Source organism: Ambystoma mexicanum, chromosome 2q, assembly GCF_040938575.1.
Source record: "Ambystoma mexicanum isolate Mex_15411 chromosome 2q, UKY_AmexF1_1, whole genome shotgun sequence".
NCBI lineage: Eukaryota > Metazoa > Chordata > Amphibia > Caudata > Ambystomatidae > Ambystoma > Ambystoma mexicanum.
Window position 1 is genome coordinate 1,040,079,943 of NC_090924.1, and position 1,153,433 is coordinate 1,041,233,375.

At 46.6% G+C, this 1,153,433-nt stretch overlaps 1 protein-coding gene across 1 annotated transcript; it reads right to left on the minus strand.

Annotated features, from left to right (window-relative positions):
• Positions 1-92,057: 92,057 nt before the first annotated feature.
• Positions 92,058-810,323, minus strand: FAM171A1 (family with sequence similarity 171 member A1). Its single transcript, XM_069648403.1, has 8 exons — positions 809,962-810,323; positions 544,155-544,382; positions 502,293-502,385; positions 384,357-384,515; positions 345,920-346,096; positions 203,158-203,274; positions 172,463-172,577; positions 92,058-94,303 (listed from the first exon to the last, which is right to left on the minus strand). Exons 1-8 carry the CDS (start codon positions 810,077-810,079, stop codon positions 92,698-92,700), a joined length of 2,613 nt encoding a protein of 870 aa, XP_069504504.1. The 5' UTR covers positions 810,080-810,323; the 3' UTR covers positions 92,058-92,697.
• Positions 810,324-1,153,433: the final 343,110 nt, after the last annotated feature.

Below are 1,153,433 nucleotides of genomic sequence, written 5' to 3' on the forward strand. Positions count from 1 at the left end.
TTTGTCTACTTGTGTTACTCCGTCTGTACAATTGTAAAATTATTTAGCATTTTCTTCGTTGCCTCTCCGCACGTGCAATCTTCATTTTGCTCCTGATAAGTTGCATTCTTAATTACTTCGTTATCAGGTTCTATAAGGTCTATATTATTACTTCATTTATATCTCTTCTTTGTGCGTCACCTCTACTTCATGTGACGTCACCAGTTCTTTCATCCATTTTCACACTTCTTCCGGAAGTTCCTTCAGAAGGTCATCATTTCTCAGTGGATACATATAGGGTTTTCTCAATGGATAACTTGTTTCAAGGACTTTTCGCGGAACTGGCATTCTCACTGGCATTACACATGTCGCAATCTCTCGTTGCCAATAAATAGACAAAATAGGGGCAGAACTTCCAGTAGAGGTACTTGGCTCCTCCTATGCAGTCTGTTGGACCTACACCTGTGTGTCAGTCTCGACATTGTCACATTTGGCTGTGGTGGGACAGAAGTAAATTTCCCAGTTATCGTGAGATTCCCAGCAATCGGCTATCTTATTTACAGCTCTGTATGAGGGAAGAGCAGTTTCTAAAGTGCCTCTTTTCAATAGATGTTTTCAGAGGAACGTTTCAGTATCTAACAGTGTCTGAAGAGGAGCTGGAGGCGAGCAGAACCTTGAGAGAAATTTTGTGCAAAGTTGGTCCAAGGAATGGAGCAAAGTATGCATCAACCTAGAGAGAAAAGGTTCTTCGAAGGGTAAAAACACACAACATAAATATGGAGAATTATGAATATCTCTTAAACAATTGCAAACAAATCTGAGAGGCGATCTAATGAGAAGTAGGCCAAATCTTTGTGGGATGGTGTCCGACCAGAAAGGTCTAAACTCACATTCTCTCATCTGCTTAACCAGAGGAGAAAACCATTTACCCATCAGTCGGGTAACGTCAACGACAGTTCAAAACCAAAATAGCAGACTCGACTGTCGTCATAGGCTGATGCATAGGACTTTACTCTGGCAAGGCACAGTGACCAAAACAGGACTAAAGAATCTTCTGTGTGGGGTGCATTCCATAGAAAGTAGCTCCCCTTGGTCTTTCACAGTAGACACTCTCCAAATACTTATTTTAAACTTGAGACCACATAACTTTGAAAATCAAGGTATGTAATGAATGTAATCAATCCAAAAGATGAGCAATAGGTTATGAGAAATAGAAAGCCAAAAAACATTGGCATTCTTAAATTGTGAAGAGATTTTTCCAGCTCTATAATTTGTGAGTCTCTTAATGTTTCAAAGGTCATAAGAGAAGGTATGGATGAAATCAGGTGGATCCAAGTGATTCTATCAATTTTGTTTTTTGCTAAACCCCATTTGAACGATGAACTTTTTTTATAAGTTAATTTGACTGCATATATACATATGGGAGGGTACACATCCTGCATCCCCTCATATGCCCCCAAATTTACTATTACCCTAACCGACCGCTGCACATATATATGCAGTGAAATGTTTTCCATCAATCAAATCACTTTTGGCAAAAAAGGCTGTGCAGTAAAACTATACCCATCAGTTAGCAAATAAATCCAACGCATATTTGCTCTTACAAAAAGCTCGATTGTTTTTCTGTCAAAGGTAAGTTACATTACACCACAACCTCTAGAAGCTTTGGCAGTAGGAATTCTGTTCCAATAGCCTTTTGGTGACGTGACCCTTAATAGGTAGAACAAAAACGCAAATAAAGGGCCTTTTTAGAATCATGTGCACATTTCCTGTGGGTTAGAAGTGATGTGGCATCATGGTCTGCAAGAGGCGTGGGAGTCGGCTGAATCCAGCTGTGAAGAAGTGAGCAAGAGGAGCATGGAGAATGAAGAAAAGGCCTAGCTGGTGTCTGGCACAGAGCCGCTGAGCAAGTAGAGTAAGGCAATATCCTCTGCAGAAGCCAGGGCCCATGAGACCGATATAGAAGCAGAGGAGTGGCACCAGATACTGGCACCCAGCAGGGATGCCAGAGGGTGTCCTTTTTTAAAAACATTTATTGATTTATCAACCACAATATAACCACAGACTTTGTACATGTCATGTCAATATGCAACCGATTGTGTCCATGTATCCCCCCTATTGCCCCACCCATGCCCCAGCCTATTCCACCACCCTTATTCTACCCCACCACCTCAAGTTGTACCACCCAAATATCTTCGCTAATCTACCGATTTTAACGTGGCATTTGTTCCTTTATGAGACTGTGAGCTCCAAGGCCATCAATTCCTGCACCATATATTTCCATGATTTTAAGTGCGCATTTTCTTCTTCCTGGCCACAGCATGCTGCCTCTTGCCACACTAAGGTTTTCTGCCAGCGTTAATTTTTGTAGGGCCCTTCACAAATGGTGTATCTCCGGCACTCTGTGCGCTTTCTAACCCATAGCTATCCTACGTTACACTAAAATATATGCCAAGTCCTTCAATTTACTAGCATGTCTTGCCTGCTTCAGTCATGGGAAAATGCCTAGCATGCAGGCTGTGGGGATCTCACGTCTATCGTTATATCAGCCTTGGCTGAAGTCTGGGCTCTCTCTTCTCAATGCTGTTGGATCTTGCTTCCAGAGGGTGTACTTCGAAGACATTTTGAGGAAAGATCAACACAGTGGCCTTTCCAAATGACACAAAAGCCAATGATCTGATATGATATGTTAATTATAACGCGCTTAACTCCCAGAGGTTTCTAAGTATGGACAAGGATTCGAACCTGTGTTGTTCCGTGTCGTCTTGCTTCCCAGGCAAGCATGTTGCAGCAAAGCTATCCTCCCGTGATCCCAATCTCACGAGGGAGGCTCTGCACATAAATGTGAACCCTCTGCCCATGAATCCGAGCTCTCAGAGCTCACACCCAGCCAACAAGTTTCATTTTCCTCCTATTTCGGACCCTCAGCTGAGATCTTTGGGGTGTGGTGGGTGAAAGCACTATGCTGAATTGCTCTTCCAATTCTATCTCAGGATCGCAACAAAGTCCTTCTCAAAACATGTTCACACCCTTGGGGGTGAAGAGATGGTGTTACCCCAAGCAAATGTATCCCCATCCCAATCCACGAAGAAAGAAATTGTCCTGGGAGACTTCCTTTTTGGCTGACCAGAATCGCACAAGTCCTCCTATAAGACAATTCTGGACAAGCCCCCAACCCGTTGCCTACAAAAATAGAAATTCAGAAAAGTTTAGAGGTCCCTCAGACAAGCATATCTCCTCGCCTTGTTATCTTCACCACAATCTTGTACTTTGTTCCCTTTCGCCTTTTAGGGCCATTCATATATTGCACTCAATACCCTGAAAGATCACTACAAGAAATCGACTTTATTGGCAAAAAATAATAAAGCTTTAGAAAATGCCAGATTTTATCTCGGCCAAGTGAATATGGATGCAGTGTTGCCAGTATAGGATTTCAAGATGTGGTAATATCTTTCCAGTATACTGCTCTATTAGATGCAAAACATACATCAATATTAATGCCTAACGCTCTGAGAATGACAATGGGATCCAGAACTGACAAAGAAACGGAATTATCAAGTATGGAGAAACGTTTTTAGACCATTGCAGACCTTTAGGTCTTAATACCTAAAGGTAAAGAGGTGTAGTTTAGACACTTGGCAAGGCAAATGACAACTGAGCCGGACGGTAACAGTGATTGCTAGCAAATGATCAGTGAAGTTGTGAATTCCATGAGCAGGAATAACCTAGCCAATCTTATCAGCCAAAAAAGGTTGGCGTGGGGCCATAAATGGCTTTATGTACAGGGCAAAGAACATTGGGCCCTATTCTAGAAATTACAGGAAGCCAGTGACCTTGATGCAAAGCAGGTGAGCTGCTCACGGGATCCCACATTGTATGAAAAGCTGGCAGCCACATTCTAGACTCTAGGTTTATAGAGAGCATACCTGCGGTGACAAACTGTTGCAATAATGAAGCCTTGAAGAAATGAATGCATTGATAAGATGTGCATTGGTGAAGACATTTTCAAAAATCCTTTTAAAAATGCTCCAACTGAAAGAACCGAGACTGGGCCACAGAGGAGATCTGTGAATTTAACCTAAGATGAAGCAATAAGTTACTTACCAGTAAATCCTGTTCGCCAGCCTTGATATCTTTCATAGATTCACATGCTGCCGAATATTCCCAGTCCAGTCGTGAGGCTGGGAATCCTCTAACAATAAGCAGTTTCACAGAAATACAAGTAACTGCTTTCACATTAATGTTTTTTTGGGTCATTTACCACTCGGGCAATAGGCATTGCTTCACTTAGCCCCAACCCTGGAGGCTATCTTCAGATTTGCCACCTGCAACATAGGCAGGTGGGTTGCATGCTTATCTATTAAAGATTCCAATGCTGGAGAACAGGAGTTACAGGTAAGTAACTTATTCCTTCTTCAGCATTTGATATTGCATAGATATATGTACTGTTGAACAGATTACAAAGCAGAAAATTTCATTTAAAACTTGTAAGGTATGCGTAGTGTCCTTGAGATAAGCCGGTATCTCTGGTAACAAATGTGTAATACCTGAATCAATGTATTCTGCAAGGCCTTCCATAGCCCCTCCTTGCCCACTCATAATTGGGTGAACTGTTGGTAAGTGTAGAAAAGGTTTATGCACCTTGGGCAAGAAGTACAAGGTAGGCATCAATGGTCTGTGATTGATGAGAAATAATTTCTCATCATCAGTGAGAAGTCCTTAATTATGCCAATAAAGTATCAATGATTGCAGTTCCTTGACTGTTTGCGCAATGGGATTGCGGTCTAATTTCTGATAGCAATCTGGTGCGGAAAGATGTTCGTAAGCCATAGTAATGTAGTCCAATTTATTGAGAATCACAATATTTCCACCCTTAGCCGCCTCCTTTATGATAATGTAACTATCTTCTGACAAGTCCCGAAGTGCTATGCGTTCTGATTTAGTTAGATTGCTCTTTTTACTAATGAAACTTTTATATTGCTCATCAATGTGCTTATGTATTTCATTGGTGATAGATCTATAGAAAATTTCAATGGCATTATCTCCAGTAGGTGGCAGCATAAATTTAGATCGATTTTTGTGTTCGATAATATCCATATTTCATTGGAGAACACCCAACTCACTTTGAATATCACTCAAGGTTTGACTGTTGTCTCCTGCTAGATTAGCAAGTAAATGGATGTTTTCAATCTCCTGAATACTTCTGCTGCTAATTGGTGGTAAGCTTAAAGGGGTTTTGAAAAAGGCTGGTCTATTGTGAAATAATTTTTGGAGTTTCCTTGTAAACATCAATCTGAACTTCAATCATATCTGATGTGACACTCGGGGCAAAGGAGAGACCACAGTTCAGGACGGACAGTTGTTGCTTGGAAAGATATTTGTCAGATAACTTAATAACTAAGTTTTGAATTGGTTTGTTCTTGGAATTTTTAAGACTTGATCTTGTGAATCTTTGTTTGTATCGTTGGCGTCCCCTCTGGCTTGCTCCTCTTCCATCATAGTATGAGATGCAATCACAGGATTATGCACCCTTTGTTGGTCTCAGTCAATATGAACTAATAAAAGTTTTTATCTTTTTTTGTTTCTCCTCCCCCTTTCCCTCCGATGTGCCTATGATTTTCAAATTGGCTGTGTGACATTCCAAAAAGGTTAAACGTATGATTATGCCATTATTTGTCTTTGATGCTATAGCAATATTCACACGCCCTGATGACGACCCTAGAGGGTTGAAACACGTGTTGGCGACTCGCTATGCTATGTCAAACTGTGATTTGTTACATACAACATGTGGCAACTTGCCATGCTATGATAAACTAATAATAAAGTGAGAATTCATGTAAATTGTCCTTGTTACACTAAACTGAGTACCAAGTATACTAATGTGGTTAATTATCACAGGTGTAAACAGCTTAGTTTTTCTAATCAACGGCCCAATCTATTAACTCAGAGTTGGCCTCAATCTCTAACAATAATAAACCTAGCCTTTTGGTGCTTTTTTGACACAACAGTTTTACCGTATTTGTGTAGTGAGCGCGGTATGTGAGGACATCTATCTATACAGTCATTTTGTTACAGGTGACGGTGAGAAGTCACCTATCCTTCCTCATTTATGCAGCACACTTCATTGCACTGGTTGTTCATTTATACTTCTGGGTGGTTTGCGCACACCCAGTATAAGGTTTTCTCACACACTGGTTCTATAACACTTTAACACTACTGCCAATCAGTACTCACATTTTTGAAAACATATCCCCTAAGTAGCCCACATACCACAGTCAATAAGTTTGGCAACATTGGTGTATTATGCTGCGGTGGTTGTGGCCAGGGCCTAGAGTCTTGGGTGCATGGCCGAAGACCTGTGCACAAGCCTTCGGCCATGCACACAAGACTCTAGGCCCTGGCCACAACCACCGCAGCATAATACACTCATAGAAACAAACACCTACCAAATGACCACAACCCAAAAACATAACATATACACCTCAAAACCTATCCACTTCAATTAACATTCTAAAATAATAATTACAAACAACGCACAAACACTTCAATACATACCCTCTTCACCCAATGCTCCACTAAAGACCCAAAACCAACATCATAGTAAAGTTAAAAAGCTAGTAGTGCGCCCAGTGTTTAGTATGTCCACGGATAACCGCGGTGACCGCGGACACCGCAAACACATCAAGGCCTTCTCCCACCTAAACAAATACAGCATTTGATCCATCTCTTACACCCCCACCCTCTCCAAGAACTCCTACACACTCCCCAAACTTTGATTAATTCTCACCTCCACCCCGCGCTAACCGCGGATCCAATATGGCAGGTAGTATTATTAGGGGGGAGGTTGGTGGGGCGTATGGAGAAAAGGGGACTATGGACTAAGAGTACGTTAGTCACTTGGGTGTGTAACTTATAATTACTCTTATGTCCCGTCCCCTTTCCTCCATACTGTATGGGTGATTACAACTGATTGTAGCCCCAGGGTGGAGAGGAGACCCTCCTTAAGCAAATAGGTTCCTGATTACTGCCTGTCTGAAACCCACATCGGATCTAGAGCCGGCATCCAAACAGTAATGCTTGCAGAAAGCCGAGGGAGAGGCCCAAGTGGCCGACTTGCTTATGACTTGCCAAGTGACATGTCGCAGGAATGCAATGGCCGTTGCCTTGGCCCTGACTGCGTGGGCATTCTTGTTGGCTGGGAGCGGCTTGTGGAGGCCCTCGTACGCTTCCTTAATGGCAGAGACCATCCAGCGGGATATGGAGGCCTTAGAGGCCTGATAGCCTGGCCTCGAGTATTGGAAAGTGACAGAGCGTTCGACTTGCGGAAGCCTCTGTTCCTGTCCAAGTAGAATTTTAGGGCACACCTGACATCCAGGCAGTGCAGCACTCTGTGCTTCGTCCTTGGGATCAGGAAAGAACATAGGAAGGACTATTTCTTTATTCAAGTGAAATGCAGATGGAACCTTGGGCAGAAATGCCAGGTGCGTCCGTATGACTACCTTGTCCTTGTGAAAGGTGGTATATGGTTCAGAGGCAACCAGCGCTTGGATCTTGCTGACTCTGCGAGCCGAGGTAAGACCGACTAGTAAGGCCGTCTTGATGGTGACCAGCCTAATGTCCACTGACGCCATTGGCTCAAATGGTTTGTGCGCCAGGGCGCCAAAGACTATGTTAAGGTCCCAAACAGAGTGCGGTCTCTTGACGGGTGGGTAGAGCCTAGTGAGACCAGTGAAATATTTCTTGATGATAGGGTTGAAGGAGGAAAATATGCCTCCCTTAGAGTTCCTGTAAGCCCCAATGGCTGCAAGGTATGTACGGCAGGTGTCCACCTGTATGCTCGAATGAGCAAAGCGCACCGAAAAGGAGAGCACGTTGTCCAAATTGCAGGCCAAGGGGTCAATTTCCTTGGAGTCTGCCCAGTGGCAGAATCTGGTCCATTTGCTTTTGTACTGGGTCCTGGTGGCTTTGCTCCTGGCGCCCTGTATGATCTCCAGATTTGCCCGTCAGAGGCTAAGGTGCCGAAACATTACCTGCTCAGGTACCACGCTGTGAGGGCTAGTTTCCCTGGCGCGGGGTGGATGATTCTGCCCCCCTGCTATGCCAGATGATGTGCTGGGCCTGTCAGAAGGTGTTCTAGGGGCACCTCCGAGAGGCTGAGTAGTTCCAAAAACCATGGCCTGGCCGGCCACCATGAGGCTATCATAATGAGGAGTCGGTGAGACTTCTTGTTCTTGCAAATTACCCTGTGGATCAGGGGAGTGGGCGGAAAGGCGTAGGCCACCATGCCAGTCCACTGCAAGTGAAATGCGTCACCCAGAGAGCCGGGGCCCTGACCCTGCTAGGTTGCGAACTGGGGACACTTCTTGTTGTGCCAGGTGGCAAAGAGATCCACTTAGGGATGACCTGACCTGTTGAAGATCTCCTGAATAACGAGGTGGTTTAGCTGCCACTCGTAATTGTCCGCTCTCAGCCTGCTGAGCCTGTCCGCCTCCAGGTTGGATTCCCCCGGGAGGTTGACTGCCGAGAGGTAAATGTCGTTTTCCAAGGCCCATTCCTACATGCTGATCACCAGCCTGCACAGAGGATGGGATCTGGTGCCTCCCTGCTTGTTGACTTAGTACATGCTGGTCGAATTGTCTGTCTGGATGTGGACAACCTTTCCCTTGAGAAGTGGTAGCAATGCTCTCAGCGCTAGCCAGATGGTGTTCAGCTCCAAACAATTGATGTGGTATACCTGCTCCTGTCGAGTCCAGGTGTTGTGGACTGAGAGCTCGTCCAGGGTGGCTCATCAGCCCTCGCAAGCCCTTTTGGTCGCCCTGCAGAGAGGGCGACCAAAAGGGCTTACCCATCCGTAGGATGCAGTCCATGAACCACCAAGCTAGGTCCGGGTGGAAAGATGGAGGAACGCTGATCATCTCGGATTGCGAGTCCCGCTCCTGATTCCATGAGGCCGCAAAGTGCAGTTGAATCCTTCTCATCCTTGGTCTCATGCGCGGCACGGCTAACAGGACCACCGCCAGTAGACCCAGGAGATGTTGATACCACCATGCCGAGGTCCCCTGACGAAGTGGCCCTCTTGATGGCCGAGATTTTGTCTTCCTCTCAGAGTACGTGTCCCAAATGAGTCCCAGGAACGTCAGAGTCTGCGTAGGGTGCAGCTGTGACTTCTTGAGGTTGAACGAGAAGCCCAGATCATGCAGTATGTCCATAAGGGCATGGGGAGAGTGGCAAACCGCTTTCGGACATGTAGCCCTGACGATCCAGTCATTGAGGTATGGGTAGATGAGGAGGGCCGTCACAGCGTTCATGAGTCTGGTAAAGACCCTGGGGGCCGAGTTGAGGCCAAATGGAAGGACTTTGTATTGGAAATGGTAGCCCATGATCCTGAACCGTAGGAAAGAACAAATGGGGCTGCCACGTCGGGACATGTAGGTACACGTCCTTCAGTTCAAGGGAGCACATCCAGGCTCCAGTGTCCAATGTCTCCGCTATAAAAGTTGGCGTAACCATCTTGAATCTTTGCAGGGGTAGGGAGAGGTTGAGGGTGGAAAGGTCCAGCACAACTCTCTGGCCCGCCTGGTTCTTCTTCTGAATGGCAAAAATCCTGGAGTAGAAGCCAAAGCCTCGCAGGGAGGCTGGGACTTCCTCCACTGCCTGGCTCTATATGAGTGACCGGATCTCCGCCAAAAGAGTTGCTGTCCCAACCTGTGGGAGTGGAGGGGAGGAGGAAGGAGAGGCTGTGATAGGAAGGCGGTACCCCGTGGATACTACAGAGAGGATCTAGGGGTCTGCAAAATTCTGGTGCCAGAATTGTGCCTGGAGAGCAAGCCTGCCCCCCACTGGAGACACCTGGACCCGAAGGTGCGTGTCATGCCTTCTTTCCCTCGAAGGCTAATGCTGAGGAGGGGGACTGGAAAAAGCCCTTACCCCCACCCCCTTTTGGTTGTTTGCGCCAGTTCTGAGACGGCGAGCAGTCCGGCTGCCTGGATCTGCGTTCCTGCAAGCCACGGAACCCTCCATATATACGACCCTTTTCCGAGCGCTGCTCAGTTTGGGTGTACGATTTGGGCGTGGTCTTTGTAAGCATGGATAAAGACTTCGCCGTTTGTGAGCTGCTCTTCTTGTCCAGCTCTTCATCCATAGAGGAGTGGAAGAGGTACCCCCACTCGAACGGCAGATCTAGAATGTGGTCCTGGACATCCGGGTTGAATTTGGTTGCCCAGAGCCAGGCTGTTCTCCTCATGTCCGTGGCAATGCAGATGGCACAGCATGAGGTATCAATACGAGCCAATGTGGATTCCATGAGGTCATGTGCCACGAGGTTGGCTTCCGCTAGCCCCAGCTTAAAGCGCGATTGGCATTGGGTGGAGAGTTCCGGGAGGAAGTGTTACGCTCACCTGGTCTCTGCGGAGGCGTTGGGGCATGGTTGCAGCCCTCCCAGGGGGTGAGGTTGCTCGGGTCCGACTTCACCCTCTGTGCTTATGTGGTGACTGGTGGTAATAGGTGATGCTGCTCAGGACTGCTCCTGCGTGGAGAATAGGGGGCGCGAGTATGCCAGTTTGTGCATCTGATCCCCTTCCAGAACCCTTCTCCCAAACCGTGGTACCTGTGGGATGCGCTGTCCCTGCAAAGCTCACCTGTTGATTAGTTTTGTCAAGCACTCTGTCCTGCTGCTTCTGGCAGGGGCACTTGTATGATCTGGACTGAGTTCCTTCACTGGTCCCTTGCACGTGGTAGACCAGTTCTGCTGCGACTAAGCCACTATACTTTAGGTAATTGTTCCTGTTTGCCTTTGTCTTTCCTCGTCTGTTTTTGTTGTATTGTAAAATTCTTTGTCTTGTATTGCTGTCCATTCCACTTTTGATGTTTGCTCTTTTGCTTTCTTCCCTTTCAGGTGATGTTGCCGGCCCGGCAGAAGCTGCCAGAGGGAATGAGTAACAAAGCTGCAGCTGGTAAATTGTTATCTAGGGGGCACGCAGGGTTCAAATGTGGCGATGCCCTAGGACGGATGTTCTAACCTTGTCTTTCTTCTTCTTCACAGGGTCTGAGTTTGTGTATGTGGAGTGCAGTGCTGCGGCGTCGGGATCAAGATCACTGGATGTCAGAAGATGAGTCTGCAGATGAAGCGATGATGCACCAGTTTCCTGGAGGTGAGTATGCAGGAGAATGCCTGGTTTCAAAGGTAAGTAAACTGGTCCAAGCGGCGGTGAGCGTCACGTTGCACGTGAGTGCACAGTAATGCGAAGCACCGCCCTTAAGGATGGAGCAGCTTATATAGCTGAGCTTCTGAAGCCACGCCCACCAGGTTCAGTCTGCCTGCCACACCTGATGAGTCAGCACATGAAGACCAGGCCTAGGGAGCCACACCCGATGAGTCAGCACATGAGGATCTTCTCTGGAATAACTGCTTTCAGCTCCTGGAAAGTTCTTGTAAAATAAAAGCACTCCTACACTGAAATAAAGTAAAAGCACTCCTGCAATGAAATAAAGTGTTCCTGCTCACATCTCTATATGAGCCTGGCACTAAAGGCGCCAGGACTGAGTCCAGCCAGGGCCCCTGTATTTATGGGTCCCAAAGGGACATAAGTGAGTCAAGTCACCCATTGCCCCCATCACTTGATGGTGTGGTTGTTATGTTCTGGAGCCTGTGGCCATGACAGGAAGTCCGCAATTTCCCACCAAGACCGTTGGTTGGCGGCAGCCAGCATGGCAGCTGCGTTGGCTTGACGCAGGTGCAAGGAGGCCTTGGAGTAGATCTTCTTGCCATACGCCTCCAAGATCTTCTCCTCCGTGCCTAGCAGCGTCGCAGAGGAGGAGGCTGAGGACGACTGAGGCTTGGAGTATAGTGATGCTGCAGCGATCGCCGAGGAGTGTGGCTGAGGATGGGTCAAGATCAAGAGTGTATCCCCCTCCATCTGCCTTTACTTGGCGTCCAGGCGTCAGTTGATCGGCTGGACCGAGTGGGGCTTGAGCCAACCCTTCTTAACCGGGGAAGACTACATCGGTTTGCAGTGGAATCCCTGTGTTGGCAGAGGGGCATCTTGTGAGGACTTCAGCCAGAACCCCCTCTGCCGGCTGTTCGACCTCGGGTTAGGGGAGGCCCAGGTACTCTGCGAGGCCAGCAAGATGTTCATGGATGGCCCTGGCTCAGGATGGCATGTCCTGATCCTCCTTGTCCGTATCCTGCAGATCTGGAGGATCTTGTGGAGGAGGAAGAGTAGATGGCGCCAGAGGCTGGGGTACAGGGACCGCAGCCGGAGGCTGAGGAGGTTGTGGAGTTGGCTGTGGAGTTGGAGGAGGCAGCTGCACTGGGGCCAGGGGCCCAATGGAGGCGTCTGTGGTGCCTTTAGCATGGCGGGAAGGACTTCCCTGACTGTGTCCTTGATGATACCCCACATTTGAGGAAACCTCATGCTGCCGAGAAACTTCTCGAAGAGCACCTCCTCACTGGCCAAAGAGGTGGCAGGGGGTACGGATGGGGCAGCGGGGGCTGCTGGAGCCGCTGCGTACCCTGTCCATATGGACGCAAAGGAAAGTTGCCCTGCGCAAATGAATGGCAGACTGTATGCCATGTACCTGGTTTAGGCCAGTCCCACCTCGACACTCATTCTTTGCCGAATTCATGGAATGGCGTCAGACGGGTGCCCCTTACTGACGCGGTGGCCATTTTATCGAGGTGCCTGCAACGTGTTGCTCAGCCTGCTGGGCCCAGCCTCATCCAAGACTCTTGCGTGTGGATCACGAGGCCTACCCTGCTCCTCGGGCCAGTACGTATGACACCCTTGACCCGGGGGTCGGTAAAGCTGCATTTAGGCGCCCCATCGGAGGTATTGCCGGTGTTAGGGCAAGGCCCCTTGGCCATTGTGCCAGTAAAAGGACGTAATCCCTCTGGTGTAGACCCGGTACAAGAACCTTCCGGTCCCTCAACACTGCACCCGGGAGGATCCGAGGACCCCTCAACCCGAAGGCCGTTAGCTGTAGCAGCCTCGGTGCACGTGCCGGTAGAAGGACCTGGACGATCCCTCCCACGCGGGAGTGTGTCTGGGAAGGAGTCTCCTTGCGGGGTGTGCTGGAAAATATCAGCCCTACCTTGGGCCTGGTGTGATGCTTCACAAAGTTCTTGAGATCCTCCTGAGGCAACCTCTGGAAGAGCACCCTCCACCTGGCCAATCTGTTCTTCAGCACCTTCGAGGACAGCGAGTCACACGCCGAACATGATTGCCAGCCGTGGTCGGAGCCAAGACAACGTAGGCAGAGGGCGTGGGGGTCTAAAGTTGGGAAGAGCCTGTTGCAGGATGGACACCTGCTGAACCCTGTAGAAGTCGACGTGCGCCGGGGAGGAGTGTGACGCCTGAGGACCGAGTACCTGGATGATAGATAAAACAAAAAAGACAAAGAAGTATCAGCGCGTGGAATTACCTGGCCGAAGCCAAACCCAGGAGCGCTGATGAATTTGGCCCGTTCCCGTTGACGCAGAAAAGGGTCCCGAGGTGTGGTGCTGGAGGGCAGAGTCACGGCAGCGCATGCTCCCTGAGTCGCGCGCCAGCGTGCCTCTAAATTTAAAGGGGAAGAAGGTTTTTTCTGGTGAAAAGGTTCTGTCTCCCGTCCCTTGGAAGGGACGCCCATACAGTATGGAGAAAAGGGGACAGGACGTAAGAGTAACAGGTATGATTCCCAAATGGGACAGTGGCGATTTCTCCGCACCTGGTGGATGGATCAGGCCAGTTTCACTGCAGCAAGCTTCAGGGGCACAAATGCAGTGCACCTGCAAAGTTCGTCACCACAGCTGGGAGACACAGTAACCGCGTATGCTCCGGTTCTGGCGCACTCATCTCAATTCAGACCTAGGAACACCAAGTGTAAAAAATTTGGTGTGAGATGCCGTGAATACAGAACTAGCGATGGACCAAGTTTCGAGGACCTCCTCGAAATGGCGGCGGTATCGGGGCAAAGGGTCTGCGTAAGCTGGTCAGCCCACTGATTGGCCCAGGGACACTTCCGAGAAGGCAGGTTTTGATGAAGGTGCCGAGAATAGTTGGTCCCACTATTCAAAGGAGTCGAAGCGTCTTCGCAGACCTTCTAGGATGACCAGATGCAGAGGGGTCCCACTGGATGACAAGCTCCTGGTGCCAAACCTTCCAGCGGGTCACCAGTGGTTCCTCGACTCAGCTTCTTAGTTTCAGGATACTTGGATCCAATCCTTCGTTAAGTGAGAACTCCAGAAATTGACATGGTATGGGTGTTTGTGGCCTTCTCTTATCCAGAATCTCCTTCGCGCCAAAATGAGGAGGACCCAATGGGAGATCTGCTCACATACAAGCATACCATATGTGGACCAATCATGGACCACGGTGGTCCCAGGCATTCACAGCACTCCAGACTCTCTGGCACCCTGGATGTGTATTGGAACCAGACGTTCCAGCCCACATCCTGGAGGCACACACACAAGGCATGCAGAAGCCCGCGAAAGCTTGGCGTTTTGCAGGCGAATGCATGCCCAAATAAGGACTGACCCAGGTCAGATCGACCTGGGGATGGTGAAGGGACAAAATGGCCAAAGGACAGGACAAAGAACCTCGTGGAATGGCCGTTTTGGAGCCAGGCCACATATTCGTGCCAAACGCAGTAATCACGGTTTACCTGGCAGGAAAGGGTTAAAAATATATGAAATAATAAGCTGCAACCAGCCCTGTCCAAAGCACATCTGCACTTCTCCTAAGAAATCCTTAGAAAGTATCTAGGGCTTTTGGAAATTACTAATAGACCCAAGTGTACTGTACTGGAAGTTACATTGTACACTTGTTACACTCCAGGGGGCTCTGGTGTCTGTGAAGGCTTCAAAGCCCCAGAAGGTGGAGCCTGACAGCATTGGAGGGGGGGCAGCAAATTTGTCCGGTTTTGGGCCCAAGCCCATAGGCAGGAAGCCGAGATCTCCTGCGGGAGCACTGCTGCTCACAGAAGACGCAGTGGGGCCTGTCAGCACTGAGGTCGAGGACATCTGCACCACAGGAGCCATCGGCACTAAAGCCGCCGGCACCTTGGCAAAGATGTGAAGCATCTTGTGGTGAAGGTTCTTCCATTCCTCCAGAGAGGCGGATTGGGTCAGAAAAGGTACCTGAGACGCCATTTTGGGGGGGCGGGGGCATTCCCTGGAGCAGTGTCTCTTCTTAAACAAAGGTGGTGGTCAGTGAAAGGATCTGCTCAGTGAACAGAATCTCTTGCAATGCTTTTCTTTTTTTTCTACTTTTCCTTTTTATTTATTGGGTATTTAAAATGTGCCTATACAACAAAAGGTGTTTCAAGGCGCAAAAACATCTTGTGCAGTGGTGATCTTTCCTTGGGTCGACGTTCGGCATTGTGCTACCTCGAACGGGATGACAACTTCACCTTTAGTTTAGAGGGCGTGAGCGAAAACTTAAGCCCCGCTTTCTCAGAGGGCCATAGGGTGCATGGACCGGCAGGACCTGCAGTCCTGGGTATCATGGTCCTCGCCCAAGCAGTAGAGACAAATCCTGTGTGGATCTGATCCCAACATCTGTCGGCCGTATCACTCGCAAGCCTTCAAACCCAAAGCCTGCGAGACAAAGACTTATAAAAAAACAAAAAAAAAACAAAATCACCACAAATGAAAAGCGAAGGTCTTTTTAGAATGGGAAACAGAGGCGTTAGGCGGAGCCGACGCAGAGCCATGTTGCGCACATAGTGGCGGAAATGTTTCCAAATAACAACTGTGCTGCCGATAGGATATAGCTGAGGAATGTGTGGTCGGTTCAAGAACAAGACAGGAGCATACAGACGTCAGAAAAATAATGTGGTTGCAATTAGGACTTCAGAAACAAAAACATACCTTTCAAATCCTTAACCCATTTTAAATAAATCTGTGAAGAAACTTCGTTAGATAACGTACACGGGAGGGGTGGTGGCACAATATTGTTACCTTGTCAGATACATTTATAAGTGTGTAGTTCAGTTTGTGTCCAGTGTACATGTCAGGCTAGAACAAGCTGCAGTTTCCTGTGTCTCCATTCTAGAAGTGGGGACATTCCAACTATGGCGATTAGGAGGAAGGTGAGAGGTTGTGGTGAAGTTTGCACTCGGTCCCTTCATCCCCTACTAACGCACTCTCCTCACCTGAGCTGCTGGAGTTGCCGGTCTCTTGTAGGCGTCGCCGTGCAAGGTAGTCTCTCCCCTTTTTTAGATGAACATGCTTGTCACGGAGGGAAGCCACATTGACCGCTGGAAAAACAACTGTCCCGGGACTTCCCTTCCAGAATCAAGCCAGAATAAGGAAAAAACCCAAATTGGGATAAAACCCTTGGCGGAGTGTATACTCTTTTCCAATCCTAATGACAAGGTGGACCGCTGGCTGGAGGGCAATGTTGAAGATGCAGGTAGCCAAGTAAAAAGTTCAACAGAGCGGATGCGAAGGAGTCGCAGTACTGTAGGAAGTCGATATCACCTTGCAAGTGGAGACGAGGCGATTCAAAGGTGGATGCTGAATCCAAGGCGGGCCGAACAGGAGGAGGTAGAAGGTAAGTTGGGTGCACAGACCCGGAGGAAACAGAAGGAAAATGGGGGAAGAAGATAAGAGAGAGAAAGAGAAAGAAGCGGTGTGCGAAGTAACAAAGCCACCAAGAGAGTGGAAACTGAAGCGAACCGCTCAGGGCAGCGGTCGGGAAAAATAAGGAGAAGGTGGGCTTCGTATGAAAAACGAACACAGGAACACAAAGAACCTCTGACCAAACCGAAGTGGGAAGGCAGAAGTTGGGAGCAAGGAAACCTGGAACAGGAAACATCCAAGAGCGGTTGCAACGCAACGTCCAGCCGGGGGGAGGAGGATTAAATACTCCCAGCGGCGCTGCGCTACGTCAATGGAGCCGCAAGCAATAACACAGAGAAGGGACTAAAACACCCTACCTCTGCGTCGCCAACTCCAACGCGGAAGTATCCGCCAATCTCGGCTACTGCCATGGCGGCGGATGACAGTATGTCCCTCCCTGGGCCGCACCCACCCAGGATTCCCCGGGTGCAGGCGGTGGAATTTGGCAAGTAACCGAGGGGCATGTACTTGGGAAGCCGGTTCCCAAGAGTCCTCCGACTCCGGGTAACCCTTCCACGACAGGAGGTATTCCAACCGGCCTTGGTAAAACCTAGAATCCCTGATAGCAGAGACTTCGTACTCCTCCAGGTTAGATACAGGAGTATGGCGGGAGAGAGTCCTGTGATATGAGTCAGGATAGTAAGGTTTGAGAAGAGAGGAATGGAAAACAGGGTGAATGTGTTTAAGAGAGAGGGTGAGCTGGAGGCGATAGGCCATGGGATTGACTTTCAAGAGAATGGGGAAAGGACCCAGAAAACGAGGAGATAGCTTAGAAGGCTGTGTCCACCTAGGTAGGAACCTTGTAGATAACCACACCTTGCCACCTGGCTTCCAGGCAGGGCATTCTTTGAGATGTCTGTCGGCTCCACTCTTATTCTGTTTTCTACTGTCTTCCAAGCTTTGCAATGCGGTGGTTTGAGCCTCTTGAATACTTCTCAAAACTTCCTCTGCGACTGGGGAGTTGGAAAAACTGGGTAACTCTGGTAATAGAAATCGCGGGTGAACCCCGAAGGTACAGTAAAATGGAGAAACACCACTGGCGGAGTGCTTGGAGTTATTATAAGAGAACTCTGCGGTATGGAGTAAAGAGACCCAGTTGTCTTGATTTTGAGCGATGAAACACCTTAAGTATTGTTCAAGAGTACCGTTGAGTCGTTCAGTCTGACCATTTGATTGCGGGTGGAAACCTGAAGAAAGGGCTCTTTCAACCCCCAATCTGGCACACAAGGCTATCCAGAATTTGGAGACGTACTGACTTCCTCGATCTAAGATTAAATTATCGGGTAGACCATGAAGTTTGAAAATGTCTCGGGCAAAGATCTCCGCCATCTTAGTTGCTGTAGGGAGTCCTGCAAGAGGGGAGAAATGAGCCAACTTGGAAAAAGTGTCCACTGTCACCATGATACAAGTACATGATTCAGATTCAGGAAGGTCCACTATGAAGTCTGTGGAGATGAGCCCCCATGGGCGAGTCGGCGTCTCCACCTGAGTGAGCAATCGTAGGGGTTTGCCCGATGCATACTTGGCTCTGGCACAAATCGGACAAGTCCCCACGTACTCAAACACTTCCTTTCTCATATTTGGCCAGAGAAAAGACCTCGAGATGAGTTCTAGGGTATTGTCTCCGCCTCTGTGACCCGCCATACGTGAATCATGACACCAATCTAGGATCCTTCTGCGTAGCGGACCTTCTGGAATATACCACTTCTTATAGAAAACTCAGCCGTCTTTTACTTGATAGGGAGAGTTAGGATGAAAGGAGAGTTGTGGTAATTCGTGCACAACCGCAGTTTTTACTTCTTGAAGAAAGGAACCTACAATAGCCAGGATCTGATTTCTGTGGAACAAGGGCTCAGCTTTGATCGATGGTTTTTCTTTGTGAGAGTCCTTGCGGGACAAGGCGTCAGCCAGCCGATTGAGTGACCCAGGGATATATGTGATCTGGAAATCGTACTGTGAAAAAAGGTAGGCCCACCTTGCCTGTCTGGAGTTTGAACATTCCATCTCCTGTAAGTCCTTTAGGTTCTTGTGATCCGTACGGATTAGGAATTGATGTTGGGCACCAATGAGGAGCTGCCGCCATTCCTCACAGGCCAATTTCATGGCAAGCAACTCTTTTTCAAGAACTGAATAGTTAAGTTGACTGGGAGAAAGTGTTTTAGACAGGTAGGCAACTGGATGTTCCACTCCTTGAATGGTCTGAAGCAACACGGCCCCGATGGCGTTGGCCAATGCGTCCGTTTCCAAGATGAATGGTAGCATCTGATCTGGATGCTGCAGAATTGGGGCCGAGCAGAAAAGGCTCTTTAGATGACAGAAGCTCTTCTCTGCGTCTGTGGACCATAAAAACGGAAAGGCTTCTTTCTTGAGCAGTCGAGTAATGGGGGAACACTACCTCTGAAAAATTCGGGATGAACCTCCTGTAATAATGTGAGAGCCCCAGGAACCTCTGTACCTCCCGGACCGAGGTAGGAGGCGGCTAGTTGAGAATAGCGTGGACCTTGTCTTGATCCATGGCGATCCCTTCTTCTGAAAGAACATATCCTAGGTATTGCACAGAAGGCACAGCGAATTTGCATTTTTTGGCCTTGACCAGTAAATTGTTCTTTTGAAGGCGGTCCAACACCTGCTTAACCTGTTCAATGTGTTCCTTCATGTTCGTAGAAAAACCAAAATATTGTCAAGATAAATGATGACTGACATAGAAAGTATGTCTGAAAACATTCTGTCCATAAATCTCTGGAATACAGCTGGTGCATTTACCAGTCCGAACGGCATTACCTTGTACTTATATAAGCCAAAAGGGGTGTGAAGTGCAGTTTTCCACTCGTCTCCCTTGGTAATCCGAAGTAGATGCTATGCATTCCGAAGATCGAGTTTAGTAGCTACCCTGGCTCCTTGTACAGCCTCAATTATGTCCGTGATCAAGGGCATCGGATACCGATCCCGAACAGTAACTCTGTTTAAACCTCTGTAATCTATGCAGGGTCTAAGCTCGGTGGTGCCTCTCTTGATGAAAAATAGAGGAGCTCCTGCGGGTGACTTTGAAGGTTGAATGAGACCATTCTCCAGATTGGCATCTAAATACTTCCGAAGGACCTGCTTCTCTGTCTGCCTGAGGGAGAACATCCTTCCGAACGGAACCAGGGCATTGGATTCCAGGTCGATGGTACAGTCCTCTGGCCGATGAGGTGGCAATTTGGCATGAAGGCATTCCTGAAACACCTCAGAAAAACCTAAACAGAAGCTAGGTAGTGCATGAACTCCAACGTGGTTGTTTGAAAAAATTCTTACCGGCTGCAGATATCCCTGACCTTCCAGTGGGAAGCAATTGGTTGCACAAGACGGAAAACTGAAGCTCAGTTGATTCTCGATCCAGTTTATCCGTGGATTATGTCTGTGAAGCCATGTGATGCCCAAAATGATAGGGAAATGGGCAGCCCTGATGATGTCGAAAGTAAGGACCTCCATGTGTTGATTTATCGTCAGAGAGAGTTCTTCTGTGGTATGGGTAATGGGACCAAAAGACAATGGCGACCCATCCACTCCTTCAACCTTCTTGCCTTCTTTCCGGCCTATCCGGCAGAGACCCACCTTGTCTGCCCAGAGGGTATCAACAAAGTTACCCGCCGCTCCGCAATCGAGGAGAGCTAGGGTCTTCAACTGTCTGCCCTCAAGGTCGAGATGTACTGGAATCACTATGAGTCTGGAAACATCTTTGGACTCTGGAGCGGAAACAGAAAGAGAGACATAGGGACAATGAGAAAGGCTTGGAGACCCCCGGTCACTTGTCCCTACCGGCACCGAGGGTGTCCGTTTCCCGACCTTTTGGCTGGCAGTTCCGTGCAGTCCTTAAGAAGGTGTTGGTCTGAACTACAGTATGCACATAATCCCTTTTCTCGTCTTCAACGTCTTTCAGCAGCGGATAGAGGTGCTCTGGTGGCGCCAATCTGCGTTGGTTCATCGGAAGGAGTAGCAGTGGAGCGACCAGGGGAAGTGTGTGATAAGGGGTCCGGAGTATAATCAGAGCCTCTTTGTTTGCAGCGCTCCGTCCTCCTCTCTGGGAGACGATACTCTATGTGAAGAGCAGCAGCAAGCAGATCCGAAAAGGTGGGTGAACGAGGGGATCTGGCCAGTTCATCTTTGATCTCCTCCTTCAATCCCCTCCTAAAAATGGCGTATTGTGCTGTTTCGGGCCATCCTGCTCCGGCTGCCAATGTCTTGAAAGAGGAGATATATGACAATACGTCCAGAGAGCCTTGTTTCACATCCAGCAAATCTTCACAGGCGGTAAAGGACAACTCTGGGCGTTGAAAAGTTTGCTTAAGTAGGTTTTGGAACCCCGCAAAATCCTGAAGAATGGCATTACCACTGGTCACCAATGGAGTAGCCCAGGACAGTCCATTCCCAGTCATATTCGAGATTAGGAATCCCACCCTGGCTTGGTCAGTGGCGAAGGAACGAGGCCTAAAAGTGAAATAAACCATGCATGCTTCTAAAAACTCCTTCACCTTCTTAGGAGAGCCGTCAAATTTCCCGGAGGAAAGCGCCATTGGTGGTAATTCCAGGGGGGCAGGCTCCCTTGCGGACACCATCTGAGTAAGGCATTTTCTATCTTCACTACTTGTAATTCCTGGGACATTGCTTGGAAAGCCTTCCACAACTCTTGAACCTCCTCCTCAGTGGACATCTTTAAACTTTTTGGGCTTTGCAATCTGTGGTGAAGTTTGCACTCTGGTACCTTCCTCCCCTACTAACACACTCTCCTCACCTGAGCTGCTGGAGTCGTCAGTCTCTTGTAGACGTCACCGTGCAAGGTAGTCTCTCTCCTTTTTTAGATGAACATGCTTGTCACGGAGGGAAACCACAGTGACTGCTGGAAAAACAGCTGTCCCGTGACTTCGCTTCCGGAATCAAGCCGGAATAAGGGAAAAACCCAAATCAGGAAAAAACCCCTGGTGGAGTGTATACTCTTTTCCAATCCTGATGACAAGGCAGACCGCTGGCTGGAGGGCTATGTTGAAGATGCAGGTAGCCAAGTAGAAAGTTCAACAGAGTGGATGTGAAGGAGTCTCAGTACTGTAGGAAGTCGATACCACCTTGCAAGTGGAGACAAGGCGATTCAAAGGTGGATGCGGAAACCAAGGCGGGCCGAACAGGAGGAGGTAGAAGGTAAGTTGGGTGCACGGACCCCGAGGAAACAGAAGGAAAATGGGAGGAGGAAGATAAGAGAGAGAAAGAGAAAGAAGCGGTGTCTGAAGGAACAAAGCCACCAAGAGAGTGGAAACTGAAGCGAACCACTCAGGGCAGCGGTCGGGAAGAATAAGGAGAAGGTGGGCTTCGTATGAAATACGAACACAGGAGCACAAGGAACTGTTATGAAGATGAGGCGGACACAGGTAAGTTAGATATGTGGATTTATTTAGGTTAATAAATCAGAAAAGAAGACCACACATCTCATGGGCTCCCTTCCCTTCAGCTCTCTCCTCCTACTGTCCTATTTAGAACCAAACAAGAAACCTGCATCAACATTCCATTACATCATAATGTATTCCCTCCTCACTAGAGAGATCTCCTCTACAAAGGAGGTCCACTACAACAGGAACCTCTGACCGAACTGAAGTGGTATGGCAGAAGTTGGGAGCGAGGAAACCCAGAACAGGAAACATCCAAGAGGGGTTGCAATGCAACGTCTAGCCGGGGGAGGAGGATTAAATACTCCCAGTGGCGCTGCGCTACGTCAATGGAGCCGCAATCAATAACACAGAGAAGGGACTAAAACACCCTACCTCTGCGTCGCCAACTCCAACGTGGAAGTATCCGCCAATCTTGGCTACTGCCGTGGCGGCGGATGACAGGTGTGGAGAGCTTCTCCTGGGGCCCCAGTTACGACGTGCCTGAGCGGTTTCGATCATTAAATCTTGAACCCAGACAACGGGTCCTTTAAGACGAGGTAACCGTATCTCAGCTGGATGGGGATGCAGATCTTACTCGAACATCAATAATCAGACCGACTCAAGAAGTTGCCAAAGTCAAAGCTGTTTTAATAATAAGTCCTTTCAAACAGGGAGGACAATGGACATCAACGGACAGAGACTTATCTCTCACTCGAGAACGTAATGTATTTAATTAAAAAAAAAACATTTATAGTATAAACTCCAGGTGCTGGGGGGGGTTTGGCCTGGTCATGCCTCCCCACCCAAGAAGCCCAACATCCATCATCACTCCTGCGGTCTGCCATTCAATTAATACCTTTGAACTTGGCCTTGCAGAGGCTCACTGCACCCGAGAATAAAAAGGAGTGAAGTATGGTCTTAACTTCTGGTCTCGGTGTAGCTCGCCCCAAAGTTTATTCACATCCGACCATGTGACTGGAGACCAAATTTTCAAGCGGTTTGTTGTATTTTAATACCATTAAATGAAGAAATCATGGCAGCCTCAATGGTTTTCCTTACACCTCAGACAAGAGCTGAGCCTGCTTCCCACGTTTTTGTATCCTCGAGTACATGGCAAGGCTCTCGGCAGCCCGACTCTTCACTAGGCCAGGAAAGCCTTTCTCGAATCTTCCTACGCCATCAGCTATTATTCTGCTGCGCCACACTTTCAACCCTTTCATTCACAGGGTCCAAGTTTGCTAAAGTGCGTTGTGGAACATCCAGATTCCATATATTCCTATGTGTGTATATTGGCGCATCGCTGCAATCTATTCACTACATAGCCAGCCTTATGATTATTTTGTCTACTTGTGTTACTCCGTCTGTACAATTATAAAATTATTTAGCATTTTCTCCGATGCCTCTCCGCATGTGCAATTTTCATTTTGCTCCCGATATGTTGCATTCTTAATTACTTCGTTATCAGGTTCTATAAGGTCTATATTCTTACTTCATTTATCTCTTCTTTGTGCGTCACCTCTACTTCATGTGACGTCACCAGTTCTTTCATCTATTTTCACACTTCTTCCGGAAGTTCCTTCAGAAGGTCATAATTTCTCAGTGGATACATATAGGGTTTTCTCAATGGATAACTTGTTTCAAGGACTTTTCGCGGAACTGGCATTCTCACTGGAATTACACATGTCACAATCTCTGGTTGCCAATATATAGACAAAATAGGGACAGAACTTCCAGTAGAGGTACTTGGCTCCTCCTATGCAATCTGTTGGACCTACACCTGTGTGTCAGTCTCGTCATTGTCACATTTGGCTGTGGTGGGACAGAAGTAAATTTCCCAGTTCTCGTGAGATTCCCAGCAATCGGCTATCTTATTTACAGCTCTGTATAAGGGAAGAGCAGTTTCTAAAGTGCCTCTTTTCAATAGATGTTTTCAGAGGAACGTTTCAGTATCTAACAGTGTCTGAAGAGGAGCTGGAGGCGAGCAGAACCTTGAGAGAAATTTTGTGCAAAGTTGGTCCAAGGAATGGAGCAAAGTATGCATCAACCTAGTGTCGGGGGGAAATTCTCCCGGGGTCGGCTGGGCCGTCCGTGGACCTCTGGGCTGGGAGGCCCCAACTCCTCCCGAGTATCCCAAAAATGAGTATGAGACACACGCACAAGAAGCAAGGTGTTTCTGCTGTTTATTGAACAACGGCAGGGATGGGTCTAGGATCGTACGCGTCCGTCCTGACTCTCGAAATTCGTGGGGCTCGCAGGCCCCTTTTGCTTCAGTATGACGCGCTACTTGCGTCACCTGGGAAAGTTAGCAAAAAACATATTGCCACTCTGGATTGGTTCCTCGAGTGGTAGGGTTGGTATAGCATACGTATAGAGAACGTTGTTAGTGGTTAAGGGTCAGTCAGGTTTTATACTTGGGTTGTCCCTTCTATTAGATATATAAAAATTGTTACACGAAGACCCCTGATGATTGGCTAATGTTAATGGCGTCAGTGATGAGTGCCCCATGTTCTGATTGGGCCACTCGCGAGCCCCCCAGCCAGGGACCATCGTTGTTTCCCAGCTCGCGGTGTACCTGTCATTTGCAACAATATGTAACTATGTGTTTATGCAGACAATGCGTGGATTTGCTCATATGCTTGAGAGCAGACTATTCCCACCGCTGTAGGTGTCCATTGGGTCATTTCATTGTTGCAGCCTGTGTCTCAAACGTGGGACCCAGGCGACTTCTCCCTCCTGGGTCTGGCACCCTGTCAGGTTCGGCTTGGTCATGTGAGGAGAGACCGTGGTTGAGTCAGAATTCTGCACATTTAAAGTTGTATTTGCCTCTGCGTGTCTGGCTTAGTTTGCAGGTGTGACCTTGGCTTCGGCTTGTGGCATGCGAGTTGCAACATTGCCGTCTTTGCTGTCAGTTCTCGCTGGGCTCATTCTGCAGGGTCAGCAATTGTACTCTAGTTCGTTCAATGTTCGTGGAGGCTCTTGTTTGCGGCCTACTTCTGCCTGGTGCATAGGTGGGGATGTTTGATGCACAGCACTTTAAGTTATGGTATCATATTGCTTCATATCCAGTATCATGTCTTCGTTGCATTTTTCATCACAATGCATAGGTTAGGAGAAGAGTCAGCAAGCATTTTAGATGAGTGCTTTGTGCGTCTTGCGTTTCTGCATTTTGAAAAACCTATGTGAAAAATAATAAAGATGTGCGTCAGTGGGTGTGTCCGTCACCTACGTCATAGCACTGAATATGTTCTTCGTGTGGATTGGTGTGGGAGTGTCCAGTGTGCATGGTTGCACGGGTGTTCTAACCGTTGGCTAGGTCGTCATGGCATCTCTAACGATGTGTTAATTTACTGTTGAATGGTTCAGTCGAGTTCATCCATGCCGCAGGTGTCGGCTTGAGCAGGGCAGGCTGGTGGGCAGGCTGGTGGGCACATCCGTATGTTCCTGTACCAGGGTATTTGGTCGTCTGGTAGATAGGCAAATTCATCTCGTGGCGGGTGTCTGGGTCACGATCCTCTAGGCCAGGGGCACGAGGGGATTGGGGGGCGGTGAGTCTTTTGTCCCATTCTCCCTCTTCAGTCTCCCCTCTGGTCGACTTGTCGACCACAAACATATCTTTTTCCTTATCTCCTCTTACTCTCCATATTTTAGTTACTCCTCCCAGGTGTCCATAGTGGTTGACATGGTCTTCAAATGACCAATACATATACACACAGCTTCCTCCAGGTGTGCAGTATACCCATTTCCCGATGTAGCTCCTCGGGTTTCTTGGGTTTTCGAGCTTCACGGATGGCGGGTCCAGGTGGTTGGTGATGATCTGTTTGCACAGTTTTTCTCTTTCTTTTATTATTGTGTCTGTGTGCTGGCCATCATCAGTCGGCATCAAGGGGTGCATACCAACCATTTCGATCATTTTGTCTGTGGTGCATGCTTTCCGGGCCTTCCAAAACCCTATTATGATCAGTGCAGCTCCAGCCAGTATTATACATCCAACTATGATCTTCAGTCCGTCCGACAGCCATGATGGCATCCATGACCATAACATTGAAAACCAGCTGTCATCCTTCTTCACTCCTTTACTTTCTTCCATCATTTTGGAGTGCACCTGGGCCAGTTGTGATACTGCTTCGGTGAGTGTACCATTGTCAGCATCGTTAGCAGGAATAAATGTGCAGCATGATTGTCCTATCTTTGTGCAAACTCCTCCTTCCATTGCTGTAAGGAGATCTAATACGTATCTGTTCTGTAGTGCTACCATCCTCACCGCTCGCAGTTCCTCTTTTATTGCGTTGAATCCATTTACTGTAGAATTAATTGTCATCATCAGCTCCCATCGGGTTATCTGGAGCCATTTTGCGTTTGCGTAAGTTTGTAGTCCCGGATGTATTATTGACGAGAAAAACATTGCTGCTCTGCTGAATGGTCTGTGTTCTGGTGGGATTGAAGTGAGTGCTGTTTCCGACCTTCCCCATAGGTAAGTTCCTGTCAGTGGTTCTCCTTGTCTCTTTTTTCTATTCAGAACATTATTGTTGTTGTTGTTTTCGTTCTCTGACCCCTTCTGAGGTTGTCCAGATCTCTTCTTCCTCTTGTTTCCTTCATCCATTTTAGGGAAGTTCGCCATGTTCACATGTTTCTGGGGCACCACTAGTGATGGTACATTAATGTGTACCATTGTGCATATACCGTTCCACAGAGGGGGCAGTGTGTGGTATGCCTTGTTTCCGCAGGCCCAGTAGTGGTCCATTAAAACTGCTGTTCCTGCTCCCCCCTCAGGTAACTCTATCACGCTGGCACAGTTGGTGTTGTATCCCACGTCCACTTCTCTATGTTGGTAGCATAGCTTAGGTGCAGACAGCGGCAGTATGCTCATTGGGTCTTTATCCTTCTCCATCCACGTCAGCATGGGTACGTACTTGCCCCAAATCGTCCAACATCTGTCATTGTGTTCATCAATAGTTGTAATATTTTCTCTTGTTACCATGTTGCTGCCAATCACTCCTATGTCCCATTTGTTGTCCATGTACACCTTCCCTGTTATTGTTACCAGTGGTCTTTCCCAACATCCTTGTGTACCAGGAACTTCAGTGGCGTACCAGTCACATGGTAGGTATTGTAGTGTTACTTTCTTCGTTTCTCCCTTTTCAGGACCACTTGTCATGTATCTGAATGCTTCAGCATGCAAACTGCTCTTGTGGTAACTCAAATAAGTCTTAAGGAAGTTGTTTTCGCATGGATTCATCTATTTCTGTGGCAATGAATGTTCTAGAAGCACTCATGGCGTATGGGATCAATGAGCATACATAGCAGCTGTCTTCTGTTGTCTGCTTACCTATTTGGGTCATGTGCTGGTACCACATGTTGTTCGAGACGTGTGCTGAATCTGTTATGTAATTATCAATGCCTTTATTATCTGAGTGTGCACTGCGTTTAACTCTATCTCCTTTGTGTGGAGGTTTGCTAGTACCACCTGATGTAACACCTGTTGCAGCTGTGGGTGGGGGTACATTAGGTTTTGGTGCAGCCAACATATTGATAGCATAACTTTTCTGCCATACAGAGTCAGCCAAAAAACCAGTGATCATCAAAACCCCTATCATCTTTATTACAAAAGCTAGTCTCACCGGCATTTGCTCTTACCTTGCTGCAGTCCGGCAGCTTATTCTTGCAACGTTAAAGTTGCCCGCCTGAAAATTCTCAATACGCTTGTTATTATTGTTAGTTGTTGTTATCAAGCCCTCCAATTAGGTAGTCGTTCAGTGCCCAGGTGAAGAGCTGTTCCCACGCCAATCTAAGTGATCTATCTCTTAGGGCAGGTAAGTGTTGGTGAAGATAGGGCATTGATTGTTCTATGGCCAAGATAAATGCGGTGTAGTAAACACGTATCCTCCTTTTTAGGTACTTTGGCCTTTTTATGTGATATACAAATTGGTGTGATAGGGCTTCAGGGTAGTTATCGTCTGAGGGTAGCATCTACTCCTGGGCAATGTACGCTGTTAGTTATCTATTTTCTTAGCAATACAATAATACACAGTACCTCCATGTGTGAGAAAGAAAAAGAAAACATACAAGTGTTTACATGTGTATATGTGCAAAACAATGTCCTTCAATTGGGAGGTGGCTGTAGTGGGTAGGGGGTTTGTGGGCAGGGGTTTTGGGGCTCAACTGGCGGAAGTCTCTTTACTCTTTGATCGTGTGACCATGGGGTGGGCGGTATGGGAATTACCAGTTTCTATTTCAGTAGTTGTCTCTGGGGATTCTGGGGGGTGGCAGGGTATGGAGACACTGAGGTCGTCAGCTGTGGTAGACGTCTCTTTCTCCGTGGGTGACGCTGTCGCTGTTCTTCCAATGGCCCTGTCGGTGACGCTAGGGCAGGTCTGGAGCTTGCAGATCTTCACGTCGTGTAGGTGATTCCAAGCACGATTATCCTGCAACTTTACTGCTCTCGTGGATACCTCCTCTACCAGGTGGGGACCAGAGAAGTGTGGGCTGTTCCACTTTTGATTTGCGGAGTAGCACGTGGTCACCTTTAGCAATTTTGCACAGTTTTTCCTTTTCCAATTCTTTGTCCGCGTCTTCTTGTTGATAACTCTTAGACCCGCCCCGCGTGCGCTCGAGCTGTTGACACAAACACTACACTAGTAATCAAAGAAGACACATATTGGTACATTTCATCACCAAGAACAGTTGCAGTGTTTTCATAGTCTGTGAGTGCTCTTGATGTTGGCGTTAGAGGAAGGCGCATTTGACGTCCGGTCACCACCTCGTGAGGAGTGAGGTGGTGGTCGGAGCCTGGTCTATTCCTCAGCTCAAATAGAGCTAGCGGAAAGCAATACAACCAACTCTTCTTTGTTGTTTGCTGTATCTTTGCAATTGCTTCCTTCAGTAGGCCATTCAGGCGTTCGTATATACCGTTGGCCTGTGGGTGATATGCACATGCAAATTTATGCTTGATGTTCAGTAAGGATGTGATGTGCTGGAACATTTCATTAGCGAAATGCGGGCCGTTATCCGACCGCAGTACCTCGCACACTCCCCACCTGGGGAAAACCTCCCTCACTAGAAATTTAGCTGCTCTGAATGCATCTGGATGTGAGCAGGGTCCTGCCTCAATCCACCTGGAGAATGGGCATACCACTACAATCATATACCTATTTCCTTGACATACGTTGATCATATCAACATAATCAATATGGATGTGCAGGAATGGTCCCTCTGGCCGGGGTATAGTATCTTTTATCACTTGCAGCGTGTGACCGGCCGTAAACTGTTGACATGTGAGACAGTTGCTGATAAAATTTGTCACATGGGAATTTAACTCGGGGCATAACCAATCTTCCCTAATTCGTGCTGCAATAACTTCCTTGCCTGTATGAGCTGGGTGGTGGAGTTGGCTCAGGGCGGTGTTCAATAGTGCCAATGGCATTATCATCTTTCCAGTGTTACCCTGATGCCATAGTGCGTCAGTTGGCGACATAGTACATCCTCTTTTTACCCATATTTCTTTTTCTGCCATTGGTGCAGCCGCTTGTAACTCCATTATCTGTGTGGCTGGGAGATGGGTGTACCCTTCTCTCATCAACATCTCTTTAGCTATCCCCCTCCCTCTCTCTGACTCTGGGGGGTTCCATATCTCACCAAAATATGCAGCATACTTCGCATGTGCGTCTGCTGCTGCATTTCCTTTTGAGATATGATCTTCTCCATTAGTGTGTGCGATACATTTGACCAAAGCTAGTTCTTGGGGATCATTTATTACTTCAATTGACTCAGCTAATAAGAGAGCATGTTGCACTGGGGTGCCGTCAGCTCTCCTAAACCCTCTTCTCCTCCATGTTGTCAATCCTGAGTGGACAGTAGACGTGACATATGCGCTATCAGAATATATAGTTACTCTTTTGTCAAAGCTTTCCTTCAACGCCAAGATCAGTGCAACCAATTCTGCTGCTTGAGCAGAGTAATGTTGTGGTAATTGTACACATTTCACCGCCACACACACCAATTCCTCTGTCATTTTTACAACTGCTGCCCCAGTTCTCCTTATCCCATCACTCTGGTCTATTGTTGATGATCCATCAATAAGCAAGAGCTCTCCTCCATTTAGCGCATCCTCTTCAACTTTTCTAGTACATGAGTACATCTCAGTAGTCTGCGTACAATCATGAGCATAGTCGCCTTCCTCAATAACTTCCGCTATAAACCTTGCAGGATTAACTGTGCTGCATCTAACAATGGATAATTCTGGTCTAGATAAGATGATCTCATAACCTGACGCCCTCTGCGTGGTTAGTGTGGACTTGTTCAATATTGCAAATGGCGCATGTTCCACAAATAGTGTGGTTGGGCACCCCATTGCAATAGATGATGATTTCTCTACTGCGAAGACAGCTGCGGCGAGACCTTGTTCGCAAGGAAAATGACCTAACATAACAGGATCCAAGTGACCGCTGTAAAATGCTACTGGTTTGTACCCCATGCTTGTTTTTTGAGCCAACACTGCTTTCATTACTGCTGAGTCGCAATGTGAAAATATAAAGAATTGTCATTCATAATCTGGGGTGGCCAGTACTGGAGCAGTTGATATTGCGTCTTTCAGTTCATCAAAGGCCTCTTTCATTTCCATTGTCCACCCCAATCTTTTCTCCCCTTTGTTAGCTTCTCTCAATGCTTCAAGTAGGGGTCCTGTGTATGAGCTGTAATCAAATACCCATGCTCTACAGTAGTTGCACAATCCCAGGAACTGCTGCAGCTCCCTCACTGTTTGTGGCAATGGCGTTTTTGATGTAGCCTGTGCTCTTTGTGGTGCAATCTTTCTTCCGTGTTGGGATATCAGCTGACCAATGTATAATACCTGTTCCTGACAGTACTGTAACTTTTCTTTGTCTACCTTGTAACCCTTTTCAGCCAATATTGTCAGCATCTTCAATGAGTCCTCCCTGCATCTTTTTTCGATTATGCTGCAAATTATTATGTCGTCAACATATTGCAACACTGTGCTTCCCAATTCAATGTTTCCCAAGTCCATCTGTATTACTCTGTTGAAAATTGAGGGTGACTCGCAGTACCCTTGTGGCAATCTGGTGCGTTTCCATTTTGTGTTTCTGTACGTGAAGCTTGTTAGATCTTGTGAATCTGGATGCAGGGGTATTGAGAAAAAGGCATTTTTGAGGTCAATCACTGTAAATCGTGATGCTTCTGCTGGAATTCCACACAATATTGTGGCCGGGTTTGCTGCTATGGGGTATTCCGCTTCCACTATGTTGTTCAAGGGCCTGAGGTCCTGGATGAAACGCCAAGACCCTCCTTTAGCTTTCGTACTGGATATACGGCTGTGTTACATGGTGATTCTGATGGTACCAATATGCCATTATTTATAAGGGCCGTTATTGTTTCATATATGCCCTCATCTGCCTCTTTTGATAGTGGGTATTGTTTCACTCGAGGGAGTATTGCACCTTTTTTCAATTTTATTCTTACTCCCCCGATACTTTTTATACACCCCACGCCATAGGGACTAGTAGTCCACAATGATGTTGGAACTTTTGCCATATCCTCCTCAAAAAAGGGAACTGGGGTAGATGTGGGTGCTTCAAGTGCCATTGCAATTTTCTGTGCTACTTGTTTGTATGTCACTCTTAGCCATATATCTACACTCATAAATACCATTTCACTCTCTTCCTTTTCTTCTGAAAAGAGCTCCTCGTCTGACACCTGGGTGAGCCTGCATCCCTCAGCTAGGGCTATCACTGCCCTCCATGCTCTTCCCATGCTCTTCCTTCCCTGTCTTGGGCATGTACTGCGATATAATCAGCAGTTGCTATAATGCTCTCCATGCTCACTGAAATCACCTTTCCTTCTAGTTCATTGGCTGGTGTTTCTGGTCTAAACAAATAGGCTGTTGGCCTCCTCCAGATCTTTCCTTCTATTCCTGGCATCCATGCAAATGCCATGTCTGTTCCGTACTGGAACAGTTCGCCATCTACTGGCTCAGCCCTAATCACTGTCTGTCCAGAGTATGCTTGCATAATTTGCCGTGCAGTGAGCATGTTTATTCCAGGAGTGGAACAAATTATGCCGTCCTCCGTGAAGGAGATTGTCATATTCAACCTGCTCATTATGTCTCGCCCAAGTATGTTTACTGGTGAGTCCCTTGAATATAAAAGCGGGACGGACATGTCATAATCCCCTATAGATAAGGGGATGTTATCAGTAAAGGGAACCAACCCCCTAGCCCCAGAGAATCCTTGGGTGTTCATGGCCTCACCTGACATCTTAAATTTACCTTCCCTTATGCAAGACCGGTGTCGACAAGGAATGATAATTTTTTGTCACCTATCATTACCTCTATGCGTGGTTCCTCCGCATGCGTGGTTCCTCCGCACTATTAGTTGTTACCAACAGGATGGGACACACCAAGGCCGTCTGTGGGCTGTCCTATTGTGGGTATAATGATTGACCACTTCCTGTGTAAGGGTTGTGTCCCAGGACCGTCACCCTTCCCAGTTGTGTTTGCTGTAGCTGTGAATTGGTAGAGGTTACTTTATGGTCTTGAATTTGAGCGGGTTGCTGTACTTGCTGCACTTGAGGTTGTTGTGTCATCGCTACCTGTTGTTGTGGTGGTGAATATGTCTGTGGCTGTTGTTGTGTTGCTAGTTGTTGCTGCACATTTCCCGGTTGCAGTGCCTGCTGTTGTTGGTGGCCCTGCTGTTCCCTTGTAGGCCCTTGTTGTCCCTGTTCTCCCCATGCTGGTGTGCCGGGTCTCATCCTACATGTGCGTGACATGTGTCCTAGTAATCCACAAATCCAACATACCGGTGGTTCTCTGGTCTGCCATGGAAAACTCCCTGAATTGTCCTGGTATACTGGTTGCCCAGTGGGGTAGAAACCTCTGAATCCTCCCCCTTGCTGTTGTGTGTTATAGCCGTATCCCCTCCGCCTCATCATTCCTCCCCTTCCCCTGTTATAATTATAATATCCAGCTCCTGGTGTTGAGTATCCTCCTCCCATGTTAGTCGTGTATGGTGGGAGTGGTGGCAGCTGTTGTGCTACAATCTGTGGTGCTTGTATGTGGGATGGATCTTGTGCAGCCACTACTTGCGTGGGGTTTTGTGTCATTGTTGTAGGTGTAGTTATTAGTGCACCTTCCATCGTGTATTTAGTACGTTTTTTCTGTACCAGTTTAGCCTCTTCCGCTTTTCTATCCTCTTCCTTTTGTTTCATCTTTTCTTGCCCTGTCCTACAATGATGTACTATCGTCAGCTGCATTTCTGGCCATGCTTTTGCTTCCATCCCCACTACTTTCTTCAATTGTTTCTGCACTGCTTCTGGGAGCCCTTGTATTAGTATATGATAGAATATTGCTGGTGTTTTGTCCCATTGTTCTCTAGTTTCCATACGCCACTTCTCTTGAATTTCCTGGATATAATCAACAGGATCTTCGTTCTCACGCATCTTGCGAGAAGTAATCGCTCCTATGTCTGATGTGTCTAGTTATTGTGCCCTTAATGCTTGCCATAATGCATGTCTACAGTTTGCGAATGGCGCCCCGTCGTGTGATGTGTTTGTTATTGTGACCCCGGGGAAGCCTGCCCTCTTCCAGATGTCATCTGCTGCATCCCCTAATATTGATATTAGGAGGCCCTTTACATCTCCTACTGCCAGTTTTTGTCCTGCGGTGTGTTTTTCCATTTCATATATCCATTTCCCCGCACCTCCACTTAATGATGGGAGCCTGCACTTTATATTTTCCTTGTCTGCATGCTTCCAAGGGACGTATTGTGGTCTAACCCCTCCCTTCTCCAAAAGTGGCATTAGGTTGTGTCCTGTCTGACCCCCTGGGTTCCCCAGAGTCGAGTCCGTGTATCCCTCCTCTTCTTCCGTGTCGTCTACATCATCTGTTGTGTCCATATTTCCCCTGCTCGTAACTGTTTCTCCTCCATCTCTTCCCCTTCTTTTATCATTTCCTTTATTTAATGTGGGCGTGTGTATTCATTCTTCCTGCCTGCGTCCAGGGAGGTCTCTAAGCCTGCCTGCATAGGGTGTGTGTTCGTGAGGTGCGGGTGTAGCTGGGCATGTTGCACGGGATGAGTGTGGGGTGGTGAAGCATGTTGGACGGGATGATGAGGGAGTAGCTGCACGTGTCTGCCTTCCCGCCATTCCTTGCTCTTCCCCCTCACTTCCCCCCAGTTCTTCCTTTCTTCTGCAGGCCCATGGTGATTCCCTGTTTGTCCGGGGTGATGTACAATTTATCTAAGCTTTCCCTTTCCCTACTTCTTCCTTCCTTCTCCATTCCTTCTTCTTCCTCACTACAAAAGTCATCCAGTAGCGACAACCCCCAATCTGTCTTTTTCCCCCTAATCGTTACTGTTTTTAAGTCTATTAAGTCCGTTCCTCCCTGTTCTTCTTTACCAATTGTTCCCCTTTGTGCTGATGTTGTTGCTACTTCTGTGTCTCTGCGTACATATCTCCTTAATTCACTCTCCCCTCTCCTATCTTCTCTTTCCCCTTCTTTTTTCTCCGCTATCTCTCCACCTATTTCCTCTCTTTTCTTTATTAATTCCTCCATTACTTCACTACTCATCTTTTCCAATATCCTTTCCTCTTCTCTCTTCCTTTCCCATCTCTCTCTTTCCCGCTCTAATATGCTTTCTATCATCCTCCCTTCTTCGTATTTCTTGGTCGTTTCTGATAGTATTTTCCTCTTCCATATTTCCATTTCTTTTTCTTTCTCTTCTTTCTCTCTTTTCTTGTCGCGTGGTGCTGCTCGGGATACTCTTTCTGCTACTGCCTTTACCCTCTCAGCTTCTCTCTTTCGCTCCTCAGTTCGTTCCCTCATTTTTTCCAACTCATTCTTACTTTCTTTACTTTCCCGTGCTCTCTCTCTTTCCTCCCTCTCAAGCTGCTTGATCAGGGCATTTTGCTCATTCCTTAATTCTGCTAATCGTTCCTCCAAAATCTCTTCCTTTTTTCGTGACAACTCTTCCTCCTTTCTTTTCCCCCCTTCTCCTTTCATCTAGCTCTTTCTCTCATTATCCTCGTCCATTTTCCTTACTACCTCCTTCTCTTCTCCTGTTAATGAACCTCGTAATTTTAATAATACCTGCGCAGCTACCCACTCATGTATTATTGCTGCGATTTGTTCTTTGCTAGTCCTCCCCTCCCCTGCGGGCACCTTCGTATAAGTTGGCCCCGCCGTACTTGTCTGCTCCCCTCCCGTGTGGCCACCTGTAGCTGTATATGATGGTGGGCTGTATGCCGGGTTCGAGTACCCCTCAGCCGCCCTTAATTGTTCTCTCACTATTTCTCGTAGTTCCGTTAAAGGATATAACCCCCTTCCTCTTTTTTCACTACCTTCGCTAGGGGCATGTCGTCGCTCTGTTCCTTTTTTATTTCTTTTTCATTTAGGTTGCTACTTTTTTCTCCTCCCTCTTGTCCGTTCCCCGTGCACTGTGTGCCTCCACTCTCTTTTTCCCCATTCTCTTCTTCCTTCCTTTGTTTCCCCCACAGCGAACATTCCGTTTGGTCCTGGACGGGACCCCTTGAACATTCTCCATAAGTTGAACACCTCCACGTGGTGTGTCAATTTCTTCCCCTTGTATGTGTTATGCAGATGGGTTAATAGTGAGTGTTGGGTATATGGGTCGAAACTGCCATTAGGCGGCCATGGTGTCGTCATTTTGTTGTCCGTCCCCTGTGTCCATTCTATGCTGTATTTGATCAGTTTCTCCCTATGGGGTGACAGTGTTTTACATATGTGCTGTAGCGGGGTAGTGAGGGTGTTCCCCCACCCTCCCGAACCTGTCCCGTATGACATAGTAGCACTAGTTTGTTATCCTCTCTCTGTATGGTAGCGGTTATCTTGCTAATAATGAACGCTATACAATTTCAGATCTTTTACCTGGCCCCGTAATTTTGGGGACTTGCGATTGTCCGCTAAAAGAAAATAGTAAAATATAGCATTTGCATTTATATATTCTTTACTGTCTTTTCTTCCTTCACCGAACACCGTTACGGCCCCCTATGGCCGAGGCGCACGTAGCCCTGTGCGTGCCCTGTGTGACGTTCTTATACAGCCGTCCCACTTTATTTCACCCCTCCTTCTCCCTCTTCACTTGTCGTGGCCGGCGTTCTCAGTGTGCGGCCACGTCCCTCTCTTCACCTTGCCCCAATCTAATCTATTGCTGTTTATCTCCATCTCCACTCCCTTACCATTATTCTCTTCCCCACCATTCTCCAAAAAATGCCTTGTGTTCGAGATATCCTATGAAAGCCCTACTGGTGACGTCACCAACCTCTTCCAAAACTACCGGTAAGTTCTTTACATGTTTTTAAAAGTTTGAAATAAGTTTGCAATCTACCCCCGTTAACCCCACAGCTGTCCTCTTGTCACGCCTGGAACAAGGTAATCAACAATATAATCAGACAGCGCACTCTGCGTCGCCTCGCCTGTGATACGCCCCTCGACAGGAGGGCTTAACCAGCCAATTATCTTCCGTATTAGGCAACCAGGTAGCTACCGCCTACAGGGAAACGTCATCTATCTATCGAGTTTTCTGCTCGATCAATAGGGATCCTCATCTACTCATTGATCAATAATCACCAAATCGTAGGAAACCGCACACACACGCCCTTACAGGTGGTCGCGACCTAGGCCAATCAGTGTCTACGAGCAGCCGCACGTGATGTTTTCGTGCTCCGGCCCCTTCTTTTTCGTAACGGACTGCTCTCGCACTTGTCCAGCTACCATTCACTTCACCATCAACACTAATTTATCAAACCTTCGCCGCGCACCTGTGTAACACCTCCCACCTCCCATATTCTATTCCTCCCCCTCCCTCACAATTTCACATTGCTTGTTGGGCGTGGCATACTCACCAAGTTCTCTTGATGCGGGGCCGCTCGACTGCGTGCACCCCTCCAAGCGGCTCGCCACCTCCCCTCGTCTGGACCACGTCTGGACACTCGCCAACCGCAGGCGGGATACTTCTCAACCGGCTCCCGAAGGCCAATATCCGGATTGCGCTGTCCGGTCTTCTCGCAGTTCCGCAATGGTCCTGTAGTCCTCAAAAGGGGGCAGCGGCAGAGGGGGCCGCGCCGCCGGGCCTCCTCGCAATGAGAGCACTCGGAAAAAATAAAAGATTTTAAAAAGATCTCAGCAGTGCATCCAACTTGTCGGGGGGAAATTCTCCCGAGGTCGGCTGGGCCGTCCGCAGACCTCCGGGCTGGGAGGCCCCAACTCCTCCCGAGTATCCTAAAAATGAGTATGAGACACACGCACAAGAAGCAAGGTGTTTCTGCTGTTTATTGAACAACGGCAGGGATGGGTCTAGGTTCGTACGCGTCCGTCTTGACTCTCGAAATTCGTGGGGCTCGCAGGCCCCTTTTGCTTCAGTATGACGCGCTACTTGCGTCACCTGGGAAAGTTAGCAAAAAACCTATTGCCACTTTGGATTGGTTCCTCGAGTGGTAGGGTTAGTATAGCATATGTATAGAGAACGTTGTTAGTGTTAACCAGGTGGTATACTTGGGTTGTCCCTTCTATTAGATACATACAAATTGTTACACAAAGACCCCTGATGATTGGCTAATGTTAATGGCGTCAGTGATGAGTGCCGCATGTTCTCATTGGCCCACTCGCGAGCCCCCCAGCCTGGGACCATCGTTGTTCCCAGCTCACGGTGTACCTGTCATTTGCAACAATATGTAACTATGTGTTTATGCAGACAACGCGTGGATTTGCTCATATGCTTGAGAGCAGACTATTCCCACCGCTGTAGGTGTCCATTGGGTCATTTCATTGTTGCAGCCTGTGTCTCAAACGTGAGACCCTGGCGACTTCTCCCTCCTGGGTCTGGCACCCTGTCAGGTTCGGCTTGGTCACATGAGGAGAGACCGTGGTTGAGGCAGAATTCTGCACATTTAAAGTTGTATTTGCCTCTGCGTGCCTGGCTTAGTTTGCAGGTATGACCTTGGCTTCGGCTTGTGGCATGCGAGTTGCAACATTGCCCCCTTGGCTGTCAGTTCTCGCTGGGCTCCTTCTGCAGGGTCAGCAATTGTACTCTTGTTCGTTCAATGTTCGTGGAGGCTCTTGTTTGCGGCCTACTTCTGCCTGGTGCATAGGTGGGGATGTTTGATGCACGGCACTTTAAGTTACGGTATCATATTGCTTCATATCCAGTATCATGTCTTTGTTGCATTTTTCATCACAATGCATGGGTTAGGAGAAGCGTCAGCAAGCATTTTAGATGAGTGCTTTGTGCATCTTGCGTTTCTGCATTTTGAAAAACCTATGTGAAAAATAATAAAGATGTGCGTCAGTGGGTCATAGCACTGAATATGTTCTTCGTGTGGGAGTGTCCAGTGTGCATGGTTAGACGGGTGTTCTAACCGTTGGCTAGGTCGTCATGGCATCTCTAACAATGTGTTAATTTACTGTTGAATGGTTCAGTCGAGTTCATCCATGCCGCAGGTGTCGGCTTGAGCAGGGCAGGCTGGTGGGCACATCCGTATGTTCCTGTACCAGGGTATTTGGTCGTCTGGTAGATAGGCAAATTCATCTCGTGGCGGGCGTCTGGGTCGCGATCCTCTAGGCCAGGGGCGCGAGGGGATTGGGGGGGTCTTTTGTCCCATTCTCCCACTTCACTAGAGAGAAAAGGTTCTTCGAAGGGTAAAAACACACAACATAAATATGGAGCATTATGAATATCTCTTAAACAATTGCAAACAAATCTGAGAGGCGATCTAATGAGAAGTAGGCCAAATCTTTGTGGGATGGTGTCCGACCAGAAAGGTCTAAACTCACATTCTCTCATCTGCTTAACCAGAGGAGAAAACCATTTACCCATCAGTCGGGTAACGTCAACGACAGTTCAAAACCAAAATAGCAGACTTGACTGTCGTCATAGGCTGATGCATAGGACTTTACTCTGGTAAGGCACAGTGACCAAAACAGGACTAAAGAATCTTCTGTGTGGGGAGAATTCCAAAGAAAGTAGCTCCCCTTGGTCTTTCACAGTAGACACTATTCAAATACTTATTTTAAACTTGAGACCACATACCTTTGAAAATCAAGGTATGTAAGCAATCCAAAAGATGAGCAATAGGTTATGAGAAATAGAAAGCCAAAAAACATTGGCATTCTTAAATTGTGAAGAGATTTTTCCAGCTCTATAATTTGTGAGTCTCTTAATGTTTCCAAGGTCATAAGAGAAGGTATAGATGAAATCAGTTGGATCCAAGTGATTCTATCAATTTAGTTTTTTGCTAAACCCCATTTGAACGATGAACTTTTTTTATAAGTTAATTTGACTGCATATATACATATGGGAGGGTACACGTCCTGCATCCCTTCATATGCCCCCCAAATTTACTATTACCCTAACCGACCGCTGCACATATATATGCAGTGAAATGTTTTCCATCAATCAAATCACTTTTGGCAAAAAAGGCTGTGCAGTAAAACTATACCCATCAGTTAGCAAATAAATCTAACGCATATTTGCTCTTACAAAAAGCTCGATTGTTTTTCTATCAAAGGTAAGTTACATTACACCACAACCTCTAGAAGCTTTGGCAGTAGGAATTCTGTTCCAATAGCCTTTTGGTGACGTGACCCTTACTAGGTACAACAAAAACGCAAATAAAGGGCCTTTTTAGAATCATGTGCAAATTTCCTGTGGGTTAGAAGTGATGTGGCATCATGGTCTGCAAGAGGCCTGGGCGTCGGCTGAATCCAGCTGTGAAGACGTGAGCAAGAGGAGCATGGAGAATGAAGAAAAGGCCTAGCTGGTGTCTGGCACAGAGCCGCTGAGCAAGTAGAGTAAGGCAATATCCTCTGCAGAAGCCAGGGCCCATGAGACCTATATAGAAGCAGAGGAGTGGCACCAGATACTGGCACCCAGCAGGGATGCCAGAGGGTGTCCTTTTTTAAAAACATTTATTGATTTATTAACCACAATATAACCACAGACTTTGTACATGTCATGTCAATATGCAACCGATTGTGTCCATGTATCCCCCCTATTGCCCCACCCATGCCCCAGCCTATTCCACCACCCTTATTCTACCCCACCACCTCAAGTTGTACCACCCAAATATCTTCGCTAATCTACCGATTTTAACGTGGCATTTGTTCCTTTATGAGACTGTGAGCTCCAAGGCCATCAATTCCTGCACCATATATTTCCATGATTCTAAGTGCGCATTTTCTTCTTCCTGGCCACAGCATGCTGCCTCTTGCCACACTAAGGTTTTCTGCCAGCGTTAATTTTTGTAGGGCCCTTCACAAATGGTGTATCTCCGGCACTCTGTGCGCTTTCTAACCCATAGCTATCCTACGTTACACTAAAATATATGCCAAGTCCTTCAATTTACTAGCATGTCTTGCCTGCTTCAGTCACGGGAAAATGCCTAGCATGCAGGCTGTGGGGATCTCACGTCTATCGTTATATCAGCCTTGGCTGAAGTCTGGGCTCTCTCTTCTCAATGCTGTTGGATCTTGCTTCCAGAGGGTGTACTTGGAAGACATTGTGAGGAAAGATCAACAGTGTGGCCTTTCCAAATGACACAAAAGCCAATGATCTAATATGATATGTTAATTATAACGCGCTTAACTCCCAGAGGTTTCTAATTATGGACCAGGATTCGAACCTGTGTTGCTCCGTGTCGTCTTGCTTCCCAGGCAAGCACGTTGCAGCAGAGCTATCCTCCCGTGATCCCAATCTCACGAGGGAGGCTCTGCACATAAATGTGAACCCTCTGCCCATGAATCCGAGCTCTCAGAGCTCACACCCAGCCAACAAGTTTCATTTTCCTCCTATTTCGGACCCTCAACTGAGATCTTTGGGGTGTGGTGGGTGAAAGCACTATGCTGAATTGCTCTTCCAATTCTATCTCAGGATCGCAACAAAGTCCTTCTCAAAACATGTTCACACCCTTAGGGGTGAAGAGATGGTGTTACACCCAGCAAATGTATCCCCATCCCAATCCACGAAGAAAGAAATGGTCCTGGGAGACTTCCTTTTTGGCTGACCAGAATCGCACAAGTCCTCCTAGAAGACAATTCTGGACAAGCCCCCAACCCGTTGCCTACAAAAATAGAAATTCAGAAAAGTTTAGTGCTCCCTCAGACAAGCATATCTCCTCGCCTTGTACTCTTCACCACAATCTTGTACTTTGTTCCCTTCCCCTTTTAGGGCCATTCATATATTGCACTCAATACCCTGAAAGATCACTACAAGAAATCGACTTTATTGGCAAAAAATAATAAAGCTTTAGAAAATGCCAGATTTTATCTCGGCCAAGTGAATATGGATGCAGTGTTGCCAGTATAGGATTTCAAGATGTGGTAATATCTTTCCAGTATACTGCTCTATTAGATGCAAAACATACATCAATATTAATGCCTAACGCTCTGAGAATGACAATGGGATCCAGAACTGACAAAGAAACGGAATTATCAAGTATGGAGAAACGTTTTTAGACCATTGCAGACCTTTAGGTCTTAATACCTAAAGGTAAAGAGGTGTAGTTTATACACTTGGCAAGGCAAATGACAACTGAGCCGGACGGTAACCAATGATTGCTAGAAAATGATCAGTGAAGTTGTGAATTCCATGAGCAGGAATAACCTAGGCAATCTTATCAGCCAAAAAAGGTTGGCGTGGGGCCATACATGGCTTTATGTACAGGGCAAAGAACATTGGACCCTATTCTAGAAATTACAGGAAGCCAGTGACCTTGATGCAAAGCAGGTGAGCTGCTCACGGGGTCCCACATTGCATGAAAAGCTGGCAGCCACATTCTAGACTCTAGGTTTATAGAGAGCATACCTGGGGTGACAAACTGTTGCAATAATGAAGCCTTGAAGAAATTAATGCATTGATAAGATGTGCATTGAAGACATTTTCAAAAATCGTTTTAAAAATGCTCCAACTGAAAGAACGGAGACTGGGCCACAGAGGAGATCTGTGAATTTAACCTAAGATGAAGCAATAAGTTACTTACCAGTAAATCCTGTTCGCCAGCCTTGATATCTTTCATAGATTCACATGCTGCTGAATATTCCCAGTAGTGAGACTGGGAATCCTGTAACAATAAGCAGTTTCACAGAAATACAAGTAACTGCTTTCACATTAATGTTGTTTTGGGTCATTTACCACTCAGGCAATAGGCATTGCCTCACTTAGCTCCAACCCTGGAGGCTATCTTCAGATTTGCCACCTGCAACTTATGCAGGTGTGTTGCATGCTGATCTATTAAAGATTCCAATGCTGGAGAACAGGAGTTACAGGTAAGTAACTTATTCCTTCTTCAGCATTTGATATTGCATAGATATACGTACTGTTGAACAGATTACAAAGCAGTAAAATGCATCAATCTGCACATACACGTACACAGGGAGGAGGAAGATGGCTTGCTTTAGGCAAGCGGCTCCAAAGGACTGCTTGACCAACCCAGGACTCTTCCGCAGAGTTCTTGTCAATGCAATTAATGTCGGTGAAGGTATGTGGAGACCTCCATGTAGCCTTCTTGCAGATGTCAGACAGTGGTACTCCTGCAAGGAGAATGGTGGTAGACAAGATTACTCTCGTGTATGGGCATAATTTTAGGGGGGACAAAAGTGTTTGTCCCCCCCACCCCAACTTTTGTGGCACACCATTTTGTACCACTCATTTGGCAGGGGTCCCTTTCATAAAGATGTCCTGTCTCTCCCACCCCTCCCCCCAACATTTTCAGCAAAGTTACTCCACTGCTCTCGTGGACTGTGCACAAGGCCGGCCAGGATATAGCCCGTCAGCAAGTTGATGGCAGAAAGGGATACCAGCAGAGAGCCATCTGGGAATTGAAGCTTTAGAAAGGCAGTCACCAGCAGTAGTAGGCCCAAAGGCAACAAACAGTTGTGATTATACCCGAAAATACTTGGAACGATCAATGTAGAATTTGAGCACCCACAAGACTTTTGGGGAGTGAAGAGAGCACTCCGCAGGTGTCGGAGAGCTGAAAATGGGCACAGCCAACGTCTTGAGGTGAAAAGAGATTGACCCTTTAGGAATAAAGTCAGGATTGGTCCCTAGGAGGACATTGTATTTGTGGAAAGTGAGGTAAAATGGCTGCGAGGAGAGCATCTGAATATTACCAAATTTTCTGGCCGAGTTGATAGCCACCAAACATGATATATGCTGGCCTAATGCAATGCTCGAATGGGGACCCCATCAATCTGAGGGGAGAGACAGACAGTTCCCTAATAGGGGCAGGTTTGCGGATAGGTGGAAGGTCAGTCTGAAAACACAGCAAAGGCACACCAGATAGGCATGCGAAGTGGTAATTGGCAGTGAAATGAACTTTGATGAAAGGATGTGTTGCAGCTGGAAATGGTATACCGTTGTTTCATAGGCAGCCATTTTTACGACTACCTTTTGTACGTGGACACTATTACAAAAAAAGCCATTGACATTGGGGGGTTGGGTGGGAAAGGGCAGATAAGGGGTTGAGGGGTCAGAAATAGTTAAAATAGGTGGGGGAGGAGGGCCTGGGGGGAAAAAAACGTTTTTTTGGTAATAGTGTCCACATAAAAAAGGCAGTCGTAAAAATGTCTGTCCGCGAAATGACATGGAAATAAAGTGCATCCGCCCTGTGACCGGAACACCAGGTGGTGAACCTCTTCCATTTCTTGTTGTGACCGGGGATGGCTAAGGAGCCAGAGGCTTGGCCAGGACATCCCTGCAGATCAGGGACATGTCGATATCGTAGAATTCTAGGGACATAGGAGCTAGGATGGGTCATGGTGGAATACCTCACCAGTGTCTCTGGAAAGCAGTTTGTGCACTGGCGGAAGCCTTGTAAGTGGGTTTGAGGAGGGCACTAGACATTCCGAGAACCAGAACTGCCTTGGCCACGCTAACACCCCAAGGATCAGTCTGCACAGATGTTTCACTGTGTGGAGGACATTTGGGATGAGTGGAAACTGCGGAAAGGCATATAGGAACCTGCTGTTAAACTAAAATGTGAAGGCATCTCCAAGGCTGGATCGTTGAGGGAACCTGCTGGCGGAAGAGTGGCACTTGGAGTTGTCTGTAAACTGATTGATGTCCGACCGTACCTATGTACTGAAGAGAACTTTAACTTGGCTTTACAGAAGCTCCCATTCATGGCAGGAGAGGAGTTATAATTGTTCTTTTATAAACACGCATAATACCAGAGTTCTAAGCGCGATTCAAACCTGTGTTGTGCTGCGTTGTCTTGCTTCCAAACAAACATGTTGCCCCTGAGCTATCCCCCCTCACTGCTGAAGGACTGTCCTACTGAGTTGTGTATGCCTGGAAAGTGAAATGAGAAACAGAATATGCCTGGGACTTGTAGGATGAGACCAGAGGCCTGGTGCCGGTTCGATGTGCAGGGAATGGCGGTTGTGTGGTCTGTGAACACATTTACCACTGTCCCATGCAGGTGGAGCAGGTAAGACCGAAGGGCCAACAATAATGCACATTGCTGTAAAACATGAATATGTAGAGACTGACATGAGATTGTGAAAGGAGCCCCACCGGTAAGGATGGTGTCCTTGCACCAAGGTAGAGTATTGTAAAAAGTACTGGTTAGAAGTAGCTGGTCGTCCAAATGTCCAAAGACCGGATTCCAATGGACAGCTAGGAATTCTTGCAGGGAGGGCAAGTTGAGACTGCAATTGCTGATGACTAGAATGCGTGAGGACAATTTCAAAAAGGGACTATCCTTCATACCAGGGAAACCCGTTTGAGAGAGCACTTGCACCTGGGACAGCATTGTGTCGACTGTCGGTTGAAGGGATTGAAGTTGTGGTGTCTGGGTGTGCCCCTAGAAACATTAGCTGAGATGGAATTGCAGATTTCTTGTAGAAACTGGTTAGACTTCCAAGACCCTTGTGTGCTGTAGGCCCTGTTCGAGGTGTTTATGTTATTTCATCAACAGCTATTTCTGCGACTTTTTTATGAAAATCTTTTGCTGAAAAATCCCATTGAAAAATGTATTTTACATTTTTTTTAGGTGGGGGGTTCCTAAAGTTGATCTCATGAAATCAGGAACGTGCTGCGGCTGGGGCAAGGCATCTCGTAAACATCCTTGTGGTGGACTTAAAACCAAAGTGGAAGACCTTGAATTGAAAGTGGTAGCTTCCTACCACGAAATGCAGGAACTTTTTATGGCAGTGGGGAATGGAAACCGCCATCCTCCATATCCATGGACAAGAGAAAAATGCCCCTTGGCAAGCTGGACAGGATTGTTTTTATTTTTGTAGGGCAACTATCATGAGCGGTGGAATTTGTTAAAGGTATCTTAGATACAGTAAGGCTTTCCACCCACCTAAATTTTATGGTACCAGGAAACAGCATGGGTCTCGAGAACAAGAGGCCCACTCTATAGTTCTGTATTGTTCGGAATAAACAAGTGCCTGCTGACCCTAACGGTACTATCCTGCCTATGCCAGCCACCGATGGTGCCCCTGTCACTCCCCTAGTTACTTCTATACAGACCACCACCCTCAAGTGTGACCTAATGAATGCCCGATCAGTTCCAGCACACGCCTTGCACATCCATGACTTAATCCTCAAAAACACTGACCGCCTTATAATTAATCTCCCCATCTCTGACCACGCTCACAACCTAGGCATTCACTTTGACTCCTCTCTCACCTTTTCCACATCATCTCTCTCTCACCTCTCATGCCTGTCGCTTCCACCTCTTTAATAATTGCAAAGTCCGCCCCTCTCTGACTTTCCATGCTACTAAACTCTTAATCTCCTCCCTGGTCTTCTCTTGCCTCTCCTACTGCTCCTCCTTACTCTTTGGACTTCCTACTTCTCATCTTGCCCCCCTTAAATCCATCTACCACTCTACCGTCCGCACCCTCTGTCTCCTCTCCTCTCCTCCCGTGACTCCATCTCTGCTTCCCTTTCCTCCCTTGGCTGGCTTCCCTTTCACTCCCAACTTAAATTTCAATTTCTCTGCCTAGTCTTTAAATCTCTCCACGGTCTTGCCCCCCCTTATCTCTCCTCCCTCCTCTCTTTCTACACTCCCACCCGCTCCCTTTGCTCTGCTGACCACTTTCTTCTCACTGTTCCTCCTTCCCCTTGTGCCACATCCTGTTTCCGCTCCTTTCATCTTCTAGCCGCCCCCAACTCTGGAACTCCTTACCTCTCTCTCTGCTCTATTTCTACCTTTTCCTCATTCTGCACTTCCCTCAAATCTCTCCTTCTCCATTCCCTGCCATGAAACCCCTCCCCCTTCTTGCCCCCCTCCCATCTTGGCTTATCTCATTGATCATCTCCATCCCCCTCCCCCTGACCCCGCAATCTCACCCTTCACCCCATCCATTTTCCCTCCTCCTCTTCCCCTCCCTCTCAGTTCTACTGCACTTCTCTCCTTCTCCCCTTCAGTTTAATTGCTCTACTTACTGTTTTGTTGGTCTGATTCTCAATTGTAAATTGCTTCTACTGTTACTGTTATAATGTTAATTGTCATACGTATCCTGTTAAAATGTGCAACGATTTGGTGTAAAGCGCTATATAAACTAAAATACAAATACAATAATTACAGAAACTTGGTTGAACGATACCTCAGGTCCTGCCCCCTCTCTGGCCATCCCGGACGGATACACCATCTACAGGCAAGACCGCCCCATTCTTAGGGGTGGGGGAGGAGCCCTCATCGCCAAAGAGAACCTCGCTATCAGGAGGATTGAAGGTGAACTTGGCCACAGCTGTGACTACCTTCCTCTCAAAATCAATCTCTCCCCCAAACTAACCTTGGCTCTACACATTATCGACCCCCAGGTCCGATCACCGAATTCCATGACTCCCTCATCCAAGCTCTTTCAGGCAATCTAAAAAAAACTCCAAAGTCTTACTCACGGTGACCTTAACTTAGGCCTCAACGATCCCAATGACGCTCACGCTGCCTCTCTGAATAAAGCCCTTTCCACTCTAGGGTTCTCACAAACCATCTCCAATCCTACCCACATTAAAGGACACTCTTTAGACTGGGTCACCCACCACAACTGCTCAGTACAAATTACTGAAAACTCACCCGTCCCATGGTCGGACCACCACTACATCCAATTTGACCTAAACACCTCTAAAGGGCCCACCAAGCCCACCATCCCTCTTCCCGCAGCTCTTGCAAGAAGCTCCCGCCAACTAACAGTAGAAAGGATCACGCCTCTCCTTGAGGTTCCTGCTCTCCAGGCCCCGTTCTCGAAGGACCCTGACCCTCTTGCTAGCGCTTTCAAACTGGCAATCACCCAGGCAGTTGCTGCCATCGCTCCCCTCACTCTCAGAAAAGAGAAGAAAGCAAAGCACACAAACGCATGGTTCTCCCAAAAGCTTCTCGAGCTTCGTGCCAAGAAGCGAGCTGCCCTCTCAGCCTAGAAAAATAAACCCAATGATGCTACTAAATCTGCCTTTAAGACCAGCTCTAAAGGCTACAAATCAGCCATTATCCTTGCCAAAGCAAACTCCTTCAACACCAGGATTGCCAACGCTAAATCTAGATGAAAGATGAAAAATGGTGCAACGACATCCAATCCACCATGCTTAATAAATTAAACACCCTGCAAACCAAAATCCGGGCACACCAAAAAGCCTTGACCCTCTTAATTGCCAACCAGAATAATAACATAAGCAAAGAGACTACAATCAACTCCTCCCCGCTATTCGACTTCAAAGACATCACTGAATCGGAGGTCAGCGCGCTCCTAGAAACCATCAAACCCCACAATTGCAAGGGCGACGTATGCCCTGCTCAGCTCGTCAAAGACTCTGGCCCTACCCTTGCCCCCTTTCTGACGGCTTTTTTAAATGCATCCTTTCAGTCTGGCCATGTTCCGACTGATCTTAAGGAAGCCCGGGTTCCCCCGCTCCATAAAAAACCCTCCCTTGAACCATCAGTACCAGGGAACTACAGGCCCATTACCACTGTCCCATTTCTACTGAAAATACTGGACAAAGCAGCTTACCTCCAAGTCCACTAATTCCTCGAAGACAAGCACCTTTTGGGCCTTCGGCAGTCTGGATTTAGACCACGACACAGGACTGAAACGGCTCTCCGCGGCTTGAAAAATCAAATGGACAACATTTGAGATGCTGGCAAACCAGCACTCCTGTTGCCCCTTGATCTATCAGCTGCATTCGACCTCGTGGATCATTACACTCTATGCCACCATCTTTCAATAGCAGCCAACTCCCCCCGAAACGCAACCCGCCCCCTCCCCCACCCCAAGGATGCGCATGGATCACCTCATTCCTACAGGAAAGGGCTATGAAAGTCTTCTCCGACTCAGCACGTGCCTCTACTAGACACATCAAATGTGGGTTGCCCCAGGACTCCTGCATAGCGCCTACCCTCTATAACCTGTTCACCCGGCTTCTCTTCAATCTTTGAGGCCTTGGGCATCTCATACACCAATTATGCTGATGACACCCAAGTGCTCATCCTGCTTACAGGTGATTAGGACTCGGACAGGAACACCCTCAACTCCATTTACTGCACTAGCCAAGCCTGGATGGCAGAAAACTGGTTATGCCTTAATAGTGATAAGAACAAGATCCTGCTAATTGGGTCACCGACCATTCTGGGCATCCTCGACAAACAATACTATTCCTTTACCATCGACAATATACCCATTGCTGTGTCCCAATCAGTCAAGACCCTAGGAGTCTCTCGACTCTAATCTCACTATGGACAGGAAAGTCAATGCTATAGCCTCGTCTTCGGCATACAACTCCAAATTGATTAACGCAGCAAGACCCTTCTTATCCTCACAAAATGGCCTCACCATCGCCAGGGCCATGATAGGATCTAGATTGGATTATTGCAATGCTCTCCTTGGTGGGACATCCAGCAAAAACATCGCTAAGCTCCAACTCGCTCAAAACAACATCCTTAGGGCAGGCACAGGATTCTCCAAGAAGGACCACATTTCTGACATTAGAAGGCAGGTCCACTGGCTGCCCGTCAGGCAGAGAATCATCTTTAAAATCCTCTCCCTCACGCATAAATGCCTCCATTACCTGGCTCCTCCATACCTTGCCCAAAGAATATCCCGGTCTACCTCCTCTAGGCCTTCTAGAACTGCCTACACCAACCAGATTTCTATCCCCAACACCTGCAGAGTACGCGCAGGTGGAACCAGCTTCCCAGCTATAGCAGCCTCACACTGGAATGCCTTACCCACGCACCTTAGGGGGGTTGACTCTCACTTAGTTTTCCGTAAAGCCATCAAAACTAGGCTGTTTGTTTGACCTACTTATTTTGATTTCTGCTCGCAGGTCAACGGCACATGTAACCCAGCACCTATATGTAACTAAGTACCTCATGTTTTCTATGTAACAATCCTGCCTACGTACACTTTCATGTAATAGTGCCTCAATGCCTTTGGGCTGCAGGGCCCTCTACAAATGTAAAAAATAAAATAAATAGTTCTCTCGGACAGGAGCAATAGCACCCCTAGTGGACACAAATATACAGGTTTGTGCTGGCTTTCCAGCAGGGACGGTTGTTGGCGGCCTTAGTACAAGTTTGAGGGTGTGGCCATCGAAATCAAATGGTAACCTATAAGGCTATGTCAAGCAAATTAATGGGCATGAGGGTACCCCAGAATAAACATGCACAAACAAAACCTCACTGTCCAAATATAGAAAAAAAAACTCCAGATAAAAAAAACCTTGCAATTTGTTTTGAAAAGGAATGTATTATAGATAATATAGTTTAAAAAGTGCCCTTTGGTTTAATGTATATTACATTTCAAAAACCTTTTTTGCAAGATTGTTAATTGGAAAGTTTTTCTTTTAGATGCATATATCTCTTTTGCACTGTATACATAAGTAGGGGCATATTTAGACAGTGAGGGTCCATGATCAATGTGTGTGCTGTTATTTGTTTCCATTGATTTTGGAATGAAGACAGGCACCCTCCCACTGGGGCAATGAAACAGAAGGAATGCACTGGGTGGCAGTCAAACATGCTTGTTGGATTGGCCCTTGGGTTGAAAGATGGCGCAGTATCTATGAGCACCTGCGTACAAAGCCCCCTTTATGACTGGGAGCGGTATTCTCTGCAAGATCTTGAGAAGCGGTGCTGCTTGGACCAAAAGGGACACTTTTTTTGTAGAGTGCCAAGGGACCTGGCCGCCTTGTAGTCTAGGCTTCCCACACGTGAATTTCTCATGGAGGAGTCCCCTTATAAATAAGGTTGTTTATGGATGAGGCTGCAGTGAATGAGGACTCTCTAAACAGGGTATTTTAACTAAGAGGCTCCTTGCAGCAAAGACCTTTCATCTATGAGGCCTCTTGCCCATTAAGTCACCAAGCACAAGATGGCTTCTTATCGAATCCCTGACAGAGAATGCTTTGTCCTGACTAGACCACTCACAGACTAGGTCTCTCATAGAATAGGCAGTTCATTGGTTAAGCAGTGCGATGAATCATGGGAATTCGTCCCTTCTGCGCAAGGAAGAGGCCCCCACGTGAGGCTAGGGAGGCCAGTCTGCTCTAGGGGTAGAGGCAAGCGGGACCTCACTGGGAGAGACTCACGCTTTGGGGATAAAGACTCCTGTTCTCAGGAGGAACTCCTGAGTGCACCCATCAAGATGACACCAGTATATCTTCTTGATGACAAAACTGCCGAAGAACAAGTTAAAATGTGTTACTGCCAATCTGACATAGGAAATATCCTTTTACACTCCTATCCTACTGGGGAAAAGAAGAGGCTCTATGGAGACAAAGAACCAGGTAGAGAAATAAGAAATGGCTTCTTACGCAGAGGAAACCCTGCAGTTACATCATCACAGCGAGGGGAGGACCATGCGGAATTGAGAGCCCACGAGATTCAAAAAGAGACATGTGCTGGCTACCAACCACTGAGGCAAGACATGCAGCTTTCTACAGGCATGCAGAGCCCGGAGCTGAAAAACATGCTACAGTCGGTAGCAAGGATGTAGCAGGGAAGAAAGCAGATCCAGAGAGTCCTGAGGAGACGAGAGAGGGACACAGAGTGGTGGGGTGACCACAGGTGGTTTGTGGTGTAACAAAGGTCGAAATAACTATGCCGAGACCGTTCGCATACAGCGAACTCAGGACGCGTGGAAGCCTGAGATAGCAGATCGTCAACCAGGAAGAACCGAGGAAAGAAGCTGGCGGTGAGACGAGAGATGCCAGAAAGCGAGAAAAGGAAACCAGCTCTGAATCTGTGAATAACCCAATGTCGTTTACCACCAACACTGAAGGTAAAGGGGATAACAGGAGACCCAGGGAAGGGAATGCAAGTCATTACTAGACTGCTCCTACTTGTCACAGTCCCAAGAGTAAAAATATAAGAGTGAATGGGAGTCATTACTGAAATACTCAAACAAGTCCTAGCAAAGAGACCCAAGATGCAGTAAGTGAAACAAAGTCATTATTATAAAGCTCCTACTCATCACAGTCAATAGAGAGAGAAAATACAATACAAATGTATTGGAAATTATCAAACATTGTGAGAAAACCCCAGGAAAGCTCCGAATGAGAGACTCAAGGGAAATAAACTGTTCAAGAATGTAAGAAATAGAAAAGAGCGCAAAAATAATTGTTGGGAAAACAACTCAGGCAAAGAGAAGGATCACTCGCTATAAGGTAAATCAGAGAAGCAACTCAAAGTCAAGACCACATTAAATGAACTGGTAAAAGATTACTAGAGCCTACCTCAATATCCATTGAAGAGTGGCCAAAAGACAAGCCTGGTCTTCCCTCTCTATTTTTTCACACCAGTAGGACTCCTGGCATGTCCGCCTTCGCCCGTGTGCGTGTCTCTCTGTGTGGGTGTGTCTCTCCGTGTGTCCCTCGATTTCTCTTTCTCCTTCATGTGCCCCTAGGTGCACTCTCACTGGCCCTCACGTTTCTCAATGGACGCCGCTCTCTGGGTTCCTTTCTCTTTTGTCCTCCCTCTCTCAGCCCTCGGTCCCTAACAACCCCTTTCTCCCGCTTCCTCTCCAACCCTTCCCTTCAAGTCCCTGCTCCCATGTGCATCCAAGGGGACTCCTCGGGCCCACGGGTTCCATGCCACTTGGTGTACCTAGCTGGCGTGCCTGTTATCAATGCCCTGCCTTGTGCCAGCATCCCAGTGCAGGCAATCACCTGTGTTCAGTGTGTCCGATTTATCCCGTTGGCAAGGAGTCTACTCCTCTTCCTTTAATACATCTGTTCCTGGTTTCTACAAAAACTTGTGCCTTCATTGTGTTGCAGCCTGCCTGTTAATGCCAGTGGGAATGGCCCAGTCCGTCTGCGCACACCCCCCACTGCATACTTGCTAACATTCTGTGACCAAAAAGATGTAGGATTGTTCAAGTTTCAAAAATAATACTTAGCATAACAATGACATCACAGGAAATTACAAGACATACATTGTTGGCACCACTGTAGCGTTCTAAAATGCAATACCCATCAAACAGCACAATATAGAAAGATGCTCAAATGTTTAAAATGCATCATTGTGAATGTTAAGTTAACACCAAATTCAATTACCTAACTTCACAGAAAATAATCACACAGAGCTGGTAGGCAACGTTTGGCACTGCTCTGTAGGAGCAGACGGCGCAATACATATGTATTACTGCAGTGCAGGTTGAACACTGAACAACATGTGGATTGATACCCTCCTCAGTCTGATAGGCAGATAATGTGCGATGGTGGTACGCTCTGCCACTTGCCTTCACTGGTGGTTCACCTAAGACCTGTCCCGGCAAGAGTGCAGGGCAGAGTCATGTAACTGTCAGGTCAGTGGATTGATCTGAGCCCATCACTCACATTCATCACTTACCCACCCACCGCACAGACAGATTAATTTCCTTAATGTCACTTGAATTACCTGCCACTGTAAAAAGCAGTACGATCTGTCACCCAAATCTGTAGGCGGTAGGACTGCTTAAAAAGCAGTAACCTACTGCCTAAATCAGTAGGGTGGCAAGTATGCCACTGGTTCCGTTGACTCCCTGGTCCAAAACTGTGGGCCTGTCTGGGGTGTCCCCTCATGGCCTCCCCCATTTTGGCCTGCCTCCCACTTCGTTTTCTGGTGCCTGTGCCTCGGATCCAGAAACCGGTCTAGGTCCCTGATCACCCAAATAGCACCTTAATGTCTGCACCTTCTTCGAGTAAACACACCCCTGTTCTGCAGCCTGCACTCCTCTCCTCTGTTCTTGTTTTCCTCTTTTACAATCTAGAGACCAGTCCCAGAGAAGAGGAGTTCCTGTCGTGATAGCTGCCTGCTGTACCTGTGCGTGGCTGCCGGACCAAGTACTAAGGTAAGAACTGAAGTATCAGTCATGCACACTGACATGGCCAGCTTGTGGGGAGGGCTCCTAGTCTCTGGTGGTGGTAGCACTGATGGTAGGTCAGTATCCATCCAGTCAACCCAGGTCCCACTCCCACAGTGGCAAGGCGCAGGTGCTTTGCCACTGTTGGAGGAGGATCTGCACACCTACACAACATCACACAATTGTACTGTTAAATTGTAGGGTGTACCTTTCCAGATAATCTATCCAACTAGTCCTAGCCTCCAGTTCAATGCCCAATTTCATCTGGTGTTCAGTTGTAACCCTGAACGTTCCCTCAGGTGAGGCGAGTCACCTTCCCCTTAACAAACTCACCTTCTGTAGGCCCATACTGGAAGGTGAACAAGGGTAGCTGTGGCTCATTGCTCACCTTATGGACTAGTCCACCAAGAGCCTCATTTTAGAGCGCACTCAATGTCGCTTAATTCAGTTTACTACTGTGCCTGAATTAGAGTACAAAGAGTGGTGATGTGGCATCTTAAAAGTACGTCCTTCTGTAGATAACTTTGTGGAGTGTGCCCTGATATCCTTCAGTTTGCTTATCTGTAGCCATCACCCAGGGGTGAGGTGGCATCTTGATGGTAAGTCCACCTGTAGATACCACTCTGGAGTATACACTTGGCAACCTTCATTTTGCTTGTCTGGGCGGCTGGCGTCCTCACCACATCAAAGCGCCTAATTCAGTTGACTAGTACCAGAGCCACCTATTCTGTGCCAACCTCATCTCCTAGAAACTCACTAGGAGGGAATAAGTCTAGGAGGGGGCCCAAACTCGCCCACAAACCCATTTATATTGTGTCCATATCCTGGTCATGAGAGCCAATTTCTTTAGGGCCAACAGAGTGGGCCTCTAGAGATGGTCTTTGCCTCGAACGATTTTGCGTGGAGTGCCAGACCTGCCGGAATCAGAGTAGTTTTCCAGGGACACCTGGTAATTGTACTGAACACTCCTTTTGGAAGTGGACCAGTAGCTTGGCATTACTGTGCCCCCTGTCCTGCAACTGCTCATCATCCATCCTCTTCGCTAGTTGAGTACCTGCAAGTGTGCATCTGTGAATGCCTGTGAGCGATTGCGAGTGTCCTAGAGTAACCCTGGATGACAGACTTGAACAGTAGGGACTCAGTGGTGCGGACCTATGCCCTGTAGTGATTTAGTGGTTGTCAAAATATCTTAGTTTGCATACAACATCTTTTTGCCTATCAGAATGGGAAAGCCAGGGAGTGAGCCATTCCCCTGTGGCACTCATGGCTATAGTGCATGGGCCAGATATTGGATGCCAGTATGGCATAAACAGACCAAGTGTCAAAACCTACTGGTTTGGGCTCTAGATGGCTCCTTTGATAGGTTTAACCTAGCTGCAGTGCGTGAGGTTCTTAAAAAGGAAAAGGGCAACTCAGCAGTTAGGCAGTGGGAGTCCTACACATTGTGGTCCCTGCAGTGTGTGTCTGTGGCAAGGAAGAAGTGGCTGGAACAACAAGTGACCCTAGAGAGGAAGCTAGAACAGCCTAATCTAGAGAATACAAGACATGACCCCAGTTATGGGTGTTGTGAGAAACCAGAGGGTGTCTCACTCGCTAGTCCCTCGGGATCTCTCAGGTGGCCAGGGCATGAGCAGTGCTTTTGGATCCAGAGAGTGGGGGTGGACCAGCATGGAAGGATCACCTGGGTGAGGGCACTTCGGGGAGTGGGGCTGAGACAAACGATGGTGAGGGAACAAGTTACTTACCTGTAACTGTTGTTCTCCAGCATGGGTCTGGCATGTATTCACATGCTCATGAATATTCCCCGTCAGGCCGGGAATCCTCGGTATAGAAAAAAATCCATATCAGTTTCGTTTCTGATCTGTCTTTCTTAGTAGTAACCAATCACTGGTCTCTGGGTCATACTGCCCCCAGCCAATGACTGCCCTCTCCCTAAGCCCCGCCTCCGGCAGCCATCCTCAGATTTGGTACCACGTAAAGCGGCAGTATGACCAAGTGAAGAGCCACAGAGGGGTAGGCGGGAGGGTTCGCATGTGAATCCATGCCAGACCCATGCTGGAGAACAACAGTTACAGGTAAGTAACTTGTTCCTTCTCCAGCATGGGGTCTGGCATGGATTCACATGCTCATGAATAAGAGAATACATAGCAGTACACGCATGCACAACCACGGGAGGTGGCAACAGGCTCAACATTAAGCAATACAACAACTCAACATTAAGCAACTCTTACCTCCTCACCAGGCTCACCTTAGGCGAACAGGTTGCGCAGCACTGCTTGGCCGACCCTGGACTCTTCCCTCTAGTTCCGATCGACGCAGTAGAATCTTGTGAAGGTGTGCGTCGACCTCCATGTCGCAGCCCTGCAGATGTCCAGCAGGGCACACCAGACAGGGACGCCGTGGTAGTAGCGATCGCTCTGGTCGAATGGGCTCTCGGACAGCCGGGCAGCTGTCAGTTTGCCAACCGGTGACAGTGCATGATGCAGCCGGAGAGCCATCTGGAAATGGAAGTCTTCGAGAGAGAGCCTTCCCTTGATTCACAGTCCCAAAGTTCACAAACAGTTGCGTCGTCTTCCGAAAACTCTTTGTGCGGTCCACGTAGAACTTCAGCACTCTAGCTACATCCAGCGAGTGCAAAGTCCTCTCAGCCGGCGAGAAAGGCGACGGGAAGAAAACTGGCAACACCAAGGGCTCGTTGAGGTGGAAGTCCGATGGCACCTTGGGCATAAAGGATGGGTGTGTCCTCAGCACCACCCTCGTGTCATGAAAAGTCAAGTATGGAGGCTTGCAAGATAGGGCCTGGATCTCTCCCACTCGTCGTGCAGAGGTGATGGCCACGAGGAAAGCTGTCTTCCACAACAGGAACTTCAAAGGCGCCGAATGCAAAGGCTCGAATGGGGCCCCCATGAGCTTGGTCAGCACCACATTAAGCTCAAACGCCGGGGCAGGAGCCTTCACCGGCAGGAATGATCGGAATAGTCCCTTCATGAATTCTTTCACCAGGTGATGAGACCACAAGGACGCCCGTCCCGTCGTCCTGGTATATTGGGAGATTGCAGCCAGATGTATTTTGATGGAGGCGTGAGCCAGTCCAGCTTTGGCCAGCAACAGTAGGTACGGCAGTACTTGAGGGGCCGTAATCCGCAGAGGGTTAATCTTCTGTGCACGGCACCAGACAGAGAACCTCTTCCATTTATGTCCGTAGCACTTGAGAGTTGAGGACGCCCTGGCCTTTGCAAGAACCTCTCTGCAGTCGGCCGGGATGTCATACCCTCCAAACTCTAGTGCTGCAGGAGCCAGGCCTGCAAGTTCAGCGACTCCGGGTTGTGGTGAAGAATGGCACCTCCTTCTCTGGGGAGAAGGTCTGCGTCCGTCGGCAGCTTGACTGGTGGGGACGTTGACAAGTCCAAAAGGTCCGGGAACCAGATCTGCCTCGGCCACGCCGGTGCGACGAGGATCATCCTGCACCGGGACCTCTTGAGCTGTTTGATGAGCTGGAGCAGCAACGGCAGCGGAGGGAACGCATAAAGAAATAGGCCGTCCCAGGGGAATGAGAAAGCATCGCCCAAGCTCCTCGGCTGGGGGAACCTGCTGGCGAACCTCCGGGACTTGGAATTCGTCGCATCGTGAAGAGATCGATTTGGGGTTTGCCCCATCATTGGAAGAGTTGATCCACTTGATCCCGGCGTAGTTCCCACTAGTGGCACGAGCGCAGCTCCCTGCTGAGTGAGTCGGCAATCGTGTTTTTTATTCCTGCCAGATGAAGAGGCACCAGAAACATCCCTTGGGTGACGGCCCTATGCCACATATCCTGGGCTTCCTTGGAGAGGGCCGGGGACCTGGTTCCGCCCTGCTTCCGGATGTAGAACAACGTGGTGGTGTTGTCGGTGAAGATCCTCACCACCTTGCCCTTGAGGGACGGAAGAAAGGACCTGAGGGCCCAGAACACCGCGCGGCGCTCCAAGATGTTGATGTGGAGAGACTTCTCCTCCGCGAGCCAAAGGCCTCTCGCGTGAATATCTCCGGAGTGTGCTCCCCAACCTTCCAGGGAGGCGTCTGGCATCACCGTCACCTGGTGAGCTGGGGTCTGAAAGTCTGTGCCCGCCGACAGATGGGCGCGGGTACTCCACCCCGGATCGCCTGACGGAACGTCTCGTTGAGAGGGATCCTGTGCTCGAAGCTTCCCGTCGACTGGATCCAGCGGACGTCGAGGAACTCCTGTAAGGGTCTCATCCGAAGCCTGCAAAGGCGCACCAGATAAATGCAGGAGGACATCATCCCGAGGAGGGACTTGATAGATCTTACCCTGGCCATGTCCGTGGCCAGCAGACGCTGCACCTTGTCCAGAATGGTCCTGGTCCTTTCCTCCGACGGCGAGGCCAGCCGCGCCACTGTGTCGAGCTTGGCTCCCAGAAACAGGGCGACTTGCGACGGAACCAGGTGGGATTTTGGAAAGTTGATGGAGAATCCCAGGTCTGTGAGCAGCTGGATGGTCTTCGCAGTGTGCTCCACGGCGAGCTCCCTTGTCCTTGCCCGGATGAGCCAGTCGTCCAGGTAGGGGTAGACCTGGGCGCAGCCGCGCCGCCACCGGTGCGAGGCACTTGGTGAACACCCTGGGTGCCGACTTCAATCCGAACGGGAGGGCCTTGAACTGGTAGTGCCGTCCTTGGACCACGAACCTGAGGAACTTTCGGTGTCTTTTTAGAATGGGGATGTGGAAGTACGCATCCTCCAAGTCCAACGACGACAGGAAATCGCCCTCCTCCAGCTGTCCCAGAACACGCTGGAGGGTGACCATACGGAACTTCTGTGCCTTGATGTACTTGTTCAGTCATCGTAGGTCCAGGGTGGGGCGCCATACTCCTGTCTTCTTTTTATGAGGAAGTACCTTGAGTGAACTCCGGAGCCCCGAAGCCTCTTTGGGACGAGCTCGATGGCACCCTTCTTGAGCATCGCCCCTACTTCCAACAGTAGTTGAGGGATGTGATTTTCCTTCCTGGCCACGGGTGGAACGCGAGGGCACTTCTTCTGAAACTCGAGGGCATGCCCTTGGTCCAGGGCGTCCAGCACCCAACGGTCGGTGGAGCCACACGCTGACGAACCTCGCCAGCCGGCCTCCCACCGGGGTGCTTCGGCGGGGGCCCAACCCCACGGTCGGTTCAATCTTGTTTGGAGGCCGCCTTGCTTCCTTGACCTCCTTGTCGACGACGGGCACCACCTGACTTGCCGCGTCCCATGTAGGCTTCCTGGGACGAAGATCTTGCCGCTTGGCGGTAAGTGGAGGAGCCACTGCCGGATCCCTTGGAGGCACGTTGTCTGCCTCCGGAGCTCTGGAAGGACGGCCGTAGTTGTTGGAGCACTCCCAGTGCCCGGGCAGTCTCTGTCTGTCTTGATGGCCTGAAGGGACTCATCAACCGCCTTCCCAAACAGGTTGTTCCTGTCGAAGGGCATGTCCAAAACCTTGGTTTGTACGTCCTGGCGGAAATCCGTGGCCTTGAGCCATCCTCGTCTCAAGCAAACGCCGTTGCCCAACTGACGGAAACCGGTGTCGGCAATGTCCGTTGCCACCGTGATGGCGTGGGCTGAAGCAATCTCCCCCTCCTGTAGGATTTCAAGGGCCTCAGCCTTTTTGGCATCCGGAAAGAAGTCTAACAGAGGGGCGATTTTGAACCACAACTCCCTGTCGTAACGGGCTACGATAGCCAGGGCGTTGGCCGCTTTGATAGTCGTCGCTGCGGATGAGATGATCCGTCGTCCCATCGTGTCCAACTTCCTGCCCTCGCCGTCTGGCGGGGAAGTTGATGTTAAGGCCGATGCCCCCCCAGCTTTCTTCTTTGCCGCCGCCGAGACGACCGAATCCGGGGTAGGTTGTGCCCGAAGGCACAAGGGGGCAGCGTCGGGGACCCGGTACTTCTCGTACCAGTCCCTCTTTGCCGGCGCCATGGCAGGGTTCTTGAGGAGGGTGAGCCCCTCATCCCAGATGTCATCAAGAAGCGGTACGGCGAGGACCGTCTTCCTTTTAGCCTCGCGCCATTGGTATAGGAACCCTTCTTTCTTTTCTTCTGGGCAGAGCTGGAAAAGCTCAGATGCCCTGGAAATCATGGCATGAAAGGATCCAATCTCGTCGGGCGGGGACGCCCGAGCAGGGGGGCGACGGGGGACACGTCCCGTCATCGCCACCGTCGTCATCTGTACCTGTCGTAGCCGTGTCCGTGCCTGTATCATCCCCGTGGGTAGTAGACCGGGGAGAAGGCAGAGCACGCCGCAGAGGTGGGAGAGGTGGCGTAGGATGCGTTGTCCTCCTCTTATGCGGTGGACTCTCCGAAGGTCCTGGCTCCGGTTCTCACGTCGGGTCTGGCTCAGGTACCTCCGTCTGGGGAAGGGGCAACCTTGTCCTTATCTCCGAGCATAAGGACTGAATCGCTGACAAAATGGCCGCCGAGGTGTCCTGCGGCGCCGGAAACGACAGGCGCGAGGGCTCTTGAGGAGCCTTGTCGGCGACACCGTCGCCCGTGTCGTCGCCCTCGTCGGGATCCCTCCCAATGGGCTGGGCCTCTTCCACGACTTCGATGAACTCTTCTTCAGAGGTCGTGTCCGTATCCACGATGGCCACCAGCCCCTCCCTCACCTTTTCCAACGAGGACTTCGTGGGGGTCTTCTCAATGGGTCTGAAAGACTCCCTCCGTGGTGGCAGGGAGACTCTGGGTCCTGAGGGCGCCTCCACTAGTGTAGCCTCCACAGGCAGAGCCAGGGCCACGGCGACATCCTCAATCGAGGTCTTGGCAGGGTGAATTAAGGCCATCGTCACCTTCTGGACGCCTGGGGCCTTCACCTTGGGGGGAGGGTCTGAGCCTCGCTCCCCCTCTGCCGGAATCTTCAAGATCGACCGGAGCCTCACCAGAAGCTTCGCCGGGTTCTCGGACTTCCTCTTACCCGAGCCAGAGCGTTGGCTCGTGGTTGATGGCGCCGGGGAGGATGCGCCCTGCCTGGAAGCCAAGGAGCCCAACTGTTCAGCGCTCCCGGTGCCCGCGGACTCACGGTGCTTAGCCTTTTGTTGGGCCCCCATCGCCGGGGCACCCTCACAGGACTTAGAAGACCGCTCGGACTTCTTCTTCTCGCCCGACGGGCTCTTCCCTTCCAGCCAGTTGGCGAGACGGAGGTGGCGATCCTTCATGGTCCGCTCCGACATGTTCTCACAAAATGCACAGTCCTTCTCCTTGTGCGTCTTGTCCTCATGGAGACAGTAGAGGCATAACGAATGCTCGTCCTCCTTGAAAACATTCTGAAGCTGGCATCCAGGGCAGGTCTTGAACAGCTTCCTGGGCGTCGAGCTTCCTTTCTCCTGGGCCATATCTGGGGTAGGCCTCGGAACTTCTGGAATCCTCCAAAAGCGTAACTCGACGAAATCTTCACCCTTGAGGGGCGCAGAAAACTCCGAAACGGATCCCCGTTGATCGGATGTAGAAACGGTGGAGCTTGAGGCTCTATTTAACCGAAAAATGAGAAAAATCTCCTGAAAAAGCGCGAAAACGCAGCAAAAGCTCGAGAGCTACAGCACGAGGACTCCCAACACTTGAACGTGAGGTAAAAATCTGAGGATGGCTGCCGGAGGCGGGGCTTGGGGAGAGGGCAGTCATTGGCTGGGGGCAGTATGACCCAGAGACCAGTGATTGGTTACTACTAAGAAAGACAGATCAGAAACGAAACTGATACTGATTTTTTTCTATACCGAGGATTCCCGGCCTGACGACGGGGAATATTCATGAGCATGTGAATCCATGCCAGACCCCATGCTGGAGAAACACAGTATTCCCCCCTTTTTTGTTCATCTACCCCCATCCTATTTTGTAGGTTTTTCTGTAGTTCCAAACCACCCCCCCTTCTACACAAACACTGGGCTGAGGAAGAGGGTAACCAGACTAACTCTCTCATCATACTTGACATGTCCCATTAATTGGATAAGTCAAAGTCAGGCACTTTACACTAAGTGCATACATCTGATAACAGTTAGCTTTCCTCACACGAATAACACCTAAAGACATACTCTTAGCAAGGCGGAACACAATGAAGGCACACTTACTGGAGCAGAGCAACGTACCAAGGGATGAGAGCAGCAGGCCCAAAATGCCAAGGGTTCCCTACTGAATTTTACCTCCTGATTGGCCGCCGGCAGGCGAAGCCGGCCCACTCATCCCAAGGCCCACGATTGGAAGGCTGCTTCCTGTTCCTTGCCTGTTGCTTGCCGACGCTGCCGTCTGCCAGTCCCCCTGGCCCACACAGGTCAACACCAGCACGGAAGAGTATCCCAGGATCATTCACCGCTGCCACACAGGCCAGGAGACCAACGGGTAAGCCAATCACTAGCCATCAGCATACTGCGCACGCCCAGGTCACTATGCCGGCTTACTGCCTCCCCATATACTAAACCTTTCATCCTGGTCGCCGCCCCTCTCAACATACTGCCGCTGGCCTAAGAGCCGAGCACACCAGCAGCGCACCAGCACCCCATGTCACATGAGCGACCCGACCACTACCATAACCTGCCTGGCATCACTACGTGGATCACCCCCAGGGCATGGCCACACAGCTCACAGCAGCTGCCTATCCCTAAACCCTCACGTGACATTTGCACTTGAACCCGCCACGATCCGCTGCACGCTACCCACGGCTGCACACAGATGTTTCAGTGCTGCCTGATGTTCTCAATGTTATCAGATGCTCTTGACTGTACCTACATATGATCAATCTGAATGTCTTAGCAAAGCACAGGATCTACCGCAACTGACGCATTGAATGCCACCCACTGCTGCGCCTTGCACCTTGCTCACTCAGCGGTCGATCACTCAATTGTTGCGATCTACTTGCACACTGTATTTTGCCTTATTGCTAGAATCTCGAATCTAGGTAGGCTGCATTACCTGCTACTACCTGCTATCTACTTGCACACTGTATTCTGCCTTATTGCTAGAATCCGAATCTACGTAGCCGGCCACTACTGTTACTATCTACCTGCACATTGCATTTTACCCCATAAATGATTTCCTAATCTAGACTACAAGATGTTCCTCCCAGGTATTTACTCAATACTGCTGAGAATTATTCTCCACAGTATCAACTCTGCATGCCTGCCTAGCTCTGCCCTCAGCACGGTCACCCTAGGCACCACCTCACCCCTCCCCATAGAGCCTAACGCCACAATCATGCTTCCTCAATTCTCCCCTCCATGCCTTTCTGAAAGGCTTACCAGACTACGGTTCAGACTACCCAAATAACATGAGCCCAGAGCCAGGGAATCCACCCAATCCAAACTAACAAACCGATTCACTACCATTAGCACCTGCGCCAACCTCACGCTGAAGAAACTCAAACCCAACCCACTCAATACCATGCCCACCAAAAACAAAGCTCAACACAGCGACCATCCCCACCCCCATCAAAGCCACCGCCCCATCCATAAAAGGTGCCCTCATTAACGCACGCTCCATAATTGCCCATGCCACAGACATTGCAGACATCATACTATCGGAGGACTTAGATTTTCTAGCTATGCAGCCGCAGGCCCAGCCCTCTCGCTAGCCATTCCCAATGATTACACCATCATCCGAGCGGATAGAACTGAATCCATAGGCGGAGGCCTGGCCGTCATTGCCAAAACTCTCCTTAACATCAGACTCGACTCCGCTACACACCTCCCATCATGTGAATCACTCACAGCTAAACTGCCCACTGCTAACTCCCAAACGATATTCATTAACCTACTCTATAGACCGCCTGGACCCCTAGGATCTTTCGAGGAAGACCTCAGTGGCATCCTCACCGACAAAGTGAAAAACTCCTCACAATGCCTCCTCCTAGGAGATTTCAACCTAGGCTACAAAGACCCCAAAGACCACCAGGCCACCCTCATTAACAACACCCTCTCTGAACTAGGCTTCACACAAAAAGTATCCGGCCCCACCCATAACAAAGGGAGAAACCTTGACTGGGTAGCGGACTACAACTGCGCAGCATCTATCACTAACTCTCCTCAATCTTGGTCAGACCATCATCTCCTCTCCTTCTCCCCCGAAGCTTCAAGCCCCATCACTAACATGGTGTAGCCGGAGCCATCCCCACGAGAAGCAAGAAAAATATCTCAGTGGAAAAACTGATCCCTCTTATCCTCCCAACGCTTAACCAACTCCCTGCTTCCAACCCCTACGACCTCGTAGAAGGCTATAACAATACCATGCGCACAGCCTTAGACGCCATTGCACCTCTAAAATTAAGAAAATGCAAACCATAAAAGCACCTCAACCAATGGTTCTCCAGCCATCTTAAAGCGCTTTGATTGGAAAAACGTAAATTGGAAACCGTCTCCCACAGACTACAACAAGTCAATGCTCAATAAAACAACATGCAATTACAAAAAAGAAATCATAGCTGCCATAGCTGCCAAACAAGAATCCTATAACCAGAGAATTGCACAATCCAACTCCAGTACCAAAGAGCTGTTTACAATCATCAAAGAACTGGAAACACTGGTGCTAATTCCAGATACCTCTGTGAAGGACAAACAATGGTGCACTAGTGTCCAAAATGCACTAAACAACAAAGTCACAGGACTTCAAACTAAAATTAAAAACAAAAAAAGACTCCCTTACCAAACACACCAACCCCACCAACACCTTCCCGAGCCCCTCACCCCCACATCTAACATTGCTCGCTTCAGCTTCTCCAAAGTCGCTACTCTCGAAGTGGAAAAAATCATTCTCAGTCTTAAACCATCCAACTGTAAGGGCAACCTCTGCCGCCCACAAATCATTAAAGACACGGCAAGAGACCGCTTGCCTTTCATCACCAGACTCATCAACGCCTCCTCCTCTTCAGGAACAGTCCCCAGTAACCTCAAAGAATCTTGGGTACTCCCTCTCCTTAAAAAACCCTCCCTTGACCCATCCATTCCCACCAACTACAGACCCATCACCACCGTCCCATTCCTGCTCAAGATACTAGACAAAACAGCATATCAACAAATCCAAAAATACCTTGAAACAAACCACCTTCTAGGTATTCGACAATCGGGCTTCAGACCCCAACATGGGACTGAAACGGCCCTCATTGATCTGAAAGCCCAAATTGACACCCTCAGAGACAACAGGAAAACTTGCATTACTACTTTTACTAGACCTCTCCGCGGCATTTGATCTAGTTGACCACAAAATCCTATGTAATCATTTAGACTCAGCTGCCCACTTCTCCCAAGAAGCCATCGGCTGGATCTAGCCATTCCTCAGCAACAGATCCATGCGTGTCTTCACCTCTGCCGCCGCCAACCCCATCCCGATCACATGCAGAGTCCCACAGGGCTCCTGCGTTTCCCCTCCCCTGTACAACGTGTTCACGAAGCCCCCGTTTGATGATCTAGATGGCCTGGGTATCACCTACACCTACTACGCGGATGATACACAGATCCTCATCCCGCTGACGGGAGATTACAACCAGGATTTGGCCTTGGTGAACAAGGTGTACCTCATCATTCAGGCATGGATGGCTTCGCACAGTCTATGCCTGAATGATGACAAAACAGAACTCATCATCCTTGGCTCCACCACAAACCTAACCAAACTAGACCACAATTACACCAACTTCATCATAGACGGGAACCCGATCAAGGTTGCCAAAGAAGTGAAAACTTTAGGAATATACATCGACTCATCTCTAACCTTCCACAAACAGGTCAGCTCTATGGCATCCTCCATGGTTTACACATGTAATCTTATAAGAGCAGCCAAACCCTTCCTATCACCCAAAAGCTGCATTACACTAGCCAGAGCCCTTGTATTATTTAAACTGGACTACTGTAATGCCCTCTACGTAGGAGCCAGCAAGCAAGTCACCAATAAAATTCAGACGTTACAAAACAACGCTCTCAGAGCAGCGCTCAGCATCCGCAGGAGAGAACACATCTCCAACATTAGGAAATCCCATAATTGCCTCAACACCTATGACAAAATCTTGCTTAAAATAGCCTCTCTAACTCACAAATACCTGAACAACGCTGTCCCAGGCTACCTAGTAGACAGAATCTGCAAATACACCCCCAACAGACTTACCAGAACCTCCAACGCAAACCTGCTCATAGTTCCCAGGTTCAAACGCACCAAAATGGGTGGCAACAGCTTCCAGGTGAAAGCATCCCAACACTGGAACACCCCAAACCTACACACACTTTAGACGTAACTATATACAGTGGCTAAAGAACAAGGACCACTAATACCTCTAACCCACCACACTGCTGCAGTCCATGTACAGTATGTTTATTTGTACATTTGTAAATATCTGCCTTTTGTAAACATGCAACTCTTTCCGCCATTGTCATACTGTAATACTGCAATTTGTAACCAAGCTTTGAATAACCATGCTGCTCATGCGCCCTCATACCCTCGGGTCTGGTGCGCAATACAAATGAATAAACTAAACTACTGGAGGTTGTTGCCTCTGACACACTGCGAAAGACACTTGGAGAAGGTCAAATCCCACAAGTGAAGATTGCATTGTGTTTCAAGGACGTCAGCGACCCTCCCAGGTGAACGGCAGCGTTGGGGAGGTGAGGCCAAGACTGTGGTTCTAACCTTGACTCGTTAATGGGAAATAGAAAAACAAGAAAGAAGCCCACAGACCCGGTGAGTTGGCAAGTGACCTGAGGGACCGGTGTGTGTTAAAGCGAATGGCACAGCAACATTATATCACAAGTGAAGGCTGCATGCGTGTGGATGAATGAAAGGTGAAGAAAGGCAGACCCGTGAATGAACTTTGAAGTAAAAGGCAGCTGTGAGATCAGCAATACTAAGTAATGGAGTGGCCCGGTGAAAGGAAGTAGCCCATTCGAAAGTCTCAGGAAAAGGTACATTGTTTGAAGCTATAAAACAAACAGAGCAAAAGTGAATTAAGCGAGAGTAAACGTGAACTATGAGTCGAAGTGGTCTGTAAAAAGAGCCACGGACATTCGAAAGTCTTCGACATCCAAAAGGGGTCCGAGCACAATTGAGGGAGACCCGAAGTACAATAAGCTTGAGGAAGGCAAGTTTGTGTTGAACTGTGACAGGAGAGGTCTGAGCCCGGCAGAGGGGGACCTTTGTGAACTTTACTTTGGAACACAATATTGAAAGTCTAGAAAGACTTTAACATGGAAGGCCAGGTGGTCCTCAAACCACAGTTTGCAACTGCTTAGAGTGTCAGAAACTGAGCCAGAGTGTGTCATCCTGCCTACAAGGACAGACTTAGTCCGTGAAGTTTAACATGAGGAGGAGCACTGGTTCAACTGCCTTTATTCTTTTGAACACTGATTTTTCTCTAGCATACATTTCTCCTTTTTACACTTTTTGTACAAGAGATAGGGCAGGGATTAGGTTTCTGTTAGCATAGGCCATTTTGTATTGACAGACACCACTACAACTGCTTTGTTTTTCATTTGATGGCCGAGACTACTTCCATCTTAGTTATAGGGCAACATAGGAGTTTCTCCGACCCCCAACATTTTCAAGAAAGGTTTTACTAATTGTATCCATTGTGTCAGTGTCGTACTTGCGATACCATGCCTTCCTCTACAGTGTACCCAGTCGTCTGTTCCCAGTGTTGCCTCCAGTGATCTCTTCTGCCGCAGAGGAAGTCCTAGATTTGTCTGCGCTTGCTCCCCCAGCCATCTATTCTGCTCCCTTCCCAGTTCCTGTCCCTTAGGTACACTCCCCTGAGGCATAAGCCCCTGTACTGTCACCCTATGGGGGCCAGTAAGGGGAGTCTAGAGGACAACATACATTTAGCGGAGGAGGAAATAGAGGAATCATTAACTACACCCAGAAGCTCCCTCTGAACCCCCAGTACTGGGGCTATCAGAACCCCCAGTACATGCCACAGCCTGTCCAGGACAGTATCCACCCCAGGTCGGTAACCATCCCAGTTGTGCCCCCTCATGCATCAGAACCAGTGCACCTATTGTAAAGAATGGGGCCATTGGAAGTACAACTGCCCTCAGAGGATTAAGCATCACCAGAACAAGGGCACAGCCCAGTCTGCCCAGACCAAATCGCAGCTCCCTGAAACATGCCTGCCTGGTCCCTTTCATCTCCCCGCTCAGCCTAGAACCCCGGATCACAATGCCGGTTCTGGCCCAGAACCCCAGCCTGGACAACTCCAGGCCAGACCCCAGACCATTGCCTCTCATCTGCCAGCCAATCGTAAAAAACAGCCAGGGTGCCTCTTATGGCAGTGCCTTGCAACCCTGGCCCCAGCAGCCAGGCCAGAGTCCCTTCTAGTTCCCTCAACCTTGGCGGGAACTGGATCCAGACTATGTACCCCTGGCACCCCAACTCCTCGCCCTAGCCCTCCCCTTCCCATCTGGTGGCCCCCATGTGACAGCACAGGTAGGTAACAAGTATGCCAGGATGCTGCTGGATAAAGGAGCCACCTGCAGCAGACACAGGTTGGGGGAGTTCCCAGATGCCCCAGTGTCTGGCCGGACTGTCACCACTGTAGGAATATAGGACATCCCATCTAAGGTGCCTGTATCATTGTGGTGCACTGTGTCCTCTGGCCCACTATAGTACTCCACTTGACCCAGTTGCTGCTGCCCTAACCTGTTGGCTGCGTGCTGTTGAGTTTTGTGTCCCTGGCCCATTCTCCCCAGTTCTCCTCTACAAATTCCTGCATCAAAAATGACCCCATTGCGCCACACACTTCAGGATACCCTAGGGACAAAATAGAACACAGAGAGAAAGGAAGAATGGGGAGATACAAGCTGGCAAAAGTGTGCACACAGACAGGACTAAGTTGGCCAGATGCATTGCCCCTTACCCTTATGTCCATGAGAGGTATGCCTAGTCGCTTTGGTGGACTCTCTTTTGAGAGTATGATGGCAAGAACAATGCCTTTGCCCACTGCAGCTCCTCCCTCTGTGAACAGGTTGCTTTTGGCACTGACTTATTCAGTTCTGGCATATTTCAAACATCTTCAGTCATGAGAGATCTACCGCCAGGTCAGCGAGGGACAACCTGTGGCAGGACTGCGAAGATTACATTTAGTGCACGAGTGAGAGCTAGGGCACTGCACCCCCCCCTCGAGCATGGACTATTTTTCAAATCTGCCCTCAACCCCACTCAGAAACCGTGGTGGCATGGGAACAGTCTATCAGATATTTTCTTGTACCGTGGTTCCTTGAACTGTGATTTTATTGGACCTTATTATGGCAGTGAACATTTAGTATTTTTTTTATAGGTTTTGAATATTTTTAGGCATTTTCATCTTTAATATTTTTCTTGTATTTTAATAATTTTGATAGTTAATATTTTACATTATACATTTTTTCTCTTAATTTTGGATTTTGAATATTCATTTTAGCATTTTCAATATTTTAATCTATAGGAATTTAAATTTGTAATGTTTTATAGGATTGTTTTTTTCTCTTTTCTTAAATTTTGGCTTTCGTTTCAAGCTTCATCTCTTTTGAAAGCGAACATTTAAAATGTTTCCTTTGCATTTGTGAGTTGGGATATTCACAGTATTATATATTTGGATTTCGACCAGCATTGAAGAAGATTTAAGTTTTTGAATGTCACCTAGTATCTCAATGTGACCATCATACGGCTTCCAGCATACCAGTCTTGCCTTTCATCTTTCATTATTGCACTATGCCATTGTCCTATTTATGTACCAGCATTGAGTTCTTTCCAGCTTGCTGCTTTCTTGTGAGATCTTCTCGTCTGCTTCCCCAGGTCTTGAAGGACAGCGAAACACTGACTTCTCTGCACACGCTCTGCTCCAACCGGTTGGTCTTTCGCCCTGCGAGTCCCCAAAGCTAATCCGTAATGTCTGCCATCAGTCAGTTAATCACGCTTGCTCTGCTCCTCCCTCCTACGTTAACAGACTACCAAGAGAACGCTTTTATCCAACTCTACCATTTGGCGTCCTGCAAACTCAAATCAATTGCTGGGTCTGGGCCCATATGCCTCCCCATCAGGGCGCAGAGGTCCCGCTCCAAACCGTACCTGCCAGCATCTTTGAACTATTCCTCCGCCATCCCGGGAAGCCAAGTGTACACCTGGAAAAAGCAGCTCTAATGATACAGTACAAGGACACCTTCCATGTGTGCTTCAAGTGGCAAAGAAGACAGGGCAGAAGATGTGGGCACCATCACCAGATGCCAGTCCATGGTGCTCCGGTCGCACGATTGCCCTTAGGTATGCAGCAAACTGGAAGTCGTCTCCCAGCGAGACCACCTTCTACCTTACCTTTCCTGCTGATTATTAAAGATACCCTTGCTGAGTGCCAGCCAACAGACACCTGGTTAGCACCTCAAAAACTCTACTAGATCTGGTCACCAAGAAAGATATCATGGCAAGGTCTGAAATGCCCGTGACCTCCAAAAAGCCCATGACCTAATGAGCACCTACACTCCTTTGATGGAAACACAGCTGTATGGCACACATTAATACACCATGTCGGGTGTCATGAGAGTAGGTTGGGCTAAATATCAGCTGCAAGCAATTCTGGAAGAGGTGGAAAATGAAACTGCTGTGTCTCTGAACATTGACCATCGGGCAGAGGGAGTTGAGAAAACTGGCTCTCAAAAACCACAACATGATATTGGCTTCCCATGGTGGAGTTAGCACACTTATTGGATTAGAGCAGTGTGTATGAGTTGCAGACTCCTCTGATTAAATCTTTCACCATGCCGCTCACATCACTTCCTTGGGGTCAGCCCCAAGGATACAGCCAAAGACTTTCTGAATGAAATTAAACACTGGTTCAGCTCCTACGGGTAAAACTGCTTTCATATTTCCTGTATGCTGCGGGGGGGGGGGGTTGCTTGCACCTATTGTCATCTGCAAACTACTCTGGTGCCTCATATCAAACCCCTGTACTCTACTTGACCATGGGGATTATCCCCCCCCTCACATCTTGGAATCCAGACTCAAACCAATAATTTTCTGGATTGAGGCGTGACACTGGTCACCAGCCCAATTGATGTGGACCTTTCAGGGACCAGAGGGGGGCTGTGCAACTCACTGTAGTGACTAACAAACTCCTAGTCCCTTACCTCCATACTGTATAGGCGTCCCTCGCTACGGACGGGAAACAGAACATTTTTCACCAGAAAAAATTGTCTTCCCCTTTAAATTTAGATGCGTGTGGGGGCGCAGACCTGGGAGCATGTGTCTTCCTGACGCCGCCCACCGGTGCCACTCCTCAGTCACCTTTAACGCATCAACAATATTATGATTGCCTCATGACACTGAGATGTTAAGTGGGAGGATGGTGGGACGTATGGCAGAAAGGGGACTATGGACTAGGAGTACGTTACTATAGTGAGTAACTTATAATTACTCCTACATCCCGTCCCCTTTCCTCCATACTGTATGGGCGATTACAACTGAATGCAGCCCTGGAGAAAAGAGGTGTCCCTCAAAAAAACAAGTTCTTCAAAACTGCCTAGCTAAGTGCTGCATCCAACCTAGCGCTGGCATCTATGCGGTAATGTTTGCAAAAGGCTGTCTTTGGAAAGCCACAGCTGTGGCCTTGGCTCTGATGGCGTGGGAGTGCATGTTTGCAGGCAAAGGCTTGTGCAGCCCCTCATATGCCTCCTTGATGGCCATCACCATCCACCCTGCTATGGAAGCCTTGGAGCCTTAACAGCCTGGTTTTGACATGCCAAAAGTGATGAAGGCACCCGATTTACGGGAGCTCTTCGTCCGGTCCAGATAAAACTCGGAGCACGCCTGACCTCCAGACAGTGCAACACCTTCTGTGCCTCGTCCTTAGGATCTGCAAAGAAGGTTGGGAGTACTATCTTCTCGTTAAGGTGAAAGGAGGACACAACCTTGGGGAGAAAGGCAGGATGCGCCCTAAGCACCAAATTGTCCTGGTAAAATGTAAGATAGGGCTCTGAAGCCACCAGCGCATCAATTTCGCTAATCTGGCATGCCGATACAAGGCCAACCTGTAGGGCCGTCTTAATGGTAATAAGCTTGATGTCTGCAGACGCTATGGGTATGAAGAGTTTGTTGTCCAGTGCACCCAGTACCAAGTTGAGGTCTCAGTCCGGGTGTGGGCATTTGACAGGCGGATATAATCTGGTCAGACCAGCCAAGTGCCTCTTAACCACCGGATTGAGGGCTGAGATGTCTTTATCACCGAAGTTCTTGTAGGCACCTATGGCCGCCAGATATGTACGGCAGGTGTCCACCTGCACACCTGAGTGAACCAGATGCGCAAAGAAAGATAACACATCGTCCAGCGAGCATGTCAGTGGATCAATCTTGTTTGTTTTGGCCCAGTGACAGAACCTGGTCCACTTGCTCATGTATTGACTCCCGATTGTGTCGGTTCTAGCCCCCTTTATGATAGCAAGGTTGTCCTGAGATAAGTGTAGATGCTTCAAGGTAACCTGTTCAGGAACCAAGCTGCCAGGCCTAACTTCTGCAGAGTGGGGTGAACCACTGTGCCCCCTTACTCAACCAGCAAGTGGGCTGGACCCAACGGGAGGTATACCAGGGGCTGATCCGTCAATCGGGGAAGTTCCGAGAACCAAGGTCTTGTCAGCCACCATGGCGCTATCCAGGTGAGTCCAAGATGCCGACTCCCTGACCTCGCAGATGACCCTGTGAATCAGCAGAGTGGGGTGAAAAGTGTATGTCGTTCCACGGAATCTGCAATGCGTCCCCCAGAGATCCCCTACCTTGCCCCCCCCAACCAGGAAGCAAACTGGTGGCATCTCCTGTTGCTCATGGTGGTGAATAGGTCTACATGAGGATGGCTCCACCTCTTGAAGATCCCCCCTCAAGACCTCTTCGTTCAACTGCACTCGTAGTTGTCGATCCCCAGCCTGCTGAGCCTGTCCGCTTCCAGGTTCGATTTCACCGGAAGGTGGACGGCTGACAATTAAAATGCGTTCGCCAGTGCCCACCCCCCAATGTCGATGGAGGGCCTGCAGAACAGAGGGGACCTGGTACCTCCCTGCTTCTCGATGTAATACATGCAAGTGGAGAGGTCGGTTTGGATGCAGACCGATTTGGTGTTGATCATGGGGAGGAACCCTTTGAGAGCAAGCCAGATGTCCATCAGCTCGAGCCAGTTGATGTGTTCCAGATGTTTCTGCCCTGACCATACTCCATGGCCACTGTGGATTTCCAGTGTAGCCCTCCCATCCCTCTAGGGACGAGTCTGTGGTAATGGTCATCTCCGTAACAGGCTGCCTGAACAGCCTGCCCATTAACAGGTTGGTCTCTGCACTCCACCACACCAGGTCCTGGGGGAGGTGCTGAGTTATGCGGACTAGAGCTGCCTGGGAGCCTGTCTCCTGATTCCAAGAGGCTGAGAAATGTCGCTGCAGCCTCCTCATTCTGAGTCATGTGTGGGACTGCCAGGAGAAAAGCCGCCATTATTCAGAGCAGATGCTGGTACCACCATGCTGAGGTCACTGGTCTGCTGAGAAAATGCCTCCTGGCTTTCCCGATTGCAGTGATCTTGTCTGCTGGATGGAAGATCCTCTCTGCCCAAGTATCCCAAATTAGCCCCAGGAATGTTAAGGACTGTGCGGGGAGTAACAGCGACTTCCTGAAGTTAATAGAGAACTCCATATCGTATAGCATGTGCATTAGTGCTGAAGTCGTGTGCTGTAATGCCACGGGCGAATCCGCTTGTACGAGCTAATCGTCGAGGTATGAATAAAGGTGGTGGCCCTCCGCCAAGCGCAGGGTGGCTACCGCACTCTGAACTCATTAACCTTGTGAAGATCCTTGGAGCCGATTTGAGGCCAAAGGGAGGACCTTGTACTGAAAATGAAAGCCCATGATCCTAAACCTCAGGAGCGATGGGGCTCCCAAATGGGGATGTGCAGGTAAGCATCATTAAGGTCCAGGGAGAACATCCAGTCTCCCACCACACAGTGTTTCCGTAATAAGAGCCCAAGTAACCATATTTAAATTTTGAAGGGCTAGGGAAAGGTTCAAGGTAGAAAGGTCCAGTACGCCTCTTAGGCCAGCCTGTCTTTTTTATGAATGGTGAATATTCGGCAATAGAAGCCCATGCCTATTTGCGAAGCTGGGACCTTCTCTACCGCCTGACTAGTGATGAGCGAGCGGATTTCCGCCAATAGATTTGCTGTCCCAATCTGCGGGAGTGGTGGGGAGGAAAGAGGAAGTGGAGGAATTGGCAGGCGGAAGCACGTGGAAAACAGGATCCATGGGTCCACGAACCTTGCCTGCCAGAAATGGAAGTGAAGGGCAGGCATGCCTCTCACTGGAGACATGTGGCTCTAGATGACATTGTCACAACTTCTTACCTTCCGAGGCTGAAGCCTGGGATGGGGACTGGAAAACCCCTTTGTTGGTGGATTTGTGCTGCTTGCACCTGTGCTGGCCAGGAGACTGGTCGGGCTGTCTTGCGCACCACTCCTGAACACCACCGAAGGTACGGGCTCTGTCAGAGCATTGGTCACTCTGGCTATAGGCCTTGGATGCAGACTTTGGCAGGATTGACAAGGACTTAGCTGTCAGAGCTATTTTTCTTTTTGTCAAGTTCCTGATACGAGGAACAAGCACTCCCCACCCCCCCTCCCTTCAAATGGCAGGCCTAGAATGCACTTTTTGCACATCAGGGTTAAATTTGGTCGCCTTGAGCAAAGCAGTCATCCTCGTTTCTGTGGCGATACAAATCGCTCTACCTGTGGCGTTGATGTTAGCGACTGTGGATTCCATGGCTTGGGCCACGATTTTGACCTCTGCCAATTCGGCCCTGAAGCGTGCCGGACTATGCGCGGGGAGCTCTGGGATGAAATCTGCAATCTCCCGCCACACCTTTTGATTCACTGCGGCCAGCATAGCGTCAGCATTGGCCTGGCGCAGTTGGAGATTAGAGTAAATCTTTTTGCCGTAGGATTCCAACAGCTTTTCCTCCTTCCTTAGGAGTGCTGAGGTGGGTGCAGATGATGAAGACTGGCTTGGAGTAAAAGGAGGCCGCAGCTATAACCAATGAATGCGGTTCAGGGTGTACCTCCAGAATGAGGGAGTACCCCTCTGCCTACATATACTTGGCATTGAGGCATTTATTGGTAGGCTGCATGGAGTTCAGCTTCGCCCATCCCTTCTTGGCCAGGGCTTCTATGTCCTTTTGCAGAGGGATGCCAGTTCTTGTGGCAGGGCGAATGGTCAGCACATCGGCCAGAAACCCCCGCTTCAGGTTGCTCAACTTTTTGCTGTGGAATACCGAGGTATTCTGCTACACCCGCCAGCCTCTTGTGGAAGGCCTTAGCTGATTAGGAAGTATCCTGGTCCTCGTCCGCGTCGCCTGCTGTTTCCTGCAGGTTGGGAGCTGTCAGAGAAATGCTGGGTGCGGGCAGCTGTGGCGTGCTGACTGGCAGTTCTGGAGCTGGTGCGGAGGCTACCGTAACTAGTGTGAGTGCAGGGACCAAGCGCTGAACTGGGGCCATGGTCTGGACCACAGTCGGAGCCTGGAGTGGTGCCGGATATTTCATGAAGGTAATGAACATTTCGAGGAGCCCATCATCGCATGCAGGGGTAGGGCCTGGGGGTGTAGGAGCCGGGCACTGTGGCTGCTGATGTCTTGGCAGGCCCTGCCAAATCGTACTGGGAGCTGCGTACTGCCCCTGTGAAGGTGTTGTCAGGTAGAAAGTGGACCAGGTGACTGGAGTGGTCCAGTCCCACGTGGGTTGCCATACCTGCTCTCCAGAACGAGGTGGCTCCGGGCAAGCCGAAAAGCAAAAGCTCAGACCTTCTTTGCACCTCAGGGAGCAACCTGGGAAGCTGAGTGCCTTCGGCCATGACACTGGTAGTGCTGCATATAGGCGTGCTCTCAGGCACGAGCCTGGTAGTAGAGCAAAGCCCCTTCGGGATGTCTCCAATAGCAGAGCCTGCGGCCCCTCAGCAGTGGAACCGGTAGGATCTTGCAACCCCTCGGGTGGTAGCTCTGAGAGCCTTGGTCTCTTTGCTGGTCTTAGGACCTGGAACGACCCTCCCACTTGGGTGCTTCCATGGCGCAGGAGAACAGGGAACAGACCTTGGTCCTGGTCTTCCTCCTCGCGTAATTCTTGATGTCCTACGGAGTTGATCTCTCGGATAACCCCCTCCACCTGACCAAGCGATTCTTGACAGCTCATGGGGTCAACACGTCATACACAGAACAGCCATCCCCAGCCGTGGTCGGGGCCAAGGCCCATGAGACAGAGCGTGTGGGGATCCGATATGGGGAATGAACCCTTGCAGGCCGGACACCTGCTGAAACCTGCCGTCATTGACATGCCCCGGGGAGGAGCGTGGCACCAGAGGATAGAATCTTCTCTGACAATTGCTAGGAGAGAAAACAAATAGAGAAAAAAACAGAAAGCCTTTTCGGGTAAGAGCTTGGAATTACAAGGCCGGAGGCCTAACCCAGGAGTGCTGGTGAAGAGGTCCATTCCGTCAACACGGAAAAGAGGACTGAGGAGTGGTGCCGGTGGGCGAAGTCAGGGGACCACATGCTCCCAGGGCCACACATCCCACACGCATCTAATTTTAAAGGGGAAGACAATTATTTCTGGTGAAAAGGGTTCCGTTTCCCGTCCCTAGTGAGGGACGCCTATACAGTATGGAGGAAAGGGTACAAGACGTAGGAGTAATGGCAGTATCCATATGTCACTTGTTTACTGTGGGTTTTCATTTTACCAATGTATTGCATGACTTTCATGTTTCCCAAATGTATTTTCCACCTTCTATGGCATATGACTGTATATTCACTGTTTATGCTAGCTGTTTATTTCTGTCAAGTGCAGCGTCCCCAACATTGCCTGATCACTATATTTTGTACCATCATAATCCTGATAGTTGCTTGTTTCTGGCACAATGGACATTGTTCACTTGGAGACTCCACTCCCAGGCAACCAGCCTACAGCCAGGATCAAAGGGATCACATTCCTCCCAAATGCCTGACCAACTCCCCTGTCGGAAAACCTGTTCAGCAGCCTCCATGAGCCAGAAACCGGCCCTAGTGTAATTTGCCGTCTTGGTCTGAATCTTTAATCAGCTTCCCTGAGACCTTCCTCCACTACCCAGTGACAGTTGGCCTGCCCTCTACAAGTTACAAAGCTAGCTCCTGCTGGGAATCTACATTCCCCACCCAACAATTAGCACGTCCATTGGCCCCAACTGCCTTGCACTGTATAATTTCATCTCCCTATACCCTACAATTAACATACCCTCTCGGGTAAAACTGCCAAATCACACAGAATACCTGAAAGTGGGTGTCCCACTCTGCATCCCATCTCCCCTAGAAACAACCATGGCAACACTTGCCTGGGTGAAAGAGGTGGCGGAGCGACAAAACATATCCTGGCAAAACCCAAACACTTGTTGGGGTGAAAGGCTGGCCCTGCAGTGGGTGGTCAACAGCCTGATCTAAGCCTGACGAGACAAGACTGGTGACTCAGTCACTCTCCTCTCGTTGGCTCCTGGCAGTGGTGTGCTGACAGGGGCCTGGGGGCAGGAGAGCCCAGGAGGCCCCTTCCACAGGTAGCCTCGTCTTCCCTTGTTATTTTATTTTCCACCATTGGGGCTCCTGGCCTGCCTGCCTTCTCCCCTCTGGTGTGTCTCTGTGTGCATGTCCCTCTCTCTGTGCATGTCTCTCGCTGTGTCCCTCTTCTCCCTTGTGTGACCCTGTGTGCGCTCTCTAACTGGGCTCTCTCTCTCTCACTTCCTTTCTCTTTTGTCCTCCCTCTCTCAGCCCTCCGTCTCTACCAACCCCTTATCCCATTTCCTCTCCAACCACTCCCTTCAGGTCCCTGCTCCCCTGTGCATCCAAGGGTACTCCCCTGGCCCACGGGTTCCATGCCAGTGGGTGTGCCTAGCTAGTGTGTGTCATCAATGCCCTGCTTGTGCCCGCATCCTAGTGCGTTACATTTGTCCTGCTGGCAATAAGTTTAATCCTCTAACTGAAATAAATTTGTTCCTGGTTTCTCAAGGACTTTGGTGCCTTTGTAAGTGACTTCAATCCAGCACTCCAACTAAGTCAATGCTTAGGATGGGATGCCCAATGGAAGCCCTTATTTATATATGTTTATGTCAAAGTTCTTTCAATCTGGATGATGAACCCTTATATAACACCCCTCTCTTTGGATCTCCCCGACCTCACTGAGCCAAGAAGTAGGTTTGTTTTGCAAATTAAAAGGTTTATTTGAAGAATTGAACAATATAGATATATCACACGTCTATTAATAAAATAATATCTGAATAGCACACTTATGAATATGGACCGTAATCAACAATGGGTAATATTACAAAATTAACAATCTCTTTAATCACTTAGGAGTAGGAATAGGAAGGATACTGTAGCAGAGAATACTTTATATGGATTCAAGGAAACACAAGATGGAAAGAATGCAACACAGAAATAAACTTGACATGATTTCAGCAAAAGATAATATGATCACTTTTTCCTTTGTGACTACTCACTCCCCCCACTATGCAGTATGAAGAGATGGAAATGAGGGCACACAGGTTTCAAGAATACAATCAATAATGTAGTTCAATCCCAGTTCCCCCAGCAAGATTAGAGAAAACAGGTATGATTTTAAACAGGCAAAAATACTTTTGAATGTGATTGCAATGAATGGGAAAATATGCCAAAATGATTTTAATTCACTTAATGTGATTCAGGATAAGTGAGAATTACTTTGGATTGGCACAGGTCAACACTAGCAATGATTCATGAATGATTATCAGATGGAAAACGAAATTCCGCAATTGTAAACAAGAAACCGTTATTTTGACAGAAAAATGAAATTGAGCTAAATGGCAATTCGCTGCAATTTTTCCATGTGCGTGAATCGCGATTACGGAAAAACTATAAGGAATTGGAATGTCAAGATTTCAAAATGACAGATCGTGCTTTACAGAATTGGAATCAACAGGATGGACACAAGATTCTATAATGCAGTTCTGGACAAGTGAAATGGTTGGAATAAGATTACTTTAGACTAAGAGATCACTATGCACAGTTCTAGACTAGATACTCATTCCTAGGCTTGGGAATGGAAGGGGCCCCGTCAAGATCTGGTCAAGGGTTTGGCTTCACTTGCCACCGGACAAGTGAACTCTGGGTTCTGCTCTCAGCACTGCACAGCGGTCTGGACGGCCTCTTATACTGGATCTGACGGGCTCTGGAGACAGCACTGCTTTCTGGGTCTGGATCTTGGTTCTAGCACAGGGTTCTTAGCGAGAAGCAAAACAGCTCAGCCCGGCTGTTGGATTTTGAGATACCCCCGGGAAGTTTAGGGGTTAGAATCAGGTTGCAAAAGATTCTGAGGCCTGCTGAAAAGAGTTCAGCTTTTGGGATTGGGCCTTTCTGCTTCAAAGTTCTGGAGTCTGGATTCTAAGTTCTGGTCTCTGGATCTAGTCTGGATCTGGTCTGGCAGGGAGCTTCGCAGGAATCACTTGAAGAGTGGAAAAGATGTGTGTCCTATCTGGATCTCAGCAGTCCCTATTTATGTATTTCCAAAGGGGGTGGGGAGGCTGATTCTACAATGCCCAACCCTCTAAGGATTTGATAGGTTAGAGAATTTCCTGTCCCCTGATTTGAGACAGGAGAAGTGTGTCATATGTGTCAGAGTGATGCTGTGTTTTATGGCTTAACTGAATTCCTTCCCCTTTGCTTTTTCATAGAAATTCTATTTTTCCCAAAAAACATATTTCCCAGATACACAAGTTGTTCATAATACATATACACATCACAGATTAATTAAGGCATGTCTCTGTTCAAGTCCCATGTTCCTACGAGCTTGGGTTCATAAATGACCACTTATTTGCGCTTTTTGTGGGTTTCCCAATATTGGTTCTGCACCAAATTTTACACAGGCATACACACTCCATCTGAGCATAACTCTAATTTCTTATGTTCATAGCAAAAACACTGCAGCTGCAATATTAATACATTCCGAGGTTTGGTCTCAGAACATCGCACGAGGTTCAGCTTAGTCTTACATCGTGAGGGAAATTTTTATTTTCACTCAAAATTTTACATTTTTGTCCGTTCGGTACACTTTGCTATGAGCATTTTTATAAAACATATATTTGCTTTCAATTCAAATCAGTGGTTTGTCTCTGCCTCCAGGGTCCGGGCTGACTCAGAGGTCACATGGCCTGTCCTCCTGCCAGGAGTTGTCAGTTACACCCAAATCTAGCATATTCTATTCAGTTGAAAGACTATTGTCCCTTTCTCCTGCCAGCAGAGAAAATCCCCTCCCCATTTGATTAACATGTCCATGCGACCTCCTCCCTTTTGGTGGGAAGGCCCAAGGTGTGAACATAGTTCCTTGTAAAAATAAAATACATTTATGCATTTAATATAAGCAACATATCTTTAAATCCAGTCTTTTTCCACATTAAATGTGTGGCACTCTATATGGCATTTGGATGGAATTATCCTCTTTGGCATATTTAACTTCTGAAACACCAGTTCTGTCAGAATTATAAATCGCCAGCACCTGACAGAGGCGAGGAACGGTACTACACCCATTTTGACAGCTGTCTTTCCATCAGTATCTTTAAAAGGGGATTTTGCTCTGAAAGCATATGATTCTTGCTGATATTGTATTGATGTGGATTCTTGCAGTAGAGTAATGTGGGACACCCAACAAGAAGGTTGGATCTTTTTGGTGGTTTTGTGAGCCATGAGTTCTACAAATTTGACAGCAAATAAAAATTGATTTTTGAAACTGCTCTGTATTCCTTGGCAGTGATTTTGCTCTGTGAGCAGCCAAAGGATGGGTTTTGGCAGTGGTCTCCTGTGTTACCACTGACATAGGCAAAAGTAGATGGTGGCCTATTTTTCAGGTTTTCACTGCACATTTTCTGGTGATTTCTGGCGAGCAGCATGCTTTCTGGCGGCCATTATGATGTTTCTGCTGCCAGCAATGCACAGTGATGTTGTAGGGCTTGGATGAGTGGGTTGATACATCCCACACCTTCATTGTGTTCCCACTTTTCAGTGCAACCTGCCCGTTATTGCTAGAGGGGGGACCCAGTCTGTCTGCATAAACAACGTACACCCCCAGAGTCTGTTGGCTCCCTGGTCCAAAACTGTGGCCCTGTCTGGTGTCTCGCTCACAGCCTCCCCCATTTTGGCCTGCCCCCTACTTCCACACTACTCGCCACAGTCCTGAGAGTAAAGATGTAAGACTGAATGGGAGTCATGACTGGAATACTCATACATGTCATAGTAAAGAGACCAAAAATGCAGTAGGAAAAACAAAGTAATTATTATAAAGCTCCCACTCCTCAGTCAGGAAAGAAAAAATACAAGTGTTACGCTCACCTGGATTCCACAGGGGCGAACGAAGCTGGACTGATGCGGTCTCCACCAGTGTGATTCGTAGCAAAGTGATGATCGACTGCACTTGCCCACTCAGTTCCGTCTGCCTGGCATGCAGGAATATTTTCCTAAAAGCAGTAAAGGGATTAGCCACCCGTGGTAGAGAGGTTACACGAACACTATTTTCCCTGAAAACTTCCAGTATTCCCCTTCATAAAGTCTCATCTTATTGTTTGGAAGGATGAACTCTCCATCCTGCGTGGAGTGCAGGTGCGCGTAGAAGTTCAGTTACTTCACTGATCCGAAGGTATTTGGCAGAGTTCCAGACAACAATGACTCCGAGGTAAGTAGTGTGTAAACCGAATGTATAGTTATTAGAGTTCAAATGTCTTAATTCACTCTTGCTCCTTTCATACCTTTTCCCTTGCAGCGTGATCCAAGGAGTGAGTTCGCCTCGATGGATGAAGGTAGCACTTAGGTAAGAGTCAGTTTGTACCAAGCACTGTCTAGCAAGTAATATTGTTCCAAATGTAATTAACCAATAGTTCTCTCTCTTCTTTGCACGTGCAGCGCCTTACCGAAAATGTCTCAAGTAGGATGGTTACCAGCGCTGCCTCGAGCGGTAAAATTCCGAGTAAGTATCTTACGGTAAGTAAAAGAATGTCTTTGGCGGAACCCCGCTCCCCTTTTGTTTGTTCTTGTCTTTTCAGATGCTGATGTTTCGGGCGGCAATTCAACGGGTGCTGCGCCGGGTCGTGGAGATGCTCCAAAGACAGGTGAGTATGGTGTGGCGCTGCAGCTGGCAATGCGGCACGGTTTATTTTAATGTCTTTTTCCTTTATCCACAGGTGTGGCTGCTCCAGGAAAAGATGACCAAATGGAAATCTCCTTGTTCTAACCTTCTCCTCTTCTTTCCTTTTCTCTAGGATCGGCTCCGGACACAAGACGGGTGTGGCTGTAGACTGGATGCTGGACTGCAGACACGGTGAGCGTTACGCTGCGAAGATGCAGAATAACGCGAAGCGTGTGCTGAGCTTCAGGCATGGTTTAAATAGCATCAAAAAAGTAGTTCCCAGGTAAGAAGTTCCAGTACCACACCCAAGCAGCAAAATAGTTCCTAAAGGAAAGTAGTCCCTTCATGGCCTCATGATGGCCTGTACATGAGTTCTTTGCAGGATGACCTGCATAGTTTAAAGTTTGCAATATGAGCCTGGCGCCTACGGTGCCAGGACTGAACCCATATAGCCCCTAGGCGGGGTTTTGGGAATTGCTGTGTCTTCTTGGGTGCCTGTTCCCTGGACAGATGGACCTGTTCTGGATGTCTGGGGCATGCATTGTGACAGCACTCACTCCCCCCCGCCAACCCCCCCCAGTCTCCTTCCTAAGGCTGTTCTCCTCACTGGTCCCTGTTTGTCTGGGAAATTCTGGTGGAACCATTTCACCAATCGAGGTGCATGAATATTGTCACTTGGTTCCCATGACCTTTCTTGTGGACCATAACCTTTCCAGTCAACCAGATAAAGTCTTGATTTCACTATTTCTGAGTCCAAAATATTATTTACTTCAAATTCTGGTACCCCGTCTATTAGGATGGGGTTAGTTGGTTTAGTTAGCCTTGTACCTGGTTGTACTGGCTTTAGAAGTGAAACATGAAAGACTGGGTAAATTTGCATATTTGACTGTAACTCCAATTTGACGGCCACAGGAATAATAATGGCTTTCATTGTGTAAGGTCCCAAATACTTGGGGTTGAAGGTTCGAGCCGCCTTTAAAGATATGTGTCTTGAAGCCAGCCAAACTTGGTCTATCTGATATTTCGTAGCTTTGCTTCTATGTTGATCTGCGGTTTTCTTGTATCTCGCTTTAGCCTGTTTCAAATGTTCAGTTGCCTTTTTAAAAGCTTGTGTAATAGTGGTGTGTAGATGGTTCACGACGGGCATCTCTAAATGTTGGGGCGAATCGAGTTCAGAGGTTCGAGATTGTCGCCCATATATAGTATAAAATGGGCTTTGTCCTGTTCCTGAGTGAAATGAGTTATTGTATGCATATTGGATATCCACAAAATGTCTTTCCAATTGCCTTCGGTTTGGTGTAACATGCACCGTAGGTATTGCTCTAGTGTCTGATTGGTCCTCTCAGTTTGACCATCGGTTTGAGGATGGTGGCTAGTTGATAGTCTGACATCGATTAGGGCCAATTGACAGCATTTCCTCCAAAACTGAGAAATGAACTGACTTCCCTGGTCGGAAACCAATACGGAGGGGAATCCATGTATTCGGACGATATGTTCTAGAAATTCCTTGGCCAAGGTCGAGGCTGAAGGTAGACCCTTTAATGGAATGAAATGAGCCATTTTGGAAAAAAGATCCACTATAACTAGGATGGTGTTATACCCATTACATGGGGGAAGGTCAGTAATAAAGTCAAGGGATAAGGTATGCCAAGGCGTAGGCGGAATGTCCAAAGGTTGCAATAGGCCTGCTGGTTTCCTTTTCTGGGTCTTATTTTGGGCGCAAATACCGCAAGACAGTTACAAATGACTCAATGTCTTTCCGCCAAGTAGGCCACCAGAATTGTGTCTTTTGATCTTGGCCTCGGTTTTAGCGATCCCAGGATGCCCTTCTATCAAAGACTCATGGTAATTGGAGATAACATGTTATTGTAATTCTTTATTTGGTAGGTAAAGACGTCCTTGATAGTATGGTAGGTGATCAGTGACGGAATAATCTTTGCCTTTGTTCAACCAGCTTTGTAAGGCTGCAGGGTCGAAAAGCTGTTGAATCTTTTTATGGATGTCGTCCAGAGTCTATAGAGTGGTTATACCAAGAATTCTTCTCTCCGAAATTATGGGTACTGGTTCTGGATTTGAATATGCTTCTCCCATTCCAGTACGAGATAAGGCATCTGCTTTGCCATTTCGACAATCACAAAATCATATTCTGCAAAGAATAAGGCCCATCTAAGTCGGTGTGACGATTGAGCCTTGGCTGTCTTCAAATATTGTAAGTTCCTGTGATCCGTGATTACGGTGATGGTGTGTCGAGCTCCGAGAAGATAATGCCGCCAGGCTTTGAACACCGACTTGATGGCCAGTAGTTCCTTGTCGGTAACTGCATAGTTTAACTCTGATGCTGAAAATCTCCGTGACCAGAACGCCACCGGGTGAAGTTGACCAGTTTCAGGATTCTTTTGGGAAAGGACAGCTCCCATAGCTAAGCTGGATGCATCAGTTTCAACCACATACGGAAGTTCTGGACGTGGGTGCTTTAAAACAGAAGCTGAAGTAAATTTCTGTTTTAGGTCTTGGAAGGCCTTTTCAGCTTCTTCTGTCCACTGGAAGCTTTTATTTTTCCGCAAAAGAGCCGTGATGGGGTGTACAAAATGTGAATAATCAGGAATGAATCTGCAGTAAAAGTTCGCAAATCCAAGCATACTCTGTACCCCTTTTATCGAGGTAGGTGAGGGCCACTTGAGGATTGCATCCACCTTTCGTGAATCCATTCGAACTCCATTTGGGGTCAGGATAAATCCAAGGAATTCAACTTCCGAAGTATGAAAAAGGCACTTTTCCAATTTTGCATTTAATTTATGCTGGCATAGTTTTTCTAGTACAGCACGAAATGCTTTACATGGTCTGATTCAGATGAAGAGTATACCAAGATGTCGTCTACGTATACAACACAGACGCCCGAGTTCGCGAAGGACATCGTTCATAAAATACTGGAAGGCTGCCGGTGCGTTGCAAAGCCTGAAAGGTATCACCTGGTATTCAAACAAACCGTATTTGGTATGGAAGGCAGTCTTCCATTCGTCGCCTTTTTCACTCGTACCAGATGATACGCCCCTCAGAGGTCCAACTTAGTGTAGATAAGAGCATCCTTTACCTGGTCCAGTAGTTCTGGGATCAGGGGCAACAGGTATCGGTTTTTTACTGTTATTTGGTTTAATGCACAATAGTCAATACAAGTCCTAAGGTCACCTTCCTTTTTAGGGGCGAAGAATAAAGACGATGCTGCCAGAGACTTGGACGGGCGAATGAAGCCATTAGCGAGGTATTGATCCAAATATTGCCGTAAATGAAGATTTTCGGGTTCAGTGAGGGCGTAGATTCTGCTGCATGGAATTTGAGCACCGGGTAGGAGGTCGATCTGGCAATCTCATGATCTGTGGGGTGGTAACGTGTTTGCTTGGTCTTTCTGGAAAACATCCTGAAATTCCTGGTATTCCTGGGGTAACTGAGTTATCAGATTTGTGACCGTAGCCAGTCTTTTGATCAAAGTTCTTTCAGGGTAACAAGTGTGTGCACAATCCGAGGTCACTCTTTTCTCGCCAGTCAATACAAGGATTATGAATTTTCAACCATGGCATTCCCTGAATTATTTGGAACTGTGGGGCCTGATTGAGTCAAACACAATGCTCTCTCGATGCCCATCTTGACCCAACAGTGTCATCGCCATAGCTGAATGAGTTACTGGACCGGAAGCCATTTCGGTCCCATTGACGGTGGTGATTACATCAGTTGTGGGTTTTTTGCAAAGAGGCAGGTTCATCCTTGTAGCCAATTCTTGATCCATGTAGTTTCCTATAGCTCTGCTATCTATGTATGCTCTCACTACGTGCATACAAAATGGTTGCCTTTGAGCTATAAGGACCATTGGTATAATTAGGTGCAAGGTCTGAGTGTCCTTCATGCTCGGCAAGCGGACCTCTATGCTTGTCGGGCGTGGTCGTTTCCTAGCTCTGATTCCATCTTGATTTTGTCGGCGATTCCTACCACCTTCTTAAATGGTTTCACTGGGCAATCCCGTAAAAAATACCCAGAGGTTCCACAATACAAACACAATTGTAACTGCCGCCTCTTGTCCCTTTCTTTTTGAGTCAAAGGTCCTTTAACCCCCACCCCCAATTTGCATGGGTTCAGATACATCAGTTCCTTTGGGGGTGACGTTGTCCTTAGGTCTTACCAATACTCGATTCTCAAATCTAGCCCGATCAGCCTTCCGATTCTGAAGTCTGTGTTCCAACTGGACAACCAGGTCTATGTATTCAGCACAATCGTGAGGTGGGTTCACTAATTGTGCCAAAACGTCTTTTAGTTCACCTCTTAGCCCACGATGAAATAGCGTAATCTGCTTGACCTCTGGCCATCGGGTTTCTACCAACTTATTGAAGGTTGCGATGTAGGTTAGCAGATCCTGGTTACCCTGACGCAAGGACAAAAGTTCATTATCCAAAGCTTGGCCTTGGGAATGTCGGGCAAATAGTCTTTCCATGCTTAGTTGAAAACCCTGAAAATCCTGAAGAAGAGGGTCATCCTGGTTGACTAGTGGAATAGACCAATCGGCTTCACTGCCGCTGAGATACGATAGCACAAAGGCTACCTTTGCTTGATCATTCGGAAAGGCTCCAGGTCCACATAAAAAATGCAGGCGGCACTGGTTCATAAACACGGCGAACCTTTTTGGGTCCCCCGCAAAGCTTTCTGGTGGTGCTAAAGGAACTGTCCCTGGTAAAATTACTTGCACTGGATTACTTGATTGAGCTTGGGCAGAAGCTCCCGAGTCCAGGTAAAGGTGTGTGCCCAGCTTGAGCTTGAAGTAATTGTGGCAAAAGAACGTACGGATGATCTCGCCAGGCAATCAGTTCTCTCCTGAGAGCATTAGTCTCTTGACGGGTGGAATGCACTTCAGCCCTTAGTTCTCCCAGTAGTTGGGCTAATTGGTCAGTCTCTGAGGTCTCTATAACGCCCGGGTGGAGATTTGTAGTAAGGCTTCGCGTTCTGTTATGCTCACCTGGATTCCAGAGGGGCGTCGAACGAAGCTGGACTGCTGCGGTCTCAACCAGAGTGACACGTAGCGAAGTGATGATCGACTGCACTTGCCCACTCAGTTTCTTCTGCCTGGCCCGCAGGAATATTTTCCTGAAAGCAGTAAAGGGGATTAGTCACCCGTGGTAGAGAGGTTACACAAACTATTTTCCCTGAAAACTTCCCGTATTCCCCTTAATAAAGTCTCACTTTATTGTTTGGAAGGATGAACTCTCCATCCTGCGTGGAGTGCAGGGGCACGTAGAAGTTCAGTTACTTCACTGATCCGAAGGTATTTGGCAGAGTTCCAGACAACAATGACTCCGAGGTAAGTAGTGTGTAAACCTAATGTATAGTTCTTTTAGAGTTCAAATGTCTGTTAATTCACTCTTGCTCCTTTCATACCTTTTCCCTTGCAGCGTGATCCAAGGAGTGAGTTTGCCTCGATGGATGAAGGTAGTGCTTAGGTAAGAGTCATTTTGTACCAAGCACTGTCTAGCAAATAATATTGTTCCAAATGTAATTAACCAATAGTTCTCTCTCTTCTTTGCAGGTGTGGCGCCTTGCCGAAAATGTCTCACGTAGGATGGTGACCACCGCTGCCTCGAGCGGTAAAATTCTGAGTAAGTATCTTGCAGTAAGTAAAAGAATGTCTTTGGCGGAACCCTGCTCACCTTTTGTTTGTTCTTGTCTTTTCAGATGCTGATGTTTCGGGTGGCGATTCAACGGGTGCTGCGCCGGGTCGTGGAGATGCTCCGAAGACAGGCGAGTATGGCGCGGTGCTGCCGCTGACAATGCGACGCAATTTATTTTAATGTCTTTTTTCTTTATCCACAGGTGCGGCTGCTCCAAGAAAAGATGACCAAATGGAAATCTCCTTGTTCTAACCTTCTCTTCTTCTTTTCTTTTCTCTAGGATCGGCTCCGGACACAAGACGGGTGTGGCTGTAGACTGGATGCTGGACTGCAGACACGGTGAGCATTACGCTGCCAAGATGCAGAATAACGCGAAGCATGTGCTGCTCTTCAGGCGTGGTTTAAATAGCATCAAAAAAGTAATTCCCAGGTAAGACGTTCCAGTACCACACCCAAGGAGCAAAATAGTTCCTAAAGGAAAGTAGTCCCTTCATGGCCTCATGATGGCCTGTACATGAGTTCTTTGCAGGATGACCTGCATAGTTTAAAGTTGGCAATATGAGCCTGGCGCCTACGGCGCCAGGACTGAACCCATATAGCCCCTAGGCAGGGTTTTGGGAATTCCTGCGTCTTCTTGGGTGCCAGTTCCCTGGACAGATGGACCTGTTCCAGATGTCTGGGGGCAGGCATTGTGACAACAAGACACATGTATTGGAAATATTAAACTTTGTGAGAAAACCCCAGAAAGCTCAGAATGAAAGACTCAAGGGAAAGGAACTGTTCACGTATGTAAGAAATATCCTAGAGTGGAAAAATAATTGTTTGATCCTTCTCTCGTTCCCTGGGTTGTTTTTCAATCACTAAGAAAAATCGGAGAAGCAACCCAAAGTCAAGATCACATTAAATGAACTGTATGAACTGGTGAAATATTACTAGAGACTATCTAAAGATCATCCATTGAACAGTGGCCAAAAGACAAGCCATGAAACTCCAGAAGGAAGGCCTTCTCCCATCTTTAAGTCGTTAAGAATAGTGGTAGAGTCCGATATGTTAGAGTTAGACAGTGGACGGTTCTTCATTTACAGACATTCACTGACTGACTAGCACATTAGTTAGTTTGGTTAGGTAGGGAAGCCTTATAAAATATGGAAAGATGGGCCTTAACTATATTCTTTAATAAAATCATGAGTCAAATCTCTAATCAGAGTTGTCTCCTTCTGACCTACCCCAACCATCAAGGACGAAACCCCTCACAAAGTTGTTAAAGACAGGTTTGTCATAGAATAGGCCTCCCACCGAATAGGGTTTTTGTGGAGTCTTGTAGACAAAAGCCTCACATTGGAAGCTGTCTTGGAGAAGCATGTAGTAGATCGGACAATTGATGGATGAGCCCGGGTTAGACGAAGCCTCTCAGATGAGGCTCACCCATATAGTAGGCTACTTAATGACTAGGCCCATTTCTAGAGTAAGTCAACTCATTGATGAGGTTCCTTTGTAGAAATGGCTTCCTCGTTGATGAGACTGTCAGACAAGCCTGACGTAGCGTAGGTCCCCTCAGAGTTTGCTCCCTCGTAGAGTAGGATTCTTTGTAGAGGAACCGGTCAGACAAGGCTCTCTCACACACTAGACATCTTGTACACTAGTTTCTCACATGGAAAAGTCAGATGAGTCCCTTCCATAGACTAGACTGGACTGGTAGTGCCTTTGACAGAGTCCTGCACTTTTACAATCTTCTCTTGACTTTTCTGGTTCTGTTCTAACCTACTTAAAATCCTATCAGACCATTCCTATTCTCCTGGCCTGCTACCATCTCTTCTGCTTCATGGGGTCCCCAACTTCTGTTTTTGAACCGTTACTGTTATCTCTGTATACTATTGCCTTATCAGAACATATCTCTTCCTATGACTTGTTGTGTCACTTGTATGCCCTATGTCACTAAACTGCATTTTGATGCTATAGGCAAGGGCTCACTATGACTGCAAAGTGCTTCTCTTACAGCTTGTATCAGTAAGGCAATGTCAACAAGCCGTGGTGATAATCTACTTTAACTGCACACCACCACACACCTCTGAGCATCGGCATGCACACCTGCCCTTTCACCAAATGAAATTGCTCTTCAATTTGAAAGTGTGGGTCAAAAAAGAAACCATGTCCAACACATTTCCACGCCCTCCCACTTAAAGGCACTGAACACAGAGGATGAGAGGGTATTTCCGTCCAAAACAGCTGCGAGACACGTTAGGAAGGTAAGCAAGGCTTCCATTTCTAACAAGCACCATAGCATAACAATTTTCAATCAATACTAGCACCCATCTACCTTTTTCTATTGGTTACGGAGAACACTCCCTTAGAGGCCAAACATCCCACCATGGTCAGAGTGATTACACCACCCCCACCCGCTTATTCTGCATCCATTGATCTAGAACACACTTATTCCTAAGAAATAAGATTGACTCCAATGTTGCTCAGTTGGACTTCTCCCTTGACAGGATGGCCTGTATCTTACTGATCTAAAACAGTCAAAAGCTAAATGTAGCATTTTTGGGGCAAGATGCCTGCCTATGTTCCATCTGTATGAAACCAATTAACACAAAATATAGAAACTGCCCATGTACATGTTAAAAACTTTTAACCAGTACATACTCTTGTGCTGCTCAGCAGGCATTTGTGTCATGTGCACAATGTTCCTGTGCAGGGGAAAGGACATGTCTGCTGCACAATACACACATACATTACTGGTGACTTTCCTTTGCAGATGCCCATTTGCACCTGGCACAGCACAAAAGCATGCATCTGTTTGCACTGGCCAGCTTTAGACCTTCCGCAGTACAATTCAGATTTTATTCCCTGGACAACCCTCCATGTTCTTGTCTCTGTTGGCTAATTGATTTGTTTAAAGCAATCATGTTTATTTCGCAATGCATTGGTTTGACTAGCCGATCATTTATTTTAAAAATATTTGTATTGTAGCAGTTTCACTATCTGAGGGCATTCTCCTAAGGGAAGCATTATGCTTTGCAAATGTGCCAAAACCAGCACACTGTCGTTGATTTTTTTTTATTAGCATTTGATTTAAACAAAAAAAAGCAAACCTTTTAGCTTATCTGATCGTCAAAAGAATAAGAAAAACACAGATTAAAACAATACAAGAAACAAAGAAAGAAATAACAAAAACTGGGAATGAACAAGAACAAAAAGTAAGAAGTGGCCATTTGCTCCAACATTGTACGATATTTCTCATATCACCAGTGGTGAGGCCCTGTTTTTGTTGATTTCAGAGGGGCTGTTTAAAAAAAATCAGAATAGGCTTATGCAATTCAAACCTTGGTTCTGAACTCAGTTCATTAGGTTTTACATTGAGAATGGGCACAAAGTCCTTGGCAGAAGCCAAAAACGCTGACAAGAACTTTCTGCAGAGCATGGTAGTTCAACCAATAGCGGGCAATATCCAATATTGTGGATATCCAGTGAGAATATTGGTGGGGAGGACAAATAGCATCCCAACGTTTAGATCTTTATACATTAAAGTCTAGGTTTTGGATCCCAGCATCAGTCTGTAAGGAGTGATACTTTCAATCACTGAAAATAGTCCAGAGTCTCTAACTAAAACAAAGCCATTCATTGATCTTTAACCTGTAACTCTTAACCAATCTAAAAAGCAAACATGCATTTCTTGTTTTTTCATCCTGATACTTTCAAAGTGCTGGCAGTGAGATTGTCTCAACGATCACCAAGTCACAGTGCAAATGCGCCCGCACCACTGCTGCTTGCACAAAACATCCTGGCCTTTCCCCAGTTATCCCCTTGGACCTTTCCTTCGATCATGAGTACATAGATTTTAGCTGTGCGTCTTACCTGCAGGATCCATTCGCTGACTTTGCAACTCCTTCACTTGTATGGCAGAGTGTTCTTGGTGAGAGGACTCTTGGGCTGCACTTTTAGTAGCATATGCAAAAGTGTTATGGGTCAATGCCTAAATCTTGTGGTTTTCATGTTTTACATTTTCTATCTCAACAATCTCCGTTCTGGTCATGCAGATGTCGAAAGCGGCATTGCTTAAGTACCCATGTCAGCTGTACAGGTACCAATAAGGCTCCAGCAACCCGTTTGATCAATTGGATATATAGAAAGAAGAATCTAAATGTGTACACTGACAAATTACAACAGGCCCACAGAGAATCAGAACTTATTTGCCGTCAAACCATTTGCATAAGCAAATCCTTGTGGTGCTGGATACCGCTGGTGGTAGGGAGATCTAAAAAGACCTATGCCTGCAGAGGGAATTGCCACAAAGGCAGCATTCATATGGTGGGGGTGAAAGAAAAAGACATTTGCATAAAGTAGGTGTGGGAAGAAAAAAGTGTAAACTTCTTGTGGAGGAGAGATTTTCTTGGGCACCTTTTGACCAAAACATCTCCTAGGATGTCGAGCTGTATTCTCTACACGATGGATGAGGAATAACATTTTGCACATTGGCAAATGTGCATTACCTGCAGACCCCTAAAGACTAATGTATCAAGGCATCACTTGTTTCCCCACAAGCAAAAGAAAACTAAGCATCAGGTTTGTAAAGACTGCACAGAAAAGCCAGTCTGCCATTTGTGGATGGTAAACATTTATTTTCGGATTTAACAGCTTCAGTGCGCGCGCCGATACCAGAGTCAAAAAAGCATGAGCCAAGCGCAAATGTTGCCAGTAAATCAGCAGTTTATACAAATAATCATAAAATCTTAATGCTCGATTATTTTCTTAGTGGCAAGGAGCATCGAAAAAGGGTCCTAGCCTACATTTGGGGGGTGATGGTGGGGGAGCCTGTATTATATACAGTATACATTCCACTGGAAAGAAAGGAAATACATAAGCACATGTTGCATTCAAACAAATATGAGAAATGAAAGATCAAAAAGAAAAGAAAAATGGGCAGGGTCTGTTGTAAATGCAAAAAAAGGCACTTTGATCTGATGGAACAAGATTAGTTGAATTAACTAATGACAAAATTAGGTTTGGTTTTCATATAAAGGCTTTAATACCAAGAACTGCTGCGCACAGCCTTCTTGTAGAAATACATTAAAACAATGTGCTTGGGAAAAAAAAGCAAGTTATAATCAAAGAAAATGTGTACAACCAAATTGTAGAAAATAAAAAAAGCATTGTCTAAGCAAAATAGTACTTAGTGTAAAAGCAGCAATGCATAGCCTTTGAGATCATGTGTACCTTCCAGGTGCCCCGAGTCACACTTATGTTTAATGCAGCTTTCCAGTAAACATTGCGATACAAGTGGTTTCAGAATTATAAGTTAAGTTCATTGTCCACAACAAAGGGTGAATGAGGTCAAAAATCTGCCAATCAACTTTCACATCGTCAACATTCGGAGGCCATTTGAAAATGACTGGCTCAACAATCGTGTCCTATCTATCTGCCCCAATCTCACAGTAAACAACCATAAAAAAACATTTTATGAGGTGGTTTATTCCTTTTTGTGTTTTAAGGAGCCCACTGCAATGCATTCAAGTTACTTTTCTTTATACGCGCCCACCATATTCTTCCCATAGACGCAGCAGCTCTCCGCAAACACCAAAGCACTTTCATAATAAAAATATTTGGCAATTCTATACTTCGCTGTTCAGTGGGTTTGCAACAGTTCATTTCATATTGAAAGCCAACAGGGGTCTTTCTTCTCGTTTTTGCCATGGACTTTTTTTGTTCTCACCCTGCTCTTCTGTACTTTCATCCAAATTTGACGTTTCATGTTCAGGAGTCGTTATTGGCTCTGGTGAGGTTTCCACAGTTCTTTTAATGGGCTCTTCCTGCAGACTTGGTAGTTGACTGCCATTTCGCCTTGCAGCTGCATCAAAGAATGACCGTAGGCTATTATCTTCGGGGCTACAGACTGGTGGTGTGCCAGAGTCACTACCGCTTTGGTCCAAGTCGTCCAGATACACGAGCTGTGTGTAAGCCGTGCTGTCTGAAAGATTCTGCTCTTTCTGCTGGTGGGCCTGTAATGCTGATTGAAGCTTTGATTGGTGATGCTGAAACAGTGATAATTTCTCTCCTCTCCCTTTCCGTGTAGATTTTGGTTCATTCATATCCACACCAGAATCCAAACTTGCATCATTACTTCCATTTTTACCTGCCCTCTGCAGATCAATATATGAATGTCTAATGTGTGCGTTTGACCTTCCATCTAGAGACACAAACCATGCTCGCGGATGTGGCATTGGCTTTCCACCCGCCAACTCCATTAGAGCCTTTTCAGTTAGCAGCTGAACGTCGCCGTTCATCTGAGCCAGAGCAGCATCGTTTAGGGATGCAGGGATGGACATGGACTCAGACATTGATACATTCGGTGGACTCCATTCCATTCCGTCTGTGTCATGCAAATCCTGTTGAGATATTGTTTGTGGAGGAATCGTTTGCGGGGGATGTGGAAGAAGTTGGGCCTGAGAATTGGAAAGTTCAGCCTGAAGTCTTTCAATTTCAAACTGCTGGTCACCTGGGGTGACTAACTGTTGGCTGACATATTGATGTTCCGATAACTTCATGTAATGCGCTGGAATAACCAGTGTTGGCAACACATTCCTGTAAACACTGTCATTAACTTGATCAACCGAATTGTAGCAGATCAACTGACCTGGTCGGGGAAAAGCAGTTGGTCTTTCAAGATGATCGACTGATCTTGACATTATACATTCAGTGGTTCTACGGTCTATGGTTTGCTCTTTTTCGGGAGCAGAAGGCGTGAGGTGAATTTGTTCCTGAACACTTGCTTTACTTCCTGTGACAATGTGGTTCACAGATGCCTGAACCTCTTTGTCTTGTTTTTCCAACAAGGGGCGATGGCACATAACAGAGTTATAGCTTCTCCTGTAATCCTGTTTAATGTGTGGCTCATATCCTTCGGATGTTTCCATTGGTTTTCTGCATTGCAAAGGATACATTTCCACCGATTTATGATAGTCTTTTCTTAAGGTACTGCCAGGTGTTACATTATCAAAAGAGAATCTACTCTTGTCCTCCTGATGTGAAAGCAGTTCCTCCCTCGAACTGAAATCCCTGGAGGTGTTATAAGAGGGCTTCAGCATGGGAGTACGTAGGTCTGCTTCACAACTCGAAGACACCATTTCCATATGGACAGCACTAATTAAATTGAGGTGAGACATGGAGGTTGCCTGGTCCTTTTTAGAGTTGTCCAGCGCCGTCAAAAGAGGAGGTTTCCTATGATGCTGACGAGGTTTTAAACACCTCCTCCTAAAAAAGAAAGAAGAAATGTCAGTGTTCTATGCATTGCATGTATGAAAGGTTAACATTTAAAAATATTAACTATAAAGGAAATATTCTCGTTTCATCATTTATTTTGAGTCCAAACACAGATACAGCCCCATTAAAGACATCTAAACGGGAAGCCCAACTCTATCGAAAGAGTGCTTGGACATGGTGAAAGTAGGCTAGGTAACCTAAACCTACACTATGAAACCAAAAACATGGTCAGTTTGGGTCTCCCCTTTCTCAAGATCCTGAAGACCATTTCATCATTTCATTGTTTCATCCCTAGAGAGAAGATACCACATGTCAAAAAACGCCTTTTTTTGCAGGGGGCAACACAACAGGACTACTGGAGAGAGGAACCTGCCACGCCAAATGTACCTCAGACACTGGTGCATATTCTTTATAAACCTCCACAATTGTATACATCAAGAACCACTATCATGTTGGAGATCCTGCCTCGACACACAGAACTCAGTGATAACTTTTAAAAAAAACCTTGTTGCATGTTATGTTCTCCTGGCAGAGTTCAGGGGATGGCAAGTTGCAATCTAGTCAAGAGGATTCAAACCAAATATAGCTCTAATTTAGACCCCTCCTTTCATCTTTACATAACTCACCAATTACAAACTTATGAAGAAAGCTGTACACTTACAATACTCATTGTCCAGGTTTAGCCCAAGAATGTTCCAGGAGTAATTTTTTTATTAGGTTTATGAAAACCCTTATAAATGTGGGGCCACTTCGTGTCCCGAGTTAGGGCATAAAATGCAACCTATTTATGAAAAGCAGTAACTATTCATGTTTACATGAATACATATTTGTTTTAAACATGAGAGATGTGTTTAGCATTGTAAAACAAAGTTGTATTTTTAAACTGTAAAATGTAAATGTGATGCATTCAGATCTGTTCATGGCACTGGAAATAATTGTAAAATGTATGTCGTCTTCCCTTCCTCTACAAATCGAACTACGGTCTCTGTCAAGATGTCCAAAGTAAAAGTCTTCCGTCCTATGTCCAAAACCCTACACTGACCCTCACACGCTAACCATATCGAAGTGCAAAAGGGCTTAATGTTCTTTAGCTGGCATTTGCAGCTGTAATTTACAAGTTAAACTAAGTTCCAAAAGGGTTTCAACCAAAAACAACCAAAAGTTTCAGGATCATTGGAAGGGGATTCCCTACCCTCAAGTCTTAATTCTTTCCGGGTTCGTAGTCTCATAATCGGTAATATGGTGTTCGCCTCCTCGCAGCCTTTCCACCACTTTCAAATATAATGTAAAGATTTTTTTATCAAGAGATTGACTTTCTTCTCCTTACAATCTCTTAATTTCAGGGACTTTTTTTTCTCTTCCCCAGGGTTTCACAAGGCTTCTTTACTTTCTCCTCTTACTTACTTTCAGCACAGTGGTTTACAAGTTAAACCCAAAATACCAAGAAAGTATTTCCATCCTCTTGGTAGTTCAACTACTTTTAAATAATTGGAAATGGGTTGCTTTGTGACAAGATTACCCTCCTCTCTTGGTAGAAACGGGTTCTCTCTCCAAGTTGACAACAAAACAAAGACCAAGAAGTTACTCCTTCCCCGCTTGGTCTTTTCAATCCTTCATTAGACTTGCTTACTTTCCTTGTTTGTATTCAGCCCAGTTCAGGGGTGAATCTCCCTACTCAATCAAAAGGTGTATTTTGGGTGTGGGTTCCACACTTATTCAGGGTGCCTGGTATACTTCCTGCCAGGACTTTGCCAATGTTGTAACACTCTCATATGTTCATATTCCTTTCCAATTGAGTATTGGGCCTTTGCCTGCCTTTCACAACCTCACATGCTTGTCAGATTACCCCAGCTCCCCTGCTCTGGTTCTCCCAGGCTTGCCAATTACTTTCAATTGGCATGCGTTGTATGGCTTGAGGCGCACCAGCGCCCCAATCTTCCTGTGTGGAATCTCTGGGCACTCCTAGCTGCTTCAGCGTTCTCTGCTGTCTGCGCGCTGTCCAGCGTAGCAGCTTCGTCTTCTGGCCAGCATCACGTAGGCTCCCTGGTCCTCGCACTGCAGCAGTTCTCCCAGTAGAACAGCTCTTGCTCCTTACTTCTGCGCAGCAGACCTCCAGTCTCGTAGCCTCCTCTTCTGACACTGCCACAACCTCGCCTGCTCTCCGGTCTGCTTGGCGTCCCTATGGTTTTCCAACCGGCCTTTGGTATGGTGCCTCCCCATCTTCCTGGCTTGTTGGGTGTTTTAAAGTCCCAAGGATTGATCAGCTGTTCGGAACTTGCCTGCACAGTGTGGTTCATGGCGGGCGTGATCTTCATTACTCGGGCCTTCTTCATCGTCCCAGTAGACCCATAGGAACAAGTATGTGCATCTATGGTTTTTCACAGGAAGTTCCATATCACAATATGTCATGCATAGCTGGGAAGGCACTGACTAGTGACTGTTATCCCTCATAAGGGGCCCGGGGGCTATGACAGGTCTTCTAGTGAGCCATCTTCATTCTTCATTCCACCAAGGTTGGTCTCCCCTCATGTGGTTCTCCAGCAGATAGCCAGCCCCAGGGTTGGAGTAAGGTAACCTCTGCTCTTCCCTGGCCACATGGGGAAGACCCTACCCGGGGACTAGTGACGACTCGGCAGATTCGTCACAGTTCCCGATTGCAGTGTTTCCAACGGTCTTACATTACCTGCTCACTGCAATCGTTGCTGGTATTTATAAAAGCACTGTGTTCATGAAAACATTTAAACAAACCCCATTTTCTTATACTTCCCTTATACGCTATTATTGAAATGGCATTCCATGGTATGTCCCCTAGAAGGGAGGACACCTGCGATTTCGGAGGTAAAATATTTGTATCCTTCAGCTGTAATCCCTCCGAGGACAGCAATATTGGGCGAGCCCACTGTGTGGGTTGAGCAGAGCAAGCATGCACTTTGTGAGAGTGATTCAGAGGTGAACTTTATTCGAGTAGGACTGCATTCATGATCAGTTCTTATCCCATAAGAAGGCCTGCTCTAGGCCTCCTTTCGCCCTCTAAGAGACCCAGTGATCCCCTACTGCCAGGGCACTTTCAGTGTAATCTGCCGATCCCTGGGAGATAGAACAGAGAAGAATGAGAAGGGTGTGATCTTGTGCCCAACCTATATGTTGCGAACGCTGGTGAAGATAGCCGTGCAGCCATGTGTTGAGAGATTGGTCCCACTGCCGCCTCTGTCCATGCAGCACCCTTGTGGAAAAAAACATAACCAAGGACTATCCTTGCCCCTGCTAAGCTCAAGAAAAACAGAGGCGAAATCCACACTTGCATCAGTTCCCTGCAGCACTTCTGCACTCGATGGGAAGCTCTGCAAAATGACTGCCTTGCCTCCATATGCTCCAAGTATCGTTGGTGTTAGAGGCTCCAGCCCCAAAGTAAAGCTTACTGGGATTATTTGCTCCCCCTCACGTTGTACTCTGGTGGCGCCTACATACAGGTAAAGACTGCATTTTGACTCAAAGCACCCATCATTAGAAGAGGGAGTACCACACATTAAGCCGTTCTTAGGAGCTCCACCCTTGTGAGGTATCATTAATAAAAGTTGCTTCCTGCACAAAGAAAGTAGTCCTGTTCCTCACGTTGCAGCAGTCAACTGCAACAGAGACTCATTATGCCGATGAGTGAGGAGGGTGGCCACAAATCGCCACTACAGATGACATGCATTCTGGTGTTGTGTTCGTATTAGAAGGAAAAAAAGTGCCAGCGTGTGCCAGGGCCAATTAGTAAGAGCGTCACAACCATCACAAGAGACGGAAATATATTTACACTATATTCAAGGTCCTGCCATTAATCTCTCTACACCAGGCCCCTCATTTCATTTGCCTGCTGTTTCCCTCAGAGTGAGGGGGGAGAAGAAGGCTAATGAAAAAAGCAAAGGAAAGCGGAATCTAATAACCAGAGACCTTGTGGGCCTCAGGGTATGGTTCATTGCTCCATATGAGCGGAAGCGAGGGGGCTTCATGTGAGTTACTCTTCAACAGTAAAGACTCCGGCTGCCCTCACAGGCACCAGGTCTGGAGCCCATAAGTCCATTGTATGAGGGGCACAGCAGTGTAAATAAAGCAGGGCGTATTCAGTGCCAGCCCAGCTCCAACAAATTCTTTGGTCTCCTCCATTCAGAGATGAGAATCCGGTTTTAGCGGGCACGTGTAAAGAAGCAGCCAAAGCCACACAGCAGGGAGCTGGTGCTCCTTCACATTTACTACAGAGACCCATGAAGGGAACAGGAAGCCAGTCATTCCAAAGCTTTAACCTGAGCTTTGCCCTCAGCACACAAACCCAAGCGGAAAGAAGACAGTGGACATTCCTAGCAGACCTCAGCAAGTCCTTAGCCTCTAAGAATTCAAGCCAGACCTTGCTGTACCTGCAAAACCTGTATTTTAGGGGCATCACTATTTGGACAGTAACATTCTGGCACAGAAGTTCAATCTACTCCAGACTTTTTCTTTAATTTCCACAAAGTTGAAGCTGCTCCCAGCAGTTTCAAGCCATAGGAAGAAAGATGAGCCAGTGTAGCACCACCAGTCGTCATCTGCTGGAAGCAGTCACCAGCAGACCAACTCGAGCCTGCTTATATTTCAGATCTCTTTAAATGCATTCATTTTTGGCTAGGCAATGCATTTTGTAAAGCACAGCATGAGAAAGGGCTCTAGAGACCGCCATTTATATTAGAGAAGATTACAAGAGATGACGTTTGGGGGGTCGGCATTTAAGACATATGCGCACACTGTTGCACCCACCTCATCTTTATTTTATGTAGGGAAGAACAACATTGACGTGGATTATGGGACTGTCTTGAAGAAACCATTCTGCTAAGGCGTTTATTGGTCTGTTAATTTAGGTTGACATTTTAAAATTTCCATTTTCAATCCAAAATCTTGTACGATATATTTTACATGAATTTCCCCACCATTGGGGCTATCATTTATGATGTATACAATTACCATGTGGGGTGTTTTGTTTCTAAAAACTGCATTAGGAGCAGTTTATTGCAGTGTCCTCCTGGATTGCAACTGGATAATCTACAAGTGGTCTTATGTCCTCCTTTGGCTCCACCCCGGCTCACTGTACTGAATGAACTGCGTCGCCCACCTCCTGTTCACTCAAAGGTTGCCTTATCCCTTCCCATAATAAAGGTCAGTTATAGCACCACACCCGAACACGAAAAAGGGTTACATAACATCATGCTCTGCTGCCATATTCATGGTCTCCTGGTACTATAGGATCTGAAATGGGGTTGCGGGGAATGAGGTTAGTTAGTAAGAACAGAGAAAATACAAGACAGCTTTGCTGTTGTACTGATGTGTCCAGGTCAGAAGAGCCCACAAGCCGAGGGATATGTGCCAGGGTAATTTATGTAAAGGGCACTTGCAGTATACTTATCCCGCAGGGAGCGATGTGTAGCAACAATGCATTAGTTGGGAATGTTAAACAGATATGAGAGAGATGTTTAAATCTGACGTTTTTAGGGTGTTCAATTGCTGTGTGTGAGTAGATTAGTCAGCGTTTGCTCATAAGGCCACCACTACTATGAAAAGGTCAGTGGGGAACATCCAGAAACATGCCTCTGTAGCAGAAATACCCACAACAGATCAGAACAGGAACCCCTAACAGAGAGGAATAGTAGCTCAGAGTCCTCTTTAGGTCCCAATATGAATCTTTTGCCTGGTCTGAAATGGACGAGGCAATGGGGAAAAAATAGGACTATGGATCTTCTGAGACAGGTGGAAGTAAAACAGTTTTGGGAAGGAAGGATGGCCTCATACTCAAAGCCACTTTTTCTTTTGAGTTGATAAAATAAGGAGGCTACAGAGTCTAGAGCGTATTCACCCATTGTGCTGAAGTGCTGGCAACCAGGAAATTCACCTTAAAAGTGGTCAACATCAAAAGGGGACTAGGAAGAGCATAGGTGGGACAGGCCATGAGGATATACGTTAGAACCCGCGAAATAGGTTAAAAGGTACAAACAGAGTGACCTCAAGGTAAAAGGTCCACTTTATTTTGCTAAAATAAGCAGTGTCTTACAAGCTAAGTATAGAAAGATCAGAGAGGGAAGGCATGACATGCACCGACTAGAGGCCCCAAGACTTGGAATGTATGAATTCAAAGGCGCCAATGGCGCCAGCAACGAAAACATAAGAACAAGGTCCAAATCCCACATAGGAACAAAAAAAGAAAAAAGGCATGGTAGAAATTGGTCAGTCAACCCATTGAAATATCGCATAACAGTGGGGATTGTAAAGGAGCCCATTTTGGGAGCACCTTAATGACTGAAATAGCAAAGTGCCCCTTCACAGTGCTACCCTGACGGCCCTTTTTCTCAAGTTTTTGGCACAAAAGTTTGCTGCATGTCTAGCAGCCTTGTAAGCACCCAGGCGAAAGGTCCTGAGGTCCTCATCCAGAGGTGCCTCCTGGGTACATCCCAGGCACGAGCCACGCAATTAGTGTCAACACTAGCTTGTCAGATTTGTCCGGCTACCTTCTTGCAGTCATTCACCAGATCAGCAAAAAACATGCTCATCCCCAGGGTACAATTATCTGAAGACTCCTTCACCAAAGTACACAATGTATAGGAGCATTTTACCCCAGGCATTTTCCTGTCTGGGGTAAAGCGGAAATTATTGCAGCATTCAGACTGGTAGTGGAAGCCTGAACAACCAAGCTCTCATCAATAGGGTGTGTGCCGTTTGTATTTCTAAGCTAAGACCTCATCCAAGATCGGAGTCCAGCAGACTTAAGCCATTTCAGGCAGGGTGCGAAACTGCAGCAATAGCGGGGGGGATTCCATAGAAAGGCCCGGCTCCAACTGATCAGTGAGGTTATGCTGCACTTTGGCGAGTAAGGATGCAGAGATCTTGAGAATGTACTGCTTTTGCAATGGTTCTTGGGAAGTATTCGAACTTCCCAAGAACCATTTATGGTAAGCCTGAATTTTCTTTATTACAAAAGTGTCCTGCCTGCTGCCTTCATGAAGGTCAGAAGCAAAGCTGACGAAACCGTCATCTTGGTAAAGGAGTTCCTGCGAGAAGTCACCAATTTTTCCATTCCCCAAGCAACAAGTCCAAAGGGTAACTGATGACCTTCCTCATTGAAGATCTACCCAAATTTGGAGAAAAACTCCAATCTGAGGACTGCAAAGGTCAAGGTCTCCTGTGCCATTAAACCGGTGCTGAAGCGTTCCGCACCAGTGCTACCACACCGGACGGCAGAGCAGCACAGTGCTGGTGTAGAGAAGCCTCAAATCAGAGGACTGGGTCGAGCTCACAGGCTGGCAGTGAAGGTGCAGTGGACCTTTACGTCACGACTGGAGTGAGGCCAAGCCGCCTGCATCAGGGCCTTGGTAAAAATGTCTACATTTTGTTGAATTCCTCCCACTGCTCCCGACTGGAGAAGCTGGAGGGGAATAGTACCAGAGCAGGTGGTGATGTTCTAGAGTCAGACTGCCTGGCCCATGAATGGCATTGAAACTTCTTAGGCTTTTTCCAAGTGTGGTGACTGGAAGTGTCTTTACTAGGCGAGCAGGATCTCCCTGGTCTTTATTCTTCTAGTCTTTGTCCGACTCACAGGGCAGAGACTCCTCCAGCTGCTTTGCCTTTTCAGCTGGCTGAGGCTTATTCATGGATGCCGAAGTCGTCAATGACTTGCATGGTATTTTCCCACTTATGAAGAGCAGAGCACATCTTTGTGTGCCCTCTATTTTTTTTAGTGCACCCTAAAGCCCATGGGCATCAGCGCACAAAACCAAAGCATCAAAAAAGGCATGGGAATACCAGGTGCATAATCGGGAGGAGCACAAAGCATAGATTCCGCACAGAGTGTATGGGTCAGCATCTAAATCGGAAACCTAATTTAACCTAATGATCTAAGAGTGGATTGAAAGGTCAGTAGCCTCATTTTTAGGTGTCCTGGTCAAGCAGACACCAAACAGCACTTGTGTGGGTCTGAAACACTCATGGCTTTTTGCAGTCTTTGAAGTCTGTGGTCTGCGGGGGCAAGGGGAAGACTGGATGCAGGTCAAAGAGGAACCGCCTGCAAAACGGTTGCCTTCTAAAAAAAAAATAATTAAAAAGCAGCATGACATGTGCCCAGAAAAAAAAGAACTGCTTTTTTTGGGGTGCGGGGAGGGAGCAGGAGGCTGCATATATACCACCCATATTGTGACATATGGATTCATGGACCCCGGCGAAGCAGAGTGGAGCATAAGTTGACCTGAAGTGCATCCCTTGTAAGGTGAAACACGTCCTGAAGAAGCCTGACTGATGCCTGGAGGATATTTCTTAGATGAGGAATCTTTGGAAGAAATCTATTAGAAATAAAGTGATCAGAAATACAATTGCTAGCGTTTCACCAGCCTGGCTGCCGTTTCAGCCCTTTTAGAAGCACCACAACCTTGATGCATGGCTCATGGACCACAAACTTGCAAACCATGCAAGGAAGAAAAGAAAATCAGGAGGATGGGAGGAGGAGGGTTGGGAGGGTTTTAGAAGTAGGGAGGAGTGAGTTGGTTGCTGGCAATCAGGAAAAGGTTCAACATGAAAGTAGTGTCTGTTAAGTTAGGGCAACCAAGCTGTGGATGGTAGGAGCTTAGCTGCAAGCATAAACATAGCTGAAAAGCTGCATAAAATGTCATTATTACTTTTGTGGCCATAGCCTATCACTGTAATGTGAACCAAGAAATAAAATCTGACGGTGACCAAAGCACTGACCCACAATATTCTTGAAAGAACCGCTCCCCTAATACCCTGTACTTAGTTGGTAGCGCTTCCAAAAATGCAGATTTAGTTGCAATGCCAGTCGAAGGATTTTTGTTGTCATAGGAAAAGTGACTATCCCATGGCTCGAGAGCCATAATTTAGGGGTTTAGCCACTCTGCGGCGTCCTATATGGAACCCTAGCATTACCTTCGAAGCATGCCTCGCTGGTCGCCCAATTGGCTGCCTTGAACATTACATGGATGCAGACTTTCTTCTAGAAAAGAGATTGAAGCTTCCTTGACCCTGTTGAAATCGGCGAAAGGATTCTTCTTAAGGAAAGCTACTTGGAAGCAGTAACTTGTTTTATTTTGTTCACTTCTACAGCCTGTGACATGAAAGGTTAGCCCAGCTTGTGGATAAGCAATAGAATTAAATCTGCTTGCACAAGAGTGGCTGATCAGTCTGGTTCATGAACGTAGTGATGGAAACGCACCCCAATATCAATACCGCTGGAAGCATCCACTTGAGCAGCATCACCAGCTGTGCCACAGTAACGTCGTCCATAAAATCATTACCCACTGCAAACAGAACATATTCGGACATGGCTACCATGTCTCTAGAAACAAACCCACCGTGCTTCTCCTTGCAGCCACCCGTCCAGCAGGCTCATGTAGCCAGTCCACTGCACTTTAGTCTGAGCGTTAAGGGTACCAAACACTGCTTCCTTCTTTTGGCAGGTGTACCCCTAATTTCCGCCTCAGATTTCATCATCAAACGACTGGCCTAAATCGTTGAAATCTACTTTATACACCGACGATGCAAACATTGGCTTTCACTACGAGTGATTTCATGTGCGCCTGCTTTAGTTCAAAGAGGTCGCACAAGTCAGACTGGCACATTGGAATTTTAGTTATTTTAACATTATTTCTTGTACTGAATAAAGAAGGGATCTTACTGCCTCTTTTAGAAACATGTGCGATACCATGCATCTCCTTTTTTCACAACAGGCAACCCCAGTTTCTTGTAGCACTGCGTGACACAGTTGCTGTGTACTATAGTGCTGTGTGCAAGAATTCTCAGGCTTGCTGTTACAGATACTGGATTCTCTCTAGTCTGATATATGCTACACCCTGATGAACCGCCTGAAGGTGCTTTCGCTACTTGGCAGGACAAGTGTGAAGGCCAATAGTATGGTTGAAAGCGCATATTCCACTTCTTAATCGGGAGTGGGAAGAGTCGAGCCAACTGCTAGTCCTTTTGATCTCGCAATATTTAAATAAACTGTCTTGTTGCGCCACTCATCCCCATAAACCTTCAATTAGAGTTGAAATTCTATGCCAGTAAAGGGTGTTTACAATTGTAAGTAGGTTGGGGAAGGAGTAAGTTGCTTAACCGTAATTCCTGTCCTCTTCTCCCACATTGGTATCTTTCATAGATTCACATGCTGTGAATATTCCCTGGCGTCATGCTGAGAATCCTTGGTTACCTTATGTTTGCATTGACTAAAGCAAAGAATGTTATATTGTGTAGGCTGACACCCTTTTTATGGGTGCTTTTGGTCCCACCCAATGCGACATTGAGTAGTTCGATCCTCCTCTTCAACTTCTCCTCAGATTCTGACCCATCATGCTGCCCAGATCCGGAAGGCTTTTACCTTATAGGGGAGGAAGGAGGGTGCATGTGAATCTATGAAAGGTACCACTGCTGGAGAACAGGAGTTACAGGTAAGCAACTTACTCCTTCAGCATTGCAACTAGATTCACATGGTGTGAATAGACTTCATAGTAGTGCGTTGGTGGTTGCAAGGTAAAATGCCGACCTCACTGAAAAAGGCACTGCAGGACAGCTCTACCTGTTTGAATGCCCGCTCTGTGCTGTCTTTTCAGGCAGTAGTGCCTTGTAAACTTATGTGGCACTGACCAAGTAGCTGCTTGGCAAAGGTCTGATGGAGAAACCCACCCACAATGCCACTGTGGCCTTCGTGGAATGAGCATGGGGCAGAGCAGCTAACTGTTTTCCTGCTGACACATGGCAGAAGGATATTACCAAAGAAATCCACCTGGAAATGCCCTGCTTGGACAGAGCTTTGCCCTTGTTAGTAGGACCATACCCCTGGACAGTTGCGTTGAGTTCCTAAAGGACTTTGTCCTGTCAATGTAATATTGAATGCGCCCTTTACATCCAGAGAGTGTAGAGCTACAGACCGGTAAAGCAATGGTTTCATTCTTATGAAAGTATATTGGAACCTTGGGAATGAAACGTGGATTGGTCATTAGCAGAAATGTATCTTTCCAAAACCGCAGATACAGCTCGTTTTTGCTAGAACCTGCATTTCCGACACTCTTCTAGCCTACGTGATAGCCACCAAGAATGCCACCTGCCACAAAAGGTATTTGAGCTGGGTTGCGGCTACCGGCTCAAAAGGTTTTTTGATGAGACTCGCCAAGATTATTGAGGCGCCAGTCTGGTGGAGTTTCCTTTGTTGGTGGAAAAGTTCTGAACAGTCCTTTGAGGAAGTGTTTAACATGTTGCTATATAAAACTGCATGCTTTTTCTCTTTCTAGTGTATCTTGAGATTGCTAACAGGTGGACTCGCATGGAGGCATGAGCTAGACCTTGTTTAGATAGGTAGAGTACATACTATAAGCGAGGCACGGTATCACAAGTATGACATTGACGCACAGGTTACACGTTTCAAAACCTTTATTAGATTCTTGGGGTTTGGAAACTCCTACATTGCCCTATAGCTTTGATGGCAGTTGTCTCTACCATCAAATAATAAAGAAAACAGTTCTAGACAGTCTATGTCAAATGAAAAAGGCCTATACAAAGAAAACCTAATGCCTGCCTCATCTCTTATACAAAATGTGTGTAAAAGGGAATGTGTTTTCAAAGGAAAGTCAGTGTTCTAACAAAGGATCAATATGGCTGAGTGAGCTCTCCTCCCCACGTTGGACAGCATGGAGCAAGGTGGTCCCCATAAACAGGATGACACACACTGGCTCAAGTTATAAACAAAAGGCAGTTCAAAACGTGGGTCGAGGCCCGCTTGGCCTTCCACGTTAAAGTCTCTTATTCCAGCTATCCCAAAGTTCTTCCACAGTTCAACAAAAGTTCACATAGGTCTCCCTCCATCAGGCTCAGACCTCTCAAAGCATGTTCACGTAGGCCTCCCTTAGTCGGGCTCAGACCTTTCAACCAAAAAGTACTCGATTCAACGTAGATCTCCCTCAACTGGGCTCAGACCTCGTAACTACAGCACTTGCAGGGGTTCCCTTCCCCAAACTTCATTCACATTCTTCAATCAACCTTCAGGCCATCAAAGTACATCTTCACACAATTAACAGACAAAACCCAACATTCTGCTACACATCAAGAGTTCCAACACAGAAAAAAGGAAACCGTCGAGCGAGAGCCCGGCCCTTTTCAAGATAACGCCAGCACTAAGGGCCCAACCACATTGTGCCCCCAAACTCCTTCCCAAAGGTGTAAGATTCTCACCAGTTAGGGGAGCATTTCCCATGGATTGCCGGCCATCAAGACCAGTGCAGTGGTATGGGCTGATTAGAATCCCACTCTTGTGCAACCGGCCACCCCCCGCCCTTTGTCTCAGGACCCGTTCAGCCACTCTCCAGTCCCAAGAAGACAGTTCGACAATGTCATAGGGGTTCTGGCCTTTGCTTGGGAATCTACGACATCCCGCCATGGCTTCCCTGGAAACAAAGTCACAACCTCCTGTCATTCGCAACCAATGCAGGCTTTTATTTAGCAAGGCATCCCTTGGTTCTGATTTGTTTGCCTCTAGGTTGGATACCCCGTGGAGGTAGATTGTGGCACATCGGTGCACTCCTTGGCTTTGGCCTTGCACCCGCCCCTTCTTCGCCATGTGCCTTGGCCCCTGGTTGCGCCTAGGCTAGTACGTTTTATATCCGCCGGGCTTGATTCATGACTCCCCCCAATGGGATGGGCTTTGGCTTGGATTTAAACACCCCTTTGGACTCCCCGATCTTGATGATACTTTCACAGGGGCTTTGATGTTAGCAGGGCTTTGTTTCCCAAGATCTGAATTGCAGTGATCAAAGTTCCATTAGTAAGCCTTGTGCTCAGAGGCACCTGTGCATTGGTTATTTCCATGGGTGGTTAAGAGGCCCCTTGACAGCAATGGGGATGGCCCGGGGCTCCCACTCCCCCTGCAGCATTGCTCCTCCCCTCCCCAGAGCCTCTACCAGGGCTGCAAGCATTTTCTTGATTATTACCAACTCAGCAAGTGCTTGATTGCACTTGCGCCCTCTGGTTGAGCAGTCATCTTTGGGGAATGGTTCAGTGGCTATCCCAACACCATGATTAGTTGCATGCCAGGGGCGGTTAGGGGCACTGAATGGGGTTAGGCGAAGAAAAGAACTGGCACCTGAGCAAGTAGACAGAAGCTCACTTCAGGCACTGATGGAGGAGCCAGAGAAGGTTTTAGCAACCATGGAATCAGTGATCCCTCTGCCCACTTCCTCTTCATAGGGGCGTTGGAGGCGAGGAGTTGATAAGTAAGCAATGCCCAGGTCAATTGCTAGCATGAAAGCAGGGTCCAAGCTAGGAATTACAGAGATTGAGCTTGAGCCCATGCAGTGGCTTGAGGGTGCAGTTGAAATAACATGCTCCTTTGCGAGTGACGGTGACTTCCTTAACACAGGATATGGGGGTTCAGGTAACTGGTGCTCCAAGATGGTAGCTGGGGGCACGTGGGGCTGAGTGGGGTCAGTAAAGGTTGGGGGAGTGACAATCAAGCTGCCCTGGTTGTCAACCTTTTCTGTATCTATAGCGCTGCATATGGTGTTCCCTCCGGGCATTGTCATATTTCTTATGATGCCTAGGTTATCTTGCGTCGAGTCGGTACAGACCTCCCCAGGGCACGTAACAAACAAGCCCTCTAGGTTGCAGTACTTTGCTCGGCAAGCAACTGTTGCATATTCTATGGACGCCCCACCATAGGCCCCTCCACTGACATCCTTGGTCCCCCCTGGAAACAGATGGATTTCATCGATCAGAAGGTGCACCTCCCCCGTGTGATCGGTTAACTTCTTGGGGGATAGCGAGGGTGGTCGGTTTGCCATCCCTGGGGCAGGATCACCAGCTGTGGTTTGGGGTGTGCCTCTGTGTTCCGCAGCCTTCTTATGGTCAACATCCTGTGCTGGGACTTGGGGCAGGGGAACTTTGTGTGCGTTGAGTTGGATGCAGAAGAGAAGCGGGGGGAAAGGGGAGATCAGTGAGGTCTCCATGTGCTGGGTTTGAGGGGGACGTTTGGGGGTCGTGGCCCAACAATGCCCCTCCAAGCCCCTCCACGACCTCTTCCTCCTCCTCCTGCAGCAAGCTTCCACCCCAGTCCCATCTTACTTCCTCCCAGAGTCTTTGCTCCCTCTTCGGACCAGGGTCCTCACTTGTCCTCAGCTTACCTCCACTATCCTGTGCCACACACTTGTGGCGCCAAACACTGTGCCCTTGCCCTGCCACCGGCTTCACCGCTGCAAGGTCTGTGCTGGTGTTAAGGATCCCAGGGGGAATGGCCAAAAACCAGCAGGCAGCAAGGAAAGACCCAGGAGGGGTCACAGGGCTGCCAAACATTGTGTCCTTGTCCCTTCCCGAAACTTATTTAATGTTTCCGTTCTCCCTCAGTCGAGCTTGGACCTTTCAATAATGTCTAAGACTTTCAAATGTGCGAGGCCTTTACCATAGACCTCCGCAGGACCACTTCGACTTCCACTTCAGCTCTCCCTTAATGTTATTTGCTGCAATGTCTCTTGGTATTGGTAGTTCTACACCATAATCAGAAAAGTTCAAAAGAAATATTCCTCTTAACTTCCCCTTTCGTCGGGGTTGATCTTGACCATTGCACATTTCAAAGTTGATTCACTTTGCCGCCTTATTAAAAACGTTTCGTGGAGACTTTCGAGTGGGCCATTTCTTTTTGTCGGACCAATCCGCTATTCTGTATCACTGGCTTCACAGTTATCAGTAACTTAAAATAGTTCATTATTGGTTTGCTTTCTTTCGCGTCTCATCAGCATGTGCGCAACCTTCAATCACGTGATACACTGTTGTAGCTTCAATCTTTCCTTGACACAAACCGGCCTTTCATGTCTTGCACTAACTCACCAGTTGTGTGCATTCCTTTCTTGTTTCTGCAGCTTTGATTCACGAGTCACGGTGGATACCACAGGCTAGGCCTTGCCTCCCAACTGGATCGTTCACCTGGAAGGGTTGCTGGCGTCCTTGAGACAATGCAGGCTTCTTGTCTGCGATTTGGCTTTCTCCGTGTCTCCATCACAGTTTCCCAAAGGCAACTACCTCCTGCAGGGAACTTCAGGATTTCTCTACCCTTCGCTCTAGTCCCTCGATTGGTTGTCCTGCTCCAGTGGGTTCGCCTTCACCCACGAAGACCCGCCCCTTTTTGTGTCTCCATGTTCCTCCTCTTATCCGTGTGGAGGGAGCGAATGGATATCAGATGTATGTGATTATGGTCAAGTGCCTGACTTTCCATGACCTGATAAACAGGACATGTCCAATGAGATATGTACATGTTAGCTTCTTTACTTTCAGTCACCCTCTTCCTCGGCCCAGTGTTTGTGTACAAAGGGGGGTGGGGTGAATAGCTGGGACATTGGAAAATCCTATTAAATAGGATGGGGTATGGGGACGGGAAAGGGCCGGGGATACCGCATCTCACTGTCTGTTTCCTCACCCTCACTCCTTGAAGATCCCCGACCTAGGTGATCCTCCCGCAATGATCCACCCCCAGGGTCTGGACCCAAAAGGGGATGGCAGTGGCAGTGCCCTGGCCGAGAGAGTGAGAGAGTGTGAGTGTGAGTGAGAGTGTGAGAGAGAGTGAGAGAGAGAGATCGATCCCTGGGGACTAGCAAGTGAGACACCCTTTGGTTTCTCACAATATGTAAGCAGCTGCACCTCGAGTGGCTGGACCCCTGTTTCGCACACCATGCACAGAACCTTTTCCTTTTGAGCACATACGATTAGTGGCAGGAGCCCCAGCCGTGATCGAATCTCTTTGCAGTCTTCAGGAATTGCTAGTCTGCTGAACTCTGCAAAATCAGTAGCCATGCCGTCAACTTCAGTGACTGTGGGTCGTGATGCATGATTTCCCTGTGGTCTTGCAATATGATGTCCAGTTGATTGAGCAGCCTTATAGGTTGATCCGCCAATTTGTGAAGCAGGTCCGAGTACCACATTTGGTGTGGACAGTTCGTGTGACCAAGATTACTCGGCATGGATGTGCCCAGATCATTTGTATTGTCCGACGTATGACGGGGATTGGAGAAAGCGTGTAGGCAAACCAGTTCGCCCATGAGATGGAGAACGCGTACCCTATTGACCATAGTTGCGGGGTTCTTCTGGTAAAATCGTATGCACTTTTTGTTGTGGTTGGTGGTGAAAAGGTCTACAGATGGGTGACCCCCATTTCCAAAACAGCAGCTGGAGTTGGCGGTCATTGAGCTCCCCCTTGTGACAATGAGTGGCTTGCCTGCTTTTATGGATTCCTGGGAGATGGAGTACTATAGAGAAATTCCATATGAGATTGCCCAGTGCCAAACCAGTTGTGCCTCTAAGGATAGAGTTGGTAATCTCGTGCCCCTCTGCTTTCTGAGGTAACACATTATTCTAGTATTGTCCGTCAGGATCCTAACTGTGTCTCTCTTCAGTACCGGCAGGAAGGATTTTAGCGCCCTTCTCACTGTCCTCCATTCGGCTCTTCGGCTGACCAGAGTCCCCCGACATGGATCTGGTCGACAAAGGCCCTCCCAGCCCAACATGGACGCATCGACGATGAGCGTTTTGTGGTGCAGTGGTTCCTGAAAGGAGTTGCCTTTTAGGATGTTGGCCCACCACTGGCAGTTGTGGGCCCGTTTGGTAGACCTGTATCTTGTGTCCCTATGTTCCTGAAACCTGGGGCCAATTGGCAGTGATGAATTCCTGTAGGGGCCTCATGTGGAGTCTGAAATTGGATATTAGCGGTATTGCATGATGCCATGGTTCCTAGTAGATGCATACAGTCGCGCACTGTCCGCCATTTCCCTCTGTTTGAAGGTGGGGATTAGAGATGAATATGCTTGCTTTATCTGCCAACGGTCTCACTCTCGGCTCTCCTGTCAAAACTTCTGCTCCAAGAAAAAACAACTTCTTGGATGGCTGCAGTAAGGGTTTCTTGCAGTTTATTGAGAAGCCAAGGTCTTGGAGACACTGCACTGTCTGCAAAGTGGATTCTTGAGCCCTGGCCATCGATGGTGCCCTCAGAAAGACAGTCAAAATAGCGATAGACGTGGCGGCCCTCCCTTCGCAGGCCTGCGTCTATTGGTCCAATACACTTCGTAAACGTTTGAGTTGCTGATTTGAGGCCGAACGGCACTCTAAATTGGTAATGGGCACCTTGCACCACGAAATGGAGATACTTTGTGATTTGGGTGAATTTGTATATGGAAGTATGCGTCCTGGAGGACTAGAGATGCCAGAAAAACACGAGGCTGCTCCTCTTATCACCTGCTGTAGTGTTACCATGGTAAGCTTCTGTTTCTTTACGAACTTGTTCAGCGTGCGCAAATCCAAATGGGGGTGCCGTTTAGTTTTCACACAACAAAGTATCGGGAACAGACACCCTTGTCCGCTGTATCGCCTTTGTACCTTCCCTATGGCCTTTGATAACTTATGTTTTACCTCTTGTAGTACTACATTTACATGCACAGATGTGTGATGACTAATTTTGGGAGGGGACGCTGTTGATGGGGGCGCTCTAAAATCCTGCACATGTCCAAGGGTTATTGCCTCCAGTACCCATTTGTCTGATGGTACGTGCCACCAGTTTTGAACATACTTTCACATGTTTCCCCCAACCTGCTTTTTTCTTGGGGTGTAGCCACTGTTGCTCCTTCCACTGTCACCCTCTCTGGGAGCTTGGGGCCTCTTTATGCCTCTGCATCTGAATGAAGTCTTTTGACCTTAGATATCCTTGGTAGGCTATCCTGTAACTCTGAGTAATATTTGGTGTATGATCTACCTCCTCTAGCGGAGGTGGAGGATCCTGCTCTTCCTGAGGCTCTCCTGAAGGGTTAAAAGGACCTCCTGCCTTGCATTGATGTGAGGAAGTGCACTATATCAGAGTCTGCCTTTAATCGCCTTGAAGGCATCTATTTTAGGTCCAAAGAGGTTATCTCCTTCTAAAGGCATGTCCACCAATTTGTGATGCACTTCTGGCCTAAAATCTGTGCATCCGAGCACCCTGGTGTAACACCACGCCATTGCCGATCTGTTTAAAACCGGTCTCTGTCATGTCTATAGCGATGTTAATGCTGTGATTCGATGCCTCCTCCCCTTCCTTCGTCCCTGTGATCCCAGCAGTAAGCTGGGCCTTGATGGTGACCAGGACCATGAGGCTGCAGACAGACTTAAAGCTACTTCTAGATTTTGACCTTGTTCCGGTGGAAGTGGGCGATTGAAGTCACTGTGTGCTCTCTAGGGATGCTTTTTTGGTGGAACATGTGCCTGCCCCTGGTGTGATTGAGGTAAGGCAGCATCCAGTTGTGCAATGACCCAATAACCCTCTGTAGGGATGACAGGACCTGCAGAGGCAGCAGCGCTTGTGGGTTTGTTAGCAGGGCTCTAATTTCCACCCGAGGTTGCTGTGTACCCAGACCTGGTTGAGGTGCTCCGACGGGGAATCCTGTACCTAGGAGGCTGGGTTCTGGCCTTGAGTGACGTGCCCAGTCAGGGTGCTCTTGTCCTAGTTGACCCCCATGAGGGGTCAAAGAGAGGAAGGTTTCTCCCTGTGGTAGGAAGTAGTCTTAGAGACATCAACCTTCGCTGTGGCTCCTGCATAATATGGAGTCTTCAGAGTATGAGAACTGTACTGTGGCGGTTCCACCTGTTGTGCCTCAAAGTCTGTATCTATCTCATGTTGCAAGATATCCTCCAGGATGAACTCAGAGTAGGTAATGGGAGAGACAGGTGAAGTATTCACCTGCAGGTGCCCTGCATCCTGTTGATTGCCCTCTGCGGGATGCTTTTCATGTTGTTGAATGGAGTGATTTCCCCTTTCTTGCATTGTTTGAGGAGTTGATTTACCTGGGGTAGTAGTCTCGGGCCTCCGGAGTGCTTTTGACCGTGGGCAGTGCTTGTTTGTCCATCAGGGAACTGGCAACGACTTGTGCTTAGTTGGTGGCTTGGGTGCATCCACCGTAGACTGAGGTCTGAAAATCTGAGGTGTGGACTTACTTGCCAGCGTGATTGTAATCTGCCGTTTATCAGACTTGCACCTCGACGGGTTTGATATTGTTGTCAACTGTGGTTTACTTGACGAGGTCGTTGGCAAATGCTGTGTACTAGACGATGGGACTGTTTGATACTGGTGTGTTGTAGGGACCCTTGAAAGTGGTTTTGTCTTGTGGCTTTCACTTAACGACTGGGTCGTCGATGGAGGTTTTGCCTTGTGTTTACTCAACGACAGGGTAGTAGTCACTTGGTTTGCCATTGGCGACCCTGTTGAGGGCTTACCCATCTTACTCTTATGTTTGCTCATCGATCTTTTCGATGACTATGGGCTTTTCTTAAAGTGTTGCCCGTTTGCCCAACAACGATGCAAGCCTTTGAGGCATCAAGGGTCCAGTTTCCCTCAACAAGGCCTCCTGCACCAACAGCTCGTGGCTGTGCTTCTCGTGGTGCTTATATTTTGTATGCAGCCTATCTTCTGATATCGCTCTTTCCTTAGAGAGTGGTCTGGGAATGGCCATACTCCTGGTTGACTGACTCAGAGGGGTAATTTCCCTCATTGAGCCAACAGACAAGGCGCCAAATTCTGTCTTCAAGGGTCTTTGAGCTAAAGCCCTTGCAAATGTCAGTGTTCTACCGTGTGGTTAGGGTACAAGTAGTAGCACAGTTGGTATGCCAGTCTCCCTCGAAGAACTTTTTTAGGCCACAGGTGAAGAAACTATCCATCTTATTTAACAAACTCCAACCTTTTTCCACTGTAATTATTTTCTCAGAGGAGAAATCTCCAGGACTCCCATCAGCGTGACACGCAGTTAGAATCTGAGGCGAGGGTGAGTAGGAGGGTCCAAGTACTCGATGTCCCATTGGTTGGGACCAAAAGCACCCATAAAGTAGGCAACAGCCTACACAATATAATATTCTTACCTTTAGGCAGTGCAAACGTAAGGTAACCGAGGATTCCTAGCCTTACACTGGGGAATATTCACAACATGTGCATCTATGAATGATCCAATGCTGGAGAACAGGGGCTCTGTCTCCTGCTCTTTCCCAAAAGAAAAGTACTTACGCCTTAATAGATGAAGGCTGTTATACGCATTGCATGTATAAAAAATTCACAATATGTTTGGGAGGATCTACCACCTTTCTCAAGTGGCATTGTGCAATATTTCAATAGATTCAGGCACAGTGCACACCAATCTTCCAGCTTTCTTTGGAGACATTAAAACGTCCACAAAGGACCATATTCACAGCACTTAAGGTGAAGAGGACCTGTTGCTGGTTACACTACTTCTGCAAGTATCGAAAGTACTTGTAATACAAGTACCAAACAGAAGGAGCGGAGGAACGCAAGGTGACCATCCATCATATATCTCGCTTTCTTTACCAGCTACACTTGCTCCTTCTCAAGAGCAGTTTCCAGTTCAACTAATTACAAATGGTGTCTTCCTTAAACCAGGCCTGAAGTCTCTGCCAAGCACCACATTCCTGGGGAGACAGCGTTGGTCTCTGGCTCTTTCCAGCATTTCCTGATAGGTACAGGAAGGTTTATTTCAGCATGGACCCCCCCACAGGCTGCAGAATGAGCTACAGGAAACTCAGAGTAAAAACAGGCACTCATTCAATTCAGAAAAGACTTAAAGAACCCCTTAGAAAAACCCTCATCTAGTTTAATGATATGAAAGGCTGATATGGAGTAGAGCTGAAGGAATCAATTTCGGGGATTTGGATATATTTCGTGGTGGGCGAGTTATTTTGTTTAAAGTGCCTTCCTGTATTAGTTTCATTGGGTTCAAAAGGATCTATTTAATGAAAGCTAAGGTTGAACGGTGGTCTGATTCACTACCGCGCAATTTGTGCTGTAAAAGAATTTCCAATAAATATACTCCCATCTATGAGACAGATCGGGCCTGCCACGAGGGCCTAAATGATTCACTTTAATTGGCTCTATAGAGCACAGAGTGTTGACTCTTGTAATGTTTACCTTCAAGTTATTTTAAGAAGAAAACATCCAGTTTAGTTTCTCGTGGTTATTAAAACTCAGCACGTCTTTACTCAAATCCAGTTTAAGGCCCGAGGATACTTTATGAATCTCTTGTTCCCTTGAGAGTAGCATTCACTGGGCTCTGCATATCTAACCAAGACATCAGCAAACATGCTTAACTTCTTCTCTGCTCTGGTATAGTACTGTATTGTTAAATGTACAATAGTTGCGTCAAATGAACTTTCAAACATGCCTTCCCGCATACATTTCTTTCAAGGAGGGCTATTTTTGCCTGAATAAGGATTTGGAAGGAAAGTGCCATAATCTAATACATATGAAGAAAAACAGTCAAAGGAAATGGGTGCAACAAAAGCAAATTGCACAAGTTTCTTAGACAAGGTAAAGTCAGTTTCTTTCCAGAAATCAGGAAAATAATTTTCATTTTAGAAGTTTAAGGTCAAGGGGATGCACAAAGCAAAATATATGCCTCATACAAACTGCAGTAGATGCCAATGAAAACAGGACATGGTAGAAAATACATCAATGGAAGAACGGGCATGGTTTCAAGTAATAGAGAATAAAGGTGATGTAACGTAAAGTGGTCTTGTATAGCCCACGTCTGCCATTTTGTCAGTCTCGCTGGAGGGGATATTTAGTGAGATAAATTGAAAGGAAAGTACAAATCCAGAAGGATTCTGTTTGCAAGTCTATCACCAGGGTAAATTACTTTAAAACAAAGGATTAGTGGCTTTGCATCAAAAGTTCACTATTTCCTCCCTCCAGGGGGAATGACTGGATCACTGGTTTGATCTTCCTTGTACACTCAACCACCAGGTGAATGTCTCCCTCCTCCTGATGTCTGGCTCTCAGTGCCCCCACTGCCCCCATACACAAATCCAGGGGAATGTTACCTTCCCCCATGTCTTCTCATATACTCTGCTCGGTGTGGGTCCAGACCCGTATCACACTCCCTTTAGTAATTTGTTTTGGCAGACCTGGCTCTCCCCCTGCCAGGTGCTGCGCCAAAGATTATGACTAGTGATACTCTCCTTCTCAAGTTGTGGGTCCCAGACCCTGCTCTCTTATCTGTATCTTACTACCGGTAGACCCGGTTTACTCTCCTGACAGGTACTATTGTTTAGAGTATTCCTCTGTGTAATATATCGGCCCAGACCCTTGGTTTGCGGTTTCTCTTGTCCCTTTTGCGACCCAGACAGCCCATGTACCTTCTAGATCTCTGTTTCTCATTCAGCTGTCTCTGGCACTTCAAACATCCTTGCTAGCTTCTCTCGCTCTCCTGCTGCTTCCACAGCACCTGCGGCGGCTTCGCAGCATTTCATTCTGAGTGGGCTGCACGTCTCTCCAAGACTGCACACTCTGGCTGCTTCCTGCCTCAGGACTCCTGTTTCCCTAACTCTCCAGTCAGACTGCCTCGGTTTCCCTTCTCGCGTCCCAGACAGCAACCTCCATTTCCAAACTGGACGCGAGAAGGGAAACCGAGGCAGTCTGACTGGAGAGTTAGGGAAACAGGAGTCCTGAGGCAGGAAGCAGCAAGCTCGTGGTTCCTCCTGGGAGGGTCTGGCCACAAGTCAAGTCCTTCCTAGTCTTTATTTGGAATTGGTGATGGCATCTAGACCGCTCATTCAGGTTCCAATGGGGATTCGGTATGGCTTCGCACCACCTCCTCATCTCAGTACCGCTTACTGAAGTCATGGTCCAGTCATCAGGGCTCTTCCTCGTCTCAGTGACTGCTGCCTCATCAACCTCACACACATACATGGAAGAGTAACAGAGGTGTGTGACATGGGACAAGCTGGTGTGAAGGCGTTGGGTGGAGGTCTGGAATATAAAGGCTAAGAGGGAGATAGTTATAAGGTCAGAATACAGAGTTATCCCAAGATGTTCTCCCAGATCCACAGAGGGGGAGTCTCCCCATGAGATCCTCCCGATGAGTACCACCCCCAGGGGAACTATTGGGTAGCAACCTCACCTCCCCGGCCTCATGGCAAGGGTCTCCCTCTCGTGGAGACGTGCCCACATCTTGGGATTCGTCACAGCAGATAATTGCCAAGAAACCTTAGGTGTGTGTTTGAGACCAAGATAGATTAACTGAAGTCAGTGCTGGGAGGACTGAATTAGCTACTGGTGTGGATGTGTGTCCTAGGACTAGAGAGCCAAGATGGTGTTGCTCCATTTGTATAATGTAGATTGTGGGCAGCTTACTGTTGTGCGTGACTGTTGAGAGTAGTGTCCGAATGAGAGGAGACAGTGGTTACGCTAGACGGGGTGATGGAATGGCTAGGTGAGGGAACTGTTGAGTTCAGGATATTTGGTCTGGAGTTTGAGAATTTTGCATAGACTATTCGGATAAGTTCTTGGAAAATGATCATAATGGGTCTTCCCGTGCACTTAGGACGAGCAATCACGTCCTTAGCACTTATGGGGTTAAAGGGCATAGGGAGACACAGGGGTCTGCTCTCCTGTACTCCTTGGTTGATGCATTATGTGCGGTCCCATTGCAGGATTTATGAATATAGTTGGTACAGAAGTACACGGGGCGACAGCCCTAAAAGAGACCCATCTCCAGTAGTCCTTTGCAGATCAATTGTAGTTTTGTAGCATGTTTGTATAAATAGGCAGATAAGGTTCTCTTTGGCAGATATTGCTTCGACTGGACATTGTTTTGAGGTTTTGTGTATTGGTCTCGTGTTGGCGTCAGTTGATTAGCAATGTTATGGAATTAATGAAGGTCAGGTGGTCTTCATCTGTAGCAACACTGAAGAATGCTAGCTGGAAGGCAGTGAAAGAATAAAAAAAATAGCATTTCTCTGGGCAACCGTATAGACCATTGTCTTTGAGCCTGCCATGCCATTACAGAAGGGAGAGAAATACAACATTCCACTATGGCTTTGTCCCACAAAAAACAGGCAGTAGAGCCCAAACTACTAGATCACATTCCTTCAGCACAAGACCACCAGCAACCTCAGACAGGTTTCTAAATTATTGGGCCTACTTTTCCAGTGGTTTATAATACTGCCACTATTTAGTCTTTTCGCCACTGCTACACATTTACAGTGGTAGGTCTGTGTTCAGCTTGGTTTTCTATAGTGGTACAACCTGCTAGTCACCATTTATTCTCATTTATGTATAGAAATCTCCAATTTTGATTCACAATGCAGTGTTTTCATTTAAAACTCTCAGTTCACCTATTCTAGAAAGGTATCTTGACTCACTGGTGTTCAAAGGGGGGTGAGGGGGTCGTGGTCCATCTTGGTCCAGTATGTGGACGACATTATTGGCATCTCCCTTATTGAAAGCCTGCCAACAGGATTCGCTTCATCTATTGCCAAGACTTACTTTGAAAGGAGAACACCCATTAAGAAAAGCTTTAATTATTTATCATGATTTCTTCACTTGGGGGAGACCTTGCTAAAGTCCTCATCAACATGATTTTACAGGTACCTAGAATGAAAACTTGAAAGCAAATGATGATTCCTTGAGATGGCCGGTTACTTCCACCAATTAGTCTTGGGCTATGGTTCAACTGTGAAACCCAATCAAAATCTCACCCTTGATTCAGTCTCTGAACCTTGCTCTGGTCATTTGAAGCTGAAGAGGCATTTGTTAAAATCGAGCAGGAATTACCAAAAGCTTCATCACAGTCCTAGACATTATTTTGTGATTAATTTGAAGGTGTTGCCAAAGGTGCATCAGCTAAAATACATGGTGACGATCGACCCACTGCATATTACACAAAGCACTAGATCCAGTGGCTGCAGGGTTACTTTTAGTTTACAAGCTGTGGCAGCCACTGCATTGTTAGTTCAAAAAGCCAATCCTTTAGTTCAGGTACACCTATTCAGCGTTTTGGTGCTGCATGCGGTTTTAGAATTTCTCCTGAAGGAGAAAAACCAGCATATCTCAAATTGATGATTAACCAAATATGAGAAACTGCTCATTTTGGAAGATAATGCAACATCCAGTGCCTTCAAATGAGGCACCCCCTGATTGTCTGGTGGTTGAGACCTTCAATACTCCTAAAGTGGATTTAAAAGCCATGCCTTTGCATAACCCAGCGAGGATGCCTTGTTGAGTCTGGTTTCTGTGATAAGGGCAGAGTTTTGATGGGTCATGCTTTATGTACACTGCATGAGGTCCTGGGGCATATCAGTTGCCCGATTGAAAATCTGCGCAAGTTGCTGAACTGGTTGCACTCCCCCATTCTTGCGTTTCGGCTAAAGGTAAAACTTTTTTCCATAATGAAGTACCAATTCACGAAAAACCAAAGATCCTTTGGACCCCTTAATGTATCCTTCCTTTTGTGGACAGTGTGTGATCTGGTTTTGGCAATTAAGAATTCATCATGGTCCACCAGAGATTGAATAACATATTGGGAGGATGGAATCGCATGGCCATTGATGCTTTGAAAGATGGTATCAGGACTGACACACATTAAGCAAATAATTCTTATGTGGTTTTGTTACATGTGCACATTTCAAGACTGACAAATTAATTTGTGAATTATCCTTATGTAACATGTTGCTCAAATGTCAGTCATTAAGTTGTTTGTTTTCACAATGATGGTACATATAAAGATTAAACAACATTATTAAATTAAATACATTTGTGGAGCTGAGCATGGTTGACCCATCCTAAGGTTAGGAGAGCTTCGAGTGTTAACTGGTCAGTATACATAAGGTTTGTTCACCTTCATCTGCTCATTACTATTTCTTTTTTAATTGTTATGTTTTGGATTCATTGTACTGCAAATTTGGTGTGCATTCCACCTAGTATTAGATGTGTATGTTATTGATATTTGCAGTCCTACTGAAAGTGAATTGTATATATTTCAATTAGCTAAATGTGTATTTACCAGTTTGGTAAAAACTGAGAAGGCATTGAAAGTCTAGGAGAATATTATTTCGGATGTCTTTCGAAGAGTTCTGAGCTAGAACTGAGCTATTTGCCCAGAACATTTTAAAGTGTGAGACTTCTAAGACTGCTCTCAAAGACGGGATGTTGGTTGTGGAATAATTTAAGTTGAAAACAAGGAAACATGAGAATGTTTGAATGCATTGTTTTATAAAGTGAAAAGAATAGAAAATGGTCAAATAAATGTATTAGAGCAACACTAGGCCATATATGTCTACACTGGCATAGTTTAGAAGAGCGCACCTTGAATTTATAGGGTTGCTTATAGGTGTACTTCCATTCTGGCAAGCAGAAACAAGACTATTTTAGCTGCCACGCAAAGCTTAGTTCTGGTAACAGTGCTCAAGCCGCTTCATTTACAGTGCAGCACAGGCTGGCTCCACTTCAAAAGGTCTGACAAGAGCTGTAGATTCAGTTATAACAAGAATACAGCTGCACTGATAACATTCAGAAGGGTTTTGGGGCGGGTTTCAAGAGATACTTGAATATGTGGAGACCATGTAGATAATTGGGAAACCTAACGTACCTCCTTAAATCAAGGACATACATTGCTAAAGTGTTTGCTGCATACTATAGGCTCCAATGTATCATGAAACCTATATAAAGAGGGAAAAAGGAGGTATTCGGGAATTGCGACATCTGTTTGAAGCCGTCTCATGTGGGTGTGTTCCTGCGTCATTCTTCTATTCTGCAGTTATTAAAGGTTTACCAAACAAACCTCATTCACAACTGAAGCAGTCTTGAGTATTTTCTCTGCACCAGTTGATACTATTCAGCCACAACCACTAGAGGTTGAAGGGAACTATACAAACCCACATCACTTACATTACAACTATTGATAACTGATCAGTGTTTTCCCCAGCTTGGGACTGGACGGATGCCATTCCCCTACATTTCCTCCATTGCTGTTTCTTTGGTATATTTTTGTCCCGCCTCAGTTTTGGTAGAAGATTTGCGAGGGTCATTTTCATAGGCATATGGACAATAACAGGGCTATAACGTGCACTAATTAAGATATGCATTTGTCTATGCCAATGGTATTCAAACTTGTTTATGCTGAGCCCCCTTGAGCAACAATATTTTTGCTGAGCCTCCCGCCCCCTAAAAGTAAACATGTTGTTGCTGCCCCCGTACTCCTCCCCCCCTGATGCCATATCTGCTTATTTCTCTATTAAAAGCAGTCACCATACTTCCGTTTTGAATGGACTTGGATCACCCCACCAAGATATCCATTGGGGCCAGCCCACGGTTTGGAGATCGCTGGTATGCCAAATACGTTTCTTCGATGCCTCACTGATTTATTGCAAAAAAAATTGAACAATGCCCCCCTCCCCCAAACCCCTATCCCATTGAGTTAATACAATATAGAAAAAAAAACACTAAATGGGAATAGTCATTTTAAAAAGGCATGTAATACCATGAATAACCAGACCTCAAACGTAACTGGACATTCACCTGGCAGCATCACTCCCTTTCAACAGACCATTAACTCACTCCTTGTACTGTTACCTCACTGTACTGTTTTCCGCCTTTATTTCAGCTTAATGTTAACTGCCACCAGCTGGAGAATGTCCCTGCCATCCATGAAGAGCTCTTGAGTACGTGCCTTCCTGTCTTACCCTTCGCCGCTTTACAGTGGACGTCTTACACGAATTGTGGCAAGTTGACGAATTATGTCTTCACAAGGTCAATAAACTCTTACTAATATACATATTTTTAAACGAGGCGGATGTACTCCAAAAAGTTGAAAATGTGTGTGAGGCCAGGCCCATTCTCCAAGCAAATTTGAATATGGAGAAGTGATCCCTATAATTAAAGCTTCTTGACATGATGGGCCGTTGCTTCCCCACCAGAGCATGGTGTGCTCCCTTTTGTGACGTGCTCTTCCAGTTATTTAGCTCCCATTTATTCTGTTAGCCATTTCTCCAGGCACAAATCCACATTATGCTGTTCACAAGGCCAACGACCACAATGTTATTTTACATGCATCGCCAGTTGGCATGGGCTGCCCTGCTGACGTAGAGTACTGGACTTTGCAGTCATGTTCTGGTCCTCTCATCAGGAGAGCCGTCAGTCTACCTTGCAACACCAACATCCTTCACTCTGCATCAGCCCTGGGCATTTGCCTTTGGCAACTGACCCCAGAAGGAATACTTTAACCAATTCTAAATTAATGTTTGCTCTCTGGGTGGCTTGGGGGTTCTTCAACAGCTTTCAAGAACTTTGCCACCAATCCTTGGACTCGAATAACTCAAAGCATTCTCACCCTCCCAGCAGCCATGCCTGTCCTTTGTAATTTATCCATATGGCTCATGTACACCACAGTCCTACCAGTGCATGCCCTTTTCAAATGTGCCCAGCACACTCCATCTTGGTTTTCTGGCAGCCTATCTAGACCATTTTGCACTAGAGCACTGTCAGCTCACCCATACACCTGCCTAGTTAGGGCTTGCTATTCAGGTGTCAAAATAGAGACTACTGCTCTGCCACACAAATCTATGTGCCCTAAACACTGGGACAGTCAATCTGAACGGGCACTACCTCTTGCCTGCGTTCTCTGGAAGTAACCTAGAAGGCAAAATGTTGGCTGGCTGCCAAAGGCCACTTGCAGCTGACAAAACCCATGACTGCCTTCCAACGCCACCAGACACAGCCCCTTCCCGTTTAAGGTCTTGCATGGACGGGTATTCAATCAAGCCCTTATGAGCAGTCTGCGGCCCAGCATCACTCAGCCACAGCCACATTCCATGTGCCCCAGTCTCCAAACGCGCCATTTCTACACACATAGGATTTATGATGCCAGTTTCCTTCTACTGAAGCACACTATCACATAAGCACAGCTTCTCCTGTGGAACAAATAAGAATCTGCTGCACATCCAGAGACAAACGGACACACACTGGGTCAAGCAGATTATTTTTATTTTGGGCTCATGCAGTGGGGTGGTGCATTTTGAAGAATCCGATCAAATGGCTCTGCACCATGTCACACATCAGGGAGCCTAGTAATTGGTTCAGTGGACTCTTCAGATGTCCACCTCACCCACAATGCATGTACTATGAGGACCAAGGGGCATCGTCATTCTTTCTGTGCCTCCTGGATACAAAATCAAGGATATGGGCTCTGGAAAGGGGGTGTGGCCAAATTGTACTGGGTGTGTTCTAAAGGAGGGGCAGGTGAGTTAGACATAGTCAAGACAAATGTTTGGGAGAGCCCAAATGACCAAACCAACATGGAAAGGTCTTCTACTTGTTTTTGGGAAAATATAAATCGTACAAGAAATAGAAAGGTACAAAAACACCTTTATCAACAGTTGTCCTGTATTCAAAAATGCCTATAACTCACATATAAATCAGAATTAGATTTTATTAAGATTTACAAGATAAAAACTCTCATCACATGAGAACAAATACAAAATTGATCATAAAAACCCTGCAAACACATACAAATAGGACAATGACACAATACAGATTTCTTTTTTTTTTTTTAAACTTTTATTTTTGGCGGCAGAAGGTTACATGGTACAAACAGCAAGGCCTCAAGCATGGGCACACGTTACAAGGTGGAACAATACATAAAGCATAGTACAATGGTAACAGTAATGTCAGGCATAGGTCACATGATATCACAATACAGATTTCTAATGATAGAAGGTGTGAATGTTAAACTACATCCATTATTTAAAAGGAGCCTCAGAGTTCTGTCCCGAGGTTCAGATCTCACAAAGATCTCTACAAAAAACATTTCATTTTTAATTTTTCACTTTTGGACCTGGTATCACTCCAGATGACATGTTTCAGTCCTCTCTCATGCACTGGGACTTTCATCAGGAGTGGTCATTTCAATATTAGAGTCATAAAGCACTATTAAAAGATCTTTCATTGAAGTATCAATCAACTGTACCAGGATCTAACTGTTTCAAAAGTGTGAAATGTATGCACATACAATCGTCATATAACCTAGCCCCCACTTGACAAAATCCATTCAAACTTTAGGAAAACATCTATATCTAGATCTATAATCTTTTTGCAAACCTTTGTGTAGATTTGTCAAATGGCACCACATTTATAAGCCTTTACAATATTTTTGGACTCCCCCCCCCCCGCCCCCTCTAATTTTGCTCCCTCATGACAGAATCCCACCAAACTTAGCAAAAACATGTATATCTTGATCTATTATCAGTTTCCCAAATTAAGTGTAGATTTGTCAAATGGCACCTCATTTATAAGCCTTCACATTATTTTGGGACCCCCCCTCTAATGTTGCCCCCTCATGACAGAATCCCACCAAACTTTGCATACTCACTCAGAATCGGCTCAGAAATATACATGCAAAATTTCATGGCGCCAAAGTTATAAGCCATCCAAGAACTGTATTTCACCAACCCTGTAATGCTGAGCTGTCCGAACTTTTCAGGACTGTCCACGAACATCCGAACTGTTCGTGGACTTTTGCAGCAAAAATACCAGTTTTTTTGCTTCTTGCAGCCATATCCCATCCCCATCTCATCTTCCCTCACCTCCCCAGAGATTATTTGATAAGTTTGACAAGTGCAATGTTGTGTTTTTTTATATGTTTTTCCTGCGATGTCCGCGGACAGCGGCGAAGTCCTCGAATCCAAGATGGCAGGCGTTTCCAAAAATCTGACGCACGTCACGCTCTTCACCATCCAATCAGCGAACACGTTGCATGTCTGCGGACATGACGAAAGCCGGTTAACCAATCGGTGTCCTGTCCGCGGAATGACCAGGGAAGTGTGTCCGCAGAGTGGACATGGATATTACTAATTTTTTGTGACCTACTATTTGGTCATTTTAAAAAAGAAACTACTGGATGGATTTTCGCCAAATTTACAAAAGCACGCCTTCGGGACCAAGCCGCTGCTCCTGCCGCAAAGTTGGTGAAAATCCGTCCAGCGGTTTGGGCTGTAGGCATCAGCAAAGATTTTTCTCCATTCAGTCTATGGGGAAAAAAAGACATTTTAGGCACCCCCCTATAACTTTGCCCCCCCCCCCCCCCCCCGGACCAAACCTCACCAAACTTTGCAAAATTCGGAGTGGGCCATATACTTTATTTGTAAAGTTTGGTAAGGATTCATCCAGGGAGATCGCAGTTATAAGCCGCCCAAAAAGTGCTCTTCCTATGGGATTAGCAACTTAACCATAACTACACAGCCACTACCATGGCTGTGTAATATATATATATATATATATAAATAATATTCAGGGAACTCCGGTCTTGTAATTTAATTCAGCCTGTTTGTTAGATCACTTGTACACAACTTCCACATATTCTAAGAATTCATTAGCTCGCTCTATTGTCCCAGTCCATATCACGATCACATCGTCGATGTATCGTGCCCAAGACTGGACATGTTGTTCAAATGTTGTTCAAATGGATGGGGGTTGACACCAATTATGGGGTATTACCCTTGTGGGGCTTGCACCATATGCAAATTAACTTAGAAAACCAACAAAGTAGATGTCGGACTAGCTAAGCCATGGCAGCAGAAACAAATGACTAATTGCAACTCAGAATACGTGATTTATATGATTATGTGCCCATGTAACCGCCAGTACATAGGCAAGACGAATATAAAGGTCAAGACACGCATACTGGAACACAAAAGCTGTCTAAAGAATAAGGTTCTCGCAGCCCCCATGGTGAAACAATTCACTGAAGCACAACACGGGTATGAGGATTTCCAATGGACAGTTTTACTTATGATACTAGGTAATAACCATAATATCAAAAGTAAGATATTACTTGAAAAAGAACAGACTAATTCTTTAGGCCCAAAGTGACTCTGAAGGTCTAAATGAATCAATTGAGTGGTTAAAGATATGAGAGCCATCTAAGTTACAATAACAAGGGATAGTCTGCAATCGAGACCCAGTGTGGATTCTTTATATGGAGCAAGAATCTCCTGATGGGTCGGGCATGTCACCTCATGTAGATATACCCTTCTCTACATCGGTTCATTATTTGAACTCTACACTCAGTCAACAGAACGTGAGTAATGTGGTGTTTACCGCTTTATGTAACACAACACTAAAAATGACTAATTATGGTTCATTGCTAATGGGTTCGATTCCAAGATGGCGAAATATTGCGGGTCTTTCGCTGCGTTTCCTCTAGTGTTTGTTATACACTAAAAAAGGACTAAATATGGTCCCTTGTTAATGGTTTTGATGTGTCAAAGATGGCAAAATATCGCAGGTCTTTCGCTGTGTTTTTCGCAGCATTTTCCATTTTTTCCAGTGTTTGTCATCCAGACACAGACCCTTGTATGAGAGACTGGATTCGGGTCGTGGAAACTCTGATCTAGAGGAAGATAAGCCCTTGATCTGCGTATAACGCAAGTGCTACACTGACTAAGGGAAGGGGATGCCCACCTATTTGTCTATAGTGACGCCCTCCTAAATACATTTGATAATTCAGAGGGAAAGGTCCGCGCTGTAATAGACCATGGGGCGTTTATTAAGAATATGTGGAGGTTGTATAGAATACAAGTGATCTAACAAACAGGCTGAATGAAATTACAAGACCGGAGTTCCCTGGATAATATATAAAATCTTTTTCAAAATCCCTCCTTAAAGACCGGCACAGAGTACAGCAGGATAGGAACATCTATAGGGGGCCAGTAATTACAAGATGAGGTTATGAAATTAATGCCCGCTGTAGAAATGGATGCTGCTAGTGAAAATATGTTTTTTTAAAAAAAGTATGAAGAGTAATTTGTGCCTCTTTTTTTGGACATGCTATAGACAGTGGACCGACAGCAGCCTACCTTCATCCATATCGGCTTTGCCATAGCAAGAAGCATGGTTTTTTTCCACCATAGCGATACCATTCGAGTCCACCATGACGACGGGCGGCCTCCATTTGCTTTTTTAACGGTTTTCCTCAGAAAAGGTAAGCTGCAGAATTCTGTGGCAATGTGCATTTTAACACTTTAAAGTGGTCAGGAGAGAAGATTAATAAGAGATATGTCCATCTAGAAATGCAATGCGCGAATAGGTGAGAGATACATCTAGTTCTTAATAAAAATGAGGACAACAGACCGAGGATGGAGAAAATAAATACCTATCCATTCCAGTATGATAAAGTCTAATATGTGAACACAGATGCTTTGAGAGAAATAGACTTACGGTTCCCTTGTTTTATAATTTGTGTTACTAGGATTCAGTGGAAGAATTTATATCCTCCGACTGATCCACCCATTTTGTGGACAATCCTTTCTGCAAGGGACCGACTTCACAAGGGAACTAAGGTAACTTATTAACCTAAAGTTTACCCGACACCTTTATTTTGTCCAAAAAGAATATGTACAACTGAGTTTATTCTTTTTTCTTTCGCTTTTATCAACAGTTAGATCCCGACACAGTTGATTGATACTTCAATAAAAGATCTTTTAATATTTCATGACTAAAATTGAAATGACCACTCCTGATGGAAGTCCCAGTACATGAGAGAACTGAAACATATTGAGTCCAATTTGGAGCGAAACCAGGTCCAAAAGTGAAAAATTAAAAATTAAACATTTTTTGTAGAGATCTTTGTGAGGTCTGAACCTCAATAGAAAGGACAGAACCCTGAGGCTCCTTTTAATAATGGATGTAGTTTAACATTCACACCTTCTATTATTAGAAATCTCTATTGTGTCATTGTTATATTTGTATATGTTTGTAGAGTTTTTATGACTTAGACATAGGCCACCAGCACCAAACAAACCATACATGAGAAGCTGGAAACATGTACTTTGGGCCAACCAGCCTGGTTTCAGGTGGTCCTTTCAGCCACTCTGCATATTGCAAAACACGTCCCCAGGTTCTTTCCAAAGGAACTGCTGTCTAAATAAATCCCTTTCTGCCTCTCGAAATAAACACTTCAATCAGTGAGTAAATCACCTGCATTTTGGAAATAAATGACCGAGTGAGCTTATTGGTTGGTTCTGAAGCGTCCATTTAGGGTTTCAGCTCTGCTGCCGCCTTTCTCTGATAATCGGTAACTATGAACCCCCTGCAAGGAAGGGCTAATAGTATGCAGGTATTACTACGGGCCACAGCCGTCCCCAAATAGGTTGTGTAACTGCAAATACAGACCTCAAATTGTTACATTATCCCCGACATCTTCAGCCAGCCTGGAGGTTGAAATCCCTCAGGAGAGCCCTCATGGGAAAGGGGGAAAAGGACAAATAGCATCAGTGTAAACTACGTGGTGGTTTTCATAAAATCAAACAGCATTTTGGGAATAGAAGTACACATGCATATGTGTATGTAACAGCTGCCTCCTTGTACCATGCTGGGCCCTATAGACTGGATAGGTCATCTCTGCACCAGCACCCCCCCTGGCATATCCTTTACAAAGAACACTGTGGACATTCAAATTGCCTTTTCACCCCTAAATTCTCACCCAGATTGTTGCATTTGCTCGATTCTTGCATATCCTCTGCCCTTTCGACAGGGGTGGGCTTTTGTTCAGTTTTTCCACTCATTTTCTTGCAGATAGTGTGTTTAAAGTATATATATATTTTCATAGAAGCTTGACTGACATTCCCTTTATTTTGAGCTGCAATACTTTTCGGTTAGGGTCCCTACTGAATCACATTCTCACCCCTCTTAAGAGTATAGCCCTCCCTCGACCCACATTATCTCAAAAGGTGAAGGATGTATATTCTCTGAACTGTGCCCGTTTTACCTTTAGGATTGTGTTGGCTCTTGGTTTGTAGATGTTTGAGGGCTGAATGGGCCCTTTAACCTATGCTCATCCTTGTACTCCTGCAGGGAATTAGTCCGAATCGGTCACTTCGTTAATTTTAATGGCACATAAGAAATGCTTGTGAACTCCCTCCGATTTTCTGGTCCAGGCGAGTACACACCTATTCCCCCTCCCCCCCCCCCCCGTGAGCAGCTGGTAAGGAAGGGGCGCTGATCAATCTGCAATGTAAACTACATCAGGACAGAAGATGTGGCAAAAACGTAAATTCTGGATGTCATAAGGTACAGTACATGGGCTGGAGAGAGGGAGGTTGGGGGTGTGGGGGAGAATGTTTAGCTCTTTCCGGCACTTATATTAAAAAAGCACAGATTTATACAAGACATTCCTCATTGTACAGCCGGCCACTTTTCCCACTTGCTGTTTGCCCCATTAATAATGTGGATAAAGAATAACCCTTCTGCACAAACCACCACCCTCAATGGCAGGGTCCTAATCACCCCTTCCCCTGCGCGCCCCCATTCCTGCCCGTTTTCCCCATTACATGTTATTTTAAATAACATTGGCTGCTGCAGTCTGCCCTAAACGTCAGTTGAGGTCTTAGCGTGCCAGTGCTGGTCTATGTACAACAGTTCATATATAGTACTGTACCCTTCCAAATCTGGAGTCTGCCACTCTTGCAATCTTGAGTCCGCCTGCACAACTCCTGCTCTGCCGCAGGTGGCTGCTGCAGCCTCATTAGCATGTCTTTCAGGAGCATGGCATGGCTCTCACAAGAACCCAATTTTCCTCTGGTAGTGCCAATATCATCGATGGGGCTAAAACAGCCCAGATTTCCTCTCTAGCTGTGCATTTTTCCTTTATCATTCAAGGGGCGTTGGAACCAAGCAGGTGAGTCTTCAGTTTGCCTCTGCCCAGGTCCCGCGCACCTGTGCGTAGCCTCCTAGGAGCCGTACACTGCTTCACATCGGACACAGTGTCTGGGCTCCACATAAATCTCTCCACTGCAACGTTCTCCACATCTTGCCGCATTGAGGGTAGAGACCTTGCAGGCACCATGGTGGTTTGGGCGCACTGGAGGAAATGGGATCTTCACTGCCCGCCCAGTCTGCCCCAAAGGTAGACAAACTTACCCAGCAGGCCATGTGGCCTAGGACTTGTGTCCACTGGTCCGCGCCGCTCATCCTGGACGCTCACTCATGCATTCCTGGGGCTTTGAACTTCACCGGGTTGCTTGTTCTGGCCATCTGGTGGGCTGTATGGGCCTCAGGCCATGCACCTCTTCCTGGGGCGCTCCATGCACACAACCCTTGGAATGGGCTCATATTTCACCCAGGCTCCTCCCGACCTGCAGCCCAAATCAGCAGTATACTCGGATCGCCAGAGCCCTGGGGGTGAGGGCCACAACCTGCAGGGAGCACTTACTTACTTACTAGGTTTTTACCTTTTCCAATGGCCCTCGTTTTCAACTCCCAGCTTGGAATCTCTCCCAAGGTAAGTCCAATGTCCCTGGAAGGAGAGTCCTGCCCATTGCCATCAGTCTAAAGGCTTTGTGTGCCTCATGCTGGGGAACATTTAGTACAGTCAGGTAATTCTAGTAAACACAATAATAATGGTTTCAAACCTTCACTGTCTTTTTTCCTTGCATCCCTTAATATCCCACTACCTACGCCTATCCATGGCCCCACACCTGAAAGGGCGCCATTTGGCGCAGAGTCACACTCGCTTACACTTATTGCAATCAACGTTGCATCGCTAGTTAGAAAACAAAGTAGTTCTTGTCGTGTGAGGTTATTAAATCCTCGATGATTGGATTGGAGCCAATAGAGATATTATGCGGGTCATCAATGGTTTAGGTTCATGCAGACCAGCTATGCAGCAAGTTATTACCAATTTGTAATTATGGTTTTCGGCTTTCCATCTCTCCTTACTTTACCTTTCTACATTCAGTTTGATTATTCGGGCATGTTTTTGAAGACGGCCAACAATAGGTGTCCAGCTCTTATGCACACGTGCATTTGCACCGTGTTTCTTGGAGGACAACATGTTTCAAGTCCTGTCCATAACGTTTCCCAGCTTCAGACATAAAAGGATATGGATACATTGTGCGTTTGGCTGCTTTCCCTTTACAATTTGTCAATTGCCTCATTTCGATTGGCGATTGCCCACACGCTTCACTCTGAGCTATATTGGAGTACCTATACCTCTGCAAGGATCTCATCAGTTTTACAGTTTAATTTTACAGTTGTAGACCTGTGTCTGCAAATATTTGCAGCTTTTTTCAATACTGAAGACATTACTTTTTTTTAGTGCTGTATGAGGAACAAGGAGAGCAAAACGCCGGCCTGTTTCCTCAAAATAAAGACTTTTCCACCTCCTTTTGCCGATTTTTAAATTGATTAACCTTACCGAATGTCCACTAGATGGCAATATTATCACAACCTGACCGGCCTTGCAATTTCAATGAGCGGTGAAAAAACAAAACAAATCCGTTTTATCTGAACTATTTGCTATACTGCCACTGCCACTTCCCGGCGTTTTTGTATATACTGACAAGACTGGAATAAACACTCATGAACGGGAAAGATAAAACGTTACTCCTCAGTAAATGGAACAGGTAAGTAGCTTAGGACGGATTTTTCTCCACAAGTTACCAGTTTAGGGAACGCTTCTTTGAAGAGTCCGGCCTTCAGCACCTTTCTGAACCTTTTCCATCGTGCTTTAGGCTTTTGATTTTTTTGTTACAAGAGATTCTTAAGCCTGGAAGTGTTTTTGTGCTGGGGAGTGGCATGCGGGCGACAGGTATCATGGATGACATGACAGGAAAGGCAGTAATGTGAGTTACAAGAATGAGGAGACTGAAACCAGGATGTGAGGTGGAAAATCTTTGCCCACAAGCTTTATTTTAGTACCAACCATGGTGCAAAAGAAAAACCAACCATAACATCACATAAGAAGGATAACAATAATTATATTTTGGGGACAGAGGGATTAGGTGAGCGTGGGGCCCTAATCCCAAAGCCCGCTCGAGGTTGTTCCCCACCGCCATTCATATGAAAGCTTGTGACAATTGTTTGGCCACAGTGTGTGAGTAGGGATGTAACGGTATACCGTTAAAGATACCGCGAACCACCCAATTGAACAATAATAACCGTCACATTGTTCATACCGGTATACCGTGTATACCGTTAAGTGTGCTTTTCAATCTGATTTGGAAAGCTGCAGTAAGCAAGTGCTGCGCAGTCTTGGTCTTGCACTGTTGGATGTGCCATCTGCCAAGTAGTTTCAGTTGGAGCAGTTTTTAATGCCATTCCATAAACTGCACGTGCCTGACACAAAATCAATATGTTAGCAATAGGAAGAATAAATACAGTGCCAAGAAGGAAAAGGGTTTACTTTGGGTTGGCGGCTTTGGGGTTTATATATTTATAATGTATGTTTGCTAAACGTATGACAATGGGGGATGTCCCTGGTTCTATCATTGAATTAACATATGATAAGTCACACTGCGAAATTCACTCATCTCTATGGGTATTCCCTGCTGCCATACCAAAGGGTGACATGTTCTCGATTATTGAACACCTTTTGGCCCACAAGTAAACTAAAGGCTGTAAAGTAAAGAGAGCATGTGTGTGCGAGTATGCGCACAAGTTTATACTACCATCAGCCTCCATTGATCTGGGGCATGCATGTTATAAATATGGCAACATGTTCATTTTCACCAGTAGCCAGTGGGGGAGCTAAAAGCCTAAATGACCACTTAAGAAAAGCTATTAAGTTTGCTTTGCCAGTCGCAGCAGGGCTCTCCCCTTCCTCCTCTCCACACATGTTTGTGTTTGGTGGAAGCAAGGGGTGGCATTTCAGTGAAAAGTATGTTGAAAAGCCCAATTCTGACTCTGGGTGCCAGGTTTTGTTTGCGATGATAAATCTGACAATTTATGACCTTTTAGAAAATATTTGTTAAGATTGGTTAACTCCACCTGCTATACCGCGATAACCATGATATACCGTCATTTTGCAAGAAGGTTATCGTACCGTCATAAAACGAATACCGTGACACCCCTATGTGTGAGCTGTGACTTATTCATAATTTGCTTGTCTTCTGGAGCAGGTTCTACCTGCTTTCTCTTGTCCTTTCCATGTGAGGTGGGGAGGTGTGCGCTTATGTGCCTTTCATTGATGACCAACCTGACCAGGTTTAGCACTTGCGCCCTCGCATGCTCACAGGGTGATTTTCACTGAAGTTATGGCTCTTGATCCACTTTTTTTGACAAAACAACCCCCCGTTGTGAAACCTTTCACTTGATACTCCTCGGGCTGGGTTCTTAAAGCCAATTGATGTTTTGGTCATGTATTTCGCAGTTTTCCATGGATGGAGGCGTTTTAGCCTCTTGGTGTAATCTTTGTAGATGAATTTGCCATTTTCTATTTACATGACCCACTTGAGTTTTTGAAGCCCCCACGCTCCATTTGTAGGGTAATTATTTCTCCGGGGGTGGGTTTTAAGAGCCTTACTAGGTTTTTGCCCTGCTCCCGATCCACTTGTGTTGTGAGACCCCCTCAGAGCTTTAGGTTGCTCGTTTTTCAGCCGGGTGGGTTAAAAGAGCCTTACTAGGATTTTCCCTGCTCCCGATCCACTTGTGTTGTGAGACCCTTCAGCGCTTGTGTGGTACTATTTTGCCGCTGGGGTGGGTTCTAAAGGCTTTACTGGGAACCTCCCCTGTCCATGATCCACTTGTGTACCCGAGTGCACTTGTCTTGGATATGAAATGCAAGGGGAGGCGGGGGGGGGGGGTTCCGAGGCCTTATTAGGAACTTACCCTGCTCCTGATCCACTTGCATGTGAGACCCTCTTATGAATGCATGGAGGTGGATACTTGAGGCTTACTAGTAAATGTTTCTACTCAAGGTCCTCCCTCCCTCCTTTTCTGTTTTGTAAGACCCCTAGAGCTCTAACCTGTATTGATTTTATCTGAAATGGGTTCCTGGAGACTTGAAGAGGATCCTTCTCTTTCGTGATCCGCTTTTGTTGGTGTATTCTGAGCGCCTGGGTCTTACATAACTATATTTGTATAGATAAATCAAATAATCGTCAGAAAAAAACCTGATATATTTTAAAGCCCTTCTTGGGAGTTCAATTTTATTTTTATTTATAAAGTGAGGCATTTTAGCATCCCCTTGTATTTGTGTATGTTCCAAAGTCTACGTGGTCCCCGCTACTGGAGTTTTTTACAGCTATTTGCAGGGTGGGAGGTAGATATTTTTTAATCCTGCAGCTGTCCCGCTGCCGTCAGATGGCGGGGAGAAAGAATGAGAGGGGCCACCTTGCCCCAGTCAGATAAAGGCGAACTTCAAAGGTCCCCGGTCCGCATCCGCTAGGATGGGAAGGGGGGACCCTTGAAGTTGGAGCCAGGTGACATGGGGCAGGGACTACCTGTTGTCACCTGCCCCCTCACCTCGCTTTCCTGCACAGGAGACACACAGTCTGGGTCCCCTTTGTCTCGGGGACCTAGCTGCCCGCCCCCACCATGTGCATGCTAACAGGGGCAGTACCTGAAAGGTGCTGCACCACCGGACCTCGCACAAACCTCCCACCTCCCAGCCTACGGCCCCAGGCCTCCCATCCAGGGGACCTGGGTGTATAAGCCTGGAAGTGTTTTTGTGCTTGGGAGTGGCATGCGGGTGAAAGGTATCATGGATGACATGACAGGAAAGGCAGTAATGACAGTTACAGGAATTAGGAGACTGAAACCAGGATGTGAGGTGGAAAAACTTTGGCCACAAGCTTTATTTTAGTACCAGCCCTGGTGCTAAAGAAAAACCAACCATAACATCACATAAGAAGGATAACAATAATATATTTTAGGGACAGAGGGATCAGGTGAGCGGGGGGCCCTAATCACAAATAGGGCCTGCTCGAGGTTGATCCCCCCCGCCGCCGCACTGAGGGGATGCTGACCGGCGTCCCCCAGGTCCCGCCAAAATAGGAGTTATCTATTAAGTACAGCCCCTGGCCACCAGGGTCCAGAAAATTGGAAGGGTGGGGGGAGAGGGGTAGACTATTAGATCAAGTCTTTGCTGATGCATCTTTTGTAAGACCCTGATTTCCAATCCCCAATGCCCTTTATGGCTTTCTTTTGCAACCCCCCCCCCCATCAAGGTTGAAGTGGCTGCTCCTATCCTGAAGGAGTGGGATGCAAACTCAGTAGGATTCCACCCTATAGCAATTATAGTTTTGAGGACAGACCCATTTTTGCGTGTGAACAATTGCCCCCCCCCCACTCCGGCCGGGGCGCTTGCTCATGAAGGCCCTAGTGGTGCAGATGAGGCAATATTCTGTTTCCTCAATGCAGTAAAGGTTGATCCTCCTTTTTCTAAGTTGGTCAGTTTTGGATCTACAGAGTTTCACTGCCATGGAGACTTTCCCCAAGTGGATGTCGCCTACATCCAGCCCTTCCTCTGAACCTGTGATTTTGGAGGCTATCTGGTTGATCCTGAAAGCCCCAAAGTAGTTGAGTGTGAAGGTTGCTCTAAATAGGGAGGTCTCGTAGGAATTGTTGCATACTGCAGGGAGGGTGTCTAGCAGAATTTTTAATTTAGCAAAGTTGAGGGGGCGCCTGGTGTCTGTCTTGACCCCTTCCATTTTGGACCAACCCTTGAGAGCATATCTGGTTAGTGCACCGTGGGTGGGGTCGGGAGCCCCCGCTAATCTAGTGTAATATGAGTGCTGCTAGATGGGATGAAGCCCATGCCTTCTTTTTGCTTTGTTTGAAAGCCCACTCCATAAAGTCATTGACATGGCTCTCCTGTATATCCCGGATGTTGGTGACTTTTGTGACGTTTCCAAAATCCGTCAAGCACTTACTGTACATTTTGGCAGTTTTCTGCGCCAGTGCCTTTTTGGCCAATTCCCCTAGGACACCTTTTGGCTCACCTGTTGGAGTGTGGTACCGGGAAAGGCAACCCCCCCTTGCCCGAGCCCAGAGGGGGGGGTGTGGGGTCGAGCTGGCAGAGGGCATCTCAAGGGAGAGCTGTGACTGGCTGGCTGGCACGGGCTGACCTGGTTATTTCCATGATGGCCCAAACCTCTTCTGGAACTGCTGTCCTCATGGCCTCTGCCTGTGGGTTTAGTGCCCTGAAACTGGAGAACTGAAAACAGGACAGAGCGTCAGCGGCCTTGTCATCTTTGCCTGCAATGTGCCGCCCAATTATTACGATGTTATTTTTCAGGGTGACTTTTGTCATTTCAACACTTTTAGCACCAGAGGGCAGGCGGCAGTGCCCTTGTTTAAAATGTGTACAACAGCCATGTTGTCTGACCATGTGACCAGTTCTGTGTTGGCCAACAAGTCCCCCCATAAATAGAGTGCCAGCCAGATGGGGAAAATCTCTAGCCGTGTGATGTTCCTGGTCCAGCCCCTCTTCTGCCAGCAGGGAGGCCAGTGGCCAGCGCACCACTTGTTCTCAAAACATACCCCAAAGCCTCTGCTGCCAGCCGCATCTGTGAACAGGCACCTTTTGTCTGCCCCATTCATGGGTTTGCGCCATATCACTTGGCTCTTGAACTTGTTAAGAAATGATTCCCACATGGCCAGGTCTTGTGTTATTTCCTTGCCCAATCTGATGTGGTGGTGTGGCTTAGTAACCCCCCCTCCTTTTTAGTTCCAGGCTCCTGTGGAAGACCCAGCCTTGGGGCATGATTCTGGTAGCAAAATTGAGCTTCCCAGCAAGGGACTGTATTTCCCGCAGCGTTGCCTTGTCCCTGCCTGCCATCAACCTTATTGTCTTTAGAAGGTCCTCTATTTTGTCTCTGGGTAGGCGGCATTCCCCCTTGGAAGAGTCAATCTCTTCCTAGGAATGACAGGGTGGTGGTGGGTCCTACTGTCTTCTCAGGCTCCAGTGGAACCCCTAATGCCTGCATGGTTTCACTGAACATTTTGATGGATGAGCTGCATAGGTTAGACCCAGTTGGGCCAGTGAAGAAGAAATCGTCCAGATAGTGTACCATTCTGGCTCTAGGCATGGCTGTTGGAGTGTCCATTGTAGGAAATAACTGAACTGCTCAATGTAGGCACACGCTATGGCACAGCCAATGGGGAGCCATTTATCAAAGTAGAATTTGTTGTCAAAATAGAAGCACAGCCACTGGTAGGTGCACTTGTGCATGGGCAGCAGCCTGAAAGGTGACTTAATGTCGGCTTTTGCCATGAGAGGGTGTCTACCTGACAGTTTTACTAGGTCACCCGCGTCCTGCATGCAGCTGTAAGACGGCAGCTTCAGTGGCAGGGATGCCATCATTGAAAGAGCTACCGGGTGGGTGTGATAAATGGTGGATCATCCTAAACTCCCCCTGCTCTTTTTTGGGCACAATGCCCAGAGGGGAGCATAAAAACTCAGTGAAGGGAGGGTGTTGGAAGGGACCCTCAATCCTCCCTAGGTTTAGCTCTTTACCAATGTTCTCTCTTATTACGCTGGCTAGGGATGAGGCAGAGTTTATGTTTTTGGGTATGGTGGGAGATCCCTAGACCTTGAATAGGATCTGAAAGCCATCTTTGAAGCCCTGACCCAAGAATTTTCTAGCTCATGGGTCAGGGTAGCTAACATTTTTAGCAGTTGGTCAATATTTATTGGTGAGGCCCCCATTTTATAACTAGTGCATGTTTTTGACCACTGTGACTTTTGGGCTGGGCCTGGAGGGAGAGGCTTTTGTGCAGTTGTTGCTGCTGTGGTCACCATTGCAAGTACTGCATTGGTGCTTGTATCTGCACTCAGTGCCTCTGTTGCATGACCCTCTGTTGAAATACCAGGTCCCCAGGGTGCTCCCTTTGCCCTCCTCCCCGGTGCTGCGGTTGCCAGACTGCCCTTGATTTTTCCCCCCTGGGGGCGGTCTTCGAAAGGGGGGTTTGTTTTTGTTAACATTTGTACTGTCTTGTTGAGGCCTGAGCTGGTTATGCTGCCTAGATCTACACCTTCTGTTATACGGATGCTCTTGGTCTTTGCTGCCCTGAGCGCTCCTGGCTGAGTTTTCTTTTAATACATGGAAAATATACAGTTTAGGGTATTCCTCCTCCCAGCCCAGATCAGGGAATCTCTACATCTCCTTCCTGAACTCTCTATCATAGTTCAGCCATGACGGTTACCCCCCTCCCCCCAAAGGTATTGTGAACCTCCAAAATCCTGTGGTGGTAGGCAATCAGTGCAGTGCCCTCTTCTCTGAATTTTTCTAGAATGATTGTTGACAAGATTTGAAAAGAAGCCTCTCAGTTCTGAATATTCTTTTCCAGTGTGGGCCTCTTTGCTCTCTTTTTTCTTCCTCTTTCTTATCCCTTTTGGAAATGCCAAAACCTATTTCTTCATATTCCAATAGGCAAAACATATCAATGAATTGCTTTTTCCAAATCTTTCTCTTAATTTTCCGCTCTATGTGCCATGCAATAGTCTTTTAGGCTTCTATTAACACTTTTGCCGGCTGTTCGCCTCCCATATTTAGTCATGTGTGGGCTTGGAGACACTACATCACTGCTAGGCCCAACCCATGCTTGAAGGTGGCCTCGGTCATTCTCGACCCCCGGTTCAGATTCTGTGTCTGTGCTGTCACTCTCGCTGATGGCGCTGCTCGAGTCATCCCTGTGTCTTCTTTTTCCCAGAACCCGCTCCCTCATGCCATTTTAAAAATTGTTCTAGCATTGACTCCAAATCATTGCTTTTAACAGTACCTGATTTTGCTTTTCTTTTGGTGCCTGGGTGGGTGTCTGAAGAGGCGGGCATGCTGCGGACATCAAGGCGCTGCTTCTTCCTGGTCGACTGCTCCTTTTCTGCTGGTTCATCATCGCCGTCGATCTCATCTTCCATGCGGCTGCGTCATCCTCGTTGATGGAAGTGGGTGCAAGCTCTGCCATTCTTTCCTGCACCACGTCCATGCCATGGACTGCTTCTTGACCCATTCAAGGAGTAGGGTTTCATTCAGGGATAAGCCGTTGGCCATCTCTTGCCTGTTTGGCTCTCTGCGTGCTGGTTTGTAGTGGTCCGTCCTTGTGTTGCCCACTTGGTGTGTTGTGCGCTCAAGCATGCTCACTTCTGACCAATGCTGCCAGGGGTATAGCACTACAATATGATGGAAGGTGCCTTTCTTCTTCTTTAATGCAACTGCATCAAGTTAAAATTATAGCTCTGTGTCCTCCTAATTCCAACACTTGCGCTTCTCCCCGCCTTTTAAATGCCTGCTGCCAGTGCCGTAGTTTGAGACAAGCACAGCCCGTAAACTACACAGTGGGCCTGCTCAGCGGTGGAGTGGCCTACGTGCAGGAGTGTTTAAGGCTGTACGCTCCCTTCAGATATGTTTGCGTATTGCACCACCCTTCCTGGAGAAAAGATGCTGGATTTCTGCTGTGCAGACTTCGTTCAGTACAATCGTGCACTGCGGGATGCTCCGTGTCATGAAAATGTTTTTTCGCACTGTCGGGTTCTCCCCCTCTCGCGGATGCTCTGTGTCCTGTTTCCAAATAGGAGCCTTTTTCTTTTTTTCACCCCTATCCGTGGGTTTGCCTGCTTTCCTTTGCTTGTGCAGTGTCACCGCGGCTGGTAGGCGTTCAGTAGTGCTGGATGGGCTGGGGAAAAGTCTGCCCTACTGCTCGCATTACAGTATGTAGATCGATTGCCAGCCAGGGAAGCTGCCTCTGATGTGGTCCACTCCCTATTTGTGAGCGCTTGTGCCCTCGGATAACCTTGCACTGGGCACCCGTAAATCACACGAGACGTGGCCCTCCTGTGATCCTTGATTCCGGCTTTGCTGAAGTAAAGAATGCCAGCTGATCGGACACCGCACGGTTGATTTCTTCACCTGTCGCCTTTTGCAGCTTTTACCGGTGTGCCGCCTGGTCACTAGAGACCTGCCTGCCAAACTTTGCTATAGCTGTAAGTCCCCCGATCCCCTCCATCAGCAATGCGCTTGTCTGGCTTGTTGAGGTCTGCAGGGCTGGGGAGACCCACGTACCGAACGGACCCTTCGATGCTGGCAATATGTCAAAGACAACTTTTATTCCAGCTGCCAGGAAAACATCTGCTGATCCTCTACAATCCGGGCTCCGGGTCATCAATCCTGCAGCTGTCCTGCTGCTGTCGGAGATGGCGGGGGGGGGGGGAGAAGAATGAGAGGGGCCACCTTGCCCCCGTCAGATAAAGGCAAAATTCTGAAGTTCAAAGGTCCCCGCTCTGCATCCGCCAGGATGGGAAGGGGGACCCTTGAAGTTGGAGCGAGGCGACAGGGGGCAGGGACTACCTGTTGTCACCTGCCCCCCCTCACATCGCTTTCCTGCACCGGCGCCACGCAGTCTGGGTCCCCTTTGTCTCTGGGACCCAGCTGCCCGCCCCCACCATGTGCATGCTTAGTGGGGCAGCATGTGAAAGGTGCTGCCCCACCGTATCTCGCACAAGCCTCCCACATTACGTCCGGGGGGGGAGGGGCCCGGGTGTAGAAGTTTGGATGAGACTACATTTCCGGGGGAAGGTGATCTGGGGGCAGTGCCTGCAGGTAGCTTGGAGCTTTGGCTCAGAATGCCTCCTGCGTGGTGTCCATCACGATAATTGCAGCCACAAGGATCCAATACAGAGTTTTGTTTTTGATACATGGAAATGGCAGTAAATAACCCCATCACCCTGGTCCTTGGCTCGAGTTCTGATTTGCAACAGCACATGAAGTGGGGCCGTCTTTAGAAACCAGCACAATGGCACTGCTCACTCCCAAAGCTGCCATCCATCCGGATTTAGAGATTTTATTTTTTGGAGCAGTGTCTGGTTATCCGGATTTTCTCTCCCATGATTCAGTTTCACGACTCAGAAGCCAGGGGTATAGCAGCAGAAGTGGCCCATGGGATGTTCGTGCATGTGCATCTATCCCAGCTTGCCAGGCTGTCAATTGCATTAAAAAAAATATTTTCATTAAAGCTTTTCAGTAACAACTTTACATGAACTGAGACCACAAAATGAAGGGCGTCCCGAAACACACAGAAATTCACATATATGAAACCCTAATATAGCAAATAGGCCTCCCCCTGAATGCCCTCTCTACAATTTTCAGGCCCCTTATAAAGGAAATATTTTGCAAACCATACAGTAGGGTGTATCCTCCCCCGATTAAAGACCTTTTTTATTTAATATGATTTAGTTTACATATAAACTTCATTTCATAGATATAATACATTTCTTCAGTTCCTTTTTTAGGTACTAAAATGTGCTTCTCACTCAAGTTAACAAAATAACAGCTTATATCAGTTTCCATTTCCAAGTTCCTGTTGGCTGTAACAGAGTTCGTAATCTTCTCCCAGAATTTTATGATATATATCAACCTTTTGTCTTGACCCGACAGTGTTTGGGCCCGTCTCATTTCAGAGCTAAAAGTTTCATTTGAGGTACTAAAGTATGACCTGCATAGAGCTCTTTCTTCTTGAAATTCTGGACTTATAACATGATGGAGGATCTCTATAGTTCCTAGAGTTTTGCAGAACTTACAATATTGAGTTGTATTCTCTTGCTGCTAGATGATGGTCAGTCTACCTCTCGTAGGCAGGACATTAAGTTGCAATTTCATAAATAAGGATCTTATTCTATTGTCTGGAAAACACGTCAGGTATGCAGGTAGTTGGTTGACAGCTCTTGTTTCTATGTCACAGGACAGATTTTCCTTTTAAGTTGCTTTCTCTTCACAGGTGTTTATCCAGTCATTCTGCAATAAATTTCTCTTTGCGTACTGTGGGTGGTTTATTAGCCTTTACTACCCCTTATCAGACCCAAACAAAGCTAGGGAGGAGGATGAAGCAAACAAGGCTAATACACAGCACTTAATGAAAATGGACCATGGGGCCAAGTTAATCTTCATGTGTAAGATTCAAACTCTTGATGCAAAGTGCTAATGCTAGAGCTTTTTATTTTATTTTGATGGCCCATATGCATTCCAAAGCCATGCCCAGACAGTAGGTGTCAACAAAAATTTGGATCATTTGTGAAAGAAAAGGTCAACTGTGTATTTATAGAAATCTACATATGTGCCTGCACATTTGAAAGGAAAACCTTTTTTGCAAAACTGCACATTTTGTTTACACACTAGAGGTACCACCCGGCGTTGCACGGGTCTGTAGCTGACATGCACGTGGGGGTCTCCTATAGCCTGGTGTAAGTTTTATTCGGTCATAACTTTCCATTATTGAAGAATCTCAAAAATCAGCAATCTGCCGGAATAGCCTATACTGACAGCACAGGGCCGGACAACGCTCCACCCCTGTGCAGGGTGAAAGGGTGAGGTTGGTCAGATTTCACTGTCGCCAGTACACCCCAGAGTGGTATGCCGACCTTGTGCCCCAACTCCCTATTTTTGAATAATAAGTCGCAAAATCGGCAACCTCCCGAAATTGCCTGTACTGATAACACCGGGCCGGACGCCGCTCTGTTCAGGGTGGGGTTGGTAACATTTCACTATCCTGAGTACCCCCCAGACTGGTATGCCGACCTTGGGCCAGAATTTCAGATCTACATACACACACATACATACATTTTTTTATTAATACAACCAGCAGACCTCAGACACCTAAAGTTGTTGCAGTGGCATATGTGAATAGGGTATCCAGGCCTGTTTCCTGTTTTGCATTCTCGCACTATAAAAATGTTAAGATAACACAACACGACATTGTGGAAGACTCAAAGGTCTGACTAAAGCAGAGCCATTTGCATGCTTTGGGTCCTTAAACACAAGCCTAGGATTTGCATAAATACATCAAAAAGAGAAGAAAAGGAAACACCATTTATGGGAGCCACCAGTTGTTTCAAAAGAAAAGCCAAACCTCTCCCACCAAAAAGCACCCAAATGTTCCTCCCTCTGGCCAATATAGAATATTTCAACCTCAGGAAGAATATGGCACCTCTTAATGAAAGTAAACAGCAATTTGCCCTGTGACAGAGTGACGCAAGTTATGAGGGGTTGTGTCCCTTGCCTTTGAAGACCCAGTGCCTTGGCCTATAACAGAGCAACCATTTCATCTTGAAATCAACCAAACAGCCGAGGAAGGCAAGTCTGGAGATGTGTGTGTGATGTTTTGCTATGTCCCTGCACTAAACTAGATTATGTCCAGCCCTGTTTTGAAGTGCTACACTACGTTATGCTAGGCTACACCATGTCATGTTTATTTAACCTGTGGAAACATTTGAAATATCTTGCTGTGCTGGGATCAAAGTGTTATTTTTCCAAAGCTAAATGCAGGTGAACTACAATCTACATGAGGTTGTGGTAGTGGGAAGAATATGATGCCAGTTTCCGTTTATACCAGCTGGTTATGTCAGGTTATATTACACAGTGGTTTCATTACAATGTTTCGCTTTAAATGTCTAATTTTCAAGCGCTTTTGAAGCCACCACAAGACACCAGGTAGAAACCCCCTAAACATGCCAAAAAAAATCCCAGAATGTAGACCTGGAATTCCAATCTTTTAAATAGGCAATATACCCTTGTTTGAGAAGGCTAGTCAAAGATAGGATTATGTAAATTTACTCCCATAAGCACCCAGTCTCAGCCCGAGGGGATTCCTACCTCACACACCAATATAACCATTACCTTACAGGCCTCTAAGGGGACTGGTTAGCCTCCAGGAAAGCCGTGCTGGGCTTCTGCTAGCAAGAAGCCGTGGTCGAAACCCCACCCTCAGTTAAATGAGCCCATATTTCCTTCCAGGTTTCCCATATATAGAAGCTGGCTGTTTGTGGCTGTTCGGGATTATGTAGAAGGGCTTCACATGTCGCGATATCTTGGGCATAGTTTTCTAAATATCTTGGCTCACCATGAAACTGGAAGGCTCAAAGTCCGGCCATAAGTACTTTGCACAAAAGCCTAGGGTTTTGGCAACCAGGACATACTTGTGGAAACCAAAACAAATCTGAGATTTTTGCTCACTTTTCAGGGAGCTTTTGCAAACTTGGCCAATTCGGATTTCTGACATACATTGATGGTAATATCATCAAAGTCTCAAATGAGGTTAAAACCCTTGGCTTCTACCTGGACTCTTCGCTCACCTTGTCGAAACAAGTAAATGCAACCTCATCAGCAACAGCATACACATGTAAACGTATTAATGCTTGCAGACCATTCCTGTCTCAGGACAGCTGCATCGCCCTGGCTAGAGCTCTCATCCTGACTCGTCTTGATTACTGCAACGTCCTATATGCCGGGAACAAGAATCACAACATTAGATAGCTTCAGGTTTTGCAAAACAATGCCATGAAAGCTGCTCTCAATATCCCTAGAACTACATGCATCTCCTCATTTAGGCAAAATTTCCACTGGCTACCAGTACAAGGATGTATCGCGTTCAAAACCCTGACTGACTCACAAATGCCTCCACCAGTCGGCCCCATTATACTTATCAGACAAAATCTCTAAACCGGATCGAGAGAGACCTACAAGAACAGCTTACATGCATTTCCTGGCCACGCCGAGATGCAACCTTCAGAAAGCTGGCGGCAACAGCTTCCCCACAATAGCGAGTAAACAATGGAACTCCTTGCCAATCAAACTTACGGCCCAAGACTCCCTCTTGACCTTCTGGAAACAACTAACACACATCTCTTCACCCAATGTCTGAATGTATGAATAAATAAACCACCCACATGATCTATGTATATATTGCTCTGTTTTAAGTACCATTGGGGATGACCCCAATCAACCATTTAAAAACCTATGTAATTAATGTAAACAATATTGCAAATGTAAATGAGCAACTTACTGTGTACATACGCAACCATGTTAACTGTTGTAAACCTACTATGTAAGAAAAACGCCCAGATTCGTCAGGGTTAGGCGCGCTATATAAAATAAATAAATAAAGCGCAACCCACTGAGACTCAGGCCTGCCCACTTGCACTATGCCTTTGTTAGCCATCCCTTTTCAAATCTTATTCTCCATCGAACTCAATGGCAAGCACACGGCTACAGAGCTGACAAGGCATGGCAGGCATGTTGCCTAATGGGGGGGCGTGAACTGCTTAAGACTTATTACAGAGATCACCATGGAAACTGCCTTCCTTCTACATTCTCAGCCGACTTCGTAGCATTTAGCGATTGGAAGCATTACACAGATATGTCTATGGGGCTGCAGGAATCAAAACCTATGAGTGTTCAGATAGTGGTTCATAAGAATGTCATAGCACAACAGTAGCATGTCTAGCACCAGCATCCAGCACAAGGCATGTAAAGTAACCCAGGTGGATTCCTTTAACGTCACCTCAATAGGAAAGTGATTTTGAGAAGCTATTGATAAAGCCTTAGCCACACAGTCAAACTCCATGAGATTGGAGGAAATCCTGACATGGAGTAACATAGAATAGTAGGGCACTAACCAGGTGTTAGGGCTACATATGCAAGATCAGCAGAGGCATGAAACACTGCAGTCAGAAAAAAGCAATTCAGATGCCGTTTCTTCCTTCAATTAAGCATTAACATTTCAATCAGAAAGTCTTAGTTGATTGAAAAGTCAGTTGGACTCATGGACGACATGAGCATCTCACTCCCAAGCATGTATCATGGCCACGAAGGACCCACGATTCCATTTAATCACTACAACATCAATAGGAGCCATGGGTAGAAATGAATTTAAATTGTGTTTCTTCAGTGTTTTTGATCAACACAGGATCCTGCAGATCTCAGGGACGAGCATGAAGTAGCTGTGAGAAACCGGACTCTCACCCGCTAGTCCTCGGCGATCTGTCGTCCAGGTGACAAGGACACGGCCATCGCTATTGGATCCATTTCGTGGGGGTGGACCAGTGGGGGAGGATCACCTGGGCGAGGGGTCTTCAGGGAGTGGAAGTGGGACACCGAGGGTAGAGACGCAGTATACCTTTCCTTGTAACAACTTTTCCCCATCTTGCCCTGTAGGATATTTAGAATCTCTACCAACCAACCAACCAGTCCCCCTTTTCCCACATGAACACTTTTACACTAACAGACAACGGACCAACACCAGAGCCATTTACCTGACATGTCCCAACACACGGGTCAGGCAGAGTCAGGCAATTGACAATCACGCACACCTGACAGTCGTTTACCTTCCCCACAAGGATAAAAGGCAAAGCACGAAAGCACACGTCGAGCAAGGCCGACCGCACAAGAGACAGCTACACCAAACCAGCAGTTTAAACAGAGGAGGAAGGCAGTGAGACCTGGATGGACGAAGAAGGGGGAGTTGCCAATGCCCTTTTCAACTCAGACCCGCAAAGCTTCCGAAAGAAAAGAACAAGTTACTCTCTTTCCTGGTAATGTTCTTTCAATGGGATGGTCCGACGATGTATTCCATATCTATGACAGTAATCACCACAGCTGTGCTGCTTTGGAAAATCTTTCGGCGTCTGCGTCCTGCGTCGATTAGCCGTCCTCAAGGACCTCCTCCGAAGGCCGACATCACCAGATGTTATAAGTAGGACGCATGACGCCCGTAGCCTCCGTTGTAGTTTTTTCCCAGAACGTGTGGCACCATTCTTCTGCCAGTCTGACCACACAAAGCCTTGCGCAAACGTACGCTGCAATCGCATAAGAAATTCTGTAGCGGGGAAGGCAGGGAGGGAGCGATATGGAATACGTCGTCGGACCATCCCATCGAAAGAACATTACCAGGTAAGAGTAACTTATTCTTCGAGGGGATTGGGTCCTCCAACGTATTCCATATCTATGACAGACTCCCAAAGCAGTACCAATGCAAGGAGGTGGGAAAAGAATTTAGAATACAGAAATTTAGAATGCCCAATCAAATTGCAGAGCAAAGGACCGCCTTGCCAAAGGCCAGATCCTGCCCACGGATGGAATCAAGGGAGTAGTGACGTACAAAAGTATGCACCGAAGCCCCGGTGGCTGCATCACAGACGTTACGAATAGGAACACCCCTCTGTGGGGCAGTAGAGGCAGCCATACCCCTGGTAGAATCGGCCTGCAAGCCGACCAGTGGGTCCTTGCCCACCAAGCGGTAACACTCAGAAAGAGCCAGAATAATGCAGCGAGACGAAGTTTGTTTTGTCACAGCTTGTCCCAACCGCTTTCCAGCGTAACCAATGAAGAGTAGATCGTCCACTCTGACCCGGGACATGCGTGAAATCTAAAAGCTTAACGCTCTCCTAGGATCCTCTCCTCTTCCTTACCAGGATGGGGAGGAGGATAAAACGCCGGAAGAGCAACCATCTGTCCTAAATGAAATTCCGACACCACCTTCGAAAGAAAGGAAGAACGAACTCGAAGGACAACCCTGTCCTTATGAAACACAGTGAAGGATGGCTGAACTGAAAGTGCCTGTAACTCACGCAGTCTGCGGAAGTGACCGCAACCAAAAATACAGTTTTAAGAGTTAACAGTCTCAAGGGGCATGAATGCAAAGGCTCAAACGGAGCACCCATAAGAAACTTGATAACAAGGTTCAAATCCCAAACGGGCACCTGGAAAGGTGATGGAGGAAATACATTAGTGAGCCCTTTCAGAAACTGGGAAAGTAAAGGAATTTTAAAATAGGAACACTCTTTAGACGAGCGGTTAAATATGGACAACGGCACCAGGTAACCTTTAATGGTACCCACTTGAAGGCCCCTGTGGGCCAAAGAAAGCACAAAAGACAGAACCATGGGAATGTCACATGCAAAAGGATCCACATTCTTAACCCTGCACCAGTCGCAGAATTTACGCCAATGGCAACGGTACAGGGACTTGGTTGCGGGCTGTCTGGCCGAGAGCAACACCTCCATCACGTCTTCAGGGAGGTCCCAATCCCTATACCTCAACCTTTCAGAAACCAAGCGTGAAGGTTGAGGGATCAGACCTCTGGATGGAGAACCTGACCCCCCCGCCTCCCGTGAGAGCATATCATCTTGGTAGGGAAGACGACGTGGAGGACAGATGGACAAGTCGAGAAGGTCCGGGTACCTCCGGGCCCACGCCAGAGCAAGGAGCAAGGAACCGAACCTCCGTAACCTCCACAGTACTTGTGGGATGACGGGGACTGGAGGAAACGCGTACAGCAGTGGGAATGACCACTCCACCATGAATGCATCTCCTAAGGCTCCTTTTGGAGGAAACTCCCACGAGCAGAACCTCTTGCACTTCCGGTTGACACTGGAAGCGTAGAGATCCACTTGATGGGTCCCCCAAAGGGCAAAGAGCTCCAGGAGAATCTCCTGAGCCAACTCCCACTTGTGAGAGATCACGCTCTGCCTGCTCAGAGCGTCCGCCGTCTCGTTTTCGTCTGCGGCCAGATGAAATGCCAAGATCGAAAATTCCTGCTGGATTGCTCAGAACCAGAGCTGCATCGTCTCCCTGCACAGAGGAAGTGACTCTGCCCCCCCTTTTTGTTGAGGTAGTGCATGGCCACCTTGTTGTCCGTAAGGATCAGAACATTCTTTCTTCGCACAGTCGGCAAAAAAAGCCTTCAGGGCTAGCCTGACGGCCCTCAGCTCCAACAGATTGATATGGAGTCTGGACGTCGACGGAGACCTATGACCGCTGACTGTCAACTCGTTGGCATGAGCTCCCCATCCCGTGAGGGATGCGTCCATCACGATCGTCACCTCAGGCCAGGGCAGCCAAAATGGAGCCCCCCTCTTCAGATTGCCTTCGTCGGCCCACCACAGAGGGTCCTGGGCGACCGAGGACGGCACCTGAACAAGGTCCGACATCCTGCCTGAGGACTGAGACCACTGGAGCTTGATTGCCCATTGCAAAGATCTCTGCAAAGATCTCATCCGCAACCTGGCCTCTGGCACCAGAAGAATGCAGGATGCCATGAGGCCGCCTAGCAGTCTCAAGAACTCGAATGCTGGGAGACTCTGGGCAAGTTGAAACTTGTGCACCATCTGCTGAATGTGATGAGCCCTCACCTGGGGAGGAAAACACTGCCCCAGGGACGTGTCGAGCACTGCTCAGATGTACTGGAGCCTCTGAGTTGATGTCAAATGGGACTTCTTTAAGTGGAGGGAAAAGCCCAGCTTGTGGAGGGGAGTGGCAGGTGACTGACAGATGATCCAGGACTTGCTCAGGAGAGCACGCCCTGATCAACCAATCTTCCGGGTAGGGGTAGACGTGAATCCCCCTTTCCTGAGGTGCACTGCCATCACTACCATGAGCTTGGTGAAGACCCTCGGGGCGGAGGTCAATCCGAACGGCAGGACCCAAAACTGAAAGTGTGAGTCGCCAACTGCGAACCTCTGCTTTGGATGTATCGGCACATGAAAATAAGCGTCCTTGAGGTCGAGAGACACCAACCAGTCCTGAAGTTGAAGGGCCTGGAGGACTTGAGAGAGAGAGTAACCATCTTGAACTTGTCCTTCCTGAGGAGTTTGTTCAACCCGCGCAAGTCCATGATGGGTCTCAATCCCCCGTCCTTCTTGGAAATCAAAAAATAAGGGGAATACCATCCCTTGTTCCTCTCCCCTATATGGCCACTCTGCAAGATGCTGCGCCAGCCTTCCCCCAGCCGGCGAACCATGGGACATGGCCTCATGACTGAGCTGAAGTGGCTGCGGCGTAGCCTGAGGGCAAGGAGACAACAGCCCGAGCGGCCTTGGAACCTCGAGTACCTTGTTTTCCACCTCTGGCACTCCTACGTTGGCCCCTTTGACTAGCAGCTCCTTTCGCTTTACCAAAGGATGAGTAATAACGAAAGGGCCCTCCCCTCCATTGCTGTCCCCTAGGACGAAAAGGCAGAGGTTGGCGAGCTGCTGCATTCCCAACGACTGTGCTGCAGCTTTTGAGGTCTGCAACCTCTCAAGGCTCTTGTCAGCCTTGCTGCCAAAAAGATGGACACCATCAAATGGCATGTTGAGGAGCCGGGCCTGCACATCAGGAGCAAACCCCGACTCCCGCAACCACGCAAACCTACATATCACGGTGCTCGCCGCCATGGACCGGCTGACGCAATCTGCCATGTCCAAACCCGAATGAACGGCCTCGCACATGGCATCCTTGCCATCCTGAACCATGGCAAGGAAACCATCCCGTTCTTCCCCTTAGGGAATATGTTCAGCCGCCAAGGAAACAGTTCCAGAGAGTGTGCGTGAAACGTGACAAGGCACATACAGAGTTTGCCGCCTGAAGCGCCATACCCCCTGCAGAAAAAACGTTCTTCGCCCAGCCGTCAAAACGCTTGTCGTCCCTATCAGGAGGGATGGTAGGGTACGATGCCTGCACCACCAAACTCTCCGGAGTAGGGTGCTTGGACAAGTAGCAGGGGTCACTACTGGCTGGGTGGTATTTTCGCGGCAAAGACTTGCCCACTGCCGGGAGACTCTCCGGAGCAGTCCAAGCCGCCACCCTTCTTTGCAGAGCCATATGGAATGGCAGTACCGAGTCAGTGGGTGGACCTTGATCGAGGATATCCGTAAGGTCATCCTGCACAAAATTAACTGGGGGCGCCGACCACCCCAAGTAGTTGGTGACCCTCGACATAAGGCGCCGGTAAGATGAGACAGCATGGGTGCCAGGCTCAAGCCTACAGAACTCCACCTCCGGAGAGGTGTCCAGACCATTGGCGCCATACAGTGACTGATGCAAGTCCTTATTAGGCAGAAACCACTCTTGGCAGGAGAAAAAAACAAACTCCAGACATCCAGCAAAGCTGCTGGGGGACTCACTAGGTTAGGAAATTCAGCCTAAAGAGAGAATTTTCCCTAACAGTCCTCAATCTGGCTATGACCAGAAAGAATCTCATCTGGTACCGTGTCCAGAACCAACCCATCATCAGAACCCTCATCCAACTCGGAAATATAATCCATAGGCTGGAAAGTGGCCATCGAACAGGGGAGAAAGACATGCTTTGCCTTGGCCAGAGCCTTTCGAGGGGGTTCCCCCATGCCCCGGGGTACATGACACCACAGCCTCTAAAGGCGTTGAGCGAACCGGCATCGACCTTGAGTGAATGAATAGACGTCGACGCCGAGCGACACAGGCCTCAAGGGCGGAGCCCCGAGCATGTCCTTCGACAGCCTGTGCGCCGATGGCGTTGTCGACGACTTCCTCGGGGGCAGAGCCTCGAGAGAGTCCATCGACGACCTCGGCGCCGACGTCTTCTTCGAAGACTTCACACGTGCACACAGGCTCGAGCGCGTCGAGGACCGGGACCTTGAATGGGCATGACTGGAACAATTCCCATTGTCCGAGCGGGACCTCTCCCGTGAATCGGTGCTGACCACCTGAGCCCGAAGGCGTACGAGCAGTGTTCCAGTATGGTCACGACCAGCCCCTCTCAGAGGCGCGGACGGACCAACATTGCCTTCCCGAAGGAAGCCCACTCCTACGGAGAGGATCGCTTGGTGGGATCAGAAACCCGCCGACGGGCAGAGTCCTTGGAAGAGGACGGGGAAGGCGACTGATGACGGCGCTTCTGGGAGAGCCTCGAAGAGGCAGAGGAGCGGCGGGACCCACTCCGGGACCGAGACCGCCTAGACTCATGACTACGATGCGGAGAGTCGCTGCTCGAATCGTCTGTCAAAAGCCCAGGGGACCTTGCCTTCCGGGGCATGGACACCTTACAGACCTACAGCTTCTTCTTACATTCCCACAAGGCCTTGGACGTAAGCGACTGGCAGTCGACACAAACATCCGTGTCGTGGGCCTCCCCAAGGCACCAGAGGCAGGCGTCGTGCAAATCCGTCACTGACATCCTGAACCTGCAGTCCCCACACTTCTTGAAGCCTGGACGCGGGGTGGAAGCTTCACGAAGAATATACTTCACAATACGAACAGGTTCGAAGAACCGAGAAAGAACAGCAAAGAGTCTAGGCGCGCCGAGATCGCCGAAGCGAACACGTTCACAGAAAAAACGGAACTGAGGCTACGGGCGTCATGCATCCTACTTATAACATCTGGTGACGTCGGCCGTCTGAGGAGGTCCTCCAGGACGGCATATCGATGTCATCGACGCAGAAAGATTTTCCGAAGCAGCACAGCTATGGTGTTTACGGTCATAGATATGGAATACGTCGGAGGACCCAATCCCCTCGAAGTCATAAGACTGGGAGTTACAGCTGGCGTGCGAAGTAGCAGACAATGGTACACGGCGGCCTCCTGCTTTAATAACGCAGGCGGAGAGGCAAGCTGGCTAGCTTGGCACTATCTTTGACTCCAGAGATCAAAGAAGCCAGCAGTTTCAGCACAGAAGTTGAGTCTGAGGAACCTGATGGCAAATCAAACTGTGTTGAGCACAAGATGCAACTAGCAGCACTTTGAATGCAAGGAATTTGCAAAATACAGGAATCGTGGTTATGTTTGAAGTTTAAAGAAAGCACAGTTGAGGTCCAAGTGCAGAGGGGTCCAGTTCCACGTGGGCACTCAAAAGACTGTGACTGGGACCCGTTATGAAACTACGAGACCCAGAAGGCCCATAGGAAAGGGTGGCCTAAGGTGTCAGAGTGGTCCTACAAGAGTTACGTCAAATCCTGTGTAAAATCGAAAGTCTCTGACCCGTTACCAGTGGGAAAGTTTGGGGAAGGGAACCCCGTTTTCCAATATGATTGTGAACTGTGAAATAGGGCAAGTGTGAACCCGACAGAAGGATGACTCAAGAAAGCTAGGAGAAGGAAAACCCTGCTTTCTAACGAAACTGAGCAATACATGAACTGTGTTAGGAATACATGGAGTGTGTTGAAGAAAGGCTGTAGTGAACCCGATGGAGGGTGGCCCATTTTTGGAAGGAGGATCTGAGCCTGGCAGAGGGTGATCCTAGGGGCGAAGTGCAGTTGCCCAAGGTGCAAGATCACCGAGAGAAGTTTTGTTTGTCATTATTACTTTGAATCAGCAAGCCTTCACATGCTAGAGACTTTTGCAGGAAAGAGACTTAGCCTCTGAAGGATTAGGTCCTGGCGCCTGCAGGTGAGTGTGATCTGGCCCCAGCCCCCTGGCCTTGCTAGTAATGCCCATTTTTGCTGTTTTAGTCCCCCCCATCGCCTTTGTGCACCGTGGGTCCTCGCTTCCTCCCCGCAGCCAGCTGGGCCATTTGTTGGAAAAATACGATCCCCAGCCCCCATGTGCCGTAGCACCCCAGAAACCACGTCCTGGCCTCGAATCTCCCTCCTGTCTCCCAGCACGTCCTCCCCCTCCAATTGGCCGATTCATCTGGTCTTAACTGACCCTCCCAAGGCAGTCCTAGGCCCGGCAGCTCCTGCGGCTAAGGGCCCCAAGCAAAGAGCGGGTCTTACTTTGGCGGCACCAAGACGTGCCTGCAGGTGTCCACAGGGGAAGCCAATGAAGTCAGACACCAACAAAACTGTTAGTGTGGCATGGGTGGGGTGTAGAGCAATCACTCCACCCCAGAAAGCTCCAGCCACTCTTCCTTACCTTTCGATAATGTAGACTTCCATAGACTTCTACCATGCATACTTAAGAGAGATTTGTGACTACCAGCCCAAATCTATTCATGGCTGGACTGTAAATGTTGCATTGCATAACACACATTTACTTGCCCATGTTGACTAGGGCAGCAACTGGGAAGATTGGCCGGTGTCACATCTAGAGGGAAATGTGAATGTAAGCATGTGCCACACTTAGATGGAATGCTCACCTTTAGTCTGCGTCACATCTAGATAGGATATTGAAGATTAGCAATTGCCACACTCAGATGTAATGGTGTAATGATAGCAAGCGCCACACCTAGACATAATTGCAATGACACCATGCTAATTAACCGATCCACTAACTTCTTAATCCCTCTGGATACACCTCTCAAACTCTAACCAAACACAACCACAAACCTACAGCACAGCAATCCACACAAACGTCACTACAATGCAACAACAAGACAAACCACAGAGACTCGCACAACAGCACACAATGACTACCGACCGTAATACACCACAAGCCCAGCCAACGGACCCACCGGGCTGAGGCTGCCACCAACAGCACATCACTGCTCTCTTGCACTTTTCCACCTTACTCCCACTAACTCACCGCCCTTCCCTTTTTCAGAGCCGCCAGAGGGCCAGGGGACCACTGCGGCGGTGATAGTGCGTGGTACAAATATCTTTTAACATTAACATTGTTGAACTGGAACTGTGGGCCTAGTGCTGACGAGGCCAAGGAGTTTGCTCTGCTCGAGGGTCCCGCCTTGTCCTGTGCTTCAAACATGGGGAAGGGAGACCCAGCCATGCCATCCTGACTTATCATTTTGTGAAAACTTCTTTCTTTTCTAGTGAACATTAGCCCACTCTTTTTGTAATTTAGTAGTAAGGATAATCATTTGATGCTTGTAGCTTGCTCCTATCTTAGATTTAGGTTCAGATTAGGCATTTATCTCACCCATCATAAAGTTCAATAAACACCCTTGAACTGTGATCACTTGTATCTGTCTTTACTGTTGCCACCATGAGTTCCTTACATAGCCCATCAAAACCTCTTCTTTACCACTTTCTTCTGAAATGTTAAACGTCACTGGACACCATTAGCGGTCACATGAAGGTCAAAAGATTATCCATTGACAAGGACCTTGCGGTCCGTCTCTTCCTCCTGTCCATTTAATTCTTATATGACTCAGTGATCCTAGGTCAGGATCCCAGGAATCAGACTCAGAAGTTCACTGATGGAGGGAAGGTATTAAGAACCCAACCCCTCTGCTGAGACATCTTGCCAATGAAAGATCAGTAAGGGGGCCTGCCACTGACCAGTTCAGGAGACTCGAGTCCAGAGACTGTTAACAGAGTGATGGTCAGGAGGATCCTGCCTACAGTTCTGCAGTGGCACGTGTGGATCACCTCAATATTAAGGGATTTGGAGGGAAGGGAATATGCCTCCTAAGAAGAGCAGCAATTGCTCATTTATTTGAATTTATAAAGTACTTGCACCAAAGGGCCCATTTAAAGTTAGAAAAAGCACTAACGGGGATATACAAGAAAAATGCAAACATGAGGCCGAGCCCATGGAGGATCGGCCTCTCCACATCCCTAATGCAAACCTGCTTTAGTGCATCAACATCAACTGATAAGCAGCCCATCATCGAAAGGGTTCTCACATTCCACAAGCTTAATGAAATCTGCTCAGGCCGTCACACTATCATTTGTATTTCTGACAGGTAAGTGGCAAATAGAATACTGCCTTTGCTGCACACACAGACATATTCCATGGTCGATCAGAAGAGGGGCCAGAAGTCCATCTAGCCCCGGTTGTCCTTTAAAAACGTGGCCTTCGTTTTGTCACTGAAAAGAGAAGACTTCTGAACCACGAAGAGAAGGGCCTTTAATGCAATGACATTATTTCTGAGCTCCGGAATGTGCATCTGACCATATGCCCTTTAGGGAACACGTCATGCAATCAATGGTGACCCAAGAAATGCCTTCCAAACCAGAGTTTTGAGGCGTCTGATATCAGAACACCTTTGCATGTCAGTGATGGGAAGGAGCCCCGACTATCCTGGTTTCTGATCACCGGATGTGGTTGGCCTTGATCAGGTGGAAAAGAACCACACTATTAGGAGTCTAATTATGGAAAACCAAACCTGGACCATACAAAGCCAAGCCTTGAGCAGCATCGCCAGCAGCGCTACTTGAAAGCAGGAATCCATGAAACCAGTGACCCCCAGCACCATGAACCGTGCTAAATGGGATATACAAGGATTTAAAAATATCTACAGCTTGTTGTCAATGTTTTTCCTTTTTTACTACATGTTGGGTCTTCAAGCTCGATTTTTTCTCATTGTTTGACATAGGATTTCTGTTGTGTCATTTGCATTTTTTTTAAATGCAATTGGTTTGCCTAGGAGGGATGCTAGGTTATTTGTTTCAGTAAAGGTTCCATCCCTCCTTTCCGATTGGAAGACTGGTCCATAGTGCACAAGGAAATGACAGGAGAACGTTGTGCACAGCAAAAATGAGAAATTAATTTGAATGAACGGGTTCACATATATTACCACACATACCAGGCCAACACCCTCATTCTCATCACCTTTGCATACCTTCACTTCACCTTCCACACACCTTAGCTTTATCTCACCCCTGTTGTTTTTTCGGTATTTGTTATTTACAGAGCACTTTCGCCAAAGCACTTAAAAGTACATTTACAATGGTGCAGAATTACATGAAAAATGGCAAGTAAACAGGGGGGAGTGAAAGTGGCTCTTAAGACGGGTACGAAAGATATGAAAAGAAGCATTGGAATGGATGGTAGGACGAAAAGCATTGCAGTGTTTAAAGGCCAGAAGAGGAAGAAGAGGAAAGCTTAGGGACAGAAGGAAGGTACTGAGTTTGAAATTGAAGAGGACGTGGAGGGGAATAGAAAGACAAGTGGACAGATACGATGCTCAAAGGCCACGAGTACATTATAAAATATACAAAGTGATGGAGGAGACAGGAATCAAAAGGGAGCAGAGATGCAGATGTGAGATGAGTTGGTTTATCGAATTAAACCAGTCCAAGAATAAGTTGAGATTGCTGACAAGTAGCAAAAAAACAGAATTAAAAAATAGTTGGCCCCAACAATGTTTTTTTTTTTTTTCTGGGGTTATAATGGGCCTCATTAAGGGTCTGGCGGGAACCATGCTGGCGATACCGGCAGGTTGCTGTCAGACCCATAAATATTGACTGGCAGCCAACTTCCCAGTAACACTGGGGGATTACAATCTGGGTGTACCGGAGTTATGCGCTGGCAAATTGTAAATCCCCATTCCCATAGAGTAATATCGGACTCTATGGGAATGGGAACCACGGAAGCACCGGCACCGTTGTTAACAGTGCTGGTGCTTCTGTGAAAACTCTGCGGGTGGGTGTCGTCCCGGCACAGTTATAGTGTGCAGGTCCGTAAACAACGGAGCCAGTAAGTTTACTGGCACCGTTGTTTCCAAACTGGAACACTTATGAGGCCCAATGACTTGGAACTGGTATGGAGTATTGCATGTTCTTTTTGGAATTGAAAAAGGAGCACCAGCAGAGGCGATCCCGGGACACTAGCCCTACTTACTAGTCTATGTGGAGATGAGTCAATGTCCTCATAGTTACAGACTTATAAGTACATTTTTGGTATCTTATTGATCAAAATGCATATTTGAGTATTCTTGACACCCAAGTGGGAACCCCCCCCAGTAATGTTACAAGACATTCTGTATACTTAGGGCTAGTTTCGTCCTCCATTTCCAACAAACCTGCTGCCACGTTTTTGTAACTCTATCCCTAATACTTTACATGTGTTATTCAAAGCATTTAAAATTAAATAACCATGGAGACCAGGTGGGCGACGTGAGACTATAAAATACAGCAAAAGTTAAGAACTAAAGTTAAGTGTCTGGACTGACTCAAATTAAATATTTTACAGTTTCACTTGCTTATTCCAATTAAATAAGATTAGCAAATGATATGTACCTGAGAGGTGGGTTCAGGTGTTGGTCTAATATGAGATCTTTCAAGACCTCTTGGCCCACCAAGCATCTTTCCAGGTGATAGTGGTTGAACAGCATATGCAAAGTCGAGGCTTTACAGGTGTCTATGAAGTTGAGTGTTTGCCAGCACTGCAGTTTTTTCTGCGTACTGTGAGTTTAGAAATCAAAACTAGACACAAATTTGTCACGTTATTTGTTAAAGACTTTTGAAATGCCTCTCTGACTCTGCTATAGAGGAAGTTCCCTATTTAAAACCAAAAACTAAGGATTTGTCCGTCAGAAATCCAAACCGTACTTGCATCCAAATGTCCTATCCTGACCCTCACACTACAAACCAAATAATAAAATTGAGAAGGGAAATGTCTTGAACATGGTCTTTGCAACAAGTGTTCATAAATGAAAATAGAAAATAAAAAGTTCTCCAAGGTAACAGAACCTTGGGTCCAGAGGGTGGTTCCCTTCCCCTGGATCCTTCAATGGTATGTCTCTCGTAACCAGGACTAATGTCTGGCAGAGGGACTCCCAGGACCCCATTGTTAATTTGCATATCCTTCAATGGTATGGCAAAGTTTCTTCCTCTAACAGTTCTTTGCATCTTTCTTGGTCCACAACAATCCAGTTAGGTGCGAAGGTGCTTAGCCTCGTAATTCCTGCTTTTAAAAAGTTCCTTCTTTGTTGGGCAAACATTGCCATTTCTCTGGACTTCCTGTACGTTTGCAATTGCCTGGTATACTCCCCTACCAGGACTTATGCACTTGAAACTGCCTGGTTTACTCGCCTACCAGAACTTCTTACTGTCATACATATAACAGTTTTTCTTTACATACAAAATTGCATATCTCTTCCTGGATTAGGTATATCTAGTGGTTTCAGTTTTCCCCATATCTGCAATTTATGCACTCATATTGTTGGGGTTTGTGTTTGTACTCTGCCTTTTTTACTCGCAAACAATCTTCTTATTGTCCGTCTCTGCGGCTTTACAATGTTCAAGTAGTATTTGGCGTGGTCGCCAAAATGCCCCGAGGTCCCCACTTTGCTTGGGCTGGCTCACTGGCTCTGTGTGAGGTCTTCAGTCCTGATCGTCCTATCTCAGCGCTTCCCACTCCTGACTGCATGGACGTCTCTTCCGCTTCTCGCCTGCTTTCCTTCTGGTCCCGGTAACGTGAAGGCTGTTTCTTCCAGCTGTCGAATGCCCAAGAAGCCTCTCATGGTTCCTGGCGTCTCGGCAGCACATCCTGCTTGCGCAACGTTACTTTACCTTTCTGATTCTATTCTTTTCAACTCTTGTAAAGTGCTAACTCGCCCGCAGGCCTCAGAGTGCTGACAAAAAACATAGAACAGACAAGACGGTAATCATAGCATTACAGATGAGTCAAAAAGCCAGTAGATCCAAGCAGGGTCGGACTGGGACAAGAAATAGGCCCGGTCAACCAAAAACAAGTGGGCCACCCCCAACTCAAAAAAGTGGCCCACCCCTCGCCTCACCCCAAAGTGGCACCCCGGGAAGCGATGAAACATGACCTTTCACCCCTTGACAACACAGGAAGTGGCATCAAATAGCATTGTTCTTAAGTACACTAAATCACTGTGAATCCAAGCAGTCAGGCCAAATGATATGTTCTTGTATAGCACTTACGCTTAAGCTCTTTTTTTATAAAACAAATATGCATACAATATTACCCAACTTGTGTTGGTACTCATCGACCTAAGAAGGAAAGGCTTTTTGAAAAAAAAAATATGTCTTGAATTTTTTTCTTCTTCCAAACTGACCCAGCCATGGGCAGAAACCGGCCCCCACTCCCCAGGGACGATTTCGGCCCAGCCATGTGCCGAAAGGCCAAGGGGCCAATCCGACCCAAGATTCCAGTATGACTGTCGGGGCAAAACAATCTATGAGCCTGATGGCGAGCCTCTTGGCTTCACCATACCGACTCGTGCCTCCAGCTTCCACACGCCTCTAAGGCGGATTCAACATCTCCTCCTGAAGAGCTGCTGCTGAAGGGCACAACCCTCTCACTCCAGCAAAGTCCTTCAGACTGCTTTCCAAAAACTTCAATAGGCTTTACCCCACTTAGACAAAGGCACTTTCTGGTGTTTCTCCCTTAGGGAGAGAGACTGTAGTCTATTCTGGATTGTGGCACTCTGCTGATGCCCAGGGAAACCCCTTCATCCTGGATGGGGCAGACTGGCTTCCTTGACACCTCTAGTGCTTTCCAGCCCCCCACAGGTACTTGGAAGGCAAGGGTTCCCCTTTTCTTCTCTTGGCACAGCAGTATACAGACCTTCGTTCTTCAACACATGATTGCCGCAGCCAGGTCCTCCAGGGACCACTCACGCTTCCTCAGTCTTTCCTCCTTTTTATATTGGCTCTGGCCAATAGGATTTAGGGAAGGACTAGACTGCTGACAGTGGGAAGAGATCATTACTCCTCACCTCTTACTCATCCCAGAGCTGTGGGGATTGTGGGAATAGCAGTCCCTTTTTTTTAGAATACTGTATACATGTATGCAATAGGTTTTAAAGGTAAACTAGATTTGGAAGAGGAGTATGTGGAACTAGAAAAAGTGTCTTTCATAATTTTCCAAGGCCAGTTACTCTCCAAGGGTGAAAGTGGGAAGACACAACAATGGGCCATTAGATTGTTGCAAATGGGGGATTTATCCTGAAAGCGGAAAGATGGATACTGCGTCTCCTGAAGTCAGGATATCTCCTTGCAGGTTGTCTTCCCCCCTGTGATCCTCCCTCATACAGCCGCGCCTCAGGGTCAGGATCAGGCAGCAGCTGCAAGGCCACATAGAAGGTCACCATCAAGAAAACAGTGAGGAGTCTATCAGATTCATGACAGTACCCTCTCACTGCTGCTGCATAGCAGTACTCAACTCAGTATACAAGCCATCAGATTTAGAAAATGAATGCCCTGGGGCGTGGCTTGGAGGCCAACAGTGATGGCGAATCTGCTGTTGGGCTCCGCGAGCAAGGAAAGAACGGTGGACTTACATGGCCCACTCCCGGCGACTTCGATCCGAGTAAGGACGTGGGATTGATGCTAGAGTGTCCCTACCAAAGTGCAGGTTTTAATTTCCTGCATCACGCAGGTGAACTCCTTGCTGCTACACAGGCTAAACCCGAGATGAGGCCCTGGCGTGGGGAGGAAACTCTCTAGAGCTCCGACGCGAGTCCAGTGGCAGTGATCACACCTGAGCTGAAGAGGCATCAGAGCGAGACAAGCACCCGAAGGCTCCCGAGGTGAATCTTGGAGGAGCAGCGTATGTGCACCAGCGGCAGACAGATGCCCATTGGATGGGTCCCTTCGGGAGGGAGCCGATAAACTGCAAGTAAAGGGCAGCAATCTTAGATACACGCACAGGGATTGGCCATCTTTGAACTACCTCCAGTGATCCAGAACTGTTTGGCTGCATGCCAGCGGGGCGCACAACATAGAACTTCCAATGTGGTTAACATGGACCTTAAGGTGGTTTTAGATCACATCTAAGCATTAATGGTGCCAGGACGGTGGAGGCAGAGTTGTCGGGTGTGCAGGGGCTCCACCTTCAAAGTCTGCCAGGAGGTTTTTTCAGGATTATAGGGTTGTTCGGGCATTAAGATCCCCCTGATGTAGTAGAGTTCACAGGTTTTTACCACGTTGTGCTCTGGTAATCCCAAACATGGCTACGGAGAAATCAGAGAGGAAAGAAAGTCATGGACCCCAATTTTTTTGCAACGTGCACAGCATCAGGAAAACCTGCTCCATCCACTCAGGAAGTGTCCAGACCCTCATTCTCCTCGAGGGACCCAGTAATGGCAGCTTTAGGACGCATCGAGAAAACAATGGTGGTCATTACGACCCTGGCAGTAGCCGTGCCAGCAAATACTGGCACAGCTGCCGCCGGAGTCATGAAGTTTCCAGCGCCCAGGAATGGGCAATTACCAGGGTATTACAGCCCCGGCAGACCCAGTAATTGCCCATTCTCGGGCGTCAGAAAATATTACTCACCATTCCCATTCCCATTTGAGTCCAAGCGGGTGCCGTTCCGCCCGCCAGGTCAGACCTGGTGGGCTGAAAGGCACCCGCTCGCAGACCTCGTAGTTTGCCAGTCCGGTAACAATGGTGTTGGTAGCTTATCAGCACCGGACCGGCAAACTTGTACTGAGGCCCAATGTCTCGCAAGGAGGGCAAGTTTGATAAGTTGAACACGAATGTGGCACAACTGGAGTCCAGGACTTCCACCCTAGAGCTACAAACCACACTACAAACCACAATTGGACCAGCAGTGTGCTCGAATAGTCCAGAAGGTGGACCGTCTGGGAAAGGAGATGAAGCAGTGGTCTAGGGCCTTAGGGCCGCCATGGAACGACGGCTTGAGTACCTAAAAAATGTGACCAGAGCCAAGCAGATCAGAGTTTTTGACCTCCCAGTGAGCAGGAGGAGATGATCCAATATGTCGTGGACGCTTCCAGAGATACTGACCCTTGAGATTCAGGAAGACCCGCTCCATATAGAAAAGTGTGATAGGATCAAAAGTGGAACCAATGATAAACAGAGAGACCCCTAGGTGGGCACAACTCTTATAATTAAAGTTTCGGATTCCGGGAATGAAGAAAGAATCCTGAAGGCTGCAAACAAAGTGTTCCCTCGAATAACTAACATAAAATACAGTTCTTCACTGATCTGGCACAAGCAACTGAAAAAAGGAGGATGGACTTTAACTTAAGAAATCCTTGCTTGCACGTGGGGTGAAGGAAGGGTTACTGCGGGTGGCCAAGCTTGAGTAACTTGGAAAGAGTACATTTTATGGGATGTGCACAGAGCGGAGGAGTTATTGAAATCGATCCTTGCAGAGGCTGAAGTGGATAGGTACAAGGGATGACCATATGGGGGAATAGTGCAGTTCAGAGGGTACATATTTTAGAAAGATGCCAAAGGAGCTATGCTTTAAGTGCATAGGTTATGGGGCTTGTATGCAATTTAGAATACTGTGGGTTTGGGTCGCTGGAGTGGAACGAGGGGATGCCTTACTAGCCCACGGGTGGTTTACAGATATCCGCATGGGGGAACCAGCTACGGCACTCTGTGCAAAGAGGATGGGGAGATTGAACAGAGTGGAAGGGTGGCTTTAGGTGCCAGAGAATGCCCTCCGGTGGGATGACGTTGAAGTTTGTGATCTAGAGGCGCAACCAGTCACCCACCCACTTAAATAACGAGGACTACCAGCGGAGACCTAACCACCACTGATGTTTGTGTACTATGGGGGGTGCAAACTATACTGGGTTTTCACACATTGGGGACTCTGCTCTTACTACTGTTTAAACATTATAATGCAATAAACATATTGGAAGATTAAAAAAAAAAAAAAAAGAACATTAATGCCCCTTCTTGGCTCACTTATAAGCTTCAAAACAGATGGGATGCAGGATGTATGTCCTTGGTTTTATCTGAATAGCAGCTCCAGCACCTTTTCATGTTTAAGTTAAGTGTGTCCGTTTTGCTATGTTAACGTACTCTGGTAGATTCCTATCTTGGTTGTTATGGTACTCCAAGACCACCTCCATGGGGCAGGAGGGGGTGGAAAGAGTATTTGTTCATAAGAGTAACTTTCTGTATGAATTTGGATTTACTGTTTGGACGGCTAAAAGGCCTGAATCTCACTGAACCTATGTGCCTGCCACAAGGAAAGGGTGTTTTCCACATGGCCCTCTCAAATCTGTAGAATGCAAAGTACAAATGTAGCCAACATGACTATGCTGAGCACAATCAATTAATTCCCCAGCCGGTACTGGAAGCTTTACTGCAGGGAGGTTATGGTGTAAACCCCACAAGACCACCTTCACAAGCAGATCAGGAAATCTTTTTTCCAGAGTCCTTTTCTATGGACATTTCCACCACGTGAACCTTTATCAACATAGGTAGTCTCCCTCAAGGCCAAATGGAGGATTTATGGCGGGACATCTTGCCGCAAGCATGTAACTCATTTTAGATTTGCACCGCTATAGCAAATGTAGAAATGTACATAATGTTGGTGCAGCCAAATTGAGTGCTAAAACACATTCACTTCTGAGCAAGGTTAAGCTGACCGTATTCTAGGACCCGAGGAACCATGTTACATAAGTATAAAAATGTCACCCACGTCAGGGCTCTCAGGAACATCTTGCATGTTGAAGCCTTCGACTTCTGAAGGCCACATGCCACAAGCAGTAACTGAAAACCTGCAAATAAACATGCTTTCCAAGAACACTGAAAACTCTTCCCGCATGGATCCCTTCTGAGGGAACGTCTAGGCGAATTCCAGGCATTTGTCAGTGTTCATCACAGTATCTTAAATGCTGGAATAACCAATCCAATGCTACTTTCTCAAGTTACTACTCATGTATTTCTGCAAGTATCCTGTTGCGGTGGCAGGTCTGAAAGCTCTACAAACATGGTAAATGTTCCACAAACACAATCATCCAATGGTTGGCAGCCCAAGTCTACAACTCTTGTGCTTCTCTTGTGAGGGTGAACAACCTTGTCCCCTTTCTCCGTTTATGTTGTACATGGTGGTGATGCGGTCTGTACAGCCCAATACATTTTTACTTTTGATCTGTGGCAAGTTGTATTGTTCTCATTTCAACCATGCCAAAGTTTGGTCTCGTTTCCTCTGATATTTTACTGTACCTGGTAGCATGAACCCATTACAAGTGGTGTTCATCTTCATGTAGCATTATCTTTGGTTTGCACAGACAGAATTAGACTGATGCAGGATGACATCAGGCCTAATGGCAACTTCAAATGTCTGACAGACTACCCCCCTTTTGGGGTGGGACCAAGATTGATTTGCATATGGTATTTTTCCCTTTTATAATGGCTTTGCAGGCGAAGAACGATGGTCTGGAAGGTTGCCTAGAGAAATGCCAGAGTTGAAGATTAATTTTAAACCTTCCAGCCATCACCTTTGTTTTGCTGGATTGAAAGAGGACCAACATCTAGCAAATGCTGCTGATCTCGGAATCTAATGGTTATACATTGTTTACATACCAAGCATCATTCCCACAACTTTAATGCAGTTTTAACCCAAACAGTAGAACCTTGATTTGCCAATGATCATCTCCCACCAAGAACCAGAGACCTGAGTTGCAGAACTAGAAGCATCCTGCAGGCACACAGAGCAGAGAGAATCTACTGCTTACAACTTTGGTATATAAAGGAAGAAAGGTTTCGAAGAACCACATCGCACATATGAATTTAAGATCACTTATTACCCCATCTGACAAATCTCATCATAAAAGCAGGCTCCCATATTACAAGTTTAACTTCAATCCAAGACTTACTGACAAATCTTAAAAGCGCCAACAGAAAGAATAATATTTACATATCCTACATTATTGGGCTTATAATTACGGGGATACAAGTGGGCGAGATCATCAAAACCCAATTTGACATGTCTTTTGGAGGGAAACACTCTGATTTTCTAATTGGATGCAGCACTGTAGAGCAAGGCAAAATTAGTGCCCAAAATGGATGCCTTGAGGATCAGCCACATCTCCCATAAACTAAAACATGGCAACTCAATAATGCAACAATACCCACTCTGGCAGGCCTCATCTGCTAGTAATGGCAGGAGTCCCAAGTTATAGGGCAGAGTAAAAAGGGCAGTCCTACCGGCCCATGTAGCAGTTAGTGACATGTGAGGTCCACTGGAGAGGGTATTATTGCCATTAGCACCCTGGGGCCCACCCTCTTCACTGCACTACCATACAAAATGAGCATCATGGAAAAAAAGGGGCATTAACAGTTGTCCTGCCTCAATTTTTCTGGTGGCCATGCTCACGCAAGGGAAGTGGCAGGCTAAAGAAGAGCATTAAAGGTAAGTAGGGTATCAATGGTGGATTGGCGGTCTGATTGGCAGGAAGGGGCGACAGGGAACAGCAGGAAAATAGAGAAAGGGTAGCGTGGAGGGAGAGTAAATGGTGACAGTGATGTGACTAGCCCTCCGCTCACTTTGAACATGGGCGAAGATGGTGAGATTCAGCCCATGTCTTGAGTGAACGGATCGGCTGAGGCACCATCTCTGGGTGCAACAGGCAATTTGATGTCCAACCTGAATATAACTCCCGATTTAATTCTATGATTCTTCTGCCAAATGCCTTTGATCGAATTCCATTGAAAGATGCCCCACCTCATGCCTTCAATGAAAGATCCTTTGTACCCACTGCCGTATAAGACGTCTAACTTGAACATAGTGTTGTGGGTCAGAAGCAGGATAAACAATGGTCTTCCATTTCAAGGGTTTTATTTTAGGGCTTTCCCTGTCTAACACAAAGTAACTAGGGTGCTAGTCAGTCATCCAGTCCAAAAGGAAGACCTGTCCTATGTCCAAATCTAATCTACTCTTTCCCGACCACTATTCAGAAAATAACTAAGGCAAAGGAGAATGACTTCTCCTGTGTTTTGATTCTCATGAAAGTCACTTTAGTAGTTGATTCACAGGTAGGTCTTGGCAACTACTTTCACTAGTTCATACAGTTCAGAAATGGGACTACAGTTTTTCTAAAAATGTCCTCGACACTGTGCTTTTCCCTTCCAAGGTTCCTTCTCCCCATTTCTTGGTTTTCTATGTTCATTGATCTTTCTCGACTTAATGTCCACTCTCTTCCCTGGCTGGGCCAGTTAAAGCTTCGAACAGGTTTCTTACTTTGCTTCCACTCTTCTCTATTACTGGGGCGCGTAGGGAGATTATAGTAATGATTCTTGTTAGGGAGAATTCTCATTTCTGTGCCAATTCCCTTCAACCTTAGAGACCCCCAGCGCTTTTGCTGGATTTAAGACTTTTTAATTTTAACCCTGGAGTGAGGGAGACCTTTTTCTCCCTCTCTCACGTGTTTGGTCATGATTTGGATTATGTGTTTTCCTGTTTTTGGAGTCTGACTAACTATAGGCATCTGCTTTTTGTTTGGCAACACAGCACCTTCAGAGCCAGGTCACAGAGCAATCCTTTTAGATTTCTCATTAGGGTTAAATACCTTTTCTTGTGTGAACTACATTTCCCAGGAATAGTAAAGTGAAAATGGCTACTTCCCTTTTCTCTTTATAGGTCCAGCACACACCAGCTTATGTAGAAGACTGGGGGGGGGGGTTACCTAGTAGCCCCTTATCCTACATTCTCATGTAACATTTTTATGTTACCCTCACTACTTTAAATGGCTGGTGGCAGCGGTTAAATTTTTCCTACCATTGTGCTTTTCTACCGGAGGCTGAACCCTCAGCTGCAGTACAGCACCCATGGGTGACCATTTTGTCAAAATTGCTCCAGTCTTTTTTTCTTGCCATTTTCGGTTTGTGAGGTCTTTCATAGGTTTTACTCTGTGTGCTGAGACAGATTTGAGCCCTTTGTTCGTCTTGCCTTTGACGGCTTCAGCCCTGAAGCCGGGCCCTGGCTCCAGTGTGTCTAGAAGGACAGGATGTGAGGGAGGGTCCCTAAACTCCCCTGTCCTTTGTCTCTAAGAATCCCTGGATACAACCAGTCTTGATTGGTTGGCTAGCTGTCCTTTCAGGACAGCCTCCCTGCTGTGTGATTGACAGCCAAGGCTGTGCATGAATGGGAGAAACCCGCTTAAAAGGCCAGGGTTTTGGGACTGCAGGCAGAGTCGACCACTGGGAGAAACACCCGACGAAGAAACCATGAACAAAACTTGCTGCAACATCCTGGACCTTTGAATTACCCTTGAAGCCCTGCTGCTGTGCTGTACTCCTTTTTCACCTCAACAGAGAATCTCCAGATGAAACGACTTCTCCCCTTGGGTTAGTGAGATCAACTAGCCCCGAGACTAACTCCACTGGACCACCATCCTTGACTTTGTGCCTCTTCATTGCTTCGGAAGCCTAATGCCAGGGGTCGAGTGTCTGTAGTCGAGTGCAAGGCCTGCCGTGGGACAAATCAGGCTAGAAGCAGGAGACTCCTAAGGACCCTCCAGAAGCAGGACCTCCAGGTCCATTGTTCCACCAACAGAGTGCAGGACCGAGGGAGAAAAGAGTCCAACCGGTGTCCAAGATCCTTAACGGTGCTGTTTGCTAAGTGCGGAAACCGCAAAGTGCCGCTGAACCGAAGAGTCCGTAGCTGCCGAGAACATCCCAAGTACCACGCAGGAGCTCTACAGATTCCCTCCTTGTCCCCATGACTGAGGCTCAGGGACGAGGGTCTGCACCACTGTAGCAAGACAGAATCCAGCTGGACCACTCTTCTTCAAACCAGAGGTACTGTTTAGGCTTGGGGTACTTACCTTAGTACCTTTCAGCAGCGCTCTTCTGATTTGGGAATTGCATTGGCTTACTTTTTCAAGTTGATTTCAACTCTCTTCTCACAGGCTTAACAGCTCATGTCCCTACAAGCGATTTTTCTAAAAGACTCTCTAACTTTGTGCAAGACTTTGATCTAAGAAGTACATCGGATCCATAGACTGTGTCCCAAATGACTTTTTACTGTCCTGGCTCAGACTCTCCTAGTCCACTGACTTTGATACAGTGTGACCCTCATAGTAGCTTGTTGTAGACTGACTGCTGGGAAAAGCTTATCTAGATTTCAATGGAAGATTTAGTTGTCCTCACATATACTGAGAAACTGTCTAACGTTTTTCCTTCCCTAACCTTTCCTTTCTGCAACCTCAGAATCTGCAAAGTTTACTAGTCTGATATATAAATGCCATTACGGTCCTTGTGATTTAAGTCTCCTCAGGGTGTACAAATTATGTAAGAAGCATATCCAAAGATTATCCACCAACTTTTATTGATTCTGAAAAGTAATTTTAAAGTATATTTACATTGTTACAACAAATTTCCTTTTTAAAGAAAGCTTATTTAAAAATATATGTTAAATAAATAACTATTTATAACTGAAAACTTGAGTTTAAGTGTTACTTGGCTACTTGTATTTACGGATTTCATTTATACAGCTCTACAGCTCACATTTACCCCTCTTGAGATAGGCCTGGCTGCTCAGTCACACTACCAACTTGTGTAGTACAGACCTATTCCAAAAGGTGGGTTACCACAAGCAGATAAGTTATGTTAATGTTAAAGGATATTTGTACCGTGCACTATCACCAACGGAGTGGTCCCCTGGCGGCTATGAAAGAAAAGGGGTGGTGGTTTAGTGGGAATGAGCTGGAAAAGTGTAAGATAGCAGTGATGTGCTGTTGGCAGCCTTAGCCAGGTGGTTCTGTTGGCTGGGCTTGCAGTGTTTTTCGTCGGTAGTCGTCGTGTGCTGTTGTGCAAGTCTATGTGAAGTTTGTTTTGTTGTTGCAGTGTAGTGAAGTTTGTGCGGTTTGCTGCGTTTAAGGCTTGTGGTTGTGTTTGGTTCGGGTTTGAGAGGTGTATGCAGAAGAGTGAGATTGTTAATGGGTTGGTCATTGATTCATGATTGCATGTTTGGTCTAGGCTTGGCAGGAGATTTGTATATCAATCATTGAATAACATTTCTATCTAGATGCGACGCAGGCTACGTTGAGGATTCTATTTAAGTGCGGCATATGCTAACATTTACAATTCTAACTAGATGTGGCGCATGCCAAGCTTAGGAGTTCCCTCTATGTGTACATATGCTAACATTTACAATTCTATCTAGATGTGACGCAGGCTACGTTGAGGATTCTATTTAAGTGCGGCATATGCTAACATTTACAATTTTATCTAGATGTGGCGGATTCTAAGCTTAGGAGGTCCCTATATGTGTGCATATGCTAACATTTACCATTTTATCTAGATGCGACGCAGGCCAAGGATTATTACATCTGTGAAAGGGGACATAAGCTTATCTTGACCGTTCTCTATAGGTTAGTTAACATTGGCTTTCCGGACCTAACACCGATATATAAAGTGCTATACAAAAGCCAGGTTCACACAGTGGGCCTGCATCAATTCTTACCTAACAATTCTCACTTGGGTTCCACTCTTCACTCATTGGGACGAGTATTATTGTTCCAGTAAGGATCATCACCGACTTCCACTCTTCAGTCTTACTGAGATGAGTATGCTCCATATTATGCTCCTTATATTCGCTATCCCTCTCTGGTCTCCCACTGTCCCCGTTGCCTCTTCACTGGGCCTGTCTGCAGAACGGGAAACTCTTGTCATGGTGTCATGCTGTCAGGTTTGCTTCGCTCTTCGCTCCTCTCTCTGCACCCATATTGCGATGCAGGAGGGTCTGTGGTCTCAGCGTTGTTGCTGGACTGGAGAGAGCACTGCATCACGGTCACACCACCACTCACTGTTCGGGTTCCCTTTCCCCAGATTCTCTGGCTTGTAGCTGTTCTCGCGCCACTCAGCTGTCTTCCCAGTCTGCACGCTGCACTTCTCTACTTCCCTCAGCTTTTGCAGGAACATGGATCAAACTCCATGGCATCCCTTCCTTCTAGAGCTCCTCCTTCTCTTATTAAGATGTGCAGCTGTGCCTTCCACAGTGGAGCATCAGAGTCCCTTTTCTCTGTTGCTAGTGTTCTGCCTCCCTCTAGCACTCTTCTCAGTATTGGCAATATAAGTTTCTTCATAGTTCCCTACTGGTGTTATATCACAATAACAACCAGTAGCTTGTTCTTCTTGGTTTCTTTGTATTGCAGCTGTAAATGGTGGGTTGCGAGTGACTTAGGAGTTCCTCTTTGAAGCGGGAGTCCTTGTCAACAAGGAAGGAGGTCTTTCCCAGTAAGGTCCTGCTTGCTTCTACCTCTAGGAAGGATATCGCATAGCAGGCTCACCTACCTAAGCTCACAAGGAAAGGCTGCCTGCTGGGGAGAACTGACTGAATCCTGCTATTCGTCACATTAGGCACAGAGGGAAACATCCGAATTTGATCCTGACAGAGGAAAACATGCCAGAATTCAAATCATCGAATATTTTCTTACATTGTAGATACAGTAATACCCCTGAACTATGACAATGGGGGAGCAGGAGCGTGTAGTTATGGAAAGGCACACCCAAGGCTTTGCTATGGTTGTATTTGTAAAATTCAGTCACAGTTACACTGGGAGATTTGCCAATGTGCTTTCCAGGATAGTCTCAAGAGCCTGCAGAACGTAAGTAAACACAAAGGTACACCACACCATTGCAATGGGGCAGTGAAGACTGTTACAAGGGTCATCAGACGGGACTTCGTACACCTTTCCACCTTCCAAGTGATGTTCTTATGTAATGAACGAAGTGGAAAGTTTTTACTGCTAGAGCTGTACTGCTGTAACTCCTCAGCAATATTTTAGACTGCTATACTGGAGAGATGACCAAATATACTGCAAAAAATGGTACATTAGGCAGCTACAGCTCTTTCGCATTCACAAGCACCTTTATAACCTGGAATGGTTTCCTGCACATCTATAAGACCAATTCTTTCAGTCTCTATAGTCCCAGAATCAGATGAAAGAACAGATTTGTTGACACCTGGCCATCAATCACTGTGCCTTGTAGTGTACAGTATGCCATCCACCATTCTGGAGGGGAGGCAATATACCAAAACGTGAACATACGTCTATCCAAAGTCTTTGCTTCCAGCAGATACTAATATCTTACTCAAACTTCAAATACACCAGTCAGGGCAAGATACCTGGTAGTTCAAGATTGAAGCATTCACTTACAAGAAATCTTGAATGAAAGATGAGTTACTATCAAATATGCCTGCCGAAGTGAAGTGCCAACAATTAAGCGAGGGCGTTATTTTTGTCAAAGGACCTTGAAAGGCACCTATTGCAAGATTGAGTTAAATGGGCACAGCAGGAATTGGATTTCATAAAAAATGGGAGGATAGCATGATAGATGGGTAAATTTGCATTTCATGGGATACACTTTAAGTTAGTATTTGGTGTATTGGCCCTGTATTATTTTGTATACTCACTCTGAATACACTTTAAGAGTATGTCCCTTAATCATGTAGTGTGATGTATGCTGAAATGCTGTACCCCTAAAAAGAACAGAAGTGATCTTTCAAGAAACGTCTTGAAACAAGAATCTGATGGCGATTTAGGTTTTGTTGTAAAGAATGATAGATACATGCTTTTCTGATGTATGCTCAGATTTACAATCAGTGTTGGGTTTGGATCATGACCAGCACTACTGTACTTGAGGAAGACTGTTGAACAATGAATCCATGGATTAAAAACTTATGAATGGAAGTTATTCAGAGGCTGTGCACACACACTCCCCCAAACCCCATTCTACATGACCACCTGCACATTAGTGGTCTCTTGGGTCACCTTTTGCGGCACAGCTTTACTAAAGAATGACATAATAAAGTGGTTTAACTGCATGACATATCTGGTGGTGAAAGACCGGGAAATGGCAAATCACTACATGAGATGGCAGTTTAATAAACAAAAAAAATGTGTTCACAGCTTCAGACAGAATTATATATAATTGAAGGACTTTATTATATTTTAAAAGGAACTTTTGGTTATCATTTGTTAATACTGATAACAGCGGAACACCAAATGTTCCCTGTCCTCCTCAAATCTAGGATGATTCTCAATGTTTAAGGTGACCCGGTGCTTTGGAATGGATTCAAATACATGCAAGAAACGGTTTTTATTTATGAAACTAGAAGAGCTTTGGTTGAAGTTGGATCTGACAATGACTGCATGGTAACTGGGCAGTATTTGATTTAACAATAAGGTACAGATTAGGTGGTGTAGTGGCCTGCATCGGAGAGAAGAACCAGTACTCTATAGGAGGGATTACTTAGAAACGACACCACATGCCAGCCAGAGAAATCCCAGGTACACAGCTTAATGTGCCTTTTATCACTGCTGCACTCTGATCCATGAGGTGTCACATGGAGAGAATAAAAAACGGCAACCTTTAAATAAAATGCAAACCTATGGCAGTGAAGAATTGTAGGGATTCGTGAAATGTGTTTGCTTTCTTTGTCAATACACTAAAAGAAGTGCAGGAAACTTAAATCCAAGAAGCATGTATATGATGTGATGTGATTGAGACCTGCAGACCGTGGGGGCCAAACTCGGACATACCGCAGTTTGCTAGGGCTGAACACTAGATTCAGAATTTTCACCGAACCTGCAACATGTTCTTGTCTGCCAATTATTTCTTGCAAGAGCAACCCATTGTTTACAACATTACTGGGTACATTACTACATAGCAAAATGAAAAAATGTGAGCTCCACTACAAAACGGAGACACTGTACCATGCAATGTTGGAACTTACCGGCAGTAATACAACAGAAGGCACAGCAAAACCAAGAGTATGAAGGCCATTCCTCCCAATATCGCCAAAAGGAACATGGTGTGGTAAGAAGCAATGTCCTGGGTCAACACGGGACCTAGAAGAGCCAAAGGATGGGTTACATGACCTGGTTGCTTTCACACACCTCTTGGGAGCCAACATGCTCAACTTGAAACTTTTTTAAAGCTTAAACATGGGACCTAGAGTTAGTATATTATATACACGGTGAGGTGGGAAAATGCATACCTTTCCATCGCTGCTTTAAGGCCACTGAAATATAAAATTCACATTCATCTCTCCTCTTCCCCCCTCTACACTTTGAAGCAAACTCATGACCACGAAGGCGCTATACCAGTAAATGCACCTTAATCGATGGTCATTAACACATACAGGAATTTTTGCTAAGTTTCCCATTATAAAAAACACGATACATCACTTATTAGTAGCTCTGAAATGGTACAAACCTCAGCAGGCACAAACACAAGCCTGGCTCTACCAAATCAATGCCACTGAAGGCACTTAAGGATTGTACGATTCCAGTTATAGCAGGAGACCTGGACCTTAAAGCTGGGGAACGAGGGATGGAATAGCTGATGAATCTTTTTGGACGAAGGTTAAGTTACTTTGACTCTTCCCACCTCTCTCCTATTGTTGTCTTTAAGGAACAAGTTATGAAGCACAAAAGACTGGAAGTTGCTAATAGCGGTGGCTAAAAGTGGACTTCAAGTGTGCACATTTACAACAGCTTGACAAAATTAAGCTTCCATACCAAAGCTTGATCCCAAAGAAAAATGTCCCTGTGCACAATAGCCCAAATGGCTAATCTCCAACACCTAGGATAGGCAAAACGCTTCAAGCAAGTGTTCTTAGCTCTTATGGAATGAGCCTTACTTAAACCTCTACTGGAAAGAGAGCATGTGGATCTTGCAACCATGAGATGTGATTGGAGATCCAGAATATAATGGCACAGATGCAGGCTTGCGGCTCCAGCATGCAGGGAGCTGTGACATACCTCTGGCGCAGCCAATTTACAATCTCAAACGCTTGCAACCCAAAGGTAAGGCAAACTAGAAAAAGGACGGAATTGCTGAAGTTTACTAGGCGTTCTCATAGACGAGAAGAGATTTTCCATTGGATGAAACAGCAGTGACCTGGAAATTGTGTTGAAATTCCAAAAGAATTAAAAAAAAATAAAAAAAAGAAGAAAAAAATATACAAATCAAAAACAGAAAAAGGATCATATGATGGTTCGGTATTTAGTGCCGTTATAAGCAAACTGTGTAGCGGCAATAAAGGACTTGCATCTATTTAGCACGGCATTGGTGAAGAGCGATTATATTTCCTCACACAATTGATGCGGTTTCTGCATTTGCAAAGGTCTGAAATCTTTGCTTACTCGAGATGATTTGTAAGGCGATGAGATACGTGTCTTAAGAAAATATTGAAGTACCCAATAATTAAAGACTAACTAAGCCTACTTTTTTAAAAAAGGTTTTTATTATTTTGAAAACAAAGAATACAAACCAAACTTGCAGCATTATTTACAACAGACTCGTGAACATCAATTAACGCACATTACTGCTCCCCAAATCCCTCCCCCCTCAAGAGCTTGTTTGCGTTTCTCGTTCTGTATCTGCTGCGTGTGGCCGGGTATCGCTTCCTTCCGAAGCTGCAGAATCCATTATTGTGCCAAACAGTCCTGTTATTAACACTCTCCAAGCCATCAGGTTACCCACTTCTTCCCCGCACTTGCTACATGCCTCCTGCCACACTACCGTTTCAGCCTCCGCCCATTTTTGCAAATCCCGCCACCATACCTCAACCCGTGGCTTGTGGCACTGCTTCCAGCCCATGGCAATCCTTTTAGCAAGCACATATGCCAGGTCCCTCAGTTTCCCATGTTTAGTATTCCGTGGTCTGGGAAATCCTCCCAATAGGCAGGCCCAGGCCGTATCTATGTTGAGCGTGACCCCTTTATCCGCTAGTTTTCATGCCACTTCCCCCCAAAAAGCTTCAATCACTGTGCAAGACCAGAACATGTGTGTCATATCAGCATCTTCATCGCATTTTGGGCATGCTTGTCTTCCTGCGTTTACAAACTTAGATATTCTCTTCGGGGTCATATAGGCTCTATGCGTTATGTATAACTGTATCTGCTGCAATCTGGCGTTTCTGGACACCTTCTTGTGGTATCCCATAGCATGTTCCCACATCCCATCGGTCATCAGTGCCCCCACCTCCGCTTCCCAGTCCAGCCTCAAATGAGTCAAATCCTTCCCAACGTGTGCGTCTCGTACAATCTAGAGATCTCGTGCCCTCCTTCTAATATGTCATATATTGTTCCCATTAGGACGTCTGGCTCCTCCGCCAGTACAGTCTGGCCAGGTTTTACGAATAATCTGCACTAGCCTAAGATACGCGACATATTGGCCTCTGTGCAAACCTGCCTCTTCTCCCAGTTCATCGAAATCTTTAATGATCCCCTCTTACCATACATCTCCCAATGTGACCAGCCCGACCGATTCCCAATAGGTCCTAATTATCATTCTGAGTTGGTTGTCTCCCCCAGCTAAGGCGACTAGCGGTACCTGTGGGGAACACGGGTACGGGTTCTCCATCAGTCGGCATACTCTGCGCCACATCTTCCACCCAAGCAACATCATACCCGGGCGTTCTTTCATTTCAAGTCTAGGCACCCAGATAATCTCCTTTAGGTAAAACAGGGTGCAGTCCTGCCAAAACAGCCTGAATTCAGGAGTTACCTCATCAGAAAGCCATTTGGTTACATATTGCAACTGACTAGCTACATAATAGGCCTCAAAATTTGGCAGCTTAATGCCCCCTCGATCATGGAAGTTCTGCAGCTTCCATAGTGCCACTCTATTGCGAGTGCCATGCCATAGGAAGTCTCTGCACATGCTATTCAGTTTGACAAAAAACGTTTTGGGTATCAAGTATGGTATATTACTGAAGAAATGTAACAGCCTGGGCAGGACCACCATTTTGAGCATCGCCCCCCGTCCCATCATCGTCAGAGGCAACTTCTCCCAAAACTTCATACTTGTTCGGATTTTTCCCACAGCCACCTCGGTGTTATGCAAGTGTTCCCCCTCTACCGTATGATACACATCTATTCCGAGGTAGCGGAAGGAATCAACCGCCCAAGGTACGTACAACACTGGCAACCGCTCCAGAGGGGCTCCTATGTAGCTCCCCAATGGGAACATGCTCGATTTTTGGGGGTTCACCGCTATGCCGGACAGTTCTGCATACCTTTCCATAACCTCTAGAATATACTGAAGATTTTCCTCCGGATAGTTCAAGTATAGTAGTGAATCGTCAGCATACAAGGATATTAGGTGTTTCTCTACCCCTACCTCAATACCAACCATGTCATATTGTTGTCTGAGGTACACTGCTAGGGGCTCCAGGGCTAGAATGTATAACATCAGGGACCAGGGGCACCGTTGTCTGGTGCCTCTACTGAGTTGCCATCTCTCAGATATCACCGATCCTGTGCGCACCCTGGCCAGTGGTTCACTGTATAGTAATTTTGCCCACCTAACATAACCCGGCCCCATCCCGTATTCTTCCAGGGCCTCCAGCAGCCATGGCCACCTCACTGAATCAAAAGCTTTGACTGCATCTAGGGACACCACCGCCATTTCCCCCTCGCTCCTGTTTCCCTCTTCAATCACCCGGTGGAGTCGTCGATGGTTGTGGGTTATATTTCTGTTGGGGACATAACCTGTCTGGTCCGGGTGTATCAGTTTGCAAATAACTCTACGCAGCCTATTGGCCAGGACGGCTGTCAATATCTTGCTATCCTGGTTCAACATTGACAACGGCCTATAGGAGCCGCAGCTATGCCCTGGCTTGTTGGGCTTAGGCAGCGGCACAATTAAAGCTTCTCTAAGCGATTCCGGCAGCCGGCCCATCTCAAAATACTCATTGAGCATCTCTAGCATAGGGGGGAGTACTTCCTCTCTATATGTTTTATAAAACTCTCCAGGGAATCCGTCCGCGCCCGGTGTCTTACGGGTGGGCAGCCGTTTCACCACCTCCTCCAATTCCTCTAAGGTAATCGGTGCATCCAGCTCCTCCCTTTCTTCAGCACTAATCTTAGGTAATTCCATGTCTTTTAGAGTTTCTCTAATCTCCTCTCGATTGTCCCCTCTTCTGTCCTCATATAATGTCCTATAATAGTCCAGGAATGCCTCGTTGACTCCCTCTTGGGTGTCAACCACCTCCCCGTCTTCTCTAGTTATTGTCCAAATCAGGGGCCTGGGGGTTTCGCTCTTATATAACCACGCCAACAAGCGGCCAGTTTTATCCCCTCCTGCATGTTGCCTCTCGACATACTTCTTATAGTTAAGGTTGCAGAGCCTTTCCCAAAGCTCTGCACTCCTCTGCTGTAACTCGAGTACAAGTTCCGCATTCCCTCCCGCCCTGTTGCTTTCCCGCTCCAGTTTCTCTTCCGCTTCCTCTAGTTCCGTTAGGACCCCACCCTGTAGGCCTTTTGATTTAGCAATAGCAGCACCCCGCAATACTACCTTAAAGGCTTCCCAGAGTGTGCACGCTGAGTCTACGCTGCCTGTGTTTACCTCAAAGTACTGTGTGATCGCATCCATGATATCTTCCCTGAAGACCGGGTCCCGGAGCGCCGCCGCCCCCGGATATGTCGGTATCCACACCCTGGGGCGGCAGCATTGCCAACTCAGAACCAGAGGCGAGTGGTCTGACAGGACCCTGGCTCTATAGTCTATTTGGGTGGTCTATCACCACATCTGGCGTGGCAAAAAAGTAATCAAGTCTCGTGTGCAGTTGCTGCGGAGCTGAGTAATGCGAGTACTGTGTTTCATTAGGGTGTTTCAGCCTCCAAACATCTGCAATACCCTGGCCGCTGGGGTGGGCCTATCAATCTTCCCATCAGATCTGTCTGACTTTGGATTGAGCACGCAGTTGAAATCCCCTCCCCAGATAACCGCTCCTCCCATACACGTTGGGGGCATACGTATTTATAACGCACACTTCTCTATTCTCTACCAAAGCCTTCAATATGACCAACCTCCCCTCCGTGTCCACCACTTCTTGTGTAAGTTGGAGCGGAACGTGCGGTGCCACCCAGACCAGCACTCCTCTAGCGTAGGCAGAGTACGGAGAGCCTACTACAGTACCTCTCCACTTCTTCCCCACCAGTTCCAATTTTTGCCGGGTCAAATGTGTTTCCTGCAACAACGCAATATCAATCTTCTGTCTTTTCAAGTACATCATGACTTTGTTTCTCTTTAAGTAACTGTTAAGTCCCCTGACATTCCATGTTACGATCTTAAGGTCCCCCATGGCTCATGAGTGTCTTCTTGCCTTCCGTGTAGCGAGTCCCCCTTGCCCACATGAAACAGATACAGCTCTCCATCTTTACTTGTAGCTTCTTGTACCAGCTCAAACTATCCATAACTATATACACAGCAAATTCCCAACTTCCCTCCCCTCCCTCCACCCGTCCCTTCCCCAACTGCTGCCCAGCTCCGTTCTCGGAACTCAGGCACCCCCACATCTAGCCCTGCAAGCACCAAATAATGCACAGAGCTCAGTAGGGTGAAGTCGCCCTAACGGCCACTTAACTAAAATTGTTGTGGGGTAAAGAGATCTGCTCTGTAAGGCTCCCATTATTTCAATAATAATTACAGTGCTCATAACATCTAGTGCAATAGTCTGACCTGCTCTACTGAAGGCTGCGCAAATGACTATATTCAAGTCCCACGGGTCCGTGCCGCGCCACCTTGTGGCACCTTCCTCATGCATTACTTATCTCTTCCGTGCTCTCTCTCCATCCGAACTTCTGACTCCTGGGGACATCCCTGCGCATCGAGCCATCCCATGGCATCCTCCTGGGTCTCAAAAAACAAAGTTTTGTGTTTATGTAGGACTTTCAATTTTGCCGGATACAGTAACATATATTTGTGGCCCGCCTCTCTCAATCTCCGCTTTACCGTCCCAAAGTTCATGCAGCTACGCTGCACAGACAGGGTATAGTCCGGGTAGGCCGTATGTTTGCCGCTCCTCGTGTAATCGTTCCTCCCTTGCAAAAGTGTTCCAATATCCGGTAATTAAGAATTTTGGCTATCACCGGCCTAGGCGGGTTTCCCGGCGGCGGCCTCCTTCCTAGAACTCTATGTGCCCTTTCCACCGCAAATCCTTGAGATAGGGCTCCTCCGGGTATCTCTTGCAGTAGCATGGACTCAATAAATTCTGTGGGATCTTGGCCCTCCAATCCCTCCGGCAGGCCCACAATGCGGATGTTGTTTCGTCGGGCGCGTCCTTCCGCCTCCTCCACTCTGCTCTCCAAGTTGCCCACTCTTTGTATGCAATTCGGCCTTATGGGAGGCACAATCTGCGGTATTCGGGCTAACTTCCTTCTCAAGGGACTCCGTGCGCTCCGCCAAGGGCCTGACGTCCTGTCGGAGTAGATTAACATCCTCCTGCACCTCTCCGACCTTGAGGTCCAGTGCCGTTTTCAGTTCAGTGACAGCTAGTTCGAGTGACCCAGAGGACCTGTATTTTGCACAAATGACAAATGCGCACCCAGTACGCCTCTTACGCTCGGTCACTGTGCGGCCTGCTCCTTCCTTTGTTCCAGACATTGGTCTGCCATTTTGTGTCATCTTTTGTCTCTGCCGCCATTCTTCCTACACCATCCAGAAGTTCACCAAGCATGGCCCAATCATTCACACACCGACATGTGTATTTTCAGCGGTCGTCGGCTCATCGTTGCGCACTTTCGCCCGGATCATTTCAGGATCTCGGGAGCTCCTCCGGATCACGTCCTCCTACATGGCCCTCGTAGACACGCCCCCTAACCAAGCCTACTTGACTTTCATGAGGACCAATGTTCCCAACATCCTGATGTCCATTGTCCTCTGTTGGACATTAGTCAGTCTTTGCAAGTTTAATCAATTGAGAAATGAGTCCAGGGACGTTCACAGAATTCTTTCAGTAGTAGGCTGTGACCCCTATTTATAATACAATCATCAATTACAAAGCTAACACAGTTCTATAAAATGGAAGGTCTACAACAAAACTCGAGCAATAGTTCTTCTGTAGAATTCCCAACTGTTGTAAAGGTCAAACTGGTTGAAGTGACGCATCCTGGTGCTACTGTGGTCACAAATGGCACAGGAGTCAACCCAAATCTCAGACAGTTCAAAGGATTTTATTGAAATATCAATGGGCCTTATCGCTGTCCCCCTCTCTCATCTCCAAGCACTGCCTCCCTAGCCCAGACATCCATAGGCCCAGGTTCGATTATAGCTATTGTTTATCCCTCAGTATGCAAATCCCTGAATGAGCCATGATGCTAACCTAAAGATCCATGTCCTAATCTCATTAAACTCCCTCGTGGACTTACTAACTTTCTCTACTCTACCCAGTGGTTAGTGTTCTATATGCATAGACCAGGTGCAACTTGCAGATGCCCTGCTCATGCCAGGCTTCTTTCACGATCACGCTTCTCCTTGTGATGTCTTCACCTCTTCTTCAACTCCAACCACTTCTACTCACTCCTCCCTCCATGTTCCTCCGTTTGGGCCTTCCGTGGAATAGCATTGGCAGTTCGGGAGGCTTAAAGCTCTAGTTCATGCCTGGGGGCTTTGTTCCTTATGCTCCAAAAGTAGGTTACATTGTGGGTGGTGGGGGTAGCATTTGTATCTCTTGCATTTGTTCCTGGTGGTCTAAGGGTTTTAGCAGTGGCTAAGCACTGTGCATCTTCCCGGTTGTATAGGTGCTGGTGGTGCTGCAGTTCCCTTTGATGCCAAATGGTAGTATCCTGGGTTGATGGCTACTGGTGGTGGCGTCCTGGCCTGCTGGTCGTTGATGTATGATGCTGGATCACTGCTCTCAATCGGATGCTTCTTGCAGATTTCTCTTTGGGTTGGGATGTCACTAGAAGAAATAAACAAAACTGACAAGCATCTTGTCGAGGAGGTATGGCATAAGACAACAGTGGCCTGCTCAGAAAGACTGGCAATGGGGAGGGCAGGAGTTGGGGCACTCAGCTGCCTCCATCCAACTCAAGGGTATGATTTGCTCTGGATTTCTCCCCGATTACAATGCCAGATGACTTGCTTTGTCACACAGCTGATGTCAAAAGTGCTGGAGCGATTCAAACCTATAGTGCCACACTCCAAGCCACAAAAAGGTCTACCTTCAAAATCACAAGACAGCAAAGTAGTGCTCACCCCAAAATGTGTGTTGAGCTACAGAACACAGGTTTGATTCTTGGCATGGTCCATTAATGCATCCACTCTTCCGAGTGTAAACATGGTGTACCATTAAATTGGGAATTCATACTACTACCTGTAGTGCCTCGAATTGGGATCATCATGTGATAAAATGCTATATAAAAGCTACATTTTCTTTTTATGTTGGGCTACCGATTACTTTACCACTAACTCTTTCAGGCATTTGATCTAAACCCAAATCGATGCACACATTTGCATCCAACTTGTTTGAGAAGACTTCCAGGCCGGAAGCATGCTTTCCCTTGTCTGATGAAAATTCATCCAGTCCCCCGCCCACCTCTCCCCCCCCCACCACCAATATCTGGCCCAAAAGTGCTAATAACCACTTGGAAGTATCTGGGCCCATAAAGCCAATTGCAGGGTGCTAGCTGGCCAGATGGTGTTCACTGACCTGTTCACGGCTCCGAAAAGGGCCAGTGAGCCCACACATTGTGCCTCGGGCTAGTAGTAACCGCTGTTAGGGAGATTTATCAATGTTCTGCTTAATCCCTCTCCTAGTGAGACCCAAGCAAGTTTTGCTGGACTAGCAGACCTTTTTCTTACTCTCCTGAATGAGGGGAGCCTTTTCCCCTCATTCATTCTCATATGCTCTGACTTTTGGAACTGTGTTCATTTTGTTTAACCTCATACTATGGAGTCTTGCTTTCCTCCATATCTCTATAAGGCATCTATGTTATATTTTTGCAGCACACAGGACCCTATGTGCAGTGTTGCTGGGAACCCTTTGGGTTCTCCTTTGAGATTCTGTGACTATCCTTTAAAACTACTGTGCTTGAGGATAGAGGTATACTTTGTATCCTTCCCCAGACAAATTTGAGAGATTAGCACACACCACTTTTTGTGGAGTGCTAAGGGGATACCTAGTATCCCCCCTTCTCTCTGCGCCTGTAACCTTTTGGTCTCAGTGACAACATTATAAGTTACTCACTGTAGTGACCAACGTACTCCTAGTCCATAGTCCGCTTTCCTCCATACTGTATGGGCGTCCATCGCAAGGGCGTGAGATGGAACCTTTTTAACCAGAAACATCTTCCTCTTTAAATTTAGATGCGTTCAGTGGCACGCCACTGGGAGCATGCACTCCCCTAACGGCGGCCACCAGCGCCACTCCTCAGTCCCCTTTGACGCGTCAACAATATTAGCATTGCCTAATGACACCAGTACTATTGGGGGGGGGATAGTGGGACGTATGGGGGAAAGGGAACTATAGACGAGGAGTAAGTTAGTCACTACAGTGAGTAACTTCCAATTACCCCTACGACTGGTCCCTTTTCCTCCATACTATATGGGCGATTACAACTGAATGTAGCCCCAGGATGGAGAGTTGGCCCTCTTAAGAAAACAAGTTCCTTGACACTGCCTGGCCAAATGCCACGTCCGACCTGGTGTTGGCATCCAAGCAGTATTACTTACAGAAGGCAGAGGGCGTAGCCCATGTAGACGCTTTGCTGATAACCTGCCACGAGATGTGTCTTTGGAAAGCTACCACTGTGGCCTTGGCTCTGATGGCATGGGCATGCATGTTTGCTGGCAATGGCTTGTGCTGCCCCTGATATGCCTCCTTGATGGCCATAACCATCCACCTTGCTATGGAAGCCTTGGAGGCTTGACAGCCTGGTTTTGATCCCCAAAGGTGATGAAGAGGGTGTCCGATTTACGGAAACTCTTGGTTCTGTCCAGGTAAAATCTTAGCGCACGTCTGACATCCAGACAGTGAAATAGCCTAAGCCTCATCTTTAGGGTCCGCAAAGAAAGTCGGTAGTACTATCTCCTCATTCAGGTGAAAAGATGAAACGACCTTAGGTAGGAATGCAGGGTGTGTTCTGAGCACCACCATGTATTTGTGAAATGTAGTATATGGCTCTGATGCAACCAAGGCCTGGATTTCACCGATTCAGTATGGCAAGTTAAGGCCCACTAGCAGGGACGTCTTGAAAGTAACTAGCCTGATGTCCGCGGACGCCATGGCCTCGAATGGTGTATGCACCAGGGTGCCCAGCACCAGATTAAGGTGCCAAACCGGGTGTGGTTTCTTGATAGGTGGATACAGCCAAGTGCCTCTTAACCACCGGATTCGAGGATGAAAAGACCTCCTCGCCAGAGTTCTTGTAGGCCCCAATGGCTGGCAGATATGAGCGGTATGTGTCTACCTGCACCCCTGAGTGGGCGAGGTGTGCTGAGAAGGATAGAACGTCGAGCAAGTCAATGGGTCAATTTCCTCCGATTCTGCCCAATGACAGAACCTGGTCCCTTTGCTTTTGTACTGGCTCCTGGTAGCGTTGCTACTAGTCCTAGGGTAACCTGTTCAGGAACCACAGTGCAAGGGATAACTTCTGCAGAGCGGGGTGAACCAATGTGCACCCTTGCTGGTAGAGTAGGTAAGCAGGGCCCACCGGGAAGTGTACCGGGGGCTGATACGACAGTCTGACGTTCCAAGAACCAGGGTCTTGCGGGCCACCATGGTGCTATCAGGATGAGCCGAAGGCTCAGCGACTCCCTGACCCTGCAGATGACCCTGTGGACCCGGGTAGAGGGGGGGCAGGGGCGAGGAAGCATACTCGTTCATGTTGTACCACATGATCTGCATCACGTCATCTAACAAACCCCTGCCTTGCCCCAGCCATGAGGCAAACTGGGGGCATCTCTTGTTGGTGCTGGTGGCGAAGAGGTCCACCTGCGGATGACCCCACCTGGTGAAGATCCCCTGAAGGACCTCCCCGTTCAACTGCCATTCGTAGTTGTCCGAGCCCAGCCTGGCCGCCTCTAGGTTGGACTCCCCAGGCAGGTGGATTGCAGATAAGTGAATGTTGTTTACCAGAGCTCACTCACAAATGTCGATCAACAGTCTGCAGAGGAGTCACCCTGTTTGCTGATGAAATAACATGCAGGTGGAGCAGTCTGAATGAGAACAGACTTGCCCGTGATCATGGGGAGGAAGGCTTTGAGGGCAAGCCAGATAGCCATCTTCTCGAGCCAGTTTATGTGCTCCAGCTGCTCCTCATGTGACCATACTCCATGGACACTGTGGCTGTCCAGGTAGGCCCCCCACATCCCTCTAGGGATGAGTCTGGCGTAATGGTGACCCGAGGTGCTGGCTGCCAGAAGGGTATGCCTATCCGCAGGTTGAGATCTGTACTCGACCAGACTAGATCCTGGTGGAGAGGTTGTGGTATGCTGACTTGCTCTGCACGAGATCCCTTCTCCTGATGCCAGGACGCTGAGAATTGCAGCTGCAGCCTCCTCATTCTGAGCCTCGTATGTGTTCCGAGTAGGGCTGCCACTGCGTTCATTAGCCTTGTAAAGGCCCTGGGGGCCGAATTGAGTCCAAAGGGTAGAACCCTGTATTGAAAGTGAAAACCCATGATCCTGAATTTCAGGAAGAACTGATGGGTTCCCAGATTGGGACGTTTAAGGAGGCATCCTTCAGATCCAGTGAGCACATCCAGTCTCCCACACACAATGTCTCCGCTATGAAGGCTGCGGTAACCATCTTGAACGTTTGGAGGGGGAGGGAAAGGTTTAAGGAGGAAAGGTCCAACACAACTCTCAGGCCAGCCTGGTTCTTTTTGTGTATGGAGAACATTTTTGAAGAGAAACCCAGGCCCCACTGCAAGGCTGGGACTTCCTCCACTGTGTGGCTTGCTGAGAACGAATTTCTACCAGCAGAGCTGCTGTACCAATCTGCGGGAGCGGAGGAGAGGAAGGAGGAGGAATCAGGAGCCAGAAGCCTGTGGATACCACAAAGAGGATCCACGGTCTGTGAACTTTGTCTGGCAGAAGCCCCTCTGATAGGAGTGTGACTTGGAGTATAGTGATGCTGCCACTATCGCCAAGGAGTGTGCTGACAATAGGAGGGGGTCCCCTTCTGTTTGCCTGTACTTCGCATCAAGATGCCTGTTGGTAGGCTTGGTAGAGTGGCATGAGCCAGCCTTTTTTTGGCTAATGCTTCGACATCTTTTGAAGTGGAAATCCAGTTCTAGTAGGAGGACGTAGCGCAGCTGCAGCCAGTACCCCGGCCTCCGGTTGTTTCACCTGTGGCTGCGGGATGCCTAGGTACTCAGCCAGGCCCACCAGTCTCTCATGAAATACTTTGGCTGATGATGGGGTGTCAGGGTCTTTCTCCTCTCTGTGTCCAATGTTGTGTCCTGCAGAGCCGGAGGAGTGCTGGGCGCAGGCAGCTGTGGCACGCTGATCATCAGTGCCAGGGGCTGCCGTGATTGGTACTGGCATGGGAGACAGGGGCTGAGCTGGAGGGTGGGGAGCATTTCCCTGATTACGTCCCAGAGGATGGTACCCATCTGTGGTGATCTCATGAGAGCGAGGAACTTCTTGAAAAACCTGTCTTCACAAGTAGGAGGTGTGCCCAATGGGATCGGCATAGGGGTAGGGCCCTGAGGCTGCTGTGTCCTGGGTGTGCCCTGTCTCGCTAAATTGGGCGATATGTACCTGCCCTGCCAAGTGGAGGGATAGGGTGTGGACCAGGTGACAGGCGTTGTCCAATCCTACCTGTAAGCACACTCCCCTGCCTGATCTCCGAAGGGAAAGGGTGCCTGGTGAGCCACCATTTTGTTTGGCTCAGCAGCCATTTTGTTTAGCTTTGTGCCACGTGCCTGTGTCATGGTACTTGCTGAGCTGAGTCCGGCCTTCCCTGGTATGCCGTGTGGCAGTGGCTGAGACCTTCCCTGCACCTCAGGTCGAGGCCTGGTAGGCAGAGTGCCCTTGGCCATGGTGCCAGTAGTGCTGTATGTATGCGCCCCCTCAGACATGGGTCTGGTACTAGGGTGTAGCCCCTCGGTTTGGGACCCGGTAATAAAGCGTTGTGGCCCCTCAGCGAAAGCAACGGTAGGATCGCGCGACCCATGGGCCGGTAGGCTGGAGCAGCCTCAGTATTGCTGCTGATTTTAGGACTCGAGAGGTCCCTCCTGCTTGGGCACCTCCCAGGGAAGAAGTCATCCTTGCGGGTGCAGTGGAGAACAGGGCACTTACCTTGGGCTTGGTCTTCCATTTCACAAATGCATTAAGGTCCTCTGGAGGCAATCCGCCGAAGAGCTTCCGCCAGCTGGATAGTCTATTCTTGAGCACGCGCAGAGTCAAGGCATCACACGTGGTACAACCATCCCAGCCGTGGTCTGGGCCAAGGCACCGGAGGCAGAGGGGATAGGGTTTGGACATTGGGAAGTGACTGCTGAAGCCCGCCGTTGTCCAAATGAGCCAGGGAGGAGCGTGGCGCCAGAGTACAGAGCAGTACCGTACAATTGGAATAGAAAAAGACAACAAGAATACTTCTCTGGGGAAGAGCTTCTGGGAAGTAGGCCTAACCCAACAGTGCTGGTGAAAGCTGTGCGTTCTCGTTGACACACAAATGACTGGGGAGTGGTGCTGGTCGGAAGAGTCAGGAGAGCGCATGCTCCCAGGGCCACACTCCTCAGGCATCTAAATTTAAAGGGGAAGATGATTTTTCTGGTGAAAAAGGTTCCGTCTCCCGTCCCTACACAGGGACGCCCGTACAGTATGGAAGAAAGGGCACGGGACTTAGGAGTACATATCGTTATGGCTGGTGGCAGTGAATGTATTCTACCAACTTTGGTGATTTTTGTTTCCTGCAGATTATATTCACAGCCTCTGTTATGCACCAAAGGGGCACGTGTATATATATTTTTTTCATACAATTTTTATTAACCTTTTCAGTATAACATTACAAATTCACTCAGCTAGCTTTTGAATGGGGTTAAATATTATATTAGCCGGTCAAGTGGCACAGCGAGTAGAGCGCTCGCTTTGACATCAGTGCAGAGCCCGTCGAAGCAGGTTTGAACCCCGGCAGGGCCAAACTCAGCCTTTCATCCTTCCAAGGTCGATAAATGAACACCACACACCGTGGGTAATAATAAGCAGCGCTCAGATACCTGAGGGTTCGTAGCGCTATATAAATGCGAAATTATTTTTATTATTATATTGCCCCTTCCCTGACTGGCCCCTGCAGCACCCACTGTCATATTTGGGTGTATCTGTATCTTTCCTCCTCCCCGACTCCAAAGTCCTTTTTGCATTGAATAAAAGCTTCACTTCCGGCCCCTTCCAACATATCCCGGAGTCTGAGACAACCCCCTTCCTGCCACCTGTTAAATCCCTTCCTGCTCATCCCTGGGGAAAATGGAGAATTGTCGAATAGTGGAGTACATGACGAGGGGTACGTAGTAAATTGTGCTCGCTTTGCCAACATGTCCCATGCCTCTCCCACCACTGAGAGTATGACACCATTATACATATTTACCGGTCTGTCTCCTTTCGGTTTCCACAACACCTCGGCTAAGTTCCCTCCCACTACCGCCTCTTCTATCCCCCTCCATAGTTTCTCTCGGTCATCCCACAGCCAGTCCCTAATCATTCTCATCTGTGCCGCCTGGTAATATACTCGGAAGTCCGGTCTTTCCATTCCCCCCCCCATTTCTAGGCATCATGACTCGCTTTGCTAACCTCAGCTTTTTCTGGTTCCACACAAATCTCCCAAAGCACTTCTGAAGGGCACGAAAGAGGGATGGGGGAACCTGTATCAGGAGGGTCAGGAAACAGTACAGCACTTCAGGGAGAACTGCCATTTTGAGCACATTGATTCCGTCCATCTAATTCTCTCCAAAAGAGGTGGCTGCGTAGAGCGTCTCCATTTTATTAGTAAGGTTGACCCCCAGATATTTTAGAGATTTCTCCACCCAACTGTATGGTAAAAGTTTTCAGAGGTCTTGCTCCCGGGGAAAGAGGGTTGTCAGGTTCAGTATCTTCGATTTGTGGGGGTTTATTTTAAGCCCGGCTACTTCCTCAAAACTTTCATCTCCCCTTCCAGGGCATCCAGGGATTTTTCCGGGTTTTGTAGGGTTAGCAACAGGTCGTCTGCAAAAGCAGCAATTTTGTGTTCCCCTCTCTCCGAACATAGTTCCCTGTATATCCTTATTGGCCCTCACTACTTCCAGTAGCGGTTCCATGTGGATGGCACATAACGAAAAGTGGCGATAAGGGACACCCCTGTTTCGTTCCCCTTTGGACTCGGATAGTGGCTGAGAACTGCCCATTTATTGCCAGGCTTAGCGATGGATTTTGATAGTTGGCCTTGACTTTAGACAAAAACCATTTCCCCAAAACCCATCTTCTGCACGGTTAGAAAAAGGAACCGCCATTCCACCCTGTCAAAAGCCTTTTCGGCATCAAGTGTAATGAGGAGGGAGAGCGTGCCCCTTTTCCCAACTTTTTTAATGAGGCGAGTTATTCTTTTAGTATTATCGTTCATCTGTCTGCCCTTAATAAATCCTGGCTGGTCCATGATATGGGGCGAGTACTGGTTTGGTAAGACTTGTGTAGATCTTAGCATCTACATTTATCAGGGTGATCGCTGGTTGAACGCGTCCCACCGCATCTGTATAGAAGTGTCATTTTCCCCATTGTCCCAGAGGAACTCCCCAATTCCGTCTCCCATCTCCCTCAGTGTACTATCCTTATAGTGGTAGGATGGGTAGGGCCATTTCCACATTCCCGGGGGTTCTCCTTTGCTTGCTAGTTTCAGTGTAATGGGCATATGGTCAGAGATGGATATAGCTCTCACCTCCATATCCATGACCCGTCCGAGTAAGACCCAGTTCTCAACCCCATATTTTTTGCCGACTAGTGTCTTGGGTTTTCTTGCCCCCTTTTGACAGGGGGGGGGGGCAGGGTCTCTCCCCTTGATTTGGACATCTTGTGTACCAGGTGCACACTGCTTTTCAGGAAATCCAATCTGCCTATGGTGCAAGTCCACTCTTGCCTCTCCAACTTTGTCCCTTGGAAAGAACATCTTGAATGCTCAAGCAGGCGTATAGGCTCAATGCGGAAGGGCTAGCGTCCCCCTTGTGCTGTTGGTCCACCTCTGCCCCGCTCAAGATTGCTGTGATCGCGCAGGCAGTCCCACTGCACTCTTTCTGCTTGTTGCTCTTTCAGCGCTCAGCCAGTGTCCTGTTAATTTCCCTTATGTGTCAGGGGTAAGGGGGAGGCGGAATTGCAAACTGTCCGAGCACTTGCCTAGGAATATTATTCTGTCCCCCGGCAGGTCCTCCGTGCAGTGATCCTGAGCCTCCTATTGCCACCGGGGAGTTTGCTCCGCCTGCTGGTCTCCAAATCTTCCCTCGCTGCCCGTCCCTAGTTAGGGACCCGGGCTTTCCTCTGTGCCTTCGTTTTGCACTCTCGCAGCTGCGGCCTCTCCTTACCTGCCTCGCTCTTCCACCTCCAAACGTCAATTTCTTCGGGAGGAGAGGCAACTGCTTCCTACGGCAGCCCTCCGCACTCTAGCAGTAATTTAGTTATTGTGGTCCCTCAATGGTCACGCTGGGGTCCGTCATGCTTGGGGCTGCTCTTCCCCATGGTGCAGGTTCTTTCCTCCACTGAGCCCTAACTGGGACACATCTTCTCCAGTGGCTGCACGCCGGGGGTCCGACCACTGGAACAGAAGATCCAAATCTGAAGACGACCAGAGACACCTGCAGACCCTTCCAGTAGCCGTGAAGCGGCCACTGATGTCCTTAACCCCTTTTTCTTATCGGCAGAGGAGCTCCGAAGAGGACGACTTCTTCCCTTTGGCTGGCAGGACCAACCAGCCCTTAGACAAACTGGACATCGAGCCATCCGTTGAGGTGCTGTACCTTCCAGGACTGCAAACCGCAGATAGCAGGGGACCTCCGTTACATTTGCAGTGCAACATCTTGGAGTGAACAAATCTTCCCAGAACTTTGATGAGCTCTGGTTGGACTGCCAAAGGCGCAATCCCACTCATCCAAGTCCCCTCACCAGAGTGCAGGACTGCAGAATCATGGAGGATCAGCCATGCGGTAACCGTCACTGTTGGAGCTGATAAAAAGGTGTCAAACCTGCAGACGGACGTGTGAGACCAAAGAAATCCTTGCTGAGGGGTCCTTTCTCATGACTGCTGCTGCGACATCCCATTCAGAGTCCTTTCTTTCATCACCAGACCGAGGAATTACAAGACCGGTCCGTCTTTGCTACACAGGAAAGAATGCTGCTGCATTTTCTTCAAACAATATAAAGGTACTGTGGGACACAAGGGAGGACTTAAGCCAAATAGTCACTCCAGTGTGACTGAAGTGTGTTACTATGTTTAGGTGATGTGAGGAACCTGGGGGCGTCCTCACTTCTCAACCCCTCCCCCCCCCAATCTCCTCCTCTACGGTGGCCAGGGAAAGGCCATCGCTCTTGGATCCTGACCCCGGTGGATATGAGAGGGAAGATCACCTGGCTGGAGGAAACATGTCCTTTTCATTGTTGTTATTGTTAAGTAAGTCTAAAAGCACAGCACGTCCTTATGCCTCAGGGTACAAGACAGAAGAAATTCAGAAACAAATACCCAGGAGGGCAGCAGAGTTTATTCAGTAATCTAGCCATTAGAATAAAAGATAATAAGGGTTTTAATTGCCTTATTACAATTCAAGGATGAAGCATTATGAACTGAAGTGGGAATAGTATTCCACAAGGTGGGAGCACAGATCGAGAAGCTACTACCCCCAAAGTTTTTCGAAGTTGATAGTGCGAAGTTGAAATTGCATCCCGCGACCTCCCGACCAGTTTCTTTATCCCTGGCTGCACTGCATCCATTCATTACAGCATTCCTGAAAGAAACGTGGAATTCTGTGTATTTTTGCAAAAACGAGTGGCTACCGCCATTGCCTGCCACGAGGACCCAACACACTCCATCATGTCTGCTCCAGCCTCCTGCACCTTCCCTGCTGGTGCCACTTAGCCTGAAAGCTCCAGGATTGGCTGCCAGCCTGCTTAACCAGCCAATCTGCAGCGCCGGTAGATGAGTGCCGGCCCACGGACAAAGGCACACAAAATAAGGCACTGACTGAGCTGACTGAGCTGACCGAGCGTGCCGCGCTGCGGGCTGCCACAGGTCATAGCTCGTTGGTAGTGCAGCGGACTACCCGTCTCTCCCTGCACTGCTGCTAATACGGTGAGACACCCCGCTGCCCACCATAACAGCATAGATTACCCAACCAGGAACCCCCTAGCTTTACCGCAATGCACTCTACAAATATGCTGCCTACAAGCATACTCGCACCGCCCCACCTACCTCCAGTAACACACATATCTAGCGTGAGGTAAGGATGGCTTCATACAGCCAACTCACACATGTTCCTAAACGTTACAGTGTATGTGCTAGCCTACACCCCTTGCTCTATTACAGTATTGTTACTTTAATGTAGGCTACGGCCATATCCATGCTATATATCTACCTAACCACTGCTGCCTACGCCTAGCCATTGCAGCCTCTACCCAGCCACTGCTACCTCTGCCCAGCCACTGCGGCCTCTGCCCAGCCACTGCGGCCTCTGCCCAGCCACTGCGGCCTCTGCCCAGCCACTGTTGCTTATGCCTAGCCACTGTTGCTTATGCCTAGCCACTGTTGCTTATGCCTAGCCACTGTTGCTTATGCCTAGCCACTGTTGCCTCTACCTACACATTGCTGCATATGCCTAGCCATTGCGCTAGCTACTAGCCCACCTTCGCTTGCCCATTTTGGTAAAATTGCATTTAGATTGCTTGTATATGCCCACTAGTTACTAGCCATTGCTTACCTACTCTGTCCCACCTCGGCAAACCTGCATTTAGGTTGCCTGCTATCAAACACTGCTCACCTATCTTCGCCTGCACCATCAAAGCTGTATTTAGGCTACCAGCTCTCCAAGCCACCTGCACTAACTAGCTCATTACAGTTCTAATCAGAACTATCCTCCATCTGACCACCCTTCACAACTTGAATTTATCCCAGCAAAAGAACCAACTACCTCACGGTAGTGTACCCCAGGAGCAAGCCAATATGGCCACTAAACCCTGCAGCCTCCAACAGCGAAACCTAAAGTTACGCACCAGACTCCCAAGAATGTATGACCCTCTATCTAAGGCCCAACCCACGTCAAACCACATTAGGCACACTTTGCAGACCACCAACACTCCACCACTCACACACAACATAGGGCAACACAGACTACAACTCAACAGTCAAATCTTTAAAGAATCCACCTCGCCCCAAAATGCCAACACAAAGTCCAGCCGCCCTCTGCCCCACCCACCCTACCTGGTATAAAAGGCGCCTTAATAAACTCCCGTTCTATGGTAGCCCATGCAACTGAAATAGCTGACATAATCCAAAATGAGAACTTAGATCTCCTGGCCATCACAGAATCCTGGCTTCACCCTGCAGCAGGACCAGCCATTATGCTAGCCATCCCTGACACATACACCCTTATACGCATGGATCGCACCACGTCTACAGGTGGCGGCCTTGCTAGAATTGTCAAGAACAATTTAGCCCTAAGACTCTCCTCACACCATAATACCAACTCCTGTGAAGCCCTCACAGCTAAACTTACCATTGCCAACAATCAAACTATCACTATACACCAGATATACCGACCACCAGGCCCCATAGGCTCTTTCGAGGAAGACCCCATGAACTTACTATCTAACAACCTAAAAAACTCCACTCAATGTCTCATCCTAGGCGATTTCAACCTTGGATTCAATGACTCACATGACCCCAACGCCCTACAAATCAACAGCACTCTTGTGGAATTAGGATTCACCCAAAAGATCACAGATCCCACCCACATCAAAGGCAGGTCCCTCGATTGGATTGCCGAACATAACTGCCCAATCACTATCACTTCTATAATGCCTCAGATATGGACCGACCACCACTTGTTATCCTTTACCCTAGAAGCCACCACACCCATGAACAATAGTATCCTAGCTCCTACCGCACCGACCAGAAATAAAAAAAAATCATCACCCCGGAAAATCTTATCGCCCTCATTCTCCCCACCTTAAACTCCATCTCAGACCAGTCCGACCCAGCCTCTATGGTAGAAAAGTACAATGAAGTGACGCTCGCCTCTCTGGACACTATCGCACCATTGAAAATTAGGAAAAGCAAACCCTGCCAACACCTTAATACCTGGTTCACACCCCTATTGAAAGACCTCAGACAAAAGAAACACCTCAGTGACAAAACTTGGAGATCAGACCCCTCAGACATCAATAAAAACAACCTGAAGAAACTAGCTACCCTCTACAAAAAAGAAATCCTCCTTGCGAAACAAACTTCCTACAACACCCGTATCACCCAAGCCAAATCCAACACTAAAGAATTGTGCGCCATTCTAAAGGAAGTAGAATCCCCTATCCAAGCGCCCGACTCCTGCCTCAAGGATAAGAACTGGTGCACAGGCATACAGAATGCCCTTGCCAATAAGATAACGCTTCAGGCAAAGATTAACAACAAAAAAGCATCTATAATTGGCCCTAATATTGTCAACGCAGGCCCCCATTCCAAGGTTACCACAAACTCATTACCAACTCTGAAATCCACCCCTTCTCCTCCAACACTAGACATCCCTCCCTTCTACTGTCGCAAAGTATCCACTAAAGAAGTCGAGAAAGTCATCCTCACTCTCAAACCCTCCAACTGCCAGGGCGACCCATGTCCAGCCCAAATCATAAAAGACGCCGCCCGTGAACCCTCACCCTTCATTACTAAACTTATAAACGCTTCTTTCACATCAGGTACCATACCTAGCAATCTGAAACAATCCTGGGTCCTCCCTCTCCTCAAAAAGCAAACCTTGGACCCCTCCATCCCAACTAACTACCGCCCTATAACCACTGTGCCGTTCGTGCAGAAAATCCTAGACAAAGTAGCGTACTCACAAATTCAACACCATCTGGAACTAAACCATCTCCTAGAAGTTCGACGGTCCGGCTTCAGACCACAGCATGGGACTGAGACTGCACTCCTAGACCTTAAGGTCCAAATAGACACACTAAGAGGTAAAGGTACGACCTCACTCCTACTACTCCTCGACCTTTCTGCCGCATTTGACCTGGTAGACCATGCAATACTTTGCAATCACCTGGTCACGGCAGCCTGCTTCTCCCATGAAGCAGTTGCATGGATCCAGTCCTTCTTAGACAACAGGACAATGCGAGTCTTCTCTCCTATAGCAGCTGCAGACCCTGCACCCATTTCTTGCGGCGTACCCCAAGGATCATGTGTATCTCCTACCCTCTACAATATCTTCACAAAGCCCCTTTTCGATGATCTAGACTATCTAGGTGTCACCTATACTAACTATGCAGATGATACACAGATCCTCATCCCGTTGACGGGAGATTATGACAAGGATTTGGCCTTTGTGAACAGAATCAACCTCATCATCCAGGCATGGATGGCCTCCCACGGTCTACGCCTGAATGATGACAAAACTGAACTCCTCATTCTAGGCACCTCCTCCAACATCAAAAAACTAGGTCCCAACTATGACTCCTTCATAATTGACAACACCACCATTACGGTGGCCAAAGTAGTTAAAACCGTGGGCTTCTATATAGACTCCACGCTCACCTTTGGTAAACAAGTGAGTGCCATGGTCTCAGCCACCTCCTACACCTGCAAGTTAATCAGAGCAGCCAAGCCCTTCCTCTCTCCCAATAACTGCGTCACACTAGCAAGAGCATTAATCCTGTCGAAACTAGACTACTGCAACGCTCTCTATGTAGGTAGCAATAAATACATCAGCGCCAAAATACAGACTCTTCAAAATAATGCCCGTAGAGCCGCCCTAAACTTCCCTAAAAATGCCCATATTTCAGTCCTCAGGAGATCTACCAACTGGCTCTCCACTAAAGATAAAATCCTCCTTAAAACAGCATCCCTTACACACAAATGCCTTAACCAAGCAGCCCCACAATACCTCAGACAGATGCACCAGACAAGCAGCCTCTCGCCCCTTAAGGAAAGCCAACTCCAACCTTTTACTAGTACCCAGATTCAAACTCACTAAATCTGGTGGGAGCAGCTTCGCTGTTAAAGCAGCACAATATTGGAACTCCCTTCCCCCGGCTCTAAGGGAAGATCTCCCCTACAGGCAATTCAGATCCAATCTGATTCAACGGCTAAAAGCTCATGATGCCTAACTTCACCCTAATGTCATCTGGGATCTCATGTATATTTTGTATATTTGCCCTGTTTTATTTATATGTTACACCTGTATTCTTGTAAACATATTGTATATATTTCTGTGATTCCCTGACATCACTTGTCTAGAGCATTGTAACCGCAGCTGTACCAATATGCCTAATCTTCAACCTGTAACCTAAGCTGAACAACCCTCTTGCTGCCTTCGCGCCCGAATACCCCTGGGTCTGGTGCGCTATATAAATAATAAAACAAACAAACATAGTGTGACTGTGCAGCCAGGGCTATCTCAAGAGGGGTAAATGTGAGCTGTACAAATGAAATTCGTAAATGCAAGTGTAAATGTGAGCTGTACAAATGAAATTCGTAAATGCAAGTGTCACTTCTACTCAAGGTTTCATTTATAAATAGTTATTTAACATCCATTTTTAAATAAACTTTTTTTTAAAAGGCAATTCGTTGTAACAATGTAAATGGACTGTAAAACTACTTTTCAGAATCAAAACAAGTTAGTGGATAATCTTTGGCTATGCTTCTTGCAAAATTCCTACACTCTGAGATGACTTCAATCACAAGGACAGTAACGTCATTTATATAGCACACTAGTAAACAGATTCTGAGGTTGTAAGAAGGAAATGTCAAAGAAAATAAAAAGTTTAGAATCGTTTCTCTGCAAATGTGATGACAACTAAATATTCCAATTAAATCTAGACAAGCCTTTCGCAGCAGTAACAGTATACAACAAGCTACAACCTCTGAGGGCCAAACAGTATTAAAGTCAATGGACTGGGAGTGTCTTTAGGGAGCTAGGACAGCCAACTAGGTTTGATTCGTTTCTCGCCCTTTTACTTTCTGTATCTATCTTTTCCGACTGTGTTTGTACGGGTCATCCTGTCTCCTATCACAGCCGCGCTCGCTCGCGGTTCTTGCTCTGCTCGTTATCCTTTCTCCGGTTCCGCTCTACCTTCCGTACGTACTTTTTTCCCCCCACGCGGGCTATTTATCGCTTCCCGCAACACTTGCCTTTTCCCCTTCTTTTCTCTGTCTTACCTTCCATCTGTCTGGAGTCCCGGCACTGAATAATCTTCCGCCTTGGCTAGAAATCTTCAGTATCCCACTTTCCCTTCCGGAAAGAATGTTCCACTAACAAAGGGGTTGATTCTTTGTTTACTGCCTTCCTGCTTGAACTAGCCAGTCCATTTCTTAAGGAGTACCTGGACATTTCCTATCTCCAAGTTCCACTGGTCCTTCAGCCTCTGAGAATATTTTCCTCTGGGAATTACCAGATCAAGGATAGCTCACAACCCGGACTACGAGAGGTATTTTCTGCCATTTGGCTTTTTCCTCTCTAAAGGCACTCTCGGGACGGGGTCCTCTGTCCACCTTATCTATTAAGGCGCCAGAGTGGCTTCAATCCGAGGGAGACTGTATCTCTTCAGGAAAAAAAACAAAGAGACCGGAAAAAGAAGGGATGCCTGCAGGACAGTTCTTCTGAAGACGCAGATGAGAAGGAGGGTGAGATTGAATTAAGTGACACTCAAGAAGTGAAAGACATTTGACACAGAGTCCTAAGACCAGCAAAAGAGCTGGGGGTCTCCAAGTTTGAATGAAATTTGCACAGAAATTAGAATTCTCCCTAGCTAAGAAATGCTCATGAGGGCCCAGGTTGCAAACTGCCCTAATGGCTACATTTTTACAGTTTGAAGTGATTTGATATTTGTTTTTGACATACCAGCCAAGAGGCTGTTACAGTAGTCAAAGTGTGAATTGACAAGGGTTGTAGCAATAGGAGCGATTTTCACAAGACAGCTAAGGCCTCATTTGTTGAAGTAGTTCATTTACATATGTGCATGATGCTTTTACTAGTGTGACATGCTGTTTCATAGTCAAACCAGAGTCAAGAATGACACCCAGAGTTTTGACAGATGTGCCGACAGAAATAGCACAACAGCAATAGTGAAGTGACTTGATTGTCAAGTTTACTAATCCTTTGTCTATAGCCTACAATCTGTAGTTCCGTTTTGCTATTGTTTAATGTCAAAGAATTGGCAAGTATCCAATTCTGAATCATAGCAAAGATGTTGACAAATGCAAGATCAGAAATTATAATCTCCTGAAAGCTCAAGAAAAAGCAGAGTATCTTTAGCATAATTAGTAAAGACGATACCAGCATTGTCAAGCATGTCAAATAGAGGAAGAGTATAATGAACCCTGTCTCCCTCAAACCTTTGTAGGCTATTGTCAGGCCTTTCCCTGTTCCCTTAAAACATTCCCCAAGAAACACCAGTTCGACAGTGAGATGAGGAAGAGAGCAACTAGAAAGACACATCCTCATTTTGTTCATACAGACACATCACCCTCAGCTGTGTACTGGGACGAGGAGGACGACAGCATGAGTAAGGCAGGACTACCATTCTAATGGTGAGAGGTGTAGTCTTTTCTGGACTCATCATAGTGGTGGGAACTATAAAAGCCGACAGCCTTTTGGAAATAGAATCAGCTGTGAAAGCTGGGCTACAGATTGCTGTGTGCAAGCAGACCTCTCCGGATCGGCGGTGTGGTAAGTGGAGTGCTCTAGACCCATTCAAAGATGCAGAGTTTATGCAGTGGGAAGCGAAGCTGAGGAACTCTGGAAGCCGGAGGCAGTGCGCAAGAGGGAGACCAGCACGACCGAGCGAAGCGGTCGTAAGCAGTCAAGAAGTGGTATGGGTTACAGGTGGAGCATCACTGGGTGAGCAGAGCCACATAAAGTCGCAGGGAGAAAGTGAGGTACTGCATGGGGAAAGTCAGAACCTGTGGCGGCCGTGGACCTTGGAGAAGAGCTATAAGATCCAACTGGTGAGTGAACCAAGAAGGGGAATACCGGGCTGGCAGGCGCATATAAAAAGCAGGCAATGAACATTGATTTAAAAAGAAGCAAAAGGCAATAGGAGTACTTTTGAACACTGAACAAAGGGAAAGCAAATATAAGTACCTTTGAACATTCAACAGAGCGGATGCAAGTTTGAGCTTTCTTGAACATTGAGCAGAGTGAAAAAGTTTGGGAATCTGCCCGATACAGGAACTGTGCATTATATGAGAAATATCAAAAACAAGCATTGGTAACAGCCAAGAATTCAAGGAACTGTATATCACGAGGAAACAAGCATTGGCAAAAGCCAGGAGAATGCAAGAAAGTGACAAAGCATATTGGCCAAAAAAGCGACTACAGTGTGACACAGTTGAACGAATCAAGTATCACTGTCCAGTTGAAGCAGTGGCATAGAGTTGATGGAAAAGCAGTCAAGAAGTGGTATGGGTTACATGACCTGTAATGGGTGGACCGTGTGGTCTGACAACTGCGCCTAGACAGAGTGCACCCCCGTATGGAAAAGCCACTGAAGTCACCTATAACAAAGCTTGTGTTTTACAACAACCTCTTATGTGGTTTTGAATCCAAGCAACTGAACTGCTTATGTGAACTAGTGAAAAGTGACAATACCTTAAGAGCTGGGAAGTGCCCCAGAGAATTATGCGGTTTTTAAAAGCTGGAAGATTTGAACTCTTGTAGAAGGGAACTCCTGTGCCTTTTGAACTATTTGGTACTTGCGGAAGGGAAGCCGATTGCAAGCCCAGAGCTGGGAGAAGCTCTGAACTTTACTTTGAACACTGTTTATTTTGTTGCTGACATCTATATACATTGTATACAGTTAGACGTATGGGCCAGTTTAGGTTTTGGACACAGACTTTTGCTTTGGACTTCTTGACGCAGACTATCCTTATTTTATTTATGTAGGGAGATCCTACCTTAGTATGGGGCACATTAGGCCTTATCAAACCCTACATTTTGAGTTAATGGAACCTTGTGGACCAAACTTGAACCTGTTGTCTGTGTCTGCTTCATGATGCCTTCACAGTGTCCACCCATACCTCTTGCCAAGGCTTAACAGTGTGTGCTCTTCTAGGGGGGAGTCCTTTGCAGGGTCCCTGTAACGTGTGTTATCTTGCTAAGGCATTTTAATTTAAGTGACTAAACTTGACCTCTTCTGCTGCTGCAGAAGACTTTTGCTCCACTCCTACACTGACTGATAAACTCTTATATAGTTGGGGGTTTGACTGCCAAAGCATTAAAAGACCTGTTAATTGTTGATAAGAAGTGAATTACTGCTAAACGTGTTGAATAACCCTCTTGTTCCTTCCTACAGACTTTGAGTGACTTTAGTAAATGAATGAAACTGTCATTTCTCTGTAACAAATGCTGGTGCGTGCCACTGCTATTTAAACATTAGAACTGTCATTTTCTGTAACTAAGTGCGGGTAACTACTATTGAAGAAGTCACCTATGAAAAGTATTGTTAATTCCTGTGTGTGTTGGTTACTCTAAATAAGTATGTACCTACCTTGCCTTGTGTGTATACGAGTATCTATATGTTAATATAACTTTCAGTGTGTAAGTTTCTTTGGGATATTGCCTGGGTTATATTGCCTGGGTTCATTGTACTGAACTACAACTCACATCCTCCTCTTAAGAGAAGCTTTGCTGCTCTGCCATTCTACCAATCCTTTGGATAGTACCTGTATAACAAGGGATAGTTTTATAGAGTCTGCCATCCGGGTAGACTTTAAGAAAACTCCCCTAACAACCGAGGATCTGCCAGTGCCACTGGGGTGCCTGAAGTATGGCCAAAGTACATGGTTTAGGCCATGTCCACGGAGAATTTCGGGTGGGAGACCTGGTCTTTAGGGCTAGTTCTAGCCTGGACACATAGCGAGTGATGGTATTGTTGCTATGCCAAAGGATACATCTAGTGGCCCGGGTGTTGGCTGCATGTCCAGTGGGCACATCTGGTGGCACAGGGCATGTTTGAAGGCCTTGCCCAGTGGGTAAGATCCATGGGTAGGAGGTGCATGGAGTACGGCTGTATACCATGCCTAAGGCAAAGCAGCCAGTTTGGTCCACTGGGCATATGGGAACACATGGAGGAGCCCAGGGCATGGCCTGGCCATTGGATGCAATGGTCAGATTGGATGTGCACTCATGGCCTGCAGGACATGCCCAATGCCCACAGTGCCCATGCCATAGACAACCACACTGGCTATGGCGGATCTGTGTGCTATGTGACAAACCTAGGGAAGGTGTCCTTTCTTCCCAAAGGGGAGCCCCTCTGTGGCTAGGGTGGTGAGCCCACTCTGCAACACCCTCCCCTGGGGTTGTGGCAAGTAGGACCTCACTGGGAGAGACTCCCCCCCTTTGTGTTTTCAAGTCAAGTAGAGCCGTCTCAGTGTCGTGGCCTGGTCTGAAACCGGATTGTCTTAATCCCAAAAGATAATTCCTGCAAAGAGAATTGCAAAAGTCAATCCCAGAGAGTATCAATGCTCTTGCCAAAGTGATAGAGTTTTCCGTGGAGAGAAATGGGCGGCTGGCTCTGGTGGCTGAGGTAGCAACATCACTGACCTGTCCATTTAGTGTGAGTGAAGAGTCAATGTAGACCCCTAGTGTTTTTATTTCGTTAGCCACCGGGATGGTTTTGCCATCAATGATGAAGGAGTTTGCAGAGTCTTGTTTTGTTTCCGATAAGGATAAGCTCAGTCTCATCATTGAGGCACAATTCGTTGAGTGCCATCCAGGCTTGGATTGCAAGGTAGATTGTTAATTTTTTTTTTAAAGAGTCGGTGTCATAACATCGAGTGTTGGGTATGAGTATTTGGGTATCATCCGCATAATTTGTATACGAGATACCCATTTTATCAAGTTTGTCACACAGGAGCTTAGTGAATGCATTATAGAGTGGGTGAGACACACGAAACTTGCGGTAAGCCGCAGGTTACCGGGACAGGGTGAGCTGCTGTGGTGTCCGAGAAGACCCTCATGGTCCAGTTAGATGGAAATTATTTGATCCATTTGATGGAGTCTGGGGAGAATTGGGCTGCAGTCTCAAGATGTTGGCATAGGATATCATGATTGACCAAATTGAATGCTGCAGAGAGATCTAACAGCAGAAGAATGCAGAGTTCTCTGTTACCTTTATATTGGTCCATTTGTGTTTTCAAGTCAAGTAGAGCCGTTTCAGTGTCGTGGCCTGGTCTGAAACCGGATTGTCTTAATCCCAAAAGATAATCGTCTTCTAAGTGTTTTTGGATCAGCAGATATGCTGCACGATCGAGTAAGAAGGGAACTGTAGTGATGGGGTGAAAGTTGGTCGGAGTATTAGGCTCTAAAGTGTTTTTTTTTTAGCAAAGATAGGACCCAAGCTGTTTTTACGTCATTAGGGACTATGTTAGAGGCAAATGAGTTATTCAGGAGGCCGGTGACAAAAAGGTGCAAGTTCTACCGTGCAGTCTTTTACCAAGGTTGCAGGACAGATATCACCTTTGCATCTAGAAGGTCTTAGACTTTCAATGATGTTGATCGTATCTAAAGTTGTGAGTAGAGACCATGTAAATGTGGTTACCTTGACGGTATCTGGTGGCGATTGTGCAATAGGAGTGGTTAGGTTAAGTTTGGATTTTTTTGGTTCTATTTTACATTGTAGTAATGAGATTTTGACGGCCAGGGCGTTCTGAATATTGGAGCTCCATTGTTCATCTTTGACCGTATGATCTGGGTTAGGAAGCCGGTGATTCTATCTCACGGAGGATAGTGAATAACTCTCGTATTAGATTGGATATTCTCTGATTATAAACTTCACTTTTAGATTTGATGATTTAATTCTTGTAGTTGTTAGCTAGCGTTTGGAACAGGATTCCATTTTATTGAGATGGAAATTTGATCCAATTGTTTTCGGCAGATCTTTTTAGTGCCCGAAGAGCTTTGAGTTCAGGGGTGAACCATGGATTGATGTGTGCTGGAGTTTTGATCTTTTTGCTTTTTAATGGGGCTGGATAGGTCCACTGGGCATATGCCAGCAGCCATATCCACTTGCCAGGCAGGTGGGGATATGGTCTTCAGCCATGTCCCCGGCCCTGCTAAACCACCTGATGTGTCTAATGAGCCTGGTCTGTGACCTTGATCAGTGGCCACAGACTTCAGGTGATGGCTGCTGCTGTGGTCATTGGCTATGGCCAATGGCCATATTTCCTGGGTCCATGCCCTAGGCCGTGGGGTCTGGGCTTCTACAGTACCACAAGATAAAATTCTTCAAAGCTTGCCAGCCAGCTTATAAGGCTAATTTGTTGCTTTGGGGATATGGTGTACCCTTGTGAGAACCCCTTCACAAAGTTGGATTTTGATACGGAAGATGATTTTGTTAAAATACCAACAAAGAATTATACATATTAAAATAAAAGCTGAAAGGATTTGTCTGGGCCACAAAGTGATTTTGCATATCGCTCCAGTGAAAAATAGTTTAATTGGTTTGGAGCTTGCGAAAATTATCAAAATGGTCATCCTTGCGAAGGAGACTTAAATTTTAGGTAGCATACATTATTACATGACAAGAATGATATTTGTGACTCCTGATTACATTTTGAAGTGAGAGTATATTCAAAGGTTTGCAGTACAATCATTGTTTAGGAGTAAATAAAAGCACATTTCCACCAAGGAGGCCATCTTTTTTTTAGGAGAGTAAAAATATATTATCTCTAAACTCAGATTTTATTTTCTAATCCATACTTATTTGCACCTCGTAATTCATGCACATTGAAAGATGCATTTCTACCATGTCTGTGGAGCTGTGTGGATGGAAGCAAGGTGCAGGCTTTTATGTGTCCACATTGTTTCCCATTTTCTGATGAGAGTATTTTTACTCCTCCTTTGTTGGAAGTATTTTCCCCCATTTTATTGGGAGTAATAGTGGCTGGTACACTTATTTATAGGGCTGTGTGTAGTGCAATTGACTGATTAGATTGTTTTACGTTTGACATTTCCAAAGTTTGTAGAGTGTTTACAAGCAAAAACCTTGCATTTTTAAGAGACTTAAAAAATAATGCATGCACTTACTGGTGCAACATTTTGAAACGGAAGCCTGCAGATTTGTGGTGGGTGGAGGGCGTGTGGCTAGGGTATTCGATTAAGTAAATCTTTCACTGTATGTGCCTTGTAGCATCACAGGATTCATGTACCATTACCAATTAAATTAAAAGAAATAAACGCGTGGGGAGAAGCTGCCACTGAAAAGGTTTTTCTGAAGATGGAATTCGGCAACTGATGTGGTTTGCAAGCCCTAGATGGGAAGGCACATTTAAGGTGAATTGTGCCCGATTTGTTGGTAAGTGAAGGGCACACACACACAAGTCAGCAATACAGTCTCAGTCCTGTTACATGTTTTTTGGTGATGGCCCATAACTTTTTCCCCATGAAAATATATACACAGTCACACACCATGTGCACCACAATAGAAACAATGCTAGCATATGCTGATAGTTCTCAAAATTCAAATGTGACTGACCTGGGTTGGAAGGAGACATGGCAGCAACCCAGTATCCCAGCTGTGGTGCGATGTAGGTCCAGGTGAGCTGGTTGCCTTCTTGTTGAATAAGACCTAAGCTACTCTTCAGCCATGTTCCTGTTAAAGACAAAAACACAAGGGCACGTTAGATGTGCTCCGACGAAAAAAGCTTCATAGTTATCATCCAAAGAACTGAGAAAGGTCAGAAGATTTAAGACTGCCTCCTCCTAATTGCTATTTGTTGGCCACAAGTTCTGGACTTCATATATTCTCAGCGCAACAGCACTCTCAAGTGAGTAGAGTAACCAACATAGAATTGTGTTTACATTTCGTCTAACTTCAAAGAACTTCAGTTAATAGAACACAAAGGTTTTGGTTATTTGAATGATATTTTCTTCTCTTTGTTTGGAGAGATTTTTTTCACCCTCCTGATGAACCACCGAATTCAGGTGGGGAAACACGTGTTGAGGATCACCAATGCGTATGAGAATCAAACATGAGGAAATATAATAAATTGTTGAAGAATTCAAAATAAACTCCACAAATTGATGCAAATTATGGATTCCTTTCTTCTTTTTTGTGATCTATTTTCTTGAATACTGGGCAGCCTCAATATTTTGTGGATCCAGTTGCTCCAAGGCTGTAATGACTGCAAAACCCTATACAAAGGCCTAAAACGTTGGCATTGCCAAATGCAGGTTTTGTAAAGGCACAGTTAGGCTGGAAATGACTGAAGTGATAGCTGCATGGAACAATTGTGATACACGCTTGTGTATTATATGCATTTATATTCGTGCACGGATGCCTCTGCAGGGGCCCATAGGCACGCCGCCAGTGGTTATGACGGATTCAAAACTCTCAGTCCACCCTTTGTTTCAGTCCTTAGTGGCATGGACATGCCAGAGAAGGATTCGGAGGTCACTGTGCCCACCCACGCCAAAAAAAACATTTGATGCTGCATGAGTATCTGGAAAAAACGGATGTGACATGGAAGTTTAGGCTGTGCTGCTCTTCTGAGGAAGGACCAGGATGATACTAGGGGGTTCCCCTTTCTGTAATGGCATAAACAATCAAAGCCGAAGGTCAGGAGTACTGCACCAGCAATTGCCATTTATGATTCATTCCATGGACACCACCCCTTACGTTTTGACTGCTTGAAGAATGGGAACAGTCCATCTGGTGGAAAGGTTGTGCTTTCACACCCTAGAAATATTTGTCACTGGGTCAGCTAGTGGAAGGCAGAATCCTGGCATGTGGCTGCTGCGGGTATTAGCCTGGTAGGCAACCTGAGGAAAACAATCCACTATACTGTTCCTTACAAAATATTATTTTTCATGAAAGGCTATTGGTGAACAAATACTGCACTTCAACGCAAGAAACTGCATAAATATATTAAAAATAAATCAAAAGAAGATATTGCATGAGAAGGTTTACACAGTTTTTCATTACAGGCCTATTTATCCAGTTGCTAAGCAACACGCAGTCCTATGTCATGAGATCATAAATGTTCACCCGTCCCACTCCCCCAGCATTTGTTTAATGGCCCCGTGCCGGTCTGACACATGTGAATGTTGTCAGCTTTTGCCAACAATGTTGGGCCATATGGTGTTTACCCTATTCCTCGATAGCAAAGTTACGAAAATAGGAATTTATTTATGTCATCACCAAAAGGGAGTGAAACACAAGTGATCAGCTTTTAATGCAAGAACTTTTGAAGACTCGGCTTACTTGCTGCACTTAAAACAGCTGCATTAACGGGCTGCTGGAGCCATCCATTTTACAACAGCTGGAGTGCGCACAGAGAGGACGATGTGACTGGTAGAGAGCAGCTGGCCGGCGCAGGGTTCTTTCTAGTAGAACACACACACACATCTATGTGTGCCCCAGACTCGCGCTAAAGCCAACATGTCTTTTGAAAGAAAGGTTAGTTTGCAAATTAAGAGCCTTCTCACAGACTCAGTCTAACACATCAAGTTATATGGCAAAGCAGGAGGAGCCCTAGGTATCCCGATGACTTAGCATAAGGCGTCTGAAATATTGATCAATGCAAGTTACTCTCCCTGGGGGACAGCTGGACTGGCGATCGCAGAGTAGAAGGGAACATTTCTCCACAATATTCTAAAGTAGTAGAGTGGCTGCTTTATCCAGATTATTTAAAAGAAATGAGACATTTGTGATGGGCCGGTAGCTGGAACAGATATTCAGGTCAAGGGTTGACTTTCTCAGACCAGGGTTAACACACGCTTTCTTGAGGTCATTTGGAATACATTAAACCCCTAAATGAGGTGCTTATAAGGACCATGATGGTTTCAATTGCACATTCTTTGAAGATAGTGGAAGAGTATGGGTTGTTTGGACCGGTCTGAGGGTTCGAACTAGCCATAATAGACTTGGTCTATAGTAAAAAAAAAAATATATAAACAATATTTTTTTTTTTAAAAAGACAGTAGAAAATCTGCACTGAAACAGGGCAGATATGGGCTAAGAGGCACACTGTTCCGTTTCCTTCAGAACGAGTTAGGCGTTGTTAGCAGTGAGACGGCGGGGCAATAATACTTCACTGGATTGGATTTATTTTTTCATGAAAAAAAGATTGGATAGTTGACACCAAGCATGCAAGGGGTCCCTTCTGTTTAAAAAGAAGCACGGTTTATTCAGTAAATGTACATTGTCCAGCAACATTTTGGTAGTGTTGGAGTTCAATTCAATTTGGGAGTCATAAAAAAAAAAACAAACATTGGCTCTAAAGCTCGTTTGCTGTATTGGGTTTCCTCCACTCTTTACTTTCTGATCTCCCGCTAGAGCAAAGGAAGCTTACCATCTGTTCCCTAAAGTATTGGGTTTAAAATACGCTTTCTACATATGTGTAACCTCATCAACATTACTTAAGAGCATATTGTAAATAAAAACAGTCATTTCTGTGGCGAAATCCACCTCGTTAGTCAGCAAAATTGATTAGATCGGGATCGAGATGGAAAAATTAGATGCGCATCAAGATGAAAAGATGTCCGTTTCTGCTTACTTCTGTAGGAGGTAAAAATCTTGTCCTGTCTTTCCACTGAGACAATAAGAACCAGTACTTTAAAAGGTTTTGCCGCATGACCCGACCAAACAACTAAGAAAGATGGGGTCAGAGTAAAACATTCCATGCGATGACTGTAAGGGCGCAGAAGTAATGGGCGGACACAAAGGTGGCATGCTTTTGGCTATAGACGTATTATTAAAAGGAAAATCCTAGCAATCCCTATTACTAAGAGCGTCTTCCCTGCCTCAACTAATAAACTAAGGCTAGTCAGAATGTCCAGCAAACCATACATTTTGTGTCAAACCTACTTCTAGCCCTAACACTTCTAGTCAACTAAGGAGAATATATCTGGAGGGTCAGAAGGAGGTTTTCCTCCTTCTGGCTGGAGATCTGGCCAGTTTTTAACACAGTTTACCAGAGAAAAGGGCTCCCGTTTCCCTGGCTTTCTTTCACTGTTTGCAACAAGCATAGTGGATGACTGTCTCCCCTTGGTTTCTTCTTTCTTCTGTACAAAAGTCTTAATGTTCACAACTATCGAAGGGAATGGCTCCCTTATTCTGGTTGATTCTTCAATTCCACAATTATGCTGAAGTAGTATTTGTTTTCTCTTGCTTCTTCACTTTCTTTGTTGATGGGTTACCTGGGAGGCTTCACTGCCATGTATTGAAATGAACAACAACTTCTGTTTGTTCCATCTGGTAGACTCTCCTGCCAGGTGCTGTGATGATTGCGAGCACTCATGATGCTTTGGTACTGTTTTATGGGTGAGTCCAAGACTCGCCTATTCCACTGTTTCGGGTGGTCTACCTGGTGTACTCTCCTTTCCGCTACTGTGACCAAGATGAGAAATCTTGACTTGTGGTTGCAGGACCCAGACTCACATAGCCAGTCTTCATTTGTATTCCATCTGGTATACTCTCCTGTCAGATACTGTGACGATCACTCTTGATGTCTCTGCAGTCCAATACTGTCCTTGACCTGGGTTCCCAGACCCAATATATGGAGCTTTCTCCGTTTGCCCACTTTTATCCCACTGGGTTGGGCCCTCTGCATCTACCCTGCCGCCTGTGTACCTTTTACTCTGGTCTGCAGTGTTGCCGGGGCTCTTCGGATGCCAGACGCCAGCTGTGTGGTTTCCTCCTCGTGTTTCACCTGCCTTTGGCAGCTCCGCAGTGGCAGCATTGATTATGGTGGCTGAACTTCTGCTTCCCGCTCACTGTCTATGTCCTCCTGGCTCATTGGGATTTTGTTCCTCGGCTTCCCCTTTATGTCGGTTTGACACCGGACTATCTCTGGACTCGCTTTCCCTTCTTGCGACGTCCTGGTCTGTTCTTTTCCAGATTCCTTGAACTTTGCATTTCGTCCAGGGAGGGCGGTTCGGCAAAGCTAGTCCATCCTTTCCTTTTAAAAGAACCCATTGCGATTAATTGTCCAAATTGACTAGACGGAGCATGTTCCTCATCACTCTGTGCATCTTCCTCGTTGCAGTATCCTCACTGCCATAATTCACTGAGGTACTGATGTTCTTCCTAGTCTCAGATTTTTTCAATAGGATTTGCATGGGTAGTTCCTACTCTTCCTCGTACCAATACTTGTTAAGGAGGTGGAAGTATCTACCTTACACTGGTACATGGTAGTGTAGGGGGCTACAGGATCTTCTATGGGGTAAGAGGGTGAGGGAGATTGTGAAGGAGCAAGTAAATATTGCATTCTTCCTAGTGTGTCGTCCCTTGTCCCATAAGGGTTTTGTGATCCTCCCACGGTACACCCCCCCCCCCCAGGGGGATCATTGGACTGTGGCTGCAGCACCATGGCCCCAGCCCCATGAGAAGGCCCCCCCCCCCTCCATGAGAGAAGGGACGACATCCAAGGATTTGTCACATGACCCATTCTAGAATGAGTCCCTTGTTGAGTAGGATACATTTGCCCAAAAGAAAAATCATGATTCATGAGGAAGTGTTTCACATATATTTGTAAACAGTCGTTAAAAATTAACATCGAAATCTCCTAAAATTACAAGGAAACTGGTAGCTTTCATGAAGGGAAGGATAGTTTCTAAAACATAACAAGAAACATGTTAAATTGTGGGGGCAGTAACTAACAAGAAGCTGAAGGGAACTGCAACTATGTTTAGTACATTTGTCACTTAAAATGTGCAGTAGGGTATGGAGGCAAGTGTGATGGTATTAATATTGTTGAAGGCATTTTATCCACATGTGTGATGCTGGAAATGCATTGGAGGGACAGGGCCTCCCTGTCCTTGTTCTGTAGTCCAGTTTTCATTAGTGTTCTGTATTGTTTTCTGCACAGGAGTCCATGTGGGACTCTTGGCAGTGCAGCTCTTCCTGTTTTTTTGGTTTGGGGTACAGATCCATGGGATACCCTTATGGCACCCATGGGTGGGGGGGGTACAACCCTGTGCCCCTAGTGTATGTTTTTGGGCACCTGTGTGTGGCCCACAGAGCAGGTTATGGGCTGGTGGCAGCTCCATGCTGAATCTGACACGTGCTCGGAGTAGCCTCCATTTTGGGATACCCAGGCCCTGGCATTGGAATCAGTTGATTCCCGATAGGCAACAAGATGGCCCCTGTGGCCTCTTGCTTTCTATTGCCTGTTACGTTGTTTTCCCAAAGACCTGGGAAGCCCTAACTGGCTGTTGGGTGGAAGTTCCATATATGGTATTGTAGCGAAGTCCAGGCCAGGCTGGCTGGAGCCTTCCCAGTGACTGTATGTTGTGGTTACACCCTGTGGGTGGGACCTGGGTGAATGGAGTGTGTGACCAATATGCACTTCTTGTTGTGGAGGTCTGGTTTCTGGTATGAAACACACTGACTGAGCCAGCCCTGCCCAAAACTGGTATGAATGCAGTGTGTAGTGTTGAATGACTGGGTACTTGCCCCAATACACATTCCTTGTTGTGAGTGTCTGAGAGGCAGAAGAATGGCCTGAATGCATTGTATGCCTGATTGGCTGACTGACTGCTGAATGCCCTTCTGAGAGATTGGTTGTCTGAGTGTGACTCAGCAGAATGAATGGGAGATCAACTAGTATATCTGGGGGCCTCTCACTGCTAGAAATCGTTCAGAAGCTGAAGTCGAAATTGACGCTTGATCTTGAAACCGAGCCCAAAGAAGAAGGTTGACTGCTGTTACCTTCACTGCAATCTGAAAGCCGCTGTGCCGTCGAGACTGATCCAAGAGAAGACCTGGTTAGGCGCCCTCTTCCCGAGCTCCGAAGGACCATCGAGCACCGCTAACCTTGCCGAAGCTCCCTGAAAGTCAGACCCCCAACAGGCTGTCGAGGAGAACGGAGAGAAGCACCGGACATTCCGTCCACCATCAACCAGGGTTTGCAGGTTTGCTACAACCGCTGGAGGCCCGTCAAAGCAGTGTTGCCCAGAAGGGGGGACCGCTTGACGCCGTGCCATTGACGATTGGAGCCACAATTCCCTTGATTAAGACATTTTTGATTCCTAGACGTGCTCGTCCGCACCGCCGACCGCCTTATCCTGCCAGAGAAGGCCAGTCTATCGGCGTGCCGAGGAGCATCTGCCGTTGGGTTTCCCACCACCCAACGACTGTAGAGACGCCGGATTACTAGACGCCCTTGCTGGGCTCCAGTTCTTCACAAACTCTTTGCGGTCCTGAACTATCGACATCGAGGTGCCCCGCACGCCTCTTCCTTGCAGGGCATCTTCAACTTGCTGTTGCTGAGCACCGTTGGGACCGAAGCTGCCGCCTCGACGCGGAGCTCACTTTCTTCGAGGGACCTCGATGATCCGTGGCTCCTGCTTTAAAGGGAACCTCTCAAGAAGGATCCGTCGACGACTCATTGTCGAACTCTGCTATTCCAGGTACATTGGGGTGGTAGAAACATTGTGGAAGGATGGAAGGAAATAAGACTCATTTAACAATATATGGACTGGGCATGTGGTATATCTTTATTTTACAGGTTGCACAGGTGAGGGTGGAGGGGGGGATCTCCACAAAGAACTGTCTAGTGGTAGGGGCCAGTATTCTGCCAATTGTTCTAACCAACTGCTTTCCTCCTATGTCTATTGTGGTTACCTTTATTCATTGATTTGTTTGACTTTTAACCAGAGTACAGTTGATGCACTTGAATGAAATCTGATAATTGTGGTACCACTTAGAACTGTATATATAAGTTAGTTATTGTGATTCTGTATATAACCATGAACCTTAACTATATAAAGACTGTTTTCAGTAATACAGTGTGTGGCCATTCCTTTGTGGGTGCTTGGGGACTACACTGTACTTAAGAACCAGCCCGCATCACCTCCAGAGAAGCTAGGCCTTGATTGCTCGTCCATTGCTACCGTAATAGAGAATCTTGGCTGCGGTCCTCTGTGCCTCTCCTCTACCATATAGAGAGCAGGAGTACAGACACCCCCCTCTCCAGTCTTTACACAAGGCCACTCCACTACCTTTTTATTTAGATCGAGATTGAGATCTGAAGATCATAATCAATATATTTTACCTGAGCTAGTACATTTAGTCTAATGTTTAGGTTTGCTTTTGAACTCCTAGGACAATTACTTTGGACACTGTTAGAGAAGTTACTACCGTTAATTCCATCCACATCGGTAGTTAAACATTTTTCCTGTCCAGTTTTTTCACAGTATCTGAAATCAAATTTACAGCTGAAATAGGAGTTCAACCTTTGCCACGATACAAACTCACGCCACGACAAGAGCCCAGTTTTCTTTGTGTGCATATGTCTTTGTATCCAGTCGCAGACAGACCTTAACAGAAACAAACAGCACACCTCTCCACAATTGGCAGTAGACAGAAACTTAACTGACCCTGAAGAAAGTTCTAACCAAGCTGAGCGCATGTTGCTACTGGCGTCACGCGTACAGCATTGGTTGTGGAACGGTTAGAACACTGCCATCTAAATGAAGAGCAGTTTGGAGCGCTGGGTTTGATACCACCTAATCCAACACCAGTTTGAATTTGGTTTTTTAAAATCTTATTTGTTTTTTTGTACCAGTTGACAAATGGAACAAAAACAATGTCATCGCAATACGGCCCATAGCTTATGAACTCTTGAAACAGGGATTTGTCACGTGGCTTTGCCGCCGAGGGGAATCTCTAATATACCAGGCTTACTCTCATCAGCAATCAAGTCTCTGTAGGTGCTGAGCTCCTTAACAGATTGTTTTTTTAGTTCCCTCTCCACAAACAGATCGAGCCTCAAGGGGCGTGTGACTGGCACTCCCCCAGGCCAATTACTCTTACCACTGGGCATTTAATTACTACTGGGCCGGGACAATCCTGGGACAAATAATGTTGTACAGTAGTTTTCATGTGAATTTTGGGTGAGTTACTGTGAAGTCATGTCCACTCCCGTATAACTTGCTTAGTACATTATGTGGGGGAGCAACAAGAACATTTTAATTTGTCAAACTCTTCAAGTACCCCTCCAGCTGCACTATTAAATTGGTTTAATCACTCACCAACTGCCATGTTTAACAGTGCCTTAACTGCATTTGTCCGATGTTGTAGTGTGCATGTCTTGACCGCAGATACGCTTCACCTTCTACTGCCCACTTCCATATTCCTCGCTTCTGAAGCATTTACTGTTTAGCATTTGTGAGACATTACGGACAGTTTTTTTACAGTCCAACTAAGGATATCATAAAACCATGCAACTTAGGCAATACAGAACCTCCAACTCTTAGTATATGAATGTACCACCTGAGATGGGGTAGCATGTACAGAGCAGCCAAGATTATCTCAGAGAGGGAGAGAGGGATGTAGGTCAGTACAAAGAAATTGTAGCATACATATGGTTAAAGAAACACCGATACACAAAGCATTGTCAGAGAAACATATATACACACACAATAGCTATGATGTACAAACCAAGGAAGAACTGTATTTAGAGGAGCATTACGCACGTCAAGATTAGTCAAACCTAATGGTTAAGTGTTCAGGATAGTAATAAGACAAAGTTAGTTACTTTGAGATTACAATAAATAATTCAAGGTTAGTAGACCCTATTGGTCAGATCATACAGTGTTCTTCAATTTAAAGAATCACTTAATAAAGCAACCCTGCTACAAGTCTATCTTGCAACACATGTAACTTTCCTCTTTCCTGAATGAACAGTTACACCACCAATATAACTTTTAAGAACACAGTTCAGAGCTAGTAAAGTAACTAATACTTTCTGGGGGGGCCTTAAGCTACTCAATGAAAGTAGGACAACTCGATAACTATTTTAGAATGCACCAAGCCGTTCTGGGAAAGCAAAACCCAATTAGAGTTTAAGAAAGGCACAATGTATATACAGGTAAGTAATCAACCTATTGGTACATAACTAACCACTACTTAATAGCTAGTTCTACACAGTATACTGTTCAGAAGTGCATAATACAGTTTCTAAGGTAAGTAAGAATGTAAGAACATTATGGCTATTTTATAACTGCTCTTAAGCTCTTTAGGGAAGGCATAACCCAAGTGTACACTTTAAGACACAATGGGCCTCATTATGAGTCCGGCGGTAACCGCAGCGGTAAAACCGCCTGGTTACCGCTGGACTTGTATTACCATTCCGCCTCCGTGACTGCCGGTATTACCAGGGCATTACAGCCCCGGTGTCCCGGGAGTCACGGAGGCGGAATGGTTTTAATCCCCATTCCCATTGAGTCCTATAGGACTCAATGGGAATGGGGAAGTGGAAACACTGGCACCATCTTGTAATGGTGCTGGTGTTTCGACGTACGCCTGCAGGCAGGACTCGGGATCGGGCGGTCCGAAATTAACAGTGGCGGCGGATTTACTGCCACTGTTAATTCCAGCCCGCCCGACCTGTAATGAGGCCCAATGTATTTCAAGGTAAGTAAGGCACCTATTATACTTTTCAGAATGGCAGGCAGCAATTCAAAGGTAAGTAAGAACTAATTCTTTTTAAAGGGGCTAAAAGCAACTCAAAGACAATTATTAACTCCAATACTGGTTTAGAAATTCCCTACAGCAGACAAGGGAGAGCAAAACCTAATGATACACTTTAAGAATGACAATATGTTGTAAGGTAGGTAAACCTTATTAGTAAGTTTTTACGCTCGTTCACGTAAGAAATGATAAAACAGTACCAACACCTATTACTTTTCTCAAAGGGGGGGGGAGGAACACCATTCAAAGTAAGTAAAATTAATACTTTTTACAGTATGCAACTACAAAGGTAAGTATAAACTTTATGATATGGCATTTGTAATGCGCCTATACACAAGTATTTCAAGGAGAGACAAGGCAAGGAAGGGGGAAGACAGACAGCGATCTTATTGGCCAAGGGACATTGTGATCGCGCAAGTGCAGGGGAGGGTGAAAAGTGCCAGGGGAAAAGGGGAGGGGGCAGTGCTGTACATGGGATCAAAACAATACCAATTAGTGCGGCCAGCAGGTAGCAGGTGCAAGGTTAATTGCAGACAGCAGTTGCCCAAAAGTGCAGGTAAATGGACTGTAGGGTTACAAATACAGACCCAAGGGCACGGGTTGCCCTGAGGCAGTGCAGGTGTGCAACTGGGAGGATAGGAACCTGGGCCTGAAATCAGAGGGTAGCCAGATGACCAGTGCAGTATCAGACAGGAAATCAGAAGGCAAAAGGCAGAGAGAACGCAGAAGCAGAGTAAGGTCTTGAGGTGCTTCCAGAACTGGAAATGGCTGTTCCAGAGTGAAGCCCCAGCCGAAGATAGATCTACCACCAACTCGTTGCTGACCATGAGGGAGGTGGAAGACCGACGAGCTCGAGTAGGAAGGTATTTACGAAGAGAGAGTTGGAGGTTTTGAGCACCCTGGCCCCAACTGGGAGCCAATGCAACTATTTCAGTGCTGGAGAGATGCGATCCCTGGACTTGGGGCCAAAGAAAAGTCTTGCAGTCTGTTCTGGATGAGTTGCAGAGAGGAGAAGCAGGCATATTTAGAAGGAGGCTGCTGCAGTAGTCCAGCCTAGAGAGAACCAGAGCTCTATAGACAGTGAGCTTCTGGGGGAAGGAGAGGAAAGGAAGAACACCTCTGAGGAGGTGCAGCTGGTAGTTTGACTTCTTATAGAAGTCAGATGTGAGGAGAAAACAGTGGCGAGTGTGGGGTCGAAGAACCTCAAGGTTCGTAGCCTCACAGGTGGGAGCAGGAAGAGGACCAAGGGAGGCCAGCCAGAGTGTGACAGGAAAGGAGGGTGCAGGTGTGCCGATGAGGAGAATCGGCAACACTTTGTAACATCTTCTATTACAGAGATACAGTTACCATACTAACTTCTTTATCAATCAAGTACTTTTCACACTTATTTTCCATACAGAAGCCTTCTTTTGAAGTTCTTCCCACGTCTGTAGCAGGAGTTTTCTCAGAGGCAGAAGAGGGACCCCAGTGGTCTGGGATCCAGCTGTAGGAAGGTCCGGATAGGGTTCAGTTGCAGGAAAGTCAGAGTTCCAGAGGATCTCTCTCAGACAAGTAAGTATTCACTTTAGAGTTAGTTGAAGGTGTTCAGGGACTTCACAGAAGGCTCTCTATGTGCATTCCAGCATTAGGCCTGAGAGCATGATCTGGGCAAACTTCCAATGCCACGAATCACCCACTCAGCGTAAGCGGATTCACACAGACCTAAGGTAAGTTACGTATTACCCAAGCCAACAGTACCTTAGGAGACAAGAAGAGCTTTTGGGTGGATGCCTTCAGGATGCAGCAGCAGAGGATTTGGTCCTTGGGTTCTTGGACTGGAGACTGAAGAAATTGACACTGAAGAAAAACTGGTAGCAGTCATCAATGGGGGAGGCTTCCACCAAAAGGTTTCTTCTCAGATTCTCACGGCTCTGTGGATCTGGCACCTTTTTACAGAGCCAGATGAACAAATATCACTGGTTGGATTTTCTTTTGCTCTCCCAGTCCAGCACTGTGAGGGGAATTCAGGGATTCAAATCGCATCTCTGGAGGTCCAGCAGGAGTCCACCAAAGATTCAGATGAAATCGTACTTCCGGTAGACCATGCACTGCACACTGGCTCGAGGTCCCTGGGTATTTGTGTTTTGCAACCCAACAAGGTCACAGCAAATCAACGGATTTGTAAGTCTTCTCATGACTAGTGGATCACACTAGCTTCTGGGTAGGAGTCATCGCATTTTGCAATCCCAGGTCGCTTGGAAGGGTCACATCAGGCTCCAATTACACAGCACTCTCTCCGGTCGCTGGAAACGGTTACAGCCGCCATTTCTTCATCTTCAGATTTGGTTCCAGTGGTCGACTTGCCAGCAGCTTCCAGGATTAAAGTATTCATCAGGAACTACAGCACAACTTCGGTAAACTTTACAGAAAGGGGCGCCCTGACTCTCTAATCAGGACAGCCAGCCCCCGTTGGAAACTGGTTCCTTTCAGGCATGGTGAAAGACAAAGGGCTGCAGAATTTTATGACTCCTTCCCTCGCTTCCTGCCTTTTCATACACTCTGAAGCCTCTGCAGGGAATACAAAGAATTCCCGCCGAAGATAAAACTTCAACAATGTCTTTCCCACCTAGGAAGACAGAAAAGTAACAAGAAGCAAATCAGATATGGTGAAAAAAGAAGGAGCCCGCCATTCTACCAGAATGGTGGCCCTCCTGTGCATTACAGCAGCTGATTTGACAGTTTGCAAATAACAATGACTAAAAGTCACTGTCAGCACCCATTCAAGTAAACATTACCCCTCGGGAAGAGCAATTCAGCCAATTACATTAAAGGGAAATTAAAAGGAAGCCACTGCATTTAATATGCTGTGTGCTGCCATGGTACTTAACAGTCGGACCAAAGTAATAGGAAATTATAACTCCAATCATACAGTATGGCGAGGCATAAAAAGGTCACCCATAAAAAGAGTAAAAGACTAGGTGAGAGGGGAAAGATTCCCCTTCACATAGGTCCAAGCCAAACGTTCTGGGGTTGACACAGGTCAGGAAGATTATTCACATTCATGAAAATCCTCCCTAACAGAACCGGCTTACCAAGCAAAGTGGTTTCAGCAGGTACAATTAGCAACATTAGACAGATGATCGCACTCTGAACTGTGTGAGAAGTGTAGAAGTAGCATGCACAGCAAAAACTGCTCAAATGTATCATAGCAGGTCTTCTGCAAATATATGATGTGCGACTGTGTATTCTTAAGACATATAGGCTGAGAACCTGTGAACATTATGCAGAAACATTGCTGCTTGTGAATATCGTGAAATGTCTGAACCACCACCTCTATTGAACAGCATGTGTGCTCGTCTGTATAAAAGCTTGGAGAACCCAGGAAGAGGGTTTGCTGTGCCGAGTCTCGCTCAGTCATTGGGTTGCTGTTTGTTCTGGGTTTTGTTTGGCTTTGCTGACTGCTATTAAAGACGTTTGCTATCAACCTGAAGGAGTCTGTGGCCGTTTTTTCATCCATACACGCCAGCAGCAGTCTGCTCCTAAGCCCCGGTGGCAAGGTCTGCATCAAGTCCCGCTGACAACCCATATGTCTTAAGTGCTCCAGCCTGACATCCTGGTGCATGCTGACCGCTACTGGATGGTCCCAGCCAACAGCACTGCATCCAGCTCGCCTGACCCCCAGGCTACTGAAAAACAGCCCAACTGGATCAGTCCATACCCCTGCCCTACTAGTGCCATTTCAAACCAGTTACCTCAGACAATTCTCAAGCAAATGACAAAAGCAGACTCCACTTCTCCCCACTGCACCTGTGCATAGGCAAGACCTCCACCTGCAGAGCCAGTTCAAATGCCATCAGGCAACCGAGGCTCCGGAGGGAACCACCCAGATCCATGTCCCCCTCCTTGCGCACCACCCTCATTGCTTGCCTCCACTAGATCTCTACACCCAGCATCAAGAAGGTACACGCTGCGGTCCTGCAGAGGGTTTCCACAAGGCTAGTGATCTAGAGAGGAGTGCCTGAATGTACACATAGCTAAACCGGTCCACTGGACAACGATGCACCTCCAAGACATGGCAGTGCATTGTCAGAATTGCTGCTGCATAAACCACCATGCCAGTTCCTGTTGGATGTGGACCCTATTGGTATCATCTCTTGGCAATTCTTTTTGTCCGGATGACCACTGTGTGTTTATGGCGGTGGTACTATGGGTATTTCTAGCTGATTTATTGTAGACTGCCGTGACATAGCCTCAAACTTTGTTGAACTGCTTGAACAATCTTCTTTGGATGCATCCCAGACTATAATGAATGAGATTATTGGCACATTAAAACTTGCACCCCAGTCTTGAGCTGCAGATAATTGTGCCCTGAAATGAAAAGTCTTGAGCTGCTCAACACAAACCTTTCTTCGCCATATGAACTGAACTTGCGTCTCCTCCATGAACTTTGACATTGAAAAAACAAACAATACTACTCAGTATACCAGGCTCTGGTTCTGGGCACACACAATTGCCAGTTTCTTGACCACTTTTTGTTGTTGGCTCACTGGCTTGTCTCCGACTCGCGGATTGTTGTTTTTAGAAACACCCATCATGAGCAGGATGTCCCTCTGCTCACCCTTGTGTCCACAGTGAGAACACACCTTCACATTGGCTGGCAGTATTCATATATTTTTAATGCATCATATTGCTGTGTTTGTGCGCATCTTCCACACAACCTGTCCTCTAGGTTCCCTAGAGCACGCATTCCTTTTAACTGGGGAGATTCTACCCGGATCTCAAGTTGGTTACCAGATCCCGAGGCCCCAGACCATGTAGTGGTTCTCATTACCAGATGGGGTTTACTGGTCCTCCAGGTTTTCCCACCCCAAGGCAGGAGGGAGATCAGCAGCACTTCCTTTCCTCTCAGGCTACTGGCCTATGTTTCAACAAGCAGGGTGCACTATTCATTGGGAGACAGCAAGTGTCAACATTACCTTTCGACCAATTCTAGTGTAATCATCAATGTTATGCTTACCTTTGCCCAAGATTCCCATTTTGCCAAATCCCGGAAAGCCACATGCTGCAGAATCTAGTTTCATTGTGGAGATGAGCTTATCCGTGGCTGCCAATCAACTGGGGGGTGGGGAGGGGGGGGTTGCTACATGGGCTATTATCTGCCTGCCATTCAGGTACACCCATGCCTCACCGGAGCACGCACTACCGGCCGAGAAGGATTAAAAGGTATGGGTTACCTCATAACAGCCTTTAAACCAAACCGAGACAAGTTGATCCAGTTGTTTCGGCTGATTGAGGGCATTGAAAATGCCATTGTTGCATCCCTGACCATGCTTATGGTGATCCATAGATGGCTCCTTCACTGCGCTCATGCCCACTGTCGTAAAGCATCTTGAATGACACAAATACTGCATTTGAATACCACAGAAGAGGTATGCTATTATGATTTGCAAAATTGTCATGTTTGCTCCTCTAGGAATGTGGTTGATGAGACTGGAGCTAAGATCTCATAGGAGGGGATTGTTAGGTATCCCTCCAGCTGCACTACTTAATAGAATTAGTAACTCACCAACTGCCATGTTTAACAGTGCCTTAATGCCATTACTTAATTTATCCTATGTTGTAGTGTGCCTTTCTTAACTGTCGATATGCTTCACCTTCTACGGCATGAGGTTGCCCACTTCCTTAGTCCTCGCTTCTGATGTATTTTCCATTTGCATATCAAGGTGTGTTTTAGAGAACAGCCTGACCAGGCAATGTGACTTCCAGGGGCGTTGCTGGAGGGGGGGGGGACTTAGGGGCTATAGCCCCTGATCTTTTGGTTGTAGCCCCGGATAGAATCTCAGGAGCTACAGCCAAAAGACTAGCTAGCCCCCAGTCCCAACAGTTCCGACATCAGCGTAGCCCCGGGTCTTTTCCAGGCCTAGCAACTCCCCTGGTGACTTCCGCAGGTAGAATTAGCAAGATTAGGCAGATCATCTCACTTTCTACCGTTTGAGAACCGTGGAAGTAGCATGCATAGCCGAAACTGCTCAAATGTATCGTACAATGTCTCATGCCAATATCAAGCTTGTACTCTTCCCGGAGCGAGAATGTTGTGTATGCCTAAAACGTATATGCTGAGAAACTGAACATTAAACAGAAACATGGTTGCTTGTGAATATCATGCAATGTCTGAACCACCCCTTCTATTGAACAAAATGTGTGCTCTTCTGTATAAAAGCTCGGCGCAACCTCGGCGGGGCCTGCTGCTCAGAGTGTCGCTCAGTCGTTGGGTTGCTGTTGGTCCTGCGTTTAGCAGGCTTTGCTGACAACTAATAAAAACATTCAAGAATCCGAAGAGTCTGTGGCTGGTTTTTCCACGAGGATTACAATGCGATTGATTTACTTAGTGCTGCAAAGCATGGTTTGTATGAGCAGATTTTAACTTCGTGTAGAGTACCCAATACTACCTCTGCTCTGGCCGCTAACAAGGAATTGGCACCTTTTCACATGGGCTGTTTTGGTCTAACCAGGATGAAAAATGTTTTAATAGACCAGTGGTTGAAATGTACGAAAAGAAATAGTGGAACTATGTTCCCTACTGGCCTGCCCCCGGCCCCCAGAAACCCCATCACCATGCCCCCTGCCACACACAATACAAACCTCTCAAACACATGCACCTGCAGTTTAAGGAAATCTTCAGTGCAAGTTTCAACTTCTTCCTACACTTATTTTAAAACAAAACCATTACGGAACCATTGGTATAGAATCAGTAAAACTTAATTTTAAAGGAAGTAGAGGAGCACCGTTCCCGCCCACTTCGACAACTGCAAAAGACCCATTATGCGGGTATCAAGCGTTGCTGTCAGACGGTACACTCAATTAAACTGCACAGTTTTAAATGACTTGTTCAAACGTAGTGCTCCATTTGAAGGACCCTGTTGTGAAGAAAATCATGTAGTTGTATGTTGTGCTTTGCAATTTAGCTACTTCACCGGTTGTACCAGCCATGCCCTAAAATCAACGGGCCAGAAATTAGCACCAAGCTGAGGGAGACTTATTGCAGTGGGCATTTTCAGTATTCGGTTACAGAATTCTTGCAATGGAGCATATCACTCTTAGGATGTTCCTCAAGCAGTCTGCCATCGACCATCGCACAAGTTAAAAGGTGCACGCACAGAAGAGTGCAAACAAGCATGAGGGCAAGTAAGTGTGACTGTATATTGTAGTGGGGGGTGTTTTACAGCATGCTCTGGACGAGCCCATACACTAGCAATCTCCATTTACTATCCTTTTAGCACTTGTGGGAGATAGTCCACTCTGATTAAGAATGATGGCTAGCAAACTCTGACCCTGCTTAAACCTCTGCTGTCCTCTAATCATGGGATGAAGTTATGGACAGAGCCATCTACTATGCCCTGTAGGCTCTCAGTTGGCAATGGTGGCTGGTGGGTGTGTCGGGAGGGGTGGCTGCGTTTATGTGAATGTTTCTACAGTAAACACACATACAGCCTGGGTCTAGGAGTTCTGACTTTATAATGGGAAAATTGTAGTCTTGGAGGTAGGTAGAAAAGCAATCTTGAATTTTGTGCAGTGTTTACGTGGAAACTGTGTATGAATTGTCCGGTAATGGTGCGTTTCAATCACTTTTTAGGCTGGTGAACTATGATACGAACAAAAAAATGTGTGCTGCACATTACACAATGGATGTAGACGGGTGTGGACTTGGACGAGACGCTGTTGACTGACAAAACATTTGCTACACTTGCAACCTATGTCTTGCCGGATCGTTTCTGAAGCCATGGCACCTGTGAAACCACAGCCGAAGCACCAAGTCAAAGTCCATGTCTGGAGGGGCATCTCCAAGAATGGCCAAAGCCCCATTGGCATCATTGAGGGCATAATTATCAGATACTTTAAATGAAAGCATTGGGACTTCAATAATATGTATTTGCTTTGTTTCTGGACCATGTCATTGCTTGGCTTGCAGCAATCAGGCTCTCTAAGCGCTGCAGGCAGTGTCCCTAGATTGACATTGTGAAAGAGCGGAGTCAATTGCAGCTTTCTCAGTTCTTGCCCAGTAAAGATTCTAGAGTAAGCTTCTTAACCCTCCACATTTCATCAAGCAGAACATTCAGTTTATTAAATCAAAGCACTGTACAATGAGTATAAAATGCCTTAATAGTAACAGGCACCGGAATAAGGAAAGGGATCTATTTTAATCCCCAATTGCCCTCTCAAAAGTAAAGTGGAGTGAGAAAAAGGCTCTCGCCGGTACTTCATAATCAATACATTTAAATGATATAGCCTGGGGAAGGTCAGGGCCACGAAGCTGGAAAAGCTTCCCAGCCTACTACATTTCTCCAGTTCATCAACCCATATTATAGGGACAAGGAGTTTTCATTAGCATTTTATTGGGTTTACTCCACGCTTAACTGAACCAATGGTGTTCCATACACCACTATTTCAGGCCCTCTAACCGATTCAGTCAGCAATGTACAAATAAAAGACGTCACTATGGGACTTTAGAAGACACGCCAACACTTGTAGATTGGGTATTGGTAACTTTGCATTCTGGGACATCCCTGCAAGATGTACGGGGCAAAATACCTGCTCAAGGAAGAGTAATACAAAGGAGGGCTTGGCGTGTTCACACGTTTATTGGCTCTTCTGTAAGGAGGTAAGTGCGTGCGAGTGCGTATAGCCGTTTCTGTCCAGAGCAAACCCCCCCAAGAGGTACATCTTCTAGCTCTGCAGCATGTTTTCAAGTACCATGAAAAAAGCTTATATGTCCTACCATTGGTTGGTTTACTAGCTTCAAAAGGACTACTCAAACCCTTTATTTTCACAGCATAGTTAAATTGGAGTCACTCTCCATACAATTCATTCTTGTTGCCAACTTGCACTACCTCTTCCAATAGGATCTGCAGCTGGCCTGCCTCAAGGCCATCTGGGTCTTTTGCGATAGTCCCTATAGACTGAGGATGCTGTGAGGGGAGGGCGCGGGGGAGGCCACTCAACATTCTCACTTGCTACTGGTCGGCACAGCATCTGTGAAAAACGGCTGTGCCAACAGATGCCCTACAGTGTGTCTGCAATGTAGATTTTGGATTCATAACAGAGCAGGTTATTGTGCTAAAAGGAATTGTTATTGCAGGTTGGGAGCAAGGGAGAACACAATCATCTTATATGTAAAAGTGATTGTCACAAGCTGTAACATAACAGCTGCACAAAATCGGACATACTTTGCAGCGCTGGGTACTGCATGAGAAAGCAAGGGTGCGTGTGAAGTGCAATTCACACCGAGCATGAGGAAACAAAATTCCCAAAATTTCGGCAGTATGTGGACAGACATGCAATCAAGCAAAGTTTCACTGCAGTCAGCGAAGCAGGCTAGCACCACAGGAGCAAACCTACTTGCCTGCAATAACTAACACGAGGGAGGCAAAAGGCTGGAGAACAGGTTACATTCTGGTATAAGAGGTTTGCAGGACTCTCAAAGGAAGGTCTCAGGATTAAAACGGGACATTTGTCATGCCACCAATATGGGTCTTTTGAAAAACAAATACAAACACTGCATGTGACTCAAAATATTATATAAACAAGCATTGGCAATGCCAACAGTTTGAGCTTTTGTGTAGGCACGGAAAAGGCAGGCACTGTCGCAGTGTTATTAACTAGCCACTGAAGGTAGCAGGTGAAAAAGGGTGCATGTGCCTGGGCATTTAATTTCAGTGCCTAGCAAATGGCTTAAAGACTTATACACAAGACAAAACGGTTGGCTTTGCCGATGCTGGTTTTTAAAAGGATTTCAGTACAGCACACAGTGCTTATAAATGGAGTGGCTGAAGGCACACCTGGTTGAGACACATTTAAAAGCCTTCATTTTGAACTTGACAGACACACCCCAATCGACAAAGGCCAAACATGTCTGATGAATGGCACAGCATAGTAAACGTAGACATAGACCCCCATACAATTGTACTTCTCTGCAACCAAGAATCGCCCATAGCATAGTGGATCCTTAAACCCCACCCACCAATGGGTCTTGTTGCTCATCGATCTCCTTTAGTTCCGACCGGGACAAGTATACCCGCAACGGGATCCAAATGTCCTTGGGTCTGCTAGACGGGGTTACCATGGCAATAAAGGACTCTTTTCTCTCATTGTATATATCAAATCTCAGCGACTGTGGACGTTGGGGTTAATTGCGACGCTGTCGTAGGATACATTTTTTAGCCACATTACAGGTGATGTTAATTAAGAGTGTCCAGGTAACTATCGACACTTTTCCAATATCCCCCAACAAATATTTAATAGGAGATATATTAAGCGGAACATCCATAATATCACTTAACATCCCGAATTGGGCGACAGGGGGGCAGTCCCAGAACACATGCATGAAGTTTGCCAGAGACAACCCACACTTCACATATGAATCACACACCCCAGGAGAAAACTTAGCGATTTTAGTCGGGGTATAATGTAGTTGATTGAGCACATTTAACTGTATTAGATGATATCCGGCTTTCATAGACACCTCTTTGGTTAAAAGGCAGCATCTATTCGACTACATGTCAGACAACTCAATTCCCAGATCCTGTTCGCATTTCAAGCGTGTCTCATTTTTAGTGGTTTGATTCACTTGGGCTGGCTTATATAGTTTGGAGACCATATGCCTACTGTCCGCCCAGAGACTATCACCTCGAAGCATGCATGGGTTTCCGGTTCTTGCGGAAACAATGGCCATAGCCGCTGAGTGTCCGCCCTCATACGGAAGTACTGTAATTTCTTTGTAAAGTTATCGGCCCTTTTATTGGTGGATTCGATTGTCACAAACCGTTATTCAGGGAATAAGTCTCCAAGCTTCAATGGCCCTTTCTCATCCCAGGAGTTACGCACTTCACTGTCTCATGAGGGGGGGGGGGGGGGGGGGAGAGAAGACCAGGGAAAATCCATAATGGGGCCCCTCTGTTATAAAGCACGGTAAGACCTAATCTACGAAATAGCCCTGACCACGCGTTGAGCGTGGGGCGCACTGGACCGAAAGTACAGGTGTCGACATACCGGCCACTAAAAATTACAGATTGCAAACTCATGGGTGACTCCCCATTTCTTTCCATCAACAGATGAACCACCCTAGACATCACATTGCACCAATGCCCTGCAAATTGTGCCTGCACCACCAGGTAGTATAACTCAAAACCTGGTATGGCCTGACCCCCACGCTCTTAAGGCTCCACCAGCTTTTCCCATCTGATCCTCATCACCCCAGCACCACACAGGAACTCCAAAGCAAAGGACCTCAGAATTGTGAAAAAGACCCTCACAGGCCATATTGGAACATTACAGCAAAAATATGATAATTTGGAAAGCACAATCATTTTCAGGAATGAGAGCCGTCTGTACTTCGAGATAGGGAGTCCAGCGAAGACCTTCAATTTCATGACAAGCTGTGGTAACTATCCTGCATGATTGTCCGAATAGAGAGATTGCTGCGTTCTAGAAACCTTAAATCCAAGACATGTAAATTGATAGGGGCCCCATCTGAACCCTAACAGATCAGGAGGTGGGGGCGTGGCATCCTTAAGAGGACACAGTCAAACTTAGTCCTATTCAACCTACAGCAGTATCCTGCAAACTCGTTCACAGATCACTCACATCCAACAGAGTATAGTCATCATACAATGAAATCACTTGAGGTGGCCCAGCTAGTCGGATACCCCAGTGGCCATGCATCTCCCTAATGAGTACCAATCTTGCGCAGAATCGTCAGAGAAATAAGTTTGGCATAGGATCTTTATTTGGACCAACCGAAGTCTGGTGGACATATTAACTGCCCTGATCGCCTCTTGTGAATCCATCCACTATTAATTTTCTTGCTGTCAGAGATCCTGTTCCCATTTAGCCTGAGCACCACCAATCTTGTCGGATGTGAAATTATTAATGGTTTGATAAAGTATAGTGATAGCCTTTCTGTTGATACGCCCGGTCAGCAAATTGACCTTTAGTGGTGTGTGTTCTGGGATATTTATGCCCCCCCCATCCAATTGACTGTATTACACATGCATGCGACTAAGGGATGTGTTTCAATCTTTGGTGACCACACCATGCCTTTCTCATACGTCTGGAAAGGATACCATCTCATTAATTTCCCACAATAATGTCCCTCACCTTGGTGATCCCTCAGTCGATCTGGCATGTTTGCCCAGTTTGTGTACCTCCAGTATGGTCAAATTTTCCGAAATCGGTGTTACCTCGGTAATCAATCCCATGTAGCCCAGTCACCTCGGATATGGCTTCTATGAACCTGTGTGCTGCCGGTGTTCGTGTCTGGTCACCTGGGCTCACATACAGTACCTCTAGCAGAGATTTGTCTCCCATTGCTGCGATCTCCAGCTTTGTCTGTCCCAAGTCAGTGCCCCCAAGCACCCATTTCATGGCTACGACCAGTTGACTTGCCGAGTAGTATTTGTGTATGCCTGGGACACCCAATCCACCTTCCAATACTGAATGGGTTAAAAACTCGAGTGCACTGCCAAGGATACCCAGTACCCGCAATATGGAATTTATTCTGGAAAAGGTAGCCCTAGGCACTTTAACCGGGGTGTTATGTCAAATGTGCAGAAGCCTAGGGAGAGTAATCATTTTCAAGAAGTTGGTTCTTCCAACCATGGTCAAGGGGTGTGAAGCCCAGTGTTTGGCATCATCCTGCAACCTGGTCAAGGACGGGTCCAAATTGTTGTCCACGTGTAACTTAACCCCTAGATAGAGAAACGCCCTACGTCTATATGCAATGGGCAGCTCTCGGGGATCGCCCCTGCTCCTCCCTGAACCGGGTCAAACACCAAATTTCCCCAGCTAATCCTGAATCCACTATGCACCCCGACTCCTGTATTGCTTCCATTACTGTGGGGCCGGTCCTCTTCGATTCCCCCAAAAAGATAAACAGGTCATACAAAATATAGGGAGATGCATTCCTCCCACCCTCCCGGCAAAAACAAACCCCGTCTGGAGTGGGTCTGTCCTTATGATTTCTGCCAGTGGTGCAATTGCTAACAGGAATAACGACGGGGATAAGAGGCACCCCTGTCTCATACCCAGTTGGAGAGAGAAACTTGCCAATGTAAATCTGTTACCTCTAACCATAGCACAGGGTGCAAATACAACAACTGAACCCACTCTGTAAAATTGTCCCAAAAGCTGACCTTGGGTATTGCTGCCCACAAGAACTCCCACCTGACAGCGAGGGCCAAAATAACATGTGAGCCCGCCAGCTCCTGTACCTTGGCAATTGCATTTTTTGTACCCTTCTGATAGTCATCCGTGTGGCCCTCCCAGGGACAAACACATTGGTCCCACCTGATCACTCTACCCATCACTCTAAGCAGCCTGTTGGCTAGTATTTTTGCTCATATTGTTTGTTTTACTGTTCAACAGAGAGATTGGCCGATACGATGAACACCGTTCTTGCGGCTTCCACTTCTTCTGGCCAACCACTGGTCTTTGGGCACTTGTCCCTACTTTCCCTAAACATCTCTAGCATCGGTTAGGCGATCTGCTCATTCAGCCTCTTTCAACATTCAAGCAGGAACCCATTTGGCCCTGGGGTCTTTCCAGGTTGTAATTGTCAGATTGCTGATTGCACCTCCTCAATAGAGATTTCCTGGTCTAAGCCCTCCCTCTCCACCTCCGTTTGACTGGGCAGGGTCCCCGCCCCCTCAAGGAATGCTCCGATCTCCACTACTTCCTACCTTTCCTAACCCATCCATTTACCATATTGGCCCTGGTAATATCCTTCAAATTCTGCCATCATCTGCTGACCCGTTTTCACTCCCCACCATCAGCTGGTTCTATATCTTTTATCCATCTTGATCCCATCTCGCGTCTCTCTAGCCATGCCAACAACCTCCTAGCCTTGTCGCCCAGCTCGTATACTCTAGCTTTACTTGCCCTGTGTGCCTCCTGGACTTCATCCATTACCACTTTCTTTGAACTGGAGTGTAGCCTGTAGGTACACTATGGGATTGTGCCGTCTTATCTCTGCCGTATAGTTCCCTCCTTTTCCTTGATGGCCCCCTCTAATTCTGTTAATAATGCACCTCTATTTTTCCTTTCCGGTATGTCGCAAACTCCGGCATAGCCTGCACCCTCGGGACTGTTTTGTAAGCCTCCCCCAGGGTAACTTTCTCCACAGGGCCCTCTCATTCAGCGCGAAGAAATCTCAAAATGTCTTGAATTGTATCAGCCTTTGTGATTGGCTTGTGTCACTAGGGTTTTGGATTAGGCTCTTTCGTCGGTTTCTTCAAAAAAGATCTTTACATTTGTAGTAATGAGTCCCTTCGCATTGGCCAATTACTGAATTTGGGTCACCTGGTCTTTGTGGGTATGTTGCATTCCACATCTTCCAGATGTTCTCCTGTTGCCTCTTTACCTGACCTCACGGCCGCTTTGCCCCCTCTTCACTCTTGAGGTAAGCTCTACTATCATCACCTGTTTAATCAGCGAACGCTCCAACAAACGGCAAGCGTCGGGTTTAACATCACTGTTCAGTGTCCAAATGATTCTTAGTATTATGTTTTCTGCTGGGCATTTGGGTTTTAAACACTCCGGATAGTGGGGTTTTGGACACCCAAGATGCAATGATATTGCGCCTTGGTGGGTGTGGCGACTCCTTCCACTCTGGGAGGCATAGTGGCGAATGGCCAGACCAACGCAGTCCCATACAATGGGTGATCTAGAAGAATCCGATCCTATAATCCTGGCGAGGTATGAAGAACACTTGGCTCCCCTTTGAACAGACACCACCAGTGACATGTGTTTGGTTAGCTCGTCCAGATTTAAGACAGAGCTAATGAAAAATAGTACTGTCTCGCCTCAAACTGAATATTACCTTACTCGTTTCTATGCATCTGTTGGAAGGAAAACGTGTGATTTTACAATTGAACTGCATTCATGTATATTCATTGCACCAGAACAACATCAACATAATGCAGAATTTGGGTAAAACATTGTACCCAGGCATAGAATTAACTTTCATAATATGCCCAGCGCAGTAGAGAGGAAAGCTTGCAACAAATGCTGCTCTCAACACTGATGTAGGGGATAAGACAAACCTTTGTCAGTTGGGGCATTGTGCCTTCAGAACCCACTGAAGAACATTATCTTGGTTCCATATGACCGATCTTTGGTGGGCCCATAAAAGTAAATGGAGCCCGAGACCAGAATAGGCGACACTCCTGTATGGAAGAACCAAATCTTGGCTAGAGAATACTTTCAATGTCAACTTCGATGGTGGTATCACAAGTACCAGCATCAACAAGGAGACCCATGACATGTGGGTGAGGGCTTGTTTCCTGGTCTCAGTTGCTATAAAGGGCCAGCATGAGGGTTGGTGATATGAGCTGTGTGCAGACCTCCTGGAACTGTGAACAGAAAAGGCATTTCCTGCATGATGGTTCACAGGAGCAAGCCATGTCTTCATTACAGACATCACAAACATGGCAAATATTTTCATAAGACAAACCTGTACTGCATCATCGGCAACATTATAAAGGAGCATTTGTATGTTGCACCAGTGGCAAGCGATGTTGGAAGGACCAGATCAAGCAAGGGATTCCTCACCAGCACAGCGATGGGTGTACCAAACCTTCTGGAGGGGATCTGAGGTTGGGCACTTTTAGTGCAAGCGAATCAGAGGTACAAAAAACACTTTACACAACTTGCCACATTGGATACCCAGGAGAATTTTGATGGTGAATCGCATAGGACAAGTTATACATGGTCATGTACCATTGTGAAAAGAGGCTAGAGGTGGCACTGCTTTGCCAATAAGACAATTTTATTAGCTCTCCTGGTTCTTAATTATTTGTCAGCCGTCATTTGAACTTTGCCTTTTTTATAGACCATGCTCAGTGCAATCGCAACATATACACTGTATGAAAGCTCCAAGAGGAACAGTTGCAATTATATTATCAAGAACCAGATAGTTTGTACCTTGAATTCTAGTTTTGGGGTTTCTGTGCCTGTAAAATGCCACGCAAAAAGGACAGGAGAATGTGACAATGTTTCTGAATAGACTCCACTTTTGGTGTGTTCTGTTATTAATGAGCCAGTTCAGCACGTCCAAGTCCAGTACAGATCTTCAAAGGAAATTTCTCCATGATCAGATGGAACATTTCAGGCTGGACTACCCCCTTTGGCTTGGCAGGCTGAAAAACGATAGCCTGGAGGATTGCTCAGAGCTGTGCCCATGGTTAAGATTAACTCTAAAACTTCCAGCCTTCACCTTTTGGTTTTGCTTATCCCCTCCCCTCAGCCTCTCCCACCGACCCCCCTGCCAAGTACGACGGGTATGCCCAGGCATGGGTTGCGTGCCTAGTGATCCATGCTACTCCTCACTGATGACACCTAATGAGATAGAAACATGTCTGGGGATGCTTGGGGTCTCGTGCAGAAGGGATGTGATCTAGCAGTTCAGGCTGGCCTACCCCTTTTGTAGGTGGACACATCCCGATTTGCACATGGTCTTTGCCCTTTTGTAATGGCTTGGCAGGCTGAAAAACAATGGGCTGTAGGGTGGTTAAGATCAACTATAAACCTTCCAGTCATCACCTTTTGGTTTTGCAGATGGAACCTATGGTCTGGCAGAAATATTGTACTAAGGCTTGCTTTTGACGAATCCTGCCTTCCCCAGGAGGCCCACCTCATTTTTAGCAGTGCCACCACGGCTCCCCATCTCTTGCAGCCCTATCCAGTAGCACTCTAGTGCCCAGGAGACTACTACAATCCGATTTCGGGGACACAACAAAAATCGAGAATCCAGTTTGTGCTAATCAGAGGACATATCAATCAAGCCCAAAGTTCCAGAAAGCAAGCTTTCCCGGTCAATGTACAGCTCTGCTGGCCTTCAATCGGGCACTTATCAACTGAGCCCAGCAGGTATCAATTAGGTTTGTTGTCGCCAGCTAAACTGGACGGCTAGAGGAAAGAAAAGGGACTAGGGCCATTATGAAGTGCACAAAAATGGCTCTACCAGCACTGGCCTCTAACTGCAGGTTGTGGAAAGGGATATTCCTTGCATACTATACGATCCATGGCTGATGCCCGCCGAGGGAAAGCAAGTTAATTAATAGGAAGGCCCAAGAGTCATTGGACAGACGGGTGAAGGGCACTGCTGCCAAGTCAGTTATTAGGAGCTCGATTTTATCATGGAACAAATTTAATATGAAACCAATGTGTTTGAGAACCTCCAAAAAAGACCAACTAAATAAACCCAATGAGAATGTGAAAAGTAAAATTAAAACTATGTGGCAATTTTGCAACAACAAAAAGGTGATAATGCAAGGGACAATCGCAAAAAAGGAACAAACAAAAAGGATGCTGCTTGCACCCAAAACTGCAATGATACAACCAAAACATACCCATCACAACTGGTCCAAATTTGAAAAATTCCTTTTACAAAATATTAAGAGTAAATCAAGGTAGCCAGAAAAGTCCAAAGGCTGATGCATCTCCTCTAATGGACTTTGAGGACAAGTTGGATTGATTTATCTAAGATAATGGGTCTGGATTTGCTACGTTCCACAAAGGCTTCCATCTGGCTGAATCAGAAGGTAAATCCTAATGGGAGGACACATTTCTGGCCACTGGGGTTCCTGGGTGGAGTGAGAGGGCTCGGAAACCTGGTGGGGGATGGTGAATGGATTGCTTTGATAAGGCTGAAGACTAAATATAATCTCGAATGGTATCTGAATAGAGACTTCTTTAGATTGAAGAAGGTGTTGGGCGGTGCTCACTCTATTGGGTAGGATGATCTAGGTGATACCATTATACAATTGGCCCGACAGGAACATTTGGCCTCTACAGTTTATAATCTCTTGCTGGGGGCTAGAAAAGGGAATTCTGTGTGAATAGAGAAGTGTTCTCAGAATCTTATGTGAGAGGATATGCAGAAACATATTTTGCATGACTCTTAATAGTGCTGAGCATGCAAGACAGATTACATTTTTAAATAGAACATTCTGGACGTCTGTGAGGATGTTTGAATCGAATATGTTTGACTGAAGTTTGTGCTAAGGATGTAGGCACATTGAAGGGACGTTGCAACACATGATTTGGGATTGTGCCAGGGTGATAACATTCTGGAGTGAGATGTGCACATTGCTCAATCGTGTGCTGCGACTGTACGCAGCATTTGATTTTGATACTTGGGGATGAAATTCTCACAGACTAGTTATACAGTCCAGCCATTTCGCATTATTTCGGAATATCTGTTATTGCAGGATTGTGCTACAATCTAAAGTTATCTGACCTGGTAAAGTCCTTGGAAAATCATAGACAATGTATATAGAAAAACCAGCAGTACCATGGTTGGATTCCACAAGCCCATGACAAACGTTAAAAAGTATGAAGTGGGTATTCCACGGGACATGGCAGTAAACATAGATTCCCCAATTACCCAGGAAGTGGTCATACAGCCATTTCAAAGGATGAAATCAGGTACGGTGCCTGGTAGTGACAGATTCTCAATTAGATTTGTATAAAATGTATAGATCTACTCTGGCCGCTTATTTGGTAAGAGCATTTAATGCAATATTAATGGGAGATGCTTTGCCCGACAATGATGGAGGCCATCATAGTGGCCATCCACAAAGAGGGGAAGATCCGACACCCTGTTCCTCCTATAGTCCAATCTCCCTCCTGAATAATGACAAAGATTTTTGCACAAATCCTGGGCAGTAGACCAAGGGGCTACTTCCTTCTCTTGTTCATGGGGACCAGGTTGATTAATTCGGGGGATACAGGGCTCCAACAATATTAGGCAGACAATTGATTTAATGCATCACAGTAAAGATTCAGATCTGGATGCATGTCTGGTTGCAATGTATTCAGACAAGGCCGTTGATAGGATGGCGTGGCCTTGCATGAAGGTGGAGGAAAAAATGACGTTTAGGGTCATCTTCCGAAAATGGGTCATGGCCCTGTATGGAGCTCAAGTTAATGGCGCATTGACGGACCTCTTTAGGCTGTCGAGAGATACTAGACAGGGGTGTCCTCTCTCGCTGCTGCTATACACAGGCTATACACAATGGAGCCGTTAGCCATATCAATTAGATCAAATCAGTTAATTACAGGCATCCTCTGTGGCGAGGTTGTGCTCAAGTTGTCCCTCTTCGCAAATGACAGACAGGGCTATCTTACCAATGTAGGCTACTCTCTCCCGGAATTGTCGCAGATCGGGCCACTTTGTGGGGTTAAAAATGAATGTAGGCATGTCATCTATAATGCTCATAAGAGATGGTACGTCTAACCTGGATTCTATATGCATCTACATGGGAATGTGGGTGGAAAGGCAGAGTATAAAATACCTAGGAGTTTACTTGACATGGGATCTCAGCACTGGGGAAAGCAAACTATGACCCTTTGATGGAAAGAATTAAGGAGGAATTTAGACACTGGGAACCGCTGATACTTGCTTGGTACGTTTGTATGAATTCCATAAAGATGAATGTACTCCGCCCCTGCCTTCTATACTTATACACTGGGCCCCTGACTAAACTCTTGGATAGGTATAGGTATTTTAGTGATTTGAACAGCGTCTTGAGTAGATATATTTGGCAGAATATGAAACCCAGAGTGAACAAGGCTACCCTCACTCTCTCAGGGATCAGGGGGGATTTGGCCTACCTGACTTGTATCTGTATTATAGGTCCTCCCAATTATGAGTTATGCTGAAACATATGAGGGAGGATATGAAGACCTACTGCACCCATCTTGAGGATTTGGAAGCCCACCCACTGAAAGTAAGAGACCTCTTTGGGCTTCACGTAAAGTAATTCCCCGAAAACTTAGGGAATATCACATTTTGGAGCTGCCGGGGGGGGTGGGGGGGTCGCAATAAATGAGGAGCAGTAATCGCATTGGGCTGCCTGGAAAAACAATAGTGCAAATAGACTTCTCCTCTTGGCCCTCCGCCAATGGCGTCGGTTTTGGGGCCTCTGATCTTCCCCACCAATGGTTGATGTGCTCCCAACAGTGATCAGACAGGGGTCTCGAAAGAGTGGGCCAGCTCTTCAAAGTGGGTATTTTGGGGGATTTGAGGAAGTACGCGAGACACTGCGGTTTCCATCTTCAATTACCTCCGGATCAAGTAATTATACATGGATCAGAGATGCAGAGACTTCCAGGTGTCCCAGAGCCAAACAACCCCTCACAGGCGAACTGTGTTCCCAGACTTTGACGTCACTACTTCTTGGCGTCAGAGGAGGGGGGAGCGGAAAAACCTCTGCTGCTTCCTCCTGTTGTTGCTGCGCCACCTGTCAGGCTTCCGTGTACCCTGGTCTTGGAACCCCTTGAAGCCAGAGAAAAGTGGGGCTTGAATTCAGTCCAGCCCTGGGACTGAGGGAAAGATTTCTGTACTGGTTTTGTCAGGATGTCCTGGGACTTGGCGGTTTGAGTGGAGGTTCTCTTCTTTGTCAACTTGTCATCGATTGACTAATGAAAAAGGTCCTCACCCTCAACGGGCAGATGCAGGATCCGTTCCTCCATGTCAGATCAAAATTTAGTAGCGTGCATCCACGCTGTTCTTCTCATCTCGACCCCAAGGCACAGCCCTCTGCTGGCTGTGTCGATGTGTGAGATCGAAGATTCCATGAGGTCCTACGTAACCCATCCGCCAGACCGGCCTTAAAGGACGCTTCTTGTCCGAACGGAGGTCGGGCAGAAATTCCCAAGCTCCCACCACAGCTTCTGGTTAGCCGTAGCCAAGAGGGCGTCTGCGTTGGCTTGCCCCAGATGCAGTCCTGAGATGGAATAACAGCGCTTTCACAAAGACTCAAGGACTTTGTCCTCCTTGGAGAGACAACTGGAGGTGGCTCCCATGGAGGAAGACAATGGTTTAGAATACAAGGAGGCCGCAGCCACTACTGAAGAATGAGGGTGCGAGGCAAGGAGGATTGACTCCCCGTCCACTGGCCTAGACTTGCTGTCCAACTTCTTGCTCATCTGGGTGTTGGCCCTGGGCTTCTCCCAGACCTTTTGTGTCACCTGCGAAACATCCTTCTGGAGAGGGATACCAGACCGGATCATGGCGAATTTCTCGAAAGACCTCCGCTAGCACACAAACTCCTGGGGGGCTTCCTCGGGCAGAGGGACCGCCAAGAACTCGGCCAGGCCCTGAAGGCGGTCATGAAAGGCCTTAACGGATGCCAAGGGTTCATTGTCCTGGGCGTCATCGCCCCCACCCCCTTTTCACAGACCGAGGGGGAATACGCACCCTGGGACCCCCCCCTATGTCTCAGCCACAGACAGGTCCAACAGCTGTTGAGGGGGAGGCATTGATGGTAGAGGAGGAGGCGGAGTGACCTGAACAACCGATAGGGCCTGGACTAGGGGAGGGAACCACACAGGGACCAGCAGTGCTGGAGGAACAGGAGGAGTACCCAGGAGAGGGGGGGCGGGGCAGAGCCACCTGCGGAATGACCTTCACTAGGTCCTTCAGGTGCCCCTTCATCTGAGGGGAACGCATAAGGAAGAGGAAGCGGTCCTCACAAGTGGCTGGGTTGCTAGGGCCCTGGCCCACTGAGGCGCAGGGCCTCCGCTCCTGGTCAAAGCGCAGAGGCACCTGGTGCGTGTAGCTGTAAGGCTGTGATGGGTAGATGCATCCCTGAGGGGGCCAGAGGCTGGCACCATACGATCCGCTGCGCTTCCAGAGGGAAGCAGACTGGGATCATCATGCAAAGCTAATTCGATGGGCAAAAGAACTGGCTGGCCCTGAGCCGGATTAAAGATTGTTGCCGACTTGGCAGGCTCTGACACAGGCCTCTCCGCCATTTCGAAGCCTTGCACCATGCCCTAGGCAGAAGGGCACAGATGCCCTGAGACAAGAGAGGCCTTACACACGGGAGGATACAGCTTGGGTCTTGCACCGAAGCAGAGGAGTTGCCCTCTGAGATCACTCTGGTAGGCCCCGAGCCCTCAGCCGGATGGCCGGTAGTCGTAACACCCTGACTCACGACCTCAGCACCTGTGCCGGTAGCAGTGCTAGATCAAGCAGAGGACAGAGGTGGCACTTAACGATCCCTTACCCCCTGGGGTACAATAAGAAGACAAACTTGGTTGTCCTTTGGAGGACAGCCTGGAAGCGCTCCCGAGCCCCTCAGCTTGGGAGCCGGTTGCCAGGACGACCTCAAGTTTGTCCCCCGAGCACCCAGAAGTGACCCAAGGCCCCTCAGTTTGTGAGCCAGTAGCCTTAGAGGCCTCTGGCTCTCTGGCCTGTCTGAACCAGAATTTGAGGATCCTTCATCCGTGGGAACCCCGCGGAAGAAATCGCTGCGCTGAACAGAGGGCCTACCTTGTCTTTACGAGAGGTCCTGGAGACAAAGTCCTTAAGGTAGGGAGAAGGAGAAGTGTGGAAGATCTCCCTCCACTGTGACAACCGATTCTTTAATGCCCTGTGACAGAGTATTGCAAGCCGAACATGCCTCCCAGTGGTGGTCAGGCCCTAAACACTCACAACAGAGTGCCAGGAACAAGCTGTCGCATGAGGCCTACATCGTAAATCTTCCTGGGGCCGACATGCACTAGGGGAGGCGAGGCACTGGAAGGAAGTTAAGTAAGATTGAAAAAACAATACAGGGAGCAAGCGGAAAGGCAGAATTCTCTGTGCTGGCTGCCAGGTCCGACACCAACCTTTCGGAAAAAGGGACTGAGGATTCCCACGCCCAAGGCCGCACCCCTGTGTTCTATACAAAGTGTATAGGGGGAGCTCAATTTTTCACTGCCTAAGGTTCCAGTACCGCCCCCATAGGCGTGGGAGCAACCCATGGGACCAGGTTCCACTACTCACCGTTTGTTGTGGGTCCCAGATGCAGTATGGGTAGGATCCCCTTACAACACTAGGGATGGATTATTCTTTTGCTACCGCTGTTCCCCTTTTATATTTCACATCTTAACTTATCTTAAAACCTGCAAGGACTTTAGGGGAAGCCCAGCCCAGGGGGAGGGAATGAACGACTATAAAAGCTGTAGGGTGATGACAGGGTGGTAGAGTTTGGAATAGTGAGTAGTGGAATGAGCAGGCGTGCAGAGGGAGGTGGAGGGCAGGAGACGATGGAGGAGGCAAAGGTGTGAGGAGGTGAAGGTGAGGAAGGAGAAGCAGGAGAGGTTGGATGAGGAAGGTGAGAGGATGAGCTGAAGCCAGAGGGGTTGGAGAAAATCAAAGTGCAGGAGTAAGGGAAGAAGTGAGAGAATTTGGAAGGGTTGAGAATCGATGAGGAAGTTGCGTTTAAGAGCATGGAAGGAAAAGCTGGTTAAAGGAGGGGAAGGAATGAGTAGGAGAGAACAAAACCAAGAAAGTGCCAGAGGCAACACAAGCTTACATGTTGGCTGGGAATAGGAGATGAACGAATATGTGGAGAAAGATCGAGAAGGATAGTGGAGGGTTTGGGGGAAAGAGTTCTAGGGCCAGGTGCCAGGCTTCGTGATCGGCCCCACACAGTGCATTATATCAACTAGGGGGCAAGGCAGATTAGTGGGCCAGTGATAGGTTCACGATACCTAGACAGGGAGGTAAACCCAGCTGTGACACGCACCTATAGAACCTTCAGGCTAGCCTTGCCTTTTTGGAGAAGCTACTGGCTTCTGGACAGACATTCACTACAAGAGAAGTGGCTCAAATAAGTCCAGTGTTCTCCCATCAGTGTCCTACAGGAGAGGCCACAGATATCACTGAGAACTGTTACTGAAGACAGTGATGCCGGGAGAAGCCCAGAGAGATCATTCAAGGACTCTTTTCTTGGAATAAGACACATTTTTGGACAGTCTGAGCCCGTTTGAGTTGCTTAATTGTGTACATAATGCCAAATAAATACTTTTGAATGGAAAAGCTTAGGAAAAAAGAACACCAGACGAGTTGCAATGTTGACCAGCAGTCAAATGATGAGCAATAACAGCAGGCAAGGGATTAGCAAGATGGAGTGGTGTGTCTATTTATCCACAACAATGTGGGTGGCAGGTCGTTTGCTCAACCCATACTTTTCGCCCCTATAACTGCTCAGCCCCTATTCTTTCCTATGAGCAGCTGCATATCGGTTGCCTCCAGGTGATCAACATATTAAACTACTCACCCTTCCTCTCTAATACTAATACATGCATCTTCTTTTTTGCCCTTTTACCACTCCCCAAATATCCTACCTGTGCTCTACCTTTCAGGGGGGTGCCCCCTAAACCCTACTTTCCTACCCCATATTGTTCCCACAATACTTCCCTCCCTCCACCCCCTGTGTTGCACCACTCCTTCCTAACCCTGATCCATATTAACCTGTTAGACCCCTTCGAATTCCCTCTACCCTTCACCCCACCTCAAATGAATGTTTGCATCTCTGTTCGTCAATAAATACTGCCAGTGTTACCCCTATCCTCTCCCACAGCACTAGCACCATTGCCCCACCCCACTATACATGCACACACTCCGCCATGCAATCCCTCACCCAACCCCTTCTCACCTTGCAGGTATGGGTCCCTGCTCATCACTAAAATGTGGCCCTGTCCAAACAATGGACAACTTAAAGGTTCAACCACAAGCATTCCCTGCAATGAGCAACTGGTGCCCCCCACCCCCAAGAGACCCGGTACCCAATATTGCACCGTAGGAATTACCAATAATGACAATGAGGCATGGTTAATAATACTGCTGAGCAGATAGGGGCAAGTTAGAAATAATTAAAGCAGGCAGGGGATCAGCACTTTAATTTATGCAGTTTTATCAAAAAATACCATTAGAATGGATTATCCATGATAATTTGTAGCTGGATTACCAATAATGACAAGAGACCGCAAAGGAATTGTATAATTAATTTCTCCAACCCATCCTCATACCTGGTCACTCAAAGTACCCCACCCTCTCCTCAAAGGTATTCCCATCCTCCTTCAGACAAACATGCATATGTCCATGCTCAATTCACCAAAACACCCACATGGACATTCGGACTCAATAAAAGGGGAGCATAATGGTAAAGATGGAAGAGGGATAGAAGGGGTCTAGTGTAGAAGTTGCCAAAATGGTGGACTAAGATGAGGGTGACTGAGTAGCAGACCCTGGATGATTTGGATTCTAATCCTAGCTGTTGACCAAAAATTCGGTGACTATACTTTCCCTGTACTTAAGTTCCCTTATCTGGCAAATTCGGTTGAAAAATAAGTGAGCTCCAGTATAATGGGCTTCATTGGATAGGGGGCAGTTGCATTTTAGCAGCAAAGTTGCCCGTTTCAGAACCAGAATATCCAAGTTGTAATTTAGGCTTCTTCATTTGGACAAAATGGTTTGGCCTTGAGCAGGACAGAACACCATTATAAAGAACAATATTACACTAAAGGCTGGTGATGACCAGTATAGCCTAGTGGCTAAATAAGACCTTGGAGCCGGAACGTCTGCATTAAAATCATGTTCATCATATTTTTTGTAGTAATTGTTATGCACAGGCTGTTACTTGCAAACTATGTGGATTGCTTTTACCCCGATTTAACAAATGTGATTACTGATCTGTTAAATGTCAGTTTGCATTTAGCCTTTGGTAATTTTAATAGCTGGGTCTTGGCACACAATTCGCCCCCATTTATTAACATGCTGCAATCTCAAAATCGATGCGGTTCAAAAATGAGACAGTAGCCCATCATGGGGGTTTAGGGTCACTTGACATCTCCATTTGTGTGAACTAATGCCACAGATTCTATTATAGGTTTCTCAAGTTTCCAAAATTGTGTGACCATCAGCAAATAGGTTCTCATCTTCTTTGGCTTTCTAATCTTACAAATGTGGTAATGTTTATAAGTAAATTGGACAGTAGTATAAAGTGCAATATCAAATATAATACAAAGTCAAGCAGAGCCAACAGAGGTGCTTTAATGAAGTTATTACATCTGTGAAGACACACAAGCAGTACTGTAGATACTAGCTGTGTTCAAACAATTTCAGGTGCAATGGGTTCAAGTGGACTGGACACCAGTCCCATAATGAAATATCAAACGTTGAAAAAAAAAAAAATTCACCGAACCCTGTACTCTATAGTCAAAAAGTGAATTGTCACGTTATTTCTTTCAATTATACTTTAAAACTTATTAAAATTCAACATGATGCATTGTTAATCTTCTTTAACATACTTTCAATGACATTCTCTTTCCTCAACCATCTTCAGGAGGAAATCGCACTAAAGAGACCACACATTATTTCAAACTTCATGTAAAATGATTTATATCTTTCGAAAAACCCATTTAAAATTACCCTAAGGAGTCACCCTTATGATTATGTCCCCCCCATCAAACACGGTTTCATAATCGCTGCATTCTTAACTTGCACACTTACTGAATCAACTACCTGTTCATCACAGAGTATAATAAATTCAAAATCCGGCATCTACGTCTGGTTAAAGCGGGTTCACAAAAATGTCTATACTACCATGCAATTTCTTTGGTTCATGCTCCCATACTAAGTCAACATCATCCTACTTTTGTTTCTTAAAGAAAGGACTGTTGTCTGCCTTATATTTCTTTCTCTTTCAGGTACCCCATACCCTTGTAACATGATCGCAGTACTTCATCTTTGTCCATTAAAACATATTGATAATCTTTTTTCTGGTTTCTGGAGCTGAAGGAAACTGTTGGTCACCACGTAGTCCTTTGGTTTCAATAATGACCATTACCTTTGGAACACCACTGGGACGTACACCCTTTCAAACATCATTACTGACAAGTTTCCACCATTATATTGCCAATTCCTTTTTCACTTCAGAATGACCTTAGTTACCCAAAAGATTTACCATTTCATTCACTGGTAATACTTCTTACAGTGTCGTAGTTATTCCTTCTTAAGCATAGTTATTACACAGCAAAAATATCTTTTTTTAAATGCTTTGAAAATTGGCCTCAAAATGAACTTTTCAGAAAGCCCATTTTTTGCAGGTGACCAATAGAATTGACTTTTGGCATTGGACAGGAAATGCAGATCCATTATATGCAAAACGAGATTACTTATTTACAGCAATTGCATCATGTCCACCAATGATCGATGTTATTAACCTGGAACGGCATGATAAATACGGATCCATTCTATAAAACAAGATTAGTTTGGCCTTATCCAGTGAATGAAAATAACCCAACTGTAAAATATGGATGGGATTAGACCGCTATTGCATAATATGGTTGAGTAGAGACTATTCTCATGTAATTCGTACTCTCCTTGTACATGCGAAGGTTGGCTTTTATAAAAGCCCAACAAAGTAAATTATTTTAAAAAAATCAAAAAGCAACATGTAAAATGTAATCAGTGATAATTTAAACGAAGACCAGCCACCTTTTATTCATGGTGATGCATCTGAATAAGTGACAAATAATGGCCAACTAGAAACGAAAGACTATTCCGAAACACTACTGGGCGAGGGCACAATTGGCAACGTCCGGGGTCAGAAGGTCCTGGGTTGAAGGCAAGGGACCAGGTCACCTGCAGTCAACACGTACCTGAGAAGGCGGATGCCACAATCCAATATGCAAACGTGTCCCTCCACGGCTCCTGCCTCTAAAAGTCTGGAGTTCACAATTGCATCTGGTAAAGCACCAGATTCTCTCGTATGTATGCAGTAATGGTACCAGTAATGGAGAGACGTCCATCGGAGGAGGAATAAGATGGACGGTGCACTGTTTGTGTGCAGTTTATGTTCCAAAGTGATTGGTTGCCCACCCAAAGAGTTTCTACAGGACCACAAACATCAAGCTAGGCAGAATGGCTGAAAGCCACATCCCAAACCCGGCTCTTAACCCTCTCAATATTTCTCTGGTGATAGACCACCTGGGCAGACACTGCCAGGTCGATATGACCCGCAGAAATAACACGCATCCTCATTTATACCCACTATATGTGGTAATACGGGAAAGACATTTTTTGTGGACAAATGCTCACGTAAGCATCACTTTGTAAAATGAGCAGCAGCCTAAACAAAGATAGATGCGAAGGAACCAAGTAAAGGGTACGCGAGACAGACCTTTTCTAATTTGATGGTGGTGATTGCAGTGATGCGAGGGGTGAAAAGTCAGACAATAGTCTTGCTGACTCAGGTTGGCCAGGCAAATAAGAAATGGGGGGCAATGTACTGGAGGTAGGACTGGGACAGTGAACCAGCCATGGAACGTGGGAGTTTCATGGGCAAACACTTCCACGTTACGAATGCGGATTGGTTGTCTGTGCCACCTGGGGAGTTGGTGCCATTATGGCCAAGCCAAGGGTTTAAATGCAAATAAGCAGATTCCCTGGCACAGTTCCATCAAAAGCTACTGGTGAGTAAGGAGCATAATCTTCCCACGCTTCTCAGAGGACAGCAAGCTCTTATGGAAGTACCTTGTCGCTGGAACAGAGTTCCTGCATGTAGGGAGAATGTTCTTCTCTTGTTATGGTTTTCCCACATGTCAGTCATTAACTTTTACATGGAGGCAGGCACCCTCGCCCCTTCCTCTCCCCTTCCCTTCCCTTCCCTTCCCTTCAGTATCATGGTGTAGATTGATTGGTCAGTAGTTACTCTGAATGCACTACGATACTGCATGCTGTGCGAGTTTACAATAGAATCTAAAAGTCAAGAAAGAGGTTTAAGGATGCTTAATATTAACAAATGGACCACAAGTACACTGTCATACAGTAGCCTTGAAAGAAACTCTAAATTAATGGAGGCATGTAGTGGTGGGGGGAAGTCATTTTAGCACTGCGCAATAGCTTACTCGGGCCACATTTAGAATCCTGTGTGCTTCTACTGAGGCGATATGCCCCGAGTTGGCACGCACACATGGTGGGCCTGCCACCTCAGGGCATATCGCCTCATTAGGTGTCTCGTTCTCCGAGAGAAAATACTATACCAACATGGCCACCAGGGAATTTGAAGGCGGGGCTTCATACGGAGCCCCTCTTCCATTTCCAATGGCGGCCACACAGGGAAAGGAGCTGCAGCAGCAGTTTCCCCGCCGCCACAATCGGTAAGTGGGATGGGGGTAGGGAGAGGGGGAAGATGGCCACCAAGTATTTTCTATTAGTAAGGGCTAAAAAGCAATCATTGAAATTGTTTATGGTTAGGAATAGGAAACGGCTCTTTTGCCTCCCTTGTGTTACCCAACATTTCCAAATGCTCAATGAAAATGCACTTGACCTTTGCAATTAGAATGAACGCTTCCAGGACGGATATGTTACACATATACTTACTCTCACACTAGGGCCCACGTTTCTTCATTATTAAATAATATAACAAATGCTTTGCCCGTAAAGTCTAAACTGAGGACTTTGCCAAGTGCATTTCAAGTAGACCAACTTCTTGCAATTAAAAAAAAAACAAACAACAAAAACAGAAGGACAGTCATATTTGGCTCTGTATCCGGAGGTAAAGACCAAACATGGTAAATTGGCAAGTGTCAAAACCCATGAATCGTTAAATTAATCCATTAAGTGCTTTGACAGATCCTTGGATGTCGTCCCTTCTCCCACATGGGAGAACCCTTTGCATGTGGCCAGGGAGGTGTGGCCACAGTCCAATAGTGGCCATGGGGGTGGTGCATCGTGGGAGGATTACATCGGGAGTTATGACCATTATGGGACGAGGGGCGACCACAGGAGGCACGCGGTATACCCCAACTCCTGTGCCACCTCCCCCATCCCTTACCCTACACAGTGTCCCATAATTCCCTCCACTTCCATTCATTGTGTAAGGTTGACACCTCCATCTCCTCAACAAGTCATTGGTTATAACGCGCTTAATACCCAGAGGTTTCTAAGCGCAGACCTGGTGATCGAACCTGTGTTGCTCTGTGTCATCTTGCTTCCAAGACGAGCGTGTTGCCCCTGAGCTATCCTCCAGAGAGGAGAAGTACTGGGACGAGGAAGAGTAGGGACTATCCAAGTGGAGGCCATGTACAAAACACCAAGACGAAGAAGAGTACGTTTGATTCCAGGGAAACTAGTCAAGTCAATACTGTAACAAGGAAGAGGCATGGAGTACTGAGGAGCACCCCACTGAACCACAGTGAGCAGACCAGACAATCTGGGATAGTTAACTTTGACTATCTGATAAAAAGCGAAGGAGGACATTCTAAGACGCTCAATCCTCCCTGGAGGAACCGCGAGAGAAAGTGCTACACACAGAAGAGAAGGAAGGGAAGGAGTCTGAGACGCTGAAGGAAATACCAGAAGATACAGAGCCGGTTCCCTGTGAGAAAAGGGGGGTTAAAGGGGGGGGGAACAGCAAGCAGGCGGAAGGAGACAGGCAGTCCAGAAGCTGGAATAGCGATATCGCTACACGCAAGAAGATTGGTGCTGCAGAACCCGCACAGCCCAATTCGAGGTCCCGAGAGAAGCACACGTCCAGTGGCTGGTGTGAGAAACCTGAAGATGTCTCACCTGCTGGTCACCGGAGATCTGTCGTCCAGGTAGCCAGGACATGGCCATCGCTATTGGATCCAATTCCTGGGGGTTGAACAGTAGGGGAGGATCACCTGGGCAAGGGGTCTTTGGGGAGTGGAAGTGGGACACTGAGGTTTGAGACGCGGTATCCCCTTCCCTATAACACCTTTTCCCCGTTAGGATATTTAGATTCTCTATCTCCCCACCCCCCTTTCCCAAACAAACACTGACAGTGTAACAGAGAAAAGACCAACACCAGAGTCACATGGGTCAAGCAGAATCAGGCAACTGACGACAACCGCACACACCATAAGGCCCTTTCACTTCCCCACAGGGATAAAAGGCAAAGCACGAAAGCACACTTCAAGCAAGGCCGGACGCACGAGGAGACAGCTACAGCAAACCGGCAGTTTAAACACAAGGAAAGAGGTGAAACCTGGAAGGACGACTAAGGGGGAGTTACCCTAACCCTTTTCAACTCAGACCTACGAAGCCTCCGAAAGGGGAATCATAAGACCGTGAGTTGCAGCTGGCATGCGAAGCAGCAGACAACAATGGTACACTGGGGCCTCCCGCATTGATAACGCAGGCGGAGAGGCAAGCTGGCTACCATGGTACTATCCTTAACTCCAGAGATCAAAGAATCCAACAGGTTTAGCACAGCCGCTGAGTCGAAGGAACCTGATAGCAGGTCGAACTGTGTGGAGCCCAAGGTTGCAAGTAGCAACAATTATGAACGTGAGGAATTTGCAAGACCAAGAACTTGAGTGTATATTTTGAACTTTAAAGAAAGCACAGTTGAAGTCCAGGTGCAGAGGGGTCTGGCGCCATTTAGGTGCTCATTCGAAAGGTTCTGACTGGGACCGGTTTTGAAACTTCAAGAACCAGAAGGCCCTAGGAGAGCGTGGCATGAGGGTTCAGAGTGGTCCTATGAGGGGTACACCAAATCCCTTATACAATCAACTCTCTGACCCATTGCCAAACTAAAGCTAGGGGAAGAGAACCTCGCTTTCCAATAAGGTTGTGAACTGTGGCAAGTGTGATCTAGACAGAAAGACGGGAGAAGGAAAACCTTGCTTTCTGATGAAAATTTGTAATACATTAACTGTGTTAAAGAAAGGCCGTAGGGAACCCAACGGAGGGATGCCCACACTGCGAGAGGGATCCGAACCCGACAGAGGGAGATCCTGGGGCGAAGAGCAATCGCCCAAGGTGCTAGATCACAGAGATAACTTTTTGTTTGTCATTGTTAAACACCATAGTCCTTTTAAGGCAAGAGACTTTTGCAAGAGGGAGACTTAGCCCAAGAAGGTTTCTGATATTGTTGAACTGAACTGTTAACCTCGTGCTGACGAGGCCAAGGAGTGTGTTGTGCTCCAGAGTCCCGCCTTTTCCTGTGCTTCAAACGTGGTGAAAGGACACCCAGCCATACCATCATCACTTATTTGGTGAAAACCTCTTTCTTTTCTGGTGAACATTTTCCCACACTCTTTGGAACTTAGTGGTAAGGACTGGCAATAGGTTTTTTAGTATAGGCCCTTTTTTATTTGACAAGACACCACTAATTCTGCCTTATTTGATGGTCGTAGCTTGCTCTCATCTTAGATTCAGGTTTAGATGCAACGTTTATCTCATCCATTATAAAGTGTAAGACGCCCTTGAACTGTGATCACTTGGGTCTGTCTTTACTGTTGCTACCGTGAGTTCCTTACACTGGCTACAGGCACTTGAGAGGAGCCCTCACACATGGCAAAACAAGTTATGTGAGTGGGCAGAAAGGTGCCAGGGACCCGAGGAAGTGGTGACAAGCAGAAAGGGAAGAGAGCAGCCTCAAGAAAAGGGTTGAAGGCCCAAAAGGCAATAGAGAAAAAACGTTTGCAACCAGTGAAACAGTTAGTGAGACTTGGCAGGAGAGTGAACTAAGTATACTAGGGTAGAAAGGGGCAGGAAACCATTATCCCGATCAGTGTTGTGGACATTAATCTTCATAGTCACAATACCTGGAAGAAGGGTGAACCAAAGAAGAAAGCAAGGGGAAGGAAACCATTACCCCTGCCAAGGTTATGTGGACACTTTTTTCATAATCGCAGTACCTGGAAGAAAAGTGAGCAAGTGTGCTGTTAGAAGCTGCAAAGAAACCAGGGGAAGATGAGCATTCTCCCTGATGTGTGGACATTTTGAAAAGCCAACAGAAAGGAGATACTATCTGGGCAGTTTGAGGCAGAACCTTTTAAGGCAAGGTTGTGGATCCACTGGAATTTTGTTTTTGCACCACTTGGAACTTGGTTTTAAGTACTGGAAAGGGACTAGGAGTCGCATACTCCGAAGATGATTCCCCCTGCCACCCATTTACTTTAGGTTGAGTTAAAGTGTGAGGGTTAGAAAAAGTTTTTCGACACGACAGTGGACTTTTTCTTTGGACATCCTGACAGACTCCTTGGATTGTTTTGAGGCAGAGAAACCCCTCTTAGTATTAGGGTCAGACAGGCATTCCCCAACCCTAGCAATAAGCAAGATATGCTATGATAAGTCATTTATAACGTGTACACCCTTAAAGTGCATGATAGGCAGCGAGGCTTTATCTTTCAGCCAATCATGAAAGGCATTGGTCCTTGCCACCTATAATGGACGAATCACCGAATAACAGTACAAGCGCTTGAAAGATCACCAAAGTCCCAACAGTAGATGCATGGAGATGCATGCCCCACAGGCTCTAGTTCATGGGTGCACAACATACGGCCCGCGGGCCAGTTGCGGCCCGCCATGCTCTTTTGTCCGGCCCGCGAGGCACAAAGACTTTCCTAATGGAGGGCGGCCCGCGCGGCCGCCCTCCATTAGGAAAGTCTTTGTTGTCTTCAGGGCCGGACAAAACACTGGCCCTCATTGGCTCAGCAAACACACGCATCACGTCGCTCCTACGAGCCACGTAATGCGTGTGTGCTGCACCAATAGAGGGCCAGCACTACGGCTGGCGTGGACCATAAGGCTTGATGCCGGTAGGCATTTCAGCCTTGGACCACGCCAGCCGTAGTACGAGTCCAGCGTTCCTGCTTACCTGCCGCTTACCTGCCTGCCTTCCAGCACGTCTCCGGTAAGTGGTCTGTTTGTGTTTGTGTGTCGGGCCTGTTTTGCTTTGTTTGTGTGTGTATGTTGCGGGGGGGGGTGTCGGATGTGTGTCGGATGTTTGGATCTGAATGTATTTTGTGTGTATGTTGAGATGCGGGGGTGGGGGGTGTCGGATGTGTGTCGGATGTTTGGATCTGAATGTATTTTGTGTGTATGTTGAGATGCGGGGGTGGGGGGGTGTTGGATGTGTGTCGGATGTTTGGATCTGAATGTATTTTGTGTGTATGTTGAGATGTGGGGGTGAGGGGGTGTTGGATGTGTGTCGGATGTTTGGATCTGAATGTATTTTATGTGTATGTTGAGATGCAGGGGTGGGGAGGGTGTTGGATGTGTGTCGGATGTTTGGATTTGAATGTATTTTGTGTGTATGTTGAGATGCGGGGGTGGGGGGGTGTTGGATGTGTGTGGGGGGTGGGGGTTTGGGTCTGTATGGGTGCATGTTTGAGAGTGCGCTGAGTTGGGGGTGGGGGGTTCGGGTCTGTATGGGTGCATGTTTGAGAGTGTGCGGAGTTGGGGTGGGGGTTCGGCTCTGGTTGGGTGCGTGTGTGTGTGTGCTGATTTGGGGGGTGGGGGTGTGGAGTTGGGGGTGGGGGGTTCGGGTCTTTATGGGTGCATGTTTGAGAGTGTGCTGAGTTGGGGGTGGGGGGTTCGGGTCTGTATGGGTGCATGTTTGAGAGTGTGCCGAGTTGGGGGGTGGGGGTTCGGGTCTGGTTGGGTGCGTGTGTGTGCTGATTTGGGGGTGGGGGTTTGGAGTTGGGGGGGTTCGGGTCTGTATGGGTGCATGTTTGAGAGTGTGCTGAGTTGGGGGTGAGGGGGCCATGGAGCATAGTGTTTGGTTGGGGGTGAGGGACATGGGGCATAATGTTTGGTTGGATGTGAGGGGGCCATGGGGCATAGTGTTTGGTTGGGGGTGAGGGACATGGGGCATAGTGTTTGGTTGGGGGTGAGGGTGCCATGGGGCATAATGTTTGGTTGGGGGTGAGGGGGCCATGGGGCATAATGTTTGGTTGGGGGTGAGGGACATGGGGCATAGTGTTTGGTTGGGGGTGAGGGGGCCATGGGGCATAGTGTTTGGTTGGGGGTGAGGGGGCCATGGAGCATAGTGTTTGGTTGGGGGTGAGGGACATGGGGCATGTTTGGTTGGGGGTGAGGGGGCCATGGGGCATAGTGTTTGGTTGGGGGTGAGGGGGCCATGGGGCATAGTGTTTGGTTGGGGGTGAGGGGGCCATGGGGCATAATGTTTGGTTGGGGGTGAGGGGGCCATGGAGCATAGTGTTTGGTTGGGGGTGAGGGACATGGGGATAATGTTTGGTTGGGGGTGAGGGGGCCATGGGGCATAGTGTTTGGTTGGGGGTGAGGGGGCCATGGGGCATAATGTTTGGTTGGGGGTGAGGGGGCCATGGGGCATAGTGTTTGGTTGGGGGTGAGGGGGCCAAGGGGCATAGTGTTTGGTTGGGGGTGAGGGACATGGGGCATAGTGTTGCACTCCAAGAGTGAACCCAATAATAAAGCTAAAAAAGGCACAGTTGGGAGATGTTCATCTTTGGCTTTTTGAGGAAACCTGACTCAATGAAGGCCATACTCCTCTTGGGCAACCCAAATAGCAAACTGTAGCAGTCCAAAATGACGGCATGTCCAATCTAGGGTCAATAAAATATATATAAGTTAACTAAACATGCGAGATACAATAACTAAATAGAAATAAATTATAACAATGGAAAATGTGTAGTACAAAATGTAAGTTTCAAATGCAAATAAAAATCGTTACCCCTCAAAAACATTATTTTTCCATGTGTTTAGTAGAAATTGGGTGTTTAAAAAGCCTCCTGCCACGCCCCGCCTACAGCCCCGCCCACATTTACTTTTCGGCCCACTATAGCCCTCATGTAAGGTACTTTCGGCCCTCTGTCAAAATCAGTTGTGCACCCCTGCTCTAGGTCTTCAATTTGCAGACTGGTCGCTGGACTGACAGCTCTTGGCACATGGTGTCAGCTATGGATGGTGGATGGCAATGCAGCCATCTTGGTCCTCTTAGACGCCTGTGACCTTTTCTACGTTGGGCCAGCATGCTGCCTCTCTGGGCAGTAGGTGAGACACTAAATTTGCTGAAAGGCATTCGGACATGGATGTCAGAACAGCAATAGCAGGCTCACACTTTTCAAAGAGAATACACGTGTGTGGTCACATAGGACGCTCACTTAGCCAGTGATTTTTAATATTCACAATGCTCCTTTTTCGTGATCTGCCAGTTCAAATACAGTCCTATCCTGACAAAAGCTTCTGGCTACGGTGGTCTCCCTTGACATCAATTTCAAAATTACAGACTGTCAAAACGCTGGAACCTCCAGTGGGGCTAGCGAAGAGAAGGGCTCATGGCTGAAGCAAGAAAACCCTTCACGTTTTTCGAGTGCCACGTTTTTAGCGCTAGGAAACTTCGAAGAGTGGCAGTGGCTTTTAAAAACTAGCAGATCCTCCTCTGGGAAAGAACCGCGATACTGGTTGCACAGAGCCTTGAACAGCTGTGAAAAGAGCAAACCAACTTCAACTTGGCAACATCTGACAATTTACGCATTTTTTAGAGAAAGGTCCACATAGGTTTAAATATTAATGCATGCAACAATCAATTGACTGACTTACTGGGCTCAGAAAGCTTAAAAGCTTTTCTTTCTTCCTATAAGACAGAGAAACCCACACATTCCCTTGGAGCGCCCACACTGCCAACACCATTATGAAATGGATCTTTGTTCACTGGGGAACGCACACTACACTTTACACGGACTCCATTCTGAACAACAAGGTCATGTCATCCGCAAGATGGGGCAGTACGTAGAATGTCAAAGGAATGGAGGCTGCAACAAAACTGAGCAACACTGCCAGGGCACTCTGCCATTGAAAAAGGGCAGGTCTACTGGGCACTTGAAAGAAGCAGCAGCTTTTCATTTGATGCAGCAGAATATTGCTCCAAGATCAATTAGCCCTCTATCTAAGACACACTGATGAATGAGAGGTTCAAGTGTCTTAGGAACTGAGGGGTTCGGGGGAGTAATAGTCTTACATTTGTATTTGGTGCACACTTTCATCTAAAAAGGAGGCCCCCAACATGTAATCCCCCATGTACTGCCAGCCAATGGTGCAACAGTTGAAGATTAGTATAAAACAAAGCGAAGTTGCTTTACAGCACACCAGAACAGAAAGGAATCACGAAACACCAGGAGTGTGTTCTTACTGCATAATATCTGGACAATCGCGCTGGGCAGTCACTTCCAGCAACAACAACGGCAATGTGAGGCCATGGCGGTACTGTACTGTCCAATAAGAATCTGCAACCCGGATAGGCATGCACCAGTTTTAACGGTTTCACACAAAAATCCGGTTGGGGCAATTATCAGTGCTTTCCATGCCAATCCTACCGAACTGGTCAAGTTACCAAATGGACAGGTCACCAATTTCTTGTGTTCTTGCTCGTCCTACTTGCATAGACTTGCATAATAGCCTAGCAGTTAAGGGGTTAATGGTAGTAAAGACTCTCGGGGCATGAGGGGCTTCACGCTGCTACCAGGATGGATGGTGGTCAGGAAAAAGGCAACGACAAAGGTCCCCTTGTTACATTTAGCTTTACAGATTTCTTTTAACGTGCTTTCACCTACCATGTCTTGGGGGGCTGGTAGGAACTCGCACACTTCACCCCGGAAACATGCGGCCTGCACAAAGTACTTAGACAGCAGGAGCATAAGCACACAATAGTAACTACAACAGTCGGACACATCTGCGTGACGGAAGTATTACTACATGGGTCCAGGGGAGTTGCTAGGTCTGGAAAAGACCCGGGGCTAAGCTGATGTCGGAACTGTTGGGACTGGGGGCTAGATAGCCTTTTGGCTGTAGCTTCTGAGATTCTATCAGGGGCTACAACCAAAAGATCAGGGGCTATAGCCCCCTTAGCCCCCCCCAGCAGCGCCCCTGCATGGGTCTGCAGGCTATACATTCATAACTTCTGCAAAGAGGCCGCAAATCTATGAGTGGCTTGAAACTCATTAAGGACCTCAATAATATACTCTGGGCTCAGCATCAAGCAGGACTCCAGAACAGAAAGATAAAACGGCAGGGCTGGACCCCGAAAGGTCCTGTAAAGCACTAGTAATGACCCAGTCAGAATTGGTGGGGATTTGAGCGCTCGATGTGCCAGGGGAAAAGGCTGTGAAGAGACTGAAACCGTGAACACAAATAGTACAATGGCACACGGTAACGCCAATTATCTGGGGAGACCATTTACAGAACTGGGGATTTACCATGAATGGCAGAGTGAGGGGCGATTGTCCGGGTCAGCACACAACACTCGAATGGGACAAGAGCTACCTTTCAGTAGCTTTATTTGACTCAGAATCTGTTGACACTGGTGAAAAGTTTGAAAAAACACTGAATACAGTGATCATAGTACTCTGAAATTGGTCATGGAGATTGAAAGTGGAACCCCAACAAAAGATGAAATTGGGGATCTTAACATAAATAAATAGTGGGGTTAACAGAGTAAGTTGGTCAGATGGTAATCTACGGAAAGTACACAAATGTCTCATGGATCCTAGGTCAGTTGACTTGGATCTCTTTGGTAGTTTGTCAGTGGATGAAATGGAGAGATGGTTGAAGGAAGTGATAGCTGTGAAGGAAATACCAAAATGCACACATATGAGTTCAGATAAAACAGTGTCAAGGTACCACTTCGATAAAGATATCCGAAATGCTAAGAGGTAAATACGCAACATTAAATCTGGTATACTTAAGACTAATATGCCAGGTAGGGCAAACAAGGTAATAAAAAAAAGTATCAGAGGTGAATAAGATGGTGGTACCTATCCCATAAGAAAGCTCAATGGCAGCAGTTGGTAGAGTTAGCTAATGCGAGAAACTACAAAAGAAATGTAGAATTTGTTGAACAAAAAAAAAAGAACAAAGCAGATTTGGTAGTAAATCCCATTGGTTCTACACATTAGAATGAGCATTTAACAAAGAAGTTTGTTAACCCGACAGGTATTATAATCGAAAAAGAGGATATAGACAAAAAGATATTAAAACAAAAAAATTCAAAAGCCCTTGGGCCAAATGGGCTAGCTAATGCAGATTAAAGAAAGATCCTGCGCGTTGGGCCTCTATCCTAGTGCTACTATTTAGTAAGTGATCAGTAATTTGGAACTATACCGGCCTGGTGGAGAAAAGCACTCTTAATCCTGGTCTTTAAAAATTATAATGGTAGAAGGCGCCAGATAGCCGACCAAGATGGCCGCGTTTCTGGGAGCTCCTGCGCGGCCCTGAATGAATCTTGGCAAATCCTGAGTGTTCCAGAGGTCTACCGCTCCAATACAGCAATCATTTCCACTGTCGGAGCCATGACCAGAGTAAAAGTGGAAAAAGAACTGAAATCGGAGTCCCTAACTCCGCAAATCCGGTCCTGTAAGACGAGCAATGCCCAGCCACCATTAGCAAGCCCAGCGGTTTTCCATCAGACAGCCTGGATATAGCAGCCAGTCCCCACGCTAGAAGGCAGCAGTGCGCCGAACCACACCAGCTGGATTGGCCCTTGTCAGCGGTGGCTAAGCGGCAATCGGACCAGCCTCTGCGCAAGAGACCTAGCGGCAGAGGAAGAAGAAATCAATTCCGGGCCGAGCGGGACTCCTGCGCTGTGGGGCCTGGTGGGCCTACTGACTGGAGTCCTCTGCGACCGAGACTGCCCAGCGACCTTACTCGATAATAGCGGCCATTGGGAGGGCCTAGCCGAGCCCGGAACCAGGAGCAGAAGTTTCGGAGCAACCCGGGAGCCTTCGGGGGGAACCTGAGACGGGACGGCGCCTTGATCCGGGTGCCGGAACACTGGTCCTCTGTCCACGAGGGGGCCCTCCCGGCCCTAACCGAAGGCACTCTCCTCAACAAACCACGCCAAGGCTGTTGGATCGGACGCCGCGGCCCCGCCACGACAGGCCCGGCCGGGCGACCCCAAGATTCGGCGGAGCACCTCCGGTGACGAAGACCACAAACCTACATGACTGGGCAGGTACACTGCTTACACATATATGTGACCCGTACATAGCAGCGTTACTCCGCGACTACTCCACGTGATAGAATCCTGTGTCCACTCACAGACAGGCTGCTGGTTTACGAAAACAAACACCACAGCTAAGGTCCTACAGCACAACTACTGAGACTGCATCTGAAGCATCTAGCTCCATGGAAGCACTAGAGCACTATAGAACACAGAGTACCGGCACTATAACCCGGCATAAATCACCACAAAAGCACTGCCTGTCTGGAGCGTCGCCTTTCAGCCAAGAGCAAACGCCACACAAAGCGCAAACACCTATTCCCCCACACATTATCAAGCGCTTCAAATGCCGCTAAATAACACTAATTAACGAAACAGAATGGGAAAGGTGGACAAATCGCAGAGGAAACTAAACTTTGAAGCCGGATCGGCCCCCGAAATGCCCAGGCTAAATGAAAAACCAGAGCCCATGACAGAAGAGAAACCGTGAGGAGGCTAGTTCCCATCCCACAGATATCAGAACTCCTTGACCTGAAAGCTGGCATAGGGAACCTTAACAACAAGATGGATGGCCTCTCCTCCAAAGTGGACATACTACAACACCGACTGGATAGCCACACTGAACGCCTGAATGAGGTGGAGCAATGAGTGTCCAATCTCGATGATGGCACGCCGGCCCTAACAGCCAGAGTGGCAACGCTGGAGACCCAAATGAAAGGCAAAAGAACATCAGACTTGTCGGAGTGAGAGACCATCAGATACAAATGAAAATGAAAATGGAAGACTTTGTGGATAAGATGTGTACGAATCTCTTTGAGACGGAAGCCCTGCCACACCTGTTTGCCATCGAGAGAGCCCACAGAATCCCGTCAACTAAACCCATTCTGGGGGTGCCCCCCCCCCGTCCAATCATTGCAAAACTACTCAATTACAAAGACCGCAACACAATACTCTGACTCGCAAGAGAAAAAGGCGAGCTGCATCACGACGGAGACAAGGAACAAGTTACTTACCTGTAACTGTTGTTCTCCAGCATGGGTCCGGCATGGATTCACATGCTCATGAATATTCCCAGCCGTCAGGCTGGGAATCCTCAGGAAAGAAAAAAATCAGTTTCAGTTTCGTTTCTGAACTGTCTTTCTTCCTAATAACCAATCACTGGTATCTGGGTCATACTCCCCCCAGCCAATGACTGCCCTCTACCTAAGCCCCTCCTCTGGCAGCCATCCTCAGATTTGGTAGCATGTAAAGTGGCAGTAGGACCAAGTGAAGAGCCGCAGAGGGGTAGGAGGGAGGGTTTGCATGTGAATCCATGCCAGACCCATGCAGGAGAACAACAGTTACAGGTAAGCAACTTGTTCCTTCTCCAGCATGGGGTCTGGCATGGATTCACATGCTCATGAATATAAGAATGCATAGCAGTACACACATGCACAACCACGGGAGGTGGCAAGGCTCAACATTAAGCATTTCATCAACTCAACATTAAGCATCTCTTACCTCCTCACCAGGCCCACCTTCAGAGGAAGAGGTTGCGCAGCACTGCCTGGCCGACTCTGGACTCCTCCCTGGAATCCCAGTCGACACAGTAGAATCTCATGAAGGTGTGCATCGACCTCCACGTAGCAGCCCTGCAGATGTCCAGCAGGGGCACACCAGATAGGAACGCCGTGGTAGCAGCGATCGCTCTGGTCGAATGGGCTCTCGGACGGCCGGGCAACGGTCGGTGTGCCAACCGGTGACAGTGCATGATGCAGCCGGAGAGCCATCTGGAAATGGAAGCCTTTGAGAGGGCCTTCCCTTGGTTCACAGGTCCAAAGTTCACAAACAGCTGTGAGGTCTTCCGAAAACTCTTTGTGCGGTCCAGCGCGAGTGCAGAGTCCTTTTGGAAAGTGACGAAGGCGACAGGAAGAAAACAGATAACACAAAGGGCTCGTTGAGATGGAAGTCTGATGGCACCTTGGGCATGGAGCAGGGGTGCGTCCTCAGCACCACCCTCGACTCGTGGAAAGTCAGGTATGGAGGCTCGCAGGAGAGGGCCTGGATCTCTCCAACTCGTCGTGCGGAGGCGATGGCCACAAGAAACACGGTTTTCCACGACAGGAACTTCAACGGTGCCAAATGCAGAGGCTCAAATGGCGGGCCCATGAGCCTGGTCAGCACCACGATGAGCTTCCACGCCAGGGCCGGAGCCTTCACCGGTGGAAAAGATCAGAACATTCCCTTCATGAACTCCTTCACCAGGCGATGGGACCACAGGGATGAGCGTCCCAAAGTTCTGGTGTTGCGGGAGATAGCCGCCAGATGGATCTTTATGGAGGCATGGGCCAGCCCCGCCTTGGCCAGCGTAATCTGCAGAGGGTTAATCTTCTGTGCTCGGCACCAGACTGAAAACCTCTTTCATTTGTGTCCGTAGCACGAGAGTTGAGGGCACCCTGGCCTTTGCAAGCACCTCCTTGCAGTCCGCCGGGATATCGTACTCTCCAAACTCTAGTGCTGCAGGAGCCAGGCCTGCAAGTTCCGTGCCCCCGGGTCGTGGTGGAGAATGGCGCCTCCTGGAGAGGAGATCCGCGTCCATCGGCAGTTTGACTGGGTGGGGGGGGGGGGAACGCTGACATGTCCAGAAGGTCCGGGAACCAGATCTGTCTCAGCCACACCGGTGCAACGAGGATCATCCTGCACCGGGACCGTCAGAGTTGGTTGACGAGTCGCAGCAGCCAACAGCGGGAACGCATAGAGAAACAGGCCATCCCAGGGGAATGAGAAGGCATCGCCCATGCTCCCCAGATGGGGAAACCTGCTGGCGAACCTCCGGCACTTGGCGTTCGTCGCTGTCGCAAATAAGTCGATCTGGGGATTGCCCCATCGTTGGAATAGCAGATCCACATGATCCTGCCGCAGCTCCCACTCGTGGCACGAGCGCAGCTCCCTGCTGAGTGAGTCAGCAATGGTGTTCTTTATTCCTGCCAGGTGGAAGGGTACCAGAAACATCCCTTGAGCGATGGCCCAGTGTCACAGATCCTGGATAGGGCTGGGGATCTGGTGCCTCCCTGCTTCCGGATGTAGAACATCATGGTTGTGTTGTCGGTGAAGATCCTCACCACCTTGCCCTTGAGGGACGGGAGGAACGACCTAAGGGCCCAGAACACAACTCTGAGCTCCAGGACTTTTATGTGTAGTGACCTCTCCTCTGGGAGCCAAAGGCCTCTTGCGTGGAGATCTCCGGTGTGCACGCCCCATCCCTCCAGGGAGGCATCCATCGTCACAGTCTCCTGATGTGCCGGGGTCTGGAAGTCCATACCCGCCGCGAGATGCGCGTGGTTGCCCCACCACTGGATCGCTTGGCGGAAGGTCTCGTTGAGCGAGATCCTGTCTTCGAAGCTGCCCGCCGCTTGAATCCAACGGCGTCGAGGAACTCTTGCAGTGGACGCATCCGCAGCCTGCACAGGTGTATGAGGTAGATGCACGAGGACATCACGCCGAGAAGGGACTTGATGGACCTCACCCTGGCCACGTCCATGGTCGACAGCCGTTGCACCTTGCCCAGGATGACCTTCGTCCTTTCCTCCGACGGCGAGGCCAACCGTGCCACTGTGTTGAGCCTGGCTCCCACGAACAGTGCGACGGGACCAGGTGGGATTTCACGAAGTTGATGGAGAATCCCAGATCCATGAGCAGCTGGAAGTTCTTCACTATGTGCTCGACGGCGAGTTCTCTTACCCTTCCCTTCCGAAAGGGTGGCCATCGCTGCTGTAAAACTCCCAAGGTCCGTGCCGTCTCCGTGTCGGCCTTGATGGCTTGCAGTGACTCGTCCACTATCTTGCCTAACAGGTTGTTTCCGTCGAAAGGCATGTCCAAAACTCTGGTCTGCACGTCCTGGCAGCAATCAAGTGCCTTGAGCCAACCACGCCGGCGAAGTCAAACACTGTTGCCCATCTGGCGGAAGCCAGTGTCAGCAATGTCCGTGGCCACCGTTATGGTGTGGTTCGACGCCACCTCGCCTTCCTGCAGGATCTCCAGGGCCTCAGCCCTCTTGTTGTCCAGGAAGAAGTCCAGCAGAGGAGCGATTTTAAACCACCGCTCCCTGTCGTAGTGGGCCACAACTGCGAGGGCGTTGGCCGCTTTAATCGTCGTCGCCGATGACGAGATGACCCGTCGTTCAATAGCGTCCAATTTCTTCCCTTTGCCATCCGGCGGTGAGGTCGAAGTTGAAGCAGTCGCCCCCACCGCTTTCTTCTTGGCAGCCGCCGAGACGACCAAATCTGTGGTCGGCTGTGCCCTAAGGCACATGGGGGCTGAATCCGGGACCCGGTACTTCTTCTCGTAATGGTCTCTTGGCAGGGGTCGTGGATGGGTTCTTCAGGAGCTCCAGCCCCTCATCCCAGATGTCATCAAGTAACGGGACCGAGAGGACCGTCTTCCTCTTGGCCTCACGCCGTTAATGGAGGAAACCTTCCTACTGTTCTACGAGGCAGAGCTGGAAGAGCTTGGATACCCTGGTGATCATGGCATGGAAGGAGCCAATTTCGTCAGGCGGAGAGGACCAAGGAGGTGGTGATGGGAGACCCATCCAGTCGTCACCACCGTCGTCATCCGTCCCCGTCGTGGCCGTCCCTGTCCCCGTGTCATCCCTCGGGGAAGGAGAAGGCTGTGAGGGACGCACCGGCTGGAAGGGCGGTGGGGATGAGTTCTCCTCTGCTTGCTTGGAGGACTTCCCGACAGTCCAGACTCCGCTGGGTCATCCGTTGGGGGTATGGGCAACCTTGTCCTCATCTCTGTACACAAGGCCTGGATCGCCATCAAGATTGCTCCCGAGTTGTCCTGTGGTCCAGGTACCGGTTGCGACAGTTGGGGAGTGGAATCCTCCGCTTCCACGGGAACCTCGTCGGCGCCACCGTCGCTTTCTTCGTCCGCCTCGTCGGGATCCCTCCCGTGGGACTGGACTTCCTCGAACCTCTTGTCCAGGATCTTCACGACTTCAGCCAGCTCCTCTTCAGAGGCTGTATCTGTGTCCGTGATGGCCACCGCCACCCCCCTCTTTTTCCACCGTTGGCTCGTGGTTGATGGCGTCGGTGAAAGTGCGCCCTGCCTGGCAGCAGAGGAGCCCGACCGTTCGGCGCTCGCGGTGCCCGGAGACTCGCGGTGCTTTGCCTTATGTTGGGCCGCCGGAGCGCCCTCAAAGGTCTTAGAAGACCGCTCGGACCTCTTCTTCTCACCTGCTGCTGGGCTCTTACCCTCCAGCCAGTTGGTGAGGTGGATACGCCGATCCTTCATGGTCCGCTCCGACATGTTCTGGCAAAACGCACAGTCCTTCTCCACATGCGTTTTGTCTTCATGAAAGCAGTAGAGGCATCTGGAATACTCGTCCTCCTTGAAGACATTCTGCAATCCGCATCCAGGGCAACTCCTGAACAGCTTGGATCCAGGCGTCGTGCTCCCTTTGTCCTGGGCCATGTGCGGGGTAGGCCTCAAAGACCTTCTGGAATCCTCCAAGAAGTGGAACTCGACGACAACTTTGCCCTTGAAGGGCGTAGAAAATTCCGACACGGGTCCACGTTGATCAGAAGTAGAAACTTGAGGTTCGATTGACTGAAAAAATGAGATGAAACTCTTTGGGAAAAAAAAGAAAAAAAAAAAAAAAATTCGCAAAACACAGTAAAAGCTCGAGAGCTATTGCACGAGGACTCCCAACACTTGAACGTGCGGTAAAAATCTGAGGATGGCTGCCAGAGGAGGGGTTTAGGTAGAGGGCAGTCATTGGCTGGGGGCAGTATGACCCAGAGACCAGTGATTGGTTATTAGGAAGAAAGACAGTTCAGAAACAATGCTGAAACTGATTTTTTCTTTACCGAGGATTCCCAGCCTGATGACAGGGAATATTCATGAGCATGTGAATCCATGCCAGACCCCATGCTGGAGAAGGTACATTTTTATCCACACTTCTCCCCCGTGGTTCAAGCACAAAGGAAATCCTTTACAGGCATTAAACAAAGACTCAGGGAGAACCAAATCACCTACTCAATGCTCTTCCCTGCACGGCTTAGAATACAACACGGAGGGAGAACCCATTTCTTTCAAACACCAGAAGAAACGACCGTGTATCTGGACCAGGCAGGATGCAGTACGTCAAACCCTGGCCACGTGCTCAGAGGGAAAGAAACCAGAGAAACCCACCATAGCCAAACAAAGCCAACTGAAGAACAACCCATAAGCAGCGGTGGTCTCACTGGAACGTAACTCTGGGGTTACAAACCCCAGGGCCGCGCGCTTGGGAAGCTCTTAGCACCCCTTACACAGCAAAGTTAATTTTTTCCAGTTGAATGTTTAAGGGAGGGAAATCGAAGAACAAGCAAGTTGGGGGGGGTGCTCATGTGTTGGGAAGAGGTTTTCTACTAAAGTTAATAGTCACCTAGTCGAAAGAGGCCAGTTGCCTCCTACATGCACCGACTACAGTCAGTCCGCCCCACCCCCGACACAGCCTTGGACCGTACCACAGAAGCCCTCTCCCAAAGACCAGGCCTTCCTACAAAACACCCGAAGAGGGCACAAACTAGACAACACAGGCAAGAGGTCAGCCACAAGCTGAGCGAACAAACGCAAACGAAACATACAAAATTTAAGATGGCTACAAGGAACATTAAGGGCGGCAATCAACAAGCTAAAATGAGAACAATAATTCAACACCTCCGACGCCATTAAATAGACGTTGCCTTTATCCAAGAAACTCACTTGAGCCCCACCTCAGAAAACCACTGGGCCAAGGAATGGGGCTGCCATAGATACTTTGCATCTTTCTCTACCTACGACAGGGGCGTGGCGATCCAGATCAGTAAATCACACTTCAGACTCAGATACGGAAGGTAGATCTGTGCTAGTTCACGGAGTACTCAATGAAGAAGAGGTACTCAGTGAATTCATACGGCCCAAATATAGATGGCGCTAACAATTTTAACTGGGTGACAACCCACCTGGAAACTGGGCGACGACCCACAATCATTTGGGGAAGAGACCTCAACACCCCCCTTGACCCGGTCCAGGATAAATCACACAACAGGCTCCCATGCTCCAAAGCTAGTCAACAAATCACAGAAATAGGCAGAGTGTTTGACCTCACAGACATCTGGAGACGCAAACACCCAGACACCCAAGAATACACCTATTTCTCCTGGGTACACAAAACTAGCTCGAGGCTAGACTACCTTTTTGTGTCAAATGAATCTCGCCTACAGTGGGGGGGAAATGTCAAATCCTTCCCAGGTCCCTATCAGACCATTCAGCTGTGACTCTAGAATGCATCGCGCCTCAGGCAACTAACAGGCCACATTGGAGATTTAAACCCCGAGCTCTCCAAGACCAAGTTTTTGCAGATGAACTCCTCCAAGAACTAAATCACTTCATTCAGACTCATCAAAGGTCAGTGTCCTCAGCAGGGACACTCTGGGATACCCTAACGTGCTACGTCAGGGGTATCTGCTTGACCAAAGAAAATGCAATCCTGAAATGAATAAGGAGAGAATTGGATGCAAGTGAATCACGCCTTAAAGAACTGGAGGGATCCCTCACAGCCACGGACAACCCACTAGTACTCGCAAAGACTAAAAGGGAATTAGAAACATTCAGAAGTGCAGCCGAGAGAGAGAATCAAAATTTCTGGCTAATCACCACAAGATCCGTCAATATGGGGAGGGGCAAAAACCCAGAACACTACTGGCTCGGCTCATAACTGCAGATAGGAAACCTACAATGGTGGAGTCAGTCAAAGGACAACAGCACACACGTCTTCACAGCCAAAGACATTGTTGAATCATTCCGCCGATATTACCAAATGTCATACTGCTCAGACTACACTGCTGACACTACAGGACTAACGCAATACCTAAATACAATTGAACTATACTGGGCAGATGCCGAACTTTGAGAACCACTCAATGCACCCATCACCACAGCAGAGATCCTCGAGGCGATCAAGGAGCTACCAAACACGAAAGCACCAGGTCCTGATGGACTGACGGGCGAGTTCTACAAGCACTTCACGGACCTACTCGCTCCAATACTCCTACAAATGCACGAGGAAGCCCTGGATAACAATCAGCTGCCACCCACGCTCTACATGGCTTCCATAATCCTGCTCCATAAACCCAATAAACCCAAGGACGACTGTGCATCGTACAGACCAATTTCTCTAATAAACCTGGACAACAAAATTCTGGCAAAAATACTGACCAGGAGACTTCTTCCCCTGATGCCAGCCCTAGTCCTAGCAGATCAGGCAGGATTTATCCTGGGAAGAAACACATCCTTTGGCATTCGTAGAATGTTCGGTGTAATGGAAGCTCTTGACCCAACCTGCCAAGCTGCGGCAGTACTTCTTGATGCTGAGAAAGCATTTGACTCGGTAGAATGGCCCTTCCTATACACAATCCTCAAACGCATGGGCCTGGGCAAACGCTTCATACAACTAATCTCTATACTATACAAACATCCCACGTCCAACATTGTCCTCGGGGCCAACCACTCCATGAAGATATATTTGCAAAGGGGAACGCGACAAGGCTGCCCACTGTCCGCATTACTATTCGCTCTGGTAATGGAACCTCTTGCCTCAGACCTCAGGCTAAATCATCTTCACAGAGGCCTGATCCTAGCTCCCCACAACATGATCATATCATTGTACGCTGATGATATAGCACTATTTCTCAGCGACCCCAACAAGAACTTTAACCCAGTGAGGAGGGCAGTTTTGACATTCAGACACTTCTCAGGATTAAAGATCAATAGCTCTAAATCAGAACTTTTTCCACTAACAACCTCAACTAAGGAGTTCATGGATGACTACGGGTTCCGGTGGCAACACACAAGAGTCAGGTACCTGGGTATCTTCATGTCGAGATCCAGCGAAGACATACTACGAGACAAGTATGAGAGAGTCGTTAACATTCAAAACAAAATCAACAGATGGAGATCACTCCCACTTACTCTCTGGGGCAGAGTCTCACTGCTTAAGATGGTCATCTTACCCAAACTACTATCCCTCTTTACGAACATCCCTCTGGTAACTAACCAAAAGGTTCCTCCAACGACTCAAGAGCATGATACTCTACCTCATCTGGGCAGGGAAAGTGGCAAGAGTAGCATACAGCACACTAACCCTCCCAGTGAGACAATGAGGTTTGGCCTTAACAGACATGGAGCGCTACTACTGGCTGCTCAAGCTCAATATCTCAGTCACTGGTATACCAAACATTTTATCAGACCACATGTCCAAATTGAAAGATCCCTGGCAGTCCCTCATCTACTACGAGCCATTATTTTTGGCGATTTTCCAACACCTCGAACAGCAATGAACGTGGTATATGCAACATACTCCATCTGGAAAAAGTTGGCCCTGAAAAATGGAATTCAAGTTAGATACTTCCCCATACCTTCCAGTAAAATTCATCCCAGGTATCCACGTCACTGGAGAAAAAATCTTTCACCAATGGGCGGAAAAGTTGCAAATTCATACAATGAACGATCTATTCCCAGAGGGAACATTTCTTTCACTGCAACAAGCAAATGACATGGGTGGCAACAACGCACTAGAAGTCTTCATCTACTTCGACTACGACGCACACTTCAGACCTACATCCCCACGTTCCCTCTGCAACCTCCAGTCTGGCCTCTGCTAGACAGCATGATAAAAGCTCAAGGGGAAGGACACTTAATAACCACCATCTACAGGTCCCTATTTCCAGAATGCGATCCACCAAATCCAAATGCGAAAAAGAGGTGGGAAGAGACACTAAACACCTCGATCACATTGGAAGATTGGACCTATATATTAAACCTCACACAAAAAGTAGCAATCAACACAAAATTCAAACAAACACACTTTAATTATCTATATCAAATATACCTCACTCTGGCAAAACTGCACGCACAGCGAGACACGATTCCTGCAGAATGTAACAGGTGCGGACATCCAGAGGCTGACTTTCTTCATTTGGCCTGGAAATGTCCCACAGTGGCCATATTCTGGGAGGCAGTGCTAGATATAACGTCTGCAATAATGGACACTGAGCTACTCCCCGTTCCAAAACTGACAATGCAGGGACTAACTAGGAAGATCCCGAGCACATCCCGTAAATTAACAGATCTTCTATTAATCCTGGCACAAAGACGTGTGGCCTGCAGCTGGGGTAGAGGACCACCACCAAATTTTCACCGCTGGCTCAAAGACATTACATACTGTTAAGACGTGCAGACTAGCTTTATTAAGACTTTACCACTGCACGCACGCCCTCCTGACATTTGGGGACCTTCCATAACATACTTGTTATTTACATCCGACACTCTGAACTCACCAACCTTGTCTCAGAACGAGAGTCAAGAACCTGCACCCACTTAGAGCTCCACCTTACCAGAGGAGCTAAAAAAATAAGAAAAACACCTCGGAGGGAAAGGATTCGACCTGACAAGATCCATGTTTGAACTGCATATGTATTGGTTTCGGGCCGGGAGGGTGGGCTTTTTTTGATTGTTATAAGAAAACCAATAAAGAAAGTTTTTTTTAAAAAAATGGTAATGGTACCGACCCAGCTAACTACAGATTTCTTTCGTTACTTGATGTTACTGGGACAAACTGTTTGCTTCTTTTGTGTTGGATGAGATTAAAAAATGGGTAGACTCTGCAGATTTTGGATAGCTTTCAAACAGGCTTCAGACCAGGTTCAGGGGTAAACCACAATCTAAGGCTAATGGACAAACAGATAACCAGGGCCAAGAAAAAAGGTAACCCAAGTCTATATACTACCCTGATAAGACTTCTACGCAGCATTTGGCACCGTAGACTGGAGGAAATTCTGGGAAAAAATGTTTAATTATCGGAATGTCCAGGCCAGATATTGAAGGCTGTCAGATGTCTGCGTGAGAACACGAGAGTCAGGGTGAGACTGGATTGCAGGGATGTTACCACGGATTCTATCACCATAAATAAGAGTGAAACAAAGGTGCCACCAATACTATTTAATATCCATCTGTCTAACCTCCCTCGAAAATGAGAAATTAACAACTGCTCCCCTAAACTTTTGTCCACCAAAGTCTGCTGTCTTATGTACGCAGGCGACGTAGTGATTTTCGAACAAACACTGGGAGGGGTGAAAAGATTAGTGAAGGGCCTGTTTGAATATGTAAAACAATCATTTGGTGGTTAATTTGGTGAAGACCAAGATGATGCACTTTAATGCAAAGAAATTTACCAATTTAGAATTTGTTGTCGGTGGAAATTAGATAGATTCTGTGACAATATAACTATCTGGGCCTTGCATTGAATCTCAAAGGTAACTATACAGGAATAGTGTAAGCAAAAAGGAGGGCCGTCATCCTAGCATCTCTTATTTACACATTTGTGCTGGAATTATCTGATTTTAGCCGTGTGGGTATCATAACACTGTATAAACAATGTTTCTGTGCTGTAATGTTATACCGCTTAGAGACACTGATCATGCAGGACCTTAAGTGGCTTAAAGTCATAGAGGGTAGGTTTTGGCGCAGGATGCTTGGTATGGCTCAGAGAATGCCAGTTGAGCTACTCCGATTGGAGTGAGGATTGATGTAATTACCTGCAATGGCACTTAAACGGAGGTGGCTATTTTACATTGGAGCTGACCTAACCTAAACGGCCTCTACTTCAAATACTGGGCCAATCATACGCTAATGATGCGACTGACGGCTATTACTGTTACGTGAGACCTTTAAACAGTTAGACTGGTGCCCTGATTGGGAACTCGGCTATTTAGAATTAAAGAAGCAATTTGTGCAGAATGTGGTAAAATGATTGGGCCAATAATTACTATCATATGGCCATGTTGAAGCTCAATAATCTAATTGCTGAGGTGTCTTATACATTTCACAACCCTGAGCATTATCTACTCCTTTGCCCCGATCCTAGCCTCTGAAGATTCATCTTGAGCATGTACATAAATAAGACTCAGTACTTCTGGTTAAAGGGTCCTGAATTGGGAATCCCTGCCTCAGAGAGAATGTGCCAGATTTGTAAAGCAAGTACAATGATGGACACGTCCTAACATAGTGCAGCGTAAACTAACCTCTCTATATGAAACATCTGGGAAGGTTTGTAGGGAGCTATGACAGCATACAAAATTATGCATTCTGGGCTTATTGTTTTAACAGTGAAAAGATGCCACCGTATATCACTTTGTATAATGTTTGGAAGCATATAGAGCCTCTACTAATAACTGGGACATAGAATGTATTTTAGAATGGGTCTCTGTATGTCCGTAGGTATTATTTTATATATTGTAGTGAATTTGTAGTTTATGTCCTGACGTGTCCCTGCACACTGTGGTACGTTGGTAGCACCATTGGCAAACTCAAGCAACGGATTATTCAGCATATGAGCCATCAAGAGCTTTGACCCATTTTATCCTATATCTGTACACTTCTATGAGAAACACAATAGCATACTAGAAGGTTTTACGTTTTTTGCCATACACACCATAGAGACAAACTGCAAAGGGGGAAACAGAGCTTGAGCTGCGTCAAATGGAGACAAAATATATCCTAGATCTGGAAACAAAGAAACCAAGAGGACATAACCTAGATTAAGAACGTTATACTTTTCTGGGCACATGACATTAGGATGCGAGCAATCGGAAATGAAAGACCTAATGCTCTTAATGTTTCTAGCATTTTTGATCCCACTATTTGTCTTGTCAAAATAGTTTTTCTTGTTTGTAAATCTTTCGCTTATTTTTCTTTTTATCATTGTTCGTTTTTAATATTTGAGTGCTGCTCCAATTGATTGTTTCAATAATAACATTTTGTAATATTGAATGTTCGAGGGACTTTCCATTAAGTCCACCAGGAAAAGTTAGCTTCAAGCATTCCTTCCTTACAACTATGTGCCAATTGGGAGTATTGTTGGATAGCACTCTGACAGCTTTGGTTCCATGCATTCCATCTAGGTATGATGCATTTTAGATTTTGGACTGTCTAATTTTTACTGTGGTTTATGTTTTTATCTGCATTTATCCCCCAGACCAAATCAGTAGCATACGCACAAAGCACTTTTTCGAATTCAGAGTGGCGCAGGCATGCTATTCTGCAGCTCGTTTATTCTCAGCCCTTTTTGGTTGCATGTATAAAAACCTATGTACTAAGCAACCAAACCAGGGGATTTAACCGTAAGCACCGTGGACTTTATTTGTGAATTTGCACACGATTGGGCTTACTGGATTTATATTTACATTCATTCAGTCCATGATGCAATTCTGTGCACACTTACTGGTCTTACGTAACTAATTTATTGCACTTTTCCCTTTAGACCCTTTATCTACTCCAAGGCATAGTGCACTTTAAATTGCAGATTTGCACACTTAGTGCTAACCAATCTCGCATACTTTTTGCAGAAGTAGCTTTTATCAGTATCAGGCTTGAAGCAAAAATTTGAGTATTGTTCAATTTGAGCTAAGTTGGACAACGAGCATGGACTTGCCAAAACAACATACGGCCAAACGTAACTCTCAGCACAATGCACTTAACCATTGATTAGAATTGAATCCTAATGTGGCCAGTCATATTACATTGCATCTGTGCCATCACTCTACTGCATGTTTTATAACAAAATGGTTCCATAATTTTAAAGCACTATGCACTTTATACAGTTAAGTTGCACACTTAATGCTATATTTCCACTTCCAATCCATGCCCCATTTCCCTTCCTAAGCAACTTTTAGTCAGCAATCCCGTGTCCTTCAAAGTCAATAAAATCGGATTTGTAGCACATACTTACAAAATGTTTACAAATGGCCGAATGCTCTAACAAAAGCCCGGCTCAGACAGACTTCATGGGAGAAAGCCATCTGTGGGCCAGCATCAAGCAGTGTTTATGGGCAGATTGGTTTAGTGTTTAGCCATCCATATAGAATTATATCAATTTAATAATATTAACCTAGCTTGTTTTATTGAACAAGTCATCCAGCCTGCCTGGTTCCCACCACAGTCGAAGTGCTCCAACTTGTTCATGTCCTCAACAGGGTCCACTGCTGTGACACCACTGGCCAGGCTCAGCTCAAGGCAAGTGTTTCAACTTGTTGAGCTGGGCTTATGCTGTTCATGCGGGATCTGCTGCAAGCGGACCAGTGTAGAGTGGTCTTCCCACATGCAATGCCACCACCATAGACCGAGACAAGTGGCAGCAGCGGACAGTCATCACTGAGTCGTCCTTCCCACTCCATGCTTCTTGCCTGCGCCAGCGACTTTCTGCTACCTCCAACTCAAAGCAAACCCCTCTTCAGAGACAGTGTCACATCTTAACACAGCTGCGTGCTGATGAGGACACTGCACACGCCAAGACAAAATATTGCATGCTGTGTGGCGTGCTAGCTGCCTGCCCAGGTGCCACATCGCCCAGGGCCATGTAGGATCAATATAAGTGTGATTGTTCATCAATGTGGTGAGGGTTAACAGAGCGTGATGCCATGGCCCAAAGGTAACGCGTTGGAATCTTTTGGGGTGACAGTCTACTGAGGCTGGGGTTAGAGGGAGGGAGCAAGGCTGGGAGAAGGATCATATTTAATGGATACCTTGGTCCTAATAAACTGAATCATGTGGAAAAACAGAAGGTTCATTTCTTTGGGTAGTTTGACAGATCGGTGGCTTTGAGACCGGCAGTCACAGTTTGAATTCCAGGCAGGGAGCACCTCTGCCATTCATCCTCCCAAGGGAGGTCAAATGAGCGCCATTGAAATGGGTAATTACACCGAGTACATTACTAAAAAGGGCGAAGAAGGGCTCATTAGTCGAACGAGCCCTTATCGCAGCCGCTCAACCATGTAATGTTCCAGGGCACACAGAGCAAACATGCAAAGAAGGTCCGCCATTGTGCAAACACTTTGCATAATTGTGCTTAGCGTTTTACTAATTTTGAATAGTTTATCAGCTCGCTCTACATGTTCAAGTCCAAGTTCTGAAATCGTTTTTTATGGTGAATCAGTAATCTCATGCACACAGGGATTTTGTTGCTTAATTTGGTTATTGGATTGCACTATGGAGAACCATGCAGATGCATTTTAATCCACATACTTTGCGAGTTACCTTTCAATAATTTTACCCACATGGATTTTCTTATGGACTATTTCCAGAGTGCACCATGCTGCTTTGGCCCCATACATTTAGGACAACGTGATATGTATGCTGCAAGGGTTTTTTCATCTCAACAATAAGTCCTTGAATCATAATAATGCGGAAAGTCTTCAAAGACCACGTTAGGTTATTGGTATTCACAGCAGGCACTGTTGCCATTTATGTGGCGCTGGGGGCACTGGCGGATCTGAAGAGGAGGGAGGTGGGTTAGGTTGGTGGGGCGGGAGTAAATGCAAGCTAGCTTTGCTTCCATGTTGCCTGATGTTTGGAAGCACCTTGATTTTGGGCGTAGGATACAAATAACTGATATCTAGATTACATCCCGAGTGTGTGCGGAGTGGTGGGGCCTACACGTGGAGTGAGCTTGAGCTCGGATTTTGTTTACCATTTCTGCCAATTCTTTTTCATATCAAACTTTTGTAGCAGGAAAAACAATTTGGGACTGACTGGGGTACCTAGGTTACTTTGCTAGCGCCTCTAAATGAGCAAAGATCTGTGATCCAGGGTAAATCACCTTTTTTTCTGTGATATAGTGCTTAAAACAGTGACCATTAAGGGCTATAAAATTAGGGCACACAATATGCACTTGCCTTTGGCTAGTGCTAATGGACTCGGCAAATAAACAATGCTGTGCTGTGTGTATGGTAGAATGTAGGTTATTTATGGCTGGGTAGTAGCTTGCAACTTGAAATGTTTGCCCCGGATAAAGATTTACAAACAGGACTTCACTTTTTTTGTTCTGACGTGGTTCAGCCTAGCTGAAAATGGCCAACTCCTCACTCAATCGTTTGCTCACATACTTAAACAGCAATATTTTCGTACATTATATAGTCTAAGAATTGTAATACATTTGCCATAGTAAAACAAAAATATGTCGTTTAATGATGTTTTTGTAAATAGTGTAAAATGTAAAAGTTTGGAAAAACTACATTTTCTTTTTAATAAAAAAAACAAAAAAATAACAAACAGCTCAGATTTAATCAACAGGTTTACATTTAAACATAAAATGGTCCCTAGAGGAATCAATTAACTGTGAAGTTAATAACCAAAGCTTCACTAAATGGTAGAGTACATTAATGTCATTACCTAACATGCAGTGTGTCCCAAATATCAGCACAATTAGCAAAATCAAAATTGAAATTGCCATAGGTCTACAAGCTCTTCCTGCGTAGGTTGTCAAAGCTTTCACACTGGGTGAGTAGGTTGCTTAGTGCTTTCCAGTATATGAGAACTGCAAAGTCTGAAAAAGCGTACACTTCTGGGTATACCAGGTCCAGCACCACTTGCTTCCCTGGAATTCTACTTTTACATAAGCCTACAGATATTTTTTTTGGGAAATGACAACAAATAGGAAGGAGTAGATGTGCGTTTTAATTCGATAAGGGGCAAATACAGTGCTGTTCACTTTGGTAGCTAAATCGACCAGAACAAGTGTCCTGGATAGAATTCTTCACACAGTTCTTAGAGAAGTGTGATCCAGATATTAACAATGCTGATCAATAACACTGCCTCTCATGTGTGAAAGTAAAGGCACTGCCCACTAACAGTCCACGATTACAGGGAGGAATCCAGGGCTGCCAAGCATTTGTGATAGTTGAGACCTCTTATAGCTAGCCTAGCACTGACCCTACACAGATTACATGCAGAGAGAATAGATTCCACAGGAGAACTTACTGGAAGCCTGAATAAAGGTTTTAGTGATTTACTTTCAAGTACAGATAATTTTCGACTAAATTTAAGAGCCCCAACGGCGGCCCCATAGGTGAGGATGGGGACAGATGTGGCTTTACAAAAGTTCAGTATCGAGAAAAAAGACTCGCCACTATGTTTGCATGCAAAGGCTCAGAGTGCCCAAAGATGTTTCTCAACTGCAAGCTTGATAATTTTGAGTCGTGGGATCTATGTCAATTGGTTACTAATAGTAAAATGAAGTTTTTATGAAATAAAAAGAACCAGTTATAATTATAATGCCCAAGTATTAAAATGCAAAACAATATGATCATTTCATCTCTATGTGAACCCCTTTTTTCCTTTTGACAAGGGGTGGAAACATGGTCTGGGTTTTTTTGGTCTTGATTTGGAGACCATAGACTTTGGCGTACTTGCTGAGTAAGCATAGTTGTTCCTGTAACCCCTTTGGTGTGCCGTCTGATAGAACAGGTCATCGGCAGAGCCTAGCCAATTGATGGGGGAGTGGCCAAGCTAAGGAGGGAAGACAGCTGGCGAAGAAAACTTGAGGGGTAGATCAGACAGATGCAGGTTAAAAAGGGCGAGAGCAAGAATGCAACCCTGCTTAACACCTTCGTAAATCGGAATACACTCTGACCTATCCCCTGCCTTTTCAGCTGGACACAAACTCTTGGAGAGTTATGCAGAGCCACAATCATTCATAACAGACCCAATGGAACGTTTCACCCAATGGGTTTGCACCAACAGAGCCCTCTCTGGACTATGTCAAAGCAGAACTGAAGTCCACGAATGGCAGGCTGATTACATGCGGTTATTCCATGCCTGCTGATAGTCACCAAAGCACGAATGTTGTCCAGCGTGTTGGAGCACTTCCTGAACCCGGTTTGGTTAATGGGGATAACATTATTGGCATTAATTCAAGTGTTCAGAGCAAGTTTTGCAATCTCAGCACTGGGGAAACTGAATGTGCATGGACCAGGGTTCCAAACTCTGAACAGGCCCCAAAGGTGAGGCCAACAGGCAGTGTGTAAGGGGTGCCATTTGGTCCATGACCAGCACCGTAGATACTCGGGAAGCATATTTGAGGCACAGTAATTCACTTGTCAGTGACCAGCTCTCAGTTTCATTTTTGGACTTGTGTTAGTTGAGCACAGCACATGCTGCAATCAACTGCAGTATACTTGCTTGTTCCCAGTGACCAAGAATTTTAAACCCGACTGTGGACCCAAACTCATATTGTGCTGCTCACTGAATCCCAAAATATGAATGCGCTCTACTCTTCGGGAACGCCAAATAGTGCATGATGGACTGCAGTAGAGAAAGTGAGGCAGTATAATGTTAAAGGCATTTATATAGCGCACTGTCACCAACAGAATTGGTCCAGAGGCGCTCAGGCGGATCTGTAACAAATGGGGTTGGGGGGGGTGTTACGTTAGTCGGGTGAAGAGGGAGAAGGAGAGTGAGAAGAGTGGTCTGCTGTTGGTGGCTTCAGTTCGATTTTCACCATGCGCTGAGCTTTGGTGTAGACATCGGATCGGAGCGAGACCTTGAGGTGAAGTCGGTGCAGTTTGCTGGGCAAGAGATGGTAGTGTGAATTCCCTTGTACGTTGGGTAAGCAGAGGATTTGAGGATGGGTTAGTATGGCGTGTGCCCTGGTTGTTAGCATTCCAGTTTAGATAGGTGGCGTAACTGTGGGTATTCCTAGTAGCTGGTTACGATTCTCCTTCATCTATCCGTTAGGTTAATAGGTCATGGTGCGTTGCGGTGTTCCTGGATGTGTAGTTTGGTTTTGGGTCGAGGTTTGCTATGGTTGGTCTTTTTCCTTCTGGTGATGGTGCTGTGGTTTGGCTGGCTCCTATGTTGCTGCTGTCTGTATTGACGGTGGTCTGCTGGGTTTGGTCCGACTGTCAGGATATTATTGTTAGTCGTCTACGGTCTTGCATCATGGTTTAGTTGCGTGTATGGTCATTAGTGTCGTCTTGTTGTGGCTAGCTCTAAGTTTGTGATGTGATATTTAATAGATTGTCTTCATTGGCTTCTGTATCCAGTTGGTCGGTTGTTCGAGTCCACAGTTGGTGTTTAACACTCCCCATTGTTTCTGGTGTGTGTGTGCCTATTTGAGCGTTCATATGATTATTCCATGAAGAGCCAAGATTTGAGTAGTTTCCTGAATAGTAGGTGGATCCTTATGTTGCGTATGGTCTTTGGCAGGCGGTTCCAGATTTTTGGTGCGAGGTGAGAGAAAGAGGATCCTCCACCTTTTCTCTTGTTGTAAGGTTTTGGTTCCAGACGGATGGCATGGCTTGATCCGAGGGTTCTGGTTGGGTGATGTAGCTGTAGTTTGTGTCTCAAAAATTTTGCGCCTTGGTTTTGGGTTGCTATGTGCGTGATGCACATTAATTTGATTTTGATTCGTTGTTTTATTGGTAGCTAGTGTAACGCTTTTAGCGCCGGAGTGACGTGCTCTCCGGGGTATTTTGAGGAGCAGCCTGGCTGCCGCATTTTGCATGCATTGTAGCTTTTTTAGGAGTTGTTCTGGCATACCCAGTTATATGCTGTTGGCGTAATCAACTCTGGATATGATGAGCGATGATGGTTAGTGTTCTGTTAGCAAATGATAGTACTGGTAGGATCCTTTTTGCCGCACGCAGTAAGAAGAAGCATTTGGTTCTAGGGCGAGTTTGTCGTCCATCAGGACTCCTAGGTTTTTTTTACGATTGTTGAAGGGGATGGGGTTGTACAGAGTTCCCTTGGCCAGGAGGTGTAGTGGTTGTCTTCTCAATTTTTTGTGATGATCATTAATTTTGTTTTGCCCGGGTTGAGTTTGAGGTAGTTGGAGTTCATCCAATTGAATACATCACAAAAGCAGTTTTCCAGTGTTGTGTTTTCTTCTCGAATGTCTAGTATTTTGAATACTATTTGTGTATTGTCGGCTTAGTTGTAGCAGGTGAGGCCGTGTCCTTTGATGATTTTGATCAGCAGAGAGGTAGCTATTGAATAAAAGCGGGGAGAAGGATGATCCTTGTGGTACGCCACATGTGGATTCTCTCTTGTTTGATTTAAAGGGTTTCATCCATACAGTTTGTTCTGTTTGTTAGAAAGGATTTGATCCATAGTAGGGCGTTGCCCGTTATTCCTATTCCTTCTAGTCTTGTGATGAGGATGTCGTGGTTAACTGTCGAATGCTGCTGAGAGGTCCAGAAGTATCAAGGCTGTACTGTTGTCTGCGTTTGTTTTTAGGTCGTCCCTTATTGAGAGGAGAGCCGATTCCGTTCCTCTCATTGGCCTGATACCAACTTGTGCCTGGTCTAGTAGGCAATGTTTTTCTATGAAATCTTGGGTTGTTTTGTATATGTAAGTTTCAAGCAGTTTAGCCGTGTATGGGATGTTGGAGATGGGTCTGTAGTTGGAAAGGTCCTCTATTTTTCCAGTTGAGTCTTTCAGTAGCGGTCTAATGGATGCTGATTGAAGGACTGTGGCACTTTCCCTGTTGAGATAGAGAGATTGAAGAGATTTCTGTGGTATTCCATGGGTGCTCCTTGTGCGAGGATAGATTTGTATATGTCCGATGGGCAGGGGTCCTCGGTGGAGCCTGTTTTGTTGCTTTGATTCTCCACTTGTATTTCTGGGAAGTTTCAGAGTTTGTTCAGGGGTTCCTCTTGAGGGTCTGCGGGATCCGTCGTTCGATCACATGGTATGTTTTGTATGGATTGTTGGATGGTGATGATTTTGTTTTTGAAGTGATCTGCTAGGTCATTGCATAATGTCCTCGATGGTGTTGGCGTGTTGCAGCCTGGTGCATTTTTTATGTGGTTTATGATTTTGAAGAGTTCTTTTTGGGTGTTTGGAGCAGTGAAGATTCGGTTGTCGTAGTATTTCCTTTTTGCTTTTTGTATTTCCTTTTTGTAGGAAATATGTTGTTGAAGTTGGAGTTTATTGCCTGCGTCATTTGTTGTCCTCCATTCTAGTTCTAGTTTTCGGTTTCTTTTTTTCATGTCGTTCAGTAGCAGTGTGAACCATTTAGCCGTTGCTCTTAAGTGACGGGGTAAAAGGTTTTTCTATTGCGATTTTGTCAATCGTTGATGTGATCCAAGTGTGGAGCAGGGCATTTTTTTTTGTCTAGGTCGACTTCTTCCATGATTGCTGCTTGTGGTTTGCTGCCTTCCAGGTCTTCAATTAAGCTGGTATTTTGTTGGTTCGCCAGTTTATTTTCAGGCTGGTTGGTAGTTTGTCTTGTTGCTTGTTTTTAGGGGCGGTTATTGTGATTATGAAGGGTATGATGAGGTCGTCACTCCAGATTATTTGGATTGGGGGTGCTGTGGTGATGAGTTATTTATTGGCGAAAATTGTGTCAAGTGTGTGACCAGCCGAGTTGGTTGCTCCTTTGACCAATTGTTGTAGATTCATTGCTGCTAGTTGACTGGTTAGTGATTTTTGTGTGGTTGCGGTTTCTTTGTCGAACCAGATATTGAAGTCTCCAAGGACGATCAGGTGATTGTGTTTGATGGCTAGGGTTGTGATTGCTTCCGTGAAGGTATCCACGAAGTTTGCATCGTATGTTGGTGGTCTGTAGATTATGAATTTCAGGTTAGTTTTGGGGTTTACTGACAGTCGTATGATTAGGGATTCACATTTGTCGACGTTTAATGGGTCTTCCTGTTTGATCGCCAGGTGTTCCTTGTGGACGATTGCCAGTCCTCCACCTCTTTTGGGTTTTCTGTTTGTTTGGATTCGTTTGAAGTTGGCAGTCAGGCAGTTGTTGAGGGTGATCTTGTAATTATCAGTATAACCATTCTGCAGGTGACCAGCATGCATGCCATCTCTGATGCCCAAGCTTCACACTGCTGATGCCTTCAGTCAGGCCTTCTGTGGTACTGCTCAAACATGATAATCATGTTAATGTTAAAGGTATTTGTACCGCGCACCGTCACCAACGGAATTGGTCCCCAGGCGCTCAGGCAGATCTGTAAATGATAAAGGTGGGATGGGTTAGTGAGGTGAAGAAGGGAGTAGGATAGTGAGAAGAGTGGTGTTCTGTTGGCAGCTTCAACTCAGTATACACCGGGTGCTGAACTTTGGTGCGGGCATCGGATCGGAGTCAGTCCGTGTGTGCTGCTCCGGCTTATGTGCTGTTGCAGTGTTGTGAAGTGCGTGCGGCTTGTTGTGCGAGAGATGGTTGTGTGAGTTTATTGAGTGAGATAAGTATGCAGAGTTTGAGCTTATATTGGTTAGTGGGTTACCTGACCTTTACCATGCTAACATTCACAGTTCTGTCTGAGTGTGGCACTTGCTGGCCTTCACACTCCCATCTAGACGCGGCGCAGGCCAGTGCCTAGGACTCCATCCAGGTGTGGTCATGCCAACATTTGCACTTTTATCTATATGCGGCACAGGCTGGAGTTTAGAGATCCGTCCAGGTGTGGGCATGCTAACATTCACAACTCCATCCGAACGCCACGCAGGCTGATGTTCACAACTCTAAGTGTTGCACATGCTAGCATTCAGGTTTTTTCTCGGCACGGGCATGTTATCCTTCAGTCAATCCTATCCATATGTGACGCAGGCCAACGTCTATGTAGGTGCGTCTGCCGGTCTGGATATACGAGTGAGAGAGTCACTTGAGGGCTTTCGGCTGGGTCTAGGTATGTGGTCAGTCTCTGCAGCCTTCCTGTGTGGCTATTTTCCATGATGTCTTATGCTCTGTCGAGTGGTTGTCCAATTTGAGAGTGGCCGAGGTTGGAGTTATTTCCATCATTGTTTTAATGTCTGGGCATTCTAGTGCGTCTCCGTTGTGGTTACGCTTTGAAGAGCCATGATTTGAGGAGTTTCCTGAATGCTAGGTGGTTTGTTGTATTCCGTATATTCTTAGGTAGGTCATTCCAGGTTTTGGGTGCCTGGTGAGAGAAAGACGATCCTCTGAGTTTTTTTCTGTTGTAGGGTTTTGGTTCCAGGCGTATGTCGGTGCTTGATCTTAGTGTTCTTGTCGGTTGATGTAGGCATAGTTTGTTGCTTAGGAACTCTGCGTCTTGTTTGTGTATTGCTCTGTGCGTGATGCACATGGCCTTGAACTTCATTCGTCGTTTCAGTGGTAGCCAGCGTAGTGTCTTTAGCACGGGTGTGATGTGTTCTCTTCTGGGTAGCTTGAGGAGGAGTCTGGCTGCTGCATTTTGTATGCGTTGCAGTTTTTTTTAGAAGTCGTTCGGGCAAGCCCAGGTATAGGCTATTGGCATGGTCTACTCTGGACATGATCAGAGCAATGATGGTAAGTGTTTTGTTGGCGAACGACAGGAACGGTAGGATCCTTTTTGCTGCTCGCAGGAGGAAGAAACATTTCTTGATTACCGAGTTTACTTGTGGCTCCAGAGTGAGCTTGTTATCCATCAGGACCCCTAGGTTTTTTACAGTTGATGATGGTTCTGGTGTGGTGCCGAGCTCTTTTGGCCAGGGGATGTAGTTGATGTCTCCTCCCTTTTTTGAGACAATCATCATCTCTGTTGTGCCTGGGTTGATTTTGAGATGGTTGAGATTCATCCAGTTGAATGTGTCAGGAAGGCAATTCTCTAGTGCGTTTCCTTCTCGGGTGTCCTGTATGTTGAAGATTATTTGAGTATCGTCGGCGTAGTTGTAGCATGTGAGGCCGTGTTTTTTGATGAGTTTGATTAATAGATACATGTAGATGTTGAATAGAATCGGGGAGAAGGATGATCCGTGTGGTACTCCGCACGTGGAGTCTCTGGGTTTGGATTTACAAGGTTTCAGCCATATTGTTTCTGTTCTGTTTGTTAGGAAGGATTTGATCCATAGTAGGGCAGTGTCTGTTATCCCTAGTCCTTCTAGTCTCTTTATGGGGATGGCGTGGTTGACAGTGTCGAAGGCTTCAGACAGATTAAGGAGAATCAGGGCGGTGCTGTTGTCTGAGTCTGCATTTGTTTTTAGGTCGTCCCATATTGAGAGGAGAGCCGATTCTGTTCCTCTCATAGGTCTGAAGCCAACTTGTGCCTGGTCTAGTAGGCAATGCTCTTCTATGAATTCTTGGGTTATTTGGTAGACGTACGTTTCTAGCAGTTTGGCTATGTTGGAGATGGGTCTGTAGTTGGATAAGTCCTCTACGTTTCCTGTTGTGTCTGAGTAGCGGCTTGATGTAAGCCGATTTGAAGGCCTGCTGTACTTTACCTGTTGAGATTGAGAGATTGAGGAGGTTCCTTTGGTATTCCATGGGGGTTTCTTGTTTGAGAATTGTTTTGTATATCTCCGGGGGACAAAGGTCTTCAGGAGAGCCCGATTTGTTGCTTTGGTTTACCAGTTTGACGAAAGCCTCAACTGATATTTCTGGGAAGTTTCGTAGCTTGTTTGCGTGTTCCTCGTCTGTGTCGGTGGGGTTTGAGCTGTGACCGCTTGGTCTGTTTTGTATGGTGTGTTGGATGGAGGTTATTTTGTTTTTGAAGTGGTCTCCGAGGTCCTCGCAAAGTTGTGTCGATGGGATTGGCGTGTTGTTGCAGGCCGGTGGGTTTTTTATTTCGTTTATGATTTTGAATAGTTCTTTTTGAGCGTTTGGTGCTCTGATAGATTCGGTTTTCGTAATGTTTCCTCTTTGCTTTTTGGATTTCCTTTTTATATGCGCGGATCTGTTGTAGGAATTTCAATTTGTTTGCGCTGGTGTTGTTGGTCCTCCATTCAGATTCTAGTTTTCGGTTTTTCCTTTTCATGGCGTTGAGTGGTGGGGTGAACCATTTTGCTATAGTTTTCTTGCGTGATGGGGTGAAGGACTTTTCTTTGGCGATGTCGTTAAGGGTAGTTGCGATCCAGGTATGAAGTAGGGCAACTTTTTTGTCTAGGTCTGCTTCTTCCATGGTTGATGCTTGTGGCTGGCTGAGTTCTAGGAGCTCGGTTAGGTTGGAGTTTATGGTTCTCCAATTTCTTTTCCTCATGATGGGTTGTTTTTCTTGTTGCTTTTTTGTTGGAGCGGCCGTTGTGATCATGAATGGAATAATGAGGTGGTCGCTCCAAAGTATTTGAATTGGGGGTCCCAGGGTGATGAGATCCTTGTTGGCGAAGATTGCGCCAAGTGTGTGCCCTGCTGAGTGGGTTGCTCCTTTGACTAGTTGTTGTAGGTTCATGGCTGCTAGTTGGGCGGTTAGGGATTTTTGTGTAGTTGTGGTTTCTTCGTCGAACCAGATGTCGAAATCTCTGAGGATGATCAGATGATTGTAGTTGATGGCTAGGGTAGTGATTTCTTCCGTGAAAGCGTCTATGAAAGTTGCATCGCAGGTTGGTGGTCTGTATATCAGTATGAATTTCAGGTTGGTTTTGGGGTTTACTGAAAGTCGTATTAAGGATTCGCATTTATCGATGTTTAGTGGATCTTCCATTTTGATGGCCAGTTGTTCCTTGTGGATGATCGCTAGCCCCAACCCCCCTCTTTTGGATTTTCTGTTTGTTTGGATGCATTTGAAGTCTTCAGGCAGGCAGTTGAGGGTGATCTTGTAGTTGTCGTCTAGCCATGTTTCTGTTACGAATAGGATGTCTATGCCTCCTTCTGACAGGAGGTCGTATATTTCCGTTGCGTCTTTGGACATTGACCTTGCGTTTATTAGGTTACAGTGGATTCTCTGGTGCGATTTTGTTTTGAGGTCATTTGTTGTTTGAGTTTGTAATTGTCTGTTCGTGAAGTTTCCGCATTGATGTCGGTAGGATGAAGCTACTCGGCTGAAGATCAGCAGTGGTTTCTTCATTCGGTCGGATTGTTGGGTGGGAGGTGGCGTTGTTGGTTATTGGTACTTCGCTGTATTGTGCGGGATTTAGTGGGAATCAATGTTGCCCCTCTGTTCTTCTAATGTAAGGGGTAATGGGGTCGGAGCCCTCCCACTCTCTTGTTGAGTGCCCCCCATCTTTTTTCCGCGTGTATCAGGAAATTCTTTGCATGCTTCGAGGTTTCCCTGTTGGGGTGTCAGTGTACCGTGGTTGTTGCGAGGTAAGGTGTGAGGTATAAGGATTTTTCTCTTGTGGATTTAGGGCTGTTTCTTGTGTGTTCGCGCCTCTTTGTGCACGATCTTGTTCTCTTTCTCTGCGTCCCTTTCTGGTACGGGCCTCTTTCCAGTCTAGGTGCAGGCAGAGTATGGTAGTTGGTCCTCTATGCTGTGCTGTGCAGTCGCAGTGACCTCGGTTTTCCTTCTCTGGATACACTGGGGTGTACTCTGGTTCAGTGTTGCTTTCTGTCGGTGGGTAGGGTGTGTTTCTTAAGGGTGCACTGTCGGGGGGTTTAGGGTGTTAACAGTCTGCTGGTATGGGATTTAATTGAGTTAGGTGGTGGTGGGTTTCCGGGATTGGTAGAGTACTGAACTAAGCGCAGTTAGATTATTGTATAGTATAGTGGGTGAGAGTCCCATCAGTGCAATCTAAGCATCACAAAGTGCTGTTCGGAGACAAGGCCCCTGCTGAGTCAGAGACCTGCACAGTGGGAGAGACGCCCACCGGCGCAACCTAGACCCCACACAGTGCAGCTTGGAGACGGAGCCCTCGCTAAACCCGAGAGACCCGCGCAGTGGGAGAGAGGCCCATCAGTGCAATATAAACATCCCCACTCAGCAATTTGGGGAGAGAGCCCCTGCTAAAGTAGAGACCTGTATAGTGGGAGAGAGGCCCACCAGTGCAACCTAAACATCACACAATGCAATTTGGAGACAGAACCCCTGCTAAACTCTAGAGACCTGCGCAGTGGGAGAGAGGCCCACCAGTGCAATCTAAAGATCCTACACAGCAGTTTGGGGAGGGAGCCCCCGCTAAACGAGAGACCTGCACAGTGGGAGAGAGGCCCATCAGTGCAGCCTAAACATCACACAATGCAATCTGGAGACAGAACCCCCGCTAAACCCGAGAGGCCCGCCCAGTGGGAGAGAGGCCCATCAGTGCAATCTAAACATCCTACACAGCAATTTGGGGGGAGAGCCCCTGCTAAATTTGAGAGACCTTTATAGCGGGAGGGAGGCTTATCAGTGCAATCTGAACATCATATTATGCAGTTTGGGGATGGAGCCCCTGCTAAATTTGAGAGATCTGTATAGTGGGAGAGAGGCCTATCAGTGCAACCTAAACATCATACAATGCAATTAGGAGACAGGACCCCTGCTAAATTTGAGAGACCCACAGAGTGGGAGAGAGGCCTATCAGTGCAATCTAAACATCATATAGTGCAGTTTGGGCTGTAATAAACATTAGGCATTTGACAGGCACTGCTATCATATACCCAGGTACTTGCCCATTTTGCAGCTGCTACCATCAACAGTCAGTTATTACTACTATGACAGTGCCTGGCAAATGCCTTTCCCATGTCTACACAAATCTAAAAACTATGGGCGTTGCCAATGCTTGTTTTTATAGTGTTTGAGCAAGTCCTCTCCACACACTTTTGTGGAGGATTCGGTCGAACACAATGCAAACAATGCATGATGCTGTGGCAGGGAGGGTTATCTTGTTGTCCTGTGCTCTTTCTGCTACAGGCAGTATTTTAATAAAACACCAACAGCCTCCCAGAGCTACCCCCAAATAAATTAATATTTCCAAACGGTGTGCTGCACCAACTAACCAGAATTACCTACCGATATGGGCCAAATATTTTGTGGTTGTATGCTACTTTTAACTGTCTGGGATGATTTCTTGTCCCAGTCCAAACCTGCTCACAGGGGAGTCCGCTTTTGTTACAACTACCAACAGGGCTCAAGTTGAGGGTACGATTCAGTGGATGTGTCCGCCGTGGGACTTGAGGCCAGCGACTGCTGTGACTTAAGCCCCTCCTCGGCTTGTGGGAAAGACACGTGTGATGTGGCACATGGGACACATGTCATCAGGCTAATAAAAGGGCCAAGTGGCTTCCCGCTTGCCAGTCTTTCACCACCATGACCCTTGCCTCATGTGTCCTATTTGGCGCGGCATCAGCGCGGGGCATCGGGCCCGCCCTGCAGATCCCTCCACCAGGGCCTGTTAAAACCAGGCCCCTTTAAAATTGGCAACGAGGATGGGATCAAGCACCCCACCAATCCCAAAGAAAAGGGCCTAGACCTGCCCTTGCCATGCTGCCAGCATGGCCAAGCTTGCTCCTGAAGGAGCTAGAGCGCGACATACGGGACTCAGTCTGTCCCTCCGACATGAAGCGGGTCAACAGCGTTAATTAAGCTGTGGCGTACAGGGCAATAAAGGCCAATATGGTGGCCACAACGAGGGGCCCAGCCGGACACTACCATGCGACTGGTGTGGCTAAGTGTCAACAGCGTTGATGAAGCTGTAGCGTGCAGGACGCAAAAGGCCAAGATGGTGGCCACAATGAGGGGCGTGGCCTCCCCGCAGCTCCAACACGTAAATAGGATCCACCGGCCTCCCCAGCCCCACACAGATCATGCCGAGGAGGCCGGCAGGTGCCCACGAGGCCTGCCATCAGCCCACTGCCAGAGGACAGCTGGGCTCCACAGATGAGTTCCTGAACTCTTGCATGCCACTTAAAGTAATCCCCCACCTGGGGCGACGGAAAGAGGTGTGTATTCTGCTGCATTGGCTTGAATGTGTCCTACCTGGGGGAGAGTAAATTGAAGCAGCACCCGCAGCAATAGACGAAGAAAGAGGCCGGCGCAGAGGACATCCCGGGACACCGCCGGGAGCATTGCAATGGCTCCGGCCCTCAGTTGGGAGGGTGCCCGTGCAGCCAAGCAGGGCAGAGGCCACACCAGTGGAAGAGGCTACCCGACCAGAAAGAGCGCAGCAGGTTTATTTATTTGTAATGCGCCAGAAATCTGCGGGCATCAGGGCGTAACAAAAACATAAGTGCTACAAAACCCAAAAGGACAGGACAAGGAGACCCAGGAAGGTAAGTATGGGATGTGGGTGTTCACTTAAATAGGAAGGTTTTCAGGGCTTTTCTGAAAGGATTGAGATCTGGCAGAAGTCTGAGTGTTGGTGGTAGAGCATTCCAAAACGAGGTTGCTTTAACAAGGAAGGATCTGGCGAGGCTCATTGAGGGTGTTACTTTCGGACCCCGAGTTAGGCCTAGGGAGGAGGATCAGAGACTTCTGGTCAGTTCATACGAAGGTAGCAGGGTTTTCAGGTAGTCCGGGAGTGTGCTGTAAAGGCAGTGATGGACCAGGGTTCCCATTTTAAAGAGGATACATTTCTGAACGGGCAACCAATGGCGTTCTCTCCTGCGGTCAGAGACTTAGAATCTACTGGAAACGTTTTTGACAATGCGAACAGCGTCATTTTGAATAGTCTGACATGTCTAGAGAATTGTTTAGGAGGCCCCACCTAGCAAATCGTTACAGTAGTCCAGTCTGGTAGCTCGGGCAATGGTGACAGTTCCTTTCGGTGATATAGGGGCGGATGGATCTAAGAAGCCGTAGGTAATAGTTGCAGGTTTGATTAAAGGTATATTACTTGAGCATCTGAGATGAGAGATGCCTCAATATGGACCCCTTGTGTTTTTACTTTTTTTGGATTTCAATTTTGTTGTCTTGTATGTAGAAACTGCTGTATTGTGGCCGAGTTTGTCACGGGCCTGATGGGAGCCAAATATCAGAAAACCTGCCTTGCTATCATTCAGACACAGCCAGTCTTCAGACATCCAGCCTTCAATAAGGCAATAGATGGTAGACAAGCTAAGAGTCCTTTACATGGTCACCACTGAGCTCGATGACCAATTGGGTGTACAGAGCAACCTATGTAAAGATTGAATAATATGGGTGAGATGGAAGCAGCTTGAGGCACCACAGTTAATTAGCGAGGAGGGGAGAATGCATGTCCTCATTGAATTTTAGACTCTCGATTTGAGAGGAAGGACTGTACCCAATCCACTGCTTCCTTGGAGCATGTTACGCTCACCTGGTATCCCGGGGGACGCCACCCAGCCCTGGTTGGATGATTTGCACTCTCGAACCCTCTCCCGGTCCCTTGTTAAGGCCTCTGGTTACAGATGGGTCTGCAATATAGGGGAGCTGGATTCACAACCACGTTGTCTTTGTTTTCCCACTCCCTTGGCCTCAACTCCTTCCTCCCCCTTGGGCCTTCTCCTCACCTTAATATTGCAAAAGGTGGATTCTCTGTCCTGCTCCTCGTAGCAGGGGCGCGTAGATGTGGGGGGCGAGCAGCGACCAAGTTACTTCACTGGTGCAAGCCCCCCTGTGGGAATCCAGGCCTGCTGCGACTCCGTAGGTTTGCTGCTTTACAGTCTTTATATGCAGTTCTTATGTTCCTCTTAGTTCGAAGAATAATGTCTTGCTTCTTTCCTTTTAGGTATGGAAAGGTATTTTGGTGTTGTCATGCAGTTTGAAGATGAGCATGGGCCGGTAGGGGAAAGCGCGGTGTGCGCGATGCTGTCCGGTGAGTAATGCGCAATGCGCTGTTTCGCCTTTTATATTGCTAACCTGTGTCTTTTCTCTCCTTGCAGGTTGCGATGTTCCTCGCCGAGCGCCGTAATGTTCCAGCAATGACATTGACCAGGAGATGACTACCCAGGTAAGAATTGTGTGGCTTTCTTCATTCGGGAGGAAACGTGAGTAAACGCTTACTAATGCTGTCTTTCTTTCTCCTCTTTCCATGTTATGGTATTCCAGGATGCATGCGGTGCCGGATGATGGAGTTCGTACCTTCAGGTGAGTGGAAGTGAAGTCAGCGATGGATTGAAGACAGGATACTGTTCCAGGTAAATTGCGTAGTGTTCTTTCTCTCTCTGCAGGTCCTTGGTTTCAGGTAAGCTGGCATCAAAGAACTGGACACAGTGAGCGTTACGCTGCCCACAGAAGAATAACGCAAAGCATGTCCTGCTGTTTGGGTTTGCTTTAAATAGTCTCAGGTAAAGTAGTCCAGGTAAAATAGTCCCAGGCCTGCCACACCCAAAGTAGTCCAGGTAAAGTAGTCCCAGGTCTGCCACACCCAAAAGACTAGACAGATCATAGCTCAGTTCCTTGTAACTGAGCTATGTGTGTGCCTCCATGTTGGCTGTCCCCCCCCCCAAGTTAAATAGTCCCAAGTAAATAGTCCCATTCTAATGTCTTCATGATGGTTATGAGCCTGGCGCCAAAGGCGCTACGACTGACTCCAAGAGAGTCTTGGATGACATTTTAAGGCCTTTGACCGGGCCCTAACTGAAAGGCAGATTTGCCAGTGAGGAACAGGGGCAAGGGTCATGACAGCACTCCCCCCAAGGCCCCTCTCACAGTGGCCCTTCTGCCTGGTCCTGGTTTGGCTGGGTAATTCTGATGGAACTTTTTAATTAAGCGAGGTGCATGGATGTATTCACTAGGTTCCCATGATCTGTCTTGAGGGCTGTATCCCTTCCAATCAACTAAGTAGTATAGTTTGGATCTGGTGTATTTTGAGTCTAGGATTTCCTTGACTTCAAACTCTGGTTCTCCGTCAACGAATACTGGTTTTGGTGGTGTTGTAACTAGAGTACCGGGTTATACCGGTTTCAGGAGTGATACGTGAAACACAGGATGAATCTGCATAGTGTGTGGTAGGGCTGATTTAACTGCCACTGGATTTATTATGGATTCAATAGAATAAGGTCCCAGATATCGGGGGACGAAAGATCTGAGTCCCTTTTATGGGCACATATTTTGATGCTAAACAGACCTTGTCTCCAATTTGATAGTCACGGCTTTACTACTATGTTGGTCAGTGAATTTCTTTTGTCTGTTCTTGGCTTGGAGTAAATGTTCTGCTGCTTCTTTGAAGGCCTGGGAAATAGTCGTATCTAGGGTTTTAACCGCTGGCATTTCCAAAGGGGTTGGGAGATCCAATACTGAAGTACGGGTATGTCTACCATATATAGTGTAGAAAGGTGTTTGTTCAGTGCTGGTGTGTAATGAATTATTGTAGGCCTATTCAGCTATCCATAACAAGTCCTTCCAATTTCTTTCCACTTGATGTAACATGCAACGTAAGTATTGCTAGAGGGTTTGGTTTGTTCTTTCTGTTTGGCCATCTGTTTGAGGATGGGGACTGGTAGATAGTCGAATGTCAATTTGGGCCATTGAACAGCATTTCCTCCAGAAGTTGGATATGAACCGACTACCTCGATCTGAGATCAAGACCAATGGAAAGCCATGGAGCCGTACAATTTCCTCCAGGAATACTTTTGCTAAATTGGATGCATTTGGTGTGGTTTTAAGGCCTTTGACCTGGCCCTAACTGGAAGGCAGTTTTGCCAGTGAGGGCCAGGGGCAAGGGTCATGACAAGCATTGGCTACAATCTTTCAAAAAACAGTAGGAGACGCTTGTGGTCTACGAGGTCGAAAGCCGTGGATAGATCTAATAGGATCAGCATCCCGGCTTTCTCTTTATCCATGATTTTTAGCAAGTGAGATTAGAGGTCCACAAGTGCTGTCTCTGTACTGAACAATGCGTTGAAGCCTGACTGTCGATCGTGAAGGATGTTATTCAATTTGAAGAAAGCTTGCAGCTGGAAGGTAGCTAACTCGTCCAATATTTTAAGGAGAAATTGGCAGTTAGCGATTGGTCTCGGGTTACTCTGGTCCCCAATGTCGATATTAGTTTTCTTTTGGAATAAGAGTAACTGTAACTTTCTTCATTGCATTAGGGACTTGGTTGTCTCGAAAGGAGGCATTTACAAATTGGGGAAGAAATGGGGCAAATAGATCTTTGTGCTCCAGAATTAGTTTGGGGGGCAAGATGTTGCGTGCATGGAGCATAGCATTTTAAGCATGTCTTGGGGAGAAATTTGAGAGAAGGTAAATTAAGGGTGCTTAATTCTCTTTTTTTCGTAGTTGACATTTTCCAGTGTGGGGAGGTATGACACTGGGCCAATGTTTTTATTCTTTGCGTTGATAATTTACAATCAAGTTTTGAGGGTAGGAAAGGGGTCCGAGATACTTTAGGTTTTTCCAGAAGCTTCAAAATTTCAGAAAGCTTTCCTGTGGAATTTGAGGACTGCTGAATTTGGGCGTTAAAATTCTTTTTGGCATCTATGATTAGAAGTTTGTGCATTTTGGCCAAATCTTTGCACGCTGTTTTAGGTGCATTGGAGGGATGTTTCATAATTTTTATTCAAGGGCACGTTTTATTTTTAATTTCACCTACTTCTGGGGTAAACCAGTTTGAGTGGCCTGGATTGTCCGTAAGTAATTTAGTTTTGATGGCCCGTGAGGTCTAGCATCTCGGTAAAGGTGTTGGAAAAAGAGGATGCCATATTGGAGGAGGCAACTTGGACTTGAGACTCCTGGCACACTTGGAGGTCGGGACAGTGAATCTTTTTGAAGTTCCTACCTCCGACTGATTTCATTAGGTCTTTTTGCTTGTGTAGAGGGATCTAAAAATTGAATGGTAAAATTCATGATCTAATGATCTGACCATATACATGGAGTGGTCTGAATACTATTAGTCTTAAACTTCCTTGTCACAATCCAGTCTAATATGCGTTTGTTTGCCGTGGTCGGGTCCACATTTATAACTTCATGCTCGATAAATAGAAGGGCAGATTCTAGTTCTATTGCTTCATTGTCAAGGTTGTTTCCTCTCCAGCGATTCGGGCTGCCAAAGAAAAGGGCGGCAGAGTTTGGGCTGGTGAGATTGTTTAATAATTTAAGGATTTCCTCATTAAATTCTGGCATTGGGTTAGGTGGTCAGTAAATTAGCACAATATTGATGCTATCGGGGTCATTTTTACATGGAGAATTTCACAGCCTGTACATGTGGTTGAGGCTGAAAATACATTTTGCTCAGATTTGGCAATAATAGCCATACCTCCACCGTAGCCATCGGTGCAGTTAGCATTGAAGAAGGAAAAACCTTTTGGGGGGGAGGGGGAGGGAACGGCTAGGTCAATTGATGGGCCTCTTGCATCTCGGATACATGTTTCTGTTATACACAGAATATCCAGGTTATTACCCGGGATTAAGTCATGCAGATTTTGGGCGTGTTTATTTAGTGATAATGTATTCAACAACGCAACTTTTAGATTCTTATTCCTTTCAAGGGGTAAAGAGGTTTTAGAATCCCTTGCAAGATTTGTATATCTATTAGCAGAGCTAATGGGAGCAGGGCTCTGTAGCGTCAGGGTGTCGGGTTGGAGAATGTATCTTAGTGTTGGGAACTGGAATGTTGTCCTTAACACAAGGAGTGGCCGGTGAACATGTCACTTCAAGTAACCCGGGCACAGTGTCAGAAGCGCTTTGTAGAATAAATGAGGGATTTATTCCCATGTTTTGTTGGGTTGAAGGTATATGGATTAGTTCAGTTGTGGAATTCAGGGTAGGTGGGAGAGGGGACTTTGAAAGACTGTCGAGTTTGGTTAGATTCAGTTTGTTTATAAGAGCCAACTGATTAACTTGTAAAGTGGCAACCGATGGTGGTTCTCTAGCTGGGTAACCCACATTGCTATGAAATGTCTTTGTTGAAGGAGAGTCTTCTAGTAATAGCAAAAGGAGATGATCTCTTTTGTACTTATAGAACAGAAGCTTCACGCCTAGATGCTGAGCATGATGACCAGCCAAGGCCAGCTTGGCGCAGAAGCGCCGGCGCTGAAGCGTGTGACGTCTCCATGTGTGCCCCAGGGAGACCTGGGAAATTAAGTCCAGCACGCAGCAATTGTCTCCAGTATCGAATAAACTTAACGAGAGTGCTTTTTCTCTCTACAGGATGTTACAAACTAAATTGTGCTGCTTGTAAGCTGCTCGAAAAGCCTATCCCACTACTAAGGTTACAGGACGGTAATCTCTCACCATCACAATCACGCTATGCATACAAACACGCTCAGCATACAAGCAAAGTGACAGCTGGGCAGGAGGATAGTTAAAGAAAAAGCGGTTTCCACTGCCGCCTTGGGTATAAGAGCTCCTGTGTCTGCGTCTTTGAGTGCTCCCGCGGAGGGGGGGGGGGGAAGATGCGGCCTTCGCCACCTAATCACATCAACATGAAACCTCCTGCCTGGGGAGTCTCCGGACCACTGCTGCAGTGGCCTTAAGGACAGGCCCACACAATGGTGAAATAAAGCTCCTGCATCCACGGCCACCAGTGGGTTCCATGTAATAATGTCCCAGTGCAAAAGTCGTCAGGTTCTGGCGACTTTCCTGGCTATCAAAATGCTTTCCCCAAATATTCTAGGAGGGGCATAATTATATATTATTTCCTTCAGGCCTAGAATATTTGGGTTAAGTGTTCTATAGCCTGGAGGGTGCTTCATTAATGTATTTTTTTAAAGTCGCCAACCTGACGACTTTATTCATGGGGACATTATTACCCAATACCCACCAGTGGTCCCGGACCTCACCAGGCAAGCACCTGCACGTGATTGCAGCTTCACCGGAAGTGCTCATGCGGCCGGGGTCTGCACTAGAGCTGCAGGGGATCAGGAACAACCACACCCTGTCTGGCAGCCCTGGGACAAGGGATGACAGCTGTCAGCCTCACCAGCTACGGACACTCACCACCAGCATCCACGCAGCAGATGTGGCCCCTGGTGTCCCAGGTGCAGCTATTCCAGCCAACCACCAATGACCATGAAGTAATACAGTTGCACGTTTGTGTCACTGTCGTGCTGGCCCAGTATTCCCAAGAGCTAATGGGAAATTATGTGTGCAAGTGTTAAGCTGCGATCCTGCAATTACCCCAACTGCTTAAAGATGATAATGCGCGTTTGATAGGAGCCCGCATGTTAGCAAGGTGCTTAAAGTGGACACAGTAAATTGTCATTGCACTTCTAATGCTTGTATTCTTCCCTGTGCGTGAAAGTCTGTTTTAGGAGTGTCTACACCTTGCTAATGAACATTACGGGCTGACTGTAAAGACTAGCAGTCTGGGATGTATGTCATTTTATTGTGTTGTCATTCATGTATCACCGTTTTACTTTATACCCCTGCCATGGGATGTCCCCTTGTGGGAAAGTCACGTGTGATGTGACATGTGGGAGGCGTGTCATCGGGCTTCTTCCCGCTCGGCAGTCTTTCACCACCAGGACTCCTGTGTCCCATTTGGCACGGAGCCAGCGCTGCGCATCGGGCAGTGGGTCTGTCCTGTAGAGCCCTCCACCACCAGTACCTGGGACCACCGGGCCCTTTAACAGCGACCAAGAAAGGTTTACAGGCTAGGATGTTCCCTTTAACTAAATGGAAGGGATAGGGGTCGTTGGTCTGCCTCGAAAAGTTCCCAAAACCGGATCCAAATACAGATCGCCAATACAGAAACCTACAAACTAGAACACAAGAACGTTAATCAAAACTAGTGTAAACGGTCTTGCATTACGATTATGACTGGCTGGGGAAATTTCGATACATTCTTGGGTTTAAAAGTGCCTTTTTCGGAACGGCAAAAGCTCATTTGTCCTGTGTACTTCCTTCTTTTTCGCAAAAGGCAATTGAATGCAGTTTGCGTATTTCACACCGACAGGTCCACTTCCTTTGAGGTCACCTTGCATTTGCTAACCAACGCCACTTTTTTTCCTTTTATGAACGTGTGCCCGGTCTACTAAAGAGGGACAAACGGGTGAAAGCGCCAAGGACCAAAGTTCACAAGGTGGTGCTTGAAACATTAATTTCAAGAGCCAATAGATCTGGAGCACAGCGAGAAAGCGATATCCAGCTGAGTAATAATATCTAAGCAATGGGCGAATTGCAAAAGCTTTTCAAAAATACCAAGAAAAGACTGAGATTGCGCCGGTTACAGAATGTTCTATGCAACGTCACTTATAACGCACATGTACACAAGCGTTTGTAGGCGGAACAAGACAAGGAAGGGAAGATTTTACTAGGCCGTGTGTCATTCACATCGCGCAAGTGCAGAGGCAAGGGCGGGGAAGAGGAGCAAAGGAACTCTTAAGTGCTGCGAGGGAGGTGGCTCATGAGTGCAGAATGCATGGTTTCACCGGGTTCTTAGGACTATGCAAAAAGAAAATGTTAGGTTTTACTTTAAGTAGCTGTCTGAGGCTTTTGAGTTTTGCAACTTGTGTTTGGCCACAGTTTAAACAGTGTGCATCCATTTTGGCACATTGCAGTGCATAAAGTCCCGCTGCAGCAGTGACCCTGGGCGACTAAACAGTGGACTCAGGCCTGTATTAGTTCGTCATGGGCCAGGCAGTTATTTTTCACTGCCGAGGCTTATCCAATGAGATTGTGGAGGAAGAAGTTAAACCAAGGCGACACCACGACGGGAGACTTCGCAGATACAAATGAAAGATGCGTTTGAGGCTGGAGCTGCTGCAGAGTGAACCACCGATGGCCATTTCGTAATGTAGGCATCTGGAAAACAGATGCTGTCCAATCCTGGGAGAGGAGCAGCTCAAAATCAGCATGCCTTTTTTATTTGCATTTTTTAGTATGTAGAAACAGTACAGCATCCAGATAACCAACAATCCTAAGAAAAGGTTTCCATTAACGGCCGCCACCCGGCTCTGACTCTGCCCCCCTCCCTAGTTTCCCATAACAGAAATTGTGAACTTCTTTCAGCAATCAAACACCGAGGCAATGTTACAAGCAAAGCAATGTGCACAGCGAGTACTGCCCCAATCTACATCCCTACAATGACCACCATCCCACTCCAGACGTCGAGGCGTCTACCGCCAGCTCCAGATTAGACCCATTAAAAACTCACAAATGCAGTGCAACCCTCACCTCGAAAGCCAATCTCCAGGATTGCCTCGCTTCCTCCCTCCCCCTGCAAATACTAGGAAGGCCACGGGTTCTATATCCTTGTCATAGCATACGAGAAACTCGTTCCAGGCAGTCAGGAAAATGCTGTTCAAGGACCAGAGGCTTAAAAGTGAAAAGAAAGTGACCAACTTTCCCCATTTTATGCAGTCAGTCCTCTACCCTCAAAGATGAAAGGCTTACCAGACTTCCAATGGCACAGGATGAGCCTTTCAACTATTGAGCGGCAATTCAACACCTCCAGCACCTTACGTTTTCAGGAAGTAAGCAACCAGCCCACTGCTGATTACAGAAAAGCGGCATTTCTGTGTACTGCCTAAATCATGAGCTGTCAGCAGGTACATTCCTTCACCAATATCCTGCCAGCCAGGCTGATGTTTACAATGGAAAAAAAGATGGTGTGAAGGTAGTCTCCACCAGGGTGGCCACACTTCCTTGTCCTTCAGTCTGGCTTGTACAGGCACAGGCAGTTGTCGACCAATAAAGTTGAAGACAGATTTCTCTGCTGCCATATGCAGTCCTCTGTATCGTCAGGAAGTCTTCTCCATGTGTCCACTGAAATGCCCAAACCTAATGGCACACTCCTTGACTGCACTTTCCAGCAGGTGATCTTTATCCAGCTGCAATTTCCAGTAGGCAGGTGAACAAGTCATCCTGATGGAGACCCAGTCAATCACCAATGTCAACGCCGTCTGGGCCTACCCCAGGCAAAGTCATGAACCTGAGCCTGTGGAGCTGAGGGCATGTTTAAGCTGCACTCCTCTCAGCTTGCTGGAATTCTTCAGCACACCAACTGTATGGTTGTCACACCGACAACAGTTGAACCATACAAGCCATTCTAGTCTTCCATCAATCCCAAGGAACGGCTTATGCCATTTTGATGCGCTTTTGGACTTTAACAAGAAATCTTTGTTTGATGGCCTCAGCCTTCGTGTTATTGCCTAGCACGAGCTTGCCAGGGTGAAGATAATCCTTGGCCATCAAGAACCGTTACTTGATTCTTGGTGATGTGAACCCAAGGAGGCATACGCATCAACGGTTTGCCAAGCTAGGGACCCATGTGAGCAATCACAAAACTGACTTCATACGGACGGATCATGGATGCCGGGTCTCTCTTTAGAAGGACGCAAAAGCAATTAAAATCCAGAGAAATCCTTGCCAAGGTTACACTGTTTGCAATGAAGGGCAGCAGTGTAACTAAAGTGAGCCAAACAATTACCGCCTTCAAAGACCACACTCTCAAAACTCCTCCCATCTACTCTCGTTCACAGTTCAAGGAGTTTTTAAATAATAGGTAAGCTGCAACTAGAGAAGTTACAATCTACATGGACAGATCACTACGGAGTAAACACTCACAGGACAGAATAACAAAGTATTATTAATTGAGCCTTTATCACCTGTACTAAAACAACTATTTACCTACTGCTAGGCACTCTGGCTGAAATTTAAAAAAAAAAAAAAAAAAAAAAAAGACGCAAGAGGCAAATTTCAGACCTTGGAGCATACACACTGAACGAATATGTCTTTGAAGACCATTATTTACAGAGTCACTAAACAGAATGAAAAAGCCTGGGGTGTAGCCTATAAAAGACATTACAGGATTCAAATGTAAAGGGGCAATTATCTGAGAAAAGGTCACGAAAGAGATCCAGTGAAGGATGTTCAATCTGCAGCACATGGAATGTATACATTTCTGACATTGCCGGTCCAGGAGGCTTAACAACCAGGCTGTTGATGCAAAAGTGACTTCACTGAATCACGCTTGCCACCCTAGACCTCACAGCCTTAAGATTAAGTCGGTGGTGATCATTGGGCTAAAAAAATACCAATTAATAATCTCAGCTATTATTTGCTTGGACCATTGATGCTCTAAGAAGGGATACAGGCAAATTAAACCATCAAGAGGCAATCAGGGAGAGGGGAAACAATGTGTGCTGTACAATGAGGCAAGTCAGAATCAGGAGATGAACAAGGACGCATGATTTGCCCAAGTGTTATTCTCTCTTCACAGCCAAAAGAATCGTTACCTAAACATGTGACACTAATTGCTATTCGATACAGCATGTCAAAAAGGGGGCCGTCCGGGTGTCAAAATGGCTAAACATGAATTAAATCCTCTGTCCAGAATCCTATTCTAACCTAGTTTCTCTCCCTGCTACTCAAAAAGAAATAACATAAAAACAACCAAGATGTACGTGTTGGCATTGCCTACTGAAAAGGATGGCTGCTGGCTTCCGACATCCCTGTGTCGCTTTACCATAGGCCCTTGCCTAGGTTCACAGTCCCAAGCATATATGTGTACTGCTGGAGTGCTGCACTGGCGCCCATCCAGATCGCTATTTGCTTTGTCCCACCTTGCCTCCTAATTTGGGGTCTCTTATGAGTCTCCCCACTCTCCAGCTCCCTTCCTCACTCTGGGGTTTGTTCCTTCTTTGCCACTGTGGGACTCTGTTCTCTCTTCCCACTCTGTGGCTTCTCAGTCACTCTCCCCAATCTGGGACTTGTCTCAGTCTCTCTCCTCTGTTCTCACTGTACACCGGAGATGGACTCCTCTCCCAACTCCGGGGCATTCCTCTTTCCCTCTCTCCCCACTCTGGGGCTTCTCAGTACTCCAACTACCCTGGGGGTTCTCTGTTCCTTCCCTGTTCCAGTGCTGGTCTGTATTTCTCCCCACTCTAGGATTTCTCCATCTCTCCCAGCTCTGGGGCTGGTCTCCGATTCTCTCCCCACCCTGAGGCTTCTCCGTCCTTTTCCCACTCTCGGGATTATTTCTGTCTTGTGTGCTGCCCGCCTCCTATTCGTGAGAGCCGCTGTGTTCCTGCTTGTGATGGGAGGTGTTCTTGGGGAGGGTTGTGCAGTCTGTTTGGCATTCCTCGCTCTGCAGAACCCCTTACTTGACTTGTCAAGTGAACTTTGCATTGGCCGACGGCTTATATTTCCCAGTCTCTCCTGAAGACTGGTGGGAGGTTTCTTTTCTGGGCCCTCTGAGCTTCTCTACTCTTGCTGTAGTACCAAGCATTTTGTGTTGCCCGTCCGCAATGCCTAACTGCACCCGCAAAGGGCACACTACACCCTGGAACACCTCTGGTGTCCTCTCTCCTGCCGGCCAAGCCACCTGTGTGTCCTGCGACATACTTAAACTCTGCGGGCTGCTTTGATACATTCGCCTGATTGATTCCTCTAACGAAGTTGCTTCCAAGAGGCTGTTCTTTACGCCTTTCTGCTGTTTTCCACAAGGAACGAGTAATGTTTGGGTCAGAAGCAAAGCGAGCCATTAAAAAGGTCCTAGGGTATCATACAACTTAGCTTCTACATACCCGGTAAAGGTGTTAGTGCCTGGGGGGGGTTTGTGACTTAAGTCCCTCTCTGTGGGTTTCTGTCCCATCAAGGGGCAGTCACCGCCAGAAGGATTCAGTTTACCCTGATTGAACTCTGTGGTGGGTGTTAAGCATAGCAGGGTCACCTCACTATTCCCAAAGAGGGTGGCATTCCTTGGGGAGAAGCGTCGAACTCCTTGGAATCGTCATACCAAACAATGAAGATTTGACTAGTTGTTGATGATGGCCATGTATGTGCAGTTAAAATTTCATTATGAGCATACCATAGGGCTGCGATTCAAAAAAGAGCTTAACCTAACTGATAAAAACTGCATTCGAGAAATTTAAAACGTACATTTTAGTGGCCAATTTGCCTATAAGTAATCGGGATGTGTAGATTTAAAAATGTGCATCCACTAGGTCATGCAAATTATCCTAGGTTTCTTCAAGAGGGAGAATGATAGAAATAAGTGAAAATATTAATCTAATGGCCGATTAGATTATTACGTGACATTTGCAAAGTGTTAATCTGCCACAGTGAGGGCTGTGCATCACTGTTGAGGTCTCGTACTTGGAATGGGGAAAACAGAATTTCTAGAAATATTAAAATGTACCCAAGAATAATATGGTCTGTACACGCCACTGTTTACGGACACTTCTGAGCAGCTTTTCCTAAATATGCAGGTGAATAGGGGAGTCAAGATTGAGAGAGCAACTGGGCACATGTGGAGCAGGCAATTCGAGGACTAAAACGAGGTTGCAAGGGAAGGATAATGTCATACTAAAACTGGGATTCACAAGTGCTCCATCTCTTATGGCAATTCACTAGCCTTTACTTCACATGCACTTGCAATCGAAAGACGTTCAATAATTGGAGCTTGCTATGGTTTTGATTAAATAAATCTTTCAGACATTGTCAGCAGTAGCAAAGATATATCAGATATGGGTGCTTCCCAAGTTATCAGGGGACCAGTTTCAAGTCAGGAAGATACAGAACCAACAGGATATATAATGGGAAACAGGTAACCATTCCCTTTACATCAAACACATGTATGGTGCACTCTATGCCTCATTTACTTTCAGAATTTTCTTATACCAAAATATTAAAAAATATAAATGTATTCATTTTTATACATTTTTTTAAAATTATATGGAACATGGTCCGTAGTTTTTAACCATAGTACAACACACATTCATTTGTTCTAGCTTCATTCAGACAGACAGTGACCCTCTAAAAATGGTGTGCCGAGGGGTTAGTATGATGTGACTGACTTGTGACACCATATTTTCAAAACAGTTTTGACATGTAACATGAAGGTTTGAGCTGGGAACATTATTCAGAAGCCCTTCTTAGAAGGGGAAAAGGCTGTTCACTATAGCCTTGTGCTTGTCGACATGTGTTTAGGCTACCTTATGCCATGATACGTTTTTCCCCCAAACGTTCTTGTTAAATGATTGTACGGGCCTTCTTCAGGACAGTAAAATTATCTCAAGTGCAAATCACTCAGATGGACCCCCAACTATGAGGAACAAAAGCTCTTTTTCTCTCGATGCTTGTGATGCCTGGCAGGCGTTAAGAGTACATTTCTTCTACAGGCACACCAGACAATTACTTTGTAGCATATTGCTTAAAAAAAGGGGGAAGCAGAAGTCTAATTACTTTGGTGCCTTTTCTTAGGCTCCAAATTTACTTTTGGTATTCTTCCTATATCATCTTGTTCACTCCGCCTAGGTCACTTATAAAAGGCGAACAGAGAAAAAACACTTGTTACTTAGGCAGAGTGAATATTTTGGTATAAGAGATTCTCTGTTGTGACCAAATGCTGAAAGTAAATGAGGCATAGAGCGGTGTCGCCATAAATGTGTGTGATGTAAAGGGAGGGGTAACCAGTTTCCAATTATATATCCTACCAGTAACAAAGAGACAACATTGGATAATTATTCACACATACAAAGTAACCTTTCAACAGTCAAATAGTTTTTCACATATTAAAATACTTGTTCGAATCAAAAGGCTGTGTAACCACATTGTAAATGCCAATGACTGACTTGATCTTAGGAGCAATCAATCCTGCGATTTGGAAAGAATGCAGAGGTCATGATCTGGCGTAACAAGTACACAGTAATATCAACCTAATGTGTGTTCAATAAAAGGATGTTGATTGGTTTATTTTCAGATGTTTTACGTGCCAGTCGGGTTGAAGAAAATGCACGCCGAATAATCTGAAAACGTGCTCGTGTGAGTAGAGAATGCTATCCTCCAAGCTAATTGGTGGTTAGGAAGATCATTTATGGGAGGAGGCTTCTGGTATAAATATCCCAGAAGATCCCCATCGCCGTTATTTTACAGGAATCTATCTCCAAGGCACACCTGCTCATCAGTAAAGGCAAGTAACATTTTCAGACAGCTAAGAAACAGTGCCCCAATAAAATGGATGTAGCCATCAGAAAATCAAAAATGGAAAAAAAAATGTTTTTAAAATAAATAAATATTTAAAAAATTTCAGGCCATTTGTTGGATTGGGACTCACTTGAATCTGCTTTTGGGGTCAGTCCCACATTACCAGGTGGCAAGGCGGAGGGCTACAATTATAGATGTTTCCCTAAAAGGAGGGCAGCACGATGGGTTCCCAGCAAAGCAGAATCCAATTAACTCCCAACACCTGAGTGTGACTTCTGGTGGGTTGACAAGCCTAACCGTTTACTTCCCAGTTGGTACCAGCAAATTGTTCATAGCTTTTTCTTGTTCTTCTATAGATCTGGGGTTGGGGCACTTGCGTTGATGGTTGGTGTGTCAAAGTGGCCCACACTGTCGAACTATTCAAATAGGTCCAACCCAACTAAACCAGCTTTGCATCTTGCACATACACACAAACCTACCTGCAGAATCCTTTAACCTGCACCCTTTGTGCATCTGGCAAGGTACTCTGCAATGTTTCTAAAAGTAATGTTTGCTGGCTAAAAGGCCATGAGTGGTGAAGGTGCTCTTCAGGACATGGCACCGGTTTGGCAGCTGCGCCTCTTACATCAGTAAACAATTAGAGCAATTTAGGAGGAACTTCAGTAGAATACCAGGGCTATTGATTTCTGCATCCGTCAATCAGGTAAAAAGAAATCACTACAGATACATTAGATCTTTTGGGCATTTAAAAGCCAGGGGAACAACAAACCGCTGATCAATTTACCACTCAGCAGCTGGGAAAACTGGACCTCCATTTACTGTACGAAACATTTATTATTAGAACAGTTTTACACCGTTTTGATTCCCTGAGTTGCAATGAGTCGATTACACCGACTATTTGCCATGAATCATTAACTTTATGACGCAGGCTATATCAGGTAAACCCATAATGTAAGACATCAGTGCGAGAAGGCGATTACAGCAGCACGCTGACGAAGTATTGAATACATAAGCCATTAAAGCAGCCTGCAGTTTTCTCTGGTGGGTCTTTCCCAAAGAGATCAGCGCACATTCAGAAAAGTATTTCTGCTAATGAGGATGCTCAGCTAATGTTTTAAGTATCCCCTGCGGAATTAAAACTTGACTTAAAAACAATTAGAAGGGTGGCGGGAGGCCAATGAGTTTCCAATAATCAATCAATGTACCCAATGCAACAAAAATCCAAGTTCGGCAACTATTTAAGACCACAGACCCCCCGACGAGAACCTAGATAAATGAGGAGGGTTGTGTGTAATTTGAACATAAGTCTTTGTAAACAAGCCTGAGGTTAATCTACTTCTGTGTTGCAAGGTAGAGTAGATATCTGCAAGGCCGTTTATATGTAGAGGGTTTGCTCACAATGCATTTAAGTTGAGGGGGAAATAAAGTTCTGCAGGAGGCGAGTCACACGCGTTTCTTCCATCTCATGTCTAAATGGCAAGCTAACACATGAGACCATAATAAATACCTTACATTAGAAATGAAGCGAGAGACTTGTACATGCTGATGAACAAAGAATACACAACTCGATAAACAAAGACGCAGGAGGAGGCAACTGAAAATGAAATTATGCTTAAAGCACCCATGTCTCCATAGGATTAGCACCCAATACCTTTGAGAATTTGAGAACTGCGGGAGGTCAATAAGGTAATATGCAATGCCACTAAAACAGTTCTACTATTATATTTCTGTTATAATGCCAATGCTCGGTCAAACAGCCCTGAGATCTTCACCATACTGGGGGAACCTAAAGGGCCCCTCAACCCTCCCCGCCACCATCACTAAAGATGAGACATGGTGCACTAATATTCAAAACGCCATGCTCACTAAAAGTGACACCCTTCACAAAAAAATAAGAAATTGACCTCAAGCCATCAAGGCTTAAATCCCCTCAGCAATCTTAGGGTACCACTACATGCTGCAACCCATCAAGACCTTCCTATGTTCCGCCTTCGAGGCTGAAGTCAAAATCATCCTAAAGGCTCTGAAACCTGCAAGATGCAAAGGGGACATATGCCCAGCGGCCCTCATTAAGGAGTTCTCTGAGGAACTGGCACCCTTCATTGCCTCCTTTATCAACAACTCCTTTTCCACCAGCATGCTCCCCACTTTCCTCAAGGAAGCCTGGGTACTCTCACTCATTAAACACCCTCACTGAACTCCACGGTCCCAAACTACCACTGCCCAATCACAACAGACCCTTTCTTACTGAAATTCTTGGACAGAGTAGCCTATATGCAAATTCAGCATTACCTGGAAGCTAACCACATCTTGGATATGCACCAGTCGACATTTTACCCTGGCCACAGCACTGAATCAGCACTGCTCTTTCAACACTGAGGGTATTCAGATCCCAGTCTCAGCCGCAGTGAAGACACTAGGAATTTAAATGGATTCTACCCTTACGCACTACAAAACTGATCAGTGCATCCAGACCTTTCTTATCCCTGGAGAGCTGCCTTACCTGCCCGAGCTATCAGGTCAAGGCTAGCCTATTGCAACACTCTTTGCAGGCACCTCTGAGCACAACATCTGAACATCTGGAAGATGCAGGTTATTCAGAATAGTGCATTGTGCAAACATCTCAACATCCCTAAACAAGATCATCATATCACTGCAGCTAAAAGAAAGGCCCACTGGCTCCCCATTCGCGAACGGATTTTAGGTTAAAACTCTTTCAATCATGCACAGATGTGGCGCCCCCCCCCACCTCTCACAAAAAATCTTGAAAGCATACTCCTCCAGACCCACTAAATGGCCCTATGCTCAGAGTCTCATCCAACCCAAATTTAAACAGACTAAAGCAGGAGGCGAGGCTTGAGGCTCCAGACTATTGCTGCCAAACAATGGAACCTCCGCCCACCGGCCTTGCGAGTTGAGCAATCATACTGGACCTTCCAGAGATTACTAAAAAACTTTGCTGTTTGCATAAATGTCAAACCTGTAATTGCCTTTTATACTGCCTTTCTGTACATGCTTTGAGTGCAACTGGTTACGCAACAGCACTTTGATGCCCTTGGGTTTAGTGCGCATTATAAATGAAATGAATAAATATTTTCCCATCAAGCTCAACAGGCACACTTTATTAAAAAAAAAAAAAAAGAATATCAGAAACACTTTACTAAAAACACAATGTGCCTTATTGAGATAAAAGATACCCAACAATCTTACACCTAAAGAAGTTTACATAACTGACCATTATATTATAGAGAAATCCCAGAAGGGATGCAGAGCTAAACACATGATGGCAGCGTAGGAAATGAGACATTCTGGAATGTCTGGAGACAGGGTAGTGCCAATAATTGGTGTTGTGCTCGAGTAGGCGCTATCCCTAATCTTGCAGTTATTAACGATTTTTGAATGTATCCCCAATGTCAAACTATTCAAGAATTCAAAGCCTGTGGCTCCCTTAAAATCAATCCAACCCTGATGGGGATTCACTGCAGGTCTGAATCTGGAGCGTTATGTTCCACTCAGATAAACTGAACCACCCTGCCAAGCAGGTCTCCACGCTCTTTAGCAGAGGTCATTACTCCAGTCTTACAAAAAAGTTTCATGAAGGAGGAGTCCATAATTACACCATGTCGGCATGATGGATCATAACTGTCCAACCTACCAGTGCAATTGTTTGCATAGAGCTTTAGAAGACTTCTGGTGCCTATTATCTTCATGGTAGCCCTCATCTGGAAACACTTCGAATGGGTCTTTAGCCTTTTAGTGAACCGGCCTTTGTAACTGTAATCCTCATCAATGATGTACAGCGGGCAAACTAATTCCTATGTGACCCAACATTCTACTTGCTGACTGCATTAGCTTTTAACAGTTCTTCAGGTTTGTGGACATTGGATAAAATCACTGTAAGGACATGCTCCTTTGTGTAATCGTCCTCTCCCTTTACTGCTGGTTTGAAATTCTACCCAGTGACCCCTTGTGACGATTCACAGGATCTCATCACTTCTCCCCTATGAAGCTAGGGAGGTGAGCCCACTATGCAACATTGCCCCTAGGTGTGGTGGAAAGCGAGGCTTCACAGGGAGAGACTCCTCTCTTGGGGATAAGGACTTCAGTTCTGTCCAAGTACTTCCTATAATCTCTGAGGAGATAACCGGAACATCAAATAACCAAAACCTTTGCTCCAAACTAGTCATCATTTGCTACTGAAATATTATCAATATGCCAACCTTCAACTACCACTCATACTGTGAAGATTAAGAGAACCATGAAGAGTAATCAGTGGTTGGCAGCCAACCACAGAGACAAAGGAACAGAGAACTAGGCATAACAAATATACCCTGGAAAGAAACAAAGGACTGCACCCTGGGGAGGGCCCAACGCTTCCTCATAAAAACCAAGAAATGACCAATGAAAGATGTTATCTTCAGAGACCAGGAAGTTCAAATCGAGGCATAGAAAGAAGTAGGACGCAGATCGGTCTGCTGTCGGACAGGCACTCTGGACCTGAAGTAGAAAGAAGCACTGAGGAGACTGGATCTTGACTTGGGTGCTGGAAGAAGACCTAGAAGCAGTGGCATGACCCAGAGTGGGTGGACCACATGGTCCTCCTATGATTCTGAGACCGTACCAGGAAGTAGAATAGTGTTTCAAAGAGGGGGTAAGTGCTGGAGGGTCGCCCAGGGGGAAGTGCCCGAGTGCCAATTGCAGTGGCAACAGATAAGTGCCAAGGCAGTGACACCCTGATGAGAGGGGGGTCCACTGCCAATCCATTAAGTGCACACCTGAGACAACATCATGCCAGTGTGGGCCCGAAGGCAAGTGCAAGGGGGCAGGTGGTAGATGCTGTTGGCGAATGGGCAGAAGGCCAGGAAAAACTGGGACTCTTAAGGGACCTGGCCGTCAATCTCTGACTGTGGAATTAGCACGGGAGGGAAAGAGGGAGGGAGGGAGAGAAGAGGGAAGGAGGGAGAGAAGAGGAAAGTCTTGGGATGCTTGCAGAACTTGAGGAGATCCGGCTCAAGACAGAGGGAGAGGGATAGGGCGGCTGTTCCGAAGGAGGGAGCCAGCCGAGGAAAGATCTGCCACCAGCTCTCTGCTTAGAGAAGCGTTTGACCAGCAGAGTTGGAGCCGGAGTATTTAGTGAGAGCGAGTTGCAGCTAGCGTGGTCCCTAGCCCCAGACAGCCTATGGAGGATGCAGAGGGATTTGAATTTGATCATTGCAGCAACTTTGTGCCAGTGGAGAGATTTTAGGGCCGAGAGATACGGTCCCTGGGCATTGAAATGCCAGTCTAGCTACATAACACTTATGCTCGTTTTATCAGATGCCCAATACACAATGTCATGCCACAGTCAGAAATGGCTGCCTTAAAATGCCAGCCTAGCTATATAACACTTATGCTTGCTTTATCATCCATGCCCAGTAAACAAAATTCCATGCCTGCCCTCTGGTGTGCCAGCACCTCACACTCAGATATAATCACATTAATTATGAATGTGATTATGTGCGAAAAGAAAAGAGTGATTAATTTAGACGTGTTGCAAGTCAGTGGATATATACCATCACGGCTATTCCCAAGTAGAATGATCAGTGGGTCTAAGGGTAGGGTCACCTCAAGCATTGACTTAATATGTGAAAGGGCCTCTTCCCAGAACTCTTGAGCCATGGAGCAGAGCCACCACATGTGGTAGTAGGATCCCAGTTTTAACTGGGAAACACACACATGCCATCATAAATCTTTGTGAAACCATCATTTACATTAATGGCTAACTTGTCCCAAACCTCCCAATACATTCTGCCTTCTCCTTCCAACACACCCTTACCTGGCTTATCTGACTCAACTTGCATGGCGAGCACTTTCATATGGCCCCCTCTCAGCTCATTCCCCTTGCCCCATCACACCATCATGAGTCCCAATACTCAGTCCACTACTCAATTTTCTAACCCCTACAACCTCTTTGATGTGACAAATGATCCGCAAATTTAATTCTGTACCATGACACCACCTTAGCAAACGAGTGGCATTTAAAATCACCCAATCTGCAAGACACCTTGTCCAATCATTTGGATTCAAATATTGACTTTAATGGCATATGATCTATTCTCAAGAAACTCTGCAACCTATACAAATGCAAAAATGTTTCAGCTGCCCATTGACACGCCAACACCTCTTCTCCTGCACTGAATACCTCTTTCCTGAACCTTTTAACACATGTGACAGAGGCACAATTATCTCTTCACCATCGCCAGATCTGTAGGTCAAAGCTGCTCCCCATTCTACATGTACCCCAAATCTAGCACTCACCACAATCACCAACTTCCTTTTTGTATCGTCCCGGAGCTCTCGACTCGTCAATCTCTTCCTTTATGATTTTGTACTTGTGTGGAAGCAGCCATACCCACATCCATGAGGTCTGGATGGTGAGGGAGTCCACCAGAGAAAACTGGTAAGTGGGGCGGTGGTGGATTAGGAATCACAGTGGAGGGTGGTGGTGGTGGTACCATGCCCGACGTTGGTTAAAAGAATCAGCGTACACTGGATATCTTATGTAGAAGTACTGGTCCAAACAAACTTTTTTGACTACAGTCAACTAAGCACTAATCTCTGGAAGGAATGACAAGGGACCTTTGTAAAAATGCAGTACATCAATACAATAACAGCCAACTGACAGGAAAATGGCAATGCAAAACATTAGGACCGATGGGATTCATTCCCTCCCCTTAAGTAAAGGGGGCCTAATCGAAAAAAAGGGTTCATGTACTATATATGTATGAATTGTGGAAATGCATTTGATGTGGATACATTTGAGACGCTACCCGACCTACGTGATGATGACAAAGTATCTGAAGTCATGAATGAGTTGGAAGTGGCTTTGATGAAATTGGATATACACTTCAACTCAAAGACGAGCAACATTTTAGAGCGCTATAATTTTGTGACATAAGTACAGGAAAGTAACAAGTCAATTGAGGAATATGGTTCTGCATTTAGACACACAATTGGCATATTACTTCTGAGTGCGCTTGAACATCCCCTGGGCATCAAGAATCAGGCTCTGGCATGGCTTTCCTCCATCCTCTTGGACCGACCTACCCAGGTTGAATTTGGGTCCTTTCTCTCCTTCCTCTCCTCCATCACAACCGCTACATGTGGTTTTCCTCAGGGATCTATTCTCTCGGCCTGGTTCTTCAATGTCTACCTGGCTCCCTTGGCCCGACTGATCTTTCCTTTTCCTCTAACTTTCTGTGTTATGTGGAAGACATGCAGCTCTCTTTCAGGCTACCCTCGGCCTCCTCCTCCTCACTCATCCCAGACTATCTTTCCGCTATTCAGGCATGGTGCGGCTCTAATGGAAAATTGGTTTGCATTCGATTACTTGCCTGCGGTCCCATGGGAGTGCTCCAGTCTTCCTGTGTCCTCCGACACCCACCGGCTCTTTGCGCCTCCTCAGCGGCAGTTCCTGCTACTCCTGCTCACCTCTTCCCTCGGGCAGCAGACCGCATATGCTCTGCTCACTCGCCGGGCACTTCCTCACACACGCCAACTTCCCAGTTCCTCGCAAAGAATGAAGACCACGTTCTTTCTGCTTTCAGCTCTTTTCTACAGCTCAGCTGTTTGGCGGCCTTCCATGTTGAAGGTTCCCGGTCCTGCGAACGCCACGTGACCCGTTCTCCCCAGGTACTGCAGGTCTTCTGGGACCGTTACCGGTCCTCAGCTTTCCTAGTCTGGCTACAACCCAGCGGTTCTGATCCTCCCACATGGTTGCCTCTCCTTCCTTTATACACCTGAGCTTTATTAAGGGGCCTCAGGTGTTTGTTGATTTGCCTGGCTATAATGAACCCAATTAATGGGACATGCCTCACCTTCAGTACTGCATGTTCTTACACCTCTTAGTCTAAGTACTATAGTGGTGTTTGTAAAAGGAAGTGTGCATTGCTCCTAGTTACCTCATCCTCCTCAGTACTTGATGGGCATTTACAGGGAGAAATAGGGCAGGAGTGGACATAGCCCATGCAGACGGAGGGAAGGAAGAGTGAGACTGTTAGGGAAGAGGGGATACCATGTCTTGCCATCCAGTACCATTTCCTAAAGCCCCAAGGACCCCCCACCCAGGTGATCCTCCTTTGCTTGTCCACCCCCAGGGTTGGGATCCAAAAGCATTGGCGCTTCCCTGGCCACCGAGCAGAATCACCCTGGGGAATAGCTGTGAGAGTGTCTTCTGGTTTCTCAGTCGGCTCTAAACATTAATTCTTTCATCACAGGTGGATGCATGTACACGTTGACCAGCATGATGAGCTCTGCACCTAGCTTTCTCATGAGCATACCTTCCCTTGTATGCCTTTTTTGGAGGACAACGCCTTGCAACACTTTTGTATAGGCACGTTATGAATGCCATATCATATAACGTTAACCATGGGAGATTATTCCTAGTCCGAAAAGCTATCCACAAGGGCCCATTCACAAAACTGGCACGGCACACCAGTTTATAGGGGGGGATCTGCTAATAAAAGTGCAGATATCTCCCACCAGTCTCCTGCAAGATGACTATATTGAGACCCATTTAATATATTGGGACACCGCCCCTCTTAACCTGAACACAGAATTGACATTCCAGGATAGCCATTTTAATACTCCCCCATCCATCCTCCCACCCCACTCCCCCATTATTGTGCCTACAATTTGCTCACCTATAGAAAATGTCTCAGTCCTCCTTGTCACTTTACCCCATCAGTGATTGACCCGTATGGTGACAGTCTTTAGAATCAGAGATATACCTTTTAACTAACCAAACAGCCCCTTCATTTGCCCCACCTCCCCCAAATCCCTCCCTGCATACTTCCTGGGTCAAGAAGAATCAGTTTCCCTCCCAACTCTCTTAAGAAAGAAATACAATCACTTTACTAACTATCTCAATACTGCTCCTAGCTCCTCTCCCTTATGTAGGAACTCTGCATGGTCCCCATGTTGAACCCTCACCATTTAGGTCTGTAAGGGAGTTTTTCCTTCCAATCAATGCATCTCCACAAGTCTACCACATTCTGTCCCGAATGACTACTGCATTGTTTGGTTTCCCTCCCGTCCCGTGACTTTTTCCAACCCAATGCTTCCACAGTTCTTCGATCGTCTCCAGTCACCAGCCCACCTGCCCCATAACCAATACCAGACTTTCCTTGTGTACCAACATCCAAGCCCTGCCTGCATGTAAAATCTTTAGCTGATCCTGAAAGAGCATCACATATTTGATTTCCCGTTTTTCAGTTCTGCCTTGACTGCTTGGAAGGTATAACGCTGCTTTTGCACCTCTTTGGTGAAGTCTGGAATTAGGAGCACTCTGGAACCTTTGGCCAACAAAACTCAAAGCCTCATGGCTTTTAGAAGAATAGTATCTCTGTACCTAAAGCTAAACAAATGGGGCAATCCTGACTCTAGGTGGGGATCCTGGCAGCAAAGACCTTGCTGGGACCTGGTGCGCTATTTCCACAGTAAACGTCAAGAGTCCTTTCTCATTCACCTGATTAACCTCCTTTAAAATGTTATAGAAGAAGCACTTTACAATTTGCTGGGGGGGTGTCTCTGTATCCTCTGCCCTGTATTCCAGTCGATCCATAGCCTGTCGTAGGTGCATCATCTGGTTTTCCAAGATGCTCCGAGTCCTTCAACGCTGAGATGCACTCTTCTGCTGCTGAGGTTCTGTCTGATTTAGCAAAAGGTTGGGCCCCACCACTTCGGTCTTGCCTTCCAGGAATTGCCTCATACGCTTCAGCTCCACGACATGGGTTGGCGTCAATTCACTCACTTGATGCCGCTTGCAAGGCTTGCGATTCTCTCAGCATACCACACAGCAACCCTCGGGAACTGCAACTTGGTGCCTTCCAAGACTTGGCCACCACTGTGTAATTTTTTGTCCTGCTGGCCTGCACAGATTTCTTGATCTTGCTCCATGTCACCACCTGCAGAAATAATAGCAGGAAATACTCAGGAATTACAGAGCTCCACCAACTGGATTCGGTCTCTGCCACTATAAAGCCACACACATGCCTGCAGGATTTCTCGATATACGTGATCTGTGTCCAAATTAGGCTCCTCACAAGCCACCCCCAGAGGAGGGAGAGGGACCTATTGGACAGGCACTAGCCCTGCAAGTTCAAACCTGCCAAATGATTGGCTGCTAGGTCTTATGACAGTCAAACGGGTCTTAAGCTTGTCCACTGTTTAGGGTCCTCCACTCCCATATGCCACACAGCACCAGTTACTCTTCACAAGGCCTTTCTCCCCTTTTCCACAAGGCATCAGTGTAAACACTAGTTGCAGGAAACAGGCTGCCGAGTCCTCCTTCCTGCCTCCAAAGCCACTTCACCCTCTGTTCCCTTCATCTCAGGGCCACTCTCATCTGGGACTCTACAGCAGCCTGCCACCATCTGCACTCACACCCCCATGCTGACCCACACTCTCGATCCAGGCCGTACCAGGGGTATCACCCCTTTGTAGGCCACAAAAGCCCAGGCCTTCTGTTGGCACAGGCCCACCTCAAGTCTAGCACACAGCAAGGATCACCCCCACAGCCACTCATTGGGGGTGGTGGAGCATGGCTCAGTCCATTTTGGGGAACCTCTCCTGAATGGGTCGGTCCTTGCAGGGTTTTTTCCAGTATGACCGTTCTGTTTCAGGAATTGTTCCCAAGAGCAGCTCAATCTCTAAATCGGCACCTACAGGCTCAACCCGCTCTGCGCAGGATATCTGGATTCTCGTCGTCGAGAGGGCGTGGCTAGCAGCCATGAAGTAGGTCAACTCCTGTGACCACTCCCGCCTGATCATACCCACAGAAAAGAATCCGCTGCATACATTTTGCTTCCAATTGCAGGGGGATCCGAAATACATCCCTCAGGATGGCTCCAAGGAAACACCAGCAGAGCGGCTTGAAAACTTCGTAGGTCACCAGCCAGTCACGAACCAAGATGGCGACAGGAACCGTAGAAAGCTGGTAACCGAGGCCGGACGGCTGTGAGGACTATGTCTGGCATCAGAATACAGCGAGGTTGGTGGACAGTGGAGGAGTCACCAAGTGAAGAAGCAGAGGGGCGGACACAGGGGTAAGTGCGTCGTGCCTGTGCTAACAAGCTGAGACAGTGAAGGACAGGCTGAGGTGAGCGCCCGCCGACGACCACCCGAAATAGGTCGTGGATGCCCCCTGCCCCCCCTCCCCCGAGCACAGCAGACAGGGACTTGCAACCCCTCTCAAGAGTCCATCTAAGCACCCCAGAGAAGACAGCGGCATGGGTTGGGGAACTTGAGCCACGCAGTGAAACATGCGAGTCAGACTCACCTGTGGGTAGACCCCAATGCAGGTTAACTAGGGATCCGAAAACTGCTACTTGCTTGCCTTCATATGAAGTGGCACCCTAATGCTAAGGGCGTGCAGATTCCTGTTCAGGGCCCGGACTGGCGAAAAAATAAAGCACCAAGCTGTTAAAAGGATTCCGGGAGATCATCAGCAACAGTTGCCCCCACCACACCTCAACTGCTCAGCACGTGAAACGTTCGCAAGAAACCCATGACGCCTGCGGGATAACATTCCAATACCACCTGGATACCCTTTGGCAGTGCACTGGGCTAACACTTATGGCTTACTACTGGGTGCTTAGATGGACTGGATGCCTCCTAGATCAGTCAAATTGAAGGCCAATCAAACGACACTCGATAGTTACGCCAGAACAGGCACCTGCGGTTGTAATGGCGTTGTTGCAGGTGAAGAAAGGATACGCTGTGGGGATGCACAATCAAGTGATGCAGGTTATAGCAGACTTAAGTCACATTAAGAACACAAATAGAAACAGTCACGATAGATGTCAGACTATTGCACCAGGACATCAGGAACCTAGCTGAACCCACCACGAGTTTGAAAAGTCAAATGAAAGAACACTGCAGAGCTCCAGGAAACACACACCAATGTTCAGATCCTGCAACAGAAGGTTAGCTTATTGGAAAATAGGGTGGAAGACGCCAAAGGTAGGGCCACCTAAACAATGTCCACATTTGGTGCCTTCCGGAGGGGGGAGAAAGCACAGACCCCACCATATACGTGGAAAACCTGTTTCTACAAGAAATCGGGCCTGGAAATCTTACACAAGGCTTAATAATCGAAAGAGCACACAGGGCACCCCAAAGAGCTCCCCCTAAACCGATAATTGCAAAGGTCCTGAACTATAGGGAGAGAGAAAAAATCCTATCCTACTCCAGACAGGGTGGTATACTGCGGAGAGTTTTGGCAGACCTGGCGGTCTACCCAGACTACACCTTCCAGATGCAGAAGAACCAAGCACAATTCTCTGCGGCTAAAGCAAGGCTCAGGACAGCTGGCCTGAAATATATGCTGATCTACCTGGCATGTCTAAAGGTCCTATACAAAAACAGGGCCCTATTTGTTGACCTTCTGCAAGAAGAACAGACGTGGATGGACAGAGAAGATTGCGTTCCTGCAGAGAAGACGAATTAGACGATCAAGCTAAGCACAAGTGAATCATGGTATAGATGGAGAACAAATTATAACCGATGAGCTCCTTACAATTATACCTGTATTACTTAATCAGGACCAGAGCGCCAGAAGGGAACCCCAGGATAAGTGGTTCCTTACAAGGCAGACAGCTCCTCCAGAAAGTAGTCCTCCTCGCTTTTCCCCTATACCACATGGCAGGACTCATGTTTGGATAATCATCTTCATGAGAGGAGACCAGCCCCCCCAACTCCCATGTCCTCAGTTTTGTTTTCTGCTGCACTTGTTTTTACACCCACCTGCTGTGCACAAGGCTCACGTACGTATACTGGAGTCAGATGCGAGAAGCGGACATGCCCGAGCATGGGTAACAATGTTGGGCGATTGTCTTTAGTTTGGGGAGTTGGGGAAGCTAACTGGGGTTGTGTTTTGCCTGCACTCGCAATTGCGTGGAACTATGGTACTGTAACTTTGGATAGATCACTGACCTGGGGGGGCGACCTAACAGACCACAGGCGTGTGGCCTCTTCCTACTAGACAAAGGGTCATGGCTAGTGCCATAACTGTACTTACCTGGAATGTCAGAGGCAATTATGTAAAGAGAAACAGCGCTTACTCATATCTGAGAAGATATAATATAGATAATGCTTTGTTGCAAGAGACACACTGAAAAGCAAACACTGTTGGCGAGTAACTCTGCCTATGCCCGAGGGGTCCCGATTTGGATAGCGCCCACGGTACCGTTTAATGTCACCCATATTAAAACTGACAATGAGAGCTGGATGGTGTTGGTACAGGGTCTTCTAGAACAAGTGAATACATGCTTTATCAAGATGTATACTCTCAATTATAATACTGCCACGTTCTTCCAGACACTATACCCAAGGCTTAACCCCTATATTAATAGTAACATCATATGGGGGGAGGGGTGACATTAATTTAATCCAATACTGGACAGATCAGACACCAAATTCCATAAACCAGCCCCACCTGCTAGGTCTTTGCAGAAGCTCCTGTCATTTGATTTGATATATATCAGAGGGCACTCCATCCGGACTCCAGACATTTCTTGCATTTGCACTTCTCAGCACCACATGCAGTACACACTAGGATAGATTACTTTTTCGTTGGCCATGATTTGGCTCATCACATCACACTTTCAGAGTACAAAGGAAGGGTCCTATCAGATCATGCCCGCTCTGTCTGCAATGGCAGTATGTGCCTCCTTCTGCTCCAATAGCCACGTGGAGGCTTAGAAGTGAATCCTTGCACGATATCCCCTTTCAAGACCACATCAAAGATAGCATCACTAACTATTTTACACATGACACAAGCAATGCACCCACTGCAGGAACTTCCTGGGAGGCTCTCAAAGTGGTTATCAGGGGAGGCACCATAGCCAAGTCTGGCAGTGTTCAGGCAACAGTTAGTAGAGAATTATCCTCAGCGGAGGAACAATTACGGAAATTGGAGCAGACCCAAGTGGGTTAAACTGGCAGTGATGGAAAGGCAGAGGAGCTGAGAAAGAAATGTGTGGAATGTTGGGAGCGGTTGGGCAAACAATTATTCCAAGCATATTGAGAGGCAGCATACAGAGGGGGATAAGACAGGCAGGTTGCTGGAATGGCTATATAAATAAAAAAAAAAAAAAAGAAGAAGAAGAACGGCGTGGCCCTATCCACTCGATACATATGCAGCAGGGGTACCTGTGCCATACCCAAGTGGGAATCAATGCGGCTTTCCAGGAATTTTATCAGTCCCTCTATCAGGAGGGGCCCCAAACATCATAGGCTCATATAGAGGAAGTGCTAGAAGAGCTACACCTCCCTAACTTAATTCAAGAGGCATTTGACAGCTTGGAAGCATCCATTACGCTAGAAGAAATACAATGTATGAAAAGAGCTGTGCTGACAGGCAAGACTCTAGGCTCGGATGGTCGCCCTGGCGAGTTTTATAAAGAGTATGCAACGGAGCTGGCACCGCATTTACTTAATGCCTTCACTGACTCTTCCGATGAACCTTCACAGCTTGAGGGAATCAATTATACCCCTCCTCAAACACCACAAATCACAAACTGAGTTTAGTTCATATAGGCCCCTTTCAATGCTTTAACAGGACCATAAGATATTAACTGCTACGTTAGCAAACGGGTTGAATAGGGTGATCCACGTTCTGGTACATTCCGATCAAACAGAATATCTACCAGGTAGAAGCATGGATTGGAATCTGCGGCAGCTGCACCACGTGATAGATAGCACCGCGCCCTACGAGACCCCTGGCACCATAGCCACGCCGGATGCTTTAAAGGTTGATCAATTCCATGCAATCGGACTGGCTTTATGCAACACTGCGCAGGTTCTGCTTCAGGCAGGTATACATTAAATAGATATGACTGGTTTATATTCAACCAGTCGTAACAGTTAATACAGCTAGACACATCTCGGAAGAATGGGAGCTAGAGAAAGGTACCAGGCAGGGTTGCCCGCTGTCTCCATTGCTTTACATCATAGCCATGGAATCAATTGCGCAGTGCTTAAGGACAGAATACATTGCGGCCGGCAAAGTCCTTGATGGTGCAAGTCATTTGATATTGATGTACGCCGACGATACGTTGCTATATATTCAGAACCTGGAATTACAATCAGTACAGATAAATCAGCCGTGTTTCCGTTAGCAGGACTATTCAAGAAAAGGTAAAATAGGCTGCCAGTCCTTTCATTACATTGGCGGGTGACCACATTTAGATACTTAAGGGTCAACGTATACCATGACCCGGGATCAGAGCACATTAATAACATGCTGAACGCTCTGGAAGGCATCAGGAACTCCATGAGGTTCTGGACTATTACCCCTCTCGTTAATGAGGAGAGCAGCTTTGTTGAAAATTGTGGTCCTGCCTAGGTTACTGTATTACTTTATAAATATCCCGTTCTACAAACCCTTCAAGTCACTAGACAGCATCTGTAGGGGATTTTTGTGGCAAAATGGCAGGAGCAGGATAGTGTTTTCTTATCTATATTTAGACCTTATGAGGAAGGCAGAATCAGGGTCCCAAAGAGTTATATTACATTGCTGGGCAACTACAATTTGTGGTGGACTGGTTAGCAGACGACCCTACACCGGACACGCAAAGGCTTCAACCCACCGAGTCACGCTTTTGTCTGAAGGAATCGTTATGGATTAAGAGACAGCGAGACAACCAAAGCCTGCACCTGGTGTCGATGGTGGCGAGACTATGGGACAGGGTGCTCACAGTGATGGGGCCCTCTGATCTGTTCTCAGTACAGACCCCCTTGATCTCGTTAGTATCTTCCACCACTTAGGTGAGATTGGGGATACGCTCATATTGGGAACCCTACGGGGTTGCTACAATAGGAGACCTACTCCACAATAACACATTTATACCCTTTCAAGAGTTAGCTGAACACACAGGCTTGCATAGACGCCAATATTAGTAACAATGAACTATAAAGAGGGAGATCATACGAAGATTGCTCGCGTATGGCAAAATAATGGACAGGCACTCAATTGTAGACACCCTGTATGACATCTCGAAGGGGCACACACCATATATCGGATATACAGCTTCCTGCCGACTAGTGGCCCCCCCAATGCCTTGGCGGTAAGATGCAACTGGGAGGAAGATCTGGGTGCCCCTTTTATAGATACACATTGGATGGAGGTACTGGGATACCATAAGAGTTTAACGGAATGCTAGATTGCAACTGATACAGCTGTTAGTAACACATAGCGCATACATGACACCCTTGAGAATCTCGCGGTTCCCAGGCACTTCAGCACAAGGTTGCCCTAGGTGCAAAGCCACAGATGCCGGGATGATAAATATGTTTTGGGCATGGCTTGTGGTTAGAAAATACTGGAAAGAGTTGGCAGTCAGAATTAACAGGGGAGGACTGGAGTTGGACATACTGTCACCTGGGGCATGCTTGCTAGGCTGTTTTCCACGCCCCAAATTCAAAAGGTACATGCACAAGATGAAGGATTTGGTGTTTATACTGGCCAAACCCAGAATTGCAATGGCATGGAAATCCCCCAAAGGTCCTGATGTTGAAGACTGGTGGCGGGATCTGAAAAAGTGGGCGCTGGCCGAAACAGCGGCTTGGAGAGGGGTGGTGCGTTTGAGTCCATTAGACGCCAGTGAAGATATCATGGCATGGGATGCCCCGATACAGACTGTTTGCACCGGTAGCCACTGAAACTGGTGAGGCGGATACGCCCCTATAGCTGTCAGAGGCAATCCAAGCCAACAAAGACGAGCAGTGCGCTGGTGCTTTAGGCAACATGGGGGTGGGAGTTGGGAGAGTGTGGGAGGGGCAGTTGCGGGATGAGTTCACATGGAGTTATGACAGGACAATTGTTGAAATTGTGTTTGGCTGTAAATGTGGTACGTTTATCTCATGTGTAAGTGAAAAATATAGATCTTGATTCTCGTCGGACACCTGGAGATTGACGCAGAGCTCCATAGATTCACCATTTTATTGCTCAACCCTCACCATGCCCCCATTTTTCATGCACTTTCACAATTGCAAGGTTTTGCTCATCTTTTCGTTGAGCCCTTAGTCCCACTATCGGATCTCAGAAGTGCTAGAGACACATTAAAAGGTGACCTACACCTTATACAGATTTTCACATATTGCCATTTTATGAAGTCTTCAAACGGCCCCCATTGTTTACTAGAGGTCAACTCCAGGCTTGGATTGTCTGCAGGCCCAATTGGAACATCCTTTGGTTGCCCTAGTCCCATAGGCTTAAGTAAGGCTCCTTTAGAACAGACTACAAACATTGAATGAAGGCAGCGATAATACTAGTGCTATTCTAAGCAGATTATTGCAATGTGTGTGACCAGGTGGTCCAAAAAAACTGCTGCAAGACTACGCCTTTATTTACCCTTGATAAATGAGTTTGCTACTGAACTGTTTCAGAGGGCTGATGTTGGGCTCCAGTCCAACCCTACTCAAGCGACTTGTCCAAGATGCATTTATAACTTGTCAGGTGCCATATAGATCCCAGATCTCATGTGGATGGCAATATATATTTTGGATACTTGGATTTACCAGAACTGTATACAAATCAGGTGCATCTCTAAACCTGAAGCATGGCAGTCCTACGGCTACTATGATAGGAGGAGGGGTGGGCACTACACTGTTTTTATCCCATGGTCATCAAATTCAATGATTGCTTGTGCTGTAAATTCAATGCTTTTGCCTGGAGCTGCCAGTCCAAGTTGGTCCCGTTGCACATGGACCAAACAATAGTATAAAGAAACAAAAGCAAGGTGGCTACACCTTATTAGAACTGGCACTTCTCAGTTAGCCCCCTATATACGGTTGCTGCAGGTTTCAAATGTCAATATCGCAAAAAACTATATTCAAAAATAAAAGTAAGTTCAAAACTGGATGATTTGTAACTGGATATGTTTTAATCACATTCCTGTTATTCTTCTTGAAGTGACGTTATCTTGAACAGTCTAAATTGAGTTTTCATCTCGAGTTGCGAATAATATACTAATGCCAATGCATTTCGGATAATCCTTCATCAGGGCAGTATAAGGCAATATTTAGTTCCATGTGGTTTTCATTGCATTAAAGTCATACAATTCTACATTGTTGCCAGATTTACAAACAGTATCAAATATGTTAAACCAGTAAAAAAAAAAAAACATACCATTTTTAGTGTGGACATAATCCGTGCGCGCCATGCCAGAAAGAAAACAAACGTGTTTTAGTTAGCCTACAAAATGATGAGTAAAGTCTGCATTGCAAAGCTACGTCTGAATTCAGGTCTTACCTGATTGCCTGCTAATTTCTTTGTAGGTGCGTGTACGAGCGCATACAAAGAATTGCCTTTAGGGAAAGAAAAGGACTTTAGCAAGTCTTTTAGTGTGATTTCTATCCTTACACAGATTTATCATCTTGCCATCTCTTATCGTGTGTCTGCTCACAGTCGCTGCTAGAGCCGAGTGAGCCGCTGAGACGCGCGCAGGCTTCGTTTTGCTTTTATGGGTCTCCATGGAAACGGTGCGAGGTGTCGTGGTCCAGCTGGAGCACGTACGCCTCACGCCCCACACCTGGGTGTGCGCCCAGGGGTGGGGATGTCTCCATGGAGACCCAGAGTCTTGCAACGCTTAGTCGCGGATTGTAACGCTTGTATAGTTAGAATGTAAAAAACTTTTCTTGTGGATTTAGTAACCTTCTTTATGAAATATAACAAATGGGGTATTTCAAAATCTAGCCTCAAAGATAGGTCGAGACAATCTCACGGACATTTTCAGACTGCTACCAAGCTTATGTGATTGGACTGATGCGTTTCAATAATAAAGCAGCACTTATTAATCCCCCCACTGTTATTTGATACTATGAGGGTGGCGAGTTCCATGTTATACGCAGATCCCATATTGTAGTACGGTTATGTGTTAAAGTGCAAACAACGCTAAGCAATTGCTGTTACTAGACTATTGTGAAAAGCAAGAAGTAAATTTTGTCGGAGTCAATAGAACAAGCCCCTAGAGGAGGGTGCCATGTCCCCAAGTACAAAAGTGAAGATAATTAGGGCTGAAAACATCATAGGTGCATAATGTACTATTTTTGAAAAAATAGAGTGAGCATAATTTCATTTTTCGGAGTACAACAAGTGAACATTTTTCAGACCACTAATTTTACAGAAAGCACATATAATTGATTTCTTCATTAAGCCCCTTTGGTGTCAAGGAGCTAAGTCGATCGATCCAGAAAGTTTCCCTTTGGTCCATCTTTTTCTGGAAATTTTCGTGCGGATCTCTTTTCTCTACCACCTCCAAGATAAACTGAATTTGAGCCAGGTTGTCTTTTCTAGCATGCCAATGCTTGGCCACTGCTGAATTCAGATTGTTAGTTCTTATGCAGGATCTGGGTTCGTTCCATCTGTTTTTGGCCACCCTGAGAGTTTGGCCCACATAATATAGACCACACGGGCATTTTATAGAATATATTACATTGTGGGAGTCGCACGTAGCAAAGCTTAAGTCTAATCGTCTCTCCAGTGTGTGGATGTTTCACTGATTCGCCTTTCATTATTTATCCACAGTTGCTACAATTAAGGCAGGGGTAGGTGCCCATGCGTTGTGTGGTTTTCTTCTTGATTGCTGGTTTAGTTTTAACAAGCTTGTCTTTTAAGTTTTGAGTCCGCTGAAATGCAAATGTTGGGACCTCTTTAAACAAACGTTCAACACAGTGGTCCCATTGTAATGTGTTCCAGTGTTTCTTAATGATAGATTTGATTAGATTACTCTGTCGAGAGTATTTAGACACAAATACAAGTGGAAGGGCATCATCTTGTTTAATCTTCACTTTTAACAGCGCTTCCCTGCTCTGAGAAGCTACTCGTGATTTGGCTGCGGTTACTTCTTCGTCTGAGTATCCTCGGTCGAGAAACTTTTTACTCATTTCTTTGACTGCAATATCATAGTCCACTGGGTCACTGACCAATCTCTTTACCCGAAGCATTTGACTGTATGGGAGATTTTTGATGAGGCTTGGCTTGTGAAAACTTAGACGTTGGAGTAGGTAATTCCGATCTGTAGGTTTGCGAAAGATAGTGGTATGATAGCCTGTGTTGGTTATGTTAATCTGTACATCCAAAAAGTGGATACTTTCCCTGGAATACTCATGTGTGAATTGGAATTCTTGCATCTTTAATGTTGAGGTATTCAAAGAATACTACTAGTCCCTCCTCGGTACCTTTCCATATTCCAAAAATGTCGTCGATAAATCTGATCCATACACTTAACTTTTGTTGCCATTGTTGGTTTTGCAGTATGTGTTCCGTCTCAAATCTGTGCATGAATGAATTCGCATAGGATGGAGCCATTGTGGCCCCCATGGCCGTACCAGCTACTTGGAGGTAATATCTGTCTTTATATAGAAAGAAAGAATTGTTACTTATGAATTCAAGTAAGACCATAATGAATTCTTTTTGCGCTGGTATCTCTTCCGCTTGTAGCAGAATCCATTCCACAGCCTCGCTTCCTAGGTCATGTGGGATCGAGGTATAAAGACTTTTGACATCTACGGCGAAACAGATGTTTTGTGAGTCAACTGGTTTTGAGTTGAGAAGTTGTAGGAAGTGAGTCGAATCCTTAATGTATGTGTTTGTCTTTTGAATGAGAGGTTGTAAGAAGTATTCAACGTATTTGCCAAGGGGTTCCAATATACTGTTTGTCCCTGCTACGATAGGTCTCCCTGGGGGTTTAACTGGATCTTTATGGACCTTCGGAAGCGTGTAAAAGTGTGGTATCCGAGGGTATGGATTGGTTAAATATTTCTTTGTGTGATGATTAATCCACTCCAATTCTTCAGCTTTATCAAGTGGTACTCCCAGATTATCTTGGATGTTGGATCCTTTGTTAATCGTGAATAGGTGTTTATGTCACTCAATTGTCTTTCACATTCTTCTTCATAGTCTGTGGTATCTAACAGTACTAGGCCTCCTCCTTTATTTGCAGACCTTATGGTGATAGATGTATCTCCATATAGATCTCGTATCAATTTAAATTCTTGTGGCTTCATAACGGCTACTAACAGCTGTCAAACAGACAGGAGGTTTACTACATCATTGGCCCCGTCTTCTCTATATTTAAACAATTTAAATAAGATAAACCTTCCAGTTGCAGAATTACTGAATCTTTTTTGGACCAGGACTTTTCTTAAAAACAAATCTATTATTTATTCATCTCAAAATTCAGAGACCACGGACAGCAAAAGTCAGACACGTGCTAAATACTGGCCAGGGCGGCTTTGAGACTTAATTTTCTGACTATTTCATTCCATTCTGCCGCCATGTGCAAGACATAATATTTTACAATGAGGAATTTAGCTGCAAATTTTAAAGCTGTGCGATTCCAAATATACAGATACTCACACTTAGATATAGGGTTCATAGGTCTACCACAAAGATAGCTCAGCAGGTTGAGTTTTGGTGCTGCGATCTGTGACCTGCAGGTGGCAGGTTTAAATCCAGCCAGGGTCAACTCAGCCTTTCAGCCTTCCAAGGTCTATAAAGGAGTACCAACTTCAGTTGGGTGATACTGTATGTTATGTTAAAGGTATTTGTACCATGCACCGTCACCACCGAAAGTGGTGCCCAGGCACTCTGGCAGATCTGAAAGAGGAAAGGTGGGCTTAGTAGGGTGTAGCAGGAGTAGGATAGCGAGAACTGCGATGTCTCGTTGGCAGCTCCAGTTCGGCTTTCCCCATGCGCTGAGCTCGAGTGCGGTTATCGGATCGGTGAGAGTTCCCATCTGCTGTTGAAGACGGGTTATGTGTTTGTCTGTTGTAGCGGTGTGGTGAAGTACGTGCTGATTGCTGTGCAGAGAAGTGTATGGGGAAAGTTGAGATTTTCTAGTTTTGGATTAGTCTTTTTTTAATAGATTTTTTAAATATCTCAATCTTTGCGTTTGTTCTTTGTACCACATCTGCATTTATCCTGCGAGTTTGCTATTGCAGTTTGTTTCATTGGAAGGTATGACGGGGTGGCAGTTTTCCTTCGTGTTACTTTATTAATTTGCGTACCTGGTTGAAGCATGCATGCTCCCCTACTCTGGTGTTGGGATGTAAAGATTGCAGGATTCAGCTCCCTTTCTGCCCTTTTCCGTGTTGGTGGTCTTTACCTGCCCATGATTCCTCTGTAGACTTGCGGTATGTGAGTATTCTGTACTCCCTCTGCCCTCAATGTCCCTCCTTGCCCATTCTGAAGCGAGACCCTAGTCTAGGTTTCCGCTTTGGCAAAAAGGTATCTGTCATTGGTATCCTCCCCCCCCAGCCTTGTGGATAGGGGAGATATAGGTATGAAGTTAGCAACAGTGGGTTGTCTCTCTGGGGTTCTTGTTTCCCAGTGTGTATGTGCTTTCTAGGTGGTGTGTCTCATGGTACAATCGAATGTCTAATTTATAAAAAAGGACTCAAAATGGCAAATGGAAGGGTGTCCTCGGTCAGGAAGCATCACAATCAATACGTTTAATAATTCTATTAATTTGAGTAACAGAATCATAAACCATAACTAGTGTACGTTCTGTCATTATACAACACATGGTATTGCAATCCGGTCTAAGATAAATCCGGTAAAAATATTTAATCAAAAATAGACGGTATTTATCTTTAAGATACCTGTAGTTGACATTTAGCACTTTGACACTTAGCACTTTAACACTTTTTTGATGATAATCAGCACTTTATAGATGTTCAGAGGACAATATACATGTTCCATTGAGAAAACAAGGAAAAGATGTGTACAGGTTGCCTTTAAAATTTCATCATAGTGTTTCACGCTGTGGTAGTTCCTTTGCACCCTAAAAGAATATACATACAAATCTATTTTTGATCAAATATTTTTACCAGATTGATCTTAGACCGTATTGTTTTTAGCAATAGCATGTGTTGTATAAATGAAAGAATGTACACTGGTTATGTTTTATGATTCTATGTTACTTAAATAAAATTATGACACGTATTGATTGTTATACTTCCGAGCACACCCTTCCCTTTACCACTGCAAATCCTTTTTTTATAAATTAGACATTCGATTGTACAGTGAGACACATCCCCCAGTGTTTGTTTCTATTTGATTCCCCTTGTCCACGATGAAGGGGATACCCATCCTTTCAGTTTAATAGTGTATGTGCTTTCTAGTCATTTCCTTCTTGTTCTGGGTTAAAGAGCCAGGTTTTGAGTAGCTGTCTGAATTTAAGATGATCTGTTGTGTTACATACGTTTCTTGGTAGCTCATTCCAGGTGTTTGGTGCCAGGTGAGAGAATGATGATCCTACAAATGTTCTTTTGTTGTACGATTTTGCTTCTAGGCTGATGTCGTTGCTTGATCCGAGTTGTCTTGTTGGGTGGTGGATGGTTATTTTCTCTCTAAGGAACTCTGCTCCTTGACCATGGACTGCGTTATGCATTATGCACATTGATTTGAACTTTATTTGTTGCTTTATTGGTAGCCAGATTAGCATTTTCAGTGCAGGTGTAATGTGTTCTCTTCATGGTAGTTTGAACATATGTAAATATGATCTATGTAAAGCACTGTATAAATGCTGCATCATTATCCCTAACAGTGCTTTCAACAGGCACACAATTGAGCATTATTGCCTGCAGCTAGGAGAAATACAGGGTCCTTAATCATAAGCTGATATCAGCTGATAAGGAGGGCATCTGGGCTCATAAGAGCCTGTACTGCCGAGCAGCTGTGTGAATGAATATTAGAACCTTGGTCGTGTGCTCCTTACCTCTGTTGATGGCAGCGGTAACAGTGCCACAGTAAGGCACCATGGAGCAACTGGCAGCATCTGTGCCGCAGAGAGATGCCGAGGGCGCTGACCAGCAGCAGGTGGCCAGAACCGCAGGGTGTGCTGATGCTGCACCAGTGCAGCAAGAGTGTGGAGCTCAGGACGCCACACCAAGGGAGAGGGTGGGCGGTGCATCAGCAGGATTCCAAGCGGACACACAATCCTCCCATTGAGTGGAGTGAGGAGTGCCAGCGCCAGCATAACCGCTGTGGTGAGGCAGTGACACCAATGCAACAGTCTGGAGCAATACGGCGTTCCAGCAGACTGTGTGCTGAAGCCCGTGCTTAAAACCACTAGCCCACCGGGGATCCACTCCAATTAAGAAAGGCCTCATTAATGTATACCCCACCACTTGCCTACCAGGAATGGTATTATTAAATGAAGGCCTGCAGAAAGGCAAAATGGACCAGCAGTTCCCTATTGGCTAAGCTCCGCTGCGAGCCACCAACAAAATGGCAGCGAAGAAAACAGCTGATCCGCACCCCCGTGCGGGATCAGTGCACCGAAGAAGCCAGCCTCTCCACGAGGCTCGGAATGACTAGAAAATGGCCACCGCCATCCCCATGGCAACCCCCAAGCACAACTCTGCTTTGCTGCACCATTGGCCCCCACACCTCAGCAGGCCCTCCCCCTCCTGCTTTAAATGGAGGGGAGGCGCGCCACGAGGTGAAGCCGCAGAGCGAAGGCCGTGAGGAAAGGCCTATTTCGCTCTTAGCAGCTCTTCGCTGCTCGACGTTGCGGACGGAAGGTAAGCCCGCTCTCCGCCTGTATGCTTGCATGTCCCACAGCGCTACCGCAAGAAATCAGCGCTTGCGTGCGCGCACCCCTAAGCTCATCACCCATGCTTACTGTCGGGACCCTCTGCGAGGCTACTACGTTCCCGCTGCACCACCACGCTCGTACCCCTAACGGCTTCGCAGGTGCACCCTCAACGCACCTGCGCACACGCCCCGTTGAGCCGAGTGCAAGCCCCCCATATCACCCGATATCTCCGGCAACCACTACGATAAAACCGTATTCTTCCATAAGGCTCCCCCTTCTGCCCACCTCGGCATGCGTCCTCCCCTGCTGCAACAGATATGCAATGGCACGGTCCCGCCCACCAGTATAATCACTGCACTGAACAATGCTGCTACTGCACCCAGCATGCGGCCAGGAATGCCTGGCCCACTCATGAGCCAAGACTTCATGCTAAACAGGACACCAACTCTGATGCCATCAGTGCTGCTACCCTGCCCCATTGACTCTATGCTACCTAATGTGTTGTTGCCTTGCTCCGCTGATGCCATGCCTATGCTACCTACTGTCATGTTGCCTTGCTCCACTGCTAGCACCACTACTAAAAAGGGACCCTATCCAAGCCCTAGCCCCATATGCCCACAGCTCCCGTTAACACTACTCCCCAGTCACCAGCCCTGCCTAACCACATCCCCTGCACTGCTTCAAGCACACCCCAAGCCCACTTGAAGTGTGCCCTCATCAACTCCAGGTCTCTACCCGCACACGCTTTGGATGTTCATGACCTAATTAGCAACAATAACCTTGACCACCTATTCCTCAGTGAAACTTGGTTAAACGACACATCTGGACCCCGCCCTTGCCCTAGCTATTCCCGCTGGCTACATTATCCACAGACGCGACCGCTCCTCACACAGAAGTGGGGGGTAGCCGTCATTGCCAAAGACTCACTCTCCATCAGGACAATCCAAAAGGACCTCGATCAGAACTCAGACTACCTTCTACTCAAACGTAAGCGCTCCCACAACTGCACCATCACCATTCACCTCATTTATCGACCTCCTGGCCCCTCTAGTGACTTTAAAGAAGCCCTCACACACTTTCTCTCTGATAACCTCAAAATAAACCTCTAAACTCCTGCTCTTAGGGGACCTCAACTTAGGACTGAATGACCCCAAAGACACACATGCCTCAGCCATCAAAGCCTTGGCCACTCTTTGATTCTCGCAAACCATCTCTAGCCCTACCCACACAAAGGGCCGTATCCTAGATTGGGTTTCACAGCACAACTGCCCTCTCAGCCCCCCGCTGATCTCGCCACTACCCTGGTCTGATCACCGCTGCATCTCCTTCAATATTATCACCTCCAAGGACCCTCAACCACCCTCCATCCCCCTTCCAGCTGTACTTTCACGCAGCTCTAAACTCCTCACCCACGTCAACCTAGCTCCTCATCTCAAGGTACCCGCCTTGTGACCTCCCTTCTCTAACATCCCTGAAGTTCTCGCTAACAACTTCAAAAGGACTACATCCCAGGCCGTTGACCGGGTAAGCACCTCTCTCCCTCAAAAAAAAACAAAAAAAAACAAGCACTGTAATGCCCGGTTCACCCAAGACCTCTTACATATGCGTGCACAAAAAAGAGCTGCCCTCACTACCTGGGTCAATAACCCGACAGTAGTTACCAGAACCATCTTTAAAACAATCTCTAAGCTCTACAAAATGGCCATCTCCAACGCCAAAGCCACATCTTACAATACCAGAATTACCAATGCTAAATCTGGTAGCTGCGAAATCTTTACTATTTTCAGGGAACTAGGGACCCCTTCTGCCCCACCCTCACCAAATGTGAAGGACGAATCTTGGTGCAACTCCATCCAATCTGCCATCCTACAGGCCAAAATCATTGCCCACCAAAAGGAGATCACCAGTTCTGAAAAATCCCATGCCAACTCATCCCCGTCATTCAACTTCAGAGATATGAGTGAAACAGAGGCCATCTCACGCCCCCAAACCATCAAACCCTCCAACTGTAAAGGTGATGTCTGCCCACCACAAGTCATCAAGGACTGTGCCCCATCCCTAGCCCCCATCATCACGGCATTCATTAATGCCTCTTTTCGTACCGGCTCCGTCCCGCAGTGACTAAAGGAAGTGTGGGTTTGTCCGCTCCTCAAGAAGCCTTCATTTGACCCTGCTTGCCCAGGCAACTATAGGCCCATTACCACTGTACCATTTCTACTGACAATACTGGATAAAGCAGCCTACCTGCAAATTCAGAAGTTCCCAGAGGACAAACACATCCTTGGACTCAGACAATCAGGGTTCAGGACGCGTCATGGGACCGAAACGGCTCTCCTTGACTTCAAAAACCAAATCGATGAACTCCGAGACGCCGGCAAACCCGTGCTCCTTCTGCTCCTCGACCTGTCAGCCACCTTTGACTTGTTCAATCACAAAACCCTATGCCAACACTTATCCTCTGTTGCTAACTTCTCAGACAAGGCTTGCAAATGGATTGACTCTTTTCTTAAAGATAGAGCTATGAAGGTCTTTTCCGACTCCGCCTGCGCCGACCCAAGTACTATCAAATGCGGGGTTCCGCATTGGTCCTGCACAGCCCCCACCCTCTACAACCTCTTCACGAGGCCCTCGTTTCAAATCTTGGACTCCCTGGGTATCTCATACACAAACTACGCAGATGACAGAATACCCTGAACTCCGTCTACTCAACAATCCAATTCTGGATGGCAGAAAACTGGCTATGCCTCAACAGTGAGAAGACCGAGCTTCTGCTGGTGGGTTCGCCCTCCACCCTGCGTAAACTGGGCAGTGAATACTGCTCATTCACCATTGACAACATTCCCATCTCCATCTCACCCTCCATCAAAACTCTAGGGGTCTTCATAGAACCTGACGTGACCATGAACAGGCAGACCAACGCCATAGCCTCCACGTCAGCCTACCACTCAAATTTCCTTTCGCAACAAAATTGCCCAACCATCGCCAGGGCCATCATAGTATCAAGGATCGACTACTGCAATGCCCTATTCATAGGCACCTCTGCCAAAAATGTTGCCAAACTCCAAGTTGTTCAAAACAACGTGCTCAGAGCCGCCACGGGTCTCTCGTGTAAAGAACACATTTCATAACTCAGGAGACAGGTCCGCTGGCTCCCAGTTAAGCAAAGGATCACTTTCTAAGCCCTAGCTCTGACTCACAAGTGTCTCCACGACCTCGCTCCTCCTTATCTTGCACAAAGAATCACCAAACCCTCTACCTACAAACCATCCAGATCTCAGTACTCTTAACCTGCTATCTATCCCTAGAACTTGCAAATCCCGTGCAGGCGGCTCTAATTTCCCTTCAGTCGCACCCACCCTGTGGAATGCCCTCCCTCCACACCTCACGCTCATTGACTCTCACTCAGCATTTCGCAAAGCAATCAAAACAAACCCCTTTGTCTGATGTACTCTGTAAAGTAACATACTGTACTACTCTGTAAAGTAACATTCTATGCTCTAATGTACTCTGTTAAGTAACATAACATACTATATTCTAAAAATGTGTGACCCTGTAAAATTAACAAGTTATTTCATGGGCGGCTTCATTGTAACCCTCAAGCAAGCCTCCTTTAGCCTTCTTACAGCGCCTCGAAGCCCGTGGGCTGCTAGTGCGCTCTACAAATCCAAATAAATAAACAATACATTACCGATGTTCAAAATGCGGCTGGCCCACGTGAGAAAAGTCTGGAAAGTGGTGGCCAGCAACTATGGGTTTAGGTGGGGGGTGCGGTGCCCCCACACCTCCCAGCCTGAACGGCAGGCTGCCACCTCGACTGAGTGATAGGCAGGAGTGCCCGGGGCATCCTCTCTGATCAGGCAGCATGTGTATGTCCCCAGAGGACGGGAGGGCCATCCGGTCCTGCCCATGGCTGCATGGGCACATGTAGATGCATGCAGGACAGGTAAGTATTTTTATTCTTTAATGTATATGCACGCACGCATGGATTGTATGTATTTTGGTGTTGTTTGTGTGTTGGATGTGTGTCAGCCCCACCCCTAAATGTAGGGGCCCCGCATTGGGCATCACATTCTTTTTGCTTTACCCTGGATGGACAGTAAATGTTCATCATGGGTAAAGCAAAGGTACGTTTTATTTCGTGGATGGACAGGCCTATATTGAATGTAGGCCAGTCCGTCCATGCAATACCACTTAGCTTTGTTTCACCCATGATGTACAGTTGCTGTACATCAAGGGTAAAGCAAACATAATTTGGCTACATCCAGAGCCGGACTGGGGCATAGGCGCCCTAGGGCATGATAGCCATTGCCACGCCAGCATGAAGGAGCCTTTAAAAAGCTTGGTGCAGGGCAACTTTTCTATTAAAAAAGGTGCCGCTTCAATGCCATCTTGGGGGAGCCTTTCAATGGCATCCCCGAGTTGGTGTGGTGGAGGCAACCTATTGAAATCAAAAGTGCCCTGCTCTCATGCTAGCACTGGGCGCTCCAGCACAGGAGCGGGGAGCTTTTCATTTGAATAGTGCACTGCTGTCACACCAGCATGGGGCAGCCTTTGAAAGGCTCCCCCAAGCTGGCATGGCTGAGGCACCCTATTTAAGTGAAAAGCTCCTCGCTCCGGTGTTGGAGAGGGGAGCTTTTCACTGAAATAGGACACTGCTGCCCAAAAATAAAATACTCTGGGTTCCCCCTTCTCCTTGGGCGAGGGAGAGGGAGAGGGTTGGGCCATGGGTCGTGGCCAAACCTGGCATTTTGCATAAAAGCAAAAAGAATTTTGGGAACCTAAATTTCTTATGTTCCCAAAATGCTCTTTGCGTTTATGCAAAAGGCATGCTCTAAATTTAAAACCGCCCACAATATTACATTTGAAACAGGTCTGTGATAGTGATTCAACAAGAAATCCTTTTGAGCGAGTAATGGAAGTTGGACTCTGCTGTTTTCATTGGTCATAATACTCGGCCCTAACAAAAACATTTATGTAAATTGCAAGACATGCTTAACAATTTGGACATCTGCTAAACAGGATGCGAGGTTGGCTGTTTGTGCATTTCGTCTCGTGCCAAATCTTCTGAAGCAGATCTGGGAGTTTCCTAGGTCAGCCCTGGTCCTCAGGACAGAAAAGCTTCCTGAGCTGGCGCCCCAAGCTTTTCTTTTAAATAGTGCGCCTCCCCGAGCTGGCATGTTGGCAGAGCCAGCATCAATTGTTTTTTTTTTAAGCGTTGCTGGATGACAGTTTTGAAAGCGCATCATTATAGAGATAGGGTATTGATATCGCCTGTGCAGTCCTCCGACAATAGGTTTGCTGCTGCTGCCATGTTAATGAAGGTTTAAATGTAAATATGAAACTATGTCTGTTCCACAATTGGATACGCTGCTTATTGGTCCAAATTGAACATCTGGAACATGATAGTTCCCAATAAACCATGAGTACATTCAACCAAATTAAAAATCTGGAGCATGATAGTTCACAATAGACAGTTAATACAATCCAGCAAATTCAGGTCAGACTTGAGTTGATTAGGTCATTTCTTTAAATGGATGCTTGTTCGATAAAAGAGTAGCGTGCTATGTTCAATGAAAGAGTGATGTGCCAACACGTGTTTCGACCTAAACAGGTCCTTTTCAAGGCCACACTACTCAAAACAAATCATATTCATTGTTTTCATACAACATACAGGTGAGAGGATTAAGCGATACAGTGAGAACATACAGAAAAGTAAGGTATACATTACCAATGTACATTATGTGTGTAGATAAAAACACCAGCATGTTGTCAGCATCAAATAGATTGAGAGAATAAAATGAAAAGTAAAAATAAAAAACAAAGGAAAAAAGAAAATAAGAAGACTTCAGCTCAAATCAATATCAACTGTACCGTTTGGGATATTACTTCAGAACTAATTTCCCCTTTTTAAAGTTAGAATTACTCCTTTACAGTTAATACCACCACCCAGATCACGGTGTCAAAAGCGGCAGCACCTTCCACCAAATCCAGTGGGTCAAATGCATGTGCATCAACGAGATCTCTCATAAATCAAAACATGAATATGCTCACACCATTGTGGGAAAATAGATTCCAAATCCCATCAAAACCGTGATACAATACCACCATATACAAGCGGAGTAATTACCCAAAGCTTAGTCTCTCTGATCACAGTCCGTTGACCATGACGACTCAAGGTTATTACACTGTGCGATTTCTTCGCAAAATATCAAAGTGAGAAATCACCTAGTAAATATAAAAGGTTAATTAATCACAAGTTGTGAAATGGCTTAATAGCACTATATCAAGTGCCAAACCATTTATATGTATAAGTAGCATTACCTGCACACCAGTCCAGTACCAATACGGTTTGCAAGAGCGTTCATGATTTCTGTAAAAACTCGCCTTCAGTTGCAATGCCTAATATGAAAAATATTTGTATATGTCGTCAAAAGCTGCAACAGGAGACTATCGTTGCATAAAAACAATTAAATGTATCACTTACAAGAATAATCTGCCGTCCGTGCCTGTCCGTTCTGTTACAAAGCGTCCAAACGCAGAAATATCCGTGCATCAAGGGTAAAGCAAACATGCTGTCACTGGCCTAGATCCAATGTTGGCCTGTGTAGCCAGCGTTTTTTTCTGTGGAACGGCATTTTATTTTCTGGGTGGGAGTCCTTACATGGTAATAACATATTACCGCAGCATACATGGACATGTATGGCACAGCCAACATGAAAAGTATATGCTAGCCAGTCAATCAAAAACACTATTTCGGCAAAAAGCCATAGAAGTTCAAGAAAATGCACAAGTTCAAATTGCACTTTCCCCATAGCACCTTAAGAGAACATGAGGCAGTAAAAGGTACATAAATACATATTGCACTTTCCCCATAGCCACATGACACAAAAAGTAAAACACATACATGAATAATAATCAAGGCTACAAGAACCAACTAAAGTGCAAAGATATCCGCGTCTAAAACAATGTAGTCAATTTAAATAGGGTCACCACGATCACAAACTATCAGTTAGTATGGTTGGCCGATAAGCAGCAAACTCTAGGATAAAGTGTAAATAACAAAGTTAGCGACCTTACTTACAATGTTCAAAAAAATCAACAATCCGAACCCACATAACTTCCTGGTACAATGTTTTGGCTTGCGATCAGGTTAGTTGAAGAGAAATATAAATATATGGGGTTAAAACCATAAAAACAGTAAAACAATTTAAAATCTAACAAGAATAAAACAATAGCAGGGGCTCATTAAAAGGCACAGTTACATCAAATTGCAACCATACCACTACAATTTTGTGACCTTGGCTCTGTATAACCATGCTCGATGAATGAATTTGCTCACACAACACACTATGTTAGCATCTATTTATTTGATAAACAAAATAGCCTGATTGGCATAGCGGATGTTGGCAGCATTGTGATCTCAAGCCCCTGTAACCGCTGCAAAACAGTCGAAAGTGTAGCACTGTTCCTGCACACAAACCACAGACTGTGCATGTACTATCAGCTTGTGGCGCCCATCGGCTAGTAAAGCTAGCTATGTTAATGATGCTAAACTTCATCTTTAGATGGATGGCGTGCTAGGGCTGGTTGGATCACATCCAAACCTCTCATAACTAGGTTCCGCTTTGCCTCGTGGGTAACGCCTGGCCTGAATGTAGCAACTTGCAGGCATCCACTAGCTTACTTGTCGAAAGATCAAGGGCTGCTCTTTTGACCACAAAGGCACAAGATGTATTGATGTTGGGTTAATCCATGTTCAGGTCATGTCAAGTTTTCCTCACATGCACCAGCCATGGCAATGATCCCACCCCTTCCAAACTTAAATTGTGGGCAAGCAATTCCCTGTATTTAAAAAGGCTAGACGACCCCCTAAGTCTAACCCAGTATAATGCTGGTCTGATACTCCGCTCATCTCCAATTGGTCACAGATCAAGTTGAATATGGATCAGGGCATTCGACAACCTGAGAGCAGCTTAAATCGCTGTTTAAGGAGCTGGTTTATAGCTACTGCAAGTTTATCGTGGCTTCCATAGCCCTATATATCGGCTCAATAAAAGGCTGCATCATTTCCTTGGACCCTGTGTAATTCAAGAGCTGGTGCAATTGCTCCTCTCCAATGGTTATTAAAAAAACGTCTCCATAGCCCTGCTGTATTCGACAAAATTAGTACAAGATTTATCCACTTGTTACACCCAATGGCCATTGTCTGCGAATGGTACACCCAAATAATCACAGAACTTTACTTGCTGAGTATTGTCATTCATTTTTAGAGAGAGCGAGAGAGCGAGACCTAGTGCCACATACTTCCCAAAAGTCTGGTTAACCCTGAAGAAACCCAAGGAAACCCGCCTGACAGTATGTAGGGTTTGTATCCACTCATTCTTCATGCCAACTGTGCCCAGTACAACCACTGGTGAGACAAGGATTACACTTCAAGAAAATGTGTACCATTAAATTTGATGTATACATTTTACCTTAACTTTCACTGAAATGTGTATATAAGAGTAGAACAGGCTATTTCAGCATCACTCAGTAGCTATCCCTGGAATTGACATCCACCTCATAGCCACTGAACAATGCATTGTGGGTATACAAAGTAACCCACAAGCATGCTTTTGGTTTTGCTCCACAAAAATGATCTAATAGGGCAGCACTATTTTATATGTTATGCCTGGTTGCCATTGTTTTTTCGAAGTAAATTACTTCCAAGTACTTTACTTCGCTGCAATTACTTCAAACTACTTTGTGGGGAAGTAATTATGTAGATGTATTGAAGGGTTAGAGAGTTTAAGGGGGTGGGAAGGGATCTTAGTGAGGGAGTAGGAGGGGTAAGGGTGGAGCGACAACCCCCAAAAAGATTTGAAAAAGAAAAATCGAATTACAAAGTAAATTACCACAAAGTCACTGAATTTGTTAGAATGACATAGAACCTTTTATACACATCTTAATCAAGCAAAGAAAATGATCGAGGGATACAATGCATTAAATAGCCTTCAAAAAAGACAGTTTATCTACATATTCTTCAAATGGTTAAAATGATACCAACGTGCCCTTAAACAGCCAGATATAAGGAGAGAAACATATATATTCCTTTGTAAAACAAGTAAAATGTATGGACATTAGAGAACAGTTGTCTCTATGCTTTTAGGGTGTGCAGACAGCATGCACTGCTGGCAAACAGATCGAAGTACTGAGGTTAGCCATCCTGTTTCCTGTGTGCCTGGCAAAAACCTCACAAACTAGGTGAAGACCCATTAACCCCAGCAGATGTAGGATAATGACTTGGCAGGGAAAGAACAGAAAAAGAGCAACCATGGCCGCACAAGAAGAGTTCACAGCTTGGGGGAAGCAGTGCAGCAAGTAAGAACTTGAATCTCTACCTTTTAATCAAGGAACCGATTGGAAAAACAAAAGACCCGAGACTGAGGTGATAGGAGAAAGAAATCCAGTGTATGTGTCCTTCAAATGTATGTGGCAGTGAGTTGGAAGTAAGTGTGAAGAATGAGTGGAAGGGAGAGCCAAGAAGTAAGCCAGTAAAATGATCTGGAGCACTTATAACAAGGAAGAGAATTTTCTGAGGAAACTCTGCATGTCGGGATACAGAGTTCAAAGTGCCAGATCAAACTAGGAAATTATTCTGTTGGAAATCCTAATTGCTGTGTGGAAATGGCAGCTTCCATGTTCCTTTTTATTTTTCAATATAGTACATGACTTTTAATGATCCCACTGTATTCAATGTATTGCATGACTTCGTTTTAGTATTGGGGTGTGGGGTGTGTGCTGTGTGTTGCTCCAAGAACCAGTTTTACCTGTTGCTCAGCTGAAGCTTGGAACCCCCTTCAACTCTTCCTCCGACTTGCACCACCATATCATTTCCACCTCCCCTTTGTCTTGGCATGAAGCCTCTCTGAGCCCTGCAAAACAAGTTTCACTTGTCGTTTACATAATGGGTGGGGAGGGGCTCTGGCAAGTCACTTGTCACTACCTTGTAATTACCCTGCCCTCTACCAAGTCACCAAGCTAGCTCCTAACCTCTTGCACCCTTTCTGGGAAACTCCCACATTCCCTAGTGCTGCAATTAACCTCCCCTCTGGCTCCCAACTACCCTGCACTCTAAGTTCAACTCCACAGACCTGGGAATCATACAGAATACCTGTAAATGTGTGCCCAGCCCTGCATCCCATCTCCCCTGGAAACAACCCAAAACCTGTCGCTGGAAACAGCCAAACAAACCAATTGCACTTGTGTTCCTGGGTGAGGGGCTGGGGAGGGAGGTCTGTGCTCTGCACTCCGAGGTGGTGTGCTCATGACGGTGGGGGCTGAAGAGCTCAGGAGGCACCTTCCACAGGGACCCTCGTCTTCCCACTTCATCCTTCCAGTCCTTTCCTCCTCAACCTGCTCTATTGTTCCACTAGTAGGGCTCATGGCCCATCTGCCTTTGCCCTGCGCCCATCTCCCTCTCACTGTGTCTTTGCGACAGTCTCCCTTTCCCAGTGCCTCTGCACCAGTCGCCCTCTCCCTGTGTCTCTGCGGCTGCCCCCCCCCTCACTGTGTCCATCTGTGTCTCTCTGTGCCTCCCTCTGCTCTCTCGCTGTCTCCCTCTTTCTCTCCATCTCACCGTCTCTAGCATCTTTCTTCTCCGACTCCCTCTTCAGCCCTTCCCCTTCTGCCTTGAGCTCCCCCCACCCCCGGCACCCAGAGGTACTCCCCGGGTTCCATGCCAATGGGTGTGCCTAGCTAGTCCAGTTTGTCCAATTTATTCTGGTGGCGATGCGTTTACTCCTCTTCCTGTAATAAATATGTTCCTGGTTTCTACAAAGTGTTTGGTGCCTTCATTGTGTTCCCGCTTTAGTGTGGCCTGCATGTTATTACCAGAGGGGTTGGGGCCCAATCCGTCTGCGTACACAAGGCACCCCCACCAGATCTCTTGACTCCCTGGCCCAAAACTGTGTGGGAGACCCCAGTCAGAGACAGACTCCCCCATTTAGGCCTGCTTCCAACTTCCACACTTGGATGCGGTGCGCAGATTCCTAAAGCAAACCTGAGGGCTAAAACAAATGTCGGACAGAAACTTTAACCCAGGTTGCAGGAATGAAAATAAAATGTTGGCATTAGAGATATTGCACGCTGGAAAAGCAGACCAGGCTCGCACAGCGAGACACTGAGTAACTGTTGGGATACAGATTCTGGAATCCCAACCAAATCTGTACATGCCAATCCTTTACTAAAAAAGGATTCTCTGCCCTAAGGAATGACCAAGTCATTTATTTACCGCAATTCCCTCACACATCAGAAATCCCTGGACGCAAAACACAGAATTAAGTGAACCTGAACCCTATGTGGGGGTATTTGAGTTTTTGGTGGAGGGAGGTAAACTTTTCCCCTTTCACATACTCCACTAAGGATTCTCTAGTAATCCTTCTGGATGCCTACAGTATATTTAAAGGAATGATGAAAGCCTTTATTTAACAGCTGAAACACTTGTGTATAGGCGCGTTACAAATGCCATATCATATATCATACAGAGCAAGGGCAGGGATCTTCAGCAATTAGCTCTTCAGATGCTTTGTGCCACAACTCCCATCAGCCCTAGCAATCATATTCCATTGCGAGAGATCATAGGAGGTATAGTTCAAAACATCTGGGATGCAACAGGTTGAAGGGCCCTCCTCTGCCCCATGGGTATTACCGTGGTAATGTTGAGAAACGAACATACTATAAATTAACTTCTGAGCTTTAACAAAACCAAAGGTCGGAGCAGAACTCCGATACTAGTGAAAAATAATGGTTCTTAGTTATTTAAATGTTCAAGCTGGGCTTGTGTCTCAGTTGAATAAGAATGTTGCAGACCTGGCCTCACTGAACAGCCAGGCCTTTAGCACCGCAAGAACCAAGGGACTAAGTTGCGAGGATGACCTGACAGCTCTGCCAGGCTGATCGCTGATAAATTGAGGTATGATGTGTTCAGGAGAAATAGGTTTAAGGCCATCTTCCATTGGATTTCATAGAGGGCAAGACCTTGCTATTGTCATCTTTAGATTGATTGGACTCTTAAATGGTACTGCTGTATGCGTCTAAAGGTGATACATGCACACAGATTACACGAAGTTGAAACATTTGTGAAAATCTTAGCTGAGGAGATGAAATGAAAAAAGTTCACATTCTGAATTTAACAGTTTAGTACTAGGGGTACATCAGTACAGTTACATCCTCAAGACTGATTAGCATATAAGGACCGTTTTTAATGATTACAAGTGAATGGGAACAACTGGTGGGTGGTCCTGCTACTATACATGCATTTGCACATTATGCCTTTTCAATGATTGGGTTCTGGTGTTATTGATTCAGATTTGTATTGCTGCTATATGCATTCCCACTTTATCATATTCAGTTTATTAGCTTGGGTGTGTTTTAAGTCACAATTTTGTGGATATCTTACAATGGTTTGTTTTTGTTTATTCAACATCCTAATCACAACACAGTGTTGCCATGGTCTGTGACCCTTAGCCATGACTGGACCAGTTTTCAGGATTACATGGAGAGTTCATGCAAAGAACCGAGTATAAGGATGTCTGCCTGTATAGCACACATATAGCTATTGTGTTGTGATCATGGTGAAAGTAAAAGGACTTCAGCTTTTTTAAATTGATGTTTGCCCACAATTAATTTGTGTGAACAAGCACTGTGAAAGTGCAAAATGCGTTACCCTGCCTGCCTTTTTGATAAGTGTCATCTTTAATAAACGTCATTTCAACTTGACATTTGGGAAATGGTTTTTTTTGTGTCCTTGGCTTGCGGTCACTGCCCTATAGTTAAGGTGAGATGGAATCTCGAAAAAATGAATTACTAATAACATTTGACTCGTGCGACGGATTCAGCAGAGAGTTTGAAGTCAATTAGGGACATACTGCCGCTTTCCCACTGACTGCAACGTTTGGTATAGAGTCGTTAATAACGTTATTAAAAACATGTTTTTAAGAAAAAACAAACCCAAAAAAAACCAAAAAAAACAAAACAAAAAACAAAAACAAAGTTGCAGCCTAGTTCCCATTCATTTTCCCATAGACAAGAAAGGTCAATGTTTGCCGGACCGCACAGCCAAAACCACTCTGCAGATTGGGACCAGGTCGAAATAACTTTGGCACGAAGTGTGAGGCGTTTGTGGTTTGGCATTATTCCTTCCAGTAGTTTTTAAAATATTTGATGGTGAAATGAGAGCCCCTTTCTCCAAAATAGATGGCTATATCTCGGGTAAAAGAAATTGCCAAAACCGGGTGTTTTTAGAAATGAAACCGCTGCCATCTTTGTTTTTGCATGATGTGAGATAGCCGCAGATATAGCCGAGGGTATCGGAAAATGAAACTCTGGAGAAAAGGCATTTGAAGGTCCAAAAACCTTTGCAAATTTCATCGGTTTAAAGGTCGGTGTGGGGGAGAGTGGGGGTAAGAGGACACCAAGTGAAATTTGGGAGTTGGAAGGGATCTAAGGACTGAGTTTGCAACACAAAGATTGTCTTGTAGCCTCAGCTATAGTCCGAATAGCCACATATAGCTGCCATTTCAAAGCAAACTTAATCTCGGAAACAGAATGTGTTGTGGGGGTGGGAGGGTTGAGGAGGCCATCATGGGTGTATGGGGAGTAGGCACAGAGGAGTGCGACACTTGAAGAAACCATTTTACTTCTGGCAGTGTTTCCAATATTTGCAGCTTTAATATGACTACAGGCATCCAAGGGTATCTGTAGTACTGTACCCGCAGCTAGAAAAAAGAAAATCATATTGATATTTGTACAGCTACAGTGACGCTGCGGGTGAAAAATCACCAACACCCTCAGGCCATATAATAATATAATATTGCCTAATATATGAGTCCAAGTTACAAGACCACTTAGAGAAACATGGCGGAGGGGGGCCAGCCCCTTCCTCGCTTTGAATCTAAGCAGGGTCGGTCCCGGATACTGCATGGATTTATGTATTGAGTATTTGTAAGGTGCCTATACAGCAAATGGTGTTTCCAGGTGCAACAATGCAAAAGGGAATGACGGGGACATGGGGGGAAAAACAATAACAGTCCTACTTGGCCTTGTGACATTTTGGATTTTTGCACGCGCAGTAACAAGAAGTGTGCGGGGGGAGGCCAGTCAGGGCGGAGGAAATAGGATAGGGAGTGGGGGAAGAACAGGAGGGAGGGGAGGTCTGAAGGGCTAGGCAAGTGCTAAGGGGAGGCCAGGGGTGAGGGTTTGTAAACTAAGTGCGAGGACGGGGTGTACCAGACTCAATAGGCTAGTCAAGGAAGGGTGCCAGATGGCAAGTGCTGCTTATTGGGGTTGCTGGGGTAGACTGGTTGAGGAGGGCCTGGTGTCCTGTAAGATTCATAAAGGGACCAGGCAACCAGTCGGACAGGCAGGGGAACATTAGCAGGGGAGGGGGAGAGGGAAGGAAAAGGAGGGTCTAGAAAAGCTTCCGGAACTTAAGGAGATTCAGCTCAAGTCAGAGCGGGGCAGGGAGGCCATTCCAGAGGGAGACTCCTGCTGATGAAAGATCTACTCTCACTCTTTGCTTGGAAAAAGGTCTGATCTGAAGAGAGCTGGAGCTAGAAGACCGAATGGCTCCAGCAGGGAAATATTTAGGGAGAGATAGTTAGATGTAGCAAGGTCCCAGGCCCCAGAAAGCCTTGTGGATGAAGCAGAGGGTTTTGAATTTGATCCTTGAAGCCACCGGGAGCCAGTCGAGATATTGAAGGGCCGGAGAGATGTGATCCCTCGGCTTGAGGACAAGGACAAGTCTCGCAGTCCTATTTTGAATTAGTTGAACCGGGTAGAGGGAGGAAAGAGACAGATTGAGGAAGAGGTTGTTGCAGTAGTCCAGCCTGGAGAGAATCAGACCCCTGGAGACATTGAGTTTCTGGGGGAGAATGTCTCTGAGGAGGTGAAGCTGAAAGTGGGCCTTCTTGGCAAGGTGAGCGATGTGAGGTGAGAAGGAGAGAAGATTTGAAGGTTTTTAGCCTCACTCGAGGGTGACAGGAGGGGACCCATGGAGGGCGGCAGAGTGAAGGCGGGAATGAGGGGGCAGGAGTCCCAATCAGAAGGATTTCAGTCTTGTTGGCGTTAAGTCAAAGATAGTTAGCAGCACACCATGCCTGGATAGCAGTCAGACAATCGGGAATGAGAGAGGAAGGAGATGAGGTAGAGGAGAGAAGCTTAAAAGGAGATCTGTGTGTCATCAGCTTAACACTGGAAGTGAGGCGAGAAGGTTGGGACCAAGTGGGCAAGAGGGGCAAGAGGGGCAAATGTTAAAAAGCCACGGCGAGAGATAGACCGTGAGGGGCACTGCAGGTAGAGAGTGAGGTGGAGGAGAGGAAAGGGCCCAGTTGAACATGGGAGGGTCGATCAGATAGGAAGGAGATCAACCAATCCAGTGCCCGGTCTGTGACGCCAAGGGTATCACAAAGCCGCTTTATGAGGGTGGCATGATTGACCGCGTGGAAGGCAGAGGACAGATCGAGGAGAACGGAAGGAGAGTTGGAGTCGAGGTTTGAGAGCAAGTCATCACAGTTGTTCCGAAGAGCAGTTTACATGCCTTTGGCTTCTATGAACCCAGACTTGTAGTTTTGGAGACAACCAACAGATTCAGTGTGGTGGATTAGTTGGGAGATGGCCAAATTCCCCAGAGTTTGCCCAGGAAGGGGGTAGTGGAGACAGGGCGATCGTTAGCTGGGCAGGAAGGCCAGCCGGTGGCTTTTTACGAGAGGGTGCACACGGGAGTGCTTGAGGGGTAGTCGGAAGGAGCCAGTGGCAAAGGAGTGGTTGCAGCACTCAGCCAAGGAAGGAGGGAGTGAGGCAATGTTGCCCTTGATAGTTCTGGAGGAGCAGGGAAACACCTGTTTGGAGGAAACTTTCATAAAGCAGACTAACAGAGACCTCATCCGGTGCAATAGGTGAGAAGGAGGAGAGTAGAAGGGAAGGAGATAGGGGGCCAAGGAAGGCCTGAGAGCAAGTGGGGGAGGTGGGAGTGGAGTAGAGGAGAGTGAGGACAGGATGTCTTGGGTTTGGGTTCTAAAATAGGAGGCCAATGCCATGCAGAGGGCCTGCAATAGAATAGAAGAGAAGTGGCGACTGCAGTAGGATTGTAAAGTAGAGGATGTGCTAGAAGACTGCCACTTTTGTTCCGCATCGCTGCACTTGCGTTTCAGAGGGGCTAGGTCAGAATCAAACTAGCTATTACACTTGCAAGCAGACTTCATGGTGATCCACACGGCAGGGGCGAGGGTGTTGGAGATGGAGAGGTGAAGGGTAGCAAGGGCTAAGTCAGTGTGAGTCAGCAGGGGTGGGACAGGAAACGAAAGTGGCACAAAAACAGAAACGGACACTCGCTTCATCGGTCGAATGACGGAGGAGACTGGCAGTGCGGGCAGAGGCTTAGCTGGGGAGCCCAGGAGCTCCATGTGAGAGAAGAGCACCAATGTCTTTGAGCGATGGGTTGCTAGTGTTTTAAAATATAGGGTGGCCATGCCCACTGGCCATGGCAGGTAGTCTGTGATATTGGCATTTTAGAATAGTTCATAACAATGAGTACATTGTTTAAAACAGTAAACAGCTACTCGTGCGTCATATCACTACTTGTGAAACTTTCCTATGTAGTACTTTGGTAAAAGATGGTATCTGAATTATAAATAGTACACTGCTTAGAATGTTCCCGTTTGTGCCAAGCTTAAGACATGTTAACTATAATATAATCTTGGGCCATTAGCATTATTATTATTATTATTTTTTTTTTTAATTGTGCCCGTCTATGTGGAAGTGAATTTCACTTGACAATGTCCCAGCCAAGGGACGGCACGCATGGTGTAAGGAGTTCCTGCTCCAAAACGTTGTTCAGTAAATACAGGTTTAGTTTCCATTTGGATGCACTAGTATTTTGCAATAAATCACATTTGAATCATGTGCTAGATCGAGGGCTCTCAATTTATTTTCATACTATCCTCTCTTTACCTTGAATCACTCCAGAGGCATGGCTTGGTGGGGTGGGCGGTCTTTGCAGAAACATTGTCTGATTTAGTAGTAGCAGGCTTCTTAGCCACCCAGGAGGCACCCACTAAATGATGTATAATCTTTGATGTCCTGGTTTTAGTCTTAGCAGTGCATGGAGGTGCACGAGTTATGGTTGCTTATCTTACCATAACTGGCAAATTTCTGGGGTTTTTCAGTTTTAATTGTAACCATAACGTCCCTTTAACAAAGTTTTTTCTGTGAATTTCAAAGATTTTTTTGAGTGAAAATGTTTCATGATTTTACATCACTGTATACAAGTTATTAATAATTCCCCAACATATATGAAAGAAGTGTAAACCTCCTTTAACAAACATACGGATGTGTGTCATTATCAGCAGCGCATGCTGGGGATTCAAGTCCTAGTCATGGTGGGGATGCAAGTCATGGTTGAATTGCCTATGGCATGAGGCTCGACCATGACCCCCACCAAACCAGCCCTGTTATCCACGGCACCTACCCTGCATCCTAGTTCAGTGTACACTATACCCTTATAAAGTGACCAATGGGCAGTTTCCACAATCCATGGGGCATGGGCTTCGGCCATGCCACATTTCACAATAGGCAAATCAGAGTAGACATTTGTCCTTGCCGAGGGCCAGGCCCACTGTCCAGGCACCAAAGTTACATCACTATTTTTTGTCACTTTCAAAAAAGTAACAGGACAGATTTGCAAAATCATGCTTTCAGGTCCTTGCTGATGCTCCTCGCGCAGGCTTGCTGCAATCCCATCCAGCATGTCAGGCTGCAGCCGCACGCAGAAGTTGTTTTCCCCATGTAAACTGGTCTTCAGTCTTTTCCCATTAATCTAATAGAAAAAGACCGATTTATAAAGACCGCTCTGACCGCACAGAGCAGTATTTCTAAATCAAACTGTTAATCCCCTTCCACACACAAGTCTGTGCAGGAGCTGACCGGCACGTCAGGACCAGGAAGAGTCGTCGTGGAAGAACAGGCAAGTGCTTGTGTGCGTGTGAGTGTTTGTGTACGTCTGTGTTTGTGTGTTTAGATGGGGAGGGAGGCGGGGAGAGGTGAGGAAGGGAGACCAGGGGGTGAAGACCCCCTGTTTCTAATAGTCCTCCCGCCAGCTAGGGTGGGGGGCAGAGGGTTGTGATATCACCGCTTTTTGCAGGCCACCAAAATCGCCCCAAAAAAAAAAATTACATTTTGAAGGTGTCCAACAAAAGGCAGAAATATGACACAAAACCTTTAAACCTAGGGCTTTGGCCATGCTGCACGCCCCAATAAGTACATTTCTCCTTTCTCAGGGCCAGGCCCATTGCCCAGGCACCAAAGTTATATCGCAATTTTTTGTACTTCTAAACACACTTTAGAAAAAATAAAAAAAAGGACATATTTGCATGATGATGCTCCTTGCAAATGTGTGCTGCAATCGTGTCCAGCACTTCGGGTTGTAGCCACAAGCAGAATTTTGTTCCCATTCAAACTTGTACCGATTTCGAAAAACGTTACCACATGGCTCAGTCACCAAAAGGTATATCACTATTTTTTGTACCTACATTATGGCACTTTTATAAAAAATAAAAATAATAAAAAAAAAACACAGAACCATGCTTTTGGGTCCTTGCACGGGTTTGCTGCAAATCCATCTGTTTATTTTTGTGTCAAAATGTACGTACAAAGAAATACAACTTGACTAAATTCATTCAGAGGGTTTGGTTTTAGAAGGAGCCCAGGGGGTGAGTGCAGAGGACTATTAGGCACCAAGTTGCACAAAACACGCTCATACCTCACAATTTATATGCAAAACACATGCAATAGCAAACTTTAAATATTCGAATAAAGATAATAAGATTTTCCACGCATTTCTCTACACTTTGTAATGTGATTTTGAGCTGGTGTAGAGGAATGAATGTACTGCGGTGATCGGCATAACTCTACGTGGTGCCACAGAGATCAACATATTAATATGCTGTACAAAGATGTCCAATTTATTTGGATATATTGTCCCGGTTTTATAATGCGGCACACTCCAGCCAGGGACTCATTCCCAGATAATGAATGTGGCGCGCAATAAAAACGCATATTTTTATTATACTACGGATTCTTTCTGAGTAGGCCTCCAACCCGTCCCGCACCCAACCATTACAAACACCCTGTGTCACATTGGACTAAGAATGAGGCCGGTGTGTATCAATAAGATATTTATTAATTTATGGTTTAATGAAAAAGAAAAATTAAAACAATTTTACAACAGCCCCCAATGTCGTGGCAACACAAATGCAACGATTCCTACTAAACATTTAGGTGAAGATATCCTATCACAGTTCACACAGCTCTTTAATGGCAAAACAGGAAAAAGAAAGTTTTTTATTTAAGTGATAGCACCAAGGTTTAGTACTCCCCCCTGCAGCACTCGCCGCCAAAAAATCTGCTAACTTAATTCCTTTGAATGGAAGGCAGTGGCAAGGAGTAAGGATAGAGAGAGAAAACTCTGATTTGGAATAAAGCCCACCACCCCAAGATGGGAAGCTAGAAAAGAAAATGAAAACCCATTTGATTATTACTCGCACACTACTCAGAGCTGCTAAGGGACAGAATAAAAGGACATTTGGTGGAAGAGAGGAAGAAAGTGAGAAAGGCAAATCGCTTAGCTAACAAAACTAAAGATAAAAAGGATTTGGAAACAGCAAGAAGTAAAAAAATCCTACAAAAATTGGTTAGGATCCTACAAAGCTGGTCTTTACCAAGCAGATGCAGAACAAATGTTAAGATTGCTAAACGGATGCAAATCGAGAGAATTTTGGTCAATCATAAAGGGCCTAACAACCGGCTCAACTAACGTACTGCATAATTATGTGGGCGAAGAGAAATGGACAGAACATTTCATAACATACTTCAAAAATCCCAATAAATAAGCCCAATCAAATCACAAGCTAAGCGAACTACAGTGGGATCTGCTGTGCGATATAACAACTATCGTAACGAAAATCCGAAAACTGAACAGTTCGAGGGCCCCAGGGCCGGAGGGTTTAGCAAAGGCTCACTTGAAACAGTCACCAGCAGAATGGGCGGTTTTCATCCATGCAGTAATTAAGAACATTATTCGAACGAAAACACTTCCTTTGACTTGGAAGAAAGCCATTGTAGTTCCAATATATAAGAATGGCCCAAGGGAATATCCAAAAAAAACCCTATATTTATGAAGTCACGTAAACCAACATGATTTACAATTTGAAAAAAACACCCTTTTCCGAGACAGACCAATAACGTTATTAGACGTCATCGGAAAACGATATGGCTCTATCGGTTCCATGTGTAAATTAATTAAATACAATTGCTGCAGAAATGGCCGTGAACATAAAATATTGCGGCAAAAAGGCTGCGATTTTGCTGCCGCAATCCATGTAAAGGATGCGGGGGGGGATCCCCCGCAACCCCCAGACCCATTATACCATTTAGGGGTAGCGGGGGACACCCCCACAAACCCTGCTCCTCTTAAATAGTGTAATGGGGCATACCTTTAATGGGTTAAACCACAGCATTTTTCCCGGGATTTTTTGTTCAGTCAACACTTTTGCCGCAATTGTATCATTGCATACCGCTCTATCCTACTACATTGCTTTCAAAATTGGGCAAACGATAAGAACATCACAGACCCATTTCAGTCAGGTTTTGTTAAGAACGCCGGGACTTGGCCCAACATATTCCTGATTAACATCCTAAAAGGCAAAACAAAGGAAGGCGGACCACAAATTTATATGGCTTCGTGGACCTGATCCAAGGTTTCGAACAGGTCAACCGTGAGCTGTTGTGGAAATAATTGGAGGCCAAAGACTGTCTCAGAAACATCTTAGAACAAATCCAGGCGTTACACACTGAAACATCAACCTCAGTCATTTTGAACCACCAAGGAACTCTCTCAAGACCCATTCAGATATCAAGACGGGTTAAACAGGGTTGCCCGTTGGCCCCCACCCTGTTTACCTCTATATCTTTGGGACTTTAAAGATACAGAGAATTCAGTGAGATCTATTCCGCCGAGCCTGGGTGGCATTTCAATATCACGTTTATTATACGCAGATGATCTAATTCTTCTAGATCAAACACCAATAGGTCTGCAACGGCAGTTGGACAATCTGAGGTTCATCGGAAACAACAACTTGGAAATGAATACGACAAAAACAAAGATAATGTCTTTCCAAAGAGCTGCTAAGACAAATGTCAACTTCACGTGGCATCTGGAGGGTGTAGAAATCCAGACAGTGTTGGAATTCAAATATTTGGGAGTTCTTATGAGCAATAATCCCACTGAAGTAAATATGCACAAAAAGCTTATGGGACAAAGTCAAAAAATTGACAACTCAATCAGACAATTGAAAGGAAATTTGTCGATATTCAATGATGCCAATTCTCCAATGCTATCAGACGAAGGTGATTCCCTCCTTGACCTATGGAGCTGAGGCTTTCTTGAACCTACCAGAGGGTCTGTGGCAGAAACTTGAAAGCCAATTCTGGAGACATCTTTTGAATCTACCATCATCAACACCTATGACCCTAATCAGAAGAGAATTGTGTATTCTGTTGCTGCAGGCTATGGTTGATAGAAATTGACTGATGCTTTTCAGAAAAATAATTCTCCCAGAGAGTCGGAATATCTTCAATATTATTAAGAAAGCATTGTATGATCCAAATTCTAAGGTATTGAAAGTTTGGCTACAGAAAAACAACTATTTACTGGATGAAATAGGATCCTCGGAAGAAGGACTTAAAAACAACCCGACAAAAGTGGCAACAAAAATGGAAACTCTGGACTGGATAAAAACACAGGAGAAAGCAGGAGGATACATGTCTGCATCACACAACATCAGTAAGCAGAACATTGAATGATAAGACCATATCTGAAGAGATTCCCGAGTAAACGATCTCGACATACATTCTAGAGAGCCCATTTTAACATCTTGATGACAAATGAGATAAGAGCAATTGGAGGAATATCCAATATCCTGCCGCTTCTGTGAGATGCCAGAACAAAAAGAAACACTCAGACATCTTTTGAACTGTAAGGGCCTCATGAAAGAAAGAACTACTCATATGACTCATCTGTTTGAGGACCATCAAATCTATGAAGTGGAATCGCTAAATGGAGGGAGAGAGGACAAGAAAGGCTATCGCAGTGACTCAATTTTTACAGCACATTGATCTCTCAAAAACATTAGTGGATGTAAGAGCCACAATCATTAACGACTGTTCAGGACTGTGAAGGGTTCTTCCTAATGTTTTACCTAAACATATTCAAGTTTCTACACCCATCTGTTCAAACTTCTGCTAACTTCTCAGTTCTTTCCTTCTTATTCTTTTTGCCTTCTACTTTGATCTGGCTGGAGTATGGAGGACGTGCGTGTCTTTTTTTTTGGGGGAGGGGGAACAACTGTAAAAAAATACGCAAACATTTTGAATTAAAAAAAAGAAAAGGACATTTGTGTTGCTACACTTGAGAAGATAGATTTTATAGGATACTAATCAGCACACTAGGACAACGTGGAAAGAAAAAACAGCAAACGCAAAAGGAAACGTTACACAGGATTTGCAATGACAGGCAGCTATGGAAAGGGTATTGTTCATAATCGGAAAATCGGTTTACAAGGCAGAGGCACATAACAGGTAAGATTCTAGCAAAAGGGACTGCTCTCAATGGGACTACAGTTTGGGTTTTATAATAGGATAAATGAAAATTAGGAGTTTGTGGGGTAATGCACACAATAAATGGGTACATTCGTTTTTCCGTTACACAGAGACCAATTCTTTTGCGGCAATACTTTAATGACTATAATTATTAAAAACACTCGACAAGATTGTCGATTTCAAATGGCAACAATTTTGAACGTGAATTTCAATGGGGAATTAATTGATTTTACTTCAAAATAATGCAAAGGATTTATAGAGGCAACATAGATGTATCAAAAGAATATGCTTACATACACAGGCTAACAGATTCTTCTATGGAAAGGTGAATGAATTATACTGGCAATTTATGACTTTCAATGGGATTTGCAATGGGGTTATCTGCTGCCTACAAAGGAAGCCTTGGTTTGGGATTCTTGAAAGCCAGTTGGATCTCAGGAAACTCTGGACTGCTAGGCAAGGGGTCTGGTCTCTGCACTCTCCTTGGTATGGTTCAGCTACCTCGTCTCTGTCCTTCTCCTGTCCCCCCCCGGATTCTTGTGTCCGTCTCCTCAACCTAGTAGAGTACCCCCCTTATATACCCAAAATGACACTCACTTTACAATCTAGGGGGAGTATTCTATGATTACCCCTATCCTCTGATAGGACAATCTACCATTCCTCTCCCCGCCCCCCTGGCATCATTGGTTCAAGGGGAGGGAGCACCATCTCTCAGTTTGCCATTTATTACAGTTCTTTGTTTCTCAGGTAAACTTTTTAGCAAAACTGAGTTATGTTTCCCAACTTCAGATGTATACTAGCCACCGCCATAGGAAATAGATATGCAGTTTCAGTTAGTCATAGGGAATTAGGTAAGCCGATCGCCAACTCTGTGCAAGGTAGCATGACCCTTAGGCACATGTTTGTCCTTTTCATAAAAAATATATAACAGTTACAACTCTGCAAATGATTAAGCATGTTCATAATCTCATTTTCCATCTTTCCATTAAATCTCATGCTTATACCCTTTTTAAAATCAGTGAAACTAGTTTTTAATGGACATTTCAGTCCACAAAGTCCTACGTACATACACTTAGGTTCTAAACCACTGCCTGGAAATCGCACAGAAAAATAGCAGAAAACAAAATTACTACTTATTCTGAGTACTGCGAAAAATGCCTAAAATGAATCAATACTTTAATGTCAATTTGGAGTATCTGTAACATATGGGAGGGCGGTGCTTCATCCCCCACAGCCAACTGTCTTCCGCTGGCTCAGCCGGTGACCAAAGATTTTTATTACACCCTTTGAAGTTTGTCCGTGGTAGTGGGTGCAGGAGGAACTCGCACATCCTGGTCAAACTCTAGCCACACTTGTTTTCTTTGCCCTACCTGAGCCCCTTGCCTTAAAGCCTGGCAGAGCAGAGAATTAGAACGCCCTTAGTCGCATCATATGTCATTGCAGAATAGTTCACTTTTAGGTGCGACTTCCAGTGGGATGTAAGGCTTTCAATTGAGAAGTTTCCTGCCCGAGTTCAAAAAAACATTTTTTTCTGGTATTCTGAGCCTCTTCCAAAGTGATTTAAGTCTTGTGGGGGAAAACAATGTACATGGCTTTAGTCAAAACCCCACCCACAACATATTTCCCTGAAACAATCTGTGCAAGCAAAGCTATCCTTTCACAGTGGCTTTTAAAAATAATTTCTTTATTTCACATGTGTGCAAGCCATATTTCATCTAACGTTTGAAATGCTGTTTTGTAGGTCATGGGATTCTTTAATTTGTCCTTTTTGAGTGAGTTTGCATCTGTTGTTGGTCCATTGACACAGAGGGGTAGGGCCCCCTGCACAGGGTTGATTTGACTATGAATAAAAGAAAAAGTCAAGCCGTATTTTTCATTTGCAGTGTTTTAGAGCGCTGCTGTTCACATGAAAGGGAAAATAAAAGCTGTGTCGGGTTGCAATGTTGAATTCCTTGCACCTCATGTGAATTTAAAGACAAGGCCGTTTTTGCATGTAGTGCATAACATTTTGGTCGTTCAGAGGAAACACCAGCAACGCAGGGCTGTTTTTTAACACAATGCATAACTTCTTGTTATTCAGATGAAAGAAAAGTGAACGCAGGGACATTCTTGGTGAAATGGTCAAATGCCACCCATGTGCCAGGGAAAGCAAAGCACAGCTGTTTTTGGTGGCAAGGTTTAATGCAGATTTTCAGGTGACAGGGATTTCTGTTTAGGGCCTGTAAATATATATAACGATCTAGAATGCCCTTGTAAAGAGGATGCATTTTACAATGTAAGATGGGCAAGGCAGTCGCAGAAAGACATGCTTTAAGAGAGTTATGAAAGTGCATAAGAGGCATTCCCCTTCCAATTAGCACCTTGTGTCTCTATTGCTTGCCAAAAACAAAAAAGTAATACCAAAATATTTAATTATACGGCCGTAGAAAAACATGGACTTCTAAAAAATAAAAAAAATGTTTAATCAATCGCTGTTTTGAACGCCAGTCTTTACTGCTGGACTGGGCGGAGCATACAATGATTACTTATGGGTATTCAGGACGAACATAAACGCCCTTAGCACTTAAGGGGCAAGGTTCTGACCAAAGCATAAACTGCAGCAGATCCCAAACATGAGCAGTCATGGAGCTCAATACCTCGAGTATCTCTAGCATGTAAATGCATGGGTTTACATCAAGGATACGGGAGCGCCTGCACCTTACGGTTTTATTGGGCCTTCTTGCACCAAAAAAACCCCATTCCGACATTTACTTTTCATTAAATAAAAACTGGGCAAAATACATAGCACTGAGAAGAACAACAAAAAAAGTACCAAATTTTTGGTCGAATCGCCAGGCAGGAACATGAGCATTGTGCTTCAGGTTGCTGTTTGTGGGCAGAGGCACTGTCACGTGAATGGGGCCGTTCACCTGGACTTCAGTTCCATCGCTGTTCAGCAAATGCACACTCACTGCAGTCACAGGAGTCAGGTCATATCTGGTGTTGTTTCCTACAGGGCAAAAACAAACGTTACAACAGAACAGTTACGGAGGAGACAAAATGCTGCACAAAAGTGGCAAGGACACTAGCATCCCTGGTGACTGAACACATGTTAAATAGACAATCAAATCAGAACCAGGCCTATCCAAATCATAGGTGGTTAGCATCGCTTCCAGCCAGTGACCAGGAATACAAATGATTTTTCCGCAAATACACGCAAAAACGTGCTTCAAGGTGCCGCAGGAGTTTTCAACCTCGCCACATCCTCCTCAAGAAAAATGCCCTACGGAGCCTGAACTAGCGCCGCCCGAGCCCCTATGTTGCATTCCCATATTGTTTATAAACAGTTTCTAAGTTGAAAAGCAATGGCCCTGCAAGTTCAGTCAGACTAAAGTAACAAATACAGATTAAGGTCGGTCAAAAGCTCAGAAGGGAAGGTCTGGCCAAGCATTTATACATTTACTAAAGAATGGATTTTCCAGACAGCATAATGCGGGGTCAGCAAGGCTAATCTAAATTTGAGAAGGTGTGTGCCATTTTCCGATAGATTGGAGGCTCATCAGAGAGCTCAATAGAGTGTAAATTGGCAAGCTGTAGGTCGATTGGACTTGCATCGTAAATCCTGCAAAACAAGTAGTGGAGGGAAGTGACATCACATGCGATGGTGGTCCAGGATCAAAACCTGCGAATCCCTTCCCATGCTTAGTTAGTCTTAAAATCAACTTTCGGAGTGATAAAACACAATCCAGGGAGCAATGGAGACGTGAAGGTACTGGTGCCTGAAAGACCATCAAGAGTGATGAAGTGGAGAAGATCCTCATTAAGGGCCTGATTCACAGGAGCATTTTACATTGGCGCAATTCCATAGGAAAATTTTCTGTGAATCAGGCACGAAGACTCTTGCCACTGTGGACATAAGCAAACTCATGTATGTTAACTTGCATTTGTATAGCAGTTCCTGCCATAGGTTATGGCGTCTAAGAGCTTTGCCTGTCAGAGGCAAACGAGGAGTATGACAGAACATTCAGTAGTGGTGGGGAGGAGCAAAGTCGGGTTGATAGTTGGGATGAGGGCAGGGGTAGATAAGATGTTGGGGAAGGACCGAGAACGAAAATGTGGCAGAGCTATGTGCACAATTGGACCACATTTATGGTGGGACTCAAACTGTACTCTGTAGGGTGCCAGTGCCGAAAGGAGAGAGCTGGAGAAAGGAGTCAGCCAAACGAGCAGGTATGTCTGGAATTTACTCACTGCTTAATAAACCTGGGCATGTTGAAACCAGGTCCAAGAAAACAGATGGTAAAATCCTTCTACTAGCTTCCCTTTTCAACATTTTCAGAGGGGTGGTATGTCAGATGTTTGCTACGTTTGCAAAAACTCCCTGAAAAAGCAAACAAAACACCTCAAACATTTTTGGATTTCCTCATTTGTCATGGTTACCACAAATATTTTTATATACTTGACCAAAACTCTAGGCTTGTGCTTCTGGGCAGAGTGCAAAATGACACAAAGACCGCCTTTGGCTCAGCAGTGGTCAGGCTTGTGAGCCTTCCAAAGTGTCATGATGAGCCAAGCCATGTTGAAACCATGCCCAAGAAACACAGCGTGTAAATCCTACTATGTCCTCCCCTCAGCCAAGGCTAGGTTCTTATGAATGGGAAAGCTGGAAGGGATTAAGTGCACATTTAAAAATAGAATGGGATTTAGACCATGCTTCCCTGGGAGCAAAAGTCCTCCTTCTGGCCTTCATGGAGTTTCGAGTCCTGGTAGGACCTCTATTAGAACGGTTACAGTTGTGTTGAGGCCGGAATTCTCTTAGGCAGAGGCAGGATGCTTATGGCAGTTAACATAGTCCAACCTTTATCTAGCCTTCTCACCCTGGGGGCAGTTACGGTGTCATGTTGATAGATGGCATGATATAATGTTAGGTCAAAACAGGAGGGTAGGGTCTAGTTGACAGATTCAATTTTCAGGTTTACCTCCTGTCCTTTTTTTGGTTGTTTAGGGGATTGCTACCTGCTGCCTTATGGCTGCTTCAAGGTGCTTGGACATTAGACATTTAAAGCAAACCTAATGAAACCTCAACATAATATAACACGACCGTACCAGAGAGTATAAAAGGAAACCAGACATTATATCCTTCCACTGTGAGACAGGCATGGTATCAATTCAACAGTTGAACCTATATTCAGTATCAGGATTGTGCAAAGCCTAACTTGCCCTATAACTATGGTGGGGATTTCCCTACATAAATGCAGTGCCTGAAAGTCCAAATCAAAATTCTGTGTGTCAAAACCTATGCTTGCCCTCATATCTAGAAATAAACAGGGTGTAGGGTTCTTCTTAGTGAATAGAAATAGTGCTCAAAAGTAAAGTCTTGGCTTAAAGTTCTTCTTGGACTCTCTATACCAGGTTTTAAACAGTTCCAATAGTTGTTTGCCTTGTAAAGGTTCTGCCAGTTCTTGAAGTACCCTTCCCCAAGTTCAACATATCACAGTTCACACAAAAGGTCTTGGGATTCCCATTCCTAAGACAGCTTTTCTGTGTTCCTTCGATTCTCAGGGTTCCCTTCCCCAAGTTTTAACCGCAGCACCAAGTTCTATTGTTCAATACAAGAAAACAATAGGTCCACTTGACCCACCTTCAGGCTTGCTTTAGTGTTTAATTCACAGTTCTAAGTGGTTCTTTAACAATATTCTTTGCTTGTCACCATTTAGGGCTTCCTGGTCTAAAACCAGTTGTCGGTCGACACTGTCCACCCATCGCAGGTCGCGCAACTGGGAAACCTCTGCTCCTCGACATACTTTGCGATGCCCTATCTTCACAGTGGGGAACTCCCTGGTCTAGGCACAGTTATCAGACCATACAGTCCACTGGTTACAGGTCATGCAACCATAAGTTCCCCCTTGGCCATGGTTGACTCTTTCACAGGCTCTTTTGCTTCGAGTTCCTAAAATCTCACATTTATGTTCTCTTTGGTTAGTGTAAGACTTTTCTGCATCATTCTTTTGTTTCACCATAGACTTCTATTTCTTTCCCACATTGGTTATTTTCAAACTCGGGTGTTCAATTTTTCATCTGCTTTCCTTTTGCTCATAGTGCTTCTTATACAGTCTGACATGCACTATGTCTGGTTAACATCAAATGTTTACTCTGTATTCCATATGCCTTGGCTTTTTTCAAATAGCACTTCTCACTCAGTTTGGTATTCAGTATAGTTCCTGTTTACTTTGATTCGTGGACCGTTACTTGCCTGCTGTTCCCTGGCAGCGGTCCGGTCTTCCAACACTTACCAGGCTCTTCGCGTCTCCCTGCTGCGGTCCTCACTGCTCCCGCTTTCCTTCTCTGCAGCCAGGAAGCAGACCGCCTCTGCTAAGCTTACTCGCCAGGCACTTCTCTGCACATGCCGGCACTCTGAAAGGACGCAGAAAAGGCCCCTCGTGCTTCACAGCTGAAGCAGCTACAGCTACCCACCTTTGGTTTCGAGGGCTCCCGGTTCTGCAACCACCATGCGACTCTCTCAGTCTCTGTCCAGCAGGTCCTCCGGAATCTTGGCCAGCATTCAGACCTCCTGGTCTCATTACAACATGCTGGCTCCACACTCTCTGCTGGTGTGGGCCACCTCCCTTTATACACCTCAGCCCTATTAAGGGGCCCCAGGTGTGAGTCGTTGGCTTGTCTTGCCTGACGAGGATGAACCCAATCAATGGGACTTGCCGGACTATGATGAACCCAATCAATGGGACATACCTGGCCGTCAGTATTGCATACCTTCATACCCCTCTTCATCATACCAATTCTAAAGTGGTGTTTGTAATAGGAAGTGTGCATTACTCCAACTTGCTTCTTCCTCTTCTCAGTACTTGGTGCATACTCACATGAATGGGAGTAGCCCATAAAGGCTGAGGGAATGGAGGGTAAGTCAGACGTGGGAAATGGGGGATACCATGTCTTGCCATCCGTCCGTCTCTCCCCAATCCTCAAGGATCCTACACTCGGGTGATCCCAGGGTCAGGATCCAAAAGCGATGGCCCTTCCCTGGCCACCTGAGAAGGTGGTCCCTCGGGAGTGGTTGTGAGAGAGTGCCTTCCGGTTTCTCACACCACTCACTAAAATAAGTGAATAAGTTCACACAAAAGCAAGTTAAAAAAGCAGTTAACACTCAGGTAGATTCTAGTTTGCTTGCACTTAGATTTGGGACATGAACACAGATCCCAAAAGACCAAGACATTACACATCAGGTTACTACATTTGAAAAACATTTCAATGCGTAGCAGAACATGTGTAGTGTACCAAACCTAACCCAACAATAAAATAACTCTACCATGAAAAAATAATCACAGAACAAGCTGTGTAAAAATAGCAGAACTAAAACATTACACAAGGGAATGAAATCAGCAGATTTTGCAGCCTTGATTATTGTAGTCCATTATCCCCCCTCCCCCGGCATGTATAGTGATCATGCACCCGTAACTAAGTAATACACGGATATCCTTATAGACTTCTTAACCAAGAAGGATGCTCACAATGCAGCCTATAATCTGTTTTCGACCTCATTCCGACTTGAGCAGCAGCCTTCCAAGCAACCTAGAAACCACTGTCTTCAGCTTGGTAAAGAGCACCATATGCTCTTCGACTTCCGATGTTATTCACAAAAAACAATGAAAAACAATGTGTAAAGTGTATTACTAGTTCCATGTCCGTTTAACATTAGCACCCTGTGAAGGTGGGCGGCTACCAAATCGGGGAGCTCGGGACGAGGGCTGAATTCACAGGCATTAGCACAGTTTGTCCACAGCCTGTGTGCAGCACCACCAACACCCACATTCCCCAACTCCCCATCCCCTTCAGTATAGCTCACATGCAGGGGCTAAGGCCTCTTTAGATAAAAATAAAAAATAAAGAGAAACAGGCCTTATGCAGCAGGTCCTGAATTCAGCTCTGCACATTTGTATTCCCAATAACTTTGATTTCTTATTTTCAAAAAGTGTGCTTTAGTGGTGGTAAACAACTATCATCCTATATACATTTCTGCAATATTCAAACAGATCCACATATGCCTCCATCCTTAATGGACTTAACACCTTGGCTGTTAATGATTGAGCAAGGATTTGGACTTGGCAGTAATAAAGAGAACCGTTAAAAGAAATGTTTTTGCCATCGATAGCTTCACAGAGTGGATGGAGGGTGGCATGTGGCAACACCAGGTGGATGAGGACTTTTAGAGTAGGAGACACCCACTGTGACTGGTGTTCAGGAGAGCACAGGCCACATTGACCCAAGTAGACATGCTTTGGTGGTGGTAAAAACTTGTGTAAGGATGTAGTAGCATAGGTGAACAGTGGTGAGTTAATGGAATATCAAGGGTAGCTTAATATTTCAGTTACTAATTTATGTACGCTCTTTTTCTTTATCGCTCTTTTACTCCGAAACCATTTGTGGAGTGGCTTTTGGTTTGTGTTGTCTTAATTTATTTTTTTGCTTGATGTTGTGTATAATGATTGCTAAACATGTGTGCACTTCTATCTCCCATGGAATCTGAATGTATCTAATCTATGTATGGTATATCATTGTGTCACCATATGACTATGCAATTGGTATTGTAGCCCTGAAGAGGACCTGTGTTGGAGGTCGAAACACGTGTTGGCAACTAATGAAAGAATATATACCAAAATTGGAATCAGTCCGATTGTACTGTACTTTATATGGAACAAAGGTACTAATTTTAGTATGTGGCGCAAGTGGTCTGGAGTTTGTTGTAGCTTTCCAATTTAGGGACATTGGGTTAGGGGTCACATTTCTAAACTAGTACCGGCCCCCCTTCATACCTGGAAGTACGAGAGGGCTGTCATTTGTTAAGAGGTAGCTCAGTGGAGGACTTACCCACTCTCTGAATAATATGTTAATGTAAGCATTGATCTCTAATGTTATTCGAATCAATCCTCAAGTGCTTTATGATTACATGTAAGATGGATACCATTCAAATAACTTTTACTCAACGATAAGTATGTTAAAAAGTGTTTCCAAGGTGCATTTTCTTCTGACCAATTACCAAACACGCCATGAGGGACAAATCATAAATCTTTTGTTATCAACAAATACCCACACATGAAGCCCGATGACAAGGGGTGACAGACCCGACTATTATTTGCTAACAATTGAAAAGTTTGTTCAAAACAAAAAACACAAGAGAATGCTAAGGTGTAATGCACGTCGTGTACAAGCATCTCTGGAATAAACATGCAGAATACAGGCCATCTTTCTGCAGAATGCCGGTCAACGGCTTCCCAATGAAAAGACTGATACCCTCCAGGATCTGAAAGTGTTTATATTGGAAGCTGGATTTAAAGGACGGGGAGTGGTCGGAGGGGCTCTCCCCTCTGAAATCTAGACAATAAATGTTGGCCTGCCCAACATTACAGCTCCTTGGACTAGATTTGAAGGCAGCAAAAAGCTTGCGTGGGTAAATTTGGGGAGGACATCCAAACTCCATTCAAAACTACAGACCCTCTTTGACATGGCTACAATGACTATGGTGCAGCCGTTGGTCATGATGCCATCAGAACAGTTTAAAAATACATCCGAATGCATGGGAGTTATTTTGGACGTGCAATGCCATGCCAGCTATCTAAACAAAAATCACAGCTATACACATCAGTGCTTTGTACATAAAACCTTTTGTTCAACGTATTGTTGGCTGTCTTCCTCTGGGTGGATATGTTATGATAAACGTATTTGTACCGCATACCATCACCAACGGAACTGGTCCCCAGGCACTCAGGCGGATATGCAAGCCAGAAGGCGAGGTGTGTTTGTAAGGAGAAGGAGTAGGAAAGTGAGACGGATGGTGTCCTTTTGGCAGCTTCAGTTCGGTATACACCGTGCACTGTGCTTTGGTGCGAGTATCGGATCAATGTCAATCCTCGTGTGCTGTTGGTGCGGCTTATGTGTTCATTGTATATTGGTGTGGTGAAGTGTGTGTGACTTGCAGTGAGAGAGGTGGTTGTGTGAGTTTTCTGTGATTTAAGTATGCAGAAAGGTTGAGCTTTTTTGTTAGTGGGTTATGTGGCTCGCAGCTGACCTTCGGGGTATGGCTAAATGCCTAGATTGAGAATCTATGGTGGAGGAGCCCAGGTCTCCCAATACACTACATTCCACCATACAACCGACAAAGATGTAGGCCACACCCAAGTTTGAGCGTCCTGCAAAGTTGTGGAGAGACCCAGGTTTCATAATACACTATGTTTCACCATATAGTAGACAAAGATGGAAGCTATACCTAGATTTGCCTACCAATTGCCTACATTTCCATTAAACGTGAGAAAGCATGATAGTAGTTGTATCCTCTTAGCATGATTTTGTAATAATACAATCTGCGTAGAGGCATTTTGTTAGCCTTCACATTGAAAAACTACTAGCCGTTTCCGTACCTGTGATTTAATGGTCTTTCAATGCACCTATAATGCCAAACATGCACTGTTGGCAAACCATAGTTATAAACCCAATTCTTTCATTTCACTCACTGTATGGCATTTCTGAAACTGTTTCGCTCTGGTTCTTAGGAAAGGTGTCTATTGGCCTTATGCTATAGGATTGTCAAGTAAAGAAGCGCATTCAGCCTATTTGACATATTTTACACCAGTATTTCCTAAGCAGTGTTTGTTGGAACATATGGTTTTGTTTATAGGATGGTCAAGTTGCAGCATGTGCTCTACCAGCTGGAGGGATGAAGGGGATTTCCTTTCAACCCTCAACCTGTAGTATGCTTTCTTCCAAATCCCCATTTATCGCAAGCACCAGACGTTCCTGCGCTTTGTTGAGGGAAGACCTTACCAGTTCAAGGCTCTACCGTTCAGCCTAAAATCATCTCCAAGAGTATTCACCAAGTGCTTGGCTGTGGTGGCAGCACACCTTTGTCTCACGGGAATCTAATCTATTCCTACCTGCACGATTGGCTGCGTCGGTCTCACGCGTTGTCAGTCATCACATTGCGGAGACCATCCAGACATTGGCTTCTCTGGGGTTTTCGATAAACTATGCGAAATCCTCCATAGTGCCATCTCAGAACCCACTATTCCTGCGATCCCGTCTCAACACATTACTGTGTCGAACGACTCCATCAGAAGACCGGATATAGGCCATCCTAGCAAAGGTCCAATGGCTTTCGGCAGTTCACATTGCAACAGTACACTCCATCAATTCCCTGCTGGGGATGATGTCCTCGTGCATCCCTCTGGCGCCCTTTTGGAGACTACAAATGAGACCCCTTCAGGAGTTTCTGGATGCCAGATGGAAACAAGTCACAGGCAAGAAGGACCAACCTCACTCTGTACTTCTGGCAAGCCCTACATTGGCGGTTCGTAAGCCCTCTTTCCCACAGCGCTCCCTTTTCCCACCATGCTCATCAGGCAACACTCACAACCAATGCCTCTGGAAGGTTGGGGCAGCGACACACGCCAGCTGTACGCCAGGGGCCACTGGCTCCTGGATGAAAAGGAGTTGCATATCAAGGTTCTAGAATTGCAGGGAGTCTTCTGGGCCCTGAAGTCTTTCAAACCTCAGCAGGGAAAGGTGGTCCTGGTCTTTACGGACAACACAACCACTATGTTATACATTAGGAAGCAGGGCGGGACTTGATGGCCCATTCTCTCGGGAGTTGCAGAACCTGTGGCACTGGCCGATTTCTCAGCAGATGTTCCTCGTTCTTTTTCCCCTGGCAGGTGTTCACAACAGCATTGCAGACTCTCTCACGTGCTGTCATGAGTGGGAACTCTAGGCAGACCAAGGTCTCTCTCTCTTCAGGAAGTGGGGTCATCCTCATATCGACCTTTTTGCCACATCAGCCAACTCCATATGCCAGAGGTTTGCCAGCAGGTATCCCCAAGCCAAGAGCCCAGGAGAAGCCTTCTCATTCCCTTTGGCAGGCCTGTTCCTGTACACATTCCCGTCAATTCCCTTGGTGCTACGTGTGATCAATACACACAGACCATTCCGCTGCAGGATGATGCTCATTGCACCGGCATGGCCTAGGCAGATCTGGAATCCAGACTGGCTCTGTCTGTCAGTGGCTCCAGCCGTCAAACTGACTCCTCTTCCAGACCGCCGCTCCAGAGAAGGAGGGTTGTTAGGCAAGAATTGAATGGATATGTAGGATCAAATAGTTATCCAAAGTAACATGCACACAGACATGCATGCAAAAGTAGTGACTAACCTATTCTTAGTCCATAGTGCCCTTTCCTCCATACTGCATGGGCATCCCTTCCAAGGGACGGGATACAGAACCTTTTTCACCAGAAAAAAACTTCTTCCCCTTTAAATTTAGGGGCACGTGGGTGTGCGGCCCAGGGAGCATGCGCTGCCCTGACTGCGCCCTCTTGCGCCACACCTCAGTCCCCATTGATGCGTCAACAATAGAATTAACATTGCCTAATGACACTAGTATTAGGAGGGGGAGGCTGGTGGGACGTATGGAGGAAAGGGAACTATGGACTAAGAGTACGTTAGTCACTATGGTGAGTAACTTCTAATTACTCTTACGTCCCGTCCCCTTTCCTCCATACTGCATGGGCAATTGCAACTGAATGTAGCCCCAGGGGGGAGAGGAGACCCTAGGTTCCTGAGAGCCACCTGTCCGAAAGCCGCATGAGATCTAGAGCCGGCATCCAAACAATAATGCTTGCAGGAAGCCGAGGGAGTGGCCCTGCTTATGACTTGCCAAGGGACATGACGCTGGAATGCGATGGCCGTTGCCTTGGCCCTGACTGCGTGGGCATGCATGTTGGCCGGCAGCGGCTTGTGCTGGCTCTCGTACGCTTCTTTGATGGCGGAGACCATCCAGCGGGATATGGAGGCCTTGGAAGCCTGATAGTCACCTTCGGAGGCTCAAGACCAGGCTAACGGGGCATCCAATTTGCATAAGCCCTTGGTCCTGTCTAAGTAGAACTTCAGGGCATGCCTGACATCCAGGCATTGCAGCACTCTCTGTGCTTCGTCCTTAGGATCGGCAAAGAACGTGGGAAGGACCATTTCCTTGTTCAAGTGGAAAGGAGACGGCACCTTGGGCAGAAATGCTGGGTGTGTCAGCAGGAGTACTTTGTCTCTATGAAAGGTAGTATATGGTTCCGAGGTGACCAGCGCCTGGATTTCGTGGACTCTACGAGCCGAGGTGAGGCCGTCCAGTAAGGCAGTCTTGATGGTGACCAGCCTGATGTCCGCATGCGCCATTGGGTCAAACGGTTTGTGCGCCAGGGCGTCCCAATACTATGTTAAGGTCCCACGTGGGGTGGTGCCTCTTGATGGGTGGATAGAGCCTTGCGAGCCCTGTTAAATGTTTGACGAAAGGATTGGAGGAGGAGAATATCCCCTCTTCCGAGTTCCTGTAAGCCCTGATGGCTGCAAGGTATGTACGACAGGTGTCCACCTGGACCCCCGAGTGGGCAAGGTGCGCCGAGAAGGAGAGCACGTCGTCCAAAGTACATGCCAGCGGGAGGTGGGGGAAATCGATTCCCTTAGAGTCTGCCAAGTGGCAGAACCTGGTCCATTTGCTTTTATACTGGGCCCTGGTAGCCTTGCTCCTTGCACACTGTAGGATTTCCAGATTAGCCTGGGAGAGGCAGAGGTGCTGCAGCGTTACCTGCTCAGGTACCACGCTGTGAGGGCTAGTTTGAGGAGCTGGGTGGGTGACCCTGCCCCTCTACTGAGCCAGAATATGAGCTGGGCCTGTCGGGAGGTGAATCGGAGGCATCTCAGAGAGGCTGAGCAGCCCCGGAAACCATGGCCTGGCCAACATGGAGCTATTAGAATGATGTTGAGTTGGCGAGACTCCTTGATCTTGCAAATCACTGTGAATCAGCGGTGTGGGAAGGCGTACGCCTTCATGCCGTTCCACTGAAGCCGAAATGCGTCTCCCAAGGAGCCAGGGCCCAGTCCCTGCCAGGAGGCAAGCTGAGGGCACCTGTGCCAGGTGGCAAAGAGATCCACCTGGGGATGACCCCACCTGGTGAAGATCTCCTTAACAAGGTTGTTTAGCTGCCACTCTTAATTGTCCACTCCCAACCTGCTGAGTCTGTCCGCCTCCAGGTTGGATTCCCCCGGGAGGTGGACTGCCATGAGGTGGATGTTTTCCAGGGCCCATTCCCATATGTGGATTGCCAGTCTGCACAGTGGAGGGGATCTGGTGCCTCCCTGCTTGTTGACGTAGTACATGCTGGTCGAGTTATCTGTCTGGATGAGGACAACCTTGCCCATGAGAAGTGGTAGGAATGCTCCAAGCGCTAGCCAGATGGCGTTCAGCTCCAACCAATCCATGTGGTATTCCTGCTCCTGTCGAATCCAGGTGCTGTGGACCGAGAGATCGTCCAGGGTGGCTCCCCAGCCCTCGAGCGAGGAGTCTGGTGATGGTAGCCAGCGGGGAGGGCGACCAAAAGGGCTTGTCCGTCCGTAGGTTGCAGTCCCTTGACCACCATGTTAGGTCCGGGTGGAAAGATGGAGGAACGTTGATCATCTCAGATTGAGAGCCCTGCTCCTGATTCCATGAGGCCGAGAAGTGCAGTTGAATCCTCCTCATCCTCAATCTCGTGTGTGGAACGGCTAATAGGACCGCCGCCAAGAGACCCAGGAGATGCTGGTACCACCATTCCGAGGTCACCTCTCTGCTGAGGAAGTGGGTGGAGGCTCTCTTGATGGCCAAGATCTTGTCTTCCGACGGAAATACCTTCTTGGAGCAAGTGTCCCAGATGAGGCCCAAGATATCAGTCTGTGTGGGCTGCAGCTACGACTTCTTGAGATTGAGCGAGAAGCCCAGATCGTGCAGTGGGTTCATAAGGGCATGGAAAGAGTGGTGAACCGCTTCCGCAGCTGTAGCCCGACGAGCTAGTCGTCGAGGTATGGGTATATGTGGAGGCCCTGCCCTCTGAAGAGGGCAGCCACAGTATTCATGAGCCTCCTAAAGATCCAGGGGACCGAATTGAGGCCAAAAGGAAGGACCTTGTACTGAAAAAGGTAGCTCATGATCCTGAACCATAAGAAAGAACAATGGGGCTGCCAAATCGGGACGTGTAGGTCCGCGTCCTTCAAATCCAGGGAGCACATCCAGTCTCCCTTGCACAATGTCTGCTATAAAAGTTGGCATAACCATCTTGAATTTCTGAAGGGGTAAGGAGAGGTTGAGGGTGGAAAGGTCCAGCACAACTCTCAGGCCCGCCTGGTTCTTCTGAATGGCGAAAATCCTGGAGTAAAAGCCCAAGCCTCGCTGGGAGGCTGGAACTTCCTCCACTGTCTGGCTCTCTAGGAGCAACCGGATCTCTGCCAGAAGAGTTGCTGTCCCAACTTGAGGTAGTGGAGGGGAGGAGGGAGGAGAGGCTGGGATAGGGAGGAGATACCCCATGGAGACTACGAAAAGGATTGAGGGGTCCGTGAAATTCTGATGCCAGAAATGTGCATGAGAGCAAGCCAGCCCTCCACTGGAGACACGAGGACCCGAAGGGGCGTGTCATGCCTTCTTTCCCTCAAAGGCTGTTTCGGAGGATGGGGACTGGAAAAAGCCTTTACTCCCCCCTCCCCTTTTTGTTGTTTATGCCAGTTCTGAGATGGCAAGCGGTCCGGCTGCCTGGATCTCTGTTCCTGGAAGCCATGGAACCCTCCATACATATGCCGCCTGTCAGAGCGCTGCTGTGACTGGGTGTACGACTTGAGCGAGGTCTTTGTCAAGATGGATAAAGATTTGGCTGTTTGTGAGCGGTTTTTCTTCTTGTACAGCTCCTCGTCCGTGGTGGAGTGTAAAAGGCCGCCCCTCCTCGAATGGTAGATCTAATATGCGTACCTGGACATAAGGGTTGAATTTAGTTGCTCGGAGTCAGGCTGTCCTTCTCATGTCCGCGGCGATACAGATGGCATGGCCAGAGGTGACAATATGGACCACGGTGGATTCCCTGAGGTCCTGCACCACCAGCTTGGCCTCAGCGAGCCCCGCCTTAAAACGTGATTGGCTCTGCGTAGGTAGTTCCGGGAGGAAGTCCGCGATTTCCTGCCATAAACTTTGGTTAGCAGCTGCCAGCATGGCATCTGCGCTGGCCTGACGAAGATGCAAGGATGCGTTGGAATAGAGTTTATCGCCATACGTCTCCAAGGTATTCTCCTTGCCTAGTAGCGCTGCAGAGGAGGAGGCTGAGGACGAATGAGGCTTGGAGTGTAGTGATGCCACAGTGATCACCGAGGAATGTGGTTGAGGATGGGCCTAGAGCAAGAGTGTATCCCCCTCCATCTGCCTGTACTTGGCGTCCAGGCGTTGATTGACAGGCTGGGCCGAGTGGGGCTTAAGCCAGCCCTTCTTGGCCAGGGAAACTACATTGGTCTGCAGAGGAATCCCTGTCTTGGCAAAGGGGCGACGTGTGAGGACTTCAGCCAGAACCCCCTCTGCCGGCTGCTCGACCTCGGGCTGGGGTAGGGAGAGGCCCAGGTACTCTGCCAGCCCAGCAAGACGTTCGTGGAAGGCCCTGGCTGAGGATGGCGTGTCCGGATCCTCCTCCTCGTCCATGTCCTGCGGATCAGGAGGATCCTGCGGAGGTGGAGGAGTAGTTGGAGCTGCAGGCTGGGGCACAGGAACCGCAGCCGGGGGCTGAGGAGGCGGCAGAGGCTGGTATGGAACTACCCGAGGAGTCGGCTGGGGAGCCTGGACCAGCGGCTGCACCGGAGCTGGGGGTGCCGGTGGAGGCGCTCGTGGTGCCGCTAGCATAGTCAGGGAGGACTTCCCTGATGGCGTCCTTGAGGATAACCCCCATACGAGGTGACGTCATGAGGTCGAGGAACCTCTCGAAGTATCCCTCTTCACAGGCCGTAGAGGTGGCAGGGGGTACTGATGGGGTAGACGGGTGCTGCTGGACCCGCTGCATACCCTGCCCATATGGACGCAGTGGGAAGCTGCCCTGCACATAAGAGGGATAGGCCATAGGCCACATACCTGGTTGAGGCCAGTCCCACCTTGACACTAGTTCTTCGCTGAATTCCTAGAATGACGTGTTGCTTGGCTCGCTGGGCCCAGCCTCCTCCAAGACTCTTGCGGGTGGATCACGAGGCCTACCTTGCTCCTCGGGTCTTGGCACGGTAGGTGTGACACCCTCGACCCGGGGGTTGGTAGAGCTGCATTTAGGCACCCCCTCGGATGTTCTGCCGGTACTAGGGAATAGCCCCTCGGCCATATTGCTGGTACAAGGGCAGAGCCCCTCAGATGGCAATCCGGTACGAGAACCTTCCGGTCCCTCAAAACTACCACCGGGAGGATCCAAGGATCCCTCGGCCCAAAGGCCGGTAGAGGCAGCAGCCTCGGTACACGTGCTGGTACAAGGACCTGACCGGTCCCTCCCACGCGGGAGTGTCCTTGGGAAGGAGGAGTCTTTGCGGGGTGCGATGGAGAATAGCGGCCTTACCTTGGGCTTGGCTCGATGTTTCACTAAATCCTTCAGATCCTCTGGAGGCAACTTCTGGAAGAGCTCCCTCCACCTGGCTAGTCTGTTCTTCAGCGCTTTCGAGGACAGCGAGCCACACGCTGTACAAGCTTGCCAACCGTGGTCTGGGCTAAGGCAACGTAGGCAGGTAGGCAGAGGGTGTGGGGGTCTGAAGTTGGGAAGAGCCTGTTGCAGGATGGACACCTGCTGAACCCAGTGGAAGTCGACATGCGCTGGGGAGGAGCATGACGTCCAAAGACCAAGTACCTGAATGATAAAAATGACAAAAAAGACAGAAGTATCCACGAGTGGAATTACATGGCCAAAGCCAAACCCAGGCCCGCTGGTGAATATGGACCATTCCCGTCGATTCGGAAAAGAGGACTGGGGTGTGACGCCAGAGGGCGGTGTCAGGGCAGCGCATGCTACCTGGGCAGCACCCCTGTGTGCCTCTAAATTTAATGGGGAAGGTGTTTTTTTTCTGGTGAAAAAGGTTCCGTATCCGTCCCTTGGAAGGGACGCCCTCCAATCATGAAATTATTTTCTGATAGACTTGGGCATTTTAACATTTAGTTTGGTTATACACTTCACTATGGCAACATCTGTTGCGGTACTGCGCTGCACGTCACGTTTCCTGACAAGTTTCAAAAATGATGTATATTCTTACCATTGTTCAGGCACGCAGACGTTGGATTTCATAGGGACATGTACACTGTGCCGGGTCTTAAAACATACAGATAATATCATTGGAGCCATCTGCTAAAGCGTTTAGAGGCGATTTGTGTGGCCATAATGTTAATTCCGATGTCCCCCTTTAGCAACCTTACAGCCATACTTCCGTGTCTGATCGGGCGAGTTGAACCGTTTAGCCGCAAACCATTGTTCATATAAGGGCTATGCTAACAACGAGCATGGGAATGGGTCGAGTGCATTGCTAACTGTGCATACGATTTACCGTCCATTCAAACGTTTTTTGGTACAAGGATGCACACGGCTTTGCCCGTTTAGCATCCAAATAAAACGAAGTGCTAATTTCTTGGCATGTGTGATTTACATCAAATGCAGCATGCAGTTTTAAAAACAAGGATGGTATTTCGGGGTATTGTGAGCCCCTGGGTATTCACTGATCTACCTCTGTTTAGACTAAGCACTGCTAGCCGGAGCACATTGCCCGGTGTTCTTTATGTAATAAGGTGTTTAAGCTGCACTCCATGTGTTTGGAGAAATAACGGCTAGTGAATGTTTTCAAAAGCCAATCTGTTATGGGGTACACTCGCTGGGGCCGATAATTATAAAGTATGCCGTATAACAATGCTTGAGGGTTTTTTTCTTTTTTTTTTTTCTTTTTTTTTTTTTTTTTTTTAGAGGCCCACATAACACTAAGACATACCCTGTATGTTTTTTTTAATCTCCGATAAAGAAAAATAAAGGCCTGTGTGTTCAACAGATCAGGGTTCCAAATTGAGGGGAGCTAGGAGCTGTATTTAGCTCCTGCTTATGGCCTACCAGGAGCTACTTTTTGCTCCCCAAGCAGTGGTCATCAGTGAAAACCAGTCAACATAAGACTGAAGCAGCAGTCGCCCCCAACGCGGTTACAACTGAAGGTTAGTACAATTGCTCAAAGCCAAATCAGTTCTAGTAGGGGTTCCGCCCATAGATCTGGCAGACCGTTCGCGGAATCAAATGCATTGAAGTGCACATACACCGAAGTGCCCAGAATGGAAAGTGCCACGTTTACCGCAACCATCAGATCCGCCAGAGCAAATCCCCTGAAAACTGATACAACTGAAGGTCAGCACAGCCACTGAAAACAGACTCAGTTGCAGGAAAGGATGCTTCTACCCGTGAATATATCTTACCCGAGATTTAAAGAAGTTAATTGATCTTAATGTTGACAAACTGATCGAGGTACTTAAGAGATGTGCAGAAATTGACTCGTTTGACTCTTAATATTTGGGCAAAAGAGAATGCAATAAAGCTGTACTGGTGTAGAAGAAATTCAATGAGTTAGTTGTAGAAAAAAAATGGCGTAGAAACTTAAACCTGAACATTCTTTTTTTTTGTGTTTCTTTAAAGGGGCGAGGAAAGCTGAACATGAGGAAACTCCCAAGACTCAGGGTGCCACACTTGGCAAAACTTTCGAGGTGTATGGTGAGTAGTAATATCGGGCCTCTTGATTTTGAAGATACCTCTACTGTTTTACGAAGTATTACTTGTATAGGGAACACCGTTGAGCCTACCCTTTTCTGGGATAAACTGGCCCCTATCACTAAGCACGGTCAAAGCTTGTATTTTACCACAGGAGAGTCACCGTCATAACGATCATGATTTAGGTGATGTCGCAGGGACGTCCCGTAATGCAATGGATAATTCCTTGATTCCGCACCCTGCACAAATCGCTCGCGAGCCAGTCGAATTCATGTTAGAATCCCCTTTTTTAAACCACAAGCCAGGATAACAGCGGGGAGCAGTGGTGTTCACAACCCCCTAATTCCATGTCGGGCCCGGCAATTTCATAAACTGAGGGTGCGGCTGACATTAAACCCCCCCAGAGGCACAGCCGTTCATGCCCCTCAGTAACTGAGGGGACCTTAGTTATTCAGGGCCCCCTAAAATGCTTTTTTGATGCCACATACAAGTCTACTGCTGCAGCGGAAGTTGGGGCAGAGTCTGACTATGCAGCCCCCTACGAGTACATACCACAGACGCCCAAGGCCTATGGTGAATCACAATGCACTGAATAGAACCCCCCTGCCATGGTATATTGCACACACTAAAAAAACACACTGAATGAATGTGTAGAAATAATCCGGAGAAGGAAGCACTATAAATAGGGAAATAGTAATTTAAAAAAAGAGGCAAAATTGCAGTCACGTTTAAGTGGTCAAAATGATCAATTGTGGGCACAGTCTACGGTTTTTTGGTAATCTCGAAATCACCAACAGAAGTAGGAACAGCTGGTTACAAGACTTGTGGAGAAATTTAGACTGTTAACAACCGAAACTAGCATTCAATTTGATTCCTTAGACAGAAGCAGTTGACCGCAACATTTGAATATAATTCATCACGCCACATCTTTAAAAAAAGAGGAGGGCTTTGGGGGGGGGCGGTGGACGGCTCTCCAAGGGTCATGAGGTCCTGAATCAAACAAACAATTTAAACCAAAACACCTACAAAACGTTTGCGCCGTCCTTAATGTTGATGTTCCGTAGGACCCACAGGAAAAGACGGGATCGTAAAAACAAAAAAATGGGGAGCTGTCCGTCTTGTATGTCAAAATGTAGGAACAAGTTAAAGAGAGCACCTGCAATATTTAGGAAAAAAAACATTAAAAAAAATAAAAAGACCCTCAGGAACACGGTTGTATATTAACTCTACCGTACAGTGCCATGGTAGCATCAACAAAGACAATACTCCAATGGCGGGCAGAGGGGGTGAAGAAGAGGGTGAAGAGACTATGTTTAGAAAGTGTCAACCATTTCAAACATTAAGAGATAAAATGGAATCGAAAAACATCAACAAATCGGAACTCTTCTTACAGGATACCCGTTTTCCAGCAGCTATTCATGAAGTAGTATGGTGGCCCAAATGATTTTGTACAGCTACATTTGAGTGAAGGGAATCTGAACACAAATCTTCATCAAGCGTAGAAAAGCTTTCAGACCCAGAGCTTTCTCGTTGAAATACAGGCCATGTTACACAGTAACGCCGAGATCCTCGTTCATGGCACTCTAAGATTCATGCTCGCTCTCTGGAACTAAGCAGAAATTCCTGCTCAATTCCCTCACTAGACGAGTAACGCACGTCTGATCACTAGTGTAGCAGGCCCCCGCTAGAACACATGCTTTGCAAAACACACAGGGTGATCGGTTTGCGTCGGTCCTTCACTGACATTGCAGCTTTTGAACTTATTTTTATGCTGTTATTAAGGTGGCGAATTTCGATCACAAGAGGAGATCATTTAATCAGGAGAGCCCTCGGAAGACAACTGTGCACATGCTACATCACTAGAAACATCCTCAAATGAAAAGGTAAATATGTCTGACTTTTGTCATAAGTTCAATAAGGGTACACGATGTCTAAATTGTTGCACTCGTTTACAAAGACAGGGGAAAACCCTGCAGAAAGAGTCAAGTTTATGCCTTGTGGTATTTTATGCAGTTCCAGAGCGTACCTAGAAATAGAATTCAGAAGGCAGCCGTCAGGGAGGTAATTTGCAAACCCCTGCAGAGACTGTACTGCCTGTGGACACTTGTGCCTGAACAGTATTGTAAAGGACGGATATGTAACATTTGAGGTGTAGCAGGGATTGATGTAGTGACGCACAAGTATTCTATGACCCGGATAAAACTTCCTCCCAAAACAGAATAATACATTGTCTGACATTGAATGGCGTCAGGAAACTGGTGTACATGTGCCCAACTACTTTTAAGTTCGCCATCTGTCACACGACTATGCTTGGGAGTTTAAGGGTGGAAATTGCGCACGCGATTTCCTCACCACCTCTATAGACAGCCCTTTTCAGAGCTAGACTTTCATAGCCCACAATTCAAAATTCTATGATTGGTACTTTGTCATGAATCAGCAGATTAAGGAAAAAATTGAGATTGTTACGGCTGCTCCATTCTGGCACCACTGGAGGAGAGGCACCATTAACATGCCACCACGCTTTCCCGGAACGTCCTTGCCCGCTCTAGCCTTTACTCCAAGATGGTCGCCGCCAATTGCATTTCATCACACTGCATGGCATCAGCGGCACATTGCAATCTGAATTCTCCATTTGGGTAAGGTGCAGTTTTCCCTGCCTTTTCCTTTTCGATCTCCGATCAACTTTCCTTAGCCTCTGATTTTCCCTCTCATTGGTGCTTCCTACTTCTGCCTCCTGATATCTTCCTCCGTGTGCCGTTTACCTACCGGCAGACTCCTGTTCTGTCCCTGCCATCTCGTGAACTTGTGCTACCATTTAGTCTACGAATCTTGCATTCCTATCTTCATTCTGCCAGTCATATTCCTGCTGTCCTCCCATTCCAAAATACTTAACAGTCGCTCTATCTTGCAAAGACTGGTTACACGGTCTGCTTCCTAATTGCTAATACTTACTACCACCTTGGATATCTGTGTAAATTTGGGCGTTTCAATCTTTGCTCATCTAACTTTCTACAAAGAAACCAGTTGGGTTTTTTTTTGGTGCCTGCAGGATTTTTTGCCCCCTTGGGTGTTCCGGGGAGTGAGTCCCTTGCCTTGGCTGAATCCAGCAGAGAGGCATAGTTTCTACTCCTCGGGGACAGACCTTACCTCTACCAAGAGCGTAAGACTTCTTCGAAAAAGAAAAAGGTGAAAGAACCCAAGAAACCAACGTCCCACACCACCTCCGAAGAGTGCGGTGAAGATAGAAAAGGGGTATTTGAAAGACATCTACTTTAACACAAGGCTGAACGATCATGAAGTTGACAGTGGTCCTTTTTAAAATCAGGTTTATTGATGCTTTACACTGGTTCCCTATGAACTATAGCAAATTTCCAGAGGCTTTAGGTTTTGAAGGAGACAAGGGGTATTTTACCCACTTTAACACCATGCAGAACAAGGACTACGTAGGAGCACTGCCTGCTGAAGTGTTTATGGCATGAATGCAGTGATCCCCGATGTAAAGCCAGATTTCATCCAAAGGCACGCAACCAACAGCAGTAATATTTCTAACTTTCAAAAGGAGCTACGTTTCGATTGTCAACAGGACATTACATTCTGAGGCAAAGCATGTACCCTCTTTAGGGATGGCATTAAACTGATGACTTTACACAAAGGCTTTTTAAACAGTGAGATGGCTTTTGAAGATTTTCTAGACCCCTTGCAACATGCCACATTAACATGCATGTGCATGGCTATGTACCAGGGCATGTTTTTAAAACCAGAGACCATCGCTTTAGTACCTACCGATCTCTACCATGGTAATCAAAAACATTATTCCATGCCGTCCATACAGTGTCTAATGTACGTGGCAGAAAGTGAGGGTTGTATTATTTGAATGGCTACGCTGACAGAAAGTGAGGGTTGTATTATTTGGATGGCTACGCTCAAATCAACTGGGTACTGTGAGGGCGTAGAAGGAGACTGACCAGGAGGGGTCATCTTGTGGGCTACAAACTTTCATTAAACAAAGAAACATCTCTCCCTACATCTAAGGGGCTTGCCCTGCCTCAACCTAGGAAAACTTTAGTGAGCTGTGTGGGACAGGCATGGTATCAAGAGAGACAGCAATTCAATGGTGCTCCTTTATTTACTAAGGTTCCTCGGTTGTTGTAATGCCTGACTGGTCCTAACTCTAAAGGGATTGTTTCCATAACTGATGTTTCTAATGGCTTTTGCGTTCTGATAGTCCAAAATGAAAGTGTGTCTAAACCTATGGTTGCCCTCACTCTTTACAAAATTGTGGTAGGAAGTCTTTAAAAAGGAAAATAGTGGTTCAACAAAAAAATTGGTTTCAGGTGGTCTTCTCAACATGTGTGGTTTAGTCAATGTCAAAGAAGGAGTTCAATCAAAAAGAGCTGTTCGTATGACATTCTCCACAGAGCCCTTCCAGTATTTTCGAATACCTTCAGTGTGAGTTCCTTGGGGTTCCCTTCCCCAGGCTTCAATCCCTTTTAACATTACAAAAACCAATGTCTCCAACTTGGTTGGGCCTGTCAGGGTTCCCTTCCCCAAGCTCAGGCCCCGTTCAGTTTCAACCACCAGTTCAACTTAACAGGATGTACCTTTTTCTTATAGATACGCAGTTTATCTCACTTGCAATCCTTTCATGAGGGTAGAATTGGAGGCTTTTGATAATGCCAAGCTCTTTGCTCTTCTTAAGCGCGACCACTCTGATCCTTTGCACTCCTCCATTTCTTACACTTGCTTTCCTTTGTACATTTTATCTTCAGGGGCTTCATGCACCTCTTTCATCTATCAGTCTTCATTTTCACTTTGTCGTGAACACTTGCACCTTCTTTCACTTAACTTTTTTCCTGGTGTTGGGCCTCTTGCACGCACCCCTCCACCGGCCATGCACACTTGCACCAGTACTTTTCCTATTGTGCCTCTTGCACCATGCTTTCACGCACACCTCACTCACTTAGAAATTAATCCTGTTAGATATTACTGTTTTAGTCTACCTGTCCCACACACCTGGACATTGTTCTAAGAGGGCGATATTACTGTGATTTATTTGTTCCACACACTTAAAACTTTGCTCTTTCTGCATTGCTTCTCATCTAGAAAGTGTCCTCTATGACTTAGACTTGTTCCCGTTAGTGTGATTTGCATCCAGAAGGTACCCCCTGAGATAGTACTGTGTTTTATTCTGCCTGCCGATAAACTTAGAAATTGTTCCTGTAAAGCTGTCTCGCATCTAGAAATGCCCTCTGAGATATTACTGTGATTTATGTGTTCCACACATTTAAAAATTTGCTCTTGCTGCATCGACTCACCTAGAAAGCGCCCTCTGTGACTTAGAATTGTTCCCAGTTAGGCTGATTCGCATCTATAAAGTGCCCCCTTAGCTATTACTGGGTTTTAGTCTGCCGGAATTAATACTGTGTTCTACTCTGCCTGTCCCACACACTTAGACATTATTCCGGTTAGCCTAATAAGCATCTAGAAAGTGCCCCCTGAGATATTACGGTTTCACTCTACCTGTCCCACAGACTTCGATATCGTTCCTGTGAGCCTCATTCACATCTAGAAGTGCCCTCCGAGATACTGTGTTTTATTTTGTTCCACACACCTAGAGATCTGCTCTTGCTGCCTTGACTCCTATAGAAAGTGCCCTCTGTGACTTTGAATTGTTCCCGTTAGCCCGATTCACATCTAGAAAGTGCCCCCTGAGAGATTACTGTGTTTTATTCTGCCTGTCTCACCCACTTAGAAATTGTTCTTGCTGCATTGGTTCTCACCTAGAAAGTACCCTCTGTGACTTAGAAACTGTTCCTAGTAGCTCGATTCACATCCGGAGGGTGCCCCTTAGATAGTATTATAATATATTTGCCTGCGCTGCTCACTTGGAATGGCTCCTGTTTGCTTAATCCGCATCTTGAAAGTGCCCACTGTGATTGATGCACAGTGCACACCATGATATTTCTGTGGTTTAGTTGCCTCTGCCGCTCACTTCGAATTCCTGATTTCTTTGTACCACACACTTATAAATTTGCTATAGCTGCATTGATTCTTATCTAGAAAGTACCCTCTGTGACTTCTAAATTGATCCTGGTAGCTTGATTCACATCTGGAGGGTGCCCCCGAGGATAGTACTGTGGTCTATTTGCCTGCGCTGCTCACTTGGAATGGCTCCTATTTGCTTAATCCGCATCTTGAAAGTGCCCACTGTGATTGATGCACAGTGCACACCATGATATTTCTGTGATTTAGTTGCCTCTGCCGCTCTCTTAGAACTCCCTACCACTACCCTCGTTTGCCCTCTCCCACTGCCCCGTCAACCAGAATCTAGACACAGATTGTACTTCTTGGGACTATACATCTACTGTCACTAGTTCATCCACCTCTAGGTACTACACTGACCTCCCCAATCATGGAAATCCCAACTCTTGATATACCCCCCTCTCTGACCCGTCCCGATGCCTAGCCTCCCCGCACCGCACCGTATCCACCCACCCATCCATCCCTACCTCTCACTGCGCATGTCCCGGGACTCTAGCATCCAACTTCACGATCCCCCCTCCATTCCCCACCTGATCGCAAACCACGTCCACTCCCCCGTTCATCAATTATCCCAGATGCTACCCGCACACTCTCCTACAATCATCCCTCGTGCAACTCGAATATCATAGGAGCACTCTGGCGCGCTAAACTGCCTCCTCAATCGCTTAACACCCTCTTCGCATCCCACCCTAACACATCGACTCCTACTCTCCCTCTGACATCTATCGAGAACACACTAATACCCCCTGCCCATACACCATTCCCTCAATCGAACTCCCAAGCCAGGGGAGCCCTCTGCACTCCAAACAGCGTGAACCCACCTCCACTTCCACTCCATCCTTGTGCACTCCGAGGAACTCCCCTCCCGCTCTACCAACCAGTCCACGCCGCCCACTCCCATGACCATAGCCCACTGGGGAACACACCTACCTCCCATACCATCCCCTACAACCCTCATAGCCCCTACTCGACCCCCCACAAACAAACCACCCCCTTCATATCTCTTCCGGACACAGAGCATCACAGGTTCGATCCCTGGGTCCGCGCTTAGAAACCTCTGGGTATTAACAGCATTATAAATAGCCCATCATATCTTCCCCTCTCTGAATAAAGCGTGTTTCACCCTTGCTAGAACTGTAGCCTCATCTTCCTCCCCCTCTCAGCCCCCACCCTCTCCCACACCCCTATGGCACCAAAACCCACAAAATGCAGACAACGCGACTGGTCCTCTCCCTCGACCCTCTACTCCTCACCACTTCTGCCTCAGCCCACCCTCCCTGCTTCTCTCTCCCCTACCCCCTGCACTCCCCTCTCTCCTCCCCCAGTTACCCACTTTCTCTTGACCTCACACTGCACACCTAAACACCCTTCGCCCCCCAGATTAATTCCAAAATCTGCCTACCTAAACCCCCACTCACACCTTCCGACCCATTCACCACCCTCCCAACCCCCCTTGAGCCACCCCTTGTCCCTCACACACCTACCTCCGCCTGCCTTCTCTCCCCCCCCAAATCGCTGTAACCCTCTCAGCAGACACTAGCCCCTCCCGTACCCCTCCTCAACCTGTCTCAACACCCCTGAATGTTCCCACCACCCCATAGGGCAGCCATGTCCCTCAAGTTCCCACTCTGATAAGCACCACAAAACCCACATCCCCTCACAAAGTGTCACGACCCTCGCCCAAAAACCCTCTGGCAAACCCATTGGCCAGGTGGAGTCAGGACTCGGGCCTCTAGAGCCTGGCATCCTCTTCAAAAGCCCTCATGGGGTCAGTCCTGGCGCCAATGGCGCCAGGCTCATACACCATGAAAAACAATGTGCTTGGGAACTACTTTATTGTATTGTCAGCCAACATGGAGGCATCCACATAGCTTGGTTCCTAAGAACCAAGCTATGCGGTCTAGTGTTTTGGGTGTGGTAGCCTAGGGACTACTTTACCTGGACTATTTTGTTGGGGCTATTTAAACCACACCTGAGCAAGACAACACGCTTCACGTTACTTTGCAACGTGACGCTCACCGTGTCCAGCTATTCCCTCGAACCTCGGAGAAGCAGAACCTGCAAGGAGACAAAAGGAACGTCATTAGCAGCAGCAGCAGCATCATCATCATCATCATCATCATCATCATCATCATCATCATCATCATCATCATCTTACCTGCAGTCTTCATCTTTAAACACTCGCAGCTACTGAGAACAGCTTCCTTGAATCTGCACGCCTCCCGGACAGAACGACCTGAAAGAGGAATATAGAGGCAACATTAAAGAAATCAGTAGAGACATTTACAAATTACGAACTGCTCAAAAGGCTTACCTGGCTGGTCGCTTCTCGGCTGGCACCACTCAGGACATTCCACTTGCGCTGAAGAACACAGCGACCTACAAGGAAGGAAAACACAGGTTAGCAAAGGCCAGACTTTGCAGCGTTGCGCATAGCGCCTACTTACCGCATCATAGTGCTCTTAACGTGCCATCATTTACCAGCGGAGCTCAACCAAGCCAGTTCGCAGTGCTGAAGCTCTGCATACCTAAGGAAGAAAAAAGACATTTTTAACAAAGAAAGGCATGCAGGATAGCAACAAAACTAAAGAATAGCAATAAGACCTACCTGAACAATATCAAACGGGCCGGCGTCAGTGAAGTAACTGGACCGCACTCGCCCATGAAAGACAACGCGCCCCTGCAAAGAAGGCAGGACGGAGAGCATGCCTAATTCTACCACAAGGCAGAACCTTCCCCGCAGACCACATCAGGGCAAAGCTGAGAAGCATACCAGCGAGTAACCCGGCTGGGTGGCGTCCCTGTGGATACCAGGTGAGCGTAACACAGTCACTTGAATCCTCTTTAACGCCCGTTCTGTAGCAAGAAACAGACAGCATTTTTGACCCCCTATCCTCCGACAAGCCAGACCTCGTTTTTTATCACCAAAACCTGGTTCTCCCATGACTTTGCCCCTGTAGCATACAAAACCTTCTCCCCCCACCCCCCTGGCTACTCTCTCATCACCCACACTAGACCCTCCAGAGGTGGCAAGTGGCATTCCTCTTCAATCGTCATTTCTCCGTCTCACGCGTCGAATCCCAGACATGCTCTGCATCCTGTGAATCCTTTCTAGTAAAACTATCTCTACCACCGACCTTCACCCACAGCTTCCTCCTCATCTACAGATCCCCTGGATACGACACACATTTCGCCAACAATCTCTGTGATTCAATAGCTACCATTCATTCAAGTAAATCACCCAATTCTTACACTCCTAGTAGACCAATATCTGGTTTGATATCCCCACTAACCCCATGATTCATCCGCCGGTTGTATTGATACACTCAACCTCTACCATCATACGACTGGTCCAACCCACTCAGATGGGCACACCCTTGAAGCAATTTTCAGCTCCAATGACCTGGTTTACTTATCCCGTCCCAAACCACTCATCTGGACCAACCACTATGCTATCCCTTTCTCTATCCACACCCCTGCCCCTCCTCCGACAGCTCCCCACACCCACCCCCTCGGGATCTCAAATGCTGGAACAAATTCAAGATCCTTCCCGACCAGCTGAATACATGCTTCTTCAACCCACTGCAATGCTCTGCCCCGATAGAGCCATAACCTTCAACTCCTGGCTTAGCGACTCACTAATTCCCCTCACCCCCGTGTGCCCCACTTCCTCACGCAATGGACCGTCCCCCCCAATGGTTCATGCACCCCCCCAAGGAATGCCAAAAAACTAAATCACTCCCTTGAACAAAAATGGCTAGCATCTAAAACCGAAAAACCAATCTCAGCAGATCCATGTTCTCCCTGCTCCGCCGCAACTACAAAGCTGAAATCCGAAAGGTCATAAAAGCCTATTACAATAAACAAATTCTCAACTGTGGCAACCGCAGCAAAGAACTCCACACGATCATATCAGAATTCATCAAACCCACTTGCTCCTCTACCCAATCCACCCCCACACAATCACTCTGCGATTCCCTCTCCTTACACTTCTACAACACCGCTCTCGACAGGACAATATCCCTTAACACCAAACTATCCTTCCTCCCACCGTCCCCCAATCACTGCTCCTCCTGGTCCCCTTGCCCCAACGCCCGATTTCCCTACCTTCGACTCCTTCAACCCCATCTCCAGAGACTAGTTCCTTGACCTATCAGCCAGCAAACCCTCTGGGTCACCCCTCAACCCCTGCCCAGCCTCTGTCCTGAAATAAATATTCTCGTCTACCTGCGTAGGAGAACATGCAAGACCCATTCTAAATGAATCCCTCACCTCTGGCATCTTCCCTGATGCCTTCAAAATAGCGCATGTCAAGCCACTTCTAAAAAAGGCATCCCATGACCCGCTTGACCCCAAGAATTACAGACCGATCTCCAACACCAGATTTCTCGCAAAACTCATTGACCGGACTGCATACACCCAGATCAACACCTTTGTAGAATCCAACTTCCTCTTTGGCCTCGCACAATCAGGCTTCAGACCGCAACATGGGACTGAAACCACTCTGATATCGATCTGTGATGATCTCAATGTCACTGCAGACTCTGAAGGCTGTGCAGCATCGATTCTCTCCAATCTCTCTGCAGCTTTTGACACAGTTAACCACTCAATCTTCCTTGACCGCCTTCACTCCCTAGGAATCCGTGGCACTGCTCTCAAATGGGTCGAGTCCTTCCTCAGCAACAAATAACCCTCCTCTCCCCTTACGTCTCAACTGCTTGCTCAATGAACACTGGAGAACACCAAGGCGCATGCCTGTCTGCTCTCCTGTTGAACCTCTATGTGACCACTCTACCAGGAATCATCTGCATGCACAACATCTCCTGTTACAACTTTGCTGACGATACCCAAATTATACGAAGAATTCCCAAGTCAGGCACGAACCCCCCTTCCCGACCTTGAAGCCTGTCTCTGCAATATTGATTGATGGGCGACAATGAACCACCTCCTTTTGAACCCTGCTAAAACTGAAATCATGATGTGTGGCAATACTGCCCTTCTACCACATCTGCTACCTTTGCCCTCATCCCTCGCCCCCCCTCCCGATACAATGAAAACCCTAGGTTGAATAATGAACTCAGGCCTGACCCTCTTCCATCAGATGAAAAATGTGTCAAAATGCGGTCACTACCACCTCAAACCTCACACATTTTTTCCTACCTCTCCTACCTGAACAGACTTGCTGCAGTTATTGTGATGTCGAGACTGGAATATGCGAACTCCCTATACCTAGGAGCCTTGGCATACCAACTTAAACTCCAAAGAGCCCAAAATGCTGCTGCAAAACTGCTCCTTGCCCTGGGTCAAAGAACACATCTCACAGCTCTACGAACCCTCCACTGGCTCCCAGTCGGATGAGGGGCCACCTTCAAGACCCTATATCTCTCACCGAGCAGTACACAAGACCGGCCCAATATACCTACAAGAAAAGATAAAACCATACCTCCCATCCCACACTTTAAGATCAAGCACTGCCCTCCTTCTAGGGATTCCTTCCTCTAACTCTGTCTGGATCGGAGGATCAAGTTTCTCAACCTTGGCCCAAACTCTGTGGAACTCTTCCCCCTCATATTCGACACACTCAAGACTATATGATGTTCCGCTAAGCTATAAAAACGTGGATATTTCTGTAATACAACCATAACCTTCTGAAGCGATTGAACCCCAGCAACCCAATGACTAATGCTCAATGAGATCCCAAACAATGTCATCACTGAATACGCTTATTAATTCGCTATAAGCAACCGCATGCCTGAAATGCAGAATATCGATCTCCTTAGATCATAACCCCATGCAAACATTCTCATCCCATATTACTATGCTTACTCTCTACACCATCACAAAATTAGAGTGCAGCTACACCCCTCGATCAATTCAGCCTTGCTGCTCACATACGAACATTACCCCATGAACAACATTCTAATAAAACACATCTATATCCCATGACAAACCGGCCAAGCTGCACACATAAGCGTCCTACAGGCCTAATATAGCCAGAACCCAGTCTTGGTGTCCACCCACCAGACTGCTCACATTCAACCAACATCATACCACCACACCTAATGCTAAAATGCAGCTACCATCAGGCAATCACATCAGGTGCACACATAACTGGTGCACCCAAGCACCCTACTCTCTCAACTGACCTGGACTATGGTCCCTGAAGGCATTCAACCAACCAGCACTTTGAGGTCATACCAATGATATATAGGACACTATATAAATGCCAATTAACAAAGTAGCAGGTACAAAAAAAGAAAATGAACCAAAAAAAGGAAGAAAAAAGAAATATCAGGCTTTCTGGTGAACGTTTCATTTGTGCCACTGAACATCGATGGATCAGGCCCTATCTTTTTACTTGTGTACAAACAATGTTACATATACTTACAAGTGGTCTATCAAGTTGCCATTTCTGTCCCATTTATAAAGCAGTGTGTGAATGGCGTCCAGCCTTCTGTTTGACTTGGTCTGGCACACACCGCCTAGAAATATCAACTCGTCTCATATCGAGGATACTTGGTCTGGATCACACCGCCTGGAAATATGAACTCTTCTTATATTGAGGAACAGAGAATAGTATCTCCTGCTTCTAGGAGTACGGGATGGGGATTTTGGTATGGCAGGAAACATTTCTACTGGCTAACTTCTTATATACAAAATGTGCCATTTGAATTCATTTCAAGGGCAAGGTTTCATCAGCAGTATAACACATTTCCTCTGTAAACCACATTAACCAAAAATGGTGATTTCTAACACTGTTCATAAATCTGCATCAAAAGTCTTGAATTGCAAATTTGAAGACTAGAGAAACAGTCATTTTACCAAGGCACCTGTTTTCACTACATGCTTCTTAGATCTTATTGGACCCATTTCACTCTGTCTTTCCATTTTTTGCGTTTTTTCTGAGTGAACTTGCCCCCCCGCTCTCACCCTTTTCTGCCAATTTCTTGGCCAATGCTCCCCTAGGCGGGGCGAGAAAGATCCCATCAGAGTTTTCCTTTTGCAATGTATAGTGGAATGTAAGCATGTGGAAGACATCCATGGCCACCCTTATTTCTAGTTTGAATGGAATTCAAGCGACTGCAGGGCTGATGCTCCCATGGAGGAAGGTGAGCTCTACAGCCCCCAGCAGCACTTGCATTAGTAAATGAATACAAACACAAATTTTCCCATGTTCCAAAGCAGACAGAACTCGTCACCCGCCCTTATGTGATGAAGGCAGCGGAACGTTTGCATGCAGAATAAAACACACTGTAAAAGAACAGAACCAAAAATATGAATGTGCCATCATCAAAAGCACGTGTATGCTGTTCATTTGTTTGTTTTCACAGATCGGCAAATAGATGTTGGTGACCAACTTTATACCCAATGGGATGCTGGTAAGTGGGAGAGGACGCCGCTTGTGCATCTAAACTAAATTCCTCCATAGAACCAAATGAAGAAAATTAATTGAAAACAGACTGGGGAGGCCTGGGCTTCATCTGAGGCATTAAGTATGCAAGGCCTTCATTGAAGGAAATGCAGGCATGCACCTTAGTGACAGCCAGCATCACCAGTAATCCATCACTGGTCTGCTGGACTTTAAGTGGGCCAGGGCATGGCAGTCTTCAAAAGGTGCCTCGATCCGGGGCCATGCCAGGCTGCTCCCCCTGTCCCCCAGACTAGCCCTGGAGGCGCAAATATCCTCAGGCAGCCTTTTGGCTCAGAGCTGCATTGTCAAAGGGCTGCCTGCAGCTCTGAGCTTCTCATTGCAAAAAAAGGAGGCGCCCCATCCTCACATGCAGCCCTTTAACCCCAGCGCTCACGTGAGATAAGGGGCTGCATGAGGGGTTTGTCACCTCTCACAAATAAACAAAAGTAGAGGCAGGGCACACGGATATCAATTCTTTTGATGCCCCCTCTTGTTTCTTAAACACATGCAAAGAAAGGAGAGGGTGCATTAATGCGCCACACCTCTCTTGCTTACTTAGGACACACCCCCTTGTTGGAGCCCACCCTCAAACCCTCGCCCCACTAAAAGCACTGCTGATCTGCGGATAACCCAATCATTCCCTTTAAACAAGGATTTCAAAAGAAATTCACATCATTGATAATGTTTACATATAGAATCAGTAGCTCAAAAAGGAAACCACCTGCTTAAGCAATGTACACATAATTGGTACCCCCTTCTTTGTTACAGGTACCAATCGCTTGCATTACTCATTTATCCAGCCCATTGAATAGGGCTTGAGCGGAATGTCTCTGCCGGTTAGCATGCTTAAAAGGGACTTTCGAGAATTTCGTTTTAATCATTCTTTGGGCTTGAAATGCTGCAGTGCTAATGCGTGTACGTAGAGGTTTCATGAAATTCACAGGTAGCCCCATTGTAGGTTTCGTACATAAAGTGAGCAGGTGAACATGTTGGGGATGCATCCACCTGCTTGGCCATCCTTTGCCCATGTCTATCCCTCATTTTAGTACCGCTCATACTAACATTGACCCCCTGTAACATTTTTACTGTGACTTCACTCTTATGCGTTGCCGAGATGGGAGAGGGGCTTTGCTGAAACTTCTCTGCGTGGTGCTGAATGGGTCGCAGGGACTTTGGCTTCACATTTGCCAAGTCTGTCCCCATTAAATTTAACGCACATGAGCATTTGAGTAATGCAAATTACCGCAGACAGGTTCCCGTCACTCTGGAATTGGTGAACATTTTAAATCTTTGCACAAAAACAAATAATGACATTGCTAATAACAGAACAAACACACATTCTGTTGCCACATTAACTTCGAGGCGACTTTCTATGCATTCATAGCCCACTTGTAACCGCAAGATCAACTTGATAGGTCCATGCAGCTTTGTTCATATAAGATCATTGGATACTTTTTGCAGGAGCCCTGTTACCCCCCTCCAAGAACTAAAGCAATTTTACAGCAGTGGAGATGCTGTGGGTGGATGGCTGGTAGGTAGGATTGCTCTTTGCATGTGCAGATGGCAAAATTCATTATTTAAAAGCAAGTTTATATTTGCTGTATAAAGGCTATTGTCATCTAGGACTCCAAGGTGGTGTTCTTCCTGCACTGGCATTGTGCCAAGCGTAGAGCAGGGTTGTCCAACTCCAGGCCTCGAAGGCAGGAAACAGGTTGGATCAGGATATCACGCATTAATATTCATGAGCTAGATTTGCATACAATGATTATAAATGTATGCACATTTTTGCTCATGAATATTATTGAGGCATAGCCTGAAAACCCATAAGGATTCCGGCCCTTGAGGCCTCGGGTTGGTCAGCCCTGACAGAGTCCAGCCAGTCCAACAAGTCAATTCTTGGGACTTTTTCCAGGCATAGTCACATTATCTGAAATATTTCTTTGATTATCTTGGGTTCTTCCTTGCCCAAGTAAAATTGCTTGCACAAAATAGGATACTGGGCTCCAGAAAACGAGCAGGGAGACTGAGGTTCCCACCAGAGGTTTTGTGTGGGAATTGGTTATTGTAGCCATGTGTTCCAACCCTTACAGCATGCGTCAAATAACCAAACATTCTTGGCAGTGCAATTTGTGTGTGTACTGGTTCAGTGGATTCATTTGGCCATTTGAATACATGTATACCTGTAGGGAAGGTCCATAGACCGCTGCACATGAAAGCTAAAGTTGATCTACTGTAGAGGAGGAGCCAAGTACTCCCCCCCCCCTACCCCGCCATTATTACCTATAGAGTGGGAACCAAAGTGTGTGACGTATGCGGAACAGGTAAACCACTCTGTGCAGTACCCATAAGAGGACCAGTACCTAAGAGAATCTGGGAGGCAAGGTACCCATTGAGAAAACAGTACCTACATGCAAGACAATATGATGGCCATTTAAATGAGATTCCTGTAGAAGCAGAGCAGATGAAAGGCAAGGATAAATGGTGACGTCACACAGAAAGGGATGACGCACACAGAAGAGATGCAGAGACCAGAGAATGCTGATATTGTATAAGGCATCAAAAAAGTGCCAAGGATAAGTGACATCTTGGGATCAAGGTGAAGAAGCGCATGCCACAGACAGAGATGAAGACATTAAGTTAGTTTGTACATGTACAGATGCCACAGACACACAAGTAGCAAAATAATCTTGAAAGCTAACTTTAAGCTTTATAGTTAATAGATTGCGGCAAGCGCATATATATAGACAAATAAAAGATGGATGTTTCCACTATGCATTATAAAGCAGTGCTGAACATGAACAAGGCCTCACTTCAGTGTGTCGCAGTTAAAAGCCATTTTTATTACAAATGAATCTCAGTAGAAGGAGTTGGATGAGACAAGAAGCCAAAGTCTTATCAAACAGCAATTGGCTGACATTGGATACAAATTGTGTGAAGGAACAAGAGGTTCCTCTTTAGGAGGCTTGAGCAAAACAAAAGACGTCAGAGGACTATTAAAAAATGATATTAAATAAATACGAAAAGGCTCGATTTTATGGTGTCCAGTCACGTAGAAGGAAGAAATTGGACGATCGATGTGGTCAGACCTACGCACAAGGGAAGGCTGTGCCTTCACTCCTTAAAAATTCTCAGAGCACAGTACAAACTCAAGGCCAAACTTCAAAGCACTAATTGACACTGGACCATTGAGGTGATGATGAATTAATATATTAATTGGTAGGAAGCTAGTGTTATAGTGAACCCACCAGCACCTGGACGTTCAGTCTGCATGCTGTTAGACGTAGGTGGGAAAGTACGGACGGGGGCTAGAAGCCAACCAATTGTAGAGGACCATGTAATTTAGCGTCCTATAGTTTGTATAGCCGATGGAACGTCATGTATTTAGTGATGTTCATAGGGGCCATTTTGAGGGTAGGGCTTAGTTGCCCCACCTGATGTTAAGTACCCTATCACTCTCCTTCACGGTTCTATACCGATATGGAACTTATACTAGATAGTCACTTAGAGCCAATCACTCCCTCAAACGGACTCCCCTTTTGCCAAACTACCCGAGTCGTTTTGATTGATGCATGAATAAAATCTGCATCCCCATCCATCTCCAGTGTATTGCTACTCATCTTAAAGGGTTGGGGAACCCAGTTTACTATCAAACTAGTCGTGCACACAAAACACACAAGACCATCAAATCCTGGTATTGTAAATCACTCCCGAATTTATTTTAACCGGCACACACTTATTGTACTAAAAACATACTGAAAACGTATTTTTTTTTTAAACCACATCTTTCATCCAATTTACAAATATTCCTGGGGGGAAATGGGGATGCATTGGGAAAACACAAGACCAAGTTAAAACAGATTGTTGCCTAAACTGGCAATAATCCAAGACCGAAAACGAAGTGATGCAGAGTTCAAAGGATGCTTTGATAATTACTGCTGCCCGTCTACCATTAGATCCAGCACCAACTGCGTTCCTCATAATTCAAGTGTTAGAGGTGGGTAGTTCAAGAACCCCTACCAGATCAAAATGTAGTAGAGTTGTCTGTGTACACCCCTGGATACTAGAGTTGCCAATAAACTCTCCACACCACTATCAATCCAGGAAATTCATGCCACCATCATTGTGATTAATTTCTCGGTGCCAGTAAGGCCAAAGTAAGTGCGCCACTTGAGGATAAGGCTCACAGTTGAGAAGCAGCAATGCTACCCAGTTGATTAATAGCGCACAATACATAGAGTAATATTGTCCTTCATACGTCTTCTATGGCTAATGCTGCATATATGGCTCACAAGGGAGGATTATGGAAGGGTCTGAGGAAAATCACGTTCAAACTTTATAGGGGTCCTTTCCATAAATGGATCTGGACATGCCATAAGGACAACCCAGGGTTACAACTGACCCCCAACCCATACAGTATGCAACAACTGTGTTGACGATTTAATAAATCAAGGAAGTCATACTCCAGTTTGGCCTGATGACACGTGAGAGGGGAGGAGTGGGGGTACAGAAGCAAGAACAGGGATCTGCAACTCGCTGCTCTTCAGATGTTCTGGACTAAGACTCTGAAGATCCCTCACCACTGTGTAGGATGGCTAGCGCGCATGGGGGTTCTAGTCCAAAACGGGCTAGCCAAAGGTTAGAGACGCCTGAACTAAAACCACCAAAGTTAGAATCTGTGGGTAAGCTGAACGCCATAGAGGAGCATAGCTCAAAATACAACTTGCCCTCATGACAAGATGTGTTAAGTCGGTGGACTACCATGGCACAAAAGTGCAATGGACTTTCAGCATGGGACCCGCAACTCGCACACTTTTCATCTCCCTTGACTGCCACCGGGCAACTTTGATTACCACAGGCATCCATGTGGCCCCCATTGTGTATCTCCACAAGCCCAACTCTTCTCATTTGGAGTAGTGAAATTGCTCAAACATACATCCCAGGTGTCCAAGAATGTAACTCTGCCAGGGAATAAGTATAGTTACAAACTCTGAACAGATCAATTACTGTAACGGTCAACAGCTGTGCAGAGAGCTCCAGCTTTCATAACACAGTTGGTGCCCACCACTAGGGTGGTTTTGAATTGGTGGTTCGATTTTGGCTATCGTCCTCTTGTTGGAATGGGGTGATTTGTCGAATCTTTGCTCTAAATGGGCTTGTTTCTAGAGCCTCAACTGGAGGTTCAATTTTCAGAGCCTAAAACCGATTCGACTGCAACAAGAATACTGATGGCGACTTTGCTGTCCTACTGGAGGCATGTGGAAGTTCTTGGTGCAGTCTGCCCCTTGCTGCTCCCAACTTTTTTAGTAAACATTTATTTTTTTAAATAAATACTGTTTGATGCCACTTTGCATGCTGAGTGTCTAAAATCGGATAAATATCGCCAAGATTCGGGGCTATAATTCGTACGAGCAGTCACTGGGGCAACAGAATTGCTCGAGGCGCCGCCACAGTCAGTCTCACCTCCCCTCCCTTTCACTGGCACACTTAGGGTGGGTGAAGGCACAAGTCACCAAAAACATTGAAGCTGCTCGAATGTCAGAGTAATCACCAAACAATTGGCTGTGCTCCAGCACTCTGGAAGCCAACAATCCAGCAGAGCAATGATTCTCAAAGAAGCCCAGGCGAATCACTAAAGAGCCATTGAGAAACTCCATGCAGAGAAATCAGGGCAAGTCACTTAAACTGTTGCTAAAGCTCCAGCGATAATGAAGGGATGTATGCATTTCATTTTAAGTGCATAAGTTAATAATAGAAAAATAGTAGGTCATTTGAGGAAGTCTGAACCAGGCAAATTTGTAAGGGACTCACCCTGGCAGCTCAACGTTCGGTTAACAATGGCCCTGCCTGCTCTCAATGGCATTGTACAAGATTATTAATTAACTAAAATGAATACGTTCGCTCCAGCTCCTCTTCCATTGCCACCCAGGATTTCATCTGCATATATCCAGTCTAGCGAACAGCATGTGTAAGGTGGGGGTAAAAAGTGCCCACACACAAGTTAGAAGGGAGGCGGGTAAGGTAGGAACTGGGGCTATTGCTTCTTCAGAAGCGGTCATGCGATGTCCTGCTACTGTAGCAGCTGCACCGTGGCCGCTAACAGCATGAAGCAGGTTTCGGCACTCCTGCCTCCAACTCGGTTTTAAAGCATGAGGATATCAAATTGCTCTGGACTACCCCCATCAACGCCCCGATTTCAACAGGCCCCTGTTTATCTTGTGGTCATATTGTTCTTATTGCACAAGTATCAACTTCAGTATTTTAATTAAGTCATGAGTCTAAATGTGAAAAGACCCGTTAAGGGTGAAGATAAGCAAAGAAGACATGTTAGAATACATTGGTCATTCACTGTAAGCAACTACAAACATGATGTTCCATTATTGACTTAGTAGTACAAGTAAATTAGGGTTGAATGCAAACACCCTGCAGCCATTTAATTTCCACATCCAGAGTTTAAATGGCAGAAAGCTTAAAGGTGGTCGCAATATTCAAGTAGAACCAGGCATGATCACGTTTAATATAGAAAGCACATTTCCAAAAGTATAGTACCATTAGAAAGCACGTCTAATTTCTCGACCTATATTATTCAACTTTTTGCATTTTAAATACTATGGACAGGGACAGTGGCGAAAAAGCCTTTACCTGGAAAGCTCTCTGCATCGTTGATACATTTCCAAGCACCTCTGGAAACTGCAGGCTTTCAGTTGTGCACCGGCCCCACATAGTGACATGCCAATGAGAAAAGCAAGTCAAGGAAAAAGCAAAACAAACTATTCATGGTAGCGATAAGACTATGAGAGAACCGACTGTGGAATCACATGTCCGTCATAAAGACATGCCGAATGACCTCGATGAGCACCTTGCAATGTGCATCTGCCAGGATAGTCGTGCGTTCTAAGGGCCAGCTTCCTCTCACGTGGCCCCCCTGCTCCTCACGACGTGAAAGCGCAGGCCCCTTCGCCACGCCGTGCCTCAATTCTCCACACCCCCCCCCCCCCACCATGGTCCTCATGTAGTCCTGCTCTCCGCTCCCATCTTCTGCTAGCTCCTACCATCTGCCTCCTCGTCCCCAGTGGTGGAAATGGAAAAAATGTGGTGGGGGATCCCACAACAAAAGGGCCGTGGTGGGGGAGGAGTCTGGGGGGGGGGCGAGCTCGTAATGGACATCCAGCAATGCTGGAATAGGTAAAAAAAAAACGCCCGCGACGGCAGCCTTGCCTTTTACCGCGGCTTTGGCACTGGTGTGTAATGCACAATGCTCGCTACATGTACAACTGAAAGGAATCAGTTGTACATGTAGCGAGCATTGTGCATTACACATCAGTTGTACATGTAGCGAGCATTGTGCATTACACACCAGTGCCAAAGCCGCGGTAAAAGGCAAGGCTGCCGTCGCGTGCGCTTTCCTTTTTATTATTATTATTTTTTAACTATTCCAGCGCTTTTCATGGTCTTGGGCGGCTGACTCTGGCCGGATCCCCAGATCCGCCGAGAGCCGGCCCAATGACCAGCACTGCTCGTCCCCTTTCCCCTCCTGGTTTGCTGCTGCACTTGTGGTCACAGCATGTTCCCGTGCACACACACCTACCTTGATTTTTTTTCTTTTGGTTCTCTCCACCCATTTCGCCAGGTGTACTAATGGTGATCATGGCATCCGTGTCAAGCTGTACCATGTGGTAATGGCAGGCGTCAAATCGCAATGCCGCCTCGTCCCTCGGGCGGGACAGCGGGCCATTACTACGCGGTACTGCCAGCTACAGACTAAATTATCGACTCATAAAATTCGAACATTGGTGTGGCCATGGAGAGCAATGCGTTTGCAGAGCGCTTTAGCCGCAGTCACTCTCTCGCAGCAGTCTGTACACAGTTAGCAAACTTCCAACCAACTGCACGATTTGACTATATCATAATGCCATTCCACTACCGCCTTGCTGAGGAGTGCTGCGGCAGGTGTTACCAGCCTTTACTCCCCCAGGCTCCCACCGCTCGGATCTTTGCTTCTGCGCCACGGGACCCGAACACCTGTTACAGGCCTCCCCACCAGGGCTACAACTCCCTAATGTCTCTTGAGTAGGAGGATGAATGAAGCATTTGCACGTCGCTTGTGAAATCACCACCCGTGAATGCATCAAACATGCAACGATCACAAAAATGCAACGCGATACATTCTGGAGTACAGCCAGGAATGGAAACCGCGGAATGAGAGCGTAACATCCGGCTCATGGCCGTACCTGTTCCATTTCCATCCAGTCCTTGTAAATAGGGGAAACTGTCCACTTCCCAGGGGGAGTTGGCTGCGGTTAGAAAGGCGGTCAGGTCGTTGTAGGTGGAATTTCCAGGCAGGTTCAGGGCTCTTCTCTGGAAGTGAATTCGAGGCTGTATCCGCGAGCCTAAACAAATACAGAAAAAAAGGACATATATTCCATTAAGTAGCAGGGAGAAAGGACACACTGTAAACAAGAGCACACGGGGGCGAGGGGTGCGTCTTTCCTACAACGGAGCCTCTAAAATGAAGCACCTTCGTGACACTGGAGCATAGGCTCTATACTGCCCTTTGTGCAATTACAGTCCAGGGCCATTAATCCAAAACAGTTGATTTGTATTGCTCGTTTTAGCACCCAGGCTGCATTCAATGGGTTTTACGGTATACAAACGTCATACTGATATTTTCAATAAAATAAGATGAACAGTTTGGTGGCAGTTTCACAGTACTTTGATGCAACTGTAGGAGGAGGTTTACATGTATTAGTATCATAACTTGGCGAAGATAAGCTCACAAACGTCCAACTGCAACTCAATTACCACTCACCAACATTTAGATGTTAGTGAAGGATACAACGCAGACAGCTTCAAGACACTGCCAACTCACGGCCCCCCTTTTGTTAGGTATAGAACATTGAGCAATGTGCCATAGAATGCATTAATAACCTGCTGTGCTGCAGCGTGGTAGAAATGAACACAGTTATTGGTCCCATAAAGCAGACTGTAGCCTCCTCCTCTCATTTACAGTGTTATACAGGGACACATAGCTCTTCAAGTTTCCCACTGCCTCCTCTTCCTCCTCTCTCATCCCCGACTGCATGACTGCTATTCAGGCATGGTGTGCTGCCAATGATCTCTGCCTTAATGCCAGTAAGACTGAAATCCTTCTCATTAGGACCCCTGCTCGCTCCTTCCCTCTGGGTCCCCTCTCCTCACTTTTGTGAGGCAAAAACCTTGGAGTCATCTGTGACTCCTCTCTCTCCTTCTCTCCTCACATCGCGGACCTTACAAAGAAGGCCCATTATCAGCTGCACCTGCTCAGAGGCATTCTCCCTTTCCTCACCTTCCCCCAGAAACTCAATGTCTCCAGAGCTCTAGTCCTCTAGGCTGGACTACTGCAACAGCCTCTTCCTCAATCTTCCTTTGCCCCCTTAAACTAATCCAGGACAGGACTGCAAGACTCAAGCCTAGGGACTGCATCTCCCCAGCCCTAAAATCTCTCCACTGGCTCCCGGTTGCTGTTAGGATCAGGTTCAAGACCCTCTGCATCATCCACAAGGCTTTCAGGGGCCTGGGACCATGCTACATCGAACTCTCTCTCCCTAAATACCTCCCTGCTAGAGCCCTTTGGTCTTCTAGCTCCAACTCTCTGCAGATCAGACACTTCTCTAAGCAGAGAATGGGTGTTAGATCTTCCTCCTATGCAGAAGCCTTGCTCTGGAATTGTCTCCCTGCCCCTCTCAGGCTTAAGCTGGATCGCCTTAAGTTCCAGAAGTGCCTCAAGTCCCTCCTATCCTCTTACTCATCCCCCCTCCAGTGCCAACACCCCAGTCTGTCGCAGTGACTGGCTGCCTGGTCTCCCTCTGAGTTCTACAGGTCACCAGCCCCCCCCCCACCTAGTTCACGCACTTTGCATGTGTACCCTCACCCCATGCAATCCCTGGCACTTGCCCACTTGACCTCACCATAAGAATTGCCTAGCCCTGTGGCACTCTTCCCTCCCTCCACCACCCCCCTTTCAATTGCACTCTCCTCTTGCCCTGCACTCCACTTCCTATCCTAGCAACTCGCATTTTGCGCAAATTGCACTCCCCACCCCACTTTTTGTTACTGCACTTGCATTAACTGAATGTCACAAGGCCTAGTAGGACTGTCATTGTTAACCCTCTCCCGAACCCCCCCCCCGTCCCTTGACTTGTGGCACATTGAAACACCATTGGTTGTATAGGCACCTTACAAATATCCAATAAATAAAAAAAAAATGCTAGCCAGAGAGGACATGCCAGCGCACAGCATGAGCCTCCACTAGGGTTTATGGTCGGTGAGGGTTCGTACAAAACCTTTAACACTATTAGCACCCTAGCATCACACTCGGGGTGCTAATGGAGTTTGTGGGATTAAGTAACGAAGGAAAACAAAAACTATGTCACCCCCTTTGATCATGCGCCTTATTAAAAAGGGAATCATCACCCAAACTCAGAGGGACACCATGGGAATGCGGAAAGGGTTCTCAGGATCAGTGCCATGCTGCTCCAACCCACAGATGACACCATAGGCAGTGCTGGAAATCGGGAGGGGAAATCTACTGGGGGAACCCTCTCATCCTTGGAGGGGCGGTCCATGGAGAGAAGGGATGCAGGGAGGAGGGCCAAGGCCCCAGGCTGTCACACAATAAAGTATCTTCACAGAATCCAATCCTGGCGATTTGCATAAAAGCAAAGGGCATTATGGTAACATATAATGACCACAATTTTAAATTTGAAACATGTCTTAGTGATTCAGTAAGAAACTCTTTAGAGAGAATGAAGGAAGTGGGCCTCTGCAGTTTTTATTGATCAGACCTTATTTTATTGGGCACCCTAAGAAAAAAAATGTCTGTAGCAGGACATATATACCAGTTAGAGACTTGGCAGCACTGCAGGAACTTCTGAAAGCCACCTGCTTGTTGAAGCAAGGGGTTGCAAGTCAGTGCGATAAAGTGGCTTCAGAGAATCTGTGAGTGTTATGGGCAAGCCCATGGGTCTGGGGACACAGTGGTGCTCTAACAGGACTTGTCTTGCTGGAGCAGCACCCTGTCTTGTTCTGGCCCATTTCCAGCACTGACCATACGCCAGAGTCCCAGAGATGCAGAGAGAAGACGCAAGTTCCAGGTGGGCAGTGGCCGGGATCAGAGAGGTGGTGGCAGCCAAGCACAGCTAGATGGAGGCAGGTACACTGGGAAGCACAGTGCAGCTTCCTCCGAATGCGAGTGCGCATTGGAGGGAGCGGACCGACGGCCCCCAAGCCAAGCACTATTACATGGTATTCATTCTATGATCAAACATTCCATCGTCATTCCAAATCTCACCATTCACAGAAAAACAAATAGGGTAGAAACCAATACCAAACGTCATGCTCAAACCAGCCCACCCCCGGCCAAAAGTAATGCTCTAGTAAGACTGAGAATGCAACCAGGCAAAAAGGATGGACCCCAAAATCGCCATACAGAACAAAACCTAGCAAAGGTACATTGCCCACTCTCAAGCCTTTGCACCAGGTCAATGAACAATTCACCAATTCACTCCCCAGGAACATCAGCAGCTGTTTGCTCAGGCGGACCCTTCTGGATCTGCCTCAGATTCCTGCGTCTCATTCCACAATCACTCTAAAGGGGCATCTAGAATCTTTGATGAAGGCTTCATGCCCCTCAGCACATTGAGCATTGCAGGGAAGGGAAGGGAACTATCACCTCCTCAATCCATTATCCACAAAGGCCTTACAAATCATCTCAAATTTGGATGCCTCACAAACATTAGGGAATGGGAAAAGCCTCTTCCGCTAACAACGAAGCCGCCCAATCTTAGATCTTGCCCTCCTCCAAAACCTCTCTTTACCCCACACCCGATGCGGTCAATGGTTGTGATTTTAACGAATGAAATTACAGAGAATAAATTAATAATGAAACTTTAATAACATTTTATTTGGGGGAGTCTCCTCCAAACCTTCCATTTACCGATGCTTTTAAACCTACTCCAAACTCCCCCCGTTTTAACCCCTAACGCCAAATCCATATAACGTTTTTTTTTTAGAAAAATGTTTTCGTTTTTCATGCATTCTGTTTTCTATTCGTTATAATTACTGGGTAACGCGGTCAATTATTGTCGGGCAAGACCCTCTGTGCTTTTTCTTTTTGCATTTATTATTTTTCATTAACTTAGTTTCAAATAACGACAACAGCACAGTGTAACAGTTAGTCCAGCAGAGATAGAGCATATGAAGTCACTTCACTAATAAATACTAGTCATTGCCCATATGCTTTTTGTCAACCTTCCCACATCAATGCGTAGTGTTTGAAGCATTATTTACCCCCTCTCTTGGGACACCATATCCACCGGAGTCCCTACACAGGATACTTGCTGGAGAGTTATCTGCTCTTAGTCGTATGGTTGCTCATCCCAGCCTCCATCCTTTGGAGACCACTCCCTGCGGAGCTGCCAGGTGTACACTTGGAAGAGCCTCAAGCCAAAAAACATCTCAAAGAGGCCCATATGCCTTTGGGTCTATTTTGCTCAGGCAGCGTCAACACATATTGGGACTCCTTCCGCAGTCGGACAGGATGTTCAACCACCGTCTACGTGTAGGTGACTGTCCCCTATACCAGGACCTAGCTATCAATGATCTGGCTATGACCGATGCCATGGTTAGAAGTCTACATGTCTCTGCTCCTTCCCGCGAAGCTCTCATGCAGCCAGTTCATGGGTGCCTCTAAAACCCACCATGTCCTCCATAACCTGTCAGCAGAAGTTGTGTACACCCTTACACTGCCATGTTAAGTGCATCAAATCGGAAGATTGGTAGATACATTTGCCACACTCGGATGGCCTCTGGGTAATAAGAATGAAGTTGTAGCCAAGAGATATTTTCCTAGTTTGCATACAAGCAATCTTCCACTTCTGGTCCGTAATTGTCTTATCTTGGGATCCCTCCGAAATGCCCCTTGCTTTACCTTCAAACTCTACCCGTAAAGTTTTAATCATCCGATAGATGGACAAGATCATTTAGCTATATCTAGGCGGTTCGATTATGTATTGGACTATCGGTGATGGACAAGCTCCCCTGGGAGGCTCGGGATGTGTGTTTTTATAACATATTTAAATGTAGGATATAGAAATAGAGTTACTGCATTTCAGGCCCACGTTCTTTGAGTTGATCTATAGTAATTAACTGCCCCTCAAAGAAGATATCCTGCAATGTATGTACCCCCCCAAACCCTTAAAATGTGCCTGGAACACCCTCTCAAAAGTGATATCAATCCCCCTTACCTCATAAAGAGAATTTCAGGGAGTCTTTAGCCAACCAATTTCGCAATTCGGTCCCAAGCATAGGAGGTTTCTACTGGTTGCACTCCCACCGCCCCTCTCTCAAAATGTTTGCCCCAGAGAATAGACTTCAAGTTGTCAGTGTGTTGTGGCCCTCAAAATCCCAACATGTGGAAAGCTATGTAGACAGAGACCACCACAATGTCACATATTGCACCTGCCTGCTAATTAATATGTAAATAAATTGGGATAATCTAATCCCCCTCTCTCATATGGCTTTGTGAGGATATCATAAGCTATTCTACGTTGTCCCCCAGTCCATGCCAACTTCATGCTTTTGACCCAATGCCAAAAATATGCGGGTGAGAAATGGGGCATTATTGAATCGGGGCATTATTGAATTTACAGAGTATTTTTAGCGCCATCACCATTTTAGCAAATTATATTCTTGCCGCTTGTGATATTGCAAGATTCATCCAAGCATTCACCTTGGTTTCCAATATATCCAGTAATTTGACATAATCCTCAATGTACAATGCTGCAGGATCTGTGCGACCAATATGCCCAGGTATTTAATGCCTGTAGGACACCACTTGAAATTGGTCAGAGTGTCCTCTCACGTGGTTCTCTGAGTCAAAGTCATTATCTCAGATGTATCCCAATTGATTTTCAATCCTGACCACTAACCAAATCGTTGTACATCTACCATTACTTCTGGTAGGTTATGCTCGGGCTCTTTAACGCACAGGAGCATATTGTCCGCATACAAAGATACAATACTAATCTGCAAGTACATTTTGATTCCCCTATGCCCATAGTACACTCGAATATAACATGAAATGGTTCTATAGCTAGAGCAAAGAGCAGGGGAGACAGCGGACAACCCCGCCTCATCCCACGTGAGGGTGATATGGCTCTTGACTGAACTTTGTCAGCACCATTGCCTTCAGCACTGTGTACAATAGTTTGATCCACTGCAAATAGGGATTGTCTGAGCCCATCGTCCGTAGTACTTCAAAGAGGAATGGCCAATTGACAGTCAAATAACTTCTCCACGCCCAGAGAAGAGATCACCGGAGGGACAGCCACATTGATGTTATGCAAGAGGGCAAACAGTCTCCTCAAGTTATTCTGAGTTGATCTGCCTGCCATGAAGCCTGTCTGGTCTGGCAGCATCAGAGATGGCATATGCGGGAGCAAATGTTGGGGGGCGGGGGTCAGGAAGGGTGCCTATGGTTGCAAGGGGTTCATGATGCATGCACCATATTGTTGGGATGGTTCCCTGGTATGCCAGAGGTCGTCTGGGGCTCCACCGACTCTCAAGGGTCCCAACTCCCTTCCCCAGAATCAATGGAGGACTCAGCCAACTGCAAGTAAGAACTGTGGTTTATTACAAAAAACCAACAGGGACATAACACAAACATACCCCCCGGGTCTGTGGCTCAGTGGACTAATGCATCCACTAAAAGGGACCTGTTTTTGACCTCATGATCACAGGTTAGAATCTCAGCAGGTCCACTCATCCCCTCATCCTTCCGAGGTCGACACAATGAGTACCATTAAGTTGGGTAACAATAAACATCTGTTATTAGTGCCAAGATGCCCCTTCGGGGGGTGAAAGTGCACTTTACAAATAAGCCGGTTATGTTGTTAGAAAACCAACAGGGATCATACAAGACAGTCAAGATTCTCCAGTACTTCTCAACTTTGCATTGCATGCTCCCAGATTTTGTGATGACTTTGCATCATCACCTCAGGCCCTTCTGCAAAAACCTATCCCAGGTGCGGATTGTGCGCTAAGAGTGGTATACCTTATGGCTGTACCCTATAGAGGTTATTCTACTGGTCCTTGTATGTCAGGTGGCTGGCCTGTCCCCAAGAAACAAACTATTACATTGTTGCAGAGTAGTAGGCTTACCATTGGTTCTTTGCCCCTTGCCATCCACCCCCGATTTTTCTATTTCGTGATTGGCTAGAGCTGATCTCCCCAGGCCTGGGACTCCATTTGGTTCTCAGCTCTCTGTGCACCTCTTCAAGGTGATCTGAAACGTCTGTTTGTATTGTATCTGGTGATGTACCACCTTTGCCTATGAGAATGCATCTCCACGTTGCAACACTTGTTTCATTCTTCGTGCGGGTTGCAGGGATCGGCTCTCCTTTGCCACCACGGGCGAATGCCCATAGTCTAGTTTGGCTGCATCATGTGCTTGCAGGCCACAAAATCGAGCTCTTGAGCCTGCATTTATGAGGATTTATTAAATTCTTCTGCAGCTGGTCCTTTGTCATCTAGAGTTTGGAATGTGACTGTTTATCTCCAACCTTGACTGTGAGCTTGCTTCGCACTCCGTGCAGCATGAGACAGTTCCACTTGTCACGTGTTCTGTGGCTTGAGGACTCCTGTAATTTTTCCTAGACTTATAATATGATTTCTACATGCTTGTGTTATACCAGGTAACCTATACATTAGTCACACATCGTCCTACCAGTCTCCATATATACGGCTGTAGTTCCATAGGGTTATTTGTCATAAACATCTGCATATTTGCTCAGGATCTCTTGTTGCCTTGGATTTGAGTAAATGCATTTGGCTAGTGAAAAAATAATAAAGCTTTGACAGTATGTACATGTATCCGTCCTCCAACTATAGAACTGTGTATATTCTTCGTTTATGCGCATGCATGTTTGTGTAATGTGGTGCAGGGCTGCGAGTGTGCTTCATGACCAACGCTGCTATGTCGTGGTGTCTCTAATGATGTCAGCATAATGGCTTCTTGGTGCTTAATCAAGACTGTCCATTAGGGTATTCCACTCTAAAACCTCTGTGGATTCCCCTATAACTGTAAAGATATGTACTAGATCAGGTCTGTAGGGCTGCCTGAGGAGATACTTTTCCGTGTGTGTGTCAGCCGGTGGTGCACTTCGTGTTCGTCTGACATAAGATGGGTGACTTCGAGCGTTCCTGGCTCTTCATGCCGTCATGTTCCTGGGGATGAGGAGGGGCATTCTTGGGACCCTCTCCAGTATTGATGACAGGGGGTGGCAGCGAACTGTGCAAAATGTTGCAAATTCATATGTATCGAGTGCAGTTAATTATGGATGGGATGTATTACTTTTAAGTTTTACTGTTAAGAATTAATACATATTAGATCTTCACGAATGCAGAAAGATACAATATTAAAACTGCAAATGCAACATGAACACAATCTACACACGGGGTGCTTTGCAAAAAAAAACATGGTAGTAGGGGCTCTCTTGCAAAATGCATTTTGACTTTTAAATTAACTTGCTCAGGTTTTCAGACAACAGAAAATTAGTAAATCAGTAACTAACCTTTGCGGTTAGCTGCTGCACATGAATTTTAAGTAGCAGGGCCATTCGGCGATGGAAAGGAGTCATCCAGTAAGATGGTCAGCTTGCAAACAGGACAAAGTCTTATGATTTAAGAGTTCCGCAAGGTTAACAGATGTTATCTGGCTCATTGTATTGAAGTCACGTAGAGGGGGTTGATCATGTGTTTGGGCTGGTAATAAAAATGGGGCCCGTGGCCAGGGTGTCCGGCGGTTAATTGTTTTTACAGGCCAAAACCAGAGGCTGTATGCTATAGAGTAGTGGTTGAATACATTAGAATGTCTTCAGAAACACAAGGAGTCTGAGGTAGTTGAGATCGTAATCAGTAGTTCAAAAAGATTGTTTATTCCTCGTATTTGCTAAAATATGTAAGCGGACCATGTGCAATCACACTTAAAGTTAAAGGCCCTAGGCCAGTTATTGCTAGTAATGAATTATGTTGCAATAACAATGTTTAACCACGTACTGACATGACCTAAAACGGACAAATCCTAAGAGGTTTGTTCTGAATATGATCTGAAAATGAATATCAAGATAAGACTGGCCAAGGAATATTGAAGAATGGGGAACAGATGGGATTTCTTTGAAGAGGTTTCTGTCCAATCATGTTTGGGGTGGATTAACTGTTTTATGAAATGTATTTGGGAGTGTTTTAACTGTTGAAACTGTGTAAAAGATGTGAACTGATGTGGTATTGTTGAGCCTTTGGTTAGTTTGGTCCTGCAAGACCATCTAACCGCTCCCCAGAGCTTTGTAAAGTAAACTTGCTTTATGTTCAACCGTGTACTCACTTCTTAAGCAGTGAGCCTGTGTGGGTGCAGGCGATTAAAGGCCCATCCGCACACAGTTGATTTGCTAATACTTGTGCCAATATCTTATTATTGGTATTACCAGCGACAGTGGTCGATAGGACTTGAATCCTGCAGGGTCCTTATTGGTCCTTAATAACACTAATGAGCGCTGAACGAGTTGATTCCGGGAAACTGCCAGTTTTATATGCATACTCCATCGATTACAGATTTGGGGCCAGTTCGTCCGCATATTCCTTATAGAACTCTTCTTATTGGGCACCGATAGCACCACTTTCTTGATTTCATCCGAAGCCAGGGTGAAGCTTGAGAAGTAAAGTCACTTACGAGTCAACCACCCTAGCACCACAAGCTCGATGAAAGAGCGCATCTCTGTGAGGTTGGTCTTCCAATAGTGTACTATACATAGGGCCTGATTCATGGAAGCATTTTCTAATGGTGCAATCCCATAGGAAAATGCTCCATGAATCAGGCCCAGAGTGTCATAATAGTTTTTAAAGACATTGTTGATTGTTTCATTAGCTCACAAACTCGCACCACACACCCCTTCTATTGCCACAATATCCATATATTTCTGTTCCTTTCAGCTAGTCCAAGCTAGAGTTCTGCTTAGACAGCCCCCCTCTCCACATGCCCTAGCTACTGCCGGTCCTGTCAAATATTTAACCTCATTAGATTGTATTTCAGTAAATTCCCGTTTTGCCTCCAGCAGATGCTGTGAAGCATTTCCCTCCCCCCAGTTCTGCCTATTCAAGCACCAATCACTTAATTTCAGCCTTGAGACGTCCCAGCCGTGCCCTCAAATATTTCAATATACCCTCCTCTTCGGACATACAGCTACCCCTAATGCATACCTTAAATGCCTTTTAGATTGTGTTAACATTGGCAATCAAGTCATTATTATGATGTTCAATATCCTGGGCCATCTCCACCCTGAACACCGTTTCACTCAATGCCCGGTTTTTGAAATCTCAGTCTAGGGGGCCTAGGCCCCAGTATGGCCCCATCAACTGTTAAAAGGACTGGGGAATGGTCAGAAAGTGTCCCGGGTAATAGCTCACATTTATTCCAATTCCACAAGATGCCCATGTTGGCCATAATATAGTCTATATGGAACGCAGAGTTGTACACACTGGAGTAGAAAGTATATTCCCTCTTTAGGGGATATATAAGTCTCCACGCATCGACCAATCCATGATATTCTGCACTCTCTCCCCAAGTTAACACTGGCCTTGGGACATGCCTCTGCCCAGAGTTGACTATCCATGTCAAGTGAGCGCTATATTAAAATCCCCCACCCATATTGTTTTGCATCCCTCATATTTGTGTAGGTGGCTAGCGCATATACACAAGAATACCAGTGTATCTACATTCAGGGCATAAACAATGACCAGCACCACCTTCAGTCCCAGCAATTCATTGGACATTTGTTATGCCCCTCATGTTCCACGACAGGACTATCCAGCATCACCCTGGCTGTCTATGGACCCAGACTCAATGGATCCTGTGTTCACTTTAATTTACAATGAGTGAGCAGTAACGATTAGCATCGCCTCTCCCAACAATCGGGCATCTTGTTAAGTATAAAGTACACTGTGTCCAAAGAAACACCCCATTAACAGTACCCCCCCCCCTGCCCCACACCGGAAACCAAAACATACCGGCATTGTTCATCTCCCCTCCCATAGACCCCCAACAGTAGTTCTGAACAGCAGTTAATGCACCGGCTGCTCCTTCATATAGCTGTCGATACGGCGAATATGAAACCCAGTCATCTGATTATTGTCCAGGCCTACCCTGGGTGAATGGCCAAGAGCATTGAGGGCAGTGGCCTTAGTATAGCTGTACCCACTTAATGGAGGGGGAGATTGTTGTTTAAGGGATTAGGCTGCCAGTTCCTTAGTGAATGGTTCTGCTGCTTTCGGGTCACCGAAAAAAGATTGCCTCCTCCCCCATTTTACATGACTCAATTTGCGCACTCTGCATCTGTGAAGCATACCTTTTGCTTCAAGAAATGCTTTTCTCAACTCCTGAACCTGGGGACTGAAATCAGGAAAGATCTTGATAATCGATGATGCATATTTCAGCTCACCCTTCTCTCGAGCAGCTCCCAACAGCACATCTCTATCCCGGTAACTGATTATGTGAGCAACTAGCTGCTCAGGGGCTCCCAGCGTCAGCTTTGGAGCCAATGATCGGTGTGCTCGCTCGACCATGAACAATAGGAGACCGTTGTGTTGCCAAGCCCCTCGAATAGCAAACGTTACACAAATGTCAATTCTGTCGATCGCAGTTGTTTCAGGTACTCCTATGATGTGCAAGTTCTTTCGCCAGGATCTACCTTCCAGGTCATCATTCCTAGCGATTACCTTCTTCATGCCCTGTTGAAGCACGTCAACTTCACTCTGCAGTTTCGCTAGTTTACCCTCCCCGCTCGCAAATTTCCTGTGCCGCTTCAGACATGCACCCACACAGCTTCTTCCACCACAGATATATCCACATTGCAAGTGAGGCTATCAATCTTCTGGCCCAAAGTGTCCGTGCTATTTTACAGTGCCAACAGGGTATGGTTCAGCATGGTGAGATCTATGGCCACAGACCCCGCCCCCCAGCTGTTCAGGAATGGCCATGAGGGTGGTTCCTGACTTGGTTGTGGAAATCTACATGAAATTAATACCAGTTTTCTCTTTTCTTTGATAAAATGTCACACAACAATTGTGCCGTGGTCCACAAACAGCTTTCCAAATTACCTCTGTGTGTGTGTTTTAAGTTGCAGGCGCTGCTCTCAAGGTAGGAAATAGCTTGCAGTCAAAATAGCACGCACAAATACCAGCAGGTGGTGACACTCCCCCCTCCTTCTCCCTCCCCCCCCCCCGAGCTCAGGCCAAGTATCGAAAAAGAACACATGTTGAGCCTTCTCACTGCATGTCTATTCGTATTTCACTATAATTACTCACCGAACTTTCTTTCACCCGGTCAGTGAAGTCACCTTTCAAGGACCCTGTGTTATTTACATATCATGCAAACGCATCTGCAAAAATAGTATTTAAATGGAGAACGATTGCAAGTAAGCCAGAGAGCCCTAGCGAAACAACTGTTGTCGCTGCTCTCCGCTCAAGTGTTTTGTTTGATGCAAAATAAATATATCTATGTGATTATCTTATTCTATGACGGTGTCTAATTCTTTGGTTATCTTCCAGGCGGGAGAACCTTTAAGCAGGGGGCTCACAAACGTACTCAAATTTGCACTTTTTGACACTGAAGCGATCAATCTTTGCCTGTTTTTTGGATTCTCCATGGCCCTCTTGGAACCGGCCACAGGCTGGTAGCAAATACCCACATCTTAGAGGGATCGTGCCCAGTCTCCTTTTCGGGTGGCTGTAAGCTACATTTCCCAATCTCCTGTGCTGTACCTCGTTATTGAGCTTGAATTAATGTTTCTCCAGGGGAAAAAAAATAAAAAATAAAAAACACGCAGCAGGACTCTGCTGCACCTGCCCGGCAACAGGGACTCCTGGCAATACTGTGTCAAGTAGCGATATTCCCCATCAATTATCACAGACCAGGGTATTGCCACTGCCAATATACCAGGAAAGACACTCCTGTGATCCTGTGCCTCCCAGCCCCACATACAAGAGGTAGCCTTGCACAGCATCACCCAGTCAGGTGCTAGGGAGGAAGGCCTGCAGGGCAACAAGCATATAGGGCAGGTGGAAGGGTGGCGATGACCACTAAAGAATCCATTTTGGGTGTGTGCTGTTCCATAGGCGCCCCCATCAGTGCACTCGAAGCAGGAGACTACGCTCCCCTCACATGGCACACCTCACCTCACTGGGGCTGCCAGCCTCCACTCCCCATTCGTGTTCAGGGCCGCTGGGATGATGGGGTAACACATTACCACCTGACGCAATCTTTCACAGAGAGCTCCCTCCAGCACTGTCTCCGGTATTCAGATCTCTGCTCCGGGGCCAAGGATAGTATTAGGATGTGAGCAGTAAGGTGCTCCAGGCCCCAGGGCTCCAGCTCTACAATCTAGGCCACTGCATGTGTGGGACGCCGCCATCCACCTTATGGATTCTAGTGCACCCGTGCCTCGGCCCCTCCACCAGTGGCCTTCGCCAGGACCCTTACTCGGGTGGGCCAACTACAAATTGACGCACCATCTCTCCTCCAATGGCAGGTATGATATGCTAGGATATATTTTATTTATAGCGCACCCATACACAAGTGTTTCAAAGAGCGACGAGGCAGGGGAGGGGAACAAGACAACAATCTTACTAGGCCCAGATTGTGTAAGGGGAGAGGAAAAGGGAACAGTGCTGGTGGAAGGGGAGGAGGAGCAAGTGGAGAACATAGGAGCTAAACAACAACAAGAGGTGCGGCAGCAGGTGGCAATGCAAGGTAAAGTGCAGAACAGAAAGTGCTAGAAGTGCAAGTAGAGGGGGCTGTAGAGTTCCAGATACAGCCCCAAGAACAGGGTTGACCAGTGGCAGTGCAGGTGTGCAGATAGGAGGGCATGGACCTGGGCTCATGGTTCAGGGGGTAGCCAGGTAACCAGTGCAGTAACAGACAGGAGGTCAGCAGGGAAGAGGAAGAGAGAAGGCAGAAGCAAAGAGGAAGGTCTTGAGCTGCTTCTGGAACCAGAGATGTTTCTGGTCAAGTTTCAGAGAGGCTTTTCCAGAGGGAAGCACCCGCCAAAGAGAGCAATCTGCCCCGAGCTCTTTGCTTGGAAAAGCGCTTGACCATCAGGGAGTTGGAGGTGCCAAGGGCTCGAGTAGGAAGATACTTCAAAAGAGAAAGCTGGAGATATTTTGGTCCCAGGCACCAGTTGGCCTCGTGGACAATGCAAAGGGTCTTGAATGTGATCTCTCCATTGCCCCCCAGTGGCTGCAAGGAATTTAGTGCTGGAGAGATCCCTGGGCTTGAGGCCAAGGACAAGTCTTGCAGTCCTGTTCTGGATGAGTTGCAGAGGGTGGAGAGTAGAGGCAGGAAGATTTAAAAACAAAAAAACAAAGAGGCTGTTGCTGTAGTCAAGCCTAGAGAGAAGGAACAAGTTACTTACCTGTAACTGTTGTTCTCCAGCATGGGTCTGGCATGGATTCACATGCTCATGAATATTCCCCGTCGTCAGGCTGGGAATCCTCGGTAAAGAAAAAAATCAGTATCAGTTTCGTTTCTGATCTGTCTTTCGTAGTAGTAACCAATCACTGATCTCTGCGTCATACTGACCACAGCCAATGACTGCCCTCTACCTAAGCCCCACCTCTGGCAGCCATCTTCAGATTTGGTAGCACGTGAAGTGGCAGTATGACCAAGTGAAGAGCCGCAGAGGGGTAGGCGGGAGGGTTCGCATGTGAATCCATGCCAGACCCATGCTGGAGAACAGTTACAGGTAAGTAACTTGTTCCTTCTCCAGCATGGGGTCTGGCATGGATTCACATGCTCATGAATAAAGAATACATAGCAGTACACACATGCACAACCACGGGAGGTGGCAAAGGCTCAACATTAAGCATTACATCAAACTCAACATTAAGCAATTCTTAACTCCTCACCAGGCTCACCTTAGGCGAACAGGTTGCGCAGCACTGCTTGGCCGACCCTGGACTCCTCCCTGGAATCCTGATCGACGCAGTAGAATTTTGTGAAGGTGTGCGTCGACCTCCACGTAGCAGCCCTGCAGATGTCCAGCAAGGGCACACCAGATAGGAACGCTGTGGTAGCTGCGATCGCTCTGGTGGAATGGGCTCTCGGACGGCCAGGCAGCGGTCGGTTTGCCAACCGATGACAGTACATGATACAGCCGGAGAGCCATCTGGAAATGGAGGCCTTTGAGGGAGCCTTCCCCTGATTGACAGGTCCAAAGTTAACAAAAAGTTGTGACGTCTTCCGAAAACACTTCGTGCGGTCCACGTAGAACTTCAGCGCTCTAGCCACATCCAGCGAGTGCAAAGTCCTTTTGGCCGGCGACGAAGGCGACGGGAAGAAAACAGGCAACACCAAGGGTTCGTTGAGGTGGAAGTCCGACGGCACCTTGGGCATGAAGGAGGGGTGCGTCCTGAGCACTACCCTCGTGTCGTGAAAAGTAAAGTACGGCCTGGATCTCTCCCACTCTTCGTGCGGAGGTGATGGCCACAAGAAACGCTGTTTTCCACAACAAGAACTTCAACAGAGCCGAGTGCAGAGGCTCGAACGGAGGTCCCCTGAGCTTGGTCAGCACCACGTTGAGCTCCCACGCCGGAGCCTTCACCGGCGGGAACAATCTGAACAGTCCCTTCATGAATTCTTTCACCAGACGATGAGACCACAAAGACGTCCGCCCCGTGGTTCTGGTGTATCGGGAGATCGCAGCAAGATGAATCTTGATGGACGCGTGCGCCAGTCCAGCCTTGGCCAGCGTCAGAAGGTACGGCAGTACCTGGGGAGCCGTAATCCATAGAGGGTTAATCTTCTGTGCGTGGCACCAGACAGAGAACCTCTTCCATTTGTGTCCATAGCATTTAAGAGTTGAGGACGCCCTGGCCTTTGTAAGAACCTCTCTGCAGCCGGTATGTCGTAACCTCCAAACTCTAACGCTGCAGGAGCCAGGCCTGCAAGTTCAGCGACTTCGGGTCGTGATGGAGGATGGCGCCTCCTTCCCTGGAGAGAAGATCCGCATCCACTGGCAGCTTGATTGACGGGGACGCTGACAAGTCCAGAAGGTCCGGGAACCATATCTGCCTCAGCCACGCGGGTGCGACAAGGATCATCCTGCACCGTGACCTCTTGAGCTGGTTGATGAGCCGGATCAGCAATGGCAATGGAGGGAACGCGTATAGAAACAGGCCCTCCCAGGGGAACGAGAAAGCATCGCCCATGCTCCTCGGCTGGGGAAACTTGCTGGCGAACCTCTGGCACTTGGAGTTCGTCGCCGTCGCGAACAGATCGATCTGGGGAGTCGGAAGAGGCGGTCCACTAGATCATGTCGTAGTTCCCACTCGTGGCACGAGCGCAGCTCTCTGCTGAGCGAGTCGGCAATGGTGTTTTTTATCCCTGCCAGATGAAACGGCACCAGAAACATCCCTTGGGCGACAGCCCAATGCCACAGATCCTGCGCCTCCTTGGACAGGGCTGGGGATCTGGTCCCGCCCTGCTTCCTGATGTAGAACATGGTGGTGGTGTTGTCGGTGAAGATCCTCACCACCTTGCCCTTGAGGGACGGAAGAAAGGACCTGAGGGTCCAAAACACTGCACGGAGCTCCAGGACGTTGATATGGGTGGACTTCTCCGTCGGAAGCCAAAGGCCTCTCGCGTGCAGATTTTCGGTGTGCCCTCCCCACCCTTCCAGGGAGGCATCCATGGTCACCGTCTCCTGGTGGCCGGGGGTCTGGAAGTCCATGCCCGCCGTCAAATGCGCGCGGGTGCCCCACCACCGGATCGCTCGTCGGAAACTCTCGTCGAGTGTGATCCTCTCCTCGAAGCTGCCCGTCGTCTGGATCCAACGCGCGTCCAGGAACTCCTGCAACGGGCGCATCCGGAGCCTGCAGAGGCGGATGAGATAAATGCAAGACATCATTCCGAGGAGAGACTTGATGGACCTTACCCTGGCTGCGTCCGCAGCCAGCATCCGCTGCACCTTGCCCAAGATGGCCCTCGTCCTTTCCTCCGACGGAGAGGCCAGAAGCGACACTGTGTCGAGCTTTGCTCCCAGAAACAGTGTGTCTTGCGCGGGCACCAGGTGGGACTTGGCGTAGTTTATGGAGAATCCCAGGTCCGTGAGTAGTTGGACGGTCCTTGCCGTGTGCTCCACGGCGAGCTCCTTCGTCTTTGCTCGGATGTGCCAGTCGTCCAGGTAGGGGTAGACGTGGATGCCCTCTCGGCGCAGCTGCGCTTCCACCGGTGCGAGGCACTTGGTGAACACCCTGGGTGCCGACCTCAATCCGAAGGGAAGGGCTTTGAACTGGTAGTGACGCCCTTGGACCACGAACCTGAGAAACATTTGGTGTCCCTTTAGGATGGGAATATGGAAGTAGGCATCCTCCAAATCCAACGACGACAGGAAATCGCCCTCCTCCAGTTGACCCAGGACGTGTTGGAGGGTGACCATCCGGAACTTCTGTGCCTTGATGAATTTGTTCAGTCATCGTAGGTCCAGGATGGGACGCCATCCTCCTGTCTTCTTCTTCACGAGGAAGTATCTTGAGTAAACTCCGGAGCCCCAAAGCCTCTTTGGGACGAGCTCGATGGCGCCCTTCTTGAGCATCGCCTTTACCTCCAAGAGAAGATGAGGGACGTGATGTTCTTTCCTGGCCACAGGGGGGACGCACGGGCACCTCATTAGAAACTCGAGCGCGTGACCCTGAGCTAGGGCGTCCAGCACCCAACGGTCAGAGATGGACTCCCACACGCTGACGAAGCTCGCCAGCCGGCCTCCCACCGGGGTGCTTCGGTGGGGGCCCGACCCCACGGCCGGTTCAGTCCTGCTTCGACGAGGCTTTGCCGCCTTGTCCTCCTTGGCGACGACGGCGGGGTCCGCCTGACTTGCCTCGTCCCCTGTAAGCTTCCTGTGACGACGAATGGGCCGCTTGATGGTAGGTGGAAAATCCGCCGCTGGAACCTTTGGAGGCACCCTGTTTGCCTCCGCCGCTCCGAAAGGGCGGCCGCCGTTGCTGGAGAACCCCAAGAGCCCGGGCCGTCTCCGTGTCCGCCTTGATGGCTTGAAGGGAATCATCCACTGTTTTCCCAAACAGGTTGTTTCCGTCTAACGGCATGTCCAAGACTCTGGTCTGCATGTCCTGACGGAAGTCAGTAGCCTTGAGCCATCCACGCCGCCTAAGGCACACGCCTTTGGCCAACTGGCGAAATCCAGTGTCAGCGATGTCCGTCGCACTCGTAATGGCGTGGTCTGATGCCACCTCTCCTTCCTGCAAGATCTCTAGGGCTTCCGCCCTCTTGTCGTCTGGTAGGAAGTCCAGCAGGGGGCCAGTTTGTACCACAACTCCCTGACGCAGCGGGCTACGATAGCCAAGGCGTTGGCCGCCTTAATCGTCGTCGCTGCCCTCGAGATGACTCTGCGTCCCATCGTGTCTAATTTCTTTCCCTCGCCGTCCGGCGGGGAGGTCGATGTAGAGGCCGCGCCCCCCCCCGCTTTCTTCCTGGCCGCCGCGGAGACGACCGAGTCCGGGGTCGGCTGTGCCCGAAGGCACAAGGGGGCCGCGCCCTGGACCCGGTACTTCTTCTCGTACCGATCCCTTCTAGCCAGCGTCGTGGATGGGTTCTTGAGGAGGGCGAGGCCCTCATCCCAAATATCATCCAGTAGAGGTACAGCGAGGACCGTCTTCCTCTTGGCCTTGCGCCGTTGATAAAGGAATCCTTCCTTCTTCTCTTCCGGGCAGAGCTGGAAAAGCTCGGATGCCCTGGCGATCATGGAGTGAAACGATCCAATCTCGTCGGGCGGGGAAGCCCGGGTGGGAGGTGACGACGGGAGATCCTCGTCGTAAACCTCGTCGTCTGTACCCGTGTCAGTCCCCGTATCATCCCCACGTGTCGGGGAGGAGGGCTGAACAGGGCGCGATGGCTGAAAAGGAGGTGGAGGATGAATCCTTCTCTTAGGGGGAGGGCTCCGAGAAGGGCCTGGCTCCGGGTCCCCCATCGGGAGCGGTTCCTCCGTTGGTGGTAACGGCAGTCTCGTCCGTATCTCCGAGCATAAGGACTGTATAGCCAACAAAATGGCCGCCGAGTTGTCTTGCGGCACTGGTTGAGGGGAGTCCGACGGGCGGTCAGGAGCCCAGTCGGCACCCTCGACGTTCTCGTCGTCTCCTACGTCGGGGTCCCTCCCGACGGGCTCGTCTTCTTCCACGCCAATGCCGTGGCTTAAGACTTCGATCAGCTCCTCCTCAGAGGTTGAGGCCGAATCCACGACGACCTCCTGCCCCCCTTTTTCTTCTCCGTCGGAGGTTTCACGGGGGTCCCGTCGATGGGCATGAAAGAGGACTCCCTCCGCGGTGGCAGGGAGACTCTGGGCCCGAGGTCGCCCCCACTGGTGTAGCCTCCACAGGCTGAGCCAGGACCGCTGCGACTGTCTCGATAAGAGTCCTTGGCCGGGTGGATTAAGGCTTTCACCACCTTAGGTGCGCTCACCGCCTTCTCCTTGGGGGGGAGGGTCACCGCCTCGCTCCCCCTCTGATGGGGCCTTCGAGCTCGACCGGGGTCTCTCCAGGAGCTTCGCCGGGTGCTCGGCCTTCCTCTTACCCGAGCCAGAGCATTGGCTTGTGGTTGATGGCGCCGGGGAGGATGCGCCCTGCCTGGCGCCCGTAGAGCCCGACCGTTCAGCGCTCCCGGTGCCAGCGGACTTGCGGTGCTTGGCCTTCTGTTGGACCCCCGTCGCCGGGGCGCCCTCAAAGGTCTTAGAAGACCGCTCGGACTTCTTCTTCTCGCCTGACGGGCTCTTTCCTTCCAGCCAGTTGACGAGACGTTGATGGCGGTCCTTCATGGTCCGCTCCGACATATTGCCGCAAAACGCACAGCCCTTCTCCACGTGCGTCTTGTCCTCATGTAGGCAGTAAAGGCAAAGGGAGTGTTCGTCCTCCTTAAAGACATTCTGAAGCTGGCATCCAGGGCAGACCCTGAACAGCTTTCCGGGCGTCGAGCTTCCCTTCTCCTGGGCCATGTCCGAGATGGGCCTGAGAAACTTCTGGAGTCCTCCAAAAGCGTGGCTCGACAAAATCTTCACCCTTGAGGGGCGTAGACGAATCCGACACGGGTCCCCGTTAATCGGATGAAGAAACGGTGGAGCTTGAGGCTCTTTTGACTGAAAAAAAGAGCAATTTTTCTGAGAAAAAACGTAAAAAAGCACTAACGCTCGAGAGCAATAGCACGAGGATCCCAACACTTGAAAGTGCGGTAAAAATCTGAAGATGGCTGCCAGAGGCGGGGCTTAGGTAGAGGGCAGTCATTGGCTGTGGTCAGTATGACGCAGAGATCAGTGATTGGTTACTACTACGAAAGACAGATCAGAAACGAAACTGATACTGATTTTTTCTTTGCCCGACGACGGGGAATATTCATGAGCATGTGAATCCATGCGAGACCCCATACTGGAGAACCAGAGCTCTAGAGACAGTGAGCTTCTGGGGGAAGGAGAGGAAAGGGAGAATACCTCTGAGGAGGTGCAGTTGGTAGTTTGACAACTTAGAGACATTGGAAATGTGAGGAGAGAAGGGAGTGTGTGGAGTTGAAGATAACCCTGGAGGTTCTTGTTCTCACAGGTGGGAACTGGAGAGGGGGCAAAGGGAGGCCAACCAGAGAGTGGGGGGGGGGGGTGAGGGGAGGGGCGAGATGGGTGCAGGTGTCCCAATGAGGAGGATCTCCGTCTTGCTGGCGTTCAGGCAGAGATCATTGGCAGTGCACCACTTCTGAATTTCAGAGAGACAATCCGGGATGGGAGAAGGAGCAGAGGCAGCAGTGGAAAGCCTGAAAGTGAGCTGGTTGTCATCCGCATAGCACTGGAAGTTGGAGCAGAAAGCAACAATGCGGTGGGCGAGAGGTGCCAGGTATTGGTTGAACAACCAGGGAGAAAGGTTAGACCTCTGGGTAACATCACAGGTGGAGAGAGAGAGAGAGAGTAGCGGAAGGACCCAAGTTGGACATGCGAGGGTTGATCAGAGAGGAAAGTTGTTAACCAGTCCAGAGCCTGATCAGCGATACCCAGATTATCATGGAGCTGGTTGAGCAGGAGGGCATGGTTAACCGTGTCAAAGACAGAGGAGAGATCAAGTAGGATGAGGACAGAGGGGAGATTAGAATCAAGGTTAGAGAGCAGGATTTCACGATGTTCAGGAGAGCAGTTTCCATGTTTCTGGCTGCTCTGAAACCAGACTGATGGTCATGGAGACAGCCAACAGAATCAGTGTGAGGATGAAATAGATGGCCAGCTTTTTTAGGAGTTTGCCCAGGAAAGGGGTAAGGAGCTTGGGTGATAATTAGCTGGAGGGGGCGGGGGTCGGCTGAGGGCTTCTTGAGAAGAGGGTGCACAGGAGAATGCTTCAAGGGGAGGGAAGGTACCAGAGGCAGAGTGGTTGCAGAAGTCAGCCAAGGCTGGGGCGAGGGTGTCAATGTGGTCCTTGATGGTTTTCGAACAACAGAAAAGAACCTGTTTAGATGAGGTTTTTATAGATTGAACTGGTCTAGAAACCTCATCAGGGGAGAAGAGACGAAAGTCAGAAAAGGGAGGGGGCTAGTCGCAGGGTGGCCAGAGGGAGATGAGAGTGTGGGGGGGGAGAAGCAGAAGCTGAGAAGGTGGAAAGGATGTCATGTCATGAGTTTTAGAGATGAAGTGAGAGGCCAGAGCCGTACACTGGGCCTGGGAAGGGACAGGAGAGGTACAGACTGCAGCAGGATTTGCCAGCTCCTTGCAGATTTTAAAGAGTTTGGCAGAGTTGTTAGATGCTGCAGAAGCACAGGCTTTGATGTGAGCTCTCTTAGTGAGGACCGAGTTGGTATTGCCTTTGGAGCAGGCGACAGGCAGGTTTGTCAGAGGGTGTACAAGATGCCAACCATTTCCTCTCAGCCACCCTACACTTGCGTTTAAGGGTAACTAGGTCTGCATCGTACCAGGAGTTCCACTTGGTTTTAGGATTCATGTGCATCCTCACAACAGGGGCAGGTATCAGAGACAGCAGAGTGGAGCATGGAAAGGGCTGTGTCAGGGTGCGAGTCAGCCAGAGGTGCAGGAGTGGGGAGAGAAAGTTGCGGCGAAAGCCTCAGCTGACACGCTTCATCGTCAAATGCATCATCTACCGGGCCGGACCCCCTTGTGGGCAATTCCTCCAGGACACAGCACACACCATCAGCCTCACTATCCCGGATGCTGTGATATCAGAATAGAAATCAAAGTCATGTTCAACCACCTCTACTCTACACTCAACTTCAAGACTCTGCACTCCACGTATCCATCTATGAGTCAGGCTTTGAATTTGTTTTCTTAGTTTTTCACATCTTCATGATGCCATGGAATCGAAGGAGAGGGCGACATGAGGAACTTGCCTCAGGCAACCCCTGCTAGATTGACTCATTTTTAGAGCAAATAAGACTTCTGTGACAAATCCCAGGGTATTGTCACTGGAAGCATGGGAAAGTCCCTTCGAATGAGGCCAGGGAGGTGAGGCCGCTACCAGATAGTCCCCATGGGGGTGGTACTCAGTGAGTAGATCTCATGGGGAGGAAAGCCCTCTGTGGGACTAGTGACGATCGCCTTGTAAGAACGTGGTATTAACCCCCTACATTACCGTCCCCACTTCCTTTGCACCCCACTCAGCCCCCTCTGGTCCCCTACACCTCTATTTCACTAGAATAGTGGTCTTCACTAATCCTACTGAGAAGAGGCAGCGTGGGACTTACCGAGGTAGAATCCAAAACATCACTGACAGAAAGAGAATCAGGCAAGGATCTAAAAGCCCACAGCAGAAACATACGCGGTACAGCTTACTAGAGGCAACCTCAATTATAAAAAGCAAGGACGGACTGCATATTTAGTCAAACCAGCACTGGAGGAGCGAGGAATTAGATGCTGGTTCCGTGGCGAGGGACCCGAACGAAGCAGAGATGCTCTCAAAGAGGGACAAGTCTCCCCAGGAGGTCCATGCAACAGGGACCTGGCTGGTGGCGGGGAGAGACCCCCTGACTGGCGAAGCCAAAATGAGAAGAAGGCACGCAGCCAAGACGTGAGAGAAAGCCTAATGCTGCAGAACTGCTGAAAACAGGGCGCTGAACGCAGTAGCAGCACAGAAGCCCTGCTCTGCTGCCAGCATAGACTGGAGCCTAGAACAACCTTTCTCTAAGGTAGGGAAAGGGTTGGGCCGGCTTAAGAGGGCGTACACTAACATCCTGAAAGGCAAAAAGCGAGAACAGAAGAATTCTACAATTTGAAACTAACTTTGCGAAAATACCCTATGTGGAACAGTATCTTGCAGGAGATGAAACCAGGTCTGTTCAAATGGACAGCGAGTGAAGCAGGGGCAGAGGTCCCACAGAAACCGTATACTCGGGTTAGGGACCCACATGAAGACTGGAAGCCCTGCAAACAGCACACACCAGGGTCTAAGACCCATATGAAAGCGAGTAAAGCTCATCACAGAAGTACACAGGGGTCAAGGAAGCACACCAATACAAAGAGATACAATCAATGGGCTGGGGCCCTAAATAAGTCAGGGAAGTCCCATGAGAAGGTCAGGTGGTCTGGGACCCTCAGAAAGGAGCAACTAACAGCAGGCTACATCAGGGAGATCCCGAAACAACCCATTGGGATCTGGAACCCAAGTAGAAGACAAAGAAAGGAGCAAAACACCAGAACAAGGGGTCGAGGACCCTTAACCAAAGAGAAACACTTTTTGGAACGCTAAGATTTACAAACCAGTCTGGCAGGATAGTAAACCAGATTTGATGCCACATTGGTAAATTGTGTTTTGTGAAGAGGAGGTCCACAATCAAGCCTCGCAGAATGCAACCCCAACATGGTGCTACATTGGTAACCTGGAGATATTTGAACATTGTTTACAGAACGTATTCAGTCAGGTCTAGCAGGATAGTGAACTCTACCTGATGCTACGGTCAGTGCTCGACATAAGATTTTGATGTGGGAGCATTTTACTCTCTATTTCTTTAAAGTTGGGCGTAAAATGATTTTTAGGGAGTCATAATGTAAGCCCACTTCCCAATGGGAGTATGTAAAAAAATGTTCAACTGGCTAAACAAAAATGTTTTTGTAATAATTATTCCTTGGCACCTAGTTATTCATACACATGATACAGGTTTACTTCTTCCAAGACAGAAATAGTGTCTTCCTGTGGTACTATGTGCACTACTGGTCCAAACGTCCAAACATATCCATGGAGCTGAATGGGTGAAAGCAGGAGCACAAGCTCCTACGTGTATGTGCCCTACTTTTAATTGGGAGTATTTTGACTCCCTATTTTTATTTTTTGGGCGTATTTGCCTATTTTTAGGGAGTAAAAGTGGCTGATACAAACCTTTTCTGTAGGGTTGGCTATATTTATAAACTGAAGAAAAACAGGGGCAATACACCGAACTTTGTTTTGCAATTTAAAGTCTACAGTCAAGTCTAGAAGGATAATGAACCAGACTTGACACTTATTTTGTGAGCTAGAGAGAGCAGAGGAAGCAACCATCCCCCCACCTCCCGACCCAACCCCCCCACCCGAGACTCAGGACATGCGTTTTGTGGCCCACAGTACAAGTCTGGCAAAAGAGTAAACCAGATTGGGCACTACACTGGTGACCTGGAAGAAGAGGAGGAGACCATCCCCCCCCTTATGTTCCGAAAAACACTGTTGTTTTACAAAGAGCCGTCCAGTCAAGTTTGGCAGGAGTAAACTAGTCTTGATGATACGCTTTTGAATCCTGTTGTGTTTGTTCTTAGTACATGTGGAGGAGCATCCAAGATCAAGAACTTGTATACAAGGTCTTCTTCTCAAGAATTGAACAATTGAGTCTTTATCCAGCATAAGAGGGTCCTACTGGATCAAGAAGACACCCAGTTTCTTTCCTTCGTTTAGTTTAAGGGATGGATATAGGTTTGGCCACAGGACGGTGAACATTTTTACTTTATGAACATCCTGATAGAGTCCTTAGTATTTTTGTTGAAGCAGGGCAACCAACATTGTAATAGGCCAAGATAGGGGTTTCCTTTTCTTTTATTTTTTCATAAATACACGTATTACCCACACACATACTACCACTATGAGATATTTCTGCACCCTTACACTTCTTATCTTTGGGAGTTAGCTAGTATGCCCTAGTGAGCTCACCAAACAGCAAGGAAGGAAGGAAGGGAGGAAGGGATCCTTGCACATGGATATCCAAGGGGGTCAGGCAAATGCATATCAAAACCACTCATGTGGGTCACAAACGTCTGCAGCTACTGCAGTCCTCAATGCCTCAAGTGATGGTGGAGAAGAAATTGTGTGTGTGGGGGAGGGGGAGGAGGGGGATGGGTCAGGGAGGTTTGGTTGGTCAGGGCAGCTGCTGGTATGTGGGGCCTTCATAAAGCCAGTTACCAGTATATTTTCCAACCATAAAACTAGTATACTTTGTTCTTCCCCCTATATGACCACCAGCAAGCCTATGTACTGTAATTTCTTCAGAAACCCTCTGGCCCAAGCGGAAACCACCACCAGAGGAAATCCATGTGAGCCAAGACGCATCTTCTAAACAGGAATACCAGCAAGGACTGGACAGGAAGATCCTGTGAATCTATGGGGCAGGGCAAAGCAGGGGAGCCCAGGATTGCCGCTTCAAACTATCATACCTACCCCTAATATCACCTGCATGAATCCATTACTCTCACTAGCACTAGACACCCACAGGTTTACCCTCAGAAAGCCAGCCAAAAGCCACATTTTGGAACACGAGATTATCTCCATTAGCAGTATCTTTAATCAGGGCCTAACAAGCTCACCAAAATAGTCTATCTTTGAGCTCAAGCTATGCCCCCCCCTCCTCTTCTGCCAGCAAGTACAATGTTCAAAAACATTATATCCTTCCAACTAAGGTTATACCGGTCATCAGTACCTGCAGGACTGGCCAAGCAATAAGTAGGCTATGAATGCTTCCTTAACTCACGGTTATAAGCCTGCATTGTCCTGACGTCCTAGTCAGTTCGACCGCGCGTTCTCATTGTCTAATGACCATGACTCCTAGTTACAGGCTCTTGCTTGTATGTTTGAGCTTATAACTCAGGTAGGTCAGGTTAATTTACAATTTACTAGCAAAGCAAGATTGCAGTCTGGTAAAAAAAAAAAAAAAAAAGATTCTAATGCAAGCAGATAAGAAATCCATATCATTCCCGAAAAACCGATATATTTCACATGGTGGTCGGTCAAAATCTCGAATGACAATAAGGTCGAAAAAAAAATCTTGGAAAAAAAAAGTCGAATTACTTTTTTTAAATTATATATTTATTTTGGGGTCCGGGATTAAAAAAAAATGGGTTAAAAAAAAAACAAAAACAAGAAAAAAAAGGGGGTTGGGGGGGGAACCCCCCCCCCATTTCGAATAAAAAAACGGCATAAAAAAAAAATTCAACTTTTTTTTCGACCTTTTTTTTCGAGATTTTATTTTTCGATTTTATCACTATAAACCATTTCACATCCATTTATAATGTTGGTACAATTAATCAGGTTATTGAGTCAATTACAAAGTACATTTCTTACATCCCTGAGGATCTTTGTTGCTTCACATATTCGAGAATGGTTGAATAGTTCTTTGTGCCGTGTCCTGAACTCACATGTAATGTTATTTCAGTGCTATTGTTCTCGCAAACCAGCATTAAGAGTGGATTGCATTATACCAAGTTCATATGGTCCAGTATTGCGTGTGGATGCTACTTCTAAATTGTTTACAGAGGTGTTGCACAATAGATTGGCAGAGTGGGTAGATCATATTTTTCCAGTATGTCAGGTTGCATTAGAGAAGGCATCAGTACCTGGAAACAAGTTAATCTATACCACTTAGCTGGGAAATATTACTTTGTTAGACAGTCACTAGTTTATCTGGCCTTCATGAACTACTCCTTGGCCTTTGACATAGTCGATAGGCAGACATGAAGTTCCTGGAGGGCCATCTTCCATCTTGATCATCCTCCTCATACCACTGCAGCTGCACATAGAGGCCACTGCAGTGCAGACTTAGTGTGGAATGCACTCTCCGTTTCCCAGTAACACAAGGTTGGGCATTAACTTCACTGAAAGATGTTTAACCCACATTAAGGAACAGGCTGTAGCCAGAATACATTCAAACCGAGAAATTCTACATTTTATTCGTTTGTGGGGCTATCAATCACTAAATGGGGATCAGTGACCAGCCAGCTTAACATTAAGAGAAGACTGATTGGTGTCCATTATTTATCAGTCAATCTGAACTCATTCTAGAATTTAACATTCTTTTTAGGGACCGTGATGGTTAACACAACACAGCACGAGTTGTATTACAATTTCCTTTTTTTTTATAATTTGTTTTAGATATCGTATCTATTATAAATTGATGACTTGGCCAATTAAGTCCATTTGAGCACAGTTAAACTAAGAATTTTCGAATGTATGGTTTCCAGAAATGGCTACAGGACCAACAAAGTCCCATTTCTGGAGATTAAATAAAAAGGGAACATACACGCATATGGCAGGGGTAAATTGACCCCACTTCGTTGTTCAACAGAATAATGAGATGAATGTAGGATTTATATTGCTAACACAATATTTGTATCCAATCAGATACTCGGACAACAGATGAAATTGGTGCCAGATTAATTAGGGACATATTCATGCATGACCATTTAGAGATTTAATACATTCACTAATATAGTGAGGCACTTTGAGGTGAAGCTTGTCGTCGGTGCCGGGACATTTTAATGAATTGACACATCACTTGAATAAATAGAAATATGAACTGTCAGAATACCTTTTGGAACAGCATTAGGCTAGATAATGGACCTCTGGGTGATAAACTGTCCAATCGTAGCAACAATGCATGGCGTGGTGGGCCCAGCGTTCAGTCTTGCGCCCCTTTAAAGTTTTCAGCCTAAACAGTTTGCAAATCTTGCATTGTTTTGCGGCATGGTCCTTAGGGAGGCAAAGGTTACACACTTGGTGTGAATCCTTCCAGGGAAAACTCGTGTTACAGGAAGGACAGAATTTAAAAAAGGAGTATTCTCCATAGTGTATAAAGATGGTAGCCTGGCGAAATAGATGGGAGTGTAGGGGAATATGCATTCTCTGAGATGGAATATGAACCTCCTCCCACTCTCCCTACTGTATAGGGTCGAGGCCGGTTGGCGTCTGGACAGGCTGCAGACAAAGTTAGTCGAGACGGTAGTCGTTGTCGACTGATGGTCTTGTCCTTGATAGTCGTTACCAGAGATCTTGCGGCGTATGGTTGTCGAAAGGACGGACAGAAAGAAAACTAAGTTTAAAGTTTACTAAGTAATGGCGTCAGCCAAGAAGTAACTCTGCGATGTGTGTCCGCCTACGATGGCAGAAAAAAACAATCCGAAGGACCACAACACGTGAAGGCCCATGGGTACAGTGGATGTCACACTAGGGACAGTATTACTGGCACGGCCTGTCGACGTCCCTTTTTGAGTTTCGAAAACAAAAAATTTAATACACCTACCACTAGATGTCATAACTAGCCCTACCCTAGATATGAGACGTGGGAGGGTAAGGTGGGAGCTCCTATAGGTTCCACAAAGTCTGACCTGGCACACACTCATTGGAGGGAGAGAGGCAATCCCAGCAAGAAGAGAGGAAGGTTACCTGGAGAAGCTAGACCCTGCAGACGTGGAATAAGCACGAGACCAACGGAAAGATATCCAGAGGACGCCCACTCAAGGAATGGTAAAGGCAGACAATTTAGTGCTAGAGCCCCAGCACATCCCTAAGAGCAGGGAACTCTGGCCCCAAGGAGATGAGCAACAGAAAAAGAGGAGAACCTCAAAGATACCCAGAACCTGTCGGGGTTGGCAGACTCTTTGTTCGAGATTACAGAGGGATCCAAATCAGGCTGTGGAGAAACGATGGAAGAAAAAGAAGAAGAGTTCCAATATCCGGTGCTGTCGCAAGACCCTGCAATGGCAGAACAGGCAGAACCGCAATGATAAGACCTCTGTGAGATCAAGTCCAGAGTGACCCAAGGAAGTTCAGCCATCTAATAAACTTCCAGAAGAAGGCTGCATCTGTTCCTCAGACAGACCAGATAGCAGAGGAAAAGGAATCCTTCACATCCACACAGTTTCATGGATATAATAGGGAAAAGGCGGACCAGACATACCTGTTCCCAGTGGTAGTGCAAGGAATAATTATGCATGCCTTATTGTCTCAGTGAGCAGGAAAACAGTGATCGACCCCAACCGTCCCAGAAGACTTCCGTGCAGGACTGCTGTCCCGAAACACTGGGATCTGCAGAAATACCAAATTATCGTATACCGTTCTTTCCCGACGCTCATTTTCTCAATTGATTTTTTGCTGAAAATAAATCCATTGAAAAACAAACAATCTAAATGTGCAAAGGAGGTGGGTAAGGCATTAAAAGGAGTAAGGAGGGGGTTAGGGTAAATACATAGGGAAATGGGGGTTTTGGGGGACCCCACCACATTTAAAATAAATACATTTCCGATGGGCTTTTTGACAGATCTTTGTCAGCAAAAAACCATCAAAAAAACCAACATCTATAAAATGACATAGAACCCCAAATTTCCCCCTCAGCCCCCCAAGCAAAGGTAGATATTAAAATGCTGGGACATCGCTACATAGTTTCCACACCCGGCCTACCCGATGAGGTACTCCATGGGCCAAACTTCGCTCTTTTCCAACAATGTTTAGGGATCTGCAGGAGGGAGGGGGCGGAGCGCGGAATGTTAAAAAATCCTAGGGGAGTTGGGAGAATGGAGGCATGTGACAGGGTCATGATCTTGTCAAAGGGGTTGGGGTTGAGGGATCATTCTCAACCTTAGGCAGATCTCTAAAACAAACATCAGAACCAGCCCTACGCAGATATGGGAAGTGGTAATTGGGGACATGGGGGTCCCCAAACCCTAAAATATTCCATGTGCCACAAATGCCAACAATGGTACCCCCTCCGCCTCTCAATGCCTCCCACTACAGTTGCTGGCCACAGTTCTTTTTGAGAACTATCTTCCACAATCCACCTGAAAGCAGCCATCTAAAACCGAACCGGAATCCACCAAATGAGAAACGAATTTCTAGCCATACAGCATGACAAAGAAACAGAGTTGTAAAAATTGAGCAGGAAAAGGTGGAGGGGCAAAACATTTGTTTCTTCTTTTGTAAAGTCCCTCACCTGGGTCTTGCAGAAAAAAGACAGGCACAGATTGATGCAGAGTGGCTGACAATGAGAAGGGGAGGGAGGCACAGAACGACCAGCCTCATATGGGTTGTACAGGTGAGAGCACAGAAAGAGCTGAAGATGGATCAAGAGACTAGGGGGAGGACAGGCGGCAGAGCTTAGTAAAGGTGAGATCTTTGTGAGCGAGTTTTACCAGTTGTTTGTAGTATAGCATAGGGTAGGGCAGGAAAGGGGGAGGAGATGTATAGAGGTGAGAGAGATAGGAGTAGGTGAGTGGTCTCGTAGAAGTTAGGGTGTGAGAGAGCGAGTGCTAGGAGAGAGGGAGGATAGTAGAGCGGTGTAGGAGTGGGGTGCAGCAGAGAAGTGGGGAGGGGGTAAAATTAGCTGGAGTAGTAGGAGTCTAGTGGAAGGGTGTACAGGGAACCATATACCTGAGTTTGGGGGATGAGAGCAGTAGTATTGCGGAAGGAGTGGTAGTAGGACAGACGGAGGAGTAACATCAAAGGGTGGAAACAAGGAGTAAGTCACAAGGGAAGTGCAGCGAGGTTAGAGTAGCAGCAGTGATTACTTGTAGTAGTGGAGAGAAGGTAGTGAAGTAGTAGTGTGTAGAGGAGCAGGTGGACAATTTATCCATAGTTCCTGTCCCCTCACCGCCGTCATATTGGAACAGTAGAAGACCCCATGTGGGGCACTAGGTATCATTCCAATAACTCATTGCATCTATGAGTGACGATATGCACGCAGACAACCGTATCGAATGTATACTCGTACTGAGAGGGTGGAAGGATGCCTGCACATACCACTGGACATCATAGAGCTATAAGTGAAATCTGACAAGAGCAGAGTGACGTCATAGAGGAAAGATACTGAGACTCGCTGAAACGATAAGCTAATACTCAAAGAATAAGGATTTAACTTAAGTAACAAGAGAAACATGTAATTGAATATGAAGAAATTGTATATTCAAAGAGGATGAAGAAACCTGCTGATTAATAAATGTATATACACCGAAACACAAGGTGCATGAGACAAATAGAAGCTTGTTGCAGAGGAAACCATGACATGGCTAGAGCAGCCATGATGTAAAGATGGATGTCGGACTCGTATTAAAACCATTCAAGCTACCTGGGAGACAGACCACGGCTGCAGATTCAGAAGACGCTGGAAAAACAGCATTGTGTGAGGACTAAAGAGGAGTCTATAGGCCTGGGATCAAGGGTGCTACCTCAAGGAATAATTGCACGGCACAAGGGAAGCCAAAAGGATAAGCCATGTATGTAAGACATTTCTCTTAGATTAAGCGAAGGAGAAAACCTCTGTAAGAGTTTCGTTTTTGCTTACGTGCTAACAAGCAGAAAGTCCAAGGTTGGAAAAGCATGCCAACCAATCGGAGGGTCTATGTAGCAACATGCTATACAATGTTGCAAAAACCAACCTGCTGCCATTTCTTCTGCTATAATCAGTACTCTACATATTTAGAGGTAGTTCGAGGGGTGCCCACCAGGGAAGGGGCAGCCAATTAAGTTATTAACACTTCTATATACTGCAAGTACATATGTTCGCTTAACCAATCTCTCCCTTCAATAGCCTTTGTGTAATCACATTTGGGTGCAAGTGTGTGACTTACTGCCAGTTATTCGCTAGATTGCCCCAATTTATTTCTATACTGATAATAAATTAGTACTTTGCCATATTCTTTGAGACTTCCGGACCTCGCCCCTTTTATCACCACTTTTATTAATGCTTCCTTTCAATCGGGAGTGGTCCCCAATAACCTGAAGGATGATTGGGTCATTCCTCTCCTAAAAAAACCCACAGGTTCCAACCAATTACAGGCCCATCACAACGGTCCCATTTCTGCTAAAAATCCTAGATAGAGCAGCCTACCTCCAGATACAGAACTATCTGGAATCAAACAACCTACTAGGCACGAGACAATCCGGCTTCAGACCGAAGCACGGCACGGAGACTGCCCTCCTCGATCTCAAAACCCAAATCGAGGATCTCAAAGACAAAGGGAAGCTAGCCCTCTTACTACTCTTAGACTTATCGGCTGCCTTCGATCTGGTTAATCACCAAATCCTCTGTCATCACCTAAAAACTGCAGCTCACTTCTCCGACATGGCCACAAACTGGATTCAATCCTTCTTGGATAACAGACAGATGAGGGTATTCTCGCCCACCTCCGCAGCTGACCCCGCACCAGTCCCTTGCGGAGTCCCCCAAGGTTCGTGTGTATCCCCTACCCTCTATAATGTATTTACTAAACCTTTACTTGACTATCTGGGTGTCACCTACACAAACTATGCTGAGGACACCCAGATACTCATCCCCATCACGGGTGATTACACAGTAGATTCAAAAGCCTTAAATGACGTTTACCATTTCATTCAAACATGGATGGCCCAACATGAGCTCTGTCTCAATGATGACAAGACAGAGCTCCTCATCCTAGGCACTCAGCAAAGACTAAACAAGCTGAACCCTATGTTCAGTTCCTTTAACATCGACGGAAATCTAATAAAAGTATCCAAAGATACCAAAACGTTGGGAATCTACCTCGATTCCACCCTCTCCCTTCACAGACAAACAAATGCAATTGCGGCGGCCGCCGCCTATACCTGCAAGCTGATCACAGCATGTCGTCCTTTTCTTTCCACGCACAACTGTACTACTCTTGCTAGGACCCTGGTCATGTCCAAACTGGACTACTGCAATGCACTGTACCAGGGCACTAATCAGGGTAACCTAGACAAGCTCCAGATCATACAAAATAACACCATCAGGGCAGCCCTCAACATTCCCAGATCTGCACACATTTCGGATACGAGGAAGAACCTTCATTGGTTGTCAGTCACCCAAAGGATCTCACTAAAATCGCTTGCCCTAACCTACAAATGCATGAATAACCTGGCCCCCACTTATCTCTCCACACGTTTCACGCTTTACACCCCAGCTCGCTCACTTAGATCTACCCTGAACCAGAGCCTACTGATACCTAGATACAAGCTCCAAACAGCTGGTGGATCTAGCTTCCCAGTCCTGGCAGCCAAATTGTGGAACGCTGTCCCCTTGACTATCAGAAACCTCCCCTCCTTCAACCTATTCAAACACAGAGCCAAATGTTGGCTAGTCACTACCGATGCCCAAGCTACATTCTAAAACGTGATGCAATAACCTATGTATGGATGTACTATTCGACAAACCATGTATCGCTGCACTACTTACCTATGCCTACTTCTATGCTATATTTATTGACTGTTATATAATCACTGTATGCAATTTATGTAACCATTGCTTTCAAGTTATGCGCCCGGTAGCCTCCGGGCCTGGTTTGCGCTATACAAATAAATAAAATATAAATTTGGGTCCAAGATTATAATTGTTAATTCCATCTAGCACATGAGACGCTTCAAGGTGCTAGAATATATTTTGGAAGCAGTGCGGATGGTTCTGGTCTAAAATCGACCTAGGCCCAGACCTCGATTCTCTGACTCTTGATTGATTCTGCCATTAGCCAAAAGACAGTGGAGCTTCCTGTGGCGATCGGCGCGCATATACACACGTGTGAGAAGAATCGCTCGGCAGGTGCCCATTTGGCGAAATTCCTGTCTGGTCCATGCAGATGCCCTGCAGACTGAAGGCGAACTGGTCGATTGGGAAGAGTCGATGCGGAGGGACTCTACCTGAGCCACGGATGTAAATCAAAAAGATGGCAAAAATAGGGGGAGGAACTTTATTGCAAATAGAAGTAACAGGATTTTTGGGGATAAGGAAGAAGAGAAATAGTTACCTCTATTCCTGGTTCCAGGAGGAGCAGAAGGGTACACACTAAAACTCCAAAATGGGGTAATATTTAAGGATTCCTAAAACAAAGCCAAGAAGAAGAAGAGTGTCAAACTCCAAAATGGGGTAAAAAGTGAGATGAGATAAGATAGATTTACTAAAGGTAGTAAATGAAGGTGTACGCAGAAAATATAAAAGTGCCCATGTGCATGGGGTTATACTTATGTCAGTATCAAATGTATTGTGTCTAGATTAGGAGATATATATATTAAGGTGATCATCAGTTTTGTAGAGATGATCATCAATCAGGAAGAAAATCAAAAGGAAAATACATTATGAAATGGTTAAAACTGATAGAAAGTGCAAATGAAGGAACGAAAAGAACATCATTGCATAGATTTTTAAAGTGGTTACAAAATGTGTTTTTTGGTAATAAGCAGCGATTGATGGTGCCTGCTCAAATTAGTCAGTGTGGTATATTTGATAATAAGTTAAGAATAAAAAAATCTGTTAAGTATTGACAGTCGAGATCGACTTATCATGGAGGACACTCCTCTTCTACACCTACAGTACACTGCCGAGATACACATCCAAGATACGACAATATCGCGCGGAGTGAGTCAGAGGCATGACTAATAAAACTCCTGCCGTGGCCTCAAGAGGGTGCATTGTCAAAAACAGTATTGCGACATATGGCAACATATTTGCACGCTACATCTAAGGGGTAGAAGTTACAGAAAAGATTGGCCGGTTCGGAGTTGTGGAAAATGTATCAGAGTGATAAAGATCTGCCTGAGGAGGAGTGGATGCTTAATCAGCATATGGAGAAGGAGGATATAATGTTTTCGGCTCCACTTTCCACTCATGAAAAAACCTCCTAAGAGCACAGATACTGAGGAACAGGGATTTTATCCTTTAAAGGAATTGAAAGTAGCAGTGGGCTAGTTTAGTCTGACATACCAGCCCCCGCTTAGACCAGTGAGAATAATGCGGTAGAAAGCAAAAGTAGTGAACGCAAATATATGCCAGCACATGATGAAAGTAAACAGCGTGATGAAAGAAAGGACAGACAAGACAGGAAGTAGCAAGGAGACAAAGGGACGTGAAAGATGAGGCTAAGGGAGTAACGCTAGTACAGAATGAATGGATCAGAGGACAGATATAAGTTAAATGATAAGGACATTGATGGGGTTCAAGAAAGGGAAGAAAGAAGAGCAGGAAAACAAAGAACACAAGAGCATACAAAGAGAAGGAAAAAGAGGAAGCGAATGAAAGAAAAAGAAGGTACGAGGCAAGGAAAGAAAAGGAGATTAGAAGAGAAGTGAAGCGAATCCTAGTACGCAGGTTGAAAGAAAGGCAAGAAGAAGAGAAAAGAGACGAGAAGAAGGGGAGAGGAGTTTATCTGAAGTAGGGGACTAAAGGACGATGATAGATTATTTCATAGAAGCATAGTGCTGATCGAGGCACCAGAACGATTTGCAGAAGAGGGTGGATCATTACAGCTCTGCAGGGAGCTGCAAGGGATACAGAGAATACGGAATGTATTCAGACTGGGCTGATGAGCATGAAGCAGAAAACCTAAGGAAGAGAATTTGGGATTTATATAGGCAAGTGAGATAAAGACGGGAATAAAAACCAAGTAGATGTTGAAGGATCTTTATCGAGGAAAACAGGAGGCAGTTCATGTAACACATTAACAGATGAGAATAGAACGCTGTCTTTAAGTAGACTAGATCTTGATGATGTGGAAAGCGATGAGTCATACAGCTGGCTCATAATGTCCAACAAAGAAATGGAAGAAAACGAGAAAGCGTGGGCACAGGCGGTTTCTCAAATGAGAAAAGTGTAGTGAAAGGGGTAAAATGGTCAGACTTGGTGAACCATAAAGACCAAAACACCAGAACCGGCACCATACACTGAGCAACCACAGATATGGTCGCACAGTGCAGGGGATGTATCCCTACCTTATGTAAGCAGATGAAGGTCAATACCAGAATGGAGACAAATGGGCGAGACTAGCCCCACCTGGAAGACACAAAGCATAGATGGGTATGATTCTGGATCAGGGTTTTCAAAATTCCCATTATTAGAGCAAGGGGGAGGATGACCACAATATATTCTGTAGCCACAAATGGACAAGGATAATTTGAAAAGTAAATTAGCTAGTTTGACTTGTGGGAAAATGGATTTCTGAGTTGAAAATATATCAGGAATGACGCTAGCTATAGGTGACATAAAGGCCTTCTAGCAGCCATCCTAGAGGAGAGGGCTGATACCATTTGGAAGCGAGCAGGATATGCGGGTTTGACTGCACAAAACACAACACATGATGGAGCGTTTTTTTATTTATTGCAGAGCCGATGTGTGGCGAGCGCTCAGAGTACCATATCCCGATTCATCAGATATGGGTGCGATCCTGACTAGCAAGATGGGTGAGGATGAAGATTCTGTTGCCTTTACTAGAGAGAGATGGCGTCTCGAGACGAGGGAATCGTGAAACAAAACAGTGGCATTATTTTACTAATTATTTTGCTACATTTTATGTCAACTACTGCCCGAGCCAGATGAAGAAACAGGTAGGGATGGAAGCAAAGCCATGGCAAGAAATAAAATTGACTATCGTGCATCATTGCGGATTGATACAAAAGAATAAAAAGAAAGCCAAGAGTAGAAAGCTGGAAGAAGTGAAGTTAGTTCAGAAAAAATAGAGGGAGCGGTATTGACGAGTAATGAGGGTGTGGCGACACAAACGATCCAACCAGTAAGCAAAGTAATGCAGTATACCCTATGCATCAGAGTGGGTAACATTTTTGGCTAAGTGGAAGAAGGAATGGACCCAGGGGATGTTCACAAGGTGGATTTCAGAACCCTTAGGGAGGAGGATTTAATGGCAGACAGCCACAAAAATGTTGGAATTGCGGGAGGATAAAACATATATAGCCAGAACATGTAGAAGTAGAGGGGGCATCCAGCAAAATTGGCAAGCTCCAAGAGAGGGGATGGGCTATGTTCCAGAATATAATATAGAACCACAGGAATATTATGCCCAAGATCACACTCGGAATCAGGCACCTGCGGCCGTAACCACAGCAAACTCTGTTACAAATGCAATCACCACAAGGGCTACCACAGCAAGTGCCTATGCAAGAACAGATACAGACACAGCAAGCACAGATAAAACAGGCCATGGTACCACAATGGAACACAAATGTAGGGATACTGCAAAAACCCACACCTAAACTAGGGAGTGTGGCCGTGGTAGGAGGAAATCCCTTCACATGTACAGGGATGAATTAGTATCCACAATAGGACAGCCCAATAGGAGTGACCTGATGTGTTCAGTACCATCAGTGACACCGGGCCCCTAGGAGGAACCAAGGGTCTAGGTAATGATAGGAGGCAAGACATTTTGGTTACTTATAGACACTGGAGCAACTTGTTCCTGTGTCCGGGAGGGAAACAACCATTATCAGGCATTGCCATGATGGGCAGGGATTCTCTGGGGTAATGAGTTTAGTTCCTTTTACAGACAAACTACCAATCTCTATGAGAACATGATGTGTCTATGCCCCGATTATATTCTCAGCAGGCACCAGTTGACATGCTAGGATCTGACTTGATGTCAAATCTTGGAGGGAATAGTGTGTTGTACTCCAGGGAGATATATGAATGTGAACACATTTATATTAGCCTTCACAGGCCAGAAAATATTACGATGAGTCCCTTTAGACCCAAAGGTATTTTTATATGGAGTTGTTTTATTATTAATAAGGTTGCCTAAATTGGTAGATAAAATACCTGAAAAGTTTTTGTTTAGACCAGAAATACCCAGGGATGATGAGTAAGGACAGGTTATATCCCTTTAGCGTTAGAAGCATCAGTGGTCAGAGAGGAAAGAGTGGTTGTACACCGAACAGCGGAGAGGATAGAGATCAGTGATAGCCCTCGGTGTAGGATATCTATTGAGAATGGTGATGGCATAAAATAAGCCATCATATTTCCAGGAAGATTTGGAGAAAATGACAAATATTAAAAGGCGTAGGAGCAGTTAAAATATAAGTTAAACCAGGAGCAATTTTGCCAAGAGCAAAATATACCATGTCCCAAGAAGCAGACAAAAAGGTATATTTGAGACATATTTACGCTTTAATAAAGCAAGGAATGTGTGCACCATCTGGGTCCCCATGTAACATGGCTGTGTAGCCAGTGAAGTAACCAACTGAGGGCCCGGGGGGTTTGTGGAGATTTATTCAGGATCTTCACCCCCTAAAAAAATACTGCTGTAGCAGAGTTTCCATTGGTTCCAAATCCCACCACAATATTAGGTAATATTCCATCTAAGGCTAAATATTTTACAGTTATAGATCTAAAAAACACTTTCTTCGCAATTCCCCTCCATAAGGACTCAAGATTTCACTTCCTTTTCGTATAGAAATATTCAGGGTACTGTGATTCCCCATCAATCTTTAACAGGGTCCTTCAGATGGATGTGGGTTATGTACAGCTCGATAGTGCAATAATACAGTACGTAGATGACATTTGGTGTGCAGTGAGACAGAGGAAAGGTGCAGGGAAGACTCAGTGCGACTCATAACCATATTAGCAGAGTAGAGATACAAAGTGGACTTTGAAAAGTTACTATATTGTCAGGAAGAGGTCCTGTACACATAGGACAGCTAATCTCAAGATGGGAGAAAAGTGACCCCTGAAAGAGCAGAAGCAATTATGAAAACTACAGATCCTAAAACAGTGAGGGAAATGCAACTCTTTTTAGAGCTATGTAATTATTGTAGGGTCTGGGTTTTCGAATACAGCACATATATTCATCCACTTTCAAAGGGACTTAAAGAAGCACAGGTAGACAAAAGTAAGATAACATGGACAGATGAAATGACAAAGATTTGAGGAATTCAAAACAGGCAATTAGTAGAGCTCCTGTGCTACGAACTCCAGACTAATGTGAAGAATGTTACTTATTTTCTCATTCAAATAGGAAGGTCATGACAGCATTTCTCACACAGAAAAGGACCAGGACATGGACACAAACCACTGGCTTATTACGGTGGGAGTTTAGATCCAGTTATGAAAGGGCATTACCCTTGCAAACACGCATTAGCTGCTGCATTTGCAATTGAAAAGGCTTCAAGTATTACAATGGGGTATTCAGTAACATTCATTGAGTGTGCATTATTTGCCATTCTAGAGAAACCCAAAAGTACATTGACCAAACAAAGGGCATTAGGGTACAAGGTAATTATCTCGAACCCGGTGATCAAAATTGTTAGATGCAGCATCGTGAATCCAGCAACATTCATAGCAGAAATAGGGGTGGATGATTGATTATGTACATGATTGCACAACATATACTGAATTTTATTTTGGCATTCCCCATGTTCGAGAAAATGCTCTTGGAGGAGCTGTGGGTTCTTTTTATTGATCGTTCTTCAAAAATTTATCAGACTATTAGTGAAAGGCATATTGGGACAGCAGTAGTAAAGCTGAAAGGAGAGGGTGAATTTGAAGTAGTTACAAGCTCAAAATTGCCTTTGCGTTGCTCAGCACACGCTGCAGAATTAGTGGTGCTTATCGCGGCACTCCAAAGATAAGAGGATGAGGAAGCAACAGTATAATCTTACTCCGCCTGTCACATCAGCTGTGCATGCAGGTTGTCATGCTGGAAAAGGAGGGGCTTCCTCCGAACAGACTGCACTCCAGTGCAACATGCGGCCCTATTGGATACACTTGAAGCATTATAAGGCTCCCATATCGCAGTCGTAAACTGTGCAGAGCATACTGAAAGAACAGACATGATTTTTCACAGAAATGAAGCCACAGATTTAGAAGCCAAAAAGGCAGCATATTTTCCAAATAACTGATTTTGAAGTAAGAAGTGATAAGCAAATAACAGGAAGAAATGCATGTTGGTAAAGGAGTTCTTTAACATGCGGTCTATTGTTTAGTTACTTGAAATACAAGGTTGAGCTACACAAGAGGAGCAAGATTTATGGATTAAATGTTCTTTATCCCCCCCAGTGAGGCAATCTTGAGGCAGGATAGCACTAGAAAGCCAGTATGCCTCTAGTATTATTGAGGTTAGTGCTGAAGCAGCTTCAATACCCCGCCCAAATTGCAGAAGATTGGTTTTCACCATATTTGTAATACCATGTGACACAGTTTATTGTGAATTGCATTGTGTGCCAGAAATTTACTACAGGGCACACTTTGCGAACAGTGAGAGGAGCAATTCCTAGACTCAATGGCCCATTTCAGCATCTACATATAGATTATGTGGATATGTTGCAGACATGAAATGGTTATAGGTACATGCTGGTAGTGTTATGCCCCTTTTCTAGATGGATCGAGGCAGGTCCATGTACGCACCCGATGCCACATGTGCCGCCAAATTCCTTCTGCGTGAGGTGTTCCCAATGTGGGGTGTGTGCGAAGTGCTGCATTCTGACAATGGACCACATTTTGTAAATTAACTATTTGAGCAAGTAACTTTTATTAGGTATAAAGCTCAAGATCCCTTCTGCCGATCACCCGCAGGCGAATGGAATTTGTGAGAGATTCAATGGACTTCTTAAAGAAAGGATAGCAAAGATGAAGGTAACTTTGAAGAAGGGGTGGTTACACGGTTTGCCCCTTGTGTTATATGCACTGAGAAGTACACTTGGCTCAGATCACCACCCAACTCCTTATGGATGCCAACTAGGGTACAAAATGATGTCCACAGTGTAGCGCAGACATTAGGCGATGAGATGCAGGACTATTTGGCATCTATGTCCGCTAGTGTCTTATTTCTCAAAGATCAAGAACCAGATGGAGGGGTCAAGGAGGATTGAAGAAGAAAGCCAGCCAATTGATCCAGACTGCTTATTGAAACAGCCAATCTTATATCCAGGGAAGAAGGTTCTGGTACGCAAATGTGTCTGCACCCGGAATAAGCCCTGCTTTGAGGGACCCTATGAGGTGGAAATACATACCCCTCCACGGCTGTTAAACCACAAGGAAGAAGAGCCTAGCTGCATCTGCAGGACACCAAACCGTACAAGGGAGACACTTCGACCCCTCTTGCATCTACAGACAGTGAAGCAAGAGAAGAAGCTCTGCATATTCAGACAACATCAGCAACAAAGAGCAAAGAAAAGGAGTTTATGGAATAATAAAAATACTGTTGCAATAAAGATCACCATATCTTAAATCCAAAAATTAATGAATGGACTTGCAGCTATCCTGTAACTTTAGATAAATAGAAGGAACAATGCATTAATGCACCAGAACCAAAAGGACAATGAATAAACTGCACCTTCTATGCTACCCATCATAACATTATGCACATTCTTGTATTCTGTTTTCTCGTACATCCGGCTTTGATAAAAACAGTCACATTATTTTCAGAATTATTGTGGCATTTTGCAATTCTTGATATAAAACCGTGAGTTACAGAAGATAGCGCAATTACATTTTTTTAAACGACTTTATTCAACCAAACAAAAATACCAACCAAACAAGCAGTGCATATATCAACAGTTCAATTGTCCATTGCTCAATTCCAGTCACTACTTGCCGCCTCCCACCCTCCTTTATGAGCCTTTTTATTCCATGCCCTTTATCTGCTGCGTGCGGTGGGGTCTCACTTTTCTGTGGATTCGGTCAGGTCTCGTATTGTTCCAAACAATTCCGCTATTAATGATTTCCATGCCATCAGGGTTCCCGCTTCCTCCTCTTCCCCCTGTATTGCTTGCCTCTTGCCATACCATTCTTTCTGCCTCCGCCCATTTCTGCAACTCTTTCCACCACACCTCCACTCGTGGTCTACGACATGTCTTCCATCCCATGGCAATCTTTCTCTTTGCGAGCACATATGCTAGATCATTTAATTTGCTAACGTGCTTAAGTTTCTGCGATCTGGGGATTCTCCCCCACCCCCCAAAAAGCAGGCCGAGGCTGTGTCTATAACAGTCTTAACCCCCTTTTCCACTAATTTCTGCGCTACTTCCCCCCCCCCAGAAACGCTCAATTACTGGGCATGACCAGAACATGTGCACCATGTCAGCCTTTTCTTCGTCACATTTGGGACATGCTTGTCGTTATGCATTTTCAAATCTAGATATCCTAGGAGGCGTCATATATGCCCTGTGCGTAATATACAGTTGTATCTGTTTCAACCTCGCATTTCGTGACACCTTTTTTTGATACCCCAGGGCACGTTCCCAGATCCCATCCTCAATCGGGGCTCCTGCTTCCGCTTCCCAATCCAGTCTCAATTGTGTTAGATCGTTCCCAACCTTAGACAACACCATCTTGTACAGTCTGGAGATCTCATGCCCCCCCCCCTCCGATATATCATATAATGCATCTATGATAGCATCTGGTTCTTCTTCCAGTACTGTTTCGGGTCACGTTTTCCCGATTCTACGCACCATTCTGTGATGTGTGATATACTGGCACGTGTGTAACCCCGCTTCCTCTCCCAGCGCTTCAAAATCTATAATAGTCCCCTCTCGCCAAATATCTCCTAATGTTGCCAGCCCCACCGATTCCTAGTGGTTCCTGATTGTCATCCTCAGCTGCTTATCTTCTCCTACCAGTGCAACTAGTGGTATCTGCGGGGGAACAAGGGAATGGGTCTCCCATCATCCGGCATGCCCGGAGTCACATATTCCACCCAAGCACCATCACCCTGGGGCACTCTCTTATTTCGGTCTTGGGCAGCCAGATCATCTCTTTCAAATAAAATGGGGCATAATCTTGTCCGAACAAACTGGATTCGGGGGGGTCGCTTCATCTGAGAGCCATTTAGCAACATATTGCAGCTGACTAGCTACACAATAAACTTAATAGTTAGGCAGTTTTATTCCCCCTTTTTCATAGAAGTTCTGCAGCTTCCATAGTGCTACTCTATTCCGGGTACCATGCCACAGAAAGTCCCTACACATGCTGTTCAATTTAGCAAAAAACTTCTTGGGTATCATGTATGGGATGTTCCCAAAATAATGCAGGAGCCTAGGTAAGACCACCATCTTCAGCATTGCACTGCGTCCCATCATTGCCAAGGGCAACTTCATTAATATTAATCGCCCGTGGTATTTGTAACACCGGTAACTGTCTCACAGGGGTTCCCTTGTAACTGCCTAACGGAAAAATACTAGACATTTGAGGATTCACCGCTAACCCAGATAACCCAGCATACCTCTCCATCACCTCAAGGATGTACTGGAGATTCTCTTCCGGGTGCCTCAGGTACAGCAACAGATCATCGGCATGTTTCATTTTGGAGCTGTTATTGCGACACCTTTGTTCCTTCGGTCACTATGATCGCTGTCTTTTGGCTTGCATGTGCTATGGTGCACCCAATCGTCATTCGGATGGATTGTAGCCTCTCAAGTATTATTCCTTTACTTATAATTCTTATTAACTCCCCCTTCAACTGGCACCTCCTCCTGAGTCCAGGTTGCTTAGGTACATGTGTTTGGGTGCCCCCATGCAGTAATGTCAATCACGTGTACTTATTATGTTTAGGTTCTTTTTAGTGGGTGCTATGTGCCACTTTAGAGGTACATTGATATACACTACACCGGTCCTTTTCTTTTGCATTTACCGGCACACTCGTAGAGCCACATGCACGTTACAACATTATGGAGTTGGACACTGCTGAATCTGTGGACCGCAGCCCCCGCCACAGTCGCTCCCGACCCGCTCCCAGTTTATTTCACGTTCGTGCTGCTATGAAATACAAGCGCCCAAGCTCTGCTGCTCGTATTTTCGGTGCCACCCGGCGCTCGCACTGCACACTTCAGTGCGATCCACAGAAATCCGCCCTACCAAGGGCTCTCTGCTCGCGAGCGCGCCCGCTGTCTGCTTCGTTCAGCGACCCGTTCAGTTTGTATATGTGTGCAGGCACGGTTTCAAGAAGGCGCTGGGAGCCGCGCCTGCCCACGCAGCCCCACTGTCTTCAAGGTGTCTCTGCAGGGACGCTCTCAGCTGGCGCGAGGTTATTTCAACACCCTCCCGTCAATTCGGGACCAAAAGATACATTGTTCCTGCCGGGCGCTGGCGGTCACCGTCTCGCCGCTTTCACTAGGGCCTTGGGGATCCAGCCACAGCAGCACGCAGATGCAAGTCGTCCCGCGGGGCTAGTCACGACTACCTTGCCACAGTGTCCACCTGCTCCGGTCCTTCGGGCCCGGGCGCTTAACTTTTGAAACGCGGTCCTCTTCCGGCATGCAGTGTTTCTTCCGTGCAGCCTTCTATTCCGCGTTCCGCTCAGTCAAGGAGTAGAAGTATCCCTACCAAGATGCGACCGCTTCTCCATTGTTCGCCGCCATCTTGGCAAGACAGTATCCTCGCGGCCGCTCCAAATGAAATCGATGCATCTCTTGATGTACGAGCCCAGATGGCTCACTGTTCAGGATACACCCCGTCCATGTATTCCAACGCTCGAGCATTCAATTTCCCGGCACAAGTGTCCTTTTTAAAGCGCAATTCTGCAATTCACTGTCGGATCAGCCGGAGCCCAGCACAAAGCACGTCCTACTCCATGGCTCTCAAGCCACGCCCCCCAGATAGCGCAATTACATATTGAAATTAAATAAACTGGGAAGGTTCCAGAATATGAGAGACTCACTAGCTTCAATAAAGTGAGTTTTTGGGAATGGCAATTGTGATTACATTGTTTTAGGATTTGTCTTTTCTTCCTTATTATGACATTCAGACAAATGATTAAAAATGGATACACTGTAGTAGACAATGAAACATCCTTTATAATACCTAACAAAAGCAAGAGTACCATCTTCCCTAATTTTACTAAACAAATTGTTCAACTTAAACAAGATGTTGGAGAAGATCATGAAGGCATTAATACATATCTTGATAATTTATTAGGCTTATGACACTCCAGAACGGGTATGTCCTGGACTTAATTACAGCAATGCAAGAAGGCGTGTGCACCAAGGTCGGGCCCTTCTTGCTGTACATTCATACCCTCCCATGATGGGGAAAATGGAACCCCAACAGAAGACATAACTATGCTGACAACCCTACATACGAAGATGGAGGATAAAGCTCATGAGACAGCAAGAGACTTGTTTTCATCTGTTTTTGTGGATTCTAACCTGGCTGGCAAATGCCAGCAAATTACTTGGAGCAATAGTAGTGGTAGTATTGCTAGGCTCTGTCTCATAAGGATCATTTTGGGGCAATGCCAGAAAACAACCAAGTAAGCGATTGGGATGAAGAGAATGATTGATGTGAATTGTCATCACATACCACAGACAATTTATCACCCATGGGAACAAAGAAAAGTCTTCTGGCACCCCCAGGAACACATTTCTACTACCCCGAGGATCACAAAAAATATGTAGGACATTGGGTATTTTGTCGACCAACTGGAGTATGCTGTCACACGACCTGGAGTGTGACTGAGCATATGAAAAAAAGAAGGTGCATTGAGATGTATGGATCCCAATGAAATCTAGATATGCAGAAAGGATGAAGCAGAGTTGGTCGAGGACTCAGAGGGAGGGAATGTAGAGGAGCAGGTGGACATGTTATTCCTAGCTCCCGCCCCCTCTCCTCTTTCATATTGGAACAGTAGGAGAAGAGCCCTTTGTGGGACACCAGCAATCTGTACATCAAAACGAAAAAAAAAAACGAATGGGAGATTTAACTGAATTTCGGCCACATGAAAATTAAGTATGGCTGAAAATTTCGACCAAGTCCCCCATTCAGTGGCATTACAGTGAACAAGGGGAGCTGGGGCTGCAGGTGTGTCCCACACCCCCTTGTTCACTCTAATGTCAGTGGCGGTTGTGGAGGTGTTCCCCGTTCTGATTCCCCATCCACGCAATTGAAAGGAACCAGCGTCACAAATGGATGCAGGACACGGCAGTACACAAGGTGGTGTGCTTCCCATAGGTAAGTAAGGGGGCTGTGGTGGGGCAAGGGAGTACTCCAAAATGTCCAGAGGAGAGAAAACCGAAAGTTATTTGCAGTAAAATAATTTTTCTCCTTTGACATTTTGGATTTGTTTATTTCTCGGTAATCTGGGACAACAGTGAACTGAATGGACGCCGGCCGGGCCCATAAGACTGGGGGTCTCCAAACAGCCCTTTAAGATGAGCAGTAGCACCCTCGAGATAGATGGGGATGCAGATTCATACTCTCGCATCAAATAATAATGACAACTCAATAGTTTGGCAAAGGGAGCCAGTTTAATGACAAGTACAGAAAACGGGGAGTTCAGTGAACATCTGCAACCGCTTTATCTTCCTTCTCGCTTAAACTCCAATTAATTTCAGAAAACCCACAACCTTTATACCAAAAACTCATCATCATTGACGTGTAATCTTAAACATGCAACTTGATTGGTTATAGGAAGGTAACTTTAACATAGGTACTATATCTGTATATGGTAATGGGGAGAGGGGATTGGATAATGTCAGGTGGGGCAACTAAGCCCTTCCTTCGAACTGGCTACTGTAAACATCACTAAAAGTACGACGTCCCATTGGCTCTACTACCTATAGGACCCTAGATTACATGGTCCACTATGATTGGTTTGGCATCGAGCCCACGCATTCTTTTCCACTTGCGCTTAGAAGTATGCAGAATAATTGGTCAGGTGCAGGGAGTAAGCCTGCACCCTAGCTTTCCTTCAATTTATGGCACACCCATACATCACCTCAGCGGCCGCGTGTCAATAACTGCTTTGTAGTTTGGCCTGGAGTTTGCCTCTTGGTATGAGAAAGTTTAAAGAGGATGGGTACGACAAGGCTCCATGCGTAGGTGTGAAAGTCTCACCCCTTTCTGCCGCCTTGGCACGCGAGTAGGACACCGTGAAATCGGCCTCTTCTTCATGCAGTTCTGTATATTTGATTTCATTCTGTCAGTTATATACCATCTTCGCTTATCTCGACCTTGCTGAACAGGAGACTCTTGTTATTCTTATCTCTAGTTGAAGTCATCGCCAGCCTATTCCAGCCTGATACGACCTGGGTCTCTTTGCAGGGTTACCTTCAGTGAGGTTTCTCTCTGTCTTTACTCTTTGATTTGTAGCTGCGGCCTTTCCTTCTTGAAACTTTTAGTAACCTCTATTCAATTCTGCTCTTGTGCGTAGTGGATTTTTCACTCATCTATAAAGTGCTTTTGAGGTAGATATATGTATAGTTGGCGCCTGCCGCAATCTACTTTCTACTAAGCATAGCAAGCTCCACGATTACTTTGCTTCTTGCAGTTTCTTGCATATGTACACGTTTAAACTGACTTCATGTCTGAAATGGATCTGGCATAAGTTTCTTCATCTTGAAATCAACTGTTTCACCTTAGGCCCACAATGTCACTTATCCATGGCGTGTCATCCTTTCGTCAACATTCTTCGCTCCTTATATGCTCTATGTGCGTCCGTCCGATTTCTCATAATGTCATCAGTTGTCTTCATTTAGCATCTTCTTGGCTTCTTCGGGTATTCCATTCGGACAACCGCTCCTTTGTTGGGTCTGTGGATATAGATTTCTCAGTGGGTACCTTACGGTCCAGGTTTGCTTAGGTGTCGGTACTTCAATAGGTGCTGTTATTCTGTTTGGCACTGGGCAGAGCCCAACTGCGGCTCTCTGCTGGTTTATCTGTTCTTCATACGTCACATATTTTGGCGCAAAAGTTCCTGGCACTTCCAAGGGGGTGGCTGGGGTGCAGACGATGTCTGGCACTTCCTCTACAACAGGTATCATCCCAATACTGCATTGAGTGTACAAGAGACGATATGCACCAGACAACCGTACTGAATGTACACTCGAACTGAAAGGGTGGAAGGATGTCTGCACACACCATTGTGCATCATCGAGCTATACATGAAATCTGACATGAGCAGAGTGATATCATATAGGAAAGATACCGAGATTCTCTGAAACAATATGCAGATACTCAAAGAATAAGGATTTAACTGAAGTAACAAGAGAAACATGTAATCTATTATGAAGAAATTGTATATGCAAAGAAGATAAAGTAACCTGCTTATTAATAAATGTATATATGCCGAAACGCAAGGTAGATGAGACACATAGAAGCTTATTGCAGAGAAAACATAACATGGCTAGAGCGGCATGATGGAAAGATGGACGTCAGACTCGTATTAAAACCATTTAAAGCTACCCTGGAGACAGAACAGGGCTGCAGAATCAGGAGACGCTGGAAAAACAGCTTTGTGTGAGGAATAAAGAGGAGTCTATTGGCCTGGGATCAAGGATGCTACTTCAAGGAATAATTGCAAGACACAAGGGCAGCATAAAGGATAAAACATGTACGTAAGACATATTTCTCTTAGATTAAGCGAAGGAGAAAATATCTGCAAGAGCCAAGTATAGACAATTAAAGATCCAGAAAACCCATGTAAGATTGAGTGAGCAAGCCTCTAGAGGCCAAGAAGGGTAATGACACCCAATTCAATGGAATCAAATAGCAGTAAATAGAAGGTCAAGATGAACACATTTGTGGTCTTCTCACACGCGATTCAGAAATGGAAAACAAGGTCTTTTCATTAAGCCCAAACAAAGATAATAGTGTGCTTAAACGCCCTTGAATTTCCCAGAGCAGAGAGCAGGCTTCCAGGTCAACTACAAAGGAGAAGCCTTCGCTTGGGGTCTGACTGATGAGATGGACTAATTGAGAAAGTGGGGAGTAGTCTGACACTGCATGAGGCACCAGAGTTTCGTTTTGCTTACGTGCCAACAAGCCCAAAGTCCAAGGTTGGGAAAGTATGCCAACCAATCAGAGGTCTATGTAGCAAAATGCTATAAAGTGTTGAAAAGACCAACCCGCTGCCATGTCTTCCATTATCAGTATTATAGGTATTTAGGAGGTAGCTTGAGGCGGGCCCACCAGAGAAGGTGCAGCCAACAAAGTTATTAACAATTGTGTATACTGTACGTACATATGTTCACTAACCAATCCCTCCCTTTGAATAGGTTTTAGTTTGCCAAGTAGGATGACATCAAAGATGACGCATATCGAGGTATATAATCTTTGTATAATCACATTTGGGTTTGAGTGAGTGAATTACTTTCCGTTATTCGCCAAATTGGCCTAATTTATTTCTATGCTGATAATAAAGTAGTACATTGCCACATTCTTTGAGTTGGTCTGGCTATTTGGGTCCAAGATCATTATTCGTAATTCAATTTAGCACATGAGATGCTTCAAGGTGCTAGAGCACAAGTGCAGAGAATGTAAAGTAGTAGGAGAGGAGAGCGTGGTAAGAAAGAAGGTAGTAAAATTGAAGGGCGATGGTAGAAGAGAAGGAGAGAAAGAGGAGAGGATATAAGGTTGGTGGAGTTGGATGAGAAGAGTAGTAAGGGGTATAGAGGGCTTGAAAATCTAATGGCACATACATGCTCCACCCCTTTACAACTAACCATCAGTCATATAGGGCCAGCTAGGAAGTCCCAGATGGAGTTGTAGAGCCAATATTTTAGTGTGGCACCTTTAGTTGAAGACGGTGGTAGACAGTGAGGGGTTAGTGGTCGAAACAGCTAACCAGGGTTTACGGATGCCTGCGTTAGGGAGGGAATCCCACAGGAGACGAGGGAGGGAACGAGGGTGGCCCTAACATTACTAACCAAACTGCTTTTCCAGCCGGTGCAGCCTATTAAACCTTTTGCCTGCTTTGCGTTGATCAACCTATGCTCAGAGAAACAGTCCCTACCCTACGTGGTCTTGTTATTTTCCTGGAAAAAAACCCTTACACTTCAGTGGGAATTATTCAGGCCATCTGTGACAGTAATACATCTCAACACAATTGGCTTACACAAAAAAGGAAATCAGTGAGGAAAAGAATAAACAGATTGCCAATTTTAAGGCAGGGGGGCAGATATTCAAGTTACCAACCAGCCAAAACGTCACTTGCCACCTCAATTCTACTGATCAGCACACTATTTTTTACTCACTAAGAATCAAATATCACTAGCCACTGGCTAGTGCAAATTTTGCACCCTGATAAAGGTACAAACATTTAGTACAAATGAGAACTTCCACCAACACAGAATCCACACAAAAGACAAAATTAAACCAACTCACTACACTAGAACTTCACAGTAAGGGTACTTTAAATATTAGACAGCTCACGTACATGCAGTTAAAGTGAGTCTTGTGAAGCGCGGGTGTGGTGTGAGGAAAGGTAACATTCGTAGTGCGATACTGTACAAATGACGTATTTCCACGAATACAAAGTGCCAACATTTTCAGGCGTCTCAAATTTATAGATGGTAAACTTCACTAGTTTATGGTCAGCTTAAAGAGTGCATTCGCTCTCTATCCGAGCTCCTGTTGACCCCCCCTCCCCCCAGCCCCTTTGAGTGCACGCGTGCGAGTGTGTAGCAGAAGGTATAGCATTTAACAACATTTTTTTATGTTATAAAATGCATCAATCTATTCCCGATGCTCTAGACTTCTAAATTTGAGCTAACTGGACATAATTTCAAAAACGTATTTACAAAGAGGACTCCTTTTGGTAAATGACATAAGCACATTAACCATTTCCTGATTGCAAATCCATGCCAACTAAACACATTTTTTTTAAAAAATAAGCGACCAGACACGCGCACCACCACTTGAAAAAGTAATGGCCAACATTAATCCCCCTGCCATTGCCCCTCCCGCACTTCCCCCCCCAACCACTCAGCAATTAGGTCTCCAGCTGCTGTATAGATGCCGATTATTATATGCAACCATTTTATAGCCAAGAGAGTCCCACGAGGTCTGACCGCAACCACAGCGCTGTCCGACATTTGCATCTTGATCAGGACTTGAACTGTGGTCTTGGGCACTCTAGCACTCTGTGCAAATGACAAGTGGAAGGATTAAGAACTATCCAGCTCCCACCCCACCCCACCCCACCCCCCAGGTCCCGCGGACATGTGTGAGATGGAGTACTCGCATTCACCCTTATTTACACCAGGCCGTGCATAAAGGCAGTGGATTTTACGTAGGATTTGCATAGTGCATCTCGACCCAGGAGAGTGAAAGCATGAACAGCATGCTATTTCTCAAAGGAACTGAAGCAATTCTGCTACAAATACTTGTGCGTGCATTAGTGCAAAATGGTACGTTTTAAATAGCATTAATGGCAATGTATTGTTTCAGCTCAGGCCAGGGTTTTGTACAACCACTTGTGCTCAAAAACAGCAAAGCTATCAACCATCATTGCATGTATTTTCCCTTCCATAGTTTTGGATAACCCTATCCCCAATAGATTTTTAGGGGCTAGTTTACATTACACACCAAAACAAAAGCGAAGTTCCTTTGGCGGTTAACCTGCACAGGAACAGACAAGCTTACAAGCATGCCACATATGGAACATATACATTATTACATGGATTAAGCCTGGGGGATGCACCCTACAATGAACTGTCTAGCTACTCTATGTTGCAAATACCCCATACGATTCCAACTCGTAATTCTGCATTCTTTTAGGGAGTACAAGGGCTCAGGCTTCTATGAAAAGGGCATAGCAGCCCCAGTGATAGAGTCTCCAAATATTTAAAGCAGCCCTACGGATAAGGGGTGTATCAGCCGGTTTTACTCCCTAAAAATGTGCAAATACTACCCAAAAAAATACAAACAGGGAGTAAAAATACTCCAACAAAAAATAGGAAAGACATGTAGAATCTTGGGCCCCTGCTTTCGCCCTCACAGCTCCAAGGATATCCTTGGACCAGTACTGTACATAGTACCACAAGAAGAAACTACTTTAACTGCCTGATTGGAAGAAGTGAATGTGTATTTTTTAATGCGCGTGAATTTAATTCCAGGGTGCCAAGAAATAAATATTACAAAAACATTGCAGTTTCAGTTAAAAACATGTATACTCACTTCATTTTTAATTATTGTGTTTGCCCATTCTGATGGTATTAGCTTATTTGACTTAAAACAATTGACCTAATGACCAATTTGATAGAATGTTGCATGGGTGATTTGGCCTTCGGGCAATTTGGTCGCATATATTGCAAAATACCAACCCATGTTTGATCATTTACAATTTCCAGGGTCTGGGGGTGTCCCCGCTTCCTTAAAATTGGAGGCAGGGGACAAAAAAAGTATATAAATAAAAAAATAAATGTGCGTTTAATTAGGGTCCGAGCAATGAACATTGAAACCATTCAAAGATGGCGGTCCGCAATTGCTCGCCGAGGAACAGAAAAAGAAGGGACTAGATGCCTTTCCAGGGAAACGAAAGCATATACACAAGAGGAATCCTCGCGCTCACAATCAGTGAAGCAACGAGGCCGATGCGCGTTATTCTGGAAGATTTCAGAATGAGGTAAGAAAATATAGTGAGTCCCTTACAAGGACAAGCGCACCGAAAGGAAAGACCATGTATTTAGGAATTTATCTATGAGCTCACAGCAGCAAAATAATTATCAGTAATGCAAAACGTTTTAAACCATGCCAAAATATAAAAAAAATGGGATTGAGGCACTCGCACTACACGTGTGATGCAGTGATAAGACATTTAAATTGTAATGCCGTATAAAATAGGCGGAATTGACTAACGTAAGGATTATTAAAGGGACCTTTAACTGATTAACATGGCCCATATAACTTTGGCAGGACAGTAGAAGAACAGAGGGTGTGAAGGGAGATTTAATTAGTGCCTATATTTATCAATTTGTGCAACCAATAATTACGTAACAAATATATTGCAGGAGGGATTCTAACCCTAAGACTTTGCAGTCCCCTAACGCAAGCACATTGGAGTAACTGGAGCATTCTGCAACCTGGTAAGAATGTTTAAACATCATATAACAAGGGGCGAAATAATATAAGGAATGATGTAAGTGGGCTACACATAATACATGCTCAAACCAAATGGAGCCATTCCCAGTAAGTGCACACAGGACATCAAGCATTTGAATGTTTCTTCGCACTTAGACTGATCAAACGAGCGCAACGAGTAACATTTCAGACATTATGACATAATGTGGACTTTTGCAAATGAAACAAGAAAAGGTTTTTCGTTCTTCTTTTATTTATATATTGTTTTCTCTTTTCTTTTTCTTTTGTCTATTTTGTTTTTTCCTTCTCTAACCCATACAATCCCTCTACCCGTCCTATTTTTCTGTCAAACACATATATGCCATTGAATATGGCGAATATGATGTAATGGGTAACTTAAAAAGAAATGGGGATGAAGTATATATGCCCTTTTGTTTTGAAAAGGGCTTAGTGCAAAGCCGAAACACACGTCAACATTCTCTAAGGGCCATTATGTGAATTTATACAATTAGCAATTACAAGATTGTGTAAACCTAACCACGTTGTGGCGCAATCTTTTCATGTGTGAGAAATCACATATTTTAAATACCATTGCCTAAATATTGCACTAGCCTCACCCCCCCCCCTGTTGTCTTCCTCATGCCAGTCCACACTTAATTGGTGGCGTCTCCCATGAGACTGTCCAAACTAATCTTCCGTTTTAAACAGAGGAACGTGCTACACTTAGTCCCACCTCCATGGTGCTTTTCATGTGATCTTCTCATAAGCCACATCCCAGATGAGGTCAGTCTGTTTTATTGTTTGTCTGAAGGGAAAGAGCAGAGTCCTGTGTAGAAATAGGTGTATGTTTAGATATTGGCTCACAGATATGGAAAAGCCAATTTCATGCTCCTATTTATACAATCCCACCTCCACAATTCAGGGCAAAGAATGGACAGCGAGGTAGTCAAAAAATAGAAATGTTTAAGAGAATAAATGGGGCATCTTCAACCAACCTGGCCTCCAGCTTTACATCCTGGAGAACAACCGAACCTAGAGAAAAAGCAAGCCCAAGCCAACAAGCGACAAAATAAAGTTACCCGACTATAATCTCACTTATGAGCCAACAAAAGGCACTCATTTTAAACATTCTGCTAATAAATACAGGGCTCAAGTCGAGGGTACACGCAGGGGCACGGAGTCCACCCACTTTATTCAGAGGGTGGACTCAGTCCCCCCAGCTAAAATGAGAAACATTGAATGTCCTCTTTGAATTTCTGAATTAAAGCGGACCTCAGTGATCAAACCGCAGTCAGCAGATTTGTAGGTTGGACACTCCACCACTAAACTGTATAACTTGATGAAAAATAACAATTAAAGGTGAAATGTCCTATTTCGGTACTGCAAGTCCCAGGGAAATATTTGTATTGCTTCTTGGACTTTAAAACATGCACACCTTTTAACGTTTTCAAAAACACTATTAGAAGAAAATATCCTCTCTTGGTTGTGTTTGTGTGTTGATTTCATGAAAGGAAAATGCCATTTGTCCTGTGCAATTTGGGTGGTTATGCAAAGCCAATTTAATGAAATGTGCATATTTCACCTTGATATGCTAATTTCTGGCGATGTCACATCCCATTGCGTTTGTTGATGAGTCCCCCCACTTTAATTTTTAGGCCTGGACCCCTGAATAAATACATACATTCTAAAAGATACTGGGCATTCTAAAAATGTCCACTCTGCATTGGCTCCTCTAGAATACATACATTAACTTCTAACTTGTTAACAGAAGGCAAATATATCCATTCACTTATTTTAACGATGTTAGACCACTTTTTAGAATACTTGTTTTTTACAGTACCAAGACAAGAATGGTGAGAAAAAAAGAAATGAACATTCAAAATATGTATATAAGGCACCAACTCCCATGTGCAGGTGCGAGATAGTGAATGTATCATCTATGTAGAGGCCACTTGACATACAGACAATAACCAACCAGCATGGGACTTCTTGTTAAGCCATATACATGCAAAGGGCGACTATTAATTAAGAATTGGTGTAGTCACACTGAGACTACACAACACGTATCTGCTTTGCTTCGTATTAGGTAACCCACCTTTTGGTATAGGTCTGTACTACATAATTTGGTAGTGTGACTGGGCAGCCAGGCCTATCTCAAGAGGGCTAAATGTGAGCTGTAGCAATGACATTTGCAAATACAAGTATCCAATAAACACTGAAAGTTTCTGTTATAGTTATTTAACATCAATTTTAAAATAAGCGTTCTTTAATAAGGGCAAGATATGCAACTATCAAATATACTTTTAAATGCTGTAAGAATCAGCACATGTTAGTGGATACTCTTTGGATATGCTTTTTACACACTTCCTACACCCAGAGGCATTTATATATCGCTATTTCTGCTTTGCAGATTGAGGTTGCAGAAAGAAAAGGTTAAAGGAAGGAAACAAAGGTCAAACAGGTTATCAAGATATGGGCGGACAACTAAATCTTCCAATGGAATCTAGACAAGCCTTTCCCAGCAATAACAGTCTAAAACAAATTACCACCTCTGAGGGACAGTAATATCAAAGTCAATGGATTAGAAGAGTCTGCAGGGAGCCAGGACAGCCAAAGTGAATTGAAGCACAGTCTATCGAGCTGAGGAACTTCTTAGATAATAAAGAGTCTTACACAAAGTTAGAGTGTTTTGTAGAAATCACTTAGGGTCACAAGCGGTAAAGCCTGTGAAAGGAGAGCTGGAATGAACTCTCAAAAGCAGCCAATTCAAATCTCAACTGAGAAGGGCACAGCCAAAAAGACGATGAGGTAAGTACCCAAATTGTAACCATTACTTCTGGTTTGAAGAGTGGTCTCGCTGGACTCTGCCCTTTTGCAGCGATGCCGACCCTGGGTTTCTGAGCCTCATTAATGGGGACAAGAGGGAGGATGTCTGGAGGGCTCCTGTGGCAGCAATTTGGAGGTCGTCGGCTGCTAAGGGCTCTTAGTCAGGGGACTCCAGCTCTGGTAGTCTTGCTTCGGGAGGGTCCCTAGGACATTCTTGGAGCTTCTGGCTGGATATCAGACGTTGCACCAGACTAGAGATTTCTCGACCCATGGCACTCGGTTCTTGCAGCAGCAAAGAAGTACAGCCAATCAGGAAGATGGTCCAGTGGAGTTTGCCTCGTGGTTACTTGTTCCCACTGAGGGAAGAAGTCGTCCCTTACAGGGTTTCTCTTGTCGATCATAAAAAGGAGTTTCAGCACAGCAGCAGGGCTTAAATCGGACAATTCAAAGGTCCAGGAGGATTTAGCAAGCTTTGTTCACGGTTTTTCGTTGGGTCTTTCTCCCAGTGGTCAACTCTCCCACTATTCCCAAAACCCTCGCCTTTTAAGCAGGTCTCTCCCATTCATGCACAGCCTAGGCTGTCAGGTGGCTGTCCTGAAAGGGCAGCCAGTCAGCCAATCAAGACTGGTTGCATTCAGGCACTCCTAGAGACAAAGGACAGGGGAGTTTTGGAAACCTGCCTTTCCAGACACACTGGAACCAGAGGTGGGCTTCAGGGCTGAATCCCACCAAAAGCAGAATGAAGAAAGGGCTCAACTCTGCCTCGATGCACTGAGTAAACCCCATAAAATACCACAAACAGAAAATGGCGAAAAAAGAAGAACGGGGCCATTTTGACAAAAATGGTCACCCATGGGTGCTATACTGCAGCTGAGGATTCAGCCTGTGGTACAAAAGCACAATGGTAGGAAAATGAAACCACCACCACCAGCCATTCAAAGTAGTGAGGGCAATATAAAAATGTTACATGAGAATGTAGGATAAGGGGCTACTAGGGACCCCCCACCCCCCAGCAATCCACATAAAATGGGGTGTGCTGGACGTACAAAGGGAAAAGGTCAATTTCACTTTACTATTCTTGGGAACTTGGGAACGGTAGTTCACACAACAAAAAGGTAGTTAAACCTTATGAGAAATCAAAAGGATTTCTCTGTGCCACTGCACTGAAGGTGCTGTGTGCCACCATACAAAAAGTAGATGCATATGAAGTTTCTCAGACTCCAAAAACAGAGGAAACCCATACTCCAAATCAGGTCAAAACACGAGAGAGTGAGAAAAAGGTCTCTCTTCATAGTTAAAATTGAAACGTCCTTAAGTCCAGCAAAAGAGCTGGAGGTCTCTAAGGTGGTAGGAATTGAGCACTAAAATGAAAATTCTCTCTAACAGTGACATGTTTGAATTCGCAGGTAATGTCCTCGGGAACCTACATGTTCTGAACCCACATTTTCCCCCAGAGGCTTTCAAAGCCTCTACTGTAGAACCACTCCTCAAAAAAACAGCCTCGACCCACTCACGCCACCAAGCTACCGCCCAATTTCCAATACACTCTTCATTGCCAAACTAATTGACTCTGCGGCATACAAGCAACTCAGCCTTTTCACAGGGGCCAATAGTCTCCTCGACCCAGCCCAATGGAATCTTCACTGGCCTCCATCTGGGACAACCTAAAAAGAACTGCCGCATCAGAAGGGTATGCCGCACTCATCCTCCTGGATCTATCCGCGACCTTTGATACAAAATCAACCACACAATACAGAAGCAAAGCTTCTCACCCTAGATATCAAAGACTACAACCTTAATTGAATCACCTCCTTTGTTTCCACTCACAAATCAATCTCCTCCCCCCTTTCTTCACCACCCCCCGCTCAGTCCAAAAAGGGGTTCCACAAGGAGCCTCCCTTTCACCTCTTTTCAACCTCTACCTAAACCCACTACCTGCACTCATCCGCTCACAACACCTTACCTGCTATAACTATGCAGACAATACACAAATAATTTTCAAAATCCAAAAGATCCAACCTCCCTCACCTCACGTCTGGTCCTCTCCGACATCGACCAATGGATGACTGACAACCACCTAATATTCATCCTGGGCAAATCAGAGATCCTAATATGCGGCAAAACTGTTCTGATCCACCAACCTTTACCATGGCCGGCTGTCCTTGGAGCTCCACCTGACCCCCTCCTCCATGGTCAAATATTTTGGATGCCCCATGGACACAGACCTAGCCCTCTCCAAGCACATCAACTCTGTAGCCAGAACCTGCCATTTCTACCTACGCATCCTAAAACAAATCTTTCCTTACCTCTTACACTCGAAGAGTCTCTGCAATACTGGCCATTATCTATCGTCTGGACTACGCCAACTCCCTCTAGCTCAGGAAACTTCACAGCATCCAAAATGCAGAAGCTATTCTGCTCCTTGCCCTCTCACCCAGAGAATACATCACCCTGCACTTAGAATTTTGCACTGGCTCCCAGTTAGCCTAAGACCAACTTTCAAAGCCATGCACATCAATTACGGAGCCCTCCACAATACAGGACCAGAGTTCCTTCAGAACATAATCATCCACTACTAGCCCCCAGGAAACTCTGATCAGGCTCGGCCCTCCTCTTGGCTATCCCACTGCACCACTCCACCAGAGTTGGCGGCTCTGCTTCCTCTATCCTAGAACCCACGATTTGAACACTTTCCCTCTGCACATCAGTTGCACTGATAACTTCCTCTCCTTCAAAAAAAGCCCTAAAAACCTGGCTATTCATCGCATTATCCTGAAAACCCCTAAAAACTTCAAATGCTGAGTTTATGAACACTCCTCCCTCCCCCACAGATGGTGCAAGCTGTTCCATGGCAGCCCGGACCACACACACGATCATACACCTACCATGACCCTGCTCCCCCCTCAAGCACCACTAATTGAATCACCCCACTCATATTTGCACAAAGCCGATGAATTACTGCACCAGACATGTATGGAAAATGTGCAAATTGCAAGAATGATGGTAGAAGAACAGGGGTGTGACAATACCATTGACACGATTTGAAAGGAACAGGGGGGGGGGATTTGCAGGTATTGTCAAAAAATGTAACCAAAGGATGGGCAGCCCTTGGTAAAGGTATCTCCTTAGAATGATCAGTAAATGTTCGCTATCTGGGTAGACTTGCCACCCCGGCGACCTACAAGAATCTGGAAGCTCAACCAGTGAGCCTCCTGTGGCAAATAGTTTGATCATAGACTGTTGCTAAGTGTTTTCTTATCACAGCCACAAGATCCGACAGAAGACCATTAGCGACAGCAGGGTGTGTATAATAAACCACTCCATTGGCCGCAGGCATAGCTATCCACACACTAGTATACAGCTAGGACTACAACAAAATCTGGTTGTGCTGTTCGCACAACTCTCTGCCTACCTACACCAGACTACGCCTCAACACCTGATAGCAGAATGTAGCGCAGACGTATGACAAATTTGCGTACACTGAACATACAGCGAGTCTCTAGCACCGACGTCACCCAACTCCTTTCAGCACCAACCCACATGCCTGACCGAAAGGGTTGCTTCTCTACCCGAGCCTGGCCAGCCCAGCTAAGCCTTTTCTTGGCCAAATGCACACACGCATCCTAATCGTAGTCCAGGACCTCCAACATTCTGGACTTCGGTCCTCCAAGGGCACTCTCACCAACAGCGCATTGAAACTGTAATAATGGTAAAATGGGTTTATACAAATGACAAGTACAATACATGTATACTACATTCTCCGAATGTGTGGGTGCAGCTTTCAATAGGGAAGTTTATGTGGCTTTCACTAAACATGAATTTGTTCTACGTTTATTGGTCTAGAGAGAAACTTTCCTTAAACATAAATGTATTTCTTTTAATCTAGATGCATGCACAGTTTCAAAGGGGCCAACATTAATTGCTTTGTCTTGAATTTTCTGTGCCAGAGATGTATCATTCTCCAGTAACAGATACTTAGTTGAAACTCCCATTCCCTCCCACATTGCACCAGTCTCTGCATATGCATCGAAATACAAGGGAATGCAGAGGATTGCACTACACACAATTATTGAAAATGGAATTAATTATTTCAGCATACATTTTGTTTCACACACATCTGATCTAAGACTATGGCTGTCCTTGGCTGCAGAAAATGCATGTCACTCCAGGTAATAGAATTATGCATTTACACTATAGACCATGGGTGCACAACATATGGCCCATGGGCCAGTTGCGGCCCGCCATGCTGTTTTTTCCGTCCCGCGAGGCACAAAGACTTTCGTAATGGAGGGCGGCCCGCAAGCAGCATCGGACACCCTCCATTAGGAAAGTCTTTGTTGTCTTCCGGGCCTGACAAAACACTGGCCGTCATTGGCTCAGAACACACACACCACGTCACTCCTACGAGCCACGTAGTGTGTGTGTGCTGCACCAATGGAGTGCCAGCACTACGGCTGGCGTGGGCAGTAAGGCTTGATGCCGGAAGGCATTTCAGCCTTGCTTGCCACGCCAGCCGTGGTACGATTCCACTTACCTCGCCAGCGTTCCAGCTTACCTGCCTTCCAGCACGTCTCCGGTAAGTGGTCTGTGTGTTTGTGTGTCAGGTCTGTTCTGCTGTATGTTCGTGTTGTGTATGTTGAGATGCATGCATGGGTGCATGCTTGAGAGTGTGTGCTGAGTTGGGGGGTTTGGGTCTGTATGGGTGCATGCTTGAGAGTGTGTGTGCTGATTTGGGGGGTGGGGGGTTTGGGTCTGTATGGGTTCATGGTGTATGCTTGAGAGTGTGTGCCGAGTTGGGGGGTTTGGGTCTGTATGGGTGCATGTTTGAGAGTGTTGATTTGGGGGGGTTCAGGTCTGTATGGGTGCATGGTGTATGCTTGAGAGTGTGCTGAGTTGGGGGTGGGGGGTTCGGGTCTGTATGGGTGCATGGTGTATGCTTGAGAGTGTGCTGAGTTGGGGGGTGAGGGGGGTTCAGGTCTGTATGGATGCATGGTGTTCGGTTGGGGGGAGGGACAGGGGGGCATAGTGTTTGCTTGGCGGGTGAGGGACAGGGGGGCATAGTGTTTGCTTGGCGGGTGAGGGACAGGGGGCATAGTGTTTGCTTGGGGGTGGGAGCCATGGGGCATAGTGTGTGGTTGGGGGTGAGGGGGCCATGGGACATAGTGTGTGGTTGGGGGGTGAGGGACAGGGGGGCATAGTGTTTGCTTGAGGCATGGGAGCCATGGGGCATAGTGTTTGGTTGGGGGTGGGAGCCATGGGGCATAGTGTTTGGTTGGGGGTGAGAGGGCCATGGGGCATAGTGTTTGGTTGGGGGTGAGAGGACCATGGGGCATAGTGTTTGGTTGGGGGTGAGGGGGCCATGGGGCATAGTGTTTGGTTTGGGGTGGGGGGGTCATGGGGCATAGTGTTTGGTTGGGGGTGGGAGCCATGGGGCATAGTGTTTGCTTGGGGGGGGGTGAGGGGGCCATAGGGCATAGTGTTTGGTTGGGGTGAGGGACAGGGGGGCATAGTGTTTGCTTGAGGCATGGGGGGTCATGGGGCATAGTGTTTGGTTGGGGGTGGGAGCCATGGGGCATAGTGTTTGGTTGGGGCTGAGGGGGCCATGGGGCATAGTCAGGTCCTGTTAGGTCTTCCATGCCAACTGTTTCGCGTCTCTTTATGCCTGCTTTCTTCTCTATGTTGTAATGTTCAAGCGCCCGGATGCCCTCGGGCTACCGGCGCTTTATAAAAAATATATACATACATACATACGTGTTTGGTTGGGGGTGAGGGAGCCATGGGGCATAGTGTTTGCTTGGGGGGGGGGGGGTGAGGGACAGGGGGCATAGTGTTTGGTTGGGGGTGGGAGCCATGGGGCATAGTGTTTGGATGGGGGTGAGGGAGCCATGGGGCATAGTGTTTGGTTGGGGGTGAGGGTGCCATGGAGCATAGTGTTTGGTTGGGGGGTGAGGGACAGGGGCACAGTGTTTGCTTGGGGGTGGGAGCCATGGGGCATAGTGTTTGGTTCGGGGGGGGGTGAGGGACAGGGGGCATAGTGTTTGGTTGGGGGTGGGAGCCATGGGGCATAGTGTTTGGATGGGGGTGAGGGAGCCATGGGGCATAGTGTTTGGTTGGGGGTGAGGGTGCCATGGGGCATAGTGTTTGGTTGGGGGTGAAGGACAGGGGGCCTAGTGTTTGCTTGGGGAGTGAGGGACAGGGGCACAGTGTTTGCTTGGGGGTGGGAGCCATGGGGCATAGTGTTTGGTTGGGGGTGAATGGGCCAAGGGGCATACTGTTTGGTTGGGGGTGGGAGCCATGGGGCATAGTGTTGCACTCCAAGAGTGAACTCAATAATAATGCTAAAACAGGCACAGTTAGGAGATGTACATCCTTTGCTTTTTTGAGGAAACCCACTCACGAAGGCCATACTCCTCTTGGGCAACCGAAACAGCAAACTATAGCAGTCCGACATAACGGAATGTCCAATCAAGGGTCAATAAAATATATATAATTTAATTAAACAGACGATATACAATAACTTCATTGAAATAAATGATAACAATGGAAAATGTGTAGTACAAAATGTAAGTTTGAAATGCAATAAAAATCGTTACCCCTCAAAAACATTTAGTTTTCCATGTGTTTAATACAAATTTGGGGCTGAAAAAGCCTCCTGACATGTCCCGCCTACTACCCGACCACTTTTACTTTTCGGCCCACTATAGTCCTCATGTAAGGTACTTTCGGCCCTCTGTCAAAATCAGTTGTGCACCCCTGGTATAGACCAACGTTACTACCAGTTTAAACCACTACTTATATTTCATATAAGTAACTTTACAAAAGCAATTGCACCTATTGCATTGTCTACATGTTGCATGCTTTGCAATGCATCAATAAGCCAAGGATACACTTAGGGTTCTTATTTACTTTGATGAAATTATCCCCACCTCAGCAGTATTTCCTCCGAGTTCACTTCCTTCTGGCACCCTTGAAGAATCCCATAAAGGTTTTGTTTGAAGTCTGTTTATTGAAGATCTTTCTTCCTTCACTTTCAGTTGAAGTTTTCGCTCCTAGTTATGGGCAGAAGATAGTCCGCAAAGTGCAGTATGTTGGTCTTGGACATCCAAGTGTTTTGGAAAGAACACATTAGCAATTGCAGGGCTTTCTATGTCAGTAAGGGCATAGTTATCCGGAAGCGACTTCTCCCTCTGTGGGTTGCATTCCTACATTGATGGGGAATGCAATACCACATGTGTATCTTCGGTCTGATCCAACGCCCTCAAACGGCCCAATACCCTAGCTATAAAATACAGTGGGGCTTAGGAGGTGATCCAGCCAGGAGCAACACGGTCGTAATTTAATTTAGGCTGTCCAAAGACACCATGCAGTCTTAACTGCTCTGTTACATAGTACACGGTCAGATGAAACTATTAGTAATGCACTGATTTATAGGCCATTTTACTTCCTGCTAAAGATTTATCTAAGCCGATGAATGCCTTTTGCAAGGTTCTTTGCAGTCTAGGGAACCCGATGGTGGCCATGTCTGCAGAGCATTTAGACATCTTACCAAAACTGTGCAACGTCGTAAATGTAAGAGCACAATTTCAGTCAACACCTCAAGGGGGTACCCCAACAGCCGCTCTCCTCCTAGACTTTCTTCTGTAGTGTAAATAGCTGTTAATGGGTCAAGCAATATCTTCCTTGGCTCCAGGAGAGCACCTGTTGGTAACAGCTCACCTTGTGCATATGCCAATGATGACTTCTCTACCCTTGGAAGGACAGCCCTTAAAATCTGGATGAATAAAGCATGGCTGGTATTGCCTTGGTCCCATCATTCAAGTGTGGCACAAGTAAAGAAATTCCCCTGGAATCCTTAGTTTACAAGGCTGCAAACGGGACGTTTTTATGGGAGGGCAAAAGCGGCACTTCCCCAGGGCCCCCACCGTGGATGGGGCCCCGCAAGTCTGCCTGATCTAAAGAAGTAAGATTCCTTTGTTCACCAGACTTAAATAGCACACACAAGGATATTGTATTGCATGGTGCTGAGGCTCTAAACCCATTGCCTGTCTGTTTTGGAAAGTACATTTTACCTCAATCAATTCATCATGTAATGCTTTCTGTGTTCACTGTGGTATATATAGTTTGTGTGTTCCATGCGGCACAACTCCTGTAGCATTCTTTCCTTTCTGTGGGATTTATGTTGATCATGTGCAATAGCCACATTTAAAAATGCATACTGGTAAATTGAGTGCCACAATGGTTCAGAAGGTAGCTCAGTGTGTTAAGCACTCATTGCAGTGATATGTGTTACTATGCAAGATTAGAATAGCACATTCCTGTAAGGCTGGCTGAGCCTTTCCTATGTCTGAAGTTTATAAACCTGCCTGCATATGTACTTGGTCTTGCAGCACAACAGGTGCTATAATCAGCAATAGACCTGCACCAGATAGGGGTTGCTATAAAAACAAACATGTCATCCTTATGATGAAGGTCTAGAAATTGGTGTGCTCAGATGGGTGTTGTAAAACCTAGGCAATCGCCTCCAACGATGAGCATAAACTGTTGTCCAAGAGATGAATAAGTATCAGAATTTGGAACCAAAGCATTCATGCTTGTATCCTGGCTTTGCCAGCAGACATTGCAGTGACCCTATCAATCATCTTATATCTCGTACATTAGGGTACTCTCTTCTGTGAAGTTTGCCTCCCTGCATGCTGGTGGCATCGTTTAGCCCATTACCTGATCTTTCTTCTTATGTAGGCTATTTGAGTGGAAGGGGTGGTAGACAGAAGGGATTTCCTTCTCAGGGTATGATCTTCAAAGCAGCCTCACTCATGGTTTCATTGGCTATAGTGTTGCTTCCTCTATAATAGTGAGCATTGATATATTGCACACCACAGGAACTTGTTCCTTTGATCTCTAATGGCAACACTATTTGAAAAGTATGTCCCACTTACAACCTCAGTCTGTCTGGATATAGACACCTTCCTGGTAGCTTCTAATCTACATCCACTATCCATGCTATGGTACGTGTAGCTTTCTCCTTCCTACCAATTGGTCTGCTCTATCCATGCTGGAGCACGTTTGCATTCTGTGAGGCAGCAAATGTGAGATCTCTGTCTATTCTGGGTTACATGTACCTTTTACATACAATCCTGCATTAATACTACAGGCTGCATACCTTCCTGGATTCTATTGATAAAGTCTCCTGTATCTATGCTAGAACAGAAGTAACCTCTTCCTAGACTGATAAACAAGTAGCATTTGAAGGCCAACATTATCAGTCTGATTAGAGCATGAATGAAGAGGGTAAGGGGACTTAAAGGGAGTAAACATCCTTATTTTTAATGCTGTGAGGTAGCATATCAATGTATGGGTTGTGATTGCGGGGGGGGGGGGGTGAGGGAGGGCATCTCAGATATTCTTGATCACTTAATTCCTTTGGTTTGGTGGAGGGGGGGCCCCAACAAAGTCCGTGCCCAGGGCCCCAAAAGTGCTTAAAATGGCCCTGCTTGAGAGTGCAGCCTTATTGGAAAGTCCTTTATATCCTCCACCTTCAAAACCAGGCTGTCGCTGGCAACACACGGTTCTAACCATCCTTCAGCCAACTGACCTCCCTGTGCCCTTTTTAGGCCAATTTTCTTAATTGAGGAATCTGCACTCCAGCTTACATCTTTTCTGATCCTCGTGGAGAGTTCCCTGCAGGGTTGCAGCATCAATCTGATGCAGAAGGCCTGGCGCAGGGTGTAAACCTAGTGAGTTGTTGTGGTTTGTAGCATGGGACAGAGATTTCATTTTGGACTGTAGTTTGGGGCTTCGGGGAGATAGAAGGTTAGACTACTGGGAAAAAGGAGCAGGGATTCTGGCACCTGCCACAACCAATCACCTGACAAACTCCTGAGCATGTTAGAGTAAGGGGCATCTCTCGGCTTTGCTAACGAACATGCTCAGGAAGGTGAAAATGATGGCTGCGGTCCTCAAATTTTAAGTTGCCCTTCCACTGAACCTTAGGTTCTTGCCTCCCATAAGCCATAGCAGGTTATGGTAATGTCTGCCAGCTCGCATATGCTTGATTTGTTCCTCATGGGGTACAATGAATGGGAGAGGGAGACCAGACTTCCCTCTAAGAATATGTACCACCTCACACTAAAAACAAACCCCTTGCCCCCACAGAAGGCCACCACAGGCCTCGCCGCTTGCACATCAACACTAACCAAGCCACGGCTAAGCCCTTTTTTTAGCCCAGTCGCTCTCTCCCACATCAGCAGCTAACCAGACCAAAAGCGCTTCTGTCCATTTGCTGAATCAGAAGGAGGTATTATTAAAATAAAAGGATCAGAATGCTTAACTAGCCCTATTACTATGAGTAAAGTTCCCTACCTAAAAAAAAAGCTAAGGGCGTGCTTTAAAGTCCAAAAATAAAGTTCTTCGGTCCAAATTCCATATAACTGGCCCTACCACATTGGAAAAACTTAACTACAAGGGAAATGGGAGGCTCTGTACAATAGTCTGAACAGGGAGTCTGCCAGGCCCAATTTATATTTCGTTTCTTCTTGGGTATCAAAGTTCCTATTTTCACCGCAGAATATTCTTCCCAGTCTTTATCAAGTTACGATTTCACTTTCTCCTGCTAACAAAGAAAACAGTCTCTTATTGTGAACATGCCCATTCCTCCTGGATTTCTTGTAAACAAACTCTTCCTCCTTCGAGGAGTTGGATTTTCCCCCAAATTCCTGTGATCCTCATACAGGTTATTTTCTTGTATCCATGTTTTTAGATGGGGTGGTGTTCCACCCTGTCCTATTGGAGGTCTGTACCTTCTGTTGCTTTCTCAGCCTCAATTAAGTGTTCATATCCCTTTCTCAATCCCCTTTTCATAGGATAGTGGCACAATCTGGTTTCTCAGCCTCCTGTAACATCGATAGCTTGCATATAGCCGTTATTCACAATGTACGTACCTTGTAATGATCTGCTCTCCATCGGGTTTCTCTGGCTCCTGTTACCTTGTCTGCTTTCCCTGCGGCTACTTGTATCTGTAACTACAGTCCGATGTGTGCGGAGCTCGGTGACTCCAGCTCCCTCATTCGGTCTTGTCTTGGCATCTGTTACCGGTGCACCACTGCTCATTTGTGGTTGCGCCACCAGTTCAGACGCGGTTCTTCCCGTCTCTGCTCCAACTCTGACCTCTGTTCCTCAGTCCGATAAAACACCAACTCTATAGCGTTAGGTTTGCGGCTTCTTCGTCCTCCTCGCTGCCTCAAGCTCCACGGCCCAGTGTGGCTCTACCCCTCCAGTAAGTCAACGATGCAGAGGCTCTCCTCTGCATAGTGGTTCCCATTCCTCCATAGAGGTTTCCTCTCTTATAGACGTCATAGGAATAACCATAACAGTGCCCTTCTTCGCTGACCATAGCGTTCAGGCTGTGTTCCGCATTGCCTGTAGCCAACACATGAAGAGGAGGATCTTTGTGCAATATAGACGGGGGGGGTGTGGGGGGGAGTCAATCCCAGTGAGGTCCCACTTGCCCAGACTCCTAGAGAGGTTTTTGCACACCAGGCTCACCTCCCTAGCCTCAAAGGGGGTAGGCTCCACTCTGGGGAGAAGGGCCAAATTGTCAAGATTCAACCCATCTATCAGATTGTGTGTTCTTCACTAATGACAACATACTTGTAAGTTTCTTATATAAAACCCATGAAAAGCAGATTGGCACTCCGGAAACCTGGTCATTCTGACCTGCACCCATCAACACCACAGGTTTTGCATCTCCCTAACCCTCTAATGAACCCTACCCTCTTTTTTAAAATTCCCCATCAAATGTACTTGTTTCTGTGGTTGTTCGCTATCTGAGTCTGTCTACTTATGGTTATACTTCCCTTATTGCATACTGTAGTGGATCTGTCACCAGCACACTACCTCTGAGGGCAACATTCCAACATTCCTGGCAAAACCAGGAAGTTTAGTCACCTGAAAACGAATGTATCCTGCCTTTTTGAGCAGTTGGGATTTATTTTCTTTCCCGTTATGGAACAAGCCACAGTGTGGAATTTTTTTGTATTGGCCCTTCCACTATTTGAGCCTACTGCCATGAGCAAGCTCCAACTGGTCACCTGTAATGCTGTTTTTTTCTTCTAGGTGTTAGTTCTGTCCAGCAGGTAAGTGACTTTAGGGCACTCTTGCTGTGAACCTTGCTGTGTTTTACAGCCTGGTCAAATGATTCCTTGGATGCAGTCTTCCTATTACTGACAAAAAGAAAAAATGCATATTTCAGATTTCCATGAGAGTTAGAGGATTTTCTTTTTTTGGGGCGTTTGATTCTCATGCTTCCTGACCCCTATATTTCAGTAAATCTTTTAGAACAGGCTGTACTGCTCGCATCGATTCTTGGTTCCCTAATAGTCCGTCTCCACGTGTGTTGACTATGGTAAGGAGGTTTGGCAACCCTTACACTACCCTGTACCGTGATCTTTGAAGGGCAGATAGTGTGTAGGCTATGTGCATTGCGCCCTTCTCTAGAAATAGCTCAATAAAAGATAACGGATTTCCCAAGCCATTAGGAAGAACGCTTTAAGTTTAAACAAAATAGTACTGCCACTTAGCCCCCCCAGCATGATTTACCTGCTTTAAAATACCCGATTGCAGCAAATGCATTAATTATATTTGTTATTTTCCACCCAAGTTTATTTCAATAAGAGGGGAAGTTTCTCTGCTATCCCCTTTACCTCCACTGATCTCACCCTCCCCTTTACTTCTTTCCTCTTTATATTTTTTTTAAAAAGGTCATAAATAAAGTGCTTAACATAAAAAGAAGAAGGTAGCAGCATTAACAAAAGTGACTTTACATTTTTATCATTCACATGGACTCTGCAGTAATCGAGACATGGCATACTGTAAGAAGTGACTTGGGCACAATGTAACAACTCGGAGGGAACAAGGAGGTGGAGAGTCACTAATCGGCCGGCGAACTCACATCATCCAGTGCTTACATTTGTGTTTATAACAAGTAATTGCGGAAGGGAGGCCATATGTCTATTGGCTTGCAGCTTGCAATGAGGACCATCGCTCCTCCAGATCAGATACCCACATAACAGCTCACAGCCAGTGTGGAACAGATGGGCAAATGGGTTGCAACTGTAACAATACACATCAGACTGCTAATAGCATACAGAGGCTTGCCAGTCTTTGAAAGCCACGTTGCCATTGTTTAAACTTATGGAATAGACAGTTTAACAGGGTGGGCTCAATAATGCAATCGACTATCGTAGACATAATATCCCATACCCCATTCCAGTATTCCCCTAGTTTCGCACAATTCCAAAGCATGTGGAGGTATCCCGCTCCATCAGTGTGGCATCTGGGGCATAGAGCAGAGTGTGAAAAGAGGTGTAGTCTTGCCGGGGTGTAATGGAATCTGTGTAATACTTTAAACTGTATTAGCCGAAATCGGAGTTGAGGGAAACCGCCTGGTTTTGTAGGTACATGGACTCCAAGATCTTGTCAGCAATGTCTGTATCTAGATCCCTGGACCAAGCTTCACAAGTCTCACCAGGGGTTTATTACCACGGCTTCGCAGCAGGTCGTAGAGTCTGGCCACTTCACCCTAAGCAGAGGTTCACGTCATGATGGTATCCAACAGTGGTTCATCTGGCGGCTGCACTAGAAACTCTGCCCAAGAAATGTTTAGCAGCATGGCAGAGCCTGGCATATTGTAACCAACCTGAGGACTGTTTCCGCGAGGGCCCTGGCATGTCCTGAAACCTGATAAAGAATCCCATGTTGAAAACATCGCCTTCAGCCATGTACCCATCTGTTGCCCACTGCTGTACAGCTATTTTGCTTATCCTGGGAAATTACGGGAAGAAATTCCATTTTGGCAAGTTCCCATTGAATGGGTGAGGGTTGTCTAGCATTTTCCATATCTTGCCCTAAGCTAATGCTGTCCCAGCGATAGGATCATGGACTTCTGGGTCTTTCCGGTAATATCAGCGAGCGAACATCGCAAGTACCAGCCGCGTGTCATTCAATTTTAACGTGTGGATGGTGCGAGTCTTGATCAAACCAATAAAAAAAAAATTTAAAAAAAAGGCTGCATAGTGTGCCTGGGCAGCAACCCAATATGTTTCAAAGTCTGGGGCTGCAAGGCCTCCATGTGCACAAGGTCTCGTCAATGTTTCCCCATTTTAGCCGAACCGCGCCTGAGTGCCACATTAAATTATTAATCACCACTTTCAGTGCCTCAAAGAACACAGTGCCCGGCCACAGTGGTATATTTAGAAAATAGTACAGTAGTTTTGGGAGAATAATCATTTTGAGGAGCACCAAACACACAGTCAGTTATTGTGAGTTAAAGATTGTCCAAAACGCATAGCTTGGCCATAAACTGAGGTAGATCTACACCAGAGTTGCATGCATAGAGTGGTGCCGGGTGCTGTGTATCAACGATCCCCAGGTATTTAATTTCTAGGGGGGGACCAGGTAAATCCCATAAGATCTGGCTGCGCGATAGTTCCATCAATTAGTGGGAAATAGTTGAGATTTGGCGTAGTTGATCTGAAGTCCAGACAAAGTCACAAAAGAGAGTACATCATGCATAATTGGGGTTAGATGTCGCTATGGGTCTCGCACAAATAAGAGTGCGTCATCGGCATAGAGTGAGATCATTTCTGGTTTGCCTAATCCCTCTCTGAGCATGCTAGAAGCAGATCGCATCTGATAAGGGCTCCAACACAATGGCAAACAGTTTGGGCAACACTGGGCAGCCCTGACGGGTTCCACTGTAAATACCAATGGGAGCCAACAGCAATCCGTTTATATTGACTCTGGCAGAGGGCAGCATATATAGCAACCGCACCCATGATATGAACCCAGGTCCAAAGTTGCATTTACCTACTACTGCCCACAAACTGTCGGGACACTGAATTGAAGCCTTCTGAACATCTAGGGCTGCGGCAACTGCCTGCGTGTCTGGGTCCACTATGCCAGGATATTGAAAAGGCACCTCAGATTAAGTGCTTAAGATCGGCCGGGAACAAAACCAGACTGTTCTGGGTGCATAATGTGTTCCATCTATGGGGCTAATCTCAGAGCTAGTACCTTGGCAAATATTTTAACATCAGAGTTGATGAGGTAACGGGGACAGTAGGAGCCACATTGCTCAGCTGGCTTGTTGGGTTTAGAAAGAAAAACTGTAATCACGGCTTCGCATAGACTACGCTGGATTTGAAATGCTTAACTCCATTGTGAGACCATCTGGACCCAGGGCTTTTCCGGTTGGAAGGGCCTCGATAGCGCTGGATATTTCTCCAGAGGATTTGGGACGATTAAGGTTTTCCGTGGCCTAGTCAGATAACACAGATAACGGTAGGTTATCTAAGAATGTATCTATGTCGGCAAGGGTAACCACATCCGAGTTGGCATACAGCGTAGCATAAAAAGGAGCAGAACACTTGGTTCACCTCTGGTGTAGTGTGGACCAATGTCCCAGATGTGTCCTGCACAAATGGGATATGTTGATTGCCCAACGCTTGTCGCACCATCCTGGCCAGCAACTTGCCCTCGCCATACTTTTTCGACAAGCCTGTCAGTTCCTTATCTGCATGTGCCTGAAATCTTGAGTTTGGTTGGAAGGTCTCCCAGAGCGGCGCTGGTGACCTCGGAAATACATTGCTGTTGTAGCTTGGGCAAATTGGTTTCGCTATTGTGAATACCTCGCCGTAATATCTTGGGCAGCCCCGATTCAGTAGCTAGGGCAATGCCACGTACATAAACCTCGAAAGCTTCCCAGAGAATTGCAGGTTTGTCGACACAGCCAGTGTTTATCTCAAAGTACTAATCAACACACCTCTCAATTTCAGCCTCGAAAACAGGGTCTAGCAGTGATTGCGGTTTAAATCTCCACACTGTTTTTGCTCACAGTGTATCCCTGGTGTCAATGACACTGTAACCGGGAAGTTGTCAGAAAAGTTACTGGGCAATATATCGGCATCATTAAGGTGACTTACAAGAGCATTAGATACCCACCACATATCTATCTGGGAATGGGAGTCGTGCACCGTGGAGTAATGGGAATATTTGCGTGATGTATGGTGGAGTACCCTCCAGTCGTCTACCACCCCCCAATTCAGTCAGGCCTCCTCGTAACACCTGGGTAGCTATGGTCAATTGCCGGGGTTTACATCCTGACCCATCAAGGTCTATGTCCATTATAGTATTAAAGTCTCCTCCCCACAATACAGGCAGTAGGGGATAACGCCAGCAGGTCCATTACTTTAGAGTAGAATTCGGGGTCACCAATGTTGGGTCCATACACATTCAATAAAACTATTTCCTGACAATAGTACTCCCCGTAATAACACAGAGCGACCCTGCAGGTCGATGTGTGCCTTTTTATAGACCTATTGCATGGATATGTGGATAAGGGGAATTACCCCTCTACATGGAGTTGAATGTGAAGTGTAGCATTGTCGCATGCTCCATCTTTTAGCACATTTCTCACAGCATATAGCCAGTGCATGCATTTACTGTAGAAACAGGATGTACACCATATGTCGTTCCACGTACAGCTCAAGTCACAGCATTTTTACCAGATTTCCCAGCCCTAGCACATTCCAGCTCATGAACTGCAGTGGCTCAACTCCCATTGGGACAACATGTAATATAGGTCCTAAGTCCACATGGGGAAAATATTGGGCACCGCAGTGGAGTCACTGCCAAGTAACGCTGCATCCTTTCAATAGAAACCCACATGTCAAGCACATTTTGAATAACCATCCCATAACTTCCAACCCCCTCCCCCTTCCTCTCCCAATCAGAGGAATGAACATCCCACATCCAACATCCCAACAACGTTTGCAACTTTGTATGGGGGGGCTGCTGATTTCAGCCCGCCATCAACACATCTTAGCATTTACATCTTCAGAACAAGTTACAGGTGCATACTTCTCAAGTATACAAAATTTAAGGTAGAAAATATTAACGGTTGCTGCATGGGAAGTGCAGCACTGGTACGCAGGTACATATTGCCCTCTGCCAGTGCCCCAATTAGGATCAGTTGACCAGGGCTTCTAGGGAGCAAGCCCATACTGTCTGGGATGACCCAGGAAAGTGTTCATCCAAGAAATTCATGGCCTCCTCGGGTATAGTGAAGTACACCTTGTTGCCATGTTCTATTGTCAATTTTGCTGGATATAGCATGGCGTATTTAACGTTAAGGTTGCAGAGTCTCTTCGTGGCCATGAAGATTTTGCACTCTTGTTGCACCGCGATTGAAAAATCCTAGCAGAGGAGGATTCTATTGGAGCCTAGTAGTAACTCGCCTTTGGCTCTTGCGGCTTGTAGCAGTGCGTCTCTCCGTCAATAGTTGAGTATGCGGGCTATTATCGGGTGGGGGGTGGCGCTCCAGGTTTGGGTTTAGGGGCAAGTGTGCTATGGGCCTGCTCTATTGTGAATTGTGGTGATAGCTTTGGGGCATCCAGCAAGGACATTAGGGTACGCTCCCCATATTCTTCCATTGCTCCTGAAATATTATCTTCCGGCACACCTATTATTCGGAGGTTATTGCATTGTGATCTGGATTCAAGGCAGTCATTCTTCTTGCCGATGGATAAAACTTGTTTTGACAGCATGGTGACATCAGCTCTAAGGGCCATGACCTAATCTTCAGTTGTACCCACTCTAGCCTCCACTTCTGTGAGGCGGGCATCAGTTTTCTCCATTCAGGATTTTATTGGGCTAATTGTACAACTCATCATCTAGCTTAGTGTGTATGGCAGTAAGCCTCTCTCGCATGTACTCAATTTTGCAGTGTAGTTCACTGGATTCACTCTGCTCGGACACACCCGCCACTGCGCCATCCACCATCTTGGGTGCAGCTTTAGCAAACATATTTATTCAACTTTGTCTTTTCCTGGTTCCTTTAGTCATTGTGTTCTTGCAGGTCCGTGGTGGAAGCGTGGTGTGGCAATGGGTGGGGAGCAAGAGAGTTGTGGTACAACCGCTGCAATGTCTAGGCTTCACCCACTGAGCCCTGCAGAGGTATTACAGCATTCAAGAGCAGTGCACTGGTACAAGGCTTAGCCGTGGTCTCAGGGACCGTTAATGGGGTCACACCGGAAGCAGGGGTGCAAGCATTAGAAAGAAGGAGTACTGCGTACCAATGCGGGTTGTAGTAGTGGTGGGAAGTGTTCAGCCGTTGCTCTTCAGCTTACTTTGGAGTACAGTAGGTAGATACAGGCAGCGCAGCAAGTGTCCTGGTCATGCATGCAGCCGCTGTGGGGTATTCCCAATTCACCAGGTCGGCACAGAATGGCGTTGCGCATCCCGTTGCAGTGACGGGACATCCAGGGCTGGGGTAGTAGCAAGTCAGTCCAGATTCAGCCCTTTGAAGCTGGTTGTAGGTGGGTCACATCCTACGGAGCGAGTTGCGCTCCTACGGCAGCAGTGCAGTGGTTGAGGGCCTGTAAATTTGGCACATGGCCGCCTGGGGAAACGTGCTCTGCAGGCGAAGAGCAAGGAGCATGGGCTGGTCTGACCCCACTAGTTCGCCCGAGAGTAGAGGGGGGTAAAGGAAGCGACTTGAGGGGCCCAGCAGAGGTCAGTTTCAAAAATCCAAGCACACCACCGCATGTGGGTTGGCAGCTGCCGCACCGCAACTCCGACCTCCCCCCACCTCCAGCAAGGCGGTTGCAGGCGGCACCACTCAGCACATACGGTGAGGCAGTTGATGGCCATGCACTCCACCATTGTTGAAGATCTCCAATTAGCAGGTCGGCACAAACAGTGCCGCCAACGGCCCTCAGGTCCGTTTGCACCCGGATCTGGGGTAGCAGGAAAGCAATCTGTAGTCAGCCCTCGGAAGAGGGCTGTTGGAGGACATTGCCCCCCGGTTCGGGTGTCCTTCGTAGCAGTCGTGTAAAGGTTCGGGTGCCCTCAAGTGGTTAATGTGCAGTGTCTATCAGCCAGGCAGGTATGCGCTTCGGGAAAGGGTGGGGTGTACAGGCTGGTTCCACCACGTCAGCACGCCTCATGAGTAACGGGGGTGCAAAGAGCATTTCGGAAGGTTCAGCAAGAGCCAGGCTCGGCAGTTCAGCTGCGTAGGTGTTCCTAAGGATGGGCAGCACCTGCCTTTTGCATATCACACCCTATATGTCAGGACTTTAGCCGTGTAGTGATGCCGGGCTGCAGACCTCTTCACTCAGGCAGCCATCTTGGTTGTGTGGCAAATGCGCCCCACTTTCCTCTTTTGATAATCTTTTTACTCTTCCTTACCATTTACATTTTGTTTCAGTTTTGATTTAAAAAGAATATGGATTCCCCAATTTTGGTAAGTTTTCCAGTGAAATATGTGACTGCACTTAAACGAGATAGCGATACCCTAGTTCTTCACTCCCCTTCCCAGGTACTTAAATGTTATCAGCCAGTGCACTTCATCTGGACCATTTCCCCGACTGCATACCCTGCCTGCAGCTCAGATGGAGAATGCTTTTGCAAACCTGGTAACTTAACTGGTGGAGTTAGACAAAGTTCCTACAGTGTGGTATAGCATCCTAGAACCAAACGTGGCTGCACCAGAATGGCCAAACTGCAATTTAGTCATAACTGAACATGAAAGAAACCAGACTGGTTACCCTGCCTCTGTCACTTCTGTAAGCGCTAGTAAGAAATAAAAAAAGGTATACCCTTAATGCAATAGCAAAATAGTTTTATATACATTTGCTACAGTGTTAACATTGGCAAAAGCCAATATACATTTGAAGGACCTCAGCCATTGGAAGGAACAAGATACTTACCTGTAACTGTTGTTCTCCAGCATGGGTCTGGCATGGATTCACATACTCATGAATATTCCCCGTCATCAGGCTGGGAATCCTCGGTAAAGAAAAATCAGTATCAGTTTCGTTTCTGATCTGTCTTTCGTAGTAGTAACCAATCACTGATCTCTGCGTCATACTGACCACAGCCAATGACTGCCATCTCCCTAAGCCCCGTCTCTGGCAGCCATCTTCAGATTTGGTAGCACGTGAAGTGGCAGTATGACCAAGTGAAGAGCCCCACAGGGGTAGGAGGGAGGGTTCGCATGTGAATCCATGCCAGACCCATGCTGGAGAACAACAGGTACAGGTAAGTAACTTGTTCCTTTTCCAGCCTGGGGTCTGGCATGGATTCACATGCTCATGAATAAAAGAATACGTAGCAGCACACACATGCACAACCACGGGAGGTGGCAACAGGCTCAACATTAAGCAATACAACAACTCAACATTAAGCATCTCTTACCTTCTCACCAGGCTCACCTTAGGCGAACAGGTTGCGCAGCACTGCTTGGCCGACCCTGGACTCCTCCCTGGAATCCCGGTCGACGCAGTAGAATTTCGTGAAGGTGTGCGTCGACCTCCACGTAGCAGCCCTGCAGATGTCCAGCAGGGGCACACCAGATAGGAACGCCGTGGTAGCTGCGATCGCTCTGGTGGAATGGGCTCTCGGACGGCCGGGCAGCGGTCGGTTTGCCAACCGATGACGGTACATGATACAGCCGGAGAGCCACCTGGAAATGGAAGCCTTTGAGAGAGCCTTCCCCTGATTGACAGGTCCAAAGTTCACAAAAAGTTGTGACGTCTTCCCAAAACTCTTCGTGCGGTCCACGTAGAACTTCAGCGCTCTAGCCACATCCAGCGAGTGCAAAGTCCTTTCAGCCGGCGACGAAGGCGACGGGAAGAAAACATGCAACACCAAAGGTTCGTTGAGGTGGAAATCCGACGGCACCTTGGGCACGAAGGAGGGGTGCGTTCTGAGCACTAACCTCGTGTCGTGAAAAGTCAAGTACGGGGGCTTGCAGGAAAGGGCCTGGATCTCTCCCACTCGTCGTGCGGAGGTGATGGCCACAAGAAACGCTGTTTTCCACGACAAGAACTTCAACAGAGCCGAGTGCAGAGGCTCAAACGGAGGTCCCATGAGCTTGGTCAGCACCACGTTGAACTCCCACGCCGGGGCCGGAGCCTTCACCGGCGGGAACGATCTGAACAGTCCCTTCATGAATTCTTTCACCAGACGATGAGACCACAAAGACATCTGTCCCGTGGTTCTGGTGTATCGGGAGATCGCGGCAAGATGAATCTTGATGGAAGCGTGCGCCAGTCCAGCCTTGGCCAGCATCAGTAGGTACGGCAGTACTTGAGGAGCCGTAATCCGTAGAGGGTTAATCTTCTGTGCATGGCACCAGACAGAGAACCTCTTCCATTTGTGTCCGTAGCATTTAAGAGTTGAGGACGCCCTGGCCTTTGCAAGAACCTCTCTGCAGTCGGCCGGTATGTCGTAACCTCCAAACTCTAACGCTGCAGGAGCCAGGCCTGCAAGTTCAGCGACTTCGGGTCGTGATGGAGGATGGCGCCTCCTTCCCTGGAGAGAAGATCCGCGTCCACTGGCAGCTTGATTGACGGGGACGCTGACAAGTCCAGAAGGTCCGGGAACCATATCTGCCTTGGCCACGCAGGTGCGACGAGGATCATCCTGCACCGTGACCTCTTGAGCTGGTTGATGAGCCGGATCAGCAACGGCAATGGAGGGAATGCGTATAGAAACAGGCCCTCCCAGGGGAACGAGAAAGCATCGCCCATGCTCCCCGGCTGGGGAAACCTGCTGGCGAACCTCCGGCACTTGGAGTTCGTCGCCGTCGCAAACAGATCGATCTGGGGAGTGGCCCACCGTCGGAAGAGGCGGTCCACTAGATCCTGTCGTAGTTCCCACTCGTGGCACGAGCGCAGCCCTCTGCTGAGCGAGTCGGCGATGGTGTTTTTTTATTCCTGCCAGATGAAACTGCACCAGAAACATCCCTTGGGCGACAGCCCAATGCCACAGGTCCTGCGCCTCCTTGGACAGGGCTGGGGATCTGGTACCGCCCTGCTTCCTGATGTAGAACATGGTGGTGGTGTTGTCGGTGAAGATCCTCACCACCTTGCCCTTGAGGGATGGAAGAAAGGACCGGAGGGCCCAAAACACTGCCCAGAGCTCCAGGACTTTGATATGGAGGGACTTCTCTGTCGGAAGCCAAAGGCCTCTCGCGTGCAGATTTTCAGTGTGCGCTCCCCACCCTTCCAGGGAGGCATCCGTGGTCACTGTCTTCTGGTGGCCCGGGGTCTGGAAGTCCATGCCCGCCGTCAGAGGCGCGGGGGTGCCCCACCACCGGATCGCTCGTCAGAAGCTCTCGTTGAGTGTGATCCTGTCCTCGAAGCTGCCCGTCGTCTGAATCCAGCGAGCGTCCAGGAACTTCTGTAACGGTCGCATCCGAAGCCTGCACAGGCGGATGAGATAAATGCAAGACGACATCATTCCGAGGAGGGATTTGATGGACCTCACCCTGGCCGCGTCCGCAACCAGCATCCGGCCCTCGTCCTTTCCACCGACAGAGAGGCCAGAAGCGCCACTGTGTCGAGTTTCGCTCCCAGAAACAGTGCGTCTTGCGCGGGCACCAGGTATGACTTGGCGTAGTTTATGGAGAATCCCAGGTCCGTGAGTAGTTGGACGGTCCTCACCGTGTGCTCCGCGGCGAGTTCCCTTGTCTTTGCTCGGATGAGCCAGTCGTCCAGGTAGGGGTAGACGTGGATCCCATCCAGGCGCAGCCGCGCCTTCACCGGTGCGAGGCACTTGGTGAACACCCTGGGTGCCGACCTCAATCCGAAGGGAAGGGCTCTGAACTGGTAGTGACGCCCTTGGACCACGAATCTGAGAAACTTTCGGTGTCCCTTTAGGATGGGGATATGGAAGTAAGCATCCTCCAAATCCAACGACGACAGAAAATCGCCCTCCTCCAGCTGACCCAGGACATGCTGGAGGGTGAACTTCTGTGCCTTGATGAATTTGTTCAGTCGTCGTAGGTCCAGGATGGGACGCCATCCTCCTGTCTTCTTCTTCACAAGGAAGTATCTTGAGTAAACTCCGGAGCTCCGAAGCCTCTTTGGGACGAGCTTGATGGCGCCTTTCTTGAGCATAGCCTTTACCTCCAAGAGAAGTTGAGGGACGTGATGTTCCTTCCTGGCCACGGGGGGGACGCGCGGGCACTTCTTTAGAAACCCGAGCGCGTGACCCTGGGCCAGGGTGTCCAGCACCCAACGGTCGGTGGAGATGGACCCCCACACGCTGACGAAGTTTGCCAGCCGGCCTCCCACCGGGGTGCTTCGGTGGGGGCCCGACCCCACGGCCGGTTCAGTCCTGCTTCAACGAGGCTTTGCCACCTTGTCCTCCCTGGCGACGACGGCGGGGTCTGCCCGACTTGCCTCGTCCCCTGTAGGCTTCCTCTGACGACGAACGGGCCGCTTGACGATAGGTGGAAAATCCGCCGCCGGAACCTTAGGAGGCACCCTGCTTGCCTCCAGCGCTCCGAAAGGGCGGCCATCGTTGCTGGAGAACACCAAGAGCCCGGGCCGTCTGTGTCTGTCTTGATGGCTTGTAGGGAATCGTCCACTGTTTTCCCAAACAGGTTGCTCCCGTCGAACGGCATGTCCAAGACTCTGGTCTGCACGTCCTGCCGGAAGTCCGTTGCCTTGAGCCATCCACGCCGTCTAAGGCACACGCCGTTGCCCAACTGGCGAAACCCAGTGTCAGCGATGTCAGTCGCTATCGTAATGGCGTGGTCCGACGCCACTTCTCCTTCCTGCAAGATCTCTAGGGCCTCCACCCTCTTGTCGTCCGGTAGGAAGTCCAGCAGGGGGGGGCGATCTTGTACCACAACTCCCTGTCGTAGCGGGCTACGATAGCCAAGGCGTTGGCAGCCTTAATTGTCGTCGCTGCCGATGAGATGACTCTGCGTCCCATCGTGTCCAATTTCTTTCCCTCGCCGTCTGGCGGGGAGGTTGACGTAGAGGCCGAAGCCCCCCCCGCTTTCTTCCTGGCCGCCGCGGAGACGACCGAGTCCGGGGTCGGCTGTGCCCAAAGGCACAAGGGGGCCGCGTCCGGGACCCGGTACTTCTTCTCGTACCGATCCCTTCTCGCAGGCGTTGTGGATGGGTTCTTGAGGAGGGCGAGATCCTCATCCGAGATATCGTCCAGTAGAGGTACAGCGAAGACAGTCTTCCTCTTGGTCTCGCGCCGTTGATAAAGGAAACCTTCCTTCTTCTCTTCCGGGCAGAGCTGGAAAAGCTCGGATGCCCTGGCAATCATGGCATGAAACGATCCAATCTCGTCGGGCGGGGAAGCCCGGGGAGGAGGTGACGACGGGAGATCCTCGTCGTAAACCTTGTCGTCTGTACCCGTCGAAGCCGTGTCCGTCCCTGTATCATCCCCACGGGTCGTGGACGGGGAGGAGGGCCGAGCAGGGTGCGATGGTTGAAAAGGAGGTGGAGGATGAATCATCCTTCTCTTAGGAGGAGGGCTCCCAGAAGGGCCTGGCTCCGGGTCCACCGTCGGGAGCGGTTCCTCCGTTGGTGGTAACGGCAATCTCGTCCTTATCTCCGAGCATAAGTACTGTATAGCCAACAAAATGGCCACTGAGTTGTCTTGCGGCACTGGTTGAGGGAATTCTGACGGGCGGTCAGGAGCCTCGTCGGCACCCTTGACGTTATCGTCGTCTCCGACGTCATGGTCCCTCCCGACGGGCTGGCCTTCTTCCACGCCAACGCCATGGCTTAAGACTTCAATCAGCTCCTCTTCAGAGGTTGAGGCCGAATCCATGATGACCCCCTGCCCCTCCTTTTTCTTCTCCGTCGGAGGTTTCACAGGGGTCCTGTCGATGGGCATGAAAGAGGACTCCCTCCGCGGTGGCAGGGAGACTCTGGGCCCCAAGGTCGCATCCACTGGTGTAGCCTCCACAGGCTGAGCCAGGGCCGCTGCGACTGTCTAGATAGAGGCCTTGGCAGGGTGGATCAAGGCTTTCACCACCTTAGGTGCACTCACCGCCTTCTCCTTGGGGGGAGGGTCACCGCCTCGCTCCCACTCCGATGGGGCCTTCGAGCTCGACCGGGGTCTCTCCAGGAGCTTCGCCGGGTGCTCGGCCTTCCTCTTACCTGAGCCAGAGCGTTGGCTCGTGGTTGATGGCGCCGGGGAGGATGCGCCCTGCCTGGCACCCGTAGAGCCCGACCGTTCGGCGCTCCCGGTGCCAGCGGACTCACGGTGCTTGGCCTTCTGTTGGGCCCCCGTCGCCGGGGCGCCCTCAAAGGTCTTAGAAGACCGCTCGGACTTTCTCGCCTGACGGGCTCTTCCCTTCCAGCCAGTTGGCGAGACGCAGATGGTGGTCCTTCATGGTCCGCTCCGACATATTGCCGCAAAACGCACAGTCTTTCTCCACGTGAGTCTTGTCCTCATGCAGGCAGTAGAGGCAAAGGGAGTGTTCGTCCTCCTTAAAGACATTCTGAAGCTGGCATCCAGGGCAGACCCTGAACAGCTTTCCGGGCGTCGAGCTTCCCTTCTCCTGGGCCATGTCCGAGATGGGCCCGAGAAACTTCTGGAGTCCTCCAAAAGCGTGGCTCGACGGAATCTTCACCCTTGAGGGGCGTAGAAGAATCCGACACGGGTCCCCGTTGATCGGATAAAGAAACGGTGGAGCTTGAGGCTCTTTTGACCGAAAGAGAAAATTTTCCTATGAAAAAACGCGAACAAAGCACTAAAGCTCGAGAGCAATAGCACGAGGATCCCAACACGAACGTGCGGTAAAAAATCTGAAGATGGCTGCCAGAGGCAGGGCTTAGGGAGATGGCAGTCATTGGCTGTGGTCAGTATGATGCAGAGATCAGTGATTGGTTACTATTACGAAAGACAGATCAGAAACGAAACTGATACTGATTTTTCTTTACCGAGGATTCCCAGCCTGACAGGGAATATTCATGAACATGTGAATCCATGCCAGACCCCATGCTGGAGAACATTACCTCCTGTTTGACTCAGATGCCCGGGGTTGTCAAACTAGAGTCCTCGGGGGCATGAAACCCCGACAGGCTCTCAGGACCTCCTTCATTAATATTCACGAGAAATAAATGTGCATACATTTAGAATAATTGCATGCAAATTTATCTCCTAAATATTAATAAGGGGTATCCTGAAAATCTAACATGTTTCTGCCAGTCAAGGCCTGGAGTTGGACAACCCTGTAGGCTTTTAATGACCACTCAAGGAGGGGACCATGCCTTCCTCCCCACCAACCTCTAGAAGAGCAAGGTATTGATAAAAGGTAGCTAGGCTTACTACATGCATTACAGAATTTAGTTGTTTTGACTGCACCCCTATACGATGGTAGGGTCCTGCTCCGCACAGCCTCTACAATACTGCACCACCAAGTTCAGCCAGATCTACCCCTGGTCTTGGATCAGAAGTATGATCTGGCAAAGCATGTTCCCTCTCTAATCCCAATACTCACCTAACTTTGCTGAGTACACACAACACCTCATTAGCATATAGGAACAGTCCCTCCCCTCCAACCTACACCCAACACCCAACACCCCCACATTGTCAAGACTTCTCTGGCAGTATAGGCCACACTTTAGAAAAAGCCTTGATGAACGGTTGCAACCAACGCTTCAACTGGATACAATCATTCCTGAACAATAGGACTATGCACGTCTTCTCACCATCTTCATCTGCCGATCCTATCCCCATCACTTCTGGGGTCCCACAGGGCTCATGTGTCTCACCCACAATGTATACCATTGACCAAGCCCCTGTTCGATGATCTAGACGGTCTTGGTGTCACCTACACTAACTCTACAGATGATACCCAGATCCTCATACCACTTACGGGAGATTACGACCTGGATTTAGCCTTGGTGAATAGAATCTATCTCATCATCCAGCATGGATGGCTGCCCACTGTCTATGCCTGGATGATAAAACTGAGCTCATCATCCTTGGCACTACCCCAAATCTCAATAAACTTGGACACAACTATTCCACCATTAACATCGATGGCAACACCATCAAAGTTGCCAAAGAGGTAAAAACATTAGGATTTTACTTAGCTGCCACCCTCACCTTTACCAAACAGGTAAACTCTATGGCCTCCGCTACTGCTTACACGTGTAAGCTAATTAGAGCTGCAAAGCCATTCCTTTCCACAAACAGTTGCACCATTTTGGCCAGAGCTCTAATTATGTCCAAACTAGACTATTGTTACTCACTATACTTGGGAGCTAATAAGCGTATCATTAACAAAATTCAGATTCTCCAAAATAACGCCCTTAGAGTGGCGTTCGGCATAACAAAAAAAAGAACATATCAGAGATAAGAAGACAAAATAACTGGCTTACCACCAACGATAAAATCTTAGTAAAAACTGCCTCTTTAACACATAAGTGCCTGAACAACGCCGCCCCACGCTATCTCTCAGTAAGATTCAACAGAAAATCATCTAACCGGTCAACAAGAACGGCCAATTCTAATTGCTTGATGATTCCTATGTTTACACTCACCAAAGTGGGAGGGTGCAGCTTCCCAGTCAAAGCTGCTCAGCTCCGGAACTCCCTACCCCCCCTCCCTGAGAGCAGACCAAACCTACATGCACTTTAGACACAATATTATCAACTGGATCAAACAAAATGACTGCTAAACATGTAGCGCGTCCCTCCAGCTTGCACCCTATACCCTGCATTGTATATAGCTCTGCATTTGTGAATATATGGTTATTAGACTGCCCTAATCTATCTGTATATTATTAGATCTAACATTTCTTTATTTCTCTACTGTACCTTTATAAATATACCTACTGTATAAATATATATATCTCGTTGCATATTTCTGCACAGCTCTGTAACCCAAGCAGAAAATTGTCCCGTTTCTTCTGTGCCCCGATACCCTTGGGTCTGGCACGCAATATAAATAATAAAACAAACCAAGCCAGAGGACAAGCTTTACGTCTTTTCTTTGTAGGCAAAAGACGTTTTAAGCACTGAGGTTTAGAAGAAGGAGACGGACGAAGAGAGTTCATGATTCGGGCTAAAGACTATTATTAATACCCAAAAAGCTAACTACCTATTTCTGAGAGGACTGCCCTGCTCCAACCTAGGAAATCTCAGTGATATGTCAGGATGTCCGTGAAAGTAAAAATGTTCTCACCGTCCTCTGCCAGTAACCAACTAAACTAACCCATACACTCAGGGATAGAATAATAATAAGAACTGCTGCACGACCAACCAGAACAGCCAACTCCTTCTGCCTCCAAACCCCTAGATTCCGACTAAAAAACAGGAGGCAATAGCTTCCCTGTGCAAGCAGCTCTCTACTGGAATGCCCTACCAGTTGAACTTAGAAGGGATCAGCCCTATAACAGCTTCAGGCACCACACCCGCATCTGGCTTCAACGCAACGACTCCTGAAACCTATGACCCTATGCATTGCGACCCTGAGAATATTCCTCCCCCTCTACTCTCACATGTCTCATGCACATAAGGTATTTATTGTATATAAGGCGCTACGTCACATGTAAAGAATGTATATAATGTAATTACTGTACACAATTTATGCCATCTGCATTGCTGTAACCAAGTTCCAAGTATTCTCATTATTCTGTGCGCCCAGCTAACCAAGGGTTTTCTGGCACCCTATACATAAACAAACAAAAAAGCAAGCTGATGACTAAATTAAAATCTGTGAGTTCTTCCACCAGGAGAATGACTCCCTTCTCCTGGTTTTTCTTCTCCAGTCTTCCAATAGAAATTATTTAGTAAAAGTTCCACATCAAAAAGTGAACCAGGGAAATGATTTCCTTCACCTGGCCCTTGGCTCTTCATTGTATTTCCAACACTTCAGTAGCACCTTTCAGTCAATGTCTCGAACTCCTTCCAGACATTATAGAAACGTGGGTTTCTCTCCTGACAGTCTGGTATCCCTGAACCCTGCGTTTGTTTAGCAAGCCTGGTCTTGTAGTTTATGTAGCCACTTGTATTTTCAATATGGCAGATGAGTTGATGTCTGATAGTGTCTTACTTTATGTTCTCTCTCCCCCTTATCTGCACTCTGTTGAAGGGGACCCTTCCAAATGCACTTCTCTGCGCCGTTATCCTTTTCATAATTACTAGGACAAGGGAGATTACTCCTGATGCACTTCTCATTGGTGTACTGCAGTCTGAGGTGTTCATGCCTTGGGTGGGCCACCACGTCTCAGTACTTGCATAGCTTTGCCTATTGTTTTCCCATTGGTTTCTAATGCTCTTCTTCATCTCCATATTTTCCATACTGGGCAGAGTTGTGATGTTACAATGGCACATAGTTCTATTAGTGATGGAAGGGAAAAATGTGGGCAAGGATGGTATGGGTGTATATGAGCAGGGTTAGGGAGGCCGATTCCTTGGTAGTCGTCCTTGTCCCCAGGAGGGGACTCCCTCCCTATGAGGTCCTCCTGCATATTGCCAACCCAAGGGGGACTCTTGGGTAGTGGCCACATCTCCCTAGCCTCATAGGAAAGCCCGCCACAGCCCCTGGGAGAATTGACGAGACCTGGTGAATCGTCATAGCATCCTCACTGAATTAGGCCACGCCAGTTTTTCCTTCAAAAGATTCACCTCTAACCTTCCGTCTAGATGTGCAATTATCAGCCATGTAGAATGGTTATACATGGACTAATGGAGAAAATGCCACTATTTTCAGGCCTGTTTGGCCCATGCATTCCAAGCAGTGTCGTTTTAGGAATCCCCTTGGGAAATGAAACCTAGTTGATGTTTAAAGACCTATATTTTCAGATCAAAACTATTTACTCATATGCTCATTTGTAGGCTCAATTACTATTGTTCCAGATAATAGTTGTGTGGTAGACTTATCAAGTTTACTGCAGATGTGCTTTAGAATAACAATCGGATTATGTCACTATGGTAGCTTAGTGCACAATAATGAAGCTTTGTCTGAGAACGTCCAATCAAAACATGAAACACTGTTGAAAGAAAGAACCTAGCTTCAGGAGTGATGTACAAGGCTTTGAAATTGGACCAAAAAAAATGCATCTAATTGTTCTAGATTTCTAAGCAAAATGTAGCCCTTTGACGATCCCATCTCATACTTTGTCAGTAGCCACTTAAACAGTGCAAACAACTGCTGGGTGAATTAGCATATAGGCCACTCGTACGGTAGCAACGCAAACTACGGAAATTAACAAGTACTGCCTTAATGTAATGTTTTGCCCCAAAAAAGGAAATTCGTATGAGGGTTCTAATTGAATTACGAAATGCTGATTTTTAGGATGGCATCCATTTGTGGATCCAAGGAAAGTCTCGAGTCCAAAAGGCCCCCCCCAGATTCTGTTCTTGATTAACCAGAAAAGGGCAGGGCGCCAATTCTAGTGGCCATGGATCTTCTGGGTAATAAGTTGCTTGAGCTCCTAATTTGGTTGTTGACACATTTGATATGCCTCCATCCAGAGGTCAATATCAGTCATACAGTGATTTGAGAAGTTCTATTGGTGGGTGAGGTGTATTTGGAGGAACAATGTGCGTAATTAAAGTAGCAGATAAAATGGGGTACAGGTTTCATCAGGGGAAAGGCATTTGTATTAAAAAGAAGTGGTGAAAGAGCCAACGGCCAGAGAGTGCCACATGTCACGTCATCGAATCCGGAGGAGAATGATACCGCCTGTACCCTGTCCTCTAGGAATGATTTAATCCAAGGTAGTGCCTGGCTGATAATACCAATTCATTCATACATTTCAGAAGTGCACCATGATCCACGGTACGGGGTTCTGATGAGCGACTCAATAAAATGATGGCACCGGCACCTTCTCTATCTGCCAGATGTTTCACATCCAGCATTAGACTAAGGTGGCTTCTGACCTCTTCACAAAACTGTGGCACTTCGATTGCATATATTATCGTGTACGCAGCCATTTGGTTGTTTCAGAATAATGCTGAGGTTGGTGATACAGGGGATGTTGGAAATAGGACTACAATGAATATTACCCCCTGCTTACAGCGCAGGTCGTCTTTATTCTATTAAAGGCACAGTGGCAAGAATTATGCTTTAACTTCCTTAATCTACTCTTCAGCAGTTTCAACAAATAAAACAGAAATAAATCAACTCTCATTTTCATTTAGTTCTTTTTCTTTTCAAACTACATCTCCCTTCTTCTCGGACTCCTTTCTATAGTCCATCTGTCTTCCTGTTTCTGGTACCGACTAGCCACTTCCTGTCCCTGACTTAACCTCTTTGGATGCTCTGAACTGATCCTCAAACTCTGTAACTGCAACTAAGTCACACGAAAAGTCAATAGCGTCCCTGATAACTCCTCAGGCACTTCAACAGAAACAATCGCCATACGGCAGAAAAAAGGCATACACAAAACTCTTCTCCGCACTCTAAGACAGTCCGCCGTTCTTCTGGTCATCTCCTGCTAATTGAGAAGGACATAGTTAGGGAGAATGCACCGCCCAGTCTCAACCAATAGGGGAATAAATACACTTAGCACAATCTACCCATACTGTGCATGCGCCGGGAGGGAAATTAATGCTCGCCACCATGTCTTTATAGAATCAAGACTCCCTGTGCTGTAAGCAGGGGTAATCATCTTTCTAGGTCAAGACCAGAGGCTAGCATTGTGCTTGTTTAACGTTTTTCAACCAGTTCAGCCACCGACCCGACAGGTTTAAAGTAGGAAGTCTTTGACTGTCACTAGACCAATCTGCTGCTCGCAAGATGTCCCGGAGTGCTACACTTGCTGTATTAGCCTTGGACGCCATGGCTCCTCTCACTGAGTGCGCTCCTTTCTAGTGGGCTGGAGCTAGTAGCACGTGTCCCACTATCAAGGTCTGTTAGCTGCTAAACTGTTAAAAATAGCTTTTCCAGAGTTCTGACATGAACAGAGCCCCCTGAGGGAGGGGTTCTGCTCTCTTGTGGCAGCTGCTCGCAGATCCGACGTAGCGGGTCTCCAGGCATGCCTGTCAAAGCATGGACTCGCTCTGCCTTGCTGTATAATCGCTAGCGAGGCTACACCAGGAGAGGGCCAGTGTGACTGCGCTGCGTGTGTGCTCCTGCCAACGCTCGTTACTCCAAGCTACCCGCACACTTCACGGATTAAAGTTTTACTTTAACGGCACGCTGGTATGCACAATTACGTGCACGTGTGTACTCTTACTAACCATACCAACATGTAATACATCACTATACAATAATCATACATACGCTCTGAGGTAAAGATATCACTTATCTTGCTAAAGATCAGGAAAAGGAGCAAGAGACGAAGAGGTGGAGCCAGGGACAGGACGTGTCTAGACAGTACCAGAGACAGGAAGCCAGGTGGACTACATAAAGGAGTCAGGGAAGAAGGGAGATGTAGTTTTTACAACAAAAAAAAAATGAGAGTTGATTTATCTCAGTTTTATTTGTTGAAACTGCTGAAAAGCAGATTAAAGAAGTTGAATCAAAATACTTGCCTCCGGTCTCGACATAGAATTGGCAAATGCATCTGGGTTGGCCTGTGGCTTTGTAGGTAATGGGGTCATGGGTAGGCTAGCTGTGGAGAGAAAGTGTTATCCATCTCTGCCAGGATGTTAGAGGGGAGTCGGAGAGGATATATGCAGGTTTTAAAGAGATACTGGCCATGGGTCCAAGGAGGAGCTGGGGATGTTGGTCCCTTTTTTAAGAACATTTTTATTTATTATTTGTTTTGATCAAATCTGACCTTTACAAAACAGTTCAACTTTTAAAGTAGATAGTAAAAAAACAATTATATTTATGTTTCATAAAATCTAAATTAGTCAAAAGAGGTACAAAGGGAGTTTAGCCCAACAGTAACCAGATAAAAGAAGAAGTCCAGGCAGCTAGGCCATGCCATATTAACTTAAACAGCATCCCTTCACTGCCCTCTGTTCCATCCACATGTTGCTCCAAACTCCCACATTGTTTTTCATTTCAAATTCAGATTAATATCTTCATTCTGCCAATCTTCCATAGATATCAGTCCCACTTTTGCTAAAACCTGGCCCACTGCTATGGTTAGGGTTGTGTTATGCAGACGACAGCCATTCCAATTTGTCCACAAATTTAGAGAAATCGCTTATTCTTATATTCCTGGTCCCCTCGCAGTCTCGAAGCAGATGGCTTAAATTGTGCTTATTTGGTGCTGCGCAAATATCACACAAGGTAACAGCATTGCGTTTTTGTCCTCTGATGTTTAAGATTTCTCCTTTGTGAATTAGATTTAGGCGCATCCCGAGGAAAATATTTTGCGATTCCCAACTCGGATGCTTTTTGAGGGAGAAACATGTTTCAGAGTAGTCCAACAATTGTCAAGCTTTGAATTAATGCGTAATATTTATTTGGGGATATTGGCAAATAGATCTTTACACAGAAATCTGTGCCAAGTATAAAATGCTTTGCTTAAAAGTTAAAAAACAGTTATGTGACAGGGTCACATTTAATTGAATTCCTATGCGATTTCGGAGTAAGTTAAAAAATTTAGCAGAATTCTTGTTGCACAGAGGTAAGCATTTCACACATTTCAAATCTGCTTATAAATGACTTTAGAGTAAGCTAAGGTTATCATTTTTTGGAGGAGATGTATGTGCATCTCCATTTCCATTCTGCTTTCTTCTGGGTGTTTTTGCTTGTGCTAATTTTGGTATACAACTTTTTAATAGCAGGATTGTTTTTCCTTCCTTTATTGATCTGCAGACATCTAGCTGCAACACTGCTGTAATACTTGGGCTAGTGACGATTAAGCATTATGGCAGAGGAGATTTCACTCCACGCCAGCAGTATATTGATTTCCAAGTCTCTGTGCTCTTGAATTCGAGTGTGGGGCAAGATTGAGGGATTGGATTTTGCAATTCAAGGACAACGGAACGACGTAATGACTAACAACCTGATGGAAATGGTATCTTCACAATCCGTTAGCTCCTCTCAATTTTGCAAATTTACTTATAGAGTTTCTGCAGTGCTCCAGATAAGATTTTGAACTGGGAATATTTTACTCCCTATTTTTTGTACTCTTCTTTAGGGAGTTAAAAAAAAAATAAGTCCCATTCTCAGAGTATTTAGTAAGCAGGCAAAAATGTATTAACTGTAAAACAGAAATGTTTTGTAATATTTGTTTGGTATTTTCATGCAAATTAAAAGATCTCTTTGGATCAGGCAGTAACAATAGAAGTTTGTTCCAGGTGCGCTACTTGTCCAGGCATATCCATGGAGCTGTGTGGGTTAAGGGTGTGTGTCTCTTTTCCCCTCATGTATTTCTACTCTTCATTTTTATTTAGGAGTATTTGCTTATTTTTAGCGGGCAAAAGTGGCTGATGGAATATTTATCAGTAGTTCTGCGTGTGCGCCTTTTTCACAAGTTGGTCTGTATGTCCTCAAAGTATGGATTATATAATGTATGGCAACATTCAGTGCAAGAGACTATTTTGTTATGTGACCATATCGTGGCAGCAGCTGTTATTTTGTGAGGGTAAGCCATGCTCCAGGAGTAATTGAGTCGGCTGGCATCCTTGGGCTGGGGGTGAGTGTTGGTGAGGATGAGGCAGATGTGATTCTTGAGGTGTGGATGCATCGAGGACGACTAGTCTGGGGTGCTGGTTCTATTGAGTTTTTTGTGGCAGTGACAGTTGGATAGGTTCCAATGAATTGATCTTGTGCTTTCCACGCCAAGAGTCCATGAGCACTAGCCAATGGTAGGGCGAGTGCACATTTTGCACCCTGGTCTGAGGCGTATTGTTCTTGGTGCACAACAACCAATGCTCTAAAGGTAATTGTCGACTTGATCAAATGACTCATCTTTTATTCTTCTTTGAATTTGGGAAGTGTACAGTGGCTGAAAAATCATCAAATTATTAACCCCGCCCCAAACTGTTCCGTGATTTTTGGATTCTGTGTTTCTAAATCAGTGACTCCAACATACCTGTGCACTGTTCCCCCTTTCTGCCAGAGCTAAAACATATACTTTACACTTGCTCCCAAGCACAGCACTGAAATTCACTGTGTTCTTGATCTGAAGGACGTGTTAACCTGGGTGTGTCCTGGCTTTGAGACCAGGTTTAACTCCTCCAACAATTTAAGTATAGCTTTTCCAAGTCAGTTTTCTTAAAATGTGTGTACATTCCTAACTGAGAAATGGTAGTCGGAAAAGGAATTCCAAAGACTGCATTCTAGCTCAGAGGGATCTTCCCACCTACGCTACCCCTGCACTCCCACCAGACAAACCCAAGCCCCTGATTTCTCTGCCCTCAAAAATCTCTGAACCCCACCTGTGCCCACGTTCTGAGGCTAGATGCATCATTGCTCCAAGTATTGAGTTTGATGGAATTTCTATCACGATATGGAACAAATGGAAGAAAATGCAACTGGTGGTAAAAAGTGGATAGAGAGGAACTCCACTACCCGCATAAATGAGAATTGAAAAACCAGGGGCGCAAATGTAAATTGAAAGCTCCCAGCAAGGCATTGTTACCCTCCTCCTCCCCAGTTCTCCACATGCCCTCTGCACACAATATCTTACTTGCCAATAGTCCATTATCCATAACCAATGACTACTGGTGATGGCAAATTGTGAAGCCTGGGCAAAGGATGACTGCGTGAACATAACCCTAACTTCTTGGCTTAAAGGAGTTTGGGGAAATGCATTCAATATTCCCTGGCAGGCACAGCAGGGGTTGGTTTGGTTTCTGTTTCTCTTGGGTAATGGCCATTGCCAACCTCTGCCGCCTTTCCAATCTGAACAGCAGGAGTTGGTGCCATCTACTTGCCCGACAGTAATCTTGAGAATACTACAATGGCGCTTTCAGCTCAGAAGAGACACCCTGAAAAGGATATTTGGAATCCTTACACACGAATGCACCGTGCATCCCACACCCATTAAATTAGGCCTGCTTGATGGGATAAACGTACACTGGTGTAAGTGCAGTCTTGCATGGCATTAGGTCAAGTGGCATTTTTGTACCATGGCAAATTTCCCTTGTATTAAAAATGTTCGCTATAAACACTAGGGCGAACATTGCCCTGGTGCAAACATGCGTTACAGGAAGTTATTATAATAATTGTTTTTGTTGCACAAAGGCATTGTAAAATTGCACTTGCACTGGTTTAACATCTCTGTAGCATGGCCCCGGATAGTGACTGAGAAAAGTGGTTCAATTTTCTTAACTGCTCGACCGTAGGCTTGGATGCTGCCATTGGAAATAATGATTTATTGAAGCCCGCCGAACGAGGCAAGTCTTACATGTTTAAGATTTTCAAAGCCGCGGTCTGAGATGGACACCGACTTTTCCGATGTTTCACGATGCGGGAGATTCGCAGACAATTGCCCAATCCGTTGGAACCAAAAACTTGCCAGTGGCTAAAGCTTTGGATTTAAATCATTTAAAGAGCACTTCCCATTTTTTTTATCACGTGCTCTGGGAAGGTTTACTTTGGCGAGTGCTTTGTGGTAAACCATATACAGCAGGTGGAAAATGAAAGAACAGGTTCCACTGGTAACAATCTCTGAGAAATGCCTTCCTGTTACAGGAGAGCAGACGATGGCCTGCATGTTATACATTACTATTGGAAATTCCCATAACGTCAACGTTTTGCTGAAGCTGTGGTGCCGGGTTAACAATCAATTATTTTCGTTAATGCATTTAAGGAGTCCAGGTCAGTGCTCAGGGATTTGCACACATTCCCAAACTCGTCAGATTTAAATTTTATCTCGTGGATATTCCCAAATCGCCAGCGCAGCAGGAATCAACATTGTATCTGTATGGGACATTTTGTTGGAAGCTCCAGTTAACATGGCTATGCTCTTCTAGGCTTTCTGAAGCTACTTGTGGTATATTATTGTAAAAACATGTTCATAATGATTAGTGACTGGGGATGGAAGAGCTGTTTGGGAGGCTACACATGCAGTTGTAATGATGAACTTGATCCATCTATTGATGGTGGAAGACATTGGTCTGACCCCTGTTTTGGAAGTACCAAAGGTGCCAGAGAATCAGCTGACCTGAATGTATCTGTGCCGGTACATTGAGAAAGCCCTAGCTACATATAAAGTGCGTGCCTCGAGATAGTAAACCCTATGAAAAGTCTAGAAGACTTGGTTCTCATGTGATGCAATGTTGAAGCCACGTTCGGACAAAAAGATGCGGTAGCTTAGGACAAGCCTCTACAAAAAATTGCAAATCTGAATCATGGCACACACTTTCTCCAATCTCGGTCACCCACCTCCCGGATGTTGTGGCAGCCAGAAAAGCTACCTGGGCCGAAAGAAACATAAGCCTCATTTTATCCTATTTCTCGAAAGGTTGCTCCTGAAGCACACAATGCCAATGGGACTTTGCCTCCAGATGGTCAGGATTTCTATCCTTGAAGAGGTGGAGGGGTGGATTGAGAGGCTTCAGACCTGTCCAATGTTGGTCGGGGACCCTGACTGACCCGTTCCTCAAAAAGGGCCATCTAGCCGGAGACTCCGTAAGTAGGATGAAGGCGTTCAAGAAAGACTGGCAGTGAGGAGGGCTGGCTGCATTGTTAATATTTCAATTCTCGTCCAATTTCTTCAAAGGTTCTTCCATTTGAGGACTGAAGTGCGTAGATCCCTGAAAGAAGCATGGCAAAAAAAAAAAGAAAAAAAAAAGTCTTCTGGGATGAATTAGTCCATCTTCAAATGCCTCATCCAAACGTGCAGATGCCTGGCATGGGATGACCCTGCTGCCGAAATAACTGTCTGTAACAAACGGTTTATAGTGAAAAGACCGAAAAATAAATATTTAAAAAAAAGGTCGAACCAAATAATCTCGGAAAAAAATAAAAAATAAATCGAATTTTTTTTCAATACGTTTTTTTTTCGAAATGGGGGGGATCCCCCCAACCTCCCTTGTTTCATTTTTTTTATTTTACCCCTTTTTTTTTACTTACCTGACCCCAAAAATACATATAAATAAATAAAAAAAATTTGATTTTTTTTTTTTTTCGATATTTTTTTCTCGAGATTTTTGTCATTCGATATTTTTTTTTCGGCCTTTTGACCGACCACCGTAACAAACATGACAACTGCAAGTAACTTCCAATGTAAGCTCATCTCCATTAGGAGGGACGAGGGATCGACTTGTTCAAACAGCTGTTTTAAGTCACTAACCAAAGTCTGAGCCACATGCGTCTGTTCCGGTGGCAAAGTAGGAAAAAGAAAAAGATTACAGAGACCTAAATATGTTTTTTCAGAGGCAACCTCTGAAGGAATCAAGGTTGGGGCCAACAAGTTGCGGGCTGGGAAACCTGCTTAGGGACTGGAGGGAATACATTAAAAGAATACAAACTGGTATCGCATGACTGCTGAGTGTTAGTGCTGGGAGGTAAATGGCCCTTCGCTGAGAATAATGTGGATTGCCTTTTGTACTAGTAATCACTCGGGCACACTTAAAAAATAATGCCCAAAAAAACTCCTCCCTTGGACCCAGACGTCTGGGATCCATCAAATGCAGTACATCTCTGATGCTGCAATGCCTCCACCAGATCCTCTGCTTGCAGATATCTGGCTTTCTTCTGGGGTGACCCCCCAGTCCCCTAAATGTCACGGTTTGGTGGTTCCTCTGGCTGAGCCGATGCTGGAGCCTCCTGTTCTCTGAATCCCTGCTGCTGCAATCACTCTCTGAAATATGTCCACTTCCATCATAAAGACTGTAGGCTGGACAGGTTGTTGAGGCAGACGGGGGTGGGGAAGCCGAGATGGAGGTTCCAACATCTCCAAATGCTTTCTTTTCTGCTCGCAATTGCGTGGGGCATCAGGACAAATGCTGTCCAGCACCATACTTGCCACCTTAAGAGCAATGCCTGGAGACTTGGAACGACTCTCGCCCCCAACATCTAATAAGTGGGAACCGGGAGCTGTGATAGAGGACTAGTGCTGTGTCTCCACAGAGCAAACTACTTGCAAGAATGCCACAGGCATGCCTAGCAATACCCACCGTGAGGTGGCATGGCCGGTGCCTTGGTCGGCTTACAGTACCCAGCGGCACTATGCCTGTAATGCAGGGAGTCTATCTCTATGCAGAGAGACGAGGGGCAGGAGAAATAAACAGTTTTGCAATTACATTTCATATACTTGCCTGTCCCTCAGAAAACAGGTGTGACCGTTTTTACAGCAAGTGCAAGATTAAACTAGGTGTGCACATAATTAGCAATGCTTGTCTAGACCTTCTACAAAACGAAAGTCATTCCGGCCTTAATCCATGGAGCCGAGTGCACTTTGATGCCCTGCAGAAGTATGGGCCTCTCTGGAACATTCGTTCTGGTCTAAAGTGCTGCGATTACCATTAGGCGTGCCTACCAACTGTATTACACACAAACTCAGTCTTCTATCCATTAATGGAAGAATAGCATGGAACACGCTCAACGAATATCGCAAAGCAACTGCAGAGAAACCACAACCACAATATGACATCCTAAAAGATCCGGCTAAGGGACCATGCGATTCTGTATTATCATTGTGGGCACAACGCTATGAAAAACTCTTAAGTGACATAGGAGCGGACATGAACCTTCTAAAAGAAAACCCAAATAAAGTTAAATCAATTCTTTGGACCCAAGACTGGATAGACACTGGTGACTAGTGTAAAAAACACAGAATTATGATGTTGATACCCATTGGAGAGAAAATTGAATGAGACCCAGCCATGCCTACAAAAATTTCCCGAGAAAACTCTTAGAGCGATCTTCATGAAATACTGCCTAAATCAATTTCCCACCTGGGAAAATTTGAGCATACGGGATGCAGTAGGTATAAGATCAATGTCATGTAGACTCTGCAGAGAAGATAATGAAACCCTGAAACATTTTTTTTAATTTTTGTTCCGAGAAAGGTACAACAAGACCAAACTGTCAGCGGCTAGCGAATCACAGCATGATATAACATAGATGAACATTTACAGTATATACTACACATTTGCACATTGTTTGACAGTACTAGAGCGGTGACGATGGATTGTCCTCTTCATCAGATAACATATTACATAGATTGAGTCTGAACAGCATCCATATGTCTTTGGGGCGGCATCTCGATGGCAATGTAATAATAAATTGTTCTTCAAGTTCATTAACCATCAACAGGTCTTTCAAGAAGTCCAGTCGCCTGGGAGGATCTATGGACTTCCAACATTTCAGTATATTTAGTTTCGCAACCACACATGCTAAATTGAACAATCGTCTAGTGGTAGTTGCAGCCTTACCAATATCCACAAAAAGGTATTTCCGTGGGGAAGGTGTAGCAGGTATTGCCGTAATGTCTTCCAGAATCTCTGCCACCTCCCCCCAGAATTTAGTTATCGGCGGGCAGGCCCAATACATGTGATAGGAGTCTGTGTCAGGGGCATCACATTTAGAGCATTTTCCTGTGTGGCCGTGACCAAACTTAGCTAACTTGGCTGGGGTGTAGTGCAATTGGTTTAGAACTTTAAACTGAATTAGACGTAGCCCTGAGTTCATGGATACACATTTAGTCAACTGGCAATATCTCAACCATGTGGTTTCACACAGCTCCACACCCAGATCTCGTTCCCAGGTCTCTTTAATGTTATTGCATGGTTTGGAATGGATCTGAACAAGGCTGTATAGTGCAGACAGCCTTTTCCTGTGTCCCCCTGGTCTCGTCATGGCTGCAATACATTCGTGTGTGGGTGACTCTTCTGGGAAGGAGGGCCATTTGGCCGCAAAGGTGATCTCCACCCACTGCCCCGACAAAATCGTCCAATGCACAGTATCTCCCTTCCGGGAACATGTCTCAACCATGTGATTTCACACAGCTCTACACCCAGATCTCGTTCCCTGGTCTCTTTAATGTTATTGCATGGTTTGGAATGGATCTGAACAAGGCTGTATAGTGCAGACAGCCTTTTCCTGTGTCCCCCTGGTCTCGTCATGGCTGCAATACATTCGTGTGTCGGTGACTCTTCTGGGAAGGAGGGCCATTTGGCCGCAAAGGTGATCTCCACCCACTGCCCCGACAAAATCGTCCAATGCACAGTCTCTCCCTTCCAGGAACATGTCTCGCATTCTAATTTGCTTCTGTGGGTCCCAGCTACCCTGGAGTGCCTTATCAAATGTGGGGCTTATGCCCGGGAAGTTCCACAATGGCACCTCCGGGTCATACGGGGTTGTGATGGCAAGTCTCTTATATATCCTGGCCCATGCACGCGCAGTGGCGCTTACAGGATCATATTTGCACATGTCCTTCCGATTAAGGTCAAACATAACCGCTCGCAGGTCTGAGGGGGATGCCGCAAATCTTTCCAGGGTAATGTGTGGTGCAGTGTCCTCTGGGTCAAACCAGTGTCTCGCAAAGTGTGCCTGTGATGTTAGGTAATAAAGTTCAAAGTCTGGTGCTGCAATCCCACCTTTTGCAAAGGGTTCTGTCATTTTGGACCACTTCAACCTGGGCGTTTTCCCTCCCCATACAAATGTAATAGCGAGCGTATTGAGTTTGGTGAAGAATGTTCTGCCCGGCCAAATCGGTATGTTGCAAAAAAGGTATGAGTTTGTGTAGCACTACCATCTTACGTAACGATATTTGCCCATATAGGGATAGAGGGAGCTTGTTCCAGACTTGTAGTTTAAATGTTAGGGATTGTAGGAGTTCGCCATGATTTTCTGAGAGCAATGTACTCCCGTCTCTGGATCCCCTGATCCCCAAGTAGCGGATGTGTGTTGGTGACCATTTGAATCCCTGTGTGTCTGACATATCTCTAGTTTTAGGTTTAAGCGGAAACAGTTCTGACTTAGAAACATTAACCCTGTACTCAGAGTATTCAGAGGACCTCTTAAGCTCAGCCATAATTGGCGCTAGATTTACCCCCGGGTTCCTAATATATAGTAGGGTGTCATCCGCATATAAGGAAATGATTTGTGGTCTCCCTGACATACGAAGACATCTACATGCATGGTTTTGTCGGACGTATTCAGCCATGGGTTCTATTGTAAGTGCAAAAAGGATTGGGGGGGAAGGGGCAGCCCTGTCTGGTGCCTCTACCCAGGCAAAACAGGGATGACATGGTTTGATTTGTTAGTACCTTCGCTCCTGTGCAAGTATACAGTAACCTGACACAGCTAACAAAGTATCTTCCCAACCCAAATCTCTCAAGGACCTGAAGCAGTTAGACCCAGGAGACAGAGTCAAAAGCTTTCTCGGCATCAAGGGACGCCGCCACCGCATCCGCCGCTGGGTCTATCTGTGTCATCACTCCAAAGAGTCTGCGCAGATTAAGAGCAGTGGACCTTGTTGGTATAAAGCCAGCCTGGTCGGGATGCACCAATATAGGCATATAGGGCAGGAGCCTGTTAGCTAGGACCTTTGCGAAAATCTTCGCATCGGTATTGAGTGAGAGGGGTCTATATGACCCCATGTCCTGAGGGGGTCTACGGGGTTTAAGAAGGACCATTATCACTGCCTCTTGCATAGTGCCTGGCAGTATGCCACACTCCCATCGCCTCTTCCCATACTTTCAGTAAGACAGGGGCTAGTATATCATGGAATTCTTTGTGTAATTCGGCACCTAGACCATCGAGGCCGGGGGCTTTACCTGATGTTAATGCTTTCATTGACTCTGTAATTTCCTCGAGTGATATGGGGGTGTCTAATATCATGCGTGTTTCCGGAGTCAGGGTTGGGAGATCAATCACGTCCAGATACTCCACTATTTCTTCTTTAGTTGTGGTGTCCCTATTGGAATATAGTGATTTATAGAATGCGGCAAACATATCATTCATTTCTTGGTCCCCATTGACTATGTCACCACTAGGTGTCTGGATTGTCGCTATAGGGGGGATGGCCGTGTTCGGCCTTAAGCATCCGGGCTAGGAATCTCCCTGCTTTATTGCTTTCCCCGTATCTACGAGCTCGGACCGGGGCAGCCATGTATTGTACCTCCCTCGGAGCAAGTTTATTAAATTCTGCCAATGTAGTGTGAATATCCAGAAGGGCCTCTTTACTATGTGTACAGGTGTATTCGAACTCCAGGAGCTCAAGTTTGGCCTCCGTTGTGTCCAACTCTTGCCTAACTGCCTTCAGTAGACCCGTAGTTTTGGCCATAATTGCGCCACGTACCCATACTTTAAATGTTTCCCACAGTGTAGCGCACCGGTCTACCGACCCCTCATTTAGTTGAAAAAAATTCCTCTATTTTAGTGCGCAGTGATTCACAAACGTTAGGGTCTCCAAGTAGAACAGGGGGCATTTTCCAGCGTCTGGCCCTCGGGGTAGCTTCGCCGATACACAAAGTAATTGACACAGGGGAGTGATCCGAGAGGGTATGGGGGTACATTTCGCAAGTGCTGGACGATATTCGTGAGTGTTGAGCTGATAAGCCAGTAATCAATTCGAGATTCGAGTCATTAACTGAGGACTAGAAAGTGAAGCGCTGTTCTTGGGGATGTAGTTCTCGCCAGATGTCTACCATGGTCATCTGTTGCATTATTTGTGTATAGCTAATGCGGTTTTGGTCAAGGTTCTATGAGAAGTTGTAGAGCTGTCGAGGGTCGTGTCAAGTATTGTATTAAAATCTCCTCCCCAAATTACTGTTGCATCCTCAGCTTAACCAACATAATATATATAGCATTGTAGAATTCAGGGTCTTCTATGTTGGGGGCCATACGTGTTAACTATAACCATCTTCCGTCCCGCCAACTCGCCCCAGATTACAACATATCTCCCTTGTGTGTCAGTTTTAGCGTCCTGGATACGGAAGCCCAGATTCGGATGTATTAGGGTTAGAACCCCTCTGGATTGGGAGGAATATTCCGTATAATATCGCAATGCGCCCCATCTAGGGAGAAAATTGGAACAGACCTGCCCTAGTGCGCGAGTTTCTTGCAGTAACACGATCTGGGGGTTATGTCTGGGTATGTATGCTGCGATTTTCCTGGCCTTAATCGGGTTTAGGCCCCGGATATTCCATGAAAGAAGTTTAATAGTTACCCCCCCCCGTCACCCAGTACCATGGTATTCTATTACTATCAATGTGTGAAGTGATTCGCTTACAAAACCAACCTTAACAGTTGAACCCGATGCAACCCGTCTCTGCATTTTAGAACTCTTGCCAACCGTGGCAAAACTTTGTACCCTGTCCCCACCCCCGCCCGCACCATCAACCCCCAACCCGATAATGTAACCCTTTCCCCATAACCTGTGGAACTTTCCTGAGGGTCGCTAGTTGCAGCCACAGGGCCTTCATCAGTAGAGGCTCACAATCCCACCCTTTTCAAACAATATCAATTGGAGCCGTTGCTCTCGGGAGAGACGTCTTCACAGCTTAAGTATGTTTCTGTAACTCCATTTCAGACGGCTGAGTCCGGGACCTCGTCTCCCGGTCGTGGTGGCCTGTTCCGATCTCGTGAATGTTCTTTGGGAGGAATGGGGATGGACGCCTCAATGTACGCTATGGCTTCCGCAGGGGTCTCAAAGAAATGCGACCTGCCTCCATGTTGAATCAGTAGTTCGCTGGGAAGATGAGGGCATATGGGACATGACGCAATCTCAGAAGCTTTTTGGCTTGTTCATAGGATCTGCGTTGCATTTGGACGCCGGTCAAAAAATCCGGATAAATGTTGACTCGGTTTCCTTCATATTGCAGGGAGCCTTTTTCCCTTGAAAGTTTTAGGATCGCGTCTGTCCCTATAGTTCAGGAGGCGCACAATAATCGTGCGTGGTGGTGCCCCAGGCTTGGGTGTCGGCGCTAGGGTGCGATGAGCCCTCTCAACAAGAAAGTGGTTAGAAAAGGATTCCGTGCCCAGAAGAGTTTTCAAAAGGACCTCAACTTGTCGCTCCATCGGACCCTCACAGAAGGATTCTGGAATGCCGACAATACTGATATTGTTTCATCGAGATTCCAGGTCATCGCATTTTGCTGGAGTCTTACGCAGTTCCCCTTTCAGCTGTGCTATGTCTCGACCATGTTGTGTTAGCATATCTTCATTTGTGCGGATTCTGCCCTCAGCTTCTGTAACGCGAGTGCTCTCCTTGTCCACAATAGCCTAAAGGGAGCCGATAGTTGAAACAATATCGTCCAGCTTGACGTTCACTGCCACGAAGCCGTTCTGTAGCAGGGTCATTAGGCGATCTTCTCTGTCGTCATGTTCAATCACAGCAGGATTGTCATCCCCATGGTTATGGCGGCTAGCATCCCCAGAGGTTGGGAGCTGGCATAGGAGCCCATTGGTCCAGTTTTTTTCACGCCAGTGCTTTTTTTCTCGTTGCGGCCCATGAGTCACCTGTGCAGAGCAAGGGTCGATGACGTGGATCAGGCCAGTCGTCCACACAGGATTAGTATAGCCTGTACAGAACATATATTGTGCAACCTGTTGGGTACCAGTGTACCGAATCTTATGTCACGTATATGATGTTGCCACACGGGTCCTCGGTTGTTCTGCGGGGAGGAAATGCTCCCTACGTAGCTGCCCCTCAGTGTATATCGGATTCTTATCAGTGGTAGCTGCTGGCGAGGGCCGCGTACGTTGTAAGAGCGGTTAGCCAGAGTATTAAATTGGATTGAGGCCGAGCTCAGGCCGCTGCATATGCTGGTTCGGGTATTGTGCAGCTAGTGGTGGCAGTGGTCTCGTACTGGTCACGCTTGGCAGTGTGTTTCAGATTCCTATAGGTGGTAGCTACAGTCTAGGAGCGGGTAGCTTGAGCATTTAACTAAATTGAGGCCGTGATCGGGTCAAAGCACACCCTGGTTCAGGTCCTTTGCAGCAAGTGGTGACGGCGTTCCTGTCTTTTTGATGTCACAAGTCTTCGTATTAGAGCTTCACTGCCATCACCGTCAGTCCGTCCCCATACAGGCACACAGCGGTCCGCTGACTGTATGTCACGCCTCCTCCCGCGCCCGTGCACCGCGCCCCGGTCTTCGTGGCGCTGGACGCCCAGCTCCCTGGCACGACCAGAACTCGGCGCAATCGGGCCAGTTGCGTAGGGGGGTCCCCCTGCTATGGATCTCAAACGTCCTCCGACAGCGTGGGCTGTGTTGAGGAGTCAATAGAGTCTTGTGTGGACCCCCTCAGCGGTGACCAGCGGCGGGGCGGTGCCCTCTGGAGAACCCACCCCGAAACGTGCAAGTATAGTACAATGCCCAGTGCACTTCACGGATGTATTGTGGCCTCCCACGTTAGCACTGTCTCTGGGTGGCAGCCAGTGTAGAAAGGATTTTTATAAAACTTTACTTCGTGACACAGCCACTGTCTCTGGGCCAGCACGCTTTTACATCTCTCACCTGCTCTCGCAACATCGGACGAGGGTTCGCTCGGCGGCAGGCCCGAGGCCTGAGTCGGCTGGGGCCCTGCGTGAAAGATGGTGTGCCGACCCAGTCGTTATCCGGAAGGTGGGCCGGAGCCACAGACCATCTTGCGTCCTCCCTGGTTCTTGATGTCTGCGCACACTGTCCGCCCCCAGGCCCGTGCTGTGGGTCTGCACCGCGGTGATCAGCGCTTCTCCCCCACGCGGCCTTGTGCTGATGACGGCGCCTCGGTCTGGCGTAGGATTCTCCTGGAGCCCCAGGGCGGCCCGCGGTCCACTGGAGAAGCAGTTAGCCCGAAGGGAGCTGCGGACTACCCCGCGCCTCCACGGTTTCGAGCAGGATTTGCACACAATGTGCAGCAGGAGTATGGGAAACAGACGGTGTAATAGTTTCTCCTCTCCGCGGCTCCAAAAAGGATTTATTTATATATAGGATCTTCGTGGGATCGGAGCGCTTCGATCAGGAGGCCATCTTAGTTGCGCGCAACAGCGCCCCCTCCGAAACCCTGAAACATCTAACACTACTATGCCCCAATCTGAGGCAAGAACGCACAAAGCATCTGGGAAGGTTTATATTGGCAAAACCATCATTGACCAGTGACGTGATGGTGAAGACATTCCTTTCAAGACTCGGACCGTAGTTTAACAATTGAGCTAACTTTTTTCTTGGAATCATTGGTAAAAAAAAAATTGATAAATGCAGAAGCTAACTAAGAACCGAATAGTGACAGTGTTCGAATATAGTTTGGGCTCTGCAAATATGATTTACTTTTGCCGAATCTATTCTTTGCTTCTGCCTAGTTCCAAGATTATGCCTTTTTCTGGTCGGAGTCTCTTCACACTGTAAACTTGTCTGTTGGTTTTGGCCTTTGTTTCTTTTCCTTTTTTTTTTTAAAAGGTTTGTAACAAACCAATAAAAAAAAAACAAAAAAAAAACACAACACAACAATTAGCAATGTTGTGTCATTCTCAAATGTGTATTGTAGGGCGGCTATTGCCGCCCTATAGTTAAGGTGAGTCGGGCTCCCATAGAAACATCGAAATATTCTATATTATGACGGATTAGGATAACATTTTGAAGTTAGGGATCCGTAAACCCCTCCAAACTGCAAAGTTTCGTAAAAATTCATAATAAAATAAAGTTCAGACAAAACGATTTTTTCAAACGTTGCGGCCTACTTCCCGTTCATTTTCCCAGAGACAATTTTGTTGGACCACACAGCCCAAGCAGCTGGACAGATTTGGACCTGGTCTGAAAACTTGGGCACGAACAATCTAAACGAGGCCTTTTAAGGTTATTCAATGCAGTAGTTTTTTTAATCATTATTTGACGGAGAAGGGGGTGCCACCCCCTCAAAAATAGATCGCTATATCTCAGGTAAAATTACCAAAATGGGGGGTTTTGAGAAATGAAATGGCCGCCATCTTTTTTTTTCTTTCTAGATGAGAGATAGCCACAGCTATAGCAGAGGATATCCGAAAATGAAAGCAGGTAAAAAGCCATTTTCAGATCAAAATAATTGCAAATGTCATTAGTCTAGAGGTGGCTAGAGGTCACCAATTGAAATTTGGGAGTGTCTAGGGACTGAGTTTGCAACACAAAGTTTTTCTGGAACCTTGAATAGCCGACATCTCAAAGCAAACTGCATTGTGGGGGGAAAAAGGAGAGGGCAGGGGATGTGAGGAGGCCATCTGGGGAGTGCGGAGAGCTGGCAAAGATGATGCAGGCACGTTGTGAGGGCCTATGGAGGCAAGAAAGCATTTTTTCCCCCAGCCGTTGTCCAGATATTCACAGCTATGATAAACTAGAGAGAACTGCGGCTATCTGTAGGTCATATATAAAATGACTACAGATAGCCAAGGTTATATGTAGTTCCGTACCCACGGCCATAGAAAAATAAAGTAAGAAATTATAAACAGATATTTTGACAGGTACATCCAGCCAGTAAATGAGACTGATCCTGCTTAGCTTCAAAGCAAGGTAGCGGCTGGCACCCTCCAACCATGTTGCCTAACAAATGAGCACAAGTTAAGACCACTTAGAGAAACGTGGCCTGAGGCGTCAGGCATCTTCCTCGCTTTGAAGGTAGGCAGGGTGAGTCCAGTTACTACCTCGGTGTACCTGTCAAAATATCTATATTTTTCATCCGTGATGCCAACTGTGCTGTCATAGGTGATGCCATCCGTGATGCCATCAGTGCCGTCATAGGTGATGCGATTAATCCAGTCATAGATGTCATTAGTGAGATCACCAGGGATGTCACCAGCGATGTCATCATTGTGGTCATAGGCTGAGCAATAGAGGGTAGGAAGTTAAGATGGATTTAGCTGAATTTCAGGGGTTTTAAGTTCTCACCTTAACGTCCCTGCAACTAAAGTTTATCATATATGATACATTATTCACTGTAAGGAACAAGTTACTTTACTTCTCCAGCATGGGTCTGGCATGGATTCACATGCTCATGAATATTCCCCGTCAGGCTGGGAATCCTCGGTAAAGAAAGAAAAAAACAGTTTCAGTTTTGTTTCTGAACTGTCTACTAGTAAACAATCACTGGTCTCTGGGTCATACTGCCCCCAACCAATGACTGCCCTCTACCTAAGCCCTTCCTCTGGCAGCCATCTTCAGATTTGGTAGCACGTAAAGTGTCAGTAGGACCGAGAGAAGAGCCGCAGAAGGGTTGGAGGGAGGGTAAGTGTGAATCCATGGCAGACCCATGCTGGAGAACAACAGTTACAGGTAAGTAACTTGTTCCTTCTCCAGCATGGGGTCTGGCATGGATTCACATGCTCATGAATACAAGAATACATAGCAGTACACACATGCACAACCACGGGAGGTGGCAAGGCTCAACTTTAAGCATTTCAACAACTCAAAATTAAGCAACTCTTAACTCCTCACCAGGCTCACCTTCAAGCGAACAGGTTGCGCATCACTGCCTGGCCGACTCTGGACTCCTCCCTGGAATCCAGGTCGCCACAGTAGAATCTCATGAAGGTGTGCGTCGACCCCTCTGTAGCAGCCCTGCAGATGTCCAGCAGGTGGACACTAGAAAAGAACGCCGTGGTAGCAGCGATCGCTCTGGTTGAATGGGCTCTCGGACGGCCGGGCAACGGTCGGTTTGCCAACCGCTGACTGTGCATGATGCAGCCGCAGAGCCATCTGGAAATGGAAGCCTTTAAGAGGGCCTTCCCTTGGTTCACAGGGCCAAAGTTTACAAACAGCTGTGATGTCTTCCGAAGACCCTTCATGCGGTCCACGTAGAACTTCAGCGCTCTAGCCACATCCAGCGAGTGCAAAGTCCTCTCAACCGGCAACGGGAAGAAAACAGGTACCACCAAGGGCTTGTTGAGATGGAAGTCCGACGGCATCTTGGGCATAAAGGAGGGGTACGTCCTCAGCACCACCCTTGTGTCGTAAAAAGTCAGGTATGGAAGCTTGCAAGTTAGGGCCTGGATCTCTCCCACTCGTCGTGCGGAGGTGATGGCCACGAGAAATGCTGTCTTCCACGACAGGAACTTCAACAGCCCCGAATGCATAGCCTCGAATGGGGCCCCCCATGAGCCTGGTCAGCACCACGTTGAGCTCCCACGCCGGGGCCGGAGCCTTCACCGGCGGGAACGATCGGAACAGTCCTTTTATGAATTCCTTCACCAGGCGATGGGACCACTGAGATGAACGCCCTGGAGTTCTGGTGTAGCGGGAGATAGCCGCCAGATGGATCTTGATGGAGGCATGTGTCAGCCCCACCTTGGCCAGCAATAGCAAGTACGGCAGCACTTGAGGGGCCGTAATCCGCAGCTGGTTAATCTTCTGTGCATGGCACCAGACGGAACCTCTTCCATTTGTGTCCATAGCACTTGAGAGTCGAGGACGCCCTGGCCTTTGCAAGCAACTCCTTGCAGTCCGCCGGGATATCATACCCTTCAAACTCTAGTGCTGCAGCAGCCAGGCCTGCAGGTTCAGCAATCCTGTGTCGTGGTGGAGGATAGGATGGCGCCTCCTTCCCTGGTGAGAAAATCTGCGTCCGTTGGTAGCTTGCCCGGGGGGGTGGGAGGGAGGATGCTGACGTGTCCAGAAGGTCCAGGAACCAGATCTGCCTCGGGCACGCCGGTGCGACGAGGATCATCCGGCACAGAGACCGTCTGAGTTGACAGCAGCAATGGCAACAGGGGCAACGGATACAGGAACAGGCCATCCCAGGGGAATGAGAAGGCATCGCCCATGCTCCCCGGCTGGGGAAACCTGCTGGCGAACCTCCGGCACTTGGTGTTCGTCGCTGTTGTGAATAGGTCGATCTGGGGATTGCCCCATCGTCGGAATAGGAGATCCACTTGATCCTGCCGAAGTTCGCACTCATGGCACGAGCGCAGCTCCCAGCTGAGCAAGTCGGCAATGGTGTTCTTTATTCATGCCAGATGGAAGGGCACCAGGAACATCCCTTGGGCAACGGCCCAGTGAAACAGATCCTGCACTTCCTTGGATAGGGCTGGGGATCTGGTGCACCCTGCTTCCTGATGTAGAACATCGTGGTGGTGTTGTCTGTGAAGACCCTTACCACCTTGCCCTTGAGGGATGGAAGGAACGACCCGAGGGCCCTGAACATGGCTCGGCGCTCCAGGACTTTGATGTGTAGCGACCTCTCCTCCGGGAGCCAAAGGCCTCTTGCGTGGAGATTTCCGGTGTGCACTCCCCATCCTTCCAGGGAGGTGTTCGTCGTCACAGTTTCCTGATGTGCTGGGGTCTGAAGTCCATGCCCGCCGCTAGTTGCGCACGGGTTCCCCACCACCGGATCGCTTGGCGGAAAGTCTCGTTGAGTGAGAACTTGTCTTCGAAGCTGCCCACCGATTGCATCCAAAGGGCATTGAGGAGCTCCTGTAGTGGTTGCATCCGTAACCTGCATAGGCGCACAAGGTAGATGCACGAGGACATACTGCCGAGTATGGACTTGATGGACCTCACCCTGGCTACCTCCATGGTCAACAGCTGTTGTACCTTGCCCAGGATGGCCTCCGTCCTTTCCTCAGACAGTGAAGCCAATCGCGCCACTGTGTTGAGTCTGGCTCCTAAGAACAGGGCGACAGTACCAAGTGGGATTTCGTGAAGTTGATCAATAATCCCAGATCTGTGAGCAGTTGGACGGTCTTCGCTGTGTGATCGACGGCGAGTTCACTTGACTTCACTCGGATGAGCCAATCGTCCAGGTAGGGGTAAACCTAGATCCCCTCTAGGCGCAGCCGCCACTGGTGCCAGGCACTTGGTGAAGACCATGGGCACCGACTTCAATCCGTACTTCCTGGCCACAGGTGGTAGGCGTGGACACTTTCTTTGGAATTCCAAAGTGTGCCTGTGAGCCAGCGCATCCAGCACCCAACAGTTGGTGCAGATTGACTCCCACACGCTGACGAACCTCGCCAGCTGGCCTCCCACCCGGGTGCTTCGGTGGGGGCCCGACGCCACGGCCGGTTCAATCTTGCTTCGCCAAGGTCTTGGCGCCCTGGCCTCCGTGGCAACGATGACGTCCTCTGGCCTTGCTGCGGCCTCTGTAGGCCTCCTGCAACGATGAACGGGCCGCTTGGCGGTACGAGGAACTGCCACCAAATCCTTTGGAGGCACCTTGAGACTTGCCAGAGGTCTGAAAGGGAAGCCGTCGGTGGAGAGAACCCAAGGCCTGGGCCGTCTCAGTGTCCGCCTTGATGGCCTGCAGTGACTCGTCCACTGCCCTGCCAAACAGGTAATTCCCGTCGAAGGGCATGTCCAGTACCCTGGTCTGCACGTCCTGACGGAAATCGGTGACCTTAAGCCAACTACACAGGCGAAGGCAAATGCCGTTGCCCATCTGGCAAAAGCCGGTATTGACGATGTCTGTGGCCACCGTGATGGCATGGTCCGAAGCCACCTTGCCTTCTTGGAGGATTTCAAGGGCTTCCGCCCTCTTGTCTGGGAGGAAGTCCAGGAGGGGAGCAATCTTGAACCACAGCTCCCTGTTATAGCGCGCCACAATCGCAAGGGCGTTGGCTGCTTTGATGGTCATCGCCGCTGACGAGATGACTCGTCGCCCCATGGCGTCCAGCTTCTTCCCCTCGCCGTCCAGTGGGGAAGTGGAAGTTGATCCCCGTCGCCCCTGCCGATTTCTTCTTGGCCGCTCCGGAGACCACAGAATTCAGAGATGGCTGAGGTCTAAGGCACATCGGGGCGGAATCTGGGAACCGGTATTTCTTCTCATACCGGTCCCGCTTCGCAGGAGTCATGGACGGGTACTTGAATACCGACAGTCCCTTGTCCCAGATGTCGTATAGCGACAGAGGATGGTCTTCCTCCTGGATCCTGTCGTTGGTAGAGTAAACCTTCCTTCTTCTGTTCTTCGGGGCAAAGTTGGAAAAGCTCAGAAGCCCTGGCGATCATGGCCAATTTCGTCAGGGGAGGGCCTGGGGAGGAGGTGATGGGAGATCCGTCCCCTCATCACCAGTGCCAGTCGTCTCCGTTTCCGTCTCATCCCTCGGTGGAGGGGAAGGAGGTGAATGCTGGAATGGAGAAGGGAGGATGGATTTGCCTCTGTTCGGCAGGCTTCCCGACGGTCCAGGTGCCGCCGGGGTTAAGGGCAACCTTGTCCTTATCTCTGTACACAGGGCCTGGATAGCCGTCAAGATTGCTCCCGAGTTGTCCTGTGGCATGGGTTGCGACGGGAGCGATGGCTGGGGAGTAGGATCCTCGTCTCCACGGTCCGCAGCTCCTCGTCGGCTCCACCATCGCTTACCACGTCCGCCTCGTCGGGATCCCTCCCGTAGGGATGGACTTCCTCAAACTTCTTGTCCAGGATCTTTGCGACGCCAGCCAACTCATCTTCAGAGGTGGTATCTGTGTCCGTTATGGCTACCGTGCCCCCCCCTCTTTCTCCACCCGGGGTTTCACAGGGGTCTTATCGATAGGCTGAAAAGAGGATTCCCTCTGGGGTGGCAGGGAAACTCTAGGCCCGGAAGTCGCCTCCACATGACTCCTTCGATTGAGGCCTTAGCAGGGTGAATCGGGGCCTTCGCGACTTGGGCGCGCCTGAGGCCTTCACCTTGGGTGGAGGGTCGCTGCCTCGCTCCCCCTCTGCTGCCGCCATCGGCATCGACCGGGGCTTCTCCTGAAGCTTACCCGGTTCTCCAACTTCCTCTTCACCGAGCCAGAGCGTTGGCTCCTGGTTGATGGCGTCTGTGACATCGCACCCTGCCTGGCAACCAAGGAGCCCGAACCATCAGCGCTCCCGGTGCCCGCGGACTCGCAGTGCTTTGTCTTTTGTTGGGCCCCCGTCGCCGGAGCGCCCTCAAAGGTCTTAGAAGACCGCTCGGACTTCCTCTTCTCACCTGCTGCTGGGCTCTTCCCCTCTAGCAAGTTGGTGAGTCGAGTAGTGTAATCCGTATCCAGAGCAGCTCCTGAACAGGTGTCGAGTTTCCCTTTTTCCTGGGCCATGTCCACGCGGGGTAGGCCTCAAAGATCTCCAAGAAGCAAAACTCGATGAAATTTCGCCCTTGAGGGGCGTAGAAAAATTCTGAAACGGGTCCCCATTGATCGGAAGTAGGATCAGTGGAGCTTGAGGCTCGGTTGACCGAAAAAATAACAGTAAACGCTTAAAAAAAAAAAAAAAAAAATACACAAAATGCAGTAAACGCTCGAGAGCTATAGCACGAGGACTGCCAACACTTGAACGTGCTGTAAAAATCTGAAGATGGCTGCCAGAGGAGGGGCTTAGGTAGAGGGCAGTCATTGGCTGGGGGCAATATGACCCAGAGAAGAGACCAGTGATTGGTTACTAGTAGAAAGACAGTTCAGAAACTAAACTGAAACTGATTTTTTCTTTACTGAGGATTCCCAGCCTGACGACGGGGAATATTCATGAGCATGTGAATCCATGCCAGACCCCATGCTGGAGAATTGCATTTCCGATGCTAGTATCTGTTTAGATTCACATGCTTTGCATAGGCCGACATCTAGTGGAAGTTGCAGCTTATTGCACATGAAGTTTTCGAAGTTCGAAAAGGGACGTCTACAGGGCGGGACTAATACAATCCCTAGTGTGAAGTACACCGTTCCCTTGATCCCTCATGCATCAGGGTCCCTGTCATGATGCCTGCCCCCGGGAAGCCAGACCAGGCCCAGCAACCCCAGAAGCAGGCATCATGCCATTTGGAGCATGCCCAAAAACCCCAGTTAGGGGCTGTTTGGGTGCAGTCCTGGCGCCTATGGCGCCAGGCTCATAAGGATAAAGTCAGTCCTGGTGCCATGGGCGCCAGGCTCATTTCAGAAACCTACCTAATGCAGACCCATGCTGCATACTCACCTGGTGCAGACCATGCTGCACGAAGCCACAAGCCAAATGGGGCTTAGGTGGGACTATTTACCTAAGGGACTACTTTTTTCCCGGGTGGGGCTGTGGAAGAATACTTACCTGGGACTTCTTCCTAGGCTATTTAAACCACGCCCGGACAGCCACACGTGCTTTGTGTTATTCTGCATTCAGCAGCGCAACGCTCACCGTGCCTCCAGCATCTTCCAGTCTTCAGCCACGCCCGCTTCAGTCCTGGACCACCTGGAAACGAAAAGAAAGGAGAAGAGGTTCAAACTTGAAACCTTACCTGAATTCTTGATCCTTCGCGCCGTCGATCTTGAAGAAGGAGTCATCGCACGCGCATCTTCACGCACCTCGCAGCGCCGCGCTGTACTCACCATCCAGTGCAGCTTTTCCTCACTCCATCGCAGACTCTGCATTTCCAAACCGCTCTCCGATATCTAAGGGGACAAGAAAAGCCAGGTGAGAACGGGAATGCAAAAGGGCAATACAAGCTACCCCCAAAGACTTACCGGATTACCACGGGGGGTACTCACCTCATCTCGGGTCGGCGCAGTTAACTCTGCATCATTGCCGCAACCCGGCCCCTAAGGGGAAAACCACTATAGACTTACCTGACTCTCACCAACTGCCCTTTGGACTCTTCGTGGTGGTTAAGTTGGCAACCTATAAGGAGTGAAGATCAGACATTTGAACTCTTACAAACTATTGGATCCTAGAGTCAATACTGGAACTCACCAATTCCTCCACGCCAGTGAAGTAACTGGTCATCTACGCGCCCCTGCGCTCGATGCAGGATGGAGAGCCCACCTTTCTAAACCATCAGGTGAGAACAAGAGGGAACATCGGGAGTGGTCATTGGGCAGACAACGGGAGTGGAAGGTGGGTTAACGCTCGAATTACGGGAGGTTAATTCCCTTTCTCCTTTGCAGAAAGATATTCATACGAGCCGACAAACGAAGTAAGTGGGGGTGTTCAGTCAGTCATCTCGGCTCTACGTGGCACCAGGCCGGTCCAGAGCGACGTCCCCTGTGGGAACCAGGTGAGCGTAACAGTCCCTCCAATTATTTGTTTCTGACGAGAGGGAATATAACTTAAGCATGGAGTGTAGGTAGAGACCATAAGGTGTGAAGGATGTATGCTTTTTTTCTTAGGCACCTTCTACTCCAAGAGGAGAGGAAAGGCGGGCGCATGTGAACCTAAGCATCAGAATTAAGATTACGCTGATTAATGTATCCCCTGAGGCTTGTGGATCTGCTTAGAATCACATACATTGCATAGATTAGCGAGCAGTACTTGAAGAAGGTGGGTTGTTAGAAGCTAGCACTGCAAAGATGTTTCAGCACTGCTTGCTCCACCTGTGCATCACCCTTAGAGTGCGAGTCTAGACAGTAATGTTGGGTTAAAGTGTGTACTGAGCTGAAGTGGCAGCTTTTCAAATGGCATCTAGGGGTACATTTGCTTTAAAGGCTACAGTTTCTCCTTTGCCTCGAGTGGAGTGTACTCTAGGCTTAAATGGCAACATTCTCTTAGCAAGAGAATAACTAAGTGGGATGCAGTTGACAATCCATTTCGAAATGGCTGCTTCAGAGCTAGGTGCCCTTCTCTTCAAGTGGCTACAGACACAAAACAGAAAAACTGCTTTTCTGATGGGTTTCATTTTTTGAAGGTAGAATATGACCACTCTCCTTACATCAAGTGTATGCTGGCTTTTTTCTTCTGCATTTGTGGGGTTTTGGGCAAACGCAGGTAGTTCTATTGTTTGATTTACATGGAATTATATATGAATTTAGGTGAGAAATCGAGGATGGGTGCATAGCACCACCTTGTCTGTGTATAACCACAAAGGGGTCTTGTACGGACAGAGCTTGTAGTTCACTCACCCTTCTTTAGTTCACTCACCCTTCCGACTGAGGTAACAGCAATCAGAAAGGCTGTTTTGTGTGTCAAGTGTTTAAGGCTGGCCCTGTGCATAGCCTCGAAGGGAGTCCCTATGAGCCTTCCGAGTAAGATAGTGAGGTCCCAGCTGGATTAGGATGAGAGGCTGAAGGGTACTGTTTTTTTACACTCTCCATGAAAGCCTTAACCACAGGCACCTTCCACCATGAAATATTACTCTGGGACTTGGTGTATGCAGAGATGGACACCAAGTGTACTTTGAGTGAGTTAAAGACTAATCCTGAGTGAAGTAGGAACAGCAGATAGTTAACTATTTGACAGTGAATGGTAGGTAGGCTTATTTGTTAAAAAAGCAGTACCTTGTGTTAGGCTTGAGTGCCTCAAAGTATTTCCATGCACCTTTGGTCTAGGTTAAGGTGACCGAATTCTATGACCTCAGGGGCCAAGTTGCTTAGTTCAGCTTCTGAGGGCATAGGTGCAGCATTGTTCCCTAATGCTGGAATAACGGGTTGTCCGGGGCAAGGTAGTTGCATGGGTGGAAGGACACAGGGACATCATTTGATGGTGGGAGAGCCAGGTCGTGCCCACATTGGAGCTATTAGTATCAGTGTTACTTTTAGCCGGTGTAGCTTGTGGACTATTTTGTTGAGAAGAGGTATTGGGGGGATGGATGGGGGTCAGTGGGGAGGGAGAGCATTTGCACATTTCCCCGACCAGTTCATCAGGAGTGACTTCCCCTTGGATCCTGTCTGGGGAAACCTCGATATGTGATTCTGGAATTGTGTGTTTGCCAGTGTCACGGAGAGGTCTATTTCTGGGAACCCCCAGTTAGAGAAGATGTTGCTAGCATGTCTGTGTTTAGTTGTCACTCATGCTCCGAGGGGAGCATTGTTGTCCTGCTTAGCACGTCTGCCAGAGAAATTAGCTCCCCTGCAGCATGCTGTGCCAATAGGAACATTTGATGTAATGCCCACAGTCAGATGTTCTGGGCTAGTTTAGACAGCCCTGGAGAGTGTGTTTCCCTTTGTTTATTTATATGAAACATGGCCATGGTACTGTCCGAGGACTAGGACTGTTGTGCGCTAGCTGGGTTTTGAAAGCTTGAAGTGCTTTGAGAACCGCTAGTAGTTCCAGAAGGTTGATGTGCTTCATGGTTAGCCCCTGTGTCGACAGGCCATGAGTAGTGTGGTGAAGGAATTGAGCGCCCCACCCAGTCATAAATGCGTCTTTTGCGAGAGTGGCCTTGATCGCTGGGGTGTGGAAAGGCTGTCCATTTAGCAATTTAGCCAGTTATCTATATAAGGGTACACTGGAATGGACTGCCTTTGCAAATGGGCGGCCGCTAGGACTTTCGTGAATACCCTGGGGGCTGTTGCAATGCCGAATGGTAGCACTTTGACTTGGTAGTGCTCATCTCCCAATTTGAATCAGAGGTATTTCTTGTGCGCTGGCAAAATTGAAAGATGAAAATATGCATCTTTCATGTCCAATGTTGCCATGTAATCCCCTATTTTCAGTGGTGGGATGGCCTGCTGCTATGTTGCCAATTTCTGGGGTTTGGCATGTGTTTGCAGGGCGCAGGTCCAGCACTGGGCACATTATCAGATCCTTCTTTGGAACAAGTACGTACATTGAATAAATACATTTTTGTTCCAGGAATGATACCAGTTTGATAGCTCCTTTTTTTAGTAGAATTTCGATCTCCCATTGCAGGATGTTGAGCTGTTTTGGAGGAATGTCTTCCCATTAGAAGTGGATGGTGGCAAGGTATTTCTAGGAACTCCACTGAGTATCCTTTGGCCACAGTGTCTAGAACCCAGCGGTCTGACATTATTCCCTCTCATTGCTGGGCAAAGAGAGCTATGTGACCACCAAATGGGGTTCCATGGGAGGGAACATGGATCGGCCCGTCATTTGGAGGCAGGGCCTATTATGTCTCTAGAGGCCACTGCTCTGCCTCATCCTTGCCTGCCGCAAACCCACACTGCTGGTATTGGGATTACGATTGACCATGGGCACTGTAAAAGGAGGAACTAGACATGCTTTCACCGGCTTGGCCTGGTCTGCTGGATCCTTGCGCCCGGATGTTTTGCCGTGTGTTAAATACCCCCTTCTGTATGAAGGGTTTGTTGGATATTTGACCAAGGATTTTAATGGTCTCATGCTCCTCCTTTGTGGTTTCCAGCTCGTCGACAAATGCTTTACAAAAGAGAAGACCCTCCATGATGGGCATATTGATAAAGCCCACCTCTGCTTCAGGTTTGAATCTAGAGTCCCTAAGTGAAGAGTGTCTCTTAAAGAGGGTTCCCTCAACAAGGACCCTTCCTGAGGTGCCCGTAGAATCAAAAGAAATTAGGATGATTTGAGGGACTTGTTTACCCTCGGTGGAAACCTTGAGAAGATGTGAACGAGCTGGTTCTGGTATTGAAGAAAGATGTTCTACAACTTCAGTCCACTTGGTGCTACTGTAGCTGCCAAGCAAGGTAGTATTGTTTGCTATTCTGGTTAGGTACGTAGTAGAAGTTGTGATCTGCTTACCTAGCGTGTATAGTTTCTTGCACTCCCTGTTGGGCGTTGCCTTCAGGAGGTGTAGAGTGGAACACCAGATCTCTTTCTGGTAGTAGTAACCACCAGAGAATAGGCTTGACGTGTCCTCTAATGTAAAGAGGATTGTATGGTGATGGGTTGAATGTTTTCTGTGATAAGACCCTCTTTTTATAGATTCCAGGAGAGGGATAACCTGGCTAATGGGTTTTCTTTCATTGAGGATGTCCTCAACTAAGTTGGTTCATGCAGGATTAGATCCTGCAGGTTCTATACGAAAACGTTGAGCTGCCTTTTTAAGCAACGCATTGTAAAGTAATTGGTCTGCAATAGGAGAGGCATGACGCTCTGAACTGCTGAGGGGTCAATAGGGTATGTAAATATGAGATCCGAGTCATCCTGATTTTGTAAATCTGTGTTAACATCTTGCCAGGATCATCCTGGTCAACCACCCACATGTCCTGGTCTGCTTGATTGGACTGCGGGTCCCCTTGCTGAGATCCTTGCAAGGGCTCCCTGGGCATAAAGGCTGGAGGGAGTGGGGTTGGTAGAGTGGGTACCACCAGCAGTGGAGGTTGCTCCACAGGTTTCTGAGGAGTGGGCAACCTGCTCATAAAGTCTAAAGAAACCCTGGGGAAAATGTATTTTTTTGTAAACTGTTTGGGTCCAAGGAGTTTGACAGATTGGCCCTTGGTGCCCCAGGGGTAAACTTGGGGGTTACAGAAGGTGCCTCTATAGGACAAGGATATTCAGGCCTGGCAGTGTGTTTGGGGAGTCCGATGTTGAGGGCAGAAGCCAAACAGAAGTTTCTTCCTGATAGGGCCTATTTACCATGAGCAAAGGGCTCCGTGTGGTGTTTTTCTGTACGAGCTTTATGTTTTTGATGGCTGTTTTGGGGTCTTCGCCTCAGCCGAACACGGTTTATGCGCACCTTTCAACAGAGTGTCTGCATGGTCGCCTTGTTTTAAGCGTGAGGTGGAACCACAGTGGGCTTGCTTGGCAATAGATCGGTGGGCCGAGGGGCGCCTACCGGCGGCGCAAAGCCAGTCGACGGGTTCGTCGAGGAGCAGCTCGGGATGTGTGCTAGTGTGAGTGTGAGTGTGAGTGTGAGTGTGAGTGTGTGTGTGTGTGTGTGTGAGTGTGTGTGTGTGTGTGTGTGTGTGTGTGTGTGTGTGTGTGTGTGTGTGGTCGCCAGAGTCCTTCTGCATAGCAGCGCACTGCGACTGCCTTTCGAGGTTAGGGACAGGCGTGCATGAACTAGTCTGTTTCACAGTAGTGTCCTCGAGCTCAGAATTGGAGTCTCAGGATCCTCTGCCTTCGTGATCCGACTCGAAGATCCCTGCCGTAGTCTCCGAACCTGCCGACATGGCATATGCCTCACACCGCATAGTCAGATGCTCCATTAGGGTCTTAGGCCTGAACAGATTGCCCGAAGTGCAGCGGGACACCTAGTGATCGCATGAAAGGCAGTGGTTACATACCCTATGTGTGTCTTTCCACAGAAATCTTCTATTGCACTTGGGGAAAAACTTAAATGGCGTGCTTTCCATAGTGGACACAGAGGCAGCGAGACAAAGATAGTAGGGACAGGAAATGGTGGTAGGCATTCTCTAAACAAAGAAAGGTCAGTCCCCCCACTCTGCCTACTGGTTAGGCTGAAGCCAGTCGTCTGAACAGACGTCTGTTTCGGTGATCAGAGTTAGGTGTGGAGATGCTTCAGAGATTAGCTGTCGAAGACGTGCCGTTCGGTAAACAAGGGGTTTGCATGAAATTAAGTAGCGTACATTTATGGACTCGGGGAAAATACAACTAGCCGCAATGGCGTGAAAAAATTATCCGGTGGACCTCGATGTGCAAGGGATCATGGCTACAGCATATGTCACACTAGGGATACTATATAAAGTCCCGCCCTGTGAACGTCCCTTTTTGAAGTTCGAAAATGTCATGTGCAATACTCTGCAACTTCCACTGGATGTCGGCCTATTCAAAGCATGTGATTCTAATCAGATCCACAATGGAGCAGGACATTTTGGCGCTGCCAGTTCAGCGCAAACATTTTGCCGTAGGAGCCTGTTTGGCATGACCTGCTCCGCACGGCCAGTTCAGCGCAATTCTAGTTATTCTTTTAACATTAGAATTGCAATAAAATAAAAAAGTAAAATAAAAATACAATCAAGGCCGTTGCGAACCCTGGCCTGTAATGCTGCGTGGCTGCACAGTTAACCGCCAGGCCATACATATCTTATCGATTTGAAATGCACTGGTTACATATATTAAGCGTCACAAGTGTAATTTGTCCTTCCTGACCTATGTTAATATAAGTAACTGGTGCCTTTCAGAGTCATAAGATATTTTTGATAGCCTAGTGGTTAGGGCTTCAGTCTCGCGGCCGGTTTGAGACAGCATCGGGTCTTTGTTTTTTTATTTTAAAAATTATATTGCGTGCCGAAACATGCTGGGACAAAATAGCCCAGCACCGGTCTGGTCACGCCTCATGGGCCGCGCCAAACTGGCTGCACCGAAATATGGTGTCCCAGATCCACAAGCCTCAGAAATATAGATTTATATCAATACAAGTGAAGCCACAAAGGGAAAACTGTTTAAACAACTAATAATTTAGCATGTCAAACTGTTACATTTTAGTGGCAGGATTAAGCTTTTTGTGACCAAAGGGGAAAACAGGAGCTTTCACTTGGGCAGAAACTAAAAGGAGTCTCAAATAAAGGCCAATTGTGGTTTAAGTTACTCGAAGAAAGCCACCACTCAAGTCAGACCAGAAGGACCATGCAGAAAGGGAGTAATGAGTCAGTCCCTTTGTTAAGGAATATTCTAATCCTGGGAGCCCTCAAAACTTTTCTTTTTAAATAATGGTTCACTGAGTAAGTCTTACATTTTTTCCGTCTAATACTCTGACACCCAAACAGCTATTATATATCAGGTTGTCCCGTCACCTTTTGTTGCCCCTGTAATGCGCCCTATAAATACATAAAATAAAAAGAAGTAAATAAATGTTCAAAGACTACACATGTTTGCCACCACTGGAAAGAACTGACCATGTAGGATATCTAACCAGTGTTGTACGGGGATGCACAAAACAGCACTCAATATATGTCGGAAAAGACCTCCGCAAAACACCATTGCACACATTCCTGAAAAATCATATTTAATTGCACTGAACACTCTGTATTTAAACGTAACTGGCAGACGTGCCGTAATGGCGCCAAGAAACAAAATCCCCTTTAGAGCATTGAATGGACAAAGGCCTGGCTTTAAATCAAAGGCTCCGCTTCACTAGAGTCTCCGAAAAGGTCACTATGGCTCAAGGATCACATTGGAAAATCGCAGATGCCTACAATGAGCCAGTACTGAACACAACCTTGAAAGGCATCCTGCCTTACCTGCCGACTTCTATAATATACTGAACAACACACACAGAAGAAACTCTAGCCAAGACAAAACTAAACCGAAAAAAGGCGGTTCAGCCCAGTCCTAGTTCACACCCCTCCTGCGAGTTTCATAAAATCCTTCATTCGTGTCCAAGCATGCAGTCACAGGAAGCTAGGGCACAGGGGCTGGGATTTCTCGCATGTGCCATTAGATCACCACATACCTTGATATCCTGAGACGATCTGCACTACATCTTCATAGACCATGAGAGTGGCCGACCGCTCAGGCAGCAGGCCCAGACTCAGAGACGAGAATACTGGGGGAAAGAAGAAAAAAAAAATCACAACATTGTATTCACTTAAAATTCTGTTTCTAAAAAGATTTTAATTCATGGTCATTTCAACTTTTAATTCGCTTGGCGGGTGCGAAATTGTGCGCGCTCAATTATTGGAAAGGACCATGAAGAACAAAGCACAGATCATCCATATTCATTATGAAAATTAATGGCCCAATGGGGCAGCGAGGCGGATCTACGCTCCCTCCTACACATCTGGAGTCTCAGCCCAGGAACTACAGAAGTGAGCAGGAAGCACATCTCAAATGGCAGAATGTTTCCAAACAAGGCCACTTTAATGGAATTGGGGTTGCAGTTCTATTCTGCATGCGTAACCACTCCCTTGCCAGCAGTTCACTAATGCAGTTTGCCCTCTGCGAGATATGGGTTAAAACAAACGGATTAGCTAATGCTTTCTGCGTAATGGCATGCATTTCGGTAAAATTAATTTTACGAACACTAATTTAAAAATTTCCTGGACAATCCACACACGCATTTAAAGGTCAAGGGTTGCCTTCTTTGCAGTGGACTGCAACTATTGTGTGTGAAAAACTGGTGTCAATGATCCATGCCACAACTTTGAAAAACATAAAATGAGTTGGCTGATACAACACACACGATCGGCTGCTGGGCAACATCACGGTTTTGCATTGATCACTTATATAGCGTCTTTTCCCCATTTGTCCTCCATGCACTTTGTGGTAGGAACGTCCTGGGGGACCGAAGTCCAGGTACAGAAACATTCTCACAGAAGGCTTAAAAGGGCGTGTGTGCATTTGATAAGGATTAGGCATTGCATGGGTTGGTTAGCCTCCAGTAAGCAACCCACGAGGTCAGGCATGTGAATGGGTGACCAGGGTGGTCGCGATACATCGCTAGTCCTAGAGACTTGTGTCCAGCTAGACCGAATTTGGTATAGGTTGTCGCTGTATTCTAATGGCAGAGGTGTTGAAGAAAGTATGGTGTAAGGAGGCCAAACTTAAGTGTCCAGCGAGACCAAATTAAACATAAGTTGTTGTTGCATTTGAATGTTTATGGATGGATAGCCGTGCCTGTACGTTATATGTACCGTAAGATCAGATGGAGTTTATGTTGAATCTCGCTGTGTGATCAGATCGTCTGTGTGAAAAGAGAGGGTATCCTCCTAGTTTCTTCTACGAATTATGGAGACTACCCCCAAAGTCTTCTAAGCGCACTAGACCGACTAAGTTAATACATCTCCTAGGTGTGACAAACTACCATAGGATCTTGGGATCAAAGGAATCTAAGCGCAGTAGACAGGTTACCCTTATAGTCTTACTATATACCTTCTAAATTCTATAACAGGCTACCTTCAGGCACTTTATAAGTGTAATATCCAGGAATCAAGCATATATTTGTATGCGTGACAATGGCTAACTTATAGATATTCGAAGTGCAATGTATAGGTTATCGTCATATCTTTGAGCACAATGGACAGGCTAACAAAGTGCAGCACAAGTGCCCACTCCCAAATCCATCCAAGTGCAGCACACTGCCCACCCTTAAATCAGTTGAACTTTCACAGATCTGAGTCCTGAATATGTGCTTCAGTCCCAATTTATCTAGAGCAGTACATGTGCTAGCCTTCACTGTTCTTCACATGCAATACATCTGCTAATCTACACAAATTCATCGGTCACCCATGACAGTTTATTCCAAGTTTGCCCACCCAATTTCAATTCAATGAGCAATATATGTTCTACACAATTTCTTTCAAGCGCAACACATGTTAACCCACCCAATATCTTCTACCCCCAAATTCATCTACGCGCAACAACTTTTCTGCTCGAGCAATAAAGCTATGTGCGACATTTCCTGCCCCCAAAATCCAACTAAGTGCGATACGTTTCTTGCCCCTGAATTACAGCTTGTTTTCACTTACATTTCCTATGCCCAAAAATCCATGTAAGTGCAACGCCATTCCTACTCCCTAAAATCCATCAGAGTACGACATTTCCTACCCCCAAAAGTACAGCTAAGTGCAACACATATTCCACCCCCAGAAAACAGCCAACGGGAGGCACATTTCTTGCCCTGGAAATAGACAGGTGCAACACACATTACTACCAGTACTTCCATTGGGCTAACTAGGGGGTTCAGCGGGTAGTCTCCACAGGGTTACAATGCGATGGGGGTGATGAAGAAATAGAAAGAGTTTTAATTTAGCACAGTAATGGCAGTATTCACCACCAGTGTCACCTTACCTTAGTTGTTGCTGTAGGGTGCTCTGACGGCCATCCATGGGCAAACAGGGAGATGGGCTGGCAAGAAAAGGAGCAGCCTTTTGCCTCTGGCACTTAGCCAGCTGGCCACCTGGGCAAGGCTGCCCTGGGTCTCTCCACCAAGAGGGTCTTTTTCTGGAGAAGCCAACCAATCATGCGGCCTGAGGGCAGGAAGAAGACCAGGGAGGGACTTGGGGTGGAAGGAGGCAGCATGGGAACAAAGGTTTTAAAAAAAAAAACACACAACAAGGGAAGTGGTCAGCAGATGGGTGAGTCACTTAACTCGCACTTGAGCACTCTGGATGGGGCAGAGAGTCGGAATCACCATCACTGGCCTGCAGCTTCCTGAAGGGCACAGCGAGCACAGTGCTCGACTGAGTCGGAGATTCCTGGAGAAGCCAACCAATCACGTGGCCGGAGGTTGTTGTGAAGAGGACAGGGGAGGGAATGCGGCAGCAAGTGTTTAAAAATAAATACAGGTTTTAAAAAAGGGAAATAACATGGGAAATGGTCAGGGGATGGGTAGGTCACTTAACTCTCACTGGAACGCTCTGGTTGGGGCAGAGAGCAGGACTCGCATTCACAGGCCTGCAGCTGCCAAATGTACGAAGAGAAAACAGAGTCAGGAGAGTATTACCCTGGAATCTACAAAAATGTTTACTTTTTTGGCTTTCCAATGTTTTTGTAACATTTGGGAAGATGTCCTAAAGTTGTTGGTACTAGCCAGACAGAAATTAAGAGCTCTTCTCACGTCTAGGTTGTGCAAGGCCCATTACGCGTCTTAAGCAGGGTCTAGAAAAAACATGGCAAGGTGGTCTTGGGAGGATAGCACAAGGGCCACGTACTCGCCTTGGAAGCAAGACTACACAGGGCAACACAATTTCAATCCCTGGGTCCGCGCTTAGAAACCTCTTGGTGTTAAGAGCGTTAAAAATAACCAATCATATCATATCAAATGGAGTGATTCATGTGGAATTCTGAAATATTCTGAAATATTAGAAAGTAAAGAAGAATGTGTATGAAGAACCACTTTACCTTTATGGAAATAGTGGTGAAACAGTTAATGAGTCGGACTCTAGGATGACAATTTCAAGGGTGTTTATTAAATTAAAAGGCTCAACCATCCCTGCTGCTAAGGGATTTGCCCTACTTCTAAAACTAAGACCAAGGCTGCTCACCAGTCATCATAATCAAAAATAGTCCTCGGTCCAACCCTAATCACTATCACAGTGAAAAAACAATCCGAAAACATAAGCCAAAGCAAGCCTCTCAGCTTGGGTTTTGTCCAGCCTAATGTCTCTCTGGAGATGGTCTTCAGTTCATGCAAAAATAGTTCAGAAAAAGTGTTCTTAGCTCTCAGCTCTCCGGTTATCCTCTTCAGATAGGCATGCATGTCTCTAGATAAATCAAATGTCTTCAGTTTGTTTCATGGAGGAATGCCTTACTTTATTCCTTTGCCACCCCCCTCCCCGCCAGTCTGTATGCACATTAAATGTGTTCACTCCTTTATGTGGAGGAGTGCTTCCCTTATGCCTTTTACACCATCTTGATCTTGTTCTTGGAAAGTCTCTAGGGAAATCAAAGGCGTCAACGTCTTTTTGGAGCAGAATGCTTCCCTGATCTCTTTTCCACCCCATTGGGCAGTTTTTCTCTCTAATGGTTTTGTATTCTTGAACAGGTTGATTGAATCCTTCAGGTTCCCTTCAGCTTCGGATTGTGCCAATGTCACTTCTTTCTCGAGGATGCTCAAGGCACCTCTTGCTTTCAAGTTTCCTTCACCTCTCTGGTTGTATGCATGCTTCTTGCCAAGATTCAATACTCTGGTTTCGAGGGCTCCCATAACCCTCATTATCGGTGTCCGTTTCCGCTCGCCTCACTCCATCCATCCCGGGCAACCTTAATATGTTCTATGCCTTTGGGGATGGTCCAGCAGGATGGTGTTCAAGCTGGTATGTTGCGGTTCACCCCTCTCCCAGCGTCACTGGCACGTGACCATGAGGTCCTTCATTCTAAGTGGAGGATTCGCTCCTCTATTCTCCATTCTATCCTTGCTTCGGTGTAATTTCCGGGGTCACAGACCAGCTACGGCTGTAGCGTGGTGACACCGCAATTTAAGAAGTTTCTGCTCCCCCATCCCCATCTATTGTCTGTTCTGCCAGATTTGGCAGTCTCGGTGTCCCTCACGTTCCAATGGCAGAAGTCGTTCCTCCATTTTGTCCTGGTATTAGCATAGATTCCCGGGTCCCAGACCAACCACGGCAAGATGGCCCTCCCGTCCTCAGCACTCTTACATGGCCATATCTCTTTTCTCAGTGCTGGCCTACTGGCATCCCTGCCTTCTCGCTGTGTATAGACGTGGATAGTGACTGCTGGCTACGTGGTCTAGCATGGTTCCACCCCTTCAGAAGTCTGCATGTCAGAAGCTCGTCTGTGTGTAGAATTCTTCCTCCTCCGTTCAAGGATCCTCGCCCCGTAATTACTCTAAGGGAATATTGAGAAGAAACCCATGGCCCACCCTACAGAAGTTGTACATGGTTAGCACAGCTATATAGGCCCGTGAAGCTCACGCATTCACAATAGGTACAAACAGATCACCCACATGTGTCCTGTGGCACATGCATACAGAGTGAGAGCAACCATGTGAATGTGCCAAACTCACGCATGCGCTAAAGAAGCTATGGGTTGCATGGAGTGCAATGCATACTTTTTGAAATCTGCTCCATATATCGATTACGATTATCAGGTTCTGACCCAAAATATGTATGGGTAAAGTTTGAGACAAAGCTGCTCCCTGGGGTAATAACTTGTTGAGCTGTCTTAGCAAAGTGCAATAGGATGAGTCTGTAGATTTATATAGCACAAACCATAAATGGAACTTGTATTTTGGTGCATTAAAGAAGCCTTCACAACTCAATGACACGAATTTCAAGGACTGTAGGAGGGGGAAACCGTTTCATCCCAGCCTGCATTTGAACTGGTGACAAATGCCTATAGCAGGTCTGTTGGCCCACCGAGATGTACTACTGTGATATTTTTATCTGCAAAGTTCCTTGAACCTCAATTTTTTACATCTCTAATCATCCCGATTAGACTTCAAATGAAAGTTCAAGCAACTGGAGAAAGTGACATTTGCTTACATTTAAAGGCCAGTTGGACTCCCGCGAATTGGCTTGAATCTCAGAATAAAAGGTTGAGGGGCATGTGAACCGGTGTTCGGGAAGTTGTTCCAGGAATAGCTTCTACATGTTTGCATTTAAGGCACATGGAATATGGTGGTATTTCTCAAAACATGTGCTTTTTTAATTGCTACCTATTTGACAGACCATACTCGTGTTGTGGGGCATTTAACCACAGTATTTTTGGAAAACCCACATGTAATAAATCCTGCATGATTAGGAGTAGAACTACAAATCTAAGACATTACCCGAAAATGGTACCATCCCCCAAAAGGTGGGATTAAATTATATTTTGTCACATGCTTGACAGTGATCTTTCCAGGATAAGAGGGGAGGATGGTTTGCACTTTTTGGAGGGCAAAAACAGTACGTGGAGCAGAGCTGTAGATAAAAGGGCAGGGTGCAGCAACCTGCACAGTAGACTTTGGCAGATCACTCCTTGACAAAGTTGTAGAGGAGCAGCTGGATGCATTGTCCCCAACTCCCGGCCCCTCACCGCCATCATATTGGAACAGTAGGAGAAGAGCTCTGTATGGAACCCCATGTGTTCCTATACCGCATAAAGTTTACGAGAGACGATATGCACTCAAACAGCCGTACCGAATTCACCATTGCACTGAAAGTGTGGAATGATGGCAGCACGAACCATTGGACATCATGGAGCGCCAAGTGAAATCTGATGAGGGCAGAGCAATGCCATAAAGCAAATATACAGAGCCTTACTGAAACGATATGAAAATACAAGAGACACGATGTAACTGAAGTGACAAGAGAAAAATGTACGAAATGATAAAGTAATCATGAAAGCAAAAGACGACAAAGTAACTTGCTGACCAGAAAGTGTAAATAAGCAGTACCGCAAGGTAGAAAATACATATAGAAGCTTGCCATAGAGGAATAATACAACATGGCTAGGATGGCCATAATAATTGGAAAATGGACGCTGGCTCGTATCAAGATTCAATTCTGCTTCCTCAGAAACAGATCAGGGTTGAAGCGTCAGAAGACACTGGAAGAACAGCTTCATGTGCAAAACAAAGAGGAGTCTATGTTGGCTTGGGATCAAGGGAGCTATTTTTAAGAAATAACTGCAAAGCATAAAGGGAGGCAGACTGATAAGCCATGGACGAGACGCATTTCTCTTAGATTAAAGAAGAAAAATCTGCATGAGCCAAGTATTGGACAATTAAAAGGGCATCAAGTTAATACAAGATGGAGTGAGCAAGTCTCTAGAGGGCAAGAGGAGCAAGACACCCAGTATAATTAAATCAAATAGTAGGAAATAAAAGGTCAAAATGGACAAATTCGTGGTCTCTTCACATGTGACTCAGAAGTCGGTAACAAGGGCTATTCATTAAGCCGAGGATGAAGATAGTGCTGTGCTTACACACCCTTGAATGTCCCAGAACACAGAGCAGGCTACAAGGACAGCTACAGATGGGAAATGTTGGCTCATGGCCAGACTGGTGAAAGATTATGGACTAATAGGGAAAGTGTGGAGTAGTCGGACGTGATTCAAGCACCTGGGGTTCGTTTCGCTTTGCTGCTAGCAGTGTCGAAAGTCCAAGGTTCACCAATCAGTGGGTCCATGGGGCTACCTGCTATACAATGTTGCATAGACCAATCAGCTGCCATTTTGTTCGCTGTAATCAGTAATATACGTATATAGAGGTAGTTCGAGGTGTGCCTCACAGATCAGAGACAGCCAATGGTGCACTAACATTTGTCTCAGGAGGATAGCTCAGGGGCAACATGCTTGCCTTGGAAGCAAGACCACATGGAGCAACAAAGGTTTTGTTAAGTTTATTTATAAAGCGCGTCCGAACCCTCAGGTAGCTGGGCGCATAATCATGTGCACAGCAGAGTTACATATCGTTACACGAACACATTAATACAACAATCAGAGCAGGGTACATAAATTAGTCCAAGCTCTGAGTAGTTAAATACAGAGTAAAATATACAGAAAACATGGTACAAGATAGTTACAGTGGAGAGTGAGGACCGGGTTACAGGGTGGTCCTGAATAGGATATAGACAGGGTAAACATTACTACATGGTGGAGAGCAGCGGCTGGCCGAGCGTGTAAGTGAGAGAATAGATATTTAAGCTAATAGCCATGATTTCACCATGGCTCTGAATGGCGAGAACACGGCTTCCGATCTAATTGCAAGAGGGAGAGTGTTCCAGCATTGTGCTGCGAGAACTGGGAAACTGGAACCTCCTGCTGTTTTTAGGTTATAGTTGGGGATCTTTAGTTGGTGCAGGTAAGGGGTTCTGGTCGGTCTATTGGAGCAGTGTCTAGAAAATGTATCTGAGAGGTAGCGAGGGGCAGTGCGTGACAGGCACTTATGGGTGATGACCAGGGTTCTTAGCTTAATTCTGTCACAGATCAGGAGCCAATGGACTTCTTTGCTAACCGTGGATATGTGAGCCTTGCGCAGGAGGTTAAGGGCACATCTTAATGCATTATTTTGCAGGATCTGGAGCCTGTTCAAGTTTTTTGTGGTAGTGCCTATGTATAGTGTGTTGCAATAGTCCAATTTAGACAATATCAACGCTCTAGATAAGGTGAGGCAGCTTGAGGGGGAGAGAAAAGGCCTGCAGGCATTGATCAATTTATTGGTGTAGGTGGTGGCTGAGATGATGGAGTTTATTTGTTTTTTTAGTGACAAGGTGGAGTCGAGGTACACCTAGTGTTTTGACCTCTTTGGAAACGTTTCTGATGTTGCCATCAATGGTAAAGGATTGGTACCTTTGGTCCAGTTTGTTGAGGCGAGCCTGGGAACCTACGATAATCTTATCGTCACTGAGGCAAAGACTGTGTGGCCATCCAGGCTTGGATTTCTAAGTAGATTTCATTAAGCTTTGCAACATCTTCATAGCTGCCAGTGAGAGTGACGAGGACCTGGGTGTCATCCGCGTAATTAGTGTAGCTGACACCCAGATTGTCAAGACGGTCAAAGAGGAGCTTCGTGAAGATGTTGTAAAGGTAATTGGGATAGGGTCCGAAACCGCGGAGGGGGCGAAGACCCTAGTCGACCTGTCAGACAGAAATGACTGGATCCACTTAGTGGCATTCTGAGAGAATGCAGCAGCCGAGGAGAGGTGTTAAGTGAGGATCTGGTGGTCAACCAGATCGAAGGCAGCGGATAGATCCAACAAGAGCAAAATGGCCAGTTTGCCCTTGTCTTTGGCATCATCCATTTGGATTTTTAGGTCTAAGAGGGCAGTTTCAGTCCTGTGCCTTGGTCTAAAGCCGGATTGTCGCAGGCCTAGGAGGGTGTTGTCTTCCAAATGTAGTTGTATTTGGAGGTAGGCTACCCTGTCCCAAGATTTTGTGGAGAAATGGGACTGTGGTGATGGGTCTGTAATTTGTGGGGATGTTGGGGTCTAGGTTAGGTTTTTTGAGCAGGGGGAGGACCCACGCTTCTTTGAGGTTATTGGCGACCACTGAGTTTTTGAAGGAAGAAATGATCAAAGAGGTGATGAGAGAGACTAACTCATTAGCCCCGTCTTTGATGACAGGGGCGGGACAAATTTCACCTTTGCAGTTGGATGGTTTGAGGCTGGTGATTATTTTGATTACTTCCTCTTCTGTGACTGGTGAAAAGTGGAAGGAGGGGCAATTAGGGGTGGTGTGGTCTATTTTGCTGTTGGGGTTCTGTTTGGAGGCAAGGTTGGCTTTTTGTTGCTTCTATTTTAGTTTGGAGGAGGGCAATTTCGTTAGCGAGGGCAAGCTGGATATTATTACACCAGGCCTTGTCTTTAGTGCAGTCCTCAGTAGGATGCAGTGGTGATTCGAGTTCCCTTAGTATAAAGAATAGTTCTTTAGTGCCAGATTTGGCGTTTTGTATTCTCATGTTATAGATCTCTTTTTTAGAGTTTAAGATGGCAGATTTGTAGGTGGAGGCTGCTGAACCGAATTTATCTTTAGTGGAAAGAGAAGGGGCTTTTCTCCAACTAGTTTCTGCAGTTCTTTTGATATTGCGGAGAGCCATTTGTTGGAGTGGGCAATGGGTTTGGATTTTCGTTGTTTAAGAGGAGCTATCTGGTTGAGAGCTAGTTCTAGAGTGTTGTTGTATAAGTCTAGAATGGCTGATGGGTTGTCATTCTGCATAGGTAGATTAGCTTTACTGATAGGCACGAGAAGAGGTCTAAGGTTCTATATGGTGATGTTGCGGTTATTTCTGGAAATTATTTGAGGTATCCTAGTGGGTAGTGTGGTTGATGGTATGGATCTGGGTAGAGGGAAGGCAATAAGGTGATGGTCAGTCCAAGCACAAGGAGTGATGTCAGTCAGTGAGAGGTTGCAGTTGGCATCTGCCAGCCAATCCAAGGATCTTCCTTTTGTATGTGTAGGTTTATTAATGTGTTGGGTGAGGCCTAGATGAGTAATGGTGTCATTAAGGGAGGTGGCATGATGGTCATTGGGGTAATTAAGTCCCAAGTTGAAATCACCCAGAATGAGGATTTGTGATTTAGGTTTCATGTTGGTAGTGAGTAAGAGAGGTCCTCTTCAAAAGGTGGAGGGGGGTCCTGGAGGTCTGTATATAATGTGGAGAAGGATGGTTTGGGTGTTAGATAATGGGAGTTTGACGGATAGGAGTTGTGCTAGTTACCTCTGATGTTTAGGGTGGATTTCGCAATAATTGCTATTCCTCCTCCTAGTCCATTTTTTCTGTCAGCTCGGATGATGTTGTAGTTATCCGGGGTGGCTAGAGCTATTGTGGGATCGGCTGCTGGGTGGAGCCATGACCGATAGCGATAAAGTCTAGGTGGTTGGTGGAGATAATGTCGGCGACATCAGTAGCGTGGGCTACCAGTGAGCGTGCGTTGATGAGAGCACCCTTGATGGAGGTGGGTGGAAGGTTGACTTTCATGTGTGGTGGTGAGTGAGGTATTGTAGGATTGTGACTCGGTGGAGGGTCAGTATGTGAGGTGGGCTGCGTGAGGTTCTTAGCCTGATTAGTGAGCATTCTGGTGAGTTTTACATCAAGATTAGTGCGATGGCTGAGTCTTGCGTTTCTAATCATGGTTGGTGGGGCTGCGTTCAGGAAGGTGGTAGAGGGTACAACAAGGCGAGAACCTAGTCTTGTATTTCTGAGGGGTGTAGGACAAGGTGTGAAGGGTGTAGGTGGGCGGGCAAATCGGTTTATCCAGTCCACTGGAGATAGTAAGTCTGGGTAAAGTGGTGGGGTTGTGTAGGCACGGTTCTGAGGTCAGATATTCTGGAGCAGTGGGAGGAGTGTAGCCATAGTTAGAGTGGCGCCTCCAAGTGTGGCCATCATGGGTGACTTGGCTCGGGTGATAGAAGCAGTGAGGTTCATAAATTATTAGCAAAAATCGTTTGTACACTCAGTTAACGTATGTGGTGAAAGTAAACATAGGCATCTACTCAAGTTGCAACTCAAGTGTGGACACTAGATAGGCATTTCAATAACAATTAGCATAGGCATCAGCTCATGTTGCCATGTGCAGAGGGCAGTGTGGACACTAGATAGGCAATTCAATAGCAATAAGCATGGACATCAACTCAAACTGCAGAGCACAGTGTGGACACTAGATAGGCATTTCAATAGCAGTAAGCACTGGCATCAACTCAAATTGCAGCATGCAGAGGGCAGTGTGGACGCTAGATAGGCATTTCAATAGCAATAAGCATGGGCATCAACTCAAACTACAGTATGCAGAGCACAGTGTGGACGCTAGATAGGCATTTCGATAATAAGCATGGGCAGCAACAAGGCAGTAAGAGATTGCAGCGAGCAGTATGCAGTATGGCAGAAGTACGCAATTACGGTCACGATAGGGTGAGCGCTTAAGGATGTTATGCAGCAGGGGACTATTAGTGCCGTTAATACGTGCTACGTAGAGCTAGCATGGAACCTGCTAGGTATGCGATGGGCCAAGGCAGACGGACAAGATGGGCACGGTTAATCAGGGATTCTCAACGCTCACTCATCAGATGCGGCAAGTCAACAAGAATACAGGCATATATGCTACGTAGAATAGTGATATATATAATAGTATCACAACCGTGATAGTCAGCGGGAGACTATCCCTGGATATGTGCTTAGAAACCTCTGGGTATTAAGTGCGTTATAACTAACCAATTACAATTACAGCCCCTAGTATTCTATAAGTAGATATGTTGCACCAACCAATCCCTCCTGCTAATAGGTTTTACAGTTTGCCACATAGGATGACGGCATAGATGATGCATATTGGGGTATAAGACCTCTTTGTAATCAAGTTCGTTTGTGAGTGCGCAAACATCAGTTCGATGTTAGCAAGTTGACCCTGCATTATTAAATTGAGAATAAAGTAGTATGTCGCCATATTCTTCGAGTCTGTCCGGTTATTTGGTTGGAGAGGTTTATTGGTAATTCCATCTAGCACAAGAGACGCTTCAAGGTGCTGGAGTACAACATGGTTTGTCGCGTAATAATCAATACCTAAATCTAGTACATCCCCTTCATATGCGGGTTAAACAGACGAGGGGGTGGCGATCACAATGGGCATTACTGACCAGTCTGCATATTCAACCCTGGAAAACCAGCAGAGTCCCACTATCTTCAGTGTCTGCCCTGCCACACTGCTTGGGTGAGTCTGCAGGGAATCTTCCTGCTGCACGGGGTGCTCGCAGCGTAGCTCTTCATGGGGCATCTCTCTCCAGATCTTAGCATTGTTCGTCTGTACTTCCTTTTCCCAAAACGGTCCCCATGGTGTTCTAGCCATACATTGTCTCCAAATCGCCCTCACAAATTATGGAAAAGCTGCATATGCAGAGGTCTCCAAGGACCACTGGTTTCTCATGGTCAACGTTCCCATTGGCAGGACTCTCCGAATCAGTCCTGGAGTTTATCAGAGAATAACTGCACAATGTTTGCTGGCATCGGGACCCTTTTCCTGACTCAATAAATAAAGAAGGCAATTTGAGTCGCCACAGTAAGACTAAGCTCATCACGATTGCGAGATGTGCAGGTAGTTGGAGGACTCCAGGTAGCATATGGCTCTGGTATGAAGATTCTGGTAAGTTGCCATTCCTGGACTAGAGCGTCCTCTTTAGTTTTTTGGATGGTGTCAGTGTCCCGACTAGATTACAAACGGCAAAATACTATTTGTATACTTTGTGGGTGAGGGGGGAAAAAACATACAAGAAGCACACGATATCGAACTGAAAATGGCGCAGTGGACAGAGTTAAACGACACTTGTTTGATGGAAGGTTCCTTTTCAAATCTACTACTGCTCTCGTGCATTCTCCATCCTATGTAGGTTACCTGCCTCTACTACCCATTCTCCAGAACAAAACCTTTAATTTGAAACTCCTTTATGGCTTACTTCCATGCATGACTATATCCTTTCTTTAATGGGCCTTGGTATGCAAGAGTGCCTAGAGAGGGTTTCTCTGTACAGCTAACTCACTTGAAACTGCAGCTATGTAGTCTCTTCTCGAAGTTCCACATTAACCACTTGGGGGCGGGGTGGAAAGAGTTGGTATCTAGCCATGTACGTCCAGAGTTTTACCATGGAAGAAGGATTTCTCTTGCTTGGCATAGTGGAGCAGCTGCATTAAAGCATTTGTCACAATGGGGAATCAAACCAACCAGCAACTAAATAAAGTTAAATCTCACTTCGTATCCCAGGATGGGTCTGTTTTCCAGGACACTCGCAGGGCTTTTATAGTGCTAAAGCATTGCTTTCAAGGCTTTTCCGCTGGCTGCTTCTTAATTTCTCTAAAGTCACCCAGTGCTTCTGGGCTGTATCCTCCTTATACTCAACAGGCAAAAACGTGCAAGTCCCCCACTTTCTTTAGGGGATACCAGGCTGGACCTTCTCTGTGCTTTGCCATCCTAACCCACCTGGGTGCTTCTCAGACTGCAGTTATTCCCATCCACCAGGCTCAACACTTTACAGGTTCCGATTGGTTCCTCTTGCGTGTGGTTCTATGGCTTGTCAAGCTCTGGGCTACATGTGATCAGCTCCTCTTGACCACAGTCTTTGCAAGGATTTGGGCGAGCGCCACTCTTGGTTCTTTCTAAAGTTTCCTCAGAGACCGCTGACCCTTGCTAGGATCAGGTTTCAAGCACCTCCCCCCCCACTTGCCCCTTGGCAACAGATGAAAGACTGAGCGGCCCTGCTCCTTATACTACATCGTCCTCTTCACCACCACCAGCTGTCTTCACCTTCTACAGAACCAACCAGCTTGCATTAATAGGGCCTTTACACCCCACACCACAAACACTATTGAATCAACTAGCAGGGTTGGTTTCATAGCCACCCCCGTGACATGGGGTTGGTAAACGTCTCAGTCTCACCTCCCAATGGGTTTCCATTTCCCTCTTCATTGTGCACTTGCATTTCCCTTAGGTTTTCATTTGATAATCTCATAAAAAGGAGGCATAAAAGCAGCATCTTCCATTATGAATTCACTTTTGTCATAGTGGTCTCCCAGCTCTGTGTTCCAATCTTTCCATCACTCTTCCTAGTCAGTCCCCCATGAGCCCCTACTTCCCTCTTCTCGTCACAGACCCCCGCCTCACTGTTCCTCGCCACAGTGACCCACTAACCCCCACCACATCACTCTTCCTCGTCGCAGTACCCCAATCGTAATTCCCACCTCTACCCCCACATCCCTCTTCCTCATCCCAGTGCCAATTGGTAATCTTACCTTTACCTACACATCACTCTCGCATCACAGTACCCCCACCTCACTCTACCTCAGCACAGTCGGCCACAACCCCACCTCTCTTCCTAGTCAGTAACCCATTGCTCTTCCTCATCACAGTCCCCCATTACCCTCACCTCAATCTCTCGTCACAGAACCCTTCTACTCCCACCTCACTCTTCCTTACAGTCCCCTACTAACCACACAACTCTTCCTCATCCTCCACAACCCCACCTCACTCTTCCTCGTCAGTCCCCCAATAGTAATCACTAGCATTACCCTTGCATTCCTCTTCTCGCTGTAGTGCAGCAATAGTAATCCATGCATATTAAATAGACATAACTAATGATGAAATGCTTGCTAAACCCGATGTTGCACAGCTAAACAGATGTCGATAACAAATGATAGGACATTAATTATGTTAGGAAAAAAATGCAGCATTACAGGTGGTGGGAAGTATAGCCTAACCCTTGAAATTCAGTGAAAAAGGTTTAATGGACGTTAAGGTGCTGATTTAATGCAACAAATCCCTTGAGATTTGACAGTTGTTTGAAGTTAGGCAACCTTAGCTACAAGGCATCAATTGAGCAGTCCTAACTAAAGTTTTGGGACAGGATAGCAAGGACAAATACTATACTGAAGGATAGTAAGAAAGGATGCAAGGACGGGTAGGGTGACGAATCGAAAGTACTCATCACTTCTTCCTAATGGGGAGCTCTTCCCCGGTCAGATCATTTTACCAGGATGTACTCATTTAGCCAACATAATAGTGGAATACTCCCTCAGCATTACCCAGGGTGCTTCAACTTACCGCAGCACCAAAGACCTGGATAACATATCTGGAGTGGAGTTTAAATAAAAACACTTGAAGGGATTGATCCATCAGCAAATTGAGAGATTTCTTACGCAAACGGTGGAGAAATGATGGGAAACATCTGTAGGAGTGTGGCTATTCTCAAGATATGCAGGCGCATAAAAACCTCTGAACACTGGTACTCATCGTGTTTGCGTCTATTAAGGAAACAACAGATCTCTAGAGCATAACTGGAGGAAAAATCGATTCCCTTGACAGAGCTGCTATGGTTAAAACGGCCCTGAAGGATTACAAAGTAAAGATTTTGTGGAGCAAAATCTGACTCTTTTCACACAAAAATACTATCAATCTAGATAATTATTCCTGGTTATCTGCAAGTTTAGCCACCCAAGGTGTGCCACCCTTCCCTTGGAGGCGTTTTCTGGACAAGCTGCTGCATTTAAGCAGTTTAAAAAAAAAAATAGAATACATTCTGGAACAAATCTGCGTTAAGCAAGCAGTGATATCTGGTGAGAGAAAAGAGGATATGACCTCGGCAGGGCTAAGAGCAACACGGATTGTGTCCTGCAGTTTGAATTCTCTACAGTCTCAGAGGAGACTATCCATGCAATGCTACCAGCATCGTGCATGACTGTTTTTAAACAAGTCTTTACTTGCTGGGTCGGTACCTCCAGAGCAAGCGGTCACGCCACTCTTGAAAATCTAATTTGGATCTGGAGATCTTGCATAACTACTGGCCAGTAGCTGGAGTGCCCTGGCCGGGTACAATAGGTTGTCACAGTGCAATTACGGGAACATGTTGAGAAAGAACGGCTCCAGGACTCCTTCAAATCAGGTTTTAAGCAAACATTTGGCACATTGACCGCCCTGCTGTCGGAGTGGGAAGACCCCCCCTTAGGGAGGTTGCTTGGGGGTAGCTTTCATGCTGGACCCCTGAGCCGCTTTTGATTCGGTGGATCACTGTATCTTAATTGAGCAATTGAAGACGGAAGTGTTTTGGCACAGGTTAGTCCCTGGTTTGAGTCTTTAACAGGATGGCAGCAACAAGTCAAGCTGGGAGGTTGGGTGTCCGACCCCCTGGACCAGACTTGTGGGGTGCTGGAGGGATCCTACATGTCCCTCTTGCTCTGTAATCTTTACCTGTGTCCTCTGATAGATCTGGTGAGGAAACAGAAGGTGAACTACCATTTGTGTGCCGAGACGCAGGTGTATGTTAATATTGGCATGTGTAAGACTCCTTCTGAGAGATGGTGTTTGTCTGGACGAGGTTAGTAGCTGGATGTCTGCTAACTAGTTCCAGCTTAGCACAAAGAAAATTGATGTGGCATTGTTTGGCCCTAATCACCTCTTGGATGCAGGTAATTGCCCCCAGACACGCCATCTTTTGGGCATGGACCACCCATTCGCCACCAAGATTAAGTATTTGGGCTGTATCTGGTCAGAGAATCTGAGAAGTGAGGCTCAAGTGAGTGCCAAGATACAGTCAGTTTTCTACAACATTCGGCTCCTGCGTCATGTTTTATCTTATTTACCATCACAAGCATGTGGCAGTGGTCAGAGCATCAGTTAATTCTTAACTCAACTGCTGCAATAGCCTGCTTGTAGGGATCCCAGTGAAAAAGTGCCAACAGCTCCAAAGAGCACAGAACGCTGCAGTGAAATTGGTGGTGGTGAAGAAATCAGACCACATTTTGGGATTCCGTCGCTCCCTGCATAGGACAATGGAGAGGAGGCCTGGAATACCCTGAAGGCAAAGAAGGGACTTGATGTGGCAAGGAACCAAGAGGAGAGGGCCTTGGAATGCGTCTCCCTGAGATTGGGGTGAGTTTTCACGAAAGAAGCACATTTCGATGCGCCTTTTGACGCATCACAAACATGTGTCAAGATCTTAGGGGCTGCACCCTGGGAAATGGACGTCTTTGTATCATGTGTCCACTGAGGCGCAGCTGGCCCTGAACCCTTCGGTTCAGTAGGTCCAGCCTAAACGTTCGATGGGTGCTGAAGACTTTTTGACTAATCCGTCGAAGGGGGTTGAGGGCTTGTGTGCTTGGCCTTTGGAAGAGAATGTGTGCCCTTGTCAACACGGGTTGATTTCCCCATCGCACTACCAATGGCATGCTTAGCGGGGCTGGATACACGGGAGTCGGGCGACTCCATTCCAACATCTTCAGACTCCGAAAAGGATCCATGGATGTTGAGGAATCCTTGTCTGAGTCAACGGCGGGAGAGTGACTATCGGCCTGAATAGCGTAGCCGCCCACCGCTTCGTGCACCTTTCTTTGAGCCTCTTAGGCCTAAATAATTTACAGACTTTGCAGCGCTGCTCGTCATGTTCATGAGGTAGACAACTCTTAAACTCCCTGCAAGTGTCTTTCAACAGAAACTTCCTGTTGCAGGAAGGACAATATTTTAAAGGGGTTCTCTCCATGATCGTGTGGAAAAGCAGCAATATGAGAAAAGTAAGAGAAGGAGGGAAAGTTGGTTTGTTTATTTATATAGCACTCTAAACCCAGAGCTATCTGGGACCATAAAGTAAAGAACAGGCATTCTCCTAAGAGACATGTCTAGAGAAAACAGGTCTCCACTCTCCCTACTGTAAAGTTGAAGCCTGAAGGCAAAAGCCGACAACAGCCGTCGAGTCGTCAAAGGTTCGCATTAGGGCAAAACAGGAACAGCATCAAAGAGGTTCGAACAGTCGTTGAAGAGATCCGTCAATTGATGCGTCAAAAAAAGCACAAACCGCAATAATTTCTCATAATACGAGTTCTGCATAAAGCGACTGACAGAATGGCAGAAAAAAACAATCTGGGGTTACCACAACACGTGAAGAATCTTGGGTACACTACAGGTCACATTAGGGATAGTGTTACAGTCATGCCCATCTCGACATCTGTTTTTGATCTTCAAAAAACGCAAGTTGTGTGAGGAAACATGGCATTTGGTTCCAGCCACGAGAAGGGAGGAACAAACCAAACATAAAAGAAATGGGTAAACCTACTTAAATAGTGGAATATCAACAGAAAGGGGTTCACCTAACCACAAGTGAACCTACCCTGGAAGACGCTAACTGGGGGTACATGTGGCCAATCTCCAGTCTTGCAGGTGTAGTTTTGTCCCTTTTATCTCCTAGTCTTTAACAATCAGTGATCGATGCAACAAGCTGCCTTAAAACCTCAGGTTCCCCTTTACTAGAAGGGATTTGGAAACTCCATTCTCAGTAATTTTACCATGAGATATTTGGACACCAATTAGAAATATCATGGACCCTGCGGCTTTGGGGAGGACATGGGACGTACTTTCAGCTTGATGCTAACAGGACAGCTGGTGAAAGGCCATCTCCCGCAGTCCCACTATTAGTTGCACAACTCAAAACGTGGTACCCGAGAAAGATTAATTTGGGATAAGCTGGCTGAATTCGTCCACAACAAAACTGAAGTGGTAACAGAGTATTTTAATAAGTTTGAGCAAGTATTTATAGATTTGTCAGGACAAGAAATGACTACGCCAGCAGGGAAATTGTTACCAGAAATTAGCTTTCTTATAATGCAATCAGAGTGCTTGGCATACTAAAACCCTGTCAGACATTTTGCATATGGCTCAATATTATGAGAATAGAGTAAATGTGGAGAAAGATTAACTCCAATTTTTCCAATAATTCAAGTGTGTCTTTTGTCACCAATTAATACAATACTGAGGATTTCTCAGAATAGGATAGCCCTCAGATGAAAATGGAACCAATCCCCATCCGCGTGGAACAGTCAGGACCCTACGTTCACATGTGAGTTGGGAGACAGGAACATGGATTTTTAGTAGACACAGGGGCGCAAAAGAGCTCTACAGATCATGCTAAGGTTCCGGATATTCCTTTGAGTGGGCATACTAATATTTCAGTAGAGTTTGTTGGAACACCTGTAGTTAGAAAAGTATTGGCTGCAGTGCCTGTCCTTTTAGGACCAGCAGCCAGTGAGATACTGTTATTAACTACACAGTGTGGAGAAAGTTTGTTGGGTTTACATTTGTTGAAAAGGTTGTGCGCTACTATTTATTGCACACCATATGGAGTACACATTACTGTATGTCTGTTGAAAATGAATCAGTTCTTAGCAAAACCATTGCCACCCGAGTTTGATAACAGTCCCAATACCTTATGGGCAGTATCGGATAATGGCGTTGCTCTTATGGATATTGCCCCAGTAAAAATAGAAATATGACAGGGAGCAATTTATCCACGTATTCCTCAGTACAAAGTATCCCCTGAAGGTTATTCAACCCTTAAAACAATTGTCTCAGACTTAGTAGGACAAGGGATCGTTAGAAGAAACAGGATCTGTGTGAAAAGCCCCATTTTACATGTTTTTAAAAAATGGGACAACAATCAACCATATCGTTTTGTAATTTATTTAAGAGCGATCAACAAGATTGTAGAACCTCAGTTTCCAATAGTTCCAAACATTGCCACCATTCTTACCATGATACCACCGTTTGCTGAATTTTTCAGTGTTCGACCTGAAAAAAAAAATCAATTTTTTTGTATACCATACATCCAGAAAGCAGATTTTGATTTGCTTTCTTCTTTGGTTGGAGATCGTATACTATCACTTAAATACAGAAGGCTCAAGTGTATACAGGTGGGCACTTAAGGAACAGTTGGATTCCTTGAAACTGCCCGAATCTGTTACATTGATTCAATATATTTACGACTTGCTTATAGCAGCTCAAACAGAGTAACTCTGTAAACATGCAACTATATGGTTGTCACATATAGCCTGCCATGGTCATAAAGCATCTTTGAAGAAATTTCAGAATTGTAGACAGGAGGTAGTATATGTTGGATAGCTCCTGTCTAAGGGGGGTGGGAATCTAGCACCTGATAGAATACAAGCGATTTCTAAAACGCCACAGCCAAAAACAAGTTACAGCACTTATAGGCGCTGCCTCCTATTGTAGGAAATGGATAACCACTTTCTCACTTATTTTCAACTTACGACAAAAATGTACAGGATCCAGTGCCAGGGACTGTTGATCCAGAGGCTTTGTTCTGCTCCCGTTTTAGGGACTTTGGATTACAATAAGGAATGTGTTTTGTTTGTTTATGAAGTTGATGGATGTGCTTTGGCTGTTCGAACAAAGGAAAATGGAAGGAATAGACTGTGGCTATTTTTCCTCCACGTTAGACGCTGTTGCATGTGATTTGCGTAATGTTTACACGCAGTAGCAGCTCCAGCTTTGTCCGTAAAACAACGTGAAGGTATTGTTTTAGGTCACCAACTGTAATGGCACCTCACTCGGTTGATGTCCTTTTAAATAGGACTCAGACCCTATGTAGGACTACGGCCTGACTCACCAGATATGAATTTATATGATATGAATTAATATTGCTTGCACCACATATAAAAATTAAGCGCTGCAACACACTCAACCCGCCTGAGCTATTACCCATCCCAAATCAGGGTATTGGGGGACAATGAGGCAGCCAACCATATATCTTCGCAACTGCAGAAGACACCAAGAGCCAATTGGTTTACAAGATAACCCTCTTCCGCAGGCGGAAGGAGAATTATACTGTGACGGGTCATGTTTTAAAATGCCTGATGGAACTACAACAGCAGCTTAGGCGGTTACTACTTTAAAAACTATACTAGAGACTAAACAAATACCCTTTAATTCAGCACAAGCAACAGAAATCCTAGCTTTCACTCTTGTTTGTGAATTATCTGAAAACCTTTCTGTAAATATTTTTACTGACAGTCAGTAGGCTTTCGGAGTGGTACATAATTTGGGAAAACTATGGGCGGAAGGGGATTTTTTACTACACATGGAACTAAAAAAACAGCATGGTTCCTTAATATTATGACTGTTGCCATCTGTAACGCTACCAAAGAAACTGGCAATAGTTAAACATGCCGCCCATCAGAAAATAGTGACTGAAATCCATGAAGGAAATGATTTTGCTGATTCCATAGCTTAGCAAACAGCGTTAGATTGTACCTTGGGGATATACAATGCAGAGAATATTAAAAGGGCTCTGGTAGGATGTCTGGGGGAAACCTCTGTTAATATTAAAGAAATACAAGCAATGGCCACTGAAGAGGAAATGAGGGGAAGGGAAGACATCTTTGCTATACAGGATGAAGAGGGGTGTTGGGTTACAGGGTATAAAAACAGTGGATGTTACCCAATGCCCATGTACCTCTGGTTTTGCCTATGACCCCGGGACCCACCCACATACAGGCTAAAGCGATTTGTAAACAATTTGAAAATGTTTGGAAAAATCATTGATTACTGCAGCAGCTGAGAATGTGGTTAGAAACTGTATAATATGCCTAGGACATAATGTAGCACGAGGGACTACGGTCTCCCCAGGAAATTGGGATCCCCTACCTTCCCATTTGAAATTTTGCATCTTGACTTTATTGAATTAGAAAGATGTAATAATTTGAAATATTTACTGGTGGTGATCTGTGCCTTTAGCAAATGGGTAGAGGCTTTTCCCTTGAAAGATAATGCAGCCATCTCCACTGTGAAAGTCATGTTGAAAGAATATTTCCTCAGGTTTGGATTACCCAGGGTAATCTGGTCGGATAACGGCCCCACTTTAAATGTGTGTAATGGAATGCAGATAAAGACATTTCAAACAGCCAACTATCCACAAAGTGTGGGGTTAATTGGGCACCACAATGGAATTTAAAAAACAAAATAGCTCAAATATGTGCACACACAGGACTTAAATGGCCAGATGCTTTACCTTTAGCATTACTCTCCATCAGGACTACAGTTGCGTCCAGATCAGGGCTATCCCCTTATGAAATTGTTATGGGCAGACAAGCTAATGTTTGGGGTGCTCCGAGACCTCGACCATTGAAGGACATTGAGCACCGACTGCTTGTTTATTATTGAAAACAACTGACTGAACAATTGCGTTTTATCCACCAACAGGTGAAGGATAGTTCACCAGACAAAGATTTGCGAGAAGGACATCGGGTGAAGCCTGGTGACCTGGCGATGGTGAAAAACTTTCAACGAAGCGCTGCACTGGAGCCACGCTGGCTAGGACCATGCCAGGTGCTGCTGGCCACCCAAACTGCAGTTTGTGTACAGGGAAATAGGCATTGGAGCCACACTGCTGACATGGAATTGGTTCCTTTACCCTCCCCCTCTGATGGAGATTATCCTCCTTTGTCTGAAATGAAGGATTCTGGCTCCCCTGGGAGTCTGTGATAAAGTTTTCAATACAGACACCCATTTTGTTCAAAGATCATACTATCTCGGGAGCAACCAGAGGGTGCCCACTGGAAACCTACAAATTGCAGATCTGGTACTGATGTCAGTCTGTGCTCACTGGAAACATACAAGTGCGGGTTTGATATTGGGGTCAGCCGTGCACCGAAACGAAATCAGCGTGTCCTGCACCCGGTGCACACCAGGAGGCAACCAGGTATCTAAGGACTGAAGAAAACCTGTATTATGGAGTTGCATCATCTTGGTGATCAAATTCAAATGAAAAACAATGAAGTGCCTTTACCAACTAGCACACAAAAAATATGGACAAAAGAAGATCGAATAGTAATATGGAAATTTTGTACGATGTCTGCCTTTTTTTGGTTCCTTGAACATGATTCTGTGCATCTTTTAAAGACACTTCATCCCAATGACACTGAACCCACTACCAAGCTCCCTTTTACCCTGCATGTCTTAACCCATACTCATCCCTTCAATGTGTTTCAAAGATATGGTTACCATAATAATTCATAAGTACAGGTTTTGGATAAAGTTCAAAAAGCTATTAATAGAACTAATTGTTGGCTTTTTCACGTGTTCGGCAGAGTTGAGATGGCACAGGGATACCCTATTATGCAGTTCCAGTTGATAGATCAATATTATGTGCTGTACTTTCTTTGTCTCATAGTAGGTTCATAAATGATTGGGATAGAGCATGAGCCCCACCTGGAAGGATAATGCTTAATACTACTATTAAAAACAGTCAAATATGTATTCACAGCCTTAATAGCAATCATTGAAGTCTTAATACGGCATCCAACCTCCCATGGAGAGCCTATACTTATATGAATGTTACATATCCTTTATTCCAGGCAACTCCTAGGATAGGAGAACCTCTGTTTGCTATAGGAAGGGATAAATATAATATGCAATCCTTCAATACTATTGTTGACTATACCAATTATACCAATACCATCCTTCCTTATGGGAATTGGTATTACGTTTGTAAGGACGGGAAAGTATATAAGTGGTTGAAGAAGGGTTGGACAGGCATATGTTATCTTGCTATATAGTTCCTGGAGTTCATGTGGCCTCCACAGATAATATATACCAGCATGTAAAATTACAGAGGGAAAAGAGAAGTGTACCAGATGGATACGAATGCCCAGCTAGTAGCAGATTTTGGGAAAGGAATAATACCATTGTTAGGGGTTGCTCTTAACTCCAGAACCATTCGTAGACTCAGTAGACTGGTAGAAGGTATGTTGAACGAGACTGCAGATATATTTGTGAATCTAACAACTGAACAGAACGTGGCACTTCAAAATAGGATAAGTTGGAAATTCTCACGGCTACAAAAGGAGGGGTTTGTAAATTAGTGGGCTCCTCTTGCTGTACCTACAAACCAGATCGAGATATCTTTGATGCTATTGGTCGATTACACGTATTGGGGAAGCAGTGCATTATGAGGGTGACAGGAGAATTGCTGGTCCCAATGGTTTTGGAGTTTGCTAAAGGATTGGGGATGGAAATTACAGCCTATATTGTTAGTGGTGTCTGGTTTAATGTTAGGTTGCTGTCTTCAGTGCAGTCCCAGATGTTGTTCCTTTAGATCTCAGAGCTGTGTTAGGGTAGTAAAAAGAATTAAGCCCCTCCCCAAGGAAAGTTATAGAATTAATACTATGATGGAAGAAATGCAAATTTAGAATTTAACGTACATAGATATTTAAAGTCTAACTGATTTCGGCAAAAAGGACTTAGCTTAGGCTAAAAGGAGGGTTTGTTAGCATATAATAATAATATGCATCTTTCTGAGTCCTAAACTAATCCCTTTTTGTGATCAAAATCCCGCTCTTTTAATAATGTTCAAAATGGGGTTACATTTGTCAGTCAAAGTAAAAATAAAATGGAAATGTGTTCATGGCTTCCTCTGTCAGTCATTCCAAAAAAAAAGGCTGGGTCCGTTTAGAGGGCATGTTTTAGCCTCCTGGCCTTCACTGATAAACTTAGTTTAAACAATATTAAGGATAGGTCCTTCTATTCCGCGAAGTAAGAAAGGCTGTTCCAATATGGTTCCATTCTCTTCACTAAATGCTACATAAAAACTGACTGCCCAAAGCAGAGGTTAGTTACACATTGTGCCATAGTGTTCAAACCTGTTAAATGCACGAAAGGTATATTTTAAAGGTTGTGCAAATAGGGTAACCATTGTTGGAACAAAGGGTAGATGGATTCTGTGTTCAAGGCCTCAAACATAAGTCACCGTCCATGAACTGCCATAAGCAAAGTGGAGACTCTAGAAATAACAACAACATCTGTTGAACATGCAATTTGTTCTGCCTTCTGGGGATTAGGTGTAACATTGTGTATGAAGTCTGAAAATAATTCATGTTATCTTTTGCAAATGAATAACAAAATGACCTATGTTGATGCAGGCTTCATTTCTGTATAAAATGTGACGTGTGTACCATCCAGGCACTTCAGGTTCATCCACGACCAGTAGTTTGTGGAGAAGTGAAGTCCGTTCGATCATGTACGATGTGTGCAAAATACATCTTCCCTTGCAATTTCGAAACTCTGTCTCAGATGCTCTACTTTGTTTGAATTATAGCGCTTAGAAGTCTCAGCAAAAATTTTCATTACCGTCATCCAAGGGATTCTCCGAGAATGCAAACTTGTTTTGTTGACGCTAGGGGCTTGGCAGCAACCACTAGTATCTGGGCTAGAAACACCAGAAAGTTACTCTGCAACTTCCTCTCAAGGCCTAGCTCCAGCCTGTCTTTAGAACAGGGGTTAGCAGGCTAAGTACTCTAGCATTTATTCTAAGCCTTTCCAGTTGTAATGTGTAGCTCACTTTGCTTAGCCACCTTCTGTTCTGCAACTCCTTCACTATTTGGCCTACTTAACTTGGCCTCCTCAGCTTATTTCACCTCTCGCTGCACCGCCTCTGGAACACACAGTGGGGTTTTGTTTTTTTTTTGTTTTTTTTAACACAGTTCACCTTTTGTAGTAACTGCTTCAATGGGTGTTCCGGTTCGTGGGTTAGTTTCCACATTAGTGTGGGTATTTTTGATTGGTGAGTCTCCAACGGTTCTACCTCCACCTTGAATGTCTGCCCCTAGTTTTACTTGCATTCTGGTGGTTCTTGTTGCAATACAATTAGTATGTCTGTGTGCGTATGGTCTGAGGACTCAAGTCTATCCACCTTTGGATGAGGCAATGGTGTCGTAAGCTGCCTCCCACTTCAGTGTGCCCAGGGAAAATGCATCCGATTTGTTCACTCTCACATGTAAAACCCATATGTTTCTTCTGCTTGCTAGATCCTCTTTCAGTATGCTCAACATGCACACCAAAAGCACATTTACAGAAGAATCACACTCCTGTGCTTGGATCTGTGGCTAGGCTCTGGAAATTGCTGAATTGGACTTGTGTGATGTATCCCTAGCAAGTGTGTTCCGGGGTAGATTTTCTCGGCACAGGGGTTTCCCCTAATCTCACTACCATCAAAGCATACCAGTATGATATGATAAGTTATTTATAACATGCATGTACACAAGTGTATTGGAAAGAGCAATTCATTTCTCATAAGGAATTTCCTTCTGGGTGGAACTACAGTTCTTTCATGCAGGGGTGAATGTGAGTAGTATAATGGATGTATCCGAACCAATGAAAGTTGTCTAGTCTTTGGTCAATCTAAAGCAGTCCCGGGGTTTGCAGATATAATTTTGCCTCCATCGAGTGACGCTGTGTCCGCAGCCTGGTGGCAACTCACCCCCCCCCCCCATTTTAAACTCATGTACCCCAGGATGAGGACAGAGCATCCCCATCCTCTACAGCCCTAAAGAAGGGAGGATGGGATGGTACGCTACTAAAGACTTCCTTCCCACCTCTCCTCCCCATTCCTTGCGACTTTGGACTGGCCTTTCAGCCCCTGGGCCCCAGAACCTATTTGTCACACCACACAAGTAAAGCAAGGTCTAATGTGACAGGGCCATGGCTTTGACCCCCATCTAGATTGTCAAGAACACCACTCAATCTGGGCTAGGCAACTGACCCAGCAACATCGGAGCCAAGCCAACACAGGCAGTCATGGGGATTGACGGCAGCTAAGAGTTGAGGGGGACCCCAGGTAGGCATGGAGCAGCGCATTTTTCATTGGTGCCTCTGTCTGTCCAAATCCCCGTCAACCTCTGTCCTGGCCACATTTTTCTATCCTTTACAATGGTCCTCAAAAATCTACAATGACCAGCATGCACCATACTCTTCAGAGCCCTGGGAGGGACCATGCTACACGGGAAGCAGCACTGTCTGGAGAAAAACTACAAATACCACAGTGCAGCTGGGCCCAACAGACAGGACAATGAGAAGAAACAGACTTGTTACCCTAATGAAAATTGACTAAGATTCCCCAGAAGCTGAATAGGGGACCAAACACCTCCCCCACAAACTCTTATTTGGCTTTAGGGGGGAAGTGGGGCAGCAGCATAAGGGCTGGAACCAGCAGAATGCTGCCCATCACTATGAGAGATCAGGGAACCCTCCCAAAAGGCCAACTTGATCTGGGGGGACGAGAAAATGACCACAGTGACCGCATGGCAAAGATGGATCCTGAAAAAGGGGTGGGGATTGATAACCTTATGAAGGCTTCCAAGGGAAGTCATAGCCCGCCAAAGGGGATAGCTCACACAGATTAACCCTGGGAATCAGCAGACTACAGTAGCAAATGGGAGCACTATAAAAAAAAGCCAGTAGAGTCTGGACAGTGAGGTGTACGGCTGAGATCAGAAAACCGGTAAAGGAGGACCAAAAGACCAGAGGGTGTAGCAGCTGTTGGAGAAATTGGTGGAGACGTAGGAATGGGTGGCGAGGGAGGGAGGAGAAGAGAGGAGACAGGTGAGTAAGTAACAAGGAGAGCCTCATTTGGAGTAAAAGGGCGCCAGTACAGTCTTCCCCACTAGGTCACTTAGAAAGTCCTTGTGGGAGTCAGAGAGGTAAGGCCACAGCCTTTAGGCCCTCTCTAGGACAGGGATAAATCAGACAGTAGGGGCACACTGGCTTTGGTAAATTGGGAGACTACCAAATGACCACTGCTCTGTAGGAGTAAAGGGATGAGTAGGGGCTAAACGGTCTACTCAGCCCCACAGTACTACTAAACCAAACAGACACAGCCTGACTGGTATACCTCCTTCACCTTTAATGGTAACATGGGTAGAGGGCAGGCTATATGCTCAGGACGTTGTGTGAAGTGATCACAGCAGCAGCCAGAAACAGCAATAGTACAATGACCCAAAATAACAAAATAATTAATTCAAGGCTCTATAAAAACATGTATACTTTAAATAAAAAATGCAATAAAAAATGCAAATGACTAGGAAACACAAGTACAAACTCCACAAGTTATGCATTTTCTGGGTTTTACTGGAGAATAGCACTAAGGGTACCGTATCTGGGGGGATCGGGCACAGTATTGCAGCAATGTAAATGTTAAAAAATAATTGGTTTTATGAATTGAGTGAAAAGTGGACTTCTAAGTCACCATGGCCCCAAAACCGAGGCACAATGCCCCTTCACAGTATCTTACTCTGGTCTCTGGGAGCCAAACAGCATTGAGCCAGGCTTCTAGATGCTTTCTTGAGCAGTGATTCAGCATTGGGTTGGTGAGCTCGTCATTCGCAACTAACAAGCAGCCACAAAAATACTTTTAATAGGCAGGCGAGGAATGTGTCGGTGTAGCTCCCAAGCGGTTCTATGCAGGATTCAGGGCCCAGGTGTTCCTGGTGCAAGTCCATTGGTTGCACTCCTACTGCAGGGAGGTTGGCTGGCAGCTAAAGAGGAATCTTCAGCTCTAGTGGATAGGGTCCTGGTTCCAGTGCAATCTGCAGCAAGGCCAAGCAGCGAGGCCCGGCTACAAACACAATCACCCACACTGTTGCCTGGGATTGGTAAGAGAACAAAGCTCTCCTCTCCCTTGGATGCCTTCGGTCCTCAACTCTATGGCAGAGGGCATTAAAATGGCAGCACTCCCCACCAGAGGTCCAAGGTTTATCCTTCCCTTGACGGTCCAGAGATGAATCTGCGAAGAAGTTGGATATCGCCTTCCTTATGAAGGTAAACAATAACAGGTGATTGGACATAAACAAGCCGGCTGTAAGGGGTACAATCCCTGTTGCTGTAACAAGCGACTCTGGTCTTCTTGCATCATACCTAGAGTGCTGCATTCAGCAGGAAAATGAGGGGACAGGAAGTAGAGAGACCCACAGAAAGCAAGATGGTCTAACATTTTCTCAGGCATAGTTCTTCCTCTCTGGCTAACCTAACTCCACATCCTTCCTATGACTGCAACTTCAAAGGCCCTTTTGTGAGCAGCAGCCTGGTGTGCGACTGGCCGTTGTTAGGAGCGTGCCCCTTCGACAGCAAGGTTCCTGGGAGATCTCCTGGTGAAATTCCTTTGCCCGATGGTAGGTGTTACCCTTCCTCCTAGGGATCAAAGGAGGGTAGCATCCTGACTATCATCTCACAGAGGCAAAACAAAAGAGTGATGGCTGGAAGGTTTACAATTAATCTTAACCTCTGGCATTGCTCCGGGCAACCCTCCAGACCATCGTTCTTCACCTGCCAAGCTTTACAAAATGGGAAGACCATATGCCAATCAGGCTTGGTGCCACCCCAAAAGGGGCAGTCCAGCCCAAACTGCTTGCTCAGCGTCCTTCTGAACGAGATCACAAGTATCCTCAGACATGCTTTGGCCTCCTGACAGGTTTCGCTTGCCTGCTGGTCTACAGACCCAAGCTACTCTCACGGATGACGTCCAATGAGGCCAAAACATGTCTGGGAATGCCTATGGTCTCGTGCAGAAGGGATGGGACCTGGCAACTCAATAACTGGGTCCTAATCAGCTGTTTTATGTCCTCCGTGGTTAGCTATTCAATTGAAAACGTTAAATGCACATCTAGTAATTAAATAAAGTGTTACCCCTGATATAACCTCCTAAAATGTCCTAAAATTCCTGTCAAAGTGACAAAGCATATATTACAAGTATATTCCTTAATCATAAAGTGCAAATGCTATCCCCCCTTTAGTGACAAACAAAAAGACAATTAAACGACAGAAAATCAATCACACACGAAGTTCACATCTAAAATCCATAGTGGGGACAAGAACTGAAAAAGCAGTCGAAGCACAGATGGCTTACTTTACCACATGCAGTATATATTCTTATGTAGCCTAACGAAACATTGTTCTGCTGATCCGGCCTTCAATTGCATGAAAATCTCAACATTGTTCTATGGGTTGGTCAGACATTAGCCAGCAGTAGCCACGGTTCGGCTGTGTGGTCCATTTGTTTGTTGGCCCAGCCTTCCTCAGGGCGTTGATGTTTGTACCCTCTGGTGTGATGAAAAAGATCAATTCTTACTCCACGTGGTCAAGAAATGCTGCTGGTGTTACAATTCCTGACCAAATGCCATAACAAGCCGTGCACCCACTGATCCACATCGCCGATTCTGAAGGGACTCAGGTCTAAACCAATATGAGGGCATCAAATATAGTACTTGCGTAGCTTAAACGGCATCCGAAACAGCGCAATACTGGATGCTGCCTGATTCTAGAGATCTGCACATCCACACCAGTTTAAAAGCACCAAACAGTACTTGCGCTGCTTGAGAAAAGTTTCAATGTGACAAATTGTTGAACACAATGCAACACTGGATGCGCCGGCTTTCCCAAATGCAAGCCTCACTTAACCCGGGATGTGACCTAGCAGTTCAGTCTGGACTGCCCCTTTGTGAGTGGGACCAAGCCCGATTTGCATATGGTCTTTCCCCTTTCTGAAATGGCTTGGCAGGCGAAGAATGATGGTCTGGTGGTTTGTCCAGAGCAATGGCCAGAGTTTTAAGATTCATTCTAAACCTTCCAGACATCATCTGTGTTGCTGTTGTCTCACAGAGTAGTAGACAGGCAGGCTGCTGTGAATACACATTACCTGCACAACTGCTTTGGGCTCACAGATTTACACTTGTACGATATCAAATGAGTGTGCCTTCAATGAGTGCTGCTGATCAGTCACTAGGTCATAACCAGGTGTAGTTTATTCACCAATGGATAAGGCAACACTCCTATTTTGGGTCAGAGGTGTGCAAGTTAAACTGGAGTGTCCATCTGCAGCAACTTTGGGTCACAGCAGCTGTCGGGAATGCACATTATCTTTGAACCTGCACTGTGCCACTGAAGAACAGGTGCTACAGTTGTTAGGAGATTGGTGTAGCAAGGGCATACTTAAGCACTACACATTTGGCAAGTTGGGCCCAATTAGCAGGCTCCAGAATTATCCACACCATTTAATGTCCGCCTGTTGAAGGACCACCTCGCTCTTCAGGAAAACATGGCGTTCCTCAAAACATGGCAGCCCCCCTTCACCCACCAGCAACCTGACTAATCCTTCTCCTGTCAGGCCTAGACAAGGTCTCCTGGCCATGACACCATACATGCCCTCCTTGGTCCCAGAGTTCTACGTGATTTGCATCACGTGAGCAGAAGACTCATTTGAACAATTCGGTCAGTGTGGACTCGCCCGTACAGCCGGCTGGGTGCAAGAGGCGTGGGCAGCTCCCCGAGGATGCTCTCATCCGCAGTCTGACTATTTTGCACATGGGAGCCCCCAAGCAGGTCACGAGTCCAGCCACCAGCAACTTACAAGTAAGAGATAATCTCCTCTTAGCATCTAGCCAACCCCTGCATTATATATGAGTGAATGTCCAGTCTAGCCAGAAATCCCATCTAGTTCAATAGTAACACGCAGCCACCTTTGAATGCAGCCAGTACATTGAACATAATTGGATATAGACTACCTTTTGCTTAGAGTCTAGGCGAATGTGGAAGGTAGTCTGTGCGCTGAATCCAGATGAACGCAAAAGTCACCCACTGCATTGATTCTAGCTAAATGCAGAATCCAACCATTGTACGGAATCAAGTTAAAAGCAGATTCTAGTCAATGTATTGAATTCGGGGGAATTGGAGTGTAACTGATGTTTCAAATCTGGTTGTGTGCAGAAGGTATCCTTTGAATTCAATCAAGGGGCATGTTGAGGATAACCACCGTGTTCCATGTAGATGCACGTAGAATGTAGCCATTCAACCAAATCTAGGTAAATCCTAAAGTAGGCCAAAGAGAGAATCTAGGCCCTTGCTAGAGTGTAGCCAATGCATCACACTCCATGCTTATTGAATTAAGCCGAAGGTATGGCCACCGACCCGCGCACATCTGCTACAATACACTACTCTAAGACACTTCGCACAACACCTCTGCCATAAGAATGCAGCTACCTTTCACAACAAAAATTCAAACGGTAGCTACACACGACTTTCCTCTTGCATACCCCTGCCCTAGAATACCTCCCTTAACTACTTCTCTCCACCCATCTATATGCCAACTAGACACGGGTGGCTAGCAGGGACTTGGCCACCCTTTCTATCATCATATTGGCTAGAATGCACACATGCGTATTGCACCCAGTTACGTTTTCCCATACCTTGGACTTCGGTCCCTGAAGGGCATTCATCTTAAAGCACATTGTGACCATACAAATGGTGAAAGCCGCTACACAAATGACACATTAAATAAAAAAACAGGGCTTTCACACCCATGCCATCAATCACAGGGAGCCCCGACCCACTTATAGTTTTAGGGTAAAGTGTACAGGGATTCTAACCTAGACTGCAAGCTCCATTTGCCAGTTTTGATAACATAATTTTTATAATAAAAACTAAATGTATTGGCTTTGTCTCGCAACTCATTGAGCTCCTTGTCAGAGCAACCAGGAGAAAAAGGATTAGCATTTGTTTTTTTTGTAAATAAATACTTAATTCAAAAGGTTCCTGGACAAAAGCATGTGTCTGGTGGCCAAACTCAGCTTAGTAATGCAAGTAATAATTCAAGGTACGTACTATTGGACCAGCCATTGTTAACTATAGAGACCCACAAGTCCAATCAGAAGTACAAACATTACACAGAAAAGTAGCACTGATTTCTCTTATATTATTTATTAATATTGACTCGGGGATAGGAGGCAGTGAGCAATTGTACAACTGCTCATGGAGGATGCTGCTACAAACCCCATGTCAACTTTATACTTCGCTCCTTCACTCTGCTTCTTCTGGATACCATAGATTTGTTTGCATTCCTCACAAAATATGCAAGTAGAATCCTGGCCTTACTGCCAGTATTTTCTTTCATTTATTTATTTCTCAGCTGCTAAAGACGGAACAAATCATCCCTCTACTAAGGAAATCCACTCTGGATTCCCTATTGCCCCATCACCCATCTTCCCTTCCTAGGTAAGATCATTGAGAAAGCAGTAGCCGCTCAACTGCAGCAACACATTGACACCAACAAACTCCTCCAAACTTACCAATCCGGGTTCAGACCCGGATGCAGCACGGAGATACAGGTACCATACAGGTGGTCGACAACACCCACCCCAGCCTCTGGATTCTACTCAACCTCTCGGCTGCTTTTGACACAGTAGACCACCAGGCCTCATGGACACCCCACATGGGGGGTTTGGGGGGGGGAGGAGAATCAGAAACCTTGTCCTAAGCTGGTTCAAGTCTTAACTCACCAAACGCCAGCAGTTTGTTGAGATGGACGCCTCCAAATCGCCAATGCTACCAGTCACCTGTATAGTCCCGCAAGGTACCATCCTCTCCACAGTGATCTTCAATCTATACATGGAGTCGCTGGGAGACCTCGTAGCCACACAAACAAAACACCAACATCCACCAGTACACCGATGCCAAGCTACCCCTCAAGATCAACCCCATCATTGAGAGCCACAGGGTCAGAACCTGCCTTTCACTGATCCAGTCATGGATGTCCAGTCCATACTTTAAGCTCAACGCCTCCAAGACTGTATTCCTACTCCTCACCAACACTGAACACCCAGGCATACAGACCTGGTTATCAACCTTGAACCCTCAGGGCTTAAAGTCCCTTGGGTTCCACATCGACAAACACCTCTCCTTCAAGTCACACATAGCTAAGAAAACTTAGACAGCTTGGCATCAGCTCTCCCTCATGCGTAAAGCCAAGCCCTTCCTCCCTGCGGACAGCTTTAGATCCACTGTTCAAGCACTGGTCCTATTGTACCTGGATGGGGGCAAAGCCCTCAAAGGCCTCCCGTCCTCCCCTGTGCCCCCGAGAAGTTTCCTACAAACGGCTGCACACCTCATCAAGGATCTACGCAGATTCGAACCCATCACCCCATGCCTCATTCCTCATTGACCATCACTGCATGCACAAATCAAATTCAAGTCTTGCAGCATCATCTATAAGGTAGTAACCCTCAAGTCACTAAGCTTCCTTGTGGAGAAACTCCCATCTGGCAGACAACGCACCACCAGAAGCCAGGACACATGCAGACTTTAAATACACCGCCGCAAAATGGAAATGACCAGACAACACACCTTCTCTGCCTACACCCCAAGACCATGGAACCTCCTCCCGGTCAGCATCAGACTCGCTACTACAATTCAGAAAAAAAACTCAAGACCCACCTCTTCAGAGTCTCTCCACCTCAACACCTAGGCTATCACGTTGCCCCCGTGCCACCCGACTCTGGACCCGCTGTACATCTCATCTCTGAAAAGCACTGTTATGCATCTGTACATTTGTATACCTCTGTAAAGCGCTCCTTTGCTTCTCAAAGCTAGGTCTGAGCTCAATGAATACAATAATAACCATAACCCCAAATCTCCCCCTCTGGATCTCCCGGCTCAAGAACTTTTTGCAGTTTTCCACCATTGATTTCAGTAGAACCCCCAGCATATTTGTCTATGTTCTGGAATCCTGGCTGGCATGAGGTAAATAAAGCAGTTTTAGCTTTGCTTACCTGCTCAACTCATTGTGTGGGCACTGGACAGTTCCTAAGGCTACCAGTGCAGGGAGACCGCTTCTCCCATTTGTTTTTCTGCATTTTCTTTTGTAACGCACACCACCTTAAGTGTGTTCCAGGGTTACAATGGATCCCTTTGTCTGTCTACATCGTGTATGCCTTTGTGATGTGCCCAGAACAAACTGTTGGCAGTGGACAGAGTATTATATATAATTTTCCAGTGCACTACTCTGGCAGGCACCAGCCTTCCCCCCCCCCCCCACTAATCCAGATTGGAGTACCATGTACTCAAAATGGCTTCTCCTTGAGGTTTACGTACTGTACTCTTGCTTGCTGGCTGTCTGGCTTCCTGCTCCCTGGCTCTTGACTTCAGTCAAGTGCTTGGTGTGACTGAACTAGTTTAACTTGGGCTGGGGACATCCTGGTTTCAATCAGGGCTGGGAACCAAATGAGGCCTTGGAATTTTTTCAAAGTCGTCCCATATAAAGGAGAGAGCACAGCGCGTGAGACCAACCCTTCTATGAGGGGATTGGGCGTATCCGCACGCCCCAATAAATTATTGAATAATATTTGTAAAAATAAGTGCATTTAAAGCATGCTTCAAATGGTGCAGAATGAGGCCAGTTTGGCTGATAATTGTTTGACAAAAACTTTAGCAATGTGGCTTACGGTCTAGTCCACCAAACCAGGAACCCTTTTGTCACTTGACAGAGATAGGCTGGCAACATTGGCACAAGCAACCCTGAGACGTGTGTCCCGATTATAGAGCAGCCAGGGAGAGAATCAACGTAAGGGTGAGGTCATATCTGCCTTTTCTTCTACTTAATGATTTACCTCTACTCTTGCTCTGGGTGACAAATTATAAGCATAGGGTAGTGGTATCTAGACTGTGACTTGGCAAATTGCTGCTAAAGGTTTCCATGAGCAGTGGGGTGCACAACTTGCAGGCTCGGACTGGCCTATAGGGCAATAGGCTCCTGGCTGAAACAAAAACACAAAATGCTGGTGTAGGCCAGTTTTTTGGGTCCAAGTGGACCACTATTCTGGCCAATATGGCACAGTTTGACGAGTTATTTCACTATGCGGCTAAATGTTCTGACCAGTGTTGCTGAATAAATATTCTTTAAAATGCACAATTTGCATCACATTTGGGTACTACCCCTTAGGTACTAATCAGACAGTGTCACAAAAGGGATTAACAGCCATTTGCAACTGTGGGCCACTTTTTCATTGATGCTCGAGACAAATTTATGGCCCAGTCCGACCCTTATGAGAAAACTCGCTGCTGTGAATTCGGTGCCAAGTAATCTTTGCCGAACTTTGTACTTTCATGTCCTCTCTATAGTTAAATAAGAAAGCGCAACATGATCCTGCTACAGAGGAACAGGTGGTTTGTGAAGTGCAGACATGCAGGGTTCGTTTTAATGTTGTTGCCTAACGTTGGTGTGCGCTTTCCAATTGGCAATTTTATTTTAAATGCTATTAAAAAGTAACAAAAAAGGTTATAGGAATAACATTTTCGATTGCCTGAACTCATATTTTAAGTTCATTTTCTATTCTCTTATCAATTTCATGCACTGCTTTGGCCTTGGTGCCATTTCCAAAATAATTTGACTGACTTCCAATTGTAAAGCACCAACTCGCATGATAAATCAACCAAACAATATAGCAAGACTCTCAAAGTAAATACATTTGCAAAACCGAGCACGATTCACCTCTTCAGAAAGAAATTTGAGCGGCATCGACCCCAAATGGATTCAAACTGGTGTGGTAGACAAAGATTTCAGCAATGACCACTCAACCTACTGAGCTATGCCTTTCCAGCTTTGTCAGTCAAGACTCATCCCTGAAATTTTAAAGACTTCGCAGTGGACCTGACGATAGTCACTGTCACTGTATTACAAGCAGTGTAGTTCCTGCACATAACTGAAAAGTGACTGGTGTTTAGACTCCAGCAATATCACCGCTGTACACAGTATCACACAGAATAGGCAGACAGAAGCCGAAAACTAAAAATGCGTATGGAGCAGAGGCATCTACTCTTGCCAAAGGACAGCGGTGTGACCCCCATGCCAGGCAGCTCCGAGAACACACACTGCAGATGCTCTCTTTAGAATAAGCCACAAGCTTTCTGGTCCCAATTTACAGCAACGTGTTTTTCACACCAATGCAATTAGCATTCAGAATTCACTGTATGGAGTGGGATGTGGCGATGATTCACAACCTACCAGTGAAAGGCCTTCATACCAAAACACAGGGCAAACTATTCACGCCCCCAAAACAATACCAAAGGGCAGGCATGAATGCCAAACAGAAGTGCAGGGAAGGTTCCCCACGGAATGATGCAGATCGGCCATAAAACAGAGCAGGCACATCTATCCCCACCTGGCCTGCAGCATCACATCATATAAACGTGCTCCTCTGCTCGTTTAGGCCCATCACACCCTCCCAAGGAAAGGGGTGTTTCAAGAGGGGAACACTGCCTGCCACTTTACCAGCATGACTACAGTACCCGTAAAACTTTCTGAAACACTTCCTTCCTACAGTCATTAATATAAACAGATGGCGCGTTATATGTAGAGCGCATGTTCACTTGCAGGTCAGATAGCTCATTGGGTTGGGTGCTTGCTACATTCACGCTTCACATCCGTCTTGCGTTAACTGTGTACTATTAAACTGCTACAGTAAACGTGAAACACAGCAAAAATGGTGCAGCAAACACCGCAGTACATCGCGAAAGAGCCGTATATAAACGTTAGTGCTTTTTTTCTCGCATGGCCCGAGCACAGATCATGCCTTTGCACATTGCACGATTTTCAGAGCGCGGCGTTTGGGATGTAATCCAGTCCATTTCCCATGGACAGGCGCACAGGCTCCTAGAGCAATGGGTGTGGAAGCCGCCCCTTTCCTTGCCACTCCTGAGCTCTTAAGCATGGCATTCGAAAAGGGGCTGGCGATTCATAGGGGCGGACTGCGGGCGACAATCTATCCCGGCGAATGGGTATGAAGCGGGGTTGGGTAGCCGTTTTCTGTTTAAAGTTGCTAACACTTGTCTTTAAGAACATGCAATGGGTCAAACGCTTCAGGTGAGGAACTATGAAGTCGCGAGAAACAGTGGAACACCAGAGGTGTCAGCAAGACCAACTCTGACGGACGGCTTCATGGAAGAAAGCAGCGCGTGGCGAGGGTAACGCAGTGGTGGCATGAGGCCAAGTTGTAACAGTGGGTCGGTGCAGGATGGTCTGGGGCAGGCGGGGTCAGTGGCGATAGTTCAGCACAGGATGGCAGTGGGCATCACAGCAGTCATGGGTCATCCTCTGGTGGTGGGCCAGGGTGAAAGAAATGGTCGGTCAGTACATTTAGGATGGTCGGGGGTATGGAGAGGCATGGTCAGTGTGGGGTGATGGTCATGGCTCAGAGGGAGGTCGGGTTCATATCAAGGGTGGCAGTAGCGACAGGTCATAATGGAACACATGTTCAGTGGTCAGAGTGGAGAATTCTCAGTGAAGGGCCAAAGTGGAGGGACGGTGGCCCAGGGACCCACATGAGTGGTAGATGGGTGTAGAGCTGTAGTCAGGGTCACCAGCAGGAACAGATAAGCCGGATGGCCGAAAGGATACAGTAGCGCTACATCAGGGTGTGGAGTCATAACGTAAAGCACGATGGTCAATTGGTCGCAGTAGTGATCTGCCAATATAACCTAGTATCGATGGGTAGTTCTGCAGAGGGTGGTCAGGCGGCGACATACATCAGGGGTGGGTCGGTGAAAGGCGAGTGATCGGGGTCACAGCAGGGCTAGGCCAGTGCAGGGCTACTGGTGAGACGGAGAAATGGGGAGCACACTGATAGCAGCCAGTCTCCAGACCAGACGATGTGCTTACTTGTTGGAAGTGCTCTGTCAGACAGAGGCGGGCGCCGGGCTGGGGACTTCACCCACAAAGGCGATCAACCCCAGGAAGCACGGGCTTCCATGGTGCAGTCCAAGGGCGGTCTCAGCAGCAGCCGGGGGGGGGGGGTTGGTGCAAATGGGGACCAGGCTGACCTGCGAATGTCATTCGTTAGGGCACATGCAGACGATTGATGCCCATGCCTGGCCCCAAGTGGTGTCCCCTTAAACCCGAGCTGCCAGCCTGCAGCAGTGAAGAGCGAACTACCCAGGCTGGCCTGGATGATTCTTTCCGAAAGAATGTATTTATTTATCATGCACCTGACCTTCCCCAGACCCCAAAAGAGACCCTATGCCCAGAGGCCTGCTGGGGAAATTCCCGGTGGGCCAGCCCCGGTTTCAATCCCCACTTTCACCATGGGATGTCTGTTGCTTGGCATATGTGGGGTAAGTAACTGTCCATGCTTGGACTGCCCTTAGCCTGTTTGAATGGTGCATATCCTCTCCATTTGTGTGCTGGGGGGCAGCCCCCAGTCTGAATTGTGACTAAGAGGAGCTCTGGAACAATTCTGGAGATTGGCCATGGAAAAAGCAAGGACAGCACCCTCAACGCACAGGACTGCTCCTGCTGAATGGCGGGGGTCTTGGTCAATGCTGTTTTTAGTGACCCTCTGCTGCCCATCACGAGACCAGGAAACTCCCTCTACGGTGCCTTCCTCCACTGTAATAGTGCGATCAATTAGTCCTGAGCCATTGTCCCTCCTTGCCAAAAAACACTGCAAGTCTGTTTCTGCAAAAAATAGTTCGAAAAAATGTGCATTAAAAAAAATGAAGGCAACAAAATGCAAGAGTGACTTCCACGGTACAGAGGGGGTTGACGGGTAAGGCAAAGGAGGAGCCAGCCGCAGAATGGGAGACCGAATGGGGGGCGGAGTGTGTAGGAGTCCAATGGACTGGATGAAAGGGCGTGAGATGCAAAAGGAGTGAGAAATTGGAGACGAAAGGGGTAGTCTGGGGCAAAGATACTGAGAAAGAATGAAAAACTGGGGGTGGCAAGGCAGAACTAGAGTGGAAGTTGGGAGCCCAGTTGGGAAAGAGCAGGGGCTGGGGAGAGAGTTCCGAGTTGGCAATTATGCACATGGCTGGCAGAGTAACGGCTTTGTGAGTTTTAGTGATGGAGAATTGGGGAGTGCGACGGGTGTTGGTGAGTGGAAGGGGTGCGGGTGCTTCAGGGTACTGGAGAACATACAAAGGGACTCATTCATACAAGATAGGCACACCTGTCAAACAAAAAATGTAGAGCAAAAGAAACACTTATGTGAAGCCTGGGACATCCAAGACGTGTGAAATGTGCAAATAATGACAACCTGGCTCTCGTGCAGCCTCACACAAATCTCTATCTGGCTCTTACAACCTCGCTAACTCACCCACCAGTCAAAATGTATGCATTGCTGTATTTTTGCTCTATAACTGGGGGGTTGTCATACCCTCTATGATTCAAAAACATGCATAACCATTTAAATGCAAATTGGTTTTAAACCCTTTTGGAAGCCCATACTCATGGGGCAACCATCATTGGAGACAAACACTCACTGCTAATGAATACAGGTCATTGAGTTTTTGAAACTATCAGCTTTTTATTATTAATTCGCTGATACCCTTTCTTTTACACAATATTTAAGAATTTGAAGCTGTATAACAATTCATAATAGCCATTGTACTGAACAAACATGATTTTGTCTAAAATTCTGTGAAAAACAGTTTGTAAGTGTCAAAGGCGTAAACAGAACACTAGTACATTTAACAAACAACTTCCTAGTAGGTGAAAGATACCATGTAGTTGGGTACATAAAACATATGTTACAACCAAAGACTTAAAATGGTACACATTCATTTGCATATTCTTAGACTAGGTTTGACCTTGTAGCATTCAAGCCTGGTGTCCCTTCTTGTGTTAGTTGGGAGCAATAGTGTCATTTTTAAATGAAAATGGAGGTATAAAAATTATCTAGAGCTGGACAGAAGTTCAGTACTGTTTGGCCACCATCCAAAGTTCTAATACCTGAACAGGACGCTGTGCTTAAGGTATTATGGAAATGTATTGTCAAGTGAAGCGAGTGAGATTCTGTGTCAGCAGAACCACCATGTAAATAATACGATAAAAAAAAAAAAAAAAAAAAAAAAAAAAAAATTACGTAGGGTTCAGAACACCCCTCCCCCTTCGATAGGTTCAACCTGTGGATCTTTTAAAAAACGTGAACGTGTTATGTAAAGGAGGTGTAAACACTTCATAAGAGCATGACTGTATGGTTTGTAAAACAAGGGCTTTCCGTAAAGGCAGCCAGTTATTGTTAGCATTTGCAGATGTTGCAGCTGCTTTTTCAACTTTGCAAGGTCACATAGGGGTAATGCAGCTACAGCGGCTTCTCATGGAGCGTCTGTTGCAAGACCTCAGTAGATCTGCAAAGTCACAAACTGTGCACATATTGCATGGAATCAGATTCAAGACCAGGTATATGCAGGCGAAGTGAGCATTGCTTAAAATAATGCCAGACCCACAAACTTCCTATGTTCAATGAGAGAAGCTCCACTAATTGTTCATAAAAGCACATAATGGGACTAAGACCGATTCACACTGCTGCTGGTTATCTGTTTGAGCCCATTATGCAAGCAGCCCAAGTAACCCACAAGTTAACGCATAAAATGCATTTCTGAAAATCTACAAATTGTAGTGAATCGGTATAAAAACAAACCCAAGATGTTGTGAAATGATGGGGCATGAAGATTTTGGTTTTAGGTCATCGAGGGGGTGTCTCCATGCAAATATACTCCTGCTGGATCATCAAAAATAAATTTTTAAGTTTCGTTTTTAATGTAACAATATAAAAGTTCACTGGATGTCTGGTTTATCCACAGCAGGCGGATTGACAACTATTACTAAGCATAAACATCATTGTTGCCTGCAACTTGTGGAAAGATCCTTCTACTGCATTCATTCCAACATTGCCAACAAGGAAATCCCAAGACTAAAATAGGCTTAATGTTTTACTCCAACCATGCTGAATTGCTCCGTTGCTCTTGCACTAAAAGGTGTGTTGACACAAGCCCTCCAGTTGCTTTTTCACTTGGCCCTGTCAGATGGGCTTTTTGGGCTGTACCCATATCTATTGGCAATGCTTTACGGCTGACCTGATGCACCATGTAAGCTGTTGCATAGCACAGTCAGGCCGACAACATGTCTGCTGCTCTGCTATTGAAGACTTCTACATAGCAAAAGATAACACTCTATTCAAATCTATTTCTACAGACAATTCCTATAATTGAAAATCTTTGGAAGATGTGTATTGAATAATTTATTGGATTTATAAATAGACCCTCCAAGATAGTTGCATGAAACTCAAACATTCTGCAGCATAGAAAAGCTATAAAATTAGCATTCTGATTGTGGCTCAGTGTATAAAGTAAAATATTTTTTTTTTGGGGGGTTGAAAGAAAAGTTGCGTTTAGGGACATTTTGACGGATTAGGGAGTAAAATACTGCAAGCTCAAGAAATGCTCCTGTTCAACAGTGTCAGAAGAGGCCACACGCACATGGATGAAGTGCCGGTGCAGATAGCTTCTGAGTGCTCAATCAACGTTTAGCTTATGTGTGGAAGGTATGTGGTGGTCCCTGGGCTTGCAACTTGGGTATCTCAATCAAAAAGGAAGGATAACTTCAGCCAGGAGTAAGATTTTGAAGTCTTGTAAAAGCATTTTTAAAGGAGTCAAAATGTAAGAAGAGGGCTTTCATCATTCGATTGCAATGAGATCACACAAACTGGACAAATAAAAATTATCAATTTTTTAAAATGTCTTACCAGGTAATCTTACTGGTCTCCATGGTGCAGAATTTGGCACGTAGGCATGCTTCGAGGCTGTGATGATCAGTTGACTACCCAACTTGTAGTGAAACTTGATGAAGGCACTCCCATCTCCACCTGAGCTCCCAGTCGCAATAGAAATCTGGTTGGTAAAAATCTCAATGGCAGCTTCAGGTATTGGTTGATGGGTGCTGGCATCGCTCACTTGAAGCTTCAGCGTCACTTCTGAAAAACATACCAATGGACAAACGTTACTGCTTAGGACACATTAACTGCAATATGTAAACAACGGACCAGAATTTGTCAACTCCCACTGAAAACACATTTGATTTGAATTTATAAGGCACTGAAGCCCAAAATGGCACCAAAAGACATCCATTTTGAATTTAGTTTCCCCGATACAAAGTACCTTGGGATTTAAAGAAACATCTCACTTTGTGTTCAATGTAGATCGGGGAAAACACAGCACACAGATATCAGCACCTGTGTTCCTGTTTTAAAATTGCAGCCCAGAGGCTCCCTTTAAATTATTAATCCAGATGGTACCCTGGAAAATCTATATGAAGAGTTTAGGGTTCGATTTACATTTAGGGATGGGACTTCTGATTTTCGGATACAGTCAGCCTAAAATCATCCCTTCAACAAACATTCCCTTCAGGTGTCCTACCTGGAACCCAAATTCGAACAGACTGGTTATGCCCCCAAATGACTGGTCTCAATCTACATGTGGTCAATACTTCATATGCATCTCACATATTCCATAATCCTCCTCCTCAAGCCACCATCTCCCCCTCTGTCCTACGTGCATACAGTTTTCCTTTTCAGTCTTGTGACAGGAGGTGTGGTTCCCCAGTTCCGAAAGGTGGGAGAGAAAAATCACTCCTATTGAAGAAAAGCCCATCTTGTTTTTGGATTCTAATTTATGATTAAGATAAGTGAAACAAATTGATAAAACTAATATCCTATTCTGTAAATCGATGTGAACATTTAGAGACTTAAAATGATTGCATTGCGATGAAATTTGGTGTCATTTTAGGTTTATCATTTATGCCCAATCAAAGCGTGGCAGGATATATATTTCTTTACATATTATGATAGCTATTACTTCTAGCTACAACTGTCAAAATGTTGTATTGATCAGAGCTTGCATCACGACACAGTGATCGATTTAGTGATTGAACATTTAATGTTAAGTTCTCCCTCCTGTTAATATGAATCAGGTGTTCTAGTGTGAATTTGAAGGTATTTTCCTGAAGGTGGCAGTGGTGGTGCATGGCCTACATACTCCCTTTTGTAGGAGATAAATCTTTTCAGAGCAGATGCCTTTTTGCTGTGCATAGGGTTCATAACCTTTCCATGACTTCTTGCTAATTCAGTTTTATGGGATGCCAAGACTTCGGTAAATGATGAGTCTTTCAAGTGCACTGGCCCAGCTTCATTAGGGACATCTGGCATTGGATTTATTACCATCTCTGGAACGAACCCGAACATGCCATTAAGTCCCTTTGTATGAAGGCTCATGTTTTGTTATTCTTGCTTTTTGGTCATAGGCATTGTAAGGGAGGATAAAGCCTGTGAGCAGATAGCCCATTTTCCATCCTCCCATTCCTTACCCGCGATAACCAGCATTGCCAATTCCACCCCAGTTCTTACCCACAATCTCAAGTGATGCCTCCCTCCTTTGGGCAACATAACCGGACCTTGTCCGCCCCCCCCCCTTCTCCCCTCCCATCACCAAGCAACTTAAAAGCAGCCTTACCCTAACAAGGTTGGACATCAAAGGGGCATCTGTTCAACCAACAGATAGGGCCAGGTGACCTTGTGGACCTGAAAAACAAGCCATATCCTAACAACCAAGAAGGTGCGCCCATTTTATGACCTTCATTTGTGTATATATATATATATATATATATATATATATATATATATATATATATTGAAAAAAAGAGGAGAGGGGCGCACTCCAGTTCCCTGCACAGTAAACCTTCCCAGCCACAGGTGTTCTCCTCCGACCGGTTTCTGTGCCAATACACGTCATCAGGGAGGCTGTCTTAACTTGCAGCTCACAGCAAGTGCAGGTGTTACCACTTAGTGAGGATTCTGCTGCAAGGACTTCTGGTAGCTGTAGTCATCAGGTTAGCAAGGAACAGACTCACACCCAATCCCACAGTGGGGAAAGGGGGGGGAGTAGCCTACAGTGAGGCACTCCAAAGTTGGGCATAAATTACCCCGGTGCAGCACCCTATTAGATTTCTGAAGATTCCACCCTTCAGAAAACTTACAAATGTGTTGAAAAAAAGAGGAGAGGGGCGCACTCCAGTTCCCTGCACAGTAAACCTTCCCAGCCACAGGTGTTCTCCTCCGACCGGTTTCTGTGCCAATACACGTCATCAGGGAGGCTGTCTTAACTTGCAGCTCACAGCAAGTGCAGGTGTTACCACTTAGTGAGGATTCTGCTGCAAGGACTTCTGGTAGCTGTAGTCATCAGGTTAGCAAGGAACAGACTCACACCCAATCCCACAGTGGGGAAAGGGGGGGGGAGTAGCCTACAGTGAGGCACTCCAAAGTTGGGCATAAATTACCCCGGTGCAGCACCCTATTAGATTTCTGAAGATTCCACCCTTCAGAAAACTTACAAATGTGTTGAAAAAAAGAGGAGAGGGTGTGAGTCTGTTCCTTGCAAACCTGATGACTACAGCTACCAGAAGTCCTTGCAGCAGAATCATCACTAAGTGTTAACACCTGCACTTGCTGTGAGCTGCAAGTTAAGAGCCTCCCTGATGACGTGTATTGGCACAGAAACCGGTCGGAGGAGAACACCTGTAGCTGAGAAGGTTTACTGTGCAGGGAACTGGAGTGCGCCCCTCTCCTTTTTTTCAATATATATATATATATATATATATATATATATATATATATATATGTGTGTTAAATGTACTTTATTTAGTTGGTTATATAATATCACAGGTTTAAAGCAGATATTTATTCTGCGATTAGTTTATGTGAATTTGTCCCATCTGCTGTTCAACTGTCTTTATGGGTTAGTCTAATATTTTGCAATGTGAAGCCTACTGTTATTTATTGCTCACTATTTAAACTGATTTTTACCCATTATTTTGCATTGATAATTTCTTTGTAGTGGAAGGATTTGGATGCAGCCCCCATTTAAAGGGGACATACATGGTGGTATTCCTTCACCTGGTGTGTGCTTTGTCTTCATTGTGGTGATCATTTCCAATGGAAGCAACTGCCCAATCCAGCGATTGATAGTTTTGTTTCGTCTATTAATCAAGTGGGTGCCCTACTGTAATTTTAGCACTCTGTGGTTTTGCTCCCTGGTGTTCCACTGTGATGTGCCCATGGCGCCCAATTCAATTAGTGCCTCATGATTTTGCTCCCTAATGGCTCTCATTGGTATTGCACCTTCACCTTATGACATGCAGAGTTCTTCCTAGGGAACCACCAAGACTCAAAACACAGTCTTAAACACATTTTAAAATTTAAATTAAATATAGCAGCGCAATAGTGCTACTCAGGAACAAATTGGTTCTACCTGTCCTAGAGGGCAACCCTACTAAGATGTCAGCATGGCCACACTGTATGGACGCTGCAAGTTGCTCACTGTGTGCTCACAAACCTTCCCACACTAACGTGATCAACCTCAATGTTAATGATAAAGGATATTTGTACCGCACACTATTGCCACCGGAGTGGTCCCCTGGCGTTCTGAAACAGGAAGGGGGTTGAGTTAGCGGGAGTAAGCAGGAAAAGTGAAAGAGAGCAGTGATGTGCTGTTGGCAGCCTCAATACGGTTAACACCGTTTGCTGGGCTTGGGGCGTTTTCCAGTCGGTAGACGTCATGTGCTGTTGTGCAAGTCTATGCGAGGTTTTTTTGGCTTTTGCGGTGTAGTGAAGTTTGTGCGGTTTGTTGTGTTATAGGATTGTGGTTGTGTCTGGTTAGAGTTTGAGAGGTGTAGGTCTGAGGGGTGAAATTGTTAGTGGATAGGTTATTGGCATCGCTGTCAAATTTTGATGTGCTGAATTTCTATGTATTTTTTTTCTAGGTGTGGCACGCGAACATCACTGCATGTCAATCTAGCTCTGGCACCAGCCGATATTCACTATCCCTTCCATAAATGACGCTCGCCAATATTCACAACTGTGCCCATATTCGGCCCTTGCCCACCATTGAAACCCGTGTAGGTGTGCGGCTAGCTGGTATTCGTGATTCCATCCTAATCTAGCCATGGTAGCATTTGAGTGGAGCCCGGACGTGGCTTCGCTCAACAATCGCTACTCTATCCAGATGTGCCAATGATCAGCATTCGTAATCCTACCCAGTATCTCACGCAGGCTATCGCTCACAACCCCGTCATCTGAGCGAGGTACATGCCAACATTCGCAGCTATGTCTAGGCGCGGCATCTGCCATCATTAACAACTCTGTCCGGGGCTCTGCACATGCTAACGTCCATGGCTCTGTCCAAAATGGCAGCTGTTAAAATTCATAGTTGGCATTTGCTAGCGTTCAAGGAGTGGGTGAGGTTGTAGGATGGAATTGGGCAGGGGTGCTAATTCTGTCTTTATGGGGTTGTCACTTGTGTCCTGTTCAATCTAGTGTTCTCACTCATTATTGTATGACTTTTCCTTAGACAACACCCAGAAATCCAGAAATGACTGTCATCCTAATTTCTGTCAACCTGTTCTCTCGATTTCCCGTTTGGTGGTTTGTTTGTTTCTGCGGTTTTGAAGAGCCAGGTTTTTAGTAGTTTCCTGAATTGTAGGTGGCCTTTGGCGTTTCCTTTTTCTTTCGGCATGTTGTTGCAGATTTTTGTGGCCAGGTGGAAGAAGGGGGAGCCTCCTCGTTTCTTCTTGACATATGGTTTTGGCTCCAGGTGGATTTCATGGCTTAAGGAGTCTCGTTGGCTTGTAGATTGTTATTTTCTTTTGCAGGTATTCAGCTCCCTGTCCGCTGATTGCACTGTGTGCTATGCACATTGTTTTGAAGGTGATGAGGTGTTTGACTGGGAGTCAACGTAGTATTTCTAGCGCTGAGTGATGTGGTCTCTTCTGGATAGTTTGAGGAGTCTGGCTGCTGCATTTTGGATGCGTTGTAGTTTCTTGAGCAGGTATTCTGGCATCCAGAGGGAGAGGCTGTTTGCATAGTCGATTCTTGACATGATTAGGGCGACGATTGTGAGTGTTTTGTGGGTGAAGGAGGGTGAAGTAGAGGAAAGGTAGGATTCTTCTTGTGTGAAGGAGGAAGAAGCATTTCTTGATTATTGCATTTATTTGCGGTTCTAAGGTTAGGGTGTTGTCAATCTACCTTAGATGGTGTGGGCGTGGTTTCCATTTCTGTGTACCAGGCAATGTAGGTGCTGTTATCTGGGTTTTTGGATATAATCATCATCTCGGTCTTTCCTGGGTTGATTTTCAGGTTGTTGGCGCTCATCCAGTTAAAGACTTCTTTTAGACACTCAATTAGGGTTGAGTGATCGGCTTGTGCGTCTTCGAATTTGTATATTATTTGGGTGTCGTCTGCATAATTGTAGCACGTAATTTTGTATTTTTTGAAGATTCTGTTTATTGGATCTAGTAGATGTTGGCAGTATGGTGGTGATAGTGAGAATTCCTGTGGTTCTCCACAGTCGTTAACTCGTGGAGTAGATTTGAAGGGTTTTATCCATATGGTTTCTGTTCTGGCTGCTAGAAATGATTTAATCCAGAGTAGTGCCATGCCCGTTATACCTATGTCTTCCAATCTTTTGATTAGGGTGCCATGGCTTACTGTGTCGAAGGATGCAGAGAGGTCCAGTAGAATCAGCTGATGTGTTGGAGTGTGCATTTGTTTTTAGGTTGTCCCAGATGGATAGTAGTGCCGATTCGGTTACTCTTGCAGGTCTGAAACAGACTTGTGCTTGGTCTAGCAGTTGGTGTTATTCTACATGTTCTTGGGTTAATTTGTATACGCAAGTTTCTACAAGTTTTGCTGGGTAGGGAATGTTTGAAATGGGTCTGTAGTTGGAGGTCTTCCACGTCGCCACTTGCGTTTAACAGTGGTTTGATATATACTGATTTGAAGGATTTTGGTACAGTTCCTGGTGAGAGGTTTCTGTAGTATTCTGATGGCGTTCCTTGTGCGAGGATTGATTTGTAGATGTCAGGGGGCAGGGATCCATGGTGATCTTGCTTTCTTGCTGTGTTCAACCAGCTTGGTGAATTCCTCTGCTTATATTTCAGGAAAGTTTTAGAGTTTGTGCTGTGGCTCTTAGTTAGGTCCGGTTGGTTGAGTGTTGTGGTTGCTTCGTCTGTTTTGTATGATTGGTTGGATGTCATTGATTTTGTTCTTGAAGTGGTCTGCCAAGTCATTGCAAAGTTTTTCTGGGGGTGTTGGAGTGTTGTCGCAACCAGGTGGGTTTCTAATTTCTTTAAGGATGTTGAACATTTCTTTGTGTATTCGTGGCACTAATGATTGTCATCATAATGCCTTCCCTTCACATTTTGCATTTCCTTCTTGTACATGCGGATTTGTTTCTGGAATAGTATTTTCTTGTCTTGGTTGTATTCTTTCCTCCATTCCAATTCCATCTTCTTGTTGTCCTTTCTCATGGTGCTTAGTAGCAGGTTGAACCATTTTGCCATTGCTCTTTTTTTTGAGCGGGTAAATGGTTTTTCCTGGGTGATGTTTTCAATTGTAGCAGCAATCCATTTGTGGAGTAGCTCAGCTTTCCCGTCTCGGTCAGCCAGCTCTAGTTCTGTAGTCGAGGGTTTGGTCATCTCCAGTTGTTCCATTAGGTGGCTTGCTTTGACGGTTTTCCAGGTTATTTTTGTGATGGTTGTGAGCTCGGGGGGGATGGATGTGGACTTGAGTTGGTAGTGTGATCGCGAATGGGATAATTTTTTCGTTGGCGAAGATTGCATTAAGGGTGTGTCCTGCCTAGTGTGTTGCCCCTTTGACTAACTGTTGTAGTTTCATGGTTGTTAGGTGCCCAATTAGTGAGTTTTGGGAGTTGGCGTGTTACTTCAAACCAGATGTTTAAGTCCCCCAGGATTATTAGATGTTCGTGCTTGATGGTTATGTTGGTGAAGGCTTCTACGAAGTTGTCGACGAAGGTTGCATCGTACGTCAGTGGTCTGTAAACCAGAATGAATGTGATGTTAGTTTTTGGATTCGCCGATAGGTGTATGACCATGGTTTCACAGATGATGTTGTTGTGAGGTTTGTCGGTTTTTATTTTCAGGTGTTCTTTGAATGCTATTGCGAGGGCCCCCCCCTTTATTTTTCCCGTTTACCGGAAGGCAGCTTTGGAGTGTGATTTTGTAGTCGTTGTCCAACCAAGTTTCTGTGATAAATAGGATGTCAATGCCGTTGTCGCAGAGAAGGTAAAAAATCTGTCGCGTGTTTTGACATGGATCTTGTGTTTATAAGGTTGCAGTGGGTTTTAAAGATGTGGTTTGGTTTGTTTTATTACCGGCCTTGATTCCCGAGTGGTGTTGCGATTTCCTTGCATGTCAGTCTCTTGTTGAGATGTTGGTACAGATGTGTCTGTTGTCGAAAAGTTCTAGGTTCAGCTCAAATGCACAAACCAACGTAGCCATTTGCCTACAGCAGTTGAATAGCACTCCCAACTGACTAACAGAACGGTACTCCTCTCCAATACACTTACATATCAAAGCAAAGTCCCTGCCAAGGCACCTTGGCCCCACAGGCACAAGAGGCTCCTCAACTAACACAAATTAATCTTCTGCATTCAGGTCTGTTTCTGAGTGTTTTGTTGAGAGCATACTCTGGGTACTTCTGTTCTGCAGGTATCAACACAACAGCAACGCTATTTTGCATTTTCCCCCTCCCTACACCAATACCTCTTTCAGAGCTTCCTAGAGCATCTGTAGACCTCGGGAAAGGCAGAGGTGCGGGGTATTCATCCCAGCAACATCGGCAGGATCGCAGTGTTGAAAGATCTCCTCTTTGGGGATTCATTTGTCTGGCCCAGAAAGTGAGACAAAAAGTAGGCCCCAAGCACTCTAAAACAAGATGGTGGGCAATCATTGGAAAACACCTTGAATCACTTTGTGCATCTTCTAAATCGTCCTCGCGACAGCGGATACTCAAGGCTCAGGTCTTATTCACGTGGCGGTTAGAGCTTGGAGCACGTGCGATATAGATTCCATGTGATTGACTGTAAATGCTCCCTGGCACATTTGAAATGAAGGCACTGTGTAGTATACTTCGGCCGTATCCTCTTTCCATGGATACACATTCCACAACCAAGGAAGAAACGGGATGTGATGTAGGAAACAAAGCCAGCTTTGCCTTTTGGAATGACAACTTAACACGCAAATAAGTAACATCACGACAAATTAGCCACACGTTTTGCCAGTTTTAATAAAAAAGGGAGTTCAAATGCATTTTAATTTTAAAGCAGCGACACTGCCAAAGTTACCTAAACAAAACCTTGGCAGTCCAGCCTTCCAAGTATTATTTGCATATTTCTGTTGCATGCATGAGGCGAAATCATCTGCCTCTTTCAGAAACATCCTAATGATCTCCTTCTGCAATTACAGCTGTAAGCAAACCCGGTTGCTGCTGCGCGGCTTCTTCCAAAAAAAGCAAGCAATGACTCAGCTTTCGCTTGATCTAGTGGTACTTCTTGCTGGAACCTTCAGTTACTAGCAGCTGCAGCTGACTCCAGACTATATAACCCCAGGGGGAAACACTAGAATGAACCCCACAAATCCTGCACCACAAACCCACCCAAACATTAACCATAACCATGTTATTAGGGCTGTACAAAGAACATATTTACATACGATTATCATCCAACTGAAGTTGGTACTCATTCATCAACCTCGGAAGGATGAAAAACAGAGTTGGCCTTGCTGGGATTCAAACCTGCAACTTGGAGAGCACAGCAGCGAGCGCTCAAACCGCTACTTATCTTTCCTGCAAGGTTACAAAAAATGATTGCACTCCATATACAAGATTCCAACACTAGATTTTGTTTAAAGCATTGAGCATTACATTTGCGCCTTGAAACACGTGTGTATAGGCGCGTTATAAATGCCATAGCATAACTAGACATAGCAAAGATAATGCAAAGGAAAGAATTTAGAAGCTCACACAGGTTCATTGACTAAAGCACATTCCTAGATGTTGCTGCTGCAAAAGTGGTTGTTGCTGCTGTGTAATGTATTTTTCCGATCATTATTCTCTTAATGGAAAGAAAGCAGAGGCAAAGCCCTCCCTCTTCGGCCGTTAACGATCATAAACCCCTTTTGAGAGTTTTAATTCAGGGAAACGTTTCTCAATCAGCAGCACCACCTATAAACAAGGTCCTCAGAGTAACCCACACATTTGGAAAAAACGAAAACAGTTTATTCACAAGACAGAACCGTTGGCTTTCTAATGGTTTACCATACCACAGGTCAGCACTGAGGCTTTTTGGTACAGTGTACACTGCAAAATCTATCACTTCTAGGGACTCCCAACTTTGGCAGATCAGATGCAGTGAGAAGAGAATTTACACAGAATCACACACACTTCAGTGGTGAAGCCGGACTGTGTGCCCAGTCTGCAGTTTAGGCATTTAACCACAGGATCGGTTTTTAGTCATTGGAGGGATGCAGCGCTAGCTCTATGCAGCAATTTCTCATCTCGACATTTTTTCTTTTTTACCCTTTATTGTTTCCACCAGTTAAGAACAATAAAAAACGACAGGAGTTCAGCGAATCAACCCCTCCTCCACCACACCCCTATAGTAGATCATGATTTTGTTTTCCGTTGTCAACATGCAGAGTTTATTATCATGGTGTTCTCTCAACAACACAGTATTTACAATTGTACCCCCTCTTTCAGTGGGTTTCACCCCATCTCATACAGTCGGTGCATACTAAATCTCTCCCCGATCAATGACTATGTATTCAAGGTATCCCTTCTTCAGATAAGGTCTCACGCTCTTGGGCCTGTGAAATGAGATCTGCTTATACGGGCCCCAGATATCCTTGGGTCTGGCAGAGGAATAAACTAATCTTCCATGCTCCATTTCCATTTCATTACAATAAAGGGCATCTTCTTTCCACTGCACTAATTTGGGACTTCCTGCTATACCCCACACCATTGCCACCCTCCGTTTAGCCAAAAGCAGTAGTAGTCCAACTAGTTTCCGCACTCTCCCTGCAATCTGCTTAGTGTATCCCATTAGCACTACTTTCCGGTCAGGCCCCACCCTTCCCCTATTAGAATACTCAGTTTCAATATCTCCTTCCAAAAACGGATACATTGAAGGGCAACCCCAGGCTACATGAACAAACTCTGCCGGCATTATGACGCATCAGGCGTATTCATATGTAGTGCCAGGAAACCATGTATGTAGCTTTGTAGGGGTATAATAGAATTGGAAATATTTAAAGTGAATTAACTTAAACCTAATATTAAAGGCAATATTCCTAGTCTGCGTGCAGCAATATTTCCACATTTCTTCAGGTACAGGATCATCCAGCGAGAACTCCCACAGTCGCAGACACAATTCTGTCCAACCTATTGTAGTTTCCTGCGCTTTATTATAGAGGCAGGACACAATTTTACTGGTGTCCACCCTCTCCACTTCCTCATCCAATGTGGCAGCTACTTCTGGTTCCCCCGGAAAGGTAGATAGATTTTTCAAGGAGTCCTTCAACCTAAAATATAGAAATAAGTCTAAAGATGTAATGACCCCTTTACTCCACATCCCCCTCCACCGTTAGAAACTGTCCCCCCTGAAAAAGTCAGGAAAGGATACAATGCCCAGCAGTTTCATACAGCGCACATACCGAGGCTCACCAGTCAGTGGCAGCCCTGGGATATGAAGGACTGGGAGTTTAGGAGAATACAAAACCTCGCCTCTCCCCTTTTTCCCCCCAATGCGAACCCACGAACTACAAGATAATTCCACCATATTCATCACTTCAGTTAATATTATCACCCTTAAAGATGGTGCTGCAAGCGCCCTTTCCATTTCCACATGCCTTTCTGCTCCTCCCTCGAACCAGTACACCAGAAATCCCGCCTGCCCCGCCTCGTATACACCTCAAAGTCCTCTTTATCAAATGGTGCCACTAGTTTCTTCCATGCTATGCCCAAACAAACGGATATCTGCGTTTGCACTTCACGAAAATATGACTTCAATGTCGCTATTGGTACTTTTAAAAATACAGAGAGATACCCAGGGAGTAGGACAATTTTTTACCAATGAAATTCTTCCATAAAGGTTAAGAGGGAGGCTCATCCGGGGGGGGACGGGGGGTGTGCTGTTGCGCCGAAGCAAGATGGGCGCCTAGGTGTTGAGCTCCGGACAGGGAGAGCAAAGAACCTTCGCGTTCAGACCCGCGACCCCACCGCATCCGCTTGAAATCGACGGTGTATCTCGATAATCCTGTTCTCTGTGCCCCGGGAAAGTTTCGTGGAGAACCGCGCTCTCGGCGCCAAGCTGTGGCCACCTGGTCCCTGCTGGGACTCCAGCTTGACAACCGGTCTGACGCCCCATGGACCGCGGCCCGCCCGGCCACTTGAGGGCGCGGCATTGCGGCCTGCTGCGGTGAGAGGCCTGCGTGACCGGGGCCCATTCACCCTGGTCCCGACAGCTGCCTCGCCCTGTTGGCCTGCCATATCTACTGTGGATGCGACATCCGGGGATGCCAGCGACGCTGAGAGATTGCCGACACTGCTGGCCTGCCGTCTGCGGCCCTGCGCCCACCCGCACAGCTTCTGCAATCCTGCCACTCCTCCGCCTGCCGGACGTCGGGTAGGGGGTGGGGGTTGGGTGGTTGAGTGACCTTCACCATTAGCTCCCTCCCTGGCCGGACTGTGGCCGAACCGGTGCCGCGCGCCCGTGTCCTTGTGGAAACTCCTACACCCAGTCGAAGGTTTTCTGGAATCGGCCCGACTCACAATACGCGCCATCTTCAATCCCTGCCACTGGCACACTGGCCATCTGTGCCCTGCTGGGAACTTCGAATTTCTTGACTTGGAGACATACACGTGGACCCCTATACAATTTGGTTCCCCCCCCCATGCGATGTGAACGGCCAGCTGCATCTGGGATGGACTACCGGGCCTCACAGGGAATCGCTTGCAGGGACTTAGTAAGCTCACGAAACGCTGCTGCTCCGCTGGGCTACACGCTCCTGGCTGGGTTTTGACCACCCCTCTTCCATCGCTGCATCGGCCATACCCTCCCGCACTGGCACTGAATAACGGTGTTCCGCGGAACGGGCCTTCGGTGGCCCGCCCCTCCTCGGAGGGGTTCATCCTCAGCTGCATCCGAAGGGGAACCTGCCAAACCGGACAGCTGACACCTTTGGGGCGCCGGTGAATTGACCTCGAATTGCTTCCATGACCAAGCGAGCGGGAGCCGGGAGCAAGCAAAGCTCGCTGAATATGTTCACTAAAACCCCCTTCAGACTGCCGACCGACCCCCCAGAGGAATCGCCCACCGCCTTGTCATCCTCATCCCCAGATGACTCGCAAAAAATGCTTGAGTACATGCGCGAAGGATTCACCACGCTTCATACCAAATTAGATGATATGAACGGTCGATAAAGGCTCATATCGAGAGAACGGATAGCCGGGTTGCTGAAATCGAAACAAGGGTTGGTACCACTGAGGACGACCTGAGCTCACTCCGCGTGGTGGTTACCACTCTCACCAATCGGGTCCTGGCAGTGGAGAAGAAGAATGACGATCTTGAGTCCCGCTCCAGGCGAAACAACCTCCGTATTGTTGGCGTACCCGAGGACGACATTGGTGAGCCCATGGAGGAATATGTGGAACGTACTCCATTAACACTGCTGGATCGCCCCCAACTTTCTGCTCAATTTGCCGTGAAGGGCACCCCGCTCCCTGACCGCGAAACCCAGACCTGACGCACCACCCTGCCCCATCAATGCCAGGATCCTGAATTTTCATGATCGGGATGCCCTCTTACGGGCGGCCAGAGTTAAGGGGGAGCTGCTCCTCAGAGGGGCGAGGATACATCTATATCCAGACTTTTCCGTGGCGGTGCAGCAGGAGCGGAAAACCTTTATGGCTGTGAAGAGGAGACTCCAGGACCTAGGAGTTAAATACTCTATGCTCTTCGCCGCAAAGTTGAGAGTCGAACATTCTAATCAAACTTTTTTTCACCATCCCCGAGGAAGCTTCCAAATTTATCGACGAACACTTCCCGGGCTGAGCCGCTTATTTCCAAGCTGGGATGTATATCTAATTTACATATTGCCGTGCCTAGGACGGGCGGGGAGCCCCTGCGGGCTTCTCCCCTTATGATGGCACCCTGTCGTTGAAGTTAATCGGTTGCTGGTTTGTTCACGTTGTTCCTTTTATCCTATGCAACTGTGGCTCTTTGTGCCACGCTGACTGTTTCCAGAGGCATTACTCTCCGGCGAGACCCAGTCTTGGGGATTACTCTATAGTACCGCTATGCCCCCGAGAGTGGGTCCTCAGACTCCTTTCCCGCCCTTATACTCGGACTCCATATTTGCCTCCCTAGATGGTGTATCGAGACTCATGGCTGCTTCCTCCTGCTCACTTGCTTTATTCCCCCATGGGCCATGACTCCCTCTATTACTTGTTTATGCCTCGTATGCTATGGTTAATAATATTGGATTGCATACTCTCCTCACGCACTCCACAGTCCGGTGTGCCACTGCCCGGCAGCTAACGGTCCCCCAGGCGTAGATGCCTAGAATGTTTTGGTTGATATGGGTTTATTTAGGTTTCGTCCTTCCGTTTGGGGGAGGGATGTGGGTGGTGGGAGGGGGTGGTTATGTTATAGTTAAAGTCTTGACGACCACTAGAGGCGCCCCATGCACTGTGGTAATGTTTTTTGAGTACACTAACAGGGCCCTGCGCACCGCAGGATCCACTAGCTCCCTGTGGTTGGTGCCCCCGTGGCAGGAATACAAGCAGTACTCGCGCAAGTATGGCTAACACTGATGTGACCTTCATGAGCTGGAATATTCGGGGGTTGGGCAATCACAGAAAGATGAGACAGGTACAGCTACATGCTGAACGTCATGGGGTGAAGATTCTATGCTTACAGGAAACCCATGCTCGATCGGAGCAGGGCGAGCAGTTTGCTAGGCAATGGGGACCCCAGAGGTACTATACTAATTATTCAATGCAAAGCCGTGGCACCCTTACTTTGATACACAAGAGCTTGAACTTCAAATGCCACCATTTGCATATCGATCCTCTGGGCAGATACGTGTTCATTGCTGGCAAGCTGCTCCACCAAGAGATAGCCATCCTGAATATATATGGTCCTAACATCGACGACCCTGAATTTTACCTACACCTAGCTGCCCTCCTCAAAAGCTACCCCCTACTTCCGGTATTATGGGGGGGGGGGGGCGATTTCAATACCATACTGGATGTCACCCTAGATGGGTCAGGCACCAGACCTTGCCAGCTTTCCAAGGCAGCCTATACTATCCTTACATCCCTCCTCAGCTGGCACTTGTGGATGTATGGCGTCTAATGCACCCCGATTCCCGCACATTCTCCTTCTATTCTTCGGTTCACGATTCCCACTCCAGGATAGACAGATGGCTAATAACGAACACACTGGTCAGATCCGTGTCCCACTTGGCTATCCTTCCTAGGACGATCTCGGACCATTCACCGGTACTCATATCCCTAAACTGGGGTCATGATGCCGAAAAAGCCAGGCTGTGGAGGTTGGGACATACACGCTCCTTGACCAGGCCTTCGCAACCGAACTCGAATCCTCCATTGAGGAATTTTTTGAGATCAATACAGGTTCGGTAACATCACATGCTGTCCTGTGGGAGTCGTTCAAAACATACGTGAGGGGGAAGGCTATATCCAAGTGCTGCGGCATCCTTAAGGGAATTCGCTCAGACATTGCTGCCAGTGAGACGGCCCTGGCTACCCTTGAGTCCCAATATGCTCACGACCATTCCCCAGCTGCTCTGGCTGCGCTGGGTTCCGAGCTGGACAGGTTTCGTGACCTTGCCCAGCGTGAGGTTAGATTCCTAGACTCCCCCCAGGCGGCAAGGAAATACGGTGAGGGCGAACGCCCGGGTCGCTTGCTGGCCAGACTTTTGCCCCGGGAGTTCGGTGCCCCCCCCCATATCCCTGCGATAGTGAGACCCGATGGCTCGCTCGCCACCTCCCCACAGGACATCAACTCCCAGTTTCAGCTATTCTATACCTCTTTGTACTCTGCCCCCGATGGTCCCCAAGCCCCGGAAATTGATTCCTACCTGGAGGCCCGCCCCCTCTCGGTGCTGTCCACCGAAACCAGCCTACTCTTGGAGAGACCGTTTACTTCTGAAGAGCTTGACGAGGCCATTGCATCGTTGGCTTCAGGGAAGGCCCCTGGCCCCCCCATGGTCTTTTATAAACAATATAAGTTGATCCTGATCCTGCAGCTGTTGGCCCTCTGGGAGGAGTCGTGTGAAAAGGGTATTCTCCCTCCATCTCTCCGAGAAGCGCTGATAACAGTGCTCCTTAAGCCGGGTAAGCCCCCCACTCAGTGTGGCTCATATCGACTGCTGTCTCTGATTAATAGCAATGTTAAAATATATGCTAAGCTACTGGCCAACCACCTACCCCCGCATATGCTGCACATTATTCACCCCGACCAGGCAGGATTTGTCCCGGGTAGGTCTACATCCCTGAATTTGAGGAGACTCTTTAATGTAATTAGCAGGATCAGTCCCACCACGCAGGTGGTTGCGGCCACCCTAGACATGCAGAAGGCCTTCGACTTAGTCTCGTGGAGGTATCTATGGCGAGTCCTTGAGAAGTGCGGGTTCGGCCCCAATTTCAGTGCGTGGGTCGGGTTACTCTACACTGCCCCGTCGGCCAGGGTTCGAACCGAGGACAGATGCTCTGCTCCCTTCCAAATATCCAGAGGCACACGGCAGGGTTGCCCCTTCTCCCCCCTCATATTCGCCATTGCAATGGAACCCTTTTCGGACATGGTACGCCAATCCCACTCGCATAGGGGCCTACGCATGACCGGCCAATCCGATGTGATGTGATGTGATGTCCCTATATGCGGATGACGCTCTTCTCTATATCCGGTCTCCCGACTCTAATCTCGCCCCCATGTTAGCGGATGTGGCTCGGTTTGGGGACATATCTGGCCTTAAAATAAATTGTTCCAAGTCCACTTTATTCCCACTAACAGATTCGACACAACCTCCCGCAGACTTATATGGCTTTAACTGGTCGCCATCCAACATCACTTACCTGGGGGTGGTGGTTTCCCGCCACGTGGCCAAGCTCCGCGAGGATAATTATCAGACTTATTTAACTTGTCTTGCGGTCCAGGCTTCCAGCTGGACCAAACTCCCCATTTCACTAGCAGGCAGGATTGGAATCCTTAAAATGGTGGTACTACCCCGACTTCTGTGTGTTTTACCAACCTCCCTGTGTGGCCTGGGGATGTTTTCTTCAAAAAGCTGCGTCAGATAACCAACACCTTTTTATGGCATTCAGGAGCGGTTCGCCTTAGGCTCTCCACATTGACCACTCCCAAAGAACTGGGTGGGTTCAACGCTCCTGATTTCACCAGATACTGGATAGTAGCCCAATCGCAGTTTGCGTCGTACTGGTTTAATACTACTGATCCCCCTCCTCCCCCACATGTTCGGCTGGAAAAACTAGCGGTTTCAGACCGTGTGATTGGCTCCCTGATTCTTAAACCAGCACCCTCTGACCCCGACTCAGCGGACCCGGTTGCTGCCACATCCCTGGTGCTATCCAAACTCTGGGCAATGGTTGGCATGCCTCATCCGTTTCACGGTGACCTGCCATTATGGAACTTCCTCCCCGATGTTCCACATGTCCCGCAATCAGTCGTATCACACTGGACGGATGCCGGCTTCCTGGCACTCTGATGCCTATGAACAGAAGAACTTTGTTGAGTGGCTGGATCTTCCCCCCACCTCTTAGAGGCCGGCCTTCAGTATGGCTTCAATACTCCTCATTATGTAAGAATCTAAAATCCAAATTCCCCGATTTCCCTTCCTTACCCCCAGATGAGCCAATAGCCAACAGTGGCGGAACTGTGCTCCTACCTCTCCTTTAGGGGCAAAGTGTCAAGGCTGTACTCATTACTGCAGAATAGGACGCCGCTCCCCCCCTTTACAGGGTTGAAACGCGCGTGGGAGGAGGACCTGGGAGTCGAACTCACCGATGAGAGATGGTCCCGTATGTGCGGCCGCAGCCAGGATGTATCCTACAACACCAAATTTAAATTAATACAATTCAAGGTGCTACACAGATACCATCATACACCAGTAAGACTACATCGCATGTTCAGCACCGTTCCTCCCCGCTGCCCCAGGTGTGGCATGGATCGGGCTACTTACATTCATATGCTATGGCACTGCCCTCGTCTCACCCAGTTCTGGTTAGACGTCTGCTCCACACTATCAGATATCCTGGACTATACCATAGCCCCCACTCCATTACACTGCCTATTTCATGATCTCCCAAAGCTTCCCCGCAACTCTAAGAAACTTGCGGGCCTGGGCATGCTGTTGACGGTCCGCTGTATATTATGCTGGCTCCGTCCTAGGGCCCCTACCTACGCACAATGGCTCAGGTCAATCACATGGGTTCACGATATTGAGGAATCTTGGAATGCAATGCAGCACTCCCACTCGAGGCCGAGAGACATCTGGTGGAAGTTTCGGGACTATATGGCTGCCATGGCCTCACCCACGAACTCTGTTGTGTCCTCCCCTAGGGGCTCCCCTTAAGTGATGCTCTTTCTCTGATATAAGCTGTTGATGTCCAGCCTGTTGCCTCATTCTCTGTATAGCGTAATTGATGCATGATGTTTGGCTAATAACGTATGTTGTTAATTCCATGGACTCATTGCTGGTGCCATGTGGCGCCTTGTTTGTTCTGGTGTGTTGTCAAGACAAATAAAGTTCTTTAAAAAAAAAAAAAGAGGGAGGCTCATCCACTTTTTTTCAACATCACTGGGGTGTGTTCTAATAACATAGCAGAATTATGCCAATACAAGACTCCAGGGGAACGTGCAAGATCCATCACCACCACGTTTCACCCAGGGGCCCAGGCACTGTTCTACTGCAGCCTCCCCAACTCACAGTTGCTGCAGCAGTGCCCTTCTCGTTCCACATCGCCCAAATCCAATAGGCACTTGCGAGTCAGCCCCTGGTACTGCGGAGTCTCTCTCTCATCGACCCATTGGAGACCCAACAGCGGGTGCCTTGTCATGTCCGTTTCTCCATTCTTACACCCTCTGCCAGAGGGTCCGTGCTTCCCGGACAGCAACAAGCTACCAGAGCCACTCCGCTCCACAATCGTGCATCTCCACGGGGTGTGGCAGTGCTGCTGACCCTGCCATTTCCTTGCACAGTGCTTTGATCTGCGAGTACCACCACTGCCTACCCCCAACTCCTTGTCGGCCTGTCGGCAGTGCGCCAGCTCCCAGGCCACCAGAACCGGCAATACACAGGAGGGCCTCCCACATTACCCCCACACTGTCAGTCTCAGCAGAGGGGGCTCCTGTGCTGTATGCATGGCCTCCCACACCAGCACTACCGTCAGGGCCCCGTTTTGACTCCAATACTCCAGTAGTGGCCACACGTGTCCCAGAGCAGTCAGACTCTCCCACAATGTTCCATAAAAGATCAGCCATCCAATATACTGCAGAATTCAATGTGGATGCTACGAGGGTGGGGGATGGAGGGGGCCGGATTCCGTCCAGATTTATGGAGGGGTCACGGAGCTCACAGGTTCTTAAATGAACATTCTAATAATATTTTTACCCAATTACCCACTCACAGCAGCATCGGCTGACTATAACCAATCGTTACCCCCCTAGCCCCCCCATTTAAAATGCTCTGTTAAATACAAAAACAAGGTAAAAAAACAGCCTGGTTTCTTTCCTGGTGTTCGCTCACTTAGTATTTCAAGTACAATCATCGCCAGTAAGTTAACCAGCAAGTGCAGGCTGGAAAGAGCAGATCCTGTGCCCTCGAAGCACCTGTGCCCCAGCTACCAAACCAGCTCGCCCACCTCAAAGAAATGTCCTACCGACGGTCGTGTATTAAGCGATTTTAGAAAGCTACCCTATCGTAAGTGTCTTCAGGGTCACCCTCCTGTACCCATTATAAAACTGGCCTTTTGGGTCACACAACAGCTGTAGAGTGAAGGTCGAGTGTGGGGTGTATATATGGTCTGGTTTCTCTAGCGGTCATAACATAGGGCAAATAGACTTTGCGCTGTTACACTATTATATATATGATAGTAAACAAAGCCATTTCAGCCAAGTCACACATGCCACACCACCCCCCAGTAGCCATCACTGTAAATTAACCACTGGTCTGGTGTGCATAACGCACGCTCTAAACAGATAGCATTCCACAACTCTAGGCCCAGCCATAGGGCACTCAAATACTTCCCATCCTTTATTCAATCGCATTCATCTGTTATGCAACCCAACCTGGGTGGGGCGCAGACCTGGCAGCCAGAGGCAAACCTTCTAGGACATGATCTGGTAGAAGGATAAAATGGAGATAAAGGCTTTCAGGCTTCCAATCCCTTCAGGCCTCAATTGGTTTTTACAAGCGAATTGCAACTTATTCTTCCAATCGTTTACTCAACACAGACACCAACCTCCCCAAGTGCTGACATACGGCCTTCCAGCAGACCCACGCAAACCACCATAAACTTCTCTTACTGGACTCATCGCTTCTCCTGATGTGTGTCCAAACCTCCCCCTGCTTTGAAGTCCCCTTTTCTCATCACCACTAGTCTTCTCTCCGTAGACTCCAGTATTGTCATCCCTGGAAGAAACACGCTTACTGCCCAGGCAAGCCATGTGTTCAGCAACCACTACGGTGGTGGTTTGGTGCAGTTAAAAACGCTTCATATCATACCATCAATCCAGGACAGCCCCTGTGTGCAGCCTCACACGTGCTACTGCAGCCACTACATGCCAAGTTATAGAAGCAGCATTGCAGCACATCGTACATCCTGCATCAAAATAAATAAAATGATGCAATAACCTAGGCTTTACAGCAGCGTCAATAATGATGGATGACTTTTGCAACGTCCTCACTGTAAGGAACCCTACCCTGTTGTACATGCCCACGAAAATGTAGTCCTCCACTTTAAAATTGAAAAACATCTATAAAAAGAATTTTAAAAAAAATGAAAATAAAAATCCCACGGGGAGAGTGTGTTTAAGCTAATGGCCGTCCAATTAAGATGCACTCCTGAAACGTTCCCGAACTGCATCTAAGGTAGCGCCCCCTCTCCTGTATACAGCAAAAAGCAATCGACCAATTACAGCACATTCAGTCCCCTACTTCCCTCGAGTACAAGCTTGGTTACGAGCACCTTATTATTAGGTGCATGTCATGCTCCTCAACAGTAGCATTTTAGATGACAATTTGATGGTTAACAATTAAATCTCTGGAAAACATGTATTCTGAATGTAGCATACCAGCATATGGAGAAGAGATCCAGAGTGTTTGGTTATCAAGGTGTATAGCTTGGTTTCCTGGTTGAATGCCATTTACAAAAACAGATGTTCCACTATCTGCACCACCGAGCCACCAAGGGTGCCGGATAAACCCTTTTACGGGGTCTCTTTCCCACTCATTTTGTGCCATAGCATTTGCTCCAAGGAATCAATCACTTAAGCAAGCAGGAGGGGAGGGAATTCATTTTCCAAATGTTAAGATGGTTAATACGAGTGGCACAGGGCATAATAGTGATGAATTGTTGTAGTAGAGGTCACAGTCAAGGAGTACGGCAGGTTAAAGCCTTGGGCGAGGGAGCCAGGTCAGACTGGAAGGAGATAGGAAAGGAAGGGAGAAGAAGGGTAGAGGTGGTGTTGGAAGCTGGCCGAGAAGACTTCTGTTTTGTAGAGGTCAACACAGGGCAGCAGTCAGCCACCCAGTCAGGATTGCAGGGAGATGATTGGTAACCCAGTCTACGATTGCTAGTGTGAAGGAGACAGGTTTGAGTGTCATCAGCAAAGAGGTTGATGTGGCAGGATTGTTACGATGTGCTATGCCATGCTACATTAGCCTCTTGCATAAATTTAGGCTTCGGATCCTCTGTTGCCCTCTGCACCGTGGACATAACCAAACCTCTCCTGGTGCAGATTAGACCAAGACCCTGTAACAAGGCAAAGGGACACATCACACCTCCTCTTCCGCTTGCTCTCTACAAGTGTAGCATCAGCACCATACATGGTAGATAACAGAAGGATTTCTGCAAATACAGCTTATCCATAGTACAACACAAGGTACCCACACAGCTTTGCCACATGACACTGACAGTTATTGCCAAATGTCTGCAAATGTCATGCCAAGTAACGCCCCATTGTGCAAATGCTATAATAGTCAGCACACATAGCTGTCCCAGAGCAGCCCTTATGTAATCACTAATCTCTCTGGACACTTGTCCTGCTGCATTTTCCATCTCATCAGCTGCTCACTCTTGCTGTGTATTTGCCATCTAATATAAGAAGCTTGGTTGACCATCAGTCTGTGTCCGATCTCCTTATTTGCTGCAAGCTGAGTCGAATGCCGAGGGGGCTCTTGAGAAGGAGCCTGATCTTGGCTACCATAAGGTGATCATGAAAGCCAAACAACAAGATAAGTCTTCATTGGAAGAGGATGAAGAGCAGCTACTGTAAATTTGTATATTTATATAGTACTCTTTAGAATGAAGCACTTGCCTCCTTATGTTAACTTTTTAGGTCACCTGTTTTTCTTCTATATATTTTTAGCTCTTTTGTTTAATCACTAGAATAGGTCTCCCTTTTGTTTTTTTAAACCCACAAACTGGCTCACAGCATCTCATCTGGGTTATTGCAGAGGGACAGTTCACAGGAATGCCTTAGCTGACTGTAAATGGGTATTATAAATTATTTCTGAACAAAATTAACATCGCTGTTCTTCAAATAAATACAAGTATAAAAAGTGTTCCAGTGGAGAAATTGATCAATATGAATCCATTGCGATTATTGGCAAATGTCTTTCAATTTCAAATGTGATCCAAGATACTTTATTGGCAACGTGTTTCCTTGTTAAAAAGGAAATAAAAATGCAGGCATGACAGGTTTACCAATGTTAACCCAGCTACTGTGTGGAGAGCAAGTACAGTATTTCTGTAGGCCTAGAGAACAGGGTCCGTGCTCAGTATCAGGAATGCCTGTCGGGGTACTACCAAATACAACACAGACAATCAGTTTCTCCACAAAAATCAGCTTAGTGCCAGTTTCTCACCGCCCTCCAACCCTCTCCCATCTACCCCCTCACCATACAATACTTCACCACTCCCTGCTCTCCCAGGTGCTCCAAGAATACTTACACTGCTCTTGAAGCGGCAGCTTTCAGGGTCCTCTATAAACACTACAGCATCCAAGTCCACCTGCATGAATTGTGTGGTGGTCTTGATTGAATTCACACCATCTGTCAACATACCTTGCTTCAGTAGGTCCACTTCAGGCCAAGGGAGTCTTGTTTGCAAGCCAGAACATCTCAGATGCCCCTAATCCCTCCCCCCTCCAGACCCCCCGTACCCGAGTACTAGAATGATTCCTACTCTTAACCACTACCATCAGAGAGGTCTTCATTAAAGGGCAAAGGGGGACATGCCCTGGCCCTTACGAGGCTGCCTAAAGCAAAGAAGCTAGTGCCCATTTTTGAAAATATAAGTAAGACGCTATATTGTATTGTTCACTGCAGTCTGAACTCTAAGGAACTGCCTGGCTTCTGTCGACTAGTACATAGCAATCAGATCAATTAATCCTGCAATGCTGTCAGTGTTCATTGTAGTACATACAGTTTGCTTGTTCTCCATAGCACAAGTTGTATAGCATTTTCACCTTTCAGTGGAGAATATATCGATCATGTGCAATAACAAAGGGTGAACTTTTATCAACTTGGGAGTAGCAGGATGGTTGAAGATAGTTCAGTGTGCTAAGCACTCATTGCAGAGATGGGTGTTCTAATACCAGATCACAATATGAAACCCCAGCAAGGTTGACTCACCATGTCCTCTCTATAGGGTGGATAACCTTGCACATACATAAACTGTGCTAGTGATCAACTAGAAAGCGCTAGTTATAAAAACTAATATACCATCAGTTTAGTGAATGTCTAGGGCTTGGTACTTTCAAAAAAGGGTACTAAAAAGAGGGCTGCCACCCCCAAGCATGGGGTCTGGCATGGATTCACATGCTCGCGAATAGGTCGATCTGGGGATTGCCCCATCATCAGAATAGGAGAACCACTTGATCCTGCTGCAGTTCCCACTCGTGGCATGAGCGCAGGTCCCTGCTGAGTGAGTCGGCAATGGGGTGTGTTGTCGGTGAAGATCCTTACCACCTTGCCGCATCCTCTGAAGGCTTCCTGCGATGAAGAGCAGGCCACCTGGTGGTACGACGAGGTACTGCCGCCAAATCCTTTGGGAGGCACCTTGCTTGCCTGCAGAGATCCGAAAGGACGGCCGTTGTCGTTTAAGAACACCCAGGACCCGAGCCGTCTCCGTGTCTGCCTTGATGGCCTGCAGTGACTCGTCCACTGTCTTGCCGAACGGGTTGTCTGCACAACCTGGCAGAAATCGGTTGCCTTGAGCCAGCCGCACCAACGAAGGCAAACGCTGTTGCCCATCTGGCGAAAACCAGTGTCAGCAATGTCTGTGGCCACCATAATGGCGTGGTCCGAAGGCACTTCGCCTTCCTGTAGGATTGCCAGTGCCTCGTCCGGGAGGAAGTCCAGCAGGGGAGCGATTTTAAACCACAGCTCCCTGTCGTAGCGTGCCACAATCGCGATGGCCGCTTTAATCGTTGCCGCCGACGAGATGACCCGCTGTCCCATGGCGTCCAGTTACGTCCCCTCGCCGTCCGGCTGGGAAGTCGAAGTTGAAGCCGTCACCCCCGCCGCTTTCTTCTTGGCCGCCGCGGAGATGAGCGAATCCGGGGACGGCTGCACCTTAAGGCACATGGGGGCGGAGTCCGGGACCCGGTACTTACCGGTCCCTCTTAGCAGGAGCCGTGGACGGGTTCTTCAGGAGCGTCAGCCCCTCGTTCCAGATGTCGTCCAGTAATGGAACTGAGAGGACCGTCTTCCTCTTGGCCTCACACCATTGGTAGAGGAAACCTTCCATCTTCTGTTCTTTGGGGCAGAGCTGGAAGAGCTCAGATGCCCTGGTGATCATGGCATGGAAGGAGCCAATTTCGTCGGGCGGGGAGGCCCGAGCAGGTGGTAATGGAAGGTCCATTCCGTCGTCACCACCGTCGTCGTCATCCGTCCCCGCCGTCTCTGTTCCCGTCTCATCGCTCGGAACAGGGGAAGGAGATGAAGGCTGTGAAGGCTGGAAAGGGAGGGGGGGGGCGAGTTCTTCTCTGCTTGCTTGGTGGGCTTCCCGACGGTCCAGGCTACGCTGGATCATCCGCTGGTGGTAAGGGCAACCTTGTCCTTACCTCCGTACATAAGGCCTGAATTGCCATCAAGATTGCTCAGAGTTGTCTTGTGGCATAGGCACCAGCTGCGACGGGAGCGACGGTTCCGTCCCCTCCACGTCTCGTGGTTCCTCGTCAGCACCACCGTCGCTTTCTTCGTCCGCCTCATCGGGATCCCTCCTGTAGGACCGGATCTCCTCGAACTTCTTGTTCAGGATCTTTGCGACATCAGCCAGCTCCTCTTCAGATGTGGTATCTGTGTCCGTAATGGCCACCGCCCCCACTCTTTTTCCGCCTGGGGTTTCACGGGGGTCTCATCGATGGGCTGAAAAGAGGATTCCCTCCGCGGTGGCAGAGAAACTCCAGGCCCCAAGGTCGCCTCCACTGAGGTAGCCTCTGCAGGCTTTGCCAGGGCTGCCACGACTCCCTTGATCGAGGCCTTAGCCGGGTAAATCAGGGCCTTCACAACCTTGGGCGCGCCTGAGGCCTTCACCTTGGGGGGGGGTCACTGCCTCGCCCCCCCCCTGGACTGTTACCCAGGTTCTCCGATTTCCTCTTCCCCGAGCCCGAATGTTGGCTTGTGGTTGATGGCGTCGGTGATAATGTGCCCTGCCAGGCAGCCAAGGAACCAGACCGATCAGCGCTCCCGGTGCCCGCAGACTCGCGGCTTAGACTTTTGTTGGGCCCCCATCGCCGGAGCACCCTCAAAGGTCTTAGAAGGCTGCTCGGGCTACTTCTCACCTGATGCTGGGCTCTTTTCTTCCAGCCAGTTGGTGAGTCGGATACGACTATCCTTTCTAGTCCGTTCGAACATGTTCTTGCAAAAACGCACAGTCCTTCTCCACGTGCATTTTGTCTTCGTGAAGGCAGTAGAGGCATCGAGAATGCTCATTCTCAAAGACTTTCTGTAATCCGCATCCAGGGCAGCTTGGATCCAGGTGTCGTGTTTCCTTTGTCCTGGGCCATGTCTACGCGGGATAGGCCTCAAAGATCTTCTGGAATCCTCCAAGAAGCGAAATTCGACAAAAATGTCGCCCTTGAGGGGCGTAGGAAATTCTGAAACGGGCCCCCGTTGATCGGAAGTAGAAACAGTGGAGTTTGAGGCTCGATTGACCGAAAAAATGAGGTTAAACCCTTTGAAATAAATAAAATTGCACCATTCAGTAAAAGCTCGAGAGCTATAGCACAAGGACTCCCAACACTTGAACGTGCAGTAAAAATCTGAAGATGGCTGCCAGAGGAGGGGCTTAGGTAGAGGGCAGTCATTGGCGGGGGGCAGTATGACCCAGAGACCAGTGATTGGTTATTAGGAGAAAGACAGTTCAGAAACGAAACTGAAACTGATTTTTTTCTTTACCGAGGATTCCCAGCCTGACGGGGAATAATCATGAGCATATGAATCCATGCCAGACCCCATGCTGGAGAATAGGTAATTGTATACTAGAGAAAAATATAAAAGGGGAAACAATTTTCTTTCCCAAATACATTCTCTAGCATATAATAAGGACCATAATCGATGGACATTTATAAGTATCCGTGTCTCCACAGTCCACTTTCCAGGCCATGTATCATTAAAAGAACCGGATGGCACATGCACACCCATGCACAGGGCAGCCCTTCTACCCTTTTCAGTTTTATATTTGTAACACTCCCTCAATGATTGCTTTCAAACAGCCCCACATCCATCCACCAATCACTTCCAAAAACTGTACATATAACCCATTCACCATATCAAGCTTCCGCACACCAACTGCAACTTAACAATCTTGTACAAATCTTCTGCATCTGCATTTCCCTTACTTAAAAAGTTCAGAGTGCTCCTATAAATACACATATGCATTGTGCAATGAGAGAAGTGCATAAATAGAAGGAGCGGTACGAATGGGCAAGTGCTCATGAGAACCCAGGATGGAAATACCAAGGCATGCCAGGGTGGGACGTCACTGGCCAACTACTGGAGCAGAGGAATGCATCTTAACTGTAAAATCCCTTCAACAATGGTTTTTCTGACAATTTAATAGGTTTTTCTACGTAAAAATGTTTCATGGTGTTCCACATCACTGTATATAGGTTATTAATAATTCCTCTTTTCATATATATATATATATATATATATATATATATATATATATATATATATATTAAACAACTATACACCTCCTTTAAGAAACACATTTTTTGCAACACATGTGTCTGTCATTATCAGCAGTGCATACTGGGGATGCAAATCATTGTTCAATTGCCCACGGTAGAAGGCCCAACCAAACTACCCTATTCACTGCACCTACCCGGCATCCTAGCTCAGTGTCCACTATACCCTAACGTAACCAATGGCCAGTGCGTTTCCAAATCCATGGGCATGGGCTTCGGCCAGGCTGCATTCCCCAATAAGCAAATCAGAGTACACATTTGCGTTTGCCAAGGGCCAGGCCCACTACCTGCACACCAAATGGATATCACTAGTTTTTCTACTTCCATTCTTACACTTTGGAAAAATAAAACGCTACACAGAATTCCCAAAACTTGCTTTCAGGTCCTTGCTAATGCTTGTTGCGCAAGTTTGTTGTAATCTAATCCACCACTGCAGGCTGTAACTGAAAGCAGAACATTTGTTCCCCATTGAAACCTACCCCAACGGCCATGCCGTATGCACCAATAAGCAAATTACAGTTCACATTTCTTCCTGCTGACAGGCAGGCCCATTGCCCGGGCACCAATGTTATATCACTGGTGTGTACTTACATTTTCAGACTTTCAAAAAAATAAAATACAGGACATATTTGCAAAACCATGCTTTGAATTTTTTGCTGACCATTCGCATGCATATTTGCTGCAATCCCATCCAGCATTTCAATTTATACCCACAAACAGAACTTTTTCTCCCATTCAAACCTATCCCAATTTCGAAAAATGTTACCACATAGCCGGTCCCCGGTGGCCATGCCCACTTTAACCACATTGCTGGTCTCATGGTCATGGCCAGTAGCCAGATTGTCCGGGTCACGGCCTTTGGCCAGACAATCTGGCCACTGCCCATGGCCACAAGCTATACCTCACTCGCCAAAAGGAATATCACATGTGTTGTACCTACATCATGACACTTTTCAAGAAATGAAACTGACATTTGCAAAACCATGCTTTCCGGAAAAATTTTCTGTAAATCTGCCCAGGTTTTATTTTTTGAAAAATGTCAAAACGTACACATAACGTAGTCATAACTTGGCCTCACGTGACAAAATCCATTTAGACTTTGCACAAACAATCAAGGCAGGGTCTATAATCTTTACGAAAACGTTTGTCCACATTCGTCAAACAGTAACAAAGTTCCAAGTCATCTAAACTTGTTGAGACCCCCGCCCCCTCTAATCTTGCCCACTCTTGACAAAATCCCACCAAACTCATTCATATCTAGGTCTAAAATCCTTTTACAAACATTCGTCCATATTCATCAAATGGCACCACATTTATAAGCCTTTAAATTATTTTCTGGACCACCCCATCCAATTTTGTTCCCCCTTGGCAAAACAGCACCACACTTTGCAGAACCATTCAGAAACTGATATGCAAATGATAATTCCTCATTTGTGAAAAGTACAGTGAGCTAAATGTGATGACTGCGGACTCTCAAAGTGGGAAAAAAACCCACAGAACAGGTTATCATGCCATGGTCTTTGTAGAGAGGTGCGCCCGCTACCTTTTTTTGTACCATTCAGAGAAAGGTTTAGAATGAAATTACACATTTCCATGCAATTTCATTTAGTGGCATAGATGTCAGATGTTCGCGAACTTCACAGGACTGTCCCGGACATCCAGACTGTTTGCAGACAGAGTTGAAAAGCCACCCATTTTGGGTGCTTTTCAAGGCCATATTCCATCCCATCCTCATCACCCCTAGCGTCCCCAGAGATTGTTTCATTAGTTTAAAAAGTGCAATGTGTTTAATAGGTTTTCACCGCGATGTTCGCGGACAGCGGGCTCTGTCGGTGAATCCAACATGGCAGGCGTTTGCAAAAATCTGACGTACCCCATGTTCTTCACCATCCAATCGGCGCGCGCACCTGATGGCCACAAACATCATGCCGCCCTCTGGACCAATCTGAGGCCCATCTGCGGACCGAACCCAGATATCAAATTTTATTTTACTTACTTTTAACTGTTTAAAAAAAAGAAGAAAAAAAAAAAAAAAAAACACAAACTGGACCGATTTACAAAAGCAGGCTTTTGGGACTCAATCCGACAGAACCATCTACTTTTTCTGAAAAGTTTAATGAGGATTTGTCTAGAGGGAGGGAGGGGGGCCAAGTTATAAGCCGCCCAAAACTCTACATGACAGGGTATTGTTTTTGTTTATGAAAGTCAAACGTTCACAAATAGTTGCACCTTGCTCTGTTAGGAGATATTTATGTGGCTACCATCGATGTAGGGAATTCTTTCCCTCCCCAATCAACAGCACCACACCAATATTCCTTTTTAAATTCAATCTAGCCCAGTCTATGATTCATATAGTACCACACAGATCCATCACCCCTCAACACTAGGTAAGAAACGAACCAGGTCGGAGTATAGAAAGAATATACATTTATTGATTAATAGAAACAATATTTGTGAGAAGAAAATACCAAAAATCACACCACCTCACTCCGTGGCCCAAATGCTTTTCTTTCCGAACAATTCTTTTCACACCAATTAAAAGCACTAGTTGGTTCAGTATAACAGATCACAGGCTCCCCGCAACCCCACTACATATATAGTCAAAACACTTAGCATGGGGTTCACTTTTAATAACATGTAGCACCTTGAAACGTGACAAGATCATAAGCCTGGTACTCTTCTTAATATGACAGTTTCATTGAAACAATATGCAACTCATTATTTGCAAAAACAATTTCACACATGCAGGGTTTGGTATTTTTCGTTTCCCTGCGCACTAGGCAAGACTAGCAGTATTAGAGCACAACAGATATAGATCTATCTATCTTGAAAGGAAGGAGGAAAGGGCGAGCCGCACTCCTGCGGGCCAGTAGCAAATTGCAAGCTCCCAAAAAAATTAGCAAAGAAAACACCATGTAATGAGTACAGATGTTTGTTTTAATAATTAAAAAAAGGCAAAGTTGTACAAAAAGAAATACACACAACAGGCAGCAACACAAAGACAGACGGGCAGGACGCCGTGGTGCACAAGCTGCAAACAACGGGTTTCGCGCTACACTAAGCGCTTGATCACGTAAGGGGGAGGAGTGATGGCTAACATAAATATCAATCGTGCAAATGGTCCTTCTACTCTGTTGGTTGACTCCAAGTGTAAAGCAGTTGATTAAAACCGCTGGCGGCCATGATGGAATGGAGTAAAATGCATGCATGTCAAATGAAAGCCAAAATACAGGGCAAACCACATACTTAGATGCATAGTGCATAAGTACTGGCACATGTAAATGACAATACGGCAAGAAAAGGGGAAAATATATAGCCGTCTAATGCGAAAATACACAAAGAAGTCAAAGTGCCATAAATAAACCATGTATACACAGTCAATAACGATAGCATGTAGGACAAAATGATTCCCAAGTTTAGATTGGCCATGCATGCATTTAAACAAAGGAGAGACATGTGAGGTCATCAGTGATGTCATCAATGACATTTGTGATGTCATATTTGATGTCGTGGGTGTTAGTTTTAGCAGTGCACGGTGGTGGCGCGAGTTATGGTTGCTTAACTTACCATAACTGGCAAATTTCAATGGTTTTTCGGTTTTATTTGGAACCATAACGTCCCTTTAACAAAGTTTTTTCACTGAATTTCATAGGTTTTTAGTAGCGCAACATCACCATAACATCCTTTTCAATAGATGAAGACCACTAGCATGTTAGGTCCTCAAAGTGGGAACCCCGGGTGGTAAAAAAAAAAAAAAAAAAGAAAAAGAAGATTTGTGTGGCGTCCCGGTGTAAGAAGGAAAATCTTTTACCAAGATGGCCACCATGGAAACGGAAGGCAGGGTGTATACAGAGAACACAACAGGGCATCAGCAGGGGGTAGGGGGAGGGGAAAGGGAGACACGGGGCATGAGCGGGGGGTGGAGGGGGACAGTAGGAAGACACGTGGCATGATCGGGGGGTGGGGGGGAACAGGGGAGACACGGGGCATGAGCGGGGGGTGGGGAAACAGGAGGTATGAGCGGGGGTGGGGGCAACAGGAGACACATGGGGCATGAGCGGGGGGTGGGGGTACACGAGGAAGACACGGGCATGAGCGGGGTGGGGAGAACACAAGGGAGACACGGGGCATGAGCGGGGGGCAACGGGAGACATGGGGCATGAGCGGAGGGTGGGGGTACACGAGGAAGACAGGGCATAAGCATGGTGGGGAGAACACGAGGGAGACACGGGGCATGAGCGAGGGGGTGGGCGATAACACAAGGGAAACACGGGGCATGAGCGGGGGTGGGGGACACAAGGGAGACATGGGGCATGAGCGAGGGTGGGGGGGAACAGGGCACACACGGGGCATGAGCGGGGGTGGGGGGAAAAGCAGGGAGACACGGGGCATGAGCGGGGGGTGGGGTAACAGGGGAGACACGTGAGGAATACACAGAGCTTACTGTGCAACGCTCTGATGAACAGATGAACAAAGATCGCAGGCGTCTCTCACAATACGACGCACTGCATGCTTCACGGCAGCCAATAGCAAAGCAAATCAGATGTCCACTGACATCACGCAAGCGCTTGCCCAATCCCCGTCCGGACACAGATATTACAAATATTTTTCACTTACATTTTTTTGGACGGATTTACACCAAATTAAAAAAAAAAAAGCACGCTTTCGGGAACAAGCCGCCGCTCCCGCCGCAAATTTGGTGTAAATTGGTCCAGCGGTTTGGGCTGTAGGCGTGAGCAAAGATTTTTCCCATTATGTCTATGGGAAAAAAGAAGTTTTGGGACCCCCCCTATAACTTTGCAAGGCCCCCCCCCAGCCGGACCAAACCTCACCAAACTTTGCAAAGAAATTCAGAGTGGGCATATACGTTTATTGCAAAGTTTGGTGAGGATTCATCCAGGGGGAGCGAAGTTATAAGCCGCCCAAGTGCTCTTCCTATGGAAACAAGAAAAAAACTGCACTCCAAACGTGAGGTGCTGCAAATCCCAGCAAAAATAATTTGATAAAAAATAAACCAACTCGAATCTAGGTAAAGAAAACTAGTTTAATGATGGAAAAGGACACACAAACAACAAAGCAGGATGCCAAGGCAGTGTCCTGAACGACGCGTTGCTTCCCTGAGCGCTTGTTCACGTTAGGGGACCGGAAAAACAATCACCATACATATTACAGGGTAGTCCTCCCATTTTGCCCATCTCCATAGGTCACCAGCTATGCCAAAAAGCCAGGGCGGCCATATTGGACTGGATTGAAGTCCCATATATACCCATAGAAAAGTAAATAGGGTATAGCAGTATAATACATTGATCATTCATGAAGCATGTTTGAAATGTCACAAAAATGAGAGGCAAGCATGATTAAAATTGTATGAATGGCTCACTGACAAAGAAAATTAGCAGTGCCTTACTGCAACATAAAGTGCGAGTGCATTTCTATGTAAACATATTGACATCGCAGCATAAAGATGCAGCCCATAGCTTCAACATAAAGTGCAAGTGCATTTCTGTGTAAGCATATCAATATAGCATCAAAATACAATTAAAATCAAGAAATAGAGTGCCACTGTCACTGAATAGCATCTATAGATAGTTAAGAATTAATACAACCATTCAATAAACGCAAGCCGCAAGTTAAAACATGATTCAAGGGAAAACCAAAAAGTGCAAATGCAATAATAGAAGTTCTCATAAAGAAAGTAATCCATGGCTGCAGCGTAAAATACAAATCCATCGCAACATAGACATATCGGCATAACAGTAATAGGTAATCAAAAGGGATCAGCAAGCATAAAGTGCAAATGCATAAATTCCGATATCTTCCTGCCATAAAATTACATATTGCAATACAAATGGCTGCAAGTTCGAGTGTAAATAAAAGCATTATATACCCTAGAATCTAGTAAAACGATGTGATTTGTTTGTTCAAGTGCCCACACATTGGCGAGCGAATATACAGGAACAGAATGGAATGGAATGGAGAATCTAGCCTATCAGGAGTCCCTTTCACACTCCCAATATGGAGAGTATGCATTTCACTCAGGGACTTCCCTTTGTTTAATTTGCAAGATTATTTTCTTTGCCAGCACAGAATCCCAGATATTCAGTTGGCATTCAGCACCCCTCTGTTTGAAGGCTGGCCTGAGAAATAGTGAACATGGGAATTTCATTTTCTATGCACCCCTTCCTTTCAGGGAATTTTAAGGTTGGCAATCGCAAATAGGAGTACACAAATAATTTCATAGATTATAATTGTACTACGACTGGAAGCAATGTTGTTGAGTTCGAATTTCAACAAAATCACCCCGGGTTAGTTGGCTATAGGGGAGTTAAAGTTGATCCTTAGTATTTCTAGTAAATAATTGTCTGCCACGCAATCAATAATGGGCAAACAGGGGGCGTGGCCAGCAGTGCGATGGGAAAGACGAGAGTCTCTCCGGCTCCCGCGACCGCCAAACACATCCTGATTAAATTGCCCGATTCCTGCATGCTATAGAGGCATAAACACTCCGGACGGGTGTCGGACGCCCCCCCCCCCCGGGCTAAAGTGAGCCACAAAGCAGCTGAAACCGCGGCTGTATCACAGAACTGCGGGCGAGGAGAAATCCGAGCGCGCGCCAACCGGCCTGACTTCAAGATGGCCACTGGGGGGTGAGCGCCAATTCTGTGCCCGAGAAGTGGAGCTGTACGGCAGGGGGACTCTGCTTGCCGCCTGCCCGCTGTGGACATCGAGAGCAGGCGAAGCTCTGACTTGTATGGAACAACTGACCAGCCTTTCGGAAGAACTACAATCCTGTGCACCTCCGCTGGGGAAGACACCCCGAGCCGAGGCGGCCTTGATACGCGGCCCACGCCGGTGGAAGGGGGGTGCGAGCCTGCCGTCATAGTGAGCGGGCCGGCGGATGAGTGAACAGGAGCAGCCGGCTGCACTCGCTCAACCACAGGCCAGGAGGATCAGCAATGAGCGGAAATAGAGGTGCCCACAGGGGGCTGGCTGGGTCAGAGTCCCAAAGCACAGAAACAGGCGAGCGACACTGGAGAGCAGACATGAGTAGCAGTCCCGCAGCCCCACCACTTGCATTGGCCAGGGCAACTGGCCAACAATCCACCAGGGGAAGGGGGTAAAGGCACGAAGCAGACTCGCCAGGCTGTGAGGCGGCCATTACATGCTCCTCCACCCCGCAGATAGCAACGGTGCGTGGCCCCTGTGACCGAAGTGGTGGAACTCACTGGGGCCAGATTGGGCGGGCAATCCATGACCAGTCCCGACGCCGGAGCAGGCTAGTACGCTACACAGAGGCAACAGCTTAGTCCACAGTCCGGTTGCTGCACGGCGATTTACACGCAAAATCCAGACCCACTAGGCGCAGTAAGAAACATGGAGAAAGACAGATCTAGAAGACTGCCCACGCAAAGCAGCATGGACCAATACACAATTCCTCCTCCACAAGCTCCCGACCTCCAATCGTTGTCCTCGGAGGAGGTGGAGACAGACAATACGATCTCTGTCAAAGGCATAATGACCGCCATAGCGGAATCCCGCACGTCCATGGAGCAGAAAATGGACGTAATAAGCATGGACGTGTCACTCCTCAGACATGACCTCCAAAAGCTAACGGCACGCACGGGAGAGGCCGAACAACGCATCTTGAACACAGAAGATGGGATTCACAACATGAGACAACTCCTCCAGAGTGTTATGTCCAAACTCAAGGTGCTGGAGGATAGAATTGAAGATGGAGAAGGGAGATCTAGACGCAATAATGTGCGAATACTTGGTATCCCTGAGAAAGCAGAAGGCGCCTGCATGGAACTGTTTTTGGAGCAGCTGCTCGCTGACCTGTTCGACCCGGACTCATTCTCCAAGTTCTTCTCTCTAGAGCGAGCACACAGAGTGCCCACCGACAGACCAACGCCTGGGGCTCCCCCGTGCACAGTAATTGCAAAATTTATAAACTTCAGGGACCGGGACGCATTACTGCAACATGCACGCGCCAAGGGCACGATTACCTTTAATGGTTCCAGGATCGCCTTTTTCCCCTGACTACACTAGGGAAGTGCAGAGAGCAAGACAATCCTTTGACCACCTCAAGAAGCAACTACAATCAATGGGAGTGAAGTATGGGCTGCTCTTTCCCACGTAATTAAAGATCTACCAGAAGGGAACCATGGTCCACTTTAATGACCCCTAAGAAGCATGGCTCTGGGCTGAACAGCATATAGAGCGCGACTGATCGTCTTTGCACGGCAGAGGGGGAAGGAACCGCGTGCCCCCGCCTGCCCAACAGCGCAAGCCCCGTCAGCCTCCAGCACAAGCCCCACCGGAAGACCTACGTGGCTGACCCACACCTAAATCTCAATTCAGTGCCCTGGTACTCAACAGTAAGCTTGAACTGTAATATGGCACCTTATGCGACATACCGCAGTACCCATCTTAAGGTAACACACTTGAATGTGGCGGTTGCGGCAATGTCTCGCACACGCGCTTTGTAGGCCCCCCCCTCGGCTAGTAAGTTTCAAGTTATGCGCTAAAGGTGTCACCCCCCCCAGTCATAGTTTGTAGGGGGACCACCTGAGCCTTAGGCTGCGATTGTCTTATGTAAGCTGTCCAGTTGACAGCCGGTAGTGTTAAAGTTCGGGCGACCAATGATTCTAGTTGGGAGAAGTATAGGGGTTGGGATTGTTGAGTTTAGTTAGGGGAAGGACCAGTCTAGCACATAACACACTAAAATCACATAAGAGGGTTATAATATGGAGGCGCGCGGTTGCCGGGTACCTGGCGTCGTCATCAGCAGCACACACTCCATTAGCCACGGATAGATATGGCATCATGGAATACAAACACAAACAGAACACTGAAATGAATGACCTGGAACGTCAATGGCCTCGGCAATGCAATCAAATGGCGATTGGTGGGGCAATACCTGAACAGGCACGCACCGGACGTCGCTTTCCTGTTCGAAACACACCTTGCAGGCACAGAATGCTCCCTATTCAGACGCACAAATTATAGACTTGCAGTCCACGCAGGCTTCACAATGGGCTCAAGGGGGCGTCATGGTACTGATACACAAGAATCTCCCTTTCCACCTGAACACAGTAACCCAGGACACTGGAGGAAGATACGTATATGTGGCTGGCACACTCTGGAAGCACTCCGTCACACTACTAGCGATTTATGCACCGCCCACTTTGTCACTGCTACTCGCAGACATTTCCCCCTATTACCGCAGAGCCCTCTAACATCATGATAATAGGAGGGGACTGCAACGAAGTCATGGACATATCCCGGGATCACTCACACCTTCGAAATAGAAACCCCAACGTGCCTACCAAACATGCAACGTTCACGAACGCCATGGGCCTGTGTGACGTATGGAGAGAACGCCACCCTAATACCCCTTCCACTCGGGGGCTCACGCCTCGCTCTCCAGATTGGACTACTTCTTTCTCCCAGCAACTGACCTACACAGGGCACATGAAGCATGCCTACTCCCCAGAGGCATCTCCGACCACTCCCCACTGGTGATGCAAATCACAACATCCAGGCCGACTCCCCCGCCCAGCTGGCGCCTGAATAATTACTACCTGGGCAATCCAGACCTGGTGGTCAGGCTCCAAGAGACAACGCAGACATACTTTGAGCTGAACACAGAGTCTGCATCAGACCCAGTGTCACTATGGGAGGCCTACAAGGCAGTACTGAGGGGTGATCTCATCTCATGGACGACCGCAGAGAGGAAACAATACCTACTCAAGGTACACAAAGCGGAACAGGTGAAACAAGCAGAGGTAGCGCACATAACCCAGAACACGCCCGACACAAACCGGGCCCTGCTCCTGGCACAAAGGCAGCTCCAGAACACTGCACTGGATAATGCCAGGCATGTACACTCGACAATGCGTGCAAGAGTTTATGAAAGGGGGCGATAAAGCCGGGAAAATGCTAGCATGCCCATTTCACTTATAAACAGCGAAACCAAAATACTTGCAAAGATCCTGGCAAACCGGCTACAAGTCATTCCCTCCCTGGTCCACCCTGATCAATGTGGCTTCATGCCCGAGAGATCGACATATGAATGTCTACAGGTTGCACTCAGCACTAGAAAAAGCCGGCAGCATACAGGGTCCGCTGGCTTTGTTGGCAATAGACTTTGAAAAAGCTTTTGATTCGGTGAGGTGGGGGGCCATCTGTGATATAATGAGGCACATGGGTTTTGGCGCAAACTTTATCGGCTGGGTGCAATTACTATACGAATGTCCAATAGCCAGAACTAAGGTCAACGGCTGGCAATCAGACCCTTTCAGATTGGGCAGAGGAACTAGGCAAGGTTGTCCCCCGTCGGCCATGATTTTTGCACTTGCTATCGAACCACTGTCCGGGGGAGGAGGTGGGGGGGTGGGGGAAATCGGGCTGCCCAGGCTGCAAACTTACTACTGGGCCATCAAGATGGCGGTAGTGAATGACATGCTCCATGGGGAAAGGAACCTGCCGCATATCAGAAGGTTTAACACCAACAGCATCATAACACCTCTGGAACTTCTATATTGTGGCATGGGCCGCACATCAGCTCCTACCATGGAAACGCACATCACACGAATCTCGGCGGAAGCACACCGCCATGTAGGCTGGGAATCGAAACTGACGCTGCCCAACAATTGTGGAACAACAGGTTTCTCCCAGAGTTACAGAAGCTGCCGAAATGGCCCGCCTGGGCCCAACGTGACATCACCAAAGTAGGAGACGTAATAAAAGAGGAGAAATTGGTCCCCTTTGAAACACTGCGTTCGGAATTCGCCCTCCCATCCTCGGAAGGATACCATTATACGCAACTGAACACACACTGCACTCCCATCAACAGATCATCAGCGACACGCTAGAATGTACCCCGCTGGAGCGTAACATAGTCCAGGACCAAATAAAAAGAAAAGTCACTTCAACCATGTATAATGCAATCACATCCTTTGCTACACCTGGGCTTGTCAGCTTGAGGGCCAGGTGGGAGCAAGACGTTGGCCCTCTACAATCGGAAGACTGGATGGAAGCCTTGATGTACCCTTGTGAGGCAACCATTTCATCGAGGCTCCGACTGGTCCAACTCAAGATCCTACATCGTATTTACTACCCGAGAGTGGCACTCTTCCGGTGGGGCAGGGTCTCGGACCCGCGATGCATACGATGCAGGTGCAAGGAAGGAACCTTCTTCCACATCATATGGGAATGCGACGAAATACAGCAACTATGGCGGAAATGCTGTGACAAACTGTCCAGAGTCTTGGGCAAGCCAATACAAAGGGGACCAAAGCAACTCCCGTTAGGGATCTCCGATGAATGTGACCTGACCCGGTATGAGAAACTGCTCTGGTCATTGGAGCATTGCGCAGCTATGGGGATCGGAAAGAACACCTAGTTATGATCAATGGATCACGGACGTGGACATCTGTGTAACAATGGAGCGCGGGGTATACGCAGCAAGGGGATGCCCGCAGAAAGCGAGCAAAATCTGGCAGAGATAGGAAGACGATGGCTAAGCCCCCGAAGCAGCGTCACTGGCAATGGGAGCGTTAAGAGCAAGGTGCCCATGGACTGGGGGGCCTGGTGCACGGGGACTGTGTCCTGTGTTCCCTCATCAAAGACTAGATGGTCCAAGGGGCAGAGGGGCCCCTCCCCAATTTTGTTTTTACCCCCCTTATGGTTTACCCTCTGTTTCTTCCTTCCCCTGCAATGCAGTGTTGTGTAATGTTTATGTATGTGTGGAAAATGTAAAAAAACATTTTTGATCCAAAAAAAAAAAAAGAATGGGGAAACTATTCAATCAAACAGATCCCCACAAAACTTAAGTTTGGTAGGACAAGGTACTTGCAGAGAATCACTGGGTTTTAGCCCTCGAGGAAAAGTCACCACCGCAGGGCTCCTGGATATCTCACAGGGAAATTGCATCAGGACTGGTTAGAGGCTTCTCCATGTTCGGTAATTTATAGAATGGGTACCCCCAGTTTTTTGATGATGGGGGTTGACACTATCAAGTAGGAGACTAGTATATCAAAGCAAAAACAATAGTAGGTCAACTACCCCTTCCTTTAGTCCCCGGGTGACACAGTATAGTACAAGCCGATCTGGTTCACTTTCAGATAGGTAAAGGCCACAACTTATTTAAAGTTAAAATAACAACTTCTTTATTTTCAGAGTATCTTCTGCACAACCGAAAGGACAAAAATAGGTCCTCTAAACCAAAAACCCATAAAGTAAAAACTGTGTCAACAACTTACAATCTAAGTGGTGTGTTTAAACCATATTAATCAAAAAATAAATACAGAATGAGCCCAGCCCCTTCAGCCTCATTCTGACCCCCAGGAAGTGAGGGGAAGTCTAGCCAATCCCAAACCAACCACTCTTTAGGCCTACAGTTGCAGACCATGAGACCGAGTTCGAATCAGGGAGAGGAGGCCTGTTACTACATAGACCACACAGCGGAGTACAGAGCGGTGGCTGATGGAGATAGGTGGCTCCTGCTTGGAGAAGGCTGGAGAGGGAAGACGGTGGGAGAGATTTTGGAGACTGGAGAGTGGTGCAAAGGGGAGCTGGAGAAGTTGCAGCACAAGGAAGGGGTAGGTGGGGGAGATCTCCACAGAAGAGTCAAGTGGTGAGAGTAAAAGGGGAGCGAAGTAGGGAGGAACTAAAACCTGGAGCACTGTTAAAGTAAGGAGTAACATTAAAAGGCTGGCGGGAGGAAGCCATGGAGTGAAAGGAAACAGACCATGGTGGTAAGAAAAAAGTAAACGATCAGCAGGTGTTGGTAGGAGAGAAGTCTTAAGATGAGAGGAAAGAGGACTAGCCAGGGGTTGATGAGTGGAAGAGGAGAACACCACAATAGAGAAAAGTGATTGGGACTTTAGTAAGGCATTTAAAAGTGTTGGGAGAACCAGAAGCAGGTTACTCAGCTACCCCTCGAGAGGTTCCATAGTGCCATGTCCATAGTTGGGCAGATCAACAAGTGGGAGGAAGTTCCAGTGGGTGTCCGAGAGCATACTGATAGTTTAGAGGCGGTGGGGAGAACAGAGCCAGGAAGGAAGGCTAATAAGGATTAGTACTTCCGCATCTCTCCTGGTTGACCACAACACCATCTGTAAAAGAACCTCAGGGGTCCAGCACAACAATACAATCTCAAAGCCTACCCCTAGGCGCAAAGGAGCAGACGGCCTTGCTTCATCCAGGAGCATGCATCATTAAGGAAGAGGGTAGGCAACTCCTCTGGGGCTTTGCAAAAATGATGGCTGGTACTGAAAATCCTGGCCACTCACCTTGAGATTGGGAAAGCGTTTGTAAGGCATCTGTGGAGGACAGGCAACCTAGGTTTTTTTATTTTGGGAAAGATTCTTTTTTTATATTCAAGTCGGCCGACCTTTGTATTAAGTCCCTAATAAAACATGTTAAGCACCAAGTCTTGGAGTACTTCTTGGTCCCAAACGTCCAATCTGTGACATTCCTGAATCTACAATGTAGTCTGTATACCAATTCGCTACTGTGAAAAGGTATCCTCTAACTATGCTACAGCACAAGTACCCTTGTCATGGATGCCAATGTTGCCTTTGAAGGGCCACTTGTTTATTATTAGATGGAGGTGGTAAGACTTAAAAAGGCAGAACCCAAACATTTTGATTGGCGTCACGGCAACATATTATGCTATTGGCTGCGATTGCAATGTAAGGGGATGGGGAAACCAGAGATTCTGAAACCCTTCATTTCTTTGTTTGAGGCATAAATGGGTCTGTGTGCCGTACTACAAAATGCTTCAAGATTGGCCTGAACACCACCTTACATGTACCACTGCCAGCCAGGCCTCCCTCCGCACATGAATTGCAAAGCACAACCAATTGCTGCAATGGAATATTCCGTTTTTAGGACGCCTTGCATCCTTCTAGAAATTCCTCACCGCCTTAGTTGCAGGTTCCCCCTGTGGAACATGCTGAAATGTTACTCTAAATTAAGACACCTAAAGACTGACACTCAAAGTCCAGCATGGAAGCTGCAGGGTTCTGAATGTAATCTGCTATAAAGCACATGCAACCTGGTGTAACCAACGGCCTACACAACCAACCAACTCATTTGCTGCATTTAACTGGTACTAAATACCTGAAAAGAGGCAAGTGAACCCATATTATATAATTATATCATAATAGATTATTGCTCCAAGGAACTAGAGACCAAAACTGAAGAAAAGCACTTTTTTGTTATTGTGCATTTTGGTTAAACAGAATAACCATAACACTAAAATGAATAAAAGGATATGACAGTATTACATAAAACTTAAGGTCACAGTTCCATTCTACTTATTACATCATAAAAACTTCAGATTTAAAGAGAGACGCATACAGAATAGCCCAACATAGTGACTATGCCATAATAGAATATCATAATAGAATATCATAATAGAATGTTGCTCAAAGGAACTAGAGACTAAAAGTGAAGAAAAGCACCACATGTTGAACTATTTAAATTGGCGTTATCCTTGTAAATGGCAGAACCCCTAGATTTGCAAAAGTTAATTGTTACACCAACAAGTGCAGCTGTTGTCTGCACTTCAATTAGCCATGCTTTTGCCGCATTTGTCCTCCATGTGGCCTCTGAAAGGGTGACCCTTGCACCAACAAAGAACGCGCGTGTGTACAGAGCCCACGCCCCCAAGCTGCTCTGATTTTTCTTTTCGAGAGAAAGAATGCTGTAATGGAAAAGGATAGGGCGTGGCCCCAATTTGGCCTTTTGGGGAAGACATGGCGATAACTGTTTACATAGGAACACAGTTGTATCTTGTTTATGCTGACATACAGTTTCTGTCGTTTGTAGTTTGCCTTCGATCTAAAGCGGCCCTATAAAACAGCCGAAAAATAGCACTGACAATCTGGCTTCAATTGTATGCACGTGCGGCTGTAACCATTTAGCGTGGGCCTGGAAAACCCTGGTTAGGTTAGATTGGCACCAACAGCTACGAGGTGCTGCTTTGGACCAGCTGGTAGCCCGCAAATGTACCAGGCTCTGTGGCATGAGCGTCATTTTATAATGTGTAGAAAGTAAGGGTAGGACATCTCTAGAAGATCATGAAAGCAATGCACTATGTGCTCTATGGAATTAGCAACGGGTTAATGACCAGGATGCAAAGCCACCTTCCACCTGAAATGCAATGCATTAGCCCTGTCCTCCAAACCTAGCTCCTGCTCACAATTTAATGCCAGAGACTAAGGAGCCGCTTTTAGCTCCTGCTCATGATTCTTTATTTTGAATCCTGCACACAGGACAGTTTCTGGTCCATTTGGTGCCCAAGGCGAAACAATAAAATGTGCCCGCCCCCAAATCCCCCCCCCCCCCCATCCCCTCGCGCACAACATGCTTCACATCCTTTTCAGAAGGTGTCCAAATTGGTAGGTTATGTTTTTCAATTTATAGAAATGTTTTAATCGGGTGAGTATTGTGACCAAATAAAGTAAGAGTCCAACTTCCGTTACTCGCTCAAAGGGGTTTCTTGCTGAATTACTATCAGACAGGTATCAAATTTAAAATTGTGGGCTTGCTTATGTTCCCAAAATACTCCTTGCTTTTATGGCAAGGCCACTTGTCCCCACCCTCTTCTCCCTACCGCTGCCTCCTCACGAGGAAAGGTTTCCCAGAGTAAATGTTTCCATTTCCAGCAGTGTTTGCCAGGCACTGCCATAACGTTACTACCTGGACAAAAGATGGTAACAGCTGGAAAATGTGTACATGGGCTAATTCCTATCTAATGCCTATATCCACGCCCAGATTTCAGCGCACAGAACATCTGCAGGGACACACCTCCTACATATACATCAAGTGGCTGAAGGCACTTCTTGTTAAGACTTTTTTGTATTACACCAGTAGCGCATTTACCACTACAGTTAAGTCATTAACACTCAGATAAGTACTCCAAAATAACACTAGCAGGTGCATAACCACACAGTTGATGCTATGGCTTGATAGAAGTAGCTCAAATCGATCCCAGGAAGACCCATTTTGGGCGGAGAGGAGTAGGTAGTGGTTGGGAATGGTTGCAGGGGTTATCACGCCAATGGGTGGGTGACTAACCAAACCCCACGCACTTGCTGTGTATTCCTCCTCACAACCAATCGTCCTCCTAGCGCTACGTCAGTGCTACTTATAAGCTGAAACTATTGCATTAAGTGCCACCTTACACAACAACAACAAAAAGAAATCCAGAAAGGTGGATATGGGAAACGCTGGGGATCGGCCAGAGTGACAGATAATAAAGCCCACGTTCCCCTTTGTCCTGGAGAAATACTGCCTCCATTGTGATCGTGACAAAGTGGGGTGCATGGAAAGGGGCAGAACTGGAGTAAGAATTTCAAAAGACAGAACATCACCCATGATATAAAACTGTTTGCAGCGCTCTCTTCGAAAAAGTGGCGATTACCATCAAATCAAGTCAGATATGTCTTCTCTGCAGCGGAATGTAAACACATTCAAACCAACACGGAGCCCTTCCCACCCATCTTTTAAACTTTAATAATATCTATAAAGCATAAACTTCCTTCATCTCAAAGGAACATCATGGCGCTGGAGAACTGATCAATACGGCTGAAGTGGCAGATACCTGAAACAATCAAAGGAATTCGGAGCGGGGAATAAATAAATAAATAAATAAAAAGGTGGCCTGGACTGAGAGAGCCTCAAACGTTACGTGGGTTGGCAGAGGCAGCACCTGCTGGCGCTACTCACTCCAAAGCAATCGCACCAGGGAGTGATATTTCGCCTCCCAAGGAAATGTTGCCTCCTGGGGCAAATGCTCCCGCTGGGTCAATTGCGCCCCGGGCAGCCGCCCTCTTCGCCCCGGCCAAGAAACGCCATGCCTGCATATTACATAAAAACGGGCGTATCATACATTGCTCCAATTGTTACCCCCATAGAGCTCTGCTGGCTGGTATCTGTGTACCCCATCACATATGCCGCCAGTATAGCTCCTGCTAGGCTACACTCCCTGGAGATTGCAGCAGGGCTAATGGAGTAAGACCACGCTGAAAAGAGACTGCGTGGGCGGTGATAGATTTTCTGACCTGGGGGTCTCGTCAGTGTGGGAGCGGCGGTGTGGTGTCAAGGAAATGGGAACTCGGGCTCTTGCAGTATTTGCAGCACAAGGTGGAGGCATGCTCTACGAACCTTAACTGTTAGGTGGGGACTCTGTCTCCCACTGGTTCTGGGGTGTGCACGTGGAAGTGCTACATCTAAGGGCAGAGCTTGCACATACATCCTACAGCTATTGTATTACTTCCTGTAGTAAAGGACGACATGTGAATCGTTACATGAATTTGTTAGCATTGCTTTATTACTCATTACATTAAAAACATTTTTAAACCAGCCACAAAAGAGGTCAATGCCAACTTACAACTCCCTCGCCTTACCCTATCACCACCTGTCCCCATATTACACATTTTGAGCAAGCCCAACCCATTTCCCTTAAAGCTTCTTTATAAGCATTACCCAATACAGTTGTTGCATAGGTAAGTTTGTAGTTCAGCAGTTTGCCTGGGGAGCTTAACGTAGCTCCGGGTAACTGTTGGTGCCAAGGTAACAAGGCGAGGAGGTGCTGCATAGCTCCTAGCTCCCAGCAATGTCGGATCCTGCTGTAGGCCAGCGCAGTCCTGGTGGTGCAGTGCTCATGGCATGTGTTGAGCTCAGCATTGTCCTTAGAAGTCTTCAACTTCTCCGCCTCTCAGTACAGCGCCAAAGGGGTTGAGTGACATCGAGAACACTTACAAGGTCGCTTGTCACTCCTTTAAATTCCGAGATGTTGGTGTTCCGATTTGGGATCAGTCGGTTATGGTTTGTGGCCCTGACCTTCAATCTGGATACCAAATAAGGACACGTGTTGCGCATGCATGCATATTTTCTTTGCGTTTCCGAGTAGCTTGCTAAGCGTGCGTGAATTTCAGCTACCCAAGATAACGCGAGTAGCCGAACTGCTACAAATTCGGTAGAAGATTACATAATAAAATGGGAACACCAAGCAGGTAAAATGAGTCATCGGTTCAGAGCAGTTGCTGTCCGGCAGAAGGGGGGCCCCGGGGAGAACGCAAAGCGTTTCCCCCCGGGGAGTTTTTGGCGCTTCACACGGCCAGCGAGTGGCCGTGGGGGCAGAGCGCCTCCCGGGGGGTATTTAAGGGCTCAGGGAAGGTTCGGGAGGCAGGCGACGGTTAGGACTTGATGATTGTCAAGTCCTGTTGCCTGCTCCCAAGCCTTCCCTGGGCCTAGAGGTGCGCGAGATAGCGATGTGAGGTAGGGGAGTGTTAGAGTGGGCGGTTAGGTAGTTTTATAGTACCAAAGGGGAAAAAAAAAAAAAAAAAAAAACTATTTTGATTGAATAAATGAATAAATAATTATACTATTTTGGTACATATTACCAGTGGGTTTTTAAGAGGTGTATTTTTATGCTGTTCAAAGTTAGCAGTTTGGGCAATTTGGGTATAGGTCCACGGGTAGGTTTTGGCTTGGGGGCTTAGTTAGCTAGCTTAATTTTCAGGGGGCATATTTTTAGTGCACACCCAAATTATTGGTGCACGATGTTCGGCCAGGGAGCTAGCAAGAAGGATCTGGTGGATGCTAGGGCTCTGAGGGAGGCCCTGGAAATCATTAGCAGGGCATCTAAGGCCCAATTGGAAGGGGTGGTAGGGGGGAAGTAACGGGAGAAGGGGAGGTAGGTGGGGGCAGGCCGCAGCATAGAGCTGCGGAAGATGGGGCTCTCGCGGCAGTGGTGGCTTGCACCCCCGCGGCGGGAAGAGGGGGGGTTTGGGAATCCAGGGGCAGGAAGATGAGGAGAGTGATAGACAGGAGGGTGTCCGAGGCAGGATTGATTTCGGGGGGCAGCCAGTGAGGGAGGGAAGGAAGGAAGGATGGCCCTATAGAAGCGGGGAGCGCTCAAATGGAGTTGGCTCAAGGGAACTACAGTGGGGCCAGTGAGGGGGCGTAGAAGGGAGTGATAGGGCAGAGGGGAAGAGGGGGTAAATACCTGCAGAAGAGTGCAGATGGGAGAAGGAGGGTGAGGTCCCCATCAATGGAGGGGTTTAGGAGTGAGGGCGGAGGGCGCTGCGCAGCCCCTGCTGGTCAGGTGGAGGTAGAGGGTTTCAGTACGGCCCCTCCTCGGTCAGCACAAGGAGAGCCTATAGGGCGCAGCACATCCCCTAGCAATGAGGATTCCAGGGTGGAGGACGGAACGCCTCGCCCGAGAGAAGAGGACTAGGCAGGGGTTTCCACAACCCCGCCGAGAAGACGTCAAAGGAGTGGCGGGGCGGACGCCCCGGGCTCGGAAGAACATCAACTCACCTCGGGCATGAGCTTGCATCCGCAATGGTATTTAAGGGGTGATGAAGTGGGATGGGAGGAATATGTGGGGCAATGGGAAGTGGAAGATTATAGGGCGGAAAGGGAAAGGGGGGAGGAGAGAAGAAGCTTGAGGTGGGATATGGAAGGGGAAGTGCAGGGTGGACGGGGAGGAAGGGGTCAGGGGAACTATTGGCTGGGTGAGTGTGCTGACATGTTTTGTCCCCGCAGTAGGAGCCCTCTAAGAAAGGAGAGGAGGAGCATCGGTGTGGACGCCAGACCACAGGCGGCAGGTGTGGAAAGAGGTGAGCGGGAAAGGGAATGGTCATCTGTATGGCAGAGAGGGGTCGCAAGAAGGGGGACAGGGGATGAAGGGTCTGGACTGCAAAGTGTAAGGAAAGAAGTTGGTGTGCAGGCCTTTGGAGCCGCAGGGGTTGAGAAGAGCATTTGCTCAATGGAGGTCCAAACGGACAAGGTGGTTGAGCCATTGGTGCTCGAAGTGCAAGCCGGAAAAGATAAGGAGTGTGAAGTGAAAAGAAAGGAGAAAAAATTGCCATACATTGGGATAACAAAACCATTGGGGGCGCACTTGATGGCAGCGACCAGGGAGAAGATTCAGGCGGGGGAATTTGTGGATGTCTTTAAATTGCTCCATAGGGAAGTGAGAGCAAAGGAGGGGTCTAAGGAGGAAGAGAGGGAACTGGCTTCACGCCCAAGGGTCCCGGTGACTATTGAGAATTGGACGTCGGCGTTTATCATTTATGCCAGTGTGTACTGTGAAAAATTCCCGGAGCGTTGCGTGGCCCTGCTTAAATATATGGACGTAATTAGGAAGGCTTTCACGAGTTTTGGGGGTTTTGCCTGGGTACGCTATGATGAGGAATTCAGAGCGAGAATGGCGGAGGACAGTCAGGCGGTCTGGGGGGAGATAGACATGGATCTTTGGCTGCAATGGATGGCTCCAACGGGGCCTGTCCTGACATTGCACACAGCAAGTGGGCTGCCTGTGCCTTACCGGCCCTTTCTTGGTCGCCCTGAGGGGGCAGGGGGAGGAGGCAGAGGACAGCCCTCGGCAGCATGTTGGGCGTTCAATAAAGAAGGCTGCACGAGGTGGATGTGCAAAGTTAAACACGAGTGCAGCAGGTGTGCGGGTCGGCATCCTGTTACAGATTGTTTTCAGGCAGGCGACAGTGGGTCAGGGCGAGGAGCGGGGCAAGGAGGTGGGGGGGGGGTGGGAAGGACCGCATGCCAGGTAAATTGGGGTGCGCTGGTAGGTCGGGTTCAGTTTAACGTAAATGGAGGGGGGGCACAAGGTTTGATGAAAGGTTTTTGGGGGCGACTTAAAGGGGGTAGGAGAAGGGTGAGGAGGAAGAAGCGTAGGTAGGGGAGGGCCGCAGGGGGGGATGCAACTGTGGAAATTGTTAAGGGGTGGTGGCCGTCGTTTGGAGGGCATGGACGACGGTGGCAAAGCCCTCACTCTTGCCGCACGACAAGGTGAGTAAGCTTCAGGCTGCATGGACGGAGGTGCGGGAGCGCCTCTGGTGCAGCAAGGGGAAGTGATGAGCTGGGTCTGCATGGACGGGGGTGCACTAGGGCCCCTGGTGCAGCTGGGGGAAAGATGTGGAGCAACGAAGCAAGGTGCTGGAAGAGGAACTTATGTGGAATGGACTCCATGGACGGGGGCACAGGTTTGGCCCCTGGTGCAGCGGTGGAGAGGAGTAAGGCAGAAAAGGGGCCTGCATGGACGGGGGTGCACTAGGGCCCCTGGTGCAGGTGGGAAACAGGTGGTAATTGACGCAAGGATCTTGAAAATTAGTTATAAGGAAGGGACTGCATGGACGGGGGTGCAGGTTTGGCCCCTGGTGCAGTGGCGAGAGGAGCAATAAAGTAAAGGGCCTGCATGGATGGGGGTGCACGTGGGCCCCCGGTGCAGGGGGTGGGGCAACGCAGGGCCAATATTAATAAGGTAATGGAAGGTGGGGGGGAAGGGGGAGCAGGAGGGTAATAGTTTAGAAGAAAAAGGGGGTCTAAGTGGGTTTAGGTGTATTGTTTAAAGGTTAGGTGAAAGGGGCGAAATATAGGGGGACGGTAGGAGAAGACCTGGGGTGTTTCCGGAGAGGGTTAAGGAGATGGCCAGAAAGGATAGGGTACTGAGTAGGTGTTACTAGTGGTGAGGGAAAGGTTAGGAGGTTGGAACTCATTCATTTAGGAGGGGTGCAGCATCTGCAAGTAGCAGGCTGGGCTATTAAGAGGAGTAGGTGAAAAGGTTGGGACGCTGGGAGTAAGGGAGATACAAAGGGTATGTCAGGGACCGGGGCAAACGGAATGTCTTTATAGAATTTTTTTTTCAGTAGGTAGCAGGAGTGTTGCATTTATTAGGATGTTGTTGATTTGTAAGTGATTTTGTAATTTCTTTTTCAGATGCTGCTAGGAGGTCCGGTCAGATGTCAAAAATCTGGTTTTTGGGACATTCTAGGGTTAAGTGGGCGGGGAAAGAAGCTGAGAAAAGGGTTGTTGGCAGGCAACTGGGGTGCAACTATAAAGATGTTGTGGTAAGATGTCCGGGTTTGGGGGGCTGGGCTGGGATCAGTTGCTTCCTATGTTGGTTGGGGTGAGGGAAAGCTATGGGCCTCCAGATGGGGGGGGGATTAGTCTTGCTAGGGAAAATGATCTGGTAAGGGATACGGGTGTGGCTCTTAGGTTCTTGGCTGGGAGACTGGGTAAAAAGTTTGAGGTAGAAAAGTTTGGGGGGGGTTGGGCAGAAAGAACTCCTCGGGGGAGGGTTTTTCTGGTGCCGGGGGCATGGCCCCTTTTGATGTGGGGGGAGGGAAGCACAATGGGGGAATGACACGGGAAAGGATGGGGTAGCGCTGTTTGCACAAGCGGGTCACCCCGGGGGAACAGGTATTGAGCCTGGAGGGGCATGGCCCCTGGGAGAAAGCGGGACGCCTGGAAAAGGGGCAAGGAGACGGTAGGATCCAAGGGATCATTAGGGAGGAAATGGGTTATTTAATTATGTAATTGTTGGGGGAAAATGAAAATGTTTAATTTATTTAATTGGTTGTTAAAATATTTCTTTAGTTTGTTAGGCCATGGAGCCAGTTAAGCGTTTGATTGTAAGCTTTGGCCTGTCACATTAAAGCGACCTTTTCCACTTTTAAATGAGTCTGGGTTTTTGTGCAGTAAGCCAAAATGTCCATTGATCACTCGGATAGGCAAGCTCAACATGGAGAGTGGACATGATTGGGCGCGAGGAGGTGGCACAGGGCCTTCTGTTCTAAACATTTACGTTAATAGCAGAATACAATATAAATCCATCTAAACAGGAGAGATGGTGCAAAAGAGGGAGGGAACGTGCTTGAGGGGTGGGTTGTGCCGTAGAAAAGGAAATTGGAAAGGGTCCCCTTTTCATGTGGACATTAGGAAGCAGTGACCCAACATTGGAGGCACTGGCTTTTTTTCTTCCATTTTTGGACGATTTGCACTTACATTTATACCTACTGCAGAAGGATAGAGGATAGAATATTCACCATACCCTATGTGCCAGGCGATGGGAGCAAGCAAGGCCAGGCAGGCCATGCCTTAGGGAGGGGGCCGAGCCGGGTGACCGCTCGGGGCACCGCGCCCCCCAGGGTGCCATTAGCCCACGCCAGCTTGGGGGGAGTCTTTCAAGGGCTCCCCCGAACTGGCGTAGCAGGAGAAGGCGCAGCAGGCGGGCACATTCAATGCCAATCGGGTGCCTTCACCAACAAAAAGGCACCGTTGCCCCCCCCGCCACGCCAGCTCAGGGGAGTCTATCAAGGGCTCCCCCGAGTTGGCATAGTGGCGGCAGGCACCTCATTGTTAGGCAATGCGCCCGCGGAGCGCATTTAGGAACAATAGGGTCCTAATGCACCCTATTCATAGAATTGCCTGCTCGCAGGAGTGAGGAGGTTTAAAAAAAAAAAAAAAAAAAGTCACTCCGTGGCCATGCCCCCTGTTGTCCAGGGGCGCGTGGAAGGGGGGGGCGCCAATCCGCCCAGGGCACTGCTGCCCCTAAGGCCAGCCCTGAGGGCAGGCATTTGCAGATTATTATATGGTGCCATTAGTGCAAGTTATGTCCAAAAAAAAGCAAATAGTGAAGGGATCATTTAGACGTTGAACAAGCAAGAGTTGCTTTGGGAAATTGAGGGCACAAGAATAACGGAGGTTTTAATGCTGTTGTAGATCAAAGCGTGTGTGCGCCTCCTCATTTATGCACTCTAATACGTGAGAAAGCACTTTAGTAGTCACAAGATTATTAAATATGACAGCTTCTTCAGTGAACCACAATTCTGTGATTAAAAAAAAAAAAAACAAACATAGTTCGCGGCCGAGGGAGTACCTATTATTTCTCGAATCCGGTTTCGGTCACTTCAAGAATTAAGCAGAGCAGCTTTTAAGAGGTAGTTGTTGATTTTATGTCCCGAGGGGTCATGGAAAGGGTCTACTAGATGTGAAGCATAATGCCGCTTAATTTGGTTTCATTCAAGGTTGGTTAATCTTGGATAAAAAGAATAAAGTAAAAAAAGAAAAGTCCCCTTACTAGGCACCAGCAGAGGACTTGTTACTGCGTGGACTGATTGATATGTTATTTACAATGCGCCTATGCACAAAGGCTTTCAAACCAGACAAGGGAGGGCGAACAAAGGGAGGACAAGACAATGATGCTAGGCCTAGTAAGATCGTTTTATATCATGCAAGTGCGCGCAAGGGTACGGGGAGTAAGGCAAGTGCAGAGGGGCTGGTGTCCTGTAAGAGTCGGAGGAACACCAAGCAGCCAGTCAGCAGAAACTGCGCAGGAGCTAGGGAAGGTTAGCAGGGGAGCGGAAGAGAGAAAGAAGAGGAGAAAAGAAGGTCTCGAGTAGCTTCCGGAACTTAAGGAGATTCGGCTCAAGGCGGAGAGAGGCAGGGAGGCCGTTCCAGAGGGAGGCACTTGCAGAGGAGAGAGATCTACCCCCAATCTCTGCTTGGAGGAGCGACTCACCTGCAGAGAATTTGCAGTAGACGAGCAGAGGGCTCTAGCAGGAATAGCATTGGAGATGAATGTAAACATTAGCAAGCTAATTACCCTGGGCCCCGGAGGTAGAAGGCCCAGGCACGTAAGCATAGATGGGGCAATGAAAGGAGGAAGTGCCTCTCCCCACGACAAAGGGGGGGTGGACTGCCAAACAGCCCATCTCCTTTTGGTACCAATGTGTGCTGAGAGAGGACCCAGCAGAACAAAGAGGAACACCAGGCTCCTGGGCGCCGTGGCCAAAGGGAAGGGGCTGTTGTCCAGGTGACATGCCTGAGAAGGGGACTACATGTCCCCCAAAACAAAATTGACTAAAGGACGGCCACCCACAGGATGGGTTGGGGTCATGGCTCTCCAAAAGGTAATAACAATGAGGTGTCCATTTGCCCCTGGGCCGTATTTGGCCGGAGAGGAGGAGGAGAAGGTATCCTTCATGATATTCCCTCCTCAGCACGGTGGTGGCAGAAGGACCCCACAAGGTGCACGGAAGAACGTTTTCTCCAACTCATCGCAAACAGATCCGCAGCCTTTTGGGAGACGGGGCATTCATGTGCAGCCCTCCGTCCATCGGCTACTCAGGGGCTCCGGTTAGCATGGTCCATGGTGCGGGGTTACTTTTCTCCTCCCCACGTCAGTTTTATTTGGGTGAGGAGAGTGGGGCAGAAGCACAGCTGACTGGGCGCAACGAAAAGAACTGGAACCTGGTCACTGTGCGGTATAGCAGTAGACCTAGGCCCTCACTGCCTGCATTCGACTTGAGGAGCTGGAGCCCTCTCCACTGCAGGACCAGTGTCCCCACTCCCCCAGGTGAGCCTGGGGCATCATTCGAGTAACAGGTAGGCCAATTGGCCGATTTACTGCCTCTCCACCAGAGCAGCTTCTACACCGACCTATACCGCGCAAATTGCAACACTGATGCCGACTTTTGCTGCCTTTTCGCCGCATCCAGCCCTCGTATTGGCCAGCATTGAAATTTCTTTTTTGAATCACCACCGTGTGTTGAATCGCCATTGCAACACACGTGGCTAAATACAGCCAAAGATGGCCGACAGCAGAATCTGCACTGCACCCCAGCATTTAACTTTCTTCTTCAGGGACTTGTCCTGCCCTGCTACCATTGGCCAGTGGGCCCCTCTTCAGACCCAATCCGGCGCCGGCAGGTGAACGCCGGCACACACGACAAGGGACGTATCCTGTCCCGAGCCTATCCAGAGCCGACAGATCCCAGACCCCCTGCGTCCATCCCAGCCGCTCGCCTCACCTTCCAGCGCTCTTCACCCCGGTAAGCAGCCCGCTCGAGCCCGACAAACTACAAAACAAACCGGGCCAAGAATTCTCCTCATTTAACATTGACGGAATCACCATTAAAGTTTCCAAGGAGGTGAAAACCCTCGGATTCTACATTGTCTTTCGACAAACAGATCAAATCCCTTACCTCCTCCACGGCTTACACCTGTAAGCTACTCAGAGCTGGCAAGCCTTTCCTATCCAATGACAGTTGCTTGATTCTAGCCAGAGCCTTGATACTCTCTAGAATTGATTACTGTAATGCCCTATACAGTGGAGCTAACAAATCCACTATTCAAAAGCTCCAAATATTACAGAATAATGCCCTCAAAGGCATAAATAAAAAAAAAAACATATTTCCTCCATTTGATGCCACCATAAGTGGTCATCTACGTCTAATAAAATAAAATTAAAAAGCTCTCCTTGACGCATAAAGCCCTCAACAACGCAGCCCCCAGCTATCTTACAGACAAACTCCAGAGAAGAGCTTCCCTTAGACCCACCAGAAGCGGGAATGGTAACCATCTTACCATACCAAAGTATAAGCTCACCACTATCGGTGGTAATAGCTTCCCTGTAAAGGCAGCTAAATCCTGGAACTCACTGCCACCAGATCTGAGAGTTGACCAACCGTACCTACGCTTTAGAAGTAATTTAATAAAAGAGATCACCCCCACCGACACCTAGTCCCCCATCTGGCTGTGCCTGCTACTGAAGGAACCTACCCACCTTGCATCTAACATGCAATAGTGTGTTAACATCTGAAGAATTTGTGCAACTTAGTGCAAGCCTGAGCGATAAGGTGGGCAGTACTTTTGTAACCTTTATAATAGGCCATCCGTAGTTTTGGCTCTTATCTGATATACTGTATACTGTGCATATCTTGTATATATTGTGTGTGGATATTTTGCATACTCTATAAGCATCCTTGACATTCTAGACATTGCAGACAAGGCCAACCCTAGCTTTGCCTTTTATCTTGTATATTGTGCACTGTGCATATCTTGGATATATTTGTGTATATTTTTGTATATTCCGTAAGCATTGTATTTGGTGTACATTTCGCAACTTTGTAAGCTTTTATCTGGTATATTGTGCATTGTGCATATCTTGGATATATCTGTGTATATTATTGTATATTTTGTAAGCCTGTAAGCATTGCATTTGGTGTACATTCCGCAACTTTGTAAGCTTCCCATTTTCATACTGCGGCGCCCTTCTACTTACGAGTTTGATGCGCTTAACAAATGAATAAACAAACAAAAACTTTTGTGCACCCGCCCGTCACTCGTCTCCTATGAACTAATCATAATCACTGCTCTTGGCTTACTCGCCGGCGTGCGTCTCGGCGCCCCTACTGTTAAGCTCCATGTGACTATCCTATACCCCATCTCCCATATTCCACTGCTGCAACAACTGTACTAATCGCCATCTTTCACCCTCAAATTGGCACGGCAAATGTTCTCTTTAAATTCACTGCCCTCGTTTCTTGTATTCATTGAGCAACAGCTGCGCCAGCCCTGCTTTACCCCATCGTTACCTCTGACGGCCAATTCTCCGAGCCTCGCTTGCATGTACATCCATCGAACCTGCGTGGACTCAAAACACGCTTACACTGCTGCTCCCCCCCGCACTGCCCCAAATGTTTATGCATAACCATGATCACCTGCCACGCCGCACCCCACTGACTATTCACTGCTATGATATTCGATGCACTGTATATTTGACTATATCCCTGTTGATGCCTCATTCTCAATGCTTTACCATGCCTACCATGCCTCTCTGACATACTGCCTTGCCCAATATACCAAACCTAACATACCAGGGCTAGACTACTACTAACCTTCGCTGCCCATACTGCTGTCCCTAGCCTACTGTGACTCTTGACGATCTCATCACACTGAGTATACTGTATAATAATCTGTAACCACATGGATATTTGCTCATTGTGACCATATCATTTATTTACTGCAACTACACTACTTTCCCACTGTGACCCTACTGATTGCCCCACCAAGAAATTCGAATCTAGGCGCTATGATTTGCTGATTTACTGCCCACTGTGACCTTACCGATTCTGTCCCCACCTAGAAATTCGAACCTAGATGTTGGAATATGCTCACCTGCTGCCGATTGTGTCCCACCACCTCCTAATCTTCTGCCTGGCCCACCTAGAAATTCGATTCCAGGCACTATATTCGGTTGTTGTTGTGACCCACTGCGACTTGCCGCCACCCAGCACCAAGCACGCAAAATACCGGCCATATCCTACCACACACCAGCTGCACACACACACTCAGCGACTCTCTATCATGATGCCCAAGAGTTCACTCCCTTATCATAACACAGTCTCACCATCCCACACACTCCCTGCCATACCCCGCTATACCAGCCTAATAAGCATCATTATAGCCTTCACTATACTGACTTCTACACCTCCCCACAGATACCCAACTCTACTCACTCAGCACCACATGCACCTGCCGCAGCACCAGACACCAACATTACACAATCTCTGCCACCCAGCCTAGCTACCAGACTCTGCAATCTTAGAATACGAACACCTCCTAGGCATTTGCCCTGCTCTCCCTCACCTACCATAACCAGAAATGCCAAATTAGGCTCCCGCACTGCACCACTACCCCGCTATGTTGAACAAAGGCACCACCCCCCCGCCTCCCGCCTCCCCAACCTGCCTCTACACTACCTCGCACTAAGCCCCCCACTACCACACAAGACAAAAACACCAAAGGTACACTACACCCACCTCTCAAATGTGCACTACTGAACGTACGCCCCCTACCTGCACATGCCCTAGAGATAAATGACCTCCTATCCACACTCAATCTGGACATACCATGCATCACCGAAACATGGCTCCATGATGCCTCCTGCCCAGCCATCGCACTATCCCTACCCACAGGCTATTCCATCCTTAGGCAAGATAGATCTGACAAGATTGGAGGGGGAGTAGCCCTTATCCACAAAGACTCGCAGTCCATCAGACTAGCAGACCCTACCACATGGGGTGGAAATGCTGATATCCTTTCAGCCAAGCTCACACTCTCCCCCAATAACCTAATCAATATCCACATCCTATATAGACCCTCCCGGACTCCCAGCAGACTTCCAAGAGCACCTCTCCCACTGGCTCAGTAGCAACATTAAAAAGTCCTCCAGAATCCTCCTACTAGGGGACCTTAACCTAGGATATAAGGATCTCAAAGATAAACCTGCCATATCACTAGCGAAACAACTCGCAGATTTAGGATTCTCCCAAGGAGTCCTCACCCCCACTCATTCCAAAGGCTGCACCCTTGAGTGGGTCAAGAACCACAACTGTGCATCCCACATTACCGCAAATACTCCCCTCCCATGGACGGACCACACGTGCATCGAATTCCTCATCCCCACCAACCCCTAACCAAAAAACCTCACCTATGCACCACCTGCCACAACAAGTTCAAAAAAACTCAATGCAGACAACCTGTGTCCTCACCTCAAAAACCCCTGCCTAGCACCACCTTTCTCTCAAGACCCTAACATACTATCAGCTATCTTTAACAAGACTCTCACCAATGCCATAAACACCATAGCCCCTCTGGAAAATAATAAAAAAAAAATAATAAATAATCATTCCACTGCAACTCCTGGTTCTGAGAGGAACTCCAAACCCTCCGAACTCAAAAGCGACAGTCGCTAAAAAATTGGCAATCGAATCCCAGTGACCTAAATAAGAGCCTCTTCAAACAAAAAGCCCTCCAATATAAAAAAAGCCATTTTAGCAGCCAAATCCAACTCCTTCAATGACAGGATTTCAAAGGCCCACTCCCAAGCTAAAGAATTATTTGTTATCTTTAACGAATTAGTCACTCCTCCAGCTACTGCTGATGAGAGAACTAAAGACAAAGCCTGGTGCGCTAACATTCAGTCCGCCATGCTCAACAAATTAAAACTCCTCCAGAACAAAATCCAAAACCATTGCAAAGCCCTCCCCAACCAAAAAACTAACTGCCCCTCACTTGACAAGGGTAGTACTTTCAAGCACGCTCAATTCACTTTCAGAGACGTCACTGAACCAGAGGTCCTCAAGCTCATCAAAAACCTCAAACCGTCTCTCTGCAAAGCAGACATCTGCCCGCCCAAACTCATTAAGGAATGCGCCAATGACCTATCACCCCTGATTACTGCCTTCATTAACGCATCTTTCAAAACAAGAACCGTCCCAGACAATCTCAAGGAAGCCTGGGTACGGCCACTCCTAAGAAAAAAGCCACGTGTGACCCAATGCTTCCCAAAAATTACAGACAAATAACGACAGTCCCATTCCTCTTAAAAATCCTGCACAAAGCAGCTCACAACCAGATCCAATCTTACATAGAAGCTAACTCCATACAAGGTAAAAGACAATCTGGGTTCCGTGCTGGGCACGGGACAGAATCCGCCTTAGTATACCTAAAAAATCAAATCTCACAGATCATGGACAAAGGCAAACCTGCACTGCTCCTCCTACTCGGTCTATCAGCTGCATTTGACCGGTTGGATCACCAAACACTTACCACCCACCTCACCCATGCAGCTCATTTCTCTAAACAAGCAGCATCCTAGATCACATCCTTCCTTGAAGGTAGAGGCTTGAAGGTCTACTTGGATACAGCAAACGCAGACCCTACCACCATCAACTGCAGTGTTCTCCAAGGCCCTGCACGGGTCCACCCTCTATAACCTCTTTACAAAACCCCTCTTCGACTTACTGGACTCCATGGGTGTAGCATATACCAACTATGCATTCGACACTCAAGTACTTATACCCTTATCGGGACTCTATCACCAAGACGCCACAGCCCTTCACAACATCTATGCCACTATCCAAGCTTGGATGGCAATCAATGGCCTGTGTCTTAACAGTGAGAAGACCGAAATCCTCATCCTTGCCCTCCCTAACACAATAACGAAGCTAAGCCCCCAATACGCTAACTTCGACAGACAACACTACCATCCCTGTATTATCCTCTGTCAAGATTCTAGGTGTTCACATTGACGCTAATCCATCAATGAACAAACAAGTTAGCGCCATAGCCTCTGCATCTGCCTTCAGCACCAAACTCATCAATGCCATTAAACCCTGCCTATCCATACCCAACCACCTTTCCATAGCTAGAGCAACTATAGGAGCCAAACTGGCCTAGAACATTCAAAGACTGCAAACTACACAAAACAATGCAATCAGAGCCGCTATGAGCATCCCTAGAAGAGACCATATATCCCACGCCAGACGTGTAGCACGTTGGCTCCAGGTCAAAGACCGTATCAGTCTGAAAATCCTTACCATCACTCACAGATGTATACACAAAACTGCCCCAACATACCTATCTGAAGCAATATCCAGGACCACATCCACACGCCCCACCAGAGCTCTGTACACCAACCAACTACACATACCACACAAAGAGAGCTACAGCTGGAGGTCTAGGCTCTTACATTGCACCAAAACTATGGAACTCTCTCCCAGCCACCCTTAGAGCTGAAAATTCCATCTCTGTCTTCCGCAACAACCTCAAGGCCACGTTCCTCAACTAGCAGTGCCATCTCCCCTCCTGCCATACTTATTGTAATACAATACAAATGTATAAATTTACTGTAACCTGTACATACGCTACCAATAACTATATAACTATTCTGTACCCTGTATATATATTGCTAATGACTATGCAACTAAGATTTGCACCGTAACAAGTGCCACGATGTCTTCGGACTGTTGCGTGCTATATAAATACGAATAAAACAAAACAAACAAAAAACCAGAGCCCAGCCCTGCCATCTGTAACGAGAGGAACACTGTTGCCATCGCAGCACATCAGGTGAAGCACAGCATCAAAGAGCCTGTTGTGGGAGTTGCGCCTGTCGGCTGCAGAGACTCCCAGGCAGCAGGAGAAAATACAGTGCTATGGAGGCAAGGCAGCAAGGACTGGGCTGGTCAGGAGACAGGGCCCGGAGTGGATTACTGGATAAGAAAAGATCTGGACAGTGTTGCAGCATTTCAGCCGACCAAAGCCAGAAACTACCCCAGCCCTCCCAGCAGCAACGAGAATTCAGACCGCGGTTCCATCAGGTGCAAACCTGGTGAATAACGGAACTGTTGCAACAAGCAGCTGTGCGGAAGCGAACCTCGAACGGGCTCTCCTTCGCCAAACAGCATTTAATTGTTTCAGCGCTCAAAAGGCGCGTTCACGTCCACTTTGTTCCGGGCAGAGGAGGTTTTTGCTGTATTTAACGAAATGTATGTTGAATAAGAACACATACAATATCAACAAAAACGTGCGTAAAGCGCCCCGCTAATGAAACGGTAGCGTCGGCTTTTGCTAAATAGAGCAATAAGGGCAAGGTTACTATGCTGCATTAAAACGGTTACAGCAGGCAGAGGGCAGAACGGCGGACATGCCCGTTCGCTTATATCTAAAGATGGCAAATAATCTCAGCCTGAAAGAGAGGCTGCTCCTTGGATCAGCACAAGGGATGCATGCCGTGAGGAAAAAAGAAAAAGCAGGCAGAGGTTGCCACGGGAGGAGAAGCAGGCGAAGCAGCACGACGGAGAGGAAGAGGATGAACAGGAGGAGCAAGAGATCCAGACCCGGAACAAGAAACGCCAGGATGTAATCAGCACGCCAGTAGCAGCAGAAGGTTGTGCTGGATGGAGAAAAAGGGCCAAAAAAACAGGTACTGTGCAAAAAGAATTGGGGGCAATTGTAGAACAATTGTTAAAGCTGCATAAGGACGGGGTCTCTGGAACTGGTAAAAGGAGGAAGAGGAATCGGGGGTGGGGGACTCTAGCAGCTCCAGTAGCGAAGGGGACATGTCAGAGACTGAGTCTTGCACCAGCAGTGAAGGGGAGCAAAACCACATGGTCAGAGCCAAATGGGGGTAAAAAGGCCACAGGGCCGTCCACAACCAAATTTGGGAGATGGACAGCTGGCAAAAACGTTAATAGAAAGATTTTTTTTAAAACACAGCTTGGCACATTGAGCCTAAAATTAAAAAGATTTGGAGGAAACAGTTTATTTAAATATTCTTGCTATTCGAGTATGAAGAGATGGGATATGACATAGCAAGAAAAGACAGGAAGGAAGAGGAGAAAGATCCAAGAGAGCAAGTGAAAAAAACCTTACCAAATTGGGAAGGTGCCTTCCACATATTGTTCACTATCATTTTGAAGAAATTCCCAGAGGAGGGAACAGCACTTGTAGCATACCACCAGAGGATCCTCTAGATATATAAACACATTTGAGGGAGTGGGGGCCCATGGCTAAACTTATTATTGGTAATTTAGTAAAGCGATGCATAAATTCCCAGTCATAGGCTTTATAGGTTGGACGTGTTAAAGGAGAACTCTGCATAACGCATTACAGCAAACAGGGGCATGAGTATCAAGGGAGTTTTGAGAATAGCTGCAGCGCGCAGAAATCCCAGGGTAGTACCACATCCCAGTACAGGTCCAAACAGTCATTTCGGAAAGCCGCCTGGGGGTGGTGGGGCAGAGGAATGGTCAGCAGAATTACACACAAGCAGCATCCCACAATCAAGGGGCTTACAGGGATAACAATCCATCCTACTTCTGGAATTTAGAGAAAGGTTTCTGCAGTTGGGGTAAGGAGTACACATTTAAACACCAATGCAGCACATGCACGGGGTCCATTGCAGCGGGAAATGCACCAAGAACGCAACCGCCCGTGCAGGTTCCAAGAACCCAGAGGGGGAAACACCCTCTAGATTTAAGTTGGGGGTATCCCCAGTCCAAATAGAGAAGTAGACGCAATTGCTTCAACACTTTCCAGATGACATGGCAAGACCTTTTTATTGAAAAGGGTTTGAGAAGGTTTCAAAATACCATTCAAGGGGAAGGCCTCACAGCACATCCCCAATAACCTCAAATCCACCCGCACCCTCCCTGGAATAGTTGGGGCAAAAATACAGAAAGAAATTGAACTATGGAGGGCCAATTCAAAGTAATCCCTTTCAAAGAATTTGTATGCTTCCCACTGGGGCTGGTCCCCAAAATGAAACAGGGGAATTCAGGCCAATACATCACCTATCCTACCTATCCTTGGGGCAGCTCAGTGAATGACGGTATCTCCTCCACTGAGTCAGCAGCATCTTACATCAGCTTCCAGGAAGCTGTGGACCTGGTAAAATTGACAGGTAGGAAGGCATTGATGGCAAAGGCTGACATTCAATCGACCTTCAGGCGCTTCTCTTTCCCTTGGTTCTGCTTCCATTTTGACTGCAAATTCTATTTTGATAAATGCCTCCCCATGGGCTGTGCAATTACAGGTGCATATTTTTAACTAGTTAGTTCTTTCCTACAATGGGTTCATCAGAGGTAACTACCGGGGGTGCCAGTTGTCCACTACCTAGTTGATTCTTTGTTTACAGGACTGGAGGGGTCTCACTGTTGCACCACAGCCATGTGGCATTTCAAAGAAATCATGGGAGACTTCGGGATCCTACTAGCTGGCGACAAAAAGGTGGCGCCAAAGCAGGTGCTGGATTTCATATGGATATAATTGGATACACGGGGGTCTGTAGTATGCCTCAAATTAAGGTAACAGACCTATAGATCAAATTAGAAAAATAGGCAGGGATAAGGCAACCTTAAAAGAAATCCAATTGTTAACCGGCAAACAATCTTATGACAAAGGTGATGCCACAAGGAAGGGTTTTTTCACCAGAGCCTGGAGAAAAGAAAAAAAGGGAAGGTGCATCTAAAAAGCACAACCACATGAGGCTAGGCTCCAGAGTACGGAAGGACCTAGAGGTCTGGGGGGGGGGGGGGATTTTCTAAAAAACGTAAAAACTTAATGGAAAAATCATTTGGCGTACGCCGATAAATGACAGCAACAGAAAAGTCCTATTTAGGGATGGCTCCGGTGGCAAGGGATTTGGGGTGATTTTGGATAACAAATGGTGCTCTGGGCAGTGGCCAGTACTCTGGCGGGACAGATGGTGGACCAAAAAAAAAAATAATACATTACGCTACTGGAAATCTTTCCCATACGGATGGCAATCTTCATATGGGGGCCGCTCTGTGCAAAACTGCGTGGATTACCTTGTCTGACAACATGGCAGTTGTACAGATCTTAAACAAAGGTTCCATACCTTGCCAGCTGGTACTAAGGGAAATAACCAGACAGGCATTAAAACACAACATTGTGAGAAGAGTTCTCACTTTCAGATAAAAACCTTCAGAGCAATAAACCCCAAAGCAGATGTGCTGAGGACAGTGGTGCCAGGAGAAGCATGTGAAATATTGAAAAAAGCCAATTATGGGCCCTCCATGGTGGAAAGAAGGGCGAAGTGAGGGGACAGCCCCGTACCTGACCGCACTCAAGGCACAGGTGCTGCAGGCCTCAGAGCATCTCATGCAACTGGTACAGGTGAGCCCACAGGCTTTTTGGGGGAATTGGCGAGAAATGCATTGGCTCAAAAACAGGGGAAAAAATAATAATACTACAGCATATGCCTTATGTATTTTGATAAAATAATTCAGTTGGTAATATCAGAGATATCCAAGAGAAACATGTGAACTAGTTTCTTGAATGGGCTTTCAAAGAAAACAAGAAAAGCATGGCATACATCCCACCTAGCGGCCATCTTACTATTGTAGGCTAGCAGGGACTGTGGGGGAGGGGTTGATCCCACACACAGTGCACTGACACGTTATTCATTAAAAGGGATGGGCCAAACTAAAAGGGTAAAGGACACAAGGCGCCCATTGAACTTTAACAAACTAAAGATCAATATTTTACACAGAATATGCGACAACGGATATGAGAAATATTATTCAAGGCGGCCTTCACTTTAAAGTACTTTGGGGCATGGAGGGTCAGCGAAATTGTGGCTAAAAAACACCCTCTCTGATGACATCAATCTGGGCAAGGAATGCATGGCCATCAAGCTAAGTAGGTCAAAAACAGATCAGATGGGACGAGAGAATAATCTATATCGTATCGATGACAAGAGATACTGCCCCTTTTGTACCAGCAGAGCCTTCCTCCGTGTACGCCCACAACCAGGGGGGCAACTATTTAGGAATACAAATGGAAAGGCCCTCAGCAGGTTCCAATTGCAATCCGTTCTCAACAAAGCACTCGGGGCAGTGGGTTGGGACCCTTCAGAGTTCAGCTCACATTCCTTCAGGATTGGAGCAGCGACTTCAGCATGGATGGGAGGGATGGTCGAGAAAGCAATCAAAGGAATTGGATGGATATCCGGTGCTTATAAGCGGTACATCAGGAAAACAATCTAACACCTCCTCCCTCCTTCCCCTTTCTTCCTCCAGAACCCCCCCCCCCCCCAATCCTACAAGTCAGCTTGGATCGTGGGATATTCCTTTGTAGCGAGAGCAAGCAAATGGCTTAAGGACACGCAGGAGGGCCTTCATTTCCAAGGAACAATCACGTCCTGGTGGGGCACACCAGGTCGTAAGTAGGGGGACTTGCACAACAAGTTGGCAGACCTTTTAAGGGTCAGGGCTGCCCCACCAGAATTTCTGATAATACACTTAAATGGCAATACACTTAGGTGGCAACAACTTCACATAATTGGGGAGAAAGTCACTATTGGGGAGAATGTACACCTCACTTAGACGAACTGTAGGGTGCTAGAGACAAACAGATGCCATGGTCTCGGAGATCATACCTAGGCAACACTGGCAGGGGGCAGGCTCAAATAAGGCAGTGGAAATATCTAGGAGAAAATTAAACAAGGCGCTAAGCAACTTCTGCTCATACACCGGCCTCAAATTCATCAGACACGAGTCAATTTCCTTGAACAATAGTGAACTGTTCCACCAAGATGGGGTCCACCTCTCAGCAGCAGGGATGGAGATTTTCACAAGAAACATTTTCTGAACTTTGGCGGAAAGAGCATGCATATAGCGGACACTTGGGGGGGGGGGGGGTGCCTGAGTGGTCGTATACCCCCTTCAGGGTGGCAGAAGGCATCAGCCTCACCTGATCCCAAGTCCCCCAAAACATTTTCTATTTATAACGAGTAACTTTTGTTTCCAAGTAATTTTGTTTGGTGTAATAAATATTACGGCCTAGGTTTTCCCACCGTACTTGGTTTCACTTAGGGGACCTCTTTTAGCTTCCAGTTTAATGGGGTGGGGCTCTTGTGTTACCACAATAAAAAGCTAAGATTCCATCGATTTAAATCATTAGATCAATGAACAATGATAAAATTTAGCCCGCTAAACTGCATATTGACATTCTTCTAATTAAAAAAATAATAATTAAAAAAAAAACACTGCTCCCTTTTTACACCCTCCCCCTAACCCCCCCCCCCCCCCCCCAAAACTCCCACCTGGCGACTGTTCTTAGACAGTGGGCAAAGTGCACCTTGTTGGTAGTTTCTGCCAGCGCTGGCCTTCCTGAACGGTTACAGTGGGGAAGCGAGGGTAGAGTCTGCATTGGAGCTCTGCTGTTACAAAGGAAAGGTGCCGTGCCCGGCTTCACTCACTGTCTAGAGACGTCCATCATCTGCACTAATGGATCCAAGGCCAACACCACTAGAAGCCCAGCAGAAACTGAGATTACCAACACCTGCAGCGCTTGAGTGCAGCCTTTACTGGTGGGGCTCGGCAGACTGGCATATTACAGTTCTTACTCGAAGCCAGTAGTCAGTACAGGGTAATGCAAAGGTTGTCTGGGCACAGGCAGCGGCAAATGCATACAACAGAGCGCTGCCTTTATTTTGCAAACCTCGACCACTGTTACAACACTGAATTGTTACATTCTGTTCCGTGTACTGCGAGTATGATTGTATCAGAGTGACGCTAAAAAAAGAAAAATGCAGATACGAGAACAAAAGCACGCATGCAAATATCGCTTCCATCACCTGGAAATGCACCCGGACCACTATCGGGCAAACCTCACCTTGACATTTTCGAGAAAGTCCACTCTGGTCTGCTTTGAAAAACATACCCTTTTCGATTTAAGAGCGTGTGACAGCTGAATGGGTGTATGAATCGTAAAGGAATGGGGGAGAGAACTATTTAGGGGCGTTAAAAGGGAAACCAAGGGTGCACTTTTAAGGTTATCTTGTTCCACATGATCTTAAGTTCTGTGAAACATGGAGACGTCCGTCCAGTTTGTCCGGCTTCATAGGTGGTCTGTGTGGCTCGGATTCTGTGTGTACATTGCTGTACTGTTAAATCAAACAGCACTTTCCTATAACCACTGCCACCTGGAGGGCCTTGAAACCCTGATAACGCGCTAAACATCTACTAGGCAAAGTGCTCGCTGGCCTTCAGTTTGCCCATACTAATCAAGCAAGGCATATTTACCAAGAGCTTTGTGACCGCTGTTCAGGCTTCGTGGTTGCACAAGCAATGTGTGCGCTTGGGGAAGAGTAAAACTAAAAAGCAATGCGTGCAGTGAAGGCAAGCGGTTACACCAGTTTTAGCGTTTGGCACGCTGAAGGCGGCTCCAAGCAATTCAAGCATTGGCAAAGGCAGCAGTTTTGTCTTGCATAGGTGTGGAATTGTAATTTGACAGACAAATTGGTATTGTAAGACCACAAGCTGGAAAACGGCGGCAGTATGTGGCTCCGATGTCGGTGCCTGGCAAAAGATACCCAATACTATACCCGTTGCTTTTACGAATTCTTTTCTTAACGGTATTCAGTGCATAAACAGATGTGAAGTTTCACATATTGCTTATAAATAAAATGGCTGATGACACACTTGGTTAACAGATTTTTATTATATCAGTAGCTCATTTACAGTAGCAATTATGCCATTAACTCTCAGAAAACTGCTTAGCAAAACCATTCGCAGGCCCGATACAGAACAACGTTTGATGTTACTGAGTGATGGAGCTGGCGCAAAGAGATTACAGGGAGGTGTTTTGGGTAGGAAGGCTATAGGGGGGATGTCATGGGTGGGCAAATTACCAAATAACTACAAGCTGTGTGTCCCTCCGCACATCCCATCTCCTTTAAACCTGTACTCAGATGCAACAGTTTTGTCATAGGTGGCGCTTTATACTCTAAATTATGAAACCGCTCAGCTTGGCTCACAGCTGCATTGCACGTTTAAGAACAGCATGTTCAACATATGCTTCCAAATGTGGGACACCGCACCAAGTCCGCCTTCCCAGTCCCCTCCCCCCTAATTCCTCACCACCTGCCCGCTCAGAGCATTAAGAGAATACAAGCCACCAACACTTACCAATGCTAAATACTAGCGATATGGCCGAGCACCTATCGAGGGGTGCAGGATGGGGTGGAGCGCAGAGGATAAATATGCAAGACTTACATTAACACACTGCTTGCTGATAATAAGGTCTTAAATGTGCATGATTTAATGTGATGTGAAAGAAAAGGTATTTTGTTTAGATCAGACAAGTCAAAATGGACATCCCACCACAAACCGTAAAAAAACATTGTACCCTATAACCCTCGCATGTGCACAGCTGCAAGAAATTGCCATCACCAACACTATTTTTCACCATTATGGTGTTTTTCTCAGTGACTGGACCACTGCAACAGGTTTGGAAACTTTGTTAAAGCCACTTCAAAAACATGGCAGTGTCATGAAGCAGAGGGGAATGGGGGTGCAAAATCACGAAATGGATTATACAGTTCCCAAAAAGTGTAGGTAGTAACTACTAATCGCATCTACCAACACAGTCTCAGTCCTTTCTTCGTCAGGTGGTAAAGCATTTATTCATGGGGTACGGGACCTCAATGCCAATGGATAGCCAGTCCAGGCAAGGCCACCTAAGCAGAGTAGCTCACTTCATTCAAACACGGGGTCTCAGCACGGCTTCTTACTCCGCACCCACGTTCTCCAACAGTGCTTGTGTTCTATTTGAAGGTCCTGGAGCGGGCCATTTGCCTCTTTTGGGGCACTAGGGATCTGTCACTTGCTCGGACGTTAGAATAAGCTCCCTCACACCCTGTGAGGCAACCAACATTTACCAATTCCCCCTCAAAGTCCAAGCTAATACAAACCTGATCGGCCGGTACCTTCCTAACCAGACTGCTGGTCTTGCTCTCCAATTGTCCTCCTCCGAATCCGAGGGTGCCTCATCCAGCACCACCTACGCCCTCTCAAAGTGTTCCGCACTCCAGTTCTCAATCTCCTGTTGTCCATCTCCACACTCCTCCACAATCTCTTCTCGCCACATGCCAGACACTACCAAACTCCAACAACTCGGGTGGACTAAGGTGTTTTGTTTATTTAGGGTGAGCTCCCCTCCTCATGGGGAGGATTCTGGGTGCGAGTCTGGCCATGTGGCCAAGGCTAAGCCCAATTTGTTACGGGCTAGAAGGGCGCTCGCCCTGATCTAGTTTGGTGTTGGCTGCCATTTTGGATTTCATTTTTCTCTGCTCCGCTCCGATGCAGCCTGTGGTGAGCAGAGTCCCCCTACTTCTCCAGTGCATGAATTGGAAGACATGAAAAGCTTTGGCAAGCCTAAAACTGTCTCATTTTCCTTATTCGGACAAGCTTTTTAAAGGAACATTGTTCCTCAGCGAAGGATTAATATGCCAGTGAAATAACTGTTTCAAATGACTTTCCCCCCTTGTTTGGGGAAAGCTTGGATCCGCAGAGCGCTCATATGAGTCATGGGTGTTTCTATTGATTTATTTATTTTATTTATTTGTTTATATAGCGTTAAAGCCCGCGGGCATCAGAACGCTTACAAATAGACTGGACAACAGAAAAAGAGACAGGACTAGGCGAGAGAAGGCCTAAGTTAACTCAAATTGATTCAGTATGTAACCAGGATTTACTTAAAAAGTAAGGTTTTCAGTTTTTTCCTGAAGGTGAGGTAGTTAGGCTCAAGTTTCAATGAGGTGGGTAGGTCATTCCATTTTCCGATGGCTAATGTCGGGAAGGCCTTGCCAAGGCCATGTTGTTTTTTAATTATAATGGTTTGTAGTTTGCCTGTATTTGATGATCTGAGGCTCCTGGGTGGCTCGTACCATTTAAACTGTTTCTTGAGGTAGGCCGGGGCTGCGCCATATAGGCAGCGATGTACCGTGGTAAGAGACTTGAAGGAGATTCTCTCCTCCATAGCCAACCAATGGAGGGTTTTCCTTTCTCCGGAGATGTGTTCTCTCCATGATTTTCCAGCGATCGTTCTGATGGCGTTGTTTTGGATGGTTTGACATCTTTTCAAGCACTTACTATTGGCTCCCAAGAGTAGGGAGTTTCCGTAGTCCAATCTAGACAATATAGTGGCCCTAGCAATGATGATGCTGTTCTTTTGGTCTAGCAATGGCCTGATCTTTTTAAGGAGGATCTGATGGTACTGACAGTTTTTTTTAAGGTAGCTTGTATGTGCTTCAGCGCCTAGAGAGGCTTGAAGATACACACCTAGGGTCTTTACTTTTGCTGATATTGGAATCTGGATGTTTTTGATGGTAAATGAGTTAAAGGCAGGGCTCAATTTTTTTCTGGCCTGTGTAGATCCGAAGATCATGAGCTCAGTCTTAGAGCCATTTAGACACATCCAGTTTTCTTTCATCCAGTGTTCGATGGTGTTGTATAGGAGAGAAAGTTTATCATTGTCTATTTGGTAGTTCCCACTGAGTTCAAATACCAGTTGGGTATCGTCAGCGAAATTGGTAAAAAATATACCCATCTGGGATAGCATGGTGCAAAGGCATCGCATATAGAGGTTAAAAAGTAAGGGGGAGAAACTGGCTCCCTGAGGGACCCCACAGTCGACTAATTTGGTGTTAGATGCTTTGTCTCCCCAGACAATCTTGGATTGTCTGTTTTGCAGAAATGAGGCAATCCATTCGATGGCTCCTTCTGAGCAATTGCCAGATTTTTTGAGGGCCTCACGGAGTTTGACATGATCTAGCAAATCAAACGCCGCCGAGAGGTCCAGCAGTATCAGTAGCCCTGATTTGCCTCTGTCCAGAATGGAGAGCATTTCAGTTTGGAGGTCTAACAACGCCGACTCAGTGCTGTGGCTGGATCTAAACCCAGATTGTTGTGGGTGAAGTAAGTTGTTTTCGTCTATAAAGCTTTGAAGTTGATCAGTAGCTATTTTATCCATAATTTTCAACAGAAAATTGCAATTTGTGATGGGCCTGAGGTTGGCAGGGTCCTGTTGGTTAAGGTCTGGTAGGAAAGGACTTCGCTTTGAACAGTGTAACTTGAAACTGGATCAAATCCCTTGCTCTCTTTGGAATGTTGGAAAATCATTTCCGTTAAAAAGGTAGTATGATGCCCGACTATTGATTTTATTAGCACTCAGATAGTCTCTAGTAGCTCTATGGATAAATGAGGATTTCTCTCTCTCTCTCTCCCTCTCCCTCTCCCTCTCCCTCTCCCTCTCCCTCTCCCTCTCCCTCTCTCTCTCTCTCTCTCCTCCCCCTCCTCCCCCCCCCCCCCAGATCCTCTAGCTTGGCAGTGCTAACCAGGTCATTTGACCAGCTTGCCGATTGTCCCCAAAGTTAGGCAAGAAAGTTATACTGCATCAACCAGAACGGTACTAGTCATCAGGAAATCTGAACATATTACTCTGCATTTACAATCTCAGCACTAGCTCCCAAAGTTGGTGCCACAGAGCTATTACCCAAATTGTTTGTTTACAATTGTTCGAATGAACAATTGACCGAATTTAAAGGGTCACAATTGATATATATATATGTCTATATGGGTTTTGGGGGGTTTGGCGTTGGGTAGGGGGTTTCCCCCCACATATATGGTACAATTGACCTTCACAATTCGGCCAATTGTGAAAAGATCAATTGTCATTCGAGCAGTTGTAAAACAAACAATTCGTATACAACCGCCACAGAAGCTAAAATAAAAAAATAAAAAAATCTGTGGATAAACAAATGCCCCGATAATTTTGCTGTCAGAAACAAAGTTCATTTGGGAAGTGTGAATTGGAAGAAGTAGATTGAGATGAGGAATGTTGTCCCTCATTTACTGCACCCCCTTAAGCAAAGCCGCGATGGTTCTTTTCACACTCCTCATTCTCACATCTTCCACACTCAAAGATGTATGATACATGGATACGGTTGTAACAGTGATTTATTGCCTACTGCTCGATTGTACCTTGACCAGTGAATAATTAAACTGATGCAGCAATCACGAATATCAGATCAGACACCTGGAATGGGACAATGAAAAGAGATGAAACACATAAGCTTACTGTGAACGTACACCATTATACCACATTACTTTCTGCATCCTTTTGAACTTGTGCAACACCTACTCCTCCAACTCATCCCTACAAGCTGTTGCTACATTAATAACATAATAAAGAGAATGATTGGCTGCAAACAATGGAAAAATGCACGCCTCGCTCTCAAAGAAGGTCTTTAGAAGCTGGGAGTTTAGAAAGTCCTACACATCAAGCTCCTTCGCCAGCAACATATTCGTCAGTGCAACCTCATTTATAACTTCCCATGGGTGTAGAGCTTTCAAACTGCTGCAAGTCAGAAGTGAAGAGACTTGTTTTTTTATAAATGTAAAACTATCAACTACAGACACCAGATAACAGAACAGGGTACTTCAGCGTTCTAGCATGTTGCACTGCCGGTGTGAGAGCAGGTGAGTGGGGGGACTAGGGGATGTGTGAATTCTGGGACATGGAGGTCATGATGCAGACACCAGTTGAACTGCTAGTTTTGGAAACAGTGCAGACTTTAGTCTGGCAACCGGCAAAGCCCAGCTGATTAATTCCAGTATTACTTCTAGTCCCGTTATCTATTGTTCTGTAACAAAGAATGCAGCGCCACGCTCCCTGTCGCTATGATGCTTGCCAAGGCAAGGAGCTGGATGTTTTATTTGAGAATAATGAAACATGTATTTGGTTGTGTATGGACCACCAAAACAAGGAATGAAGTAAATAACCAACAAAATCACAGACAACGAAAATCAAGAAACATAAGTGACATGATTTCAGTGTCAATCGAACCAGAGTTTGAAGTAGACAATAGAACACTATTCCATATTATTGTCAGCATTTCCCAATGCGTTTACAATACTGAACTCAGTAAGAAACACAAAAAATGACTCAAATGCAACAAAAAAAGTGAAATCACACTTCTATTACATTAGCAATACTTCCATCTATCACCCACCAATAAAATTGCAGAGTTGATAGAAATAAGTAAAAACTGTAGCATATTATAAGGAAAGCTTTACATTGTGGGTTGGTGTTAGTCCTATTATTGACAATGTACTTGGCATTTTCAAACGTCCAAATATTACGCAACTCATGTATATAAAAAAAAAAAATAGTTACCACTTATTCTAAATCTCAAGACTGCACCAACTCTTATTACCAGTGACTTAATGGCAGTAGAGGCAGGTACGGAGGATTCGTTTTCCAGAATTTCCTTCCATGCACTTTGATCAGCTGTTCATATCTAGGCAAAGTGCCTTTCACATGCAGTATCTGATCTTTAAATAGGTACACTAGCCCAGAACATAGGAAAACTGGATTTGCACTTCAATGGTTGGGTAACCAACTCAGAGGCAGCAGATGTGATAAACACGTTCAGACGAAGGTTAACTGAAGTATCTAATCTGTAAAATCTATCTGGCTCTGTTCAATGGAAGTTGGTTTTGTTTTTGGCCAAAAAAAAAAGGCCAACAGCGATCTTTAAATATTAAAGCGATATATGTGTGCAACTTCAATATGTTTACTGCAGGTCTGTCAATAGCAGGAAAATCAGAAACGTAGATTGATCGAGAATCGCTACTAATCTTTTTTAAAAGTGATTTTCCCAGCATGACACAAATTTGCCCAAGTAGGACATGCAAGAATTAGAACGATCATCTTTTGACTCCAAAGTGGGCAACTTAGTCAAATGGATCTTTTGTATAAATAAAAATACATTTTCAAAATGGGGGGGGGAAAACACCAACATGGACAAGGTAATAAGCACTGTGTCTTGTTTGTCCTGCGTTTGAAGTTTGCACTTTGCTCTGCACCATGTTCTAGCTGGGTGTATATTCTCTTCAAGATAAAGGCAAATTGCAAGATTTTGGAAAAATATATTCCAAGCCAGGAATTCATATAGGCTTGCAAGTATGCATTCTAGGATTTCGTGGAGTAGCTCAATCTTTGGTAAATCTGTTCAGGCAATCTCAACCACAGAATTATAGACTCTTGGAGCCACTTGTCTGGTGTATGGGCTGGTGTTATTTTAGTATTGGCAGTGTTACATACACCTGAAGAACATCAGCGAATAAGGCCTACTGTAAACTTCACATGGGTACATGTTGTTACTCATTCTGCACAACAAACACTTGTTGCTATTAATAAATCCAAGCCTCAACTCAAGAAATAATCTCTCATTTCTTTTTTCTGCTCTGGGTAGGTTTGTAGTTTACACTCTGTGGCAAGCCAGAAGTAGGACTCAGACTCTAGAACATCATGTTCACGGATTTTTATTCTATTCTTTCACAATTAGTCTGACCTCTTGGCCGCTTCAAAGAAAATAAAGATCATTTTCATTATTTCAGTTTAAGTGCCAAGTTCTCTCTTCTAAAACTAAAATGTTCAGGGAAAGGGTATACTTGTCAGGATGAATCAAAACCAAGCCCATTTCCCAAATCCGAGTCTAGCCTACTACATTCATAGAAACTAACACACAAGTCTAAAAGGGTGAACAACTAAAGATGCTGGAGTGCTTCGGATTTCAGGTTTTCTCCCCTGGATGGAAAATCCTTTTCCGGTGCCACTAAAGGTTAAATAATCCAAAACATGGTTCAAAATAAGGTCCAACTTGGGATATTTCAGTCCCTCTTTCTACTGACACGTCTCGAGTGCCATTTTCACTTCACCCCCTCCCCCACCCACCTCCTCTGATGCATTTCTTTTCCACTCTGGGTTTCACACCCTGCTTCTCTGGACTCTGGGTATTTTCTCTGGCTTCTCGCTTTTATACCTGCTCAAGGGTATTCCCACTCTCTCCCACTCTTCTGGGGTCTCTTGTTCCCCTCTCTCTGGGCATCCTCAACCTCACGCACTCTTAAGGTATCTTCACTCAGAAAAAGGGGATGAGTCTCTTCCGTGATCTTCACACTGGGCTCACTCCTTCACGCCTCTAACCCTTCCAGGAGTAGTCAGGCTGCCCACAGTCTCTCCTTCACTGGGGAACTTAAGATTGCCTAGCCCCTTCCTTAGGCTAACATGCTCTACCTTTCTTCCAGCATCTCTGGGCTCCTGGATCAGAGGGGGGTGCAGCAATCCTCTTCTTCCCCTCTGGGTTCAGCTGGGCTCTCTCAGGTTTCCCTCTTCAGTATAGTAGGGTTGCTACCGGGCACAAGGCAGCCTTCCTCCCCCCTGCTTCAGGTTTCTTCTCCATGGTTCCCCCCCCCCCCAAACCAGTAAGACAGGGAACCCGTCACCAGCTGAGACAACTTGCAACTGAACTGGCACTCCTTTTATTCAGGCCTTTCTCCCCTAGCCGACTCCTCCATTTGGGGGATGGGAGTTCGTGCTTACATCCTAGCCTACCAGGGTAGGTCCTCCCCTATTGGTCGGTTCGAATAACCGTTGGGTCAATTAGGAGTTCCAATTAACTCTCCTATAGAAGGGCTCAGCTGCAGTTCATCTGGTCTGCTCCTCCTGGGTAGGTGTAGGTATGGCTCCCTGTGTTCCTCTTGCTTTATGAAAGAAGGAATTATTTAATTTCCCCATGCCTTTGTAGATGATTTTTTTATTAATTTATATTCAGTTTACCCAGCCTTTGATGGGGAATTGACCCCAGGTCTTCTGCATGGGAGGTACCAGTTCTACACTGTGCTATTTCAGCTGTGCTGCTAATCAGTTGTGAGGGAAGCTGAACCTTTACCTTGCAGCTGATAAGTGATTTTCCTCGGTCCATGATGGCAGCGCACCTGGTTGCCTGTTGCAGGTTTGAACAGCCGCTCCTCTCCCTTTGCTGCCACAGGGATTCAGTGATAGCTTGTACAAGTCAAGGAAAAAACTTTGATACACCACAGCCGCCATGCCATTCTTTTCATCCCACAGCTATTCCATTTTGTATGCACAGGGACGGGTTCTGTTGGACAGTGTCACCCACTGAATTCACTTGGAGAAATTCAGTAAAGAAGCTCAAATTACAGCAATCTGCAAAAGTGTCAAGAAATATTTTTGAATTGGACTTTCCTTCATAATGAAATCTACGAAATACACGGGCTAATTAATGGTCTACAGTAAAAAGAGCACTGAAATCCATCTTTTATCTTCAGTACAAAAATATTTAAAAATATAAAATTAACAGTCGCTTCTTGAATCTTGAACTGGAGAAAGTAGTCAAAGCTCAATTCCAGCAGAGTTTTTACAAGGTTTTGGGAAAAGCCTTTCTATCCTTGTTAAAAATGATAATACAATAGAATGAGACCAGAACAAATTCGGGGAGAGAACAGCAAAATCCAGGCACAAAAAATGGGGAATGAATCTAGGGACGGATCTATCCAAGGGGGAATGGGAAAAGATGTGCGAGCTAACAAAGCAGGTGTCGTTTATTGGCAATTTAAACTAATCCAGTTCAAGATATTACAGAGTGCAGTACACCGCAGCAAAATTAAAACGGTTCCAACAGACGTGTACGGGTCGATGTCCCGCGCGCGAGGCCGAGGAGGCGGATTACATGCACATGTTCTGGCACAGCCATGAGCTATGTGCGTTTTGGACAGCGGTTTGGGGAAAACTGATAACCGATGTACAAATGGAGCCAGAACCCGAACTGTGCCCATTTGGAATGTACAGAGGTATAGCTACATGTAAGAGGAGGAGATGTATACACCTAGGTCTCCTACTTGCGAAAATATGTATGCTAAGAAACTGGAAGAAAAACATCCACCCAATATAGCGACTTGGTTAGATGTTACATGGGCAAATACCAATGAAGAACTATATATTGCTATGCTGCCAGGAAGCCTAAAGATGTATGTAATACTGTATGTGGGGCTTACCCAGGACAATAGGAGCGCTTAGGTTAAAGGCAACATAAATATTGTTATTGCACTATTCTGCAAGCAATATTATTATTATACGGATATCTGCAGTTTCTGGCTTCTTTAGACTATGCCCCTGTCGAATAATGGTTAAAGATGAGCAAATGTTAAACCAGAAAAACTGCACTTATCCAAAAATATTTTGATTTAGGGCACTCTCATTTTGCAGTTAGGACATCAAGTCCACACACTCCTCTTCCCGTTGAATCACAAATTACAAGTACATCCACATTTGGTATAAATCTAATGGTCCTATGGAAAACTGAAAGTGCATTTAGCTACTAACATTCCGAGAGAGATTCCTTCAGAAACTAAAAATAGAGAACACTTATGAATGACTAGTTTATGTATCAACTTACTTTTCATTTAAAATTAGACAGTGCTGTTGCATGGAGGCCGATTAATAACCAAATATAAGCCACGTCCTGTTTTTGACATGGCTGGAGTCTGCTTGGTTTCCATGGACTCTTTCCCCCTTTGATTTTCTTTTTATTCAGTGGTCTGGACCAGACTTTCTCCCACAACAGACCATTTGTGTTCAATCTGACAAAGCCATTGGTCTCTCTGGTATGACATGTCACTTTCCAGAAGAGTAGGATATTAACACCCCCCCCCCCCCCCCCCCCGCCCAGGGGGCAAGGAAGGTGTCCCAAGTTTGAAAGGCCAGGCTCTTCAAGTAAGTCACAGCAGGTTCCAAAAACTAGAGACTGAAGTAGGCAGACCCTGGAGAGGGCAGAGTTAGAACGGCTGGCAGAAGAGTTATAGTCCAGAGAAGGGTTCCACCATTTTTTAATCTCTTAGGTCACACTACTTGTGTCCCTCCCAATTTTCTCCAGACAAACCACTCTACAGCAGGAAAAAGAAACTTGTCACAACACGCAGATTTGGACCCTTACAATGACTTAAAACACAACCCACTGTGTCAGACTGACTCAACTCATTCCCTAGTCGTCCCTGGCTATTTCGGTCTCTGCTCAACCTTCTATCCCCCCCCTCACTTGCTCTGCCTCCATTTCATTTGTTTCATTCCCCAGCCCCCAATCTATATGTTCTCCCTCTGGTGCTGTGTTACACAACTATTGAACATGAGTTAGTGTTACCATTTACACAACCCGCATTGTCCTCGGAAGCCTTGCTAGAGAGACCACTCAATGCGCCATTCGGCCATTATTGCAGGTGCTGCTGGCTACAGAACTACACATCCATCTTTACAGGACTGCATGCTACTCGCCATCAAGCCAACAAGCACTTTATCACCCTCCGTGAGAAAGTGAATTGTATAGGCATACTAATTAGTTACGGAGATAAAGTCCAGGCCATCAATCACTTTCTTCACTTCATTTAAATAACGCTGTAACCTAACATTATGTTTTAGTTGAAGTTGTGCCAATTTTCATACAACTGCAAAAATCAGAAAAACAAACAGCTATAGAGAAAAAGAAAGGGAATTCTTTTTTTTTAAATTTGTTTTGGTTTTAAATGAAAAACCTTTACAAAACCACAGTAAAATATAAAACCAGCAAGAATATATGAATACATACAGAAATAAAACGGGAAGAAATGCCAAAAAACCAGGGGCTGCAAAGGGAGAAAGATCATGGCCCTCTTATGCTCGTATAGGTGGCCAGTGTCTTATAAACTTGAAAGTATGGAACATTTTTCCAAAACTTTTACAATTGTGGCCGTGAGCATAATTTCTTGACCAGTAATCAGTCTATCCCAAAAAAGATCATGCAATAGAATCTCTTCTTTAGCCACAAATCTCCCAAGTAGCAACAGTCTTGTTTCCCAGGTGCCTTCGCACTCCATTAGCAAATGTCTAAGGGATTGTTGGCTTGGAGAGTCACATTGTCTGCAGAGTTTTTTTGCTTTGTCCCCCTGGTTTCTTCGAACCAAAATTTCCCCCGTATAGGCTATGTTGGGTCTTAATCTCAAAAAGTTATTGCTTATACTTTTTTCAGGAAACTTTTGGAGATAACGCAGGAGAGTACCAAGCTTTCTGTCCACCTTTAAAAAGAGATTTATGGATTAAGGTTCCTTACTCTGTCGATAGTGGTGATCCAGTCTCTTATTTCTAGTAGCTTTTTTACTTTCATGGGATTTAGAGCAACGGTTTCTGATGTCAGTTCAAGCCTAAGCAGGATACCTCCCTCTTTCTTCTCCAGACCGAAGAGTTGCTTGGATTTTGCTTTTTTTGAGATGTTCATTGGCATCAGACTAAAGGGAGGACTAGCCTGCTGTTATTTCATGGTATAAAGATACATTTTTCCAGTCTGCTCAACAAACTAAAGAGGTCAATCCCAGTTCAAACCGAAGGCTTACGAGTGGAGTACACATTGGGAGACTTAATGCTTACTTTATTCAGACATGCTGGACGCCCTACCTTCTTTAACCCGTGGTTGATACTAGCGACATTTTTCATCTCTCAATCACTGGATGGTAATTTTAATTTTCTGACTTTTTCAAGATTAGAAGTCAACTAAGCATGATCTGAGTAGGGCCCTGGTCTCAGTTTGTTTTTGTCTGAGAAAATAACCGTCGCATAAAATTTCTTTTCGGTTTTAGCTGAGCCGATCAAGCACAAATTTGGTTAGAGAAGGAGTCCCCCGCAACCCCCCACTCGCTAAATTTTCTGTCACCACCAGGGCCGGCTGAAGGTGAGCAGGGGTCAATTTCAAAGGTCTGCTTGGGGGCCCACTGCCAAGGCCCCGGATCAGGGCTGGCTGAAGGGGCTAGCACCATATGGGGGCCCATTTCAATATGTTTGGGCCCCTCTGCATGGACCAGAGGAAAAACAGTCTGAAGCACCAATGGGGGGGTATACATCATAAATGGACACAAAGAACCAGATTGTCACAAGACAACAGCAGGTGGATGGACACTAAACCCCCCACTCAAAAGCTATTAATGCTTCTTTGTCAGCAAAGCACAGAAACCGGAGTAAAATGGCCACAATGTGATTAGCCCACTTCTGCATACCGAGAGGGAGGAGACAGCCTGAGGGGCTTCAGAAAATGCAGCTTTTAAACAGGCACACTACAAAGCGCACATTTAAAGCCATGAATGAAAAGAATATGTTGTGTCAGAAGACTGCGGACTACCAACATTTGGGCACATGCTGGTGGGCCCCAGAGGTTCGATGCCCCTTTCATTTGAAAAAGTTGAAATGTCCCAACACAGTCCATGGTCATCACATCTCTAGTGCTTTAAATTTTGATTTAGTTACCCCATTATCTTGGGCGCCACTTCATCCAGACTAATGGTCTGATACTATGAAAATGTGGGTCAACAATGCATCAAGTGACATGCACTACATTAAAATGCAACAAATAACATCAGAAACAACATGGGCATCCACCTGCAGAAACTCATTTTCACAATAGCGAATAGACAACTCTTGAATGATTACAGAAAGGGTCCTGTGTGCCCTGAAGGAGGGCAAGTCTCCTGCCCTGGATGAGGCAGTTGTGGAGTTGAAGGCATTTAGCAATAGACTACTTCCAAGAATCCTGCATGTGTTTAATGAATCAACATTGAGCGCGAGTGGTGGGACAGGTGTGATGTCGGGGGCATGGATTGTAATTTGGAAGAATCCAGTGCACATACAGACAAAAACAATCAACCAATTTTGCTTCGGATCCTAGAATGCAAACTGTTTTTTAAAAGGGGCTAGCTTTACAAATGGAAAAATAAATAAAAGCACAGCCCTTGGGCGGAGTCTATAAAGCTGAATCATAACCCTTAGAATGTTTACTTTGTGTTCTTACTGGACAATTTGTGGGCTATACAAACCAGTAAAACCTACAGATTGTTCAGAATGCTACATTCCAAGGCTACCTACACCATCGAGCATAACTGCAGCAGATTCCCAGAAACCACTCAGGTGGATTTAGGTACTAAGCTTCTATATGCTTTATGCTATAAAAAGCGACAGTTTATAGAGACCCCCACCCTCCGGCCGTGCCCAGTGTGAATGAGACAAAAAGCTTGTTAAATGTAGTTAACTCAGTCTTCAGGGCACATAACATCAATGGACTGGATCTATAACTTGCATATGTATCACTATTATACTGACTAACTGAAACTAGAGCAGTTTACAGAAATCACCATGTACTTCAATTTCTGAGGGGTGGGGAGAGGGAGAAATCGCCTCTTGTAGCTGCTGTTGCCTTCCATCCATGCTCACTTTTGTGTTCGAATTACTTCTGTAGGCTCTCCACAATCATTGTGACCCGGCTTCTGAAAATCGAGATACTAGTAATGAATATATGTAATGCTCCCAAAGGAGGTCAGGAAACACTTAAAAGAGCCTGCTGTAGAGTTGCAGGGCCCCATGCACCAAGAGACCCTCATGGTGAAAAGGGCAAACCTGTGGCTGGAGGGCAAAACTGCAGCCTGCACAAATACATTGGATTCCGGTATGCCAGCGTGGAGCCCCATGGGCACTCACCAGACGTAGAGTCCACAGTGCAAAGGAGAATGCAGTGATAGTCGGAAATGCCACAAAAAAGCCATGAGGAAGGCAGGACAAAGCAAAAGATGGCCGCAAGGCTCATGAAGACTGGGACTCCAGACCTGCAGCAGGTGGGCAAACAAATAAATTGAAACAGAAGCCTTCCGGAGGCTTCAGGTAATGGATACAGTGCACTACTCAGTCAATCAGTGGCCCTGATATGTTGGGAAATAAGAAAAGGAGGCTTCCATCAGTCTGGGCAATATAGTGTAAGAGAAGCAGTCATCCAGGACATAAGGGGGCACCAGGATAGAGAGCAATGCAGCAAGACTCCAGGAAAGCAGTGGTGCTCGAGAGCAGAGATGCCAGGAAGGAACTGGATCCCCAAAGGATCCGAGAGTCCTGGGAAAGCCTAGGATTATTTCACTCTTTGACATTTCTTTGAGCGCAAAGAAGTGAGCCAGTGACTATAACCCAGGGTGGATTACAAATCGTAATCTGGGTATGTTACCCTTACTACAGCATCAAGTGTTTCATTGGTCCATCACTAAGGGGAAAGTATTTTGAGTCCAAATGCATAGTTTAGGGGTTCCAACTCAGTAGCCGGAGGGAGGCGATTGGTGTGAAGTGAGGGAATCCTTAAGAAAAAGGACTACGGCCTGCCTACACAAAGTCTTGCAAAAGTAAAGTTCACACATTTCAAAAGGTTTTAGGGTAACAAAGCACAATGTCCTCCCAACAGCCCCGGAATGAGTCAAATTTCAAACAAAAACGGACACATTTACATGTTCAGGATGAGTTGAATTAATGATTCAAAGTAAGTACCCAATCATCATCAATATGTTCAGGTTTGGGGCTATTTGAAAAGAGTTTCCGCATCAGGAACTCCTTAATTTCAACAGCTCCTGAGGTACTGCTATGATTAAATTGTGCCTGAAGGCAGTAAAGCAAGAATTAGTGAGAGCGTGGGGGGAAAAAGCAGGAAGACGCAGCTTCTGGCAAGATGAGCCCTCATTAGTATATCAATGTAATGAGTTTCATTAAACAAGGTGCATTTTGAACAATGTATCTTTATGTTATATTTAACAAAGAGTATGGGTTGCTTTTCCCAGCAAAATACCTGATGCAAAGACGGTTTGTGCGGCCATGCATATGATAAGCATGCACATTTAACAAATGTAACTCATTGGTACACATTACATGGCCATCTCCCAGAGTAATACATCTAATATGTACAAAGCCTACATTGATTAAACTGTAATTATCAGTAAGAACTACACAAATAACTTTTCCCTTCTACAGGCAACTTTAAAGTGGTTGAGTTACCTGAAGTCAAATAAACCTATGCTATGTTAATCCAGGGTTCAGGACTAATGGGGCAAAGTGCAGAGGTTAGCTTTCTGTAAAGCAGACCTCACTATTGATCAGTGACTCTCCCATTAAGAGATGAATAGGCACAGATGTCGGCACTTGGAACGAAAAGGCCATTAGGTCAAAGCATAAGAAAAAGATTGTTAAATGTGAGCTTCATAATGGGGTCTTGCTCAAATCAGTTGATGGCACCTTTTAGGCGGGAATGCATGTGAGTTCAGAAGTCGGTTTCCCAGTAAACAGCCACTTGAGAAGAGAAAATCTACACATACAACAATGAACTTTGACTTAAGCAGAGAAAAAAAAAGTCATCATTCGTCAAGGGTCTGCTTCATGAAAATTAATCCTTTGTTCCGATTGTCTGTCAAATAGTCTCTGCATATTTTGCTGGAGTGCTTTACTATTAATGAACAACTTTGAAACAAATACATTTAAAGTCACAAAATAACAATGCATATTGGTTATAACTTTTGAACCTTAAATTCAACAATCAAGATTTTTATTTTGATTCAGCAATGTGGACCCCATCATATAGATATACATATAAAAAGAATATATGAATTATTTCATATTTTTAAAAACTGGATTGTGCTTGCAGCCCCAAAAACCAAAAGTATGTCAACATTCTGATTTTCCATGTGATTGCGAATGCATATAACCCAATAATGATGCAGGTCCAATCAAGAAAAGACATGATCAGTCCAATTGTATCACAGCTTCTGATGGAAATGGCTTCGCCCACAGTGACATACTCCTTACGACATGGCAAAATACTTTAGGTGAATGAAAGGAAAGGAAAGGGGATGATTTAGGGAAACCTGTGAGAGGCACTGTCCAATCCAGAACTACTGCATGGGTGAAGCATTTAAAGTTTTTTTAAAACTTATTTTTCGTCGGCAGAGGCATGAAACATATACATACATCAGAGCAGACAAAGCATTAGGTCCATACATGAGTGAATACAGGGGTATACAGAAACAATGGAGCGTCATCATGGGGGTGATGAAACATTGCGGGGCAATAAGTTCCCAGGTTCTTCAAGGAGGCTGGGGAGGAATCGTCTACTGTGGAGGTGTCATCTAAGCTAATCAAGTAGCTATTGAAGGAGGACCATATGTTTTGGGGGCGGGAGCGAGCTGGGATCATTTCAATAAACTCTTCTTCACGGTTTCGGGACCGCGTGAGCAGATTTTACCATTTCTGGAACGAAGAGGGGGTGGGGGTGATACTCTTCCAGTTTTGCAAAACACATTTTTTAGCCACTATACAGCCAATATTCAGGAACTTAGCCATGTTCTTAGCTCCCTCAGTCTGCCATATCCCAAACAGAACACCCAACGGGTCAGTGTCAACCACAGAGTCAGTTATTTCAGATAATGTTTCCAAAACCCTGCCCCAGGATGCAGTCAGGCCTGGACAATTCCCGAACATATGTAGATGGTCAGCTTCCTGCGCGCCGCAGCGGGGGCATGGTCGTGGGTCAGCGCGCGCAAAGCTGGAGATCCTGTGCGGGGTGTAGTACAGCCAATTTAATAACATACTGTATAGTTCGATAGCGGAAGTTTAAGGAGACCCTATTGGTATGAGAACATATCACCTCCCATAGGTTGTCGGTGAGCTCCAACTCCGACGCCCAGTTGTCTCGGACCCTGGAGGGGGCCAGTGGTCAGTAAGAGCTTGTACAGTTAAGATACGACCCCACAAGCACCTCCCGAATTGGCGATGTAGGCAATCCCAGGGGAGTCTGGGGGTTCATCGGGAAAGTCAGTCCATGCATCTCTGAAGGCAGCGTGGAGTCTATAGAACGGCAAGGTTTCCAGTGCGGAGCCCGAGTGGCCCGGTTTCCACGTTTGTGGGTTTATGAGCTGCCCTCCAGGGTAGAAGTCAGTTAGGGCGTGATATCCCAGGTCTTCCCAGTGTCGTGCCAGTGCTGAGGCGAATGTGGGTTCCAGCCCGGGGAATCTCCAGGCGGGAAGCCATTTGTAGTAGGAGCGTTGTTCGGTGCAGGTCACGAATATCCGGCCCCAGGCCTGCACCGTGGCATGGACCGGGTCGATGGGTGAATCAGGTTCGTAGTGTTGGTGTAGAATTAAGGACATTATGTTGGTGCCCATTGCTGCCAATGCATTGCTGCCAATGTTTCCAGCTTGACATGGGGACGAGGTGGGGGCCCTGGGTACCAATAGGAGGCGAACTGCGCCTTTGCTGCGATCCAGTACCGCAGCATGTCGGGGGCGGTGAATCCCCCTCTGTCATAGGAGAGTGTCATGTCTGACCATTTTTTACGTACGGCACCAGAGTGCCATAGGATTTGGGCATACAGCTTGTGTAAGTTTATAAAGTATCTTTTCCCGGGCCGGATAGGGACATTGCTAAATATGTACAGTAATTTGGGGAGCAAAATCGTTTTCACCAACAAGAGTCTCCCGGCCAGTGAAAGTGGAAGGGTGCTCCAGCGCGCCATCTTGGCTTCGCCATGCCCTGCCACAGCTAGGTAGTTGTCTGTCAGCAATGTGTCTTTGGTCAGGGAAACCTGGACTCCCAGATATTTGATCCCATCCGGGGACCAGCGGAGCGTGTACTCAGTGGCAGGTTGTAGCGTGGAGCTGGTGAGGGGGAAGATTTCGGATTTAGTATAGTTTATAGTGAACCCAGAATGTGTACCTATACGGGTAATATCGCGCAAGATTGGGTCAAGGTGAACAGCCGGGTCTCTTATAAACAACAGTACGTCGTCAGCATAGAGCGAAATAATTTCAGGGGAGTCTTTCAGCCGTATGCCTTTGCGTGAATGTCGCTCCCTTACGTAGTCCGCCATTGGCTCTATTGCCAGGGCAAACAGGATTGGGGAGAACGGGGATCCCTGCTGGGTACCTCTAAAAAAGGGGATCAGGCCTGACGTCTGGGAGTTGACACGGACCCTGGCCACCGGGGAGGTGTAGAGTAACTTAATGTATGCCAACATGTTAGGCCCTATGCCCATGATTTCCAACACCAGCCACATGTATTTCCAGGATACCATGTCAAATGCCTTCTGGGCATCTAGTGTAACTGCGACTGCACTCGCCCCCTGGTCAATTACGGACATGACATTGAACAACCTCCTAATGCTATGGGATGTGGACCTCCCAGGCACGAAGCCTGATTGTTCATGGACCATATATGACATGACCGGGAGGAAGCGATTGGCAATCACTTTAGCAAAAATGTTGGTGTCTAAGTTCATTAACGAGAAGGGCCTGTAAGATCTGCACTCATCTTTGGGCTTACCGGGTTTAAGTAAAACTGTTATAACGGCCTCACGTAGTGTTGGGGGAAGGGAGCCTAGCCGGAGTGACTCATTCCATACTTCAAGTAGTTTGGGGGCTAGTATGGCCACGTGCTCTTGGTAAAATTCTGTGGTCAGCCCGTCAGGGCCCAGTGCCTTACCCTTAGGGCACTTAAATATGGCTTCAACTATTTCATCTAGTTGGAAGGGGGGAGTCCAGCTCGTCCCTGGTTGCGGGGGAGATACAAGTTGTGGGAATCTGCTTGAGGAGGTCTCGCATAAAGAATTTGCTGTGTTCGGGGAGCTGAGAGTATAGCTCTTTATAGAAGTCCGTAAAAACTTCCAGGATCTGTTGGTCGGACCAGCGAGCTGTCCCCTGGTTGTCCTTAACACAAGTGATCGGAGTTTGGCCCCACTCGCGCCTGGCCAGGGCGGCCAATGTTTTCCCGGGCCGATCACCCTCCCCATATTTCCGTGCAGCCTGTGGGCGGCTAAAGTATTGCACCTCCCTAGTGGCCTGCTCGTTAAAGAATTGGAGTGCTTTACTGATTTGGAGTAGAGTGGCAGGGTCAACTGACAACCCCCTTTCCAGCTCGTGCAATTTGGCTTCAGAGCGGCCAAGGGCTGCTCTTATAGTCTTAAGGACTCCTGCCTCCCTGGATATAGACATTCCCCTGATAAAGGCTTTGAAAGCGTCCCAACGGACTCCCAAGGAGGTGGACTGGGGTGTGTTGAGCTCAAAGTAGGTCTGAATATCGGCAAGAATGTCCGCCGTGAACACTATGTCCTGTAGTGCAGAAGACTTCAACCTCCAAGTATTGACGGTGGAAGGAGGCACTCCCAGTTCCAGGGACATCAAGATTGGTGAATGGTCTGACAGGGTGCGAGCCAGAATTTGTGTTTCCACCACCTTCCCCAGTATTGCGCTTGACAGAAGGAACATGTCAATTCTGGACAAGCTATCGTGCACCGAGGAGTAGTGGGTGTACTCGCGCGTTTGTGGATGTAATACTCGCCATGCATCCTGTATGTCGAGTGTTGTATTATGTACTAGGAGTCTTCGGGTCGTGCCGGATAGTGGTCTGGCAGCTGTGCCTGTTCTGTCCAGTTTAACGTCTAAAATGAAATTCATATCACCCCCCCAGATAATATGCACACCCACATAGCCCAGTAATATAGACACCACCCTGTCTACAAAGTCGGGGGAGTCAACATTAGGGCAATAGGTGTTCACTAACAAATATTCACTGTTAGCTATAGTGCAGTGCAATATCACATACCTTCCCTCTGGGTCTATATAGCTCTTGTGGAGTAAGTACTCGAGTGATTTATGAATCATCGTCAGTACCCCTCTGGCTCGGGTCGAGTAGGAGGTGGAATATCTGTGGGGGCCCCATGCTGGTGCCATGCATTTGGTCAGGGTGCCCGTGGAATAAGTTTCCTGTAATAGTATTTTGCATCCATGTCTGTTGGCGTAGGTCATGATTTTGCGCGCCTTGGTGTAATTACTTAAACCCCGGATGTTCACGGACATCACTGTAGTAGGTATTCTAGTATTCTAAAGAACATCCCACCACTGTCGCCGTGGTTTACAAATAGGGCGGAGCAAGCCCCTAAGTGGGTGCCCCCATGTTGTGTGGTCTGCCTGTCTGCCTCTGCCTTTTGCAATACCGGTTTCCAAAATTGCAACATTACCACCCCCCACCCTCACTGCCCTCCCCCAACTTTCAGTGTATATACCCCTATGCCCCCCCCTACCCCCCCAGTACAGGTGTCATCAATTAAATCAACACTCCCTGAGCAGAAGAGGTCAAAGGGCACTATCCAACAGGGATATGCCACTACTATGGCCCAACCGGGGCCAACCAGCAGTAACATCCAACCACCAAACAAACAGTGCAATTGCAGTGAGGTGTGCTGTTGCCGTGTGGACGGCCATTTGAACATCATGTAGGACAGCGGGGGCTGTCAAAGACAGGTTCTGCGGTAAACAGCCCTTATGTCAGGTCCCAAAGTCGGTAGGCCATTGAAAACAGGATGGGAATGAAAAGGGAACAAGGGCTCATGGTCAGTTCCACGCACCAAGAGGAGAACGGGGATCAATGTCCAAAGTACCAAGGGTAAGCCTGAAGCTGGATGCCTGTAGAAGGGGCTGAGTTTGCGGTACATTATTGCCATTGACACATTCAGGTTGAAGTATTACTGGACGGGTTAGGCCGCATTAGGGTATGATACGCTAGATCAATCTTCATTGGCGCAGCCACCAGTTGGATCATGAAGAGTGATATGCGCTTCAATAAATTTCACCGCCTCATCAGGCACAGTAAAAAAGTACAATTTGCCATTGTGTGCGATTTTGAGTCGTGCGGGGAACAGGATGGCGTACGGGACACTTTGTTCCCTAAGCAATTTCTTGACCCCGATGAATTGACGCCTCTCCTGTTGTATCGCTATTGAAAAATCCGGGAAAATCCTGATGGTACTGGCCTCAAGGCGTAGGTCTCCCTTCTCACGCGCCAGGCGGAGGATGAGGTCTCTGTTGCGGTAATTTAGAATCCTGACGATGATGGGCCTTGGGATGTCGCCTGGTTTGGGGCATGGTGACAAAGCTCGATGGGCGCGTTCGACTGTAAAGTAGGGCGAGAGGGCCGGGTTGCCGAGGAGATCTCTGAGCAAGGTTTCAACGGCGTCCTCCATGCGCCCTTTCAGGGCGTTTTCCGGAACCCCAATAATTTGCAGGTTGTTTCTACAAGAGCGCGATTCCAAGTCGTCACACTTTGCTTTCACACTTTTCATGTCGCGTGACAAGGTGGCAACTGTGTTCTGCAGGACTTGAATGTCATCTTCGTTCGTTGATATTCTACTTTCAGCATCAATTATCCTGGTAGCCGCTTGGTCCACTCGTGTTTTTAAGGAGGCCGCATCGGCATTGATGTCGTCTAGCTTCTCATGGAAGGAGGCAACATTTTTGGCCATAGTTTCCATAAGCGTAGTCAAATCGGGGCCATTGCGCAGGGATGATGGTCAGGCTCTGGTTCCTCCTGCAGGGATGATGTGTGGCCAGGTTCCGTCCTCATGCCGGTCTTAGTGAATTTGTCCATGGCTTCCCCCCCCCTTCGAGGTCCCTCTGGATCTGTTGGACATTGCCGGTGCAGTCTCAAGTGAGGCAGGGGCACACAGTTGCAGCAATTAGAGGAAGGCGGATGGTCAAGGGATCAAGGCGATGACTGATGACGGGCACTGCGCTTGTGGCGATGGTATGGGCAGATTATGGCAGCAAAGAAGGCAAAGTGGCAGCAGCCAGATAGAGTGTACGGGACCATTCAGGGGCCAACAGGGGGAGGCTGTCAGCCCACAAAAAGCGAGTAGCCCCCAGACAAGAAAGTGTAGCAGTTGCTGCGCAAGGGTTCACTTAGGGGGCTCTGTGTAGATTCAGTTGGTCAGGAGCCTCCAATGAAATGGGAGGGGGGAAATGTAGGCCAGGCACACCATCAGTCCAAGGGTTCCTCAGTCTCGAGCCACTCACGTAAGGGGGGACCCTAGTGCAGTCCAGGGCCCCAGTGATGGTAAGTAGTGAGGTGTCCAATGTCTAGAATCCTTGAAGGCCCTCACAGGGGCAGGCAGTCAGGGTATGGTGCCTCGTCCCAGGATGGAGTGAGAGGTTCCGGGCTCTCTGAGGCAGCAAGGCAGGGAGACGAGGGCCAGCCCAGGGGCACCGCGAGCACGCCCCACTCCCGCTCCTCACCTGGATGCAACGGTCCTTAGCCCAGGATCGTGGGCCACGTATTTCAGGTGCAGCCAGGCTCCAGCCCAGCCGCCTCATGCCGTGCCGAGGCAAGCGCATCGGCGCTGGCAGCCAGGAAAGGAGTCGGAGCGTGCTCCAGCGCGACAGCACACTCGAGGGGGAGGGGGGGCGCCGCAGCCGATAGAGTCCCACCTCAGGCGGTCGGCCGTGCAGCGGGAGCCCCCAGGAGGAGGGCAGGGCACAGGCACCGCGCTCTGCGGTCGCTGCCCGCTATAGATGAGGAGGCGGGAGCCGGGCGCGTGCGGAGGCCCCGGCAGGCAGGCAGACAGACAGCTGGCTCAGGAGTCTGGTTCACTGGCCTCCTGGGACCGATTTGGGCTGGGATTGAAGGGGAGCAGTCAGGAGGGATACGAGAGCGGCTCCACGAAGCGTTAGGCTGCATGGTTGAACAATACTGCAGTTGAGGGCGGATTTCAGCCGGAGCCACACGGAGCTCTAAAACTAAGCAGCCATCTTAGGCTGCTCAACGGCACCACCAGCTGAAGCATTTAAAGTCAACCACATAGGAAAAGAGCATGTCCAACAGAAACACAGTTTATTGGGGTTCGACCTGGCTACAGCTAAAGAAAATGATCCTTAATAGCGAGACAAATGCAGAAGCCTTTCCAAAGGTAGGACTAGTTTTCGTGAGAGGGATTTGGGATCAGATGACAGACTAAAAGTAAGAACTCACCTGATGGAGTAGCCTGGAGCCACTTGTGTCAGTCACTACCTGCCCTAGGCCATTGAAAAACAAACCAAGAGGGAGTGCAATAACTCCACTGTTGAGCTCTTGCAGGCTTGGATGTTCAATCTGTGTCCATCCTGCACTCTGATTGGTTGAAGGAGTGCTGTTTCTGTCCAACTGTGGACCGGCAGGCTTTCACCGGCCCACTCCTAAGGCCCCCGTCTGCTCCCTGTGCGCTTCCAGAATGCTATTTGGGGTCCTCCCTACACCTTTACTACAATGATGCTGCCACCTCACGCCTCCAAGAAATCCGGACTGCCTTGACATTGTCACCTCCTGAACTATGGGTTAGTTGACTCCTTCTGGTCTCACTCCTACCACCTTTGACTATCACTGTTCTTTCTGCTTGTTTCTCCCATGTTGTCATTCTGATTCGCAGTGCACCATTTGCCAACATCTGGATCCCTAATTGGAAAGTCACATTTTGCCATTTTTGCTTGAGAGTCACATTTTGCTGCATTTGCTTTTCATTAAAATTGTGCTGCCCATTGCCAACTTCTCTGTACTTTGCTTGTATACTGTTTCTCTGTAACTTGCCGGCCCAGTGACCTCACCACTCTTGGGTTCCCCACCTACCTGCCTTAGCCCTCCCTGCCTCTCCCTCCTTTCCTCTTCTTCCACTCACTTGGCCATTTCTGTTTCTCCTATCTTTTTGAACTGCTTCTCCATTGACTATCCTTCCCTTCTCACCAAGTCTGGCAGGAAGAATTTAAAAAAGGATATCTTGGCCTCCAACCCTGGTCTTTCTATCGCTGACACCTACTCTAACGCTTCCTCCAGACAGACACTCACCAACATGCTCCGTTGTTCCTTCGCCAGATCTATGGACTCTTCATATCTCTGTCCCATCTCCTGCTCTCCTCCTCTTTGACAGGTGCTCCTCCTCCTCCTAGGGCTCATTCTCCTCACTAGGGTGTACCTCCGATTTGTAGCCCTCCTCGGAAGGTCTTTAAGGTTGGCAACCCTCTTCATCTTGCCACTCTAAACTCTCTCTGCTGTCAAAACACTCCTCTGACATCTGCCACCTCCTTGAAGAACTAGACCGTGATGTCCTTGGTCTTACTGAGACATGGTTCACGGCCAGCTCGGTCACAAGCTTTGATGCTCTTCTCCATGAGGACTACAAGATCCTCTCCGCACCGCACCCAGATCCTCCCGGTTCTGTGTCTGTCCTTGGGATGTCGCCTGGTTTGGGGCGTGGTGACAAAGCTCGATGGGCGCGTTCGACTGTAAAGTAGGGCGAGAGGGCCGGGTTGCCAAAGAGATCTCTGAGCAAGGTTTCAACTGCGTCCTCCATGCGCCCTTTCAGGGCGTTTTCCAGAACCCCAATAATTCGCAGGTTGTTTCTACGAGAGTGCAATTCCAAGTCATCACACTTTGCTTTCACACTTTTCATGTCGCGTGACAAGGTGGCAACTGTGTTCTGCAGGACTTGAATGTCATCTTCGTTCGTTGATATTCTACTTTCAGCATCAATTATCCTGGTAGCCGCTTGGTCCACTCGTGTTTTTAAGGAGGCCGCATTGGCATTGATGTCGTCTAGCTTCTCATGGAAGGAGGCAACATTTTTGGCCATAGTTTCCATAAGCGTAGTCAAATCGGGGGCCATTGCGCAGGGATGAGGGGGTCTCTCTCTCTCTCTCTCTCTCTCTCTCTCTCTCTCTCTCTCTCATGCTCTTGCCCCTGTCATGAGGATACATTTGAAGTACAGAGCCAAGTGCAATTCCTGGTATGACTCCAACCTAGCTATTCTTAAACATAAGTGTAGGGTGGCCAAGAGGAAATTGAGGGCTTTTAGTTCATGCTCTGACAAACTGGCCTGTCGCCTGCTCCAAAGGCAATACTGACTCTGTCCTCACCAAGAGTCCACATTCAAGCCCATGTCTCTGTGGCATCTAACAACTCGGCCGAACTCACTCTTTAAAATCTGCAAGGAGCTGGCCAACCCTGCTGTAGCCTCTACCTACCCCTCCTGCTGCCTTCCAGGCTCTTTGCAATGCCCTTGCCTCTGACTATCTAAAAAAAAAAAAAAAAAAAAAAAAAAAAAAAAAAAAAAAAAAACACAGGACATCCTGCCCACCCTCTTCTCCCCCCCCTCGTCTGTGCATGCCGACCCCCCTTAAGCCAACCCCCACCGTCTTTATATTCCATTCCTCATTTCTCCCCCAATGAGGTCGCTAGACAAGTCCGATCTATGAAAGCCTTGTCAATACAGGTTCATCCCTGTTCCTCTGAAACCATCAATGACCACATTGATACCCTCGCTCCAGCCCTTGCTGATTTTTGCAACCTCTCTTTTGCCTCAGGATCCTTCCCTCTCCCCTCTGAAGCACTCCCTTGTGCATCCTCTTCTCAAGAAACCCACAGCTGATCTTTCTTGTCTGGCTATCATCCAATTTTCATTACTCCCTTCTGGGAAAACTCCTGGAAATACAGGCCATCTCTCAGCTTAACCTTCATTCCAATTCTGTTGGCTGTCTCCACGACCTCCAGTCTGGCTTCAGAGCTGCCAGAAGCACAGAAACCCCTCTCCTGAACATCGTGAAGATCTGCTCTCCAACCTTGACTCTAACATTCCCTCTGTCCTCATCCTACTCGATCTCTCGTCTGCCTTCAACACAGTCAACCATCCTGCTCAACCGCCTCCATGATAACCTGGGTATCACCAGTCAGGCTCTGGCGTGGCTGACCTCTTTCCTCTCTTTTCAACCCTCACAGGTCCAACTTGGGTCCTTCCTATCCATCTCCCTCTCTACCTGTGGTGTTCCCCAGTTGTGTAACCTCTCGCCCTGGCTTTTCAACCAATGCCTGGCAAATCTCACCCACTGCATTGCCATTTTCTGCTCCAATTTGCAGTGCTATGCTGACACTCAACTCATTTTCAGGCTTCCCTCAGCCACCTCCTCTCCTTACTTAATCTCCGATTGCCTAACTGCCATTCAAGATTGGTGTGCCGCCAACCATCTTTGACTGAAAGCCAGCAAGTTGGGGATCCTCCTCATCGGCACACCTTCACCATCCTTTCCCCTCACTCTCTGGCTGGCCTCCCTTGGCCGGCCTCCCTTGGCCCTCCTCCTACCCCACCTGCAAGGCTAAGAACCTCAGGTTCATCTTTGGCTCCACATTTTCCTTCTCCACCCACATCTCTGATGTCTCTAAAAAGTCAACCTTCCTACTGCACCTCCTCTGAGATACTCTGCCTTTCCTCTCCTTCCCCCAGAAGCTCACTGTCTCCCAAGCTCTTGTTCTCTCTAGGTTGGACTATTGTAACAGCCTCTTTCTAAATCCATTTGCCTCTACGCTCCGCCCTCTGCAACTAATCCAGAACAGGACTGCGAGATTTGTCCTTGGCCTCAAGCCCTGGGATCTTATCTCTCCAGCTCGATCGGCTCCCAGTGGATCCACAGATTAATTTCAAAACCCTCAGCATTGTCCACAATACCTTCAGCTATCCCTCCGCAAATACCTCTCGAGTTCTTCGATCCTCCAACTTCCTCAATGTCAGTTTTTCAAAGAAACAAGCTGTGGGTAGACCTCTGTCTTCGGCTGGGGGCTCCCTCTGGAACAGCCTCCTTGCCACTCTGAAACTTGAGGAGAGCCATCTCTGGTTGCAGAAGCACCTCAAGACCTCCCTCTTTGCTTCTGCCTTTGACCCCCCCCTTCCTCCCCTGCTGGTCTGTTCTCTCTTGGCACAGTGCACCTGGCCATCATCGGTCTTCCAGGCCCAGGTGCTTGCTCACACTGCCACCCTCCCATACTGCCTTTGGGCCATCCCTTGCACTAGGGTCTGCATTTGTACCCGTATAAGCCCCCCCCACCCTTTTCTTCCTGCACTTATCAGACCTACCCTGTCTGCTGCCTTAAACCCAGCACTTGCCAGCATCAACTACCACCGTTTGTTGCCTTTATTATTAATTTGTTTCTCCTTTGCTCCGCACTTTCCACTTCTCCCCCTTCCATGCACGTTTCCCCTCTCCCATGCACGTGCACATTCTCAATGTTACTGGGCCTAGTAAGATCGCCGTTTTGTTCTCCCCTGTTCCCCTGCCTTGCCACGCTCTGAAACACTTGTGTACGAGCGCGATAGAAATAGAATATCAATATCAATGCATGTCCCAAGAATTCTTTTAATCTCAGGTAGCAAATGGAAGTGTTTTGCAGGAACATGGTTTACAAGCTATGTCACTAGAGGGGGACAGGGTGTGAAGTGGAAGCATATTTGAACTAATATGCCTTAAAATCCAAAATTGTGCAGGCGATATTAGTCTAACAGCAGCCAAATGTTAATTCCCTGAAGCAATTCACATCTGGGTTTGTGAGCATGGTGTACAACAGGACTCTTATTCAGGAATTAGTCGACTTTTTGGCCCAAAGTGGAATAGGAAGGAGGTTAGGTTTCTCCACTCCATTCACAAGAAACTCATGTCAATTTTCAAAACGACGTAGTGTAGAAAATAATGGATTCCAATGTGGTGACAATTTGTTATGCAGTTGATTAGTTTGAAAAGTGTTATTTGATTGTTATATTAGTTTTACCCTACTTGGTTCTAATGCACATATTATAATGGGATCAATCAATACTGTATAATATAAAAGGCTATTACTCTCTATTTATAGAGAAAAATAAAACCATTAAAAATAAATTGATTCTACCTGAAGTGGATTCCCGATGGCAAGCAAAGTTGCTGTTTACATTTCAATATTACGACCTCGTGCTTATGTGAACCTTAAAACGCAGGATAGTTTACTCTCTGAAATATAAGTTTCTATTCCTAAAACTAAGCCTGAAGATAAATTAGCAAGCTTAACCCTACCAAATGTTCAGTTACAGGTGAACCCAATGTATTTCTCTAGTGGAACTTTTCTAGTCGCTTGTATGAGAGGAAATAAAGTGAATTGTATAATTGAAAAGATTATTCTAAAATTGCCTTCATCTTTTTAAAATGCGATGTCAATGATGGTTTGTACATTCATACTGTAGAGGAATCAATTCTTTTTAAAATAGTTATTCAGATTTGCTTTTATACAAATGGATGTTTGCCTGCCTTGTGAATGCAAACATTAGCGAGATAACCGTAGGCAGGTTGTGTTTTTCTGTAGACAAATTGCATGTACGTATGTGGAACACTGTGCGTGGCTTCCTCAGCACTGAAAAGGTAGATGCCCACCTTGGATTTCTGGATTATTTTAAATAAAGCAGAATTTTCCGATTTACAGCACCCCGATTCTTGCCACAGATTTTGGAGGGGTTGTTGTGGTGGGGGTGTTATTTATTTAGGGACATTTCTCCATAAAATAACCTGAAACAGAAATTGGAATACATTCCTTGGACTGAAGTTGTTACAGTTTCCACAAAGACGACCAGCACAAAAGTGCAGTACACCGTCTAAGTTGAAAAACTATTCTGCGCAAGGGTGAAGTACATCAAAACCAATGTAAAAATTGTTGAATGAATCTGAAGAGACCGGTATCCTATCAAAATGGTATAAAAAGATGCTTCCCTGTGGTGTCAGAGAAGCAACACCTCACATCTTTAAGAAAATGTAAATGTACAACGTCCTTGAAAACACAATATAACTAACAACTTATCATGAAGTTAAAGGTTGCAACTGGTAACATTTTCCCTGACCTAGAATCAATGACAAGGGTACAAAAAGTTAGACTTTAAACCCCAGGGAGAGATTTCATTACCACAATGAGTAGCATGACAAACTGAGGCGTTCATTCAATATCACACAAAAGGAAGAGAAAGTAGTGAACTATTGACAGGGAGGAAAGACAAGCTCCTTGCCCAGGTCTGCTTATATTCGCGATCATTTCAAGCGGATGCACTAACACGAAAGGCCAATAAATATGGATTTATCAGGGTTATTCCTGTCTTGAGCACAAGAGGTTAGATGTATTCTTGGGCCTGAAGTAGGGCATCAAATTGCACAGGATAGTTCCACAGAAATGATGCCTTTTCCTGGACATAGATGTGGTGTAAAACTAATCATTGTTCATGTATGCTAAAGTTTGCATAAAAATAAATTTGACATGGTATTCATTTTCTGAAAGAGTGGAGATGCACACAGGATGAAGCTCCTGCAACAAGCAAGGACAACGAATGAGGTGGTGAGATCCCCTTCAGGTGTGGCTGGGAGAAAAAAAAAATACAAAACCCTTTGGAGGGGTGAGCCAATGGGGAGGATTATATGAGACTATTTCTATGCCAGAAATCAATCATTTTAGAAGATACTAGTGGCTGCTTCTGTTCTTCCACATAAGTGCGCATTTTGCTGTGTTCGGCTTAAACTTCGAGTATGAGTTTACAGTCCACTCGGTGCCCAGAGCGATTCATCCACCAGCAAAGACCGTCTTGTATGCAAGTCGATGGGAATACCATTAAAGTCTCCAAGGAGGTAAAAACCCTTGGTTTCTACTTGGATTCCATACTGTCTTTTGACAAACAAAATCCCTAACTTCATTCGGCTTACACCTGCAAGTTGCTAAGAGCAGGTAAACCATTCCTCTCTGATGATAGCTGCTTGATCCTGGCTAGAGCCTTAATACTCTCTAGAATGGACTATTGTAATGTCCTATATAGCGGTGTCAAAACTACAATCTGGAAGCTCCAGATATTAAAAAATAACGCCTTAAGAGCAGCCATAGGCATAAATAAAAGAACTCATATTTCCCCCCTCAGACGCCAACATAAATGGGTGTCTACGGGCAATAAAATATTGTTAAAGACACTGTCCCTGACTCAAAGCTCGCAACGCTGCCCCCAGATACCTTACAGATAAATTTCAGAGGAGAATCTCTCCCAGACTAACCAGAGCTGGTAATAATAATTGCCTGGCTATACCTAGGCTTACCACCATTGGGGGTAATAGCTTCCCTGTAAAGGCGGCGAAATCATGGAACTACCTTCCACAAAACTTGCGAATTGACCAAGCTTACCTACTCTTTAGGAAAAATGTCATAAAACACATTATCTGACCTATAGCCTCCTACCGCTTCAGGCTGTGTGGAGTCACTTATTCCCTCTTACCCACCAGCCCCACTTACTTTAAGTTACCACTTGAAACTCATGTGGAATCTATTCTACTTGCGAGTCCAAGTACTCTATGGAATGTAACATTCGGTAATTTGTATATTTGAACAATGTATATTGTTGACCCTCATATGTAAACTACTCTACCTGTGAGTCCAATTGCTCCACGGAGCAAAGTACTCTGTAATTTGTATATTTGTACATTATGTATTACTGTAACCTTATAGCTGCCATATTCGTACATCGATTTGTGCTTTGTAACTACAGAAGCCTTTATTATATTTGTATATATCTGTATTTTGTATAACTATGTATGCCTTGCATTCTCATACTGTAGCGCCCCATTACCTCCGGGTCTGGAGCGCATAATAAGTGAATTAACAAGTGGGCTCAGAGCATCAAATTATTACACTCATACCGCTTCAGATTCCCCATTCATCTCTTTACTGGAGTTCGACATCAGGAGACTTGATTTTACTTCTCAGCCCGTTGCAGCAGATTTCCTCGTTTATGAAGGAAAACGCAAACCAAGCCATTACAATGGTAGTGGGGTGGTCAGCAGGGACGAAAAAGATGGAAAGAGGTAGAGAAAAGCAGGGTTTTGGGATGTCTCCAGAACGTATGACAGTCCCGTTCAAATCGAAGAGGGACAGGGAGGCTGTTCCAGAGAGGCACCAGTTGGAGAGAGACCAGCCCCCGCGCTCTGCCTGGAGACGCGTTTGACTCAGTTTGAGTTAGATGGGCATAGGGCTTTAGCAGGGAGGTATTTAGGGAGAGAAAGTTGGGGATATTGTGGACCCAGCCCCAGAAAGCTTTGTTGACGATGTACAGGGTCTTGAATTTGATTCCGGCGCCGACCGGGAGCCAGTGGAGAGATTTTAGGGCTAGAGAGATTATGGTCCCTGGGCTTGAGGCTAAGCATAAATCTTGCAGTCCTATTCTGGATTAGCTGGAGGGGCATATGGATGAAAGGGGGACATCAAGAAAGACGCAGTTGCCGTAGTCCATCCTAGAGAGGACCAGAGCTCTAGGGATATTGAGCTTCTGGGGAAAGGAGAGTAGAAGCTGGAAGTGGGCCTTCATGGCAAGGTCGAAGATGCGAGGGGTGAAGAAAGGCGTTTGGCCTCATAGGAAGGGGAGGGCAGAAGGCCCAAGGCCCTCGGCTAGAGGGGAAACAGGGTGCAGGTGTCCCAATAAAAAGGATCTGTTTTACTGGCATTAAGACAGATCATTAGCCGTACACAATGCCTGGATAGCCGTCAGGCAATCAAAGTTGAGAAAAGAGGAAGAGGAGGTAGAAGAGGGAAGTTTGAAGGAGAGCTGTGTAACAGCCTGGCACTGGAAATGAGGAGAGGAGGAGATTGGGTGAACAACAGGGGCGAGATGGATATTGAAGAGCCACAGCGCTAGGGTAAAACTCGGGGATACGTCACAGGTTGAGAGATGGTGGAGGAGAAAGGGCCGAGTTGCAGCTAGAAAGGGCGGTTAGTGAGAAAGAAGTCAGCCAGTCCCTGTCTGTCTGTGATGCCATGGGTAGAGCCGTTTTAAGAGGATAGAGTGGTTGACCATGTGAACGGAGGAGGAGAGGTCAAGGAGAATGCGAACAGCAGGAGAGTTAGAGTTCAGATTTGCAAGCATGTCTTCACATATGACCAGGAGAGCAGTTTGTGCCTCTGTATGCCGGAAATCTAGATTGATGGCCATGGAGGCAGCCAACAGGTTCAGTGTGAAGGGTCAGTTGGGGGAGGGCCAACTTCTCAGGCGGTTTACCCAGGAAGGGGGTGGTGGAGATAGGGTGATCAGATAGCCGAGAAGGAGGTTTCTGCAGACTTCTTTAGGAGGGGGTGCACAAGGGAGTGCTTGAGGGAAAGTGGGAAAAAGCTAGTGGAAATCAGCAAGAGCCGGGGCGAGAGAAGAGATGGTGTCCTTAATGGTTCAAGAAGAGCAGGGGAGAACCTGTTTGGATGAGACCTTCATAAAGATAAAGCAGACAACTTTAGAGACCTCATCAGGTGAAATGGGCAGTAGGGAGGAGAGTGCGGGGGGGTGGTGTGGGGAAGGGTGGAGGGTAGCCAAGAGATGCACGAGAGTCCTGAGTCTTAGAGGTGAAATGGGAAGCCAAGGCGGAAAGAAAGGAGAGGTGGAGACTGCAATTGAACTGACAAGTTCTTTGCAGATTTTGAAAACTTCAGCCATTTGTGGCTCCAGAGATGCAGGCTTGGATGTGGGCCCTTTTGTGTTTTGTTTATTTATAAAGCACGCCTGGCCCAAAGACATCTGGGCTATTTCTTACAAGTTACAGAAGCATGAAGTACAACGGACATAAAGCAAAATACATTTAAAAAATGTACAAGATTTACAAAATCTTTACAGTGTTAGAAGACAGAGCAAGGCCTAGCCAGCCAAGCAGAGAAAACGCAGTGTAAAGTGAAGGTGTGAGGGGTGGCAAGTGGCGGCTTTAGGAGTCCTGCTTCGAGAGCCACATTTTGGCTTTTCTCTTGAAGGAATGCAAGGGGGATTCAGATCTGAGTGGGTTCGGCAGCGAATTCCAGAGTTTGGTGGCGAATACCAGGAAACTAACACCCCCAGCTTTCTGAAGCTTGAGCCTTGGTAGTGAAAGACAGTTGGCGTGAGCTGCTCCAAGTGTGGGGTGTGCAACGGTTCGCCAGTTATTTTGGAGCCTGGTTGGCCTAGCATTTGTGCCTGATCGCTAGAGTTTTAAGTGAGATCCTTTGGGAGACCGAGAGCCAGTGAAGACTAAGTCTGGTGTCCGATATGCTGTTTCCTTGGGATATTTAATGCTGCCCTAACAGTGTTGTTTTGTGTTACCTGTAACTTACTAATGTTCCGTTGACTGGTTCCAAGATAGAGCGTATTACAATAGTCGAACTTTCGACATGAGGGCTCTGGCAAGGATGGTACAGTTAGCTGAAGTAAGGATGGGTCGGCATGCTCTGATAAGTTTACAAGTGTAGGCTGAAGAGGAGATTACGGCATTGGTTTGTCTTGTAAGACAAGGTCGAATCAAGGTAAATGCCTAAGGTTTTCGTGTCATTGGATACCTTGGTGGTATTGCCATTGATGATAAAAGATTTGAATGCAGGATCTAGACTATTGAGTCTGTGGTGGGAGCCAAGGATGAGTTTCTCTGCCTTGCCATTGTTAAGACAGCACCTGTGTTGTGCCATCCATGCCTGGATGACCGGATAGACGTCTTTAGAACTTTGGTGTCAACTGTGTGGTCACCAGTGATAGGGATGAGTATTTGGGTGTCATCTGCGTAGTTCGTGCATGTGACACCCAAATAGTCAAGAACATCAAAGAGCGGTTTCGTGAACACGTAGACTGTAGGTGAAACACAAGATCCTTGAGGGACCCCACATAGGACTTGCGAGGGTTTAGTGGAGGCCATTGGTGAGAAGACCCTCATAGATCTGTTGGCCAGGAAGGATCTCATCCAAGTGGTGGCTTTGTCGGAAACGTGGGCTGCGGAGCAGATAGAGAAACAATATTGCCTTTGGAGCAGGCGACAGGCCAGCTTGTCAGTGGATGAACCCAAGGTCTTCCGTTCAGAAACTCTGCACTTAGGTTTCAGAGAAGCTAGATCAGAATCATACCAACCATTGCACTTTGAGGCAGGCTTCAGGCGGATCCTCATGACAGGGGCAAAGATATTAAGTTAACAAGGATAGAGATGAGTCTGAAGAAGGGGCTGGGGGGTGAAAGTCAGCGACTGACATCCGCTTCATCAGTTGAATGGCAGCGAAGGACGCTGGCAGTGCATAAGGCGGCTCGGGCCGAAGGGCCCCCATGTGGGAGGAGAAGATGGCGAGGTCGGACCAGGAGAGAGGGGTGGTGACTGGGTTAGAGATACGGATGTCTCCAGAGATGAAGGAATCCAAGGTGTGTCCTGCTGAGTCGGTCGGACCAGAAGGAAGAACAGTAAAAGGGAATGAATTAGGTCACAGAACTGTGAAGTGGTGATTAAGGAGAGTCAAGGTGGATGTTGTAGTCACCGAGGAGGAGTTTGGAAGTAGTGGTCAGAAGGGAGAAAGTGAGGTCAGCCCATTCGGAGAGGAAGGGAGAGAGCGATACTGCCAGGGGGCCTATAGATGAGGGCGAGAGAGTAGGAGACTGCAAACCTACAGATGAGGCATTCAAAAGAATAGTAGGATTGAGGAGGTATTATAGAAGCAGGGACCCACTCAGGAAAAACCAAGGCCACTACCTGCAGGACGGTTGGGCCTGGGTTTGGAGAGTCGTTTTTTGCCCTCAGGGAGTAGAGTGTCAAGAGCAGTGACCAACCTGGCATTGAACCATGTCTCAGTAAGGGTGAGGACGTTGAGATCAAGGTCTTCAAGAAGGGGATAGATTTCAGGAGTGTGATATAGCAGAACAAGTATTCAGAGTAGCTAAGTGAAGCTTATTACCATCTCTGAATGTTTTCTGAGGAGCGGTACAGGGACATGGTACGCCCGTCAGAGGTGGCAGACAAGTTATACGAGGGGAGGAAGGAAGAGTAGAAGGAGTGGGGAGGAGGTTAATAAGAGAGGGCAGGCGCCAGACAAGAAGAGTAGGTTGTGAACCTTGATGCATGACAGCGCCATTGCGACAGACATTAATGACGCACCTAGAGGATAAGTCTGCCAAGAGTAATTTCCATCATCTAGTGCCACCATTAATGGCTGAAGAAGAGAAAGAAGAGAGTGGTAACCATATGGCAAGCCCATATGTTTGGAAAGGGATCAGGGAAGTAGCACCGACAGGTGTCAGCAATAGGTAGACCAGGGTTCGAGGCCAGGAGGTCTTAAGTTTGTTTCTTCTAGACTTTGTGAGGGGGATAGGATAAGCAATAGAGTAGAAGTTAGAGTAGAAAGGGGAGATGGTGAGTGCCAGGTTATTGGGGGTTGGGACAAGGGAGCGGCACAGTGCATGAATACACTCACCAGGTGGCCTAGCAGCAAAGCACGTGCAGCTGGAGGAGGTGGTATAAGCACCAACGATAGTCACAGGGCCACAGTTACAAGGGGAAAGGTAGAAACACACAAGGGGGGCACGGGAGTGCAGTTTAAAGGCTATGCTTTCAATGTGCAAACGTAAGGAAGCAATGGCGGGAGAAGAGAACATGTCGCAATTCACATTGAGGACATGAGGCTGGCTGCAGCAGTTAACTCACAAAAACAAAGTCCAAAACAGCCTGATTTGTATCTAAAAGCAAACAGCCGGGTTACACAAACATTGACATGGTCAGATGTGTTCTAGGGACTTCCTATGTGTTGAAATAAAGCAAAGCAAGAATAAACAATCATGCACTGATTAAATTAGAACTATGAAGACAGGATATGATGCCAGTATCAAATGTAGGCACTTGACTACATATAGAACAGGCTCTTGTTGATATGGATATGTGCCAATACTGGTCTTCACAGGGTAAAACATGTTTGCTTATTAGTAATTCCCATAAAAGTACACAAATCACAAACTAACCACACAAAATATAGTTCTAGAAACATCTTAAGAAACATGGTCTGATTGCATTGTTATTGTCTTCATCGGTAAACGAAAAGAAACAGGTAAGGCAGACATTAGTAAATGGAGGTGTGTTAAAGCAAGGGCGTTGTTGCTAGAGCAGGTGTCCTTGGTTATCTCATGTGGTATGATATGGTATAAAAAGTACAGTGCGCAGACTACTGCCCAAAAGCAGGTGGGCACTAAAACTAAATGAGCAAGCAAGTATGGGGGAACTGTTGGGAGGCAATAAATCTTAGAAGAGTTGGGTTTTCAGGAGCGTACGAAATTCCACAGTGCCCTGGAGATGAGCCGAGAGAGCCTTCCACAGAGAGGGGGTCAAGACCGAAAAGGAACATCCCCCTGCTCTGGCCCTATGATACAGGAATTTCCAGCAAGGTTTGAGGCTGAGCAAAGAGTTCACACCGGCCTATAGAGGTTCAGCTTAGCACAGAGATAGTTAGCACAGCCTTGTGTATGGCACATTGCATAGTACACAGTATCTTAAAATCAATCCAGCCGAATACAGGAAACCAATGCAGCCGATGTAGGAGACCCCAGGAGTGACAGTCTCTGGGCCCCGAAAGCCATTGGAGCTGCCGCATTTTGCAGGATCTGCAAATGTTGGACCAGAAAAGATGGTTAGGACCCCATAACAGAAGTAGTCACTACCTTGGAACAGGATTCTGGAAGGACGAAAAGGCAAAATCTTGTAATTTCAGTTTGGCAATGTCTTTGTGACAAATAGAAGAGATTTGAGCATCTCTGGAACCACAAGGAGGAGGTTCAGCCCCCCCCCACCAGACTCAACTGAATCTGCAGGGGTTGAAAAAGGTCCCAAAGAGGCTTGCCAGTAGTCATCACTCCAAGCTACCATAGACAGAGAACCCACCACAAGAATCTCCATTTTACTCCATTTCAGCTTTAACCATTTCCTGGCCATCAAATTACGGATAGAGGATAGTCTTGTAGCTTGGAGGGGCATGGTCAGTCATAAGAGACTTGTGACTAAAAAGGACCAGTGCATCATCTGTATAGATGTAAAATTGCACTCAAGTTCTGCTACGAGATCAGGTAGCGAACACAGGCACAAATTAACCAGAAGACAGAGCAGAACCCTGGGGGACACCACAAAGCAACGCTACCAGAGCAGATTTAAAATGGAGGAAGAGACACTGTTTGAATTCGGTCAGAAAGAAAAGAAGAAAACCATGTAGACAGCTAGAGATACCAACCTTTTCCGAACAGCATAGTAGAGTCTCATGTTTAATAGCATCAAAGGCTGCTGAGAGGTGCGGTCCAGGAGCATCAAAACTCCCACCTCACCACAGTCTTGAAGGAAAGCAAGGTCATCCAAGATGGAAATCACTGACTGTACCCATGAGTGGGCTGAAACTGGATTGAAAAGGGTGAAGGCGCTGGGATTCAAGAAAATTGCAGAGTAACAATAGCCTCCATCAATTATGAGGGCTGTGCCCATATACGCAAACGATTTCTTAAAAGGACAATATAGCGGACCAAGTCAATAACAGGTTAAGTCTGGGCAAGATTGCAAAAGCTGTATATGTGCACGACTACTGAACCTTTGAATGCTGGGTCAGTCCTTAGATGGCTAACAAACGGCAGTGCTGTACTGCATCAAGTACAACAGCCAATCTGAAGATTTCTGAAATGGTGCCCCTAAAATACAGCAGTGACACAGAGAAGCGCTGTTACTGTCACATTAACAGCATCACAGCCCTTCTGGGGAGGGCATGTAGCTTCTCATTTCCTGCCATTGCACATCCTACTCGCAGGCCGAGTGGGATAAGGAAACTGAAACCTCCTTGGCCTCTGCTGATGAGTCTCAGTAGTGTGTGCAAGGGTTAAATGGCCGTTCAAACACACAATCCTACACAACCTACCTTCACAATCCAAGCAACATACAAAAACTAGAAGAATCACTATTCTCAGCAACGGTTTTATACTACACAAATGTGGTCACAGAACAGCGGGACTTTACAGCTTTTACAATGGGTCTTGTTGCTGGTCACAGTAGCTATAAAGCAGAACGAGCTTCAATGTCTCCTTCAAGGGAATGGTCATACTTGCCCAAACTAATAGGGGAGGCTGTTCTCAGCCAACGTTTCATATAAATACATGTACAGTACATTGAATGCAAAGGGCAGTATCCACAGATTCAGCCTTTCAGAGTTCGAACTAAAATGTGTGTAGGTGTGCCGATTCAGCCAACATTTAGCGAATGATTCCAAAAATAATGGCTCTACGTTTTCTGAAAGAATCAGTTTACACTTCATATAAAAAGCAGTTCAATTTGAAAGAATGTGATTCAGAAGGTGTTTTATTTGATTGTACTGTTTAAAACGCGGACCTAGCTCAAGAGCAGCAGAGTGCTGCCCAGAGTGTAGGTAGCCAGCATTTGGGCTGGCATTTTTTAACAGTTCTACTAAACGACAGGGGAAAATAAATAAACAAAACACACAAAAGCACAGAGGGGACAAATCATTAATAGAACTATCACACAAAAAAGTGGGTGGGGTCCCGATGATTGACAAATTCAGAATTTGTTTCTATGAAGCCGCACCCCAACTGGAGTGCATGGCTATCAATTATTTATGAATGAATCTATAATAAGGCAGACAACTGAATATCAAATACATTATTTATTCAATAGGCAATAAAGTCCTAGTACAATACATATCAAAATTATGATTAAAAAATCTGTTTCAGCTAACAGATACACGAATCAATAAACAAAAAAAGCCCATTGTACAGACAAACATTTGCAAACAATTTGAAGAAATATTTTTTGGGCACAAAATCAAAGCTTATGAATCACAGGTCAGCCAATCTAATCGACTCAAATAAAGGCACTCTAATGTATGCAGATCTAGAAGCACATCCCTGGAGTGCATACATTACAATTGCAACACTGGCGTTTATGGACTACATTCAGTTAGACATTCAGTTAGGCAGGGCCAGCAGTATAGGATTTAGTTCCTTTGTTTGAGTCAATCAGATTGACTTCTAACCATAACTATTCCTTTGTTGTAAAATGAGGTCTCCTACCTGTAATTCATAAGCTTTGGTTTTGTGCCCAAAAAACTTTTCTTCAAATCGTTTGCAAATGTTGAGGTATGTACAATAGGCTTGTATACAGGTTATTGGTTGTTCTAACCCATCGGTTTCAGATATGGTTTCATGAATTCTTCCTCTTTTTATTGATTCATGTAACTGTTAGCATCATTTTGATATGTATTATTGTAGGACTTCATTGCCTATTGAATAAATATTATATTTGATATTCAATTGTGTGCCTTATTAGATTCATAAATAATTGAAGATGGCCACATACTCCAGTTGGGGTGTGGCTTCATAGAAACAAATTCTGAATTTGTCCATCAAAGGGATCCCCCCTTTTTTGTGTGATAAATCTTTTAACAGTAGTTCAGTACGGCAAGGTCTGTGCATCGGTATGCAAGTCCATTGGAATTAGTCCTTGGCCAGTTGTTGTTGAAAGAGCCATGTTTTAGGAAATTTGCGAAATTTGAGAATTGTGGGGCATTCAGATTCGACACTGGGGTCGAGTTCCAGAGGGTGGGTGCATGACAACAGAAGGATGGTTTGCGGGTCCTCTCGAGTTATTCAAGCCTGTTAGTCGATTTGCTGCACAAGGAGCGTGTGCCACCAGATATGTGGAGCTTAGCCGCGAGGTACGCTGGTGTGCTACTCGTGACTGCTTTGTAGATGATACATGCAGTCTTGAACAGTATGCTGGCTTGGAGTGGAAGCCAAGGTAGTTTGCTTAGGATGGAGGTAATTCGATCAGATTTCCATGCTTCTGTAATAGGAAGTGCTGCAGGGTGGTGGACTGCTTTTATGGGAGCAATGTGCGAGACAAGGGCCTGCACTACAGTCCAGAAGTCCAGAGGCAGGTTGAAGGGTTTGATTTGTCAAAGGGTAGAGATGCTGAGCCAGGCTATTTGGGTCTTCTTGGTTGTGTGTTTCGAGAAGTACAGATTGTGGTCAATGGTGAAGCATACATTTTTTGCTGAGTCTGAGAGTTGTGGATCAAATCCTTCTAGGCGTACATCATTGAGCCACCACTGCTGGGCACGTTTATTTAGCGGGTGGATCAATGAGGACAAATTCAGGCTTTGATGGGGTTGCTTTGGTTTGGAGAGCATCATCCACCACCTGGATGGTGGCTGGGTCGATGCTGGGAGGAACTCTGATAGTAATTTAGGTGGTGGATTGTTCAATTCTGGCTAGTAGTTGTATAGCAACTACTTCTTCCAAGATTTTTCAATAAACGTGAGGTTCGTAATGGGCCTATAGTTGGCCAGGTAGTCTGATCTAGGGTTGGTTAAATAAATTTTAAAAAAATAAATAAATAAAAAAAAAGTCATGAGAGCAGTCTTGAGGGTGTTCAGGAATGATCCTTCTGCGAGGAAGGCTTTGAGGCAGAGGAGCACATTGAGCACCTGGCCAGTCAATTTTTTAATAATGGAGGCCGGAATTGTATCAGAGTAAGAACTAGGCTTGAGGGAGGCAATAATTGTTAGGCGATTGGGGGTGGGTGGGCGAGGAGAGGATTCGGTCTAGATGGGCAGTGTGCATGCTGGGGTGCAGGGAATGCTAATGCTGTGAGGTTGATTCAATGGTCGCTCAGAATTTGCTCAATACAAAATGTGTGGACTGGTTGCATTTTTCCTGAGTTGCTGGAAACTCTGGGTCGGGTGAGGGTTTTGTACAATGGTTCACTACTTCAAAGCGGGATATGCTCCTGTTAGAGGCTGTCACAATGGTGGTGGAGTAGAAAGCAGCTTTGGCCTAGGCAATTACAATCCTACAGTTTGCATGCAGAGATTTGAGGTTGATGAGATCTCCAGAGTTATGGTTTTTGCACCAACATTTCTCTAGGGCTCCGATTGAGCATTTGTTGGAGGCTAGCTCGGGGGGTGTACCATGGGTCGGATGGTTTGGTCTTAGCCCGGCTGGATTTTAGAGGGGCATGAGTGTCCACCAGTTCCATAGCAGAGTTGCTGAATAATTGCAAGAGGCCCAAGGCATTCCCTGTGGTAGGGGAGTGTGCAAAGTTTGCTTCTAGCTCATTGACTGCAAAGGTTTTGAATGAGTGGCGTTGAATGAGGGGGTATTTAACCTGACCTTTGAGAGCCATGAACAGCTGATGAAAGGGGGGGGGGTGATGCGAAGACCAAATCTAGGGTGTTGCCTTTGCTTTGTGTGGAGGAGAGTACAATTTGCTTAAGGTCCACGGAAGCAATCAGAGTGAAAAGCACCCTGTGCGATAGAGGGAACCGGCAGGCGAGTCATTCAAATGAGCTTGTTCTGGGAGAAGGGATGATGGAGCATGGCCAATCACTCCTGTGGATGATTGGCCAGAAAGGGCAGGAGGCGGAGTGGCAGTCGGCATGTCACATGTGGTGAGGATGGGGTAAACCATGTTTCATTAATGAACAGGGCATCAATGTTCTACGAGATGAGGCCAGCGATCTCTGCACATGAGCGACTGCCGAGTGAGCATTGATCAACATGAGAGAGCATGTGGTCTCTGGGTGTTGGATGGGGCAAGGGCAATAATAAGGATTGCTAGGGTAGCTTGACGGGGCTCCCTGTGGAACTTGGCCATTTGAACCCTAGTGAGAGTAGGGATGAGCTGTGGAGGGAGACACATGGTGATTTCTTTTGGTGAGTACAAGTAGTAATGATTAGTTTGTAGGTGAAATGCAGGATAGCGGGTCTGGGTAAGGCCCTTGGCCCCCCATCACACCCTTTGCTGACAATGCCGGTGATGAGGACGCCTAAGGAGGACTGATTAAATAGGTGGTGGGCGGAGCAACTGAGTGGCAGGGCCTGGTCACATGATCAGCAGCCTACTCAATGCTGACTGCCTGGAGCTGGCCTACAACCCTTAAGTAGAGGCTTGAAAGGCAAGAAAACTGGAGTTGGGCAGGGCAATTTAGCGGCAAGGTTGAAGATTGTCTTCAATTTTGCAAGCAACCGTAGGAGAAATATTAGGCGTTACAAAATGTTTGAAGGCAACAATATTTCGTAGAGCCAAAAAAAATGCATTTCCCCCTCATAAAAAAAACGGCCTGGCCAACTGCCTCTTTGCTCTAGAATATGAATGCCTGTGTTGCAAATTTTAAATGGAAGCAAAAGAAAATTGGGCGGTAAAGAGCGCAACAATAAAGTGATTAGAGTTGCCTCCAATAAATATAAATGTACTTTTCAGCAGTTAATTATTGTTGGGAGACAGTTAGGAAATTTCACTGGGCATTTGCATCTTCTTCACACATGTGCATGTGATGTCACACTCCACAACCAAGAGGCCAGCTCAAGCGGGAAGCTTCAGGCAGAGCCAACCAGACTGACCATCCGTCGCCCATTTACCAGCCTGGAGAACGCGACCGTTATTATCTTACTTTCCTGGTCCATGGGTCCTGGTACTTACCGGCCACCCCGCCAAGCACAGGGTCCATGGACTTCAGATGCCTTCATCCAGAGCATTTGGCTCTTTAGTAGAAGACGTGAAGGTAAGCATTTCTTCCTGGTCATGTACAAAAAAGGTGTCCTCTGGTAACTGCCCAGCCAGATCCGGAGGCTTTGAAGTCGCTTCCTTTCCTTACAGCCTTTACTTTTGTCATCACTGAATGCTGTGTGCCTTTCATCATCTCGGAGAGCACTTAACATCCATTTTGTATTTGTTTACCTACCATCTAATGCAGATGATGGCCTGCCAACTAAAGCAAGGACTGCTGACTTTACAGGGCCTTTTTGTTGTACTTGGTTTCAATCAATAACTGAAGGCTAGTTTGTCAGCATGAAGGTTTCTATTTTGTCAATCAGAACATCCAAAAGCTGCAGAACACAGTGTGTGCTATTCCCTGCAAAAGAATGCATGCTGGGCATTGGCTCGGTTACTGCATGTGCAGCAGTAGGCTATGCCACTCTTGGCACTGCTCCCAGGAGGGTGGGGGCGGGGGGAGGCTGCAGTGGTTCTTAAAAGAACTATCACATGCTTGCTGCACAATTTACTGCAAAAGGAAACTGGGGAAGGAATTCAACACTATATACAAACAGAATATCTACGAAATCCATAAGTCTGACCTTGTGCAAATTTTGGATGTAACGGTATACCGTTAAATATACTGTGAACCACTTAATTGAACAATAATAACCGTCACATTGTTTATACCGGTATACTGTTAAGTGTGCTTTTCAATCGGATTTGGAAAGGCTGTAACATAAAGAGTGTGGCAACATGTTCATCTTCACCAGTAGCCAGTGGGGGAGCTAAAAGCCTAAATGACCACTTAAGAATAGCTATTCTCCACACGTGTGTTTGGTGGAAGCAAGGGGTGGCATTTCAGTGGAAAGTACGTTGAAAAGCCCAATTCTGGCCATGGGTGCCTGGCTTTGTTTGTGATGATAAATCTGACAATTTATGTCCTTTTAGAAAATAGTTAACTCCACCTTCTATACTGCGATAACCAAGATATACCGTATTTGGCAAGAAGGTTATCGTACCGTCATAAAACTAATACCGTGACACCCCTAGTGCAAATGGTAAGCAAATAAACTCCAGTACACAACAGCACACATTCACTGTAGAACCGCGACAGCTGATCATGACAGCTGTTGTACAAGTCTCACAAACACAGGCAGGGCATTTACTAAGCCTGGGCGAATCTGAAAAAAAAAAAAAAAAGAAAAAAAAAATGGTAAAAAGAAAAAGAAGAGTCCACACGCAAATCCCTGCAGGCTCAATCGCTGGATTCGGGTGAATCCACAGAAGTCTGCCAAACTATTACAATGTCTGAATTCCTGATCCAAATTTGAATGACATCAAGACAACAGTACATGGATTTTGCATCAAGGATTCAGTGGGCATATACACTGACATTGGCTTCGGGTGAGTCCATAGGCAGAAAAAAAAAGTTTGAGTGCCTATATAAAGAACCAACACTTTTCGATTTCCTTTGTAGGTTTTGTTTGGCTGCAAGAGGGTGAGGCAGGAGTTGGAAAAGATTTGAGGGGTTAAGCAGGACTTATTTTTCCCTTTGTGGACAGTGCGTGGCATTTGCAATTTGGAAGTATTGCTTTTAGCTTGGGAATCATTTATTTTTGATAACTTACTCCGTGTGCAAGGCAATCAAGCAGTTGGGAAGCCATATTTTTAGTTTGGGCTATTAGGTGGCGCTGAAAGTGCTACCTTTAAACCAAAGCTATAGTCATTAAAATAAGAGCTTTAACAGAAGCGCTTCAAATATGAGTTTTGAATGAGGGTCTGTAATGCTTTTCAATGAAGATGACATTTGAGGAGGGATACACAGTGTATTTCGTGTTTGGTTATGGATCCTCCTCCCATTCCCTGCCCCTAGCCATGCTAATCCCTATGGCCAATCCTTAGTTCTCAACCATTTGTGTTGCAAAGGCGGGTGAAATCACCAGATTGTTTTTTGGTGGGTGAGATGCCCATTGGAATGAATGGGCCTGCAGGAGGCTTGGTGGGTGAGTCCGCCCTTTGCAAGGCGAGTGACATCCGCCAAAAGCATGCGAGTTGAGAGCTATGGCTAATCCCACCTATTCCTGCCCATTTTAGAACATCTTGGATGACTGGCTCTAATGAAGCTGTCTGGAAACGAGGCAAAAGCAGCACCCATCTTTGAATGGGAAATATACCATGCATCTTGCAAATAAAATGACACATTGAATCCTGCAAGTATAACTTTTTTTTTTTAAATAGCTAAAGTTATTTGCATTTCGAAGCTTCTTTTGATTTGTTGCGATTTGCAAATAAATAGCCGGGACAGAAAAATATTGCAACCTTAAAAATGGATAGACCGCGGTTAATCTTAAAATGTTGGATCAAGTCATGGCCCTTTATTAGGTTGTTGGGAACCGTTTCTTTCGGCTGAACATTTTGAATGGTACAAAACTATGAACGTCATCAAGCCGGGCCTCCATCTTTCCTTTCCAGCTTGCTCAGTTCTCGTTGAAAAGCCGCGTGCCCTCATCCCGTCATTCACATTACCCTTTGCGTGCCCAGTCATCTTTTTGGTACAAGAAATGTATGCCGGTGCAGGATGTTGCAAGGTTGGAACAATCAGTGAACCGATTAGAAGCATCGCTGACTAACGCGGGCGGCCACCATGGGCGAATGTGCAACCATCCTCCGATCACTTGATTGATTATTATGCGCGTATACATTAAGTGTTTGAAAGCGCAAGTCAAAAGGTGGCCTCTAATGACAGTGGAAATAAGAAACACTGCACTAAAGGAAGCCGTATTTTAGGGCTAAACTCACCCAGTTTAAGATGATGGAATACTGTTTAAATAATAATTTTGGTTCCCACCAAGTGTGTTCGTTTTTGCAGTAGCCAGGTGTAGGTGTATGTGGGATTGTAGTAGTCTAGACAGAAATAACAGGTTTCCTTCTACTTTATTTCCGTTTATCCACAGGGGTTCCCAGGGCATCTTTAACTAGTCTTTTTTTATTTTTTAAAAAAATAAGAATACTGTCAGTTTTGTATACGTACTAGGCGGCTACCTTCCATGCACCGGATGGACCCAGGTTGTTAAATTTGCGGAGAAGGTCACACGCCCTTTGTTAAATGCGGTTTGTTCTTTTAACTTTGCATTCTGGACCTTGTAGTCCTTTTAAAAATCAGGTAATCAAAGCTAGCTACAACGGGAGATAAATATGTGCTTAGTTGGAACAAGCTGAGGTTACCTGGAGGGGTGTTCTCTGATACACGCAGAAACTGATCTGGGCGGGGGCGCAGGTGTTCAACCAACGTGTTTTATTTACTCATTTTTATAGCCGGATGGGATGGTGTTACATAACCCATTGGATACAATTAATTAAAATCAGCACAACCCAATGAAAACCTGTTGCTGCATTGTGCTCTGTGTAGGTACCTTTCCGTCCACAACACACTGCATTTTTTTTTAGTTTGGGCTATTCAGTGTCACTTTCAACAACTATAAGCCAAACTATTGCCTTCTAGTACAGATGGGGAGAAATTGCTTATTAGGAGGTCACACAGCTTGTAAGTAGTGTTAGGTTATTTGCCCAGACACTGACTGCCAATGGCCATGCTTATCCCTATGGACATTTAAACTCCGTTCCTGCCCCTCCCTACCCAAAACCCCTCCTCAGGTAAACTATTCAAGCTCACTTTATTCAAGCCGTACCATCAAACTTTGCACTCCAAGTGCCTGACAGTGTTCTTTCAAAAGCAGTCTTCTGAGAGTTAATGGCTCAATTTGAGTTATAAAGCCACTGTACAACTAAAAAATGTCTTAACCATGTCTGCCTTAAGCCACTTCATTTGTTACCACTCTGCATGGCCTTCACTGAAAACAAGCATTAATAAAGTCAACAGTTTGGCTTGGGTACAATTATTAGACATTTGACAGACACTGCTATTAGATACCCAGGTAATCACACCATGTTGCACCAGCTACCATCAATGGGCCGTTAATACTAATGCAGCAGAGCCTGGCAAGTGCCTTTGCCATGCCTACACAGAATTCCAAACCGTTGCCAATGCTGGTTAGGGAATCCATTTTGTGTAGGGATTTGAAATTTAAAACTATAAGTAGGCTGGGGAAGCCTTTATTTTGTTTTCACGCTTAAAAAAAAAACTGCTTCCCAAATAAACTGGTTTCAGTTAAGGAACCCGTGAAGATTTTTCTTTTTTTTAATACGAAAATAAGAAAGAAAATAAGAATACTGGCAATCCATACAAGTGAGGAGTGGTTGAGAGACGGGATATATGAAAATATTGTGTCCACAATTACATATGACTTGCAGACCCAAAGATATATGGAATCCTCTAAGAGTATATTTGGCTGGCACCAAACACAGTAATGAGAGTGGATAAAATGAGACCATGAGCCAATCAATAGTAAATAATTTGGGGCTCATTGAAAATGTACACGCGTGTCGATATCAATGTCAGAAGAAGTTATTGAATGTGTCAAAATGATTCTGTAATCTCATTTGCGCAGTTTTGGTTGCAAACTGTCTGTTTATATATATTTTTTAAACCTTTTTTTATATATAAGCAGCAATAAACGCCCTATATGCGTGCTTTGAGGCCTCCGGACATGTGGTGCCGTTCATAAAATGTTTTAAATAAAAATATAGTTAAGGTGAGTCAGATCCCATAGGAACCCCTCAAAATTCTATTGTTAATAACTTTGATTCGAGTAATGGATTGAACCAAAATTCAGAAAGTGATTAAGGACTAGCAGACCACCCCTCCCCTCCCCTCCATCCCCCCTCCCTAGACTGCAAGGTTTCGTAAAGCTTCGTTAAAAAAATCTTGTTATTAAGAAGACAAAGAAAAATGTCTTGCCAAAAGTGCTGCCTCTTTCCCATTCATTTTCCCATGGACAAAGTAAATGTTTGCCAAAGCCACAGCCCAAAGCGCTGAATGGATTTGTACCAGGTCAGAAACAACTTGGGCACAAAATGTGGACTTGCGATCCATGCTTGGTTTGAGGTTATTCTGTGCAGTAGTTATTTGCAGTAGTTATTTAAATATTTGACAGAGAAGAGGGTGCCCCCATCTCAAAAATAGATGGCTATATCTCAGGGATTTACCCGGAAGCAGGGGTTTTTAGAAATTAAACTGCCATCTTGTTTTTTCTCAATGCAAGAGATATCTGAAGCTATAGTCGAGGATATGGGAAAATGAAAAGCAGGATAAAAGCAATTTGCAGTTAGAAAAACATGCATATGCCACCAGGCTATAGGTGGGGGGTGGCTAGAGGGCACCAAGTCAAATTTGGGATTTGGAGGGGGTCTAGGGACTTCGTTCGCAACATGAAGCTTTCTGTAGCCTTGAATAGTCGACATCTCAAAAGCAAACTGTCACAGAAACAGCATGTGTTGTGGGGGGGGTGAGGGGAGAGAAGGGGGAAGTGAGGAGGCCATCACCTGGGGAGTAGTGGGAGCTGGCACAGATAAGGGGTGCACTTGGTTAGGGCCTGGGGGGCAGGAAAGCTTTTATTTTTTCCCGGCCATTTTGCTGATATTGAAAAAGGGGATGAAGGTGCACACTCTAGATTTTACGATTTGAATAGATATAAATTTAAGGATCAAAGGTTAAGGATTTTTTGGGTGCGGGAGAGGAAAAGCGGTCCTGGTACAGGGCCACAAAAATGTAAAAAAGTGAGAAAGAGAGGATCCAAAATGGAACCCTCCAGTCCCCTGCACACCTTTAAATTGCGTCAATATGACGCCTAAACATTGATTCAAAACAACTTGTACATTGTTCAAAGTAAAAATGTACAATTCGAAAGCATGTGTGGCTCTTTCTAATAATACAATTAGATGTATAAATGTTGTTTATTCCAAACGCAAACAGTAGAGAAGATTGAATTCATTGTAGATGGCTGATGCGTTTCGAGATACCAATGTTCTTCTTGAGCCATAAATCAAACAGATGAACTAAAATGTAAAAAATACAAAGGAAATATAATAAGGTTTGTAACGCTCTCGAGTCAAGACCGCAGTCTGTATCTAGTGCACATTTACTCATTCATTATAGACTGTAAATCACCATTTGTATAAAGTAACATAGCCCCAAGGCAGCAACCAGTTTCTGTGTGGACATTTCTAATAGTAAATGGTGCTACATCCAAAGCCACAAGCAACCTAACCTACGTATAGCCGCCATAATCAATTTAGATGGAAAGAAAAAAAATGGAGTAGTCCTTGTAGAGGAAGATAATGCCCTGCGGGCTAGATATAAGCTCACCATCAATGGGAGGATCCTTAGTCCTATTGCGTTTGATGATGTAAAAGGGTAGTGAGGGTTCAATCAGTCAAGGGAGACTCCATCGGGCATCAATTACACGGGAGCCCCAGGTCCTATAATAAGTGGTAATTTAAATTAATAATGATATTTAAAATAACACAGAGCAGCAGCTTATTCATTGTGGACAAATCAGATAGTTAATGATGTGCAAAGAATGTGCTCAGGGCTGTAACATAATCGGTACAAATTTGGAGCGGTAAAGAAAGAAAGGGAGGTACTCACCCTGGCAAGGCGAGTACGTATGCTTTTCGCCAATTGCCAGTGGAGTCCAGTAACTTGCGTCCAAAGGACAATGTGGAAGCACTAGCTAGTGCTGAAAGATACACGGTCTGTGAATATAATAGATAGCACAAAGGAGCTACGGATAAGGAAAGTCTTAGAGTGGAATACAAAGCCGGCACAATGCCATGTGTGGATGCAGGAACTTACTAGTGTAAACACAATACGCGATTGTGTGTTGGAATCTTCGTCTGTCGTGGAGCCGATCTCAGAAGTGGCACACTAACGAGCCAGGAGTGGATATTCGCAGCTATTTTCAAGGCTATAAAGGACTACGGGTAATCAAGGTTATGTGTAGTTCAGTGCCTGTGGTTAGTTTATTTTTTTTAAAACCTATTTTTATAGCTATAGTGACTTTGGGGGTGAAAAATCTGACACGATTGCCATCCAAGTCTCCCATCCATGCAGTAACCAAGACAGACCCTGCTTAGCTTCAAAGTGATGAAGGAGCCAGCATCCTCAGGCCATGTTGCCCGATAAATGAGCCAACGTTAAAAAAAGACCACTTAGAGAAATGGGCCAGCCCTTTCCTTGCTTTGAAACAAAGCATGGTCAGACCTACTTTGAAGCTAACTAGGGTCAGTCCCGGTTACTGCATGGATGGGCGACCGAATGGGTATCCGAATTATTTTAAACCATGCTACTGTCAGTCCTTAGACTCTTGAGTGCAAAACTTTCAATGTTTTTGCCTTTTGCTGAATTGCAATCTGGCATTTGTGGTCTCCCAGTCAAGATGGAGGGAAATAATGCCACAATTGTAAAATGTTTGTCGAAAATAGCTCTATAAGGATTTATATATCCATCTGAGTGACACTATGGCATGTGCACTTTTCATGTTAGCTTCATAAAGCAAAGTATTGTTGAAAGCCAGACATGGGGGTGGGGAGGGGAAATGAGCAGAGGGCAAGTAATTCATGAGCATTTGCCCATATTGTAGCAAGAGAGTTTGCAATCCTGGGCACCGGTAGTTATTTTCCCCATAATTGTGGCTGCTTTTCCGGGCACAAGTTAAGGACACATGGGTGGACAGGGTAACTTTTCTTTAGAGTGCGGACGCAACCCATTTTTTTTTTAGGTTGCCAAGCTTGTTCAAGTATTTGGCTACAAGGATTTTACGTGGTTTGTCACATTCCCAGTGCAGAAGCTTACTCACAGGACCACAAGCACTTGTTTCGTATTGGGATTTACTTTACCAGGGAATATTTCTCAACAGATTGCTGGGTTTAAAAGGTGAGCAGCTTTTATACTTTGCCAGCATATTAATTGGAACATTTCCTCACTTAGGCTATTTTTTCTGGTGTTCATTACTTTTTTTTTTTAAAAGTTCAATGTTATTTTAACTTGGACTTTTGTCTAAGGAGTAGGTCTATTGAACTACATTTGTAGATTTCACTTTAAGATATATGTTCACTTACTGTGCATATATTCATGAGTGCCAACTTTTGATTTTCGCAATGGGGTCAAAAGTACCTGGGCATATGTTATTTTTGCAGCTAGTCATTCCCCCACCCCTTTGTTACGTGCTGCTTAAATGCGGTTAGTTGGGGTTGTGCAATGTATGACAATAGCCACCAAGAGACCAGCCATAAAACAAGGAGCTTGTAGCATGCTGCTTAACCAAAGTGTATGATCCTCGAAAAATGATATATATATATATATCATTTTTTTTTTTACATATATGGCGACATTGGGGGTGACAAATCACTGGTGACCTGGGTCTCCCATCCATGCAGCAACTAGGACCGCCCTGCTTAGCTTTAAAGTGAGGAAAAGGCCAGCCACTCAGGCCATGGTGCCTAATAGGTTAGGCAAAGTTACAAGACCACTTAGAGCAACATGGCCTTATGGTGTCGGCCCCTTCCACACTTTGAAGCTAAACAGTACTGTGCGTATGCTCATTGGTGCCAGCTTTTGATTTTTGCAATGGGTGCCAAAAGTACTTGGGCATATTTTATTCTTGCAGCCGGTAATTTATTTCCCCCCCATTTCCATGCTGCTTGAATGCAGTTAGTTGGGGTTGTGTGATGTATCCCAACAGTCACCAAGAGACTGGCCATAAAACAAGGGGCTTGGAGTACGCTGCTTAACCAAAGTGGGTGGCCCAAGGCAAATCATTGAATCTCGCGGCACATTGCCTAAAAACATTGCGGGTTCTCAAAGCCTGCAGGAACAAGGCCATGGCTAGTGGTCTGGTAGCGTTATAAAATGGACAGTGGCTGACCATGGCCGAAGACCATGCTAGTGGTCTGTATGCATTCTAAAAATCTGTGGAATAACAAAACCCTTGAAATTCAAGGAATAAAACTTTAGTTGCAGGGACGTTAAGGTGAGAACTTAAGGCAACAAAACCTCTGAAATTCTGCTAAAGCCACCTTCACTTTGCACCCACTGGTGCGCAGCCTACGACCACAATGATGACATCAAAGATCACATCATTCATAGCATCGCTAATTACATGCTGTATGAGAACATGCATAACATTAAAAAAATCACATCAATGATGCCATCCCTGGTGACAACACGAATTACATTTTACATAATCGATTAACTCAATAATGGAATTAGACATAACATTTATAAATTAGCTCATGAAAACTTTGATTACCTTAATAACAATTTAGGCTGTGGACTTGGCCATGACAAAGGGTGTTGTTACTGGCCAGCACCAAAGGCCAAGTGGTTGGTTAGTGTTCAAAAATACCAATGTGCACGGTTAAAAGCCATGCCTAGTAGCCAGTCACTGTTTTAAAATATACAGTGGGCAACATTGGAAGCTGTAGTCAGTGGCCATGGCTAAAGGCCATAGATCGTGCCAGCTAAAGACCACAGCTAGTGCCCATTTATATGTTCGACTATAGAGTTGGCAAAGCCAAAGGCTGTGGCCACTGGCTAGTATTGTGTTGAAGACCATAGCTAGTGGCTGGTTAGTGTTGTATAATACACACTGGGCATGGCCGAAGACCATTGCTTATTACATTTTATTATTTTAAAATATACAGTGGACATGGCCAACAGATGTACAAACTGCCCAGGGTCAAAGGCCATGGCTAGTGGCACATATATGTTAGAATATATAGTGGGCACAGCCAAAGATTGTGGCCACTGGATAGTATTGTACTAGGCTAGTGCCTGAACAGTGTATAGAATATACAGTGGACACGATTGAAAGCTGTATCCAGTGGTATAGGCCAACATCTATGGTTGGTAGCCAGTTTGAGTTTTAAAATGTTCCGTGCACATGGGTGAAGGTTGTGACCACTGTACATAACTGAAGACCATGACTAGTACCCATTCAGGTGTTAAAATGTATTTGCCCATGCTCACTGACCACAGCTGAAGGCCATGCTTAATGCCAGTTACTGTTGTAATGTAATTAGTGAGGTCATCAGTGATGTGATCTGTGATGTGGGTATAGGCTGAGCAACAGGGAGCGCGAAGTTCAGGTGGCTTTAGCTGATTTTCAGGGGTTTTGTTGCGTTAATTTCGCACCTTAGTGTCCCTGCAACTAAGATTTTCTTGAATATATTCAAGTATGGAGGAAAGGGGAACTGATATACAGGTAAGGGGATGTTACATAGTGTGAAGGGTCAGAAATGAAATTGGGGCACAAAGGGGTCATGTTTTGTTTAAAGACTGATTTGAATGAAAGTGGGTTGGGAAAATCCCTCTTATCCCATGCTAAAGAAGTGTTTCCCTACCTATTAACCAAAATGAAGGATCTGCCTGTGTCAGGATGTTACTAACTGAAAAGCTGTGTCCAAAACGTCCTATGCTGACATTCCCGATACAAATAAAAACAGTGTGCAAGGAAAGGTCTTCAACCAGATATTGGCAAAAAAAGTGTTCACAACTGAAGATTAGAATCACTCCAACAAAAATGTACTCCAAGGTGAAAGACCTTGGAGACAGAGAGAGGTGCCCTTCCCCTGGATTCAGGAATGGACGGAAATGTCTTTTACTAACAGTTCCTTTGTTGTTCTCCTTGATTTGCAAGGGTTTAGGCAACAAGTTCTGTAACAGTCTTTAACAGAAATGTGTCCTTGATTTGGAAAGCAGTCTTTCTTTAGCATTTCTGGAAGCTTTGCAAATTGCCTGGTATACTTCTCTGTCAGGACTCTTTTATGGAATTCCTATTGCCCAGTGTCTTGCCTTGACAGTACTTTTAATGCATTTCACAGTTTCTCTGCATCACCAATACGGTATCTATTGCTCTTGGATTGGTATATATGATTTCTGTAAGTTTTGTTCGGGTTTTGTCCCACACTTGCATTTCATGCATTCCTGGATCATTGGGGATTGTACCTGGTCTTTTCTGCATTCCAAAAATCTTCTTGTAGTTTTAACAATGGTATCACATTCAAATTGTCATTGGCGCAGCAACACCCCTAGGTCCCCACTGGCCTTGGGTAGACTCACCAGATTTCTCCTGCGTCTCTGGTTCGGTTTGTGCTTCTGCAGCGTGATGCTTTCACCCGCTTTCCACACTGGCGTCTGCTGATGTTCTTCAGGCTTCCTTCTCAGCTCTGCAGTCATACGTTTGCTTCCCTTCATGTCCTGGAAGGGAGAATGATGCCTGATCAACCTGCCGAGCACCCTGGACCTCTACTGCGGCTCCCAACGTCTCCACGGCACTTCCATCTCTCGCACCAAGTCTCCTCTTCTAATTTGGCAGTCCTCTCTGCTCCAGCACACCGGTATGTAATTTCCATGTTCGTGAGCCTCTGGAAAGGACCAAACTTCTCCTGCACTGCCACACTCAGCTGTGCGCTTTCCATGTTTAAATGTCCTGCACACAGATGAATTGGAAAAACAACTAGACTGCATGTTGTGCTTCTAACTCTTGTTACCTTGTACAAACTCCTTCATCGTCATAGTCTCAGTACTTGGATGATTCTGGGAGTTGAAGTCCTCAGGGTTCATTGGACACATGGTGGGTAAATAGTTTTTCCTCAATGATTTTACATAAAGGAATCTCAGAAGCAAAAGATGTTGTGTTGAAGCTTTGTGCATTTGTGTCATAGGTGATTGTTTGACTAGAGAAATATGAAGAAGTTTCCCTACTTATTCTACAAGGTGGAGCAAGCAGCTGGTAATAGGCCATTAAGGTCTTGGGTATTAGAGGGGTTCGGCGGGGACACCCCCACAACCCTTGCTCCCCTTCACCCCATTTATATGGTCACCATATGTAATGTTGCCACAACCTTTTCCCAGAGACATTATGTATGGCGCCCATATATATGGGGAAAGGATTACCGTATACCATTAGAGGGTCTTCCTCATGGAACGATACCACGCATCCAGGGGGGTCTCATCATATCCAAGCTGTCTACACAAACTCAAAGCAAGAGTTTTCTCATCTCCGATTTCAAGTGCCACTGGCGGAGTGCAAAAAAGAGCAAGGGGGGCATCACCACATTTTTTCCCCTGGGCCTCGACAAGTGCTGCGACTGCGCTGGCTATGTCAACAGCCTCGCTGTCTCCCAAGTACAGACATGGGAACAAGCCAATTTAACATCACAGCCTCAAGTCTGAATCGTGCAAAAGCTACAGAGTTAAACTGAATATTAAGATAAACCTGCTTTACACATTGCATTTCTAACCAGTCTTTGTGCAGAACATTTTTGCCGATCCAGTAACTGTGAGAAAGTGAGCGGCAAACACACAGGCCTCAATTTTAATTGGGAATGAAGGAACAGTTCACACTTCTAACATAGTGTACCGGGCCGGGAGAGGTTGATTAAAGAGATGGGATGAGAGAGAAATCCAGACAAAAGAAATGGAGGGAAAGCCATACCATGCCACAGGGAGAAATTAGGCGCACACAATGCCTCATGGTTTGCTTGCAAGAATCTGAGGAGTGGGGGGGGGGGGGGAAATACAGGCATATATGTGCAGCAGATGGAGGTAAAAGGTAACAAACTGCACCAGCCGAGGGTGACTGGACAAGAATTTGTTGGAGATTAGGTACAGAATGCGTTCGTGGATGAAAGTGGCAAAGGCTGGCTGCATTACAGAATGCAAAGTGGATGAGAGGAAATCCAAATGGATCAATAGGAGAACCCAGTGTGCATGTGCCTATCCCGCCATCATTAGACACTCCTATCCAGAGACAGAGCGGGAACACTAGTTTATCAGGTGGCCACACACATTTAAGAATGCAACAGTACTTCTTTGAGTGAACAACATTTTTTTTTATTAAACATACCCTCAGTACATTAGTATACTAATGAAACTAACGTTACCAAGAACAAAACCGTTTAAACAAAAACGAGAAAAAATAAATGTACACAACAACATAATAATAATCTTCCACATGCGACAAAATAACCAAAGTGGCCAAGTGGAACATTGCACAGAAGTCTCTGCGCTCAGATTGATAGCAAGTGATACTATGAGCATAAACAGTCTACTTTAAGGTTGGGATTGCATAAGTAGGTAACATTTGGGGGCCTTTTGCTACTGCTATGCATAGCGCAACATCTTTTCATCGCCACTGTGTGTACTAACTGGCAGTAACCTAAAACGTGTGCCAGTTAAAATAAAAAACACTGTTGCCTACTAAGGAACAAGTTACTTACCTGTAACTGTTGTTCTCCAGCATGGGTCTGGCATGGATTCACATGCTCATGAATATTCCCCGTCAGGCTGGGAATCCTCGGTAAAGAAAAAATCAGTATCAGTTTTGTTTCTGATCTGTCTTTTGTAGTAGTAACCAATCACTGATCTCTGCGTCATACTGACCACAGCCAATGACTGCCCTCTCCCTAAGCCCCGCCTCTGGCAGCCATCTTCAGATTTGGTAGCACGTGAAGTGGCAGTATGACCAAGTGAAGAGCCGCAGAGGGGTAGGCGGGAGGGTTCGCATGTGAATCCATGCCAGACCCATGCTGGAGAACAACAGTTACAGGTAAGTAACTTGTTCCTTCTCCAGCATGGGGTCTGGCATGGATTCACATGCTCATGAATAAAGAATACATAGCAGTACACACATGCACAACCACGGGAGGTGGCAAAGGCTCAACATTAAGCATTACATCAAACTCAACATTAGGCAATTCTTACCTCCTCACCAGGCTCACCTTAGGCGAACAGGTTGCGCAGCACTACTTGGCCGACCCTGGACTCCTCCCTGGAATCCCGATCAACGCAGTAGAATTTCGTGAATGTGTGCGTCGACCTCCACGTAGCAGCCCTGCAGATGTCCAGCAAGGGCACACCAGATAGGAACGCCGTGGTAGCTGCGATCGCTCTGGTGGAATGGGCTCTCGGACGGCCAGGCAGCGGTCGGTTTGCCAACTGATGACAGTACATGTTACAGCCGGAGATCCATCTGGAAATGGAAGCCTTCGAGAGAGCCTTCCCCTGATTGACAGGTCCAAAGTTCACAAAGAGTTGTGACGTCTTCCGAAAACACTTTGTGCGGTCCACGTAGAACTTCAGCGCTCTAGCCACATCCAGCGAGTGCAAAGCCCTTTCAGCCGGCGACGAAGGCGACGGGAAGAAAACAGGCAACACCAAGGGTTCGTTGAGGTGGAAGTCCGACGGCACCTTGGGCATGAAGGAGGGGTGCGTCCTGAGCACTACCCTCGTGTCGTGAAAAGTCAAGTACGGGGCCTTGCAGGAAAGGGCCTGGATCTCTCCCACCCATCGTGCGGAGGTGATGGCCACAAGAAACGCTGTTTTCGACAACAAGAACTTCAACGGAGCCGAGTGCAGAGGCTCGAACGGAGGTCCCATGAGCTTGGTCAGCACCACGTTGAGCTCCCACGCCGGGGCCGGAGCCTTCACCGGCGGGAACGATCTGAACAGTCCCTTCATGAACTCGTTCACCAGACGATGAGACCACAAAGACGTCCGCCCCGTGGTTCTGGTGTATCGGGAGATCGCAGCAAGATGAATCTTGATGGACGCGTGCGCCAGTCCAACTTTGGCCAGCGTCAGTAGGTACGGCAGTACTTGGGGAGCCGTAATCCGTAGAGGGTTAATCTTCTGTGCGTGGCACCAGACAGGGAACCTCTTCCATTTGTGTCCGTAGCATTGAAGAGTTGAGGACGCCCTGGACTTTGCAAGAACCTCTCTGCAGTCGGCCGGTATGTCGTATCCTCCAAACTCTAACGCTGCAGGAGCCAGGGCTGCAAGCTCAGCGACTTCGGGTCGTGATGGAGGATGGCGCCTCCTTCCCTGGAGAGAAGATCCGCGTCCACTGGCAGCTTGATTGACGGGGACGCTGACAAGTCCAGAAGGTCCGGGAACCATATCTGCCTCGGCCACGCAGGTGCGACCAGGATCATCCTGCACCGTGACCTCTTGAGCTGGTTGATGAGCCGGATCAGCAATGGCAATGGAGGGAACGCGTATAGAAACAGGCCCTCCCAGGGGAATGAGAAAGCATCGCCCATGCTCCTCGGCTGGGGAAACCTGCTGGCGAACCTCCGGCACTTGGAGTTTGTCGCCGTCGCGAACAGATCGATCTGGGGTGTGCCCCACCGTCGGAAGAGGCGGTCCACCAGATCCTGTCGTAGTTCCCACTCGTGGCACGAGCGCAGCTCCCTGCTGAGCGAGTCAGCGATGGTGTTCTTTATCCCTGCCAGATGAAACGGCACCAGAAACATCCCTTGGGCGACAGCCCAATGCCACAGATCCTGCGCCTCCATGGACAGGGCTGGGGACCTGGTTCCGCCCCGTTTCCTGATGTAGAACATGGTGGTGGTGTTGTCGGTGAAGATCCTCACCACCTTGCCCTTGAGAGACGGAAGAAAGGACCCGAGGGCCCAAAACACTGCACGGAGCTCCAGGACGTTGATATGGAGGGACTTCTCCGTCGGGAGCCAAAGGCCTCTCGCGTGCAGATTTTCGGTGTGCGCTCCCCACCCTTCCTGGGAGGCATCCGTGGTCACTGCCTCCTGGTGGCCGGGGGTCTGGAAGTCCATGCCCGCCGTCAGATGCGCGCGGGTGCCCCACCACCGGATCGCTCGTCGGAAACTCTCGTCGAGTGTGATCCTCTCCTCGAAGCTGCCCGTCGTCTGGATCCAGCGCGCGTCCGGGAACTCCTGCAACGGGTGCATCCGGAGCCTGCACAGGCGGATGAGGTAAATGCAAGAAGACATCATTCCGAGGAGGGACTTGATGGACCTCACTCTGGCCGCGTCCGCAACCAGCATCCGCTGCACCTTGCCCAAGATGGCCCTCGTCCTTTCCTCCGACGGAGAGGCCAGAAGCGACACTGTGTCGAGCTTTGCTCCCAGAAACAGTGCGTCTTGCGCGGGCACCAGGTGGGACTTGGCGTAGTTTATGGAGAATCCCAGGTCCGTGAAAAGTTGGACGGTCCTCCACGGCGAGCTCCTCCGTCTTCGCTCGGATGAGCCAGTCGTCCAGGTAGGGGTAGACGTGGATCCCCTCTCGGCGCAGCTGCGCCGCCACCGGTGCGAGGCACTTGGTGAACACCCTGGGTGCCGACCTCAGTCCGAAGGGAAGGGCTCTGAACTGGTAGTGACGCCCTTGGACCACGAACCTGAGAAACTTTTGGTGTCCCTTTAGGATGGGAATATGGAAGTAGGCATCCTCCAAATCCAACGACGACAGGAAATCGCCCTCCTCCAGCTGACCCAGGACGTGTTGGAGGGTGACCATCCGGAACTTCTGTGCCTTGATGAATTTGTTCATCCGTCGTAGGTCCAGGATGGGACGCCATCCTCCCGTCTTCTTCTTCACGAGGAAGTATCTTGAGTAAACTCCAGAGCCCCGAAGCCTCTTTGGGACGAGCTCGATGGCGCCCTTCTTGAGCATCACCTTTACCTCCAAGAGAAGTTGAGGGACGTGATGTTCTTTCCTGGCCACAGGGGGGACGCGCCGACACCTCTTTAGAAACTCGAGCGCGTGACCCTGAGCTAGGGCGTCCAGGACCCAACGGTCGGTGGAGATGGACTCCCACATGCTGACGAAGCTCGCCAGCTGGCCTCCCACCGGGGTGCTTCGGTGGGGGCCCGACCCCACGGCCGGTTCAGTCCTGCTTCGACGAGGCTTTGCCGCCTTGTCCTCCTTGGCGACGACGGCGGGGTCCGCCCGACTTGCCTCGTCCCCTGTAAGCTTCCTGTGACGAATGGGCCGCTTGACGGTAGGTGGAAAATACCCGCCGCCGGAACCTTTGGAGGCACCCTGTTTGCCTCCGCCGCTCCGAAAAGGCGGCTGCCGTTGCTGGAGAACCCCAAGAGCCCGGGCCGTCTCTGTGTCTGCCTTGATGGCTTGAAGGGAATCGTCCACTGTTTTCCCAAACAGGTTGTTTCCGTCTAACGGCATGTCCAAGACTCTGGTCTGCACGTCCTGACGGAAGTCAGTAGCCTTGAGCCATCCACGCCGCCTAAGGCACACGCCGTTGCCCAACTGGCGAAATCCAGTGTCAGCGATGTCCGTCGCAATCGTAATGGCGTGGTCCGACGCCACCTCTCCTTCCTGCAAGATCTCTAGGGCTTCCGCCCTCTTGTCGTCTGGTAGGAAGTCCAGCAGGGGGGCCAGTTTGTACCACAACTCCCTGTTGTAGCGGGCTACGATAGCCAAGGCGTTGGCCGCCTTAATCGTCGTCGCTGCAGACGAGATGACTCTGCGTCCCATCGTATCTAACTTCTTTCCCTCGCCGTCCGGCGGGGAGGTCGACGTAGAGGCCGCGCCCCCCCACCCCGCTTTCTTCCTGGCCGCCGCGGAGACGACCGAGTCCGGGGTCGGCTGTGCCCGAAGGCACAAGGAGGCCGCGTCCGGGACCCGGTACTTCTTCTCGTACCGATCCCTTCTAGCCGGCGTCGTGGATGGGTTCTTGAGGAGGGCGAGGCCCTCATCCCAAATATCGGCCAGTAGAGGTACAGAGAGGACCGTCTTCCCCTTGGCCTTGCGCCGTTGATAAAGGAAACCTTCCTTCTTCTCTTCCGGGCAGAGCTGGAAAAGCTCGGATGCCCTGGCGATCATGGCCGTGTCAGTCCCCGTATCATCCCCACGAGTCGTGGCCGGTGAGGGGGGCTGAACAGGGCGCGATGGCTGAAAAGGAGGTGGAGGATGAATCCTTCTCTTAGGGGGAGGGCTCCCAGAAGGGCCTGGCTCCGGGTCCCCCGTCGGGAGCGGTTTCTCCGCTGGTGGTAACGGCAGTCTCGTCCTTATCTCCGAGCATAAGGACTGTATAGCCAACAAAATGGCCGCTGAGTTGTTTTGCAGCACTGGTTGAGGGGTGTCCGACGGGCGGTCAGGGGCCCCGTCGGCACCCTCGACGTTATCGTCGTCTCCTACGTCGGGGTCCCTCCTGACGGGCTGGTCTTCTTCCACGCCAACGCTGTGGCTTAAGACTTCGATCAGCTCTTCCTCAGAGGTTGAGGCCGAATCCACGATGACCTCCTGCCCCCCCTTTTTCTTCTCCGTCTGAGGTTTCACGGTGGTCCTGTCGATGGGCATAAAAGAGGACTCCCTCCGCGGTGGCAGGGAGACTGAGCCCCGAGGTCGCCACCACTGGTGTAGCCTCCACAGGCTGAGCCAGGGCCGCCGCGACTGTCTCGATAGAGGCCTTGGCCGGATGGATTAAGGCTTTCACCACCTTAGGTGCGCTCACCGCCTTCTCCTTGGGGGGAGGGTCACTGCCTCGCTACCCCTCCGATGGGGCCTTCGAGCACGACCGGGGTCTCTCCAGGAGCTTCGCTGGGTGCTCGGCCTTCCTCTTACCCGAGCCAGAGCATTGGCTCGTGGTTGATGGCGCTGGGGAGGGTGCGCCCTGCCTGGCGCCCGTAGAGCCCGACCATTCGGCGCTCCCGGTGCCAGCGGGACCCCCGTCGCTGGGGCGTCCTCAATGGTCTTCGAAGACTGCTCAGACTTCTTCTTCTTCTCGCCTGACGGGCTCTTCCCTTCCAGCCAGTTGGCGAGACGTTGATGGCGGTCCTTCATGGTCCGCTCCGACATATTGCCGCAAAACGCACAGTCCTTCTCCACGTGCGTCTTGTCCTCATGTAGGCAGTGAAGACAAAGTGAGTGTTCGTCCTCCTTAAAGACATTCTGAAGCTGGCATCCAGGGCAGACCCTGAATAGCTTTCCGGGCGTCGAGCTTCCCTTCTCCTGGGCCATGTCCGAGATGGGCCTGAGAAACTTCTGGAGTCCTCCAAAAGCGTGGCTCGACGAAATCTTCACCCTTGAGGGGCGTAGACGAATCCGACACGGGTCCCTGTTGATCGGATGAAGAAATGGTGGAGCTTGAGGCTCTGTTGACCGAAAAATAGAAGTTTTTTGAGAAAAAACGTGAAAAAAATAGCACTAACGCTCGAGAGCAATAGCACGAGGATCCCAACACTTGAACGTGCGGTAAAAATCTGAAGATGGCTGCCAGAGGCGGGGCTTAGTTAGAGGGCAGTCATTGGCTGTGGTCAGTATGACGCAGAGATCAGTGATTGGTTACTACTACGAAAGACAGATCAGAAACGAAACTGATACGGATACTGATACTGATTTTTTCTTTACCGAGGATTCCCAGCCTGACGACGGGGAATATTCATGAGCATGTGAATCCATGCCAGACCCGATGCTGGAGAAAGTCATATCCCACTTATGAAGTCTTTGCCAACGTGCCAGAACCCACAAGTGGCTCCCTTCCAATTTTATAGCGAGGGAGGACCATTGTTAAAGCAATTCATCAACTTTCATGACAAAACCCCACTAAAGTTAATTTGTAGAAATCCCTGATTCAAAAGAGAGGAGGCCAACCTGCTACCCAAGTGCACACGCTTACCACAGGTGAACCTTCATCAATAGTTAATGTGGAAAACTACTGCAGCCAGGAAGGGATTTCAACCCAGAGCTGTAATACACCCACATCCCACACCCCCAGTCCTGTTACTAAGTGCCTCTTTGCTAGTCTGGCAGGAGGCGATAAACCATGTAGGATTTTGAAATGGTACACATTTTTACTTATTTGTTAAATTAGTATTGTTTCCATATCAATTTAATTCCACCTGCTTTCATGTGAAGGTAAATACCTCAACAGGAATGCATTACCACATCGATCTGGGATGATCAAGGTCACTACAGACTCTGAAGGCTGCGCAGCATTGATTCTCCCTGATCTCTCTGCAGCCTTTGACACGGTTAACCACTCAATCCCTCCTTGACCGCCTTCATTCCCTAGGAATCCCTGGCACTACTCTCAAATGGATCACCTCCCTCCTCAGCAACAGGAAACAAATAACCCTCCTCGCCCATTATCTCTCAACTGCTCGCCCTGTGAACACTGGAGTACCCCAAGTCGCTTGCCTGTCTGCTCTCATGTTCAACCTCTATATGACCACTCTACCTGGAATCATCTGCATGCGCAAAATCTCCTGTTAAAACTACACTGACAATAACCAAATTATCCTACGAACTCCCAAGTCAGGCTCCGATCTCCTCTCCGACCTTGAAACCTGTCTCTGTGATATCGATCGGAGGAGGACAATAAACCACCTCCTTTTGAACCCTGCTAAAACAGAAAACGTGGGTCTTTCCGTAATACCAACCACGCCCTCCTAAAGCAATTGAACCATAGCAACCCAATGACTAATGCTCAGTGAGATCCCGAACAATGTCATCCTTGAATACGCTCATCAATTCACCAAACAGCAACCGCAAACCTGAAATGCAGAATATCGATCTCCTTAGATCATAACTCAACACTCTCCTCCCAGATCACTATGCGTACTCTATTCTCTACACCACCACACACAGAGTGCAGCTATACCCCTCAATCAATTCGGCCTAGCTGCTCACATACAAACATTACCCCATGAACACTTCATCACTCTAATAAAACGCGGCTATACCCCATGACAAACCAGTCTAGCTAAACATATAAGCGTCCAACAGGCCTAAAGCAGCCAGAACGCAGTTTTAGTGTTCACCCGCCCGAATGCACACATTCAACCGATAAATACACCACACATAGCTCAAGGATGCAGCTTCCAACAGGCAATTACATCAGCTGTACACAACTGGGGCACCCAAGCACCCTATGACACCCTATGACACCCTATGACACCCTATGACACCCTATGACACCCTATGACACCCTACTCTCTACTGACCAGACTATGGTCCCCAAGGGCATTCAACCTACCAGCGCTTTGAGGTCATACCAATGATATATAGAGCGCTATATATAAATGCCAAATAACATAACATGCAGCATTACTGCACGTCCCCAATGGAATATCTAAGAGACTCCAAAATGGGGCAGAATTGAAGTGTCTGCATGACTGAATAACGCAGATCCTCCCTGTTCCTGCATGTGCGAAAGATGCATGGTTTGGCAGTAACCCCAGAGGCAATGCTGCCACACTCAGAATGAGGCCTTCACATCCTCAGGCAGAGCTGGTAGCGCAGTGGCATTAAACAAGTTTACCATGAGACTATGCATAGTGATTGGGTGGTTGCTGACTCCAATTGGGTCGTTTGTCCACGTATTACAGAATGGTACAGCAATACTCCAGTGAATAAAAAACACCCAGGAAGACTTGGATATTCAGTCTGGAATGAACATTGAATCCAAGTGAAGGAAGTCGATGCATACTGTCACATACGATCCATCAGGTAGAGCCATGTGTGCCCTCCGGCCCTAGAGAGCCCCAGAAAACGCGGGGATGGGGGGGGGGGAGCAACGCCACAGCAGAAATCAATGGACAAACCAATACCCTACATGCTTTTAATGACATTTCCCATTCCAACCTCTCACATGAAAACACACAGTTCAAATTATGTGGTAGTATAATTGACTCTACGTGGTGTTCTTTTTGCAGGCCTAGTTCTACAGTGTTACACCTAGAGCATATTCTTCACATTATAATCTGGCCGCTGGGTAAATTCCTGTAAATTTTACCGCCAGAGTCTGGTCTGCTTAGAGGGTCACATACAAGGAACAACCACCATTCAAATAGATTCTCTGTTCCATTGTTAGCATGCATGGGCAATTCCACCCTCCTGTGGTATATAAATAAACTCAAGCTATTTAGCTGAAGGGGTCAGGGTTAAAACAAAAACATCTTTTTGTTTTCTTACTCTCACCAGCACAGGAAAAGTTGAAAGGCTTACCCAACACAAATAATCATGGTGTCTCTTAATGGTGAAAAAAGGAGATAGAAAATATACGTTGCACACAAAAATGGTCAAATGCCTGATTTCATCCCCTAAAATATTGGAACAATCAAAAAATTAACATTTGGAAAAATTGGCAAAGTGCCACGTTTTATCCCCAGTAGAAGTTTACAGTCTCAGAGTTGAGGCATCCGAACACAGTTTGCTTTTCGTTTCCTAAGCAGTTGAGCTATCCGTAACTTAGCTTTGCCTGCAACTTACTGCAGCAAGCATTAAAACAAAATTGGAAACATTCTAGGCCCATAAACTAGAACTCCAGTCATGTCCCATTCATTAAATTAGCTGCTTACAAAGGTAATCGAGCAATGTGGGATCAGCTGGGTCCTTCAAACTCGGCTTCCATCTGGTTCTGGAGTGATGTAGCCACTGGTGCATCTGTGAAGTGTACCCCTACTAGATTCTAGCTGGTTTAGTAAGACTCGAGACCTTCTAAGCCAATCCAATAATAACAAGTGGGTCTCATTCATTTAATCTGGTGCTCGGCCCATCTGTTGGTTTCCATTAAAATGAAGCCAATTTAACTTTGTTAGCTGCACACAGTTTTATGGGCCCAGCACCAGATTAAATAAGTGCATGTACAACCTCTGAATACAATTGCAGCCTATGAGCATCTGCTGCTCATCAGTGCACGAGCAAGCATTTTTGCATGACGTCACATTTCAATATGGCAGCGTTCTCAGATTTACTGTAATAAGGAGCGGTTAAAGTGAAAATTTACAATTTCCAAAGTTGTGCCACGTACAAATATGTAAAAACGTAAAATTCGTATAATGATTTTTTTCAAATTAACATGTTTGACGGGTAACCATGCCATGATTTTGAATCATTGCATTATTCTGTGTTTTCATAATAAAGCAAGAGGAAAGGGGTAAGTCACACATTTTGGCAGAGCAATGATTTGTATGCAAAAACAATTGAGAAACTACAAAAAAAACGTTTAAATTCATAACGTATGCTTTTTGCATAGAAACAAAATGTTTAAAATGCCTGTTGCTCTTATGGCTTTAAGTCAGCACCTTTCACGTCACCTATAGCGTTTCCTTGCTAATAAGGTTTTTGGAGATGTCTGGGGGAAGGGGTCTGTAGGAAAGTCTGCCCGGTTTCTCTTCAAAGTGTATTCCTTCAAACTGGCCGTGGCTGAAATGGTTAAGTGCCACAGTTGCTGGTGTGGGTTATTTTAGAAGAACAGCATAGTTTCAATTTTTACATTTTTTATTTTTTTATTATAGTTGGTTTATTTCAAACCTTTCATATTAAAATCAATACATCTCCATCAGATTAAAAATAAGATCAAATCCATAAATTCCATATTCATCTTCCATCAGTTAAAAACATAAATCAGGGCTAAACAACCTTAGACATACAATTAATTACCTCTTTCTCCTATGGAGCAATTCATTCCAATGCTTACTATTTGGGAGTTTTAGGATGTCTTCCAAAAATGTCATAAAATACATGATGGCTTGTTTTGTTGTCACCAACCAAAAAAGTACTCCACTATTCCTTCTGAGATAATGAGGTACATGTCGCTATAACATCCTGGAAATACTTTTTCCTTAGATCATTTAGAGATCCACAGTCTACTAGGTGTTCAAGCGATTCCAGACCAGAAGGGTGATCGCAAAAACAGACATGTCAACGGGTCAACCTCCAACATCCTTTTCAGAGTCAGCACTTCCCTGGTTGGCAGAACATTCAGTCAGAAGCTGAGAAAAAGATTTCAGTACCAGGGGCAGGGAAATTTAGACAGATAAGGAGGGAGCTGGTTCACACCTCTACCTTCCAAGCTCAGATTTAGGGCTAGTTTATATTTTGCCCTTTGCATCAAAGAATCGTTCCAATCTCGGTAAAGTAGATTTTTTTTTAACTTTATCCAGTGTTTTCAAAAGGGCATCATTATCAAATCTCAGATCTTCTAACCAAGACTTACATTCCGCCTCCCAGGAAACTCAAAATCCTTCTCTCCCCTCAAACGAGTCAGAATTAATGATCTTAAATGGGAGAGGGACATCCGTATCAAAACATTTCCCATATAATGCAAGTCTTTTCCATTTAATCCTCGATTGCATAAATTGAAGCCCTAATTTGAATCTGGTTAATACATTCTAGGTGGATTGACACTCAGTCGTCCCAGAAGGTTTTACCCATCTCTGAAAGGCCTTCCACACCATATATCAAGATTGGGACCACCTTCTGGTTAAAGAAGTTGCGTATAGGTAACAATGAAAACTTTCCCAATCTTTTGTGCAGGATCACAATTTAATGGATTTAATCCATTGCTTTTCTACAACACTGCGATTGAGGGTAACCCCTAGATAGGCAATTATATCCACACACTCAAGTGGTACATCATTCACCCTCCATTTCAATCCTTTTTTCCTCTCAAGTCCCAGATCATAATTTTCGTTTTTGTTTACATTAATGCTCAGATCATTTTCGCTCAAGATACTTTAGCAACTCATCCAGCCTACGCTGTAAACCAATTTGTGTCGGATCTAAGATCACAATGTCATCAGCGTAGAACATCCAGGGAATGAGTTGATTATTTAGCTTAAGAGGGAATCCCAGATAGCATTTTGATCTCTCTCAGTATCAGCCAAAAAGAGGTTAAACAGAGTGGGCGCCAAGGAGCAGTCCTGTTTTAAACCTTTAAACGTTTGAATTTCCTTTGATAAATGTCCCAGAGTAGATAAATCTATCCCGCATACTCTTATTAGAATAAAGCAAGTTAATGGATTCAACATCCTTTGGGCACCCCAGCTCAAAAGCTTACCCCATAACATCTCCCTGCTGACACCATCAAAGGCCTGCCCGAGATCAATAAAGGCAACAGAGCTTTGAATTAGAGATCAAAGTCCTGGCCTTTAATATAATCACCAGGAAGATGTTGAGACTAGTCCCCTACCCCTTTAACAAATCCAGTCTTTCTAAAGTATAGCTACCCGGCCTGTCTGGCCACTGAGAGGAGGTTTCGTAATAAAAAGGGAGGAAAATCGTTTCCCTATGGAGTCCAGTAGGGCAATAGGACAATAGTTCAAACGGGTCTCTCTACAGCCCTTCTTGAACACCGGAATATTCAATGCCGTCCTCCAGGATTTAGGCACTTCTCTACTTTCCAGAATTTTCCTGAAAAGTATGTAACAAAATTCAGCCCAAACTTACAAATTTGTTTTTAGAATGTTAAGGCCGTCAGGGCTGCCAGCCCTACAGGAATTAAATTTCTTAATAAGGTGGATGAGGGCATCCCCATCAAAAGCAATGTCCCATTTCAGATCTGGGGAAGGCTTGTCAGGGGATAGAGTACTTTTCTTCTGCTCCCGAATCAGTTCTAGATAGCAGGCCACATATTTATCAGCCTTGCAGGAGGGCCTCTGGGCAAAAGGACTTGAAAAATGCTTGATCCACCTGAATTCAGGTACTAGGGGGTAGATCGAAACCCATTGGTGGAAATCATTGTTTAGCAAATCCCAGATGTCCCTGCTGTTTTTATTTGCATTGTTTTTGAGCATTGCCTCCGCATCATGCTGGCGGCGCAGGGCCTTTGAGGAAAATAACCAATTACGGTGGTGTTTTCATTTCCTAATCAACTAATTTTTATCAACAGTATGCAACTTATTCAGGTGCCTTAAATCTGCCCAAAGATGGGTTTATTTGGTCCACCAGGTCTTTGCTATAATTATGAATCCTTGGGGACTTCGGGCCAGCGTTCGGAAAATGGGACAATTTGTACTGAAGAATTCGGTCATACAGCAAGGGCCCCTTCCCCCCCCTTTTACCCGCAGTGATTTCTTTAGGCCCTCTACAATCACTGTCATACTCCATAATCACTGTCAGATCACCTGGGCGAATACAGACCCTATTTCTGGCTGGATTTATTTAGATATTTTCCAAATATTTGGATATTTTCTGAAATATTCACTAAGCTTGCCGATCCCCTTCTATGCTTTGGTTGAATCGCCCGTTAGTCTACTATTGTATTTCTTTTCCTGCATCCCACATTTTGACCCATCTGTAACCAGGGTCCTTTTTGTTGTTTCTAATCTGTATGCCCGTCTATGTCTGTAACCTTTAAGTTTTTTCAAGTGCCCAATTTCCTCAGGGTTCGATACGCGATCCAAATAATACACAAACAGAAACTAAACAAATATCCATTACTGGTGTCAATATTTCACAGCTACTCCAGGTAAGCTTTAGCAGGTTATGATCACTAAATCCTCTAGGACAAACCTCAGGGTAGCCACATATCCAGATATATTAGAAGATACAAAAAAGTCATCCAAAAAGGAGCGGTGCACGCCTCTGGACCAAGTAGACACGACAAGGATATTGTCCTTAGTTTGACAGTTGAACATCATGATATCCCGGGCGGGCCTTCAATTCTTTCCGCCAGTGTCTAGCTCTTTCTGGCATTCTATTGCTAATTAAGATCCTCCCCTCCCCCCCCCATCATCAAAACCATCAAAGTTCAGGACACCACAAATAAGAAAGTAAGAGTTAGGATTATTTACAAAGATCTTATCAATCCACTTGAACAATCGGTCTACAAAAGCACTATTGGTAACTGCATCTGGATTCCAATATAGTTGAAGATGAATAGTGGAATGTTAGGTAAACCCTCCATCTCTCTCCGAGGTCACATAAACTAGCTGCATATAAGAGCTTAGGTTTACAAAATTTGACATTCTTAACCCACAACCCAGTTTTATCAATGTCAGGAGCCCGGAGGAAGGACGACCCAGAGTGCTTTCTTTGGCCGGATTACAGCAAACTTCAAAGCCATCACAAAGGGGAGGATTTACCAACCACGTCTCCTGCAGACAAATCATGTTAAAATCTTTTAGGTCAGCCCCATCCCTCTGAAATAAATGCTCATGACCCCCAGCGTTCCATGAGCACCATTGAAACGGCACCTCATCCGGAGGCTCTGGTTGTTACTTCCTCGATGGGCGGGCGAGGGACCCAGCCAACCAGGACGAAACTTGGCAGGTTTTTTTTTCCAACAAACGATGCTCTTCTCCAAATACTATAGACCTTTGATTCTGTGTAGTGCAATCTCTGGTGATTTTTCAGTAGTGATCCGTCTCTAGGGCCATTACGTTCCCTCTGATCAATATGGGGGTGGGGCTGAAAAGCGCCAAATGATATCGGTAGAATCAGACTCCTTTTTCGTAGTTAAGTCTGGACTTCGTTTGAAAGAAACCCTGTGCCCCAATCCAAACCGGGCGCCACTCACTGTGTCATGAGCAGAACATTCTGCAATCTCATAACCCAATGGCAATAGGTCAACGGACACTTCCAATATCAAATTGCGTACCAGGTTTGAATGGAGATGTAGTGAGACCCAATCCATTTGCTTTTCATTGACGAATTGGACAATCTTTAGGTCTTCAGATTTTCTATTTCTTAACTTTGGAGCATAATGGAGAAGATTGAGAACATTTGCTGGATTCAAGATAAGGCCATCTCTGCAAGGCACTAGTCTTTCAATCGTTACCTTGGAAGTAGGAAACCCACAGAGAGTTTATTTGCTGGAATTTGTAGATCTTTTTCTTTTTGGAATGGGGGCTGGAACGTGGGACCAAAACAGACGCCAGAGAGTGGAAAAAGCTGATCTATTTTGTTTAACTTCAAGTGTGAGAAATTCAACAGGGGAAGCTAATTCAATTGCCTTCCTAGGCTCAATGATCTGGGCTTCGAAAAGGGGCCCCGCTGATTCATCAATGGGACGAAGAGGGTGGTGAAACCCATGATTCCCACTAGAAACAACTTAGATGAAGATGGGTTGGAGGATGATGCAATCAGAGTACGTAAATAAATCTAAGCAACTCAACATCTCTTCATCCATGACCATGTCTTGTTTTTCTGATTCCTGTTGTGGAGCCAACCGAGGAGCGGAACGTGTCCCTTGCAGGCCGGTCTTACCTTTCAAGCTTTCGTTTTCGGAAGACGAGGGTTGCGGAGGAGTTACACAGAAATGCCCTTCAGCCATTTGATTTTGGCCTGTTTGACGGATTTTTACTCTTCCTCTGCGTGGTAGATCGGAGGTAATGGCTGGATGATCTTAGATTTGTATTTATCAATAGATAAATTGCTTTGCATCAGCTGTTAGTAGTTGTCCCAAGGGAGGGTTCATTTACTTGGATTTCCACAAACCTTACCGGTTGTTGCGAGTTATTTTCCTGGGGTACAGATCAGGAGACATTATCTCCTAATAGGATGTTAGGCTCTGGTTGCCGTCCACTCTCAGCTCCTTCAAAACAGAGTTGAGACAGAGCTCTCTACTATCCTGGCCAACGTCCAATGATATAGGTAGTGGAGCTAAGCAATCACACTTGATTGCTTGAGCCGAAAGCCATTGAGCCATTTGGGGGCATGAGCTGTCCTGGCTCTTTCTTGCCCATTACAGGATTCATGGATATGGAGTCTACGGCTGGGGGTTGGGGCTGGGTGGGGTTACGTCAAGACCTTTCTTGTTGTAGGCAGTGACACTAGATTGAGGAGTGAGATTCTCATATATATTACTCAATGAGGGCTTGGCTTGATCTTGCCAGGCTCGAGGAGTCTGGAGTTTGAAGACCTCACTTGGGCGCCTCAGACTTTCCACAGTGGATTTCGTTACAGCCATATCTTTGGATAATCTTATTGTAATTGCTGCATGTTGTAATTCCAAACAATCAGTTGAAGGTTTGAGCCATGGCTCAGATTCCAAGGTAGTGGCCGAGGAACACTCCATATATTCGTGAGAGTCAGGACGAGCAAATACATCCTCCAGGTCTACGTATTCCTCTGCATAGCTTGAGCAGTCCAACCATGGAATATAGCTGCAGTTGGTCTTTAACATCCTCACAGATTCCATGAATTTAGGGTAGGCAGTCAACCTTCCCTTAGACAATTCAGAGTTCATGTCAGGGTTTGTATCAACAATGGATGGCTTTAATGCGGGAAGCCAAGGAAAACACAGACCGGGACTTCCTAGTTTCAATATGGGGGGGGGGGGTGGATTAAGCTCTGTCATGAAAGGAGATACAGGCAAGATATTAGGACAGAGTAATCTAACCCATTTGGCCTTCATATTGGTGGAATTGGGGGCATTCAAAAGTGAATTTTCCATCTCGCTCACTTGTAATAGGTTGATACCATCAGTGATGACAATTGGTGGTAAAGAGAGCAGATCGATAAGCTGGCTGTGAAGCTCCTCCAACCTAGTGACATTGCCTGCCTTTGATGGTTTGCTAGGCTCCGGGATTGCCTCAGTGGTGCCATGCTCATGGCTATCACCATATCCACTAATAGAAAATTCCAGGTCAACGGCCCCCTGTGCATCATGACGCCATCGTCCCATTCTGTGGGTAAGTGGGCCCTTCAATGTAGAGGTTTTCTTCATTGGTATTAGTCTATAAAACTATAAACCAAGGCAGGGATGCAGGAGCAGCTAGGGCCAGACGAACCAGAGGAAACCCCCAAGGACACTGAAGTACAGTCAGTAGTACAAACAAACCGGATCCTCAGGGCGCTCAACAGAAGCGGGCGCTATGAAGGAATAAACCATCAGTGCACCGTCCGTGCAGGGGGAAGGCGGCTTGAGGAAGGCGGATATTCCGATTCCAGACCCTCCTCCCTGCCGAGAGAGGGAAGATGAATGAATCTGTGGCGAACGACTGAAACGGGCTCATCACCTAATCTACCGGTCAGCTTCAGCCAGCAACAAACGGCAAGAATAAAACCAGCGATCAGCAGGGGCGCAGAATGAACTCCTCTCCTCTTTGATGTCCAAGGGCAAACAGTGAAATGCAAAACTAAGACGGCAACTGAGGGCACTGGCAATCCAGCAACCCAGACTGCCAGACACCACTCAGCACCACTATGCATTCGCTCCGCGAGGTGCAGATGTTTTGATTTTGTTATGCATCTATGGCTTGCTCAACTGTTTTATCCTTTTTAGTAGTAGTTGGTGATGGGGTTGGATAGCTTGTCGGAGGGAGTGCTTGAAGTTGCTGTTCTGAGGAGCTCCTCAAAATTTAGGGGGCAATTCATGGATTATTTGCGCCGAAAAAAAACTCGATTTGTGCGCCATTCTGGCCGCAAATCCCTGTTTAACAAATGGGGATTTGCAGGCAGAATGGCGCACAAATTCCGTTTTTTTTCGGCGCAAATAATCCATGAATTACCCCCGTAGTTTCTTGGCCTTTAAGATTGCAGGTTAGTAAATGTCAGATCTGTCACGGATATGCTGCTTGATCTTGTTGGGTCTAGCATTTCCTCCATGCCGCTCGTTTCTTTCCTTCAGGGAACGCAATTGGGGTGATCTGCCATTTTCTCCGATGATGAATGGTTGCATAGGCGTTCGGGTGCGAAGGGCTGCCAATCCAGTGTTGGAGGGTCTCTGCTCGCTCCTCACAGTGCTCCACTGGTGGCATGCTGGGCAATCTCCATTAGTTCGTTATTCTCGGCCAAGGATGTTCGTGCTTCTCCAGGCGAGGGCCGTTTGTCCTCTGCTGGTGCGTGGATCACAAAAGGTACCATGAAGTGATCCTACCACAGAACGTGAACAACTTCATCTACAACTGCCACATTCACAGTAAAGTGCACATTTATTTGACCTGCTATAAAAGTAGATTTAAATCAAAATGTTTCCAACATTAAACAACATTGTATCAGATAACATGGACCCATTTTTGAGGAGAGTAAGCACAAGGTGACATTATTAATATGCCTGATGGAGTAGTGTACAATAAATACTACGTAGTCCTTTAGAGTAAGCTTTAATCACTTCCAAACTGACATTTTTAAATTCTACTGTCACTTGGGTACAATTGAGCATTTCATGTTGCTAGGCAACAGCGAAAAGAAAAAAAAAAAGTTGCCAGGCATCATCTCAATATATTTCCCACCCCATCACCCCCAACAAAACACCACAAAGGAGAGTCAGAATAGCAATGCGACAATCAGGTCTTGAAACGCAACACAACGCACAGTTCTCCATTTTCAATGAAAGCATTGTGACCTTAAGAACAAAATTGAACTAACGATCAGATTAAAAATGTCAGCAAGCTGTGCTGATCATGACTCGCAACAATCTAGACTATGATGTGCAAGAGCTCAGCCCCACACCCACGTCATGTGCCTTTAAATACCAAATTATCCCCGTCATTCTTTAGGTGTACCTACACCCATGAGATTAACAACCCACGTTTTAAAGGCGATGGATGGATGTACTTCCTAAAGGGTTCAACGCTGCAGTCAGAGAGCACAGCAACACCCAACACCAAAAGAAGTTCACATTAATTAGGAAGGAGAAATCCAAACTAGTTTGAAAAGAAAGTAGAATAAAAAAGGGTACCGTTTTTCTACAGTAGTGACAGACATTTTGTATGTGCCCATCAGACCGTGGACCACACCAAAGAAACATTTAATACACAAATTGCGACACATCAGTACAGCAATACCAAATGTTGCACCACTGTCCTCTTAGGGAATATAAAAGAAATCTTGCGCAATTACACCAGAATCAAGGCAGTCTGGTGGGGGTGGGCGCGAGGCTCTTCCAAAAGGAGTATGGGACAGCTTTTTATAGAAATAATGCTCAGATGTGGCATCTGGGCGGGAGTGGAGGGGAGCTGGTGGGGGGGCGTTTCAGCTTAAACAAGTTTGAATATTACTGCTCTAGGATATTAACAGCAGTCTTAAATATTGAAGCACGATATTCACGTGAAACTAAACCAAATGCATGATAAAACAGACAGAGAATGAAAAACAAAATGAGCCATCAGGGTGATCGCGACACACAAGGCCTTGTTGGCATGATCCTCAATGCACTCACCCAACTGGCATGGGACTCTCAGCCATGCCAGAGTTCGGATTTATTTTCCACATTGCAATGGCAATGAGGTGGTTGCATGTAATAATGTCCCCGTAAAAATATCGCCATGCAAAAAAAAAAAAAAAATACAAACAAAAAGAAATCGCCGAAAAATTGCCGTTTTTTTGTGGGGACATTACATGGAACATGCGGGGAACACCCCTGCAACCCCCAAACGTTTTTTTTTCTTCAGGGAGCGGGGGACACCCCCACAACCCCTGTCCCCATATAAAGGGTCACCCAAATAATATCGCCACGACTTTCCCGGCGATATTATTTACGGCGACCATATACATGGGGATAACATTACCTGATACCAATGAGGTGGTGTTAAAATGGGAAGATGTGAAACTCCAGTCTCATTTTCCCCAGAAAATTGCTCCAACCAAGTTTCCCACTATGGCATCCCCATCTTGATCGAAAGACAGCAGTGTCCATCTTATAATGCCTATCTCCTGTGAATCCACGTAGCGCCTCCCATAAGCCTCGTGGTAGTGAAAGCAGCTCAGAAATGTGCAATTTAATACCCAGAATTCATCAATAAAATGACTGTGTGCTTCCCTAGTACCTACAACTAGCTGAGCAGGAGGGCTGGTCTACCTCAATGCTTTGGAAGCTAGCTGGAAACATCCTGTGCATGAAAAGTCCAGTATATCTTCATCAACAAGAAAACATTAAAGTCAAATTGTATTTTCTATTCAAATCTCAATTCTAGCCAGGTTGCTTCCAACTTTGTGAATTTTTTTGTTTGAATGCTTCCATATTCCCAAAATGAGAGAGACACCCTGCTTAATGATCAAATATAAACATTCCACTCATCACGGACCATGAACGAGGTCAGTGACTTTTAAACCCATGAGTCACGCACCCATCACCTCTCAGTACAATCCTGCAAGGCCACAAAGTACTTCCTGCCGAGGGCGAACCGATGTAGAGGCCAAAGCAGGCAGAGCTGTGAGGAGACCACCAGATCTCCTACTCGCATCACTGCACAACATCTCGAGGCCTTGCATGGGTCACATTAAGCACCTGAAGGTACTTATGGAATTGCGAAGGGGGGGGGCGCTCCAGACAAACACTCGCACTGAGGCTCATGTGTCCCCCATGCTACATGGTCAGATCTGGTAACCAAGGTACGTACGCGCCAGCTGGATGCCCCTAATCAGAGTAGCAATGCTCCACTTTGCCCCAATAAGGTAACAATCCCTAATGTAGATGTACGAGCCAACATGGAGATGAGCTCTGGGAAACGGCGCACGGGTTGGGTTCTGTAACTTTTTGAATAAACCCGGCGTTCCGTTTTCTGTTGTAGATTAGGACGACCTACAGGCACCCGGATCACGAACGCCCCACCTATGACAGCGTTTGGCTTTCGGTAAGCTACCAAGTAAGTTGCACAGTATATGGGATGAAGAGCTGCATTGATGTGTACATTCACTTATGTGATATTTGATTCCAGTATGCGGAAGGAGTTGCGACCATGTGACAGTTTAGGTCGAGATTTTCATGGACAGACTTGGTTGGTATTAGGTGACATCCTTCCATATTTAAAGTGGCAGTTTTAGTGGAATCGGCCGGTGTGTTTTGGCATAAGGACTGTCGCCCCAGACTCAAACCCTGTGCAGCGTTCGAGATAACGAGAATCAACGGGTTATTGAATGTTGCACTGCATACTGATAACCTCACTGTGGTGTTTCGGTAACTCGTTAAGAGTGAAGCGTGACACATGGAACGCAGTATTTAGTGGTATAGTCTAAATGTGGTTTAGAGGTATAGCGTAGGCAAGTAGTTAAGGCTACGGTGCAGTTTATGTCCTCTGAGTGTGGGGCTACCTACCTTCAGGAGCTGATAAGGTAAATAAGGTAGATGTTGCCTTAAATTGAATGGAGATCAAGCCTTCGTGCTGGTGGAACAGAATGCCAATGTCAACTAGCGCATGTTGCGGTTGCAAGCGTGCCTGCAATGCCAGATATGAGTTAGCATGGTTTTAAAGCTGTAAATGTGTGGGCTCACATTCTCCTCAATGTTTGTCATCTCGCACTTTTTCAGATTGCTGCCTATTAATAAGGCCATTTAACCAGCCACCCTGTATACACTTATGAAATAAACAGCGGTAAATCCTCTGTAAGTTATTTATTTCCTTATAGAATGCGACATGATTAAAAAGTGACAGCACTCATTTTAGCTGTTTAGACTCAAGTACAGAATTTGGATTGAGAAACCAGCTAACCACTATTCCAAGACTGAACACTCAGCAACTTATCGAGTGTCGAGAACTTGTTTATAACGTTATCTACCCTGAAGAAGTTCCTTGATTGTGGATTCATAATTAAAAGAACGAAACATGTAGGGTCAAAACCACTGAAAACTAGCAGTGTGCAGAATTAACATATTAAGTTGCCTTAAGACGTATGTATAGGTTTCTGCCAATTGTTAAGAGCACCTAGTGGAGTACGTTTGCAATGAAAAAAAAAGAGTACTACTAACGGTGAATAACACGATGTGGGTACATTAGTACCTACTGTGGTTCTCTTTTGGTGATTTTTTTTTTTAATTATAACAATACATAGTGCATTGGGTATTGCACAGCACGTCACTTTATTGATTTTTTTGTATTCATGGTATGTGTTTGGTTTTTATACTGTGTATCTAATACAATATTTTAAACGCGCTTGTTAAAGTGAAAAGAGTGCTTCTTGGTAGAGGTATTCTGTTAATTTGATTGTAGTGTCGGTAATGGAGTTATGGTGTACTTTGTGACCTATAGAAACAGTATAGGGCAGGGGGATCCTTGTTTTTGTTCATAATGGTTCAAGCCGGGTATGATCCCAGTGCCCTTACTCACGCCGAGTCTCTAAATTGTTATTGCCGGTAACCAAGGTGATCATGTGAAGCTCTCCCCCCACACCCCAGAACGTCTGGCAGAAAACAGCCAGTCAAAGAAAGTAGAACATTGACCGACACAATGGAAGATTCAGGTTACAGACAAGCTGCCTAATGAAGTACTTGACTTGCCTGTAAAATGCTGAAAGGGAAAAAAAATAAATTATCTAGCCACAAAACAAGTATAGGCACTTTGTCCGCCTACCGTTCCCACCTCGTGATATTTATCCGGGATAGGATGCGTGGAGCACGTAAGGAGGCACAAGAAAAACTTTACAATTCAAATACCCACGCAGCCGTCGAAATTGCTTGTAGCATAGAAGAGCCTGGTTAGGGGAGCAAATAGTGTAGTCATTACTCTGGACACAAAAGGCCAATTGGTAAGCACAAACCTATGACAGCAATGTGTTTGGCAGCGTGTATGAAAGGAGCATTATAGTGAGTCCTTTTGTGGAAGCTAGTCAACGTGCAGAAGACGAGGAGCGTTTTGAGGGCTGCTTTTAAGAGCCGCTTTTCTTTTCATGGTGCTTTGTGCTGCACTACTGTGTGGCCAAAGGCTAGAACAGTGGGGGTGCCCCGTCCATCGCATTCAGGCACAGGCACAGGCACAGGCACACGCACACGCACACGCACACCTCTCTATACCTGGTAGAGAAACTCAACTCCAGAGGCCAGTGCACAAGCCACAACATCGTCAGGCTGCAAGAAGAAACTAGGAAACAAGCCTACTCTTGCTATTCACCCGGGCTCTGGAAAAAGTTATGAATGCACATCAGAGCGCTACTCTCCACATCCTACATTTCTGGACGTAACCGACAGATGACTCAAATTACATCTGACAATCGCATCCCTCAATCCTACTTTACTTTCTTCCCCTCTGGAGCACCTCCTTCACCCTGCTCTCACAACACATCCTCTGCCAGCCCCACAACAAACCTGTAACACACTTGATGCATTCCCTATGGACATCACCCGTTACTTGCGAGCTACGTTTTCGCTTTATAAATCCTGCACAACTCATTTTATGGGCGCCATTGGAATGGCAGGAAACTCCCAACAAGGCTTTTGTTATTTACATGCGTCTACTTGGATCATCATGAATCCGTTTCCATTCTATACTTATCGGCAAGGAAAGCATGGAAAAAGCAGGCCAGGTCTGTGGCTCAGTGGACTAACGCATCCACTACAGAGGTATGCGTTTGACCTCATGGGCACAGTTTGAAAGCTGGCATATCCACTCAGCTCGATAAAGAGTATCATTAACTTGGGTAACAAACATCAGTAAAGGGCTTTTAGCCAATCAGGGTGCTGGAACAGCAGGCAAGTATACACAGTGTACCCGCTGTTTTCAGCCACTAAAGGTCCTTCCACAGGTGGTGCAATCTTTATTTGTTTAATGTGGGGAAGCAACAGGGACCACTCCCCCAAAACGAACACGTTCCCCCTCCGTCTCTGTACCCTATACCGGCCCTTCCACATACCCGGCTGGATCAGAGCTTTGTGGTCCGGTCCAGGTGCTCCTGCTGCCAAGGACATGGAAAAGGGACCAAATCACTTTTCCAATGGCGGCGGCCATGTTTTCCTTCGAGGATTGGCTTCATGCAATAGCACAGAGCTCATCTCCAGATAAAAAGACAACAAAAAAAGGATTTCCACCCCAGATCTGCCCAGGGTGCAAATAGCAAATCACATCGAAGCTGGGGCTGGGTGGGGGCGAGAGCTTGGCAAATGGACATATATTTTAAAGTGCCAACAATGGCAATTATATTCCAGGCCAGATCAAAATACATAGAAAGGCAATAGGTGAAACTTTGCAAATCTAGGGGGGTGGTTCCAAAACAATCTTACCCACTACAGTTGCAAAGCTAGACCTACGCGCTTGCCAACGCAGGTTTTGTAATCAAGATCCACAGAGTGAAGATTGTGCTGTAATAAATAAATGGCCGGCAGGTAGTATGAACACAAACATTTAGCAGGGCCACTGGTCTGGCAACTACCAACAGGGGCATACGCCAGATCACCCCTACAAGCAGCACAGGACCAATTGCAAGGCAAGCAGGCAGCACAATGCCATGTTTGCCAGGCGCGCACCAAAACAAACCATAAACAACTCTTAAGCAGCAGACCCGTTACCAAAATCTCTTTTTAGTAGCACAGCCCCTCCGCAACTCGCATCCGAGGTCATTGTGTGGGGGACACCGTTGGGTTTCAAGACAGCAATGTAACACGATGAAGCAGCATAGTTTGTTAGGTGCTTCCGTCACCAGGTGTGTGCATACCTGCCTACATTGGAAAATCAAAAATCCTGAGATGTATGCCCCGCCCACAATCGCACCAAACCCCGCCCATTTTCTCATGCCCCCCCCCCGCACACGTCAAAAAGGTAAACGCTGTTGTAATGTGACGTCAAATGTGCAGTTCAAATTGAAATATGCATATTTAATTAAATTGCCTTTTCACAACTACCCAAATTGCATAGGACAAAAAGGCATTTGCCTTCACGTCAAAATGTGCACGTGTAAAAAAGGTTTTCCCTGGATTTTGTTGAATTTTGCTGTACCGAAGTTGGACATTTCTCCTTAGTTGTGTTTCATCGGGCTATTTAGTGCAGTGGTGAGTTGTCCAGCCTGCAAACCTGATGGCTGTGGTTCAATGGGGCCGACTCCACCCTAACCTGGGCAAAAAGAACAAAAGCAAAAAAAAAAAAAAAAATGCGCGTTCGCATTGAAAGTCGGCAAAAAAGAATTAAAGGTGAAGCAAAATAAACGCGGTTATTTTGCTTCACCTGCTGGAAGCGTTACAGTCATTGCTCAGAGACAAAGCCACACTCAGGCAGGGAGTCCACGGCAGCGCAGACCGGCAAGCATAACAAAACAACAACAAAAAAGCAATCATTGAAAGTTGTCCCCCACCAAAATTCCAGAGATTCCAAGATCTTTCCCGGAGACCCAGAGAAATGGTTAAAATTCCTGAGTCTCCGGGAAAAATCCAGGAGTTTAGGCAGGTATGGGTGTGTGCGACTTTATCCAGTTATTTTACACGTGGGTTTTTTCTTTTAGCACAAGCAGGCCTCAAAGACACAACAGTGCAGATGGACATACCGGACTCTTCCACGTCAGCTGTGAGGAGTGTTGGGGGGCTGCTCCGGGTCACCGGGCAGCCCCCCATACTCATGCCGGGGGTCACCCGACGGGACACAGGTACGGCGATCACGCCGCAGACTCATGGGTGGGGTCACCCCACCCGCTCCAGAGCACCAGAGCGCCACACGTGGCCAGGGGCACCCGGCTCACAACGATCCCAGGCTCTGGGGGCACCCAGGCCGGGGTCGCAACCCTATGGCCAGGGAACCACACAGGGATGCCCGGCAGGTGCACTGTCCGGACAGCGTTGCCCGGCAGGGGCACCGTCCTCCAGCTGGGCCCCGTCCGTGGGCCCAGCGCATGCAGCGCAGCACCAGCATGGTGCTTGAAAGACGACGCTGGAGTCAGGATCACTCGGACTGCCGAGCCGGCGCTTGTTCTTCTTCTTGCCAATAGATTTTTATCCATCAGCGGTGATTTTTGGATACCGAGGCTTAAGCCTCATTACTCCATCTTCTCGGGTTGAGTGTGTAGTCGTGGGTTTGTATTCTTCTTGGTCTGTGTGGTCTTGTCACAGTAGGGCTGGTTTCACAGGGTCTTCGCAGTGATGGGCCGCGGGTAGCGGTCGAAGGGGTTTGCAGTGGTGGCAGCGAGTCCTCTGATCAGAGGGTTCGGGTTCTGATCCAGTTCTTGGCAGAAGTTCTTACTCAGCTTCGCTAGATGTTCATCCAACATCTCGATGTCCAGGTCTCTGTGAAGGTCTGCTATCCTTGTGAAGATTGGTGCTCCGGACGATATCCGCAGGGCCTTGTTCTGGACTATCTGAAGACTCTTCCGGTGTCGCTCATGGCAGATCATCCATGCTGGGGAGGCATAAGTCAGGTTTGGTCTGATGATCGCCTTGTAGACGTTGATCTTTGTCCGGAGTGGCATGGACTTGCTCTTCAGGAGTGGGTACAGTGCTGCCATCTTTCCTGTTGCCTTCTGCTGAGTATTCTCAATGTGCCTTTCCCAGTTGAGTCTGCTGTCCAGGGTCACACCGAGGTAGCGGCTGCTGCTCTCCCATTTGATGGTCTCCCCGTTGAGGCTGATCTGTGGGTGCTCCTTGATCTTCTTTCTGGTGAACAGCGTTGCAGTTGTCTTGCTGGTGTTGAGTTTTATCCGCCAGTCGCTGTACCACTTTGCAGCTCGGACCTTTTATTGGCTTGGTCACATGGAGAACCATGTGACCACACACACACACACACACACACACACACACACAGGGAGAAACCACGTCACCCTACAGGGGTGACATGTAACAAGGAGGAACATGCCTCTCGTGCATCGTTCGACTTCAGTTTAACCCATTTCTTTAGCCACCGCAAGGTCACAATATTATACGAAGCAATGCTGGGCTAGCGCCACCAATATAAAAGTGCACATTAAGTGCTTTTGACTGAATCTCTTCCTTCTACAGGTAATTAAGGCGAACATTCCTGCAAATGTTCCACTCTTATGCTGATGCCATGATATCTGCATACAAAAAAAAATGGCCCTGGAAGGGAAGATTTCTCGGGGGCGGGGGGGGGGGGGGTTAGGGGTGTTGGTGGGATACGATCGCCCTGGGGGACGCGATTGTACTGCGGCGAGTAGCGGCACTGGTCGAAAGAGGCAGAGAGGCTCTGACCCCGTGCCACCATTTTATTTTAAAGTTTTGCATCGCTTGGGTGCACAAAAAGGTACCTCTTGCTGATGGCTACTTATATCACCGCCGAGGAAATAAAACGGTTGCAGTTAGTTTTCTCGTTCCCAAACTCCAATTGCCCTTTACCCCGACAGGAGAGGTGCTATATTTGGCTCACGGCTCTTACGTGCGTGCAGCTTTAAAAAGGTAACCATGAAAGCTTAGACGCCTTATCTTTGCTCAGAAACTGCAGCAAAGTCGCAGCAGTATCTCTGCATTTATGCAGAATCTGGACCGGCCGAGTTGCCATACAAGGCTTTCTCTTCCTTCTCCCAGGTGCAGACACTTGTTCTGCAAACTTTCTAGGCGGGCACATTTCATGTTCTCAAGCTTGTGCCATCACTTCGGCATTAGGGTGCCGCTCCCCCATGGATGTCCTCCAGTGCTCGGCATTGCTGTGGCCTTGTTCTGCAAACTTTTTAGGCGGGCACATTTCATGTTCTCAAGCTTGTGCCATCACTTCGGCATTAGGGTGCCGCTCCCACATGGATGTCCTCCAGTGCTCGGCATTGCTGTGGCCGCCTCTGCAGCATGCCCTTCTGCTGCCCTTACACATTGCTGACTTGCAGACCAAACTACATTTCACTGTGATGCCGGTTCCCCTACAGTTTTGCCTACTGCGATATTGACCGCCGATTTCTTATTGGCCTCCTTTCCGTTTACTACACCAGGATTCAAAAGTGCGTAAAAATAAACTTCGTCTGCCTGAAGAATTCCACCTCTCTGCAGCTGGACTAACGACTCCGGACCCATCTGTTTTAGGTTCAATCACTCACTCGTTCTTAGATGTGCTACAGATGCAGGCACGAGGGCAGAGCAATGCCTGGTTTAGATGTCCTCATTACTACCCCCACTTCCTAGATTTCTTTGGGGGGTGGGGAGGGGGCGTAGTCTGATCTTGCGCTTATGTTTCTTTCAGCTATGAGCAGCTTTTGCAAAGAATTGCATGCAGAACGGACCAGACGTATGTCTCATGGAAAAATGGGCAGACATTGGCAGGGCAGTTTCTAGTCAATTTGGTGTCGGATACCAAAATAATACTCAGTTTTGCATGGCACCTCGACACACATTCAGCTTCTCGAGTGTTATAGACGTAAACTTACAGGTATTTCTATTCAGTATAAACTAGGCTCAAGCATGCAACCTATTTCAAAGTGGCCTCAATTTCTGCCGAGAAGGAAAATGGGTGGCACGCTGCCCAGGGTCACAAAAGCACGCAGGGATGACGACTTAGGGTGCTAAACTGCTCATGATGTAGGGCGATTACCTCTTGCCAGAGCAAACTGAAAGGGATTCTACCCAGCCCCTCTTGCACAGTACCAGTGCAGACTAAAAAGGAGAGCCGTTATGCATCTTATCGTTTCCACTACACAAATAAAGGGATGTGTGCGAGCGTGTACAATGTGAATGGGGCATTGTAGATTTTGCCCTGCCTCCAGCCTAGGTTGAAAGATTCTGGTAAATCCACTATGCTAGATTGGGGAGGTCAGGAGACTTATTTGGGGCTTGCAGGGATCTGGTAACAGGGACGTGGATGGTTCATGGAGGAAGTGAGGATTCAGTCTGGTGTTGGTAAGGGTCCAGGTCTCATGACAGGTCTGTGGTAATGCATGTAGGCTGGTGATAGTGGACCGGGTGATTTGAGGTTGTGTAGAGAAGTTGGGAATAGGGATGTAATGGGGTGAACAGAGGCTTGCAAAAGTTGGCTGGTTCTGGCAGACATTGCACGCCTCCCTGGGCTCATGGTCGTCTTCCCGGGGCGGGAAGTGCACTTTCAACCAACATTTCCATTGAATGGACAGGTTTAAACTAAGTCTCTACGAATTAGTATAACAATAACACAAGTGCTCCTTATTTTGGAGGATTCTGATTGGTCAGCAGCCTCCCCAAATCAGATTTGAAATCCATGGGGTTTTGCCAAACCTCCTTTGGCAAGTAATGAAAGGGTCTATAATGACATCGGTCCCTTTGACCTCCATGTAATCTGCCCGGATAACTTGTAACCTCACAAATTCCGACTTTACACCCAGCCACTTCCAGTTGATACATTTCCCCAAAATTCTGCCTGAATGATTAGAAACCGGAAAATACCCCAATTTCAAGACAGAGTCGATCATTGGCTTGCAAGGAGAGTAGATTAGAAAGCTGGTAATGTGGACAGTGATGGTGTGAAGCACAGAGGCGGGTAATCAGCCAGCTGACCACCTGGTTTATAGGGGTGGAGGCACGGAGGCTGATAATGAAGCTGACCGTGAAACAGCCAAAGTTCAGCTGGCCTAGTTCGGGGAGTTGGAAGCTAGATACGGGGAGGCTAGTGGTCTAGTGGTCTAGTGCTCTGGAGCATGGACACACCTATAGGTTGGAATCGAAGAGAGGGGTTGGTGCTCAAAAAGCTGCTGTGCGCATGGAGACCAGCAGAGAGTGGTAGCAAACCCAGTAATGGGCATAAGGGAAGGTCCTGGAGTCTGGTAACTGGGTATAATGGAGAGCAGCCATCTGTTTCATTTGTATAGCAGCGATTTATTGACCTTGGGCAGGAGTTAACCTTTGAGTGTAGTTTAGGAGTGGCATGCATGACCAGCGTGTTGGGGGGGGCGGGGGGGGTGGGGGGTGTATTTTAGTGTTTCGTCCTGGGTACCAAATTGATTGGCGGAGTGAGCAGCAGAGTGAGGTTGCAGACAGCGGCAGACCGGAGTCTTTCTGCTGTTTCTCCACTTTTCCCAGCATACCTGTCTACAAAGGGGCCTCCCACCCGCGGAGCGGCCGCGGAGTGAGCAGCAGAGTGAGGTTGCAGACAGCGGCAGACCGGAGTCTTTCTGCTGTTTCTCCACTTTTCCCAGCATACCTGTCTACAAAGGGGCCTCCCACCCGCGGAGCGGCCGCGGAGTGAGCAGCAGAGTGAGGTTGCAGACAGCGGCAGACCGGAGTCTTTCTGCTGTTTCTCCACTTTTCCCAGCATACCTGTCTACAAAGGGGCCTCCCACCCGCGGAGCGGCCGCGGAGTGAGCAGCAGAGTGAGGTTGCAGACAGCGGCAGACCGGAGTCTTTCTGCTGTTTCTCCACTTTTCCCAGCATACCTGTCTACAAAGGGGCCTCCCACCCGCGGAGCGGCCGCGGAGTGAGCAGCAGAGTGAGGTTGCAGACAGCGGCAGACCGGAGTCTTTCTGCTGTTTCTCCACTTTTCCCAGCATACCTGTCTACAAAGGGGCCTCCCACCCGCGGAGCGGCCGCGGAGTGAGCAGCAGAGTGAGGTTGCAGACAGCGGCAGACCGGAGTCTTTCTGCTGTTTCTCCACTTTTCCCAGCATACCTGTCTACAAAGGGGCCTCCCACCCGCGGAGCGGCCGCAGAGTGAGCAGCAGAGTGAGGTTGCAGACAGCGGCAGACCGGAGTCTTTCTGCTGTTTCTCCACTTTTCCCAGCATACCTGTCTACAAAGGGGCCTCCCACCCGCGGAGCGGCCGCGGAGTGAGCAGCAGAGTGAGGTTGCAGACAGCGGCAGACCGGAGTCTTTCTGCTGTTTCTCCACTTTTCCCAGCATACCTGTCTACAAAGGGGCCTCCCACCCGCGGAGCGGCCGCGGAGTGAGCAGCAGAGTGAGGTTGCAGACAGCGGCAGACCGGAGTCTTTCTGCTGTTTCTCCACTTTTCCCAGCATACCTGTCTACAAAGGGGCCTCCCACCCGCGGAGCGGCCGCGGAGTGAGCAGCAGAGTGAGGTTGCAGACAGCGGCAGACCGCGGTCTGAGCGTGGACTAAGGGAAAAACTATCGATATGGATACACATTCGTGTACAGGTGAGCCGGAGAGGACTACACTCGCAACGACCATTGTGAATGACCAGCCAGCTACAATGGTGGAGTCACCTCAATCAGGTACGCCACCCCCTACCTATCACTTGCGGGGAGCGGAGGGTCCCGTAAAGGATCCTTCAGCCTGTGACTTTCTAGCCCTCCCCGCTGCCCGCCCACTCTCCCCGCTTCCCATGTTGGAAAAGTCTCCCCTTCACGAAACCTGTTTTCCCGTTACCCTATCCACTTTCCTTACCCTTCCCCCGCCTTCCCCTCCCCTTACCTGTTCGACTCTGGAGGTGGAGACTGCAACAAATCATCGGGTGCTTAGACCTCTGAAGGAGACCTGTCCTGGAAGAGGACCTCCTCGGAAGCGTGGAGAGAAGAGCACTGCTCTCAAGCGGGTGCCGAAGCGCACTATTTCTTCTGATCAAGTCGAGCCTCCAGTGACACCTAAACCCAAGACCGCGAGACTCTTGCTGGCCAACTCCTGCGATGAAGCGCCCTGCCTCACACTGGAAATGGAACAAGGCAGGCCTCCGCTTTTGATGGACTTGAGAGGCAACTCGCTAGCAGAGACTCAGCGGAGAAGAATTATTGTACCAACAATGTCGCCCCCCCGATCCGCATGTGCGCGCCGAGAGGGGGAGGAGAACCAGATTGCTAGAAATCGTACAGCTTGCGATGTATTGCCTGCTGCTGATGCGAACCGCAATAGCCCCAAGGGAGAAAAAGATCAATCTGAGACATATATGGGACAATGTCCAAGGACGGCAGCGGTCACCGACGACGAGTTTTCAGAACACCCAAACACTAGAGGCAATGACCAAGATGCTACGTCTAAGCTGTTGGGGCCTGCAACGAAAACTTTATGTGCTGCGCAAATCCATACTGCATCAGCACCAGAAAATCAAGAGTGCAATTTAAAGGAACCCCGGCTGATGCAATCCGGGGCCAATGAAAAATCTAGAGACGCATCCAATTGTAAAACTGCACACCGAAATCCGGCGGTTTTCGATTATTCAGTGGATGGAAATACCGAGGATATTGAAACCATCACGGAATCGGGTACTGCATCTAAGACCCTGGTAAAACCGACCGTTGCTTATTTCCAAATGAAAACCCAATCGAAAAAGAAACAAGAAAAAACGGGAACGGATAACGAGAGCCTGGATACCATATCCCTAACGACGATCTGCAAACCGCACCGACATAATTATAACAAAGTGAGAAGTAGAACGACTCTAAGACCGAAAGCTCTACCAAAAAAGAAACGGGGGCCAAAAGTTGGTCCCATCAAAGGCTGCACAGTGGCAGCCATGAACGATCTTTTTAGAACGAAACTGGAGCCAAATCTAAATCAAGGTCATGAGCTGTCAGACTGTGAAATCCTTGAGAGCCTAGGTGAAGCAGAAACAAATATACTAAGATCTGAGTGCCTTATAGCAGAGGCCACGGCAAGTCCAGATCCACCGATCAGTCTATCAGCCAAAGCACATGGAGGGTTCCTTACTCCTCTAAGATGGCACTACTCTAATAATCACAAGAAGATGACTGAATTGAGTGAATCAACGGGAAAGACCATTGAAACAAGCTCCCAAGCCTCACTGGAGGCTGAACTAAGGACAGAAAAGGAGAGAATTGAAGAAGAGATCTTGACCCAAGAGTCTAATACATATTCACATGAAACCACAATTATAGAAGGCAGCTTCACCAAAGAACCACGAGATACGGACCCAAAAAGCGCTAAGAACAAGAGACCACAGGCAGATGAGAAGCTAGCGATGGACGCCGGAGCAGTGCTGCCTCCAGCTGAGCGAGGCCTAATTGTCTCCCCAAAGGAACATGAGAACAACAGGGGAAAAACAATTCTACTACATCGCGCACGATCTGTGACGCGGAGTCTCGAGGAAACTCAACAGTCACAGTCACATTCATTAAACCTCGTGCAGCAAAGTATGGACCAATCAACATTAATGTCGTCAGTAACGATAGCAATGGCGCCATTCACAAAGATGTACGAGACTATAAATGACACGCTTCGGGACCAGATGTCTATGCTTTCCGTAATGCAATCTAAATTGCAATACTTGGAAGGCTACATTACGGGGGCCCAAAACCCTGAAATGGAAAGAAGCACGCAAAAAAAAGGACAGGTTGAAACCTGTCGCTGCGGTATTGTCTATGGACCCCTTCCGCCAGTTGAGGAACCAGAGAACAAACAATCACAAAATCCCAACACAGATCAGATAGCCCCCTCTATCAGACAGGACGAAACGGCTGGGTCATTGGCACATGATGATAGAGTCACCAACACTTTCAACATCGAACAAGGCGGTGAGCCACTAGACGCTATTATAGCTATTCTTGACGAAGGAGAGAATCATATGGTGACGGAAAACGAAGCAGTCACGATGGGGACAAACCAAGAAACAGCTAATCCCTTTTCCTACATCCAGACTGGGGACAAAGTTGGGAACCCCAGTAAAGATACCACTGCAAAGCCAAAGAACTTTACATTTGGAATATTCTCGCAACAAAAATCAATTGTTAGTCAAACTTCGAAGAAGGAAGGGAATAGACCAACTACTTCTTTGGTTTCTCAAATACCTCAGAAGCAGCTAAAGGTTGCCGTTAGGAAAAACGGTCTTGCAAAGAAAGCAGTGAAGAAAACAGCTACTCGAACTACTGATGAGAGCGAAAAGCGATCTAACCGTGCAAAGGAAAAAGAGCCAGTCCTTATGGTTTTGGAGCAGTCGGATGGGAGTCTTGTGACCGTGGATGAGACAGGATCCGAAAATTACCCAACAAAATCGTCAAAGAGAAAGGTACACAGAGCGATCATGGACTCTCCCAAAAATGAACCACCACACAAGGTCTTTATGTACGAAACTCCTGATTCACCAATAGAAGTAACAGTGAAAAATCAAAGACCGCAAAAAGTTGACTCCACACCCACTTCGAGTTCAAGGCCTAACATCCAGAAAGAACAAAGATCAAACGAGAGATGTAGACACGTTACAAATATATGGAAGGAAAACAAAATCTGGTCTACTCCGGCTCACACTCGAGGTCAGGCGGATAAAGGAGAGCGGAAAAAGGCTTGTAAACTTAGCCACGATAACAAAAAAAAGACCTCAGACTCTTACCTCCAATACATTACTGAGGTGAACCAGAAAAAAAAAGGAGAAAGCACATTAGAACAAGACCAAGAACGGAAAAAAGCAGCAAAACAAATCCTAACCGCCCATATGTTAAGACTGAAAAACATCAACTCAAAGCAACAGGATATAACTATGAACAGATCAAATATTTTAAAAATTTTGACCCAAATCACAAGTCTAAAGCAGATTGAAAATAAAGACCTGTGGATAGTAGAACCAAGTACCATCGGGAGAACTGATTATTCTTATATACATCTCCACTCGGAAAATACTAAACGACACATACTGAGAGAATCCGAAAATCTACTATCTATGGGATTTGAACTATCTGACCCCAAACAGGTTCACGTAAAAAAGGATTTATTTACACGAACTGAAAGAGACAAGAGAAATACAAAGGCCACCCCGCAAATGAGCACTAGATATATCAGCAAAATGCCTCACGCACAGCCAGGTTGGATGAATTGTAGTCCAACCAATCTAAGAACTGGAGTGGATAATCAAAAAGAGAGAAAAAGACCCGAGATAATTCCACAAAAAGACGCGCACCGGGAACAAAACACCCATCGAAACAAACGACCCCTACAATCTAATGGTAATAACCGGTCTCCCAACAATGATGGTAGACTTAGTTCAAATGAAGTGGAATCTTGGACATGGCACAGAGCTGAAGCTTCAAATCGAAAAAACCACTAGCAACGATTGAGGGGAATGAAGATCTCTATGTGCTTGGGAAAGCCAAAAGTACGGAAGACACAAACTCCATCGCCACATCCACTAAGATTTGGCAGTTGGAATACGAGAGGCTTTGCACATTTAACAAGAGAAACCGACGTTAATCTGGGAAATTTTGACGCACTCTGCCTCCAGGAGACCTGGTTAACTACTAAACCCCAACTAGATGGCTACGATATAGCATTCACGTGTGCTAGAAAAGGTGAATCGGGAAGACCATCAGCAGGCCTCATTACCGCCATCAAAGCAGGATCAGGCCTGGAAATTTTTAAAATACTAAAAACTCCTTACTGGATACAAGCCTTGCTTCTTACAAGAAAACCCCATACACTGAATCAAAAGGAAAGTTTGATTCTTTTGGTCAACGTCTACTGGAACCCTCAGGTAACAACCAACGAAGATTTCATTAATGAACTTCAAAATACTCTTGAGGAAGCACAGAAGATATGGAACGACCATAGTACCATTATAGGCGGGGATTTCAATGCCATATGTGAAGGAATTGGCAACCGTTCTACATCGTCAAACCTAAAGTCTCCCGCGCGGGAGAGAGGCATTTTTCTTGACAAGATCATGGCCGAACGAGATATGCACAACCTGCACTGGCAGCGAAATAAGGCAAATCTGGCAACTCCCTCATGGCAACGAGACGAACAAAAAGGAACGATAGACCATATATTCGTCTCGAGAGACATCTTGCCAGAGATCTGCTCCTTTACAATAAGGCCAACAACTTTTAGTGACCATAATCTCTTGGTGACTGAAGTATGGGCCGCCAAACCCCAAACGACTCTGAAGAATCTGCCATTGGAGACAACAGAAAAAGGCAAGCGAGTCAAAATATCTGCAAAGGGTATACGGGAACTGGAAGCCCAATTTGTTGGCTCTCAAATTCCAAGATCAAAAGCGTCAAAAAGAAAAGAGTTTGACCTGGACTACACACCTCTACTAACCAGGTTTCTAATGGACCCAGTAAAAGCATCGGCGGTGAAAAAAGATCAATCTTACCCCCATGCTTATAATAAAGATCTGGTAGTGAAAAGGAAGGAACTCAGAAGACTTAAAAGATTAGCACAAAGAACTCCATCCTCAGAGAACTACGAAAAGTGGCTAAAATCGGCCCGGCACTACAGAAGCTGGCTTCAAAATCACCGTTAGCAGCTGTACCTGAACGAATCTCAGCAAATGCTGTCAACCATCTGTGGCAAGAAGCCTAAAGAGTTCTGGAACTTGATCAAAGGAACACGCAAGAACACCAATGAGAGTATCCAGAACAACGTGGGTGAGGCGCGCTGGATCGACCATTTTTCAAAATTATTCGCACCCATTAATGCAGTGAACGTAACTGAAATTTCTAAGAGCGACCGTCACAAAAAGACAAGCCCATGGTCTATTCCTGATGATAAAGAGTCTATCTTAGATAAACTAAAGAAATTAAACAACTCGAGGGCTCCTGGACCCGACGGGATTAGTAATCTGGAACTGAAAAAAAATCCTGAGTGCTGGGCCAACATCATGAGTGAGCTCTTCGCTAATTGTAACAGAAAAAGAGCAATACCACCAACATGGCGAAAAGCCAACATTGTGCCTATCTACAAGAGAGGTGCGACCGACGACCCGAACCAATACAGGCCCATCGCCCTCTTGGACGTAATGGGGAAAGTTTTTGCGTCCCTGGCCCTAGATGCGTTCCAAGAGTGGACGCGTTCGTCAAAAGCAATGGACCCATTCCAGAATGGTTTCATCAGAAACTCTGGAACTTCAACGAACATTCTACTCATGAGTGTCCTAAAGGGAAAGGTTCTTCAAAGTGGCAATCCAATCTATATCGTTTTTATCGACCTGGTACAAGCGTTTGACCAGGTAGATAGGGAGCGCCTATGGGTGAAATTGGAATCTAAAGGTTGTCCGGAGTCAATCCTAAACCCAATCAAGGCTCTACACCAAGGGACATCAATCCGAGTTCGTTTGAGTGCAGATGGTCGACTCTCGGAAGAAATCGAAACAGCACGAGGAGTCAAGCAGGGCTGTCCTTTGGCCCCATCGCTGTACAACTCTTATATCGCCGATTACGCAGATTCCACCTTCACGATCAGACATTTTCCCCCGACAATGGGAGGGGAGAAGATAGATCGACTACTGTACGCGGATGATATCATCCTGATGGATTTAACTCCTATAGGCCTCCAACGACAATTGGACAATATGGCAACATATATGTCGGAAAACAACTTACGCCTAAATACTGCAAAGACTAAAGTGCTAATCCTGGGCAGATCCTTAAAGTGGAATTCCAAGTTTACCTGGCATTGTGACGGAAGGAAGCTGGAAAGAGTGGAAGCCTTTAAATACCTTGGGATCACAATCAGTAACGATAAAGAGGAAAAAACTATGCTTGAAACACTCTGGGCAAAGCTAAAAAATCTCACAGCCCAAGCTAAGGCCGTGGACAAGAAACACGGCCGTTTTTCGATTGTACCTATCGTGAGATTTTACAAAGCCAAGGTTGTTCCGGCCCTAATCTATGGGATGGACGCAATGCTGCTAGCTCCGAACACCATCTGGGAGAAATTGGAAGCTTTCTTTTGGCGAAGGGTCCTTGGTTTAGCCCAATCCACTCCAATTGCACTAATAAGACGAGAGCTATGTATTTCCTCACTGTTGGCAATAAAACTGAGAGCCACCCTGATGTTATACCGTAAGGTAATAAACAATCCAGAAGCCAGAGTACTGGACCTCATACGGAAAGAACTTTCCGAGGGAAAAAATCGGACGCTTGTAAATTGGGAACAATTCAACCGGAAAATGTTGGAAGAATTGGATCTTCCTGTTGAGACACTCATACACAATCCAAATCGAGTGTCGCAAAAACTTTTAGAAGCAGACTGGATTCACACCCAAGAAGTGGCTTGGTCGTATTCCATCACAGCACAACTACCAACTGCTCCAATGAAGCTAAATGCTACGCGCGGCTACCTACTGAGGTTTCCAGACAAGAACCTAAGTCGTCTGTTTCTAAGATTCAAGCTGAACCAAATAAAAACCAACGAAATTTTGGCAATTCGCAACCAAGTACCATCGAGTTCCTGTCGCTTCTGTCAATCTACAAACGCCATAGAAAGCACAAAACACCTGCTAATGGAATGCTCCGGGCTCAAAACAAAAAGAGATAAATACCTTGCAGATCCACTGGAAAACCACCTCACCCTCGACGAGGAAAACCTCTGGACACTCCTGACGAACGGGAATAATATCAGATGTGTTATAGGAGTAACACTCTTCCTTAAATCCTTGAAGCTCGAGCAGGAGGAATTTCCTCAAGCCTAAGCTTATTAAAAGGAATCTGGACGCTTGATGTATGATGTATGAAGACTACTCATGCCATATTTTTGTAAAAATTGTAACACAATTAAAACAAAAATAAAAAAAAAAAAAAAAAAAAAAAAAATGACTAGAAACAGCCTTTTGGAAAGGTGTGAACAAACTATTCCTCTGCCCAACTCAAACGCTGAGCATAAGTTTCCAAGACTGAGCAAAAGTCGGCTTCTTTAGCACTGCAGAATAACTCGGAGTAAGCCTATGGCATGCGCACACAAGGAGCCCCATACATGCATTAGCTGCTGACCTCAAAACATTTTGCCAGTTTCAAACCAGCCAAAGGTCATCAACGGATTGGTACAGATGGTCAGAGCAGGCCTAATGATTGAGGGGTGGGGGGCAGGAGGGCTACTTTAATAGGATTGGGCCCCCCTTGCTTAGAGCAGAAAACAGTGGGGTGCATATGTTATAATGAAGACAAAGAAACACAGCTGGGGGTTAATAGATACCGACTATCACGAGGGGGCAGCCAGCAGGGAGCCAACACACTAAATACCCACTGAAAAACTGTAGATCCTTCTTTGACAGCAAGTGGCTAAAGTGGAGGAACCAGTGTTAAAAAGCAAGGAGGCGATACAACTTCCGAGTACCCAGAGGGAAGTGACGGTGGAAGGGCTCCAGCAAACAGTTACTAAGGAGCGCTGCAAAGCACACATTAAAAGCATCAGAACAAAAGTAGTATAGAAAGGAATTAGACTGCTAACTAGCAACATGAGGGCAGTTGCTTGGGGCCGGCCTGAGATTAGAACCCCACCACCCAGTCAAGAATCGAGGCCCCCTTCAACTGGAAATGTTCAAAGGTTTTGACGTTGCCCCTGGGCCAGCGGTAGATACAGTGCTTTCACATATACCCTTTTGAGGAACCATGGAACAGCCAACCGAACTGCTATGCACTCATGCCATCACAAAACACTCTTCCCCTGCTCGACCCTCCCGGTGTTTGCAGCCTCCATTTCCCACCCTCTCATCTTCCCCTTTCTCATAGTCTCCCCATACCACTCGCAGGCAGGCCTAGGTGCTCCGACACTGCAGTGGCACAGTATAAAAGCATATTAGCGTAACTAACTATAGAACTCGTACAATGAGGGGATCATGGTGGGGTTGTCGACTGAGGCAATGGGGGCCAGATTGGCAAAAGCGAAGCAGGATCTGTAAGAAGGAAGAGAGTGCTGCAAGTCTTATGGCTGGATCTTGCACTTTTTTTTCAGTAGGTAGAAAGAGGTACTGTTGGGTAGATCTAGTTGAGCTGCCTGGTTGGGGTTGGGTGGGGGGGGCGTTCAGAGATTGTTCTCTGCAAACAAGGTCATTTCACGTGCAGCAAAATCTTCTGACCAGGTAAGAACTGATTTCCCAAACATAACGGCACATGCTTGAAAAGCGTATGAGCTCCCTCCAATGATGCCCTCCAATGATGCCCTCCAATGAGGCCACCTCAATTTTGTGCAAAGTACACTGTTGGGTGCAAGTGTGAACCATTACCCAAAGCCAACCCTTCCACAAGCTCCCTCTTAGAAGGGAAGTGTTCAAGAGATGAGGAGGCAGAAGCAGGCTCCAAGGAGGTTTACTGCAGCCAACACAAAAGATGATTCTACAGGATCAGAGAAAAACCGAATGAAACATCCGGCAAGGTCATTACTAGCATAATTTATGTTCCTTCCGATAGGAGGAGGATGCGTTGATTAAATGAGCCTAGACTGGAACTGCCATTATAAGGTAACCAATCCCAATAGCTATGCAAATTGGGCACACCGTTTTTCAAACAGATCGGTACTTCAAAATCTTTTTGTAAGGTATGTCAAAGGTGTTGCCTTGGAAAAAGCATCTTCATGCAGGTTTTCTCTACTGTGGACTACTGCAAAGGGCTACGAACGGGCAGGTAGGCATTTGGGTAGTAGGCAACCCTGTGTAATCAGAACCAGGTGAGAGCCATTCGCGAGCACCATAGCAGTACTTCCCAAGCAGATTAAAATAGTATTTAAAAAAAAAGGACAATGATCTCACATTCCGGGAATGTATCCAATAACTTGGCCGCTAAGAAAGGGTGGGAGGAAAGAGTATGGGGCCTGCCAAGCATATCAAGGACCCTACAGACTGAAGGGGACCATTAGATGGATTGGTGGAGACAAAAGTAGGCCTAACGTGGCTGTGGCCACAGTTGTTGGATAGCAGCATTGCACATGGCATATCAAACATTACCGTTACCAGCGGCATTGCTCGGCGGGACGAGGGTCTTTTGGTTCTTGCCCCAGATAGAAGCTCAGGGGCTACAACCAAAAGGCTAACTAGCCCAGAGTCCCAACATTAGCGTAGCCCCAGACCTTTTCCCGACCTAGCAACACCCCTGGCTGGTACCCTGGAAGGGGGTGAGGTAGAGGACACAGAGCACCTAATCTTTCATGGAGCTAGGGGCCATGGAATTAATCAACCAAGGCAGCCCTATCAGGACAGCCAGTTGGTAAAGGATAAATCAATCTCACCTCATCAAAAAGTCTGAAAAGTACTCGTGAGCAGAAAAGCTGAAAATTTAGAGCCAATTAAAAAAGAAATAGGATATTTTGACTTTCCACGTTTTTGAGCCGAGTCTTCAACTAAATCTGGATCCATCACTCACTTTTCCATAGTTGCCCCCACCCCTTCTTTACACACTCCACCCTTTGTAGAGCCTAACTAGACACTATATTGGAAATAAAATGCATTATACATGGAATATCAGTCTCAACACCAGGCGCGAGTGATCTGATATTTAGAACTAGAAATTGTTTTTGGACAGATGTCAAGAAAGTATTTCCTTGTGTTTATGAATAACCTTGCTAATTGTCGCAGCCATCGCGTCAGCGCCACACCTTCCTTGTCACCTGCTCCTTGCGGTGTGCAGGGTTAAAAATTGCTGGGAGTGCTTTTTCTTTTAATTGTTTTAAGTTCACAAATAAAAGATTAACTTTTAATGCAAACCACCAAGTCTGGTTTAATCCAAACACTCTTCAAATGAAGGAAGCATCATTCTAAAATTAATAACATTTCTAAAAGGATTTTCCAAAACAGTGAAGAAAATACATCCTTCATTTTTACACGAAATAAAAAAAATGTCCAAAGATTTTCAGAAGTGATGAGCCTATCAACGCCAGCAGCTCTCGTTGCCTTTTGTCTTTAATCAATCAGTGCAGCACACTTGGTTAGAAGATTAGGTACAGACTCCAGTTCAAGATCTCCACTGAGATGACAATCTTTAGTTCCTTGGAAGATTAAACCATCCTCCAGTGATCTCTGGGGTTTTAACAGAGTTAAATTTAAGTCTTAGGCAGTCCCATACCAAATAGTTGCCAATGAAATGCTGGTAGATGCCTCTGTTCCATTATATAAAGGAATAAACCATTGTCTGTTAGCTTTAGTTGCTAAATTAACAATCAGTTGCTCAGAAGTGATAGTTTTAGTAACATCTTCATAGTTCATTTATAGGAAACAAGGGTCATGGTGAAAACGTCACCTTGGACTTTCACATTCCACTTATCTGCCTCCAGCTTGATCTGCTCTAAAACAGCTCCTGCTTCTACCTTAGGGGAGCCTGGTTAGCTTCAAACCGAAAGTTACCAGGAGCTACCTTTACTCCACAGGCAACTGGCACCTTACAAACATACATGTGTGATATTAACTATGTATGTTTGGCAACATGAATAAAGTTGATTAGAGGACACAAACATTTACAGCAGAATAGAATCCTCACGTAGTGTTTGCATCTCATGAAAATGTTACATTTGCAGCATAATGTGCAAGAGAGCCAATTTACGTATTTCTTGTGGTGGGGGGGGTATTTACATTTGAGTAAAGTGCCATTGAAGTGTATTGGTAATTAGTGCAAATTGCTTTTCCCGGGGGAAGGGGTGCCCTAGCCCCAGAGTACCCACATACTTGGCGCCCCCCAATGCTGTGTACTAGCTTCTGGTCCGCGGGAGGTAGCTCCTGCCTGGCAGATCATGCCCTGATTCTTCTCACTCAATTTCCAGGCCTGCGAGTGTTAGAAGGAAATGGGGAGGCCGGTCAAGAGCACAGAGAGCGCGGGGCAGCAAGCTAGGAAAGGAAGCACAGAACCCCTGGCGAGGCAGAAGGGGCGCAGAGAGCTGGGTTTTTCACCAGCACAAACTAGGAACGTGGGAACCTGGAAGAGGCAGGGAGGGGAGGCTCAAATGAGTGGTGGTGTTCTCCCCAGCAAACCGTACCCTGTAGCGCTTAAGTCAGCACTAGGGCAGGAGTAGGTCCCATGGGAAAGCGTTGAAGTGCCAGGGGGGGAAAAGGGCATGCATTAAAAGTCCATGGAACCAGGATTACAATTCATGGTTGTCCATCAAGTGGTTCTGAAGCCTTATATGTGCAACCCATTGCCTTGGAACCTGCACTGCTTTGGGATTAGATTTGCTACAAAGACACATTCCTAAAAATAGGAGGAATATGGCAGTGCTCTATGAACATTTAAAACCGGTTAAAAAGCTTTACATGAACTCAAAATTGCTGCATTCGAACCATTCTTATGCATTAAGCCAATGCATCTCTGCACACAAGTAGTTACTGTATTTCTAAATTGAATTTCCCCAAATTAGTGTTTTCATTATCGATTGCAAGAAAAAAAAAACATGAAAACATTTTCCAGTCACTGAAAACGATGCATATTACTTTTGCACTGGTCCTTTTATGAACCAAGCTCCACTCCATAGGAAATTCTGACCTTACGTTTTGTGAACCGGAGGCAATATAAACATAGCCACTAAAGTTAGAAATAGGGCTCACCGAGGAAGCAGAAGCTCGACGTAGTGCGGTTATTCGAGTTTGTATAATTTCCTGCAGGGTTCAAACAATGTAGCTAGATAGACTGCAATAAAGTTAATTTTGGGAAATTTCGCTACGGCTAAACATCACATCTAAATGTACCCGCAGCTGTGGTTTCATGCGGAGAGATTTCCGACATACGAGAGGCGCTTCTTCTTAGGAGGTGAATTCTCGGACTCCTCCCTGTACGACAACCACGCCTTTATTGGAATGCGCGACTGCGCTGCTTTAAAAGTCAACATGGACGACTTCCAATTCTCGCGCTTCTTGCGTTTCTACGCACCTTCGCCATCTTCTGCTTTACAGATCCAGCGTTTTTAGTTTCCATATTTACAAAGGAGGTCGCGTGCACGTTTGGCTTGGCGTGCAGAATGATATATTTGCATGTATAACATTTGCATGAACCGAATGGGCTTGCCCACACCTGCTGGAAGCATACCAAGGCGCCAAGTGACGGGACACCTGCTCTCTACCTCAAGAGGGCCTGGCCAATAAATAAGGTCTACCAATTCGAATGCCTGAATAGAGAAAATGAAATCCCCAGGCTTCCCAGTCTGCAAAAAATGAAAGTCCACCAATGCCGCAAAAACCACGTAGAGTCAGTCCCAAGAACAAAAAACCCCCATCAACACAAAGTGAGCTTGCAGACGTGGGACACGGTCAACACCGGAAAGAGTAAAAGACAAAAAAGAAATAGCCAACAGTTTGGGATTCAGCAGCCAGACTGAAGGCAGTAATCACGCATAGGGTACATTCTGCCATCCAAACTATGCCAGAGAGCAGGATTACACTGCCGTAGTCACCACACTGCGCGGTCAGCCACAGAAACAAGATGGCAGCACTATTTAAAGCGACCTTCTAGTAGTGACATACAGAGGCGTTGCTAGGGGGGGCTAAGGGGGCTGTAGCCCCGGGTCTTTTGGTTGTAGCCCCGGATAGAATCTCAGGAGCTACAGCCAAAAGGCTAGCCAGCCCCCGGTCCCAACAGTTCCGACGTTTGTGTAGCCCCGGGTCTTTTCCAGACCTATCAACACCCCTGGTGACATATAGGCAATCCATAACCAAGGCACCCTTCAGCCAGACGCTAGTGCCCCAGATAGCCTCCGCTGGGCCACGAGTGCACTTTAAGACAATGATAGAGCCCTGCCAAGTCAGACCAATGACAACTGGGCGCAATATAAAAAAAAAATAAACCACACATTTGAAATTGACTTCTATCCAGCTACCCACACTACATCTTCTGGCCATGTAGTTCCATCCTGTTCCAGGCGAGTTCTTGGTTAGGATGCATTACTTCTGTACTCTAAATGGGGACCATCATTGAACCAATGATTACCCATTCTTGGCAAATGTGCCAGGAACTAGGCACATGATCAACAACATTTGGAGGTACGTCACCCCCTGCACAGGTGGAGCTACATGTACCGTTCCAGAGATGGCACTTCTGGCATAGTCAATGAATGAAACCCCTCATGCACACCAGAAAATCTAGACATTGGCACCAAACGACAGACAAGCTTAACTGTTGCCAGAAAACAAAGATGCAATAGGATACAATGTTGTAACGGGTGCTGGGGAGGAGACAGTGTCTCTTCCACCCCCTAGCCCTCCCTCCCCCACCCACCCCAAGCGATATCGGATCAGGCACAAACGGTCGAAGACACATTTGGGGAGCGAAAAGATATACGTAAAAGGGGTTAACAATCCCTGTACTGCATGCATTAGGTAAGACAGAAGACACGCAAATGCAAACACCATCTTAGACAAATGGCAGCTATCCTAGAATGTGGGCCTGAGTGTAGCAAATAGTAGTATGTGCTTGAGAGTCCCTCGCATGAGCGCGAACACCCCCACCCCGGCCAGGTCCCAAACAGCCTATGAACTCCTCCATTGTTCCAAAGAATTACAGGCCCTTGCACACAGAAAAAGAATGTGCCCTGCAAGGTCATGGGAAGGGAGCAGCGTGCCTCTTGGCAGTACCATTCCGCGAGACATATAGCAAGTTGTTCTGTCCCCAACAATTCCAACATGAGAAAAACAGCTTAGCAATGCTTTCATCCGGATAACCCTGCATGCTGTAGTATCACCCAAACCCAGACCATCGACCATAAACCTTTTACACCCCTCAATCGATCACTAAGATCAGAAGGCAAGGCTAATGCACTTTCATAAATGGGTCACATGATTTGTGCAGCAAGGTGCAGAGTAACAACTAAATTACAGCCCAAAACTAAGGTGGGAGTTGCCAAGCTGCCCGAGAATGAGTGAAGCATACAAGTTGGTGTGACCTTGGTGTTTTTGCAACCCCTTAGTGGGTGTCAGGTGTTTGTTATGCACTGTTACCTAATCATTAATGCAGAGTAGCCAATTAGTGTTAGGCCAGCCTCATCACGGACGACAAGCCCACCAGCACCCACGTGGACAGAGATGGACAGATGAAGATGACCAATGGTCTGGCATCCCATATGGAGACCCTTTATGTGTAGGGCCCACCCAATTGGGGGTAGAATTGTATTGCATAGTAGGACATCATGAGTGATGCAGTCTATAGTTACAAGGTATTGCACGTGCTCCCAGGGCTTAGAACGTTCTTGTGCAGCAGTCTCCTTTGCTGATGGTTTTCTGTTTTGTGGAAATAAAGACTGTTACCTTTGCAAGAGCATCCTTGGCCTTTTTCCCTAGCAGGTTGTATTTTTTCTGGTGTGATCATTCATGGGCGTGCAGTCAGGGGCTAACGGCCAGGCCTTCCCATTGGACCAATCTGTGGTCATAGCTAATCACTACCCAAATGGGTCCGACTCTCCTTGTCTTCAAAGTTCAGTATCATCCAGAAAAGATGGTTTACTACACAAAAAGCTGCTCACGCGCCCGCTTGGTTTAATCGGCTACAGTGTTCACTCCATACATGAGACTGGTTATTTATATAGTGCACACCAGAGACGGCATGGTCCCTTTGCTTGCTTATACAACAACACTTATGATCCTGGATTCTTTCCAGACCTTCTGTAGGATGAGCAATCAAGAGGGCCACTGACATTACACATGAAATACTTGGGGCTTGGCCAACAGAGTGTTGGTGTGGCGAGCCTATGGCCCCTCAAAGCAAGCAGCATCCTTAGTTATAAATGCAGGATTCTCTCAGGGCACAGGGTATCTTCCAGTGCCCCGAGATGGTTACTTACTGTACTTGAGTACCAAAAAAGCATTAGGAGACCAGCAGGGAAGGTTTGAGGTAGGCTTGCAAATACTCTTTAGTGCACATGCACCACATGAAAATAAATAGTGGAGCCTAGGGACTGAGTAGCAAGAGGCAGACCCATAATTCAACAACATCAATGCAGGGACAACAGCTGGTGACATACTGGTTGGATGCGTATGTAGACTCCCCCTCTACTGTCTTAGAGGAGTACTACTACCCTCAAGGGAAAGCGGAGAGAAATCTATGCGAAGGTGGGGGGCGGGGCGGTGGGGTGTTAGCTTGTGGAGAGTGGTGGTCGGTTGGTTGGAGATCACTATCATTAGTACTTTGTGTATGGTAATGTGTCTAATCTCCATTCTGACCAGTAACCCCCACCTCTATAGGGTAGCGCTGGTCGAGCAATCAAGGCCTAGCTTCTCAGGAGGTGATGCAGGCTGGTTCTTAAGTACAGTGTAGTCCCCAAGCCCCCACAAAGGAATGTCCACACACTACTAGTTAAAAAACAGTGTTTATATAAATATTCAAGGTTATGTACACCATCACAATAACTCACTTTGTGCTCAGAAAATCTACAATGGTAAATATATACAGTTCTAAAGTGGTACCACAATTATTATTATCAGATCTCATTAAAGTGCATCAACTATACTCTGGTAAAATGTCGCACAGATCACTTCATAAAGGCAACCAACAATAGACATAGGAGGAAAGCAGTTAGGACAATAGGCAGAATACTGGCCCCTACCACTAGACACAGTTCTGTGGCGATCCCCCCCCCCCACCACCTAGGCAACCTGTAAAGTAAAGTTTTATCACAAGCCCAGTCCATATATTGTTCTCGAAGTCGTATTTCCTTCTAAGATAGTTCTACAACCCCAATGTACCTGGAATAGCAGAGTTTGTCATTGGGTCGTCGACGGATCCTTCGTGAGCGGCTCCCTTTAAGGCAGGAGCCACAGACCGTCGAGATCCCACGAGGAAAAATGGCTGAATGACAATGGTGAGGTGGCAGCTTCATTCCTAGCGCTGCTCGTTGACGGAGCATTAGCGTCCTGCATGGAATAGGCGTGCGGGGCACCTCAGATAGTTCAGGACCGCAGAGAGATTGTGAAGAACTGTGGCCCAGCAAGGGCATTGAGTCGTTGGGCGTCTCTACGGTAGTCCGGTGGCAGGAAACCCACCAGCGAATGCTCCTCGGCAGCCTCGACTTTCTCCGGCGGGACAAAGCGGTCGACGGTGCAGGAGACAGCGTCCTTGGATCAAATGTTACTTAGGCAAAGGGAGCACGGCAGCTCCGGTCGGCGATGGACAACAGTGTCCGGGCACTTTGCCTTCTGATTCCGTGGCGATCCCCATCTCCGGTCGGCAGCCTGTCGTAGGTCTGTCTACCAAGGAGCTTTGGCAAAGATCAGCTGGTGCAGGATGGTCCCTCGTAGCTCGGGAAGAGGGCGCCTAACCAGGTCCTCTCTGGGTCAGTCCTTGGACACACAGCAGCTTTCAGATCGACGAAGTAGAGCAGCAGCAAGACTCCTCTTCCAGCATGGCTTCAAGGTTAAGCTTCAGTTTCAACTCCAGTTTCTCTTCAGCTTCTGAACACGAATTGTAGCAGTTAGAGGCCCCCAGATATACTAGTTGATCTCCCATTTATTCTGCTGGGTCATACTCAGGCAACCAATCAGTCAGAAGGGCATTCATGCAGGCAGGCAGCCAATCAGGTGCATAGTGCATTCAGGCCATTCACTTCTCTCCAGACACTCACAACAAGTTATGTGTATTGGGACAAGTACCCAGCCATTCAACACTCTACACTGTGTCAAACACCAGAAATTAGACATCCACAACAAGTGCATATTCGTCACACACTCCATTCACCCAGGTCCCACCAACAGGGTATTCCCACAAAATACAGTCATTGGGAAGGCTCCAGCCAGTCTAGCCTGGACTTCACAACACCATATATGGAACTTCCACCCAACAGCCAGTCAGGGTGAAGGGACAGAGTCAGGGCTTCCCGGGACTTTGGGAAAACAAGTTAACAGGCAATAGCAAGCAAGAGGCCACGGGTCCTTCTTGTTTCCCATCAGGAATCAACGGATTCCAATGGCAGGGCCTGGGCATCCCAAAATGGAGGACACTCAGAGCCCCTCTCAAATTCAGCATGGAGCTGCCACTAGCCCATACCCTGCTCTGTGGGCCACACACAGGTGCCCAAAAACATACACTAGGGGCACAGGGTTGCACCCAGACCCATACCCATGGGTGCCATAAGGGTGTGCCATGGGTCTGTACACCAAACAAAAACCAGGAAGAGCTGCACTGCCAGGAGTCCCACATGGACTCCTGGGCAGAAAACAATACAGAACACAAATGAAAAAAAAAAAAAAAAAAAAAAGGACTACAGGACAAGGACAGGGAGGCCCTGTCAATCAAATGCATTTCCAGCATCACACTCACTAATCTGCTTGCCATTCCATTTTCTATCTTATTCTGTACAGCTCCCACGTGTTCCACTGATTTGACCCACTGGGATTAGCACTCATGCGTCACCCCTCTAGATTTACTCCCTGGCGTCGCAATGTAATTGTGCCTGTCCCTCTGGCAGTTTACCTCTCTATCACATTGTTCCTTTGTTATGCTGCGATTGTCCTCCCAGCTGCCTCTCCTCAAATGTGCAAGTTTCCAATGGAGCAATAGTACCCACTTCTTCCATAGGTCTTCTCTCAAAGTGACTTTGGTCCAAGCGCTGTACAGGTTTCACTGCGCGGAACACTAGCCCACTGCAGGAGGTCTCGGGACATCTCAGAATAATACTACCAGAGGTACACCACTATTAAAAAGGCAAAAACCCCAACATTACGGGGGCGCCAGGTTGGGAGCGACCAGGGGTGAAGGAGCAGGTGGGTGCCCGTTTAGACCGGCACTCCAGCGTGGGCCTGGTAGGGTTGTTTTTGCAGGCTCAGGCGGTGGCACCAGTCCTGGAGCTTAAATAGAGCCCTGGAGGACGAGGAGAGCATGCCGTCTCTGCCACGTCCTGCCTGACTGTCACCATTGTGCCTGCACCGCTGCCTGGAGCCCTCGAAGACACCTCAGAGTCTTTTCCCATCACACCCACCCTGCCTTTGTGAGGAGGGAGGGTATTGGGGGGGGTTAGGCAAGTGGGGGGGGAGGCACCATGGGGAAACAGATCCATTTCCAGGGGACTCCGGAGCCAGAATGTGGCACAACAACTGGAGGTTCCCAGCAGGGACGGGGGTGACGGGACCGGGAGGCAGCGGAGCACGGTAAGAAAGGGGGGGGCTGCATCCCTATGATGCCTCCAGTGTAGCGCATGGTGGGGAGTGGATAGGGACTCACCACCATGCGACGTCCCACTGTGGCAGAGAGCCATGGGTTCCCCTGGATCACTTGCAAGTAGGAAATGTTTATGGATATAATGCATTATATGCAACGTCACATTTTTTGGAATCCATTTATGGTTTGCTGGGAGATAAAAATGTGGCCGGTATGGCTTCCAAAAGAGATACGCTTCTCCTTTTGCCTAGACATGTCCACAGAGCATTGGCACAGCAAAGGATTGGCAACCAAATGGCCATTGTTGCCTCGGGCAGCTCCCCACACTAAAAGGAGAATTTTCTATGTTGGAATCCACTTTTTCGCATACAAAGCAAACCATTGCATGGCAACTGAACACCCCTCCAAATATACAAACAAAATACTACTGCACGTCTTCAACCAACGTATCACAGCACCACTGATTTATCCTTGCACTGTGGGCACGCAATGCTCCCCTCCGACAGCTACCTCAAGTGCTTCCCTCACACATCATGTAGAAAGACCCCACACACAGTTCAGGGTACTTACGGTTTGCACACCAAACACCATCTAGGCTACCTGCCATGTTCCCCTTTCCCCCCCCACTGATCTAACACCCGCCCCCTTATTCAGATATGATATACTTTATTTGTATCACGCTCGTACACAGGTGTTCAGAGCGCGACTAGGCAAGGGAGGGGAGGGGAGGGGAACATGGGAGAACAAAAACGATCTTACTAGGCCCAGTGACATTGAGAACGCGCAAGTGCATGGGAAAGGGAAAAGGAGGAAAAGTGCATGGATGGGGGAGACTGGCAAGTGCAGAGCAGAGGAAAGCAGATAAATAATAAATATGAAATAAAAAGAAAATGGAGGCAATAAACAGTGGTAGTGCAGCCAAGCAAGTGGCGTGTTTAAGGCAGCAGACAGAGTAAGCCTGATCAGTGCAGAAAAAGGAGAAAATGGGTGTGGGGGGTGTATGGGTACAGATACAGTCCCCAGTGCAAGGGGTGGCAGGTGGCAGTACAGGGGGGTGGCAGGGTGAGCACGTACATGGGCCCAGGGGACAGAGGGTGGCCAGGTGCACGGTGCCAAGAGAGCAGATCAGCAGGGGAGAGTGGGAGCGAAGGGAGAAGCCAAGAGGAAGGTCTTGAGGTGCTTCCGGAACCAGAGATGGTTCTCCTCAAGTTTTAGAGTGGCAGGGAGGCTGTTCCAGAGGGAGGCCCCAGCCGAAGATGGAGATCTACCCCCAGCTTGTTTCTTTGAAAAACGATTGACCCGGAGGGAGTTAAAGGTAGAGGAGCGAAGAGCTCGAGAGGGGAGGTATTTGCGGCGGGATAGCTCAAGGTATTTTGAACCCAGGCCCCAGAAAGCCTTGTGGACAATGCAGAGGGCTTTGAATTTAATCCGTGCAGCCACTGGGAGCCAATGGAGATAGATGGAGAGATACGATACCAGGGCTTGAGGCCAAGAACAAGTCTTGCAGTCCTGTTCTGGATAAGTTGCAGAGGTCGGAGAGTAGAGGCAGGTAGATTTAGAAAGAGGCTGTTACAGTAGTCCAACTTAGAGAGAACCAGAGCTGGGGAGACAGTGAGCTTCTGAGGGAAGGAGAGGAAAGGCAGAGTACCTCTGACGAGGTTCAGTAGGAAGGTTGACTTTTTAGAGACCTCAGAGATATGGGCGGAGAAGGAAAGTGTGGAATCAAAGATGACCTCGAGGTTCTTAGCCTCGCGGGTAGGGGTGGGAGGAGGGCCAAGGGAGGCCGGCCAGAGAGTAAGGGAAAAGGATGGAGATGGTGTGCCGATGAGGATCTCGTTCTTGCTGACATTCAGACAAAGATCATTGGCGGCACACCAATCTTGACTGGCAGTTAGGCAGTCAGAGATGAGAGAGAGGAGGTGGTCAAGGGCAGCCGGAAAATGAGTTGAGTGTCATCAGCGTAGCACTGGAAATTTGAGCAGAAAATGGCAATGCAGTGGGCGAGAGTTGCCAGGTATTGGTTGAAGAGCCAGGGTGAGAGGTTAGACCCCTGGGGAACCCCACAGGTAGAGAGGAAGATAGATGATAGGAAGGACCCCAGTTGGACCTGGGAGGGTCGATCAGAGAGGAAAGAGGTCAGCCAGGCCAGAGCCTGATCAGCGATACCCAGGTTATCACGGAGACCGTTGAGCAGGATGGTGTGGTTGACCGTGTTGAAGGCAGAAGAGAGATCAAGAAGGAGGAGGACAGAGGGAATGTTAAGTCCAGGTTGGAGAGCAGATCTTCACGGATGTTCAGGAGAGCAGTTTCCGTGCTTCTGGCCGCTCTAAAGCCAGACTGCTGGTCATGGAGACAGCCAACGGAATCTGAATGAAGGTTAAGCTGAGAGATCGAGTTTACCCAGAAAGGGGGTAATGGAAATTGGGCAATAGATGGACAGGAATTATCAGCTGTGGGTTTCTTGAGAAGAGGATGCACAAGGGAGTGCTTCAGAGGGGAGGGGAAGGATCCTGAGGCAAAGGAGTGGTTGCAAAAATCGGCTAAGGGTGTCAATGTGGTCGATGGTTTTAGAGGAGCAGGGATGAACCTGTTTTGATGAGGCTTTCATAGATCGGACTTGTCTAGTAACCTCGTCAGGGGAGAAAATAGGAAAGGAAGAGAAGGACGGTGGGGGCGTGATTAAGGGGGGGGGGGTCTACGAGCACAGACTGAGAGGGAATGGGGGGCAGGGGAGGAGAGGGTGGACAGGATGTCCTGGTTTTTTGAGATAAAGTGCGAGGCAAGGGCATTGCAGAGAGCCTGGGAGGCAAGAAGAGGGGTGGAGACTGCTGCAGGGTTAGCAAGCTCCTTGCAGATCTTAGAGTCCTGCAGAGTTGTTAGATGCCGCCGAGACGCGGGCTTGAATGCGGACTCTCTTTAGTGCGGACAGAGTCGGTATTGCCTTTGGAGCAGACAGGCCAGTTTGTCAGAGGATGAGCAGGAAGCCCTCCATTTCCTCTCAGCCGCCCTACACTTACGTTTAAGTGTAGCTAGGTTGGAGTCATACCAGGAATTGCACTTGGCTTTGGACTTAAAGCGGATCCTCATGACAGGGGCAAGAGCATCAAGAGTGTCAGATAGAAGAGTAGAGAAGGGAAGGGACAGGGTTGAGTCGGGATGCGAGACAGCCAGAGGAGGAGGAGAAGTGGCAGCGAAAGCCTCAGTAGACACACACTTCATAGGTCGGATATCCGAGAAAGTAAGTGGCAGTGTTGGGGTGGGGTTGGCTTGGGGGGGGGGAGGGAAGAGAGCGAGATGGCATGAGAGAGGGCAGTGGTCACTCCAGGAGATAGGAGTGGTCAGAGGGATAGAGAGGGGGAGGCCAGGGGAGATCAAGACATCGTGTCTGACCTGCAGAGTGCATCGGGCCGGAGGGGCGGATAGAGAGGGAGAGGGAATCACAGAGGTTGCGAAAGAGCAGGGATGAGGGACACGGAGAATCGAGGTGGATGTCGAGGTCACCAAGGAGGAGGAGGAGTTGAGTGGTTGAGGCCAGGAGGGAGGGGGAGAGGTCAGCCCACTCAGAGAGAAAGAGGTGATATTACCAGGGGGCCGGTAGAGTAGCAACAGTAAGAGATTGGCTAGGAGAGATTGAGAGCCTGCAGACAAGGCTTTCAAAAGAGGAGTAAAGCTGAGTGGGATCCACTAGATGGTCATGCAAATGTCAACAGCGCACTTTTTCATAACCCCAGTAACATAACATCCTCTGTTAGAAGTTCAAGGTTTAGCTGCAGTCAAGAAATCAAAGAAGTGAAGTGATGTTTGAAGCAGTTTGATCCATTTCCATGAAAACCTCTAGTTGCACACCAAAAAATTTAGATTTGGTCTATTGAGCTGTGGTTTTAATATCATGCATAACATGAGGTATGCATGCCCCTGTCAAAGAATGACTAAAAGCAGGCCATTTTATCACACAGGCTGCTTGGGGGTGTCTATCCGTCTTCAAAGTATGTGAAAGTTCACAGAGAGCTGAAGATCTCCCTCATCGGTGTAAACGAGTCACCAGCCCGGTTTTTTCAGCTCACGTCCTTTAGTATTCTGGCTGTTTGGCCATATATGAACATTACATTCATTCAAAATTACATGAGCTAAAATCCAGAAAGCACAGTTAATAAATTGCAGGCTTGCATATTTTATTTTTTATTTTTAAACGGCAGCATGAATGATCAAGGGGCGACATTGGGTGAGAAAAGCAGGCAGTAACAGATTTGCGAACAATAATCGCTTCATTGGAATTCTTGCCCGCAGGTACACATGCATTAGATTTCCGGGTAGATTAAGGCTATGTGGGAGACGCAGAACCTGTTCTACCGGCAATCAAGCAAACTTCTCGCATGGGGAGACATTTTATTTTTAGGGTTTGTGAGGCATCGCTCAAAATCCGAAAGGAAGAGATTTAAAAAGGTTACCATCCCCGTGTGCGACTTGATTTTAGGACTGGCTCAATAACCTAGAGGCGCGGGTCTCTGCCATGGTTTTCCTCCTAGGCACACGGTGTTTTCACAGCGTTTCCTCTCTGCGAAGGGCAACCTTATCCAATACCCAGTTGCTGGCTTTCAAAGCTGCATAAACTTTGCGCGATAAGCGAGGGAGTGAGGGAAGTCCATCTGTCAGACAGCAAACTGGGCTGCACGGATTAAAACAACAATCGGCTGCTGATGTGCTTGGCAAGAGATTAAAACTCCGGCAGCAAATGTTGCTTGGAAAGCAGGCCTGCATAGCAAGCAGGCGAGCATCTGCTGGGCCACGTGATACAAACTCTTTGTAAAGCGGCCCCAGAGGAAAGCATACAACATGGGGGACCTGGGCCTTCATGACGTATGCGCTCAGAATTTGCAAATGCATAATCGTCAAACACCCTCCACTCGTTTCGCGTCTTCTCAAGAATTCCCAATTTATAATACACTGAATTACAAATCCAAACCATCGCTGCCTACTATCCCAAGATTCAAAGCTGGGCTCATTTCCATTTAGCAGGAAACGGAAGTGACGTTGTCGCCAGCAGCCGGCCACTTTGCTCCCAAACCACCTAAGCTTTCCAGCGTGCAGGTCTTCAAAAACGGCAGCCTTAAACGCAAGACCCCCTCCTGGAGTGTCTAGCGCTCAGATACCGAGGGATCTTTCCAAACGCATCAACGATACTTTGGTGAAGGGTGTTCACAGAACTTCAATTTAACTTTTTGAAGAGGCAGCTTTACAGTTACATGCCTAAAATTCCAGAAGTAAATGTGAGCTAATACTTTGTTAAGCAAGTTCCTACATTCTGATTTTCGTCTCAAAGAACAAAACAGAGATATTAGATTTGTAAAAGTTCCACTGTAGCAACAGTGATGAAAGTGAGGGGCTCCAGAAGACGTGCGAGGGCACTAAAACACCAGCAGCACGTTTAAAATACTTCTGAGATTACACGACTAGAGGTCACGTTCTGTAAAACACACATAATTACCCATGTTTTGGGATAGTATATTGACTTATTCTGGACGTAAAATTATTAAAATAAAGCAGTAGTGTTCAGGATATAGTGCATTTCTTCCAAACACAGTAGTGTCAATGTAAAGCTCAGTTAAGATTGGGCGAGTAGAAGAGACTAATGGTGCGCTCTAGTCCTGACAGGTATGTAGGCGTGCAGCGCAACTCTGAGGTTCTACTCTCAACCTCAAGATGTATTGAGAAATGGCAAGTTGGTTCTAGTTGTTCGCGCTAGCCTGGTTAGAAGTATGAAAACCTTTAACTTCATGGTGATTCAGGTTCTCTTAGTCCAGGCTCCCCCTCCTTCACAACTGGTTGGGAACGCCTGAATTTGCAGGTGGGCTGGAAAAGCTGGCTGAAAAATACAGCTGTCACTTTGAGTTTTAGAAGGGAAAGGGCCTACGTCACGTGCGTCCCTCGGCGTGCCAGGCCCACACCTTACTCTAACATCACCAACCGTCAACACCCAGTTCCGGTGGTTCCGCTGAAGCGGTATAGTTTAAGCACATGCGTACTGCAGGGGAAGGCTGGGTGGGTGCTGTGAATTAGAGAGACTGGACTAAGAACCTGAATCACTGTAAAAGTCCTTCATTTCTCAGTCATCCTGGCTCTCTCCTTCCCAACTGGTTGGGACGAGACTAAACCGCCTTTGAATGAGCAAGGGTGGAGGATACAACATGTACAGGATTCAGGCAGACAAGTTGCAGAGAACCTCTTGGCCGAATTTTGCATCATTTCTGGACGATGTGTCCATAGTTTAGTGCTTGCAAAGACAAGCAGGGTAGCCCAGGTAGCTGCTTTACAGAGGCCTATAATGGGAACGGGCCTGGTAGAGGCTACAGATGCTGCATTGGCTCTAGTAAAGTGAGCCCAGAGTCGCAAGCTCTTTCAAGTTGCAAGCCTTGGAGATAGAGGCGACAACCCATCTGGCAATAGAAGCCTTTGCTGCTTTATTGCCAGAAGGACCACCATATGTAACAAAGAGCTGATCTGCTTTTCTAAACAGTTTGGTCCTTTCAAGGTAGAATTGTAAAGTTCTTAATACATCTAGATTAAGCAATGTATCTTCTGCCGCAGACGCATGGGGTCTAGAAATAAAAATGGGAAGACATTCCATGGTTTAAGTGAAAATCGGAAATCACCTTAGGCACACAGGAGGGAACCGTATGCAAGACTACTTTCACCCGATTCACGGAACGTTTTCCAATGGGGTTTTGCTATTATAAAAACACTTCTGTGAATTAGGCCCTTTGTCTTTATGGAGCACAGTGTATGGTTCCTTAGAAGAAAGAGCTAGGAGCGCCCCAATTCTTCTAGCCGAAGTAATGGCCACTAAGTAGGCTGATTTCCAAGTTAGGAATTCTAAATCTCATGAAGCCATAGGCTCAAATGGATTGCGCATTAGGGCTGCTAAAACCAAATGAGATCCCACTGAGGTGAAGGCTCACAAAAAGGGGGATGTAAACGTAACACCTCGTAGTACCTTTAATGGCCTCGTTGGAAAGAAAAAAAAAAAAAAGACTTGCGTTTCCTATTCAGGTAAGCACCAATAGCTGATAAGGAATGTTCGCACGTGTCTATTATCAATGCAGGGCTATAGAGGGTTAAGCTTTTGTTCTGAGACCCAATGACAGAAACGCAACCATTTGCTATGAAATTGTTTTAGTGGAAGATTTCCTGGAGGCCGACATTATAGCAATGTTTTGTTCTGATAAAGGCAAGTGTGAGAAGGCTAGCTTTTCAGGAACCAAGCCTTTAAGTTGAGCAATTGAGGGGAGGGGGTGCAGAACCTGCTCCTTCTGTTGAGTCACAAGATCTCTTGAAACAGAAAGATCTAAGGGGGATACCCCGTTAACTCCAGAAGATCTGGAAACCAAATCTGGTGAGGCCAGAACGGGGCTAATAGAATCATTGTCAGGTTGTGTTACATTTTGAATTTTATCAACATTTTGTGAATCAATGGGCCTCATAACTTTGTCAGTCCAGGAACTACGGTACCGGTAAGCTTGCCGGTACTGTAGTTCCCAGACCGGAAAAACAGAGTGCTTGCAGGTGCATTTCCGCCAGGTCGGATCTGGTGGGCAGAGCGGCACCCGCGAGCGCAGTATGTCAGATGCACCGGCACCATTACAAACGGTGCATCCGACCTCCCCATTGCCATTCAGCCGCCAGTGTAATGCTCCTGGATGATCTTTGGAGCGGAAGGGAAGTGTATGCACCGGGGGGAGGGCGAGGGGAGTCAAGACACGCTACTGAACAGAATTAGATTTAGAGTGGGGGGCCAGATTTAGACTTGGGTCTACACACATTCTCTTTTTAGAAAAAGTAGAATGATTTAGCAGAAGTGGAGGAACCACCTTTGCCTTGTGTACATAGTTTAAATGCCTTGAAGTTTTGGCGATATGGTTGTTTCACTGAGATGGAGCTGAGAGTTTTAGCTGCTGCGACACTGGCCTTACATTTCTGTAGGACCTAATCTGTAGATGGGTCAAAAAACATTTTACCATCGACTGGAAGGTCCAGCACCTTGTCCTGGATATCCCGATGAAGGAAAGAGGCAGACAGATATGCGTGTCTCCGCATACAGACTACACTAGTCACTGCCCTAACAGTTGTGTCAGTTAGATCTTTAACTGTTTGAAATTGTTCCATAGCAGCTTCTCTGCCTTCAGAGATCCAGAAAGAACTCATCTGCAGCTTCCCGAGTTAGTAGGTCGGTGAAGTGCTCTAGATTCTTCCAATTAAGGATATGATATTAAATCCCGCCATAACTGTAGCAGTGCTAATCTGCTTAGGTTGTAAGGTAGAGGTGGTGTAAGACTGCTTACCTTGGGTCTCCCATGCTGTCACATTTTTGTGCAGCACTGATGCTTGAGAATGAGAAGGGCCATTACCCTTTGTGCCCAGGGCAGCAGGGACTACTGTTAATTGAGCTGGAAGATTTCCTATCAGAATGAAGGGTTCGTCCTTCGGCACCTTGTATTTATTATCTATGGCCGTGGAGATGTGGGAGATCGGAATGAGGTTCTCCCCCACCCCGACGAGCAAGAGCTTGCTTCATGACGGACTATTTCATGGGCAGAGGAACCTTAGGCTGTTGTGATAATAGTTTCCCAAAAACACCAGCCATTTCAGGCTTTCCTTTGGGAGGATGTGAAGAGCTTCCATGGCTTTAGTGACAATGTGATGGAACACTTTAGAGGGTGAATGAGATGTGTCCTCCTCTGAATCGGAGTCAGTGTCCTTTGACATTCAGTTTTTTTTGGGTGGAGGAGCAGGGTCCACATTGTCCACTGGTACCGGTAAAGGGTCGGGAGTAGGGTCAACTGGAACCTATCCCTGCAGTAGTACTGGTGACATTTTGTCCTTGATGCAGCGAGCCAAGACTTTGAGGAAGGGCTCTGAAAGCATAGTTTCCAGCACAGTGTTAGTGATGTAGTTTGCCATTTGGGAAGAGCTAGGTAAAGGTTCCCCCAATGTGATTGGAGAAGTAGAAGAATCGACCATGTTAAGCAGTTGGCTAGGATTGAAAAATGTTCAACACCACCGGCCTGGGCACCTGAATGTTGGTTAGAACCAGTTGGGGTGCAGGTTGTGAGGCCCCAGTGCAGACTGGCCCAAATTGTGATCAGATTTAAGAGAACATTGAGGCAAAATATGAAGAGTCTGAAGACTTTGACGCTTCAAAATGTTTTACTGTTCCACCAGAACAATTGTTCAGCACTCCTGTGAGAGCTCAGAGTCAGAAATTAAAGTTGAATTGTTTTTCTGGCTCTCCGGCACCAAGCCCGAAACTGAATCCACACGGGATTTCTTCCGTTTGTGTTTGCACTGACAATTCGGTACTGGACTAGCTCTTGAATGAGTGCTTATGCCTCTTATGAGAGGACTTATACGACTTCCTTGGTATGGAGGAGCTTGCCAGCTCAACTGCAGTAGTGAGGGTAAAACCTTTCATTTTGGTAACCGTATTGTTCGGAATGGACCGAATCAACCGCAGAGGCGCGAGCCTCTTTGAACGTACCCTTGCTTGCTTGGTGTAGTGAGGCAATAGAGGATTTTTCTGGTACCGTTATTTTATCCAGATTAAATAACGCTTCCAGTACCGGGTGGGTCTTCGGTGACCCTTTCCCACCTGGAGGTACTAACACCTTAGTGTTTTCCAACCCAGAGGTACTTTAAAGGTGAATGGGACAGGGCTTTCCCCCTGAAAGGTTCTGTGAAGACTCCGAAAATGAGGAGGCACTCTTCCCTTGGGTACCGACAGCTGGTGCCGAAACTAGTACCTCACCTGAAGGTATAGTCCCCCTCTTACCGATTTTAGCCTTTCTCCTTTTTCGAACGAAGTCCTTGGTTGCCTTCAGTACCGGTCCCAGCTCAGACATGGAGAGAAGGCGAGTCTGCAGAGACCTCGGGTGAATGCCACAGCAAAACATGCAGGTACTCAGCGGGTGATATATACCCAGACAACAGACGCAGGCATGGTGGGAATCAGCCACTGAAAAATGCTTCTGGCAACAGATGCACTGCTTGAAGCTTGTCGCATACGGCATGCGTAGAGGGAGGCACCACAAATAGAAAAAATAAGAACCAATCACTAGGAAAAAAGGGATGGACACTCAAAGGAACGCCAGAAAAGGGAGTGGCAGAGCAGCAAAGATTTCCGACCCGCCAAATAGGCGGAAAAACAGGAACTTGGTGTGGGCCATTGGTGAAGTGAGGGTAAGGTGTGGGCCCGGCACGCCAAGAGGGTGTGCGCGCAACGTAGGCCCTTCCCCCTTCTAAAACTCAAGTGACAGCTATCTTTTTAAGCCAGCTTTTCCGGCCTGCCTGCAGATGCAGGAGTTCCCGACCAGTTGTGAAGGAGGAAGAGCCAGGACGACAGAGAATTATGATTACATTGATCTTATGTTTAAATAACACAAGGAAGGGTTTATTGTACATTTGATGAAATACTTCAACCAAAACATGTTTCAACACTAGGTCTTTGTCACCGTTGATGGTTACACAGTAATTGGGTGAAATCAATCATGCCATGGTGTAAACAATAAGTAGATAGAAATTATCAATATATACCCTGGTCAAGGTTAAGGAGGGTAAAGAGTTGAAAAGCAAAAAGGAGGAACACGGGGAAAGCAAAGAGATCATAATTTGAAAATTCAGTACACAGTAAATTGCACATATTGACAAATTCTTATATTCTAAAAATATACGCATGTTTCTGGGGTCTAGTGCTGTGATCAATCAGCTGCATTTGTATTGCAAAAAAAGTTGGAGCGGAAGAAGCACCCAAAAGACCTGAAACTGAAATTGTCACCATTTGGTAGTGAGAAGCACTGATGCTATAGGTTATCATTGCCTTTAACAAGGTGGTGAAAGGAGGTGAAGACTGTCATAACGACGAGAGTAAGGTTACTGAGCATGTGAGGAGGATGGAATAAGGTGTGTGAAGAGATGTTGAGATAACTTTACTGAGACTCACCAGTGCTGGCGTCTTGGAATAACCTGTATATCACATGAGCAATGCCTTTACATATCCATCTATCCAGATCTCCCTTGCCAGCTTTTCCATTTGATAGAATACATGAAAGTCGAATGTGGACGTTCAAAAAGAGAGATGGGCCAGACGTCTGCCCTCTGCATGCAGCAAGTCCAGTACGCTGGTGTGTGAAATGCTGTAACGCAAGCATGTCTTTGGCTTAGGGGTGGTCAGGATTCTAAGTGTTCCTTAATGCCCAGCATGGTTGAACCCATGAACAAGGGCACAGGAGAGCAAATGCCTAGTTCTCTAGATGGGAAAGCTGGGAGGAACTACATTTACTTTTAAAGAAGGTGAGTTTTTAAATGTGGCTACTCTGGGAGTAAAGCCCTAGATGGGGCTTGGTGGAAGTTCTTGATGCTTGCTGGTAACTTTATGGCGATAGTTATAGTGGTGTGGGAGGCAAGAGTCTTCTTGAACTGAAGCTGGGCTCTTCTGGGGATAATCTGCATAATCTAGTCTGGCCTAAACTGCTCAAACTGGGCTACAGTTACCATGTCCTGTTAAAAGGAGTCATACCCAAGTACAGCACCAGCATTCCTAAATACGGCCAAAGGCGTTCAAAGAAGAGAATCTTTGTGCTGAAGCAAGGAAGTATTTGGCGGATATATCCTAGACGCCATTCTTAGAGCTCCTAATCTAGGTGGCAGTTTGCAAACAATAACATTTTTTGGGAGAAGGTTAAGCCAAGGCCTGGTTCCAACTCGCCTGATGATTTTATCCACAAGTGTGGTGATCGACTACACGGGGAATATAGATCACTACCAAAATATGTGTAAGTGGCTATCTGGAACAAGTTGCTGGTGCAGTCTTGAAACAATCTTTTATACTGCAAAAATGTGTGTACTTCCATAACTCATCTGTAAGGCTGCAATTTAACTTTCACTCTGCACATTTACATCAATAACACGTGGCACAAAAGCAGCAACAGGATATACAAATAACTTCATTTTTGCAGAATTGAAGAATTCATAAAAACAAGTTACACATTTGTGGGCGTGCACTTTTCACAACACTTGGAGGGAAGCCGGGGCTCTGGCATAGCTCTAGAAGGCGAATAGGAGTCGAGCTGGCCAAAAAAAGAAATAAATAAACAAAAAAAATAATAAAAAAAGACCAGACATGGCATCCTGCTTCCCCACACCACAAAACCATACCCGGTATCCCAAATTTGGTACGTACAGTAAAGGAGGATAAAATGATTTGCCACACATTGAGGTAAACTGGGATTTGAGGCTGGTTTATACTTCCAACACTTGTCCCTGTATCGTCTCAGCTCTAATAATGTGGCAAGTCTGTTCCTTACGAGGGGGTCGGGGTCCCAAGACCACCCCAAATTCATGACGAGACAGAGTCCAGAAATGCTTGCAGCCACCCATCCTATTTCGGACGAATCCCAAGAGCACCAATTATTGAAGAGTACAAAGAAAGGTATACTCAGCCAGCCCTACAGACCGAATACAATGCAAATCTATACATGTGTGGGAGAAGAGCCAGAGATCATTGAACAAAGACGCCTATATGGACAACCTCTTAACAGCAGACTATCGAAACCCTCAATTTGAGGTCAGGTAAACGCAAGAGCAATGTATCAAGGGAATTGTGGGGGTGACACTCCCCATCCAGCACCTGTGTAAGACACTCCCACCCTACAAGGACAAGATATGCAAGTATAGCATAGAATGGTCCAAAGGCACAGAGGGGAAGTTAACTAAACCATGGCCACCTTGCGGAAGTTTCTCCAAATATGTGCAGCAATCACCACTGATGCATATACAGGGTGCCTATAAGGGGATGAAGCTAGCCAGCCGGTTGTATATGAATTGTTCGAGTCACAATTGCTCGAATGACAATTGACCTTTTCACAATTGACCGCATTTTGAAGGTCAATTGTTACATATATGCAGGGGGAACCCCCCCCCCGCAGACCCCCAGCCAACGCAACCCCCCAAAATTATTTATTACACAGCCACAGTAGTGGCTGTGTAGTTATGGTTAAGTTGCTAATCCCATAGGAAGAGCACTTCTTGGGCTGCTTATAACTACGCTCCCCCAGGACGAATCCTCACCAAACTTTGCAAAAAAAAAAAAAAAGTATATGGCCCTCTCTGAATTATTTTTGCAAGGTTTGTTGAGATGTGGTCCTGGGGTGGGGGCAAATTTACAGGTGGGGGGTCCCAAAATTTCTTTTTTCCCATAGACCTAATGGGGAAAAAAAACAAAAAAGGAACAAGTTACGTACCTGTAACTGTTGTTCTCCAGCATGGGTCTGGCATGGATTCACATGCTCATGAATATTCCCCGTCGTCAAGCTGGGAACCCTCGGTAAAGAAAAAATCAGTATCAGTTTCGTTTCTGATCTGTCTTTCGTAGTAGTAACCAAATACTGATCTCTGCGTCATACTGACCACAGCCAATGACTGCCCTCTACCTAAGCCCCGCCTCTGGCAGCCATCTTCAGATTTGGTAGCACGTGAAGTGGCAGTATGACCAAGTAAAGAGCCGTAGAGGGGTAGGCGGGAGGGTTCGCATGTGAATCCATGCCAGACCCATGCTGGAGAACAACAGTTACAGGTAAGTAACTTGTTCCTTCTCCAGCATGGGGTCTGGCATGGATTCACATGCTTATGAATAAAGAATACATAGCAGTACACACATGCACAACCACGGGAGGTGGCAAAGGCTCAACATTAAGCATTACATCAAACTCAACATTAAGCAATTCTTACCTCCTCACCAGGCTCGCCTTAGGCGAACAGGTTGCGCAGCACTGCTTGGCCGACCCTGGACTCCTCCCTGGAATCCCGATCGACGCAGTAGAATTTCGTGAAAGTGTCCGTCGACCTCCACGTAGCAGCCCTGCAGATGTCCAGCAAGGGCACACCAGATAGGAACGCCGTGGTAGCTGCGATCGCTCTGGTGGAATGGGCTCTCGGACGGCCAGGCAGCGGTCGGTTTGCCAACCGATGACAGTACATGATACAGCCGGAGAGCCATCTGGAAATGGAAACCTTCGAGAGAGCCTTCCCCTGATTGACAGGTCCAAAGTTCACAAAGAGTTGTGACGTCTTCCGAAAACACTTTGTACGGTCCACGTAGAACTTCAGCGCTCTAGCCACATCCAGCGAGTGCAAAGTCCTTTCAGCCGGCGACAAAGGCGACGGGAAGAAAACGGGCAACACCAAGGGTTCGTTGAGGTGGAAGTCCGACGGCACCTTGGGCATGAAGGAGGGGTGCGTCCTGAGCACTACCCTCGTGTCGTCAAAAGTCAAGTACGGGGCCTTGCAGGAAAGGGCCTGGATCTCTCCCACCCGTCATGCGGAGGTGATGGCCACAAGAAACGCTGTTTTCCACGACAAGAACTTCAACGGAGCTGAGTGCAGAGGCTCGAACGGAGGTCCCATGAGCTTGGTCAGCACCACGTTGAGCTCCCACGCCGGGGCCGGAGCCTTCACCGGCGGGAACAATCTCAACAGTCCCTTCATGAATTCTTTCACCAGACGATGAGACCACAAAGACGTCCGCCCCGTGGTTCTGGTGTATCGGGAGATCGCAGCAAGATGAATCTTGATGGACGCGTGCGCCAGTCCAGCTTTGGCCAGCGTCAGTAGGTACGGCAGTACTTGGGGAGCCGTATTCCATAGAGGGTTAATCTTCTGTGTGTGGCACCAGACAGAGAACCTCTTCCATTTGTGTCCGTAGCATTTAAGAGTTGAGGACGCCCTGGCCTTTGCAAGAACCTCTCTGCAGTCGGCCGGTATGTCGTATCCTCCAAACTCTAACGCTGCAGGAGCCAGGCCTGCAAGCTCAGCGACTTCGGGTCATGATTGAGGATGGCGCCTCCTTCCTTGGAGAGAAGATCCGCGTCCACTGGCAGCTTGATTGACGGGGACGCTGACAAGTCCAGAAGGTCCGGGAACCATATCTGCCTCGGCCACGCAGGTGCGACGAGGATCATCCTGCACCGTGACCTCTTGAGCTGGTTGATGAGCCAGATCAGCAATGGCAATGGAGGGAACGCGTATAGAAACAGGCCCTCCCAGGGGAACGAGAAAGCATCGCCCATGCTCCTCGGCTGGGGAAACCTGCTGGCGAACCTCCGGCACTTGGAGTTCATCACCGTCGCGAACAGATCGATCTGGGGTGTGCCCCACCGTCAGAAGAGGCGGTCCACTAGATCCTGTCGTAGTTCCCACTCGTGGCACGAGCGCAGCTCCCTGCTGAGTGAGTCGGCGATGGTGTTTTTTTATCCCTGCCAGATGAAACAGCACCAGAAACATCCCTTGGGTGACGGCCCAATGCCACAGATCCTGCGCCTCCATGGACAGGGCTGGGGACCTGGTTCCGCCCTGTTTCCTGATGTAGAACATGGTGGTGGTGTTGTCGGTGAAGATCCTCACCACCTTGCCCTTGAGTGACGGAAGAAAGGACCTGAGGGCCCAAAACACTGCACAGAGCTCCAGGACGTTGATATGGAGGGACTTCTCCGTCGGGAGCCAAAGGCCTCTCGCGTGCAGATTTTCGGAGTGCGCTCCCCACCCTTCCAGGGAGGCATCCGTGGTCACTGTCTCCTGGTGGCCGGGGGTCTGGAAGTCCATGCCTGCCGTCAGATGCGTGCGGGTGCCCCACCACCGGATCGCTCGTCGGAAACTCTCGTCGAGTGTGATCCTCTCCTCGAAGCTGCCCGTCGTCTGGATCCAGCGCGCGTCCAGGAACTCCTGCAACGGGCGCATCCGGAGCCTGCACAGGCGGATGAGGTAAATGCAAGGAGACATCATTCCGAGGAGGGACTTGATGGACCTCACTCTGGCCGCGTCCGCAACCAGCATCCGTTGCACCTTGCCCAAGATGGCCCTCGTCCTTTCCTTTGACGGAGAGGCCAGAAGCGACACTGTCGAGCTTCGCTCCCAGAAACAGTGCGTCTTGCGCGGGCACCAGGTGGGACTTGGCGTAGTTTATGGAGAATCCCAGGTCCGTGAGAAGTTGGACGGTCCTTGCCGTGTGCTCCACGGCGAGCTCCTTCGTCTTCGCTCGGATGAGCCAGTCGTCCAGGTAGGGGTAGACGTGGATCCCCTCTTGGCGCAGCTGCACCGCCACCGGTGCGAGGCACTTGGTGAACACCCTGGGTGCCGATCTCAGTCCAAAGGGAAGGGCTCTGAACTGGTAGTGACGCCCTTGGACCACGAACCTGAGAAACTTTCGGTGTCCCTTTAGGATGGGAATATGGATGTAGGCATCCTCCAAATCCAACGACGACAGGAAATCGCCCTTCTCCAGCTGACCCAGGACGTGTTGGAGGGTGACCATCCGGAACTTCTGTGCCTTGATGAATTTGTTCAGTCGTCGTAGGTCCAGGATGGGAAGCCATCCTCCCGACTTCTTCTTCACGAGGAAGTATCTGGAGTAAACTCCGGAGCCCCGAAGCCTCTTTGGGACGAGCTCGATGGCGCCCTTCTTGAGCATCGCCTCTACCTCCAAGAGAAGTTGAGGGACGTGATGTTCTTTCCTGGCCACAGGGGGGGACGCGCAGGCACCTCTTTAGAAACTCGAGCGCATGATCCTGAGCTAGGGCGTCCAGCACCCAACGGTCGGTGGAGATGGACTCCCACACGCTGACAAAGCTCGCCAGCCGGCCTCCCACCGGGGTGCTTCGGTGGGGGCCCGACCCCACGGCCGGTTCAGTCCTGCTTCGACAAGGCTTTGCCGCCTTGTCCTCCTTGGCGACGACGGCGGGATCCGCCTGACTTGCCTCGTCCCCTGTAAGCTTCCTGTGACGACGAACGGGCTGCTTGACGGTAGGTGGAAAATCCGCCACCGGAACCTTTGGACGCACCCTGTTTGCCTCCGCTGCTCCGAAAGGGCGGCCGCCGTTGCTGGAGAACCCCAAGAGCCCGGGCCATCTCCGTGTCTGCCTTGATGGCTTGAAGGGAATCGTCCACTGTTTTCCCAAACAGGTTGTTTCCGTCGAACGGCATGTCCAAGACTCTGGTCTGCACGTCCTGACGGAAGTCAGTAGCCTTGAGCCACCCACGCCGCCTAAGGCACACGCCGTTGCCCAACTGGCAAAATCCAGTGTCAGCGATGTCCGTCGCAATCGTAATGGCGTGGTCCGACACCACCTCTCCTTCCTGCAAGATCTCTAGGGCTTCCGCCCTCTTGTCGTCCGGTAGGAAGTCCAGCAGGGGGGCCAGTTTGTACCACAACTCCCTGTCATAGCGGGCTACGATAGCCAAGGCGTTGGCCGCTTTAATCGTCGTCGCTGCAGACGAGATGACTCTGCGTCCCATCGTAGCTAATTTCTTTCCCTCGCCGTCTGGCGGGGAGGTCGACGTAGAGGCCGCGCCCCCCCCCGCTTTCTTCCTGACCGCCGCGGAGACGACCGAGTCCGGGGTCGGCTGTGCCCGAAGGCACAAGGGGGCCGCGTCCGGGACCCGGTACTTCTTCTCGTACCGATCCCTTCTAGCCGGCGTCGTGGATGGGTTCTTGAGGAGGGCGAGGCCCTCATCCCAAATATCGTCCAGTAGAGGTACAGAGAGAACCGACTTCCTCTTGGCCTCGCGCCGTTGATAAAGGAAACCTTCCTTCTTCTCTTCCGGGCAGAGCTGGAAAAGCTCGGATGCCCTGGCGATCATGGAGTGAAACGATCCAATCTCGTCGGGCGGGGAAGCCCGGGTGGGAACTGACGACAGCAGATCCTCGTTGTAAACCTCGTCGTCCGTACCCGTCGCGGCCGTGTCAGTCCCCGAATCATCCCCACGAGTTGTGGACGGGGAGGAGGGCTGAACAGGGCACGATGGCTGAAAATGAGGTGGAGGATGAATCCTCCTTCTCTTAGGGGGAGGGCTCCCAGAAGGGCCTGGCTCCGGGTCCCCCGTCGGTAGCGGTTCCTCCGCTGGTGGTAACAGCAGTCTCGTCTTTATCTCCGAGCATAAGGACTGTATAGCCAACAAAATGGCCGCCGAGTTGTCTTGCGGCACTGGTTGAGGGGAATCCGACGGGCGGTCAGGGGCCCCGTCGGCACCCTCGACGTTATCGTCATCTCCTACGTCGGGGTCCCTCCCGACGGGCTGGTCTTCTTCCACGCCAACGCCGTAGCTTAAGACTTCGATCAGCTCTTCCTCAGAGGTTGAGGCCGAATCCACGACGACCTCCTGCCCCCCCTTTTTCTTCTCCGGAGGTTTCACGGGGGTCCTGTCGATGGGCATAAAAGAGTACTCCCTCCGCGGTGGCAGGGAGACTCTGAGCCCCGAGGTCGCCACCACTGGTGTAGCCTCCACAGGCTGAGCCAGGGCCGCCGCGACTGTCTTGATAGAGGCCTTGGCCGGATGGATTAAGGCTTTCACCACCTTAGGTGCGCTCACCGCCTTCTCCTTGGGGGGAGGGTCACTGCCTCGCTCCCCCTCCGATGGGGCCTTCGAGCTCGACCGGGGTCTCTCCAGGAGCTTCGCCGGGTGCTCGGCCTTCCTCTTACCCAAACCAGAGCGTTGGCTTGTGGTTGATGGCGCCGGGGAGGATGCGCCCTGCCTGGCACCCGTAGAGCCCGACCGTTTGGCGCTCCCGGTGCCAGCGGACTCGCGGTGCTTGGCCTTGTGTTGGACCCCTGTCGCCGGGGCGTCCTCAAAGGTCTTAGAAGACCGTCTTCTTCTTCTTCTCGCCTGACGGGCTCTTCCCTTCCAGCCAGTTGGCGAGACGTTGATGGCGGTCCTTCATGGTCCACTCCGACATATTGCCGCAAAACGCACAGTCCTTCTCCACGTGCGTCTTGTCCTCATGTAGGCAGTAAAGACAAAGGCAGTGTTCGTCCTCCTGAAAGACATTCTGAAGCTGGCATCCAGGGCAGACCCTGAACAGCTTTCCGGGCGTCGAGCTTCCCTTCTCCTGGGCCATGTCCGAGATGGGCCTGAGAAACTTCTGGAGTCTTCGTCGAGCCACGCCTTTGGAGATCTTCACCCTTGAGGGGCGTAGATGAATCCGACACGGGTCCCTGTTGATCGGATGAAGAAACGGTGGAGCTTGAGGCTCTTTTGACTGAAAAATAGAGGTTTTTTGAGAAAAAACATGAAAAAAATAGCACTAACGCTCGAGAGCAATAGCACGAGGATCCCAACACTTGAACGTGCGGTAAAAATCTGAAGATGGCTGCCAGAGGCGGGGCTTAGGTAGAGGGCAGTCATTGGCTGTGGTCAGTATGACGCAGAGATCAGTGATTGGTTACTACTACGAAAGACAGATCAGAAACGAAACTGATACTGATTTTTTCTTTACCGAGGATTCCCAGCCTGACGACGGGGAATATTCATGAGCATGTGAATCCATGCCAGACCCCATGCTGGAGAAAAAAAAAAACTTTGCTCACGCCTACAGCCCAAACCACTGGACGGATTTTCACCAAATTGCGGCAGGAGCGGCGGCTTGGTCCCGAAAGCGTGCTTTTGTTAATTTGGTGAAAGTCCGTCTTTTAGTTTTTTTTTTTAAATGACCAAAATATGATGCAAAGTAATTAGTGACATCTATGTCCGCTCTGCGGACTCACTTCCCTGTTCGGTCCGCGTACTGGCCTCCGATTGGCCAGAAAATACAGACTTTTGCGGGGTGCGCGGACATTAGGACGCGGCCGATTGGCTGGTGAAAAAACGTGAAATGCGTCGGTTTTCCTGAAGCGCCCGCCATCTTGGATTCTCAGACTTTTTAAAGGGGTCAGCGAACAGCGCAGTGAAATTTTTCTTTTAAAAAAAAAAAAAAAAAGCAACATTTCAATTGTCAAACTCAAAAAAACAATCTGGGGATGGTGGGGGGGGGGGGATGGATGAGGATTGGATTGGATATGGCCATACGAAGCCAAAAAACGGGTTGTCTCACCCCCGAAAGTCAGCGAACACTCCAGATGTCCTGGGGCAGTGCTGTGGTGTTCGCGGACACTTCAGATGTCCTAGTACATCTGTACCTATTTCTGCATTACAGGGCTGGGGGAAAGAAAGCTGTTTTTGAATGGCTTTTGACTTTTGCGTCATCCAATGAAACTGCATGTAATTTTGCAATTTTATTCTAGAACTAATCCTGAATGGTTTTGCAAAGTTTTGTGGGATTCTGTCAAGAGGGGGCGAAATTAGAGGGGGGGTGGGGGTGTTATAATTTTTAGATGGCTTATAACTTTGTTGCTATTTGACGAATGTGGACAAAAGTTTTGAGAAAGATTATAGAGCCAACCTTCAATGTTTGTGTAAAGACTGAATGGATGTTGTCAAGTGGGGGCTAAGATATATGACTATTGTATGTACATACATTTTGACACGTTAAAAAAAATAAAACATGAGCGGAATTTGAGCAAACTCGTGAGGAGCATTGACAAGGACATTAAAGCATGGTTTTGCAAATGGGCATGTGTTTTTTTACAAGTGTAATAATGTAGGTACAAAAAAATAGTCATATACCTTTGGTGACTGAGGTATAGCCTGTGGCCGTTGGTAGTAGCCAGATTGTCTGGGTGATGGCATAAGGTCATGACGCAGACAATCTGGCTACTGCGCATGGCCGCTAGGGACGAAAAATGGTGTTAAAGTGGCTATGTCTACCTGGGACCGGCTATGTGGTAAAGTTATTCAAAGGGTAGGATAGGTTTGAAAGGAAAAAAAAAAAAACGACCTTGTGGTAATATGTTCATATGGTTTTGCAGGCTGGCATGGCAAGGGCAGAGGGGCGGTGTACGCCTTCTCTTTCAAGGTTGGCTGTCTTGGAAAAGGATTTTCCTTCCTACAACAGGACGCCGCAGGCGTACCGCTGGAGGAAGAATAATCCTTCCTTCTTACAGCTAGAGGAAGCAAAATCTATGTTTTAGCACCCTGGGTTCCCGCTTTGGGAACCTGGTGTGCTAATGGCCTTTATCCTCCATTTCAGGGGCTGCAGTGGACGATAATGGTCCGTAGCCCTCCGCACTAATGGCCTCCGACATCAGGGTGTGTCTACAGCATTTGGTGAGGAAGATGAGGTGGAGGAAAAGGAGGTGGAGGAAGACAGCTTAGTACTTGCTAAGAAAGGAACAATCTCAGAGCATTGCGGCCATTGGATTTGGTGTGGCGGCACATGGAGGTGGTCCCGTAGGAGTACTGTCCAGGTAGTCTACGACTGAGTGCACTCGGTGCATTTCACTTCGGTAGCTTTAGCCTTTGGTACACTCCCAACAGCAGCAAACAACTGGCACACCAATGATTCGATCTTGGTGCTAGAAGTAGGCACTTCCTCTACCTCATCTTCTTGGTCCTCTTCATTGTCTTTGAAAGTACAGCTTTTTTTGTTGTGAAGGTCCTCCAGCTGGTGGTGGTGGTGGCTCTTGGGGAGGAGGGATGGCAATAATTGATGCCATTTTTAAGATAAATAGTTTTGATAAAATTCTTCAAAGTATGTACTGTGTACTAGATTGGTAATGGATAATGAGTACGAACAGGTGTAGGAGGTGTGCAAGGGAAATTATTTTGAAGTTGAAAATTCCTAGATCAGTAGAAAACGCAGTTCCGAACTGTCCGCAAAGGACGGATCTTATCGTGAAGTGCGGACGGGTTCTCAGGCACGTCATCATGCTGCGTGCCAGCGCATGGTCATGTGGCGCTGTCCGGAAGGTCCGCAATGAAGTCAGATGTTTCTAGAGGTCTATGGATGCAAACCTAGTTGAAATAGTTGCAAAAAGTGTATATAAGTGTTAAAAATGATTCTAGAAGGTGGGAAATGGCAGACTTTTAAGGTGACACTTTGGAAATTGGACACAAATATTGTTATATTTGTTAAGTATGATATTAGTAAGTTGTAGGAAAATTGCATACTCAAAAACACTGAAAAAAACGTTAAAAAGGGGATGTTATGGTTAAGTTGCACTAATAGAAAAACCTATGAAATTCAGTAATAAAACGTTAAAAGGATGTAATGGTTACAAGTAAAATCGGAAAACCCCTGCAATTCGCCAGTTATGGTAAGCTAAGCAACCATAACTCGCGCCACCACCATGCACTGCTAATAACACCCAGGACATCAACGATGACATTACAAATATCATTGATACTTTTGTCAACATTGTAATAAGAATCCCTTGTACAGCTTTTCATGAAAAGTAAATGCACATGTGATGACATCAATGACATTTGTGATGTCATCTTTGATGTCCTGGGTGTTAGTCTTAGCAATGCACGGTGGTGGCGCGAGTTATGGTTGCTTAGCTTACCATAACTAGTGAATTTCAGGAGTTTTTTGGTTTTACTTGGAACCATAACCTCCCTTTATCAAAGTTTTTTTAACTGAATATACATAGTGTGAATTTGATATAGGTTTGCCAGGATTTCCTTACTTTATATACATGTAACATAGAATATACTGAACCCCATGCTAATGATTTTGATGTCCGCGGACTGTGCTTATGTCCGCGGACAACATCAACACTGCTCAAAAACTCAGGGGCTATCTTAGATTGTTCCATCATGCCATATAAACACTGAACAAGTTCAAAAAGCAGCACATGAACACATCATATGTAATAAATAATAAGTGGAACCTATATATGTAACTCATCAACTGTCCATTTAAATAGCATATGTACTAAAATGGAATATACCAAAACAAAAAAAGATATGCCTCCAACATAATTACCTCACAGAAACTGCACAACAAGAAGCAACAGCAGACCTACACAAAAGTAACAATAAAACGTACCAGAAACTAGTAAGTAAACTTCATTTTTCTTATACATTTCTAAACTTTCTGTATTAGGTACACTAAAAGTAATATATATATATTTTTATTATTATTTATTTTTTTACACCGAAATGTCCAGTAGAATGGCTTGAAGAAAATTTCTCACGTGATGAAATGAGTGAAGACAGTGATACTAATGGTAGACACTTCTCTATATAAGCAAATTAATAATCATTACTATGTGTACTTAACACTTTTTTGTTTTTTAAGACAGACTATACAAACAGTGAAAATAATATAGCAAAAGACATTAAAAAATGTTCTGCAGCGCATGGAACAAAAAATGGATATGCTTATGGAAAATTTCTATCTTTAAAACATTTTGTGGAGGACCACATAAAAAAAGTTATGTTGTCCCATATGTACCTGTTCCCCCCTCTCCGTGTCCCAGTCAACTATCCCAAAACCCTCAGTACCTAGAAAAACGTTACGAGACTTCCATCCCTTCATCCCCTTCCATCCATCCTCTCTACACCCCCAAATTCCCCTGTATTTGTGTCAGTTTCTGCCCCCCCCTCTCCTTCATAAGGGAGTAGTTTCTTACCTGTAACTCCATTTCTCCAGCGTTGGTATCTTTCATGGATTCACATGCTTAGAATATTCCACGTCGTCAGACTGGGAACCCTCGGTACACATATATAGTCGTTTCCAATAGGAAAAAACTTCCGACACTTGTGTGTCCTATCCCCGTCTACGTCGTCTCCGGGGCCGCCCACGCACGCCCCGTTGGACGCAATGGTATACAAGCAACGCTCCGCGGGTCCCGTCAGATTTCGGCCCCTCCAAAGAGAAAAGGGGGGGGGGGCGGCTTACATACATATCTTGCACATTGCATTCCGGGGAGGCCGGTGGGCGCATGTAAATCCATGAAAGATACCAACGCTGGAGAAATGGAGTTACAGGTAAGAAACTACTCCCTTCTCCAGCATTGGATCTTTCATGGATTCACATGCTTAGAATAGATTGTATAGCAGTATCATCGAAGAAGGAGGTGAGAGTGCAATGTAATTTACATTCAAAGACAAAAAAAAAAAACACCCCCAGTTCAAATATGTATGTAAGCCGCAACTTATTTTCTGATATAAGCATTTCCATAATACATAGTTATGCATCTATACACAATTATCCACCCACCTATATATATATAATAGGCAAAGTAAGCGACAACAGTTTCACCGTACTTGGCTTACCTCATTGAAACAGATGGCTTAGCACTGCCCGTCCCATCAGTACCTCATCCGCGTGCTGCCTTTCCAGGCAGTAATGGCGTGTAAACGTGTGTGGGACAGACCATGCCGCCACCTGGCAGATGTCTGTCAGAGGAATTCCTGCCCATAGAGCCGCGGAGGAGGCTGTCGATCTTGTGGAATGGGCTCTAGGGCGTCCTTGTAGGGGTCTCCCAGCCTTGGAGTGACTAAAAGTAATTGCCGAAGAGACCCAACGAGCCAGGCCTTGCTTGGAGATTGCCCTTCCTCTCGTCGACGGACCGTAGGCAATGAACAACTGTCTGGTAGTTCTGATATCTTGCGTCCTTTGCAGGTAAAATTTTAACGCCCTTTTGACGTCCAGAGTATGAAGGGCTTTTTCCGCCGCCGACGACGGGGACGCAAAGAAAGTAGGAAGGACCAGGGTCGAGTGCTTGTGATAGACTGTCGGTACTTTCGGGATGAAAGTAGGGTTAGTTGATAAAATTACTTTGTCCTTAAAGAATCTCATATATGGAGGATCTATGACCAATGCCTGTAATTCCGACATTCTTCTAGCCGATGTAATGGCAATTAAGAAAGCCAGTTTCCAAGATAGGAACTGCATGGATGAAGAGGACATTGGCTCAAATGGAGGCTTCATTAAGGCAGCCAACACCACATTTAAACTCCACGACGGTGGGAACCGTTTCGTAGGGGGGAAAGTTCTAAAGAGACCCCTCATGAAATGTTTCACCAGTCTGTCACTGAATAATGGTGAAGACTGTCTCCTCCTCGTAAACCTTGAAATGGCCGCCAAGTGCACTTTGATGGACGATGATGACAGCCCACTCTCAGCTAGGTGAAGAAGATACGGAAGAATTTGTTCAGGGGTTACTTCTAAAGGCTAAATTTCGTGTTGTGTTTGACACCACGTACAGAACCTTCGCCATTTGCATATGTATGATTTGTTAGTCGAAGGGGCCCTAGCTGCCTGCAGAATTCTCCGGCAATCCGACGAGACTTTCAAGCTGCCAAACTCTGAAAAGTCAGGAGCCATGCTGTTAAGTTGAGGCTGTCCGGATTGTGGTGCCACACCGTTCCCTTGTCCCTGGACAGTAGGTTCGGCACTTTCTGGAGAGTTATAGGCTGTTCCAACGACAGATGCAGGAGGTCGGAAAACCATGGTTGTCTCGGCCAATACGGTGCCACTAGAATGACCTGGCATTTGTACCTGCGAATCCCCTGGATTGTCCTCCGTATAAGGGGGAACGGAGGGAAAGCGTACAGGAATTTGTTCGTCCAAGGAAACGAGAACGCTTCCACCAGGGATCCTTTTTGAGGCCATCTGCTCGCGAACTGTTCGCATTTCCTGTTTTCTTTCGTTGCGAAGAGGTCGATTGAGGGGGTCCCCCACCTTTCGAAGATTATTTGTAGCTGACCAGTGTCCAGCTCCCACTCGTGTATTTGAGCCATTGTCCTGCTCAGGGAATCCGCTTGCACATTCTTCACACCCGGGAGATGGTAAGCCACTAAGGATATTTTGTGTTTCAACGACCAGTGCCAGATCTTTTGAGCTTCCGCCGAAAGGGTCCTGATCTGGTGCCGCCTTGCTTTATCAAGTAGAACATGGCTGTCGTGTTGTCTGTCAGCACTCTTACTTTTGATCCTTTGATATGTGGAAGGAATGATTTCAAGGCCCATCTCACTGCCCTCAGTTCCAGCACGTTGATGTGTAGGTGCGATTCGGTCGAAGACCATCTGCCCTGGGTTTGATGATCGTTCATGTGTGCTCCCCAGCCCGTCAGGGAGGCGTCCGTGATGATGGTGTTCTGAAATTCCGGCTCTTGTAGAGGAACCCCTCTGTCCAGGTTGTGAAAGATTTTCCACCATTGGAGGGATCTGAGGACACCCTCGTCATCGACGGTTATCCCGTCTGACCACCGGCCCGTAGCCTGCTTCCATCTGTCCGACAGGAACTCCTGTAGAGGCCTCATGAACAATCGGCAGTTTGCTACTAGGTGGATGCACGAAGCCATGGAACCCAGGATTGCCACATATTTTCTCACGGAAAATGTGCTCTGTAGGCGAAGTTGACTCGTCAGTTGTTCGATCTTCAATATTCTGTCTAGGGACGGTTTCACTATTCCCGAGTGGGTTTCGAATTGAGCTCCCAAGAACGTCAAGCTCCTTGAGGGCTTTAGAGAAGACTTTTCGAAGTTCACTGCGAACCCCAGTCGTTGCAGAAGTTGTAAGGTGGCTTGTACGCTGTCGTTGGTCGACGCTGGGGAGGATCCCCTCACAAGCCAGTCGTCGAGGTACTGGTATACATGATGCCCTCCCTTTCGCAGCCAGGCTGCCACAGGTGCCAAACATTTTGTAAACGTTCTTGGGGAGGACTTTAGACCAAATGGGAGCACTGCAAATTGGTAGTGTGTCTGACCTACCATGAACCTCAGAAACCTCCTGTGTTTTTGACACACCGGAATGTGGAAGTACGCGTCCTGTAGATCTAGCGACGCCAAAAAATCGTCCCTTTGGACGGATCTGATCACCTCCTGCAGTGTAAGCATTTCGAATTTTTGACTCTGTAGGGTCTTGTTGAGGTCTCGCAGGTCGAGAATAGGGCGCCATTTTCCGCTTGGCTTCTTTACCACAAAACACCGTGAGTATACCCCTAGGCCTTTCTGCGATGCAGGGACTAATTCGATGGCGCCTTTCTGTAACATGAGTGTTACTTCCTGCCGCAAGATGTTTAGATGTGGCTGGAATAGGTGTATTGGTGGACATTTTGGAGGTTTGCATTTGAATAGTAGGGAATGTCCGTACCTCACAGTGTCCAAAACCCACTGATCTGTTGTGATGGTCTCCCATTCCTCGATGCAGCTTGACACCCTTCCTCCCAGAACGGTACGCTTCCCGTCATTGCTGGTCTTTCTGTTTGCTCGTCGACGACGAATAAGTTGGTCGTCTCTTGGAAGACTGGAAGTTTCTGCGCCGGCTTGAGGTCTGAGAGGCGCGTCTATATCCTTGGGAAGGATACGCTGATCTACCAAAAGATCTATCCCTGGTTGCTGAGAATCTTGAGTTTCCAGATGCTCCTCTAAAGGGACGAAAAGAACGAAAGGGCTTACCACTCTAGAGAGAACCCAACGAGTGTGCTGTATCTGAGTCCTCCTTCATGCCCTTCAAGGCCTCGTCCACCTTTTCTCCGAAAAGAAGATCACCTTCGAAGGGCATGTCCAAAACTTTATACTGTACTTCGGGTCTGAAGTTGGTGCACTTAAGCCAAGCCTGGCGTCTTAGAACAACTCCTTTATTTATTTGTTTAAAACCCGAATCTGCCAGGTCCACCGCTATGTTAATAGCATGATTCGATGCCTCTTCGCCTTCTCGAACCAGGGACATCGCCGTTCTTCTATGTTCTTCCGGGAGGTGGTCCAGGATAGGTGCCAGTCTGTGCCATATCTCCCTGTCATATCTGGCCACAATCGCCAGGGAGTTAGCTGCTTTCACCGTTGAGGCCCCCACAGAAAGAACCTTCTTACCAAACACGTCTTGGCGCCTCGCCTCATTATCTGGAGGGGTAGAGCATTTATGTTGGGCCTTTGCTTTTCTCGTCGCCGCCGACGACACCACCAAGTCCGGTGTAGGTTGAGCCGAAAGACACTTCGGTGTAGAGTCTGGTACTTTAAATTTCTTTTCAATGCGGCCTTTGACAGCCGGCTCAGAAAATGGGTGACGCATGGTTTGGACACCTTCTTTCCAGACATGGTCTAAAATGGGTATTGAGAATATTGAGCGTCTACTCTTGCCCATATGGTCAAAAAGAAAACAGTCCTTTTTCTCCTCCTGTTGGACCAGGCCAAACTCCTTGCACGCTTTTTCCATTATAGAATGAAAGGCACCTATATCGTCCGGTGGTGACGGGTGAGTGGGACTCTTTGGTGTTTCCATTTCCACATCCGACACCCAGGATGGATCCCTAGATGGTGAGAGGGATATATCTGACGCTGACCCGTGGTCAGATAGGGAGCCCGAAAGCTCACCTTCCTCCTGGACTGCTGGAGTAGTTGGAACCCCGATCGATATGGTCGGGCGGTGTGAAGGGCCGGGCTCGTCGACGGGGGGTGTCGACGGTACAGGTGGAAGCCTTTCGTCCAGCGATTTCAGCAGCGAGTGTAAGGAGGACAGTACCTGCATGGACAGGGTCGCCTGAGAGCTTGGAGGTTGGGTAAACACCTGAGAGCAGGTTGCTCCTGATGGAAACCTGGCTCGTACACCGAGGTCCTCCGGGCTCACAATTCTGAAGCCGTCGTCTTCCTTCGAGGCAATTGACGCTGCCTGTTCCTGTAGCAATGTGTCAGGCAATCCCATATCAAATACCTCCGGTCTCCAGGCCAGAACTTCCGTCGACGAGGACATCGTCACCGAGGTCGTCGCTGGGTTGATGACGGGTGAAATCGACTGCGTCAGCGGCAGTGAGGACACCGACTGGTTCGTCGTCGTCGACGTTGGGCCTGCAGGTGGTTTAGGCGGTCCCGCCTTCACAGCGCTCTCCCTGCGTTTATCCGAATCTCTACTCGTGGCTGATCTGTGTTGATCGCAGAGGAGGATTTAGGCCTCTCCTTTCCTTTCTTCGACGAAGTTGACGAAGATGTCTTTCTTGCAGAGTCTTTAGAAGAGTCCTTAGAAGAGTGACTTCGTGGAACGTCCTTTTCCGCAGGTCGTGACTTCTTAGCCGGGGGTTCCGACGAAGTTGAGCGTCGAGGGGCGCCTCATGTTTTCGCAGAGGCCACGCTGCGCACAGAGCCCACCTCTGACTGAGGGTACGCTCCCGCACTGTCATTTAACCAGGATACCAGCCGTCGATTTCGATCCTTCATGGTTTTCTGGGAAAAACCTTTACATATTTCACACTGGTCTGCCGAGTGGTGAGGGTGGAGGCAATAAATACAGTCTAAATGGCCGTCCCCCTCGTAAACCTTCTTCAATCCGCACGTGGCACACGGGCGAAATAGAGGTTTTCCCGACATTCCGATAAAATTAACAAACTCACAGGAGTTCGACAATTCGAAAAATCTAGCAGTAGAGACTACCCGAGGAGATCCCACTATCTTTGGAGATGGTTGAAATCTGACGGGACCCGCGGGGGCGTGGCTTGTATACCATTGCGTCCAACGGGGCGTGCGTGGGCGGCCCCGGAGAGGATGTAGACGGGGATAGGACACACAAGTGTCGGAAGTTTTTTCCTATTGGAAACGACTATATATGTGTACCGAGGGTTCCCAGTCTGACGACGGTCAGTTGCAGTGACCGCGGACAGCGCGGGTGTCCGGAATGTCTGCAATTAACCAAAATGGAGGAGGTGTCCTAAGAACACTATACCTGTTCGTACTGTCCGCAATCGAAATGGAACTGTTCTTAGAACACACCCGGTGTCTGGAATGTCCGCAAGTGACCAAAATGGAGGTGTCCTGAGGACACAATACCTGTTCGGAATTAAAATGGGAGTGTCAGTACTGTCCGCATAACATCTACGCACGACACCCATAGGTCCTATGAACATCGCGCTGTAACTCTCACCTGGTATCCACGGGGACGTCACTCAGCCTGTTCTGACCTCTTACAACCTCAAACCCTTCCCTGGAGGATATTCGACTGGAGACTGGGCCTGAAACACAGGATTGGTAGAATTTAACTCCCTATTGTCTGTGTGATTGAACCCCTTCTTCCCCGAGGTCCAACCCTTCCCTTTGATCCACAGCTCACCTTGTTTTCTTGAATAGTGTGCTCTCCGTCCTGCCTTCAGCGCAGGGGCACGTCGATTGATGCGGGCTCGTTGCTGTCTAGTTACTTCACTGGTAAGAGTCTGACAGGTAAGTAGGAGTCTTTTAAACAGTTCTCCAACTTCGTTCCTTTCCTTCCTTAGATGATGGCCGGCGTCCGGGGATGGCATTGTGCTGCTGAGGTGAGTAGCGCTGAATGTGAGCGCGATGCACCCCTTTCGTATTTGCATTGAACGGAGTTCTTTTTCTGTCTTTTAGGTGCCGCGACGTTTTCAGCGTGGAGGCCGGTTATGAAGAACAAATGCGGTGGGTATGCGGCGCCTCTAGATGTTTCCACGCTAACCTGGAGTGTCTTTTCCCCTCTTGCAGATGAATGGCGTTACAAATGCCATATCATATCATGAGAAGTTCCGGAGACAGTTCCCCCAGAGCGGCTGGGATTCAGGTAAGCGTTTGAAGCTCGTACAGTATTTTAAAATAAGCAAAGGTTTGCAGAATGCTTACTAATGCCTTTTTTCTGTTCTTTTCCCTTAGGAAGCGGCGTGCCGGCATGGGAATGACACCGCCGAAGATGCCCGCAGAACAGAACGAGCGATGACTGATGGGCAGAAGCACCGCAAGGCAAGGCTGTTCCCAACAGTGTTCTTGTTCTTGCAGGAGCTGAGCGCAGAAGAAAGATGCAGGCCGGCCTACTGGAGACTGATCCGAACACAGTGAGTGTCACGCTGCAGGTGCAGAAAACGCAAAGCCTGTTTCTCAGCCTGGATGTGGCTTAAATAGTCTCTGGGTATCCCAGGTGCCTCTGGGCTGAACCACACCCAAAAGACTAGACCGCACATGCAGTTCTGGGAACCGAAATATGTGGGGCATCCATCTTGTGCCCATCAATGCACTACAAGTCCAATCCCCAATGTTATCCTATGGGAGTGAGTGAGTCTGGTGCCACAAGCGCCAAGTCTGACTCCAAGTGGGTCTTTGGTGGGAAGGAGAGGCCCATGTAGGTGATCGTGGCCTGGCTCCAGCTGGGTACATGAGGGGCAGGAATCGTGACACGCGCTTGTCCATCGCACGTGTTTTGCACTTTTAATTAGTTTGAGGACCCGAACACTGTCCGTAGAACACCAGCGCGCATGCACACAACTGCTCCTGCACATTTGGTATCCTGCAGACAGCTGTCCCATTCACAAACGTATCCGCGGCATCATGTGACCGCACCCAGGCTGAGCGTGTGTCCCGATTTGCGGACACTGTCCGGGTCCCCGAACATTTTAAAAGTACTTTTTTGGACAATCCAAAGTATTTTACAGTAAAACATCACTATTGCACATGGCCCAGACAATGTCTCTGGCGATCTACATACTTTTTGGAACTTTGAGCCTTAACTTTGAGAGCCTTTTTTGGGTGTTCAATCTGTCTGCGGACAGCACGCCTGTCCGCAGAGCGTGCACCAGCAATCCTATAAAAGGCCACACCCTAGAGCTAATCTTTATTCTGTCTTTCTACTATTGAAGATGGACCCGATTTTGCTGCCTTTTCTGCTCTTGCTGCGATTGCTTCATCAAACCTGATGGCATCCATGGCTGCTGCTGCTCCTGTTGGTGCTACGTCTGCCTCAGCAGCACCCCAACCCCTCCACCACCACCTCCCCAAGGGCCTGCAGAGGGGAACAGGCGTGAGGATGTAGAGGAGACGGATGAAGAGGATGAGATCGTGGAAGTCCCTACTACCAGCACTCGCCGTGAGTCTTGGGTGTGGCGGTTTACTACTCTTGGTGGCGTGCCAAAAGCATGTGCGAATAAGGTCACCTGCAATCAGTGCCACATGGTGCTGAGTCGTAGGAGGCCTGGTTCGTACAGCTTTGGTACATCAATGAAGAGACACCTAAAGTCTTTCCATGGGGGGGCTATTCGCAAGGTTGTACCTCGTGATAAACGTAGTAGGGTGAGTTCCTCTACAACATCCTCCGTTTCCGCTCCCGTCACCACAAGAGAAACTCCTGTGGGACAGCACATCCCTCCAGCTGCCTCACAGGCCATTCATGATGCTTTTGACCCTTCCACAATATTGTGACCCTCGAAAGGCATGTACCGCGATGCAGTAATCTGCAGGGGGGAGAATCTGAGTGCTTTCGAGACTGAGGTCAAGGAGCACGAGAAGGTCTGCCCACTACCTGAATAAGGCCCACACTACATATTCCTCTCTCCACCTGCCCTGTGGTTGGTCTCCCTTCCTTACCCTCCTTTCCTTGTGTGCAGTGTTTAATACATTTACATTTTTTTTAAAAATGCTCTTTTTTAGAGCCACCTTTCACAGTTTAAAAATAGAAGTGACAAATAGTGCAGGGCCCTGTGCATTCTTTTTTAGAAGTCCAGACATTAATTTTTGGGGGTGCTTCCCTATCGGAACCATTGCACTTTTCTACGGGAAAAAATGGTGGGTCTGGAAAGAGCCTTTTGGTGGTGTTTTTTTGTGTTGGAAAAACTTTAAATGGTCAACACCTACTGCAAAATGGATTGCTGTAATTCCAAAAAAGGTTGCAATGCATTTTGTAAATTTCTTAGAAAAATCTGATTGCCAGTATAAGTAAGATGGACTCCATCTCTGCGAAAAATTTATGTTTTGTAGCACATAATATTTTCATTGTGAAAAGAGGACATGCCAACATCTCTTAAAAAGGCACAAACAGCCTTGACATTGCACCTCGCTTTCTCCATTTGTGGGACAAATGAAGAATGCAGCTACATTTGTCTCTGCGCAATACGAGAAAAAATTACTTGGGAATTTGGAAACATGTCCATGATCTTCCCAAGTCCTTCTTTCATTGCAAATTGCAAAGAAATTCCAGACACATGTCCTAAACTGTTCCCTCCACAATTAATTAGTATTATGTCTGGAGGATGCTGTTTCTCCAAAGTAGCACATAGAGGTACCAAGTACAGCCACTTCATTCCACGCACTCCATGCCAGTGCACTTCCACATGAGGGAATCCAAGATGTGCAGCTACTCCACAGCGTTCTGCGTGCACCTCCAACCAATGTATCCATGAGCCTCCCAAAATCCAGATAATCTGTTTCCTAAAACACACAGCCATAGCTATCTGTTCTTCTCTCAGGAAAAATACTCTGACAAACTCTCTCCTTACACAACACACCCAGTAAACTTTGTTGACCAATCCCTTGCTCTACTCATTCTCACTCATTTGCATGCCCCTCCACCCCAAAATCCCTGTAAGTAATACGCGGTGTCCGCGGACTACTGCCATATCAAAAATCTGAGCGTGATGAATATAAATTTAAATAAATAGTTGTCCCATTTCCCCTTTGAGGTTGGCTCTGAAAAGAGCCTTTTTGGGGGTTTGTTTTGCAGATGCTTGACAGACCTGTTATTTTTTTTGTTTTTTTCTTTTTCTTACTTTACTCCTAAAATCTTTACATAAGCTTCTCCAAAGCAACCCTTACATTCCAAAACAGCATGGCATTTCCCATAGAAGATAAAGAAATTCCATCTTCTTTAAAATAAACAACATTACTGGAATCAACATTACTGGAATCAACATTCTCATTATTACAGAACAACATACCAGCTGTAAGCATGAGTGCAAACACGCCTTGGTTGATTGCACACATAGCAATGTTTTGCTCAGGACAAAAATACAGAACTATTGTCCCATATTGCCCTAGGTACTAAACCAGAAAAAAATAACTGGCATTTGGAAGGACGTTCATTACTGCTTAAACCAAGTGTTCCAAATCTGCCAAAAAAGTAGGGGCACTGACATAGCCCAAATGCAAAGCACCACAGTGCAAAACTACTACATAGGAACTGTTCATCCTGCACATATCTTCACAAACTTGTACAATTCCCTGTACATTACAATCAGGCACAGTGCTCCACACCACCTCCACTCCTTTAACATCAAAATTATTTGACACATTCCTGCATTGAGCATACTGCTGTAACCCATGCACAAACATATCTCCAACCACCAACACTCTGACTTTCTCCACCTCTGCCATCTTTACACACAGCCTCTTTCAACACAAATCCACAACCTCAACATTTGATTGGCTAATCCCTACAGCCCCCTTTCCATGCTGGATTTGCTGGAAAACCCTAGATGTGGCATGCCCTGTCCGCAGACAGCCGTGTGTCCGCGGAGCGTGTAACTCTTAGACAACCCTTCTACCCTTTCCACTTCACTCTCTGTGCCATTCCCTCATTGGATACAGCTAAGCAGTCACAACCATTCACCAATCACATCCAAGACCTCTACATCTAACTCCATCATCATAGTTTAGCACTTCAAATGTACAAGTCTCATGTCATTGGAAAGCACCTACTACCAAAACTACTGTACAACTCTCCAACCTTTCTACTTGTAGCTGCATGCATATCCACATGCATGAATACAAACTACAGGTATGCATATTTTCTGCACAGTACATGTACAACTCCTATAAATGCATATAAACAGGGTAACTGCCATTTAACCTGTATAAACCTATAACATGAACTGTCATTTTTCCCCCCATCTGCTATGATGAACCGTAACTTCCAAACCCCTCTGTCTAAATTCTTTATTTACACAGCTATCTAAAAAAGTGTAATTAAATATTAAAAGATGGGAGAATTAACAGCATCATTGTAGAAAATCACTTAGTAGTGCATTATAAAATTACACTCAGTCAGTTCATGAGTTCATGCATCTTTATACACTCACAGAGATTGACGCTATCATTAGAAAAGCTCCCAGCTGAAAAAAACGCCACTGCATCACAGCCTTCTAATTTATTATCCACACCTTCAAAAATGCTTACATTCTATGCTTTTCTATACAGTTTCTGCCATTTACGCTATAAAAATAGCAAAATAAGTATCTGATTATTTCTAGCATCCAATAACACAGCCTTAAGAAACCAAGTGAGTTTCATACGCTAAAGCAAAACATGTTGAACTAACAGATTGTAAGTAAAATATAAAGGCTGCACATAGTCAAAGGAAACTGCATGCACACACTATGTTCAGTTATCAAATCACAATATTACTGCTTCAAAAACAAACAAAAAATCTAAATTAACCACAGTGCTATAAAAAACACAAAATTTTACAATTGCAGTGAAGACCACTCTCCTGAAAGGCAGCAGCATCTGAAGTACAAACAACTCAGAAGAAACCTGCTCATTCCAAACAAAAAAACTAAGTACAATACTACCATAACGTTCTGTTACGCACACACACTGGAGTTGATTCATGGAATTTGTGCGCCAAAAAAAAACGGGGATTTGTGTGCCATTCTTCCCACAAATCCCCATTTGTTAAACAGGGATTGCGGGCAGAATGGCACACAAATCCTCATTTTATCTGGCGCATAAATTCCATAACTCAGTCCCTAGAATATTAATATTGCAGAACAAAGAACGGTTTTAATTCTATACCATTAGATTTAGTATTAGTGCTTCTCGTCACCACTAGCTTACTTTGTATTGTCAGCCTTCCCAACTAGTTGTAGCTGCCCATTGCACAATCACACACCTCCGCATACATCCTACCATCATACTCAGACACTCCTGCACACAGCACACATACATTGCAAAACAGCCCAACCCATACGTTTTTTTTTTCCAACAGACCCCAAAGAATGCCTACCAAAAAGCAAGTCAGTAGAAAGCAACGCAGAAGTAGAGCAAATGAAAATAAGTGTCCAAAATAAGCATCCATCTCTAACAGAATTTGTAAAAAAAGTTCAAACAAAAGATCTAATAGAGTCATTAAGCGAAACAAAACAAGCTTTCCGTACAAAAACTTTGCCTCCTCTTTCAAAATTTAAACCGAAACAAAAAGTGATTAACAAGAATTCAGCTACGACTACTGCTAACACTGCTCCTATAAATCTTGATGTAGTAGTAAGTAACCATACCAAAAAAGTCCTTCAGAATCTTATAAAAACATTAACCAGAAGCAACAAATAAACACTGAAAACAAAGAAAGAAATATATTGTACCATAATTAAAAAAAATTCTTTAATTCAGCGTGGATGGAACAAGTTACTTACCTGTAACTGTTGTTCTCCAGCATGGGTCTGGCATGGATTCACATGCTCATGAATATTCCCCGTCGTCAGGCTGGGAATCCTCGGTAAAGAAAAAACCAGTATCAGTTTCGTTTCTGATCTGTCTTTCGTAGTAATAACCAATCACTGGTCTCTGCGTCATACTGACCACAGCCAATGACTGCCCTCTACCTAAGCACCGCCTCTGGCAGCCATCTTCAGATTTGGAAGCACGTGAAGTGGCAGTATGACCAAGTGAAGAGCCGCAGAGGGGTAGGCGGGAGGGTTCGCATGTGAATCCATGCCAGACCCATGCTGGAGAACAACAGTTACAGGTAAGTAACTTGTTCCTTCTCCAGCATGGGGTCTGGCATGGATTCACATGCTCATGAATAAAGAATACATAGCAGTACACACATGCACAACCACGGGAGGTGGCAAAGGCTCAACATTAAGCATCACATCAACTCAACATTAAGCATCTTACCTCCTCACCAGGCTCACCTCAGGCGAACAGGTTGCGCAGCACTGCTTGGCCGACCCTGGACTCCTCCCTGGAATCCCGGTCGACGCAGTAGAATTTCGTGAAGGTGTGCGTCGACCTCCACGTAGCAGCCCTGCATATGTCCAGCAGGGGCACACCAGATAGGAACGCCGTGGTAGCTGCGATCGCTCTGGTGGAATGGGCTCTCGGACGGCCAGGCAGCGGTCGGTTTGCCAACCGGTGACAGTACATGATACAGCCGGAGAGCCATCTGGAGATGGAAGCCTTCGAGAGAGCCTTCCCCTGATTGACAGGTCCAAAGTTCACAAAGAGTTGTGACGTCTTCCGAAAACCCTTCGTGCGGTCCACGTAGAACTTCAGCGCTCTAGCTACATCCAGCGAGTGCAAAGTCCTCTCAGCCGGCGACGAAGGCGACGGGAAGAACACAGGTAACACCAAGGGTTCGTTGAGATGGAAGTCCGACGGTACCTTGGGCATGAAGGAGGGGTGCGTCCTGAGCACTACCCTCGTGTCGTGGAAAGTCAAGTACGGGGCCTTGCAGGAAAGGGCCTGGATCTCTCCCACTCGTCGTGCGGAGGTGATGGCCACAAGAAAAGCTGTTTTCCACGATAGAAACTTCAACGGGGCCGAGTGCAGAGGCTCGAACGGAGGTCCCATGAGCTTGGTCAGCACCACGTTGAGCTCCCACGCCGGGGCCGGAGCCTTCACCGGCGGGAACGATCTGAACAGTCCCTTCATGAACTCTTTCACCAGACGATGAGACCACAAGGACGTCCGCCCCGTGGTTCTGGTGTATCGGGAGATCGCAGCAAGATGAATCTTGATGGACGCGTGTGCCAGACCAGCCTTGGCCAGCGTCAGCAGGTACGGCAGTACTTGGGGAGCCGTAATCCATAGAGGGTTAATCTTCTGTGCGTGGCACCAGACAGAGAACCTCTTCCATTTGTGTCCGTAGCATTTAAGAGTCGAGGACGCCCTGGCCTTTGCAAGAACCTCTCTGCAATCGGCCGGTATGTCGTATCCTCCAAACTCTAGCGCTGCAGGAGCCAGGCCTGCAAGTTCAGCGACTTCGGGTCGTGGTGGAGGATGGCGCCTCCTACCCTGGAGAGTAGATCCGCGTCCGCCGGCAGCTTGATCGGCGGGGACGCTGACAAGTCCAGAAGGTCCGGGAACCATATCTGCCTCGGCCACGCAGGTGCGACGAGGATCATCCTGCACCGTGACCTCTTGAGCTGGTTGACGAGCCGGATTAGCAGAGGCAATGGAGGGAACGCGTAGAGGAACAGGCCCTCCCAGGGGAACGAGAAAGCATCGCCCATGCTCCTCGTCTGGGGAAACCTGCTGGCGAACCTCCGGCACTTGGTGTTCGTCGCCGTCGCGAACAGGTCGATCTGGGGTGTGCCCCACCGTCGGAAGAGGCGATCCACCAGATCCTGCCGTAGTTCCCACTCGTGGCACGAGCGTAGCTCCCTGCTGAGTGAGTCGGCGATGGTGTTTTTTATCCCTGCCAGATGAAACGGCACCAGAAAAATCCCTTGGGCGACGGCCCAATGCCACAGGTCCTGAGCCTCCTTGGACAGCGCTGGGGACCTGGTTCCGCCCTGTTTCCTGATGTAAAACATGGTGGTGGTGTTGTCGGTGAAGATCCTCACCACCTTGCCCTTGAGGGACGGAAGGAAGGACCTGAGGGCCCAAAACACTGCACGGAGCTCCAGGACGTTGATATGCAGGGACTTCTCCGTCGGGAGCCATAGTCCCCTTGCGTGCAAATTTTCGGTGTGCGCTCCCCACCCTTCCAGGGAGGCATCCGTGGTCACAGTCTCCTGGTGGGCTGGGGTCTGGAAGTCCATGCCCGCCGTCAGATGCGCGCGGGTGCCCCACCACCGTATCGCTCGTCGGAAACTCTCGTCGAGCTTGATCCTTTCCTCGAAGCTGCCCGTCGTCTGGATCCAGCGCGCATCCAGGAATTCTTGCAACGGGCGCATCCGGAGCCTGCACATGGGAATGAGGTAGATGCAGGAAGACATCATCCCGAGGAGGGACTTGATGGACCTCACTTTGGCCGCGTCGGCCACCAACATCCGTTGCACCTTGCCCAAGATGGTCCTGGTCCTCTCCTCCGACGGGGAGGCCAGAAGAGACACTGTGTCGAGCCTCGCTCCCAGAAACAGTGCGACTTGCGCGGGCACCAGGTGGGATTTGGCGTAGTTCACGGAGAATCCCAGGTCCGTGAGGAGTTGGACGGTCCTTGCCGTGTGGACCACGGCGAGCTCCCTCGTCTTGGCGCGGATGAGCCAGTCGTCCAGGTAGGGGTAGACGTGAATCCCCTCGCGGCGCAGCTGCGCCGCCACCGGTGCGAGGCACTTGGTGAATACCCTGGGTGCCGACCGTAGTCCGAAGGGAAGGGCTTTGAACTGGTAATGACGCCCTTGGACCACGAATCTGAGGAATTTTCGGTGCCCCTTTAGGATGGGAATGTGGAAGTAGGCATCCTCCAAATCCAATGACGATAGGAAGTCTCCTTCCTCCAGCTGACCCAGGACGTGCTGGAGGGTGACCATCCGGAACTTCTGCGCCTTGATGAACTTGTTCAGACGTCGCAGGTCCAGAATGGGGCGCCATCCTCCCGTCTTCTTCTTCACGAGGAAGTATCTCGAGTAGACTCCGGAGCCCCGAAGCCTCTTTGGGACGAGTTCGATGGCGCCCTTTCTGAGCATCGCCTTTACCTCCAGGAGAAGTTGAGGGACGTGAAGTTCTTTTCTGGCCACGGGGGGGGACGCGCGGGCACCTTCTTTGAAACTCGAGCGCGTGGCCCCGGGCCAGGGCGTCCAGCACCCAACGGTCGGTGGAGATGGACTCCCACACGCTGACGAAGCCCGCCAGCCGGCCTCCCACCGGGGTGCTTCGGTGGGGGCCCGACCCCAAGGCCGGTTCAATCCTGCTTGGACGCGGCCTTGCCGCCTTGACCTCCTTGGCGACGACGGCGGGGTCCGCTAGACTTGCCTCGTCCTCTGTAGGCCTCTTGCGACGACGAGCGGGCCGCTTGACGGTAGGAAGCGAAACCGCCGCCGGAACCTTTGGAGGCGCCCTTGCCTCCGCCGCTCCAAAAGGGCGTCCGTCGTTGCAGGACTCCAAGGGCCCGGGCCGTCTCAGTATCCGCCTTGATGGCCTGAAGGGAATCGTCCACTGTCTTCCCAAACAGGTTGTTCCCGTCGAAGGGCATGTCCAGGACTCTGGTCTGGACGTCCTGCCGGAAGTCCGTAGCTTTGAGCCATCCACGACGTCGAAGGCAAACACCGTTGCCCAGCTGGCGGAATCCAGTGTCGGCGATGTCCGTCGCCACGGTGATGGCGTGGTCCGAGGCCACCTCACCTTCCTGCAGGATCTCAAGGGCCTCCGCCCTCTTGTCGTCCGGCAGAAAATCCAGCAGAGGAGCCATCTTGTACCAGAGCTCCCTGTCGTAGCGGGCCACGATAGCCAAGGCGTTGGCCGCTTTAATCGTCGTCGCTGCCGACGAGATGACTCTACGCCCCATAGTATCCAATTTCTTTCCCTCGCCGTCCGGCGGGGAAGTCGATGTGGAGGCCGCACCCCCCCCCCGCTTTCTTCCTGGCTGCCGCGGAGACGACGGAGTCCGGGGTAGGCTGCGCCCGGAGGCATAGGGGGGCCGTGTCCGGGACCCGGTACTTTTTCTCGTACCGGTCTCTTCTAGCTGGCGTCGTGGAAGGGTTCTTGAGGAGGGAAAGGCCCTCATCCCAAATGTCGTCCAACAGAGGCACTGCGAGGACCGTCTTCCTCTTGGCCTCGCGCCGCTGATAAAGGAAGCCTTCCTTTTTCTTCTCCTCAGGGCAGAGTTGGAAAAGCTCGGAAGCCCTGGAGATCATGGAGTGGAAAGATCCGATCTCGTCGGGCGGAGAGGCCCTGGTGGGAGGCGACGACGGAAAATCCTCGTCGTATGCCTCGTCGTCCGTACCCGTCGCTGCCGTGTCAGTCCCCGTATCATCCCCTCGGGTGGACGGGGAGGAGGGCTGGAAGGGGCGCGACGGTTGAAAAGGAGGTGGTGGATGGATCCTTCTTTTCTTGGTAGGGGGAACACCAGAAGGTCCCGGTTCTGGATCCCCCGACGGGAGAGGTTCCTCCGTCGGTAACGGTAGCCTCGTCCTTATCTCGGAGCATAAGGACTGTATGGCCAACAAAATGGCCGCCGAGTTGTCTTGCGGCGCTGGCAGAGGGGAATCCGACGGGCGAGCAGGGGCCCCGTCGGTATCCTCGACGATGTCGTCGTCGTCACCTGCGTCGGGGTCCATTCCGACGGGCTGGCCTTCTTCCACGCCTAGGCCGTGGCTTAAGACCTCGATCAGTTCTTCTTCTGAGGTTGAGGCCGACTCTACGACGACGCCCTGCCCCCCCTTCTTCTTCCCCACGGAGGGTTTCACGGGGGTCCTATCGATGGGCACAAAGGAAGACTCCCTCCGAGGAGGCAGGGAGATTCTGGGCCCTGAGGCCGCCACCACTGGTGCAGCCACCACAGGCTGAGCCAGGGCCGCCGCGACCGTTTCGATAGAGGGCTTGGTCGGATGGATCAAGGCCTTCACCACCTTAGGTGCGCTCACCGCCTTATCCTTGAGGGAGGGGGCACTGCCACGCTCCTCCTCTGCCTTAGAGCTCGACCGGGGCCTCTCCAGGAGCTTCGCCGGGTGCTCGGCCTTCCTCTTACCCGACCCAGAGCGTTGGCTCGTGGTTGATGGTGCCGGGGAGGGTGCGCCCTGCCTGGCGCCCGCAGAGCCCGACCGTTCGGCGCTCCCGGTGCCAGCGGACTCGCGGTGCTTGGCCTTATGTTGGGCCCCCGTCGCCGGGGCGCCCTCAAAGGTCTTAGAAGACCGCTCGGATTTCTTCTTCTTCTCGCCAGACGGGCTCTTACCCTCCAGCCAGTTGGCGAGACGTTGATGGCGGTCCTTCATGGTCCGTTCCGACATGTTGCCGCAAAACGCACAGTCCTTCTCCACGTGCGTCTTGTCCTCATGAAGGCAGTAAAGGCAGAAAGAGTGTTCGTCCTCCTTGAAGACGTTCTGCAGCTGGCATCCAGGGCAGACCCTGAACAGCTTTCCGGGCGTCGAGCTTCCCTTCTCCTGGGCCATCTCCGAGACAGGGCCTGAGAAGCTTCTGGAGTCCTCCGAAGTGTAGCTCGACGAAATCTTCACCCTTGAGGGGCACAGATGAATCCGACACGGGTCCCCGTTGATCGGATGTAGGATCGGTGGAGCTTGAGGCTCTTTTGACCGAAAGAATCGAAGTTTTTGTAAAAAGCGCGAAAAAATAGCACTAACGCTCGAGAGCAATAGCACGAGGATCCCAACACATGAACGTGCGGTAAAAATCTGAAGATGGCTGCCAGAGGCGGTGCTTAGGTAGAGGGCAGTCATTGGCTGTGGTCAGTATGACGCAGAGACCAGTGATTGGTTATTACTACGAAAGACAGATCAGAAACGAAACTGATACTGGTTTTTTCTTTACCGAGGATTCCCAGCCTGACGACGGGGAATATTCATGAGCATGTGAATCCATGCCAGACCCCATGCTGGAGAATTTTTTTTTTCCTTTCCACAGAGCGCATGATTTAAGAAACAAACACAGAAACTGAGCAAACTGCACAGTCCACCGGTTTGTAAACTACCAAATATGAGGGTCGAAATAATGCAGAAATGTCTATTATGCAATGCTATAACTCATTATGATCTACCTACAACATGATCTTTTCTTTTATCACAGAAATTGAAAAAGAATATCTGCTCCAGTTACCCAAGTCATGAAAAAAATATATCCAATCACCAAAAAAATAATAATAATCAAACAGTAAGTATATAATAATTCAACTCACAAATACTGCTACATAACACAACCATTGAAGCAAACATCCAACCATACACCACAATCCAAAATGTTTACTTACATAGATCTGTTATACTGAAGTGCTTGTTACCAAACTCTACAATCTTAATTGCATGATGTAGCCAAAACTTCACATACAAACTATACAAATCAAACCGTGCACAAACTGTAGATTTGTGGATATTTGATGGATGTTTGATTCTATGGGTGCATTATGCTGCAGTGGTTGTGACCAGGGCCTAGAGTCTTGGGTGCATGGCCTACGGCCTTCAGCCATGCACCCAATACTCTAGGCCCTGGCCACAACCACTGCAGCATAACACACCCATAGAATCAAACATTTTAACTGTGCTATATGGGCTACTTATACAAGATATTAATTACAATCAACACTGTACTAACACCCAAAACCAATATCATAGTAAAGTAAAATAGCCAGAAGTGCATTTTTTATGTCCGTGGACATGACGAACACATAAGGGACGCCTGCCACCTAAACAAATGCAGCATTTGACCCATCTCTTCCTCCCCCAACCTCCCCAAGCACTCTTAAACACAAACACACTCCCCAAAGTTGTATTTTTCCCCCGTTCATTGCTGCATTGTCCGCGGATCCAAGATGAAGGATGCATCAAAACAATATGACGCACCTCACGCTTCAACACAGCCAATCAGCGAACACGCATGTCCGCGGACATGGCGCAAGCCGATTAGCGAATTGGTGTCCTGTCCGCGGAGCGCACAGGGAAATGTGTCCGCAGAGCGGACATAGATATCAGTAATTTTTTTAGACCTACTTTTGGTCATTTAAAATAAAATAAAAAAACTAGCGGACGGATTTACACCAAATTTTCAAAAGCACGCTTTCGGGGCCAAGCCGCCGCTCTTGCTGCAAATCCGTCCATCGGTTTGAGCTGTAGGCGTGAGCAAAGTTTCCCCCCCCCCCCCCCCCCCAAGTTTTCCCCCATTCACTCTATGGGGAAAAAAAGAAATTTTGAGACCCCCTTATAACTTTGCCCCCCCTGCACCAAACCGCACTAAACTTGCAGAGTGGGCCATATACTTTTTTTGCAAAGTTGTGAGGATTCGTCCAGGGGGAGCGAAGTTATAAGCCACCCAAAAAGTGTTCTTCCTATGGGATTAGCAACTTAACCATAACTACATGGCCACTACCGTGCGATATTATATATAGGTGTTCATTCATTCAGAGAAAAAAAAAAAAGTGTTAGAAAGGGACGGTATGGTTCCAAGTAAAACCGAAAAACCCCAGAAATTCGCCAGTTATGGTAAGCTAAGCAACCATAACTCGTGCCACCACTGTGCCCTGCTAAGACTAACACCCAGGACATCAAAGATGACATCACAAGTGTCATTGATAACATCACTGATGACATCACATGTGCATTTACCTTACATGAAAAATCTGTACAAGGGATTATTATTGTAATGTTAATTAAAAAAAAAGTGTTAAGGATCATTGGAATAAATATCATGAGGTACGTAGTGCATTAAGTAATGCATTAATCCAAATAGCATTGTATTATGAAGTTCTTTCCAAAACACTAAGGTACACATGTAGTAACATAGGCATAGTGTGCAGCAGGCATGATGAAGATGCAATATTAATAATCTAATACCTAATGAAACCCTACTGCACACAAAACACAAACGGACAACACATACAAATAGAGCATATACAGGGAAAGTGAAGTAAACAAAAAACAGCAGCATTACCCGACACTCTTCATAGCCCAACTGATTATCTTCATGCACAGAAATGATTGCTCTGCTTCAAAGCTACTACTTCCCTATGTATTTATTTTTTTAGCACCCCGGGTTCCCGCTTTGGGAACCTATGGTGCTAATGGCCTTCATCCCCCCCCCATTTCAGGGGCTGGAATGGGGAATAATGGTCCAAAGACCTCATTATTGTATGGTTTACTATTTGTATTGCGCACCAGACCCACAGGTAACTGGCGCAGAGCATAAGATAATTCAAAGCTTAGTTACACAGAAAACTTACAAAAATAACCAGTTAAACACAAAGGATGAATGTGGTGCACAAGTGAGAGTGACATAGGGAGATGCAATGTACGGAAAACATACAAATAAATCATAGTAACATGGATAACATGAGCAGAAAAACTGTACAGTTTGAAGGCAGGTATTTACAAGTATTTACAGTCAGTATTGGGGTGTAATACAGTGGGAAGTAGCAATTATAAATCTGAGTCTTTAAGCCATTTGGTAGTACTCTTGCGGAAATTATGTAAGGACTGGTTGACTCTTTGTGTCAGTGGTAGTGAGTTCCACAATTTAGCTGCCTTGACTGGGTAGCTACAGCCACCGATGCTTCGCTTGGGCTGATAAGTTGGGCTGCTGGCCCAGTATCCACCGTTCCAGTCCCTGTAACGGAGGATGAACGCCACAATATTATTATTAGCATAACAAAACGCAAATGGAAATTTTGGAAAATCATATTGAGTTTATGTACTTTACTGAGAAATATAAAGTAGAAGTCTATACATTTTTTTTTGTTCTATTTTTTAAATGTGAAAGGTGGTTCCTAAAGGAATGTTTTGTTGTTTTTGGATGTATTTTTCTGGTAGGAGAGCTGAGAACGAAAGGTGAGGAGGGAAATGAGGGAAGAGGAACCAAACACTAATATGGAGGGGTAGGTGGACAAGGGAAAATGTTGCGCGTGTGATATTTCTAAGGTAGGGGGCAGTGTTTCTCATGCTCCTTGATTACAGCATGGTGGTGTCATTTGGGGAGGAGGGATGGCATTACCCGATTCTATTTTCAGATAAATAGAAGTTTTGCTAAAAGTATGTACTGTGTACTAGATCGTTAATGGATGAGTAGGAATAGGTGTTGGAGCTGTGCAAGGGAAATCTTGAAGTTGAAAGTTCCTAGATTAGTAGAAAATGCAGTTCTGAACTGTCCATGAAGCACCGATCTTATCGTGAAGTCGTATGGGTTCTCGAACTCGTCATTGTGTCGTGCGCCAGCATATGGTCATGTGGCACTCTCTGGAAGGTCTGCAATTAAGTCAGATGTTCGTAGACATTATGGTTAAGTTGCGCTACTAAAAACCTATGAAATTCAATGAAAAAAAATGTTTTAAAAAATACTTTGTTAAAAGGGACGTTATGGTTTCAAGTACAATCGAAAAACCCCAGAAATTCACAAGTTATTGTAAGCTAAGCAACCATAACTCACGCCACCACCGTGCACTGCTAAGACTAACACCCAGGACATCAAAGATGACATCACAAATGTCATTGATGACATCACATATCTGGGCTACTTGTTTTTGTTTATTGACATAAATAGGCTAGGTGGTTTTGTTCACTGGCAGTCAGAATAATAAAATTGAAAAAGGTGCTATATATCTAGACGTTAACCTGGTCATATGTTCTTTGAGTACTTTCCTTAGGGTTTGGTCTCAGCTCATGGTGCACATACATGGGGGAAATGAGCAGGCCTCAAACACACAATTCATTTGTATACATGAAAATAAACTTTAATGTCATTAACATTTTCTGATGATGCAGTTTCTTTCTTCTTTACTTTAGTTTCCCTGTATGTGCCTCTGACTTGTATGCATTGTGGTTCTTCATATGTATTGTTTGTACCAGCACAAGTGCTGTAAGTCTTGAATTGTTAGCTAGTTATTACACGTTTAACATTACTCAAAACTCTGATACGGTAGCATTCATTATTGTGCTCTCCATTACAAGATTATAAATAGTGTACTTCTATGGTGCATGCTGCAATCATTGCTTATGTTTATATATGATTAGGTTTCTGTATTAACAACAACACTCCAATACAATGATATAAGATGAGTACATTCTTTAAATAGATTAAGTAGTTCGTGACAGGTATCCCGATCACCCCTGACATCTTGTTCCAACAATATCAACACATCTCCTTGTAGGGACTTTTCATCAAAATGTATTTTACATGTGATGTCATCTTTGATGTCCTGGGTGTTAGTCTTAGCAGTGCATGGTGGTGGTGCGAGTTATGGTTGTTTAGCTTACCATAACTGGCGAATTTCTGGGATTTTTGATTTACTTGAAACCATAACATCCCTTTAACAAAGTCTTTTCTTTGAATTTCATAGGTTTTTATTAGTCCAACATAACCATATATATTCGAACAATTGTGTTCGAACAATTTGGGTAATACCAGCCAGCCACATTGCTATATTCTAGCTCTGGCAGATGTTTCAAGAGCGAGAAGGGACCACAGCGAGGACTCCGTGGATGCTGAGCCAGCAGGAGGTGCAGGGGGCCCACGACCTTGCCATCTGATCCCCCACATGTCCCTCCGAGCGTGTTCCTGAATTACACAGAGCAGGGGATGTACCCCGTACAAGCATTAGGAGCAGCAGAGGTTTTCAAATCCGACAAACCACCATATACTAGGGAAGAGGGACCAAAAGGCACAGGGCAGCTGACCACTGGGCAAGGAGCAATCAGTGAGGTGAAGAAATGAAGGAGGGGCTAGGGAGCATAGCCACAAACGAGTAGATAGGGGGACAGCTCCTCCTGAAGCTGGAAGGGAAGACATTGGGGGGGGGGGACAACCAAAGCAATAGAAGGCTCGAGGTGGAGCATCGAAGCAGCAGATTGGACTGAGATAATGGAGGAAACTGACAGGAACGAGAAGGCAAGATAAGAGATTACAGAGAGAACAGGGAGAGTAGAAGAGAAGAGGAAGAGAAGGAGCCAGTGAATAGAGAAAGAAGAGATAGAAAGGGATTATAGGGAGAGAAAGCAAGAGGAGAGGGAACGGCGGGGCAGGAGGATAAAAAGTAAAGGACATCGAGAGGCAGAGGAAAGCAGCGGAGCAGGAAAAACGCAAGTTGATTGAGAGGGAGAAAAGAAAGTTGCAGGTGGAGAGACTGGCAAGGGAACGCGCACGCATCGAGGAGGATGAACAAGCAATAAGGGACATAAGGACACGATGGACATTAGTTAAGGGAGATAACAGAGCTGGAGGGGGCGGATGAGCATAACCAGACAGCACAACTACACAGAGTAGGACTGCCACAGTCAGGCAGAGCAGGCCTGGGGGGCGGAGGGGAGGGCGGAGCAAAGTCGACTTGCGGGATAGCGACATCAACTTGAAACCCAACATGGATACAACAACTAGAAGACCCCTTCATAGATTACTTTTGCAGCAACATGGGTTCGGGGGTCCGACAATGAGGGACGAGACATTGGGGACTAGAGGAGGGAGCAACATATATCTCAATTGACTGGGACAGGGAAGATGGTGACAGGTGCAGGGGGAGTGGGGGGGAGAAGAAGGAAGCAACCAGGATGAGCTATGCAACATCAATGATCTAGTACGATATGTACAAAGGCTTTGAGACCTCCCAGGACGAAGAAAGGAGGTGACAGCTATAGTGTGTTCAAGGGGAAGGATCCCAGAGGGGCTCGACGACAATATTCCAATACCCATAACAGAACCAATAGACGCATACATCGTCAGTCCGGTCAGACCTACTAGAAGTGCGAATGGGGAGATACACAGATGCCCTACTGGAAAGGGGAGCAGGGGGTGACCTCAGTATATAACTTGGAAGCATATTGACAAAGAAAACGTGAGATTTAGGTTACCATCGTTGTCAGTGGGGGCTGGGAAGTGGCTATAAGAGATGGAGGACGACAGTGGGCCAGAGGTTAGCAGTGGGGGGACATAAAAGGACTGTTGGTGGCGATCCTGGGGGGGGGGGAAGCAGCTGATGACGTATAGAAGAGGGCAGGGTTTCCCCCAGAGTGACCACCCAGAACATGGCGCACAATGCTTCACAGTTTATAAGATGCAGGGCTGCCATATGGCAAGCCTTAAGGACACAATACCCCGACACGTCAGACACTGGTGCAATTATGGCCCGCAAGATGGGCTCTGACGAAGATCCGTTTCACTATATTCAGGTGATCCAAGAGCGTTGGCGCCTCGATACGCGAGAACCATGGGACAAAACTATAGCAGTGTTCTACCATATTTTATGTCAGAGATTATCCTAACCGGTACAAAAACAGCTGAAGAAATTAGTGGGCATGGAGGCAAAAACATGGCCAGAGATACAGATTGCGATAGTACACCACTGTAGGCCATTACAGTAGAAAATTCAGACGAAGGCGGATGACAGAAAGCTAGTGGAAGCGAAACAAATGCAGAAAAAACTATTGAAAACGCCATGGAAGGGGCGCTGCGGACAAGCATGAGCACAGCAGCAGTAGCAGTAGTGGTGGTGGACAAAGCCACCGTGGGGGGAGGATTCATGGGGCGGGGAAACATACATCAAGGATTTTGAGGAAGAGGCGGGCCATCGAGAAGACGTGGGTACGGAACGCAGATACATCACAACCTCAGGGTGATTCCGAGGATATGTGCAGCAGCTTTAGCAGGGCCCAGGGGATCATGCGTGGGGGGGTTTCTAAGTGCAAGGGAGAGAGCCACCAGTGTTGGACATGCGTGCAGATAGGACATATTTCAAGAGCATGTAGATGCAGGAGGATGCATCAGAATTGGGGAGCACAGTACCAGTGGGCATATCACGGGGACCAGGACGACCATTACACACAAGACCAACCCCAACAACAGCAAGGACAGGTGTAGCGAACACACCAGCAAGCACCTGTACCACAGTATTTGCAAGCACCACAGATTTGAGAAAACACAGCAGCTGCCACAGATCCAAGACAGCATGCAGCAGATCGACGGTACAGTGTTGCACATGGACTCCATGGCAACTGTCCCCCATCGGAAAAATGGGAGGGGTCACCATGGTGGGGAACAACCCCTTTTCAGAGACCTGGAAGTCTTTATCCCCTCAATAGGACAGCCCACATACGAACTTGATCTGTTCCATCCTGTCGGTCACACCCAACACTGCGAGGAACCTGGCATATGGGTGACACAATGTTTTCCTTTCTTGTAGACACAGGGGCGACTAGGTCCTGCATTCAAGAGGAAGCATTTAGGTTGTCAGGCAATGCCATGAATACTCATGGATTCTCTGGGGTTCTGACGTGGTTCCCGTCACAGACAATATTTCCCTTTCTACAGAGGAACAAGACTTATCTCTGGATTTGCTTTACTCTTGACAGACACCTGTAAACATACTGGAAAGGGACATGAGCAGGCTGACCATGACAATTTCATTCACAGGCAAGGGGATAGTGTGCTCCACACCAGGAATACACATGCTCAATGCTGGAGAGATCATTCAAGCCTATTGTGGACGGAAGGTACAGAGGAAGGTGCCAGTAGACTAGGAGCGGTTCCCAGGACTGAGATTGCAATTGCATGGCTCCCTGTGATTGCGGGGGAAATGTGGTGTGTCCCAAATGAGTATTTGTTGAGACCAGCGATACCACTGGATGAGGCAGAAGGGACAATAGTTCCAATAGAACTAGAGGCAGTGGTTGTGAGAGACGAGTGGATGGACTACACAGGAAGATCATGGCGAGCAGGGAATGCAGCGATAGAAGGGTGCAGGCTGATTACAGTAAAAGAAGAACTATTCAGAGACAAAAAGGTCTGAGGCCGAGATGGTGTTCAAGATGAGAGCGACTTACTTGTTGAAGATACACTACAGAGAGGTACCACAGGGGATGGCAATGGCGCTGGACGCACCACCATCCTTCTGCAAGGAGGATCTGGCCAAGTCCCTATGATGTGGAGCTTCTGAAGGGAATAGTGGGAGTGAAGATAAACCTGAAACCAGCAGCAATCTTACCCAGAGTCAAACAGTATCCACTCTCAAAAGAAGCAGATGAGGGCATTTATGAAACAATTGCAGCACTGGTAGAGCGAGTCATTTTATTAACATCGGAATACCCATTCAACATGGCGGTGTACCCAGTTAAAAACACTTCACCTTGTTTTCTGCCACTTGAGGTACTCGCCACCACTTGCCCACTGGCATTTCCTACCCACTCAAAAGTTGTGGCCAGGTCTTCATCTATATAGTTTCAAAGTCCAGGTTCCATTCACGCTTCCCTAGTGGAAGTCATGGTATTATAAGCAAATCAGTCTGCAACAAAACCCACCACCTTCTAAGTTTCCATAGGCAGGTCAAATGCAGATTGCTCCTTGGTTATTCTAGAAGGAACTCCACGCCCGCCTAAATATGAAAGGATGCCTCCAGTCAATGCAGCAATAAGGAAGTCAACCTCTTCCACACCAACATTTTCCCCTCCCATGCCCTGGCCCACCACAAACGGGCACTCTGGGACACTGGCTTCACCTAGAAGGCCACTGGCACCCAATAAATAGCAAGAAGCAGCAACGACATACTGCTGCTGTACTTCACTTGAAAGCAACCTCAAATGTAAATTCAAAGCACCTGGCCAGAGGATCTCCACATACATTCGTCATTGGTGCAGCTTTCACAATCTCTATAACCACAGGATAGTATGGGCTGATCTTGGGATGGATCCGAACAAAATGAGCCAATGTCCAATCAAGAACATTTCTCATTACATTTTGTTAATGGGCTCAATGAGAGGACATTCGCTTTATAATTGGTTTCTTTGAGCTATCTACTTCGAGAAGTGTGCCACCTGATGTGGATCGATGTTCTGCCCAGTTTATATTTTCCTCAGTTCCTCATGTCAAGTTGTAGGAGGATCCTAATATTCCCCTTCGATCATATGCCAATGACTTGCATAGCTCACTTATCACACTTTTATCCAGTTTTCCACTGAGAATTCCCATGTCTCTCCTTCATCATCCATGCAGGACAGATTTCAAATTGAACCTGTGTGAGGTACTGCAAATATAAACTGAATGGATGGCACCACATAGGAGGAGAGGGTTTAACTGCTGCTGTGGTCTCCTTTCCACTCAAAATGCAAGTGTTCATGGACTAACTGGAATAAGGTGGTGCGTGTTAACCAGGGGGCTTATGATGGCAACACTCATTAGCCAACAAGGCAGCCATAGACAGATGGCATTGCTCCCAGGGAAAATGGCCCGATCTAATGCTCGGCCATTTCTTCTTCTAGCGTGAATCAGGGGGAAATGCCTGGATGTTAGTACATGGTAGGTAGGTTAAACACAGCCCAGCCATGAGGTTGAAAATGAATGCCTCTATTCTGCCAATCTAAATACCTCCTGGATCAGCAGGAGTCTGAAAGTCTGAAACATTCTCTAGTTAAGCGTCCACAGGAGATACCTTCCTGCACTGGCAGGTTACTGCACATCCTTAAAAACAAAGGAGCATGCATTTTGCAGCATAGCCGTCATGTCAGATGAAGCGACCCCAGCTCGATTTTCCTTGCGCAGAGAACAGGAAGGATGTTCATTTCAAAAGGGTTCTCACACAGCTCCCCATTTACTTTGGAGCACTGAGTTAATCTGAAAGTGCAGTGGCTTCATAGCTCAAGGTCCCAACATAGCGGTCTGGTGTCTTGGCGAATGCCGCTGCTGTGCAGATTTGCATGTATACTGTGACTTGCAGGTGAGAGGGCTGGCACTATAAGCTGCTCTCTTTGGTTAGATTGCATGGAGGGGTGCCCCGAGGGGAGTCGCGTGTACGTGGGAGAGCACAGTGCCAGCAAGAGGTCTCGTACTGCTCGTCTCACAAACCCTCAGGATCGGGAGATACTCATACAACTACATTCAACCTAGTGCAGGTGTGTGGGTTGGCACTGCATAGATTTAAGCGAGTCTGGCGAGTCGTGTGTTGGGATGTGCAATGCCAGAGATAGGCCGCATGTGTGCGGCCTACTACTGCCATGTAGTTTAGACAACCAGAGCTGCAAAAGATCGGTCAAAACAAGCAGACAGGCTCATGTGATGGAGCGGGGGTGGCTGCGCGTGTGTGTGTGTGCGTTTTCTTCATCCATTTACTAAAGTTAAAATGGGCCAATGTTCGTTGCTTTCAGTTTTGCCCTAAACATATTTGTGGCACAAAAGGAGATTTCGCACACCAAAAAAAATACTACAATCTATAAATCTGCTGCATTTATGATTAACATTAGGACCAGCCTGTACAATTCTCACAGGTTCGCATAGCCGCCGTTTACTTTTAAATTACGTCCGAGTCATGTCGGTCACAGGCGATATGGGCACCACATTTTGGAAATGGACAAAGTGTCCGATTCAATTAAAATAAGCAGCAGATCCGAGAAAAACAAATGTTGCGCCATTTTAACCTACATTTGGAAGGTTCAGGCACATTTAATCACTTTCAAGCGAGTTAAAAAGCACCAACTGTGTGGCCCCACCCACTTCCTAACATGCATAGGACAATTCCAAAGCAGCAAATCAAATATGGATCCAATAAAAAGGGGAAAAAAAAAAAAGGTCTCCCTCCCTCCCTCTCCCCCTCTCTCCATTTATATCTGCGGCATCGCTCTAACCTTAGTGAACAGTACCTATGCCAGATAATATGAAAACGCATTCTTCTTACAATTATCCAATAAGGAAAGAAAAAAGGCAGTTTCTCATCAAGTGGTCTTGGGGGGAGAAAACATCTCAACACCTAGGGCTCCAATTTTGGTAGTAGTGATATTCATTGTTTTGTATACATATTTGTATTGTGCCTGCCTGGCGAGTCAAACGTGTTTTGGTTAACTATTGTCCATCCATAGAATTTGTAACACGTTCTCTGCTCGATTATGCAGCTTTCGGATTCTTTTTTGCAATATTACATAAAAACAAACTCCGACTGAGCAGTTCTGTAGCCAAGAAACACAGGGAGTGTTGGCGATACTTTCCTCGACCAAGAGTATATTCTCACAAACAGAACTGTGCAGGAGCAGACACTCCAAGGACTGACACGTGCTTCATTGTCAAAAAGCACTGAGCCGGGTCAAGATGGCACGGAGGCGTGCCACAAACCTGGCTCCTCTAATTAGGGTAAAAAGGGGGATGGTTGGGTGGCGTTGCGAGACAGAGAGCCCTGAACCCAAGAACGTGCTGAAGCCAACCAAAGGACGAGGCGTGCCCTCCACCGAGGCGCAACAATGGAGCAGCGCCGACAGGGTCTGCCGGGGCGTCTCTAACCTCCGCCCCCGCGCCTGCCCTTGGGAAATCCCGCCCGCCCGGATAGAGGGCGATCGATACCGCCATGGACGACTGAAGGCAAGAGAAAACACAACCCCACCAGCAATGCTACAATCAATGCAACACGTGCAAAGGGATGTTAATATGGACACAAAAACCTGGAGGGTCTTCCCGGTGCTACTAAGGAAGGGTGCACTGTACACCATATACTGTATAGTGCCGCCGCCGCAAGCTGGGAGCTATAAATACCCAATGTGCGCGCGGCATAACTAATGGCTGTGTGCATTACTAATGAATATCTGCCAGTCAAGTGAAATCTGACTGAAGGCGGTGGAGGAGGGGCAGCCAGCGAAAGGCACGCCAACAAGAATAGTCTGGGATTTGAAAATTAAATTACCAACGTTTAAACTACCGAACTTGCCACTTTAGTGAATGCAACTAGCCTGAAGCAACCATTTACATTGTAGTTTCCAAAAATGGAAGGCTGATTTTATGGTGACCGATTAAACCCCTGCGTTAGCGTTAGTTAGTATGGAACGGACAAGCAAAAAAAATAAAAAAATAAATAAAAGGGGGGTGGGAGGGCTAAAACAGTGAAGCTATTAAATTTATACAGTTTTTTTTTAAATTGTGCATTAGATTATTTTCTCGTGGACTGTACAGTGCCATACGGATAGCAGGCTGGTTCCTAAATCACTGTTTAGCAGTCGCCTGCTGCGCAATCAACAAGGGGCGAGTGATTGGGGAGGGGTGGCAGATTGTCCGCACAACAAGCAAATAGCAACTTTTCAAAAAGCAGGTCAAACTACCCCCTTTTCCTAGAAGGTCAAAGATTCTTCCATCAGTCTGGTGTCGGGATCTTTAGAATCGCTGTTGACATCACATAGAAAGGGCTGCACTGAAAAGTTGCCCATGTCGAGTGTGGTGGTGAATTTCATTCCACAGCCAGTATGGGCTAGTGGCAAAATTGAAACTCATTATCCAAGCACAGGCCCAGAGGGACACCAATTGTGCATGCCCCCGCCACCCGGCAGTTCAAGAATTCTACTAATGGGTGAGCTGGAGAAACACTCGAGATAGGAAGACAGAGGAAGACCAAAACCAGGAACCTATCACTAGTTTCAACTCGATTTCTTCTTGCATGCTAGATTCCTGAAAGTGCTTCTTCCGGAGTCATCCCCACCAATAACCAAGTAGTTAAAAAACAGAGCTGTCACGTTTTGTGTGAAAACTGAAGCCTAAGTGAAATCGAAAGGGAACTTTCAGCATAAAGGTGAAAAGGGGGGGGTGATAGTACAGTGGGATGAAGTGAAGGAAGCAATACTAAAAGGCCTACCATCGTCCATCAATTCAAGAGATATTCCAAAATGTTTGGATGCAAAAAGACAAAATCGGGGTGCGATTTTAGGTGGGGAGCATTTCAAGTAGGACTCAATCACACCACAGACACCCTACTTTCCTCTCCCATGCCAGCACTCTAGCAAAGTATGCAAGCAATTGATTCGACTAATCACACCCACGCCCACCCATGCATTCAGAGAAAAGTAGTACTTAAGTGCCACCATAATCACCCTAGAATCCGGTTTGCTCAGACTGCTCTTCAGCAGTGTATAGATGAGTGCAGAAAGAGTAGCACACAGAGCAAATGAAATAAAAGCACTCAGAATGTGGCCGATAGTAAAGTCACAGAGTGAGGGAGGGGCGGGGGGGGCTTCAATGGGAGTTCTTTGGTGGTAGCTAGGAACAGAAGTGGCATTCACTAGGCAATCTTGCTTCTTGCACACCCCTATGAAGCAATCAATGTGAGCTCTGATGTACTTACTGCAAGTCACCAGGCCTTAAAATTCCGATAGCTAGATTGTTGTGCCAGATTATCCATATTCATGAACATCGCCAAGTCTTGAGTCTTCAAAACTACTCTCACCCACACACCCGAGCATAAACTCTAGGGCAGAGTTTCATGCAACAACCCTTCCTATAGCAAATAACGGGTTATGAGTCATTGGTTTTGGTGAAAAGGACCACAGGCCCTGGTACATGGTAGGGCCAAATATTTCTGACGATTAACCTGGTTAGCAAGGTAGGTAGAACCACCTACCTCAAAGGTACAGCGCTACTACTTTTTAATGCAGGGCCATTACACCAGTTGCCAAGTAGTCAGGGTGTCAAAGAAATGCATCTCACACAACACTTCATGGACACTCATCTAAAGAGAACCCGACTTGCTTACGATCAAGCAAGTTCAAACATTAAGGTTTACACATGGAAAAAAGGAAAGAAAATGTCACCATCACCAGCAAAACATCACATGAAAACAGGCAATTGATTCCCAAAACACTGCTGTTTGAGAGGCCCCCTTTCTCCATCTGGTCTACCACTGAAGGAACGCAGCATTAGAATTGAAAACAAACCACTCTTTCACACACCTACTTCCAAAAGTATACCAGGGCACACGATCCTAAACACAAAGTGCGATCTGTGAATCTTCTTATGGAAAACTGAGCAAGGCCTCTGCAACATATCGCTGCACAGACGCTCTCGGTGCTTTGTCTAGGTCTATTCCTGTGTGTACCATCTGTTCAAGCCCCTCGAACTCTTAAGTGGTCCTTTCCCTTCCAATATTTGCCAACATGTTTTCGCCTCTCATTTTTTGTTCAACAGTCACGCGAGAGAGATGTTCATTAGGACTCGGCTCATAGGGTCTAGGCTTGCCTACAGAACTGGAGGATAGGTTCTACATAGTAGGTCAAAACATAGTTTAAATAGTCTGACGCTACCAACAGTGTAAAGTCTGTGAGACGAAACTGCTGGGGCTACTTAGCTCCTGTTTGTAGCAGAAGAGAGCTTGGTCACACTACCAAGAGCTAGCAGGTTGACTCCCCATACAACAATACCTTTTGGACATTAACTCTGAATTTGTTTTAGAGGACCCCTCCAAGACACTTGAAGCACAACAGCCACTTGTAATCGACAAAGAAGTTCCACCATCTCAAGTGAAAGTTAAATTTCCAGCACATCCTGTATTTTCTCAGTATTCTTCAGTGGCAGCTCTGGCCTACTGGGTGATGTATGCCAAATGTGTGGCTATATTTTAATTGTTAAATTATACTGTATCTGAGGAGGCGAAGGATGACTGAAAAGGATTTTAAAAAAGTACAAGTGGAGAAATCTATAGTGAACTGGGCTACGGGTTTTGTAATATTTTCAGTGATAATGGTTAAATAATTCCCAGAATTGCATCAAAAATGATGGTCATACTTAATACTCTCCATGTACCGCAAATGTACATTTGGCGCATGGCTTGGTTACGACGAAAGGTTCAGGACGTCAAAGGCAGGGAGTGTACAGCTAGATTGGGGGGGGGGGGGGCAGGGCTCTGGATGTCTGGGCTAGTGCAGCATGGTCTGCCAATAGGCAGGGCGGTCTTAGGGGGCCTGGGCACCAAGGCAGGGGCAGTCCTTTCGGACTCCTCCCCATGTCAGGGATAAAAAGGGCACGTGTTGGACATTCAACACCGAAACATGTACTGTGGCAGTATGTAGATTCAAACACGCATGTTGCTTCTGCGTGCTGTCCAGTCACACCGAGCAAAGGTGTAACAAAAGAGCAAAAGACAGAGCACAAAAAGAATGAGTAACCGTGCCAGGCACCTGGTCGCCCCGCCCTCATCAATCAGGGTGGATGTATTGCAATTATGGGCAAACAAATACCCAAGGAAGCCAAAGGCGCAGTTATTAGAAGGTTTTTCAAGGGGGATTTTGCATTCCATTCCAGGGGTTCATACGCCTATCAGTACCAAAAACAAAAAAATATATTTATTATATATTACGCACTGGAGTACATAACTACTTACCATCGACCCCACAGCCTTTCGGCTTCAAATTCTCTAATGTCTCAGTACTTGAAGTACAGACAATTATAGCCTCCTTGAAACCATCTAATTTTCAGGGTGACAGCTGGCCAGCCCAGATCAGCAAAGATGCGGCCACAGACATGGCACCTTTCATCATCAAACGTATCAACTCAGTGGCATAGTACCCAGCAAGCTGAAGGAATCCTGGGTACTTCCACTACTCAAAAAACAAACCTTAGACCCTTCCATCCCCACGAACTACAGACCGATTACCATGGTCCCATTTCAGTTAAAGATTCTGCACAAGGTTTCATATCTGCAAATTCAGGACTACCTCGAGGTCAACAAACTCTTTGGAACCTGGCTTTAGAACACAACACGGGACAGAAACAGCCCTTGTTGACTAAAAAAGTCAGATTGACGACCTTAAGGACAAAGGCAAGTTGGCCATCTTGCTGCTTTTGGACTTGTCAGCAGCGTTTGACCTGGTGGATCACAAGATACTATGCAATCACTTGGCAACAGCTATCTACTTCTCCAAGTCAGCCATCACTTTGATTGAATCGTTCCTTAATAGGACCATGCAAGTTCTCGCCTACTGCAGCAGCTGACCCCATATCCATCACCTTCGGTGTGCCCCAAGGTTCCGGCCTTTCACCTACTTTGTATAATTTTTTAGAACGCCTTTATTTGATGTACTGGATCGTCTGGCTGGGTGCCACCTACACTAATTATGCAGATGACACCCAGATACTCCTACCCCTGACGGGCATCTATGACACAGATGTACATCGCGTGATCGAAATCTACACCATCATTCAGGCACATGCCTGAATGATAATAAACAGAACTATTACTAGTAGGCTCCACAGCCCCTCTAAACAAATTAAGTTCTAACTATAACACATTCAACATAGATGGCAACAACATTACCATTGCCAAAGCAGTAAAAACACTCAGCTTTTACTTCGATGCCACATCCAACCTCAGCAAACAAGTAAATAAGACTGCCTCAGCCACTGCCTACACAGGCAAACTGATAAGAGCCTGCAGACCCTTGCTATCCACAGAAAGCTGCCTCACATTAGCCAGAGCTCTAATAGGCTCTAAATTGGGACTATTGTAATGGGCTTTATTTAGGTGCCAACAAAACGGTAAACAAACTTCAGACTCTGCAGAACAATGCTCTCAGAGCTGCCTTAAACATACCCAGAAATTAACATATCTCAGCAACAAGGAAACACAAATGGATCGCTATAAACAAAAAGATCGAACTCAAGACACTGTCTCACCTTCAAAGCGTTGAACCATACAGAACCCCCCCCCCCTAATCGCACTGAAAAATTCACTAGGAGATCTTCCGACACCTCCTGTCTGATGGTCCCAAGGTACAAGCTAAAAAGTTCCGGCGGCTCTAGTTTTCTGGTACTAGCCTCCCAACTTTGGAACTCCCTCCCTTCTGACATCAGGGCCTTACAAGTATTTCATAACTTCAGGAGAAGCGTTAGCTCTTGGATACTCAGCAAAAACGAACTTACCGCTGCCCAGCCCCAACGTGACCTCTTACCACACCCACCTAACTGGAAGACACCCCCATCCCACATTGCAACCTCTTTCACTTCCGTCTTTCTCCCATTTTGCACCCTCTACTCTTATCACATCACACAGCAACTACCATCCACTGTAATCATCTGTATTTAGCCCTTTTTCATGTGTACACCTTCCATGTTAATTGCCTATATTCTGCCTTTGTCTTCTTACAATGATGTATGTACCATATGTTCTGCCTTATCTGCATGCCCTGTATATGTAACCTTGTATGAAAAGCGCCCAGATACCCCTCGGTCAGACGCGCTATATAAATAAAACAAACAATATAAATAATAATGTTTTAGGCCTCAAATAACAGGGTGGTGCTGATGGAAAAAAAAAAAAAATAGCAAAAGAAAAGAAGATGGGGGAGGGCGGAGGGACAATTTCCACCACCCGGTTCCCATCCTTTATATCGTGCCCAACAGAGAAAAAGGAAAGTTCAGAATGATTCACAATTTGTCTTTTCCAAAGGAGCATCTGTGAATGAAGCAATCAGTGATGAGGCGTGCTTGGTTAGATAAACATCCTTTGGCGAGGTGCTCGCCCAGTTATGGGCACTAGGGAAGGGGGACGATGTTGACTAAAGCCGATAGAGTCAGCATTCATGCTTCTTCCAGTGCATCCGGATGACCATCATATACTGTACTACCAATCAGGAGACACATTTTACTTTGATAAGTGCATGCCCATGGCACGTTACATTGCCTGTATTCTTTCAGACCTTAAGCTCATTCTTGGAATAGGTCACACAGTGGCAGTGAAAGGGGGCCAGAGTGGTGAATTACTTTAATGACTTCCTGTTTTTTGGGGTCCACCACTCTTGGGGCACGGTCTGAGTAGACAGCAAGCGTTTCAGGAGATGACAAACTGGGGTCACCAGAATCACATTCTTGAGTAGCAAAATTGAGTTAGTACAGGGAGGGGGGGGGGGTGTGCCGGCTAGCAAGGTAGCAGACTTTAAAGGAGTCAGTGTACATAGACCTATGGGAAGAAAAGTGACGTTGGGTCAGCTAGAGCACCTAGTGGGTCAGCTAAACTTCGCACTTCGGATCATCAAAACGGGGTGCCCATTTTCATGCCCCATAGCTGGGGCAATATCAAGGCTCACTGAAAAACGACACCATACGGGATTGTCCGCTTCCCTCAAAGGGACCTCAGGGTCTAGGACACATTTTTATCAGACTACAATGGTGTCCAGGTATGGCCTGAAAAAGTGCTCCCTAATGATGAGCTAGGGCTCTAAACGAATGCCGCAGGAAGCGTGTGGTTTGGAGCAATATTGGGGCACAAAAGGTGTGGGCAGCACTGACCTGAAGGATAGCTCAGCAGCAGGCTTACTAGAAATGTGAAATTTTTTGAGTGGTTGCCTTAGCAATATGGGGAAAGGGGCTTCAGGGAAAGCATGTGGTATTCTCGTCTGACAGCATGTCGGTGGCAATGGCTATCAACAACCAAAGGGCCACATGCCCCATGGTACTTAGGTTGCTGAAGCATATGGTGTTGGTATGTTTGAAAGGAGGAGTGCATGTCCAAGAAAATTACATCCCTGGGGTGCTCAATAACGCTGCTGATGCAGTCTTGTTTTAAAATGCAGGAATTTCAGAGATGGTTGCCTCAGGCAGAGATAATGATACCCCTATTTCCCGACATGCATTGGAGTTTTGGTGCCCCCGTTATGGCACCCAACCCCCCCCCCCCACCAACGATTGCCGGCTCACTGACAAAGACAAAATCAGCATATGAGAGCATTTAAGGAGTACATGGAATTTTGTGGAGATAAGTGGAAGAGCGATCTATTTCATCTGCACATCTTGATCTTGTACTATGGCTAAGGGGAAGGTGGCAGCAGTTAGATCTGTAGCAGGACTGCACATAGAAGTGTCACTGAGACATCAGGCCTTGCGGGGGAACTAGGTTTCGCCACACATTAATTCCGAATCGCTGCAGCCACCGGGTATGGGTTGCAAAGGGAAGGCATCAAAGCAATTCGAGAGATGGAAGTCAGGGGCCTACAAGGTTACATTAGGCCACACTTCTCCCATTAAGACTATGGGGTTCGGTGGTATCGCCCGTCCAGAGGGGGTTGGGGGTGGGGGTTTATCAGTTTGTTTTTTTTAGTACAGTTGATTGATGAACCATCCATCTGCTCGCTTAACATTTTACTCTCTTCAGTTTCCTGTAGAAGATGCCACTGATGCAAGTGGTCTAGGTGATCGGTCATTCCTTCATAGGACGGATGGAGGTGAAAGTGAGGCAATGGATTGGAAATGAGGATAAGCAATGTGTGCGACATTGTGACCAGACATACGCCGGCTGCCTGACCCACATTTGGTAATTCTTCACATGGGCACAAGGTAATTTCTCCCAATCGAGCGAAATGAGCTGCGGGTAGCGCTGGCATCACCCTACGGGTGGATGGGCAGGTTTTGCCCACATGCCATGATCACTTGCTCACAAATCATTCCAAGGACAAGATGGTGGGTGCCAGGCTCTGCAAGACTCCTGAGCATATCAGCAAGGAAACTGAACAATGAACTGGTCTTGTTGGCAGGAGACTGGGGGCTTTTTGGATGGTTGCCAATGGACTGGTGAGGGGGACGGAGAATTTGCATCAGGACGGCGTGCACTAGTCAACACAGGGAACAGACTTGAAACTTTATTGGCACAAATACGCACAACACAGATTATGGGGAGTCCTGTGGAAGTGGGAGGCAGGCCAAAATGGGGGAGGCCGTGTGGGAGACCCCAGTCAGAGCCACAGTTTTGGACCAGGGAGTCAACAGACCCGGTGGGGGTGCGTTGTGCAATCAGACCGACTGGATACTCCCTCTGGCAATAACAGGCAGGTGCCACTGAAAAGTGGGAACACAATGAAGGCACCAAAGTCTTTGTAGAAACCAGGAACAGATTTACTACAAGAAGAGGCCAGCAGGATAAATTATCCACACCGGCCTAGCAAAACACCCACTGGCATAGAACTCAGGGCCTGGCGAGTACCCTTGAATGTAGGGGGAGAGGGAGAGCCCTACTGGTGGAAAAATAGAGCAGGTTGTGGATGAAAGGAGGAGAGGGATGGAGAGGGAAGACAAGGGAACTTGTGGAAGGGGCCTCCTGAGCTCTGCCCCGCCACTCCCACCAGCAACCTAAGAGGGAAAGAGCCCACAGTCCTTTCGCCACAGGCTTATACAAGGCTGTTGCTCCCACCTACTCCAGGGCCGGCCTCTCACCCAGGCACATGTTTGTTTGGCAGTCGCCAGGACACGTTTTTGTATGGTTTCTAGGGGAGATAGGATGCAGGGATGGACACACATTTTTAGGTATTCTGTGCGATTCCCAGGACAGGGAAGTTGAAATTATAGATTGCAGGGTAGTTGGAGCCAGAGGGGCGATTCATTGCTGGACTGGGAAAGGGAGGAGGTTCCCAAAAAGGGTACAAGATATCAGGGGCTAGGTTAGTGACAAGGCAGAGGGCAGGATAATTAGACAGTGTGGACAAGTGGCTTTCCAGAGCCGCCCCCACTACCCATGATGGACACAACAAGTGGAACTCGTTTTTGCAGGGCTCAGAGATGCCTCATGGCAGACCAAAGGGGAAGATAGAAATTGAATGGTGGGGGCAGGAGTTGAAGGGGTGCCATGCTGCATCCGAGCAACAGGTAAAACTGTTTCTTGGAAGGATAATGGCTTGGGTCCACAACCCCCCCCCCCCCCACAGAGCACCGGAGACACCACAGAAAATACATTTGGGAAACATAAGTCACCCAATACTTGGAAAATGAAGTAATGCAATACGTATACATTGAAAAATGAAGAGGGACATTGATACAGCCATTTCCATAGTCCTGTGGCAGGTCGGGTTGATTTGCCCCACCCGGGGGGGGTTCAGGGGGGACTCCCAAGGTCGCTATGATGCAGTAGTAGCAAGGGGTCTGGCTCTCACCGAGTGGTTTCTCGCCGGCGGTTGTCCAACAAGGAAGGGGTAGGTGGGGCCAGGAAGCGGGCGGTGTCGAACAAGATAAGGGTGCCTCCTGGGATCACCCCACCAACATAGGGTATGGCAGGGAGGTCTGCGGCAACACATGGGTGACCTCACCACTGTACAGCACTCAGGGGGGGGGGGCGCTGTTAGCGGTTCCACCTGCCACAAGGAGGAATCACTGAGAAGATGTACGTGTCATTTGATATAGGTCTGTGATAACTATGCATTTTGTTTAGGGTCACGTGTATACTTTTGGTGTGATGATTCTTTAAAATGTGTTAAAAAATAAATAAACGTGGCCATATATTTCCAAAAGCTAATGCCTTTTTGGTTTTCCGCTGCCTGGTAGGGCCTCCCTGCTGAGCCCACAGCACCCTTGGTCTTTTTAGATCACTATTCTTAAGCCCCTATTAGTGGGCAGATTCTGGCTTTTCTTTTCGATTTGCACAGGGAGTTTCAGTTCGTGTCTTTCCCCATTCATGCTCTGCTTTCTGCCTCCTGCCATATTGCAGCGGAAAGTCAGTTTATAGGGATTGGGTCTGATGAACAATGTGACCGGTTTCATTGCTAACAAAACATGTACTGCCTAATGTTGCAAAAGAGAGTATTGTGTTGATGCCAACTTTATTTTTTTTGCTATAAGCAGACTATTTGGGAGTACAGACAAAACTTGACAGCCCAGCAAAACTGATGGCCCCCAATCATTCAAGTTTACAGAGAAAGTGGTACTCAAAACTAGGCTGCAGTCGAGAACACTATACACAGGACAGTATAGAAAACACTAACAAATAAGCTACTTAAAACCTGTAAACCCGCATAGTACAAACCCAGTGAACGATCTGCATTAAAATACGGTCCGAATAATCTCCTCAGTGAACCAACACGGAGCCCACTTACTATTGTTAAACCCTGTTACTGCAGATTAGAAAACTGCTTTCGAGTGCAATCAAAAATACAAACCAGGGAATCCATGGCCGTGCAGTGTCCTAATTCTGCTGCTCCACACCGTGCAGTGGACTCCAGGAGCAGATTCACGTGATCGGGCAGGGTTCTGCGTGTTTTATTTGCCATCACTGTAAGCAACTGTGTGGAGGGAGAGCCGGACCAACCGCCTGCATTACAAAAGCCTCACAAGCGCCTCTGCCCATCATAGTAGCTCGACATACCACAGTTGGCTACCCGGGACAATGCTCCCACTCTGCGCTGTGCTTTGCTAGGACTTAATGCATTCCAACAATTCTGTCAACAACCGAGACCGAGGTGTCCAAAAGCAAGCGCTTGTCCGCAAAGATATTTCCCATCAATTGCAACACTTCTGGGTTACCGCACAAGCACTACATTAACAGCCGAGAGTAAACAGTAAAGAGCAGGTCTTCCTTTGGTGGTCTGTTCTTTAATCAGATTTGCAGCCCATAAAGATATGTGTAAATCAACACATCTGAGGTTTCCTGCAGATGCGAGATCCTGCAGGGGGAATAATTCAGGTGCAAGCTAGTAGCAAGGCATAGAAGTCACTCGCCCACTGGCACGAGCCCCATTTCTCCACTTGCACATAAAGTACTCGTCCAGAGTAAGTATCACTCGCCAATGACTAGTGGGGAATGCAAATGTTGTGGCCAGTCCAGATCATGAAAGGTGATCACAAGAAACAAAAAAACACCAGGTCGGAAACGCAAATCGGCTTGATATAGTGCAAAGCCATTTGCTTGTGGCTCTGCTTGTAACAGTTTAGTTTTGTCCACTGGCCTGCACCACCTACCCACAAGGCCTTGAAAGTTCCAAAGCCGCGTTGTCACCTTGCAGCATGGATCTCATTCAAGCGCTTGGGATAATAGGACTGTTAAAGTAATACACACGAACATGGTACCTCGAACCTGCATATTAAAAAGGAGCCAATGTGAACACCAACAGTATCAGGCACAATTGGGAGAAGTCGGGTTTGAAAGGTCATAGCTAGTGCCCATTAATATGTTTTAATACAAAGTTGGCACAGCCAAAGGCCATGACCACTGGCTAGTACTATGTTGAAGGCCATAGCTAGTGGCTGGTTAGTGTTGTATCATACACAGTGGACACGACCGAATGCCATACCTTATTCCATTTTATTATTTTAAAAACATACAGTGGACTTGGCCAAAAGATGTACAAACTGCTCAAGGTCAAAGGCCATGCCTAGTGGCCCATTTATGTTAGACTATATAGTGGGCAGAGCCAAACATTGTGGCCACTGGCCAGTATTATGCTAAAGTCCATGGCTAGTGCCTGACCAGTGTATATAATATACAGTAAACACGGTTGAAAGCTGTATCCACTGGTAAAGGGCAAAATCTATGGTTGGTAGCCTGTTAGTGTTTTAAAATATTCAGTGCACATGGGTGAAGGTTGTGACCACTGTCCATAACTGAAGGCCATAAAGTATCCACTGATATGTAAAATATATTTGGGCATGCACACTGGCCATGGCTGAAGGACATTCTCAATGCCAGTTACTGTTGTAATGTATTTAGTGATGTCATCATTGTGGTCATAGGCTGCGCAACAGGGGGCGTGACGTTAAGGTGGCTTTAGCTGAATTTCAGGGGTTCTGTTGCGTTATCACCTTAACGTCCCTGCAACAAAAGTTTTTTCTTGAAACTATATATAAATATTTTGTTATTTTTTTTCTTTTTACACACAAGCAAGGGCAGAGTGCGTCCCAGCAAAAGGGCCACTTGGCGACTCATACTTTACTCTGGGTGGTGAGTGCAGCACATGATTTTTTTTATCCTGCATCACTGGACAGCGCAGGAGGAAACCAGGTGGGTGGCCATCCCCAAAAAAGATCGACCTCTGAAATCTCTGGATATTCATTGACTGAACATCAATGGACACAATGGTTGCCTGGCTTTCTTCTAAAGACTAAAGCCACAGGACGAATATATGCTCCCCTAATGGAGATGACTAACAAATGAATTTCCACCTGGTCCTGGAAGAAGTGGTGCTGTAACCCTGATCCTTCTTTAATGTCCTCACGACAGCAAACCAATAGAAACACTTGCCCAACTGGAAGGAGGATATAATATGACAGCTGGAGACGTGCTGGGAAAGTAGAACACTCAGAGACTTGAGGGGCATTCGGAGCAAGAGGTTACTGCGGACTGAAGCTCGCTGCTCAGTGGGTATAGAACCGGCCTAGCCCACGGCTAGGCAAGTATGTTATTGAGTTTTATACCACACTCTGCTTCCATTTGCATGTTCTCTTGCCACTCCAGCAAATCGAAAACATAGGGGCTGGGTTTGGCTAGTGGGACACACAAAAGAGCTTTGCTGACCGATGCGTGAATGTGTGCAATACCAGTTTGTTTCTAGATTTGTTTTCAGAGCAATCAAGGTATCTGCCCAGAGAGTATTTTGTTCCCGTAATTGAGGGGATGTGTTGATCAGGGCTGTGATTTGTAGATTGGCTGTAGAATTATGAGGTTTGTCTTTATTGGGAAGGGTATTCAAGTGCCATGTGCAAGTGGCTTACTAGGTATATGTACTGTGTGCTGGAGCATAGAATTTGATCATCAAAAATCAGCTCTTGACTATTTCTTTATATCAGAAATAAAATGGTAGAGAATATGACAAAGCTCCAAATGGATGACATGAAAGAAAGCGATCATAACTCCTGAAAATTACCTTCTCAAGAGCATCAACAGGCTCGGTACCTTGGATGCATGCAGTTTGTATCGAGCCTGGTAGAAATAGATTGAGATTGGATGCAAACAAGATCAACCAGATCCTTAGAGAAGGAGATTAACACGAAAAGTCTCAGCAAATTTGATTATTGCACTTTATTGGAACAATATACAGAAGTGGTGAGTGAAACGAGAAATACACGCTTCAAAAAGCGCCATGTGTAGGACATCGATATCGCAAAAAAATAAACAGGAACTTAGAAAAACGATTAGAATCCTCATGAAGACATCCAAAGCAAACCGATTGCAGAGAAAATAAAAGCTAAAATGAGATACAAAAATTGGTTAACACCGCATAAAGCCATTATGGAACAGCGGAATGCAGAAATTATTTTTAACAGCTTGGCCAGGAAAAATCTGCACGAGTTTTGGTCAATCCTTAACAACACAGATGCTTCACAACAATCAGTAATGTGCAATATGGGGACCGAAGCACAGTGGATTGATCATTATACCTCCCTGTTCATGAAAGCTGGGCCTAGAGAAGATCCACCGTTGCCACAATTGGAAGAATGGGACATTGCTATCACTAAAGAGGATATCCCGAGTAACATCTTAAAAATCAGTGGCACTCATTCCCCTGGGCCAGATGGCCTGGCAAATAAGATGCTAAAACAGGATCCTGATGAGTGGGCAAGTTTCTGTGAATTACTTTTCAGAATCATTGTGAAGGATCGAGAAATGCCAACATCATGGAAAAAAGCCATTGTGCCTATATTTAAAAAATGCATAAGAACAGAGCCTAAAAATTATCGTCCGATAGTCCTCTTGGATGTGGTAGGAAAAATCTTCGTCACCCAGCTGCAATGTCAACTGGCAGATTGGACAAAAAAAAATCCCTCAAGTTCGATCCAAGACAAACAGGATTCATGAAAGGAATAGGCTGTGGGCTAAATTTACTAATAATTAATCTTCTAAAAATTGAGGCAATTAAACAAGGGACAAAAATCTACCTTGCCTTCACTGATTTGGCACACGCCTTCGATAGTGTGGATAGAGAGCTATTGTGGACGAAACTGTCCTGAAAGTCTCCTGATGGCGATAAAAGAACTCCATACTGGAACAGAGATCCAAATTCGATTGGCCCATAGAGGAAATCTTTCAATCCCAATAAGCACATTTAGAGGCGTGAAGCAGGGTTGCCCGTTGGTAGCGATATTGTTTAACCTGTTTATATCTGACATTGGCAAAACGTTGATGGGAATCACCTAAGTTGGATGCTATATTCATACCACTTCGTTCTGCTGGACTTGATGCCAATTGGTCTCCAACGAAGAATGCATGCATTGGAACAATATGTGAATGACAATGAGCCAACGATAGACCTTGCTAAATCAGAAATTCTGATCCTTCAGTGTCTGAAAGGAAAATTAACTAGGGGAAAAAAAAAACAACATCAATGGAAGCTCAAGAAGCAATGCCTAAAATGTGTTGATCAGAAGCAGTATTTAGGCATGATAATGAATTCAAATATCAATGATGAACTCCTAGTTTTGAAGATAAAGGCAAAATGTAAACAGCTGGCTGCGCGGGCCGTAATGCTAAATAGAAAAATTGGAAAGTTCTCCCTGAAACCAGTTGTTGAGTTCTATAAAGCAAAGGTTGTTCCAGCTTTAATCCATGGAGCGGAGGCTGCATTGGGCTGCTCGCATTTAGCATGGTCTATGTGCGAAAACGTGTTTTGGCGAAAAGTACAACTGCCAAGGGCAACTCCAACAGCGTGTATTAGGTAGGAGATTGGTTTAATATCAATAAATGCAAGAGTAATCTGTAATATGCCGAGTCTCTACCAAAATATGATCTGAACAGACTCCCCACCACAATTCAACATCTTGAAGCGTCAGGAGGGTCATAGGAATGACTCAATCCTGTGTAAATGGGTGAAACGCTGCAAAGAGATCATAGCAGAGCTGAACACTGATAACATCACTCTTCAGAGTAATCCAAACCTGGTCAAGAAGAAACTATGGAAGATGGACTGGATAGATACTGTGGAGAGAAGAGTCACACATAGATGTATACAAAATGCTGCGCTGGAAGCTAAGGCTTATAATATACTACCAAAATATTTGGAAAAGTTTCTTGATAAAACTCATTGGCAAATCTTCATGAAGTTTCAATTAAATCTATTTGAAACAAAGGAAAAATTGAGTTTAAAACCAAATACTACACCCCTGGATTTAAGATGCAGATATTGCGATTCTGCTAATGAAACCTTAAAACATTTGACCTTGTTTTGAGTAGGTTTGAGAGCTTTGATAACGAACACCTTGGATCAGAAATTGCAAAGATGCCAAATTTATGTGGTGAGGAATGTGGGACACGGATGTCGGGGAAAAAAAACACAATTGACATTTGCTCTTACGATATACTTGGACGAAGTGAGCAAGTTGCTCCAGAGTGATGAAAAATAAACATGATGAGAGGATTATACTCATTAACTGTTCACCGTGGAAATGTGATAAGTGTAAGATGTTTAAATTATATTTGTTATCATTTTTATAAAGTTTGTAAACAAACTATAATAAAAAAAAAATATTGGGCCTCTGGAGCGTCCATCGGGCGCCGCTTGGTAGAGGGCTTCAACGGCTCCGTTAGGGTAATTTGGAGAAGTCCAATGGCACCCAGGAACGGCTTATGTTCCTAGTAGCAGACAGCATGCAGTACCGGGTAAGGGGGTAAGGAGATCAGGGAGGGGACATCTTAGAGGCCATGTAGTAATCAGACAAAATTCCAATGAAACACGTTGGAGCAAACCCGAAGGCATTGGTCGACACCTAAGAGCAAAATCAGTGCGACAAAACGTGATCCGGCTTTATATGAGAGTAAATTTAAGCACTAGGACAAACATTGGCAAAGAACACGAGGAGTTATGTCCTAGATCAAAATGCAACATTATCAAGCAATCATGCTATGCACGAGCACATTGCCAAATTCGAATGGTGAAGTGTGTTATGGGAAAGAATCCCCAGTTGTCAAATAACCAGAGATGGAGAACAGGGAGCACACGTGGCCCCTGCGATTCCAGTATATAATTTACTGGCAGACTAAGGTGGTGAGAAGAAGCGTTTCCTAACCCCAGAATACCCCCCTCCTCCGCCCATTGTATATCCAGATGAATGCTTTCAAATACATAAAACGGTAGCATTGAAGTGCGGCCATCTGTGCCATACCAACATTGCTCTTTACTGAATTAATGTGCACGTTTGATGCCCTCAGCTATTTCAACACCCCTCCCATCCCCTGCCACCAAACCTTTTCACGTTCCCTAATTACATGTATTGGCTCCACATATCCTCTCACTAACCCTTCCGTCTTCCCAACACGATACAGATGTGGGAAGAGAGATGGCTCATCTGCAGCTGAATTCCCAGATCCCTGTGCAATAAACAGAAACACATCATCCGATGAGGTCAATGCCACGAGCAGGGTATGGTCCGCTTCCAGCGTGTAGCCAGGGGAGTGGAAACAGCAATGGAGAAGGGGATTCAATGTGAAACGAAAAACCGAACACACAAAGTGCTGATCCAGGTGTACATAGTGCATTCGCACAAGCTGGTCTTTCGCAGTGTAGCGATACCAACACAAGCAGAGTCAGAATGAACACACTACATTGTGTGTATGTATCTATTCTTCCAAGTTGTCTTGTAATGCGCCCAGATACCCTAGGGTGTGGCGCGCTTTATACATTAATAAAACAAACACGAGTTCATTGGCCAAATAATGTCGCGCAAACTGCATACAGCACATCATGTGATACATGGATAGCTTCCTATATCAAGAACATATGCTTTTCAGCCACCGTAAGGTTTTCATTGGAGTCAGAAACACCAATAAATCAGACAGTATTAAACCATGGGTGACCAAGAGGAAAGGGCGGACAATGAACGTACAGCCAAACCCTGGGGCGGGTGCGGGGCTCGTCAAACCCAGAAAATGTCCAGCTCTGCCCATTCAGAATTCCTGTTCCTAAGGAACAGGAGGATAGAACAGATGATGAAGTCCAGGCTTTCAAGGAGATGCAAACTCAGAACTACCACATGCCAAACACTCAGCCTTAAGAACAATGAAAACCACACCGAGAGCAAGGACTCTTCAGACATCAGTAGTTTGCATTTATTCTCGATGAATGTCCAACGTGCAGTTTCGTTCCCAATAGGTTTACTGTTTTAGGAGTTAAATAGTTAACGATATGTGTTTTAAGCACACATCATGCGAAACAGCGTGCAACCGCATATTCAGTATAAAATAAGAAGCCTGGAGATTTGCAAGCTAACATTCACTGTGCGCACACCAGAGACCACCCAATACAACACTTTGCCCAGTTTTGATTTAAATAACAAAAAAGAGGCAGTCACCTATAACAGCCACATAAGTGGGTGTGTGCATGGCAAATAAAAGGCCAATCGGGCCAGAAACCACAGATTATCACCCAGACGAAAAGAAACAGGTTACAAAATGCCTACCTAGAATAGACCTACAGCAGATATAGGTTATGTTGATTTGTACCGTGCACCAATACCACCCAGAGTCAGTCGGCAGGTGCTCGCGTTGGCTCTGCAGAAGAATGGGGCGGGAGGGGGGATTAGTGGGGATAGGGCGAGAGGATAGATTCAGAACCAGGAGCAACCAGCGTCTGAGTGTTGTTTTGCATGTGGTAGTATTGTGAGAGGCCTTATGCATTGTAACCGTATGGTTAAGATTCTCTGCCTCAGGTGTATAGTGGTGTTTGTGTTAGTGTGTTGTGTGGGTTATGAAGGGATGGTCAAATGCACTGGTTAGGTAGGGTCCATAAGGGAGAGTCACAGGTGGTCATAGCTGTAAAATAATCCAGCATCTTGGTGTATAGTTGCATTGTTGATGGGTTGTTGGACTATGTGGGTGGTTCACTCTAGGTGTGGATATAGTAATGGGTCTGTCTGTGTGGAGTGTGGCTAATCCAGTTCTGGTGTAGTGGAGTCAGTTATGTAAGAGCAGGAAGGAAAAATAGGTTAGTAAAATCAGTGGGGGGGGAGGCTTTAGGGGGGGGAAGGGAGGAGTAGAAGGAGTTCCCTCTGTCCATTTCCAAGACTGTGCCCGATGTAATGTTCCTGGCCAAAAAGAGGTAGGCGTCAGCTTTTGTTTACATGGTTGACATTGGCTCACAAGCTGTCAGTGGACACCTTCCCATCCATTGATCCCTTTTCAAAGTCAGTTTCTCGATGCAGAATTACTGTGCGATCATACAGTACTTCACTGTCAAAGGTTACCACACCTATATCAGGCATACATTTCTGTGTCGCTAGATTGCTTTATGTATCGGATTCTGTGGCCAGCTAGTCAGATGGCCACGCACATATTTTCGCCCTTGGAGGGATCACTACTCAGCCAGGTTTTTGCCTTAATGTGCTTCAACTGATATGTAACGTGTGCTGCGACATAAAGCAGTGTTAAAATACACATTTCCGCGTGTACCCTTGCAACAAACTATGTGCCTGCCCAATGGTGAGGCCCAGCCCCTTAATTTGGAAGCGGGGGCAGGTAGACTGAGGTAGTCTTGTAGAGAATGGGTCTCATTTTATCGAGTTACCTGGAGAAAGATTGATTTAATATGAAAATCAGGTGTCTTTTTCCTGCTCTAAATGCTGGAATGGGATGGTCACTGGGCCCTTGTCTGGACGTTTTTACTTGCTACACTAAATATTTGTCAATATTCGTTTTAAGTACACCCACCCGCCCACCGCCCTCCCCTCATACTGCGCTCCCTAGCAGGGTCAGGCATCATAAATGACCCCAATAATAAATGGATAGTAGGGCAGTTCCGGAACGACTAGACAAGACCCCTTCCTTCCACCAAGGCCTTTCTGGAAGCCGCAACAAAAAGGAGGTCAGGCCATTGTTATTTATACAAAGGGATGGAAAAGGCCAAGAAACTACACAAAAAGAGGGAGACCCCCTTTTAATCGTCAGTTCTTTAATATAGTACATATTCTAACAATTGGCATCTGAAGCACAACCTGGTACAAAATGGTGTGTTTAGGTCACATGATGTGATGTAAAATCATATTCAAAAGGAGTAACTTATGTTAAAGTTACCTGTATACATCCACACACCAGCCAACCAACAGTCAACCATCTGTACTTGACTTCATACAAAAACTAAACATGGAAGAAACAACAATGTCAAAAAAATAATTAATTCTATTTGATAGGAAACTGAATAAAATCGGGTCAGCTCCTATTCATCTAGTTTACAATTCCAGCCAGCGCTGTTGATAAAGTACATTCCGCGCCATTACTCTGTAACATGTGGTTTGTGAATGAATACAAAGTCTATGTCTCAAATGTTTGAAACAATGTTCGTGCACTCAAGGAAAGCCTAATCGTGTAATAAGATTGTATTGCCAACTCAAGTTTCGGCCATCACAAGGATGGTTCCTCCGTGGGTCACAAGTGGCCTTCATCAGGGCAAGAGGAGAACATGGATGTTGGTAATGAGGATGAACAGAGTTGTGTCAAATAACAACAATTTTCAAAAAACAATAAATACAATGTAAATGTAACTTTTGAAATTAGAAATAAAGCAGTTGAGCGATTCTGGTGAATTTGGACAGAATAAACAAAAACCCAGTTGTCAGTGAACTGCACTCAAGTCCCTGCCACCATGGGTCATCCGCCACCGGGTGTCCCAGGGAACGGCCAGGCAGAAACAAGACATGTCCACAGAGTCTGAAAACATGTGCATCTTGCATGCGAGCCAGTGGCCCTGGCCACTGATAACAGAAGTGCGTTCAAGAATGCATCAGAAGTCTCTTACCGCTTCAGGCCTGGCAAAGTGCAAGAGGGGGTAAATTAAGGCAAATGTGTCCGGCTTGGAATGCCTAAACTATTGCATTAGCATACAGATAGGGAGAAATGGCACATGAGCAGGAAACAAAGCTTGCAGGTGTTTGGTTATTTATCCACCTGCTGATTGCCCATGGCCATACTAGTCCCTATGGCCATTCACACCCAGTTCCTGTCCCTTTCCACCCTAAACACCTCCACACAGAAACTCTGAGCTTGCTTTAATCAAGACTTTCCATCAAACTTCGCACTCAAAGTGCCTGCCAGTGTTTTTTCAAAACAGTCTTCTGAAATCGAATGACTTAAGGAGCTGTAAACGTGCTTCTGGTGTAATAACTCTTAACCAGGCCTGCCTTCGGCCACTCAATTCATAAGCACTATGCCGTCCTTCATCAAAGTGCTGTTAAAAACGAACATTAGCATAGCCAACAGTTTTGGTTCATGCACAAGTATTAGGCATTTGCAAGGCACTGCTATTAGATGGCCAGGTCATCTCAACATTTGCACCGGCTACCATCAATGGCCACTCATTAAAAGTGCCTTTCCCATGCCTACACAAAAGCCCAAACATTTGGGATTGCCAATGTGTGTTTTTTGTTATTCAGCTTGACCATACATTTTTCTTTTTTAAACTGAAAATAAATACATTTATACATGCACCAGGCGGGGTAGACTAGAACTCCTTAACCAAGTACAGGACATGGGACCTTTTACTTGAAAAGCTATGCATCGTCTGTGTGTCCACCCAAAGGAAAGCCATCCTAACCCCAAAGTGTAGCCCTCTTCGCACGACCATAGACCTGGACCTTCACTGCTGCTCTTGGGGGCACATTGCATCTTACATTGCTGGCTTGCAACCAGGAGTCCACCCCCACTCAGTGCTGTGAAGTGTCCCTTCTGTGGCTTTAAGCATCAGACAGAACACAAACATTGGCTAATTAACATATTTAGTTTATCTACTCGGCCCACAACACCCCCTTGTCTTTTGTTACAAACAGCATTCCCCTTTCACACGTACTGCTCTTGCATTAGGCTACCCAAGTTGGTTTGGCTAACCCAGAATTATCATTCAGGAACTTCCCTGCGGTATCCAGTTAAATTGTCGAATGCACATTTTCGAATGCCTTTTTGTCGAAAACAAATTAGCAGAAAAAAAATTCAGAATGTGTTTTTTTTTTTTTAAAAAAAGTTTTTTTGGGTTTAGTTAGTAAAAAAAAGTGTAAATAAAAGAAAAATGGGGTTGGGGGGGGGAACTCCCCCCAAATAAAAAAAATATATTAAAAAAATTTACCCCAGCATATTTGTGTTGAGAAAAAGGCATTCGAAAAAGTCACTATAAACCCTTCCCTGCATTACAGTAAATGGATATGGTGGGTATTTTAAACTTAAATATCTACCAGGATTGCTGGAGATTGTCCCCAAGCCCCTCACTCACCAAACACTACTCAATCACCATCTTATAATACTTCTAAACTGCCATGCAATCCACATGCCTTTATGAGGTCCACACATACCCTCTGTGTCACCTCTCCCAAGAAGATAATCCAAATAGGAGTGAACACGAATCTACAAGAATGAGCATTTAACACTACCCAACGCCCTCCCTCTGTCTGCAAACCCCTTTCCCTCCCTCTTACTTTGGACTTCTTCATGCTATTCTTCTCAGCAGTCTAGTGTCAGGGGACACGAGACAATACACCTCTGATACTTCCTATTACAGCACCCTGTAGCTCCTGAAGTCTGCCTTACAGCAACTGTGAAGGGTGTAAAATACAATGCATAAAATAAGCTGTGTTGCTGTAGGTTTGCTAATCAAATTGTAGCAAAGCTAGCTATACAAGTTGCCTGGTTCAATGAAGCACAGCTCGCCCTGCATTCCTCTTGACGTCAGTGTTCCCTTCACCCGCTGATGGAGGGTAAGTGCAGCAGTAATCAACTCCTCCAATCTTAAGTGCCAATGGCCTGTGTGGGATTGCTAGGCAAGAATTTCTTTCAATAATTGCAAACCAGATGAAATCGGGGTGCTACTTTGATTACGCTTTCTATATCCGGTCTGGCAAAGACATGTGTTAACTTTATATTTTTGTTTTTTAAAAGACAGTCATGTAATTCCATTCCTAAAATGTAAGTTGCTACATATTGCATAATTACAGTATTGATACTGTAAAACATTGGATCATCTCCATGATTTACAGTAAAGTTTAGGATAGTGTATCTAAATCTCATAGCATACTGACAAGTGAACACTTTTGAAAATGTACACGACAACACGTTCAAATGGTTTTGATGGCAAACCTAGTTCTGTAACTTGCTGGTTGCATACATCTGTGCAACAGGTGCTCAACCCATGAGCGATCCCATACTCCATGGCATTATATATATTAATCACCCTGTTGCTTTATACCAGCTACCCTGAAGGTGAGAGGACCACAAACTACAATATTCCACCTAGTTTGCCCAGTTCTCTGCTTGCTATGCCATCCGCCCTGGTTAGTTAGTTTCTTTCCTCTTGCATAATGAACACACAAAGCTAACTAGAGGTTTACACAAACTAGTGATCAATAGTTTCATCCAGTCTGCACATCTACTACACTACCATACGCTGTAGTTAGCCCCCAGAGCTCGCTTTGCATTATGATATTATAAGTTAGCACCTGCAGGAGACAGCTGAGCAAACTTTTCAGAGACTTTTTTTTAATCATATCTAATTATTTGTGTCCATTCATGCAGCTAGCCTTTTACATTTTGCAGACACTCATCCAAGGCTTGCAAAGTCTTTTTGGCCACTCGCACAGTCAAGTAGATTTTATGAAGGAGAGTACCATTTGCATGTGTTTGAAACTTTTATTTAACATGGACATTTTTTGCATTAAGCGTCAAATAAAAAAGGTCACTATGCATGGCTGGCCTCTGGGTGGTAGCAGTGTGCCAAACATAAAGAGTGTTTGTAGTGACATGCACCATTTTACAGAAATCACATTGAATTTTATCGTCATCCATTGCATTTACCCAACCTGCAGGTCTAGTTGAATTTTAAAAAATTTACAAGGCCGGACACCTCCCACCAATGCCTTAATTCAGCGATATGCAAACCTGCTGTATCGTTGCTCATTTCATGTCTTAAATAACTTCCAGTGACAATAACAATACTAGTGCAACATTGCTAATCAACTAGGTCTGTTTGCTAATCAAGAAGATTTTAATTAGCAAACTCTGCTACTTAATTTTTTTAAAACAAATACATGCCTTAGAGGATAGTTAAAATATGTAAATTATGGCTGAACTGTCTAAGTGCTGACTCTGGATTAGGCAAGACACCCCAGCTACCGTCCCCACCATCAAGGACGACCCAATGTTCATTCACAAACTGTAAAAGCCAAAACATTGGACAAAAATTCTACAAATGGGACCACAAATGTTGCAAACCTATTTTTTGGCAGCGCAGTCCCTTTACAAATACAGATGAACTTTGTCACCATGAATTGTGCAAACCATGAAAGCAGAAAATGAACAGGTGGTGAATGATAATCACGTTTGCATAGCACTCAATTCATTGGTCACCCTGGCCCTTCACTCTTTGCAAATGCACATGTCACCTCGCTGCGCTTCATCTGGTGGGGGAAAAGTGTGGAGAAGAGCAGTGGTTTCCAATGCAGGTCACCAAATAAACACAAAGCACCTCTGCACAATTTGGGAACGCACTCCCGAAAAAAATATATGAACAGAAGATCACTTAAAATTCAGAAACTTGTGAAGGGAAACAGACAACACAAGAGAAACAGCCAAAACAACCGAAACCTGGATGCACCAATGAAAGAAAGCATTTTAACACAAGCTACCATAGAATAATATTAAACCTGCCAGAATAACATAACCACTGCACAGAAGGACATAGATTTCTAACATCACCAACCCTAAAGACTTTACAATATCCTGCATATTAATCGTCAAATGCCAAACAAATCACACACATGCCTCTACCGCAGCAGAAACCTACGACCACCACAAAAAGCACACAACAGAAAACTAAAACCAATTACAAACAAATAAATAATTCCACACACACACTCATACAACAAACCACCCAATCCTATCAGCCAAAAATAAACCCAGAAACACAATGACTGTTTTTTTCGAACTGAAGTTACTAACAGCACAAAGCGTTTTCCATCTCTATGGCACTAACTAAGCCCTCCTTTTTCAGATCTGCCAGGGAGCCAGGAGACAATGAAAATGGCAGCGGTACACAGTATAAATCACAATAAAACACCTTGCCGAACTGGTCAAGGTTTTATTCTCTAGGCAGTTTGGTCACTGGCTAGAGCTTTCCAAAATGAATTCTGCTAGTGTTAATTCCTTTTACTGGGCTTTTAGCTTCAAACCAACCCAACAAGGGAGAACCTAAACTTAGTTTCCAATAGATCTTAAGTGGGCCAAGGAAAGGCCATTCAAATATTCAAGGGAATAAAAACAGGTGTGCAAACAAAACAGAGGATGGCTGGTTGCTACTGGATAAAAACCACAGAACAACCAGAACGTGAACTGAAACGCTCCTCTTGCAAAAAAATAATTAAAACACTCACACCTAAAATAAAGGATACAATGCATTTGTCGTGGTGCTGCTACAAGACCCTCCCTTATTGCCGCCCGGTGCACTATGCAGAATCTTACTGAATGCAACTTAGAACAAAAGTTCCTCAATGTATTGCTTGTGAGAATCAAGCTGCTAGCAGCGCCCGACTATGTTGCTCACCATGTCTTGAACCATCCCCTAGGCCACTCAGAGAAGCCAAGGAGGTGCCACTGCAGAGATGAGACAGCAATGGTATGGCTAAGTGACAGCAGTGCGGTAAGCCTACTCAATCAGCAGGCCCAGGCATCGCGATCAGGCATGTAATAAGTTAAGGAGTAATCAGTGCAGCCAAGAGGCAGGGACTGTTCCCAAACTTACGGTTACCCAATGATGACTGAAACATTGAGTAGGTGTTTGCCAATAAAAGGCTGTGGTTTTTATTGCACATAACAATTGTAAAAAACATAATTTGAAATAATTATTTTACAAATTCACACAAACAATGTACACTTTCGGGCACGAGGTCCCGAGTTGTGTCCCTGCCAGTGCCGCCACACCTGGATGTGTTACCGGCCTTTCAGGTTCCCCCCAAAAGTACCTTATCTACATCCTCTTGCTGCCGGACGGTTTACCATTTCTGCATGGAAATTGTCCATCCCTTTGTCCGATAGGTGTGTTCCATCGCTGTGGAACATCTCAGGGTTTGCTAAAGAAATGGCACTGTGCCTGATAGAATGTATTCCCCTACTTGTGCAAAATTTTTCCACCGCCCTGTTGAACTTTTTCCGTGCTAGGTCTATAGCTTTATATGAATTTGCCCCAGGCAATATCTTTCTGGGCAGCATTGCTGAGTAGAATATCTCAGTCTCTCTCCAGTTGTGTGCGATGCCCGCCAGGATAAGCATGTATCACGTAACTGTTTTCTCCCTTGCTCCACCAAGTCGTTGCCCCCTAGGTGTACAATTAAAAATTCAGGTGGATCCCTAAAAGCTACTAAATCTGCGAGTCTGTCATGTATCTCAGACCGTTGCATGCCCCTCTACCCCCACCATAATGTGATGGTGTCCTGAAAATGAAAAAGTGTCCTATTATCCATGCAGACTTGAAATGGGCATCTTGATCTGTTTATGAGAAAAGCATTATATTAGTTCTGGTCCTATATAATAATGTTTTTAACAGCCCGATTTCCAACCCCCTATTGTTTTGACCTTTTGGGGGAACAGCCACTCTTGCCAAGCGATTGTTGCTGCGCCGATTCTGAAGGAGTCTCATATTCCCTGCGGTCCCAACCAGCTTTTACAATAGTTTTTATGATCACAGCTTTAAAATGAAATTAACTTAAAGCGCTGCCATCCCTGTGCACCAGGAAACGATGCCCAACGTGGGGGCAGCACTCGACGTAATGGTTGGCGATACACACCAGCAGCTTGCTTTGTCCTCTATGCAGTTATATATTAATTTCTCTTTTGCAACCTGTCTTGGATGTTTGCAATTCAATAGCAATACATATCTTTTGCCTGCACATCCAATATACCCAAACAATTGCTGGCTTTCGTACTGCATGCGATAAGTTAGCTTAGCTTGAAAGCCCCGAAATATGCAACAGTGAATGCTGCTTTAAACAGTTTTGTCTCATACGGGTGTGAGCACACCGAATCTAGTAAACCTATTAAAATGACCAGTTTCTCAAAATTCGACTGGCGCCTTTTGTCCTGTGGGCCCTCCAGTTTTTCCCACCCTTTCAATGTGTATATTAATGCACTGCGGGTTGGGTCTGTACCTCCCTGAATTTGTCGTTAATGTTACTACAGGTGTTAAACCAGTGACATTTAATACCGTTTTCAGACACTTACTATATTGCCTAGTGGTGTTGTTAGCCAATGCATTCTTAGCAAGGCCCAATAATAACCCTGTAGCAGGGTCTGTGCTTCCTGCAAGAGGCGTGCTCTTGGCGACACCTGTATCGGAGGTGTGCAACACTGCTGCATCACGGCCCCAGCCGTCTGGCTTTGGCGTTGATGCAGTCTTCATTTCTCTGTCAGTAGTTCCCAGCACTCTTGGAACTTCCGTCATGTACTTGTCATCGTCTGGGGATATTTGCCAAAATGTGCTCCACTGAAATTGGAGATAATGCATCTGTAATGTTATTATCTGTGCCAGCAATGAGTTTTGCCCTTAATTCAATGTTTCTGTTCAGAGATATGATGGTCATGGTCCTTAGCATGCGCAATACCATTTGGCAGGTGGTTGAGCTTCTGTTTATGATTTCTACTACCACCATGTTATCTGATCATGCAATGAGCTAAGGGTTTGCTAAATGGTCACCCCAAATATGGAGCGCCAGGCAGATGGGGATGATCTCTAATAGTGTAATGTTTCTGGTCAGACCTTGTGAATACCATGCTTCTGGCCATGACCCCGCACACCATGCCGTGCCCAGTATTGCCCCAAAACCTTTGCTTCCCTGCAGCATGAGTAAATAGAACTCTCCTAGTGCCCTTATTTAATGCTGTGCGCCATATTGTCTTACCGTTGAAGTTTGACCGAAATGCCTCCCATACCAATAAATCTCTTAACTCCCCCCCACCCCCCAACCATGTGTAGGTGGGGTTTCTTGCAGCCTTCGGTCATCATTTCCAAGCTCCTTGACAACACTTTCGCTTGTGGATTCACTTTGGCTGTAAAATTGAGGCTCCCCGCTAATTACTGCATTTCCTTAACAGTTCCTTTTCTTTTCCCCTTAGTGCTCCGATTCTTCTAAGTAACTCTTCTAATTTCCCAGGTGGGATTTTACATTCCCCTGCCGCCGAGTGCCTCTATGCCCAGGAAAATGATGCTTATAGCTGGGTCTGCAGTTCTTTTGCCAGTGGTATTCCCCACTGTGCTGACATGCTTATCATTTCTATCAGCAGGAAGTCATCCAGGTAGCGTGCCACCTGTGCACCTGGTCAAGAATGCCCATTGGAACAATGAACTGAATTGTTCAATTAAGGCACATGATATCGCACACCCCATTGGCAGGCATTTATCCAAGTAAAATTTATTTCCAAACATGATACCCAACCAAGGTTGTGAGTTGGTGTGTACTGGCAGTAATCTAAAAGCGGACTATGCCCAATTTTGCCATTAAAGCGTACCTCCCACATTTTTTGATTGATCTAAGTGCCTCATGGAAATGTGTGTATGTCACCGCTCTTTCCGTTTTGGATATCCCATCATCCACTGACTGGCCCGGAGGGTAGGACAAATGTATTAATCTAAATTGCCCCGGTTCTTCTTTGGGTATTAGACCCAGAGGTGAGCAGATGTATTCCCTGAATGGAATTTCTTGCAAGGGCCCTCCAACTCTGCCTAAAGCCAATTATTTCTGAATTGTATTCCTTACTATTTTTGGGTTCTTATTTTTTGGTATCTTTTTGGACCCTTGGCCCTGGAAGGGGTGGGATGTTGAACCCTTCCAGGAAGCCATTTTTTATAGACGGTCCCATCTTTTTGCTTAGTATGTTGCTATTAAGTGCATGAATTTCATGACTCTAATGGGTGCTCGCCCTGGTGTTTTTAGTCCCGTTTTCCATTTCTTTCCATCCCCAACCCCCCTGCCCCCATCTCCCCATTTATTTTGGGGTATATTTTAGCTTTGGCATCTGGGCTCTCATTGTTACTCTTTTTTGGAGCCTTTATTTGATAATCTGGTGCATATGCTGGTGCTGTGTTCTCCCCACATTTTGTGCAAGCATGCTTACATCTGCACTCCCTGCCCCAGGAGCAGTACCCTTTCTCACGTTTCCAACATGCGATGTTGCTCCTACTGGTGTTGTGTGGTTTGTTTGCATTCTTGCTGCAGGCATTTGACCTAGACCCCCCACCCCCACCATGGCTGTTTTTTCCGAAAAGGTTGCTCGCTTTTATTCAGATTTTCTGGCTCTGAGCCTTTACTGCTGCTTGTCTTTGGGGTTTTTGAGAGAGTTGTACTGCGCAGCATGGCGTTTTGGTTTTTAGCACCTCCTGAATGTATAGGCTATTCTGCACCTCAACCCTTTCTATTCCAGGGTGTACTGCCATGGCCCTCCTAAACTGCTCATCGTAAGTGAGCCATGCCTCTCCTCCAAAAATCTCTCCAACTTCCCTTATTTTGTCTACATGAGCAAATAGAGCCCTGCCTTCGTTGGTTTTTTTCCCCCTGAAATTACGGTTGCCATTATGTTGAATGGCTTTAACCAGTTATCCCAATTGTGTTCGACCAGGGATTTCCTTGCCAATATCTTCCTAGATTTGTTTTTAGGATCCCTGAACACAACCTTTTTGTTGGGCCTCTAGCAGTGAAAACATTTCTATGTATCCTTTCTTCCATATTGTTTCTTTGGCCACTTGTTCAATATTCCAAGCTAAAGATCTCTTAAATCTGTTTAATAGCTCCTTATCCAGCACTTTGTGTCGCTAGTAACTGCGGGGTTGTGACCACGGGGATTTGCTCTTGCAGGGGGGGGGTGGTTGAGAGGGTTTGTGGCAGCATCATTGCTGATGCAGTCTGGTTTTGGACCTGTGCCTTCTGCTGCCGGCACCAATGTTACAGGTCCTTCGGTGGTGGGACTTGTTGTGCCGCTCTGGGCGGTAATGGGACCCCTTATCCATGCCCTTAAGTGACTGTTCTCTCTTATTCCTTGTTCATTAATCCCACCGGTCCCTGTGCCCTTGAGCCGTTTTACCCCTGAATCAGTCACCATCTTTTCTAACCTATCAAATTTTGCATTTACCAACATTTTTTTCTGCATAAAATACTTGTTCACAAAATGATCCATCATTTCATTAATGTGTGCTTTTTTACTTTTCTTTGTGTTCTTATTCACTCCACTGTCTGCTGTCACTTGTTTGTCTAGTGCAGCTGGGCCATTGTTTCTTTGGCCTTCTTTTTCAGTGGTTCCACCCTCTGCTCTATTTCAAAGATCTCATCTTCTTCATCTGAACATTCTCCCAGTCCTTTTCGCACCCAAGCTCAGCCGTGCACTCTCAGCTGCTTTTGCCCACTCCAGCAGCTTTGAACCCTTTTTGTTGGCCACTGCTTTTCCTTTGTCAGTAATTTCCCGCTGTAATCCAAATAAATGCAATGCTTTGAGCCCTGCTCACTGTTACACTGTGCGGGTTTTGCTGAAGCTGGCCGATGCTCCCGAGTGCCACTCTGTAAGAACGACTGTTTGTTTTGCTTTAAAAAAAAGCTCCCTTGCTAAATGGCAAGCTGTTACTACAAAATGCCCCCCCACCCCGACCGTTTCGGTCATATGTTTCTTTCCCAAGTAAGAGCATTTTTTGTCTTTTCACTTGTTCACCTTGCAAGCGCACAGCGTAACTTTGTTGCCAGTGTTTCCTCACCCTGTAAACTGGTGCCCTCTTCTCTTCCCAGGCACGCCTATGTTGTATGTCTCGCCCCCTGCGTGCTCCATTCTCCTACGCAGGTCGCAGAGTTCCTTTCGGGTTTTCCGCAAGCCACCTGCTTTTCTTTCCCGGTCCCGACACGCTGCTCCTTACTGCCTGCACACGAAGGGGAAATCTGGTACTTCCGCTGGTGGACTGTGTCAACCCATGCCCGAAACTAGGAAGGCTGCTCTTGGTTTACCGAGGCAGAGTGAAGCCTGCGGTAAGAGAGACAGCTTGGGCACGCCAATGCTCACAAAAGAAAGTTTCTGCATACGCAGAATAACTCTGGTGTTCCGTCCGGAGTACCAGTCAACTGATTTCTCTTAGTGTCTCCTTTTATACTTGCAGCTTTGCCCTAGGATATGCATGTGTTTGTGGTGGCTTCTGTTATCCCCCCAGTCGGATGGCACCGATGGCCCTTGGCACCTTGTTACACACCTTTGTTGTCCACTTGTCTTCTTCCTGCCTCACCCTTGCCTGAGAGCGTGGCATTTGCTAGTGCCTTGGCACCCTGGTGTGGAAAGAAAAATAGCCTGAGCCTGCCCAAGCTAAGAAGTGGTGGCAGGGGTGAGGGGAGGAACGCAATGTCTTGGCGGCCTCATGTTTTTGTGTTCTGTCCCTCTGTTCGCCTTGCCCCTCAGATTACCCTCTATTGCCTTCTAGCTACGGGGTGCCCCCTCTGCAGCACTGGCCAGCCGTGAGTGGTGGCAAATGGCGTGGTGGCTGTGACAGTTAAAGCCCACGGCAAGTGCTGCACAGGTTTGGAATGGGCATTGTGTGTCAGTGGTTGAAGTTGCAAATTAGGCATACCACCAAGGCTGTGCTACTGCTCTGCAGTCAAACAGTCCACTGATGCACCCGCACTACCTGGGCCATGTGGGCTAGGGATAAGGTGGCAAGGTGGTATCAAAGCGAAGCCAGTAAGCCACAGGCCAGCCTGGAAGCCTCACGAAGAACACGGTTGCTGAAATCATCGGTGCAAAGAGGATATGGAAATGGTGAAGTTTGTGGTTTAATATAGTACATAACATGACAGTAACAGCCACCTATCAGACCACCTGCCCAACTAAGCCAGCATCCCTCTGCTCCACTCCACAATCACTGCGCATGAGGAAGTAGCCCACAGGCCTTCGCTGTGTTAAGCTGCTGCTCAATCAGTGATATAAAACACTTATTAAGTGGGCTCCCATCATTAGGGTACCGAGCGTGGGGGCAGCTTGCCACCCCCAGTGGCTCCTTCAGTAGCCGGACCGGGACATTTGGGCTGGTGGCTGGGCACAAGTATTCATTGTCCTCCTGGCACGGGACCCTTTTTCCGTTCGCCAGGAGGACAATGAATCATTGTATCCAGCAGCCAGCCCAAATGTCCCGGCAGCAGGACACCTCCCCTTCGGCACCATCATTGTCAGTGAGGGTGCCGAACAGGAGCACACCACGTAGCAAATAGGTGTCTGTGTCCCACCACTGGAGCAGCTGCAGCATGGAGCAGTGTGGGACACAGACATCAGACAGTGCTCCTGTGTGCCCCCAGTCCAGAGTGCATTCACTAGTCCGACTTCTTTTTGAAGTCTTTTTGGAGCACTGGCTGCTGATGTTTTATTCTGGGCCTCTATGAAAAACCCTTGGTTTATCATATATACCAATAAAAAGAGTCATGCCATAGTAAACAAAACATTTTTTTATAAAAAAGGACTAAAATAAATGCTTCAAATGCCAGTCTAGACAAGTAATAACGAAAAGTATACTTGGTTTAAAACCAAAGTAGGATTTGTTTTATTACTGGGCTAGACTGCATTTGGGGGCAGCCCAGGGACAGCATCCGGGCCCTTCAACCCTTTCAAATGAAAGGGGCCTTGAGCCTCAGGAGGAAGCCCCCAGCAACTGCCCCTATGTTGCCAGTCAGCAACCTTGTAACAGCAATATATTAATTTCTTCATTTTCCTTCTGGGGCCTAAAATGCATGCTTTGCGGCGCTCGCATTACAAACTGCAATTTCTCTTCTCACAGGATAAACAGAAGTGTTATCAGCTCATTGACGTTCAACGCTGGTTCCTCCACGTCTGCCACTTGCTGACAAGTGTTTAGAGTTCTTCAGTGGGCATTTAGTGTTTAAGCTCCCTGCTGGCTGGCCGTCTTGTGATAGCGACAGCTATTAACCAGATTGTTGTCGCCATTGTAATGTATGCACCACACAGGTGCCTAAGGCAGTTTACAGTCCAAGTAGAGTCCCCACCCCCAACCATGTTGAAATGAGCCTGCACACATCGTCAGCCAAGCCAGGTGCAGCCAGCGTAGCCCCTTCTTACTGTGGCATGACTTTTGTTCTGAGCATCCTGTCTCGGACAGCAGTGTGGCCATATGCTCCTGCTCTGCACCCTCCATGCACAATGGGGGGGCGTAGCAGGAGTCCGCTCTGTGTCCCACTCCAGGCTCAATAAAAGGTGCAAAGCCAGAGTCAGAGTAGAATCACATAGCTCAATGTCCCACTTGTAAGTGGTTTCAACCCAGCACTCCACCCAAGTCAATGCCTAGCGTGCGATGCCCAGCTGGAACCCTTAATTATATATATTTATATGTCTAAAGTTCTTTTATTTCTGAACGATGTACCCTTATATCACGCCCCTCTCTTTGAATACCACCCGGTCTCACTGAACAATGAAGTATGTTGTTTTGCAAAGTAAAAAGATTTATTTGATGGATTTGAACAAGATATATATCACACTTATGAATTTGAATAATATCTAGATATCACCCTATTAATATTTATACAATGATCACCAATGGGTGATATTACAATCAACAATCTCTTTAATCAATAGGAGTATGGATGAGAAGAATAATGTAGCATAGAATAAAAACTTTGTATGGGTTCAATGAAATGCAATGATAGGAAATGAATGCAGCACAGAAATACTTTTGGGTGTACAATCAAATGCAATGTAACTACTCAATCCTCCCTAATATGCAATATAGAGATGGAAGGAGAGAAAACAGGTTTCAGGAATAAACAATCTACAAATGCAGTTTCAATCCCAATTCCCCCAGCAAGCAGAGAGCAATGGGAATGATTTTAAAAACAGGTCAGATGCTTTTGAATGTGGCTTGGAATGAATGGGAAAAACACTAAAAATGGATTTAATTATCTAAATGGATTCAAAATTAGTGGGAGCCGCTTTGGATAGCTTCAGGTACACGCTAGCAATGATGTTTGGATGGATAACTAGCAAACTGAATTCAGAGGTTGAATGCAAGAAATAGCTATTTTACATGTGTTGAAATTGAGCCAAATGCAGAATCGCGGCAAACTTTTCAGCGTGCGAGAAACGCGATTACAGAAAAACTATAAGGAGTTGGAATGCGGTTAGATTTGTTTGAAAGCTCAGGAGGTTAGCTTCAATTTGACATTTAAATCTCATTTCTAGCATGTACGGTTCAAACGTTACAGAGGCTTTAGTAAAGGTAGATTTTTCTCAGAGTCAAGATTTCAATGAAAGATGCGCTTTTGAATATTACCAACAAGAATTTTCTTTACACTAAGGGAAGCTATGAAGATACCCAACGGACAGCAACCAGAACAGCGGCGCCTCCGCTCTGACTTGTCTTTCTTCAGCAAAAATATTAGCGAAAAGATGATATTATCACTACAATTATCAAAGGATTATATGGGTATGGGAAAGATTCAGAAAATACAAAAGAGATTCTTCAATGCAGTTCTGGATATGTTGTAATGGGTTGGATAGGCTTACTTAAGGATAAGAGATGGCTATGGACAATTCTTTGCTAAATACTCACAACTATGGTTTTGGAATAGGCCAGTCAGGATCTGGTCAAAGGGTTTGGACTGGAATCTGCTAGCCCACCAGACAGATTTCAGGCACCCGGTTGTGCACTCAGCACAGCACTCTTGCCGCTGCACGGCACTCTGGACTGGGTCTGATGGGTTGGTTCTGGAGTACAGCCATCTGGTTTCAGCTCAGCTCTACTGGTTTGGATCTCTGGGTTCTGGCAAGAAGCAGAAAACAGCACAGCCAGGCTGTTCAATTTTTGATGTGCCCTTTGGAAGCCTGGGGTGAAAATCGGGTTGCAAGATTTTAAAGGCCAAGCTGAGAAGGGTTATAGCTTTAGAATTAGGCCTCTGCTTTCAGAGTTCTGGAGCCTTGATCTGGGTTCTCCTGCAGAGCGCTTCGCCAGTAAATCAGTTGATGGAGAATGTGTGTGTCTCTAGGTCCTCAACAGTCCCCCATTTATATATTTTCCAAAGGGGTGGGTAGGCTGATTATACTAAGCCCACCCTCTAGGGATCTGATTGGTCAAAGTATTTCTCCTTTCATAATTTGAGATGGAAATCTAGTGTCATAGTGATGCTGCAATTTACCATACAGGGAAAAAACCTCCCCTTTGTTTCTACACAGAAAACCTATTTTTCATAGAAAGCATATCTACAATATCACCAACTTGCTAATACATATCCACATCACATATTAAATAAAGCATGTCTCCGTCCGAGTCCCATCTTCAGTTTTTCGCGCTTTTGGTTGGTTACCCAGTGTCAGATCTGTACACATTTTTCCACATCCATGCGCATGACATCTGGGCATAACCCTGTAAACTTCCATATTCCTAGCATGATCACAATTGTTACAATCTCAACATTCTAGTAGTCCTGTCTCTGAATATCGCACAGGGTTCAGAGTAGTTTCAAATTGTGAGTGGCATTTTTATATTAACCTATAAACCACAGAATTTCCAAATTGTTCAGTTTTTTTAGGAGTCTTTTTCCAAAAAGATATTTCCTTGAAATTTCAAATACAGTCTAGTCTAGCTCCGCCTCAAAGGTTTGGCTGGGCCAGAGCAACCTGAGCCGCTGGTTGCTATTGACGCCCGAATTTGCATTTCCTTTCAGTGAAGGGAGCCTGTTGTCCCTACTCAGAGCAACAGGCCAAAATCTCCTCCCACTTCCCTTCACAACTCAATGCCAGTTCCTGAGCAGAGAGCAGGAGGAAAATTCCTTTGTTTGGGGAGAAGCTGTGGAATGCCTTTGAAGTCCACTGTAGCTGCCATTAATTCACTTTAAAACACTGTTTAAAAATGGGCTTTTCTAAAATACAATTTACATTTTCTACAAATATCCACACAAATCTCTTCATTCCAGTCTTTTTAAAACATAGAAATTGAATTGTAGCAACCCATATTGCTTTTGATGGCAAGTTTCTTCCTTTCTACAATTTGATTTAAGACCCAAGTTTTAAACTGACAGTATAAGTAATGAGAGCTTCTGACACAGACGAGCAGCGGTACTGCGCCCATTTATGACATTTTTCCCATGCAAGCACCTTTTGAATGTGGATTTTTTTTTTATGATGAAAGGTGTTTCTCCTGACATTGTGCTTATGGGGTTCCTTAAATAAAGTGATGGTGAACACCCCACAAGGATGTTGGATCTTCTCTGCTGTTTGAGAATCATTATTTGGCAAATTTAACAGCCAAGGAAAAGCGGATTTTGGGCACTTCTGGGTTTTCCTTGGGATGTAGCACTGACTTTTCAAGCAATTCTATTTTACTCTGTGGGCAGCCCCATGCCAGGTTTTGGCAGTGTGGTCTCCGGTTTTGCCACTGACATAGGGAAAATGGAGTGGCGGCCTATTTTCGGGTTTCCCTGCGCACTTCTCACAGATTTTTAGCGCGCATAAGGTTTTCCGGCGGCCGTTCTGTTTTTGATGAAAGCAGCGCACAGTGATGTTGCAGGGCATAGACTAGTGGGTCAGAACATCCCACACACCTTGTCCGAATGTTGCAGGGAGAGGGAACAGAGTTAAGTCATCATATGATGGGCAGGAAAGATTGTGCGTCAGTTTAGCATTAATTTTCCAAGGTGAATTTGGGGTAGAAGTAGCAGGACTTATTTTCGTAGCTCGTCCCACAGTTCAGTGGGTTATGGGGCTAATGGCAGAAGGAAAGGTCTCATGGCTTCATGTTCAAATGTTTTTGTTTTACAGCAGGTTTACACTCTGCCATTTCTGGTGAAAAGTCGATATCAGATATTTTGCAATTTATGATCTTGACAGACACACGCGAAATGCATAGCTGATCTACTGTGTTACTTCACCACAATAATAGTCAGAGTGTCTCTGCTTGCCTGAGAGTAGGTACGATTTGCCCCACCGGGGGTATCCAGACTTTGGGTCAGCAGAAGAAAAGGAGCAGGGTAAGAATGGCAAATAGGGGATAAATGTAACGGACAGAAGGAGGCAGAGATTAAGCAGGGCAAGAACATTTTGAGATAGCATGACTGGTTGCAGAGCATGACTGGTTATATGGACCATACATGTGAAAAGAAAATACATTTGCCACTAGCCTGCTAAAAGATTCCTTGGGCGAGCCTGAAAACTACCAAGTGACAAATTAAGTTTAATGCCACCTCAAATTCCCTAATGCAAGATTGTCAAGAACATGTCTTATTTGCTACCACCCGAATGCTGATATGGTCCACTAAGAGTCAAAGGTTGCAGGCAATTTCATTTGCCACAACCGTTGTTCCTTGCCCACGAAAGGGTTGGGAACCTCTACCATGGACCATATGGAGGAAAGAAACTTGGTTATTGGGAGGTGGAACAATTGCACTTCAATACATCGTTGTGATCCCGAGTACATACCTTATATTCCAAGCTAGTGTATTCTACACAGGGTTCCAGCTATACCCACCAACATAAGGGCACATCAGTAATCAACATTTAGTGCTACAGCAATCTGCACTATGTCCTCCTAAAAGACCTACCCACAAAGCATTTTCCAAGCAGTCTCCCAATCACCACCAGGCTTCCTTCTTGGTTTAACTGTTATTTTCAACATTTATCGTTTCATCTGTGCCCACCAATAATTTTTTTAATAGGGCTCTCGGTCACACCATACTGCCCCCTTGGAATCACTGCATGTTTGAAAAGCATTTGGTACAAATCAATGCACTTCGTAGCCAACACTGCTCTGTAGTGTAAGAACTACCGCTCTGGAGGAGTACAGGAATGTGCATGTATCATAAAGCATCGACAATGCCAACAGTTTGGGCTTTTGTATAGGCACGGGAAAGGCGTTTGCCGGCTCCTGCCGCAGGGATCAAAATTGGAATTTGTTCACCAGGAGCAAAAAAGCAGCTCCTGTGTATCAGGCATAACCAGTTAGACTGGAGCTACCTGTGGGTATCCAGGAGCTAATACGTAGCGTGCAGCAAATCTAACTTTGTACACTATTCAAACTCTAAACTTTTTTTATATTATCCAATATGCTCCAAACATCCCTTAGGAGAGTTTTTTATTCTCCTCAATAAACATTCCCAAGCATACAGTTAATATGTCATACCTAGGTTTATATGGCACCACTTCCCATAAGAGACAAAAGTAACCCCTGGTGTCAAGCTAACCAGGTGAAGAGGGATGGGCAAATTCACCCCCTCCTATAAGGTACATGACACAGAAGAAGTCCAGGAGATTTCCTAGTGCTCCAACAATTGATAAGTATGTCGGAAGGTACCCACTCAGCCAGCCCTACAGAGCAGGTGTGGTACAAGCCTTAACCAGAGTGGACGAAGTGCCTCAGGCTGAAACTAAAGACCTCAATTGACAGTAACGACTAAAGTGGCAAGAAGCCACATTACTGACGTTGTTAGAGTCACCATGACTTTGCAGCGTTAGACAGGAAGCACATGTGCCATCCGCACATCAGGACACAAACAACGCACCAAAACATGAAGAAAACATTTTGCAGTTCTGCAAGTTAGAGGACAGATACATATACATACCGTCATTGCCTTTATTATTTTGTCATTAGCTTAACGCAGCAAAAGCAGAAACCGCAAGAAGCAAGAGATCCTGAACAAAGCTTGCAGATGCTTATATGCAAATAAGCATATGGAACTGCAGGAGCACCTATGGGACCTGACAGAGCCACATGTGACTAACATATGGAGAAAATATAAATAGTACGAATATGTAAAAGCCACATCATGGTTTAGGAAAATTACAGCAGACTACAGCTGAGGTGAATTCAGTCAGAACAAGAACAAACGCGTGAGACAGGACCTGCTGCCACAGCCACCAGACATGAACGACATTCCACTGCCTGAATGAAAGTACAATTAATGAATAATTCCTCATAATTCAGAGCTGCAGAAGCTCCAAATCGTGGTCTCCAAACAAATGACTCGGCCGATGAATTGACACCAGAGCTGGGAAAGAGGCGATCTCACACCGCCAGACAGAAGCTGCAACAAAGATGTTACACTGCGAGATGAGTGTTGCACAAGATGAACGGGCACTCCTAGTTTAAGGTGCTACACACAAGTTACAATGCAGACAGTCATTCTTATTACCTTAAGGTACGCCAAGAGCTGAGATTCATTGCGGATCCCAGGCCTGGGGAGATCAGCTCTAGCCAATCGCAGTTCAGTCTCCTGGGCGGTGGGTAGCAACGGGCAAGAATCAATTGTAAGACCCTCACACTGCAACATTGTTTAGAGATAGTAATTTGGGGATGGAACAGGCCAGCCACCTGACATACGAGAGCCAGTAGACTAACATGTAGAGTGTCCACTATAGGTGGACCATCACTCAGCACCCATTCCAGTAGTGCGACAGGTGTTCTGGAGAGGGGCCCAAGTTGTAGCATCATTCTGACGCCATTCGAGTACAAAAACAAGCCTGCGAGCCAGGAGATGTTGAGACATCTTAGGATTTCCTCTATCCTTGTACTGATCCCTGTTGGTTTTGGCTGTAATAAACCGCAGTTTGAACTTGCGGTCTGACTGGGCCTACGTTCCTTTTGGCAGAAGGTGTTGGGCCTTCTGAGAGTCTGCAAACTCCTAGTAGCCCTCAAACCTACCTGTGAGTTTGTCCCCAACACAGGCTCTTTTAAGCTAGACCCAGGAGCTAAATAGCTCCCAGCTCCTGGCAATTTCTAACCTTGCTGCCGTAATGGTATTAACTGGCCATCAGTGGCAGCAGCTGCAAAATTGGGAGTGTACCAGGGAATATAAAAGCAGTGCCTGGAATATGCAAGCCAAAACTGTTGGCTTTCCCAGGGCTTGGGGAAAGCCTTGTTTTAACAGGACTTTAGTAAAAGATACACACCGCGCTTAGAAGTAGAGTGCCTGAAGGCAGACATGGTTAAGACATTTTTATTATACCCATAGCGCATTTCAGCTCCAGTTAAATTATTAAATCTCAGCCTACTGCTTTGAAAAAACCCTGACAGGCACTTCTAGCACAAAGTTTGATGTTACGAATTGATAAAAAGGTAGCTCAAAGAGCTTCTAAGATTATGTGTTTAGGGGGTTGGGGAGAGAGGCAGAAGTGGTGGAATTGTCCATTTGGATTAGCATGGCCATGGGCAGTCAATCGGGGAGAGGGGTAAAATAACCAAACACTTACAAGCGTTGTGTCCCTCCTCAATAGCCATTTCTCGCTAGCTATGCGCTAATGCAATAGTGTCAGCTTAAAGGCAGTGAGCAAATACTCAAAATGAAACTGGAACAGCCTGACATAATGCTTTTATAACGGGAACAGAGGGCAGGCTATGCTCTTCATAAATGGAGCGAGCTGGTACATATGCAACAAACAGTAGTATGCGGTACAAAAATAAAATAATTTCCAGAGTGGAGGGGGAAACCTTTTAAAAACTAACGCACCAAACTAATTAAAAATCCTAAAGACATACCCCTTTAAAGGAAAACTGAGAATGCAGACTGAGCGCAAAGAGGGCACTCAAGGTGAAAACGGGTGTAGGCAATTGATTTGAGCAGTAGGCGTCAAAAGTCCTTCAACGTGTTTTGAAAAGGCAAAAGAGTGGGTTCTCATAAATTACCAGGACTCTTCAGGGGAAATAGTGGTACTGGACCAATGCAACTACATATGATTTTCGGGGTGGCTTGATATCATCGAACCATGCTACTTGGTGCTTTTCTACACCAAGCGCCGGTGTCAAGACACTCGAATTGCGATGGTGGCTTCAAGGCAGGCTCTCAGTCAAGTTGAGATGATGCTTCCATTGGGTTGAGCTGGTTGGTTCCAGTTCCTTTCGAGTTGGATCAAGAGTACACTCCTGATGGGTCAAATCCCACTCAGAATGCAGCGAGTTGGGAGTTCCCCATCGGAGAGTCGGTGAGGGGCTCATGGCAGCAACTTGGTTCGCTCGGTTACGTTGCTGTGAAGACAGCTTGAAGAAGCAGGCAAGCGGTTTGAATTTCTGGGAGGGCTAAAATAAAAAGGCAACACCATGGCTTCTGTACAGGCTCAAAGAGTCAACCACAGTTGAGCAGGCTTGACTAGAGTCTCATGGTTGAAAATAAGCTTGGAGTTGATTCTTGGGCTTTCCAGTTTCTGGGAGACCTGGTCTAGGGTCTCAGGAGTGAATGGAGTCGTCCTTCTGCCCTAAAAAAAAGCAGGAAGGTTTCTAGAGAGCACGTACAGGGTCCTGGTTACCAGTGTCTCAATTGCAGTAGGTTTTGAACAGCTCATCCTAAATAGATCCTAGAGATGGTAGGGAGAAGAGCCTTCATCTTCCTAGGAGCATTCTGTCTTCAGCTCTATGGCTGAATACTGCAGTAGGCTGTAGCCCCAACAGATTGACAAGCGAACCCATCTCGTCTGGAGGTCAAAAAGAAATCATTTTGTACCTGCTGCTGTCCTAAGCCTTCCCCGAGTCCAGCCAGCAATCTTACTGGCTGCCAAGATACATCATTTGACTACTACTTCGCTGCATGGGCGTCTCTCCAGTGGCCCAATTGCTTTTCAGCTCTCCAGCTGCCATCCAGCTCAATTTCTCATGGATCCTTTAAGACTCGTCGCCAAAATGAAGAATCTTGGGAGCCAGTAAGAATGCTGGCCGGACTCAGGACACCAGCAGGTACAAAAGGAAGGTTCTTAATTAGTTACAGATCAAAGGTCCCTGCCAGTTCCACATTCCATTCACTATTCAACAAGCTACTGCACACACACAGATAAGATCGAGATCACTACACATGCACCTTCCCACCTAGACTATAATAGAAAGACGCAAGTCCTACAGTCAAGAAATGAGACATCAGAAAAAGTAGCACAATACACCACAAAATTAGCGACATACAGCCAAACCCTGCGTAACTATGTAGACCAGGTACGACAGACATTTGCTTAAGAAGTGGAAGCAATGCTTGTGTTTTTAAATCATGCCAGTAAAGCACCCCTGTATTGTATAGGGGAGGTTATAGTGCGTTCAATATTATGGTTATAGAATTTGTTGCATAATGTCCATGGGTGGCAGCTGCGGTCAAGGAAGGGGGACTGTGGGCAGTGAAGACTAGCTTTCTGTAAGCAGTGCAGTACAGACCTTGGTCTAAGATGAAACCCTCTTTCCCATATAGGAAGTTGCAATAAACAATGTGGAGGCTTTCTGGAATGGACAAAAAAAAAATATTCAGTTTTCCCACAACTGAATAATGAACTGAAAATGTAAACGCTCCCATGATGGGGAACGTAACATGGCTGAAACAGTAGCAGACTTTCTAGAAACATGCAAACATAAGACACTCAAAGGTCACGGGGCGGGCAATTAGGCCTTATTCGAGTGGTTGAACCAAATCCGATTGAAATCAGGTACTTGTTTGTTGGCGATTCAAGCATTTGCATTTAGTGAGATTTGCTTGATGGGGCGGGGGTAGGTAATATGTATACATCATGGGCAACTGATACTAGGTAGAAACCTGTAAAATCCTGTTTTGTCAACACGTGTCCAATTAGTTGAGCCAATAAAGCATTACAGCATTGAATCCTTGAATGTGGCCTGAAAGAGAGCCGAGCCCGGGGCTAATCTAACGATCGGCCGTAAACAAAGGGGGAGGCGAGGGCAGCGCGCGCGTGCTCGCTTTCCTCAAGGACGGCACTTTGTTTTTGTTTTGTTTCTGCAGCTTGGGCAGTTCGCATCGGCCCTCCTGGATCGGAGGTGGCCTAAGCTAAGCCAGGGCTGCTGCTGGCACAATGCGGACACTGCGCCATCAGCAGCGAGGGGCAACTGGAAGGGAGAAGGGGGTCGAGAGAGCTGTGTGCGGGGAGGCTGCCAAGCAAAACACAACGGGAAAGGGAGGGGTGGGCAGCGGAGAAACCTTTCTTTCCCAAAACACGAGGGGGCGGCGAGGTTTGGAATAAACGTTTGTGAAACGAGTTGAGCAAGTGGGGGGTGTGAGCGAATCCTGTATCAACAGTTGCACAGAAGAAATGGGGGCATTTGGTGATACCTTAACACTAAGGGCATGCGTAGAAAGTTCCCTGACGTGTGAAGTTATGTCCATAAGCAAAGACCCCCCCCCCAGCAGAAGGTTAGGACAGGATGCGCTGCGCAACGCCCCTTTAATTCCACAACAAATGAAAGCGCTCAGTGAACCGCATGTCATAATGTGTGGAGGGACAGGAACACGTGCCCCCCCTCCCCACCCCCCGCCAAAAAAAGCGGCGACAGGCGTTGGGAGCTTCCTGCCCAAAGTCCCCGGCACCCCGCCCCCTCTTTCACCCTGGCGGGGACTCCCAGACTGGGGTTAGGTTCCCCTCATGTTTAAGTTGGCCAATGGCTGACAGGAGGAGGTGGTGGTGGGTCAAAAGGGCTGAACCGCCTCCTGTGCTTCTAGTAACGCAAGCACTGGAGGGGGAGAAGTTAAGGGCCTAGAGCCCTATGCACCAATGGGATGGTTCCCCCCCACGGAATCGAGCCTTGGTTTGCTGCAGGCAGCCACTGGATTTCTACCGGCCGGGCTCTCCATGCAGATGCGACAGGCCAGGCCATTGTGTGCACCTGGCTCCTATTGCGTAGACCAACCAATGGGCGAATTTTCTTTACCAGGCTGCTACTCCAACAACGAAGCACTGGGGAATGTATAATTTATGGCAGCCTATGGCTCACAGAAAAAACACAGTTTCGCAAGCCTCCAGCTGCAGTCATTAAGGACAGATCTTCTACCAGGCGTTTGGTGAAAGCAGTGCACAACGAAACGGATCCTTTTAATTATGTTCCCGCTGCAGACACCAGCTTAGGCAAGTCATGTTCAAAAGGCGCTTGTTGCAGATAGCAACCACTAGACCGGTCACTTGTTTCCGCCAGTTATTCCAGGCGGGCCGGGGCACGTATGGCAAGTTCAAAGCCAATTTGTTCAAGGCTGAAAAGTACATGGCATACTTTTCGCCAATCGCCAGGCATCCTGCGCACCTTTCGCCGGGGCCTTAATTACTAGTTGCAGACAGTAGGCGCACGACATACTCGGGCTTCAGCTCCACCTGTCACATGGAACGGCATTCTTTTTTTAATTCAGTGTTAAAATCCATACGGTTTATTCTCACCACTCACTATTCCAGACGCAAGCATATGCACCCACTTAATCGGGCTTCTCCCCACACATCACCACAGGCCGGCCATTCCTGCCACTACCTCTGCTCCATGTGAGTGCTATAGACCCTGCACAAGAGCCGCAGAGGGTGACACAGCAAGCCAACCACCAACTTGTGCACATGGAGTGCAACCTCCCCGCATCTGAAGGACAGCGTAGGGCACCGCGTCCCCTCCCCCCCCACCCCGGGTCTGCATGAGGCGGTGCTACTGGCTTCAGCTGTAGCGCATCCCAGTCTCTAGTGTCGCTAAGAGGCTGATGGACATCACAATGCAGTCTGCCTCCCCGGCTTCCCACGCCGCCAAACAACCACACACACGGAAGCCACGATGGTTACACGGTCATAACCTCTACCATCGGCGCTATCGCCAAGTTGAATGGGGGGGGGGGGGGCCTTGTCTCAACAATACATTTCAGAGTGCATCAAAAGTGCCTCCCCCCCCCCCCCCCCCCAAAGAAGCAACAACGGCAAGATGCACAACTCCACCGCCGCGGGCGTGCACGCAGCTCAACGCCACTCTCCCGTCTGCCCGCTAACCCGCTCGTGCACCCACCTTGCACCGCTGTTGCAGCGCCCGGCTGCCGCTCTCCGCGTTGTAGGCTCTTGGTCACCGCCTTCCACGCGTTGCATCCCAGCAGGCAGAGGAGGAGCGCCGCCGCGGTCCTGCTCATGTCCTCGGCCCGGTGCGGCGCAGCTGCCGCGCTGCATCAGAGCGCTGCCCGTAGCACCATGCCTGGACCCCCACTGCCGCCAGCAGCCCTCACGCGCTGTCCTCCTTCTGTTTGGGGCTCTACAGCGCAACCTCGGCTTCCTGCAACCGGACCAGCATCCCTCTATCTGCAGCTCCCACAGCCCTTTCTTTCCTCCCCGGAGAGAGCAAGCCTTCTACTCAGCCGCTTTAATTCTTGCGAGCCCGGGGCGCTGAGTCGCGCCACCTGGCGGGGCTCGGCGGTAGCACAGCCCCCTCTCTTAATGCTGTGCAACAATACTGTCGCCTCAGAGGGAGGGCTGCAGTCACCAACCCGCATGGGCCACTGTTTCCTCTGTGTTTCATGCTAGAAAGGAAACATAGTTGTAAAAGTAAAATGACCCTGTGCGATCTGTCCCTTGTAATCTGTAGACGGCTCGTTGAAATTTAGTGGCAGGTGGAGATTTAGATGGGCATAAACCAAGCGACATTATTTATCAGTTCTCTGGGTAAATAGAGCGGAGTCTCCACTGTTTAACTGGACACTGGTTAGATGGAGAATCTGCACACGTTATACGGACGCTGGAGGCCAACTTCATGATGCCAGAATCAGTATTATCCCCCAGCATTCACTAACCTACAGATTTACTTTTTTCATATCTATGTATGCTTGCAAACAGAGGCGTTGCTAGGGGGGGGGGCAAGGGGGCTATAGCCCCTGGTCTTTTGGTTTTAGCCCCGGATAGAATCTCAGGAGCTGCAGCCAAAAGGCTAGCTAGCCCCCAGTCCCAACAATTCCAACATCAGCATAGCCCCGGGTCTTTTCCAGACCTAGCAACACCCCTGCTTGCAAAGTTTTACTAGGAGAGTTGGAGTGGACACCACTATGTTCAATATCTATAACTAACTGTTCGCTATTATTCACAACATCTATTTGGTGCACACCAGTTGCCACAATTGCACTCTGTGGAACGAGTCAATATCCAATGAAGACTAGGGGCATACAGTGCTGACTGACCCAAGTGGCAGAAACACAGCACATTACTTCGTATATCTCAACAACAAAAAGTCGCAAGTTAATGATCTTCTTATGACAAAATGACACCTCACACTTCTTCAAACCAATAGTGATCCCAATCATTAAGGTGAAACAGGCGCTGTCATGTGATATATCCCCTTTGCCTTTTGTGGTAACGTCGGCCAAGAGATGGCTATAATCTTAGGGGTATGAATGTGAGTCAGTAACAACCCAAACAGCAATAGTCTAACACATTCAAACTAAAAGAATGTCCAGCCAAGCTTCTATGCAAACCTATCCCAGATGACCTTCAGAAACACCAGAAGCCCACTAGATAGATGGTTAACACCTCTTTAGTGTCTTTGTTGTCAGAGGTTTGATATGATAAGAGTCCTCCAACAAAATGGTATATCTCTCTGGTCTCTCTTGAGCACCCTCCAGGCTTCACTGTCACCCAAGATCAACATGAGGACTAGCGGTCGGTAACCCCTACTATCTACTGTAACTTCTCTACTGTGGGAGGCACTAAAGGCCAATGTCTTGTCTGTCTTATTCCCTCTGGACTTTCTAAGGATACCCTATTCTAGTGTCCCCCACAATGATGCTCTTAAAGGTGGTTTTTAAAAGTGTGCCTGTATTCTATCAAACACTTTCCTGTTTCTCCTCCTGCGCCCTCTCATCTCCCCCTCCTACTCTCCCACCCTCTCTCTCATTACCTCCTCCCCATTCTTATCTTGCTCCCATCTACTCTTCACCTCCTACTCCCTATAGTCTCTCTTTGCCCCCTGTCTCTCGCTCTCCTTACACCTCTTTCCTCCTCTGTCCCGCAGCTCTTTTCACCTACCTCCATCAATACCACTTCTCTCCTCCACGTTAGAATCTCTCCACCCTGCAAACTTTCACTCTGACTCCTGCCATTCTCCCCTCTCTCTCTTTACCACCCAACTCTCACTTCCATTCTCCCTCTTTCTACACCCTCCTTCAGCCTCTAAACCCTCCCTCTCCCCTTCTTCTAGCTCTTGCACCCCACTCCACCACGACTCAGTCCCACATGCACTCTCACAGTCACAGCTACACTCTTTCTGGTTGATACCACTCTCTCACATACAATACCTCGCTTGCACTACTATCCAGATCCCCCAGAGACTCTGCAGCACTCCGCTCCACCTTTCATCCTCCTCTTGGTCCACCTCTATATCACCAGACCTCACTCAAATAATCCTCACTCTCTGCTGCTCTCACAGGTCTTTTATATCCGCCACTTCCTGCCTCCTCCCATTAGGTTTGCGTTTCACCCGACCATAATCGAGTGAGCCAGGACAAAAGAGTTGAATCGTCATACAGTAACGATTTTATACACCCAATCGCAGGATATGATATTAGAAGGGGAGACAAACCTAAACAAGTCTGGTAGTAAGGGGAGGAATCATAGGAATGAAAGCAAACCCCATTTCTTACTATATACTGGGAATAAAGCCACATAAAAAATACCTGTTACCTTGGAGAACAAAATTGTCTGGGTGAAATTGGATACGGGAAGTAAAGAAAGTGCCATAAGAACAGAGTTACTTCCTTTAGGGTGGAAAGAAGTAGGAAAAAAGAGGGTGATCTGTCTACATAGCCATGCAGAAAATCTCCTGCTAACCCAGATCTCAATTACCATCTTGGGAAAGAAAATAAATCTAACTGTAGCTGTGATTATCAATTTACCAACCCAGTTAGTCCTGGGAACGGATTTACCCCAATTCAATCAATGGGTTTCAAAGGGAATCCAAGTAAAATCCAAAACTTTTGGAGAAAGGCTTCCATGTCCAGGGAAGCCAGAGCATGCCTAATCTGAAAAGAGAAGAGAATCCAGCCTAAGTGAAATGCACAGTTTCTTGGACCAGCAACCTTGTTACTTCACTGTGGAACACCGGAAAAGCAGAGAGCAAGATACTGTAGACTTTCTCTCCCTCTCTCCCCATGTGAATCAACCCAGTTCAACCCGCATTGGGGAAGGGTATGTGAGAAACCGGAGGGTATTCTCACTTCTAAAACTCCTGGATCCTCTTCTCAGATGGCCAGGGAAAGACCATAGTTCTTGGATCCCGACCCTGGGGGTGGAGAAGCGAGGGAGGATCACTAGTGTGGAGAGTCTGTGGGGATTGGGACTGGGGTACATGCAGGTGAGACATGGTATCCCTTTTTCCTGTTGAGAACAAACCTAACCATTACTGTAAAGCTGTCCCCCCCATCATTTCCCCACATCACACTTGACAGTACTGGGACGAGGAAGAGGCGACTAAGAGTAGTGAACAGTATAACATTTCACCACTCTAGTACTGGTACGAAGAAGACTGACCCAACTGAAAGAGCACACCTGCAACCTGTTAATTGGTTGCAGGTGTATAAATTGAGAGACTGAAGAGAGGGTCCCAGGAATGCCCCTCCCCCCACCATGAGTTTGACAGGCCGAAGAGCCAGGAACGCTCAAAGTTACTCATCCTTTTTCAGACAGACCTCAAGTGCAACGCTTGCTGACACGTATGCAGGAAGGTATCCCCTGAGACAGCCATTCCAATCTTAACAAGGGCAGATCCTTCCAAATTCAGAGGGCCTGATGGAGATCGTGGACCCAAACACTATAATAGACTGCATCGATTAAGAGCTACAAAGCCACTATGCTGACGTCACTAGTGACACCGCGACATAGCAGCATTGGCCAAGAAGCACACTCGCAGCTCTGCACCGCATTACACAAACACACATTTGCAGACACGAAGAACATGCTTACAGAGTTCTATAGATAGAGGACGGATACACATGCATACTGTCAAAGCTTTTATTATTTTTCAAATTAGGCAAATGAAGTAATGCAGAAACACAAGACAAAAAGAGATCCATAGCAAGTTTGCAGATGCTTATGGCAATTAACCCTGTGGGAATACAGGAGTATACATGGAGCCTGGTAAGACCAAGTATGACTAACTTATAGGTAACAGCACATTAGGAACAGGTAGAAATCACATTATATGCCTAAGGAAAATTACAGAAGGCCTCAAGCCACAGAACACAAGACAAAAGGAGCAGACTCAGGCTGCACAAAGCGCAGATCGAGCTTACAGCAAAGTTCAGAGATGAACAGTCACATTCCAAGCTACAGACAACAAAGGGAGTAGCTGCCGGAATGTTGGAATACATCCTCATAAATGCTGACCCAAGAGCTCAATGTTGTGGTCCACAACCATGTGATGCAGCCGAACTAGACAATGGGCATTAACCTGTGGTGGGAAGATGAGCCGTTCTCAGCAACCCAGACGAGAAGTGAAACAAGTGTTGCAACATGGAAATGCACTCTTACAGGCAAAAGGTGGTCTACTACCAGATAAAATTCAGACATGCAATCATTTCACATCACCTTGAAGAGGTGCACAGAGGGCTGAGAATCGAGCTGGGTCCCAGGCCTGGGGAAATCAGCTCCAGCCACTCATCAGAGAGAAACCAGGACTGGATGGCAAAGGGCAAGGGCCAACGGTAGTCCACAACCCTGCAACAATGTAATAGATAGTTTTTGGGGACAGTGCAGGTCAGCCACCTGACATGCAAGAGCCAGTAGAATAACTTCTATATGGGGTAGATGTAGGTGATACCACTATAGGCACCCTACCCGGAGTGGAGATAGGTTTTTGGGGAAGGTTTTGGTTTTTTGTAATAAACCACAATTCTAATTTGCCCTTGACTGAGTCCTCCGTTCATTCTGGGGAAGGGTTGTTGGGCCCTTGGGAGTTGGACAAACCTCCAGACGACCTCTGGCATACCTGGTATTTATCCCAACAAGTTGGTAGCAGAGTTGATGGTTCAGCTACACTTGTCCGGCGCGAAGACAACTCTCCTGCCGCAGAGACTGGAGGGCTGTGGGACACCTCGCAGGTTTTGAGACAGCGGGGAACGCATGTCCCATGTAAACGCTGTCAGGAGCCAGCCATGGAAATATTTTGCCAGAGGTCGGTGAGGAGTTCAGCAGACCAGAGAGGTAGCGTGGCAGCTTTAAGGGACTCAGCAGCCAAGCAGCGTCAGCAGATCAGCGGGGTGCAAAGGTGGTTTTGGGTATTGTTGATTACCTTTGGAGTATTGTTGAGTATTGTTTAGTAGTATATAGCATTGTCAAGTTTAATAGGGACAGGAGCGGATGTAGATGTCGTTTTTTGTGATTAGGATGCATTCGGTTTTGAGGTAAAAGGTTCTGGTGAATAACGTAGACTAGTGACTTGAGGGCACAGATGATAGAAGTTATGTAAATACGGTATTTCCTGTGGGTTGGGCATTTTAGTTTGAGTCATAGATGACGGTATCCCCGTAAGGTTTAGCAAAGGGAGCTGACCTAGATTGAGGAAGGTGATTCGGATGGTTAAGTCTCGCTGAGGCAGTTATCTACAAGGTGACACTGTAGGTACAGATCGAACACAAGAAAATATTGGTATACTCTGCTAGGAGGCAGGAAGACAGCTGTGGGCTTCTGTTGGGGTTGTGTTTATTTATGGGCAACAGGATTTCAGCTTTGTGCACGCTGTAAGGGGTTTGTAGCACTACCTTGCTTAGTGAATTGGTGACGTCACCCATAGGTTTGTGCATAGAACTTGCAGAGCATGATGTGGTGTGGAAAAGGTGTTGAGATAATTGAAATTGATAGAGGAGGTTATTCAGTGGTGGGGCGCGGAAGGCACATGCGCGAGATGTGCCAGGTGGGTGTGCCTGAGGAGGCAAAGAGTTGTTAAGGAGCGGTGAGCGCAGCATGCCTGAACAATTGTTGTGTAGCCAGAGAGGCTTGAAGAAAAATGAAAGAATTACCATTGCACTGTGTTTTCTCGGTCAAGTAAGAATAAATGCAATGTATCAAGGGAAGTGCAGGGATGACATGCCCCTAGAGCACTTATGTAAGACTGTAACGTTATATTATATAGCGCAGAATGGAATAAGAGTACCAAGGGTAAATTGACTAAACCATGGCCACAATGTGGAAGTTTCTTCAAGGATGTGCAGTAATCACTACTGACACTTACAGGACACTTTTAAGGGAAAGAAGTTAGCAAACAGCATGGCAATATTCAAGCTGTGGCGGATGTTCAGCAGGGCGATGGGGAAGCAGTGAGGCATCAATGGATGCTGAACCAGCAGGAGGCAGCAGGACCAGTGCTCTCACCCGCCGCTCCCCCACCTGCTCCTGCAAGTGAAAACTCTGAGGACACAAACGAGGAGCAGGGGTTGTACCCCCTATGGGCGTTAAAAGCAGCCACGGGATATCGAAACCCAATATTTAAACCACCAGCATATACCAAGGAGGAGGGGCCGAAAGGGGTTGGACAGACGACCAGCGGAAAGGGAGCACGAAGCGAGACACAGGCCAGCACTAAGGACGGGATAGAGGGCATAGCCACAAACAAGTGGGTTGGGAGTCTCCTAAAGCTAGAAGGAAAGACAATGGAAGAGGAAGCGGGGGCGACCAAAGAAATAGAGGGCCTTAAGGGGAGCAGTGAAGCAAAGAAATGGGCAGAAATAATGGAGGAAGTAGACAGAAGAGAGAGGGAAGCAGAAGATAGACGTCAGAGGGAGCGCCGAGAGAGGAGGAGGGAGGAAGAGAAAGAGCAGGAGCAGCGAGAGAGGAGGAAGGAGCAAGAAGAGATTGAGAAATGAAGGGAGGCAGATGAGAAGGAAAAGCAAGTGTTAGTGGACAGAGAACAGAGGAAGTGGCAGATAGTGCAGGAGCGCAATCGAAAGGAGGAAGAAGAGGAGCACGCAATCATAGACATAAGGGCGCAATGGGCAATAGACATGGAAGACAACAAAGGGGAAGAAGGTAGGTGAGCAGAGCCAAACAGCACAACCCTGCCGAGTAAGGCCACTACAGTATCAGACAGAACGTGCATGGGGCCCTATGGGGTAGGGGTGGCATAGACTTGATCAACTTCAGAGGGAAGCCTGGGAAAGACACAACCTCTAGGAGACTGAACTTCGTGGACTATTTTTGCAGCTATATGGAAACAGAGTTGGATGAAGACACAGGGGGAAGAAGGGACAAGGAAAGAGGGCAACCGAAACGAAACACAGGTCTCCGGGGACAGCGCAGAGAGGAGTGTGACATAGGAAGGTGGAAGGAGTACATGGACAACTAAGGGGGATAGGGACGATCGGATGCCACGGGCCAGAGCCGCATCCTACAACTATGACAGCTTGCTCCCATACGTTGAGGGACTTGGGGAACTCCCAGGACGAAGGAAGGTGGAGACAGCCATAGTATGTAAAGACACTAGGAATACGGGGGGGTTGGATAACTGCGCACAATTGACTCGAAGAGTGCCAGTAGACACATACACCGACATTAGAGACAATGACAAGCAGATTAGACTGCCTCAAAGAGCAAGCGGGGAGGTAGGGTTTACACAGTTGCCCATACTAGAAAAGGGAGGGGGGCAACCTCAATATATATCATGGAAACACATTGACAAGGACAATGTGAGATGAAGGTTACCCTTGTTAACTGCGGGTGCAGAGAAATGGATATATGAAATGGAAAGAATGACATCTGGACAGAGATTAGCAGTGGGGGACGTAAAGGGACTATTTGAGGTGATTCTGGGGGAGGCCGCTGATGACGTATAGAAAAGAGCAGGGTTCCCAGGAGTGACCATTCAGGACACAGCGCATGATGGTTTGCTGTTTGAAAATTGCTGAGCAGCCATATGGCAAGCTCTAAGGATGCAATACCCAGTCACAACAGATGTTAGTGCGATTATCGCCCGCAAGATGGGGAAAGACTAAGACCGCTTACACTATATTCAGGCGGTTCAAGAGCCTTGAAACGCGAGAACTGTGGGACAAAACAGTAGCTTTATTTTACCACATATTGTGCCAGGGGTTACCAGAACCCGTACAGAAGCAGCTTAAGAAATGAGTAGTCATGGAGGCGAAGCCTTGGCCGGAAATACAGCTCACCATAGTAAATCATTGTAGGCTATTGCAAGAAAATATAAGGAAGAAGCGCGATGAAAGGAAGCAAGAGGAAGCAAAGTTAGTGCAAAGGAAGTTATCCAAATCCGTCCTGGAAGGGGCGGTACTGACAAACGCAGGAGAACCGGGGACACCACAACAACAGTACACACTGCCACCCACGGAGGGAGGATTCACGGGAAGGGGGAACATGCAGCACGAGGAAGAGGGGAGCCACCCACAGTACACAGGTATGGGCCACAGATATATCATAACCAAGGGGTATTTCCATGAGGGTTTTGAGGATATGGGCAGCAGGTGCAGCATGGCCCAGGGGTGTTTGCTGGTGGGTTACAAGGGGAAGGAAGGGAGCAACCACCGAGCTGGGTGTTGTTAAGGATTCCAATCGGGCAACACACCGGACCAGGACACTTGGTCTTATCCTGTGATGTGGCGCTCAATAGGAATGCTTTTTCTTTACTTTCAATTAATTCAAATTGAGCCGATACCCGACCCGTCTCACACCCCCTTTTACAAATACCCCGGGTCACAATGTACCAGGAACCAGGCCTGTTGGTGAAAAATACTATATTTATTTATTTTTAAAGTTCACAAAAATCACACACATTTTAATATTGGGCAGCAATCACCAGTGGGGTGATAATGACAATGGAAATGGAAGCAATGCTCTTGGTTAACCATCTAGTAGAACATATCCAAAGCACAATTGAATAGGAGCACTTTTTGACTTAGGATAGATAGCACCCAAGTCAAGGTTTCCCCATGCAACATTCTCTCAACCCACAAATAACAACATTCTTTGTGGCTAGAAAGAATCAGCAGATAGTCAGGGATAAGAAGCAGCAAACATAATCAAAATCCAACCTTCCCTCACCAAATATGAAGGAAGATTTGAAACTCTTCGCAAAAGCCTACAATCACACTCAGATTTTGACCAATAATTAATTATATGTGTGTTTAAATAATGCTATGTATATTTTTTATCACAGTATCAGGGATGTTATATCACTGGCAGCCAAGTATCATAGAAGCATACAGTTCACAAAGCAAGTTAAAATTGAAAACCCAGTGCAGCCAAATCACACGTTGGAAAGTTGCATTTTTACACAGACACAGTTTTAAATGCAAAAGCGTTTTTTAAAAAAAATGGGTGAAAAACACTGAATTTGACTGCGGGTTTTGGGCTGGGGGATAGATGTATATCACAGGGACAATATCAAAGTGAAAGGATGGTAGTAGCTGAAGATTTGGATGAGATTTTTAGGGTGGAATGGGGTTCAATTTTAGGAAAATAGAGCAGTTAAAAGTAAGAAAATCGCCTTTGAAAGAAAGGCAAATTTTACTTAAACTAGATTTAATGGCTAAGAAAAGAGGAACGTCACCCGTGAATATCCAAGTTATGCTGCAATTGTAACACTTCACACAGTGTACCCGTTCTCTTTAGGGAAAATTAATTTGTTTAATCAAAATAACACTAATGACTTGTGATCTATGCAAGACAGAATTAATAGAGAGATGGCGCTAGGACTTAGAAAGTCAAGGACAGGGTGCTCAGAGAATTCTAACAGTTTTAACAAGTTAGCAGGGTATGGATATGATTTCTTAGAGAGTGGAATAAAGACAAAAGGAGCAAGATGGGCAGACTATATGTTTGTCTGGGATGAGGAGATACTCACATTCCACCCTTGGGTTTGGAATTTTGGAACAGCCAACAATCCTCACGGTTGTGGGACCTTGTTTCACCCTTCTACCAGTTTTCTGTGCTTTTCAGTGAGAATTATATTACTTAAAATTGTATAACTTTATATATGGGTGTGGATTATCATTAGGCATGTAAGTATTAAAATTTGCAATGGCATCATGGATACTTTCCTTATAATACCCAATTCTCTGACTTTTATATTCCCCATGTGTCAGTGAAGTCTATGACATCTTAAATTAAAGACCATAAAATCACATTTAAACTGTTAAATTTTCACATTTTTTCAAAGTCCTGCTGTAAAGATAAAAGTCTTACAAGTTTTATTTATAAAATAGTATTTGGAAACAAAAGTTCAGTGTTCCCCATATATGGGCAAAGCTTCCAGGCCATCCCAGGGTTTTCACAGAGATTTCCTTTGAAGCATCTGGTAAAAGCCACAAGGGAATGTGATGTTTTTACTTCGCACATCCATGTCCTAAAAGTTCCATTGTAAGAGTCCCCTGCCCAGACCAAAGTCTGATGATTATGTGAACTTTCTTTGTCCTGGTCAGTCAAAGTTTTCCAACCTAGCAATTATCACTTTCATGTCCTGGAAGATTATTGTGGGTCCCTTTTGGGGGAATCCTTAGCTCTGCCAACAGGAATAACCTGTTTTGGGAGCTTGCAAAATCCAGCCCAGGCAGTTTAACAGTTTTTTTAAAAAAATGTTGCCCTGAATCAAAACAGCCTGTTGGATAAAACATCCCCTATATGTTTCCCCAGCAACAACCCCCTTTACATTGCTAGGCACAGACACCTTTTTGTTCAACATGGTACTTTTTAAAACAGGCATTTTTTTTCCTGGTTTACACAAGCACATTGTGACACATGGTAAATGTTGCCGGGATTTCTCTTCCATCTACTTCCCAATATTGTTTTGTAGCTGTGGCTAGGTTATTTTACACAACAGTCTGTACAAGGCAAAGGTCTCCTGAAATTGACATGTACACAGAAAGCTATGATTTTCTTTTCAAGCAGTGATTTTTGACATTTTGTAACAGAATTTAAGGATTTCCCGTGTAGCTGAAGGAAAGCTTTTGTTGATTTTCTCAGGTTTGGCTGGCACAGCCTGCCATTCAGGAATAAGGCTCTTTTCTGATGGAGCACAATGTGAATATGGCTGGGTATGACAGGGTCTTTTTGATAAAGGTAGTGTGAAGAAGAACCGGGACAAATAGCATCAGAGCGGCATCATTTTAAAGGTGAAATATTCCCCTTTTCAATGGGAATTTTGGGCTCTCAGCAAAAAAACAGTGCAGCCCTCCATTTGTCGCTGCAAAACACAGTTTTGGTGTGAGGCAACGGTGCTCATATGAGCAAGTGCAGCCATTTTGCTGTTTCTGTTGAAATGCAGCTTGGTGATGTGGGGAAGTACTGTGAGTGGGTAAATATATCCCACAGTGTGCAGGCATATAGGGTACATTTCAAGAGTGTGCAGAAGCAGGGGGTGCAACAGAATGGGGGATGCAATACCAGCCAGCATACCAAGGGGAACAAGATGAGTATTACACACAGGACCAAGCACAACAACAAGGAACGGCACTGAGCACATACCCGCAGCCACACCAGCCCATGACACAGATACCACAGATGCCCCAGACGCAAGGAAGTGCACAGCATGCATATATGGCACAGCAGGTGCCCCAGATACCCAACCCTGCGGCGGAACCATGCATAGGGGTGACAAAACTTTTCCTTTCCTGTAGACACAAAAGGGCGACTAAATCCTGCATCCATGACGGGAAATACAGACTGTCAGGCGATGCCATGAATACTCAAAGATTCTCTGGGGCTACGGAAGTGGTTCCTTTCACAGAAAATATCTCACTTTCTACAGGGGAACACAATCTATCCTTACCCTCACTCTACACCGACAGACACCTGTAAACATACTAGAAGAAGACATTATTAGCAGTCTTAACATGATGATTTCATTCACAGATTGGGGATAGTGTGCTCCACACCCAGGATACACATTTTCAATGTACAGGAAATTATTCAAGTCTATTGTAGATGAAAGGTACAAAGTGGGGTGTCGATGGACAAAGAGATGTTCCAGTACGGGATGAGATTCCAATGGCATGGCTTCCAGGGATTCAAGGGAATGTGTGTCACATTCCAGACCAGAAATACCATTGGATGAAACAGAAGGGACACTAGTGCCACTAGAGACCGAGGCAGTAATTGTGGGAGACGAGTTGATAACAGTGAATGAACAGATGACACAGGGCGACCATGGCGATCAGTGATCACCGTAGCAGAGGGATACAGGTCAACTAAAGTGACAGATGAAGAACTGTTCAGAGACAAAGATCAGACCATGAAATGGTGTTCGAAATGGGTGTCTCATATTGGATAAAGATACATTACAGAGAGGTACCGCAGAGAATGGCGATGGCGCTGAAAGCACCACTGACCTTCTGCAAGGAGGAACTGGCCAAGTTGTCCAACAGCAATTCTCCCATGAGTGAAACAATACCCACTTTGAAGGGAGGCAGATTTTTGTATTTGTATTTTATTGAATTTATATAGCCCTTTAATCCAAAGTGCTTTACATGAGAATGAGGGCATCAGGGCATCTATGAAACAATTGCAGCACTAGTAGAGCAAGGCATCCTAGTACCATCAGAATCACCATGCAGCATGGCTGTGTACTCTGTTAAGAAAGCAACAGGAGGGTCATGGTGTTTTATACAGGACTTGAGCCATCTCAATGATATTGTGGAAGCAAAATATCCTTTAGTTCTGAATCCAGTGACAATTTTGTGCAGCATTCCGACGGAAGCTGCTTGTTTCATGATCATAGACTTGAAGAACGCTTTTTTCTCTATACCACTATATCTAGACTCACAAGGCCTGACTTCCTTTCTGTATAGAACTAAAAAGTGGAAACATACAAGACTTCCTCAAGTGTACTGTGGGTCACCCTCCATAGTCAATAGGGTCCTCCAGATGGGCCTAGGAAGTGTACAGATGGAGAGCACGGTCAAACAGTACATAGATGACATTTTGATCGGCAGCACGATAGAAGAACAGTGTAGATAAAACTCAGTGCACATGCTGACAGTGCTAGCTGACAAGGGATAAAAGGTGGACAAAGCCAAATTACAGTACTGTCCGAAGGAAGTGCTATACATTGGACAGATGATCTCCCAAAATGGCAAACAGGTGATGCCAGAAAGGGCAGAGGAAATACGCAGGACAGCGAATCCTGTGACAGTCAGAGAGATGCTGCAGTTCCTGAAGTTACACAATTACTGCAAGGCATGGGTCTTTGACTACAGCACTTACACCAAGCCTCTACTGAGTACACTGAAGGAAGCACAAAAAGGGGCCAAAGTAACAGGATGGACAAGAGAAATGACTGAGGCATTTGATGAGCTGAAAGAAGCGATATGCACAGCTCCATTGCTAGGGATCCCAGACTATAAAAAGGAATTCATTTTGTTATCACACTCTGATGGGGTAGTGGTGACAGCAGTACTGACACAGAAGACAAGCTTGGGGTACAAGACACTAGCATACTACAGTAGCAAGTTAGACCCAGTAATGAGAGGACATTATCAGTGCGAACAAGCTTTGGCTGCAGCCACATTCGCAGTGGACAAATCAGCAAGTATTACCATGGGGTGCAGCACCACTCTTTACGTGGAGCATGCTCTCTATGCAATACTGGAGAGACCAAAGAGCACACTGACAACACAAAGAGCATCAGGGTACAAGGTGTTACTATTAAATCCAGCACTCAGGGTAGTGAGGTGCAGGCTTGTCAATCCGGCGACTTTACTCACTGACGTGCTACAGAAAGGTCACTGCGCACATGACTGCACAGCAAACGTACAAGAATTCAGTGACACTTGCATGGTACAGGAAGATGCACTTGAGAGGGGAGACGTGCTCTACATTGATGGGTCATCAACAATTGACCAGGCAGATGGGGTCAGACATACAGGAACAGATGTGGTGAGGTTAAGGGTGGATGGAACCAGTGAGGTAGTGGGCAGCGCCTGATTACCATCACATTATGCAGCACAAGCAGCAGATCCAGTGGCCTTAATATTGGCATTGGAGCACAGCATAAAAAAGGAGGTGACAACTTACTCAGATTCACCCTACATGACATTCACAGTACACTCGGGACTGTCCGGATGGATGAGGAGGGGTTTCAGGAGGTCTGATGGGTCACCAGTACAGCATGCAATTTTATTGGGCGGTCTAGTAGACATCATACATTATCTTGAGCAACTAGCAGCAGTGAAATGCCAAGCACACACAAGGGGAAGACCATGTCCCAAGAGGGAATGAAGCAGCAGACACAGAAGCAAAGTGTGCCGCATATTTTGGACACATCCTGGAAATGGAGGCCTCATCCCATGCCTGTGACCATGCAAAGGCAATGATACTAATGAGGGGTACAATGTGTTGCTAGCAACACAAATAATGGCGCTGCAGGGATCTGCACCCAGGGAGAAGAAGGACTAGGAGGGGATATACAGTATCCCTAACAGACACCCTATGGCGGCAAGATAACACAGAGAAGGTAGTTATGCCACTTGAATTGTTGCACACAGCAGTGGCACAGTTACATTATCCAACACATACAGGGAAGGAGGTGGTTGGTGCTCATATTGGAGAAACATGGTTCTGTCCTAACTTGCTGGAACACATGGCTGAAATCATGAGCAACTGCTTGGTTTGCAAGCAATTCACTGCAGGACATACACTGAGAGTTGTGAGAGGAGCCATACCTCACCCAGATGGGTCATTTCAACACCTCCACGTCGACTCTGTTGACATGATCCAAGTCTGCCAAGTATACTTTTACATGATAGTGGTTGTGTGCCCATTCTCTTGGTGGATTGAGGCGGGTCCCTGGTCTCATCCTGATGCCCTCTGAGCAGCGAATTCTCTGGTCTGGAGAGTGTTCCCATGATGGGGCATGTGTGAAGTCCTGCGGTCTGACAACAGCCCTCACTTCGCCAACGAGATGTTCAAGCACATCACAACGTTGCTGGGTATCCAACACAAATTCACTTATGCGTATCACCCGCAAGCAAACATGGTATGTGAATGTCTCAAAAATCTCCTGAAATAGTATTGCCAATACCGAAAATAGTACCAACAAGAACTGGCTACATTGCCTGCCTCTAGCCCTGTTTGCATTTCACAACGAGCCCAGCCCAACCACCATTTAAACCCACATGAGGGGGTGACAAGACGGCGCCTGCAACTTCCCCTGCTCCTCCAAAAGGGCTCTCAAGGATGCACAGAGCAGTGCGACTAATTTACGTCAGGAAATGTACAGTTATGTTTCTTCCTTGATTGCTAATGCCTCTTTTATCTCTCGCCAGATACAACGACACTAGAGAGGCCCTGAAGCCAATGGAGAAAGTGACAGTCTCAACAACACTGAGAACTTACTGAAGCAACCGCTTGTTTTTCCTGCGGATCGTATCCTCCTTCGCAACTCTGTTCCCCGCTAGGATGCACCCAGATTCACATGCCCCCATACCATAGAGGCAGTGACTGAGAGAGCCGTCAATCTTGAGGGAAAGACTGTATGGTAGCAATGAGATCGACAGGGCCAACAATCATCAGCAAGAAGAGCAAGGAGACAATTTGCAACCAACACTGACGAGTGGAGGACACCCAATGGTTACTCGCTCATGGGCAGAAGAGTAAGAGCAAAGACTTTCCACACTTCCAGAGTAAGGGCACACTGTTTGTTATTCTTCTCTCTACACACATTCATCGAGAAAGTGTGACAATCTTATGCTATAATTGTTCATGTTGCCCAATGATTCACAACCTGATACTTTTCCGGGCCAATTTGTCCACTTCTTTAGAAGGTCCAACAGATTCTGAGCACGTCCTCCTAGAATATTTACCACTTTTTTATAGCATATTTGGCCTAATATTATCCACAACTTGAACGAGGAATCCCATCTGTCCTCGCAGTACTTAGAGAGCCTAGAATCAGAATTGCGTGGGAACTTTGCCATGAGTGATTATATGATTCACCAGGCTTAAAACGAATACAACACTAATCAATTAACGCACAGACTTTGTGCTTTTCAGGTGGGCAACTGATATCTTCAAGCTGCACAAGGTTCCAGCAGCAAAGGTAAATGGGTGAAATTATTAAAAATATGCCTAGCATGTCGTCTCTTTTATTCCCAAGTGGGGTTCTTGCATTTATCTTTTGTGTCTAGTGAAACCACTGTATCCTTGGCTAACATTACCCAAACCCCCGCAGGTGAAACGACCATGTCATGTGAAGAAGGGAGCACTTTAGGCACGGTAAGGAGAGGAAAACACAGTGCTGACACAGACATGGGGGATTGGACCTATATCTCACCGACACTGCTCGAGTGTCTAATAACAAGTGGTATAAACACATGACCAAAGTAGGTAAGGAAACCACCTGTGAGAGCTGTTGTGTCTGCTCACTAATCCCCTATGCCATGAGTGCTTCTAGAACGTTTATAGCAACTGAAATACCAACAGCAAGAGCCCAATGCCTCATGTACCCATCCATGGTTACAACCCGAGGAAGATTCCAAGTGAAAACAGCAACGCTGAGATGGATGTCTCAACCAACATTCCCCTTTGAGGATAGTTACATAAAGGCCCTTGACATGATAAACAATTATTGGCAGTTAGACCAAGCTATACAGTACATAGATGAGGGCTGCAGAAAGGCGACACAAAAATGATAACACTGAAAAAGCTGCCCTGCCTGAAGATGGGGGTGAAGGAAATAGGAGGAGAACCAGGATGTTGGGAAAGACCAACGATGCGTGTGTATGGCCAAGTATACACAGAGGAAGGATGGAAAGATGGAGTTGTAGGAAGTGTAAGGAACTCATAGTGGCAATAGTAAAGACAGACACAAGTGATCACAGTTCAAGGGTGTTTATTAAACTGTAAATGCAGGGTGGAACAACGCCTAAACTAAACCTAAATCTAAGATGGGAGCAAGCATCGACCATCAAATATAAATAGGGCAGTCCTTGTTGCATTGTGTCAAAATAAAGGGCCTATACTAAGAAAAACCTATTGCCAATCCTTACGCTAAATACAAAAGAAGTGTGGGATAGGGTTTCAATAAAGAAGGAAGTGTTCTCAAAATAATAAGTCAGGATATGATTGCCAGGGGTCTCCCTTCCCCACGTTTTCAGCACGGAACAAGGTGGGTCTCCTGAGCACAGCACACAGGCCAGCTTTCCCAGCATGACCCAACAGTTCTGCTCCAGCTACCAGGTTCTCTGATGGTTTAAAGTCTCTTTGTCCCTTGTCTTCGAGGGCCCGATAATTTCAACAAACAACCATAAAAGTTCTGTTTCACGTATGGCTTTGGGTGATGGCTTCACCCCTGAGTCCCCCTCTTTGGGGTGCAGACCCCCCACAGCCTTGCTCAATAAATTAAATAAATAGTTTCTTTCTCAAATGAGCGTTGGGTGACGCTTCACCCTGGGGTACCCTTCTTATGGGCGCAGACCCCTTACAGTGTCGCTCAATAAATCAAATAAATCAAATAAACAGTTCCTTTCTCAAATGAGCTTGGGGGACTTTTCACCCCTGGATCTCCCTCAGCAGGGCTCGGACACCAAACGACAAACGGGACAGGTCAATTCTTCTCATCTTATAATTAGGGATGGTAACTTTCCACCCCTGGATCTCCCTCATTCAGGCTCGGACCCCAAATGACAAGCTGGATAGTTCATTTTTCTTTGCCGTATAATGTCTCTTGGTTTCATGAATCTTAATGTCCTTTTGAACAACTCTTGCCGGGTTCCCTCTGGCTAACCTTTATGATACACAGTTCATGCATTCATTTTACCAAGCGGGATTCACTTCCCTTTCGCCTCACAATCATCTTTTGGTCAAAGACTTTCAACGTTACAGAGGATCTTGCATGACCCCTGTGTGACGACTTTGACCCCTTTTCTCGCCTTTCTCATAAGGCCGTCTGGCACTTGTAGTTCAACAATAGGGTAGTCACAACGAGCGCACACCCATTTGGTGCCTCACTATGCTCTGCTGGTTTTCCCCTGTTCTCTTGCCATTTCTTTGCATTCAAAGTTCAATTAGCCTCTCACTACTTCTGTTCAGCACAATTTGGTTTCTTTATTTGTTCTCCCCCTCGACTCGCCTATTGGGGTGAACAGAGTTACTTTCTCGTCTGTAGAGTCAAGGCCAGTGCCATGTGTCTATATGTCTCTTCCCCGGCCAGACTGTCAGCGAAGGAGGTGCCCAGGTACCGTTGACATCTGGTGCAACATATGCAGGCTATTGTTTCTGGCCTTATGAATTTTTCTCTTGCAGCTTTACGGGCCTCTGTAGATAAGGGCAAGGTCACTTCTCCCCCTGGTCTCCTCTTGACTCGCACTGTCTTTCGCCTTCTTGATTTGCCAGATTTTCTCATGTTTTGCTGTCTGCCTTGCTCGTCTTGTGCTTTCTTGCTCCACCTTTTATCCCTGTGGGGAAAGGAAAGGGCCGCCAGTTGTGTGTGACTCAGGTTTATTGCCTGACTCTGTCTGACCCTTGGGCTAGGACATGCTATGTGAACAGTTTTAACATTAGTCCGTTTTTTATCATAAAATAAACAAGGGGGATTGTGGGAACGGTAGTGTTTTATCTGAGCCGGTTGGGAATGCAGGAAATAATAATCAGAAGGACGGGAAAGAGAATAACTGGGAGCATTCGGGTAGGATTTGTGGAATGAGTAAGAGGGTTTGTGGGAACTGTAGTTGTTGGTCACTTTTGACTGGGAGTTCGGAAAGTGATGATCAGAAGGATGGGATTGGTAGGGCTTATGAAGCAAACAGGGATAGCCGGGGAACTGAACAGAGGTAATTGTGGGAACGGTAGCGTTTTGTCAAGGTAGATTGAATGTTCAGGAAAGAATAATTATAGGTACGTGAAGGAGAATGACAGGGAGCATTTGGTTATGTAACAGAAAGACAGGGATCCTGGGAGATGTAGTTTCCCACGGCACTGGGGGTTGGGTTCTTAAAGGGTTTACCGTAGGTGGATGGTTTGTTGGTTTTGCCTTTGGGTAAGGTAGATTCAATGGGTGGAAGGGATGATGAGCAGGAATAGCTTATAAAAGCTTATAAAAGCTTCAGGGACTTAGTTCCCTTCACTATCCACCCAGTGATGGCACCGCGTCTCACCTGGGGTATTCCTCCGAGCATAACCCTGGGTTCCCCTACCCAGGTGATCCTCCCCCACTGTCCACCCCCAGGAACTGGATCCAACAGCGATGACCATGTCCTTGCCACCTGAATAAAGGATTCCTGGGCTCTACCTGGGGAAGTACCCTTAGGTTTCTTACATAAGCAATGCACACACCCTAGTACTATCACCAGTGAATACATTACAAGGAGAAAAGGACAAGTGCCTGAAGGAATGGGATGTGAGTGCCAAGTTGCTCATCTGGGTAGACAATGAAGCTGGACAATGCATATAACACCTCTAAAGAAACCAACATTGTGCTACAAGAATGAAGGAACAGTGAGAGTTGGAGATAACACAGGATGTAGGTACACAGAAAAGCATCCAGCAATGAAGGTGGGCACCGCAGTACTGATTGATCATTTTTGGGCATTTGGGTCACCCCGGTTTGGTGGCAGCATATGAGAAGCTGCCACCCAAATGGGGAGGAGTTTTCTGGTTGGTGCACATCAATATACCATCACTGGTAGTGCCCCAGAAAGACATAAAGATTGATGACTTCCTGAAGATGGACACTAACACGAGAAAGAAAAGGTCTGTTGGAGTGGAAAAATATGGAAGAAAGAAAAGGCCAGTGGAACTGAGTAGATTGAAAAGAGAACTATTTCTCATCAGAGTCAAAAGCATACCTGGATTATGTAACACCTGACAAAAGATTATTTAGCAGGAAAGAAATGTTTTTCGTGTCAATAGTTCCAGCAGTCCCGACCTATGCAAATGTGAAGTGGATCCAAATAACCAGATGGGAGCTGATGCTGACAATAAACTCTGCAGTAAATGGCTTCAATGCAATAAAAGAAGAGCTCCGAGCAGTAAGGTTGGTGATGCTCCAGAACAACATCTCCTCACAGCAATAGAAGGAGGAGTTTGTGCGAAAATTGGGAGTTTGTGTTTAATGATGGAGAGAATGGCACACTGGCAGAAGCAGTGACACAACTATTGAAAATGCATGCCAAAATGGAAGAAGAAGCTAAAGAAACTGTAAAAGACCAAAGCTGGATAGAGTACCTATGGTCATGGATGCCATCATGGCTGGCAGACGGACAGAAAGTACTCTTAGGGGCACTAATACTACTACTAGTGGGACTGTGCTTAATCAAAAAAAAGATGACTGAGAAATCGATAGGAATGAAGGTGATGATGGATGTGAGTATGGGAAAAGAAAAGGGCAAGATAGTGGACGAAAGAGAGAACCTGAGAACAAGAAAAAAGGGAATGTTCACTGTTCCCAACTGAGAAGGTAATGTTTGACAACCCGTTTAACAAGATGCATGGAGGAAAATGCGTGTGGTGCAATCCAGAAGGAGAATGCAGTTACATGGCCTGGAGTTTTGATGATCATACAAATTACAACGGACACCTTGGAGGACTAATGAAAATGTGACTATCAAGAATGAAGGTGACAAGGTATAAGGAGTGGTCGACAGGCCGACCAGAGGGAGGACTAAGGAGAGGGTCCCAAGAATGCCCTCCTCCCCAGTTGAGTAACTTTGCTGAAAATGTTGGGGGGGAGGGACATGACATCTGAAAATAAATGGGGACAAAATGGTGTGCCATGAAAGTTGGGGGGACAATCACCCCTGTCCCCCCCTAAAATAATGCCTATGCTCCTCCCCACCATGAACTTGACAGGCTAAAGAGGCAGGAATGCTCAAAGTCACTCATCCTTTTTTGGACACAACCCAAGTGCACCACTGGCTGACACATATGCAGGAAAGTATCTCCTCAGACAGCCATTCCAATCTTATCCAGTGCAGATCCTTCCAGATCCAGAGGACCCGATGGAGATCAGTGACCCAAACACTATAATGGTCTGCATCGATTAAGAGCTACGAAGCCACTATGCTGATGTCACTAGTGACACCACGACATAGCAGCGTTAGTCACGAAGCACACTTGCAGCCCTGCAGCGCATTACACAAACACACATTCGCATACATTAAGAACATGCTTACATAGTTGTAAAGATAGAGGACGGATACATGTAAATACTGTCAACGCTTTTATGTTATTATTTTTCTCATTAGCCAAATGCAGTAACACAGAAATGCAAGGCGACAAGAGATCCTGAGCAAGCTTGCAGATGCTTATGGCAATTAACACTATGGGACTACGTACGACTAACTTATGGGTAACATAGCACAGTAGGCACATGTAGAAATCACATTATAAGTCTTAGGAACATTACAGAAGGCCACAAACCACAGAAAATGAGACAAGAGGATCAGACTCAGGCTGCACAAAGCGCAGATCGAGCTCACAGCCAAGGTGAGAGATAAACAGTTACCTTCCAAGCTACAGACGACAAAGTGACCAGCTGCAGTAAAATGGAATACATCTTTATAAATGAAGACCCAAGAGCTCAATTTCGTGGTCCACAACCACGTGATGCAGCCAAACTAGACAATGGGCATTCACCCCTGGTGGGGAAACGAGCCAATCTCAGCAACCCAGATGAAAAATGAAACAAGTGTTGCAACGTGGAAACGCACTCTCACAGGCAAAAGGTGGTCTACTACCAGATACAATTCAGACATGCAGTCATTTCACATCACCTTGAAGAGGTGCACAGAGAGCTGAGAACCAAGCTGGGTCCCAGGCCTGGCCAGATCAGCTCCAGCCAATCACGAGACAGAAACCCAGGGGTGAATGGCAAAGAACAAGGGCCAATGGTAAGTCCACAACCCTACAACAATATAATAGTTTTTGGGGACCGGGCAGGTCAGCCACCTGACATGCGAGAGCTAGTAGAATAACTTCTATATGGGGTTGATATAGGTGATACCACTCTAAGCACCCTATCCGGAGTGGAGAAAGGTTTTTGGGGAAGGGGCCCAGGTGATGACAACATGTAGCATCAAAACTGGGAAATGCACCATGGAAAATTGGAAAGTACTGGAGAAACTTGATTGTCTTGTGTGATCCCTGTTGGTTTTTTGTAATAAACCACATTTCTAGTTTGCCCTTGGCCGAGTCCTCTGTTCATTCTTGGGAAGGGTTGTTGGGCCTTTGTGAGTTGGACGAACCCCCAGACGACCTCTGGCATACATGGTATTTATCCTAACAAGACAGAGAACACCAAATAGAGCAAGATGGAGGCCTGTGGAGGAGAGACCAGCAGGAGACCTTTGAGAAAAGGAGGCAGCTATGGTGGGACTGTAGAAGGAGCCAGGATTCTGGCATATATCCCAGAGGACTTTCAGGACCCAGAAGGTGCGGGCTGTGTCATTGCCGCAGGCCTGGGAACCTCATAACACTGAGCGATCAGCAGGAGTTGCGAGAGCACTACGAGAAGAAAGGATGCTGCCCGCCTCTGTGAAGAAGCCTATAATATGCCGGCCTGCAGAGGGAAACACCTGGCAGATGAGCTGGGCTTGTAGCGGTGGACATCCCAGCTTCAGACGTGCAGAGGAAGCTGCAGGAGCTGCTGAGCAGAGATGCCTGAAGCCAGTGAGTGTCGGGGAGGAGGCTCATATCGGCCAAGAATTAAGTAACGTTCTGTCAAATTAAGCAAAGCAAATGCCTATTGAATACCGAACTGAATGGAAACTTTAAATTGAGCAAAACAAATGCCTAGTGAATACAGAACTGAAAGGAAACTTTAAATTCAGCAAAATAAATGCCTATTGAATACTGAACTGAATGGAAACTTTAAATGAAGCAAAACAAATGCCTATTGAATACTGAACTGAAGGGACATTTTACATTGAGCAACAGGAGTATATATTGAATACTGAACATATTGTACAACAAATTGAGTAAAACCTTGAAACTGAACATATCGAATATTAAATGAAATAAAACCTTATAGGCCAAACAGACAACAGAGAACTACCAAAGCGTCCAGGTGAAAGTGAATGACAGAAAAGGGAGCATGTGTGAGAGAACGCCATAAAAAGTGGATAAAGAGCAGAATAACCCCAAAGAGAAATTTTATGAGTGAATGCAGTGCGGCAAGGTCAAAGACTGGTAAGAGGCGTGTGACATGTGATGGCAGAGCCATTAGGCTGACAAAGGAAAGCCATAGGAGTGTAAAGCAACACATAAAGCCAAAGGCCGATAAAGAGGAACCAAACTGAAAGTGATTTGGTATACAGGAGCCAGTGCCAAAGAACCTGTGTGGGCTGGAGAGCCCAGTAATCCTGTTTGGACGGCCTGTAATGGGTGGACCCTGTGGTCTAACCACTGCGCCTAGACCAATGAGCCCTAAATGCTGAAAAGACATTGTGAAACATACCCATAAAACCACTATAAGTGAACTGATAAGGCAAACCAGTGGTGTGAATCCTTTTGAAAGACTGAAGCAAGTATAAGTGGTGAAAGAAAGTCTTGAGGAAGGAAACCCTTAGACTTGAGAAACCACACGTGTTGTCTGGAAAACAAAGCCTCAAGATCTTTTGATTTTTGAACTGTGTTACTTGGAACTTGGGGAAGGGAATGCCAAGGATTGTTTGGAACTGTATTGCCTCAAACTGGAGAATGTAATCTTGAGACTTTTTGTGGGACTTTCTTACACTTGTTGAAGAGAAACTGAAAGAGAACTGGGAGCTGGAAAAAGGTCTGAACTTGGCGTTAAACACTATTTATTTTGGGTTATATGTGATCTTACCGACCACAATTACAGAGTGGTAAATTTCATTGTGGAAAAAAATATGAAAAACACTGATTTTGTTTGTTTAAATTTGGAGGTTCCCCCTAACCCCTCTGTTTTATAACCCTTAAAACACCACCCAACCCCATACTGACCCATTTTAACCCCTTTACCCTTTGTTTATTTAATTAATGGTCTCAGTGATTGTCTGTGTTTTTGTCCACTCTGAAATTCCCCATTAATTTCTGTTTCGGATATTTTGACTGTATACCCTTATTTTGTAATGGACATCCCTACACATTGTTTAGCTTTAGCTGTGAGGGTAAGTATAGGCTTTGGAATCAAACAGACTGTAAATGTGAACTCTGACTCAGATCTTTCTTAGGTTCATTCAGGTAAGGAAATCCCATCTTACAATAGGGCAAGTCAGGCCTTCTACCACCCTGACATTTGATTTAATAAAGTCTTTTAATTTGAACTTTAAGTCTGTTGTCTGTGTCTTACTTCATGATGCCTTCACAAAATACTGGTACAAGGTGGCCTAGAGAATGTATGAAGATCAAACTAACAAAACCTTATTTATTTATTTTTGTTGCTTGTACAGCACGCCATGTCCAAAGGCATCTGTGCGCTCGCTTACATGGAAGTATCACAATTGTTACTCAGGTTGCAGTTATACAGTCATATTCACAATATTTACAATACTTTACATTTTTTACAGTTTAAGTGGTATTTTACATTTGCATTTTACATTTTGCACCTTTCTCAATTGAGAAGAAGTCTCAAAGATGCATTTAGAACAGTGTTTATGGCCTAAATGGGGCACCATTGAAGTGAGGTGTGTTAGTTGTACAGTGTGTGTGTGAATAGGTGTGTTTTAAGCTGTTTGCGGAAAAGATCCAAAAGGAGTCTTGGGCTCTGAGATGGATGGGCAGGGCATTCCACAGTTTGCTGGCCATTGACGGGAAGATGCTGCCACCTGCTTTTTGGAGTTTGAATTTGGGGGTTACGAGGAGGTGCCTATAGGCTGCTTTGGTAGGTCTGGCTGATTGAGTTCTAGATATTATGTCTGCCAGGTAGATGGGGGCTGCCCTGTGGAGGCATTTGTGGGTCAGCATGAGCGTTTTGAACCAGATTTGTTGTTGAATGGGTAGCCAATGGAGTTTCTGTCTTGTTTCCGAGATGTGTGCTGATCTGGTAATGTTGAGCGCTGCTCTGATGGCATTGTTTTGAAGGGCCTGGAGTTTGTGGATGTTGTAGGACGAGGTGCCGGAGTAGAGTGCGTTACAGTAGTCCAGTCGTGTTAGGACTAGTGCTCTCGCTAGGGTGATGCAACTGTCGGGCAAGAGGAAGGGTCTGCATGAGTTAATCAACTTATAAGTGTAGGAGGTGGCGGACTTGGTGGCGTTCACTTGTCTAGCTAGGGTGAAGGAGGAATCTAAGTAGAATTCTAAAGTTTTGACTTGGTTGGAGGCTGAGATGGTGTTGCCGTCAATGTTGAATGATTGGAATGCTGTGCTAAGTTTGATGAGCCTGAATTGAGAGCCTATGAAGAGCAACTCAGACTTGTCATCATTGAGGCATAGACTATGATGAGCCATCCAAGCCTGAATGGCATGGTAGATGGCGTTGAGAGTGATGGAGTCAGAAGTATTGTTTCCCGTGATGGGTATGAGGGCCTGGGTGTCGTCTGCGTAGTTAGTGTATGAGACGCCCAGGCCATCAAGACGGTCAAACAGGCTTTGTAAAACTGTTTATACAAAGTGGAGGACACACATGAGCCTTGCGGTACTCCGCAGGTGACTAAGGTGAGTGGTGCTTCTGTCTTGGGCAAAAAAACCTTCATAGTTCTCTCTGAGAGGAACGATTTCATCCTTCGGGTGGTGTTGGGTGAAAACGGTGCGGCTGTGGTAAAATGGTTGCATAGGATGTTGTGGTCAACCAAATCGAAGGGGGCTAAGAGGTCCAGTAGGAGGAGCAGGGCAGGTTTCCCATTATCCTTCATGTCATCCATTTGGAATTTTAAATCTATGAGAGCTGTTTCGGTCCCATGTGTGGGACGAAAACCAGATTGCCCGAGTCCATGATGTTGTTTTCTTCCAAATATTTCTGAATTTGGAGGTAAACCAATCGGTCCAAGATTTTTCATAAAAAAGGGACAGTGATGATGGGTCGGTAATTTGTGGGGATGTTGGGGTCGATGGAGTTTTCTTTTAGTAAAGTTAGCACCCATGTATTTTATAGGTCCGTAGGAACGCAGTTATTGTTTAACGAGGCATTGATGTGGCTTGTTATGAAGGGGGCAAGCTGGGGTACCCAGTACTTGATGACTGAGGGTGGGCAAGGATGCCCTTGGCACCTGGATGGTTTTAAACTTGAGATGATCTGGAGAACTTCAGAATTTGTGACCTGAGTGAATTCGAATATAGGCATTTCGGATTTGTTTGTTGCTATAGGTTGGGGATTCATTGGGGTAAGGGGGCGAGCTAATGTTTTATTTTTTGCTAATATTTTAGTCTGGAGTTTAGAAAGTTTACCTAGGAGGGCGTTCTGCATATTTTTGTTGCAGTTTTCCACCAGGGGGATAAGAGTCTCTATCTCTCTGAAGGTAGAGAATAGTTCCTTCGATTTAGAATTAGCCTTGGCTTTTCTGTCATTGTAGAGTGCACTTTTGGTTTGGAGTACATGTGTTTCAAATTTTCGAGCAATTAGGAGGAAGGCTGTTTTATTTAATTCTGTCAGCGCTTTCTTCCATAGGGCTTCAGCCTTTCTTTTTCTATTCTTATGGACTTTAGAGTGGGGGTGAAGCACCCGTTAAGGTGAGCGGGTTGTTTGGCTTTGCGGGTGGCAAGTGGAGCCAAATGATCAATGGCAGCCAGCATGGTTTTATCATAGAATTTGGTCATCGTGGTTGGGTCTGGGTTGTCCTTGAATTGGGTTACAAGGAGTGGTTGCAGGAAAGGAAGTAGGTTGTCGGCCGTTATGTTTCGCTTGTTTCTGGTAGGGCAGCTGGAGCTAGTTTAGGGGAATAGGTCTTATTGGTTAAAGTCTCAATGGAAAAGGTAATAAGATGATGGTCAGACCATGGGCAAGGAGAATTGGAAGAGATAGTGGATTTACAATTGATGTCTGCGAGCCAGTTGAGAGTGCTGCCTTTGGCATGTGTAGGATTGTGGATTCCATGTGCTAGCCCGAGGGCTGTCATGGTGTTGGCTACTGCTAGGGCGTATTTGTCGGATGGGTCGCAAAACCTTGGGTTGAAATCTCACAAAATGATGGTTTGGGATTTGGGTTTGGAGCTTGATGAAAGAATTTGGGTAATTTCATTTTCTAGAAGAAAACCACATATTAGGCTTACGGCAATCGCGCTTCCGACCCGGCCATGGCACTGAATCAGCGCTACTGGACTTAAAAAATCAGATGGACGAAATCAGAGACAAAGGCAATCTTGCCCTGCTCCTCCTTCTTGACTTATCAGCCCCCTTTGACCTAGTGGATCACAAACTACTCTGCCACCACCTCACCACATCAGCCCACTTCTCGCAGAGGCAACAAATTGGATCGCCTCATTCCTGGAGGGCAGACACATTTCTTTTTTTCTTTTTGTGCAGATCTGTAATCATTCTCTGTTCCACTGGCAGTTTATGCCATGTCACTGCAGCTAATGCTGGGAAAGAGCAACCACTACCCCTAGCTCTTTTAGTACGGGGACAGAAAAGAAGCATTGTGCCACTTGACCTGTTAGCCCTTGTTGAATGCTTCAATTGAATACTATCCCGAAGATAAATCTGGGCTGAGCCATACAAACATTTGTGGGTAATGGTACTAATCTTAAAACTAATCCCCTCATCAATGGCTAATCAATGAAGATCCCTTCAGTTTTCATTAACAGAAGAGCCTTTAGGGACGTTTTTAGCAATGCGGACTGCATCATTTTGCAGAACCTGCATCCTATGGATGCACCTTATGTTAGTCCCTGCCAGAACAGCGTTACAGTTGTAGAGCCTTGGCATAAGCACTGCTCTCGTTATGTGATGCTGTTGGCCTGGGAGAGAAAAGGTTTATTTAACCTAAGTAGTCTGAGGTGGTGTTGCGCTTTTTCTAGAATTCTACTGCTATGGGCATCCGAACTCAGTGAAGACTCGATCATGATACCTAGTGTTCTAACCTCTGCAGAGGCGTGGATCCAATGCTGTTCAATACAAAAACCTGCATAGTCCATACTCAGCTTTGTTCTTGATTGGCTAGACCCAAACACAAGAAACTCAGTCTTGGATCCATTTATGCATAGTCCGTTTTCCATCATCCATACCCTCATTAATTCATACACGTGGGTAGTAGTCTGCAGGTATACAGTGTTCTATTGGGCCGGGTGGAGTGTGCTCTTCTTATTTTCTGGGAGAGGTAGGGTGGGGCTGAGTTGGCGAGGCACTTGTGAGTGATGACCAATGTTTGGAACAGGCCCTCTCTCTGATGGGCAGCCTGTGGATTTCTCTTCTTGCTGTTGTGATCTGTTCCCTTTTTGGGATGCTAAGAGCTGCCTGGAGCGCATTATTTTAGATGACGAAGTTTGTATAGGTTTTTGGAGGATGTGCCAGCGAATAGGACATTGCAATAACCCACCCTAGAGCCTATGACGGCTCTGGCTATGGAGAGGCAGCTTGCGGTGGAAAAGAACGGTTTTGCTGCATTCAGTAGTTTGGTGGAGTATGCTGGGGATAAGGCAATGGCACTAAATTTGGAGAGACATACATAGGGTGGCGTCTAGGTACACACCTAGATTGATTGATTGATTGATTGATTATTTGTATAGCGCCAATTCACAATGTGTTTCAAAGTGCTTCAAAGTGCCTAGGGTCTTAACAGCAGGAGAGACCAGGATCTTTATGTTCTTTATCAGGAATGTGGAGAATTAGCTGTTGAGTTTTTTTTAATGTCACCAGGGGTCCTATTAGCAGGATCTCTGTCTTGTTCCCATTGAGGCATAGCCTGTTTGCCGCCATCAAGGTCTGGATGGTGGAGTAGGCTGTATTAAGTGACTTACAGTCTTCTTCCTTGCTGCCTGTGAGGGGGAGGAGGACTTGGGTGTCATCAGCATAGTTGGTATAAGCTATGCCGCTGGAATCCAGGATGTCAAATAGAGGTCTGGTGATGATGTTATATAGTGTTGGAGAGATGCAGGAGCCCTGTGGGACTCAGCACGGAATGGGGGAGGGGGCGGAATTTGAATTCTCTGCAAACACTGTCATGTGCCATTTTACTGAAAAGGATTAGAGAAGTGGCGCACTGCTCAGAAGCAGTAATTGAATAGACGGATTAGTTCCTTACTAATGGGATGTCAAAATTCCATTGGGGAGAGGAAAGTTCTGAATCAGAATACATAAAGTGTGGAGTCCCCAAGGGGCTTGTTTGACCTGTTGGGTGTCCTGACCCACGTTTAAGCTATCATGCCACAACATTTGGTGCTGTGGGCTAGAAAATTCAAGATGGCGGAAAACCCACATGTGCGCCGAAATCCAGGAAAGCTGCGCAGTTTGTGCGCACACCGAAATGGTTGCCTCACTTGCCACCCACCAGTGCGAGAATGAAAGGCCGGGTTGCCATGAGGGAAATGGGTTGCCAAAGGAAAAACAGTAGCGCCGGTTAGCTTCAAAGCGCTTTAAAACCACCATTGGACTACCCGCACAGTAGTCTGAAACCATGGGGAATGGAAATGCTGATTGCCAAATGCAACCTAGAATGGTGGGGAATTCATTTCTTAAATCTCAAAAATGGGTGCAGTACCAGTACTCACCACTATCCAAAAGCCGGCATTTTAAAACAACACCAGATTTTACTTTTTGCAAAACTGAATAAATGAACCCAAAACAGGCCAAAGAAAGACTTACTGAGAGGTGGATACAATCTAAAGTTATATTCTGAAGTGACTTGAAGGTTTATAACAAAACTGGCTGAGCCATGGAGTCAGCAGTTTAAGTTGCACTGGATTTAAAGACACTAAAATCTAAATGTTTAAATTGACTGAGTGACCTACTTTTGAGTGTCACATAGGTTGCAATTGTTTAAATGTCATAGTTTTAAACTTAGAATCAGCCTTCTAGCTGCATATGTGAAAATGTTTAGTTTTATTTGAATGCAGAAACTGGGGAACAGAAATGACAGCTTAAAGAGATTCCAATTTGCCTGGCAACTACCCCCATCAGGAGTGAAACTTGAGTCACAGCTGTGTTCCCAGGCCTAGCTGCCCTTTTGCTGCTCACACTAAGGATATGCCATCTATCTGATAATTGAATTACCTGTGCTCTGCAGGAAAGTGAACAAAGCCCTGTCCTGGCTCAGGCAAATGTTTTATTGGCAGGAGTCGTAAATGGTCCTGAAAAGTGGCTTCCTCCTGAGGAAAGGGGAGGAGCACTGCCTGTGAGAGCAAGCTGGCTTGGCAGAACTGGAAAAACCAGAAATGCAACCTTGTGCTGAGGGTAAACCACACCCCTTTGGAGCCAGAACATAACTTTAAAAAGATGAATAACTCATAGAGCGGACATGTGAAAATGTTATAAATGATACCATAATTCTTGTGATTTTTCTGCCCACATTTTAAGAGGTTTTTCGACCCGGTGGCGTGTTCAGGGGGGTTTTAGCGGAAAAGTGGGGATAACTCTAAATGTATGCATGTTAAAAATCTGAAACTTCATCAGTTAATGTCCGTACTCCCTGCGCACATGTATGTAAAGTTGGGTCAATGTCAGAAATTGCAAAATCAGTTAAAAAGTGAAATATGTGCCATTTCTGAATGCAAGCTCCCAGGAAGAGCAGAGTTTGAACAGGGGATACCTCCTGTAATGCATGATGGGTGCATATGATTTTAAAACAATATGTACCTCTGCAAATATGTATTTGTTTCAAATCTAGATTTGTGTGTAAGTTGACAGGAGGAGTGGACTTTCTGCAGGCTGTAAAATGACATCACTCTGACTCACAGTTCATTCCCCAATCAAATGATAAATGGAAGTTTGACCAATTAGAAGCTGAGAGAGAGGTAGGGTCAGTGATGCTAGAACACACCCACATTCTAAACACATAAAAGCAGACAGACAGGACAGATAGGGACTTTTTCAATTCCATCTGCAGCGGGACGCTCTGCCGGAAAAATCCATGCTTTACCTCCATCAAACCTCCAGAGAGCCAAACTAGAGACTTCAATCTATCCAGAACTAGAGACCCAGACCAGAGAACCAGAGAGAGCTGACCCAGATCACTGTGAAGTGCAGAGACCAGAGGCGAATTTAAAACCCTGACCAGATCCGTGATGAGGCCCATTTCACTCAAGAATATAGTGTGAGTACCTAGAAAACTGTGCAGAACCAATCTCCTAGTTAAAATAATATAATTCAATCCATTTTCTAACCTAAGTAGAACTGCAGCTTAGCAATTGTGTTATCCTGCCATCATTTTAAAGCTGAAAAAGTGTGCGTTTAAAATTTCAAATCTGAAAAACGACCTTTATTCAATCGCTCATATCTCCGCAACCGTTTGTGCTAGAGACTTGCAGTAACTTTTATTTGGAAGCTGAGATCCTAGGCTTTCCTAGGACCCCAAAACGATAGAGATAGTCCTTGTGGTTCCTCTGTAATAGCGCTCGGCGCATCCGCGAATTTTGCCGCGATTTGCAAATTTCTTCACGTGTAAAAAGCTGCTGCTGCTTGCCTTCCATTGCCAGAAATTCGTTTAACCTGCTAACTATCCCTGCATCATTGCTAGTGTGAGCCTGGACTAATATTAACTAGATACCAATCACCCTGAACCTCTGAAAGGGAATTAAAAGTATTTTAGCATACTTTTCAATTCATTGCCAGCACATATCAAAGCAATTTTGGCCTGTGTTTTCAAACTTCTGTAGTCTAAGCTTGCTGGGGTGAACTGAATCACATTTGATTGCATTTCTGAGAACTGTGTGTTTTCCTTCCATTTCCTTGCATTGCATAAAAGGGGGGAGGGGATTGCCAGAGAAAAGTGATTACATTGTTTTGCTGAAATCATATCAAGTTGTTTTCTATACTGCATTTCATTCATTCAACCTTGCATTTCCTTGAACCTTATAAAGCATTCTCTACCACATTATACTTCTGTACCTATTTACCAGTGTGCTACCTTATCCATTTCATGTCAACTCCTTATTGATTATAGAGAAGCGTGTTAGTGCCAGATTCTCCGTTGTTAATATTTATCATATCAGATTAAGTGTGATATTCAATTATTAATTTACTATAAAGGGTGATATATATCTATTGTTTGAATTATCAAATAAACCTTTTAAACTTGCAAAACAGAACTACTTCTTGGCTCAGTGGGGTCAGGGGGATTCCAAGAGAGGGGTGTTATATAGGGGTAGTCATCCAGAACGCATGAACTGGACATAAAGATATATCACTAAGGGTTTTCATTCAGTATTCTAGACTAGGCGTTAACTTAGCTGTAGTGCTGAATTGAATCCCCTTACAAATTGGGGGCTCGTCCGGGATCGTTGGGTTAGATTTACCATTTGTGCAGCTTAATACAGTGTGCGAACTGACGGGATACATACATCCGGTCGGATCACCACGCTGCATTACGCTGTGAAGCATTCCTCAAAAGGGACACTCCAAGAAAAGTTCTGTTCTGCAAAAATAAAATACAAACTTCTGTAAGTCAGGACAGAGACCAATCTCTAGAATGACGACCTTAGTAGACATGAAAATAGCCAGAGAGCACCTCTTGCATAAGCTATTTGTGAGAGGTGAATGGACCGAACAGGGCCAGGATGTGTGGTTGCAGGCCATCACACAACAGGTCACTGAAACAGGGTCAGATATATATAGAGATCAGGGTCCCTTACATGTGGCCCTGAGTGAACTATATATGGCTCCTAAAGCCAAAGAGGAACACAATAAGATTGCCAGGATAGCAGCATACCTGTACCTATATATGGGAGACATGCAGGATAGATGTGCTGAAAGCCAAAATCTGGCAAATAGGCAACAGATGGCATTACAGAAGGCCCAATCTGATCTGGACTCTTCTGAGCAGAGGCTGCAGAGGAGCCAGGAGGCAGAAAATGATAGTAGGCAATATATCATTAAAATAAAAGAGGATCTGGGCATCCTACAACAGGAAAAGACAGACCAGGATACCCGATTTCTGGCCCTGCAGAAGGAGCACCAAGACAGTTTGGACTCCTTACTGCAGAACCAGAAAAAGCTGGAGCAACAGATCAATTTCAACAGGGCATGCACAGAGCAGGTAGCCACCCTGCAAATCCAACTAGACAGAGAGAAAGAGGAGAGCAATAAACTGATCCTGAAAGACCTGGATACCCAGGCAGAGTTTGATCAGGAGCGCCAGAAAGCTGGTGCCTTCCAAAGGCAAAGGGACGACCTGGCGGCACAAATGCAGGCTCTTAGTCAGGAAAGAGACGCCTTAGGCCAGGAAGTCTGCCATTTAAAAAGAAAAATGGAAGAAAATCACCTGGCCCTCCAGGGGCGGGGTGATCTCCAAAAAGAAAACCAGAACTTGGTAGAGCACACCAGAAGGGTGGAAGATGCTCTAGCAAGAAAGGAGCAGGCCAATAGGGACATTGCCCAGGAGGTAAACCTCCTGCAGCAAAGACTGGCCCAGTTCTCCAGGACCAACCAGGAAGCACAGAGGGAGAATGAGGCCCTCTGTCAACACAATGATAGGCTCCAGCAACAGGTAGCGATGCAGGAGAAACTGATAGAGTCGAGTAAGGCCTTAACAGAGGAACTGAAGGCACAAATGCAGGCTCTTGCATTGCAACAGGGAGCAGGGGCGGATAGAGATGAGGTTCGCTGGGAAATGGAAACTCCGGAGCATAACCTCAGGAGCCCTAGTACCAGAGGCCCTCATACCTCTCAGTCCCTGGACTCTGCCACCCCCATGTCCCCTGGCGCACATGAGCACAGGGCCACAGGGATGGCAGATTACTATCCAGCTAAGAGTATGGGGCTCATAGGCCAGTACCACTCAGGAATGGAGGGGTGGGCATCCGGGTATGGGCACCCAAGTACAGTACAGTTCAGTGGGGAACCCCAGGAGAGTAGGCCCATTAAGGGCATCCTGAAAACCTCTGCCCAGTTAGGTCAGTGGAGGGGGTACCCATCAAATCCTGGCAGCAAGGAGGAATCTGAAGACTCCTCTGAACTGCTCAGGACACAGGAGACCAGGTCCCCACATTCTGCCAGCCATTCCCAGGCTCGCAGAATCCGGGAAAACCTGGAAGATCAGACGGGAACCTCTGGGAGCAGTGCCTCTGAGTCCGAGGATGAATGGACAAGGGTTACCCGAACCAAAAAGGCCAATAAGGCAAAAAGGGCCTTGCTTAAGGACCCCTTAAAGCAGATTAAGGCGATCAGGAGCGTCATTACGCCTTACCATAAGAACGCTAAGTATTCTGTTTGGGAGCACTTAGAGTTGTTTGAACAAATGATGGAGACTTTCCATTTGAAGGACAGCCAAAGCTGTATTCAATATGTAAAGTGGACCTTCTCCCCGGAATACTCCAGTTTCTTTGCGGGGCTGGAGGACCAAAATCATTTAAGATGGTCCACCTATAAGGCGGCCATCCTGAAACATTTTTCTGTTCACAGAAATCCTCAAGAGGCTCGCAAGGCAGCCTACAATTTGCAATGTGGGGAGGATCAGGCCCCACAAGAATTTGTGCAGGAGTTAAAGCGTGCTTTTGCACAGACCACAAGAAGGGTGCGCACGGATAGCAGGGAATTTATTAATACGTTTTTCCATGCCTTGCCCAAATATATCATGACCCAGCTCGTGAGGGATTTTCACGAGAAAAGATCTTTAGACTGGGTCATTGAACAGGCTACCCGGATCTATGAGGTGCAGAAACCGGTAGATAGCAAAAGTAATGCCCAGAAAAACCCCAAAGCCAACACCACCCCTGCTGCTGCCAAGGTGGCAGAGGTAAAGGTCACCCCCGTTTTAGATTTGGAGATGGGGGGGCCTAAAAACCTACCTGCACCTAATAATGCTAGGCCCAGGAGGTCCTCGGGTCAGTCACAGACCGGGAGCCAAGGAGGCAGCCCCACAAATGGGGTCCCTCGCTCTCCTGATTATGTAAGTCCCCGTTACAAGGGAAATCGACCCATCCTGGGTTATGTGTGGACTCCTCCAGCCCAAGGGGGGGGATCCAGCCAAGCACCTAACCCAGGGAACTTCCCTCCAAGCTTCCCACAGGAGGGCAGAAATTTACCAAACCCTGGGCAGAACTTTTTCCCCAGATATCCACCCGACTTTCAGCCCCAAAACCATCCATCCTTCTTTCCCCAATTCCCTGAGCCCAGACCACTGAATCCGGGAGAGGGGAGGCCAAGGGTGGAGGGGTACCCAAATCTTCCCAACCCGGGGTATTACCAGAGGAGGGACAGCTACCCTTCCCGGGATCAGCCCAGGGGAGAAAACAGGGCCCCGTATCAGCCTGAGCGGGTTTCCCAGTTAGAGCGCCAGGTTCAAAACATGGCGCGGGATATGGGTCACATACTGAGGGCTCAGCAGAACCCTCAGATCAGCATGCCTGTGCAGAACGCACCCAACTCTGGACCTGGTGCTCCAGAACAATGACGGGGGCAGCACCCCGATAACTCACCGGTTCCCAGGGAGGAGGCACAAGGGGAAGGGGGGTGTAAAGCCTTGGAGGAAGCTTCCTTCCTCACTTGTAAACAGCCCCTGGAAACCCAGGAACCGGAAACAAAATCTCTTGCCCCTGAAAGTCTGCCTCCTAAGGAGCAGAGGGGGGGGTAGGAGAAACAAAAGACCCAAACAGACTCAATTTGAGGAGGAGGTACAGATCTTCCAATTTGAGGGAGAGGGATCCTCAGAGGATCCTGGGAAAAGGATCTTCTCCTTCAGAGAGGGGGGAACTCCTCCCAAAGAAAAATGGGTCCCTAGGGATGCAAATCCAGACTGGGGAGATGTGGAGACTGAGCTACCGCCGCCCACCATCTCATCCCAGAACCAACATCAAGAAAATCCCCTGGTTCGAACCCATCCTGGGGACTGCCTCCAAAAAGGGGGGGGCAGCCCAGAACCGGAACCAGGGGAACCCACAATGGCTCTGATCTCCAGTTGCCAACTGTTTCTTTCAGATTCCCAAGACTCTCCACAGAATTCTGCCCAAATCTCTTCGCTATCGATGTCCAAAACCAGAAAGTTAGCCCACCAGTTGTCCAAAAATGTGCATTATCTGTGCCCCCTTGAGGAGAAGGAGGGAAGATATTATGCCCCGGTACAAGTACAGGGGCAGGGTACAATCTCGGCACTGGTGGACACGGGATCTCAAGCTACCCTTCTGTCCAGAAGGGCCTTTGACGAACTGAATGCAGGAAGGGGAGAGAATTACCAAATTCCTCTCACCTCTCTTCCTGGACAACTACAGAACTTTGACGGGAAGGAAATTCCCGTCGAGGGGACGGCAGATGTGGACATTAAAATTGGGCGACATAAGTTGAAACACCCGGTCATAGTTGTGGCCCCAGAGGGCACCCCTTGTTTACTAGGGAATGACCTCCTGAGAAGGTTGTCACCCCTAATAGATTGCGTAAACAAGGTCCTCTGGACCCAGACTAGCCGACCGATAAAATTAAAACAGAGTGTCAACCATGTTAGTTTAAACGGCACCTGCCACATGGTTGAACAAAAATCTGACCAAGTGGAATTTCACTTCCAGAACAACCAAATTCCAGACGTGACAGTAATAGCAGTAGGACAACAGACTGGTGATGGGGGGTCCTCTCTATTTCTTAAAATCAACCTTCCTTCCAGTTTAAGGTGGTATTCCACACTGGAAGGAAACACTCTGAAATTCTTTACAAATCCACAATCAGAAACTCCCACTCCTATAGTCCAGAAAGATGTGAAATCAGCTCAGGGTCTGGCTGATATTCAGCAAAATGGAGAGCAGCTGTTCATCCCTGTTCAGTTAAATGATGGGAAGGACTCTGTCCTCGCTCGAGTGTGTGTGAACAACGGGAAGAGCTTCATCAGCGAAGCCATGTTTCGCCAACTCCCAAAAGATCCAGCCGTTCCCACCTTCAAACTGATAGACAAATGGGAAATGGACCTGGAAGCACCCAATTCAAAACATCTCCTGCCAAGCAGGTGTATGCTCAAAATCTCCATTGGCAACAAGAGCATAGTCCATAATTGTTGGGTCGTGCGAGACGTCACTGCCGCCTTTTACTTAGGCAGTGACATTCTCAATCGCTTTGCCATTAGTTTGGACCTAATAAACTTCGAAGCTTGGTCCCGATTAGCGGATAATCCCATGGGCTTTGATGATCCAGAAAAAGCATTTAGGTCAGCTCAATTGCTACCTTATGCAGTTGAAATTCAGGTTAAAGAGGAAGTCACCATCCCAGAAAGGACCCGACAATTCTCCCTGGAAGTGAAAGTTAAAAGGGGACAAGAGTTGAAAAACCCTGATGCTTACATACATCTAAATGCTTCTTCCCAACAGCAAGGGTTGGGGGTAAACCCAACTCCATTAGTCAACATAGAACATGACACCATTCTAATAGAGGTGGATAACAGCGACTTAAAGAGTATTACTCTAGCCGCAGGCACCATTATTGGAATGGCGGTTGATGACCGACATTTCTCCATTGATCTTGTAAATGAACTGTTAGGACCAATCCCCAAGGACTGTTTTGACAGTGACAGTGAGGACAATACAACACCAGACAGGATTTTCACCCGGCATGGGGGGAACTTCCTGGTGTACACTTCCTGCCCCTATGGTAAGGAAGATGTGACGTGTGACTTCAGGAGGGATGAGGTGATTTTCCAGGTACATGAGGGCTGCCTTTCCCACCTGAAGCCTCCGGTCCAAATCAGCACTCTGACCAGGGACTTCTCCACCCAGCTGGAGGAGGCCGCGGAAATAGCCAAACCAGAAGTCTTTCCAGGCTTCAGGCAGATGGTGGAAGAGAGAGTCAACCTAGCTGATGCCTGTGTGACTCTGAAACAAAAGCAAAAGTTGAAACAAGTTTTCTTGGATTTCCAAGATCTCTTTGCGGTAGACTCATATGACTGTGGTCGCACTGACATCCACACAACAACAATCCCCACGGACCCTGGCATGACTCCTGTGTTTGTGAAGCAATATCGATTGCCTCTCGCATCAATGGAGTCCCTTACTGAAATAATTAAGAACCTTGAGTCCCGGGGAATAATCCGTCCCGTCCACAGCACCTTCAATAATCCGGTGCTGGGAATATTGAAGCCAAACGGCCAGTGGAGACTCTGTGCCGACCTCAGGGAGCTCAACAAACGGGTCCATACTTCCCGATGGCCTCTGCCCTACATTGACCAAGGGCTGGCCCAGATCCAGGGGTCACAGGTATTCACTGCAATAGACCTGACCAATGGATACTGGACTGTGCCTGTCAGTAGGGAGGACCAATACAAGCTGGCTTTTACCTTTGGGGGCCAGCAGTACACCTGGACCCGGACTCCCTTCGGATACCTCAACTCCGGCAATGAATTCAACATTTTTCTACACAAGGCCATGCCTGACTTGGGTGCAAGGGGTAACCTGGCTTATGTAGATGATGTCCTCATCAAAAGTTCATCTGTGGAGGAACACATAGCGGAGATCCGTTATGTTCTGACACAGTTGAGGGCTGCCGGAGCAAGACTTTCCTTTCAGAAAGCACAGTGGTGTAGAACCCGTGTTAATTTCTTGGGGCATGAGATTACTCCTCAGGGTCTCTGTCCCCAGGAAAAGAAAGTGGAAGCACTTCAGAAACTGAAAGACCCCACAACTCTGCGGGAACTAAGGAGCCTCCTTGGACTGACTAATTACAGCAGAAAGTTCATTGAGGGCTACGCAGAGATCACCAGACCCCTGATTCATCTCCTGAAGGGGGGGGGTCAAGTGGGAATGGGGTCCAGAACAAGCCGAGGCGGTAAAACAACTCAAAAGAAGCCTCTCACAAGCGCCTTGCCTAGCTTACCCTGTCAGAAACAAGGAGTTCTTCCTGGAGACAGGGTTCTCTAATACGTGCTTGACGGCAGTATTATACCAAAAGCATGACAAGGTCAATAAAGTAATCTCCTATGCGAGCAAAACTTTATCCTCTGTGGAGGAAAAATTCAACGATTGTGAGAAGGCACTCCTGGCAACGGTGTGGGCATTGAAGAATTACCGCCCGTTTATCCAGGGGGAACACATCATAGTGGAGACTCCACACCAGCCTCTGCAATATCTCCAAAGTGACAGAATCCGGGCCGGAAATGTGAGTAATTCCCGAATTACTTCCTGGATTCTGTCAATGCAAGGCTTTCCTGTGGAGGTCAGATATGGCCAAAACAAGAAGAGTCCCCTCGCGCAAGGTCTGGCTGACTTGCATGATTGTGCCAGAGAAAACTGTCTCGAGGACGAAAGTCTAAAAATCAAGGACAACATGGAGGCATACCTTAATTCCCCACACAAAGTCTTTGAAGAAGACAAGTGTGAGGGAATGCCCACTGTGTATGTGGATGGATGCTCTTACCATGTTGACAACAACGGGGAGAAAGAACTGGTGGCCGGCGTAGGGAATGCATGGGTGAATGAGTCCCCAGAACCGTCCGCTGGATACAAAATTGGTCCCCGAAGTAGTCAGGTGGCAGAATTGATGGCTGTGCATCAGGCCATCCTCACTGCTGTCCAGCATCAACTCCACGAACTGGTCATAATCACAGATTCGGATTATGTACGGAACGGGTTCCTGGAGCACCTGGTTAATTGGAAAACCAGAGGCATGTTATGTGCTAACAACAAACCCTTGAAACATGGGAAGTTGATCCAAAACATTGATGATCTGGTCACATCGAATGAGATGACCATCTATTGGAAAAAGATCAAGGGTCATTCCAAAGTAGAGGGACCAGACAAAACTGGAAATGACTTAGCTGATCAGCTGGCCAAAACCGGGGCCATCCAAGGGGATCTAATTGAGATTGAGTCCCTGTTGGGGGAAATCCAGGTCACTGCCATCACTAGGTCCCAGACAAATGCTCACAACGACCTTTCAATTGCACAATGGAGTAAGGAGACCCCTGATGCTGATTTGATCACTGCTCAGAAGGGGGATCCAATTATTGGTAAATTTTACCAGCACCTTGAGGACCCTGAGAACTTTCCCCTGACGGATACCGATTACATTGGGAAAGAGGACCTAAGAGTGTTGATGAAATGTCCAAAAATGTTCCGGATTCAAGACGGTTTGCTGGTAAGGAAATCCAAAGCTGGCCACGATCAGTGGGTGGTTCCTACCTCATTCCGAAGCCTGATGTTAAGTCACGCCCATGATGCGGCCACCGCCGGTCATAGGGGGTTTCACACAACATTGGAAATCTTAAGAGAGGTGGCATACTGGCCACACATGGGGCAGGACCTCGACCAATACTTGAAGGGGTGTCTTGTGTGTGCACAGTTTCAGCCATCATCCCTCACGCACCGTGCGCCTCTCCAAAAGAGGGGGATGACACTGCCATGGTCAGATTTACAAATCGACTTTGTAGGCCCTGTGATTCGCTCGGCTAGGGGGAATAAGTACATGTTGACTGTGACATGCTTGTTTACCAAGTGGGTGGAATGTCTCCCAGCCCCAAACTGCAAGGCAGAAACTGCAGCTGCCTTGATGATTAACCACATCTTTTCCCGTTTTGGTCTACCTCAAAGGATTGAGTCAGACAGAGGTAGCCACTTCACCAGTGAAGTAATGACAAAGATGTGGGAGATACTGGGGGTCAAGAGAAAGCTGCATATTGCTTATAGACCAGCTTCTTCTGGGGCAGTAGAGAGATATAACCGGACAATTGTGAGCATATTAAAGAAGTTTGTGGCAGATTCTGGGCCAAGTTGGGATATCCGATTACCTCTGGTCCTAATGGCTATCAGATCTACCCCTTCATCTGCAACCAAAATGTCACCATTTGAGTTGATGACTGGGCGCAAGATGGTGCTTCCTCAGCATTTGCTCTATAGGACCCAAGAGCAGACACTGATAAATGCCTCCACTACTCATGAGTATGTAGAGAATTTAAGGAAACACCTCCAACATGCTTTTGCTTATGCTCAGCGGAATCTAGAAAAATCAGCTGATAGCATGAAGACCCATTATGACCTGAAAACTTCCAGGAAGGAATATCAGGTGGGAGACCGGGTCTATCTATACAACTTCCAAAGTAACCAGGCCAAGCAGCGCAAATTTTTGCCTACATGGAAGGGACCCTTTGAGATCATCGACAAAATCTCCCCTGTGGCCTACAAAATCCACATCCCCAAAGGTCCTTTGGCAGCGGGGGAAGACAAGTGGGTACACATAAACCAGTTGAAGTGTTGCCATCCCAGGCACACTCTGCAACAACTGGAGGAATCCTCTGGAATTCTAGCGGGTACTGTCTCAGACTAATTCTGTTCCAATCATAAAACATACCACATCTAGTCTCTAAAATATTGTGATTTGCATGAAACTGTCTCTTAGTTATACTGTTTTTTATCAAAATAAGAATGTAATGTTTTGTTATGATGAAATGCATATGCTGCCCCACTATCTCAACAGTGGTGGAAAAACGTCTATGAGTAGGTATTGCCGCTCTTCCTTTGTCGTCCTAGGAGAAAGAAAACCTGAAGACGGGCCAAGGAGGGCGATCCGGAGACCGGGAACGAAGATCCAATGGGCCCAGTGGACCGCCCAATATTCCCATCAGGACCGGCGAGGCGAACCCATCGATCAGTACCGGATGGAGGAAAAGATGCTGAACTGTGCCATCTACAGAAGAGGAAGAAGATTATGCGGACAGACCGGTGCGTGGGTCAAAACCCTTGTGCACGCGACTCCCCATCGACTCAAATTCAAGGGGCAGTCACGTGGGGGGGGTTTGTTGGGTGTCCTGACCCACGTTTAAGCTATCATGCCACAACATTTGGTGCTGTGGGCTAGAAAATTCAAGATGGCGGAAAACCCACATGTGCGCCGAAATCCAGGAAAGCTGCGCAGTTTGTGCGCACACCGAAATGGTTGCCTCACTTGCCACCCACCAGTGCGAGAATGAAAGGCCGGGTTGCCATGAGGGAAATGGGTTGCCAAAGGAAAAACAGTAGCGCCGGTTAGCTTCAAAGCGCTTTAAAACCACCATTGGACTACCCGCACAGTAGTCTGAAACCATTGGGAATGGAAATGCTGATTGCCAAATGCAACCTAGAATGGTGGGGAATTCATTTCTTAAATCTCAAAAATGGGTGCAGTACCAGTACTCACCACTATCCAAAAGCCGGCATTTTAAAACAACACCAGATTTTACTTTTTGCAAAACTGAATAAATGAACCCAAAACAGGCCAAAGAAAGACTTACTGAGAGGTGGATACAATCTAAAGTTATATTCTGAAGTGACTTGAAGGTTTATAACAAAACTGGCTGAGCCATGGAGTCAGCAGTTTAAGTTGCACTGGATTTAAAGACACTAAAATCTAAATGTTTAAATTGACTGAGTGACCTACTTTTGAGTGTCACATAGGTTGCAATTGTTTAAATGTCATAGTTTTAAACTTAGAATCAGCCTTCTAGCTGCATATGTGAAAATGTTTAGTTTTATTTGAATGCAGAAACTGGGGAACAGAAATGACAGCTTAAAGAGATTCCAATTTGCCTGGCAACTACCCCCATCAGGAGTGAAACTTGAGTCACAGCTGTGTTCCCAGGCCTAGCTGCCCTTTTGCTGCTCACACTAAGGATATGCCATCTATCTGATAATTGAATTACCTGTGCTCTGCAGGAAAGTGAACAAAGCCCTGTCCTGGCTCAGGCAAATGTTTTATTGGCAGGAGTCGTAAATGGTCCTGAAAAGTGGCTTCCTCCTGAGGAAAGGGGAGGAGCACTGCCTGTGAGAGCAAGCTGGCTTGGCAGAACTGGAAAAACCAGAAATGCAACCTTGTGCTGAGGGTAAACCACACCCCTTTGGAGCCAGAACATAACTTTAAAAAGATGAATAACTCATAGAGCGGACATGTGAAAATGTTATAAATGATACCATAATTCTTGTGATTTTTCTGCCCACATTTTAAGAGGTTTTTCGACCCGGTGGCGTGTTCAGGGGGGTTTTAGCGGAAAAGTGGGGATAACTCTAAATGTATGCATGTTAAAAATCTGAAACTTCATCAGTTAATGTCCGTACTCCCTGCGCACATGTATGTAAAGTTGGGTCAATGTCAGAAATTGCAAAATCAGTTAAAAAGTGAAATATGTGCCATTTCTGAATGCAAGCTCCCAGGAAGAGCAGAGTTTGAACAGGGGATACCTCCTGTAATGCATGATGGGTGCATATGATTTTAAAACAATATGTACCTCTGCAAATATGTTCAGGGGGGTAAACCACACCCCTTTGGAGCCAGAACATAACTTTAAAAAGATGAATAACTCATAGAGCGGACATGTGAAAATGTTATAAATGATACCATAATTCTTGTGATTTTTCTGCCCACATTTTAAGAGGTTTTTCGACCCGGTGGCGTGTTCAGGGGGGTTTTAGCGGAAAAGTGGGGATAACTCTAAATGTATGCATGTTAAAAATCTGAAACTTCATCAGTTAATGTCCGTACTCCCTGCGCACATGTATGTAAAGTTGGGTCAATGTCAGAAATTGCAAAATCAGTTAAAAAGTGAAATATGTGCCATTTCTGAATGCAAGCTCCCAGGAAGAGCAGAGTTTGAACAGGGGATACCTCCTGTAATGCATGATGGGTGCATATGATTTTAAAACAATATGTACCTCTGCAAATATGCATTTGTTTCAAATCTAGATTTGTGTGTAAGTTGACAGGAGGAGTGGACTTTCTGCAGGCTGTAAAATGACATCACTCTGACTCACAGTTCATTCCCCAATCAAATGATAAATGGAAGTTTGACCAATTAGAAGCTGAGAGAGAGGTAGGGTCAGTGATGCTAGAACACACCCACATTCTAAACACATAAAAGCAGACAGACAGGACAGATAGGGACTTTTTCAATTCCATCTGCAGCGGGACGCTCTGCCGGAAAAATCCATGCTTTACCTCCATCAAACCTCCAGAGAGCCAAACTAGAGACTTCAATCTATCCAGAACTAGAGACCCAGACCAGAGAACCAGAGAGAGCTGACCCAGATCACTGTGAAGTGCAGAGACCAGAGGCGAATTTAAAACCCTGACCAGATCCGTGATGAGGCCCATTTCACTCAAGAATATAGTGTGAGTACCTAGAAAACTGTGCAGAACCAATCTCCTAGTTAAAATAATATAATTCAATCCATTTTTAACCTAAGTAGAACTGCAGCTTAGCAATTGTGTTATCCTGCCATCATTTTAAAGCTGAAAAAGTGTGCGTTTAAAATTTCAAATCTGAAAAACGACCTTTATTCAATCGCTCATATCTCCGCAACCGTTTGTGCTAGAGACTTGCAGTAACTTTTATTTGGAAGCTGAGATCCTAGGCTTCCCTAGGACCCCAAAACGGTAGAGATAGTCCTTGTGGTTCCTCTGTAATAGCGCTCGGCGCATCCGCGAATTTTGCCGCGATTTGCAAATTTCTTCACGTGTAAAAAGCTGCTGCTGCTTGCCTTCCATTGCCAGAAATTCGTTTAACCTGCTAACTATCCCTGCATCATTGCTAGTGTGAGCCTGGACTAATATTAACTAGATACCAATCACCCTGAACCTCTGAAAGGGAATTAAAAGTATTTTAGCATACTTTTCAATTCATTGCCAGCACATATCAAAGCAATTTGGGCCTGTGTTTTCAAACTTCTGTAGTCTAAGCTTGCTGGGGTGAACTGAATCACATTTGATTGCATTTCTGAGAACTGTGTGTTTTCCTTCCATTTCCTTGCATTGCATAAAAGGGGGGAGGGGATTGCCAGAGAAAAGTGATTACATTGTTTTGCTGAAATCATATCAAGTTGTTTTCTATACTGCATTTCATTCATTCAACCTTGCATTTCCTTGAACCTTATAAAGCATTCTCTACCACATTATACTTCTGTACCTATTTACCAGTGTGCTACCTTATCCATTTCATGTCAACTCCTTATTGATTATAGAGAAGCGTGTTAGTGCCAGATTCTCCGTTGTTAATATTTATCATATCAGATTAAGTGTGATATTCAATTATTAATTTACTATAAAGGGTGATATATATCTATTGTTTGAATTATCAAATAAACCTTTTAAACTTGCAAAACAGAACTACTTCTTGGCTCAGTGGGGTCAGGGGGATTCCAAGAGAGGGGTGTTATATAGGGGTAGTCATCCAGAACGCATGAACTGGACATAAAGATATATCAATAAGGGTTTTCATTCAGTATTCTAGACTAGGCGTTAACTTAGCTGTAGTGCTGAATTGAATCCCCTTACAGACCCCTGAATTGTTTAATGTGTTCTGTCATCATTTGTGCGATCGCCTATACGAGTTGGGTATCCGCTTCACCAACTATGCGTATGATTCCCAGCTCATCATGGAATTAAGTGGGGACTACACTAAAGACTCAGAGGAGATCTCCCACGTGTATGAATTAATGAGGGTATGGATGATGGACTGAGTTTCTTGTGTTTGGGTCTAGCCAATCAAGAACAAAGCTGAGTATGGACTATGCAGGTTTTTGTATTGAACAGCATTGGATCCACAGTGGATGATGGAAAACGGACTATGCATAAATGGATCCAAGACTGAGTTTGCTCTGATTCCTGCGTTTTCCTCCCTGGGTTCATGAAAACAGCCATGGTCACCACAGGAATGGGCGAGGGGAGCCCTTCCATCTCCTTTCTTTGCTGATGTTTCCCTGATGTTTGCCCACCTGTCACCTCCATGCCCCCTTACTCCTTGTTCCCTCCATCAACCTCTCGGGACAGTTGTGGAGGCGGGGAATGTGCCTGCATGTGTCAGCCGCCCCCCGCCCCCCTGTGAATCTACACCCTTTCTGTCACTTGGACAGCTGTGTTCACCATGGCTCCGCCCCATTCCTCTCGGGACCCTGTGGGTATGCTCTGCATGCTCTGCAGCGATCGCGCAACAACCTTTTAAGTGGGCAGAGAACCATGGCTGGGTCTCTTTTTTGGCTTTAGGGCTGGACACGTAGGTGGGTGAGGGGAGCTACAGAGACCCAAGCAGGTACATTTCTCCTGATCTGGCTTACTCCCTTTTCATCACCTTGTGCCCATTCTTCCCCAATCTGCTCTCCTCTGCCCCTCTGCCTTTCTCTCTATGTCTATCTCTCTCTCTGTCTGTCTCTCTCTGCGCCCCTCACGCTCCCACTGTCACTCTCCCACTCTGTCACTCTTTGTGCCCCTCACTCTCTCACTTTGTCATTCTCTGTGTCCCTCACTCTCCCACTCTCCCACTCTCTCACTCTCTGTGCCCTCACTCTCCCACTCTGTCACTCTCTGTCACCCTCACTCGCCCTCACTCTCCTTCTGGGTATGTCTAGCCAGTATTCCTCTCATCAATGCCCCTCATTGTGCCCGCAGACCAGTGCAGACCATCATCCATGTCTAGTGTGCCTAACCTACTCTGCTGGAAATTAGCCTACTTCCCTGTCTGTGATAAATGTGTTTCCCGATTTCTGCAAAGACATTGGTGCCTTCTTTTGTGTTCTCACCTTCTTGGGTTGCCTGCCTGTTATTGCCAGAGGGGGGACCCAGTCTGGATACACAACGCACACCTCACCGGGGTCTGTTAATACCCTGACCCAAAACTTTGGCTCTGCCTGGGGTGTCCCTGACACGGCCCATTTTGGCCTGACTTCGACTTCCACAGTGGACCAAGCATCCGAGGAGAACCTCCTTGTTGCAGTGGCAGCAATAAGCCCACTGACCATTAGAGAAAGGAATGGGACCCCGACACAAGTGCATCGAACATCCCAGGAGAACCTCCTTGTCAGAGTGGTGGCAATAAACCCACTGACGACCAGAGAATGGTCTGGGACCCACTGCCCACCAGAGAAGGGTCCGGGATCCCAATACAAGTGCATCGCGCATCAGAGGCAAACTTCCTGGTCGCAATGGCAGGAACAAGCCCACTGACCACCAGAGAAGGTTTTGGGACCTTAAAACAAGTGAATCAAGCATGCAAGGAGAACTTCCTCATTGCAGTGGCAGGGAAAAGTCCACATGGCCCCAAGAAGGATTTGGGTCTTTGCTAATTCCATGAGAAAGGGGCAAAAGAAGCTTCAGGTTGAGAGATATGGGGAAGAACTCTCAAACACTAGGAGAAGGGAGTAATTCTCCTGGTGAAGAAACTGAAATCCCATTGGAAGCACTCAAGGGACTCCACGGCAAGGGAGAAATCCCCCCCTGGCTTTGTTGTGAACATCCAAGAGATGGCAAGGGAAGGGAGTCATTCCCCTGGCTTTGTTGTGAACTATACTGGAGTACGCAGACCAATACCAGGAGAAGGGAGTTGTTCTCCAGCTCCTGAAAGTTGAGAAACTGAAAGCCTTTTTGATCAAGCGATGCCAGGGGAAGGGAGACATTCCCCAGGGCTTTGTTGTGAACTATATTGGAGTGTGTGAACCAATACCAGGAGAAGGGAGTTATTCTCCTGGTGTCGGAAGTTGACTGGTACAAAGGTTTGTTGCAACCACAAGTCTGCGGAAAGGATTCATTCCCTCTGGCGGTATGCAGTCTTTATAATGAAAAATCTATGTAGACATGCACTAATAATGAACATTTTATGACGAAAAACATAATGAAAATGTATATGGGGGTGGGGTAAAGGGTTAAATCTTGTGGGGAAATGGTTGGGGTGGGTTTTTAGGGGTGGGAAACAGGGGTTCCGGGGGACCCCCCAAAAAAAAGAATTGTAAAAAAAAGTGTTATGTTTTGTCGTAAAGTTTTCGGTATATGTGCATTCTACATAACATGTGACGTTATAAAGACATGTAAACCCCCTGGCATCCTTTTGCCAAAGAACACTTCTAGGAATACCCCCCAAATACCAGGAGAAGGGAGTAATGCCCCATGAGAAGGAACTTTCTGTTGGCATATTCTTCAGTTGTAGTGAAAGGGATAGAAGTAGGTTCTGACACAGGATGGTGAAGTTTGATTTTGACTGACATTCTGACAGACCCTTTAGTATTTGTTTGAGGCAGGATAATGGGGGTTTTCATTTCATTCATGTGGCCCTGTCAATAGGGGGGACCCAACTCAGGAAGGGAGCCCACCCCATCCCCTTCGGTGCCAGAGTGCAGGCAGGCCCCCTTCCCACCTCTCCTTACCAGCAGCAACAGTGGCCTCCGGGCCGAGAAGGAAACGGGACACTGCAGCAGCTCCAGGTCTGGACGACACTGGAGAAGACGCAACTTGGGGCGCCATCCCTGCTTAGGGGTGCCGCCAAGCAGTACAACACTGGCAGAGGATTTCGGAAAGGGACGCACAGCACCAAAGAGGTGCTGCACTAATTGGGGAAAAATGGGGAAACAGGACCGCTGAAACACCAGGGACTATATTTATATTAAAATAATGGTCCCATGATACCTCAATCCCCTATGCCATCAGGGATAATGTTATTAATTTAGGAGGCCTGCAGGTCTTAAGATGCTCCAGCGTCTCGGGACCCCAGCAGGGTCCATGTTGGAAAAGAGGCAGGGCTTAACAGCCCTTTTCAGCCCTCCCATGGCCTTCCACTGTCACACCCCCTGGAGGTAGGTAAGCAATTGGACTGGGTAAGTAGCCAATCCTTGGAGGAGATGGGGTGTTCAAGGAGGTGTGTGTGAGTGTGCAAGTGTGGCTTAGTTGGGTGAGGACAGGAGGAGGTGAAGGACGACGTCCGAGAGACCAGTGGAGGCGAGATCATTTTGGAGTGCAGAAGTTATTGTTAAGAAGGGATATGTAGAGTGTTTGGGTGAGAAAGAGAGGAGTGTGAGCAGTAGAGGTAGAGTAGGAGTAGTGAAGTTGGAGTATTAGTAATGGCAGAGGTAGTGGCAGAGGTAGTAGCGGTTGGGAGGAGAGTTGGTAGATGGTGGGGTTGGCCAGGGTAGAACATTAGTGATAGAGAGGGGGGTGATAGTGAGAGAGGTGTGCAGAACACCATAGCCCTGAGTAACTGGGAAGGTAGTAGAGAGATGTATTGGTAGTAGCAGAGTGGGAACCGTAGTTGTATTAGTAGCAGGAGGAACAACAGTGAGTGGGAGAATAGGAATAGAGATTGGTATAGAGTAAAATAGAAGATAGTATTAGAGAAACAGTAAGAGGGAGAAAAAGGAACAGAGGTAGAGGAGTAGTTATAGATGTAAGTGGTAGTAAGAACAGGAGTAGGATCGAATGGTGGAGGTGGAAAGACAGAGTGTGAGATTGGGAGGACAGTGACGTGGTGGGAGGAGAACAGTTTGAAGGTTCAGTATAGTTAAGGGTCAGGAGTAAGAGGCTGTGAAAGGTGTGAGCATGACGCTGGGTGAAAGAAGGCATCATTCATCACCTATTCCCAGAGAGATTAATCAATGATAAGAGAGGGAAAGTTAGATGTTCCCTAGGGAGACAGATAGCCAGCGTCTTAGGGAAAACACCTATAGTAAAAAGTAAGAAGAGCAGATAGGTGTTACTGATTGGTAGTGTGAGAAACCAAAGGGCGCCTGGGGGTTGACCAGTGCGGGAGGATCATCTGGGTGAGGGATCCTCAGGGAGTGGGGTGAGGCAACCGATGGTGAGACACGGTATCCCCCCTTTCCCGTGCCCATACCCCATCCTATTTTATAGGATTCGCTGTCGTTCCAAAGCCCCCCATGCCCCTTTTCTACACAAACACTGGGCAGAGGAAGAGGAGGACTGAGAGTAAAAAGGCTAACACTTGCATATCTCATTGGGCATGTCCCGTTAATAAGGTCAGGCAAAGTCAGGCGGTTGACCTTAATCACATACATCTGATACCCATTAACCCACCCAGCACGGGTAAAAGGTGGAACATTGAGACACACTCTGAGCAAGATGAGACACGAGAAGGAGCAGATCTTCCGGGGCACAGGCAAACCCACTGGAGCAGGACGACCGATCGAGTGACCAGAGCAAGGGGTAGAGAAACCCTGAAGATCCCTGGAGAAGGTTGTTGCCTCTGGGAAACCGTGAGGAATACGCTGAGAACACCAGATCCCAGCCAAGAAGAAGCCTGCGTTGTGTTTCAAGGATGCCAGCGAACCCACTGGGTGAACGGCAGAGATGGGGAGGCAAAGCCAAGCCTGTGGTATCAACCTTGACCCGTGAATTAAAGCTGCTGAGAAAAGAAAGGAATGCACACAACCAGTGAAAGACATGAAAGGCCGGTTTGTGTCAGGGTAAGATTGAAGCCGCAACAGTATATCTTACAATTGAAGGTTGCGCATGTGCTGATGAGATGCAAAAGAAAGCAAATCAGTGGAGAACTTTAAAGTTTCCGATAATTGTGAAGCCAATGATACAGAGTAGCGGAGTGGTCCGGCGAGAGCAAATAGCCCACTAGAAAGTCTCAGCGAAATGTTTGATGTCTATTTAAAAAGTAACAAAGTGAACAAACTCTGAAATGTGCAATGGTCAAGATTTTCCCTGTTAAAAGGTGTTTGCTAAGAGAAAGATTTCTTTGAACATTTCTGTTTTTGAAACTACCAAGACCAGGAGACACTGGAGAAAATACCATAAGGGAGAGATAAAGTGAAAGTCGAAGTGGTCCTGCGGAGGTCTATGGAATAACCTTGTACACTTCAAAGACTTCGACATCAGTGAATGGTCTGAGCCCAACTGAGGGAGACCTGGAATGTGAATAAAGCTTGGGAAAGGGAACACCTAACGAATGTGAATAAAGCTAGGGGAAGGGAACCCCTGCAAGTGCTGTGATTGCGAGGTCCGAGCCCGGCTGAGGGATACCTATGTGACGTTGAATCGGGTACTTTTCGTTGAGAGGTCTGAGCCCGACAGAACTGTGAGAGAACTTTTAGTGAACTAAAAATAAGTAACTTTAACGTGGAAGGCCAAGCGGGCTCAACTCATCTTTGGAACTACCTTTTTTTGATAACCTAAACCAGAGTGTGTTATCCTGTCTACGGGGGTCACCTTACCCCATGCTGTCTAGCGTGGGGAGGAGAGCTGACTCAGCCACCTTGATCCTTTATGTTATAACACTCACATTCCTTTGCATACACATTCCCCTTTACACAAATTTTGTATAAGAGATGGGACAGGCATTCGTTTCTTTTTTAGTATAGGCCATTTTGATTTGAATTTAATAAAGCTTTTGAAACTTGTACCTCTTGTGTCAGTGTCATACTTGTGATACCATGCCTGCCTACAATAGTGACTAACAGCCCACTAGGGACACCAGGGGGTGGGAGGTGGGACCCAGGCCCAGGAAGTTGAGAGAGGAGGGGGCTGGTCCTAGCGCCAAAGTTCCCAGCCCATTAGGCCCTGAGCAACCCGAAGAGGAAAAGAAACAAGCCATTCTGATAACTAAGTTAAAAAAACACCCTTGGAATTTGACTTTAGGAGTCAATGTGGTTCTTTGTAGCGGGCCGCCACGTCACACTAGCCACATTCTCCGAACATTGCAAGATCTGAACATGACCTCCTTAAAGTGGCTCTGGGACAACAGGTATCAAGAAGCATTCCAAGCCATCGAAGGTGTCTGTAGAAACCACTATGGCCTACTACAACATGAAACTGCAGACAGAACTCTACGTGACTGCAAGCCTGGTAGGGTAGGGAGCAGTGCTAGTCCAAAAATCCCCAACTGGTGAAGTCAAACTGATCGCATACGCATCCAAGGCACTTACCCCTACTGAGCAGAGGTACTCACACATCGAGGAGGAAGCCATTGCGGGCCTCAGGGGCTGCAGCCACTTCCATTTATACCTGTATGGTTAAAAATTAATCACACACATGGACTTCAAGCCGCTGATCCCAATCTTCAGTGCCTTACCCTCCAGTGTGGCTAGAGAAATGGCTCCTCCACCTGCAGCCGTAAACAACCCAGCAGATTTCCTCTCGTGACACCCACAGCCCTCCACGGCTGCGGAATTACTGGAGTCCATGGAATCCAAAGAACACATCTGCCCGGTGATCCACTTGATGAAACCTAAGGCTATCAACATCTCCGATATTGTAGAAGGCACTCCGCAAGACCCATGCTGCAACCTCACAAAAAATGCAGTTATATCGGGAGACTGGAACTCATTCCTGCAACGCAACTGCACAAAGCCCATTCAGGGTTTCCTGACAGGCATCTTTACACTACACCATCACGTTGCAGATGCTCTTCTTCAGGAAAGCTTGAATCGTCATCCCCAATGGCCTCAATGCAGGATTGTCAGGCTCACACACGTAGGGCACCAAGGCCTAATGTGCACAAAGTTGCGAATCCGAACCAGAGTGTGGTTCCCGCTGCTAGACTCGAAAGTGAATGAAGTCGTATCTCCTGCCTCCCATGCCAAGCAGCAGGTACCTCCCGAGACTGTACCAAATCTGCTCGGCCTGCGAGGGAAATCTCACTGGGAGTCTATCAGCATCAACTTCTGGATGGTCCAAGAGGGTGTATACTTATTGGTGGCCATTGACGACTATTCTAGATACCCGGAGGTGTAGATTGTGTCATCTACCTCTGCAGAGGTAGTACTGCCAGCCATGAAAAGATGTTTGCAACACCTGGTCTCCCTCAATCCATGAAAAGTGACAAAAGCCCTCAATTTCAGGGGAATACTTCAAAAAATACTTAGAAGACTTGTTTTTGCCTCTTATTTTGTGAGGGTACGTCAGGTTTTGATTCTGTTTGCTGCCTAATATCCCTACTCCTTGCTGCTCCTTTCTATCCACTCAAAATGCAATTAATTGGGGTTTGAGGGAGCATTGCCGGGGGAAATCTTAACTTGGGTGCTATCTACCCAAACTGTAAAATTGCTCCTATTCATCTGTGCTTTCGATATGTTCTAGTAGAAGGTTAACGAAGTGTATTTTATTTGTTTATATTGTAATTATCACCCCCTTGGGGATTGCTGCCCAATAATAAAATTGTGTGATTTCATTTGAATTTTAAAATAAATAAATATTGCATTCCCACCAACCGGCCTGGTTCATGGTCCATTGTGACCCGGGGTATTTGTAAAAGGGGGTGTGGGACGGGTTGGGTGCCGGCTCCATCTGAATTCATAGAAAATAAAAAGAAAAAGCATTCTGATCGCGCTTCATCCAAGGCTAAGGGCGAGGGTCCTGGTCCGGGGTGTGACACCCGATTGTTATCCTTAACAGAATTGGGGGCTTGTTCCTGGAATTGGGTTTGTGTACTCACCCATGAGAGCTTAACACAGCAGGCTAACCTTCAAGGTAGTGATACTTTGTGTGGTTAGAACACTGGGTTACGCTGTAGAAGCGCCTCACCAAAACAAAGATCTTAAATACCAGGCCTGTGTATAAAATTAAAGCTAAATCAACCCCAAAATAGACAAAAGCAACAGAATACAGATTATCCTGACATAAATAAATTAATAAAGAAAAAACACTTTCCAAAATGACCACAGTAGATATAAATATTGCCAGGGAGCACCTTCTGAACAAGTTAGTTGTCAGAGGAGAATGGCAGCAATAAGATGAGGAAGTCTGGCTAGGAGAGATGATGCAACAGGTCACCGCCATGGACACGTTTGTGTGGCAAGACGGTAGCCTGTTACATCAAGCCTTAAGTGAATTCTACATGACTCCAAATCTTAAAGAAGAGCAGATTAAAATGGTCCGAATCACAGCCTGCATGTATCTCCACATGGGGGCGATGCAGGCGAAATTTGAGGAAAATAGAACTCTGGCGTAAAACCAATCCGACCTCTTGACTCAAATCCAGACTGAGCTAAAACTAGTGGAAAAAAAAATTGAAAAAGAGCCAAGATTCTGAGGTCCAAGTTGAGAACTATATCAAACTGTTAAAAGAGGACTTGGCTCTACAACAGCAAAATAATGCAGACCAAGAGGCCCAATTAAATAACTTAACAGTCGAGTGTCAAGAAAGGGTTGATTCTTTGGAAGAGATGCAACTGAAATTAAAACAACACGTGAGATACAATAATGCCAGCGTAGAGCAAACGGCCACTTTACAGAATCAGATTTAAAGATTGGAGGAGGAAAATAATACATTATTTATGAGAGACCTCCACTCTTAATCAGAATTTGATGAAGAGTGCCAGATGACCTAGCTGAACAAAGGGGTGCTCTGCATCAGGAGAAAGAGGCCCTATACCGGGAAAGGTGCTGTTTAGAAACCAATCTGGAGAGAAGGGAGTCAGACCTCCAGGGACTGACTGGCATAAAGGAAGAATGTGAAAAATGAATAGGACATAGGAGACAAATGGAACTCGAATTAGAGCAGGCCATAGAGACTCTAAATGTGCAGAAAAAGGAGGTTCACCTCCTGGAACAGAAATGGTCTCAGTATTCTCAGACCATACAGGTAGCGCAAAGAGACAATGAGGCCCTCTGTGATGAGAACGATCGACTCCACAAGCAGGTGGCAGCTCAAGAGCGGGTCATAGAGGCCAGTAAAGCTCTGATAGCCGAGCAAAAGGTTCAGACCTTTGCCTATTATTAAGAGGTAGGGGCTGAGAAGGAAAAACTAGCGAGGGTGGGGAAAGAGTATGCTAGATCTAATCCGAACTGGAGGGACCCCAAACAGGTAGAGAGGGACAGGGCAACACCTGAACATACTATGATGACCTTTGTACTAAGTGACTCAAACCCATTTAATACTTTGTACACTGCTGACTTCATGTCTACTGGTTCACATGAGCCAGAAACCATGAGGCTGTCAGAATTAAATAGGCCTAGCATAATGGAGCTGACAGGTCAGCACCCCCCAGAAATTGATGAACGGGCGTTCCTGTATAGATACCAAAATATTATGGCTGATGTCTCTGACAAGGAAGCCTCCTATGAGGAGAAAGTCAGGGAATTAGATCTGCAGAAATACTACCTCCAAAGGGACCAGTTGGTTCTATTTGCAGAAAAACTGCATGAAATGAGGCCCCAAAAGAGCATTCTGAAGACCTCCACCCAATCAGGACAGTGAGGGGGGAGGATCCTCTGCCAACCCTGGAAGCAGGTAGGAGTCAGAAGACTACTCCCCTGTGCGCCACAGGAAAGGAGAAACTAGGCCCCACCATTCTGCAAGCCCCTCACAAGCTCATAGAATCAGGGAGCGCCTAGAAGATCAGGAGCGGTCCTCCAACAATAACGCCTCTGAGGGCGTATGGACTCAGGTGACGTGGCAAAAGAAGGCAAGTAAACTAAAGAGAGTTCTGGTTATAGCCCCATTAGGCAGATAAAGGCCATTAGGAATTTTATAACACTGTACCATAAAAACGCAAAATATTCTGTCTGGGAGAATTTGGAACTCTATGAACAAAGGATGGACACTTTTCACACTTTTCAGAACTGTATAGATTATGCCAAATGGACGTTCTCCCCAGCGTACTCCAGCTTCTTTGCTGGACTGGAAGACCAAAACCATTCAAGATGATCCACCTACAAGGCAGCCATCTTGAAGCACTGGAAGTGCTTCCAGTGCTTCAAGATGGCTGAAGACCAAAACCATTCAAGATGATCCACCTACAAGGCAGCCATCTTGAAGCACTGGAAGTGCTTCCAGTGCTTCAAGATGGCTGCCTTGTAGGTGGATCATCTTGAATGGTTTTGGTCTTCCAGTCCAGCAAAGAAGCTGGAGTACGCTGGGGAGAACGTCCATTTGGCATAATCTATACAGTTCTGGCTATCTTTTATGTGAAAAGTGTCCATCATTTGTTCATAGAGTTCCAAATTCTCCAAGACAGAAGATTATGCCAAATGGACGTTCTCCCCAGCGTACTCCAGCTTCTTTGCTGGACTGGAAGACCAAAACCATTCAAGATGATCCACCTACAAGGCAGCCATCTTGAAGCACTTTTCCACCCACAAAAACCCCCAAGAGGCTCGCAAAGCGGCCTACAATTTACAATGCAAAGAAGATCAGGCCCCACGACAATTTGTGCAGGAGCTAAATCGCACCTTTGCACAAACCACCAGGAGCGTGCGCACGGATAGCAGAGAGTTTATAACTACTTACTTTCATGCGCTCCCAAAATACATCATGACCCAGCTGGTGAGGGATTTTCATGATAAAAGATCCCTGGACTGGGTAATAGAGCAGGCTACCCGGATATATGAGGTCCAAAAACCTGCAGAAAATAAAAATCAGGTAAAAAACCCCAAACCAACCAACATCCCTGCCGCTGCAAAGGCGGTGGAGGTGAACGTTGCCCCCATTTTGGACCTAGAAGTGGGGGAGCCTAAAAATGCACGTACCCAAAACCATCAAAATCAGAGGCCAAAAAGTCCTTCTAACCAAACTGCAACAGGTGGCAGTCAGGGAGGTAAACCCACCGATGGGACCCCTAACTCTCCTGATTATATAAGTCCCAGATAAAAGGGCAACCGTCCTATCTTGGGGTATGTATAGACTCCCCCAGCCCAAGGGGGGGGGTCCAACCAGGTAAGTACCACCCCAGAAAACATCCCTCCTAACTTCCCTCAGGAGGGCAGTAATCCCTCAAATCCCGGGTTAAGTTTGTTTCACCGGTATCCACAAAACTCTACCTGCAGGAGAATCCTCGTTTTTTCTCCTTTCTTTCAGTCCAGACCACCCAATCTGGGATAGGGGAGGCCAAGGGCAGAGGGTTACCAAAATCCCCAGTACCCAGGTTACTCCGGGAGAAGGGATAGTTACTCTTCCCGTGAATCCCCTGGGTATGAACAAAGACCCCTGTACCAGCTGGAATGGGTGTCCCAACTGGAGCGCCAGGTTCAGAACCGAACACAGGAGCTGGGTCGCATGTTGGGGGCTCTGCAGAACCCTCAGACGAACATGGCAGCTCAGAACCTCTCAAACCAAGGGTCTGGCACCCCAGAACAATGACGGGGAGAGAACCCAGATAATTCACCGGTTCCAGAGGAGGAGACACGTGGGAAGGGGGGTGTAAAGCCCTAAAGGAAGCTTCCTTCCTCACCTGTGAAAAGCCCCTGGACACCCCGGAACCGGAACTAACATTTCCTGCCCCCGAAAATCTGCAACCCATGGAACAGAGGGTGGGTAGGAGAAATAAAGACATGAAGAAGGCCCATTTGGGGGAGGAAGTTAGTGTCCTCCAATTTGAAGGGGAAGAATCCTAAGAGGATTGTGGGAAAACAGTCTTCTCGTTTAGGGACGGGGAATTCCTCCCAGAGAAAAAAAGGGTCCCAAGTGGTCTGAATGACTACTGGGTTGCTGTGGGGACTGATTCAGAGCCACCCATCCCTGAATCCCATGATTGCCATTCTGAGAAAAAATAGTAAAGGAGGGATCCTTCCCATAAACTGGTCCTAGTAACTGCCTACATGTCATGGTGCATGCCCCCAGACGTCAGGAGCAGACCAGCCTACCCCAGTTGCGGGCGCCCCTGGGGACCTTTAAGGCCCCAAAAGGTTGTCTCAAGACTTCCTGGAGTCAGTCCTGGCGCCGTTGGCGCCAGGCTCATATTATTTCATCATGTAAAGCAGGTTGCAGGGAGCACGGAGACACACATAGCCCAGCCTGAAGAACTGAGCCACACAGTCTAGCTTTGGATGTGGCTGGAGGGACTACTTTACCTGGGACTACTTGTGCAGGGTGTGGCTGGAGGAACTACTTTACCTGGGACTACTTGTGCAAGGCTATATAAACCACACCCTAAGGCAGTGGTCTTCAAACTTTTTTGGCCAGGGCCCCCCTGAGCAAAATTTGGGCAGGTCGGGACCCCCCAGAAATGCCAAATGGACAGTATATATTGCGCGCCGTCACCTGCTCCCATCAAAGTCGCTGGGCTCCCTCATCCCACTCCTACCCAGTCGCTGGTCTCTCCCCACCCCATCACACACCCAGGGCTCTCCCCACTCTGCTCCCATCACTATCCCATGGTTCCCGCCCATTGTGCTCCCACCATAGTCCCTCGGTTCCCCCATCCCGTTCCCAACACAGTCTGAGGGCCAGTGGCGGCTGGTGAATCTTTTTTAAGTGGAGGGGCATTAAGGGGAGGTTCGGGGGGGTTTCCCCCTGTGAATTTTTTTTTAAATAATAGGTTAAAATGTTGCATTGTAGAGCATACTTTTAACAAAAAATGGGTAAATAGCCAAACAGTTTGCAATTGTTGCTGGGAGTCCAGGGGGCAGGCATTGATATTTTATTTCTATCGCGCTCGTACACAAGTGTTTCAGAGCGTGACAAGGCAAGGGAGGGGAACAGAGGAGAATAAAACAGCGATCTTACTAGGCCCAGTGACATTGAGAACGCGCAAGTGTGAGGGGAAAAGTGCATGGAAGGGGGGAGAAGTGGAAAGTGCGAAGCAGAGGAGAAACAGATAAATAACAATAAATAAATAATAAAGGCAACAAACAGTGGTAGTGCAGCCAGCAATTTGCAAGTGCTACGTTTAAGGCAGCAGACAGGGTAGGTCTGATAAGTGCAGGAAGAAAGATGGTTCTCCTCAAGTTTTAGAGTGGCAGGGCGCTGTTCCAGAGGGAGGCCCCAGCCGAAGACGGAGATCTACCCCCAGCTCGTTTCTTTGATAAACGACTGACCCTGAGGGAGTTGGAGGTAGAGGAGTGAAGAGCTCGAGAGGGGAGGTATTTGCGGAGGAATAGCTGAAGGTATTTTGGACCCAGGCCCCAGAAAGCCTTGTGGACAAGGCAGAGGGTTTTGAATGATAGATGTCCGGTAAAAAGATACCATCCCTGTCCCCTGGGCCCCACTGGTCCTAACACAATGAACATGATTATGTGTATATGCAAGGCGCTGCACATTCATACAGCAATCACTCTATCATTCACATGAGCATCCATCACCATACACTCACTCATAACGCATCCATACACATGTTTAAATAAAAACAATGAACATAAACGTACCTTCTGCATTGGCCTGTGTGTGGGTGCTGAAACGGCCTGCTCCAGCTGCTCTGTCCGTATGTGCGAGGAGGCGCAGGAGCTCCCCCTCGGACATACAGACATGCAGTGCCCCAGCCAGCATTTCCAATGAGCTATGCAATGCTGGCGAAGCAAAACGCCCCAGCACTTGCATGGCTCAGTGAGCATGTGCGGCTGGGGAACTAAACTGAACTGTCAAAGGGAAACAGTGTTTCCCTTTGACAGTTCAGCCAGCCCAGGAGCACTCCATTAGCTGGATAAAGCAGCTGAGGGAGTGCTCACTGTTTCACTGGGCTGGCTCCTTAGCTCCTCCATAATGGGTGAGGGGCCACTGGGTGGGCGCCTCTTGCCATTATGGATGAGCCGCCAGGCTCGGACAGGCCTATAGGGCAATGCCTGTACCAAAAATGTAAAATGCTAGTTCGGGCCAATCAAAATGGGCCACCATTTTGGCCAATGTGGACCATTTTGATGAGTTACTTAACTATGCAGTTAGTAATGTTGACCATTGTTGCTGAATATATCACAATTTACTTACATTTTAACACAAAGCACCCCTTTGGGTACTATTGAAACAGTGGGCTTCATAACTACTCTGGCGGTAGCTGTGCCGGTAAAACCGGCACGGCTGCCACTGGAGTTGCATCCGGGTCTGGCACCCGCGAATGGGCAATTACTAGGTCATGCCGAGTTAGGCGGACATGATAATTGCCCTTTCGAAGGTGCCGGTAGATCCCCATTCCCATTTGAGCCCCATATGGCTCAAATGGGAATGGGGAGCTCGGATGCACCGGCACCGTTAATAACGGTGCTGGTGCATCCGACGAGCTGAGGTCAGACCTGGCGGGGGCTGTCAAGCACCCACGAGCACAACTCTTACTATGGCGGAACGGTAGCAACGGTGCCGGTAGCTTACCAGCACCGTTGTTACTGGTCCGCCATAGTAGTAATGAGGCCCAGTCTGTGACTAAAGGAATGAATATCCATTTACAACTGTGGGCCACTTTTTCATTGTTGCCTGAGACAGTTTCATGCTTCAGCCCGCCCATGTGGGCCACCCCTGCCCATTTCTTCCAATCTAAAAAAATAAAATAAAAAAAAATTCTTTTTTCATGCTGAGCTCTCAGGGCCCCCCTGGGATGCACCCGCGGACCCCTAGGAGGTCGCGACCCACAGTTTGAATACCACTGCCCTAAGGACAGAACATGCTTTGCGTTATTCTGCACTCCTGCAGCGTAACGCTCACTGTGTCTGCTTAGCTCCAGTTTACCCTGTCTTCAGCCACGCCGCCTTGGGAACCACAAACCATCAGCACCTGTTTGAGAAAAGGAAGAGAGAACAAGAACAGCGGTTGAGTCCTTACCTGAGAAGCAGTCCATCCGAAAGGCCTTCCCTTCTGCCACTCTCAGGAATCGTCGCATCTGCAGAAAGGAAACACAAGCATAGAGAGCCAATACTCACCCGGAGGCTGCACTCTTCCTGTAATCCATCGAAGTGGTTCACGCAATCGCCGCTCCGGAGTCACACTGCACCTGCAGAACAGAAAAGAAAACATCAGGTTAGTCACGCAAGGGAAAAGAACATTTCTAAATACATCTCGATGCCACGCTCTCGTTCTAATACTCACCTGCAGGAATACTGCCCGGCATCGCATAGAGGAGTTAATCCTTCATCTGGCACCTCCAAAACCGCACCTGCAAAGGAATAAGCGCAATAGTGAGAACTTTGGCAACAAAGAACATTTTAGCAAAAACGATGCCAAGAATCTATTGGCATAGAGACTTACCTACAGAGTCACAGTTGTTATGATATGATATGGCATTTGTAACGCGCCTATACACAAGTGTTTCAGGACTGCACTACAGCCCGTAGGATCAGTGACGCAACTAGATCCAGAAGAGAGGCTTATGAACATTAACGCGCCCCTGCGTTCAGTCGCAGGATGGAGAATCCGCCATTAAAACACCTAAGGTGAGGCATAAGCAGAGGGGTGCACTAGGAGGTTATGGGAGGTGGGAGTCTAGCCCGCCCCTCACGGCTGGTTAACATCTCGTTTCAACATTCTAGGCAAACAACCACTCATGAAAGAAGTAGTGAGATAGAGAAGACGTGTGCAGGCATTCATCGCTCAGCTTCATGCGACGCACGTGCAGACATTCTTCGCTCAACTTCGTGCGACGCCCCCGTGGAGACAAGGTGAGCATAACACTACAGGTAAAAGGGGGCAGCACAGAGCTATGGGAAAAAGGGGATTCCAAAATCCCATCTATTTCAGAATGCAACCATTTTATTACAGATTCCCAGACTCTGGCACAGCAAATTTCCCAAAACTCCACCACGTTGGAATCCAAAATAAAGAAATTGACCACCCAACTTGCCAAAAATGCTCATTACCTGTGCCCACTTGAGGAGAAGGAAGGGAGATTTTATGCCCCAATGCGAGTGCAAGGGCAATGTGCATTTTCAGCACTGGTGGACACAGGATCCCAAGCCACACTTCTGTCAAAAAGGGCCTTTGAGCAGCTAAATTCAGTAAGGGGGGAGAGACCGCAGATCCCTCTCACCCCTCTTACTGGACAACTCCAGAACTTCGACGGGAAGGAAATTCCTGTTGAGGGGACTGCAGATTTGGAAATAAAAATGGGTCCACACAAGGTGAAACAACCAGGCATAGTCGTGACTCCAGAGGGAACACCCTGTCTACTAGGGAATGACATCCTGCGCAGGTTGTCCCGCCTAATAGACTGTGTGAACAGGGTACTCAGGGCAATAAAATTAAAACAGAGTGTCAACCATGTTAGTTTAAATGGCACATGCCACATGGTTGAACAAAAATATGATCATATTGCGTTTCATTTCCAGAATAATCAAATACCTGATGTTACAGTAATTGCTGTAGGAGAACAAACTGGTGATGGGAACTCCTCTCCATTCCTGAAAATCAACCTTCCTTCCAGTTTTAAGTGGCATTCCACACTGGAAGGAAATCCTTTGAAATTTTATACTGATTCACAATCTGAAAATCCGAATTCTATAGTCAAAAGTGATGAGAAACCAGCTCAAAGTTTAGCTGACATTCAGAAAATTAGAGAACAGTTGTTCCTCCATATTCAGTTAAATGAGGGGAAGGACTCTGTTCTCGCCCGAGTGTGCGTGAACAACGTAAAGAGCTTCATCAGCAAAGCCATGTTCAGAAAGCTCCCGAAAGATACAGCCATTCCCACATTTAAATTGATCGATAAGTGGGAAATGGGTCTGGAAACTCCCAATTCCAAACATCTCCTGCATAGCAGGTGTATGCTCAAAATTTCTATAGGGGACAAAAGCATAGAACTTAATTATTGGGTCGTGTGAGATGTCCCTGCTGCATTCTATTTAGGCAGTGACATTCTCAATCGGTTTGCAATTAATTTGGACCTGATAAATTACAAGGCCTGGTCCCAACTAGGGGGCAACCACATGGGCTATGATGATTCTAATTTTTATTCTGTTTGCTGCCTCATATCCCTGACTACCTGCTGCTTCTTGCTATCTATCCTAATTGAAAAAGTGCTCCTATTCATTTGTGCTTTGGATATGTTATTGCAGAAGGTTACCCAAGTGTACCTCAGTAGTTTTCTCTGTAATTATCACCCCATTGGTGATTGCTGCCCAATAGAAAAACTATGATTTTCTTGGAAATAAAAATAAATATTGTGTTACCACCAACCGACCTGGTTCATGGTCCATTGTGACCCGGGGTATTTGAAAAAGGGGGTGCGAGACGGGTCGGGTATCGGCTCAATTCAAATTGGTTGAAAATAAAGAAAAAGCATTCTAATTGAGCGCTACATCCTAGGCTTATGGCAAGAGTCCAGAGCCGGTGTGTGGGGCCCGGTTAGAATCCTTCACATACTGTCGACTTGTAGTAGACATATTAATCAGACCGAGTTTGCCACCCTTACTAGGCACAATGGTGGAAATAAGTGTCACCAAAGCGCAGAATGTAAACCAAACCAGATAGATGTACAACAGTCAATAGCGCCCAGTAGCCTCAATGAAGTGTAACCAAAACCCCTCTGGCAGTAAACAATCAGGTCAAGGGGTTTCTTACCTCTGAAAACTACAGGTGTATGCATCCTTTGAAATGTCTACTACTTAACACTAGACCACTAGTTAAACACGCTTAGGTGGCAGACTACATTTTAGAGGGGAATATTGACATTTGTGCCCTGTCTGAGACTTGGCTGCAAGCAGCAGCAGGCCCCTCGCTGTTACTAGCAGTCCCAGAGGGATATAACATCCTTAGGAAAGATCAACTTTGTGGGAAAGGCGGTGGGGTGGCACTTATTTTCCAGAATGTTTTATCCATCAGACAGGTGAATCTTGTGGAAATACCAAACTGTGAAACTCTATCTGTCAAAATTAAATTGAATCCTAATACCACACTTAATCTATACATTTTGTATTGCCTGCCCTCTTCTATGCTGGATTTTGTAGCCAACCTAAATGAATCGATCTCTTCTACTCTTAAACCTAAATCCAAAGTGGTCATGGGTGGAGATTTGAATCAGGGCTTCCATGACTCATCGGACTCATTGGCGAAAGCAACCATGAGTGTATTGGAAAACCTGGATTCATCTCAATATATCTTGCAACCAACCTACTCAGGTGGTTGAATACTTGATTGGGTAGTGGCGCACGGAATTGGACTTGACAAGATAGAAGTGAAACCTTGCACTTGGTCAGATCATGGCTTCATAACGTTTGAAATACCATTGACCTCTACTATACAGAAAGTCAAACAATCACAGGGAAAGTCCCCTGTTGTAACTTATGTAAACTTACCCCATAGGTGCTAACCCCTCTCTTGGCTCCCTATATAAACAACCTTGCTCAGTATAAATCAGCAGCCGACTTGTCAGCCGCATATAACAAAATGATGACCGAAGATGTAGATAGCATAGCTCCTCAGAAGCCAAGACCAGAAAAGTTTATTCCATTCAAAAGCTGGTACTCATCAAAAATACAAAACCTGAAACTTAAGAAAAACAAGACTGCGGAAATGACAGAAAACAGTATCTACCGATGACAAGTCTAACTATAGCCGTGCAACTAAAGAGCGCAAAGAGGTTATCTGCACTGCAAAAAAGTTCTCCTCTGAGAAAACGATTAAGAAGACTGCGTAAAACACAAAGGAACTTTTTTAAATCCTCAAAGAAGTTGAAGACCACTGTCCCATTAATGTAAAAGTCGTGAAAGACTCAGACTGGTGCCCCCAAATTGAAAAGGCTTTGTCCAATAAGATCTCCATGATGAAAGGGGATATTGAATCCAGGCTTGCCCAATGTATTTATTTATTTCATTTGTAAAGTGCACATACACACCGGAGGCATTGATGCGCTGTTGTGAGTACAAGTCAGGTACAGGTAAGGGAGGCACACTTAGTCATACAGTAAGGTATTGGTGGAAAGACAGGGAGCATAGGTAAGGTTTACATTGGTTTCATAGAGGCAGTGTTTACATACATACTGGTCATACTGAGCATACTGAAGTAAGGTGTCATGGAATAGCTGACTTGATGGTAAGGGTGGAGGGTAGGAGAAGAGCTTGGTTTTGAGGGCTTTGCGAAAGATCTAGTAGGATTTCTCAGCCCTCAGGGATGGGGGAGGTCATTCCAGAGTTTGGCGGCGCAGTAGGGGAAGCTGGAGCCTCTAGCTTTACATCTTCTCACTTTAGGCACAAGGAGTCTGTCTGCGTAGGGGTTCTGGTGGGCCTTGAGGAGCGGGCTTTGGCGATTCTTTGTGTGAGGTAAGGAGGCGCTGTATTGGATAGACACTTGTGGCAATCGACTCTGTTTTGAAGTGGATGTGTTCCTGGATGGGCAGCCAGTGAGCTTCCCTTCTAGCATTGGAGATGTGCTCTCGTTTCGGGATATTCAGGGATGCTCTCAGGGCATTATTTTGTATAATTTGCAATTTTACTTATATTTTCAGCAGAGGTGTCTGCAAGGATGATGGCTCGGGCAATGGTGAGACAATTGTTTTTTGTGAAGAAGGGTCTGGCTGCATTGAGGACTTTGGTTGTGTAAACTGCCGAGGAGGCAATGGCACTAACTTGTCTGGATAGGGGTAGTGAGGCGTCAAGGTAGAAACTGAGTGTCTTTACTGTAGTTGAGACTGTAATCACACACTTGTTGATCTTGAAAGCAGTGTATTGAGAGTTGAGTGACTTGTGGGCATGGGGTATGCAGACAATTAGGATTTCTGTCTTGTCGCTGTTTAGGCAGAGGTGGTTCGCTGCCATCCATGCCTGTAGAATAAATGTTGTTGAGAGTATTCGAATCCTCTGTGTTATTACCTGAGAGTAGGATAAGGATTTGTGTGTCATCTGCATAGTTGGTGTAGGCTATGCCGTTGGAGTCTAAGATAACCAAGAGTGACCTGGTGAAGGTATTATAGAGGGTGAGGGTGATGCAGGACCCTTAAGGGACACCGCAGATGATGGGGGAGGGGAAGGCATTAGCTGTGTCTGAGAAGACTCTCATGACTCTGCTTTCCAAGAAGGATGCAATCCAGGCAACAGCAAGTGGGGAAAAGTTGGAATGTGTGGTGAGTTGTTGGCAGAGGATTTGATGGTTGACCAAATCGAACACTGTGGATGGATCTAGGAGGAGGAGCAGGGTTAAATTTCCTTTATACCTGATCTCATTAAGCTGATTCTTGAGGTCTAGAAGGGCTGATTCCATTCCATGTCCTGGGCGGAAACCGGATTGGCGCATCCCTAGGACTTTATTGTCCTCCAAGAATTGCTGAACCTGCAGGTAGGCTGCACAGTCTAGAATTTTAAGTAGGAAGGGGACTGTTGTAATTGGTCGGTAGTTGGATGGAATGGTTGGGTCTAGTGAGGTTTTTTTCAGGAGGGGGAGGACCCAGGCTTCTTTAAGGCTTGCTGGAATGTGACTGTTGGTGAATGAGGCGTTAAGGCGTTAATTAAGGCAGTGATGATTGGGGCTAGCATGTCAGCACAGTCTTTGGTGAGGGATGCTGGGCAAATATCGCCTTTGCATTTAGAGGGTGTCAGGCTCTGGATTGGCTTTGAGAATTTGCTTTCGGCAAGGTCTCTGAAGTTGAAACATTAGGTGGAAGGTGTTGGGAGCGGAGGAAACGAGTTGGAGCTGGTAGCTGCTAGGTCATTCTTGAATGTGGCTTGCTGTGAGATAATTTTTTGATTCAGGGTGTCGATTTTTCCTGAGAGAGCAGCTTGGATGTCCGAGCACCATGATGCATCTTTGGTGATGGTAGCGGGTGGTGAAGAGGGGGATTCTAATTCCCTGTATATGGTAAAGATTTTTTTGGTGTTGGAGGAGGCGGTGCTAATTCTTGAATTAAAGGAGGAATTTGCTGCGATAGTGGCTGCCTTGCATTGTTTGGATAATTTATTGAACTCATTTTTCAGAGAGTGGGAGGGGTCCTTCCGCCAATCGAGCTGGGCTTGACGTTTCATTGTGCAGCATTCCTTGAGGTCTGGTGTGAACTGGGAGTTTGCATGTCTTACTGTCTTGGATTTGTGAGAGGCTAGGGGTGCTAAGATATTCATCGCTTTAGAGAGGATTGAATTGTAAGTTGCCACTAGTGTGTCAGAGTTAGATGTAAATGGAGGCTGGATCTCTGGGGTGTTAAGCAGGGGAAGGATGTGGTCTCTAGTGAGCTTGCATGAGCTGAGTGTTACTGCAGGAGGTAGAGGGTTGGAAGTTGTTTTGACTTTGGCGGGCTGTGGGTTCGAGAAGACGATGATGTTATGGTCAGACCAAGGACAGGGAGGGATGGCACTAGTGGCTATCTTACAGTTATGGTCAGCGATCCAGTCTAGTATGCAACCTTTAGAATGTGTGGGAGAGGTAATGCATTGACAGAATCGTAGGGTGTTGAGGGCAATTGAATCCTTCACCTCTCACTGCTCATGTTCGACACCAGCCAGCCCCGCCAAATCCTTTTATCTTCGTAGAGGTGGCGGAAGCAGAGGTTTTGGGTATATTAACCAGGTTAAAACCCAGTAATTGAAGTGGAGATATCTGCCTGCCAAAATAGTCAAGGCTTTTACTCAGTCGCTTGCCCTGCTGATTACAACATTGGTGAATGCATTGTTTAGAGACATGCCAGTACCTACAGATGTCAAGCAAGCATGGATCACACCTCTTCTGAAGAAGCCTTTGTTGGATCCATGTATGGCGGGTAGCTATCGTTCGATTACTAACTCTCCCTTCCTTCTGGTGCTGGACAAAATAGAGCATGGACAGATTCAAGCATTTCTAAGTGCACATAGCATACTAGACCATAAACAATCAGGCTTCTGGAGTGCGCATAGCACTGAGTCCACCCTGCTGGACCTTAAAATCAACATTTTACAATATATGGATAAGGGTAAAACATCATTGCTGATGCTCCTAGATCTGACGGCCGCATTTGTCTAGGTAGATCATTCCATCTTAGCCAGCAGGGCCTTTTTTTCTAATGAAGCAGTCAGCTGGGTGCTCTCGTTTTCCTCAGACGGGACTGCCAAGGTCTTCCATGAGGATGCTATGTCAGAAGGTTAAAGTGCGGAGTGCCACAGGGCTCGTGTCTATCCCCGACTCTTTTCAATACATGTATGCTCACACTGATCAACTTGATGCTGATGGAACCTGTTATGCTAACTATGCTGACGATACTCAGTGGCTCTTCCCACTTTCGTTTGATTACATCAAAGACACTGAGGTTATCAATGCCACGTACACCCAAATCCATCTCTGGGGCAATAACCCTAAGCTGCACCATCTAGATCAGGCATATTCCTCCTTCCAAATTGCAGACTGTGTTCTCCCCACCCTCAAGAAAGTGGAAACCTTGGGAGTTACCATTGATCAAGAGCTCCCAATGGGGACCCACATCAGCTGCTTAGTGTCAAACTGACTGTATTACATCAAACCTCTGACACAAATTAGACCGTACCATGATGCATCTAGCTGTGCCACCTTAGCTAGGGCTATCATTGGGAGCCACTTGTACGATTGTGCCAGTAGTTTACTGGGCGCAGGAAAAGGAGAATTAAACCGTCTGCAATTCGTTCAGAACAACACAGTGAGGGTTGTAGTAGGTCTGCGTAAAACGGATCATGTGTCAATAGCCCGGAGAGCGGTACACTGGCTCCCCATAGCAAAGAGAGTCATGTTTCGTACTCTCTGCATTGCACACTCCTGCCTGAATGGCAAGACTTCATCCTGCTTGGCAGCACAGCTGAAATGGCTACCGGACAAACGCAACCTTAGATCCACCAACACTGGTCTACTCCATATACCCAAGGCAAAATTGGCACAGGTAAAACTTGATGTTTTCCAATTTTGATCCCACATCTGTGGAATAACCTTATCGCTCGACTTGAGGTTGTGCCCAAGTCTCTCTAGTTTCAAACGCAACTTGAAACCTTCCTTTTTGAGTAAGGAGTGACCACTGCCTTGCTTTACTTTTCTCTGGTTCTCCATTTAATTACTGCTTTATAGGTTTTGTGTTGTGTGTCAGTCTCAGCGCTCTTATGCCTCCAGGCTTCTGTTCCAGCACTTTAGAAATAAAATAAATACATAAAATAAATAAGTAAGTTTCAAATAAATTAAACCAGGGCAGTAGAAATGTTCTTGAAAAGAGAGGGTGCCCTTTTTAATTTGAGTTGTGTGAGGGATTGGTGATTGGTGTTTAACAGGAGTAGAGTCAACAAGAATCACATTGAAGACAGTGATTTACACTTGGCAGTGCACTCTTTAGATTTAAACAAGTAATGAAAGCTGAAGGTATTTCCTATAGGAAGCAACATTGTTGCAGATAAAAAATATTAGTCAAAATAAATTTGATAGGTGGTGGGCTATATCATCGCCGTGTGCTGCACAACAACGTGATACAGCACCATGTGTCCTTGCCATAGGAGGAGGAGAGTGACATTGAGGGCCCTAAATGAAGGCTGCTGTCAGACAGAAATATCCTGGGTTTGTATACATTAAACAGAACAAGGTTTCTTATCCCTTTAGTAGAAGCCCATAAGGTTCAGTGTTTATTATGTTGGTTTTCAAAGTTATTTTGACTGATTGTTTTTATCTACACGAATGTTTCTTCCTAGGATTCAGCTCTCAACTTTGACTCATTTGTCATAAAATCCTGCACAGGTTGCTCTCCATAGATATCTTTCTTAGTTGAATCGAATCTTCTTTTTCTGCCCTCCTAGGTTGAGTTGAAATAAATGGTGGTTTCCGAATAGTAAAATGTCATGGTTTTTGAAGTCATGTTGTGATATGACATTCCTGGTAAACTTGATATTCACAGTAAACTCTCTCAAGGGATCACATGTTTAGGGCCATTGGACACCAGCCCCTGCGGGCCAGGGAAGACCAACTGCTATGGGAAATTGACCCAGAAGTGGTATATGATTAATCCCTCAGGGCTTCTTCTCCCTTCCTGGCCTCTAAACAGATATGATATGATGTCCCCCCCAAAAAATGAGAAATGCTCCTCCTTTCCCACATTCACGGGAGCAAGTCCTTCCAAACCGCGATTGTGGCCCCTGAACCTATACAGTTGAGGAGCTGGGAAGAGAATGTTCAAACCCTGGTTGACCTGGGGCAGCGAGCCGGTGGTGCATATACCTAAGCACCCTGTACCCGTAGACAAGAGTGAGGCTAACTGGCATACTCAAGCTAAATTCGGTGGAACTAGCATTTCCACCAACAATATTTAATAGTAGCTCAGTGTAGAAAGACTGAATTAGTAGATGACAACAGGCTTGCCGATAGCCATATACCAGCTCTGGTGGAATTTGCAAGTCCACCAATGAAATTTAAGAACACTTACCCAGTAGTTCAGAGTCAGTGAATTCTGATCCAGAGGCTCCCTTGGGTACCTGTAGACAAATAAGTGTTCCAAAGGTTGAGCCCAGATGCAAGCTATACAGAAAAACCGGGGCTGTGATGGGCTCTCATGAGCATCAAGAAGGAAGTTACAAGAGATTGCCCTTGGTGGGGGGTGGGGGGTGGGCTAAAAGAGATTGTGCCTCATTATGAGAAGGGCAGTAAGGGGTTAACGGCGCCGGTAAAGGTGCCGGAGCCGTTTACCCCTTACCGCCCCATTACGAGGTGCGCTCGCGGGACCCGCTCAGGACGCCTGGTTTTACCAGACGTCCTTAGTGGGTCCCGTGAGCGGCCCAGCATGCTAACAACGGGCCTGTCATTAACAGGCTCGTTGTTAGCATGCTCCCCATTCCCGTTGAGTCCTATGGGGGCTCAAATGGGAATGGGGATGGACCGGATCCGGGTTCCCTGAATGGGGAAATACCGGGCCCTCCAAGGTCGGAATGGCACGTTATTTCCCCATTCAGGGAACACGGACCCGGACCTGGGTTTGGGGGTAGCCATGCCCTTGTTGAGTGCATGGCTTCCTCCAAACTCGTAATGAGGCCCATTGTCTTTGGTGGGGCTATACAAGATTGCCATTGGTGGGGGGCTACAATGACAACAGCCAGAAAAAACCCCAAGAAAGACAGGGAAGAAACAGACTGTCAACTGTAAAAGAACCTCAGTGGGTTCAGAGGACCAACCGTTGCCAAAGAGAGCTAAGGGAATCATCAGCACGTGTTGCTGTCCAGTATTGTCAACATGGCTGCATAGACAGCACGGACACCCAAGGTGTTCTGAGTGGAGTCCACAGTTCACAGAGCCAGATGATTCCTAATGGATGGGGTAGGAGGAGGCATAGGCCACAGCTCCCAGCATAGCATTTTCAAAATCTATGCATTACATTGAATAAAGTGGGGGTGCAAGACCTTTATTTGTTGTCACCTCCAGTTCCTTTGGTTATGTTTCTGTATATAACAGTGTCATTACCTACACCCACAGCATACATGCTGTTTTCCTTTACGTGGATCTCAGTTTGTGGGATGGCCTGATCGCTTTTGACTGTTATTTTATTGATCACTCAGCACAGTTTGTGCCGCTGCAGGAGGTTCCGGCGCTGGCAGACATTATTTTGCTCTTTCCTTCAAGCTATTGAGCTCATTATTTAAATTGCAGGGTTCATTTCCTCCACAGGGGTTGAGGCAGGGCCTCACTCCGGGAGTGATGTGCAAAAGTCCTTTGCAAGCAGCATCTTTGTTTAGAAAGTGATAACTGATAGGTTTACTAAGTAGCACAGTCTAAATGCATCTTATTTTGCCTGTAACACCAACAACTCACAATTGCCTCAGAAAAGTCTTTAAGAGCAGATCAAGGAGGAGAAAGCACCAAGGGGAAGAAGACAGAAAAGCCAGACCCCACCTAGCTCTGAATCCAGAACCCTATCAACCCCAAGAAACCCGTTATAGATGGCACCAGATGTGCTGTCTGGGATAGGGGAGAAGCAGGTGGGAGCGCCCCTCCATCTCTGATCTCCAAATCCCTGGGTTTAAGGCAACATTTGCTGACAGAGATGGCTGACCATTGACTGGATTGTAGAGGAAGTCACACAGTAAGACACATGTCCACGGTTTTCTTCCCTCGGGAAAGGCCAGGTTGCTAAAGGTGCCTTAAGTACATCAGTTTCCTATGCGGCTCACCACCATTCGCCAATTCTGTATGGCCGTAAATTGCGGATGGCCCATAAGGAAGGGCTAACAGAGCACAGTGATGCCTCCTAGGATTTGGGAGTGGAACAATCATATGACATCCCAACCAGAGACCAATCAATCAGCGCAAGGAGTGATACTACATCTCACAGTTATTTCGACAAAATGAGGAATGAAAATGTGCTCAACAGATCTGCAAGGGAAATGAGTGGAGGGAGGGAACTGCAAAGGACATTTAAACAAATGATTCCAGTGAAACTTCTGGGCGTGGGAGGTTGGGGGGGAAGGTGGATAATGAGCTGGATGACAGCCCAATTGGAGTTCAGGTGAAACGCAATACACACATCTTAAAATATAAGGACTAGAGATGGAATGAAGCTAAAACACTTTACCAAAGTGCAGGGATACTTCTGCGTGGCTACATGGCCATGCAGTAGGATGTGACTCCGGGAGCTCCAGCTGATCCTGAACGATCCCGTGTAATATCAGAGGCTACATGGTGCGTTCGCGGATGGGACAGTTCGCCTCCCGCAACAGTGTTGTAAACACCCCTGTGAGCAGTGGCAGATTTAAGGCAAAGGGCCCAGTGGGCAAAAATTGCAGAGGGCCCCCAAGTGAGCGGGTCCTGGAGGCGGGGCCCCAAAGTGGGCGGAGTTGCGCAAAGATGAACGTTAGGGACACATGATTCATTTTATTTAAATTGTGATTTTTAAGGCCCGAGCGCAGACATCCAGCCCTGAACTAATATTACAACAAGCAGAATTCAGGTCTGCTTAAATCTGCATTATTTCTTAACTACAATACATTAAACACTTGCTAGCTCAGAGGAGCGTTCGTTTCTGGAGAGGGGATACGGCGAGAAGTAAACTGCACAGTCAGAGCACCCTGGACCGTGCTGCAGAAAACAACTGGGAAGTGATTAACACAGAGTAATAGTGGGCATTGTGCACTGCACGGCAGGCGTTTAAAGCCCATTAATAGATTCATTGCCTCCATTACAGTGCGCTGTGACCATCTGCTGAAATTCGGGTCTGACTGCAACGTGTGTCTCAGAGAGAGACTGGGAAGGGAAGGGGTGGGGCAGGACACAGGGGCCCACTAGCCATTTGTCTGTCTGCCGACCGTTAAGTCCGCCACTGCCTGTGAGGTCAAGAGGGGGCTTATCATGGCAGGTTGGATGCAACAGATGAAACGGCCAGCAGAGCTGGAAGACACCCCAATGAATTGCAGTCTTACCTATTGATACTGAAGACACAACCTAAAGGAAGAATCCACTGGGACCCTTGCGCAAGAGCCGTAGATCCGAACAATCCAGCACAAGAGGTATGAGCTGCGCAGCGAACTGACTAATGGCAACTGGCTAGCCGTGCTAAAGGGGATGATGGAACAGAATGAGGACACGTTTTCACATAGCAGTCAAGGGAATAAACTTCCCCAGTTCCCACAAGACTATCTGATCCAGTTCATACCATAACCCGGAACTGAAGAGAAACGAGAAGAGTGGAAGAAAGGTACTTACGAGCAAACAGTTGGGCATTGATTGGGGAAGTGGTCGGAGCACTGACTATGAATATTAAGAGCAATATAAATTTAGATGCCCACATTTCCCCCGTTCCAGTGATCCTGGGGGACAACATTTTCTGATCCCGATAGAGGACGAGCAGCCCCATGGCCATGAGCGTGCATACGGTACAGCTGTAAGGGCTCTGTGCAGGACATCCGGGACACCAAGTAACTGGAAGAGTCACTGGACGATATGTCTAACAACAGTGTGCTGAGCGGACCGCAGAAAGCTTGCAGTACAACTCTGGTAAAAAGCAATATCCCCTGACGGCTGCCACTAAGCTGAGGCGAGGCAGAGAAACACGGCACAGGCCCACCTAGCTAGGTCCAAGCCTCTACAGCAGAAGCACAGGGTGGGGTAAGGGCTAGATAGGGACAATTGCACCAACACGGAAAGGAGTAACCATATCTTTCAGATACGCCGGAACACTCCAGTGAGCAATTGGTGGGATTGCAGCAACAACTACCTGTAAGAACTGACCGGTAAGCAGTGGAATCAACACGTCCTGGCGACACAACCATCGGCAGCGGTGCTGAGAGACGAGACAGCAATGGGCCATTGCATCTAAAACTCAAAGAAGCAAAGGAAAGCAGCTCACTTTGGGGTTGTGCACAAAAGCTGCACTCCCAGCAGAGAGTCCTGCGCAGGCAACTTCAGCACCTCAAAGAGAGCAGATGCTCGGGAAAGGAGATCAGTAGATCCTAGAACCCATAGAATCTCTGAAAGAGTCTCCTGAGGCTAAAATAGATGCCAGCAGGATAGGTGTGAACTTGTTACGACAAGATGTGAGGGCACTTGCTGAATGGACAGGAACACTTGAAAAGACAGTGATGGAGAATACATGTGGCCTAAAGGACACCTCTTAAGAAGTCATGGTACTGCAACAACAGGTGCATAATCTGAAAGACAGAGCTGAGGATGCGGAAGGCAGAGCTAGACGCAATAATGTAAGAATTATTGGGCTCCCTGAAGGAGAAGAAGGAACGAACCCGACGGACTACATAGAAACTCTGCTGCAGCAAGAAATCGGTCTATGCGCCCTCACTCAAGGCTTCACGGTCGAAAAGGCCCATAAGTCACTGATGAGGAAACCACGGCCATGAGCCTCGCTGAGGCCAATAGTAGCCCAGATATTGAACTACCGGGATGGGGAAAAGATCCTTGAATACTTCCGCAAAGGAGGGATGATTCAACGAGCATCTGCCACGATAACTACATCCCCGGATTACACCCTACAGGTACAGAAGCAGCGGATGAACTACATATCGGTTAAAAGGAGACTACATGTGGCCAAACTGAAGTACATGTTGCTGTATCTGGCTAGACTGAGAATTTTCTTTGATAACCCTGAAGACACATACGAATGGATGGACACGCAGAATTTGCCAACCGGAGCATTGGTTGATCTGTGTAGCGATGAGTAGACACACTTAGAAGACCATAGCCACTACAAGGCTATGAGGACTATAGAAGAGGACTATAAGTACAAGACGTGGCAGCGGTGAGACCCACCAGATGGAAGCCTCAGAAAAATGAGTGTTGCCAAATTCCTTGTGCCAATAACGTGGTGCCTATTTAAGATCGCACTACGCATGGGTGTCCTTCACCTAAAATTGGATTTGTACTGCGCAGTAGAACAAGACCATGGAGCGGAGGCCAGAAGTGGGGATGCCTGACCACAAGGAATTGAGCTGGGCAACTGTTGGGAGTGGAAAGGGCAGGGGAGTTGGGGTAGTTAGCTGGGAGTTAGTCTATGAGTCCACACTGTATATGTTGTATTTGAACATTGGACTGCTGATGCATGTTAGAATTTTTAAGTGCGATGGGGAACTTAGAATAGTATACTGGAATTTCAGGGGCCTCAACAGTTTTATTAAACGTAATAGAATTCGGACTTACTTAAGGCGTCAGAAAATTGACATTGCACTCCTGCAAGAAACTCGCCTTACAAAAGAGAAACAGATCGCACTGGCTAAAAAATTGTGAGGTACAACGCTGGGCTTGTCATACTCTGCTTATGCTAGGGGGGTAATAATATGGATGGCACCGTTGGTACTTTTGAGGGTGTTTGAGACCTTCCGAGATAAAGAGGGCAGGATGTTTGTATTGTAAGGTTGGGTTTAACACAGAGAATTTTGTATTATTACCACGTACACACCAAATCCAGATACAGCGGCTTACTTCCACACGTTGTACTCACTAATGAGCACTCACAGAGATGGTACATTGATATGGGGCGGAGACTTTAATTGCAAGCTCAACCCGACGCTGGACAGATCAGATGACAAATGAACACAACCTGCCCCCTCTGCAAAATCCCTGTGCACATTTTTGCAAGCATTTAAACTCTCAGACATATGGCAGACTTTACACCCGCAGGCCTGAGGATACTCATATTATAGCGCACCCCAAGACCTGTACACTAGATTGGATTATATTTTTATATTTTTACGGGAGAAGACACTCTGGGTGAATTCGAGGAGGCGGAATATAGAGCACGAGTGTGTTCAGATCACACCCGCTGATGGTTAGATGGCCAGTTTGCGCCCCGAGAGCACGTATCCCGACAGACTTAGGAGTGAGTCTCTGAGGGACGAGGCATTCCGGGAACATTTAAGAGAAGGGGTGCAGGATTATTTCACACATAATACAGGAAGTGTGGATTCAGTGGGCACGTTATTGGAGGCCTTCAAAGTGGTGATCAGAGGTATTGCAATCGCCAAGGCGACGGGTTCAAGCCACAATAGAGAATGACTTACGTAAGGCGGAAATAAAATTAGAAGCCATGACCGGTCAGAGCGATCTACCCAGTGGAAGATCCACAGAGGCTATTGCCCTGCAGCGTGAGTGCTCAGTACACTGGGACAGATTAGGTAAAATGAGTTATAGGAAATATGTGGAAAGGCAGCACGCCAAAGGGGACAAACCAGGACGCTTGCTAGCCTGGCTGTACAAAAGCGAAACGGAGCGGAGCATGATTCGGGCAGTCACAGCGGGGAATGGGGAGATCTGTGAGACACAACAGGACATAAACAGACCTTTAATCCTCCTCCATTCATCCTCGCATTTCTCGAATCCAAACAAAATGAGATGAGGATCTGCAGCCCTATGTATACCATCCAGGTCTCTAATCCACCCCAGGACCTCATCCCAATAAACCTTAATCCGGGGGCATCCCCATCAAATATGCCAGTAGTCGGCAACCCCACTGCATTCACGCCAACATCATGGACTAGTCAACTGGAACATGTTAAAGATCCTGAGTGGGTCATATTGCCATCAGTGTAAGAGTTTGATGGCATGCAATTTATATTGACTTGATATGGATGTTTGCGAGGCCGCTCTACATATTCTCCCCCACATGTCCGGGTCAATGTGTTCACCAAGATTTCTCTCCCATCTACCCCTTAATGGTTCCGTGGTCCCCTTACCAGCATCTTCTAATTCTTTGTACATAGCAGATATCAGACCCTTCATCTCTGTCCTGGAGTTTAGTATCATTTCAAAGGGATTAAGATTTCTCTTCAGTTTATCCCTCCACTCTGTTTTTGTTAAAATGCCTTTAATCTGCAGAAAGTGAAAGGTAGAGAATGTGCCTATTCCCAGGGCTTCTTTCAACTCCAGGAGTGTGATAAAGGAGTCGTTTTTCAATAATTGGGCCACCCTTTCTAGACCCGCCTCATACCATGTTTAAAATCGTTCCACATTAGGAATGTGTTCATTAATACCCGGGGACCACAGGTGGCTTAATGGGGATATCCATGTGGAGACTTTCCGCATCTCGGTACCCTCTCTCCAAATCTCCCATATGGTTCCTATCGGATGTTTTTTCAGTCTATTTAAAAGCTTCCTCCTCAGGGCCCACAGCCACTCTGAGACTGTCACCGGGGACAAGAAAAAATTGGCCATGGCAATCCATTGGGGTTCCTTGTGATTGCGTAGATGGGGGATTAAGACTCGTAGTTGGGCCGCTTCATAACATTTCTTAAGATCTGGAAGACCTACCCCACCTTTGTGCTTGGATAATGTCAGGGTATAATATGTTATTCTGGCTTTTTTCCCCTGCCAAAGGAATCTTACAATGGCTCTTTTTACCGCAATAAAGAAATTCCCTGGCATCTTAATAGGAAGCATCTGGAAGGGATACAGGAACCGAGGGCGACAAACCATTTTAATCGCGTTAAGTCGCCCTAACCATTATATCGTCAGTTTGTCCCACTTAATAAGGTCTGCGTTGAACCTTTGGAAGAGTGGGGGGGAAGTTGGCTTCATATAGTTTATTTATTTCTCTTGTGATTGTATGCCTAATTAGTACCCGGCGAGGGTGCAATCAGAATGAAAGAGCCATTTTGATTGGCCCTTGCCGAGTCATTACTAGTCATCCCGACAGAGGGATTACCGGCCTTTGTCCCCGGCGGGGGCGTGGCTACCCCTCAGCCAATGAGGATGCTCAGAGCGGGGCCATACCCGCTCCGAGCTTCCCCACGGCTGAGAGGCTGCCTTCGCTCCCCGCCGGGGACTCAGGTAAAGCTTTGGCTTTTTTTCCCCTCCCTCCCTCCGTCCTCCCACTTACCTTCCATCCTTTGTCCCCGGTGGAGACTCGGAGCGGGACAAACCCCAGTCCGAGGCTCCACACGTCTGGAGGCTTCTATCATCCCCGCCGGGGACCCAGGTAAGTTTTTTTTTTTTCGTTCCCCGCCATTCCCCTCCCTCCCAACCGCACTTACCTTTTATTTGTTCGGGAGCGGACGCGCTGGAAACGCTCCTGTTTCCAGCGCATCCACTCCCGATGGCCGCCATGGAAAGGGAAAACGGACTCTGTTTTCCCTTTCCATGGCGGCCATTTTCTTTGACATCTTTTTTTTTCCTCCCGAAACGCTGCAGTGTTTCGGGACAAAAAAAAGCTTTTAGTGCCCCAGTCACGCAATTTTTGCGGGCAATGGTACTAATAGCAATATGCCCCTCGTGGCATTTTACTCTGGTAATGCCCTGGGGCCTTCATTATAACTGGGCATTACCTGAGTCGGTAATGCCCCCGCCGCTCGGGGCATATTGCTTAAGTATTTCAATTTAGTGTGTTCAATCTTGAGACCCAGTATAGAGAATTTAGCTTCATTCGTCTCCACGGAACCCTGTAGGGGGAACAAAATAGACTTGGCCTTGTTAACCTTAAAGCCTGAAAGTTGGCCATAGTCTTCAAGTAGGCAAAGAGCCTGAGGGCATGGACGTAGGACATGGGGGTACAGGGGAACAAATCCCCCCCACAATTTTAAGTGGGGGGGATATAATGGCATTGATCCCCCCCAGAATATGTCTGTGTTGTGCACAGTGCACTGTGTCTCTGCCACTGTCTGCAGTTGCAGGCAACATGTAAATATACTTCTGTAGACTGTGCACTGCTGAAAAGTGACTTTGCACTGCCAACACAAACCCTGATTCATGGAACTGTGTAAAGTGCATTTTTGGCGTGCAAAGTCAGTGTTGGTTCCATGAATCAGGCTTTGGGTCGACAGTGCCAGTGCAAAGTCACTTTTCAGCAGTACAAACTTGCAGTCACTTTCGACCGTGCAAAAAATTCCATGAATCAGGCCCAAAAATGTGTCTTTACATGACATTGGCGAAGACCCATGAGGTCTCTCTTGCTACCCCTGTGGTCTCCCTTGCTACCCCTAAGAAAATCTCCCCAAAAAAGTGTTTAGACATTTTTTTTTATTTTTTAAATTGAGGCTCATGGGCTGTGGCCAGCAACATGTGGCTCTTTGTTTCTGGAGTGGCTGGTTTTCCGATAGCTATAGCCAGTAAGATAGCTCAGTGGGCTGAGCGCTCACTGCTGCAATGTGTGTGTGACCTGCAGGTTGCAGGTTCGACTCCCAGCAAGGTCAATTCAGCCTTTCATCCTGCTGAGATTGAAAATTGAGTACCAACACAGGTTGGGTAATATTGTATGTGTATTTGTTCCATATGAAGCGCTTAAACATAAGTGCTATATAATAACGCATCATTATTGTTTGGCCTTGCATTCCCAGTGATTTAGTACTATGGGCCTAGACGTAACGATACATATGGTGATCCATTCTTGTTTGAAACGTATATCACTTTACAGTGATATCGTAACCATATTTTTCATAGTGTGCTTAGAAACAATGCTATTTGATGCCACTTCCTGTTTTGTCGAGGGGTGAAAGGTCGTGTTCCATCGCTTTCTGTGATGTCACTTCTGGGTGAGGTCAAATTACATGACATCCTGTGATGTCATCAGAAGTCAAGCATCGTGTGATGTCACTTCGCTACCCCCTGGCATTTTGGTGAAATTACGTCCCTGAAGTAATCATAGGAAACCTTTGCCAGAACATTTTAACTTTGTATTTATTGAAAGATCCTTTGCAACACAACACTTGCATTGGTGTGTTTACAACAACAGGGCCTTTTCAGCTCCTTCACTTGTGCATCACTAATCCAATGCTTTGCTGGGTTCATGGTGTCATGGGAACATAGCTATTTATTTATGTATGTATTGGGTATTAAAAAAAAAAGCGCCTGGACAGAAAATGGTGTTTCAAAGCGCCACAAGACAAAAAAGGGGGCGGAGGACAGGGAAGAAAATACCAAGGACAGTCCTACTAGGCCCTGCTGTTAACAATATTCCAGCTGGAAGCTGCTGTCTGTCAGACATCAGTGAGATAATAAGTCAGTAGCGCCTGATCCTTATTCACATATCCTGATGCCTTCTCTTAAAATATCTCGGTGAAGTAACTGCACATGCACATGTTTGGGCAACCAGTAAGGCTCGAAATAGAGAAGTATCCAAAGCGACCTTCATTATAAATTCCACTCAGCCTCATGGAACCTCACCAGTCCGGAACCCAGGGTCTTTAGGTCCTTTAATCAGTGCATACTCAGTTGAAGTTCTGTCCCATTCAGCCGCAGTACGGCCCAGAATGCTGCAAAACATGCTCGCCTACACCAGCCTACGCCAGCTCCCACAGATTGTAGGCACACAGTTGAGAAATAGATGTTGCGGGTGCCAATGCTCTATTGGTGTAATCAAAATGTTGTAACCAGGTTCGTGCACAGCCACTCGATTTATAAGCACTATGTGTGTCCTTCACTGAAGTCCTGGTCAAAACAAACATTGGAAAAGCCAGCAGTTTTGGCTTGTGTACAAGTATTAGGCATTTGCCAAGCACTGCTGTTAGATGCCCAGGTACTCACACCACAAGTGACTTTGCTGACACAAAAGCCCAAACTGTTGGCATTGCCAATGCTTGTTCTTTTTCAAATCAATTAGGATAAAATCAATAGAAGAAGATATTGTGTGAGTACATGTAGTCTATTGGTGAAAGTAAGATGCAAGCACTTAGACGTGGGACTTCAAAAATAAGTTCTTGACGGTAGCATAAACATCTGCAAAAAAAAATAATAATAAAAGAAGCTTTATATATTGTGGGATAGGGGATGCAGGTATAGGGAAACCTGAGGCTGAACAGGGCAGTTTCTGTATATGGGGAACCCTCGCAGCCCTACTTTACGTGACGCTAATGCAGGTTTTGGCTAATGGGTGGGCTGATGCATTCTACTCACAGGTGTGGGCAACAAGAGGCCTGCAGTGTAGGAAATTGCATTATCCTGGACCATGTGCTTTGGTTGGATTGAGCCCGCTAGCACAGGAGCCGAGATTGAAACCAGCTGCCGTGGTTCAACCACTGCGGTTTGGTGGTGCTCAGGCACCTCAAAAAGGAAGGGAACATTTATTTTTATATGGGAGCACAGCTTTTTGTTATTTTGTGGACATAGAATACCCTATAGGGTTGGGATTCTGCATTTGACACCCTTCCAGGAAGGACTTGGAATGAGGGAGCCATATGATCTCAAGCAATGACAAAAACACACACCTCCTCTTCGTACACATATTTGAGCGATGTCTCACATGCACTTTGACCACCATTGAAGGTTCCACACCGTATACATCAAAATGGCCCCTGCATGGCAAGCCTCAGCCTCATCTCCCAGCAACCATCAATCCCAGACTCCCATGACCTTGTGTGGAGATTGGTGCAATCAACTCACTATTTCATAGATCGCCTTCTTCTTGTCCACATCACTTGCACTCGCCATTTGCACCACATCCATCAGGCCGCGATTAACACTTTCCACCACCCCATTACTTTGGGGAGGTACAGCGCTGCCCTCCTGTGTTTTATACAACATTAGTACCCGGCGAGGGACAATCAGAATGAAAGAACCATTCTGATTGGCCCTCGCCGGGGCATTACCCGACCGAGAATCCCTGGATTTATGCTTTTTATCCCCGGCGGGGGCAGTGGCAGCCCCTCAGCCAATGAAGAGGCTCGAAGCAGGGCCATCCCCGCTCTGAGCCTTCACACGTCTGGAGACCGCCTTCGTCCCCCGCCGGGGATCAGGTATGTTTTTTTTGTCCTCCCCTCCCTCCCACCCCCACTTACCTTCTGCCTGCTTTGTCCCTGGTGGGGGACGATGGCAGCCTCCAGCCGTGTGGAGACTCGAAGCAGGGACACTTCTGTTCCCAGCGTGTCCGTTCCAGATTGCTGCAATGGAAAGGGAAAACGGACTCTATTTTCCCTTTCCCGGCAACCATTTTCTTGGTCATTTTTTTTTTCTGTCCCGAAACGCTGCAGCATTTCGGGACAAAAATGCTTTTAGTGCTCCGGTCACGCAGATCTTGCGGGCTAGGGTACTAATTGCTATATGCCCCTCGCGGCGGGGGCATTACCGACTCTGGTTGTAGGCTCGAGCGTATCGAGGGCCTTAACGAAGGCCGGGTTGGGCTGGCTGGGTTGGGCTGTCACCGAAAACACACAGAGTTCTCACTCCAACAGCCCGCTGCACGCCCTGTTCCGCTATACAGGGAAGAGGGCTTTTTAATGCTTTTGCATGGCCTGGTGCCACACCAAATAGACACTGGGGGTCATTCCGAGGTTGGAGGTAAGGGATTACCGGCGCCTGTAATGGTGCCTATGCCGGTAATCCCTTACTCCGTATTCCGAGTTCCCTTTGCGGGTCCCACTTTACCTCCTGCTTTTAGCAGGAGTAAATTACACGACCCGCAAAGTGACCTTGGAGTAAATTACGGCACCGTAATTTACGGTGCCGTAATTTACTCCTTCCCCATTCCCATTGAGCCCTATGGGGCTGAAATGGGAATGGGGAAGGGCAAAGGGTGAATGGGGAATTACCGGTCCCTCCAACCCTGGAATGGACCGGAAATTACTCCATTCACCATGGAGGAGTCGGAGCGGTATTGGAGGCAACCATGGAGTAATTTACTCCATGGTTACCTCCAACCTCGGAATGACCCCCACTGTGCCAGGTGAAGGGATGCCTTCAGTCCTACCACAATAGTTTGATCCTAACTGCAGTACATGCTGTTAATGGCCTATGGTATTCACTAAGCCATGCTTAGAGCACAGAGGGCCTAATTAAAAAAAAAATTGTAACATTGGGTGTCTGTCTTAAGCCACCTCTCCAATATTCACATCACACATTAGATTAAAGCACTCCTTTAGGGGATATGGATTTGTGAACAAATGCTCATGATCATCACTCATTACAAAATCATTGGCAGATCATTTTACTCTGTGGTTTGTGTCTGCAGCAAAGTCCCTGTTAAGAGGGATGTAAAGCTTGTGAGATTTGTGCACAAGGAATAGTGGGTGGACACCCAATCATTTTGGGACCAGCTATGCTCAGGCCATGAAGCCTTTTGACCTGGGAAGTGGGAACATTTTTACGTGAACTGAGCCTTCTGAAGTGAGACGATAAATTGAAGTATTTTATACCCTGAACTGCATTTCTTTTTCTTAATTTTCTTTTCTTCTTTACTATTGTTTTATACAGTGATGATATGTGTAATTTAATACGTACTGCTATTATAATTTTCATTTTGTGAAAAGCCGAGTTCTTTGACTAAAACACAATAAATAAAAAAAAAGTAAAGTCCCCAAGGTGTCCTCTGTCCACCCCAGATTTGATGTGTCTCCTACGCTCCTGCCTGAGGGAGTGATGTTGTCGGATTAGCCATATGAAGGAGTATGTCATCAGCATACAGCGCCACTTTGCACTCGGCCTCCTCCAAACGCAGTCCCTCCACCAGGGGGTCTCCTCTTATCCTTTGTGGTAAAGGTTCCAAACAGAGGGCAAAAAGGATAGCGGAGAGAGGGCACCCCTGTCTAGTGCCTCGTCCTAATCCAACCCACCTGGAATATTCACCATTCACAAATATGGATGCTTTGGGAGTCGTGTACACCGCCTGTATACCCTTTCTGAACTTTGAGCCTATCTCCACCTTTCGTAGAACCGCCATCAAGCATCCCCATTCTACCCTATCGCAGCCCTTCTCTGCATCGATTGAGAACAAAACAGGGTTGTTGGGCATGTTCTGGGATGCGTTGATAAAATGTAGGGTCGTTCGCATTGTGTCAGCACCTTATATCCCAATGATAAAGCCCACCTGGTCAGTGTGGATGAGCTGGGGCATTAGTGTCTCCAATCTGGAAGCTAGAACCCGGGTATACATTTTCGTGTCTACATTAAGCAGAGATATGGGATGATATGATCCACACTTCTTGGGGTCACTTCCATCCTTGGGAATCACTGTTATGAGGGCTCGGACAAAGGAGTCTGGGGCCTTCCCTGTATCTAAGATTTCATTAAAAAAGTTCTACCATGAATGGTGTGAGGTGGGCACAAAAGGATTTATAGAATCCAGCCGAATAGCCGTCCTCTCCTGGGCACTTGCCCAAGGCCAGCCTTTTTATTGCATTTTGGATTTCTTGTTCAGTTATGGGGGATTCTAAGTGCTCTGAGTCCAGGCCTGATATCCGTGGCATGTTAACGGAGGACAAGTAGGTTTCTGTGTCTGGTAGATCTGGGTCCACTTCTGAAGTGTACAGTGTCTAGTAGAAAGCGGCGAAAGCCTCAGAAATGGAGGGTGTAGTTGTGGCTGGGACACGCCCCTCCGTAACTATTTCCAGCACCTTTGGCTCAGCCCTTTGTTCCCTAATAGTGCCTCGGCCTTGTCTCCCTTTTCATAACATTTCTGATTCAGGAGTCGCAGCTTGCTTACTGTTTTCGTCGTGTTCTAAGAGTCGAAGTTCTTCCCTCTTTTTTTTCGCTTCATTGATTTTATTGGGATCAACCTTGTCCTCACTCCTAGCCTCGCTGTCTAATTGGCAAATCTCTCTTCTGAGTCTGTTTTCAATTAGATTCCTTTCCCTTTTTTTATGGGATCCTTCTCTTATGAGGGCACCCCTCCAAGTTGCTTTCCCTGCCTCCCACACCGTTTGTTTGGATACCTCCCTGTTGTTATTCAACTTTAAATATTCGCTAATCTCTGTCTCCATCTCTGCCTTAAAGACAGGGTCCTCCAGAGAGCTTCATTACATCTCCATTTTCCTCCCGGGCTTGGTAGTTCCTCCCACTGGGTGTCGGCCACGAATGTGTCATGGTTCGACCATGTGATCAGGACAATATTAGACCGGGTGGTAACAGTGTAAAAGTCCTGTCATGGCCACAGAGCAAGGACAACAAGCTCCATCACATAAAGGGTCCAGTTGGACCCAGTCCTGGCACCTTTGGTGCCAGGCTCATGATAAAGTGTGCTCTGCACACTTTTATTCTGGTACACGTGTTATTTCCTCCCCTGCAGGGTCCCCACGTGCATCCAGGTTGGGCGTAGCCATAGGAATACATTGGGCTGCACATGCAACATCTTCTGGGAGTGGCAGGGTGGGGCCACAAGGCAGAGCAAAGGGGCGTAGCTGGGACCAGGCTATTTAAGCCTGCCCCGCCCACATGCAAGTGCTACGTGTTAGTCTGCTCATAGCAGGGTAACGCTCACCACCGCATGAAGCGCTTCATACCTGATTCCAGTGATACCATCGCCTGAAGTGCATCTTACCTGATTCGAGCAATACCATCGCCTGAAGCGCATCTTACCTGATTCCAGGGTTTTACCATTGCCTGAGGAGCGTCTTACCTGATTCTAGCAATAATCGTCACCTGCAGCGCATCTTACCTGATCCTAGCAGTCACCGCGGTCGGAGCGCATCCTTACCTGTTTCGAGCTTCCAACACTTACTCGGGAGCTCATCTCGGCCAGCATCCTCGCGGATCCAGCCATCCATCACCCGCCGGCAGGTCTTTGGATAGCTGCTCCCCATCTGACTTCTCCAGGCCATCCCTGCAGGAGAAAAGGACAAATAAGGTTAGAAACAACATAAAGACATTATGCAAAGGTCGTGCGCAACACAATCCTCGCTCTGGACCTTAGAAACAAACTTACCATCTATTTGGGACATCATAAACTCCTCAGGCCTCCATTGGGGCTTGCTTCCAGCACCGCAACTTCGTTGGGCCTCTAATCACCTATTGGGGAGAAGGGAAGACATTACAAGGGATAGAGACAATAATCACAAAAAAGGACATTGCAAAAGAATACGGACAATAATCATTGTTGAAGAACACTTACCTTTGAAGTGGTTCAGCCACAGCCAGTCTGGGCTACCACGCACATGGACCAGTGAAGAAACTAGGTCTATCTAAGGCGCCCCGGCACTTGAGAAGCAAGACGGAGAGCTCACCCTCATAAATAAACAGGTGAGGTTATATGGGTAAGCGCATGCTCACCACATTCTGGGAAGAAGTGTTTGAGGGAAACCACAGCCATATCACAGCATTCTCACGGCCTCTCGTATTCTCGCAGGGGTAGTATCAACAACCAGTGCAGTCCACAACACAGGAGCAGGGGAAGAAGCCTGACCCAGGGGAGCCAGTTCCAGGGAGGGCTGCAACCGTACCCCAGCATCACTGCAGAGACCAGGTGAGCGTAACAGAACGCGAAGCCTCTCTGAATCTCTGCCTGGGCGTTATGAAGACACCGGAAACTGACCATTTGGGCCGACTACTGGGGGAACTGCGGGCCGAAGTTCATACCTCCAGACAAGAAACCAATACCTTAAGAAGAGACCTTATTGTAGCACGAGAATGAACTGATGACTTGGCAAGACAGATGCTTCAGACACACGCAGGTCAGGTTCCATTACCTGGAATTGCACAGCCTCCTATGCCGCAGCCATCACCACCTGTTCAAGTGGTGCTTCCAGGTGAAGTGCCACTGGCCCCGCCCGAACGTTTTACCGGCGATCCTAATAAGTATGCCATATTCATGAACCAATGTCGCCTTCACTTTCTGTGCCGACCTGGGGCTTTTCCTAACGATAGCGCAAGAGTCGCCTTTGTTCTTTCATATTTAGGAGGCCGCGCAGCGCACTGGTCAATACCATTAGTAAACCAGGATGATCCTGTACTCCGAAACTTTGGAGAATTCCAACATGAAATGGAAAAATTGTTTGCTAGGCACACCCAAGGACAAGCCCTGGATAACAAACTATTGTCCCTCAGGCAGGGAAACCAAGATCTGCTGACTTATATCGCTAACTTTAATTGTCTTGTAGCACAGACAAATTGGCCAGAAGAGAAGAGGACCACACTCTTTTATCAGGGATTGCATGGGGAACTAAAGGATATGCTAGCCCAAGTGGTTAACCCTCCTGAAGGTTGTGCAGAGTACATCAATCTGACGGTACAGCTCAACCACAGGTTGCAGAATGGAAAAATGGATCGCACAAGAACTGAAGGGAGGTCGGTCTATATGCGACCCCGGGACAATCAAATCAAAACCCACGAACCAACCGAGCTATGCAGATCGGAGGATTACAGGCTTCTATCTCCAAGGTGGAGAGAGAAAAGAGGAGACAACAACAACTCTGTTTATACTGCAGAAGAGCAGGACATTTCCTCCGGGAATGCCCGGTAAAACCCCCCAAAAGAATATTAGGTGCAACGGACAATGGCAACGAAGAAAAGGAACAAAACTCAGAAAACTCCAATGCCCGACAAGCGTAGGGGTCCACTTGTCAAGCAAAAAGAAGGAATCTGTACAGACCTCACATCTGGTCATCCCGGTACTTTTGGTCAACCATCAACATCCATCAAAGGTACATGCCTTGGAGGCATATATTTATAGCGGAGGAGTGGGAAATTATATTGATCAAGATCTGGCTGCACAAATAGGCCTTCCTCTCCAGCTAAAGCTAAAATCAGAAAATGTCACAGCAGTGGATGGTTCTCAGTTGTCATACGGCCCAGTGATGCAACATACAAAGTCATGCTGATGTGACAGGGTGGTCATCAGGAAGACATCTCTTTCAATCTTATTGGGGCTCCACAGTTCCAGATGATCTTAGGAATGCCGTGGCTGGAAACCCACAACCCTGGGATCGACTGGCGAACACGAGTGCTGACCTTTCCTCAAGAAAGCGCTAACATCTGCTACCACAAAAGTGTGAAGAGCCAGGAACTTAAGATGAAATCTTTCCGGAGGGTCTCTGGTTCCCTACCCCCTGAATATTTGGATTACCAGGATGTGTTCCAGAAGGAGCAAGCAAACACTCGGCCTCCACACAGACCTTACGACTGCCAGATCGATCTGGTGTCTGGAGCACAAATCCCCTGCAGTCGAATTTACGCTCTAACAGAGCAAGAAAACCAGCATCTGAATTCTTACCTGGATCAGTACCTAGCTAACGGATTAATTCGCCTGTCTAAGACCCCTGCCTCCTCAGCTCTCTTTTTCGTACCAAAGAAAGAGGGTGACTTAAGAACTTTTATAGATTATAGAGCACTGAGCCAAATCACAGAAAAGAACAGATACCCCCTGCCACTCATCCCGGAGCTGCTAGATCAGGTGAAGAATGCTCAAATCTACACTAAACTGGTCCTACGAGGAGCCTACAACCTTGTGAGAGTTAAAACGGGAGACGAGTGAAAAACGGCATTCCGAACCAAATATGGACTTTTCGAGTATCAAGTCATGCCCTTTGGATTATGTAATGCCCCGGCGGCGTTCCAATACTTTCAGGAACAATGTGCTTTAAAAATTGTTGGACGTTTGCGTACTCGTTTACATTGATTACATTCTTATTTACTCTACATCCAAGGAGGATCATGTTGGCCATGTAAGAGCAGTTCTGGAAAAGTTTGTCAGCACCGGCTGTTTGCCAAATTGGAAAAAAATGTCTTTCATGTCACAGAAGTTGAATGTTTGGGCTTCATGCTTATTCCACGAGGAGTTCACATGCACACACGCAAGGTGGATGCTATCCTTCAGTGGCCGTCACCAACATCCACAAAAGGAGTACAAAGTGTGCTCGGATTTGCCAATTTTTATCGCCGGTTATTCAAAAGTTTTCACAAATAGTTCATTCAGTCACCTCCCTACTGAGAAAAAATAAGACATTTTGCTGGTCCCCGAAGCAGAAAACGCCTTCCAGGAGCTGAAACTTGCCTTCACCTCAGCACCAGTTCTTCGGCACCCCAACCCGACCTGCCATATGTGGTCGAAACAGATTCTTCCAGCATAGCCATGGGAGCAGTATTGTCACAAAAGAACCCCGACACGGGACAACTACATCCCATAGCATTTTGGTCTTGTAAGTTTTCTGCGCTGGAATTAAACTATGCAATCACGGAAAAGGAACTTCTAGCAATCAAAGGAGCCTTCAAAACATGGAGACACTGGGGGTCATTACGAGGTTGGAGGTAACAGTCCTTACAGGCATGGAGCAAATACCGTGTCCGTGTAGTAAAGAGCCCGCTAATAGAGGGCTATTACGAGTTCGCGTGCACAAGCTTTGCGCCATGCCGGTAAAGACATTACCGGCATGCCGCTAAAGTCCAAAAAATGGCGCTTAGCGGCATCATGGAAGCCCAGACAGCACTACCGGCATCAATGGATACGGCATTAGCGGGCACCGCTAATTGCGGTGACCGCTATTAGCGGTGCCCGTAAATAAGCAGAACTGGAAGTAGTGTCATCGCACAGGAACGGGAAAGAGCACGGCGGCCATCTTGAAAAACACAATCCATTGCCATCCTCACCACACAGGTTCCTCTTTCTGTCTACAGAAATCAACCCACAGCACCAGCATCATGCCCAAGGCAGTAAAGAAAGGCGCTTCCCTGCAGCGCAAAGAGTGCTTCAATGAGGATGAACTCACTATGCTGGCCAAAACACTTGCAGACTATGCAGAGGTCGTTTTTGCAAACAGCCTCAAGAGGGAAGTACAAATAAAAAAGAAAGAGATCTGGCAACTTGTTGCCCAGAAAGTCAGCGCCGTAGACAACACCCCCCGCACCATTAAGGATGTCCGCAAACGCTGGGACGACCTGCGCCTCAGACTGAGGAACATTCTGTCTGCAAACCGGAGCCAGGTCATGGCTACTGGCGGTGGTCCTAGCTCACCCATAAAACTAAGCCGGTGGGAGGAGATCTGCACCAGCACGATTGGCATAGAGGCCATAGAAGGTGTGGGCGAGATGGAGCAAGGCGCCGCCTCATCGGCGGAAGGCGGTGAGTGTCCTAAGAAAACCCTGTAATGCTAAGTATGATGATAGTCCATCAATTTGTCTGTCCAAAGAAGCAATGCATGGCCCAATACATACAAATTGACACATCCCTGCCTAGATGCCGTCCGCAGCACAGACACATGCACATGCATGCAGCATGGCAATGCCATATCTGGCACACACCACACAAATATGAAAATGGCATAAGTCACACTGCACTCTGCCCACAATACGAAATGCATGTCACATAGCATACAACCACCCCAACATGAGTGACCCAGACGGATGCCTGCATGCTCCGCCCATATAGCAAGCAACGTGATCATCAAAACTCCACTGCCTAATCCCCTCTAATGTGTAGAAGAGCAATAAAACTAATGTATGCATGATGCTTGTCAAACCATCACTCATGCCGTCCCTCTCCTGGTCCCCCACAGGCTCAGATCCTGACAGTGAGGCCCAGGACCTGCCCCCACAGACGACTACACCCCGGAAGAGGGCCAGGGGTGTAGGAAATAGGCCTTCCACTTCAAAAGGCCCAGACAAGCCACGACAGGCACTGAAGTAAAAAACAGCTCAGGATGCCACGGCACTGGTGCCGCTAAGGCCCATTACCACAGTCCCCACAACACCTGTGACACCTGCACAGGAGACATGTGGCGATGGGGCACAATCAGCAGAGAACAGCTCTGTTGGGGAGGTGGCAGCTACGGCACCCCAGACAGATGATGATGTGCAGGGCCGGGTGTGTGTACCTGTTGAGGACGACTCCTCGGACCTTCCTGCAACACCCAGTCCCGCCTCATCCCCCCAGGTCACACCTGTCTACTCCTACCACGACACCACATCAGAGCAGTCTGGAGGGGAGGCCGTACAAGGGAGCATAAATCCCACAGAGGACCCACATGGATATGGGGATATCACACCTGCACCCTCCACCTCCACTGGTGTACAGGTGGGGGTGCAGCAGATAGGACATGCAGCACAGCGCCAGGAGGAGCTCACAGCCCTGGTAAGGCAGTTTGTCGCAGTCAGTGCCCAGGCAAGGCAGGAGGGGCGCGACAACACTGCTTCCCTGAGGCAGACCATTGAGGCGAGCACCACAAGAATCTGTGAGGAGGTGTCTGCACTGAGGCAGGTCCTCACCCACATTGCGGATTGCATGGAGGCTGAGCGTCCGGCCCCCAGACTAGAGCAAGCGACCACCCCTTCTTCATCAAGCTCCATCCAAACCAGCCCCCTACACAGGTCAGCGCGCACCTTGCACCGATCAGACATGCCGCCACCAGGTGCAGGAAGTGGAAGGGTGTAGAAGGGGCAGCCTGATGAAGGCAATGGATGCAGACACATGAAGCATTTGCTTGGAAACCATGTGTGGGGGAGTTGTGGGGGGAGCGGGAGAGGGGAGAGGGTGTGTGGGGGAGTTCTGGGGGGAGGGGGAGAGGGCAGAGGGTGTGTGGGGGAGTTTTGGGGGTAGGGGGAGAGGGGGTGTGTGGAAGTTGTGGGGGGAGGGGGAGAGGGTGTGTGGGGGACTTGTGGGGGGAGGGGAGAGAGTGTGTGTGAGGTGGAGGGTTTGAGCACTTCATTTTATTGGACATTGTAATACACCCGTTGTGTAAAAAAAATGAGTGGACATTCCTTATTGCATATGTGTCATTTATTGATATACAGTGCATAGTGTACATGTACTCCCACAATCAGTGCCCTCAGTCCCACTTTCATGTCACCCTCTGCAGCCATGTGTTTTAGAAATATTGTGCAATCACTGACTGACTCACAGCACGTCCCTCCTGTGCATCAGCACTGCGATGATGTGCGCCCACATCTTCATCATCCCCTTCATCATCACCAGGTGGTTGCAGTTCAATGTCAGGGGGCAGGGGCACGTTCTGTTGGATACACATGTTGTGGAGCATGACACATGCCATGATGATCTTGGCCACCTTCTCATGCCTGTAGAGGAGTGCCCCACCCGACCGGCTAAGGCAGCGAAACCGTGCCTTCAACAGGCCAAAGGTCTGCTCGATGACCACATGGGTACAGGTATGGGAACGATTGTAGTCCTCCTCGTGCCTGTTCTGCGGATTTCGGACATGGGTGAGGAGCCACAGCTTCAAGGGATATCCACTATCATCTGCATGAGAGGAAATTAAAGGTATATGTTAGTCGATTCATGATGGATAGCTGTACTTGTCACACATGCCTTTAGAGAATTGATGGTCACATTCACATGTCCCTGGTTATATGCACACATTTCTCATGCCCTCAATGTGTTCTGTGCCATGGACATATGGTGTGGGTTGCATCTTCAAGATGATACATGGTGTACACTGCCTTGATGTTGCTCATGCATTGTGGATGCATACCGCTGTGTTTGTGTCGAATATGTGTAGTGTTCTGTTTGATTCACCAACTGGCAGCGTTGGCAGTACTCTGCTTTATTTTCCATTCAGCGCAGATTATTCCCATGGTGACATGCTGCACTCCTGTGGTGGTGGCGGCCCTGTGACAGGCAGTGGATTCCCTTGGTGGTTTTGTTCAGTGCACTCCCATGGATGCTTGTCCTGTGTGGTGATTTGCTGAAGACAGCTGCATAGTGAATATTCACAGCATGTTGCTGGATGGTGTTACGGAGGGTGAGGTACGAGGATGGGTGGTGCACGTGTTGTGGGATGTGCAGTGGTTTTAAGTTTGGCATGTTGTTAGGTGTCCACCTTACTTCATTCTCATGGGATTTGGTTGTCATGTACAGTTTGGGATGTTTTAGGGCACAGTGTTTTGTGATGTGCACATCGTGCTGTCACATCAACAATGACACCATGGTGGTGTGTGCATCTATCCCCCATTTCACTGCCATGTGCCTGTTATGCAACTTACCAAGCAGCCAGGCACGTCGTCCTGCATGTCGCTCCATGTAGCGTGGTAGCGTGGAGTTCCGCAGGACCATTGAGTCATGAGTTGATCCGGGATATTGGGCACAACAATGTGTGATGATCTTGTTGGCGTCACATACCATCTGCACATTGATGGAGTGGTATTGCTTGCGGTACACCCCCTGCATGGCATGCAGGACCACCAACTCCACGTGGGTGCAGTCAAGGGCACCTACACAATTTGGCATGCCTGCCAGTGCATGGAAGCCATCTTTGTATTAAAAATCTCCTGGGAAGTCCGTGGTAGGGATATGTAGTCCCTTGTGTGCTTCAGGAGGGCATCCAGCACTTGGTTCAGAATGCGAGAAAATAAGGGTTGTGATATGCCATGCATGTGCCCCACTTTGTGCTGGTAGGTGCCCTTGGCAAGGAAGTGGAGCACTGACACTACCTTCGGTAGAGGGGGGATGGCAGTGCGTATTTCAATGAGGCTGACAATGTCGGTGTGTATCATGTCCACTATGGTGGTGATGGTGTCCCGGTCCAGGCGGTACAGGGTGTGGATCTGCTCAGGGGTTAAGTTGAATGGACTGGCTCTGATGCGAGTGATTGGGGGCTGCCTGTGTGGTACCATTGGCTGCACTGGTGGGGCATGCTGGGCCTGTCTCACCCTCCTTCTCCTCCTGCGTCTCCTCTGTGGTGCCTGCTGTTGTTGTTGTTGTTGCTGGTGTGGCAATGAAAGCATGTCCTCCAGCCCCAGTATTGCTACTACTAGTGGAATCATTTTAGTGTGGGAAGGGGTGTGGTGTGTGGGTGTGCTCCTTTTGTGCTGGCCCAGACTCCATTGCCTCCACCTGTGCTGATTGTGTGCACCTGTGGCAGTTGGTCACACTGCACATAGCATTTTATGGGTGCTTCGCAATGCCGGTATTGCGGGCATGCCGGTATCCCCTATTAGCTCCTTCATGATGCCGGTATTTGCATGTCTGCCTGACTTGTGGTATCCTCCTGTTAGTGTCATCCTGGTATTGCCGGCCTGAAGGCCCGTGTGCCCGCGCCCTTGTCACTATTAGCGACACCGTTATTAGCGGTGCCTCTAATACTGGGTTCTTAGGTCGGAATAGCCCGGAGCGGTATGCAATGCCGGTAATCCTTTACTGGCATCATTTTTCCATTACCTCCAACCTCGTAATGACCCCCACAATCTTCTGACAGCAAGACACACGGTCACAGTTATCACAGATCACCGTAATCTGCAATACTTGAAGACTGCCAGGGACCAATCTTCACGCCAGCTTCGCTGGGCTCTTTTCTTTGCAGAATACGATTTTGTCATTACTTACAGACCTGGAGGGTGCAATGAGAAAGCAGACGCCCTATTACGCATGGGTGAGGGCAAAGAAGCTTTCGCAACATGTGAGCCTGTGGCCATTATTCCTGAAGAACGGATCCAGAACCAAATCGCCGCAACCGCCTGTTGGGAGGACTTAAAAACCGATCTCCAATCTCGAATGAACCAAACAGCACAACAGGAGTGGTTCGCTAAGGGAGACCAATACTCCATCAAGGATGATCTACCCTATTTTCAAGGAAGACTATATATTCAGGACAAGAAATTGCAAGACCAGATAATAGCAAACTACCATGAATCATTAGTGGAAGGACATCCTGGGATTGCCAAGACTCAGGACAAAATTCAAAAGGGCTATTGGTGGCCAACCTGGAAAAAAGACATTGCCCAATTCATTGCAACCTGTGGTGTCTGCGCGCAACACAAATCTGAGAAGTTAAGTCCTGCAGGGTTACTACGTCCCTTGACTGTACCACCAGAACCATGGCATATGCTGTCTATGGACTTTATCACTGATCTTCCTCCCTGCAACGGGTTTAACATGATCCTGGTTATTGTAGACTTATTCTCCAAGATGGCCCATTTTGTTCCATTGAAGGGGCTTCCCACTGCTTCCGCCCTTGCCACTGTGTTTTTGGAGCAAATTGTCAAGTTGGTTTCCCATCGTTATTGATTTCAGATCGCGGAACACAATTCGTCTCAGCTCTCTGGAGGAGGTACTGCAAAATAGCCAAAATTGACCTCCGGTTATCCACGAGTCATCATCCCCAAACCGATGGCCAAACCGAACGGACCAACCAGACTCTGGAGCAATACCTGAGGTGTATGTTGCAACAAACTGAGGAGTCTTGGAAAAATATCCTCTGGTTGACCGAATTTGCCTACAATAACTCCATCCACACTAGCAACGGACAGACCCCATTCTACACAGTGCACGGTCGGCATCCTCGAATGTCCACTTTTGATTCACTTGACGAATTGGAAATGCCAGCAGTTACAACATTGCACAAGACTATCACTCAAACCCTTAAAGAAGCAGCAGAAAACCTGACCAGAGCCAAAGAACAATAGAAAAAATGTGCAGACCGACATCGAAGAGAGGCTCCACATTATTGAGTCGGGGATAAGGTTTGGTTGGCGTCCAAGAACATTCCCTTGAAAGGACCCCAAGCCTTCCGTCCCAGGTACCTGGGTCCTTAACCCATCAAAGCCATCATTAACCCTGCTGCCATGAAATTGGATTAACCAGCTAACATGTGGATCCATCCGGTGTTCCATGTTTCTCTCTTGAAGCCAATGAAACCTGATACTCGGATTGAAACACCACCCGAGGCCAACATCATAGAAGGAGAACCGGAATACGAAGTCAAAACCATTCTGGATTCCAAGATAGTGCGATCTGAACTGTACTACCTTATAGACTGGAAAGGTTATGGACCTCAAGACCGTACATGGGAGCCTAGTGAATTTGTCCATGTCCCATGACTAATCAGACAATTCCATCGTAACAACCCCACCAAACCAGGACCAGGAGGAGCATCGCTGGTGAGAGGGGCCTTGAGGGTGAGTGCTGTTATGGCCACAGAGCAAGGACCACAAGCTCCATCACATAAAGGGTCCAGTTGGACCCAGTCCTGGCACCTTTGGAACCAGGCTCATGATAAAGTGTGCTCTGCACACTTTTATTCTGGTGCACATGTTATTTCCTCCCCTACAGGGCCCCCACGTGCATCCAGGTCGGGCATGGCCATAGGAATACATAGGGCTGCACGTGCAGTATCTTCTGGGAGTGGCAGGGTGAGGCCACAAGGCAGAGCAAAGGGGCGTGGCTGGGACCAGTCTATTTAAGCCTGCCCTGCCCGCATGCAAGCGCTTCGCGTTAGTCTGCTCATAGCAGCATAACGCTCACCGCCGCCTGAATCACTTCTTTCCTGATTCCAGTGATACCATCGCCTGAAGCGTATCTTACTTGATTCCAGCAATACCATCATCTGAAGTGCATCTTACCTGATTGCAGCAATACCATTGCCTGAAGCGCCTCTCACCTGATTCCAGCAATACCATCGCCTGAAGCGCATCTTACCTGATTGCAGCAATACCATTGCCTGAAGTGCGTCTTACCTGATTCTAGCAATAATCGTTGCCTGCAGCGCATCTTACCTGATCCTAGCAGTCACTGCGGTTGGAGTGCATCGTTACCTGTTCTGAGCTTCCAACACTTACTTGGGAGCTCATCTCGGCCAGCATCCTCGCGGATCCAGCCATCCATCACCCGCCAGCAGGTCTTCGGATAGCCATCCCTGCAGGAGAAAAGGACAAATAAGGTTAGAAACAACATAAAGACATTATGCTAAGGTCGCGCGCAACGCAATCCTCGCGCTGGACCTTAGAACCAAACTTAACATCTATTTGGGGCATCGTAAACTCCTCAGGCCTCCACTCTGGCTCGCTTCCAGCACCGCGACTCTGTTGGGCCCAGTGCTCCAGATAGGATTTTGAGGTGGGAGTATTTTACGCATGATTTTTTAAATTAGAGAGTAAATGCAATTTTAAGAGAGTAAAAATTAGTTTTCTCCTCTGCAAGAGAGTAAAACGTATCCAACACATACACCCAATGCATACGTAAAGTCAGACCCGTAGACAAAAAGAGTTGTAGATCAAAGTTGTCTGGCTTGCCTTTAACCATTTTATTACACTTGTGGAAAATATTCTGCCATAAAATAACTTGTGAGTACATGCTACATACGCAGCTTCATTTTCAAAATTCTGGCCCTAGAAACTCTGTTAAGAACTATAGAATGAGACTAATGCATTTCCTGCAGATGGAGCGTGAGTAAGCAAGTGTTACAGTACTGTAACACTCACCTGATTCCCGTAGGGGCGCCGGTCTTGACTGGGCGTATACCGTATCTTCAAAGGTGATGTGTAACACACGGCTGGCTCTTTGGGCTGGACCTCTGTGCACTGTATATCTGACTCGAAGGGTAAGATGTCTGCAGATAGAAAATATGGGATTAATGAACTGGGTTATTGAATGTCTCTCTCTTCTTCCCTTTCTCTTCTCCTGTAGAACCCCAAAGGTTAACGCTCTCACCTTAGGTAAATGAACGCCGTGCTCTCCATCTGCCTCGGGGCAGGGTGCTGTAACCAGTTTCTTCACTGGATAAGGGGAGCAGGCCTCTTGACTTCAGAGGACTGCTGTCCGTCGTTTACTTCACGAACGGTAAGTTTCGAGTAATTCTAATGTCTTTAAAAGTCTTTAGGAATGATGTCTCTTGTTTTGCAGGGTTCCGGCGATGGCGGATGACGGGCTGAAGTGAGTTGAAGATGGAGCCCGTGTGATGAATAGAAGCGCCTGGAAGCACGTAAGTAAGCGCTTGTTGCCTGCTTCACGATGCGCTCTAACTGTCTTTTTATTTTGCAGGTACAAGTTCGGAGCGGCTGCAGTGTGCCGGAATACCCACTGGGTTAGATGTGGAAAGGAGTAATGGCACGTGAGTATTAAAGTTCCCCAATGTCTTTAAACGCACCTTGTTTTGTCTTTCAGATGCGGGATGCAGCACCGAAGGCCTCCGGAGCGTGCGAAGAGTTGGTAAGCTTTTGTCTTTCAGATGCCGGAATGCAGTGCGAAGACCTCCGGAGCGCACGAAGAGTAGGTAAGCCTTTGTCTTTCAGATGCCGGAATGCAGCGCGAGGCGTTGGTGACAGCCGATGGACCGGGTAAGTGAAGCGCTGTCACTGAAGACCGTAATGCTAACCTGTTCTTTCTTGTCTTTATAGGTGTTGCTGAAGACTGGATTCAGGATGGTAAGCCTTTTTCCTTAGGCCCAGGATCAGATGCAGAAGACACGATGAGCGTTCTGCTGCAGAGGATGCAGAATAACGCAAAGCAAGATTCATCCATCGGGTGTGGTTTAAATAGCCTCCTGTAGTGCTTAGGTGTCTCCTTCCACAGCCACGCCTAGGTAAGAAAAGAGTTCCTGCTTTCCAGAAGAGTTCCAGTGTTCTGAACCTAGGGAGTGGCTCCTGCCCCACCCAACAGGAAAAGTAGTTCCAAACAGAAGAGGATCAGAGGCTCAACTGGCAGGCAAGTAAGCAGCATGGTCTGCTGCAGGTAAGTCCACCCAAGCATTATGAGCCCGGCGCTTCCAGCGCTGGGACTGGGCATATTTATGAGCCTGGTGCCACTGGCGCCAGGACTGGGTCCAAAAGGTCCCAATTGGGACTGGTTGGCACTCGGAACCTGGGTTATGGATCTGCTTCCAAGGGAGTTGGGAAAACCCTGACCTTTTGGAAGCAGAGATCATGACAGTACCCCCCCTCAAGGCCCCTCCCAAGCCGGGCTTCTCCGGGGTTTTTGGCTTGTCAGGAAATGTTTGGTGAAATCTTTTGATTAGGCGAGGAGCGTGGACATATTCAGCAGGTTCCCAGGATCTCTCTTGGGGGGCCGTAGCCTTTCCAGTCAATTGGGTAAAATAGTTTAGATTTGGAGATCTTGGAGTCCAGAATGCTTTTGACTTCAAACTCGAGTTCTCCATCAACTAGGATAGGTTTTGGAGATTTAGTTAGTCGGGTTTGAGGTTGCACAGGTTTTAATAGAGAGACGTGGAAGACCGGATGTATCTTCATGTGTGGGGGCAAGTCCAACTTGACCGCTACTGGGTTTACTATGGTAGTGATGGAATAGGGACCAAGGTATCTTGGGTTGAATGTGCGTGGCCCTTTTAGAGGTAGATATTTGGTGGATAACCAGACTTGATCCCCTACTTGATATTGAGGGGCTTCCTTCCGATGTTGATCTGCTCCTTTCTTGTATTGTTCTTTAGCCCTTTGAAGGTGAGAAACAGCTTCCTTAAAGGCTTGGGTGATTGTAGAATGCAGGTGGTCTACTGCTGGTGTTTCAAGATCTTGGAGGGGATCCAACTCCGAGGTTCGAGGGTGACTGCCGTATAAAAGAAAAAACGGGGTTTTTCCAGTTCCCGAATGGACAGAGTTATTGTAGGCATATTCGGCTATCCAAAGGATGTCTTTCCAAGTTTTTTCAGTTTGTTGCAGCATGCAGCGTAAATACTGTTCCAGAGTTTGATTGGTCCTCTCGGTTTGTCCGTCGGTCTGAGGGTGGTGACTGGTCGATAGTCTCACATCAATTTGAGCCGACCGACAGCAACTTCGCCAAAAATGAGAAATAAATTGACTACCTCGATCCGAAATTAGAACCGAAGGAAAACCGTGCAGTCGGACGATGTGTTCGAGAAATTCTCGGGCCAGAGTTGCTGCTGTTGGCAAGCCTTTGAGCGGAACGAAATGCGCCATCTTGGAGAATAAGTCCACGATTACTAGAATCGTATTGTATCCGGAGCATGGAGGTAGATCGGTGATGAAGTCCATAGAAAGCGTATGCCAAGGGCGAGGTGGGATGTCAATAGGGCGTAAGAGGCCTGCTGGTCTTTCCTTTTGACTCTTGTTTTGGGCGCATACTCCACAGGACATTATAAAGTCTCTGATATCTTTTTTCCAAGACGGCCACCAGAAAGAGCGCTTGATCTTTTCTGAGGTCTTGGCCATACCGGGATGTCCTTCCATTAAAGAATCGTGATAACAAGAGATCACTTTTTTCTGTAAATCTGTGCTGGGCAGGTATAATCGTTCTTGGAAATACAATAAGTTGTCCTTTACTGCAAAGTCCTTTCCCTGCAGATGCCAATTCTGTATGTCTGCTGGAGTTACAAGTTGCCTGGCTTTATCCTTAACTTCCTCTATGGATTGTGTGGCGATGACACCCAGAATTCTTTGTTCGGGAATGATTGGTACAGGTTTAGGGTTGATCAAGTGTTCTTCCACTCCCATCCGAGAAAGGGCATCAGCTTTACCGTTTCTTGTACCAGGTCGATAGGTAATTATGAAGTCAAACTCGGCAAAGAATAATGCCCAACGGAGTTGTCTAGAGGATTGGGCTTTTGCGGTTTTCAAATATTGCAGGTTTCGGTGATCCGTAATCACAGTAACGGTGTGTCGGGCCCCCAGCAGATAATGCCGCCAAGCCTTAAAGGCAGACTTGATAGCCAGAAGTTCCTTGTCAGTAATCGTGTAATTGATTTCAGGAGGCGAGAATTTGCGGGACCAAAATGCCACGGGATGCAACTGATTGGTTACCGGGTCCTTTTGTGATAGAACTGCCCCCATGGCAAGGCTTGAAGCATCAGTTTCCACGATGTAGGGGAGTTCGGGGCGAGGGTGTTTTAAGATTGATGCAGAGATAAATTTTGTCTTCAAATCCTGGAAAGCTTGTTCCGCCTCGGTAGACCATTCAAAACGTTTGTTTTTCTTTAACAAGGCAGTGATGGGCTGGACTATTCGAGAAAATTCGGGGATAAACCTGCGGTAAAAGTTAGCGAAGCCTAACATGCTTTGCACACCTTTTACGGAGGATGGTGATGGCCATTTGAGAACTGCATCGACCTTCTTTGAATCCATACGTACTCCGCTAGGTGATAATATGAATCCCAAGAATTCAACTTCAGTCACGTTGAAAACACATTTTTCCAACTTAGCGAAAAGTTTGTGTTGACGCAATCTTTCGAGGACCATTTTCACGTGTTTCCGATGTTCAGATTCCGATGAAGAATAAACGAGGATGTCGTCAATGTAAACAACAACACACACATCTATGAGCTCTCTGAGGACATCGTCCATAAAATATTGAAAGGCGGCCGGGGCATTGCAAAGTCCGAAGGGCATGACCTGATATTCAAATAGCCAATATTTGGTGCGGAAGGCCGTCTTCCATTCATCGCCCTCTTTTACTCGTACCCAGTGGTAGGCTCCTCTAAGATCCAGCTTTGTATATATGCATGCTTTTCTGACTTGGTCCAGGAGTTCAGGGATCAAAGGTAACGGATATCTATTCTTGACGGTGATCTGGTTCAGGGAGCGATAATCTATACAAGTTCTAAGGTCTCCTTCCTTTTTTGGAACGAAGAACAAAGCTGAAGAAGCAGGGGACTTGGAAGGACGAATAAACCCATTTGCCAGGTATTGATCCAGGTATTGTCGAAGGTGAAGGTTCTCAGGCTCGGTGAGGGCATACATTCTACTACAAGGAGGAGTAGATCCAGGTATCAGGTCTATCTGGCAGTCATAAGACCTATGAGGAGGTAGAGAGTTAGCCTGATCCTTCCGGAAAACATCTTGGTATTCTAGGTATTCGGGAGGTAACTGGGGAGTCTCTGAAGAAATTGCTGCCAGTGCAACACCAGGTGGAGGGTGACAAGTAGAGACACATTCTGGAAACTGGACCGTTCTTGCTCGCCAATCGATCAGAGGATTGTGTTTCTCTAACCAAGGTATTCCTAGAATAATCTGAAACTGAGGGGCCTTGATCACATCGAGCACGATCTTCTCATGGTGTCCATCTTGACTTACTAGCGTCACTTCTTGAGTGGTATGCGTTACTGGTCCGGAGGCTATCTCCGTACCATCCACCGTAGTAATGACGTCCTTTACAGCCTTGGGACAAAGAGTTAGATTTATCCTCAAAACCATTTCATGATCCACATAATTGCCGATGGCACCGCTGTCGACGTAAGCTTCAATTGCATGTAATCGATCCGGATTATCAGGGCTAATGAGGACCATAGGTATCACGAAATGCGAGGTCACGGAACTGGTTTTCACGCTCGGCAAGAGGACCTCTATTCTTGTCGGGCGAGGTCGTTTCCCTGCTCAGAGTTTGTAACTTTGGTAACTGCAGCTCCTAATGCCTTCTTGGCAGGTTTCACCGGACAGTCTCGAAGAAAGTGCCCGGAGTTTCCGCAATAGAGGCATAATTGCAACTGTTTTCTCCTTTCCCGCTCCTTTTGTGTTAGAGGACCTTTCAGGCCCCCTATTTGCATGGGTTCCCCGGAGTCTACTCCTTTGGAAGGAGTTGGCGGTTTGGAAAATACTCGAGCATCAAACTTGGAACGATCGGCCTTCCTGTTCTGCAGTCTGTGATCTATTTGAACGACTAAGTCTATATAGTCCGAACAATCTTGTGGGGGATTCACTACTTGGGCTAACACATCTTTGAGCTCTCCACGTAGACCTCTATAAAACAGCGTAATCCTTTTGTCCTCAGGCCATTGAGTTTCCACTATCAGTCTGTTGAAAGACGCAATATAAGCCAAAAGGTCTTGATTACCTTGTCGCAACGAAAGAAGCTCATTGTCCAAGGCCTGCCCCTGTGAATGTCTTGCGAACAGTTTTTCCATACTGAGCTGAAAAGCTTGAAAATCATGGAGGACCGGATCATCTTGATTTACTAGAGGGATCGACCAGTCTGCCGCATTGCCACTAAGGTACGAAAGCACGAAAGCTACTTTAGCTTGATCAGTTGGAAAGGCAGCTGGCCGGCATAAGAAATGCAACCGGCACTGATTGATAAATACTGCAAACCTCTTTGGGTCACCAGAAAATCGTTCGGGCGGAGCCAGAGGTACATTCCCAGGTAGGTTGATCTGCACTGGATTCATAGAGGATGTAGAAGGAAGATTTCCCCCAGATGCGGGTAACGGGGTCTGTCCGGCTTGTGACTGTAGCAATTGTCTAGCGAGATCATCTGTTCGCTCCTTGGAAATAATCAGTTCCCTTCTTAGAGCGTTCGTTTCCTGACGGGCTGCATGCACTTCTGCCCTTAGTTCCCCAAGTAACTGGGCTAGCTGGTCGGTATCCGAGGTTTCCATAGCGCCTGGACGGGAGTTTTGCGGTAGGCTTTGCGTTCTGTAACGCTCACCTGATTCCCGTAGGGGCGCCGGTCTTGACTGGGCGTATACCGTATCTTCAAAGGTGATGTGTAACACACGGCTGGCTCTTTGGGCTGGACCTCTGTGCACTGTATGTCTGACTCGAAGGGTAAGATGTCTGCAGATAGAAAATATGGGATTAATGAACTGGGTTATTGAATGTCTCTCTCTTCTTCCCTTTCTCTTCTCCTGTAGAACCCCAAAGGTTAACGCTCTCACCTTAGGTAAGTGAACGCCGTGCTCTCCATCTGCCTGGGGGCAGGGTGCTGTAACCAGTTTCTTCACTGGATAAGGGGAGCAGGCCTCTTGACTTCAGAGGACTGCTGCCTGTCGTTTACTTCACGAACGGTAAGTTTCGAGTAATTCCAATGTCTTTAAAAGTCTTTAGGAATGATGTCTCTTGTTTTGCAGGGTTCCGGCGATGGCGGATGACGGGCTGAAGTGAGTTGAAGATGGAGCCCGTGTGATGAATAGAAGCGCCTGGAAGCACGTAAGTAAGCGCTTGTTGCCTGCTTCACGATGCGCTCTAACTGTCTTTTTATTTTGCAGGTACAAGTTCGGAGCGGCTGCAGGGTGCCGGAATACCCACTGGGTTAGATGTGGAAAGGAGTAATGGCACGTGAGTATTAAAGTTCCCCAATGTCTTTAAACGCACCTTTTTTTGTCTTTCAGATGCGGGATGCAGCGCCGAAGGCCTCCGGAGCGTGCGAAGAGTTGGTAAGCTTTTATCTTTCAGATGCCGGAATGCAGTGCGAAGACCTCCAGAGCGCACGAAGAGTAGGTAAGCCTTTGTCTTTCAGATGCCGGAATGCAGCGCGAGGCGTTGGTGACAGCCGATGGACCGGGTAAGTGAAGCGCTGTCACTGAAGACCGTAATGCTAACCTGTTCTTTCTTGTCTTTATAGGTGTTGCTGAAGACTGGATTCAGGATGGTAAGCCTTTTTCCTTAGGCCCAGGATCAGATGCAGAAGACACGATGAGCGTTCTGCTGCAGAGGATGCAGAATAACGCAAAGCAAGATTCATCCATCGGGTGTGGTTTAAATAGCCTCCTGTAGTGCTTAGGTATCTCCTTCCACAGCCACGCCTAGGTAAGAAAAGAGTTCCTGCTTTCCAGAAGAGTTCCAGTGTTCTGAACCTAGGGAGTGGCTCCTGCCCCACCCAACAGGAAAAGTAGTTCCAAACAGAAGAGGATCAGAGGCTCAACTGGCAGGCAAGTAAGCAGCATGGTCTGCTGCAGGTAAGTCCACCCAAGCATTATGAGCCTGGCGCTTCCAGCGCTGGGACTGGGCATATTTATGAGCCAGGTGCCACTAGCGCCAGGACTGGGTCCAAAAGGTCCCAATTGGGACTGGTTGGCACTCGGAACCTGGGTTATGGATCTGCTTCCAAGGGAGTTGGGAAAACCCTGACCTTTTGGAAGCAGAGGTCATGACAAGTACAGAACTTGCTTACATAGTTTGAAAGAAGTGAAAGCAGTCAACAAAACAGTGCCAGGCTAGAGTTTAGGAACTATATAACTTCAAAATCAATTTCTATAACATGTTCTGTGTGTTGTTCTCATTGGAAAGATTACATGTGGTCTCCTTTCCTATAATTTAAAACAGACTTCACAAATTCTGAAAATAACATGCAACGCTTCACAAATAAAAGTGTTACCCTTACCTAGAGCCAAGGTAATCTGTTTTGATCACCAAGTATTCCACACATTACTCACTAGCCAGAATCAACTTTTACTGGCTTACATGGTAGCTCGGAGCAAGGTAAACTGAGCCACCCATTACACAATCACACACTAAAACATGAAAAAACAGCCTGATACACTTAAAAAGCAAGCTGATTATAGGTGTGTGTGATTGTCACCTAGAGAATGGAGGTAAACGGATCAGTCAACATTTCAAAAGACAATCTTATATATTGTTGCAAACATCTGCATCCACTAACACTCCTGGCTACACAGTACATGACTGCCCTGTTTTGGGGTGAAGTTTAGTCTCTGGCAAATAAAGTCTCCACTTTCACTCCTCCAACCATGCTTAAGAGGATTGAATATGCAAAACTCCAGGCTTGCTGTGTCCTTGCTAATACACACACACCCATCAAATGTTTATAATGCTTTTGAAAGCATCACGGCAGAAACAAAGTACCACGGTGAAGAAAACCTACAAGAATTCAGTTAATTTTAGTTTTCTTTTGTCTAGGTGTGTATGGCTGTGAAAGCCTGGCTGGACGTCTTTTCTTCCTTGCATGCCATAGTTTTATTGCAGTAGTTGGGTCAAAGTCCCTAAAGGATGGTCCTAACATGACGATTTTCATCAAAGTGTCTATGGTTTCACCTTTAAGGGAGCATCTGAATTTTGTTTTAATCCTGTTTTGTGTGCTAAATGCACGTTCGCATTCTACACTGGTTACACACAGACATAAAGCAATTTTGCATATTTTTGCAATATTTGGCATCAAATCACCATGTAGACTAGCAACCCTTATAGCTCCCCTTAATCATACCATGCAACAGAGGCCATTATTTTTTCTGTAAAGTTTGGCCATCTAATAAAGAAGCAATCTCATTTTCCTCAACATGCAGACCTTCGCTGTCATACTGAATCTTACTTTTTTTGCTTGTCCATAAAATGTGGATATGGCATTGAGTGCTTCCCCGATTTCTGACTCACTATTGTCTAAAACTGTTGCTGGTTCTAACAAGTTCCCTAAATGAGTAAAAATGGCATTATCCTCATTTTGAAATCTCTTCCCAATGTTTTCTTTTAGATTTGTGACATACTGTTCTCTTAATAAGTTAAACTCTGCATCCAAAAGAGAACTATAAGATAGTATTACACCTTTTAGTGAGATACATTTGCCCTCTGTGTCAGGCGACCCCAACGATAATCTCAAATAGCCTAAATTATCACCATCCTCTTTGAGTAAGGATTCAAGACTTATAAAAGTAGCATCTACCAATGGCTGAATTTCAGTAAATAGTAAAGTCTGTTTCTGCAATTCCCGGCAAAGAATTCCCACAACATTATGTACATCTAACATAAATGCAGTAATAACGGCTGACTTGTAGCTGCTAAACTACTTGTGCAGTGAAGATGCAGTAGCGTTCCCATCAGCAGCAAGCTCCGATAGAGAAACTACAACCGAAGGGTAGCTTCTGTGGACTGCTTCAACCGCTTTTCTCATACTAAGCCACCTAACCGAGTGTGTCTCTTTCATTTTTAAAACAGGATCGTCCATTACTTCTTGCACCTTCTCAAATTTTGTTGTTCTTATTGCAGAAGTATGAAATAGGGCATATAAAGAATTAAACCGGGATGTAAATTTGTCGAGGACTGGCATTTTCTTCATAGAGTCTGTGCATGCTAGACTGACTCTGTGTGCAAGACAATGTATTTGAGTAAGGAATGGTGAGTATTTGGCCTGGAGTTGCACACCAACACCTGTCTTTGATCCCAACATAACTGCAGCGCCATCAGTTCCAAGAGATACAAGCTTTCCCATATCATTTTTTCTGTCACCCGTGCTACAATTGTGCTTGCTTTACCGTCGTCAATGCGTAAATTACACAAAAACTTAGTAATTGGTGCTCCTGTACTATCAAGGTACCGGACACAAATAGCCAGTTACTTTTGAACACCAAGATTCTGACTTTCATCTATCATAATACCAAACACAGGTGATTGCTTTAGTTGCTTAAATAGTTGTTTTTCTATCACAGATGCAATGCTACTTTGTACATCCTTCACCGAATCCCAGCTTACATTTTTGTAATCTTAACTGTGTACAGTAGTAACTCCATTTTTTAGCTTGAAGTTCAAGTAAACTATTTACTTTTTCGGATGGCAATTCCTCTTTTGCTGCATAAAATACTGTACTGAACAATCTTTTGTCATTCTCTTCTACAACAATGCTGACATCTTCCTCACTGTCACTACTACCTAGACATTCTGAATCGATGTTGGACATCACAAGGTATGCAATTTTCCGTTCAGCAGTTTGATGATCTTTGGAATCCTTGTGGCGCGATATGGTTGATAATTGAACATTGATGGCTCCTTCCTGTCCCCACACATTACGAACGTTTGCCTTAACACAAACTTTACATAGAAGTCTCCTATTGCCTTGTTGATCCATTTTTGTTTCTAACCATGGATACCTAACTTGCCATTCAGCAAAAGTGCTATCTTTAACATTTTCTCCTGTATGTTTTTTTTTCTGCTGCTCAACTTTGTCAACTACGTTGCGAATAATGTCATGTACAATTGCTCCACATAACAGTACAGGATCTTCCTGGGCTTTTTTTGTACTAGGCGCAAAGAAATCTAGCAGTGTAGCCATTTTAGCGGTCCTCCCTCTGCGTTTCTTTTCTTGCTTCTCCCTAGAATTCTGCCACTGCCAGGCACCTTGCTCCTACCTGGAAAACAGCATGAACAACTTGAACCACCCTTCCTGACATGACCTTTCATTCTATATTAGTTATGCAATTGAACATAAAGTTGTTCAAAACGTATCATAGCTTGAGCTTTTGAAACTATAGCGTACTATTCATAACATAATAAAGATCCCTCCTGGCAATGCTCTTAAAATGCCAAGCAGATAGTAAGAGTAGTGCCAAGTGTGTAGACATTAATCTCTGCAATTAGCGTGATTCCTTTCCCATGTACTTGAAGTTTTAAGTACATGGGCTCGGATGGTTCTTCTGTGCCCGCCTCCCCACTTTTAGTTTGCTCTTTGGAGTCTGAGTACTGGTTGGTCCAGCAGGGCCTCTGATACTCTGGTTTTGCTGCTTATTGACCATATACCAATGAAGACCAGAAACATTGGCATAAAGAGGTCTACGAGATGGCATTAATGTGCAGTGAACAGAGGGATTGTTTTCTTAATTTAGGCCTGAACTCCATACAAATCTATGACTGTTCACAAAAGGCGACCGGGACCCACAAGACTGCATCAATTAATAAAGGTAGGAAGCTACAGAAGCACACACAATTTAGCTAACTTGGGGGAAAGGAAGACACCAACTCACTCCCGGAAATAGTAATCCAGTGAAGTACAGACTACTTGGGTAAATTGTGCATACTTCACCCCAAGCTTGGTAAAGTCTTTATGCATCCCTCTGCATTGTTACTTTACATTTAAACAGCGCCCCTCCACATCCATCCCTATATAATCCCCATATGTGCCTGGTCGTCTAGTAGCAACAGCGCAGGGCTCCTCTACCTTCCAGGTTCCGTTTGTGAGTGTGCTTTCTGTTCTGCCTTCTTCTTGGTTATGAAATGCCTTCAACACACATTACCACCATTTTAGCTAGTACTTCATGCCAGATTCCTCCTACTTCTATGCACTTTAATCATACCTGCCCGGTCAAAGTAATCCCCCCCCCAACCTAAGGTCGGGAACAGGGGAGTGGGGGCCTCAGAGTGGTACACAAAGGCCTAAAAAAGGGGAGAGGGCCCCAGGGGAATGAGATGATCAACTCGGCCCAAGTGAATGAGAAGAGGGGTGGGGGGAATGATGCAGCAGGAGCTACAAAGGAGAAGAAATGCCAGGAAATCAGGACAGGGCCCCAAGGGATGGTTGTGGGGCCCGGGCATTAAACCCCCAGGGCTCATGTCAAAGCAAAATGGGTTGGCCGGAGTCGTCAAAGTGCGCAATGCAAGCCGGAATGGAGAGACAGGGCTAGCCGGGGCAACTTCAGAAAATAGATTGGGCACACTTGGAGGCTCTGCCCCCGTCTACCGCCCTCCCCCACTGTCTGGAGACCAACTATCAAAGTATATTTTAAAGCGCAATGTGCAGAGAGGTGATGAAGTCTTTCGTGAAAGTAGCAGATTTAAAGTTTTACTGTGTTTGTTCAAGTACATTTTTCTGAGCAAACACTGTAAAACTTTAACACCGCCAGTTTCGGGGAAAGGCTTCCCTCACCTCTCTGCCTAACAAAATGCAAGTGCACACATCCAGGGGTGCACCTAGGCTAAAATTTAGACGGGGGTAACCCTTCAAATGTTGGGAGAAGCAATAACTTCGGAGATGGTGGAGGGGTGGCAAACTTACTTGTGAAGGGGCATTTAACTTGATTACTTGCAATAAGACTATTCTAGTGCAGCTTCAATGTTACAATCAGTTAACTCTCCTTTAAGTCTGAAACACCCACTTCTTGCAGATCCTGAAGGTCCTAGAAAATGTCAAAATGGCAGATGGTGTGCAATGAAAGACTCAATATCATAGCATAACAGGACATTGCAGAGTGTGGGGCAGTACTCTGGACGGCCCAAGCAACTTCAGTGGCTGGGAGCAACAGGGGAGAAAATGTAATGTTGGTTCTACCAGTCTGCTATACTAGAATCACTGCTGCACGGACTGGCTGTGAGACCGTTTGCCTGTCAAATCCAGTGTTACGAGACTGGAAGAGGGCCAGTGCAGCAATAATGCATTTCTATGCAGCAGTATTGGAGCTACTAGCATAGGAGCACCTGCGTACACCAATGTGGCCCTACTACACTTACTAAAACTGTCCTATTGTAAGGGTGTACCGTGTATGTGTAATCATTCATAAGCACTCCAATTTTTGCAGTTGAAATTAGGGTGAGATTACAATATTTGCCCAGGATCACACACTTACGCTAAACAGCGAAGCAGGGATTTTAACCCACACTTTGAATTTGGGCATGGCCACTTTCTTCCACGCTTTACTTAGAACAAATATTTAAGTTTTGGGTGTCAAGACCTACACACAACGAAATCGTGCTCTAGCTGCTAACTCGATTGATAATAATAGCGCAAGTTCAGTTCAACGTTATTAGCAGTCGCCATGCTCGACCTGCTCCTTTACTTAGAAACAAGTGACCTTTAAAATAAAATATGTGACAAAGAGTGCATTTGAAATGCAAGTCATGACATCAAACAGCTCACATCATGTTATCACATGAGTGTGCCAATGGCGCTATATAATGTAAGCAAAAACAAAGAGGTGATGGCTGGAAGGCTTAGAATTGATATTAAACCACTGGCATTGCTCTGGGCAACCCTCCTGACCATCGTTTTTCACCTGCCAAGTCATTATAGAACGGGGAAAAACCATATGCAATTCAGGCATGGCCCCATCCCCAAAAGGGCAGTGCAGCCCGAACTGCTAGGTCACATCCCTTCTGCACAGCAACCTGGGCTCCACATCTGGGTATACCGGTCCCAAACAGGGAAAGGTACATGAGGGAGACATGGGGCATGTGCGGGGGTGGGGGGTACAGGACAGACATGGGGCATGAGCCGGGGGTGGGGGGAACAGGGCAGACACGGGGCATGAGCGGGGGTTGGGGGAACAGGGGAGAGACACAGGGCATGAGCAGGGGGTGGGGGGGAAGAAGGGAGACACAGGGCATGAGCGGGGGGTGGGGGGTAAGAAGGGAGACATGGGGCATGAGCGGGGGGTGGGGGAACAGGGGAGAGACACAGGGCATGAGCGGGGGGTGGGGGAGAAAGAAGGGAGACACGGGGCATGAGCGGGGGGTGGGGGGGAAGAAGGGAGACACGGGGCATGAGCGGGGGGTGGGGGTAAGAAGAGAAGGGAGACACGGGGCATGAGCGGGGGGTGGGGGAAACAGGGGAGAGACACGGAGCATGAGCGGGACGTGGGGGATAAAGAAGGGAGACACGGGGCATGAGCGGGGGTAGGGGGGAAGAAGGGAGACACGGGGCATGAGTGGGGGGTGGGGGGAAGAAGGGAGACACGGGGCATGAGCGGGGGGTGGGGGAGAGAAGGGAGACACGGGGCATGAGCGGGGGTGGGGGGGGAAGAAGGGAGACATGGGGCATGAGCGGGGGGTGGGGGGAAGAAGGGAGACACGGGGCATGAGCGGGGGGTGGATGGGAAAGAAGGGAGACACGGGGCATTAGCGGGGGGTGGGGGAAAGAAGGGAGACACGGGGCATGAGGGGTAAGAAGGGAGACACGGGGCAGGAGCGGGGGGTGGGGGAAGAAGGGAGACACGTGTGCCATGAGCAGGGGGTGGGGGGTAAGAAGGGAGACACGGGCCATGAGCAGGGGGTGGGGGGAAAAGGAGGGAGACACGGGCCATGAACAGGGGGTGGGGGGGAAAGAGACACGGGCATGAGCGGGTGGTGGGGGGGTAAGAAGGGAGACACGGGCCATGAGCGGGGGGTGGCGGGGAAGAAGGGAGACACGGGGCATGAGCGGGGGGTGGGGGGAAGAAGGGAGACACGGGGCATGAGCGGGGGGTGGATGGGAAAGAAGGGAGACACGGGGCATGAAGGGTAAGAAGGGAGACATGGGGCAGGAGCCAGGGGTGGGGGGAAGAAGGGAGACACGGGCCATGAGCGGGGGGTGGGGGGTAAGAAGGGAGACACGGGCCATGAGTGGGGGGTGGGGGGAAAGAAGGGAGACACAGGGCATGAGCGGGGGGTGGGGGGTGTAAGAACGGAGACACGGGCCATGAGCGGGGGGTGGGGGGAAAAGGAGGGAGACACGGGCCATGAACGGGGGGTGGGGGGAAAGAATGGAGACACGGGGCATGAGGGGGTGGTGGGGGGGTAAGAAGGGAGACACGGGCCATGAGCGGGGGGGTGGGGTGGAAGAAGGGAGACACGGGGCATTAGGGTGTAAGAAGGGAGACACGGGCCATGAGCGGCGGGTGGTGGGAAAAGGAGGGAGACACGATCCATGAACAGGGGGTGGGGGGGAAAGAATGGAGACACGGGGCATGAGCGGGTGGTAAGAAGGGAGACACGGGCCATGAGCGGGGGGTGGGGGTTAAGAAGGGAGACACGGGGCATGAGCGGGGGGTGGGGGGAAGAAGGGAGACACGGGGCATGAGCGGGGGGTGGATGGGAAAGAAGGGAGACACGGGGCATGAAGGGTAAGAAGGGAGACACGGGCAGGAGCCGGGGGTGGGTGGAAGAAGGGAGACACGGGCCATGAGCGGGGGGTGGGGGGTAAGAAGGGAGACACGGGCCATGAGCGGGGGGTGGGGGGGAAAGAAGGGAGACACGGGCATGAGTGGGGGCTGGGGGGAAAAGGAGGGAGACACGGGGCATGAGCGGGGGTGGGGGGAAAGAAGGGAGACACAGGGCATGAGCGGGGGGTGGAGGGGGTAAGAACAGAGACACGGGCCATGAGCGGGGGGGTGGGGGGAAAAGGAGGGAGACACGGGCCATGAACGGGGGGTGGGGGGGAAAGAATGGAGACATGGGGCATGAGCAGGGGGTGGGGGGAAGAAGGGAGACACGGGGCATGAGCGGGGGGTGGATGGGAGAGAAGGGAGACACGGGGCATGAAGGGTAAGAAGGGAGACACGGGGCAGGAGCCGGGGGTGGGGGGAAGAAGGGAGACACGGGCCATGAGCGGGGGGTGGGGGGGAAAGAAGGGAGACACGGGGCATGAGCGGGGGGTGGGGGATAAAGAAGGGAGACACGGGGCATGAGCGGGGGGTGGGGGGTAAGAAGGGAGACACGGGCCATGAGCGGGGGGTGGGGGGGAAAGAAGGGAGACACGGGGCATGAGCGGGGGGTGGGGGATAAAGGAGGGAGACACGGGGCATGAGCGGGGGGTGGGGGGAAAAGGAGGGAGACACGGGGCATGAGCAGGGGGTGGGGGGGTAAGAAGGGAGACACGGGGCATGAGCAGGGGGTGGGGGAACAGGGGAGAGACACGAGCCATGAGCGGGGGGTGGGGGGGAAAGAAGGGAGACACAGGGCATGAGCGGGGGGTGGGGGATAAAGGAGGGAGACACGGGGCATGAGCGGGGGGTGGGGGAGAAAAAGGGAGACACGGGGCATGAGCGGGGGGTGGGGGGGAAGAAGGGAGACACGGGGCATGAGCGGGGGGGGGTGGGGGTAAGAAGGTGGGCCTTTTAAAGACAGTTTAACTTCCTTTAACATTCGGGATGCTTACCTGGCTGATGTCACCGCGTTTGCAGCCTCCACTCTCAGCTCACTCTGCATATAAAAAAATGCAGCAGGACACGTGTGTTTCTGGAAAGGTCTTCCAGGAGGGGGTGGTTTGAGTCCTGGATTAGGATACATTCTTCTGAGAGAGACTGTCAAGAGAAGTGTCTGTCTGCCTCAAGGCAGGAGCTTGAGTACTACAGTGCCATCTAGTGGCAGAAAGTATTTTTTTTTATTAATAAATACAGTGTACATGGTACGCAGTAGAAAAATAAAGAATCCGTATTTCCTTTCATTATGTGCGTAAAATGGGACGTTACGCACCTTAACTGTAGGGCTGGTTGGGCCTCTTATCACCTATTGGGGAGAAGGAAGGACATTACAAGGGATACGGACAATAATCACGGAAAAAAGGACATTGCAAAAGAATACGGACAATAATCATTGTTGAAGAGCACTTACCTTTGAAGTGGTCTATCTAAGGCACCCCTTCACTTGAGAAGCAGGACAGAGAGCTCACCCTCATAAATAAACAGTTGAGGCTATATGGGTAAGCGCATGCTCACCACATTCTGGGAAGAAAAGTTAGAGGGAAACCACAGCCATATCACAGCATTCTCATGGCCTCTTGTATTCTCGCAGGGCCAGTATCAACAATCAATGCAGTCCACAACACAGGAGCAGGAGAAGAAGGCTGACCCAGGGGAGCCAGTTCCAGGGAGGGTTGCAACAGTGCCACAACGTCCCCACAGAGACCAGGTGAGCGTAACAGGTCCTTGGAGAAGTATATGTAGTCTATCTGAGTAAAGGTGCTATGCGGGGTGGAGTAAAAGGTGTAATCTGGGTGCATCGCCCTCCACACATTCATTCCATACACATCCATCATGACAGCGAACTCACTACGGTCATCCTTGGTGCAATCTGTCACTGCAGGGTTACCAGACTTTCGGTCTATAGCGAGGTCTGCCCACTGGTTAAAGTCGCCTCCCAGAATAATGTGAACTGTGGCCTCAAGCATTATTTTGGGAATCGTTCTAGCAAGAAATCGAACTTGTCCCGAGTTGGGGGAATAAATTGTGGCGATTGAAACATTCACTTTCCCAATAGTTCCTGTGACCAGCAGGGCTCGACCTTCCACATCTGCCCAGGTTTTGGCCACTATAAACTCTATTCCTTTCCTAATGAGGATCCCCACTCCCCCTTTTCTCAGTGGTCCGGAACCCCAGAATTCTATTCCCATACGCTACCCAATGATTTGTCGTTCTTCCCCCTTCACATATTTGGTCTCCTGTAATAAGAGGACATACATTTTCGCCCTACGAAATTCTCTGGATACCAGAGATCTTTTAGTTGGTGAGTTAAGACCCTTAACATTGAGCGTTCCCACCCTAAGGGAGTCCCTTCCCTTCAAATCAGAGATCATCGTCATTGTATAGCATTGGGGGGAAAATACCTACAAACTGCGACCGACATATCACCTCTTCATCGTTCATCAAACCATATCTCACTTTTGGAACCAAAGGAAATGTTGCTCTGACCTTTTCCCCTTGTATACCCCCTACCCTTGCCTCCCTCCCTCCACCCACCATACCCTTCCCCATTTGACGGCGTCCGATCAAGCCCAGTTGAGAATACCGGCCCTGCATCGAACCACCAGTGGGAACTGTTACTTCACGGCCCATATCTTAACTAAATCCCCAATATGAATGAGCCCCCAATGCGCCCCCCATCCAACACATCTATTCATGGTTAAACAAGACTCACTACGTTAGTCGGTCAACCAATTCTCCCTTTTTGCAGCAAGATATTGATAACTACACCAAGCCTAACCGGGCTCAATTGTCTCCCTCTGGAGGGACGTTGCCTCTCTGGTACTTTCTCAAGCCTTTCACCCTCTTCCTCCTTGGACCTTGGATGCGCCATTCCCTTCCATCTTGTCGCGATTCTCTTCGATCTCCTCCCACTCCTTGTGTTCAGTAAGTGCATGCTTTAATTTCCTTCTCTGATCTAAGTCGTATCTTTGTTCCTCCATGTTCAAAGGAGAGGGAGAAAGGATAACCCCACCTATATCGAATGTCTCGTTCCTTCAACCATTTTGTGAGGGGGCCACACATCCGTCTGAGTGACAACGTCAAGGAGGACAGGTCCTGGTAGATCGTTATCTGTGCGCCTTCTAAAGTGATTGCTCCATCGTTCCTTGCCTTTTCGAATTCTTTTGCTTTGTTCTGATAGTGATGGAAGCGGGCGAGAACAGATCTTGGGCCCCCCGGGGGATCCCCAGCTCTATGGATCTGTTCGGTTTTAGGCTTGTCAATTGTGTCATCAGCGACCAGGAGTTTAATGATGTCGTGGAGCGTTTTTCTGAGGTCAGCTTCTGTTTCTCCTTCTTGTTCCGGGATCCCAAAGAAGCGCAGGTTATTTCTTCTTTCCATGTTTTCCAAATCGTCCATTTTGATCTTAACATCCTCCTCCCGTTGTTCCAAGTCCGCTATTCTATGTTTGAGCTGTCTCTCGAGGGTGTCTATTGATGCTTGATTATTTCCCACCCCGTCAAGCCACTCCTCCATGTTGTCCAGGCGTTGTGTGATTCGGTCTATTTTGCCTCCTATGCTGGCCCCCATGTACCTAATTTCACTTAGAAGAGCGGCAATGTCTGCCTTCGTGGCAGCAGATTCCGTTCCTGTTGTTTCCATTGTAGCCATGATTGGGTTGCCACTGCAAGGGGGTGCTGGAGAGTAGGCAAAGGTGGCTTGTTTCTGTTTTACACTCATACGGGCCCGAACCGACTTAGTGGTGACTTTTAAAGGCTGTGGGTAGGGCGAAGTGAGGAAGAAGACTGGTAAGCATTCACGGTAGGGACTTTACTGTCTCACTTAGTACACCGAGAGTAAAGGACCAATTCCGTCCACTTCAGAAGATCCTCTGTATAACTAGCGGTAAGGCGGTAAGGCGGTAAGGCGGTAAGGCGTCCATTGTAATTGTTCAGCCACAGGGTTTGGAGTGGTTTGAAAGAGTTTCCGTGACATTGGGTGTGTGCTAGACTTCTGCGCACTACTCTCTATCCTCGTTCTTTGTGTGGCCTGCCTGGTTGATTTCAACACTGCACTTATAAAGGGGCGTCCACCAGCGGGTTCTTGTGTCCACCAAATTGCAGGAGGATGCCTTCAGTCTGATTCCAGGATTGGATTATAATGGTATTGCTCCTGATCAGTGCACAATGGATGCACCTAGATTGGGATGCGACGACCCTCCGTTTGAACTCCACATTGAGGAGGTGAGGGAGGGGCCATCCCACTGTGTTTAGGTAGAGTGTCCATCCTATCCTCACCTGTTAACAATCTGTATCATCAACAGTCTCCCTGGTGTGGGCTTGTATACTGTGGTCTTAGCTGTGAATGCTAATTCAATAAGGCGCTGGTAGAGCTCAGAGGTCAAAGGTTCTGGGTCTGTTCAAACATTTCTTTTTCCTCTGGTGCCGTTGAGTACGGGTCCACACATGCCTAGGGTAGCATAATCAGTGCTAGTGCTGCCTGTTGGGGCTTTGCATGTTTATTGGTGAGCCCTATGGTATGGCCCAAGCTCTATCTCCCATTTGCGTGTGTAGTTCGTATTCTGGAGTATGTCGGTCTGAGGACACAACGTGAATCAAGGTTCTGATTTGTTATTCGGAGCATACGTGTATAGTACCAGGGAGTTTTATGGTAGCTCCGTCAGCGCTATTACAATTGTTCCGTGATGGCGTAGGAACATGCAGGCCCTGATGGCAGCACTCACAGTGTCACCGCTTGCAGCTATGCTGATCTCCGTCCCACCAATGACGGCGGGCAGGGAGTCTCGTGTATTCGCCGGGTCCCTGGGACTTTTCCAGTTTGCTGGCCCTGGGACCGTCAGAGCAGGTGGGGAGATCTAGGGGTGACCTAATATGTAGTGCGACCCTCCGGTTCCTCTATGTTGTGGCCCTTTCCGGATAGAGGGCCTCTATCCATGTTAGCAGGGCAGCTCCCATGCTTCCATATGTACCATTCCTCCGACAACACAGGGCGGAGCACCGCTCGAGTCGGGGCGGGTTCCAGAGCTATCCCTCAGACTCCATGGGGCAACATGTGAGCCCGAGGTTTCAGTGAACTTGCCTTTGTGGCACCTGTATTTGCGTGTCCCCGCTGTCCTCGCGCCCGGTTGTCTCGCCTCCTCAGTCTTTTTTACACCCGAGGATTAACACAGGGTGTTTTGCATAGACGCGCCCTCCGCAGCGTTTTAGGCCTGCTCCGCAGCCTGGGCAGCTCCGGAGATTCATGTGCGCTAATGCAGTTTCGCTTTCGTCTGATCCAGGCCTGAGACACTGTGATTTGTAAACGGCAATTTTATGGGGAGTCCACCACCGATTTTCAAATGTTTTTATGATTTTTATAAGACGCTATAAGAGGAGACATCAGAAACCCACGAGTCAGAGATAGACAAAGCCTTAGCGCTGATAGATCTTCCAAAGCTAGATGTAGAAGCGGCGGACAAGCTTGAAGCCCCCATAACCAAAGAAGAGTTGGAACACACCATAAGAGGGTTGCCGTCAGGTAAGGCTCCAGGTGCGGACAGACTACCAAGTCAGTTGTATAAAGAATTCATGGCAGAGATCACACCCTCATTATTGGTAAAGCTGAATGAATCACTAGATAAAGGCATTTTACCGCTGTCATTAAGAGAGTCAATTATAGTCCCATTACTGAAGCCTAACAAACCCGATATAAAATGCGGCTCTTACAGACCCCTCTCACTGCTCAACCATGTCACCGTGCAATGCAGGAAAACATTGGGAATGCGTACTCTCTCTGCCATTTCAGGAACTCTTCCTCTCTTTGGAAATCCCCAAATTCTTTCTCTCTCTGCCAATTAGCTGCTGGGTCTCTAGCAAGAAATCTCTGCCCCTTTCCTTTGTCATGTTTCAGTATTGTACCTTATGTCATTGTTAACAGTGTGCTGGTTCCTTTTTCAGGAGGCAGTCATTGGTCAGTTCCTGCTGAACCCATACAGGCTTCAGTCTTGTGAGTACTGTTACCTTGTTCATGCCATGGGGACCAGACACAGACACCCACTGCTGCTCCTCCTTTCCATGAGCATTCAGAGTGGTACCCTGTAATCATAACCTGCTCAGAAGGCTGGAGTTTCTCTGGTTGTTTGGGAAACTCTTTCCCCATTCTGTGTACATCTCAAGAGGGAAACCACTGTGTTCTGTTTTACTTGTACTCCCTGTCCTTTTCTGTTCACTACCTTTGTTGCCTATCCTTTCTTGTTTGCAGGACTCCTTGCACTCCTGCTTCTTTTGTACTTTTCTACCTTTGCCTTTGTGGGCATGTCCCTACCCGCAAGCCCCTTGATACCTGAGGAGGACGCCAAAGCTGGCAACACTAACCGGTGAGCCTCAGATGAGATTCAGGGAACTGGTGCGCTCTGTAGCATTTTCCAGTCCCGCAATTAAACCATGGGGAGCCAGAGAAAAATGAAAGAAGTTGGGAGAGGCAAAGAGAGATAAATGAATGCCTAAGTAAACCTCTTGATTGGCAAAATAAAAAAGGGCACAATTCCCCATTTCTGCAATTTCAATTTGGGGAAATCTGTAACCCACATTGCCAACATCCAAGAGGCTACCCCGAAGAAACAGAAAGGCAAAAAAGGCACAATTCCCCATTTATGAGATGTCAACTTAGGGAAACCTGTAACCCACATTGCCAACCGTCAAGAAAACATAAAGAAGAAGTAAGAAGGCAACAAGGGTGCAATTCTCTGTTCCTGACACACCACTTTGGGGAAACCTGTAACCCATATTGCCACTAAGAAGAGATCAACTGTAGCAGTAGGAGTTTTCTTCCTGGCAGGAGAGTGAACCCGGAAAGGGACCATTTGTACTTAATCCTAGCAGGCGAGTACACCAGGAAATAAACAGTTGCTTTGAAGAAATGTGGTTGTGGTGAAACAGGTGTTGTGTAAAGACATTGGTAACTTTATCATGCCGACAAACTGTTGCATCAACAAAGGTAGTTGCTGTGCTATCCCGTACAAAGTATTCCATTGAAAGAATAGTTGTGATAAAGACATTGGAGGTAATTACGAACTTGGCGGTAAGGGGTTAACAGCGCTGGTAAAGGTGCCGGAGCCATAAACCCCTTACCGCCCCATTATGAGTCTGCTTGCGGTAACGCGATAAGGACGCCTGGTAAAACCAGGCGTCCTTAGCGGGTCACGCGAGCAGACCAGGATGCTAACAACGGGCCTGTTATTAACGGGTCCGTTGTTAGCATCCTCCCTATTCCCATTGAGCCCTATGGGGGCTCAAATGGGAATGGGAATGTACCTGGTCTGGGTTCCTTGAATGAGGAATTACCGGGCCCTCCAAGGTCGGAATGGTCCGGTAATTCCTCATTCAAGGAACCTGGACCCGGTACCCGGTACCCGGTATGGGGGTCGCCATGCCGCAAATAGCGGCATGGTTGCCTCCATACTCGGAATGATCCCCATTGTGTGGAGAAAACAATTGCCTTGGTTTATGAACTAGTGTTTGGTGGAAGATACATTTACTTTACCAAGTAGAAGGACGTTGTAGGTGGAAAAACACTGTATTGATCTAAACAGAACTTTGTTGAATCTGAAGTTTTCCAAAGGTACTCCTAAAATGATCCAGGGGAAGGGAGCCCAACCCTGGTCACAAGGAGTACTTTCTAAACCTTATAATTCTGAACCTTTGTCATTTTGTGTTGAATTGAAGACAGACAAATATTCCTTGTACACTTTTATGATATGTATTGGTGTGAGGGTCAGATGCTTTTTGGACACTAGTTCATCTTTCTTTAGCTTTAGTTTGCTAGGTAGAGACATTCTCATTAGGATAGGGAGAGATAGGCATTTATCTTGATCCTTTTTATTTTAATACATGACAATTATTGAGAAAACTATACCTTTGTGGCCATCTTGCATTTCTGACCCCTCACAGAAGGGACCTGCCAGCCAGCACCTGCACAAGAAACCTAAAAAGAACGTTGGAATCAGAAATTCCAAGATGGTGGACGTAATCCCTGAGGCGGTGTTCCTGCAGCCGCCGGAGACCCAACCAGGCCCAGAGAACTACAATTCCCAAGTACCTTATAACAAGTGCACACCTGAGTCTCCTTACCCTAAAGAGAGGCTGAAAGGTGGGGCTAAGGCCCCCTTAGAATACAAGACCTCAGTCAGTCAGTGTGAGAGTTAGGAGGGAGGAGGACGTCGGTTAAAGCTGGTTCAGGCACACGAGCTAAAAGAAAGAGTTTGGAGAGAGCTGGAAGAGTGATTGTTGAAGGAACAAGGAGGAGTTTGGCGAAGGAGTTGTCAGGCCAGAGAGATAGATGGTGGTTATTATCAAGGCACATATGGTATGCACTGAGTGTAGTTAACTTCTTTATCAATTCAGCACCCACCCCAGAGACCCCGGAACAACACAAACAACTATCTTCGTTCCAACCATCCCATTCTTCTAGCTAGGCACAGTGGTCACTTGGGATGGAACCTACTACATTTCTGCACTAGAGAATGCCATCGAAAGTGGCAATGGTTGCTAATGAACCCAACGATGCATCCGACTGGATAAGCCCTCTAGGTGTGGTACGAAAGAACAATGCAGCAGTATCTTAGAAGGCTCAATCAGAATGTGGTGGGGTGAGATTCCCTTTTCCAAAAATCAACAAACTCATATTGTAAGTCTCAGGGGCTGGCATGTTCTTGATCCTGGACTTAAAGTCGGCTAACCAACACGTGTGCTTGCATCCTCATTCCATGTATTTGACTACCTTCCTAATACCGTTTGGTATATTTCAAGGTAAACTGATGCCTTTCGTCCTAGTTTCAACCACAACTGTACTGATGAACAGACTGGTTGAAGGTATGCTTGGAGTTAAGTGTTAACAAGGTGACATTTTGGTGTGGGAGATGAGTCAAAATGAACATGATGATCAATTACGTTGTGTTCTATGGAAGTTGAATGAAGCGGGTCTGACAATTTAATTGAACAAGTGCACATTCAGAGAAACAAATCTTGGGCATGAGCTTCCTGGAGGAGTTTGGCCAATGCGTTATGCCGTTGAGGCAATTGTGAATATGCCAGAACCAAAAAATAGAGTGGAACTGTTGTGTGGAGATTTATAGCAAAATGTATTAAGTTCTTCTGATGCTGGACATGCTGATAGTATACGCGACCAGCAGTGTTCGCGTTCAAACAAAGACAGAGTTTCTCTACGACTCGCACAGAACCTACGGCAACGAAAAGCTAACAAACTGGGGAATTCGCCTTTTCTAAACAGGCAGACGTCCTGCACCCATATCGCACATCTCTGATGGAAAGATAAGGAACAACACCATAAAACACGCGGACCACATACAAAGCGAAGTCCTGTTAATGAAGAAAAATCAGTGTCACCACTCCAGACATACTCCTCACATGCCATAAAAGAAATGTAAAGATTGTCAAGATTAAAGATTTCTATACACTGTTCCATCTTCTACCTACCTGTGATACTACACAGTGTCCTGAAGACAGGTCCAACAGATGCTGCAAACTAGACTAAATCAGTTGCACACAGTTTAACCATCCCTTTGAGACCTAGAAACACATCTTAGTGTCGACTGAGTTCAAAGAAAGTTATAGATCTAAGAGGCTCCATTTACTTATGAAAAATTATTCTTTCACTCTCCTACTAACCTCACTAAAATGTTGTGATGTTCAAAACTAATCAGTCTATGTAGGGTGTCATCAGCCTAGTTACACAGAACCAATGGCACTACCACCTTTAGGTGGTTTTAAGGTTTATTACTTTTTGTATTTATGTTTATGCTTTGTTTATATTGATTAAAATATGTGAACTTGAAGAAAAACCTTGTTGTCTATACAAATGACGACATGTTTGGTAATAGTATTTGTTTTGACCTTGTGCATGTGAAGGTGGGAAGCTGTTCTTTGTGGATCTCTATATAAGCGTAAGATCTTCTGAGACAAAAAGATCAGTTTAAGGGCTAAACAAAAGAAAATGTGCGGTTTGAATGGCGTGTGTGTTGTAGTTAGGAGTTCAATGTGGTAAAGACAGCGGGCATATCTTCACTAGTGTTGAAGTGGTTTTGATGAAGGTCAACACCCGTTGTCATATACTGATGTGAGTGAAGATGATCCAAGTGCAGTTTTAATGCAGACAAATGTGAGAACAGCGTCCACAGGGGCTTTTGTATCACAAACACTTAAGGGGGCTGAGAAAGGTTACTCAGTAGTAGAAAGGAAGGCAACAGCATTATTTGGGCAGTGGGAAAAATGAGCACGTACCTGTGTGGTAGAGAATGCACTGTTATTAGTGACCAAAAGACACTGGTTCCCATTTTTTACCAGGGTGTTAGATGGGTGTGTCAAGTAGAATTGTGAGGTGCACAGAGTGGAAAAGATACAAGATAATGCAGTGGCTGATGCTCTCTTGAGGAATGCTGTGTGTGGTGAGAGCGAGGCAGTGGCCAGCGATTGCACAGAAATGAACATGAAGGCGATTTTTTAAATCATTCGAAGAATTAAACAAATGTAATGGTGGAAGCCCATGTCAAAGTGGTTCCATTTGTGCAGAAGGGTTGGCCGAAGGAATAAAGTGAGGAATTCTCAAAATGATACAATAATAATGTGTTATTTAAATAGCACTTTTATCCAAAGCACTTTAGATAGAACATATTTACATACATTATTATTACCCAATCCAAATTGGCCCTCACTTTATCGACCACAGAAGGATGAAGGGCAAAATCGAACTTGCCAGGATTTTAACCTGCAATGTGTAGATTGAAGAGTGATGGGTAATATCACCCTCTCCTCTGCTTCCAATGATGTATATGATGCAAAGAAAGAACATAAGATATTGTGATCGGCCCACTACTATTTTGGACCGATTCCCACTGCTCCAATGATTGGCCAGTATGTCGAGAGGTACCCACTTAGCCAGCCCTACCGATCAGGAGCAGTATATTCACTGAACGACAGTAACAGCAGCTGCAGAAAATACAAATATTTCCTCATAATTCAGTAATTTAGAACCACAGAAGCCCAAATCGTGGTCTCTAAGCATGTGACTCGGCCGACTCAGATGATGAACTGAAACCAGAAGCTGGGAAAGAGTCAATCTCATGCCGCCAGACAGAAGCTTGCAACAAAGATGTTACAACGGGAGACAAGTGTTGCACGATGTGAACAGGCACTCCCATAGACTATGGTGGTACACACACGTTACAATGTAGACCCATAGTTGTTCATTTTACCTTGAGGAGGTACACCAAGGGAATCATTTCGGGTCCCAGGCCTGGGGATGTCAGCTCTAGCCAAACGCTGTTAAGTATCCTCCGGGTGGGTAGCAACAGGCAAGAACCAATGGCAAGACCCTCAAACTGCATCATTGTGTAGTGTTAGATAATTAGGGATGGGCCAGGCCAACCACCTGACATACGAGAGCCAGTAGACTAACATGTATTGGGTCCGCTATAGGGGGACAATCACTCAACACCCAATCCCAGTTGGAGTTAGGTTTTCTGGAGATGGGCCCAGGTTGTGACGCAATGTAATAACAAAACTGGCCTGCGAGCCAGGGAACGTTGAGTGGTTCTTGGATTTCTTCAATCCTCGTACTGATCCCCGTTTGTTTTGTCTGCAATAAACTGCAGTTTGAAGTTGCTGTCTAGTTGGGTCTGTGTTGCTTTTGGCAGAAAGAGTTGGGTCTTCCGGGAGTCCGCGAACTCCTAGTAGCCCTCAAACCTACCTGGGAGTTTGTCCCAATGAGATCCAACGCAGATCAAAGCAATGAGTGCTCGACCTGCTGAGCTATCTTACCAGCTAGGTAAGAGTAAGGGTAAGAGGGGTTAAGAGGGTGAAAGATGAATAAGGCTTGCAGGATATTTTGTTGATTAGAGGGCGCCGGTTGGTGGTGGTGGAAGGGGTGAGAGAATGGGTAATAGAGCTTGGAAATGAAGGTCATTTGGGTATTTGTAAAAGCAAGAGTTTATTTAGAGAGGACTTTTATGTCCTGGGATGGGTGCTGACATAAAAGATAGGGTGAAGGATTGTAGTTTATGTGCCAACAGTGATAAGGTGTTGCAAACAAAAAACCTTTGTATGATAATCAAGCCTATTCCTGAGGGTACAGCGTCCATTCATCGCCGTTTTGTTTTTTACAGTATTTGTTGCCAACAAATATTATACCAACACATCATTATATCCCGCCAAAGGTAATGCCTGAGTGGAATGATTTTTAGGACCTTTATGGATGCTAAACACATAGCTGGTGCCATTGGGAGAGATTGGGTCTGATCAGTCATGGAGAAAGTATTCCAATACAGGGCGGAGCCACACAAGTGAGGGAAAGAATGTTGTAGGGGGGAAGGAGAGCAAAGGCAAGATATTACACATTACAGTGTACACAAGATGTGCAGATGCCTGCAAGCAGCTACGTTAAGGCCAAGCTACGCAAGAGGGTGTATAAATGTGATTCCAAATTGTCTTGAGTTGTCAGTGGTTAGCAAGGACTTGTGATATGCAGTGAGGTTACTGAGCAGAGATGTGTGGCGCAAGGAGAGGGTGCCATTGCTGTTGAGAGGTGGTCTGGAGTGGGTGATGTGGCAAAGGATTTGTCGTGAAGGGGTGACAATTCAGAGCATTCATCTTTAAAAAAATTGGTTTTCTTGTTTTGTTCGTCGTCTGTGTAGGTGAATAGTCTTATATATATTTAGATTTGTTCTGTTAATACAGTGTCAAGTATCTGCAGTTGCTGATGTGCCTTAGGGAAGAAGAGGTTTTACCTCCTCCCTAATATTAATATGCATCTTCCTTCCTACATGCTGTATCTGGTATCTTGAAGGCGAACCAGAAGAAGGATTTGGACACATGGTAGATATGATGAAGCTTTTTATTGAAATAATAAGAGAAAATGACTATCTTGCCCTGCTGATATTGGGAATACTCCCTGCCTAACAGGGCTAAATAAAGGTGCTTGTGTGTCAGGAACATTACTTCTAACTTGCCTCATCACTAAAAGAAATAACTAAAAATGTTATTCTCTCTGGCACATTCCCTTTTGGCCTGCTGGATGTGAGACCTTTCCTCCAGGGTTTTCTCCACAAGAAACGTTTCTGTTATCTCTGTGTTTTCATAATCAGTCAATAAGTATATTAGTCCGAGCTCTCACAAAGTTTCTCATAAGCTCATTGTACACATTTCCTGTTAATATTTCCTGGTATTTGCCAGACTCCCTAATGACGTTACTGTCTGTATTATTTTCCTTCTGAGTATAATCTTTTATGTTTCTTCCTCTTGTTTTCAGTTCTATGCTGTCCTTGTACTGAGGTCTGCTTTTGTTAGGACTTATGATACAATGTGATACGGTATTTGTAACGTGCCTATCCACAAGTGTTTCAAGGAGGGGGAACAGAGGGAGGACAGAGACAACAATCTTACTAGCCGAAGAGACATTGAGATCACGCAAGTGCGGGGGGGGGGGGTGGGGAAAAGTGCCAGGAGAAAGGGGAGGGGCAGTGCTGTACATGGGATCAAAACAATAGCAAGAAGTGGGGCCAGCAGGTGGCAGGTGCAAGGGTAAGTGCAGGCAGCAGGTGTCCAAAAGTGCAGGTAGGGGTACTGTAGGGTTACAGATACAGACCAAAGTGCAAGGGTTGCCCAGAGGCATTGTGGGTCTGCAACTGGGCGGGCAGGAACCTGGGCCTGAAATCAGAGGGTAGCCAGGTGACCAGTGCAGTATCAGACAGAAAATCAGCAGGGGGGAGGAAGAGAGAAGGCAGAATCAAAGAGGAAGGTTCTCCTCAAGTTTCAGAGAGGCAGAGAGGTGTTCCAGAGGGAGGCCTGAGCTGAAGAAAAAGATCTACCACCAACTCGTTGTTTGGAGACATGACTGACCCTGAGGGAGGTGGAGGAGCGAAGAGCTCGAATAGGAACATATTTACGAAGAGAGAGTTGAAGGTATTGAGGACACAGGCCCCACAAGGCCTTGTTGAAGGGCTTGTTGAAAATGCAGAGGGTCTTGAATTTAATCCTTGCAGCCTCTGGGAGCCAATGCAGAGATTTCAGTACTGGAGAGATACGATCCCTGGACTTGAGGCCAAGGACAAGTCTCGCAGTCCTGTTCTGGATAGATTGCAGAGGGCGGAGAGTAGAAGCAGGAAGATTTAGAAAGAGGCTGTTGCGTGATCTCAATGTCACTTGGTTTCTCTTGCTGCTCCTTTTCACTATAATGGTTTCACCGCTCCTGGGGCCTTTGGACTGGATTAACCCTGTCTTGTTCTCTTCTAATGCTGGGCTTTCTACTTAATATTGAATGGATTTCACTGCATTTTCCTAGAATGTTCCGTTGTTCTACAAATATTACACTTTGCAACTTTCTGGGTTCCTACCAGTACACACTCTCGTGGTTTCTCTGGGTTTCAATTCACTCATATATTTCATTTCATATTTAGTTTGTTTTCTCTGTTGCCTCCTTCTTTCTCGCTCTGCCCCAGTACCTTCATTCCTGGGGTTTAGATTCCTGGGGTCTGGTGTAGAGTCGATCTGAGCAGCTGGTCAACTCCGTCTGTTCAACGTCACTCCTCAGGTGGGAGATTTGGCTTCTCCCACTCCTGTTGGTTTTGGTGTCGTTCATTGGGCTCCTGGTCCACCACGCATCTCTCGTGGACACGTCACCATGATGGACGGTGTCCTGGACTCCATCCTGCCAGCGGATTCGCCCGTGATTGCAACAACCATTACCCAGGGTTTTTGACAAGCGCAGGCTCCACGGTGGCCTCACTGCTCCGCCTCTACAAGGCATAGTGAGCTCAGAGGGCTCCTGCTGCACATGGCTCTCTCCTCTCTCTCTCAATCGATTTTCCTCAATTACATATACATCAGAATGCAAATGGGCGTTCCATTTGGCTTCAGAATGTCATAGTTGATCCAGCATTACCTGAAGTCAATAGGAAAGAAGACGTTTGACTTGGCATAGAAGATAATCCCATATAAGCAGATATTGTTGCTGGTTTAGGGTGTTCCGAATGGGAATGAGAGTCCTTGTCCCTTAGAGGGAAGTCACATCCACCAATCTGCATCAAATTCTGCATAGTTACCTGTTAGGATCCTCTGGACATTACAAGCTACATGACATTTGGACACCCCACGCCTTTCCCAGATTTCAGCAAAAGTCAAAATCTGGTTGTGGGTTTGTGGCTTAGCGAAGTGTGGATCCTTATAAAATTCCACAGTGTTTCACCAATCTGCACCAAACCTTGCATAGATACCTGCTAGGACCCTTGGGCCATTACTGGCTACATGACAATTGGACACTCCTCTTTCCCTGGATTTCAGCAAAAGTAAACATGTATTTGTGGGTTTGTGGCCTGCTGACGAAGCTGTAAACCATGTTTACCGGGAAGGGAAACAAAACATGTATGAGAGGCGAATGGACATGAGAGGCTAAGGTGAAGGCAGGTAGCATTCCAGAAGTTTCCACATTTTTGCTGCATTAGGTGAAATTACTTTTCCAGAGGATTTTTTGCGAGATGCTGCCTGCCGACAAAGCCGTAAACCATGTTCACTGGGAAAGGAAAAAAAAATGTGTGTTTCTAAACAAGCTTTACAAGGTCGTAAACCATGACAATGGGAAGGGAAACAAAAATGTTTCCTGCATCAGGTGAAATTACTTTTCCAGAGGTTTTTTGTGAGCTGGTACCTGCTGATGAAGCCGTAAACAATGTTTACCAGGAAGGGAAAGAAAATGTTTTGTTCGTCAACTGATCCTGACACGAGGAACAAAATACAAGGTCCCTCTGAGACCTCGAAAACCATGTTTGAAGGCCCACGAATGCACGATTTCTGAGATATTTGCACCACAATGCAAAGCAAGGAACTGCACCACGCCAGGGTAAGGCAGGACAGCTACCAACAGGATCATTAATTTTCAACAATGATTGAGAGTGTTATAATGTCTGTCTACAGAACACGTTCGGAGAATGGGTACTTTTGCAAGTCCCCTATAAGGATGTGCTGTTAGATTTATTTAAAAAATGCTAACAAATTATTGTTCAATGGGAAATATTTGGACTTGACGAATGTTTTTGAGGGTCACAGTAAAAATTGCTTGTTTTTTATATAAAAAAGGTCAAATCAATCACTATTTGAATGAGGTTCCTCCAAATGAGGAAATACAGTTAAGAGACATGCTTCTGCACTGTTGGAGTACTATAACATTGGGCACAACAGAGAGAAGGCTATGCTGTCCACAAAAACAACCTTGCAGCCTAATATCACTGACAGTACATTGGTGGATAAAGCCACATTGCTGGAAGTACACTCAAAATGCTGGCCCTAACACATGGTGAATGAGAGGTGACAAAGACAGACCCATCCCCTCACCATTCACCTGCATACACCAACTGACGCTGTGGTACACCATTCACAGGCAGCATTAAAAGTGTGGAGTTGGCAGATTGGGTTATTGATGAAAAATCTCACCTGTCCATAAGTAGTGACCTAAGCCACCAAAACAAATGTCACAACATATTTCGTTTTCATACCTATATGCTACATACCACAAACTGATTAATTTTCAAAGTTATGAAGAAACTAAGTTGGCAATACAATTATATGAAATACAAACAATTTGACAAATAGGCAAAAAAAAAGAAATTCCATCTAGACCGGTTAGCCCCACCTCCCTTCCTTGACTGCACTGCTGTTTCCCTCTATTTCATCATCCATCTCTTTTTAGAGGCATAATCAGAGAGTAAAAAGGGCCAATTATTTAATGCAAATTTGTTTTAAAAATTCCACACTTCCTGTGGTAACAGCAGTAGAAGAAATTACCTGTCCTGTCCCATATGGGCTTGATGCAAAAGTAGGTACATGCTGGACGCCCATAAGGCAGGGTATCCCTTTCAAAAGGAGACTTGTAACTACTTTTACATCAAGCTCATATGGGACAGTACTGGTAATTTCTTCTACCACTGATAACACAGGAATTCTCCACATATCTCATGTGGTTGATGTACCTGTTGAAATAAGGACACTGTATCTAACTGCTTACATTGTTTGTTGGGCAACGCCCTTCTCATCGACAATGAATAATTGCGTGAAATAAGCCGAGCCTTGATAAAGACCAATAAATAGGTCGAAACACGTGTTGATACTTGGGCACTTCTAACTATTTTACTCATGCATGGTTTATGGAATATGAAATAAACGGTTCAAACCAATCCAGAGAGTGATTTACTCTCAGTCACAAGGGAGGATTCAACTACCGAGACTGTTAATTCACATCTGTACTCAATTACAACTTGTAGCACATCAGCTATTAATATACAGGGAAATGCACATGGATTGAGGTGTAACATTTTTCTCATGTCTCGTGAAAAGGACTTGAAGAACTGCATTCTGGGACTGGTAGTCTCCTGTTAATCCCAGAAACTGTTTTTGTTTAGAATATTAAATGTCTGGTGTACATTTTACTGCGTTGCTTTGTCTTTCTCAACTTGGGCACAACTTGGGACCAGAATGCCATCAAGAATACAAAATATCAGTAGACTATAAAGTACTGTTGCCAGACTGATTATTGACTGGTGTCATTATTGTATCGATTTATTTTGTGCTGTTGTACATTGTCATAGATTGACATAAGACTACCTACAGAGATAGGTTCAAGGGTTTTTATTTAAAGTACTGCAAGTAATAGAATGGATGGATGGCCACTGGCTGAACAATGGCACAGTAAAGGCTGTCCCTTTCTCGTCACCCTTGGGCGTCCCACCTCCCCATACACCAGGTTGAACACTAATGATAGGCCACCCCTACAGTATAATATTCTGACTATGGTGGTGGCCTAAAGGCATTAGCCTCTTCTATCTCTCTCCCTTAGATATTTCCAGGAATAAGATGTGTGTAGATGTCTTTAATGCTGTGGGGCCATTCCAATTACCCAGTACCTGTTGCACTGGTCGTTAACTACTTCTTCCTCTCCCTAATGGTTTCTCCTCTCACTTTTTCTCTCATCTCTAATCTCTCTCTCTACTCTCCCTACCTCTCTACGTTTCCTATTCTCCCTGCATCTGTCCCTTCGATGCCCACCCAAAACTCCCCTCTACTCTCTCCCTACTCTCCCCTCCTTTCTCCTTTCTACTCTCATTCCTTTCTTTCACTCCCTCAGTCACTCTCCTTGGTCTCGCTCACTATACTACACCTAACGCCCTTCATACACTCCAGGTAACATTCAGTATTTCTCAGCCATACTCTTTCAATCCAGGATCACTCTCTTGTACAACCAACAACTCACCTGTAAAACGCTCCTCCACAATGGCCTAATTTATCTGCCCCACCACTCTTTCCCGGCCTGGTCTCTCGGTCCGCCTCAGCTTCACGTGACCTCACCCAAACACCTCCCTTTGTCATGACCCCATTGAAATCTCTATTTGCAGGGTAGCAGCCAGGTACTCAGCCCACCCGTTTTCCTTGTGTCTTTCGTCATGTGCTGCTGGGTTTTTCTTCCATTTTGGTTTGGGGATGATTTCTGTGTCTCCTGCACCCCTTCAGTCTCTTCTCACTCTCAGGTCATTTAGTTGTTGCACCACTATGCTCCTGGGATCCATCTGGCATTAGTAGGTTGGGTGCTGGGTGTCTCCTCTCTGTTTGGAAATAGAATCCCAGTCCATTCCATTTCTGTTCTCAGTTCGATTCCCCTGGTTATGGTTTTGGTTGCGGGCCAGAGAATTCTTGCCAGAACAAGTAATGTGAAGTATCTTGTCACAGAGGGTTGTACCCACATTAACATTAAAGGCACACAAGCCCCCCCCCCCCTCTTCCTACCAACCTTAGTGATAGGACTGGCTCTCTGGATTTCACCTGGGTAGGCCCCCTCCACATGTCAGGTCGTGTCCCTGCTCCCCCTGACAGGACTCTGTCACAGCATATTAAATGTACACTGATATTTTCTATTGCATTAGGGTGACTCCATTGGTCATTTTACCGTGCTGTTTCCCGACCTTCCTGAACCTACTCTGCCCTACATACTCAGGACCAGCAGGACCCGGGAGATGCATATAAGAGGGATGGCAGGGGTAGTAGAAGGAAACGCATATTGTGCTACCATGTCACATGCCTTCCCGGCACCGGTACCTGCATCCCACGTGTTCCCAGCAGCACCATCACTACCCTGGCTACATAAAGGTCACTATGGTGCATTCTGACCAGTGAAACAGTATTTAGCAGGTAGGCCTGAAGTGCGGGGGGGGGGGGATGACCTCATGTTGACGGTTCTGGTGGACGTGAGGCTGCTGCAAGGCCTCCATGAGGCGAAACGCTGGGCCAAACCTGTTGCTTTTGTCCTGTTGCATAAAGCTGTCACCTGATGGTTCCAGGAGGGACTGACTGGGCCACACTCCGCATTGCTGGGCTGTCATGGAGCGGCTTTCTTCTGAACAGCACTCAGGTGAGACACATTTTCCCAGAGTGCGTTCCAGCGACTTTGGGCCCTATTTCTCAGCTAGGGGTGCTATAGTGACCATGCACATTGAAAAAGTTCAATTCACCTCGAGCAGCAGAGATCCCCACAGAGGCCCACTCATTATCTTAATTGTTCAATTACAAGCAACTTACACCACACCTTTTCCTGATCCGTGTGCTAACTGATTCCTTTCTCATCCATAGTGATCTGTTTTTGTACATCATATCGGGAAAGGGAAAGCCTTTATACTGCCCAAAGGTTGAAGTGTACCAAAAAAGTGTCAGAAGTGAGAGGGTCGCGGGGGTGGACGTGGTGGACATTGGGGACGGGAACATGGGGAACACATGTGTTAAGGGATTACGGAGGTGTAGGTAGAAATCTGGGATGATTAAAAGAAGGGCGTCTTCCCGAATTGTCTTTCATTTCGTTCTTTTTTGGTCAAAGCATATGTCATGTTAACTTTAACTGCAGTTAGGTTTTGTGGCTGGTCATTGCTGCAAACTCTATAAGTGACAGAAGCAATATGAGTGGGGACCATTGAGATGTTTCTTCGATTGTGAACAATGTGACATCTTTGATTGTTGTAGTACAACATGTTCCACCAAAGTCTAACTTCCAGGGCAGTGGAAAAGGTCTGAGTTTTTAGTAATTCTTCCACTGCATCAACGCTGGGAGATGCTGTTGGAGAAGCTGATAATGCCCCCCAATTTGTCACGCCGTTGTTGCATTTATGGGAAAAACAAATATAGACAGATTTGACTCAGCAAAAACATGGGTCACTCTTTAAAATCGAAAGGATATAAAGAGCTGAGAAATGGGATTTTTTGGTTTGGCCATCAAGGTTCTGGCAGAGATTTTAAGAAGAGCAACATACATACACAATGTGATGAATATGTACTTCTCCACTTGTACAGCATACTTCCAACAATGTGTCTCTTTAAGCAAAGCACGTTCTCCTTGCAGTTCCATCCACTCCCACATCGGCGCTAGAAACCAACAGTTAACAAAGTCTTATGCTTTCTGGTAGACCCCACTGGCTCAGTAGGAGCCTATGTTTTGTCATCAATTTCAAAGAGCCAGTTAAGTAGAGTAAGGCAGGATGATTTTGCTGCAAAAAGAACAGTTCCAGAACTATTGGAATGATTGTAAAAGTAGTGGAAATATTAATATAATATTGTAGTGGAAATCAGTTGCCATTAGGTCTTGTTCTCTTCGAATTCTTATTCTATCCTCAACCATCTTAGAGCTAAATACTGTGGGACAGAGCCTCAAAACATGTTCTAGTGGAAGTGATGAGATGTGCTGTGCCAAAAACAAGGAGCAGGCCCCTTTCCAATGGGTGCGCTTATTCAGATGCCCTTTTGACCCCTTTGCTTATTTGCACAAATCAGGAGGCATTTAAAAGTGCATCCCGAATTCACAAACGGGAGTGCTTTTAAATGCCCAAAAAGGAGGGTCATCACGCAGTGCCTGTTGAAGCAGATACAGGAGGAGAAGCAAATCATGACGCTGTTATGATGTGTATTTAAGTGTGACAACCTTAGATTAAAACACGGCTATCACACTTGCCTTTCCATCCCCCAAACAGGGATTGAAATTATTTCTGACCATTTCGTCGAGCGAGGCCTTTAAGGGTCCATCCCAGTGAAATGTGCTCCCCAGCAGCCACCTGGTTGCTGGGGAGCCTGTCATGCATTAGTGGAGGCGGGGGCTGGACACCACATCTTGGTGCCACTATACAGCCCCTCCTGAAATGCTCAGGCTCCCTTTTTGAGAATAAGGTGACCCGGGCATTTGTGAAAGTAGCACACAGGAAACGAGCGTATTCTCTGCACTCCTTTCATTTGCGCTACTTTTTGAGAATTTGGCACTGTCTTTCTTGCTGGGATTTCCTTTCTCTGAAACACTGGTACCGTCTACTAAAATAAAATGGCAATGCCACATACAGCACACTATCTAATTTCTGTAGCACTTTCCCCTTATACTATGCATGATGAGGACCAATAGGGCAAGGCTGCTTCATTATTTCATTCAGTGTTAACAATGGACCAAATTTGCTCTGGGAACTTCCAACCACGCCCTTCGTGCGGAGGGGAGTGGTCAGTGAGGTGGTTGGGGCTGGTTACAAGTGATTTTAACGAATTTAAAAATAAAGAATTCATTTTGAACGAATCCAAAACAATGAAAAAATATTGATGAAGGTCTTGAAGGTTGCTGACGCTAGTTAGTCTGGTTGTTGGGACTTCGGTCTGGGGAACAGTGGAACTGTTGCAGTACTGTCCTCCCTCTTGTTTGGCCCATTCCTCCCCTGGTTTCATTATAACAATTCAGTGTTTACTTTGTCTAGTAATGCTATGAGGGACTATTTGTCCAGCATAGCTAATGGAGTGCTCTTTTCACACACACAAAGATGCCCTTTCTAAGTAACCACTTGCAATGCATCTGCTAAGCTCATGGCTCATTACTGTAAAGCAGTATTCAAGAAATCTGTGTCCAACTCCCACAGGACATACATATTTATTTCTCGTGCCGTTTTAAGGCCTGCTAAAAAGGCGCCTAGAAAAATGTGCCCAGGGCCATCTTGCAACTGCTTGCGTAGGCGGGAGCAGACAAAGCAATGCGTCTACAATGGTGGGGCCTGTTCTAAATCGCAGCTAAAGGGCTCCTGTCCTCTGCTCTAGCTGTTACAAATGTGTTTCCTACTCTTCTGTTTGTGCAATCTCTAATTCCAGGGGGTGGTGGGGTGGTCTCACAACTAGGGTGAACATTTTACGTCCAACCACACTATGATAATGTGTGCAAAGGTCCCAATTCACCAAGCTTTTTTGCTAGTGCAAAAGTATTTTTGTTTCCTAGTAGTACAGGTTGCAAAGACACAAACTATGTATGAGTCACAAAAGAATAATAGGAAGTGGGTGTGTGCTTGGCAGGCGCAGAAATACTGCTGTGCGTGCGCAATCCCAGTTCATGCGTTCAGGCGATTGGGTGCGCAGGACGGGAATACAGGCCCATTTACTCCGAAGTTCCATAAGCAAACTAGGAGTGATTCAGGGCGTTGCTATGAACTGGCAAAGCAAACGAGATGCTACATATACAAACCCATGTGGCGAATGGTAATTCACAAAAAAGGAGTAAATCCTGTGCGACTTTTCTCCCAAATCGCAATTTTCCCCATTCCAAAATGGAGGCCATCAGAGAGGGCATGGGAGGTCTGCAGGAGCTAGTCCGACATTTCTGAACAGTTTTCCATCAAAGCTTTTCACTTCCCTTACTATTAGAGACCACTGTTACCTTAATTTGTGCAAATGGAATTGTTCAGCTTTAACCTTTTAATTTGGTCCTTCTTTGTAAATCCCAGACCTACATCAGATGAGATTTGTATGTATTGCTAACAGTTTGCAAGGAATTCTGGTATGCAGTAATAAAATCGCGGCACAAAAGTCGTCTGTACAAAAAATCGCGGACAAAATGCTGTGATTTGACCCGGTAAAGGTGTACCCCATTATACCATATGGATGCGGGGGTGTCCTCTGCTCTCCCTAAATGGTATAATGGGTCCGGGGGTTACAGGGGTGTCCCCCGCATCGATTACATGGATTGCGGCCTGCAAAACCACAGCCTTTTTATTGTAAACAGCAATTTTTGCTGCGATTTTAACACATGGAACCGGAATTCTTAGTGAATCACCATGCGCCTGATGTTTATTCACGGGTGCAAGCAGTTGGTGCCAGCCAAAGTTTGTTCCATCTCTTCAAAATATTTGCTGATCTATGAAGCCCGTTTTCCACTGCTGTGCAAATAGCGGGCTGCAAGTGAAGCACAAATGGACCTGGTCACTTGATCTGGGAGTGCCCACTGAGATTCAATGCACCCACAAGCATGGTGCAGTAGCTGGGCAGAAAAAAATGCACAAAATGAAAAGTGGGATTTTAAGGTCACTAAACAGTAGATGGATGTTTTGATCTTGATGTGGCTGTGCAGTGTGGCTTTTAAATGCATCGCCATCAAGGCATTGCACCTCTGCAGACTCCATCCCCAGAAGGGCAGGGTGTAGGCCCTTCAGAGCCATGCCCATCTCATGTTTTATTATAAGCAGTCTCAAAGGCGCAGCACCCTTCCAGCACCACCTCTGAGAATAACTGGTTTGTGGACACGCGAGACCTAACTGCATTGGCATAGAGAGATAAAGGGAAACACAGGTGCGCTCCTGTCGCACTCTGACCGAAAGGGACTATCCCAAGCACGACATCTGTGTTTAAGCTATTGTTTAACTGGCACTGTGGGAATTTACCTACCAAAAGACTCACTGGCAGTTTGGTGAGAATGCAGTCGGCACGTGTTTTGTGCCTCAGCGGCCCTTCTTCAGTACTGTGGTGTCATTGACATTTTAGTGCATGGGGAACCCGGTATGTTCATGTCTCATTAGCCGGACGGAGCTGTGAAGGAGTCGGTTGTGTCTGTATCTCTTCCCAAGAGAATGTCAACAGAATATTGGCTTTGTCAAATACAGTATTTTCAGTATTCACTGTGGGTCACAGCATGAAGAGAACTCAGCTCTGCTAACATTGATATTGCTTAAACCAGCTGTTCTCTATGGAAACATCCTTATAGGCCGACGTGCATCACTGGGGGACAGGCTGGGTGCGGTATAGGGTAAGGGTAATCACATTGATGATCTATGCCTGCGGGAAACGTGTTTCCAACCCTGGGCTTTCTGTTTACCAATCCTTGAAATAATCTACTTTCTTGCACTCCCATGAATGAGGCTGATGAATGAACGCCCAGGACTGGGGGCAGTGCCATCTTGACCACTTTTGAGGCCCTGGGCACCGACATCTTTGGAAGCCTCCCTCCACCAAAGGAATTAAGTGATCAAGAATATCTGGTTGGACACCCCATCCCCTCGCCCTGATCCTCTTCATTCTTGCTCTAATCAGAATAATGAACTAGTAGCATTTGAAGGCCAACATTAGCAGTCTACGAAGAGGTTACTTCTGTTCTGGTATATATACAGGATACTTGTTATCAATAGCATCCAGGAAGGTATGCAGCCTGTAGTATTAATGCAGGATCGTATGTAAAAGGTACATGTAACCCAGAATAGACAGAGAACTCACATTTGCTGCCTCACAGAATGCAAAAGTGCTGAAGCATGGATAGAGGAGACCAATTGGAAGGAAGGAGAAATCTACCCATACCATGGCATGGACAGTGGATGCAGATAAGCTACCAGGAAGGTGTCTGTATCCAAACAGACTGAGATAAGAATTGGGATATGGTTTTCAAATAGTGTTGCGATTAGAGATCAAAGGAACAAGTGCTCTGGTTTGCAATATATCAATGCTCACTATTATAGTGGAAGCAACACTATAGCCATTGAACCTATGAGTGAGGCCTTTATGAAGATCACACCCTGTGAAGGAAATCCCCCTGAAGGGCTGACAATTGTGAAAGGTTTAGGGACTGGAAATGTTGAGAGGTTAGGCAATACAAGATAAAATGAGATGGCCAGGATCCCACATTGGTTAAGGAGTGGATTTGTGCCAACTCTGCAATTTCTGCACTTGAACACTTTCTTTTCAAGTTCTTATCATGAACTAAAACAATCTAATTTTATTAAACTGACTTGGAAAGTACATAAATCACTTTACCAAACATGACCATTTATAAAAACAAAAAATTATGCAAGGGTTTTACACAAAATGGGATTGATTCTAGCTTCATTCTCTCCATCATCAAGGGAAGTATATAAGTACCATCATACCAATCGATGTGATTTAACACATTAAATCTGGGCTTTTCTTTCGTATTTGAAAGCTTTAAATACTTCCAAAACAATGGCTTGTGAAATTATCATTTATAAACGTGCATAAAAACCTTTGACTTTTACAAAAAAGCGAAACCGTTTTTTGTGTCAACCGAGCAGACCTTAAAATGTGCTTGCCCGAGGCCTGCAACATCTGGTCTGCTCTCTTCTGTCTACCGTCCCATCCAGTCAAATGGCCTACATAAGAAGAAAGATCAAGTAATGGGCTAAACAATGCCACTGCATGCAAGAAAGCAAACCTCACATAAGACAGCAGATGATATTAGATGATTTGACCAGGATCACTGTATCGTCTGCTGACAAAGCCAGGATACAAGCATGAATATTTTTGCTCCACAGTCTTGAATTTGATACTTATTAATCTCTTGGACTAACAGTTAATGCTCATCATTGGAGGTGATTGCCTTGGTTTTACAACACCCCATCTGAACAAACCAATTTATAGACCTTCACCATACAGATGATTTGTTAGTTTTTATAGCAACCCCTATCTGGTGCAGGTACATTGCTGATAACAGCACCTGTTGTGCTATAAAACCAAGTACATATGCGGGTAGGTTTATAAACTTTAAACATAGGAAAGGCTCAGCCAGCTTTGCTGGAATGTGCTATTCTAATCTTCCATATGAACACATATCTCTGCAATGAGTGCTTGACACACTGAGCTAACTTCTAAACGATTGTGCCATTAAATTATCAATATGCATTTCAACTTTAGCTATTGCACATGATAAACATAATTCCCACATGAAGGAAAGAATGCCACAGAGTTATGTCGTTAGGAATACACAAACTATGTATACCACAGTGAACACAGAAGGCATTACATGCAGAATTGATCAAGGCAGAATGCACTTGTCAGAACAGACAGGCAATGGGCTTAGAACCCAGCAACATGCCATAAAATATCTTGACACGTGCTATTTAAGTCTGGTTAACAATGGAATCTTACTTTTGTAGACCAGGCAGCCTTGTGGGGGCCCCCTCCAAGGTGGGGGCCCTGGGCAAGTGCTCCTTTTGCCCTCCCATAAACACGTCTCTGCTGGGGGGACGTGTGCAGTAGTGACACAGAATAACTTGCCGAATTTAGGTATAGTTGAGTCATTCAAAGTCCTACATGGATAAACAGAAGGGCTCCATCAACTAGAGGCCACACTGTAGGTAGGCAGAGGTCTATTTATAGCGTAGCAACTCGCCTCCACAAAGGCACTGAAGTACTGGGATCTGGTACTCCACTGAGCAGACCCAGTTAGCCAGACTCAAGTGATCGAGGGAACAGCAAGGTCCGTAGGTCAGGCCTGAAAACCATGTTGTCTTTAATAGTGTGCAAGGAGGGTGGCAGAGAGCTCAATGAGAGAGTCATAGAGTAGACTCGTGAGTAATATCATTGGCATTTTTTGTGTTTTGTTGGAGGTAGCAGACAATCATGTGCTTTGATTAAAACACTTTACGTAACGTGGCAACTATGCAGAATGCACACTTTAGCTAACATATCAGCATTAAAAAGCACTGATGCCCTGGAAATGTTAAGTGCTTAAATATTGAATATAATGCACATTGTTGCATCACTCCGCCATTTAATCCTATGAAGGAAGACTGCGAAATGGTGCAGAAAGCTTTCTCGGCAAAAATACAGAAGGCAAGAGATAATATTATTCTATCCAGAGAAGAACCTGGAACAGCATTACCGCAAGCTACAGTAAAAAGCAAACTTGGTGATTGCCCAATTTCATCTTCCTCCCCATCTAGTCGGTCAAGTGGCACAGCGAGTAGAGCGCTCGCTTTGACATCCGTGCAGAGCCTGTTAACGCAGGTTCAAATCCCGGCAGGGCCAAACTCAGCCTTTCATCCTTCCGAGGTCGATAAATGAGCACCACACACCGTGGGTAATAATAAGCAGCGCTCAGATACCTGAGGGTTCGTAGCGCTATATAAATGCCTAATTATTATTATTATCTCGGAGGAAGAGTTGCTTTCAGTTCTGACCAAAATGAGGCCTACATCATGGGCAGAAAATATTCTACCGGATAAAATCATTTTGGACAACAAAGATCTATTCACACCAATGCTCACCAGAATTGTGAATGCATCGTTTCAGTAGGGCTTGGTACCAAAGTGCATCAAAGAAGTGACCATTACACCATTGATAAAAAAAGGCAGGTCTGGACCCTAAAGATCCTACCAACTTACGCCCTATTACAAGGTAGCGACAAATCAGTTCCAAAAATATATAGAAAGCCAAGAGATCCTCCACAAACAACAATCAGGCTTCAGAGAGGCACACAGCACCGAAACTGCAATGTTGGATCTGCAGACACTTATGCTTACTATCTTGGACAAAGGCGGGGATATTGATGCTGCTAGACCTTAGCGCAGCATTTGATTTGGTGGATCACCAACTGCTGCAAGAGGCACTAGAGAAAGTAGCAGGATGCTCTTCGGCCGCTTTAGCACGGTTGACATCTTTCCTAGCGGACTGGAAATCCAGGGTGCACTGGCGAGAAAGGTTTTCTGAGGCCACACATATTGATTTTGGATTACCCCAAGCAAACAAGGGTGCGGGGGACACCCCTGTAATCCCTGCTTCCCTTCTTCACCATAATGAAAACCGAATGGTTAAAATGTTCAGCATTTTTGGCTGTACTTAATTTTGGTACAACCAAAATCCAATCATTTAAACCATTTGGGGCAAGTCTATCCCGCTTGCTCTTCAGTTTCTACATAAGTTGCCTTTGTGACCTCCTGGAAAAATTTCGGCGTATTCTTTACAAATTACGCCGACGATACACAGTTGGTTTTTGAATCGGAAGGTAACTATCTGAGTGACAGTGGTGAAATAACACAAATCTATGATATCATAAATAAGTGAATGCAACTCAATTGGATGTGTCTTAATAATACTAAGGCAGAATTACTGATTTTCGGAACACACTAAGCTATAGCCAAATTAGGCGTAGAATATAAAACCTTTACCATAAAGGAGGCAACCATCCCAGCAATGACGCAAGTCAAAACGTTGGGGATTATGGTAGAGGCATCAGTGGGGTCTGAGGTGTAGGTGAAATAACTTCACAAAAACAATGCATATTACTTGCACCTCCTAAGAGATATCCGTCCGTTTTTAAAGGAGGAGAATACAGCAATGATTGCTAGGGTTATTATTTTATCGCGACTGGACTACGGCAATGCTTTATTGTTGGGAGCACCTAAGAAAGAAATTGAGAAATGCCAGGTCATGGTAAACAATGCTGTCTGCGTCATCAAGAAGATAAAAAATAGAGAGCATATAACGGAAGGAAGTCTCTACACTGGCTGAGAATAGAGGAAAGAATTATCTTCAAATCAATGACAATCATTCATAGATGTCTATATGGTTCAGCTCCCAGGTGCTTGAAGAACCATTTCTCTAGATATGTCCCATCTAGATACTTAAGATCAAAAGACCAAGGGTGGTTGAATGTGATACGTTTCAATTGGGTAACAGGCTTGGGGAAATCCTTCCCAGTACAGACAGCGCAACGTTGGAATAAGTTGCCCTCAATTCTACGGCTGGAAAAAAAAAACTACCACACGTTCAGGAGGCATTTGAAAACTTACCTTTTTAAATAAGCTGCAAGCCCTGTGTAGCAAAAGTCAGAAGTAGTACCCCAGAAATTAGGTATCTGTCTGTCCATAGGTTTGTTTCTGTTTTGTGTCCACGTACTCTGATGCCTGCGGGCTTTCGGCGTGCTACAAGCACATAAATAAAATAAATAAATAAAATAAATGTGATGAGGCCAGAAAAAGAGATATACTGTTCCCTAGGGATAAACAGAAGGCAACTGAGGAATGCATATTGGAGATTTTGCTGTCAAACGGAAATGTCCCCGATGTGAGAAACCAGAAGGTGTCTCACCCACTAGTCCCCGGGGTCTCTTACTCAGGTGGCCAGGGCACGGCCATCGCCTTTGGTTGCAGACCCTGGGGGTGGACCAGTGTAGGAGGATCACCTGGGTGAGGGGTCTTTGGGGAGTGGGAGTGGGACACCTGATGGCACGATGTGGTATCCCTCTCTTCCCTGAAACACCTTTATGCCATTATACCCAATAGGATATATGAAAACTCTACCCCACCCTTTTCCTGCACGAACACTTTCACACAGACAGCCCGCTCTGGGAGAAAACAGACTAACACCTGAGCCATTTACCTGACATGTCCCACTACTATGGCCAGGCAAGGTCAGGCCATTAATGGTGATCATTCACACCTGACTTCCATTAAACCTCCCCACACGGATAAAAAGCGGAGCACGAGAGCACACTTTGAGTGAGGCAAAGCATACGGAGGAACAGCAGTTTAGAGATGGCAGTTGAACGAGGGACGATAGACAGCAGACCAAGAAGGGTGCACAAGGAGGGAGATGCCCTTGACCTTTCCGGCAGAAAGCCGTTACTTTGGAGGTACGTTATTATTTTGTAAAGAAACATTTCAAAGACGAAAATTTCGAATTCTAAATGTTCTTATTTGAAAAAATAACCCCACAGCTAAGTTGCTTTTGTGTACCCCGCTCCCCCCACCCCCTTATTTAACTTTTGGCAGAACAATTCTCTGTGTGCCACTGAGTCCTTGCTGAGACAGTTCCCTTCACTTCAGTGTATGGGAACCGGCGCTGCAGGGTCCTTTTCTTTTTTAGTTTTTTATTTCCAAACTTTGTTTTGGACTCAGGGGACTCCCCCACCCCCCCAATTCCATTATAGCAAACAAGGGTGCGGGGGACACCCCTGTAATCCCTGCTTCCCTTCTTCACCGTAATGAAAACCGAATGGTTAAAATGTTCAGCATTTTTGGCTGTACTTAATTTTGGTACAACCAAAATCCAATCATTTAAACCATTTGGCTTTCTATTTACTATATTTTCATGCAATACCGTTACTTTCTAGACACCATAGGATTTCAGAGCATAATGCCAAGAAACCAGATGGAAGAATCCTGAATTGTGTGTCGGAGAAATCCAGGACCATCCTGCACGGCTGATCAACTCAGGGAGAAGCAGCAGCCGCTGTGGTTCTGTCCTTGGCTCCAAGATCAAAGAAAGATCAACACAGCCGGTGAGCTGGGGAAACTGATGCAAGACTGTTCTGTGTTGAAGTCAAGGTTTCAAGCGGCAACATTATATACAAAGAGCAAGGATAAAGATTGCTAAACGTGTGTGATGAAAGACGCAAGGACAGCCTAATGGCTGATGGATGTTTCAACTGTAGTAAGGAAGATACAATATTCGTGACAGAGTGGTCTGGCACTGCGAATGTGTTCAATCGAAGGTCTCTATAAGATATTCTGCCAAGAAGTGTCAGAAACGAAAGTAAACGATAAAGAATAAGAATTGGTGTGAATCGAATTTCATTAAGCAAAACCCATTGCAAAATCCAAAGTCTTTGGTTTTTGATACAAAGGGGTCCGAGCTCGAACGAGGGGGATCCATGGTCCGAGACCGAATGAGGGAGACCAATCATGAACATTGTGCTAAAGGGATCTGAGCCCGAACGAAGGGGATCTGTGGTATGAGCCCGAACGAGGGAGACTAATTGCGAAACCTGTGAATGTGAAAATCCTGATAAGAAAGGAACTTTGGTGTTTGTTTGTTACATCAGGCCCTCTGAAATAAGAGACTGTCATTGGGAGAGAGACTTTGGCAGAATGCGCTGATACCTATGCTTTGAACTGTTTCCTTGTGGCCCAACTATCCTAACATATAATTTCTTGAATACTTTTCTTTTGCCTACATTGTTGTTCCACACATTTTGTATTTAGAAGTAAGGATTGGCAATAGGTTTATTAGTATAGGCCCTTTTATTTTATCAGAGACTCCTCTAGTACTGCGTTATTATTTTTTGATGGTCGTAGCTTGCTAGCATCCTTAGATTTAGAATTAGATAGGCGTTCAACCAACCCATTGAAGTATAATAAACACCCTTGAACTGTGATCACTTGTGTCTGTCTTCGCTGTTTGATAACATGCCTTCCTTACAATGCATATAGAAGTGGGTGGGGTCCTTCATTTACACAGCCTGGAAGTAAGGAGAGCCGTATATTGTATGTTAAATGACATTTGCTAACAGAATTTGGGAGATAAGGCATTTAGTTTTAGCTGCATACACTAGTTTGTGATAGGCTTTCTGTGTCCCCAGACAGAGATGCCAAATCCTGACTCCCCAAATCCAGCAAATGGGAGGCCAGTTGCTGATGTTCTATTTCTGGTAAATATTCAGATCTAATTCACAAGCTTCTGCCCCTATTGCCATTTGGTTTTGGAACATTACACTGAACCAAAGTGACTAGGGTTAAAGTGATGTGCAACCTACAATGAATCATTCACTCGAACGATCTTGAGCCATTGGTTCTCCTCCACCGCTGAGCTGCATTTGACACCTTTTACCACCAAATACTTCTGGTTAGTCTGGTGTTGTTGAACCATATAGCACTTTGTGCTCTAATCTGATTCAAATAGTGTATTTCTTTTTTTTTTTAATAAAACTCTGTTTATTTGAATTTAAACAGCAAACTTTAACATAGGTATAAACGTAGGCATTCGTCAGAAAAACACGGCAGAATTGACAGTGACAAAGGCAGCACCTGGCAAAGAGACAATGGTACAGCCGCAAAGCAGGTAATAGATGGCAGTTCTGGCTGTGTCTCGTTTCTTTGAGTCAGGGGGAAGGGGGGTGGAGGGGTTAAGCAAGGAGGGGGGAGGGCAAGGAGGGGGAAGAGGGTAGTGGGAAGGGAATGTGTCTCAATGAGCGTCGAGCCATTTCCCCCATATCTTTTCAAATTTATGAGGGCAGCCCCTCACATTGTAGATGCAGCGTTCCAAAGATGCGCATCTACTTAGTTTGTTGCTCCAACGGTTCAGACTTATTTGATCCGCTGCGCCCCAATTTGCAGCTATGAGTCTTTTCCCTGCGCCCAGCGCCTCCGCCAGGAAGATATTTTCATACTTGTTAAGGTCTACCCCCACAAATTCCCAGAAGTCTCATTTTGGGGTCTTTAGGAATTGGCGTTTCTAGTATAGTGGAGATTGTGTTAATGCACTCACCCCAGAAGACCTGTAGTACTTGGTAGTCCCAAATCATGTGATATAAGGTGGCTGTCTCCAGTTTGCATCGGATGCAGGTCTCATCTTCGGTCCCGCCCCATCTGGCCAGGTCTGTACAAGAGTAGTATGAGAGGTGGAGTATTCTGAGTTGTATCAGTCTCAGTTTGGCCTCGATCCCTAGCTCTCGGGGGGACATTAGCGCGTCCACCCAATCTTCTGGTTCCAGTTCGCCTAGGTCTCTTTCCCACCTCTCTTTCAGCTTGTCAAGTTCCCCAGCACCGAAGGAGTTAAGGGCCTGGTAGAGGGTGGAGGTGACTTTAGAGGGGATTCGTTGCGCGATAATGTTGGTCTCTATGGGGGAGCAGGGGGGTATAGCTGTTATGTCGGGGAACTGGGTGTGTATGGCGTGAGCTAGCTGTGCGTGTCGAAACCGGTCCATAGGTGCCAAGCCAAATTTGTCTTGCAGGGTGTCAAAGCTTACGTGTGCTAGTTTAGTTATCCCCCTTGTTCCCCAGTTCTCAAAAGGGCCCATTCTCCTTATTTCTGGGAGATGTGCATTGTGCCATATGGGTTGGGCCAGTGTTGGTTTTGCCTTCCAGCCTACGAGTTTGTGTGCGTCCCTCCAGGCGTGACGGATATGGGATGTCATTCTTGGTATTGTCGGGAATTGGTTGTTGGTGGCATGTAGGACCTCTAGGGGCGGCACGTTTTGGAGAATGTATAGAAGTCTTGGGAGTGTCATCATTTTAAACAGAGCTGCCCTGCCCATTAATGATAGGGGGAGCGATTGCCAGTGGGAGACATCTCTGTTAAACCTATCTAGTACGGGTTGTAGGTTGAGTTGGAGGAATCCGTCTAGGGTCGGGCCAATGCGTATGCCCAGGTATTTAAACTCCCTGATACTGACGTGGTAGGAGCAAGCCTCAGGAATCGCAGTTTCGCCTCCCTGGTTCAGGAAGTAAATAGTTTTGGCCTCGTTCACCTTTAGGCCAGCAAAGGTTTGGTATTCCTTCAGGATGAGGGATACAATCGGACATGAGGTGATCGGATTGCTAAGATATATAAGGATATTGTCTGCATATAATGAAAACCGATCTTCTCCTCCCCCTGGCCAGGCGAATCCAGACCAGTTTTTGTTTGATCTAAGTTCGATTGCTAGTGGTTCAATAGCGAGCAGGAAAAGGAGTGGGGAAAGGGGGCACCCCTGTCTGGTTCCTCGGCCCAGAGGAAATGGTCTGGAGGACTTGCCGTTCACCCTCACTGGAGTCTAACCCAGGAGATGAAGCTTTGCCCAAAGTTCATTCGGGCCATGATTGCCCAGCAGGCGTCCCACCCCACAGAGTTTAATGCCTTCTCAAAGTCCACAGCCAGGAGGTCCAGTTGTGACGGTATTTCTGAAGTTCGCTTAGGGCTAGTTGGATTCTGCGAGATTCATGTGGGTGGATGTTTTGGGCATGAATCCACATTGATCTGGGTGGACAAGTGTCTCTATCACCTTAAGCAGTCTGTTCGCTAGTGCCCTGGAAAGGACTTTGGCTTCTCCATTGATCAACGAGATCAATTACTCCGGGGGCTTTCCGGCCTTATGTCTGACCACTATGCTTGCTCTCCTGAGGTCCGGAGGAAGTGCGCCTTGTTTTTTGCTGCGTAGGAATATGCGATGCATGTGAGTCTTTAGTGTGCTGCCAAGGCATTTCCAGGTCTCCGTTGGGAACCCATTAGGGCCCGGAGTTTTCCCAGGTTGGAGTTGTGCGAGCGCCTCTTGAATTTCGTTCTCAGTGATTTTGGTGTCTAGGAGATCTGTTTGTTGTGTTGACAGTTGCGGGACCTCAATCCGATCGAGGAAGCAAGAGGGCGCTGGTGTGGGGTGTCCTATTGGTGGAGTGTAGAGGTTTTCGTAGTAGGCAGCAAATGTTTCTACTATGTCAGAGTCTTCAGTCATCAGCTCCCCCTGCGGTGATCTAATGGCTCGCACATGCCCTTTGCTTTGTTCACATTTCTCCAACCAGGCCAGGGTTTTATTTGCCTTGTCTCTTTTTTTGTAAATCTGACTCCGGACTAGCCAGTGGGCCACATATGCATTGTCCAGGGCTATGTTACTGAGGGCTTCTTGCGCTGTTACCAGGGCATCCTTTGTGCTTTGGGTACCGTGGGCAAGGAGTTGTTGTTCACATTCCAGTACTTGCGTTTCGGCCTCCCTGATCTTTTGAGCGTGTTGTTTTCGGTATGCTGATACCGTGGAGATGGCCTCTCCGCGGAGGACAGTTTTGTATGCTTCCCATATCGAGATCGGACATTCCACTGAGCCTTCATTTATTTCGAAATATTCCCGAGTTCTTCAGCGATTTTGGGAAGCCGCAGGTGGTATGTGTTCAGGCGCCAAGTGGCATCTGGGTGCTGGCAAGCATTTTTCATAGTTATGAGGAGCGGAGAGTGGTCAGAGATGCCTCTTGCCAGGAGCTCAGCGGATACAAGCCTGTGGGATATGTTGCGGGGTATGAAGGCATAGTCGATTCTCGAGAGTGTTTTGTGCACACTGGAGAAAAAGGAGAAGCCGGCCTCGTTGCCGTGCAGTGATCGCCAAGTGTCCGTCAGTCCCAGTGTCTCGGCGAACGTGTACAGAGGTGTCGGGGTGAGTCGAGTTCCAGCCCTCCGGTGTGACCTATCGGCCCTGACGTTCATAACTTCGTTGAAGTCCCCTCCTATGGCCCACAAGTAAGCGTCCTCCTCTAGGAGTATGTTCTGCAGTTCGCCAAGCAGTTCCTTTGTGAGTGTTGGAGGAGCATAGACCGCAGCAAGACCCCATTTCCCACCCCAGATGTCAGCGAGCAGTATCACGAATCGGCCTCGAGGGTCGGTCCGTACTTTCCTTACCTGTAGTGGGACTCGTTTGTGGATGAGTATCATTGTACCCCTGGTGCCTTTTGTGAACCCAGCTTGGTAGGTATGCGGGTAGGTGGATCTTCTAAAGAGGCAGTTACCAGTACCAATCAGATGTGTTTCGGTAAGGAGAGCTATATCTGGTGAGTATCGATTGAGATACTGGAGCACGAGCTTTCGTTTCACACTGGAGCCGAGGCCATTGACACTCCAGATCAATAAGGAGAGATTGTTGGTGTTTGCTCTATCTGCGTGGGTCTCTTTGTGAGGCGTCTGGAAGGATTAGTGGGAGTTTAGTGTGTATTCGGAGTGCCCAGATGTCTTAGCAGGAGGGGGAGGTCCAGAGGTTGCCATGTGACTGTGTGGCTGGTAGCTGGATAGTGCAGGTATCCTTGGCCCCGCCTGTGGGCAGTTTGTGGTTCCTGTGCCGATAGGTTTCTTGCCTTCTCATCCCGTGATTCCGATTGCCTACACCCATAGAACTCCCCCCACCCTGTACTACCCCCCCAACTGGGAGCACCTGTCGCCCAAACATTGAACCTTTAACTGGAAGAAACTTCTTCGGGAAGACCCGGACTGGGATAGTGATTACACCGCATAATGAGCGGCGGTCGCTAAATTAGAGTTCCCGTGGTGTCGCGCTGCGGGTCGGACCCCTCGGTGTAGAGGCCTCATCCATTCTCTGTGGTGTTGTTGGCAAGATGTTGCATTTTTCCGGCTTCCGGGCCCACCTGGTTAAGGGGGACGAGAGCTGCCCAGACCTGGGTTTCTGTGCGGACAGGCCAGGAGGTGAGCGTCACTCTTCAGGACCATTGAGGACTTGCGTTTCGAGCCAATCCCATGTCTCTTTGGGGTTATGGAACAGGTGAGTGGTGCCCTCATGATGGACTTTGAGCATTGCCGGAAAGAACAGAGCATACGTGATTGATAACCACTGGAGTTTCTTCTTAACAGAATCGAACGACTGGCGGGCCTTCTGGACTTCCTTGGTGTAGTCTGGGTAGAACCCCACTCTGTAACCATTGTATGTGATTGGGCCCGAGGCCCGTTCCATTTGGAGGATAGCGTCACTGTCTCTGAAATTTAGCAGGCGTGCAATTATTGTTCTTGGCGGGGCTCCAGGGGTAGGTCGTCCAGTGGGCACCCTGTGTGCTCTTTCAATGGAAAAGAACTTGGATAGTTTTTTTGGAGAGAAGATGTGTGCCAGTCAGTCTTCCAGTAAAAGTTCGACCCTGGGGCCTTCTTCTTTCTCCGGAATCCCTAGAATCCTGAGATTATTGCGTCGCGTCCTTCCTTCGATGTCCTCAGCACAGTACTCAAGTTGGTTAACCTTTTGGGTGATTACGGCTAGTTGCTGTTCCAGTCAGCGAACAGTGTCCTCTGTGTCTGATACTCTTTGTTCCGCTTCGCCGACTCTAGCCAACAGGTTGCGTTGGTCTTGGCGAATGAGGGACACCTCTGCAGATAACCCTCCAATTTTGAGTTCCAGAGATGTTCTCGAGTCCCCAATCGCTTTCATTCGGTCAGACAGAGAGATAGGAGGGTCGTGGGTCTCCTCCCTGGTACCCTCCTCTTGTGGAGTCTGTGTCTCCTGGCGGGGAGGGGCCCCTACAGTGAAAAGGTCCATTCTACTTTGGTGGGTTTGTCTTTTGACCTTTTCTTTTCCCATGGTGCAGTCGGTGCTCCCGAAATGGTGTCAGGTCTGGGTAGATTGCGTTGATGCCCCAAAGCGGGTTGATGTTGGAGTTGGGGGGACCTTCCGTGCGTCTGCCCTCCGTGCCTACAGCCAGTGAGGGGTTGAGGGGTGTCCACAGTTGTGTCTGTACAACGGCGGTATCCGAGATTGTAGATTGTGTTCCTCTTGGGTGAGGATCCTTCCTCCAAGACTGCCAGTCTCGTCGGGACTGTGTTTTATGCATTGGGGTATCCGTTCCCTTAATAGTATTGTCCCGCCAGTGTTGCTCCACCACCAGTCCCCATCGTCACCAGCCAGCAGCATGGCGAAGGAGGGGGAAGTCTAAGGCACCGCTGTAGGCGCAGGGTGCCTATGTTGGTTGGAGGGGAGGGGTGCCCGCAGTCACTGCCCCTCTGCCGCCCCTCGAGTATATGTGGTTGCCGTAGAGGGGGGTCTCCCCCACTGGTGTAGGTTGGTGCACCCGCGTCTTCCCACAAGGCTGGCACTGCCCGATGCCTTTCTCTTATCCCTCAGGGGGGGTGGGCTGAGTTCGCTCAACGGGTCTCCTGGGCCCTGTTGTTGATCTGAGTGTGCACAGAGCCATGGGGGGAAAAAGGGGGACCCCCACATCCCCTGCACGTACCTTGTAGGTGTTGAGTCTGTTTCTGGTGTGTCCTTCGCCGACAGGGCAGCGCGGCACCGAGATCCTTTTATCGTGCCGCGTCTCGACCCCGGGCGTTGTAGTCTCACTGACAGGGGGGTCAAGGAAGGGACCCCAAGGGAGGAGGTTAGCGGTGTGGTCCACACACGGCCCGGACCTAGGGCGCACACATGGGTGAGTCTTCAGGGTGTGACAGCGTTCCTCCCCTGTGCAGCTCTGGGGCCTCTGTCAGGGATCTGCTGTGTTTTAGTCGCGGAGCCGGGGTCGCAGCATCACCAGGCTCTGGCCTCCGCAAGAAGAGCGTGATTTTGAAGGTGGTTGTCAGCGTCAGGGCCAGGTGGCTGAGAGGGACCATGGGCGGTGGTCCGTCGGTGCCGGCGGGATGCAGTTGCCTCTCGCCGTCCACCCTCCCGGGAGCCTCAGTGCTCGTAGCAGTTCAGGGGGCAAGGGGGCGAGTCGGCCATTCCCGCCTACACAGCAATGGCGGCGGGCCACACGTCGGCGGTCACCAAGCGGATTCTGATGTTCCCGGGTCCGATCTTACCCGGGAATGCCGCGCCAACTGCCCTAGTGGGTCTGCCTCCGTTGTAGAGCGTTTGAGGCTGGATGGGTTCTCCGAAGTGGGAATATTTTTAGGATAATTGTTGCGACCGCTGGGAGCCGGTGTAGTTAGCTCTGCATGCGCGGCTCGCGAATGCGCAGTCTCAGTTTATGTCTAATAGATTCTCAGAAGTGTGTCATGGCCGTCTTCATGCCCCTGCTATCCCATCTACCTTGGGAGTCCCCCAGGTGTCTATCCTTTCCCCCATGGTCCTTAATATTTCCATTATCTCCATTTGACTAATGGGAAGCATCTTGAGCTCTGCCAGTGTCATATAACACATCTATGCCAGCAACACCCAGACACACATCGGATTCCCTGGCAACAGATACCCTTACATCGACCATATGACTTCAATCTTGAGCCAGATTAAAATTTGAATCCTTGAGCATTGCCAAAACTGAACTCTTTGCCCTCTGTTCCCCCAAAGCAAACTTAATGCATGCTCTATTTGTCCAAACCCCATTACCCTGAACCATGAATTCTTTAAAGCAACAAAACCTGAAAGGTTCAGTGTGACACTTGACACCAAATAACCTTTGAGGCACATATGAATTCCATTCGCTCTAGTGTCTACTACACCTTGAAACCTCTGTGCCCCTTTAAACCTTTTTTCTCATCCCCAACATTTCCGTACTGTAATGCAAGCTTTCGCCGCTCCCAAATCGTGCTATTTCATTGTGAACACGAATGCTCAAACTCTTCATTGGTCAAAAGTGCTCCTAGGAACAACCTCCAGAATTCAGAAGCCAGGCTAATATGTCACCTGGCAAGAATGTATGTGTCCATCTGTACAGTGATTGGAAGGGAAAGAAAGATGCAAATGGAAAGTATTGTTGCTGGTACTGAAAGGGATCCAGGGCGATGGACCAGATAACCTGTCCAATCTGTTTTCTCTACGCAACCTCTCCGTCCCCCACGCCTCTGGCCCCGTTGTTCCTCCAACAAAAACTTGCTGGAACTTACTTCTTCCACATCTATATTAACATATGGAGATCATTATTGACTTCCTCCAATCAGAATGTTCACAGTGCAGTTAATAACTACTGGCATTGACTACATTAAGAACATTTTCTCTTCAAAAGCAAACAAGAAACCAACAGTTCAAGTTCCAGGCAAGTTATCTTTCAACAAGATTCTTCTTGTCTGGGTGGATATTTTTCACTGCAACATACTATTTAGCACAACACAGAGAAAGGTAAACCATGGGCAAATGCTTTTACTTTCTTATAAATAAACTGTTTACTTTGACATCAATTAAAATCTTTAACTTATGAAGGTAACCTTGTTATTTAAGTACTACAACATAAAATCACATTTGAATTATGACCTCTGTTTGTCTATTTACTTTGCCGGTAAAATAGGTCAGCGGGTTGAGTGTGTTGGGATGCACGCTCAGATCCCAACCTCTCACAAACAATTTAGACTGCTGAAAGTATACTAATACACGTGAAACAAACATGAGCGAGTACAGGAAGTCCTGTGGGCCTAGGTGAGAAGTGTGGGGTTCATTGTTTGTAGAGATTTAGATATGTTTAAGGTAAAATAAATGCAGCCCTATTGAGTTATATATACTGTGTGCATATATTACATATGGTACAAGTCCCCCGCCAAATAACGAGAAGCATAGAAGTGTCACCATACATGAAGTTAGGCCTGAGCCCTTGCAGGCCGTGTTTAAGAACACAGAACAACGAGGCCTCATGCTCAAACATTTCACCCCCACCCTAGGTGAGGTAGGGAATACGCACACACACTCACACAAATGTATCCTGTTAAAGTTTAGCGCAATTAGAAAGGAATGTGAGCGGCCTAATATGAGTAGGGCTGCGGCCGGTTGTGAAGGGCAAACACGTGGGAGCCAGGGTAGAGGTCTTGAGCTGCCAAAACACCCATTGAGATTTAGGGCACAAGCATAATGACCATCCTATTTCTGCGCACCCCAGGAGGAGCAGCTGATAAGGGGGCAGCAGAGTACAACTTGGCCTGTGATTTGTACCAGAGAGAGCAAAGGGTGATACCAACGCATATAAGATTGTGACAGGGAGGCATGGTGGGGGCACCTGTGTGTCTGGGATGAGAAAAAGTTGCTTTATTCGCAAGGACCAGGCTGACCTCGACGATTTTCACTGAGATCATATTGACGGCCCGGTGCACATCACGTGATTAGGCCTTAGGGCAGTGATTTCAGTAACCTAACCAATCACCTAAAAGCAACCCAATGGGAAGAGATCGAAACACATATGTGGAGAAGTTGAGGTAAAGAGGATACAGTCAATGAACTGGGGGTTCATATGTAATCAGTAGTATGTATATAGATGGTAGCCATTGAGGGTGGGGGATGATCACTGTATATCGTGTGCATCACGGATGATGATATTTGCAGTTATAACGTGCTGTTTGCTTTGAAGAAGAGAGAAAGCTCATTGGCAGAGGACTTATAATACCCGGTTGCCATTTCCTTTTTGTATACAAATAAAGCTCTTGTTCTTCTTACAAAAGTGTGCACTGATCCTTTTTCCTTAGAGGATTGTTATTTTATGTCTGGTTGTTGGAGGTTTACCATACAAAATTGGTGAGACCCGACATGATCCCAGAATCCCCCGCGAGGACGGAGGATTCCTGGCTGCACATCCGGAGGGGACGTTGCCCACCTGCAGCAACCAGTCCCCTTGTGCACACCTCAGATAGGTTTACAGGAGCCGTGTTATCAGAATTCCTGTTCTTTGGAGCGGGGCGCTGTCCCTGGAATGTGCAGGATGTTGATGGGATCCTGTGACGGAGGATTCCGGGAGAGCGCATAGATGTCAGTGCACCTTTTTGCAGAGAAAAACAAGCAGGACAAGAAAGGGGAGTGTGAGTGTTTGAAGGTGTGAGGGGTGGTGTGAGTATAGTGTGTGAGGAATAGGTGAAAAGTGTGGAAGTCTACGTGGCGTTGTATATAGATGTGGTATAACGGGACCCTTCCTAGTACTAGGGAAGAAGACAGTGCTTTGTAACAAAGGATAGCATACACATAGAGGATACGAATATTTAGTGGGCCTGGAATCTCTCTGCCGGGTATAAGGAGGGTGTGAGAACAAGACGTAGTTGTGGTAGAGGCCCCTTGTGGAACTGGGATCTCCCCACCTGATATACAGGAGGTGTGGGAATGGGAAATCAGTTTCATTGTGATTTTATTGTTATTTGTTTTATTGTGATAATGAGAGGCTGAGGGAGGGCCTGATTTTGTTGTATGAAAGGAGGTTAGTGGGTGGTGTGAGGATGTGTGGGAGAAGAGTGTGGGGGTGGGGAGTGAGGGAAAGGGTGGGGCATCTGTACGGGGAGAGCAAGAGGGGTAACGGGTGAATACAGCCCCACAAGTTTTGTGATGTCGTCAGACAAAATATTGTTTAAGGGGGCGGCTGCAATCAAGCCGGCAACCCCATTGGAGTATATGTGTATGCCTCTTCCCTTGTACCGAGAGAAGATCCTCAAATATCATACAAAATGGCTAGTGGAGACCAACAGGGGGATGTATAACCCATGGCCGGAAAAGGGAAAAAATAATAAAGATATTCTGAGTCATGTGTGTATCTTTTTAGCAGCCAGATATAGAGGAAAAAAGTTCAAAAACAGGAAGGATGTGTTATAGTTGTAGAAAATTGTGGAAGACTTGGAAGATGTTCCTATTGATCCCCCTAAGATGGTGAACAGGCCTCGCACTACCTGCATCCGTGCAATTACAATGCCCATCACCACGAGTGACCCACTACCTCCTGCCCCAGTGTCCCCCGCAGAAGTAGTCCAGTCTCCTCCGCTATGGTGTTATCCCACATGTGCTGCATCAGGATACACAAATCCTACGAACAACCGTTTGCCCGCTACTACTCTCCCACCCCCTACACAGCTCAGTATCAGAACCTCCCCAATCCTATAGCGTCTGCAGCTGCGAGAGCTATACCACAAGAAGAAACAGATAGAAAGCCACAGAAGGAGTTGAAAGAAGTGCAAGGGAAGGTGGAGGAAGAGCTAGCAAGGTTAAAGTTAGACAGGGGAGATGGACAGCGAGCGCCTTTTGGGACTGACGAATGGAGAGCGGGAGACATTTTGTTTGGATTTGACAGTAGTGCAATTAAGGTTGTGCACATAGAGAAAAAGAGGGAGGAGAGAAGGAGAAGGTGGGCAGATAGTTTGGACTACAGGACGGTACAGCCTGATGATGACTATGAACGGACACGAGCAGGGGATGAGGAGTGGAATACTGTGGATGAATTGGAAGATGAAGATTTTGTACTGCATCTGATTTGTAGGTCCGTTGATCTTGTTCTTTGTTGTGCCCCCCTCCCTTTTGTGTCCCCACCGTGCCTCCCTCCTGTCTGCCCCCCCTGAGTGACCTCCCCATACCTCTCCCCTTCCTGGGCTCTCCTCACCCTAACCGCCCCCCACCCCCTCTTTCTTCCCCAGAGGCCTATCGTGCTCTCTATCTCAGCTATCTTTTCTAACTGCTTTTCTATCGACTGTCCTATCCCCTCTCACTAGGTCTGGCAGGAAGAAACTCAAGAGGGACATCCTGGTCTCCAACCCAGGGCTCCCTATACCTGATACCCATACCAGTGCTTCCTCCATACAGACCCTTACTGACATACTCTTTGTCGTTCCCTCTCCAGGCCTATGGACCCCCATATGGTCTCTGTTCTCTCTCCCTTTTTCTCTTCTCCCATTAATGGTGGCAAGGCCCTCCTGGCCCCCCTTCACTCCTCTAAGACTATCAATAATGTCTACTTAAATGGCACCATCTTGGTGCAGGGCCTTCAGGCCAATCTCCTCCTCTTTGATAGATGCTTCCCGTGCCTTTTTCAACTTCCTTTCCTCTCCTGCTATCCCTTCTTACCCTCTCTGGCTCCTCTGCCGCCTCCTTCCGCTGCCACCTCTTCGGCACCCCTGCTGCTTCTCTGGCCATCCTGTTGCCTCCCTCCTCTCCCACACCTCTGGCACTCTCTTCTCCCTCTTTGACTACCCTGCCTTCTCTTCCTTCCTCCTCTTCCCATCCCCTGGGACCGCCAACACTTCTGCAGGGTGTACCTCTGGCATGTACCCCTCCCCGGGAGTCCTTAAAATGTGGCAACCTGCTCCACATCGCTACTCTCAACTCTTGTTCAGCTGTCAAACACTCCTCTGACATCTGTCATCTCCTGGAAGAACTTGATTTGGATGTACTCGGTCTCACCGAGACTTGGCTCGCGACCAGCTCTGGCAAGAGTTTCTACACTCTCCTTCCTGATGGCTACAAGATCCTCTCCAAACCCAGAACCAACCATCCCGGTGAGGGTGTGGCCTTGATTTTCCCAGATTGGATCCCTGCTTCTATCATTCGAATGCAGCACTACACCTCCTTTGAATGCCTGATCTGCAGGCTTTCTATCTCTCCTGGCCTCTCTCTCACTGTGGCCACTATCCACGGGCTGCCTGGCCAGGTCGCCCTCTTCCTCTTTGAGTGGGATGACCTCTCCTCCTCCCTCCTTGCCTCTCCCTCTCAACTTCTCCTCCCCAGAGCATCCAACTGGATGCTACCAGCCCTTCTTCAGGACTCTTTCACAACCCCTGCGATTCTCTCTCTCCTCTATTCTTCCCTCTGGCCTGACTCACTCTGCAGGGCACACCCTGGATGTTCTGATCTCCTCAGACCGCCCCCTTCGCTAACCCTCTCACTACTCCTCTCTCTTGGAGTGATCACTTTCTCCTTTCTTCCCACCTCTCTCTCTTCCCCGCAGGTCAGCCGACTCCAGCACTGCCACATACCTTCTCGGTCATCCGACCCATGAAGCGTGTCAGTTGAGGCTTTCGCTGCTACTTTCCCTCCTGCACCTTTGGCTGACTCACACCCTGACACAGCCCTCTCTAACCTTCATCTCTCTATCTCTAACACTCTGGATGTCCTTGCCCCTGTCATGAGGATCCGCTTGAAGCCCAAATCCAAGTGCAACTCTTGGTACGATTCCGTCCTCGCCGCCCTTAAACACAAGTGTAGGGTGGCGGAGAGGAAGTGGAGGGCATCCGGTGCACCCCCTGACAAACTGTCCTGCCGCCTGCTCCAAGGGCAGTACAGCCTCTCTGTCCTCTCTAAGAAGAGAGCCTACATCCAAGCCTGCATCTCTGTGGCATCTAACACCTCGGCCGGACTTTTCAAAATATGCAAGGAGCTGGCCAATCCTGCTGCAGTCTCTACCACTCTTGTTCCCTCCCAGGCTCTCTGCACAGCCATGGCCTCTCATTGCACTACTAAAACTCAGGACAACCTGTCCACCCTCTCTTCCTCTACCTCCTCTTCCACCTCCTCTAGCACTCCTGGCTAATCTGAGGCCGTCTGTCCTCCTTTCTCCTCCTTTCCCTTATTCACCCCTGACAATGTTTCTAGACAAGTCCCATCTATGAAAGTCTTGTCAAAGCAGGTTCTCCCCTGATCATCCAGAACCATCAAGTACCACATCAACACCCTTGCTCCAGCCTTGGCCGATTTATGCAATCACTCTTTCCCCTCACCCCTTAAGCACTCTCTTGTGCATCCCTGTCATGCGCCAGCAGTGGAAGTGCTAGAGCCGGCGGAAGATGCGATAGTTTGACTGTAACTGTAACCATACTATGCAGTCTAGTCTTCTCCTAAAATGGCTGCTGCCTCTATTTCTATGGGCAATTACTTTTCCCCAGTGCGTTGTATCCGTCTTTTGGAAGCTATCACCCCGCTTGTACTTCGCTCCAGTTGTACTAGCCCATTCTATGTGCTATAATTCCTAGCCTTCTGTTCCGGCTCTCATCCCTTGTCCTGTATCTTGGTCAATTCACTTCCGTACCGTTTCCGTATTTCCGTCAGATAAGTTTTTTTCCCCCTTGTTTACTTTTGGGTTTCTCTCTCCCATTCTATTCAGTGCCTTTGCAGCTCTGTACTTCTGTCTAACCGCACTTTAGCAGCCTCTTTCCCTTCATTTGTGTACTGCTATTCTGCCTTTTTAGTTTGTTTCCTCACTTGTAACTGCGTTACAAGTTTTCTAACTGTACTTCATTTCCCCGTCCGGTTTTCTCCCCGGCGGAGTTCCTTTCCGTTGCCGCGTCCTCCTGCGACACTGCCTTCTGATCCCTTTCCTCCCGCTCTTATCTGGCTCTTGTCTCTTCGCTCCCTCTGTTCTGTTCTTACCACTAGTCTTCTTCTGTCCGTTTCTTGTTTAGGGGTTCGTCCCCTTTTGGTTTATTGGCGCTTCCACCTGTATCTTCTTCTCCCCACTTACCTTTTACTGTCCTGCTATCTACAGTAGCGCCCTTCCTTGCTGTGACAGTGCTCCCTTCCAGTCTATGGTGTGGAAGCTGGATTTACCTGGATCGCGTAAGGGAGACAGCGGCAGCACCTCTGTGTGGTTCCTTTCTGTTGCATTACAACACTCAACCCAATTCAAGAGCAAGAGAACTTGATTTCACTTCCAAGTTCTACGTTCAAACTACATCTCATTGACTACAACTGGGTTTTTTCTGCCATTAAGGCTTTTTCTCTGGACTTTTGAGAGCCTGCTCCTCAAGGTTCCCCGTGACCTGGGAACTCTTAACGGGTCACAGTGGCCTCCAAAGGAGCTTGTCCTTATTAACATCAAAAGAAGGACAAGAGATCTAAGGAGACTACAAAGACTCGGATAAAGAAGGATTCCGAGACCTATGAAAGCACCCTGGAAGAGTCAGATGAGGAGGAGGAACGGGAGGGATTATCAAGTCTTGACAATCCCCTTCTAAAGAAGCCCCGATCCTTCCTCTCTGGCTAACTATCACCCGATCTCCATCACTCCTTTCCCGGGCAAACTCTTAGAAAAGCTGGCCATCTCCCAGCTTAATACTGAATCTATTGGTTGCCTCCATGACCACCAGTCTGGCTTCAGAGCTGCCAGAAGCACAGAAACCGTTCTCCCGAACACCTGTGAAGACTTGCTCTCCAATCATGACTCTAATCTCCCTTCTGTCCTCGTTCTCCTCGATCTAGCCTCTGTTTTTGACACAGTCAACCATGCCATCCTGCTCAATCACCTCAGCAACAACCTTGGTATTACTGATCAGGCCCTGGCCTGGTTGACCTCCTTTCTCACCGACTGACCCTCTCAGGTACAACTGGGGTCTTTCCGCTCTTCTACCTCTCTCTCTACTTGTGGTGCCCCCCCAGGGGTCTAACCTTTCTCCCTGGCTCTTCAACCACTACCTGGCACCTCTTGCCCACCACATTGCTACTTTCTGCTCCAATTTTCAATGTTATGTGGATGACACTCAACTCTCTTTCAGGCTCCCCTCAGCCACCTCTGCTTCTTCTCTCATACCAGACTGCCTGGCCGCAATTCAGGAATGGTGTGCCTCCAATGATCTCTGCCTTAATGCCAGTAAGACTGAGATCCTCCTCATTGGGACACCCGCTCCCTCCTTTCCTCTCTCTCTCTCTGGCCACCGACTCTGGGCACTCTTCCTGCTCCTTCCTGTGAGGCTAAGAACCTTGGTGTCATCTTCGACTTCACCCTCTCCTTTTCCCCTTACATTTCTGACATCTCTCAGAAGTCAGCTGCACCTCCTCAGAGGTATTCTTCCTTTTCTCACCTTTCCCCTAGAAGCTCACTGTCACCAGAGCTCTGGTCCTCATTAGGCTGGACTATTGCAACAGCCTCTTTCTCAATCTTCCTGCCTCTACTCTTCGACCTTTACAACTCATCCAGAACAGGACTGTGAGACTTGTCCTTGGCTCCAACCCCAGGGATCGTATCTCTCCAGCTCTGAAATCTCTTCACTGGCTCCCCTTGGCTGCAAGGATCAAGTTCAAGACCTTCTGCATCGTACACAAGGCTTTCTGGGGCCTAGGACGGCTCCACCTCCAATGTTCTCTTCCAAAACATCTTCCTTCTCAAGCTCTCCGCTCATCCATCTCCAACTCTCTGAGGATCAGACGCGTCTCCAAGCAGAGATTTGGGGGCAGATCTATCTCCTTGGGTGAGGCCTCCCACTGGAACAGCCTCCATGCCTCTCTCAAACTTGAGCAGAACCACCTCCGGTTCCGGAAGCAACTCAAGACCTTCCTTTTCGGTTCTGCTTTCTCTCTTCCTCTCCCTTGCTGCTGCACCTGACTGCTCCTTGCACTGGTCACCTGGTCATCCTCTGTACTCAGGCCCAGGTTCCTGCATGTTCAGTTGCCCTTGCACTGCCTCCGGGCTCCCCTGCACTTAAGGGTCTGTATCTGCAACCCTACATTAACTTCTCTCTGCACTTATGAGCCATCCGCTGGCTGCACTTGTGAGTTAACTGCACTTCCCCCTTCCCCTCTCTCCTGGCACTTCTCCCCTTCCCTCTTACCCGCAGTTGCTCGATCTGAATGACACAAGGCCTAGTAAGATCATTTTGTCCTCCCTTTGTTTACCCCTCCTTGTCTTGTCGCGCCTAGAAACACTTGTGCACAGGCACATTATAAATGCCACATCAAATCATATCATAAGAGGAGCTGCCCACCATATCGCTGTGGGCTGAGAGTTTGTGGGGACCTTAGTTAAGAAATAGGTATGGGCATATGTTAGTGGCAAAAAGAACGCAGGCGGGGAATAAGAACGTTACTAAGAAAGTGGGGGGACAGTTTCCATTATTGCTTAAGAGACCAGGAGGGTGCAGTACATACCATGGGCCCACATGGATAAAAATAATCTAACAAAGGCACTCCCGTCCCTCACCACTGAAGCGGGCAAGTGGATATATGTCTTTGAGAAGCAGATGGCTGGTACTACCTTGGCAGTGGGAGATTTGAAAAATGTATTTGTTGCAATATTGGGGAGCAGGCAGATGTCATTTGGGTTAAAGCAAGGTACCCGTGAATGAAGTTAGGGGATGATAGTCATGATGGAACACATTTAAATGACATTAGGCCACAAGTATGGGCGTGCTGTGGTGTACATATCCAGAAGCGCCCTATCTTCAATCGATAATGCAGCAGACAATGCGGGTTGATGAAGACCCCGCTCAGTATATTTTGCAAATACAGGAAATGTGGAGGGCAGAGACAGGAGATTCCTGGGACTGGGCAATTCAATTCCTTTATTTTGTAGTGTAAAAAGGACTCCCGAAGTAAGTACAAAAGGCTCTTGATAAGACAGTTAGGAGTGAAACTAAGGCATGGGTGGAAATACAGTCTATTGGAGTACATCACTGCAAACAGTTAAAAGAGAAATAGAAGGAAACAGCTCAGTGGGCAAAACAGAGGAAGTGAAACTGTTGCAGAAGAAATTAGTGAAAGAAGGGGCAGTAACGGTGGCACAGACAGAAGGGCAGGTAGAGCCCGGATTGATCCAGGTAGACGTACGAGCGGCATCTTGTTGGGGAGTGATTACGCATGGAATGGTGGGTACCTGCCTCAGTACCAAGGAGGGTTTCCAGGGAGGTATCAGGGAGGAAGAGAGGGGTTCTCAGATGCCCTGGGAGGATGAAGTGGTTTTGGGGGAATGGAACCACGGGGAGGAGAAGCGGGACAGTGTTGGACGTGTCAACAGATGGGTAATTCTTTGAGAGAATGCAGAAGTAGACAAGCAATTACATACCTGCAGCAGGAGATGCACCCATGCTCATACCCCAGCCTTATTTACAAGCGCCCCCAGCAGTTCCATACGGTGTGTTATCGCCCACAGCCCTGCCTGCTCCCCCGCCATAATTTATGTAGCTGGTACCCCCAATTCATGGTGGTGCACCCACATACGTAGTACACCCTGGGCAGCAGCAGGACCCTCAAGTGCAGAACAGCACCGCAGTACCCAATGGCACAGTGACACATGATCAAGGGACCACTATCGTTGGAGGGAACCTATTTGTTTTTCCAGGAGGAAACACGTCCCCAGACTAGGACAGCCCACAGAGAGCCTTAGCATGCCAAGTTCTATCGGTCACTGCCAACCCAGAAGAGAGACCCTTGGTGGGCATCAAGATTTTTCTTTATCGTGGATACAGGTGCATCAAAGTTGTGTATCAGTGAGGGAGATTCCCTTTGTCAGGCAAGGTAATGGACATGCAGATCTTCTCTGGGGCTGTACAATCAGTTTAGTTTACAAAAGAATGACCCATTAAGATAGGAGACAGGGTGATGCAGGTCCCATTGCTGTTCTCTGCCACCCCCCGTCAATCTGTTGGATAGGGACTTCCTAAGCACGCTCAACATGACCATCTCATTTACTGAAAGTAAATGAAGTTGAGTGTTCGACCCCTGGTATTTGTTACGTGAGAGTTATACTGATCATACATGCCTTGGGAAATGAAGCAGTGGCAAGAGGAATACCAGTGGCACCGGATGTGTTTTTGTATGGGATCTCAGTGCTTCCTACTGCAGTCCTGCAGAAGGCTAATCATTAATGGTGGGTGCCCTCCAAATTTTTGTTCACACCAGCCCTGCCCCAGGAACTTGTTGCAGGGACTACTATCACGCTTGATATAGAAGTATTGTTGGTGTCAAAGAAAAGGATTGTAACAATAGCAACTGACATTGATAGGGGAGAGTGGTGCATGATTTTGTGTACTCATCCAACCCAGTTCCTGAGAAACATAACGGATGAGGTTCATTTTGAGAACAGGGATAATGATGGGAAGATAATATTGGAGGTGTGTGTCCCTTGTGAAATCATGATACAGTATCGACACGTTCCATGTCCCATGTTATTGGTAGGGAGTGCCCCTTCATTTGCTCAAGAAGACCTATCTCAAGTACCTGACAAGTTGTGGACAAGTAAGCCTCATGATGTATGGCTTTTGTGGACTGTCACACCAATTGAAGCAAGCGCTCGGGAGGATAGCTCAGGGGCAACTCGCTTGTCTTAAAAACATGATAACGTGGAGAAACACAGGTTCGTTACCTGGATCTGCGCTTAGAAACCTCTGGGTATTAAGGGTGTTATAAATAACCAATTATAAGGTGCAGTGTTATCCAGAGTGAAACAGCACCCTCTATCCAAAGCAGCTGAAGAAGGGATATACAATACCATTCTGGCCCTCCTACATCAAGACATTATAGTAGCATCGAATTCTCAAAGTAATACAGCCATTTATCCTGTATTTCACTCTGTACGTGGAACATGCAGTGTTTGTGACAACGCTGACAACACAGAGGGCTTCTGCATATGAAGTTATTCTTTCCAGTCCATTTATCCACATTGTTCGCTGAAAAACTGTAAACTTTGCCACCTTCTTCATAGAACCCATTACTGACACTGATGACGTTCATGACTGTGCCACATATGAGAGCCTGGACGATGACATACTCAAAGAAAGAGATTGTGCCTTTGATGACGGAGAGGTGTTCTTTGTTGATGAGTCAGCGACTATTGACCAGGAGACAGGTCAGTGACATACTGGAGCAGCAGTGGACCAGTTGGTTGATGGAAAGTATGATTTATTTTCTCCCCAAGTTGTCTTTTTATTGAAATCTCGATTGACATGCTATAATGACAGCGTCATAATTGTACAAGAAGTTACATAGACATTGAAATTCAATTTTACATTTGTAATAACCAACCAGAAAAATAAAAATAAATAATAACTGAAACCAAATCTAACATAAGTAAAGTCACACAAGTACACCCATATCATCTTCTGGGTTCCCAAATCATTTGCACATCTAGGCATCATAGTATACCTCCCCCTCTCTTCACCAGCCCTCTCCCCTCCACCATCCACCTCCCAGGCAGTTTCTGAACCATCACTAATTCTGAAAGAGATGTTTCAAGACCTGTGGCTTGAAAAACATATGTTCTTTCCCTTGAACAAAATCCACGATGGGAGCCCAAGTGCAGAAGTATCTCTCCATTCACTCCGAGATGTACGCAGTCATTCTTTCCATGGCTATGATTTCCCATATATTTATCCACTAGTATGATATGCAAGGACCTTCAGAAATCGTCCAGAAGCGTGCACAGTTTATCCTCGGCGCCATTAGTAAATGCAAAACCAGCTCCGCTCTAGGCCCAGTTAGCTGGAAAGAACCATCTTCGGGGCATCCCCCAAGACCAGAGTCAATGGGCACATAGGAAGTAAGCTGCCTGTAATGTCTTTTATTCTTGAACTGATCTCCTGCCAATACGTTTGCATGATAGGGCAGTGCCGCTACATGTGTGCAAGATCTCCCAATTGCCCACACTCCTGCCAACAACGATCCGGGAGGTCAGTGCGAATCGCATGCAATCTTTGAGGGGTCATATACCACCGAAACAAACTTTAATAGACCCTTCTTCAATTGTCATACAGCGGGAATTCCTATGGGTTCAAGTCCATATGCTTCCCCAAGACTCCTCCAATATACCAAACCCCATTTCCCCCTCCCAACGTGTCATTTATGGTAATTTGTCTCCACTGGAGGCTTTTTCTAGCAGGCGGCAACAGGTGGAGATCTTGTGTGCCTCCAGACCCTCCAGAATCCAGAGCTCTATCCCCACAGGTGGTCTACTGCCTGCCTGTTTAACCAGATTATTGGACAACCTGTGCCTTAGTTGGCACTTGGCAGTACCTAAAATGCTTTGTTTCGGGTAAGTTGAACTTCTCCTTGCAATCTGTAAGCGTGAGTGACGTTCCCTCCTTATATAGGCTCCTCTCTTCTTGAGTCCTTCTCTTTTTTGGCCCTGATCACCGTCAGTATTGATACATGTCTGTCTGTCTTGTCCTGTTACTTGTACGCCCTGATGCCCTTGGGCATGTGGCACGCTACAAGAAATAAAATAAATAAATAAATAAATAGGTCTATCAACTGTAATACCCCTACTGACTCCCATTGCACAAATGCCTTCCACTCTGTGCCTGGAGTGAACTCTGGGTTATATAGTACCAGGGATAGAGGACCCAGGCCAGGTTTAAACCCCAATTGCGACCAAGCTTTGTCCCAATGGCCCAGGGTAGTGCTGGTGGATTCCAATAAGTTCTGCTGAATTCCCTGCGACGCTTTCAGGAGGAACGGGAGGTGAGCCAGGGGATGACCCCAACCAACCTGTTCAAGTGTCTTCCATTTTGTCACCTCTCCTCTACTGCCCAATCTAGCATCGGTGCAATCTGCGGCACCCGTAAATAACGTTGAATAGATGGAACCCTCAATCTCCCCAGCCCTTGAGATCTAAGGAGCACTTTCCGTGAAATTCTACAAAGTTTCCCCCGCCAGATGAATCATCCAACTACCTTTGGTATGTCTAACAACCCCTGCTCTGGGATAGTGATTTGGAGGCCCTGGTAGATGTATATAAATTATTTATACACAGATGAAGTGCTTCAAAGTATAGGAGTCTTGGGGGTATCGTTATATTTACAGCAGTGATTCGCCCCCCAGGAGATCACCTGCATCTCCCAACGTTGAAGCATCTCTTTGGTCTCCTTGTATAGTGTGGGAATATTGGACCTTAAAACTGACCCAAAAGTATCAAAGATACAAACTCCTAAATGCGTGATCTCTCAATTAGCCTACTTGAAAGGAAAGGAGTTTGCAGAGCTTGGCAGACTTCAGGAGGCTCCTGAATCACTAATCCCATTGATTTCGATGGTTAATACAGAAGCCTGATATCAGGGCAAATTCTTCCAGCAGCTCCAGGAGCACTGCAAGGGAAGGTAGGGGCTTTTGCAGGAAGAAGATAATATCTGGCTGCACACCTGCACTGCCCACCTGGCAACCTTTGCACTCAGGGACTGTTTCTGTATCCCTGCAGCCCCTACCAGCACTTGACACCTGATGTCTGCATTTACCCTTTGCACATTCCACCAGCTGGCTGCACTTCTATTTATTCTATGTATTTTCTTTATTTATTTTACTGTCATCCTATGTACTGCACTGCCAACTCCCTTTTCCCCCTGTACTTTTCCCCTTCCCCCTCCCCTGCACTTGTGCGATCTCAATGTCACCTGGCCTAGTAGGATCGCTGTCTCTGTCTTCCCTTTGTTTCCCCTCCCTTGCCTCGTCGCGCCTTGAAACACTTGTGTATAGGCGCGTTGTAAATGCAATATCGTTTGATATGATATCATATCCTATCATATCATATCATTGGCGTATAAGGCCACTTCATGCGTGTCCGCCCCATAAATTGGGCCCAAAATACAAGGATTACTTCGTATCATCTGTGATTGGGGTTCTATCGCTAATGCCAAAACCAGGGGGGAAAATTGACAACATTGTCGCATGCCCCTACCCAGGGGCAGGGATGTGGACCTCCGAGCATTAACTTTGATACTGGTAGATGGAAGTTAGAAGTTTGCCATGATCAGCTTAGTGAAGGATGGGCCGATACCATATGCTGGTAAGAGAGTCTTTAGAAGGTCCCATGACATACTATCAAAAGGTCGATGGGCGTCCAGCGAGAGAAGGGACAGACCCCCGAGATTTGTGGAGCTAGGGCAATTAGGTCGACCACCCGCCGAATATTGTCATGAGCACCCCTGTTTCTAATGAAACCCATCTGATCGCTGTTTATTACATGGGGGTGGACCTCTCCTCATCTAGTAGCCAAGATTTTACTAAATATTTTTGCATCTGTATTTAAGGGGGCTATAGGGTAATACAAGGTGCAGTCTTCTGGTTCCTTCCCGGGTTTCAGCAGTAAGGTTATTTCTGATTCTTCCATGGACTGTGTTACCCTCCCTGAGTTCAGAAAGGAGGCGAAGAGCTTAGTAAGTTGAGGAATCAGGAGGCCCGCAAACGTTTTATAGTATTTATTGGTGAAGCCATCTGGGCCGAGAGCTTTCTCTGTCGGGGGGGATCGGATTGCCTGAGATACTTCTTGATCCTTTATGGCCCCCTCCAGTGCTCCCCTCACTTCCTCCGGGATTTGAGGAAGATGCGCTTGGTGAAGACATTCTTGGATTTGGACTGGATTCCCTTGATGTGGGGTAGAGGTCTTTCAAAAGAAGTCCTCCATAACCTTTCTCTTTCCCATCTCTGTGATAACCATTTCCCGTCTCCGTCCCTCTGAACACAGACATAATTGCGGGTGGCCACCTTCTTTACTTTAGCTGCCAGCAACTTATTGGCCTTATTGCCTCTGGAATAGAAGAGTTGTTTAGTGCGGAATATCGCTTGTGCAGCTTTCCCTGTCAGGTGTGTCTCTAGCACCTGTCAAGCTATACGGAGATCCCTAAGAGATCGCTGATCCCCTTTTGCTGTGTGCTCTTTTTGTTTCTCATGAGCTATTCCTTCTAATGTGGCTTGTTGCTGTTTTTGGGCCCTCCGCAAAGCTACAGCTTAACCTGTTATGAGCCCCCGAATCGCTGCCTTCCCGGCATCCCAGACTGTTCGAGAATCCAATTTCCTAGTGTTGTTATCCCGGAAATAATTTGTTTTTGCCTCCTCTATATGGGCTCTCAAGGCACCATCGACCAGCATAGCATCATTGAAACTCCAGGGAGGACTGTATGGATGGGCAGGCGGCATCAGCTATCAGCTCCAGTTCAAGCCTAAGAGGGGAGTGATCAGATAGCGCTTTTGGCACAATTTCTATCCCTGTAACCGACAGGATGAGAGTATTTGAGACCAAAAACATATCTAACCTTGAGAAGCCTTTATGCACAGCTGAGTAAAAGGTATAGGGCATCATTACAAGTCAGACGGAATGGGTTAACGTGCTCCGCTAATGGTGGCGGGCCCGTTAACACCATTCTGCCTGATTATGAGGTAAAACCAGGCGTCGTTAGTGGGTCCCGCGAGGGGAAGAGGGAGCTAACAACGGCCCGGTCGTAATCAGCCCGTTGTTAGCTCCCTCTCCCATTCCCATTGAGCCCTATGGGGCTCAAATGGGAATGGGGAAGGTCTGGGTCCGGGTTCCCGGAGGGAGGAACTACCAGGCCCTCCGAACTTGGAATGGCCCGGTAATTCACCATTCAGGGAACCCAGTAAAGGAGCCCGGTTTGGCGGCAGCCATGAGCAAATAGCTCCATGGCTACCGCCAGACTCGTAATGAGGCCCATAGTCTCTCTCCCCAGGATGTAAGAAATGCCATGCCTCTATGAGTGAATGATCCCTCAGTAATATCGCCATTGCATAGAAGTGTTGCTTGTCATTGGTGGAAGCAGACACTGGGCCTCATTACAAGTTAGCCGGTCCGGATTTAATGGTGCCGGTAAAACCGTACCAGCACCGTGTTCAGACCGGCTAACTACGAGTTCTGTGGCCGGTGGTGTTACACCTGCCACTTCTGCCCTGGCGGGCATAACCCCACCGGCTGCAGACAGATGTGGAAACACTGGCACCATTACCGCATGGTGCCAGTGTTTCCACGGCCCCCATTCCTGTGGAGTCCTACACGAGAATGGGGAGTAACGGAATGCCGGCTCTGGAATTACCGGACCACTGGGGCTGTAATGCCCCAGTAATTCCGGCAAACCAGGAGACGGTAATTCATTCCAAGTCCGGCAGCAACCTGCCAGGTTTTCCGGCTCGGTTACCGACGGACTTGGAATGAGGCCCACTGACTTGTCCATAACCGGATCTATGACACGATTGAAATCCACCCCAAGATAATCTCCCCTTCAGCATATTTAGCGAGGACATCAGAGAATTTTGCAAGGAACTCTGCTTGATTATCATTAGCGCCATATAGACCTAATATAGGGATTTTATGATCCCCTATATGGGGTATGAGGAATAGATACCTCCTTTCCTTCGTCGGCAATACGCTCAGAGGCAGCCCTCTGCGAATCATGATGGCGGCACCCTGCTGTTTAAGGCCACTTGTGGCAAAATAAACTTGAGGGAACAATTTACTGCACAGGTGTTTTTCATCTCACACCAGTAAGTGTGTCTCCTGGAGGAAGACCAAGGCTGCATCCAGAAAGGAGAGTCTATGAACCAGCGCCTTGCATTTCACTGGTGAATTAAGACCATGCATGTTCAGGGTCAGGCAGGGAAGGTCAGGGGACACCATCATGCTACACAGCCGAGCAGAAGTTCCCGAAATGACCCAGAACAAGAAATGGTAGAATCTCCTCCCAGGAGTCTCCTTGACATACTACAACAATGTTCACTCATGTGACCAGAAAATATACAAAAACCCCACAAAAAGCAACAGAATTATAAAATTGCACTGAAGGCAACTCCATATTCGTACCTGGTAACTTAAACATGGGCACAATTTCCTTGTGGCGCCCTCTTCACACCACAACTAATTCCCCCCGAATCTTCATGCAAAAAGCATGATTTCATATTTATGTTTCCTCCCGGTGGCTTAAAGGCATGAATTGGAAATAGTTCCAGCAAAGAACTAATCAGACTATTAATTGCAGATCAGAAGGGCTCCCTCCACCTGGTAGTGGCTTTCATTAAGTGATTCTAGGCCAAAGTGGACCCTCCCTTCCCAGCACGCTTGTAGTCGCTGTTCAGGGAACCACTCTCTATCTCAAGTGCACCAATAGCCAGCACAGGCCCCCACTACTCAAGTAGCCCCCCCCCCCGAGTGTGGTCAATCAGGGCCCGCCAAGCTGCAAGGATTACCAGCCGGCCAAAGAGCACACTCTTTACTAGGAGCAAGCCACCCCTCCAACCAGCACAAGTTGTAGGAGTGTCTAAGGTATATGTGGTGTAAATGCATTTGGGGCTGTCAAGCCTTTGTTGTAGGCCCATGTAGTGTTTCACAGCCCCAACAGTGCCCCCAGTTCCAGGCCGGTGCAAGAGCTTTGCGCCTCCCCCCTCCAGACTGATGGGAGAGGTGATGTGAGGCATTTGCTGCTGGTACTCCTGGTGTGTAAGTGGCCACTGTTCATGCTGCACTCCGCTCCGCGCCAACCACCATTTTCCAGCCACAACTGAGGCTGAGTCAGGATCTGGGTTCTATCTCCCTGTGGCACATTTTAGTCTGCAGGTTTCAAGATCGCTGAGCTCTGGGGATACGCCACCGTGAACAAGGAGGGATTTCATGGAATTATAGCTTCATTAGCAGGGTTTATTGGGCTTGCACTACAGAGCTTACGGTGGGCACATCCACCTCAGTTTCCCTCTGGTCATGCCCCCAAGTATGAGGTTTTTATCCAACGAAGACTGCCTGTGCATTATCCTGCCTAGGTGGCAGAACTGATTGCTCTTATCGAAGCGCTAGAGGCGGCACAGGGATATGGGGTAACGCTTTATTCAGACTCAACGTATGTGACAACAACTGTGCACTCAGGCCGGTCAAGGTGGATGAGAAGAGGGTTTCGGAGAGCAGAAAGGTCTGCAGTACAGCATGCAGCCCTTTTTGACAGACTGATCCATGCTCTCTCACAGCCAACAGTTGTTGCAATCATCAAGTGTGCTGCCCATACAAATGGCAAGGACTTCGTTTCAATCAGTAATGAAGCAGCAGACAGAGTAGCAAAATAGGCAGCATATATCCCTGAGCACCCAGCACTTGCCAGTATGCAGTTGCAAATACAGGTTCCGTATACTGCTTTGCCTATTACCGAAGTTATCGAACTGTAAGGTCAAGCATCGTAGAGTGAGAAGATACTGTGGCAGAGGAGGGGGTGTGCACAGTCTCCCACAGACCTAGTTTGGAGGCAGTTCAGCACAGGGAAAGTAGTGATGCCCCAAGAACTGATCCTGGTTGCATTTGACAAACTGCACTACCCCTCTTACGTGTCTAAGCAGCATATTTCTGCTGATAAAAAAGAGGATTTGTATGTGCTGAACATACAAGAGTTATTGAATGTGTTTACATTAAACTGTACTGCCTGTCAGACATTTAACATTGGGCACACATTAAGGACCCTGCTGGGTACATTGCCCCGAACAAGCGGTCCATTTCGAGATCTCCTTACCGATTTTGCAGACATGGGAGAATGGTGCAACACCTTTCGCTATCTCATAGGAGTAGTGTGTCTCTTCTCCTGTTGGACTGAGGCTGGTACATGTGTGTCACTCTTAAACAGAATTGGGTCCATTGCTTGCCTCTGCCCTTTTCAGTTTGAGGACTCAGCCCTGTAAGGACCATCACCTCTCCCCCCACAAGATAGTGACGGAGAGACGCATGCACACACCGTTATCACATGTGCGGAGTAAACCTGATGCTCACAGGGATGCGTAAATTCTAGGAGATGAATTTAAATTGTATTTTACTGTTTCAACAAAATCAATAAAATGCCTTTCTCGCCAGATAGTGCCACAACGAGCAGAAGAAGAGAACAGCGCTGCACTGGGTTCTGCAAGCTCGCTACCTCTTCAATTACACCCTGGGGAGGCTGTTTATGTCCGTAACTTTGTCCACAGGTGGAGCGAGCCACACTAAAATGTACCTTTCACGGTGGTGTATGCTACTCCATTTGAGGTCAAGGGGAAGGAACTGCAGTATTGGGTGAAAATCTCCGATGTTAGGAGGGTGCCCCATAAATCCCCCTCCTTCTATGAGTATATTGTTTGAATGCTACTTGCAAATTACTAAATTGAAAAAGGACTTGTAGTTGTAACGCTCACCTGATTCTCGCAGAGGCGCCGGTCTTGACTGGGCGACTACCGTATCTTCAAAGGTGATGTGTAGCACCCGGTTGGCTCTTTGGGCTGGACCTCTGTGCACTGTATGCCTGACGTGTAGAGTAAGATGTCTGCAGATAGAAAATATGGGGTTAATGAACTGGGGTTATTGGGGTGTCCCTATCTCTTTCCTCTTCTCCTCTCCTCCCCAAAGGTTAACGCTCTCACCTTAGGTAAGTGAATGCCGAGCTCTCCATCTGCCTCGGGGCAGGGTGCTGTAACCAGTTTCTTCACTGGATAGGTAGCGCAGGCCTCTTGACTTCAGAGGACTGCTGTCCGTCGTTTACTGCACGAACGGTAAGTTTCGAGTCATTCAAATGTCTTTAAAGTCTTTAGTAATGATGTCTCTTGTTTTGCAGGGTTCCGGCGATGGCAGATGACGGGCTGAAGTGAGTTGAAGATGGAGTCCGTGTGATGAATAGAAGTGCCTGGAAGCACGTAAGTAAGCGCTTGTTGCCTGCTTCACTATGCGCTCTAACCGTCTTTTTATTTTGCAGGTACGAGTTCGGAGCGGCTGCAGGGTGCCGGAATACCCACTGGATTAGATGTGGGAAGGAGTAATGGCACGTGAGTATTAAAGTTCCCCAATGTCTTTAAACACACCTTGTTTTGTCTTTCAGATGCGGGATGCAGCGCCGAAGGCCTCCGGAGCGTGCGAAGAGTTGGTAAACTTTTGTCTTTCAGATGCCGGAATGCAGTGTGAAGACCTCCGGAGCGCACGAAGAGTAGGTAAGCCTTTGCCTTTCAGATGCCGGAATGCTAACCTGTTCTTTCTTGTCTTTATAGGTGTTGCTGAAGACTGGATTCAGGATGGTAAGCCTTTGCCTTTCAGATGCCGGAATGCTAACCTGTTCTTTCTTGTCTTTATAGGTGTTGCTGAAGACTGGATTCAGGATGGTAAGCCTTTTTCCTTAGGCCCAGGACCGGATGCAGAAGACACGATGAGCGTTCTGCTGCAGAGGTTGCAGAATAACGCAAAGCAAGATTCATCCACCGGGTGTGGTTTAAATAGCCTCCTGTAGTGCTTAGGTGTCTCCTTCCACAGCCACGCCTAAGTAAGAAAAGAGTTCCTGGTAAGAAAAGAGTTCCTGCCTTCCAGAAGAGTTCCAGTGTTCTGAATCTAGGGAGTGGCTCCAGCCCCACCCAACAGGAAAAGTAGTTCCAAACAGAAGAGGATCAGAGGCTCAACTGGCAGGCAAGTAAGCAGCATGGTCTGCTGAAGGTAAGTCCACCCAAGCATTATGAGCCCGGCGCTTCCAGCGCTGGGACTGGGCATATTTATGAGCCTGGTGCCACTGGCGCCAGGACTGGGTCCAAAAGGTCCCAATTGGGACTAGTTGGCACTCGGAACCTGGGTTATGGATCTGCTTCCAAGGGAGTTGGGAAAACCCTGACCTTTTGGAAGCAGAGATCATGACAGTACCCCCCCTCAAGGCCCCTCCCAAACCGGGCTTCTCCGGGGGTTTTGGCTTGTCAGGAAATGTTCGGTGAAATCTTTTGATTAGGCGAGGAGCGTGGACATATTCAGCAGGTTCCCAGGATCTCTCTTGGGGGCCGTAGCCTTTCCAGTCAATTAGGTAGAATAGTTTAGATTTGGAGATCTTGGAGTCCAGAATGCTTTTGACTTCAAACTCGAGTTCTCCATCCACTAGGATAGGTTTTGGAGATTTGGTTAGTCGGGTTTGAGGTTGCACGGGTTTTAATAGAGAGACGTGGAAGACCGGATGTATTTTCATGTGCGGGGGCAAGTCCAACTTGACCGCTACTGGGTTTACTATGGTAGTGATGGAATAGGGACCAAGGTATCTTGGGTTGAATGTGCGTGGCCCTTTTAGAGATAGATATTTGGTGGATAACCAGACTTGATCCCCTACTTGATAGTGAGGGGCTTCCTTCCGATGTTGATCTGCTCCTTTCTTGTATTGTTCTTTAGCCCTTTGAAGGTGAGAAACAGCTTCCTTAAAGGCTTGGGTGATTGTAGAATGCAGGTAGTCTACTGCTGGTGTTTCCTTTTGACTCTTGTTTTGGGCGCATACTCCACAGGACATTATAAAGTCTCTGATATCTTTTTTCCAAGACGGCCACCAGAAGTAGCGCTTGATCTTTTCTGAGGTCTTGGCTATACCGGGATGACCTTCCATTAAAGAGTCGTGATAACAAGAGATTACTTTTTTCTGTAAATCTGTGCTGGGTAGGTATAATCGTTCTTGGAAATACAATAAGTTGTCCTTTACTGCAAAGTCCTTTCCCTGCAGATGCCAATTCTGTATGTCTGCTGGAGTTACAAGTTGCCTGGCTTTATCCTTAACTTCCTCTATGGATTCTGTGGCGATTACACCCAGAATTCTTTGTTCGGGAATGATTGGTACAGGTTTAGGGTTGACCAAGTGTTCTTCCACTCCCATCCGAGAAAGGGCATCGGCTTTACCGTTCTTTGTACCAGGTCGATAGGTAATTATGAAGTCAAACTCGGCAAAGAATAATGCCCAACGGAGTTGTCTAGAGGATTGGGCTTTTGCGGTCTTCAAATATTGCAGGTTTCGGTGATCCGTAATCACAGTAACGGTGTGTCGGGCCCCCAGCAGATAATGCCGCCAAGCCTTAAAGGCAGACTTGATAGCCAGAAGTTCCTTGTCAGTAATCGTGTAATTGATTTCAGGAGGCGAGAATTTGCGGGACCAAAATGCCACGGGATGCAACTGATTGGTTACCGGGTCCTTTTGTTATAGAACTGCCCCCATGGCAAGGCTTGAAGCATCAGTTTCCACGATGTAGGGGAGTTCGGGGCGAGGGTGTTTTAAGATTGGTGCAGAGATAAATTTAGTCTTCAAATCCTGGAAAGCTTGTTCCGCCTCGGTAGACCATTCAAAACGTTTGTTTTTCTTTAACAAGGCAGTGATGGGCTGGACTATTCGAGAGAATTCGGGGATAAACCTGCGGTAAAAGTTAGCGAAGCCTAACATGCTTTGCACACCTTTTACGGAGGATGGTGATGGCCATTTGAGAACTGCATCGACCTTCTTTGAATCCATACGCACTCCGCCAGGTGATAATATGAATCCCAAGAATTCAACTTCAGTCACGTTGAAAACACATTTTTCCAACTTAGCGAAAAGTTTGTGTTGACGCAATCTTTCGAGGACCATTTTCACGTGTTTCCGATGTTCAGATTCCGATGAAGAATAAACGAGGATGTCGTCAATGTAAACAACAACACATACATCTATGAGCTCTCTGAGGACATCGTTCATAAAATATTGAAAGGCGGCCGGGGCATTGCAAAGTCCGAAGGGCATGACCTGATATTCAAATAGCCCATACTTGGTGCGGAAGGCCGTCTTCCATTCATCGCCCTCTTTTACTCGTACCAAGTGGTAAGCTCCTCTAAGATCCAGCTTTGTATATATGCATGCTTTTCTGACTTGGTCCAGGAGTTCAGGGATCAAAGGTAACGGATATCTATTCTTAACGGTGATCTGGTTCAGGGAGCGATAATCGATACAAGTTCTAAGGTCTCCTTCCTTTTTTGGAACGAAGAACAAAGCTGAAGAAGCAGGGGACTTGGAAGGACGAATAAACCCATTTGCCAGGTATTGATCCAGGTATTGTCGAAGGTGAAGGTTCTCAGGCTCGGTGAGGGCATAAATTCTACTACAAGGAGGAGTAGATCCAGGTATCAGGTCTATCTGGCAGTCATAAGACCTATGAGGAGGTAGAGAGTTAGCCTGATCCTTCCGGAAAACATCTTGGTATTCTAGGTATTCGGGAGGTAACTGGGGAGTCTCTGAAGAAATTGCGGCCAGTGCAACACCAGGTGGAGGGTGACAAGTAGAGACACATTCTGGAAACTGGACCGTTCTTGCTCGCCAATCGATCAGAGGATTGTGTTTCTCTAACCAAGGTATTCCTAGAATAATCTGAAACTGAGGGGCCTTGATCACATCGAACACGATCTTCTCATGGTGTCCATCTTGACTTACTAGCGTCACCTCTTGAGTGGTATGCGTTACTGGCCCGGAGGCTATCTCCGTACCATCCACCGTAGTAATGACGTCCTTTACAGCCTTGGGACAAAGAGTTAGATTCATCCTCAAAACCATTTCATGATCCACATAATTGCCGATGGCACCGCTGTCGACGTAAGCTTCAATTGCATGTAATCGATCCGGATTATCAGGGCTAATGAGGACCATGGGTATCACGAAATGCGAGGTCACGGAACTGGTTTTCACGCTCGGCAAGAGGACCTCTATTCTTGTCGGGCGAGGTTGTTTCCCTGCTCAGAGTTTGTAACTTTGGTAACTGCAGCTCCTACTGCCTTCTTGGCAGGTTTCACCGGACAGTCTCGAAGAAAGTGCCCTGAGTTTCCGCAATATAGGCATAATTGCAACTGTTTCCTCCTTTCCCGCTCCCTTTGTGTTAGAGGACCTTTCAGACCCCCTATTTGCATGGGTTCCCCGGAGTCTACTCCTTTGGAAGGAGTTGGCGGTTTGGAAAATACTCGAGCATCAAACTTGGAACGATCGGCCTTCCTGTTCTGCAGCCTGTGATCTATTTGAACGACCAAGTCTATATAATCCGAACAGTCTTGTGGGGGATTCACTACTTGGGCTAAAACGTCTTTGAGCTCTCCACGTAGACCTCTATAAAACAGCGTAATCCTTTTGTCCTCAGGCCATTGAGTTTCCACTATTAGTCTATTGAAAGATGCAATATAAGCCAAAAGGTCTTGATTACCCTGTCGCAACGAAAGAAGCTCATTGTCCAAGGCCTGCCCCTGTGAATGTCTTGCGAACAGTTTTTCCATACTAAGCTGAAAGGCTTGAAAATCATGGAGAACCGGATCATCTTGATTAACTAGAGGGATCGACCAGTCTGCCGCATTGCCACTAAGGTACGAAAGTACAAAAGCTACTTTTGCTTGATCAGTTGGAAAGGCTGCTGGCCGGCATAAGAAGTGCAACCGGCACTGATTGATAAATACTGCAAACCTCTTTGGGTCACCAGAAAATCGTTCGGGCGGAGCCAGAGGTACATTCCCAGGTAGGTTGATCTGCACTGGATTCATAGAGGATGTTGAAGGAAGATTTGCCCCTGATGCGGGTAACGGGGTCTGTCCGGCTTGTGACTGTAGCACTTGTCTAGCAAGATTGTCTGTTCTCTCCTTGGAAATAATTAGTTCCCTTCTTAGAGCATTCGTTTCCTGACGAGCTGCATGCACTTCTGCCCTTAGTTCCCCAAGTAACCGGGCTAGGGGGTCAGTATCCGAGGTTTCCATAGCGCCTGGGCGAGAGTTTTGCGGTAGGCTTTGCGTTCTGTAACGCTCACCTGATTCTCGCAGAGGCGCCGGTCTTGACTGGGCGACTACCGTATCTTCAAAGGTGATGTGTAGCACCCGGTTGGCTCTTTGGGCTGGACCTCTGTGCACTGTATGCCTGACGTGTAGAGTAAGATGTCTGCAGATAGAAAATATGGGGTTAATGAACTGGGGTTATTGGGGTGTCCCTATCTCTTTCCTCTTCTCCTCTCCTGTAGACCCCCAAAGGTTAACGCTCTCACCTTAGGTAAGTGAATGCCGAGCTCTCCATCTGCCTCGGGGCAGGGTGCTGTAACCAGTTTCTTCACTGGATAGGTAGCGCAGGCCTCTTGACTTCAGAGGACTGCTGTCCGTCGTTTACTGCACGAACGGTAAGTTTCGAGTCATTCAAATGTCTTTAAAGTCTTTAGTAATGATGTCTCTTGTTTTGCAGGGTTCCGGCGATGGCGGATGACGGGCTGAAGTGAGTTGAAGATGGAGTCCGTGTGATGAATAGAAGCGCCTGGAAGCACGTAAGTAAGCGCTTGTTGCCTGCTTCACTATGCGCTCTAACCGTCTTTTTATTTTGCAGGTACGAGTTCGGATCGGCTGCAGGGTGCCGGAATACCCACTGGATTAGATGTGGAAAGGAGTAATGGCACGTGAGTATTAAAGTTCCCCAATGTCTTTAAACGCACCTTGTTTTGTCTTTCAGATGCGGGATGCAGCGCCGAAGGCCTCCGGAGCGTGCGAAGAGTTGGTAAACTTTTGTCTTTCAGATGCCGGAATGCAGTGTGAAGACCTCCGGAGCGCACGAAGAGTAGGTAAGCCTTTGCCTTTCAGATGCCGGAATGCTAACCTGTTCTTTCTTGTCTTTATAGGTGTTGCTGAAGACTGGATTCAGGATGGTAAGCCTTTGCCTTTCAGATGCCGGAATGCTAACCTGTTCTTTCTTGTCTTTATAGGTGTTGCTGAAGACTGGATTCAGGATGGTAAGCCTTTTTCCTTAGGCCCAGGACCGGATGCAGAAGACACGATGAGCGTTCTGCTGCAGAGGTTGCAGAATAACGCAAAGCAAGATTCATCCACCGGGTGTGGTTTAAATAGCCTCCTGTAGTGCTTAGGTGTCTCCTTCCACAGCCACGCCTAAGTAAGAAAAGAGTTCCTGGTAAGAAAAGAGTTCCTGCCTTCCAGAAGAGTTCCAGTGTTCTGAATCTAGGGAGTGGCTCCAGCCCCACCCAACAGGAAAAGTAGTTCCAAACAGAAGAGGATCAGAGGCTCAACTGGCAGGCAAGTAAGCAGCATGGTCTGCTGAAGGTAAGTCCACCCAAGCATTATGAGCCCGGCGCTTCCAGCGCTGGGACTGGGCATATTTATGAGCCTGGTGCCACTGGCGCCAGGACTGGGTCCAAAAGGTCCCAATTGGGACTAGTTGGCACTCGGAACCTGGGTTATGGATCTGCTTCCAAGGGAGTTGGGAAAACCCTGACCTTTTGGAAGCAGAGATCATGACAGTAGTGTTCAACAGGTTTTGCGTTTGTTGATTTCAGCAGAATATTTTCCACACCTACATCATTGAGCTACAGATGCAATATATGTGTGTACTTGTATTTTGCAATATTGATACGCTGCTATTATTGTGTTATTTGTTTTCATTGTGACAAATTACTTTTCCCATTGATACTGCACGAGTTACCCCTTCCGTTTCCCTAAGCATCACTGTACCATGTTTACTTTTTTAATCTTTGCTGTGGGTTTCTTTTTGGTATATTTTTTGGATTTTTCCAGTGAGTTTATATGGTAAGAACTTATAAAGGGGGGTGTAGTACAGGGTGATGTGTAACTAAGGAATCTGTCTGATTCCACAGCAGTCACTGATCATTTTATGACTACTAGAGTGAATCTTATCATGGCAATGGAAGTTGTGGGTAAAAAGGGGAATAGATGAAGAAAATGAATATGCCCAATATGAAGGAGTTGTTTTTGATACGATGTCTGATGTGCACCATCCAGAATTTAGTAATGTGTGGTTCAATCACATGCGCTCAGTGGTGAAACAGAGGTATAACGGAAGCTGATATGTCTGCTCCTTCATCCCACATGCGTTGGGGGCACCCAAAATGTTAGTACCCCAGGAAATGTCATCCTTGGAAGCCCAGTGTTTGGTTCATCTGACACTGTGTCGGGTTCGCAGTTTGTTTCAGGGGCCCAAGATACACGTTGTATTAATGGACAAGGATGAAAAATGTGCCAAAGAAGATAACAGTGCTCAATGTAACCGCAAACCCTGCTGATATTGGATGGAAAGCTGTTCGTGTGAAACAGATGAGAAAAGGCGGTGGTGAGCTGCGCCACAGGGTGGTTGGCAAGGTTTGGTGAAGAAGTGATATTGAACATCAATAAGAACAGCTTCACAATATGGGCCACATATGGATCGAAATTAACATGGACTGAGACATGAGAAGTACCAATGAAGGATCAAGGAGCTGAAGTATATGAGTTTTGCTTCCAAGGGGATGCGACAGTTTCTGTTGGTACGAACGTCAAATGCAATAAAACACTGTTCATTCCAGATCTTGCTAAAGGAACAGCAGACCTCATGGATCTCTATTGGGTATGCGGTCAGCAAGCATACCTGCATCTCCCACCATCCTGGTGAGGAACCTGTACATTGACAAAATTGCACTGAGCTATTCTCGTGGTGCCCGAAGCACATCTAACCAGGGTCGGATTGGCCCCTCTGCCTTTCGGCCCGTGGCCGAGCCGAAATTGTCCCTGTGGAGTGGGGGCCGGTTTCTGGCCATATCTGGGCCGGTTTGGAGAAAAAAATGAACAAAAACTTTTTTTTTTTCATTTTGTTTTCTTTTTCAAAAAGCCTTTCATCCTTCTTAGGTCGATAAATGAGTACCAACACAGATTGGGTGATATTGTATGCATATTGTAAGTGCTATACAATAACATATTATCATTTGGCCTTGGACGTCTGCTTGGATTCACAGCAATTTAGTGTACTTAGGTACAATGCTATTTGATGGCATTGCCTGTTTTGTCAAGGGGTGAAAGGTTGTGTTTCATCGCTTCCCGGGATGTCACTTTGTGGTGGGGTCAAATGACATCACTTCCGGTATGTCATCAGAGGTCAAGGGTTGTGAGGCGAGGGGTGGGCCACTTTTTTGAGGCGAGGGGTGGGCCACTTTATTTTGGGGGACCGGGCCTATTTCTTGTCCCATTCCGACCCTGCATCTAACAATTGCACCTAAGCCTACCATTGGACAGCAGAATCAAGTCTCGACAGAAAGAAGCGTTCAGTGAAGATACGAAAGACGAGATCGCAGAGTGTCCATTCAAATCAACACATTTTCATGAAATTAAATGTTCCATTGTCCAGTTTTGGAATGCTGAACCTTACCATATTTGACCTTTTTACATACCTCCCCCCATTCCTTTACTGTCATGATGCCTACCCCCGGGCATCCGGCTGGGGGCTGTTTGGATACAGCCAGGCTCATAGACTTTACTTACCTTATGCAGACCATGCTGCAAATGAGTCCAAACCAACGTGAGGCCTGGATGTGACTATTTTATTACAGGGACTATTTTTTACTCGGGTGTGGTTCTGGGGAACTTCTTACCTGGGACTACTTTGCAGGCTATTTAAACCACGCCCGAACAGCAGCTCATGCTTCGTGTTATTCTGCATCCAGCAGCGTAACGCTCACTGTGTCTGCAAGTCAGCATCCAGTCTTCTGCCACGCCCGCCTTGAATCCGGAGCTCCTAGACAAAAGGAAAAGAAAGGAGAAGAGGTTAGATCACGGACATTATTTGATTCCTTACCTGATTCCGGACCCAGCACATCTCCGAGCCTGGAAATGACATTATTTCAGCACGCGTCGCTTCGCCAGCAGCAGCGCCGCGTTATACTCACCAGTCCACCGCATCTTTCAACTCGGCGCTGCCTCCATCATTTCCTTCGTCGAAACCCAGCATCTGGGGGGAAAACAAAAGGAATAACAAGGTGAGCCGAGAAAACCGACAAAGACAATCTCTTTGCCACCATAGGCTTACCTGCTTTACCACCGGAGGTATTGTCCTTTAATTCGCTGCATCTTTCTATGCCGCACCTATAAAGGGATAGAAAACAGCAAGTTAAACTCATGCAACTTTTACCGGACAGTGTTTGGTAATACAGACTCTTACCTGAACGCCATCAGCTGCCTCCAGGCAATATTCTTTTGGACCCAGCTGCAACCTAACGAGGGAATGGAACAAGAGTGAACATCGGACATATTGAACTCTTTGAACTTTATAGACACTGGAGTCAATATTCCCCGGGAACTCCTCCAGTACCTTCAAACCAGTGAAGTAACTGGTATCTACGCGCCCCTGCATGCCATGCAGGATGGAGAGCTCATCATTTAAAAACATAAGGAGAATACTTCTACGAGTCAGGCAGACAAGATTAGGCGGGCCAGTCCAGACTGTCATCTCTTCCTAAGCATCACGTTGGTGGAGACCGCAGCTGTCCGGGTCCGATCGACGCCCCTGTAGGAACCAGGTGAGCGTAACAGAACACAAAGCCTATCTACAAATCCCCACCCGGGCTTAATGGAGACCTCAGAAACCGACCAACTAGCCCAATTGTTAGGAGAACTTAGGGCAGAAGTGCACTCCGCGCGCCAAGAAACTAATGCCCTCAGGAGAGAACTGATTGTGTCAAAGGAGCGCACTGATGATCTTGTCAGACAACTGCTGCAAAACCAAGCCAGGCAAACAGCACTACCTGGACTTGGGGGGAATTCAACCCCCGTTTCATCGAGCATCCCTGAGCAAGTGGTTCTACCAGGGAGCATTCCTTTAGCTCCACCCCAACGCTTTGCTGGGGACCCGAAAAGGTTTGCTGTGTTCATGAACCAATACCGCTTGCACTTTTTATGCAGACCAGGAGCTTTTCCAAACGACCAAGCCAAAGTAGCCTTTCTACTGTCATACCTTAGTGGCAGCGCAGCGGATTGGTCAATTCCATTAGTCAACCAGGATGATCCTCTTCTTCGGGATTTTCAGGGTTTTCAATTGATCATGGAAAGACTATTCGCCAGACATTCACAGGGACAGGCCCTGGATAATGAACTTCTATCCCTACGACAAGGAAACCAGGACCTGCTTATTTATATTGCAACCTTCAGTAAGTTGGTGGTGGAAACCGGATGGCCAGAGGTAAAGCGAATTACATTATTTCATCGTGGACTTCGGGATGAACTCAAAGATGTTTTGGCCCAAGTTGTGAACCCACCTCAGGATTGTGCAGAATATATAGATTTAGTGGTCCAGCTAGACCACCGACTTCAGAATAGAAAAGCTGATCGAGCTAAGTTCGAGAATAGGGTATTGGTTAAACCCAATGTTACTCCCAAAGGAACAGATGCATCAGAACCAATGCAGATCGGGGGGGTTAAGGGACCCTTAACTCAAAAAGAAAGAGAAAGGAGACGACAGATGCAGTTGTGTCTGTACTGTGGGGCCTCAGGACATTTTCTACGGGATTGCCCTATAAAACCATCCAAGAAAGTAGTCGGAGTTGCTGATGGAAATCAAACAGAACCTGATTTGGGAAACGACCACGCCCGACAAGCGTAGAGGTCCGCTTGCCGAGCTTAAAGAAGGAGACTTAAAGAAGGACACTCAGACCTCGCTCCTTATTGATCCAAGGCAGCCATCACGTATGCACGCAGTTAGGGCATACATTGATAGCGGGGCCGTAGGAAACTATGTGGACCACGAATTGGCTTCTAGGATGAATCTACCTCTCTGCAAAAAGACCACTTCGGATGTTATCACCACAGTCGATGGAACTGAAATTGCCTCTGGGCCTGTAACTCATTCCACCACAGAGATGACACTGTTGGGTCAAGATGGGCATCGAGAGACTATTGTGTTTGACTTAATCAAAGCCCTGCAGTTCCAAATAATACTGGGGATACCTTGGTTGGAAACACATAATCCTTGTATTGATTGGCGAGAGAAGAGAGTAACCTTCCCGGAGTGTGCACACACCTGTTACCCGGAAAAATCCTTGAACAAAAGCCTGGCCACAGTCGCTAATCCAGTCATGCATTTACCTCAGGAATATCAAGAATTCCAGGATGTTTTCCAAAAAGAACAGGCAAACACCTTACCACCTCATAGATCATACGATTGTCAAATTGACCTTATACCCGGTGCACAACCTCCATGCAGTAGGATCTACGCCCTTACGGAACCCGAAAACCGTCACCTACAACAATACTTGGACCAATACCTTGCTAATGGCTTCATTCGTCCATCTAAGTCCCCCGCATCTTCAGCTTTATTCTTCGTGCCCAAAAAGGAAGGTGACCTCAGAACGTACATAGACTACCCCGCTTTAAACCAGATCACGGTGAAGAACCGATATCCATTGCCTCTGATCCCCGAACTACTAGACCAAGTAAAGGATGCTTGCATCTACACTAAATTAGATCTCCGAGGGGCATATCATCTGGTACGTGTAAAGAAGGGCGACGAATGGAAGACCGCTTTTCGCACCAAGTACAGATTATTCGAATATCAGGTGATGCCCTTTGGGTTGTGCAATGCACCAGCAGCCTTCCAGTATTTTATGAACGATGTCCTTCGTGAACTCATTGACGTCTGTGTTGTTGTATACATAGACGATACTCTAGTGTACTCCTCCTCAGAATCAGAACATGTTAAGCACGTTCGTGCAGTCCTTGAGAAACTACGCCAGCTCAAGTTATATGCAAAATTGGAAAAATGTGTTTTTCATGCTACAGAAGTTGAATTCCTTGGATTTATCCTGACTCCAAAAGGAGTCCGAATGGACTCTCGAAAGGTGGACGCAATTCTCAAGTGGCCATCACCCAGTTCAGTTAAAGGGGTGCAAAGCATGCTTGGATTTGCTAATTTCTACCGCAGATTTATTCCTGACTTCTCATTTGTTGTACACCCCATCACAGCACTTTTGCGAAAAAACAAACGCTTCTTGTGGACCGAAGAGGCTGAAAAAGCCTTCCAAGAACTGAAATTGAAATTCACGTCGGCACCTGTCTTAAAGCATCCACGCCCCGAGCTCCCATTCATAGTTGAAACCGATGCATCCAGTTTAGCCATGGGGGCTGTCCTGTCCCAGAAGGATCCGGAAACCGGTCAACTTCATCCAGTAGCATTTTGGTCCAGAAAATTCTCGGGCCCCGAATTAAACTATGCGGTTACCGATAAAGAGTTGTTAGCCATCAAATCCGCCTTCAAGGCTTGGCAGCATTATCTTCTCAGTGCCAGGCATACCATTACTATAATCACCGATCACAGGAACTGCAGTATTTAAAAACAACCAAGGCCCAATCATCACGTCAACTTCGATGGACCTTATTCCTTGCCGAATTCGATTTCGTGATCACTTATTGACCAGGTTGTAAGAATGGTAAGGCAGACGCTTTATCCCGAATTGGGATGGGAGAAGCATATTCGAACCCGGAACCGGTGCCTATAATTCCTGAACAAAGAATTCTTGGGATAACTACTCTACAGACCTTAGAAGATATTAATTTAAAGATCCAACTACTTTTCGATTCAGCAGCCCTGCAGGACTGGGTTAAAAAGGGCCCAGATTATTCAGTTGTCAATGACCTACCTTACTATCAAGGGTGTCTATTTCTACCACACAAGGAACTACAAGAACAACTCATCTCCAATTATCATGAAGCTCTGATGGAAGGGCACCCAGGTATTGAAAAAACTGAAGCTAAAATTAAAAGACAATTCTGGTGGCCCACTTGGCGAAAAGATGTAAAGTCATTTGTACTGTCTTGTGGCATCTGCACCCAGAACAAAAGTCAAAAGAAGAAACCAGCTGGTCTTTTACAACCTTTAGATATTCCACCCACACCATGGCCCACTTTGTCTTTAGACTTTATTACAGATCTACCGCCATGTAATGTATTCAACACCATTCTAGTTATTGTGGATCTTTTTTCCAAGATGGCCCACTTTTTTCCTTTAAAAGGATTACCTTCTGCTTCAATCTTGGCCAAGGAATTACTCGAAAATATTGTTCGAATACATGGATTTCCTTCCGTATTGATCTCTGACCGAGGTAGTCAGTTCATTTCGCAATTTTGGCAGAAGTGTTGTCAATTGGCACAAATCGACGTAAGGTTATCAACCAGTCACCATCCCCAAACCGATGGTTAGACAGAGAGAACCAACCAGACTCTTGAACAATACCTACGTTGTATGCTCCACCAAACCGAAAGTAATTGGAAGGACATTTTATGGATTTCTGAATACGCATACAATAACTCTGTACATTCAGGAACCGGACAAAGCCTCTTTTATACCATATATGGAAATCATCCTCGAACCTCAGAACTCGATTCGCCCCAGCATTTAGAAATGCCGGCAGTAACTCATCTGCATTCTACTATTACACAAGCTTTTAAAGAGGCAACAAAACATTTGAAACAAGCAAAAGAGAAATACAAGAAAAATGTTGATCAACATAGAAGTGAGACCCCACCATATCGAATCGGAGACCAAGTTTGGCTGGCTACAAGACATATACCTATGAAAGGAACTCAGACTTTTAATCCTAGATATTTGGGACCTTACACCATTAAGGCCATTATCAACCCGGTGGCCGTCAAATTAGAATTACCCTCTAATATGCGGATTCATCCTGTCTTTCATGTTTCACTTCTAAAACCAGTTCAACCCGGGACAAGATTAACCAAACCACCTGACCCCATCCTAATAGATGGAGAACCTGAATTCGAGGTAAAAAACATCCTGGACTCTAAAATGGTTAAATCAAGACTTTTTTATTTAATCGACTGGAAGGGTTACGGACCACAAGAAAGGTCATGGGAACCTAGTGACCACGTTCATGCTCCACGATTGGTGAAAAAATTCCATCGGGACTTCCCAGACAAGCCAGGGCCAAGGGGAAGAACAACTTTAGCAGGGGCCTTAGGGGGGAGTGCTGTCATGATGCCTACCCTCGGGCATCCGGATCGAGTCCATCATCCCCGGGAGCAGGCATCCCGTTTGGGGGCTGTTTGGATTCAGTCCTGGCGCCTTAGGCGCCAGGCTCATCATAGAAATCAGTCCTGGCGCCATAGGCGCCAGGCTCATAGACTTTACTTACCTTATGCAGACCATGCTGCAAATGATTGCAAGCCAACGTGAGGCCTAGATGGGACTATTTTATTACAGGGACTATTTTTTACTCGGGTGTGGTTCTGGGGAACTTCTTACCTGGGACTACTTTGCAGGCTATTTAAACCACGCCCGAACAGCAGCTCATGCTTCGTGTTATTCTGCATCCAGCAGCGTAACGCTCACCGTGTCTGCAAGTCAGCATCCAGTCTCCTGCCACGCCCGCCTCGAATCCGGAGCTCCTAGACAAAAGGAAAAGAAAGGAGAAGAGGTTAGATCACGGACATTATTTGATTCCTTACCTGATTCCGGACCCAGCACATCTCCGAGCCTGGAAAGGACATTATTTCAGCACGCGTCGCTTCGCCAGCAGCAGCGCCGCGTTATACTCACCAGTCCACCGCATCTTTCAACTCGGCGCTGCCTCCATCATTTCCTTCGTCGAAACCCAGCACCTGGGGGGAAAACAAAAGGAATAACAAGGTGAGCCGAGAATACCGACAAAGACAATGGGCCTCATTACGACCCAGGCGGATTTCGCGGTGCTAAATGCACCGCGAAGCATGGCGGAAAGCCGCCGATAGCGCCATGGGGGTTGGCGGATTTACCGCCCCATTCCGACCTCGGCGGAGCGGTAAATCCCCAATCCCCATTCTGCCCTTCCCCATTCCCATTTTTGCCCCATAGGGTATAATGGGAGTGGGGAAGGAGTTAATTACGCCACCGTAAAATACGGTGGCGTAATTAACAACGAGGTCCCGTAGCGCCATGGTTTTCTCCGGCTGGTAAAACCAGGCGGAGAAAACCTCCATGGCGCTACGGGAACTCGTAGTATGGCGGAGAGGTACGCCATGCACTACGCTGGCGTAATACCCTCTCCGCCAGGGTCCTAATGAGGCCCAATCTCTTTGCCACCATAGGCTTACCTGCTTTACCACCGGAGGTATTATCTTTTAATTCGCTGCATCTTTCTATGCCGCACCTATAAAGGGAGAGAAAACAGCAAGTTAAACTCATGCAACTTTTACCGGACAGTGTTTGGTAATACAGACTCTTACCTGAATGCCCTCAGCTGCCTCCAGGCAATATTCGTTTGGACCCAGCTGCAACCTAACGAGGGAATGGAACAAGAGTGAACATCGGACATATTGAACTCTTTGAACTTTATAGACACTGGAGTCAATATTCCTCCGAACTCCTCCAGTACCTTCAAACCAGTGAAGTAACTGGTATCTACCCGCCTCTGCATGCCATGCAGGATGGAGAGCTCATCATTTAAAAACATAAGGAGAATACTTCTACGAGTCCAGCAGACAAGATTAGGCGGGCCAGTCCAGCCTAATCTTGTCATCTCGTCACTACGCATCACGTTGGTGGAGACCACAGCTGTCCGGGTCCGATCGATGCCCCTGTGGGAACCAGGTGAGCGTAACATTTACTTTCCTTATGAATACTCCCTTTATTTCCAAGGACGAAAAACAATACGGGCTTATGTATAGCTTGCTTTGGGTAAATGAAAGCCACAAATAAACTCGGCAGGACGCGAGGGAGTAGACAGCTCAGGGCATTGACCTTGAGGCCCACGGCATCAATTCCCACGTGCACCACTGTAGCATTAGGAATATTTATGAAAAACAAACAAATTGTTTGCTGGCATAGACCAAAGCCGTGCAGAATTTCCAGAGATTTACTCATTTTATGAAAACACTCAGAATTCATAAACCACCTGTCGGCTGAGCATGTCGCCAGTTTTCGGCTAGCGAGCGCCGCGCACAGGGAGAACCAACAGCCCCCACCTTTGCAAATGCTGCGCACAGCGAACAGTGACTGCCCCCCACTTTTTTCCTCCGGCGACTGTGGCAGACTAGCCTATTTGTCACGGCTGGTCCACCGCAAAGTGTTATAATTCAAACAGTGTATTGGTTTTGCTTCCTTCGTCTGAGGAGTGTGACTGTTCATTGCTGACCACCCTAGAGTCCCCCAATATAACTGCCTTTATACCCTCATTCAACCTCAAAGCTTCGGGTACATCTTGCTCACTCATAAGGTCTTAGAAGAGCAGTACCTCTGTACCCCCCACCCATGCAATCATTTGGAAATGGAATGTGTTTGATATAATGTTTTACAGGGCAGCACAGTTATTGGTATGCTGAATCTCTATAAAGACGTTATTCTTCTCAATGCCACTCTCCTGGTCTCATTCCCTTATGGATGTGTACAATTATTATTATTATATTTTGTATTTTGGGGACTCTGCGCCTTCAGGCCCTACCCCCGCACCACCTCAAATTCACCTCCCATATACCTAATATGGAGTGCTCAAACAGGCAAACAAATTGACAAACAGGGTACATCTGGAAAGACATTTTTTGTATGCTTTATTTGGACAATTTATATTTTTGATAGCTTTGAAATTCAAGTTACATATGTTTTCCATTGGTCATGTACAATGGATCAAAATTGTTGAACATATAAATAGCTGCTAATCATTTGTATCGGGAAGCAAACTGTTCCACGAGTTCTGCTTTCGGTGGACAGGGCACGTTTGCAATGTTTTGTGGCAATGTATGTGTCCTAGGAACCAAACCACGAGCGATTCCATGAGTATGCATGTCCAACACAGTCAAAGTCAGATCTTTCACGAAATCGAATTCCATTTCCTGGTATATTGGCTTGAGCACCTACTTTTTGCTTCTTTTTCCAAAGGCCATTTCGTAACGAAGCATCCCAAATTTTCCAGCAGTTCTAGATTGTTGTCTGCCTATTTTCTCGTTATGCACTAATAACGCAAGTAGTGTGCGAGATTCCATACCCTGTACACCGAAAGGCAATCGCTTGGGCCGGTACTTTAGGCACATATTGTGGAACACCTCCAAATCTCCCGTGTGACAGAATTCTGTGAGTCCCTTCAGATCTCTTGATAGAGTTTTATCAAACACAATCTACTCAAGCGCTTTGTGTGCAAGTGAAGATGCAACCAACCACTTCTTCTAGCATTCCTGCTCCTCCGATAAAGGTCCATGTTCACATTTGTGGAAATTATGGTTTTTTGTCCATGAGTGAACGTTGGAGCAGTGGTGCATCAATGAGTGCTATTTTTCAATTCGAATTTCCACAGACCCATCAAAGATGGTTGCTGAAAGACTGGGACCACTGCAAAATATTTTCAGAACCCTTTTTTTACCAGAAGCTGTTATTTTTTTATTGATTGATTTAGCTACGTGTCAGACATCAAATCGATGGCTAATGTTTGGAAATTGCTTGCGCATGACCATGGCAATTGAAACATGTCTGTCGGTGGCTATGAGGTCTATTTGCATTCCTCTCGATTGGAGATCTTGCAGGGATTTTATAAAACCATGTTTCTCCATGGCCACTGAGGATTTACATTTGGACACCTGCACGACAACAGAACTCACTATTTTTTTAGTGTCCATGTCCTGAAAGTGGTATGTGCAGTACTTTGCAGAAAAACCGGGGCTGTCACACTGTCCATCGCCAGCTGGCCTGAACCGTTTGCCAGAGAATGTCCATTCAATTGACATTCATTCAATTTTCCGGGCTTCACTGATAGCAGGGAATAAAAATTCATGTTGATATTTGAAATACTGCATTTTAGTGAGGAACTGAAGTCCCACAAATGTACAGAAACTGGATAACTTACCAAAGCTCGAACCACTGACAAGCAAAGGTGCTGCACACAGTAGATTTCCAGCTGGCACTTTGCTCAGCATCGGTTGAGCAGACCATGTGTCATGATTCCTGCCCCTCATGTCCCCAGCCCTCCAAGATGTCAGGCTGGAGCCAGACCACGATCACCTACATGGCCCTCAGGGGCCTCTCATCCCTCCAAAGATCCACTTGGAGTCAGACTTGGCGCTTGTGGCACCAGACTCACTTGCTCCCATAGGATAACATTGGGGATTGGACTTGTAGTGCATTGATGGGGACAAGATGGATGCCCCCACATATTTCGGTTCCCAGAACTGCATCTGCGGTCTAGTCTTTTGGGTGTAGTTCAGCCCAGAGGCACCTGGGATACCCAGAGACTATTTAAGCCACACCCAGGCTGAAAAACATGCTTGCGTTTTCTGCACCTGCAGCGTGACACTCACTGTGTTCGGATCGATCTCCAGTAGGCCTGCATCTTTCTTCTGCGCTCAGCTCCCGCAAGAACAAGAACACCATTAGAAACAACCTTACCTTGTGGCGATTCTGCCCATCAGTCATCGCTCCTTCTGTTCTGCGGGCATCTTCGGCGGTGTCATTCCCATCCCGGCACGCCGCTTCCTAAGGAAAAGGGAAAAGAACAGAAAAAAGGCATTAGTAAGCATTTTGCAAATCTTCGCTTATTTTTAAATACTGTATGAGCTTCAAACGCTTACCTGAATCGCAGCCGCTCTGGGGGAACTCTGTCTCCGGAACTTCTCATCCATCTGCAAGAGGGAAAAGACACTCCAGATTAGCGTGGAAACATCTACAGGCGCCGCATTCTGCGCTTACCCACCGCATTTGTTCTTCATAACCGGCATCCACGCTGAAAACATCACGGCACCTAAAAGACACAGAAAAAGAACTCAGTTCAATGCAAATACGAAAGGGGTGCATCGCGCATCGCGCTCTCACTCACCTTCAGCGCTACTCATCTCAGCAGCACGCTGCCATCCCCGGACGCCGGCCATCATCTAAGGAAGGAAAGGAACGAAGTTAGAGAACTGTTCAAAAGACTCATTATACTTACCTGTCAGACTCTTGCCAGTGAAGTAACTAGGCAGCAACGAGCCCGCATCAATCAACGCGCCCCTGTGCTGAAGGCCGGATGGAGAGCATACTATCCAAGAAAACAAGGTGAGCTGTGGATCAAAGGGAAGGGTTGGACCCCGGGGAAGAAGGGGCTCAAGCACACAGAGACTATAGGGAGTTAAACTTTACCAATCCTGTGTTTCAGGCCCAGTCTCCAGTCGAATAGCCTCCAGGGAAGGGTTCGAGGTCGTAAGAGGTCAGAACAGGCTGAGTGACGTCCCCGTGGATACCAGGTGAGCGTTACACCATGGAATTTGGTGCATGGAGCAGGGCACAGGTGGCTTTCATTTTCAGATTTGTGCCTTGTGATATACGAGTAACATTCACCAATGGATTCCCGCATTCTACCCCCCTCACTGGATGCACACATTTAAGCATCAGTATAATCTGTACTAGGCAGCAGTCGAATACAATGTATTTGTGCTCCTTTACTAGACTATCGTCCTGCGTGAATGTGGTTTCTGACTCAACTGTGGTGGACATATCTGGCAAACTGCCCACACTGAAGTCGAGATCTTTGGCAAGTTCCTCGGTCAATTCCGTTGAGGCTTCAGTCTCTGTTATTTTATCTTGTGTTAATTGCTCACGAATTGGAGAAACCACCAATGTCGATGGTTTATTGGGTGCCCTTTTATTTTTGCGGGTGTAGATTGTGTGATGGGGTCAGTGAGTAATTCAAAAGCATCTTCCCTATATTAAGTTTCATATTCATCTTGTCCAGTTCTCGCATTGTAGCAATGGTCCAACAACACTTTGCTTGCTTCGCCGGTCACATTCCATTCATTTTCTGGCCATTGGGCATAAGCATCTCTAGTCTGCTTATTGACTGGAACATGCTACACCTCAAATAATAGTTGCTCCATGGTGAGATTTGTTTGGCAAGCAGCATCCTTGGTTTGATATGTTGTCTGTGTGCTCATAGTTCTTATCCTTCTGTAAATCCAAAATGCAGTATATAGCACTTTAGATAAAAAAAAAATACATGTTATGAAGACAACACCAGCACAAAACACTTTTTGCAAACGAATTTGTGTGTAACTTACCCTTGTTTTCTTGTATTTCTGTGCAATCATCATCTTTGTCTTTGCAAGCGTCTTATTCAGTGTGACGACCGCACCAGCAAGCTGGTCCACCACCTCTGATCCATGTGCCTCCTCTTCTAATTCACCTCCTTGTATACATCCCTTCAATCGAATATTTTTTTCTAAAAAACAAAAAAAACATTTGGAATAAAATTCTTTCAACGCATAAGTCGCTTACATACATACCGTCGTAAACAGTGTACGTCTTTTAGTCAAAATAGACATTTTGAATTTCACTTGATTGATGGCAAGTGCACTCGATCAGAGATCACCATGCAAAACGAACTTATTCTAATGTTGCACCAAAGCATTTGGCATTGCATTCTGCATATCTCAGACTCGGGAACAGGTCCAAAGGATGATGTAACTTTAGTCGAGGTATCACCATCACCCTGTAACACAGTACTTGTTTTAGAATAGATGAAAACAGCGAAATTGAACAGAGACTATTGGATGCAGACATTTGGTACATATATATTAAAACGCAAACATGATACTCTATAAAACGGCCGGGTACATAAACTATTTCATATTATTTAGAATTCCATGTATAATACATTTGTGTAATCATAAAACTACCTGATAGGTGCTCGAAGTGGTTGAGGACTCTGGGAAAGAAAAGGATGCAGAATCTAGCGCCTTCATTTTCAGTGAATTGCCACGAAGTGATAAAGTGAAAATTAGATTTGCATTAGATATGTGGGAAGATCCAACTGTCAATAAAATGAACGTGTGCAAGTCTGTATGGCTCACCATTGGTATACTGGAATTTTCGGTGTTGTCTCCAGTATCTAGGATCTGTGCTTCAGTCAATCTGCTCACCTAAAAGAATTGAAATGTGAAGCAACCGATTACGATAAGATTATGCTTATTTCTAAGTGCACTATTTCATAGTCTTCTCTGATGCTCATAAAACCAGGGACAGATGTCTAGCAAAATGTGGTATAGTTCTAAAGTAATACAATCTGGTAAATATGCAAAGTTTAGTAAGAAACAATTACACCGAAAGCACCAATCCGTTCATGTAGTTATCTGTTCGGTACCCCAAGGCCTACATCTAATTCATCATCTACAGCTAGTTCCTCATCGTGAACTCACCTGGTCCCGCGTGTGCATTAACAGAGTTGGAATTGCGTTCGGAAGCAATTTACGAGAGTTGACACTTTTTTGTGCACTGCAATGGGTTATATCCGGGGCAAAGTGCAGGCTGCATATGCAGTATTTATTGCCCTTCAAATCCCTCGAGACTTGAACCCTCGAGACTTCCAGGGTTCTACTTTCAAGCTCGTCCGGCGCAAATCCACAATATCTGACCCATTCTCTTATTCTATCTATATTCCTCAGGAATGTATGCATTATTGTTCCCTCAGGTTCGGAATGGGTCTTAGAACGGCAACTGCCAACCATACACGCAGGCATTCTTGAAAAATCTGTTAAAAAAAGGACATATGGTTACAATAATGTTTTACAGAAATGCGTGCTAGGGATGGAATTATATCATAATGTTTCTATGCAGTGTTTGTTTTGGTCACAGAAGCAAATCCACAATATCTGACCCATTCTCTTATTCTATCTATATTCCTCAGGAATGTATGCATTATTGTGCCCTCAGGTTCGGAATGGGTCTTAGAACGGCAACTGCCAACCATACACGCAGGCATTCTTGAAAAATTTGTTAAAAAAAAGGACATATGGTTACAATAATGTTTTACACAAATGCGTGCTAGGGATGGAATTATATCATAATGTTTCTATGCAGTGTTTGTTTTGGTCACAGAAGCAAAACCTGTGTAGCGCAGTCGACTATACAATAGAGTAACTTCCATACAGAATTGATAGAGGTGACGCAAATCGTAACGTGCTAGTCGTCCGTTGAATGTACTTTCTTGCATCAAAAGGAAACATGCTTATAGACATGGTCCGCGAAGGATGCAATTCTATCCCAATTGACACTGTTGACACTTGCTATATACCGAGAACAGAACCAATTAAATAGAAGACAATGGTAAAGGCAATGAGATGAATGAACATTGCACTACTGGGTACATTCGTTCGAAATAGATAGAATTTTACAGTGATCAAAAAGAGACGATCAGGTGACCTGCACTTACCTTGACTAACAATCAATGAAATTCAGCAAGCTGGGTAGTTAGCAGCATGAGAAAAGGTAGCGCGATCCGGAGTTGACTTCCAGTTCTCACAGATGCTCACAGGTAGCACGATCACAAGTTGAATTCCAGTGCTCACAGATGCTCACTGGTAGCACGATCACAAGTTGACTTCCAGTGCTCACAGATGTTGTCAGGATAAATATCAAGGGATTTATAAAGAATAAGAATGTGAATGAGTAACGTGTTTATGGCATGGTCTTATGCGGATTGAAAGGGCGCGGTCTGCATCAAGGCAACAGGCCTGCAGACAGTGGGTCTGGGAATACCCTGAGTACAATAGCCGCTTTGCCGAAGATGACTTTGAAGTGTGGAAGGTGTAGCGCACCTCGGATGTTCCCATCCTGCCAGCACCCTCGGGAGGGCAGGGCCACAGTTGCGAACTGCCATTGATACTGGAGGGATGATGGATGCCCAAGAGGCATGGAGAAAGGGGCTGGAACACTGATGAATGGAGACGACACACTTATGTGGATTGAAGGGGCGCGGTCTGCATCAAGGCAACAGGCCTACAGACACTGGGTCTGGGGACGCCCTGAGTACAATGGCCGCTTTGCGGAAGATAACTTTGAAGTGTGGATGGTGTAGCGCTCCTCGGACGTTCCCATCCTGCCAGCACCATCGGGAGGGCAGGGCCACAGGTGCGAACTGCCATTGATACTGGAGGGGGGATGGATGCCCAGGAGGCATGGAGAAAGGGACCGGAACACTGATGAATGGAGACAACAGACTTATGTGGATTGAAGGGGCGCGGTCTGCATCAAGGCAACAGGCCTGCAGACACTGGGTCTGGGGATGCCCTGAGTACAATGGCCGCTTTGCGGAAGATAAATTTGAAGTGTGGAAGGTGTAGCGCACCTCGGACATTGCCATCCTGCCAGCACCCTCGGGAGGGCAGGGTCACAGCTGTGAACTGCCATTGATACTGGAGGGGGGATGGATGCCCAAGAGGCATGGAGAAAGGGGCCGGAACACTGCTGAATGAAGATGACACACTTATGAGGACATCCTGCCAGTGTAAGGAAGGAGGGGTTGCTTTGCCTCATCACTGGTGCCAGAAGAGAAATCCTGGCAACAATAGAAGAGGGCCTACTGCAGGACCCTGTCCGAATCCATTTTGTATAAACCTCTGACTCCATTTTGGAGTAGGCCGCGTTCAGATTAATGTGAAGCCTCCTCTCCCCTTTTGCAGCGCCGTGAACAGCGAACACAGCCGACCTCCACCTTTTACTCCCCTGAGCCTGTGCCAGACAAACTAATTTCACACGGATGTACTGGCTTGAATTGTTGCTAGCAAACAGTGTATTCTTTTATCCTTCCACTGAGCTCATCTGCCTTGTGTGTGACTGCGCCAAATGCTGCCCTGCAACCCATCCATCTCCACAAAGCTGCTCTTGAGCCTTTCACCCCGTCCTGTGGAAGTTATCGCATGGTTGCCCCATGTGCCCATACATTTTCACTTTGATGTAGCAGAAGCGTGAGCCTTATCCACTGACCGCCCTAGAGTGCCCCCAATATAACCTATCCACAAGTCCTCATATATTTTGCTAAGACCAACATGTACCACTTCACTGATGCTTGCCTGATGGCACCAAGACAATCCTCTAATCCCACACCAGGAAAGTAAGACCATTGCACCCCTTATGCCCACAAAGGCCTCGAAATGAAATGTGTTTATATGTAGTTACAATTTATAGGAATCCCCACATTCTAGGGGTTGTACACGATTTGCATAATTCATTGTGTGTCAGAAAATGTTATGTAGTTTGAAAAGTCAGGAGTGACCAACACCCACGAAAATTAACCTGACCTTCACATCGGCCAGATGAGCGCGGCCGACCCACGTGCAGCAGAGTTCTCTGTGTGCTGACTTTACATAAAGCCTTTATACTTCTCTCAACCACTCTCCCGGTCTCATTCCCTTCTGTATGTGTCCATTTACCCAAGCTTAAATTTGTATTTTGGGGACTCTGTACACTCACCAGCACTGCCAGGACAAGTTAGCATGTCCTTGATTCATTGAAAAATTGAAACAACTATTCATAAAAGTTCAATTGTATTTTATTCGGTTGCTGATGTTGAAGTCACACATGTACTAAACATTGTACACTTCGGGTTGCTGCACAGTGTGGGAAAATCCCCTGTACTGTCCGCTGTCGCTGGGGAATATGGCGCGAATGGCTCCAACGACACAGGCCGGTATTACTCATCAAACGCGGTGTCCAAGCCTCCCATGACGCCACATGTAAAGGAACGATAGGTCACCAGCCTGTACCACCTGTGGAAGAGAAACATACAAGTTGTAACTTTAAATGAACATGATACGTGTTTACAGGCATGGGAAATGAATTTGCCAGGCACTGCTGTACTGTTATTAACTGGCCATTGATGATAGCAGATGCAAAATAGTGCGAGTATCTAAGCACATAATAGCATTGTCTGGCAAATTTCTAATACCTTTACACAAGCCAAAACTGAAGGCTTTTCCAATGCTTGTTTGTAACAGGACTTCAATGAAGGACATGCTTGGTGCCTATAAATTAGGTGGCTGAAGGCAGATGTGGTTGAGACATTTTTATTACAGCAGTAGCCATTTAAAGCTCCAATAATGTCATTAACTCTCAGAAGACTGTTTAGAAAAAACACAATGGCAGGCACTTCAAGCACAAATGTTTATGGTAAGGCTTGATAAAGATAACTTAGATCCACAGAGGATGTATTTTGGGTGGGGAGGTGCAGGAAATCGGTGGGAATGGCCATAGGGATTATCATGGCCATGGGCTGTCAATGGGCGGGTAAATAACCAAACAACGCCGACAAGCTTTGTGTCTCTCCTCATATGCCATTTATCCCTACCTGTACTCTAATCCAATAGTTTTGGCTTATTATTAGTGCCACCTAGTACCTCAAACTAAAAATGCATTGAGTACAAAATTGAGCCAGACAAAAGCAGGTGTAAGATCTGGGTCTGTTGGATGCCCCGTTTCTTGATCTCCTGTTGGAGCACTGGTGCATTAACAGTGATAACAAGCATTAGCCCTTCAGTGATGGCTGTGTTTCCAGTCATACAAACCTTTGAAATGCTAAGCAATGCCTTTTTTCCCGTTGTCCAAAGTGGAAAAAAGGTCCCAAAGACACTTTCAAATGTAACTTGTGTAAGGGTCATGTGTATCGCCTACGATGTACAACATCTTCACTAATCCTCTGTTTGATGACCTTGACAATCTGGGTGTCACCTACACAAACTATGCAGATGACACCCAGATTCTAATTCCTGTGTCTGGAAATTACGAGGCTGACTCTGCTTTGCTGAAGAAAATCTATCTTTACATTCAGACATCGTTGGCCTTGCATGGCCTCTGTCTGAACGATGAAAAGACCGAGCTCTTGCTCATTGGAGCTCCAGCCAAACTTCACAACCTAGTAACTAGTTCCAATCATTTAATATCGATGGTATAGAAATCAAAGTTGCCAAATATGTAAAAATGCTGGGATTCTACCTAGACTTGGATCTTAACCTACAAAGGCAGGTCAATGCTACTACTTCGGCGACATCTTACACTTGTAAGCTCATCCACGCCTGCAAATCGTTCTTTTTTACGGCCAGCTGCATTACTCTTGCTAGAGCCCTAGTTCTTTCAGAATTAGACTATTGTAACGCACTATGGGCCTCATTCCGAGGTTGGCCATAAGGGGTTAATGGCGCCTGTGCCGTTAACCCCTTACCACCGCATTACGAGGTCCTTTAGCGGGTCCCGCTAAGGGCAGCTGGTTTTACCAGGCGCCCTTAGTGGGTGCCGCTAAAGGACCAGGGAGCTAATAACGTGCCTGTTATTAACGGGCCCGTTGTCAGCTCCCTCCCCATTCCCATTGAGCCCTATGGGGGCTCAAATGGGAATGGGGATGGGTAAATTGAATGAGGAATTACCGGGTCCTCCAAGGTTGGAATGTCCCAGTAATTCCTCATTCAAGGAACCCGGACCCGAGTTTGGAGGAAGCCATGCCGCAAATAGCGGCATGGCTGCCTCCAAACTCGTAATGAGGCCATGTATCTTGGCTCCAGCAAGCAAAACATCAACAAACTACAAATCCTACAGAATAACGCTCCTAAAACTGCATTAAGCATCCTGAGAACACAACACATCTCTATGGCCAGCCGCAACACTAAGTGGCTTGCAGTAAAGGACAGAATACAACTTAAAGTATTATCCATTACCCACAATTTCCTAGCTAATGCAGCACCGAAATACCTGGTGGATAAATGTACCAAAAATATATCCTCACGACCAACTAGGACAGTGTACTTGCATTGCCTCCAGGTCCAGAGATATAACCTTAAAGGCATGGTCTAGTAAAAAATGTTATTGTCCCTACGGGTCGGCCATGTTTTTTAAGCCTAAGTGGCTCGATTTTAGAAAACTTTCCTATGGACCTTACCCGAGTTTTCGTCCATTAAACGCACGCGAAAACAAGCACCAGAGAGCCGCCATTTTATGATAATCCTATCTTTTACCCGATCGCCCTTGCTGACCTGCTTTTGCGGCACTAAATCAATTCCCCCGCCCCTGAGCCTGTCATCAGCAGACTCGTACCGCCCATTTCCCAACGCCAAAGCACGTCTTGTGTCAACATTCGCTGCGCTTGAGCTAATGACGTGTCGCCATGGAAATGGCAGGATGCCTCTTTCCTCAATAAGTATAAACAGACCGTTTCACAACACAGCAGCAGATTTTCGATTCCATTCCTCTCTCTGTGTTACTTTGAGTATTCTGTGACTCGTTTCAGTGCTCTGGTCAGCTACCTTCGCCGCTTGTAGCCCGTGTGAACAGATACCAGTACCACCGCTATAAATTAATTTAGTTTGTTTAACACACAATGGCTACAATAATGCCCTACATGTACGAGCCCGAGTATACCGAGGAGGAACTACTGGAAAGGGAAGCACGCGAAAACGATGGGGATTCGGACGGCAGTTGGCAGGACGAATCCACAGATGAAGAGCCTGGGCCTAGTCGAATGGACGGCGTCTCCACCTGGTGCACATGCAATCGGTGCGAGCTAATGCCAACTGAGGACAAGAACTGCTGCTGCCGAGAAAACTCGGGATGCCTGGCCTACATTTCGGAAGGCGAGCCACGACCGCAATGCATCACCGAGCTGCCAGACTTCAGGGCAGCCTGCCTCACACGGGCCGTGTTGAGAATAATGATGGTGCTTATGCACGAACTTCGCGCAACTGTTCGTCCTCGTAATCCGAGTAACGAGTAAGTATACTCTGCTTGTCATGCCACTCCTATTTCATGTTCTTCTACTATATCCAAAATTACATCTACATATCATTGTAACGCATGTAAGTCGTTCAATAGTGTGCATTGTCTAGATAGCATTTGTCCGTGCAGAATGCCATTAGTTACAAGAATTGTCATTGACAACAAACGTTTATTAAACTTATCTTGGTCATTTAAAAACAGTTTGTTTCATTCCTTTTCACAGGTGGTACAGGCTGGTGGCCTATCGTTCCTTTACATGGTGGCTCCACGGGAGGCTTGGACACCGTGTTCGAAGAGTGATACCCGCCTGTGCCGTTCGTGCCATTAGAGAAACGTTCCTGAGTGACAGCGGTCAGTACAGGGGATTTTCTCTCGCTGTGCTGCAACCTGACCTGTATAATCTTTAAAGTCTTGTATTTTTGTGTCATGAAAATAAGATACAAAATAAAACACCACATATATTTTAACAACGGTTGTTTCGATTTTTTAAATGAATCAAGTGTGTCTCCATTCAAGGATGGACGTCAGACATCTGTGCTCCGAATGGGTGAAGGTCTGGTCGCTGTGAAGCAGGGTGGTCACTATCTATCTAAGCTAACATAACATATTCTCGATAATGCATGCACTAAATAACACTTGTTCAAAGTCTTTCAGTGGTTTATGTCTCTATAAAAGTCACACATATGTCTATACTAACAATTACCATTGGATTATATAGGCCTTAGGGTCTTGACCACTATAATACACCGGTTGAAGTGTGGGTCTGTGCTCACAAGAATCTCTGGTATGTGGCATTTGTTATTGATAAGCAACGATATACTGATATAAAGGCGGTTCGACAGTGGGTGCGCGCTGGCATGGGGGGCTGTTAGGGGCGCTAAAGGCCAAGGTGCCAAACTACATGTGCACTTCAAAAAGTATCCCAAGCCAAGGGGCCATCGGTCACATGGCCTCCTCAGACCCTGTGTCTCCAGCCAGGCCTCCCCTTGAAGCAGGCCGCCCCCCTGCAATCCACATAAGTGTGTCTCCATTCAGCAGTCTTCCTGTGCCTTATCTGCACGCCCCAGGCCCATCCATCCCACCCCCCTCTATCAAAGGCGGTTCGCGCCGGTATGGGGGGCTGTCGGGGGCGCGAAAGGCCAAGGTGCCAACCTTCATGTACACTTCAAAAGGTGTCCCACGCCAAGGGGCCATCGGTAACATGGCCTCCTCAGACCCCGTGTCTCCAGCCAGGCCTCCCCTTGAAGCAGGCCGCCCCCCTGCAATCCACATAAGTGTGTCTCCATTCAGCAGTCTTCCTGTGCCTTATCTGCACGCCCCAGGCCCATCCATCCCACCCCCCTGTATCAAAGGCGGTTCGCGCCGGTGGATGCGCGCTGGCATGGGGGGCTGTCAGGGGCGCGAAAGGCCAAGGTGCCAAACTACATGTACACTTCAAAAGGTGTCCCACGCCAAGGGGCCATCGGTCACATGGCCTCCTCAGACCCCGTGTCTCCAGCCAGGCCTCCCCTTGAAGCAGGCCGCCCCCCTAAAACAACGACATACATACGTCATTCATTCACAAACACACCCCTGCTTCTAATACTTTATAAACCACTTGATATGTCTCATGAGAACATCTTTGTGCTTTGCAAGGCAACTCCTGAACGTGTTACCTGGCAACCACTGAGATCTACGCTAATCTGCTCGTCGTCGTGCTATCCGTGAACTTCTGTGACCGCAAACCCATCAGTGTGCTACCTGTGGCCACCCACCTATTCTCCTGCAACATACTGCTCTGCTTGCTGAATCCAACTGTTTGTTGGTCAAGGTAAGGCCATGTATCCTAGTCATATTTCGCAGATTTTTAAATTTCTATCTATTTGCGAGTTGAGTACACAATAGTGCTTGGTTCATTGGTCTCATTGCTATTGACTTGAGTTTCCATTGCTATGCTATCAAGAGATCTATTTATTTCCATCTGTGTCTATTGTCATCGAATTGCTCCCTTCGGGGGTCCAGTCTATAATGTAAGCATGTTTCCTTCTCGTGCAATACAGAACATCCAAGGGATGAGTCACATGTTCAGTTTTTAGTCACATCATTTATACATTTCTGCAATTTATGCAAATACTAAGCCGCACATAATGAACTGGTATAGTTCCTGCGACCAAAACAAACCTTGCATTGATCATTGTATGATTCATTTACTTTTGTATCAAATCTTTATTCTTGAAGATTGTATAATAATGTCGATATTTACTTTTCAGATTTATCAACAATGCCTGCCTGTTCGATTAGCGGTTGCCCTTCGAAGACCCCTGCTAAATCTGAAGGCACTACAATGCATGTATTCCCGAAAACTGTTGATTGAATAAGAGAATGGGTCAGACATTGCGGATATCCACTGGATGAGCTGGAAAGTAGAGTCCAACAAGTCTTACAGGACAAGTGGGGTGATCGATACCGCATCTGCAGCCGGCACTTTTCCTTGGACATGTACACAACATCTTGGGTAACAAAGAAGAATAAACGGCGAACGACACAGAAATTGCTCGAAAACGCTATTCCCACTCTATTAGTCCACATTCCGCCACCGGTGAGTCAAGTGTCCGGATTTAGCTTTAGGCCTTGCGGTAGTGTGTAGGTATCCAAACGGATTAATTGATATTGTAGGTGTTCTATCCCTTGTAATAATTTCGATATTGATATGAGTGTATAGTTTTTTGAATAATGACATTTACCAATATATTCTTTTTCGATTTCATAACCCACAAACGCAATGTATATATATGGGAACAGGGAACTGTGCTGTATTGAGCATTTTACAAGTATTCTGTCGCCTTACATGGCTATTTTTAATATTGGCATTTCATTATCAATCATTAATATACCTTTACAACTTCTTGACTATCCCTTGAATCTGAAGCAAGAACATTCTACATCCTTGACGTGGTTGCAGTTATCAACCACTTCTAGCGCGTATCAGGTAATCTTACTAGGCTAATCCGCTACAGACCTGTTTTATGCATGTCAAGTAATATTTTTATTTTATCGTGTAATCATTTTACCGAATGTTTTGTTAGTGCTTTCCAATTGATATACACCTTAGTTATCGTCCACTGTTGTTTGTTTTCAGTTATAATTAGTGTTATCCATACTAATGCAAGTACTGTCTTTCAGGGAGATGCTGAAGCGTCCGCCACATCTACAACATTTCTAGATGTTCAACAGCTGGAGGTATGGATACTGACAGCTCCATCGAGCGTCATCATCAGAGCTGGAATTCTTGTTGTTTGATTGTTCTACACAATGTTTCATTCGTGGTTAGCCATTGATATGTACCTGTGTTGTCGACCCCAGGTGTGTGTTATGTTTTCACTATTGTAATCCTCACTAATGAAAGTACTATGTTTCAGGCAGTTGATGGAGCGTCAACCCCTGCACTTGATGCAGAGCCTGACATTCAAGTAATTCCAGGGGAAGTGGAAGCGGGACCATGCGTATACGAATCGGCGCAACAGCTTTCGGAAGTGCGCACTACATTTGCAACATCCATAGATATTCTTCAGCAGCACGAGGTATGGATAATGACAGCTCCATCATGCGTGATCATATAACGTGATTCCATTTGCTATACTTTCTTCCCTATTAACGCAAGTGCTGCGTTTCAGGGAGACGACGAAGCTTCCACTACAATCACAACATCCAATTTAGATGATGCAGATGTAAATAAATCAGAGAAATAAGTTGATGAAATGTGATCATATTTAGATTTTCCTTGATTCTTTTGGACAATGCATCATTTGCGGTTATCTCTTTATATGTACCTGTGCGTTCGACCCCAAGTGTGTGTTATGTTTCCAATATTGAAAACCATACTAATCCAAGTACTGTGTTTCAGGGAGACGACGGAGCTTCCACCACAATCACAACATCTCATTTAGATGATGCAGATGTAATGGAATCGTTGAAATAAGTCGATGAAATGTGATCATATTTGGATTTTCCTTGATTTTTTTGGACACTGCATCATTTGTAGTTATCTCTTTATATGTACCTGTGCCGTCGACCCAAGTGTGTGTTGTGTTTCCAATATTGAAAAGCATACTAATGCAAGTACTGTGTTTCAGGGAGATGCGGATGCCTCCTCTCCAATACAACCATTCATGGCAGTCCATGCAGAGCCAGAGGTATGGATACTGACAGTTCCTTCGAAATAGATCATCACTGTTCGAATACTTGTCGTTTGATTGTTGCACACAATGTTTAAATTGTGTTTGGCTATTGAGATGTACCTGTGTGTTCGTCCTCACGTGTGTTTTATGCTAACAATATTTTGATACATAGTAATGAAAGTACTATGTTTCAGGGAGACGATGGAGCCTCATTCCGTGCTGTCTATGCGGATACAGAAAATATAGTCGTTGCAGCGCAAGAGGAAGGGAGGACATGCGGAAACGAATCGGGGCTACAGCGTGCAGATGTTGAAGGTCGAGTCAAAAAAGTTGCAAAGAAAAAAAAACAAAAAAAGGTTAGTTACAAACAGTTCATAACTTTAAAAAAATGTTTGTGCTGGGGACTATTTTATGTTTTTTTCCAGTCAATTCTACTACACTCCATCTTGTGTTTAAACTGAACATCCCTTTTCCAATCTCTCCTCCAGTTACCCGTGGGTGTCAGAACTATACACACACAGACAGTGAAGCAAATGAGAGATGTGGCTTGCCAGACCGTGTACACTATGGAGGAACTATTAATTGAGGCGAGGCGTGTTCAGGCTCGAGATGCTCATGTCCAATGGCCAGAACATGAATTAACTGTGTTTGGAGACTACAGCAAAGTTGCATTGGACCATAGCTACAGTGCGACCGCACCACCACAAGAAGATGTTATTGAATGTATTGAAGATAGCTCTGAAGTAGTTGCAGATCAATTTACACAATCTACACCCGCCAAAAATTTGCCACCAAAAAACCTGTCGACATTGTTGTGTTCTCCCATCAATGTTGAAGTAATAGATGTTGAAATGACAGAGAATGAACCAGCCGCAGCATCCACAGACGCATCAGAACTTGATATCAGCGATATTACTTTCCAATGTGTTGAAATCTCCACAACGTCACAGGCCGAAACAACGTTGACTCAGGATGACAGTCTAATGAAAGAGAGCAAATACATTGTATTCGACAGTTGTTTGATGGAAATTATAAGTATGCTGAAATGTGTGCATTCCATTAGAGGGAAAGTATGTGGGAAGCCATTGATTAATTTGACTCGTCAAATAAAAGGCAGTAACGTCAAAATAAATGCCGCCTGTAGATTAAATCATAGGTTCTCATGGTCTGCACAACCGATGCTGGGGAAACTGCCAGCAGGCAATCTATTGTGTGCAGCTGAATCACTTTTTAGTGGCTCCAGTTTTAGAAAGTTAGAGGCTTTCTTTCAGTTTGTGGGACTCCATTTCATTTCTAAAGCGCTGTACTACATATACCAACGTGATTATCTGTTTCCGGCCATTAGTGATGCTTGGAAAATTGAACAATTGTCTCTAGCAAGTACATTCGAAGGCAAACGATTCAGGCTAGCCGGCGATGGACAGTGCGACAGCCCTGGATTTTCTGCCAAGTACTGCACCTACCACTTTCAGGACATGGATAGTAAGAAAATTGTGAGTTCGGTGGTTGTGCAGGTAACACAATGTACATCGTCAGTGGCCATGGAGAAACTAGGATTTATAAAATCAGTGGAATATCTACAATCAAGGGGAATGCACATCGACCTCATAGCCACAGATAGACACGTTTCAATTGCCAAGACAATGAGAGAGCAGTTCCCACATATTAAACATCAATTTGACGTATTGCATCTTGCTAAATCAATCAATAAGAAAATCCCGGCTGCAGGGAAAAAAAAAGGTTTTGAAAGTATTTTGCAGTGGTCACATTCTATCACCAACCATCATTGGTGGAGCTCAAAAACTTGTGAGGGGTCAGTGGAAATACTACTTGAAAAATGGCGGTCACTGATGCACCAATGTACCAACGTTCACCGCTGGACAGCAAATGAACATTTCCACCAATGTGAACATGGCCCTTTGTCCCCAGAGGAGGCACGGAAGAAGAAGTGGTTGGTTCCATCTTCACCGACACACAAAGCCATTGAGAAGATTGTTTTCGACAAAACTCTATCAAGAGATTTGAGAGGACTGACAGAATTCTGTCACACAGGAGATTTGGAGGTGTTCCACAATATGTGCCTAAAGTACAGGCCAACGCGCTTGCATTTTAGCTTTCGGGACATGAAACATCGCACTCTACTAGCGGTCTTGGCCCATAACAGCAATGTCGGACGTGAACAATCTAGGACTAGGGGTAAAGTAAGGATGCCTCGCTACACTAAGGTGTTTTCAAAACGAAGTAAGCAATGGGTGATCAAACCAGTCTATGATGAAATGCAGTTCGCCTTTGTGAAAGGCCTTATTGTTGCTGTGTTAGAGAAGCACAGATATGGAATTTTGGAAGTTTCTATGCAGAGCAGTGATCTATTGCCACCGAACATTGCAACTGTGCCATGCCCACCCGAAGCACAGCTGATTGTGAAGTACAAATCCCGGTTTAAATAATTGCAATACGATTGTCTTTTTGTAAATAAATGTTATTGTACAGTGTACCTGTAAACCTAACCCCTACCTTCACCATCATGGGTGGCGAACAAGCTGGGTGTCATCTTTGAATTCTCCCTATTCACCTCACATATGTGTATGTATATATTTTTCTCATGTCTCATCTCATGTAAATGTAAATGCTGCGCACTGTTAACGGAGGGGAGGCTTGCGTATTGCAAATAATAAAACAAACAAACAATAAATCTCACTTTTAACTCAACTCCTGTGGTACTTTATACTTTCCCTGACCTTCCGCAAAAAATTTAATGTCTCAAAATGGCTGCAAAGCTCGCAGACAACGGGGACAAAATTGGGGCACTTAGAATGCGCCAGCCAAGCGGGCCGTGGCATTTGGGAGAGAAACCAGTTCGCATTTGCACATTGAGGCGCACTACATAGACGGATTCTAAACTTCAAGTTCTCACAGATGCCTATACTACGTGATGTTGCAAATAAAGAATGCGAAGGACAGCGCCCAGATGAGGCCCACAAGTCGCACTGGAAGTATAAGGGTCTATTGTTTTTTGACCTTGAGACAGGGACCATGCCGAAAGAACTACATTTGAAGGGAGTGCGCAATAACGTAAGAGACGATAAGGCAGAAAATTCAGAAACTAGACCGAGTTTCATTTTAGTTCAGTATACGAAAAATCGTTGTCAAGAGCACGGTCCGTTTTACAGACTGCATTACGAAGAGACACAATGGAAATTTCAAATATAATGTAAGTAAATCTTTACACGCTTTTATACCGGAATGAAGATTTAATGAATGGATGCATGAATAAATGAATGAATGAAGAGCTAGGAAAAGCAAGTAAAACGTGTTTGTAGTGGGCACATGGGCATGCAGGTCCACTGGTCTCACCGATCTCGGTCCTTGGCCCAGCCACTTTTCCCTGTACTGCCTACCTGCACTACGGGACTGTCTCTGTATCCTTCAGCCCCTTCTCCCGGCATTTACCTTGCACTTGCCACCAGCTGGCCCTATTATTTAATTTGTATTCAACTAACCATGTACAGCCCTTCCCCATGCGCGATCAGAAAGACACCTTGCCTAGTAGGATCGTTATCTGTCTGCCCTTGTTCCCCACCTGCCTCGTCACGCCTAGAAACACTTGAGTATAGGCGCGTTACAAATGCCATATCATATATCATATCATTCCTCACGCATGTAGACTAACTGTCGTTTATCATCGTGTGTTGGCCTCGATTTATCTTGTTACTTTTCGTATTGATTTTAGAGACGAACATACTCCATTGAACTATCCTTGCAAGCAAATAGTTTCTGATCGGCCGTAATAAATAAAATGAGTAATATTAATGAAGTTCAGCTAGCGAGACTAATTATAATTTTTTTGTTTTCATAACAGGTATTTGATTCCATTCTGCCACTGCCATCTGTTTGAGACACCGGGGGATGGATTCTTCAGCAGACACCTGCAGCTTCGTGTCAACAACTGGAGCACGATCACCATATTATGGGACGATCGCCAAGGGCCCACATGCCCTTACGCTGTACTAGTGGCTAGAAGCAACATATCAACCTTTAGGCTGGAATAGTGCCTAGTTGATGGAACAGCCTTGTGGCTCACCGTGCTTCCAAAGTGATTCTTTTTACGAAAATGAACACCCTGTGTACCATAAAGGAACAGCGCGTGACTCAAGATGAAACGGAACAGTTATTGCGGATACAGATAAAAGAAAATAAATGGCTTTCGGAGTTCATATGGCAATTGCTGAATATTCTCTAAACATTTAATGTCAAATAAATGTACTTTACCAAATGTACCGTGTTGCTGTTTCATTTTAAAGTACAGTTTCATATTCCGAATTGTGGCGCGCTGTGTTGTGAGTTGATCTGTGTTGGTTTCCGGGTTCTGTGTGGAGTCGCGCAGAAGACGACTGGGCGCGTTTGCCTATGCAGCACAGTAACGTCACGGAGAGAGGTGGGGAATATGAATGTTTTGATAATGTCAGGCTCAGGGGCGGGGGAATTGATTTAGTGCCGCAAAAGCAGGTCAGCCAGGGCGATCGGGGAAAAGATAGGATTATCAGAAAATGGCGGCTCCCTGGTGCATGTTTTCGCCTGCGTTTAATGGACGAAAACTCGGGTAAGGTCCATAGGAAAGTTTTTTAAAATCGAGCCACTTAGGCTTAAAAAAACATGGCCGACCCGTAGGGACAATAAAAATATTTACTAGACCATGCCTTTAAAAAGGTAGGGGGAAGCACCTTTCCTGTAATGGCAGCTCATCTATGGATTCTGTGCCCACAGCTTTAAGATCTGACCCATCATTCTTCAGCTTCAGAAAAAAACGAAAGGCTGGCTCACAGCCAGGGATCTCTAACCAGTATTAGATGGCTACACCGCTTTGCCTATCACCTGCTGTTGCCTGTATAGATTTGTAAAATTATGTAAAAGTATGACCTTTGACTACATGCAATTCTTGATCCACTCTTGCCCTGTAATTTGTAGATTTTCTTGCACCTGAAATAATGTAATGTGTATAGTATTTCTGCCTGTTTAGCTCTGTAAATATTTTGAAATTCTCTGACTTTCAACTACGTGTAAGTCCATTTGCATTCTCGCCCTATATTTTGTAGATACCTGTATTTGAAACAATGTAATGAAAAAGTATTTCTATGCAACGTGTATCGCGCCCAGATACCTCCGGGGTTGGATCGCTCTATAAATAAATAAACAAACAAACAAGGATTCAACTCTCAAATTGCACCTGGGCTCAGTCAAGTAAACCTGTCCGGTAAGAGGGGAATGTAATCAAGAACAGAAAAAAATTGACTAGGGTTTTTCTTACCAAACAAAGATGAGACACCCAACACCCGATCTACCAATCCCAGCCGAACCCCAGGCAAATGATGAGGCAACAGAAAACAAACTGAGAATGAAACGTGACTGCAGGGAAATGCAGAAATCCTCCCCAAACTGGACTGGAAGCAAAACTCACCAGCACATGAAAAAAGTCACAAGGAATGCTACCCTGCCAATGAAGACTCAAAAAAGGAGCGGGGCTAAAAGGGGGTAACAAGGAAAACAAGCAGCCTGAGCACCTGGAGCAGCCTGAGCACCTGGATGCCTGAGCACCTGGATGCTACCCTGCCAATGAAGACTCAAAAAAGGAGCGGGGCTAAAAGGGGGTTTGAAGCTTTGCACCTGTGTAACCCAACCCCTGGGGAACGACTACGCAAAGATTGGCCCACAGGGTCAGGTGAGCACTGGAGCCAATTGAAGGGGGGAGGGGAGATAGAACCAGCAAAAGGGTAGTATAAAAGGAGAGTGAATGGAACACAGAGTGTGCTTTGTAGGGGTGAGGTCAGGAGGCGTGGAGGTGCACTGAGAGACAAGGCAGAGGACAGATGGTGGAGTGGAGTGCTGAAGTGTTGCTGGCAGGGTTGGTGTAGAGTGCGGGTGAAGTATTTGTTGTGAGAGAGAGCGGTTGAGAGGGAGTGGTACCAGTTGAGTGTAGTGTGGTGAGGGGGGAGTATAAAAGGTGTGAATGATAGAGGCAGAGAGAAAGCAGAGGGGAATTAGAGTGAAAGTGATAGAGAGAATCTGTGGTAGGAGGGTGTGTAAAGAGTGCAAGGTGGTAGCAGGAGTAGTGGTGAGGGCAAAGTGGAGTAGGAAGGGGCACATTTAGAAGGGATGGGTGAAGAGGGTGGGGTTAGATTAGGGCAGGAGGTAGGGGATTGGGGGCAGGAAAGAGTTGAGCAGAGGGGTCTATAAAGTGGAGAGGTGAGTGGTAAGATGAGAGGTGAGCAGGGATGTGAGAAGAGGGGCGTGCAGAAAGGTGAGGAGAGAGGAGAAGAGGGAGCAGACATTGGAGGGACAGACGGGGAGAGAGAGAGAGAAGAGGAATCAGACAGAAGGGTGTGAAAGAAGGCAGAGAATACAGAGGGGCGAGTAAAAAAGAGTAGAGAGTGAGGCAGAAGGAGTATTGAGTTCAGGGAAATGAGAAAGTGTGTGCATGAGAGATCTGTCCAGGGTGTCTCTTACCCGCACAAGAAAATCGATATTGCTCTTAAGAAAACCTGGGGAGTGTTTCCTTAGGGACCCCTTAGGAGAACCCTGCAGGGAACCAGAAAGATAAGGCTTTTTGTCTGTAGGCCCTCACCTACAGCTAGCCTTAGATAGTAGGTGTTACTGTTCACTAGGTAGAAAACTGCACGTTAGGGACGTCTGTGTTAGGTTGGAAGGAGCCAAATGGATGCTGAGAGAGGGAGGCCCAAAAAAGTATCCTGGCCGCACCATGACCAGGATAAAAATAATGACCTTTTGCATTTTTAAAATAGAAACCCTAGAACCATCCTTTCAGAGTCTGGGAGTTGTTGAAGCCATCTGTGACAGTTGCCACTGGGATGGAGCTCCTGAGGTCCCGAGTGCAGCACGAAAAGGACTGTTTCCTAGTGTTCTCCTTGCTAGCCAGTCTAGTTCCCAATCTGGTGATGGTCTTACTCCGAGGTAACCATGTGGTCCCTGATATTTGTAGTTTAGCCAACAGGTAGGCTGGTATACAGGTGGCAATTGCCTTGTAGGTGAGGCATGCGATTTTGAACCAGATCCTAGCCAGGATGGGGAGCCAATGTAATTCATGCAAGGTGGGGATGATGTGGTCAAATGTTCTAGAACTGATGATGAGATTAGCCGCTCTATGGTGGGCTGCTTTGAGAGGAGTCAAGTGAGCTGCTGGGAGGCCTGAGAAGATGGCATTACCCCCATCAGTATGCAAGACCAACTGGACCTGCACTTCCCTTTGAAAGTCTTGGAGTGGGTGGAAGGACTTGATCTTGCGGAGTAGAGAGATCTGATACCAAGTCGTTACACCCTTTTTGTGATGTGTTGTCGGAAGGATAGAGTGCCAGTCACAATTAAGCCTAGGGACTTTGCTGAGTGGGTGAGGTAAAGGTTGCACCCGCCCAAGCTCAATTCGTCTAACCACCTTTGAGTGGGTTCCTACTTGGAGGGGTGGTCTAGGAGTATGAAATCGGTCTTGATGGGCTTAAGCCATAAGTAGGCACTTGTCATCCATGTTTGAATGGTTGCAAGGCACAAAAGAAGGCGGGCAATATCTTCTGGGTCCTGGACCTTTCGGAACAATTGTGTATTATCGATGGATTGGTGTATCACAGTGTTGGGGTCATCTAGGAGTGAGCCCAGCAGTTCTTTATAGAGGTTACAGATGACAGGAGAGAGAATGGAAGCGTGAGGGACACACCAGGCGATGGGGCGGCTTTTGGAACTGGGTTGTTGGAGACCCAAACCTACCTGTCAATTTCATAAAGTTAAACAGGTAATTTTGGTCAAAAAATATTTCTAGCTTGCATTTTTTAAAATAAAGTGCTCAATCCATGGTTTATCCAAAGCCTTAATTAACAGGTACACCACATACCCCCTTTAAACAATATGATATGATATGATATGATATTATATGGCATTTATAACGCGCCTATACACAAGTGTTTCAAGGTGCGACGAGGCAAGGGAGGGGAACAATTGGAGGATTGACACGATCCTACTAGCCCAGGTGTCATTCAGATCGCGCAAGTGCGTGGAAAGGGGGCAGGGACAGTGCAGTACATAGATAATAACAATAAGTTAGTAACGGCCAGCATGTGGCAAGTGCAAGGGTAAGTGCAGACATCAGGTGTCAAGGGCTGGTAGGGGGACTGTAGGGATACAGAAACAGTCCCCAAGTGCGGGGGTTGCCAGGTGGGCAGTGCAGGTGTGTGACGCTGGCGAGGGAGGGACCTGGGCCCGAGATCAGAGGGTGTTCAGGTGGCCAGTGCAGTTCCAGTTACAGCCAGGAGGTCAGCAGAGGAGAGGAGGAGAAAAAGCAGAAGCAAAGAGAAAGGTTTTGATGTGCTTCCGGAACCGGAAATCGTTCTCCTCAAGTTTAAGGGAGGCAGGCATAGTATATGATCAACCCTGGGGGGATGAAAGTTTAAATTGTCCTGAAGGTTCTTAATGTGTGATTTATAGGGTATATGATGATTACAGCAACAAGCACATTACGTTTCCAGCTATTTTGCAACGATTGCAACTAATTTCTTGCAGGCTACACATGGATCTCTGCAGAAGAAACAATTACCCATTATGCTCCTTATTGGTATTGGAACCTCTGACCTTGCGGGCACACACACAAGAGTATAGCACGTGAATTAACCCTTTAAACATGTCACAGGTATTGGATTCTGCAACCTACAGGCAACAACATATGTGGTGCTTGCCACCATATACCTGCAGTTTTATTAAAAAAAGGTGTCTATTCCCCAATTTATGGTACTCAATGTATTGTCCTCAGAAGTATGCAGGGTCGAGTAGATCCTGCTGTGGGCATCAAACCTGCAAAGTGCAAGCTGCCCTCATGTTGGAGGCCTGTCCTTTAGTCTGTGAGCTATCCACCTATCCGCCTAGGCACGTTATGCGCACATATCAGCAGTGGGAGCTCATACCCCGAGACCATTTCACCGTCACTGTCATTGAATCTATGACCTACTGGACACACAGAGAACACTGCAACAGGTTCATTACCTGCTAAGCTATCTTAATGGGACTAGAATCTGTGATCTGCAGATGACATCTATCTCTGCAGCATGTGCTCAACCTACTAAGCTACCAGTTTATCTAAGTTCCTTTTCATGCAGCATACATATCCATCCATCTTGTGGTAGTACTGAGAGTCTTCTTTTTGCCCCATTCTATGCAGTGCTATGAGATGGCCGGTAAGTGGATGTGTGGCCCGGGCAATAAATTGGTCTATATGCCTGCCGCCCATTCTGGCTCTCAACGCCCCTGACACCCATATGGAATTTCTGATGATTTTTCGTAGTGTACAGATTCATTGAAAAGGACATTTCAACAAGGTGTCTTTTAGAAAAGGCACTGTTATGCATCATGTGTGTGGTACATAACAGATGGTGCTTATGCAATATGCCCCATTCATCACGTTACGCAAGCACAGGCATAATCAGGGAATATTCATAAGACCATGTGATGAGAAAGTGCCGCAATGAAATGCTGAAGTGCCGGCCATTTTAAGTGGTGCATGGGTGTATGCCACCCCACGTCCTCCCCTAGTGCTGCGAGGCATGCTTTGTGGACCCCCTGGGGGGTGGGGGTGGCAGCACCTCATGCTAACACTGGGAACACGCCTGATGTCACTTGTTATTCACCACACAGAACAGTGTGTGCCAATGTTACACAATTGACTGTAGGGTTGGATGCCTGCTATGATAATTGATGAACTCTCTTACGCGCACTTTTATGGTGCAGAGGTCGGATTACTCATTTTGCCAGTATTTAGGTGGAAAGAAAATGCTTCATCTGTCAGAAACCTCCCCCGCATGCGCCCACTCCTTGTCTATGACTAACTCTCCTTTAGAAATCATGCAGAAACTGCCAGGGTAGCTGAACACCGCGAGAGAAAAGAGTTGCGACAACACAGAGAACACTACTTTGATTTTCTGAGTATCGGGGAACAGGTGGAGACGATATATATCCTGGCACATTTGCTAAAATGTGGGCACGCAGTTTCCCCTCCTTAGGTGGTCATTGCCGTCTCATATTTACATTTTACACTAAATGTAGTCTGAATAGGCCTTATCATTTTGAGGACAAAATACATTGTGGCAAAGGGGTTCAGATGTACTCTACATGGCGCTTTAGGTATTGCTGTATTAGCAGACAAAGGGATCATTACGAGTTTGGTGGGAGTCAGTGGTATACAATGAGGTATTTGGTAAATACCACATGTTTTAGTGTTTTGCCAAATTCTGGGTTTCAGTACCATAACTTCTTTTGTGTGGAGGAAAATGTCTCCACATATAAGCATTACTGCATGTATTTATGTAACCCATGCAGTTTTACCACATGAGGTAGTAGAGCATGCGCCCAATTGAGTCCCTTGGGCTCCAAAATGGGACATAACAGAAGGCTCAGCATGACTTTAAATCATGCGGACCATTCCTAGTAACAGAGGCGGTATTGGTAATTCTGTTTGACGGTATTACCGGATTCGCGGTCATTACCAAATTTGTAACGATCGCTAGGGTTACATATTATGACGTCACGGTGCCAAGATTAAAATGAATGTTGTATCATTTGCAATCGAGTGTTGCTGCTATGGGCAGAATAAAGAACGGACAAATGCATAATGACATGATGTTTGCCATTAAATTAAGGCTACTGCATTTTAGGACTAACAATTAAGAAAGACAATTAGGAACCAAAGGCAGATTTTACACGTAAATTGTGTTCCTAGGGGGAGATCCATATTCGGTGTCAGGAAATGACAGACGTTAAAGAAATAGTCGTCTGATTAAGAGGTTCAGAGGCAGAGACCGGGTAGGGCCTGAGCAAATAAGGTGTAGTGGCCTCTAAATGAAACACTGCACGTAAAGAGGTTTGAGTTGCTTTATTGCTGTAAGGTTACAGTTGCGCGTATTACACAGAGGCCTTGTGGGGCATGAAACAAGCTATACTGGTACGGCACGTTAGCAGGCTGGCCTTCAAACATGGATTGTTTGGGGCCTGAGTATTTCTCACGTTAAGGTGGGAGTAGGGTCACAGCTGTGCAGGCGGTTATGGGTGTTGTGTCATTTGCTCACAGGCAGGAGCTGTTGCGGAGGACCTCCGCTTCCGTTCACATCCCACTCTTCAATTCCAGCTTCCCGCTGACTGCCATGCATGCCCAGCGTGGCCTTGCAAGATCTTGCGGGGGAGAGACTACGCAAGACCCCGTCTCCACACAAGGCCCATACTAAATCTGTAAATGCCCACTCAGCAGCAGTTTGTGGGTATTTACAGATGTCAAGGTGGCAGCTGAGCATTAGGGGTCGCTCTCCAGCACCTCGCGCGCATGTTAGGAACAAATATGCTCTCCCTGCTTCTTGGTTACTGTCTGCACGGAGCGTGAGAGCCAGAGGCCTAGAGCGCAGCTGAGGAGAGATTGAAGGTGGCATCGTATTGAATCTGGATAGAAACCGGTAGGGAAAAGAAAAGCATTTTTGTCAGTGTGTGCGTGTGTGCAAGGATTGTATCTATGTATGAATGTATGCATGCATGCATTCATGTGAGAGGGTGTCTGCATAAGTGTGCTGAAGTGGGAGAATGGGAGAAAAGACTCCCCCCAATCTCCTCACGCCCCTGGCCTAGAGGATCGCGCCCCCAGACACCCACCACGAGATGAATTTGCCTATTTACCAGATGACCAAATACCTTGGTACAGAAACATACGGATGTGCCCACCAGCCTGCTCAACAGCCTGCTCTGCTCAAGCCGACACCTGCGGCATGGATGAACTCGACTAAACCCTTCAACAATAAGAAAATACATCGTTAGAGATGCCATGACGACCTAGCCAACTGTCAAGACCACCCGTGCAACCATGCACACTGGACACCCCCACACCAATCCAAACGAAGAACATACTCAGAGCTATGACGTAGGTGACAGACACACCCACTGACGCGCATCTTTATTATTTTTCACATAGGTTCTCCGAAATGCAGAAACGCAAGACGCACAAAGCACTCATCTAAATGCTTGCTGACGCTTTTCCTGACCCTTGCACTGTGATGAAAATACGACGAAGACATGATACTGCCTGTGAAGCAATGTGATACCGCAACTTAAGTGCTGTGCATTAAACATCCCCATCTATGAACCAGGCCCAAGTAGGCCGCAAGCAAGAGCCTCCATGAACATTGGACGAGCCAGAGTACAATTGCTGACCCTGCAGAACGAGCCCAGCGAGAACTGACAGCCAAGGGAGCGATGTTGCAACTCGCATGCTACCAGCTGACGCCAAGGTCACACCTGCAAGCAAGCCAGACACGCAGTGGAAAATACAACTTTAAATGTGCAGAATTCTGCCTCAACCACGGTCTCTCCTCACGTGACCAAGCCAAGCCTGACAGGATGCCAGACGCGAGAGGGAGAAGTCGCCTGGGTCCCACGTTTGAGACACAGGCTGCAACAATGAAATGACCCAATGAACACCTACAACGATGGGAATGGTCTGCTCTCAGGCATATGAGCAAATTCACGCATTGTCTGCACGAACACATAGTTACATATTGTTGCAAATGACAGGTACACTGCGAGCTGGGAACAACGATGTTCCCAGGCTGGGGGGCTCGCGAGTGGACCAATCAGAACATGGGGCACTCATCACTGACGCCACTAACATTAGCCAATCATTAGGGGTTTTCGTGTAACAATTTCCAAGTATCTAATAGAAGGGACAACCCAAGTATACCACCTGACTGACCCTTAACCACTAACAGCGTTCTCTATACGTGTGCTATACTAACCCTACCACTCGAGGAACCAATCCAGAGTGGCGATAGGTTTTTTGCTAACTTTCCCAGGTGACGCAAGAAGCGCGTCATACTGAAGCAAAAAGGGGCCTGTGAGCCCCACGGATTTCGAGAGTCTGGACGGACGCGTACGATCCTAGACCCATCCCTGCCATTGTTCAATTAACAGCAGAACCACCTTGCTTCTTGTGTGTGTCTCATACTTATTTTTGGGATACGCGGGAGGAGTTGGGGCCTCCCAGCCCAGAGGTCCGCGGAAGGCCCAGCCGACCCCGGGGAAACTACCCGACAAGTTGGAGGCACTGCTGAGATCTGTTGCCGATCTACGATCTACCTTTTTTTTATTTTTCCGAGTACTCTTGTTGCGAGGAGGCCCGGCGGCGCGGCCCCCTCTGCCGCTGCCCCCTTTTTGAGGACTACAGGACCATCGCGGAACTGCGAGAAGACCGGACGGCGCAATCCGGATATTGGCCCTCTGGAGCCGGTTGAGAAGTATCCCGCCCGCGGTTGGCGAGTGTCCAGACGTGGTCCAGATGAGGGGAGGTGGCGAGCCGCTTGGAGGGGTGCACGCAGTCGAGCGGCCCCGCACCAAGAGAACTTGGTGAGTATGCCACACCCAACAAGCAATGTGAAATTGTGAGGGAGGGGGGAGGAATGGAATAAGGGAGGCGGGAGGTGTTACCAAGGTGCGCGGCGAAGACTTGATAAATTAGTGTTGACGGTGAAGTGAATGGTAGCTGGACAAGCAAGAGAGCAGTCCGCTACGCTACGAAGAAGAGTGGGCGGAGCACGAAAAGATCACTTGCGGCCGCTTGTAGACACTGATTGGCCTAGGTCGCGACCACCTGTAAGGGTGTGTGTTTGTGTGTGTGTGTGTGGTTTCCTACGAATTGGCGATTATTGATCAATGAGTAGATGAGGATCCCTATTGATCGAGCAGAGAAACTCGATAGATAGATGATGTTTTCCTGTAGGCGGTAGCTAACTGGTTGCCTAATACGGAAGATAATTAGCTGGTTAAGCCCTCCTGTTGAGGGGCATATCACACGCAAGGCGATGCAGCGTGCGCAGTCTGATTATATTATTGGTTACCTTGTTCCAGGCATGACAAGAGGACAGCTGTGGGGTTAACGGGGATAAATAGCAAACTTATTTCGAAGTTTTTAAAACATGAAAAGAACTTACCGGTAGTTTTGGAAGAGGTCGGTGACGTCACCCGTAGGTCTTTCATAGGATACCTCGAGAACACAGCATTGTTGAAGAGTGGTGGGGAAGCAAATAAGTGGTAAGGGGGTGGGCACGGAGGTCAACGGCAACGATTATATCGGGGTAGGTGGAAAGGGGGACGTGACCGCGCACGGAGAACGCCGGCCACGACAAGTGAGGAATGAGGAGGAGGGGTGAAGTAAAGTGGGACTGTATAAGCACGTCACACAGGACACGCAGCCGCAGGGGGCTACGTGCGCCTCGGCCGTAGGGGGCCGTAATGGTGTTAGGTGAGAGAAACAAAGGCAGAAAAGAATACATAATTGCAAATGTTATATTTTATTACTTTCTTTTAGCGGACAATCGCAAGTCCCCAAAATTACGGGGCCAGGTAAAACATTTGAAATTGTATAGAGTTGATTATTAGCCAGGAAACCACCACTATATCAAGGGAGGCTAGCAACACAGTGCTACTATGTCATACGGGATAGGATCGGGAGGGTGGGGGAACACCCTCACTACCCCGCTACAACATATATGTAAAACACTGTCACCCCATAAGGAGAAACTGATTGAATACAGCATAGAATGGACGCAGGGGATGGAAAACAAAATGACGACACCCTGGCCGCATAACGGCAGTTTCGACCCATATGTCCAGCACTCACTACTGACCGACCTACATAACACATACAAGGGGAAGAAGTTGACGCACCATGTGGAGGTGTTTAACTTATGGAGGATGTTCCAGGGGTCACGACCAGGACCGACCGGAATGTTCACTGTGGGGGAAACAAAGGAGGAGAAGAAGGTAAAGGAGGAAGAAGAGAATGGGGAGAAAGAGAGTGAAAGGACACCGGTTACGGCGAAAGGACAAGAGGGAGGAGAAAAGCCTAGCAACATAAATGAAGCAGAAATAAAAAAGGAGCAGGCCGACGACATGCCCTTAGCGAAGGTAGTAAAAAAGGAGGAAGGAGGGTTATATCCTATAACGGAACTACGAGAAGTGGTGAGGCAACAATTAAGGGCGGCTTAGGGGTATTCGAACCCTGCATACAGCCCACCACCATATACAGCTACAGGCGGCTATACGGGGGGAGGCGACAAGTACGGTAGGGTTAACCTATATGAAGATGCCCGCAAGGGAAGGGAAGGATAGTGAAGAACAAATTGCAGCCATAGGACACGACGAATGGGTAGCTGCGCAGGTGTTATTAAAATTGCGAGGTTCATTAACAGGAGAAGAGAAGGAGGTAGTAAGGAAAATGAACGAGGACAATGACAGTAAGAGCGAGATGAAAGGGGAAGGGGGGAAAAGAAAGAAGGAGGAGCTGTTACGAGAAGAGGAGGAGATTTTGGAGGAACGGTTGTTAAGGAATGAGCAAAACGCCCTGATCAAACAGCTTGAGAGGGAGGAAAAAGAGAGAAGGAGAGAAAAGAAAGAAAGTAAGAATGAGTTAGAAAAAATAAGGGAACAAACTGAAGAACGGAAGAGGGAAGCAGAAAGGGTAAAGGCGGCAGCAGAAAGGGTATCTCGAGCAGCACAGCGTGACAAGAAAAGGGAGGAAGAAGAGAAAGAAAAGGAAATGGAAATATGGAAGAGGAAAATACTGTCAGAAACCACGAAGAAATACGAAGAAGGGAGGGTGATAGAAAGAATATTAGAACGGGAAAGAGAGAGGTGGGAAAGGAGAAGAGAGGAAGAAAGGCTATTAGAAAAGATGAGTAGTGAAGTAATGGAGGAGCTAAAAAAGAAAATAGAGGAAATAGGTGGAGAAATAGTAGAGAAAAAAGAAGGGGAAAGAGGAGATAGGAGAGGGGAGAGTGGAATAAGGAAATATGTACGCAGGGACACAGAAGTAGCAACAACATCAGCGCAAAGGGGAGCAATTACTAGAGAAGAAGTGGGAGGAACGGATTTAATAGATTTAAAAACAGTGACGATTAGGGGGAAAAAGACAGATTGGGGGTTGTCACTTTTGGATGATTTTTGCAGCGAGGAAGAAGAAGGACTGGGGAGAGAAGGAAGAAATGGGGAAAGGGAAAGCTTAGATAAATTGTACATCACCCGGACCAACAGGGAATCACCTTGGGCTTGCAGAAGGAAGGAAGAACTGGGGGGAAGTGAGGAAGAAGAGCAAGGAATGGCGGGAAGACACACACGTGCAGCTACACCCTCATCATCCCGTCCAACATGTCCACCTACACCCGCACCCGCCCCTCACGAACACACACCCTACGCTGGCAGGCTTAGAGATCTCCCTGGACGCAGGCAGGAAGAACGAACACACACGCCCACATCAAACAAAGGAAATAATAAACGAAGGGGAAAAGATGAAGGGGAAACGGCTATAAGCGGGGAAAATATGGACATAACAGATGATGTAGACGACACGGAAGAAGAAGAGGGGTATATTGACTCAACACCGCGACACTAGGGGGGGTCAGGTAGGACACAACCTAATGCCACTTTTGGAGAGAGGAGGGGTTAGACCACAATACGTCCCTTGGAAGCATGCAGACAAGGAAAACATAAAGTGTAGGCTCCCCTCACTAAGTGGAGGAGCGGGAAAATGGATATATGAAATGGAAAAACACACTGCAGGACAGAAATTGGCAGTAGGAGACGTAGAGGGCCTACTAATATCAATATTAGGGGATGCAGCGGATAACATATGGAAGAGAGCGGGCTTCCCCGGGGTAACAATAACAAACACATCACACGATGGGGCACCATTTGCAAACTGCAGACATGCATTATGGCAAGCACTAAGGGTACAATACCCAGACACCTCAGACATAGGAGCAATTACATCACGCAAGATGCGTGAGAACGAAGATCCTGTTGATTATATCCGGGAAATTCAAGAGAAGTGGCGTATGGAAACTAGAGAGCAGTGGGACAAGACACCAGCAATATTTTATCACATACTAATACAAGGGCTTCCGGAGGCAGTGCAGAAACAATTGAAGAAAGTAGTGGGGATGGAAGCAAAGGCTTGGCCGGAAATACAATTGACGATAGTACATCATTGTAGGACGTGGCAGGAAAAGATGAAACAAAAGGAAGAAGATAGGAAAGCGGAAGAGGCTAAATTAGTGCAGAAAAAACGTACTAAGTATACAATGGAAGGTGCACTAATATCTACACCTACAACAATGACACAAAACCCCACGCAAGAAGGGGCCGCACAAGATCCTTCCCAAATACAATCACCACAAATTATAGCACAACAGCTGCCACCACCCCCACCATACACGGCTAATATGGGAGGAGGGTACTCGACATCAGGAACTGGATGTTATAATTATAACAGCTGAAGGGGGGAATGATGAGGGGGAGGGGATATGGCTATAACGCACAAAAGCAAGGGGGGGGGATTCCGAAACTTCTACCCCAATGGGCAACCAGTATACCAGGACAATTCAGGAAGTTTTCCATGTCAGACAAGGGAACCACCTGTATGTTGGATTTGTGGATTGTTAGGACACATGTCACGCACATGCAGAATGAGACCCTCCACACCAGCGTGGGGGGAACAAGGACAACAAGGGCCCACAAGGGAACAGCAGGGCTACCAACAACAGCAGGGACTGCCACAGGGCAGCACGCAGCAACAGCTAGTAACACAACAACAACCACAGACATATTCACTACCGCAACAACAGGTAGCGACATCACAACAACACCAAGTGCAACAAGTGCAGCAGCCCACTCAAGTACAGGACCATAAGGTAACATCCACCAATACACAGCTACAGCAAACACAACTGGGAAGGGTGACTGTCCTGGGACACAACCCTTACACAGGAAGTGGTCAATCATTATACCCACAATAGGACAGCCCACATACGTCCTTGGTGTGTCCCATCCTGTCGGTAACACCTAATAGTGCGGAAGAACCACGCATAGAGGTAATGATAGGTGACAAGAAATTAACATTCCTTGTTGATACTGGGGCAACCCGGTCTTGCATAAGGGAGGGTAAATTTAAGATGTCGGGTGAGGCCATGAACACCCAAGGATTTTCTGGGGCTAGGGGGTTGGTTCCCTTTACTGATAACATCTCCTTATCAATAGGGGATTATGACATGTCCGTCCCACTCCTGTATTCAAGGGAGTCGCCAGTAAACATACTTGAGAGAGATATAATGAGCAGGTTAAATATGACAATCTCCTTCACGGAGGACGGCATAATTTGTTCCACTCCAGGAATAAACATGCTTACTGCACGGCAAATTATGCAAGCATACTGTGGACTGACAGTGACTCGAGCTGAGCCAGTAGATGGCGAACTGTTCCAGTACGGAACAGACATGGCATTCGCATGGATGCCAGGAATAGAAGGGAAGATCTGGAGGAGGCCAGCAGCTTATTTGTTCAGACCTGAGACACCAGCCAATGAACCAGAAGGAAAGGTGATTTCAGTGAGCATCGAGAGTATTATAGCGACTGCTGATTATTTCGCAGTACATGCCCAAGACCGGGAAGGGAGAGCATGGAGGGCAGTGATAGCGCTGGCTGAGGGATGCAGGCTCACCCAAGTGTCCGATGAGGAGCTCTTTTCAGAAGACAAGGAAGAGGGTGAAATGGTATTTATGATGAGTGTAGATATATGGCTAAGAGTGACATACAAGCAGGTGGCACAGAAAATTGCCATGGCACTTGAAGCACCCGCATCTACCCCAGTTCCCTTTTACGAGGAAGATATGGCAAAAGTTGCAGCATCACTGTGGACCACCAGTCCCTATGATGTGGGCTGCATAAAGAGTATCGGGGAAGTGAGAATAAAACTGAAAAAGGGTGCAATACTCCCTAGAGTGAAGCAATACCCACTAACAAAAGAGGCAGATGAGGGCATATACGAAACAATAACGGCCCTAATAAATAACGGCATACTAGTACCATCAGAATCACCATGTAACACGGCGGTGTATCCAGTACGCAAAGCAAAAGGAGGGTCTTGGCGTTTTATCCAAGACCTCAGGCCCTTGAACAACATTGTGGAAGCAGAATACCCCATAGCAGCAAACCCAGCCACAATATTATGTGGAATTCCAGCAGAGGCCTCACGGTTTACAGTGATTGACCTCAAAAATGCTTTTTTCTCAATACCCCTGCATCCAGATTCACAAGACTTGACAAGTTTCACGTACAGAAACACAAAATGGAAACACACCAGGTTACCACAAGGGTACTGCGATTCGCCCTCAATTTTCAACAGAGTAATACAGATGGATTTGGGAAACGTTGAACTGGAAAGTACGGTACTGCAATATGTCGACGACATAATAATTTGCAGCACAAGCGAGAAAAGGTGCAGGGAGGACTCATTGAAAATGCTGACAATATTGGCAGAAAAAGGTTACAAGGTAGACAAAGAAAAGTTACAGTACTGTCAGGAACAGGTATTATACATTGGTCAACTAATATCTCAACACGGAAGAAAGATTGCACCACAAAGAGCACAGGCTATATCAAACACGCCATTGCCGCAAACAGTGAGGGAGCTGCAGCAGTTCCTGGGATTGTGCAACTACTGTAGAGCATGGGTTTTTGATTACAGCTCATACATAGGACCCCTACTTGAAGCATTGAGAGAAGCAAACAAAGGGGAGAAAAAATTGGGGTGGACAATGGAAATGAAGGAAGCATTTGACGAGTTGAAACACGCAATATCAACTGCTCCGGTACTGGCCACCCCAGATTATGAACGACAGTTCCTTATCTTTTCACATTGTGACTCAGCAGTAATGAAAGCAGTGTTGGCTCAGAAAACAAGCATGGGGTACAAGCCAATAGCGTTCTACAGCGGTCACTTGGACCCTGTTATGTTAGGTCACTTCCCTTGTGAACAAGGTCTTGCCGCAGCTGCCTTCGCGGTAGAGAAATCATCATCTATTACAATGGGGTGCCCAACCACACTATTTGTGGAGCATGCACTATTTGCAATATTGAACAAGCCTAAGTCCACACTAACCACACAGAGGGCGTCAGGTTATGAGATCATCTTATCTAGACCAGAACTATCTATTGTTAGATGCAGTACAGTTAACCCTGCAAGGTTTATAGCGGAAGTTATTGAGGAGGGGGATTATGCTCACGACTGTACGCAGACTACTGAAATGTACTCATGTACTAGAAAAGTTGAAGAGGATGCGCTTAATGGAGGAGAGCTCTTGTTCATTGATGGGTCATCTACAATAGACCAGAGTGATGGGATAAGGAGAACAGGGGCAGCAGTTGTAAAAATGACAGAAGAATTGGTGTGTGTCTCGGTGAAATGTGTACAGTTACCACAGCATTATTCGGCTCAAGCAGCAGAATTGGTTGCACTGATCTTGGCGTTGAAGGAAAGCTTTGACAAAAGAGTAACTATATATTCCGATAGCGCATATGTCACATCAACTGTCCACTCGGGGTTGACAAAATGGCGGAGAAGGGGGTTTAGGAGAGCTGACGGCACGCCAGTGCAACATGCTCTCTTGTTAGCTGAATTAATTGAAGTAATCAATAATTCCCAAGAATTAGCCTTGGTCAAATGTCCCGCACACACTAATGGAGAAGATTATATCTCAAAAGGGAATGAAGCAGCAGACGCACATGCCAAACATGCGGCGTATTTTGGTGAAATATGGAACCCCCCAGAGTCAGAGAGAGGGAGAGGGAGGGGGATAGCTAAACAGATGTTGATGAAAGAAGGGTACACCCATCTCTCAGCCACACAGATAATAGAATTACAGGCGGCAGCACCAATGGCAGAAAAGGAAATATGGGTAAAAAGAGGATGTACAATGTCGCCAACTGACGCACTATGGCGTCAGGGTAACACTGGAAAGATGGTCATGCCGTTGGCACTATTGAACACCGCCCTGGGCCAGTTCCATCACCCAGCTCATACAGGGAAGGAAGTTATTGCAGCACGAATTAGGGAAGACTGGTTCTGCCCGAGTTAAATTCTCATGTAACAAATTTTATCAGCAATTGCCTTACATGTCAACAGTTTACGGCCGGTCACACGCTGCAAGTATTAAAAGGTACTATACCCCGGCCAGAGGGACCCTTCCTGCACATCCATATTGATTACGTTGATATGATCAATGTATGTCAAGGAAATAGGTATATGATTGTAGTGGTATGCCCATTCTCCAGGTGGATTGAGGCAGGACCCTGCTCACATGCGGATGCTTTCAGAGCAGCTAAATTTCTAGTGAGGGAGGTTTTCCCCAGGTGGGTAGTGTGCGAAGTACTGCGGTCAGATAACGGCCCGCACTTCGCTAATGAAATGTTTCAGCACATCACGTCCTTACTGAACATCAAGCATAAATTTGCGTGTGCATATCACCCGCAGGCCAACGGTGTATGTGAACGCCTGAACGGCCTATTGAAGGAGGAGATAGCAAAGATACAGCAAACAACAAAGAAGAGTTGGCTGTATTGTCTTCCGCCAGCTCTATTTGAGCTAAGAAATAGGCCAGGGTCTGACCACCACCTCACTCCTCACGAGGTGGTGACCGGACGTCAAATGCGCCTTCCTCTAACGCCAACATCAAGAGCATTCACAGACTATGAAAACACTGCAACTGTTCTTGGTGACGAAATGTACCAATATGTGTCTTCATTGATTACTAGTGTAGCGTTTGTATCTCAACAGCTCGATCGCACCAGGGGCGGGTCTAAGAGTTACCAACAAGAAGACGCCAACAACGAATTGGAAAAGGAAGGACTGTGCAAAATTGATAAAGGTGACCACGTGCTAATCTGCAACTTCAATAGAAGGTGGAACAGCCCACACTTCACTGGTCCCCACTTGGTAGAGGAGGTATCTACGAGAGCGGTGAAGTTGCAGGATAAGCGTGCTTGGAATCACCTACACGACGTGAAGATCTACAAACTCCAGACCCGCCCTAGCGTTACCGACAGGGCCATTGGAAGAACAGCGACAGCATCACCTACGGAGAAGGAGACGTCTACCACAGCTGACGACCTTAGTGTCACTATACCCTATCACCCCCCAGAGTCCCCAGAGACAAGTACTGAAATAGACACTGGGCACTTGCACACCGCCCATCCCATGGTCACGAGATCGAAGAGTAAACAGACTTCCGCCAGTTGAGCCCCAAATCTCCTGCCCACTACAGCCACCACCCAATTGAAGGACATTGTTTTGAGCACATACACATGTAAACACTTGTATGTTTTCTTTTTTCTTTTCTCGCACATGCAGGTACCGTATGTAATTGTATTGTTAAGAAAATAAGTAACTAACAGCGTACATTGCCCAGGAGTAGATGCTACCCACAGACGATAACTACCCTGAAGCCCTATCACACCAATTTGTATATCACATAAGAAGGCCAAAGTACCTAAGAAGAAGGAGGGTACGTGTCTACTACACCGCATTTATTTTGGCCATAGAACAATCAATGCTGCATCTTCACCAGCACTTACCTGCTCTAAGAGATAGATCGCTTAGATTGGCGTGGGAGCAGCTCTTCGCCTGGGCACTGAACGACTACTTGATAGGGAGGGCTTGATAACGACAACTAACCATAATAACAAGCGTATTGAGAATTTTCAGGCGGGCAACTTTAACGTCGCAAGAATAAGCTGCCGGACTGCAGCAAGGTAAGAGCAAATGCCGGTGAGACTAGCTTTTGTAATAAAAATGATAGGAGTTTTGGTCATCACTGGTCTATTGGCTGCCTCTGTATAGCAGAAAAGTAATGCTATCAATATTATGGCTGCACCCAAACCTAACGTACCCCCACCCACGGCTGCAACAGGTGTTACGTCAGGTGGTACTAGCAACCCTCCACATAAGGGGAGTAGAGTTAAGCGCAGCACATACACAGATAATAGGGGTATTGACAATTACATAACAGATTCAGCACACGTCTCCAACAACATGTGGTACCAGCACATGACCCAAATAGGTAAGCAGACAACAGAAGACAGCTGTTATGTTTGCTCATTGATCCCATACGCCATGAGTGCTTCTCGAACGTTCGTTGCAACAGAAATAGAAGAGAAGACGGCACGATGTATAATATATCTGGCACTATTCCAAACGAGAGGGCGATTTCAAGGAACGGTGGTGAGAAGGGTGTGGAAAACGCGAGACACATACCCATACGAAAACAATTTCCTCAAGTCATATTTGAGTTACCACAAGAGCAGTTTGCATGCTGAAGCATTCAGGTACATGACAAGTGGCCCTGAAAAGGGAGAAACGAAGAAAGTAACACTACAGTACCTACCATGCGATTGGTACGCCACTGAAGTTCCTGGTACACAAGGCTGTTGGGAAAGACCACTGGTAACAATAACAGGGAAGGTATACATGAACAATGAATGGGACATAGGAGTGGTTGGCAGCAACATGGTAACAAGAGAAAATATTACCACCATAAATGAACACAATAACAGATGTTGGACGATATGGGGCAAGTACGTACCCATGTTGACATGGATGGAGAAGGATGAAGACCCAATGAGCATACTGACGCTGACCGCGCCCAAGTTATGCTACCAACACAGAGGAGATGTGGAAGTGGGATACAACACGAACTGTGGAAGCGTGTTAGAATTACCAGAGGGGGGTGCAGGAACAGCAGTGTTAATGGACCACTACTGGGCCTGCGGAAATAAGGCATATCACACCCTGCCCCCGTTGTGGAATGGTATATGCACAATGGTACACATCAATGTACCATTACTAGTGGTGCCCCAAAAACATGTGAACATGGCCAACTTCCCCAAAATGGATGAAGGGAACAAGAGGAAGAAGAGATCGGTACAATCACAGAGGGGTTCGGACAACGACAACAACAACAATAATGTCCTGAACAGGAAAAAGAGACAAGGAGAACCTCTGCCAGGAAACTAAATGTGGGCAAGGTCGGAAACAGCACTCACTTAAATTCCACCAGAACACAGATTATTCAGCAGAGCCGCAATGTTCTTCTCATCAATAATACACGCTGGACTACAAGCTTATGCAAAAGCTAAATGGCTCCAGATAACCCGATGGGAACTCATGATAACCATTAATTCAACGGTAAACGGATTCAACACAATAAAAGAGGAACTACGAGCGGTGAGGATGGTAGCACTACAGAACAGATATGTATTGGATCTCCTTACAGCGATGGAGGGAGGAGTTTGCGCGAAGATAGGACAATCATGCTGCACGTTCATTCCTGCTAACGATGCCGACAATGGTACACTCACCGAAGCAGTATCACAACTGGCCCAGATGCACTCCAAAATGATGGAAGAAAGTAAAGGAGTGAAGAAGGATGACAGCTGGTTTTCATTGTTATGGTCATGGATGCCATCATGGCTGTCGGACGGGCTGAAGATTATAGTTGGATGTATAATACTGGCTGGAGCTGCACTGATTATAAAAGGTTCTGGAAGGCCCGGAAGGCACGTACTACAGACGAAATGATCGAAATGGTTGTATGCACCCCTTGATGCCAACTGATGATGACCAGCACACAGACACCGTAATAAAGGAAAGAGAGAAACTGCGCAAACAGATCATCACCAACCACCTGGACCCACCATCGGTAAAGCTCGAAAACCCAAGAAACCCGAGAAGCTACATCGGGAGATGGGTATACTGCACACCGGGAGGAAGTTGTGTGTATATGTATTGGTCATTTGAGGACCATGTCAACCACTATGGACACCTGGGAGGAGTAACCAAAATATGGAAAGTAAGAGGAGACAAAGAAAAGGATATGTTTGTGGTCGACAAGTCGACCAGAGGGGGGACTGAAGTGGGAGAATGGGAGAAAAGACTCCCCCCAATCTCCTCGCGCCCCTGGCCTAGAGGATCGCGCCCCAGACATCCACCACGAGATGAATTTGCCTATCTACCAGACGACCAAATGCCTTGGTACAGAAACATACGGATGTGCCCACCAGCCTGCCCAACAGCCTGCCCTGCTCAAGCCGACACCTGCGGCATGGATGAACTCGACTAAACCCTTCAACAATAAGAAAATACATCGTTAGAGATGCCATGACAACTGTCAAGACCACCCGTGCAACCATGCACACTGGACACCCCCACACCAATCCACACGAAGAACATACTCAGTGCTATGACGTAGGTGACGGACGAGCAAGAGTACAATTGCTGACCCTGCAGAACGAGCCCAGCGAGAACTGACAGCCAAGGGAGCGATGTTGCAACTCGCATGCTACCAGCCGACGCCAAGGTCACACCTGCAAGCAAGCCAGACACGCAGTGGAAAATACAACTTTAAATGTGCAGAATTCTGCCTCAACCACGGTCTCTCCTCACGTGACCAAGCCAAGCCTGACAGGATGCCAGACCCGAGAGGGAGAAGTCGCCTGGGTCCCACGTTTGAGACACAGGCTGCAACAATGAAATGACCCAATGGACACCTACAGCGATGGGAATGGTCTGCTCTCAGGCATATGAGCAAATTCACGCATTGTCTGCACGAACACATAGTTACATATTGTTGCAAATGACAGGTACACCGCGAGCTGGGAACAACGATGGTCCCAGGCTGGGGAGCTCGCGAGTGGACCAATCAGAACATGGGGCACTCATCACTGACGCCACTAACATTAGCCAATCATTAGGGGTTTGCGTGTAACAATTTCCAAGTATCTAATAGAAGGGACAACCCAAGTATACCACCTGACTGACCCTTAACCACTAACAGCGTTCTCTATACGTGTGCTATACTAACCCTACCACTCGAGGAACCAATCCAGAGTGGCGATAGGTTTTTTGCTAACTTTCCCAGGTGACGCAAGAAGCGCGTCATACTGAGGCAAAAAGGGGCCTGCGAGCCCCACGGATTTTGAGAGTCTGGACGGACGCGTACGATCCTAGACCCATCCCTGCCGTTGTTCAATAAACAGCAGAACCACCTTGCTTCTTGTGTGTGTCTCATACTCATTTTTGGGATACGCGGGAGGAGTTGGGGCCTCCCAGCCCGGATGTCCGCGGAAGGCCCAGCCGACCCCGGGGAAACTCCCCGACAGTGCTTGCCTGCATGAATGAGAATGCATTGTGAATGTTCTAGGTGCCCATGTGAAGAACAGAGAAGCCGTGTGCGTGACTGGTGGGTGAATGTGTATGAATGTTTGTGTGTGCATGTTTGTGTGTGTCTGTGTGTGTGTGTATGCAAGGCTGGGGTCTAAGGGGCATTAGCACATGAACATTTTTTGAAAGGGAACAACATGTTTTACCAGCGTTTTTGGGCAAAGCAAAGCCAACTTGATGAGTGGTATTACATGGAGAAGGTGCTGGTATGGGGTAGGTGTGCTACAATGGGGCTAGCTGGGCACCTGCAGCATGCAATTTTGTACTCACATTAAGGACAAAGGCAACATGTTGAGTGTTCTTACATGGGGTAGGGTAGGACATGCTTCTTTACTGTGGCATGGCATTTTTACAGGTGTTAAGGTCAAGGTCAACATGATGCATGTTCTTACATGGGAGGGGCATTTGTGCATCGCGCAATGCAATGCTTTCTTACTGTGGCATGGCATTTTCTACTTGTGTTAGGGGTGAAATACAACATGTTGAGTGCTCTTATATGGGGGCATTTGTGTAGCCAGCAAGGGCATACTTTCTTACTGTGGCTTGGCATTATTTACTGGCATTAGGGCAAAGCCATCAGCAGTATGTTCTTATGTGGGAATACTGGCATGTATTGGCAGAGCCAGCAAAACATGTTTTGTTATAGTATCATCACAGATGCTATGGGCAAAGCAAATAGGAGTATGTTCTTTTGTGGGATACTGGCATATATAGGAAGTGGCAGCATGAAAAACTTTTCTTATAGTATTAATACTGCCATTATAGGCAAATCAAACAAGAGTATGTTCCTATGTGGAAATAGGAGCACCGGCATGGGCATGTGTCAGAACAATGAGCATGAAAATGTTTTTACACTGGCAGAGTACTGGCATATAGTGGGCAAATGGATTATGAAAATGCCTTGGAAAATGCTCATGAGCAGTTTTGGTGGCTTGGCATCTAATGGATTGTATTCTTGTCTGACCCTACAAAACAGATTGTAAACTGATTGACTTTGTACCTAATTTGCCACAGAAATGTACTATAAAATGCGCCATTTTAACCAATGATTTAAAAACAATTCTCAGGGGACGAACCCACATAAATCCCCACTGGTTGGTTTGGTCGCACTCACTATGCTCTGTAACTCCTCCCTCACTATGCTCTGTAACTCCTGTACATTCGCCTGGGGACAGAACAAACCTCTGTCGCTCTGAGAGCTCCCCTTGGAGTGGGCCCAACTAATTAGCAACAGGCCACAATTTTTCGACAATCTTAACAAGATCTCTGAAGAGGAGGTTGCAAAGATAGTGTTGAGTAATGCGTGAATGATATAGACTTGTCACATTTACAACTGTTCCGCTTTGTGCAGAGCTTTTAGTATCACTCTGAAAGCACCTGAGCCACGACAGTGCTATTGACATAGGAGACACTACAATTCGGGGGGCGGGGGGTAGAGAGGGGTATGTTAGAAAGTATTTTACCTTTGCCACCATCGCCTGCTATCCTCCTCTGTGCTCTTCTCTCAGGTGGATGCTAATTGGCAGGACTAAAGATTCACTGCCTTCGTATTTCTAAGGCTGGGAGAGTAGATTTAATCTCTGACTGTTTACCTGCGACTGGCACTAGTGGAATGGAAAATGCACAAGCCCCTTGTGAGGAACCATCTTCTCAAGATCTCGAGTGCCAAGATCCCGCGAGACTATGCACGTTCACTGCGCACTAGCAGGAAAGCCCGCCAGAGGTGGAGTGGACTGGGAAGGCAGCAGATGTGCCTCGGCACTTCTCTTGTAGTGGCAGCCTGCCCCCCCCCCCCAACTTCAACTGCAATTCCGAGCAGATTACATATCGTGAAAGTGTAATCCCACAGCATCACCCTTCAGTGCTTGTGGTTGTTTCTAGACTTTCTATAAGAGACACTTTAATAAGGGTCCAATCCACAGCCATATATTGACTGCAGAGGTTGCACAGTTAATTGTTTACGGTCTTTGGTGGTCTCATGACATGTCAGTACACAATAAAGTTTATCACACAAGGTACCAGTGTTAGGTGATCCTTCAAGCCACCACCCTCGTGTGCCCTGCTGCTCCTGTACCCGTTACTCAGCAAAGCTGTTGGAGAATTTTGAACAACGCCTGGCCCTTTTAGGAAGGCGGGCTGTATTTGTCCTACCTACTTGCATGGTTCCTTCACCCCTATAAGGGGCACGCATAGCGGCAGACAATCATTGTAGTGGGATGAACATGGAGACGGTTTCTAGAGTCTTAAGCAAGAGCCATGGCATATGGTGCTACAGGTCATGAGCTAATCAACATACTTAATATTTTATTTAGTATAATTTAGATTGTCAAAACCTTTGATCCATAACCATCTATCAAAACAAAACATTATTTGATTGATCAGAATGTTTAAAAACCCATACCAAAAATAAAAAAAAACTCATACAATAATTTAAAATAGAATGGACAGAATATCACATTGCTTAAGAGAAAAGGACTCGCGTAAGTCTATCACAGGCTGTACTGTAGATGTTGATGTTATTATTTCCTATTACTCAACTGGGATGCCACATTTACCTATTGTTGCCCGAGGATTCAAAAGGGAGGTCATTTTCCTCTTGGGCGTGAATTGAACAGAGGGGGCCTTTTAAGCTTGCTCTTAGGTGCAAATTGGGCCTCACTGTGCAATTTTCATCATTTGCACTACCACGCGCAGAAGTGGGTGTATAAAAAGCATGACAAATTAACTAACAAACTTTGGGGATTTATGCATGTTCAACAAAGATGAGATCAATGAATCCATCTTCACAGAATATACGTTGCTGATCTCAGGGACCCACCGTCGAGCACAGGCTCTGCCAAAGCACAGTCCGCCAGTGTTTGCTGCACAGTGTTACAAGATTTTGTGCATTGCACTTATTCCTCCCTAAATTTGCATCCCTAATTTAACACCCTCTAATATACAATCCCACCCCACAATTCTGGGACAAGAAACAGGCTGTATTAGGAATCAAAATTTTGTTTTATTCACATAAAATGACTTGAAAGGTGGTCCCTTAACTTTATGTTGGGGAAGTCACCATGATAAAATATTGATACATTTGTAACTGGTTCCCAGAAATAAGTATTGGTCTGTCTGTGCAATCTCACTAGGAAACTGTTTACACATGCACTGAAACAATAGATCAATTAATTCTAGAAGTACAATGGGCCTCATTACGTGGCTGGAGGTAACCTTGCCGGTTTCACCGGCATGGCAACCCCCAACCTCGCATCCGGCTCTGGCACTCGCGAAAGGGGAATCACTGGGCCATTCCGACCTCAGCGGACCCGGTAATTCTCCTTGCGCTGGTGCCGGAGCCGGTACATCCCCATTCCCAATTGAGCCCTCATGGGGCTCAATGGGAATGTGTCACACTCACCTGTGTCTCTGCAGGAGCGATGGACGAGCCTCTCTTGACCCCGAGTCTTCACTTCCCCTGTTTCACCCAGAGGAATACCTTGATCTTTAGTAGGGTGTGCACTCCATCCTGCATTTGCAGGGGCGCGATTCACTCATGTGATTGGTGCCAATGTCTGTAGGCTGAGTTCAGATGCCAAACGCTGTTTTATGCCTTCACAGTGAGGCCGAGAGTTCAAGGCGGCAGTTTCTTCACTGGCTAGAAAGTCCTTCCCACAAGTGAACATTGCGCGGAGAATGTTGAGTGTCCAAAATTGTCCGTATTCTCTTTGTTTGCCAGTATTTTTGTGAGTGAGTAGCGCTGTGTGTAGAAGCTAGCTGCTGGTAGGTTTGTGCAGCACCTTCAATTTGAGCACGCCTGGTAATGTCTCTCCCTTTCCCTTGCAGGAGAAATTATGTGGTATTAGCGCCTAGAGCCCGGGTTCAGCGCTACTGGAGACTTGGTGGTTTTGCACCACGTAGAGAGAGAGAGCGCAGTGAAATAAGTGTCCACGTTAGTGGAGCGAGCGCAATAAATAATGTCTCTTCTTTCTTTCAGGGGTTTGTGCGCTCATACAACTAACCTGGATTCCAGTGTCGGGGGAAGATTCGGTGAGTATGCGCAGCGTTACTGATGTGTGCGTGTTAACGCTGTTCTTCTTTGTTCTTACAGGTGCCGGTGTAGAAGTCCCCTCTTGACTGGAGATAGCTGCGGCGTGGAGTAAAAACCAGGTAAACTGAAGCTGAATGATCCGAAGCGGGTAAGCAGAAGTAGGATGATCCGGAGCAGGTGAGCAGAAGCAGGATGATCCGGAGCATTGCAAATAGAATGCTTGAGCTTGTAAAGAGGGTACTGCACTTGTCTTCTCTGTGTATTTAAAACCAAGCCGGTTATCAGAGGTGTAGTCTGACACCGTCATTTGTGGAAGGATGCACATTTCCTTCCACAGATGAGCAGGTAAGCAGAAACAGGATGATCCGGAGCAGGAAAGCAGATGCTGGCTGATCCAGAGCAGGGCAAGTGTGTTGCTGAAACAGCTCACAGTAAGCAGCACAAAGCCAGCCACACCCAAACACTAGAGAGCTCATAAATCATCATGCACTTCCTGTTTGGCAACAGGAAGTGGTAACCAGGAAGTTGCTACAAACACTAGGACGGGATTAAAGGAGGGATTTGCTATGGGTTCTTTGTGTGCCTATGCCAGGCCTGCCAAGCCTTGCCCCAACTACCTGCCTGATACCCATGACAGAATGAAGACGATGGTAGCAGCGTTACCGTTCATAATGGTACCGTTGCTACCATCATGTTCTGCTCGCGGGTGCCGGCACGGCCTCCTGGTCAGACCAGGTGGCTGCACGGGCACCCGCGAGCAGAAATCCTAGTTTGGTGGTACGGTAGCAACGGTGCCGGTTACGATACCGGTGCCGTTGTTGCCTTACCGCCATACTCCTAATGAGGCCCAATGTCATTTCTAAACATCACAATTATGTCGCCTCTTATTGGACACTGTATTCAACTACTTGGCAAAGCAAATGAAAGAACTTTGTTCTCTCTATCAATAGCAAGTATAGGTATCAGAAAATGGTTGCATGGAAAAACGACAAATATCTATAGCTTTCACAGGTCACGAATTATCAATCAATCATAGAGATGTGGAAATGTGCATCCTTCCACAAATGACGGTGTCAGACTACACCTCTGATAACCGGCTTGGTTTTAAATACAGAGAGAAGACAAGTGCAGTACCCTCTTTACAAGCTCAAGCATTCTATTTGCAATGATCCCCTGCTAGTGGAAGTGGCTTACAGTTTATACGGAATGGATATAGAGGGCCTCATGCTCCTGGGACTTAGCAGAGCAATGGATCTAGAAGGCGCAGGGGTAATTATTTTAGGCAATGTTCAAACTCACTTTTGAATAATTCTTTAAGGCACAGAGTCAGCAACAACCCTCAAGTGGTTCCAGGGAATTCACAGTTAGAAGAGTCTTTCTGGTCTCTCACTCTCCTCTAGGAAAGTGGGTCTGCCTCAGGTAAATCTCCTGAAACTTTCACATAGATAAGCCCCTTCCATCTCCAGATATTATCAAAGATCAGTACTTATCCATTTGGAACAGGGGTTCCTCTTCTCTGCAGCCTTCACAATCCTAGCTCCCCCTTAATTCCCTGTGTGTTTCTACTTATATGATGGGAAGTAGCACCAGAGGTGGGCGGAGTAGCCAATCAGGTTCCATGAAACGCAGGCTGAGATTAGGGCTGAGATGGAATGCTAATCTCACCCTGCATTCCATGGAAACCACAGGCAGCAGCGCTCGCCGCAGGCTGCTATCTTTTACCCTGACCCACCCTTACCTTTAAAAAAAATATATGTATTTAAATCCCAGCCCCTTTTCCCCTGCTCCACTTACCTGTTTGTGGCAGAGGCGCAGCCCGCCACCACAGATTCCCTGCTTCCCTGGCCGCCATGACCATAGAAGAGGGGCTCGGTATGGAGCCCCGCCTTCTAGCATTAATACCCCTTTCTAAGGGCTGGAACGGGGGTAACGTCCCAAAATATAATTTGTCTTTGAGTTGGAGATGTGACTACCTGCATCACACAGGTTCACGTTTCGCAGAAAGTGAAGAAAATTACAATACATGCGAATGAACAAAACAATATTCCAGAACCTCCCATGTTATATTCATTCTATCCCAATTTTCCCCAACAGTAGAACCAGGAAGTGGGGCATGGAAATGAGGGCTATGTGGTAAGGAGTGTATGGGGGTACGGGATGGGGAAAGGAGAGGAGTTAGGGTATGTTGGGGCAAGGGAGTGGGGTTATAAGATATGTCAGATGGCAGGGGAGTGGGCTCACGGGGTATCAAGCAGCCTGGGTCTTGGGGCAGAGTCACGGGGGCAGAGCCTCCATCCATCACACAGACAGGGAGTTAATGAAGGGTATGGGAGTGATATCCCCACAAGTGAGCAGAGCAGGGAAAGGGTGGACAGGAGTTTTTTTTAGACAAAAGGGATTCGATGGGCGGGGAGAGAGAGAGAGAGCAGATGGATTCAGAGGCCTGGATTTGATGGGAATGATTTGATGGGTGAGGGGTTTGGGTGGTTGTGATTGGATGAATCACATAGAATCTCCTTTTGCACTTCTCATGTGCAAATTGAGTAAACTTGCAATGGATCCTTATCGAATTCACCTGCCCCCTGCAGTTGTAAAAAGCTGGCAGATTCTGCAAGAGGCCACAGCATTATAATGGCATAAATGCTTACACATTTGTATAGTAGAGAGGATGGATGGTGTAAACGTTACCTCCATTCCACCCGCTTCTGCCATACTAATGTATGAAAATGTGAAGTGGACTAAAAATAATGTTTACATTTGTTATGCATGCGTTTTAAGCATGCTTGCCTCCCACTATGTTCAATTTGTACCATATTCACACAATGGTCAAGGTCCGTGACAAACATTCACCTCTATTACACTGGAACTAAACATACTACGAAGAGGTTATTAGAGTACTCAGTTGGTAAAACACACTGTGGCACTCCTTATCCAAGCAGGTACATTTCATTATCAGATGTTTCTAGTTTCTACTTGGCCCGAATCTTTACAAAATTGGGGTGTTTCTCTCTTTACGGTCTTCACCCACTTTCTCCCTCTTGCAATTGACGTGGTCTGGTCAGCAAACACTCTTCCTGTCTTGGTCCACCGTACATCGCACTCTCTTCATCTCATGGTCTGTTATCCTTAATACACTTTCTTATCAGGACAACCTCTGGTGGCTATGTTGGGCCCAGCATATGGGGGTCACTCCTTCCCATTCTGATCTTGTCCCCCTCTTTCCCTCGTCTTGGTTTCCTGGTGTTGTCGGTTTTTCGTATCGTCCTCCCTGTTGCTTAGTGGATCAGTCTGGTATACTCTGACCCTCAGCAAAACTAAAAGCTGATGGCTTGAAGGTTTTGAATTAATCATAACCACGGGCACAGCCTGATTTGCATATGGTTTTTCCCCTTCTGTAATGGCTTGGCAGACTGAAAAACGATGGTCTGGAGGGCTGCCTAGAGCTGTGCCCGTGGTTATGATTTATTCAAAACCTTCCAGCCATCACCTTTTTGTTTTGCCAAAGTCACCCCAAGTGGGACGGGTATGCCCAGATGTGGGTCCCGAGTCTGCCAGGCCTAGAGACCCAAGCTACTCCTCACTGATGACGCCCAAGAAGGCTGAAACATGTCTGGGGATACTTGGGTCTCGTGCAGAGGGATGTGACCTAGCAGTACAGCCTGGACTACCCCTTTTCAGGTATATGGTTTTTCCCCTTCTGTAATGGCTTGGCAGACTGAAAAACGATGGTCTGGAGGGTTGCCCAGAGCTGTGCCGTGGTTATGATTTATTCAAAACCTTCTAGCCATCACCTTTTTGTTTTGCAACATATCTGGGAGTGAAGCACCTCTGGCTGGCAAGGAGGGCCCGCGTTCCTGCTAGACTCTTAATTCAGGGGTTTAGTTTGTCTTGTGGCTGTCCATTGCTCCAGATAAGATTTTGAAGTGGGAACATTTAAATTCCTATTTTTTAAAGTTGGGAATAAAATATTTTTTTTAGGGAGTAAAACATGAGTGCCATTCCCAATAGGAGTATTTTATAAACGAGTAAACATTTTCAACTGTAAAACAGAAATGATTTTGTGAGAAATATTTCTTTGCACCCAGTTATTCATGCATATTCAAAGATACATTTGACCTCTTCCATAAATATAGTAGTTTCTTCCTGTGGTACCTCATGAACTACTGCTCCAAACACATCCATGGAACTGTTTGGGTGAAAGAAAGGGCAGAAAGGCCTATGTGTCTATTTCTGATTTTTTATTGGGAGTATTTTTACTCCCTATTTTGATCTTTTGGGAGTATTTGTCTATTTTTAGGGAGTAAAAGTGGCCGATGCACCCCCTGTGAGTGGGGCCATGACTGTCTCTTCACCACAATTATTCATGTTCAAAATGGCCAGAACTACCCACATTTCCCTGAAATTGGTAAATTTTACTGGAACGCCACATAGTTGAATAAATAAATTTTAATCTCCCTGAGAACAAACAAAAATATCACAACTATCAGTGAAGAACTTGAAAGTTGAGAAGCTCTCCCTGAAATTGCTAAAATGAAACAAACATCTAGCACATGATAAACAAGAAACATCTTAAAACCGTTCAAGGATGAAAAACTAATATAAAATATATATATGTATATATATATATATTTTTCTTATTTTATTTAGTTCATTACAAACTTTAAAATATTCTACAGCAAAGATTTCTCATTATTTAAGCTAAATTACAATGTGCTGTCACCCGGAGTCCACCGTCACAGAATTTGTAGACATTAGCTAAAGGTTACAATGTGTACCCTGCTGTTTTTTAATTTAGGCATGTACCCATGGTATCAACAACTCCACCTTCTTTGTTGGTAAGTCTCTTTTCAAGTTCTTCTAGAAAGAATACCAAATCAAATATTAGTTTTTTGTCATTTCCTTAGGCCATCACACTCCACCACTCTTCATCACTTAGACAAGATCTTTCCATCATCAACTTCTCCAAATAGGCAGTTTGCAAATCTCTTAATTTATTGCAGTACAACACAAGGTGCTTCAATGTCTCGTTCGTCGCATCACAGAACCTACAGAGGTCTTCGACCGCAATCGTTCTATTTCTCAAATTTAAAACCTCTTTCGTTCTAAATAAATTCAAACAAAATTTCATAATTGTCTTCCTCTTGTTATTACAAGGGAATATTTCCAAGTACTTAGGCAGAGTGTTCATGGCTCTCGCTTCCGACGCAGCTTGACTCATACATCTGTGTATTGATCTTTGCTCTGATGTTTCACACCAGTCCTGTTCCCACAGTTTCCTCTTCACTGTATTTGGGTTTTGAATCAAGATCTCTTTATTCACATTTAGTTGGACCAATACATTTTCGCACATTTGTTTCCATTCAGCAAGAATTGATTCTGAAGTTGCGCTTGCAGCTGTATTCAAAATATTAAACTGCGGGAGTCCATCAGCACCAATTACTTTTCTGTATAGTACTAGGGTATTCTATGTCACCTTCGCATTGATCGAGGTCAACCCCAATTCGTACTGTATACAGGCAATAAGAGTTTCTCTGGGTAATTGTAGAATTTTACTCCAGTAGGTATTTTCGCACCAAGCCCATGCTAAATATACACAAATCCAACATTGCTTCACCACCAAATATCAGGGACGGTATGAACTTTGCATTGTAAAACTCAGTGGTTGGTTTTAGGGAACATTTTCCAAATTTTGTATTTATTGTTGCACCTTGAGCAGCTAGAAGCTTACACTTTCTTTACATTTTTTGCACCATCGGATCATCAGTTATGTGTGAATTAATTAACACACCTAGATATTGTATCTGATTTGTGCATTTTATAGGTTCTTCACCAATTGACCAATTATTTGAATTTTCTCCTTTTATTAAATTTAGATCCTATTAGATTGTGTATAACAAGGATCTCTGTTTTGGCTGTGTTTATCACCAAACCATTTCTTTCTTATAAAATATACAGTTCAATAACTTTCACTAACATGCTTTCTGAAATCAATAATTTTGTTCTACCTTTTCTCCACAAACCCAAAGGAAGGTATTTCCTAAATTGCTGAAATGTTTCACTGCTAAAACACAATTGAGGCATTTTTCATATGCCTTTTTTGTTTGTCTACGTCAGGGGTCCCCAACCCTTTGTGGGCAATGAGCAACATTTCCTTATGAAATGAAATGGTGAGCAACAGCTGTACCTCAACGGAACATATTGTCTTTCAGGTGATGGCAAAATGATTGCAACCCAAACTGCAAAAGTAGCAAATCCCCTTTTGCAAATACAATGTATTAATATGCAGCAATTTAATAGTAAGTTGAGGTCCAAATTTAGACTAGGAGATTTTGTTATAGTTATTAATTGAATTTGAGATTAAGCTGATGTTTTCAAGGAATGTAAGTGGCAAATGGGGCATTTGTCATCACAAAAACCATTAACACTGGTCAAAACATATGATTTAAAGTGTACGTTACTGGGGCTTTAGAGTGACTGTTCAAGAAATATTTGGGAAACAGTAGCAAATGATGCATATGTAATTATGTTAGGCCATTTATTTTGGGCATATAGCCGAGTATTCAAATTCGGCTGTATAGAGTGGTTTGGTAGCTCGTCTTTTGTTATTTGGAGAAATGTATTTACATTTTTATTAGAAATTATTAACAAGAAGTTAATTTGCATATGCAATGCATTCAATTATGGACATTTTGCCAAGCCTCTTGCTTATTTCAGATGGCAATTTTTTCACAGGAATGCCTCAATGAGCCGTGTTGGCTGGTGAATTTGTGAATTGGAGGGTTGTAAATATTTGCACCGAATATGTGGCAGCCACCGAGCAAAGAGAGGGAGCCCGAACCAACAACAGTTTTAAAATAATGGGTTTAAATGGTGCTCTTTTTGTGAGAAAGGGGGTAAAAAGCAACAGTTTGCACTCGGTTTTGCTTGGAAGTGTATGAAAAAACTCAATAGATGCAAGGTCCTTTGATGCCAAGTACAAACATGCCATGTCACACTAGAAATATATGGCTATGTAGGCCCCACCAATGTAAGCCAGTTTATCCACCTAATAACACTTATTAGTTTGGTTTTACCCTTGATGCCCAGTAAAATTATGGCATGCCACAGTGAGAAAGTAAATGTAGATTGGCACCACCAATGTATGCCAGTCTAGCCATGTAATAACACTTATGTTTGCTTTACCTCTAAAACACAGTAAATCCTCTGTACATCAAAGATAAAGCAAAAAACAATGCCATTCCTCCAGCAGCCATCAAACCTAAATTTAGGTTCCTGCTCCCCTTCATGCATGCAGGCACTCATGCTCTCATACACACACCTTCAAACAACACACACTCTCTCATTCACCACATCATTCAAAAAACTCCTTCCATGCACACTGTGAGAAACCTGAGGTTGCTCTCCTGAGTAGAACCCAGGAATCCCTTATCCAGGTGGCCTGGACCGGCCATCACTGTTGGATCCAGTTCCTGGGGGTGGACCAGTGAGGGAGGATCACCTGGGTAGGGGAACCCAGGTTTGTGCTCAGGAAAACACCCCAGGTGAGATGTGCTATGACACAGGGGAAGAAGATGAGGAGGACCATGTCTCAGAGTTGTTTATAGGCAACTCTAGATTAACCTCCCTTCCACACAATGAATCTCCCTTCCCTAAATCCAGCAACCCCTTTACATCTGGTAAACCTATTCGATATCCAAACCCAGCGGCCCTGGGAAAGTTCATTTCCCACAGAATCCCTGTCATCCTGTTGTCTACTCAAACACTCCCAGTCATTCTTCTCACTGTTCCCCTGATTATTATTTCCCAAACTCCCAGTCTGCTTTAAATAAACATTACTGTTCCCACAATCCCCCTTGTTCATTTCAAACTGATAATCCCAGTCATTCCCACTTGTTTCACAAACTGTCAATTCCCCTGTTCACCCCTGAGTCAATAACCTCCTCTTCCTCCTCACCTGAAACACCATTTTCTGAGCTTCTCCTTGCCAGCGGTCTTCTTGAGCGATAGTCCTTCTTTTATTTATGAAGGTAGGGTCTACCCTGTGTATAAGCCACAGTGGCTGCCTTTAAGACTGCACACCTGGGTCCTCCGTCCCGGGATATACCTCGTGGGGGAAAAGACCAGCAGGCATTAAAAAAAACAGTATAGATAAGGACTTGCTGGTGGAGTGATCAACTATGTCTCCAAAGAGAGATCCGATGCAGCGTCAAGTGATTCCACTGAAAGGTAGGTTCAGGTCAGAGCTAAGCAGAGGATTCCGGAAACAGAACTCTGTGCCTAGGCAGGGAGAAGCACAGAGGTCGGGAACACCAACAGGAAGGTAGGAATCCGAGAGCAGGGACGAGCTGATAAGCGAGAGGTCAGAGGTAAATAGAAATGCCTAAGAAGGGGCGAGAGCGAGGAGACAGAGAAGTGCCGCAAAGAACAGGTAAGGGAAACAGAAGACAGGAAGGAGAGCCCAGAGCGGGTGAGTGAACGCAGGCAAGGAACCGCAGAGAGCAGAAAGACCAGTCAGGGAGAAATGGAAGACTAAGAGCAGAGACCAAAATACAGCACTGAAGAGACAAGAGCTGTGTAGGCAAGGGTGGAGCCAGAAAAAAAGCTGCAAGGAAAGGGTGTTCAGAACGAGGAACAAAGCAGAAACAAACTAGCGATACGAACTGTAACACAGGGAAAAACACACACTGTGGTTGCAACGTGCCAGCTGCCAGAGTTCGCAGGCTAAGAACCTCCTGACAGTGGCCATCTTGGGAAATGTCTAGACCGTCAAGGCTAGCATGGAATGAAGAGTGGTGGAAATCTCAATTGATACGATAAGCGCCAATGACCCGGGAGCATGACACAAACCCTACCCCGTAGGATATCTGGAAGGTCTACAACCCCCCTCTTTTGCTAACAACACTTTCTCACAAAGTAGCAGACAGCGAACCGAAACCATTTACCTGACATGTCCTGACACAAAGATCAGGCAAAGTCAGGCAATTGACAAAAACCATGCATACCTGATGGCCCTTTTCCATCCCCACAGGGATAAAAGGCAGAGCACAAAAGTACACATTGAGCAAGGCCGAACGCAAGAAGAGACAGCTACACCAAACCGGCAGTACAAAGGGAGAAGACAAGCAATGAGGTCTGGAAGGATGACGAAGGGGGAATTACCCTTGCCATTTATAACTCAGACCAGCGAAGCCTCAAGAAGGGAAATCGTAAGGTCAGGAGTAACAGTTGGCGTGTGGAGCAACCGAGGACAATGGTACACGGGGGTCTCCCGCTTTGATAACATAGGCATAGAGGTACTATCTTTGACTCCAGAGAACAAAGAAGCTAATGGGTTCGGCGCAGCCGGTGATTCGGAGGAAGCTGATATCAAACCAAATTCTGTTAAGCTCAAGGTTGCGAGTAGCAACATTTTGAACGCAAGAAGAAAGAACGTGTGTGTATGTTTGAACTTTAAAGAAAGCCCAGTTGAGGTCCAGGTGCAGAAGGGTCCAGTGCCATGTGGGCGCTCATTCGAAAGGCTCTGACAAGGACCTGTTTTGTTTGAAAACTACAGCAAGCAGAAGCCCTAGGAAAGGGTGGCATGAGGCGTCAGAGTGGTTCTATAAGGCTTAGGTCAAATCCCTTATACAATCAAAAGTATCTGACCCGTAGCCAGCGAAAAGATAAGGGAAGGGATTTGAGCCTTCTGGAAGGTTGTGAACTGTGAATTGTGGCAAGTTTGAACCCATCAGAGGGATGCAGAGAGAAAGCTAGGAAAAAGAAAACATTGCTTTCTGATGAAAATGAGCAATACGTGAACTGTGTTAAAATACATGAACTGTGTTAAAGAAAGGCCCTAGTGAACCCTTGACGGAGGGAGGCCTAAACTGTGACAAGGATACAAGCCTGACAGAGAGAGCACCTAGGGGCAAGAGGCAATCCCCTAAGGTGCAAGATCACAGAGAGAACATTTCATTATTTTGCATCAAGGGTCATTCACCCGTGAACATAGTGTAGACAAAGAGTAAACCCAATCGAGGGTTGTCTGCTGTGGGGAATTGTTTAAAAGGACATTTGACTCATACAGTCAACGTTTGAAAGGCTGTAGTGAACCCGACAGAGGGACGCCCAAGTTGCGGGAAGGATCCGAGCCCGGCAGAGGGAGATCCAAGGAGCGAAGAGCAATCACCTAAGGTACGAGAAGTACCAAAGTAATTTTATGCTTATCTGTTTTGTTTCTTTGAATTAGCCAGCCTTCTAATGCATGAGACTTTCGCAAGAAGACGTAGCCTCTGAAGGTTTTTGATATTGTTGAATTGAACTGTGAACCTCGTGCTGTCGAGGCCAAGGAGTGTGCTGTGCTCGGGAGTCCTGCCTTGTCCTGTGCTTCAAACATGGGGAAGGGTGACCCAGCCTAACCATCCTGACTTTCATTTTGTGAACACTTCTTTCTTTTATGGTGGACATTGTAATTTAGTAGTAAGGATTGGCAATATCTTTTTTTTAGTATAGGCCCTTTTTATTTGACAAGACGCCACTAGGACTGCCTTATTATTATTTGTTGGTCGTAGCTTGCTCCCAGCTTAGATTTAGGTTTAGATTAGGAGTTTATCTCACATAAACACCCTTGAACTGTGATCACTTGTGTCTATCTTAACTGTTGCCACCATGAGCGCGCGCGCGCACGCACGCACGCACGCACGCACGCACGCACGCACGCACGCACGCACGCACGCACGCACGCACACACACACACACACACACACACACACACACACACACACACACACACACACATTTCATACACAAAAACACTTCACTTACCTACTTGTACCCTCAGCATGGTCTGGCATGGAGGACCGGATGGCACACCCCTCTTTTCCACAGTGTGAACATGCCGACTGGCAGGAGAGGAATCTGTCAGTCAACGTGTGTTTGCTGTTAATGCAATAATGAGACAGGGCTGGACCAGACTTCCAACGCCCCACCATCCTCTCATTATGGTGAGCTATGTTTGCTCCGCATTACAAACAAGCAAAATATGTAGCAGGCTCACACCTCTATTCAGAGGCAGGCTACACAGTCTGCGGTGATAATAAAGCACACTGGTGGACTGTGCTACCTCCTAGTCAATCCAGTCGTCACCCCCAACCCATAGTGAGGAGCTGTCACTGGCAATGAGTATGTAACATTATTGATAAATATGCATGATTGCATTAAATGCAAATCTTACCTGTATAAATTAGGCATATGCAAAGAATTCAAGGATGGAAAATTGGCCATCTGTTCCACCTAATGATCCATGATCCACATTTGAACTGTTCATAGGAACAGAAAAGTGCAATTACTCACCAGGACACAAACATGGACATGTGGGTCACTTATTCAGCCCAACCAGATCCCAACCAGAGCTCTGTATTCAGTAGCCAAAGCTTTTCAGGCTGCACCATAGCCAGATACATAAAATGGGGTACAAACAGCCAAACTGAGGATGCATCTACCCACTGAAATATGCGGCCCTCTCAAAACCAGAGTTTTGTCATAATTTCAATTCTTCTATTTCTACAGTAATTAGGTTGGTACATGTATCTGGTGTGAGGGTTTTCACAGCACCAAGATGCCTTTGCAAAGTGTACACTGGCTGTATAAAAAACAATTATCATACAACCACCAGACCATTTCATTGGTTTATGGAACATTTCTAACAAATGATGTGATTTATGGGTACAAACACACATCTTGCAAGTACAAAAATGCCAATTGGAACTTGTGTAATTTTTACTCATTTTCCCATTATGCACCTACCCAGCTTCTGCTAGCATCCCTATTTCACCCTAACATAATACAGAAAGAAGAGGCCCAGTTGGTTACAGTGCTTCCCGAACGAAGTACCTTCTCCAGCCAGTGCTCCTGCTCCAAGTAATCTTGCAATCGTGGAGAGTTGCCAAGATAGTCAGCCCTTGTAAATGAGGGTTCAATGGATGGTTTTACTGATAATTACAGCAGCGGTAGCATTGTACATCCCTGTGCTTGCCAGGTTTGCCTTGGTTTTCACCTCCAGGTTCTTCTGAATGCCGACCTCATTGTGTCAATGCACATTGCATACCCAAAAAGCCCAGGCAGTGTGGGTGCAGCAGGAGGTGGTTATGGCTTTTGATTAAAATAGTAAGATCTTCATGCAGCCGCCTTAATCTATAGCCTCCACATTCACATCATGAGCTTTCTACCAGGCTCTTAGTGCTATGCAGACACATATGACCACCCAACCGCTGCCTTTCAGCCTACCATGATGATGCCACCACAACAAGTACTTTGTCATCTACCTTCTAGCTTTTGCTTGATTTCCTGCTTCGTCCTACACTGCCATTCTACTTGCATCACTGTAACACATCCTCCTTCTTGGCCGCCATACAGTAGCCCAGAGCAACTGGTGAGCAACATTTTAGGGTGCTGCGAGCAACATGTTGCTCCTGAGCTACATGTTGGGGATCACTGGTCTATGTTATGCTGATGTTGGCCTCCCACTGATTTTACAGTGACTAATCTACAGCAGTCTGGGGATTGTGCCAGCGATGGATATCAGGAGGAGATCAAGGAAGTTCAGTGAAGGAGAGGGGGAGCGCCAGGCTTCAACTTCCACGAGTTGGTGGTAGATCTCTCTCTTCGGCAGGGGCCTCCCTCTGGAACAGCCTTCCTGACTCCCTGAAATTTGAGGAGAACCATCTCTGGTTCCGGAAGCAACTCAAAACCTTCCTCTTTGCTTCTGCTTTCTCTCCCCTTCTCCCCTGCTGAATTCATGGCTGATATTGCAATGGCTACATGGCCTCCCTATCTGATCTTGGGCCCAGGCCACGCCAGTTGCACACCTGCACTGCCTCCCTGGCAACCCCTGCACCTGAGGACTGTTTTCTGTATCCCTACAGTCCCCCTACTAGCACTTAAGTCTGCACTTACATTGCACTTGCCACCATCTGCCCATTTTTATTATCTTATTTATTCTACTATCCCATGTACTGCACTTTCCCCTTTCCCCACACACTTTTTCCCTTTCCCCCTTCCCATGCACTTGCGCGATCTGATTGACACCTGGCCTAGTATGATCGCTGTCTGTCTTCCCTTTGTACCCCCTCACCTTGCCTCGTTGCGCCTTTAAACACTTGTGTATAGGCACGTTATAAATGACATATCATATCATATCATGTCTGATCTCAGTTGAAATGAGATCCTATGACAGGGGACGTCTTGTACAGGCTTCTGCCAACTTTGCATGATCTGAGACCCAGGGAAAGAAAGCCCATTTAATGCTCTAGTACCAGTGCACTTATACGTGAGAAATTAAAAGGTTAGATTGCACAAAAATCGGTTGTAAAATTGGCAAAAAAGTAATCCAAACATGACACATCCCAACTATCCTGCCTGCTTTCAAGGAACACTGCACACAATGGTTGCTGTAGCCACACCTATCCTGGCTGTGACCGGTGCACTATGAGCTGGATACCACAGGAGTTTGGTCATGGGCATGGCACAAGGACCTGTCGATCTGCAACCACGTTATGGGTGCAAACACGGTTCATGCTCCAGTCTTGGTAAAATCCATTAAGGACACTGAGCACACTACGACCTGTAGAGCAAACGAAAATATACAGCCGACCAGTCCCACAATCACAAAGGACTATAGGGTAAATATTCAGGACTGACTAAAAATCAACTCACAATATATAGGGCCTAGTAAACAGCTATAGCACAGGATGCACGAAAAGGATTCTTAAATAATCATTCTCAAAAGCTGGTTCAATGTAGACTCAAAACCGAGACCCACACATAAGGCCTCAGGCAGGATTTCGTGTACACTTGTATTGTAGTAGTCATGTATATAGCGCCTTTACCCATTTGTATGCCCACAAAATGCTTTGTGTTAGGAACGTCCTGGGGGACCGTAGTCCAGGTATGGGAACGTTTCTAAGAGTGGACTTAAGATGTGTGTGTGCATTTGGCTGAGATTAGGATTTAGGAGGGCTGGCAAGGCTCCAGGCAGCAGCTCAGGAGGTCAGGCATGTGGCCGGGTGCTAAAGGTGGTCCTGACAGAGCGCTAGTGCAGGAGACTCTATGTGTACCCAGCTAGACCAAATTTGTTGTAGTCTGTCGCTGTATTCTAATGGCAGAGGTGTTGAGGCAAGTCTGATGTTTCAGCCTGAAGGTTGTGTGACCAGCTAGACTGAATTTGTCATAGTAGTAGCTGCATTCTAGAGTGTGTGGTTGGAAAGCCGTGCCTGCAGCAGGTGTTTATAAACGCTGTAAACTCGGATGGAGCTTATCTTTGTTGTCACTGTGTCAGATTTACTGGCACTATGGAAAGGCTATAAAAAAAGTCTGCAGGTGATAAATGAGTTGCTCTAGAGCATCTTCTAGGTGGGACAGACATGCTTACAATGGAAAAGATAGGCCAATGGGATTCTCTGAGCGCAATAGACTAGATGTCTTAGACAAGAGATACAAAGTTAAAGACATAGCTACGACATGTCTTGCATGTTCTACAAACCCTAACCAAGGTTGTCTAGTGATAGCAATATCAAAGGATACCTGCATGTAACTACTGTAAGTTCCAATGGCTAATCTTTAGCAGTTCTAAGTGCGATGGGAGTTACTAACAAATATCTTGGAGCGTCCTGGGCGAGCTGAACCTTGTAGGCGTAATGCTGTAAGTGAACCACATGTGTTAACCTGCGTGTGCTTTCCTCCAGTTGCCGTTTCAGGCCATCCACATATCAAGGCCCTGTTCCATGGCTTGGCCTGCGTGTAATTTAGACGGGCTAAGGAAAATTTGATAAATCCAGCACCAAGGCCCCAGAGCAGTGGTGAGCCATACTGCCGTGTGAGAGCACAGTAGGGGCACTCCGAGCACATAATCTTGGTGCAGACAGCAGTCTGTCCTAAAGGGCTTTAAGCGCACAGGTCCAGTTCACATTGATGACCTATTACACATTTCCCACCCCCCCAAAACGTCAATTTGAATGTGTCATGTTTCATATCCCCAACGCCATCTAAGTGCATCACCATTCTTACCCCTAAATCAATCTAAGTGCATGGCATCACATTTCCTATCCACAAATCCAAGCAAGTGCCCCTCATTTACTACCTGCAGTAATCCATCTAATCAAGCTTTCGGAGTGCTTCACCAAGCCTCTTTGATATTAGATAAGACAGGGGCTACCAGTCAAGGTATCCAGTGATAGCATAGATGCTAACATCAGACTGTCAGGTGTTGTATACCCGTCACTAGAGCGCACCAGTCGGAGTGGAAGGAGGCCTGGGGCGAATGAATGCATACATGCACAACCAGCTAATAGCATCCCACTCATACAATGGCACTGACACAGTAGTGCACTGGGGAGCAGCACCACAACAGCGCTTGACTTGGAACCACATAGTCAACCTTCATGCATTTTAGATTTGGATTTTAGAGTCATCCCTCCTTTACAATTGACCCCGTGTGAACATAAATTGCAGCAAGTCTACGTCCACGGCAAGTGCTATCTACATACTCAACATAGTGTTCACATGTATCAGAGGCTCATGTTTGTGCACCAGTCACCAGGGCCTGTGTTTGGATCATGGATGCAGTTCATGACAAATCACAACATGAGGCTATGGCATATCCCTCTCGGTAACACTCTTCCTGGTGGAATGCTTCTATGTATGATTGCTATAGGCACCAATGAGAAGTGGTGAAATGCACCTGTCAGATTAGTAATACAGGAGCATTAGTGCCGTAAACAATTTGAGTGATTGCATGTTATGCTAATGACATAGTAATCTCCCTTCCCACAGTGGGGACCGGAACCAAGTGACATAGTCACAGATGATGCAGTCTTTGAAACCCACAGACCTTGGTTTTCCACTTTGTAATGGGGCAGATAAATTCTCAGGTAATACCCATTGCCCCAACTCAGATGGGTATGCAAGTATCATGTCCTATTCCTACCCCTCGCCAGTGTCGTTCAGGTGAGAAACAATACCAACTGAGACAGCCCTAATGCCCCAAGAGTCTGGGTGAAAGGCGAAAATAACTAACATCCTGAAGATGCTGGTCTGAATAGAATTGATAGTGTGACCAGTAGAGAGACAGGTAGATGTTAGCATATACATGCATATAGAGATAGTGAATAACTAGAGGGCTACACATATACCCATGTAGTACACATAGCATACCCAAGTACCCATAGACACGAAGAGCACATAGACACAAAGAATATTTCCACATAGATATGAAGAACATATGCACGCAGACATGAAGGATATCTGCACGTAGGCATGAAGAACATATACACATATAGTTGCAGCACCTGAAACCATTCACATGTAAAAGATGCAAGGCATAACATGATGAAGAATGAACCAAAGTGCGGCCGTTTTCCTAAACACAGAGACTGCAGCAGGTTTCATATTATTTATCAAGGCCTCAGAACCCAAGATGTTAAATGTATTTTAGAAACTCCATTAGTCATACTTACCCCTAGATATCTATTACTAATCTTGGCCAATGCAAACACAGAATATAGAGGCAGAGCTTTCCTCTGTGTCTGTGAGAGCCCCAATACCAACAGCTCTGACTTCCCCATATTCACCTTGAGACCTGCCACTAGTTCTATTTCTGTCAATTCTGCCACCAGTGCCGGTATTGATGTCTCAGGGTCTATCTTATGCTTCCCCCCCAAAGAGGATGCCCCGTGTCACTGACCGCTGTCGGAGTTTGACCAGGAGTGGCTCTAAGTATATTGCGTAGAGCAGTGGCGACAGCGGGCATCCCTGCCTTGTACCCCGACCTATTTATATTCTACGGGAAAGTTGTTAATTAATCGATAAGTGCATCATGGGAGCCTCATAATGTGTATGTACCATCTGTATGATCTGTATGAACTTGGCCCCCATCCCCATATGCTCCATAGTAGTAAACAAAAAAGGCCACTCAACCCGATCTAACGACACCAGTACCGGTGTGATCTGCTTTGTGTTAACCTTTTCTATCAAGTGAACAACTCTCTTTGTGTTATCCCAGGTCTGTCTCCCCATAATGAACCCTGATTGGTCTGTGTAAATGAAATTTAGTAGAAGAGCCACCAATCTCTCCACCAGCACACCCGTGTACATCTTCGCATCTATATTCACCAACGCAATAGGTCCATACGACCCACATTTGGTCAAATCCTTACCCGACTTCCGGAAAACACCACCACTTTTGCCTCTGTCATAGTCGTTGTTAGCCCTCCTTTAGCCACAATCGAGTAAAATAGCCTTGTGGTCAATATCCTAACATATATCTTATAAAATGCTGCCGGGAAGCCATCCGGCCCTGGTGCTTTATTCATGGGTAATGCCCTGATAACTGCCTCCACCTCCTCTTCCTTTATATCCCCTCCCAGCCCTTCCCATCCATAGGTGTTATCTTCCATATTGATATTTCTGAAAAATATTGCTCTACAGCCCAAAGGTCCGGGTGCCCCGTGGTGTATAGTGATTCGTAAAATTTTGCAAATGCCTCTATTATGGTCTACCACTCTGTAGCAATCGAACCATCGGGCTGTGCAATTTGCTGGACCATCCTAGCCATTTTTGTTATCTTCAATTGCCTAGAAAATAGCTTATCCGCCTTATTGGCCTGTAGATAATACCTCTAGTTGGTTACTAACAAGGATCTCTCTGCCCTACGGGTACACAACAGCTCCAATTGGCTCCAGACTTCCTTTAGCCTTTTGTGCAATGCCTTAATTCTACACTTAGCTATGGCATATTTGGTGTCCCTCAGTTGGGCCTCCACATCTTTTTCCATTGCCATACGCTGTTTCTCCCACTGAGCCCGTAACGCAATTATTTCCCCTCACATCACTGCCTTAGAGGCATCCCATATCCCCTGCGGAGAGGCACCTTGATTATCGTTAGCGAATAAGAACCCATCTATTTTGTTCCCAATCACCTCTGCCATCACTTCATCATTCAGCAATTACCCTGGACCGCAGCCCCCGTTCCATGATCATCACCTGCAGTGGGGCGTGATCAGAAACTGATATCGACCCACTTCCCTTACCTCTCCCATCAGCATGGCCGTTACCCAGACGTAGTCTATTCTTGACAGGGATTGATAGATATGCGAAAAACCCATATAGCCCTTCTCCCCTCCCCTCGTGGTCCACCAGATGTCTCATTTGGTCAGATTATCAGAGTTTGCCTGAAATGTCTGTGACAGTGGTGCTGATGCCCTTCCTGCTCCCGCACCCGTATCTTTGGTAGGACCCCATGCCAAATTAAAATCTCCCATGAGTAGGGTCTCCAGTTTTGTTGCCACCTCCCGCAAGAAACTATCCTGCCCTGTATTGGGTGCATATATTCTTGCCATGGCAACTTGTTTGTGTTCCAGCTGCACTATTACAAAAAGATACCTCCCCTCCCCATCCACCTGGACCCGTACCTCCTTAGCCTCAATGTATCTCAGACCCCTATCACGATTCCTGAGGTCTTCCCTACCGCATTGGATTGAAAAGCCCAGGAGAATTGCTGTCATCTTAAAGCAGATTTATCAGCCTTCTTTATATGTGTTTTTTGTAACATAATAACATCCGCCCTTTCCTTTCTCACCAGGGGTTCCACCTTTTTACGCTTCACAAGGGAATTTAACCCCCTCACATTATTTGACTAGACTTTGAATGTAAAACATAGGAATAGCATCTATCACCACCTTTGTTAATCCCATATCCCCAGTTAGTTTAACCTCTCACCTGCTTCTGCCCCCTTATCCCACCATATCCCCCAACATCCCCAACCAACCTCCCCCCAACAAACCATCCCAGGCCGAAGATCCTACGATTCCCTCGGAGAACAACCCCAAAGCTTTGGCCCATAAATATACCTGAGGTAGCCCCCATTGGGAAGTATCCTAACACCTCCTACTGATTCCAAAACAGTACTCCCTAGCCCCCTGCTTTGGGCTTGATAATCGGTATCAACCCCATCTATATTCACTCTCCCTCCTTCACTTGACTTTGCCACCTTCCTTCTGCAAGTCACCACCCATCTCCCCTCTACAACACCCCTTTGCCCTCTTCCCAATGGACCTTTTAATCTTGCCCTCCTACCTCCCATCCTCCCCTGCACCTTAGACCAGTCCCACTTGGTCGTCTCTCTCTCTGTCCATCCTCTTCCTCCAAGTTCAACAATGATAGGCCTTCTGCGCATGTTGTAATGCGATGTTGTTCTCCCTCAAGGCCAAAAAGCAGTCGAAGCGGAAATGTCCACTTATATGGGATATGTTTTGGAATGAGAGCACGCGCCATTTGCCCCAAGTCTCTCCGCTTTTGTAGTGTTATCATAGCCAGGTCCTGGAACAGCTGTACCTGTACCCCATTGACTGTAACGTTCTCTTCGGCTCTTGCTGCTCATAGAATATTCTCTTTTATGCCATACGAAGTGGGGGCAACCAGTACATCTCTCTGTCTCATTCACAGCTCCCTTCTCCTGGGACCCACTCTATGTACCCGGTCAATCCCAATATCATCTTGTTGTATGTCCATCAATAAATTCCTGAAGCATTGTTGAATCATACTTTTTAAATCTGTGTTCAATATTGATTCACCTAGGCCCTTCACACGAATATTGGACCGGCATTACCAGTTCTCCAGGTCTTCTGCCTGCAATTCCAGGTTGTGCGAGATCCTAACCAGTTGATCCAACAATTCAATATTCTGACGTACCTCCTCCGATATCTCCTCCAGACCCTGTTCGTCACATCCACTCTTTCTCCTTATGTCTTCACTTGCCCCTTGACTTCAGACAGGGAGGTTCTCAGTTCATCCTGCAGTGATGTAAACTGCCCCTTATTAGTAATTCTCCCCAACATTCCTGAAGTCTTGTGGGCACCCCTTTCTTCTCCTCAATGTCCTGTTTCTCGGCCTCTAGTGTGCCCTCGCCTTGCTGCCTCCAACAGCGCTCCAATTGTCCTTCTTAGCCCCTGAGGGTTGCCTCCTGCTGGCTTGGGTGGCCTTCCCTTTCGATCCTGGCATCTCGGTGTCACCTTCCCACCAATATGTATGCCTCGACCACCCATAGCAGAAGAATACGACTCTGCTGTTGATGAGCCTCTCCCCCTCTTACCTGCTTCTTGTATTTATGTGCTGCCCAAGCAGTATATGCTCCGATCCCTCTGTGCACACTTTACAACTTTTCACAGCCAGCGCCTCCTCTCTTTATTCTATCTCCACACTCAACAGTTGCCTTCTTCTGGGGGCTGCCACACATGGGGGATCGGTCGCTCCCTTGAACCCATATATTTCTTCCCAGGTCCCTGCCCTCCTTACTTCTTCACTCGCAGGGGGAAGCTTCCCTCTAGCCGCAGAACTTGCTGCCCGCTCCACACCCCTTAACGCTCTGTGTGTTTCTTTCCGGCTCCCGGGCCTCAAGCTTTAGTCACCTCCTCCACTGCTTGTCACACTGCTACCAAACTCCCTCCGGGAATGCACAATTCACTCTTTGGATCTGAAATGTCCCCTACTAGGCAGCTCTCCTTCATGGAGATGTTCCTCTCACGTTATTCTTCCTCACCGCTGAGGTCTCCAATTCTGTTCTCCCACTCCCCTGCATGGCCCGGGGTGCCTCACATCTCACCGCCAGCCTCACCTCAGGTTTCAGTGCCTCTGTGGCACTCACTTCCACTAGCCGACGCCTTATTTTGCTCTCTCCTGTGTCTCTGCTTCTGAGCGGACTACTCCACTTCTGGGGCAGTGGGGGCGCTAACGGCAACCAGCGAGGGTCACCACTCCTTTTCTTCTGCTCCTGATTGCTTTTCATTGCTGAGTCTGTCTCCATGACACGGATGCGCAGGCTGCATTTTTTCAGCCCGGAGCGCAGCAGAGGACAACATATCGTCACTCACCGGTGGCCATCTTGGAATCCGTAAATACCTTTTTAAATGTAAGACACTGTGAGCCATTAAAAAGTACATTTTCGCTGAAAGCACTAACAGTGCTTGAGACATATAGTGGGGATCAATTAAAATTGTGAATACCCATCCTATACAAAAAGTTGGGGGAAATGGCGGCATATTATTTTTTAACTTCCAAGTGAAAGAAAGATAATTGTTTGGATGTAGATGCTAAAGCTGAATATTAGAGTTTGAGATTAGAAAAAGAAGTATTCATTGTAAAGTAAAAGGCTTTCGTCACTGACACATAGAAGTTACAATGATATAGGGGAACAACATGAAACATTAGCCATCTCGGTTATCAAACACACCATCAGCATTCGCAACACAGATCTTGTAAGGGACGCTGCCCTGAAGTCATGCAGCTTGGTAACACATAGTGGTATTGTGTCTTCTTTGGCAATGTAGGCCAAGCAGCCTGAGTTTTCTCGGTAACAGCAGTTCTCCAACACACTTGGCATAACCTCACAGCGATAGCAGGTACACCAGGTGGAAACTTCCTCGATGCGACTGGATGCAGTCTCCGGTGATTGATCTTCACAACTAGTATCTGATTCCACATGGTCTAGACTTTTTTCTCTTTCACAGATTTACACTTCTGAATATTCCGGCTCGTGTAGGGCTGAATATTGGCCATAGTTCCTGAATATTTGCCATAGTTCCTGAATATTAAAAAAGTACAGAATCATCAGTGAGATAAATAGAAATCTTTTGGTTTGTATACATTAACGCACTGCGGTTTCACATGAAAATTCCATGTTAATGAAAATAAGCGAAAAAACAGCTAAATTAGAAAAACCAATTGTGCAAAGACAAGATTAATTGGGAAAACGTATAGAAATTCTCAAGGACACATGTAGAAAACATGCCATGTTAAAATATAATAAAATTATGGTTTGGTAAAGCCATTTGTACATAATATAAGGTGACTAAATAAAAAGCGACTAATGAGTTAAAGGGATGGTCTAGTAAAAATTTGTATTTAAAAAATAGATAGGCAACATAAAAAAAAAAATACTAGCATTCTCCGTTTTAAAACTTCCTATGTAAAATTTTGAGCTATTCAAGCTCAAAATTCGCAAAAGCAAGCACATGGGCGCATCCATTTTGTGAAATGGAGGCCCTCCTGTGCTGGCTTTTGCGGCACTAATGAAGGAAAAGCCAGCCAGCTGTAGTAAACAAAGGCTACCGCTGGGTGGCTTTCCCTTCATTAGTGCTGTAGGCGGAGGACGGGGACCGGAGACCAGAGCAGGAAAGCTGCAGCTGAATCTCGGTAAGTGCTATTTATTTATTTTTTAAAAATAAGCACTAGCTGCGTTTTTTTTCCTAAATTTTCCGGGCTGGAGGAGCCCGGAAAACTTAGAAATAAAACCGCAGCTTTAAAAACGTTGTATTTATGTTGCGGTCGCTTTTGAAGCGACCGCAAACATAAATACAATGTTGTGTTGGAAAACGCTGCGGTTTTTCTTTCCAAGTTTCTCAGGCTCCTCCGGCTCGGTGGAGCCCGAGAGCCCCAAATGGGAAAGCAGATTTAGGCAGACACAACGCAGCATTTAGCATTTCCCATTTGGGTCTCTCGGGCTCCCCACGGGGAGCCCGAGAGCCCCAAATGGGAAATCAGCTGCAGGTAGAAAAACTACGCGGCATGTAAACATAACCGCGTGTGTTTCTGCCTGCTGTGGCTTTCACTTTGGGTCTCCGGAGCACCGGAGACCCAAAGTGATAGCCACAGCAGGCAGAAACACACGCGGTTGTGTTGGAAAACGCTGCGGTTTTCTTTCCAAGTTTCTCAGGCTCCTCCGAGCCGGAGGAGCCTGAGAAACTTGGAAAGAAAAACCGCAGCGTTTTCCAACACAATAACGTTGTATTTATGTTTGCGGTTGCTTCAAAAGCGACAGCAAACATAAATACAACGTTTTTAAAGCTGCAGTTTTATTTCTAAGTTTTCCGGGCTCCTCCAGCCCGGAAAACTTAGAAAAAAAACACAGCTAGTGCTTATTTTTTTAAAAAATAAATAGCACTTACCGAGATTCAGCTGCAGCTTTCCTGCTCTGGTCTCCGGTCCCCGTCCTCCGCCTACAGCACTAATGAAGGGAAAGCCACCCAGCGGTAGCCTTTGTTTACTACAGCTGGCTGGCTTTTCCTTCATTAGTGCCGCAAAAGCAAAAGCCAGCACAGGAGGGCCTCCATTTCACAAAATGGATGCGCCCATGTGCTTGCTTTTGCGAATTTTGAGCTTGAATAGCTCAACATTTTACATAGGAAGTTTTAAAACGGAGAATGCTAGTATTTTTTTTTATGTTGCCTATCTATTTTTTAAATAAAAATGTTTACTAGACCATCCCTTTAATTATTTTATGGTAGCATAAGTACCTGCTATAAATGTGTGGAGTAGTCGGCACATAGCTGAACAGAGCTCATACAAATCAGGGAGACTCGAAAAGAAATGCACGGACACAAAGAAACTCCAATGCTGTGTGATTAGAAAAGCTTTGTTTACATTTGTTTACATTTGTGAGGAAAGAGGCATCTTGGCATTTCCAAGAAGACACATCAATAGATGGCGCACAGATGACATTCACATGAGACGTGCATTGGTGTTGTGAACAGGGGCTTAATTGTATAGTGATGTCAGCTTGAGGGGCGGGTGATATGATTTAGTGCTGCAAGGGCACTTGAACATAGGGCGATGGATCAACGGATTTCCACAAGATGGCGGTGCTCAGGCAGCCATTTTCGCCGGTATAAAGTGAGGAAAACACATGCCCGATCGATTGGGACAATACAATTTCTGAGCAAACTACCCCTTTAAGTGGGTCGAGGCAAGCCAGGGCAGACTCCAAACACTGTCCCCGAGCCTGGATGATGCTTGGGCTCCCTGCCACCCATAAGCAGCCCATGTTTTCCCCCTATCTGCACATTCAGAGTGGCACAGCCTAGGCTCCCTCTCACGTCTCCTATAAGGAGCCCATGCAATTCCGTTTTTACTGCCTGTCCTGATCTCCATCACCCTCTTGAGTTTAAAGTGTGTTTAAGTGAAGATAAGCAGAGAGGGTCTTAACAGGGCCATCTTAATGGTTTGCCATGCTGGTACTCTGCATTGATATGCAACAACCTACAATTACCATGTTTCTCCATATATTCATGCTCTTCAGAACACACATTACATGGTAAATGGGTTGATTGTTGGTGCTTTCAAGTTCTCCACTCCCTGGGGACATTAGCACCACATTCCACTTGAGACGGGCCACAGTAGGGTGCGTGCTAACTTTCTATGAAAAGAGCGTGATTGCAGGCAGCTTCCAATGTGTAGCTCAGCTGTGCTCTGCACACTGAGAGCATGGCTCTGCCACCTTCCTTTGCCTAGTATTCAGGCAGAAGCGAGTGCCGAAGGATATATTGCTGCCTGCCCTAGCTGTTGTCACCAACTATGTTCGGATCTGATCAATTGACCCAATAATGTATTCCATGTTCATTGTATTTTTGCATAATTGTTTTTATTATGTATTTATACAAAACAAGACATACAATAACACCATAAATAGCATCAAAAGCTCTCAAAGGTTCATTCCTCAGTGTACAAAATGAGTGAAAAAACACATAGATTGCAGGTCCAATTCAATCAATCTATCTCATATCTTCACATCACTGTGCTGATTTACGCCATGCCCTTTAGTTTACCATTGCACTTCCACTACATCGCATCTAGAGGATCTGATAGGTTTGAATCTGGGTGTATTTACTGCACAGTGTATGTTTTGAATCTAGGTGTATTTTCCACACAGTGTATGTTTTGAATCTAGCTGTATTTTTCACACGGTGGGGCTCATTGTAAGTTTGGTGGTCTGGAAAAAAGTGCCAGTAATCATGTTTATTGGCACTTTTCCAGATTGGCGAACTACAAGTTTGCGGGTGGAGGTTTCCTGACTTACCTCCAGCCAAGACCTGGAGTTAAATCAGGCCCCCACTGGCAAAAAACAGCTGGTATTTCCTGCACTGCTGTTACCGGTGCGGGAAATACCAGCAATTCCCCCATGGAGTCCTGCGGGACTCCATGGAATGGGGAATTGCTGGTATTCCTGCCACCTGTAATATCCCACTAATACTGTGATATCAGGTGGTGGAAACAGTAAACCATGCCCAGTACTTAAGCCAGCCCCACTTGTTAGGGTCCCCCTCTATTTCTCATCCCACTTAAAGGACACATCCTACAAATGTATTTGCACATATTAACTATGTATGACATGTAAGGCAAAGAAAAACAATAAAAACATATTAAAATCAGAAGAAGGTATCTGTGAGTCCTTCCCTTTATTCCAGCAAAAAATCCCTTTGTTGGTGAATTTGCTGGCTATTAATGGCCCTGTCCCATTGATCACACAGGGTCCATATTACTACCCAGATAAGCCCCCAACTATTATGACAGGGGATTCTAATGTGGAGCGGCAGAAGGAGGCGATCAGAGGAGATCAAGCATAGTGCAGCAAAGGAGGAAGGCGGAAGGTGAGGGGCATGCCCAGGGGAGAGGACTGCGGTGGATCCCAATAAGCAGAATGCAGGGCCTGATGAGCCATACCATCAAATAAAGCTCGATATTTGTAGGAGGCTGGTACTAATTAAGTCATATAGACCTTGCAGAGGGCCGTACCAGGAGGTATCGGCCCTGAAAACCGTGTGAAAGGTGAGAGTGGAGCGTGGGCGTTTAATGAGGTGTACTGTCCCATAACTTCCGGTATGACTTGAGGGTGTTGTCTATATGGCTGTTAGTGCCCCCCTCATTGTTAAAATTAACAACGAAAAAAAAGTGATAGCTTCACCTGCTGGTCAAAAGCCTGAAAATGTACAATTACATCTTTAAAAAAATTGCATTTAAGGTCCAATTGAACATTTTCAGACCTTTGACCAGCAGGTGACAATATTACTCTTTTTTGCCCCTCATTGTTGTCTGTTGTGTTCTTCAAACATATACCAAGGAGCATGTGCTAATGAGCACCTATGTGCTGAGGGAAGAGGAGGGGGCAGGGCATCCTACAAAGCCGGGCCACATCTTCTGCCAGGGATGGCCCTGCAAAGATTGTGGGGGCTGAGGGTGTTGCCATTACCACCAAGGTAAGGAGGAGAGTGGGGGCTGGGTGGGGTGTTCAAGTGCCCGGTTGCATCTGTCAGGACGGTCTGGGCAATGAGGGAGGCGAGGAGTTGAGCGTTGTGGGCGGCATGCCTGCTCTAAGTGTGGCGCTTCCATGAGAAGAGGGAGCGCTACGCTGAGATCTCGGTCTGCAGCTCCACAGTGTGTGTCACTATGACACTTGTTACAAACTGCGGACTATATCAGTTCATATAGTCTGCCCATTGGCCAACTGCAACAGGGCGCACCGCCTGGGGTACACTAATAAGCCATATAGCAGATCAAAACACTTGTGCTGTGTTTTCCACTTTATATAACATCATGTGTATCAAAGTTTTTTGAATCACCCTGATTTACAATATCCATGATTGTCACCTTCTTTCGAATACTGGAGAAGCTGATCCGGGGGTTCCTATGGGGCGCTGCTCGCCACAGACTTTCACTAAAAATGCTTCATCTGCCATACGACCAGGGAGGCGTGTAACTGCCAAATCTGGAAAAGTACTACCTGGCAGCCCAACTTAGCCACATGGTCAAATGGCTGTCCGATGACCCCACCTTGGAGACTATCTTGCTACAACAGTTAGTTGCGCCCACCACACTGAAAGAAGCACTCTGGGTAACTCTTGGGGCGGCGGAGCACACTCCAATGGTGGTAACACTGGGGAGGAAAATATGGAAGAGGACACGAGCTGTACTAAAGGTCACGCACCCTTACTCCCCAGAAATACCAATAGCGGCAGGCGCATGCCAGGACAGCACAGACTTGGCGGCGCTGCGAAGATGGGAGGGGAATGGGATATACACGTGGGGAGACATGTATGATGAGGGGGCCTTCAGGGAGTTCAGCTCAATACAGGAATGGGAGGGGGTCCTCGGCGGGCAGTTCCTGTGGTACCAACGGGTTTAAAAAGTGGCTAGAGATGGCTGGGAGGGCTGGCTCGGGTGAGCCGCAGGCTGAATCAATCCTAACTCTGATGTACAACCTTAGCGATGGCTGGCGCCCAGTCTCAAGACTATATAGCATGCTCATAGACACACCCAACCCCAAGAGCACAGCGCTAAAAGAACAATGGGAGGAAGACCTGGGCATGACACTAACGGAACAGGATTGGGAGAGGGCACTGAGCTACCCCAAAGCAGTGTCACGAAACCACCGTTTCAAATTGATACAGCTAAATATGTTGTACCGAACTTACATGACCCCACACAGGATAGCCACCTTCAATAAGAATGCTAGCTCGCGATGCCCAAGGTGCGGAAGGGAGGAAGCTGACATGATACACATGTTCTGGGGCTGTGAGCGGGTGAGGGATTTCTGGTCATGGATAGAGCAAGCTTGTAGAACAGCCGGTGTTGTCCGGTACAATTGTTCACCAAAGGAGTGCCTGCTTGGAACTTACCCCAGGATCAGCAAACATAAACATGTGCTCAGATTTATGGACCTCACATGCATCCTGGCCAAGAGAACCATCACCATATCATGGAAGAGGGTCGGGGGCCACAATACCAACACTGGCACAGGGAATTTGAGAGATGGGCGGAGACTGAAACTAAGGTTTGGATGGAGGCGGTCAATAGATCAGGGTTGGATGGCAACGACAAATGGGTTGCTTGGAAAACACTGGTGTGGGACATGTTTCACCCATCCGATGACAAACCGCCATGAATGAACTGCACACCATGAAGTGTGCCCCCCCCATGCTCAGGCGGCAAACTGCCCACCCCTACTATATGAGAACTGGGGGGGATGCTTCGAGGAAAGGGGCAAGAACTGCACCTCGGACGCCGGGACGCCCGCTCGGTCCCATGTCCCCACACGCCAAGATTGTAGTAGAAAACCGCTTGACCTGTTTTGTTCTGTTTCTTTGATGGTTATTATCAAAAACTGGCATTACTGCATGATCCTCATCAACCTCATGTAACGCAAAATGTTTTAACTAAATGCCAATAAAAATATTTAAAAATAAATCCATGATTGTCAGGACAAGTTGTCCAAGTTACCCTTCTCGGCACTAACTCATGAGGGACACCCTACCACCCATTCCGTTTCGAGAATCATTCTGCCCTTAAGTCTTGCCACATCTTTTTCAGTCCAGTTACCTCTGATTGTGGTTGACACTGATTTAACTTTTGCACAATCTTGTCCCATGTTTATTTATTTCCGCTCACCTGGTATGGTGTACATAGGCACCCAAAATGTCCCCCTTGTGATCGCTTCAACCGAGACCTCTCATTGAATGTCATAGAATATGGCCTTGCTCTTTCTAACCTCTGTTACAACCATGACCGTCTGGTGGAGGGAGGGGTGTGCAATCACCAATTGGCCTTATACTATGTATCAGCTTCACAAGCTATCAGGAAAAAAAGAAACAGGATAAACTGAAGATATTTTGAAAAGTGAAAAAGGGCCGAGTTCACATGGCAGGCGTAACAATGTACCACCTACTGTGGGTTGTGAATGATGGTGTGTGCAGGTGTAAAGTCTCTCCAAATAATGTGACCCGCACACAAGGAGGGGGTGCAACTAAAGAGACAACCGGTATTTGACAAACAGCTGTTTTAACAAAAAGGTAGGAGCATTTACTGCTTGCATGCTTAACAACATTATCCATTCCAATCTGTGCGTACTTGAGTTGTGGATTTTGCTTTTTAGTCTGGGCTCAACCAGAGCATGAAGAGAAAAAGCACTGGTAGAGATTAGAATGGATCATCTTGGCAATTATGTGTTTGCCCACAACCAATCTTTGTACCGGTAGCTCTGTACAAAAAAAGGGGCGTGGGGTTCATTAGTGGGACAATGAGAAAGGCAGATGTTAAACTTGTGGTGTTGATGGGAGCATGACGGAAATACCTGGTTCACACACCAATCTGCTTTCCATGGGTTTTGCAGAGAAACTTGGGAACATGTTATACATAGTGAAGAACCTAAGATCTGATAGACTACAGTGCTTTGGGGTCTGGTTAGTTGATGATGTGGGAGAGTGCGACAAGGCTAAAGAGGCTAGCTTAGTCGTGGATCGATAAGTGTTGATTTGTTAATGGCTTGCCTTGTGTTGGCTGTTTGTGGGAGGTTTGCGTGTGTAGGGTAAGGTGGTAGGCGATCTCAGAAGGGAGGAGGTTAGTCGGGGGAAGGCAGAAGTAGGCCTTACAAGGCAAAACAACTTGCAACCGTGCACCTCCACCCCAGGCCTTTTTCAGACAGGTTCCAATTCTCCAGCTCCTAATATCACCTCTCCCATGCGCTCTCTCCCTCTATTTTTCTCTCTTTCTCTGTCTCAAATAGATACATTGTATTCCATTTGGAGAAAAAAAACGCACCTGCGAGGTGGCAGGTGAGGAAAAGTGGCGGTGTGGAAACTAAATCATCACCACAAACTGCTAAGGATTATGAGAGGCGAGAAAGTAAGGTTCAGTAGAATGGCACTTGAAATTTAAGGACCTTAGTCACCCATTTCACCTTCCTTAGCAACAGCTCCAATTGGCTCCAGACTTCCTTTAGCCTTTTGTGCAATGCCTTAATTCTACACTTAGCTATGGCATATTTGGTGTCCCTCAGTTGGGCCTCCACATCTTTTTCCATTGCCATACGCTGTTTCTCCCACTGAGCCCGTAACGCAATTATTTCCCCTCACATCACTGCCTTAGAGGCATCCCATATCCCCTGCGGAGAGGCACCTTGATTATCGTTAGCGAATAAGAACCCATCTATTTTGTTCCCAATCACCTCTGCCATCACTTCATCATTCAGCAATTACCCTGGACCGCAGCCCCCGTTCCATGATCATCACCTGCAGTGGGGCGTGATCAGAAACTGATATCGACCCACTTCCCTTACCTCTCCCATCAGCATGGCCGTTACCCAGACGTAGTCTATTCTTGACAGGGATTGATAGATATGCGAAAAACCCATATAGCCCTTCTCCCCTCCCCTCGTGGTCCACCAGATGTCTCATTTGGTCAGATTATCAGAGTTTGCCTGAAATGTCTGTGACAGTGGTGCTGATGCCCTTCCTGCTCCCGCACCCGTATCTTTGGTAGGACCCCATGCCAAATTAAAATCTCCCATGAGTAGGGTCTCCAGTTTTGTTGCCACCTCCCGCAAGAAACTATCCTGCCCTGTATTGGGTGCATATATTCTTGCCATGGCAACTTGTTTGTGTTCCAGCTGCACTATTACAAAAAGATACCTCCCCTCCCCATCCACCTGGACCCGTACCTCCTTAGCCTCAATGTATCTCAGACCCCTATCACGATTCCTGAGGTCTTCCCTACCGCATTGGATTGAAAAGCCCAGGAGAATTGCTGTCATTTTAAAGCAGATTTATCAGCCTTCTTTATATGTGTTTTTTGTAACATAATAACATCCGCCCTTTCCTTTCTCACCAGGGGTTCCACCTTTTTACGCTTCACAAGGGAATTTAACCCCCTCACATTATTTGACTAGACTTTGAATGTAAAACATAGGAATAGCATCTATCACCACCTTTGTTAATCCCATATCCCCAGTTAGTTTAACCTCTCACCTGCTTCTGCCCCCTTATCCCACCATATCCCCCAACATCCCCAACCAACCTCCCCCCAACAAACCATCCCAGGCCGAAGATCCTACGATTCCCTCGGAGAACAACCCCAAAGCTTTGGCCCATAAATATACCTGAGGTAGCCCCCATTGGGAAGTATCCTAACACCTCCTACTGATTCCAAAACAGTACTCCCTAGCCCCCTGCTTTGGGCTTGATAATCGGTATCAACCCCGTCTATATTCACTCTCCCTCCTTCACTTGACTTTGCCACCTTCCTTCTGCAAGTCACCACCCATCTCCCCTCTACAACACCCCTTTGCCCTCTTCCCAATGGACCTTTTAATCTTGCCCTCCTACCTCCCATCCTCCCCTGCACCTTAGACCAGTCCCACTTGGTCGTCTCTCTCTCTGTCCATCCTCTTCCTCCAAGTTCAACAATGATAGGCCTTCTGCGCATGTTGTAATGCGATGTTGTTCTCCCTCAAGGCCAAAAAGCAGTCGAAGCGGAAATGTCCACTTATATGGGATATGTTTTGGAATGAGAGCACGCGCCATTTGCCCCAAGTCTCTCCGCTTTTGTAGTGTTATCATAGCAAGGTCCTGGAACAGCTGTACCTGTACCCCATTGACTGTAACGTTCTCTTCGGCTCTTGCTGCTCATAGAATATTCTCTTTTATGCCATACGAAGTGAGGGCAACCAGTACATCTCTCTGTCTCATTCACAGCTCCCTTCTCCTGGGACCCACTCTATGTACCCGGTCAATCCCAATATCATCTTGTTGTATGTCCATCAATAAATTCCTGAAGCATTGTTGAATCATACTTTTTAAATCTGTGTTCAATATTGATTCACCTAGGCCCTTCACACGAATATTGGACCGGCATTACCAGTTCTCCAGGTCTTCTGCCTGCAATTCCAGGTTGTGCGAGATCCTAACCAGTTGATCCAACAATTCAATATTCTGACGTACCTCCTCCGATATCTCCTCCAGACCCTGTTCGTCACATCCACTCTTTCTCCTTATGTCTTCACTTGCCCCTTGACTTCAGACAGGGAGGTTCTCAGTTCATCCTGCAGTGATGTAAACTGCCCCTTATTAGTAATTCTCCCCAACATTCCTGAAGTCTTGTGGGCACCCCTTTCTTCTCCTCAATGTCCTGTTTCTCGGCCTCTAGTGTGCCCTCGCCTTGCTGCCTCCAACAGCGCTCCAATTGTCCTTCTTAGCCCCTGAGGGTTGCCTCCTGCTGGCTTGGGTGGCCTTCCCTTTCGATCCTGGCATCTCGGTGTCACCTTCCCACCAATATGTATGCCTCGACCACCCATAGCAGAAGAATACGACTCTGCTGTTGATGAGCCTCTCCCCCTCTTACCTGCTTCTTGTATTTATGTGCTGCCCAAGCAGTATATGCTCCGATCCCTCTGTGCACACTTTACAACTTTTCACAGCCAGCGCCTCCTCTCTTTATTCTATCTCCACACTCAACAGTTGCCTTCTTCTGGGGGCTGCCACACATGGGGGATCGGTCGCTCCCTTGAACCCATATATTTCTTCCCAGGTCCCTGCCCTCCTTACTTCTTCACTCGCAGGGGGAAGCTTCCCTCTAGCCGCAGAACTTGCTGCCCGCTCCACACCCCTTAACGCTCTGTGTGTTTCTTTCCGGCTCCCGGGCCTCAAGCTTTTGTCACCTCCTCCACTGCTTGTCACACTGCTACCAAACTCCCTCCGGGAATGCACAATTCACTCTTTGGATCTGAAATGTCCCCTACTAGGCAGCTCTCCTTCATGGAGATGTTCCTCTCACGTTATTCTTCCTCACCGCTGAGGTCTCCAATTCTGTTCTCCCACTCCCCTGCATGGCCCGGGGTGCCTCACATCTCACCGCCAGCCTCACCTCAGGTTTCAGTGCCTCTGTGGCACTCACTTCCACTAGCCGACGCCTTATTTTGCTCTCTCCTGTGTCTCTGCTTCTGAGCGGACTACTCCACTTCTGGGGCAGTGGGGGCGCTAACGGCAACCAGCGAGGGTCACCACTCCTTTTCTTCTGCTCCTGATTGCTTTTCATTGCTGAGTCTGTCTCCATGACACGGATGCGCAGGCTGCATTTTTTCAGCCCGGAGCGCAGCAGAGGACAACATATCGTCACTCACCGGTGGCCATCTTGGAATCCGTAAATACCTTTTTAAATGTAAGACACTGTGAGCCATTAAAAAGTACATTTTCGCTGAAAGCACTAACAGTGCTTGAGACATATAGTGGGGATCAATTAAAATTGTGAATACCCATCCTATACAAAAAGTTGGGGGAAATGGCGGCATATTATTTTTTAACTTCCAAGTGAAAGAAAGATAATTGTTTGGATGTAGATGCTAAAGCTGAATATTAGAGTTTGAGATTAGAAAAAGAAGTATTCATTGTAAAGTAAAAGGCTTTCGTCACTGACACATAGAAGTTACAATGATATAGGGGAACAACATGAAACATTAGCCATCTCGGTTATCAAACACACCATCAGCATTCGCAACACAGATCTTGTAAGGGACGCTGCCCTGAAGTCATGCAGCTTGGTAACACATAGTGGTATTGTGTCTTCTTTGGCAATGTAGGCCAAGCAGCCTGAGTTTTCTCGGTAACAGCAGTTCTCCAACACACTTGGCATAACCTCACAGCGATAGCAGGTACACCAGGTGGAAACTTCCTCGATGCGACTGGATGCAGTCTCCGGTGATTGATCTTCACAACTAGTATCTGATTCCACATGGTCTAGACTTTTTTCTCTTTCACAGATTTACACTTCTGAATATTCCGGCTCGTGTAGGGCTGAATATTGGCCATAGTTCCTGAATATTTGCCATAGTTCCTGAATATTAAAAAAGTACAGAATCATCAGTGAGATAAATAGAAATCTTTTGGTTTGTATACATTAACGCACTGCGGTTTCACATGAAAATTCCATGTTAATGAAAATAAGCGAAAAAACAGCTAAATTAGAAAAACCAATTGTGCAAAGACAAGATTAATTGGGAAAACGTATAGAAATTCTCAAGGACACATGTAGAAAACATGCCATGTTAAAATATAATAAAATTATGGTTTGGTAAAGCCATTTGTACATAATATAAGGTGACTAAATAAAAAGCGACTAATGAGTTAAAGGGATGGTCTAGTAAAAATTTGTATTTAAAAAATAGATAGGCAACATAAAAAAAAAAATACTAGCATTCTCCGTTTTAAAACTTCCTATGTAAAATTTTGAGCTATTCAAGCTCAAAATTCGCAAAAGCAAGCACATGGGCGCATCCATTTTGTGAAATGGAGGCCCTCCTGTGCTGGCTTTTGCTTTTGCGGCAGGAGCCGGAGGAGCCTGAGAAACTTGGAAAGAAAAACCGCAGCGTTTTCCAACACAATAACGTTGTATTTATGTTTGCGGTTGCTTCAAAAGCGACCGCAAACATAAATACAACGTTTTTAAAGCTGCAGTTTTATTTCTAAGTTTTCCGGGCTCCTCCAGCCCGGAAAACTTAGAAAAAAAACACAGCTAGTGCTTATTTTTTTTAAAAATAAATAGCACTTACCGAGATTCAGCTGCAGCTTTCCTGCTCTGGTCTCCGGTCCCCGTCCTCCGCCTACAGCACTAATGAAGGGAAAGCCACCCAGCGGTAGCCTTTGTTTACTACAGCTGGCTGGCTTTTCCTTCATTAGTGCCGCAAAAGCAAAATCCAGCACAGGAGGGCCTCCATTTCACAAAATGGATGCGCCCATGTGCTTGCTTTTGCGAATTTTGAGCTTGAATAGCTCAACATTTTACATAGGAAGTTTTAAAACGGAGAATGCTAGTATTTTTTTTTATGTTGCCTATCTATTTTTTAAATAAAAATGTTTACTAGACCATCCCTTTAATTATTTTATGGTAGCATAAGTACCTGCTATAAATGTGTGGAGTAGTCGGCACATAGCTGAACAGAGCTCATACAAATCAGGGAGACTCGAAAAGAAATGCACGGACACAAAGAAACTCCAATGCTGTGTGATTAGAAAAGCTTTGTTTACATTTGTTTACATTTGTGAGGAAAGAGGCATCTTGGCATTTCCAAGAAGACACATCAATAGATGGCGCACAGATGACATTCACATGAGACGTGCATTGGTGTTGTGAACAGGGGCTTAATTGTATAGTGATGTCAGCTTGAGGGGCGGGTGATATGATTTAGTGCTGCAAGGGCACTTGAACATAGGGCGATGGATCAACGGATTTCCACAAGATGGCGGTGCTCAGGCAGCCATTTTCGCCGGTATAAAGTGAGGAAAACACATGCCCGATCGATTGGGACAATACAATTTCTGAGCAAACTACCCCTTTAAGTGGGTCGAGGCAAGCCAGGGCAGACTCCAAACACTGTCCCCGAGCCTGGATGATGCTTGGGCTCCCTGCCACCCATAAGCAGCCCATGTTTTCCCCCTATCTGCACATTCAGAGTGGCACAGCCTAGGCTCCCTCTCACGTCTCCTAAAAGGAGCCCATGCAATTCCGTTTTTACTGCCTGTCCTGATCTCCATCACCCTCTTGAGTTTAAAGTGTGTTTAAGTGAAGATAAGCAGAGAGGGTCTTAACAGGGCCATCTTAATGGTTTGCCATGCTGGTACTCTGCATTGATATGCAACAACCTACAATTACCATGTTTCTCCATATATTCATGCTCTTCAGAACACACATTACATGGTAAATGGGTTGATTGTTGGTGCTTTCAAGTTCTCCACTCCCTGGGGACATTAGCACCACATTCCACTTGAGACGGGCCACAGTAGGGTGCGTGCTAACTTTCTATGAAAAGAGCGTGATTGCAGGCAGCTTCCAATGTGTAGCTCAGCTGTGCTCTGCACACTGAGAGCATGGCTCTGCCACCTTCCTTTGCCTAGTATTCAGGCAGAAGCGAGTGCCGAAGGATATATTGCTGCCTGCCCTAGCTGTTGTCACCAACTATGTTCGGATCTGATCAATTGACCCAATAATGTATTCCATGTTCATTGTATTTTTGCATAATTGTTTTTATTATGTATTTATACAAAACAAGACATACAATAACACCATAAATAGCATCAAAAGCTCTCAAAGGTTCATTCCTCAGTGTACAAAATGAGTGAAAAAACACATAGATTGCAGGTCCAATTCAATCAATCTATCTCATATCTTCACATCACTGTGCTGATTTACGCCATGCCCTTTAGTTTACCATTGCACTTCCACTACATCGCATCTAGAGGATCTGATAGGTTTGAATCTGGGTGTATTTACTGCACAGTGTATGTTTTGAATCTAGGTGTATTTTCCACACAGTGTATGTTTTGAATCTAGCTGTATTTTTCACACGGTGGGGCTCATTGTAAGTTTGGTGGTCTGGAAAAAAGTGCCAGTAATCATGTTTATTGGCACTTTTCCAGATTGGCGAACTACAAGTTTGCGGGTGGAGGTTTCCTGACTTACCTCCAGCCAAGACCTGGAGTTAAATCAGGCCCCCACTGGCAAAAAACAGCTGGTATTTCCTGCACTGCTGTTACCGGTGCGGGAAATACCAGCAATTCCCCCATGGAGTCCTGCGGGACTCCATGGAATGGGGAATTGCTGGTATTCCTGCCACCTGTAATATCCCACTAATACTGTGATATCAGGTGGTGGAAACAGTAAACCATGCCCAGTACTTAAGCCAGCCCCACTTGTTAGGGTCCCCCTCTATTTCTCATCCCACTTAAAGGACACATCCTACAAATGTATTTGCACATATTAACTATGTATGACATGTAAGGCAAAGAAAAACAATAAAAACATATTAAAATCAGAAGAAGGTATCTGTGAGTCCTTCCCTTTATTCCAGCAAAAAATCCCTTTGTTGGTGAATTTGCTGGCTATTAATGGCCCTGTCCCATTGATCACACAGGGTCCATATTACTACCCAGATAAGCCCCCAACTATTATGACAGGGGATTCTAATGTGGAGCGGCAGAAGGAGGCGATCAGATGAGATCAAGCATAGTGCAGCAAAGGAGGAAGGCGGAAGGTGAGGGGCATGCCCAGGGGAGAGGACTGCGGTGGATCCCAATAAGCAGAATGCAGGGCCTGACGAGCCATACCATCAAATAAAGCTCGATATTTGTAGGAGGCTGGTACTAATTAAGTCATATAGACCTTGCAGAGGGCCGTACCAGGAGGTATCGGCCCTGAAAACCGTGTGAAAGGTGAGAGTGGAGCGTGGGCGTTTAATGAGGTGTACTGTCCCATAACTTCCGGTATGACTTGAGAGTGTTGTCTATATGGCTGTTAGTGCCCCCCTCATTGTTAAAATTAACAACGAAAAAAAAGTGATAGCTTCACCTGCTGGTCAAAAGCCTGAAAATGTACAATTACATCTTTAAAAAAATTGCATTTAAGGTCCAATTGAACATTTTCAGACCTTTGACCAGCAGGTGACAATATTACTCTTTTTTGCCCCTCATTGTTGTCTGTTGTGTTCTTCAAACATATACCAAGGAGCATGTGCTAATGAGCACCTATGTGCTGAGGGAAGAGGAGGGGGCAGGGCATCCTACAAAGCCGGGCCACATCTTCTGCCAGGGATGGCCCTGCAAAGATTGTGGGGGCTGAGGGTGTTGCCATTACCACCAAGGTAAGGAGGAGAGTGGGGGCTGGGTGGGGTGTTCAAGTGCCCGGTTGCATCTGTCAGGACGGTCTGGGCAATGAGGGAGGCGAGGAGTTGAGCGTTGTGGGCGGCATGCCTGCTCTAAGTGTGGCGCTTCCATGAGAAGAGGGAGCGCTACGCTGAGATCTCGGTCTGCAGCTCCACAGTGTGTGTCACTATGACACTTGTTACAAACTGCGGACTATATCAGTTCATATAGTCTGCCCATTGGCCAACTGCAACAGGGCGCACCGCCTGGGGTACACTAATAAGCCATATAGCAGATCAAAACACTTGTGCTGTGTTTTCCACTTTATATAACATCATGTGTATCAAAGTTTTTTGAATCACCCTGATTTACAATATCCATGATTGTCACCTTCTTTCGAATACTGGAGAAGCTGATCCGGGGGTTCCTATGGGGCGCTGCTCGCCACAGACTTTCACTAAAAATGCTTCATCTGCCATACGACCAGGGAGGCGTGTAACTGCCAAATCTGGAAAAGTACTACCTGGCAGCCCCACTTAGCCACATGGTCAAATGGCTGTCCGATGACCCCACCTTGGAGACTATCTTGCTACAACAGTTAGTTGCGCCCACCACACTGAAAGAAGCACTCTGGGTAACTCTTGGGGCGGCGGAGCACACTCCAATGGTGGTAACACTGGGGAGGAAAATATGGAAGAGGACACGAGCTGTACTAAAGGTCACGCACCCTTACTCCCCAGAAATACCAATAGCGGCAGGCGCATGCCAGGACAGCACAGACTTGGCGGCGCTGCGAAGATGGGAGGGGAATGGGATATACACGTGGGGAGACATGTATGATGAGGGGGCCTTCAGGGAGTTCAGCTCAATACAGGAATGGGAGGGGGTCCTCGGCGGGCAGTTCCTGTGGTACCAACGGGTTTAAAAAGTGGCTAGAGATGGCTGGGAGGGCTGGCTCGGGTGAGCCGCAGGCTGAATCAATCCTAACTCTGATGTACAACCTTAGCGATGGCTGGCGCCCAGTCTCAAGACTATATAGCATGCTCATAGACACACCCAACCCCAAGAGCACAGCGCTAAAAGAACAATGGGAGGAAGACCTGGGCATGACACTAACGGAACAGGATTGGGAGAGGGCACTGAGCTACCCCAAAGCAGTGTCACGAAACCACCGTTTCAAATTGATACAGCTAAATATGTTGTACCGAACTTACATGACCCCACACAGGATAGCCACCTTCAATAAGAATGCTAGCTCGCGATGCCCAAGGTGCGGAAGGGAGGAAGCTGACATGATACACATGTTCTGGGGCTGTGAGCGGGTGAGGGATTTCTGGTCATGGATAGAGCAAGCTTGTAGAACAGCCGGTGTTGTCCGGTACAATTGTTCACCAAAGGAGTGCCTGCTTGGAACTTACCCCAGGATCAGCAAACATAAACATGTGCTCAGATTTATGGACCTCACATGCATCCTGGCCAAGAGAACCATCACCATATCATGGAAGAGGGTCGGGGGCCACAATACCAACACTGGCACAGGGAATTTGAGAGATGGGCGGAGACTGAAACTAAGGTTTGGATGGAGGCGGTCAATAGATCAGGGTTGGATGGCAACGACAAATGGGTTGCTTGGAAAACACTGGTGTGGGACATGTTTCACCCATCCGATGACAAACCGCCATGAATGAACTGCACACCATGAAGTGTGCCCCCCCCCATGCTCAGGCGGCAAACTGCCCACCCCTACTATATGAGAACTGGGGGGGATGCTTCGAGGAAAGGGGCAAGAACTGCACCTCGGACGCCGGGACGCCCGCTCGGTCCCATGTCCCCACACGCCAAGATTGTAGTAGAAAACCGCTTGACCTGTTTTGTTCTGTTTCTTTGATGGTTATTATCAAAAACTGGCATTACTGCATGATCCTCATCAACCTCATGTAACGCAAAATGTTTTAACTAAATGCCAATAAAAATATTTAAAAATAAATCCATGATTGTCAGGACAAGTTGTCCAAGTTACCCTTCTCGGCACTAACTCATGAGGGACACCCTACCACCCATTCCGTTTCGAGAATCATTCTGCCCTTAAGTCTTGCCACATCTTTTTCAGTCCAGTTACCTCTGATTGTGGTTGACACTGATTTAACTTTTGCACAATCTTGTCCCATGTTTATTTATTTCCGCTCACCTGGTATGGTGTACATAGGCACCCAAAATGTCCCCCTTGTGATCGCTTCAACCGAGACCTCTCATTGAATGTCATAGAATATGGCCTTGCTCTTTCTAACCTCTGTTACAACCATGACCGTCTGGTGGAGGGAGGGGTGTGCAATCACCAATTGGCCTTATACTATGTATCAGCTTCACAAGCTATCAGGAAAAAAAGAAACAGGATAAACTGAAGATATTTTGAAAAGTGAAAAAGGGCCGAGTTCACATGGCAGGCGTAACAATGTACCACCTACTGTGGGTTGTGAATGATGGTGTGTGCAGGTGTAAAGTCTCTCCAAATAATGTGACCCGCACACAAGGAGGGGGTGCAACTAAAGAGACAACCGGTATTTGACAAACAGCTGTTTTAACAAAAAGGTAGGAGCATTTACTGCTTGCATGCTTAACAACATTATCCATTCCAATCTGTGCGTACTTGAGTTGTGGATTTTGCTTTTTAGTCTGGGCTCAACCAGAGCATGAAGAGAAAAAGCACTGGTAGAGATTAGAATGGATCATCTTGGCAATTATGTGTTTGCCCACAACCAATCTTTGTACCGGTAGCTCTGTACAAAAAAAGGGGCGTGGGGTTCATTAGTGGGACAATGAGAAAGGCAGATGTTAAACTTGTGGTGTTGATGGGAGCATGACGGAAATACCTGGTTCACACACCAATCTGCTTTCCATGGGTTTTGCAGAGAAACTTGGGAACATGTTATACATAGTGAAGAACCTAAGATCTGATAGACTACAGTGCTTTGGGGTCTGGTTAGTTGATGATGTGGGAGAGTGCGACAAGGCTAAAGAGGCTAGCTTAGTCGTGGATCGATAAGTGTTGATTTGTTAATGGCTTGCCTTGTGTTGGCTGTTTGTGGGAGGTTTGCGTGTGTAGGGTAAGGTGGTAGGCGATCTCAGAAGGGAGGAGGTTAGTCGGGGGAAGGCAGAAGTAGGCCTTACAAGGCAAAACAACTTGCAACCGTGCACCTCCACCCCAGGCCTTTTTCAGACAGGTTCCAATTCTCCAGCTCCTAATATCACCTCTCCCATGCGCTCTCTCCCTCTATTTTTCTCTCTTTCTCTGTCTCAAATAGATACATTGTATTCCATTTGGAGAAAAAAAACGCACCTGCGAGGTGGCAGGTGAGGAAAAGTGGCGGTGTGGAAACTAAATCATCACCACAAACTGCTAAGGATTATGAGAGGCGAGAAAGTAAGGTTCAGTAGAATGGCACTTGAAATTTAAGGACCTTAGTCACCCATTTCACCTTCCTTAGCAACAGCTCCAATTGGCTCCAGACTTCCTTTAGCCTTTTGTGCAATGCCTTAATTCTACACTTAGCTATGGCATATTTGGTGTCCCTCAGTTGGGCCTCCACATCTTTTTCTATTGCCATACGCTGTTTCTCCCACTGAGCCCGTAACGCAATTATTTCCCCTCACATCACTGCCTTAGAGGCATCCCATATCCCCTGCGGAGAGGCACCTTGATTATCGTTAGCGAATAAGAACCCATCTATTTTGTTCCCAATCACCTCTGCCATCACTTCATCATTCAGCAATTACCCTGGACCGCAGCCCCCGTTCCATGATCATCACCTGCAGTGGGGCGTGATCAGAAACTGATATCGACCCACTTCCCTTACCTCTCCCATCAGCATGGCCGTTACCCAGACGTAGTCTATTCTTGACAGGGATTGATAGATATGCGAAAAACCCATATAGCCCTTCTCCCCTCCCCTCGTGGTCCACCAGATGTCTCATTTGGTCAGATTATCAGAGTTTGCCTGAAATGTCTGTGACAGTGGTGCTGATGCCCTTCCTGCTCCCGCACCCGTATCTTTGGTAGGACCCCATGCCAAATTAAAATCTCCCATGAGTAGGGTCTCCAGTTTTGTTGCCACCTCCCGCAAGAAACTATCCTGCCCTGTATTGGGTGCATATATTCTTGCCATGGCAACTTGTTTGTGTTCCAGCTGCACTATTACAAAAAGATACCTCCCCTCCCCATCCACCTGGACCCGTACCTCCTTAGCCTCAATGTATCTCAGACCCCTATCACGATTCCTGAGGTCTTCCCTACCGCATTGGATTGAAAAGCCCAGGAGAATTGCTGTCATCTTAAAGCAGATTTATCAGCCTTCTTTATATGTGTTTTTTGTAACATAATAACATCCGCCCTTTCCTTTCTCACCAGGGGTTCCACCTTTTTACGCTTCACAAGGGAATTTAACCCCCTCACATTATTTGACTAGACTTTGAATGTAAAACATAGGAATAGCATCTATCACCACCTTTGTTAATCCCATATCCCCAGTTAGTTTAACCTCTCACCTGCTTCTGCCCCCTTATCCCACCATATCCCCCAACATCCCCAACCAACCTCCCCCCAACAAACCATCCCAGGCCGAAGATCCTACGATTCCCTCGGAGAACAACCCCAAAGCTTTGGCCCATAAATATACCTGAGGTAGCCCCCATTGGGAAGTATCCTAACAACTCCTACTGATTCCAAAACAGTACTCCCTAGCCCCCTGCTTTGGGCTTGATAATCGGTATCAACCCCGTCTATATTCACTCTCCCTCCTTCACTTGACTTTGCCACCTTCCTTCTGCAAGTCACCACCCATCTCCCCTCTACAACACCCCTTTGCCCTCTTCCCAATGGACCTTTTAATCTTGCCCTCCTACCTCCCATCCTCCCCTGCACCTTAGACCAGTCCCACTTGGTCGTCTCTCTCTCTGTCCATCCTCTTCCTCCAAGTTCAACAATGATAGGCCTTCTGCGCATGTTGTAATGCGATGTTGTTCTCCCTCAAGGCCAAAAAGCAGTCGAAGCGGAAATGTCCACTTATATGGGATATGTTTTGGAATGAGAGCACGCGCCATTTGCCCCAAGTCTCTCCGCTTTTGTAGTGTTATCATAGCCAGGTCCTGGAACAGCTGTACCTGTACCCCATTGACTGTAACGTTCTCTTCGGCTCTTGCTGCTCATAGAATATTCTCTTTTATGCCATACGAAGTGAGGGCAACCAGTACATCTCTCTGTCTCATTCACAGCTCCCTTCTCCTGGGACCCACTCTATGTACCCGGTCAATCCCAATATCATCTTGTTGTATGTCCATCAATAAATTCCTGAAGCATTGTTGAATCATACTTTTTAAATCTGTGTTCAATATTGATTCACCTAGGCCCTTCACACGAATATTGGACCGGCATTACCAGTTCTCCAGGTCTTCTGCCTGCAATTCCAGGTTGTGCGAGATCCTAACCAGTTGATCCAACAATTCAATATTCTGACGTACCTCCTCCGATATCTCCTCCAGACCCTGTTCGTCACATCCACTCTTTCTCCTTATGTCTTCACTTGCCCCTTGACTTCAGACAGGGAGGTTCTCAGTTCATCCTGCAGTGATGTAAACTGCCCCTTATTAGTAATTCTCCCCAACATTCCTGAAGTCTTGTGGGCACCCCTTTCTTCTCCTCAATGTCCTGTTTCTCGGCCTCTAGTGTGCCCTCGCCTTGCTGCCTCCAACAGCGCTCCAATTGTCCTTCTTAGCCCCTGAGGGTTGCCTCCTGCTGGCTTGGGTGGCCTTCCCTTTCGATCCTGGCATCTCGGTGTCACCTTCCCACCAATATGTATGCCTCGACCACCCATAGCAGAAGAATACGACTCTGCTGTTGATGAGCCTCTCCCCCTCTTACCTGCTTCTTGTATTTATGTGCTGCCCAAGCAGTATATGCTCCGATCCCTCTGTGCACACTTTACAACTTTTCACAGCCAGCGCCTCCTCTCTTTATTCTATCTCCACACTCAACAGTTGCCTTCTTCTGGGGGCTGCCACACATGGGGGATCGGTCGCTCCCTTGAACCCATATATTTCTTCCCAGGTCCCTGCCCTCCTTACTTCTTCACTCGCAGGAGGAAGCTTCCCTCTAGCCGCAGAACTTGCTGCCCGCTCCACACCCCTTAACGCTCTGTGTGTTTCTTTCCGGCTCCCGGGCCTCAAGCTTTAGTCACCTCCTCCACTGCTTGTCACACTGCTACCAAACTCCCTCCGGGAATGCACAATTCACTCTTTGGATCTGAAATGTCCCCTACTAGGCAGCTCTCCTTCATGGAGATGTTCCTCTCACGTTATTCTTCCTCACCGCTGAGGTCTCCAATTCTGTTCTCCCACTCCCCTGCATGGCCCGGGGTGCCTCACATCTCACCGCCAGCCTCACCTCAGGTTTCAGTGCCTCTGTGGCACTCACTTCCACTAGCCGACGCCTTATTTTGCTCTCTCCTGTGTCTCTGCTTCTGAGCGGACTACTCCACTTCTGGGGCAGTGGGGGCGCTAACGGCAACCAGCGAGGGTCACCACTCCTTTTCTTCTGCTCCTGATTGCTTTTCATTGCTGAGTCTGTCTCCATGACACGGATGCGCAGGCTGCATTTTTTCAGCCCGGAGCGCAGCAGAGGACAACATATCGTCACTCACCGGTGGCCATCTTGGAATCCGTAAATACCTTTTTAAATGTAAGACACTGTGAGCCATTAAAAAGTACATTTTCGCTGAAAGCACTAACAGTGCTTGAGACATATAGTGGGGATCAATTAAAATTGTGAATACCCATCCTATACAAAAAGTTGGGGGAAATGGCGGCATATTATTTTTTAACTTCCAAGTGAAAGAAAGATAATTGTTTGGATGTAGATGCTAAAGCTGAATATTAGAGTTTGAGATTAGAAAAAGAAGTATTCATTGTAAAGTAAAAGGCTTTCGTCACTGACACATAGAAGTTACAATGATATAGGGGAACAACATGAAACATTAGCCATCTCGGTTATCAAACACACCATCAGCATTCGCAACACAGATCTTGTAAGGGACGCTGCCCTGAAGTCATGCAGCTTGGTAACACATAGTGGTATTGTGTCTTCTTTGGCAATGTAGGCCAAGCAGCCTGAGTTTTCTCGGTAACAGCAGTTCTCCAACACACTTGGCATAACCTCACAGCGATAGCAGGTACACCAGGTGGAAACTTCCTCGATGCGACTGGATGCAGTCTCCGGTGATTGATCTTCACAACTAGTATCTGATTCCACATGGTCTAGACTTTTTTCTCTTTCACAGATTTACACTTCTGAATATTCCGGCTCGTGTAGGGCTGAATATTGGCCATAGTTCCTGAATATTTGCCATAGTTCCTGAATATTAAAAAAGTACAGAATCATCAGTGAGATAAATAGAAATCTTTTGGTTTGTATACATTAACGCACTGCGGTTTCACATGAAAATTCCATGTTAATGAAAATAAGCGAAAAAACAGCTAAATTAGAAAAACCAATTGTGCAAAGACAAGATTAATTGGGAAAACGTATAGAAATTCTCAAGGACACATGTAGAAAACATGCCATGTTAAAATATAATAAAATTATGGTTTGGTAAAGCCATTTGTACATAATATAAGGTGACTAAATAAAAAGCGACTAATGAGTTAAAGGGATGGTCTAGTAAAAATTTGTATTTAAAAAATAGATAGGCAACATAAAAAAAAAAATACTAGCATTCTCCGTTTTAAAACTTCCTATGTAAAATTTTGAGCTATTCAAGCTCAAAATTCGCAAAAGCAAGCACATGGGCGCATCCATTTTGTGAAATGGAGGCCCTCCTGTGCTGGCTTTTGCTTTTGCGGCAGGAGCCGGAGGAGCCTGAGAAACTTGGAAAGAAAAACCGCAGCGTTTTCCAACACAATAACGTTGTATTTATGTTTGCGGTTGCTTCAAAAGCGACCGCAAACATAAATACAACGTTTTTAAAGCTGCAGTTTTATTTCTAAGTTTTCCGGGCTCCTCCAGCCCGGAAAACTTAGAAAAAAAACACAGCTAGTGCTTATTTTTTTTAAAAATAAATAGCACTTACCGAGATTCAGCTGCAGCTTTCCTGCTCTGGTCTCCGGTCCCCGTCCTCCGCCTACAGCACTAATGAAGGGAAAGCCACCCAGCGGTAGCCTTTGTTTACTACAGCTGGCTGGCTTTTCCTTCATTAGTGCCGCAAAAGCAAAAGCCAGCACAGGAGGGCCTCCATTTCACAAAATGGATGCGCCCATGTGCTTGCTTTTGCGAATTTTGAGCTTGAATAGCTCAACATTTTACATAGGAAGTTTTAAAACGGAGAATGCTAGTATTTTTTTTTATGTTGCCTATCTATTTTTTAAATAAAAATGTTTACTAGACCATCCCTTTAATTATTTTATGGTAGCATAAGTACCTGCTATAAATGTGTGGAGTAGTCGGCACATAGCTGAACAGAGCTCATACAAATCAGGGAGACTCGAAAAGAAATGCACGGACACAAAGAAACTCCAATGCTGTGTGATTAGAAAAGCTTTGTTTACATTTGTTTACATTTGTGAGGAAAGAGGCATCTTGGCATTTCCGAGAAGACACATCAATAGATGGCGCACAGATGACATTCACATGAGACGTGCATTGGTGTTGTGAACAGGGGCTTAATTGTATAGTGATGTCAGCTTGAGGGGCGGGTGATATGATTTAGTGCTGCAAGGGCACTTGAACATAGGGCGATGGATCAACGGATTTCCACAAGATGGCGGTGCTCAGGCAGCCATTTTCGCCGGTATAAAGTGAGGAAAACACATGCCCGATCGATTGGGACAATACAATTTCTGAGCAAACTACCCCTTTAAGTGGGTCGAGGCAAGCCAGGGCAGACTCCAAACACTGTCCCCGAGCCTGGATGATGCTTGGGCTCCCTGCCACCCATAGGCAGCCCATGTTTTCCCCCTATCTGCACATTCAGAGTGGCACAGCCTAGGCTCCCTCTCACGTCTCCTATAAGGAGCCCATGCAATTCCGTTTTTACTGCCTGTCCTGATCTCCATCACCCTCTTGAGTTTAAAGTGTGTTTAAGTGAAGATAAGCAGAGAGGGTCTTAACAGGGCCATCTTAATGGTTTGCCATGCTGGTACTCTGCATTGATATGCAACAACCTACAATTACCATGTTTCTCCATATATTCATGCTCTTCAGAACACACATTACATGGTAAATGGGTTGATTGTTGGTGCTTTCAAGTTCTCCACTCCCTGGGGACATTAGCACCACATTCCACTTGAGACGGGCCACAGTAGGGTGCGTGCTAACTTTCTATGAAAAGAGCGTGATTGCAGGCAGCTTCCAATGTGTAGCTCAGCTGTGCTCTGCACACTGAGAGCATGGCTCTGCCACCTTCCTTTGCCTAGTATTCAGGCAGAAGCGAGTGCCGAAGGATATATTGCTGCCTGCCCTAGCTGTTGTCACCAACTATGTTCGGATCTGATCAATTGACCCAATAATGTATTCCATGTTCATTGTATTTTTGCATAATTGTTTTTATTATGTATTTATACAAAACAAGTTATACAATAACACCATAAATAGCATCAAAAGCTCTCAAAGGTTCATTCCTCAGTGTACAAAATGAGTGAAAAAACACATAGATTGCAGGTCCAATTCAATCAATCTATCTCATATCTTCACATCACTGTGCTGATTTACGCCATGCCCTTTAGTTTACCATTGCACTTCCACTACATCGCATCTAGAGGATCTGATAGGTTTGAATCTGGGTGTATTTACTGCACAGTGTATGTTTTGAATCTAGGTGTATTTTCCACACAGTGTATGTTTTGAATCTAGCTGTATTTTTCACACGGTGGGGCTCATTGTAAGTTTGGTGGTCTGGAAAAAAGTGCCAGTAATCATGTTTATTGGCACTTTTCCAGATTGGCGAACTACAAGTTTGCGGGTGGAGGTTTCCTGACTTACCTCCAGCCAAGACCTGGAGTTAAATCAGGCCCCCACTGGCAAAAAACAGCTGGTATTTCCTGCACTGCTGTTACCGGTGCGGGAAATACCAGCAATTCCCCCATGGAGTCCTGCGGGACTCCATGGAATGGGGAATTGGTGGTATTCCTGCCACCTGTAATATCCCACTAATACTGTGATATCAGGTGGTGGAAACAGTAAACCATGCCCAGTACTTAAGCCAGCCCCACTTGTTAGGGTCCCCCTCTATTTCTCATCCCACTTAAAGGACACATCCTACAAATGTATTTGCACATATTAACTATGTATGACATGTAAGGCAAAGAAAAACAATAAAAACATATTAAAATCAGAAGAAGGTATCTGTGAGTCCTTCCCTTTATTCCAGCAAAAAATCCCTTTGTTGGTGAATTTGCTGGCTATTAATGGCCCTGTCCCATTGATCACACAGGGTCCATATTACTACCCAGATAAGCCCCCAACTATTATGACAGGGGATTCTAATGTGGAGCGGCAGAAGGAGGCGATCAGAGGAGATCAAGCATAGTGCAGCAAAGGAGGAAGGCGGAAGGTGAGGGGCATGCCCAGGGGAGAGGACTGCGGTGGATCCCAATAAGCAGAATGCAGGGCCTGACGAGCCATACCATCAAATAAAGCTCGATATTTGTAGGAGGCTGGTACTAATTAAGTCATATAGACCTTGCAGAGGGCCGTACCAGGAGGTATCGGCCCTGAAAACCGTGTGAAAGGTGAGAGTGGAGCGTGGGCGTTTAATGAGGTGTACTGTCCCATAACTTCCGGTATGACTTGAGGGTGTTGTCTATATGGCTGTTAGTGCCCCCCTCATTGTTAAAATTAACAACGAAAAAAAAGTGATAGCTTCACCTGCTGGTCAAAAGCCTGAAAATGTACAATTACATCTTTAAAAAAATTTCATTTAAGGTCCAATTGAACATTTTCAGACCTTTGACCAGCAGGTGACAATATTACTCTTTTTTGCCCCTCATTTTTGTCTGTTGTGTTCTTCAAACATATACCAAGGAGCATGTGCTAATGAGCACCTATGTGCTGAGGGAAGAGGAGGGGGCAGGGCATCCTACAAAGCCGGGCCACATCTTCTGCCAGGGATGGCCCTGCAAAGATTGTGGGGGCTGAGGGTGTTGCCATTACCACCAAGGTAAGGAGGAGAGTGGGGGCTGGGTGGGGTGTTCAAGTGCCCGGTTGCATCTGTCAGGACGGTCTGGGCAATGAGGGAGGCGAGGAGTTGAGCGTTGTGGGCGGCATGCCTGCTCTAAGTGTGGCGCTTCCATGAGAAGAGGGAGCGCTACGCTGAGATCTCGGTCTGCAGCTCCACAGTGTGTGTCACTATGACACTTGTTACAAACTGCGGACTATATCAGTTCATATAGTCTGCCCATTGGCCAACTGCAACAGGGCGCACCGCCTGGGGTACACTAATAAGCCATATAGCAGATCAAAACACTTGTGCTGTGTTTTCCACTTTATATAACATCATGTGTATCAAAGTTTTTTGAATCACCCTGATTTACAATATCCATGGTTGTCACCTTCTTTCGAATACTGGAGAAGCTGATCCGGGGGTTCCTATGGGGCGCTGCTCGCCACAGACTTTCACTAAAAATGCTTCATCTGCCATACGACCAGGGAGGCGTGTAACTGCCAAATCTGGAAAAGTACTACCTGGCAGCCCAACTTAGCCACATGGTCAAATGGCTGTCCGATGACCCCACCTTGGAGACTATCTTGCTACAACAGTTAGTTGCGCCCACCACACTGAAAGAAGCACTCTGGGTAACTCTTGGGGCGGCGGAGCACACTCCAATGGTGGTAACACTGGGGAGGAAAATATGGAAGAGGACACGAGCTGTACTAAAGGTCACGCACCCTTACTCCCCAGAAATACCAATAGCGGCAGGCGCATGCCAGGACAGCACAGACTTGGCGGCGCTGCGAAGATGGGAGGGGAATGGGATATACACGTGGGGAGACATGTATGATGAGGGGGCCTTCAGGGAGTTCAGCTCAATACAGGAATGGGAGGGGGTCCTCGGCGGGCAGTTCCTGTGGTACCAACGGGTTTAAAAAGTGGCTAGAGATGGCTGGGAGGGCTGGCTCGGGTGAGCCGCAGGCTGAATCAATCCTAACTCTGATGTACAACCTTAGCGATGGCTGGCGCCCAGTCTCAAGACTATATAGCATGCTCATAGACACACCCAACCCCAAGAGCACAGCGCTAAAAGAACAATGGGAGGAAGACCTGGGCATGACACTAACGGAACAGGATTGGGAGAGGGCACTGAGCTACCCCAAAGCAGTGTCACGAAACCACCGTTTCAAATTGATACAGCTAAATATGTTGTACCGAACTTACATGACCCCACACAGGATAGCCACCTTCAATAAGAATGCTAGCTCGCGATGCCCAAGGTGCGGAAGGGAGGAAGCTGACATGATACACATGTTCTGGGGCTGTGAGCGGGTGAGGGATTTCTGGTCATGGATAGAGCAAGCTTGTAGAACAGCCGGTGTTGTCCGGTACAATTGTTCACCAAAGGAGTGCCTGCTTGGAACTTACCCCAGGATCAGCAAACATAAACATGTGCTCAGATTTATGGACCTCACATGCATCCTGGCCAAGAGAACCATCACCATATCATGGAAGAGGGTCGGGGGCCACAATACCAACACTGGCACAGGGAATTTGAGAGATGGGCGGAGACTGAAACTAAGGTTTGGATGGAGGCGGTCAATAGATCAGGGTTGGATGGCAACGACAAATGGGTTGCTTGGAAAACACTGGTGTGGGACATGTTTCACCCATCCGATGACAAACCGCCATGAATGAACTGCACACCATGAAGTGTGCCCCCCCCCATGCTCAGGCGGCAAACTGCCCACCCCTACTATATGAGAACTGGGGGGGATGCTTCGAGGAAAGGGGCAAGAACTGCACCTCGGACGCCGGGACGCCCGCTCGGTCCCATGTCCCCACACGCCAAGATTGTAGTAGAAAACCGCTTGACCTGTTTTGTTCTGTTTCTTTGATGGTTATTATCAAAAACTGGCATTACTGCATGATCCTCATCAACCTCATGTAACGCAAAATGTTTTAACTAAATGCCAATAAAAATATTTAAAAATAAATCCATGATTGTCAGGACAAGTTGTCCAAGTTACCCTTCTCGGCACTAACTCATGAGGGACACCCTACCACCCATTCCGTTTCGAGAATCATTCTGCCCTTAAGTCTTGCCACATCTTTTTCAGTCCAGTTACCTCTGATTGTGGTTGACACTGATTTAACTTTTGCACAATCTTGTCCCATGTTTATTTATTTCCGCTCACCTGGTATGGTGTACATAGGCACCCAAAATGTCCCCCTTGTGATCGCTTCAACCGAGACCTCTCATTGAATGTCATAGAATATGGCCTTGCTCTTTCTAACCTCTGTTACAACCATGACCGTCTGGTGGAGGGAGGGGTGTGCAATCACCAATTGGCCTTATACTATGTATCAGCTTCACAAGCTATCAGGAAAAAAAGAAACAGGATAAACTGAAGATATTTTGAAAAGTGAAAAAGGGCCGAGTTCACATGGCAGGCGTAACAATGTACCACCTACTGTGGGTTGTGAATGATGGTGTGTGCAGGTGTAAAGTCTCTCCAAATAATGTGACCCGCACACAAGGAGGGGGTGCAACTAAAGAGACAACCGGTATTTGACAAACAGCTGTTTTAACAAAAAGGTAGGAGCATTTACTGCTTGCATGCTTAACAACATTATCCATTCCAATCTGTGCGTACTTGAGTTGTGGATTTTGCTTTTTAGTCTGGGCTCAACCAGAGCATGAAGAGAAAAAGCACTGGTAGAGATTAGAATGGATCATCTTGGCAATTATGAGTTTGCCCACAACCAATCTTTGTACCGGTAGCTCTGTACAAAAAAAGGGGCGTGGGGTTCATTAGTGGGACAATGAGAAAGGCAGATGTTAAACTTGTGGTGTTGATGGGAGCATGACGGAAATACCTGGTTCACACACCAATCTGCTTTCCATGGGTTTTGCAGAGAAACTTGGGAACATGTTATACATAGTGAAGAACCTAAGATCTGATAGACTACAGTGCTTTGGGGTCTGGTTAGTTGATGATGTGGGAGAGTGCGACAAGGCTAAAGAGGCTAGCTTAGTCGTGGATCGATAAGTGTTGATTTGTTAATGGCTTGCCTTGTGTTGGCTGTTTGTGGGAGGTTTGCGTGTGTAGGGTAAGGTGGTAGGCGATCTCAGAAGGGAGGAGGTTAGTCGGGGGAAGGCAGAAGTAGGCCTTACAAGGCAAAACAACTTGCAACCGTGCACCTCCACCCCAGGCCTTTTTCAGACAGGTTCCAATTCTCCAGCTCCTAATATCACCTCTCCCATGCGCTCTCTCCCTCTATTTTTCTCTCTTTCTCTGTCTCAAATAGATACATTGTATTCCATTTGGAGAAAAAAAACGCACCTGCGAGGTGGCAGGTGAGGAAAAGTGGCGGTGTGGAAACTAAATCATCACCACAAACTGCTAAGGATTATGAGAGGCGAGAAAGTAAGGTTCAGTAGAATGGCACTTGAAATTTAAGGACCTTAGTCACCCATTTCACCTTCCTTAGCACATTGTTTAGTAGGCAAAGACATACCGCAAACCGCACTCTAACATTCTCAGATGCTATGCGGAGTGGCCCGCCATTGAGGCAGGGCAAGGTGTTTGTCAGGTGCTTGTTAGGCATTGGTCAGGCAAGGGGCCAGAGTCCCTGCTTATTTTGCCCAGGGATCGATGCTGCTGTCTCCCAGACGCCCGAAACTCTTCTCACAACATGAAATCCCCACCCTGCCAACAACAGCCACAACTAACCAGATTTTGACATGGCACCAGGCCTTTGGTATCAGAGGGATGCTGCAACCCTGCAGGGGATTCCTCATGCTCAATCAAGGACCTGAAAAGTTGGAAGGTGGAGTGTGGACTCCTCATAAAATGTGCAGCACTTTGGCCTAACAAAAGGGAACGCCTGGGGTGACAGCTGCAGAATAGTGAAGAGCAGTGTGTTGGCAGTGACAAACACGGGTTTTGGGGGTAGGGAATATGATGGACTTTACAATAAGACTGCAATCTCATGATTGCAGTTTCTCTTACCCCTTCCTAGCTAATAGTCTCAGATAAATGTCCTTGTTCCACAGCTAAATAATGGGACCGGGGCAATAAGCCGTGCTTTATTCATCCAAATTTTAGGGGCTACCCTTCCAAATGTAGGGTGCGGTTTACAGGGATTAGCGTAAGCACAAGATTGGAGCTTTTCCCCACAGCAGGTCTCTTGGGGCCAGGGAACGTACCACATCACCCATTAACAGCTATTTAAATTACATAGGAGAGGAAAGAGGAGAGAGGCTGTCGGGCTGCCTCTCTGAAATACATGGGGTGTTGACTGAATTGTGCTCTTACATGTAAAATCTTTACACAAGCTGGTAAGATGTCCGAGGACAAATGTCAGAGAAGGCATCACAAGTACCCAACACTGGCTCCTAAACTCTGCAGCTGCTGTGTGTGCCCTCTGTGACCAAACAAGCAATAGTACATTGCCCTCCCTTGGTCTCATTCTAAAGCAGTTGAGAAATGTAAACAGGGGATGTACAACATCAAGGCGAAGCTTGTAAGTCCCTTAAAATTGAGCAAAACGGCATTGGTTAGGATAGGTTCAGCTATTTTGTTAAAGCCTGGGCTGCTATGTGAGTTGGGTCTAGGGTTGTAGAATGCTGCCTGTAAGATCACCTTGGCCTACCGTGTCCAGTGTATAGACCTATATTATGTACACATACACACATGCAACACAAAGAAGAACCTTTTAGGTACCTGAAAAGTGCAAAAGACGGCATCTGCGTGGATAGGATCAGCCATTTTGTATGTGCCTGGGCTACTCTGTATGCTGGGTCCAGGGATGCAAAATGCTGCCTGTAATGAAAGAATACTGGTGCAGGAGCATTACCGAAATGGGCCCTGTTTTCCGCGGCTCTTGAAATCCATTTAAGATCCCCCCTCTGGATCTAGTGAAAGAAACATTGCAGAGAACATACTGCAGCGCATAACAATTCACACAATTTTTTAATTTTTTTTATTTGTGTTTGATGCAAAAGCACCTTTACAAATATACATAAAAGATAATTACATTAACACGATGAAAAACAAAAATGAGGAAAAGTGCAGCGTCTAAGTACTTGTACAGTGCGCTGCACTAAATTGCAATAACCGTTTCATGACTGCAGACAAAGCAGACAAGTTTGGGATTGTCCATGGTCTGTGGCATGCCACCTACAAGGGCCAAACATGGGTGATTAAAATGCGAAGGTGGATAGAGTTGCATGATGTAGGAAACAATGACAACATGCAGATGACCTTCTCATAGACATTGTTTCAGGCTCAAGTCTGTTTGCAAGCTAGGAAATCTGGTATGGGGGATATAAAGTTACAAACATTCTGTATCGGCTCAGCACGTTGTGTTAGTTCCCTGTGTTTAAAGTATGCTTGTCATGCCCAGTGTTTAATACACTTCACAAACCTATCCCTAGTCCACAATGATTCCACGCCAAGCCCCGTGCACTTCTCTCCCAATATGCATGCCCCACCCCCCCAAAACAGGAGCTAGGTACCCAAAGCATGACAACACCAGTGATTGTGTGCAAGTGGAGCGGGGTGGTCAAATGAGGTGTGAGATGCCAAAACATGTGAGTGAGGATGGCCACACATCAACAAAACTGCATGACTGTGGTAGGGAAATCTGTCCCTTGACATGTTACGACTGCACAGTTAACATTAGAGCCATTATAAGTAACATAGTGGGTGCTGTCAGCGAAAAACAACAGTAGACCACTGGGGGAACATGGAAGTAAGAGTGCCTGCAGTGGTGTGTAATCACAGGCTATTACAGCCTCACTCCGACATGATGAGAATCCTGCCCTTTGACCTGCTACTATATTCTGTAGTGAACAACACAGCAATGATGCCACTTCTTTAATGCCAGCTCTTGCTCCCACAATGACTACTTGTGCCTTCTTGGATTGGCGAGCTGTGTGTCAGGCATTTTTTGCGCTCCTCTACAGAGGCGCAGGAGACACTGGAATACTAGGGGTGAGGGGACAGGGGACAGCTTTTGGTGAGGACATTTGACACAGTCACTTTTAGGTATTTTCTTCACTAAAGAAAATAATTCCAGTGTTTTGGGGAATGTTACATCTTATTTCCCAAACTAGGAACCCTGAGTGGACTGGGAAGATTTAAACATATGTACTTTGTCTTTCTTAGATGGGGGACATGTGCAGAGGTCCTTTAAGCGTGCTGTTCTTGTCCAACCAAACTGCTCTAATTTGTGTCATAGGATACAATGTTTCTACCGAACTGCAGTAGATTAAACGTGGCTGGGGCCAAAATAAGAAGCCTGGGGAGTGTGTGTCCTTTTCCATTACATTTTTTACAAAAAACACCACCATAATTGGCAAAAAAAAGCCCCGTTTCCCGTTTTAGCAGAGAGGCCAAGCAAGGATTAAAAAGACATGGGGCTTCATTACAGTTGCTCGGGTCTGGAAAAATTGCAGGTACAATTGCTGGTAAAAATGCCAGTAATTCTGGCACCAGCAATTTTACCGGTACAGGGAAACACAGCCAGTGGGGGCCACCAACCTACCTCCAGGCCTGACCTGCTGGTAAATCAGGCAGCAAAACAAAATGCAACTATTGCCTCAGTCCCCTCCATGGAGTCCTATGGGACTCCATGGAATGGGGATCTAACGGCATTTCCACCGACAGGAATATTCCGGTAATACAAGAATATCAGGTGGCAGAAACGGTAGGGTTAGTTTGCCGGTATTCCGCCGGAATTACTAGCGGGATACCGGCAAACTTGTAATGAGCCCCATGGAGCACAAACTCCCCTCTGACTCTGTGGGGTTAGTTTGAGGGACACACAGTGCCTCACTGTAAGGACAGGTCTATGCAAATGAAACACCTGTGTATAGGCGTGTTATAAATGTCATATCATATCATATCATGCACTGGTTTCCTATATTATATATGCCTTTCTCCTGTCAACATTCCTGGATCCCATAACCTTTCTCTTATTTCAGGCCCCTATGTAGCGCTTGTTAATCTATGCACAATATTTGTCATTGAAAGACTTTCCATACCACAAACGTAGGGGGTCATTCGAGTATGGTGGTAGCCATGGAGCAATTAGCTCCATGGCTGCTTCACATACCGGTACCGACTCCGGTTTGGTTCAATGGGGACTTACCGATCCATTCCGACCCTGGAGGGACCGGTAAGTCCCCATTGAACAAACCATTCCCCATTCCCATTTGAGCCCACATAGGGCTCAGTGGGAATGGGGAGGGCGCAAATAACGAGCTCGCGAATGGCAAGCCCGTTATTTGCGCCCTGGTCCCTTAGCGGGATCCGTAAAGGACGTGTGGTCCGACCACACGTCCCTTACGGTTCCCGCTAAGGGACCTCGGAATTGGGCGGTAGGGGATTATCGGCACCAGTTTCCTTACCGGTGCCCGGTATCCACTACCGCCCACCTCGGAATGAGGGCCACAGGCCCCAACAACACAACGTTTAGAAGCTTACACTTCAGTTCACAGTCCACTCCTCTCCCATCCACTCCCTTCATTCAAGTAGCGCTAAGAGGCAATTCGGCTCAGAATATGGAATATACAAGAACACTCACCCATTCATTCCCCTGGTAGCTGAAAGCACAAGCTCTTAGTGCGCTACTCCGCAGCAGTTGGCCAAGTGATTGTTTGTGCTCATGCCCTGTATATAATGCATTCCCATTACGAGAAAGAACTCACCCCTATATAATTTATTTATCCGGAGGAGAACAAGGACTGGGCGGGGAGACCCGCGGTACTTGCAGGAAAAAAGGGGGCTCACAGGCCAAAAGAGTGGGGATATCCAGACTCACATTTCTGGTTCTAGAGTCTCTGATTCAAATCAGAGCGGGTCTCTATCCACCCTTGTGCGTAGTGTGTGTGAGTGTAATTAGACTCACTCACTTGATTAATAGTCTGACTGCTGTTTCTGCAGTGGTGCAGCACTGGCCAGTCAAGCAAAGTGCAGGGCCCGGTGTGGGCCAGGGAAAATGTATGATTGGCTAACACAAATGCCACAGGATCAGCGAATCTTAAGCAGCCGAAGAAGGCTGCAGCAATACTCAGCTTCATTTCTTCTCATTACACTGAATTGTTGCTGGCATTGCAGTAAACCATTTGCAGTTTTATTTGAACTTTGCAACAAGACTGTGCGCTTCAGGAGTCAGTGTCTGATCCCTTGGAAATTGATAGCATTCAAGGCTGCAGGGAACATTTCAAATGAAAAGACTGAAATGCCCTGAAGACGGAGTCAGGCTCCCCTAAACCCCCTCTATGTGGCGCACACCCGGAACCAGACAGATGTAGCTCAGACAGGGCAGTCTTAATAGTTGGTGGGGCCCTGGGCACAGCAAATCTGCTCCCCAAAGCAAAGAAAATAAGGGATTAAAGCATATTTGTTCCACCCTCCGTCCCAATCACAGCCACTAGCTTGTTAGACTGCTGCGTCAGTAATCAAAACAAGCATGGGAATTCCCTTGAAGTTTCCTGACTCCTTTGATCCAGGCTGGATTTAGCATAGTAAACAAGTGGCATTGCCAGTTCTACATCAGCTGCCCACCATGAGGCTACTTGTGTGCTAGAATAGGTACATGATACAATGTAACAATAGTAGCCAAGACGAAGGCATACAGGCCAAGTATATGAAGTCGGAGACACAGATCATTAGCCATATGAAAAAGGTACTGTCCCGCTTTCCCTACATAGACACTAAACTCATACTAGCAGCCTCACAAAATGGCCAAGTGCTCAAGCGTGGATAAAGGAGTCAGATGGGGAGCAACATGGAAGGTACACACATCAAAGAACAGCCTGAGAATGTGTGTAGGAAAATGTCAAGAAAGTGCGCATACCCAAGCATAGACTGAGATTAGAAGTGGGCCATGGTTTTCAGGTAGTGATGCCTTGAGTCAGCCAAGAAACAAATGACCTGTGCATTATATGAATGGTGAGACAAAGTCAATGTGAAGAGTTTAGGGGACGGGGCTTGGGTGACTCGGGGGTGGGGGCTGGCCATTACTTATTCTGAGGTGCTGACTCCAGAGCTTGTTTATATCGGATCCCCCTATCCCAAGAGCATTGGCATTGACTTGCATGTTTTTTTGACCCAGAGACCCCTGACTTATCATTGGCAATTCGAAAGGAGGGATGTTGCAAACAACCTGATACTACTACGTATCTAAGGCTTGTGAATGATAAGTGCATGAGCGCCACTGTTGAGGGGGTACCATGAATCATCCACACGGGCAAACAGGGAAGCCTGCAATGCTCTCCTGTAGTCGGATGGCCATGGAGGACAGGCTAACTTACTCCAAGATGGCAGACCACCCTTATGTTTTCTTGCCACGTGTAGCCACGATGTGCTCCACACACCATGCAGCCACACATGTGAACATTGTAGTTCATCGCCATCCCCAGGGCGAATGAGAAAGCCTGCCGCAGATGAGTGTACAGCTGCTGTTCATTTCCAGCTCATGAGCCCCATTACAATTAACCAGAAAGCAGGGGCGGCTGGTGAATTTGTTAACTGGAGGGGTGTAAATAGTTTTCCCTGAAATGGCGGAGCGACTGAGCGTAGCGAGGGAGATGCATTTTAGTGGACACTAAATGGTGCATTTTAGTGAACACTTTTTTGTTATAGAAAAATTGGGTAAAAAGCCAAATAGTTTGCAATCAGGTTTTGTGGGTAACTCATGAAAGAAATCCAGTAGATGCAAATCACCAACAGTGCATAGGAGCATTTTGCCAACATATTTTCATGATGCCTTTGCCCACATTATGTGCCAGTATAAAACATTTTCACACTGGCGGTGCCCATACATTTCCATGCTGACTGGAACATTATATCCTACTATTCACATATAAGAACATAGTCATGTTTGCTTTGTGCATAATGTCAGTAATGATACTGTAGGAAAACATGTCCATGTTTATTCTGCCAATATATGGCAGTATACCCAAATAAGAGCATACTCCAGTTGGCTTTAGTATTATAAATGCATTCCAAAGTATGGAAACATATCCAAACTGGCTGTACTAAAATGCCAATCGAGCTACATAATAACACTTATCATGCTTGCTTTATCAAAGATGCCCAATACAAAATGTCATACCACAATAAGAAATGTGACGTCTTACTTCATATTAAGACTTATCCTGTTTGCTTTACCAATGATGCCCAATACAAAACGCCATACTGCAATCCAAAATTATTGAACTGACTGCATTGAAATGTCAGTCTAGCTACATAATAATACTTATGCTTGTGTTACCAAAGGTGCCTAATTCAAAATGTAATGTCACAGTAAGAATAATACCACTGATACTGCTTGCTTTATCAAAGATGCCCAATACATAATGTCATACCACAATAAGAAATGGCTAGACTGGCTGCATCACAATGCAAGTCTAGCTACATAATAACACTTATCATGCTAGCTTTATCAACCATGAGCAGTAAAACATGCCATGCCTGCTCCATGGTGTTCCAGCGCTTTGCAGTCAGACATAATCACAATAATGATGAATGTGATTATGTGTGATTGCGAGCAACTGGGGGGCCCTGTGGTAAGGCATGCTTTTTTTACTTACCATCTATCATAGATGCCCAGTAAAAAAAATGACACGCCTGTCCCCTGGATCCCGAGCTCCTCATACATGCAAACAATTAATGTGGTTATATGTGTTTGCCAGGCACTGGGGGACAAGGGAGTGGGAATGATATTTTTGATGGACATCTATCATAGATGTCCAGTAAAAAAATACCATGCCTGTCCCCTGGGCCTAACTGCGCCAAACACACACAATCAAAGTGATTATGTGTCTATGCAAGACGCTGGAGGATCAGGGGGGCAGGTATGGTATTTTTTTACTAGACATCTCTCATAGATGCCTAGTAACAAAATACCATCCCTGTCCTCTGGGCCCCTTAGCACCTCAGACGGAAAGCTGACTTAGGCCGGTGGGGAGGGTTTGTGCAACAAAGGTAATTTTTAAATGCCTTTGTTGTACAAACCTCCTACCTCCACTTGCCAAATCACCTGGGACCAGCACAAACACACGCACTTACACAACATAGACAAAGCAAGCACATGCTGTCTCATTCACAGTCACAAGCACCCTTCATGCACTCAATCATAACACAAGCATACACACATCCATACACCTATTGAAATAATAAATAAAAATACAAACACACACATTTACACAACATAACCACACAACATACACACAGCAAGCACCCTTTCATTCACACAAGCACCCATCATGCACTCACTCATAACACAAGCATACACGCATCCTACACATATTTAAATAAACATACAAAAACACACACATTTACACAACATACACACAGCAAGCACTCCCTGTTGCATTCACATGAACATCCATTCTGCACTCACTCAAAACACAAGCATACATGCATCCATACACATATTTAAATAACAAACATACAAACACACATTTACGCAACATACACATAGCAAGCACTCTTTCATTCACACGAGCACTCATCATGCACTCACTCATAACACAAGCATACGTGCATCCATGCACATATTTAAATAAGAAACATACAAACACACACATTTACGCAACATACACACAGTAAGTTCCCTGTTTCAATTACACGAACATCCATCATACACTCAATCAAAACACAAGCAAACCCGCATCCATACACACATTTAAATAATAAACATACAAACACACACATTTACACAGCATACACACAGCAAGCACTCTTTCATTCACATGACCACCCATCATGCACTCACTCATAACACAAGCATACACACATCCATACACATATTCAAATAATAACCATATAAAAACACAGATTTACACAACATAACCACACAACATACATACAGCAAGCACTCTTTCATTCACATGAGCACCCATCATGCAATCACTCCTAACACAAGCATACACACATCCGTACACATATTTAAATAATAAACATACCAACCCACACACATTTACACAACATACACAGAGCGAGCACTCCCTGTTGCATTCACATGAACATCCATCATGCACTCACTCAAAACACAAGCATACATGCATCCATACACATATTTAAATAATAAACATAAAAACACACACATGTACACAACATACACATAGCAAGTACTCTTTCATTCACACGAGCACTCATCATGCACTCACTCATAACACAAGCATACATGCATCCATACACATATTTAAATAAGAAACATACAAACACACACATTTACGCAACATACACACAGCAAGCACTCTGTTTCAATTACACGAACATCCATCATACACTCAATCAAAACACAAGCAAACCCGCATCCATACACACATTTAAATAATAAACATACAAACACACACATTTACACAGCATACACACAGCAAGCACTCTTTCATTCACATGACCACCCATCATGCACTCACTCATAACACAAGCATACACACATCCATACGCATATTCAAATAATAACCATATAAAAACACAGATTTACACAACATAACCACACAACATACATACAGCAAGCACTCTTTCATTCACATGAGCACCCATCATGCACTCACTCATAACACAAGCATACACGCATCCATACACATATTCAAATAATAACCATATAAAAACACAGATTTACACAACATAACCACACAACATACATACAGCAATCACTCTTTCATTCACATGAGCACCCATCATGCAATCACTCCTAACACAAGCATACACACATCCGTACACATATTTAAATAATAAACATACCAACCCACACACATTTACACAACATACACAGAGCGAGCACTCCCTGTTGCATTCACATGAACATCCATCATGCACTCACTCAAAACACAAGCATACATGCATCCATACACATATTTAAATAATAAACATAAAAACACACACATGTACACAACATACACATAGCAAGTACTCTTTCATTCACACGAGCACTCATCATGCACTCACTCATAACACAAGCATACATGCATCCATACACATATTTAAATAAGAAACATACAAACACACACATTTACGCAACATACACACAGCAAGCACTCTGTTTCAATTACACGAACATCCATCATACGCTCACTCAAAACACAAGTATACCCGCATCCATACACATATTTAAATAATAAACATACAAACAAAAACATTTACACAGCATACACACAGAAAACACTCTTTCATTCACATGACCACCCATCATGCACTCACTCATAACACAAGCATACACACATTCAAATAATAACCATATAAACACACACATTCACACAACATGCACACAAAGCACTCTCTGTTTCATTCACACGAACATCCATCATGCACTCACTCAAAAAACAAGCATACACGCATCCATACACCTATTTTAATAAATAAATGAACATACAAACGAACATTTAGACAACATACGCACTGCAAGCACTCTTTCATTCACACGAGCATCCATCATGCACTCACTCACCATAACACAAGCATGCATGCATATATACACATATTTAAATACTAAATAAAGAAACATAAAAACATACACATTTACACAACATACACACAGGAAGCACTCTCGCATTCATACCTGCATCCATCATCCATCATCATAAATTCAACTAACAACACAAGCATGCACGCATCTATACACATAATTTAAATTTAAATAAAATGAAAATAAACACACCTTCTGCTGCGGGTCTGGAGGTTCCAGTGCTCCAGCCCACTGCAAGCATGAGCAGGAATCAGGAGCTTTCCTGGTCCTACACATGTCTACAAGGGGCCGGAGCGTGGGTCCGTAGACGCCCCACTCCAGCCTGCTCTGTTTGTATGTGCGAGGAGGGGCAGGGCCGCATCCTTGCACATCCAGACATGCAGTTCCCCAGCCAACATTTCCTATGAGCCATGCGAGGCTGCGGAAGCAAATGCCCCCAGCCTTGCATGGCTCATTGAGCTTGTGCGGCTACAGAACTTTAACTGTGAAAGAGAAACAGTTAAGAGCACTCCTTCATCTGAATAAAACTGCTGAGGGAGTGCTTGTATTTTACTGGACTGGCTCCTCCATAATGGGTCAGAGGGGGCCAAGACCCGGTGGGTTGACACCCCCCCTCACCCATTAAGGAAAAGCCGCCCCTGCCACAAAGTATAAAAGGAACAACAACCAAGATGGAGGTGTAAAAGTTATGAACAACAGAGAAAAGACAGAGGAAAGAGAAGTTGGAGCACAGTGAGGGATAGGAACAGAAGAGTGGTGGAGGAGAAATAACTTGAGAGAGAAATGGGAGAAAGTGGATGTGAAATAGCTAAGAAGCATTAAAGGGGAGAATGAAGAGGAATTCAGAGATGGTGGAAGGAATGGAGTCAGAAAAGACAAACCTGCCGAGAGAGAAACGAGGGAAGAGGAGGAGAAATGCACAGAAGGGGGAGAGGGTGTGAAAGAGGATATTCAAAGAGAGGAAGAGGAAAGGGAAATAAAGGAAAGAGTGAAAGGAAAGGTAGAGGTGAAGCAACATCTAAGAAAGAAAGTAGAGGAGGAGGCAGAGAGGCGTTGAACTTGTCAAGACAGTGTTCCCATGCTAGTGGAGAGCAAGGACCAGAGATACACTGGACATAAATGTCTAGTGGATGCAACCTAATGTTCAGCAGTAAATGTACCAAGAGGCTTTCATGGACAAATGGGAGGGGAAAGTTTACTGTCCCCCATTGTCCAACTGTCAAAGCAGTGTCTGATGGCTGACCCCCATGGGATGAACTAAGGTACAGGGTGGTGATACCTGGTAGCAGAGTCCAGGCTGACCAACACATGACCATGATGACTGCATGTGGCGATTCATGGGATCACCTCACTTCTCCGCCGAGGGTAGCCTTTCCCTGTGAGGCTAGGGAGGTGAGCCTGCTACGCAACATTCCCCATAGGGGTGGTGGGAATCGGGACCTCACAGGGAGAGACTCCCCTCATGGCATGGGGACAAGGGTTCCCGTTCCGTGATGGAACTCCCTAACCCTCTTGCACTTGAGACTAAGAAATCCATAAAGTCTTCAGAGAACAGATACTACTGTATATTATTGCAATACTTCCTCTGTTTGTCCTTTGAGACTTAACACCACCAGGACAAGGAAGAGGAAAAGGAGCATAATGACTGATAATAAGCCATCTCCCAAAAGTACTGAGAAGAGGAAGATTGAAGGAGTTATACAAATTACTCCTTTTCCTGTTATAGACAATACTGGGAAGAGGTGGCACCGAAGAAGTATGAAGAATATTCTATGGATACAAATAACAGACTATGACACTCTACTGGGGAGGACCCAGCTACAGGACAGAAAGAACAAGAAAGAATTAAATGAAGTGAGAAGCCGGTGTGAAGCCTGTCAGCCCCAGGAGATAAAAGAAATGGGAACGAGGAATTAAGCGGAGCCAGCAAGTCCTCAGTCATGAGGACGCCGTGGAGAGGTCAAATGAGACTCGACCTAGTCGAAGCTGTGAAGCGTCTGACGGTGGTGTGACCTCTGGGAGGTGCACTGTGTGGTCCTTCAACTACGCCGATATCGACAGGCTGGTGACCCCTCAGAGCTGGAACAGAGCAGCGAGGAGCGGACAGAGTGCCACGATGAGCGTTTGAAGGGAACGTGCTAGACCAACAACCCAGAACGAACCGGTGACAGTCCCCCAGCAGCATGGACATAACGGAAGCTACGGGTGTCCCGGTAAGGGATTGGGGAAAAGCGAAGAGTGCATCGGGAGTGATCTCCCTCGTCACAGTATGTGCTAAAGATATCAAGAGTGAAAAGGGCATCAGGAGTGATCTCCCTCGTCACAGCAGTTGTGTGCAAGACACCAAGACTAAAGAGTACATTGGGAATGATCTCCCTCATCACAGTAACTGTACTAAAGATACCAAGAGTGAAGAGTACATCGGGAGTGATCTCCCTTATCACACTAAATACAAGAGAGACATGCAGCCTAAAGAGTTCTACAGCAGCCGTCTCACCATCATTGTGTTGTTGAAAGTAGAAGAAGAAGCCAAAGACATGGTAGGAGTAGTCTCCCTTGTTGTAGGAGACAAGAGGAAGATAAAGAGTGTCCAGGAATATATGTATTACCGAGAAAGAAGAACTGTGGGACATTTAAACAAGCCCTGGAAAACCTTGGGAAGAATTACAAGGGCTTACCAGAACTGTGCCAAGAAACTGTCTGAAGACAGCCAGAAGCTGAACCAGTTGATTAGTGGTAGGGTCAGAGTAGGATAGTTTGGACAGAGGACAAACCCTCTAGATATAGGGTGAGACAAGTCCTTCACTTATTTTTCGAGTAAAGATCTGTATTTGAAATGCCACCCCTTTGTCCAACACCTGCTTCTAACATACTGCACCCTGCACCAGCCACGAAAGTTATGCAGTCAAAAAAGAATTCTCCTGAAGACTACAACATCTAAGAGACTGTAAGCAACTGTTGCACTTGCACAGAGAAGTGACCCTGATTCAAGGGATTGAGGGAAGGATTTAGACTCCAAGTTCTAAAGAAAGTAAAACATCTGGTTAAAATACCAAGGTGTTTATCACATGTGATGTAATCCTATCAGTTTGTTTGTCCAACTCTGACTCTTTCGGTAATAAGAATAAAGTGTCTAGAGAACTTCAATTTAGTTTTGAGCTGTTTGTTAGTTCCATCACTATTATTATATATGTTATGTTATTTGATATTTTTGTACCACCTACTGCCATTGCTATGACGTCAAAGTGCTGTGGATTGCAAGGCCCTTCAAAAGACCTTAGTCTGTGCAAACATGAAAATTATTTATATTGCATGCAAAAAGTAGTTCGAAGTAGGTGAATATTCAATTACTGGCAGAGACGACTAGTTTCAAACATTATAAAAATCATGCAGAGCATTGTGTTGGGGCGCAGAGACGACTGCTTTGTCAGTGACTATTTGACAGCCAGACTGCATTTTTCAATGGGGCTGTATTCTATGGTTTGCAATGCAAGAGGGGGAATAGGTATTATAAATAGTCTATCGACTCCTTGGGCTACTGTCTAAGGTTGAGGGGTCTGCTATACTTTACATGCATAAGACATCCAGAACAAATCCACACTGAATAACATGAAGCAACATTGTAGGCAGTTAAACTATGAGTGAGGCTCTCTTCAAGGGCATACCATGAGAACATAATTCTATGTAGGGATTGACAGTTTTGAAATATTTAGGTATTGACAATGTTAACAGGATAGGCACTATGAGAGGACTTGAATTTTCCAAACTCACACGTTATGGCTAAGTGGCCCTCATTGCGAGGTTGGCGGTAACCTGTCGGTGCTACCGGCGGGTTGCCGCCAACCCTGTAACACTATTGCCGCAACCTGACATCCCGTTGCTACCGGGATATCAGAAGTGGCAGCGGTACGGTAAATCGCCATTCACATGGAGTCCAATATGACTCCATGGTTGGGGACACTGAAGTACCGGCACCGTTGTTAACGGTGCCGGTGGTTCAGTGTAAAGTATGCGGGTTCCGTGACTCTGCCGGCAGACTCTATTTACGGCCCGCCAAACTTGTAATGAGGCCCAATTTTGGGATTTGATCCAGACCTGTAATTTTAGCACATTATTGTCCTATTCTTGTCAGATAGGAAAGAGCATTTATTTGTGAGTGTTTGATTTTTGAAAACTAAAGTAATATCATGTTTGTAGGATTGTGCGCGAAACATATAATAAGCCAACATGATAATATTTTTTAAAATACCTTATACAAACATTTTGCGCATAAGGAGCCTGATTGTAGCTTTATTTTCTCGATAATAAATAGCAATGTTAAAGTACTAGAACCCTAATTGATGTGAGCCTGAAGAAATCTCATCTTGGTTTTACTACTGAGTTTCCAAAATGTAAATACACTGATCAAATTAAAGTGTGCAATAAGGCTGCCTGCTTGTTTTCATTGTTTAACACTGACTAGTCGATTTTTCATTATGTGATGAACATTTACATTTCTAAAAAAGGAATACATTTGGTCGGCTCTCTCCTGTCTACGGTTCTGAACTGCCCTGGTGGGCAGTCCTTCCTGAGTTGAAAACCTCCCATAAAAAATACTTTTGTCTAGAAACTGCCCTGCCTTCAACAAATCAATTCAGATTTCCATGCTCTGCTTTTCTAACGTCATATCGTTTTCCTGAAAAAGGCAGTGACAGGTGACAACCATTTTCCTAACAATTACTTGTGCGTTGCCTTTGCAGAGCTTTGTTGCATTTCATTCATAGCTACTTATAACAATACTGCCATTATGGAGCTAAGAAAAAAGAGTCCGCACCATTTTCTTTAGGGAATTTGAAAGTCCGGACATATCTAATAAGTGACTTAACAACAAGAGATCTTTTTTAAAAGTCAAAGTAGTGTGGAATGCAAAAACTTCGCATGTTCGGCACGACATTTTTTTGTAACAAATATAAAATGATTCCAACTGAGCAATAGAGGGATGGGTGAATATAGCAGCAATGCTGCTTTCAGGCCATCACACACACTTTTGGTATTATTTAAAATGTACCATGTTCTGCATATGTACTCAGCACTGCATTTTCCAACACAACATATAGTTATTATTATTATTATTATTATAATAATTATTATTATTGAAGTATTTATTGAGCGCTGACCTTTGGGATGCAACAGAATACTTTGCAATCAAAGGGGGGAAAAACGCAGTGAGGGAAGCATAGATCAAATGGAGCAGGGAGCTAATAGTGGAGGGCATGTGTGGGATATTGGCAGCAAGGGATATGCAGTTCTATAGTTCATTGTGTAATATCATGTGACACCATAAGTGAGTGGGCGTGCCTGTGTGGAGGAGAAAGCAGTGTGAGTGGATGTGAGAGAAGGTTTATGAGTGAGTGACTGGTGGGTGCATGGGTATGAATGTGATTGAGTGTGAGTGTGAATGTTCTGGGTGGCTGCATGATTGTATGGAGAATGCAGTGTGAGTGGATGTGAGAGAAGGTTTATGAGTGAGTGACCGGTGGGTGAATAGGCATGAGTGTGATAGTGTGTGTTTAAATGTTCTGGGTGGCTGCATGATTGTGTGGAGAATGCAGTGTCAGTGGATGTGAGAGAAGGTTTATTAGTGAGTGACTGGTGGGCGCATGGGTATGAATGTGATTGCGTGTGAGTGTGAATGTTCTGGGTGGGTGGGTGCCTATGTGGAGAATTCAGTGTGAGTGAATGTGAGAGAAGGTATATGGGTGAGTGACTGGTGGGTGAATGGGTATGAATGTGATTGCATCTGAGTGTGAATTGTAACTAGCGCCTAGATGCTGCTTGACTTTGCGTGCTGTAATGAATGCTAAATAAAATAAATACATAATGAAATAAGTGTTCTGGCTGGGTGAGTGCTTGTGTGGAGAATTCAGTTTGAGTGAATGTGAGAGGAGATATATGGGTGAGTGACTGGTGGGTGAATGAGTATGAATGTGAGTGTGTGTGTGCGTGAATGTTCTGGGTTGGTGGGTGCCAGTGTGAGTGTATGTGAGAGAAGGTATATGCGTGAGTGACTGGTGGGTGAACAGGGTTGAATGTGATTTTGTGTGTGTGTGTGTGTGTGTGTGTGTGTGTTCAAGGCTTATTACTGGGCATATTTGATAAAGCAAGCATGATAAGTGGTATTACATTAGTAGACTGGCATTTTGGTGTAGCGGCCTAGCTTACCGGCACCGTTGTTTCCGGACCGGCATGCTTGTAGTGAGGCCCATTGTCTGCTTGGAAGGATCCCTTTTTAATTTTAGACATTTCAGGGAACCTGCACGCCGAGCACTCACACATCGCCGATTATTTATTAGTCCTATGACCCAAAGTATCTTTTTAACAAATTGTAAATTGTTTCACATTGGCTTTCCCCTGTCTGCATATCATTGCATTGAGGGCCATTCATTTGCTTAGTCCAAGAAATACAAACACATTTTGACTAGTGCTTTGCTTTGACTTTGCAGTGTGCAGCCCCTTGATGTGATCCTATGTGGCTACCTTCCATTGACATCACAATAGTCTGTTATTCCACACGTCTGGTGTAGTTTTTTCAATCCACTTTTTCACATATGTAGAATTCTGGGATATCCATTCTGTAACTGGGGAATGGGAGTGGAAGCAAGTGCACACTTTGCTTCTTTTTTAAACTGTAGATAGTAGGTGGCACTGAAACCGCTTCCTATAAACTGAAATTATTATCCTTGGAAGTCAACATAGGAGAGGATTGCAATTTTAGGATGGGCAGACAGCCTGTGGGCGCTGCTTGGTTATTTACCCATCCATTGACCACCCTTGGCCATGCTAGTCTTTATGGCCATTCCCACCCATGTCATGCCCATCCACACCGAAAACAAGTCCCACTGGGATCTCTTTGAGCTAGCTCTATCAAGCAGTGATATCAGACTTTGTTCAGTGAAGGGCTTGCCAGTGTTATGTAGTGGTTGTTTTATCCTTGTATCAGTAGGATACCTCAGGGGCAACATGCTCGCCTTGGAAACAAGAGGATGTGGAACAACATAGGTTTGATCCCCGCTTCCACCCTTAGAAACCTCTGGGTATTAAGCGCGTTATAATTATAATTATAATCCTTCAGAGCTGTCAGTCTTGGGTTGAAAAGGCTATATATAAAATAGCACTGTCCTATAAGACAATCACAATTTGCTCATACAAAGCAAACAGAAAACCTTTCAGATAATTAGTATATCCGCAGTGCACTACTGTGTGGCTCTGATCGATAGTTGAACATCCAGTGATGACTTCTAGGCGGCTCTATGAACATGTGGCATTTTAGCTGAAATGGCCTATTCTACTGCCACATTGCAGGCAGAAGGGGTTACCAACTACATTTTTTCATACCCTCCATATTACTGATTGTGGGTGCTATTTCAAAGCATAATGGTTTAGTTACAGCTATAAATGTGCTGCTAGTGTAATAAAAATATCTTAACTAGGTATGCTGTTGGCCTCTTGATGTATAAGCAGCCTGTGCGTTTTTGCCTCTAAAGCTCTATTAAAAACAACCATCCCAAGTCCGGTTAACAGCAATCATTGACCAAGCCAGACATGTTGGCTTGTGTGTAGGCATTCCGCAGGCACTGCAACCATATGCTTGGGAACCCACACCATTTTGCAGCCCGTTGCAGTCTTATGGGTAGATGTTATCATAATGGCAGTGGCTATCCTATCCCACGCCTAAAGAAAAGCCCAAACTGTTGGCTGTGCCAATGCTTTTTTCTTCTTCTGTCGCCTTTAGGTAAATCCCAGAAGAGTTTGGCTGAGTGTGAGATCTCAGAGAGAAGAACTTATTGTCTGTCACTCTGTCAGTACAGTCCTTTAAATATTTGTGATAGTAAATTATCTGCAGAAGGCCTTGACAGATACATCCAAATATTTCTGTCTGGTGATATAAATATCCAACCAGCCCAGACTCTCGTGTCTAGTACGATTGCATCTTATGCATTATTTAATATTATTTAGATGTGATTAGTATGATTAGAAATATATAATTAATAATGAGAGCTATTCTGGTATGCATTAGTCACTTTACTTGGCTTACATATCCATTTTTCTGTATTTCTTTTTTCTTAGGGCCCTCGGCATAATTCCAGTCAATGTTTGCCATTACCAGCTGCCGTGATTTTTAGGTTGGATTCCTTCAACTGTTGTGTTTTTAGTATTTGAATTGTGTTTTTGATGAAATATGTGATTATTCTTTTGCTGGATGATTAATGTATATTGATGTTTACTTGTAAGGATCTTTTGATCGGAATAAAGGTACTGTTGATGGGCTGGATAGGTGGAGGATAGTGGAGAGGGGGCAGCAGTGAAGAGCAGGAAGAGGTGGTAACAGGTAGGAGAGGCGATGCCATCAGAGGGCGACACTGAGCAGAGGGAGGCGTTGGTGGTTGAGAGAGAGAAGGAGGAGGCGGTCACATCACTGGCTGAAGGCAGAAAGGAAGGATTGGTCGCCAGAGGAACGGTAGTAACAGAGGGAAAATAAGAAAGAGTAAGGGTGAAATTTAAAGGATGAAAGGCGGAAGTGACAAAATCATGAGAAGAATGCTGTTGGGAGGAGACTTTGATATCAGGACAGGAGAGCAAAAGTCTAGGCGCAAAGGTGCAAGAACGGGTGTGGAGATCCCAGGAGAAGGAGTTGGCAATGACAGAGTTGGAGAGTGACACTGACGAAGTAACATCAGTAGGAGAAACTGATCTGGAAGAGAGTGGGAAGAGCACACCCTGAGGAGGAGTTAGTATTTGCACTGAGAGTAGCTGAGAGGAGATAGAGAGACTGTCATCATGTGGTGGAAAGAAAGCTAACGCAGCAACATCAGACAGTATGGCATGGGCCCAGGAGGAGCGAGAAGAGTCATAGCGAGCCAGAAGGAACAGGCAGCCAGGAAGAACAGGCAGGTTCCAGCCTGCCCGGTGGGCCCCAGGCAGGATCAGACTGTGGAAGTACGTATGAGCTGGAGTCAGAAGGTCATGGTGAGCTTAGGCAGGTGGGAAGGAAAGGCTAAGGGGAAACGGAGAGCAACTACAAAGACCCCTCTCAAGCCCTTGTAGCGGCAGCGTCCAATAGTCTGTCTGCTCATATGACTTTATCATCAACATAGCAGTGAGATACAGGAACCCGAAAAGCCTACAACTAGCTCAGCCGAAGATGAAGGATTCAGGTCACCAAAGAGCTGGAAAGCCAAAGGGAGAGTGGTAACAATCTCAGACTTTAGAGGTGGGCATTTGCTTCTTTGGCCCAAAAGGCCAAAGCACACACATTGGCGGGCAGGCATTATATTATGTGGAGGTTTTTGAGGCAAAGGAATTCAACCTACTAAAGAGAAAGCCAGCGTGGCCATTTTTAGTTTGGGCTGCTAGCTGGTGCTAAAGCGCCACTTATAAGCCGAAACTATTGCATTCAAATACCGATATGGAGAAATGGCATGTGAGGAGGGACACAAAGCGTGTAGGTGTTGTTTGGTTATTTGCCCACCCATAGACTTCCCATGGCCATACTAATCCCTATGGCCATTCCCATCCAGTTCCTGCTCCTTCCCACCAAAATCACCTCCTCATGCGAACTCTTTGAGCTTGCTTTAATCAAGCCTTACCATCAAAGCTTGCACTCAAAGTGCCTATTTGTGTTTTTTCAAAGCAGTCTTCTGAAAGTTAATGACTTAATTGGAGCTGCGAACCTACTACTGGTGCAATAAAAATGTCTTAACCAGGTCTGCCTTCAGCCACTTCATTTATAAGCACTATGTGTGTCCTTCCCTGAAGTCCTGTTAAACACAAGCATTGGGAAAGCCAACATTTTGGCTTGTGTATAGGTATTACGAATTTGCCAGGCACTGCTAATAGATGCCCAGCTACTCATACTGTTTTGCACCTGCTACCATGAACGGCCAGTTAATACCACCACGGTGGTGCATAGCATGTGCCTTTCCCATGCCTGCACAAAACTGTTGCCATTGCCAATGCGTGTTATGTTTGTCAGGGAGATTCCCACTTACTTTAAGTTGTCTACACTTATGACTGTCCCAGATAAAAAACAATAATAATGAAATATGGACAGATGTCATGCTTGATACCAGGGCTACCTCTCGACCGATTAAATCCATCAACTAACCCTAGTTCTTGCAATCCCTCCAGCATTGTACAGGCTGCTTCTGTCTTACTTTGAGCATGCATGGAAGACCTTTTCCAAGTCACATCAAGTATGGTGTTAAAATCACTGCTTAGTAATCCTTCGTAGAACTCGGGCTCATCAGTATTGGGGCCATAGCTTTTCAGTATCACTCCCTCTTTCTTACACAGCCATCCATGTACAAGCACAAAGCACCCAGCTGGGTCAACTATGGGTCTTGTGAAACTAAACTGTAGAGACTTATGTATCAATACTGTTAGGGTAAATTCTGGGGTCGGCAGAGCCGTACCAAGAGTCCGCGGACCTCCAGCTCTCGGAAGGCCCTAACTCCTTCCAGTGTACCAAAGAAGTCGGCGTCCACACAAGTAGTAAAGGTTACTGCTGTTTTATTATAGCAAACAAGCAGGGATCACACGCATGGAACAAAATCCAGCCCAGGCACATCTTCCCCGAACTTAAGGCCACTCCAGGTTGGTTCAGTATAGGAACATATAGTGTGTGCTGTTATTGGTGGACACTGTGTCAGGTGGTATACTTGGATCATCCCTAAAAATGGTTACCTGAAAAGTGTTACATTAGAGAGCCTGATAATTGGCTGGAGATTTCCGCCGCCAGCCCCTAGTCCCCAGTGTCCTCATTGGTCAGGCTGCGGGCCCCCAAGCATGGGACTACTGTTGTTCCCAGCCCGCAAGACACCTGCTCACGTACAGTGTGTATCGATAAGATGTGACTATGTGACAGTGTGTAACAAGGGGTTGCTTCTGCTAATGCCATGAGAGTGGTCCATTCCCAGCGCATGCTGTAGCTGGATTGTTACAATTTGTTTCAAGCTCGGTCCCCGTCGTGAGCCAGTCACGCCTTCCCAGCATCCAGGCCTTGGCATCGTGTTAGTTCGGCCAAGTCACGTGTGGGGAGACCGTCGGTGAGGCCGAATTATTTCGATTTGATTTGTATTTTGGTCTGGCATGTTCCCTCCTGGGGCTGGTCTCACCGTAGCGTGGTGGGTGAGGAATGTCACTTGCAACATCGTGGCCTTGGCATTTGCAATTCCTGCCAGGGCTATTCTGCTTGCACAGCAGCTTGTAGCTTGAGAACTCTACAAGATGATTCTGGCTTGCTGGATTTTCCTGAGGCCTATCGTAGCTCTGACTATGTGCTCAGCGTAATTGTCCATAGGTTAAGGGGTTTCATGGTCGGTCAGGTCCCGTGAGTGCTTCTGTCCTTCCATAGGATAATTGGCGTATAGCATCGGTAAGCATGTACATGAGCTGTTCTGGTATTTTGCGTTTCTGCAGTGTCGTAGCGAGCCTAAAATGCAAAATAATAAACATACAGACAGTATGTATACGTCACTGTCCACTAGCTCATAGAACTATACGTGTGGATTGGCATGTGAGTGTCCCGAATGTGCAGAATGCACGTGTGCTTCCTGTCTAACGCAGCTATGTCGTCATGGGGTCTCTAACGACCTGCAGCATAGCTTGTGGAGATGTCAGTCAATTCGGTCCATGTAGGTGTCTCCAGCTCGGTCTTGGTCATCCTGGCTTGCTCTGGGTAGAACAAATATATAAGGGACGCCTGCTTTTAAGTCTGTGGTCTATCAGGCAAAACGATAAAGCTAATGAAAAATTAGACCATCCAGACCAGAGATGACTTTTTCAGTTTGTAATCCTGAACTATTTATTTTTGTGACAACCTATATGTCAAATTACACAATAACAAAATATATTTATATAAAATATGGCTCTTTGAACTTAGAAAACAAACACATCCCTCCAGGCAAACTTCATTCACAACTTCTTCATACATTCATCACATTCACAAAAAATAGAAAACAATGATATTTTGTTCATATCACAATAGAGAGCATTTCTTCGTTTCACACTCGATTAATTTACAATGTGTCCATCTGTCAACATTCAGAGGATAGAAAAACTGTTTGTCGACATGTTTCGGTTGAGTTCTTGAAGTGGGCAATAACTTCCCTTTGTGTATTATGTTCAACCTTCTTCAGGACAAGAGACGATCGCCAATTCCGCGTGGTCTCATAGACGAGTGGGGGTGTGTGTAAGGCAAAGAGGCCTAGGTCTAAAGAATAAAGAATAAGAAAAATAAGAATGTCATCTCTGTTTCATAAAAACCCATTTCTTGAGTAACAGCTAACTACTAAGGCTGTGTGTGGACCGGCTCACCTCCTCTGATTTTTTCAGTGGCTGGCGTGTCGGTTCAATGGAGTAAATCCCGGCGTGAGAGGTCTCTTTTAATGAGTTCCACGTCGTGCATCCTACAGAATGAAGGGCATATACTCTCGTAAGTTTTATGAGAGAAGTCTAACATACTGTCAAACAGAAACATTAATGAATCGGTACTCACTCAGTTGAGGGGCTCACAGAATAGTCAATTCATCCGAGCTGGGGGTACGATAAGACTGCAGGGAAAGGAACAAAGTGTAAGGGCTTGCGGATAGTGCACCCTTGTGTCGCATGACTATTATCACAATATAAAACTTGCTTTAAGAATTCTATTGGGTGTCTGCTCTACGGATTAGAAACATTGTGTGAGGACCCACACTCGGGAGCCCCGAGCCTGCATATCTAGACGTCCCTGCGGAGAACTCTCAACTACTCATGGTGAATGAAACAAAATGGAGCTTACTTCTAGGTTCTCTGGAGTGAATCCCTTGGGAGAGTGTGCACGTTGCTGGTCAATCGCAAGTCACTGGAGTCACGAAACTGAAACAACAATACATGGTCTCAGCATATAGACGGAGGAGCACGAACTGGCATAGGCTATGTCTACTGCTATCTACTTACTCGGTGTGACCTCAGCTCTATCCGTCGGTGTATGCATCTGTTGACGCTCCTTTACCACTGATCGCGGCGATCCGGCGTACGTTCCGAATAGCGCCAATGAACGCGCAGTCGCTTTGAATTCTGGATAATATGCGGCTGCTCGGCATTCTGGACATAGTAGTTCCCGAACACAGGCGGAACCAAAAACTATCTCCACATGAATACAGCGTCTAGTTACCTAACAGTGGTTGGTGTGCCTATGCTAGGTGTGTGCTGAGGGATATGTCAAAGGCCACATGTGTTGTTATTTCATTTAACTCGTGGAACCTCTCTTCCCATGTCGCAGGATTATGAAGAAAAGTTACTGGCGAATGTGAGAGTACCCCATAGTATCAAGTACTATTCAGGGCATTCCATTCCACCAAAATGTTTAATCCATGGCGGACCGTATCTAAAGAATAGATCCATTTCTGTTCCAGGCGGTGTAGGGCACTGGCCATATCCCCACCTCTTAATGTAGGGCATATGGTTTGTAATACAAACCACTTGATGTCTGTATCCTTGTGATGAAGTCTGTCGAAGTGATCCACCAGAGGTTTGTCGGCTGTATGGTTCCTGATACACGAGCGGTGTTCCCCAATACGTATTTTGACCTCTCGTGTGGTTTTTCCAACGTATAATAGATTGCACGGGCATGAGATGATATAGATTGCGTTTTTTGTGTGGCAGTTGGTGTGATTCTTCATCGTCCATGTATTAGTCCCGTACTTGAAAATATGTTTGGTCTCAGTAAGGGGACATACGCTGCAGTTCCCGCATTTGTAGTGACCAATAATGGGAGGAAGTCCCCATTGATTCAGAATTGAGTTTTCTTTGGGTTTCTCGTAATACGTGTGCACCAGCTTTTGTCGCAAGTTGCAATTTCGTTTGAATGCGAACATGGGTTTCTTAGATAATGTACCCGGGTTCTTGATTAAATCCCAGTTCTTATTAATGATCTTCTTGATGGTATTGCTAATAGGGTTATACGTTGTAACACAGACCAATCTCTCGTGGGTCTTTTTTTCTTGACTCTGTAAAATGAGAGCCCTGTTGGTATTGGCTGCTCTCTTCATGTTCCTTTTTACCAGCTGTTTCGGGTAACCCCGTGTGTCCAATCTTTCTTTGAGTTGTGTAGCGTGTGTTTTGTAATCAGCCCTATCTGTGCAATTGCGTCGAATCCTTAAAAATTGTCCATACGGCAGATTAAATTTCAAACCCTCCGGATGAAAACTTGAGTAATGTAAGAGGGTGTTCTTGTCTGTAGGTTTCCTATAGAGTGAAGTGACCAGCGCATTCCCTTGTTTTCTAATCAGTAGGTCTAGGAAACTGACTTGATCAATATTCCATTCGATGGTAAATTTTATATTGGAATCGCACGTATTGAGCCACTTATGGAAGGTGAGTAAAGATGTATTATCACCCTGCCATATGAGGAATACGTCGTCTATATAGCGACGCCACATCTTCAGCTGTCCATGTGGTTGTGTTCGTAGTATGTTGTCGATGTATCTTAATTCGAAGTTGGCCATGTATAAATTGGCCACATGCGGGGCAAAGGTGGCACCCATACTTACCCCTTTTTGTTGTTTAAAAAGCTGTTTTTTAAAGAGGAAGAAGTTCTCTGTCATTGCTAGTCTCGAACACTCTAGTATGAACCCTGTTGGGGGTTTATGTGGTTGACTACGTGTGTCGAGTACTTCGGCTAATACTTCTAGACATGCCATTTGAGGAATAGACGTGTATAATGCTTCCACGTCCATTGTAACCAGCAGATCTCCTGCTTCAATTGAGACATCTTGAAGAATTCGAATCATGTCCGTGGTGTCCTTGATATATGAAGGCATTGCCAGGACAAAAGGTTTCAGGAAGAATTCGCTGTAAATGGACAGTGGTTCCAGTAAAGAGTCTATCGCTGACACGATTGGCCTCCCTGGTGGATTCTCGAGGCTCTTGTGCACCTTCGGTAGTATGTAGAATGCCGCTTTTTTAGGGAATTTCTTATTCAGAAATTTAGCCTCGTCTGAGCAGATCCATTCTTCTGTCAGAGCGTGTGTTGTGAGGCTTTTGATCTCTTCCTGTAGTCGTGCCGTAGGGTCTTGGTCCAATTTTTTATATGATCTCGTATCATTGAGCAGTCTCAGGCATTCTTTGTCATAGTTGAGGCTGTCCATAAGGACTATCCCTCCACCTTTATCGGCCGATTTGATGGTTATATTCTCTTGGCTGCTTAGGTTTCTGAGACTCACTCTTTCGTCTTTTGTCAAGTTATCAGTACGGTAGTTGTTCTTCTTCAGACTCGAGAGCACTTGTTGCGTCACTCGGTTCTCGAATGTGATAATTTCCGGCGGACAAGTATGTGCCGGTGGATTAAAATTTGACTTCGTCTTCAGACCCGTGATGTTAATCTCTGCTGGATCTCGGTCTTTATCCCCCATATTGGTCTGATTTTGGCTGGGTAAATATATTTCAAAAAAGTGTTTGAGTCTAATATTGCGGAAAAATCTCTGTAATTCTAATTCAATGCTGAAAGGATCGGCTTTGGTCACAGGGACATAAGATAATCCTCTCGCTAGAAGGCTTTTCTCTGCGGGACTCAAAATGTGTGAAGAGAGATTGAAGATCGGCAAGGTGTCCGGATTTACTGGTTCGAGTACCATTGCCGGGTGCGTACCCCCTGTTGTTGGGGTCGTTGTCGTGGTCTTCCTCGTGGGCCCCCTCTGGAAAAACCCCCTTGTTGTTGTGGGAAGAAACCCTGTCCTCTTTGGGGTGCCCCGGATGGACCTGCCGAAGACGGGTCCGATCCGCTGGACGAGCCAGATGAATTGGAAAAAGTCACTTTCCTATTGCGTCTCGGGTTCTGATTCGGGTTCTGAGGTGGATTAGTAAAGAATCCTTCTTTGAGATACGGATAGGTTTTGTCTTCCTTGTAGCCAGCAATATCTTTTTGCAATTTAAATACTTTACGATCTAGATTCAATTGTTTAAATGTCTTGATCTCAGTTTCTAGATTTTCCAGTATCTTTTTCGCGTCTTGTATATTTTTGTTATCCAAGAATTCTTTTTCCAAGATTGCTAGCTCGTCTCCCTGTTTTTTTGTTTCCTCCTCTGCAGTCTCGATTATTAATATAATCCAGTCCCGAGAGCAGCGATTGCCGACACCACTAAAGTTCTTTTGAAATTTAGGGTTATCAGTGAAAATACACGGTATGTTTCTTACTTGGAGACCTTCCGGAATAATTCCAGCCCTAAGGTATTCAAGCATCAGTTTGCCGTGTAATTCAGTACGGGTGATCTTTTTCTTTTTCTGTAAAATTATTTCACTTTTGTTTTGTTCACCACCTGTTGTTGTTTCGGCTATCTTTTCTTTTGTTAGCCATGCGGGTGTCTCTAAAAGTTTTTTATAGTGATCATCTGTAAATGAAAAAAGGTGACATTCTCCATTTCTTTGTGACACCTTCCAAAGACTAATTAGCCCTTTCAGCCGTGGGCTGTACTTAAACAGAACAAATATATAAGGGACGCCTGCTTTTAAGTCTGTGGTCTATCAGGCAAAACGATAAAGCTAATGAAAAATTAGACCATCCAGACCAGAGATGACTTTTTCAGTTTGTAATCCTGAACTATTTATTTTTGTGACAACCTATATGTCAAATTACACAATAACAAAATATATTTATATAAAATATGGCTCTTTGAACTTAGAAAACAAACACATCCCTCCAGGCAAACTTCATTCACAACTTCTTCATACATTCATCACATTCACAAAAAATAGAAAACAATGATATTTTGTTCCTATCACAATAGAGAGCATTTCTTCGTTTCACACTCGATTAATTTACAATGTGTCCATCTGTCAACATTCAGAGGATAGAAAAACTGTTTGTCGACATGTTTCGGTTGAGTTCTTGAAGTGGGCAATAACTTCCCTTTGTGTATTATGTTCAACCTTCTTCAGGACAAGAGACGATCGCCAATTCCGCGTGGTCTCATAGACGAGTGGGGGTGTGTGTAAGGCAAAGAGGCCTAGGTCTAAAGAATAAAGAATAAGAAAAATAAGAATGTCATCTCTGTTTCATAAAAACCCATTTCTTGAGTAACAGCTAACTACTAAGGCTGTGTGTGGACCGGCTCACCTCCTCTGATTTTTTCAGTGGCTGGCGTGTCGGTTCAATGGAGTAAATCCCGGCGTGAGAGGTCTCTTTTAATGAGTTCCACGTCGTGCATCCTACAGAATGAAGGGCATATACTCTCGTAAGTTTTATGAGAGAAGTCTAACATACTGTCAAACAGAAACATTAATGAATCGGTACTCACTCAGTTGAGGGGCTCACAGAATAGTCAATTCATCCGAGCTGGGGGTACGATAAGACTGCAGGGAAAGGAACAAAGTGTAAGGGCTTGCGGATAGTGCACCCTTGTGTCGCATGACTATTATCACAATATAAAACTTGCTTTAAGAATTCTATTGGGTGTCTGCTCTACGGATTAGAAACATTGTGTGAGGACCCACACTCGGGAGCCCCGAGCCTGCATATCTAGACGTCCCTGCGGAGAACTCTCAACTACTCATGGTGAATGAAACAAAATGGAGCTTACTTCTAGGTTCTCTGGAGTGAATCCCTTGGGAGAGTGTGCACGTTGCTGGTCAATCGCAAGTCACTGGAGTCACGAAACTGAAACAACAATACATGGTCTCAGCATATAGACGGAGGAGCACGAACTGGCATAGGCTATGTCTACTGCTATCTACTTACTCGGTGTGACCTCAGCTCTATCCGTCGGTGTATGCATCTGTTGACGCTCCTTTACCACTGATCGTGGCGATCCGGCGTACGTTCCGAATAGCGCCAATGAACGCGCAGTCGCTTTGAATTCTGGATAATATGCGGCTGCTCGGCATTCTGGACATAGTAGTTCCCGAACACAGGCGGAACCAAAAACTATCTCCACATGAATACAGCGTCTAGTTACCTAACAGTGGTTGGTGTGCCTATGCTAGGTGTGTGCTGAGGGATATGTCAAAGGCCACATGTGTTGTTATTTCATTTAACTCGTGGAACCTCTCTTCCCATGTCGCAGGATTATGAAGAAAAGTTACTGGCGAATGTGAGAGTACCCCATAGTATCAAGTACTATTCAGGGCATTCCATTCCACCGAAATGTTTAATCCATGGCGGACCGTATCTAAAGAATAGATCCATTTCTGTTCCAGGCGGTGTAGGGCACTGGCCATATCCCCACCTCTTAATGTAGGGCATATGGTTTGTAATACAAACCACTTGATGTCTGTATCCTTGTGATGAAGTCTGTCGAAGTGATCCACCAGAGGTTTGTCGGCTGTATGGTTCCTGATACACGAGCGGCGTCCTCCGAGTCCCGGCACCAATGAAGGAAAAGCCACCCAGTGGTAGCTTTTGTTTACTACAGCTGGCTGGCTTTTCCTTCATTAGTGCTGCAAAAGCAAAAGCCAGCACAGGCGGGCATCCATTTCACAAAATGGATGCGCCCATATGCTTGCTTTTGCAAAAAAACTGCAGCTAGTGCTTATTTAAAAAAAAAAATAAATAGCACTTGCCCAGATGCAGCTGCAGCTGCAGCTTTTCTGCCTGTAGTCTCCGGTCCGCGTCCTCCGAGTCCCGGCACCAATGAAGGAAAAGCCACCAGTGGTAGCTTTTGTTTACTACAGCTAGCTGGCTTTTCCTTCATTAGTGCCGCAAAAGCCAAAGCGAGCACAGCGGCGGGCATCCATTTCACAAAATGGATGTCCCCATGTGCTATCTTTGAGCTTGAATTGCTCAAAATTTTACATAGGGACTTCGAAAAAAAAAAAATGGCAATAGTTTTTTTTTAATATTGCCTATCTATTTTTGAAATAAAAATTTTTGGGCGAACCATTCCTTTAATTATGTGTGGAGAGTTTATTTCAAAGTTGTGGAAACAGGTTATAGGCTTGAGCCAGTGACATTCCTGATTCATTAATGTACATTATGTAGAGAAATGTGAACATTGTAAAGGAAAAGATTGTAAATAAAATAAACATAAAATCTTTTGTTTACATTCAATAAGGCTTGTAGACACATATTTGCATAGAATTTCTCAATTGCTAGTGATTATTTCATCCCAGCATTATGAATTATAACATAAGTCCTGTTATTTTTGCAAAGTAGCTATCCCATTTCTGTGTAGATTCGCTGGCCACTTATGCATTATTCATAGGAAATGTCCCAATTCTGTATCAAGATTCAGACCGCTAATGCAACAATCTAGATTGCAGATCCAAATTGCTTCCCTGTGGCGTAGTATTTTTTCTCTGTTCCCTCCTCTGGGTGGAGGTCGAACAATTTCCAATCCATAGTATCTAATCTCATCTATGTTTGACTCAGCATGCTCTGTTTCAAAGTGTTTGCCAAGAGGATATCTATTGTCATGGTTTCTTATCGTTCTTAAATGTTCTGAAATTCTTGTTTTTAATGCTCTAATTGTGCTGCCCGCATATAGTTTCTTACAGATGCATTCAATTGCTTGATGTCGTGTTACTTTCCATTTGGTAAAACTATGTGCTTTTTTCCATTTTCTGAATATTTGCAGTAGTTACACATGCCACATTTGTAGTTTCCTTTGATTTTTTCTTTTGACCATAATTTATTTCTTCCTGTTTGTGCTGATTCTTGGACAAAGTGCGAAGGGCATAGTATCTGTTTCAAATTCTTTGCTTTCCCATAGGTGATACTTGGTTGGTCTTCTATGTGACTATTTAAGTCTTTATCTAGTTTTAAAATATACCAATGTTTCTTCAAAAAGATTTCAAGGTCATGTGATCTGTGCTGTACGATGTTATGAATCATGTGACTTTTTTTGCTTGTTTCTTTTTGTCTCTGGATTTGTTTAGTAGCAGCTCATTTCTTGGAAGTGCCTTTGTTTTAGTGTATGCTTGGATTAGTTGTGTTCTTTCATAGCCTCTTGCTTGGAATTTGTTGATGGCTGATTCCACATGTTTAATCATTTCTTTCTGCTCGGTACAATTAAGTGTAGCATCCCTGTGCACCCAAGGACAGGGGCGGAGGAGACACATAAAATCTGGGGGGGACAGGGGACATCTTGGGGACTCGACTTTTCACAAAATTAGGATTAAAATAGCAGTACATTTTAAATTACAAATATCACTGCATAAAACAAGAGAAAAGAAGAAAAGAAAACCTAAGAAAATGTAAGGATGCAGCAGCAAAGAACATGTCTTTGTATGTTGCATTTCTGGATTTTTCATCTGACTATGAGCTCATGGTAAGAGAGAGGAAATAAAAATTACTTCCAGTGGGCCACAGCTAGGACGCCAGCTCATTAAGAGGCAGATCATCTGTAAGTGGACTCCTGCCAAATAAAGGAGTTGCAGCCTTTTCTACCAACTGCAAGTTGCTACTTTTTTGTGTGGGGCAAGGAGACGTGTGTGTGTCTCTTGGAAAGGAAGGATGGGGGTTTCAAAGAAAGAGGAAATCTTGTTTGTACCTCTGAGTGAGCCCTGTTATGGCAGTAGAGGGACCAGGTGTGTGATGTTGCTGCTTTGACTGTCCTCCGGGGGGGTGTACAGCAAACAAGGAGATGAGCGATCGCAAGCCCACCCGCTTATAAGCACTCCCCAGGTCCGCGGCTGGATGTGTCGGACCCGGGGATGCCTAGTAGGTGGGGTGTATGTGGACCCAGGGGGGTGGCCAGAGGGGCAGCCCGCTATGTGGGCTGCCCCTCTAGCGCCCCTGCGAGGGCCGGGCCAGCCTCTCACGATGAGTCTGTTCCCTTATATTCCACCTCATGCTGGCTTCGGAGCCTAGCCTTTCTTTGCCTTTGTTATTCTGAATGCAGAGCTGGACTCTCTTCATTTCTCGTTTAACATTTGCTGCAAAGCCTGATCTATTTGATTCTCTCATATTTTATAGGACGGCAGAGCATGGGTCCTCTGCCCTGTTACATATTCAAAGAGCCCCTCTGGCCTTTCTTTGCCTCTCCCTTGTCTCACTGCTTGCTTAATACATACCTCCTTGCTTGAACACTCAACATATTCTCCCTAACACAGCAATGGCAGCTGCAGTCCGTCTTAAAGGATAGTTCCGGGACTTTTTTTTTATTGTCCCTATGGGTCGGCCATGTGTTTGTAAGCATAAATCGGTAGATCGTAGGAAACTTTCCTATGGACCTTACCCGACTTTTCGCCCATTATCGCACTCGAAATCAGCCTCCATTTTGTGATAATCCTATCATTCCGCCGCATCGACCTGGCTCACCTGCCTTTGCGGCACTAAATCAAATCCCCCGCCCCTGAAACAGACTTTATCAAAACATTCATATTCCCCGCCTCTATCCGTGACGTGACTGTGCTGCGTAGGCAAACGCGCCCAGGCGTCTTCTACGCGACTCCACACAGACCCCGGAAATCAACACAGATCAGCTCACAATACAGCGCACCACAATTCGGAATATGAAACTGTACTTTGAAATCAAACCGCAAGATTGTAAATGTGGTAAAGTACATTTATTTGACATCAAATGTTCAGAGAATATTCAGCGATTTGCATTTTTATTTGCTCATGTTCCAAAAAGTTCGTATTGAGGAACGCGATGGTCCTTTGCTGTACACAGGGTCTTAGAGCATCTCACAATACAGCACCACAATTCGGAATGTGAAACCGTGGTTTAAAAGCAAACGGCAAGATTGTACATTTGGCAAAGTACGTTTATTGGACATCAAATGTTTAGAGAATATTCAGCGATTTGCATTTTTATTTGCTCATGTTCCAAAAAGTTCGTATTGAGGAACGCGATGGTCCTTTGCTGTACACAGGGTTTTAGAGCATCTCACAATACAGCACCACAATTCGGAATGTGAAACCGTGGTTTAAAAGCAAACGGCAAGATTGTACATTTGGCAAAGTACGTTTATTGGACATCAAATGTTTAGAGAATATTCAGCGATTTGCATTTTTCTTTGCTCTCGATCCAAATTAGTTCGTCTTGAGGGAAGCGATGTTCGTGTGCAGTACACAGGGTGTTGGTTTACGATAAAAATAAGCTCTTCTGTCGCACTGATAATCGCATGGCTGTTCCAACAACGAGGCACTAGGCCACCACAACGGTAGGTATGTTGCATCTAACCGTTAGTACCGCGTAAGGGCATACTTGTACTTGGCGATCGTCCCATAAAATGGTCAGGGTGGTAACGTTGTTCACGCGGAGAAGCAACTGGCGGCTGTAGAAGCCGTCCGCCGGTGTCTGGTACTCGTGACACAGACAGTAGTGAATGATGTACCTAAAAACATAAAAAATGAAATTAGTCTCACCATCAGATCCTTATTAAAATTATTCATTTCATAGCGAGGACAGCGCTACTGGGTGTACACAAGTGTTTAAAGGCGTGGCGAGGCATGGAGGGGGGGGAGTGGAGTACAAGGTAAGTAGCATAAAATAATAAATAAATAGGGCCAGCTGGTGGCAAGTGCAAGGTAAGTGCAGAACAAGTGCTGGGAAGGGGGGGCTGTAGGATACTGAGACAGTCCCCCAGTGCAGGGGTTGACAGGGAGGCAGTGCAGGTGGAGAGTGGAAGGGCCCAGGACCGAGGTCGCAGACAGTGGACCAGTTGTAGCAGGGGAGAGGGAGAGAGAAAGCAGAAGCAAAGAGGAAGGTTTTGAGGTGCTTCAGTAAAAGAAGATGGTTCTCCTCCAGATAGTGCGCGGTAGAAAACACTATGCCACATAGAACGAACAAGTACAACTGAACCCGTCTTTAAAGCCACTGTATAGTAATGAAATTGCGGTATAAACTCATCAAAAGTTACTTACATTATATTTGCATTTTCCATTGTGTCTCTGTGTAGGGCAGACCCGAAACACCACTCCTTCTTTGCCGACGTTACTTCTTCTAATGAACGTGGCTCATCGTTTCGTTTCTGAAATTTTATTCATTATCTTTTCTTAGTCTTTCAGGATGGTCCCGGCCTGTCAAGGTCAAATCACAATAGAACCTTATATTGGGTCGTGGGCCTTTCCGCCACCCGAGCAAAACATCAAAGCAGCTGACCTTCACTTTGAGCGAGCACACATTTCTAGTTAGCTCCAGTTAGTGTAAGGGCATCTTGTCTGCGTGCCTTTTTTTTTATTGTCCCTATGGGTCGGCCATGTGTTTGTAATACGGAAACATTCTATAATTTTTGTAAAAATGATTTATATTACTGTTTGGTTTAATTGCAATGGGCCTGCAACATGAGGAGACTCGAGAGAACAGACAATCGAATTACAATCATTTAAACCGTGATGTGTATTTCTCAATGAGCTCTGCTTTAGGTGGACATGGAACAGAGGCAATGTTGGGTGGCAATGCAGTTGTCCCCTGCATAGGTTCGTTCACCACTCCATGTATGTGCCTATCGAGGACATCTACGATAAGTCTCTCAATAAACTCATATTGCATATCCTCAAACACTGGTTTGATCACCCATTGTTTACTTCTTTTAGTGAAGGCCTTATTGTAGCGAAGCGTCCCTAAAGTTCCGGTCGTCCTACTTTGTTGACGGCCAACATTATGGTTATGTGCCAAGACCGCTAGAAGAGTCCGATTTATCATGCCTTCCATGCCAAAATGCAATCTTTTGGGCCTGTACTTTAGGCACATATTGTGGAACACCTCCAAATCTCCTGTGTGGCAGAATTCCGTGAGTCCCCTCAAATCTCTTGTTATAGTTTTATCAAATACAATCTTTTCAATGGCCTTGTGAGTGGGTGATGAAGGAATCAACCACTTCTTCTTCCGTGCCTCCTCTGTGGACAAATGGCCATGTTCACATTTGTGGAAATGCTCATTTGTCGACCATTGATGTACGTTGCTACAGTGCAACATTACTGACCGCCATTTTTCCAGTAGAATTTCCAACGACCCTTCACATGTTTTTGAGCTCCACCAAAGATGGTTGCTGATTGACTTGGACCACTGTGAAATACCTTGCATATCTTTTTTTTTTCCTGCAGCCGACAATTTTTTATTGATTGTTTTTGCAAGATGCCATACGTCAAATTGGTGATTTATATTTTTGTACTGTTCTCTCATTGTCTTGGCAATTGAAACGTGTCTGTCCGTGGCTATCAGGTCGATCACCATTCCCCGCGATTGTAGTTCTTGCAATGATGCTACAAAGCCAACTTTCTCCATGGCCACTGAGGATGTACTTTGTGACACCTGCACGACCACCGAACTCACAATTTTCTTACTTTCCATGTCCTGAAAGTGGTAGGTGCAGTACTTGGCTGAAAATCCTGGACTGTCGCATTGTCCATCACCGGCTAGCCTGAAGCGTTTGCCCGCGAATGTACTTTCCATTGACATTTTTTCCATTCTCCAAGCTTCGCTGATGGCTGGAAATAGATAATCGGTTTGGTATTTGTAGAACTGACTTTTCGCAATGAAATGGATTCCCACAAACTGAAAGAAATACTGTAACTTTTTAAAACTTGAACCACTAAAAAGTGCGGCCGCTGCACAAAGTAGATTGCCTGCTGGCAGTTGCCCCAGCATGGGTTGTGCAGACCATGCGAACGGATGATATTGTGTACAGGTGGCATGTATTTTAAGGTTAGTGCCTCGAATTGCACGAGTCACATTAATCAATGGCTCCCCACATACTTCCCCACCAACCCAATGCCCACATTTCATCATCATAATAATATCCATCAAACAGCTATCGAATACAATGAATTTGGCCTCTTTCCTTATACTGTCACTCTGCATCCCAGCTGGTTCGGCCTGTAACGTTGAGGACATGTCACTCGCATGAAAGGTACAATCTCTGATATCGTCTTCCGCTATGCTGAGTGATATTGATGGTGTTTCATTGTCGTCCACTTCATTCTCTTCCATTGCAACATCTGTTCCTTGTCCGGAGATGGGAGAAAAAAACAATGTCTTCAACTTTCGCGTGCTCTTATTTTTTGCGGGTGTGGATTCTGTGAATTGATCTACGACTGCATCCAAACTACCAGGAGGACATTCACTATCAATGGCTGGTGGTGGTATAGCTCCGTTGTCAATCACTTCATATTCTTCCCATTGGCACGATGCATCTCCAGTCTCAAGTCCCTGCCAAAAGGTTTGACAAGCAACATCTCTCGTTCGCTTCACTGTCTGTGTAGATCTAGTTCTTACACCCACTCGCAACTAGAGGACAGATTAGAAAAGGGATGTTCAGTTTAAACACAACTTACAGTATTGAACTATTGACAGTGAAAGACAACATAATATAGTGAACAGGACACTAACCTTCTTTTGCTTTCTTTTCTTTGAAACTTTCTTTCCTCGAACTTCAACATCTGGACGCTGTTGCTCCGACTCGTGTGTGCATGTCTCCACTTCCTCTCGCGCTGCAACGACTATACTTTCATGATAAGCACATCCATCACTCACTGAGGCTCCATCGACTCGCTGAAACATAGAACTTTCATTAGTATGTATAATAATATTGAAAACACAAAATGTACTTGGGGACCAATACCCATACGTACATCTCAATAGCAAAACACGAATGAACGCATTGTGTAGAACATTCAAACGACAATAGTTCACGCATTGTTGATCTAGTTAGATTGAACTGTCAAGATCCATACCTCGGGCTCCGCATAGACTTCCATTGATGATATTATTGAAGATGACGCTTCAGCAACTCCCTGAAACACAGTAATTGCATTAGTATGGTTTTCTATTTTGTTAAAAAGAACATAAACTTTGTGCAGGCGTCAACAGCTCATCTAAATAGACCTGCACAATCTTTGATCAGTTGTCTAAAATAAATAATGGATATCTAAATATGATTCGATTTGCTCCATCGTTGGAAGTGTCACCACCCAGAGATCTGCATCAACTACTAGGGGTGATGTTCTTGTTGAAGAAGCTCCGTCAGCTCCCTGAAACATAGTACTTGCGTTAATAAAGAAGGAAGTATAGCGGATGTAATCACGTCATTTGATCTCGCTTGATCGATCTGTCGGTATCCATACCTCGAAATGCATAAGAACATCAAGGGACGCTGTAACTGCGGTGCACACTTCTGCAAGCTGTTGCGCCGACCCGTAACTGCACGCTCCCCCTTCTTCTTGGACTAATGCTCCATCGACTCCCTGAAACATAGGACTTTCATTAGTAATGAACACAATATTGAAAAAAGAAGACACATACGAGGGCGACGACAGAAGGACATATCAATGGCTAAAAACGAAAGAAACATTGTGTGTAACAATCACGCTACAAGAATGCAAGATCTGATGATCTCCATCGATGGAACTGTCCTGAAACGTACCTCGAGCATCTGAGTGACATCTACGGTTGTCGTCAATGCGTTGGACTCCTCAGCATCTCCCTGAAAGACAGTACTTGCATTATTTTGGATAACAATAATTATAACTGAAAACAAAGACTAGAGGACGAGTACTGTGGTGTACCATTAGGTAAAATAATTACACGATCAATTAAAACTATTGATTTACATGCCTAAAACAAGTCAGTGTCAGAATAGCTAAGTAAGATTACCCGATAGGCGCTTGAAGTGGCTGATGACTGCAATAACGACACGGATGGAGAATCTTCAGCCTTCATATTGAGTGGATACATAAATGGGGAAATTATTGTTAGCTAATGCTACACACTACCGCAATGCCGAGAGATAAATACGTAAACTTGACTCACCAGTGGAGGGATGTGGACGAATAGAGTGGGAATAGCGGTTGAGAGCAATTTTCGCCTCGCTCGCGGTGTTTTCGTCCTTATTAGCAATGATGTGGAGTACATGTCTGGGCTAAAGTGCCTGCTGCAGATGCGGTATCGATCACCCCTCTTGTCCGCAAAGACTTCTAGGACTCTACTTTCTATCTCAGAGGCTGGATATCCGCAATATCGGACCCATTCTCTTATCTGATCTATTGTCTTAGGGAAAACATGCATTATAGTACCTTCAGATTTGTTATGGGTCTTCGAAGGGCAACCGCCAATGGAACAGGCAGGCATTATGGAAAGTTCTGAAAAGTAAAGATCAACAATTCTCTATGAATACCAATGTGTTAAAACATTAAATGACACATAAAAGGTTCAATGCAAGGTCCGTTTTGGTTCTTGGAACTATACATGTTATTCACATGCGGATAAGTATTTCAATAACTTTCAAAAAATAGAAAAAGTAATTTGACTAAACTCAGAACATGTGACTAGTTCCTTGCATGTACTGTCGTGAACGAAAAGAAAACATGGATGCAATTTGATGACTACTAGCAAATAGATATAAATTAAAAAATTGGACGCAAAATGATTATGGTACATGGACTTACCTTGACGAACAAACAGTTAGATGCAGGGATCAGAGTAGTTTCTTGTCGTAGAACAGGGAGCAGTTCACAGGTTGCAAACTGACGAGTTTGCTCAAAGTGGTCACGGAAGTTCACAGAGACGAAGAGCAGATAACCAGCACCTTCACGGGTTGACTAGCAAAGCGCAAAGAAGTTCTCATTAGAAATATGAAGTGGGTTATAAAGAATTCGAAACAGGGGTGTGTTTGTGAATGAATGACGTGTATATGTCGTGGCATTATGCGGTCTGCAGGGGGCCGTCCAGCGTGAGGGGGGATGCTTGGCAGGAGACACGGGGTCTGGAGGTAGACATGGGAACAACAACCCATGCTCTATAGACCACCTTGAAGTGTACATGGTCTTTGGCACCTCTTGGCCTTTATCGCTCCCTGACAGCTCCACTTGCCAGCACAAGTACCCCGGTGCGAACTGCCTTTGATAGGGCGGGGGGGTGGATCGGGGCGGTGGTCGTGCAGACAAGACACAGGAAGACTCGTGAATGGAGACACACTTATGTGGATTGCAGGGGGCCGTCCAGCGTGAGGGGGGATGCTTGGCAGGAGACACGGGGTCTGGAGGTAGACATGGGAACAACAACCCATGCTCTATAGACCACTTTGAAGTGTACATGGTCTTTGGCACCTCTTGGCCTTTATCGCTCCCTGACAGCTCCACTTGCCAGCACAAGTACCCCGGTGCGAACTGCCTTTGATAGGGCGGGGGGTGGATCGGGGCGGTGGTCGTGCAGACAAGACACAGGAAGACTCGTGAATGGAGACACACTTATGTGGATTGCAGGGGGCCGTCCAGCGTGAGGGGGGATGCTTGGCAGGAGACACGGGGTCTGGAGGTAGACATGGGAACAACAACCCATGCTCTATAGACCACTTTGAAGTGTACATGGTCTTTGGCACCTCTTGGCCTTTATCGCTCCCTGACAGCTCCACTTGCCAGCACAAGTACCCCGGTGCGAACTGCCTTTGATAGGGCGGGGGGTGGATCGGGGCGGTGGTCGTGCAGACAAGACCCGTTTGCCGCAGGGCCTCACCAAGGAGAGGCCATCTAACTGAATGTAAGAGGATGGCTGCAGGATCTACTACATGGAATGCAGGGGGGTGAGTTTATAAATACCTCACCCTCCCAGGAGAATATACACTAGATTCATTTAAAAAATCAAAACAACCATTGTTAAAATATATGTTGGGCTTTATTTTAGATTTTAATTAAACATAAATAATAAACATTACACATTGTAAAGTTGAGGTTGCAGCACATCGAGGGAAAATCCGCGGTATTGTCCACTGTCACTGGGGAAATGTTGTCTAATGGCAAGTACCGCACAGGCAGGTATTACTCTCCGAACGCGGTGTCCGAGCCTCCCGTGAAGCCACCAAGTGAAGCAACGATAGGCCACCAGCCTGTACCACCTGTGAAAAAAAAAGATGCAAACTGTATTAAACTGACCAAACTTTCTTATCAATGTCGATTCAGGTAACACATGTCATTTTTCTTAGAAAAAAATTATATCTAGAAAATGCACTATATGGAACAAATTTACATGCGTTCGAATGATATGTAAATGTAATTTTATATGTGGGAGACGACCATGAAATAGTGGTGGCATCACTGACATCACAAACAGAGTATACTTACTCGTTACTCGGATTACGCGGACGAACAGTGCCGCGAAGTTCGTGCATAAGCACCATCATCATCCTCAACACGGTCCGTGAGAGGCAGGCTTCCCTGAACTCTGGCAGCTCGGTGATGCATTGCGGACTTTGCTCGCCTTCCTGCAGACTTTGCTCGCTTTCCGAAATGTAGGCCAAGCACCCGGAATTTTCACGGCAGCAGCAGTTCTCCTCCTCAGTTGGCATTAGCTCGCACCGATTGCACGTGCACCAGGTGGAGACGCCGTCCATGCGACATGGTCCAGGCTCTTCATCCGTTGACTGGTCCTCCCAACTGCCGTCCGAATCCCCATCGTTTTCGCGTGCTTGACTTTCCAGTAGTTCTTCCTCGGTGTACTCGGGCTCGTACATATACGGCATTATTGTGGCCATTGTGCGGTAAAGATAGTAAAATAATTTACAGAGATGGTACAGGTGTTCACACGGGCTACAAGCGGCGAAGGTAGCTGACCAGAGCACTGAAACGAGTCACAGAATACTCAAAGTAACACAGAGAGAGGAATGGAATCGAAAATCTGCTGCTGTGTGTTGTGAAACGGTCTGTTTATACTTATTGGGGAAAGAGGCGTCCTGCCATTTCCATGGCAACACGTCAATAGCTGAGGCGCAGCGATTGTTGACACGAGACGTGCTTGAAATGGGCAGTACGCGTCTGCTGATGTCAGGCTCAGGGGCGGGGGATTTGATTTAGTGCCGCAAAGGCAGGTGAGCCAGGTCGATGCGGCGGAATGATAGGATTATCACAAAATGGAGGCTGATTTCGAGTGCGATAATGGGCGAAAAGTCGGGTAAGGTCCATAGGAAAGTTTCCTACGATCTACCGATTTATGCTTACAAACACATGGCCGACCCGTAGGGACAATAAAAAAAAAGTCCCGGAACTATCCTTTAACTTCTCTTTGTTCCGTGTCTTGAATTGGCCTCTTATTTCCGCTTTTCTGTCTGCAGGGGAAAGGCATTTGCCAGTCACTGCCACAATGGTTCTACCTGGCCATAAGAGGGCAGCTAGTCAGTATTGGAAGAACATGGGCATATTATGCCAGAGGCTAGCAACTGCCTTCCTAATGCCTACACAAGAGATACAACTCTTGCCTTTGTTTCTAACAGTAATTCAGTGGATGAAGAAACGCGAGAACACACATACTGCTTATAAATGAAGGGGATGATGTCACACTTGGTTAAGACATTTTGATCACGCCAGGAGCTACTTTCCAGCTGCAGTTAAGCTATTACCTTTTAGACTTCTGGCTTTAAATAACTTTAGTATCACCTGGAAAGCACAGAGGTTGCTCAACAGGGTTCCTGGAGCATGAGGGGTACCCTACTCGTGGGCATGGATCATTGGAGGGCATTCTTGCCCTGGTTTGGAGCCTGACCCCTACAGCCATGATGGGGGGAGGGGCCTATTACTTTTGGTTGTACGTACCCTTTGAGGGTGGGCAGACATTGCCTCCTGCTTTAGCCCACTAACAGCTCTGCTTTGCAACTTTATCACACATACCTGTCAGATGGCATGTAACTCAATGCTACTATTGTTATCAGCCTCAGAAGTCTGGAAACCTCTGCCACATCAACTAGAGTACAGGTTTGCCACGTGAGACTTACCCATATCTGTCGGCCTGTGGGAAAAACACACACAGAAAGAGCAGGGCACAGTCCCTTGTCGGTTTTTCACACTTCTTCCTCGGGGCGGGCACAATTCACTCCGCAGAGAAAGAGCACACGCTGGGCAACATTCTCCCACTTTTACAATGTCACCCAAAGAGCGAAATTGGCCATTTGAAATACCTCTGTTGACTTATTATAGCGCAATCCACACTGATGAGTTTAAGCACCTGCTTAACGCGAGATGGCAATTAAGGGCATTTGCCAACGCACTCAAGAAGCACATGACACCCTCTTATCAGCGACATGCAATGCTCACTCATTCTGATCACGAATTGCCATTTATCTGGTATCATGTTAAATTTATTTATTTATTTATTACATGTGTAGCATCACGCAAAACCCCCAAGCATCAAGGCGCAAAGTAAACTGCCTGGAGTGGACCACATCCATTGGCGCACGTTTTTACTTTTCCGCCACAAAATGGAAGATTTTAGCGTAAAAGGCAGGTGAAATCACATTGCTTTTCCACTTTGGAAGAGTGTAAATACCTTGCGCAATTAGCGATTGCTGGTGGAATTGACAATGGCTTCCTCTGGACTCTGCCCTGAAGTGGGAGAGTGGTACAACACCCTCCCCTCAATCTCATCCAGACTATGGCCAAGAGGATCACGACCCAGACATCCCCCAAGAGACGAGTTCGTCTATTTACCAGATGACAAAATACCCTGGTTCAGAAAATTACACATAAGAGGAGTATGCCCACCAGCACGCCCCGCACCAGCCCCCCCGGCTCAAGCCGACGCCTGCGACATGGATGAGCTCGACTAAGAACAACAGCCACAAGTATCCGTATCATTAGAGATGCCATAACGACATAGCCAACTGCCAAGAACACACGTGCCACCATGCACACTGGTTACTCACACACCAACCTACACGAAGAACATACACAGTGCTATGACGTAGGTGACTGACACACCCACCAACGTGCATCGTTGTTATTTTTCACATAGGCCTTTTCACAATACCGCCGAAACGCAAGACGCCTGAAGAGCTTGTGTATATTCTTGCTGACACTTCTCCCGCCACCCACCCATATGACGACACCATCATGTATATCTAATACTGCTTGCGACGCCCTGTCAACCAGAGACCCCCATACCATGGATTATGTACCGCTACCCATGTACTAGGCCCGGGTAGGCCGCAAGCAAGAGTCACCCATACAAGAGCCTCGCCATGAGAATCCTCTCAGAACAAGAGTACAAGTGCTGACCATGCAGAACGAGCCCCCAGCAAGGGCTCACAGCCAAGGCCACGATGTTGCAACTGGCATGCCGCAAGCCCAGCGCCAAGGTTATACCTGTAAAATGCCAAGAACACAGAAGTGAAATACAAATCTAATGTTCATAATTCTGCTCCAACTGACAAGGTGCCAGGCTCACGAGGCAGGAAGCCACCTGGGTCCCACGTCTGGGATACAGGTTCCAACAATGAAGTGGCAAGATGGACACCTATAGCGATGGGAACGACCTGCTCACAAGCCTATGAGCAGACCTGTCCGTTGCCTGCACAAACACATAGTTGCACATTGTTGCTAATGACAGGTACACCATGAGCTGGGAACGACAATGGTCCCAGGCTTGGGGGCTCGTGAGAGAACCAATCAGAACACAAGGGGGCTCATCACTGATGCCATTAGTGTTAGCCAATCACCAGGGGTCCCCTTGTAATGATTCTAAAGTAACAACTATTAGGGACAACCCAAGTGTACCACCTGACCCATCCTTACCCACTAATATCCTTCTCCATATGCTACCTATACTAACCCTACCACTCGGGGAACCAATCCAGAGTGACAATAGGTTTTTTGCTAACTTTCCCAGGTGACGCGGATAGCGCGTCATACTGCTGTAAAAAGGGCCTGCGAGCCCCACAAGAGTGAGAGTCTGATCGGACGCGTACGATCCGAGACCCATCCCTGCCGTTGTTATAATAAACAGCAGAACCACCTTGCTCCTTGTGTGTGTCTCATACTCCTTTTGGGGACACGGAGGAGTTGGGGCATTCCCAGCCCGGAGGCCTGTGGACGGCTCTGCCGGCCCTGGGAAAATCACCCCGACAGCCTGTTTTTACCAGGTTTCATTTCCAAGCAGATCCCAGAGGAATCCCTTTCCTTATTTCCAGCATGAGAATACATGCTGGCATTAAGGCCGCATTTGTCTGGTGGAGTGGGAAATACAAGGGGTCCTGGTGTGTCCAATCGGCTCCTGAATTCCACCCAGAAAATGTACGTAAATCCGGCCAATTAGAAAAAGCGACAGTAATAGTGTTTTCCACCACTTTTTCTGAACCAATTGACCTGGAAAATGCTGTGTTGCATCGGAAGCTGGATGCATTCACTCTGCCTATTATCCCACCGGAAGATTAAGCCAGGTGCTGAACACAGGTGTTACAAATTCCTGTGTACAATCTGCATTTGGAGCATTAACTACCTGAGCTACCTTACAAATGATATCTCCTCTGGGGCTTTACCGTCTTAACCCCTTAACTGCCATGGGTATTTCCCTTCAGTGCCAAGGCCTTTTTTGGTGATTTCGGTATATTGCCATTCAATCCCTTGTAACTTCTTTGTTACATGAGATATCTTGGCCAAAGATGGCCCCTTTTTTCCCACATGTAGGTGGTCGTAACGGCACCCAGGAATTCTAGTTTGCTGTAGGGAGGTGAGAGAAAATGACCAAAAAGGAGAACATTTGTTTTTTTTTCAGAAAATGTCAATAAAATGTTGGACCTGTGGTGTTTTCCTTCTAAGAGCTAGGGACAAATGGTTTGCTGTGCTGCATTTGCCATTTTCCACGCTTTCAAGAACAGATTGAGTGGAAACCAAAATAACATATTTTGATATTCTAATCAGCCGTTTTGTGAAAGGTAGGCGATTTTGGTGTTTTTTTGTCCAATAGGACATGCGTGGACGGAATGGAAGAAAAGGGTAAGAAAGCTGAATGGGAAGCCAGAAATGCATACATTTCTGAAAAGTAGACAATATTCCAAGTTTAGGAAGGGGTGATTTATGCAGGTCAGGCAACAGCTATGTAGGGAAAGATTCCATAGTTTGAGGGAAATCGGGAAAATGACAGAAAAAAACCCACAATTTCCGCACATTTCACTCTGGTCACCCACCGAAACACGCAGCCAACAACACATGGCCTACCTTCCTGTGTTCCCACAGGTTTCCTGATGAAAGTGGTACCTCACATGTGTGGGTGCACCTACCTGGGTGCAAAGGGAAAAGCCTAAAACACTGGTAACCCCAAATCTTTTCGCACAGCAGATTTTCAGGAATTTTGCTCATGTGGACAACCTACAGATTTGGGTCTAGGGTGTCTAAGCCACAAAGGAAAACAGGGAACCCCATGTATTTCCGAAAGGAAGACACCCGTGCGAATCCACAGAGGTCTGACTTGCGCGAATCGCCCCATAATTTATGACCCACAATCCCTGACAAATTCTGACATTTGGTGGAAAAAACACAATTTTCACTTTGTCTGGGATTGTGGGGAATAAATTCTGGGGCGATTCACGCAAGTCAGACCTCTGTGGATTTCCATGGGTGTCTTCTGTTCGGAAATGCATGTGGTACCCTTTTTTCCTTCGTGGCTTCGACACCCTTTGCCCAAATCTGTAGGTTGTCTCCCCAAACCCTTTGGGGGTTACCAGTGGATTAGCCTTTTCCCTTTGCGCCCAGGTAGGTGCAGCCACACATGTGAGGTACCGTTTATATTGGGACACCTGTGGGAACGCGGGAAGGTAGGACATGTGGTGTTGGCTGCGTGTTTCGGTGGGTGGCAAGAAGAAAATGTCTGAAAATTGTAGTTTTTTCACCAAATTTCAGACTTTGCCGGGGATTGTGGGTAATACATTCTGGGGCGATTTGCGCAAGTCAGACCTCTGTGGATTCCCACGGATTTCCTCTTTTTGGAAATACATTGGGTTCCCTGTTTTCCTTGGTGGCTTCGACACCCTAGGCCCAAATCTGTATGTTGTCCACATGAGCAAAATCTGCTCTGCCGAAAGGTTTGATGTTACCAGTGGGTTAGCCTTTTCCCTTTGCGCCCAGTTAGGTGCACCCACACATGTGAGGTACCATTTTTGTTGGGACACCTGTGGGAATGCAGGATGGTAGGACATGTATTGTTGGCGGCGTGTTTCAGTGGGTGGCCAAAGTGAAATGTCTGAAAATTGTTCTTTTTTCCACCAAATTTCAGAGACATTTCCCTCTGCCCACCCACCGGAACATGCCGCCAACAAGAGATGTCCTACCTTCCCGCATTCCCACAGGTGTACCGACGAAAACGGTACCTCACATTTGTGGATGCACCTACCTCTGCAAAAAGGGAAAAGGCTAACCCACTGATAACCCCAAGCCTTTCAGCAAAGCAGATTTTGCTCATGTGGACAACCTACAGGTTTGGGCCTAGGGTGTCGAAGCCACCAAGGAAAACAGAGAACCCCATGCATTTCTGAAAAGAAGACACCCGTGGGCACCCCTCTTTCCACTAAAAACATCTATGGTGGTTTAGTGACCCCCACACCCACCCAAAACAAGTTATGATTTGTTTTATTTTAGTTTTGCCCCTTTCCTAGGGGCAGATGGGCACATGTGTGTGGCCATCTGCCCCTGGAAGGGGAAACATACTGCCCCAGGCTTTCAGGGTGGCTCTGCCAATATTTGCAATGGCCTCCCCCTTTCCCCATATGGATGGGGGCATCCCATGTACCCCTTCCTAGGGGCAGAAATCTGCCCCCAGGATAGGCTATATAAGGTGCTCCTATCCACTTAGGGTGGGGGGAGAGAGCCACTGCCCCCTTTCAAACACAAAAAATCCTGGTGGTCTAGTGGGCCCCCAACCCAAAACAAGTTAAAATATATATATTTTTGTTTTGTCCTTCCCTAGGGGCAGATGGGCACATGTGTGTGACCATCTGCCCCCAGGGGGTGGCAAAACATACTGACCCAGGCTTGGAGGGCGGGGTTGCTCTGCCAATATTTGCAGTGGCCTCTCCCCTCATCCCAAATAGATGGGGGCTTCTCATGTACCCGTTCCTAGGGGCAGAAATCTGCCACCAGGGAGGGCTACATAAGGTGCCCCCCATCCACTTAGGGTGGGGGAGGGCCACCCCCCTTTCAAACACAAAAAAATCCTGGTGGTCTAGTGTGACTCCCCCTGCCTCCACTCCACCCTCCACATTGCTGCTAAATATTATGCATTTTAACAACTGCTGCTATTGCACTAAGCACTTTAAATTTGCTGCTAAAGCACTTAGCACTTTACATTGCTGCTAAAGCACTAAGCACTTTATATTGTCTCAAGACTGCATTATTATGTTCGATTTGTATTACACCTCGCATATGTATGCGTAAACTTAGACCTACATGACTATATATCTTTGTTTATTCGAGACTAACGTTGGACACTTAGAATGGCTACATTTTGTCTAGTAAACACATCATGTTGTGGGGCTGCTTGGACACCGTTGAGATAATGGCTGTTTCAGACGTTATAACGTGGACAGACCTACAAGGCAGGGCTCGTCATATTTGGCGGTTGCCCTAGAATGGCATTATTTTTTTACTTTATTTTTATCTTGGGTACCAGCCTTTGTTGACAGACATACCATTGGAAAACACACATTTATTTTGAACGATGTGTATTTATATATATTTATATATCCTTTTTTATATATATTTTTTACTTAGACACTCGTTATGTACCTGAGGTTTTCTTTTTGCCATTTTTCTTTTTGCCATTTTCCTCCACAGTCCTCGCAGCCAGCACATCTGTGCAATTGTTGCTATATTCTTCAACATATAATATTTGGTTGATGTATTGACACCAACGATGTGTTTTTATTTTATTTTATTTTATTTAATACACTGCATGTTGCAGTGCTTTAAATGTTCTAAGATGGCTGCCATGTGTTCATCAATTTGTACCACCTCGTGAATGGGGACATTCTATGCACTTGTATCATAGAGGTTTTTAAAGCATATATAAGAAGTCCTTCTTCCATGAAACACCCTACCTACGTGAACAAGCGGTCAGTGTACCGCGAAATGCGTCGTTTTGTATCCAGGCTTTCCCTTTTTGCTGCACCTTTTTATCAATAAAGAAACATTTGTGCTGCCTGGACTTGCTGTCATGCCTTTTCCTTGCTGAGACTGGATTTGTTTCTCAGCTGCTCTTGGGAGTGCAATCCATCGAATCTTGCCCTGTTTTAGGGCACTTTTTCTTTTTTTGAAGAAAAAAAAAATATATATATATATATATATATATATTTGTTTTTCCCTTCCCTAGGGGCAGATGGGCACATGTGTGTGGCCATCTGCCCCCAGGGGGGGGGGGTCAAAATGTACTGCCCCAGGCTTGGGAGGGGTGGATGGAGGGTATCTTATGTACCCCTTCCTAGGGGCAGAAATCTGCCCGTAGGGAGGGCTACATAAGGTGCCCCCCTCCACATAGGGTGGGGGAGAGGGCCACCCCCCTTGCAAAAATCCCTGGTGGCTAGTGGTCCCACCGGCACCCACCCCACCCTAAACTACGTTAAAAAAAGAATTATCTTTTTTTTGTTTGCCCCCCTTCCCTGGGGGCAGATGATCACCCATCTGCCCCCAGAGTATTGCCCTCATGCTTTGGGGGCCAGGGGGAGAGGGCAGCTTACACAGTAAGCAGCCCCTCCCCCCACTTCAAAAACAGATCCCTGCACCACACACCAAACACATATTCTGGGGGGGATACATGACATTACAGCCTCCCCACTTAAAATTGTGGGGGGATTTGTCCTCCCTGTCCCCCCCATGTCCTACGCCCATGCCCATGGACGGCGCTATTGTCTGTGCCAGTTGTTCCGTCGCATGTGTTTCCTGCAGCAACAAGATGTGGGCCCACAGTCTCTCAGCTTGAGCTGTCACCTGCCTTGCCTTAGTGTAATTGTACAACCCTCTCACATTCCAACTTAAGAATGTAATCAGGCCAGGACTACCCGCATCCCAGTTGGCTGCTGAATGTCACTAATTCTTATGGGCCCTTCCATGTGCAGTGTGCCAACATCTCTCAACTTCGGTCACCAAGCATGTTTGAACTGTTTCCCCCAAATCCCAGACCCGGCCACCGCCTCCCACACTGCCCTCCCCAACTAGCAGTGTCCCCCCAACCCCACCCAAAACTTAACCAGCAATGCATACAAAACAGGATAAATTCTTTCCGACCAAGGCAGCTTCATGAGAACATAAATACTGTGTGGCATCATCAAACACATATAAACATAATATCTGCAGTTGTTACGTTTGGGGAGCACAATGTGGTGCAAGGCATGCCGTATGATAGATAATCCTACTCTGAATTCTCCTCAGATACCACTGGTGGCGCTGGAGGGGCTGGGTAAACAAGTTAGGTTAAATGTCAGGAGAAGGTGGGAACTCGTGGGGATAGCGACGGTGGGAGATGTGCTTAAAGAAGGGAAGCCCAAGCATTTTGAAGAGTTGATTGAGGATGCTGGGATACACCGAGGGCAATACATCACGTACTCCCGACTCCTGAAGATGATAAAGGGCAGGTGGGCAGAATCTGAGCTACCCCCACAACCAGTCGAGGCCATAGAAACATTTTATGCTGTGTCGGAAGGAAGACATGAGGTCTCACGTATATATGAGTTATTGATGTCCAAGGTGGGAAAGGAAGTAGTACGTATGAGGCAGAATTGGGAGACAGATATACGGGAACCCATGTCATATGGGATGTGGGGCAGAGCTATGGGGTATCACAAAAAGGTGTCAAGGAATGTGTGTTTACAACAGATCCAGTTATATGTGACCCACAGCGCATACCTGTCCCCGAATAAAATAGCCAGGCTCCATCAAGCAGGAATCCAGACTTGTCTGAAATGTGGAGAGCTGAACGCAGGGTTAGTGCATATGTTTTGCCGTGTGCAGAGATAGGCAGATTCTGCGAAGAGGTAACCCAAATCATGGCCTAAGCGGAAATTACCCTGGATGTGGGATACCCCATGGCCTGCCTTCTAGGAGGCTTCCCTAGACCTAAGAGAGCCAAGCATGTGATATGATATGATATGATATGATATGATATGATATATGATATGGTATTTATAACACGCCTATACACAAGTGTTTCAAGGCGTGACGGGGTAAGGGGGGGATACAAAGGGAGGACAGACAACGATCCTACTAGGGCAAGTGTCATTCAGATCGTGCAAGTGCATGGGAAGGGGGGAAAAGGAAAAGTGCGTGGGGAAAGGGAGCGGGGAAAGTGCAGTACATGGGAAAAGTGGAATAAATAAGAATAAATAAATAAACAGCCATCAAGTGGGAAATTGATGGGGCCTGAGCCAGAGATCAGAAAGGGTGGCTAGGTAACCCGTGCAGTTTCAGTCAGGAAATCAGCAGGGGAGAGGGGGAGAGAAAGCAGAGGCAAAGAGGAAGGTTTTGAGGTGCTTCCGGAACCGGAGATGGTTCTCCTCGAGTTTCAGGGAGGCAGGAAGGCTGTTCCAGAGAGAGGCCCCAGCCGACGAGAGTAATCTGCCACCAACTCGTTGCTTGGAGAAGCGACTGACAGTGAGGAAGTTGGAGGCGGATGAGCGAAGAGCTCGAAAAGGAAGATATTTAGGAAGAGAGAGTTGAAGGTATTGCGGCCCTAGGCCCCAGAAGGCCTTGTGTATAATGCAGAGGGTTTTGAACTTAATCCTCGCAGCCACTGGGAGCCAGTGCAGAGATTTCAGTCCTGGAGAGATACGATCCCTGGGCTTGAGGCCAAGGACAAGTCTCGCAGTCCTATTCTGGATAAGTTGCAGAGGGCGGAGAGTAGAGGCAGGCAGATTTAGATAGAGGCTGTTACAATAGTCCAATTTAGAGAGGACCAGGGCTCTGGAGACAGTGAGCTTCTGGGGGAAGGAGAGGAAAGGAAGAATACCTCTGAGGAGGCGCAGCTGGTAGTGTGACTTCTTAGAGACGTTAGAGATGTGAGGGGAGAAGGAGAGAGCAGAGTCGAAGATGACCCCGAGGTTTTTAGCCTTGTAGGTGGGAGTAGGAAGATGGCCAAGAGAGGCCGGCCAGAGAGCTGCAGGGAAGGAGGGTGTGGGTGTGCCGATGAGTAGAATCTCAGTCTTACTGGCATTAAGGCAGAGGTCGTTGGCAGCACACCACTCCTGGATAGCAGACAGACAGTCAGAGATGAGGGAAGGAGAGGAGGAGGCCGAGGGTAGCCTGAAAATGAGCTGGGTATCATCCGCATAGCACTGAAAGTTGGGACAGAGAGCAGCGATGTGGTGGGCAAGGAGTGCCAGGTATTGGTTGAAAAGCCAGGGAGAGAGGTTAGATCCCTGGGGGACACCACAGGTGGAGAAAAAGATGTCAGAGAGGAAGGACCCCAGTTGGACCTGGGAGGGTCGGTTAGAGAGGAAAGAAGTCAACCACGCCAGAGCCTGACCAGTGATACCCAGGTGAGCAAACTTAAGGATTTAGCATATGTACTTGCAAAACGCAGAATTGCAATGGGGTGGAAGGCACAAACAAGACCATCAGCGCAAAGATGGTGGAGAGATCTAGTGAAATGGGCTAATGTGGAGACCATGGTGTGGGAAGAAGCAAGAGGGAGGAATGAGGACACAGAGGGGGAGGGCTGGAGACGTGGAGGCAATTGATCGCGGCTCTATCTGTCTTGGAACAGGATGTATAAAACAAGTGATGGTCCTGGAAACGAGAGGACATGATACTAGAAGGGTGGGGTGGGAGGAAGGGTAGTGGATGTGGGGTGTGACGTAGGCCAGGTTGGGGGGGGGAGTTATAGGAGGGTCAAAATATGCCTATAACCAAATGTGTACGGTTTGTGATGATTAATGGTTTGTTTGGTTGCATGGTTATATGTGAAAAACCAATACAAATTGTTTTTAAAAAAAACCCATAATATCTGCAGTTACCATCTACTAGGATTACATAACAATATATATACTATGCACTCTAGCTTCCTTCAAAGGTGGTGGAGGAGCCAGGCATCTCCCCCAGCTCTGCTAGAAGGACTTTGGCCTTAATAAATTTCACTGCTTCCTCTGGCACTGTGAAGAGAAACAGCTTCCTGTTAAACTGGAAGCACAGTCTTGCCAGATATAATATGGCCTACTGCAAGTGCGATCACGTAGTAGTTTCTTTACTCCCATAAACTGTCGTCTATCCTGCTGGACAGCGACTGAGAGTTCTGGGAATATGTGAATGACCTGCGAGTCCAGACGCAGCACCTGCATGTCATGCGCTAGCCTCAGCACCAGGTCTCTATGTCTATAACTCAGGATCTTCACGATGATGGGCTTTAGGAAGTCTCCTGGTTTAGGTTTTGGTGCAAGTGACCTGTGCGCTCTTTCAAATGCGGACATGGGTAACAGCGACGGATACCCCAGCAATTGCCTCAAAAGTGCCTCCACCGACTGTTGAACATAGCCTTTCTATGCCTCCTCAGGAATCCCCCTAATACTGATGTTATTCCGGCACGAGTGTGACTCCAAATCATCACATTTGGTCTTCACATACTTCATTTCCTTCACTAGAGAGTCAATAGTATTTTGCAAGTCAGTCACCCTATCTTCTGTTGTTCCAATCCTCTTTTCAGCTTTGTTTATGTGCAGGACTTCTTTACCCAGCTACACGGAGAGTGTGGTGACATTCACAGTGATGTTGTCTAATTTTTCATGAACTGCTGCAAAGACTTTTTGCATGGAGTCGATTATCTGTTGTAAGCCCGAAGGATCCTGTGTTGCTGGTGACCCAGGCATAGTGATGGATTGCTGCAGGCCCTCTATGGTCTGTTTCGGTGTGGACTTGGCAAATCTGTCCATGCTGCCAGTCTTCTTTGCCCCGCCTCCTGTGCCTTTTATCATTGTTGGCTATTTCAGCAACTAACGCCTCCTGCTGTCACCAAGTGCACCTCTAAATGGGAGCATCAGCCCATCTACTGACTTACTGCTCTTTAAAGGTGTGCCAGGTATCTCCCTCCTCTGTGTGCTCACACCACTGAGCAGTCCACCACACAGCACTAGCTCGCTGCTCTGCCAATATTAGTAGCCTGCTTCTGTAGGGTGTCCGCTCTCCAAGTATGTGCCCCTGCTGCAGCGTTTCCTGCAGGCCGGGGAGAGCAATGCGGATCACCAGCGTTCCCTGACTTGGCTCAGCACCGCTCTGACACCCCAGGACTGTGCTGTTGCTCAATACCTGCAGCTAACAGCGCTGTCTGCTCACCCTCTGGGTGTCTCCGCTCCGATGCTTCTGTCAGACGGAGGGAGGGGGGGCAGTCTGTATCAGCAGCAGGCCACCAACCCGCGGTACGCAAGTCTATTAGCCGCACCTCTGCCGCAGCGTCGGCCTCATAGGGGCACATGGCCTAGCCACAGAGAGCCTGGCACCCAAGCCCTCATTGTAGGATACACAGTTCTCAGCTCCCCGGCAGCCATCAGATCTCAAAGCAGGCACACTACACCGCTGAGATTGCGCTTTAACTGGGCACTAGCATGATTGCCCCATGAACCGTCATATTCTTGCAGGATATGCTGCCTTAGTCAGGAGCTCTACAGCCAAGCAGCCATCTTGTGCCCCCGAATATTTTTATTTGAATAGATTTATTTGACAACTGATTCATGCTATGATATGCAACTCAACTTATTTTTAAATAGCTATATCTCCCTTTCATAACAGCTTACATCATGTAGCACCTACAGTAACAGATTGAGACATCAAACATGTCTATTTGGCAACTCCTTTAATTACATAGGCTACACTTTATCCGTCCTACTACAAGTTTAACACCAGCCGAGGTGGTATTTATGGAATACCTGCAGTCCTATTGCAGAAATACCACCTCCGATGGCGATAATTGAAACCTTTTTTGTTTACATTTCTTTTCAGCAAAAGTCTTCTCTCATGTGATCAGCAAAAGACACACATGCCAATCAACACCAGATTCAGATATATGGATACAAAGTCACATGAACACAAACATCTTTCCACCTCTACTTTGCACTGTCACAAATACGTTTGAACACATTGCTCCAGGCACATTACTTAAACACACATGCACATGACACCTTATTTGAAAACACGCATAAATATAATAGGCCACTCTTGCGCCCTCTCCATCGTAAAGGTTCAAGGCGTATTTCCCTTGCGGTTTCCGTGAGTTGAAATAGGCAGCCGCCTTTCCTAGAAAGTACAACTTGGGAGCCACGCCCCGTAGCCGTCTTTCACTCTTCATTGTTGCAATGCAGGCTCATTGTCCACAATTACCAGCAAGACCCCACCCATGGCTTCTTGTTGTGTCTGGCAGAGGTTGCCTGGAAAATCAAGGTGGTCGAATGTCTAACTGTAAGCCGGAAGGAGGTGATGGCTTGCTGTGATGGGCAATTAAAGGGGCGTGAGTGTCAAGGAATTGGTGACTGAGCAGTGTGGGTAAGGGAAGGCGGTGCATACAAAGTAAGGGATGGGGATTGAGTTAATAGTTAAAGGATGGAGCAAAAGGGGACCAGAGGTCTAATTGTTAATTGTAAGGAACAGGGGCATTGAGAATGTGGTCCAAGTGAAGGACAAAGAAGGATGATGGGTACGATAAATAGGGTAAATAAAACAGGGGTACAAATCTGGAATGGTAGGTCAGTAGGTTGAGTGACTGTTGATGAGATCTATGTCTCATCTAAATGCCACTGCACCGGATTGTGGGACTGGCTCGACCACCTTTCTTGTTACTAAGTGATGCATACTTGCATTATGAACATATGCTTCAATTCCTACTTCTCATATTTTTTCAAGTACCTCTATCATTTGACTTGGTGCTTTGAAATTACAGACAATTGTACACACTAAGGGCCTGATTCCTGGAAAAGTGTGCATCCATCCCGCAAAGTGTGCGTGCTGAAAATGACTTTGCGCGTCCCTGCACGAATAAGATTTTCTGCGTGCTATGCGTATTCATGAAATTTACCCCGCAAAGTAACCCTATGTGCAATTAGTGGCCTCCAATCCCCACAACAAAGGCAGCACCCCAAAGGAATTGAGTGGGATCCACGTAACTATGTACAGCACCCCATCAATATGCATTCCATGTTTCGTACCTGTAGTGAGTCCCCAGTAAATATGCGTGTGAACCTCTGTAAACCGTGCCTGTACCCCGCTACACTGCTTATGCGCACCCCTAACTTCAAACGGCATCCCGACTGCATGCACACACCTCTAAATACAAAATCATACCTCACCTTTGCGCGGTGGTTCCTATTCGCATGGGACTTTATGCATGCCTTCAGGTGGCAGTTAGGTAGCAAGCTTTGTGTGATGATTTCCCCATCGTGAGGTTGCATGGTCGGATCCATGAATATGCTTGGTTTTGCGCAGTTGTGGGCATGCGATTGCCTTGCAAGGGCCGTCCTTCGACACGCCCACAATTTCCTTTGTTCTTCCTCATTTTGCATGTTCCACCCCCTATTTTAGTCTCTAGGACCAAACCCACACATTGCGTTGAGTCTCGTGCAAAGCCCTCTACTGCACGCATGAACGTGCCAAACCAGAGCGAAGGCTCTGCAATGTATGGAAAAGTCCTGCAAAGCTGATTCCATGAATCGACAAAGGGGGGTTTTGCACGCAGAATGGGCCTCAAAGTCCCTATTTACCCTGCAGATTATTGCATGAATCAGCCCCTAAAATTTGAATTATAGTACATTTTCATAAAAAATATAATCTTAGTCTGTTTCTGAGATGTATTTGCCTCAGGATACAGATGATAAATAGGCTTCTCCCTTGTAGATAAATTGGTCCTTTGAGCCCAGCACTTGAATAACAACTTTGCAGAATGCATTCTTTTGTTTCTACTACTGAAGATGGAATAGGAGAAAATGAACTCTCCGGTGCTTTCTGAATTGGAAACTGTGGCGTCAGGAAGACAGGGCTCAAATCCCCACCTTCCACACTTCATGCAGTCTCTGATCCTGAGCAAATCATGGCTTATTTTCCTTAACTATCTGTGGAGAAAGCTTCACTCATATGGGTTTATACTCTATAGTGTTACTCTATAAATAATTATAATTTTAACAATGTATGTTGAACATACTAGTGAGGAGGCACGATGACAAGTGAGGGTTTTATGTTGTGGGGTGGGTACACACGGTGAAGGTATGAGTTTTATGTTGTGGGCTGGGGAAAGCAGGAAGTCAGGTATGGGTCTTTTGCCATGCAAGTTCATGTTTGGCTCTGAGAGAAAACCTAGACCTCCTGGTTCAGCAATGTCTCTGTTCTACCAATTAATTCTCTGCCACCTCCTTACATTGTTCTAAAAGTAAGGACGGGTTTGGATGAGATGTAGTCTGCCATCAAACTGCAACACATTGAAAACCTGGCTCAAATCCCAGCTTTCTCATTTCACCAATTATATTATCCTGGTGAAATAATTTTACTATGTTTGGTGCGAGGGATGTTTTTCAGGGGTCCGGGTCTCTAAGAAAACACAAGCATAACTGAAAACATGCTGCCTAAAAGGGAAGTAATGTCAATAATGTCTACTATATAGTCTTGAGATTGTGTGGTAGGGAGAGAGGTTGGTATTGAGTTTGCTTAAAAACATGCGAATTCCAGAGTAATCCATTCCTTTTACGCCAGCATGAAAATGTCTTGCTGCCCGACAACCAAGCGTTTGTACAGGTGGCGAGGGAAAGCAAGGAGGGAAGGTAAATTCGGTTTGGCCCCCCCACTCCACCTAAAAAATCAATGAAAATCCTAAGGGCGTTAAAAAAGATCCTGAGACAGGCGTAAGGAGTCTGGCTTAAACAACCTTGTTAATGCCCCGGGGGTCGCCAATATGAGCCCATCTGTCTCTTGATCCGCTCTGAGCAGGAAACTGACGAATGTCCTTACTTTGGATAACTAATTTTGTTTTCTAGTGATTATGGTGCTGCCTGTTATCCTATCACTTCTTATAATAAACAGAGAGACGAATTAGCTAGGATAACCAGACGTCCTGGTTTTGCCGGGACTGTCCTGGTATTTGCTGCTCTGTCCCCCTTTCTCAAGATTATGTTGCCATTGGAAACTGCTGTGGTCCCTGGTTTTTTGTAGTATGTCTTCATAATGCACAATCTCGCACACAAGAAATGAAGCATTTTACAACTCAAGATAGTTTTAGTTTGTGATAAATTAATTATGTGTTTCTTTGAACAGTAACACTTAAACCCTCTTCTCCCCCAAACACTACTGAAGTGTAGTGGCTTCACAGCCACTTTCAAGAGTAAGTCCTACTTTTATGTTAGTTAACCTGTTCCGGTTTTCCACTTTTGAAATCTGGTCACCCTAAAATTAGCCCATAGAGTGTCCCTGTGTCACACGTAATACTCAAAACTCAGTGGCGCTCATTCCAAGTGGGGCGGTAAGGGATACCGGGCACCAGTAAGGAGACTGGTGTCGGTAATCCCTTACCGCATTACTATGAGGTCTCTTAGCGGGTCCCTTCCTTAACGCCTGGTCTGACCAGGTTTTATGGACGCGACCCGTTAAGAGACGTGGGCGCAAATAACGGGCTTGGCATACGCCAGCCGTTATTTGCGCCCTCCCCATTGAGCTTATGGGGGCTCAAGTGGGAATGGGGAATGGTTTGGTAAATTGGACTTACTGGTCCCTCCAAGGTCGGAAGGGACCGGTAAGTCCCCATTGAACCAAACGGACACAGTACCGTTATTGGTGGTAGTCATGGTGCAAATAGCGCCATGACTACCACCAAACTCGGAATGAGGGCCAGTGACTGTAAGAAACGTGCATTTATTTATATTTCCTTAATTCGAATTTATTGCAAGATATTTTATGTTAGACCGCCATCTGCTGACGAATTCTTAGTACAGCAGCATTATTATGAAGTGGGACAAACGCCTTTTTAAACAAAACATGAACACGTATTACAAAAAAAATATTCTAATGTTTAAAACAACAATCGCAATCAACTCAACTCAAGGATCCTTGTTTTCTGGGATGTTGCTCATAACATAGTTAATCATAACAGACGCATGCCTTTGATAACGGAAATGTTTAGGACAAGACACGGGGTGCAATTTAAAAACATTCGAATTAGGAAATGTATTATTTAAACGCCAACGTGTCTTTCCTTTGACCTTCCTATCTGTCCACGCCTTTCATGGCTGTCTTGCGCACAAGACATTTCTGTGTCTGGTTAATAAATATATATGTGGCCCAGCATTTCACTATTCCTGTGAAACGGCAAAGGCAGTTCAACAAAATGCTCGGGGTAGTAGAAGTTCCATCACAAATTAATGGCATCACACAGGATGTGACATCAGGCCGACCTTCAACCCTGATTAAGTAACAGAACGTGGTGTCACACTTTAACCATGATAAAAACACATGAAGTGGTATTGCAAAAAAAAAAAAAAAAAACTACAATAATCCTAAAATGACTAATTGAATAAATAGCTACTAAAGACATATACAATTATTTTAGTTATGTTATTATGATTTATACCACAAACCCTGCCATATGCATGGTCTCCAGGCACTCATGTGGCTCTGTAAGAAAAAGAGGGTGGGGCTGGTTAGTGAGGGAAGAGGGATAGCATAGAGGCTTAAATCCGAGATCCCACCCTCCCTCCCAGAATATGGTGGACAGCGGATCCTCTGCTCTGCTGCGCATGACAGGAGGCAGAGCTGGTTCCTGGTGTGCGTGCTTTAGCATGGGAGCTAGAGACCTAGCTGCAGAGGAGGAGATCCGGTAAGGAAATGTATTATTTAAGTGTAAGTGTGTGCGTCTGTGTGTGTATATATTATGTAATGTGTGTGTGTGTGTATTATGTAATCTACGTGTGTGTATATATTATGAAATGTGTGAGAATGTGAGTGCCTGATGTATGCATGGCTGGGTGTGCGTGTGTGAGCGAATGGTGAATGGGTGCACGTGTAACTGAGCTAGTGTATGGTGTGGGAATGTGTTTGCTTGTGTTCAATGTCTCGATTACTTACTGCTAATCTTCATTAATCCTCGTCCTCACTCTTACTCGTCTCAGTACTTGGCCATGAAGGTCCTTGTATGTAAATATGTGCTATGCATAGTGCTTTGGCAAACGCGCTATATAAACAACAAATCATTATCATGTATTAAAGCATTAATGCTCCTGTGCACTGTTGGTGACGTGCATCTATTGGATTCTTGGATACTTTATTATCGCAGTAACTGGCAATGTAGGGGCTCTACTTATCATATAATGACAATACCAGAGGTTGGGTCTTTGATTTCCTTTGTGATTTGGAACAATTCATTTAGTGGGTTTGTTGCTGATTGGATTATTTCAGTGTAGTATGCTTTTTTGGCTTTCAGGACTGCTGATTTGTAAATTCGAATTTGTCGTCTGTATTTATTTTTGTTCCAATGTTTTAATTGTTGTCCCATTGGTTGTACTATTTTCTCTATTGTTTTTCCAGTTTGCAGTTGTTTTTTTCAGTCCTTTCAGATTTCTGTGAACCATCTTGTTGCAATTTTGTTTGGTGAGGTTTGAAGACTTTTGCAGTTGTTAATTGGTCTAGAGTGTCTGTGATTCAGGTGTCAAGCTTCTCTTCCAATGTGTCATTGTCATTCTATTTAGCTTGGAGGTGTTTGATTTGGTCGATTCCAGTATATCTACTTGCATTTCCAGGTCAAGGCTTTTGCAGTTTCTTTTGTTTGTCGCCAGGAGTGTTATGTTGGTGGGCATTGTGCGACTTGGGATTTTGATGGTGAATGTGATCACATGGTGACCGATCCATATAATTGGTACTGGTGTGGCGGCTGTCGAGAGTCCATCTCTGCAGAAGATTGTATCTAAGGTGTGTCCAGCACTTTGGGTGGGACTGTTTACTGTTTGTTTGAAGTGGAAGGTTTCCAGTAGGGTGCTGAGGGAGTTTGCTGTGGTTTCATGCTCTATTTTGAACAAAATATTGAAGTTCCACAGAACGACTATGTTGTCATGGTATGTGGAGAGGTTAGCAGTGGCGTCTGTGAGATTTGTGGCAAAGTTGCGGTTGTAGGAGGGTGGTCTATATATCAGGATGAACACTAGGTTGGATTGGTTGTTGAACTTGATGTTGATTAGGAGTGATTCACAAACTTCTATGTCAGTTGAGGGGAGTCGTGTAGAGCAGATGTGGTTTTTATGTGCTAGTGGAATTCCTCTTCCTCTTTGGTTTTCTCTGTTAGAATGTATTAGTTTGAAGTTGTCAGGTATGACTTTGTGGGTGATTACTTTTTAGTTGTTTGAAAGGCATGTTTCTGTGAGGAAGAGTCTGTGCTGCCTTTGAATAAGTGGTCATACATTTCTGTTTTGTGCTTTGCCATAGATTTTTCGTTGAGTAGGCTGCAGTGTAATGTGTGTGTTCTTTGTTAGGTATCTTTTATCATATCTCAGTGCGGGTGCTGACTGTCGGATTTCCAGTTTTCTCTTGGGTGTGCCTGCTTGCTGGTTGCGTAGTTGTAGCCTCTATCTCTTCGTTGAGGAGTTCCATTAAGTTGCGAAAATGGGTTTCTTTGTTCTGATTTGTGGTAGTGATGTGCTTGGTTGTCCATGTGGTCCTTTTTCCAATCTCTGATTATGTACTGGGTGTGGGTAGTTAGGGATTCTAGCTTGGCTTTTATTCTTGTGCCAGTTTTTCCGAAGGAGTTTTTAACGTTGCCAGGTTCTATGTATTATGGTGTGGGTTTTGGTCATCTGGTGAGGTCCACTCTAGGATTCATTGGGTCCTTAGTTGTTGGTTGTTTATTTTCTGT

Excerpts from the sequence above, each read along its gene's own strand:
- FAM171A1 (XM_069648403.1), bottom strand. The coding sequence starts at position 810,079 with ATGAGCAGGACCGCGGCGGCGCTCCTCCTCTGCCTGCTGGGATGCAAC. Across the intron at positions 384,516-502,292 it reads GATCGTCTCAGGATATCAAG|GCTCGCGGATACAGCCTCGA; the intron begins GTATGTGGTGAT and ends GTATTTGTTTAG. Across the intron at positions 203,275-345,919 it reads GCGATTCGACCAAAAATTTG|GAACATGGCTGAAGAGTAGC; the intron begins GTACTTTTTTTG and ends TGTCTTTAACAG.